The 1,153,433-nt window shown below is 46.0% G+C and overlaps 6 protein-coding genes, 3 long non-coding RNA genes, 1 other non-coding gene and 1 pseudogene across 48 annotated transcripts; 4 read left to right on the forward strand and 7 right to left on the reverse strand.

Annotated features, from left to right (window-relative positions):
* Positions 1-32,214: 32,214 nt before the first annotated feature.
* On the reverse strand, positions 32,215-334,735 carry LOC135904548 (uncharacterized). Its single transcript, XM_070534610.1, has 21 exons — positions 334,715-334,735; positions 282,398-282,607; positions 244,056-244,116; positions 229,058-229,194; positions 215,677-215,783; positions 214,298-214,455; positions 205,920-206,018; positions 202,988-203,105; positions 189,528-189,594; positions 185,531-185,593; positions 185,075-185,153; positions 181,485-181,624; positions 180,860-181,033; positions 178,358-178,424; positions 131,667-131,800; positions 115,880-116,028; positions 89,830-89,944; positions 72,753-72,825; positions 51,142-51,214; positions 41,715-41,769; positions 32,215-32,410 (listed from the first exon to the last, which is right to left on the reverse strand). Exons 2-21 carry the CDS (start codon positions 282,427-282,429, stop codon positions 32,356-32,358), a joined length of 1,956 nt encoding a protein of 651 aa, XP_070390711.1. The 5' UTR covers positions 282,430-282,607; positions 334,715-334,735; the 3' UTR covers positions 32,215-32,355.
* LOC135904505 (uncharacterized) lies at positions 265,129-266,198 on the forward strand (annotated as a pseudogene).
* Positions 334,609-939,469, forward strand: trol (terribly reduced optic lobes). Of its 29 annotated transcripts, XM_065435395.1 has the most exons (101): positions 334,609-334,658; positions 334,736-334,824; positions 390,089-390,205; positions 458,090-458,145; positions 563,725-564,154; positions 601,770-602,123; positions 603,797-603,952; positions 605,846-605,986; positions 606,991-607,137; positions 607,261-607,404; positions 607,520-607,663; positions 607,762-607,905; positions 608,006-608,149; positions 608,248-608,391; positions 621,116-621,262; positions 622,521-622,667; positions 623,082-623,228; positions 626,855-626,998; positions 627,927-628,061; positions 631,584-631,727; positions 632,452-632,583; positions 635,144-635,287; positions 639,654-639,761; positions 645,875-645,988; positions 646,077-646,193; positions 647,602-647,733; positions 649,290-649,397; positions 649,843-649,959; positions 655,862-655,969; positions 660,510-660,617; positions 661,144-661,251; positions 663,998-664,108; positions 668,324-668,437; positions 669,170-669,283; positions 669,375-669,482; positions 672,294-672,410; positions 673,319-673,429; positions 673,519-673,575; positions 691,647-691,874; positions 695,456-695,602; positions 696,797-696,916; positions 697,187-697,318; positions 698,887-699,174; positions 708,842-708,963; positions 713,437-713,646; positions 716,146-716,316; positions 717,439-717,578; positions 717,934-718,045; positions 718,406-718,531; positions 723,296-723,423; positions 729,200-729,348; positions 730,219-730,326; positions 734,141-734,214; positions 742,052-742,192; positions 742,656-742,838; positions 750,369-750,455; positions 750,547-750,630; positions 751,245-751,363; positions 752,432-752,657; positions 752,769-752,871; positions 753,978-754,051; positions 757,514-757,654; positions 757,899-758,099; positions 758,177-758,269; positions 758,365-758,448; positions 761,650-761,892; positions 762,826-762,939; positions 763,063-763,190; positions 764,392-764,478; positions 771,053-771,114; positions 771,442-771,741; positions 776,386-776,492; positions 776,666-776,840; positions 777,466-777,747; positions 779,915-780,108; positions 790,174-790,291; positions 791,523-791,671; positions 799,929-800,046; positions 808,923-809,103; positions 812,695-812,792; positions 817,836-818,108; positions 834,664-834,768; positions 838,126-838,314; positions 842,173-842,433; positions 842,883-843,042; positions 847,827-847,927; positions 850,647-850,919; positions 858,987-859,250; positions 864,409-864,522; positions 866,064-866,246; positions 868,746-868,895; positions 872,305-872,613; positions 876,736-876,957; positions 891,265-891,512; positions 895,160-895,337; positions 903,708-903,842; positions 931,747-931,972; positions 934,383-934,466; positions 936,625-936,725; positions 936,784-936,931; positions 937,996-939,469. In XM_065435395.1, the coding sequence occupies exons 3-101, from the start codon at positions 390,202-390,204 to the stop codon at positions 938,045-938,047; spliced, it is 14,823 nt and encodes a 4,940-aa protein (XP_065291467.1). In that variant the 5' UTR covers positions 334,609-334,658; positions 334,736-334,824; positions 390,089-390,201; the 3' UTR covers positions 938,048-939,469. The 29 variants fall into 29 exon arrangements, with proteins under 29 accessions (XP_065291467.1, XP_065291463.1, XP_065291445.1 ...); XM_065435373.1 differs by lacking the exons at positions 334,609-334,658; positions 334,736-334,824 and adding an exon at positions 337,958-338,104; XM_065435376.1 differs by lacking the exons at positions 334,609-334,658; positions 334,736-334,824 and adding an exon at positions 337,958-338,104 and having other exon boundaries at positions 779,945-780,108.
* LOC135904569 (uncharacterized) lies at positions 513,119-517,480 on the reverse strand. The gene is made up of 3 exons (XR_010565149.2): positions 517,281-517,480; positions 516,348-516,459; positions 513,119-516,136 (listed from the first exon to the last, which is right to left on the reverse strand). It is a non-coding gene; the product is annotated as an uncharacterized lncRNA (long non-coding RNA).
* LOC135904553 (uncharacterized) lies at positions 641,370-683,779 on the reverse strand. Of its 3 annotated transcripts, none has more exons than XR_011512347.1 (4): positions 683,740-683,779; positions 672,265-672,339; positions 667,139-667,235; positions 641,370-641,795 (listed from the first exon to the last, which is right to left on the reverse strand). It is a non-coding gene; the product is annotated as an uncharacterized lncRNA (long non-coding RNA). The 3 variants fall into 3 exon arrangements; XR_011512346.1 differs by lacking the exon at positions 683,740-683,779 and adding an exon at positions 683,188-683,648; XR_010565142.2 differs by lacking the exon at positions 683,740-683,779 and having other exon boundaries at positions 672,265-672,376.
* A 23,459-nt stretch (positions 939,470-962,928) lies between the features above and the next one.
* On the reverse strand, positions 962,929-973,707 carry LOC139056407 (uncharacterized). The gene is made up of 6 exons (XM_070534611.1): positions 973,510-973,707; positions 964,791-964,853; positions 964,375-964,437; positions 964,228-964,287; positions 963,917-964,119; positions 962,929-963,691 (listed from the first exon to the last, which is right to left on the reverse strand). The coding sequence occupies exons 5-6, from the start codon at positions 964,073-964,075 to the stop codon at positions 963,293-963,295; spliced, it is 558 nt and encodes a 185-aa protein (XP_070390712.1). The 5' UTR covers positions 964,076-964,119; positions 964,228-964,287; positions 964,375-964,437; positions 964,791-964,853; positions 973,510-973,707; the 3' UTR covers positions 962,929-963,292.
* LOC135904554 (uncharacterized) lies at positions 968,033-972,887 on the reverse strand. Its single transcript, XM_065435403.2, has 6 exons — positions 972,575-972,887; positions 970,852-971,084; positions 968,956-970,764; positions 968,702-968,890; positions 968,522-968,630; positions 968,033-968,183 (listed from the first exon to the last, which is right to left on the reverse strand). Exons 1-6 carry the CDS (start codon positions 972,820-972,822, stop codon positions 968,111-968,113), a joined length of 2,661 nt encoding a protein of 886 aa, XP_065291475.1. The 5' UTR covers positions 972,823-972,887; the 3' UTR covers positions 968,033-968,110.
* Positions 973,708-993,167: 19,460 nt separating the features above from the next.
* On the reverse strand, positions 993,168-994,583 carry LOC135904555 (alanyl-tRNA editing protein Aarsd1-B). Its single transcript, XM_065435404.1, has one exon. It carries the CDS (start codon positions 994,486-994,488, stop codon positions 993,277-993,279), a length of 1,212 nt encoding a protein of 403 aa, XP_065291476.1. The 5' UTR covers positions 994,489-994,583; the 3' UTR covers positions 993,168-993,276.
* A 1,230-nt stretch (positions 994,584-995,813) lies between these two features.
* LOC135904556 (selenocysteine lyase-like) lies at positions 995,814-1,134,588 on the forward strand. Of its 9 annotated transcripts, none has more exons than XM_065435411.2 (14): positions 995,814-995,919; positions 997,002-997,111; positions 1,002,414-1,002,545; positions 1,015,137-1,015,208; positions 1,015,290-1,015,318; positions 1,015,494-1,015,656; positions 1,029,163-1,029,290; positions 1,067,123-1,067,287; positions 1,078,460-1,078,557; positions 1,096,499-1,096,627; positions 1,113,192-1,113,228; positions 1,113,307-1,113,390; positions 1,113,900-1,114,060; positions 1,128,015-1,134,588. In XM_065435411.2, the coding sequence occupies exons 4-14, from the start codon at positions 1,015,187-1,015,189 to the stop codon at positions 1,128,175-1,128,177; spliced, it is 1,179 nt and encodes a 392-aa protein (XP_065291483.1). In that variant the 5' UTR covers positions 995,814-995,919; positions 997,002-997,111; positions 1,002,414-1,002,545; positions 1,015,137-1,015,186; the 3' UTR covers positions 1,128,178-1,134,588. The 9 variants fall into 9 exon arrangements, with proteins under 9 accessions (XP_065291483.1, XP_065291481.1, XP_065291484.1 ...); XM_065435412.2 differs by lacking the exon at positions 995,814-995,919 and adding an exon at positions 996,086-996,282; XM_065435413.2 differs by lacking the exon at positions 995,814-995,919 and adding an exon at positions 996,558-996,574.
* On the forward strand, positions 1,030,320-1,035,613 carry LOC135904557 (uncharacterized). Its single transcript, XR_010565143.2, has 3 exons — positions 1,030,320-1,032,061; positions 1,032,878-1,032,990; positions 1,033,319-1,035,613. It is a non-coding gene; the product is annotated as an uncharacterized lncRNA (long non-coding RNA).
* Positions 1,073,198-1,073,270, reverse strand: TRNAW-CCA (transfer RNA tryptophan (anticodon CCA)). Its single transcript has one exon. It is a non-coding gene; the product is annotated as a tRNA-Trp (tRNA).
* Positions 1,134,589-1,153,433: the final 18,845 nt, after the last annotated feature.

The raw sequence follows: 1,153,433 nt of genomic DNA on the forward strand, positions 1-1,153,433 counted from the left end.
ATCTAATCTGCGCATTGCATGACCTGCCCAGCGCCATTTTTTTCTCTTAATCTCTATTAGAATATCGTCTATACCCGTTTGCTATCTGGTCCAAACCGCTCTCTTTCTGTCTCCTAAAGTTATGCTTAGCATTCTTCGTTCCATCGCTCTCTGAGCGATCCTTAACTTGTTCTCAAGCATCTTTGTCAGTCCCCAAGTCTCTGCCCCGTATGTCAGCACTGGTAAAATGCGCTGATTGTACATCTTCTTTTTCAATGATAATGATAAGCTTCCAGTCAGGAGTCGACAATGTCAGCCATGTGCGATTCAACCCATTTTTATTCTTCGAATTTCCTTCTCATGATCAGGATTCCCTGTGAGTTATTGACCTAGGTAAACGTACTCTTTCACAGATTCTAGAGACTGACTGGCGATCCTGAACTCTTGTTCCTTTGCGCGGCGATTCATCATTATCTTTGTCTTCTGCAAATTAATCTTCAGCCCCACTCTTACACTCTCTCTGCCAAGGTTCTCAATCATTTGTTTTAACTCGTCTGCATTGTTGCTGAATAGAACAATGTCATCGGCAAACCGAAGATTGCTGAGATATTCGCCGTCGATCCTTACTCGTAAGCCTTCCCAGTTTAATAGCTTGAATACTTCTTCCAAGCACGCAGTGAATAACATCGGAGAGATGTGTGTCCCTCTTTGACCCCTTTCTTTAAAGGCATCTTCCTACTTTTCTTGTGTAGAATTAAGGTAGCTGTAGAACCTCTGTAGAAATTTTCCAAGGTATTTACGTAGCGGTCTGCACTCCTTGATTACGCAATGCCTCTATGACTGCTGGTATCTCTACTGAATCAAATGATTTTTCGTAATCTATGAAAGCCATATAGAGAGGCTTATTGTACTCTGCGGATATGTCGACAACCTGATTAGTGACATGCATGTGACCCATTGTAGAGTATCCTTTCCTGAAGCCAGCCTGCTCCCTTGATTGTTTAAAGTTCACTGTTGCCCTTATTCTATTGGAGATTATTTGGTAAATATTTTATATAATACCGGGAGTAAGTTAATGGGCCTATAATTTTTCAGTTCTTTAACGTCGCCCTTCTTCTGGATTAGTGTAATGTTTGCATTCTTCCAGTTTTTGTGGCACCCTTACAGTCGATAGACACTTCGTCTATAGAGAGCCGCCAGTTTCCCTACTATTATGTCTCCTCTATCTTTGATTAAATGACTGTTATTCCATCCCCTCCTGCCGCTTTCCCCGTTTCATGCCTTGCAAAGCCCTTCTGACCTCATCTCTATGTATAAGAGGAGTTTCTGTATACTGTTGATTATTGTTTCGAATAGAGTACTCCTGAGTCCTTTGGGTACTGTACAGGTCAGTATAGAATTCTTCCGCTGCTTTTATTATACCTTTGAGATTGATGATGATATTATACCCTGCTTATCTTTCAGTGCATACATCTTGGTTTGTCCTATGCCAGGTTTCCTTATCACTGATTTCAGGCTGCGTTTATCTTTTACGGCTTTTTCTCACGTTTTAAATTCTAATATCACTTATTTTCGCTTTGTTTATGAGTTTTCACAGTTCCGCGAATTCTATCTTATGTCTTGAGTTGGAAAATTTCATTTTTTGCCGTTTCTTTATTAGGTCCCTTGTTACTTGGGAGAGCTTGCCTACTTATTGCTTTGGTGCCTTACCTCCCACTTCAACTGCTGCCTCTGAAGCCAGCCTCGTTACGGTTTCATAAATTACCTCTATGTCATCATCATCATCTCTATGTTTTAAAGCTGCATATTTGTGTGCAGATATCAGCCTAAATTTGTCTACTTTTACCCTTACTGCCTCTAAGTTGACCTGCTTTTTCTTGACAAATTTTACTCTTTCTCTGTTCAAATTGAGGTGAATCCTAGCCCTTACTAACCTATGATCACTGCACTTTACCCTACCTATCACTTCTACATCCTGCACTATGCTGGGATCAGCAGAAAGTATGATATAAATTTCATTTCTTGTGCTAAGAGATTTATTAGCAACGGGCGCGAACGGATAGCCGTCACAAGCGTTCGGCGAAAGACAGCAACCACGAGCTCATGCCGGTAGCGATGGTGCTGTGGCGCAGGCAGGCTACTCTTCTTCGATGCACTTGTTTCACCATTAGGGCTTTTCCAGGTCCACTTTCTGTTGGTCCGCTTCCTGAAAAAGGTGTTCATTATTCTCAGCTTATTCCTTTCTGCGAATTCTACCAGCATCTCCCCTCTAGCGTTTCTAGAATCGACACCGTAGTTACCAATTGCCTGTTCACCCGCCTACTATTTCCCCACTTTAGCACTGAAGTTACCCATTACTACTGTACACCAAGTTTGCACTTTTCTCATCGCTAATTCAACATGTTCATAAAGCTGATCTACTTCCTCATCGTCGTAACTGGATGTTGGGGCCTAGACTTGTACTACTTTTAATCTGTACCTCTTATTAAGTTTGATTGCGACTACTGCTTCCCTCTCGTTAATGCTGTAGAATTCGTCAATCTTGCCATGTCCTTATGGATTAGGAATCCTACCCCGTATTGCTTCTTATCAGGGAGACCTCTATAGCCATGTCGTATAGACTTTTATAGGAGATGGCTGTTTTTTAGCAATGTGTAAGCCTCACCAGTTCTTCTAATCTCACTAAGGCCAATAATATCCCAAACAATGTCTGTTAATTCCTCAAAGACTCCTGCTAAGCTAGCCTCACTCGAGAGGCTTCGGGTGTTAAACGTTGCAAGGGTCAGTTTCTATTGGCGGCCTGTCCGGATCGAGAGATTCTTAGCACCCTCTGCTGCGTTACAGGTCTGACCGCCGGCTTGGTCAGGTGCTCCGCAGCTGCTGGGGACTGAGGGCCATTGGGTAATGAGTGAGCCATGTGGGAGGGGGTGGCCGGAAACTGCACCAGTGAGGCCGATTCCTGTTCTGGTGATGGAGTGTCTTGTTCAAACTTAGTGGGTCTTCCTAATTTGGTTGTACCTGGATTAGTATAGCCCCACTCGCTCTCGGCACCTTTCGCCGGTGTCAGGCGTCATTCCAAGCCTGCAGATGCAGTGCACTGGAGCATGTAAAAAAGAAAAAAAAACCGGAGGGGGGGATTTGAACTTCCGACTACCGCAACCGAGCATTCGGCATAGCTCATTAAGATAACCAGCGGGCAGCAAGGCTACTTTGTCGCCGATAAGTATGGCCCAGAGGACCCTACATGCCTAAGAGATCCGCTAATTTGTCCGCCCTTTGCGGATTACACGGCCTATGTCCGCCCTTTGCGATTACACGATATAGTGTCAATTCTCGGTGGCCCTAACCTCTTGTTTCCCGAATCTCACGGATGCACGCGGAATTCACGAGTTTATTATTGACGCCTTTGCCTTCCGATCCGAGACCTTGAGGTATTGTAATGCTGCCACTTCTAAAATCACGGGAAGCTCATGTGCGTTTACTTATGAAGTAGCGTATTTAAGCCACAGGTGCGGCCAATGTATGGATGAAAAGCTCCAGAGAAGGCTGGCTTATATGAAGCGAAAACTTTTTTCTTTCTTTTCGGTTTGGCTGTGGAATTTAAAGAATCGTTACATTCCTGTTCAGTTCCAGTACGATTCCCTGGTGAAATGAGCGTTAGTGAGTACGACTGCGCGTACTCATGCGTAAGTATGCCGACCTATGTCCAGCAGTTGTGTATAGACATCCTTTACCCTGTAACGCAGACGGCTGTAAGTCCCGGGAGCCCTAATCACTACTTCGTCATCGTGTCGCTGCTTGCAAGGGTGCTTTATACAGATCCCGTGAAGGAAGCACGGCTCAGCCTTTGAGGGATACTCTGCAATGGGCAGGCTCGATCAGCGAAAGCACGGATCAATACTGCGGGAAGCGTCGCTTGGCTCCTTGCGCGTCAGTGGCGTCAAAAAGGTTGCTCCGTTCAATGTGGTTTCACGCAAGTCGCTCTACGGCAAGCGCACTTCAGAGCAACCCTTCACCTGGGAGCGGATGCGCAAGCACATACGCGCACCACTTTTTCGTTGTGGTCAAAGTGACCCCCGTATTCCCGAACCACGTGGAGCGTTCGTTGCTGTTGTTTGACTACAGATTCTCGTGGGTTAGAGTGACCGCTAAGCTGAACCACGGCTCTACAGTGTCGCCTCGGAGTGTGCGCCTCGGAGCAATTGGAGGAGAACGCCGATGCCCCGAGAAAGTTGAGGAAGCTGGCTGATACAGCGCTTCAGGCGATTGGCTTTCGGGGCGCTGAGCCACTTCGAAACAAACTCCGACGCCCTCACTGCGTCTCGAATTAGAGTTACTGTATGTGGCTCACATGTAGTAACTCTATCTCGAGTCACCTAACACCGCCCCCTCCCGTGAAAGCCCGCCGCCATCGAGGTTACAGATTCGCGCCGGAGGACGTAGGCTGTTGCCGTGGCCAATTTCTCCTCGTCACCTGCGCTAGTCTAGCCTACACTGCAGACCCTAAATATTCGCTTTACTATTCACGGCCTCGGGGAATAGATTGCACTGAGATGCGTAGCTGTTTCGATTTCATGTTCGCGCGCCTGTACTGTGCCACGGTTACTTATTCGTTACTTTCAACTTTCAAATCCAAGCCGTAATTCCAGTTGTCCAAGTATAAACTTGTGCCGATCCAACGCGCATTTTGCAATCTATGTTAAACGACGCTTTCGTGAAGCGGTTAATGAAGCGCTGTAAATGCGCCCATTTCACCCCCGCGTCGAGTGGCGCGCGCGCGCGTGCATATGCTCTCGCGCTCCCGTACTACGCAGTGTGGCAGCTCTTGCGTTGCCTTGCGTTTCTTTGTTTTTGTTTTTTCTTAAATATTTTCAATTTAGCGCCCGCTTCTTGGCCACTCCCCCGTTGTGGATGTGTGTCATATAGTGTGGAAACCGTCATCATCATGAACACGTGACGGCCACCTCGAAGAGCTAGGTGGCGTTGGCACGATACACGAATACTTGCGACTGCGGCCCAATGGTCAGAGAAGCTGACTTAGAAAAGTTTGAAAGGTTTACTCTATTTAAGGAATCGCGCTCTTGGTGACGTATACCTACTGCAATTAGCATATTTAGGTATCGTTTGTTTTATCACTGAATAATTCCGTAGAAAACAAGTACAGCAGCCTGAATATGATAGTGTGTAGTGCTTTCCTGTGCGCGAGCTATTCATCAAGACGCAGAAGCGGCATGCCAGCCACGGGGAGGAAAACGAAGGAGGGTTCTTCATCTTAGAATCCCTGCACTTGCGACAAATATTGGCCGCGCCCAGTTGTGACTTACCGTTCCAGAGTGCCGTCCTTGTTCCTTCGGATCGGGCATTTGCCTAATTCACGACCAAGGAGAGAAAGCTAGGTGCCAGACCCTTGTTCCGTCACTCAAAAGAAGCTTCGGCATTGGGTGGTCACACACAGTCTCACTTCGTGCCCCGAGGGACGCTATTGAGACACTGCACCGTTTGGTTTGATTTATTTATTAAGGGGAAGCTTTAGCTCGGTTGCTCCTATCGAAATACATGTAAAAGGAGAATTCGGTTTTCTCAGCAACCACTGCACGAAATGTGGCGAAGTTTGCTCCATTTAAAAGAAAAACATAAAATCTAGTGACTGTTGCTTTCCAATTTTTTAAGTAGACCTCCAATATTTTATTGAAAATTGGCAAACATCGAAAACGTTCAGAAAACGAAACTATCAAGTTTACTACTCTGTAACACTGCAATGAAAAATGATATCACAATTCTGTGGATTGCATCTTCTAATAGTACGTCTAAAATGGACAAAATTGATATGTTACACATGAATCTAAATAAAATTATGTGCTTTTATGTGCCAGAACCAATTTCTGATTATGAGGCACGCCGTAGTGGGGGACTACGGAAATTTCGACCACCTGCGGTTCTTTAACGTGCACGTAAATCTAAGTGCACGGGTGTTTTCGCATTTCGACACATGAATGTCAAAAAAATTTAGCAATATGAATATACAGCTTTTGCAGAACTCTTGTACACAGCGTAACAAATTCACGTAAGATATAAAAAGACATATCGAATTTGTCCGCTTTGAATGATCTAATGGATGCCGTTTACGGAACCGCGAACGTACCTTCTGTGCTTGATGCAGAGCTATTAATTTGTAAAGTTCGTGCTTCTATTTATTGAAGCTTTCGAATTTTTGGAAAATCTTTTTAACAAAACTCAGGCCCTAAATCAAAATTCCGCTTCCAACAGGCACTAGAATGTAACTTTCTCTCTTAAATGCAACAGATTTCTGTAATATCGGTCCAGGGCTTATCTCAGAAATACGTTTTATTTACATGTATTTGACTAGGCCGCGTTGGAGTTGGGTTCGAGCTAAAGCTTCCTCTTAATGGGATGTAGGACGTTTGTGGTGTCGACGAGTACTCTTGTGTCCAAATGCGCTCCGCGAGTTGTCCTGCTTCTTGGGGGAAAATTGTGTGTGAGGCGGATTTCCACGATCACCACGGATCTGTGAAGTGGTGCCGCATGGATTGAAACTACCCACGGAACTTATTGTTTTACAAGCTCAAGCGTGCCGTCGCTTCGCGCGAGCTGGCTAAGACCAAAGCCGCCACGTAGGTGACCGCTGGAACAGCACAATGTGCGGCGAACGCGCCATCGATGGCTTTCGCAAATCAACCCCCCTCCCCCTCCCTTCCGACGCAACCGCGCGTCCCGGACCTTCGCGGATGACAGACACGCTATGCCAGGACCATGATAACGTGCATTTTCGAGACTGTGCTGCTCACAACCTCGCGGCAGTGATCAGACCCAGTGATCAGAACGCCGGGACAGAGAGCCAAAGCCAACGGATGGGGACTGGCAGACGTTCCTCACGCTTCCGCAGAAAAAATATCCTGTGAAAGAGAACACCTGTGAAAGAGCGGCACCAACACGCTTCCGCATAATCAAGCAACCGCAAAAAACCTAAACACAAACCAGCCTACAAGCAGTTACCCCCCTCCCTGCCGAAAGACGACTTCGAAGCAGTGGTGCTAGCGTATCAGAGGCTACCGGTCGAGAACCTGACTAGTCCACTCGTGGTGGACGCGGTGATTGCTGCTTTCAACAGGAAAATATCAGGTGGGCAATTTTTGATCAGAATCAAGTCAGGCTCCAACATCTTTATTGTGTCCACGCCTCAAAGAGAGTGGAGGGCTGCGTTAGACGTATTAAAATGCTAAACATCAACGGCCAGCCTCACTCAGTCAACGCCTACGTAGCGACACGTGACGGGACAACCAGCGTTAAAAGCGAATCTACGCATATCCACGCAAGGGCTCGAAATTCTCCAAGCACACATGTTCCGTAACGCTAAAACGGCCGTCATCGCCTTTTTTTTTCAAGGATTACGTCGTGGTAGGTCTACTACGACGACGGAGAACTTGCTTAATAGGCCTACAAGATCATCACTCAGGTGTGCAAAGTGTGCCACCAAATAGGTCACCGATCGGACATCTGTCCCCAGCCAGACACTTCAATATGTCATACATGTGGACGACAGGACCCTGTAGCTGCACGCGGTTGCGCTCCCAAGTGTGCACCTTGTGGCGAGGGTCACATGACAGGAGTAAGAAGTTGTGATAAACGCCTCAAACCCCAAAGCAAAAAAACTCCGTGGGCTGGCGTTCACCGGACTACCCGGAAGGGCACCTCAACGAAGCCACCTCAACGACTAAGTTGGTTCGGTTCCGACGATGGAGAATCCGCATCGGATCCCTCGACAGAGCTATCAAGGACTCGCCGTCGATCCAGATCCAGATCCTGGACACGGAAGAATATCCAATGCCGAAAACCCACCTCATTCCCAATCCCCCAAGCCGCCTAAATCTGGGGCTCCCGGCACTGCGACCGGGCACGAGTCATGTCTCCTACTGCTCCTGTAACAGAAAATCTTGAATATATATATATATATATATATATATATATATATATATATATATATATATATATATATATATATATATATATATACAAACAGTAACGAAAACAAGCTTCTCCGTGAGAGCTTGGCGGAAATCAAACGAGAGTTGGCCTCCCTCAAAGGTAGCCGCTGCACCGAAGCGAACAAAACAGCACCTACTAAAGCAGCAGGCATACCTGTCAAGGTTATAACGACGCCGAATTCCTTGAAGCACACGCTCCAACAAGTAGTGCATCAACTCCAAACTATGTGCAAATTTCAGCACCAGACGTACGCAGAACTGCGAAGTCTAAAAGCTTACGCTGACGAATCCGTGGCCAGTGTAAGGAGCGCAGTTCGTAAGGGAGCCAGCACCAGCCCGGGGAGCCAGCACCAGCCGCGGTCCGAAACCCATACGGATCTCGGACAGCGAAAGCACTATACAAGGCCAGCAGAAGGCAAGCACAGAACGAATATCTCGAAATGTGGCAATAGAACTGCGGGACCTTCCACAAACGGGCGGCTGCTCTACAGCAATACATTAACACGGCGTCAGTCAAACCTGATGTCATTTGTTTATAGGCGATCGGTAACAAGCCGGTCAAATTGACTGGCTACTGCACGGTGTCCTGCCAAGACTATGCTAAGGTCAAAACGATGGTGCTCAAGAACATAGCAAACAGCATAGACCTTTCCACGTCTTACATTCACAAATAATGTCGACGAGGTATTGGGGGCCAACCTAGAAGAGAAGTTAGCCATTGGCGATTTTATCCTCAGCGTGTCGGTAGGCTCCCACAAAATTCGGTGACCCTGTGGGCATGTGGTAATCATAAACTGCGTAAATTATCGCAAAGGCCCCATGCCGGAGATATTACCTGAGAACGTTGAAGACTGGGCAACGCACATACGAGATACTCATAATGCAACATCTAAGCGGCTAGTGCTCGCAGCGGAAACGCTGGTTGTTGACAGCCATCTGCTAAATGCAAAAGGGGGCTAACCAATCGCTGGGAAAAACAGTGACTTGATCGCAAACTGCGCCACAGAAGTGCCGAAACATCCGAGTGGGCAAAGGCTTACGCACAGCAGTTAGAGGCAGCGAGTTGGGCGAGTTTGGCGCGCTTTTGCGACTCACTTCGCGAAACGTTACACACCTCCCAGACATGAGCAATACTTCGGAGCATAATGTAACGAGGAAAAACCAAAACGGCCACGAACCATACCCTTCAAAAACTTGCTGGGGAAATTCCAGGAACAGATCAGGCCGTTAAGGGCGGTAACCACTCCCCCATGCATCCTAATATACCAAGAGTAATAAAACGTAGTATTCGACGCCCCGATAACTAAGGCAGAACTCCTTGCGGCAGCGCAAGCTGCGATTTGAGGGAAATACTGCTCCAGGACCGGATAAACTCACAAATGCTGTGATCCGGAACCTGAGCGACGCACACCTAGAACAGCTTGCTCGTTATTTTAATGAACAGGTATGGAAGGGGGGCGTGGTTCCGCAACAGTGGATAGAAGCCGAAATGGTGCTTATTCCGAAAGCAGGAAAACCTCATGATTTGCAAAATTTCAGACGAGTATCACTAACCTTCTGTATTGGCAAATTATTTGAGAAGGTGATTCACACACGTCTCACGTATTACATTGAAGACTGCAACCTGTTTTCCACAACCATATTCGGCTTTCACCAGCATATGTCAGCTCAGGATGTTTTCCTACCACTTCAGGAAAAACTGTTTTGCAACATCACGGTTGGTGCAGAGCACCTCGTCCTAGCTCTTGATTTGAAAAGCGCATTCGACACTATGTCACATGAACTCATTTTATCTGAGCGAAATGGCATCGGTGGTGGACAAAGAATCTATGACTCTTTCCTGATCTGTCGCATCGCGACAATAGACATCGGCACTACATCCTTTTCTCATGCCCAATACAGGCACACCACAACGGTCGATACTCTCCCCCCTTCTTTTCAACATCGGCATGAAATGCTTAGCCAAAAACTCGACGTCATACCCGGGCTAGGGTATGCGTGTATGCGGACAATATTACCCTATGGACCATTGCAGCGGCTCTTTAGGACAAAAAGAACAAATCCTGTAAGAAGCAGCGACCGCTGTTGAATCCTTTGCTCGCAGCAACGGAATGAGCTGCGCTCCCATTAAATCAGAATTTATCAGGATCCGAGGTCGAGGCAGTCAAACTCACGAGCCGGTCAACCTCTTTCTAGGAGACAGCCACATAAGAGAGGTCCAGAAAATGTGACTACTTGGAATGTGGTCACAAAACAACAAACGAGTAGACCCCACCATTATTACCCTTAGAATTATGGTGCGACACATCTCCCGTATGATTCGTTGAGTAACCTATCGGCGAAGATAGGTTACTCAATGAGGTTATCGAGATAGATCAACGAGATAGGTTATCGGCGAGGTTTCAAGGAAACAAACGATTCAGCTCGTAGAGAACTAAAGGCCCTAGATGCGTTGATCAGAACCTACTACAAAGCGGCGGCTCTAGGCCTACCACAGGAAAATTCCACTGAACGCCTGATGGTCCTCTTGATACACAACAACTACGAAAAGCTACGTGCAGTGGTGCTCATGTCTCAACGGGAGAGGCTTTTCTTAACTTCTTGCAGAAAGCTACTCTGCCGCGTAGGTTACCCCACTCGTCCACAGGAGAAGAGCTGGCATCTCCACCTGAAGTCATTCGGGAAAGGATCATACTAGGCTAATCCCCCAAAATATGAAACTATCGGGGTCGTAGAAGGGCACGAGCTCGCACGTGAATGCAGCAATGCGGTAGAAGGCCGGTCTACACTTATGTCGCTCGATGCGTTACTTACAGGTACGCCCTCGCAGCAATATAGAAGCGGCCGCAGATCAAGGGTTTGTGACATGTGCCGCAGCTCGAGTCATACCGCAGAAGCTTCAGTCATCGCGCTAGCTATTAGAACTAACGACGCTCTGGGAAAATCGTCAATAATTCTTACAGATTCCCAAGTCGCATGTAGGCTCTTCCTCAGCGGGAGGCTACCACAGAGCACCACTCACCTGTTGGGATCCAAACTAACGCAGAACTACATCATCATCTGGTGTCCGGGTCACGCAAGACGAGGGAAATGAGAGAGTGGACGGCGCAGCTTTTGTCAACCGAGCGGCCGACCGCTATGACGAAAGCTCCTTACCACGAGACATCCTTGAGCACAAATGGCGCGAGCAGCGAAAGTACAATCCCCCACACCCTGATCTATCCGGGCGGGTCTCTTACGACTGGCGCCGAACACAGACGCACACATATCCAAACCTTTATTTGAAACATGCCATTCATAGCATGTGAATGGCATGTTTTAATAAGCGCTTCGAAAAATCCGCCTGTTGATAAAATTGCATGAGCAGGCCTGGAGTGCGGCCTGATCCTGGTGACCAGAACCGGTAACACACTCCCTCACCAGAGCAGGATTGGCCACCCTGGTGCAGTTCTTGGCCACAACCTCCTATATCAACACAACAATCAAACCCCGGCCCTCAGTCCCCAGCAGCTGCGAAGCAACTGACCACGGCGGCGGTCAGACCTGCGACGCAGCAGAGGGTGCTAAGAATCCCTGGCTCCGGACAGGCCGTCATTGGAATATGAACCTGGCAACGTTTAACGCTAGAACGTTATCTAGTGAGGCGAGTGTAGCAGTGCTACTGGAGGAATTAGAGTGCAGTAAATGGGATATAATAGGGCTCAGTGAAGTTAGGTGGCCAAAAGAAGCATATACAGTGCTAAAAAGCGGGCACGTACTGTGCTACCGGGGCTTAGCGGAGAGACGAGAACTAGGAGTCGGATTCCCGATTAATAAGAATATGGCTGGTAACATACAGGAATTCTATAGCATTAACGAGAGGTTGGCAGGTCTTGTTGTGAAACTTAATAATAGGTACAAAATGAAGGTTGTACAGGTCTACGCGCCTACATCCAGTCATGATGACCAGGAAGTCGAAAGCTTCTATGAAGACGGGGAATCGGCGATGGGTAGAGTGAAAACAAAATACACTATACTATTGGGCGACTTTAATGCCAAGGTAGGCAAGAAGCAGGCTGGAGACAAGGCAGTGGGGGAATATGGCATAGGCACTAAGAATAGCAGATGAGAGTTATTAGTAGAGTTTGCAGAACAGAATAATATGCGGATAATGAATACCTTCTTCCGCAAGCGGGATAGCCGAAAATGGACGTGAAGGAGCCCGAACGGCGAGACTAGAAACGAAATAGACTTCATACTCTGCGCTAACCCTGGCATCATACAAGATGTGGACGTGCTCAGCAAGGTGCACTGTAGTGACCATAGGATGGTAAGAACTCGAATCAGTCTATACCTGAGGAGAGAACTGAAGAAACTGGTGCATAAGAAGCCGATAAATGAGTTAGCGGTAAGAGGGAAAATAGAGGAATTCTTGATCAAGCTACAGAACAGGTATTCGGCTTTAACTCAGGAAGAGGACCTTAGTGTTGAAGCAATGAACGACAATCTTGTGGGCATCATTAAGGAGTGTGTAATGGAAGCCGGTGGTAACTCCGTTAGGCAGGATACCAGTAAACTATCGCAGGAGACGAAAGATCTGATCAAGAAACGCCAATGTATGAAAGCCTCTAACCCTACAGCTAGAATAGAACTGGCAGAACTTTAGAAGTTAATCAACAAGCGTAAGACAGCCGACATAAGGAAGTATAATATGGATAGAACTGAACATGCTCTCAGGAACGGAGGAAGCCTAAAAGCAGTGAAGAAGAAACTAGGAATTGGCAAGAATAGGATGTATGCGTTAAGAGACAAAGCCGGCAATATCATAACTAATATGGATGAGATAGTTCAAGTGACTGAACGAAGATAGGTCCACCTATCGAAACGTTGGCCAGCCTGTCTGAGGTACTTCAACCCTGTTTTAAAAAAAAGTTTATACCGAAGAGTTCTATAGAGATTTATACAGTACCAGTGGCACCCACGACGATAATGGAAGATAAAATAGTCTAGAGGAGTTCGAAATCCCACAGGTAACGCCGGAAGAAGTAAAGAAAGCCTTGGGAGATGTGCAAAAGGGGAAGGCAGCTGGGGGGATCAGGTAACAGCAGATTTGTTGAAGGATGGTGGGCAGATTGATCTATAGGAACTGGCCACCCTGTATACGCAATGCCTCATGACCGAGCGTACCGGAATCTTGGAAGAATGCTAGCATAATCCTAATCCATATGAAAGGGGACGCGAAAGACTTGAAAAATTATAGACCGATCAGCTTACTCTCAGTTGCCTACAAACTATTTACTAAGGTAATCGCAAGTAGAATCAGGAACACCTTAGGCTTCTGTCAAGCAAAGGACCAGGCAGGATTCCGCAAAGGCTACTCAACAATAGCCCATATTCACATTATCAATCAGGTGATAGAGAAATGTGCGGAATATTACCAACCCTTATATATAGCTTTCATTCATTACGAGAAAGCGTTTGATTCTGTCGGAACCTCAGCGGTCATGGAGGCATTACGGAATCAGGGTTTAGACGAGCCGTATGTAAAAATACTGAAAGATATCTATAGCGGCTCCACAGCCACCGTAGTCCTCCATAAAGAAGCAACAAAATCCCAATAAAGAAAGGCGTCAGGCAGGGAGATACGATCTCTCCAATGCTATTCACAGCACGTTTACAGGAGGTATTCAGAGATCTGGATTGGGAAGAATAGGGGATAAAAGTTAATGGAGAAATACTCAGTAACTTGCGATTCGCTGGTGATATTGCCTTGCTTAGCAACTCAGAGGACAAAGTGCAATGCATGCTCACTGACCTGGAGAGGCAAAGCAGAAGAGTGGGTCTAAAAATTAATCTGCAGAAAACTAAAGTAATGTTTAACAGTCTCGAAAGAGAACAGCAATTTACAATAGGTAGTGAGGCACTGCAATGTGGTAAGGGAATACATCTACTTAGGGCAGGTAGTAACCGCGGATCCGGATCATGAGACTGAAATAATCAGAGGAATAAGAATGGGCTGGAATGCGTTTGGCCGGCATTCTCAGATCATGAACAGCAGGTTGCCATTATCCCTCAAGAGAAAAGTGTATAATAGCTGTGTCTTACCAGTACTCACCTACGGGCCAGAAACCTGGAGGCTTAGGAAAAGGGTTCTACTCAAATTGAGGACGACGCAACGAGCTATGGAAAGAAGAATGATGGGTGTAACGTTAAGGGATAAGAAAAGAGCAGATTGGGTGAAGGAGCAAATGCGAGTGATTGACATCTTAGTTGAAATCAAGAAAAAGAAATGGGCATGGGCAGGACATGTAATGAGGAGGGAAGATAACCGATGGTCATTAAGGGTAACGAACTAGATTCCAAGGGAACGGAAGCGTAGCAGGGGGCGGCAGAAAGTTAGGTGGGCGGATGAGATTAAGAAGTTTGCAGGGACGACATGGCCACAATTAGTACATGACCGGGGTTGTTGGAGAAGTATGGGAGAGGCCTTTTCCCTGCAGTGGGCGTAACCAGGCTGATGATGATGATGATGCTGGTGGTGCTGATGATGATGCTGATGATGATGATTCGCAGCACACCTTATAGCGTTCGTTTTCCGTTGTGCGGAGGCCGACCAACTCTCGCCCACATTAGGTGGGAGTGCCAGAAGAGGTCATCCAAAATTAATACATCGCAAATAGCCGGCAAACTTCCCGGAAGGGAGCAGCGGGAGGCTTGGCTCGCCAGCGAGGATCGGGAGATGCAACAAGCGCTCCTCGACCAGGCACGGCGGACCGTTCAAGCCAGTGGAGGACTGGATTGGGGGCCACACTCACCCGCTCCTTACACCTGTTTCTCTTTTTTAATAAGCGCTTCGATATATAGTTGTAATAATGGCGTGCACTTGTGCGGGATCGGCAAAGAGTCGAATGACATTAGAAAAGACGTTTAGTTACTATTACAGAGGACGTCCCGAAAGTAAGTTTCGTCATTTTTTTTTAAAGAGAAGGTGATGCACCACGTGAAACAAACAATCACCATAATAATCCACGCCCGTTGCTGGTTCAACGACGGGAGGAGCGTCAGCGGAGGAGGAATGGCGCATGCGCAGATCACAGAAGAAGAGAGAGTAGCAGCAGACAGGCGTGCCCGAGGTTATTCGAATACAAATCACGGTGACACACAGGCGTGTGCTGATAATGTGGTCGTCAATGGAAGTCCGTGCTGTTATCCGGTTTGAATGGGCACGTGGGACTAGTGTGTCCGTCATCCATGAACGCCTACCAGATCGTGCATAGTGAAGAGATCACGTCTGAGGCCTTGCATTGCAGGGCACCGAGTTTTACCAGCGTGGTTTCTTCAAACTGACAGCACGCTACGACAAATGTCTCAATGTCGGTGGTGACTATAGGTGAAAAAATAGTATAGTTCGTGATGCCGTGGTGTACTTTCTTTTTGACAATAATTGATGAAACATACTTTCGGAACGTCCCTGGGGAGACGGGGGGGGGGGGGGGGGGGAGGGCGCAACTAGAATGTGAAAATTGTCAAAATAATGAAAATAATGTACTATACCAAGCATTTGTCAAGATAATCACCGTGGAAGAACGGCTAAGCAACCTGTGAGAGATTCCACGGATAGGATACTATCAGAGAAAGTGTGTCCGAAGTGGAAAAGAAAAAAAAATTACTCCGAGTTGTCTATACAATATATATAAAATGTTTTCCCCCTTAAATGAAAAAAAAAGGCACAATTTAAGAAGTCGATAGTTTCCGCGGAATGGGCGGAGGGTGCGAAAACAGTCGTACCAGTGCTTGGTCGTCTTCCTACTTTTACCGCAGTGGTCTTGCGCATGAAAAATCGATTTTTTGACGATTACAATTTTTCACAAGATGCGATTGGACGTGAGAATCACGAAGTGCTAGCACCACTTCCTTTAGGCGGCATACAAGGATTTTCTATTTTTGGCACGCGCTCTTATGCATTGCCAACAGACGCTGGTCGAATGTGATGTCACAGATCTGAACAGTGTACACATCTTGTAGGGCGTGTCTCCTTGAAGTGTCTGCGCACTGCGTGCAGCCTATAGTGCTGCCTAATTGTAGGTATAAGAAGTAGGCAATAAATAGAAAAAAATTGGTGCGAGCTGTAGGACCAGCAACGCATTCCTGGCAGTGCGGCACGCACAAGAATACGCCGATCCCACGCGCATGCTCGAACACAAGCGAGGCGAAGCTTTCGTGCAGTGCTTAATTCCGGTGCGACCGTGTGTCCAACCATATTTTTCTGCTATGCCACGTGTATCCTCATGTAATGGTTATGTACAGCGCATCTCTTCGGTGCGATGCACTGCTACTGCTCACGCACTACACATTTGACGAGCGATGCCCAAATGCAAACACCAGTTTAGGCGCATGCGCACTGTCAGAGGCCGCGATATCGCGAGGTCAAAAGCAACGTTTGTCGAGAGAACAATGGTGAGACTTGTGCGCAGCGAAAAGTGTCACGCACTACGTAACTGCATTTAAGGCTTCTATGCCTCTGTTCTGTCACCCATTCTGGTGGATCGGCAAAGGATGGGCACGCGTCCAGCGGCCCAAGAATGGCGTGTACTTAATAGAAGAAATATAAGAAATTAAAAGAACACGTTCAATATCATCCTCTATTCAATTAAGAGGTCTGCCTACTTTATACGTGCACTCGCCGCGATAGCCCAGCGGCCGTTGCGTCGTACTCTATAAGATCGAGGTCGCGGGCTAGAAACCAGCCGCCGAATTTCAACGGGGGCAGAAAACGTCCGTGTATCTGTATTGAGTTGCATAATAAAGAACTCAACCTGGTAAAAACTATTCCGGAGTCCCCCACTACCGCGTACATCATGAGATCGTGGTTATGGCGCATAATACCCCAGAAGAAGAATATAAGCTTTAATGAAAAGAATAGAATGGTCCGGCAGTTTTGGTTGTGGTGGCCTCAGGTGAATGAATTTCTTTTTTGCTTTAGAAATGGTATGAAACACATATGTACTACTTTTATGGGGTCATTTATTGTTTTAATACACGGAACAAAGTTTCATTACGCAGTACAATCAATAATTCGCGCAAAGAAGACTCTTGGCTCGGAACGGAGGGTCAGTTGTGAAAATTGCCTGCAATTATTGCTAAATGAATTATGAAATGTTCAGCTCAGGTTAGATACACTAAACTGACAAGGAACACGAGCACCTGATCTGTTGAAGTTATAGGACTGTCACGCCTGCATATTCGAAAAGTTTTTTAGCCTTTGTAGTGCGGACTGAAGCGTGAAACGCGGATTTTACATTTTTGCTGGCATTTTCGAGAGTTTGCCATGCAGGATTCTGCACTTGGCGTTTCAGCCACGCGAGAGAGAGCCCGCACTTCGTGTTTACACTCTGTGTTCTCTGCATTCACTGCAATCTCCTTCGCTCAATGCGCTCACTTGGAGACGCAAGAACAGGGAGGGAGGGGGGGAGGGAGGGTTGGTCTTCTGTTCATGTGTGTGCGTCTTTATTGAGCGCTAATTTATATCAACAGTTAGGCAAGACTAACAGGTAGTCCTCCTTGAGGTTACTGCAATCTTTAAGAACGTGGACGTGTCACTGGTGGCTCGAAGTAGCTGTCCGTGTATTGTTTCTTAAATTCTGACAGCCTGCACATTTATGCGGATGGTTCCACCAGTTCCAACAACTCCATATACGGGAGCCGCGGTCGTCCCACCGAACGCCATCTCTATGCAGCTTAAGCTGTCCCACATTACAAAGCAGAACTTTCGGCTGTTCAAGGTGCTGTCATTTACGTGTTCCAGATATAGCCACCTAATCGTGGGACTATTTTCCGCTATTCGAAGACGGTCCTACAACCTGCGCCGTTTGGCCTACGTCATGTCTCCCACGAACAGCTAGTGCGCGTAATAATGCACGCTCACCACCAAGCGCTCGAAAAGGGAAGCGAAATTCTATTTCAATGACTGCCGAGCCACTGCTCAATTGTTAGTAACGACAGCGCAGATGAAACTACACGCTCGGCTCATCGATATCCTCGAGAGCGGATGCTCCGCGGCAACTTCAATCACTTGCTCACCACGTCACACTTCTACAAAGGAATTCGCAGGGTTTCCCTAACCCCGCTTGCATTAACTCAGCTTGCGACTTGGCCTGCCAACCGGACTCTCTGCGAAGTAACTTTATTATGTCGCATGTGGTTGGGCGTCACATTGACGAATGCTTATTCAGTGGGCAACGCAGCAGCGAAATAGGCAACATGCTCAGGAGCACTTTTTCCTACGTATTCCAGGTTGCGGCTCTCCTGGCAAAGTTCGAACTTTTGTTGGGCTGCCGCTCTGCAAATGCCTCGTGGAATCACGATATAGGACGGCACCAGATCCTGTTATCGGATCCTGGTGACATATGCTACGTCAACGAGATATCGAGCCCTGGCATCACAGTATACACACGGGATCAGCCATGGATGCCGTCGACTCACGTGACCCTGCAGGAGGACTTAAAAGTGAAGCCCGCACCGTGCTACTCCAGTGGGCAACACAGCAGCGAAATGGGCAACATGCTCAGGAGCACTTTTTTCTACGTATTCCAGGTCAGTAGATATTTGCCGACGGCCTGCTATCGTAGCGATAATAGGTTTTTACTGCTGCTGCCTTGCCCACTGTGTCTTGAATGCCTTCTTGCTCGACTTAAAAATATTCCGGTAAATCTTTTGCTTTGTGGCGACATTGAGGTCAACGCTGGCCCTACCGGTAGGGAAATATTGATGGAACTTCTTGCCGGTCAAAATTAATTGAAAACAGCTATACAAGATGTACAGGCGTCTCAGAAAGAGATCGGCAAGCAAGTCAGTTCATTAACCGATCGTGTTGATGGTCTAGAGCGCCAACTGAGGAACCTAAGTGTAGTTACTAAGTGGGTAGAGGATATGGAGACTGCGATGTCTACGGTTAGAACAGATCTAGCCTCCATTGTTGAAAAACTAGATGACCTAGAAAATCGTAATCGAAGAAACAACTTAGTCATTTACGGTCTTGACCAACCAAGCAAAGAATCTTCTCAAATCTTGAAGCGACAGTAAAAGATTTATTTCACAGCAAACTTGGTATCTCTGTGGCGAATATAGAAAAATGTCATAAGACTGGAAACAGAAATGCTGTCCATACACGACCGGTCATGCTTGGGTTTCTCGATTATCGGGAAAAAATGTCAATTTTGAAGGGTGCATACAAATTGAAGGGTACAGCTGTTTGAATATCGCAAGATTTCTTACGTAGAGTTCGAGAAATTAGAAAGAAACTTTGGAACAGTTCTACTCTAGAAAGAAATAATGGCTCGAAAGTCAAACTTGTACACAATAAACTGAGCATAGACGGCGTAATATTTGGCTGGGACGAAAAGAAAGGTACACGTGTTCAACAAAATAAAAATCAAAATTGACGTTTCGTACAAAAGCCTCAGGAGCTTAATATACTTAACGTGAACTGCCGGAGTGTGGTTAACAAAGTCGCAGAACTTGAAGGAATATTGGTGACCCATAACCCTGAAAAAATTATTCTCACGGAAACATGGTTAAATGATGCTATCAAAGATAACGAATTTGTTCCTCGTGGGTACAATGTGCACAGGGAAAGATCGAGGGAGCAAAGGTGGGGGTGGGGCTTTGCTGTTCAAGGAGCGTTTTAATATTTTGAGCATGCCAGATATACCGAACATTGAGGGCATATTCTGTAAAGCTTATCATGGCGCAATTAGATATGTATTGGGAGCACTTCAACGGCCACCTAATTCCTCTCCTGATTTCAGTGCTCATTTGCAAAGTTACCTGATTGCTCATGTGATGCCTGGTGATCGATTAATTCCAGGCGGAGTCTTCAATATGCCAAACGTGGATTGGTCAACCTTCACACTAAACGCTTCTAATGACAGGCTACAAGAAGGGTTGTTTGATATGATTTTTTTCTTTTGATCTATGGCAAGTAGTTGACTGTTTCACTAGAATACAAGGTAACTGCTGCTCCATCCTTGATCTGTTTTTCTTAAGTGGATCTCTTACGGGGCAAGCAAAATGCGAAGTACTGCCTGGAATTTCCGATCACCCTGCTATGTTGTTGACCCTTTCGGGCGTCTCTGTGAAAAAATCTGTTGATGTCACTTCCGTGCTCAAGTTCTCGCGCGCCGATGATGTCGCCATACTGGATATGCTTTCGTTTTGTTTTGACTCATTCCAAGGCAGTAGCGCAGACATTCATACACTGTGCAATCAATTTAAAGATCTTTTAAATGATTGCATCAAACGCTTTGTCCCTTGCATGCTAAAGAAAAGGGAAGGCAAATCTCCTTGGATTTCACGAGACACATTGCAATTAAAAAGACGATTAAAGCGCCTGAGGACAAAAAAAAAGGTACCGCAACAGACTTGGACGCTTTGCTTGCTAAAATTTCCGAACTGTCCTCTGAGCTAAAAATAAAAGTTTCTTCATATAAGCAACGCTACTTTAAGGAGAAACTTCCTAAATTTATTTCAACATCTCCTGAAAAGTTCTGGACGCTAATTTCTCCCAGTAAGCAAACTAATGATGATTTCGTCGTAAATGGTGTTTTGAGTAATGATAGTGTAGTAATAGCAGATCCATTTACTTTACATTTTAGATCTGTGTTTACGCAAGACAATGGTTCATTTCCATACTTTCATGCTTCATACCCCCCTATGTCTGACGTTACTATTAATGAGAATGGAATACTTAACATGCTCCTTAACCTTGATATTAAGAAATCACCCGGTCCTGATGGTTTGCCAAATGAATTCTTAAAGCGTTATGCGCCATGGGTCTCTAAATATCTGAGTGTGCTCTTTTCTAAATCACTAAATGAAGGCGAGATTCCAACCGACTGGAGAGCGGCAGCAGTGAAACCTATCTTCAAAAATGGTAATAAGCAGCACGTCTTGAACTACCGTCCTATTTCTTTGATTTCAACATCATGCAAACATCTGGAGCATATAATACATAAACATCTTACTGAGTTCCTTTCAAAGAAGGAAATATTATCATGCCATCAGCATGGCTTCAGAAAGGGTTTCTCTACATGCACACAATTAGTAACTACTGTACACGATTTCGCTAAGGCAATAAATTCAGGTAAGCAGGTTGATGCAATCTTCATGGACTTTGCGAAAGCCTTTGACAAGGTTTCCCACAAAAAGCTATTCCACAATCTTGATGTTACTCTGGGTAATGCCAAAATTGCTACTTGGCTTTCTGCATATCTTTCAAACCGATATCAATATGTTTCATTCAAGAACCATGCCTCTCGGAGGCTTCCCGTTGAGTCTGGTGTTCCACAGGGTTCGGTGCTCGCACCACTGTTGTTTTTAGTATTTATCAATGATATCGTTAATGACATTCCCGTGAAAATTAGATTATATGCGGATGATTGTGTAATGTATTCAGAAATAGATAGCGTCAGTGACCAACTACGACTAAATGAAGCATTTGAAAAAGTTGTAAAATGGTGTAGTGACTGGCAAATGGCTATCAATTTTGACAAAACTGTATTTATGAAAATTTCGCGCAAATCTTAGAAATCTGCACTTCCAGTACTCGGCATGTAATGTCTTGCTATCTGAGGTTCAGCACATAAAATATCTTGGTATTTGGATTTCTAAAGATTTTAGAAGGAACAAACTCATGAACACTGTATGCAATTCCGCCAATCAAAGGCTTTTCTTACTCAGGAGGGCCTTGAGACTGACAGCACCTGATGTTCGCCTTCTTGCATTTAACGCAATTGTGCTGCCGCTTTTAGATTACGGATCTATAATATGGTATCTTTTCACTAAAAAGATATTAATAAAGTAGAAGGTATTCAAAAGCGGGCGGTTCGTTATATATATAACAGCTTTGGGCGCACGTCGATGACAGCCTTGCTAAGTAGAGCCAATCTGCCAACTCTAACCCAAAGGAATCGTGTTCTCAGATTAAAATTTTTGTTTCAGCTCATTAAGCGATACTACAGCGCAGATATTTCTCAGATTGTTTCCTTTTGAACAGGTTATGCTGCAAGGCAACGGCATGCACTAACAATTACCCCTTCACTAGCCGCAAAAATTGCTTTAAATGCTCATTATTTCCTAGGGTCGTAACTGAATGGAATCAGATGTCCAACGATGTGGTGTTGCAGCCATCTCTGAATTTGTTTATGTCCCATATTGTGTAATTTTCTTATTTTTCGCTCTGTTAAATTTGCACTTGAAGTAGATGCATTGATTCAGTTGTATTCGAAGTGTATCTTTTATTTCAGGATATCTGTATTGTCTTTTTACTATTACATGTAATTTTTCTCTTGTTTGCCCTTTTAATCATCTCATAAACATGTATCCCCATCCTGCAAAAATCCCGTAACGGGATTGCAGTATTTGTAAAGAAAAAAAATCCTCATCAGAATGACCAATCGCGTCAAATGCAATTTTCGCGGATGTCATGAGACAGCACACAGCACCCACATTGTACCAATGCCCATCCTTCAACGCACAACAATGCGCTCTGCCAGCTAGCCCCCACTGCTTGGTTGATAAACTGCTGTCGAAATAAAAAATTTAAGATCCCGGGACCGTGGCCTACAAGCACTCGCGCATGCACAAGATCACAAAAGCCCTGTTGCCATTTTTAAAGGCGCCACTGGGCTGTGCTAAGGTCTGTGGTTTTCAGAGAACATTTCCCTGCGTGTGTGTTGACGCTGACTCCATCTTTATTATGTTTCCTTTCTTTAATTCTTACTTTAATATTTCCCTTTCCCAAGTGTAAGGTAGCAAACTATGCACGGCCTTGGTTAACCTCTCTGCCTTTCCATTTTCTTCATCTCTCTATTCCTAGGCGTCTGCAGAGTGTTGCAAACATCGCCACCATCATTGTCTGCCTAATGTTTTATGTCCGCCGCAATACTAAGTCCTCTCCGTGCGATCTCCAGTTAGCCTGTCCTGCGCCAACCGATCCTAACTAGTGCCTGCGAGTCCCCTAATTTCATCATGCCACCTAATTTTCTGCCATCCTCAAAATTCACTTCCCTTCTCTTGGTACCCATTCTGTAGTCCTAATGGTCCAACAGTTATCCACCCTACGCATTACATGGCCTGCCTAGTTCCGATTTTTTCTCTTAATGTCAACTAGAATATCGGTTATCCCCGTTTGCGCTCTGCTCCACACCGCTCTCTTCCTGTCACTCTTAATCGTTCCATCGCTCTTTGCGCGGTCGTTAACCTGTTCTCAAGCTTCTTTGCCAATCTTCAAGTTTCTGCTCCATATGTTAGCACCGGCAGAATGCAATGATTGTCCACTTTTCTTTTTAACGACAGTGTTAAGCTGCCAGTCAGAATTTTTCAGTGCCTTCTGCATGCGTTCCAACCCATTTTTATTCCTTTTCATGATCGCGGTCCCCTGTAAGTCACCTAGATAAACGTACTATTACACATACTTTAGAGGCTTACTGGTGATCATGAATTCTTGCTCCCTTGGCAAGCATTTGAATGAACATCAACTTTACATTCTCCATGTTAAAGCTGAAGACGCCGCCTTGGTCCAAGTACTCCTGGCTGCTGGCTAAAGGAGGAAAAAGACAGAAGAGGAACTCCCACCTTACTCCCTTCCCTTGGCCCCATGCTGGGAACATAATAAGGTTGTTCTCTCTATCTCCATATTAAGTCGAAAGCCTTATATGCCCCGTGAAGCGGAAAATCCGGCGTGCGTACGGCGTTTACATCCGATGAAGAAAACCCACGTGACCAAGTGATTACGTCACGTTCCCGGTGCTGCACCTGCTGCGGCTCGCACTGCGTCGGACGGGCGCCATGGCTGCACTCCCAAAATCGGATTGAGGTGGGTTAAGGTTAGTACAAATTAGAGCAAGGTGGATTAAGATCTAGCTTTAATGTAAAGTGCTAACTTAGACAAGTTCTAAAGATTGTTAATCTTCAATCCTACTCTTACAATTTTTCAGTTAAAGTCCTTAAACATTTGTTACAATTCATCCCCGGTGTTGCTGAACAGGACAATGTGACCTGCAAACCGATATATTCGCCGTTGATCCTCACTCCTAAGCCTTCCCAGTCTAATAGCTTGAGTACTTCTAGGCATGCTCTGCGTAGGCATTGAATAGATTGCTTCTCCTTGCCAGATCTTTTTCTGAATAGGCAACTTTCTGCTTTTCTTGATGAGAACAAATGTAGTGGTGGGATATTTGTGGATATTTGTGGATATTTGACAAAATATTCAGGTATGCCTCCTGTACTTCTTGATTATGTAATGTATCTATGACTGTTGGTATCTCTAATGAATCAAATGGGTTTTCATGATCTATAAAAGCCATTTAGAGAGGTTGATTGTACTCTGCAGATTTCTCAATTACCTGATTGATGACATGGGTGTGATCCATTGTAGAACATCTCTTCCTGAAGCCAGCCTCTTCTCTTGCTTGATTGAAGTCAAGTGTTGCACTAATTCTATTAGAAATTATCTTGGTGAATATACTATACAATACTGAAAGCAAGCTAATGGGCCTATAATTCTTGAATTATTTTACGTCTCCTTTCCTCTCGATTAGTATGATGTTGTGATTGTTTCTGCTCTGTGGTACACTTGAAGTTGTGAGGCATTGTGTATAAAGGGCCGCAATCCCTATAAGCATAATATCCCCTCCATCTATGAATACATTGACTGTTACTCGATTTTGTCCTGCCGCTTTTCTCCGGAACATGTCTGCAAAGCCCTCCCAAATTCCTCGCTAGTTACAGAAGGTGCCAGTTGTAAGTACAGTATGGCCCCTAATGTCAGCCGTGGGGCGAAAGAGCGAGGAGCGCTGTCTGGTGACATCTCGGTCGTGCCAGGAGGCGAAGACGACTCTTCACTGACGCGCGGGGCTCTTTACCGAGCGCGTACGCTTAGCACGTTTAACCGGCAAATGTTCCCGGAAAGTTTCCAGCATTTTTTTTTATTGCGATAAAGACTTGCCCTTAAGGCATAATTCTTGATGCGTATATGTGTATTATATGTGTGCTGTGAGGCCTGTGTTGTGTATGAATTGAAGCAATGTTTTGTGGAATCTGTTGTCATGTATCCAGCGGTCATAGCTGGTTGTCACACTGTAGCGGAGGCCGGCTTGCAGTAGGACACGCGAGCGTTCCGATTTTAAACCAGTACATGTCCAGATTAGGTGGTATGCATCTGCTTCCATCACAGGAACGGAGCAGTATGGACACGTAGCACCCAGTGGTAAATGCGACCAGTTTCACCTTGAGGTAACAACCGGTGTAAGGGCCACCCCGGCCCGAAGCCTCCTAAGCACAACTTCCTCCGCCCTAGTAAGGTGAAGGGGGAGGGAGCAGACACACGGTGGGATAAGAGCGCGTGTGTCCTGCCGGAGAAATTTTTACGGGCTCGGAGCGAGTTAAGGAGTTGAGGTGGGAGGGGAATGGGCGGAAGATCAGGATCAGGAGGGCAGTGTGCCTGCTGGTCAGCAGCGATGTTGTGAGGGTTTGCTGAATGGCCTTGAATCCAGTGTACCTTGACGCAAGTAGCTGTCTTGCTATTCATAGTGTGTATTGTCTCGCAGATTTCCATCGCCTTATCAACCTTCTTGAGTTCCTGAATAGCCGTTGAAGAATCAGTGAAGATATCTAGTTGCTGGATGGTAGGCAGCTTAGATGTCGCATCTTGCACAGCGTCGTGAATGGCTTGAAGTTCCTTTACTAGAGCGCTGGCTTCCGTAGATAAACAGCGCTGGTGGCCGCTGATGAAATTATGCGTAGTACTCAGGAATGATGTCCTTCCGCCGTCTGGTAGAATGGCAGCATCCGTATAGACTTTGCAGGTGTTAACGCATGATGCATCAACGATATTGTGTTCGTCAATAATACCTGTTGTATCGTTGCGTCGTAACTTCGTTGGCTTATTAGTTGTGATGCTGGTGAATTCCCAGGGAGGCATTGGATAGGGCTGGTTGTCAATCCGAGAGCCGCGGTGAAAATGAGCATGCAACGCAGCGACAGCCGGAATAAGTTGCTTTTTTATTTCACGTGCTTTTTCACGTTGCAAAATTAGCTCTGCAATTGTGTTGAGCTGGGCATGTTCCTGTAAGGTTGGTACCGGAGTGATGCGGGGCAGTGCTGTGATTGTGCGCATAGCATCGCGATTAATTGTCTCCAACTGTGCCAGCTGTGCCAAAGTCAGCCGTTGAAATTGAGCTTGATATAAAATTCCTGGCTGCAAGACTGCACGCACAAACCGCCGAGCTACGTCAGTACGAGCTCCAGCTGCTTTTGCTGCAATGCGACGAATAAGGTGAAGTGTTTTTGTCGAACTCTGTCTGGTTTTACGGAGCCAGTGTGCGCCACTGCCGAAGTGGTGACTATCGAGACCCAGTATGCGGACCTCAGAAGCCTCAGGGATTGTCACTGCGCCGAGTCTAAATGTAAAGGGGTGCTGCGTGATTCTTGTGCGTCCTTTCTTGTTGGCCACCACAACATAGCTTGATTTTAGGGCGGAAATGTCCAACCCTGCTTTCCGAGCGTAGTTGTTCAGCACATCAAGGGCTTCTTGAAGCTGTTGAGTTTGTCTAGATATATCTTTATGCACGGACCACAAAGTGACGTCATCCGCATAGATTAAGAACCTCACATCTGGAATCCGATGTAGTTGCCAGGCAGAGGTATTAGAGCAACGTTGAAGAGAAGAGGAGCCAAAACCGAACCTTGTGGGACTCCTCTGTTCGATGTGAAGTATCCTTCTTGCCTTCCATCTACTCTAATCGTAAATGTGCGATTCTGAAGGAATGAGTAGATGAATCTTATCGCCCGCGGTGGAAGTCCCAGGTTTATGAGGTTGGATATAATGATTTCATGGTCTATATTGTCATAAGCTTTCGTTATGTCTGTTGCTACTACCGTGCGCACAGCGTGACTGTGTGGAGAAACCTGTAAAACATCGTCTGATAACATAGAAAGTCCGTCTTCAGTTCCCAAGTAAGAACGGAATCCAATTTGAGCAGGATGATATTTATCGTGGCGTTCAAGCCACCAGGAAACTCGTGTGGCCAGCATCGTTTCAGCGAGTTTACAGACAATTGAGGTTAGTGAAATTGGGCGTAAAGACTGCAGGTTATTTGGAGACTTTCCTGATTTCGGAATCGCGACAACAATTGAATGCTTCCAATCAGGTGGAACGCTTGCAGTCTCCCATTCTTTATTAATAGCCTGAAGAAGTGCGTCGAGAGCTGCTCCTTCCATGTTCTTGAAAACCTCATAAGGAACACCATCGGGACCAGGTGTTGTTCGTTGCTTCGAAGTTTCAATCGCCGCTATTAGTTCGGCCATGCTGAAAGGGCTGGAGATATCGGATTTGGAGGTTGTGTCAGACTCATCAATTTTGGGGCAGTTTATAGGTGACGCTTGATCGTATTTCGGGAAAAACGCTCTAGCAGCGTGTTCTGCAAATTGATGTGGCGAACTCTGCATCGCTAACCTAACGCTCGCTGCAGGGTCAAGTTGCTTATGACCGCGTTCCATTGACCGGAACGTACGCCAAAGTGCTCTGTTTCCAATGCCCGATCCAAGATTCTCGCACCACTCACGTTTCCAGCATGTTCGCATAATATGCTAACCCTGCTTAAAGTGCTTTAAACGATAGATTTCCTCGCGGTGCCTTTTCATCTCTCTTCCCGTTTATCGCCCGCCACTCTTTACAGCGCGGAATGCACGTTGTCGCGTTTGGAATGTTTGCGGTGTGACGGCTGTGCGCGGCGCTGCACGTGACACTTCCCGGTCTTTATTGCGAAGGCCAAAACATGGTTACACTATCAGCCGCAAGATTCAGTGCTCCTCTCCTGAGCGCGCGCTGTGCCTGCCGCTGTTTCTAGTGAAGTAGGACCAAACCAATGCACCCTTCTCAGTTCTGGTTCGTTTGGTTGGCGACTGGGAGCTTGGTCGTAAAGACAGCATGGAATAATTGCGAATACAGCCAGTCCAAGCGAAATTTTTATGTAGCCCATTCGGGTGTACTGGTCAACCGTAGGTTTTTTTCTGGTTGAAACCAGTATTTCAAAGCTACGCATCCTTTACTGGCCCAGACACGTCGTATTAAATAATTGACCACTGCATGTTTTTTTTAAATCCAGATTTAGAAATATGGGGCATTCATTGATGTGTGTCTGAGGGTATTCTCTGTCTCAGTGGGAATTTTCGTTCAATTCTTGTGCAACTTTACACTGTGCGTTTTTTTTTTAACGCTGAGAGAATTAAAAAAAAATCACCTGTCGAATATAGCAGACGCGATCTTAGCTGAGTTACTCGAAGAGGTGAGCATTACTTGCACAAGAAATCAAGCTTCATATTCGACTAAAAGATTGCGCTAATCAACTTTCTAAGTAATTACTTTAGTCCTAGTACAATATACGACTTTGAAGTCACTGATTTCACATAGCACATCCACTTGGAACGAACTTTGAAACTAGCATTAGTATTGAAATAAGTGCTGTGAAACCTGCTGTGATAATTCCCTCTTGTTTCACTTACTTCTTTAACAAAATGCCTTTGTACATATTGAGGCTCAAAAATAGTTGTATCATCAATGCATTTCGTCGCACACTTTAGGAATGGCTGCAGCGAAGCCGGTGTCGTCTTCAGAATTTGTTCCAAGTGAATATGACTGGCAAACACACCGGCTACATTCCGTAAATTTCAGTATGTGCCGCTAAGTAATTAGTTGAATATAATTTGTGAAATTTTAGCAATTAGTCTATATGCGTTTCAATTTCTCGCGCACATAATGTCCACTCTTCAGAATAAGCTCAAGAAGTAGAATTACCCGCGGTGGGGGCGGCAAAACATTGCGCTACTCTGAGCCAACACGTTGCAGCATATCTCGTGAGCGGTGTAGTGCATAAACACCAAAACTGCACGAATATAAACATTTCATGAGCTTGCGCACAGCATAGGATGAAAGCAAACGCAATTGCACGCGTCGTCGTTAGGTGTACAGGATTTAGTGTATGTACACCAGCTGACTGAAGCATCGCTATCCACGGATTCCGCGCTATCCACGTGCGTTAAACCTACAGGATTTTTTTTTTCCTTTTACGAAAAGTGATTCCCGCTGCGGCGCAGCTTATCGCTGAATGACGCGCGCATTAGCACCGTGTACACGTGTCGTGTGCAGGTGCTTGACGCCGACATTAGACGTGCTTCTGACCTCTCCCGAAACCTCTCCTTCGCATCCGGTATTTTTGCCTCCGGCGAGGCATGCATGAGAACAGCGGCAAGGCCGCCGGCGCGCGCCCAATGTCGCATGCGGCCTGCACACGTGACCGGCAGTCGCCGCCACTCGTCGCGCGAAGGTCGAGAGCAGGTGACGATCTTCGTGAGACGAGATACGGTGCGTCGCGCCGTGCGCTAAACGACATTACGTCAGTGCGATCGGTTTGAATGTCGCTGGGCACTGTGTATGTTGCTCCTCTAATCCGGAGTTACCGAAAGGGTTGCGATATCTCTCCAAAACTGCCAATATTTCCGATGTTTGTCCTGGGGCTGTATGACGGAGGGGATATTTAACATCGAAACGAACAAGAGGCCCCAGCATTCGTGTCCTTGCTCGTCTGTATGAGCTGTCGTCTGTCGTCTCGTATGAACGATCTCCTTCCACCATATTCGACAGAGAATTTTTTTGAGCACCTTATTCGCCTAACGCGTCGCTTCCAGAAGATTTTGCTGCCCGAGTTGCGCATTGCCGTCAAATCGCCCGGCAAAGCACAGAAGCTACCCAAGCTGAGCGCAAGCGTCACTGCGACAACAAACGCCGTGACCTACATTTTCACCCTGGAGACCAAGTCCTGCTTTGGACTCCAGTCCACACCCCACGCCTCTGTGAGAAGTTCTTTCCACGCTACATTGGCCCATACACCGTTGTGCAGCAAACATCTGCAGTGAACTATCTCGTCCGCCCAGTACACTCCGTCACTGACCGGCGCCGCCGGAATGCCGAAATCGTTCACGTCTCGCGGATGGAGCCCTTCACTCCCCTTTTAGATAATCTCTAATCTGCGGCCAGGCTGGCCGCTTCCATAACGGGGGGAGTTAGTGTAAGTACTATTAACGTACTTCGTCGGTTTCATTTGTACATAGCCATCATCATCTTCCCTGTTCTTCTACTTATTCGCACATGAGCTGGGGCGTTGCTTTTCTTGGAATAAACAGCGCTGGACAACTTGATATATATATACATACATATAGAACTTGAGTGGTGCTACAAGGTAAACAGAACAAGTATTTAATTTCGACAGTTTCGATCGGTGGACCGATCTTCATCAGGTTTTTTTTGTTTTGTTTTGTAAACCCTGATGAAGATCGGTCCACCGATCGAAACTGTCGAAATTAAATACTTGTTCAGTTTACCTTGTAGCACCACTCAAGTTCTTTACGTTTGAAAGGTAGCCTGAAGAATCCCTCTTTGCCTCATACATACATACACACACACACACACACACACACACACACACACACACACACACACACACACACACACACACACACACACACATATATATATATATATATATATATATATATATATATATATATATATATATATAGAGAGAGAGAGAGAGAGAGAGAGAAAGTACAATATCACTAAAGCAACCTTGGCAAAGCCGCAGGCCTGGTAATTGCATAGTTTACTAACCGCCTTTAAAACAACACCTAAGCAGACGACCCTTGCAATTTCATGGTGGTTGTCGCTATGATACGAGTCCCAGGAAGTCGCCTCCGAGATTTTTCAACACGCCGAGGGTGCCGGCGCTTTATCTCGGAGGTCATGCAGGAGCCGTGCGATCTAGGTCATGCGTCATTTCCAGCAAGCGGCAATGACGTTTTTTTAGTTTTCAGTCTTGGTATAAAAAACAGCAATTTTTTGCGAGCTTCTCGTGACGCTTCCGCTCGTATTTCAAACGTCAAATTTGGCGCGGAGGCTTCTTTATGTTTGCACCATATGAAAGTACGCTTTTTACTTTGTCCGAAATGTCGTTACAGCTGGCATTTAGTACTCGCACTGAGACCAAATAAATGCTAAATGTGTATTCATGATGAAGCTCCTGAACACTGGAGCAGTATGTCCTTTTTTCCCCCGCATTGTTGTGAAGGTACGAACGCAAGAATATTAACCTTACTTTTCGGACGTTCGGATGGGAGAAATCGGATACGAAAGGTAAGGAGGCTAACCCGACTACATACCGAGGAGGTCGTGATATTTTCGTGACTTGTCAGTACATGACGCAATGTAAGTGTCGCACGTTTGGGGCGTTTCAATTGCTCCGAATCTGCCTTCGGTTTTATTACCTTCGGATCTTCGCTTTACTGTAGAGCAGCTAGCAAGCACGGTGCCCTTGTCAAGTGACGCCGGTGCTTGGTTTTTTTCCGACTTGATGCCGATTCATGTTTAAAAAAAGAAGGAAACAAACGACAATGGCTTAAAGACAAACAAATGGTTTAATGCGGGAATGCCATCGACAATTAAAAACTGGCGTAGTGAAATGCAGCATTTTTTGTTTCTACACTTATGTTTTCATTGAAGCCTAGCGGGTCTAAAGTGACATCCGAGATACGTCATCTCGGCGCAGAGCTATGTTGTAGGGTTCGTTTTGCAGTTGCCGGTCCTTGTTGGATGTTTTGGGACGGTGATATCATTGCTAAAGTGGTCGCTGCAAGCCAAGGCATTATAAGTAGACTGCTATGTGAATGTTGTTCATATGTACTTTGGCAAGTGTGTAACATGCTTTATTTAATATGCTTGCTTCTAGGTCTGACTTGGAACCAGGCACTGTAATATGTGAAATGGCATGAAGTGTGATGCACAGGCTTTCCAAAAAATCTGAGGTCGCAAGCTAGCATTTGCTATGAACATTTTTGTAAAAATCATCAGTTCAATACTCACAGTAACAGTGCACAAGCAGTGAACATAGTGGGCTGTTAAGTGAAACTACAGAAAGAGAAAAGAAAGCCTGTCGTATTATAGCGTTATATCTCTTAGTTATGACAGCAAAGCGTCACAAATGATTTGAATTTGAAGCTTAAGTCACATGCCAACTACGTGACATCGTGCGCAGTTGAAGCGGAAAATAAGTCTAGTAGTGACTATTAATTCACCGCGCGCTCTTTGTGTATTACTTTTTTTTTCAAGCGTATATTAAAAAAAAGAGGTTGCGTGGCAGGCAGCGCGATTCCCAAGGCGAACTCCGTGCCCCTGCGGGCGCAGCCTGCGCCTAAGCGCGCCGCCGAGCTGCAGGGGCGAGCGTACGCAGCAGGCGGGCCGCCGTCCGGTACAGTCCGGCCGCCAGCCCGGCCCCCGAGGAGAGCGTCAGGCCGAGCCACATGCCGATGTGGCCCTCCAGGTACGAGAAGAGGGTGTCGCCCTGCGGGAGGGTGCGCTGCGTTGAGGTATTTGCCGTGACTTTTGGTACCGCTGTCACTTTCTAACCATTCAATGACGATGGCGCTGTTGGCGATGTATACGAAACAATTCATTCATTTCTTTCATATTTAATTTCGCATTTTATGCAAAAGAAATGCAGGAAACGGGGACAAGAAGCTTCTAACGAGACAACTTATCAAGGCCAATGTACCAAGGCAGATGCTGGCAGGCTGTGCGTAAATAAGTTTGCTTTAAAGATAAAAATGGTCAAACATCATACCCGTTACAGAATAAGCAGGAAGGTGTTATTACAATTGAGGATTATCACATCGGTAAGTCTCCAAACTTTCACAGAAACGTGGGCGCTAGCACTGCAGCGCACAATAACTCAAGTTGAAACACAGTGCTGAAAAGGAGTTCGGGAAATATAGGGCACGTTCAAATTCTGGCCATCATCGGAGACAGTCTATGTAGACAGCTGAGGAGACAGCCGGGGAGACAGCTTTGGTGCTATGTAATGGAATGCGTTTCTATAGACAGAGTTTTTTCTAGCCATCTGGAAGTCGTACGGAAGAAGTACGGAAGACGCTTCTCCGACGCGACACCCCCTCGCGGAGACAAGAAAATGTAGAGAAAAGCACACATTATTTCTGTATTTTAAATTTTTGTCCCTGCGAACTTATGAAAAACACAATGTGACTTACATTAAGGGCATAAGAAAGCGTGTCTCCATTTTATTGTGGGCAGACGACCTTCCCGTTGAGCTATCAAGCGTCCTGCTGAGCCGTCATATTGTTTGAACAAGAAAGTAGCCTGCATTGTTTTTGACTTCGATGCTGTCTTTGCGAAGCTGTCTACTTTGACGTTGACGTCTTCGTGAGAATTGGAACGAGGCGGCCACTGTCCGCTTAGCCGTCTACGGCGAGTACTGGAACACAGCCATAGTTCGAGTTTTTTTGTAACACACACACACACACACACACACACACACACACACACACACACACACACACACACACACACACACACACACACACACACACACACACACACACACACACACACACACACACACACACACACACACACACACACACACACACACACACACACACACACACACACACACACACACACACACACACACACACACACACACACACACACACACACACACACACACACACACACACACACACACACACACACACACACACGCACACGCACGCACGCACATCAATTTATGAATTGTTCAATGCTTTTCCACTCATACTTTGCTCTACTACAGAAGGGAACTAAGCTCGTGGTCTTCTTGCGTCAGCTGTGAAAGCTTTCCAGGAAGGTATATCCCTGACTACTACTACTGCTACTACTACTACTACTACTACTACTACTACTACTACTACTACTACTACTACCACTACCACTACTACTAGCACTACTACTACTACTACTGCTGCTGCTGCTGCTGCTGCTGCTACTGCTGCTCTTTGGCGCTCACCCACATTAACTTGGGCTATGATATAGCTATTAGAGGTGGGCGAATATCAACCCTTCTGAATACGAATAGTAAGTAACGAATATCGAATCGAATATCGAGCATTCAAACGCATAGTTACAGCAGGCAGATTTGTTTCAGTATAATCATGTACAAAGCCTGTACTCACTAGTGCAAAAAACAATTATCAGGAACCAACTATCTGTTTTAAACATACTATAACTAACCCTCATTAAAAAAATTGCGAACCCTTGCCCTACGAGAAAATGGGGGAAAGCGAAGCTCGTCCGGCGTGCAGCTGACCTTCGTTACGGTTACGTAACCCACAGGTAACGGTGCCGGATAGCTTCGGCCTCCCGCTCCCTCAGCTCGGTATCTCCTTGCTGTCGGTTTGCCTGGGCTCAGGCGGCTCTAAAGGCGCGTTTATCGTCCGGCGTTATCGGTGCGCGAGCGAGCGTCGTTATACACCGGGTGCGTCGGAGCGCCTTGGTCGCGTACGGTTACGTTGACGGCACCGGTGCGTCAAAAGGCTGTTCTCGCTAACGTGGCGAATTGTGTGCGCGCGTTCACTCTACGTCGGACTATATTTATGGCGAGCCCTTTCACGGGCGAGTTCTCGCCGCCACTCGTCGAACGCTGCCAGTTCCTCGGGGGAACGCACAACGCTTGGCCGTCCGATCAGTTTTCCGAGAATGAACTGAACCGAAACAAAGCCGGCGCAGTGCGCGAAACCCCTTCCTGGACATTGCCTCCCCCGCCTGAAGCCAAACGGCTCTGAGTGGTTGTGGAATCCTTGCTAATGACTCACGTTCCGGTGCCGGCGCAGCTGTCAACTCATCAAACTGCCCTTTCCCGCAGTTGCTTTGCTCCGGGAACAGGTGGGTTTTTGCGTGATCACGACAACGCCACTTGTGAGCCAATACAAGCTTCGCTTGAAAATACGCCTGCGTTCCATCCTTGCGAAAGTGGATGTACAACAAAGCTGTTCCCAACGTACGTTAAGCAAGCACTGTCACCATAAGCGGCGTACGTCACACGCGCACGCACGTGCACGTAAGTGCAGCGTACATCCTCATCCTTCTAGGCCCTCTGCTTTCCCTCGCGTTTATTTCATTTCGGCGCCCTTGCCCCACAAAAGAAAATAAAGAAAGACATTGTTGCGGTGCAGCGAATTGTCGCATGGTGAAAGTTCGATTTTGTTCCTTCTTCTTTTGAAGAAAGTAATCGGCCACGGGACGCTTCATTTGCCGGATACTATTATTATATTATTGCGATAGCAATTATAAGGGCACTCCAGGCGCATTCCTGCCGTCGCCGTCACCATCATGTTCCGTATAAAGTCCTATGCGATAACATCGTGACGGCACGCCGTATGCTGGATGTGCGATGAAAGCGTAGGGGAGAGGGGAGGGGGCATGGTTGAACCGACGATGGTGGCTCAGTCTCGTGTGCGCAAGGGAGAAAGCAGGGAGGAAGCGCGCTATCTTCCGTCGCGCACGATACATAAGGGGGAGTGGAGGTAGGGGAGGGGGCGGGCCTTAGGATTCTGCGATCTGCGAATCTGATTGTGGAACATGTTTATTTGCCTTGTTTGATGCAATTATATACAGTGACTTTCTCTTAGATCATCCTCATCCTCGTCATCATCATCCTCATCAGCCTATTTTTGCCTCCACTGCAGGACGAAAGCCTCTCCCTGCGATCTCCAATTATCCCTGTCCGGCGCCAATCGATTCCAACTAGTGCCCGCAAGCCTCCTAATTTCATCGCCCTACCTAGTCTTCTACTGTCCTCGACTGCGCTTCCCTTCTCTTGGTAGCCATTCTGTAAACCTAATGGTCCACCGGTTTCTAACGTACGCATTACATGGCCTGCTCAGCTCCATTTATTTCTCTTAATGTCCATTAGAATATCAGCTATACCCGTTTGCTCTCTGATCCAATGGCTCTTTCTGTATCTTAACGTTATGCTTAGCATTCTTCGTTTCATCACCGTTTGCGCGGTTTTTAACGTGTTCTCAAGCTTTGTCTCAAAGTTGTTGCCACATATGTCAGCACCGTTAAAATGCACTGATTGTACACCTTCCTTTTCAATGATAATTGTAAGCGTCCAGTCTAGAGCCGACAATGTCTGTCGTATGCTCTCCAACCTATTTTTATTACAGAACGGTTGACATCCGAGCCAGTTGGCACAAAGTTGAAGGAAAAAACCCGTCACAAAAGACAAAGGACAAGGTGTGAACACCCCTTCTTGTCCTTTGTTTTTTGTGACTGTTTTAACGCGACAGCGTTAAGGAGCTCGTATCGCAGAAAAGCCGGCGTTGGCGGCGTTGGCCGTGAGCGAAAAATCCTGGAAGGCAATTCATAAATAAAAACAACTTGCAAGATGGGCTGGGTGGGAATCGAATCAGGGTCTCCGGAGTGTGAGACGGAGATGCTACCACTCAGCCATGAGTTCGATGGTTCAAAGCGTGACAAAAGCGCTCCTAGTGAATGCGGTGTTGTCTTAGAAACGTGCCGTAGAAAGTTATACTGTGGTGCATATAGGTAATTATGAGCATGTAAATTATAGAGGTCGCAGTTAAACGAGTAGCGAAGTACGTTTCCGCTACATTTCTTCTGCGCTTGGCGCACGCGCAAAGACATCTTGCGGCAAACACAGAAGACCCCCTCCTCGCAATGTAAGGCGCTGGCCCGACAGGTGGCACGCCCCTCGCCCGCTTCTCCCCTTCGTCTCGTTTGAGCGAATTGGGGCCAGTGTCATCTGCAAACCGAAAGTTGCTGAGATATCCGCCTGTGAACCTTACTCCTAAGCCTTCCCATTTTAATAGCTTGAATAGCTATAAAACTCCGTGCTTGGAATAGCTTCCAAGCACGCAGTGAATAGCACTGGAGAGAATGTCTCTCCTTGTCTGAGTCCTTTCTTTATAGGTACCTTCCTATTTTCTTGTGCAGAATTAAGGTAGCTATGGAATCTCTGTAGATATGTAAAGATATTTACGTAAGCGGCCTGTACTCTTTGATTACGCAGTGCCTCTATGACTGCTGGTATCTCTACTAATTCAAATGCCTGTTTGTAATTTATGAAAGCCATATGGAGAGGCTGATTGTACTCTGCGGATTTCTCGATTATCTGATTAACGACATGGATGTGATTCATTGTAGCGTATTCCTTCCTGAAGCCAGCCTGTTGCCTTGGTTGACTAAAGTCCAGCGTTGTCATTACTCTATTGGAAATTATCTTGGTGAACACTTTATATAATACTAGGAGTAAACTAATGGGCCTATAATTTTACGATTCTTTAACATCTCCTCTTTTTGTGGATTAGTATAATGGTTGCATTCTTCCAGTTCTCTGGGACCCTTGAAGTCGATAGACACTTCGTATAGAGAGCCGCCAGTTTTTAAGCATTATGTATATTCCATCTTTATTGTTAAATCGACTGTTATTCCATCTTCTCCTGCCAGTTTTCTTCGTTTCATGTGTTGCAAGGCCCTTCTGACGTCATCGCTAAATATAGAAGGCGTCTCTGCAGCCTGTTCATTACAGCTTCGAATGGAGGTATCGTGGCGGCTCTGGGTACTGTACAGGTCAGTGTAGAATTCTTCCGCGGCTTTTATTGTACCTTCAAGATTGCTGACGATATTGCCCTGCTAATCTTTCAGTGCATACTTCTTGATTTGTCCTCTGCCAAGTTTCCTTCTCACTGATTTCATGTAGCGTCCATTATTTACGGCTTCTTCTGTCTTTCTCACGTTATAATTTCGAATATCCCTTATTTTCTCCTTGTTGATCAGTTTTGACAGTTCCGCGAATTCTATATTATATCTTGAGTTCGGCACTTTTATTTTTGTCGTTTCTTTATTAGGTGCCTTGTTACTTGGAATAGCTTGCCTATTGGTTGTCTTGGTGCCTGGCCTCCCACTTCAATTGTTGCCTCTGAAGCCAGCCTAGTTACGACCTGATATAATTCTAAAGTTGGCGTGATAGTTACTTTACTTATCAAATAGACAACCATGGAGTCATTGATATAAATTGTTTCTGGCACAATTTTCGGGAGATGCGAGTATATTTTTTCAATAAAAAATACATATGTTACTTGTCTTTACAGCGCGTAGCGTTCAAGAATTCGTTTGCAGTATCTTTGGCAATGACAGTGCAGTTATTATTCCTGTATTTGATCCCTCGACAAATTCTAAAGGGAGGAGGCCGAGCTGCAACGTCAGCTCCCCCCCCCCCCCCCCCCCCCCGAACGAAATTTCTGGCTACGCCACTGGCTGCTAGATGGCGATACCGTTAGCACTGCATAAGTCCTCATTATTGTAGGTCATCCGACTAGTGCAAGGCGCGTTATTGAACTAATTTAACTTCTCAAAATAAAATGCATGAGAACATTCGTAAAGTACGACTTGCACACAACCTGCAGACAAGAAAGCATGGGATTGTAGTTCGAATATAGGAGAAAACATAGTTCTGTTTCAAGCACAAAGCCTTCCAGCTGCAGTTTGTTTTTGGACGAGCACGCCAGGAAAAATCCCGACCAACTAGAGGCTAACAGCTTCGCCGTAAAAGACTACATGAATAGGCTCTCATTATATTTAGAGCGTAACACAGCGGGAAGAAACACGGGCGTTGTGCCCGAGTTAGTGAATACGTTTTTAAGTGCGCTGCCATATTCCATCATGATCAACCAACTAGCCTACCAGTACGTCCTAAGCAATATTCGACTCGTGTTCGCCACTTGGAATATTCGCCCACCCCTAATAGCTATGCAACTTCTTCGGGTTGCATCTGTCATTCTTATCTCTCATCAGCACAAAGAGAATAAATGCATCAGATGCGTGCTCAAGCTATTCGGTCCAGTTCAAAGGCTCGTTCTATCTGTTGCCGTCCAATATTAGGGAATATAGTGTGACGCTGTTTACAACCATCTGTGCAACTAGGAAGCATTGGTTTGGAGGTGACCGACAGCGTCTCTGGTGCTCATCTGCGCGCATCAATGGCAAGTAAATGTAGGGGCGTAGTCAGGGGGGGGGGGGGCTTATGGGGTTCAGCCCCCCCCCCCCCGAAAGTTTTTCGTGCTGTCCATGCACCGCCTACCCAAGCAATGCCCGGTGCCGGAAATCATTCTGAATTTTCTCTAGAATGTCTTTTCCACGCTCGAAAAGACATTTCAGCGCGAACCTTGCGAACTTGGGCTGGATTTCGCGGCAGCGCCCATGCACCGGGATTCCCACAACGCAAGCAGCCCCATCCGAGCACAAAGTTTCAAGGACGTTTTCATGGTGAACGGGCTCGACACGGCATCTTGCGGAGGCCACGGAATCTACGCAGCGCGTGGACGTCAGTTCCGAAATTTACGGGTATAAAGTTCTCATAAACTTTTCATGTGGAAGGTGCATTGACATTTCCAAAGTTGTGCTTTAGATTTTCCATAGCGGAACTTTGTGGCTTTGATGTTACTATAAATATTGGACGCCAAAGGTGCATTGACTTTTCTAGTCTTACATCGGACCATACAACGAGACAAGCCAGGTCAACACACTATCAGACAAGTTGACAAAGCCAGCAGCGAGGTCCGATCAGATGAAGCGTTCTGGTGGTTCATTTGTGCAGTTAGCAGTTAGTTCGCTCAGCTGCGGTTGCGGCGTCGACAGAAATAACAGATTCCTGCCGTGAATTAAAAAAGAAGAGACAAATCAGCGTTCACTTATTCGCTACGTTGGCAAAAATGAGAGGCAACGAGTATAAGCTGTCACATGCTGGCACCGGGCGTGCTAACGTGCTACGGTTGCCGTAATTTGCCTCGCCTGCGCCGTGAGATCAGATCTGATAGGCGAGCGACACTTGCCTTTGGCTGGAACGACATTTTTCGCACCTCGATTTTGTCTTTCGTTTCTTCTGGTACGACGCGTTTTCCTCTTGCTTTCAGGTTATCCTTGTCGTACGTTGGGAAACTTGTTCGCTATTTCCTGTCTAGAGCCAATTTTCTGCCAAGGATAATTTTTTGTCCGACTCAAACGGCGATTTGGTGACACTGAAGTCGTCGGGTTAGCATATATATAGCCCCGCAAAACATTAGTGAACGCCGGTTAGGCGTTCACGCTGGGGCGCAATGTTACAAGTGCCCCCGGAAGCAGCGCTCTCTCGAATAAAGCCTTACGCACGCCTGCAATATCCGCACCGATGGCTGACGTTGCGTTGCTTGCGTAACTTCTGGTGGCTATGCACTCGTTGCGGTGCACACGTGCGCTCTCGCTTTGTGCTCGCTTGGCCTGCGGTGCCGGAACGCTGCTGAAATGCCAAGCATCACCTCTGCTGTCGCGAAACCATTGCCGGCCGTGTGCGAAGCCGACGAGGTGCTTGCAGCGTCACCCACCTTGGGGTTTGTAATTCTGGAATAGCTGATGCGGTTCTTCATTCCAAGTGGTACGCCTTGCAATCTCACCGACTACAATTAGTAAACTGCAGTATGTGTCGTAGAGTAATTAATGGATAAGTCAATTGGTGATTTTTTAATTAGTTGAATATGTGTTTCGATTTTTCGTGTGTGTAACATCTGCTTCTCTGAATAATCCAGCTCAAGGACTATAAAGGTTATAAACAGGGATGAGGTGCCTTAGAAAGGCTGGCTAACGTTTCAATAGGATGACCTATCTCCGTCAAAGGCAGCCTTGTCATCCTCGGCAGGTTAGTTGTTGCCGAGGGTGACGAGACCGCCTTTGACGAAGATCGGTCATCCTATTGAAACGTTGGCCAGCCTTTCTGAGTTCCTTATCCCTGTTTATAACCTTTATACCACGTGTGTTACTCATCTGCCAGCCCCCCTTTTGATTTTGGAGCTCAAGGACTCGAATTATGTTTAGAATAAAAACAGGAACAGCGCAACATAGGACGAGCGAGTAAAGAGCACATGACAGAGCCTGCTGTCCTGTGCTCTTCACTCGTTCGTCCTGTGTTGCGCTGTTCCTGTTTTTATTCTAAAGATGAACCACCCCGCCTCATTGAACAGACTGCTAGAATTATGTTATCTGCAACAGGCAATACTTCAAAATTATAGTAAGCCTAAAAGTATTACCACGTATATTTACATTCTTAGCCGGATTATCTTTGTTAGGTACTGTCTCTTTTCTTTTAATTTGTTTGTTTTAGCCAGCCAATTTCTTTGCAAGTACTGTTTGCCTAAGAGAAAAGGAGTAGCGGACATCACCCTTGATGCCAACCTTTCTTGCACCTATAATAAATGATGGATGGATGAACTTAATTGTGGCCCTTTAGGGCGTGCGTCAGCGCATAGTGGGCCGCCCCCACGTCGGCACAGAGGCCGAGCCTCTCCGCCGGTAATAATACAACTCTATAGACAGAGCACTGACGCATCTAGCAACCATTTCAACGATGCAGCAGGCTTTCGCGATTCGCTGCATGCGTCTTTATCTCCATTTCTGTGGAACGCACAGCATTGATTCAACCTTCGTTTACACCTACAGTAACGAACATTACACCAGCCGCCGTGGTTAATCAGTGGCTGTGGGGGTGGGCTGCTGAGCACGAGGTCGCGGGATCAAATCCCGACCACGGCGGCCGCATTTCGATGGAGGCGAAATGCGAAAACATACGCGTACTTAGATTTAGGTGCACGTTAAAGATCCCCAGGTGGTCGAAATTTCCGGAGTCCTCCACTACGGCCTGCCTCTTAATCACAAAGTGGTTTTGGCGCGTAAAACACCATATCTTTTTTTAACATTACACCGACAGCTGCGCACCCTTGTATCGATTCAGTTTTCAAGCGAAGCTTGTATTGGCTCACAGTTTCGGTGGCGACATGGTCACCCAATAGCCCAGTTGCTCCAAAACTAGAACACCTGCGGGAAAAGATGGTTTGATGAGTTGACAGCTGCGCCGCGCCGGAGCGTCAGTCATTAGCAAGGATTCCAGCTGCATAGGCGCACGCTCACGCCACGCGCGCAACCAATCAAAGCCACATCGCTTCTGCCGGGGAAGGAAAGGGCAGGAAAGGGTATCGTGCGCTCTGCGCCAGCTGCGTTTCCGTTAGTTATCGGAAAACAGATGGGAGGGCCACGCGTTGTGCGTTCCCCCAATGAACTGGAAGCCTTCGACGAGCCGCAGTGAGAACTCACCCGCCCGCGCGCCGATCTAGCCGCGTTAAGGCCTAAATATAGTCCGAGACAGCGTGAGCGCGCGCACACGTTACGTCACGTTGGCGAGAACAGTGTCTATAGTTCCACCGACGGTTCGATGCACTGGCGCCGCCAACGTAGCCGTACACGGCGAACGTGCTCCGACGCGCCCGCCGTCTAACGACGCTCGCCTGCGCGCCGATAACGCCGGACTGTAAACGCGCCTTTAGAGCCGTCCGAGTCCAGGCAATCAGACAGCGAGGAGAAGATCCCGAGCTGAGGGGGTGAAAGGCCGAAGCAATCCGGCACCGTTACCTGTGGGTTACTCAACCGTCAGGGGGCCGTCAAGCTAGGCCAAGTGCACGCAGGGCAAGCTTCACTTACCCTTACTTTCCGGTAGGGGAAGGGTTAGTTATTTTTCGGATATGCTTCCTTGGATTTAGGCATCTCACAGTTTGCCTGGCTGCAGGCTTTTAACCTACCCGTAGTGGTGGCTATGTGGCTTTGGTGTCGCGCCGCTAAGGCCGAGGGCGCGGAATGCAAAAACAACCGCGTACCTTGCGCTGGGTGCACGTTAAGGAACCCGACGTGGTAAAAACTAATACGGAGTACACCACTACGGCATGCCTCATAATAATATCGTGGTCATGACACGTAAAACCCAATAATTTAATTGATTTAGGCATTTAACCTAAACAATACGTTTATGCATCTCGTGGTTTGCAGAATAAATTTGGCAGGGCGTTGGCTCCTCCTCCGAGGGATGGTGCCAGATGAGCCATTGTACATATCTGCGTACATGCGTGCATAAAATACGAACAGATATGCTGGCGTGCGCATTTGTTAACGGGAACGACGCGCGGTTGTTGTCTTCCAGGTGCGATGCAGTCGGAAGTTACGAGACCGAGCTCTCCTAATGACAGCGTGGTCCCGCTGCCCAAGAACATCCCCGAGATGGCAAGCCCAAAATAATTTTCCCATGCCACACTGCCACGTTGCGTTACATAATTCGCCTCCCCTTATGCCAAGATCGTTGTATAACATTCACACTGCGTTACAGCTCGCGCGTGAGACCCCTCCCTCCCATCTCTTGTACTACATCGTCTACCTACCTCCGGGCGCGCCTCCTTGTGTGGAAGCAGCCACAATGCTACCGGCCGAGAATCTAACGAAGGACAGCGGCTCCGAAAACGAGCGAAAAGTGGCCCCAGGGGAGCCCAGCAGTGCTGAGCACGGAAAGTATAGGTGCGGGGCACTCGACCGGTTCAATCCGGACCGCACCGGCTGCAGCGGATGCCACGGTGCCTGCCTTTTCTGTCGCCAAGCTACGTGTGGCACGAGCGCGCAGCTCCCTTCGGCGTACTAAAAGAACAGCAAAACTGGCTACAGAACAAGAATAATCAGAGTGGGCTATATTAAGAGCTCGACTGTGAGCGGAGTCTTTCGAACGCTTACAACGAAACGATCGCATCTCGCTTGATTATTTGCCCAGCGATTGCTTCAAAGGTGTTAGTACCTGGTGTGTGATAGCGTCACAACGCTTTGCGAGGTTTGTCTGTATTTTACGGCGTTATCTTTTGTCGGTCGAAATCCTCGATCAAAGCTGGCGCGCGTGCCATTCCTATCTATAATCGGCGTTGTTGCCATATCCGGAGCAACAGCATCGAAGTGTGTGCTCCGGGAGCAGAGCGCACGGCAAGCATGCTGCAGAGAAAATGCCGTCGTATGCCGTGGTGGCACCGCGGTTGCCGCCTCTCTCGCGGGTGGTCGTCGTGGCCTGAGAGGGACGCGCTCGTCGTATACTCATGCGAATTTCTGGCGTGTTTTAGGCCGCATTTCTGATGGCACGTTCGGTTTCACGCAAGAAGCATAAAAACTACGTACGGCAGCGGCCAAACCTGATCTGCGGCTCGCAAAGGGGCTGGGGAGGCTTGTGCGCGCATCAGATGACGGGGTTAGAACAGTGCCTCTCATCTGGCGTTGTGGTCGAGGTATTCTGCAGGCGGTTTTGACTCGTAAAAGTGAAGCCGGTGCCTTTCTGTAATCCTCACCGAAGAGCCGCATTATCAAAGCAAGAAACGCTCACTGCCCTCGCGCAGCACTGCCGCTGATTGTGTATTGCGCATTCGATCGATGGCGGATAAGCAAGCCATAGGATTTAACACAACGGTATGCTGCTTTGTACTGTGGATGCTAGAGTTATTTCTGTTATTCGTTGTCACAGTTTCAGACGTTTCTCTCGATGCAACCACGTGATGAGCGGAAGTTAACCACATTTTTGGAGAAGTTTACAGGTGACGGCGTTTCTGCGTTCATTGCATATTGAACAAAGTACGCGGACTTTAGGCCAGGAAATGAATTGCCCTTAAGTTGATAGCTGTTGTACAGGATCGAGCGAAAAACGTTAAATACGATCGATGACGTTTGTATTATTCCTCTTTCGGACATGTATTTTTCTACACTCCGTCTTCCTGTAGCATACACGCCACGGTAAATTGGCACCATTTCTCTCGATTTTGTCTTCTGTTGGTGCAAGAGAAAAACGGTATAGCGTCGCTGCGTACCATACAGTGCGCGTCACGTCCTTGTGCAGAGCGCGCGGCCGCCGTCCCTCCGGAGCCATCCAGTGATGTCAGATGGCATAGGAGCTGCGATTAGGTGCGTCGGCTCGAGTCCAGACGTCAGACGTCGCTGCAGGCCGTCTCCTTCACTCTAAAAACGGGAGGGTATCGCAGTAGTGAAGCGGCCGATTTACTCTTCAAAGCGTTCTTTTACTCTCGCAAAATGTCGAGTGGACTGAAATGCATTGCTCACTCCGTCACCAAGGAGAGAGTGAAATGTGCTTTTCACTCTGCCCTTCAGAGACAGAGACTAGAATGCCCGTTCTACTCTTGCGGCAATAGAGAACAAAACGTAGCGTAACCTTCTGCTTCAACTGTAGGAGGCTGGCCCCGAACATGCCGATGTATCACTCACGCACGCTGAACAAAGAACACGCCGTTTTGCTTCTAAGAGAACAGGCAGCCACAGTTCAAAGGAACACGTAGCGAGCGCTCTACTTTTTTCCTCGTAGTTGCTCCATCGCGCGCGTGCTCAAAATCGCGGAACAGCACAGAACCGGAGAAAGGTTATCCGTCCAGCGAGCGGCAACGAAGGCCATCGAAGGGAGATCGTGTGTCAGCCATCTCGCGTCGCCGGGAAAACACGACAGTCATTCGTCATTCGTTGGATATAACAACAAATACTCCACGGTAAGTGAATTCTAACTTAGGTGCACATTCTGCATATATGACATGCTGTCGCCAGGAAGTCGTCGCGGCGCTTAGCCGAAGCGATTGACAACGGACTAGGCAAGCGCGCTGTCACTCGATGTCAATTGGAAAAGCCAGTCGTAGCGATAACTGCATGTGATTTTATCACTTGCCGCTATCCGAAAATCGTAAACGCTGCAAGAACCATGGTATGTTAAATAATACGTGAGGCGAGAGGACGCCTAAAACGGTTTGTTCACCATGGTTTCTTAAAATTGTTTGTTCAGCCCATGATTCCGAGCCTATGCGGAGCGTGCTTAGCGTGTGTTTTGTGTGTTCAGTTCAGTTTGTGTTATTCAGTTTGGCAGTCTACTGTGTACGGAATGCTGTTGAAATGAGGAGTCACATAACAGAAGGCGTCATTTTGCTGGTGGCATGCTTTCGTTATAAATAAGCCGCGCGCTTGACGGTGTCTCGGCCATGCGTAACCTGCGACCACTGAAGTTACGTGCAGCACCAGTGCTAGTTAGAAACTTTGCCGCAGGCATTCAGCTACATGCTGCAAGATGACATTTGGGCGCGTTGTCTTGAACTTACTGAAAACGTATGAAGAATCCATGTTTTATGCTGAATAAAGTATAAACCTCATATAAGCGGTCTTGCGCGCGACACCTACAAGCGATGCGATGGAGATGGCTGTCGCGTTCGCTCGTCGCCTACAAGTCGTACTCCGTGCGAGCGACGATAATGATCGACGCCTCCCCGGTGTTGCTGGTATGAGGGCTGCAAACAGGCGTCGAAACTAGCGTGACGCGTGCTTTAGTAATTTAAGTTGATGTATCTTACTGTTAAAAGTAGCATAAAATATTTCCGAAGGTCATGCAGTATGTTCTTATTCTTGCACGTATAAAAATTCAATCGTTTGCTCGTTCCGCACGACAGTCGGTAGTATTTGAGCGATGTTCAGTGCTCACGGAATGAAACGCGTCAATTTAGGCCTAAATAATGCGCATACTTTCATTTCCACCGGCTGCAGTTCATGACACATTGACGTAATTTTGGCGCATACACTTAGATCGGAGTCCACGTCACCTTTGGTGACCAGATTCCTAGAGACATGGCATGGTACTCTTGAGTACTTTGCACATATGCAGGGTTCTACTAAATGTTCCCTGTCGCGTTTCATTCCGTGAGCACTGTACATCTAGTTCCGGCTTCGCGCTATTGGCTAGTCGCTCATAGCACTTCCGGGAGACGAGCAACGATTTCTAGATTTCCAGAACAGAGTGATCTGTTCATGCGGCGGCCTGTTTTGTCGCTCGAAGCCGTCGCTCGTCGCCGTCGCGCACTAAATCGCTGTCATAGTGTTTAGCCCTCAGACCGAACTGTTTTTGCTCATGTATTGAAATGGTGTGACTATATGTCTGATTTTATGCCTGTCTCCTGCTGCGGTTTTCGAGCACGGTGCGAATCTGAAAGAGTGCTTATGTCTACGAACTCGGTGAATTGTCAAGCAGCGAGTTATGCATCGGCATCGAATATAACGGCTGCTGTGTGGAATTACAATTGCAGGGGCACTCTGCATACGCTTATTGTTTTGGACATGCCTGTGCATCAGCTAATATGAGTTGGCGTTTCAGAGTTATGTCATATGAACGGCTAAATCACCCTTCCTCTGGAGTTCACAAGGGTAATGCCTGCATCTTGATACTGCATGGCAGGTCAAAATGTGTTTACCGCTTTAATATTTTTAGTAGAGAAATAAAGTATCAACATAAAACGTTGCTTTAATTCCGTTTACCAGTCGTCTGTCGTACACAAAACAAGGAGTTGATCTAATAAACTAATAACTGCGGTCTAAGTGCAACTTTCACATGCCTTCAAGAATCTAAAATGCTAGATTTAAAACTCCAGCAGCAGTTCAATCTGTCAAGAATGAACTCCATTGCGCACCTCATAAATGAAAATAAGTTCATGCCTTTTAGTAAGCTTAGTGTAGGCCGCAGTGAACTTTCTTGTTATTATTGAAATGTGGGTAAGCTTGCCATAACAAGCCTTGTTGCCCTTTCTTATAGGCACATCCAGTCATATCCATTGAACTGGAGGACCACATTTTCATCCCTACTGCGCATCATGTTTGCAGATATGATCCTCAAATTATGGCTTAAGCAGTGGCACAACCAGAGATGGTGCGGGGGTCACACTAGGAACGTGCCTAGGATGTGTTACAAGTCGTGTTTGCGACACACCAGACTAATGACAGACCCATGACATCTTACAATGACCAATATTCTATTTATTAGCAGGAGTATTTTAACATTGGTGCCGAACGAGGATGAACTATCGGTTATTTCTTTTTTGTTTAAATCTAAAAATTGAAGTTAGTTTAGCAGTTGACTGGTGCAGAGATTTAAATGTTTCGCATGCATTACAGTAGGAAGACTAAGAGCTAAAGCTTTCTTTTAGTGCCATGACCTTGACTGTCTTGATGTTGTTTTACACCATGTCCTCGTGTTAACTTTTGCACATGATATTTTTCAGGCACCCGCTTTATATAACGCTTCTAACGCTGCTCCTTACGGCACCGTGATGTTCTCGTCGACAATCCTCGAGGCGTTGACATACGCGTCGTCAGTGCTGCTCCCTACTAAGGCCTGCGCCGTCGAAAACGTTACCCGCGACTTTTGGAAGGTAATCACAGCTCCACTAGCCTGCAGAAAGTCAATTCCCAGAATTAGGTCCCTGGAACAGCTTGGGAGGATAACGAAATCTCTGAGGTACGTAAACCCACAAATGCTCACTCGCGCTGTGCATCTTCCTACCGGGGTTAGCAGATGGCCTCCTGCAGTGCGAATCTGCGACCCAGTCCACTCGGTAGAAACTTTCTTCAGCTTGCTGGCAAAGTCCATGCTCATAACTGAGGTGTCCGCTCCAGTGTCGATTAACGCAGTTATTTTTTCGTCGTCTGTGGTGACGGGAATGTTCGACGTTACTACCGCTCGTAAGGTGTTTGACTCAGTCTGTACGTCTGCGTCGTTCTGTTTTCATCGTTGTCGTCGTAGTGGAGGATCTTGCGTACGGTCGTCGTCAGCGGCCTCACCTCCGAAGGCCGCTGAACTCAGTTTCCCTGACCCGCCGGGCTAGGCGAGCGGTGTCTGAGAGCGCCGCGAGTAATGGCTTGGCTTGGTGATGGTGACCTGTAACGAGCAGGAGACGACGAATGGGGCTCCAGCCATCGCTGATCAACATTGCGACGATTCGCGACGAAACTCTCTATTTCCGGCGGCCGCTCACCAGGTCGTGGACGAGGTAAATTCGGCGAGAATCCATGGAGCCCCACATGACGATAAGGACACATTCTGTAGATGTGTCCTGCTTCGCCACAATGAAAACAAAGGGGCTTGTAGTCTGTGGTGCGCCAGACGTCGCTCTTCCTAGTCCTTGCTTCGGTGATGTTTCAGTGGGCTGCGAGACGGCCTGAAGCTTACGTCCATTTGTTGAGTGGGGTGTACCATGCTGCACGCACTTGAGGGTGGCGGACGGCGTACTGCTTCAGCGTAACTCATTTCGGCGTGCGGTCCCTGCTGTAGTGCCTCGTACTGTCCAGGAATATGGACGGCCTGTCGGACCTCGGCGCGCACCATTTCCGCAATGGAAAGTTGTCCCACAGGGGCAGTGGTCGTCTGCATCTTCTGCGGTTCCTCCTTGACGACAGCCCTGATGAGTTCTTGCAAGGCGCCAACGTCGTTACCGAGTGTAACGGCAGAGAGCTCCCTTGAAATCATGGCGTCGCGGTTGTTTTGCCTGGCCTGCTGTTGAAGGGCCTTTTCCATAGTAGTGGCTTCGTTATGGAACTCTGCAAGTGTCGTCGGCGGATTTCGAATGAGGTCAGCAAAGATTTCCTCTTTGACGGCGCGCATGAGATGGCGCACCTTCTTTGTTTCAGTCATAGAAGGTTCCATGCCTTCTACGTACGCCGTCACTTGCTCATTCGGTCCTTGAATTCTTGCCTCCAACGCGAACTCCGCCCTCTACTTCCTGTCCGCCCTGGCGAAAGCATTGAGGAACTATCTACGAAATTCTTCCCATGACGTCAGTGTCGCCTCGTGGTTCTCAAACCATGTTTTCGCGGAATCCCCAAGAGCGAAGTACACGTAGCGTAGCTTACGCTCGTGGTTCCAGTCGTTGAGGGTGGCAACCCGGTCAAAATGGTCAAGCCAGTCGTCGGCGTCCTCTGAAGCGCTTCCGTGGAACAGATTCGGCGTCCGGATGTGATTGATGACAACGTGCGATGCTGCAGGAGTGGCAGGAGGTGGTTGGTTCGTCATTCTAGTTCGTTCGGGTAGCAGACCGTGCTGTGGCTGGAGTCCCTGGAGACGTCGGCTGGCACGTACGTGCACAGGGGTAATCTCGGCTGAACAGCTCGCCGGGCTTAGCTTTGGGGTATGCTCCGGAGATCTTAACATCGACCGTACCCCGCACGTCCACCAGAAATGTCACCCACCTATTACATGTAAAACAGTTTACCACCGACAGATTGGCAAAAAAACGCCTGCCTTTAGCGATGGCTGGTCGTTGTTGGTGTTGTTGTTGTAGCCTGTGGCACGTGTGGCTCCTACCACACGCTGGTCCTCGGAGAGCGTGCGCGCAACCACGAACTTCGTCGTTCTCGCCTTAAGGGTCCCGTGTCATCACATGAAAACTTATTTCGCGTCAATATAAGCAAAGCTAGCTAGACCTGCGGCCTCACATGAGAATATACAACACATTTCTAAATGCGCTTTACTCTCAGTCAGGAACATTCATACGCTGTACAGGACGTTATCAAATAAGCTGCTGTCTTAGAATATGGCACGCAAAAAAGTTTCTTGTACAATTTATCTACGTTACCAGCACCATGCTTAGCAGCACATCTGATAACCTCTGCCATATAGGTGCATGCGTTTTGTGCCAGAAATGCATTTGCTGGCCAGTAATGTGGCGCATATTTCTCTTTGATCATAGTGTCAATACTTTGTGAGTTTACACACGTTTGTTCTATGTTTAACTTTCAATTGTATACTTTATTTTTGAACAGAAGGAGCCAATTGAATTTAAAAGATATTTCTACACTGGAATACTGATGAAACTTTAGAAAATATACTGATTTTTTATTGCGAGATGTGTTCTAAATTTCATGAGCATCATTGTAATCTGATTTTATGCGTTTGTCAGTATGTTTCTCAACTTATTATTCAGTTTGTCTTGTGACTGATCAATAAAGATTTTGACCTTTTAAGAGAGAAAATGTTTATTTGAGCAACTCGGCGACTACAGATTACATCCCATTCACCAAGCATAAGTGCAGAAGCTGCTTATAAAGGAATCAGATATTGCCCACACGTAAGTATTGCGAATCCCTAAAAACGTGACCATGGATCTACATCGTGCTTTCCCACTAGTGGGAAGAGTACTAGCACTCTGCTCTGAAGGAGTACAAGCACTCTGTTCGGGGGAGTAGAAACACTTGGCTTGGAGTAGAACTGCTCAGTTTGGAGGAGTAGAAGCCCTCGATCTGGGGGAATACTATTACCCCCGTGGGGAAAGTATTAGCACTCTGTGGAAGAGTACTTGCACTCCCTGTGGGGAGAGTATCAGCACTGTGCGGAAGAGTACTAGCACTCCCCTATGGTGGAGTAACAAAATTTTGTCAGGAGGAGTTGACCTACTCTCTCTCAAAGAGGGTCGATCTACTCTCGAAAAGAGTGAAATATGGGACAAGCAAGTACTCCCTCAAAGAGAGTGCCCGGAACTCTCTTTGTTTTTAGCGTTTTGGGAGCACGAGGACGTGACGCACACATCTTACCGTCAGCATAGGCCTCGATTCGATTATTTTCCTTTGGTAGGATCCAAGCAGAAGGACAACGTAGATTTCGTGCCTGTGGTGAAAAAAACATAGATCAGAAAAAAATACGAGTGATTTCAGTAAAAAGTAGGTAGCACGACGATAACACATCATGCATATTTTACTGTTGCTTATTTGTCGGGTATACATTTTAGCGCGGATAAGAACAAAATCGACAACAATAACCTGAATTCGATTTCCTCTGTGAACATTGTCAGTGCAAAAACGACAGGAAAATTTAACAAAACGGAGTTAATGAACAAAAACTTAACCGGCGTGCTACGTCAACCGAACCACTAGAGATCACTGCAAAGATTAACCGGAGCAGGATGGTTTAGCTACCGTGTCAGGCGGTTGGTAAGTGTGACTAGCAATCTTAGTAGTATGCCCCCACCCGCAATTACTATTCTCGAATTACTAGTCGAATGCCGTTACACATTAAATAACATGCTCATTGAAACGGTGCCTAATGTAAAACATTTAGGAATTAATTCGACATTGGATATTTCGTGGAATCGCCATATTGATTAGGTGGTTAGCGAAGCGTCTCGCGCACTCAGGATCATTAGGCGCAGACTACACTGTGCTAACACCAATACAATACTACTAGCTTACGCTACATTAGCACGCTCGAAAATAGAGTATGCACCTATATAAGGAACCCTCATCAATTATACCTAATCAACAAGCTACAATCGCTTCAAAACAAAGTCGCTTGTTTCATTGCAAGGAAGTACTCTCGAACATTTAGCGTAAAGGAAATAAAAACATCGATCAAATTACCTTCACTTGTACAATACATCGCAGGCGTCAGGCACTGCTGTCTTTCTTCCAAAAATTTTATCACTGTCGTTCACCCTTCGCCACCCGTTACATCACGCCGGCTTATCGCGTTTTTCCTAGACTGGACCATTTCTTTAAAGTGCAGCCATTATATGCGCGAACTAACCACTTTTTTTTTTAACTCTCCACTTCTTTTCGGTACCCGACACTGGAATGAGCTCTCAGAATATGTTGAATGTCTTACCAATTAAGATAAATTTGTTAGCCACGTAAAGAGCACATTCTTATGAACATTAGTGGTTTTGTTTCCTACTTCTAACACTTTCAAATTCAGTTCGCTTGTGTCATCAGAATCAGAATCAGTTTTATTCAAGACAAAAATGGGGATAATTACATGATTAGTATACACAGAAGGAGGGCCCGCAGTTAGAAACTGAAATGGGACTTCCTGTGCATGATGACTAGAATTAATAAAACAAAAATGGCAACATGTGAAATTTCCGATAATAAAGGTTTTAGGAGACAAGGCATAAATGAACAGAAAAGCAGCAGATGAATGTATAAAGCAATAACAAGGCTTTGGATTAGACAAAAAAAGGAGAACTGCAAGAAATAGCTTAGAGGAGTACTGAAACAAAAAAAAAATCCACGTGGTTTTTTCTGCTTCAATAAGTAGTTAATGAACCAGTAATCACGGCACGAAACCTCATTTACTTCAGAGCGCGACAGGTAATTATTTGCAGCCTTTTTTGTAGCGACCAGTCGTAGTTTCGGTTCCAGAGAGCAACGAGACGGGAGAAATGGGAATGTAAACAAAGTGGTCACGTGTTCGCAAAAAGCCATGACGTACGACAGCACCGGTAGCGTGAACAGCATGGCCACGTGGTAGACCCGGCGGGGCGGGGCTGGCGAGCGGGTGCCTCGCCGCTCTGATCATGTCTGTTTCTTTTATGCGAAGCATATTACGAGAGCTCAACCCAGCTCCTCAGGCGCGGCGGTGTCGCCTTCAATACCACGTGACACCGTGACGTCACGACAGCGGAGAAACGGGGCTCCAACTCGCGCCGTCGCTCGCGGCGTCGCGGCGGTATATAAGCAGCTGCGCTCGCCTCTGCTAGACACTCACGAGGTGAGATGCCTCCTGGAGACAGCTGCTCGTTGGAATGAGAAGCGAAGGTTGCGGCGTGCTACAGAGACTGATTTTCTAGGTGGCTTTGGCTCAACTCTTGCAAGATGGGCTGGGTGGGAATCGAACCAGGGTCTCCGGAGTGTGAGACGGAGACGCTACCACTGAGCCACGAGTACGATGCTTCAAAGCGGTACAAAAGCGCCTCTAGTGAATGTGGTGTTGCCTTAGAAACGAGCTGTCTCCTCAGGAGTGCGTCGCTTGCTCAGGCGCACATTTCGTTGCCGCGCCGAACGCTGCGTTGCTCGACGCTCACCGCGTCCAATGCGAGGCGCGTAGTCGCTGCGCCGTAGCCCATTGTCTTCCACCCCTTGGCGGGTCGATGGGAACGCTGTCGCGTTCCACTCTTGAAGGCGAAGCAGAGTAACGCATGAGTTGTTTCTTCGTCTAGCCGAACCAAATATAACCAAGCAACAGCAGTTCACCAGGCTAAACAGTGGTTCAACAACTAAAATAAAGGCTAGTATGCTTCGCATCCTGGGCTTAACCTTAGCTAAGCCACAGCCATTTTTTTTCTCTCCCTGGTCGAAACGCGGGCCTCTTTCGTCGCTCACGGCAGCACATAAATCGGCTACAATCTGTTTCTGGCACGAAATAACTTCTAGAATAAAGTGTCCTCGAAAGAGTGCGAGTTATAAAACGTTGTGCTAAATAGTAAATCGTTGGCGTGATTTCTGCTCGGACGCGGTAAGCGCAGACGCGCCAGCAATCGTCTAGATGTATACGAAGCGGCTCGCCCGACTGGCGTGTTTACTCATCGCTACTAACGGCACCGGGAAAACTAACCGTATTTTCACTCAAGAGAAACATAAATGTTGAGGCATTGATTGTGCTGACGAATTTAGGCGCTTTATTGCGAGCCGCCGACGCATCGCAAGGACCCTCGGCCCCGGTAGCCCCGGATAGACAGCCAGAGAGCTGGGCCTACATTGTCTCCCAGCGATCGCAAGCTCGCCTGGCATGCTCGTTCGCTTCTGTCGGCGCCAATGAAATCAAATGTGCTGCAATTTAAGCGTGACATAACTGTGTACACGTTGTGCCGACTAACATAGGCGCTTCGTTATACGAGCTGCAAGCGATCGTGTCACAAGCGCCACCAGTGTCCGATTCGATGGCCCACACTCTTAGAAAAATTTACACCCTTTGGGGCATATCTTGTCCCACAACAATAATCGCCATCTGTCTTGCCCGCGTTTCCTTTCTTTAACGCTGCGAGCCCGCTACTTCCCAGTCACGAACGGCATGCGCGTTATCAGTGTGACGCAGCATTCTCGACAGGAAAGTAGCGAGCGCCGAGTTTTCAAGAAAGGAAACGCAAGCAAGGCAGATGACGATTATCGTTGTGGGACAAATATACACCCCAAAGGGTGCAACCGTTTTAAGAGTGCAGCGAGCTATGCCTGCCGGCTCCTGGCCATCGGCGGCTGTCAGCAGATCCGATACTTCTAACGCGGCCTTGCGCAAACACGTCTACAGTGCTCGCATAGACGTGTTTATATTGTCATCGTTTGTTTCAAACAAGATAGCAGTGCAAATACGGTTGCTTTCACTTTCTGTTCGAGGTTACGCATCATTCCGAACTCTCGCACACCGGGCGCATCATCCTTCTCCTGCGTCTTCCGATCCCGACCAGCCCTCTGTTCTGCATCGCGGTCACGCGCGGGACCGAATGGTCACGTTCCGAGAAATTCTACTGCACTACCGCAGAGAGCGGTTACGCTACCCCCCAGCACACAAAACACTAAGTCTCAATCCACCACTTGGCGACTCCTTCAGACACGAACTTTTCCGAACCCCGTGCTTTACAACCACATGTACCCCGATGCATACTCACCACTCTGCAAAGCGTGCAAAGCCCGCGCCGACCTCAATCATATTATTTGGCAATGCCCCAAAGCCTCACCCACCAACACCTCCCGCACTAACACACGCATCATTAGTACGGCCGAGCAGTGGGAGACATTGCTGCTCAGCTTGGACCCAGAGGAACAGCTCTGGACCGTCCGGATGGCCGAAGACGCCGCCAGAAAGCAAGAACTGGCCGCCGTCTGAGGAAGGGGGGGGGGGATTGGGGGTTAGTCTCCCGACCCCCGCCACCCCTTAACCCCGTCAAGGACACAATAAAGTTTTATCTCTCTCCACGCAGGGGCGCCGGTTCTGGGCGGAGCTAGCCGCCGCTCGGTCATTCGTACCATGCGTCCCGAATCGCCGCATGCGGCAAGTCGCACACGACGCGCCGTACGACAGATCGCACGGAAAATCGCGCCATGTGTCTCGCGCTTTAGACGTGGCCAATCACTTAGCGACTCAGATATTGCGGCCGGCGATGGCGAGGACGAACCTCAACAAAACCCTCGCACCGGCCACGACCAATGGTAAGACACAACAAATCGGCGTTGAACGTTGTAACAGCGCAGTCAAGCTGATAGTGTGGGAAATATCCCGATGGACACGACAAAAACCGCAGTTGCAGCGACACGGAGAGCGCCCCACTACTAGTACAACAGCTAGAACAAGCAACAGAGGAGAAGAGCACATGTAAGCCGCATGGCAGCCAACGAAAATTCGTGACGTAGCCACATGACGTAGAGTTTTCTTGGCTATTTACAATCCCGCTTGATGTCAATGTCGCGAGGTGCTCTGTTCTGCGGTTGGCTGCGCGCACGAACTTTAAAATTGATTTTAAATATGTTTTAAGCGATATTTGCCGCCGATATATTATAGACGATGTGTGTGTGTGACCAACTAAATCGATCTCACAAGTTATCTCGACTTCAAATTTTTGTGTCAGTACTCCTTTAAGAATAAGAAAAAAAAAGAAGTTACTGTTTTATCTTTCTTTCCTGTAGTTTTAAATCGCAGATCGCCTCTTCGGTTCAGTGAACTTAGTGCCGAGCACCTGGAAACTGCAGGCCCTCTTATAGCCTATTTGGTCATTGTAATTCTCGCCAAGTTGTTTTACATTCACTAATGTGTATACGAATCTATATCGCGATGTTTCCGCCGTTGTGTATTTGCTAACAGTTTTGTTAGGTGTAGTATGTACTAGTTTCGGTGTCTTGTATTGCGCTTTCTCTGCCTCTTCTTTCTTTTCTTTTGTTTTGTTTTTGCCGTGACGTAGTTATTTTCAATGAGTTACAATATATCTCCGTTTTGTTATCTATATAATGCCCCCACCGGGTTTTTAGGGTAACTGAATAAATTAGACCTTTTCAATGAAACAAACGTACGCATAAAAGCCTCGGCTGTGAAGTCTGAAAATGCACAGCACGCGAGATATCCAAGTAATTCTATCAGGATAACTTAAACCGCGTTTCCAAACACTTAAGAAACGGCAAAAATTGCCACCACAATAGTTATTAACAAAAATGCACTTTTCAGTCGGGAAACGTATGCGCAGCATCGCGGCAAAGCACGGGCGGCGCATGGCGGCGCTTTGAAGAAGGTACGTGTTTTGTTCCTATTTCTCGGAGCGCGGCAGTGACGCTGCTTTTGACGCGGCAGGCACGGCCCGACCTATTTGACTTGCCGAAGGAGAGCTTCAATATCACGACTGTGACGCGCGAAGCAACCACCCGTCGACCAGGCAACGTATACAACACGCTCGTTGCATCATCATCGCTGCCAACCAAAGCGTTTTTTTTTCTTTTCGATTCCTCACTCTGGAGTGCCTGCCTGATCATGCAAGTGTGGCGCTCGCTTCTGCTGTATTGGGGGCGAGCTTCACCACTGGAAAAGCTGGCGCCACCGTCGGCTTGACGGGGCATGAGGGATCACGTGGACACAGAGGCCGCGTCGGCTGCTCCGGAAGTATTCGGAAGCGCCGAAGCGAGCTGCAACCGAAAGTTTAAAGTCCCACCTGCGCTGCGGTTCTGATTCAGTCGTGAGGCTTTCTAGCCTTGGGTGTCAGCTCGACAACATTTGAAAGCACTATAATAGGTAGTGGCCGCCTTTGGAGGCGTGCAGCATGGTAGGCTACTGCTCGGTGTCGTAGTGCCGGACGCACGCAACGAAGCCCGGTGTCAGCCTTATTCACACGTAGCCGCAGGACAAAAAGCTGCGTGAAGCCTGCATCGCGAAACTTAGAGCCGCCAAACAGCCATCGGCTACAACTCGGGTATGCTCGGGCACAACTCGCGTAAAAGCGCAGTGAGACGCTCGCCCTCGCTCGCTGCCCGACTAATGTCATGACGCTTTGGTCTATGAACTTCCTGATGATAGATACTGGCAAGTTTACTGGAATGGAAAGGGAGCGGTAAAAAGCACATTAACGAAAGCATGGCGTATGGGCATGTTTGTGTTATAAGTTAACGCACTGGATTACGAAACAGAAGCAGCGGGAAATTGCACGCTGAGAATACCGGTAAGCATACGGTGCGATGCAACTTGAGAAATAATTGGAACGTTCAACAAATAAAAAAAAAAGATTAAATTATCGCGACGGCACATCACAGTCGCCATAGGCGTCGAAGTCTCTATAACGAAATTATTTCTGAATAGCTCTGATAGAATCACGCAACAACAGTTGCTTGTGTACTGTCACATGCTCATATTCTGGGGCCAGCTCACAGCACAGTGCGAAAACGCGCTCGCAGCGAAAGCGAAACATTGTGCGCGGACATGCATGCAGACGCGGACTCGGTCGCTGCGAACCCGCGCGATCGCTCCATTGAGGCTTCATTCTGTTATGATCCATTTGATTATACAGGCAGCCCACTATAAGAACATATTTCTCGTAGCTTTCTCTCAGCGTTTGCTTACTTTTCACGTCTGAAGCCGGTTCGGGAGACTCCATCGCGGCGACCGCCCGCAGTGGCGTTCACTGTACGTATTCGGTAAACAGATAGAGTTTGTAAACAATTCTGTGCTTCCAGTTTGCCCAGGATTATTATTTAGACAGTAAGAAACTTCCCTTTGTTTTGAGAGTACTTGCAGAAATGTTCAGGAGGGCTGCCGCGTGGTGTATTTACTGAGCGCCGTGAGCCAACTTATGAGGAGCGCAGCGCGTGATCCCTCATACTACGCAAGGGAGGCGCTTCCGACAGATGGCGACTCAGTAAGTCCTCGCCCTCTATACACGCCGGTGTTTCACACCGCGCATGCAGAGGTTTTCGCTTCGCACGATGCGGTTGCGCCTTGGTTTCGTTTTGGTGGGTTGCGTCAACCGTCGTTTCTAAACTAATTCGCAGCTTTAAAGCTTTGTAAATATGCAAACTGGCGCGAAGCGCACTTAGACAAGTTGCCCATTACGATGCAGCGCATACCAAAATCAAATAAGCAGATTGTTGTTACTTAGCCGGCTAAGTTTAAATTCTGTTGCACATATAACTACATCTCACTTGCCTCTTTTAGCATTTCCTGATACCTTAGCTGAAGCACATCGCATATGATTACGTACTGACGGACACGCTTCATTCATTTCAATATTTAGGCTGTCGACCGCAAATAGGGTTAAAATTTCGGTGCATGTTTGCGAAATTGCCTTAGAAATGTCGCCAAGTTGCCATGTTTTTCAGAGGTGAGGCGCTTGGTCAGTTAATAATTGTCATTGTATCAGAGTGTAAATTTGTTTCGTTGAAAAAGCAGCCCCATTTCGCCGGCAGCTTGCCTTAGTCTGACTTGCGGAAACTCACGGTTGTGCGTCCTTGTAGTCGCTGCCAAAGATGCTAGCAGCGTACACCGACGTCCTGCGAGAGAGGAAGGGAAAGACGAGAGTTGGCGATATCGACTACGCAACGGATGACCGAAGTCGTATACACGTACAACGTGGAAGCGGTCACGACAAGTCGTTATTGAAAGTTTCGTTCGCTGCGCAATCTGACGAGCTTGGACCGGCGTGGTCTCACTCTGCAGAAAGTGTCTGGACAGCGTCCAAGAACCATCGCGGAAGAGCAGCGATGATGTGGCGCGCAAGATAACGGACTGGGTGCTTTGTTGAACGAGCCGTGTCCAGCGTCTGCCTGTTGACGACATTACAGGACGTAGTCGAAATGGGAATCGAGAGCTTTGTCGCCCGTGCAGCAGCTACTGTGTAACGGCTGTGCACAGTTTGCACAGTTCGCTGGGCGTTTGTTCGCGCACGAAAATCATTGCACTCCTCTTTCAATACCCATGCGTAAAAAGAAGTACCCGTCATCACTGGAAGACGACTTTTTCTTTCATTTCCATTTCTATTAAAAAAAAAAACATTGTAGCAATTTCTCGTGTCCGGAGTTCAGTTGGGCAGTGGCCGTCTCACTGCACGTTTGCTTCATTACACGCTGCCTTCTTTTATTTTGTAATGTTTTTGTTGTGAAACACGTCCAATAATAAACCTACGAGGTGCAAAACATTCCGATCTCTCTATGTGGCTTTCATATATTACGAGAAGGGATTTGATTCAACTGAGATACAAGCGGTCATGGGCAATGCGTATATAGTCAAGGAGCACACGATATCTACGCAATTCTCTCAGCAATTTTTTCTAAAAACCCCAACGCTGCCATAATTCTCCACAAAAAAGTGGAAAAATACCTATCAAGAAAGGAGACAGAACTTCTTCAGTGCTATTCACTGGATGCTTAAAAAAAGTCTTGATGCTGGGAAAGATTAGGGGTGAGCTTCAACGGCGACAATGTCAGCAACTATCGGTTTGAAAATGGCACTGTCCTGCTCAGCAATGATGAAGACGACTTGCAACAAATTATTGAAGATCTTAGCCGAGAAAGTGTAAGCGTAGGGCTGAAGATTATTATGCAGAAGATAAAGGTCACGCTCAATATCCTGGCACGAGAACAAGAATTCATGATTGGCAGTCAGCTTCTAGAATCAGTGCAAGAGTACGTTTATCTACGTACGGTACTCACAGGGTACTCTGATTATGAGAAGAAAATTTACAAAATAAAGATAGGTTGAAGTTAATACTGCAGGCATGCGCGCCAAGTTACCATTATCGTTGAAAAGTGTACAGTCATCGCACTGTATTGACATGAACATAAGAAGCAGGAACTCGAAGGTTAACAAAGAAGCTTGAGAGGAAAAAAATAAGGGACCACGCAGAGAGCGTTGGAACAAAAGATGGTAGTCGTAACTTTAAGGCACGAAAAGACTGCGATCTCGATTACAGAGCAAGCGAGAGTCGTTGATATCGTAGTAGGCTCTAAGAGGGAAAAAAATAGAGCTGGTCAGGACATGTAATGCGTACGGCAGATAACCGATGGTCCTTTAGGTTTAGAATATGGGTGTCAAGAGAAGGGAAGTGCAGTCGAGGACAGAAGCGAATTGGGTGGTGTGAGGAAATAAAGAAATTTGCAGTCATAAGACTGGGTCAGCTGGTTCAAGACGGAGGTTATTGAAGGTCGCTGGGAGAGGCCTTCGTCCCGCAGTGGACCTGGGAAATCAGCCCTGAGCTTCTGATTGCGGCAGTTATTGTAGCCAGATGGTCATGTTGTGGTGAAAAAATAACTTAAATGGAATAAAGAAAGCGCTGTATTGTCCGATAAAGCGTCATTCAAGGCAGCGATCGCGCGAGATATAAAAGCAAGAACAACGAATACATAGAAACAACGACTGAGCTATGTCGAAGGAGCGGCACGGCTTTATGCACCTGGCCAGTTTTCAAACTGGTAGTGCTAAAAATTACACGTGCATATTCTGCATAAGTGACGCAGTGGGTTTGTGCTTCCTTATGCAGGCCTGATCATATTTAAGTTTTCCGGAATTTATTAAGATCGCCTGTCGCAGATAACATAATTCCAGTACCTGCGCTGAATTATTCAGAGAGGCAGACATTACTTGCACGAGAAATCGAAACACATATTCAACGAATTAGAAAATGCACAGATTAACTTCTTGATTATTTACACTACGCCACGTATTGCGATTTACGAATTGTAGCCGATAAGTTTGCAAGGCATATACACCCGGAATGCATTTCCAGAATCGCACCAGTTTGGTGATATGTGCTATTAAACTTGTAGCACTGCTGTTTCAATTACTTCTTTAACGAAATGTTCTTTTATGCATTGGAGCACAAAGTGACTGGGACGCCAATGTTTTTTGCCTCAACTTTGGACAAATAACATATCGAAACTGGTGTCATCTTGGAGATTCATTTCAAGTGGTTATGGCTTGCACACTCACCGGCTACAATTGGTAAATTGCTATATTGGCATAAATCACTTAATTAAGAATTAATTAGTAATTCCTGGTAATTAATTAAATGTGTGTTTTAATTACTCGTGCTAGTACTGTCCGCCTTTTCAAATGATCCAGCTGAAGGACAAAAATTATGCTTTCTGCCACAGGCTATCTTTAAAAAATTCCGGAAAACTTAAAAATGATCTCCCCGTATACAGAGTCCTTTTTTCGATCAATAACATATATTCTTTAAAAGTTCCCTGTGGCATGTAGCCCAAATATTTATTGTCATTGAGCTGGATTACTCGAAGCAGGACACTACTTATACTAGAAATGAGAATGCATAGCTGAATAATTAAGACAATTTCACTAATAAACGTTTTTACCTCATTATTCTTTGCAATATTTATTAGGATTGCAATACACGAATTGACGCTATGATTTCACAAGACCCATCCACTTGGAACAATTTTTGAAACTAGCCCCAGTTTTGAAATGAGCGCTGTCAAACTTGCCGTAGTATGGAAGACCCATACATCTCGCCGCAACATTTGGGAGCGCATATCTCTAAACCGGTGCCATTCTCAGAATTTTTCCAAGTGGATCTGATTTTGGAACTGAGCGGCTACAATTCGCAAATTGCAATATGTGCCGTAAGTTAATAGTTTAAGAGTTTATTAGCGATACTTGCTTAATTAGGCAAATAGTAATTTTACATCGTTATTATCGTTGTTATTTAGTGATGGCCTCTGAGAGTATCCTCGCTCAGGAAGTGCAATCGTGCTGGACGACACGCTTGACCTAAAAAAAAAGATCTGTTAATTAATAAAAGAAGCACCCCCCCTATATATATATATATATATATATATATATATATATATATATATATATATATATATATATATATATATATATATATATATATATATTCAATAAATCTCAGCTACCTGAATATCTCGAAAAAGAAAGGAAAATTCGAGACTGCACTTAAGAGGAAGCTGCGGTGCCTCAGTGGTTCTGGTGTTGCCTTCCTAACCACGAGGTCACGGGATCAAATCCCGCGGCCGCGGCGGCTGCATTTCAATGGGGGCGAAATACTAAAACGCCGTGTCCAGTGCAATGGGAGCACGGTAATAATCTCCAGGTGACAGTGACAAGAACTTTATTTAGAGTGTCCTGAGGAACTCGATTGGGGGGACCGAAGGCTCCCCGATCAAGTTGGTGGCTCCGCCCACGACGGGACAGGGAGGTGGTGACTCTCCGCGACGTCGCGGGCCCTCTGGACGGCCTGTAGTTGGTTTGTGAAATCCGAGCTCTTCAGCAAGGCGTCCCACTTGGACTTGTTATGGAAGTCGGAGCCCGCGTTGTACGGGCACAGCCAGAGCATGTGGTCGAAGGAGCAGCACGCGTGACCGCATTTGGAGCACGATTGCGGGAAGTTCGGGTCTATCCAACTCAGCGCTCTAGGGGTGAGGTAGGATCTCGTCTGTAAAAGTCTGAAAGTAACAGCCTGAGCCCTGTTGAGTTTCGGGCTGGGGGGAGGGAATTTTCTTCTGCTTAGTCTGTAATGTGATGTAATTTCATGAAAGGTCGTAAGATTATCTTTGAAGGAGCAATCCTGCGGGAGAGCCGGACCGTTATCTCGGGCGCGGTTCGTGAATTCACGCGCCAGGCAGTTGGCCCGCTCGTTAGGGTTGCAACCCGCTTGGTTAGTTACATCGTTCATGTGCGCCGGGAACCACGCTAATGTATGACCTCCAATGTGTTCTCGCGTACTAATACGAAAGGATCTGTTGACGATGTCGGCTGCGTATTTACAGACTAGAGCGGACGAGAAAGCCCTAACCGCCGTGCGCGAGTCGGAGAAAATCGTCGCTGGGCCTTTTGCGGCTTGAAGAGCCAAGGCTATCGCGGTTTCCTCCGCCTCATTCGCGTGTTTAGCGTAAATTGATGCGGCGCTGATAAGTGTACCGCGCGCGTCAACGACCGTGATTGCAAACCTGTCTCCGCTGCCATATTTGGCGGCGTCGACGAAGAATGCGTCTGCCCCGTAAGGATCGATTCGTCGAAGGATGGTTCTAGCCCGCGCTCTTCTGCGACCTTCGTTATATATTGGGTGGATGTTCCTCGGCACGGGCTCAACCTTTATACCTTCACGGGCTAATTTAGACAGGGGGTGTCTGTCGAGCGGTGCCTGTATAGGGAGCTGACCAGCTTCATCGAGAATTTTGATTCCCGGCTTAGTTGACGAAAGCCTGGAGATCTGTGCAATAAACTGCGCTTCAATTAATTCGTCTGTGGTATTGTGAATTCCGAGTTGAAGTAATTTTACTGTGCTAGCGGATTGTGGGATACCGAGTATTCTTTTGATGCCGGACCTGATGAGCGTGTCGAGTTTGTTCCTTTCAATTTTGCTCCATTTGAGGTACGGTACCGTGTAAGTAATGTGACTGATGAAGAAAGCTTGGAAGACCCTGAGTAGGTTGTCCTCCTTGAGTCCCCCCCTTTTGTTTGCGATTCTAGTTATGAGTCTTAATATGTTTTTCGCCTGCGCACCCAGCTTGTTTAGAGCTTCTGCATTACAGCCTTTGGCGTTGATTAGAAGTCCTAAAATTTTGATGGAGTTCACCTTCGGAATGGGGTGCCCTTCTCGTGTTGTAATTTTGACTGGCAGCGTTTCCAGAGGCTCGAGGTTCCTAACGCCCTGCCTCGACTGTCTGTAGAGGAGGAGTTCGGATTTGGTCGGTGACAGCTTGAGACCCGTGCTTGTAAGAAATTCTTCCGTTACATCTATGGCCGCCTGGAGAGATTGCTCTAGATCGGCCAGAGATCCCCCCGGGGACAAGATTGTAATATCGTCTGCATAGATTGCGTGGCCTATTTTTGGGAGTGCGGCCAGCCTCTCGGACAGTTTATGCATGGCGATATTAAATAGCAGCGGGGATAGGACCGAGCCCTGAGGGGTTCCGCAGTTGCCCAGTTCGTAAGGACCGCCCGAGATCGTGCCCAGTCGAAGGAACGCTGTCCTTTCCGATAGGAACGAGAGAGTGAAATTAAAGAATTTCCGCCCTAGGTTGAGATTGGAAATTTCGGTCAAGATGTGTTCATGAGCCACCCTATCAAAGGCCTTAGTGAGGTCGAGTGCAACGATAGCTCGTACGTCCCGCGTTTCGTTATCGAATATAGATCTTTTCAGGAGGAGCATTGCGTCCTGTGTGGAGAGTCCCTTTCTAAAACCTATTAGATTATGCCTAAATAGTTCTTGGTTTTCTACGTATTCGACGATTCGATTGTGCACTGCATGTTCTGCCACTTTGCAAATGCACGATGTTAGAGAGATGGGACGCAGGTTACTTATGTGCGGAGGTTTCCCCGGTTTGGGGATGAGCACCACCTTGGCGGTGCGCCATTCCGACGGTACCTGCCCCGAGCTCCACACCTCGTTTATCTCTGCCGTTAGGATTTCCATGGCCTTGTCGTCCAGGTTCCGGAGGAGCTTGTTGGTGACCCCGTCTGGCCCCGGGGCCGATCTTCCATTTAGGTTGAAGAGTACGTCTCTGATTTCTGAAATCGTGAAAGGTTCGTCTAATTCTGGCCTGTCTAGCCCCGTGTAAGCCGCTCTCACGCTTACGCCTTGCGAATCTCCTTCCTTGACGGGTAGGTAAGTACGCGCCAGGTCGTCGACAATTGCATCGTTTGTGAGGCCCGAGGTGACCTGTTTATGTATGACCCTATCGACGGCGAGATTTAGCGCATTTCGGGACTGTTTATCGTTTAGGAGGCTTTTAAGCAGATTCCACTTACTACCTCTTCTCATGCTACCGTCCGTTTCGTTGCACGTTTCGTCCCACTGTTGCAGGGCCAGTTGCTTGGAATAGCACTCTATTTCCTTGTTTAGTGATGTTAGTTTTGCTCGCAGTCGGCGATTTAATTTCTGTGTTTTCCACCTCTCTCTAAGAGCGTGTTTAGCCTCCAGGAGATGCGCTAGCCGCGAGTCCATTTTGGGGACCTCCAGTTCTGTGCTAATTTCTTTGGTCGCGTTTTTGACGGCCTGTTTAAGATTGGTAATTAGTTCTTTGTAGGATTCGCTTGAGGGGGCGGTTTCTGCTCGAATTTTCCGGAAAAGATCCCAATCGACGTATTCGTATTTGACCGGAGGTTTGGGTTTGACCCGCACCGCGATATCGAGAACGTAGTGGTCACTACCCAAGTCCTCTTGGAGATTATCCCACGTGCCCTCGATATTTCGGAAGAATGTGAGGTCGGGCGTTGTGTCTCGACTGACCGAATTACCCCTTCTAGTGGGAAACCTAGGATCTGTAACAAGCGTGAGGTTAAAATCGGCTGCACATCCGGCTAAGTTTGTGCCCTTCTTGCTGTTAAACCCGTATCCCCATTCCGTGTTCGGAGCGTTGAAGTCCCCCGCAATTAAGAGGGGCGCGTCTCTGGCTGCCCTGATTGCGGAATGGAATAGTGCATTAAAGTCCCTGTTCTTATCTGCAGGCGAACTGTAGACGTTAAGAATAAAGACATTCGCGTTGCTCGATCTACTGGGCACGAGCTCGATCAGTTGTGCTTCTAGCCCGCTACGATATTTTGGAACGGTGTGCTCCACAAAAGAAACGCTCTTTTTAACTAAGGCGGCGATGCCTCTCCCCGTTTCGCCTTTGTACGCTACTGCACGATACCCCGACAGAGTAATCTCCCTTTCCGCGAGCGTCTCCTGCAGTAAAATGACTTGTGGCTTGTCTGTCACCGATCTGACGAGCTGACCTAACGGAGCCTTGCGCCTCTGGAAGCTAGCGCAGTTCCACTGCCAAATTTTAACGGTATTGTTATTTGTGATAGCCATCCTGTTTACTATGAAATTTTAGAAGCCTATGGCGCCCCCGTCGGGATTTGATCCAGTCGGGAGCGGTTCAGTAGGTGTTGTTTGTCTACTTTTGGGTTGAGCCCTAGGTCTTTCTAATAGCGTTACTCTCGACTCTATGGCGGAGAGCATTTCCATAATCCTACTCAGGGTCTTTTCCAGTTTACCCTCGGTTTTGACGGGGGAAGCCGAGGTGGCGGACGGGGACTCGTTGACCTCGGTTATGTCACCTTCTTCTTCCTCCTCTGTGTCGCTAAAAGGTTCCGGGTTGGGCGCCTTGCGTTTCGACTGCCCGGCTAACGGGCCTGGGTTACTGTTGCTAACCTCATGCCGGTTTATAAGTTTTCCTTTCATGCTGTTAAGAGATTCCTTAAGCTCTGCGAGCTCGCGTCTAAGTTCCCTATTTTCTGCTTCGAGCGCTTGGATACGGGGATCGATCCTATGCTCTGGCTGTGCCTCACCTGTCGTTCCTTTGCTTGATGCGTTCTTCTTCCCAGACGGCTGTGTCGCTCCCTTGACCTTGTCAGCCCAAGTGGCCCGCTTGACGGACTGGGAGCGAGACCGGGATCTCGATCTGGAGGAGCCTTGCCTCGGTTTGGGTTCTCTCCTTCTCGAGCGTGAGCGCCCTCCGGATAGAGATCGGGTACATAGGATGGAACCGCTCCGCGCAGCTGGTGCAACCGACGAGATGTCGCCAATTACCTCGGTGACGTCAGATTCTTCGTCCAGTTGTGCCTTCCTTGCTCTTTGTCGGCGTCTTCGGCGTCGGCAGCGTACGATGTACGGGATTTGATAGCGCTTTTTGCACGTTCGGTCTCCGGTGACGTGGGGCCCACCGCACGCCTCGCACTTGGGGGTGCATTGATGTTCTTCTTCGTTGTCCGATTTTGCTTTTCCGCAACCGCGACATTTACCTCTCTCTTCCTCGCTGCTGATGCAAACGTCGGCACGGTGGCCTACGTGGCCGCAAGCATGGCAAACGTCGACTTGGCGTCGGTATAAAGAACATGGCAACAAGGCTGTGCCGCAGATCACGTGGTTGGGCACGCGCATGCCTCTGAATAAAATCACGACTACGTGCGAGTCCTTGATTCGTCTGGCTTCTAGTGCCGTGGGATTTCTTTCATTCACAATCATGTTTCTGAGCGTGGCTTCATCGTGACAGGGGTCGATGTGCCTTATTACGCCTTTGCACGTATCTTCGGGGGCGGCGACGTACGCCGAGACTTCGTAGGCGCCATACTTGGTATGGATTTTATTTAGTCTTGCATAGGCCCTCGCATTAGAGGCGTGCGGAGTGGCGATGATTAAAATATTCTGTACCTTGTTTGGGCACACGGTGTCTTCCTTCGTTTGATGTTCAGGCAGGGCCGCCGCCATGGCCAGGGCTTGAGCGAGCAGTACTACGTCGGCTTTTGATACGTCGAGGCCTCCCTTGGGGCGCACGATAACCTTGATCTGTTCCTTCGGGAGCTTCGGAAGTCGCGAAGCTGCCGTTACTTGCGACAACAGACTTTTAGCCGGTCCCTTGGCAGTGCGGTAGCCAGCCGTCTTGTTCACGGTACCACGTTGGCCATCTCGTAATGGCGGCCTCTTCGTCTCCTGCTTTTTACGATTGCTGAGGGCAGTGATCCACCCCGCACCGTTGAGATCTGCTTGGGTTACGTCCATGCCTTCCACAGTTACGACTTCGGGCATTGCGTCGCTTTCGATGAACGCACGTGTCGTCGCTTCAGTCGCGCACAGAGACGGGAAAACGCGAGCGTGGGACTGCCTCTACAGGCAGGCCTGCCTGCACCGCCGCGTTGAGAGCAGGCTGTGCCCGTTAGGGCTAGCTCCCTCGTCGGCGTGATCGTAGAGCGAAAGCCTCAGAATATGGCGAAAAGTCCACCCACCGATAAAACTCTGGCATCGGTGGATTCCTTGAAACTTGGCGGTTCCGGTGAGGTATATATATCCAAGCTTCTTCTTGGAAAGACGCCCAAAAATATTTAAGAACGCGGGAGCCGACGTGGATACGTCTGCACTGCTCGGCACCTCTTCTTCTTCCTCCAATCTCCAGGTGGCCAAATTAATCCGTAGTACCTTACTACGGTGTGTCTCCTAATCAAATGGCGATTTTGGCACCTGAAATCCCAGAATTCAATACAGTTCAAGTTCTATAGCGCGGAACCAGCTCTGATGCTACCCATTCAAATTCATGTGACGCGCCGACACGCCTTTCTAGATAACCAGTGGGCCGATGAAATGAAATTGGTTGCATTTGAGAGAGAAAGTTAAGTTCCAGTGACTGTTGGAAGCGGTATTACCATTTAAGTCCTGAACATTTATTAAATTTAAAAATCGGTGAGTGCAAAGACAGAAAAATAGCAGCACGAAGTTTACAAGGGTGTAGCTCTGCACCAAGAAGAGATATAGCCGTTCTGTAAACTGCATCCCTTACAGCTTCCAAAGCGGACAAACTTAACATATCAATGGATATATTACGCGGATTCGTTACTTTGTCTACAATGGCTTTGCAAAATTCCTACACACATATTAGTGGTCTACTTGAGAGGCACTTATGATACATCAATCTTGTCTGCTTTTATATGCTATATGATGCAGTTTACAGAATTACAATATCTTTGAGCATTTGTGGAGTTACAGAGTTGTATACTTGATAATTTCCTTTTCAAATAAATTAGCCCTTTTCAGCAATATTGTATTAAAAATTGACGGCCTAAATCGAAAAGTCGGTACGAGCAGTCACTACATATTAACCTTTTCATTTAAATGCAACAAACCTCACCACGTCTGGTGCAGTGGTTTCCGAGAGGAACGACTTCTCCTTTCCCGTATATGTAGATACGACCTCGCCCTCCCCCCCCCCCCCCCCCCCAAGCTAATTAAGAGGAAACTGAAGCACGGCCTCAACTTCGACGCCGCCTATTCAAATACACGTAAGACGGAGAAATGCTTCTCTTAGACAACCCATGTGCCGATATTAAATTTGCGGCATTCGAGCGACAAAGTCAAATTATAGTCACTGTTGCAAGCGTGATTTTGATTCATTGCCTGACTTGTTAGTTACAAACATTGTCGATATTGGTAAGTTCGGAAAAATGCGGCAGAGAAACTCAAGACTGCTTACGTGGGCGAATGCGAAAACATGACGCCGTTTGTAGACCTCAGAGCGTCCCGAACGCGCTCATTTTGTGCACTTGTGACGTGGCGCCACATCATTGGCTGCGCCGGTCACGTGCCCAATGGCGCATGCACTAGGTCACGCCTCCAGTCAGCCAGAAGCGTGGAGGCGCCGTGGGAACGCGTGCTCGTCTCGCTCTCCACAGCTCCGGTTTCGATTCTCACCCATGACCGAAGTGTACCAAAGTTTCCTTTCAAATCCAGTAACTTACATTGTTTACAGGAACCTCCCTGCGAAATCTGGCGTCAATCCGAGCATTTTTGACGCATTTTAACCCTTATGTGCTGTCGGCCATTCTTGGAACCATCTTTCGGTCACGCCGGCTACGACGAATTTTCACATAATGGGGCATATAATGCTTTCGCATTAAAAATAGAATCACCTAGTTTTCAAGTTCGCAACTATGCGTCAAGAACACATGTCGCAGTTCCGTAAATTGCATCCGCCAGAACACCCAAAGCGGACAAATTTGGTCTATTAATTTATATCTTACGTGAATTCGTTACACTGTTTAAGAAGGTTTTGCAACAGTGATACTCCCATATTAGTGGTATACTTGAGAGCCATGTATAACACATAAGATGGGTCCTCTATATGTGTACTATTAGATACAGTTTACAAAACCACGATATCGTTCTTCATTGCGCATTTGGAGTTGTAAACTTCATAGTTGCGTTTTCTGAATATGTGCGACGTTCAGAAATATTTATTAAAAATTGACGGCCTATATGACAGTTTAGCTACCAACAGTCACTAGATTTTAACTTTTTTTTTAAATGCAACAAAGCTCGTCAAACTTGGTGAAGTGGTTGCCGAGAAAAACGATTTCTTCTTTCCCATGTATTTAGACAGGAGCCCCGAGCTAAAGCTTCCTCTCAAGTCATTAGATACGCTGAGCCCGATACCTCGCAGAGCGTATCTGATCCCTGAAGTTCATTACGAAAATCACCCAGGCAGAACCATAGTTTCGGGGATAGGTACCATTATGGAAAACCTGTCTGGCTACGTTGACAGCCTTATCAACAATATTCCACGAAAATTTTCCTCTTATATCAAAGATTCAAACTATTTCCTGTCTGACATTCGCTGATTTAGATACACGCCGTGGTTGCTCAGTGGCTATGGTGTTGGGCTGCTGAGCAAAAGGTCGCGGGATCGAATCCCGGCCACGGCGGCCGCATCTCGATGGGGGCGAAATGCAAAAACACCCGTGTATTTAGATTTAGGTGCACGTTAAAGAACCCCAGGTGGTCGAAATTTCCGGAGTCCTCCACTACGGCGTGCCTCATAATCAGAAAGTGGTTTTGGCACGTAAAACCCCATAATAATAATAATAATAATAATCGCTGATTTAGCGATGCTGATCTGGTCTCACTAGACGTGATATCGCTTTACATCACTATTCCCCGCTTACTAGGTAATTCGCTCTGTACTTCGTGCATATAACGTTTCCGCAGATGAAAACCCCATTGACGATTCTACCATTAGCGTTCTTTTAGCACTAATTCTGTCACTGAATAGCTTTGAATTTGATGGCGAACATTACGTGCAAGGTAGCAGCACATCGATAGACACAAGAATAGGTCCAAATTATGGCAATAGACTTATAGGTCTGCTAGAAAACAATTTCTTCGCTACTCGTAACCTTAAACCGTTCTATTACAAGCGCTTTATCAATGATATATTCTTAATTTGGAACCATGGTGAAGGTGAAATGCTTTCCTTCATTAATTATTTTAATAACGCAGAACCGACAGTAACTTTTCCCATTCTTATTCATCCATTACCCGACGTGGTTGCTTAGTGGCTGTGATGTTGGGCTGCTAAGCACGAGGTCGCGGGATCGCAACCCGGCCACGTCGGCCGCATTTCGACTGGGGCGAATTGCGAAAACCCCCTTGTACCTAGATTTAGGTGCACGTTAAAGAATCCCACTTGGTCCAGAGTCCCTCACTATGCGGCGTGCCTCATAATCAGAAAGTGGTTCAGGCACGTAAAACCCCATAATTTAATTTTTTCTTATTCATCGGTTAGCATAAACTTTCTCGACGTCACAGTCCCGCTGTGCAATAGCAGCTTCATGACTGGGCTTTTCAAAAGTTTCACTGACAGACGCCGATACCTGAACATTAAACGCAGCCATGCCAAGCACTGTAAAAGAAAGATTCCTTACACTCAGGCTATCCGGTTTAAAATGACATGTTCGGAAGATAGCGAATTGACTCGCTTCGTAAGCTTCGTGAGGCACTGACTGAACAAAAGTATTTTTCACAAATTATTGACGACGCACTCAAGTGGGTCTACAGCCTCGATTGCATAGATCTCATCCGCACCGATAGTCAAACTAGCGTACTAATGTTATCCTAACTCATTCAACATCTATTCCGAACGTGTACTACATCCTCAAGACGCATTATAACTGAAGATCGATCACCACAAGAACATTTTCACCGAAACACCAAGCGTGGTCTATCGCCGCTCCCGGAACCTGCGCGATATTGCGACCTACCACAGCGTCCGTTCCTGCCGGTTCCATGCATCCCTGCAATAAACCACGCTGTAAAGTTTGTGTGTGCATGACAACTTTCCTAAGGCTGCCGGAATCTCTAACGCCTTTTTTTGTTAAAGTCAACTGCGGTTTTACTTGCGACAGCACTAACGTCAACTACTTACTTGAGTGTTCAGTGTGTCATAAGCAATACATCGGTGAGACCGAAACATTCTTTCGTATCCGCTTTATCAAGTCGCGCACTAACACCTTACCGTATGTTCTATTGTCTAAACGTGTTCGAATGCAGGGTCATTAGTTTTATGATATGAAAACAACAATATTACAATCAGGTTTCACCATGATCGGGAAGTAAGGGAATCTTTTCTAATTCATAGATTTAACACCGTATTGTGGTATTAACGAGAGCGTAGGAAAATTGTCGGGCCTTTCTGAGCTATAATGATGATTGCGTGTTGGTCATGGTATTCTTTGTTTTACTGCAACATACTGTTGTACTTAGCTCAACAAATTCTCGCTATGCAGTATTCATTATCTCAGTACCGTTACTCCACTTGCAGGCATCGTGAAACGTGTGGCCAATGCAATAGTTTGCCGCGTGACTGGTCACTGCTTTGTTCATGCGCATACCCGATGCTCCTATATCACTCTGGGATTTGCATCTTTAGCCCTATTATTATTATTTTCTCCAGTATTGGCATCTTCTTGTGCCCTTGATATTGCCCACGTGATGATGCCAATAAAAGTGGCTATGCGCTTGTATCTCGGTGAACTCTGACGGATGTAAATGCGTTCCTTCTTCCTGAACTATATATGCATATAGTAAGTGCGAAATATCGGCGCGTAGGGGCGGCCCGTGCACTGTTACGCACGCTGTTGTCCATCAGACGTGCACAGCCGTCGTGGTGGCGCAACTCACCCGCAGGGCCTCCGGCATCTGATGCGGCACTCCCTCAGCTTCTCCTTCCGCGACACGTCCGACCAGCACGTGACTGCGATGACAAATGCGGCACTGTTACGAGGGGCAGCTCGTAATGATCGCTAGTTTAGGGAGCGCTTGTGTTAGCGCGCCTTCAATAGATCTTTCAGGAAAAGAATTCGATTTTTTTTAAACGTGGCACAGAGGGAGGCCTGATGGAGATTACATTTTAATCTTGCAATACAAAACAAATTTTTTTTGGGCGATGCATGGTCGTTCTTTCATCTTTGATATCATCTTAACTTTCCATTGCACATGTCTCATTGCTGTCTCATTTGACTAGAAATCAGTACATATGCGCATGCGTACGGTGGTGTGTGTTACCTATATATATATGTGTACCGCTTCATGAAATAAAACATTTGTTGGAAGTTAGCGCTGTGTCCGCGTCTTGCCACTGTCTCTCGTCCCTTTTCGTGCGCTAAAAAGCCTCAGTTATGGAATTTAGATGCCGTTTCGCTGCTACAGACGCCTTTTTTTTTTCTCCCAGTGGATCATTTGACGCTTTCGCGTCAATAAATGGGCGGCTAAAGCGCACAAGTGTCTGTACCTGAAAAGCGTGCACGCGGAATGGAAGAAGAGGTCAGAAAAGTTGGCAACAAAGTACAGGGTAATTGAAAGTGTAATTGACAACCAGGAGTGATCAGAAAAGACGTGAGAGAAACAGAAGCAGTGAATCGGATGCGAGGAACGGAAACAAAACTAAGCATGGAGATTTACTTGCAAGAACGTGGGGAAAGAAAGAAGAAGGAAAAATCTGCACGATAACACAAATGGCAGTGCCTTGCTATTTCAGGCTCGAGCTGGTTGCCTAAGGACAAAAACATACCGGAGCAAATATTCGCAAGAATCTGAGGTATGTGTATGCTGTAGCGAAAACCCCGATACCACTCAGGACATTCTCATGGAATGTGAAGGGATCCACCTAGTGAGACCCGTAGATAACGCGCACCTTCCTGAATCGCTTGGATTTAATTTCATTTATTTATTTATTATTTATTTATTTAACGTGGACGGAAACATTAACCAATGAGCAGTCGAGATAAGCAGGAGACGTTTAGAGTATTGGTGGGAAAAAGAACGCAGAGGAGACATCTATACGACCGGATCCGTTACAGCATAGGTAGGAGTACAAGAGAGAGAGAGAGAAGGGAAGAAGGAAAGGCAGGGAGGTTAACCCGACTGAGTCTAGTTTGCTACCCTACACGTGGGGAGGGGAATAGGGAGTGAAAGAGAGAGAGAGAAAAAGAAACTTAGGTGTAGGATGTCTATAGTGGGGCACTCAAGTCTGTTGCCTTCAGTTAGTGAAAAAGCGCTCGAACTTTAGGAACTAAGCGTTCAACTATTGTGGCCACTTGTGGAAGGCGGGCGCTTATCTCAAGTCATTGACCTCCTACGAACTCTGCTACGCACGAAGGTTGGTCTTGCATGTATTGAGCAATATTGGGGGTTCTAATTAAAAAAAAAGAAAGAAACCTGAAAAAGCGTTCTCTGTAAACGTAGCGTGGAACGCACTGGTAGACTCGGTGTTTTCACAGAAAGGAACTTGAAGAGAGCCACCGTCTATGTCATTAAGTGGTCGACGTGAGCAATCGAATAAAAGGCCTTATCAACAACAATGCTAAAAAAAACTACACTGAGTCCTTCTGTATGGAACGCTCCAATAGCTTGTACATTATTACAAGCGGCGTAGAGCGTCACGGTATTGCGAGTAAATTGGACTTACGAACTCATTTTCGTCGGCACACCTTTACCTCCTATTCGAAGATGGCAAGCGTAGCCACCTTCTGGAACTTTTCACGTTAGCGTGTCATGCGAGTAGTCTTCTTGCAGACCCACGTAAAAATGGAAGTTCGCTGGTTACAGCAATGGTCCCAAACGGCCCACTAGCATAAGGTTGAAAAGAGCACGGCCGCAAACACTGGACGTGGAATGCCTTTGCAGAAGTTATTTTCAAAACTTAGCTACGAATCTATTTTTAGATAGATTTAGAGTGACCCTTGAAACAAGTTCAAAGGGCCGGCAAGTTACCTCGCAAACATAGTAAGCGCAGCCTGAATCAGGCAAAGGAACGAGCGCAAAATAAAAGTGCTCCTCAGGCTCACGCACCTCGACCTTGGCGCACGATAACGCTTGACAAACGAAGGAGTCCGTATTAACGGGAAAGCACGACGAGTCCCGGCGACCTTCAACGTCTCGTAACGCGACGCCTGCAAAGAAGCCACGAAAGTGCGCGGTGGCTGCGAGCCCGGTTGTGCTCGCGATGCCTTCGGTGGACAGCGCGAAGGCAAAGGTCGCGAGGCGTGGCAGCGGCAGCGCGCGGAATCACCCTGCAAGGGCGGCTCTGGCGACGAGGGAGCGCACGTCCGCTCGCTGTCTGGCTCGTGCACTATGACGTTCGCGTACAGGCTCCTTAGCTCCAAATTGCATCACAAGACAACTGGAAATTTTAGCGCGCTTCTTTCTTTTTTTTTTTGCGGCATCCGCATACATCAACTTTCGTCCACTAATGCAGAATCGTAGTAAAAATTTATGAGATCTCCTGTGTCGCAGCCTTAGATCGAGACCTAGTGTCCAGTGGTACAGCGCAACAAATGTTTACATGTTGCGAAAATTCGGTGCCCCTCCCATTCCGTCTGTCAAGACCTCGTCGCCAAAAAAATCGTCTTTCCTTTTCTTTTTGAGTGCTTGGTTTTCGCGAACCCAGCTCCGTGTTTCCGTCGGGACACGCGCACCGTAGTGCCTGTATACGGCTGCTCTTTCAATTTTTCTCGGATTGAACGAGTCTCTTTTACGAGACTGCAGAATGTGACGCCGCCTGGGCCTCAAGTCCAAAACCTGAAGACCTCGTGAACTGTCCAAAGTGTGCTGCTTCAACCTCTACAGCGGACACTGCTGTGGATCTGTTCAGGGGTGAGAGCTACTCGAAAAAATATTCTAAACGTTTTCAAGCTACGAATGGCTCTAACAGTCAGTTATACGCCTTGGTTCGTGGGCGTTGAGCCACGACTCCTCAGGAGGAGGGCCTCGATTTCAGTAAGAAGCTATGCAGCGGCGAAATTTGGTTGCTCAAAAATAAGAAAACGGAAGCTTGCCTTGCCTTGTCTCCCAAACACTGGCGCATACCCAAGCAGTGGGATCGCCCGAGAAGCAGGTGGTTTCAGGTATGCTTAGAATTAAAACAAAACTAGATTTGAATAGTAGAGCGTGGGGCTAAAGAAATGCCATCTAGAAGTTTTAAAAAAAAGTTTAACATAAAGTAATTTAACATAAAGAAGTGAAATAATAAAAATACTTGATAATTTTATATATTCAGGAAGGTACTCGTTTTGTTTCTCTAATGCAATTTTAACCTGCGAGTTTCGCTTCGGACAGAATAGGAGATTAACCTTTCCTGTCCGCGGCTTTTTGCCTTACTCGCTGTTCTTTTTTTTCATTACATTATTCTAATTATAATTATTATTAATATTATCATTGCGTCGTATTATGTACTAAAGTGTATTTATATTGTATTTCATAATAACCTCTAGTGTAATGTTGTGTTAAGTACTGTGTTTTCAATATCAATATTTTGTTGTATTGTGTATTAGATCTATCCTTTTGTAACATCAATCATCTGTATTTCCATCATTTGTGTACTCCTTCCCCCTACTCTAATGCCCAACATTGGGCGCTGTAGGTATGTAAGTAAATAAATAAATAAATAAATAAATAAATAGCATCCCCATGGCTGGATCCCATTGAAGTCGCCTCAAAACAAAGTATGGCTGGTGAGGTTAGCGTTAGCTGCAGTTGTAAGCTACTCAAATAGACTTTCCGCTTCTTCTTCATCAAGGGATCGTACTCAGAAAATCATAAAGTGTTCCTCGCCCAGCTCGTCGCGAGGCAGCTTAGCCGCCGCGACGCGGTCACCCAGAGGGCAGCCGCTGCCGCTGTTGTGTGGGAGCCCAGCGGAGGAGCGACGGCGGCGGCCACCCCGTCTGGCGCGGCCGCTGTCGTTACTGTTAGATACGGGACCGTTTCCTGCGCCTACTTCGAGTTCACCAGACCACATCGAATCGCACCACAGCTAATTAAGGAGCGCAGAAGCACGGATACCACATTCCTGAGGCGCGGCACGTGCAAACAAGTTGGTGGCCCGCACTTCCTGTGCTGCAGGCGGAGCTATTCACTGCTTGACTCTTCCCGAAAGTGAAGCGAGAGCCTGGCACTGTTGCGGGTAAAGTGGGTCCCGAAGCAAGACGGCCGTAATGCGCCGTGAAAACATGGCGGCGTCGCCCCCATCCATCTATTGTGATGGCGCATTGCAAGTCAGCAAGGCAAGACCGCAGAGGGACCAAGCAGCGACTCTCTTCGCCGGGTGTGACTCCATCGCACGGGCGCCTACCATTGGCCGAAAATGACGACACCCGAGCGGGCTCGCCGATTGGCCGAAAATGGCGTCACCTGAGCGGGCTCTCCCATTGGCCGAACGTGACGTGTCTTCGAGACACCGAAGGGCTTAAAAGACGCAGACCGGGAGCAGCAGAGGAAATTCCAAGAGCATTCCTTCATTCTTCTCTTTCGAGCTTCTTGCCGCGGGCCGCAGCGTCCGAGTTGCTGCCGCCCGTCATGACTTTAAGACTGTTAATTGACTCTCACTGTAAATAATGTAAATACACCTCCCAAGTTTTCATCCCGACGTCCTCCTCAACTCTTGCATTACCTATACAACACAAATCGCGGCGGACGGAGCTGGGGATCACGCGGACGCCGACTGCGATGTCAAGGAGTTTCCGGCAACGTAGCGAGAGGTGCTTGGCCACTATAGGAAAGAACGAAGAAGATATCCACAACCCCATGGGCGCCTGGACAGGTCCCAGGCGGTCGACCCGAGACGGTTGCAGACGGGCACTTTCACCAACCCCTACCACCTGCACCGCCTGTGGCCCACCCTGCACCCGTCGCCCGGCTGCACATGGTGCGAGCACGAACGGGCCGATATGGCCCATGTGCTTTGGGAATGCCAACGCTATGAGGAAGAAAGACAAGGAGGAAGAGGGAAGACAACAGCAGGACCCTCTGAAGCGGGGCGCCTCGCTGAGAGATGGCAAGCCGCCCTTCTCAGCGAGGCACCCGAATACCACGAGTGGGCCGTCCAGCGGGCCAGGGCCGTTGCCGAGGATCTCGAAAGATTTTCCTCGGGCGATGGACCTCTGGCAGCCTAGCCCCGAGCACCAACATCAATAACCGTAGGACAAATAAAGTTTATTCCTATCCTATCCTTCTTCGTCTTTAGCAATGTCGTCAGCTTTGCAGCTTGATCGCTTATGGTGCTATTTTTCCAACTGTGAACACATTTCCTGTCTCTATAAGGCACAAATAGGGCCTTTGAAAAACACATAAGAAACTAGTAAAAAACGCTGCACGAAATACCAGGGCGAATCAGAAAGGCTGTTCCTATTCTTTACTAGCGAAAATAAGGTGCATACATGTGTTTACAGATATGCGTAATATTCTACGTACTGTTTTTCCACATAGTCCCCAAACCGGTTCAGACATTTGTACCATCGTAGCACTAAATTTGAGTAATTCCCCGAGCCCTCATTCTCATGCAAATCTTTACGGCCTTTAGCGAGCTCACAACACCATCACCCTCACATTGCTCAAAAGATGACACCTTTCCCCATACGTGGGCTGGATTTCCATGTGGATTTCGATGTGCGTTCATTCCTTGCTCCATAGAAAATGAACCACACTTCGTTATCTTCAACAACTGACAGCAGCGCCGTGCCGCGGAGCTACCGGCAAATAAGGGCGGGCCAGTCCACGAAAGGTCCACCGCTAGGAGTGGATACGCTGACTTCGTGTTTACAGCCGTAATTTGGCTAAAAAGGATAGGGACAAATACTTCGTGAGTCGACCTCGCTATGTCAGCAAATAATTTCGCCCAGCGTCCTTTCGACTTCCGACGAAAACGAAGTGACTACTGCACAGCCAAATAGTACATTTTTACAGCCACTGAACCATGGTTGCGTGAAATTCACACATCATAAAATGAACCATCACCTATGAAGTGAACAGCAATTTGCAGTTTCTTTCTCTTTCTGCTACCATTCAACCCGCTTTCGTTGTAAAATAAGATTATCAAGCCTCCGCTCTAGATGTTTGGCGCTAACAACGTCTGAATCGGAAGCATATGTGTCGCTGCTATACGTTCGATTTTCTTAGTTTCATCTTCAACGGAGCATTTCTTGCCGTAAAGCTATTCATATCTTGCAGTGAAAGCATTGTTTTCCACTTATTTCGTAGCTTGAATTTTTTTGGAAGCTTAAAAACCTGACTTGTTTCAGTCACAAGTGCCCTCCATACGTAAAATTTTTATGTATGTTTCGGGAGATGGCTGAATTTGTTGAAGAAATACGGAGGAAACAGTGCAAATCGTTTATCATCACTGATTGCAAAAGGGTTATGTGATAAGCAGTAATGGAGAGTTGTGGAATTAACCAAAAGCTACAGGTGTTTCAGCCATATATGCGTACGTTTAGTTTATCGCACGCGCGACTGTACTGTGCGTTTTTTGTATTACTTGAGGAGCTGTCAGGCGGTCTCTGATCTATAGTTCAACGTGACAACTACGGGTTTCACTCGATATGGCATGCGTGCGTGCATGCTCGCGCACGCTCGCAAGCATGTGTTTTTAAAAACCATTACTTTACGAATTCGCATTTCATCACTATGAATTTTGCATGATTATTGTATGCTTGAATTGCATATTGACTATTGCATAAAATCTAGTAATTGCTATATTTGTTCTGTGCATTCCTTTTACAAGCATAACGCTACTGCGCTGTATTTGCCCCCGCCCTGTGTAATGCTTTGGGGCCTTTAAGGCTACACAATAAATGAAATGACACAAAATAGGCGCGGAGAAAAGAATACGAACGGCCAGGATCAATGTTACGAGGCTACTTGAGACACGTTCAGCCCGGCCATTGGAACAACAGTTCTTTGGAAGTGCGTTCGAACTGTTTTTTTACTCTTGACGTTACAACGGGAGAAATGGTTCGGTAGTACTGTCGAGTCTTAACTGATAATCCTTGTAATATTGCCATATTACCTGCTCCGCACATGACCTCCAATGTCCCTCAATGGGAGCCTTGAGGTACAAATAGACAAGAAGACGGATTATTTTCAGCTGTGAGCGCGCGTGTAATAAAAGCCCCAGATGCCGCACGCGGCGCCAGTGCGCCGAGGCTGCGCTGTGAACTATGCGATATATCTGTAGCTTCATTGCAATTGTGTTAGTTAGATTGCCTTTAGTGCGGTCTTCCCGAGTTGTGGACATAGAAGTAATTTAGAACACGTGCTCTGGTTCGGCCTCTTGTTACAAAAGGTCCGCACAGCTTTACCGCAGAAACGTGGAGCTCTGAGCTGCGGAGCTCCGAGCTTTCGCATTAAGTTCGGCCGGTCCAGAAAGCCCACGATGCAGTGGTGAGTCTTGGCCTTCCCGTTCCAACGTTGGTGCGGCCCGCGGATTCATCACCTCTCTGAAAAGGGGGCATAGGAGCCTCTCAGGACCATCAATAAATTTCCTTGCGTTCACTTGCCACGTGCAAGTTGAAATCACTGTCACACCAAAGGGATGCCGTGTACGCAAATATACAAGGGACACAAGCTAGCTGGAAGAGATCTCAGCGGCTCACGGTTTGAAAGCGTTGTGAGGAAGATGACGGGCACGTTACTATACATCTTGGGCAATCCCCCGTTGTGGGTATGAACCAGTGACAGAGAACAAACAAACAAACAAACAAACAAACAAACAAACAAACAAACAAACAAACAAACAAACAAACAGACAGAAAGACAATGTTCTTTGCAGCTCAGCCCTACTATAAAGTACGGCAATTTTGCAGTAAGCAGCTGAGAAAAAATTCAAAAAATTACAGTGAGGTTTCACTTCATAAACGCGGGTTACGCGCAAGCATATGACCGCGAACATGCACAGCAAGCACCACGGCGTCGAAGCACAAACTGAAAAGGCACGAACGCGGTCGCGGACAGTACATTGATCTCGACGGTGCGACGTCTGCTGCGCCACAGGGAAAGCGCAAGTGCTAGATATGCAAGGAGACGTCACGAACGCAGCGAGAACCGCAGCGCCGAAGCACAAATGGAAAGGGCGCGAACGTGGTCGCAGCATTGATCTCAGCGGTAGAGTGCCTCGATGATCGCCTCGAGGCGCCCTGAAAGGCACCCAGCTCGGCTGTTCAACGCCTGGTGTGCCACAGGGAAAGCGCCATTGCAACACATGCAATGGCGCACATGCGACCGCGATGGGACACCGCGGCGTCTAAGCAAAACGCCACGTACGAAGGCGGGCTTTCTGGAAGAAGCGCACCTTCGTGTGTGCGCCGATCTCGAACGCGTTTGCGAGCCCGTGTCGTACAACGTCAGACGTCAGCCATCGAACCACCCATACCCAGGGCGTTCATCTGAAACAAGAGATTCACTCAATTAATTGAATTTCTCAAGCTAAAATACATGGAAGAATCATAAACTACGACTTATACACAACCTACAGACATGATAGCTCTGGGATTGTAATTTGAATATACGAGAAAACATAATTTTGTTACGCGGAAACTCAAAGAAACCCCTTTTCCAGCGCTTCTACAATTCCACGGAGCAGCACGCCCGCTTGCTTGAAAGCTTCCCAGATGACGCTCGCCTCCGCCGCATCATAAAGTCCCTTGATAATTTAGGGGCTTTACCGCATCACGGCCCCTGCAAGAGGCCGCGTTTTGACCAGAAAGCCCGCCTTCGTGCATAGCGTTCGCCGCAAGTGTTTGGCGGTAAACATTACGGTTACATACGCTGCAGTTTCCGGGAAGCGTGAGAAGCAGGCGGGGATCTTTGAATGCTATCGCGTTCCCCTCTTAAAGGCGAAGCTTAAGCATCCTCCAAATTTTTGTTTCGCACTTTTAACATCTCAGTCTGAGAAGATTTAACATAAAATGCATGCGCTGTCGGTGTTTTGCTTCATGACGTTTGTTTATGGGCTGTCATGGACGCGAGGACAGAGAAAATGAAAGCGAGAGCAAGAACGGTCATCTTCTGGCCCAACATCGTAAAGAATGTAAGACGAAGTATGGGCAACTTTAGTCGTAGAACAACATTAGACCCGTATAGAATGCATCGCGCCCTGAGCAGCTAGAGCTGCCAACTTGAGGGAAATTTCCCAGATTAAGGTCATTTTGAGGTCCGTGTTCGAATAAGGGAAATCTTGCCATTTCGAGGGAAATTTCGCATATCCCAACGCACTTCATTTACAGAATAAATTTTGACATTTTCAAAACAACCTTTTGTGTTTAAGTGGATGATACTATTACTTTCGCGTGTTTGAAAACTTTGGAATATGTTGCATTTTGTTTCTAGGTGACTGTTGTAATATGCGCTAACGAAAGTGATTAATAAATAATCGTTTTTATAATGATTTTGTACCTATCAAATTGCCCGTTTAAATTTCCCGGCAATATCTGTATTGGCGACCCGCTGATCGGCCATTCGACAAGTGCAGCACAGATCAGTGAGCCAGGATTATCTGATACACTGAAGGTCCTTCCTAGTTTGGAGGTTTGATTGTGCAGCCTCTCCGTGCGTGCAAACAGCGTGTTTATTACTGTAGTAGAGCCATTCTAAGCATGACGTCCCCCTGCTAAGCATGAACTACGTTCACGCGTAACCTGTTACGTCACATCTGTTCTGCCTATGTAATAGCCTTTACCCCAGCAATAAACGTTGTTCATCACCGAACTGTCGGCCCGCTCTCATGGTAGCAGCGGTGCCAAACCGTCGTGTCGGCCCCATCACCACTGCTTCCTCCTCCGAAACCTTTGGATGCATCCACCGACGCAGGGCTTGGATGGAAGACGTGGAGAAGTGAGTTCGAACTCTTTTGTACGGCTACTCAGTTGACAAAACCACCAAAGGAAGTGCAAGCCGCAACCTTACTCATAACGGTTGGAGAAGGCAGAAAGGCTTACAGTACCTTAAAGTTTGAAAATGAGGCAGGTAAGACACGATCGAAATTGCTGCAGAAATTTGAGAACTTCTACAAGCCTGCGACTAACTACCCATTAAGTGAATTCCGCTTTGGTTCAAGAAACCAAAAGGAGGGTCAATCTTTCAATGAATGGTTCACAGACCACAGGATTTTAGCGAAGAATTGCAAGTTTAAAAACGTTGAAGACCGCATGCTACGCAGCAGAATAATCCCGGGTGTCCGGGACAGAAGCTTGCATCAGAGGTAGATTGCACAAAACCCTTCGAATGAAAGAACGGTCGAAATCTGCTGCATTCACGAGCAAGGGCAGGAGCAATTTCGTGAAATCAGTGAAGGGGCGGTACCGTCGCAGAACACATCGATTTGCGCAGTTGCAACGTGAGCACATCCCTGCGGTCACTGCGGTTATGACGCTCACCGGGGCGAAAGCTGTCCTGCTGAAAGGAAGGTATGTAATCATTTCGCTCGAGCATTCAAGGCGATACCGCTGCGACAACGACTGAGAACCTCGAGAAGGAAAGAATTACGCGGGGTGCACGCGGAGGATAACGACGATTATTTTTTGGAAACTTTGGCAGTGAGCACAATCGCAGCAGACCACTGGAGTGCACTCGTTGTCATTGAAGGGCAAGCATTTACATGCAAACTTGATACAGGCGCAAACTGTTGCGTGATGTCGCAACACGACGTTCAGAAGCTACCACATAAGCCAGAGCAGGCATGCAATGCGACTTTGACGGCGCTCTTCGGCCACAGGGCTTCTGCAAAGGTGCGAGTCCGACTCTGTTTGTCGGCAAACTCCCGGATGCATGAAGAATAATTTTTTATTGTCGGTCGAAACGTACCAATCACACTGAGTGGCCCAGTGGCCGAGCGTCTCGGCTTTCGCATACAGAACGTGCAGGCCGAACAGCTGTTCCCGGTGGCACAGTCATATGCAGATGTCTTCGCTGAACTGGGGCAGCTGACTGGCGTGGAATACACCATGAAGCTCAAGCCCGGAGCCATGGGTGTAGTTGTGCCGGCAAGGCGAGTCCCAGTAGCGCTTCAAGTAAAGGTCACAGAGGGATTAAAACGTGTGGAAGACCAAGGAGCCATTACGCAGGTAACGGAGACTACTGCATGGTCTAGTTACATGGTTACGGTCGTAAAGAAAGACAGAGTGCGTATCTGCTTGGACCCAACGGCACTTAACAAAGTCGTACTAAGCGAAAATTGCCCCATGCCGGCTCTTGAGGACGTAGCGCCGGACTTGGGGAGCCAAATTTTTTTCCACTCCGGACGCAGCATCGGGTTTCTGCAAGATCAAACTGTCGCATTCGATTTCAAAGCTTTGTACGATGAGCATGCCGTATGGCCGCTACCGCTTTCTCAGCATGCCTTTTGGCATTGCTTCCGCCCTGCATGGAAGTCTTTCAGGCAGCGATGCACCACATGCTAGAGTGACTGCCGTGTGTCGGAGTTATCATGGGTGATATCCTGCTGTGGGGCACGACAAAAGAACACGAATACAACCTAGAGAAGCTATTGACTCGTTGCCTGGAGCAAAATTTACGGCTTAACTTTAAGAAATGCTCGTTTTTGCGGACTGAGGTCTGTTACCTGGGACTCATGTTTAGCACCGAAGGCCTGAAGGTGGACCCGCAACGCGTGGTAGGAATTCTGGAAATGACAACACCTAAGAACAGTGAGGAACTGAAAGTTCTAGGTACAATGAACTTCGTACAGTGCTTCATCCCCAACATGTCTGTCGTAACCGCACTCCGCACTTTGCTACGCAAAGACATCGCGTGGATATGGACCGAAAAGCAGGAAGAAATATTTTACAAGTTGCGGCAGTGTTTACAAACGGCACCGGTCCTCGGCTATTTTGACGCTAAGACGCCAGTGACACTATCAGTTTACGTAAGTCAGTTGGGTGCAGGCGCCGTCCTCTTGCAAGATGGCCCATGGCGGCCGCATTTCGATGAGGGCGAAATGCGAAGACACCCGTGTACTTAGATTTAGGTGCACGTTAAGGAACCCCAGGTGGTCAAATTTCCATAGTCCCCCACTACGGCGTGCCTTATAATCAGATTGTGGTTTTGGCACGTAACACCCCGTAATTTAATTTTTTTTTTGCAAGATGGCCATCCCATCAGATTTTCTTCTATGTTACTCACAGATATCCAACAGAGATACGCACAAATTGAAAAGGAAACTCTTGCGATTGTACATGGCTGTACAAAATTTCATGACTACTTGTTCGGTCAGAACACTGTAATGGTTGAAACTGATCACCGACCTTCAGTTTCCATATTTTCCAAACCACTGCATCAGTGACCAATACGTTTGCAGCGCATGCGTCTGACATTGCAGCGGTACTCTATTGACGTGATGTATAAGGCTGGGAAGGACCTGTTCCTTGCCGTTGCTCTATCAAGATTTCCTAGCAAAGCATGCATAGAAGAAGAAACAGCATTTTCAAGTAAACGCACTTGACTGTGTTTCGGCGTCGGAGCGCAGTCTCACCGACATGCTTGCCGCAACAAAGGACGACAGCACCTTGACGAAGTTCCGCGTATATGCCGAATCAACATGGTCCCCTGAGTAGCAAGAATTTCCCGAGCCCGTCCCTGCCTACTCGCCGTGCCAGGAGGAGACACATTCGCAGGATGGCTTCGTGTTCGGCAGCAATAAGGTAATTGTACATCAGTCATAAAGAATGGAAATGATGATTCTTCTTCACTCGGCGCATACGGGGACAGAGAAAATGAAAGCGAGAGCAAGAACGTTCATGCCGAGGGACGTAATGATGCCACTTTTAAGTCATAACGTTCCAACCTTGTCGTGGCAGGTTGTAGGAATGAATTTGTTTTACTGTGGTGGATGCCAGTTCGCCTTAATGGTTGGTTGATTTCTACTTTATTTTTTGACGCACGGGCAATGCGCACAACAGCACGCATGCTCACGGCGTGGTGCTCAGAAGTTTTCTCCGTCCATGGATTGCCATTGGAACTGTGCACTGATAACGGTCCGCCCTTTAGCAGCGGAGAGTTCAAGGACTATCTGGGAAAGTTAGGCATTGCGCAGGTCACTTCGAGCCCATACCATTCGCGTGTCAAATGGCATGAAAGAAAGAGCGTTCCAAAAAGCGAAAAATCTTTTAAAGAAGCGGTCCTTTAACATGTCCGACTTTCGTACAGCCTTGCTCGAGTAGCGAAACGCACCCAGTGATGATGTGCTGAGGTCACCTGTGCAGGAGGCTGATGGGACGCCAGGCCCGGACCCTGCTGCCAGTACAAGGAACACACTTGGAACCCCACACAGTACCCAGCAGCATACAAGGACGACTTCAGGACATACGTCACAAGCAGAAAATCTACTACAACTGTGGCAGCAGACACCTGCCGCCTATCTCACATGGCCAGGAGGTCCCTAAGTATAACACCATCACAGACCTGGTCACCAGCTGTCTTCCCAAGGCCAGCTGACGAACCTCGCTCTGCTGTGCTGCAAACAGGAGATGGTCAGGAAGTTCGTCGCACAAGATAGCACATCATGATTACAGACTCCCAGGATGCCAGCGCAGCCCTTCAGCCGGTTCCACAATACTCCTCACAACCTGCGCCAACGCTACGCCGAAGCACAAGGCAACGACGCGAGCCGTGCCGATACCCGCAGGCCGAGATATGTTAAATATTAAAATCTAGAAAACGGAAGACGTGGCAGAGCCATATGTAAGCATGACGTCACCCTGTGAAGCATTAAGTACGATGCACGCGTGGCCTGTTACTTCACATCTGTTCTGCCTATATAATCGCTTTTGCCCCAGCAATAAACGTTGTTCATCAGCCGACTGTCGGCCCGCTGGCAATTACCAAAGACGGAGATGCTGGGTACGCAGGCCGTCAGTGTAAATGTTTCAACTTCTGAACTAGGTGGCGCAATCTGGCGCCCAATATGAAGAGTAATTCAGTACTGCTATCTATTAATCATTACTCGGCTTTTGTTGAATTAATTCACTTTTAAGATTATGCTAAACAGATACTTGTCTGTACAAATAATACTAAAACAACAGAAGTGCCGTTGGCGCAAATAATAATGAATGGTTTTTATTATGTTACTATTTTAAGCAGGTGAGGGAAATTTCGGTAGAAATAGGGATATTTCAGGCGTCCGGGAGGGTAATTCCGAATTCGCGGGTTGGCAGCCCTTCCTCGAACTAACACCGCCCATTCGAAGAGCTGGGCTACGCTTGCGCGTAGAAAGTCAACAGGTAGACTTTGGCGCACGTAAGTCTGATGTCTGATGATGAGTCTGATGAACAAAGAGAACGATCGATCGCGTTTTGGAATACTTCAACTGGCCAGGAGTCCAAGAGGCAGTGATAGGTGTGTGCGCTTATGCGGCACATTCCAGCAAACGAATCCTAAGAGCAAAGTTGGCAAGGCACCCCTTGGGCGCACACCTTTAATCGACACTCCATTCGAACGAGTGGTGCTGTAGATTATCGGACCCCTAAAGACCGTGTCAACTAAAGTTAACTAATACATGCTGACCCTTATAGATGTGTATCGATTTCGAGTATCGATTTCGCCGCATGATATCCGTACACGGTGGCCCTGCCAGCGATCGATTCGGCTACAATGGCTGAAGGACAGGTTGAGATGTTTTCTCGCAAAGCGCTTCCACACGAGATCCTTTGCGATCAGACCTCTTCTTTGACATCGGATGGAATGAGAGAAGTGAATGACCTGCTCACGATCAAGCTTCTTAGGTCGACATCCCCTGCGTGTTGCATTGGATCCGAGGAGCCGGATTGGCAATCAAGCCTCAGAAGTGCGAAGTCGGCGTCACATCGATCGATTTTCTGCGTCATCGATTAGCAGGTGGAACAATTCAGTCGGTAGATAGCACGACCGCCAATATTTCGAAAGCTTCACGACGCGAGGCAACTTTGTTTTTTTTTTCTCAGCTTGGTGGGGTGATTTTATGCCCCTCTACGCAGAGAAGGCACAGCCTCTGACTGAAATGTTTAAGAAAACGAAGGAGATCTGTCGGAACACCGAAAGAGAAACCGCCTCGGAAACACTAAAGCAAGCGATAGCTTCTGGACCCGTCGTGAAGACCCCTGATCTCAAACGCGTGTTCGCACTCCGCACTTATGTTCCTAGCACCTGCATCGGCGCAGTCCCTAGGAAGAATCAAGATGGGGTTTAGCATTCAGTGCCGCACGCTAGCCATCGGCTACTGTCTTGAGAACAAAACTACTCAGCAAAAGAGCACAAATGAGACTCATTCAAGCGTCGGCATGATTGCTTGAACTGTATGTTTGTATGAATGTACTTGTGTTCCCACCCTGCTAAGATCTTGTAAAAGATCGTAGTATAAATAAATAAATAAATAAATAAATAAATAAATAAATAAATAAATAAATAAATAAATAAATGCTTGACATTACTTTGGGATATAGGAAAATTCCACATAATCTTGTACGTAATAAGTTTTATAGTTCAAAGTGATCATCAATCATTGCTATGCTTATCGCAGGCAAATTACTGCAACAGTAGGGTATTGCGATGGAATTTAACACTGCGGGAATATATCTTTAGTACAGAGCATATTAAAGGGTCCGAGAATGTTTGGGTGGACTGCAAGACTAGAAAGCAGTGAATGCAAACTGGTGCTCCTTGGTGTCACCCTTGCAAGGTGTTAATTACCATTACAGTCTTTAATGCTACTGGAATGAAATAGTTTGTTTATTGTTTTATTATGCACACCCAGTGAACTTCGTTGATAATTTGCATGTCGCTTTGAACATAGTGCCACGTGGTTGACTCAAGCAGCGGTGTTTTCTGCCTCTTCAAATGGAGGCTAAGCATGCGTCATGAGCGCACCAACCAACCGAGTGCCGTGCACGGCGAGACGAAAACATGACAAAACACGACGTCGCCGAGCGTCGAGCGCGTGGACATGCGGAGAAAGTAAGAAATAAATAAAAAATAAACCAATCTTGAAAATCCACGATTTCGCTAAGGAACAATAACAGGAAAAAATCCACGGAAATCCAAGGAACCAATCATTGTAAAACGTGGAGCTTGGAAGATAACCAACCCTGGAAAGACACCAGTGCCAGATGAGAAGAAAAAGCGAAGCAAGGTGTTGAAAGGAGTGGACTTTGTTCTTTTTTTTATCCATTCAGAATTTCTCATTAGTGATTCATTTTAAACTCGACTAATTATTTTCCTAACACACCCGATTCTCGATGACATAATGGTTATGAGCCTCTGCTGGAGGAAAACCATCCAACCAACTAGACGCAGGGAAACCATAAAGGTTTGTTTTAATGAAACTTATCACGTCGCCCCTTCATCACGTCACCCGCCGCCAGCCAGCGTTTAGCTCTGACAATGCGCCATGTTACCTATGCCAACACATTGACTGCTAGGTTTAAGGCAATGTGTGTGATAATTGTCTCTTGCGAAAATTTCATTAATTGTTTATTAACTGTTATTCGGTTCTTTGTACATTAGGTGTATTGTGTGTTTTTCTGAGACGAAGGGCTTTGTCCTTGATTGGGAACTCTGAGGTTCTGCCTCAGGGACCCGTCTGAAACCTTAAAAAGAACATTCATCACAGTATAGCACACCACTACTAAGTTGAACACATCATCACCATGTAATCAATATGTGATACGCAGTTAACACCCTTCACTTGAATAAAAATAAGGTCTTTGTGGTTGTAAGGGCGTTGGAAGCGTGTTTTGCAACCAGTAGCCTTCGCATTGCTTTCGGGCCCGTTGAAACACTGTACACTGCATGATAGCACGCGCGTGCAGCTCCTGCCGCTTCTCCGACGCCGGTCGGGAGGTTTGCATATTGCGTTGTTTCTTCAAGAGCGTGTCGGCACCCCCACCCAATTCCCGCTTGCTTTCCAGCAGTTTAGCTCAAAGCACAAATACAGGGATGGGTTGGAGAGAAGTGCACTTGCATCGTTCCACGGTGGAGCAGACGGGTGCGTCGATGGTGTGGCGCAGCATGTAGTTGGCGCTGACGCAGCCGCACAGCTTCTCCCACACGTGCTGGATGCAGGTGTCCTCGCACTCCTGCGAAGAAGGAAACGAGCTTCGCTTTGCGACCTGCAAATCTATTGTCCCATAATCTATGGCGTGGGGACCTGGGCTTTGCAGATTTGATTTGCATGCACAGGCGAGTTGTAAGGAGAAATAATTCTTTAATGAGCTAAGTCGAGAGGCTGAGGCGATCAAGAATGGCTACTGGGCGGCCTCTTTTGCTGCGAGGGGACACCCGTCAGTAAACTTAACATGTGGGAATCGTTAAGACCTCCGCTATATGCCTTGAAAGGTTGGCTAAATGTAAAAAGTAAAGAAAAGAAATAAGACCAGTTTCCTGCATTTTACCTCTGGAAGCGTCCCCATTCCGAAGGCGCTTCTTTCGAGTGTTATGCGACGAAGGAGCATATACTTAAACTTGATCTATCATCCTTGCATGCGACGGTAGATTTTGTCAAACCCTGACGCTTCGCGTATATAGGTGATGACGCATGCGTTCCCTATTAGCATTTGATGTTCTCATAATTGAAAAAAAAATCAAGGGGCACTTAGTTATCCCTACGTGAATGAATGCTTTCACATTCATTCACCTTGCGACCTTGCGCACAACGTAAGGTCGTGGGTACGACTCCCACCAAAGGTCGAGGGTTTGACTTCCACCAAAGATCATGGGTTCGAGGGCCTTTACTCAACCCTAATTAACTCAACATTAATTAACTCTGGCTCAATTAACTACACCTTAATTAACACCAAAGGTCGTGAGTTCGAGGGCCTTAACTCAACCTTAATTAACTCTACATTAATTAACTCTGGCTCAATTAACTTCACCTTAATTAACACCAAAGGTCGTGGGTTCGAGGGCCTTAACTCAACCTTAATTAACTCAACCTTAATTAACTCTGGCTCAATTAACTTCACCTTAATTAACACCAAAACCAAAGGTCGTGGGTTCGAGGGCCTTAACTCAACCTTAATTAACTCTACCTTGATTAACTCTGGCTCAATTAACCTCACCTTAATTAACACCGAAGGTCGTGGGTTCGACGGCCTTAACTCAACCTTAATTAGCTCTACCTTAATGAACTCTGGCTCAATTAACTTCACCTTAATTAACGCCAAAGGTCGTGTGTTCGACTCCTGCCAAACGTTAAGGGTTCGTAGCCCTTTCGGACCATGGCGTGGTCACGCCAGCGCCGCATTTCCCGCCTCGTGAGCCATATAACGCTTTTTCTTCATGTGGTTGTGTAAAGGCCGAATAAGTACGTTATAGCAGTTTGCGTAAAGTAACTCGCGGTATTAACTTTCACTCTCGGCATATATAGTAAGCAGCGCTATAAACGCGAACAGCAAAAAAAAAAAAAAAACGAAATTGGCCAAATGTTGCTTCTTCTGTCCAAGTTTTTCGCGCTGTTTTAATTTCACCCATAAATACGCATAGAAACTTGACCAACTCACTGCACTTGAAAGTGGCTTTACAGAACTCGAACTCATGTGCATCGTGACCATGCTACTACAATGCCGATGTCCAACCAAGCAAAATGGCACCACTTTTCATTTGCCGTGTCTAACATGTTAAGCTTATGAGGTATAATATATTGCCTGACGCAGGGATGCCATAACCAGGATGACGCAAAAAACACTTAGCTTACTATATTATACCTGTTCTGAAGTAAATGCCACTCTTTCCTGTTTACTTTTAGCACGCAAGGCCGCGAAAGCTACAGATACGGGAAACACGCGAGAAATAAGAGAGACACGACGGTGAGAGCCAAGCGAGCTCTTCCGAACGCATTGCCTGGGAGGCAGTTCCAGCGCATGCGCACGAAAGTTGCGCGGTCCACACACTGTGGGCGTATCTTCGCGCTCGCAGGGACGGTTAACGTAGACGCCCGTTTTCTCTTCGCCGCGTGCATGCACGGCCCACGGCCACGGACACGAGCTGCGTCCATTTGGCGAGCACTGCCGCGACACACCCATGGCGGCCGCCGCCGCAGCGCTGCCCCGCGGGCGCCGCGCGGGGCGGAGGTGCTCGCGCAATCGCTCGTAATTGCGGCAAACCTCGCGGAGGACAGCGAGGGAAGCGCTCAGCACGAGCTGAAATTAAATAGTGCCCGCCGACATTTCGAGGGAGGAAGTCGGCAAGTGCTTTTAGGTCCTAGTAGTGCGCTTTCGATGGTAGGTCTCTTTGCTTAATTCTTTCAATTTATGGCGCTTCGCTTTCGAGCCAAGATAACCAGCAGCTTCTTCGCCTCGAGCATCCTCGGCACGACTCAGGAACGTGTTGCTAAACGAAACACGCCCAGCTGATCATCAGAGGTGTGTTGCTGGGCGACGTCGTCTGCTCCTGGCGTCGCGCTTTTGCTTTCACGGGCAGCGCGCCTCTGTAAGAAGATAGTCTTAAACGACGCACCGTTGTTGCGCAGCTAGCGGAGCAACTGAATGGTCGTGGATGAACGCGTCATACAATACAAGAAGAAACAATATATCGGTGAAACGAGACAATCAATGCACGTCAGATTAAACGGACATCGCGCGGACACAGCTAGAACGCTTCCCAAAGCCCTCGCCGAGCATTTCAACCAACCAGGTCATAACATTGATGAACTTAAACTCTAGATCTTACAGTCAAATTTCTGTTCTGAAAGAGAAAGAAAATAGAGAGAACCATACCTTATCCAGACGTTCAAGACACTGCAACCAACAGGCATAAACGCTTCAGAGGGAGCTTAGAATCTATTCGCTATGCTAAATTTCAAGCTATAGGCAACAACACTTAGTTTGCTTTCTTACCCCCGTATGCAGAGATGCAACTTAAGTCGAAGCACATGCTTGACTTGATTTAGATGACGCCTCGCGTTAACGTGCCCAAAGACGCTCACTGCGTTTCCTTCGGCGCGTTCCCGATAGGCGTCACTCGGATCAAGTCAAGCATGTGCTTCGACTTAAGTTGCATCTCTGCATACGGGGGTTAGTGTTTCTTTCTTCTTCTTTCCGTTTTTTCCCTTCTGTTTATTTATTTATTTATTTATTTATTTATTTATTTATTCCATTTCAGTATTTTCTATTCTTTTTTTTTTTCACGAGCACCGGTTTCTGCCGCTCCTCCTATCAACCCTTTCAGAGACACGATAGACCACTACCACCAGCGAAACAGGTAATAGAGGGCTGCTGTGCACGACGTTGACACGCCGGCTGACACACACTTGATTGACAGACGGCCGTGTCCCTGGCCTTGTGCACAGCACTCCTTTACTCTCAATTCGACACCCTCGCCGCTAACACACCTTCGCTAGTTGCCGTAACCACCCGCCTTGTATACGCGTATGTCGCCTTGAAGAAGACAAATCCATTTGTCGAAACGTTGGCTCCTGCTTTCACCTTGTTATCGTTTGGCTCATCGCGGGAATGGCGGGACATCTGGTCGGGAAAACTTAGGAATCGATGATACATTTGCATGGCTGCTTAGATTGAAGCAAGGTCACTGTGGCAAAATTTAAGTGTTACGGCTATATAATAAACCTTTCAAACGTTCTTTGCCATTGTTGTGGTACTCGATCTCTTAGCGAACAGCCAAATTTCGAGATTTCTCATTGTGCAACCGCATCCTTTATGCTGTAAGATTTTGTTTGTTGTGACATCGTTTGTGCGACTAATTTGTTCGAATCATGCTCATTTCGCGTACTATTTCCTCGCGTCAGCACCCACCGGTTCTGCCGTTACATCTCGTTCGCGGAGGTGCGCGTGAATGAAAAGTCGCGTTTTTTTTTTCTTCGCAGTTTTTCACTCAAACTGTCCCAGAACTTAATTTCGCTCACAGGAAATGGTTCATAATCTACTTTCATATTTTCGTCTCGCAATCACGTGTTCCTAGAACGCCTCGGTGATTGCTCGCATTCTTCCGAGAGGCGAACGCGTGCGAGGACACGTGTGCGTGCGTCGGGCAGCGCGCGTATCTCGCTGGTGTCCGAAAGCACGTGAGCACGCGATAGATTTAAAAAAAAAAATTGGTTAAGTTGTATCGGACATGCATGTCGTTTACATATCTAATTTTGTCAGTTTGAATCAGTAATTTCTTTGCATCTTAAGCTAACGTAGTTCGGCATCGCTAGCAATGCTCTCTTACATTCTTTCAGTGCACTTTAATGAGGATGACCCCAACGCTAGCTGTTGCTTCCTTGTTGTGTGATTGTTTCTTGTTCAGCTGGCTGTGTATGCGAAAACAACCCGCTGTAAGAAATCTAATCAAATGTTCTTAAAAGCGGGCCTGATTGACGACGCCTTTACCTACAACGTCTTTCATATTACCGATAATGGCCACTTTTTGTGATCTTCACGGACGTCGCAGTAAATTATACCTATAAAAAAAGGTACCTGCGTTTTACAGAGAGTAAGTACCATAACATAAGAAACCTAGTGCTCGACGGCTTCTTTTTATCCATAGAGAGACGCATGCTGAAGGACTGAAATCGCCTTGCCCTTCCTTTCTTGACGGAATGACAATCCACATTACTGCATGTATTAAACCCTCCTGAGAGAGGCAAGACAAGGAGATTGCAGCTGGTTTGCTACACTGTCTTGTGGGAGGGTGAAGAAAAGGAAAGCGAAAGAAAAGGGATAAGAATTGATGACAGAACTATAACAAAGCGTTCGCCGAAGATGACCGGAACCATGGATTTGTCTGTGATCCGTGCAGAAAGCCCCCACAGCCATGCTGCACTAACCACTGCGTTCGGCGGTCGCCCTTAAATTAACAGTGAACACAGTTTCACGTGCGAGCCTATTAAAAAGTGTGGGCCTAGATTTGCCCGCCCGCTGTGTGTTTTGCCTCTTCCCTGTGTCATTATAGCAACCCTTTCTGCCACTCGTTCCCCTCCCCCAGCGCAGAGTAGCCGGATAGAGGCGACCTCCCTGCCTTTCTACGTATCAAACTTTTCTGTTTATGTCAGAGCTTGTGCGCTAATTCTGTAGTTCGAATAAGTACCGACCTTGTCCTGGGTCTTCGAGAATCCAGTTCTTGTCTTGGTGTCATTCAAGCGGTGGTAGTCGATGCACGCCGTTTCGTAGGGTGGAGGCAGCGTGAACACGTCAGTCTGAACGAAGAGTAAGATCAATACACCTGATACGGTTCTACAGTATAATACAGATCGCCTATGCACTTCAGTTTCATTCGTTCATTTCATTGATTCATTCACTCATTCATTAATACTGACAGCCTTTGCAGGATATTGCAGGAGTAGAAAATATGCATGGGCATAAGTTCAACAACCACGTCCAACACACTACACAAACGAATGCACTGGACAAGAAAAATAGCTAAATTAACGAAGAGTACAGAATAAAAAAAAGTTGAGGCAGATACTTGTGCTGTGGTGTATGAATAATTCGCGGCGTTCCATAAGGACATCAAGGGAGTCACTTCTCACGATAGAGTCAGGCAGCAGGTTCCACTCTTTAATAACTCGATTAGTTTCACTTGCTACCCGCCCCGGTGGCGTCCTGTCTTTGACGTTGCGCTGCTACGCCCGAGGGCACAATATCGCATTCCGGCCCCGGCGGCCGCGATATCGATGGGGGCGAAATGCAAAAACACCCGTGGGGTACGATGCATTGGGCGCACGCATTAAAGAACCCCAGGTGGCCAAGTTATTCTGGAGTACCTCACTACGGCGTGCCTCGTAATCACATAGTTGCTTTGGCACTAAAACTCCAGAATATTTTATTTCACTGGCTATAGCATTCGAGAAGCCTGTGGTTGGGCACTCACATCGGACGGGCATTTTCAGCATGAGCTTGCAGATGTAGCTGCGGCGAAGTTCGCTGGTAGATCAGGAGCAACTTTATCGATGCCAGAAAAAGAGAGCGCGTATATAAAGCATCAATTCCTTCTTCAGTGGACTGTATGTGGTTTCATACGGGGAACCCATCATCCAACGAAAGTTATTGCTAAGATTCCGACGTGATACCCTAAGATTGCTATGATACCCTAAGATTGCCATATTGCTAAGATACCCCGACGTGACCAGACTATGCTCTACCGTCTGTGGCTAGGCGTTGCCTTTACAAACGCCTATGCTTTCCTCATAGGAATGGCCAACAGCCCCACGTGCGACACATGTAACATCGACGAGACGCTCGCACACATTATCTGTGTCTGCCCGCGATACAGTGCTGAGAGACAAGTGATGTGCAGAATGCTGGACCAGTTGGACAATCGTCCAATTTCAGAACTAAAAGCTTTAGGCCAATGCTCCGAAAGAACATCCGCGTTGAAGGCCCTACTCGCGCTAGTAAGGTTCTTGCGGTCCACGGGGCTTCACGACAGACTCTAAGAATGCCATCGTACCTTGCTGGTGTAGCAGCGCACTGACACGGACACAGAGAAGACAAACAGAAAAAGACGACACTCGCTGCACTCGCAACTATTTTATTTCAGAACACATACTTCATATATATATACCCGCGCACCCTCAGGCGTCAAAGAAAATCAAAGGCAAGATTACAGGCATCTTTTAACAATCATTTTCCCGCGCATACTCGGGCGTCGAAGATGTGGCTCCTATCTATCATGGTGTGCAATCCCATCGTGAGTAGCAACCCTAACGACCATTTTTATTAAACAGTTTTTTTTTCTTCTTTTTAGTGTACTTCCAAAAAGGTAACCTCACCATTGCTAAGATGTACAGATGGCTGACTGATACAACCATCTCCCCTCTTGTGAATATGAAAGGCTTCGTTTATTTCCCTGGTTAGCTGATCCTTATGGTGTGATAGAACTGTGGTGTCATTGTAAAGCGGCCAGCACCCATGTTGTGAGCAGTGCCCCTTAATGTGGGAATGAATGTTTCCCCCCAATGACCTTTTGTGCTCCGAAAGTCTCGTGTTTACACACCGACCCGTTTGGCCGATGTATACTTTTCCACATGATATGGGCAAACAGTAAACTACACATGACCTGCACTCAACAAGTTTTTCTTTATGCTTGACTGTGCACTTACGACCATTTACTTTTACTTTAGTTGAAACTCTACGATCCAGTGCGGCACATATTTTTCCGAGTTTGTTAGGCGCTGAAAAAACTACACGTAGACCATATCTGCCACCTACGTTTTTTAAGTTATGCGCAATTTTGTGTGCATATGGTAGTGACACAATTTTTTTGCTTTCAATCTCTTCTCTGTTTCGCTCTTTCTGATAGCCATTGCGCACATAACGAATCAACTTATAAGCTGATGTACAGAGTACATGTTTTTCATATCCTGCATTCTTTAATCTGATAACTTGTTGGCTGAAAGTTTCTTTTATTTTTTCCGGACAAGACTTGGTTAAGGCCGCCCTCAGACATGAGAAAGCTATGCCACTTTTTACAATTTTAGAGTGTCCCGAATTATAGCTAAGCAAGGGTTTTTCTGATCGTGGATTGTATGACCAGCAAACGTGGTCCTGTGCGTAAGTTAATGCCAAATCTAAAAACTGTAGCTTGCCATTCTTCGGCAACTCGACAGTGAAAGCCAGTCCTTGGCTGTTGTCTTTGAACACATTCAAGACTTCATTCACTCTTACGTCCAATACACCATGTTCGACTATAACCAAAAAATCGTCCACAAAGCGGAACACTTTCACCGCTAGGTCATTAAGGTTTGCATCTATCGCTTTGTCTATGCTACCTAAAAAAAATTGTGCTTAGTACCGGAGCTACTTTTGAACCTATACATATACCGGACTTTTGTCTGTACATAACATTATTCCACATTACAAAGGTGGACTCAAGGTAAAATGTTAATAATTCAAGAAAAGTATTAACTGATACGCCACATTTGCTGACAAATTCCATCTCGTCGTTGTCTTCCGTTATACAATGCCTAACACTCGATAATAAGGGACCATGCGGAATATTGACCGCCGGCAGAAAATGACCGCCGGCAGAAAAGAGCAACACGTAAGGAATCTAGTGAACTTTGGCGTGAAGAACGATTTGCGGTTTTTGACTTCTGATAAGGAAGGTTGTTTTGTAGTCGTGCCTGAAGGTCTCTTCCAAGAGAAAGCGATGACAGCGGTCAGAAAGAATTTCGTACGTGTCGACGTAAAAGCTAAAAAGGTGAGAGATAAAGCAGTCACATTACTGGTGAGCAACAATTTTGAGCGACTTGCTTCAGCAGTTAAGCGCTCGTGCAACCTACACCTCGAATTGTTTTTCGTGGCAAAAACACATAAGGTTGACGTCCCGTTCAGAGCCATAGTATCAGAAAGGAACTCGTGGCAGCTGGTTGTCTCTTCATTTCTTCAAAACCACCTTAATGGCTTGATAGTTACCGATCCGTTCGTTTTACCAAACTCTGAAACGTTAGTAACGTACTTAAGCACGTCTAACCCTGGACGATGTGAATTCTTCAGCATAGATGTACAGGATCTGTATTACAATATTCCGCATGGTCCCTTATTATCGAGTGTTAGGCATTGTATAACGGAAGACAACGACGAGATGGAATTTGTCAGCAAATGTGGCGTATCAGTTAATACTTTTCTTGAATTATTAACATTTTACCTTGAGTCCACCTTTGTAATGTGGAATAATGTTATGTACAGACAAAAGTCCGGTATATGTATAGGTTCAAAAGTAGCTCCGGTACTAAGCACAATTTTTTTAGGTAGCATAGACAAAGCGATAGATGCAAACCTTAATGACCTAGCGGTGAAAGTGTTCCGCTTTGTGGACGATTTTTTGGTTATAGTCGAACATGGTGTATTGGACGTAAGAGTGAATGAAGTCTTGAATGTGTTCAAAGACAACAGCCAAGGACTGGCTTTCACTGTCGAGTTGCCGAAGAATGGCAAGCTACAGTTTTTAGATTTGGCATTAACTTACGCACAGGACCACGTTTGCTGGTCATACAATCCACGATCAGAAAAACCCTTGCTTAGCTATAATTCGGGACACTCTAAAATTGTAAAAAGTGGCATAGCTTTCTCATGTCTGAGGGCGGCCTTAACCAAGTCTTGTCCGGAAAAAATAAAAGAAACTTTCAGCCAACAAGTTATCAGATTAAAGAATGCAGGATATGAAAAACATGTACTCTGTACATCAGCTTATAAGTTGATTCGTTATGTGCGCAATGGCTATCAGAAAGAGCGAAACAGAGAAGAGATTGAAAGCAAAAAAATTGTGTCACTACCATATGCACACAAAATTGCGCATAACTTAAAAAACGTAGGAGAGGAGGAGGAGGAGACAAAGGAGGGGAGAGACAGGGAGGTTAGCCAGTGTATAGTACCGGCTGGCTACCCTGTGCTGGGGAAAGGGGTAAAGGGAATAAAAGGAGAAAGAAGAAGAGGAAAAAAGGAAAAAAAAGTTCACAGAGTAACGCGAAACTACGCTCTACAACGTTCAAAGGCGGTCACACAATTCGCATGTCCTTAAAAACTTCAACAAAGCCCTTAAGGCCTTCAGTGCCGAAGCCCGTCTGGACCAATGTCCTAGAGCTTTTTCCTCTGTAAAGGGGCGATTGTCCAGTTTTGCGAGAGCGGTCACAAGCACTGTTCTTCGCACTGCGTAACGGGGACAGTCACAAAGGAGGTGTTCAATCGTCTCCTCGCAGCCGCAGGTGTCACAAGTAGGGCTGTCGGCCATTCCGATACGGAATGAATATGAGTTCGTGAACGCCACGCCGAGCCACAGGCGGCACAGAAGTGTTGCTTCCGCTCGTGGCAACCCTGGTGGTAGGCGGAGTTGCAGACGTGGATCCAATTTGTGGAGACGTGCGTTCGTGAAGTCACTGGTGTTCCACAGATTTTGTGTAAGCTCGCGGGCGAGGGAGCGAAGACTTGTGGCTGCATCTGTTCTTGACAGTGGTATGGGTATAATCTGGGCGCCATCATGAGCCGACCGGGCAGCGTTGTCCGCACTGTCATTTCCTGAAATTCCACAGTGACCCGGTATCCACTGGTAGATGATGTTGTGTCCCTTGTTGATTGCGTGATGGTGGAGTAGTCGGATGTCTGCGACTAGTTGCTCATTAGGTCCATGGTTGAAAGGGGACATCAGACACTGAAGAGCTGCCTTTGAGTCACATAAGATGGACCATGAATGTGATGATTTCTGAACAATAAACTCCAGAGCAGCACGGATAGCTGCGAGTTCTGCAGCCGTCGATGATGTAATGTGAGATGTCTTGAACTTGAGGGTGACGCACTCTGTGGGAATCACCACTGCTCCAGCTGAACTATTAGAGGATACAGAACCGTCAGTGTAAACGTGGATGCGTCCTCTGTGTTGTTCATGTAGCACTGAAAGCACGGTTTGTTTGAGGGCAAAAGTTGACATCTCTGTTTTCCTTTTGATACCGGGAATAACAAGGACAGCCTGGAGTGGATGGAGGCACCACAGCGGTTGAGATGGTCGTGCTGCAGGCGTGAAGTTTGACGGTAAAGTTCCATTGTTGGCGGCAATAGTCTTGCTAAACGCTGAACGAGGTCGAGCGACAGGAAGGGAGGCGAGATGATGCGATGGAAGTCGGGCGAAGTGCCTGATATGCATCCTCAAAGTGTCGACTTGAAGATACGTGTTGATAGGGTGGTCATGCGCGATGGCTATTGTTGCTGCCGTGGACGCACATCTAGGAAGACCAAGGCAAATTCGCAGAGCTTGAGCTTGTACAGATTGGAGGGCACGGAGGTTGGTCTTGCCGGTCCCACCCAGTACAGGTAAGCTATAGCGCAGGAGACCGAGGAACAGTGCGTTATAGAGTTGGAGCATCGCACTCACAGACGCACCCCATGACTTTCCCGCAAGAAATCTGAGCACGTGGGTTATCATGACTAATTTCCTTTTTAGGTAGGAGATATGAGGACTCCAGGAAAGGTCTCGGTCTATTATCACTCCTAGAAAGCGGTGCGTCTTCTCGTAGGCAATTGGCTGTCCATTAATTCTGATAACGTATGGTTTCATTGCTTTACGCGTGAAAGCGACTATAGAGCACTTCTCGCAGGACAGCTCCAGACCTCGTGCTCGAAGATAACCTGATATTAGTGTGGCCGCTTTTTGAAGTCTGGCGCGCACCTGAGGACGCGTCGCTCCTGATGACCAAATGCATATATCGTCTGCATAGATCGACACATGGACGGATTCCGGAAGGGTATGAACCATGTCGATGAGCACCAGGTTAAATAGAGTGGGGCTCAAGACTCCGCCTTGTGGTACGCCTCGGTAGGTTTTGCGTTGTGATGACGCACCGTCCTCTGTTTGCACAAAGAATGACCTGTCCTTCAAAAAGCTGGATATCCACCGAAAAACAAGGCCGCCTAGGCCGACATCACCCAAGGCGTCCAGGATGGCTTGATGGGTTACGTTGTCATATGCGCCTTTAACATCCAGGAACATCGCCGCTGACAGCTTCCTGAGGCTTTTTTCGTGCTGAACAGACGAGACAAGATCTATGACGTTGTCTATAGAAGAGCGTCCGCGTCGAAAGCCTGCCATAGCGTCAGGATATAACTTGTAATGTTCTAGATACCACTCTAGACGCGTCAGCACCATCCTCTCCATCACCTTTCCTAGACAACTGGCCAGAGCAATGGGACGATAAGACGCCACGTCTAGGGGTGATTTACCTGGCTTGAGCAAAGGCACAAGGCGGCTGGACTTCCATGCAGCTGGAACTTCTCCTTCACGCCATGAATTATTGTACACGTCTAGAAGTGCATGCTGGGCTGTGTGACCGAGGTTTCCAAGAGCTGCGTATGTCACCCCGTCAGGCCCAGGCGATGAGGAACGTCTGCACGCTGCCAACGCCGCCTGCAACTCCTCGATGGAAAACAGATTGTCCATACGAGAATCCCGCGAGATTGGAACATCACGGGGATCACGTGTAGCGAACGATGACGGTAGACCAGCGACCTTGACACAGAAGTCGTCCGCTACGTCGAGCTCTCTGCGACCTTGGTAGAGAGCCAGGCATTTGAAGGGGTGGCGTTGTTGCGGTGATGTTCGAAGACCACGCACTGTTCTCCATATATGTGACAGGGGTTTATGCGGATCAAGGGTATCACAGAAGGTTTTCCATCTTAGAGACTGCAGGGCGTTGATCCGACGCTGGATCTTCTTCTGTATGCGTCTCGCCTCCCTTAGGTCGTAGATGGACTTGGTGCGCCTGTACCTTCTTTCCGCGCGACGGCGGATTGCTCGAAGCCGCTCCAATTCTGCTTCGAATTCAGAGAATTTAGGAATAGGCCTAAAAGATCTTGTGGCTTCTTGAGCAGCGGCGTTAATTAGCTTCTCGATGTTGCCAGGCAGACAGTCCCGGATCTCTTGGCAATTCTTCTCCATGAGCAACGTGTATTTAGGCCAGTCGATGTGATGAAGAACTGTAGTAGAGTGTGACTTGCGTATGCCGTCGATTTTAACATACGTTGGAACGTGGTCACTACCACGCGTTTCGTTGTCCGTGAACCATTTCACACTGGCACTGAGGCATCTTGAAACAAAAGTCAAGTCCAGGCAGCTGCTGTATGTCAATCCCCGCAGAAAGGTGGGACTGCCATCATTTAGGCAGCAGAGCTCATGGTCCGACGCGAAGGATAGTACACGTCTTCCTCGACAGTCCATCTTTAAGCTTCCCCATAGCGGATGATGCGCATTGAAGTCGCCGGTAATAACCCATGGTCCAGGTGTCGCTGTTAAAATTCCACCTAGTCTTGCGCTGTCAAATCGACTCGAAGGTGAGATGTAGGCACCTATGAGCGTGAGTGCGACGTTCTTGCATTTTATAGTCAAACACACATACTGATTGTTGTCATCAGGTGCCACTGGGTGTAAAACATATGTGAAATCGCATCTGATATAAACGATGACTTTGCTGCGGTCGGTACAGGTGGCAGACATGAAAGCTTCATATCCTGATAGGCGGATGGCGCTCTCAACGTTTGGTTCACAAATGACAATTATTGGAAATTTGTTCTTAAAAACAAACGGACGAAGGTCCGAAATGCGCGATTTAATGCCTCTGACATTCCATTGGAAGATAGACGCTTCCTTGAGCTCTTTAAGGAACGAGTGTAGAGGAGCAGCCATGGTACTTCTCAAGACCGGAAAGTACCGGATACAGGGCATCCAGTATTTGAAGTGCGCCTCGAGCCGCCGGAGTGTGTATGGCAGTCAGTAGTGCTCGTAGCGTGTTCATAAGGGCCCTTATCATGGTGACAACTTGTTTGTCGTTGTCTTGGTTGCTGCCAGAAGGTGAAGCATGATTCGGCGAGCGTGCTACATCTTGTCGCTCCGCTGGTGGATCTAGCCGTGGCAATGGCGGCCACTCCTCGCTTGAGGCAATGAGATTGGAGACTTTCTGCTGAGGAACGTCGTTGCTGCTATTGCTAGTTGTATGCGGAAGTGTCTGGACTGTCAGTGGACGCGGTGCATCCTTGGCAATAGCAGTGGGTTTCCTAGAACTTCGGCGACGTGAACGTCGACGTCGCACCTTAGCGGCAGCCTCCCTGTGCGAGGAACCATCCCTGACCATTTGCCTCAAGACTTTTGCCTCATTTTTCACATGTGGGCAATTCTTCGAAGTTGCATCGTGAGAGCCCTGACAATTGGCGCACTTTTGGTTTTCTGCACGACAGGCGTCGGAGCTGTGCGATCCAGAGCACCGGGAGCACACGGCAGCGTTTGTGCAAACCGCACTAACGTGCCCTATCCTTTGACATTTCCTGCACTGAAGCGGCTTTGGCACAAAAGGCCGTACAATGTGTCGGAAGTGACCGACCTTGACGTGGGATGGTAGGCTGTCTCCTTTGAAAGTTAACTTGACACACTGCGAGTTTCCCAGGCGACGGGCTTGCAATATGGCAATTCCCTCTGTCGCCGGCTTGATGAGTATATGCAGGTCAGCATCGCTTATGGAATTATCTACGTCATACACAACGCCGGCCGTAGAGTCATGATGGTCTTGTTTATAGCAGCGTACGTTGATGCTATCCAGCACCTTAACGTTGCTTAGAATGTCTAGCGCGCTGCGGTTTGTGACATCTATAGCGAGGATGTTCTTACGGGCGTTGATCCTTATATCTTTGATCTGACCCGGAACGAGTGCCTCGATCGATACAGATGTGGCTTGGCGGTTGATCCGGTTTAGATTGTCGCTAGCAGCCACAGGCACATATAAAATGGTGAGGTCTGATGGCTTTCGCGTCGGGATCACAGTTGCCTTACTTGTGGAAGGAGACGTCCTGACGAGTCTTCTCTTTGCTTTGTGCTTCGCTACGGGCACGAAGTCGCTGTCATCCGAGGTTTCATCACTGGTCCCTGAGTAGATCACAGTGTCCTCGCTGTAGGTGTCACTCGGGCGACTAGACCGCTTTCTCGGTGCGGTCGCTGTTGACGTAGAAGGACCAGGAACCTCTCCAGGCGACTCCTCGTCCATCGCCGTAGTTAAGGGAGTGGCGTCTCCCACTAAGTAGCTTCAAATTCTCAGAGACGAAAAGGCAGCGTTCCACACAGGACACTTCGTCGTCGTCGTCCTTTAAAAAACGTAGGTGGCAGATATGGTCTACGTGTAGTTTTTTCAGCGCCTAACAAACTCGGAAAAATATGTGCCGCACTGGATCGTAGAGTTTCAACTAAAGTAAAAGTAAATGGTCGTAAGTGCACAGTCAAGCATAAAGAAAAACTTGTTGAGTGCAGGTCATGTGTAGTTTACTGTTTGCCCATATCATGTGGAAAAGTATACATCGGCCAAACGGGTCGGTGTGTAAACACGAGACTTTCGGAGCACAAAAGGTCATTGGGGGGAAACATTCATTCCCACATTAAGGGGCACTGCTCACAACATGGGTGCTGGCCGCTTTACAATGACACCACAGTTCTATCACACCATAAGGATCAGCTAACCAGGGAAATAATCGAAGCCTTTCATATTCACAAGAGGGGAGAGGGTTGTATCAGTCAGCCATCTGTACATCTTAGCAATGGTGAGGTTACCTTTTTGGAAGTACACTAAAAAGAAGAAAAAAAACTGTTTAATAAAAATGGTCGTTAGGGTTGCTACTCACGATGGGATTGCACACCATGATAGATAGGAGCCACATCTTCGACGCCCGAGTATGCGCGGGAAAATGATTGTTAAAAGATGCCTGTAATCTTGCCTTTGATTTTCTTTGACGCCTGAGGGTGCGCGGGTATATATATATGAAGTATGTGTTCTGAAATAAAATAGTTGCGAGTGCAGCGAGTGTCGTCTTTTTCTGTTTGTCTTCTCTGTGTCCGTGTCAGTGCGCTGCTACACCAGCAAGGTACGATGATCACTCACCAACTAGCCCAACTTTCGACTTTACTGATCTAAGAATGCCGCCCCCTACCGCTCTGTAGTGTACGCGCTTTGTTCGTGCTTGTCTCCCTTTCTTTCTATCTCCCCCTTCTACTCTGTTTCTCTTTGCGACGTTCTTGCATTTTATAGTCAAACACACGTACTGATTGTTGTCATCAGGTGCCACTGGGTGTAAAACATATGTGAAATCGCATCTGATATAAACGATGACTTTGCTGCGGTCGGTACAGGTGGCAGACATGAAAGCTTCATATCCTGATAGGCGGATGGCGCTCTCAACGTTTGGTTCACAAATGACAATTATTGGAAATTTGTTCTTAAAAACAAACGGACGAAGGTCCGAAATGCGCGATTTAATGCCTCTGACATTCCATTGGAAGATAGACGCTTCCTTGAGCTCTTTAAGGAACGAGTGTAGAGGAGCAGCCATGGTACTTCTCAAGACCGGAAAGTACCGGATACAGGGCATCCAGTATTTGAAGTGCGCCTCGAGCCGCCGGAGTGTGTATGGCAGTCAGTAGTGCTCGTAGCGTGTTCATAAGGGCCCTTATCATGGTGACAACTTGTTTGTCGTTGTCTTGGTTGCTGCCAGAAGGTGAAGCATGATTCGGCGAGCGTGCTACATCTTGTCGCTCCGCTGGTGGATCTAGCCGTGGCAATGGCGGCCACTCCTCGCTTGAGGCAATGAGATTGGAGACTTTCTGCTGAGGAACGTCGTTGCTGCTATTGCTAGTTGTATGCGGAAGTGTCTGGACTGTCAGTGGACGCGGTGCATCCTTGGCAATAGCAGTGGGTTTCCTAGAACTTCGGCGACGTGAACGTCGACGTCGCACCTTAGCGGCAGCCTCCCTGTGCGAGGAACCATCCCTGACCATTTGCCTCAAGACTTTCGCCTCATTTTTCACATGTGGGCAATTCTTCGAAGTTGCATCGTGAGAGCCCTGACAATTGGCGCACTTTTGGTTTTCTGCACGACAGGCGTCGGAGCTGTGCGATCCAGAGCACCGGGAGCACACGGCAGCGTTTGTGCAAACCGCACTAACGTGCCCTATCCTTTGACATTTCCTGCACTGAAGCGGCTTTGGCACAAAAGGCCGTACAATGTGTCGGAAGTGACCGACCTTGACGTGGGATGGTAGGCTGTCTCCTTTGAAAGTTAACTTGACACACTGCGAGTTTCCCAGGCGACGGGCTTGCAATATGGCAATTCCCTCTGTCGCCGGCTTGATGAGTATATGCAGGTCAGCATCGCTTATGGAATTATCTACGTCATACACAACGCCGGCCGTAGAGTCATGATGGTCTTGTTTATAGCAGCGTACGTTGATGCTATCCAGCACCTTAACGTTGCTTAGAATGTCTAGCGCGCTGCGGTTTGTGACATCTATAGCGAGGATGTTCTTACGGGCGTTGATCCTTATATCTTTGATCTGACCCGGAACGAGTGCCTCGAGCGATACAGATGTGGCTTGGCGGTTGATCCGGTTTAGATTGTCGCTAGCAGCCACAGGCACATATAAAATGGTGAGGTCTGATGGCTTTCGCGTCGGGATCACAGTTGCCTTACTTGTGGAAGGAGACGTCCTGACGAGTCTTCTCTTTGCTTTGTGCTTCGCTACGGGCACGAAGTCGCTGTCATCCGAGGTTTCATCACTGGTCCCTGAGTAGATCACAGTGTCCTCGCTGTAGGTGTCACTCGGGCGACTAGACCGCTTTCTCGGTGCGGTCGCTGTTGACGTAGAAGGACCAGGAACCTCTCCAGGCGACTCCTCGTCCATCGCCGTAGTTAAGGGAGTGGCGTCTCCCACTAAGTAGCTTCAAATTCTCAGAGACGAAAAGGCAGCGTTCCACACAGGACACTTCGTCGTCGTCGTCCTTTAAAAAACGTAGGTGGCAGATATGGTCTACGTGTAGTTTTTTCAGCGCCTAACAAACTCGGAAAAATATGTGCCGCACTGGATCGTAGAGTTTCAACTAAAGTAAAAGTAAATGGTCGTAAGTGCACAGTCAAGCATAAAGAAAAACTTGTTGAGTGCAGGTCATGTGTAGTTTACTGTTTGCCCATATCATGTGGAAAAGTATACATCGGCCAAACGGGTCGGTGTGTAAACACGAGACTTTCGGAGCACAAAAGGTCATTGGGGGGAAACATTCATTCCCACATTAAGGGGCACTGCTCACAACATGGGTGCTGGCCGCTTTACAATGACACCACAGTTCTATCACACCATAAGGATCAGCTAACCAGGGAAATAATCGAAGCCTTTCATATTCACAAGAGGGGAGAGGGTTGTATCAGTCAGCCATCTGTACATCTTAGCAATGGTGAGGTTACCTTTTTGGAAGTACACTAAAAAGAAGAAAAAAAACTGTTTAATAAAAATGGTCGTTAGGGTTGCTACTCACGATGGGATTGCACACCATGATAGATAGGAGCCACATCTTCGACGCCCGAGTATGCGCGGGAAAATGATTGTTAAAAGATGCCTGTAATCTTGCCTTTGATTTTCTTTGACGCCTGAGGGTGCGCGGGTATATATATATGAAGTATGTGTTCTGAAATAAAATAGTTGCGAGTGCAGCGAGTGTCGTCTTTTTCTGTTTGTCTTCTCTGTGTCCGTGTCAGTGCGCTGCTACACCAGCAAGGTACGATGATCACTCACGAACTAGCCCAACTTTCGACTTTACTGATCTAAGAATGCCGCCCCCTACCGCTCTGTAGTGTACGCGCTTTGTTCGTGCTTGTCTCCCTTTCTTTCTATCTCCCCCTTCTACTCTGTTTCTCTTTGCGACGTTCTTGCATTTTATAGTCAAACACACGTACTGATTGTTGTCATCAGGTGCCACTGGGTGTAAAACATATGTGAAATCGCATCTGATATAAACGATGACTTTGCTGCGGTCGGTACAGGTGGCAGACATGAAAGCTTCATATCCTGATAGGCGGATGGCGCTCTCAACGTTTGGTTCACAAATGACAATTATTGGAAATTTGTTCTTAAAAACAAACGGACGAAGGTCCGAAATGCGCGATTTAATGCCTCTGACATTCCATTGGAAGATAGACGCTTTCTTGAGCTCTTTAAGGAACGAGTGTAGAGGAGCAGCCATGGTACTTCTCAAGACCGGAAAGTACCGGATACAGGGCATCCAGTATTTGAAGTGCGCCTCGAGCCGCCGGAGTGTGTATGGCAGTCAGTAGTGCTCGTAGCGTGTTCATAAGGGCCCTTATCATGGTGACAACTTGTTTGTCGTTGTCTTGGTTGCTGCCAGAAGGTGAAGCATGATTCGGCGAGCGTGCTACATCTTGTCGCTCCGCTGGTGGATCTAGCCGTGGCAATGGCGGCCACTCCTCGCTTGAGGCAATGAGATTGGAGACTTTCTGCTGAGGAACGTCGTTGCTGCTATTGCTAGTTGTATGCGGAAGTGTCTGGACTGTCAGTGGACGCGGTGCATCCTTGGCAATAGCAGTGGGTTTCCTAGAACTTCGGCGACGTGAACGTCGACGTCGCACCTTAGCGGCAGCCTCCCTGTGCGAGGAACCATCCCTGACCATTTGCCTCAAGACTTTCGCCTCATTTTTCACATGTGGGCAATTCTTCGAAGTTGCATCGTGAGAGCCCTGACAATTGGCGCACTTTTGGTTTTCTGCACGACAGGCGTCGGAGCTGTGCGATCCAGAGCACCGGGAGCACACGGCAGCGTTTGTGCAAACCGCACTAACGTGCCCTATCCTTTGACATTTCCTGCACTGAAGCGGCTTTGGCACAAAAGGCCGTACAATGTGTCGGAAGTGACCGACCTTGACGTGGGATGGTAGGCTGTCTCCTTTGAAAGTTAACTTGACACACTGCGAGTTTCCCAGGCGACGGGCTTGCAATATGGCAATTCCCTCTGTCGCCGGCTTGATGAGTATATGCAGGTCAGCATCGCTTATGGAATTATCTACGTCATACACAACGCCGGCCGTAGAGTCATGATGGTCTTGTTTATAGCAGCGTACGTTGATGCTATCCAGCACCTTAACGTTGCTTAGAATGTCTAGCGCGCTGCGGTTTGTGACATCTATAGCGAGGATGTTCTTACGGGCGTTGATCCTTATATCTTTGATCTGACCCGGAACGAGTGCCTCGAGCGATACAGATGTGGCTTGGCGGTTGATCCGGTTTAGATTGTCGCTAGCAGCCACAGGCACATATAAAATGGTGAGGTCTGATGGCTTTCGCGTCGGGATCACAGTTGCCTTACTTGTGGAAGGAGACGTCCTGACGAGTCTTCTCTTTGCTTTGTGCTTCGCTACGGGCACGAAGTCGCTGTCATCCGAGGTTTCATCACTGGTCCCTGAGTAGATCACAGTGTCCTCGCTGTAGGTGTCACTCGGGCGACTAGACCGCTTTCTCGGTGCGGTCGCTGTTGACGTAGAAGGACCAGGAACCTCTCCAGGCGACTCCTCGTCCATCGCCGTAGTTAAGGGAGTGGCGTCTCCCACTAAGTAGCTTCAAATTCTCAGAGACGAAAAGGCAGCGTTCCACACAGGACACTTCGTCGTCGTCGTCCTTTAAAAAACGTAGGTGGCAGATATGGTCTACGTGTAGTTTTTTCAGCGCCTAACAAACTCGGAAAAATATGTGCCGCACTGGATCGTAGAGTTTCAACTAAAGTAAAAGTAAATGGTCGTAAGTGCACAGTCAAGCATAAAGAAAAACTTGTTGAGTGCAGGTCATGTGTAGTTTACTGTTTGCCCACATCATGTGGAAAAGTATACATCGGCCAAACGGGTCGGTGTGTAAACACGAGACTTTCGGAGCACAAAAGGTCATTGGGGGGAAACATTCATTCCCACATTAAGGGGCACTGCTCACAACATGGGTGCTGGCCGCTTTACAATGACACCACAGTTCTATCACACCATAAGGATCAGCTAACCAGGGAAATAATCGAAGCCTTTCATATTCACAAGAGGGGAGAGGGTTGTATCAGTCAGCCATCTGTACATCTTAGCAATGGTGAGGTTACCTTTTTGGAAGTACACTAAAAAGAATAAAAAAAACTGTTTAATAAAAATGGTCGTTAGGGTTGCTACTCACGATGGGATTGCACACCATGATAGATAGGAGCCACATCTTCGACGCCCGAGTATGCGCGGGAAAATGATTGTTAAAAGATGCCTGTAATCTTGCCTTTGATTTTCTTTGACGCCTGAGGGTGCGCGGGTATATATATATGAAGTATGTGTTCTGAAATAAAATAGTTGCGAGTGCAGCGAGTGTCGTCTTTTTCTGTTTGTCTTCTCTGTGTCCGTGTCAGTGCGCTGCTACACCAGCAAGGTACGATGATCACTCACCAACTAGCCCAACTTTCGACTTTACTGATCTAAGAATGCCGCCCCCTACCGCTCTGTAGTGTACGCGCTTTGTTCGTGCTTGTCTCCCTTTCTTTCTATCTCCCCCTTCTACTCTGTTTCTCTTTTTATCCCTCTTAACCCTTCCCCCTGCGCAGGGTAGCCAACCGGAACTACCTCTGGTTAACCTCCCTGCCTTTCTCTACATTATTTTCTCTCTCTCTCTTCTTATTGCTAAGATGAAAGGCAGTCATTAGGATGGAACTGAACTCATGCGTTTGCCATATGGTCGAGAAAAAAAAATATTCGGCAGCCATGCATCAGCTGTGCACGCACTGATGTGGCTGATTGCATCTCGCAGGTCAGCACTATAACTTTATTGCAGTACTAGTGCTGCTACCTTTCATTGAACATTTTCTGCACTGCAGCAGAATTAGTTTTGTGCAAGGCTTGTATTTTTTCGTTAGTTGACTACCCTAGTCATCGAGAACTGTTGAAATGGCTGGCCGAAACACGCGCAAGACTGGTAAAGCTGAAATTGATGAAAAATGTACTTATTGTACAGTAGTGCAACAAAAGATTGTTGTTGTTGAAAGGAAGTGCTCTCAGAAATTCGTTAATTGAAGAAAAAACTCGCAGTTTCACCCGAAAGGCAAAGCACGGATAGCGACAGCAAACTAGTAGACAGCCATACGAAGTAAGAATGGTAGGTTTAATGGCCGTGCTAAGCTTGTAAACATGCGCTTACTAACTAAATTAAGAAGCATGGTGCCACGCGCGCACAAGCAAACCTGAACACATCTCATTCGATTTACGCGGAAACTCGCTGTCGAAACGCTCGAGTGACGAAGCGCGGCAGCAGCAGCGAGCGAATCGACCTTCGTGCTGCATCTCACTTCAACGCGAACTAAGAGGAGAGAACATAGCGCACACGAAGCTACATCGTCCGTCGGTACGTATAGACGCTTGGACTCTGTCCCCACAGCCGATCGCTTTCGAGATGGGTGCCGCGCCATACGCAGCAGCCGCCGGAGTAGAACGCACACCCCTTCCTCGTCTCTTCCCGGTGCCTTGCGTGTGACGGAAGACGGCTCGCCTCCTCCCCCGATTTCCTCGCTTGCGCGCGCGCGTGATTGAGCTGCCATCGTCAGCTCACCGTTGCACGCTTTCACTTGCACACGCAGTGTACGACACGCGGGGACGATGTTATCGCGTATGGATTTTATCCGGAACATCACGACGACGACGACGGCAGAAATGCGCCTGGAGTGTCTGGATAATTGTTATCGCAATAAAATAACCAGTATTGTAGTGCTTCCTGTGACAAGGTGACTGAGATGAACAAAGATGTAAACAAGCAACGTAAGGAGATCAAGGCGCTTAATGTAATCAACCACACTCTAAGGAAAGCAAACATCAAGCTTGCACAATAAGCCTATGAAGTGCAGCAATGTTCTCGCTTTAATAGTATGGAGATTATAGGAGTTCCTGTTGAACCAGATACAAATGATGTGATCTCGAAATCAGCTGAAATTATTGGCGAGATAGTTTTAAAAGAGGATATGGATATATGTAATCGTGTCTTCACGATGGAAAAAAATGAGCAATATCTAATAGTCCGTTTTGTTCGCCGAGAGAAGCGGAATCCCTTCCTAGCCTATAGGCACAAAAAAAAAAAACGCATGATGGCTTCATCTCTTGGCTACAATTCTACTAAAGCCTGCGCTTGCTAATAATCACCTGACGCGTCAGAATAAGCTTGGGGATACTGTGGCCGAGAAGTGGCAGACAGGCTGGCGATATGTTTGGGCAACGAACGGACGAATATCATAAATATCAGATGTGGTAAGTTTTTACTGCGATAGCAATTATACTTACACTCCAAGCGAATTTTCGCCGTCGTCGCCACCGTGAGGTTCCGTATATACTTAGGTACATGTATGCCACGCCACGCTATATTACATGAGGTTTTACACGGTACATTGCCACAACATTCTATCACTAAAGTTGCTCACACCAGGTTTTACATTCTAGACAAAGTTATTCCTCAGAATTTTGAGAAAGACAGCCCACAAACAAATGTCGTGAAAGAAAACACCGACAGCGCATGTCTTTCATTTTAATTATTCTAAGAGTTAAATATTAAAAGCGCGAAACAGTAGTAGAGCTCGTAGCTTAAAATGATGTAATTTTATTAGCGCGCCTGTGCCCTCCCCCCGGGGTCGGCCTAGGAAAGAGGTTTGAGATATACGCGATACGGAAAAATGGTGGTAAAGTCGCTGAGAAAGACGTCGGATTTATTTAATAAACATAGTACGTCCCACTCCTGACCAAGGCCTTCTGTGAAGGATGGTAGGAGAAATGAAATGAAAATTTTAGATGGCAGGATTCGAACAGGTGACTCCTAGCACAACAGCTCGTTTTACATAGTCAGCTTACGTTTACTTCAATTCATACTACAGCTAATGCCACTACAGCTACGGGTCTTACACTTTGTGTAATACTCTAACATATTGATATCGCATTCCTTGCTTCACCATTATGGCGAAACTCTGCTATTTTATTTAATTGCTGCTTTCGTGGCCCGTAAAACGTTCTTCCCTAAAGTACCTGGCTAGAAGCTGTAATCAGCCTTTTTTTCATGCAAATACGCGATCTGTGTGTAAGAATGAGAAGATTGAATTGTTTATTGCTAGCACGGGGCGTACTGTTTGACATTATTATGGCGTCTGAAGTTTAGTACACGAGATATGCTGTGCCGTTTGGTATTCCAGGTTACCACAGTTCTATAATAAACCGTCTTTCCAAGAGGGGACACTGCGTGGACACTGCACAGCTATATATGACAGCTTGCTACAGTACCTAATAAAAAGCGAAACGATTACCCTAATCTAGGCACCTCACCGAAAAAACCACTGGGGTTGCTTTTTATTATTTGTATATAATTTTTAATTAAGAAACGTCTTTACCTCTCTTTTTTTTCGGCACAGAGCAGGCGGTGTATTGTTAGCTAATACTGGTGTAAACGAGAGCACTGTTGAAGAATTCTCTGTTTCAAATGCTAACGTCGAGGTTCTGTGTGCGCGCAGTGGATACAATTTTTTTTCTGTTGTTTACCGTCCTCCAGATGTTGACATTTGTTTTCCTCTGCTTTCTTGAAAAGTAGCTTTGTTACATTCGGGTTAACAAATAATTCCGCTTCCTCGCAGTTGATTTGAACGCCGACATGCTAAGACTTCAAGAGCAAAGAGTGACTTGTCAGCGTTAGTCCAGTTAAATTAAAGCTGTTGATGGATGGAATAACGCAAAAAGAAAAAAAAAACAATGCATGCAAAAAGTATTATGTGATACTTGCGTCGCCTTCTTGACGCAGTGCAAGATGACATATAATAGTGGGGTAGCTGTTTTAATGCTGGTCAAGCAGCACACTTAGAAGAAAAATACGCTCAGACAAACATGAATGATGATGACATACATACATGCATTGGGTGCACATTGAAGAACACCAGCTGATCAGAATTAATTCTGAGTCCCCTATTACTGCGTACCTCATAATCAAATCGTGGTTTTGGCACGTAAAACCTCAGAATTTTAATCACCAACTAGCCCGTCCGTACCTATTAATTTACATTAAGTTTATTCAGTATACAGTTTCTGAAGCAGGCGAAATCGGCAACAGCAAAGCCCTAAAAAAGTTTGTACGACCTAAAGACAGTCTGTTGATAGCCAGTCTGCTTTTCAAGTTTGCGGATTGCAAATATATTATGAATGCGTGCCGTAACCCCCTCCCCCCCCCCCCTTATCCATACCCCTCTTCGCGATATTTTTACGAATTTTATATCTCCCAGGTTGACGGGTATGCTCGATGAAAATTATGATGATTTCATTGGCGTACCGTTCGAAACGGGGCGCCGAAAAGTAATCACCTATCCTACTTGATCAAATTAGGTTTTACTACACTTGTCGGAATACAGCCTTTTGGCTATCTTTCGTTGACATTTTCTTGTGATTCAAACCTATATCTATATATTGTACCTCCGTCTGTGACGACTAAGGCTCAATCGATCTCTTCCCTGCTTTTCTTCCACCAATACTTTAAATGTCTGCTGCTTACCTCGACCGCTCATCGGTTAATCCTCCCGTCTGCTTCAGTGAATCCTGGCGCTTCTGGAGGTGAACGTTTCCTACAATTCTTGCTGGGTGAATATCTTGGATTTCTATTACGTTGTGCTGAGTCATCTCCGGACTTTTACTGCAGGAGGCGCATGTCTCATCCCATTGCGAATACTTGATCAACTGTGTTTTTCTCCCAAGGCCGCTAGCTCAGACTTAAGTAGCAAGGCCACAAATAGCAAATCTCTGCCATAATCCATAAATTTTTCCTCCTGACTACTTTCTTGCCTTAATTGTCAACCACGTGTACTTCTTTCTTTCCATCTTTTGGTTTCAATTGATCCCCTCTGTTTCTCTCACTTTCTATTTGATAATGTGGGATTGCGTATTTGCACTTTGAGTCACCATGTACTTGGTTGGCAACTTTCCTGACCTCTTCCTCCATTTCTTGTCAACACGTTTGAGGTACATATATAATATGGACAATCTTTCTCAAAACTAATTTTCATCTGCGTTTCTCTGACTTCAAAAGGGACCAAACCCATGTCATCTTGCACTGCATCATTTCGAAAACTCGGTGCACCAAATGACATATTCGCCCTTGTTTCACCTCCAACCCCGACAAGATGTTTATTTTACAGAATGGCAACCTTCACACTTTGTGGGACACTCTTCGATGGCCGCTTCGAGAACCGCCTCCCGTGGTGCGCGATACTTGATACTTCTCGATACTCACGATACTTCTCGAGCACTACGCGACAAGGTGAGTGGCCGTTTGGCGTCCGCCGTTCTGCGAGTTTTCACGAGCCGCGCACGCGCTGCACGCGAGGAGTGTGGTCGGCGTCTCTGCTGAATTCGAGCGGCGCAGCGCTGCTGCATGCGTCGTGGAATTATACGTCGAACACGGCTTCTCAGTGGAGTTCTTGACCATTATTAAAATTGAATAAATGCTGCGGTTTTACGTGATGACATGATTTGAGTCACGCCGTAGTGGAGGACTGAGGATTAGTTCCAAGGACCTGCGGTTCTCTTACGTGGGCTCAATACACGGTGCACGGATGATTTCGCTGCCAACGAAATGCGGCCGGCGCGGCCGGGACTCGATCCCGCGACCTCGTGTTCAGCAGTGCAACATCGAAGCCGCTATAGGCGATCACGGAGGATCATCCTCGATCGTACAAACGGCGCACGATGGCTCACCTGCTTGGCGGAGATGACGTATCTGTGTGTGGCCGTCATCATGATGGTGCGTGGCAGGCCCCCAGAGAAGCTGCCGGAGTCGTGCACAGTGGCCATGATCACCTGGTTGCCCATAGGGTCGCGACCCGCATTCACTGTCATCTCCAGCCCTGCGATGGGGGTGGAAAGCGCGGCGAGGTTTCCACAGTCGCCGAACACCGCTCGCTTCGCAGCACTTCTCGGCTGCACAATTCCTGCATAGACCCCGAGAACCGTGGCCGGCTGGTCGCTCGCGAGCGACGCGTTCTCGCGCGATCCTCGACTCGGAAACGTGTTCCCACTCCAGCAAGTGGCGCCGACCCTCGACTGAAGAAGACGGTACGCGCGCTTCTCGAGATGGTTTTGCCGGAGAGCGTTAACGAAGCGCAGAGACCACTTCTGCCGAAGGGCAGTGGCAGCATCCGCATTCGGGATCGACGAATGGAGGAACGTTCTACAATACAAGGGAAGTGCTGCTATCAGTCATGAATTAGCATGGGCTGTCAATAAATGTGTCAAAGTTTCGTAACTGTATTGCATGGTGCTGCACTCTCCATTTGAATGTATATAGGTGGTAGGATGAAACTTTGTGCACTATGTAGTGAGTTATTACAGGACTACTAAATCTCCATGTATCATACGGACATTCGCATCGCCTTTTTGAAATAAAGGTAACTGATAAGCGGCCCAAACAGATACGCAAGTTAATTATTGGGCGATAACTTTGTGAGAAGGGAGAAACCGTTTTTTCGCTATTGCCAGCGGAACACGACACTCCGAACATCCCGTCAAACATGCTCGTGCCTTCAGCAAAGTCGCCACACGTGGCGAATACGCAGCGCATTGTAGTGAAAGGAAGGCACGTCGAGTGCTTACGCGCCGCTGTATGTTTGTGTTCTTTTTTTTTACTTGCCACCACTGGACAGAAATGGCAACAACAAATAGCGCGCATAGATATCTACACCATGAATTAAGGGGCTAAACAAGTGCCAAAGTATCACCGCCCATATACGCCAAAAGCTTTTACGCTATAGGATAGTTCTTGACACTTCCAGCCGATCCTGATTCTCGACATATCATTATTGAAGGGCGACCGGCTAATGGCAAAGAGCGCTTACAAACGAATGGCTTTGTGAACTCTGCAAAAGCTTTGTGAATTCGCCATCACAATTGGCGAGAATTTTGCCCTTAGCGTGAGTAAATCCTAGCGAAAGAGCGTTTGGTGGTTACGGGCCCAGATGTAAGAAAATGGCGCATATAAAAAACCCATTTATTTCTCACATTTGTCCTTTCGGCACTGGCTAAGGTAGGGAGCGCCATTAAAAAAAAAAACAAAAACAACCAGTGCCCTTCCACTCTGCGAAAGAGGATGACCAGCGAAGCTGTGTTTGTGCGCCCCTAAATTACGAACTGCACCTCCGCCGCGGGTCGGCCCGGCATTACACTATCTTCAGTATCGGCCCACGTATGGGGAGTTTTGCGTCTACACATGGCCGCGATCCTGGGGGAACTAGCCCTTAAAAAAGCTTTCTGTGTCTCCGTATTCATACGTCGAAGCCTTTCCCGTTGTTTGACTCTTTTCATGTGGCCTCGTGCAACAAGTTCCACCATTCTCCTCTTTATTCGTCGCATGCCGAGGTGTGCGTTTGAGAGTGCACCTTCACACTGAGCTGCTGCCGCATCGATGGTGATGATTACTGCTGTTAGAGGGGAACCCAAGTTGCGAATCCGTTGTTTAACTCGCGGTCGCTTTTCTGTCACTCTCATTCGCCAAGCTTGATGTATTTGAATTACTCAGTCTCAATTTCGAGCTCTCTGGCGGTGTTAACCGCAGTTGATAAGGATAGAAAAGGACTGTATTGTTCCATATTATTACGAAGGAAAAGCTAGGCCATCAGTAATTTCATAACTAATCGATGCGCTTTCGTACAACGCTGCCGAGTGGGCTATGAGGTACGGCCGTTATTCGCCCGGTTGTGTTTACTTTCGCTGAAATTCGGTTGCCGCAGCCAAAGGTCGAGTGCGCGACCTCGGCCTTCACAGCAGCAAGCCACTGGCACTGAGCCGCTAAGGAAGGGCGAGGCGTCAAACATATTGAAGTGCCATGCTGGAGCGCAGTGCATTAGTCTCGATGGTTAATGCTGTAAAGTCGCCAGAAGGTCGCATTCTCTAGGTGAAAGCATACTTGGCAATTGTGCTGTGGAAGCACCTGAGCATCCTGCTTCTATAGAGCTAGCTGTGCTTCGTGTTCAGCCTTCTCTTTCCGTTCAATGGGGGCCTGTAATGCTCAAATGTATCATTTCCGTCACACTTGCCAACTCGTTCACGATCGGCTCAGAGAGAGAGAGAGATAGGAGAAAATTGTTCAAGAAATGGCAGAGGTTGCTGCCCCTTGGCCTGCTACTATCTGCCGGGATAAAGGGAAGGCTAGAGAAAGAGCGGTGGCGATGTGGACAGAACTACGTGAATAGTTTCTCGCATACCATATTACATACCATATTTTGGTTACAGAATAAGATAAGCGATGACTTTATATTTCCTTCTCGTTATAAAGTTGTTCGCAAGGACCGGGCTACTTGGGATGGTGGCGTAGCAGTTCTCCTGAAAGACTCTATTGATTGTGTTGTCGTTCATGACGACCCAGATCTCGAATGTGTTTGCATGAAATTATCTTGCTAGGGTGATTATTTTATACTTTATGCATGCTATAGGCCACCATGCGCTTCGCTTGACTACTTAATTCCACTACAGAGCCATATGTGCCCATTTCAAAACAATAAGGTCTTTTTTTTTTGGTTGGAGACTTTAATCTGCCGGGTATGAACTGGGACCATTGCCAAAGATGTAATGAATCTAACAGCAGTGCGGATATCATGTTTGATATCATGCTCACGCATGATGCCATTCAAATTGGCAGTGAACCCACTCGTGTGCAAGGCTGTTCATCCTCTGTATTGGACTTGGTCTTCATAAACCGTGATTATCCTGTGCATAACGCATTCATTGAGGAAGGCCTCTCAGACCATCACCTAGTTAGTGTTGCACTACCTCTTGTTACGAATGCTTCTCGTAACGAAAAAGCCAGCCACTCGCGCTCTTTTAAAGATTATTCTCGGGCCGCGTATACTTTAATTACACATTACATGGAAACATGCTTATCCGATTTTGATGATAGCAATGAGGTCAGCGACCTGTGGCCGCGCTTCACTCAGATATGCCTATACTGCATAAATGCCTTTGTGCCAACAAAGCGCAACAAAGTGCATAAACGCACTCCTTGGATGACGCGCAAGATTATTCATCTTAAACGAAAAATAGAACGCGCAAAAAAGTTAACCGCCACTCTTGTGTTATCCAAACGCTAAAAAAAATAACTTTAATGTGTGGTACATGAATCAAAAGACTGGTACTTTAACACGACGTTGCCGAGTTTTTTTAAATGTGACCCCAGTAAGTTTTGGAATTACATCAGCGAGGGAAAGAAAGCTGTTACAGAAAGAATCGGTTGATGGGAACATAGTTACAGGTTCGTACGATATTGCGCAGAAATTCAACCACTATTTCCACAGTGTATTCTCTGAATCAAATTTAGCTGTGACGAGAAACACGACGCATTTTCAACCCTCGGACACTAACTTTATTAGCTACCATGGTGTATTCTTTCTAGAATTGAATACTTAAAAATCACATGCGCCTGAGAATTTACCGAATGTCTTTCTTCGGCGCTATGTTGAAATCATTGCGAAGTATCTTGTTGTGCTCTTTTGTAAATCCCTGTTGTCATCAAAATTTCCATCGGACTGGAAGACCGCTCGAGTTATTCCCGTCTTTAAGAAAGGTGACCGCTTACTTATACAAAACTACCGTCCTACATCTTTAACTTCTGCATGCTTAAAATGCAGGAGCACATCATTGCAAAATATAAACAGTTCTTTGAACAACACTCCGTAATAAGAAACTTGCAGAATGGTTTTAGAAAAGGGTACTTGACAGTGACACAGTTAGTTACATTAGTCCATGCTTTTGCAAAGACGTTAGATAATAATGGTCAAATTGATGCCGTATTTATGGATTTTAGCAAAGCGTTTCATACAGTTAGTCATTTAAAACTAGTACAAAAACTAAAAGAAATTAACCTTCCCGATATTTTCATTTCCTGGATTGCCGATTATCTAACCAACAGAGTGCAGTTTGTTTCAGTTGATGGGAGCGACTCGGATTGTCTTCCAGTCACCTCACGAGTACCCCAGAGAAGTGTCCTGGGGCAATTGCTATTTCAGCTCTATATTAAATATTGTTACCGTCATTACACCAGAAACACAAATTCGATTGTATGCAAATGACAGTGTGTTATTTCGTCCAATTACGTGCGCGGAAGATCAACACGAACTTATCGCGAGTCTAGATAATGTGCTTGATTGGTGCAGTGAATTTTCTATAACTGTTAACACAGGGAAAAAGAAACTTTTTATTCAAATAACCCATAAAAAGAACCCATTAAGCCATACTTACCAACTAGGCTCATCAACACTAATACAGGTTCATTGTTATAAGTATTTAGGTGTAACGATAACTAACGATCTTACCTGGAACTTGCATATAGAAAACATGCTCGTCTGCATTCCGTAAGCTATATGCTTTCAAAAGCATAAGCTTAGATATGCCCCCCTAAAAATTAAACTCCTAACATAATACACCTACATCAGACCGAAACTAGAATATGCATCTATAATTTGGGACCCTTTTACTAAAGAAAACATTAATAAACTTGAAAGAATTCAAAGAAACGCTGTCAGGTTTATTTATTCAAAATTTAGAATAACGGATTCTCCTGCCGATCTTATGGCGACTAACAATATTGAAACACTTGAAGATCGAAGAAGTAAACCTCGCCTTTACTTTCTTCGTTTGCTATTGAATCGTAAACTCGCAATAGACTCCTCCCTATACTTATCTCCCCTCTCCACCCGACATACCCGACAGCATCACACGCAGTCACTAACGCCATATTTTGCGAAAAATAACTGCTATAAATTTTCTTTTTTCCCACGTACCATAGCTGAATGGAACCGTCTTACAACTTCGTCGTGTTTTAATAACACTTTTTTTTCCTTCCGCCACCTGTACTGTCTTGTGTTCCCCATTCTTATTCCTGTTGTACAGTTACTATGTAGTGCCTGTCTTGCTTGGACCCTGTTGTCGTCTGCGGTATGTAATAAATAAAGAAAATATTAAATTGTTCATCGCAATTTACAAGCTCTCTTTGGCTTTTACCGCCTGCGACTGCGCACCTGCCTTCTATAAGAGCAAACTATTACCAAAAGTAAGTCACCCCTGTCAAGAGAAACCTTCAGGAACGTGACAGGAACTGGCAGGAACGCGGAATGATTTCTGCTCCATGGTTACGTTATGCGGAATCTGAAGCGAGGTGCAACTGAATGTTTCGGGGACAGTGAGGATGCCACAAAGAAGTTCCATTAGAAGCAGAATGTCCGTGCGAATGTGTCGGCATCACTGTTATAGCAGTTACGACAAAGTAATAGTGGCATAACAAAAAAAAAACAAAAAAACACAATCTTGCTGTTACTGAAATGGAGGTGGTATGTACTTATATACTTTCTAAACCTATTCTACGATGGCGCTGTTGGATATACAGGTGCCATTTAAGACCACCGGTTCATGTTTAAGTTCACAAAGACAGTCTGAGGAAATATGTTGGAGAATTCTGTTTTCTTGATATCAGATAAATAAAACTGAGACAGCGCACACCTCGCATTGTGACGCTTTTATTGTGAGCAGAAAAAGTTAAGGTGGCATCAAAGTGTTCATCAACATCAATTGCCTCAACAACATCAGAGATATAGGTCGCCAGAAACGTCAATTACCGGGCTGGTTGGCACGAGGGTTTCTGCAATCGGGAGCGCTACACTGGCGTAAAAAGAAGCAGAGGACATGCACAGCAACGACGCTCACTTGCAACTGAGGTTTACTAAAAAAAAAAAAGGAAATATTCCGCCACGAGCAATAACACGCATACGTTGGCAGTGCTTTCCTTTTTTTAACGAATAAAGAAAATTATAAAAAGGAGGGGGGGCGGCACTAAGGAGGTGAGGAGGCGAATGCGAAACCTTGGTTTTATCTTTCTTAACTTGCTGACACTGGTGGCAGCGTGGCCGTCACAAGCGAGCGCATCTCACGTTCGTATGTTCATATTCTGTTTCTTTCGGTACCACTTTAACGAGTCCCTGAAACGGTTCGGACAAATTTTGTAGACGTGTAGGGTATGGCTAAAGTTAATCATTCGCACCAGGCAAGTACCCAAGGTGGGCCCGGGTGCGCCGGACCCCCCTCCCCCCCCCCCCCCGCCCCCCTCCCGAAATTAAGTGGCATTCCCACTCCTCTGCCCATGCACGCCACCACTCCTCGCACACATTCCTAAAGCGCCGCCAAATCAAGCTTGAGACTTGACAGCCATTCGGCGGTCAACATTTTCCTGCCTTTTTCACTCCTTTTGGAAGGCGGTAGTTATCGGCATGTCCTGGGGTGTGAAGGCCAGTTTTCTCATCGATTTGGTGCCAGCGCGATTAACTCGAGATGCGCTCAGTTGTCACCACCTATTCAACGCTCACGCACATTGCTGTTGCTTCGTTAGTTCAACCTTCTTTGCTTAGCCTCATCGAGGGACCAGGAAATGGATTCGGTTCGTAGTCAGCTGGTCTGTATGCACGAGAAACGAGTTGTGGCCGGAGAAAACGCCACTTGCTTTTAACTCTTCCTTTTGCTTCACTATTTACTGGTGCGACGGCTCGCCACGACGTTGGCAGATCCTCGGAATCATATACCCGCGATATGGGTCAGACAAGGTAGAAAATAAAATAATGCTAAACAGCGTCCATCATCAGACACTGCAATAACCGTTAAACCCATGGGCGATATGAGTGTCACCCGTTACCTTCTCTGGCTTTTCCCTAATTGTACTGCACGTTTCGTGCAAAACTGGCAACTGCAAACAAGAGTCGGAAGGAGTTGAGAAATTAAGCGATCTGCTAAGGGAGAGAGCTAAAGCAACAGCCAAGCAGGAGGAAAAAGCGAAAATTAACAAATTTAACCGTTGTTTGTGAAAATATTTATGGATCAACGTCTTTCATTTAAAGAGGAAGTAGAGACACGCTGCCGGAAGTGGAGAATGATTCTGTGTGTTTCGAATAACGCCTATACAGTTATCAGTCGAGCCGCCTCACGTAGCCTTTTCTGTGCTGTGCTAATGTAGGTGATTTTCTAACCTTCTGCGGTGGGCGCAGTACCTCTAGAACCGCAGCATCCTGTGCTCTACGCAATTGTACGGAACTGGCGACCACGTATCGTTACGCAACTTCCCGAATAACAATACGAGTCGGTTTTGGCACTTGGTATAGCAAACGAGGGATCCTGAAGAATTGTGATTGTTCCGCAAATATATATTTCTTTATAATTATTCCAGACCTAATTCAAAAACTCTACTAGAAATCTTTATTTCAGATTTTCGCTTGTTTACTTGCTCTTGGCAGTGTTATTCCTGCGCTTCTTTCCTGCGCGAGTCCATTTGATGTGGTTCCTCATTTGTCAAGTAAAGGAGACGTGTATCTCACAGGTACGCCTGTGAGATACAACTTATTTAATTTCTGTTTTGCGGGTTTACGCGTCTTTATGGCGAACGGCAGGCTTTATTCACGTTTGTACTAGTAAAGGTACCCTCCCCCCCTCATTTTCATAGAAAAGTTACTTTGCTTTGCCCCCCCGCGAAAAAATATCCTGGGTCCGTTCCTGATTCTCACAACGATTTGTGTGAAGCGCCTCATAATAAGCGAGCTACAGACGATTACGAGTTACCTTCCTCCACAGTCATGCATTTTCCCCTCAACTTGTTCGCCGAGTGATCGGCGCTAAGCTCCGCCCTCACTGGCTCTGCGTCATGATGGCGCGTCGTGTCGTCGACTTCCGGTTCTCTAGGAGCGAGCGCGCGAAGCCTCTCAACTCTCCGCCAGCTGCTTGGCAGTCGACTCCAAGCGAGTGCGATCGCAGCAACGTGAGTTGCGAGCATTCTGTCGCAGCGCCTAACGTGTCTGGTATTCCGGTAACCACAGGCGAGCTGGGCGTTTCAACGGATGGCTGGAGGCATAAACTCACGCTGATGAAGGAACTTTAGCGTAGACGTACGTGAGCGGCCTGATAGGTCTGCACGGTCCAGTCACTTATTGGCGCAGCTCTTGACCAGCCCAACAAAGAGCTAATATTGCTCTAACCAAGTGTAAAAGATTTTAAACATATACAAAAAACAACGTGTTAACGATTGCATTTCTGCGAAAAATTTACGCCAGCAGCAAGGAAGACTACATTTCGTTACTGCTACTGTGTGTGGTTGAGCTCTGTGCCACAAGGTGACTGCACCGTGAAGATCATTCACATTTGCGCTTGCGATCAACCCCTGAAACGCCACGGTCAAACGGACAGGCCCTAGCTATCCCCTTGCGCTTGCGTTTACCCGAATACCGGACTCGCGAAGCGCTATTGCGGTAGTAATCCTCCGCTGTAAAGTGATGGCCGCAAACGCGCAAATCCTGGCGCTGATCGGATAGCGGCAGTCCGATGCGCTGCAGCCAATCCGCTCTTCTGCTGCCTTGCAGAGGGACACGATGTCGCAGCCAGTCGCTACGTTTGCAGCCCACAACGCAACAAAGTCGAATCATGGTGCTCGTGAAAAGACTCAGACCGACTCTGACAGCGGAGCTCTCGTCAAAATGGAGCATGTTGTAACACAAGCAGACGACGCTTGCTGTGTGCCAGAAGTGCTTACGTGTAGCGAGAAATTGTTCTTGTGCATTCTCTTTATGTTACTTTCTTTTTATAGAAACAAATTACCTACATTTCAACTATTACGAACAACATTCGTTCGCCATAAAATTGGAAAAATTATCGATGACGCGCCCTGGGCAGTCAATCGGATAGCTCACCCTACTAACGTCATTAGGGTGAATGACTTCAAATGGGTAGGGGCAGCTTAAAATTCAGCCGAGCGATGTGTTGCGATCGGCAGCGATGTACCTTCTTAAAACCTTATAATAAGTTACACGCTTTAGGCGGAGCACTTAGATGCGTCAATTAATGATCAAAAGGACCTACGTTAGCGACTCGATACGTTTGTGCAAAATCGTCAAAATAGGTTCAGGGTCCCTTTAACCATCGCCGTTGCGCAAGAAAATCCAGGTCACCGGGAGTCAGAGAGGTTGACCGAAATAACATTCGGACTGCTGCGTTGGTGTGGCCGAGACTATAAAAATCAGGAAGACTCCATAGCAAGGGTATAGGCAGAATATAGGCTCAACAGTTGCAGAACATCCACAAGTAGAACAGTAGCGTGTTCAGTGTCTTGTGAGCTGACTAATCCTGAGGTGGGTATTCAATAGGAATCTTTTCAGACGTTTAGACTAATCACCCAGTAAAGCGCGATCAACTTGCGTCTCAAGTCGTAGGCTGCAGCAGAAAATACCACAATGGTCTCCTTGAAACAGCGGATGTTCATAACGAGTCGACGGCGCTTGGCACATATTTCGAGATCACGTGCTTCTATGAAATACACCCGAACGGGCACACGCACGTACATCATACAAGTGGCGCCTCTGTTCTCTCATGCACACGTTTACAACCACCGCATTCCGTGCACATCGGAAGCAGACGTGCAGTTCTTGCCGTATCGAAAGCAGCATACGGACGCGCGAGTCTCCGCGCGCATTTCGCAACCATGCCGAAGAAAGGGCGCGTGCTTTGCGAAGCCTGAGTCGGTCTCCCACCGTCTTTCGCAGATGTTAACACAAGCGTGAAACATGACCCTTCAAACACAGCGACACTGCCTGTGTGCACATATTGAGGATTTTTCACCGGAAATTGAGATCGAGTTTCAGCAATACGTAAGCGTGCAGCGAGAATAGTAAGGAAGCGCGAGTGCGGAGGTATGCGTGTGCGCATGCGTCAAGTGCTCCCACTAGCTGATGGGTGCGGTGCAGCTGGCAGCATAAACCGCGCCTGTCTTGGTGTCGCTAAGCCACACATGTCCTCGCCCACTCACTATACTTCCAAGGCTCGGGGCACTCGTCGAATGCGGTTTCCGGTTCTCGAAGCTCCGCCGCCAAATCGAAGTCCATGGAATAGCAGACGGTGTGAAGTACGTACGTGTACGCGACCTTCCACCTGGTGGAAACCGGAGAGAGACAAAAGAGGGGCATGTGTGAAAATGGCTGGAGCTTTGGGCTGCATGATCACCGTACGCTGAACTGTGTGACAGAGGAATATAGTCTGCGTAACCCTGCGCCTCGGAGATGGGCGACTGCCAATCCCGGCATGGGTCAAGAGAATACCCGCCTCGCACGAGTTAGTCTGCAGTTTTCTTTCTTCCTACCTTGTACTAGAAGAGTGTAGGGAATGGCTCTGAGCAAGCGAAGCGTCGAAGCAAGGTGCTTCTTTCCTGACTTCACTTCTGTGCTACGGGATGGGATTATCGCTTTTACTACAGTGAATGAGCGCTGCCATACGTGTAAGCAGGAAATGCGGCGGGTGCTAACGTAGACATTATGTTAATTATGAAACGTAGGAAGAAACCGTGCATCCGTGTGATCCCAACCTAGGTAGGGCTAATTAGACATAGCTGAAGTGGACGTGGAGGAGCCCGAACGGCGAGACTAGAAATGAAATAGACTTCATACTCTGCGCTAACCCTGGCGTCATACAAGATGTGGACGTGCTCGGCAAGGTGCGCTGCAGTAACCACAGGATGGTAAGAACTCCAATTAGCCTAGACCTGAGGACGGAAAGGAAGAAATTGGTACATAAGAAGCCGATCAATGAGTTAGCGGTAAGAGGGAAAATAGAGGAATTCCAGATCAAGCTACAGAACAGGTATGCAGCTTTAACTCAGGAAGAGGACCTTAGTGTTGAAGCAATGAACGACAATATTGTGGGCGTCATTAAGGAGTGTGCAATGGAAGTCGGTGGTAACTCCGTTAGGCAGGATACCAGCAAACTATCGCAGGAGACGAAAGATCTGATCAAGAAACGCCAATGTATGAAAGCATCTAACCCTACAGCTAGAATAGAACTTGCAGAACTTTCGAAGTTAATCAACAAGCGTAAGAGAGCTGACATAAGGAAGTATAATATGGATAGAATTGAACATGCTCTCAGGAACGGAGGAAGCCTAAAAACAGTGAAGAAACTAGGAATTGGCAAGAATCAGATGTATGCGTTAAGAGACAAAGCCGGCAATATCATTACTAATATGGATGAGATAGTTCAAGTGGCTGAGGAGTTCTATAGAGATTTATACAGTACCAGTGGCATCCACGACGATAATGGAAGAGAAAATATTCTAGAGGAATTCGAAATCCCGAAGGTAACGCCGGAAGAAGTAAAGAAAGCCTTAGGAGATATGCAAAGGGGGAAGGCAGCTGGGGAGGATCAGGTAACAGCAGATTTGTTGAAGGATGATGGACAGATTGTTCTAGAGAAACTGGCCACCCTGTATACGCAATGCCTCATGACCTCGAGCGTACCGAAATCTTGGAAGAACGCTAACATAATCCTAATCCATAAGAAAGAGGACGCCAAAGACTTGAAAAATTATAGACCGATCAGCTTACTGTCCGTTGCCTACGAAGTATTTACTAAGGTAATTGCAAATAGAATCAGGAACACCTTAGTCTTCTGCCAACCAAAGGACCAGGCAGGATTCCGTAGAGGCTACTCAACAATAGACCATATTCACACTATCAATCAAGTGATAGAGAAATGTGCAGAATATAACCAACCCTTATATATAGCTTTCATTCATTACGAGAAAGCGTTTGATTCAGTCGGAACCTCAGCAGTCATGGAGGCATTACGGAATCAGGGTGTAGATGAGCCATATGTAAAAATACTGGAAGATATCTATAGCGGCTCCACAGCCACCGTAGTCCTCCACAAAGAAAGCAGCAAAATCCCAATAAAGAAAGGCGTCAGACAGGGAGATACGATCTCTCCAATGCTATTCAACGCATGTTTACAGGAGGTATTCAGAGACATGGAATGGGAAGAATTGGGGATGAAAGAAAAGGATAAAAGTATGATGATGATGATGATGATGATGATGATGATGATGATGTAACAATTAGCAACTGAGCACACTCAAAGCGAAACATAGAAAAGTCGCCCACTGTGAATCATGCAATCAAACGGAGAGTAGCAAAATATGAATACTAAAAACAAAAGCACGTGCAGGCAGAACGCACTGTATTCCGAACACATTCCCGCTACACTTCTTGTCGCTTTAATGAGTAAGACGGTAATTGCGGACGTTTGGCGTTGCCGTAAGCAAACTTCACGCAATTCGCGTACTTTAGGAAGCTGAGCTCAAGAGCATAGGTCAGTCAGATGTTTGAGGCCGTTATAGGTCCCCGCTGCGAATTGAACGCGCCTTCTCTTTGCACACGGCCTTCTCCCATTAGCGCTCGCGTGCCGTGTTAGAGTGTGCTGGTTGCACGCGCGCTCTTCTTCGTTGTTCACTTGAGAACGTGAGAGGAAAATGTTGCGAGCGAAACTATTTCTGGTGATAACTTGTTGCACCGTGCAGTAGTTCTCCTCGCCTCGCCGAGCCCTCGCTGTGCTGCACACGTCGGCGGAGACTCCTGGAGAAGGGACACAATGCGATCGCGTGCGGGGGCTTTGGCGAGAGCAGCTACTGATGTGCGCAATAACTCTGTGTGCCAATGCATTTCTCAAGAAGGGGATCGAAGCACAGCACGGTCGAAGTAAGCCTAGAATCATCTTACGCACTGTGTGATAACGCACGCGGGCGAAACGAAGGCGACAAAATCACTGGGGCGCCTTTCTTACGGCGTTTCAACTTGTTTTCCGTTCCTTCTATTTCGTTTTTCTGTGTGTTACATGCAATAGCAACTTATCTAATTGACAACATATCTCATTGTTCAGCAAGCGCAGACACGCAGATACGTGGCCTTCTGCTTGATGGGACGCTAGCAAATCTGTCACTAAGCTCGTCCCTGTAATACCTTCGGGTTACTGATAAAACAAGTTGAGTGGAAGAGTTAATGCCCTTAGAGTGTAGTACTCTCCAAATCGACTTCCTGCCCCTCCCTCCTTTCAACCTCCATTGCAATGAATAACAGACACTGAGCCTGTTAAGGGCGTGAAGACGCAGGACTAATCTTTCGGAACCTCGCAGATAAGAGGGCCGAAGCGACGCCCAAGGTATCCGTCGCTTTATCGCTGGAGCGCGTGCGTAATTGAGCGAGGCCTGACTGCGGCCTGACCCAGTTCGGCAGCTCTGCGTCCCCAGACGGCGACGCGACGCCAACACATCTGCTGGCTGACACTGCCGTCGACACATTCGAGGTAAACGACCTCAGCGGAGCCGCCGTCGCACTTCTTTACGGTCTCATCCGAGCGGAACAGGAACGCGGTTTCTCAACGAGCTTTCCCTGCACACCCGGCCGCATCGTGTCGGGTCACGTTTGCAAGCGTTCAAGCACGCAGCCCCGCAGACCACAGTGTGCTCGACATTTTCATCGGGCACCAGCGTATGCCATTTAGTCCCGACACGATGTTTGCGACCCGGAAACATGAAGCTCAAACACGTTGTCAAGAGCTGCGCGAATAGGTACCGGTCACACGAATGGACAGCACGATCCCAGCTTGCACTGTTCTTGCCAATAGAAAAGCGCTAACTGCACGGTCGAGACGTCTTAATCAAAGAAACCATTGCCTGTACCCGCTGAGCAACTAGTTCACTCCGCCATCACACCTTTGGTAATGCGCTCGTTCACCGCCGGCGCTCCGGAGCGTACGAGCGCACATTATTGGGCCAATGGCCGTGATTGCATTTGAACCGACGGTGACCCTCTCAGCAGCAGGATGTCTTTGATCCGAATAACAATGCGGGTAAACCGACACTTGTCCACAGCTGTAGCAGCAAGCTTTAATAGAGGCGGAGTTTGGCAACCTTCCATCGTACCGTAAACCTCTCGATGTTCGAAATAATCGAATTTGCACCATATTTGAGAAGAGCCTGTGATACGCGAAAAATTCTTCCGTCTAGCTGCATTTAGGGTCCGCGAAATATTTCCAACTACCGGGGTGGAATGAGCGTGCTAAAAGTCAGGCATGAGCAGGGTCCGTCGCTTCCGTTACTTACCCCGAGGTAGTCGAGGGTGCGGCGCATGCGCAGTTGGAGGCGCGGTGCTTCCGCGAGCCGCCCGTCGCCTCGAGTCATATCGACGCTTGATGGCAGAAGAAGGAAACGCGGAGAAACCACTCGTAGACGGAGCTTTTGATTTGGACATAAAGGAATAATTACGTCAGTGGCCATGTTAAAAGCGACAAAACGCCAACTTCCTGCACAGCTTTGGCGTACCTTCAACTTTTTGCCAAGGCTGCAGCTATTTTCTTTCGACCAAAGCGCGCTGTCTCTAAATGGTGCGTTTCAGAGGCCGCATTTTTTGATTGATCAATTTCTGTGATACTTTCTTGTGAGCCCTCCTCAGGGTGATGGCGGCTGTCATTTGTTGTTGACGTCGACGTTTTTCCACGCTCATCCCGTCAGCGCATTTAGCGAAGGGGCATAAATTACGACTGACGCGCGAAGTGAGCTCACCCGCAAGCTTATGTCGCTGCTCCCGCTATCTTTAGGCTGACGAGAGAGAGAGAGAGACAGGGAAGCTAACCGTATCCCCGTCTTAAACCCCATGCACAAAGGGCTTGACGAGAATATATCGCAATCCAGGGCGGTTTCATAACCCGTTAGTCCGTGTCGCATTGTCGGAAGAATGACAAAAGACGCGCGTTTTAGCGTTCGCTTGCGACCACTCAGAAATTTTACTCAGTGTTACGCAGTTTGCGTATTTCATATTTTCTGATTACCTCATATGTGACCCGTTAAGACCATTGAGTGAACTGGTAGAGGAAGTTTGTGTCACAAGAGTAGGTCTTGTTGATGGCCCACTTGGTAAAGGGTTCACAATGGAAGGAAGGACTCAACAGACGACCCTTCCCTAGGAGCCTTGCGCGCGACGGAAGAGTGCGAGCTTCTTCCCTGCGCGAGATGGAGCCGCGACCGCCACCTCACCATCGCACGCTTTCATTCGCACACACAGCACACGGCGCCAGTTCTATCGCCCTTGAACTTTACGCGGAACCTCACGGCGACGGCAGAAATGCTCCTCGAGTGTTCATATTATTGCTATCTCAATAAAAGTAAGAAGACAGCATTACGTCACGCAGCCGCCTTAGCAAGCTAACGCTGCGTGAGGCCAGTCCCCTTGCTTAGTGTCGGCCCAAAACGCGACATATTGCGTCGAGTTCACGGAGCAAAAATCGAGATTTGCTGACATGAAGGGAATTTTTCCTTTCTCCATGCGAAAGGGTGTCGAAAAAAATCAACTGGGGGTACTAAAACCGACAGCGCGCTCTATCCCCCATGCTCTGACGCTTTCACCACGTGTTGGGACGCCACTCTTGGCTTCAGTCACGTGGCGCGATGCTGCATCCTAACCTTTTCCTTCCTGCACGCCCCCACGCAGTCAACTGGCGCCTTCTCGCCGCACAAAGTGATGCTACACAGCCAGTCCACCGCACACAAAACGGAATTTCCGAGCGCGCTCATCAGGTGCAGATGCAGAAAAATGCTTTCGGCTTTACAAAGACAGCATTCGCTTTCAAAGCAGAGAGGAGCGAAAGTGCTTGCAGTTTTCTGCATTCGAAGTCCCGGCACAGGTCCGAGCGAGCCTTCATACGGCAGTGGAGGATCATGTCCTGCGGTGGGTACGCCTGCTCGATCAGGTTCTTCAGGTGGTCCGCGTTGAACTGCATCGTCGCGTCCTGCGTTCCAAGCAATGCGGCATTGAGTAAATTTATCGGTATTAGAAAAAGCTGGCAATGTTCTGTCGCCGCCCTTTTAACGGCAGCAAGATGACACCGCAGAATTTGCGCTCATAAACAACAAGAGCAGCGTTTACATGAATGCGAGAAGTGCCGCATCGCATCGCATTTTGAGAGAATCGCATCCATGGCGGCAATGTGCCAGGAAAGCGATTGGCAATAATGCACCAGGAGAGAGTCGATCGAGACGGGTGATTCGACTCACGCGGTGCATGTAAACGCTGGCGTATCGCACCGAGAGAGAGTAAAAAGAGACTTCTGCCGGCGTGCGACTCCCCCATTGACCAGCGGCACGCGCTCGCCGCAAACTGGCTGGTGTCGGACGGCGGGGGATACGGCGAATGTAAACGCTGTCGCTTAGTATTACCGTGATGCACGAATAAATGCGATGTGCTATACTGGCGCATTCATGTGAACGCGGCTAGGATCCGTCACGCTGTATACGCTTTCAAGGAACAGTGCACTTTCTGCTTCACATGCACTCTCTGCGTCACCGCCGTTGGAACGACTCAGAGGATCTGGACGTCTCCCTATCGACTGACCACCCTGTGTTTACACGTGCCGGACGGACAAATCGCAGCGCGATAACGTGAACTGTTGGTTTCATTTAGACGCCCCGAGGGACGTTGACATCACTGCAAACACACTGCATACGCTGCAAAGTGTGCCGTGTGTTTCGCGCTAGGACAGTAAATGCAAATACTAAGTCGACGTGGACTATTGAAATACCATTCCAGGTACCTCTCAGCGCTTGTTTTGTGGCCTAGAAAAGACTTAATTTACGAGAAAATTGCTTCTGAAGGGTGCGCATACCTTTAGCGTAATTCAGATCACCCGCCCCCGAGCGCGAAGTGGTGACGTTGCGTACGTCATCACCACCCATTTGCCGTCCGCAAGTAAAACGGCTCCCGACAGATGGCGCTACGATTTTATGCGCAGTAGGGTCCCTCGATGTCTTCCTCCCCCGCGGGAGGTGGAGGACATCCAGGCACCCTTGCCGTAGTTTGAAGCACTCCGGAAACATCTGTTGCTGACGAATTCTGTCAACTTATATCCAGACCAGGAATTCCGTTTACTTGCCTACAATTTACAAGTTCGGCAACACTAGCAGAACAGAAGTTTCGTGCGTGCTTGATGTCACAACATCCTCAACTTGACTGTGAGTTTAGTTTAAATGAATTGAAGTGTGCTCTTTCGTCATGCTGTACAAAGACAACCGCATGCCCAGATGGTGTTACATATGTGATGTTAAAGAACCTAGGCCCAGCAGGAAGAATGGCTCTTTTGGAGATATTTAATGATACCTGGATAAGAGAGACTCTTCCAGATTCATGGAAATTAGCTGCGGTAATTCCAGAACTGAAACCAGGTAAGACTCCCCTTTGTCTTGACTCCTACCGACCCATCAGTCTCACAAGCTGTTTTTCCAAACTAATGGAGAAGATGATAGGCAGTCGACTACAATGTCCGGGTCAACACACAAATGTGTTTTCCAACTACATGACCGGTTTTCGACAATATAGGTGTACAATGGATGCTGTATTAGACATTGCCACATGCGTCGAACATGAACGAATTTGTGGAAATGTGTCAGTAGCAGTATTCTTGGACATTCAAAGAGCATTCGACACTGTAAGTCACATAAACGTCCTTACTGGCATGTTAGAGCTTGGCCTACACAGTCGAACACTGCGATGGGCATCAAACTTCTTGAAAAATAGAAAAATATTGTTACGTGTAGCTGACGTACGAGTCTATTTACAATATATTTACACGTAGACAAACGGTGGCAATGATGGCGACGCTATATCAAGCGGTGGACACGTCGTCTTTCTTCTCCTCAGTGCAGCCACACTGTGGCGGCTGTTCCGTAGCATCACGCCCGGCAGTAGAAGCGCCGTCCCGGTGCTTAATCTACACATCCGCGGCGAAAGGTGTGTGATATGGCGTCAGTCTCGCCACGTGAACGATGTCACCTGCAGCCGACGATGACGCTGAGAGGCTGGCGGGGATGATTTCATACGTAACATCGGTCACTTGTCGCGCCACAATATTTATGGAAACAATCGAAGAAGAGAGTAATTATCACAGCATCACGCAAGGAATTCCGCAGGGCAGTGTTCTCCGTTCGTTTTTATTCAACTGTGTCATGGCAGCCTTGCCGCTAAAGCTCCCGTCTGGTCTACAGTATTCTCTGTGCGCAGATGGCATCTGCATATGGGCGTCTGGATCTCATATACAAGACATTCAAACAACGCTACAAGAGGGTCTTGATAGTATCGACACCTTTTTAAAAGAAAGAGGCATTAGTCTTTCATACGCAAAGACAGCCGTGGTTCCTTTCACGAGACGACAGCTGAATAATTTACAACTTACGCTTAATGGGCAAACTTTGATGTTTGTGAAAGAGCATAAATTTCTTGGAGTTATTCTTGACCAGAAGCTGGCATGGCCATCACACATCCGCGCAATTGAAAAGCAGACCAATGCTGTAATAAACGTTTCCGACGACTCACTGGCACAACGTGGGGGGGTGAGAGATCAGTCTCTTCACCACTAAATGTTCATAACGCACTTATAAAACAAAAAAAAATTGCTTACTCGGCACCTATTCTTCATGGTTTATTGCAAACCTCTGAGGAACGTCTTCAACGTTTACTGGCAAGGGGGCTGCGAGTGTGTCTTGGGGTTCCGCAGGCTACCTCGAGTTCTTCAGTAATTGCTGAAGCTCGTCACCCACCATTTCATGCCATACGAACGGTTGAAACATGCCGACATACTTATCGCATCTTAACCCAACACGAGAAGCATCCATTAAACCTCGCACTTACTGAAAGAAACAAAGCCAAAATTCACGATATTGATCGAAAACATAAAGCATTATTACCAAGATTTTAATTATGCTAAGTGGATGTTAGTTACCCTCCCTGGATGTTAACATGTCCTCAAATAAAATTATCGGTTGACGGGATTATATCTAAGAGAGACATGTTCATAGTAGTCGCACAACAACTGGCACTCTTCCAAATAAACTCATTGTATCCCCAGTACATCCACGTGTATACAGATGGTTCGTGTCATAAAAATTCCTCGACTTCAGCGTTCGTCACTCCACATTTAGTGCTAGAGCAAACATTTAAATTATCCCGAGAGACATCTTCCACCATGGCAGAACTGTTTGCAATCCTGTGTGATTTGCGTTTCATAACATCAGAAAAGCATTCGCAAAAATGGGTTATCTTTAGCGATTCGCAAGCCGCTCTCACATTACTACAGAGCAACAATAATATTCTTTGAAAACTTTGCTATTGTATGAGACGCTTAAAGAACTTACAAAAGCAAGCGCAATGAACGACGTAATTGCGTTTCAGTGGATACCAGGGCACTGCAATATACCTGGTAATACTGCAGCGGACGCAGCTGCGAATCGGGCGCACAATAATGCAGATAAAACCAATCTTTCCCTATTGCGTAATGAAGTCCATCTGATCGTGAGACAGATTTATTGTTGCCTAAACAGAACTACCTGGTTTGATCAGCAAACTAAAAACTCGGAGTTATACTTTATAGACCCATGTATAAAGTTATCAATGCCGGAAAATCTAAGAGACAACATAAAATTTGAAACATTGGTACACCGCCTGCGTCTTGGTACTGAATTTACGAAACACTTTTTGTACAGGATAAAACGTGTCTCTAGTCCGCAGTGTTCTTGTCGCCATCCAGACGAAGATGTGCATCCTCTTCTCCTCGAGCGCACTAAATACGATCCACAAAGAAGGGTACTGCAGGCAAAGTTGTTGATATTAGACAGAAGGCCATTCACCCTAAAAAAGATACTTGGCCCATGACCAACTGCGGGCCTTCAGAAAAGAGCACTTCTTGTTCTGAAAAAGTTTTTAGAGGGCACCAACATTTTGGGAAAATATTAAGTTTCAGATAATCGTAATAAGCTAACTGAGTAACATAAATGTTCTGGGTTCAAAATTGATTTATGTGGTGATCGCAACTTTTAAGTAATATGTATGATTCTATTCTGTACTTGCAGTGTATTACATGTGCTGGGTATTTTGGCTGTTCAAAATATCTGGCGTTATATATGCGTACGTGTACTGACCTCATACACAAAGCTTTGCGATTCATGTACTGTTGGACTGTTTATTTTTTATTCATTCAGTGTTCTACTGAGTGTCATATTTTGCGTCACTATTCTCCCTTTTTACGCAAATTTGTTTCCTTTGCCAAGTGACAAGGAGTATCAGTGAAACTTCATTTGGTCCTAGTTGGTACATAATTCTGAACTTAAACTTACAGCGCAAACACCTAAGACGCACCACAAAAGGAAGCTACGACACACACTGGCGCTGACTAACAACTTCTGTATTTCTTCGTCGTCGATGCATATATAAAGCACAGGCCACGCAACCGCGCAGGCACACAGATTACGTTACTGAGATCTGCCAAATTATCACATACGCAAACGTAGGAATTCAAATTCAGATGGGTGCAGGGACAAAGATGTGTCACTGATGCATTTATCGCCTTGTGTTTTTATGTGGCAGGCCTCCAAGACAAGCCGCGCATGCTCATTCTTGCTTTTGCCAAGAATCAACGTCCGATCAAGTCGCGCCTCACAATTGCTGCAAGAGTTTATATGCGCTACAAGGTGCGCTCCTCTATCTACATTTTTGTTTACTCTTTGTGTATGTTCCCTGAGTCACTCATTGACGCAACGCCATGTCTGGCCAACGTACGTCTTACCACGTGAGAGTAGATTGGAATAAACCACGCCGACAGCTCACGACACGTATGAAGCACCATGCCGAATTTGGCATCCTCCACTGCTCCCTCCGCAGGCGCGGGAGCATAGCTTTGAAAGCTTGTTAGGCGCAGAAAACGCCAAAGGAACACCATGCGTGCAAGCAACTTTCTTGAGTTGATGGGTGACCTTGTGCATATAAGGGACCACCGCAGGCCTTCGCGTTTTACGTTCGGCGGCCGGCTTTTTCGTGGTTTTCCTTTTCTGAATCAGAGCTTCAACCACGGCAGCCAAAGCGACGTAGGGAATTAACCTAGCTGCCAGAAGTCAGCTGATCTGATTATCAAAACTTTCTTGGATCTTGAGCACACACGAACTCTTAAGAGCCAATTTCGTACATGACGACGCAATGCCTCTTTTCAGCATCTTCGAGTGCGCAGACCTAAATGACAAAAGTTCCTTTTTTCGCACGGGTTTGATACGCCCAACACACGTGGCGTTCACCGAACTCAAGCTTCAGTTCCAAGAACTGCAATACATTGTTTTGTGGACTCTCACGGGTAAACACGAGACCTTGTCTATGTTCCTTAAAATAATCTAAAACCTTATTGATCGTATCCTGGCAGGACGAGTCAAGCGATAAAAATACCAAAACATCATCGGCATATCTAAAAACATTTAAAACTTTCCGCTCAATAAAAGCATGGTCTAAAGAATGGTCCATACTAGGCGAAAAAATTTCAACAAGAACGGGAGCGACACATGACCCAATAAAAATACAATTCCGTTGTAAGTACGGCTGGTCATTGAAAACAATAAAAGTAACTCGAAGGTAATGTTCTAAAAGACTTTAAAAATTATCCACTGAAAGTCCGGCATGAGTCTGGAATGAGATCATACCACTATACTCATTACATTGATGTACCGAAGACAGGAGTTCAGGCTGTGGAACTTAATAAAATAAATCTTCAACATTCATTTCACAGTTATTCAGTTATTGAACTTATTCAGTGGGTTTGCTTAAATTAAAGTGATTTCGCAGCAAACTTAAAGTGAGTTTGCTTAAATTCGCCGTATGCTTAAGTTCGCCTTAAAACTTCAGCATACGGCGAAGTAAACTGCATTAAATAAACTGCATAAACTAAACTGCATAAACAAAACTGCACAAACTAAACTGCGTACGAGTGGATTCCTTCATTCATCCCCAGCGCCATCTGGAGCAGGAGGCTCTGCCGATGGCCTGGCGCACACTTCCAGCACTTTCCTATTGAAGCGTCTGTGTGTCTCTCTCTGTGCGTTAGCTGCATCGCTAAGGCAAAAGAATGCAGGTGTTTCTTGTAGGCATGATTCATTGCACAACAACCGATTTAATTTTTTGACGTCGATATGCGGACGTTTGTTCAGTTTGAACGTAACTGGTCAAAGTGGCTATTCGAATTGGCTGCTGAATATGTCGCACAGGGCGTGTGATAAGGAAGTAATTACAGTCATTGCCGCGGGCGCAGGGCGTTAGATGAAGTAAGATATAAACGGAGGAAAACGTTTCAGCGTCGATAAGCGGCCCCAACCACTATCTAGAAACATTGCGTGGGAGAAAGGCAGCGCGCACACGCTCCATGGCGGGTTCTGAGAGTTGTATAACCAACGCAACACAGGCGGTGCCGCATAGTTGCCCAACAAAAGCTGCAACAACGGCGGGGACCGAGTCACGTATAAACGCTAGCACGTTTGCTTTGCGCTGCCGATTTTACTGCCGTAAAAATTTCGCACCATTGCTTTCCCTTAGTGCAAATTTAACCAGATACAATGTGAGTCTTTGTACATCACATCGTTGGAGCTGTACCGTTCGAACGTCCTGTCTTGTGCGTTGACAAACAATATACTCTAGCGATACTTTTTCGGCAATACAGAACAGAAGTGCAGGTCAGCCATGTAGAAGACCGTAGAGACTGTTCGCTGGGTGTGCGTGCCTTTTGCACCGCTCTGTAGCCCGAAGGCAGCGATGGCACAGAGATGGTGATCGTCTGCTGTCGTGCTGCACAAAGGCGCCATTTCATCTCGTGCTCGCAACTGTGCCAGTACGTTTTCAAACGAATGCAAAATGCCCCGGAGATGAAATTTCGGCACACATTTAGGAAAACGCACGCGTTCCCGCACTTCTCCGCTATATGACCTTCCTCCAAGGCCCGTAGTGGGGTTAAAGCTGGTCGAATTAACCGCTCAGCAGTCGAGATAACTGAGAGGCGTTTATAACAGGGAAGGAATTGATAGAACCGGAGTGATTGCAAGTGTAGGTAACGGTACAATATAGTGATAGAGGTTCCTGAAGATCGAGATCAGATTGGCATTGAATTTGCATTGAATATCCCGAACGAAAGAAAGAAAGACGGGAAGAAAGAAAGGAAGAAAGAAAGGAAGAGAAAAAGAGAATGCTAGATCGCGGTCAATGTAGAAAAACCTGACTAAATCAAGCAGGCTAGGCGACTGTTTGTCTCCACCCCGCTTCAAAGGGGATGCCAATAAATACCTTTTAAAATAATCAAATCTACACCATGAGCAAATATAATTTGCATAAGAATGCAGATTACTGGCCTTGCGCCTTGTACGTGCGGCAAATCATCCGCACCTATCATCTGTATCAAGTATTTCCACGCTGGGTTGGCCCTATCGTAAAGGCAGTCTGCGCTCTTTAATGTTTCGGGCGCGGCGTCTTGGCGGGAACCCGAAGCCGGCAACCTCTATCCTATCACGTGCCACCGTGACAAAAACGAAAAAAAGAAAAGAACACGGAAGGCCATTGCTGATTGGGTGGCGTAAAAAATAGGCGCTCCCGCGAAATACCGCTGGCCTCTAGTCCAGCCATAACAGGAACCGAGAATTTATTCCCGCGAGCGCAAAATTGCAGGAAAAGAACGAGGGTGGTCGGCGGCGGGTAAATTCCCTTCGGTCCGGAAGCTCCGCGCCATAGCGTGGACATTTTGTCACGTGACAAGACCTTGGAGAACCGCTTGGATCCACACCAGGGCAGACCACGGCCGACCGGGTTTCGCGGTGCGGCCGTGCGTCAGCAAGACCGCCACTTTGCTCAGCAGCGCCTTCCGCTCGCGAAAGAGCACCGTTTTATCGCGCAGTGTTATCGCATAGCCTCTGCGCCCTGACCTCGCTGGGCTTTGGCGTGCTGCTGCTACGTCCACGGGAGTCACGTCGTCACCGGTCGCGGGTTTGCCCAGAGGGAGCGCTATAGTGCGCGCGCTTCCTGCTGATACCGCGACCTCGGCGCCTGGCCGGCCGACCGCGGTCGGGCCGCGAAAGGCCGAAAAACATGTAAATTGAGCTTTTTTCTGCCGGGTTCTCTCTCTCTCTTTCTCTTGTTTCCTTTCGGGACTCTCTCCGGCGAGAGTGCCCAAGGTTGGCGCTACAGTGGTTTTGATGGCATTGTTTGTCCTGCTCTCGAAGTGAGCCATTCATGCGGCCACTCGATTGCTTATTGTGAAATCTTTTTCCCCCAGCAAACAGACGCACTTGACATAAAAATTGTTACAGCGCAAACACATGCAACCACAAAGTATGAAGGACACGACACAAGCACTGACTGTCAACTAAATTTTATTGACGGAAGACGGATACCTTATACAAGGGGAAAGGCAGAAGTGAAGGGGGAAGGGAGTGATACAATCGGGGAAAATGACAATGCGCATCGATGAACGAACGTGCCAGCAGTCAAGCCACTGCGCATGCGCTAGACGCAAGCTGCCTTTGGATTTTGCGTTGGGAACGCTATTTCACCGATTTAGCGGGAGCCCAAATAGCGGCCCCAAAAGTTTTGCGTCGGCAAACATGGCGGCACCCATCGAAGCCACGGCTCCAACCTAGCACCAAACTGGGTTCGATTCGCGGTAACGCGTGAAGTTGGCAAGCTAGGAGAAGTGACTGCGGTTATCGCTTTCTCTGAACTAGCGTGTCTTATGTAGATTGACTCATTAGACGCCGCTGATTTTTAATTCGATTGTGGATTTTATGGCTCGTAGGCCTAACAGGGCTAAGCTTGGCTGGTGAAGGCTAGTAAAGTTGGTTTGCTCAAAACTAAACGCAACTAATTGTTTGCTACTTACAGAATAGCCTCTAAATTGTAATTAAATGCGAATACACGCAAGTCAAAATTATTATTCCTATCATAAAATGATATATTTTATTTAATTATTTCTAATAGCTTTTCTTTGACGCCGTAGTGGCGCTGTCAACGCAAGACGCTATCCGCAAACGTAAAACCCTATTCTAAAACTCTTCACTCCTACGTGCCCCAACGCTAACACCCGCAAAGCTCTTTGGGGCCCCAAACTATAGGGGCCCCTATTCTAAAACTCCCTATTATCAAGGTGATGCGCAGTTTCTTCGGGTTTGCGACAGGCAGTGCAGTTGCTTTCAGTCAGCTTATTTGAGGGCACTGCTTTATGGACGCGGGTGGGAGCGCACTCACGTGGTATATATCGTACTTCGTGAGGTTTGTTTGCCAGTGATCGGGAAAAAATTGCACACAGTTATTACGTCTCTGCAAACACCGCAGTTGGATGTCATTTTGGGTGCTTACGAATGCATTATTGACACTTGGAAAATTTGGAGAATACTTCCCGAGTTAATTAATTGCAATTATCGAATTAAATCTCACTAACGAAATAATTACTGGCGGCTACTCCACTGTACTGGAAACAATATGCACTAGGCTTTCTTGGAATAACGCAAGTGCTCTTTTTTAATTCTTAGTGCATGACAATTGGGGAAACGTGTATAATTCACTCAGCAACCGAAATGAGGCCAAGCCGGATTAACTCTAAATCAGAATCAACTGCAGTCATGCGCAGCAGCGCTTATACTCGGACTCACAGAAAAAGAGGGAGAGGGAGAGAGAGAAAGCCGCCAGATTCTTGGGAAAGGCGAAGCGACATTAGTGATAGCCAAGTATGCCACAGTTACACTGAGCACGTGCTGGTGGGCGAGTTGGTTATACATGATTCACTCCGGTCACTCCGGCGTGCCCGCGACCGGGCCGGTGGGCTAGACCTGCCAGTCCCGACGTGGGACTAGCCGGGTGCGCGACGAGTTCGCGTTCTCGCCGGAGCTACAATAAAGTTTATTCACTCACTCACTCACTCCGGTCACATTAGTGCTCATTGTAAGGCTCACAAGTGCATTCCAGATTTTAATAGCACCTGTGTTTTGAACAGAGCTTATGATCAAAAGACAAGGGAGATATTGGAAGCGCTTGAGATCAAGGAGCATGGTGATGCTCGTATCAGTGAACGCTCAGATTCTCTATCGACAGAGGAACTGGCGTATCTTGAGAGCGGCGCTAAGAAGCTGTTGTGTATCGTGGTTTCGTTGTGCGATGCAGATGACGGCACTGTTTTGTCTTTTTTTTTCTTGTTGTTTTGATTCTTGGCCGCAGCTCCTGTGTCAAGAAATAAAACGCTCAGTTGTTCGTGCGCCTATACGTGGTTGTCCCGTGTCGCCTTCCTTCATCCGTTGTTCTATTGTAATCAGTGTAATCAGACAATTACACGAAGGCAGATTACACCAACGAGAAGATTCAGGTAAGGAAATTGAACTGTCTCGTACTATGAGGTATTGTATGAGGTCTTGAATGAGGTCATATAACGCCGCCACTACAGCGCTCACTTCTTCGAGGTCATACGAAGTTTCGTAAAGTGCAAGAAATATATATATATATATATATATATATATATATATATATATATATATGGGGTTCGGAAAGCTGGTCTGGCCATAGCATCCCCCGCAGACATCAAAACTCTCCGCCTATGGGTGGGCGGATATGCCAAGTTTCGAAAACGAATTGAATATTAGACATTAACTTTTCTTATTCGTTTTCGAAAATGATGTATTCGTTATTTCCAAATATCAAAACTAACAAAAACTTTCGCCACAACCTACTGTTAAAGTAGGCTTACTGCCCTCCTTCTGATGAATGAAGTATCGTAAACTATAAGAAGTAAAAGAACGACAATATTTTTCAAAGCAATGCAGAGACAAAATTAATATTTCAAGCTTTGTTTTCGGCTTCGCGGTGGAGTCCTGTATGACAACGTGTAATATTTTTTTTGCTTGTAAACTGTATTTTTGTTTTTCTTGCGGTCTTGTCATCTCACAGTTTTGTCTTTTACGCTACAACCAGTGATGTTTTACTTGACACGGGCTTTTAACATGTGTCCCGGTGCACAAATCCTTTAGTGGCTTTTTTGTTTCTATTTCCGCAACTTCTGATTGCTTTCCAACAAATGTTATTTCGCGTTTTTGGAAAGCTAGTCATACAGCAGGCATTAAATCTCGGAAATCTTGTTTTAAAAATGTTGACAGGCCATTCGCGCAGCTCTTTTCTTGACTGTTAGTGACTTTGTCTTTAAAACTGATACGAATTGTCCCTGGAGAGTTGGCTGTCGTATTTCTTTTTTGCTAGTCAATACAAGGGGGATACCTGATTGTACCGAAATAGATATTCCTGTTGCAAACATATGCTTCTGCGTTTGACTATTCAATCTTCGACTCGTTATTCGATACCTGCTATTCGTAGTCGATTCGTATTCGAAGAATTGATATTGGCGCACCTCTGCTATATAGTCATCAACTAGCGCATGCGCGATTTCCAGGCATTCAGACGCTTCTCCATCATTGGACAACAAGGTCTTGCCTGCGGGTGAGTACGCTTTCACCTTGATCTCTCCCCTTGCATCTCCATTCTGCGAAAAATGAACGAAGAAAGAACTTGAATAGGAAAACTACATTTTGTGGATGGAGACAGATTCACACGTAGAGGTGAATTTCCAGTGAAAGTAAAAGTTGCAGTTAAGAGCAATAGAGAGAGAAAAAGTCCTAGATGGAGAGCAAGCAAGGCTAGCCAGACGATAGCCTCAGTTTGCTACCCTGTACTGAGAAAATATAAGATGGGTATGAAAGATTGAAAGAAAAGACAGAAGAACGCAAACGCAGGCAAGAATGAACAACTTTCATTCTAGACACCTGTGTGACGCTGAATAAATTTGATTTGATAATGTTGCACTGTCCTTGTGGGCACTGTCAGACAGCCTATGAAGACACAGCATAGTCATAAGCAACGCCAATGCCTCACTGTCACAGAGTGCATGCCCGCGCCCCTCTCAAGATGGCCGCCATTGCCGCTGCAGCAGCAACGCCGCTTGAACGGCGATGGGGAAGAGAGCTTCCCATTGTCCCTGAGCTCGCCGGACCGGTTGGTGACGTGGCTCGCCTGAGCGCGCCGGAGGGACGAGGCGGCTCGGCGAGCGGCAGAGCGGCTTGGAGGACGGAGCAGATCGGTCGTGCACCGGGAGACAGCTGAAGATGTGGTCGGCAGGCTGAAACCTCCAGGCCGAAGTCTTCGCCGTGAGACCGACAGATGGTGCAAGTCCGTCAGGATCTTCGGCAGCGAGGTACCAGCAGCCCGACGCTCTTCAGACCGGGATCTCGGCAAGCACGCCGCAGTTAAGCCTCGTGTTCCAGCCCGCTCTCAAAACTTTCCGCCGGACTGTTCTTTTTTATCGCGTTTCATCTTTCATATTTATTTATCCATCGCGTGTTAATTATTATGCGAAGCATATTACTAGAGCTCAACCCAGCTCCTCAGGCGCGGCGGTGTCGCCTTCAATACCACGTGACACCGTGACGTCACTACAGAGGAGAAACGGGGCTCCAACTCGCGCCGTCGCTCGCGGCGTCGCCTTCAAGGCTGACCACGTGACACCGTGACGTCACGACAGAGGAGAAACGGGGCTCCAACTCGCGCCGTCGCTCGCGGCGTCGCGGCGGTATATAAGCAGCTGCGCTTGCCTCTGCTAGACACTCACGAGGTGAGATGCTTCCTGGAGACAGAGCTGCTCGTTGGAATGAGAAGCGAAGGTTGCGGCGTGCTACAGAGACTGATGAAGAGCGGGAAGCACGTCTGGCCAAGCAACGTGCTCAGTATGCGGCTCGGCGACAGGTTACTTACCAAGTTTAGCCACCAATATGCTTCGCATCTGACTAGGCTTAACCAAGCTAAGCCTCAGCCAATTTTTTTGTATGTTCTGTTAGTGTAGTGTTTGCCGCGTTTATTGTCACGTGTATTTTTTATTTTTGTCGCGTATTTTTTTGTTATTTCGCGAGTGTTAATAGTTCCCATGTGGTGGGCTTAGTGTCGCGCGAGCGGCGTCAGGGCGTGTGTTGTGTGACCCGCACGCCTTCCGTGAACTAGGCCCCGCTGCTGGTAATTTGTATGTCTTTCCAGTGTGTCTCGCGCATGATTTTATTTTATTAAATTGAACGTGTGTGTTGTACGTCACCTCCCGTCTGATGCCTCTGGTTCATGGTCGATCAGGCGTGGACCTTATCGCCGGTCAGCAGTCGAACCCTCAATAAACGCACGCGGGATGGGTTTGTTGTCGCCCCATCCCCTCCGGTTCGGAGAGTGCGACTAGCTCACCACCAATCTTTGACACTCACTCACTCAGTCACAATTTGTCGCACGATCCTGGTGCCCTTTGGGAAACGCAGCAGCGCCCTTATAGTGACCGGTGCTCATGTCTGGCCAGTGCCCAATAATTTTGATGTCCGTGAGTGGGCACTTGTCCAGCTTGTGGCTGATAGCGCTGCTCTTTGCTGCTTGAAGCGAGGGAACTCGAAAAGAAGGTGCGCGACTATTTACCTGCACCTACAAAATTCACAAATTGAGTTATTGGCCATTCCAATGATAAAGGAATACGCATTTGAAAGTGCCACTCTAAGCCGTCGTGAGAGGTCAGGCGGAATACGAAGGTATGAATTATGGCTCGAGGTATGAAGGTGTGCGCTTGTAAATTAGGATTCACTGATCCAACGTTAGCTGACGCAGTGTCGCTCGAAGTTCTTTTGCTGCGTCGTATCGCGAAAGGTTAATTCGAGTTCTTACCATCCTGTGGTCACTACAGCGCACCTTCCCGAGCACGTCCACATCTTGTATGATGCCAGGGTTAGCGCAGAGTATGGAGTCTATTTCATTCCTAGTCTCATCGTTCGAGCTCCTCCACGTCCACGCCAATGTATGAAAGCCTCTAACGCTACAGCTAGAATAGAACTGGCAGAACTTTCGAAGTTAATCAACAAGCGTAAGACAGCTGGCATAAGGAAGTATAATATGGATAGAATTGAACATGCTCTCAGGAACGGAGGAAGCCTAAAAACAGTGAAGAAGAAACTAGGAATTGGCAAGAATCAGATGTATGCGTTAAGAGACAAAGCCGGCAATATCATTACTAATATGGATGAGATAGTTCAAGTGGCTGAGGAGTTCTATAGAGATTTATACAGTACCAGTGGCACCCACGACTGTAATGGAAGAGAAAATAGTCTAGAGCAATTTAAAAACCCACAGGTAACGCCGGAAGAAGTAAAGAAAGCCTTGGGAGATATGCAAAGGGGCAAGGCAGCTGGGGAGGATCAGATAACAGCAGATTTAATGAAGGATGGTGGGCAGATTGTTCTAGGAGAACTGGCCACCCTGTATACGCAATGCCTCATGACCTCGAGCGTACCGGAATCTTGCAAGAACGCTAACACAATCCTAATCCATAAATCAAGGGGACGCCAAGGACTTGAAAAATTATAGACCGATCAGCTTACTGTCCGTTGCCGACAAACTATTTACTAAGGTAATCGCAAATAGAATCAGAAACACCTTAGGCTTCTGTCAAGCAAAGGACCGGGCAGGATTCCGTAAAGGCTACTCAACCATAGACCATATTCACACCATCAATCAGATGATAGAGAAATGTGCGAAATATAACCAACCCTTATATATAGCTTTCATTGATTACGAGAAAGCGTTTGATTGTGTCGAAACCTCAGCAGTCATGGAGGCATTCCGAAATCAGGGTGTTGACGCGCCGTACGTAAAAATACTGAAAGATATCTAAGGTGCCTCCACCGCCACCGTAGTCCTCCATAAAGAAAGCAACAAAATCCCAATAAAGAAAGGCGTCAGGAAGGGAGACACGATCTCTCCAATGCTATTCACAGCGTGTTTACAGGAGGTGTTCAGAGACCTGGATTGGGAAGAATTGGTGATAAGAGTTAATGGAGAATACCTTAGTAACTTGCGATACGCTGATGATATTGCCTTGCTTAGTAACTCAGGGACCAACTGCAATTCATGCTCACTGACCTGGAGAGGCAAAGCAGAAGGGTGGGTCTAAAAATTTATCTGCAGAAAACTAAAGTAATGTTTAACAGTCTGGGAAGAGCACAGCAGTTTACGATAGGTAGCGAGGCACTGGAAGGGGTAAGGGAATACATCTACTTAGGGCAGGTAGTGACGGCGGATCCGGATCATGAGATGGAAATAATCAGAAGGATAAGAATGGGCTGGGGTGCGTTTGGCAGGCATTCTCAGATCATGAACAGCAGGTTGCCATTATCCCTCAAGAGAAAAGTGTATAATAGCTGTGTGTTACCAGTACTCACCTACGGGGCAGAAACATGGAGGCTTACGAAAAGGGTTCTACTCAAATTGAGGACGACGCAACGAGCTATGTAAAGAAGAATGATAGGTGTAACGTTAAGGGATAAGAAAAGAGCAGATTGGGTGAGGGAACAAACGCGAGTTAATGACATCTTAGTTGAAATCAAGAAAAAGAAATGGGCATGGGCAGGACATGTAATGAGGAGGGAAGATAACCGATGGTCATTAAGGGTTACGGACTGGATTCCAAGGTCAGGGAAGCGTAGCAGGGGGCGGCAGAAAGTTAGGTGGGTGGATGAGATTAAGAAGTTTCTTCTCTTTCTTTATTAGTACTGTTAACCCTCGCTTGAGGGTTGTTACAGGGAGGGCAAATAGTACAACACAAGCAAATTTTACATTTCATAGCATCAGGATGGGTGTTCACGATACAAAATATCAATCAAACATTCAAATTTGTGCACATCCGTCTGATCGACAACATCAGGTAAGGCATTCCACATTTCAATCACGTCCGGGAAAAAAGAATAACGAAAAACATCAACACGTGTGTTATAAGGCTTGACGGCTCTGCTGTGGTTTATTCTCTCACTGCGGTTTGCAGGGAACTGGACATATGTTTCCTTTTTTATCTTCAGAGCCCTTTGAAGTATCTGAAAAAAAAATCTCAAGTCTGGCTTTCTTCCTTCGGGTTTCCAGCAACTCAAGCCCACACGAACGCAGAATTGTTGTTACCGAGTCAGTCCTTCGATACCTTGAAGCAATAAAACGAGCAGCCATTCTCTGAATTCTTTCTAGTTTGTGTATTAAGACTTTTTGGTGGGGGCTCCAGACAACGCAAGCGTATTCTAAAGATGGACGTATGAGAGTTTTATAAGCAATTAATTTAGCATCTTTCGTTGCATGTTCCAGCTTTTTCTTCAGTGAATACAGTTTTTGTGAAGCCGTCGAGCACAGGTTATCGATATGTTTACGCCAGTCTAAGTTATGTGTAATTGTGATCCCCAAATTTGCAGGGACAACACGGCCGCAACATGGCCGGGGTAGTCTTTGCCCTGCAGTGGGCGTGAACAGGCTGTTGATGATGATGATATATATATATATATATATATATGATGATATATATATATATATATATATATATATATATATATATATATCATAATCTCTTCTAAGTATTGTTTCTACAGGAAGCTTATCCCAAAGCCTGACATCATCGCTTGTAATATTTCTTTTGCCATATACAGACTGTGTTGAATCAAGCAGATGCATTTCATTAGAGCCAGAATGCTTAAGCAATGGTGACTGCAATGTTCCTTTCCTTAAAAAGACACTGAAGGCAAATACTAAGTCGACGTGGACTGTTCAAATACCATTCCAGAAACGTCGCAAAGCTTGTTTCGGGCCAAGAACAGGCTTAGATTACGAGAAAATTGCATCTGCAGGGTCCGAATACATTTTTCTAAATACAAATCACCTGCCACGCAACCGGGGGGCGGGGAGGGGTGACGTTGCATACGTCATACCACCTTTTGCTGCCGTCAGTGAGTAAAACGGCGCCCGACAGACGGCGGTACCGAGCCAAGACAGAGCAGTGGATTTGCCGCTGCAGCTGTCGAGTTATATAGCCTCTATAGTCAAGTGGCGTAGACCGTTCGGGCATCACGCGACATCAGATGGAAGTTGAATTCTCCGCTACTTGCAGTTTGTGTTAGTTTCGTGAGCCAGTAAAATCAGAGCAGCACTACGTGATAACGAAATTACTGACACAGATTAATTTCGTAGAGTCGAGCGAAAACAACACCTTTCGACCGTACTTGTCTTTGTCAATGGTAATTTCAACGAGTTATTTTTTTTCTAAAAATGAAATAGAACTGGATGGACAAGTAGCATTTGATTTCTTCGGATAATACAACGCAAGGAAGTTTTTTGCAACGAATGGTTGAGCACTAGTCACAGAATTTAATTGAGGAGTGCTTTCGTCATCGGGCAAGTATTTGAATGCCCTAGGGGAGTCTCTAATTATGTCCTGCATTTAACTCAAGTTCTCGATTATTAAGGCTTTGTTGGTGATAATATTGACGCCTTAGGGATTCTCGAGCAGTAATCTATCACTTTAGCTCGACTTGATATTTGCCTTTCCTGTCCCTTTAATATTTCCTCGAAGCTCGCTGTGAAAAAGCAGAGTGATATTACGCCGCCGTGTGCTTCGTGATTTCGGTGACGTGCACTCAAAGCAAGAACATTTACGAACAGGAGCCTGCTCCGTGATACAGGAGCCACTCCGGCGATTGCACGGCCTTGGATGCGAACAAGGACGCCGTCTTACGAGGCGCGTCTCCTTGAGGCCTCCTGATAACTCGAATCTGCTCCCCCGCCCCCTCTCCCGGTCTTGGTATCCCAAAGTGAACGTTCCCACAGTTTAGGCCCTACTCTTGTTTAGATGACGTCACTGTGACTAGGGCTGCCGCTGGATTTCTTCTACTGCATTGGCGAACCCTCCTCTCCGCTCGCTGCCAACGAGTCGCCCCCAGCCTCAGGCCGCTCGCCCCTCAAAGACCAGCATTGTCTTCAAGATAGCAAGCATCCGTCACTGGCAGGCACCGCGCCGCACCCTTGACCGTCGCGCCATTGGTGATGCCCTGGAGACTAGCTGTGCCTCGCTGGTGCCGTGTTCACTCGTTCCTTTCAATAAAAGCTGCAAGGAATTCTCTTGCCAGTCATGTGACTACTCTTCATAAACTTAGCATAGTGTCAGCTTTAATGGGCACATATATTATCCGCAGATCATAATCAGTGACGTTAGTGATGGCCTTTCGGTAGACAAATCCGACGTGAAAGATGAACCCAATATTTTTCTGCCGTCGAATGGCGACAAATAGCCACATCGTTGCCTGTCCAGAATTGCGGACAACTGCAGCCTTTGGATGTTGATAACCTTCCTTGAAATATCAGTAAAAATCCTAGTTTTTTAATTTACCATCAGGCAGTGTGCAGTTTAAACATTGCAGCTTCGGTGCAAGATTCAGAAATTGAAGTTTCTTTTGCAGCTGAAGCACAGGAAACTAGCTTTAACTGCAGATGATTATATATCACCCTTCTTCACCCGAGAAACAAGGCATCGCCATGCTCAGTCCCTTCAGCGCCAGAACTAATGCGTTAAGCTGTCTTTTTTCTTCCCGCACACGGTCAATGAGTGGCACGTTGTCCGATCGGCATGGTTGCAGAGCTGTGAGATATTCGAGCAAACAGTTATATAGGTCGTAGTGGTATCTTTATTTCTGTTTTGCTCGTACCTTGTGTTGGTACGTTTCTGCTTTGTTGGTACCTTGTTACTTTACGCATATACGTCCCCATTTGCTGAGTTGTCATTTGTATGTTATTGGATTGCTTTTTTTGCAGCATTTGGTGCATTTTTATTCTAGCCTAATTGTAAGCCTAAACTAGCAAAGGGGTGCTCGAAGAGTTGGGGTGTTCTGCTGTGTTGGTATGTATTGTGTAGCGTTCAGGTGGGTAAAAGCATCCTCCTTTAGTTATCAAACTTTCTACCTCATTTGTTGTTGTTGTGATGGTGGTGAATTGTAGCAACATGCGGGTTTAGATTGGCGAATTTGTTGTTGTTGTTCGTATTCTTATAGCACTTGGTGTTTTGTATGAATCCGTCTGTACTGTATGTAAACTGGTACTAGTTGAATGTATCTATATGCACTCCTGCTGGGCCTCCTGATGGCCTGCAGTATTCTCTAAATAAAGAAATAATAATATCGATGTGTGTCAACTGTGGGAATGCTCGACTATCACGTGTCTTCTGATGTTTTCGCCACAGGCTCTCGCGTCTTCTGTAATCCGGCTTCTCCCCGTAGCAAAGAGGCGGCGGCAATCGGTGTGGCTGCAGCATATTACGAGAGATGGCGCGAGTGTTGCGCTGCTATCGCCACCTGACGGTGGGGTTAGTTGAGCGCGACCGGGAGTAGGCTCTTCCTCTTTGGCTCGGGTTCAGCAAGCGACGCGGACGTTCCACGCGTGCGCCGATCCGTGCTTCTGCGAGACCGGCTCGCGAGGCCTAGGAGCAGCACACCGGACTAGACGAACACGATCGTTCAAACACGCCATCGTTCGCATTACCGTACACGCAAACGATGTTGGCGTCCAACACTGGGTGAACATACTCGCTCGATAACCAGTCGCAGTGAGACGCGCTTCCTAGATTTGTCGCACGCCCATCGGCATGTTCTGCGGATAGCAACTCGGCTAGCAGGCATTAATCTGTGAAAGGTTCAATAAATGCCCGTGTGATTGTTCACACCACAGTGTTGTCGTTCTTTTGTCCCAAGAGCACGGGTTAGACCATAAACAACGTAAGTTCTACCGTGCACAGTACAATATTTCAGCGTCAACGCTCGGTGAAAAATCACACCTACCAGCGTGCACGAGTTGTGCTAACGTTCAATAGCTGTGCAAAATAATATAATTGCCACTTCGACAAAAAAATTATGACGCTTCAGCATTTCTTATTTGAATGAAGTAATTACGGTGACACAATTATTACTGAGATTGTTTACAACAACCCATGGATACACACAAATATGTCGTAGAAGGACAGTCCTGAATAATATATCAGCCCCTAAGGGTTTGTACTTTGAGTAAAAGTCGCAGTATGCGCACAAGGTATTCCGCGCCCCTCATTCATAGGCACGAAGTCGCCAATGCAAAAGAATAATGCCACAAATTTGGGCTCAGTGGTACAGCGCGCTAGCTGCTGAACCACTGCTGCGGCCAGGACAAACGAACAGGAGGGAGACCAACAACGCAGATTCAATTGAAACGGCGTGCACAGGGATGCTTGGCGACAACCTACACCAAACCCAACCCCACCCCCAAAAAGAAAAAAAGAAACGCGTAATAGAGGATAAGAAAGAAGGGCATATTTTTTCCTGAACCTTTCACAGCAACATATTTGTTGGATCGCTCACTGTCTTTTTTCTCAAGATTAAATATTTTGTTTGCACTTGTCAAGTCAGCATTCTCGATCCGCAGGACATCAACGCTCGTCCAGGAGCTCGCAGAAACATAATTTACAGTGTCAGTCATGTTTGTCCTTCTCCATCGTCCATCCCACGTTCGGCGAGTGCAGGCGCGATTATGCGCAATCACGCGCAGAGAAGGAGCGGGCTGAAACTTTGCACAAAGTGTGTCGGATACTGGCAATTCCCAAGAAACGTATCTCGTGAAACTCAGAAACCTGCAATTTATTAACAAGATTATAACCAGCCTTGAAAACATGTAGAATGCTTAGGCTTTGCCTTTAAGGGTGGAACGCCATAGCAATCCAAGATCCCTGACCGCTTCTCACGCTTCTCGGAAAGTGCAACTTATGTAACCACTGTGATTACTGGGAAATGCTGGCCGCCAACGCTATACATAAAGGCGAGCTTCCGGTAGAAACCCGGCCTCTTGTATCGGCCGATCCCGGAGGTAGTGAACAGCCGCACAAAAAAAAAGAAACATCATTTTTAGGTTCCTGTTATCGTTTCGCACTTTTAATACTTAAGCCTGAGACGATCTGACATAACAGCATGCGCTGTGTGTGTTTTGTTTCATGACGTTTGTTTGTGGGCTGTCATTCTCAAAATTCCTAAGAATGACATTGTCAGGCATGTAACACAAGGTATGAGCAATTTTAGGGACAGAATAGTGTGGCAATATAATCCACATATAACGTGTGCCATATAGCAAGGCGTATCATGAAAAGCCAACAAAGGCACCGAGAACAACAGAGGGAAAATTCGTTGTACATACTAAATGAAATAAACAAATTGTAAATTTATGACAATGAAAGTGGATGAAAAAACAACTTGCCGCAGGTGGGGAACGATCCCACGTTTTAGCATTACGCGTGCGATGCTCTAACCATTTGAGCTACCGCTGCGCCGTTTCCCCATCACTCTTTTGGGTATTTATGTTTTTACTACTACAACTAACCTTGGCAGTGTTAGCCACCACTTACAAACACTGATGCCTTCAGGTAGCGTGTGTGGGTTTATTGACCAGTTGTCATCACCCAGACAGATCACGTACTCGTGACGCCTGCGGCAGAAAGGATGTTCCACATCCGCCGCCAAGGTTTGTGAGTAGTGGCGCTGGCTAACACTCCCAAGGTTATTTGTTGTAGTAAAAACGTAAATACCCAATAAACTCGATTGTGAAATGACGCCGCCTTAGCTCAATTGCTTAGTGCATCGCACGCGTAATGCAAAGAAGTGGGATCGTTCCCCACCTGCGGAAAGTTGATTTTTCATCCACTTTCATTGCCATTAATTTATCATTTTCTTAATTCAATTAGTAAGTACAAGTAATTTCACCCTGTGTTGTCCTTGATGTCTTTGTTGGCTTCTGATGATATGATTAACAAAAATTGGGCCCTTCGTTAACCCTCTTTCTTCGCATTCTTATATAGCAAGGCGTCGCATTTACATACACCTAAATATTACACATATTTTTGCTCACGGACAACGCTGCCGCCGCAGGATTTTCTGCGACACGGTTCCCTTAACTCTATTGCCTTAATACATTTTGTAGCTATTTGCTGACTTTTGGGTGTACCTACTCACCTGACGCCTTTCTCGATGTACGCGTACGAAAAATTGAGTATATCTGCCAAATACTTTTTTGTGAGTCACAATTTCAATCTTATTTCTATGATCTCTTGAGAGTCTTTCGACGAAAGAATGAAATCTTACATGCGCTGCCCGATAGTTCTGTTATGCATGTCAATTGGCAGGCGACTGGATGTACCAAAGACAATATCGATAACACGAAAAGTTGGCTTTGCCGCATTAAGGGCACAAGTACAGAGAAGCATCTGTGAAGCCCTAGGGTTTTATTAGAAGCTTTTCTCCGCGTCACCACCTTTTCGCAGAATTGTACAGGGAACAAAGCTTACAAAAATTGAAATCGAATAGAAATCACACACAAGGAACAATTAACGGGATGCGGCCAATGTTGCCAGAAATAGCACACGTGAACTCGGGCTCAGGAACCGAACGTCATATCTGTTCCGAAAATGCTGCGTCCGGCTATAGATACTAAGGAATAATTTCGAAGAATCCAAACTTGCCGAGTGGTGAAAATACTCATCTTTAGAGTTGAAACTCTATCGTGAAAAGGGGCTGTTATTGATCCCGTACCTTCTTGTTTTCTCGTTGCTGTTTTTGTATGACAGCTTGTTTGGTATTTAGCTGTCGCTTACAAAATACAAACAAAAAGACTGCTAGCCGGCATTCTCTTCACCAAAAACTAATTATTTAAATTCAGAACTTCAAGAATAGGTAATTAAGTGCAGTTGGTGTCAAAAGTTTACAGTTTGTGATAGCTCATGCTGAATCTGCAGCGGTTAGATTAAAAGCGACAGTGGGCTGGTCACACGTGTTATGTACGAGGAAAGCATTTAAGAGCGAACATTTGAGTTAAAAAAAAGAAACTGCTACCCCTTAAAAAAACAATGCATTTGATCCAAATATTGCACATACTTCATAAAACACAGGACTGTTAAGCTTATCTGATTACTATTGACCACAACGACGTCCTCGATATAGAAGCGTCTGTAGTCCCCGTTGCTGTGCAGTTTCTTGTCGGACTTCCTCTCAACAACGCACCTTGTTCATGTAGGGAGGATTAGGGCGCCTAATGTCAGCAGTTACGTAGTGGCGGAAATTCAGCTCATACGTCATTGAAGGCAAGTTAACTCTTGCGGAATTCTGTACGGTTGTCTCTGGGCTACATGCTCAATCCAAGGCTTTATGACTGCCTCCAGAAGTTCAAGATATGCAGCAGCATTGACTCTGATGCCTCCTGAGAAGAAATCCCGTTGCATGGCGTGATTCTCACTGCTGAAAATTCCCACTCTGCGTGACAGACAATAGAAACTTGGAAACTTGGTTTTCATAGCAGTGGGGATTTCCGGAGAGATAAAACAAATTCAAATGCCTCTTTCGTTTCAATACTTGACAGCGCGGAAACTTTATATCGGCTGTAAACGACTAAAGTTGTTGCTCGGGGTGCTCAACCTTGTTCTTAGAAGAAGTTGTTGGGAGAGTTGGTGCATATTAGCAAACAGTTGTGTAACTGCGCAAGGAAACGACCCCAGCGAGAGCACACAAGGTCAGGCCTGTCCTTGCGTGCTCTCTCTGTGGGCGTTTGTTCGCGCAGTTATAAAACTGTCGACCTTGTTCTATTGGTGCCTAACGACACAATTCTGCACCATAATCTTTTTCATGATGCCCTCTTTTCTTGGCGTAGAGCTCTTTTTTCGTAATTGTCTAAATTCATTCGCTGGGACCATAATCAACAATCTCCTGCACTCGATCAAAAAAGCCAAGCTGTCCTGACTGTATCCGCTCGCCCGTTAATGCTTTTACTTTTTGCCACTGAAGCCGGATTCTTTTCTTGGTCGAGGAGGTGTTTCGTCACCTTGGAAACAAATGATCGTGGCATGTGTAGGAATGCTGTAATGTCACGATCGATGTATGTCGGTAGCAAATGCGACAGGCACTGCATAATGATTTTTTCCCATCTTGTAGCACTGTTCTTTCAGGTTTTCTGTTTTATGTCCCTTGTTTAACGCAAGTGTCCCAATACTATGTCGTAGAGCTGTTCTTGGTAACTTTATTAAATAAATGAAATTAAATCAAAATGAATTAGCAGTTAGGAGTGTCAATTCATTATGATACTGAGGCGTGTACACAACAAACGAGGACACAAGGGAAAGGTAACACAGTCTCAAAGCAGAAAAATGCGCCCGCGCGCGTGTGTGTGAAGTGTGGGAGCCGGTCACATGGTAGAGATGTATGTATGTATGTATGTATGTATGTATGTATGTATGTATGTATGTATGTATGTATGTATGTATGTATGTATGTATGTATGTATGTATGTATGTATGTATGTATGTATGTATGTATGTATGTATGTATGTATGTATGTATGTATGTATGTATGTATGTATGTATGTATGTATGTATGTATGTATGTATGCATGCATGCATGCATGCATGTATGTATGTATGTATGTATGTATGTATGTATGTATGTATGTATGTATGTATGTATGTATGTATGTATGTATGTATGTATGTATGTATGTATGTATGTATGTCAGCTGACGGTGGTCTGCTGTGGACCACCATCACTGGCGATTCGCTCCTCGAAGAGGCAGGACGTGTGTCGAGTGAGCTCCTGCACAACACTTTGCTGTGTAGTGAACGTGCTTTAAATCGTGGATCCGGGACCTCAAAGAGGTACGACGTAATACTAACGCCTTTCTCTCGCATATACCCCTAAATCCCCACTGAAATTCTTTTTCACTACCTGTATGATTACGGTTGCTGTCCTCTTATTAAGTGAATGCTACACAGAAGACTCATGAACTATGTCAAAAATCATCCAAGTGATAGACAAATGCATGCATTGCACATGGAGTTCATCATCATTATCTACCTATATTTATGTCCACGGCAGGATGAAGGCCTCTACCAGTGATATCCAATTACCCCTGTCTTGCCCTAGCTGATTCCAATTTGCGCCTAAAGATGTCCTAATTTCTTCTCCCCACCTAATTTCTTGCCGTCCTCGACTGGGCGTCCCTTCCCTAGGCACCCATTCTTTAACTCTAATGGTCCGCCGGTTATCTACGCTACGCACTACATGGCCTACCCAGCTCCATTTATTTTTCTTAATCTCAACTAGAATATCGACTATCCCCGTTTGCTTTCTGATGCAACAACGCTTCCTTCCTGTCTCTTAACGTTACGACTAACATTTTTCATTCCATTGCTCCTAGCGCGGTCCTTAACTTGCTCTCGATCTTCTATGTTAACCTCCAGGTTGCAGCCCCATGTGTTAGCACCGGCAGAATGCAATGATTCTGCACTTTTCTTTTCGGCGACAGTGGTAAGCTCCCAGACAGAATTTGATCAGGCCTGCCGTATGCACTCCAACCTACATTTATTCCCCTGTAAATTTCCTTCTCAAGGTCAAGGTCCCTCGTGAGTAATTGACCTAGATAACCGTGCTCCTTCACAGACTCTATAGGCTGACTGGCGATCATGAATTCTTGTTCCCTTCTCAGGCTACTGAATATTACTTATGTCTTCATTCTGCATATTAATCTCCAACTGCACTGTTGCATTTTTTCTGTTAAGGTCCCTTATCATTTGTTGCAATGCATCTCCAGTGCTGGTTAACAGACAATGTCGTCTGCAAACCGTAGGTTGCTGAGATATTCGCCGTTGATCCTCACTCCGTGGACACATGGAGTTATGGCGCGACAAATGACTGTTGTCAAATACTTACCGCACCAATCTTGGGAAAATGTGGCCGGCATTCTCGGACATTGAGCCTTCACAGGCGATTAATGAATAGAATTTATTGATTGGAAAGACAGAGAGGTCGACCTGAGCTAGTGCGCGAGCTTGCTGAGCATTGCGAGCATGTAAGCGCACTGAACATATGTCGACTAAAGAGAGAGTACCTGTGCCGCACCCTTGGTTTTCGTCGGTGTCAGTTAGGCGATTTTGCGCGCTCGCAATTCACCCTTATAGCAGGTCCTGCGTGCCGTAAACTTGTGGCGACACTTGCACAGTAAAGGGATGCTACAGATAAAAGTCGCCCAATTGAAAGGTTGCGCTTCTGCAATGGCAAAAAAAAAAAAAAAAGCTGCTCATTCCGGAGGTTCGGCAACCATGAAGGACGAGTGGCGACGCCACCTCGCAATTCCCTCCCCTGCAGCGCGCCGCGACGTCACAGATTTTAACGGTAGATGCTTGGGTCTGGTTAGCTTGTGAGACGGACTGCATCGTATTTTAAGAGTGACCTCAGCAAGCTGCAGGAACTGTTGCTAAGCAAAAGGAACTTTGACTTTAACTTTCTCTTGTAATATTCAATCTTTTAAGCGAAAATGGGAGCTTGAAAGTGTACGTCATCGCTCTCCAAACTGGTTACGCGTTTCTGTTTAGTAGCAGAGTAGCCGCGGAAGGTCAGCGGAAAGTGGCCTGTGACCGCTGGGCGCAATGCCACCCTGGCTGAAGGCGACCGAATCGGTTGGTTTAACAGTTATAGTTAGCTTCAGATGTATTTATTGCACCAGTGGCCCATACGTGTGCCGCAACAATCAATTTCTCGTAGGTACAACTAACCATCTTAAAACGGCATTTCCCAGAATGGCATTTTGTGCACATTTAGCATGTGCACTTACACTCGCTTACAAATGTGAAGCGCCGACTATAGCATAGCGTCGAGCTGGTAATAAATTTGTGCCTTTAATGGCACACTGTTGCATGCGTAATAACTACCGTCAGCATGCGAGTAGTTAAGCCTTTCTTTCCTTTCCCTGTATTCGTGCAGTCATGTAACGCACGTAGTATTAATTATATTGTTTTGCTTATGTGAAATAAAAGCGCGTTTCTTTAGAGTATGACGATTTTCTATGTCTAATAATGGAATTTCCGGTGTGCTTACACCGTGGACGTATCTCAACATGCCATTTGTTCAATTGCGGAATTTGTTAACTATACCCGCCGTGGTGGCTTCGACGTTACGCAGCTAAGCCCGAGGGCGCGGGGTCGAACCCCGGTCACAGCGGCCGCATCTCGATGGGGGCGAAATGCGAAAACGCCCGCGTACCGTAGGTGGAGTGGATGCTAGAGAACCCTGGGTGGTCAAAATTGTTCCGTAGTCTGCGGCGTGCCTCATAATCATATCGTGGTTTTGGCACGTAAAACCACAGAATCTAATTTTCTTATTAGTTAACTTTCTTTTTGTTTTGGATTCACCATGATGTCAACAAGGGGTGCCCCTGGGTGCCTCTTGTGCTACACGCTCACATGTTAATGAGACCTGGCGCGGTGCTGTGGCCATCGTGCGTACTACTTGCTACCTTTCGTTGCACGCGCGCTCTTTACTTTTGTTGCATCAGCGATTTCATTCACACAGCCGAAGGACGCCTGCAGTGCCCGAGACTAAGCCGCTGCTATCGGGGGACGGCCAACCTCAAGTGTTTGCCCTGTCCACTTTCGCTTCACCGCGGTAAAAGCGAGTGTTCCGTCATTGGGCGCGCGTGTCGTTCGTTGTTACTAGGGCTGGCGTGAGCCTGCAGTTACTGTTCGTAGCAGCAGCGGCCCGCCGCCCGTACATGGCAGCAGTCCAAGGTCGCATCGCGAGCCTCGATTGATGGGCCTTTTACGCCTCCAGCGGCAATTATAATGTGGCCGATCACGTGGCACTTCATGTCAGATGCTGGTAAAGTTGTCACGTTTCAAAGGAATTCCCCTTGGCGGTAGGTAAGGTTGTATATTACACGTTTAATGGAGGAACAGTAGTATAAGCCTGATTGGACCAACTCGATATAAATCAGCTGGTATTGTTTAGGCGGTCCCTTTGAACACCACGTGACTTATGACAGATGATAACACTGTGAAGGACGTACGCTAGCATTATGTATGCAATCTCTGGTGCTCTTTACAACAAAGCACATGAATATGCCATTCGTGTAATTAAAACAGCTACCTGCCAATTAGTTTGCCCTGATACCTGTCGTCACGTCTAGACACGTGCCACAAGCCTTACAGGAAAGAGAAACTAAATAAACCTGCGACTGTTCGGTGACGAATTCTAGACAGACCCACCTGCGATTGTAAAGTACAGATACGAGACTTGCTACCCACATGTCGTACGCAGGCTTTTCGCTAAACCACGAAGCATCGAGGGTCACTGCGCGGCGCGAGGCACCCACACTGAAGAACGGAAGCTCCGCGAGCTTTCGTCGATCTCACTTGACAAGCACGGCGACTACCCTTGCCGGCCTCAATATCGCCCAACGAACGGAGGAACGGAAAGGGAGTTTAGTAGACTGTTAATGGAGCGTGTAATAATATAACAGACGTGCACAATTTGTAACAACGACGTGACAAGAGACGTGAAAACGGAGTCTTCAAAACCTACAAACGAAAATGGGCATACGATGAGGGGTCCATATTGCATAGAAACAAAAGTTTGAAGGACAGTGCAGAGAGAAAATCGCCACGAGCACAAACAAAAGTTTCAGAGGCACTCACCAAATAAAGCAGTCGCGGACACACACACACACACGCGCGCGCACACGCACACACGCGCACGCACGCACGCACACTGATCTCACTAATATCTCACTAATATAGCACCATGGGAAACGACATGCGATAGTTGCTAATTATAACAAAGTGTGTTGACCTATGCTGAAGAAACACTTCTTGACCAAGACCCACAACTTCACTGTTCAACACCACAATCGTCACGCCTCTCATCGCTATTCTTTCCTCGAGAAGTCATATTGGTCGCATCGCTGCGTTGTCGTCTCACGCTGCATCTGCTTGAAATGCATGGTGTTTGAGTTTCGGCATAGCCTGCGAGCGGTTTACTGCAGAAACACAAACATCGTATGATAATAAAGTTTTGCGGTGTGTGGCACAATCACATAATGTTGTATTGTTGGAGTACGACAAATGAGGCGTCGTGGCATTGCCGAGATACTATCGGCCTCACTGTCGCCTTGCAACTGTCCTCCCCCCTCCCTCTCTTTGCTTGCATTACACAATCATGTCCATGTGCCTGGCATTGCTTTGCAAAAGCCCAAATAATTCCCACATTGCGTGGTATCTCCAACATTCTTTTTTTAAGCTGCACGGCTTGTCTTGAACGTGTTAATAGCTGAGATACTGGCTCTATCTGGCGTGTAGGCAGAGCCAGCTTCTCAATGCGCAATGGATCGGAAGCAGAACGTCTTTGAGGCCTTGTTGTTGAACTTAAGCCAGTGAAGCAAAAAATAACAATAAGTGAACTCAATTTTCTACTCTTTCCTTGCCCGGTCGCTACGCACTTCTTTCATCCTATTGATTGTGATTTTGACGGCTTTTCACTACATGCTTTAAATTACTTCGTGATCATGTCGTAACCGTTATAGGTTTACAAGAATTTGTTCTTTTTCAAGGTTGTCCATGTAACAGTGCACATTGCGAAGTGTCTATTTTATACGCTTTTTCTTCTTGCGTTTTACCTCGCCTGTGATTGCGTGCTTGCATAGTTGAATGACTACACATTTCAGGGTTGAGTCAAAACACGTTGCGCTTGTATTCTGTAGCAGTGGTGCAGGAGTCGCCTTTTATTCTTCGTGTGCTGATGTTTATGTTGATGGAGTCAAAATTATGCGCTTCGTCCGGTTGTATACGAGTGAGTTCTTCGCCTTCGTTCTTTCGCGGAGGGATATCTGCATTAAATCCTTCATTAGCAGCGTGTGTCCAGTTTGTCCTCCATTTGAAGTTTGTAGTTTATTTTACATCGCACGCCAAAGTTTTACACGAGTGGCAAAGATAGCGTGGGAAAAAGCTCCATTTCGGCAGCTCATGCAGCTGACAGCGGCGCTAGAAATAAGCCGCGCCCGTAGCGATGTTCTTCACAGCATAAATGGTGCGTTCGCCAGTCCATCTTTTCTACCGATGATTGACTGATTTATTGGGTTTTATGTCCCAAAGCCACACTGAGGCGATGAGAGACCGAAGTGGAAGGCTCCGAATTAATTGTGAACACCCGTGGTTCCTTAGCGCGCACTCGAATCTGCCCACCCATAGGAACATGCTCGAATCTACCAAGTGCACCGAGCGCATTCGTCGCCACCAAATTCCGCGGCCACCGACGCCGGCAACATCGCGTGCTGACAGCGCAGCAGAGCGCCACTGCAGTCGACCGCTGCGCGTTTCTCAGCCGATGTTAGAAATACCGCGGCAGTCGTGATGTCGAATGCACTCGTCCGCTCTCGCCACGGGCAAAACCGCCATTCTTTGAGTCGCACCAGAGAGGCGAGGAAAGAGAAAAATGAAGGCAGCGATGATCGTTCACTTGGCGCGCGCGAATCCGGCGACACAGTGTCTGCCAATGGGGCGCGCCTTGCGCGTAACCGCGGCGGCGCACCTCCGTGCCATTCCGACTGCCTGCGGGCGGCGATCGCGCATGCCGCTGAAATGGAGGAACGCTCATTGCGAGCCCGTCGAGGTCGACTATCGAGGGTCGTTCGAAGCGAGCGACAATGCAAATGCGCGTGCACTTAGCGCTGGTTTCTTGACTTCTCTGACGGGGGGGAGGAGTAGACACGCACACACCTAAGGAAGAGGGAGTCAAAGAGACAGAAGCCGGCGCAGACGTGGTGAATCCGCTGCTAAGCGGGCACTCCAGTCGAGTCAGTTGTGAACGCATTGAGGGAAGCCCAATACATACGAGAATTACTCTCGCCACACGACGTGGCAGTTGAAGCCACGGCACGCAATTAAATTGGATTTTAAGAAGGCAGTGAAACTCGCTTTTCTCCCTGCCGAACTTTTTCCGATGCTATCCGCGAAGTTTGATCCGGGTGCGAGTTTCTAAGTTCTATAATGGCGGCCGCGCACACAGATGGCGAGTTCTCTGGACGAGACCAACGCTACGCGAATCGCGCATATTTCTCAAGTCACGTTTATCTGAAGGCTCGCGAACCTCCTCAAGATATGCGGGTAATAAAGCAGGAGTACTTCCTATGTGTACTGGGCGATAGTGGGCGGTTGAATTGCGAGGCTTACGACGATGTATCGTGCATGGCTGCCGTGATTCGGTCGTCCTGGATGCGCAAGGACGGAACACAACTAGTGTGCATGCAGCATTCCCGAGTAAACGAGACGGTCATCTAAAGCAGTGAGAATATCACGTAAACAAGCGTGCGGCCATTTTTCGACCTTGAATTGATCTTGGAAGATGGCCCTCCCAAATATGACTGCACAGTAGTCGCATGCAGTTGCCGCTTCCGGTTGTCGATGCTCAATTTAAACGTCTCTGCGCCGACCGAAGGTCTCTTGCGGACTGGATCACTTAGCACGAAGATTTAATCACCCTCTTGACTACCAGTACTCTGAAACAATGAAATAAAGCCAGGATGGAGCATATGTTTCTGCAAACAATGATGGCTGCTCCGCAGGAAGGCTGGTACATAAATATTTGAATTTGGTTGGCTATGTTAGGCAAAGGTTGGCTATGACTAAGTAAGTACCACCGAGAAGTGTGCGTATGTGCCTAAGAGTTGCGATAAATAGAACAATTCTGTCACTTATGGACAATCACGTCTATTGCGAGCGAGCGACTTTTTATCCAACCCTTGCCCGCTGCCATTCGAACTAGCCTCCAGCTACATTTCCAGACTGTTGGATGTTCCACCTCGCGGCGCGGCCACCTTGCGGCATCCCTTTCGTTAAAATCACGAATAGCTCTCTGTCCCCAGATAATCGGGTTTTGTATCCTGTCCTTAATCTCACTGGCCATGAGCCTGGTGATTGTACAAGACGGAGTAGCTTCCGTTTTGTGGAACATCCAACAGTCCGGAAATGTAGCGGAGATATGTTGCAGGCTGCGCGGCGGCAAAAGGAAAACTTGAAAGTAATGTTGCGTCCCACGCTGTATCGCAGTAGGATCGAAACGTTTTCAAGTGTCTCCCCACGTATTGTAATGTAAGTTGAAGATGGAAATATAGATGCTGTCTCTTTAATGGCGGGCCAGAAGAATAACGTGCAGCCAACGCGCCTGATCGTCTCTCGAGGCGTCGACCTTTGCGCGCGCCTTCCTGCGGTGCAGAAGCCCCACTTCATTGTTTCAATATTACGAATTCCACTGTTTTACAGGAAAATATAGTCGGATACAACTTTAGAAAAAAAGGTGAGGCCCCGCCCAGATGACCGAAGCGCGACAGCCGATTGCCTCCGCGACTAAAATAGTCCCGCTCGAAAAATCATGCTCCTGAAACGCGTATTCTTGGTATAAATAAAGACTTCTGTATTTTGATGACTGGTTTAGTAGAGCTCTCATGGGCTACAGCACATGCCGGATACACTCTTAGGCAAAGTTAACCCCTTTGGCTTGCCCCTTCTGCCACACAACAATAATCGTTATCTGCCTTGATGCGTTTCCTTTCTTTAACGCTGCGAGCCCGTTACTTTCCAGTAACGGGCTCCACTAACGGGCTAGTATCAGCATAGAACAGTTTACACCCTTTAGAGTGCCGCTTCTGATAACGCGCGGGCCGTTCGTTACTGGAAAGTTCCGGGCTCGCAGCGTTAAAGAAAGGAAACGCATCAATGCAGATAACGATTATCGTTGTGCGGCAGAAGGGGCAAGCCAAAGGGTGTCTCTTTGCCTAAGAGTGTAGCGAGAGAAAAATAACCCCGTGCCTTCTAGAACGCTGCCCGTCGTCTGCTCTTTAGCTTCATTGCAAGTGACAAAGTCGAATGAGCAGCTCTGTATGGCTTTTGCGCTTGTTTACATGTACGCGGCGTATCTACTAATCGTTTTCCAAGCTTAAAATGAATCAGTTGCTATTGAAAAAGTAGTTATATAAAACAATGCATTTATTGCAACAATTACAAACCTGGGGCGAGAATACGGTCGAGGCAGGAAGGCACAAAATGCTTCATTCATCGTTTTAAATAAATACTCTTGGTTTTAAATAGCATAAAATTTACATTTTTTTTGGTTTTGTGTTCTCACAATTTCACAGCACGCATTCTACAGCTTGCGCGTGCATTGAGCACTGGTGGACAGCAATCAATCGACGGTGCTACACAACGCTCGAACACCGTCGCTAGACGCTCGGCTATCTCACTGCTGACAATGATCGTTCACGCTAAGTTGACGGTGACAAATCTTTGCGTTGGAGGCTTCTTCTGCAAATATTTTCTGTTGAGACGCTCGTAAGTTTGTTTCATGCGCACGCACTTTTCTGATTTCTCCTGAGAATGGTTTTGCTCCCTCACTTCACCCCGTCCGACGAGAAGCGCAGCGACACACTACACGAACACACCCGCCGCTAACAGTAGGCACCATTCTTTGGAAAACTTTTCTCGTCGTAACTTCACTCGGGAGCGAAATAAAACAACATGGAACAAACACGCAGGATGTGTGTTCGTAGCGATCGCCGCGGGATCCTGTTTTCAGGCAAAGCGTAGCGCAGCTCCAGCGGTGCTAGCTGCAATGTTCCTTCGCCGGATCACAGCTCAGAATAAACGTGCGCGGCACAAATGCCGCATCGTAAGCTCGTAGTAATATTTCTGGCATGACAGATCATCACAAACAGTTCTGGAATTCACTCTGACGAGGGGCTGAAGCTCACAGCAGACGCGACCTCGCCCAGTTCGACGCGCGGGCGGCCATCTTCTCTGTCGACGGTCTCACCGGCCGTCCGGCTGATGACGTTAGTCCAGAGTGCGCGCCCATTGGTGGGTGCTCGTGTGCCTCCGCCTCGGAGGAGTAAACGCCCCCTTTTTTCTAAAGTTGTATCCAACTATAGGTATGTACGGCCATGTGCAACGGCATCAGTGATATCGTGCTTGCGGAATTCTGAGCGACGACTACGTCCTGCCAAATCCCAATTTTCTCTTGTCTTTTATCTGTTTGCACTAAACGTCTGCACCAAACTGCAGTGCGACTAATGCTTAAAGGCTCTCTTTGTTAGTCCTAGTGACTGCAGCATTGAGCAGGGGTTTAGAATTGAGTGGTCACAGTTCAGTCCGAGCATCGCCCACAGTATCAAAACCTGTACGACTGCAGAGAACGGAAGCTTAAATCTTATATTTCTGGTTTTCTTGCATATATATGTACGCGTATATGTATGTTTATATATATATATATATATATATATATATATATATATATATATATATATATATATATATATATATATATATATATATATATTTGTATTTATATATATGTGTGTATATAGATGTGTATATATAGATGTGTGTACATATGTGTCTGTGAATATGTATATATTAACCTTGCCACAAGTATGTACAACGAATATCTTGCCATGTTGCTGCCTGTTGTTCACGGAGAGGTGGGACTAATCAAGCTGCCCTTATGCAGCTTTTATCCTGCCATCCCTACCACTTTGTATACATCAGTGTACTTATGTGGTAAAATAAACTTCTTCTTCTTCTTCTAGGTGAAGAGATGAGGAGGATCTGGACAGAAACATTACGTGAGCGCCACGTGACAACGCGGCACGATCCTCTTCGCTCGCTGGATTGCGCCTCTCGCGTCACCGAATGCACCGCCCCCGCAGGGAAGCACGGTCCTGCCTGGAAAGGTGACGACCTCTGTTGCAGATGGTGGCGCCAGTCCGAAACAACGTCGGGATGCGGAAACTACCAAGCAGCATGGCGCTCGCTTGGAAGTCTCTCGGGCGTCAAAAGTACTTTGTTTGAAAAGGGCAATGGTGGTGAAGGGCCCGCGCACGTGAGAGGCAGAAGGGGAGAAGGAAAGGCAAGGAGGTCAACCAGTTTGCTGCCATACACTGGGGAAAAAAAGGAAAGGGAGAAGGAAACAATCGAAGAATAACATAACAGCGTTCGCTGCAAAGCTGTTTTGATAGTGGCGTCAATGCTAGACTGCGGAGCAACACAAAGCTAGACTTGAACAGCGAGGAAGCAGCGAAATCATAGAACAAGCAATCACTCTTCACAGTATACGTTTGCTCCCACTGAGTATCATTGGTTCTTATCAAGGTTAGTGTTGCTCTAAAATACTCCCCAGAATGAAAACAATGCGGATGAAATATTCGTCTAATTCTCGCAAAAAAATGTCTCACAGTAAGCGTCAAAGAAAATTTGACGTTCATTGATTAATTCACTGCGAATGTGTGATGGAAGATTACCGCTTAATAGAATCCACCAAATGCCATCGCATTTCATCTCTGAAGTAATATCATGAAGAATCTGTAGATTTATTTAAACTCCACTGGCATTTTAGCTATAGTTATCTGCACCACCAATCACGGGACATTTAAGAGGCGTTCGACAGCAACTAGTAGGGGTCGTCCTGCATAAGCGAGTAATTCCCTGGTTGTTTTCGAAATATACATTTCATATTTTCAAAGATTAACGCATGGGGGGGGGGGGGGCATCCAGCTCCCAGTTGCTCAAAGACGCAAAGCATACATTTGAGCTCCAGGGGCAGTGGTGGTTAGCAAAGGTGCCTCCCCATAGACGACCGCACGCCAAGTTTCATCCTAGACGCCAGCGCTCGTTTCTCCCCTGGCGGAGCAATTTCATCTCCAGCGGGGGTTTCCGTCGCCGCTTCCCTTCACGGTCGCGCCCGCGTTCAGTTCGCGCTGCGCGCGAAACGTCTCTTGTTTGCGACGGCACCTCTTCGGATGACCGGAAATTATGATTGTGTTGTTAACTGTCACGACAGCAATGTAAACATGAAAAGGTTGATGCCACCAGTGAAATTTTGCCGATTCACAAGAAAATGGTAAGAAAGAAGCAGACGACAGACATGGATTACTGCGGTGCGCCGAGCGAAGTAAACATCTGGCAAACGAAGCGAGCTCGTTCATTGATCACTCCTGAGTGTATGACGGTTTCTATATGTAACCCACGTGAAATTAATAATTACACGGTACATAATCCTTTTATTCATATAAAAACTAAGTTAAACGAGCGTTTGTCCTGTCTTCTTTCTCGTGTTTCGTTTGTGTGTGCGCTGTCTAAGAATGGAAACCACGTCTGTTGTATGCGCTAGCAGTGGCCGAAGTTCACGCGTGCCGAGAAATTGAATATGTGCATGATGCATTGAACATGACCGGAGTTCATTCCCGCTTCACCACCGCACCGATTGATCGGGTTACTGGACGATACACACCCGCGTCTTGGTCGCACCGGCATTGCTGAAGCAGGAATGATTAATAATACTTTCAACTTCCGTCTCTTGAGTACTGTTAAAAAATGACCAAGCTGTCTACATTGCTGCCTCTATTCCATATTGTAGGGGATGTACTAGTTAAAGTTGTGTGCGCATGTCGTACTTGTGCTATGCAGCGATATATCTTGTTTATTTCCGCACAGTGTCGATAGAAGTCCGTTGTCGCCATCAGAGACAACACGGATTTGTAGCAAACATAATGTGAGAAACTGCAAAAATGACTTTAGCTCGTAGGTGCCGTATGTATGTGCCGCATCGTATGTGCTGACGATTTTTCCGGCGGCACATACGATGTCGTTTCCAATTACCTCCTCAGCGTCCCTTACATGGTTAAGCAGACGCTGCCCTTTCGCCGCATTGCAGCCATAAAAATAATCGTCAAGCGTACCGATCTTCTTAAAGGCAAATATAGCGTGTGCAGTTTGTTTCACACTAAGGGGGAAAACTCGGAACGTATTGCGTCGCGATGCGGCAAGCAATGGAGTCGTGCGGCGGCAGCAGCTCGAGCAGGCGCACACGCTTGAGGGGCAGTGTCGTGATCTGCGTCGTCTGCTACGGCGGCGCGCGCTGGCCGCATTTTCGGGAAGCGTGGTACTGTCAGGGGCAGTGCATCGATTTCATCGGTACTGCGGGAACTGAGCTGATATTCTTTACTAAACGTTGTGCGTCGCCACACTCTGATCCTTCATTGGCGATAATGGAGTTCCACAAACTTTTTTTGACAACATGGTTCATTTGTTCTTTCGAAAGGCCGGAGTACTGAGCGTGTGCACGTATATTTCTTCACTGTGTGTGCTACCGTAATGAGCAGCGACAAAAAGCACCAAGATGTGCGCGCAACGTGCTCAGTCTTTGTTTGACTCGAAAGGAAAACAAAGCACTCAACAATGGGAGTCGAACACGATGAAAAAAACGGACACGATTAAATGAACGTTTTAGGTTCAGACAATGAGCTGGAAGTGATTTTTCTCGATAATCATTCGCTACACCAGACAGACCCTGCCCGCCGGTGGGGAATTGGACACGTCACGCTCGGAACTTCAGTTAGTATCTCGTCATGTCCCCAGCGGCAGCGATGACAGCGCTCATCCTGGAAGGCAGTGAAGTGTAGAATGACTTGATCAGGGATGTGTTCATTCGCTGCACGTCTCAGTCACTGACGATGGTGGATCGAAGCCTATCCTCGGGCGACTGATAGAGGGGATGTTTCGCCAGAGATACTTTCAACGAGCCCCAGACATTTTAAATGATGTTGGCGCCCGGGGATTGAGGCGGCCGCTCCAAGAGAGTGACTGCGCGCTCTTCTAGCAGTTCTTGCACAGCACGAGCAGTGTGGATCGGCGTCCTATCGCGTTAGAATATATAGTCGCCTTCCAGAAACGGGCCGTCAAGAATGTATGGAATCAGTACGTCGTCTATGCCTGCCATGCAGCGATGAACTTACATTCGAGGCGTATCAGTGGGCGTCGCGCAACGCTTAGCAAAGAATACCGGCTCATTTCACGCAGTAACGATGTGATCAGCGCCCTGCACCTGACAGTAGAACGTTTCTCGACAATGCGGCCAGCGTGCGCCGCCGTAGCAGACGACGCCGTTCAAGATCCCGCCCCTCGAGCATCTGCGCGAGCTGCTGCCGCCGCCTGACTCAAGCGCTCGCCGCATCGCGATGCAATGCGCTTCGAGTTTTCCCCTAAATGTCAGAGAGACTGTACATCGCCCATCGAAGGAAATGTCCACGCACACACACCGCGCGCGGCGCGAAACGTGCCCAAACACGCGCAGTGCAGGAGGCAATCAAGGCGGCGCGAACGAGAGATGGGAGAGGGGTACCACCGGCTAATAGAATTTTGCTCCGCATGCGGCGCTCTCAACGCCGGCGCAGCAGCGCCGCTCTCGGTGCCGTTCTTGTCTATAAGGAAAAGGTGAATCGCGTCGTCGGTGTCAAAGGAAGTACATACTCAGCAAACCAACTTTTGAGCTCCTAACTGCTACAGAAGCAAAAATCACAGTACATGCGTGGCTACCAGGCGGCGGCAGGCAGTGTGGTCCTGTTGGCATAACACTTGCATAATGAAGTGGTTTCCTCCTCCATTCCACTTGCAACGACTCCATGTTGTCAGTGATGGAGTCTCCTCAGAGTGCAATACAGCCGTCATTTGTATTTTTCCTCGTCGTCGTGTTCTCAGACTATGCAGTGCCTCAAACGGGAGACTCGTATCCAGCAACATACAACAATGTCTGTTTAGCGGGGCCTCTTATTGTGCAGCGTACCTCTACGAGGTCATTGCGAACGCCTTGTCCAGATTCTTGGCTGTCACTATCAACCGTTGTGGCATGGCATTTCTCGAGTTGGAAGTTGTTTTCCGGTGATGTTCACGTGCGTTTCGAGCGTCCCTATGAACCGGCACCTATAGATCTCTAGTTGACCGGTATTAAAAAAAAAAACATGGTTCCTACGCTAAAACTGTGCGTAAGAGCATATGCCAGCAAATTATGACGTAGGGTATATTGTTAGCGAAGGCAGCCATTCGATGGCAGAAACCACTTGCGAACGAGCAGCTTTGTAAATTCAGACCTATGCATGTTGTCCCGCATAACTTGAGCCAAAGATTTAAAAATGAAAGGCACTCTGGACGCGAGTTGAACCAAATGCATAATGCATAATAAATAAATAAAATAAATAAATAATGTTTGCACTGGCCTAGAGTTACTCAGGCTATTTTCTATTTTTCCCTTATCTAACGGATTAGTTATGTTTAATTAATCAACTTTTTAAGTATAGGCTGCAGACCCCAAGTGTGATATGCAAAGTTGTAGAGCACCTTGATAAACCTCTCAATAAATTGTTTTCAACGCGATATATCTCACTTGGTCCTTTTTACCGCGTTCCAAAAAAAAAGCCCGCAAACTCTGAAAAAATACCACGTGACGGGGCGATTGTGAACTGTTATTGTGCTGCTCTCAAGCATGCGATAGATGAACATGGGTGGGCTGCTTCATCTATCGTCTGTGTTCATCTATCTGCCGTGCTTCTCTCAGGTCAGGTTACACACCTGCGGCAAGGCCTTCCATTCCTCCATGGTGCATGCGCCGGACTCAAGTAAACCTTACACTCCCAGGACTTCAGAAAAAGTCGGACTTGCCATCATCAGCGCTCAAGCAACTAACTTTACTTCTCTTGTACGAGAAATACAGCGACTGCACACACGTCTGCACTGATGGATCAACTACATCAACCAGTTCCGGTGGCACTGTAGTTATACCAGAAATGAGAATAACCCAGCGGTTCAAGACTGCCCATGTCACTACGTCTACAGCTGCAGAGCTTGCGGCTCTCCGCGACGTGCTTCATGTGATAAAGGCTGAAAGTCCTAGAAAATGGGCCGTCTTCTGCGATTCAAGGCCGTCCTTGCAATGTGTGCAGTCATTTCTCCGACATGCAGCTCACGTGCGAAATCGTTGAACTTGTCCATCACTTAAGAGAAAAAGGCCATGATATCTCTTTCCAGTGGATACCAGGTCATTGCGGTATCATAGGAAATGATGACGCCGATAAGGCAGCTCGGACATCAAACCAAGAAGACCGCTACGTCCCCATTCCTCTCTCAAGGACCGACGCGCGAGACAACTTGGCATTTTAGCACGCACGATCTCCTTAGCAGAGTGGAACACCGCACATACAAGGCGCACAAGACTGCACAGACTAAACCCGTCACTTCAACTCAGACCTCCAGCTGTTGTACACCGTTGTGAAGCGTCTCTTCTGTGTCGGTTATGGCTTGGAGTTGCCTTCACGAATGCCTACTCAGCACTAATTGGAATAGCTGATAGTCCTGCGTGTGATGTTTGCGGATGCGAGGAGAACATTGAACACTTATTGTGCCATTGTCCTCAATTTCAAGCACAAAGACAATCTTTGTCCAACACATTGAGGAAATTATATGATCGTCCTCTGAGTGAACAGACGTTACTAGGGCACAGTCGCGACCGATCATCGGCTCAGAAGGCAGTGAAGGCACTTTTATGCTTTCTCAGAACTTCTGGTTTGCGCGAGCGTATTTAACTCAAGGGCTGTCCGTACACGTATCGACACCTTCTCTCTACCTTCTCTCGCTTCCCCCAGCGTAGGGTAGCCAACCAGACTATTGCCTGGTTAACATCCCTGCCTTCCTATATTATTCTCTCTCTCTCTGGTTCAACTCGCGTCCGGAGTGCCTTTCATTTTTAAAACATTGGCTCAAGTTATGTGGGACAACCAATATAGGTTTCCATTAGCAATGCTCACGTATTCATTCTTGCCGTGAATATTTCTGACGCGACAGAAAAAAAATAACATGCACGGTCTCCTCTACACATACATGCGCAAGTTTGGGGTTAACAGCTGTAAGTAAAGGCGTTCTCTCACATTCCGTGTTGCGTCAACTGTCAACCCACTATCGAAGGAGAAGAAGCGTCTTTCATGTAAATGATGACTGGAGTCCTCCCCTCCTGGCTTCATGGGTATGTGAAAAACATTTACCGAGAGGAACCATAGCGCTTGCCCTTAGTTTAACACACATCTGACATGAGAAGCAGATACAGTCTGCTTTGGGCATATAAAAGCTCAGGGATCATCCGCAAGCAACGGCTTATTGCGTGTGACGACTCGGACAAGCCCGCCGTCTTCTCACGCGGGTACTTACGGGCTGCCACTACGAAGCGCTTCTCTGATTTCAAAATGATCTGTGGCGGCGTCCAACCATTTACCATCTGTCTTTGTACGATGCTTCAAAGCTGCACAAAGTTGGTTAAAAAAACATTTGGGGCAGCTTCGCACTAGTGGCGCGAAGACTGGGCAAACAGCGAAGCTGGCGGCCCCACTGAGGTTATTCTTGGTGCGGCTAAGTTTATGCGTGGTTATGCTTGGAGACGCGGCAAAGTTGTCTGCGTGGTTATGCTTCGAGAGCCGGTCAAGTTTTCTGCGTGGTGTCTTCGTTACCCCCAAAAGAGCAATGAACACTCGGTCATTAAAGTATGTACAATGTGTTGTTTTATTTTGAGTACCAGTCATTTCTTTCGTCATCCGATGACACAGCTACACAGGTGCTTCGATAACTCGCTGACGTATCGCCGCCGCTTCACCGGCGCGATATTCGGGATTGGATCGAAGTCGTCGCATTCCTTCTCGAGTAAATCGCCGCGGCGGCTTTTACGCCACGCTTGTTCGGGAGTGTCGCTCTCCCTCCGTCGGAGACCCAGCTGTTCTGTCAGCGCGGCGGCGGAGCGGAGCTGCTTTTATACCCCCGTACTGACGTCACGCCTTAGATCCGCATCTGCGCATGCGCGGCCTCCGTACGGCGCGGCGAGGCAAATCTACGGTGAAGCGGTGCCAGCGCGTGCTATGACGTCATCGCTCGGCGAGGTTTGTTGCGCACTTTCGCCGGCCTGACTTAAACAGCATCGCTATTTTTAAAGAAATAATACTAAGCCCTGCCTGCATATCTTACGAAATGCGCGCATAACTGGCCGGAGGAGCAGACGTCGAGCGACAGGGAGATGCTGCCCACAATCGGTGACTCGCCGGCGGCGGTGCGGGCGTGCGCCTATATATATACACACCTTCGGCGGCGTGCACCTGTTTTTCCGGCGTTGTCGGCTGCGCACGCAAAGTGTGCCAAGGCCGGCCGACGGCGCTGCAGTATACGGCGACTTCCATTAGTCGCTCATTGCGTCAGCGCGCAGAAATGACCGCCACGGGAGGACGCGGTCGGCTGCCTTGTTACCCTCGAACCTCTCTCTCCGCAGGCAGCGGCTGTAGCTTGCGTTCGCCGTGTACAAGATCGATGGATAGGCGCGGACGAACAGCGGAGGTCCACACCCTACCTGTAATCGGGCACACTACTTTCTCCTGTACACTCTGCTTCCCCGATGCTGGGAAGGTTGACTCGTCAGCCTACACGCAGAGCTGCTCCGAGTGGTAATGAGTAGAAGGGCGAAAGAAGGAAATAATGAGGAGAAAACATCAGTCTGCAATAAGTTGACAGATATATAGCTCTTAACGTTCTAAACGTTTGTCCTCTCTCTCTGACTTGATCGTGTTTTCTTGTCACCTATATGGTGACGACGAAGATGGTACGTCAAATCTAAAGAATGACAAAGCGGAATACTTCTTGTCTTGCGAGTGAAATTCATATTATTTGTCTTAGCAGCATTAAAAGTGATTTTCTTTAAACGCTTCACAGAACGAAGAAAGGTCGGAACGCACGATAGGACAGTCATCAACACTGAAAGTGTCATTCAAAAACTTGATGCCATCGGCATATGAAATGAACGAGAAATTTCTTATGCCAGCAAGTTTATTCGAAGTTTAATGAAAAATCAAAATGTACAAAAAGACGAAATGGTAGAGCCAAGGGAGAAAGCTGAACTAGCCAGCTTGACTGGCCTTCGACTCACCAGTGTTCAAAGCAGGAGGCTCTGGTATGCGACAGCGTTATTTAAGATGAGCACTAAGGATAATCGCAATAAGCGATGCACTATGTATGGGTGAAATGGGTGGTTACCGATCTAAGTAGCAAAGCAACAAAGGAAAACGTCAATACAATCTCTTCATCGCATCAACACTGTCAATGGAGGTCCGACCTGTGGTGTCTTCTGGTTGTGCGTTTGCAAACTGAATTTTGTTAAGAATATTGGAGGAGTGTTGCATAATTTTTGTTTGCTGTAGTTTGTTTGCGGGTATTACACATGACATTTGCACATGACATTGTTCGGGGTGTCGTGTTGCGTGAGTTATTCTTCTATTTGCTAATGACACATGCTGTAATAGCGTTGTGTGGGTATCCTGGACTGTTTTTCGACATGAGAGAAATAGCCTCCATTTATACATGTTAAATATGCTTACTATTCGCGCACGTTGAAAGGACTCGGCGCTTATTTCTAAAGGCAGATCATCGATAGCCCTTATAGCTCTTTTCTTTTTTCAACATTTGTGCCACTTTCTTGTTGGCGTGTGTCATTGTTTCCCAGACCGGTTGACAGCAATTTAAATGACATAAGAATGAGGAGTTGAAGATTAATAGTTTTACACATAGTGGTATTTTGCACATAGTGGTTTTTTACACATAGTGGTAGTTTTGAGAAAGCCCCAACTATAGATGTGAGTTTTCCAACCATTTGCTGAATGTTGTGATCCCAGGGCAATGCACTCGAAAATGTAGTACTTGCAGTCATTGACAATCTGAATTGGTTTGGAGTCGTAGGGTATTGGCGTGCTACCGTCCAGAAGATCATTAGCATGTAAAACATCACCTTGATTTTAGAGACCTGAACTGTTAGGGTATTTTTCTTGGACCATTGCTTCAGTTCCAATAGATGTTCCTTAGCTAAAGTTACCAAATGAGCTTCATCTGGAGCAACCTTCTGTCGTCAGTATATATGATGAATTTAGCGCCCAGTGTTGTGTGTATGATGTCGTTTATGGATATGTTCAAATAAAGGTGCAAGAATACTCCCCTTAGGGACTCCGATACGAGAGATCCTGCTGACGAAGGAACACTGTTCATTTCGAAATATTGTCCACAACGTCTCCTCTTGTCCTTTGTGTTTTTGACTGGTTCTTTCGTTCAAGGCCTAGGTAAGACAGCAGTAACGGTGGTGTGTGCCTTCGGAAGCCTCTAGTCTTATGAATAACAATTTGTGTGAAAGAGAGTCGTAGGCTTCTGAAGTTGATAAACAAATTTAAAACACTGTCCTTGTTTCCATTGATTGTAAAATGAATTCTTTTTGCTCAAGATGTGCTAGTTCTGTGGAATGTGAGGCGATATATCCATACTGTGTGTTTGTGAAAATGCGGTGTTTAACTTCGAAGGCCGAAAGTCTAGACAGAATGATTTTTCGAATCATTTGCCAAAATATAGAGTATGGAAACAGGGCAATAAGTGCCAAATTCATTAATAAAATTAACAAAGAATCAGTAATAAAATTAAGAACAGGATTGGTTTTAATACTAAGCTTTGTGGGATGCCTGTAGTGGCCTTGTATATAAATAATATGTTTGGTTAGTCACGCAAACATAGCATCGTGCGTGAATGAGATAGCTGCACAGTAGAGCTACAACTGAATAGTCAACATCAAAGTTCGTGAGCTCAACCATAGCCTCGCTTAACCAGAAGAAGTAGGCGCCTCACTACGCCAAAAAGCTTCATTGAAGTAGCGTTATACGTGTCAACTTACCCTCAGAGGTACTGACATGCGCACATAGAAACATTCGAGCTTAAGACACCTGTTCGAGTTCTAGACAAGAAAAAAACCGGCAGATCCCACGCCCTGTGGGAATCGATGTTATGCGAAGCAGCGTGCGGAGAGCCTACCAAGCTAACGGAACGACTATGAGCGCACCAAGACGTAGGCGACTGTTTCATGACACGCATGTCATGATTTTCATGTCATGGCCAATCATTTATGTTCGTCATACACGCTTGTCATACTGTGCCAATTTTGGTACATACCAAGTGGACGAAACGACCATGAGAGCACCAAGACGTAGGTGGCTAGATAGATACTCTCAAAGTAGCAAATGTTCGCCAAGAAATGCTTCGCATTTAATAACAATGATGGGCAACTATCAGCACCAAACTTTGTTTAAATCCAATTAGGTTGCTTTGGATGGACTCCCAAGTTTCTTACTTTTTGTCGAGGTATAATTCATAAGACTAACCAGGTTTGTTGAGTGGTCTCCAAACAAGCCATGCTGATTTAGAAGTGTTGTCTTTGCATTGCTTGTTACTAGAGTAACACCGACTCAAGAACTTCAGATCCGGAACAGAGAAGCGATATGAATCTATCTTCTTTTAGACGGTCTTCAGCCGTGTCTCGTGGAGATAGACAACGCTACTTTTCAGGCCTTATAATGTATGGTGATCTTAATGCGAACGCATTATATGACCCAATAGGCGAAAACCAGGCGTTGTAGTCGGCGGTGTGGCCGAGTGATGGTATCAAAAATGGCCGACGGCAAAGCGTAAAACCATACAAAAGAAATACTCGAACGTCTGACGTCAAAATTCTCAGGGAGGTACCTGTAAACAAAGTAAATTAATGCCTTTGAAAAGATCAGTAGGTAAATGTCGTTCTGGACGCGAATCGAACCCGGACCTCCAGGGTGCGAGACAAGCACTCTATCCCGACTCCACGGCGGCTCCATGGTTCTGGTTGACTAAATGTGCCGCCTGTAGATCGTGCGTAGGTGGCCACGTGACGGCGCAGCCAATGGGCCAAAGGTGGCGCCACGTCAGGAGTGTGTGAAATGTGTAGAAAATAAAAAAGCATTAATATCCCATTGGATACCATTGAGTGGTCCTTCGAGTTTTGAACTCCTCGCGGGCAAGTGAGCGCCTTGAGACACTTGGCGCGTTTTCATTTGGCCTTGCATGGTCAAAAACGCAGGCTCGAGTGCTTGCGCGGACAAAGAACGGGCAGAAAAAAAAAACATTTCACAGAAGCGACCACAATACTTTCGAATACCCACGCGTAAGCAGTCTTAAGTGTCTCTGCCGAATGTTTTCTTTTTTTTTGTGTGTGTGTGTGGGGGGGGGGGGGGCAACTGTTAAATATTGACGTATCTATAATAGCACTATTGAAATTAACACAGGCACAGGGAAAGCCACGAAGAGCGGCCACCCCGAGTAGCTTGACGAAGCAGCCACCCCTACATCTGGAGCACGAGCTGCACAATAAATTTGAAAAGTGCATACAGCAGGTTCCAACGAAGGAGAAAGTTGTAGTGTGGCTGCATCAAGCAGTCGTGTTCAAAGCTGTGTATCGCAGCAGTCAATTTGCGCTAACAAGAACGATCGCGGCTATTAAACTTGTGTACGTTACAAATGACCTCATACGCGATTACAATAAGTAATGTATATGCTAATATAGAACTATATCTTCATTTACGTATAAAAATATCAAATTCTTCATTTATAATAACGACTTCCTTCGCCTGATCCTTGTTCAGAAAGATAAGCAAACTGTATTTAAATGTCCATGGCTCACGGATTTAATGCCGGCTATGCCTTTCCACGCGTCTGAAAAACGCGTTTTATGCGGGCAACATTTTTTTTTTTTTTGCAAGAGAAATACTTGGAAAGGAACTTTGTTGTCTTTAAGAGCGAAAGTGCTTGTGAGCCTCGCGCAGTATTTGTAGAAACCATATACTTGAATAACCTTATATTGGTTGAAAAGTTCGCTGATGTGAGATTCAAAAGCGAGATTCGTAATAATCCTCAAGAACGCCTTTTGCAACATCAGCAGCTTTGATAGGTTTTTCTATAGCGTTCTTCATAACGCGTTATGCGAAACTTCTCTGCGCAACAACGACATCTGTCAGCCTCCAGCTATGTGATTTTCGCTCAGCGTGCGTCCCACATCGGCAGCCAACGAGGCAAAGCTGTCGTGTTCTTACCCCGTTTCCGCCGATGTCGACAGGAGCTTCCATCTCCTGATGAACCTGCATCCCGGATTTGTTGTAGCTGGGATGAGGGAAGAAGAATAGTTGCGCGAGAGAAGTTTTTAGATTCCTCATAGACAAATTACCTTCTGCGTGAAAGTAAGCGTGAGCAGGTGAAAGGAAAAAATTATAGTTGCGGTTATAACTCAAGGCGGCACTCTCCATAAAACGGGGATGATACAGCGTGCACTGACGTTTTTCTGAAATAGTTTGCAAAAGTTTGAAAAAAGGAAGTTCGGAATCGCCATAATAAGTGAACTTTTGGTGACATCTCTATCACGTGTATGTCATGCGCCTAATGGTTTTGCTACTGCTTGGTTATCTTGATTGTTGTGTTCATATAGGAGGATGTGCCCAAGTACTGCACCAGGGAGGCCAATACTGCTCTGGTGAGAGAGTGCGTTACCGGTCCTGGTCACCGGGATCAGGCCACACTCCAGGCCTGTTTATGCAATTTTATCAATACGCGGATTTTTTTTAATCCGGTGGAAAATTGCGCGGCACAGGGATTCGAACCGCGGACCTCTTGCACGCGAGGCGGGTGTTCTACCTCTACGCCACCGCTGCACCTCCATAAGTCCTCCATAAAGAAAGCAACAAAATCCCAATAAAGAAAGGCGTCAGGCAGGGAGATACGATCTCTCCAATGCTATTCACAGCATGTTTACAGGAGGTATTCAGATACCTGGATTGGGAAGAATTAGGGGGTAACATTAATGGAGAATACCTTAGCAACTTGCGATTCGCTGATGATATTGCCTTGCTTAGAAACTCAGGGGACCAATTGCAATGCATGCTCACTGACCTGGAAAGGCAAAGCAGAAGGGTGGTTCTGAAAATTAAATCTGCAGGAAACTAAAGTAATGTTTGACAGTCTCGGAAGAGAACAGCAATTTACAATAGGTAGTGAGACAGTGGAAGTGGTAAAGGAATACATCTACTTAGGGCAGGTAGTGACGGCGGATCCGGATCATGAGACGGAAATAATCAGAAGAATAAGAATGGGCTAGGGTGCGTTTGGCAGGCATTCTCAGATCATGAACAGCTGGTTGCCATTATCCCTCAAGAGAAAAGTGTATGATAGCTGTATCTTACCAGTACCCACCTACGGGGCAGAAACCTGGAGGCTTACGAAAAGGGTTCTACTCAAATTGAGGACGATGCGACGAGCTATGGAAAGAAGAATGATGGGTGTAACGTTAAGGGGTAAGAAAAGAGCAGATTGGATGAGGGAACGAACACGAGTTAACGACATCTTAGTTGAAATCAAGAAAAAGTAATGGGCATGGGCAGGACATGTAATGGAAGGGAAGGGAAGCGTAGCAGGGGGCGGCAAAGTTAGGGGGGCGGATGAGATTAAGAAGTTTGCAGGGACGACATGGCCACAATTAATACGTGACTGGGGTTGTTGGAGAAGTATGGGAGAGGCCTTTGCTCTGCAGTGGGTGAAACCAGGCTGATGATGATGACGATGATGGTTATCTTGTTAACCTTTTATTTTGCACAGTAGTTACGATACGTGGTTCACTAGATATCAAAATTACGAATGATATATCTGCTAGAAGAAGTAAATTTTCTTCAACCTTTTCACGAAATCAAAAGTGAACCCACTTCCTGAGCTGTACACATGAGCAGACATGTAGCCTGAATTTCCAACGACTGAGTATTGCTAACGCCACTGTTGTTGTTATTGTATATTAAACGATCAGATTCTGGGAAAGTAGGCCTTTAAATTACCTTCTATTCCTGTAATCTAAAATAAACTCCAGCGACTAAGGAACGCAAGAAAGAAAACTAACTAAAAAGGAACAAACGCAAAAACTAAAGATAACGAAGGAATATAAGAGGACTCAACTCAGGCTTAGCCTCCTGTAAATAATTATTGTCAGGGCACGGTGTATCGGCAACTTGCGAATGCCCACTCATAGCGCGCGTTACAAGAACAGTCCGTATGTGTACAGTCACTACATAAAAACTAAATAACGAAGAATCTTGCACCCAGCGGAAAATAAAGTACATGACTACAAATACTGCACGCAAAACATTAACAGTACATTTCGCGAAGGAGAGCAGAAATCCGCACCAGAGGCGCTCTCTGCTGCAGTTCGGCCACGCCCCGCGCTCAGAAGCGACCGACCTGGGCAACAAGTGCGACCAGTGATGGAATGATTGATGATCACTCGAGCATGCGCGTTTTCATATAATCAGCGCATTCACGATTGATCAACCTCTCAAAGACGATCGATCATGAGGGCACGATACATGATACAGTCATGTGGCTGATAGTAAAGACCAGTAGAGAGATTCGCGCTCCTAACGGGTAAATAAGCTGCCTTCCTTTTTCCGCACCCGTCTGGTGCCCTGCCGCAGCGGGGAACGAGCCCCGTATTAAATCCTACATCAAAGAACCGAACAGCGTGCGCGCGAAAAAATGAACTGCGAGAGTCAGACACGTACCCGTCTGGGAAGCACAGCGTGAGCACAGGGAAGCGCACGTGCTGGTCCTCGTTGTAGACGACGGAGGCCGGGAAGCGCCAGTAGTGGTGCACGTCCGCCAGCGAGTTGCGCACGCACAGCACCAGGCACGTGGCCTCTATGACCAGCCGCACGAAACGGGCCACGCTCGAAACCCTGCGAGCCGCCGAAGGACCATGGGCTGCCGAAGGACGGTCAACAAGGTGCGATTGTAGGGATTTGCCTTATAGGCTATACGAGGCGATGCGATCGATTGCGCGAAGCTGTACAATCAACTGGCGTAGTGCATCAGTTAATGTACGGTGGTTCAAAACGTAACACTTAGAAGTGCGTACTGGAGAGCACTATGGAGGGTTATCGAAAGTTCACACCCGTGCAACAAGCTGTTCTTGTTATTAGCACGTTTTCATCGATTTTTCGTGCCCACAATACTCATGAGGCTCTAGCATGCTCTTGCTGCGATCCATAGCGGGCACTTTCTACGTGTGTCGTAAGCGTTGCGGTCTCTCTTTGATTGCGTGATACGTGTCGCGCCCGGGAAGTGAGCCACGATCCACGATTGTCCGAGAGGACCGCGCCGCGGTGGGAAACGGGAACGAGCACTCACTCGGCGGCCGCGTACTTGGATCGCTGCAGGCGCCTGAGTCTCTCGAAGCCCCAGTTGACGAGGATGACGGCGAACGTGCGTATGGAGAGGCCGAGCCATATACCCAGGTAGCCGCCCACCAACGCCAGGATCTGGGTCACCTGAGACGCGCCCTTCACAAGTTTGACAATTCCTCTCTGTTGTGCTACAATAGACCAGGCTTCCTTAATCCATCAAAGCCCTGTCGACATGTTTGCTGCACACGCTTTGTTTGCTTTGTGACATTAAAGTGGCATTAAAGTGACATTAATGTGACATTACAATTAAAAGCACCGCAAATAGTTATACACACGAAGTCAAATCTAGCTTCACTTGTATAAGTTCGGATGTGATCTATATGCTTGAATGTTCCTTCTGTAAGGAACAATATATCGGTGAAACAGGACAATCAATGAACGTCAGATTAAACGGACATCGCGCGGACACATCTAAAGAGCTTCCCAAAGCCGTCGCCGAGCATTTCAACCAACCAGGTCATAACTTTGATGAACTTAAACTCTACATCTTACAGTAATATTGCCGTTCTGAACATGAAAGAAAATACAGAGAATCATACCTCATACATAAGTTCAAGACATTGCAACCAATAGGCATAAACGTTTCAAAGGGAGCTTTAGAATCTATTCGCTATGCTAAACTTCAAGCTATAGGCAACAACACTTCGTTTGATTTCTTGGCGTATCCCCCCCCCCTTTTTTCCCCTTTCCACTCCTCCATTTTTTTTTCAGCCGGCGTGGCTGACGCCCTTGACGCGCCAGCTAACACGCGTGCGTTGACAGACCGGGGGGGGGGGGGGGAGGAGTGGCCCTGGCTTTGACCTTGTGCACAGCCTTCCTTTATTCTCAATTCGACACGCTAGCACACGTTCCCTCGTTTCCGCACACCCCGCCTCACACCCTCTCCCCTTTAGAAGAACCCCACCTATATATACTGTGGTGAGGAAAGCGTACGTCGCCTTCAAGAAGACAAGTTCACTTGTCGAAACGTTGCTCCTGCATTCACCTTGTTCACGCTTTGCTCATCGCATTAAACTGTTCAGTGAAGTTCAGTGTTTGACGGAAGCCCGTCTGGTTGGGATGAAACATGGTTAAAAAGGTAAACAAAAACCCGGGGCACTTCGCCGACCAAATAAAGATTTAAAAGAAAAGAAGACGTTTCGGCTCCCACACACACAATTTTTTTTTTACTTGTGAACAAGGCTCTCGTGTGGGAGCCGAAACGTCTTCTTTTCTTTTAAATCTTTATTTGGTCGGCGAAGTGCCCCGGGTTCTTGTTTACCCTTTTAACCAAACTGTTCAGTAATACAATAAAATGGAATCGAGATTGTTGATGAATATTGTCCAGTGTGCAGTGTTTTGCTAGAGAGTGAATGTTGAGTGTTTGTCAGGTTTTTGACGATATACATTCTGATTAACTTCCTCTTACAACCAGCTCAATAAACTAAATCATGCAATGAAGTGAGGTGCCTTTGAAAGTAATAATGCATAATGTTGGCGTTAAGGAATCATGAACACACAAAACCTTTCGTACGTGAGAGGCGACACTAAGGTTAAATAGTCAATTCAGCTAAGAAAAGCCTGCGTCAACTTGAACTTCATCCTAACTGAGCACCCTGCTTAACAAGCGCCTATTTCCATGTCCCGCCATTATTGGCATGGTTGCACGTCGTGTGCATCTTGCCACCGTGCAACTAACATTGGGTGTTTCGTCTGGACTTTTCTTGTGCAGGTTCAGCGCACTGAACTTCCCTGAGTCTATTCGAACTACTTCGTGTTACAGAAAGATATTAACGTTGTTTCACGTCTTTCTCTGTGTCTTTTGTGTGTGGAGTGAAAGAGAGAGGAAAGGCATGGATGTTAACCAGAAGCAAATCTCTGGCTTGGTACCCTCCACGTGAGTTGGCGAAAAATGGGGTTGGAATGACGGGAGAAGGAAGAGAGACAAACCGAAAAATACAAAACAAGAAGTACTAAGGATATTCCCTGTGCCCTGTAGATCGTAAAAAAACACAGCAATGCTTTAGAAGCCTTCTCTTAAGATGTAGAGTCATATCTACATTGTAGGATTCTCTTCCGACAGAGGTCGGCTATAGAACTTGTTCAGCACGCCACTAAGTGAGCGTCTCTGAGCACAATACCTCGATATATATCGGTCGCTACGAATCCACCACTGACACTCTCAAAGTGTCCTGCCGAGTTTCTGGTGCTGTGGATGAGTGCGTGGAACACATAATACTCCACTGCGGGGGACTCTCTCCCCGTCAACCAGATGGCGCTGTACAACCCATGGCGTTTTTTTTTCCTTTTTTATTGTTTAACCTAGGTAGGACATTAGGCAGCATAATAGCAAGAGCTTGGTGGCGCAATCCACCGTCCCGTTCCAAAGGGGACGCTCATGACATACATACATACATACATACATACATACATACATACATACATACATACATACATACATACATACATACATACATACATACATACATACATACATGCATGCATGCATGCATACATACATGCATGCATGCATGCATGCATACATACATACATACATACATACATACACACATACATACATACATACATACATACACACATACATACATACATACATACATACATACATACATACATACATACATACATACATACATACATACATACATACATACATACATACATACATACATACATACATACATACATACATACATACATACATACATACATACATACATACATACATACATACATACATACATACATACATACATACATACATACATACATCCGTCCGTCCGTCCGTCCGCATTCTGCGACGCAAGCCACAGCGAAGAGAAGCAGGCGGTGACCAAAACAGGGGTGTCGACACTTGCAGTGGTGAAAGTTGACGCATATTTGAACAGTGAAGTGTAGTGCGCTGGCGCGGAGCAGCACATATCCTGTAGACATGACGGACATAACGGCCTGACTCAACTCTCTTAAGACTGTAAGCCATACCCCGCTCCTTTGTTCGTTTCTTTAACACGTCTATTTATGTATTCATTTATTGTTCTGTCATCGGTTTTATACATGCGTTGATTTATTTCTTAGGCTGTCTTTCAGTGATTCTTCTTTTTAATCTTACGGCTAAGGCACTGGATCAGAGCCTGCCCGTTCTAAAGGTGAAATTCATACAAATCCCCATCGTCATCATCATAACTTTTCTTAGAGCATCCATTCATGAAAGTGAGATCGATAAATACTGGGTTGATCCGTGAGTCGATCGAGCCATTTCCTGTGCAATTTCATTACCGATAACGCCACGATGACACGGTAACCACTTAATTAGTGTAGCTTAATTTAGTTTTTGTGCACGTCCTTTTGACACGGCTACATAGTTAAGTTTTAGCGCAGTTCATATTGAGTCAATATGGCATACACAGAGAAAACTCAAATTGGTCTGTGCGACTGCATTGCTCATTAACGAGGCACAGTGCAGTATGCATTGCAATTGACGGCCCCAAGCAGCGGCAGCATAAATCTAAAAAAAAATCACCTATATGTGCGTACCTGAAGTTTTTCGATGAACATCAGGACGTTGACGCTAGTTGATGACATGCTGAACTTGACGGATACCATATGGTAGCCGCTAAGAAATGAAGGCGCAAAATAAGACAGCTCATTGAAACAAAGGAACAGTCGAAGGAGGCGCTTGATTTCAATAATTTCACAAGGATGTAGGCCGTCTCAAGCATTTTTAAAACATCACTCATCTTTTATTTATTTCACTTTTCTGCTGATATATGCACACATATATCTGTTGGCTTGTTTTGATTTCAAGTTTGCTTCAAATTTCTAGATAAGTTTGAAAAAAAAATGTTCAGTAACTGTCATCCTGCGCTCGGCCTAGAGAGTTTCTAAAGAAAACAGAAATATTATAATAAAGATAACAATTAGGCAGCCAGGCTTAAAGTAATATTCTGGTTGTACATTGAAGCTAAATATCATCGAATTTTGTTGGCTCACCCGTCTTCGAGAACGAGTCCTGGATCTTCGCTCTTGACTGGGTTCGCATCGTAGAACACTTCGCTGCAGCAGGCACATGTCAAAATTTATGAAAGACGTTAACAATCGACTTTCTTTCAAGAAAGTTGCAAGGTTAGGAGTCTCTGAATTAGCCATGGTTAACCGCGTGTGGACTAGCCAGCTCTAATGCCTTCCCACCACTGTGCAGTTATTAAACAACAACAAAAAAGAAAAAGACACAGGTGTGGTCTGAAAAGGGGCGAGCAGTCGCACACACAAAATGTTTTGCATTGTGACTGAGCTAACAGACCACAGTTTTCTTTCTTTTTTTTATTACGCAGAAGTGTTTTTTTCTTAGGCACCCACCAACTTTCTGTACAAACTTGTGACGGAACTTAAGACACCGCTGGCACAAGGCTGGGTCAGTCAGGAAGCTTGAAGGAAACAAGAACACGTAAGGCTCTTTATCCGGCACGTACCGATTGAGCTGCATTCACTTCGATGCTTCTAACAATGATTTTACTAATATTTGGCCATTTTTTGCAATCGCCTTATTGTGCCTGATGCCTTGCTTCTCGTCGGTGTTAATGATTGTCCGTTGTTGCACTATATTATATTTCAACCGAAAAGCGTTTCGGGTAGGACATTCACCAACTTCATGTCGAGATCTGTAACTTAATAAAGGAACTGGCTGTCCCATCGGCACAATCCAGTTATTACTGTGGTTGTGCATTCTGCAGAATCTCATTAGGTGTGTGGTTTCTGAATTTGCCTACGATTCTGAAATCAAGTGTAGGTTAGTAGTGTCCTTGTGTACTAAAGTCAAGTTACAAGTGGCAAGGTGCAGTCACAGATGATACTTTTCATCAATGCCGCGCAAGTACTAACTTAATCGTTACTTTCCCTTGTGAAAACCACTCATGCTTGCTACAACAAGCAAAAGGATAAATTTGTGCACTGAGGGATTGTCATTCTTATCGGAAATCGGCCTTCATCAATAGCGAGTCCTCAATGTAAAGTAACTTCAAGGAGTTCAACTTTTGTCGCAACGTAAATATCGATTGAAGTAACAAAAGAAAAAGTTGCTATATTATGTGATTATGAAACCACGTTAGCGTAACATAGAATCTTCGCATAAGTTGCGTCATTGCGCTAGCACCTCGAAATAGAGTGCGACAAACTAACAATCCAAATGTCTTCTACTTGTGGCCATGAGTTGCATTACTCAAAATTTTGGCATGGAGTTGACGGGTAACCTATTTTATTATAGCTGCGTTAAGAATTCTGCGCAATTTCAGGCTCGGCAACGAGGAACGGCAAAAATCGAGTCAATGGGCGCAGGCGGTATGTGCCGAAGAACAAAACAACAACCTGACAGCAGATGTGTGCGACCTTACAGAATCACAAGCGAACTTCCAGCGAAGCTGTTTCTTTTTGAGCAGTTGCAACAAGGGTTTCGATCGCTTGTAGTTAGGTCACATGCTTTGAAATGTTGCCCATATACGACTCGTCAGTTTGAAACATTGGCCACATATAACTTTTTGGAGCACTTGTTAAGGAAGCTTTTGAAAGGCAGTGTTTCATCTATGCACATTTTACTTCGCCAGAACAACCCAATGGCCACAAGATACCCGTCCTTTTTTTTCGCACCAAATGCATTGTCGGTTGCGTTCTCAGTCCTGCCAAGGCAGTGAAGACATTTAACAAGGTGGCGGCTGCGCGAGTGTGCTCGTCACGGATCTTCGTGGTCCTAATTAAAGAAAGGGTGTCGACGCATGATAATTACCGAGCTGTGTGGTCGCCTAGGTTTTGTCGAGTTACGTAAGCGGACGAACCTCCACTTGGCGATTGCGCAATACCGGCGCCTAGTAACACGAACTGATCACGTGAACACGGAGTGACGTTAGCGACAGAAACGACATATGCAGGGGAAGGAGTTACATGGAAGGATTGGCGAACAGTCACCTTAAGCTCCTTATACTATGGTGGTGCGCTTACCGAATAAGAGGGAGACGCAATGCTATTCTATAACAGTCGCTCAAGTGTGGCATGAAGACATGCGAGTTCACTGCTAGATTTTGCCCAGCCAACGTGCACAGTAGCATTCGATGGTATTGGCTGCGTGTCGACGCGTCGACAGTGGTACCTGGTGCTGTTAAAAACGTAACTCCGTTTTGCAATGTATGTAGTGCAGGCCGAAGAGACGGTACGAACGGCTTGTCTGATTAATTGACTGTGCCTTTACGCGAAAATAAGATCCCTATGGCCCTCAAGTTGCATTACAGGCAATTGCTATCATTCAAATCCATGAGTTCCACTGGCTTTGTCGGAAGCAATAAAGCTCGCGCATTTTATGTTAATTGTCCTGGAAAGTGCACGTGCGGCACATATTATTTGATTAGAATTCAGGCACGTACCCAGGATTTCTTCTTTTTTATGGGGGGGGGTGGTGGTGCGGGGGGGGGGGGAGCCCAACCCAAGGCAACTTTTCTATGCAAATAAAAGGGAGGGGGATACCTTTACTAGTACAAATGTGAATAGCGCTCACCATTCGTCATAAAGACGTGCAAGCCCGCAAAAGGGATATGAAATAAGGTGCATCTCACATATATACATGTGAGATACACGTCTCCTTTACTTAGCAAACAAGGAACCATGCCAAATGGGCTCGCGCAAAAACGAAGCTCAGGAAGAACACTGTCAAGCACAAGTGGAAGTTTCAAATAAAGATTATCGCAGTATAATACAACTTAAAGAAACAGCAGTTGGCAACCAAGTCACGCAAACCGCGCGGGGTCGTGTTATTCCGCCAGCCACTCACAGAAGCAAACAAAATCGTCGTCATGCGGCTTTTTTCGAAATGGCGTCGTACTTGATACCTCCAGAGCGCCTGCGGTTCTTGAAGAGTCTTGTGATCGGCGGAAGCAATGAGGTGTGCAATTGACATGGACGAAGTGTACGAAGTCTCGGCATTTCACTCTTGAAAAGTCTGTGGTACAGTTCATTTCCCTGCTGAACCCGTTTTACTCACGAAACTTCAGTGCCAACTGAAGTGAAACTTGGCAAAATATAGTTGCACAGAAGCAAGCATTTTATTTTATTTCAGTTGAGTAATGAATTAGGCTTTCGCCATTTCATTGTATGGGCGAGATAAAACGTATTAAATTACTCACTAATAATTTTATTTTCTGTGGTTACCACCTTATTTGAGTAACAGGAAAAGTTTGAAGTACGAATTATTTGCAGCTTGGCGGAGGAACGGTGGCTGGCGGTTATGAGGGCGTGGACGGGGCCTCACTGCAGATTTAAGTTGCATCCGACTAAAGTAGCGCTTTTTGAATTAGCTCTGGAAGAATTATAAATATATATTTGCGGAACAATCACAGTTCTTTCGAATCCCTCGTTTACTGCTCTGCCAAGTTAAGTGCCAAAACCGATTCTTATTATTTGGGAAGTTGCATAAAGATGCGTGGCCGCCAGTCCCGTACAACTGCGTAGAGCGCAGGACGCTGCGGTTCCAGACGTACTGCGCCCACCGCGGAAGGTCACAAAAACACCTACATAAGCACAGCAGAGAAGTGGATATGTCAGGCGGCTCGACTGATAACTGTAGAAGCATCATTCAAAACACATGGAATTGTTCTCCACTTCCGGCGTCGTTTTTTTCTACTTCCTTTTTAAATAAAAAGATGTTTAATCCATAAGTATTTTCATAAACAACGGTTAAATTTGTTAATATTCACTTTTCCTTCCTTACTATATGGCTTAATTTCTCAACTCCTTGCGACTCTTGTTTGCAGTTGCCAATCTTGCACGAAAAGTGCGGTACAAGTGAGGAAAAACCAGCCGAGGTAACGGCACGTACTCCTGGGTACATGCCTGTTATAATTCACAGAATTCTCGTAAAGCAAAGACCAGACACCGCGGTCGAACGGTACAAACTCTTGCTGATCTCGACCGAAGCAGCGCAGATATGCGCAGAGGGCGTGGCACTCACTGGCACGGAACCCTGCAGCGAGACGAGCAGGCTTTCTCGTAGGACGGCCGCCACCGGGCTGTGCAGGCTGGCGGAACGAAAAAAAAAAAGCGAGCGCTTTTTAAGCGACTCCCGCTCTGGACGCTTGGCAGCAGAAGTGTACACGGCACGTGGAGAGAGAGCACATAAATGACAAACGTAGAACGATATGGTAGCTCCCGCGGCACTCGAGAGCGCATAACTGTTGGTCGCGCGTAACACGCAGTGGTTTTTCATTGAATTCCGGGACATTGTTATAGCCCAGGTCACACGATACCGGTGCAAGTTCGGTAAGGTACCCTCTCCAGGCATCCCAGTATCTCGCTACCATCCTCCAGGTTTTGGGTTTGGGTACTGTACCTTTGAAGCCAAACAGTTACATATAACTTTCTTACATCTTAACTTTCTTACATCTTATTGTAACTTTCTTACATCTTATATATAAGTTACATATAACATGTTTAGGTGCTAAACATTCTTTTTAGTAAAATCGATTGTTAAGATTTCATGCCTTCCTATCTGCATTCTTGGTTTTGTTGAGGCAAGTTTCATCTTTGATATGAGCTTTGTTGCTCAGCGTGCTGCTTTTATTTTCGTTCTCAACTTCTATTGCGCCACCTTTTTTTCACACCAAGTTTCTCAGTGTTTCTTTCCTTCTCATCCACCCCCGCCTATAGTCTAATAGGACTGCATAACGTCCAAATAAATAACTAAATAGCAGCAATGCAGCATTGAGGCAGGACAAAGAGCCTATAGCAGATTAAATGTCTTTCGTACCACTATGGGGAATTTAGCTGCCCTAAATACCATATGGAATACTACGTATATATACAAGAACAAGGTTTTGCCATGGCTTCGGGAGTTGCGATTTATCCTATATTATCAATTAAATATCCACTCACTTTAAACAGACACATAGCAACTCTAATTGATAACTTACGGATTGGCACTGCCTACAGAAAAGATCTTTGCGCAGAATTATCAGCATCGAATGTGATTGCGGCTATGCGGATGGACGCGTACTCGCCCCTTCTAGAATGCCCTCATTACGATACACAAAGACACTGACTGGAGTCTGCGGCCATATCTATAGAGATCTCAGGCCTATGAGTTTATGAACTTACTGGGCCCACGGCCAACAAACGCCACGCAGGGGTGTACTGTAAGAGCTTTGAAAAAAGTCCGAGTTTCGTCAGAAAGGCCAAGCATGGTGAACGTTTAGTACGGCTAGTAGTTTAATGAGTTGTATAAACTGCTGTGAAGATTAGCACACTAACTTAATTAACAAGTGTGGCGCAACGCGCGCATAGGTTCTTTTGTTTGAATCACAATGCTCTACACTATTATTCATATTGTATAGCTTGCCATAGTTTTGCCATTGTTATTCAGTAATCTGTAACCCACTTGCCTCTACATTGCTTTATCGTTTGAGGCCTGGTATGTGAAATAAAATAAATAAATAAATAAATAAATAAATAAATAAATGTTCCTTAGCTAGCTAAATATATACTTCCCATATTTCTCAGCATTGTTTGTAGACCGTGTAACGTTGCGAAATAATAACGTCATAACTTAATGGGGTCATGAAAGCAAATTTTCTAGCCTAACTTATGCTTTGCACGTTAAACCGTACGCATCCCACAACAAGTTGGCAAAGTTTGAGTGCATTGGGGGCGGAAGAAAATTTTGTGTTTGAATTTTTTAAATGTTGCACTTGAACCGTAAAACAGCCTGGAGACACTGAATTGTGACGAAATGAGTGGGCACCCCCGAAGACGACTCCCTCGGGCAACAAAAACCGGTCTCGAGGGCCATGCTGTTGTTTACCGCAAATATGGGAAGTTATTGCAGGTGCTACAAATACGTCATTGCTCCATGTGTCGTTCAGGTTTTGCATGTGCATCTCGGCGCATTTCTGTGGTTTGGTGCTACATTTTATCGCGCAAGTGCAATTGCGGGTACTATTGAGCGGTGGCGCAGTCGCTACGCCCGTTCATTGCTAAGCGTGTGGAGGAAGACGTCCGATGTAGCCTCGGACTGCTTCAAAGCAGACGACACGGAGGGGGCCCCTCAGTTCCCGATAACTCACAGCCCTGACAAAATGGCAGTTGCTGTCGGTGAGAGGAGTTGAGAGGCAGTGATTTCAAATAGAAGTTTCGGATTAAAATGCGCGTTGAGTGCCCATCTTGTTGGTGTGCATAGCCATATTGGGTCCTCTATTCTCAGTTACAAATATAAATTGAAAACTGTTAGACCACCGCCTCATGGTCCCTTTAAGTATATTTGTGAACTACCGAATGATGGGTGTAACGTTAAGGGATAAGAAAAGAGCAGACTGGGTGAGGGAACAAACGCGAGTTAATGACATCTTAGTCGAAATCAAGAAAGAGAAATGGGCATGGGCAGTACATGTAATGAGGAGGGAAGATAATCGATGGTCATTAAGGGCTACAGACTGGATTCCAAGGGAAGGGAGGCATAGCAGGGGACGGCAGAAAGTTAGGTGGGCGGATGAGATTAAGAAGTTTGCAGGGACTTAATTAGCACATGACCGGGGTAGTTGCAGAAGTATGGGAGAGGCCTTTCTTTGCCCTTCAGTGGGCGTAACCAGGTTGATGATGATGATGACGATGATGATGTGAACTACCGCAATAGCTTAACGCTTTCACAAACCGCAGTGTGAACTAGACTGGCATGAAGAAAAGAGCGCTTGTTGTTTCTCCACACGAGTGGTACACTGTGGGTGATCGGCCAAGAATTGGGCGGTTTGCAGAAAATGGATCAAAGGCGCTTAGAAAAAAAAACACCTAGATGTATTCTGCTCGGTGTTTAAAGTGGAACAGTCATCATGCTAAAGTAAATCGAAAAAAAAGAGTGCTTCAGTTGTGTTCCACTTCGTCCTCGTATAGTAAGCGCTGCTGTTTGTCAAATATGAACTTCCACCAACTCGCCCAAGTTTTCCTCTATATCCTAACGCATTTAAACTTCTCAACAACTTCGTCAGGTTGAAGCCAATAAATGCTTAGGTATTTGTGTACGTAGTATTTAAAGGTTAGTTGAAGCGAAGTTTCCTATGGCTAGATTGGTTATAAACGAACAGCATATACTACTGAAGGAAGAAAGGAAGGAAGGAAGGAAGGAAGGAAGGAAGGAAGGAAGGAAGGAAGGAAGGAAGGAAGGAAAAACTTTAATGCTTTATTTACAGCTTTCAGCGGCTAACAGAGGTCTTCATGTTTTACTGAAGTCTCCGTCGCCTTGAGTGGTCGGCGCCCGTATTCCAGAGCACCGCTGAGCCTGGCCACTTTGAGAGCGTGCTGCACCAATCCTTTTTGGACTGTGAGCACGCCACTGGGGAGCAGGCCCTCCCACTGTTCCGCACTGGGTATTTTTTTTTTCTTTGTGGAAAGAGAAGTTATTTCTGCACTCCCATGTGATGTGATATAGTGTTGGGATGGCCTGACACCACGGGCATGTGTCCCTGTATTGATTGGGAAACATTTTATGTAGGATGTGTAGATTGGAGAATGTTCCTGTCTGCAGCCTTCGCCAGCCGACTGCTTCGTGTTGTGTTAAAGATGGGTGGGGTGGTGGATATATTATCCTCTTGCCTCGGTGATGGTTTAGTATTTCCGCGTACGTTGCTTGCACCGTCATAGTGGTAACCGGGTCTATTGACTGTCCCACTCGGTATGTGAGCTCACGAGCTAGACTGTCGGCTCTCTGGTTACCCTCTATTCCGGTGTGACCCGGCACCCAGAAAATCGTGTGCAGTATCTTTTCGTTCGGAAGCCCTGCCTCGAGGAGGATTCGCCGCGCCCCTTTGTTGATTCTACCTGCCGTGCAATTTCTGCATGCTTCCTTGGAGTCTGTGAATATTATCAAGGATCTGTTTCTATGGTAACCCTCCGCCGCTGCTAGAGCCGCAGCTGCCTCTTCCCCCTCTGTTACCGTGCAGCTCCTTAGGGTTGCGCTGCTTATCAGCTCTCCCACGTGATCCAGGGTCACTGCCGCAACTCTATGTTCTTTGGTGTTGTGGTCCCACGGGTATAGGGCTGTGTCCGTGTATACCACATAGTTTTTAGTGGCCAGGTGTTTTTCTACGTATTCTGCTCGCGCCTGTCTTCTGGCCGTACGCAGATTCGGGTCCATATTCCTCGGTAGGGGGCTAGCTTTCACTGTCTGGCGAAAAGAGTCTGGTATGTTAGCCATCCTATCCTTCGTTGCTTCTATGTTTTTATAGCCTAATCCTTTAAGGAGCGCCCTGCCGGTGGTTGTCTGCTGGAGCCTATGCAGCTGCGCACCCAATTGTGCCTCCTTGAGCTCTTCAAATGTGTTGTGGATACCCAGCTTGAGTAGCTTGTCGTTCGACGTGTTTCTGGGCAGATGCAACGCCGTCTTGAATGTTTTCCTGATGAGAGTCTCGGCTTGTTCTCTCTCTTATTGGCCATGTTGTGGTACGGGAGTGAGTACGTGACTCTTCTGACCACCAGACTCCTCACCAGCTTGATCGTGTCCCCCTCTTTCATGCCGCTCCGTCTTTGCGATACTCTCGTGATCATCCTGCTGACTTGCTCCGTCGATTGCTTGAGCAGGCCTAGCGTGTGTCCGCACCGTTTGCTGCTCTGGATCCACATGCCGAGGATGCGTATTATGTCCTTCTCTGGTATGACTTGACCTTCCAGATACACTTTTATCCTTTCCTTGGATGTGTTCTTTCCAATCCTAAGTGGCAAGGATGATTCAAAGAATCAGCTCCACAACCAAGGTATGAAGGAAAGCGACACTGTCCGTTTAGTACAGGCGCTCGTTATCAGCAAACTAACATGCAGCCTCCCTTTTCACACACTCAACAAGAGTGAGGGGGAGCTGGTTGACACTATTATCAGGGGCACCTACAAGGTGGCCTTGCTCTTACCGGTAGGCAGCCCGACAGACAAGCTCCTTGGCCTTGGTGTATACAATACATGCGCCGAGCTCAAGGCGGCGACTTTAATTTCACAAAGAAACCGACTTAGCAAGACGAGATTGGGCAGAGAGATCCTGGTGAGGGCGGGTATTCCTTCACACCCCCAAAACTTGGACGAGGTACTTGTTGATATTCCCGGTGCCATTAGAAGCAAGATCTCAGTCGCTTCTCTCCCGAGAAATATGCACAAAGACAGAAACAAAGAGCGAAGAGAAGAGAGGGTGAAATGACTAGGCAAACTAGTCAGAAACAATGAGAATACCGTTTATGCTGACGCCTCTCAGTACAACTGGAAGCGTGCGATAGTCACTGTCATAAGCAGCGACAGGACTAGTCTAATCTCAAGCGCCTCCCTGGTCACGTCCTCTATTTCCAAGGCAGAATGCATCGCCATCGCCTTGGCAATCAAAGACCGGGTACGGAAGGGGCCGTCGTACATTTACCATCATCTCAGACCCTCAGGAGGCGTGCCGCTTCTTTATGAACGGCCGTCTCCCTTTCAAGGTTAGCCACCTCCTGGGAAAGGAACTCAAGAATACATACGGACTGGTCTGATGTCCGGGACACGCAGGCCTGGAGGGGAATGAGAGGGCAGACGCTCTAGCTCGAGAGCTCATGAACCGAGCGGAGCAACCATCGTCCTCCCGTTCCCAACCCGCCACTTCAGAGGAAAGCCGTCGCGAGGAGTAGGATAACGATCTGGCACGTATGGCACCACGCGATATTCTTGCCCACCAGCGCGGCATGCGGCAAAGATATGGCGCCCCCCCCCCCCCCACACATCTTTGCAAGGGGAAGACGCAATAGATCTCCGCAGGATTCAAACGGGGGTCTACCCAAATTTATTATGATTGAGCAAAATTTTCCCAACAATGTACGGGCGTGCCTCTCCGTGGTGTAGCGACTCACCACCGTCTTTGTACCACATCTCATGGGGATGCCAAAATAGACCGCCGAATTTAAATGCCCACTTAGTTAGGCATAATTTAACAAACACACTGGAGCATGGGAGGCACAACTCGCAAGCTCAGATCCGAAGGTGCAGAAGGCTCTTCCTGGTCACGTTCGGCTAGCGGCAAAAGCCAGTGGAGCCCTGGACTTGGGGCGCCACCCATCAAGCTCCTAATCCCATATCCCCCTTTCCCCAATTCAATAAAGTTATTTTCTCTCTCAGAATTTCTGATTTCTCGGTTGCGCAAGCAAGGTCTCTCTCCTTGACGAATTGTTCGACGCATGTTGCCGCCTTCTGAAGCTTTTCTTCTTTTTGGCCCAGCGATCCCTGATTTACCCAGACCTTGATGTCATCCGCATACATGGCGTGCTGGATGCCCTAGATCTCATTCCGTTTCTGGGCTAGCCCGATCATCGCGATGTTAAAGAGAATTGGTGAAATGACCGAGCCCTGCGGGGTACCCTTGTTAGGCGTGTCAAAGGTATCGCTCCGCAGGTCTCCGAGTCCTACTGTTGCCGTGCGCTTTGACAAGAATGCCCGCACGTAATCGTGGACTCTCTTGCCGCAGTTGGTCTTTTTTAGCCCTTCCATGATGGCTCCGTAGGTGACATTGTCAAACGCCTCTTTGAGGTCTAGGGTCATGATGATGTTTTCGCCTGCTTTGGGGATCTTGTTAAGGATCTCTTCCTTTATTTGTAGCAAGACATCATGTGCTGACAGGTTCGCCCGGAAGCCAAACATGGTGTGGGGGTACAGTTCGTTGTTTTCTAGGTGTCGCTGTAATCTTCTGGTGACCACTCTTTCGTAAAGCTTGCCGAGACACGAGGTTAGCGAGCTGGGCCGCAAGTTTCCTATCTGTAGCTTCTTGCCGGGTTTGGGTATCATGACCACTTCCGCGTGCTTCCATTCTTTTGTTACCGTGCCCGCTTCCCACTGCGTATGAGATAGTCCGTGAGTTGCGCCACCGCTTCAACGCTGAGGTTGCGGATCAAGGAGTTCTTAATTTTATCGGCTCCTGCTGCTGTGTTTTTGGTGACTGCTCTGATGGCGGCATACACTTCTTCTCTTGTAAATGGCTTGTAGAGTTCCGGGTTCTCCGTTCCCTGGTAGTCCCCTTCGCATTCTTGCGGCTTGTCCCGGCCATAACATTTGATCCGGACTTCCTCTAATAATTCCTCGTCTTGTCCCTCATATTGGTGGATGAGCTTTTGAAGTGCCTTGTTGCTCGCAGACTTGGTTTTGGTTGGGTCCATGAGTGCCTTGAGTATTCGCCACGTTTTGGCTGGGCTGAGCGTGCCGTTTAGTGAGCTGCTAAACTGCTGCCAGCCTTGTCTTGCCAATTGCACTGCGTATTCCTCTGCCTTCTGGGTGACTTCAGCAATCTTCTTCTTTAGCTTCTCGTTTAGCCTCTGTTTTTTCCATCTCTTTGTGAGCCCGCGTCTCGCCTCCCATAGCTTGAGTAGCCGCGGGTCCACTTCCGGTGTTTCTTCAGTTCTGTCTATTTCTTGCGTGTATTGTTTTTGTAGTTGCTGTAGCTGTTGGCACCATCCTTCTATTGAAGTAATCTCCCCCTTCATGTGTTTACTGTTCTTACGAAAGGCGTCCCAGTCCGTTATGTGGGCTGTGCCAATCTTCCTCTTGATGTTCTCGGCTTCTATAGTTATCTTCAGTACGTAATGAACACTGCCTAGGTTCTCCAGCAAGTTTTGCCATTCGACCTGTTTTGCTCCTCTAACGTACGTTAGTTGGGGCAGGTATCGGGCTAACGCTGTTGCCTAGACGCGTTGGCTGATTTTCGTCCGTTATGAGGGTACAGTTTGTGTACTCCGCGGCCATGCTAACTAGTTGCCCCTTCCTGTCTCCTTTCTTATACCCCCAGCTGGGGTCCCTCGAGTTAAAGTCCCCTGCTATAAAAAGGGTGTTGGATTTTGCTAACCTGCCTACCCCCGCGAAAAGTTTGCTAAAGTTGCCATCTTTTTGTCTGGGCGGGCTGTATAAGTTTACTATGAACGTGCTTTTTGCATTATGCTTTTTCTTGGGTATCACCTCAGTTATCACGTGTTCTATCCCGGTATCTGATATTTCGCAATGTGCTATGGTTACTAGTTTGTTGCTAATTAGTGTCGCCGTGTGGCCCTTCTCCTGGCATGTACAGGGTCGTTCAAAATATGTGCGAACACGGCTAAGCGTGGCCGCGCTCCGCGGAGCGTCAGCGCATCCGGAGCGGTCGCGCATCGAAACAATGTGGCGCAGACGCACAGGAGTCTGGAGGCGTTGCATCGTGTCGTCTGCTACAGCGCGGAAGCGCACCATGCTTGCTTTGCTGGGAAGCGCACCTGTGTGCTGGCAGCACCCTGACGTGCCGAGATGGCATTGTCGCATTTTACTGACTGCAGCGCGTTGTTGTTGGTTCCGCATACGGCAACTCAGCAGCGTGTGTTTGCAATGCAGCGTTCTCGGTTAAATGCAGGCGTTGTTTCAAATTTCTCAGCTCTAGTGCAGATCCGAGAATCATTCGAGAATCATTCACTAGTACAGAGCAGTAGCTTAGCTTGGCACTTATTTGCAGCAGCTTATCAGCCGCGCCAGCGGATAAGGTATTGCCGTGCCCAAGCTAGCTCCCTCTGCCAGTTGATACCCTTCCATAGGACCGAACAACGCGCTGCAATCAGTAAAATGCGACAGTGCCATCTCGGCACCACCTCTGGACGCTGCCAGCACAGAGTTAGGCGCGCTTCCCAGCAAAGCAAGCACGGTGCGCTTCAGCACTGTAGCAGACGACATGAAGCACCCCCTCCAGACTGCTGTGCGCCTGCGCGACATTGTTTCGATGCGCGACCGCGCCGGATGCGCTGACGCTCCGCGGAGCACGGCCACGCTTCGCCGCGTTCGCACATATTTTGAACGACCCTGTATATCCCCTGAGTGTTGGCGTGACATTTATCTCTTGCAACATGATAATGTCTGGGGGTACGGTTTGTGTGTTTGTGTACTGCTGCAGGAGTCCCTGCATGCGCCGGTATCCCCTGCAGTTCCATTGCCATATGCTTAGTGTGTTTTGTCCGGCCATATTGTATTGTTATTGTTGTTGTTTTGGCTTTCGGATCCGAGTCTTCTTTCGTGATAAAGCCTGTCCCTGGCTTCGCTCGTGATTTTCTGTGTGTTTTGACTTTTTATGTAGCTGCGAAAAGTCTGTTCCTGCAGCGCCATTTTTTGTTGCATCTGTGCAATCTGCTGCTGCATGGTGTGTATAAAGCTTTCCATCTTTTCTTCTAGGCTCTTTTCCCCTGACTGCGTTTGTTGTATCTGTTGTTCGGGCACGGGGCTGGGTGGCGGTACGGGTGGGCTGCCCTTTCTTTGTGCCTGTAACTCTCTTATTAAATCATCGATTCTTTTCTTTAGTTGCCTGGTTTCCTCTCGGATTAGCTCTAGCTCCCTTTTGAGCGCCTTGTTTTCCACTATTAGTTTCGTGTCATTGCTCGATTGTCCCGAGTGCGGAAACAGTGATTTGGGAGAGCCCGTCCCCCAGCTCACCTTGAATCCGCCTTTCTTCTGCTGTTGTTGTTTCGGCGGCCCTTGGTTGTTTTGCTTTCCCAGGGGGGGAAAGGACTCGTCCCTGGGTCTGCCTCCGCTTTGGCTGCGGCTCCGTCCCCGGCTCCTGCTCCGGCTCCGTGACTGGTCCCAGGCCCCGGCCTGGCTGCCACCTCGTCTCCGGGACTTGCTCTCGTCACCCTCTGAGCTGAACCATCTCGGTCGGCGTCTCCGGCTCCGGCTCCGGCCACATCGCTGCTGCTGCTGCTGGTCATGGCTGCCCGGCAGCGGGCGCCCGCATAGCTCCTCAGCGATCTTGAGCCGCATCCTGCAATCTCTGGTGCCGGTCACATGTTCGCCTCCGCATACCATGCATTTCGGTTGGCACTGGTGTCCGCCGATGGTATTGCTGATTTCGCAGCTTCTGCAGGTTCTCGCCTCGGGCGTTGGGCATACGTCCGATCGGTGTCCCTGCAGGCCACATACATACCAGCATTGTCTCGTTGACCTGTATGGGTAGGTCTTGTACTCGCCGCCGCTGAAGATGACCCACTTCGGAATGCTTGGACCGTCGAAGGTGATGAGTGCTGTCTCGGTCTTGCCCAGCATTCGTGCTGCTAAGATCTCGACTCCTTGCATAAGTAGTCTTAGCTTCGATTCCAGTACGTCCAATGACATGCCCGCTGGCAATCCGTGAATGACCGCGCGCTTGACGTCGCCTGGCATGGCCACATGTGCCTGTACTGGGTAGCACGTTCCTCCAAAGGGAAAGTGCTTGATCTTGCGTATTTCGTTTGTTGCTTCTTCTTCGGGGGTGCTCGCGATCATTATGTTCGAGCCCGGTCGGAGCCTGACCAGATAATCCTCCTCCTTGATTCTTCCTCCACATGCTTCCACGACGCCACACGTGGATTGATACGGCTTCATTGCCTGAACTTTGAGTCCTCCACGGGGTCTGATAATGACCTTGGCGTCGTCCATAGGGAGCGGCGGTAGTTTTTGCCTCGGCTGCCGCTGTGCTCCTGCTTTAAGTCCTTGAGCCGGCGTGCGCCCTCCGCCGGATTGTGTCATCCCGCCTGCAGCTGCGTCTGCCGGCGCCATCTTGCCATTGTTCTTCATCGCTTGGGGCCCCTCTGACTTCCAAACGGCGCCGCCCTTGGCAGCGTGCTTGATTCTTTTCTTGTATCATCTGGTATGGTATATCTGCCAATTTCTTTCTTCGTCTCGGACCAGGCTCTCGTCGTCGCTGACGTCCTGTTGCATGCTTGCGTCTTCCATGGCTCCTCCGGGGCCGTTCCCCGCTCCCTGCGTGCCGGAACTCGTGGTTGCCGGCGCGGCCTCCATCTCTTGAGTTTCCGCCCGATCCTGGGCTCGGCCAGCTCCAAAATTATTTGCGGCAAGGTTGTTTGGTGCCCGAGATGCCATTCCTGTCTTCCCTAAAGGCCTTCGGCTTGACAGGGCGCCCGCTCGGGGCGGGGTGCGCTCAGCGTCGCGTTAGCCTTAGCTCCCCGGCCACGAGGCCGTGACTTCCAAACCCGCTAAATGTCCAAAAAGTGGGCCTACCGGGCTGAATTCGGTGTCCTCGTGGTCTTGATGCTTATCTTCGTCGATCTTGCCAAAAGATTTGGTGGCCTGGTGGATTTGCAACGTCGAAAGCTTCGAAAATGCGCGGAGCCCTTGCTACATGCGTCCGCTCTCTTCGATCGTCTTCGTCTTCGCTCATGCTACTGAAACAATTTTGGCAAGGCTGCAGATCTGGTAATTGTCTATATTTTATTAGTAGCCTTTAAATAACATTTAGGCAGACGACGTGGGCACCTGGTGGTTGGAGGGTATGACGCAAGTCCCAGAACTTGGCTTTCGGGATTCATCAGTGTGTCCTGGGAAGCCGCAGGCTACGGCTGATCTCGGAGGTGCTGCTGATGAGTGGCATGTTACAAGTCACGCATGCGTTACTTCCGGTGAGTGGTAATGTCGGAGTTTTCTTCAGTTTCAATGTCAAAAACGTCTACTTTCGCAAGCGTTTCGCGACGCATCCACTCGTATTTTGAGCGTAATATATTGAAATACATGTAAAACGCAGAAACGCTTTTCTGAGAAAATCACTTGGCCGATTTTAGTGACATTTGTTGCGTTAGAAAGTCCAATTCTAGTGACTGCTATATATATAAAGAACCACTAAGTTCAAAAATTCTTAGCTCTGCATCAAAAACAGATAACGTAGTTGTGTAAACTGCACCCGTTAAAGCATTCAAAACGGACAAATTTGATATATCACTTTATATTTTACGTGAATGTGTTACATTCTTTACAAGCACTTTATAAAAGTCCTACTCGCATGTTAGTGGCGTACTTAAGAGCCATGTATAACATATCGATTTTGTCCGCCTTAAATGTACTGTTAGATGGAGTTTACGACGACTTTATGACATAATCTTTTATTGCTGAGTTAGAGTTGTACATTTCATAGTTTCATATTTCCACAATTCGCGATTTTGAGTGATCTTTGTTAATAAATTGACGACCTTAAAAATATTTGATAGAAACAGTCACTAGATTTAGTTTCTTTTTCTTTTAAATGCAACAAACCTCATCCACTTTGGTGCTGTGGTTGCCGAGAAAAACAATTTATTCTTTGCCAAGTATTTAGATAGGAGCCCCGAGCTAAAGCTCCCCCTTAAGTATTGCATATACACAGAATCAGACAAAGCGCGAATTCGCAGTTTACGTGCCATTTCTGTTTTCCGGTAATATCGTAACAGTGCTTGCGTCCCTTGGCATAATTTATTTGGTGAGGTAAGTAATATTTAGGATGTATAAGAAGGGAGCAGCAGTTGGGCAGAGCGGGCGAGGCACAGAATTAAAAGATGCCGAAAGCAGGGACGCTTAGGCAGTCGCAAACTTTGCGGCGCATCACACATCCTTATCATGCCACCACGATTTTAGTGGAGTAGTTTCTTTATGTTTAACGCGAAAGCGTTAAAGGGAACGCGTCATAGAAAATGCGCCGTCGGCGTCCAGCGTCGGACGATGCCTCAGCAAAAATATTTTTAACCAATATCCGAATTACGCATACCCAACCACTTCTCCACCGCCAAAATTGCTCATACCTTGTCTTTTGTTTTTTATAATCTTATTCCTCGGAATTTTCAGAATGGCAGCCGAAAAACAAGTGTAATAAAAATTGTATCGTTTCTTTATTTCATTTATTAAGCACAAGTAATTTATCCTATGTTGTCCTTGGTGTCAGTGTTTGTTGTCTTCTTATAATATGACTCTTCTCAGACTGAAATATTAAAGGTGCCAAACAATAATAGGAGATCGACCCAGGCTAGAGGCCGCATTTCTACCAGGCAGCTCGCCTTCGTGCATAGCGTTTGCAGCCAGCGTCCCCGGTAAACGTTACGGTTACAGAAGCTGCAGTTGCCGAAAAGCATGAAAAGCAGTAATGCGTTTTTGAACGCTGTCGCGTTCCACTATTAAAGGCGAAGCTTAAGCAACCTGCAAATTTTTTAACAGAGGGATGGTAAACGGGAGAAGGATGTACAACGTCCAATAACTTGTCGAGTAATACTTGCGCTTTAATAGCACGCCCTAAAACCAACGCCCTGGCCTTTTATGCGATAACGCGTCTGCTTTTAAAATATTTTGTGCGTTGTGTATTTAGTTGGCCATTAGCTATTCAATACTAACAACATATGCGCACGTAGCATCAAAAACCCACACGCTCTAATTATTAGTTCACGCCTCCTAACATTTAACATATTCATTGTGAAATGCCGCCGTTGAACCTCTCGTACACTTTTACTTTGTACTGTGAGTAACTGAAGTCAGCGTGAAAAAAATCACACAAACAGTATCAACACTGCGTGATAAAGAATACGATGTTGTAATTTGTAACCACTCATTGATGATGATGATTAGATGTGTAGTAATCTAGGGTAGGAGGAAACGCATAAAATTGATAAATGTGCTTCTCCGTCGAGCACCTACCCTGCGACGTGTGTCCCGAGCAGAACGTCTCGTTGAGGAATGCCCGGAAGGGATAGTCGGTCAGCGTGCAGCCGCAGTGGCGCCTCGTCTCGTTGCGGACGCAATCGGCGAAGCACGTCTGCGAAGCCCGGCGAGGAAGGGGGCGGGGCACGCTTTCTCACAAATTGACGCAGCACACTAGCGGGAGCTCATGTTTAGCTCTGTCGCAAGAATTCAGGGGCGCTGTCTGGATTGCTGAAAGTGCCTACACCTACTCAACTGAAGCTCTCTTGGGCACTTACCCTATCAAAACACCCAGGCAATTGGAGGGACTTTGCACTTACGGACCCGCGGTAACAGTGGGTGGCCGTGTGAATTGACCGCACAACACACGCACACTGATGTACGAACGAACGAGCGCACGACCATTGCAACAGATAAATGTGTAGCTTATTATGAGCGCATTGGGCAAGTGTAATGCACTTTCAGTTCAGCGTAGCATAAGCTCAGCATAAGCGAACGTGTTTCATTGGTTCAGTAATCATGTGACTCGCCCAAAACTTTGGGCAAAACGAGAGCAAGGTGAAAGCAGGAGACAACGTTCCGACAATTGGAAAGGCAACATAGGCCGAAAACTTGCGTCTTTATCTGTTTTACCGAGTTGCAGAATGAAGCTTTGGCTGCCAAGAAATTGTCGACTGAAGTCTCGCTTATTGTCGCAGCTTTGTCTCGATAATATCACTGATGGTTAATGCAACTTTTACTCGTCACGGTAGCGTATTTGATGTGTGTGGCTGGCACTTGAAAATGAAATGAGCACAGGAAAAACCTAACATCAGTTCTGCTGAAAGTAATCTGTCGCTAAATTTTGAATAAAGATTTTCAATAGTCGCTCTTGAGCACCGTTCAACAAGAACTTCTCTTGCATCAATCACAGATATATACGGGCCCGAAGGCGCTTGAAAGTATCGATGGACCTAAGCGATGTCAGTCGTCACATCTGCAATTATAGGCTTCAACCAGCCGTTGATGTAGTGACGATTCTTATAGGATGGCCTTTATGCAGATGTTTCAGCCAACGTACCAGGGGTTTTAAGGGCCTTCATGTTAGGCTTTAAGGAGCCATGGCATTTTTCCTATGGCCACATGCGTGTCCCAGTAGCCGAGAACATACGGCGCCTGTGACGCATGCGGTCTAGTTGCAAGACATATGCCTTACCAACAAGGCGAAATCTCAACGTTCACGACACCCGAACACAGGCCATTGCCTTGAATTGGAAAAAAAGAAGTAGAGGGGCAAGACGTGATTCTATCCGCTAACAATTTTCGAAATCATTACAGGTGATGGAAACTTGGGCGTCATCATAACAATGCGGAAGTGAAAAGAAGAGTTGACATCCATGTGAAAGTGTTGAAAGATGCTACAAAACAAGCTACAGATGTCCATCAGGAAATATGCTTTGCTGTTGAAGCAAAATTTGTCCTAGCTAGGTGGGAGTCAATTCAGCATCACTGCCATTCTGCGAAGCCCTTACGGGCGTCTGCATTTTCGTGCTCTTTTCAGGTAGTTGTCAACTCTTCCTTTCGTGCTTCCTTCACTTTGCGGTCATCCGCAAGATTCATTTTCTAATAACATTGGTAATCTCCTGAAAGTATTTAAGAAGGCGACCAGTCATTGTTTAGATGGTACGTTAATCCTTGTGATAAGTTATGCTCTTATGAAACAAAAAGGAAGTGTTTTGCACGAGCGCTGGGATTCGTTAGGAACATCAAACTGTTCTGGAGGTTCTTGGGAGTAGGGATAAAATGTCGAAACGTGAAAGATGTCTACTTAAAACCTAGTGATGCACTCATGAACCTCAACTTTCCTTGCAGGAATTCATTGGCACATCAACGACAACCCTGTAATTGATGAATAGAGTTAGCCATCTGAATAACATGCGATCCCTAGGAACTATTCTTCCATTTCGTGACTGATGATACGTACTTTCTGAGTTGAATTCAGTTCACTTTGAATTGCAAATTGAGGAAGGCCTGAACTAAAAAGAAAAATTAATTTACTTGACATCGGTTCGGGTACCTTCACGAAACATACATTAGAAGGAACCAAAAATACATCTACTAACAATGTAAACATTACGTGAACACTAATACTTAAAAAATCATGTGAAGATACATTCCACTATCGAATTGCAGACATGAACTATCCTTCCACATATTCTTTTGTAGAGAAAAAAAAAGGAAACCGGCAACATAGACAATCACTGGAGCATAACGTTAGTGAAACGCACATAAGTATTCAGCCAAGCGCCTAACAATATGATATCATGAACACTTGACAAACAGAGCGTAATGTGTTTTACTGACAGTGGTTATATAATTTCTTCTTTAAAGAAATATAGAAGCACACGTATTTATTTCAGAAATACACGCACGATTAAGAAATGTCGAAGTACAGGATCAATATTCTTGCTGCTATATACAAAGGAACGCCAGAGGAAAAAACAGTTTTCGACTAATAAAGTATTCTTTAAAAATTCTATTTTCTTTAATTTCGCGGTAACTGGCTCGCTGCTAGAAAAGAAAATGGAGGCCAGATATTTTTTTTAAAATTTCATGCCTAAACCCCGGCGCTTTTACGTCACTGTGACGTAAGGGATTTGAAAGTATTTTCTCGTATTAGGGCAGTTCTTGCGCAGTGAGAAAGTTGTCCCAACTCGCTAAGTCCGGCCTTTGGCTCGCTTGTAATATAATTTTGCCCACATTTACCGACGAGTAATAAACTAGGATCGACGAACAGATACCGCCAAAATCGATGACGTCCCTACGAGATGGGACATTGACTCGACGCCATCTGATGTTGATGTAAAGAAGGACACCTCGCGTGTTCCCTGTCCCATAGCATACCGCTGTTAGGCCCATCAGCAAATGCCCTTGGGCACCGTGTGCTTACTTCCTGAGTGTGATAGGCTGGATAGTGAGCCAGCTTTTCCAGTTTGGCATAATCCACGCAGTTGGTGTCGTACGGGAACTCAAGCCTCTTGAGCATCCTCTGAAAGAGAAAACCAATGATTGGTAAGCACAGCTGGCTCCTTCCAACGCACTGCAGGTTGTTTATTCTCGCATCATTGCGTCTCACAACGAAATCGTACCATCGGTGTGCAGTTACTAAACAAAAAATTGTATATTCCTGTGAAAACTTATTACGAATATTGCTCGGACCGCTTGATTAGAACATCAAAGAAAGAAAATTTAATCATTACTGCAAAGCAAGCAAAAATCAGAAATACGGAATGTTTACTCATGTTTTCAGGGTAGCGCGAAACAAGATGTGAGCGGCGCGCACTCTCGTAACTTAGTCGTCACGCATTTTACGCCGACCTGTCAGGCAGTGAGCACCACCGCCGCAATCCCGTAGATCACGAGACGCCCCGCATGGTACTTTGCTCCCCGCGAGAGACCCTTGAGTAAACACGAGGAAAGACTCATCGCACCGATGCCCTGCCATAGTTCCTGGGACTGTAAGAAGAGACCCACGAGTAGACACGGGGGTTCGAGCGAGGCGAGAGAGAAGAGCCGGAGGTCAGCCGAGCCAGAGAGACGGCACGGGGAGACGCACGAGAGACGCGGCCGAGGAAGGCACCAACACGCTTCACGCCGACGCTCTGCAGATAATAAACAGTTTGCATTTGAGAAAGAATCCAGCCCTTTTCATTTTGCTGTCATGGCGCAGCCGACAGGATCTGCAGTCGCGTCTTTCCCGAACGAAGAACGAGCGGCCACCACGGAGCCCAGCAGAACGCCATCGGTGAGCTCGGAGTCGACATTCATCTATTCACCGATGAAATCAACTGTCCGCGAAGTTCTGAGCGCCCTGAAAAAGCAACAGCTGACTGACGAGCTGAGAATCCGTGGACTTCCGTGTAGCGGCCGCAAGGACGATCTCGTGACCCGTCTCCAAGACGACAACACTCGCCTCCAGAACGAAGCTGACGGCGACGACCACGAAAAGGCGGACTCAAAGGCGCCGGCTACGATCGAGAGTCTGCGTGCAGAGGTTGACCAACTGCGACGGCTTCTAACCCAGCAACGAGGGTCACACGCTACGAGTGACACAACGGCGGCACCGAAGCCAACGCAGGCGCAAGCTGGGGACGAAACGGGCTCCCAACGTTTCGACGGGATCCAAGCCCCCGCTATGGCAGCGAACCAACGGCCTGCAGAAGTCAACCGTGGCGCACCTCCACAGCCTTCGCCGGAGAACACCACCGCCACAGCTCCAGAAGGTACGCCAAGCATGACTGACATCGTGGCCATGTTCGCACGCGCGCAGCTGCAGATGACGGAAGCGTTGTCGAGAATGTCCGCGCCAGCTCCGCCCGTGCTGATTCAGTCTACGAACGATACCGCGTCCGCCATCCCCGAGTACGACGGTGATGTACAACGAAATGTCCAAACGTGGATTACGCAGGTGGAACGCATTGCTACACTGGCCCACTGGTCCCCATCACTGACGCTCGCGACGGCAGCAACCCGGCTGCAAGGTGCCGCAAAGGACTGGCACAGTTCTTACGGTATGGCTTGTGAAACGTGGGACCTTTGGAAGGAAGCACTTGCCTCTCGTTTCGACCGGAAGCTGACAATGCAGGAGTTTTTGGACCTGCAAGCTTCACGAATACTGCGCAATTCGGAGACCCTAGTAGAGTACATGTACTCTAAAAATGCTCTACTGGACAAATCTCCGTACCCGCTTGCGAATGAAGAGAGAATTTCGCTGATACTCAGCGGGATCGAAGACGACACCTGGGCGAATCCTCTCGCTGCACAGCCCTGCAGCAGCGTCATTGATTTGATAGACCGCGCAGCGCTGCTCGACACCAGGCGGCGTAAAGCAATAACGGCGCAAACAGCGCAGTTCCGACCATCTCAAGCTGTACAACAGAGCCGACGATACCAAACGAGGAGCAGCTATGAGAACAGAGCGGCAGCTGACGACGGACGCCCCGGGCCGAGCGCTCAGTCAATGCGGAGCGAACACCGAGAACCAGTTCGAGCTGCACGAGCACGAGCATGCTTTAACTGTGGCTACATGGGACATTTGTCGAGGGAGTGCACCAGACCCAAGACGGAGGCCACAATTCACGCAGAACGACGCCGAGAAGCCAGATATGACGCAGGCAACGCCGGCACAACCTCCAGGCAAGCCAACTGCTTCCTGCAATCGACGGGCGGCACCCTACCCATCGTGAAGGGCTTCGTTGAGGGCCGACCAGTCAGAGTCTGCATAGACAGCGGCTCCAACGTCTCCGTCCTCGGCGAGAGCTCCGTGGGTCCTGAGGTTCATCCCCGACCTTGGACGTCTCCCGTAACGATAGAAGTGCTCGACCGGAGCATCAGACCGGCGAGAGTGGCGACTCTGAACGTGACCATCGGAACATCGACCGTGCGACTCGAGGAGGTGGTGATCGCGCCGTTGCCAGGTGCCATGGATCTGATTCTTGGTTCGGACTGGCGCCGCGCTGCGAATGTTGACGTCACGTTCCAACCCACTAACGACGTCACCCTCGTCCCCGTTCAGCCATCGGTGAGCGAGCCGTCGGGTCACGCACCAAGCGCACACAGTGCGCATCGCGTCGGAGAGACCCTAATAACAGCCTTTAGCAATCGCAAGGTCCTAGACGAACTACCGGCGAGCGATATCGGCTTCGTACAGCTGAACACGAAGGACCCCGGTCCTGACGAAGATTACACCAATCAGGTTGAACAGGCAGTATCCAATATGTCCCGCGACGCAAACGCCGACGAACGAGATGAGCTGCGCTCAGTTCTTCATCGTGGTCACCATGAAACGTTCACCACGAGGAGGGACGCGCCGGGGCTCTGCGCCCACGATGAGCACAGCATCGAACTCAGGGACGATATTCCCGTCGCCTCAAAGACATACAGATCCTATCCCGCTGACCCTCAGTTTCAAGAGAGCGACCCCGAATGCCAAAAGTTACGGGCTGAAGCAGGAACTGTTAACCCCATCTACGAAGTGGAAGGCGACATCGTGGTGAGAAGATCGATCGAGGGCGGAGGAGCTTGCAAAACGGTGGTGGTTCCTGCGGCGCTCCGAAGCAGCGTAATGGCAGTCTTTCATGACAACAACGGACACCTTGGAAGCGAGAAGACGAAAGCCTTGGTCCAGCGAAAGTATTGGTGGCTATCTAAAGTAAAGGACATCCGCCGCTACATCGAGTCATGTCACACGTGCCAGATGATTACCTCACGAACGACTCGAGCTGAAGAGTGCCTCAGCCCCAGAAAAGTTCTAAACGAGCCCAATGTTGTCATCTCTCTCGATCACATGGATCCCCTGGATGGAGGCGAAGGTTATATCCTCGTATGGCATCGACCACGCTACAAGGTACATGGACGCAGCAGCAGTGCCAAGCACATCTTCCAAGTACTACCTGGAATTTCTTACGAACCGGTGGATCCCACGATTCGGCGTTCCAAACATCATCCCCGGAAGATCAAACGAAAAAACTGTAAACGTCGAACAGCTGAGGAAGTACTAAGAACGCGCCTTGGACACCGAGGAATTGACATCGACGGACACGTGCGCCTGAGGACAGTCGCAAATTTTGGGTAGGCCGTGTGAGCGGCGCGCACTCTCGTAACTTAGTCGTCACGCATTTTACGCCGACCTGTCAGGCAGTGAGCACCACCGCCGCAATCCCGTAGATCACGAGACGCCCCGCATGGTACTTTGCTCCCCGCGAGAGACCCTTGAGTAAACACGAGGAAAGACTCATCGCACCGATGCCCTGCCATAGTTCCTGGGACTGTAAGAAGAGACCCACGAGTAGACACGGGGGTTCGAGCGAGGCGAGAGAGAAGAGCCGGAGGTCAGCCGAGCCAGAGAGACGGCACGGGGAGACGCACGAGAGACGCGGCCGAGGAAGGCACCAACACGCTTCACGCCGACGCTCTGCAGATAATAAACAGTTTGCATTTGAGAAAGAATCCAGCCTTTTTCATTTTGCTGTCAAAGACGAGAGGAAGATACACATCGCAGACAAAGTGCTGACGCAAAATGAAGGTGCTTGTTCCGTAGTGCTTTCACATTGCACGAAAAAAGGTGATGTCAAAGTACGGAATGACTTATTTTTTTCGACAGAAAACGTACAAGCTGGACTATGCGTGTGCGAACGTCGACAGACGCCTAGAAAGGCAATGCATACTAAGGGCCTTGCGCAATGAGACACACCGCCAACAATGTGCAATGCGCATGTGCCGAAAGTGCACCAGGTGCATCTCAGTTGCGGACGTACCGGCTAGAGCGGAGATACGTGAACAAAGCGCCTTACTGAGCACTCTATAACTCAGAACTGCAGCCCACGAGGACGTGAAAACGTACTGTCGGAGCTGCACGTGCTGCCCACAGTTTGACCAAGTACAAGTGTTGTATCACGCCAGCCATCGGTTTCCCTTCTCAGAGGGTGAAGTTGCGCTTTTGGGTCATCCTTATGGAGCGAGCGTTTTCGCTACTCGTCTATTGCAGTGAACGTTGTTTTTGCCCATAATTGTTTGGTTACCCAGCTCTTTTCTCTTTTATGTTTCTGTTTTCCCATTCATATTTTGTGTGTGTGTGTGTGTGTGTTTGTGTGTGTTTGTGTGAGGGAGAGAGAGAGAGAGAGTAGTGCCGTTAGCGCGGTATTTATGTCAAGCTAGCTAGCTTCTACAAGTTTCCGTCAGTTGACAAAAATGGTAGGGGATCCTAATCTGACTTATGTATCTCTTAATGGCACTCGCCCATCGACGTTGGTGCTCGTTAGGTTAAGCGAGCTAACGTCTTTCCCCTTGGCGCGATATGTGGGCGAGGAGCGAGGGAGGGCGAGCAGGAAGCGCAGTGCGCGCCACCTGGCGGGGCGTAACCCCCTAGGAAGCGGCGCACGAAGCTAAAACCCCTTAAACTTTGCAAAGTAGCGACACTCTCCTACTCCTCCTTCACTCCTCGTTTCTCCTCTCTTTCACGCTCCCTCCTCGGCCGTGACGCCGCCGACACTGCTCGAGCGTAGCAACGGCGCCAACATGCGCTCCTCGCCACTCCGTAGATATGACGCTTCTCGAGCAAAAATGGCGCTGATGCACGGGGCGAGGGCCCACGTGTTACTATTAGGCCAATAGGGACGCGGCGTCGGCCTCGGCCAGAGCGCGCGAGGAGGAGTAGGCATTCTTCAAAGCGTGCCGCTACTTTACGAAGTTTAAGGGGCTTTACACGAAGCTAGGGTGCCTCGATGCGCGCACTCCCCTCCGAGAGGGCGCGTGCATCGAGGCACCCTTGGCACCCTACACGAAGCGCACCTTGCGCGCGCTCTCCGGCGCTGACGTCAGAGCATGTAAGGAGCACGCGCGCGCAGCTGTTGCGAGCAAGCGAGCGAGCAGGTGCGCGCCGGGAGAGGAGAAGTGAGAGAAGAGGTAGTGACATCACATCCGTTCTGCTAGGCAGAGGCTCAGTCTATGCCAGGCAATTATTTCCCATTAGTTAGCCGGTTAAATATCGTGCTACCGCGTGTTTTACGTCATTATTGACGTTATTACTTCCTCTTTCTACTTCTGTGTTTCCAGGAATCTGGTCAAAGTGGTGCTCACGTAGTGGGTCTCTAAAATCTACGATTGTGTGCGGTAGTCAGTGATTTCTAATTATTTGTAGTTATTCCAGACACTTCAGTAACGTGCAACTAAACTGATGCTCTGATATATCTATATTGAAACCCATTAATTTTGTACTGTATTATCTTTTTCCCTATACTTTCTGAACAAACCAACTAGGCCTACATCCGACGCTGTCACGATCTGTGGCGTCACGCTGAGCCGGTGCGGCAACGCCGAGGCAGCGTCGCCTCTCGCGTCCTTTTCGAGCACCCGGAAGGAGGGGCTTTACGTCTTGCTATTTTGGAGCGGGTATAGTTTACTAGTACTGATGAACTTATTTTTTCTGCTTAGTGTCCCTTCATTGTCTTTCTTTATCTTCATCTCCCACCGCTCTTTCGCAGCGTGAAATTTCGTTCTTAAAACCCCCACACTGGACCTTTACTTAAGGTTACTCGTCCCCGGGGGGGGGGGGGGGGGGGGGGGCATCACCTCTAAAAAACAGTCAAACTTAAATGAAAATGACAGAAAGATTTTATTAGGCTTGACTGCAGCCTGTTTGAATCAACGAGATAAATATAAATATATTCGTTCGCCGACATGCACAAATTGTTCTGATTATCCAATTTGACAGATATGTTAAAAACATACGCAATTATTTTCTTCTTTATAGCGCTACACACTGCAAAAGCACTGCCTGCTGATTCAGACAAGCTAGCCCATGTGCGCGTGCTCGTCGCCTTCCCGCATTGGTGCTGATGGAATCTCGTCGTGGCTGGGCGGGTTTCTTTAACCGCGGAGAACTCGACGACGGCCATGCACACGCTGGCGCTGAGCGGTTTCAGTAATTCCGACAAAGGCTGCAAGCTGACCCTGCATTTCCACTTCCTTTGACATGTTACCGTTTTCCCTCCCTAGTCAAGTTCGTATAAAACGCCTCAAATGCTTCGTTTCATTGTCCATTTTTTTTTTCGCACACCCGGGGCCACTCACTCGTGTACTGATTGCAGTAATGCTTTGACAATCGGTGGCCTTGCATCACTGCAGTAAATGCGCTCGCGCCACGCGGTCTCGTCGCGCCGCCGATAAAAAAGCAGCCGCGTTTTCTGTGCACCGACTGGAATGCGAGCCAGCGGCCATTCGCCCCATTCTTGCAAGGATCTCTGTGCTATCTTTATTTTCTTCGTTAATCGGTGTCAGGAGGAACCGGCGTATCGATAGCAAGAAATTGGGTCGGGCTCTTATATTGCTCTGAAGCCGCAAGCAGCTTTGAGGTGCGGTGGCGCCATCATTTGAGCTAGGGACGAAGCTATGATGAAAGTGCGATTCGTTGTGCTGGAGTCGCCGCTTCTCTTTAACGGATATGGTGGTGTATACGTCTTTTGATCCGGTGTTTGATTTAGACACAAGATAGCCTTTTTACAATAACCTCTTCGGTCAGGCGATTTTTAGCCGCTTACGTCATTTAAGTAGCTTCAGGTGTGGGCTTCAAGTAAAGGACTCACGCAGAAACTCCTCAGGGATCTAAGTGTGCGTAAGCACTGCGACAAGTGCTCATCTCCACGCAACCCGGTATCATTACCAATGTTATGAAACTTGATCCGGCAAGTACAAACGACAGCGCTGCGGCGATACGAACTGGTGCGGACGGCGGCGCCCAGTGAGCTGATGACGCTCCGTTCATTTTCAGTCGTTATCGCTCTTTAGCGACTTATTCATCCGCCCGGAACCATTACTAGCTACGGTGGAACGTACTCCGGCGGCGGCTGCATCTGGCCAGCATAGCACGGCCGCGCAGATCGATCGTATCTAGTATGCGATCTGCGATGCGGACAGAGAGTGCGGACTGCTGATAGCTCTGCGCGCTGTGTTTTCGCTGCTTCGCGTTGGAGAGAGACGCGCGGGCAGGTATCTTGAAACCGATCTGTGAGAGGAGCAGGGCGCAGCGTGTGCTGAGCGCTGTGTTCTGCCGCTGCGTTTAATGTGAAGCGACAAGCAGCACGGAGGTAAAGTCGCTCGCTGCTGCGGGCTCTATCTTGAAAGCGATCGTCTTACGTGACGGGCAGACGGAGGGATGGACGGTTTGCTCGTTTTGTAAGCATAGAAATGCTTACGCATATCGAAGCTGAAGGTGTTTTGTATCGCTTAAACAGACCGCGCATATATGCTGCATGTGACAACAGCGTAGGGTTCGACATTGGCCTCTCACAGCTCGATCCAGAGGAACATCTGTGGCATTACTCAATGTTGCTGCGATAAAGTAGCTTGATAGCGCGCGCGCGAGTGCGTGCGTGTGCGTGCGTGTGCCTGTGCGTGCGTGCGTGCGGGCGCGCGTGTGTGACGTTACCAAATTCTACAGTTTCAATTAAGAAGTATTTCTCAAGACAGCTATTTTCGCCTATCCAAATGCTCAGCACTTCGGCCGCTGTCCATCAATTTACATCTCGCACGTCTCCGTCACCCAATGAACGGCTTTCACCTACTTGGGGCATTTCTCTGTCAACTTCCTTACCAGATTCTAATACAACCGTGGCATGGTACTCAGAAAAAAAGTTCGCATAGGAGCAGTTTCGTTTGGCTGTTGTGGCTGTTCAGCTTAGGAGAGAACGAGAGAACGTCCGCTCCAGCGACCGCAGAGCTCCCCCACCATACCTGACAGCGCTTGTTTCAAGCACCGCCAGGGGGCATCACCTGTTGCAGGCTGTACTCGTAGCTGCCCGATGGCCTGAGCAGCAGTGTGTGCTGGGTGGCAGCGCTTATGCTGTCGATGTGGTGGAAGGTCATGTCCATTTCGTAGTGGGACAGCCGTGGAGATCGGTCGGGATACCAGAGCACGATCATGCTCATCTCTGCATAATAGCAGCAAAAAGCGGGGCGCACGTTTTATCAAATTGCACTTCACCCAGTGGCGTAGCTAGGTCGTCTGGCACCCGGGGCCCATAGGTCTTCTGTCACACCCCCCCCCCCCCCCGGGTGTAGCCGGCGGAAAGAGGGGTGTCTTCAGACGTATATGACACCCCCCCCCCCTCCACAGGCCCTTTGCACCCGGGGCCCACGGCCCCCCAGCCCCCCCTATTGCTACGCCACTGACTTCACCCATGGACTACTATAGAAGTAGGTCCAAATTATTTGCGTAACGCATACATTGTATATAACGGTGACTTACCTAGTCACATTTACCTCACCTCCATTAGGCAGAACATTTGATGCAAGAAAACAGACCGACCCAAAGGAGGGAATGTTACGATAGTGATGACAATTTAAGGCGCAGCACAAACAAATCCGAACTTGCAGTTAGAACACTTGCAAAGTACAAATTCATTGCAACACCCTCCCCCCCACCCCTTTCGTATATCGGAGAAACCAAGTCATCACTTCCAATATTTAGTAACTACGTTTGATCATAAAAATGCCAACGGCACTATCTAAGAAGTTTAGTTGGATAGTGAATCCCACTGGTGAAAAAGTGAGGGTGTGTCGCCCTTGCAAAAGCTGTCGTTAAATACTTCTGATGCACGGATAGTAAATAAACTTGATTTTTTTTTTGTATACAGGATGTTCAGTCTAAATAAGATGCACCAAGTTAAGAGAAGAAGGCAACAAAAGCGAAGCTCGCTACGCAGATACGACCAATAAACAAAACTTCCAGTCATCGCCTCGCGGCGGGAAGTGGCGAATAGAAGCAAGAACTCCGTATAAACTAGAAGAGTATCTATCAAAGAACATATGATTGTGCGCGGCGATGCATTCTTTCTGCGATGAGAAATAGTTTTCACAGTACACATTACTGATCCGCCTTTCACAGATACTGCATTGCTTGGGGTTCTTTTGTTCATTATTTTGTTTCTTCTCATCCTTCTTTTTTAAATAGCAAGCACATAGCTATGTACTGAATATTTCGGCTCGAACACCTAATGTCGTACTAGTTTGCCGAATAGAGTAACTTACCACTCGCATTACTCTTATTTACTCATCAGCGGTTCAACAAAAGCGGTGTAGATAAGAAAGAGACACTATGCAAAGGAAAGAGATCATTGGTGGAGAGAGAGCAGCATAGGTAAATGACCCACCGTACGTGAGCGGGTCTTCCTTAAAGTTGACCAGGCTGTTGCTGCCCCTCCAGTCGAAGGTGAAGCACATGTAGTACGGAAGCCTTGCGAACGACTGCACCAGATGCCTGCCGAGGAACCGCGTGCGGATGACGTCAAGTCATTCCTTTCTGGTTTCTCTCTTTTTTTTTTTTGTCTCTCGATATGATCAAATTAAGGTTTCCGATTCACTTTTATAATGCCAGAAGCCAATCGGTGTTTCCATATTGTGCGATTTGTCTCCAGAATTGTATACGTACAATGTGCAATCTCGAACTTTTACTCCTAACTACACGGCGTTCATACGCGGTCTGCAATAAAGTGTAGATGGTGCCACTTCAATTTGGATATCCATAGACTTTGGTTCTTTAATTTACTTCGTGTCATAGTTTTTCGCATAATCCAATATCTGAAAGTAAATATTTGTTTTTCGGTTGATTTGAATAGAGGCCACGGAGTTATTTTCTTTTTCACGAATGAGATCAGAAAAAAATACTAGATGCAGGTGTTAAGACATGTCTAAGTACTATAGGATAACACGTCGTCTTATGTTACATCCCGTATGACCAAAAACCAGATGATCGAAAAACATCCGCAGAAGATGACTTCGACGTTCCTCCCGTACCTTAAGGTGGTTCGGTGCTTAAGCCACAAACAAGACAAATTCGATTTCAACGGTGCATCGTGGCGTAATGGGCACCGGACAGAAACAACAAAAAACAACAAGGAAGCGCACGACAAACGGCTCTGGTAGCGACTAAAATGCTTGATTAAAACGAACCAAATAAAATGTAAATAGTCATCAGGTGTGCTAAAAAAAGAACAGGCAAGGAATAGCGGAGGGGAGCAATTTCGACAAGAATGCCAAAGTCATTCGACTGCTCGCCATTGTTTAACAAGACAAATGCCGCTAGAGAGGTGGCTGAGAGGTTATAGAAGTTGCCATATCTTCGAGAACTCGCATAACTGCATGTCTTAGTTAATTACTAGTCTGTCGGTTTGTCCGCCAAGGACATCAACCTTTGATATGGTATGCGCGTGATCACTGTTGCATTTTTCTACCCCTCCGTCATTTCCCTACCTATTTTTTGTAACATGCGTAAGAACTGTTTACAACTATTTATATGGGCCATCTTAATAAGCTATTTCAGTAGCGACTAGCACCGTTGCCCATCTGCTTCGATTGTGTGTGTGTTCTGTTTGCCGCGCGCCGTAACAATGAATCTGTACCAACAAGCCCAAATTTCAGCTCCTCTTCATATCAATAACAAAATTTTTTTGTTCATGAGTACTAACCCGGACCCTGATCATGTGAGCGACATTTACAGAAGAATAAAGAGGGGTGGAGCGCATACGACAGGCATTGCCAAATCATTACATGCAACTTGCCGCTATCCCCGAAAAGAAGACTGTACGATGATTGCATTGAACTAACATATGGACGCACATAGTGGCTGTTATTAAGCTACGGACAGATGGAAATGACGTGCCTGACCTTTGCCTCATTGGGGAGGGGTGCCACCACGAAGGCGGACGGCTTTTAAGTACAGGCAACAGACGGGTGTTCCAGACGGGGATTCCATCATGCCCTGGGGGCATGATGGAATCTGCATCGTGCGCAAGCTTTTGCTCTAGACAGCAAAACCCAAAATAATAATGGCGATGAACCAAGGGCAGCTTTTCCATAATAGTTGCCCTTCTTTTGCTAGTAGGATAACAATTAAAGAAGCTCGAGAAGAAGCCTAGAACCGCGCAACGAGTGATGGAATGAAAAATATTAGGCGTAAGCTTAAGAGACAGGAAGACAACGGTGTGGATTAGAGAGTAAATAAGAGTAGCCGATATTCTAGTTGACATTAAGAAGGGAGAATGAAGCTTGGCAGGCCATGTAATGCGTAAAGTGGATAACCGGTGGCCTATAACAGTCGCAGAATTGGTGCCAAGGGAAGGGAAACGAAGTCGAGGACCGCAAAGAATTAGGTGGTGGATGAGGTCAGGAAATGTGCGGGCATAACTTGGAATCGGATAGCGCAAAACAAGGGAAAATTATAGATCACTAGGGGAGGCCTTCGTTCTCAGTGGACCTAATAATAAGCAGCTGATCATGATGACAAAATCCCTAATCAAAAAAGAGCAACCGTTATGGAAACACCGCCCTTGGTTCATCGTCAGTATTATTTGGTGTTCGCCCGTCTAAAACAAAAAAGCTTGCGCAGGATGCGGATTGCATCATGCCTCCGGGCCAACAGCCGTCTGTTGCCTGTGGTGAAAAGCAGCAACCATTCGTGATGACGCCCCTCCACGATGAGGATTCAGGTCAGGCATGTCATTTCCAGCAGCCCGTAGCTTAATAACTAGGACTATAGGAGCCAATAACAGTGTGAACTACACCCTTTAGGACCTTAACAGTAGGAAGAAGCGCGCTCGTTCAAAAACACCCTTCCAATACCCCTAAAGGCCCTCCTTCGAGGGCCCTTAGAGGTATTGTAAATAAATAAATAAATAAATAAATAAATCACGCCTGAAACCCGACGCCATACCCACGATATTTCCTGAATATCCTAAGCAGCTTGTGCCCAAAGTGTCAGGAAAAAGAAAAACAAGAAAAAAAATGGCTGTGGCTTAGCTAAGGTTACGCCCAGGATGCGAAGCATACTAGCCTTTATTTTAACGCGACAGCTCGTGTCGCAGAAAAGCCGGTGTCGGTGTCTGCGGCGTTGCACTTCATGAATAAATCGTTGTCGCGCCGAATGCTGCGTTGCTCGACGCTCACGGCGTCCGATGCGGGGGGCGACGCCGCGAGCGACGGCGCGAGTTGGAGCCCCGTTTCTCCTCTGTCGTGACGTCACGGTGCCACGTGGTATTGAAGGCGACACCGCCGCGCCTGAGGAGCTGGGTTGAGCTCTCGTAATATGCTTCGCATAAAAAGAGTAATAGTGCTTTGCAGTGTTGTAGCCAAAAATTTCGTTCAGAGGAGGGCTCAGATTGTAGCTCGGCCTCCTCTTCATGAAATTTGTCAAATACATGAATAATGACTACTTCAAATGAATAATGAATACATGAATACATGAATACATGAATAATGACTAATAATAATAGATGAATACATGAATAATGACTTCATCAAATACATGAATAATGACTACATTGCCATAGCCAAAGATGCTGCAAATTCTTAAACGCTACGCACAGTCAAGACAAGCAAAATATGCCTTTTTTCATACAATAATATACGCGTGTGTCCCAAAAATTGTGCCCGAAATAACTGATATCAATGCTTCCATGTTTTTTGTCTATTTAATAAGTAAAGAAAATATCGCACGAACATTCGAACCATATCAGTTCGTAACCACCAAAGCACTGCATGCCGCTGATATGAAAAATGTAAAGGCCAGGAAATTAACAAGTTGATGACAAATATTTTATTGAAACTTTGTCATTCAAGAACCTTGTTTACATTTTTGTGCATATGCAATTGTCGAGGGAAAGATGTCAATGAAGCTCTCCTTTGTTCGAATGTATTGCGCAGAAGCAGCTGTCACCGGTCGTGTACTGCGAGGAATTGCACCGATGTTATAGCCGCAACAGAGAGCACACATAAAAGATGGAGTTCTCCAAAATATACGAGGGCGAGACAAATGAAAGTGAGCAAATGCGAATATATGGCAAACGGGGTACTTTATTTAAAAGTGGTCTCCATGGGCATTTAGACATTTGTCCCACTGACTAACGAGTCGCGTGATTCCCGTCTCATAAACCTCTTTGGGTTGCTGCTTCAAAATGTCTGTAACTGAATCTTTCAAGTCATCGTCCTACACGAATCTGATTCCATTTAGCTGTTTCTCCAGTTGCCCCAAAATGTGGATGTCACGAGGCGACAGGTCTGGGCTGTATGGCGGACGTTGCAGCGTTTCCCGCTTGAACTTTGCCAGTTTTGTGTTAACCACATCAGCGGCGTGGGGACGGGCATTGTGATGGAGCAAGATGACCTCATTCGTCAATTTCCCACGTCGTTTGTTCTTCATCCGACGTTTCAGAATATCGGAAACGATTGATAGTCTCTCCAGGTTTAGCAAATTCGATCGCTAATGGCCCCTCACGATCGAAAAAAAAAATAGGTCAACAACTTCCTTCCGGCGAAAATGATCGCCTTTGCTTTCTTTGTAGCTGGTGAATTTGAATGTTTCCACAGTAAGCCTTGCCGTCGTGTTTCAGGCTCGTAGTAGTGGCACCATGATTTGTCGCCGGTCCCAATTGCAGACAAGAAGTCGTCACCCTCATTGTGATACCGGATCAGATAAGTCAAGGCACCGCCGCCGAACTTCTCCGTCTTCTGGCAGTGGTTCAAAACCTTGGGCATCCATTGCGCACACAAGAGCCTATGACCGAGATATTCATGAATTAGGGAGTGAACAGAACCGTGACATATGTTCACACGCTGTGTCAGTTCATCGATACTTATCGCCCGTTCTTGTCTAATCAGCTCATCAACCTTTGCAATTCTGTTGGGGGTGATTGCACGGGGGCTTTGGCCCTGTCTTGGATTGTCTTTGCAGCTTTCACGTCCTTCTTCGCACAGGTTGTTCCAACGCTTCACAGTGGCCAATGGAATGCAATGTTCAACGTGCACGGCAGCCATACGGCGACTAACTTATTTTTTGGAAAACGCCTTCAGCTGTCAGAAAACTCGCGACACCACGTTGCTCAACTTTTGGAGCGTCAATTATGTCACGTAACCATGTTCAACGCAGTGTAGGATAGCATTAAAGAACATTTATCCTCAAAGCTGCGTGTCACTTTTATGAATGAGAGATGCATGTGTGCTGCGCGTATGCCTCGAAGATAATGAACCGAACAATTATTGCACGGGGTGGGTTGTCTCACTTCCATTTCACTCGCCCTCGTGCATTAGAAATGCGAAGATACAGATTGATAAAGGGCAAAAAAGTGTCACTGGAAACAAAGTTCACTGCACGTGTACACAAAACCTCGCAACAAAATATTTAAATATACGTATAAGTCTCCAATATATCTACGTATCTAAGAAAACGTCACTGTATATAATGCGTCAAACAAGGCAAATAAACATGTTGCTCAATCACAGATTCACAGATTACAGAATCCTAAGCCCCCCCCCCCCTCCCTCTCTCCTTCCACTCCCCCTAATGTATCGCGCGCGACGGAAGGCGGCGCGCTTCCTCCCCGCTTTCTTCCCTTGCGCACGCGACTGAGCCACCACCGTAGGCTCGCCTATGCCGCCACCACCTCCTTACGCTTTCACTCGCACATACAGCATGCGGCGCGCGGTCACGATGTTATCGCCCTTGGACTTTATACGGAACATGAGGACGACAACGACGGCAGAAATGAGCCTGGAGTGTCCATACAATTGCCATCGCAATAATATAATAAGAGTATCCGGCAAGTGAAGCGTCCCGTGGTCCATTACTTTACGCAAAATAAGAAGCAACAAAATTGAGCAACAATGTCTTTCTTTCTTTTGTGGGGCGGGGGCACCGAAAGGGGAAAAAACGGAAAGGAAAGCATGTTGGCCACAATCTAACGTCTACTTTGGGAACCTATAATGTGGCTACCGAAGGAATATCGAAGAAAACATGAAGGGCTTGGTCCACAGAGAAGCATGCGCCTTGTTAGGAGTGGCCGTACGGGGTGACAACGTGCCAGCTTTCAGCCCGCTGCACGTGTTCCAATCCAACCAGACGGGGCACACTTAAGAGAACTGCGAATAACCGGCAGCCACGTGGCGCGCGGTCTCCTCAGGAATGTGGTACTCGGCCGCGCCACCCGGGACAAAGCAGAGTTCTACGAAGCCATCTGACGTCGGCTCCGGACCTTTACATCTGTGTGTGTGTGCGGCACGTGTATGTGAGTCATCACCCTCCTCCAACAGCCCTCGCCCTCCTCCAAAAGGACGGGTCATCTACGGTGACGTCGAACGGTGACGTCGAACGATGACTGGACGAACGTTTCCGTCCACTGGGAATCAAGGGGGGATCAAGTGGTTATAAGCAGCGTTTGCCGGCTGCTAGTGTGTGCTCGTCGTCGGGAGCTGAGTGCTCGTTGTCATGCTAGAAATGTACTCGTGAGCTGTGTGCTCGTAAGCTGTTTGCTGTATGTTAGTCTTGCGGGCTCCATATGGGAGTCACGCTAGACTGTCAATGTACCTCATGTTTTAAATGTAAATCCTGCAAATAAACCCTGCTCGCCTCGCCCTGTCGTCCCAAGGTCCTCGCTACGACTACGACCGCTCCAACTCTTACAGCCTACTGCTTGGCATCCTACACCAGCGAAACAAGACTTTCCCAAGTGGTCGCGCTCAAGCGAACGCGTTGCAATCCGTCGAGTCCCCACAGTGATGCCAGCGAGCGAGCATTGATTCTTTTTCTCATCTGATAGCCGGAAAGCGTCCAAAACTCTGCCAGGCCAAAATCCACTCGGCCAGAGAAAAACTAACGCGCACCGAAGTGCGCCGCGCGGTGGTCGGGGCAAAACGTGAAGAACGCATGCGCTTTGGCTGGCTCTGGCAGCCCGCGGGTAGGGAGCACAAGAAAATTGAAGCGGCTCAATGCGTCCTCGTGAATAAAAGTCAAAGTAGAAAAATAAATAAGAACGTAGTTACCTTTCCTTGCTTTAGTGTCTTGACATGGATGCTTTGGCGCAGGTGAAAAACATGTTGGTATTGTTTTCTGTGACATGACAGCACAAATGAACCACCACAACGCTTCGATTCATCGGACCTCGCTGCGTGCTTTGTCAACTTCTCTGATAGTCTGTCGATTTGGCTTTTCTCGTAGTATGGTCCGATCTACGACTTAAGAGAAGTCAATGCACCTATGGCGTGAAATGGTTATCACAACATTAAACCGACAAAGTTCCAGAATTGCAAATCTAAAGCACGACTTTGGAAATGTCAGTGCACCTTTCGCATCAAAAGTTTAGTAGAACGTTAAACCCACAGAGTTTCGGAATTGAAATTCGTGCGCTGAGCAGATTCCGCGGCCTCCGCGAGATGCCGCGACAAGCCCGCTCGCCACCAGACCTCCCATGAAAATTTGTGCTCGGATGGGGCTCCTTGCGTCATGTGACTCCCGGTGCATGGGCGTTGCCGCGAAATACGGCCCGAGTTCGCAATGTTCGCGCTGAAATGTCTTTTCGAGCGTGAAATAGAAATTCTAGACAAAATCCAGAACGATTTCCGGCGCCGGGGGTTATTTTGGTCGGCAGTGCATGACAGCCCGAAAAAATTTCGGGAAGGGGTGTGGCTGGAGCCCCATAAACATCCCTCCCCCCTGGCTACGCCCCTGGTGCTTTGATTTACTGTACTGCAGGTTATGTTGCACGAAAGATCATTGCCAAAAATTCTTGAGCCCAGTGTGCAGGCTGCCTTTGCGTAAATGGAAGCTAGTGCCGACTCTGCTTCATATTTAGCTACTTTACTTGGCCTTGTCAACCGCTGTGAAGGCGGCTGGCAAGGTCTCACAGCGGTTGACAGTGCCTTTCACAGCGGTTGACTGTGTCAACCGCTGTGAAAACAAAAACAAGTTACATGTAGCGAGTCTAGCTGGTTTTTCAAGTCAGCTGCAGACACTGGCCTTTTCACAACTAAGGTGCCCAAAGCATGAAAAAGCAGTTTCGACAGCAGTTGTAAAATTCTTTGTTCTCTTGAGGTTTCGGTTTTTTGTAGAAGGCATCAACAAAGAGAGGAAAGCGCAAAGGGAACGTCAGAAGCTCCTTAAATTGCGTCACTGCCACTAGATGTATACTTTTTTTCATGTATGTGAGCATTATGTCATCCCATCCCTATAGTGCTGTCTTGTACCTTCGTTTGACTGTTGTTACGCTTGAATAAAATCTTTGTTACGCTTAAATGAAAGCTCTGTTTCGTATTTTTGTTCACGTATATCAGATATAAAAGAAAAGTGCACGTGTCTATCAGGTACAAAAATTTTTAGTACACGGAACACCTGCAGCCGATTTTACAGGCTAATTTATTTACTTATTATCATACCCGTGGTGCCCAATGGGCATTATGAGGGGATGGGTAAATAGTTTACAAACAATCAAAAACATTCAGACCTATGAAGGCAACAAAAGATAAACAGACAGAAACAACAACAAATAAAACGAAAAAGAAACAACAGCGAAATTCGAGTCATTTCGAAAGATGATCTGTCACAACGGTCTTGAATGGTTATGCATTAATATAAGATTAACAGAAAAGTAATATAACCTTATCATTCTTTTACTTTATTAGAATAAGAATGTAACCTCAAACTTACCTTTCAGAACATTACGCTTCCATCATCGCTAGAATAAATAACAGGTGTCCTTAGCTATAACATAAGAGACGAAGCGAACGCCTTGTAAAGCCTGCTGTAATCCACCTTAATCCTCCCTAATACAGCTTAATCCCCCTAATTGAACTTAATCCACCTTAGCCCGATCACTTATAAATCATTAATTAAATTTGCTAATCACTAATCATCTCTTATAGACGGCTGGACATGCTTTGGTTTGCTTCTGGCCTTACTTGGGTTGCGTGATATGTTATGTGCTGCACAACACGACCTTGAAACATTGAGATCTAAGGCTTTTGCCTTAATGGGCTCCTCACCAGGTACCATAGCGAATTCGGTTATACGCTGGAACTTGTTACGTGCCCTTTATAAGGAGTGTTCTGCCGCAAAAAGTTTTCAAATCGGCTTATTAATAGCCGAGATATAAATAGTTCTGTGCCGCGAACCCAGGATTTCACAAGGCGAGCTCCACTGCATAGTGAGACACTCTCTCCACTCGCCCCGTCTAGCCTCCGTAAACGAAATTCCTTCCCTGCGTTCTCCCATACCGAACCAGGAGTATCGCGTTACTCCTATGTCAACAGCCTCGCCTTCATTTTTTTTCTCCTCGACTTTTTTTTCGTTGTTTTTTTTTTTTGCGGCGCTGCGCACTTCCGCTGACGTTGCGCGCGAGCTGTTGTGATATCTCGTTTCGCGCCGCACATGATTTTGCGCGCTGTGCACGAGGACACATGACTAGCCGTATAATTTAGTGCTACACGAATACTGAGGCAGAGCAAGCGGATCGCAGAGCATGATCGCGTGCTGGAACACGGTAGAAAATGGCATAGTTTCGGTACCTGCGCACCTGACTTCACGAACATTGGAACAAGCAGACGAAGCGGAAGTACAGCTCTCTTGCTAGGGTGCGAAGTAAAAAAAAAAACACGCAGGCTTCCATTTATGCGTTTTATTGTTTCTGTAAAGTTCAATTCGTCAATTCAAGCAACAGATCATACAAATAACAAATGTTGCCTCGAATAATTCTCAAAGTCACATGTCACCACGAGCGACGTCACACTGCGGACCCGACCACGTAGGCGTATAGGACGCAACGACGTCACCATCCGGCTTGGAGCGCGGTCGCCGCGAGAGAAAGTGAAAACGGCGTTCGGATTGAAATTTCAGACCTTCCCGCGGCGCGTAGCGATATAATTCTTTGCAAACACGATCGTTAGTGCGCATTTGTATGCTCTGCGCTTGTCAGCTCAAAATGGCCAGGCCTGGTGAGGAGCCCTTTAAAAATTACGTTTTCCCTTCGCCAGCATAGAGAGACGGAGGTACCTCGCTCGAAGCCGAGCTGAGCTAGCACAAACTTTTCAGGCAAGCGACAAGCGCTAAAGAACTACGTTGTAATCAAAACAAACCCTAATCGGTAATCAGCTGCCCACATTTGAACTGTGCTGCTGCTACGGCTTAATAAGAACAAAAAGCGCAGCGGCCTGCTTGCCGATGCTGTGGAAACACGACGGGCTGCGAAGACTGGCTGCTGCAGCGGCATCCACCTAAAGCCCACCCTCTTGCACTGCAGCGCTCATAGCGACAGACGCCGGCATTCATGGCATCCGGTGCCACCCGGGAGGACGCGGACGAACACACTAGCCAGTATGCACTATTCCACACGTGGTACCTGAAGGTATCAATGTTGCCAGATTCAAGACCCTCGTTATGTAATAAACATGAAGAAAGGGGTCAACCGAGGAGCTCGATTTTTTATTCATCATAAGAAGCCAACAAATAATGACACCAAGGACAACATAGCGGAAATACTTGTACTTACTGATTAGATTAAATAAACGATAAATTAATGGAATTGAAAATGGATGAAAAAATCTTGATTGCAAGTCCAGGTTAGTCTGGTTGTCTATAGCTATGTTACGGCGTTTAACCAGTCGTTCGGCGCGCTGTTCGTCTGTTTCCTGTGCGATTCGTTTCCTCTTCATTTCGTTCCGATGTCGATTCCAGGCCTCCTCCTGCTTATCAGAATTGTCGCCGTCCATACTGCCGCCTCAACTGTGGTTGCGGCGCACGCGAGCTCGCCTTTTGAATTCTCCGACATGTTATCAGGCATGTGACGCAGCTGTCGAAGCGAGCGGAGGTGAGCGCAACGATGAGGAACGTGGTGTAGGAACGTGGTGTGACGTCATGTGCCTCATCAAGCACGGTCACGGCGAAATCGCAAGTTCGCGGCCGGTAAAGCTTTCGCTTTAAAACAACCTACCGCAGGTGGGGAGCGATCCCACGTCTTTGCATTACGCGTGCGATGCTCTGACCAACGGAGCCACCGCGGCGCCATTCTCCCATCCACTTTCTTGAGTATTTATGTTTTAGTACTAGTACTAACCTGTGCTTGCAAATATACGCCAAACCGGCAATCCGGTTTAACCGGAAGGAAGTGAATCCGGTCTTGAAAACCCGTTATCCGGTTATCCAGATTTTAAGAAACGGACATCGAGGCCATCCGATTTAGATAACCGGTTAGCCGGATATTCTAATATTCGAACCTTTCTTTCTTTCTTTCTTTCTTTATTCATTTATTCAAGACATTCCTTACAGAAATGCCTTGGGGGACGCGACAAAAGGCACTGAACGTGCCTGACTGGGCCTCGCCACCCTTGGCGAGGCCCAGTCACTACTACATTTTCCCTACTACATTTTCCCGCTCAAATTAATCTAAGCGCCAGCTACCTTACTCCACGCGCCAGTGAATATAACTCAACTGCCACACAATTAATCTCAGCGCCAAATAATTTATTACGCATCACATATTTTAATCCATCACCACTGTATTTAATCCAAAGTAAAGATGCATTTGAGATGGTGTTCTAGGATGTTCAAAATTAGGACGAAATATTATAATTTTGCGCCGACCAAACATAACAGAAGGGCTTTCTTGAAGAGCATTGTCAAGTGACTACAAAAATGCCTTTCCCGCGCGATATATCATCGAAATATTGCACTGTTATGGACATTATATTACTGCCAAAAACAGGTCATGCACAATGTAGCTATTTGATGGCTTTGCTGACATGTACTGATACAAAGGGGCACATAGTAACAAACCTTTGATTTCTAAAGCTGATAAAAACAGGCTGAAAAGAGCGTCACGTAACCTCTCATCATTTTGTTTTCTACAAGGCCTTTTGACATGGATAATAATTGAACGGGGAACAACATCTGCGATTATAACCACGTAACGCATCTGAGATCACGTGAACGAGGGTGTTACGGGATCTCACGTAACATTCGCCAGCATACTCCTGATTCTCAACCATATTAACATATATCTCAAACGATCGGGCTTCGAAGGAGCTCTGTGATAGCACTCACGAAGGGTACGCCATACCTTGCGTAACTTTCGGAAGCCCGCATGTGATTCACAAACACAGTGAGATGGGTGTCAAACCAACTGGAATAGCAACAGCTATGCGACGGTACACATGTAGCGAACGTCAAATCACGTGACAGACGTGGTCCCGTGGCCTCACGTATATTTCGTTGGCCCATGCGTGATTCCCAATCATATTGATGTGCGTATCAAACGAACGGCTTCGAACAAGGTCTGCGACGGCACGTACATACGTACTTTAGACACGTGAAGAACAGTCACGTGAGATCACGTAACTTTAGCCAGACCATGGGTCCCATGGACCATGGGTCCCAGGCACCAACCATGCCGACATCGATATCAAACGAACAAGAATCTCAAAAGCTACGTGATGGTACACACGTATATAGCGAACGTCAAATCACATGGGAAAGGGTGTCAGTAAGTTATAATAGTTGGGAAGTTGATTAAATAAATCAGACTAATTATCAAACTAGGTAGAATGAAATATAGTTTTCAGCATTCCCAAGCGACGGCAATATATATATATATATATATATATATATATATATATATATATATATATATATATATATATATATATATATATATATATATATATATATATATATATATATATATATAAAACGGAATAAAACGTTCACAAAAGAGTGAGGAGCAGGCTCCTGCGGAAAAGAGCGCTTGAGAGGAAGATGACTTCGCGCTCCGCTTGCGAGATGTGCGCGCGCCCGCAGAACTTGGCGGAAATGCTCAGAGCAGCGCATGCTATGCACGAAGCGTGTTTCTTCGCCAGGCCCGAACGGGTGGTTCAGGACCCCTCTAACTGTCGCGCTTTCCGACTGAAATCAACTTCCAATACGCTCTCGTTTTACCGCGGACACGTGTTGAATTAGGCTGATTGGTGCATTCCGGACCTTGAAGATAACAACGCTAAAAACAGGACATTGACGAGTGTATAGACGAACACGGTGCTCACTAACAACCAATTTCATTGCGTGTCGTGTTCAGTATGTACTGCCAGCAGTGTTAGGGGCAAAAAAATATTAAGGAACGAAGACAAACAAGGACATCAGACACCACTGCCAGCATTGTGGTGTCACGTGGGGGTTAAGTATACATGGCCTCACTGTGATGTGACGCGACGAACCTTCACAGCCTTCGCCATTCATCAAAGTGCAGAAGAATGTGCCAGAGTGCCTTCGCTACATTGCGATAAGTTCACGTACATATACAGCACGAGACTCCTCAAATATTTGTATTTTATTGCCTGATACTAATCGTACTCCCAGTAACGTTTGCGTCGGCACGGAATAAAATTTATTTTTATGTAGCACGCTCTTTGTCTACCTCGTTCTTGGTCCTGCTTATAGCGCTGTTATAAGTGGAAGCACCATATTGCTGCAGCCCTCCCTGAATACGTTTTCGTTGCGCCTCAGCCAATAAAATATTTCCATTTACACTTGCTCACTCTGTGATGTGTAGATGATGTGCGCTCTTTTTGTGATACAATGCTTCTGTGCATCCTGTACCCTCTCTTTTTTTGTTGTGTAATTCTACCCCGCGAAAATCCCATTTCGGGGGGAAGGAAGATTGCAGTACTGGCAAGCAAGTATACAAGCAAATGAGCCGCGGCATGGCCCTACGAAAGCTGGCTCACTGCTTGGCGAAGCCGCTGGGGAAGATGGACATTCCGGGGTTCTCCATGACTACTTGCAGAATGACTTCACTGTCCATGGCGAGCTCCCCCAAGTTGCCGGCCGTGTCCAGGAAGCGTAGTAGGCGCTGTTTGTATTCCTGCGGCGACACCGACGCAGATAAATCATTCCACGTTAGTCTTAGATTTATTTATTTATTTATTTATTTATTTATTTATTTATTTATTTATTTATTTACTTATTTATTTATTTTGATGTATAAGCAAGGTTCCTATGCACAGTGTTTTAGCACAGATTATCACACGTGTTCTGACGCCCATCGGCGAAAAGATGTCAGCGTTAAATACGTCTTGATCTTAGAAGGTGCTGGACTATGATCGTTAGAATGGCAAAAGCGGCGTTTGAAAATAGATATAAATTGAACTAGATTTTCACGTTCCGCCCCAAAATACAGTGGTATAGTCCAGTAGTGGAAGGCACACCGTAGAATACAATTTCAGAAAGGCAGCAGGCAAGTGGAAGTCATGCGATATACGAGAAACAATACGAAGAGCGCGAAGGGCACGTTGTTTCGCATAGTGTGTGAAAAGAAGCTTAGCGTTTTGTCGACGTAGAAACCAAGATAAACAGTTGCCCATTGTAAGGTTCTCTTGCGAGCTGGATCTGACCACTGGATCTGATTTCAAAGCATAGATATAGCTGCCGCACCCACAACACGACTTTCATTCATTCATTCATTCATTCATTCATTCATTCATTCATTCATTCATTCATTCATTCATTCATTCATTCATTCATTCATTCATTTCCGGAAGCATACTATGAACAGCTCGGGGCTTTTGTCACTTCACTAATGCAAAAACCTGATAAAATACCTTAGTAACCATGCCTAGCTTCAATACCAATTACTTCAACACAGGTGCCACGTATCAAATGAACATACTTAGGGACGATCAATAAGAGTTAGAGGCACTTAAGCCTGTGCATCGAATGCGAAAGCAGTATGACTCTTGCGCGTGATACTTTTCTCTTGTTCATGTGCTCGCACAGGGCAAGGTCAATTTTGGGAGTGGGCCAGGTCGCTTTTGAACGTGGGTCAACTCAATTTTCGAAGTGGGCGGAGTCAATCTTGTGAATGTGGGCCACGTCGTCCGTCCAACGCCGTGGCTGTTCACCGTAGGATTCCGCAGTGCGAGCAGCAGCAGGTCCAGCACCGGGAACGTGACGTCATCACTTAATTACGCAGGTGTTGTGACCCTCGGATGTTAAGCCGGACGCTCGCCTGATTTTCCGCTTCACGGGGCATATAATGCTTTCGAATTAAATTTTTGTCAAATACGAAGCGTCCTTTACCTTTCAAGGGGCACCGCGTTGACTCGTTCCGCCTTTGTCGGTGCTTGCACACATGCCTTGAAGTAACATGATGTCTTGATGCTTTAAGGTTCTAAAATGATTCGGCAGACTATTCGCGATCCTTTTACATCCGTAATGAAAACCACCAAACGCATCCTGAGTGGCAAGTAAAATTATATCATAAAATAGTACAGCGTAATCGTGGACACTTGATTCTAGTTTCCTTATGTAAGCTTACTTTTCTCATTTAATTGTTTCGCATGTCGAAAAAAGAAAGGAGGTGAGCAAAGCTCAGTCGATGTTTCTTTTTTACGCTGCTCCAAGGTTTCTAGGCAGGAGGTGTGGTACACGTCTGTCACAAAATTTTCTCATCATCATCATCATCAGCCTATTTTATGTCCACTGCAGGACAAAGGCCTCGCCCTGCGATCTCAAATTATTCCTGTCCTGCGCCAACCGATTCCAGCTAGCACCCGCAAAATTCTTAGTTTCATCACCTCGCCTAGTCTACTGCCGCCCTCGACTGCGCTTCCATTCTCTTGGCACCCATTCTGTAAGCCTAATGGTTCACCGGTTATCTAACCTGCGCATTACAATGCCTGCCCAGCTTCATTTGTTTCTCTTAATGTCAATTAGAATACCGGAGATCCCTATTTGCCCTCTGATCCACACCACATTATATTCCTGTCTCTTAACGTTATGCCTAACATTGTTCGTTCTCAGTGCTATTTAAAAACACATCGCCGATAGCTGGGTTTTTTACATTATGGTGATCAAAGTTTCCCATTGAAGGATGCGTACTGAGGACTATATGCTAAAAAGGTTAGTTTTATCACCACCCTTGACAAGATAAATCAATAACTAATGCACTACTGGACTTCGCTGAGAAGTCGGTAATATTGTGGCGCCAAAATTTCGGAGGGTGCGCAACTATCCACATCGCAGGCGAAATTGCGTTGGTTTACACTAGCTCCGGTGTGAATATGTACTCCACCCTTCACGATCACATAAAACTAAGAAAAGCTCAGCACACATTCATTCATTCATTCATTCATTCATTCATTCATTCATTCATTCATTCATTCATTCATTCATTCATTCATTCATTCATTCATTCGGGTCTCAGAAACACGCGAATGTTTTCAACGAGTGCAAACAGAAAGAGAACTACAATAAAAAGGACGAAGTTATAGTAACGATTATTCACATATTTCTTCTTTCTTCTTTTATTTTTTGAGCGAATGGAGAGAGAAAAATATTCTAAAATAATGCTTGTTACTAGTTCTCCTGGCACATGCTCTTGTCTATTTATGGCTATTATAGGAACGCGTAAATATTCATGTCCCGAATTAAGCAATAAGGAAAAAATATGGAAATTGAAGTCAATACGACATTTCCGCGGGTGCGTACAGAACACAGAACATCGGCGCGACGCATGTTTTGCGACTGTGGCAGTTGTTCACGTTGCCTCGCGACCACCGTTAGCTTTTGAAAGTGGAGGCGCGACAACGTCCTTACGTCAACGTGATTATCGTCCTTACGACAACACCCTTGCAAGGACGACGTCCTTGCAAGCGAAAGAGTTTACGATCGATGCTCGCACAATGAAATGTAATGACCGCAGAGATCATTAATGCCGGGATATTGTGGCGAGCGTGCGACCTCCATCTGTGCCTCCGTGCGAAGCACAGAGCGCGCAATGTTTTATCATGATAGCAATCTTTGGGGCACTCCAGGCGCATTTTCGCCGTAGCCGACGGCGACGCCGTGATGTTCTGTATAAATTCCAAGGGCGATAACACCGTCGCTCAATCTGGCACGCGCGAGGAAGAAAGCGGAGAGCAAGCGCGCCGTCTTCCGTCGCGCGAACGGCCGTAGGGGGTCGGCAGGGAGGCAAGGGGGGTGGCGTCGTGCTCCGGCAGCAACTGCACATTTCGCGACGGGGGGGGGGGGGGCAAGGGGATCTGACGATGGCGACTCCATCTCGACGTATGGAGGAAAGAGGGGAGGCAGCGCGGGAGAGAGGGTGGGGGGCTTCCACTCCGCCAACATGTGCGTACTTTGCGCGCCGGCGCGTTGTTGCGCTCGCCGTATCTCGAAAGGGGTCTGCAGCCGGCTCATAGCTTTGCGCGCGCTGTGTTCTCGCCGCTCTCGAGTTGAAGCGATAGACCGCACGAAGGTCGCTTCGCTCGCTGCTGCTGCCGCGCTTGCTCGATCACACCAGCATTTTCACAGCGGGTATTCGCGCTCATCGAGTGTGATGTGTGCATGTTAGCTTGCGCGCGCTGACATCATGCTTGTTAATTCATTTATTAAGCGAATGTTTCCATGTTAATACGGCCGATAAAACTACTATCCTTACTTCGTATAACTGTCTACTAAGTTGCTATCGCAATGGATGCTTCGCCTTTTGGGTTAAACTGCCACTTTCTTCTTATCCAAGTAGTCACAGTTTATACTTCAGCCAGGGATTTATATGTCCCAACGCTGTGCCTCAATTTGTGATGTCCACATAATCTAAAGGATATCGGGGATATTTTTATTGTTCCATACATACCGCTAGCCTCCATATGGACGTCGTTACGGGACATGGGAAAATACATTGCACCAAAATACGAACGACAAACCTCTACACTTGTTAATATTGCAGTTAACAAGAAGTCGTAGTTACCCAGTGCAGTAAAGGCATGTGAACTTTCTGAGCCTGCCCTTAAAGATGAATGAACAACAACACAGAAGCAGAAAATGAGCAACAAAATGCATATCGGCATGCGCAGTACTCAGTAACATAGTAACACTTGAAATGAGTCTCAGAAGCCCGTCACAGGGACATATCCCCCATGCTGGAACGCCACCGCAGCAGCTTTGTTGCGGCAGTTTCTCGGCACAGACGGCCACCTAAATGTCTCTCGTGTTCTGCGTGATACTGTGGCGAACTACCCCGGCTGTGGCGAACTACTCTGCCGAGGGGAAAGCGTTTCTTGAGCCCATTGGCGTCCGACGACGATTGAAAGCACAACGGCGTTTCTATAGGTCCTGTCTTCGTAATCCTTGCTCGTGGCGTGATTTTGCGAGCTCCGCGGGAACACCAGGCCCCGCATTCACAAAACTTGTATTAACATATAGGGAGTTCTTCACATCGGCAGCCGTTTCGGTGTGCACCACTCGTGATAGCGATTGTCCTGGTACCGAGGCAACAGCCAATCGCATATATGGTTCTTAGGTAAGAAATGATTTGTGAATTTTGTTCTTGAACATCCGATACGCAGAAGACGAGTCTGCTTGCGCTGCGCGTGTCGCACTGTAAACGAGGACCCGGGTTTGAAACAGATTCTCGTACTATGAATGAGCTACTGTGACGTATAGGAAGGAAAAGTAGCGCACATTCACAAAGACAAAGGGAGCAAAGTATTTGACGGCTACATTTCGACCGAACGGGAACCACATTCGATTATTTTGCTGCTTGCCCTCGGTCTCTCTCTTCGTATACGCCAGGTCGATTTCCGGGGGCGAGTCAATTCAGCAGAGATTCCGACGGGGCCCATATTTTTCAGTGCGATGGACGGTTTGATTGTAACAACGGCGAATGCCCCGAGGATAAATGACCAGTTCCCAATTTACTCCGTTCCATCCACGTTTTATGGCTGCCAACGTCATCAATTTCTCTCCCTCCTCGCCGACAATACGCTTAAGTATGACACCGGCTACTGCACGCGCGGGGCTGGCCTCTTCCTGCTTACTTTTACTTTCTCACGTCAAAGTCTACCCCATGTTGTTATAACAAACTATATATATATATATATATATATATATATATTCTCCCGGGTGCTTCATGCGTACGCAATCGAGAAATGAACAGAAATGCGATGGACGAAGAGGGTAGGAAGCCTATTAAAGCGCTTGCCTCTGCCTGTGTTTGAAAGCATCGAGGCCTGATCAGCTCCCACACATCGATCTTCAGGAACCTGCCTTCCTGATAGCTTGTAGCCCGCTCCTGTAGTGCTCCTTGTATAAGGTTACATCTTCGTTTTTATTTTTATTCACATCACCGACCCTCCTACTCACCGTCTGTTTTCTGTTTGGTGCCATTTTCTCGGGCATTTGAAGCAGTAGGAGCCTGCAAACTCACGTAGACGAACATTGCTTGTATATCTCGTTCATATCTCTCCTTGAGAACACACATAACTTTCGATTATTCACGAACATTAAAATGTTCACCATGGGATTCAAAAACATGAGAGGGAAATATACTTTTTTTTCTTTTTCTGATCGTGAGACGGGACAGCGACCGAATGCTTACTTTGCTACAGCGTCGCTTTTAACGTACAACTTGTCGCGTCTATATGCAGGTAGGCATAAATTTCTGTTCCACGGAGATTTTTTACACGGAAATATGCCAAATTTTGCATGGAGATACAGGGCGAATAATGAACAACAGCTCTATAAATAGAGTGTGCGAATTAGAGACGGCTGCAGGAAAACATTCTCCTTGCGTCTTTCTCCGTTCATTTTTCATTATCATCATCATCAGCCTAGTTACGCCCACTGCAGGGCAAAGGCCTCTCCCATACTTCTCCAACTACCCCGGTCATGTACTAATTGTGGCCATGTTGTCATTGCAAACGTCTTAATGTCATCCGCCCACCTATCTTTCTGCCGCCCCCAGCTACGCTTCCCTTCCCTTGGAATCCAGTCCATAACCCTTAATGACCATCGGTTATCTTTCCTCCTCATTACATGTCCGGCCCATGCCCATTTCTTTTTCTTGATTTCAACTAAGATGTCATTTACCCGCGTTTGTTGCCTCACCCAATCTGCTCTTTTCTTATCCCTTAACGTTACACCCATCATTCTTCTTTCCATAGCTCGTTGCGTCGTCCTCAATTTCAGCAGAACCGTTTTCGTAAGCCTCCAGGTTTCTGCCCCATATGTGAGTACTGGTAACACACAGCTGTTATACACTTTCCTTTTGAGGGATAGTGGCAACCTGCTGTTCATGATTTGAGAATGCCTGCCAAACGCACCCCAGCCCATTCTTATTCTTCTGGTTACTTCAGTCTCATGATCCGGATCCCTGGTCACTACCTGCCCTAAGTAGATGTATTCCCTTACCACTTCCAGTGCCTCGCTATCTATCGTAAACTGCTGTTCTCTTCCGAGACTGTTAAACATTACTTTAGTTTTCTGCATATTTATTTTCAGACCCACCCTACTGCTTTGCCTTTCCAGGTCAGTGAGCATGCATTGCAGTTGGTCCCCTGAGTTACTAAATAAGGCAATATCATCAGTGAATCGCAAGTTGCTGAGGTATTCTCCATCAACTTTTATCCCCAATTCTTCCCACTCCAGGTCTCTGAATACCTCCTGTAAACATGCTGTGAATAGCATTGGAGAGATCATATCTCCCTGTCTAGTTATTGTTCTTATTGTTATTGTCTGTTTATTGGTTCCTTATTAACCAATGCCAACTTGCCCACTTTACTATTGTCCAAGTTACATGGCAATTTGCTAATACAGGTGTGCGTACACTCGCCATAATTGCAAACTAAGAGAGAGAGAAAGGATGCGTGGAAAGGCAGAGAGGCTAACCAGAGGTACAGTTCCAGTTGGCTACGCTGCAAAGCTTTTGGAATCTGTATCATCTTAGTAGTGTATCAATAATTTAGAATCAATACGAGCAATATAGTTTTCAGTTCTCGTGCGCATGAGATTTGATACTATTTAATAACTAGTACCTGGCTGTTGGTGTATGATGTGCTTAGCTCAAACCCGCTAGGGTAGCTTTAAATTTGTTGTGTTGTAATGTCTCTTTTTGTTTGCTTTTACTTGGTACGACTGATAGCAGTTCTGCATTTACCAAAACGCTACGTTCTGATGTCCGTTCCTATTACTGATAGTCGCTTTGCATTTTAATATTCTTCGTGTGCGCCTGGCCTCTCTTTTGCCGACAATTTTTCCTCTTAGCACAATGATTAATATTCTCCACTAGAGAAAAAGTTATTGGCCCCATTTTCTGGTCGTTCTGCAGTTCAGCTCCTTCACGTGAAAAAATCAGAGCCCAGCGCCAACTACAGATGGTCAATGCGATGCTGCAGCCCCTTGTAAGCGTTCCGCTTCACCCCCGCCGCCGTCGTCCTCCATCCGATCCTAATTTCAACCTTGAACGATCGCGGTGGTCTCTGCTTTGCGAGTCACCGCATGCAGCGCAGTCGCTGCTTGCGGTGACTCGGAAAGGAGGTGTATATATATATATATATATATATATATATATATATATATAGATATATATATATATATATATATATATATATATATATATATATATATATATATATGTATATATATATATATATATATATATATATATATATATATATATATATATATATATATATATATATATATATATATATATATATATATCCGGAGCAGCGTCAGTGAGCTCCTGAACAACACTCTTCTGCAATGTGGTGAACGCTGTTTAAATGATTGGTCCGGCACCTCAAAGAGGGGTGACGTAAGGCTTATGCATTTCTCTCGCAACTACCACTAAATCGTCGCTGAATTTTAATGCGTAAGCCTCCTTTGGCGGGTACCCCGGAGAAACCGTGTCTGTCCCGTAAAAAAGATAACTGTGTAACTTGTAACCATAACTGGGAAATAAATGCAAGTTCAAACATTTAATCGTTATAATTGTGTAACTGTATATGAACGGTAGCTTTAGAACCGATAAATTAAAAGCTGTTCAAGTCAACACGTAATCATTCCTTGGCGATTACCCTGCATAAACCGTATTTGTTCTGTGAATTCTTGTAACTGAGAAATAAGTGCGTAATTGGTCAAGTTGAGACATTAATCGTTGTAGTAGTGTAACTGTAGACGGTTGGTAACTTTCGAATCCATTAAACAATAAAAACTGGTTATGTCACCATTGCCCCGACATAGTCATTTGATGCAATAAAAAGTATAAAATGATACTTGCAAAAATGACAGTCCGCAAAAGGAACAACGAGAGCAGCGACAGGAACGGGGATACAACCAACAGCGAGAAGAGGAACGGAGGTGTTCAGAAGCGCATCAGAAATGACGTTATAGGGCGACGCTCGATAAAAATAACTGGTCGCGTTGCCGTCGCCTAGACATAGTCAATTTATGCAGTAATGTGTTACAAAAATAATACCAAATGAAGCAGGTTCCCAGTCTCCAGAGGTTAGATGCAGGTTGTCTAATTCAGAATAAAAGATTCCACAGAACCAAGTAGAAGATTATGATGCCCGTGATTGTATGGAATATAATTATGCTTGGAACGTTATGATACGGTATAATCAGGATAGACATGATAAGGAACAAAAAATTCTACAGAAATTTCGAGAATTGTCGACTAATGCGTAAGCTTCTTTGGCTTCGGAAAAAGCGACCGGTAGACATGCATAAGCTAGCAGCACGAGTAAGTAAAAGCGAAGTAACAGCCGAGCCAAGGAATACTTGCACGTTAGTAGACAGCTATAAAAATTTCTTTAGCATTTTTAGAGGTGGCGCCGAGCAGTGCGGACGCGCTCTCAACGGCTCCGTCTACGATTGTATCCTGTTGCAGCTAAAATTGCACCAGGTATACTCCCGAAATTGCACCAGATATACCGGAAGGCGTAAGGATGTCGCCGATACCAAGTTTTTGGTGATGCGAATCCCAGTTCTTCCGAAATCAAAGACCATCGCCTGCACTTCGACTCGCCACGCTAACCCTAACAGCTGGTGCGGAGACCGCGGCTCCAGGAGCCCGTACGCGGTCTAACCGATACGTGGCGAGCAGAACTCCACCCGATATGGACCCGGACTAACAAAAGACCACAATGCACAAGGACCAGGACTCCGAAAATTAAATGGAGGCAGTCACGAGTGTTGATGACGACTTTCTCTCGCCTGACGAGGTGAATTACGAGGAGTCCGCCACCGACGCTGAGAATGCCGAGGACATCAGCAAGCAAGGTCAGTGGCAAATTGCATTATCCCTACGAACGTGCAAGAAAATCAGAGAAGAAGGGCGGACCGCCGAGTTGAATGGCGGGGTCAACCACCCCAACCACGAAGCAGGGGTGGAGCAACGCACCGGAGACGCTCGACGCGTCGCGCTTGCACAAGGACAACGGGGGCGCCCTAGCTCCGGAGGAGCAAGCGACGTGGCCCGTGACGCAATATTACCTACAGGAGAGAGAGCTATGAGACGACGCATGGCGGAAAGGGGCCACCCACGCCGAAAAGCACCCCCTCTACCCAAGAATGACATGAAAATCATTATTAGACCGAAACCAGGATTGGCGATTCGGGAATTGCGGACGCATGAGGTATCCAGAGCAATAGTCCAGGCGTGTGGCGGACCTGCAAACATCACAGGAGATGATTTCTTGCTGCGGCTACGGCCGGGCTCTAACATCATCATAGCAAGCACACCCGAAGAACGAACAGCGGAACGGATCCTGAGGATCAAGGAGCTGGAGCTGCGAGGCAACATACATTCTGTAAACACCTACATCTCCACGCCTGACAACCTCCTTAAGGGAGTCATACACGGACTGGAGCCTGGAACTACAGAAGACGAACTCATCAACAACTTAAGAGTGCGGACGCAAGAGATACGAATACTCTACGCCCGTATGCTTGGCAAATCGAGGATGGCAGTGCTGACGTTCGATGGCCCCATCGTGCCACGCTACGTATATTACTACGGTGGCCAGACGCCATGTATACCCTACCAACCCACTCGACAATACTGCAAGATATGCCAAAATCAAGGACATAGGACGGATGTCTGTCCAACCCCAACTATCAAGGCTTGTGCGAAATGTGGCCTCCGCGACCCACCAGCGGACCATGAGTGTGAGCCCAAGTGTGTCCTGTGCCGGGGAGCTCATCCTACAGCAGCACCAGAGTGCACCAAAAAACTGAAGCGCGTCCCGCAAAGGGGAAGACAGCGTATGAGACAACATAACCAGGTCACAGGGACCCCCAAGAAGAGGTGGCTCAGTTCAGACCGAGAGAACTCTGACTCGCCGAAGAGGTCCCGCTCACGTACCAGGTCGACCTCCCGAGGCAGATCCAACTCTCGGGGCAGAAAACAAGAGGAGAAGCAAAGCACCAGCCAACAGAAGAGCAAGAAACAACCTCCAGAGAATGAAGGCAACAAAAACAAGGTGAGCTGGTCAGCAATATAGCCTCCCAACACACACCTCAAACAACTGCTCAGATAACGCGCCTAGAACGAGAGCTAGAACTCATGAGAGTTCGCTTAGGCGACTTAGAGCGTGAGAATGCGATGCTAAAGCAAATGCAGTCACAGCAACAGAACACGCAGGCTAAACCAGCGCAGTCAGAGCAAGCTTCGGGGCAAGCTGTACAAGCACCCCAAAAGCGCTCTAGAATACAGTCGGTCGAAAAACTCCAGACACAAATCCAAGAGAATTTCGAACAACTATTACCCTCAATAGCGCAACAGATCATCCAACAGGTGTCAGCGCAAATAACCCAACAACTAACGCAAGAAATGACTGAGTTTGAGGTGAAGTCCGACAAAAAACTCCAGGCTCTGCAAATTGAAATCATGAAAATGGTGCGTTGAACCATTGAAATGAAAATGAACCATTGAAATCATGAAAATTACCGGAGTTAACATTAGAGAGAGAGCCGAGAAGCCATACGCCAGACCAGGGCTGGCAGCCATTGCACAAGAAAGCAACCATGCCTAAACATAAACCAACTATAACAGAAAATTGCGAAATCTGGCAGTGGAACTGTCGTGGATACCGGCGGAAAAGGGGACATTTAACACAGCTGTTGAGCTCACAGAGCGAGCCACCAGCTGTCATAGCCCTTCAGGAAGTCGGATCCCCTCCAAACCTTCAGGGATACGAGGTGTACACACACCCGGATTCGGAGAAAGCAATAGCGACTTTGGTAGCGAAAACGATTACTGCAATCAAACACGATCCTTTTACCGACACTGGTATTAACCATTTACTAATAGAAATCTTACATAAAGGCCTGAACAAAAAGATTGCCTTTATATAAACATTTACAGTCCACCAAACCAGAGAAAGACAAGGTTTGACAGACTCTTGCAGGAAACTGCCCGCCTGGTAAAGGGAAGACCACTGGTGATAGTAAGTGATTTCAATGCAAAAGATCCTAGTTGGGGATACCCGAAACAGGACGCTAAGGGCAGAAATATTCTGGAACAAACAGAACAACTCGACATGACAATTATAACGGATCCTGCAGTGCCCACTAGACAGGGCAACAGTGTGAGCATGGACACCAGCCCTGACCTCACGATAGTGCAGAACGCTGAAGATGCGCAATGGATAAACACCCTAAATGATTTAGGCAGCGACCATTACATCATCAGCACCAGAATTAGGACTGGGAGAATCAAACGGCACATAGGAATAGCCAAGATTACCGAATGGGTGAAATACCGCCGGATGCAGAGCCAACAAAGCACCCCAATCGATGATTTAAGTGAATGGTGTGAAAGTTTAGGAACACAAAAGGATAAAGTCACAAAAGAAATAGCCCGCACATGTGAGATACCTGAGATAGACCCTCACTTACTGCATCTCTTGGAGGCACGCAGAGGACTAACGAAAAGATTGAAGCGACAGACACAGAACCGGAAGCTAAAAGTACGCATTGCAGAAATCACCCGCAAAGCGGAAGAGTACGCAACGCAACTAACTACGTCCAATTGGGAACGCTTATGTGACTCCCTTAATGACACATTGAGTACCGCAAAAATTTGGCGCATACTAAGAGCAATTAGGGAACCAACAAAAAGGAAAAACGAGGGCTGTCAAAGGGTGGAACGGCTAATCCATACGTACCCAGGGACGGAACAAGAACTCAAAGAAGAATTATATAACAAGTGCTTCGGAACAGACCCATCTCCCCCACCCTCTGCGACCAAATAAGGGGGGGGGGGGGCGCCTCACCCTGAACTCGATGAACCTATCTCCATCGAAGACGTTAGAGCTGCCATAGCGAAAATGACCCGAAACACAGCGGCAGGCAAAGACCGGACAACTAATCCCATGATTAGAAACCTAAGCGATGAGGCTTTACAGGCCTATACTACCTTTATAAATGAACATTGGCAACAGGGTACTATTCCAAGGGAGTGGAAGCACGCTCAAATAGTTTTAATTCCCAAACGTGGCAAGAAATTAGCAATTAGTAACCTTCGACCAATCTCCCTAACTTCCTGTCTGGGGAAACTATTTGAAAGAATAGTCAACTCTAGATTGCAAAACTACTTGGAGGACAATGAAATAATTCCAGACACTATGTTTGGATTGAGACCCAAGCTCTCAACTCAAGACATCCTCCTACTGTTGAAGGAAGAAGTCCTGACAAATACACCAAGATCAAGAGAACACGTTGTCATGGCCATCGGCATAAAAGGAGCGTTTGATAACGTAAGCCACCAAGGAGAGAGACGGAGATTCTTGATGATGGGAAGGAAAGGTTGGGGTAAAGTGCAGCGCAGTAACTCGATGGCCTGGTTGAAACAAACTGCGGAGAGCGAATATGCAACTATGTTCGCAGTTTTTTAAACCAATGAACCGCTGAGATTAAATTTGGCGCACTAGAAATCAAGACTTTCAAGGCACCCAACAAGGGTACTCTCCAGGGCGCAGTGATCTCGCCAACGCTATTTAATGTGGCGATGATAGGCTTTGCAAGAAAACTACAAGCCATCCCGGGTATCCAGCACGCCCTATACGCGGACGACATTACAGTCTGGTGTGTCACCGGGTCGCTACGTGAAAAAGAAGAACGATTACAAGCAGCTGCCTGTGAAATCGAGACATACGTGCGAGCCAGAGGGCTGCAATGCGCGTCAGAGAAATCGGAGATTGTACGAGTCTGGAAAGGTAAAGGGAATCGTAACGTCCCGACGGACCATGCCCTTAAATTGGAAATCAGACTTGGCAATGATGCAGTACCTGAGACGACCACAATCCGGGTACTAGGCATGTGGCTACAATCAAATCAACACTGCCAACACGGGCTTAACCTCATCAAGACGGCAACACAACAAGTCGCGAGAATGATAAAGCGGGTAGCCACGAAAAGGACGGGGATGAAGGAATCAGACACCCTTCACCTAATCACAAATCTGGTGGTTAGCCGCTTTATTTACAGCTTGCCGTATTACCAGCTAACGAAAACAGAGAGGGGTGCAATCAATTCGTGCTTAAGGAAAGCCTACAAGATCGCCCTACAAATTCCGCAGTGCGCCCCAACCGAAAAACTCATGTCTCTAGGGATTCATAATACATTCGAGGAACTGGCAGAAGCTCAACTGATAACTCAAAGAAACAGACTCGCACAAACGACCACGGGTAGGAAACTCCTTGGTAGACTCGGGTATCATGAGCTCCTTGAAAAACACAACCAAGCTAAGCCCATCCCCACAATAATCAGAAACTGCATCAAAGTGGCGCCAATACCCAGAAACTCTACATGAAGGCAGAAGAGAAGCCAGAGCTGCATACATTGAAAAAACGCACGGCGACAAACCAAACTTCCGCTTCGTGGACGCGGCAAGATACCCAGGGAGGCAGAAAAGAATGGTAGCTGCTGTCACTGACTACATGGGCAGAGAAATCATTAGCGCCTCCACTCACAACACCACTATCGTGGAGGCAGAAGAAATCGCAATAGCCCTTGCTATCAAAGCGACGGAACCAAACCAACAACAAATAGCCATCCTATCAGACTCTCAAGCGGCATGCAGAAGCCAGCTCAGGAACGAGTATGCACCGCAGCCTATAGGATTATACAAGATATAAAACCCCGACCCAAATTTCACCTTTTATGGGTACCCGGTCATGAGGGAATCAGGGGAAACGAAGAGGCTGACACAGTAGCTCGTGCGCATGCTACACCCCACGGGTGCTCACAGGAAGCCTCTGACGACCCGATCCCGATTGATCAGAACTACTCTGCAATTTTAAACTATCACAGAGGAAATAGAATGAAGCCACCACCCCCAGATAAGAATCTCAGTAAGGAAGAACAGGTTATATGGAGAAAGCTGCAAACCTATACATATAACAACCTGCACATTCTCCATAAAATTAATCCCGAAAGATATACGGACACGTGCCCATGGTGCGGAGCCACGCCAACCTTAGACCACATCTCATGGGCATGCACGGCATATCCACAAAAGACAAACACAGAAATTACGGAGCATACACAATGGGAGGTGGCGCTGTCCAGCTCACAGGAAGAGGTCCAAAGGGCCATCATCCAACAAGCAAGACGGTGCGCGGAAGCCAGTGGGGCGCTTGTCTAGGGGCTCCACCCATTGAGCGTTTGATTCTTCAATAAAGTTGCTCTTAGCATTTTTAATAAAACGTACTCAAGGTAGAACACACACACACACACACACACACACACACACACACACACACACACACACACACACACACACACACACACACGCACGCACGCGCACGCGCACACACTCACGCACACTCACACACACTCACACACACACACACACACGCACACGCACGCACACACGCACACACACACGCACGCACGCACGCACACACGCACACACGCACACACACGTGCAGCGCTTACTTCTGTGTCGCTGTAGTTGCAGAACTCAGGCTGACGGGCGCACAGCTTCTCTTGACTGATCCTGCAGGAGAATAAACGGAGGATGGGCGAGTCAGTGTCCTGTGTGCCCACGAAGCAGGTGTGTCAGAAATGCATCTCTTTTTTTTTTTAATTGAGACAGCGATTATACTGAGGGTAGAGGCGTATTTGCGACATCGCGGTTGGCGTAGGCGTTGTCGTGCTGTCCTGCTCTCAGCGACACATGCACGGCCCGGACGTGGAGGATTAGGAAGCCTCGGGAGACGCGAAGTGCGTTTGGCTCCAAAAGCGACGTAGCCAATCGGACGCTCTGTCGTCTCTGCCTTCCGCTGCTGACACTGTGGCATTGAGCGCGCTTGCGTTCCTGCTGCAAGCTAAGTCATCCTAAGTCATCAACAACAGCAGGCTAAGTCAACCTCTCACTCATCCTCGCACGCGCCTTATCGCGCTAGTCCAGTGAATCGCCTACAGCGCAACGCTAAACCTTGTCATCGCTTTCCCTGCTTAGCCTTCGGGCGAATACAACATTTTTAAACGCGAAGCCGTTCTTTGCGAAACTCGCCGGGTTTCGTGAGCGGACACCGGGTGCCTGTCGTCGAATTCAGTTCTTGGATGCCTGTTGTTGAATTTTCCATTCACGTGGAAGAATATGAACGCGGAAAAATATGAAATTCGCAATAGTGATGATTGTACAGGGTGTTTTCTTTTGCCTGCACCAAATTTTTTTAAATGAGAAAAATGTAAATCATGGTAACTTTATGTTTACCATTTGAGTGTACGGATAAGCGACCTCTAAATACAGAGCAATTTCCACAATTACGTGCATAATTAGTGAAGTTACGGCAATTAACTTTTTAATTATCGACAATAGGTGGCTACAGCAAATGAGCACATTGGGGCCCTTCCTCCACACTACCTATCCGAACGATCAAATTTTAAATAGTGGATTTCACGTGGGAGCTACGCGAACAATTAGTTCCCCTTGGCAGGCTCCTTGAAACGGAAGGTGGCTGGCAAAAGAGAATCTGTGTCGACGACGTCGCCGCGCCCCTGCCAATTGGGCAATTTTAAAGCCATCATGCAGTTAGGGCGTGTACCGATCATTTATTTCATTGATAGCGTTCTGTAAAGCTAGGCGGTGAGTATCACAAGAAATGTTCCGATAAATGCTTGAGGTATGTAAGGATTTATCGAACGTTGTCCACTCATTATGTCTCTCCAACATGTTAGAGCTTACTAAATGTAATGTTCCTTTTAAATTTATTATTTGTTAATTGAGTCATTTACTGGCTCACAGCTTTATTATCAATGTTTCATTTCTGTGACAACTCACATAACTGATGTACGCCAACATTGTTCCTTTGTACTTTAAGTGAATAATAAATGATGATGATGATGGTAATGACGATGATGCTAAATTGGAAATAATAGCCGAGGCAATATTGAAATGGAGTGCACCGGCAGAAAAGGCAGCCCCACGATGAGAGGGAGATGGACCCGTCCGGTTTGCTGCTCCACACACTGGGGGGAATAGGGAGAGAGTGAACACTGCGTGCGTGAGGGATCATTCGCGTTGGCGACAAATCCTGTGGTTACAATGACGTGACTGACACCGTTTTCGAGATCGGCCCCTCGAATACTGCACGGAATTCACACGGTACATCACCTCGATCACTTCACTCTGGCCGCCTTCTACTGCTCAAAGACCGATAGCGATACACGAGGGGAAACGGCGCTTCTGGTCCAAGATCACGATTCTTTATTTTATATACTAATATTTGGAGTATTTTTCGCAAGATGGATGAATTAAGCACCCTAGTTAATGATCTGAAAGCCGATCCAATTGTTCTAGCTGAAACATGGCTCAGTAGCAAAATACTAAACTCCGAATTGTTTCGCTGTGATAAAAGGTATGTTGTCTGCCATAGTGACCGCACTGATATAATACTGTTTTACTCGCAATCGATGAGCGCTTAGGTTGCTACTGTATACCAGTCATTTCGAATATTGAATAGTTGGGGTGTTGCATGAATGTAGATTTCAAGAAAGTGATTGTTGGTGCCTGCTATCACTCCCCTTCCAGGGATACATCTTTCTGCGATAGTTTGCATGGCTGCTTAAATCAAATCGTGCTTCGCTATCCCAGTGCGAAAGTCATACTTATGGGGGATTTCAGTTACCCTAACATTGTTTGGTCGCACATATGCCCTTTTGCATATGCCCTTTCGCATATGCCTGACCTGAGCGACCACGACATCTTGCAGTTAACGTTCAATTTGTCACATGCACCATCATCAAAACGCTCCAAGAACATTGGAGGCTATAACAAAGCTAATTTTCCAGCCGTTAATAACGAACTGGGCTGCTTTTTAGATATTTTCTGACCAGGTTATCTCGAGTGCTCAGTGGAAACAAACTGGTGTATGTTCCGAGACAAAGTGCCTGAATTGATCAATCGTCCTATCCCTCTTCGCCGCGTGTACTCTAATAACGAAGCTCCATGGTACAGTCAAACTTCGATATAACGAACACGCATATAACGAATTATTGAATATATCGAACTCTTCCGAAATATTTTTGTCAAACACATGTATTTTTAACTTCCTATAGCGAACGCGGTTTGGCATAAAATGGATATAACGAACTTCGCGACGCCAAGCCCTACCTCACTTTAATAGCAGGCGGCAGGCTTCGTTGCACTACAAGTGTGTTGTGCGGCGCAGCAAACGTTCAGGACTACCTCGCAGGCGCTGACAGCGCCACAGATGCCACGTCGTCATCGAGAGCTGTAGCCTTTAGATCAAGGCGTCATCAGGGCCTTCAAGGCAGTTTATAAGAGGAGACTGATTGGCACTCTTCTCGAGAAGCTTCGTATGAAGCAAGACTTGAAGATCGACCTGCTGGGAGCAATCCAGATGCTTAAAGCGGCATGGGACAGTGTGAAAGGTGAAACGATTGCCAACTGCTTTCGGCACGCAGGTTTTGTTCCTCCAGAGGCCCATGCATCAAGTGACGATGGTGACGATCCCGACGAAGCAGAAGCAGAGCTCCGCGAGCTCGATGAGGCCTGGAACGATTTTTCGCGTTTTGTTGGTGACATGCCCGCAACAATGACTGTAGAAGACTTCGTAGGTGGCGACGATATCTCAGCGACCACGGCTGTACTGAACAGGGCGTGATACGGAATGCGATCAACACCAAGAAGCAGGCCGCGATAACGCAGTTCTTTGTGCGTAAATAAATGAACGTGACCCAACTAAGCATCGTTCGAGTTGCTGTGCCTTCTGTGATTGAATTTTGCTCCTCTTGCATGTATTTTTCGCGAAATTTTATATTACGAATTATGGATATAGCGAACTAATTTCCAACTTTTTAACTGTTCGTTATAACGAGGTTTCACTGTATACCAAATATTTAAGCCGACTTTCTAATAAAAAGAAAAGACTCCTCTTTCTTCTTCTCCTTCGGATATGCAAAACATTCATTAAAACCTGCCCTCTGGAGGGCATACAAGATAGCTTCTTCAGCATACTCATGAGCACTAACGTCTACTAAATCCTCTTTCTTTAATGTAACCCTCCCGAACATCCTCAAGACTAATCCAGAACGTTTCTGGAGCACAATTAAATCTGGCAACACCAATAAAGTTTCCTTAATTACACACACCGATGACCCTGTACCAGACCATCTTTGTGCTACTGTACTAAACGATACTTTTATCACGTCGTTTTCTTCTTCATCCAAAGACACCCAACGTCCCAAGCTTCAATTATGCAATCATGTTGCTATGGATCCCATCATGTTCGACTCACATGGCATCGTGACAATTATCGACAATTTGAAGCTAACAGCTAGTGTAATTGATGGAATTAATAGCAAATTTTTATGTAATACAAAAGAATATAGTGTATCAGGCGTGTTCATCTCAGCAACGCGTGCACGGCGTCTGGAAAAGGGCCACTGAAACAAGGCAGCCACAGCCCGAAAAACCGACAGAGCGAGACACACAAACGTCAATTTCTTTCTGTGCTGGCACAGAACTGGCACCGAAGTGCTCCAGTACAACACTCCCCGGGTAGAAAGGAGCCAACCTGGCAACCTAGGCAGAAGACAGCGCAGGCGGGTCGTAGCACGGTTTAAGCCGTGCGACCTGAACTGTTTTGTGCCCTCGGAAACGATTATCGGGAGCTGGCTCTACCGGTTCGATGACATAGTTCACGGGCGACGTTTGCTCTAGGTCTTTGTAAGGACCGTGGTATCAGGACAAGAACTTGGTAGAAAGGCCGAGAGTGGTGGATGGAATACATAGCCAAACTAGCGTTCCGGGGGAATAGTGGGCGGTAGATGCAGAGGCGTCGTGGCGAGATTTCTGATGACACTGGTCTTGCGTGGTAAACGAACGCGCCAGTTGACGGCATTCTTCTGCATAAGCAGCCGCTTCAGAAATAGGTTTCGCTTCAGAAACGTCAGGTCGGTATGGCAGAATTGTGTCTATGCAGTATGATGGTTCACGTCCATACAGAAAGGTGAGAAACCAGTGGTAGCTTGGGTGGCAGAGTTATAAGCGTAGATTATTAATGGAAGTACCCGGTCCCAATTCGTGTGATCGTCGGACACGTACATCGCCAGCATGTCGGCAAGGCTACGATTGAAACGTTCCGCCATGCCGTTAGTTTGATGATGTTAAGCTGAGGCGGTGCGATGTACAGTCTGACATTCCTTTAAGAGGGCTTCGATGACGTTTGAGAGAAACACGCGGCCACGTTCGCTTAGCAGTTCACGTGGTGGACTATGTCGCAGAATGACGTGAGGAAGAAGGAAGTAAGCAACGCCTTCCGCGGTAGCGGTTGACAGCGCCGATGTTTCAGCATACCGTGTGAGGTGGTCAACGGTGACAATGACCCACCGGTTGCCGTCAGGAGTGTTCGGAAGGGTACCGAAAAGATCGACTCCAACGCGGTAGAATGGTCTAGAAGAGCAAGGCAATGGCTGTAGAGGACCGGCGGGGCTGTGCGGAGGTGTCTTGAGGCGCTGACACGTAGGGCATGCCCGAACATAACTGGCGAACGTAGCGATACATGCCGCGCCAGTAGTACCGCTGGGGAAGACGGGAGTACGTCCTGAATGAGCGAGCGTGGCCACATTAGGGGTGATCGTGGAAAACACTGCAAATGTCCGAGCGCAGACGACGAGGAATAACAAGTAGCCACCTGCGGCCGTCGGTTAAATAATTACAACGGTACAACGAGCCTTCACAAACAGCAAAGTGTGAAACTTGACGACGAAAGGTGCGTGACAGTGAGTGAGGCGAAGATCGAGATATATGGTCAAGCAGCGAAGCGATCCAGGGATCTTTGCGCTGCTCCGCCAGCATGTTCGTTATGGCAAAGGATGACCAATCGTAGGTGGAAGTTGTTGAACAGACAGTTTCAGAATGCAGTGTTGAATGGGAGAGGACGTCAGCGTCCGAGTATTTTCGTTTCGAGCGATAAATGACACGAATATCATATTCTTGAAGGCGTAAAGCTCAGCGAGCGAGGCATCCAGTGGGATCTTTCAAAGACGATAACCAACGCAGGGCATGGTGGTCGATGACAACGCCAAACTGACGACCGTAATGGTAAATACGAAATTTATCGATTGCCCAAAGAATGGCCAAGCATTCCTTTTCCGTCACGGAGGAATTTGACTCTGCCTTTTTTAGTGTACGGCTGGCGTATGCCACAATATATTCGTCAAAGCCACTCTTGCCTTGGGCGAGTACGGCACCAAGTCCAATATATTAGCGTCCGTGTGGATTTCAGTAAGGATCAAAGTGACGGAGTATTGGAGGAGATGTGAGGAGTCGGCGAAGCGTTGTAAATGACTGATGACACTCGGGATTCCAAGTCGAGAGGTTAGTGCTGCCGGCAAGAAGTTGCGTCAAGGGGGCGATAATGGAGGCGAAATTGCGGATGAAAGGCCGGAAATACGAGCACAAGACGATGAAACTACGGAGCTCCTTTAGAGTGCAAGGCTTAGCTTACTTGGCAACTGCACGAAGCTTGGCAGGATCCGGTAAGATGCCTTCTTTCGAGACTACGTGGCTTAAGATCGTAAGTTAACGGACGCCAAAATGACTTTTTTTGAAGTTTAGCTGTAATCCTGCGGCAGTGAGTCACTCGAGAACTTGTTCAAGGCGAGTGATGTCAGGGGAAAAATCTCCAAAAAATACTACTATATCGTCTAAGTAGCACAGACAGGTCTGCCATTTGAATCTTCTGAGAATAGAGTCCATCACCCTCTCGAAAGTTGCAGGCGCGTTGCAAAGGCCGAAATGTATCACATTAAATTCATATAAACCGTCATGAGTGAAAAAATACGTTTTTGGGTGGTCGGATTTAACCATGGGCACTTTTCAGTAGCCAAAACGCACATCCAGCGACAAGAAATATTCTGCTCCTTGAAGGCAATCCAGGGCGTCGTCAATATGCGGTAGCGGATAAACGTCCTTGCGTGTAATCTTGTTTAGCCGGCGTTAATCAACGCAAAACCTGATCGAACCATCCTTTTCACGCACCAACACGACTGGAGAAGCCCAGGGACTGTGGGATTCCTGAATCACGCCACGTTTCAGCATATCGGCGACGTAGTCAGTGATAACGTGGCTTTTGGTCGGCGATACCCGGTAGGGACGCTGGCGCAGTGGAGCATGGTCACCAGTTTCAATACGATGAACAACCGCAGACGTGCGCCCCAAGAAAGGTTGATCGAGGTGAAAAGACGCACGAAAACGTTCAAGTAGTCGAACGACGTGGCTGCGCTGGGCTTGAGTGAGGGTATAATGTATGCTGCACGACAAGATATCTTGGTCACGTTTGGCGGGTGCGGTGGCAGAAGTCACTGCCTCAAGAGCCATGGGTGCCACATCAAAAGATGCCTGGGATGGGGAAAATGGCATGAAAAGCATCCAGATGGCCGAGGCATTGGCCGTGTTGAAGAGCAGGGAAAGGTACTGCACGCGTAAACTGCGCCGCAAGCATCAGCAAGTTCGACGACGGCAAACGGAAGTATACGAGGTTCCGGCGACGGGCACAATCTGCAGACGGCGTAAAAAAGCACTTGAATCAGTGATAGAGCCACAGCGGATGGACACTAAGGCCGCCGGGAACTGAGAAATGACGACGTCGGCAGCGACGGCATACAGGGCCAGTTGTGCACGAGCGCAGTCGACTACAGCATGATGCTCGGAAAGGAAGTCCCAGCCTAGGATAACATCGTGCGACGCACGCGACAGGACGACAAATTCGACGGCATACGGCAGGTTTTCAATCAAAAAACGAGCGGTGCACGCGGCCAAAGGCTTAACTTGCCGCGAACTCGGCCTCCGTAATGACAGGTCAGGAGCCGGTATCGTCACTTCTTTCAGTTTGCGCACAGTATTTCAGTTATCACAGAAACGGCAGATGCCGTGTCGACAAGAGCTTTGGTCGCGACATCATCTATAAACACTGCGATTTTATTAGGCAGCAAAGTATGAGGCCTTGAAAATTTCGACGACAGCGCAGTTCTTGCATCAGGAACTGCGGCTGTTAGTCTTCCCCCGGTCGAGCATTGGACCGCCGAAGCATGGCGGTGATGGAGCAGCGGCGAGGTGAAGGCCACCGACGTGAGCTGAAGGTGGCACGACGCGAATGAGTCCGAAGCGTCAGCGTCAACATGGCGTTCTGGTCGTTGAGGTGTGTATTCAATGCGGCGCGCGACGTGGCGAAAATACCCTGCACGGCGGCTACAGTGGCGGGAAACATGCCCAGCCATACCGCAGGCGTAGCAGACGGGGCGGTTATCCTCAGTACGCCATGCGTTGCGAGAAGGTCTGCGAGGTGGGTACGCTTGTACGTGAACTGGGCGTACGGGACGTGGCAGCGAGTAGAAGCTGGTAACTGGGCTGCTTAGTGCTGGCGGAGGTCGCGCATATGAGCGATTCACGGCTCCAGCCTAAGTGACAGGCGCTGTAATGTGCGCTGGTGCCTCAGGAGGTGGCAGTGCCTTAGCGACTTGCGTCTGAATGACATCACGGAGGGGGTTGTCCAATGTGGTAGGGGTCTCGGGAACAGATGCCACAAGAGAGAGCTTGCGGGCCACTTCCTCGCGGATGTCCTGCTGAATTTGCGGCAGCAGGACGGAATATTCAGCTCCAGTATATGTGGTTTCCAACGCTGAAATTTCCGCGGATTGCATATTTATACAACGCGTGGAAAGGCGCTGCTTACGCAGCTCATCAAAACTTTTCACAGTTCGATTACTTGGGTAGCTGTCCGAGGGTTCTTGGCTACAGGGCATCGTCGTCTATGCCTTTCAGGATGTGCCTTATTTTCTCGGTTTCCGCCATTGAAGCATTCACCCGGCTACATAGGTCGATAACATCTTCAATATAGCTCGTGAAAGCCTCACCATTGTGTTGAGCTCGGCCACGCAGGCGGTGTTCAGCGCGAAGCTTGCGCACGGCTGGCCGACCGAAGAATGATGTGAGGGTTTCCTTGAAAACCGACCAGGTCGTAAAATCGGCTTCATGATTGTTAAACCAGAGACTGACCACATCAGTCGCGTGAAAGAGGACGTGAGTCAGCTTGGCAGCGTCATCCCACTTGTTATGAGCGCTACAGCGTTCATACTAGGACAGCCAGTTATCGGCATCGCGATCGTCAGTACCACTGTACGTCGAAGGGTCACGCTGACCAACCACACCAGCACACATGGCAGGCACGGGGGTGGGTACGGTTTGAGAGGTAGTGGCGTCCTAAGTCATTGCAGCGGGCGATGCTAAACTACGGCTGCGGAGCTCCAGGACGAGGAAAGGGAGTGCCCAGCACCTCCGCCAAATTTAACAGGCGTGTTCGACTCAGTAACGTGGGCACGACATCTGGAAAAGGGCCACTGACACAAGGCAGCCGCAGCCTGAAAAACCGACAGAGTGAGACACACGAACGTCAACTTCTTTCTCTTTGCTGGCACAGCACGGTCGCTGAAGTGCTCCGGTACAATAGTTATATCAGACGTGGGCAACGGCGACAACATGGCTCATCTGCCTCGCCTTTGCCTTTCGCAAGTTTGCGTGATGCTTGCCCTGTTCGGCGTCCAATTTCCGCTGGACGTGTCAGCAAGTTCACAACACTTGCTTGAGCCTTGGATGCCACAAGCATTTCGACAGAAGAACAATTAATGACGGCATTTTCTTGCATTTACCGTTCTTGGCGCGTCAAGGCTTCAATCATCAAATCGGATTGTCAACGTCATCAATTCTTCAATGCTGTATAAACTAGCTTCGGCAAGCAGCCACTTTCAGTGGGCACGTGGGAAACGGCGACAACATTGCTGATCTGCCACGCTTTTGCCTTTCACAGGTGCGTTCGCCGTATTCTTTATATGCTCAAAAAAAAAACGACGATCCTTGTCTTCTTTTGCTCCTGTGCCCACCAGCGCTTAGTGATGTTGCCTGTGAGTGCTTTTCAATGATTTCCTTGCTGTTAGTCTGTGGCGATGTTGAAACGAACCCGGCACCTTGTAGTAGACAGTCTGCATTGTTGGAACTTGATAAGCTGCTTGATGATCCAGCTGAGCAGATGACCATGCTCTTTCACTTACTCACAGATGTACATACACGTGCAATGCAGTCGGCAAAGGGCCAAACTGAACTTATTGCGGACGTTAAAGACATCAAGGCTAGCCAAAAATATATTGAAACAAAGATAGTTTCCATTGAAAAAAATGTTTGACGCCCTCGAAAACAAAACTATGTCATTGGCTAATGTTCAAAGCAAGGCGACGGACTCGGTGAGCAGCTTATTCACTCAGAATAATTCGCTAAATCTTCGGCCTTACTTACTTACGCCCTTACTGGCGCGCTCAAAAGCCCATTAGATAATGTGGTCCAACGTGCTCATCGCTTAGGGCGCTTTGAACCTAACAAATCCCATCCTACAGACCTGGGCGCTACCGAGCCACTGCAGTGCTGTGACCGCCAACGAGCTCTGGCGGTCACTGTACGAATTCCTGGATAGTCCTGAGACTCCAGCCACTGGGACGAGGCTTCTTCATCTCGAGCGTACCAGCGAAAGCATCAGACGCCATCATGTAGATAACCCGCCGTGGTTGCTCAGTGGCTATGGTGTTGGGCTGCTGAGCACTAGGTCGCGGGATCGAATCCCGGCCGCGGCGGCCGCATTTCGATGGGGGCGAAATGCGAAAACACCCGTGTACTTAGATTTAGGTGCACGTTAAAGAACCCCAGGTGGTCAAAATTTCCGGAGTCCTCCACTACAGCGTGCCTCATAATCAGAAAGTGGTTTTGGCACGTAAAACCCCAAATATTATTATTATTATGTAGATAAGCCCCCCTTATCACTGTTTCCGTTACCTTCTCACTCTCGCCACTTCCCAAGCCAATATTGGGATATGACAAGTTCACGGAATGTGATCATAGTTCGGGTAAGGCATACGTCGTTCACTGGCACCCGTTCGCCCTGGCGAACTCGACCTCAGCTTTGATAAGCGCGATGGACGGAGTGCTTACGCACATTTCTTTTTCTTGAGCTATCGCAAGCGCCTCCCATATTTCTCGCTCCGTTTTTGTTTTTGATCTGCCAATGACTGTGGCGCTTTCTAGAAGCGGAGAGCATTTGCATTGTTTGCAATGTGCAGCCAGGTTGCTGGGTGCTGTCAGAAGCTGGCACGCGTATTTGTGCTCCCGTAACCTATCGTTTAGACAACGTCCAGTTTGCCCGATGTATACTTTCCCGCAATCTAGTGGGATTTGGTAAACAACTGAAGTTGCACATTCCACGTACTTTTTCACGTGCTTAGTCTGACAGATCGTAGCACTAGGGTTTGCCTCTTTGGATCCTGCGTTCACCCTCTTGCACATGCCTTACACAGGAAAAAGAAAAATTGAAAAAACGCGTGTTGTTGCCTTACATTCATGGCTTGTCACATAGGATAAAAAAGACAGCCCAATGCCATGACGTTCAAGTTCTGTTCTCCGCTCCACAAAAACTAAAAGGCATGTGCAAGAGGGTTAACGCAGGATCCAAAGAGGCAAACCCTAGTGCTACGATATGTCAGACTAAGCACGTGAAAAAGTACGTGGAATGTGCAACTTCAGTTGTTTACCAAATCCCACTTGATTGCGGGAAAGTATACATCGGGCAAACTGGACGTTGTCTAAATGATAGGTTACGGGAGCACAAATACACGTGCCAGCTTCTGACAGCACCCAGCAACCTGGCTGCACATTGCAAACAATGCAAATGCTCTCCGCTTCTAGAAAGCGCCACAGTCATTGGCACATCAAAAACAAAAACGGAGCGAGAAATATGGGAGGCGCTTGCGATAGCTCAAGAAAAAGAAATGTGCGTAAGCACTCCGTCCATCACGCTTATCAAAGCTGAGGTCGAGTTTGCTAGGGCGAACGGGTGCCAGTGAACGACGTATGTCTTACCCGAACTATGATCACATTCTGTGAACTTGTCATATCTTTTATACCCCCCCCCCCGCGCCATATCTCCTTGTATATAAGCGCGTTATTTAACAGTAATAAACAGTTGGTAGTTTGCGCTACGTCCGTCCACGTCCTGTCCTTCCTTAACATCGTCTGTGTAAAACTGAGCGCAATATAACCATGTACGTGATGTCACTAACATGGTTTTGTCACGATACCCCACACTGCCTTTGTTCCTGCTCAGTGATTTTAATATCCCTAATCTCGCATGGCACTGCGATCCGCCCAGCATGAATCCTTCGTCGGTGCTTGCAAAAGAGTTTCTTGACATGTGTAATGTTTTTTTTCTTTGCACAACATGTCAAAGAACCCACCAGAACGACAATTGCTTCCACCAATACTCTTGATTTAATACTCGCCACTCGTCCCGATCTTGCTTCCGATACAGCTTTACTGTCCGATTCGAGGGATCATTCCATCTTAACGTTTGAAATGAAGTCATCGCGGCCTAAGTACATAAGCAAAACTATTTGTGATTTCAAACATGCAAACTTTGACGCGATCAGCAGAGAATTGTGTACATTCATGAATACCTCTTTAACCGACTTTGAGAGCCGTAGCATTCAAAACAACTGGGATTTATTTATGAATTAAGTTAAAGCCTTACTTGAAAAATATGTACCCCTTCGCTTGATAACTTCAGACAAATAGGCGCCGTGGTACAACAGCCACATAAAACGCCTACCAAACAAAAAGAAGCGTGTCTTCAGATCAGCGAAACGTTGTCCTTGTGACTATCATTGGAATGCGCATAAACTCTCCGTTGCAAAACACTTTGCTCTCCGTTGCTGTTTTGCACTCCGTTGTGCAAAACAGCACTTTTTGGAAAGCACTCTCACATCTATGCTCGCTACCGACACCAGAAAGTTCTGGCGCGACATAATCCAAGAGACGATAGCGCTATACTATATACCTTCTGAACTATACCTTCTGAACTATACCTTCTGAACTATACCTTCTCAACAGTGCCCATCTATTCTTAACGATGTTTTTGCTTCAAACTTTTCATCAGTTACAAGTGTTTCGCCACCGCTTTTACACTGCCAATATTTCACTTCAATGTGTCCGATTACAGTAGGCCCGTGTGACGTAGAACGTCTAATTAATAAATTGAAACTTTCTTCTTCCCCTGGTTGCTACGCGATCAGTCCGAAGTTTTTAAAAAGCACGAGCGAGTATAGTTCCATTATACTAACCAAAAGTTTTCAACAGTCACTTGACACGGGGTCTATCGCTGCGGAACGGAAGACGGGAAAGGCGGTTCCAGTTCACAAGACAGGCAGTAGGCACTCTCCCCTTAGCTATCGTCCCATTTCGCTCACTAGTATCCCATGCAAGCTTCTTGAGTATATCTTATTTTGTAATTTTGCTAACTTTCTGGAATCTGATTCCTTCTTCACGCACTCTCAACATGGCTTTCGCAAAACTTATTCATGCGAAACACAGCTAATATCGCTTACACATAAGCTGCACGCCATTCTTGATCGTTCTTCTCTTGCGGATTGTATATTTCTAGACTTTTCAAAAGCGTTTGATAAAGTATGTCATAATCTACTAATGTATAAATTGCATACGCCCAATCTTTAACCCCAATTACTTATTTGGCTTGTGTGCTTCTTGTCGAGTCGTTCTCACTTCGTTTCTGCTAAAAGTGTTGAGTCTCCCTCTAGCCTGGTTTCCTCGGGCATGCCGCGAGGCTCTGTCCTTGGACCGCGGCCATTTATAATTTATATTAGTGGCATACCTTCTTTTATAACATCGCATATTCATCTCTTTGCTGACGACTGCGCAATATTTCTAAAGGTAACTACTAACCACGATACAGCCACTCTTCAATCTGATGTCGATGCTATCAGTGCATGGTGCAAAACATTGATTGATTGATTGATTGATTGATTGATTGATTGATTGATTGATTGAGTAACTTTTATTTTACAGTCCTGCAGAATGCATATTAGCACGTCGCGGGCCGCTCCCACGTCGGGACCGACAGGCCTAGCCTGCCAGCCGCATCGTGGGCCTGCTGGACAGCCCAACGTTGCTCAGCCAGGAGTGGGTTGCGGAGGGCCGCCTCCCACCTAGCTGAGCTGAAGTCAGGGCTTGCTATAGAGATACATCCCCAGATCATGTGTGAAAGTTTTGATCTATCCCCACAAGCAGGGCATGCGACATCAGTGTAAATCTCCGGATATATCGCATGTAACGTGAACAGGTTGGGATAGGTTTCTGTCTGCAACAGTCTGAATGTAAGTGCCTGAGGCCTCGAGAGCTTGGGGTGAGGAGGAGGGTATTGTCGCCGCGAGAGATAGAAGTGTTTAAGAAGTTCATTATAAGTGGCAGGCGCGTCCCTACCATGCGTAACTCTCTCTTCGGCCGTTACAGCGCCAGCGCGGTCAGTCAGTGCGCGCGCGGCAGCGTGGGCACTGACTGGGCAGCGTGGTGCAAAACATGGCGCATGGAATTAAACATAAGCAAATGTAAGTTAATGCGAGTATCCAGATGTAGTAACACTCCACCAGCCTATTACATCGACAAAATCTCACTCGATTGCGTTTCATCCTATAAATACCTCGGTGTCCACGTCTCATCTGACCTTACATGGAAGACATGCATTGCACACGTAATAAGCAACGCTAATCGATTACTAGGTTACCATCGACGCAATTTTTCACGTGCGCCACAGTCTCTCAAACTCATCATCATCATCATCAGCCTAGTTACGCCCACTGCAGGGCAAAGGCCTCTCCCATACTTCTCCAACAACCCCGGTCATGTACTAATTGTGGCCATGCCGTCCCTGCAAACTTCTTAATCTCATCCGCCCACCTAACTTTCTGCCGCCCCCTGCTACGCTTCCCTTCCCTTGGGATCCAGTCCGTAACCCTTAATGACCGTCGGTTATCTTCCCTCCTCATTACATGTCCTGCCCATGCCCATTTCTTTTTCTTGATTTCAACTAAGATGTCATTAACTCGCGTTTGTTCCCTCACTCAATCTGCTCTTATCTTATACCTTAACGTTACACCTATCATTCTTCTTTCCATAGCTCGTTGCATCGTCCTCAATTTGAATAGAACCCTTTTCGTAAGCCACCAGGTTTCTGCCCCGTAGGTGAGTACTGGTAAGACACAGTTATTATACATTTTTCTCTTGAGGGATAATGGCAACCTGCTATTCATGATCTGAGAATGCCTGCCAAACGCACCCCAGCCCATTCTTATTCTTCTGATTATTTCCGTCTCATGATCCGGATCCGCAGTCACTACCTACCCTAAGTAGATGTATTCCCTTACGACTTCCAGTGCCTCGCTGCCTATTGTAAATTGCTGCAGTTCTCTTCCGAGACTGTTAAACACTACTTTAGTATTCTGCAGATTAATTTTTAGACCCACTCTTCTGCTTTGCCTTTCCAGGTCAGTGAGCATGCATTGCAGTTGGTCCCCTGAGTTACTAAATAAGGCAATATCATCAGTGAATCGCAAGTTACTAAGGTGTTCTCCATTAACGCTTATCCCCAATTCTTCCCAATCCAGGTCTCTGAATACCTCCTGTAAACACGCTGTGAATAGCATTGAAGAGATTGCATCTCCCTGCCTGACGCCTTTCTTTATTGGGATTTTGTTGCTTGCTTTATGGAGGACTACGGTGGCTGTGGAGCCGCTATAGATATCTTTCAGTATGTTTACATACGGCTCGTCTACACCCTGATTCCGTAATGTCTCAATGACTGCTGAGGTTTCGACAGAATCAAACGCTTTCTCGTAATCAATGAAAGCTATTATAAGGGTTGGTTATATTCCGCACATTTCTCTATCACCTGATTGATAGTGTGAATATGATCTATTGTTGAGTAGCCTTTACAGAATCCTGCCTGGTCCTTTGCTTGACAGAAGTCTTAGGTGTTCCTGATTGTATTTGCGATTACCTTAGTAAATAGTTTGTAGGCAACGGACAGTAAGCTTATCGGTTTATAATTTTTCAAGTCTTTGGCGTCCCCTTTCTTAAGGATTAGGATTATGTTAGCGTTCTTCCAAGATTCCGGTACGCTCGACGTTGTGAGGCATTGCGTATACAGGGTGGCCAGTTTCTCTACAAAAATCTGCCCACCATCCTTCAACAGATCTGCTGTTACCTGATCCTCCCCAGCTGCCTTCCCCCTTTGCATATCTACCAAGGCTTTCTTTACTCCTTCCGGCGTTACCTTTGGGATTTCGAATTCCTCTAGACTATTTTCTCTTCAATTATCGTCGTGGGTGCCACTGGTACTGTATAAATCCCTATAGAACTCCTCAGCCACTTGAACTATCTCATCCATATTAGTAATGATGATTAGTAAACTGATGCTTTGTAAAACACTTATCCGGCCTAAACTCGAATACCCCGCCTCAGTTTGGGATCCTAGTCAAAGTATTGTAATTTATTCTGTTGAAAGTGCGCAGAATTCCACACGATACATATTATCCAACTATAACAGGACAGCCAGCATCACCACAATGAAGTCTAACCTACAGTTAGCACTCTTAGCATTGCGGCGTGAACACTTGAGGCTCTCTCTCTTTCACAAGATGTATCATTATCCCGTACTACGAAACGAGCTTCTTTCAGCACCACATTACACATCATCTCGGCTTGATCACCAACGTAAAGTTGTTTTTCCATCTTGTAGATCCTGGCACCCCAATCAATAATCAAAATTTTAGGCACTCAACTAGAGGAGCACCACACTGTCGTATGGTGTCCGGCACATGAGCGACTGGCAGGAAACGCGAGGGCAGACCGTATTGCTCGAGGATTAAACGCCCGAGCAATGGCATGGCCTAGAGACGACCTTCCACCGAATTTTCGTGACATCCTCCTACAGCAAAGGCAGGAGCGAAGACGTTTTGGACATCCTCACTCCGATTTAAACAGCCAACAGGAGAGGGACTGGCGCCGTGTTCAGACGAATACACACCCCAACCTGCACCACCTACACAGAATACACCCCACGAGGCTCACTGACGAGTGCCCGTGGTGCACAGACGCACCCACACTAAAACACATCACATGGGAGTGCCCCAGGAGGCCTCCGCACATAGACAGCCCCATATTACACCAACATCCACTAATGAGGAATAGGCAGTGGGAGGCATGGCTTACGGACGAGGGTCGGGAGAGCCAATTGGCTCTTCTGGACCAAGCCCAGCGAGCCGCTCGTGCCAGTGGGGCCCTGGAATAGGGGCTCCAACCATCGTGCCTTGTTTTATTTACATTGAATAAAGTTTTACTCTCTCTCTTGTAGATCCTCCTCCTTCTTACACTCATTTCTCCCGCTGACAGCTGATGAGTGGAATCACCTTCCTGTAACTGTTGCCTCCATAAGTGATGTTAGCCGTTTTAAAGGTACCTTCCCCAACATTTCGTTTTGAGTATTGTTGTTTTCACTGGGTTTATAACTATGCTTTGAATGCTCTTCTCACATTGAATTGTGGATGCTGCTTATTAACGCCCCTTATGCACTTTGGTTTATGTAATCTATGTACGTTGACATATGTAGTTTGAATAATTAGGAATAATATTTATCTACTTTGGTTATTCGCTCATATTGTAGAATTATACTAGTATATTTTCACTGTTTGCTGATGCTGTTGTGCATAATTTGTGTTGAACTTATTCCACACTCCCCTCTTTAATGCCATTGGCACTGATGTTACAATAAATAAATAAAATAAATAAATAAATGCATTTTCGCAGTCGTATCAGGATGGCGTACTGCCTAAAGACTGGAGAACTGCAGTGGTCATACGAGTGCATAAAGCCGGAGATAAACACAATCCATCTAACTATCGAGCCATATCTCTCACATCATTACCACGCAAAATGATGGAACATATTATATTTACTTTTCTTTTGAATTTTCTCGAGGATGACAGTTTCTTCTCTTTAAATCAGCATGGCTTCCGAAAGTTTTTTTCTCTTGTGACACTAAACTACTTTCCTTCACTAATAATTTGCACTTCTATTTGGACAGTACTTTTCCACTAACTGCATATTTCTTGACTTTGTTAAATCGCTCAATAAAGTCAACCACTCAGTGCTTTTATTTAAATTAAGTGTTCTAAAAATTGACCCTGCCCAGTTCTTAACTGGATTCCTGCATTTCTATCTTCTCCTGTTCAATTCGTCAGCACTAATCACGTTAATATTTCTACTGCACCAGTTGTTGGTCTGGGGCTCCTCAAGGATTTGTGCTTGGCCCCATACTATTCCTAATTTATATAAATGACTTACCTACTGCTATTACCTCCAAAATTTGTTTATTTGCTGATGATTGTGTCATTGAGCGTAAAATAACTAACGATTCAGATATTCCTTCGCTCCAGGTTGATGTAATAGTATGCTACATTCGTGTCATATTTGGAAAATGGTACTAACCATTAAAAAGTGTAAGTTTATGGGGGTGTCTCGTTCGAGTACAACTTGTCCAACTTATTTTCTTCACATTCATCTCCTTGGAAGCGTAACCTCCTACCGGTATCTCGGCGTCCATAAAACTAACATTCTATCCTGAAAATTACACACAGATCAAATAGCATCAAAAGGCAAACAAACCACTGGGTTACCTTCGAAGAAACGTTTTTGTGGCTCCATCATCAGTAAAAACAGCATTATACGCCACCTATGCGCGACCACAAATTGAATATGCTTCATCTGTATGGGACCCTGGACAGGTCACACTGGCACTCATGTTGGAAACTGAGCAGAATCGTGCAGCTCGTTCTATCTTGGCTGACTGTCATCGTTCGGCTATGGCGTCACCCGAATGAAAAACTTCTTTAATCCCACTAGCTACCCGCCGAAAGCGCGTCCCAATTTGTCTGTTCCATAAGATTAACTCTAATCTTGGCTTCCGATGGATTCAATCAGCACCCTTCATTTACCATCGCCGAAATCACCTACAAAAAGTCAACCCCCTTGCAACACCATTACATGTGCGCAATCATATTTTCCAAGGATTTGTATAGAATGGAATACCTTACCTGCATCACTGACAAGCATCACTGATCTCATTCAGTTTAAAAATGTCATTACAACGCTTGTTACCTAATTACCGCTTTTGTGTTTTGTTCATTAACTGATTTTAGTATCCTGTTTTGGTTCTCCGCCTAAGATTATTGTTCGTCAATTGTTTTATAAAGTCGTAAGACAATTCTTAGGATTTCTAATCTTTTTTTCTCTATAGCTTTATATTCTTGTATATATGAAACATGTGTTGTGTTCTTTATTATTGTTGTGAATTGCCATTCCCCTGTGAAATGTACTCTGTACCCTGAGGGTAACGTAAATAAATAAGCAAGTATAAAGGGTCACTCGAGTCGGGGCAGTTGAAGAGCTGCACCAGTGCACGGACAGCCCTTTGCTCCAGTGACGGATCTGGCCACGGTGCGAGTATCTCTGGATCGGAAAATGGTATCTAAGTTGTCCGAAGAGAGAGAAGCTTTGGACGTCGTAGTAACGACAGGTATACGCAAGAGGTGCCTTCTCGCAGCGCCATGACGGAGTTTGAAACTGGACGTCGCGGCAGATAGTGGTCCGATACGTTTTGCGTTGCAAACGTCTGCCGCAGCGTGCTGTATGACCATTTGCCAGGAAATGCTATATTTCAAGCTTCGTTATGCCACGAGGAGTCTCCAGCTCATGCGATAACGGGGCTGCCTCTACGGCCCTCCCGGTGCGCGCGGTTTCGATATTGAACGTCGAATATACGTGAATATATTCACTAGGTGCTGGTTTGAATATTTCCAAGAAATCGGGTGCAGTAAAATGGGACTGCATGCCTAAAAATCTGTCATATAAACTACCCGCAGGGTTCTAATAAATCTCCCTCTCTCTCTCTCTCTCTCTCTCTCTATATATATATATATATATATATATATATATATATATATATATATATGTGTGTGTGTGTGTGTGTGTGTGTGTGTGTGTGTGTGTGTGTGTGTGTGTGTGTCTGTGTGTGTGTCTGTGTGTGCGAGACAATGCGCCCAATGGTGATTATGGGAGCAATTGAAGCGCGACTATATTTGGACGGAACAAACATTGGGAAAGAAAAAGCGTTTCTTTTTTAATTCAAGCGAGACACAGTTTGATTCATTCAACGAAAATAAAACTTATAATCAATTTTCTATATGCGTGGCCAGTAAAGAAAAGACAACTCTACTTTATCAATAAGTATCGTTTTTCAGCGCCAATCGAAAGAGGGGTCGTTGTCGCCGCTATCACTTGCAATGCAATCCAGCTCTTGAAGCGTGTAGACAGGCGCGCTCGTAAAGTTCGCCTGTTACCGTACACCCCCTCACACGTTATCCTGTTTTCCTTGTCGATGTTTGTTTGAATTTTGTGACGTGAGCAGCTTTATTATTTCTTAATGTGTACACTAAGTAGTTGTGAGTTACAGCCGCCAGATAACTGTTTAGTTGTTTTCGTGCGACTGCGCTTGCCGACGGGTTTGGCGTCCGACGATAGGACCAGCACTCTACACTTAAAACTTTCATCGGCCTCCAAAGAAAATATATTCTGTTCCGGGGTGCGATTTCGACACCCGTACGGTTGACCTTTTCTTGCATCGCTTTGCGCGCTGAAAGCTCGAAACGCCCAGGAAGTCGAATGGCGCGGTATTTGACTATACAGCTCTAATGGCAAGCCACCAAACAAGTTTCGCGCCTTTGAGAACAAAATGACGTCACTTCTGTTTTTAACGGATATGACGTCACATTTTTTTCGCCGGAAGTGTTTCCTTCCCACACTCTCACACAGATGGCGCTAAGCCCCAGAGAATATTAAGAAAGCATTATGGGAGGTGGTGAGCAAAATGCTAATGGATGGTAAAGTACCTGGCGAATGGAGGCTAAGTAGGATGAGAATGACATATAAGGGTAAGGGGGACAAAGCTGACATAAATAACTACCGGCCTATAACAGTGACGTCAGTGGTTTACAGGGTGGTTATGCAAATTATAAAGGACAGACTGCAGGCATGGGTAGAGAACGAGGGGGCGTTTGGAGAGCTACAAAATGGGTTCCGGAAGCATAGGAGGCTAGAAGACAATCTGTTCTCGCTAACACAGTGCATTCAAATAGCTGAAAAATGAACACAGACCCCTATGGCTGGCTTTTTTGGACATCAAGGGAGCCTATGACAGTGTACTTCAAGAGGGCTTGTGGGGCATTCTGGAAACATTAGGAGTGCAAGATGGAGTAACCAATTTCTTAAAAGATATCTATAAAGGTAACCGGGTGATTATACAATGGGAAAAGCAGGTTTCGGAGCCTGCAATGATTCGTTGGGGGCTTAGGCAGGGGTGCCCATTGTCACCTCTGATGTTTATGCTGTACCTACAAGGTTTAGAGGCCAAAATACAGCAAAGCGGATTCGGCTTCAACCTATCATTTTTCAGACAAGGAAAATTGATTGAACAGTCATTACCAGGACTGATGTATGCGAATGATATTGTATTATTGACTGACAATACAGAAGATCTGCAGGGATTGATGGACATATGTGGTACAGAAGGAGACAGATTAGGCTTGAAGTTTAGCAAAGAAAAATCAGCAGTCATGATTTTTAATGATAACATTTGCGGCGAGCATAAGATACAGGAGGCCACGCTGGAGATAGTCGATAAATACAAGTACCTTGGGGTGTGGATAAATAATGGCATTGAGTATCTGACAGAGTACGAAAAATATGTAACGACTAAAGGTAACAGAAGCGCAGCGATTATGAAGAGTAGGACACTGTGGAACTACAATAGGTACGAGGTAGTACGAGGGATATGGAAGGGGGTAATGGTTCCAGGCCTGACTTATGCCAGTGCACTTCTATGTATGAGAGCAGAGACCCGGCAACACTTGGAAACTAGGCAACGTGGTGTGGGTAGGCTCGCTCTGGGAGCACATGGCAAGGCATCAAATCTTGGGGTGCAGGGGGATCTGGGATGGTCTTCTTTCGAGGGCAGAGAGGCTAATAGCAAGGTAGCACTTGAGGAGCGATTGACAAAAATGGGGGAAATGCGATGGGCTAGGACTGTTTTCAGTTACGTATACACAAGGAATGTTGACACAAGGTGGAGGAAGCGAACTAGAAAATTGTCAAGCAAATACTTGGGCAACAGTGGGGGAACACGTAAGGAATCATCCGCCAAGAAAAAGGTTAAGGAGACAGAGCGGGGTATGTGGAAAACAGGGATGCAAACCAAATCAGCATTAGAGACATACAGGACGTTTAAGCAAGAAATAGCCAAATAATATATTTACGATAACGCTAGGGGAAGCTCATTGTTGTTTGAGACCAGGACAGGTGCACTGCGGGCTAAAACGTACCGAGCCAGATACCAGGAGATAGATTTGTTGTGTGGGGCGTGTGGAGAGGAGGAGGAAACGGCTGGACATCTGATACTTGCTTGTAAACAACTTCACCCTGCAGTTGAATGTAACGGGGAACTATTCAAAGCTTTGGGCTTTAAAGACAGTGAAAGTAAAATAGACTTTGAACAGGTAGAAATAATTAAACTGAGGCTATCTGATTGGTCGATAATAACGCAAAAGTAAAGGAGTAAATACATAGGTATGCATGCTTATAGTACCATTCAAGGCTAGGTGGCACGCGCCGCCGCCACCCGATTCAACAGGTTGAGCCTCAATCATCCATCCATCCATAATGGCGTTTTGGGAGACGAGACATTCATTTGAGGGATCGACAGTCGTTTGTGCGCTGGCGCGCGTAAGAGTGGGTGCGAGAGAGAAAATCTGGGGGCTTTTGCTCCTTGAATATATGACTCTCCGGGGCACCCAATAGATCTCCGGGGCACCCAATGGGTAGCGGGGGGATCAAAGCTGGAAGCAGGGCGGCCCGTGGGTTCGGACCGCGGAGGCCGAAGCGTGCTAGGGGATGTGCGCATAAAAAATTGGGTGTCCACGATAGATCTTATAGACCTTAGCTGGTACGTGCAGGCCTCGGCGAGCCCCAACTCACGGTGGACCAGTCCGGGTCCAAGCTTTGGTGTCCCCGTTATCGCTTTAGTGCCCTGGAGGCGCCGCCAATAATGCGAAATAATGACACATTGTTACAATGAGTAAAAAACACGACTGAATAAATACAGTTACGTCCACCCGCCAACTTGTGACGCTGAGTTGAGCACCACCGCGCCCCGCAACTTCTCCAACATCAGTCAGAACTTTACGTCTGAAGGTACGTCGGACAGGCTTTCTCGCGCCTGCAGCGCTTGTGTTGGGTCAGTCATCGTCACCGGCGGCCTTTCAGCCACTTGCGTTCAACCGCAGTTGCTAAGGCGCTCTGCCTTCCAGATTTTCAATACATGCAGCCCGGGCTCTACTACGGTCGCTACTGTTCCCACAGAAACCCCTGCCATGTTATTTACAAGTTACATCGCCGTAAGACGCGAGAAAGCTACGATCCGGCACGACTGACTTGGCCAGCAGCTCACCTACTTTACCGCGCCAGTAGCCAGCGTCCGAGCGTAAACGAACTCTACCCCACGCCCCAGTGCCGGCACGCCTAGGGACAAACGCCACAACACGCGCTAAGAAACCTCCTCCGTAGTACCTAGGCACAATAATCCAAAGCCTCCAGATTTTCTCTCTCGCGCCCGCTCTCTCCTTGAAGCCCTTGGGTTCAGCAAGAGCAGCGGGAAAGTAAGCATGTCCACAATAGAGATTAGTTAGAGGCGATTGGAAGATTGGTGGAAGAAAAGCAAAAACAAAGTTCATCATCATCATCATAATCATCATCATCGTCGCCGTCGTCATCGTCATCATCATCATCTGTCAATTTTATGTCCACTGCAGGACGAAGGCCTCTCCCTGCGATGTCCAATTACCTCTGTCCTGCGCTAACTGATTCCAACTACCACCAGCAAATTTCCTCATTTCGGTCGCACCACCTAGTCTTCTGCCGTCCTTTATCGCGCTTTCCTTCTCTTGGTACCCATTCTGTCAGCCTAATGATCCAACGGTTTTCCAATATGCGCATTACATGACCTGCCCAGTGCCATTTCTTTTTTTTTTGCTCTTAATCTGTATTAGAATATTGCTACGGAACAGCCGCCACAGTGTGGCTGCACTGAGGAGAAAGAAGACGACGTGTGTGCCGGCTTCATATAGCGTCGCCATTTTGGCCTCCGTTAGCTTCCTTGTAAATAAATTGTTAATAGCATTCAGCTTCAGCTACACGTAACAATATCGTCTATACCCGCTGGCTCTCTGATCGAAACCACTCTCCTTTTTTCTTTCAGGGTCCCTTCATTTCATTTTCATTGCCATACCGTTAGGTTTCTGTTCTTGTATCACATATACATTCGAGTTAACAAATTCTACTGTGTTCGTCACGTCATCTACGCAGTTACTTCATCAGTTGTCAACGAGATTGTGTTACAGATCTTTTATTCATGACATTTATGCATATGTAATTCTTCATTCATGGTATTCATACTAAATCCTGTAATTTTTTATCAATATGCTGAAAACTGCTGTACTTTTGTTTTATTACGTTTACTTTGTAAAGGAGGTCCCATTGCAGTCTTTGACTCCGGGACCTCCTCCTGAATATTAACAACTTGTAATCATTCTAATGATCTCAATAAAAACCGATTCTGATTCTGATTCTGATTCTGTTTCTTAAAGTTATACCTAGTATTCTTCATTCTATCGCTCTTTGCGCGGTCCTTAACTTGTTCTCAAGCTTCTTTGTTAGTCTCCAAGTCTTTGCCCCATATGCCAGCACCAGTAAAATGCACTGATCGTATATGTTCCTTTTCAATGATAACGGTGAGCTTCCAGTCAGGAGCTCACGATGTCTGCCGTAGGCAATCCAACCCATTTTATTCTTCTGTAAATTTTCTTCTCTTGATCAGGGCTCCCTGTGATTAGTTGATCTAGGTAAACGTGCTTCTTCACAGACTCTAGAGGCTGACTGGCGACCCTGAACTCTTATTCCCTTGCCCAGTTACTTATCATTACCTTTGGCTTCTGAGGAGACCGATAGGCGGCGTCGAGGAGTGCAGCAGCACCCGCTTCGAGCTCCGCAATATCCATGTTTTTTGTTGGTTATAGTTCCAGTAACCGACCGAAATTGTATATCACCAGAACCGTGAACGTCTACGGAACCCAGGGACACAATCCTCTTGGACCTGGGCCCGTTTCCGGCGGCCCCACAATTTCAAGAAGCTACCAGGTTCGCTGCGTCGGAGCTAGCATGCATCAGAGCTAAGGCGAGGCGGCGACCGCCGCGTCGCGTCGGTGTAGTGTCTGGCACACGACACCGACGCATATGGCGTCTAAAGAAATCGCTTCTATTGCGGCGGGCGCCTCAAATGTCGCGCCGTCCCAACCGAAACCCGCTACGGAGGAAGACGGCATGGATTTTCCCGAAGCCTTAACTCCTCGTAAAGATGAAACTACTACAACACCTCTCATGGACGCTGAGGACCTGCGGCGGTTTTCGAGAGAACCCGCCGAAGAGGGCTGGCAGACGGTGCTAACGCTCCGCCAAAAACGGCAGCAATTGAAGGAACGCCTGCAGGCGGAACCGAACGAGCCTTCGCACAAGGAACACAACTCGCCCCCCAACCGCCGACGCAGGGTGCGACGGAACAAGTTACCACCATTGCCGCGGGATGACTTCAAGACCATTCTCCGCCCGCATCAAGGACTCCCGTTGAAAACTCTAACCAGCCCGATGCTCGCAGAAGCAGTGATCGCGGCGTGCCACAACAAAGTAAAGGGTGAGCATTTTATACTGTGCATAAAACAGGGCTCAAACATCGCCATGGTCTCAACGTCTGAGGAAAAGACAGCTAATCTCCTACGCAAGATCACAGCTCTCACAGTCAATGGCAAGACGCACGCGTTCAATGCGTACGCTGCCACATGAGAAGGCGCAGCCAGAGGTGTCATTCATGGACTCCCGGCGCACACGCCCGGAGAGACAATCAAGGCAAACCTGCGAATCCGTGCCCAGGGCATCGAGATAATCCAGGCAAGAATGCTAGGGGACTCGAAGAGTGCAGTCATCACTTTCCTAGGCACCGTCCTACCGCGGTTCGTCTACTATTGTGGTGGGGAAATGGCGTGCCAACCATACCGCAACTCTCTCCAGGTTTGCAATATTTGTCACAGAGTCTGCCACCGCACGGACGTTTGCCCGGTACCGGACACAAAAGTGTATGGAATCTGTGGGGCGCTTGAGCCCGAAGATGGACACGAGTGCTCGCCGCGAGCACCTCACGGGCGACCGAAGCTGCAAAAAACGCCTGAAGAAAACACGACCACAAGGCCGACCGAGAAGCGGAGCGCACAAAGCTGCTCACAACACCGACCCCGGTGGTTTGCAACAGAAGACGAAGAATTGGAGCTCAGTGACTTTCCGGAGCTTCCTTAACGGCAAGTGGGGACCCCCTCCAAACCCAGGCAACCAAGAACATCGAGATCGAAATCGCGTACCAGACGGCGGAGTCGTCAGAGATCTAGGTCACCATCCTGGGCACGCAATGTCAAGCCTCTAGCCCCCAAACAGGAGAGGGCTCCGCAGGCTAAACATCAGACGGCGGCCATCACCACACAGCAGGTAAGCTAGGCGCGAATAGTGTCTCCCACTGCCGATCCAGTAACTCAGAGTCCAGCCTATCAAAAGATCTTAGAGGAGAACAGAATTTTAAAGGACAGTCTTGCAGAAATTCGAAGGGAGCTGGCTGATTTCAAACAAAAGAATGAGCCCCACACGAACAAAGCCAAGCCAGGAGAAACCAAGAACGCGAACACACAGGTGACAGGAAAAGACGATAAATTGAATACCATAGCCCGACAAATCCAACTTCTTTTCGCAGAGCTGTACACTCTCAAACGACAGATAGAAGACTCCTCTTCTCATGCCACGAAAGAGGGGCCGAACAAACGAAAATGTGCCAGCCCAGGAACTCCTGCACCGAGGCCTAAAAAGAGAGAGCTGACCGACAGCGAAAGTACTATAGATGGCTAATCGCCACACGAGAGTAGCCGAAAATCTCAAGGTCTGGCAGTGGAACTGCAGGACTCTTAGAAATAAACACGCAGCACTTTTGAGCTTTATAGATGCGGCGCCTGTTCTCCTGGACATAATATGCATACAAGAACCAGGCAAGAAGGTACCGAACCTCAGAGGATACAAGATGCACACGCACCCTGACCATCTTCAGATAGCAGCACTTACACGGGCGGACATAGCGGTGAGCGTGGACTACGTCCCTACCTGCGGTGTCCAACATCAGGTTCTCACGCTCTGGCCATGCAGACGCTGCAAACCGAAAACACTAATTTCCAAGGTCTACAGCCCACCTAGAGACAGGAAGGCAAAGTTCGATGTGCTAGTTGAGCCGCATTGCGCAAAGTGAAAAGCAACGACCGGGCAATTATCCTAGGGGACTTTAACGCTCCGCACTCTGATTTGGGCTATGATCGAGGCACTCCTAAGGGCCAAAGGCTAGCCGACCTCGCGGAGGAGCATGAGCTGGTCCTGCTGACGCGACCGGGTGAATCAACCAGCACGGTAAACAGTGTAGTCAAAGATACCACGCCGGACCTAACTTTCAGCAAGAATGACAGAGGTGTTACCTGGACCAACCTAGGCGAAGACCTTGGCAGTGATCATTGCATTATTAGTGTCTCAGTTAACACGACGCAGGTTTGCCATAGATTAGGAAAAACCACCATAACCGATTGGACAGCCTATGGACAGATGCAAAGGCAGACCACACCGTGCGATAGTGCTACAGAATGGACGGAATCCATCAGGAGAATGCACAGAAGCACTACACGGGAAATATCGACAACAGTCGAAACACCGGCAGTAGACAGGCACCTACTACACCTGTGGGAAGCGCGGAGAAGTCTGACCAAAGGTTGGAAGAGACAGAGACACAACAGAAAACTCAGGATCGGGATAGTCAGGCTTGCGCAGGAAGCCCGTGAGTAAGCGCAGCAGCTGCAAGACACCAATTTCCTTCAGTTTTGTGATGTACTCAAAGGAACGCTTATCACAAAGGGAACATGGGCTATTCTGCGCAGTATGATATATCCGACAGGAACACGGACCACCACAAACAGAACACTGAAATTAATTGAATATGAATACGATGGCACGACCGATGCCCTCACTGAGGACCTTAAGAACGTCTACGTAGGAGTACCGGACACAACATCAGTGCAATACAACTATGAGGGACCAGACAACGTTGAGCTGGACGCACCCATAACAACGGCAGAGCTCTATGCAGCCGCACAATCTTTCCGGAAGAACACCGCACCGTGTCCGGACCACATTACAAAGCTTACGACCTATTTCAACGATAATGTATGGTCCGACAACGGGGCACTACCAGAAGAATGGAAAGAGACTACCATCATACTCATACCGAAACCGGCTAAAGCCAGAGATCTACAAAACTTGAGACCAATATCGCTCACGTCGTGTGCAGGGAAGCTTTTTGAGAAGGTGATCCAAACTCGACTGAGCAACTACATCGAGCGGAATGAACTTTTTCTCGACTCTATGCTTGGTTTTAAGCCACACGTCTCGGCACAGGACGCCTTTCTTATGCTTCGCGACGAAGTTTTGGACCTGCCACGAAGCAAAGAAGCCAGGATAGTTGTGGCGCTCGATGTCAAAAAAGCGTTTGACACGATCTCTCACGGAGCAATCCTCGGAGGTCTGGAAGACATAGGTTGCGGAAGAAGGGTGTTTCGGTACGCGACAGGAAGGCAACGATTTGGTTGGGCAGTACGCACTCTGACGTCATTGCGATGCCCAACCGAGGAACTCCACAGGGTTCAATCTTTTCACCGCTTCTTTTCAACGTCGGGATGAGGTGACTGGCCCTAGAACTCGAGCAAGCACGGGACCTCGGATGTACGATCTATGCCGATGGCATAACGTTGTGGGCATACCGGGATTCCTACGGAGAAAAACAAGACCTATTACAGGAGGCCATCGACAAAGTAGTAAACTTCACCAAGCACGCGGATATGACGTGCGCACCCGAAAAATCAGAGTTCTTGCGCGTACGCAGCAAGCGTCATAAGAAAGCTGCCAAACCAAGGATAGACTTACATATCGACGGCCCGGCCATTCGTGAAGTCGCCCAAACGAGAATGCTTGGCCTACTTATCCAAGAGAATGGCAACGTCGATGCCGTTAAAAGTGTGGCACGTATGATATGGCGAGTAGGACGCAGCCGCAACGGACTCGCGGAAGAAGAAACTATTAGGCTGGTGCAAGCATTTGCGATTAGCCGCATCACTTACGGCCTGCCGTTACAAAAACTTAACCAAACTGAAATGAAGAAGGAGGGCACCTTTATCAGAACGGCATACAAATCTGCCCTGGGACTTCCGAAAATAGTCAGCATGGAGCGCCTGGAGCGCTTGGGTATTTAAAACAAATATGAAGAACATGCCGCTGCAGTTCTGATATCGCAAAGAGTAAAGCTGAGCTCAACGCCCCAGGGCCGCTCTATTCTCCAAAGACTGGGGTGCAATGCTCGACCAGTGTTCTGCGGAGACGAAACAGACTTGTTGTCACGAGATTTGAAGGAGCACGTCCATGTCTCACTTATACCAAGAAATATGAGTGCCAGGTACCACGCAGGCCGCAGACAGGCCAGGTAGAGGACTCTGCAGAAGCGATTCGACAAGGATCCGGCCGCCTACTACACAGACGCGAGTGCAACCACTCGCAGGGACTTCTACGCGATCGCCACAACCAAATAACCGCTACGGTTAAGACTACCTCGGTATGCACAGCGGAGGCAGTGGCAATAGCACTGGCGATACGAGACGCCGACTTCAAGGGTCAGTCGGCTCATGTGCTTACAGACTCGCAGGCAGTGTGTCGACTCTTCATGCGGGGAATACTACCGCGCAGCGCCCGAAGAATACTCGGCTCACGACTGGACCTGGACCACGGCATTACATGGTGCCCCGCGCACAATGGACTGGACGGGAACGAAAGGGCAGACCGCATAGCCCGAGGAAGCAACGACCGAGCAGCGGCCAGAACCCTATGCTCATCCTATCCTCATAGTTGTCATAGGTCTCATCGCTAACTGAACACCTGCATAAAACTGATTTACTTCCTCACCGTCGTTACTGGACGTTGGAGCGTAGGCTTGTACTACTTTAATCTACACCTCTCATTAGGTTGATTGCGCCTACTGCTACCCTCTCGTTAATGCTGTAGAATTCGTCAATGTTGCCCGCTATCTCCTCATGGATTAGGAATCCCACCCCCGTATTGCTTCTTATCAGGGAGACCTCTATAGCGAAGGACATGGCCGTTATTTAGCAATGTGTAAGCTTCACCAGTTCTAATTTCAGTACGGCCGATAGTATCCCAAATAACGTCTGATAGTTCCTCAAGGAGTCCTACTAAGCTAGCCTCACTCGACAGAGTTCGGCTGTTAAAGGTTGACAGGGTCAGTTCCCATCGGCGGCCTGTCCGGACCCCGAGATTCTTAGCACGCTCTGCTGCGTTACAGGTCTGACCGCCGCCTTGGTCAGGCGCTTCGCAGCTGCTGGGGACAGCGCGCCGTTGGTAAATTGTAGATATCATCAGGGAGGTTGTGGCCGAATACTGCTCCGGGGAGGCCAATTTCTGTTCTGGTGAGGGAGCGTCTTTGTTCAAGCTTAGTGGGCCTTCCTAAATTGGTTGTACCTGGATTAGTGTAGCCCCATTCGCTCTCGGCATCTTTCGCCGGTGTCAGGCATCACTCCCAGCTTCAGATGTAGTGCACTGGAGAATGGCAAATTAGAAGAAAAAAAAGTGCATAATAGAAGGTCAACAAATCTGGTTATGGGTATTCATCGTGCCCTTTTTTTGTCCTATTTTCCTTCTTTTCTTCTTTTTTTTGCCTAGGTAGGACATAAGGCAGTATAATAGCAAGAGCTTGGTGGCGCTACCCAAAGGGGACGCTCAAAGCGTCCATCCATCCGCCGATGAACCGCCATGTTCTGAACGTGTGGGCTTCCATGGAAGCGTCGCTACCTGGTATATTTGCCTCGCTGCAGCTGCACCCAGTCGCGCATTTCGACCTTTGCACGCGGCCAGCAGCACGTGTCGTGTCGCCGCAGGCGCGCGTATACATCCGGTGACTCAGACGTCGGCCAGCGAGGCTCCGCTCGCTGTACAGGACATGCACGCACGTCTCTTCGAGAGCTGCTCCCGCAGGCCCCGTGCACGAGCGTAGGCCCAGCGTCGCGCTTGCTTCAGGGCACACTCTCCTCGCACGAGGCGAGTTGGGTCAATTAAACAAAAGAGCGCGCATGAGTGAGCGACCCGCCGCCCTCCCTCCCGGCGAAGAGCTTCCGCTGGGAATGAGCGACGATGCAGGTCGAGACTGCGAAATTTTCAACGCGCCGTTGAGTGGGAGAACAAGATAAGGTGCACGCCGACATCGCAGGCGTGCACTGACTCAGGCCTCTTAATCTTACCGCATACGGCACTGGAGCGTCCAGAAACATAATGCGCGAGAGGTAACAGGAGATGGGCGAATTACGACTCGTGGTTTTAATAGTCTCAATCCCGGCGTTATTCCTATAATTTATTAAAGCACTCGAGCATTGGAATGGATTGAGGTACCAATGGGTCAAACCTATGTATTCAATCTGGCATGTTTGTCTGAGTTATGTGCTTGTTGCGTTCGATCGGTCTGACTCGGGCATTTGCGTCAAATTTTGCAACCACGGAATGTTCAGTGACTGGTTGTTCTGCTCCGTCACTCTGCACTCTGGTGAGATCACGCGCACAATGTTTTCACATTGATTTTAAGAGTGAGACTTGCTAATACGGCATTACGTAATAAATATGTGGTAACGTCAATACGATAAAAAAAAAGTTTAAACATGGCCAGGCTTAGCTTGGTTAAGCCAAGAATGCGTTGCATATTGCGTGAGTTGGGGCCCAGCTTTTCCTCCAGATGTCGTGACGTCACGTCACGTGGTTGCGCTAAAGGGCAATGGTGGCTGCCCGGCCGCGCCCAAGGCCTGAACTGAGTGATTGCAATATGCAACGCATAAAAATAGAAGCAACTTAATAACAAACATAGCAAACTTAAAAGAGAATAGACCCACATATGAGACGCGCAGCAATGAACAATGGCTCATACCCTCAATGGTGGCTGCGCGGCCGCGCCCAAGGGCTGAACTGAGTGATTGCAGTATGCAACGCATAAAAGAAACTCATCTTTCGGCTCTTCTCAGGGCTACGATATGCGTTACTATGACAATATGGCACGACATGTCACTGTAAATAGATATATTAAATCATGAATGATCACTGAAAGGTAGATCCTTCACACAGAAAATATAAATCACAATTCGATGCATATGTATTGCAATGTATATACAGGGTGTCCCAGTTAACTTTAGCCAGAGTTTAAAAATACGCAAATGCCACGTAGCTCGACAGAACAAAGATAATATTGTCTGCTGTCACTTGGATGTACTCAAACAATTTTTTTCATTCCAGCTAATTAGATATTTACTCTTAATTAAGTAATCACTTTTTAAAAGTATTTATTTATTTATTTATTTATTTATTTATTTATTTATTTATTTATTTATTTATTTATTCATTCATACTGTTAGCCCTCACTTGAGGGTCGTTACAGGGAGGGTCAGTAATTGAATTGTACATAGAACAAGCATTGAAGATCATTTGTAGGAGAACATTTGTAATACATAGAACATTTGTAGAAAAAAAAACACACAGCTACATGCAAGGAGCAAATATAAGCTATACAGTGTGAGCGAAATACTTATCAAGGCCAACCTCAAAATCACTCATAGCATTTTTTTTGTACCACATCATTCGGTAATTCATTCCACATTTTATTAGCGTCAGGAAAGAAAGAAAAGCGGAATAAGTCTGTTCGAGCTATTATTGGTTGCACGAATGTACTGCGTGTTCTTCGTGGTAACCTTTTGTGAAAGAGCGTCAGATAATCATCCTTGTTTATTTTCACATCTGCGTGTAGTATTTGAAAAAGCAATTTCAATCGCTGCTTCTGCCTTCTTGATTCCAGTGGTTCCAAGTTACATATTTTTAACATTTCAGTTACCGAGTCACGTCGTCGATATTTAGAGCAGATAAAGCGAACTGACATTCTTTGAATTCGTTCTAGTTTATGTTTTAAAACCTTGTGATGGGGACTCCACACAGCACCAGCGTATTCTAGGCTCGGACGGATATATGCCTTGTATGCAATCAACTTGACTTCTTTCGTTGCCTGGCGTAATTTCCTTTCCAAGTAGCACAACTTCCTGTATGTTGATTGACAAATATTTTCAACATGAGGACGCCAGTTCAATTTATCTGTTATGGTTATACCCAAATATTTGAAGCTACATACTTTTACCAGTATATTATCAGCAATATTATATGTGAACGAGATCACTTCCTTTCTTTTTGTTATGTGTGTGTAAGTGGTTTTTTAAAATTAATTTGCATACCCCATTTTTGACACCATGAGCTTAAGTTTTGAAGGCACTGGTTGAGTTTAAATTGATCTTCCCTGCATGTTACCGGACAATAAATTAGGCAATCATCTGCGAAAAGCTTAATTTTTACAGGTGATTGGACAACCGCTGAGATATCATTAATGTATAGAAGAAAAAGTAGTGGCCCTAGTACAGAACCCTGCGGCACGCCCGAATACACCTCACGATTTCCTGAAATAGTATCTGCCGCTCTGACTTCTTGTTGGCAATCAGTTAAATACGCTCCTATCCAATCGAGAACATCCGCACTAAGACCGACATTGCGAAGCTTGAAGAGCAGTTTACGGTGTGAAACTTTGTCAAAAGCCTTCGCAAAATCTATGCATATAACATCGACTTGTACACAGGCATCTATAGCAACACAGAAATCCTGAATCTTTTCGATAACTGTGTTACAGTTGAAAGGCCACTGCGGAATCCATGCTGAAACGGACATAATAAGTCATTTTGTTCCAGAAATTGTCTGATGTATTTTGCCACTATATGCTCAAATATTTTACAACACATCGATGTGAGAGACACAGGCCTATAATTGCTCAACATTGTTCTATTGCCGTCTTTGAAAATTGGGACCACACTTGCTGTACGCCAATCTTGAGGTAGCGAGTGGCATTTTAAAGACTTCTTAAATATAATAACTAGGTAATACGACAACCACTCCGCGAATGGTCGCAGAAATTCATTCGGTATACCGTCAGGCCCACATGACTTTTTCGTGTCCAGAAGGAGCAGCTGATCAAATATGCCTTCTCGGTTAATATTAATATTACCTGCTTGAAGTGGCAATGTAGGAGCCGATTCATATTCTTTGTTGTCATCCTGGTCCGTACGGAACACTGACTGGAAATATCGATTGAATCTGTCAGCGATATCAGGCTTTTCCGTAATTACTTCCGTTCCTTCTACAATCTGTTCAATTCCTTCATACGTTTCCTTAAAGAACAGCCAGAACTTTCGTGGAGAGCTTTTCAGAAAGTTAGTGAGGGTGTTATTAAAATTGTTTTTTAGACTGCGCCATCTCTGCCTTCAAGTTTTCTTTTGCACGCGTTATTTCCATCGGGAACCTTTTATTTTTGCACAATCTTCTTATTCTGCGCTTCATCTGAACTATTTTTCGGCTTATCCATGGGTTTCTTCGTTTTGTTTTTTTTTAGTGCGAGTAGGGACGCAGTTATCTAAACAGTACTGCACAATTTTCTTAAAACATTTCCAAAGCTGTTCAACCGACTCAAGCCTTGATATCATCTCAAATTCGCTAAGCAATGTTTCTAAATAGTCAATGGTAGTCGTATCATCAGCACGACCGTAGTCTTTAACATGTGCATGAGCGTGACGCTTTGCTCGAATGCTGATGTCACAGAACACGTCAACCACAACCATTCTATGGTCCGATATACCGTCCTCAACTGATACGGCGTAATCGGCCACTTTGCTTGATATGAAAACCAAGTCTAACAATGACTGTGACGTAGGGGTGATTCTTGTGCAGTCTTTTACAATTTGTGTGAGATTATGAGAAAACATTAGCTCTATATATAGCCTATCAGCGCTGCGGGTTTCTACATGACCAGTTGAAAAGCTTTCCCAGTTAATATGCGGTAAGCTGAGGTCTCCAGCGATTATTAGTCTTGTGTTTCCATTTTACATGATCACACAAAAACATAATTAAAACATATTTTATGAAAATTGCCAGTGAGAAAATTGTAGAGTGACATGAGAAACTTCCGATACAGTTTTTTGTTCTTGAATACGCACTACGTAAAGTGTTTTTCTGAGTGCGAAAGAAGCCCGGGAATACAAGCAAAGTGCCTCGCGCGGCCAGTAGCACGGCAATTGTGCGTGCGTTTGCGGGCTTCTTTCACGCTTGGAAAAACACTTTCATGTAGCACGTATTTTAGAAAGAGAAAGCTGTATCGGGAGTTTTTCATGCACCTCCACAATTCTCTGATTGACACTTTTCATATAATTAAAATATTGGAAAAGTTGCTGAATTAATTCACACTAATTACACAGGCGGAATGAAAAAAAAAAGAATCTGAGTATCTCCAAGCTGTGGCAAAGAACATTACCCTGGTTCTGTCCAGCTACGTGGCATTTGCATGTCTTTAAACTCTGGCTAAAGGTAGCTATAGACACCCTGCATATGCGATGCGAAGCTTCCATGAAGTCGTTAATGAAATGCTGTACAACTAAATACGATGCGTAGAAGTCTCTATTTTTCCCTCTATGACACGTGTAATGTCATGCGATGTTTATGTACCGCACAGTTCACAGCTTTATTCTCACATGTTTACGTTTATTCGCGACCTCGTTCGAAAGCTGTGTCGAAACGCCGGAGGATGCGTAGTGCGAGACGTACGCGCAGTGACGTGGAGAGCACGTGACCGATGTCCGGTACTCGTCCAGGCTCGGAAGAATGGCGATGAGAAGGACGACCCACAAGCCTGAATTATCGAAGAATTCCCCTCGCGCCACAGCGACGTGGGCCAAATTGTCCAAGAATGAAGTAGCCCGAATGTTATAAGAAATTAAAGAATGCGTTGAAGAAGCCGCTGAGAATTCGGAGAGGGCACAGAAAGCGTCGCTTTGAAGGGTATTGGCAACGCCAGACGCCCGTGCTAATTGCTTTGAAAATATTTCTAGCGGCAAGGGGCGTTGTTCAAAATTCTAAAGCGCACTCTATCGGCGCTGTCTGAAGAGCGATCCGTGTGGTGGCCAATGTCGTCTGCACGAATGACGTGCGCGAAAATGTAACGCTGCGTCGTGACTCGCGCGCATGCATGTCGCCAAACTCGCTCGGACTCCCTCAGAAAATACGTAATTTTTTTTTTTACTCATAGGGCTCACTTGGACACATATTCGTTGAAATTTACTCAGCCGGGCTTTCAAAACTGATTTATTTGAAAACGTTTCTGGAGGCAAGTGTTCACGTTGGTCAACATCACGAAGCGCGCTGTGCCCCTGTCGTCTGTGCAGGGTGTCTCAGCTACCCTGCATCGCGTTTTTAAGCAAGACGGGCCCTTCTACGCTAAGATAACGAAGTGCAAATTGTGTGCTGTAGAGTATAGTATCCGACAATAATATTTTGTTGATGCCATCCAATTTACCAGTTACTTGCAATTAGCAATTTTCTGTTTACTGCTCTGAATGATGTACTGTCAATGAAGAATTTCTAGGAAATTGAAATAAAGTTAAAGCTGGCGTGGCTTTCAGCCAGGTACTTTCTGCCCGTTTATTTTTTCCGGCTGATAAAGCCCGCGCAAAATGAGAAATATTACATGACTAACCGTCCACCCCCGTCAAAAAATGGTGCCCTCAAACAAGCTGCGTATAGCAGCCAGTGCCACGACCGATCGCCCTCCTGCGGTGCTATTTGTCCTAGGGCGCTGCTTTTCGATGCATGCGATAGGGCACCCCGCACTGAAGTGGGATGGTATCCATCCCGATGTCTGTGCGGGTACAGTCATGCTTCCTGAGGCCCCAGGGTTCAAAGATAACAATAGTCATGTGAATAAATATGCGGTGGAAATTAGCAAGAGGCGATTTGAGGGTTGGTGGCTCAAAAACAGGGAGGTGGCATAAGGTTAAAAGGGTAGGAAGACGTATTTCGAGAAAATGGCGAATTTTAATAACTTCCAACACAGTTGAACAAAAATAAAAAGCTGAGCATGGTGGCAACTGCAATCACCCCGTTTCAAAGGGGACGCTCCTACTTTTCATCCATCCATCCATGGGGCCGGTTGGTCACGTGAGGCGGAAAAAATAAATGGGCAAGAAAGTACCTGGACGAAAACGAGCCACTTGTTAGTTTCTTTCATTTTCTACACATTGTTCATTGTCGGAGCGCCATTCGGAGCAGTAATTAAAAAGTTCGCCATTTGCCATTAACAATTAAATTGAATGGCATGAGCAAAAAGTTTACTGGCGGCTGCTCTATAGACGACGCATAGAATGTGCCGTCTTTTTTTTTTTTTCTTTAAGCGATGCACGATAGCTGGGACACGTGCAGTGCAGCTGACTTGTGTGCACGAATGATGCGGGAGAAATGCAATACTGTCGCGTATAATCCATCGGGAACGCGAGTGCTTTTTTCCTCGTATATTACACCCACGCACTTTTTCCGAAGCTGTAGCTCCAAACGCCTGGGTGATATGCGCCAATGAGATTAAGCAGGACGCTTGTGGGACCTGTGTACATTCATCGTATTAGATGTATACGGTGAGATATGTATTTGTTCAAAATTAGATTGAGTTCGTTATGAACCTCTTCTGTGCTAAGGGCGAGTCATACAGTCACCTTCTTCGAAGGCATGGTGCGCTTGGACGTTTGGTCACCTAAATTAAACAATTATAGACGTGGAAATTTCTAGCTAGCCACGTTTGGAACTTGCGGTTTGTTGTGACCATTGCAGGGACGGGATTCGAGCCTCGGGCAAGTCTCGCTTGCGTGGACGCGGCCCGGCGATTTCGTCTCAGAGCCAGCAGGAATCACGTGTCGCACGGAGAACAGCGAAGGCACGCTTCGCTTCTGGCACCATAAATATCGAGGTTCATATAATACATTTATAACTAATTAATTTAAAATTTTCAATTATTAAATAAATATAGGCTGTTTCTGTAGCAATGCGTAAATCGGCAACCCAAAACTTGCAACCCCCCCCCCCCCCAAAAAAAAAAGAAAACTGCAACCCAAACAAAAGTATTAGGAACAGCCATCAGAAAATAACAAATCAACTATTTTTACCGCGACAACCAAAGCTGTCGCAATGAATCAGTCATATACAACTTTGATGGTTCTCCCCCCTCCCCCCCCCCCCAAAAAAGAAGAAGAAATGGGGCGGAGAGAATTAAATGTGCCAGACGCCCATTTTCATTGACCAACTAGCCCATCAACTCGTGCTCAAGTTTATGCGGAAACTTGTGAAAATGAGGCGAAATAAACGGAGAACTAGTTAGCATTTAGAATTTTGAAGTTCATTGCGACGTTTATCGCGATTACTTCTAGCCTATTGAAAGCCAACGTGTGGCCAAAGTGCACCCAACACGGGTGTCGCAGTGGCGTCGCGCTGCTAGGCGTTTACTGACTGAGCGAATAGCGACGGCGGTGTTTAGCACGGCTCGAAATTTCCGTCCGCCAACTTGCTCGCTCCGTCCTCGCAGTTCGACCGAGGAATCGTCGAAAGCAGATACGTGCCGCCGTCTTACCAGTTGCTGATGCACGCCGAGGCGGCCGGCATGACGAGCTGCTCGGGACCCTCGACGCGCACATCGTTGGCGGTGGGGAAGGTGAGGTAGTTGACGACCACGTCCGAGGCCTGGTACAGGAAGCCTAGCACCAGGCCCACGTACACGAGCGCACGCAAGAACCGGAAGCGTTGGCGCCAGGCGGATTTTCGTTGGCCACGTCTGTCGCCCCTGAATTACGTCACACGACGGGAAAGTCCCATCAATGTCGATCTACTGATCAGCATTCGGAGCGCAGTAGTGGAGCGGGGCAATTGGAGGGAGCGAACTCGTTACGTCATGCGTGTGTGCCGCCCCTGCCGTGTGTCTACGCCCATGGAACGATGGCATGCAATCTCGAAGACCCCCGCTATAAAGGAAAATGTTTCTCACAAAATTGATAGCGACAGATCCAAAAGCGGCGTTGTTGCGTCGTCAGCGTTGAAACAAAACAGTGCATTGCAAATGTTGAAGGGCCGCAGTGCGGACATCTCGGCGAATTTGTTCTAAATTGTATGAATTGAAAACGTAGACGACAACTTGCTCCGCGTTTGCCTCCATTGCTGCCGTCCGCATCCTAACGGCACTGGAAATCTTCAGAAGGAGCCACACCGTGGGAATTCCCGTGTCCCGCGGAGTGACCAGTGGGAACTGTTTAGTAGTCCTATAGTAGCACGCATGCACGTAAGGAGAAACGAGGGTATTCATCGAATATTGCTGCAGCGCAGTCACCAACTAGTATGTGGCGTATTTGGAAAGACCACCACCATTTTGAATCGCAACGTGATACTTGCACGTATCGAGAAAGCTGAACATAAAAACGGTTGGCCATTGGTATGAGCAATTTTTGACATTGAGCCCAGACTGCAATGAATAAAATGTATTGAAATGACAAGGAGCGAAACCACAGAGTAACAAGGTAGAAATCAATGGGCATTTTTACTTCAGTCCATCACTCGCCAAGTTGTAACATCCACAAAGGTTTCAAATAGCTTGGTCAGCAGGACCATTGCCAGGTTCGCTCGTGGAAGGGACATGGTGCAGGAACACCTCCTTCCCTTACTTATGTTCCCGTCTTTTCCACCGCAAAAATAATATGAACCAACTAGCTCGCTATATGGCATCGGAAAAGACACACCGGGATATCGAGCCAGGCCTCCTGTGGTGTGGTCTGGTTGTCTACACTTGTTTTCCTTTCTCCACTTTCTCTATATGGCTCCACGAAACCAACAGATAAGCGCTGTCTCAATCGCTTATGGCGCATTAAGAGTTACAATCGCAACTTGATATTGTCGGCGGCCCCAAGACATATTTGCGAGAATCTCTTACCTTCGTGATTTGTCTTCGAGCTATTCGTAACTAAATGTTTGATTCTTATCCTGGCACTTTTAATTTTTCTCATATAACCAGGATAATTGTAGAAAACATATTTCTATAGATATATATTGATAAACGATCATCAGTAACACGATTTTTAACATGTAACGATTCTCTAAACATTTTAAACATCTTGCTGAGCCATTTCCAGCCTCGGTTTTTTATCAACAAACCACTCTTGTCACTTGTTTTCAGTAGCGGTGACACTGCTAACGATCACTTGATGATCACTACGGTGCGAGGCTGCTACGCGGCGCAGTGTAATTATCATCAGCTCGGGCTGATTGGTCCTCCATTCTGACACGGCTCGCGGAAAACGTTTCCCCCCACGCGAAGAAAATATTTCAAGCATACAGCCAAGTTACCAACCCACGAACTCACATTCTTGACAAAATTACACAATGTGTCATAAGTAGAAGGAGCTAGATCAATGCACCCTGGATGTCCCCTGGTCTCGACATATATAGTTTCTGCGCAACTTTCACTATACTTGTCTGTATTTGCGTATGCTTTGCCTCGAACACGTAGAAACTCTAGACGCCTTATCTAAAATTTCTGGCGCAGCCACTTCTGTGGACAGCGCGACCTGCGCCTGCCTCGGCGCGCGCTGTCCTCGGAGTCAAGCAGCGTCACTCACTCAGATATCGTCGCCATAACCTCTGCGCGTCTCGGCTGCACTTGATCCACCACCGATGGACTTGGCGCATTGACGGCGGCCGCGCCAGGCCACCCGAATCCTCGCGCCATGCGACGGAAGGGGAGAGGGGGGCTGCACTGCACCACAGTTCGAACGACCGCGCAGACAGGCGCACATGCAACGTGTCGCCACTGCATCAGCGAAATTAAATTGCGTCCCCGTATTGAGCTATCGTGCGTACGCGCAAAACGCGTCTCCCTGATTGAGCTGGCGGCGAGGCCCACATATCGCCGGCTTGCGTGCCTCGACGAATGTCCGAGTTCGCAAAGATTGCCTGCCGCGACAGAAGACAGCCGTGCGTGGTCGGACGCAATTGCCCTCTGTTTTGGTGTTGTTCGACGGAGTAGATTCGCCTGCTAACGCAGCTCGCGCGCCGCTCATTAAAGCGTGTTTTATGTTCGACGACTTTTATTGCTTTGGCTCGTGGGGGGGGCGCTGCTCCTTTTAAAGGACTGACAAAAAACAGACAATTAAAAGGCGCGCTGCCACGCAGAGTGTTGCATTTTTTTTCCCCCAAGCGGCTCTTGGTGGTCTATGCCGGCAAAGCGAAAGACGAATCTCCTCCGTTGCACGATTCTTTGAGTGCGCCGTGCGAAAGTGCGCTTGGCCCCAGGATCGATATGCTCGCCAGATCGAAAGGATTTGCCTTATTTTCCACATCAGCCTCAAGGCATAATCGTATAGGTTTGCACTATACGTATCTTCGTCGCCGAGGTCAGAATCTGCCTTGATACCCACACCGATATCCCTATTTTAATACGTGCGTAATGCAGCTTTCTTAGGACAACTGCTGAGCCCATATGAATGACAATGTTCTCGTTTAAGAGAGAAAGCGTAATTCTACCGGTGGCAGGCAGAATAATATTTATGTACCACCTTAACTTTTGTTACAAGAATTGCGGAATTTCAGTAGGTTAAGAAAATTGAAGTACGAAGTTCACAAATCCGTAACTCTGCATAAACACAACATACGCCAGTTCTGTAAATAGAGTATGTGAAGCGGACAGATATGATATACGATTTTACATCTTATGTCAAACCGTTACAACGTTTACGAGGGTTCTGCATAATTGCTGTTCACAACGCTTTAGATATCTTAATGAACGCACTTAACAGAGTTGTGATATCATTTCTTTATTAAACATGATGCTCATGAAAAAAAAATCTTGCAGTGGTCAATAACTTTTGCAAAACGTTTCATGACTTAAATAAAAAAGTTTGATCCGTATTCACAAAAATTTCTTATGCGCTAGAAGTTTTCATAAGAGCAGATGCAAACCATTCCCGATGCTGGTCATAGAGTAATAGCGAAGACAGCTAGGCAGTTGCAACGGGCACTTGCGCACGACAGAATTTCTGCTGCCATACAAAGTTGCCTTGCTTTGTACAATCATACAGATTACGTAGCCCAATAGGGGCAAGAACAGAATGAAAAAAAAATACGGAGCATGCTTCAAAGATCTCTGACTGCTTGACACGCTTCCCGGCAACCGCAGCTTTCTTGCTGATGCGCGGAGACTAGCGTCATCTGGATGGGGCTGTTGCAAGGAACCAAGCGGGCCGCGCCGCTCCATGGAGGGCAGGAACGCCGGAAAAGCGGGGTTTGTGTTTGAGTTTCCGCGCAACAGAATTATTTTCTCTAGTATATTCAAATTACAATCCAGCGCTATCGTGGCTGTAGGCTGTGTTTAGGTCGTATATTACATTATTTTTTAACGCATTTTACTTTGAGGAATTCATATAGTTCAGTAACGCCTGTGCGCCACGCGGAGGGCCTGCGTGGTTGCTGTTCGGACTGATTCCTCGCAATATGACGTCCGGCGTAAACACCAGAATATTTTCAAAGCGAAAAAAATGATGCACACAGGGTTCTAACTCATAGCACTTTTAGTGCGAAAATACCTCATCATATTTCATGCATAGCAAGGGAAGTACTGCATATCTTTCAAAATGGAGTACTCTTGGAGCACTCTACGCTTGCGTTGCCTCTCAGAAACGCAAATTCTTAAGTTGACAGTACGAGTGATGTAGCACTATAGTACATGTGCCCTGTAAGTACGAAAGGCTGCATATTGCGACCTTCCATAATCAATCGCGTCAATTCATTCCAGATTTTCTTTTTGTGTGTGTGATACTGTGTACTTTGAAACAAGGCTTCGTATCCGTATCTTTGCAATGTATGGCTGATGCGTAATACGGGACTCTAGTGATGCCATAACCGTCTAATTATTGTGCGGGAATACAAAGCTCACAACACAGTTGTTTTCAACTTCGCGTGGGATTATTTTTAGCAGTGTACGAACGAGAATTCTCTGCTTGGATACACCATTCTACGGAATGTGCGTGAATGTGTGCGTGTGCGCGTATGTATGCGTGTACATGTGCGTGCGCATGTGCGTGTGAGTGCGTGTGTGCTTGATTTCGCGACTGAAACTGTTTCCTGCAACGGCCAACTGCCTCGAAATTCGCGCCTCGGTTTTATTTTCTTGTCCCTTAGCATGAACCGTCATAAACTTTATAAGTGAGCAATTGCAGACGCCCCTCCGAACGCATGGACACCAATGCATGCATATTTGTTTCTTTTCGAAAACGTATTTGGTTCTTGGACACATCTAGTATTTCTATCCCCTGCGTTTCCTCACAGATGCCCTTCAAGGAAAAACGCGGGAAAAGAGAGGAGTCTAAGTTTATCTCCCCAGACAGCGTAGCAAACTCCGTCTGTAGCGCATCACGCGACGCCCGCGACAACGATAAAATGATCGCGCAATGGGCGCCGCCTCGGCCGTCCGTAAAAAAACATTGCGTCTCCACGTTGGAGCAATGCTTAGTCATTGCGAGAGGCCTGTGCCATGAATGGTGCACAGAGCCGCGTGGCTGTTCTTGCGTCCTCCTTTGGTTCTTTTAATAGTTTGCGAGATGGTAGGGCGCGTCCTCGAATGTTTTAATTAGCTGCCTCAAAGCGGCGCCGCCAGCGAAGAAGGCTTCGGCGCCGAGGCGCCGGCTGTTATACAACGGAACTCTTCTACGGCCGACTCTCACTAGTTGCGTGCACTGTGGGCCAGTGATGGCGTGAGCTCAATTAGGAGGAAGAGCTCGACCGAGCTCTGCAGAGTTGGTGGGTCGCCCTCAGTCGGATACTCTGCACCCTTCGCGCGAAGTGCATTCCCGCCTAAGACGCGGTGAACAAATGTGCCGTGGGCGCGCCTGTGTACTATGGCCGGCACGGGCTGCGAATCAAACACTGCGGCGGCGGTCTACAGCCACGTTGTTGCTCGAAGAGCGTCTACATAAAGCACGTTGTAAAGAAGGCACTCTTGCTACACGGCAGAAGATTTTTCAAGATAAAAATTGTTCTTCGAGCAGCTTAGTTATCTTTTGCATTGACACTGAGTTCTAGAGTCATTAGGCAACTGTTTACACGGATGGAGAAAGTTGCGACCACACAGAGAAAGTGCGCCTCGAGGCATAGAGGCACCGTACAAAGGTTAGACGGAAAAATCAGCGTCGGTGTCGCAATGACCGGAATTCCGAGAACATCATCATTAATGGCCCATTTTATGTCCACTGCAAGACGAAGGGCTTCTCTAAACGGACTCGTCACCCCTGCCTTGTGTCAACCAATTCCATCTTCTTAAAATGCGACGGCGCAAATGTGCCCTGACGAGGGAGCTGACAAGACAGCCTAGTGATAAAAAGGAGGCGAAGCTGCCGCGGGAATTTGCGCGTTGTTGCTCCTCTATAGGACCACGTCCGGTTATGATATAGAGGCACAGATGGTAGCACTTTTTCCCGTCCCGATCTTTTCTCCACCCTTATCTATTTGTGTAGAAGTGTACAATACGAAATTGTAATTCGGGCTCTACAAATGCAAATTATATTTTAACGAAAGTCGAAAAATTCTGCTTTTCCCTTTTAACAGCTGCGAACATTTATATATCGCATTTCCTCGCAGACAAGACACATTTATGGAAGTATAACATTCTACTGAGCAAACTAGAAAAATATTTTATCCGGAATTCGGAATTCGCCATATAGCAGGTATGCATCACTTCCAAACTATTAAGGATGCAATTTGCTTTCTCACTAAACAGACAGACAAACAAACAAAAACGTTTTCCCACGAACAATCGCCAGTGTACTACGACGTAGGCGTTAATTGCTTGCAGTACTATATTCTATATATGTTATACCCCTTAAATGGGGCATTTGACACACACACACACACACACACACACACGCATATATATATATATATATATATATATATATATATATATATATATATATATATATATATATATATATATATATATATATATATATATATATATATATATATATATTACTGCATTACATTGCAATAAGCCCGAAGTGATACGAATGAAAGTACTTTCCACGATACCTACTCTAGCACTCTAGCGTGACCCATAGATTGGTATATGGAGCCTGATCAAATAGCTTAGAACCTGCAATAACAGCTGTCTTGCAACATCAGTACAATTCAGCGCGCTCATTTTTGATTTTTTTTTTTTGGATTGCCTTAGTTGCTGCCGACAAACACCATTCGCTATACTGCAACGTAATTTTCTTTTTCCGAATCGAATTCAAACGTATTAAGATGAAGGGTATATCGAGCTCCTCTCCGCTTTTCTTCTTTATATTGCCAATACACGGAGAAACAAACAGAGCCAAGCCAGTGCTGTGTTGCACGCAACAAGGTCTTCGGAGAGGACCGCCGGGCCCGGCCGTGAGCGATCCTCTCCGCGCAGCCGCACTGCGTAAGTGGACGCCAGTGTGTGCGCGCACCAGCCTCCTCGCTGCTGCTGCAGCTGCACTTCCTCAGGCGCGCCAATGGAGGCGTTGGACCACACAGACTGCGGGTGCCCGGCGAGTGCTGTCACTGCTCTGTTTGGAAAAGCAGCGGGTTCGCCAAAGCTCCCTCTGCAGCGGGCTGTGTTTGCTTGCCTTTCTTGTCGCCCTGTCCAGCGCCCCGCTCGCCGGCCGAAGGGAACGAGGCACGGAGCTGGCGCACGCATGCACACGTGGGACGCCGGTTTGCTCTGTCGCGGATTAAGGACGGTAGCTTCTGCTGGCGCTGTTTTGTCTTCTCTTCCACGCCGCGACAGCAGCATAAGAGAAGTCGCGCTGTGATAACCCATTGGGTCTCGCAGCGAACGGCCACAATGCAGACTGTAATATTTGAAGGTTGAAATGGAAGAGGAAAAACGTTACCGTAACGTTCACTTCGTGAACGCGGGTCAGGCGCAAGCGTGTGGTTGCTATTGCCTATTCGTGCATTGCGCGTAGGATGTTTTAAAAATGCTTCGATTGTGTGTAAGAGCGGCGGTTTCTTCAAAGCTTATTTATATTTTGTATATTTTATGTCCGGTTTTCAATTTTTATGAAGTGTGAAGTGCCATCAGGAAAGACGACAAGCCACTGTAGGGAAATGCGCAGACTTTATCATTTCAAACAGTTTGTCATTTCCCCCTTCTCCTTCTTCCTTTTCTGAAGTCTCCTGGCACGCCAAGCCCGCGCGTTCTGCCGGAATTGTTCAGCTCGAACCCGGCACTTGGCGACGACTTCTGGGTCGGTCTACTCGCGCATGGCCTGCCGCTGCTTGCGTCGCTGCTCCGTCCTTCTCGCTCGACGCTAGGCCTCTCGATCACGAGACTTTCGTTCCTCCCCCCCCCCCCCTTGTGCCGCGCGGTTGAGGTGTCCTCTACTGACAGACAGTTACTGCGCTGCACTTCACCCCAGTTTTTCCACCTTCCCATCATAAGAGTATCCGTCAACGCGGTACGTCCATAGCGTACACAGAACCTGTAGCAACTGCCAGAGGAGGAGGTCAACATGGAAGTTAACCAAGCGCGCCTCCGCCTACCCTCATCCTCCGCGACGCTTCGCCTCCTTTCTCGTTCGCCGCTGCGCTCAGCGCCACCTAGACTTTCCTCTAGGTGGCGTTGCTATACCGCGCGCTTTAAAATTCCTGAATGATCTAAAAGCAACATCTCCTTTCTCCTCCTCCTATGCCGGCGCTTCTTTCGGCTCCTGGGCGCCGACAGTGGCGGCACCTAGGCCGGGTACACCTAGCAGATGCTCCCAACGTTCACTCCTTTGGCGCACAGTATTGGCGGCGAGGAGTTACGGAGTTGCCATCTATCGGAAGCGCCTCGCTGGCGTAGTATGAGGGATCATGCGGCGCCCTCCTCATAGGTTTTGCTGTCAGCGCTCACTGAAAACACCACGCGCGAGCTCTCCCGGACATTTCTGTAAGTACTTTCGAAACGAGAGAAGTTGTTTACTGTCTAAATATTAATCTTGGGCAAACTGAAAGCACACAATCGTTTACAGACGCTAGCTCTTTACCGAATACGTACAGTGAACGCCAGTGCGCGCGGTCGCCGCGCTGGAGTCTCCCGAACCGGCTTCTTGCGTGAAAGGTAGGTAAACGCTGAGAGCAGCCTATGTGAAATATGTTCTTATAGTGTTTGTATAACTAAATGGAGCGTGATATAACGAAGCCTCAATGCAGCGATCGCGAAGATTCGCAGCGACCGGCGCGTCTGCAAGCTTGTCCACGCACTGTTTCGCTTTCTCCGCGCGCGCGCGTTTTCGCACCATGCCATGAGCTTTAAGCCGCAGAATATGAGCATTGGACAGTATACAAGCAACCATTGTTGCGTGGGTCCTGTCAGAGCTGTTCAAAAATAACTTCATTGTAGAGACTTCGACGCCTATAGACCAGAACACGCTTGTCTCGCACCCAGACTAACCCCAACGCATACTCTCGCACCCGGGTTGCCCGGTCGACCGGCGCCGTTTTGTACTGGGCTGCCAAAGTGTGTTCGCCGGCGACCAGTAGACATGGCAAGCGCCAGCTCTAGGGCTCCAAAGTGCGGAAATGTGCCCGTTCACACGGATCCAAAGTAGAAGAAGTCATCTGGGCATCATTGCGTCGTGTCTGGATGCCAAAACAACCAGCGGAAAAGGAGCAGGTCGCTTAGCGCTGTTTGCGAAGAGCACAACACACGTAGGGAATGGTGCCGGTGCGGTGTTTTCAGCCTGCGCCGATTTCCATCCGCAACGAAGAATGCCAAGCTGCGCCACCGGTGGATAGCTGCAGTGAATAGGAAGAACTACCAACCCAGTGAAAATGCACGAGTGAGTATTCGATCTGTGTATATTTTGGTTCCACGTTCAACTTTGCGCCCTACGAACGTAATACGTGTAACACGCAGGTTTGCTCCGAGCACTTTCTGGGCAACAAGCCTACAGAGCAGAATCCCGCGCCGGTGCTTCGCCTTGGCTATAACAAAAAGGCAAGCCTTTTCGTGTTTTCATTCAGGCAGAGCTCCCAACGGTTAAGCGGAACAGTTGAGTTTGCGGTTAGCGATACTTGCAGCTGGTGCACGGAATGACCATTAAGTGTGAACGACAAGTTGTAGGCCTTGCTGGTGAGCGTTATTGCTAGTGAAAGTTAACCGAAGTCTGCTCGTCACGTAGCATGCGTCCACAAAAACGTAAACGACGACTACTCGTCACCGAAGGTGTTCTTGCAGCGCACCTACCTTTACGAGCTGGTGTTGCAGGTGTCATTCGTAACGAATTCATTTGAGCCTCCTGAGCTCTAAACTGCGTGCGGTCTGTTATACGGGGCAAAGCGCAAAATATTTCCGTTCATATGGCGAGGAAAATAAAGTGCTCAATTATTCTTGTATTTTGTAACAAAATTTTGATCGCTCTCACTAGTTTTTTTACTGTTTTCTTTTCTAAGGGAGCGCCAACAATCCGATGGCCTCGCACAAGCGAAACAGGTCTGGTACCAGGTAGCTGCAGTTGGTGGGGCTAATTTCTTGGAATGCAGGTGCGGTTGTTGTCTTGTACCAAAGGGTCCTGATGATGCAGCTTTAAGTAGGGGTGGTAATTTTACGTTCCCTGTCATGGTTTGTGCAACTGTACAACACCTGCATCTGTCATGCTCGCCCTGTTATATGGGCTTTGAATGCACATGTAGTTGAACATTATAACTACTGTAGTACCTCATTTTCCAATGAGTGCAGGTTTAGCATCATATGCTGCTTGTTCGAGTGCTGTAGGCTTTTGTTCTGAATGTTGTACTCTTAAGTGGTTGCAGGATACAATTGGCCTGGTGTATTTTCTATTTCATTTTGAGAGGACTTTATACCTTCGCAACAGTGATGGCATGGGAAAGAACTACAGCCCTTCTTACTATAACATCTATTTTATTTTCAATGTGCAGGTGGTGAAGGGCAGGCGTCTGCTAACCAGGCAGTCAAACGACCTCGCCAGTTGGTTGCCAAACGCGGCCAACCCAGTAGAGACCATGACAAACAAGACCAAACTGAAAGTGCAGATGACAGTGTTCTGCGTTCTTTAATAATATATGGCACCAACACAGTGCTGTAAATTCCTTCACAGGTTACGTGCCAAAAAGCTCACGCGTGTTCTAGCATATAGCGCGCGGTTTGTACAAACGTAATAGCGTACCTACCCGATGTATTCGCTTCTGCAGTCTGCACAGCACTCAGTGTGGCCATTGCGGACTTGCATGAGGTCTTGAAGTTTGATAGAATCCAGACAGCGAAAATGACAGGTTAGAAAAAACGCGAAACACGCCTTCTGCCCAGCTAAAAAGCCCAAGTTTCGCTTTCGCGCCGGGTCGCATCTCCCGCCGTGGCAGCCCAGGCCTGCTACTTCGCGGCGCTTGGGATAGATGGCGCGACCGGCGCTCATCAATATGGCGGCGCCCTTTGAATTCACCAAGTATCCTCCTTGGAATTCACGGTGTTCTGGTGTATAGGGGACTGTGATGTGCCGTCGCGACGATTTAATCTTTTTTTCTTCTAAATTCTTTGACCTTTCAATATTATTTCTCGTGTTCCGTCGCACTGTATGTTTATCGGTGTTCTCAGCGTGCAATTTCCCGCTGCTCCTTTTTTGCAATCCAGTGCATTAATTAATTCATAACAAAAACATGACCATATGCCATGCTTTTTTTTAAATGTGCTTCTTACCGCTGCCGTTCAACTCCACTCGACTTGCCAGTATCTATAGCATCGACAAGTTCATAGACCAAACAGTCATGACCTTAGTCGGGCAGCGGACTCGGGCGAGCGTCTCAGTGCGCGTTTTCAGAACATCGCAGACCGGGCGCCGTAGCAGAAATCTTCCTCGCGTCTGTGCTTGCTGCATACCCGAGTTGTAGCCGATGACTGTTTGCCGGCTTTATGTTTCGCGAGCCAAGCTTCACGCAGCTTCTTGTCCTGCGGCTACGTGCGAATAAGGCTGACACCGGCCTCCGTTATGTGCGTTCGGCCCTGCGGCACCGAGCAGTAGCCTGCCATGTTGCGCGCCTTCAAAGGCAGCCACTACCTATTGTAGTGCTTTCAAGCGTTGTAAAGGAGACACTCCATGCGGGAAAATTTCGCTACATAATGAGGACCGCAGCGTACGAGGGAATTTAAACTCGTTTTCAGCTCGCTTCGGCGCTCCTGAAGCAGCCGACGCGGCTGCTATGTCCACGTGATCCCTATATTTATATAAACATGAAGTAAGCTAGCCCTATATTTTTTCATTCTTCCCCTTTTTGTGGATTAGTATAATCTTTGCATTATACCAGTTTTCTAGAACCCCTGCAGTCAATAGACACTTCGTATAGAGAGCCGCCAGTTTTCCGAGCATTATGTCGACTGTTAAATCGACTGTAATTCCATCTTCTCCTGCTGCTCTTACCCGTTTAATGTCTTGTAAAGCATTTCTGGCTTCATCGTTAGATATAGGAGGAGTTTCTGTATGCTGTTCATTGCTGTTTCGAATGGAGTTATCCTTAGTCCTCTGGGTACTGTCCAGGTCAGTATATATTTCTTCCGCTGCTTTTACTATACCTTCGAGATTGTTGATGATATTACCCTGCTTATCATTCAGTGCATGCATCTTGGTTTGTCCTATGTCAAGTTTCCTTCTCACTGATTTCAGGCTGCGTCCATTTTTGCGGCTTCTTCAGTCTTTCTCACCCTGTAATTTCGAATATCACTCATTTTCGCCTTGTTGATTAGTTTTGACAGTTCCGTGAATTCTATCTTAGCTGTGGAGTTGGACACTTTCACTGTTCGTTGTTTCTTTATTAGGTCCTTTGTTACTTGGGAGAGCTTGCCTACTGGGGCTAGGGGTGGCTTTCACCAAGTCTTTCGCTTACCGAATTGGATGGGCCGACGACGCCTCGTGTGAGGACTGTGGTAACGAAGAGACTTTTCAACACCTTCTTTGTGACTGTCCTCGATATAATTTACAGAGACAATCACTTGCAACCGCGATAGCGCGTTTTGACCACAGACCTCTCACAGAGGAACTCATTTTCAGATACCGCCATCATAAGCCATCGCAGCAGAGGGCGACGAGGGCACTGTTGCGGTTCTTGAGGGCGACAGAACTGGACAGGCGACTGTAGCCTGAACAGATGTTAATGTTGCTACAAGTGTCAGTGTGCTGTGCGATGACAGTGTTCGGTGACAGTGACCGATTGTGATTGTGTGTCTATGCTCCTTCCTTTCCTTATCTCTACTTTGTTTCCACTTTACCTCCCCCTCCCCTCTCTCCCCAGCGTAGGGTAGCCAACCGGATTTTTTTTTCTCTGGTTATCCTCCCTGCCTTTCCCCTTTCCTCTCTCTCTCTCTCTCTCTTGCCTACTGGGTGCCTTGCCTCTCAATTCAATTGCTGCCTCTGAAGCCAGCCTAGCTACGGTTTCATTCATTACCTCTTTTATATCTTCATATCTCTGTTCTAAGGCTGCATATTTGTTTGCAAGTACCAGCCTGAATTTGTCCGCTTTTAACTTGAGTGCCTCTAGGTTGACCTGTTTCTTCTTGACCAATTTTACTCTTTCTCTCTTCAAATTGAGGTGAATCCTAGCCCTCACTAACCTATGATCACTGCATCCTTTACCCTACATATCACTTCTACATCTTACACTTGTGGCGTTCTCCTCCCGTACTCTTGGGACAAAGCAACGACAACACAGTAGTGCAAATAATCACAAGGGGATTTATTGCACCTTTCATAGATCAATGCCTGCTAGCCGAGTTGCTATCCACAAAACATGCCGATGGGCGCGCGACAAATCTAGAAGTCCGACTCACCGCGACCGCAATATGTTCGCCCCATGATGGATCCCAACGCCTGGTCGTTCGCGTGACAGTACGCGCGAACGGCGGCGCATTCCAAGACGGCCACGCGAGACGGTCTTGCAGAAGCATGGGTCGGCGCACGCGCGGCAGGGCACGTCCGTCCCGCTTGCCGATCTCGAACCCAAAGGGGAGCAAGCGCCTTCCTTTCGGCGCACAAGTAACCTCGCCTGTCGGCGGCGCTAGCAGCGCAACACTCACGCCATCTCTCGCACTGCGCTCCAACCACATCGACCGCCGCGGGCATCACGCAGGCCACGCGGCGAAGCCGCATTACAGGAGACGCGCTATGCGGGAAAAACATCAGGGAACGCGCGAGAGTCGCGCATCCCCACACACTATGCGGGAATCGGCAGAAAGTACGAAATCAATTTCATTTCTTATTTCACCATTCGGGTTTTTCTAGGTCTACTTTCTGTTGCTGTGCTTCCTGAAAAAGGTGTTCATTATTCGCAGCTTATTCCTTTCTGCGAATTCTACCCTCATCTATCCTCTAGCGTTCCTAGAATCGACGCCATAGTTGCCAGTTACTTATTCACCATCCTGCTTTTTCCCCACTTTTGCATCGAAATCACCCATTACTAGAGTATACTGAGTTTGCACTTTTCTCATCACTAGTTCAACATCTTCATAAAACTGATCTACTTCCCCATCATCGTGACTGGATGTTGGAGCGTAGGCTTGTACTGCTTTGTTCTATACTTCTCATTAAGTTTGATTATGCCTACTGCTACCCTCTCATTAATACTGTAGAATTCGTCAATATTGCCCGCTATGTCCTTATGGATTAGGAATCCTACCCCGTATTGCATCTTATCTGAGAGACCTCTATAGAAGAGAACATGGCGGTTAATCAGCAGTGTATAAGCCCCACCAGTTCTTCTAGTCTCGCTAAGGCCAATGATATCCCAAACAATAATTGATTGTTCCTCAAAGGGTGCTGCTAAGCTAGTCTCACTCGACAGAGTTCGACTGCTAAAGGATGCCAGGGTCAGTTTCCTTTAGCCACATGTCCGGGTCCAGAGATTCTTAGCACTCTCTGCTGCGTTACAGGTCTGACCGCCGCCTTAGTCAGGTGCTCCGCAGCTGCTGGGGACTGAGGGTCATGGGTTAATTGTAGGAATCATAAGGGAGGGAGTGGCTGAATACTGCACCAGGGAAGCTAATTACTGTTCTGGTGAGCGAGTGTCCTTGTCAAAGCTTAGTGGGCCTTCCTAAATTGGTTGTATCTGGATAGTATAGCCCCACTCGCTCTCGGCATCTTTTGCCGGTGTCAGGCGACACTCCAAGCCTGCAGATCTAGTGCAGTGGAGGAGATCACATTTATGCACACCTTCGTCAGATTAAAAAAAAATTGAAGGATTCGAACTTCCGACTATGGCAATCGAACATTCGACATAGCTCAGTCAGATAATCCCGCAGGCGGCCAGGCTACCTTATCACCCAAAAGTACAGCCCAGAGGGCCCTACATGCCTAAGAGATCCGTTTATTTGTCCGTCCCCTGCGGGTTTTAGGTTGCACATGTAGTGTCAATTCTCAATGGTCCTAACATCGTGGTTCCCGAATCTCTCGCACGCATGTTGCCTTGAAAGCACCTAGGGGCAGGATATATTTTGGCGAATATGAACAGCACTTAAGACTTGTGTGAAAAAAAAAGTAAGAAAAAGGTTTCAGCGCATGACGAGATACGCGGTATACTTTCGGCGAATTTAGACAGCACTTAAAAGTAGTGCGAAAAAAAAAGAAAATGAGAAAACGATGAAAAAAACTTTCAGTGCTTACCGAGAATTCACTAGTCGCGTATAGATTGAGGTCAGCAAAAAGCTCACAAGATACCAAAACACCGCCCGAGTCTGAGGCATCACATGAGAGAAGAGTGCATCGACAGACTTTCCCTTAAAGGGCAAATCCTCAGAGTGCCGAGACGGGCCGCAAAACAATATGATCCAAACAGCAAGGAGCTCCCCGCTGCGCAGTGTACGTGTGGCGAGAGCTACCCTAGGTGGAGATACAAGTGGCTGACCTGACTGGCGGGCCCTTTGAATGCTGTACAGTGCGCGTACGCATCGGGGATGTGGACACTACCATCGCCTGTGTTTATGTCCGACCGTGCCAGCCCTGGGACCCCTCCTGCCTGCGACGTTTGGCTAGGTACCTGGGCAAAGACTTCGTCCTCTGTGGCGATTTCAATGCCCACCGCGCAGCCTCGGGGTCCGGCACTGCTGTCCTCGTGGCAAGGCACTACGGGATGCTGCTAACCAACTCGGCCTGCAGATTCTTAACACTGGCGTCCCCACTTTCATCCGGCGTGGAGCTCGCTCAACACAGACGGCAATCGACCTGAGCCTTTCCAAGGAGGACTGGCGGTACAGGTGGGAGGCGCTTTCTGACACCTGAGGTTCCGACTACTTGCCTCTGCTCCTGTATCCTTTTCGAGGCAAGTCCCCCAGGAGCAGAGAATGCCTCAGTTAACCGCAAGGCCTTCCGTGAGCTTTGCCGGTAGGCGGTCATCGACGGGGATATGTTGCAGATGGTCTTGGAGTGCGCCAATGCCGCTACCATCCGATCTACCGTACCGGAGGGCAAACAAGTTCCGGATATTCATTTGGAACAGCGAACTGCTCAGCATCGTGTGGAGCGCAAGGCTCTGCGCACCATGCTTCCGGAACTATCAACGGCCTGCCGCCGGGTGGATGCTGTCTGCCGCTGCCACGCCCGAGGATGCAAACGCCAAAGCTGGGAGAGCCTTTGCTCCACCATCAGTCGCAATCCAGACGATGCTCGAGCTTGGCGCCTGCTGAGGTCACTCATCGCCGCTCCTAGTGCCCAACGCCAGTCTTTGACCGTGGCTTTCCTCATCGGCATGAGCGAGCGGGTCCTGGTCGAGCGCCTAGCTGACCGGTTTGCTAAGAGGTCCCCGGTCTCGCAGGTACTGCCCTCGATGGCCACCACAAGACGATGCCTTCCTTCCTACCGCCGCCGAGAGTGGGTGGCAGCACAGATCTCCGCCTGTGCAGCGAGCCTCTCCGCATGCATGAGCTCGAGTCGGCGCTGGCTCTCACACAACGACGGAGTGCTCCAGGAGCCGACGCCATAACCTGCCAGATATTGCGAAACCATGTAGACCCACAACGGGAACGACTCCTGGAGCGCTGGGGTCCTGACCGAGAGCTGGCTGATGGCTGTGGTGGTGCCTTTGCTGAAGCGACGGAAGCCTGCGACATCGCTCTCCTCCTTCAGGCCAGTCTCCCTTACCTCTGCAGCAAGCAAGGTGATGGAGAAGATGGCCCTGTCTCGGCTCGAATGAATAGCTGCCCAGCTGAAGTACTCCGCAGAACAGCAATCTGGCTTCAGGCACATGCGCTCAATGGTTGACTCCATCGCAGACGTGGTGGCCACCCTGGAGGACGCCAGGGGCAGTGGGGACGTCGCCATGCTGCTGCTGCTAGACGTCCAGAGTGCCTTTGACCGGCTGCCGCATGAGATGATCGTGGCTGCACTGCACTGCTTAGGCGACACGGGATGTCTCCAGGGCCTTCATCTCTGCCTTCCTGGTGGGCCAGAGCTTTCGGGGACGGTTGGGCAAGGCGCTCAGTGATCCAAGAGACATCACTTCCGGTGTCCCGCAGGGATCGGTGCTGTGCCTTTTTCTTTTCTACCTGGCTCTGGCAGGACTCGCAGCAGCCACTACAGTTGAGTTGAGTTGAGTTGTTGTAGGCTACTGGTGGGACTAGCCTTGCAGTTGCTGCCGGCAATTGCTCCACCGTAGCGACACTTAAAATAATTAAATCACGTAATCCGACACAGACCTCCCAATTACAAATGTTCACTCCTCAGTTCACCATGTTGAAGCCAAATCCGTGTCCTGTAGGTAATTTAACAGAAGGCGAGAGACCTCCTTCCTACACAACCGGTTCCCGCGCGGGAAAACTATGTCCTGAAGCGAACTGTGAGGAAGTCCTGTGTTCTTGAGAGACCCGAATAACACCCTCCTTTCCGCGTTATACACAGTACAGCACATTAGGTAATGTTAAATGTCACCACACACACCACACGTTGAACATAATGTTGATAACGCCAGGCCAGTCTTAAACATCCACGCAGGGGTACGAGCAGAGCCCGTGCGAATGCGTAGCAGTAAGGTTGCTTGGTTTCTTTGGAGACCCTTGATCACACATGGCTTGTGAGGTGAGCTCCACAAAGAACTGAAGTAGCACGACACCGCTTCTCTGAAGAGTCTCCCGTCTTCTTGAGGCACTTTTCTCGAAGGATTCCCAGACAGCACTCTATGGGCGAGGCTGTCCGCCATCTCGTTGCCTATGATACCTATGTGTGATGGCACCCATTGGAATCGGATGGAGAAGCCTTTGACACTGAGATTTTGCACCGAACGTAGGGAGCTTAGAGATAAGGCATCAGTTGGGAATCCATGCTCTAACCTTTGAAGGGCGGATTTCGAATCTGTAAGAATGACCACAGGTTGAGGCGTACAAAACCGTAGCTTTTTGAGAGCTGCCTCAATGGCAACGCTTTCGGCCGTTGTGGAGGACACGACTGCAGTGAAGCGAACGGACCAATCAAAGTTCAAAGAGGGAATGTGAAAAGCAGCTGCACTAGATCCTCCGACCTTGTCCACAGAGCCATCAGTAAAAATTTGAAGGTGACGTGCATATTCCGTTTCAAGATGTTCCAGTACGAGCGAACGCGTTGCTGCCAAAGGAGAACTCCGCTTAGCACGAACGTGAGGAACTGCCAACGAACTATCGAGGCTCGCGAAAGACCAAGGTGGTTTCGCCCTCTTAATTCGACCTCTAGCGTCAAGACCCAGGTAACCAAGAGTATTAAGGGCCAAGTACGCTCGGGACTCGGATCTCTTTCGAAGGCGCTGTAGAAGGGCTCGGCCAGCTGCCGTCTGTTTGAGGCGGCCAATTTGCATCAATAACCTCTGTGAAGCGACTAAGCTAAGAGGTCTCGATAGAGATTCATAAAGTACTGCATTGTTAGGAGCAGTCTGTGGAACGCCAAGAGCCCTTCTTAGGCCCTTTCTGTGCAGAACCTCAAGTCGTTCCAGCTGTGATATCGATGGGGAAATTAAAGGGAGCTGATACATTATTCGACTCGTCACTAGTGCATCGTGCAACCTGATCATTGAAGAAGGGTGATTTCCCCATTGCTCACTTGCAACTCTACGGATTACATTGAGACGCGAAGATATCGATGTCACAACCTAGTCCACAGCTCGTCGCCACTGTAGGCGGTAGTCGATAATGACGCCCAAAAAGCGCTTGTGTTTAAATTGTCGAAGACAAGATTGATTAAGGTCTATCTTCAGCCGCGTATGCCTTCTTCCTCTACCTGGAAACATTATGAAGCCAGATTTTTCCACCGAGAGAGTCAACCCCACACTTTGAAGGTAATTTTGAACTGAAAGTAATGCCTGTCGAGCTATCAGAGCTAAACGCTTGTGTTGATATCCGGTTAACCAAAGACAGATGTCGTCCGCGTATATCGACATATGGACATGCCTGCAATGTTTTTGCACTTCAGCGGGAAGACCAGCCATTGCAACGTTAAAGAGCGTTGGGGAAAGAACACTTCCTTGAGGTACACCTCGCGATACCACCCTTTCGGTGCTTGTGGTACTTCCTAACCGCACTTGAATTTTCCGATCACTGATAAATGAGTGAATGAAGCGCAGAAGATAACCCTGTACGCCCATGGCCTGCAAACTATTTAGTATTGAGCTCTGAAGGATGGTATCATAAGCCTTTGATACGTCTAGGAAAATAACTAGTGTTGAAAGGCCGAAAGCTCTATGATGTTCAATATGGCTTATCAAGTCCAAGACGCTGTCTTGCGCGCTTAAACCTGTTCGGAATCCAGTCATGCATGTTGGCAGAGCCCTTCTATCTTCGAGCCACCAAGATAAACGCTTACTTGCCAGCTTCTCCATAAGCTTAGCCACGCACGACGTCAGTGATACAGGACGATACGAGGCCAAGTCTGTCATTTCTTTGCCGGGCTTCAGCACTGGGACAACGCGAGCCACTTTCCATGAAGGAGGAACGTCGCCAGTCTCCCACACTCGATTGAGATAGCTTAGAAGCATCTTTCGGTGTTCCAGAGGTAGGTTCTGCATCATCTGGTTGGTGATGCCGTCAGGACCTGGTGCACATCGACGCCGCAGGCCGCTGAGTGCTGTCTGTAGCTCTCGAAGTGTAAACGGGGCGTCCATCACAGACGTAGATGTTGCAGGTGGAGTGCAGGGAGGAATTCCTGAACTTGCACTTACAAATGCATCTGCAAATTCCTCTGCCAAGCACACGAGAGGTTTCTGCTTGCGCAGTGCAAGCGCTTCAAAAGGTTTACTAGGACGAGAATCACCAGCAAGACTGCCAATGACTCGCCAAATCCTCGTCATCGGTGAGAAAACCGTCAAGCTAGCGCAGAAGGACGCCCACTGCGACCTACAGAGCTTGTTCGTGTGGCGTCGAATGGCAGAGTTAAGCCTATTGAAGGTCGTCTTCAAGGATCTGTCGTCCTTCTTCCGCATCAGTTGTCGCTCCGCCCTTCTGCGCGCTGCGCAAAGGTTCCTGAGTTTTAAATCCGGAGTCGGAAAATGAGTAGGCAACTTGACCGCTGTGGTAGCAGCCATCTTACCAGAAATCATTTTGTCAATCACATCACCAGAAACACATGCAAGTTGCTCCCTGTATTTGTCCCAATTAACAACATGGCTAATTTTAGAGTCGTGCAAATGGAAGTCGGCAGTAAACACAAAAATTGGATAGTGATCACTTCCCATGCGGTCAGGTGCAGTTGACCACTTCACGCGGACGTCAGGTGAATGCAAGGTTAGGTCTATTGATGTGGCTGAGGCTGGAGGCCGGAAGAAAGTGGGACTTCCGTCATTGGCCACGCACAAGTCCAAACTATCGATAACTTCTACAAGTTTGCGTCCGCGGGAATCTGTGTTCCTGTCACCCCAGAGAGAGTGATGGGCGTTGAAGTCCCCGCAGATAATTCGGGGCGCCGGGCAACGGTCACAAAGCTGCTGCAGAAACAAGTCCATTGCTACCTTCTTCCGCGGAGACACGTATACGGATGCAATAGAAAGAGTTCGGAAGCCAAGACGTATCCGCACAGCCGCTACCTCAATACTATCGGTGCAAAGATCGGTGACGTTCAAAGCCACATGAGGAATCTCTCTTCGTATGTAAAGGGCAGCGCTTCCCGCGGGAAATGACTTTATGCTGCAATTCTTATGGGCGACATATCCAGTTAAAGATCTCCCGCTTGGTAGGCCAGCCTCCGAGAGGGCTAAAACTGGAACGCACGTATCTTTCAGAAATAATTTAAGTTCTGCTAATCGACTTATAATCCCAGCGCAGTTCCATTGCATAATAAATGGCACTTTTCGGTGATTTTTTGTTGCACGAGGTTGAAGAAGACTAGCCATATTATAAGGTGAAGGTCGCTGCGAAGGTGGTAATCATGGGCTCAAAGGAAAGAACGAGCTGTAGAAAGTTCTTCAGGGTGCCAGTCTGCATCACTTGAACATATGAACGCAGGACTTCAAACAAAACTCGCAGAAGGTCGGACAGTTCCTGATTTTTGAGCTCCTTATTTTGCTGCACGCACTTCCTCACAACTTCAACAAAGGTTGCGGACTTGGACCCACTCTTGTCCACTTCAGCTGGTGTCTTCATCTCTTTTGAGGCGAGGGAATGTCCTCCATGTTGTCGAGTCTGGCTGTGAAACTTGTCCGGCTGTCTGGCTGTCAAGTCTGGTCTCTGAGAAACTTGGACACTTTTTGCTGCAGCAGATCGAACAACCGACTCACCCACAGAGGAATTTGCCGTCTTGCTAGGCTCAGGTCGCTCTCTGACGTTGCTGGTTACCACGCTACGAACGTCCAACTCTAACGCAGGGAACTCAACTTCCGAATCTAACGCCGGGAACTCGTCACTTCCAGGTATCCGCTTCTCAGTAGGTTGTTGTTTGGGACCACTAATGAAGGACACTCGGCGGTGTAAGGCGCTTACACGGAAGGGGCAGCCACCAAAACTCGCTGGATGGTCGCCACCACAATTAGCGCAAGCAAAATCTGCCTTGCAGGCTTTGTAATCGTGGGCGCCACTGCATCGTTTGCAACGTTGATCTTTGATGCAAACTTTAGCTACATGCCCAAAGCGTTGGCACCTAAAGCATCGGGGAGGAGGTTCAACGAATTCTTTGACTGCATGCTTGGTAAAACCGAGGTCAATTTTTTCGGGGCGCTCGGTGTTAGGAGCAAACGTTATCACAACAGAGTTAATAGGTTTCGCTGCCCATTCTTTTTCTTGAGTCTCCACCCGGCGCATGAGACGTTTCACGTGCAGAACCCCTTGCGGTTTCAAGTAGTCAAGAAGGTCGCTTTCCGAATACCACACTGGTACTCCCCTAATAACACATGTGTTAGTCATGTAGGAGTGGGGCAGCCGGGCATTAACTTTTATGTCCCCAATCTGAGAGCACCGGAGCAGAATGTCAACTTGCTCTTCCGTTGCGATATCTAAATAAAGCGCGCCTTGCGATGTGAAGTGGCTGCGAATCGGGGCAGATCCCAGCAGTACCTTAATGGCTTCAAAGAGCCTGATAGGGTTCCGCTCTCTCAAATCAACACCTTTCTCTGTTGGCAAAACTACCACTGGGATTCCGACCGTTCTTTGCTTCCGATGACTCACCACCTTGAAGCCGTCGCTGTCCACTTCCGCCATATCAGCCACTTGCTCGTCAGGGTCGACGATAGTTGTGTCGTCCCCACTGACCGATGATGACGCACTGGACTGCTTATCGTCCCTGATGTCTGGCAGCTCCACACCTTGCGAGGCCATGGCCGCCTCCGCCACGCTGGCTTCCTTCTGATGGCGCTGTCCCTTTAAAGATGCCGGCGCCGGAGCAGCCGTACCCTTCCCATAGGGACAGTACCTCCTTAAAGATGCGGCCGTCTTCCAAGGATATAAATAACTCACTTAATGAATAGCAAAACCTATGCAAAAATTACAGAGCTGAGGTGACAACAGAGCGAACAGCGTCGTCTTCCTCTTCCCTCCAGCCACTACACGCTGACAGCCGCAACCCAGTTTGCTGCGCTATCTATGCAGATGACGTGGCACTGTCGCTATGAGGACCCATGAAAAGCATCGCTGCCATCCGGGGCTTACTGCAGAAGGCGTGGAAGCGGTCATCTCCTTCCTCGGTGACATTGGCCTCTCCGTGTCCCCGGCAAATACAGAGGCTCTACTTGTACATCCGCTGGCCTCAGCACGCCACTACGTGAAGCAGCTGCGCATTGCAAACATCACCTTCCCATGGAAGGGGGAGGTCACCTACATGAGCCTAATCATTGACCATCGGCTCTCCAAGATTCCTGCTGCCAAGACTGTCAGAACCAAAGTCCGAAGAGTCCAGGGGCACAGTGAGCAAGATGCAGCAGCGTGGCCGGGGCTGCACCATCAAGTGGGTGCTGTGGATGAACCAAGCTGCTGCCGCATTCATCCTTCTATATGCCCTGCCACTAGTTCTACTATCTCCAGCCAGGAAACAACAGCTCGAGAGGCTGCACAGGAGTGCAGTAAGGAGCATCCTCGGTCTCCGCAAGCACTCCCCAATGCTGCCACACTGGCGGCTGAGGCTGCGAATGGCCATTGTCGCTGCACGTGCTCCAGCGTGCCCTTGGGCACATTGACCGTCTGCACCATGCTCCAGATGGTGGGGCTCTGCTCTGCCGAATGCGGAGCCAACTGCTATCTCGCATGGGGGGCCTCTGTCAGCGTTACGAGGAGCTGATTGTGGAGCGACCAGTGCCGATGGTCACATCTCCGTCACACGAGCAGCCTCCAGAGGTGCACCTATTCCTGAATGTAGCATCAAAGCGCCGGACGCCAGCACCAGCCTGTTGTCTTGGAAGAGCTGGACGGCAGGCTGCTCGTGTTCATGAATGGCTGCGTGCTCTCCAACGGCTCCGCAGCGGTGTCCTGTACCATCGCATCTGAGGGCAGGAGCAGGCAATGCCGACTACCTTCTCGTGCGAGCTCCACAGCAGCTGAGCTGGCGGGACTCCACCTGGCTGCAGATCTCCTGGCTGAGGAGCTCCCGAGAAAACCAGTGGCAGTGCTGAGCAGGGGCGTAGCCAGAGGGGGGGGGGTCTTACAGGGCTTCAGCCCCCCCCCCCCCCGAAGTTGTTTCGTGTTGACATGCAGCACCGACCAAAACAACCCCGGCGCCGGAAATTATTCTGGTTTTTGTCTAGAATGTCTTTTTATGCTCGAAAAGAGATTTCGGCGTGAGCACTGCGAGCTCTAGCGGGATTTCGTGGCAGCGCCCATGCACCTGGAGTCACATAAAGCAAGGAGCTCCATCCGAACACAAAGTTTGAAGGCCGTTTTGATGGCGAGGGGGCTCGTCGCGGCATCTCGCGGAGGCCGCGGAATCTACGCAGCGCATGCATTTCAATTCCGAACTTAATGGGCATAAGGTTTTCATAAACTTCTGATGCGAAAGGTGCATTGACATTTCCAAAGTCGTGCTTTCAATTCCGGAATCTTGTGGGTTTAATGTCCTTATAAACATTTGATACCAAAGGTGCATAGACTTTTCTAAAGTCGTACATCGGACCACACAACGATACAAGCTAAATCAACACACTATCATACAAGTTGGCAAAGCCCGCAGTGAGGTCCTATGAGACGAAGCGTTGGGGTGGTTCATTTGCACCGTCATGTCACAGAAAAGAATATCAACATTTTTTTCACTTGCGCCAAAGCATCGATATCAAGACAGTAAAGCCAGTAAAGGTAACTACGTTCTTATTTATTATTTCTACTTCGACTTTTATTCGCGAGGACACATTCAGCCTCTTCAATTTTCTTGTTGACGCTACTCCCGGGCTGCCAGAGTCAACCAGAGCGCACGCGTTTTTCTCGTATGGCCCCGACCACCGCGCGGCGTACTTTGGTGTGCGTTCGTTTTTCTCTGGCTGAGTGAATCTGGACCTGCCAGAGTGTTGGACGCTTTCTGGCTAGCAAGCTAGAAAAAAAAATCGTCGCTCTCCACCATCACTCTGGGGACTCGATGGATTGCAACGCGTTCGCTTGAGGGCATCGCCTTCACTTCGATGTTATTGCAACCTCTCAGGAAAGTCTTTTGTCTCGCCGGTGTAGGATACCGAGAAGTATGCGTACGGTTCTCTATGGACCAAGCGTCTCACGTTTCCTTCGATGTTCCTTCGGTAGCAACATTAATTGCCTAAATTAGGCATTCGATTGGGGCCAACATGCTTTCATTTGCGTTTTCTTTCACTTCGGTGCCCCCGCCCCACGAAAGAAAAAAAGATATTGTTGCGGCGCAGCGAATTGCCGCATGGTGAAAGTTCAATTTTGTTACTTCTTTTTTTGCCGAAAGTTATGGGCCATGGGACTCTGATACTCTTACTATATTATTGCAATAGCAATTATATGGACACTTCAGGCGAATTCCTGCCGTCGCCGTCATGTTCCGTATTAACTCCAAGAGCTTAAATCAAAAGTTTGACGACAGCCCGTCTGGTCGCAAAAATACATGTTGAATAAGCGCGAAAAGACTGCGTGATTTCAAGGGCTGAACGACTACTACTACAAGCAAGAACATCGGAGTGCAAGGCTAAGGTCCGTGTGGTGCAAAATGATACCTTCAATGCCCGTCGCCGACTAGAGTTCCTGTTCCCTGCCGAATTTGGTTCAATAAAGGACGCTAACTGTGAAGCAAGCGTAAGAACATGAAATAACGACGTCGTGCCCCATGCCAAGCTGGAAAGTCTGCGGCCATCCTGAAACGGTAAGTCCCGAACTTTATCAAGAGAGGCTATACACGATCTTTCTTCCTATAAGCCTGACAAAGCGGAACTCTTGCTCCTGAGCCTTGATCTAAACATCAGCACAGGGCCCACACGAGATTCGAAGTAGCTGATTATTGCTGTTAAAAAGCCTGTAAACCAAGTCAATGCCACTAGACGTGAAGAAGCTCGCACGCGTGTTAATAACGTGCTTTTTAGGCTTCAAAGCCCTTGTTCAAACTCCGCGCTGTCGCTAGAGGAACATGAGGCTATCGACCGGCTTGGAATCAATGCAGTCATCGTCAATCTTCCGGTTGACAAAGGAACCAGAACTGTTTTGCTTGATAATGGTGACTACACTAAAGAGATGCTGTCACTGGTTAGTGACGCCAATAGCTGTTTTCACCGGACGTGTGGTCCTACAGAAAAACTGCAAATGGACTTCCAAAAGCTTCTAGCTGATGTCTTCCGTTTGATCTTGACCCAGCATAAGTCACTCTATATAAAACCGACTACTTTGTCACAATGGATCAGCTCCTGCGTTTTATGGCCTACCGAAGATACAGAAGCAAGGTGCTCCTATGCGGCACATTGTCGATTACATTTGGTCACCCTTGCACAAGCTTTCCGGTTTCTTACAGTGGATCATTTCGCCACTCGCTGGAAAAGCGGCACTCACGTATGCAATTCTGGCAACATTATTGAAAAGATACGGCATGTTGTTCCTGCTCATGATGACGTCATGGTCTCATTTGATGTTAAATCACTATTCACAAGCGTTCCAGTAGAACTGGTTGTAAAGGTTTGGACTGCTGCCCTCGAGGCTGACGGGTCGCCTCCCGATAGGTTCCGATTGACGTTCTAGACCTGTACCCTCTCCTTAAGTTCTGTTTGTCAAATAGATACTTCGTCTTCCAACATAACTTTTATCTGCAAACGCATGGCACGGCTATAGGGGAGCAGCTATATTAGTTTCTGCTCCGAATCTGGTCATGGAGGACGTCGAACGTAGGGTATTTGCATCGTTTACCCCTTCTCCAAAGGTTTTCCTGGGATATGTAGATGATTGCTTCTGCATAATTCACAAGGATGCTCTCGCTGCCTTCACTGTTCGTCGTAACAGCGTGGAAGAGGCGGTTCAGTTTACTGTCGAGCAAAAAGCATATGGTTGTCTGTCGTTTCTTGATGTTATTGTCAAGCGCGGTGACTCTGGCCTTTCTTTTAACGTCTACAGGAATCCCCCACATGCAGGTTGGTACCTGCATTTTAACTCAGTACATACACTTTCACACAAAAGGTTTGTTCCTGCTAAGCTGTTCCAGTGAGCAAAAGCCGTTTGCACAAGACAGGACTACACGCGCGACATAGGAAGCATCTGTGAAGATTTAAGAACATGTGGCTACCCTCTGTCCTTTTTGTCCTCTGTAAGGAAAGAAGTGTCACTCCCAGAAAGAGAGCGTTGCGTTCTACGTCGTCTCCGAAGAAGTGAGCTACGATTCCGTATGTCCCTGTCACAAGTGAGATAATCACTCGTATCATGCGCAGGTATGACGTCAAAACTGCGCATGTGCTACCTGCAAACTAAGAAACGTTTTAGTAAGCGTAAAAGAGGAATTGACACAGGAAAATTTCCCTGCTATAGTGTACGCCATAACGTGTGCGAACTGTGGTGACAAGTGAATCGGCGATAGAGGTGACTACAAGAAACATGTGGAACAGCATGAGTATGACGTCAAGAAACGACACGTGACCTTGAATGGCCTTGCTGAACATGTGGAAGCTACAGGCCACAACATTGACTGGGCAAGTGTACGTGTCCTGGCCAAGGAAGAGAAGCTTGAGTCATGCCTGCATCTAGGATCCTTGCACATACAGACCACGCTGCACACGTTAAGTAGGCATGACGGGACACTTCCGATGGCCATGGTACACTCGCTGCTTGCGTCACGCGCTCAAACGTACTTAAATACGTTGTATCTCTGTTATGAGTTTTATTGTGAACAAGGCTCCCGTATGGGGAGCCGATACGCATTAAATTTTGAGTTATCTTGGTCAATGCATCTTTTCGCGCTTATTCATCAAACTTCAAGGGCGAAACATCGTCGCCGCGCGCCGCGTGCTGTACGTGCGAGTGAAAGTGTAGGAGGGAAGGGGATCGACGACGGTGGCTCAGTCTTGTGTGCGCAAGGGAGAAAAGTGGGGAGGAAGCGCGCCGCTTTCCGTCGCGCGTGATGCATCGAGGAGAATGGAGGGAGGGGGGGGGGTAGGCGGGCCTTAGGATTCTGTTATTTGTGAATCTGTGATTGCACAACATGTTTATTTGCCTTGTTTGATGCATTATATACACTGACTTTTGTTTCCATACGTAGATTTACTGGAGAATTATGCGTATAATTAAATATCTTGCTGCGAGCTTTTGTGTACACGTGCAGTAAACTTCGTTTACAGTGACACTTGTTTGCCCTTTATCAAGCTGCATCTTCGCATTTCTAATGTACTTTTTGCAGAACTACTGCTTTTTATATGTGCTATCTGTTGCGACTATAATTTTGGTGCAATTACTCTTAATACACTACCGGTGAGAGCTGCTTCTTCACAATAGATAGGAACGAAGGACAGCGTCATTGAGATTTTTCCCTGGACGTTGCATATGTACAAAGTAAAGAAGGTTCTTGAATTACAAAGTTTCATTAAAGTATTTGTCCTCAACTTGTTTATCTCATGGCCTTCACGTTTTTCATATCAGCGGCATGCACTCCTTTTCTAGTTTTGAACTGATATAGTTCTAAAGTTCGTGTGCTACTTTCTTTTAAATAGACAAAAAAGGTGAAAGAATTGATATAAGTTATTTCTGGCACAATTTTTTGGGACATACGAATATATTCTTTTATGAAAAAATACATATTTTACATGTCTTGAGAGTGCGTAGCTCTCAAGGATTCGTTTGCAGCATCTTTGGCAATGGAAATACAGTTATCATTTATGTGTTTGATCCCTCGAAAAATTCTCTAAGGAACAGGCCGAGCTGGAACGTGAGCCACCCCCCCCCCCCCCACCCTCTCCGAACGAAATTTCTGGCTATGTCACTGGTTCTGCGTGACTCGCCACCGGCTCTCCAGGCACTCACCAATCACCATCAGCACGGAGTCGCTGAGACCCTCCTGAGAGCAAAATTCTCGGCCATCCCTGCAGTGGAGGTAGCCATCTCCTTACACTGGCTGCCTTTCTACGTACGGATCGCCGGAAACAAGGAGGCGAATGTCCTTGCCAACGCTGCTCCCTACCCAACCGTTCCACTCACCAGAGCAGTCACAGCATCGGACTTCTCCAGACAGCGACTCAAACAGCTGCTCACTTCCAGTCATCCGAACAGCAGGGTAGCTACCAACCGAGCTCCAAAACTCCTCCGTGGGAACGGTCTCTCGCGACGGGACCATTTCACACTGCGGCCTTTGCGCACGGGCTCTGTGTGGACGGCGGTCAGGCTACATGCCAAGGGACGTAACGCCTCGCTGGCCTGCAGAAGGTGTGGCGACGCCGAGACCCTGTAGCACCTACTCTGCACCTGTCCTGCATTGGCCCAGGAGTGCGCTCAAGTCTCTTCCACGTAATGACGGTACGGACTCCCGGCTACCACAGACACACACCTGCTCTTCCCGGCACACTACCACCTTCCAGCATAGGCAAGTCTTCTTGAATGTGTGTATACAAATGGCCTCCTAGATCGCCACTAGTCATCGGCCTCCCATGGGCCTCTGCCTCGCACGCCCGTCATCGCCCGTGGATGCTGTCGTATGCGGCCTAACACCTACTCTCCCTTTCCCCCTCTATCCCCTCACCTTTCATCCCCCATCCCCATCCCCAGTACGCTGCCCCGCGCTCCCATATGGGCTGCAGAATAAGCGTCCTTACACTCACCAAAACCACCAAGAAGAAAATAGGCGGCCTTGCCCTATGGTTGGAAAGCGCTTATACGCCGGTTCCTTTAAGCTATAGTGTATGCGTCTGCGATCAGTTAGACATTGTACACTTCGTGCGGGGAAGCTATTGAAGTTCCTTTTGCCGCTGCACTTGTAGTTGCAATTTAGCAGTTGTGAATACGTGCTCGTGATCTGCAGGAGTACAAACGGAAACCCGCGAAAACGAATACAAGTGCAAAAGTGGGAGAAAAAATTTAATTATGGTGTTTTACGTGCCAAAACTACTTTCTGATTATGCGGTACGACGTAATGGGGGACTCCGGAAATTTAGAGCACCTGGGGTTTTTTAACATGCACCAAAATCTAAGTACACGGGTGTTTTCGCGTTTCGCCCCCATCAAAATGCAGCCGCCGTGGCTGGGACTCGTGCTTAGCAGCCCAACACTATAGCCACTAAGCAACCATGGTGGGCGTCCGAAGTGGCCGAACAGGTGGCAATAGCCATGGCAATGAGAGACCCCGAACGTCCTTACGTCTACACAGATTCGCGATCGGCGGCAAGAGCATTCGCCTCGGGCTCGATATCCCGGGAAGCGGCGGCCGTCCTCGGCAGCGAGGGAGCCGCGGGTCAGCACCTCGTCAAATGGTTTCCAGCCCACATGGGGGCCGACGTGCACCCCGAATTTCCCAACGCCAACGAGCTGGCGCACGGACGCGCGCGAGGACTCACGCACCGCGGCGATCGTGGCGAGCGAGGTGGCGGGGAGGGAGGGGAGCACCGAGACCCGCTGCTCACCTTCAACGAAATCACAACACACTATCAGCTGTCGAGGAGGACCTTCCCACTCCCCCACGCTAAACTCACTAGACCACAGTCATCGATATTCAGAATGCTTCAGACAGGGTCGTTCCCCTCGAGAGGCAGACTGAGCCGTTATTCACCAGAAGTAGAGCCGCAATGTCCGGATTGTGGCGAATCTTACTGCTCGCTAGCGCACATGCTTTGTCAATGCTCCGCGTTAAGCGGCACCGTGTTCACTAAAGAAGAAGACTGGGTGGGCGCCCTGCAAAGCGACGACCACCAGACCCAGCTCCGGGCCGTCCAGAGGGCTCACGAAAGGGCGGAGGCTCACGGGCTTCCCGTCCCAACGTGGGTGCGGCCCGCGACCCCTGCCGCCCACTAAACCAAGAGTGGGTGGGGAGGGGTTCCTCAGGACACATTAAAGTTATTTCCTCCTCCTCCTCCTCCTCCTCCTCCTCCTCCTCAGAATGATATTTCAGAATATCGGCCGAGAGTCAAAATGTTTCAACTGACTACAACAAGAGGGTAGTCCCTTCTAAACGCATGCATTTTGGCACTCAGTCAGAACATTGGTGATGCGTTAAAGCAGTTAAAGCACAGGGGTGGTGAAGCCCCATGACAGGAGGAAATCGTTTTGCACCCTCCTGGTAGAGGGCACATCGAATTGAAGAAGCGCCAAATTTAAACCATAAAGCGATTTATTACAGTTGGCGTTGAGATGGTAATGGTAGACGGAGTGTTGTGGAGTCTGTTAGCACGCGCAGGTTTTTGACAGGCAGCCGAGATTGTTGAGAGTGGTTATGCGTGTGGATGTCTTGAGCGTTGGGCATGGTTGCATGGGCGTGTGCGCTCGGTGTATGTGTGTGCGGGCGTGTGCCTCTGTATTGGCGTTTGAATGCGTGCGATTGCGTGCATGCGTGTGTGAGCGTTCGCGGCGTGTGCGCTTGCTTGCGACGCATGCGTGAGCGCGTGTGAACGTGTACGCGTGCGAACATGTGTTTTCAAGTTTCAGCTCACACGATTGCGAACAAATGTGTGCATGCTTGTGGGCGCATGGATGTCTGTCCGTGACTCCGTGCATGTGTGTATGTGCGCGCGCGTGGGTGTCTGTGCGTGCGTTTGTGTGCGTGTGTGTGCGCACACGTACGACGGATAGAGAGAAAGTACGTGTGTGTGAGGGAGAGTGCGTTTGTGTGCGCGAGGGAGAGAGAGAGTGTGTGTGTGTGTGTGTGTGTGCGTGTGTGTGTGCGCATGCAAGAGAGAGAGTGCGTGCGCGCTAGTGACTGTTTTTGCATATGCATGTATGTGTGCGTGAGCGTGAGCTGCGTGTGTGCATGCCTGCATCTCCGCGTGCGTGAGCGTGTGCGTGCGTGTTGGTGCATGTGTGTGTGCGTTTGCAGACCTGCGGTGCATACATGGCGGCGTGCGAATGTGCACGTGTGCGACCACGCGTGTTCGTGTTTCAGCAGGCATGCCTGCAGACAAAAGTGTGTGTGTGTGTTTGTGTGCGCATGGATATCTGTGCGTGCGGTGGAGAGAGTGTGTGCGTGCGTGTGAGGAAGAGTGTGTGTGTGCGTGCGCGGATGTTTGTATGTTTGCGGGTGTGAACGAACATTTTCCTGCTTACACCTGCTCTTGGAAACAAACGTGATGTGGACACCATTAAAACCAATACTTAAATCTACGAGAGAATAACGAATGACACTGCATTTCCAGCGTTATCTCTTTCTGAAAGCGAAACCGATAAAAAAAAAGAAAGCGCCTGTGACATCAGTATTGCCACCCTTGGGTGGCACGGCTCCGTAATAAGCTGCCAAGCGGTTCAGCTTCGTTATCTTACTGCCGTCGGCGGCAGCGCGATGTCTTGAGAGCAATGACGCGCTATATCTGCACTATCATACAATCATGCATCGTTTCTGTGACCACGCAAGCTTCCGGCAGCGCACGTTCGTTGTTACATTGACATTTTAACTTTAAACGGCTTGCCTTAAGAAAAACAGTGTGAATAAAAATTGACAGTCGTCATAAGGCTGGAAGCGGTTAGGTCGACGTTACCCATGATCTTCTTCCGCGTCAATTACGCCTTATTGTGAAATATTTGTTCTTAGCTCTTACAGGAGCATGTTTAATAATCATATTTCGCTCAACTACACAGTCTCGAAGACAGGTTCCAAACTACTCATTTGCTTTAGCCACCCAAGATATTTATTTGAAAAGATAACTAGCGTTCCTTCGTGAATTACGCACACAACTGCTCAACTTGCTCCGTATCCGTAGGCTACCATCTGAACACTGGAATAAAAATAATAATGTCAGGAAGATTTATATTGGCCACGGCAGCCGCATTTCGATGGAGGCGAAATGCGAAAACACCCGTGTACTTAGATTTAGGTGCACGTTAAAGAACCCCAGGTGGTCAAAATTTCCGGAGTCCTCCACTACGGCGTGCCTCATAATCAGAAAGTGGTTTCGGCACGTAAAACCCCATATTTTTTTTAAATTTATATTGGTCTATTTCTTAAAATTTGGTGCCGTTAAAAAATACCGCCTGTATATTGATAGTGCAGTAGGCTTCTGATAAAGCAGGTGCGAAGCAGGGGGCTGGGCGACTGGAAAACAGTGAATTAGGGTCTCATTTATCTTGCATGAGTAATTGACAAATCGCGCAAGAGAAGGTCCCCGGACTGATGTATGATGACGGCATTCTGCCACTAGCGGACAATGCATGTGATTTAGACACTTGAGAATATTTGTGGCAACGTAGCGACAAACCTAGTCTTTAAGTTTAGCACAGAGAAATCGGGAATTATGATCTTTAATGAAAATAGAAATATTTACGATGCCAAACAACACTACCTTTGTTTTGTCCAGCTGCGTTGCATTCATAGTTTTAATGTTTGGCTCAAGGTACGTGGGACACCCTGTATATACGCATAGGTATTTACATTGTTTGACTATGGGAATGACTTGATGTTCAATTGACACAATGTAATGATTCGTCTTTTCATTAAACATCATAATTCCCAATTTCTCTGTGCTAAACTTAAGGTCTAGGTTTGTCGCTGCATTGCCAGAAATGTACACAGAGTCCATGTGAGAGAGAGAGGGGGATTACGGAGATGAAGAGGCGCTATTTTCTGCAGCAATAAAGGAATGAATGAATGACTGAATTCATTTATAAAGAAAATGGAGTACCGAGTACCGGGAGAAGCGCAATGCGAAAGGGGCGAAGGACATCAAGAGAGAAAAAAGAGAAGAGTCTTGGTGGCAGGCGGTCCCAAATCAGGGTCTAGAGAATACAAGAAGGCATTGGTGAAACCAGTGAATTCCAGTGTAGATGTGTCATGTGGCGAGCAAACGATTGGCAGTCACCGCCCAGCATCGGTCCTTTGGAGTGGTATAGGCGCCCGCAGTTCATGGTAATAAACGCTTCCTGAATACCATTCTTGGAAATTATTTCGTCATCGGCCATACCACGCTGCCTATTTCCTAGCGCCAGGCGCTGTGAATTACTACTCCGTTGTCATGACAACTTACAACTTAGAGAACAAGTCATACTTTTGTCTCTTGCGATTGTGGGAATACTAAGAACATGGGTTCAGCGGCTATTCGGAACCGGCAGTTTTGAATAGCGTATCTTGGCTTACATGCGTAGGAGAGATACGTTACATATGTTAAACGTAAGCAACACTACCGCATTTTACGGCGCGTGTCCCTTCAGAACTGAATTTACTGTACGGAAACGCCCGCATAATAAGACGTTAGAAGACAGCGTGCTGTCTCGGGTCTCCTGACAAACATATCCAAGCCATCAAAGTGCATTAGTAACCATCTTGTCGTTTTAGACCGACGGGTCTTGTTAGATCTACGGAGGCTGGACACAACGCCTGACGCTCCGTGCTCGGCTCCAGGAGCTCAGTATTAGCAGCTTGGATGGCAGACCGCTCCGAGGAAAATGTCTCGGGAACTTGTCCTAAGTACTAATAGATGCTCAAGGCCCCAAAAACCAGCTGTGCTTCTCGAAAACAACTGCAGACTGTATATGAACGCTTGCGAGGGTTAGCGGTCATTGCTCTTGGAGTTCGTTCACTCTGGCTATGCCTTCACTATTCTTATCTTTTACTTTTGCTTATCTTTCCCTCGTTTTTCCTCCGGTCGGTATCAGCGTGCAAAGCAGGAACTCAAATGAATATAAGGATATGCTAAGGATATTTTTTGTTCAATTTCCCTTTTTTGCCGTCCAATGAAACCTGAATAATAAGCAATAAAATCTTCTTTTCTCTTGAGACATCCTGCTAATATCCATGTTCCTCTCTGCAATCTGTTAGAGGAAAAATTAGGTTGTGATTTACAAAATATTGTGTCAGAAGAGTAAATGCAAGCGGAGTAAAAGTCTATGGTCTATTTACCAGTATTCGCTCAACGAAAAAGTAACATGTCCTTATTGTCACGTAGAAGTGATAGTGAAGAACAAAGACAGTTTCAAAATTGTGAGTCGCGAATCTAACTCCATGTATTGTGCATTTGTCCTCTCAAAAAGAAGTAACGCTCGAAGCACCACGATAGCGGCGCGCACTGATATGCTTTAATAGCAAAGCTGTAAATGGCTAGAGTTCCGTGCCTTTTGTTCTCCGCGAACAAAAACTATCATCATCAATGGATTATACCTCCGTAAGCGTGGCAGTTTGGCCGAGTTCGTATGCCATGACTGTTTTAGGCTTGTAGCGCAGCTCAGAAAGAGCAAAAAAGGAAGGAGGTAGGGGTAATCAAAGGGAACGGAAATAGCGCTCACTCTGTTTTCCGTTACCTTTGATTACCCCTACCTCCTTCCTTTTTTGCTCTTTCTGAGCTGCGCTACAAGCCTAAAACAGTCACGACATACCAACTCGCCCAAACTAGCGCTCACTCTGCTTTCCGTTCCCTTTGATTACCCCTACCTCCTTCCTTTTTTGCTCTTTCTGAGCTGCGCTACAAGCCTCAAACCTTCGTAAGCATTCATGCTCCCGTAAGCAAGCAAAAAATGCAATGCCTCGTGCCCCCGTAAGGCAGAGGCTACAAGCACTCACCAAAGTGAAGCGGGCAGTGCTTAAATTCTTTCTACTCACGCATAGAACACACAAAACGGCATGTCAAAGAACGTCATCATCAATGGCTCATACGCCCGTGGGCAATGGCACATACCCCCGTAAGCAAGCAAAATATGCAATGACTCATAGTCCTGTAAGGTTCGTGGCTACTCTGCGTGAATTAGCAGCGATGACACTACATCTCTTGTTGTCGGCGACTGCCATGTGTATGTGTCGGTATTGAAAAGGGAGCGGTTTACGCGTTCCGTGTGGCACACATATCCCTTCCGATGCTGCACCAATCGGGCCCAACCGATCACCCAACGGCGTACGTGCATTGATTTGACATTATCAAAGAATGTGATCGCACTTGCAGGTGAAATAATAACAACCCATCAAGACAATAAATGAGTTCGCACCTTTGTTAACAATTATGTGTCGCCACCGTGTCATGTGCTAAACAGCCTCGCTTGCCAACCACCTTCACAGAGTGGAATGGCTCATGATTTTTTTGCTTTCGCTCTTTGTTTCTTTATTTGTTCTCTCTTTCATTCATTGGGTCCTTCTTTCTTTCCTTCGTTCTTTTTTTTCTCTTATTTCTTCATCCATATTCAGCCATTGTATCTTTGCTTGCTTACGGGGGTATGAGCCATTCCTGATTATGTCAATTTTTTCTGGAATGAGCCATTGCTGCTCGTATTTTTTGTACCATTCATCTACAGTTTTTATATCACTCTTCTACTTTGTATCACTAGACTGGACGCCGCTTTTTTTTCGGTTATGAGCCATTGCTACGAGTATAGTTCAGGCCTTCGCCTTAACGAACCAATATTTCATGTGTCAATGTAGCCGTGTGGTTTGGGGCTGCTTTCAACACGGGCCCTTGGTCGGAACTCATGTTTCACTTGACTGTATACGTATATCAGAATTAATTCTAAAAAAACGCGGTATATTTCTTTGTGTCAACAATAGACAGTTAAAATATATTCCGCAAAGAGCAAGACAATCGAATAGTTGCGCTCTGCAGTTGTCAGTAGCCGGCTAGCGTAGGCTATAACACGGTCGCGTCCGTGTTGGTGTTGCGATAAGACGGTGTGTGTGTGTGAAAACTTTTATTGTACTGAGGTCCGGAGGCTCGACTTCTCAAGCCAAGGCGGGCCGCTCCCACGTTGGCACTGTCAGGCCAAGCCTTTCAGCGACATCATGGGCCCTCTGGACTGCCCTTAGTTGGTCCTGAAACAATGGGCTTTGAATCCTTTTCTCCCACTGTGTCCATTCTTCAACGAGGTTGGGGAGAGTCGCGGGACACCCCGCCAGCATATGTCTGATTCCAATGATGCCATTACAATCATTGCATTCCATCTTAATCTCCCTCTCTGGATATATTTTATTAATGGTGTACGGTGTGGGATATGTACCCGTTTGCAATAAGCGCAGTGAGACTGCCTGAGCCCTGTTCAGTTTTGAATGTGGCAATGGGAATTGTCTGCGTCCTAAATAGTAATGTTTGGTAACATCATTGTATGTTAATAAATGATCTCTGGATTCCTTCGCTTGATGGTGAACGGCTCGGTTGTGACTGTCACGGTTAGCAAGTCCTCGTGCCAAGTCATGAGCAACCTCATTGAGGTTTACCCGAGTCTCGTCCACTTTCCCCATATGCGCAGGAAACCATCGGATTTCAGTTGTCATAATCACAATGTTTTCAAAAAGTTTAGCTGCAACTCCAGCTACGTAGCCTTTATCAAAACACTTTACAGCGGTTTTCGAATCACTGTAAATGAAGGCCCACTTATTACTCCTAATGGCTAGAGCAATTGCCGCTTGTTCCGCCACCGTGGGGTCCTTGGTAAAAATTGTGAGAGCGTCTTGCACCTTCCCTTGATAATTTGAGACAATGGCCGTATAGGCTTCTTTACCGTTCACCCAGGCGGCATCAACTATAGCTGCCAGTTGGTTCTGCTGCTCTATTTCCTTCAAGAGTGCTTTAGCTCTTGCCTTTCTCCTTTCGACATTATATTCTGGATGCATGTTTCTGGGGAGAGGGTTGGTTCTGATCTTGCTCCTAACTTCAGTCATTAATTCTACTTCAGCCTCTATTGGACTCCTCGATGTATTCAGTTCTGCACCTATTGCCTGTAATATGTTCCTGCCAGCTCGTGACTTTGTCAATCTTTCGTGTTGCGCTAGCTGTTGGGCCTCCGCAATTTCTTGCATTGTATTGTGCACCCCTAGACTCATGAGTTTGTCGGTTGCAGCGTTACTGGGTATACCTAGGGCTACTTTAACGAGCTTCCTGAGCATCACATTAAGTTTGTTAAGTTCTGCCTGCTTCCATTTGAATAATCCAGCTACATAAGTGAAGTGACAGAGAGCAAAGGCATGTATTATCCTTAAAGCGCTGTCTTCTCCCAGGCCTCTGTGTCTATTGGTAATTCTCCTTAGTAACCTAATGACCTCATCTGTTTTATTCGAGATATGTTGTATTGTTCTGTAGTTAGTATTGTTTCCGTCTATGTGATACCCAAGAACCTTGATTTTTTCAACTAGCCTGATTGCGGATCCTTCATGAGTATATAAGCACACTCTTGGCTCATCTTCCGGAATGTAACCTCTTGGTTTACGACCTTTTCTGCAATGTTTAATGACTAAGAGTTCTGATTTGGCTGCCGAGCATTTCAACCCCATGGCTTTCAGTGTGTTCTCTACAACGTATAAACTTTTTTGTAATCTGTTCTCTGTCTGTCCTATATTGCCCTTGGCACTCCATATGGTTATGTCGTCGGCATATATCACATAACGTATACCCTCAATTTTCTCCAGATTTCTTGCAACCTTGGACATTGCTAAATTGAATAGCATGGGTGAGAGTACAGCCCCTTGTGGAGTGCCCCTATTTCCCAAATTCTTAGCTTCTGATTTAAGCTCACCCAGCATGAGTTGTGCAGTTCTATTTCTAAGAAAGTCCTTAATCATGTTAAAAAGTCTCTTACCCAAACCCATCTCCGAGAGAACGTCAAGTATTGCCTTATGCTTTATACGATCAAAAGCTTTTTCCACATCCAATCCCAAAAGAGCTTTCGTATGCGCTGGGCTAGCCTGTATAAGTTGATGTTTGATCAGCAGCATAGCATCCTGAGTTGACAGCCCTGGACGAAAGCCGATCAAGTTGTATGGGAGGATCTCGTTCTGCTCAACGTATTTCGTGAGTCGATTTAGGATGACATGTTCCATAGCTTTGCCTAGACATGACGTTAAGGAAATAGGACGGAGGTTGTCTAGAGTGAGTTTTTTGCCTGGCTTTGGTATGAGGATAGTATTGGCCACCCTCCATTCCTCTGAGTATACCCCTTTTCTCCAACATTCATTGAAGTGTTCAGTTAGATAATAGATTGATGCATCATCTAGATTTCTTAACATCTTGTTAGTTATTCCGTCAGGTCCAGCCGCCGATCTACCATTAAGACTATGAAGAGCGGCCCTCACTTCACTCTCAGTGAAGTCCCGGTCAAGTTCTTCACATATGCCTCCCGTATACTCGGGGCTCTCCTCTCCTTCGTTTGGTTGTTTAAGTGGGAGATATTTGGCTGCGAGACTATCCATGATATCCCTCTCTGTTTTATCTTGGCTTTCCTGATGAACCAACTTAGCTATAGCTGTTCTCTTGCTTGTCCTTGTTTCATTCTCGTTGAGCAAGTGCTTGAGGAGGTTCCAGCTACCTCCATGTTTGAGTCTACCATCAGCCGAATTACAGATCTCATCCCACTGTTGCTTCACGAGGGTCTTCGAATGATCATCAATTTCTCTGTTTAATTGCGCTATTTTTTTTCTTAGCCTTCTGTTAAGTCTCTGCGTTTTCCATCTCTGTAATATAGCCTGTTTGGCCTCAATCAGATGCGCCAGCCTGCTGTCCATAGCTTCAATATTTTCCTCTGTCCTGATTTCTTTAGTGGCCTCCTTGACGTCCTCTCTGAGCTGGATGACCCATGTCTGAAGGGGCTCCTGCTCGGCATGTGGAGGCCCCACTGTCCCTCTGTTCGCCCTAATTTTTCTGAAGTGATCCCAATCAGTGAATTTGAAGATTCTTGTTTCCTGTCTCGGTATGCGTATGGTTATGTGTATGATGTAATGATCGCTTCCGAGATCCAAGTTTGAATTTTCCCAATTGGCTCCTCTTGAATTGTTCACAAAAGTAAGATCTGGCGTGGAGTCCCTGCTTGTGGAAGTGCCACAACGGGTGGGATACGCAGGATCAGTAATCAAGCATAATCCCAGATCCATGGCAAGACTCCATAGCTCCTCTCCCTTCTTTGTGTTCCAAGCGTATCCCCATGTATGATAGGGAGCATTAAAGTCCCCTCCAATAATGAGAGGGGAGTGCCTATGAGAGACGGTGCCTATCCCATAACTACTGGCATCGGTTCGGACCCCTGTAGGTGCGGACGGGTCAAAGTGGACCAAAACCGGTGGATTGGTGAGAATCGTGATAAGGTGTGAAAATGCGGCAGCCTGAGGTGAACCCCTCGTAAATGCACGTATTTCTTCAGAAGTTCAGTGAGTGGTCGAGCGATGGCTGCGAAATCTTTCACGAACCGTCAGAAATAAGAACAGAGCCCCACAAAACTCCGGACGTCGTTTAAAGACTGAGGTACAGGAAAAGCTGTTACTGCTCGAACATTCTCCGGGTCGGGTTGTATACTCCGGAAGCATTGACGAGATGGCCTAGCACTGTAATCTGTCGGCGTCCGAAGTGGCACTTCGATGAGTTGAATTGGAGCCCAGCCTTGCGGAAGACGTCAAGGATAGCTGCGACGCGCTCAAGGTGCGTCTCAAATGTCGGAGAAAACACAAGGACGTCGCCGAGGTAACAAAGGCAAGTGGACCATTTGAAACATTGAAGCAGCGAGTCCATCATCCATTCGAACGTGGCGGGGGCATTGCATAAACCGAACGGCATAACCTTGAATTGGTAGAGGCCATCTGGAGTTTCTCTTAAGAGATAATGGCAACCTGCTGTTCATGATCTGAGAATGCCTGCCAAACGTACTCCAGCCCATTCTAATTCTTCTGATTATTTCAGTCTCATGATCCGGATCCGCCGTCACTACCTGCCCTAAGTAGATGTATTCTCTTACCACTTCCAGTGCCCCGCTACCTATTGTAAATTGCTGTTCTCTTCCGAGACTGTTCAACATTACTTTAGTTTTCTGCAGAATAATTTTTAGACCCACTCTTCTGCTTTGCCTCTCCATGTCAGTGAGCATGCATTGCAATTGGTCCCCTGAGTTACTAAATAAGGCAATATCATCAGCGAATCGTAAGTTACTAAGGTATTCTCCATTAACTTTTACCCCCAATTCTTCCCAATCCAGGTCTCTGAATACCTCCTGTAAACATGCTGTGAATAGCATTGGAGAGATCATATCTCCCTGCCTAACGCCTTTCTTTATTGGGATTTTGTTGCTTTCTTTATGGAGGACTACAGTGGCTGTGGAGCCGCTATAGATATCTTTCAGTATTTTTACATACGGCTCGTCTACACCCTGATTCCGTAATGCATCCATGACTGCTGAGGTTTCGACAGAATCAAACGCTTTCTCGTAATCAATGAAAGCTATATATAAGAGTTGGTTATATTCCGCACATTTCTCTATCACCTGATTGATAGTGTGAATATGGTCTATTGCTGAGTAGCCTTTACGGAATCCTGCCTGGTCCTTTGGTTGACAGAGGTCTAAGGTGTTCCTGATTCTATTTGCGATTACCTTAGTAAATAGTTTGTAGGCAACTGACAGTAAGCTGATCGGTCTATAATTCTTCAAGTCTTTGGCGTCCCTTTTCTTATGGATTAGGATTATGTTAGCTTTCTTCCAAGATTCCGGTACGCTCGAGGTCATGAGGCATTGCGTATACAGGGTGGCCAGTTTCTCTAGAACAATCTGCCCACCGTCCTTCAACAAATCTGCTGTTACCTGATCCTCCCCAGCTGCTTTCCCCCTTTGCATATCTCCCAAGGCTTTCTTTACTTCTTCCGGCGTTACCTGTGGGATTTCGAATTCCTCTAGACTAGTCTCTCTGACATTATCTTCGTGGGTGCCACTGGTGCTGTATAAATCTCTATAGAACTCCTCAGCCACCTGAACTATCTCATCCATATTAGTAATGATATTGCCGGCTTTCTATCTTAACGCATACATCTGATTCTTGCCAATTCCTAGTTTCTTCATCACTGCTTTTAGGCATCCTCCGTTCCTGAGAGCATGTTCAATTCTGTCGATATTATACTTCCTCATGACACCTGTCTTGCGCTTGTTGATTAAATTCGAAAGTTCTGCCAGTTCTATTCTAGCTGTAGGGTTAGAGGCTTTCATACATTGGCGTTTCTTGATCAGATCTTTCGTCTCCTGCGATAGCTTACTGGTATCGTGTTTGACGGAGTTACCATCGACTTCTATTGCACACTCCTTAATGATGCCCATAAGATTGTCGTTCATTGGTTCAACACTAAGGTCCTCTTCCTGAGTTAAAGCCGAATACCTGTTCTGTAGCTTCATCTGGAATTTCTCTATTTTCCCTCTTACCGCTAACTCATTGATCGACTTCTTATGTACCAGTTTCTTCCATTCCCTCCCCAGGTCTAGGTTAATTCGAGTTCTTACCATCCTATGGTCACTGCAGCGCACCTCGCTGAGCACGTCCACATCTTGTATGATGCCAGGGTTAGCGCAGAGTATGAACCCTGGCATCATGCAAGATGTGGACGTGCTCCGCGTCCTAATAGATAGCATTAGATTAGCGGACGCAAGGGGCTTGCGCATGCGCAATACCGTCGCCCCTAATTCTTGCGTGCGCAAGCCGCTTGCGTCCGCTAATCTAAAACTCTCTAATGTGTTCAAAGTCAGAGGGAAAAAAAAAAGAAAACCTTGCAAAGCGTGCCGAATGGCACTGAGCAGTGTAGCAGACACGCATTACGAGCAGCTTCTGAGCCTGGTGCCGCTTCCCTGCGCAGCGGCCGCCTGAGCACAGCCGGACAGCATCCGCAACGTCGCACGCTGGAGCTGAGACGCTGCGCATCGCACACGCGTGTGACCCCGACTACCGAATCCCGCATACGCCTGTTTGTCTCTCTACAGGGTGTCCGAGCTAACGTCACCCTAGCTGTTCAACGAAAAAAAAATGATTTAGAAAACGCGGTGCAAAATACAATTTTAACAACTACGGCACTCGGTCGTCAGTTCTGTAATGATCGAGCACCGTAGGTCTTATAATTGTACCCTGCACCCTATGTTTTAAAATCTTTGTATAAAAACAGCTTGGCTAACGTTAGCTGGGACTCACGGTACATTGTCCACCTTTGCACGCTATTTGTGCACCGCCTATCTTTTCTTTTATTGTTTTCTTTCGCTGACCAGATTGCTTTAAAAATCGCCTAAAATTGCCTCAATTGCCTAAGTTGCTTAAAATTTTTCCAGACACTTCAGTAACTCAACTTATAACTAAAATTATTCGCTGATATTTTATCTATGATGAAACCCATGAATTTTGTACAATACATTTTTTTTATTTATATTGAATTTCATCCCGGGTCGCCTCAGTGAGTTCTAATTAATTCCATTGATTGCAAACACTTTAGTAACTCAACTTGCAACTAAGCTTATGCTCTGATATCATGTGTATGATGAAATCCATGAATTTTGTGCTGTATTATCTTTATATTTTTTCTGATTTATCTTAAATTTCGTCCCCGGTCGTCTCAGTGATTTCTAATGTATTCTAATTATTCCAGACACTTCAATAACTCAACTTGTAACTAAACTAATGCTCCGATATCATATCTATGATGAAACCGATGAATTTTGTACTGTAGTATCTTTTTATATTTTTTCTTAATTATTCTGAATTTCGTACCCAGTCGTCTCAGTGATTCCTAGTTAATTCTAATTATTCCAGACATTTTAGTAACTTAACTTGCAACTAAACTTACGCTCTGATATCATACCTATAATGATACCCGTGAATCTTGTACTGTAGTATTCTTTTCTTTTTTTTCTGAGTTATCTTGAATTTCCTCCCCGGTCGTCTGTGGAGGTGAACTGGTAGTGCTGCGCAAGAAGCGAGAGCGTCACTCGATGCTCGTGCCACTAAAAAGCACGCAAAGCGATTCGAAGCGAGGTGAACATACCTGTACAGCAATTATATTCATTCTCTAGGCATAGGCTGTCCATACCGTTAGAAATTGTTGTTATTTGGCTATCTCTTCCCTTGAACAAATACAATAAACTTGGTCCTGTGTATATACTTAAATATATTGTGTTTGTAGATGGTGTTAATACTGGAAACAAAAAAAAATGTTGCAGATAAGAAAACACGTATGAGGTACCCACCGCTTGTGCTTCTAATGCGCTCGTCCGCTTATTGTAAGGATGTTGAGAAATAAAGTGAAAGTATTAACTAAATGTTGTGCACGTCCGCACCGACAAAGCCTTTAGCCAGAATAAAATTTTAAGTGAAAAGGTAGAGGCAACTCCAAAGAAACCTCAAATGATGTGGGTAACAGAACTCTGATAATGACACTTTATGGAGGGGGAGGGGGGGAGGCTTCGGCATCGCCGGGGAGGGGAGGGGAAGTCGTGGCTTATGGGTACGACTATACGATGAGTTGTTAAAGCATAAAGGGACACGAAAGGTTAATATTAAGTCAACATGGAGTGTTGACATACCATCCCAGAAACCTTGAAACGCTTGTTTCTCGCGCAGAAGATACTTATTTTAAGAGAAAATGCGTTCTGAAGCGTCCGCATACATGTAGCGCAGTTCAATTTCCCCGCCCTCTGATCGAGGGGGTGGTGACGTCATGGCCTCATAGTGACGTTGCTCCGTCGGTGAGTAAAACGGCGTCCGCAGAAGGCGCTACGGCTTCTCAGCGCAAAACTCAAACGCGCGGCCAGAAACAGAGCCAAGAAAGAGCCCGACAGCAGCGCGAAAGCGGGACTTAATTTGGTGGCTAGCGAAGGGAAAGCACGCGACGATAAGCTGGCTCTTTATTTTATGACGCCAACATTGACGCTCGTTGCAATGTACGACCCTGGGGCCGAATCTTATAACGGTTCGGTTGGGGAACCGTTCCTTTGGCCTCACCTGATTGGCCAAAATTTCGATTACGTCACAGGTCGTCGGAGGCAGCGGGGCGGTATCGCAATTTTCGAGTACGTCACGCATCTGTCAATCATCTTCAAAGCGAACCGGTCGTAGGAACCGTCGAAGGGGTAGTCCGCTTTGGGTTCCGTTGCTGTGGCTTGGATGTTGGCTTGTGACCCTGGCCGCGCGCGCCCGTCGCGCGTTCCCGGAGACACGCGGGCGTCGCGCGCGCGTGCGTTGGTTGCTTCGGAGGCTATTACTTGCCTTCGTCGTCTGCTTGGCGTTGCTCTTTCGGTGTCGACCACGGCTGGTAATGCGATACGCTTTCGAAGAAGTGACGGATAATGAGTTGCACCACGCTTGCTGGCTTTCTAAGTAGACCTTTTGCATACTACGCTATCAAATGGAGGAGACTCGTGTGCAAGCGTACGAGTGGGCATTCCACGCAGAGGGAGGAATATTGCGCGCTGCGGTTCATCGCCACCGGCCTGCAGCTCCCAGAGCTCAGTCGGACGCGAAGCATTCATCGGAATTGCCTAGATCTCTGCTGCCGGCATTGTCCACAAAGTTGCTCTCGCAATTACTGTGTTGGCTGGTTGAAGGGCTGGGTCAGCTTTGCCGTGACCTCAGCTTCAAAGTAAATGCCAAGGAGATATTTGCATGGTGAGATCAAATTCCCAGTGCTATCGCCAGTGTGAATAGCTCGCAGATCGCCGTTCAGCAGTCAGAAGGGTTCAACCTAGGCTGGTTCAGCGCTTCCTTCGTTCGGCTGATAAAACTATACACTCAGGACGGGAAGGTATTGTGGAGCTCTCTTATTTGGCTGCCCTCTTTTCTCTAGTTCGGAAGTGCCATACTTTGTTTCTCAATTTCGCGGCACAGCGCGCACCGTCAGCACCACACTCTTCAATTTGACTTCGCGCAGGCAATGCAGGGGTTTCCGGTTCTCTCGGTGGTTGTGTAAAGCCGCTGCGTTGTGTTGCCGGGGGCTCCGTGTCCCTCTCCTCCTTGCCTGGACGGGGTGGCAGCGGGTCATAAAACACTGTCGCTCGTCTGTCACCCCGCCCACGCGAAGGTCAACAGGCTTTTCCCATTGGCCGACATTTTGGCGGGATTCGGGCCCGGCTTGCGTGCACTCCGGGTAAGGGCGCGCAAGACGGGTCCCGGGGAGACCACATCGGGGCGTCGGAAGGTGCGTACGTGTTCCTTCTCTGCCGGCGGCGGCCCCCTTTGTCCGCCGCCAGCCGATGGTTACTCCGGCTCGTCGGGGTCCCGGCCTCGGCGGGCGTGCGCGCACTCTTCCGTCGTCTCGATGTCCTGAGGCAGCGTCTGCCGATCGTGCCCCCGTCTGTGCGTCTGTCGTTTCTCTCTATTTCCCTTTTCTCTGCTGTGGGGCGCACGATGGCAGGCGCTGACCGAAGGATAGGCAAATTCTTACTGCTGGGGGGGATTTCTTTGTTCTTTGTTTCTCTCCCTGTCGCGGTGCGCCGTTAGCGGCCACCGGCGACCATTCGGCTATGTCTTGTGTTATGTTAAAACGTGTGTCTGTATTGAATCCAACCCTAATAAGTGTACTTTCTGGCTTCTCGAGAGCTTTGCCTAGGGTCTCCCTTGCTGCGCGCGCGCGGTCTCGCCTTCCCCTAAGCTGTGGGGCCGGCGGGGCGCGTACGCGCGCAGCTGCGCGTCGGCACACGGAGCGGGCTGGAGTAGGCGCGGACGCGCGGTGCCCGGCGCGCGCGGCGGCTCGGAGTGCTCGAACCCGCGGTGGTGGTCGTCCGGCGCGCCGTGAGCGTCGCGGGTGAACACCACAAAATGGTCAGCAAGAAATCCATTGGGGTTTCCCCGCACAGGTCCCTCCCTCCTTAAATGCTCCCTACCAATGCAAGGCTGGTGGCTCCGATGTCAGCCAAAGAAGAAAAGAAAACAAAGAACAAAGAAATAGTAATTACATTGCCAATACCGGAGCCACCCATTGGCATTCCGAACCCAAAATCACCAGCCCCCAAAACATAAACAAAAAGACATCAAAGGAAGAAAAGCAAGCTACTAGAACAAATCAAATAGGTAGGTCTGAGCTACACAACACCAACATAAAAGAAAGTCCACACGAACCCACGCCCCAACGCGAACATGCACAACAAAAGCATCCACTGAAGAAAAGGCAAGAGCAACAAGAAAAGACAAACTCTCAGAGACACAACGATACCCAGACACAAACGCGGACAAGGGAAACGACAAAACGTTGGCCCACACAATCAATCAAAACACAAGAGAATAACAGATGGTTAAGAAAATGTGCAGAGAATGTCCGCGTTAAATATTTCCGGCGAGCACGAACAAAGCCCGCATGCCACGCGTGCGACTCCAGGCCACTTCAACGGCGTCCGGCAACGGCCTCCGGTGCCGGTGCTTCTGGCGGTGTCCGCTCCATGGTACAGCCATGATCCGCACCAGTCGTCGTGACCGTACAGCCCGATCCGCCGCCCCACCGTCGTCAGGCTTTGATCCAGTTCGACATCACCCATTGACGCCACACGGCAGCGAAGACACACGCGAAACATTCCCGAAACGCAAAACACATAGATACAAATAGATGACTAACACAAAAGCAACACGAACCATACCTAAGGAAACACATACACAAAAGCAACACTAAGACGGCTAGGTAAGACACAGAGAACCAAGTAACCCAGCGAAGACACACTGAACGAAGGGAAAACAAGGACAGAGAAAGACGGATAGCAGCCTGCCTGATCGCAGCGAAGAGGATAGCTGAGAGCTTTTTGAAGAGAAGTGGTTGGCTGATCCAAAGTTGTGGAACCGCATAGGCATGCCTCACCTCAGTACAAATGGTTACTCCGTCTGAGTTCAGCCGGACACAGTGAACGTGGTCTTCACTAGCGCGATGACATACGACTTCGACGCTAGCGGAAATTCCTTCCACGGACGCACACTGTTCATCCGCGACACCAATCAAGATTGACTTCGAATACGCGATGTCTATGTGATGAACAGACGTGGAAGGTTCGGCGATAGACGAAGAGTCGCTCCACGCCGGGCCAAGTCACAGCGCGAATCGATTTTAAAGAAAACCTTGGCGCTGTGATGACCGTGCGATACTTGCCGGAGTGGCGCTAAATCGCGTTTCTCCGGCGCCTGGGGTTACCACCTTGAACAAAGCTCTCAGATTGCAGTGTTGGCGGGTGGCACGCGATCTTCATCGGCCGAGCTAGTTGTGACCCCGCAGAGTGAACCCACCCGGGGCAACAGCGACACACGCTGTATCCGGCCCCGCGCGCCCGTTGCAATACCAGCAACGCTACGGCGCCCGCGCCCGTGCAATACCAGCCACGTTCCGGCGCTCCGCCTCCCTGAGGCCGTCGAAGAACTATTTACAATTATTTACAAACGGGCCACTCTGCGGTCCCTTCGGCGCTCTTCGGGCCGTTTAAAAAAAAAAATAGGAAAAGACGATTCCGACACCCTTTGGTGGGGGTGGCGGGTTTCGTTCCCCCGGCTGGCTTTCCACCCGGGCTGTCCTCCCCGTCATCGCCGCGGGGTAGCGGGAGAGCGTCCCCTTCTGCGCGCGCGACGGAGGGATGTCCGGGGCGCTTGCCTCTTCGCGGAGCGGGCCTGTTTCGTGGCCTTTGTCTCCGCTCGGCTATGCGCTGCCAGCTTTGCCCTCAATTGGTGGTGCAGAAGGCACCACCACTAACCGGTCTTCCTAAAGGTGACAGAGGGCATATTAATAGTGCGTCAGCTATCATGGCTTGAATTTTGCGAGGAAAGGCGCGCATCAACTGAGAACTGCCGGGCAAGCCACTGAGCCGCGCCAACAATAGCAAAACCGCGAACTTCTGCAGAGTTAGCCGGCCTTAGAGGCACTGTACCCGAGCAGTACGCGCAATTAGCAGCCGCCAGAATGGTAATGATGCTAGAGACCCACGAAAAATCCGTCGGACTCACCGAATCGTTGAGCAGATGGAAGGACGGAAAAGTCAGCCCTCCCGGTACGAATCGGCGAGACCTCCGGCCCCGCATGGTCTCCACAATCGATGACGACTGCAGCATCTTGGCGGCCACTTGACTCCTTTCCTCGTCCGCGCTTCGCAGCGAGGAACTTCGAAGCGGTGGTCCGATACGCTTACCACGCTACTTTTACTGAGGCAAGGTATGACAGAAGGAGTGAGAGGAAAATAGACGAATTCGGCACACGGATGAGAGACATGGCTCGGTTGACAAAGCGCGTTCGCAACGCAGCCTCTGCAACGCAGCAGCTCGGACACTCGGCGGCCAGAGGCTGATTAGGCCCCTGGCCCCACGTTGGGCGCCATTTTGTGGTGTTCACCCGCGACGCTCACGGCGCGCCGGACGACCACCACCGCGGGTTCGAGCACTCCGAGCCGCCGCGCGCGCAGGGCACCGCGCGTCCGCGCCTACTCCAGCCCGCTCCGTGTGCCGACGCGCAGCTGCGCGCGTACGCGCCCCGCCGGCCCCACAGCTTAGGGGAAGGCGAGACCGCGCGCGCGCAGCAAGGGAGACCCTAGGCAAAGCTCTCGAGAAGCCAGAAAGTACACTTATTAGGGTTGGATTCAATACAGACACACGTTTTAACATAACACGAGACATAGCCGAATGGTCGCCGGTGGCCGCTAACGGCGCACCGCGACAGGGAGAGAAACAAAGAACAAAGAAATCCCCCCCCAGCAGTAAGAATTTGCCTATCCTTCGGTCAGCGCCTGCCATCGTGCGCCCCACAGCAGAGAAAAGGGAAATAGAGAGAAACGACAGACGCACAGACGGGGGCACGATCGGCAGACGCTGCCTCAGGACATCGAGACGACGGAAGAGTGCGCGCACGCCCGCCGAGGCCGGGACCCCGACGAGCCGGAGTAACCATCGGCCGGCGGCGGACAAAGGGGGCCGCCGCCGGCAGAGAAGGAACACGTACGCACCTTCCGACGCCCCGATGTGGTCTCCCCGGGACCCGTCTTGCGCGCCCTTACCCGGAGTGCACGCAAGCCGGGCCCGAATCCCGCCAAAATGTCGGCCAATGGGAAAAGCCTGTTGACCTTCGCGTGGGCGGGGTGACAGACGAGCGACAGTGTTTTATGACCCGCTGCCACCCCGTCCAGGCAAGGAGGAGAGGGACACGGAGCCCCCGGCAACACAACGCAGCGGCTTTACACAACCACCGAGAGAACCGGAAACCCCACAACCGTAACGTTCGATTTAAGTTCCACTACTTCTATCACGCGACGCGCCGTGGGGCAGATCGCAGGGATAGCGGCAGCGCGGCGGCGAGCGAGTCATGTCCGAGCCGGGCTAATAAAGGGCTAAAAAAGAAGGAAAACTGATATAGTCGGCTAGTAAAGGTGTCCCTAAGAACTAGTTCACGGTTTTGTCGCGCTATCTATTTGAGAAGTGCTGGTAGTGCGTTCCTGTTGCATGCATCGTGCGAGCTCCTGGTAGCAGACGACATAGCGCTGCGCTCTGCCAACTCCGTGGCCAACTCATCTACGCTTACGATACCGCCTGTGGGCTGAGAATGAAAAAGAATGACATTAATAAATTACTTCTGCATTGCGTAAACGCCCGGCACCACAAGTTTATACTTCTATAATTGGCGTATAATATTTAATTTATATTTTACATTTGTTTAGTAAGCAGAAACATTCTGCAATTCCTCGATTAGCTCGTCATATAGTTACGCACACTTCAGAGGTGGCACCCTCTCATCTATTGGTCGCGTCCTCCCCTTCTTGCACCGCCGGCTTGGGAGTGGCACATCAAGTGACGTAAGTGGCGAAGCGAACGGTTCGTATGCCGAACCGTTATAAGATTCGGCCCCTGGGCGCTGTTCTGGACATTCCGCCATATTCTTCGATGCGTGACGTAGGGGCGACGCAAACAAAATGGCGCTGGTGGCCGCGTTTTGCTTACGTTACGTGACGCCAACTTGACGTTTCGCCTAACTGAAATGAAGGCACTGAATGTAGCGTTATCGGTAAAGCAAAACAGTTTTCCTCCGCAGTAAAAATAAAGCAGCTATCTCAAAGCGTATGATTATTCCGTCGAAAACGCTTCTCGCTTCCGTCGTCTGCTACGTACAAGCCATCGTCTGCTTCAATAGCTAGGATGCGTGTCCCCGGAAAATGGAATGAGTCATCGCATGTTGGCGCCAACGCGCTTGTTTTCTTGCTTGAGACAACATACGCGACCTACCAGTGGTGATGCGCGCACGTTCTAGGCAACGTTATCGCTATATCGTGAAACGCAAGTGACTCAGCCCGACTCGGCTGGCTGAGAAACGGCCGAATATCACCGATAGCGTTGCGCGCGTCAGAGATATCCACTAGCGCGACGCAATAACAACGCAAGCGCCGGCGCTGCCATATCTTGTTCATTTCGCTGGTTACTTGCACCGCGGGAGGAAACTTCAAGGCGCCGCCTTGCGTACATTTCTTTTTATGAATTAGAAAGATACCGTTGTGTGCGAAAAGGCAATTATCTTGATTACAATACAAATGCAGCAGTGAAAAGTGGACAACATTGCCGAAAGTTTCCTATGTTCAACCAATATTATTTCGTATAAACGCGTTCTTTTAAAAAACGATGGCCCCAAACACAAATACCAACATCACCCGAGAGCGATGCAAATACTATGAGCACGCGTTATGAACAAAAGATTTTCGTGGCGCCAAACTACGGGGAAAATGTGGCGATACGCATTCCTCTCAGCTGCCATTGCATATGGCTGCTCATTAGCATAATTCGCGCGGCTCGTCCAAAAATTATGGCGGAAAATCTCAGCAATGGCGGCCCAGCGCAACGTCACGCATCGTCAAAATGACGTTTACGAAACAGCCCTTCCTGTGACGCTTCTCACGAGATATCCCTTCAGCCAATCAGCAAGCTGGCATGGCGCATATCGTCGATCGCCACCACATATTCGCGCAATTGCAGATGCATTGCACTGGCTTCTGCGCGCGACCGCTCACATTCTTTTTGAAGCGCTAACATCACAATATATCTGCCAAGGACCAAAAAAATGTATTAGTCCATAAAATTTGCAGCTCCACGTCACGTTTCGTCATCTTGATGAAAACGCAAAACGACATATCGCAAAGCTTCCGTTTCCCGGCACAAATTTCAAGGCACGTGAGCTCGCCACAGCCAATCAGAGAGCCAACGTGGTGGATAATGGCGGTCGTGCAGCCGCCATGCGTGTCGAGAATAGCACCCCCTGACAACGACACATTAGCCGCGTTTACATGAATGCGACAGTGTCGCATCGCATCGCATTTCTAGCGCATCACATTCATGTAAACAGCAGTAATGCGCTAGAAAGGCGCATCGCATTAATGCGCCAGGCGAGGGTAGATTTACGGGCGCGAGTCGACTCTCGCGGAGCATGTAAACGCAGGATCGTCGCATTAGGAATGATGGGAAGGAATTGCCAAACAACATGGCGGCGGTCCCGGCTGCCCGCTTCGAAATGAATTTGGCGTTGCTTTTGTAAAATGCACTTCGTTCGCAGCAAATGAATGTGTAAACGGCTTTCGCTTAGTCTCAGGCCGCTTCGACGACAGGGTATTATGGATAACCTTGTGGTGTTTTCGAGATCGCTTCTCGTTTCGAACGAGGCGAAGCCTAATGAAAGAAACATTCTAGATGTCAGCGCTACCTATCGCTATAGTCGGAAAGTAGCCGCAACGACGACTAATGGCCTCCGAGATCCGAAGATCTCGCTGGCCGGCTAAAGCTGCAAAAAACGTGCGCTGCTTCGCGTCCGCTACACTATAGCGTATAGCGTACGCTATAAGTTGCGTACGCTAAACTAAAACTGTCTATTTCTCGGCACTCAACCACCAACGTGCACTCGGCCCACAACCGGAAACCAGTTGCACCGGAAGTCGGTTGCACTTCACTTATACGACACCATGTGCGCTACGTTTTTGCGAGAGTTAAGGCGCTACATGTAAACGGCGTCGCATCACCTTTCCCAAATGCGCTTGGAAATGCGATGCGCCACTGTCGCATTCATGTAAACGGGGCTATTGGCTCGTGATGCTGGGCTCGACTTCAGCGATTTAAGCACTGATGAACGTGACCTGCTGCTGAGGGCTCGCGCTGCCGGCGTCGTTGCGTACTATACTACGACGGTAACTGTGTGTCACGGCTGTACGTATTCGCACATTCGTAGCTTTTCCTTCGTGAAAACCAAATGCCGCACTCACCACCCCGTCTTCGACCTGCAGTTGTTCTTGCACCTCGAAGAATGCTGGCAAGACCGACGGAACAGCGCTACGGGAAAGCATTGCTTTGAAAGGCACTCCACGCGACTTCAGTAAGTTGGCGTTGAACTCGTAATCCTCTGTACGAAAGTGCAGCGAGCACACTATGCGATTTTTCGGCTCTTTACCAACACGCTGTGGCAGAGGTACTGCACAATTGGGCGAGTTGGTACAAATTCATAGTGAAATATTTATTGTGAGTAAGCGCTCGTGTGTCCCCCTTCACTGCTTCCTTATCAATTTTGCGCGCTAAATATTTCACTGTGAGTACGGCGCTTAACCACTTCGAACGGAGATGTTCACTCGTTGGCACATAATGATAAGGAACGTTGGATTCGCCGCTGCAACTGCCCTTGGCCAAGTTCCGCGGACCATTCGCGCATCCCACGACATCACATGGACGTGGCATTTTTGCTGCTTGTTTCAAATGGACGTTTCACGAGCCAGCAGAACCAGCGCAGCACGACGCGATAACGAAACAACTGAAGCTCCAAAACGCGCGCGGCGCAGAGTCGATCGCGCAGAGTCGAACGAAAACGAAACCTTCCTATCACCCATACTACTGAAGGGTAAGGTCAAAATGTTATTTATTCTTAGAGTCGAACAGAAGTAGACAAGTAGCATTTTCTCCCGTCTTATAGCCTAATGAAATGATCTTTTTAATACGAGTAGTTGAGTACTAGTGACATAAATTATGATGAGGAGTGCCTTCGTCATCGGGCTAGTACCGGAATGTCGCTGAGGGTCTCAAATCGTGCCATGCATTTACCTCAATTTCTCGGTTACTAAAGCTCTGTTCGCGATTATATTGACGCCTTAGACGTTCTACAGCATTGCTTTATCACTTCAACTTTACTTCATAGTAACCTCTAGTGTTCCTTTAAAGCAAGTTATTAACGTCCTTCTTGCATTTTGTTTAAGATCACCAGGGCGGCATTGGTGATCTCATTTGGACTTGGAGAGGATGATCAATTAGAGGCGGCGAACGCCAGTTGTTCCATCGCAAAAAGCGCGTCCATTTTTAGAACGCGATGCCTAGACAATCGCCGCTTGTCGTGACCACCTCGCTAGGTATTCTCGTGCAAATTTCCTCTTTCGCAGCATGTGAGGCTAACCTGGCCCTTGCGCCACAAAACAACATACATCATCATCAGCATGTGAGGCTCACTACAACGGAAGGGAGCCAAAGGGCGTCGTTCTTGTGGGGACAGAGTGTTTTTCAGCGTTTGACCTCGAGCTGCATTTTCATGTTAATGCGTCGTGCGTTCCGGAGATCCTATATGAACTTGGTGTCCCTGTACGGCCGTTCTGCACGCCGCCAAATCTCACAATATGTCGAGTTAAGTGTCGAAGTCAGATTCAAGGAGAGCGATCGAGCACTTGGCCTCTTTTACTGCTTCTGCGATGTGGCTTGCGGATGAGGCCTTCGCGGCAAGCCTGCTCCATATGTTATCTAAACGTACTCCAGTGCTTCAGGACACCAAAAGCGAAAGACCCAATGATTGCATGCATCTTCAAATAGATGTGGATGTATCACTACGGTGCGTCCCGATGTTGAAAACCCATTTCGCTTTCGAAATAAAGCACCGTGACAACCGGAACTCGTTGGTTGTACAGAGCACAATTGGTTTCCGGCAGAACGTACTGACACGGACAGAAAGGGACGACGACGCACACTGGACTAAGCAACTGAATGTTTATTATTGATTTCACCCGCTTTTAGAGCACAAAACAGCCAGTGCTTTTTTCCCCCGTTGTCATGCCGATATACCTCTCTTACGCTGAGCAATCGTCTCTGCCCAAGTAGCCCTTTTCTTTTTCTGTTAGTTGTATTGATGGTGTACTGGTGGAAGATTGCCCACTTCTGTCCATGGCCTTGGCCTCTAAATTTCGGGCGTCAGCTTGTCTTTACTTTTTCCAGAACCCTTGATTTCGTATAACTGAATGGTGCGATGGTGCTGGCGATGATGAAAAGCGGGATGCCCAGCGGAGATTCCTTCCAAAGGTGCTCCGAGATTGTTCTTGTGGCTCTTACTCACTGCCCTGACCGTAATTCTCCTGCGTGCGTGCGTGCGTGCGTGTGTGTGTGCGTGCGTGTGTGTGTGTGTGTGTGTGTGTGCGTGCGTGTGTGTGTGTGTGTGTGTGTGTGTGTGTGTGTGTGTGTGTGTGTTGCAGAGCTGAATCGGTAGAACGCCAGCGATACAATCCGCAACTCGTTAATTAGCTTGCACGCTGACCGAGCTGTGCAGACAGGAAACCGTGCAGAAGAAGCTTATATCATTATCCATTGTTTTACGACATCTGGGCGAGGTCCTGCAAGAACGGTGAAATTACGTCAGAATTTGATACCTGTTAGCATCATAACGATAAATTTACTGGGCCGCTGCTCTGATTAGCCTATCTGCTTTTCGGCTTTAATTTCTCTCTCTCTTTCGTTATGCGGAGAACATTACATGAACGCTTAGGCGGTCTCACGGATTAACGAGTGCGCAGAGACCTTCACTTGTCAGCAGTGAAGCGAGGAACATTCAACGTAAACCTACCATAGGTGCCGCGTCACTGCAAAGCTCTTCCCGTGCACGGAAACTGCGAGGCACATAGTGTGCATCTTGTTCTCGCGGCCTGTGATCGCACCCGCACTCCTCACAGCGCAGCCCGATCGAGCTGCCCACTGTAGGATACAGCGACCACTCCCATCTTGAGGCGGCCGCTTCTTGAGCACGAGTAGGATGTTCCGGTCAGACTGTTCCTGCCGGCATCCGTCGCCCCTGCTCTCTCCGAGGGAGAGCAACCGGTTTCGCTGACAGCGAACTCTCTCCCTCTCCTTGAGCCCCTGTTTTCTTTCGCATCTTCCACCCCACCAAGACCAAGTGTTCTGGCGAAGAAAAGCGCTCCTAGAGGAGGGGGAGCAGACGCGGTGAAACTTATCAAAACAGACCACGTAACACGCAGATACGGCACTGCCATTAAGTATCCAAGGTGAGGGCTCCAAGAAAAAAAAAAGCGGAAGAAAGAAAAGGAAGACGCACAGACGCTCGTTTCACGAAATGAGCACGTACGGCGATCGCAAGAAGCGCCGGAGGGGGCAAAGGAGGGGCAGCGCCGTCGGTGGCTGTCGGGCGGGGGCGCTGTTCGCGTCGGCGTGTTCAGAGAGGGCGCGAGCGCGCCAAAGAAAGCGCCTGTTCAAATCTGTTCGGCGGCAGTCGGCGTGTTGCGTGTGTCGACGCTGGTTGAAGCCGCATTCGATGTCCCACGATGGCATCGCATCGCAGCCTTCAACTACTGCTATGTCTCTTGCTCGTCGCCGCCGCCTGCCAGGCACTCGGGAAGCAGGTGAGTGTCCGCCGCCTCGACGCCGCTTTCCTTTCCGCTTGTCTGGCGCGACCCCTTCATGTGCAGCAAAGGGAGCGTTGCCTGCTACTCAATGGTGGGCGTGTGCCCTAGTCGGCGCACGTGGGGCGCGTTGCTCACGTCGGCTCGGCATTTAGCCTCGCAGCCTCTTGAACTCGCCTATGTCAGCATAGGGTCGTGCGCGGTTCAGCTTTTATGGTACGTGGGTACTCGCAGAGGCGTGCTCTTCGTGCAGTGCACGTCGGCAAAGCACTTGGGCTGTTTCGCCGTCGATGCTTTTCGCAGCTTCCCGTGCTGTAGTTACCGGCATCGCTAAACGCTGTGCCGCTCTCCCGGCGCGCGTGCTTGCGCGCCGCTTTCCCGTCTCTTCTCTCGATGCTGCTCCGCAGTGTTTGGAAACCCTACGGGTCACCGTCGGTACAGGAGTGTGAGTTGCAGCGCTCGTGGTTCGGAAGCGGTCCGAGAGGTGAGGTAGCGTGGCTACCGTGCGTAGTTAGCCAGCAAGGGCCACAAAAAACGCGTGCTAGTAGGCCGAGAAAAAATAAATGCATTCACGAAGTCTCAAAATTGAACACGTAACCATTTTCATGAAGACGGGAAGAACAAGTTTCTCGTGCCAGAGGTTTATTTCTGTAGAGCAACTTTAAAATGTAGCACATGTTGGACACTATAGGGGAGCCCCGAGCAGTTTCATTATGAAAATTCAATTCGTGGCCATTTCCCATCATTGTAGACCAACATGCACGGTGCCTGCGTGTCTATAAAGAGAGCTATTGCACGGGTCGGAGGCCTTTAGCGAAATTCCCGCATTATCAGCGTTTCCCTGGGGTCGCCAGCAGAGTTCGGAAGCTCCATGCGTACTCGCCGGCTTTCCTGCGTTTGTTGCGCATTTTCGGACGCGACCCGGTGTTTGAGCACATGTCGCTTTGTAAGCGTGAACACGCCTGCGGCAACCCTCAAGGTGTTCACAGACGTGCTTACAGTCGGCCCCGACTTCGCCGGACTGCGGCCACGGCTCGTGCGGCGCTGGTGCCGTTCCCCGTGCGGGCGGCGGCCGCCGGGACGGAACCACGCCCCACGTGCTCGCGCGTTTTTTTTTAGGAAAGGATCTTGTTTCCGCGTCTCCTCGCCCCTCGGCGCGCCGTCCCCTTCGCTTCGTTTTAACTCTCCGCAACGAGTTCCCGTCGCGCCGACGTCTGGGCGGCTTCTTTGCGGCCACCGTAATTCTGCAGTCACCTTCGAGGGCACTCTGGAGCGTCGGCCGAGCTGCCTCGCGTGACGCAGCGCGTTGCTTCTCTTGCTTCCGCTGAATTATTTGGCGCTTTTTGAACGTCGCTACGTGTACCTGTACACAGGCGATTTTGCGCGAACATGCACGCGTCATCGAAATTTATACGCTCATCCGTCCGGGGAGATAAAATATTACGCGGTAGCCGAGGTTAAACGATGTTTCAAGACCATGGGCCGAACTGCCAATCGTTTGGCATACCAAGAAAGCGATCCCGGCGGCCAAGTTGGCGCGTCGTTTGAGAAGTTGTACGGCTTTTAGTGCGATACTAGCCAGATCGAATTCAGGGCCATGATGTCGCAGCCACGCCTTCCGATAAATTTAAACCCGCTGTTACCACCATGCATAGCCCGCTGATTAGGTGACCTACCCACATAGCTATCCTCATCAGCTGATCCCACTGATAAAGCGTAGGAGCGTCGCTATGACCATACTAAGCACGAAAAGTAAAAGTATCAGAAAAAGCATCGCTACAAAATCGCTGCTCTGGCTCACCTCCAGTACGTCATGTGAACGCTTTCTACGCGGTCCCCGATCTAATCACCATTTTAATTTCCGTAGGGCGTGCATGGTTAACACTTTTTTATTGACGATACTCTGCGTTATGGTCTTGAATCAAGTTTGAGCCGAGTTGCTCGTCATAGGAGGCGTGGAATGGATATACTATCTAGACAACACATATATAGTATCTAGGCAACGCTGGCCTTTTACCTTTAATGATATGGTACGTCGCCACAAATACCCGTTGGCGCGTATAATTGCATTGAACATGCGGAATAACTTCAACGTGATGCCAGGCCAATTCAGCTATGCATTCGGGCAGGTGTTGCCTTTTATCACTGCCGTTACATTGCTGTAGGGCGGAGCAGCCGATGTCTGTCTCCGTGCAGCAACCCCTTTGGGACGGTGGCAGCAGTTAGAAGACGCCGGCACAGTAGAGCGCGCTGGATACCAACGTGTCGCGCTAGCCGCCGGCACTGAATACCTGTGGGGCTCAAGTCCGCGCACGGTGCGAACTGCTCGGCTACACACTTGCCGACTCCTTTCCGGCCACTCGATTCGCGAGTCAGTTTCCCTGCACTTCCCTTTGGGAAGCCCGTGGGCGTTAACGGAAACTGCTTCTGGTACCCCTGCTTTCGTCCTGTAAGCGCCGTTATCTTATTTCAATGAAAATGAAGTTAGTACCTCCGTGGTGACGCATTTCTTTCATATTAAAAGAAGCGTCACAAGTTTGAACAATTTTAAACACGAACTAGAGAGCGAATTGAGTTCCGATCGAATCCGAGACGCACTGCAGCGTACAGATTTTCTTGCCGTCAGGGCCAAACGGCATTAGTGAGTGGTTAGTCAGTACTAAAAACCACAAAGTTGTCAACTGTGGGTGCCGGCAACGTGCGGAGAAAGGTGATAAAAAGCGCAATAGGCCTTTGTTAGCCACTTACACCCGGCCGCAAAATATTACGGACCATAAAATCTGAGACAAAGCTAAATATCTCCGCAACCTCACAAGGCAGCCTGGTAAATGCATTTCTGGCTTCGACTAAAATATGCCAACGTTGTCATATAGGGTTTAAATGGCTACAGGCTGCTCGGGAAATGAACATTTTCTGAGACACCATATGGTTCATAACATTTTATCTCTGGGTGTACAACTTTTGTATGAAACCGTTCTGTCCGCCCGCCTTGCATCGTCGTCGTTCCACACCGTTGAATCTGCCGCCACGTCCTTTTTCCTTCCGAGTCGGTATTGACCTTTCAGCGCTCGCTTTGCTGCCATTCCAGTCTTCGAGGTGACACAGCAGCCGCCGTCGCCTGGTACGAGTTTCTTTTCGCCGCGTAAGCAGTGGCTACCGTGTCCCATGGCCGCTTTCATCTATACATCTGTGCAGCCTATATACAGAAAAATAAGGTCTACGAAAGCGGTGTATATTAACACCCTATACTAAAGAGAAACGCGCACAAAACGAAACCGCAATCACATAGAACGGGACGCATGGACGCCGAATGCTAAGCAAGTGACCCCAGTCGCGGCCCTCTCATAAGAAGGTTGCATCGATGTTCTTCGCGTAGAAAGAAACGGCCTCGGTTCGCTGCATTGCTATCCGTCGCTTTGAAATGTATACCCTGACACTGAGATTACGTAATTCGAACTGGCGTTACCTTCCTCGTTCTCGCCTTTACATTTGTGAGCCTGTTCTCTACGTACGCCAAACCCAAGTTTTATCTCTGTGTCCGTGTAAACCATTGCTATTTTTGATTCTGACACTATTAATCTTTCCGAAAAGTGCCCAGTCGTCAAGTTTGTCTTGATGCCAGCGGCGCTTTTCATGAATCAGAGGCGGCACTAGCCAGAGTGCAGTGCATCCGAAGCCTGGCCGAGGCGTTGCGTATCGGGTTCACGCTAGCCAAGCCAAACCGACGTAGCGTGCACCGCTCTCAACGTCGCCTCTAAACGGTTGCTCCGGCTCTCGAAACATTGCCCAGCCAGCCTTAGTGTACTGCCTTAACTGATTCCTTATGTTTTGGTCTATCGGACATTTTGCTATAGGGATTGATTACACAGACAGCAATACTACCCAATTGTTCTATTTCGATATCGATGCGGACCAACTGTACACCGCTGTCGCTTATTTCAATGCTGCGCAGGAAGGCGCTAGTATTGTCTGTGCCTGCAACTATACAGTTATCCTAAGATGCCTACTCGTATCTACGATTAGCATCGGGCTATAAATTTAACGCGCACAGCAGGCGGCTCGATTAGGTGCCGCGCCATGACGTAGTGCATTTTCACTGGCAGACAAAGATGCGATTGCCAGTATGCGAGATATTGCATTGCTCACTTTCTGAACGTCACCATCGGCCACTCAACACGGTCGCGCGTCTATAGCGCTCCTCATCGAGCGGCCGTGAAACCGTTCGTGCACCACTCTTCGGTGTTGCTGCATTGGACAACGCTACTTGTGTACTAAAGCTCAATCCTCGTACCAGCATATATTGTGGCTCGCAGACGGCCTCATGCGAAGCATGTTGTGGAGCCTCGTTCACGGAGCTCCCATTCATGCTCATCCGTGGGGCGACGACGACCTTGGACCTGCAGTCGGCACGTCGGGCGATGCGCCTCTCGTGTAGAACGCCACTTGCGCGCACACCGCGTGTCCGCTCCGCGTCGGCGCTTTGGTATCGACGCCACCGGTTGGGGCGCTAGGGCGCACCTCCGTCATTATTACGCAATGCGGTCACTGCAGGTGACCCTTAATACACGGCGCACAGCTGCACTCGCGTACGAGCCATCTTGGTGTCACGTGGCGGCCCGGTCACATCTACGCTATGCGTGCGACGGCCGACGAGTCATTTCGCGTGGTCGTCACGCGGCGTGTTTGCAGAGAAACCGGAATATTCTCGGCCCGTCGGCCGTACACGACCGGCCGCGCCGTTCGCCTCAGCGCATCCGAGCCGGTTCCTCGCTCATCGTAATGCGTATGCGCCGCGGGATACCAGCTGTGTTGCTTTTTCTTTTAATGCTTGAACGTTTTCCTTGGAGGCGCGAGCCCTGTCTGGTCCTTTCATACTCCCGCGCCGGCACCCCCCACCTTTTTAGCTTTCTCTTGTTTTTCTCCGTGCGCGAACCTATACGAACGGTATCTTGCCACTCGCCATCGATGCCGCCCGCGGCTTCCGAATCTTTCGTACTTGGGATATTGAAGGCGCTCGCTCTTCCCAGTGCGGGATTTGCGGCCGGAATCTCATCGCCGCCAGATGCCCGGGCCTCCTTTTTTTCTTCTCGCTATTCCTACGAGCCCGTGGCGTTCCTTGTTCGCACCCGATAACTCTCCGAGGCCTTATCTTTGGCGCGAGGCTCTTCAGTTTTTCATTCACTCGGAGGGCGATTCGGAGAACCTTTTACATCGCCAATGCCGCTTCCTTCTTTTACTTTGTGTTACTTGAGTATATAACCGTTCACTTTAAGGACTGGTCTGGCGTCTTCATTGCGAGGCTTTCGGTCACGTTCGTTACTCCACTTAAATGTGTTTTCTTATACATGTGCAGGCGTTCTTTCGAAGTATTTAAGGTCTTCCATTGCGTGCCACCGTATCTCTTATGGAGTCTGCGAGTGCCATAGCGAAGTGCAACAGAGTTAGGCGTGAGATAAAGCCACACCTACGTTTTCAGAGTTCTGCGCGAGAATCGTTGCTATTGGCATCATATTGTAAAAGACGGTATATTGGGGGAAATTCTCTGTCGTGTTGCGTTTCCCTTCGCAATTTAGGTCAACACGATGTCGTGCACATAACTGATTTTCCTGGCAACATTCCGCTGTGGAATCGCGCGAAACAGAAATCACTTATCTAGAATCGGTTGTCACTACTCGAGTTATTCGAACGTTTGTATCAGCTATAGGTCCCATGTATCCTTCCCTAACCTAATTTGCCGCCTGTGAATTACTGGTGTTTCATCATTGATCTTTCGGATTTTCTCGGCTGATCTTCCTCTGACGATTGCAGTGTACACCCTTCTACCGTGAGGTTCTCGCCGAGAAATATATTCCACTATGCGTGTACAAGCAAACGCTGGTCTACATTGTCAAATCCAATTTCCATGAGTAGTTTAATTCCACAGTGCAACACGAACAGAGACGACACTGAAGCACTAGCGCCTCGCTGTTTCGTTTTTCTTTTACATTGCTGAGTATTCCTGAGCATATTTCGCTCGTCCGTGAGTGCCATGTTTAAAATACCCAGTTCAAGTAACATATCATGCGAGCATTCCGTTCCCAGTATCTGCCGACATCCGCAGAAGCGTGTTGCCAGAGAAAGCACGGCTCGGCCGTTACTGGATCGACTCGGGCGTCGTACCAGTCGTGCAGACACTGGCCTGTTATATGGCGGAGGCTTCTACTATATCAACTCGGTGTTGGCCAATGCAGTGCACGACACGGACGTGCTGTTTATTTTGTGGCCGCGTGTAATACCGTGCACGCATTCGCAGTCCACCGCGCGAAGGACTTTTTCGCGGGTGTTTGGTTGCGCTGGAGCTTACAGCGGCATCTTTCGCCCGCGTGCTGACCTCGATGCACACCTTGCCGCGCGTCTGCATCGAGCGGACGCTGTGTCCGGAGAGACGGCGATGTTCGAGCAGCGCGGGCCGCACTCGTAGCGGATGTCGGTTGTTATCTTATCGCGGTCGCAATTGAGCGAGTCCGCACTCGATGCCGCCTGGCTGAATCAGCGCGCCGCGCCGGCGACATTCCCTGTCCCACTGTTGCGAGCTCCGCATCGTTTCTCATCGCCCCTATCGCGGGGACCGTGCCGCTATTCACGCTCGTGCAACGTCACGCCTGTCTGCTCGCCGACACTCGTGTCCATCGTATCTCGTGCTTGACTCGGCTTGAGGGGCTCCCCACTGTTTCGCTTTCCTCGATACTCTGGCAGAAATGCCGGTAGAATTTGGTTTACGTAACTCTCGATATGCTCGGATTATCGCCTGTCCGCTGTAAGGCGCCGCTATCCAAGGGGGGGGGGGGGGGGGTAGGAAAGGGGAGGCGTCTCTTAGCTGCCCTCATGATGCATGGGCGGGGTCGTGCAGACCTTGGCGATAACAGGTACGTCGTGTCCGCGCCGCCGGATGTTGCTGGTTTTTTGGTGACGGCAGGTCACGTAATCGCGTCGTCGCCTTCGGGGCCGTTATCGCTACAGCCAAGCGGTACCGCTCGGAGGCTTATCGTCCACGCATTCTTGAAGGTGAAGGTTCATCTCCAGCACTTTCTGCCCGCGTTCCTTTCTTTTGCCATCGATGATCTGCGGCCGATATGCCGAGGCTGCCAACGGGTGTGGCTATTCTGGGCCGGTATTTTGTAGCGATGCCTTTTCCGATTCTATGCTTTTTCAGCCTTTTCGCGCTTGGCCAGTGGTCAGAGCGACGGTCTGCCCTCGTTATCAACGGGATCAGGCGGCCGTGTGTGGTGGATGATAAGAATAGCATAGAATAAGGCATAAGGCATCGCTACAAAATAGCGGCCCACTGCTTACAGAAGCTCGCTCTCCAAGTTGCGCTGTATCAGCTCTACGCTAGAGCCCTTGCTCAACAAATGTATCGCTGGTTGGCTTCTATCTTCTGCCACCGTTACGTTCTTGTAACGGCTGGAAATGTGGGGCCAGCTAGCGGATGCATCTCGGCTGTGCTGCAACTGCGCGCCCGCCATGCCAGAGCGACGGGGCTGAAAACGCGCAGCACTCGTTGCGTCGTCAAGCTGCACCGGCCGCTGGAAACGCTGTCGCAAACGACGGGTGACCGCGTAGGAAGCAGCTAGTGTGCGCGCAGTCGCGCGCACTCAACGCTGGGTGCAAATACCAGTGGACACATTGACGTACTGCAAATTACTCGATGCCATCGTCAGTGCAACGTGTCCTGCAATCCGGCCAGGACGTGTGCATCTCTAAGCATAAATCGCGAGGCAAATCTAATTCTGTGGTGCACAGCGGCTGCCGGATTAGAGTACATAAAGCGGCAATCGAAAACCCATCTCCGGTGTTGGCGAAACCATTTGAGCTCCTGTGATGGCCTTTCATTATTGCTGGCTTAGATGTTCGGCGTGGTTATCCACAGAACTACGAAGCTCGTGGCGTTCGTTGCGGAGCCGCATAATAGTGCGTGTACTGTTGCGCGTGGCTTCGGTGGCCGATGTCGACAAAGAGCGAGTTCATTGCGCTTTCTTTTAGGTGTGCAGAAGAAATGCATCAAAAGGGCTCGCTGCTGGGCTAGTCCGTCCTCGTCTGTTCACTGTGCCTGCACCCAAATTTCTTTGCGCGAAGTTTCCAGACAGTAACTCGTGTACACACAAACATGGTTGCATTATCAATTATCTTAGACGATTGAAAAAAAACGAAGCATCCCTATTTCGTCCGCTGGCTCCACCTGCAAATCTCATCACTGCGTGGACTCCTCTGTCCGTCCTCGACAGCGCTTCTCAATACTCTTGGCGTCTATATTACGCAGTGTGCAATAAATAGCGGGCCCGAATACACTTCAGCTCAACTTGAATATCAGGTATCACTTGAAAAAAAGGAACTGTGAAGAAAACTGAACAAGTTATACAAAAGTATATAGCAAGCATTACCCCTGAGACAAGCAATAGGTGATTACCACCGAGACAAACATGAACAAAATGCGTTGGGGAGAAAAATGCAGTTCTATAAAATCATTTTCATGCGCACAAAGAAAAAAAAGCAATCAAGTTAATTCATGAGCTGTCAAAATAGACAAGAGTATAGGGTTGTGAACAATGAAGTTTACCGATAATTATACATGACTTTCGTAGTCGGGAAGGCCACTTTCTGAAAAAAACATGTGGAGGCAGTGCGTTCCATTCGCTGGTGGTTCGCGCGAACAAGGAGTGTTTGAAAAGGTTCGCACGTGCAGGGTGTTTCGTGTGAGGTTGTGACTGTCTGGTCTGCCAGGAAAAACTGCGAGAAAGGTTATTAAACTGCCGAGCAAGAGCCTGGCAATAGTTCTGCGCTGTGCCAAAAGTCATTACTAGCCATCGGTGATGAAGGCGAATCAAGTTTGTGGTACGCGTTATAGATTAATCTTACTGCTCTCCTCTCAACCATTTCTAGATTATAAACATCATTCTTTAATATACGGGTCCCCCAGACCACGCACGCGTGCTTTAGACGGGGTCGAATAAAAGTATTATATGCAAGAAGTTTGATCTGGGATGACGCGTTCTTTAGTTTGTGCCTAAGAAATCCCAGTTCTCTGGGAGCAAACAAACGTCGTCACTGTTCGCAATTCAAAGCATAGCAACGCAGTCGCAGTCACTCCCAGTGCACTAAAGACGTGGCACGGCATTCGCGCTGGTTTAGCGCACATAATTGATGCAGCGATTGAGTTCGTGTCGATTGCAGCAAATCTACAGCTTCCGAGCGTCTATTCTCGCATGCTGGATGTGTGGCCATTCAAAGAAGGTATTGGTTTCGCCCATACATCCCAGCCAACAGACATTCCTTCGCTTTGTAGAAACGAGTATGTGGCTTAAAATCCCAGTGAGAGCAGCACAAGTTGGTAATCCATTACTCAAATGATATTGCGCAACAAAAAACGACATGGACGTGAGGACGACACACCAAGCGGGCTCCTGGTTATAGGATTTTAATCAAATGATATTGCGCAACAAGAAACTGCATGGACGTGAGAGGACGACACAGACAATCCTAACCCAGGAGCTCTATAACGTAAAACTATTCCAATCTCCTGACGTCAAACTGACGTAACCGTCGACGCAAGCATCGGGCAGCGCTACCTCAACAACCCAATCAAACGCTATTAGTTTATGGGAGGTCACTTTTCTTTGCTTTCAAAACGGACAACATTGCCTACATTGAGCGGTTTTTCGTTTGTAGTTGGCTGACAATAGGCAAGGAGCGCGCTCAAGTGGAGTTTCGATGTGGCAGAGCCAGCGCACTGAAAATCTATAACCGCGTGAAGAGGGTGGTGCCGGCGTCTGCGATTGGTCCGCTTTCCCTTACTTAGCTTGCGGTGGCTGGTCGAAAATCGCGGCGGCGTGCTACGGAGGGTTAAGAATGCCGCTAAAACGAATCCTCAGCAAGGAAGAGTTCGTAGAGCGAGGTCGTTGACGTGCCGAAAGGGCTCGAAAATGTTAAACGGCCGCACAGAAAGTTCTATGATACGTAAATACACCCATGCTCTCTGGCAGGTCCGAGTAGCCAGTGCCTGAGCCATCAGCGGCAGCCATCTTACCTTTCAGAACGGGGTCGCCTGCGGCTATTTAGAAAGAAAAAAAAGTTCAGTTTTGTTCGGCATATCAATGCATCTTTAACGCGTACACGTCCGTTTACTGGGTGACTTTTCGCGGTTATGCGAGGTCGCGTGGCAAGCAGGTGACGTGGGTGCAATCCGAAAACTTGACCAATAGCCGTGGGCTTAGGCGAAAATGCGTCAAATAAAAAATAACAATTCTTTTGTTCGGTCCAATCATGTATAATCAGTCATATCAGATAGGGAGCTATTGCGGTTTTCGTGACGTCGCGTGTTAGACAGGCGAAGTCGGGGTGCTCCAAAAGTTTTTGACCAATCGCGGGGGGCTGATTGCAGAATTGAAATGGAAAATTTGGAATAGCTTTGTTATAGCGCTCCAGTAATCTTCTTTTCCTGGGTGCATAGTGAAATTTCTTTAATTTTAGTTCGACTTCATCATGCATTTTTGCCATTCCTTTTGTTTCTTGCGTAACTATACTGTACAGGGATTCCCTAGTGCCATGTATCTTGTTTAATTCTTCTCTAAGACCCATTTTATAAGAAACGTGTTTTCAAGGGCACTACTGCGAACTATATTTAGTCTTTAACAAATTAGGTTCTTTATCACATTTTATACACTTGTATTTCCAACTTGGTATCACTTCTCAAACATTAAAATACGGTCCTACAAAAGTAGACAACTGTGTTTCAACATGTGTAATGTGTCCGGTAAAAAATCGAAAACGATTAATCTGTTCAAGGCTAAAATGATGCATGATTAATCGTTAGTCGAATAAAAGAATGGTAGGTGACCCTAATCTTTGACTTGAGTCTCTTAGTGGCACTCACACCTCGGCGTTCTTGAGCGTAACTTAGGCGAACGCACGAACCGAACTCGGAGGCAACTGTTTTCCATTAGCCAGTTAAACATCATGCCACTCTCTTGTGTGTGACGTCATCGCTTCCGCGTTCAGCTTCCGGGTTTCCAGGAATTCCGCGAAGGTCGTGCTCACGTCGCGGGTCTCAAAAGTCTACCATTCCGCGATTTCGTATGCGGTAATCAGTGGTTTCTAATCCTAATTATTCCTAGCACTTCAGTAACTCAACTTGTAACTAAACTTATGGTCTGTCATGTCTACAATGGGACTTATGAATTTTCTACTGTACTGTTTCTATTTCTGATTTATTTTGAATGTCCTCCCTGGTCGTCTCGGGAGGTGAACCGGAAGTGCTGCACAAGAAACAAGTGTCACTCGATGCTCGTGCCACTAGTCAATAGACCATCCTTAGTACTGGTATACAATAGTGTGCGTGCCTTTTCAAGTACAACGGCAAGCTGCTGGTCATGACTTTAGAATGCCTTCTTTCCACGTGCCCGCTTAAGGTCTCTGGAAGCCTTCAATCCTTTGTCATTTCCATTCTGACATAATTTGTGATTTCCGCAGCCTGCTTACATTTCTCGCTGATCCTCATATCTAAGACTTTCCACTCTAACAGTTTTACTACCGAGTATGCAGTGAGTACCATCGCAGATGCCATCTTTCGTGGCACCCTTAATCGCTATTCCCCCGTTGTGAATAATTTAGGTGCACGTTAAAGAACCCCAGGTGTTCTGAGTTTGCGGACTCCCCCACTACGGCGTGCCTCATAATCAGAACATGGTTTTGGCACGTAAAACCCCATATTAATTTAAAATTTTTGTGAATAATTATTAGCCATGGTATCTACACATGTGCCCTAAAGTATTCACGTATGCATGCTTTCTCCTGATCACAGGTATGCCTCCATGATCGCAGTTGTCTACTGAATCGAAAGCAGTTTCTAATATGATGCCATTAGAGAAAAGTTCGTTCTATTCTGCGGATATAATTACTTATATCACAATCGTTATTCTTTGTTCTAGTTTGCTGCTTGATTTCGGCTAACCTTGTGGACTCGTACGGCAGTTCGATAAGTGCTTTGCAAAAAAAAAAAATTACGTAATTACCCAATAATCCTTCACCTCATGCTGGCTTGATGGAAGGAGCACGTGCTGTCGACACTGGCAGTTCCCATCCCCAAGCGTCGGGCGACGTTCGCCACCACGAAGCGCAGCGGATGTGAGCGGTGTCCTGCCGCGCAGCGTTGTACGACGGCCACTACGGGCGCTTGACTCGCCTGGATTCTTGTCGGGATCGTCGTTGGCATATGTTGTGACACGTTCACTTTGGTGTGCGGGTTCCCACCAATACATCTAGGGCCTTTTTAGAGAACAACTGGGGAGTGGTATACTTGTCCTCCCCCTCTTTTTCGGAGGGGGGAAGAGCGGGGGCTCGGGGGAGTAGGAAGGAAAGTACACATGCCTTCAACTTGAAATAGCTACTTGCGCTTATACTTGTTACAAATGATCACGTAGATCTGAAACTGGACTCGTGCCTGTGTGTTCAGGACCGTGCATCGGCAGAAGGGCAAGGTCCTCGTGTGCAATAATGGCCAAGCGCATGCATTCTGCGCGCATAACAAACGTGAATGAATAGAGCCGAGCAATGCTTTGCAGGGCTCTCCGTATGGTGTCGCAACTAGCTTTCGCCAACGTAAAATAATGCGCATCGTACAATAGTGCGGCGCGTATCGCTATACGCATGTGTCGTGTCGCCTTGCATTGCTTTCGCGAGTTCTTCACCGCCGGGGGCATGCATTTCTGCAGTGCGTTCGCGCGTGCCGCACGTGACAGTTCTGGTCCGCGAATCACTACTGCGCGCTAAGTTCACTAGCTGTGCACTTTGTTCCGGTCTACACCCTTCATACGCAAGCAGTCAACTTTCTTTTTAAATGCGAAGCATTTCCTGGCTAAGACTTGCCGTTTTGACAATATCTATCTCTCCATCTAGCCGCCTACGTCCTGGTTCTGTCATGGTCTTTTCGTTAACTTGGTATGTACCAAAATTCGCATAGTATGACAAGAGTACGTATGATGAGCAAAACGTGAACAAGGTGAATGCTGGAGCCAACGTATCGACAAGTGGACTTGTGTTCTTGAAGACAAGTCCACTTGTCGATACATTGGCTCCAGCATTCACGTTTTCCTCGTCGTCTTGAATTTCCATCTCCCGCATTACCCGTCTTTTCTCAAGAGTGTATGACAAACATAAACGATAGGTCATGACAAGAATGTCATGACGTGCGTGTCATGTAGGCCACGAAACAGCCGCATACGTCTTGGGGCTCGCATAGTCGTTTCGTTAGCTTCGTAGACACCGCTTCGCATTACACCGTCTTCAAGGCGTGGGATGTGCCAGCTTTTCTTTTGCCTGACGCTGAAATGGCGGGCAAATTACAGTAAAGAGGCCGTATGTATGTCGGTTTTGCGCGGTGCCTCGAACGGCGCGGTTGGCTCTGGTTGAAACGTGTAGGCGGTCGTAGTTGAAAGGACGATGAACGAGGAGAGCTCGCGCAACATAAAATGGCGACATGGCTCATGCATATACAATGCCCTCGAGGTGAAAACATGCCGAGGCTGAACGTGCTGTAATTGCGCACTCGGCGAGACCTACAATTATGCCTTTAACTGCCGGTGACTTACGCACGCTGTTATCGCGGGGGCAACTGGCCGCCACCGCGCTCCTCTCCTCCTCCTGCGTTCATTAACCGCGTGCCAAGTTTGCAGCTCGCGGTACCTCGTAATGCGCGCCTGCCGCCTGCGATCGGTGTGGGCACTCCCGCGTTTGCCGTGTTCCACCAGCGCTGAATGGCTTCACTCGGTGAGCGCCCCGCAGAAAACAGAGGGGCAGCAGTTCGTCCACTTGACGCGCTGCACGGCGCCATCCGTTTATGGCTGCGTTTGCGAACCAGCAAAACATATGTCCGCAGTCTTACGTGAACTTGCGCGCATGCGCCACCGCATAGAGGTCGTCGTGAAACGGAGCTGCGTACCTGGCCACCGCGCTCAACAGGTTACCCTTTGACAGGCAAAACGTATTGTGGGTGAGAGCTCCACCATTGGAAAACCTGGCGCCACCGTCGGCGTGACGTAGCATGAGGGATCACGGGGACAAAGCGGTCGCGTCGGCTGCTTCGGAAGCGCCTAAGCGAGCTGAAAACGGAAGTTTAAAGTCCAGCTGCGCTGCGGGTCTGATTAAGTGGTGAGGCTTTCCTGCCTTGTGTGTCATCTTGACAACATTTCAAAGCACTATAATAGGTAGTGGCTGCTTTTGGAGGCGTGCAGCATGGTAGGCTACTGCTCGGTGTCGGATGTACGAATCGGAGCCCGGTGTCAGCCTTATTTACACCTAACCGCAGGAGGAGCTGTGTGAAGCTTGGCTCGCGATACTTGGAACCGGCAGACAGCCATCAGCTACAACTCGTGTGTGCAGCTAGCAAAGACGCGAGGAAGATTTCTGCTACGGCGTCGGGACTGAGACGTTCGCTGATTGGCGGAAAACGCGCACTGATACGCTCGCCCGCCCGGCTAATGTCATGACGCTTTAGTCTGACTTGTTGATGCTAGATTATGGCGAGTTCACTGGAATGGAAAGGGAGCGGTAAGAAGTACACTGAAAAGAGACATGACATATGGTCATGTTTGTGTTATGAATTACTGTACTGGATTACGTCAAAGAAGCAGTGGGAAATCGCACGCCGAGAAGGCCGATAAACATGCATTGCGACGCAACTTGAGAAATAATATTGAAACGTTCAAGAATTTAGAAGAAAAAAGATTGAATTGTCGCGACGCCACACCAGTCGCCGCAGGCTTCGAAGTCACTAACGAAATTGAACAGCTGATAGCGTCCACGCAACGATGGTTGCTTGTGTATTCAAATGCTCTCTAAAACTGGTGCAGTGCATCATGGGAAAGTAGAAACAAGCCAAGCCGGCCAGAAGCAACGCTCTGTTCCTTATAACCGGCTAGGCTTGTTTCTTCCATTCCATGTAGCGCTGTACCAGTTTAGTATGCCATACTTACTCGCCCAGTCCTCAACCCTACACCCTTAGGCAAAATTACACCCTATGGATTGTATCTTGTCGCAAAATAATCTCCATCTGTCTTGTCCGCATTTACTTTCTTAAACACTGCGAGCCCGGTAATTTCAAGTCACCAACGACATGTGCGTTATCAGCACGAGAGCATTCTCCGCAGGCAAGTAGCGAGTGCAGCGTTTTCAAGAAAGAAAACTCAAGCGAGGCAGATGACGATTGTTGTGTGGCCGATATACACCCCAAAGGGTGTAAATTTCTTTTAGTGTATTATACGGTGATCACATGCAGCGGCCTTCACCTCACGGCACGGTGCGAAAACGCACTCGCAGCTAAAGCCACATTGTGCTCGCACATGCATCCAGACGCGCAGTCGGTCGCTGCGAGCGCGTGCGATCGCTGCATTGAGGCTTCGTTTAGTTGTGCTCCATTGGTTTATACAGTTAGCCCACTATAAGGGCATATTTCACGTAGTTTGCTCTCAACGAATGCTTACATTTCACGCAGGACGGCGCGCCGTGGCGTTCACTGTACGTATTCGGTAAATCTGTATACGACTCTGAGGTTTCAGTTTGCCCAAGATTATTATTTTGACAATAAATAAAACTCGGTGTCCTTCCACTCTGTGAAGGGTGACCAGCGAAGCTGTGTATGTCCGCCCCTTAAGAGGAAGCTTTAGCTCGGGCCCAACTCCGACGCGGCCTATTCAAATACATGTAAAACGCAAAAACGTTTTTATGAGAACCCCTGGACCGATTTTAATGGAATTTGTTGCATTTGAAAGAGAAAGTTAAATTCTAGTTACTGTTGGAAGCGGAATTTCGATTTAAGGCTTGAATTTTTTTAAAACGATTTTCAAATATTTGACCGTTTGAAAAAAATAGAAGCACGTAGTTTACACATTCATAGCTCTGCATCAAGAACTGATATCGCGGTTCTGTAAACGGCATCCATTAGATCATTCAAAGCGGACAAATTCAATGTCATTTTGCATCTTACGTGAATTTGTTACGTTGGTTACAACGGTTTTGCAAAAGTTGTATTTCCCTATGATTAATTTTTTTTTATATTCATGTGTAACATATAAATTTCGTCCGCTTTAGATGTACTATTAGGTGCGATTCACAGAATTGTATTATTTTTAGTGGTTGAGTTAGAGTTCTAAACTCGATAGTTTCGTTTTTTGAAAATTTTCGATTTCTGCCGCTCTTTAATAAAAAAAAATTGGCGACCTGACTCAAAAATTTGAAACCAACAGTCATTGGATTTTAAGTTTTTCTTTTAAATGCAACAAACCTCGTCAAATTTGGTGGAGTGGTTGCCGAGAAAGGCGAATTCTCCTTTTACATGCATTTAGATGGGAGCCCTCGAGCTAAAGCTTCCTCTTAATGGCGAAGTGCAGCTCCGCCGCGTGTTGGGCCGCTATTGCACTGTCTTCGGAATCGGCCCACGTATGGGTCGTTTCTTGCTTACGTAACGAAAATTTCCTTGGACGATACAGGTGTACAGCGCTGCGCTTATCTCTTCACTTCTTAAATCACCCACACACTGGAAGACTCGCCTCGTTTTGAGAGTACTTGGGTATTTCCAGAAATGACCAGGAGAGTTGCCGCGTGGTGTTTTCATTCAGCGCCGTAAGCCGAACCGACGAAGAGCGCACCACGTGATCCCTCACACTACGCAAGGGAGGCGCTTCCGACAGATGGCGACTCCGCAAGTCCTCGCACTCAATACGTGGAGCGACGCACAGGCGCGCAACAGATGCACTCCGTGTTAAAATACGGCGTAATTTAAGCCACTATCCCGCAGCGAGTTTGAATGCAAAAGGAGTTAAAAGCTTCAAACTAGGTTTTCGGAGTCCGTCGCAAACTGTGGCCATGTCTTCGTCGTCGTTCTGTCGTCAGGCCGAGTTTCTATTTCGAAGCCATCGGCAGGCATTACATGCAGCGTCTCAAGGTGACGTCGCGTTCATCGCACAGTGGCCCGTCATGGTTGTTTTCTGCTGTCCTCCATCAGACGAATATTCCTCGAGTTCGCAACCAGCTAAACTTCGTCCACCTGCTGTTTGTTCCGCTGCGTGTCGCGAGCCGGGGGTCTTTCTACGAGCTCTCCACGTGTTCGTTGATGCGTCGGGGCGCCTTGTATATAGAGGCTCCGATCGCCCTATCATTCTAGCTGTGTGCCCTTATGGTTCGCTTCCTTCTTCTCTGGCTGTATTACCTCTTCCTTGGTGGCAAATTGCCGTCGTGGCTATGAGCCATACCTTTAGGGCACAACAATGTCGTCTATTGCGGAGAGCCTTCCTGGCGCAGTTCAGCGCCGCACAGTGTGCTGATGTAAGTTTTACACGCGTATGCGCAAGCCAGAAACTATTCTCTTCGCTCCACGCACACGTACATACAGCAACGTCAGCCAAGAAGCGCCAGCTACTTTCGTACTTCATGTCACTTTTCGTATAACCTGGAAGTTGCGAGGGAGCAATTTTCTCGCGCGGTATCCGACTCTTACACTGCATGCGACTCGGGGACGCAATGTGGCGATCGCGCACGGTAAACTTAATTGTACCTTTGTCTCTGACTAATACATATATATAGACCTGTATATAATCTGCCATCCTGTGCATGCACCAAAGACTGTCACAATCTGCGCCATGATGCGGTCGTAACCGGAATACGTGCAGTGTATTAATGAGCTTTCATAAAAGCCGCCTCGTCTGGTCAAGCAACGAGCTGAACAACGTGGCTCGTTGAATGTTCACCTATGTACCGACACATCCGTATCGAAACTAATCGCTCCTAACAGGAATGTGGCAGAAGCTAGCCCTCATGTCGAACAAACACATAGCAAGTCAGCGTTGTAGTGCCACGAGAAACAAATTTCGCTAGTTTAGTTACTCCAGCGACGCGCCAGAACACCTGTTTTGTTAGCAGATCGGCATCGCGATTAACTCCAGTGCGTGCAAACGATGGAGCAGCAGGCGATTGCACGAAGATACGAAAGCCGTACGTCGCTCCTCGTAATGGTCGTTCCAAATGGCCTCGCGGAGACTTCGGCCGGCGCTGCAAATGACCCTGCGCGCGACGTCGTACCCCGCGCCGAGTTCGCGCTTTCCTTTTTCCTGCGGCTGATCAGCCTCCAGAGGTGTCCGGGGCGCGCACAAACTCCACCATGGGGAATTCAATGGCGACGTCAGCTGCGCGGCTAATCCGCGTCCGTCAGCGGAGCGGGCACGGAGTCCGCGTGAGGTTGCTGCTGCTCAGCCTCATTGAATGTGACGGATGTTTAGTGAGACTGAATATTTAACGGTGCATTCACGCGTGCAATCATTCGTACTGCTGGCAGTTCACCAAGTTGTCTGTCAGAGTTGGGTTGTATGGTACGTTCCCCGATTTGCCTCCAATTCTGATAAGGGCTTAGTTTATGATGTGTGTAGGCCGACCAGAGGGCTCTTATGGGCCTGATGCAATAATTTTAGCTCTATTTTCGTCGTTCACTTCTCCTGCTTCTAGCAATATACAGTGATGCCTTCTTTTTAAAAGTATACGCCTGTTTCACCAGTTTGATAAGGCGGCGAAGTGCTCTGAAATGTTCAAGCTGTGTTTTACGCTCATGGGAAATGCATTCTGGGGCCTGTTCCAGCTTGGTTTTCTCCAGCTCCGCCAGCGCACAGCCAGGCGAGTCCTCGAATCTCTGAGCGTTCAAGTACACCGATCGGTGCTTGCTTGGCCAGGCCGGCACCGCATGCAAACACCGCGCATCGCGGCAATTTCCGTAGCAGCCCGCTCTGTTCAAATGTGCGCCTCCACCGCCATTCGCCGGCCAAGCGAAAAACTGGTGTTTCAGTAGACTGGCTGTAGACGCCACTCGGGACTTGTGCTTTTTTAAATAGTTGCGTTAAAACGCTCCATGCTCAGAAGGGCTGTATTATAATATCGCCGTCTACCGTTATGTTATCAAGTAATTTCAGGGCCTGTATTCTGTAGCGATGCCTTTTCCAATTCTATGCCTTTTCAGGCTTTTCGCGCTTGGCCAGTGGTCAGAGCGACGGTCTGCCCACATTATCAACGGGATCAGGCGGCCGTGTGTGGTGGATAAGAAAAACATGCAATAAGGCATAAGGCATCGCTACAAAACAGCGGCCCAGCACTCTTTCCCAATCGTCTCAGCTCTGTAGCCGACCGTTGTAAACGGTGAGAAAATGCCGATTAATGTGCAGTTTCCCTGCACAATCATTCGTCAATGCGATGCGCTCTTTCCCTTCTCGCTGCGCTTCAACGGGCCTGTATTTGCGATAAGTATGTTTTCTGCTCGAATCGTAACCCCTGTGCAGTCCACGCCTGCAGCTCTAAAACTAAAGTCTCCTACATCCCACAGATGGAAGGAAACTGTGTCGTGAAGCAGGCTTCGCCACTCGGCTTCCTTGCAGCTCTTTGTAGGTACTGGGAGCTGGTCAGGCTGCTTAGGTGCAGCTTTTACTACCGCGATCTTTCATGTAGAACAGATGACAAAAAACCATTGGATTCATTCTCCGGTCTGTGCGGCGCGCTGCAGTCTAACACTGTGGATGCCTTTTACACATCGCTAACGTGGTCTGCCTCTTGAAACTATTAGTGCGCCGAAGGCAAAACCTTTCCCTGTGGTCTGCGCTGATATGCAGGGCAAATACCAGTTCTCGGTCAAGTCACCGCCAGACTTCCAGAGGTCGATTCAACAGATTGGGGATCAATGCAATAGCAGTTGTCGGACTGCTCCTTCCGCTCGATCAGCCGTATAGAAATTGAATCTGACGACCCCATTGCGTTATGGTATCGTCTACACATTCATCAAATTGCCCATTTCGCCCATGCTTGTCGACGTCCGTTGTATGCGAGATTACGTTGTCAGCAAACGCGTCCAAGGTGGACAGCAACAGAGCCGTGCCCGCTTGCCTTTCTCGGCCTGACAGCGGCGTGCCCATCGCGCGGCGGCTCGTTCGAAGGAAAATCCATTGGTGGGGCTGTGGCCCCTCCGGGGTGCGAGGTAGTCACGTTTTTCACTTGATTGCGAAATTTCTCGCGGGAGTAACAACCTCGGGATCGCGTGCGCACACGGCAAGACTGCTGTTCTCGGCTTTTTTCAGGCTCGCTTCCATTCCCTTCGGACAAGTCGCCTCGCAGCTCCTGCGAGCCGTCATCAGCTCGCGCGTTCCACGGGCAGCGGCGCTCATTGGCCGTGAGTCGAGCTCAGTCGTCCGCGTTGGGCAGAGGCGCACATTCCAGCTGCAACGTTGCTTAAACGGTGTCGATTGTGCCAACGGTTTCCTGACAAGTCAGGTCTGCAGGGATGCATTGTGTATAGTAAGTCGGCAACGTGGAGCTCCTGAATTCTTGTGCTTGTTTCGGTATACTCGGATGTGAAGCAACAAGTGACAACCAGACAGGAAAGAGCGTCTTTCCGCTCCTTCCTGTTATTGCTTCGCCTCCTGTTCCACCGTTACAAGTATGGGCCAACTGGTCCATAAACAAGTAGTAATGAGGGGACGTATTGTGCACTAGGTGGACTCGTACACATGTCCATGTCGTCTGCTGTTGAAGTTCTGCTTGGCGATGCTGAGCGCCCGCAGCAGCGAGGCGCCACAGCAAATCGGCACTTGAGCCGCGTACGAAATGGACATGTGTACGAGTGCATCTAGCGTCCAATACCTCCCCAGCTCTGGGGCACTGCGCTGGAATGACGTTCGAGTGACACGTGACGCTCTGCATGCGTGTGTTCCCCTTCCCAAGTGTGGAAGTAGCCACTCGGCTGCATACTCCCTCTCGATCGGCATTGTATGCGAGACCCCCACCCCGTTTTCGCATACTTGCTGCTCAAACAGACTTGATTTCGGCCTCATTTCGTGCGCGTGCAACGCAGCAGCCTCAAGCGTGCTCTTCAGGTTCGCCCACGTGGATGTTGTTACGAACTTCAACCGGTGCCAGCAGTGTTACGACATCCAACCGGTGCCACCAGTTTTACGAACTTGCACCGCTGCACCACGAATACGGCTTTGTGGTCCCGTAGCGCTCGTCACCCGTTTCGTGACAGAGCGTTGGTAGCGAAGACTCCGAGCCTGGCGTCGATGAGAATAACAAAAGGGACTTTATACATTATATACAGGTTATCATACAGGACATGAACGGGTCGGCACTGGGGCCGAGTGCTCACAACAAACGCGACTGTTCTCGCACGACGACGTCCGGCGAAAACGCGTTACACATCTCACCCCAGTCGGGAGCGACACTCTCTCCCGGTGGGGTCGGCAGATCCTGTTTTCGAGCGGCGTGTCGCTGCTTTTATAATCCCCGAGGCCCATTGTCACTCAAACGGCCCAATACAAAGTCAGCACACGACGGTCGTCCGAGGGGTCCAACCAGCGACCGCGCTGGCCACCCGGTTCAAAGTTCGCGCGCGCGGTGACCTCCAGGCAAGGGAGGTGCGGCGCCGGGCTGTCGGGCACACGCGAACACGTCTAAACACGCTGCTCGCCGAGGCTTCTCCCGCACGACGGCGCAGCATCTTGTCTGGTGAAGGGCGAATTATGGCGCTCGCAGGATAGATTCCGCATCTTGCAGATTCGGAATCCGGGCTTGTGGTAATGGCACAACAGCATCCCCGCCCTCAGATAAGGCGCCGGGAAGACGAGCTGCCTCCACGTGGCTCGGATGCCAGGCGCGCACGTTCGTCAGGCTCGTCCAAGTTCACGTCCAGTGTCGGGACGCCAGGTAACATCACGTGCCCAGGTCCGACTCGCCAGGACAGGAGCTCTGCTCACCACGTCGTCGCCAAGGCACCTTGACCAGCTCCGCTCGGGTCGTTCCTAAGACCTTGCTTCTCGCCACTGGTCCCGCTTGGTCGTTCTGCAGCTTGCAAAACCGACCGGCAAAAGGCAACACCCAACACGAACAAGTGCCCTCTGTCTCCCGTCAAACACCAGACAAGGCCATAATTCAAATCAACCTAACTAAATTGTTTCCCCTTTTTTTTTTCTCCCGCTGCAACAAGAGGCAGGTGTACGATCTAGCACACAAGGCTCAAACAACCAGTTTTCAAATTAACAACACAACAAAATAGAAACAATTATTAATCAGCAATAATAATTACAAATAGAATGGTCCCCTTGAAATCGCTTGGACCGAAAACATACTTCTGAGGAAGCAAATGAGGTCATTCATTTTTCCCGGCGATATTTTCGCGGAATCCGAAGCTGCTTATATTTGCGACCCTGCTTATCCGTGTAGCGGCGGTACAATAAGCCAGATTCCTTGCCAAATGAAACCCCCTTTTCTTTCACTCCCCGTTTGACGCTCTTCCTCAGATCGGCTAGTGAACAATCTTCCTGTTGTTCGCGAATCCGAGTTTCCCTTTCAACTGCAGCCTGCTCCTGCCGGCTGGCGGAAACCGGAGCGAGTGCGGAGCCCGCGTCGCCTAATTGCGGCGTCGAGTCTATATCGCGGCTAGCACTTCCCGCGTCACTCCCACTCACTTCCAGGACCCGCTCGTCTAGGCCAGCCTCCGAGCTCTGCCTCTCCCGTGACTGCTCGCCACTCAAGTTACCGTGATCGGTCCGTGTGCCGCACCGCCTTTCGCTCACCGACACTAAGTCAAGTTCCCTCGACAGCGGGCGCGCTTTGGATCGCGTGGGGGCCATGTACGCCACGTCGGCAAAGAATGATTTGCCCTGATCCCTCAGCAGCTGCTCCGAGCTATTTGAGAAGAGGTAGGAAAATTGCTCCGGGAGGGCGGCTGACACAGCGGCTTCGGTGTTAAGTTTCCCAAATTCTCCTTCAATGATAACCGTTGCGATCGGTAAACAGACACTCTCCTTCTCGGCCACTTGCCGTATCCTAACGCACTCTCCCGTAAAATCACTCGAGGAGACGAAAGACGGATGAACAACGTCCATAGTTGCTGCAGAGTCCCGAAGTGCACGGCACTTCTTGCCGTTTACCTTAATTTCCTGCACATAGGGCTCCAATAGACGTATGTTTTTGTGAGTTTCCTGTATCGTTGCAAAAGCAATTCTCTCTGGGCAGCTTGCAGCGATGTGCCCTTGCTTTTTGCAATTATAGCAGGTTAACGGTTTCCGTTTTTCAAAAAAACGCGTCGTATCATTTCGCTGTTTTGTTGCAAAAGCAATTTTCTCTGGGCAGTTCCCAGCGATGTGCCCTTGCTTTTTGCAATTGTAACATTTCCGTTTTTCGGGCTTTCCGGAAAACCCATCTCTCCTATCTGCCTTTTCTACGCGCACTGCCTTGCTGTGCAAGCTGCGGCGGGTGTAATACTCTTCCGCTAACTCTGCTGCCTTGTTCAGCTTAACCTCCTTTAGCCTATCTTGCAGCCAGAGCCGGACATCCTCATCAATGCAACGGTAGAACTGCTCCAACGCGATGCATTCGACAATTTTGTCGCGGTCGTCGTAAACCTCTTCGCCCTTCAGCCATTCCACCAAGTCGGCTTTTAGACGAAACGCGAAGTCAACATTCGACTCCTTACCCTTTTTTGCATACCGGAACCTCTGCCGGAAAGCTTCGGGCGACAATTTGTACTTCCGCAGTAGCGCTTCCTTCACATCACTGTAGCTCTCAAACGCCTCTTTCGATAAGCAAGTTATTACGTCTGATGCCTCCCCAGGAAGCAACGCTAACAGATTCTGTGCCCAAAGGGATCGCTCAATGCTATTCCGTTCACACACGTGCTCAAATTTCACGAGGTATTTGGCCATATCCTCTCCGACGACAAAGGGTGGAAGTTGATCGCGTATTCTTGGAACATTAGAAGTGAGACTAGGCGCTGGCGAGCTATTTCGGGTCTCCAACTCTTTCATTTTAAGCTCGTGCTCACGAATCTCTCTCCTTTCCTCCATGCAACGTTCCTTCTCCCTCTTTTCCTCCTCGCGACGTTGCTGTTCTCTCCTTTCCTCCTTTTCCTCCTCGCGACGTTGCTGTTCTCTCCTTTCCTGCTCGCAACGTTCCTTCTCCTCCCTTTCCCGACGTTCATTGATACCCGCCAAGGCCTCTGCGGCTTCCTCAGCCGTTACGTCCCCAGTCCTCATGACCTCAAGGATTGCATTCTTTCTTTTGGTTGAGCCCAACTCAATGCCCAACTCCTCACAAATTTCGAGAAGTTCCTTCACCTTGTACTTCTCCATCGTTCACACTGTCCTCCTGCTGTTTACCCTTTTTGAATATACCTGCCGTACGCTACTATAACACTACTAGTAAGACATATGCAAGTATATCACACACTGCCCTATTTACCCCCTCAGCATCCCCTGGTTTTCAAAACACTCTTACTAGGCTTGAAACACACAAGGTTATCACAATGCAACACCAAATCCTTCCCTAAGCTACTATAACCTGTGTCAGAGAAAGTCTGGTGTTTGAGGTAAACTTCAGGCACTCACCGCGCCGAGGTAGCTGATGCCGGTCAATCCCGTAGCTGCCATCCAGTGTTACGGACATCCCACCGCTGCCACCAGTGTTACGAACTTCAACCGGTGCCAGCAGTGTTACGACATCCAACCGGTGCCACCAGTTTTACGAACTTGCACCGCTGCACCACGAATACGGCTTTGTGGTCCCGTAGCGCTCGTCACCCGTTTCGTGACAGAGCGTTGGTAGCGAAGACTCCGAGCCTGGCGTCGATGAGAATAACAAAAGGGACTTTATACATTATATACAGGTTATCATACAGGACATGAACGGGTCGGCACTGGGGCCGAGTGCTCACAACAAACGCGACTGTTCTCGCACGACGACGTCCGGCGAAAACGCGTTACACATCTCACCCCAGTCGGGAGCGACACTCTCTCCCGGTGGGGTCGGCAGATCCTGTTTTCGAGCGGCGTGTCGCTGCTTTTATAATCCCCGAGGCCCATTGTCACTCAAACGGCCCAATACAAAGTCAGCACACGACGGTCGTCCGAGGGGTCCAACCAGCGACCGCGCTGGCCACCCGGTTCAAAGTTCGCGCGCGCGGTGACCTCCAGGCAAGGGAGGTGCGGCGCCGGGCTGTCGGGCACACGCGAACACGTCTAAACACGCTGCTCGCCGAGGCTTCTCCCGCACGACGGCGCAGCATCTTGTCTGGTGAAGGGCGAATTATGGCGCTCGCAGGATAGATTCCGCATCTTGCAGATTCGGAATCCGGGCTTGTGGTAATGGCACAACAATGTCTAGCGATATGCTGGTTCTCCGTTAACCGAGTGAATATCCCGTGCGCGTTCAGCAAGTGCCACGCGTCACCCGCGCGTGTCGGCGTGGAGTGCCCCGGCCAAAAATACGGCCGCCGCTTCTTCCTTGGGTGTCCCCTTATTTTCGGCTTGGCTGCTCCCTCCGTGTTTTTACCTCGCGGGGTCCGCGATCGCTTTTACTTGCGCGTGTGGCGTGCTATGTACAACTCGTCAGCACGAGCGTCTCTCGCGAAGAGAAATAACTGGCTTTACTGAAGTTTTGGCGGTGCTAAATGAAAAGAATCCAGTGAATATATTTGAGCCTTTACGCGTGCTGGTTTGCCCGCCGCAGTAGCTCTACGGCTTTGCGCTGCTGAGATCGAGGGTTTGATCCCGGCGGGGCCGCAATCCAGACGCCCCTGCATTGGGTGCACATTAACGAACCCTATAGGTGGTCGAAGCTAATCCGGAACGACCGACTATGGGGACTATTAATCCGGAACGACCGACGTGCCTCGCAATCATGAGATGATGCTTTCGCCACGTAGGACCCCAGAACATTTGAGTGCTGGTTTTGTTTCTAACACTTAACGAGTAAGATCGAACGGTTAATGGTGACAGTTTTGCATAGGGCACATTTTGTTCCAAGTATGTATGCTCCCGCGGACGCTGTCTACATACCCTTCGCTTTCCTCCACACTTTCTTTGATGTTTTGTTCTCTCCTTATCAGTCCACGGCGGGCAATTCGTGGCAGTAAATGCCCGCAATTTTTCTCCACATGCCTCGTTTGCTTCCGCCAGAAAATGCGGTCTTCACTGTTCCATGCCTTCCGCGCGTGCATGTTTTTATCTGTTCTGTGTTGCGTCGCCGAAAAAACGCGCATCTCGTTCAGCCGCGCGTGCTCTGTCGCGCGGAGATGCGCTCGGGCCGCTATTCTCGTCCCGTGCATCTGCGGGTGCTCCGCACATGGCGGGCACTGAAGTTTGCGGTGCTTCGTGCAGCGGATCTGCTGCAGCATTGTGCAGCTGCTGGTTCGTGATAGCAAGGCGAGCTTATGTAAATACATCTGTGGGGATCCAACGTGGTGGCTCGTGTATGTACGAGCACAACTCGATGCTCGCTCGTTTGTTTCGGCATGGCCTCGCCGAAGTCGGTGTGCGCAGTAATCGCATGGGGGAAATACCGGTTCTGGCGATAATTCCTTTCTCTCGGAGATAGGCATGAAATTGGCACTGCGCGTTGAGGTCGGCAACAGTAAGCCATTAAGACGAAGGGACCACGACGCGAATGAGTGCTTTTTATTTATTGCAAGAACGATTGGAGAAACCGAGTATGAAAAGTGCGTGGACGTGACGCATTATGGCGTGTCATACTCCAATGTGACTACGTGTGGCCAACGAGTGGCCAGTATTAATAGTAATCGAGGGTCATAACAGCGGCAAACACAATGCAAGAGGATTGCGCTACAGGTGCGTTGAGTCGACGTGGTAGACAAGACGGAATATTGTCACTTAAAGAGTACGTATAAGGGATGTCTGTTCATAGGCGGATGAATAAAGGCGCAGCTATAATTAAATGCTATAGTATCCTGTCATATATGCGCATTAACCTGGGTGGTGTCGAATGTAACCTTCGCTACGTTACCATGGGAATAGTACTATTAAGGTAAAGGTGACCTTCTGGTGTAGAATCACTCGACCAATACACAAGCGTTGCGGCGCGTTGGATTCCTGGTCGTCGTCTGGTGCAAGTAAGGAAACGTCGCCTGCTTCTCCCGATTCCACACCACAGCTTCGAAGAGACGTTACAACTGTAAATCTACAATCTTATGTGGGAGATACGCTTTAGCAGCTCAAATGACGGAATGCGATATGTGAACTGAACTGCCTTATGGTAACACAAGCTCGAAGAAAAATGCTGCAGATCAGCACGATTACTCACTTCATATCAATTTCATCGGATCTGCTTGCTGCAACTTTTTGATAGTGTGGTTGAAAGGACATGGACTTCATAGAGCTATTCCAGTGCTGCTGTGAACCTGTACGTCAACCAGCCGGCTTGGGAATACGACATAGGCGGACTTTACCGACGAAAGCTGGTCGCCGATAATTCCTCGAGCTTCACACTTGGCTAAGGGATAACCTGCGTGCGACTCAATTTTTATGAAGAATGTAGGGCGCCAGTTCGCGCAATAGCATCGTGGGCAGAGACAAACGTAGGCAAGGAAAATGACCGGCGGATATCTCTCGTTGGCTACATGTACCGCAAAAGAGCGATATGAAAGATGAGAACGGCAAGAGGAAAATCCTGCTTCAGCTTGCCTTAATTTCAGAAAGGCGTGATTCTAGATGTGCTACCGTGATACATTGTAGTTGGTTAATTGTCCCCTTTCAATCGCTCGGGGAACCAAGAAGCAATCGATGTGTCGGTCGACTGGAGTCACCGGCGCATGTATTCGTGCTTTGCCTATCAACGAATAACCCACCGTGGTTGCTCAGTGGCTACGGTGTTGGGCTGCTGAGCACGACGCCGCGGGATCGAATCCCGGCCACGGCGGCCGCATTTAGATGGGGGCGAAATGCGAAAACACCCGTGTACCTAGATTTAGGTGCACGTTAAAGATCCCCCGGTGGTCGAAATTTCCGGAGTCCTCCACTACGGCGTGCCTCATAATCAGAAAGTGGTTTTGGCACGTAAAACCCCATAATTTAATGTTATTTTTATCAACGAATTTCAAAGTAAAAACGTAAATTGCATGCGTGCTAAAAGCAGCACAGGTGGCAGCTATTTCAGTAAGGTGAACCTATAGTATCCTTATCTTGACAAAGGTGGACCGCATAGACAGCGGACCGACATTAATAAGGCAAATGAAATATTTGCGCGCCGTAGTTTCCATCGCGCGGCCCTTTAAATTTACATTTCGTACTTTTCTTTCTCGATCCGATTTCAGATAACGTTCGACATCTAGCCAGGATACACGGAGCTTTTACGCGACTGCGAGTCGCGTCAACTATTTCTTCGCAACGCAGTGGGTTTTGATTATACTACTTGTTTTCCGAGTACCCATACGTAACAACGAGAACTCTCCTTATTTACTTGTACGCTGTGGATGGCGATGGATCGAAGGGCGCAGAGTTTTTACAGGGGCGTCAAATACAGACCGCACCACAGCTTGTGCCACACGATCATCTCGTCTCTTCTGCAGTGAACGATGCTCGAAAGAAAGGCATGAAGGTGAAATACAACAGAAATAGATATGCTATTCTAAGGCTGGGGATGCAGAAAGCAAAATAAACATCGAACATTTCCATACTATAGTTGAATAAGCTAGTATTAGTATTGTTCGTGTGTCTCCTGCTCAAAGGAACTGTAACGATACCTTCGTCAATTTGCTGCAACGGTGGTGATATCGACATGCCAGGGGCCATATTCTATAAACGTCCACTTGGTCTACATGTCCTTTTCGCCTGCTGTTGAAGGGCTGATTAACTGGGGGCACCTGTGTCCTCACACGTGCCCCAGCCCAGCCAGTCGGAACTCAAGCAGCAGACAGAATGGACGTGTTCCCTATAGGTGGACAACGCACCGCCAGGTGCATTCGCTCCGAAAGTGGTCAATCATCAACGCGAGCTAGCCAGATCACGAGTGACAGTCCGTGTACACTATACGGGAGTCGCAAAGAATATTCGAGGCTGTTCTTGCGACAGCAGTCATCGCTGGCATCGTTGTCTGCTTTTCCAGTACAGAAGTCCGACTTCATAAAGGCTCCTCCTACAGCCGTAGCCGACATAACGCTTTCTAAACGCTTCGGCAAGAGTTCAGACGCAATATGGTGGTGAAGGGATGTAGACCGGTCAGAGTGATGAACGTCTAAGGCAGTGGTAAACATGCCAGTTTGTCTGCGTCTCCAGCATGCCTGAACTGTTATACTTCCTTGTCTACCCTCCTCCAGCCGGGGACGTTATTGTGTGACATAGTGGCCACACTGAGGCTCTGCTCAAACAAACTCGCCATGTACTCGTGTTGAAACAAGTGTGGCGCTACCGAGGCTTTCAGTCGAGTTGCGCAATCCCCTGTTGCTTCTGACGCTAGGCCCAGTTTAGTTTATCTTTGCGCCCTCCTTGTTTCGCTAGACGCTCTGCAAGGGCCTGTCAACGTGCGAAAAGACAGCGTATCGTTTATTTTAGTGTGCCGTGGGCTATGCCATGCCGTTATTTATGGCTACCCGGTGGCGTAAAGCCGTTGCGCCTTTTCACTGCCGTCAAGGGTGTCTTTTAGGTTCAGCCTCATTAGGCAATGCCCGTGAGGTCACTTAACATCGATGTCTGATGTCATACTGCCAATTTTGAAATCGCACGGTATGCCAAGTTTGCTACGCGTTTGGATATTTCATCCTATTGCATGAGTTTCATGCGTTCGTCTCGCTTTCTTGAGCATCCTTGACTGGCATGTTTTCCGACGCCGACGAAGTCCGCGTCGGAAAAAGTACTATAGCCGGATACAACTTTAGAAAAAAGGGGACGCCCCGCACAGATTACCGAAGCGCGACAGCCGATTGCTTCGGCGACTAAAATAGTCCCGCTCGAAAAATCGTGCTCCTGAAACGCGTAATTCTCGGCATAAAGACATTTGTATTTTGATGACTGGTGTAGTAGAGCTCTCGTGTGCTACAGCACATGCGGGATAGCGGCAGAAAAATAGCCCCGTGCCTTCTAGAACGCTGCCCGTCGTCTGCTCTTTAGCTTCATTGCAAGTGACAAAAGTAGAAAGAGCAACTCTGCATGGCTTTTGCGCCTGTTTACATGTACACGGCGTATCTTCTACTCGTTTTCCAAGCTTAAAATGAATCAATTGCTATTGAAAAAGTAGTTACATAAAACAATGCATTTATCGCAACGATTACAAACCTGGGGCGAGAATACGGTCGAGGCAGGAAGGCACAAAATGCTTCATTCATCTTTTTAAATAAATACTCTTGGTTTTAAATGGCATAACATTTATATTTTTTTGTTTTGTGTTTTCACAATTTCACAGCACGCATTCTACAGCTTGCGCGTGCATTGAGCACTGGTGGACAGCAATCAATCGACGGTGCTACACAACGCTCGAACACCGTCGCTAGACGCTCGGCTATCTCACTGCCGACAATGATCGTTCACGCTAAGTTGACGGCGACAAATCTTTGCGTTGGAGGCTTCTCTTTGTTGAAGGAGTGCATGTCGCTCGCATCAGTGCCGTGCTGGCATCGGCAGCCTCCGAATATACGATATTTTTAAGGTGATCTTTCTTCAGTGCGGAGCTTCAATGAGCCTGGCGGATAATGGCAATTGGAGAAAGCAGATATTGCCGCACACGATCGGTTTGAACGGTACGCTTCAAAAAGTAGGAGGTCCGTGTCATGTACGAAAACTGGAACGGAGTGACGGCGTCTTCACTTACTTTTTCCGCGCTGAACACACGCGGTTGCCGGGACAGAGGCCAGGCAGAAGCCGAGAAACGAGTATTTCTAACCACATACCCTCACACGCAGAGCGCTGCAGCTTTGTCTGTTGTGCACCAGGTGGCGCTCGCTATTTCGCGATCCGTCCATATTGGGCGACATTAGACTCCGAGGGCCCCCGAAGTGTCACACTGAGGTCAGTGATGGTGGCCTGCACCTAAACGCTACGTTTTTTGGCGACAATATCCGCTCCTAGCCCAATTTTGAGTCATTTTTTCCCTCGAGCCGCACGTGGTCGAGCTGGGCCTATACTTTAGGCCTAGCGATACTGGGGCCCCTCCTCGCCGGCGCCGAGCCCGAATGGAGTGCACCGTGGAAGGGGAGGATATCTCCTCGGAAGAGTACAGCCAACAGCTCTGGACCCTCGCTTCCCTAACTTCAAAACTAGTCCAGCCCATATCACCCTGCACAGCTTCATTTGTATTCTCCCGGTGAGCGCCCAATGCGAGGCGTCCCACTGACATTTGGTTCCCATCGAGTCCTGATTGTACCTCTGATTCAAAGCAAACTGCATTTCCAAACGTAAATCCTGGATTTACGATGCGGCGGAAGCGAGCGCCATCTGGAGGTGTTGCAAGGAGCCAGGCGCGCCGCTTTATGTCCAAAATTTGCGCGCGCAAGTTTGGGAGGCCACAGCCACTCTATGAATGGTAGGAACGCAGGGAAATGGGTTCCTGGTTTTTTTTTTTTTTCGCGTGACAATTGTTTTCTCGTATGTTCAAATTAGAATCCGACGCTATCATGCCTGTAGCTTGCAAGTCGCACTTTATGGTTGTTCTACGTATTCTATCTTAAGAAATTCAATTAACACCCTTGCGCCACATTGAAGGCCTGCGTGGTTAGGGTATGCGGGGTTCGAAATTCTCCTTACCGAAACGACGCCAGGCGCCGTATTTTCTACTACGTGGCACCCTTAACGCATTCGCGTTAAGATGCAATGGTTCATCGCCCTCGAAATGCAGAGGCTACAAGCACTCGGCGAAGTGCAGCGAACAGTGCATACATTAATTGAAATCACCCGTACAACTACGAGAATAAGCATCGTACGTTTCAATAAAGAACAAGCTCAACACAAGCACCTGGACCATCAATAAAGCACTGCATGCCCCCCTCAGCAGTTGTAGTGTTGGTTTCGAGACAGCTTCGCTGGACATCCACTTTCACAGGTCCGGGATGGCGAGTAAACGTTTTTTTTTTAGCGTATTTTCGTTTTCAATTTGTGGTTATGAGGGGGAACACGGTGTACTGGAAGCTTGCGTTTAAGCGTTCGGCACTGCCCTCCAAATTGTATTAAGACTGTCTTCATTATCATTTGACAGCTATTTCTGCTCATTCAAAAAGAAGGGTCGACGTCTGAGTTCGCAGCATGCGCACGTGACCGATAGAACGCAAAGGCCTTTGACCTAAGATGTGTCGAGTGCTAGGAATAAAACTACAAAGTGTAACGAGGTGATAAGGATTAATCTCTAAAGCACGTGAACAAATTTGCCTCCGTGTTTTCTTTTTCTGCTTGCTTGAAATACCTGAATACTTACCGACTCACTCAGCTTTGTTTCCAACTTATTAGTTAGGACGATGACTGCTTAGGAAGTGATGCGCGGCACTTAAGCCGATGGAGAAGTGGCCCCAGATGCGGAGTTTAGAAGAGGGCAGCACGGGTAAGGCCAAGGATGGTTAAACTTAATGGCACTGGGCTGTTCAGCTATTGCCGGGCTCGTAACATACTGAACCACAAAAGCGTATACTTATTCCGCGTCCCAGCGTGGAGGTCCTCTTGCGCTCTGAAATGCCCCCCTTCCGCGAGACTGCCATGCGGCCGCTTTCTCACGCTCTATCGCGAGGTCTTCATTTTACACCCCCTGGAAATGGCTCTTCGTCCTTGGTCGCAAGTCGAGGCCTGCCTTTGTCACCCGCGGCCCCAGAACACGTGTTCTCCCGCGAGAGGGCAGAATCGGCGCACATGGTGCCATTGAGAGGTCGGTCGGTTCCTGCCGCGTATCTGCTCAGGCTTTCTCTACGTCACAGCGCATCTTCCAGCTTGCCTACTTGCGAGCTGGGCCTGCGCTCGCACGCTTCGGATGTCAATGTCAGGGTGGCGCTGCAATTGCGCAACTGCCCGCCCTCCCGTCGGTTCCGTGAGCGGCGGCTCTCCCGGCTTATAGTGCATACACACACTCCGGGACCTCGTGATGGACTGGCATGCAGTCGGCGTTTCGCAATGTCCCTCGGGACGCGCCCATAGAGCTCACGCCGGCGGCTATCTGCGGAAGCAGGACGTTCGCCGCGCTCGTGCATGAGTTCTGAGCCGGGAGGTGACGGTGGCGATCGCATTCCAGTCTCAAGCTTCCAAGGTGGACTGGGCGGGGATCCGTCCACTTACGACCGGGATTGGAGGCCCTGAATGGTGGATAAGTGAGCAATATCTAAAGCAGAATTACATGTTATATACCAGCGCTGTCTTGCGAACGCTTCTGCAGTAGTGCGATATTCAGTTCGAGAGGTGGTACAATTCGTGCGCAGAATTTGGAGCATTTTTTTCAACCCTCTCGTTGCAGCTGGCTGACAGCGGCCAATTTATGCGACAAGCATTCATGGAGCGCTTTCCTCTGCTTGGGCTCTGGGTGGATCACCTGCGGATCTATCTTTCAGTGAGCATCCATTGGATAAGTGAACGGACGGGATACCCTTCACTCCAACGAGGCCTCGCCGTGGGCCATGCGCAAGCAAGACCGAAATTGAATGAGTGTGGCCTTTCCGGTTGTCTTCGTTGTCTTGTGCTTTAGTGGCTGCAGCACCTCATCTGCTTTTCGTGCCTTACGCGGTGTGCGCGCCGCGTGACCCTCCCTTCTTAAGCGAATCCTTCCTCGATGCTACAAGAAGCCGAAAAAGAAAACGTATGTGGTGCTGGTGCAATGAAACGGCGAGTACCTGTGCTCCGAAGAATAGTCGGTGCTAATGTCGGTGTGCAACCTCTGCCGTATACACGCCGAAATTATAGGCACCACGTTGAGTCTCGTTTAGCTTTTCTTTAGGCGTCCTCTGTCAGTGGCTAGCAACTGGACGGGTAGCAGTGCTATTATCGGTGCCGCGTCCGTTAGCACGGCTTACTACTACCGTGCTTGGAGCGATCAGATCTGCCATGATGTGACTGCAAGGATTACTGCGACGCGTACACCCGACCAGGAGCGTGCGAAAAAGCATTGCGAAAGATGTTCTGCTATCCTGCCCTGGACAACCGGCCGTGGTGGCCTGTAGTGGCCTTGTCCTTGCGCTGCTAAGACTCAAAGTGCGGGATCGAATTCCGGCCGTGGTGGCCGCATTTCGATGGGGCCGAAATGCAAGAACGCTCCTGTACCGTGCCTTGGTGCACGTTAAAGCACCCCTCGTGGTCAAAATCAAACCCACTGCGGCTTGCCTCTTAATCATATCGTGGTTTTGGCACGAAACTTTTGATTTATTTTTCTAATAATATCCTGGACGCAATTAAAAAAACTCCGCAAATGTCATGTTTTATTCTCTCGGCATCTTAGCTGTGGTCGCTTGTTGCAAAGTAAAATTATAAAGGTTGTCCAACACTGTGCACAGCGTTCTTGGTGAATGCGTTGCCTGATATGTAATGCGAAATTGTGCATACGTTATTTTAGTCAGTTAGGGTGACGTAATGGACTGTTCACGGTAGTTGGTCATCTTAAGTCTGCATTTCATTCATGAATGGGTACAGAAGCCGCTATTTACGAATTCACTCCCCTGGTGGCTTGGATAGGTCTTTCACCAAACAGTTGCACGACTCAAATAGGTGCTTGTCATTCCATTAAGTAATCAGTAAGCTTTCGTAAAAGCCACCCCTAAGCAGAGGCGGAAACAGCCTATAGTCTCATCATGGCGGGAAAAGTGTGATGGCATCTGCAGCTTCAGTGAAGTGTGAAGTCTGTGGAGACGACAATTGAACGTTCGGGGTGATTCACGAAGCTTGCGTGTTGATGCGAGACGATCGAACACGTCTTTGCATGATCGTTACGACTTCGGACGCGACGTTCTTCTGTTAATGCACCATTTTCAGAAACGAAGATAATTGAACCATGGCGCCACTCGTCGCAGACTTACAAAGGGATGTGGGCATTTCTACGGTTAATGAGATCGGCTAGCGTTAGTGACAGATTGTATAGGCGTGGTGGACAACCCCGTGTGTTCGCATTATACTGGTACCTTCCTACCGCACTTTTTTTAAGATTCCTTAAACCCCTGGCGCTAGTGACGATGTTTCATTTATTATAAACGTCCGCAGTGTAAGCTGTTCGCGTCTCTTAAGTGGTGCAACAAATATGCGCTCGTTTGAAGAAGCCTTACGCCATGAAAGCGCTTCTAGAAGATACTAAATTTAGTCATGTTATGCCCGACAATAACCGTCCTGCGCTGGGTCAAATGTTACGACCTGGGAGACTGAACTGTATACTACGTGAACGTCTCTGCTTTTCGTGCTATGTGTTTTCTGTACCTTAGTTTAACTTCGTGATCTTAAGAATGATACTAGAAAACGTATAGAGTCCTATATCGTGTTTTTTAAAGTAGTTTGTACTTGGTTAACCTAGAGCATTGTCTCCACAATGCACCAGTGTGAGCCGTAATTAAAGCTTGTCCACTTACTGTATTGCATTGCATTTCGGCATTAATTTGCTGTCACGTGGCACTTCGTGGCATTCATCCTCTCGTGTGCCTTGTACTGATCGAAGTTTCGATTGATGCATAAACCACGTTTGAGCTTTCCGTACGCTACGGTACTCGTCTCGCGCCTGACCAGCTGCGTTCTGAATGTGTCGGGGATACACTCGCGCTACCAAATTCGATGTGTCTTCTCTCCTTGATTACATGGCCGAAAGCCAAATCGCTAAGTCTTTTCGCGGTGTAAGCGATGCTTGTCTTCCGTTTTACGTCTGCCGCCTTGCCCCCCACGCATTGTCGTCGAACGATGGCCGTGCTCCTTTCCCCTCCGTCCCCTCTGCTTCGTGGATTGACGGATCGGTGTCCCAGCGCCTGTGATCGAACGATCGTCTGGAGCGTTTCGGGGCCGCCCGTTTCGTTCGGGGCCAGGCTGGCGCACCGCAGGAGAGCAGAGGTCGCCGCGACCTCCAGAGCGCCGGTTTCCGCCATCGCGGCTCGTTCACGCGCGAGTTCTTCTGTGTCGCGGAAAACTCGCAGCTGGACGTGCGGTGCCGGCGCCGCACGTTATCGATGGATTGGGGCCAAATGAACGGTGGTCAATTTAAATACTTGCGCCCTGCCTTTGTCAGCAATCAAGCGCGATCTTCGGTGTGACTTCTCTGCTATCGCCTCTTTGTAAATATGGGAATCATGGGAAGCGCTTCCTCAGCGGCCCCCATTTTACAACCAGTGCCACTTTTTCGTGTCCCCCATAAACCTACGTCGTTTGTTAAACCGATTGACAAGTCCGGTTCGCATCGTTTGCTTCATATACACTCGCCGCAAGCAGAACTGCTACCCGTTATTCTTACCTAAAGCCAAATAGCCCGCGATTTTAGTTACGTGCCTCGGAAATGAACCACATCTGTGTGCTATGTGTATTTCATGCAGTAAAATTCATTTGACTGTGCAGACTGCATTACGAGCGAAACACCCCGCAGTTCGTGTTCGCATTTCTTCGCACGCGTCATCAGGCCATTCTCCGCTCGAAAGAGTCCAATTCGGTGATCTGCGCACATGATCATGTAAATGCCTCATAATCCATTCTTTTTCTAGTCGTTAAAATCCGCCAGCGACCGGGCCCTACATGAAGCCCTGCAGTGACCTTGACGGTATTGTTGCAGACTGTTGGTTCATACTGAACAAATGACGCATTCGCCAAATACAAGGGCGGGAAGAGAACACAGATCGAAGAGATAGGCACTGACGCAGCTTCGTCATAACTGCGCTGTCCTCTTTCCGTACTTGTATTACGCACAGCAAGTTTATTGTCCTCGAAAGCTTGTCAATAACTACGTAGTCCGTTCATATAGATTGCGAATAATGCAGTACATTGGAAGTTTTACACAAAAGTGTGCGTTGACTGTTCTTCGTACTAAAATCCCCTACCGAGTCTCCACTGCGTGCGTCAGCAGTAAACGCTCCGCGACCATCAACGCGAACGAGGACGAGCAGCAACTGGCAGCTGCGCTGTGGGAATACGCTGCATGCGCACAAAGCGCGGAGAAGTGTGGCAGCTGCGAGTGTCCGAATTGCCCGCCTGCGCCCTCTGTGCAAATCTACCCGCGTGCTTGCGAGACCTGCTGCTGTGCCCTGGGGCTTCATGTGCTCGGCAACTCCTTCCGACCGCGCGTCCTCAGCCTTCCTTTACCGCACGCGTTCGGCATGGCCACTTCATGCTCAACCTACCGGTTGTCGAGTCAGCCGAGCTACAAGCAGCATCGATGGACCTATGTGACAATGACGGAAACACCTCCAAGTGCCCATGGAGTCCTTTTGCCGCTGAGCAGTTTGGGCCAGCTTTGATCAAGACGTTCGCGGTGTCCGCGGCAACGAATTCCTGCCCCTATAGCCACTGCTTGCAGCGAACATGTGACAGTCGGAATGGGCACTTCGACTGCCCTGCCCGACGAGTTTATCTGTCTCATTGGCGCATTCCTCACGAGCGTATGCATGCAGGTCCAACTTAGCCGCATATGCAGATTCAAGAGCACTTGCTGCAGGAGCAATTATATGGACACTTCAGGTGCATTCTTGCCGTAGGCGACGCCGTGATGTCCCGTATAAAGTCCAGTGGCGATAACACCGTCGCCGCGCGTCGTATGCTGTATGTGCGAGTGAAAGCACGCGAGGGAAGTCGGCGATCGCGGCTCCATCTGGTGCCCACGATGGAGAAAGCGGAGAGCAAACGCGCCGTTTTCCGTAGCGCGAAAGGCCGTAGGCAGGTGGGAGGGAGAGGGGCGGCGTTGTGCTTCGGCAGCAACTGCTCATTTCGCGACCCGGGCGCAAGGGGAACTGACGATCGCGGTTAAGTCTCGCGTGACATGTGGAGGAAACGGGGGAAGGGGGGAGGGAAAGGGGCGGCTTGGACTCCGCCAACAAGTGCGTACTTTGCACGGCCACACGCACCGGAACTTGAAAGGGATCTATAGACGACTCATACCTTTGTGCGCTGTGTTCTCGCCGCTCTTCCGTTGAAGCGATAGACCGCACGAAGGTCGCTTCGCTCGCTGCTGCTGCCGCGCTTGCTCACACTAGCGTCCAGCTTTTTGACAGCGTGTCCGCGCTCATCGAGTGTGATGTGTTCATGTTTGCTTGTGCGCGCTGACACCGTGCTTCTTAATTTATTTAATAAGCGAATGTTTCCGAGTTTGTACAGCCGATAAAACTACTATCCTTACTTCGTATAGCTGTCTACTAATTTGCTATCTCAATCGGTGCTTCACCTTCGGGCGAAACTGGGACCGTTTTTTTTAACCGTGATATGCTCAGCTTCGCATTCTACTTCAAACGTTTAATGACTATTGACTCTAATAAAATTCGCAATTGGTCGTGGAAAGGTACGAAGTACCCAGCGACTCGCCGCTGTTGTTGCAGATCCATTCATTTTCGACTGCGGTTAGTGCGCACCATTTTTCATCATGCGCCGTGAAATAAGGTGCATATCTACATAGCAAGAAATACTTTAGCCTGTATACAGAAAACATGTCGCTCGTTGTAGTACGGGGCTACAGTTGGACGTTCGGTTAGTTTTGCCGGAGAGCAACTGCATATTTGGTGGCCTTGACAGCTGTGCATAAAGTTGCAGTTTCACCGAGTACTGGAATTGATAGGAATGGCATCTGTCACGGTGGTCACGTTTCCAGTAATGGTGGGTTGGTTTTTGGATTTTACTAACGCTTATTGGAGAAAAAATTTCTACAATCGCGACACATTCCTGAAGTTCTGTCAAGTGGACTGCTTGTGACGTCATTGCTGACGCCAGCTCCCCAGCGAACCGATTGCGCTATTGCCGAACTGCTACTTCCTTGCGCTCTGATCGCTCGATCCACTGTGTATTCTCTTCGGTGAGCAGGCCTTTTCACAATCCCCTTTTGACGGCATCGACAGAGTTCAATATCGCGAGTACATACTGTGCACAGACAAAACGATGAAAACGTGAACGGCGTCATTATGGCGCTAGTCGCGGAGGCGCCCTCTGGGTATTGTTGAGAGATGCATGCATAAGTAATGTCCCCCCCACATGGTTTGATGCGCGCGAACAGGGCGACGCCCGAGTGGGTCGTTCTCCGATAGCCTTCAACACCGCGATGGCGCGCAGTACGAGTGCTTCGGGCCCTTCCAACATTGATTGCTGTCTGCATTCTTAAGCACCAATGTTCATGGGGGAGTGCGGGGACCTTGCCTTTTGCTTTCTGCCGTACACGCACTGCTTTCCTGTTTCGGTGAATGCTGTGCACGTGGTGCTTCGGTCGACTTGAAATGAATTCGCGCACAGGCAGCGATTCAGCTGAGGTCCGGGGCAGCGTTCGTACCATCAGTTGCGTGTGGTCAATGAGCACAATCGAAACCCAGGTCGAGCTTTCTTTCATTTCTGTCAGATTTACTTCGTATAAGTGGCGCCTTTGTCAATACTATCATTGTTTTTGAGAGAGCTGGCAGCACTACAATCGGCATTGCAAGGCTAGAATCCCAAAAGCCGCATTTTTAATGTAACCGACTATCGTACATCAACCCATCTTCTTCGTCAGATGAAGCTCCTGTCGCATGTCAAGAGGTCACCTTTTCTCGCAGTTAGTATAAAGTCGGCATGTTTAGGCAAAGTGATTGGGTTTCTCAAAGAGGCCCCCTTTGCTGCAGTATAGACCGGGCCCAATCAGTAGCATCTTCCGTATCGTGTCCTCGGTTTTCCTGTTTTCAATGAACGCAACCACTTAATACTCGCAAATGAGGCTAAATCAGTGTGGTCGTGAGCATTTTCAGACATAAATGCAGGGACAGCAGTAAACAGGATATGGTTTTATACGAAGCGAAAATTGAGCAAATCGGCTCTAACAGTCTTCTTGTGCACGCGGGCTAAAGCCTGCATTGGCAGCGGAATCTGACCAATTAAGCCTACGAGAATGCTGTCCGTATTCCGCTCGTCTCCAACACACGAGCAGCGCGTCGCAAAAGCTGGAACGCTGTTTAAATCTGATTATCATTGTGGCTTAGCATCGCAGCGGGGCCTCCGCAAGTTCGCGACCTTCTGAGGGAAGTTCGTTTGCGGCACTGTGACTCGTATTGTTCACCCGAAGGCATGCTGTAGCCTGGCGGTATTAATTCTCGCAGCACGAAAACCTTTGTCATTGCTTTAGCACTTACGTTCGGTCACTTCACTGCACCTCACTAAAGCCGCGCTGGCAAGAGCCCAGTGTGCGCGACTAGGCATGCTGGCGCTGTTTTCAGGCAGCACTGCGGCGACGTAGAGCGCGCAAACTGCGATTCAGACGTCACCCATGACACTCCCGTTATTCGAGACCGTGCAGAAGTGGCCTCCAATCTTATCCTTCTCCATGGATTGGTACCAAATGAGCTTTTCTGCAGAGCGTTTGCATAGCCGCGGTGTTGCAGCAAGTGCATGTCGCCTGAACTTTACCTTTGGTGGCTACTCGCAAGCCCTTTTCCTTGCATCTGTATTCTCTGGACTACGTTTTTTCTTTTTTTTGCAACGCCGGTATGGCATTATAGCAGAAGGAGAAAAGACGTGTACGAATGTCCCGTAAATCAATATACAAACACAATTTAGAGGAACTATTAAAAGAGCCAACTACAAGTGGCCAATATATGTCCTGGTACAGCGTCAATAATAAAATGCACGAAATTTTCCCAAAAAAGACGAGGCGGTATCTAACCGTTTCGTGCAACGTGGCCTTGGAAGAAGCACGGGTTTGACTTAATCTACTGGGGTAATTGATTGTAAATGTTTTTGCAGAAGCGCTACAGCTGCGTGGAACCAAAGTGCTACAATTTTGGGACCATGAAAGTTAAAAGTGCTCTGCTTAATTGCACTGCTTCGCATACTGTCGCCTATAGTAAACGGCACGGCGAGCTTGCTGGTGTGCGTGCATCAATGGCTGCTTATTACGACTCGAGCTCCTCAGGCCTGAGGCCACCGAACCACAGCGTGAATCAACGCTGCCTGAGAAGCCTCATAGAATTGTCGGTGGTCAACAACCAATGCGTCCGCGTGATTCCCGTTGAGAGCGTGTAAGACACGGACCAGCGTTAAGGGCGCAACGCGCACAGCTGGGCGGTGCAGTGTGCCGGGCGCATGGTTACGGGCAACGTGCAGCCGCGTCAGTGGCGGTACCGCAACTTGCATGCGGAGACCATGTGAGTCCGTGTGAGTGGATGCCATGGCAGCTTGGCTCGCGGCCGCAGTGGCCCCCGGCGAGGCATCGAGGCTCCGGCCGCGCTCTACCCCGTTGCAAGCGGGACGAGCTGAGAGGGAACGCGAGGCGCATTGCTTCCTACGATTATTCGAGGGGACTCTTGCGCTTCAGCCACCGTGGCAATGATAGATGCAGTACGTGGATTTGTCTGAGCTTCGTGCTTGGGGCTTCAGACGTTCTTGTGGCCTCGTTTCTTACGCGTTATCTGGCCCTAAACTTCAAAGCAATGCTTTTCTTTTATTGTGCAGAAAGTAATAGCCCTGCAAGCACGCGTAATCGCTGCTAATTGCAGTGGTTCCGCTTTCCGATGCATCCGTGACGTAATGGTTTCAATATTGCGCTTCCGTGCTTGTGGTCTTGTGTTCGAATTCTGCCGACGGAGAGATTCAATAATGTTAATTTAATTACTTACAACGCAGTACATACGGCACAGCGCGTGCACCACTCTTCGCTAAGATGGGGCCTGGCGCATGGGCGACTGTCTTCCCTCGGCGAGAGCTCTCGGCGAGCTCACGAAACGGACTTGTCGACCACGCACTGAACTTATTCTGCGGTTTTGGGGATTGTTGCAGCGTACTCGGCTTGCACTTCTAGGAGCATACAATGAGTTGCCCAAACAGAAGCTTGCTTTGGTGCTAGAGTGCTTTAATTACATCCTTATCTGAAAGATGCCGGATGTGAACGTAAACAACTCGAAGAGTACTCGAACATTTGAAATTTTTTCAATTACTCTTTTCCAATCAAATGTTTTCACACGGCAGACAGGAGGAGCAACGTTGGAGAGAAATGAAACGAGCAGTTCCACGGGAAAGTAAAGAAATTGGACTTCTCGTTCACTTTAATTTCTTTTTGGAATAAAATTGAGGGAACTAGACTTCCAGACAAGGCTTTCACTTTGTTTGACAATAGACAACAAATGCTTCAGTCACATTGCTTTAAGCATCTGTTTACATCGATAAAACGCATCCGCATAACCATGCAAGAAACGTCCGGAAGACATTACAGAGGGAATTAACACTCGCGTCTCATACAAGGCGTGTAAGTTTTTCGAAGAACTGTATCGAGCTTCTATAAGCTGAGAACAAAACACATCTCAAGGTGCAACAGTTCTGGGCATGTACACAAGCAAACTGCCTGAGAAGGGCAATAATTTGGAGACTAAGATTGGTTTTCGGGAAAGAGCTTACGCAATATATTGTTTGAAAGGTAGACAGGCACCGTTCTTTTGGCCAAACTTATTTAACAATGCAGAAGTTACAGGGAAGCATGTTTTCTATAGTAGGTTAAGCCGCAAAGGACTTTCGACTGTTCAGCATTTATATTCATACATGCCTGCAGCGTCAGAATAGCGAGTAAATTGAGTCCTTATCATATAATAATGCGCTTCTACAGCAGATTTTCCTTAGTGTGGTTGCCCGACTGAAACCCTTTACACTACTTCCAGGAATATATGGCTGTTGCCCCGTGAAACTTATTGCGCGCGATAGCTCACCGACTAAATAATTGAGCACGAGCAAAGTGTTCCAACGGTCGAGAAGCGACTCAAATTTCCCCACATTTTCACGTAGGCGTCAAAGCTGCTGCGGGCTGTCAGAGTTGTCGGACGATCTCGCCGCTGCCGCCAGGCGAAGGTCGTACAGAACTTGGGAGGAACTAAGCGTACAGGGTTTATTTGCAGTATTTACATTTTAAACACGAGATACATTCGACAGTCGAGCGTGGCTCCCAAATAGAGCACGAAAGACGAAGCATACAGCATGCGAGCACGAAGCTCCAGACACGCAGCACAGAGCACACTGACGAGCACACTTGGCAGCCGACAATCAGCCGCTCATAAACACTCCATTGGCCCCTAGTTCCCTAGGTGAGGGAAACGGCTATCCAATCGGACTGTCCATAGTCGTTGGGGCGTAGTCGATCCGACTTGGAGTAGGAGGGCTCACGCACTTTGGATTCCCAGAACCCGAGTTGAGCGCATTAATTGCCTTTTCCCCGTTTTCCGCTTGAGGCTTTGCCATGTTACCCGGTCCAATCCTTCTGAGGAACCGGAAGCGTGTTGCTGCCAAGACCGCATCCCCCGCGTCCACCTTGACATACTCTTTCAAAACCCGCGTTAAGCACTACGCTCACATCGGGCTCAAAGTATCGCGGCCTTTAGGTCCGTCTTAAGTTTTAACATGCAAACTTTTTCTGCCGAACCTCGCCACGTGCGACCCTAACTCAGAACCCCGCCGTTTATACTAACATTTCGACTCCGCGCGGTCTGACTATTATTGGCTCTCCGCACATTGGGAACTTGTAGCAATGGGATGTTTCTGTTGGCACTACCGGCGCGATCCTTAGTTTACTTGCAGTGTCTGCTACTGCAGACACACCGCCCGCTTTTTTCTTCACAGCTCTTAGTTAACGTCTGCGTAGCTTTTCCCCGTATGTTTTCTTAGTCGGTTAGCAGGAAGCCCCGCGTCGTGCTTAACGAGGGACACTGATTCATGCACTAAAATCGGTGCAACATCATGGTGGTGAAATTTCCCAGCCTAGTCGCCTGCCTGCACTGGCAGGGCAGTGGGGTAACCTGCAGCAGTTTTTACGACTGCCCTTGTTTTAGCCTGGGAATAATGTACGCAGCAAAGCTCACAATTGCGGCAGGCTTAGGTCAGAATTCCTGTAAAGTGCCGACAGGTGGCCCGCCTCCGTAAGGTAACCTAACCGAACTATGTGGATGACTTCCTGTTTTGCGAAAACTGTCGCACCATAACGTCACCGTTCAGGTCTCCCAATATTACATCAATCCATATAAAGTAAGATTATTGTCCGTTATCACTTCAGTGTTCGCTCTGACGTATCGTTGAAAGAGGGGGGGGTCCTATGAGAAATCGGACGGAAAAGGCAGCGAGGTGAACCGGGACAGGAGTTTTTGGTTTGCTACCCTACAATGGCCGCGCAGCCTCATCGAAGAATCCGTTGTCCGTTACTCCACAGTGGCTTAAACGCCACTAAAACGTGATGTGTCATTGCTCGTCGTCTTCCGTGTAGCGTTCTCCCTTGTGAAAAGTTGTCGCTGTCCACCGACTTCCGTTAGTCTACGGTCTGAGGTTATCCATCGGGAGGCTGGGTGGACGCAGAAGTAAACCAAGCAAGGCCTCGCGTTGCAAGCATGGTGGTGCAACCCGACAAATTTAGGTTCACGTATGAGGCCATTGTTGTATATTTGGTTCAGGCCTTTAGAAATCTCCTGAACATCTTAGTTCCTTCCGCGTTTTAGCTCTTCACTAGATATGCTCAGAGATCAAATGTAGAGCAAATCTTCGGCAAAAATATCGCCAGTGTGCCGTCCCTTACGTTCGTTCCGCTGCAAACGCTAGGTCAATGTGCGAGTCATGCGTAGAAGCCATACGTGGGACAGGTAGTGCTGCCCACATGTAGGCGCTCATCGCCGCCAGGATGGGGCCTTTGACAGGCGGCGTTCCTTTAGTCATAATGCGCAAATGATCAGCCTTTTTCTTTCTGGAAGTTTCGCAACGCTGTCACTTCTGGTCGCCATAGTGTACTGGAGTCAACAGAATTTCTCGGCAAAAACGAGTCTGGTATCCTGCGTATCTTGTTTTGTTTAATTTTCATCGAGAGAGAGAGAGAAAATGATAAAAGAAACGCAGGGAGGTTAACCAGCACTGAGCCCGGTTGGCTACCCTACACTGGGGAAAGGGAAAGGGGGACGGAAAGATGAAAAGAAGAGAAAGTACACTGGAGATATCAGTCGGTCACTCAGTCCGAATCACAGGCGCTCACTCAATCCGGTCGCTTTCAAATATCGCAGCAGCGCTTTTGTGGCCTTTTGTAGCTGCGATATGCGAGGCCATGGTCCCAAGATCTTCTTCAAGGTGAACGGCTTCCCATCTAGCTGATTGAGAGCTGTGCAGAGGTCTTGCCTTTCGTTTTCATAAGATGGGCAGTAGCACAGTAGGTGTTCTATGGTTTCCTCGACACCGCAGGCATTGCACTCGGCGCTATCAGCCATTCCAATCAGAAATGCATAAGCATTTGTGAATGCGACTCCCAAACGTAAGCGGCACAGCACTGTTTCCTCATTTCGCGGAAGACCTGGTAACAGCCGCAGTTGCATAGAGGGATCGAGGGAATGCAAGCGGTGGTGAGTGAATTCAGATGTGTGCCACTTCTCCAATGTCAAAGAGCGCGCTAGCTTGCCTAAGTGTTGGGCTGCATCGGTCCGCGATAAAGGTATTGAAACAAGGGTTGCTCCTTCGTGTGCTTTTCTAGCAGCTTCGTCAGCGAGGTCGTTGCCGGAGATACCGCAATGACCAGGCAGCCACTGAAACACGACGTCGTGTCCTTTCGCGATCATGATATGGTGCATTTCTCGTATCTCCGACACGAGTTGTTCACATGACCCGCGACGAAGAGATGCCAGAAGACATTGTAAGGCCGCCTTGGAATCGCAGAATATAGCCCACCGATTAGCCGGTTGGTTATTTATATAATCAACGGCACCTCGGAGGGCAACAAGCTCCGAACCAGTCGATGTTGTCAAATGAGAAATCTTGTATTGGATGCTTAGTGATCGTGATGGTATAACCACTGCGCTGGTGGAGCTGGTCTGAGTGGAAGAGCCATCCGTATATATGTGTATTCGATCAAAGTAGAAAGTGTGCAAACAATCCAGAGCTGCTTGCTTCAAGGCCAAGGTAGGCAGGTCGGTCTTCTTTCTTATTCCTGGAACCGTAAGACGCACTTGAGGTTGTTTTAAACACCACAAAGCTGAGGTTGAACGTGCAGAGGGTGTGAAACCCGATGGTAAGGAGGCACGATGGATGCTGACCTTGTTGGAGAAAGACGCCTGTGGTCGTCGTTCCGGCAGGCACGCAAGAGAGCTTGACTGCATCCGTGAAACATGACGAACATGGGCTCTAAGCGTTTCGGTACTAATATAAGTCGTGATCGGATGGTCTTGAGCCATTACAATGGTTCCAGCTGTTGAGGCGCTGCGCGGAAGGCCTAGGCAAACACGTAGTGCCTGCGCCTGCACGCTCTGAAGTTCTCGAAGATTTGACTTGCATGTTTTAGCAAGCACGGGAGAACTGTAGCGTAGGAATCCGATGAACAGTGCTCGATATAACTGTAGCATGGAGCCCACTGACGATCCCCATCTTTTGCCGGCGATGAACTTGAAGACGTGAACAATAGATGTGAGCTTCTTCTTTAAGTGGGCAACATGAGGGCTCCAAGTAAGGTCTCGGTCTACAATGACGCCCAAAAACCGGTGACTTCTCTTGTAGGAGATAGGCTGACCATTGATGCATACCGGATAAGGAGTCATCGCTTTTCGCGTAAAAGCGACTAACGCACATTTGTCTGTTGAGATGGTAAGGCCTTGTGCGTGAAGGTAGTCAGATGCCTGTGTTGCTGCTTTCTGTAGCCGTGCGCGAACCTGCAGGCGAGTAACCGCTGATGTCCAGATGCAGATGTCGTCGGCGTAGATTGAAACACTCACTGTTTCCGGTAGGGATTCGGCCAGCCCAAGAAGCGCGAGGTTGAAAAGAATAGGGCTTAGAACACCACCTTGGGGAACGCCTCGGCATGTGTAGTGGTCGGTAGTCGGACCATGTTCCGTTCGTACGAACAAGGACCTTTGTGTCAAGTAGTTACTGACCCATCGATATACTCGTCCTCCTAGCTCTATTGAATTTTCATCGAGTTTCCGTACGAATATAAAGCACACTAAAAGCCACATGCTTGTAACAAGTAACGTTTAATCGGCGCCTTTATCGGAACTTTCAAAGCAACCTCTCCTTATTCCCTCCGAATTGTGGAACCATATTGACACGTTACTGACATACACTCCCTTCCTACAGTAGGCACCCGCGTGCACAACTTGGGCAGTTGTCAGCTCTTGTTTATTTTGGCTATTGCCATAGGTAGTCGCTCATTTAAAAGGCGATATGCTTTCAAGCAGTGACGCGTCTATGCGCGTTTCACACTTGTGGTGATAATTTTCTGCGAAATGAATGTTCAGGAAAGCCACTCATCTTTAATCTCGCGACACCAGATAACTGCATGAAGCTTTTGTAAAGCAGCCCGTTCTATTAACATTGTTTGCTCTCTGTGCTCAAGCTTCGCGTCTCATCGCTGTTATCGTGGGTAGGCACCCCTGCAACACAATAGGCCTGTATCTGCTACTTGGATGCAATACGAGTTGCGAGTCTGCTACTTGGATGAAAGTTTGGTGACGACAGCGGTCGCCGCATTCCCCTCACGCCCGGCGGCGTTCAGAGCACGTTGATATTGCGGAATCTGCAGCTTTCTTCGAAGCAAGGAAGGCTGGCTTAGTCCGAGGTCCTCGTTAACCTGACTACGTTCAGCAGATGCGTCATGAATGCGTAATGTACGGCGGGATAGCGGACGTGCAAGGAGATTTTTAACCAGGTATACGACTTGATGAGACGGATAAGGATAGGATGTAGCATCGGCTAGTGTGCGCTGCTTGTTAACGAGCGTGGCTCCACTCTGCAATGGTTCAGGTACCTGTCCACTTAACCTCGTCTGGTTTACTTTTCCTCTTTGCTTTCTGCGCTTTCGGGGCAGCGCACAGAAATTTCGCCACGGCGCTCAAATAGTCGCCTGGTGGTCCTCGACATGTGTACTTACTTGTCCTTAGTCCTGGGCGGGCGCATGCCTATGCTGAATAAAGTATAAACGGCTGGTGAATTTCAAATAAAGCTCCAGTTGGCAGTCAGCGCTTGTCTGTGGTATGCGTTTCCTTGTATCCTTGCTTTATTCGCGCTGTTTAACCTCAGTTCTACTTGGCCTTAATTTGCTTGGAAAAAAATCGTTAATACAATAGAAATACAATAGAAATACAATACGAAGTACCTTTTGTGTTCAACAGTGAAAATATTATAATGCAATATTATAAACTTCAATCTATTTTTCGTGCATTAAGCTGTGCCGCGAGAGTCCGATTCTCACTACAGCATGCTTTAACGCTATATAAGGCGTTCTTTTTTACGTAGTTGTATACGCCAAGATTGTGCATCAACAGCAAAAGCATTGATGAAAGTAACGAGGCTTAAAATCCGTCGCATATATATTTATACACATGTGATTGGAATTGTGCGGCAAGCTTGAATAAATATTCAAAATCTTTTAGTAGAACGAGGGAAAGTACGCGATTGTTGTTGTTGTTTTTGTTTGTTTTTTGTCGGTGTATGGAGTTTTATGCAGCGGGTCCAATTTTTAATTTTTCACAATGCCTTTAACGAGGAATCAAGTGGATGGATAGGTGCTTTTTAGGCCTGCTACACGAACTAGTCGATGATTTCATATCTCATGTCCCTGCAGAGAATGTGCACTTAATGTGAATACTGACTAAACTCTTGGAGAACTCGCTCAACAATTAAATTCTTATTCTGTTCTGTAGCGTTAGGATTTTTTATTCTGACGATATAAGAACTGTGGTGAAATTAAGTTTTAGATCAACGAAATTGTCGTCTGAAAGGGTAAATTAATGCTATGAACTCATGATTGCAAATGATGCCATTTGGCGCCGATAGATGTCACCAAATAAGTTTTGCGACTGTGCCTTAAAGTTTTTCATGCAACACATGTTGTGAGCTGTTTAGTTCAGGCTTCTTATTGTACGTCCATAATTCTGTCGGAAAATATATCAATATACCTTTAGGAGAGCTCGTGGTGTCAGAATGCGCGTTCAGAATTCTCAGTGGTCTGGCTTTGATCGCTAAATGCGCAAAATTGGGAAATGGGCCGCCGCACAGACGCACAGAAAAATCGAGCGCATACCTACTGGTTTATTGCAACGTAAGGCTTTGAAGTTTTTTGGGCATGCGAATTGTGCGACCGCCTTTGAATGTTGTAGCGCGTAGTATCGCGTTATTGTGTGAATTTTCTGGTTTCCATTTTTTCCCTCTTCTTTCTTTTTATTCTCTTTAGCCCTTTCCCCAGCACAGGGCAGCCAGCCGGTACTTACGCTGGCTAACCTCCCCGTCTTTCCTCCCGTTTGTCTCCTTCCCTCCTTTGGCGTTGGAAAATATAGCATTACAACACAGCGCACATGCGCATATGTATATATATTAGACGTCACTTACTCTTTCGATAAACTTTCACGATCTCTCGGCGCACGCGTTCTCGCTTCTTGCTGTGGCGTCTCGCCGTTGCAGGCAGCGCGGGCACATCTGACAGCCCTTCATCACTTTCGACGGTCAGCCAATGCTCCCGTGCGCGCTCGTCAGGCTGGCGCGCCCTTTGGAGCAGACGGCCCGTGCTGTGCACTACACATGCTGCGCGCACTGGAAGAGCACTGCTCCAGCTCAATTGCACGCTGCATGCGTAATTGATTTCGTGCGGCAACGCAGACTCGATGCACGCCGGTCTCTGCTTCTGCCAGCGACGAGCTTGCGTGCACGCGAAGCATGCATTCTCCGCCCGGGTCACCGGGGCAGCCGGTTCCGTTGCTGCGTGACAAGACGCCGTCCCGCTTGTGCCTCTCGCTGGCGCCGGGTCGATGTGGCCTTGCCTGCCGCCTACAGAACGTCGACACGCGTTTGTTCCTTCGCGCTAATTGACTACCTATATAGCCGCGTTATCTGCGTTGTACTTGCACTTCGTCATTGGCTTACACTTACTGCCCGGATCGGCCGCGCTGGGAATGCAAGGAACAATCGGTACGCATTGCGGTCTCGTATCTGAGCGCCCGCATCGCAGTCGGGTAGGTTAAACGCGGCCCCGCCCCACGTTACACACCGCGCCGCCGCCGTAGCTTGGCGTGTCTATTTTTACGCCCCGCAAGTATCGTCCTCATTCGTGTGCTCACTCTGCCTCAATTTGTTAGCCTAACGGACCCTCGACTACGTAGCAGTAAAGCCTGTGAGGCATGTCCAATTATTACATAAGGCTAGCTTCATTCAGAGCATTTATCAAACTGTATTGGCGACTTAATGGCGTATACGCACGTGCTCATTTCAACCACGATTGGTGTCGTGAAATCGACGCGCTGCAGAGATCTCGCGCCGATAGTGTTGGGAAAATCATTCGGCCTTAATTCGTATGCGCAGTGATCCGATTTCATTTTCCGCGTCGAGAGTAAAGGCAAGCTTTATTTTTTATTTAGCTGGGAATGTTTAGAGCTTATCGTGCGTGCGCATATTTATACATCGAAACGAAAGGAAATCTCTCGCTGCCCACGGATAAGGTCGACCGCACAACAATCAACGCCAGAAAATTTTCCTTTTTACAGATAGTTGCCAAGCATAGCTGGCTTTTTTTTTTTACTGGCATCGGATGCAGCGCGAAAGTTCTGCTAGCCGTGGCGAATTTATTTGCGCCATTTTTTTGCGCTAATTTATTTGCACCCTTACTGAGCCAAGGGTGGGTCCTAGCGGTCACTTCTGTCCCTCCGTCGCTCCTATGCCCGCGCGCCACTTTTCCAGTCTGTGCCGCCGGAAAGCTAATTAAGCGAGCGCCGTGCCTTTAATGACTCCATGTTGTGTGTGCGCTCGAAAACCTAGATGTACGGCCGCGAGTTGTGCTCTTCATAATGCATAATTCAACACTTGTCTTATGGCAGTGGAAGGAGAACTATATCTAATTAAGCCGGGGGGGGGGGGGGGGGGGTGCGTGTTTCTTCTTGCTCGCAGATTTTTTTTATCAATGTTGTGTACGACTTAATGGCAATGTTCGTGAGCGTGCCACAATTTGACTGCATAACCATGCATTTTTCTCGTGAAGCGTATTCGGTCTGAGCTATGAAAAAACCATGATCACAACGGAGATCTGGAATATGAAATTTGGCTTTGAAATGCGCGTTTTGGCAGAACTGTTGGTATCTTTTATTGAATGCATCCGGGTCCTTACTTTAAGGCTTACTTGGGAGAGAGAGAGAGAGAGAGAAAAGGGAGGAAGGCAGGGAGGGTAATAAAACTGAGTCCAGTTTGCTACCCTACGCGATTGGAGGGAGATGGGCCAGTGAAACAAAGCGTATTCTTGAGATGGGTACGTCTGGCGAAACAAGATACCGCTCGACAGCGGAAGTCCAACGAAATCGCCGTATGGTTGCTTCATCGCCCTCTTTGTTTTCGTTTCGATAGAACGTTTGCAGCGACCTTCAGAAGCGCAAAAAGCTGATGGCGTGATCGCTCACAAGCACTTTGCTCGTACGAGGTATAAGCCATAAGCTGTCTGCCCAAAACCATATGCTGATTCGCGTAGATAAGCGCCAAGCAGTGCCTTGAAGAGTACCAGTAACTTAACCATTCTCAACTTCGGCACAGTGTTGGCGAGCAAACCATTTCAGAGTATGCGCTAATCATAGAAACCGGAGTTCACTGGTTTCAGGCAGGTCTGTGAGAAGTGCAATAATCTTACGAGCGTGGCTTGCGAGGCTCGTCTCGGCAGACAACCACATGGTTTCAAATCGTCCGCAACGGGCGGCGGGTGATGAAACTTGCACACGTTCTAGCTCGTGTGCCGACATTCCATTCTTTTATCATAATTTTCCCCTGTAAATTCAGGACAGGAATTCGTAACGCAATGAAAGGCACAACGGTCCTTTTTCCTCGTTAACTTCTGTGCCTCTCCAGTCTTCCCTCTTGGCTGTCTTCCAGAGTGTTAGACCCGTATGTAGTACTGCAGTCTTGTTACCCGCAGCATTGCCTCGCGCCGGCCACTGGATGTCCGTAAGGGAACTCTTCGTCGCAGCCATCTTGTGCCCTTCAGGTGCTATAGCTCACTATCATCTTCTGCCCCGCGCCGTTACAGTGTGCAGTGCAATGTGTGATGGTCCGATCGAAGCGTACTGTCTGTGCTCACGATTGCCCCATCTGCTTCTTTGTGTTGCAGGTAAGCACCAACAGCCACTCTGCTGCCTCCTTCCTCGCCGTCGCCGTCACGCGCTCCTTGTCCCCGCCTGCAAGAGGACGGGCTCTCAAGGATCCGAGGCTCGTTCGTCTCCGATGAGTAATTGCTTCTTCCCGCTGAGCCAGCCGATGGCATTAATCGCCTCCCCGCGGCCAGAGACGCGCTTTCTCTTCCCGCGCGTTGCCGCAACATCGAGCGACTCGAGGAAATGAGCCGTTTTTAACGAGCACCGCTCTGTTGACGTTTTTTTTTTTCTCGCTGGCATCGGCTTTTCTCAAGTTTACCATTCTCGCAAATAACGTTCGCTGTGTAGGGACAACCGAGCGTAAGTGCGATGTTCTTTCAGCGTTTGAAAACTTCGCTTCACTGCGTCGGTTAGCTTCGAAGATAGCACACGGCCGTAAATACCGTCGTCGTGTGCGGCGTATAGTCTGTATTGCAGTGGTTGAACGAAATCGGTCGTCGACCGTTCAGGCACATAGATCTGAGGTAGTGCGTGGATATACCTTCACTCGGCTAGGTGTTTTACTTTTAAGCTATTCTTTAATTGGTCCTAGCGGACGCTAGAGACCGCCTTGAGCTTGTAGGAGGCCTAACAAAGAGCAGGTAAGAAGCCGGTAGACACAGCACTTCAGTGCCCGCTCCATGACTTCGTTTACTTAATTGTACTTAAGGAGAGGTTGGTGCTTCTGTTGCGGCGGCCACTCTTCGGTCATAACTGGGCCCATGACGGCCATAACGGAATTCCAAGTGTAGATACAAGTTCAAGTGTGGATGTTCGTTATTCATGACTATATATATAGCTACATCTGTACAGTCCACCGCCTGCTTCGCACTGTACCTATAGCCATAAGAGAAATAGGTCAGAAAGGCAGCGAAATCATTATAAATTTCGCGTATACAAAATATAAATGTTCACAATGTTATTGCGCGGTTACAAGTCGGGTCCTTCTTGAGGGCCACATTCCGAGTGAGACACTTGTGAACATACGAAAGAACCGCTGAAACAGGGAAACAAGAGCACGTGCCATGAGACTCTCTCGCATTTCACGAAGAACCATTTCGGCCGCGTGCTGTTTTCGGCAGCGGCTGCACGTTCGGTATACCTTGCTAGCCGCGTTATGCCTTTTGCAGGAGGAGACTGTGTGAGTACTTGCGCACAACTTTCTGTGCCAATGAACTCCAAGCTACGGGCGCCAGGCGCGCGCAAGAGCGCTATTATACCCCCGCATTCTCATTATCGTGTTAGTTTAATAAAGCGAGCAGACAAAGATAAGCGTCTTGCTAACAAAGTAAGGCGTGATGTACACCACCCAGTGTGAAATTTGACTTACCTTTTAGTTTTGCTCTTACAAGTTTGAGCAAATCTGGAAACGTCGCACGTGGACGCTACGCTGCTTCAGCACCTGCCCTCCCAAGCAGCCGGAAAAACCGCCAAATGTTGTCGGAATGCTTATCGCAGTGGCACGTGCAGGCGCTGCGGCCCGCTGTGTGGCTCGTATACCCTTCCTTGCCCTCGCAGCGAAGCTGTTCGGGGCAGTTTCGTGCAGTGATTGCTAGAGGGAACGCTGGCGCTGGAATCGTTCAGCCACCATGATGGTTAGTACATGCATTTGTCAGATCTTCGTATTTGTCGATTCCGACGTCCTAGCGGCTTTGTTTATTGTGCTTTATCTGCCTTCATTGTCTTAAAGTTCGGAGCAGTCTATACTTGGCTAAATACAGGAGACTCTGCTAAGACGCGCACTCGCTGCCAATCGCAGCCGTTCAGCCTGGCGAGGTGGCTAAATCGGAACACGCCAAGCGTCACATCGCGCTGGCTCGACCGCGACAAATTCGTGACGGCGTTCTGTGCCGTTTATCCGGTACCTGCGTCCGCTGCGTAATGGTTTCAATATCGGGCATCCGTGCTTGAGGTCCCGTGTTCGAATCAATATCAATACTGTTTGGGGATTACACAGCACTTTGTTGAAAATAACGAGCTTAGAAAGAAGCGTATCTGCTCGAAGCCACAAGGACGATGTTTAGGCGCATGCACGCGCTACCCATGCAGACTGAATCACCCCGCCTGCAGTCACCGTAGACACTAGCGCACTCTGGTGATAACTGTGACTGCCGCTACCGTTTTCGTGCGGCGATGACTCACAGGGGCGTACTCATCAGAGCCAGCAAGGCAGCCTGCATCAGAGCCACGAGCTTGATTTCAAACGTAATTAAGAGTAGTTATATGATGACTTACGTCGCGCATATCCTTACTCGATTAGCAAACCTCATCGTGTTTCTTAGCCTGGATGGCGTTGAGACTTATCATGGAGCGCTGCTCGAGGGGGAGTGTGACAACTCCAGCTTCATTCTCGATGTACCAGCGTTTCCCACCGTTCGCCGTCGCTGAGACCTTGGTAGGAGGCACATGCGCTTCTTTCGTGTATTACGTGCAATATGCGCATGCTTCACATTTTTGCATTGGGGCGCTGGTACTGGCACACACTTCAAGTGACCCGTCGTGTACAAGAGTGGGCGGACGACCTGCCGGAGATACTCGGACAGCACTCAAAGCTCCTCTCACTCGGATGTCCAGGAATACCCCCGCTAATGGAGAAACTCGCGCAAACTTTTTTCGCTTCCTCGCCCTCCAGCCTTCCCGCAGTTTTCCCCTCGCTTGGCGCTCGTTTCTTGCCGACGGTGCAATTTATCCCGATTGGTCGCGCCCCAATCGATTCCCCATGGTCGTCGCGTGAGGCAAGTCCCTCGCGATACCGTTTGTTCTCGGCCGTTTTCTTCCCGAGTCATTCTCTTCGGCCGCATTGACACCCCGTGGCAAACCAGGCCGCGCGTACTCGAAGCGAAAAAGCTATGGCGACAAATAAATGACGGCAGTTTTTATCCCGGTAGTTTTAAATGGCTAAGTGGAAAGCGTTTGAAGTTGGCTTTTATTTTTGGGGCGTTTATTCTGTGCGGGTGTATGATCCGAGTTGTGCGTGCGAAAGCAGGTCGCAAGGGGAACGTGCGCGCAGCTAGGCGCTTGTACCGATCGAGTGTTGGGTCTAGTTATTTGAAACGCTCAGCTTTCGCGATCTTTGCACGCTATGAAAAATTTAGCTGGCAGGTGTAAGTTTGCAGATTCTCATGAGAAAAGACACTGAACGTGGCAATGTTAATCATCGCGGTACATGCGCCGGCGCTTCACCGTTCGAACCTCGTCTGTAGGTGTCGCAGTCTTAACTTGGTATACATCTAGCGCACGCTGCGAAATAAACTACCGACAGTTCTTGCATGAACCAGTAAGGCGGTTTCTGGCTCGTTCACCTATTCCGCCCCAGCAGGGGCAGCCACGCGGCTGCACCGGAAGGAGGAGTGATCGATTCCCGGTCGAGTCTGAACGCGGTCCCTGTGCGTGTGGATTTTTCAACGTCTCGCGCAGAGGCGGCGCGTCGTCGCTGACGCGCCACGGGCGGCCCGACAGCTCTCGCTGAAATTTGAATACCTGCCCGCCGCTGCGGGGCGCCAGGCGGATGTGCGAAACCGGATAGCGAGCGCGTCTCGTCCTCGCCGCCATTTCTCTTTTCGCTGTAGTTTTTCCTGCGTCCGGACGCGACCAGAGTGCGTCCTGCGCACGCTGTCCGCGCACCGACTCTTGGCTCCCGTTTCGGTGATCACCTTCCTCTCTCGAACCGTGCGAGACGAGTGGCCCCTCCATTCAGTGCGCGTTACACTTTTGTTGTCTTTGTCGTCGCGTTTTGTCTGCGTGCCATTCATTGACTCCACTTGCCAGCTTGAAGGGAGGTCGGCCGTCTGATGCCTCGGTTTCGATCGCTGCTCTGAGAACATACGAAAAGGCCGCGCCATCGTACACGTCGAATCCGCGCACACGTCGACACTAATCTGGACGTCCGCCATCGCTGCGCGTTCTGTCATGCTTATAAGCTAGCGTACATGAATGTCGGAGCGCTGAATTTTCCAGAATACGAAGGTCTATTAACCACGAAAATGTAGAGCGGCTCCGCACTCGAGCTCCCATAGCGGAACAACTGCGCCACCCTGCGCCGAAACGGCATTTTAGCGGGAAATTGCGCCGAGCCTGCGCCAAAGCGTGCGCAGGATCGAGTGAAACCGTCCTACTGTCGATGCTTGGCAGCTAGAAAATCAAAACCAACAGCGCGCTATCGTCAACATCATAGAAATGAAGCAAAGACTCGGCCAAATAGTTTCTCACTCTGAGGAACTCTATTGGTCGTCCGGTTCGTTATTCGCGCATTTTTGTGACGGACTTACGATGTAGTGCCGCTACATGCACCGTCTTGCTGGCGCTTAGTTTCGGTGTCCATCGAACCCGCGGGGTACGGCGACGGAGTTTGCCGAAGGAATATAGATATAGATACATATATACTCGTAGAATCCTACATCTTCGGCAAACTCCGTCGCCGTACCAATGTCTTCTTGCGACCCGTATTCGGCAACTCCCTAGTGTGCACGACATGAGTATAATGCATGACGTGATGTTGAGTGCAGGCGCGCGTACTCGATCGGTCTTGCGGTGAGCCTTTGCCCACAAGCCGCGACTGTTGCAGTGTGTTGCATCCTGGGTTAATAAACACACGTTCTTGGCAATCTGCGGCGCCTTCCCTGCGCCGTATCGGCCAATTCCGGCCGTAGCGCCCTTCGTGCGTCGCAGTGTGGAGGAGCGTCACGTCCTTTGCTAACCGCGCTTGCAGGGTGAGCCTCGCGCAAACCCGTCCCCATGGCATATCGACTATATCGGTTAATATTTTCATGGTATATGGCAAGCACATTTGCGTTGGACCCTGCGCCAAATCGGCTTTTTGCCTGCGCCAGTACCTGAGCCGAAAGGTGAAATGGCTGTTCTCTAAAGGACAGTGAATACTCGGCAAGGAGCTGTTTTGTAAATAGGGAGCCGTGCTGGCGGGTGTGGCTGGCGATAATGGTACTTGCTGTTAAACAGTTTCCTTGCTGCATTTATGTTGGTGTGTTTGTGTGGCGTTCGCTTTCGACACATACGGTTCACGCTGACCTAGCTTTTATTCACCGGAAGTGTTGGGCTGCTAAGCACAGGGTTGCGAGGTCGCGGGTTTGAATCCCGGCCAAGGCGGCAGCATTTCGATGGGGAAGAAATGTGAAGTACCTAGATTTAGGTGCAGGTTGAAGAACCCCAGGCGGTCCAAATTTCCTCAGTCTCCCACTACGGCGTGCCTCATAATCGGATCGTGGTTTGGCACGTAAAATCCCCTAATTTAATTATAATTTACATGTTCTCTGGCAGCTCAGGATGTCGCTGCAGTCCGAGTGGAGATTTGACTTGCAGCCATGTCGTTGCTATGCTTGATAAGCACGCACAATCTCGTATGTCGACAGCTAAAAATCGTATTTCCATGAAGCCGTACTTCTGCTAATGCGTCGGAAATGGCCTTGTGGGCGACAATCTACACCTGCAGCTCCTCTTCCCGTACAGCGGGACTAATTTGTTCACACTTAAATGTTCCACTAACCGTGCCAGTTCGCAGTCGTTCGCTCATTAAACCACTCAGGCACGCGTGTTTGGCGTCTGTGCCACCTCTCGCTCGTTCCCGGTGTTAAAATTCGCATCCTTGCGTTGGCACTGATCATTAAGATGAAAACGCGTGCACCCTAGCTGCAGTTTAATCAACTTCGACAGAATCTAAAGCATGCAGCCCAGCCGGTGCTTTTACATTAGTGGAGCAGGTCACAATCACGGGCAGCTTGAAGCGTGCCTGACGGAGGCCTCATGCCTGCTGTCAACATTCATTTGACACGTTTATCAGGCATCATTTGGCGGCACCATGCACTGTTATTTAAAGGCAGCTGGAGGTTCTTGCGCGTATAACAATACATACGCACATTTTTCGCTTCTCAACTAAGTCCCAATATTTTCCATGTTTTTCTTTATTTCTATGTGTAACTTACGATGCGGCCTAGTGGACACAATGTCAAAAGTGGCTCCTTGCATCGTGTGTGCTTGTAGACTGCTGTTGGAAAAACTAAATACGGAAGGTAGCGAGTTTACCAAGAATGCAAAATCCGGTATGCTACCCCACACTGGGGGCACGGAGGAGGTAGAAATGTAGGACAAAGCATATCTTGCACTGGGGAGCCCAGAACTGGTACGGAAATGTGGGGCAGGTCGTACCACTGGTGCGCCTGCCCTTTTAAAGATGTCGAACCAACTAGCCAAATAACTTTCCGTAGACGAAGACGCGCGATCCCAGCCGGTCGTCATCGCATCCTACCCACGTGATCCGAATTCTGCGAAATGAGTAATTCCTAAGATACCGAATGAACGAGGAAATAGAGGAAAGCCCGTCGCTAGTCGTCAAACATCAAGAACTGACCGGCAAGATTTGCGTCATGCACCCCTATAATCGGCGAGCGAGTTTTAAAAACGTGTTTCTTTCATTCGTTGGGCGTAAAATACAGCTTACGTGCTATGTCGGCTTCGTCTTCTGCCTCTATACCGTAAACGACCTTTCATGTGGGTTTTTTCTACTCGTACGAAGGCGCCTGACATTCTTATTGCAGTCTACACCAAATTCACACAAATCGCACTACAATCTTCATTTACACCACGTGGTGTACAGAAACCGCTCGTTGTGCCCGTTAGGGTGAAATGCAATGTGCCACTGAAATACACGACGCTAACGCAGTGTATGAAACAGTCCATGCTCGAATATCCCTGCCTTGTATCCCTGGCAGCCAGCGCGATCCGCAAACGCGCTTCCTGGCAGCAGCGCGCGCAGGTAAAATGTCCCGATTTTCGAGCGACGCCAGGCTCTCGCTGCTCTCCATTTGAGTCGTACATACCTTGCGATATCGGAGCCCAAGTGCCTCTTTAAACTCGCGCGTACAGCGACTTATCTTGCTTCGGTCTTCAAGCGGCGCAGTGCCTCCTTTATGCGCCCATCTGATAGCGCCGTTTCTGCAAACCAATGTAGCGCGTTGTAACTTTGCCTAAAGGTCAAGAGCCGGTGCCGTTACACGAAACGATGTGCCGTCCTTTCGCGAATCGCCCAATGGATGCCGCCGGATGTGGCCGCCACCTTGAAGAGACGTCGCTGCGCGGGAGAGCAGACATCCGCGGCGCCGCGCGATATCGTTCCGAATGAAACTCGTCCGCTCAAACCCAAATGTTGCGCTTTATCTCGGCTTCTCGTCGTTCGTGGGCCCCTTTCTTCATTGCTAGCGCTCCGCCCTTAACTAGGAATGGCTGTTAAGTGAGGCCGCCGTGTTCAAGTCCCGTGCGCCGCTGGCGTCCAGCGGAGCGCGACATCGGGCACTGATGTTTTCTCGGAACGGCGCGTGTTCTTCTTGCGACACCGCCGTTGTATACATTGCACGGCGCGTCGGCGCAGCCTGCTTTGTTTCGGTTGCGCCCTCCACGCGTGCCAGTCCACTTCGCCGGCATCGCATCCGGCGTAGTCTCGCGAGAACAGCCGCCCCCGGAGACGCCGCACGCAGGAGGGCGCGCGCGTACGCCGGGACCGTTTGTTCCCTGCAGACTCCTAAGCGATGGCGTTGTCACAGTGCGGCCACTTTGTCAGACCTCCATGCGTGGCCTGTTTTTCATCGCGCATTAAGGCAGTGGCTCATGCGAATGTCACGAATGCTTTGAACCGTATCCCGGTGACGGATAGGGATAAACCGTCGCTGTCATTTCGTATCAGCTGTACAAAGGAAAGGCTTCCTTGCACGCATGCTTAGTACCGTCACGCAGTCTGTCGAGGTTTCCCCGTCACCCATGATTTTAGAAACTGGAAATGACCTTTTCTGGCAGCCTGCAGTGATGTGCTTATATTGCAACCTGCTTATATGCTTTATATTCTTTTACATCCCTTTATGTTACTCACGCCTGTGCTTGTATCACACTTGTATAACAATTGCAACTGAATTGTACTACTAAGTGCGTTTTTTTCCCTGTCCGTCATGTAAACGGGAGCCTGAACTTTAGCCAAGTGAAGTAGTTTTTACTTTTTGTTCAGGCCTCCCGGCATTTTGTTATGGAAAAATCAACTTGATTTGATGTCGGAGATCATAATCGGCAGATCCCACTAGCCTTTCAGCCTTGGTTATGGCATATGGACTGAAAGCACTGGCATCACTGAACGTGAGCAGCTCTGCGACTAAATGCAGCGAGCTTTGCTGCAATGGCGTTACTTGCTCCGTACCGGTTTCTTGTTTCGACAATGCGCGCAACATCTTCTTTAGGACCGTCGTGTCACCGATTGTCGGCACCTTTCGAGCCGCTGGCCGTCGTTCCGCCAGTGACGACACGCCACCCGCTGTGCGACCCGGCAGCGATCGTTTCCAGCCTTCATAACGCACTCGCAAAAGTATTCACGTGTCTTTTCACGTGAGCCTCCATGTATACGACCAAAAAAAAAACCTCATGGGAAGTTGCACTTCGATCGAGGTTTCAGCTGTACTGTAGGAAGGCTTTGCAAAGCGTGATTCAGCACCGCTCTTAATACAATTCAGATAACAATTTTGCTCTATTGGTGGAGCCGCTAACCCAGCTGACTCCAATGATATGGCACTATACCAACTCACGATGTTGTCAGTGCCAGCGTGTTCTATTTGTGGAGCTGTTCTTGCTTTTGCATGTTGGAACACATTCGAGTATATTCCTATGACGAGAAGCCAATCAAGTCGGAAAATGGCGGCAAGTTCAGAATTGAACAGTGCGGTGACGTAGGCGAAAGCGAACCTTTTAGCCATAGGAACTAGGCAACGACGGTTGTCTCCTTGGGCAAGGTGACCTTAATGGTCACATTCGTGTTCACTTCACACGAATGAGTACGTCGGAGACGTACGCACATTCTTCATTGTATTGTCACACGAGGGAATAATAGTAAATTTCCGCCTTCTAAATATACTCCCAAGTCTCTCCGTCTCTTGTGCTCACGTGAAGACTGGGCCGTAACCGCCAGTATTCAGCACTGGGACGTCAGCACCAATCTCAACGTAACGTATGGTTTGGAATTCATTAGTTTCACGACAGAGCGACGCGCACACGGCTTCCGTACAAGCAGTTCTTATCTCATTACGAGTGTATGGCGGTAGAGTCGCTTCACATTTGGTCCTTAAAGGGACACTAAAGGGAAGCAATAAATCAGTTTAGACTAATGAAGCATTGTTTAAGAACTCTGCAGGCAGTCATTTCAAAAAGATAGTTTGAATATTAGATGAGAAAATGAAGGTCCAAGTATCAGTATTTGAATTTCGCGCCGAAACCCCAGCGCCGGTTTGTCAGCGTGACGTCAGGGATTCCAAAGTATGTTTTCGCATTTGGGCCACGTTGGCGGAGTAAAGGTTCTGGAAACTTGCCATGTTTAATATCTGGTTCCTTTAGAACGCAATGTAGTCAATCTGTACCGCTATATATAATTAGTAGGCCCTAGAAGATGCCATCTGAATCGAAGACGTCACAGCCCCCAGGTGCGGGAACTTAAGTAGGCGTCGCCACCCGTATTTCGTTTTTGCGCTTTTTCTGGCTTACCAAACGTCTTATCGTTGTAAGAGTGGTGTTTTTGGTGTTGCAGAAAGGTAATTTACTGATACAGAAGAAATAATTTTTCACTTTAGTGTCCCTTTAATATCAAAACAGTACCGATTTTGTAAGCAAGCTTTCGTCACAGTACCCAGGCCGTCGCTCGCCTTCAACTTTCTCGCCTTTGGTCGTGAAATTGATCCGGGCTATCGACTCAGCCCGAACTGCGTCGGCGCGGCGAGTCGTACGACGCGACTCGGCGCCCGTCTGGGTTCGTCGTCGGGCCGTGTCGTTTGACCGGACGGTTTTCTTATTTCGCCTTGTGACTTTTCGCCGCCAGCCGCATCAAATCTTCGGCCGCCCGGTCATTGTAGCTTGGAGTCTTTGTTGCCGGAAGTTGGGCGAGGCGTCAAACGTTTCGACGAACGTCGGCGAAAAATTTGGATCGATGCCATCGTGCGGGCGCTGCATTCGAGTGTGCACGGCGCTCTCCCTCCCGGCTTCCATCGGCAGCAGCCGCCGCTGGCCTACTTTCGCTGCAGGCGCCTCGTGTCTGATCAGTCCCTCCCGGGGGCTGCGATCTGTCGGCCACGACGGGATCTGTCGACACTTGCACAGCAGCAGCGACGATTTGTCCGGGGCAGAGCGGGTTCCGCGTTGCACGAATTCGTTGCGCCGTGGGAGCTGCTTTGGTGCTCCGTGGACCGTGCTGTGATGCACTCATTTCTATAGGCGGCTGTTTCCAGCCATGCACTGGTAACTGCCTTAGTTGTTCGTAGGCGAAGCAGTGACGCCCTTTGACTTAGGGCAACTTTCGTGGTGCTATTTTATGACGAGAACGTACCCACTAGTAAAACCACTGGGTTGATATTAACGCTGTAGTTGCTATAAATACGCACGCTGCCATACTAATGCCAAATCTTCAGCTGATGCGTTCCCGAAAGCTTGTTAGCTTCTGCGTTTATTCGAACCTTACACTCGCTAGCAAAGCCGGTTTACTCGGTAGTCAAACGCCGCGACTGCCCCCTTGAGATGTGGTGGGAACCAACGCGGTTTAAATTATTTGCGAACATTTCACGTTTTGTTAGTGTTCGTCTCCCGAGAGCTATAGTTCCAGTTGATTGAGGACTATGTGCATGACTGCAGAGAAGAGCAACACTCGCACGTTTGAGCGCGTGTCACGTGTGCGACGCCCGAGTTCTCGCGTATATCGTGTACCAACGAGTCCAACGTGCGAGGCTACTGCGCGCAGAGCAATGAGTAGATTTTCCAGACTCATTCATAGTAGAGACATGCGGAGAGATCAACGTCGGAGGCAGCTCTATCGGCAAACGCTGTCGGACTTCCAAGCGGCTGCACTGCTTTTGTAGGCGAGTGGCGCGAGAGGATCTTTGCGAGAGGGCATCGCGTTGTACAGACGGCTGCTTTTCCTGCTTGTGCGGCCTCGTCTTAATCGATCCCGCGGCGCCTAACGCGCTCCGCTGCGACGCCTCGTGACGTTGGATTAGTCTTCGTGGTCGCCCCATGAAAGGTGCTTCTAGCGTCGGCGTGCCGGAACGTGCGACCTTGCTTCGGCTTGCGCAAGGCTAGTCGAGTCTCGGTTTTCCACTATCTTGCTGACTAAGATGGCAGAGCTATATTACGCTTCTACCGCAGCCGATTCAAGAAGTAACTGCAAACGTAAAATTAACGTACGAAGACGGCAGGAAAAAATTTGTAAGGGAGCGACTCTAGCGAGTCTTTCCCGCCTTGGTCTATTTTTTTGGTTCGGCTAAACATGTTGATGGGCAGACTACTGATCACGTGACTAGTTTATATAATTTGAAGAGGAATGTGAAGTGATGCAGTTAAATAACGGGAAAAGCGTCAGGTTGACTACCATACAAAGGAAAATGGAAACGGTCACGAGGACCTACGAATTGGTACAGGCAATTAAACACCAAACAAATCGTAAAACAATGCAGAGGCAGACGTCTCCAGCTCTTTGTATGATTTCTGGTCCTTCTTTGGCTACGTCCGAGACGAGTCTCTCGAACACCAGAGTTACTTCTTCTCTCAAGCACCAAAGGTCTGTCGCAGTGAATGTTGCCCCTTCTACTCGACAGGGCGTGAAATTCGCTCACTGAGACTTCCCCGCAACCGACATTCACGCAGGAAACTTTCCATACATCCATTTTACGCTTAAAGCTGAAATAAGGGCGAAAACGTGCATTTTTGACGCACAGTGCCAGAAGTGAACTACAGTACCTGGAAGCTCAGTAAGCACAATTGCACCCTGCACAATGAAGCGTTCGTGCAGTACGTAGCGCTCCAGCTTTGAAGCAAACACGACCTAAACGCCATTAGCGAACCACATCGCGCTGGCGATCACGTGTGCCATTATCGGCGTCCGGCATTCTCACGTGGTATTTGTGCTGTAGTATCACGATATATTTAGCGCGCGATGAAGCTCGACTTGTCGCATCAGCCATGCAAGGAGCCAGTAATACTATTCAGCAACACGTTAGAGTACAACACATTCACAGCCCGTTCCAGGTTGCAAAGCATTCTGTTCACACAGCGACAGCGCCGGAAAGGCTTGCTGCCCCGAGTCCAGGCCATCCGTGTAACGCTGCTGGGCATTTGTCATCAGCAACGTGCGGGACGCGTCACGAGAAGACTTAACACTTCCAGGCTCGAAATTAATTTGGTAGTCCTTTCCTCAGACGTGCATTGAAAAAAAAATTGGGGACCTCGGAGCGGCCTGGACGCGCCCAAGCACGCACGCGCAGTCCGCCACAACCGTGCGGTGGCGTCGGGGAAGCAAGCTTGTCTCCCACCCCGAAGGCCCCGGGTTCGAATGCCACCTAGACCGATGTGTACCGAATTTTCTTTTCAAAGCCATTAATTTACCTCGTTTGCAGGAACCTCCCTGAGAAATTTTACGTCAGTCCGAGCATTTCTTGATGTGTTTTTGCTCTTTACGTCGTCGGCCATTTTTGGTGCGCTCTTTAGGTCACGCCGAAGCCGACGGATTTTGCGTAACAGAGCTTCTGCTCTTGCATTAAATTCTCCTGGGCCAACATTACCATTCTCTTTACAGATCGGTTCTCTTCATTCAAGCAGTTGCTCATAGCATGCGTGCGCCATAACGTGCGCCGCGTGGCTTCTTCGCTCCACTCGGGAAAACGGCCGCTCATCGAGGCGTGCCAACACCGCCACGAACGACTAGTCTCTGAGAGCTGTAGCGAGGAGTACGAGGGCGGATATGTTCGATTGCTTCCTCGCTGTCGCAGGTAGCGCTGTCAGTCATTCTGAGCAGACAATCTTCGAGTGCCGGCTGATGCGACCTTCACACCAGAAGTCGGTGAAGGCGTTACTGAGGTTTACCCGGCCAAGCGACCTGCTTGAACGACTGTAACACTCCTGCGTTCCTTTGTGTGTTTCTGTTTTTCTTTACCCTCTCCTACTCTTTTCATGTGTGTGCATTTTTTCGAAGATGTCTCCCCTTCCCCAGTGCGGTGCAGGTATAGCAAACTGGATATCTATATTCCGTTTAACCTCCCTGCCTTTCTCACCTTTTCTTCCTTCTCTCTCTCTCTATCGGTGTGCCACCGCTTTGTGTCGGCGTGCCATTTTCTTCAAAGCCGTCGCCTGGAAGAAGGCAGCTCCTGCCCGCTTCCACTCCTCTGAACGGAGAGCGCGGATCGCTTTAATTAGCCTAATTGGGAATTCAGCGCCCCCGAGTATTTGCGCTGCTCCTCCACGGCGCACCTCTCTTCCAGCGCCGATAATGAAGGCCGAATTGACTCCGCGTGCGCTGGTCTGCATTTATCCCTTCTCGCGCTTTTAATGCCGCCCATTAGTTTATTTTTTAATCCAGCAGGATATGTTCGTGTCCCGTTCACCGCTCCATCTTTATTTACAGCGATAGCTGTGTTGGCCTCACTCGCATAGTCGTTTTGATGTTCGACATTGTCGTCCGCAGGAATCCCAGAGTGCTTTGCGAGAAGTTTATGAAATGTATCTCATCGTTTCGCCATAAGACGATAGCAACGTGTTCGAATAATACACGATGTGCAATACTTGCAGACATCGTGGCACTGAGCTGATTATGTAAAACGAGCCGTTGTGCCAGGAATCGTCTGTTAAATCCTGCCATCGGACAATTTGTTTACTAACGCCGACGTCTTCCTTAGCGACTTTACCACTTTTCCGTAGCAAGTGTTTGAAACCTTTCCTCGGCCGATCCCATAGGCAGTGCACAGCCGTGCTACTATTCATCATTTTCAGGTTTAAGCGGTTATTGTTTCGCACTTTTAGTATTTAACCCTGCGAAGATTTAAGATCAAAGGCATGCGGTGTCGGCGTTTCTTTTTAACGTCATTTTTTTGTCTGGGCTGCCATTCTCAAAATTCTGAAATCTTGTGAAGAATGTAAGATCTGGCGGGAGCAACTTTAGTGATGCAACGGTGTGGCATTACAACCCGCATGTCATATACCAAGGCGTGGTATGCAGCGTACATATACCTAAATATATACGGAACCTCACGGCCACGACGGCAAAAATTCGCTTGGGATGTCTATATAATTGCTATCGCAATAATAAAAGCGCACCGACACGCCGCTAACGATTGCGTGATGCTACATTGTGCAGCTTCCGTATGAGCCAGCGCCTGAGCGAGATAAGTTAAAGTGAACGGTAAATTTTGGAGGGCAGCGTAGAAAAGAAGCCGAAGAAATAGCTCCAATTCTCCCTCCAAGTCACCAATTCACCTTCAAAAGCCAGCTTCGCAATGTATTCTTTCTCAACAGGGAACTTCTTACTTCAAATTTGCGAAGTAAGATGAAATAGGCAAGACTGCGTAGATGCGTAGCTCAAGCTCGCATTACTGCTTCGCTTTCTTTCGCTCTACGTTTAGTGGGACGGCAGAAAGACGAGTTGGTTAACGTCCGTTTGAGCTTTTTCAGGCATCTGTGTTAACATTTGGTGCCTGCAAGTGCCGCCGGCTGCTCCCTTTTTTGCGTGTGAGGAAGAGCGCACGACGATCCCATAGTCCATGCTGTGCTCAAGAAAACGAGGGCCACCAAGGCATGCATGCGCAGATGTCATGTTTGTTTTAGTACGCACCACTGTTCTGTTGGTATGCCTTGAAATACTTTGGCGTCATTTTGTCCTCTCTTGGTCAGGTGTTCCCCGCATTCTTCAGATGCAGATGAGTCATCCTACCCCAGGTCAGCCCAGTCGTCTTACATCATGCGAGCAGCGCAACAGCGAACCCATGCCGCGCTTGCGTCGTGAAAGGCTTCGCGGCGGCGGCGCCTTCCTCGGAATGCCGTGCAGCGTGGCTGCACTTACACGCCGGAGTCTTCCCGCTGGGCGCACGTCACGCAGTGTTTGGACATTCTCGAGGATTTGTGAGGCTGCAGTGTTCGTGGCCGCGGGCTCGTGTGCGCGAAGCTGCGCGTCTCGGGGTGGTGCGCTTATTTATTGGCGGCACTTTCGCGATGCTTTATAAGCCGACCCGCGTAACGACTGCTGCTCCGGACACTGGCTCAGCTGCGTATCCTTACATGCGCATAAGCCATGGCTATTTGTCACTTGTTTCTGCGAGCGATATATCTGTGGGCACTGGTGCGGTCTTTTCAAGCACTATCCGAAATTTCTAAAGCAGTGGTCTAAAGCGCATTCGCAATGCGTTATACAGGCTCGCTTTCATCGTGTACCATGATGCATCACCTCCGTGGCCCCCAGCGCGCTACCGCTGGCGCGAAAAATCCGGCCGCCGTGCGGGCAGAATACAGCGTTAATCGTAAGCACTGTGCACCCATCTTTATGCGAGGTTGTTCCTTTTTGCGAAAGTGGCCAATCCTGGTTTTTTACTTCAATAACGCAGCTGTTTGCCCCAGGATGTAAATAAATCCGTTGACAGCTTACAAACACACTAACTCAGTGTAGCCCTCCTCAGTGATTAGCCGCCAAGCTTGCATGCCATCTGATGCGTCCTTCATCGCACGTCTGATGTCCGTGGAGTTTCTCCACGTTGCGCACGTCGACGTCTAGACAGCCGCATTCGCGACCTAAGGCCGTCTCGATGGCAACCGAAGTCTCGCGTCCCGGTACCGCTCTGCGTGCGAGCAAACATTTTGAGATATGGCGTATTAAAGTTTCTTGCTGGCACTTGATCTCTGGAATTGACTTTCGCCCAGTCTGTAGCCGCTCGTGTAGGGAACCGCACGTTTTCGTGACTACACCCGCAGCCTAGGGGTTCTGGGGCACGCAGACCACCTCTTCGAAGAAGTGCCCGGATACTTCAACACTTTCCTCCGTGGTTCAGTTCATAGACTTATTTTACGGCTTTGGTGCGGACGTAAACTGTATGCAGGAGGAAAACAAACTGCGGACTCCGAGCGGTTCCTTTCTCTATACCTGCAACCACTTGGACGCCGTTCAAGGTTACCATCTGTTTATGCCTGTGCCGTTGAAGTTTACTTTTCTCCTCTCAGGGAAGAAGCTCTAAAGGAAACTTCTCTTTGCGTTAACGCTTTCCTTTATTTGTCTATTTTGCGCCTCGGCGCACTTCAGAAGAATGGCCCTAGAGGGGAGGAAGGTTTCTTCGTACCACAACATGACGAATGAATGCGCTTCTTTTCTTTCGCATTCTTTTTTGCGCTTTGCGCAGTTTTGTGCTTTACCATTCTGCAGCTATTTCGAACTCTTTCTTAATTTTTTTGCTGTATTGGATTTGATCTCGCTGGTACTTTGAAGAAGTCTTGTACTCTGGCGACATCGCCACTTTTTTGTTCAATATTCTGCCATCCGTGCCCAGAATTTTCGTGCTGGCTGCTCAGTTGTGTTAAACTCGCGAGATATCTTTTTCTGGTCTACTTTCGAAACCAAATAGTTGCCGCGGCGTGTCAATGTATGGCGCCTGTCAATTCGGCGAAAACGGTGTACCGGCTGTCAAAGTCGTCGAGCGACATCTCGAGCATGCAGCGTGCCATGTTACAGATTTGATGGGCTTTGCATTACCAGGGAGAGAGAGAGAGAGGGAAAGCAAGGACAGGAAAGGTAGGGAGGTCAACCAGAAGAGTATCCGGTTTGCTACCCTACACTGGGGGTGGGGGAAAGGGGAATAGAAAGAAGAAGAAAGGGAGAGAGTAAGCACAGAGTACGTGTGGGAGGGACACTAAGCACAGGGACACTATAAACGGTCTCTTAAACCGGTGTACCTCAAGTATTGCAGTAATGCACGATTCGCTTTTCGTGCCAGTGACGGGTGTGGCCACGGTCCGAGTATCTTTGACTCGGTGAAAGGTCGTAAGTCTAGTCGGTGTAAAGTTTCCTGCAGAGAGAGGCGTTGTACATCATAGTGGGGGCAAGTACACAATAGGTGCTCGATGGTCTCCTCGCACCCACAGTAATCGCACATCGGGCTCTCGGCCATTCCCAAACGAAAGGAATATGAGTTTGTGAATGCTACTCCCAGCCACAAGCGGCACAGCAGGGTTGCTTCACCGCGGGAAAGGCTAGATGGCACTTGTAGCTGTAGCATGGGGTCCAGTTTATATAATCGGCAGTTGAAGGCACCTGAACTCCAGAGTTCTTGCGACTTTTTGCGTGCATGTAGGCGAAGTTCCCTGGCAGCGTCAGACCTCGCCAAAGGTATGGAACGCGTCTGGGTATCTTCGTAGGCAGACCGGGCAGCCTTGTCTGCTAGGTTGTTGCCGACAATGCCACAGTGAGCAGGAATCCATTGAAATGTAATGGTGTGCCCTCTTTCCAGAGCATGGTGGTGTACTTCCCTGATGTCAGATATCATCTGCTCGTATACTCTGTGACGTAATGCAGACTTGATGCTGTGAAGGGCTGCCTTAGAGTCACAAAATACGACCCATTTCTCTGTGGGCTCCTCGATGACGTACATCATAGCGGCATGGAGAGCTGCAAGCTCTGCTGATGTCGATGTAGTCGTGTGCGACAATTTGAATTGAACTGTAACCTTCTTGGCTGGAACGACGAATGCGGCAGTTGAGCTGGCACGTGAGGTCGAACCATCGGTATATATATGTATGCGGTCATGATACGTCTGGTGTAGTAATAGGAGCGTAAGTTGCTTCAGAGCCGGCGATGGATGATTGGACTTTTTTGTAATTCCAGGAATATCAAAATTCACTTGAGGCTGTCGTAGGCACCACAGGGGAGATGAAGGCTTTGTCGCCGGTGTAAAAGATGACGGTATGCACTCTTGATGAGCGCTAATCACTCGTGAAAAGGTCGCTTGAGGTCTTTCGGCTGGTAGGGAGGTCAAATGATGGTCGGGGATTCTCGACAGATGGCGAATGTGCGCTCTGAGAGAGTCGACAACTACGTGTGTCTGGATCATATGGTCCCCAGCGATGGCAATTGTTGCTGCCGTTGACGTGCACCGAGGCACTTTTCCTGGCATTACCAGGAAAATGCATTGTAGCTCACAGGTACAGTCTCAGACACAGAAAAAGGGAAGATGCCGACTTTAATAAGAATTGGAGATGTTAGAAAATGAGGTCGTTTGCACGAAGGTGCGGTTTGATACCTTTGATGGTGTTCACAGCTCACAGGGACTTCATGAAATAGGAAGCAATAGCGATAGAGAGAAGCAAAGGAAAGACAGGTAGGTTAACCAGATTATCTCCGGTTGGCTACCCTGTACTGGGGGAGGGGCAACGGGATGCGATACGTGAGAGGATTTTTCAAAAAGGAAAAGAAACCTACACACGAACTGTTTCTGTGGGGAAGCGCATGGATGTGTGGGGGGTTTCGTATGAAAAAAAACTGGAGATTGCAGTGGAGCCTTTCCCATCTACCGCTGGCCGGAAGGACGAGAGGCGCGGATTCTTGTCCTCGAGTGAGCGTCGAGACGTACGACCTGAGCATGCCTTCGAATACCCCTGAAGGCAGGGGAGAGTGTCTAATGTGTTCCAGTGCCCTCCTCAAGCACACAACCATGCATTATTCACCATCCCCATGTGTTTTACTTTCCTTCTATCTTCGGCTGCCTTATTTGATTTTCTTCGTGCACCACTCTGCGTTAACTCGTCCCCGCAGCTATAGCTTCATTTATTTTCTGCTCTAATGAGGCGTGCCGTCCTTCTCGTCGCCCCCCCAAGTCTTGGCTGCGTCCCACGTCCTCTCGCCCTGCATTCGACCTTTCCTCCAGCTTTAAAGATCCCTCCGGCTTAATGAAGAAAGACCCTCGCCCCAGTTAGCCGCACTCTGTTGCCCCGTCTCCTGGAGCCCCATTTCTGACACCCTGCGTGCGCAGCGCCGTCTTCGCGAGCCGTGTTTTTCTTGGCTGACCACTCTGTTTGTGTCTGCGGCCGAGCCTCGCCCCGCTGGTGGCGGAGCGTGCCGTCTGACGAGGGGCGCGCCACTCCGCTCTGTCTGCGGGCGCGCCTCGAGGTGACGCGCCGCAACTACGGCGCTTTTTAAAGCGCCGCTGGAGCAGAGCTTCGGGTGAGGCTCGATTGGTGTGTTACACTTGACACGGCGAATGAGTCACTCACTTCAAGCGGAACCCTTGGTCGGCCGAAGAATGGGCGGTAACTTTTCAACTATCGAAATAGATGCCTGTGATCTTACGCCGTTGCAACGTAAGCTGGGTCAGCGATTTTTAACGTGTGACGCCAATATAAATTTCCATAATTAACGTGGTAGTCCTGCGTTATTTCTATGCGGGAAATGTAGCCATGTGTGCAAGGTCTTTGCGAAATGTCTTCGCGAACTGTTGTGGCTTTCGAATCAAGCCACAAAAGCGAACTTCCTGCTCTAGTTTCGGCTTTCCGCCGACAGGAGACCTCTGTATGCTGTACCGAGAATTCCAACCTGGTCGTCGATTGATTACGTTAATGTCGGTTTTCAGCGCTGGCAGGGGCGTTTGATCGCTTCAGCTCATCATCCACAGCGAAAAAGGGGACAGGAGGCCCCTTGCTGTGGCTGCTGCAATGCACACCGCGGCACTTGCTAGCACTACAGTCTACGCCACTGTGTAGTCATGTGGCCTAATTATATAACTTGCGGCAGTGTTTATTTATTTATTGTACCTTCAAGGCCCGAAGGCCTTACAGAAGAGTGGAACGAAATACAGAGCATGTGCAAATAACAGGGTATAATATTAAACGAAATTATGTTAAAATAAATTAAAAATTAAATTTACCATATATTCTGTAGATAGAAGTAAAAACATGAAGCGGGCGTAGTTATCGTGGCTTCATCTTCCAGTGTGACATTGTAGTCGGTCAGTTTCGGAATGAAATGCTCGAATTATTGAGGCTATAAGATTTCTGAGCGTTATGCAAGCGGAGCATTAAAGGGTCTTGCACCACGCGCAGATCGCTTCTGTTTTCTGACCGGCTACCGCGCAGACCGGAGTTGCATATGGGAAAAATAGCATCTGCCAGTGTCTGTGAAACTTATCTTGAACCTGTAAAAACTTATCTTGAACCTGTACGGAAACTTCAAAAGCGCGCCCTGAGAATAATTACCCATTCAAGTTACGATAAACCAAGTCTGATTTTATTTATTAGAATGAATGTGTTGCCGTATGACAAGATACACGAATTAAAAATTGCCACGTGTGTCTTCAACATTGTTAAACACAACCTCCCTTTTCATGTTTCTGTATTTTACTCATCTTATCGTGCGACCAGAAATCATACGTGCGGTAATTTTAATCTTCCTCCAACTAAAAATATCTACGGACAACGTTTGCTACAGTTTTCAGGGTCAAAAATTTGGAATAAACTACCAGCAGAAATAAAACTAGCAAATAATTTTTCATCGGTACTTAAGAAATACTTCTTTAGCCACAATAATGCTTTTCAATGGTAACAATCATGATGTCCTTTCTTTTCTTTAGTAACTCGCTGACACCTGAAGTGTTTCGATTTTGTCTAGATTAATATTGTGTGTTCATAATAATGCCGAAACTTGCCTGCAATCCTCCTAACTAGTGTATTGTATTTACTTAGAAATGTTTAATAGTATAAGATGCTTTTCACTGTTTCGCATTTCACTGTGTACGCTCATGCAACTTAATGGTATACGACAAATATGTGTATGCACGTGATGTATTTTAATTGCTTTGTACTTGCAATTGTTATTCATGTTTCATTGGACCCGACACTAGCCTGTGGCTGTGGGTCCAACCAGTTCTAGCTGGTATTTCTGTGTGTTCTATGTCTGCTAATAAAGAATTGAATTGAATTGAAAGACGCTGCCGTCGAGCGAACAAACCCCCATTCCCGTCTGCTAGGCTATTTTTCTATTCCGGGACATCGAATGAAAAGAGCAGCGCAGCATGCCCTGCTGGGATTTGCCTGCTTACGGTCCCTTACACAATTCATGCTTGGATTCAGTTGCTTACAGAGGCTTCTGTTCACCATTACGTTTACTTACTCAGTGCCGACGTTAAGTCCATCGATTGAAGTAATAAAGACGGCCTGTGAAATTGCATCCCGAGCATGAACAGTGCATGCCATCACACATTGCTAGCCTACGAAATATAGCAGCTTATCCTCTGTCCACTACACCACGCAATATTCGCTGCTAAAATGCCTTGCACATGTTTGAGGACGCCGAACTGCTTGTGCGCCGCCGCCACCTCCGACGCTGAGAGCCAGATGAATGCGTCGCCAACGGCTCGCACCCTGCACCAATCAGTGGACTTGCATTAAGCCACCGCGCAAAGGTGCGTTAATGAGACAAATTGCCTGTGCAGGCCATGGCGCTCGGTTTGTAGATTCTGCAGCGAGAGCCTTGCACCATTGTTGACCTCGCACGGCCATCGGTCTCTTTGATGCGTCAGTATTGCATGTTAGCGCCGTTAAGTGACACCGGCTACTACATTTCACGTCGAAATTTATACGAAATGTGAAAGAACATGGCGGTACTGAATAAAAGGATGGCCGCAAGAATAAGTTCCGTAACACTCACTCACTCAGGTCAGATGGATGCACGAAAGATGGCTTACATCAACACACTAGTCTGGACAACGAAATCGGGTCACACGCGAACAGCTTGGTCAGATCAAACAAAAATGAAATATGCAGTCGTCTATTGTAAGCCAATTCGAGCTTGACTTAGTTACATGGCCCAGTGCTGATCTTCAGTCTGTCATGCTTTCCTTTTTTTTTTCCTTCTTTGTATGCAGAAACATAACGAACACGGCACACGATGAGACAGGGGCAGACAGAACGCGACGTTAAGATAACCGCTGCTGTCCGCTCGTTTTATGCAAAATAAAGTGCATTAGTTTAGGAAGGTGTTTGATGGAGCGATCTGGTCCTTTCTTTCTCGTTGTGCGTGCACTTCATTTTGCATACGAGGCGCGGAGAAGCAATAATTGCTGGTTCGGAACTTCTTGCGTGTGCTTCTTGCACTCCGTGTGCCGTATTGGCGTCTTTCCTTCTACCACAAGCCAAAACCAATGGGCACAAGTGCACACAACGATCCATCTCTTCGAGCGGTTGGTCATGCTATCACGTTAGAGACGATGACCTTCATCTTTAGGTTTGTGTGGTGTTTCCTTCCACGAACTGAGCAGTTTAGTGCTCACATCCGCTTTAGCCTTTAGGACTGGGCGCTAGCGAAATTGATTCGTAACGGGGGTTTCCGCACATACAGACTGCGGATGGGTTCACACGCAGGTTGAATAGTGAGCCAAATGTCTGCGGGCGTCAGGTCGCATATTGCTTCGATCAGTGCGCCTGTTTCCCCGTCGCTGCTCTTGCGAGTTCGCTCACGTGGTGCCGTCGCAGTGATGTCGTGCACTTGACATGGCCGGTTCATTTGCCTTGCGTTCCGCTCTCGCCGGAACATTAAAACAGCGCGCGCGTCCTTGAACCATAAATTCCCGCCTGCTGTAACGGGGATACAGCGGAACCGTTATTGGGGCCGCTAGCGCTGTTTTATAACCTCGCCGCTGTTCCTCCTTTTTCGGACTTGGGCGTCCCATAAATCAGCCGAGCATTCCGCGACGCAAGCCTTCGCGAGGCGGGCGCGTGCACTGCCGTTCTGCCGCATCGCTTCGTTTCACTCGGTTCATTACCTGGCTTCGATTCGCGCTTTCCCTCCGTGCTCGCCGAGTCCGTGCAGTGCGCCACAAAGCTGCCGATGCCGCCACCAGGTCGGACCGTCTCTGGCGCCGTATAACCGTTCGGCGCTCGCTCGCCCGCCTCGTGGCTGCGTTCCTCGGACGGAGCCAACTGTGGCGTTGCTGCTAGTCTTCAGCGTACTAAGCCGCGATGGCAGTGGGTTACCTAGTAACTCGACGATCTACCAAAATGCACAGCCGCGCTGTGATGGGCCTTCCGCGACGCACTGAGAAATAGTGCGCGCGCGCCACGACGCGCCTGAGTGCGCCCCGTAGCGTCGGCTGCACTGCACGGGCTCGCCGTTGTGCACAGCTGCTCGCTTGGCGCCCGTCTTCCACGCGGAGTGGAACCTCCTCCGGGTCTCGTAAAGCCTGCGACGGCGGAGCAGGCGAGCCCGCGGCGGGCCCTTTATTCGCGGCGTTCCATCGCCGGCCAGGCGATTTCGCCACTGACAAGCCAGATGTGTACAAATGCCTGTTCTCCGCTCAAGACGTGAACTTGTAATACTCGCTGTTCGCACTAGCACTACCTCCACGTCCTGCAAGCTGAGCGGGTCCTACCGGAGCCGACGGAATCGCTCTAATGTGTGCGATCGGCGCGCATACCATCTTGCGTTTAAGCTTTACTTAGCTTCGGCGAAAATGTCCCTAATGTTGAACCTACTCCCTCTGATTAGTGGAGATACGCAATAACTGAACTTGCCCAGCTATTTGCTGTACCGCAAAAATTTCAGGTTAAAAAAAAAATTGGTTATTGCCGGAATGAGTTCTAATGTCTGACGCCTAGATGAGCACCGCGCACACGCACTGTGACCTGACGCCATTATATCGCAAGGATCGAGTAGAGACCAACCGAATGCGGTCTTCCAAAACGGGAACGCATCGTTCAGACGCCGCACATAAAACGGCACGCGCAAAAAAACAATAAAGCGAGCCCAACACACGAGCCAGAGCTCAGACCGCGCGCCCGTAATCGACGTTTTCTCTTTCGTTCGTCCATTCGCGGCATAGCAGCCAGTCCGCGCCATAATCGACGCTCGCCTTTTTGTTCTCCACGAACAGTCGGCTGGCGTCGCATTTAGCTCTAAGCAGAAAAATAATCGCTGTCGCCTTTATTTTTTACTCGTTCGCCTGATCCCCCCCACGACTTCGTTGGCGCATCGGGGACTACCGAGAGCTTGCACCGCCAAGTGTGCTTTCCGCTCTGTTTGTGCGCACGCGTGTGGTACGCTCGGTGCTCGCAGCGAATCGCCGGCCTCGCCCTGCAGATAAGCCCGACGATGCGCTTTTAGTGGCCTCGTCTGCTGCTGCAGGATCGCCCAAGTTTTCCTTTTGCTTTTTTTTCTTGCGCCTTCGTTTGGCTCTGCGATCGAACGCACCGCGCACTTCTCGCGCCGCCGGCATTCTCCAGTCTCTCGATGTCGACCGGGCGTTCGCGGTACGCAAGTGTCTGTACTTTAATACTGATCTTGCTTTTCGTGCGTGACACAAATCCAATTTTATTGCCTGAAACTGCCAACCATGTGCCGCTATTCAACGTATTCTTAATTCATTTGGACAGTTAGGCTAGTCGCCAAACTTTGTTTAAAAGGTGATGTACAAGACACCAGCCATAATACACACACTAGTGTTTTCTTCGTTCCTCTTCTGTCCGCGTCTTTCATTCGAGATGGGCTGCCTTAAGCTGTAGCACTAAAAAAGCATCGATGAATGCAACCCCGCAGCGTCCAGTAATGCTCTGTAATGAGTTTAGACGCCGATGGTTACGCTATACAGTAAACTGTGAACCTGGAATTCTGTAACAATTTTTTATCGACATCTTGGCCCTCCCAGGGAAGGCAGTATCGTTGCTCAATAATTGATACGTCCTCGAAAAAACGGGCCACTGCCTGCAGCTAAAATCACTCCCCTCCTCATCAAAAATACTAGAAAAACGTTGAGGAAAGAAAAAGTGATCGAATAAAACTGCGCAAGCCTGACATAGCGCCTGCCACATTCGACAGTAAAAGAGAGCACGATACGATTGAAATATACTGTCGACACAGCCACACTGTAGGGCGTAGCGAAATGTTCCGGCAAGTTTTATGTGCTCCCTCTACTGCTGCGTTCTGTTGAAAGGCAACTGGACGGAGTATTTGCCTAGCTGCAATCCTGGATTTCATCACCAGAGTTTCCCATTGGTTAACTTGAACCTATTTGCCTCATTACAGGCGCCTTAGTTTTGTTTCGCGTAGCCGCACCCTTCGGCTTTTCGTCCAACAGCGGCGCCCTTTGTGCGCGCCGCCGCCTCTGCGGCCGTGCTTGTTTTGTCTGCGCGCTGTTTACCGCGGTGAAGCACGGCCGCTGCCAAGTCGGTCGCCGTCCTCGGCTCGTCGCACGCTCTGCTCGAACCCCCGGCGCTCCACGATTTTGCGACTGTTCGAGATCCGCCGAGCCATTGTTTGCTGCTCTTTCGCTTAGGTCGCAGGAAAAAATGGTCCCGCACTCTTTCGGGAACTACACCTCAAGAATATTTTCTCCTTTCCATTTTTCTTTTCACCTCCAACGTGTCACTTCGTTCGTGTCGTATCTAATGGAATATTGTTCGTGTGTCGGTCCTCTCTGCATTTCTTATCGTCGCTTATTAAAATCGAAAAACGTAGGGAAAGATGTTAACCAGAATGTCAGTTTGATTACAGTGCTTACAGGATACGAAAGATGGCAGAATATTGCCCGCATGCTCAGCAGAGCAGCCAGTGGATGGACAGGCCGAATCGCTTTCGCTAAGGCGCTAATCTCGCGTGTATTTCAGACTGCTCGTCGCAGTGTTTCTATTTCAGGTTAAAACATCTTGCCCGTTTTTTCGAATATCTCGTGGCTTTTTATCATTCGGTGATCTCCATTAAGTGTTCCATTTATTCTGTATATGGTGGCCTGCAGCAACTGCTTCACTGAACTCACAGCTCCTCTCGCAGTTCATTTTTTTTTTCATTCTATTCATCGTCCGAGTCGATCAGCCGCTTATATGTCGAGAATGATGGAAAGATGTTGGCCTGCGCACATGGCGCCGTCCACTCTTTTAACGCTCCAGGTAAATGCCTCACGAATGCCTACTCAGCACTAATTGGAATGGCTGATAGTCCTGCATGTGATGTTTGCGCATGCGAGGAGAACATTGACCACATATTGTGCCATTGTCCTCAATTCCAAGCCCAAAGACAGCATTTGTCCGACACATTGAGGAAACTAGACGATCGTCCTCTGAGTGTACAGACAATATTAGAGCACTGTCCCGACCGATCATCGGCTCAGAAGGCAGTGAAGGCACTTTTGTGTTTTCTCAGAACTTCTGGTTTGCTCGAGCGACTTTAACTGAAGTGCTGTCCGTACACGTACCTACACCTTCTCTCTCCCTTCTTTCTCTTCCCCTTCTCCCTTCCCCCAGTGTAGGGTAGCCAACCAGACTATTGACTGGTTAACATCCCTGCCTTCCTGTATTCTTCTCTCTCTCTCTCTCCCAGGTAAATGCGAGGTATACACCAAACGCCGCGCTAGAAAAATAAAATGCTGTGACGTTTTTCGTTTCAGGTATGTGGCCGCTGTGCTTCTCCTAACTGCTACACCTAGCTTGTCTCTAAGCTCGATCGCTGAGGTACTCATACCTTTGTACCAAATGTTAAAATCGTTAAAGTGCATTGATCAGTGTTGCTTGAGCAATTCATACTTTAGTCTATATAGTGTATAAAAATCAAGTACTCTGGTCATTTTTTCTTTCCACAGCAACCTATCTACAACAAAACGGAGCGTCAGATTAACATCGAGCTTCCGCAGTACGTCGCTGTACCTGCGCAATCCGTACGCCTTTGTAGCTGTACGCACATAATCATTTAATTTTGCGCAGCCGACATTTCCTGACTCCTTCGTTCGCAATTGATTCTCAACGTCCGTTCGTTGGCTTTGCATAACACCATTTTAGCGACTTCGTGTGTTCCAAGCTTCATTTGCGCCTACATACTGTATTCAGTCGACACGTGTGTCCACATGGGCGGCTTCAGCTCCTGTCACTAGTTCTCGCACAACATATCGCCCGAAAGAAATCGGTTCCCGACAGCGAAGGCAGGCTGGGAAATATTCTAAACGACGACATATAGAACCGTTGAGTTCCCCATTTTGGGTGAACGCTCAATGGGCTGAGCCGCGGCTTTTTTCTTTATTAGATGGAGAACCAGGAGCTGCTAACGTCTGACATCAAGCTGGAATAAATGGTGCAGCAAGAATGTGCGCTATTCAGTGCTTTTCGGCCAGTTTGCCAGCTTTTGAATGTGTAGCTTCTCACTCGCATTTACTTTTCCCCTTAAGACACTGCATGTCCAATTGTATACGTAAAACCATCTTTAATTCAGTATTACTTACGATAGTAATCAAGCTCAAACATATATGAAACACCTCCGTTTCGACAGCTGCTGCCGAAAAGAGGTGGACGATGTACATCGGGCAATGTTTTTCAGTGGCCCGGCGTGTTTTGCAAGCCTGTTGCACGCAAGATAGCCTATTTACGTGCAGTACAGAACTAAAGTACAGTAAGCGTAAAAACAAAAGTAAACAGTGCAGTAATTGCATGAACTCCAAATTGTGGACACAGTGAAAGTCCTTGAACTATTGAATCCTAGTCTGTTCTGATGCCACGATCTTCATTAAATTCTAAAGATGTATTCGAACTAAGCTGTTCAAGGCATAATTAACTGGCACTTGAAGGGTACCTGCGAACAAGTGTTTGGATGTCATGATCACGCGCCTTCCAGTCTTAACGTGTGTTCATGACGCTAGTGCTGGGCCTCTTTGAATTTCGGAGTTCTAGCAGCCAGCTAGTACCGGTCCCGATAGGAAGTCACGTGGGTTGGGATCCCAAGACAAACCGAAGTTTGCAAAATCGAACGCCGGCACAGATGGCCGCGGGACACACGTAAGCGTGCTACCAACATAACGCAGCGCCCGGCGAGGCCGGCGCGCCGTCGGCGTATGTAGCGAGTCCATTTGTGCGTTGCCAGCTTGCAAACGTATAGCTGCATTCGAGGATGCGGTCACTTTCTTACCGCGACTCGGCGCAGGGCGCGCGCTCTGGGCCAACGTCGCCGTGGACAGCGCAGCACGCTGCCCCTGACGCGTCCGATGCCTCGACGCGAAATCGCGCGCGAGCGGTTGAGTCCCCGAAAGCGGTCGCTGCGAGGATCCGTCCTCGCAGCGATCACGTCGCCCACCGGCGACATTGAGTTGACGTTGTCACCAGTTGACAAGACATGAAGCAGTACATCGGCTACGCCATACGCATAAAATTTCGGGCCGACCTGCTTGTTCTTCGATTTCAGAAACTTTGTTTCGGCTGATGGTTCTTATCATTTCTTACCCCATGAAGCTGGGGGATGCGGCTGGCGTATGAAAGTGCACGCCGCCTGTGACCAGCGAAAGGTTTCACACGAAAAACTCTATTGGTCGGGATCGTGAGAGCAATAAGCTAATGTACGTGTGCCTATTACCCAGCCAGTGCATTCTTATCAACGGCCTGTAGTTCGAACGCATATCGGTTTCGAGCTGCCATCCAAGCACCTAGCGGAGAGACGGAGCGAACACGGGCTAGCTGCAACACCTTCGCTAACTGCAGAAAAAAGGAGATATCGCCGCGAACGTACGCAAGATATGTGAAAAGGAACACCATCAGAGAAATACGAACCGAAAATGTACCGCAATCTGTGTGAATTAGCGGCTACAACTTGCGCGGAACACGATGCAGATAACATGCACGCACGAGAGTGCGGCGCGTTGATCACCGCCGATTTACCGCCGCTCTTATCGCGCCGCCTCGCAATGCGGAACGGTGGGTTAGAACCTAAGAAGCTAACGCTAGAAGTAAGGAAATCCGTAGCTGACGGTGGGCAGCTGGCCGAGCGAGGTAAATTTAGGTCCTCAAGCGCCCGCGTTGCAATCCGTCAAGTTCCCACAAAGATGGCGGCGAGCGCCTGTCGCCTCTTTTGGTCGTCTGCTAGCCAGAAAACTTCCAGAGAGCAGCCAGGCCAAAATCGTCCTGGCTTGCTCTGGCAGCCCGCGGGTAGCCAGAAGTGGAAAATCGAAGAGGCCCGCTGTTGACAATGCGATTGGTACTCGCTCAAGAGGAAAATATTTGTATGGAGTGTCTGCGCCGGGTAGCTAAATCAAACCTGATCACAAATGCAACATTCGCGTACGTGAGTCATAGTCGCTGGAGCGCAGTTGAATATCAAAAGCACGGAGTTCGGACATCATTTACGGGCTGATTGGCGCGTTGTTCAAAATTGAGCTTGTGCAGCGGGAATGACATATACCGACGCTGACTTCCAATTCCTTATTTTCGAACTGGCAGACCAACTTTTACATAGACGCGATGTTGTCACGTGTCAACTATATCCATGACAATTTTTTTCCTTTCCTCCTCATCTTTCTTTTCACGGGAACTCATGGATGTGGCATTCCACATCGGGCCCTCTCCAGTCTCGCCAAGCCACGGCAGCATTCATCCATCTCATCGCGGCCGCAACTCATGATGGCCGTAATGTGCTTTGACAGTTCCGAAACATTTGGGCGTCAGCGTCCGTGTACGTAGTATCTCTACACGGTCCTATACTTGTCCCCTACTAGGCCTCTTTATTTGCGCGACTAAACTGTGTGCGCGTGTGTGGACACATAGTTTAGCCACACTTGATAGCAGATAGCAAGTCAAACCGAGGCGTTCGTATTGCATGCAATTGAGCGGCATGATAGTTAATGAAGCAACGTGTATAACCATCATGTCACAGAAGCCTGTTAACTGCTGTGTCGTTCGCGCTTAAATCTTACCCTGGACATCCAAGTACGTTCCTCGAATGGTCTGCGAATCGAATACTAGCTCCAGTATGACACCGGCGCTTATAAGCGCATTGGTTTAGAAATGCGCACCTACAGTTAGGTGGCATTGTCGTGTTTCTGAGTTCCATTGTTAAAATCCGCCTGTCTGTGTCCCTGTACAGTGCGTGACCTTCTGTTTTCCTTCAATGCCGTCGCTTCGCCTTTTCCTTTGACCGGGACGTACACGAACAGTCATGGAGCAGTCTGGAGACGGCGCGATGAACAGAGTGAGGAGAGAAGGGGGGGGGGGGGGGGAATGCGCATCCCGAATGAGGAGGAACAGATCGCTGCGCAGCCGTATGTGCGCGAAGGCGGGATGGGACGGCGGCCGCACTCCGAGCGGTAGCCCAACTTTATTTCAAGGCCCCGCTGCGTCGCATCCTCATCCGGGACCCTTTTCTCTCGCCGCCATCGGGAAGTGGGCCACTTTGGCGCCGTCGAGTCGCAGGACTTGCCCTTTCCGCTCGTTGCTATGGTGACCAGACAGGGCTGCAAGGGGGAACGAGGTGAGGGCTGGCCCACGACCGCATTTGCTTGCCTCTTTTCGTCTGCGACGCTGCGGAACCACAGTGCTACTATTGCGCTTTTATGTTGCTGGAAAAGGGAGGGATCTATATTTCTGTCGCGTAGTTGTGAACCCTGCGTCTGTGTAGAGCACTTCGTATGTTGTGTTGTTTTTCTTACTCTTACGAACGCGATGGCGCAGCAAAGAATTGAAGAAAACATGTTTACGAGGTCCCTGGTATTGCAGGACAGGGTACAGGTCAATTGGACACTGCGCGTAGCCTAATTTTAGTCAATCGATGGAACGGCGTAATACTGGTGTGTAGGCGATAAAAGTAGATGTTCATAGCCTTGCACAGTCATGCCTTTCGGTAATCGATAACATTCGCTGCTCAGCGTTAAGTGTCATATGAACGCGTCAGAAGCTGTCCGCGAACAATTGCAGCGCTGGATTTACTCGAACACTTGCCCTGAGCTTCTTTTTTGTTATGCCAATACCTCCTCCCGCTTAGAGCAGCGCGCTCAATGTAACCATTTTTCTCCACCAGACTTACAGTAGTTACAAACAAGGAATATAGTGCATCGTTTTTTAGTGTTCTCCGGTGAATGTCTGAGGTGTTTTAAATAACCTTGACAAAAATAAAATGTTTCTGTATCAATTATGCGATTTATCTCAATCATATTAGTTACAATAAAAATATGTACCCTAATAAGGGATCGGATTTAAAAATCTTGAAAAGTAGGAGATTGGATTGGAAAAACTTTAATGAAAGTCCTGCAGGACGCACGTCAGCGCGCAGTGGGCGTCAGGTACTCCATGTACCTGGCGGCCGCTGCGCGAGCCTGCTGGACGGCCCATTGCTGGTCTTGTAGGAGCGGGGGCTCCTAAGAAGTCTCAAATAGTTTGGAATCGGAAAGCTATACTCCGCACTTTCCCGCCCGCTCAGTTTAAAAACCATCCTGGACTTCTTGCTGAACTCGTAGCCCTGCGTGCGGCTCTTCATTTTATTAAGGAGAAACCATCCCAGGCATGGTCAATCTTCTGTGATTCCAAGGCAGCCCTACAGAGTGTACTCTCAGCACTGCGCAATGGATCACATGAGCAGCTCGCCGCAGAGATCAGAGAAGTCCACCATCGACTAGTTGACGAAGGGCACGATATAATATATCAGTGGTTGCCTAGTCACTGTGGCATACATGGCAATGATCGAGCAGACGCAGCTGCCCGATCTGCCCATGACGGCGTCAACTGCGTTGCCATTCCTCTTTCGAGAGCCGACGCAGCGAAAAAACTTGCCACACTTGCGCGTGACCTAACATTAGCCCAGTGGAATTCACCCGATTTCACAAGTGCACGCCTCCATACTCTAGACCCTAATTTACAGTTCCATATTCCGTCCGAGCTTCCACGACGTGACTGCACCCTTCTTATCCGTCTATGGCTTGGAGTAGCATTTTCAAATGCCTACTCTTTCCTTATCGGAATGGCCAACAGCCCACTGTGTGACTTCTGCGGGTGCAACGAAACGATCGAGCATCTTCTTTGTCAGTGCTCTCGTTTTAACCCACAAAGAACTGTCCTCTCAGCCACCTTAGACAAACTGGACAAGCGCCCTATGACAGAAGACAAGATCCTTGGAACCTGGCCTACGCGAACATCAGCGCGATCCGCTATGAAGGCGCTGCTGCGATACTTGAAAGACATGGGACTTTCTGACAAATTGTGACAGTACACTGTGTGGCGCAGGACTGTACGGTGACACTGCGTAAGACTAGGAATGCCTTTGCGGGTTGCGTGACAGTGCCCACAGAAATAGTTCGTGCGTACGTGCGTGTGTGTGCTTAGGTTTTTTTTTTTCCTTTTTTTATCCTTCTTTCTTTCTCACCTATTGCATCCCCTTTCCCTTCCCCCAGAACAGGGTAGCCAACCGGAGATAATCTCTGGTTAACCTCCCTGTCTTTCCTTTGCCTTTCTCTCTCTCTCTCTCTGGACTTCTTTCACGCCAAAGCGTGACGAATAAGATCGTCTGCTTTTTCTAGCTCATAACTGTTCGTAATCATGAGGTCCTAGGGAAATCATTCTTTGTTCTTGAATCACATATGGAGTATATTTACCCTACTTGTTTGGCTAGCGTTCATAATGCAAGTCCAATCAAATATCCGAGCCGCTGAAACCTATCAAGGTGCCGGGTCGCCAAATATGGAATGGACTCGCATTTATCCAGTACCAGCACATGCATCGCAGAACGCAATGAGCTGCTCAACGCGTGAGCTGTCCGATATCCAGGAGCCAACAGGTGACACTACACTTGTGAAATGGCTGTACGGACAGAGTTCTAGTGGCACCGCATGAAGTATTAAAATCAAGCTTTGAGAGGTGACTGGTGAAGTTGGTTTTGAATCGCATCTCCTGTCTATGCATATTGGTGTTGCTGCAGGAGATGTTAGTATGCTAGTCAATGACTGAGCGCCGCTGTCCACAGCGCAAAGTGCTTGGTCATTCGTCCATTCTCTACGGTTCTGTGTATGAACGCGACGCCGCGTGATCTCCTTACGCGCTAAGCTCGCGGCCCTTCTCGCCCCCGTACGAAGTCTTCCTTTCTGCATCGAAGCATTGGGCAGTGACGCATGTTGAGAAGCGACTCGACGTCCACCTCTGCTGCAGCGCTCAATTCGAGCTCTTCTGCAACACTGCCCGCAACCTCGCGTGCCCAAATCGGCGCATGCGCAGTGCAGCGTCCCGCGTATGCCTAACGGCGGTTCTGTTGCGCAGCCGAGCGCTCGATGTCCCCCAACAGGGAGCGCCCACAAAAGGGAACGAAGCGCGTGGCCTTCGCCCCGACGGCGTTCCGAAAACAATTTGGCCCGCGCATCTGCGCCGCTTATTGCTTTAATCCCGCGTTCTGCTCTTAACGAAGCTCGTCGCCGGCGCGAGAGGACAATCCGGTCGTGTCGCGCCGCTATCGCTTTCCGCCGTGCCTTTTGTCATTTTTATCGCGGCTGCGCATCGCACGAGCGGGAGCCTCATTGTTCCTCAGCCGCGTAGTTTGCTGCGGATGCCGCCTCTGTTCTCTGCCAGGTCGCGGACAATGAGACACGAGCCGCGTGTAAGTAAGTGGCGGCGTCCGCGGTGTCGAACGCGCAGCTGTAGCGGTAGCGCGTGTTCTTGTTCACGCTCAACACCCTGCCAGCGCAAGGGACACGCGTGGTGCACTTTGCAATTCCATTCTTACGTGTCACGTAATGTACTGCTTCTATATTTCCTCCTTTTCAGCGTACGTTGCATAGCGTTCGTTCTTCCTTCGATTATTTAGCGGAAAGCTTTTATGTAATGTCACGGTTTGTAGTTGCGGTGAAGGGGCAGGAAGCCGACCTCGCGGGCAAACATCACCGTTTCCTTGGGCGTGCTTGTGAAGTCGTGACTTAGGTACGCTTCGACGATAGCGGCAAGCGCAGTCATCGGTCGTCGAATTGGATGACGCGACTGACACGATGTCCCCTCTGTATTTATTAATTTCATTGATGCGTAGTGTCGGTGTGTGCAGATGGTGAGTTGTAGCGGCGAGCGGATTTAGCCTGGCAATTCAGGCCTTCTGGAAATCGCTCCGGCTGAGCGACTCTTGCATTGTTCCTGCACTACGTCAACACTTATCCGGCAAAGCAAGTTGCTCTAAGGAATGCAAGGCGTGAAGCTTCCTCGCGGACTGTAACTGACCCTTTGGCTTGCACACGGAGCATTTTTTTGTAGGTTCTCAGAAAGAGCGTTCACAAATACCGCCGCGGTGCTGCCATTGTTTTCCGCCGCCTTATACTGCGACTTGGCGGACACAGTGGCAAATGTTCAAGCTGCACGGTAAATTTAGAGCAGTTCCTGGATATTTCTCGGCAGTGGGCGTCGCAGTAGAAAAGAAGGGTGGGAAATGCAGCTAGATTAATCAGTCGGCAAAGAAGTGTTCGAGCTATGCGAGAGAAATGCAGGCGGCTGTGTTGAGAAGTCGGCGTTGTCCACGTCTGTGTGGCACCACGCGCCAGCCCATTCTTTCGATTATTTGCATAATTATGACGAGATGCCGGCACCGAAAAACCGCTTCTCATTTTCACGGCGTCTCCAAACATTGAGATATATCACAAACGTAAGACAGGCATTATAATTTAATATAACTAAACACCTCGAAGCACTACAGGTCACAACAGAAAAATACAGCTTATAAGATGTCACACTGCAGATGTACTACATTTACACAAAATGTCACGAGAAACACATTTCAGAACACCGCGCGCATGCATTGTCCTACATACAATGTCCGCTCTCGTGAACTAGGAGTTGGCATGCATAGGATGTATCCACATTCAATGTACGCGAGGTTAATTTTGTTTGCAATAGTTCTTGTCAGCGGTATGGATTTCGGCTTTCCATGAGCATACCCGTCTGCTTTGGCGATATGTTACTTGCTGCAAACACGTTTCGGAGACGGTACGGGCCAATTCGCAATAAAGCTGCCCTTGCGTGTGATCTCCTTGGCGAATGAACAGATGCTTGGTGCATGGGCGCCGCTGTACCGAGGCTCGGGTACGTGATCGCTCAATGTCCCTAGCATTGCTCCGTAAAGCGTCTTCGCAGCATTGAGACGCGCTATGCAGTGAAGAACTTCGCGAAGCAAGGTTGGGTATAATTGTCACTGCCTATTCGTGAGCTAATGAAATGGGTTCGGCGTGTCCGTAGGTCGCCTCTGCGCCACCCGGGCGACAATCGAAGCAGCGATCGTACACGGGCTCGGCAACACTCGCCTTGCCCACGTGTGACGAAACAGTGCGAAATGCATTGTTACGTTGCAACTGCACAGTGCGATAGGTTCCTAGCGCACGGCATCAAATCCGCGTACTTTGTGTAACGGCCCAAACAGCCAGAAATAGCTTTCCCGGTACGATATTTGTCTCGGCTTTTACGAATGGCCATTTGACGCCAACTCGGGCACGTGACTCTATCCGCCCCGGTGGCCAATGGACGAGCGCCACTGGGCACGTGCCGCTCCTCGGTGAGCCTGGTTGACGCCGGCTTGGTCGCTGTGCAATGTCCGCCACCGGGTATGCACGGACGTCACGCCAGAGGGCACAGTGGGTCCAGAGCGAAGCATGAGAAGCCTGGCACGCCTCATGCGTGACGCGTTTGAGCTATGCTCGGATAATCATAGCAGATGACTCCTGGCAATTTCTTGCTGGTATGTGTTCATTGATTACGCCTAGCATCGGAACATTAATTAAACTTGAGAATAGAAAGGAGGGTTCTGTCACGGACTCAAATTTTCTGCCGTTCTCCACTGCGCTTCCCTTCGCACCCATTTTGCAAATCTATTAGCCCACCGGTTACCTGCCCGATGCATTGCATGGCCTGCCTAGCTCTATTTCTTTCTCCTAATGACAACTAGAATATCGGCTATCCCCGTTTTCTCTGATCCACACCGCTCTCTTCCTAGATCTTGACGTTACGCCTAACATTTTACCTTTCATCGATCTTTGCGTGGTCCTTAACGTGTTCCCGAGCTTCTTTGTTAACCTCAAAATGTCTGCCCCTTATGTTAGCACCGGCAGAATGCAATTATTGTACACGTATCTTTTCAACGACAGTGGTAAGCTCCGGGTCAGGATTTGGAGATGCCTGCAGTATGCACTTCAACTCATTCTTATTCTTCCGCAAGTACTCATAATCAGGGTGCCCTGTGAGTGACTGACCAAGATAGGTCAGTCACTCACTTCAGACTGTAAAAGCTGACTTGCGCTCGTGAATTCTTGTTTTCTTGCCAGGCTATCCATCATTACCTTTGCATTCTGCATATTAATCTTCGACGCCATTCTTACTTGTTTAGTTAAGGTCCCCAATCATTTGTTGTAATTCGTCCCCAGTGTTTCTGAACAGACCAATGTCATGTGCAAACCGAAGGTTGCCGAGATATTCGCCGCTCATCCTCACTCCTAAGCCTTTCCGGTCTAATAGTGTGAGTACTTCTATGCATGCAGTGAATAACATTGAAGAGATTGTCTCCTTGCCTCACCCCTTTCTTGATAAGTAATTTACGTGTGGATACACAAAATAGTTGTGAAATCTTCGTAGACATTTCCCAAGATATTCACGTTATACCTCCTGTACTACTTCATTACGCAATGCCTCTGACTGCTGGTATCTCTAATGAACCAAATGCTTTTTCCTAATGTGTGAAAGCTATATACAGAAGTTGATGGTACTCCGCAGATTTCTGAATCACCTGAGTGATGACACGGATGTGATCCGTTGTATAATATACCTTCCTTAACCCAGCCTGTTCTCTTGTTAAGTCAGGTGTTGCCCTGATTGGATTGGAAGTTACCTTGGTGAATGTTTTACACAATACTGAAAGCCAGCTAACGTGCATATCATTCTTTAGCATCATTCTTCTTATGCATTAGTATAATGTTGGCAGTCTACCACCACTATAGCACCACTATGGCAGTCGTGAGACGTTGCGTATAAAGGGCCGCAACATTTTCAATCATATCTGCTTCGTCTTTGACGAAACTCAGTTATTCCATCTTCTGCCGCTCTTCCCCGCGTCGTCTCTTGCAAGGCCCTTCTATCTTCATCGCTAGTTATAGAATGGGCCTCTGTGTCCTGTTCATCACTGCGTCGAATGAGGGTATCGCGTGGCTGCTCTGGGTGCTGTACAGGTCAATATAGACTTCTTCCGCTGCTTTTACTATGTCATCGGAATTGCTGATAACATTTCCCTGCTTATCTTTCAGTGCATACATCTTTCCTATGCCAAGTTTTGTTCTCAGATTTCATGATGCGGCCATTTTTGACTGCTTCCTTAATCGTTCCCACGTTACCATTTCGAATATCCTTTACTTTCTGCTTGTTTTGAGTTTAACGAGTTATACCTGGCGTGACATGGCGCTGCTTTATTGCGAAGGCCATATGAAAAGATCGGCACCTCCTTGTTGGTCAAACAGCAAATATAAAAGTTCGCCAACTATATTGACAGCTGGATGAGACATTGAACGGCTGATACATTCAGCGGGCACGCGTCTTTTGTTGCCACGGCAGTCATGCATGCGCAGTACTCGACCGAGGGGCGGCTTCAACGCCGGTGACTTAGGAGCCCCACGCATGCGTTCCTTCACGTGGCGTCTGCCCCGTGCGGCCAGTCGTGCTCTCCCGCACTGTGCTCATTCGTGCACTTATCTGTGCGCCCCTGTCCTATCGTTGGCTGCCCGGCCTGCTGACCGAGTGTTAAGTTATGGGGTTTTACCTGCCGAAACCACGATCTGATTAAGGCACGCCATAGTGAGGGACTGCGGAAATGTTGGCCCCCTGGGGTTCTTTAACATGCGCCTAAATCTAAGTACACGACCGTTTTCGCATTTTGCCCCCGTCAAAATGCGGCCGCCGCGGCCGGGATTCCATCCCGCGACCTCGTGCTTGGCAGCCCAACTGAGCAACCACGGCGGGTTAACTGAGTATCATTTAGCGAATAGCGACACTTTCTCACCGCCAGCGCTGCTGCTGCCGCTGCGGCGGCGCTGGCGGCGTTAACAACGGCGCGTGGGGAAAGCGTTGCCTCTTGTTAACAGCATGGTCCTCGACTCTGGCCGCCCGAACTCGGTTTCTCTTCCCTTCATCGTGTCGTTTTTCTCAAGCCTTTAACGCGACAGCGTTAAGGGCCCCGTGTCGCCGAAAGTTCGGCGTTGTCCGTGATAAATAAAAATCACCCCGAACCACGCAGGCCCTTCCGCATGGCGCATATGCGTTACTCAAATTGACTTTCTCCAAGTGCGTAAGAAAATTCGTAAACTGCGACTTACAATCCGACGCTGTTATGCCTGTAGGCTGTGTGTAATATGAATATACGATGCAACGCTCATGTTACGCGGGAACTCAATGAAAAAATCTTTTTAAGCTGTCGTTTGAGGCTTGGCGCGGCTGTGAACAACCCCGGGATCGGCCCACGCAAGGAGCCGCGTTTCTGCCAGAAAGCTCGCCTTCGTGCACATCGTTCACGGCCAGCGTTTGCCGGTGAACATTACCGTTACATAAGCTGCAGTTGCCAGGAAGCGTGAGGTGCAGTCGGGGACCTCTGAATGCTATCGTATTCCGCTCTTAAAGGCGAAGCTTAAGCGCCCACGTTTTTTGGCGCTCAACATCTGGCACGCCGCGCCCTTGGCCCCCGGCGCTGCGATACGTGACGGCACGTAGGCAGCTCGCACTTCCATAGCGCGCGAGTTGGCACCAAAGAGGCCGCGTTCAAACGTCCGCGTGTTTTCTCTATAGCGCGTACACTGCGGGCATTTTTTTTTTCTATGTGTCCGTTGCACCCGACCCAGCACTCTGCTAATGCATGCTTCGCAACGGATTTAGCAGAACTGCTAATTGCATCTGGCCCGTGCTTCGTGCCGCTCACATACCTTCGCAGGAAGGTGGGGACCATCCACAGCGGTCGAAGAGCTGTGGATGGTCTGTGGTGGTGTGGAGCTCTGGGGCGAATGTTTCGACAAGGAGTCTCGTCTTCGTCAGGGCGGTACATTCGACTTGTTCTTTCGTCTTCCATTGGTACAAGTCCCTTTTTCGAATCGTTGGTTCCAGAGAGCTCTTCGATCCCTGTTTATCATCACATGAAAGACGCACTCGCATGCTCAAATCACACTTCAATACGTCGACACGATAGTTTGCGTTTCAAGTTGCCTTCAGTTTTCTTCTGTAGAGCCCAGATTCTTGCGCGAAATACGTAGCTCGAGTAGCAGTCCTCGCCGAACGCAACCTTGAAGTTACAGAAGAATGCAGGCAGCTTTTGCGTTACGGGGATAGCTGGTGTTCAGCAGATTAGGTTAACACATATGTAGAGGTTCATTACTTCCTGCCTTACCAATGAAATGCTGGGAAGGACCTAAATTTCAAGTTCTTGTGTTCTCTTAACAATACATCATTGCCTCACACGCTGCTGCACCGTCGTTATCGTAGGGGCTGGTCATTAAGCATACAGCGCCTTTCTAGGACTGTTCGTCAGCCACGTTATAAAGACGCGAAAGCAGGCGACAGGACGAACGCTGTGTTCTGCCGGGCGGGCTCGAGCGATGGAATTGGCCGCCTCGTTACCAGGATGGGCCGCGTGAGTGGGCTGCCAGATTTGGATGGGGCGAGAGGGAACGGGATCGAAATGCAAGATTCCAATGGCCGGGTGTGCCACCCGTCCAACCGCATAGTCGTAGACCGCAGGTTTGGAGTCGCTGAAAATGTACTTCGCGGATGTCTGCGTGATTGCAAGGGCAATAGCTGCCTCCTCGCCCTTGACAGAGGTCGAAGTGTAGATTGGGGCAGTAAGAGCGGGTCGGAGAGAATTGTCAGTGACGGCAAGGGCATGTGCTGGGTAGCGATGGTATGGGGCGGCATCCACGTAAGCCACGGCAGCCTGCCGTTCGTACTATAGCGTTAGAGCGCGGAGGCCCGCGCTGCTCTACGGGAAGGGGTGGTCTTCTGGATGTTTTTTTTTAGGGAGGGGAATTAACGGTTGCGAAGGAGGAGACATAGGAAGGGATGGGCAGTGGTGTAGGAGGAGGAATAAGAGGGGAGAGTTTAAGGGTGGAGAGAAGTGCGCGACCCGGGCGGGTGCGGTGTGGCGCCTGCCTAAAATGCTATCTGGTGGTTTCATATGGATTAATTGCAAAACCATCGTTTGTCCTGTCTCCTTCACATTTTTTGCGCTAGTTTCGTATGCTTGAACGCGGCCATTAACCGCAAGCATCCCAGTGAAAATAACAGCTACAAAATGTGGCACTTAAATTCAGCACTTAAAATTACGTATACCAGTTTTACTGGTCTTTCTGGCATACAGCAATCTCCGACGAAAGTAATCTCCAGATCCACTTTAAAACAAAATTCGTATGCGCTTACGGAAGCGAGTTTGTGTAGCGAGAGCATTTATTTCATTCACGGTGCTTACGTGCTGTCCTTGCGCCAGCAGTTTCGTCATCGCGCTGACAACCGATCTCCGAAGTTTACACGCAGATTCCTCGGTCGGTCATTATGCGCACTCTCCCTTCATCTGGCACCGACTGTCCGTGTAGCGCCGCCTCCATACGTTTCTCATCGCTGACTCGGTGATCTCGCCACGTCGCGTGCACTTGGGCAGCGCGGAAGTGAGCAACGCTGTCAGCGTCTCCTACTTTCGGACAATTCTCGTGCTGCTGCTCGCCGCCGAGTGATCTCGCGACAGCGCCCTTGCCGTAGTTGACCTCTCCACTTGCTGATTCTTCCGCGTTTGAGAAACGTAAGCACACGCATGCAGCCGCGAAGCAGCTTCCTTTCTTTGTCCTCTCCGGCGCCTCCCCGTGGCGCGTCACGATTTCGCAACAACGCTTTCCCCGCACGCTCCGTCCTGCGGCAGGAACGGCACACGGCGTCGTTCGCTCGTCTCAGTGCAGTGAGCGTAGGCGCCTTCTGCAATAAGTGCTAATTGGATCAGCGCGGAAGCGGATGCGCCGGCCGCGTACGCGCGCGCCCGCGGTCTGGCTCCGCGCCCGTGCGAACGCGATGTGCGGGCTGACGTGTCCCCCGGGGACCTTGGGCCTGCTGCCTGCGTGATGAATGGCCTCAGCCGAGAACGAGACGCGTCCTCTAAACTGGGCTCTGCCACACTTTTATTTCGGTCCCTATCTGATGAGTTAGCCTAGCAGCGATACAGCCCGCTGATTCGCGATGGTGAAAGCGACTCGTCCGGCAAGTGTCTCGCAGGACCGCCGCGATCCCCGGAGCATCGGTGGCGCCCACGGAGCGCGCCATCGATCAACAGTGCCGGGCGAGCTGCCTGCCGCCGCAGGTGAAAACAGCGCACGAGCGCTGGAAACGGAAGCGTTCATAATGAGCCTCGTTGTCTTTCGCTGGCCCGCTTCGTTGGTCGCGGCGTCGCAGAGTCTCACTTTGTCGCTAATGCATTTTGTTTCTCAAGTCGATGATGCGCGGATGACTCGTGGTGGGCTCGGTTTGCCGCTTGCTGCTTATTTCGTCGTCTGCTGCTGCGCGCAACCGCGCGCGTTGTCGCGTTTCTTCCCGAAAACAGTTGGTGCGAGTTCTTCCTCGCTTTCTTGTTGTCCCGTCCGCAGCCGGCGCGTGGCTTCAGCGCTGGCCTCTGCGGCGCGGACCGACCACTGCGTGATGGATCCCCCCGACCCGCGCAGCACCTCTCCGATGGTTCCGGGCACGCGACGCGAAATGTGCGAAGCACGCTGTCGTATACGCGTGTATGTATTCATGGAGCTGTGTGCTGCTCATAAGCAGCGACGGACAAATTTTAAGCGCGTCGCGCCAGCTCGCCCTTGACGGCTGCCATCTTTACGTTCTCTGGCTGTATGGCACTGCCGTTTATTTGGCGTGTCTTCGAGCCATGAATTTCAACTGAAGACGCTGGTCGGGTTTTTGCTCGAGACAGCGCAGGCCTATAGAAAATCTGGGAGGTCCCCGGAAATGTCTGGTTTGCTCATGTTGATTGGCCTGTGACTGCAAACCTCCGACCTCCGATTTTTCGACATCTGGGACCAGTGCCTTCAGTGAGGTCACCAGTTTTACATTATCCTCAGAGCGGAGTATTAACGCGGGAATGACTAACAGATGCATTTCTGCTGCACAGTAGGGAAACATAAATTGGGCGATTGTAGTGACACAAACTGCCAGTATCCAAGCAGTGAGCACAACAAACGGCTGACCGTGCAGTCATTCGAAATAGATTGTGCATTCCAGAATAATTTAGCTTCTCGAACACTTCAAATGGAGGAGGGAAGATAATTGCAATCATTACATGTGCGTGAAATGGCAAAATTTATTGGATAACGCGCATAAGGTTGGGGGTATGAAAATGCAATGACCGCGAAGCCCGATGACAAATAGAAAAACTGGGAGACTAGTTTGCCGCGGAAGCTTTGAAAGATTTGGTGTGACAAACGCGCTTGCGTCTTTACATTTGGTGTTTGTCATCGTAAATCGCATCAGTTTGGTGTCCTTGATATAGCGTGGTTTTGTTTAAAGCTAGCGTTAATTCAGTGACCGTAAGTCTCGTGGGTGTACTTGTGGGGATAGCGGCGTCTGGTAGCGTGCGTGGACTTGACGGTCAACTTAGTCCTTTCAGAACACACCTCGTCTGTTACGTGGCAGGGCTCGGAGGGAATGCGCCTTTCGCATCTCCTTTCTCTCCCTCCACGCGACTCGGCCACGGTTGGTTAAACGTTGAAACTTCTTCAGAGCTGATCCACGCATGAAGCTCAACATGTGGCGTAGCGTTGCGGAGCTCGAGGTCGCTGGTTCGATCCTGGTCGCGGCGACCGCATTTCGGTGTTGTCGTGTTGCCGCTCATCTTGAAGCTCTTTCCTTTTCTGTAACCAGCATGGCTTCCGACCAGGTCACTCATGTGGAACTCAATTCCTTGAATTCGCTACTGACCTCCATTTCAATCGTGATTCTCTCTTCCAAACAGACGCAATTTATCTAGACTTTGCGAAAGCCTTTGACCGTGTGCCTCACGAACGACTAATGATCAAAGCGAACAGCTTGCGTCTCCATCCTCTAATCACGTCCTGGATCCGACGCTTCCTAATTGGCCGATCAGTGTACAGTGATTGGACACCGTCATTCTACAGTCACCGAAGTATTATCTGGAGTACCGCAAGGTTCAGTCCTTGGACCCCTTTTATTAATTTTCATTAATGACCTCCCTTCTGATATTTCGTCATCCATCCGGCTGTTGGCCGATGACTGCGTGCTGTACCGCCGTATAAACTCATACAATGATCAGTTGCTTTTACAGCGTGACCTCACTACAATTGAAAAATGGTGCACAGTGGCTCATGCAGCTAAACGTCAAAAAAATGCAAGTTCATGCGCGTATCGCGGAAACACTCCCATGTCATACTCTTACTCTTTGCGTTCCCTTCCTATTGAGCTGGCTCAATCATACAGGTACCTTGGTATCATCTTTACTAGCAAGCTTACATGGTCCGAACATATCCAAAATCTGGTTACTGCCACTAATCGATCCCTGGGATTCATAAGACGGTCACTATCACCACCCCTACCTGTGATCCGTCAACTAGCATATGAAACATTCATCCGTACTAAACGAATTCGCGTCGGCAATATGGAATCCCCATCAAGCGTATCTTGTTGAGCTACTGGAAGCCGTCTAAAACCGCGCAGCCCGGTTTATTATATCCCAGTACGATTATCTGTTAAAAGTTAGAAACATCAAATCATCCCTCCACATCCAATCATTAGCACATCGCCGAAAAATCTCACGCTTATGCCTCTTTCAAAAACTTTTACAATTTCCAACATTTACGCGACACTTGTTTCACCACCCAATCGTACTTCACGCCGTCTCTCAAACAACCTCAGTCTTAAACGTCTTCACGGCTCTACTAAATCCTTCAACAGCTCTTTCTTGCCAGTAGCTATTGCAGGATGGAATAGCTTACCTGACCGCGTAGTAATCGAACGTAACCCTACCAAGTTTTGAAACAGACTAACGAACTTTCTGAGTAGTGATGCTTAACGTATTTGACTTATTTTTACGGAAGGGTTGAAATCTGGGCCAGTTGGTACATACTTGAACGAGAAAACCCGTCAAAAACACAAAGGACAAGAGAAGTTGACACCACAACGACTGGACTATCAACTGAGGTTTATTAGAATCGGTGTAGTTCCAGCAAGGCCAGCAGAGCATGCGCAACCGCATCGAACCTCAGTTGATGGTCCAGTCGTTGTGGCGTGAACTTCTCCTCTTGTCCTTTCTGTTTTTGACGGGTTTTTTTGTTCAATTATTTTTACGCCATCGCACTTTTCTTTAAGTGCATCGGTTATTACTTTGTGTTTGACAGTCATTTCATTACACCTACTTTACCCTTCTGAATGGTATTGTTATCGTTTCTTACTTCAGTCATGACTGTTTCAGCGTTTATTTTTCTTACGTATGCACCCCTCTTGTGTAATACCCCAACAGGGGCCTCTAAGGGTCGATAGGTGATGATGATAATAATGATTCAAAATGCGAAAGCGCTCGTTCGTACACCCTTCAGCAAAAGTATGCGGGCCACAGTCACCGAAAAAACAATTTCGTAATTAACACGCATAAGCGGAAACTGACGAGTGCACCAGAAAATTTCTAAGTCCAAGTTTGGACTGCAGTCTTTAATCCCTAGTTGCGTTCAGAGGAGAAACCGCGTTTTATCGCGCAATTCCTGGTCCGTATACTTTTGCTCACGGGTTTATACATTTTTGCACCCGTTAAAATTTACAGGTGGTCAAAATTAACCCAGTCTTACTGCACTGTGTGCCTCATAAACGCACTGTGGTTTTGGCACATTATAACCCCAAACGTTCTTTTTTTTTTTCCGCTTCACATTGAAAACGTGCCCGTTAAGACTCGTCGGTCGAAAAGTGCCATGACTTCGGGGAAGTCGAGCCCACTCATTCACATCTTCATTCTACGCGCCTCGAATGTTGCTTCCGAGGTTTCAACACAACCGTCTGGTTCGCTTACGGCGATGTGGCGTCTCTGTACGCCTTCTATCTCCTGTCACTTCGTCTGACAGTCTTGGCTCGCCGTTGAACAACGCGCGGGGCCTCGTATCCGATTACGGGAGTAACACATGCGTGTACGACGAGAGAGCTGGCTGAGAGCGCGAAAAGCTGCTTCGGCTGTTAGACGCCGAGCAGAGGAAGCTCGATCTATTGGGGTGCCCGTTATCCTGGAGAGTTGACGTCAGACTTCCAAAGTGGCGTCTCCGAACGAGGCGCGCGCCGTCTCAAGGTCGCCCTCTCTCTCCACGTCGGCGAAGCATACGAATCCGCCTCTTCATCTCCTCCGCGCATTTTATGCGCATTCATGTACGCGTTCAGGCTAGCGGTTGTGCTGCCGCCGCACTAATGTGTCACAAGGTGTTGCTTTCCGCCCACCGACTCCCGTTCTTTGCGAAAGTCCCGCTGGCGCATTGGCTGTGTGCGTGCTTTCTTCCTGCTTGTTCAACGTCTTCCACGAGCGCTGGAGGTGGCATGGCAATATTGCTTCAGGTAGTCTTTAACGTGACTACTTCGGTTAATCCACTGCCGTGTTGCTGTTTCGTGGCATTAACTGAAACCGCACCAGTCTAAAGTGGCCATTCCTATCTTACTATATCAGTGGCTTGTCGACCTTGGTGCAGGGGACTCGTGAGAAACATTGACGCAAGTGACTGATGGTGCCTCAGCCGAAGGGTTCTTTTAATAGGTGCCTCCGAGATTTAACGCCCACCTGTCTTATACGAAGTAAAAACGTAGTTCGTTGTTTGCGCCATATATGCACATGGGCTTATGGTCTGGAAAACTGCGCCCTGGGTCGACCGTGCAGATACCCTTCCACCCATTTGACGTTCGCAAAATTGACGTTCAAACTGCTGCTTCGGTGCGACCAAACGGTTCCACGTCATGTGGATCACTCGTGACGCCTTACTGGTCTTGTCCGTGCTACACATTTGGCAGCTAGTGGCCATCTCTTTTCGTATGATGTAGGATTTGGGCATCACTTTATTCCAGTGGCTATTGCATGAAACATCAGTTGTACCAGTTTGTGTCGCTGGTGACGACCTGCTCAGCTCGCAACTTACACTCGATGTCAATTAGAGGGTTATCAGGGGATTCGATTACCTCATTGCTTCGAATATTACTTCACGGTTATATTCTATCAGTCAACACTCTAATAAGGTACTAAGGAACTACGCCGTATACTTGCGGGACGCTCCTACTTTGGGGCTGGAAGACCATGGTCCTCCGCCCGTTCGCGGGTCCTTTGGACAGCCATTAGTTAGTCCTGGGGATCGTCGCTTTTAAAGGCCTCTTCCTAATCCTGTTGCCCATTAAAAGATGCGTTTTGTAACGCAGAACCCTGCCAGAGCATGTGTGCTAACGTGCAATACTCTTCATTGCACTCGTGGCAGTGTGGGCCGATGCATTTTGGGTGTTGGATGTACTTTCAAATATTTCTCAAGAGTATGATGCGGTTACCGTCTTTCGCATGTTCCATTCGCAACCTTTGACGCTTTCGTATCCAGACATAAGCTATTTACTTCCTTTCTGGCTTACGATTACTCTTTGTGGAATGCCAGCACTTCCTGTATACTGTGACCTCAAGAGTTCTGCGAACCTTGTGCAGAAAAATGAGCTCCAATTTCTAGCAGGGAGGGGACAAAGGACGGCAAAAAATCTGCGGTTGTCTGCATGTTACCTGCAGACGAAGTCACTCATTATGATTAGTTTTTGTGGAGGCCAAGAAGAATTTTGTAAGCGAAGCTTAGCGATAGCGCTTCTATAAGATGCAGGAGCCCTCGCGTACCGTTATTTGAGCATTGGATTCTCTTGTCCATTTAGACGGGGCACTGAGTAGTGGGGAGCAAGCGCTTTCACATTCCCTGAATTAAACCTATATTTTTTACAATTACGCTTTCACGTACGACCTCAACTGTACTCGATTCCAGATAATCTCGTTACGCACCCATAACTAGACAAGCTGGTGCGTAAACTGCTGGCAATACTTTCTTTTTATTGCGGCTAATCCATATGGCGTAACGTAGAGAGTGAGATGAAGAGAAAGAGCAGGGGGTTAAGCAGATATTAGTCTCCGGTTTGCTACCCTACATCGGCATTAGAAGATAGGGGTTAGAAAGAAGACAGAAGAAAGGGTTAAAAAATGCGCGTCCACACAAAGGGCGCTCCAGTTAGAGGCGTTCTGTGACGTTAAGTCCTGTCAATGGGGTAGAATTCCTTTTTCCGATAGTCGTCGGTTGTCCAGCTGGTTAAGATCGTGGCGATGGATTCCCTCTGGGGATAGTACTGCGGGCAGTCGCACAGAATATGGCCAATCGATTCTTCACGGTCGCAGTGGTCACAGGGTGCGATGTTGGACATTCCTAGGCAGAACGCATAGGCTTTGCTAAAAGCAACGCCCAATCACAGTCGATACAAAAACGTGGCGTCTCCACCGCGAAGCTTTGATGGGACTCGAAAGCTTAATGTGGAAGCAAGGGAGTGTAGCCGGGAATTCCCGAAATGTCTCATTCCATTACGACGTGTGGCACTGACGAGCAATCAGACCGAGCTTCCGTGCGGCGTCAGTTGTAGAAAGCGGTATTGGTACGTGGTGGTCCTCAGTATGGGCTGAACGGGCAACTTGATCGGCCCGTTCATTGCCCATAATCCCGCAGTGACTTCGAAGCCATTGGAAAGTTGCTTCATGGCCTGCATCACTTATATGGTGCATCGTCTCTGTAATCTGAAGTACTAGCTGTTCGTGCGGTCTGCGTCGTACAGGTGACTGCAGTGCCGCCTTCGAATCCTAGAAGATCGTCCACTTGTCTGGTGGTTCATCATCGACGTAATGAAGGGCGGTAATGAAGGCATAACGGGCGGTGTGTATATGTATGCCGTTAGAACAATGTTGTGTATGAGGTCACGCAGTGTTGTATTTGTTGCCGCGTACCCGGCAATCATAACTGACCGTGGCGCTGTAGCGTAAGCCATCTTGCAATAGGAGACGATAATGTTCCGCTTGCAAGCCGGGACAAGTCCATACTAAGTGGTAGGCATCTGCTTTCGTCACTGGAAGAAGGCAGTATGCTAATGTTGCATGCAGTGTGAAATGCAGCGAGTACGGTGCAGATGTGACAGCCGGTGTAAGGTGGCATTATGCCTTAACTCCCAACGGCTTGCAGCCAAGAACACTGTCATAGCAACAAGCAAATACTGCGAAGGTAGCTGTTGCCGCGCTTCAATCGCTCTCACGTCCATCCCGCACCAGCAGCATTCGAACACGCTGTCGAGAAGTTGGGCGTGCAAGCCTTGTTCGTCGAAACCAATCAAGTGCAACGCACCCGTCTAGCCACCTCAAAGGGTGCGACGTCTTTCGTCGTCGGATAACCCCCGGCGTAGTAACTTAATTGGTCTGCGGCGTGCCTCGAAGCCTCTCATTGCAGTAATGGCGCCCCCTGTCCGCGACGGACGCAGCGATGACTAACGCCACGGGGAATGCCCCCGGCACTTCATCCCTCTTTATTTTGGTAATGGCCAGACCGGCGCCCTTAAGCCACAGGCAGATAACAAACGCTTCGTCGTATGGAGAGCTAACTCGTTTGCTCTCCGAGTCTTCAGCCTTTCTTTCACCTCTCAAAGAGTACCTTATACCACTGCCTGTTGACGATTACCACTCATCTGGATAAAGGCTGTTTGACACCTGAATACGAAAGCTGCCCCTTGGTCACCTGCTAAATGTTGCGTAAACCAGTGACCAGTAGGCGTCCGACTATGCCCGCTTGACGTAACTGGCGGAATTATGGCATCAGTCAAACGATAATACTTATGCGAACGAGAAACCCACCCCGTCGCGGTATTTCCCGAAGTGCGGCGTCGTGTATTATGAAGCATAAGCACGGAGTTACCGAGTCAATCAGGATGACGTTGCACGGTTTTCAAACAGCGCAAGGTCGTTGCTCTGCAGTGCCACGTATCGCTTATGGTGAGAAGCCGACGCAGCCGCTGGCGAGTGTAGCGAAACCGTGTTAATGGCGGCCGGACGATGCTCCTCTCGTCAAGCGACCCTCCATGAGAAGCGGAGCTGTCGGCTTGCGTGGTGCGCCGGCTGTGCGAGTGACGTTTCGAGGCCGCTTGTCTGCACGCCAGGTTTTTTTATGCGTACATGCCCCGGCAGTTTAGCGAGTGTAGTAATCGCCTCAACATCTAACATTATAAATGTTCGAAAATCTTCGTATACGAAGGCTTTCATACCCTCCGCGGGGAGAGCAGTACTGACAGAATGAAGGCTGGTTCCGCAGAGTCTGCTTCACCAACTCTCGGGCCACTACTGAACGACACTCGAGCCAGAGATATCGGAGGGTGAACACGTTCGAAATGTTTCCTTTGTAACACTTGAAATTGCGCACTGATACACACACAAACATACACCGTGTGTGCGTGTGTGTGTGTGTGTGTGTGCGTGTGCGTGTGTGCGTGTGCGTGTGTGTTACGTTAAACCAGCAAGCTTGGTTTAACGTTGCGGTCGACCTCCTCGTACGATGTCCCAACTATATACCGGCAGGAGGCAACTCCTTTTGGCAAGAAGGAACAACGCTCTCGCACCACCAGAGTCATCACGACCGCCGCCACTGGCGTTGGGGACGTCGCACCTCGATGGCGCATGCTTCACTTCTCAAAGATCAATGTAAAGCAGACTGCGTACTTGACCATACAGCGAGCGAATTCAATTTCTTCTTCGCTTTGCCTTGGTCCGCTATTTGCCTTGGTCCGCCGTTACTCCGGTTTTATTGTTGCACAATAGCGTTGCAAATTGGGATTATACATACGTACAGAAAGAGGTCCCAGAGTCAACAATACAGCGGGGACGTCCCTCTGTATTCCTTCTGTGACCTCCTGTAGAGTTCTAGCCAACAAAAACCTTAAACGATTTGATGTTCAAATCGTTTAAGTTTGTACACGAATTTGTTTCTTTGCCACATCTTCGATGAGCGGTCATTCAAACGACAATTACCTATACCCACTGTACCTATTCAGCACGGTTAATGTGTGTCAATCTGCAGAACGTGTAACAGCAGCATGAAAAGTGTAAAGTTCGAATTTTTGAAGCGGATCAACAAACAGCGTTGTCAACCGGCGCGCCGCTTGTTTCTGAGGACCTGTCAATGTGCTATATATATAATTTGCGTGCAGATCGTAAAAAGCAAAGGCGTAAGGAATGCACAGCCCCCGTTGTTGGATCAGGTTCGTGAAGCGTGCTCTCGCAGCTTACAGGAGCAATCCAGATCCATTACTTGGTTTACGACCACCTTCCAGGCGTTGGTCTTCGTTGAACCGTGCGTTTCATTTGCGCACTCGGCCTACATGCTCTTTATGCCAGCAATACAAACGCGAGTATGTGACCGGTGTGCTGAATGAGCTTTTCTGCTGCAGTGTGCGATCAGTAGGGTACACTCGACGGCTTATCTTCCATTTCGGAGGCCGTCTACATTTATATAGTAATTTGTCTGGAAAACCCTCACCTTTCGAAAAAAAATTTCTTGTTGTGCCGTTAAGATACGCCGGTTCCTTTCATCACCGTGGTCCAATTTCATGAATGTCTTTTCCAGCTTTCTGCAGTTTTGCTGATTTCTATAGCCCCTTAACGTTTGCTTTTCCGCAAGCTCATCACCTGTGAGCTCATTATGCTCAAGAGTTGTGCCCTCATGACCAGTCGTCACGGCGCGCTGTATTTCACGATTGGCGAAAGTTCAACCGCTGCGCCGGTCAGCTGTCTGGGGAGGTTAGGCTAGTGACAGGTTTCGCACGATGCTACTCCTGGAGCGAGAAAGCACGCAATTCACACGCACAATACACTAACGGGGGAGAATGTGGAGATCCAATGCGCATATTGGAATCTGTGAAAGAAAAGCTTTCGAGAGGCGGTTAAATAAATGCTGCGTAACTAGCGAGCCTACAACGCACAGTTGTATGCGATGGTTGCTACATTAAGCTGTTAATGTGCTCAACTAAAGTTTGTTGCGAGTCAACGTTCCGAAATACGCACACTTGCTCATTCGTCTCCACATTTCCGTGAGATACTAAGCTGATCGGCTCATGGCTGCGTATTTGACGCGGAAAGAAACGCTTAATCATAGCAATTCCCTGCTGCTGCCAAGTACTGTAGCAGCACTCTTTGGGTGCCACGGAGTGCGGTCCATCTGTCCTCCATTAAAAATGAAGTCGGCAGGCGCCGCATACATGTCTGGCGCTGCACCGAACACCTTCCCGCTCATTCTCCCGACGCAAATAAGGCATAGCTGCCCATTCCCGTCCAGTGTCCTTCACATGATGAAATTGGACCCGCTTGAATCATTTGTTTGCACTGCTTGCTCGAGTCACAGCGCGCAGCCAAGGCGCAGCGGGAAACTGCTTTTGTTCCTGAAGTTCTTCGCTTCGCTGTCTCGTATACGGGGCCTTCCTCCTTTCTCTGGTTCGCTCGTGACAATTTTGTTCTCGGCGCATTCGAGCGGCAATATGCGATCGTTTTCTGTGCGTGTGCATTCACTTTGAGCGCAGACTCTTTTTGTGAAGCAGACCTGTTCTTCACTGCGGCCTGTGTAGTCTACTTCAAGTATTACATGAATACGGGGTGCTGCATCTGAGTGGTGTGAGGCGCGCCTGTTAAAATTTCATCGCCACATTTGCCAGACGACGCACACTTGATACTGCCCGTTTTTTCTTTCTTTCTTTTTTGTGTGCGTGCGTGTGTGCGTGCGTGTGTGCGTGCGTGTGTGCGCGCGCGCACGCCAGGGAGGCAGACTTTAGCATCTTGATGGCTGCAAGAATGCTTACTTCGTAACATAACCCTCCCCCAAGCCCAGGATGCGCGCATATCAGTATTGCTGGACGTTGGCAGTCGCAAAATTCACAAATTGGTGCTTTAGTGAATGAGGAGCCCGACGAAAACTCTTCGGTGATGTGCATTTGTGAAACACCGTCCCCAGCCTGCATGGCTCGGCAGCAGTGAGTGCCGCAACGGAGGCCGATCGATGAAGCCCATTCTTACGGGTCATTTTGTCGCTCGCTCTCAGCTGCCCGATTTCTAGACGCGTTAAGCTTGGGTCATATTGGTGACGCGTTTCGTGTCGTCGTTAGGGTTTTTTGTCGGGTGGCAACTGCGTTCCTGATCCTCATAGCATCGGGTCGGGGGCGTCAAATAAGCCAATTTATCGTATCAAAGGCAGCTAACGTTTATAAATTCAAAAACAAGTGCATAATACCATAAGATAGCAATATAGGTTCACACTAAAGATATGGTGCCCATCTTTCCGCAAGCTGAAAGGTATGAGCGTGTATTTGTCAACTTCCGAACAAATTCTGCGGTAGTGTGCAGGATCGAAGTGTGCCGTATAGAACTAGCTGACCTCTGCTGCCAGACGCTTTCGGGCACGTCAGCTGCGACTGTCTAGTTCCACCACTACACTTGTGTAGTCACCTCGGTGCTTCCACCATTGGTCTTCGCCCGCGGTTGTATCGCTGAGGGCGTCCATGAGACAAGGCGTGCTGGGCGGCAACTTACAAAGCGCTGCGCGATCGGAGCCGCGCTCGATGGTGCGAACGCGCTGTAGGTCGTCCCGTCTCTGCCTGCCTTTTCCGCACTTTGCCTTGGCTCGTCGCGAGCGTAGCTGAGCCGAGCCTTGAGGGACGCGGAGCTTTGCTTGAAGGAAGCAGTGGATGCCGAGCCCGGCAAGGCGTGTGCCGTGGCCTTGCCATCGTTTCGACAACACGTTGACATGGGAGCCGTAGGTTCTTGCGGGTGCGCACTGTCGTGATTACGTTCGTTTGCGGTGGAGACGGGTCGGCAGTACACGCTCGGCGCATCTGCTTCATTTGAAGCTACTGCGTTACAGGCCATCGATACGACCAAGGTTCGTTCGGTGTGGCGGGAACTTGTTCTTTACTAGCTTGTGTTGCTTAGCTCATGCGAGAAGCACTAATGGCTTCGGGGAGCGCGTATTGCTAAGGCTACGCTATACAAATGCGTTCAAGTGGCACTTTCTCACTTCTACCGTTAATTTCGAATAGTGTACGGCCTATTACGATTACATTATAAAACGTACTTTACCAAAAGCACAAATGGGGCGTCAATACCTAAGCAGTTCTCAAACTCGAGGCTTTTCAGAGCATGCAGTCGTGCATTATCCTGTAAGTTACCAAAGTAACCATATGGGCCAGTTAGCATTGTTCCTTTCGCGATCAAACCAGAAATGCGGCGATGACAGAGCGAGAAAAAGCCTTTTCTCTAGTTCGATTCGCCATGTCAGAGGGAGACTTTATTATACAGGAATAATATTTTAAGGAGCGGTAGTCCGAGTATGTGGCGCCATAGGAAGTACGCAGCGCGTGAGGAGCAACAGCGAAGTGAGAGGCACGTGACACGTGGGAACAGTGGCGGCGAACGCGCGCTGGACTGCTGCGTGGAGGTGGTTGTACTCAAACAATAGTTAGCACGTGTGTACTTGTGCGTGTGTGTGTGAGGTTATATGGCGAATGGTATGGTCACTGTGGGGATAGTTAAACATATGCATTGTATTAAACGATGGCTGGGTGCATATTTTAAGAACAGCAAGCGTTGCACTGTCGTGGTAGCACTATGCACCTGCAGGTAGGAGTGATTGGACATCTCATAACTCAATGCAAGCATGACGTGGCGTGCCGCAGATGTCGGAAAATAATGGTCAAATCTGACCATCTCGCAATGCTCTGGCATTAGTCGTTCGGGTGATGCATCGGGATCTGTTATTTTTCGGCCTGCCAGTGCCCTCTGGAAGTCGAGCTGAACATTGTTAGCGTGGGTTGGCTCGTATTTGGCTCGTGCTTTTCGGCCCGCCAAGGCGGGGAGTGCCGCTCCTCGGGCGTGCGTTACGGATGCAGCCACCCCGCCTAGCGCGCAGTTTTCAATTGGAGACGTTTGTCTCCATGGGGGCTCCCCGCGACCCTAATTCGGATCCGCCGCCAGAAAGAGCCAGACTCCGCAGTCTTGGCGGTCGCTCTGGTGACCGCGCCTCGCCAACCAAAAAGCCGGTGGTACGAACGACTGCGGTGACTCGGTTGTCGCTCCTTCCGTGAAAGCGGCCGCCTTCCTGGAACTGCCGCTGTGGTCTTGTCAGTTATCGTTAGCAGCGCAGCACAGTTCGCTTCGGTCGCGGAGCTTTACAAGCGGCAGAACTGTGCATCTCGCTCGCAAGTGTGTAGCGTAGCCCGCGGCGCCTAGATAAATTTTCTCACGGAGCGCAACGAATCTACTTGCTCAACTTTCGCGGCACCCTCTGTGGCGTGCCGCGTTAAGTTTGTTCTGACTGCCGCCATTCAGGGGAAGCCGGCAGCTCCAGTTGTCTGGTTATGCACGGGCGACAGAAAAATGGCGGTCAGGAATGCTAGACCAACCTGCGCGACTTACGTCATATTGCAGCTCCGGATAACAGTAGCGAACTGGGCGAGTTAGTGCTGGTTACGTTGCGTTAACGGATACAACTCCCTAGCGTGTCGCAATAAATGTCACGTGCAGGTTTTCCCACACAACTGGCTAGCCTGGCGCTCAAGCAACAGGTGCAGACATGTTCATCAGAACAGCGTGTGGTTGGCTGCCCCCTAGGGACTGGGGAAGGTGTGTGTAATTATGAACGGAAAGGCTAAGAAAAAATGGCGCTGAAGGCCGTTCTTTTGTCGGTCTGCTCACGAGATCCTCAGCTTCGACAGCTAGCAATCCAAGAACGCGTTCTATTATATTATCAGCAATGCCTGCTCACGGAACATCGCATCAGCTCCACTGCACTGCTCTCGTAACGTACCACGCTTACGACTTGCCGCAGTCGCGTTCGCCGCAGACTTCGTTGCGGACAATATTTTTCGCACAGAAACCAATATAAGGCAATCGCCTCGTACAGCGTTGCTTCCGTGGCCAGATAAAAAAAAAACGTGAGTTCGTGTACTCGGGGAGTCCCGATTTTCCTTTCTCAAGACGCTCTCCCTTGTCTCGGTCGCGTCAAACCACGGCACACCCGATGGCGCGCCCGAGTGGGCCCTGTCGGCCGCGATGGAATCGGCGGTTCTTTTTATAGAAGCGCCTACAGCGGGCCTCGTCGGCTGCCTTCGAGCAGCGCGTGTTTGCTTGCTTCCGATCGGCTCCGTGGCGGCGGCGAACATCGGCGCGATGTTGTTTTTTCCCGGCGCCGGGTGAAATATGGGCGGCGGCGAAAGTGCCGCGACGAAGCGACCTCCACGGAAAGAAGGCTCGGCGCGTGAAACCACGAAGCGGATCGCGACCGACTCTGCACACACGCACCCTTCTTCGCTGTCCTTCCCTCGAACTGTGAAGGATTTGTGTGCCGCCGACGCTGCGTTGAGAGTCGTCGTTTCTTTCTCTGCTCCCGTCGCTGTGCTGTATGCCGCTGTTTTCGGGTTCGATTACGTATACTCTTCTGATCCGCCTCGCGCCCTCGACATGCATTCGTTCTTTTGGTTTGCAGCCTATCTCGGGAAACTGTCGCCCCTAGGAAAGCAAGGAAGCAGGAATAGACGGAAAGACGGGGAGGCTAGCCAGTTCTCGGGCCGTTTGGCTACCCTGTGCTGGGGAAAGGGTGTAAGGGGAATAAATAATGGAAAAGAGATGTTACAAAAAGAAATGAAGGAGCAAGAAGAATACGGCGCTGCTTAGCGTCTTTCGCTCCTAACTCCGTAAGCGTATTGTAGCCTACCCTTTGCATTTTGTGTCCTACGAGTGGTCCCCATGTGCAGATTGTTAGGATCGGCCTGCAGGGGTACTGCTCTGCAAAACTATCTAAGCCCGCTGCAGGTGCTTCGATCGATCCGCGGTGGTGGCGCCCTTCAGAGAACCAGCGAGGACGACAGCGCTAACCAACCATGAAATTCCTCTGGAGAACTTGAGGACTGCAGCGTTAATCCACCATGCGCCTCGTTCGAGGAATCGGCGTCGGCAGCAGGGCTGGCCACGTTTGCCGGGTCTTCATGGTCTCTCTGCAGCAAGAATAGCTTCCCCCAAAAAGGTGCTTTGAGGTGCGTGGGCCCCAGTTATAGTGTACTAGACGGTGCGTGGGCTAGGGGTGCGTGGTTACGGTGCGTGGGCCCCAGTTAGTGTACACCAGTATTCGTCAGTCTGCTGACACTGGTGGCGACCACAGGACAATGGACAACCGGCGGGCACCCTTTGGGGGTCAGCTCAGGGGAGTTCTCGAGGAGAGGTAATTTTCGGAACCTCCCCATGCGCCTTTCAAGACTCAATAAAATGGACAATAGGCGGGTCAACTTCGATGACTGGTCGAACGGTTCTCTCACCTAGGGATCTAGGGAGAATGGAGTGTTTATAATAGGCTCATTGTCGGCTGCTAAGTGTCAGTGTGCTCTGTGATCGTACTCGTGAGCTGTGTGCTCGTCTTGTGTGCTCCATTTGGGAGCCACGCTAGGCTGTCGATGTATCTCTTGTTTACAATGTAAATACTGTAAATAAACCTTGTTCACCTAGTTCCTCCCGAGTTCCTCCCTGCGACCTACAACCCCTTCAACTGGTGGCAGCGGCGAGATCGTCCGACAACTCTAATAAGATAGGGTGGCTGAGTTCGCTTTGTTGCTGTAATGTTCGTCCACGTGTTGCGCCGATACGCTGCCGTGTGGATGACAACTCAGCCTGTACCTGTATACAAGTGAGCACACGTCTCGAAGCAGACGGCAAGGCTAGACGCCCACTTCAGTCGCAGCGCTGGAAGATGAGCGTGCATATTGGCCGATGCGGGTGTGTTTGCGCTCGTCACGAAGCCTTCGTGCTATCACTACGTTGAAACAGCAGTGTGAAGGGACCGGCGATGAATTATTTCGGCTTCGTCTATATTTCTCCGTGCTCGAGTTTGACTATCAACGGCATCTGCTTGATCAGACACCGTGACCGGAACTGAAGGCATCTGCATTTCGCCATCTCATCGGGGCAGACTGCTCCCTCCGTGTTTCACGACGGAAGCTGGTTTTGATGGCGCAATAGGCTTTTTTTTTTCGCGCTTCTTTGCTTATGTTTATGTGGGGATTGAATGCGGAACAAGCTTTCGTTCCGCTCGATTTATTTTGCGAACGCAGCGGAACTTGCAAAGCAGGGCTTCTGAGTGCCTGACTCGTGAATAAAACACTACCGCTCTGGGTGCGGCTTTTCAAATTGGGTGGGCGGCCTCTTTTACAGCGGCATGGCTCCCTCAGCCAACCTCTGTGGTGGCCTTTTCGGTTGTTTTGTTTCACTTTTTTTTCCGACACACGCCGTGAGAACGTTCTGACCTCTGTTGCATAACCTTTCGTGGAAAGGCGACAAGAGCGGTCGATGCCACCGCCTGTACCGTTCGTATTTTTGAGCCCTCCGTGACTGGTGTGCGTCAGCTGATGTGAGCGCTCCTGCGGGGCTGTGTTCACGTGGGCGAATCGTTAGGTCAACTGCCACGGGCGAGCCACATTGTTCGGGCTGGAAAAAACCATGGCTCGCCGTTCGGCCTTGGCCAGGGGCCGCCGCTCACGCGACAGCGTCAACACTAACACCACGACTCGTTTTTAATGCAGATTTCGCGCGAAACCACTGAAGCCGCGCCTCTGTATTAAAAGCCAAAAGCGCTCCACAGCACTCGACAAATTGCTGCTGCACAAGTGTTTGTACAAATTCACACTGCAACTGTCTAACACTTGGAATCCAGAAGCTCTGACGCCAAGTTCCCACAGGAAGCCCGATGTCGCTCACGCGCCACTCATTCTCTGCGTGAGTGTCGGTAAGCATTTGTGTTCGCTCCTATCTCGGGCTTTCGAACGCTCACCAAACTGGCCACGAAGCCCGAACACTTGGCCACACGCGCCGACGGGCTTCTAGTGCGACCTGTCTCGGCACGTGCAGTGCCTTCGTCCAACGGCACGTCGGCGCCCCTGCCCTTGCGTGGACAGTTCACAAACCGGCTGAAATCCGCACGCAGCAAATCCGCACCAGGATACGATATCCTCCCCCGGATAAATCACTCACGAGGGCGGAGGACACATCTGCAGACAGGATGCTTCCCGAACTGATAACCTACTACGTAAAATGTACTCCACTAGATTCGCAGCTAAGTGCCCGGGATGCGGTCAAAAGCCCACCTTGTTTCGCACCACATGCGAGTGCTACCTTATGACAGCAGTGCCCAAACTCGTAAGTCCGAGCGTGGAGCAATGGGAGGCACTGCTGGCCCAGCGACCGCAGTGAGGACCAGAGAGAGAAGAAAGGGGAAAGGCAGGGAGGTTAACCAGAGAAAAAAAAATCCGGTTAGCTACCCTACGCTGGGGAGAGGGGAGGGGGATGTAAAGTGGTAACAAAGGAGAGATAAGGGAAGGAAGGAGCATAGACACACAATCACAATCGGAGGACCAAATTGCTATTGCGCAGGGCAGCTGAGGGATGTTAGAGCCCTGGACGAAGGGCCCCACCCCTCCTAAGCCCAGTAACGAGTGTCCAAGAAGACCCCGACAGACTACCAGAAAATACCCTGTAAATAGGCCAATAAATGATTTTGATGACGATCATGTGGACGTTTACTACTCGTCTTTCCTCGTTTTCTATTCGCCCAAGTTCATCAACAGGCTGCACTACGACAGAGCTGCCGAGGCAAATTTTTCAACGCTCTTTACTACAAGAGGGTCGCAACCTAACACATGCGTACATGAAGTACAGAAAGGGCGAGCACCAACCATAGTCCAACGGGTACTCCTACGATTCCTTTCTACGCTCGGTCATGCGCATGCAAGCTAAGCGCATGACAGGCTTTCCCCTTGTGCAGAGCAAATACAACGCGTGCGTGGTGAACTTCCCTACGTTGTTTTCCTGTCTCTATTAGCCCCGAGAACGAACACGAGCGGCGCTGCGAGCGCCGCTCGCGTGACGTCAGGGCAGGGACTCGCGCCTGTCGTCTGCTACAGTTCGGGCGTTGTCCGGGCGCTTTCTGCGGTGTTTTCGTTTGTTCGCCCTCGTTCTCTCTGCTTGTATACTTATGGTGGTCGTCTCAAATATATTTTTACGACGTCTTCCTTTGCGAACATTTATTCAAAGAGCTAATTTCTTAGACAACAATGCAGCTCTCGAAGGCAACGCTACAGTGCCAGCCGAAGCGACGCAGACCAGCCCATTGCGGGTTTTTCATGCGCGGATAGACAATCGCAAAAGCATAGCCTATAGGAATCCAATTATGATACCATACCTGCCGCGGTGCAACAAGTATGTCCCAAAGCTGGCTATATATGACTTCTACAGCAGTTACGTTGATTTTATTCCGCTAAAATAGGTTTGCTCACGACGAGTAGCTCATGGTATAATATCGATTTTTTGCATTTCCTCACAGAAACGCTCGGCAGTAGCACGGGGACTTAACTAATACTGGAGCTTAGATTCTACACGCCTCACTTGCTTCTTTAACTGCCTGTCAACATTAGGCGGTTCTTCACGTGTTCATTTTTTTTAAGCGGCGGAAATTTGAAGTAAAGTTAATGAAGGCTTACAGCTATTTACAGAGTACAAATAGGAATGTACCAATATATATTTCCTTTTCCGTGTTACACGTTCAACTCGCCTCTTTAGGGCGCGTTTGTTAATGATTAATAATGTATGTTATGTTCCTCTTTTTTTGTCTATGTTACCAAGTGTATATCATTTATTTATTTCAATGCCGCAGTGTGTTTTGCATTGTTATTGTGGAAATATTTCACTGTTCTTTTCATATATTGTATAACTGCAATGTTTTATGGCCACTATATAAATGTAATTTATATGGCGCTTGATGTGTTACCCCATGCAGCCATATTGTACCTAAGGGGGTGAGGTTACCTCAAGCCGCGTCTGTGCGACTTTTTTCCCTCATCCACCTCCACTTACCACTCCTCTGTACATGTGTGTGTGTAAATGGAAATTAATAAATCAAATCAAACTCACTTGAGAAATTTATTGGTGCTTGCTGCTTGAGGAATATACATGACGAATCTGTTTGGCGAACTGACACAGGCTGCTCGGCCCAATTTTTTTAGTGAAGTATGCCTGCTGGACCGCATAGCTGCAGCCAGAAAGAAGTCGAAGCGTCAATGATTAGTAGTATGGGACATATTGAAGATATCGAAATTCCCCCGGTGGAGGGTCGGAAATCAAGTGAAAGTATATGCAAGGCTTGTGGTGCTTTCTTTATGAATGTTTGCGATTGGATTGGAGCAAACTTAATTTGCCTGCAAGGTTCTCTTTTATGTACCGACGAAGCGAATAGTTATCCGTTTGTATAATTGAATAACGCTGGATCGAGACATGGTGAGACAGAAGGTGCTTGAATTTTCCTTTTGTATACAGGAAATCTAAGCTGCGGTGTAGTAGCTCGAGAATACTTTAGCCATTCCAGTTGGCGCTGTAAAAAACATGCTTTGTGGTTTTAATTCGAAGTTGCAGTGAACTGATGTTTTTCGCGAACATAGCGTGCCTCGCCATACGGACAGTCGATTGCTACCGTTACGTGATCAGGGGTGTGCCATATTGTCGATAAAGGCTACTGAGGGCCACTATGAAACATTTCATCACTTTCAATTGAGTGGCTCTCGATCGCGAAACTTTTCTCTCAGGTGATTGCTACTATGGCGTTTGTGAATTAACTATGTAAATACTCTACATTACGCGCCGTCGTGTTAGCAGCCATGAGCAATTCGTTTTTAGGAGGCCTGTTTCAGAGGGGGATGAACGTAGCAGCAAACTTTTTCATAAGAAATGCGCACCTAACTATTTTTTTACGCATTAATGAATGGCCATATTTGAATAGAGCAACACACCAGAGTAATAGGAATCATGATGAGAGCTTCGCTGGGCAGTGTCTTTCTAAAATCAGATAACATGTTGACGCCAATTACCAAATTTTTCTTCCACGTAAAATGCAATGCCTATCATAGCTAAATACTAAAGGAATGTTAAATGTTTAGCGAAGCATCATACACAACTTCGCGCGTTGAATTTGCAGATATTCTTTCTTTAGTCAAAATTTACCGATAGACACGGCGCATATATGCATTGCAAAACCTAGTAGACCTCTTTAACGCTACTTAGTTTGCGATATCCAAGCCGCAAAGATTCTCGACTCAAACGCTCTTGAAGAAGAAACTGTGGTTAAGGTATGGCAGCTGAAAGAAGCCGACGTATCCTTCAATACGTACGGCTCGAGCCACCCATACCCCAAGCATACACGAAGGGAACGAGCGCGCGCGGCAGCCGAGCGAGCCGGAGCGAGCGGCGTCCTGGCCGTGACGTCACTCGCGAGAGGGCGCCACTCCTAATTCTCGGGGCTAATTGGGGGCGAGGACTTACGGAGTCGCCATCTGTCGGAAGCGCCTCCCTTGCGTATATATAGTATCGGGGATCACGCGGCGCGCTCCTCGTATGTTTCGCTTACGGCGCTCAATAAAAACACCACGCAGCAGCCCTCCTGGGCATTTATGTAGGTATTCTCAAAACGAGAGTTTTTGACTGTCGACATAATAATCTTGGGCAAACTGAAAGCACAGAATCGTTTACAGACGCCATCTCTCTACCGTATACGTACAGTGAACGCCACTGCGCGTGGTCGCCGCGATGGAGTCTCCCGAACCGGCTTCTTGCGTAAAAGGTAGGCAAACGCTGAGAACAAACTATGATATGTGAAATATGTTCTTGTAGTGGGTCGTTTGTATAACCAAATGGAGCATAACAGAATGAAACCTCAATGCAGCGATCGCAGGGGTTTGCAGCGACCGACTGCGCGTCTGCATGCATGTCCGCGCACAATGTTTTGCTTTCGCTATGAGCGCGTTTTCTCACGGTGCCGTGAGCTTTAGGTCGCAGCATATGAGCATTTGACGGTACACTAGCAACCACTGTTGCGTGGAAGCTATCAGAACTGTTCAAAAATAATTTCGTTATCGAGACTTCGACGTCTACGACAACTGGGATGAGCCGTCGCGATGATTCAACCTTTTGCTTTTTTTTTTGTCTCCTAAATTCTTAGACCTTTCAATATTATTTCTCAAGTTCCGTCACACTGTATGCTTATCGGCCTTCTCAGCGTGCGATTTCCCTCTGCTTTTTCGTAATCCAGTGCATTAATTCATAACATGACCATATGCCATGCCTTTTTTAATGTGCGTCTTACCGCTCCCTTTCCGTTCCAGTGAACTTGCCAGTATCTAGCATCCACAAGTCCATAGACCAAACCGTCCCGACATTAGCCGGGCAACGGGCGCGGGAGAGCGTCTCAGTGCGCGTTTTCTGCTACTCGCCGAGCATCGCTGTCCCGGCGCCGTAGCAGAAATCTTCCTTGCCTCTGTGCTTGCTGCATACCAAAGTTGTAGCCGATTGCTGTCTGCCGGTTCCAAGCTTCGCGAGGCAAGCTTCATGCAGCTCCTTGTCCTGCGGCTACGTGTGAATAAGGCTGACACCGGGTTCTGTCGCGTACGTCCGGCACTGCGGCATCGAGCAGTAGCCTACGATGCTGCACGCCTCCAAAGGCAGCCACTGCTTGTTATAGTACTTTCAAATGTTGTCAAGCGGTCAAACCTCGCCACTTAATCAGAGCCGCAGCGCAGGTGGGACTTTAAGCTTTCGTTTTCAGCTCGCTTCGGCGCTTCCGAAACAGCCGACGCGGCCGCTGTGTCCACGTGATCCCTCCTAGCACGTCACGCCGACGGTGGCGCGAGCTTTTCCAGTGGTGGAGCTCGCCCCCCAATAGTATACTGGCCCAGTGTTTAGTATATTTTCCTATCGCACGCGCCTATGCTCGTTGCATTTTCCATCGCTACCGAGCGCGACTTAAATCCGGTGAGGTTGTGCTGTGTATTAAACGCCTGGAAAATATCCCTACAGAGAAACAGGAGATTACAATCGGCACTGCATGCATGGCGATCGCCCTTCGAAAGAAGCTCGGACCTTTTCTCCCTTCAAAAAACGAGCGACACGTAGATTGCCAGCCACGCATGTCTTAAGGGTACGGAAAGAGATAAGTAGAAGGCAGGGAGGTTAACCAACACGCATGTCTTAAACGTTATAGTTGTCAATAAGCCATGGTCTTCGTACACCACTTGCAGAAAAGGATGCACCTGTCGCCGGGAGAAATGGGAGAACACCCGTGTACTTAGATTTATAGGTGCGCGTTAAATATCCCCTGGTGGTCAGAATTAATCCGCAGTCCCCCACTACGGTGTGCCTCATAATGAAATCGTGCTTTTGGCACGTAAAAACCCCACCATTTAATTTTATTGACACCTGTCGCCGGACTTCACAAATCCATATTATCCAGAGCAAAGCATCTAAGATTGCGCCTGTTTCCTCGCTTTTACTTACCTTTTCTCTCACCTGTGTGTCAGTGACATCGAGTCCTGCCCGGCGGACTCGCATTATCGACACATCCCACCGACTCCACCTCGTCCACTCGGCGCAGCTTTGTCGCGAAGCCTATCGTGTTCCCCATTTCGAGCCCCGTTAATTAAATCTCCCTCTTGGCGCCAAGATCGCGACTGCCACCGCAACCTCTGCTGCGAAACCGCCAGCGGCAGACTAATAACCCTGCAAAACTAGCCGTTCCCGCGGGCTCTGCGTCACCCCCACTTGCGCGGGCTGTAGTCGCGCTCGTTGCCTTTGAAGCGCTAATCTCCCTGCTCCAAGGAGAGATGTCAATCTCTTGCGGGAGCACAGTGCGATTGACGCGGCTGGCAGGTCACGGAGGAACCGCGGACCTATACTCTGCCGACCACTGCGGCCGAGGTGTCTGCAGTTCCTCGTGACGTGACAATCGGACCGATGTCTCGGTACACATAGGGCCGGGCATTCGATAGCGTCGAGACGCTTTGCTGGGTCATTCTTGAGAACGTTCAATAACCAGTCGTTAAAGCTATACGCTGGCTGGCAGTGCACTTGCCAACACATGACAGCACGGCCTCCTCCTTATAGAATTTGTCGAGGAATCGTACATTAATAACTGCATTGCCAGTGTGTATTAGATGCTGCAAACGAATTCTTGAACGCTACGCAATGTCTAAATGCGTAAAGTGTGTATTTTTTCCTGAAAGGATATATTCGTATGTCCCAAAAATTGTGTCAGAAATAACTGATATCAATGCTTCCATGTTTCTGTCTACTTAATACGTAAAGAAAATATCACACGAAGTTTAGAATTATATCAGTTCGAAACCAGCAACGCAGTGCATGCCGCTGATATGGAAAACGTAAAGGCCATGAAATGAATAAGTCGCACAAATATTTTAATGACTCTTCGTCATTCAAGAACCTTGTTTGCATCTTTGTACATTTGCAACGGCCAGGGAAATATCTCAATGACGCTGTACTGTAATTGCACCGGAATTGTAGTCGCGACAGAGATAGAAATGCGAAGATACAGCTTTATAAAGGGCAAAAAAGTGCCACTGGAAACAAAGTTCAGTGCATGTATACACAACCTCGCAACAAGATATTTCAATATGCGTATAAGTATCCAATAAATCTACGTATCTAAGCAAAAGTCACGGTATATAATGCGTAAAACAAGGCAAATAAATATATTGCGCAATCACAGAAAGTAATCTTCACGCAAAGACGGACGAGCCAGGCAGGAACAAAACTGTCATCGCAGAAATCGTGATATGTACTTGGCCCATGCTGCGGTCGCGACAGCGCCAAATAGGCGGAATATTAGAATACGGAAATCAATACTAAATGTGTATTATAACTGCCTGCTCAGCGACAATTATTCTGCACCCAAAATTTAAGAGTATTGCTTAAGTTCAAGAAAGTAAAATTAGGCAGCTAAAAAGGAAAGAAAATGACGCACGAAAGGCGCAGATGATGCAGCAAGTTGAAGTACCCAACATCAGAGTGTTTGTTGGGAAGCACTGCGTGGGTCGGACTTAGAATGACCGAGGTCGATCATAATCGGTTATTTCTGTCTCGCAATTGTCGTATTTGTGTAATTTTGATGATGATGCTAACTAATTATAATAAGCGGCAAAATTTTCTGCAGCTTTAAAAGCGAATGAGCAGTCGTACGTATTCGTAATTACGCGTTTATGGACCTGAAGGAACACAGCTTTCCCTTGCATAGATTTTTTGCTGCTTCGCTATCTAAAGGACAAACTTCACTCGGCGGCGAAATTTAGCGAAGCGGTCAATGACTTCGGACACGTTGATGTCGACGTCTTTTGGCAGATACAAGCGCCAGCCTGACTATGCGTTCCTCAGATATTGCAGGGCGCAAGTAGCTTTTGTTTTGTGTGTAATCTCATGCTTGAAAATCTTCTCTCTGCGCTAGAAGTAGTTGCTGGAAGGTTGACTATAGAATCCGCAGCAGTTTGTAGACATTTGTATAGAACATGCAGTCGCAATGAGAGACGGCATCTCTTCCTCTGCTGCGGCGCTGGCTTGCAGCTTTGTGCGCCCACTCTGTCCACCATAGTCGCAGTTCCCCCAAAGCAGCCCTTGTATTCACGTTCTGTGCAAAAGACGGCAGATTTCTGCTCCTTTCTCATCTTGCACTGGTGGTATTGCGGATGGTACTCGTTAGAAAAGTCCTTTAACATTGTCCTCTGCTTTTCGAACCGTTGGTGGAACTGTGCTAAATACGTGGCCCATGAATGGAATGAACAGTTCTCCGTAAATATTCCTCAGCATTCTCTTATGCAACCCTCCTACGATCCTGCTGTCGGACACCGGCTCGTCGGGTGGTGATTTCCACATCCAGTTTTTTGCCAGTTCCTGTACCTGTGCAATGATTCAGAGGAAGCTTTAGCTCGAGTGCTCCTATCTAAATACATGTAAAAGGAGAATTCGTTTTTCTCGGCAAACACTGCACCAAATTTGACGAGGTTTGTTGCATTTAAAAGACAAATTTAAAATCTAGTGACTGTTGGTTTCGAATTTTTGAGTTAGGTCGCCAATTTTTTATTAAAAACTGGCAAAAATCAAATTCTCAAAAAACGAAACTATCAAGTTTACAACTTCGTAACTCAACCACTAAAAATGATAATACAATTCTGGGAATTGCATCTAATAGTACATCTAAAGCGGACAAAATTGATATGTTACACATGAATATAAAAAAAGTTTAATCATAGGGAAATACAACTTTTGCAAAACCGTTGTAACCAACGTAACAAATTCACGTAAGATGTAAAATGACATATTGAATTTGTCCGCTTTGAATGATCTAATGGATGCCGTCTACAGAACCGGAATATCGGTTCTTGATGCAGAGCTATAAATTTGTAAACTTCGTGCTTCCATTTTTTTCAAACGGTCAAATATTTGAAAATCGTTTTAAGAAACTTCAAGCCCTAAATCGAAATTCCGCTTCCAACAGTCACTAGAAATTAACTTTCTCTTTCAAATGCAACAAATTTCATCAATATCGGTGCAGGGGTTATCTCATAAAAACGTTTTTGCGTTTTACATGTATTTGAATAGGCCGCGTCGGAGTTGGGCCCGAGCTAAAGCTTCCTCTTAAGAATGGAGCAATCGCATTCTTGCGGTCATTTTAGATCGTCTGTGGTACCACATCTGTCGTCCATGGCGGCGCTCATGTCGGTGCTCCTGGTCTGCAGCTTCCTTAACAAAGGCTAACACATGCTCCGCCATATGCAAGCGCACAATGAATGCCCGTGATGGCAGTGCTAGCGCTAGACTATTTACCTCAACTGGACTTTCGCCATTGCCGTTTAATTTAATCTCCTATTGCCGCGGGCACCGATTCAAACAGATACACATATCAAAGAACTACATAACTCCACCCAGCGCGTTTCACATAATCCCAAAAGTCGCTGCATGCCTTCTGGACTAGACACGTCAAGCTTATCATTTCACGTAAAACTTCTCAGTGGTTAGATTTGCGGAAAAACTTTGACGTTGCCTTTAGCGCTCCAAAACAGTTTGGGATATGTGTGGTTGTTGTATTCATATAGGAGCTGAGGGAGTGGCTGGTGCAATGTGTGCACAGTGCGGCTGGGTATTCCTCGCGAACAGCAGCTTGCACTCCATTCGTTTTACCAGCCATCGAGCTGGATCCATCATAACGTTGGCGACGAAGATTATGCATATTAATTCCAAAGTCTAGCAGCAATCTTATAATGCTGTCGGCGAGGGTCCTGCCACTTTGGTCCTGACTTGGCATAAAACCTAAACACTTCTTCGATGTCATGGGTAACCTTGTTTAGATACCTTGCACAGACGGTAAGCTGTTCGGTTCCGGTAGTATCCGTCATTTCGTCAGCAAGTACGGAGAAACAGCCTCCAGCGTTTACTTTTGCAACTACTATGCTTTCTCTAACAATTTCACCACCAATTTCGATAATTTGCTTTTGTACCTCTGCAGGGCTTAAATAGGAGTCATTACTGGGGCACCTTTCCAAATGGTTCTTCAGATCTGTATCTCCACAATCATCTCGCGTGCCAAGAAGCGCTCTGAGAATACCAGTATTTTCAGCGGGGACTTCGCTTAAATTCGTAGGGCCACTGTCCCTATCGCCACGGGGAGCCAGACCTTGTCACCCTCAAAAAAATGTCTCAGTAATAGGCCGCAACTTTCTTCTGTCTTCTCGTATTTCACTTCGCCTGTATGCCCTGGTCCAGTTGATCGAACACAATGGGCGCGCTTCCCGAGACTCTTTGGAGAAAATTATCCGCTGTTAGGCTGACAGTCGCGGTAATATTTAGTATTTCGAGCGCGTGCTTGTTGGCCCTTGCCAACCTCGTGTCCGCAGGAAAGGACGCACACTTGGCGAAATGCACCTTCCTGCAACGTTGAGTAGCTCAGCCATCGTTACCTGGCCAAGCAAACGGAAACTTTCGTTTTCGCAAATTGTATAGTAATTCAACGAGTACTAAAAATTAGGCGGGAAATATCGCCATAGGAGCATGTTGGCACAGGTGGTGCAGGCGCCTGCGGCAGTGTTCAAATGAGTACTTGAAGTCAGTCCCGCGTCTTCAGCGGTAGTAGAAATATTTTGGCTAGTAGCAGCATCTGTGTAAACCAGAAGGCAAAAGAATTAAGCAGCTAAAAAGAAATAAGAACATTAAGAAATAAGCACAACGTGCATATTTCTGTTACATTGTGTTTTTGTTTCGTTTTATTTGTATTTGTATACAGCTCGGCTGGTCATCCACCTGCAGAGTGGAATGGCTCCGAATTTTTTTCAGTTCCGCTGGTTTAGCTATGATTATAGTTCCGTGCCACCAGATGTTCTAGGCGGAGAATGAAGCACCTGATCGTTACATTCATGTTCGAGATGTGCTGTTTATGTGCTCCTTCGTTTATTGTGTGAACCTTTCTTAACCACGCCGCTTGTTTCTTTGTTTGCAGGTAAGCACAGACGCCTACAAATTCTTGGCGCGTTGGCTTTTTCATCGAGAACCAAGGTGAACGGCGCTGGTTCAGTGAGCAGACGAGACTAAACTGTCATCATACGTGAGCTGTTCTTCCTTTAAAACTGTGTGAAGCAACTCGCCGTGGTTGCTTAGTGGTTTTGGCCTTGCGCTGCTAAACACGAGGTCGCAGGATCACATCCCGGCCGTGGCGACCGCATTTAGATGGCGCCGAAATGCGAAAACGCCCGCGTGTACCGTCCATTGGATGCTCGTTTAAGAATGCTGGGTAAATCAAAAGTAAACCCTAGCGCCTCCCCACTAGTGCGTGCCTCATCATATCGTGGTTTTAGCAAGTAAAACCACACAATTTAACTGATGACTCATTCGTGGCCGGACAGTATTTAAGCTTGGCGATATAATAGCGCATCAATTATCTATAGACGTACTTCTCGCGCACATAAGATTTTGGTTGGCTTTGGAGGCTTAAAGGTCGCCCGGAGACGAGCGAAATTGTGGTCACACTTCGACTACAACTAACGGCGGTGGCGCGTGTATAAAGGAGCTTTAGGCTCGGTGAAGGAAAAAAACGGCCGTGCCGATGGAAAATCGATCAAGGCTTAACCCCAACAGCTACAGTCAACACAATTTTACGGAACCCTAAACCTGAGAGAAAGCTCAGTATCTGCGCAGCCTCGCAACGCAGCCTATAGTATTCGCATTTGCAGCCTCTACCAGTATGCGAACATTGTGATGTTCAGCTTTACTGACTACTGTTACAGGCTGCTCGGAAATTGAACGTTTTCTGAGATGCCGTTCTCCGTAAACTTTTGCGGTTGACTGTACAAAGTAGAGGATTACCTTGAGGCTGATGCGGAGGCGTTAGCTGATTTGATGTCGGAAATTCTGGCAACTTCGGACGTGGACCTCTCCACGACATCGTCACAAGAATGCAGAAATGCTTCCACGCCATAATGGCACGCGACGACCTCGGTGTCGACGCTCAGTGTCGACGCGCTTGAATCTATGAGCAGTGTTGTGGGCACGGCGATTGGCACGATGTGCGCTAGAGTGTTCGTGATCTTCACTTGCTTGCTTTATGTACCATGCAAAATAATTATGAATCACGGATATAAACAAGTGTGAAGCATGACACAGCTGAAGCTCGTTAGTGTGGAGGTTCAGAAATAGTGAATTTGGCAGGCGCCCTGGCCCCCGTAAACCGAAATTACGCTCTGCGCATGCGTATAGTGCCTCGAAGTTTCAGTATTGGGGGCGTTTAGGGTTCGTTCGAAATCTGTTCCCGGTACTCCCGCGGGTTCTTGTCAGCTGCAAACGATGTTGAAGAGAAGCTCGCGCATGAGTTAATAAAAGAAACAATGTCCATCTCTATTCATCACCAGCCTGGTTACGCCCACTGCAGGGCAAAGGCCTCTACCATACTTCTCCAACTACCCCGTCGTGTACTACTTGTGGTCATGTTGTCTCTGCAAACTTCTTAATCTCTGCCGCCCCCTGCTACGCTTCCCTTCCCTTGGAATCCACTCCGTAACCCTTAATGACCGTCGGTTATCTTCCCTCCTCATTACATGTCCTGCCCATGCCCATTTCTTTTTCTTGATTTCAACTAAGATGTCATTAACTCGCGTTTGTTCCCTCACCCAATCTGCTCTTTTCTTATCCCTTAACGTTACACCTACCATTCTCTCCATAGCTCGTTGCGTCGTCCGCCATTTAAGTAGAACACTCTTAGTAAGCCTCCAGGTTTCTGCCCTGTACGTGAGTACTGGTAAGACGCAGCTGTTATACACTTTTCTCTTGAAGGATAATGGCAACCTGCTGTTCATGATCTGAGAATGCCTACCAAACGCACCCCAGCCCATTCTTAGTCTCCTGATTATTTCAGTCTCATGATCCGGATCCGCCGTCACTACCTACCCTAAGTAGATGTATTCCTTTATCTCTATCTCTATTACTACAATGCCAATCAGCTTTCTGAGCTTACAGCTTCAGCGCGTGCTCTTCCGTAGCGGCATCATCCGATGCGGTTGTGATTCCCCTCGGGGTAAGTAGTTCTTCACTAGTAAGTTCTTCACTGACGAGTGCGCCGTTTGAATATTTATCAGAACGTCTGTATACAGATGCGTCTTTTTTTCGGCAATCCTGAAGCCTACTCACGGCAATGCAGACAACTAGTTTTGGGTTATGGGTGTAGTTCACTAAAACACTCGTGTTCTTTCTGTACACTAACATAGTCTTCGCGAGGCCGGCTACATTTCTTTTTCCCCGAGCGTTTTGTAGGCGCTGGATTCAAAGCTCTGTCGAATATTTTGTCTACACAGAGAAACTTGAAGCTGAGCAGTAAGTGTTGCTTGATCCGTGGTTTGTTTTTACTGGACAGTGGGGTTTGTATGCGGGCGTTATCTTTACCTGTACAACCATTTCGAGCAAATGTGCGTTGGAAAAGCTTTTCACTGTGTTTTTCGGGCACGTCTCCTCGTGTGTGGCTGGCAGCGGTGGCGGCGCAGTGCTCGACCTTGACTGCCGACGACGAGCCGTGCAACGAGTCGTGCCAATGTGTGCTGGCCGCGTAGTTTGTTGTGTAACCGCATTTCTTAATGTTTACTCCGAGAGCAGTTTTTACATTTCTTGGGTAATTGATGGTGGTGGTGGCGAATTGTAGCAACAGGCGGGTTTAGCCTGGCTATCAAGGCCAGTAATTGCTCCGCCCGAGCGCCTCGCACAATACCGCTGAAGGGTTTCACCATATGTCCATCAAACCAGTCTCTTTTAAGAATTCGATGAGGAGACGTGAAGTTTCTTTGCGGGCTATAACTGATCCCTCAGGAAATATAAGGTGTTGCAGGCGCGCATGCGGAAGGTCCTTGTTTTGCAGATTTTTCAGGAGAGTCTCTTTCATCTTGGAATTGCTGGCAGGACCACAAAAAGTACTCAATGTATCTTGTCTCGTTGCATGCCGTACAGTTCGGAGCATTGATTCGCCCCGTTTTGAATAACCAGGCCGGTGTATTAGCAGATCCTGTCCTTATTCGATATAGAAGTGAGGCTTCCTTTCGGTGCAATCTCTTGGTTACGCAGGGCATATGCGGTGGAACCCAAAGTGACGCAAAGTGATTTCGAATGTCAGATTTTTGCACTTGATTACTCTTTGGAGCCTTGATTTTGGGAGGAGGATAGAGCGCTGCGTATGCAAGCGCATCAGCTTTTTCGTTTCCTGTGATACCAATGTGGGAGGGAATCCACTGAAACTTTACTGTGAAGCCTTTGTTGTTGAGTTCTTTCACAATGGCTAGTGATTTGTGTGGGAACTTGAGGGATGGCAAACCACGGTATACTTGTTGTAATGCGGCCTTTGGTCCGTAAGGACAACCACATTCTGCGGAGGCAAAGTCTTTAGTTTGCGCAGAGCAGAAGCTATTTCTACGCCTTCCACAACTGTCGACGAGGCTATACAGTCCAGACTGCCAGACCACGTATATCTTAGAGAGGGAATATATAATGCAGCTGCGCAGCGGTCTTCGTCTGCCTTGACAGAGCCATCTGTGTATACTTGTAGGTGATTCGGGTAAGTCTCGTTCAGGTGTTCCAGGACTAATGACTTGGCTTCTGCAGATGGAATGCATCTCTTTGATTACAATCGTGGTACACTTAAGTTGCATGTGATGTCCTCGAATGTCCAGGGTGGTGTTATTTTTTCCCTCCGTCTCGAGCAGCGCAATCCTAATACGCGAAGTGTGTTCATTGCTGCATAAAAATGTGAGCGCGGCTTCCTATACGTTATGTTACCTATGTTACCTATACGTCGTAAGAGGGCTCTACCGGGCGTAGACTCACTCAATCGCAGTAGCTGGATCATGAGAGCCTGGGAAGCCTGAAGTCTTAGAGGGCGTGACTCAGCTTCGTAGAGCACTTTCTTGTTTGACGCTGGCTGAGGGACTCCAAGGCAGTCGGATACCGTTTCTGTGGATCCATGGCTTCTAAGCGCTCGTATTGGCTGTCTGAGGGTGGCATCAGAGGTAGCTGATACAGGATTCGACTGGTAACCAACGCTGTTTGTAGCCGTCGCATCGACATCGGGTGGATGCCCCAGCGTATGCCAGCGACTCGCTTGAGCACATGTAGCCTCGGTGACGATGACGCCACAACGTAGTCAACACCGTGGCGTCAGAGTAGCCTGTGGTCTAAGGTAACGCCCACAAATCGGACGTTGGTGACTTGTCGAATCTGGTATCCGTCCAAATTCAGCGTCAAGCGTGTGGATTTTCTTTTAACTCCAGGAAGTAGCACGAAGGATGAATCTGCTGATAGTGATAATCCAATCGTTGCCAAGTGGCCCTTAATGGATTTTACTGCTCCCTGTGCTATTCGTGCGAGGCGGTGATGCTGGTAGCCGGAGACCCATATGCAGGTATCATCGGCATATATAGATATCTTCACTGGTGTTCGATGGTTTAGTACTCTTGGGAGGCTACTCATGGCAATGTTAAATAAGGGAGATAAAACACTCCCCTGTGGCATGCCGCGAAATATACGTATTTCATCGCTCAAAGTGTCGCCAAGACGAACTCTGATGCGACGATCATTGAGGAACGTATGTATGAAGTGCAAGAGATGGCCCGTGACGCTTATAACTTGTAACTGGCTGAGGGTGGCTCTTTGAGACACGTAGTCGTAAGCCTTAGAAACATCCATGAAAACAGCAAGTGTCGACAGGCCATCCGCACTGTAATGTTCTATGTGGATTAGCAGGTCCAGCACATTGTCTTGAGCGCTTAGACGCTGCCGAAACCCAGTCATGCACGATGGTAGTTTTCGACCCTGCTCGAGATGCCAATTGAGTCTTGTGCACGCCATCTTCATTAGCTTCGCTGCACACGCGGTCAGTGATACCGGTCTGTACGAGTCCAGAGCTGCAGGATTCATTCCAGGCTTCAGAACCGGTACCACCCATGCTACCTTCCATAAATGTGGGATAGCCCCAACTGGCCCAGACTTGGTTAAATAATGCCAGCAAATCACGCCGTCTCTCAACCGGTAGGTTAGTCAGCATCTGATTACTGATAAGGTCAGGTCCCATCGCACAGCGACGTCGGAGGCTGCTCATAGCTAGTTACAGCTCTCTGAGTGTGAAAGGCGCATCCATTAGAGACGACGATAGCGGCAGAGGCGGGTTGGTTGTGCCGGCTGACCTGCCGGAAGTTTCAGCGAAGGCATTCGCAAGACAAGTGAGTGTCTTGCCTAACTTCAATGCTAGGGCTTCAAATGGCTTGTTTGGTCGAAAGTTTCCAGCAAGGTTATTAACGACCCACCATATCCTTGGAACTGGCGTGAAGACCGATAGACTTGCACAAAATGATGCCCATTGATCTCTTCCTAGGTTCCTTGTATAACGTCGAAATACTGCGTTAATCCTGTTATAGTCTTCATTGGTGGGTCGCCCGTCGTCCTCATCAGCCTCCGTTCTGCTCGTCTACGGGCAGCACATAGATTTTTGAGCTTTAGATCCGGAGCGGGGAAGTGGTCGGGTAGCTTCAGCTCAGCGGTAGCCAATCGCTTGCTACGTAGCATGTCCGCGAACAGGTCTCCAGATGATTCGCTTAGACAGTCCCTGTACGTATCCCAATGCGTCGCAGGACAGGATCTTCAGCCGTTGGTTCTATACCCACCAATGTTAACGAAGACAGGAAAATGATCACAGCCAATTCTATCCTTACTAGTCGTTGACGATGCGAGGATATCCGTTGAGTGTAACGTCAAGTCAATGGCACTGTAAGAGGCCGGTGGTCGATAAAGCGTTGGCTGTTTGTCATTTGCCACGCATAGACCCTCTGTGTTTAAAGCACTAACAATTTCCTTTCCACGTGCATCAGTCGCCTTGTCGCCCCAGAGAGTATGGTGCGCGTTAAAGTCTCCACATATAATCCTCGGAGCTGGGCTGTGGCTGCAGAGGTCTCTTATTTCTCCCATCGAGACCTTCAGGCGAGAGCTCGCATATACGGGGGCCACGCTGAGGCTTCGGTTTCCCAGCCGCACTTGTACAGCAGTGACTTCCAAAGCACTGCTGCAAAGGTCTTGCGCTGGTAGAACGTAATGGGGTATTTCACGTCTCACATATAGCATGGCGCTTCCGTTCGGAAATGTCGGAATACTTTGGTTTCCATGTGCGACATAACCAGCAATTGATCTGGAACTTGGAAGACCAGCCTCGGATAGGGCCAATATCGGCACAGGCATGTTACGCAAGAAAATCGACAGTTCAGGTAAATGGCACGCAAGACCCGCACAGTTCCATTGCATAATATGTGTCACCTGTGGACGAAATGGTGAGCATTGTGTCCTGACCGCATCCATATTACTAGGTGCTGTAAAAAGAGGCAGAACTTAGAATCACTGACTCGACAGCCAGGACTACTTCGAGCATTTCCTTCATCAAGCTCGCCGGCATCTTCTCTATGTGTGATCGTAAGGCCTTGAAGAGAGCACGTAGCACCTGCTGACAGTCCTCCTGTGGTGTTTTTTCATCGCAACGCAATTGGGGTCGCGGCAATGCAGACACAACTTCGCTGTTCCGCTTGTTCAGCAGTCTTCTCGTCTACGGGGTCTCTGGTCATTGATTTGACTGCTTTAGCCGGTCCGCTGCGCGATGGCACCACTGTCCTGGATTCTTGGAGAAGGCTTCAGGCTTGTAAAATCAGTTTCACTCTTTGAGCTCCATTTGATTTCGTCTGACTCTGGCTTTGTCTTTTTCTTCGTCGTATTTTTCTCATCCTTGCCTGTTGGCCCCAAGATAAACGTTTTCTTACGCTTTATTGCCGTTGCCCGCGTAGGACACTTGCTATAACTAGCTGGATGACCACCACTACAGCTTGCACATAGAATGTTCTCGCTGCACGCGTATGTCTTGAAATCGTGCGGTCCTCCACATCTCTTACACCGCTGCTCACCACGGCAGTACTTGGCCACATGTCCATAGCGCTGACACTTGAAGCACCGAGGTGGTGTCTCAATGTAGTCAATGGTCTCGTGTCTTTTGAAGCCCAAGTTGATCTTCTCAGGATGGTCTGTATTTGGAGCGAACGTAAGAACCACGGAGCTGGTTCGCCTGGACTCCCAATCGGATTCGGAATTTTGAACGCGTCGCCTGACTCTCCTTGCATGGTAAACACCTTGTGGCTTTAGGTATACCAACAGTTCCTCGTCAGTGTACCACTTCGGTACTCCTCTAATAATGCACGTGTTTTGCAGGTACGAATTCGGCACTCGTGCTGAGATTGCAGTCCCTGAGATTGACTTGCAGCTGAGAAGGGAATTCACATGCTCTTCTGTCTGCACATCTACAAGCAAGGCTCCCTGAGCAGTAAATCGGCCCCTAACTGGTGATGCGCCAAGAATTTTTTCAATTTCTATAGACAGCACAATGGGATTTACTTATTTCAGGTCGGCTCCTTCTGTGGCAGGGGTAATCACTGGGATTCCAACGGTCCTCTTGCGGTGACGCACAAGCCTGAAGCCTTCATCTTCCAGATCTGTGATATCAGCTATGTCACAATCGTCAATAAGTGTAGACTCGTCGTCTGTTTCTGTAGCCCTGTATCGCTTACAGTCACGGTTGCTCTTAGGGTCAGTCGGTGGCCTCTGGCCCGGTGTCAGGTCAGGCGTAGTCATGACGGAGCTCTCACCGCTACCCGGTTCTTCTGCAGGCTCCTATCGGAGCGACGGGAGGCGAAGGCCCCCCCTGCCTCCGGTAGGGAAGTTATTTTGGCGAGTCGTCCGACATCTTCGACAAATCTATTTGACAAAACGTCAAAAAATGCAAAAACACTAGGGAGCGAGACAGCAGTGCGACTGTGTCGAACCAAACTTCTTGGGTAATTGAAACGCGAGCGCAGAGAGCGAAGTAATAGATTAATTAGGCTGTTTTTCACTGAAACCATGAAGTGACAACCTTATAGCTGTCTATCTTAAAAGAGCATGCATTTACTTCCTAATACCGCGTTCCATCTCCCCACTTGTATCTAACGATGAGTCAAAATTCTGGAAAGCACGAAACAAAAACCTTAAGCCAGAACAGAAGCGTCAATGGTAATGGGTGGTCTTTCAAATGTACCAACGTCTACATTAATCGGGGAGTTAACGGACATCCACGTCAACAGAGTAGCGTATGAAATGCGCCCCGACTTGGCACAACGCACATTCGTGCATTATTTTGGTGGCTCCAAGTTTCTTTTAAAGAGTGTAGACTGCTGCATACGGAGAACGTCACTGTGCTATTCGAAATAGTTCGGCGCATTTGAATGCGCATCGAAGCTTAGCAAGTACTCTGCACACTACCACGAAGAGGTCGTATACCGAATGTTTCCAGGAACAGTGAGTGGCAGACAGCGGACCAGAAATTGACTCGCCGGTAACACGAATCCTAACTAAGTGGTGGTAAACAGGGGATCAGGTGGAGAAAGTGCAAGCACTTGCTTCCTGCTACGACGTCTCACTCGCATCTATGCGCTGAGGGTCTATACATGCTGAGTCATCATAAATAATAGTGATAACGGGACTCGCTTCGGTTTTGGATTCGGTTTGTAAATTGTAGCTTTCTTTTATTTATTTGTGAGCGTCAAGTAATCATGTCCGCCACTGCGAATCCTTGTCATAATTAATTTCTACTGCGTTGTTTAATAGTCCCTTCGTTTTTACGGAAACAGTTGTTACAGGTTCTCTCAGCAAACCAGTCTTTCGGGTCCCTGCGTTTCGTTTGACTCTCTCTTCGAGGCGAAACGAACGCAGCTGTGCCCAAAAAGGGGTTCACAGTTTTAACGTGCTTCTGTGTTAGAATCTCACTTTCTTTTGTTCTAACCCGAGCTCGGGGAGAAAAAAAGCAGCTTCTCCTGTGTCTTAAAACATCACTGTGCTCCAAAATTAAGCTGCCAGCAAGTCCATATTTACTTTGAATATATACTATAATCAGCTTCTTCTCTGTTACTCCACGTTAATATATTTGATGTGAATTTTTCTTTGTAGTAGCGCGTCCCCGTTTCATGCGAACTTCTCGCTTCGTCGGGCAAGCGCTCACCCTCGAGTGGGCCGAGAAAAGAGGCCCGTCGTTACAGCGGGAGCAGCCTGCCGCTGTTTACTTTTGCTCGCGCGTTTTATCTTCCCGTCTTTGGCTGTCCTCCTTACGAACCAAGCGGGGCCCTCGCGAATGCGTGTACTTTTTTTTGTTCGCGTTTGGTACCTGGTTACTTGCGTCTTGTCTCTTAATGCAAATTAAGAACATCCAGGCTTTGTGTCTGCGCTGTATGCAAATCAGCGGCGTGTCTGTTCGTGAGCAGTTCCATTTCGACATCATTCCAGGTCGAGTCTCGGCTGGCTGACTTGTATCAAGCCACGGTTGAGGCGCGCCGCTGCTTAACGAGGCTCCCCGACGCTCGCATCCGCGTCACGTGAGCCGCGAACGAGCGAATCTCGCTGACAAGGCGAGCGTCGCCCGCGTGTCCGTCACCGTGCCGAGCGCGTGGAGGAGTCTGCGCTCGCTAAATGCTGCGCGAACTGCGCTATCTGCCGACGGTACGAGGCAGCATCAATCATGCCCGTTCGAGAAGGCGGACCTTTGGCCGAGAAAAAGGCGGCCACCGGTGGGCTTCTCGGTGGGTCGGTTTGTTGCTGGTACGGTGACACTTCTTGAGAGCAATTCTGGAACGTGTTAGCAGGAACCATGCATTCGTGCTGTCGCACTCGGTTAGTTTCGGGTAACGGACCTCGCTCCGAAACTGCGACAGCGCCGACACACGAAGCATTGGTGAACTAAATGCCGCTCCAATTGCTGGAAGTGCCCCATCGCAAGAAAAAACGGCGCCGGGGACTTGACCGAAGAAGTGGCGGATGTATACTGCTTTCGAACTCGCATTTAGCTTGGTAGCACGTCAAATGGAGGCACGGTGAGTACGCATTTACGGAGGTAACCCGCGGCATCAATGGCACAAACAGGACTGGTGTTAAAGAACCGATGAAAGCATTATTTTAATGATCACATTTTGGTTTAAAACTAAGGCACATGTACGAGTGCCTTGACAAGGATATAATGCGGCAGTGCTCGTCACTGACAGTGCCATCTCTGCCGCAGAACGCTAAGACTGCCGAATCAAAACGCGGCGACCGTGTTGTTGTGGGTGCGCAACACAAGAACGCGCCCTTGCCCTTTTGGAGCGCATTAGGCTAACTTTTATGTTCATAATTCCACAGCCTTCCACTATGGCATCACACAAAAACTGCATTGTAAGCTTGCGAAATACCAGTTAGGAAACCATAAACGGGTCGCACTAAAATACGTCGCTTTTAGTTTATAGGCGATTGGTAAAACGGCGTTTCTGGCACTTCTGGCAACGTTTCATTCTCTTTCTAAAAGTTCTAGCAGCCAGGCGTATTCTATACGCTGCGTTTTCTAACAATTCATTCTTCTTCCATTCATTTCGAGTCTTTCTTTTTTGTCTTTTTTTTCATTGTCTAGCGCGCCGTCATTAAAGTCGGGATGGGCCACTCTTGCGATGGGCGATAAGGAAAGAAAATGAATCCTCGCTACAAAATACGGCCCCAAGGTGTGCTGTGTTCTTGATACCTTCGCGATTAACTTTTGGCTGTGGTTTTGTAATGCATCGCTATAGTTCTGCATGTCCAGTTCAGGTTCTGGCGGATCGTGCAACGCAGCAGTTAAGCATGGATCGGATGCCAGCGTCATAGGTCGTCTTCGGTGACCAAGCGTGTTCTGATAACCTGCTGCGGTAGTCTCCTGGACAAAGCGAATGCTCCAAGCCACGTGCAGGCGCAAAGTGGCCTTTATAAGCATTTAAAGCGCAGTCTCTCGCTTTGAATGTGTCTCGCGCTTGAACAGGTGGTTAATTCCCCGATGTACCTTTTCATCGAGGGACCTTGCGCAGCGCTTGTACTGTTACTTGCTCTAAAGGACGAAGGCGCAGGCTGTAGCAAAGGCTGCCAGTTCGTTGCTTAATTGTTTCGCTCCGGAGCTCCGCTTCGCGTGCAGGCGAGCACGTGCACGAGTTCACGCGTTACTCCCGCGACCTTCCACAGCCGTCCTAACCCCGCTGCCTCGTTCGCCGGGGCTTTCCCGCGCAGCGTGGCGTGCACCACGCGCCCCTGCTACGCGCGCATAGGTGCCGGCCGGTGGGTCGTTGCCGTGCCCCGAGGTGCTCGTCTGGCCGGTGTCTGCTTGTCCGGCGAACTGATCGGACACCCGGTGGGGGGCCACCTCGCGTGAACCTTTTGCCTTTCGTGCGCGAAACAGCTTCTGCTGTAACCCTCTGTCCCACTGAAGGCCTTCGCCTGTTCCCGAGAAGAGCTGTTTCGTACGAACACCGCTGAATCATTGCAGGAGTTTGCATGCCGTTGCAGTGTGCTCACTAGCTTAGCCTTCGTCGATTAAGTATAGCACATACACTGCATTTCTCGTACAGTGTATCTACTTCTTGCTCGTGTTGCTCTTCTTGAATAGCACACATAATTGCGTCTTTTTTCGTGTCTTACTGCTTCTGCTCTTTGATCCGTGTTCGCGAATGTGGTACTTGGAATGTAGCACTCAACGGGGACTTCGATTGAAGCAGCCAAAGAACATTTATATTCTGTTGCGTGAACTTCATAAATGTCACAATTTTTTTTTCTAAGCGTTGGTGCCGTTATGAATTCCTTTTAGCTCATTATACCTAAGGCGTGCGTAGCCGACGCCCCCTGACGCACCAGCCTCTCCTAAAATAGTTAATCAGTTCTCTTCTTTCTTTAAGATGCGAGAGTACACGTTGAGCCTAAATGTTACTGGCCACTTGGCCCACAAAAAGTGCGTGTCGTCAAGTTCGGAACAAGTAAAACTACTATTTCTCACCTTCTCACCTATGTCATTGGCATTTCACTGATTAAATGGACTGCTGAAATCAGCGCTAATGTGATTACTATAACGGTCCGCCTAATGCAAGTTAGTGATCTTTTGAAGCAGCGAACTTAACTCCAAGCTTGACTTACGCTTCTTATGCATTTTCTCTTCCGATATATATTTATATATCAGCCGTAATTCGCCGTACTGCCAGTAGTCGGGTACTCAAAACATGCTCTTGCTGCTTTCATTCCCTCGCGAACCACCTTGTACGCAAACAGCGACAAAAGCTCTCGCCAACCAAGGCGCGTGCGGCGTTGTCCACTCCTGCGCGTCCTTGAGCGTATCCTTGAACTGAGCTGGCGGTTCTTACAGGCCCGTTGGCGCCTGCTGCTTTGTCTTCTGTATGATGAGAGCAGGTTAGAGAAAGTTTCTGGACTTCGAAACTTACCGCCCGGTTCGCAAAAAATTAGGCACCCACTCGGGCGCTTAGAGCGCTTCCTCTATTTTCCTCGGTTTGCCATGTCTGACGCCTGCAAGCATATGTAATAATCCAAGTACATGAATGCAGCTTTTTACGCACAAGACGAGGACGAAGAAGAGTGAGACGCACAAGCGAAGATGCGCGCAGATACTGCGCTTGTGTGTCTTAGCCTTTTCTTTTGTCCTCGTCTTGTGCGCGAAAAGCTGCATTCATTTCCTGCCAACATCCCCAAACAGTATCGAAGTACATTTCGTTGAGTTCTGGTCACACTACCTTTAATGCGATAGCATTGCAGGTGAACTTCTCCGACTTCGGAGGTATACCGCGTTCCGCTGTCGATACTCTCAGCAAAATTTGAGCGCAGTTCTATACGTGTTCTCATTTCGTGATATATTGGCTGGCGCGGGCAGTCTGTCTCGCGCGGCACGTTGCAAACAGAGCGATGTGTGGCGCGACTGCCTCGCTAATCGGGAGATCGCGAGAGGCAGCGCCTGGATGACGCGTAGGCGCGATTCACAGCAGCCGCAGCAGACAGACCTCCCCTCACGCAGCGCTTTGTTTCCATATATGGTAAATGTGGACGCGCTCGCCGCATGCCATCGGTGAACAGACGACGGCGCGCTACTCTGGCGCCTCCGGTAGCGGTTGTCGCCGCAGAGTGCGTCCTGCACGGCACTACGATTTCATTCTCACGCTTCCGCCATACCCTCCTCCTCCGCTTTCTTCCTTGCGCTCTCTTCGCTATCGCCGTCTTTCATCCCCCGCTGCACTTGGCGTTCGCACTTTCATCTTTCGGTCTGCTCGTTCGCTCGCTCACGCCGAGGGACGCCGTCGCTCAACGAAGGAACGGGCGCCTAAGAGCTACGCTATAGACAAGAACGGCACCGAGAGCGGCGCTGCTGCGCCGGCGTTGAGAGCGCCGCATGCGGAGCAAAATTCTATTAGCCGGTGGTACCCCTCTCCCATCTCTCGTTCGCGCCGCCTTGATTGCCTCCTGCACTGCGCGTGTTTGGGCACGTTTCGCGCCGCGCGCGGTGTGTGCGCGTGGACATTTCTTTCGAAGGGCGGTGTACAGTCTCTCACATTTAGGGGAAAACTCGAAGCGCATTGCATCGCGATGCGGCGAGCGCTTGAGTCAAGCGGCGGCAGCAGCTCGCGCAGATGCTCGACGGGCGGGATCTTGAACGGCGTCGTCTGCTACGGCGACGCACGCTGGCCGCATTGTCGAGAAACGTTCTACTGTCAGGTGCAGGGCGCTGATCACATCGTTACTGCGTGAAAGGAGCCGGTATTCTTTGCTAAGCGTTGCGCGACGCCCACTGATACGCCTCGAATGTAAGTTCATCGCTGCATGGCAGTCATAGACGACGTACTGATTCCATACATTCTTGACGGCCCGTTTCTGGAAGGCGACTATATATTCTAACGCGATAGGACGGCGATCCACACTGCTCGTGCTGTGCAAGAACTGCTAGAAGAGCGCGCAGTCACTCTCTTGGAGCGGCCGCCTCAATCCCCGGGCGCCAACATCATTTAAAATGTCTGGGGCTCGTTGAAAGTATCGCTGGCGCAACATCCCCTCTATCAGTCGCCCGAGGATAGGCTTCGATCCACCATCGTCAGTGACTGAGACGTGCAGCGAATGAACACATCCCTGATCAAGTCATTCTACACTTCACTGCCTTCCAGGATGAGCGCTGTCATCGCTGCCGCTGGGGACATGACGAGATACTAACTGAAGTTCCGAGCGTGACGTGTCCAATTCCCCACCGGCGGGCAGGGTCTGTCTGGTGTAGCGAAAGATTATCGAGAAAAATCACTTCCAGCTCATTGTCTGAACCTAAAACGTTCATTTAATCGTGTCCGTTTGTTTCACCGTGTTCGACTCCCATTGTTGAGTGCTTTGTTTTCCTTTCGAGTCAAACAAAGACTGAGCACGTTGCGCGCACAGCTTGGTGCGTTTTGTCGCTGCTCATTACGGTAGCACACACAGTGAAGAAATATACGTGCACACGCTCAGTACTCCGGCCTTTCGAAAGAACAAATGAACCATGTTGTCAAAAGAAGTTTGTGGAACTCCATTATCGCCAATGAAGGATCAGAGTGTGGCGACGCACAACGTTTAGTAAAGAATATCAGCTCAGTTCCCGCAGTACCGATGAAATCGGTGCATTGCCCCTGACAGTACCACGCTTCCCGAAAATGCGGCCAGCGCGCGCCGCCGTAGCAGACGACGCAGATCACGACACTGCCCCTCAAGCGTGTGCGCCTGCTCGAGCTGCTGCCGCCGCACGACTCCATTGCTTGCCGCATCGCGACGCAATACGTTCCGAGTTTTCCCCCTTAGTGTGAAACAAACTGCACACGCTATATTTGCCTTTAAGAAGATCGGTACGCTTGACGATTATTTTTATGGCTGCAATGCGGCGAAACGGCAGCGTCTGCTTAACCATGTAAGGGACGCTGAGCAGGTAATTGGAAACGACATCGTATGTGCCGCCGGAAAAATCGTCAGCACATACGATGCGGCACATACATACGGCACCTACGAGCTAAAGTCATTTTTGCAGTTTCTCACATTATGTTTGCTACAAATCCGTGTTGTCTCTGATGGCGACAACGGACTTCTATCGACACTGTGCGGAAATAAACAAGATATATCGCTGCATAGCACAAGTACGACATGCGCACACAACTTTAACTAGTACGTCCCCTACAATATTTTATTTATTTTATTTATTAATACCTCAAGGGTCCAAAATAGGACATTACATGAGGGGTGGGCATGTAAAAGGCGGGATTGATGATGCGGAAATTAGAAGGATGAGTAGGAACACTCAACGGCAGATCGAAAGCGTGCTGTATCGCGGATGAGTGCAGTTTGTCTGGGAAGGCCATTCCAGTCTCGGGCAGTTCGGACGAAGAATGACTGCAGGAACGTAGTGGTGCGGGCTTGTGGTGGGATTACGGAGTTCGGATGGCCTGTTCGACGAACACGATGAGCCAGCTGAACCAGCTGGCTGTCAGGAGGTATGGAATAAAAAAAACTTGTGATAGAGGCATAGGCGAGAGATGAGACGACGAGAGGCAAGAGGCGATAGGTCTAGTTTAGATTTTAGGGATGAAACGCTAGTGTGATATGAGTAATCTGAAAGAATAAATCTAGCAGCACGGTTTTGAACGCTTTCAAGGGCTTTAGTGAGATTAGTTTGGTAAGGGTCAAAGATAGCACATGCATATTCAAGTTTTGGTCGCACAAGCGTTTTATAGGCAACTGATTTCACGGGTGGTTGTGCCATGAAGAGATTACGGCGAAGATAACCAAGAATTTTGTTAGCTGAATTATGTGGCTTACGTGATTTGTCCAAGACAAATCTTTGGATAGGTGAATTCCTAAGTACTTGACGGAGTCGGTAGTAGATATAGTGCAGTTGTTAATCTTGTAGGCAGGGGGAATGTAGTTAGGTCGACGATGGAATGAAACATGTACAGTCTTACTAATGTTTAGGGACATGAGCCATGTAGCACACCAGTCTTGAATACGAAAGAGGTCCTCCTGAAGAGTAGAGACGTCTGCGATGGTTTTGATAGGGCGGTACAGGACACAATCATCAGCGAAAACACGTATTGCAGAGGTTACAGCGAATGGCAGGTCATTAATGTAGATTAAAAATAGGAGTGGCCCAAGAACAGTGCCCTGAGGTACACCAGATAGAACGGAGGAAACGGAAGATGTAAGGTTGTTAGCACATACAAACTGTGTTCGGTTAGTTAAAAAACACTGGATCCAGTTAAGAACAAGTGGGTGGATGTTTAGGCGTGATAATTTTAGTAGAAGGCGAGAATGTGGAACCTTATCGAAAGCCTTTTCAAAATCTAAAAACAGGGCGTCAGTCGGAATGTTAGAGTCGAGGTTTAAATGAATATCATGAATAAATAAAGCTAACTGCGTTTCACATGAGTGATCTTTCCTGAAGCCATGTTGATTAGGGTGAAAGAACTTCACTGAAGTTAGGAAGTTAGCAACATGAGAGTAAATGACATGTTCCATGATTTTGGAGCATACGCTGGTGAGTGAAATATGGAATAGAGGCAGCAATGTAGACAGCTTGGTCATTTTTTAACAGTACTCAAGAGACGGAAGTTGAAAGTATTATTAATAATTCCTGCTTCAGCAATGCCGGCGCGACCAAGACGCGGGTGTGTATCGTCCAGTAACCCGATCGATCGGTGCGGTGGTGAAGCGGGAATGAACTCCAGTCATGTTCAATGCATCATGCACATATTCAATTTCTCGGCACGCGTGAACTTCGGCCACTGCTAGCGCATACAACAGACGTGGTTTCCATTCTTAGACAGCGCACACACAAACGAAACACGAGAAAGAAGACAGGACAAGCGCTCGTTTAACTTAAAGTTTTTATATGAATAAAAGGATTATGTACCGAGTAATTATTAATTTCACGTGGTTTACATATAGAAACCGTCATACACTCAGGAGTGATCAATAAACGAGCTCGCTTCGTTTGCCAGATGTTTACTTCGCTCGGCGCATAATCATGTCTGTCGTCTGCTTCTTTCGTACCATTTTCTTGTGAATCGGCAGAATTTCACTGGTGGCATCAACCTTGTCATGTTTACATTGCTGTCGTGACAGTTAACAACACAATCATAATTTCCGGTCATCCGAAGAGGCGCCGTCGCAAACATGAGACGTTTCGCGCGCAGCGCGAACTGAACGCGGGCGCGACCGCGAAGGGAAGCGGCGACGGAAACCACCGTTGGAGATGAAATCGTGCCGCCAGGGGAGAAACGAGCGCTGGCGTCTAGGATGAAACTTGGCGTGCGGTCGTCTATAGACTGTGGGCTGCTCCCAGTCTAACAGAGCGCATCAATATGGTCCGATTTTGAAGACAGTGCAGTCTAACAGATTCTCAATGGCTATCTTCCACGAGCGAAGAATCCGAGAAACAGGCACGCATTAATTCTGAGTACCTGGGGTTCTTTAATGTGCATCCAATGCATTGTACACCAGCGTTTCTGCACTCTGCCCGCGTCGAAATGCGGCTGCTGGGGCCGGGATCGGGCTACCTTGAGTTCAGCAGCGCAATACGAATAGCCACTACGCTGCCATGGTGGGTCGAGGTGTTTCACAGAAAACGCGACCTGTAGAACGTACGGGAGCGCTTCACAGTGCTAACTCACTCGCAAGTTTGTAAGGGGTACGAGGTATAGAAACGTCACTAGATAAATTAGTGTCCAAGAGCGCCCGTGAGGCACGCGCACGCATCTGTCGACTTCACAATCACCATGTTCTAACTATGCTAACTTCGCTCATAGGGTGTTGGCTAACTAACCAAATGGGTATTGCGGTGACACGGGATTTCGTGCACAGTTGAGCGCGATATCGTTTCTCTACTGTGAGCATACGCGTGCTCCAGTGACTACATATTCGATAATTGTAATGTGATCCTGTTCCCCCCCCTTTTTTTTTTGCTTGATACAGCTTTAAATCTGTCATTCGCGGCCTCGGGAGCCATAGACCAACGAGCAACCAGATGCGCCATTAGAGTGCAAGATATTCGCTAGGTTGAGTAAGTTGCACGTTGTCTGCAGACTCTTGTGCTTCTGAGCCACGCTGTAAGTAGTAGTCGTACAGCGTTTTCTGAGCTGCATTACGCGTTTCCGGAATGTATTTGAAGATGTTGGACTCTTTCACGAGGTTGTATAGCAGGACGGAGAGGTCAAAGCCTCGTGATTGAAAACACTGTTAAAAGGAAGTCCATGAGATGCGAAAATAGCAGGCATCATTAATATCTGTCTGGGGTTGGCAGCATTGTTTAGCGTGCGCTATACTTTCGCTGTAGATCTGATGGCACAGCTATGTTGATGCTGTGTAGTATCAATGGCCTTCATATTCTGCGAATCACGGCCGTTCCCTGATAGTGTTTCGTTTTATTAGCTACGCCTTTGTTTAATTAAGAGCAAGTTCAGCTCTGCTGTGCTGAACCTTTGCCCCGGACCCATCCCGCTTTCCACCACATTATCTTGCAATAAACTTAATACCGCTCATCTTCCGACGCATAGGCACGAAGCCTTCCTCAAAGGGCCCTCGACCTGCTAAAGAATACCCATGCGATGCTAGCAAGCCCGGCTTCTGGAGCAAGTTTCAACAAGATGCTGAGCGTTGAATGAGACTTCACAGAACCTTTTCCTTGCGCAGCCCCGCTCCTTTTTTTCTGTTCTTTTTCTCAGGACCCTGTAAACTAATTAGGCCCCTCCGTGCCGTGATGTATAGCAGAACCGGCACCTCTCTCGCAAAAATGTAAAATGTATTGAGACGCCGCTTTTCACCTAAAGCTTTTGTTTAACTGGCGACCCCGTCGAAACATTAAGGCCTGCCGGTGTTTACAGCTGCTCCTTGGCTCAATAAGTCCGTATTTCTTTGCCAGGACGTACCTCAAGGGCATTTATGTGGTACTTATAACCTGCAGCTTCATGAGTGAAATGCCCCCCGGGCCCCTCCCCCCCCCCCCCCCCCCCCCCCCGCTCACGCCACCACTCTTCACACACATTCCTAAAGCACCGCCAAATCAATTTCGAGACTTGAAAGCTATTTGGTGGCCAAATTTTGCTGCCTCTTTCACTCCTTTTTGATGGCGGTAGTTATCGGCGTCTCCTGGGGTGTGAAGGCCAGTTTTCTTATTGATTCGCCGGCGCGATTAACTCGAGACGCGTTCAATTGCCACCATCTATTGCAACGGTCACGAGCATCGCTGTTGCTTCGTTAGTTCAACCTTTTTTGTTTAGACTGATCCAGGGACCAGGAAAGTGATTCCGTTCGCAGTCAGCTGGTCTGTATACTCGTGGAACGAGTTGCTGCCGGAGAAAACGCCAGTTGCATTTAATTTTCCTTTTGCTTAAATGTTTCCTCCAGTGATGGCTCGCCGCGACGCTGGCAGATCCTCGGATCCATATACCCACCATATCGATTACATACGGTGGAAAATCATGAGAAACAGCATCCATCATCTAGCCCTGCAATAACCTTTCAACCCATAAGGAATACTAATCTCAACCGTTACCTCCTCTGGTTTTTCACTAATTGGACGGCACTATTCGTGCGATATTGACAACTGGAAACAACAGTCGCAAGGAGTTGCGAAATTAAGTGATCAACTAAGAGAGCCGAGGCAACGGGCCAAAGGGAAGGAAAAGCGAAAATTAACAAATTTAACCTTTGTTGGTCCATAAATATTTCAAATATTTTTTTTTCTTAAAGAAAGAGAAAACGCCGCCGTAACTGCAGAATGGTTCCGGGTTTTGAATGACGCTTCTACAGTTATCAGTCAAGCCACCTGACGTAACCACTTCTCTGCTGTGCTCATGTGGCTGTTTTTCTAACCTTCCGTGGTGCGCGCAGTACGTCTAGAACCGCAGCGTCCTGCGCTCTACGCGGTTGTGCAGGGCTGGCGGCCACGAACCGTTACGCAACTTCCCAAATAACAATGAGTCAGCTTTGGCAGTTAGCTTGGTACAGCAGTAAACGAGATCGAAAAGGACTGATTGTTCCGAAAACGTGTTTCTCCCTAATTCTTCCAGAGCTAAATAAAAAAACGCTACTACCAATTTTTGACACTTTCGCTTGTTTACTTATCATCGACAGTGTTCTTCCTGCGCGAGTCCATATGATGTGGTTTCTTGTTTGTCAAGAAAAGGAGAGGTGTATCTTACAGGCGTACCTGTGAGATACGCCTTTTTTCATTTCTATTTTGCGGGTTTGCGCGTCTTTATGTCGAACGGTGGGCATTTACAATTGTAAAGATACCCCCCCGCCCCATATATTGCATAGAAGTTACCTTGGGTTGCCCCCCCCCCCCCCTCTCTCGGAAAGAAAATCCTGGTTACGTGCCTGCACTGCCCAAGTGGATTCTTGGTCCATGTGGTTAACATGATTTAACAGCGGAAAAACGGTAAACTATTTTGCCTCTTCTTGCGCTGTTTGTACAGGTAAGTTGTGTCTGTTCTTTGCTATCCGAGGTCGAGTGGACACTTTTGCTTCTGAAGAGCCCACCTATCCCAGGAGCTTTTTTGGGATTGCTGCTATTCGCTCACATTACGCCTTCCTCCAGACATGGAGCAGCACACCTGCAGTTCGGCTCCCTGATTACCATCTTCGTCGAGAGTATTCGCACAAATCCTACGATGCGCCCAAGTGACGCGCTCGCACCGGAGTTGGCGAGATGTTACTGAAATTATTGCGCTACATGCCGCCAATAAAGGTCTCGTGCCAGCCTCGCGGGCCGCGCTGGCATCTGTCACCGGTCGTGTCGTTCAGCGCTCATCGCGGGGTCTGCCGTCTCGGTGGCGGTGCTTTCGAGGTCGCACGTTGAGGCTTCGGCACGCGAGATGCGTGCTCGCCCAGCGCGAGGTACGCGGCCGCCATACTGTGCGAATTTCTTCGTACGCATCAAGTGGCCCGGCCTGCTGTTCATTCAATAATTTGGTTTTGGTGTTCCTTCCTCCTGCTCCATTACGGCGTTCGATCGATTCCTGCACGGTGTTAGGACTGGCGGTCGTTCGGATTTGTTTCCGATGATTCTGCATGCCGGAACTTGGCGCTCCGCTATCTTGGTTTTTGCCAGCAAGCAGGCGCCTAGCATTGTTCGGCAGTCCGTCCATTGGGAACCATCTCATCGGATGCATTTTCCGCGACTCGAAGGAACGCGGGGCTTGTGCAGCATGCGTGATGCGAACAGTTTCTGAGGACGCCGCCACGTTGGAAACGTACGTCGTGTCTACGGCCATCTCGCTGCTGCGTGTCCTGGTGCTGACACAAGCCCCAGTGTAGTTTCGATTTGTCACTTCGTATATCCGGAGCCTTTGCACCAAGTTAAATAGATGGCCACTGCCAGAATAAAAAATGTCGACATAGGCCATGATGGGGACACAAGATGCCATCAAGATTCCGACCGTCGGTTTCGTTAAGTTCCGTTTTGGTTCTCACTGGCCGCCTTTCCTAAGTACCGAAGCCTGTCGGTTTGATCCTTCTTTAGGTGGTAGCGTAGGGAATGTGTGGTGGACAAGACTCGCACCGCAATAGAAATTCTGCGTTTCGCGTTGCATCACTGTCGCTCAGAATGAACCATCAGCTGCTGAAACTTCTGTGGCCGAGTCCAAGTGTCTCTTTCTGCAACCTCGCATCCCTCCTCCTGTACAGCAGCCATGCGGCCGCCGGCTCAGAATAACTCGACTCGCGGGATCCCCTATCCCCGCTGCAGGCCCGCGCAGTTAAAAGCGCCCGCCGAACGTGAGCAGCGCCGAGGCCCCGACGAAGACAAAGCAACGCCGACCGCGCCAAAACGCCGTGGACGTGCGGCAGAGCGCCCTCTCGTGCGCGCGCATCCAGCGAGGACGGCATGCAGGGCCGGATGGCGCGCGCAACGCTGCACGTAGTTCAACTTGCCCACTGTTCGAGATGCGGCGAGTGGTCGAAAGCCTTCGTGCATTTTTTATTCGCCTCCGCTTCGTGCGTTTCCTTCGCGCGGCAGCATTTGACCCCACGGGAGGTGCGCGATATATGGCGCCGTGTCTCGCACGGGTCTACGGTTCCGCGCTCGCAGTTCTTTCGCGGATGCTCGCAAGACGGTGCTGCTCGTGTTTCGCTATTTCCGCAAAAGAAAGCGAGCATTCCACGCTGCTCTTCAGCCTCTGTGCCTTTTTCGACCTAACTCAGCGGTGTCGTGTTTCGCGGCCGCGCCTACGCGCGCGCACTTTCTCGGAAGCGCGCGGGGGCGCATCCTTCGAGAGCGACTGTTTTTGCCGCCGATGCCTTGTCCGCGAACATCCAGCGGGGCAGCGGCATTCCGAGAGCGAGAGATCTCGCGCAAGAACCTTGGTGGCCTTTTCAGCGCTTTTCCAAGACGAACCTTATGCTCTCGTTGTCTACGATGGATGATCAAAGGAAAAAGGGCTTCTCTGTGAAACGCGGCTTGTGGTATACAACTGCTATTGTGCTCTTGCACGTGGCATACTACTCTGTCATTTCGTATGCGGATGCGGTCATAGCCTCCCATATAGTATATGCGGAAATCTACAGCGAGTTTCCGGGGAACACGTATACGCTAGCAGTGGTCGAACGAGGAATGTCGTTGTATGGAGCCAACGTTCCGACGTGTGAACTTGTAGGCAATATTTTTTTCGTTATGTGAGCAGCAGAAAATGTCTTTGTATAAAGCTAAATTTGTCGCAATTTAATATCGTGATTTGGTATACACAAGAAATTGGTGAGACGATTTATCCCTGGAAAGCAGTCAACCATAGTAAATTCGTCAACGAATTTGCACAAGTGTGCTCGAATTCTTCGAGTTGCATAGGCAGGGTGCCAACTGGAATACTGTTGTCAGCTACTTGTCAACTCCTTCCTTACACGAAGTGGAGGCAACCGAAAGACTAAGGCCTGACGCGGCTTCACCTCGAGCAGGGAAAAATATCCAACAGCATGAAAGCTAAACTTCAATCCGCGGTGTTCCATTCACTGTTCAGAAAGACTAATAAACACTAATATACTAATATACTAATAGACTAATATACTTGACTCGTAAAATACGAATGTTGTGCGGGACTATCGACTATTCCTTATAAAAAAACCATGTCAAATAAGCGATACATCAAAGATATGTTCTATTGTTAACGAGCACTCTTCTGATAGGGTATTATTTGTGTTCAGCAAGTTCAAATTTTATTGCCTGACTGCTGCGATTCAGTAACACAGCGCACGAGAAGATTTTTCATATCAAGTTCTTCTGACAGGTACTTGCACTTCGAACCTCATTAATGCGTATTTATGTTAGCATTGATTTTCTGTCATTCAGTACTCAGTTTTTGTGTATGAATAACAGTAGCTTGTGTTCATAGATCTGTCTAACCTAAATGATGTAATGTTCTATAAATGATTCGTAGGTGGTCCCTTTGCATGGCCGCAAGTTTTCAAAAAGGCGTATTTCTCTCTAAAGAATTTCTGATTAAGTTTTTGTCGCCCACACCAGCACCTGGCAGAACACGCGGAATTGGAAAAGTGCACGGTGCATTTTTTTTTTTTCATGGAATGAAAGGCGTAACGTAACAAGGCAGCTATATACCTTCCGTTGCGAGCACGTCTACATTACATAGTTTATTGACTAGCCTAAACACGTACTCTAAGGAACATTAGGTGTCGGTTTATCCTCTTTTCACCCAATGTCAAGTTCGCATAATTGTTTACCTCGATCTTGATTTGGACTAGCGTTTTACCTGTGAGTTGGACAAACTATTTACCTTGTTACGAATGTGCTATAGATTGCCCCAGATCCAAGGTTTGATGTTTTTCTCCTGAAATAAAAACGAGATTGTCAACTACTGCGGGGGATGGCGGCCCCTTCCAATCCGCCAGAATGCCTCGTATACACGGCCTCGTCTTGCATTGGACTCGATCCTTTTACTCATCCCCTACTTCGATGTGTATTCTGCATAGCTTCGCTCTGACGCACTTAGAAAAGCGTACAGCTCGGGTGCAGAAATTACAGGATACGTTCGCCTGCAGCGGCAGAAATACTCTGGGAAAGCTTTCAGAATTGATTTTGCGAGTGCAAACTTGTAGGCATTTTCTTTTCACTGACGTAGTTTTAATGAGCTACCTAAACAAGCTATTCGACGCCAGTACAGTTTTGTGCGTTCTTTAGGACAGCGTCGTTTGAGCTGGGCGAGATTCATGACGGCCCGTGCTGTACATCCAATTCCGCAGCCTATACGCGCTCCTCACGCACGGCGCCCCGATAGGGCCCCGTGCGGTTCGCCCCTCGGTACCGCTTGACGACTGTACCGGAAGCCTGGGCTTCGAGGATATTGCGAGCACTGCTAATTGGAAGCAGCGATTCGGGAAGCAGGCTGCTCGCTATGTGCTCCGTCTATCCACGCGTGTGGTCGGTGCAGGCGTTGGATTCATCTGCGTGGCAAAGTGCATTTGTAGAAACAAATGCGTGCCCAGTTCGCACTATGCAGTATGGTAAGAGGGGATAAATAACCTTGAGGGGATTAAAACTTGTGCTCATGTTCATGCATGAGAACTGTCTCTGTGGACAACAGGATACCGTAACCAGAATGTAGAGATCCTAATGCGTCTTCCTCGCTACCCGTGGGATTTAGCCAGCGTGTGTCGTCTGCATGCATCGTATGTGTATGTACACTTTGTCATTGCGCACGATTTCATGATTTAACTGTAAACTTGATAGATCTAAACTTTCCATTTCTGCTGAAGCTCCATTTCTAGGCACTAGTCCAACGCTTCCCGAATTCCAGTATTACGAGACTGCCCGAATTGATAGTTCCGTGTCGACCCTCCCCTTGAACCTTTCTCAAGGAAACATGCTCCGACGCTCTCGCGAGTACTTGCATGGTAATACTACCGGGCGATTTAGTCACGCTGTACAGGACTGTGGTACTTCGCACAGATATCCGGTTAGCGCAACCATGCGTCAGCTGAGTCAATCCTGCAGCTTGCATTTCCCTTCAGAAGAGCGGGCAGGCGTTGTGCCCCTTCCGGTGGCAGTTGCCAGCCTGCTCCTTGCTTTCCCTTTCATGTTAACTATGTATATGTGTTCAAAACAACTTTTTCGAATGTCATCACTCCGTGTGATAATATGCCGCTTTCGGCTATTCTCCTTTCGATAGAACCCATTCTGTTGATTTACCACCGCGTATCTATTCAACGCATTACATCGTTTGTCCGACAACATGCACTTATCCTACCACGTGAGTCGCTGGGTTTAGTTAGGAACTATGCTAAAGAAATACGTCATAAGGAAAAATATATTTGGCGGATGGCTGAAGCGAGCTTCTCCACAACGGCGCAGCACTACGAAAATAAGACTTTGTTTTGGCGGCGTCCTTAGCTGGCGTTGTCTAATGCTGCAACTTCCGAAAATGTGGCGTCCCTTAAGCGTCAACATCCGATGGTGCCGGAACTCGCGTGACCTAGTGATGACCGGCTGTGGCTCTCACTACCAGATACCATGGAAAAGTAAAATGAATTAAGGTTGATTAAAGTGCATTAGCGTGGATTACGGTTCGTACAAATTAGAGCAAGATGGATTCAGGTACAAATTTAATTTAAGGTGATAACTTAGTCTTCATGCTTTCGCCTTCAAATCACTTTAGGGTACTTAAGTGACCGTCAACTTTTTCACTGACAGCCCCACGAAGGCCATGCTGGCAGTGTGTAGTGCGTGTGTAGTGACTTTTGAAGGAAGAAAGAAGTGCAGTGTCGTAACTCTCTCAGAGGAGAACACCTCAACAGCACTGCACAGGGAAAGGGGAGTGGGGAGAAAGATCAGGGAGAAAACGAAAAGAAGGCGGACAAAAAATAAGGTTGAAGAAGCAATGCGAGGCTTACAGCCTCGCTCTCAGCTGCGTGTCGCAGCAAAAATAAAAGTAGGGAAGGAAGGACTTTTTTGACAATGGAAGGGTGGGCTGCCGGAAAGAAGTGCTCCCTTCGAGTCACAGGGCAGTCCCACACGACAGTAATTGGTTTGGTATACTCAAGCAACGTTTCCAGACATCCCCAGTTCTGTAGAACTGCTCGGTTCATTAGCGAGTGCTCGATCGTTATCTGGCAGTATTTGCATGTTCAGCGGCTGATGAGGCAATTGGTTCTCTAGAGAAAGTTTCATGGTATGTAGTTTCAGTGTGACTGAATTGCCGAGACTTAAAGATCTTACGGCTCACTTCGATTCGGCAGTTAACAATTGCAACATGCAGTGTAGTCATCCATTAAAATGTTCATTTATGAAACCTTACTTTAGTTCACCGATTGACATATTTGCTGGCGTTAGGCGTCGCCAGTAATGTAGTGGCCGAGAGCGTGTGATCTCCGACGATGTCTTCAGCACTTGAAGCAAGCTATCTCCGGTACGCCCTTGTATACCCATCGGAGAGCACGATGCACTTGAATCCCCGAAATGCATATAATTCAATTTTTAAGGATGAGTCACCTGGGGGCACGAACTTCAGCCCCTCCACGACATCCACATTCGTGGGAGTTCGGCCTTGTCAGAACAGAAACGGCGCCCTTCGGACTCAACGCCGTCGCGCACTTGGTAGCGCTTCTTCGCTCTTTCTTTCGTCGTTCGGGCATGCGCGCGACTGAACGAATACCATCCATCACTTGGCTTTAAGCCTTTGCTCAGAACCTGTGACAATCAAAAGAAATACCCCCTCCCCCCTCTTCCTGCAGCCGGTCCCCTCTATCGCCAATAATAAATCTGAGCTCCTTCTGCGCGGCACTGTCTCGCCCGCGTGGTGCTCCACTTGGCGAGCAAAGTTCACTGGCCTCCCATGTTGATGACTGGCGTCGCGCACTCTTTCGGTTTTTTGTTGGCTCCACGACTGCGAAGAAGGAACGGCAAAAGACAACTAGAAGCGCCATTTTTAATAGTCGTGACAGATTTAAATTAGGCTTGGCCAAACGTCGGCCTCTGCAATGTCTTGATTGATTACCGCGGCCTACAATTCCTGGAAGAGTCGCAAGCCCGCCAGCCCGGCGCCAGATGGATTTGATTAGTGTGTGTGCATTGTGCTGCACAAGAGGCACTTAGGTCAGCGTTCGTTATATTCGCACACTTTGTGAAACACAAAACAGTTATTTCTTAATCTTATGGCTTCCCGTGGCGCCTATGCACCTATGGTGTGGTGGTTTGGCCCAGCTCTTAGGCGCCCGTTCGTGGGTTGGGCGTCGGCGTCCCTCGGCGTAACCGCGCGTACGCGCTCGTGCCGCTGCTCGCGCGTTCGTCCTCTTCTACCACAGCTGCCTCCGATGCCGCTCATCGTGCCAGCGTTCCCACACTGCCTGTCCCTCTGCGCAGGCTCTGCGCAGGCGCTGACGGCAAGGGGCCAGCTGCCGTTCGATGCGGTGATTTCGGTCTCAGTTTTTGCCTCAATAAATCGTGAAACGAGAACACGTACTGAGCGGACACTTTTACGGCGAAGCTTTCCTCGCCCCCCTTTTCCCGACTTTCCGTGCGCTGCGGCTCCGCGCATCCCGACCGGCGCCGTCGCGGCTTCGTTTCAGAGCGACAAAAATGCAGGTGCTGGGCTGTGACGGTTTAAACATTGCAATAGCCTGTAGCCCGCAGAGAGCGCTTGGAACTGGGGTATCAACAACGCGCTGGCCGTGTGCGCAGAGGCACGTAAACGCAAGCCAGCAAAATGGCTCCAAAGCGCGCACTCAGCGTCGTGGACACCCCGGCCCAAAAGAGGCGTCGCGCGGAACGGACCGCCTTCGTTACGCAGCGAAACGCGGTGCAGATCGCGAATGTACGTACACAATGGACACATAAAATTATAAAATTATTTAGATTACGTACAGCCCCGTAATTAATGTTTCTCTTCTGCCACGTCAGTCAAAACAAACGGCATACAAAGCTTCACTTGCATGGTTTCCACGGTACATGAGATCCACCAGTCTTTTATGCGGACTCGGTTGCTCCTGCCTTTCCTGCATATGCTGCATGATCTTTTGAAGTGCATTCTTGTTAAATGCTAACTTTGTCCTCGCGTGCTAGCCGAGCTGTCCAGTGGACTGGGCCCCGTTAAGCTACGATGCAGCAGCTTTTGTCGAAGTCCATCTCGGTTGGAAATTTCATTTACGAATTTTTGCAAGATGGGTGCGTCTTCTTTCTACCGTCCTCTCCCATTTCTCGCTATGTCACCGTATATAAGCTGTAAAGGATTGCAGGGAATTAGTGCTAAAAGGAACAAACCAGTGGAGAACATGCAGGATCACGCCGTATGGTGAGGCGTCATTGTTTCAGCCAGTTTTCTAGTTGAAATGCAGTGTCTATACCGAGGGTCCACTTTTGTTCCTCCTGGTCACGCGCACAGAAGTCTCCGTCGGCTTTGGCCGTGACCCTGTCAAATCGTAGTCAGTCCGAAAGTGCCTCGTAGCAGCGGCACAGGCTTCGCTCGCTGTTCACATCCGTGGAAAGCGCGCGAAGGTGTCGCCACCTGCTATTCGCCCCCCCCCTCCCCCCCCCCCCCCCCCTGCACTCCGGGCGTCGCGGGGTGCCGTTCGCGCTGATTGACGAGCTCCGCTGCCGGGTTTATTCTGCGATGCAGCGCCAATCGAGCGACGGACGGGATTCCCTTCCCCCGTCTCGGGCTGCTCGTTAGCGGAGCAGGCGTGTGGGCCGGATGTTTGGGCCGAGGGGTCGACGACTTTCTCGCCGGCGCAACTTGCCGCAGCGTCTCCTACGCCCGCGAATCGCCGGTGCGCGGAACACGTCGCGATCGCAGCGGTGACCCCCCCTCCGGCGCATCCGCTTTGCTTCCGTTTTCCGATGTTGCCTAATTGATCGTCATTTCTGAAGCCAAGCGGTGTGTGTCGTAGAGCCCGCGTACTCGCGGAATTTGTCACCTATCAACGCTCGTTTACTGCCACCTCGACGCGCTCGACTAGTCTCCGGACTAAATTCGACCACCTCCTTGGTTAATAACGTGCACACGAGGCACGAGCGTTGTCGCTTTCCCTTCACGTCCGAAGGCGGCCGCCGCGGCTCTAAATCCAACTCGTGCTCAGAAGGGCATCGCGTCATCACGGTGGGTAGATAGAGCGTGCACAGTAGCCAACAGCCGAGACATACTCGTTTAATCAGATGTGATTGTTTCCGGGCCGGAAATATATGCATTTTTACTTTGTCTGAAGCACTTCCGAGTACAGGGCGAACGCCTCCCTACTGCGGGGTCTCGATGAGTACTTGTAGCTATGCGAAGACACCACAGGCGCACTCTCGCGTCTGCGGCGTGCCTGAAAAATATGCGACACATCCTGCAGCGCACGAGGTCAAAATAGTATTCAACTACGCTTGCACACATTTTGGAGAATATCGCTTTTTTTCTTCTTTTTTTGCGTGCTGATGCACTCGGCGTTGCCTTTCGTGTTCGGTGAACATTACAGGAGAGAAGGGGGGGGGGGGATGATAGGAAGGCAGCGATGTTAACCAGTTGAGTCCGGTTGGATACCCTACGTTGGGAGAAGGGGGAGAGAAGGGAGAGGGTATAGAGACGTCCACAGTCAGCGTCAAAGCCGCTCATGCAAACCAGACGTTCTCAGAAAACACAAGTGCCTCAGAAAGCACAAGCACCAACCCCGCCTAGATGGCGGCCAGAAGCCCTTAGCTCTAGCGGCATCCTCGGCCTGCTGGACGGCCAAAAGTTGGTCTTCGAGGGCCGAGCTGAGCAACACGGTCTCCCACTGCTTCCGATCCTTAATGTTGTGGCCCTGTCGGGGCGCCCGAGGGCAGGCCCAGACAATGTGACCCACGTCCGCCCTTTCTTGCCAAAATTTGCATTTGGCCGAATATTGTTCTGGGTAATAAGTCACCGGATTTGGATACGTATTTGTTTGAAGGAGGCGGCATGCCACCGCCTGCTGCTTATTAAGTGATGGGTGTGCTGGAGGAAAACGCAGCCTCCCCAATCTGTAATGGTTAATTATAACCCGGTAGCAAACCGTCCGGTCCCCTGTCAGCCCCAGCTGCGGCGCCCCGGTGGCTCGGCGTGCGAGTCCTCGAGCCACGGTGTCGGCCGCCTCGTTGCCGGGGAGGGAGGGGTGCGCAGGCGCCCAGATGTGGACAACCCGCTGACGCGGAAGTTTTCCAGGATTCGTTGCGATTCCGGCGAAATACGCCCCTTTGCGTAATTTAAAATTGCGGTTTTACAGTCACCGACTATTATCGTGGCCAGTGTGGAAGCCATTGCGAGAGCAATCGCCGATTCCTCAGCCACCTCGGCTCTGTTGGTTTTAAGATCCCCTGACCGTAAGATCACGCTCAGAGTTCACTGCAACGATAGACATATTCTGAGTAGTCGTATACTCTGCCGCGTCGACGTACACCACGTCCTGAGAGCGTTAGAATCTCCTCTGTATAGCCCTTGCCCTTTCCTCCCGCCTTTCCCTGTGGCGTTCGGGATGAATGTTTTTGGGCAGCAGTGGGGTAAGCCGATTCCTTATGTCATGGGGAATGTCTACTTCAGTGCCATACTGTGATGCGTATGTTACTCTAAGCTTGTTAAGTGTCTGCCAGAAGGTGTTTGTGTGAGTCGTACTGCGCTGTCGTATTGGCTTCTACGAGTTCTTCGAGCGTGTTGTGGACACCTAAGGCTAGGAGCCTGTCATTGTATGTGTTCATCGGCAAACCTATGGCTTGTTTGAACCACCGTCTAATGATTCCTTCGCTTTTTGCCTTTCTGCTACTTGGAGCTGAGAATTAGATTATAGTCGCGGTGAACGTCAGCCATGACACCAGTACACAAATACAAATCTAAAGGTATCTCGTGGAGACGAGTCTCTCTTGGAAAGTTTATGCGTGCCTTCGTAGCGCAGGTCGCACAGTTACGCGTTGTGCACAGCGTTTGAGCGACTGGGCAGCCGGCCTCACGAAAAACGTGGCAGCGGTCACAACGAACGTTTATGCTATGTGCTTGCTGCTAGCGCGCTAGTTCAGCTTTGGCGATTACGTACCTGCGATATAGGTTGTGACTCAGTCATGTTGGATACAGAATGGCGCAACTGGTGTAAGCCCCAATGCACGTGGCCCTTAAATTTCGTCTTCTAGCAGCAAAAAGCTCTGCCCTCGAAGATGTGCCACCTTGCGCTGCTTATCCCGTTGCATCGTCTCTTCTGTCCCCGTGCGGCACAGCGTAAACGGGACGTTTGTTGCCTTCGGTGATTCTTTCGTCCTCTCTGACCACCGCCCATCATTCGGTGTTTGTGCCGTGCCCGCGCCCTCGGATGCCGTCCTCTAATTGAAGGGCGGCTCTGCGCGAGGGGTCGTGCCGGGACGAGCGGGGCGGCTCGCGTGCGTCGGCCAGGCGTGCGCACGGAGAGCGGCGCTTAATGGTCCGTGTCTCGCAGCCGCGCCGTTGCCGAGGCCAGTCGGCACAGCCCCGACGGAGGCCAGATCGGGTGCTCTGGGGCACAGGGCCAACTTGTTACACCGCTGCGGTGCTGCTCGCTGCAGGCCGTCCCGCGGCGGCCGGATCATTGACACTTCGCGGGCAGAAAGCGCGCCTCGAGGGAACGTTCTCGCTGCGCAAATTACCGCCGCGTTCGGGGCATTGTGCGATGTTTATTCTTTACACTCACGATGACGTCATGAGATGTTCTGGCGTTTTCCAATGAGTCACTGTCCCTTCGACGGTCACTTATACATCATAATGACGGCTCGTCGTCTGTGTCTCTGGTTCAATGTACAAAGTCGTTCCGTCAGTGGCACGCGAGTTCAAGTTCACTGGTTGTTCACTTTAGGCCACATATCCGCTCATTAACGAGCACGCAACCTTGTAGTCGTCCTCCTGGCGATAACTCGCGCGGGTTAAACATTTCTGCGTAGCGCGGCTTTGAAGCCTTCGTGGCTGGCATCCAGCGGTGAAGGCAGCGTCGTTCCAGATCTCTGCTCGTGGTTCTGCAGATTACATGACCCTCCTGCCTAAATTGGTATTGCGCCACACGTGAAAAACCTGTCCGTCAGCTCCGCGTAACTACACCCGTGTATATCGTCGGAGACGGACATATTAGGTTATCGCGCCTCGCACGTTTTGTGAGTGTATCAAGACATCCGGACGAAATACGATTGTAATGCATTGGTCCCCTTACCGACTTGTTCAACGACCTTGTTGAATGCGCTTCACCAGAAATTTTCATTTCTGCGCAACAGCAACCTTCACTTCTACGCGGTTGATTGGTGCGCTTTGGTTCTGGTGGCGTTGTCGGGCTGCTGCCTGCGTCGACGACCTCCTTCGCTTGAGGGCTCTCCAGCGTCTGCGCCTGATGAGCGAGCCCCGCTCCTTAACTGTCGGAGGAGGCCTTCTGCTCTCGCCGTAATGAGTGTGCTTTCATCGCACGGGAACTCAAAGAGCAGCACTCGGGGATGACGTTCCTCGAATTAAACGCAACTCAACCCTGCGATTGCGCACGTGATCCCCGGCATCTCCTTTTACACATGACCATGCGCCCGCGAGCATTTCCACTGGGGAGGCGGCGCATACGTATGAACGCACTTATCGAGTGCTCTTACGTCTGCGCACGCGGCCACTCGAGCCAAACCGCGCAATGCTTCGAACTCAAGGGCTGTGTTCGAAGCACGCTTGCCTTCTACCAGCCCCTTTCATTCGCTCGCCTGGGCTATCCACGTTTTCGGCCACGTGACCGGCCGATTGGCTCTGCGTTCCGCGGCGCACGCATTCCCGTCCTCGACTGCGCATCGCTCCTTCCGCGCGCACACGGGCATCGATCACGACGGCCAGCTGGCACTTGGGAGCGAGCGCCAATTAGCCCAATCCGAGTTAATTAGGAGCAGTTACGGTTTCTGTTGCCCTTCGGTGCACGTATACATTCAGCGTTGTGCTCGTTTCGGCCTGTGCTGGCAGGGGCTGGCGTCTTGACCGGAGCTTCACCAGAGCACGCTCGCTGCCCGCACGACGACGGGACCAGCGCCGCCGTGTGAGCCTGGCGCAGCGGTTGTGTCGCCGCTGACGGCTTCGAACACGACGCGAGCGTCCTCTGCACTCGTGCTGCATTGGCTACCACCTGTTTCACTTTGCTACTTGTACGTGTGCTTATGACATCGCTAGCCTTTTCCTGTCGGCGGAAGAGCGGAAACAGATTTTCCTTCTCGTGAAAGCATATTTGCACATAGTTGTGGAAAGAATGTTCGTAACGTCGCGCGAATAGCTTTTTCCTCTTCGCCATACTCACAGGCCTTGCAAATGAGATTTTGGGACCATGACTTTACGCGTCCATGATGCACATAGCCACGAGAACACTGCTGCTTTGTAATTGAACGACGTCCAGCATATGAGTGTACGTTGGGCTTTTTTTCTTTCCGATCTTTCATTTTCCAGTGTACGGTAGCCAGGTGGGTTGACACTGGTAACATTCCCTGCGTTTTTCTTAGCACTTCCGCAGTTTTGTATAATCACCAGCCGCGGCTTCATCGCGAAAATCGCCGTGCGTAGCAATGCTTAATCGCACTGCATTGCCGGTTGCCTTGATTACATGAGGAAACCTCCCGTTGTCTTCATTTCGCTCACTCTGATTTCATGGGAGTATTTTCTCTTGGCACCAGTAGCAGTTGCCCTCATCGAAGCTTCAAACTTTATTAGAGTGAATGGATTAAGATGGGGCAGCATTTACATAAGTGTCGCTGTGTATTCACTGTTTCGCTGGCCTTCATTTATTTTCGTTCAGTTGAGTGGTTGGGCTAGTCAGTGTTTGTCATTACGCTAAAATGCGCCTCTGCAACAAGCAATATACGGAAAAGATTCAGAATCATTCCACTCTGTGAAGGTAGATGACCAGCGAGCTGTATACAACTATAGAGAAAATGAAACAACAAAAGAATACGACGCAAATATGCAGGTGTTCATTTGTATTCACGTTTATCTCGTGACCACAGTAATTATGGCTTCATGGTCGCCATCCTAGACGACCATGGGCTCTGTGACATCGGAAGTGTTCTTGGCAAACGTTAGGTCTACGCACGCACGATGGCACGTCGTGGAGACGTTGGTCTCGGTGTGTCAATGGAAGGAAACATTTCCACGGGGAACGCCAAGAACCTCTTTCCGTCGGGACGAGACACGTGGATGTTGGTCACCCACAATGACGATGGGGTTGGGGTCCACCGGGAGGGTTCACCCGGATGTGTCGATCATTCCGGGGTGAACGGTGCCGACAGCGATTCCGTCCCCGGTCTGTGTGCGGTGCACGCGTCGGCACATTCCGCGGCGAGGCCCGTCGTTGGTGAGGCCGAGCGCAACGGCCGCGCTGGCGTCGCTTGCGTGCATCGCAACGCATCAAACCGTCACCAGGCTCATCTGGCCTTAAACGCAGCTGGGACACATACGCTGATACGATTTTGCCTTATGCTTAAAGGGACACTAAAGTGAGAAATGATTTCTTCTGCATCTGTAAATTACCGTTCTACAACACCAAGAACAGCACTCTTGCAATGATAAGACGTTTCGTAAGCCAGAAAAAGCGCAAGAACGAAATACGAGTGGCGACGCCTACTTAAGTTAACACACCTGGCGGCTGTGACGTCTTGAATTTTGATGGCATCTTCCAGGGCCTACTAAATATATATAGCGGTGCAGATTGACTACATTGTGTTCTAAATATTAAACCAAATATTAAACATGGCAAGTTTCGGGAACCTTTACGCCGCCAACGCCGATACTTCGGAATCCCTGACGTCACGCTGACGTACCGGCGCTGGGGTATCGGCGCGAAATTCAAATACTGATACTTGGAACTTCATTTTCTCATTTAATAATGAAATAATCTTTTTGAAATGACTGCCTGCAGGGTTCTCAAAGAATGCTTCATTAGTCTGAACTGATTTATTGTCTCTTTAGTGTCCCTTCAAGCTATGCCATTTTAGCTCTTTAGACACCGCCATTGTTTTTGCCTACGCTCATCACGAAAGTCTGGACACTAGCCTAAGACAGCTCCGCTGTAAAAAAAAAAGGTGGAATGAACGCTGAACACTCCGAAGTTCTCTCGTCTGAGCTTTCTATACGTCCTCATTGCGATGCCCTCCTGATGTTTAGGTACTAAACTCGTGAAATTAGTGGCTTCAGAATTTAAGTTCTTGCTTTGTGCTGTTAAGAACGGCCCGCTGAGGTGCAAGTTTCGCCAGCCAGTTGCGACACTGGCGTCAACTTTTCTTGGAAAGCCACCGTCATACTTTAGCCAAACGGCGTCACTAAGTCTACTGTGTACCAAGGACAATGCGCCGCGTCGGCCACTCTGCGTCCTGGGATTGCCGAAATGAGTTCCACGAACCAGGCTTTATGACTGAGCACGCCACCGCCGACCTGGTCTGCCGCGAGCGGGGGAGTTCCGAGGGAACGTATTTGGCGGCAACGTCCCACGCGCCTTTCAAGACGAAAGACAATGGAGAACCGGCGGCCGCGCTGCGGGGGTCAGCTCGGGGAATAAGATGCGCCTTTCTGCTTTCGCCGACTTCTGCGAAGACCGTGTGTGTGTGTGTGTGTGTGTGTGTGTGTGTGTGTGTGTGTGTGTGTGTGTGTGTGTGTGTGTGTGTGTGTGTGTGTGTGTGTGTGTGTGTGTGTGTGTGTGTGTGTGTGTGTGTGTGTGTGTGTGTGTGTGTGTGTGTGTGTGTGTGTGTGTGTGTGTGTGTGTGTGTGTGTGTGTGTGTGTGTGTGTGTGTGTGTGTGTGTGTGTGTGTGTGTGTGTGTGTGTGTGTGTGTGTGTGTGTGTGTGTGTGTGTGTGTGTGTGTGTGTGTGTGTGTGTGTGTGTGTGTGTGTGTGTGTGTGTGTGTGTGTGTGTGTGTGTGTGTGTGTGTGTGTGTGTGTGTGTGTGTGTGTGTGTGTGTGTGTGTGTGTGTGTGTGTGTGTGTGTGTGTGTGTGTGTGTGTGTGTGTGTGTGTGTGTGTGTGTGTGTGTGTGTGTGTGTGTGTGTGTGTGTGTGTGTGTGTGTGTGTGTGTGTGTGTGTGTGTGTGTGTGTGTGTGTGTGTGTGTGTGTGTGTGTGTGTGTGTGTGTGTGTGTGTGTGTGTGTGTGTGTGTGTGTGTGTGTGTGTGTGTGTGTGTGTGTGTGTGTGTGTGTGTGTGTGTGTGTGTGTGTGTGTGTGTGTGTGTGTGTGTGTGTGTGTGTGTGTGTGTGTGTGTGTGTGTGTGTGTGTGTGTGTGTGTGTGTGTGTGTGTGTAAACCCTCCCGCAGAGAGGTGGCTCGTCTACTGGTCGAACGTTTCCCTCACCTAGGGATCGAAGGAGGACCGAGTGTTTATAAACCGCTGTTGTTCGGCTACTCAGTGTACTTTCTCTCGCAGTCAGGCTAGACTGATGAACTGCAACGTCCTTGTGTAGATACTGTAAATAAACCCATATTCCTCGTTCTCGATGAGAAGCAGTCCTTCCCTTCAACGTCCTCAGCGTGGATAAGCTGGACGACGGCATGGGCCAGCTACCATCTAATTAATGCCCGACTCCAATCTTGACAACTGGTCACGGTGTGATTGACCTCCCAATCCTCACAGTGCTTACGTTTCCTGAAAAAAAAAAGAGCAAAGGCATGTTTAGAAGTGCTCCTTGAGAAGCTCGTTAAGTTGGGTCCAACAACGCTGAAACGCCTGTGCTCAGCGTCATCCTGCCTTTGCTCCGTGCCGGAGAATATGGAGCTCTTCCAATGAGACAAGAATTCTATCGAAGAGAATCCCTGTTCAATCGAGGGCGCCTTTGTGGCGTTTACGATCCGACTGAATTCATGTGATTGAAGGATATAGATACAAACCCTGCGCTTCAAAAGCAGCCTTTACGCTCACGGGACTGATCAGATCCCTTTGGAAGACAGCGGCACTATGCGCTGTGCAGGCTTAGTGCCTCGTTTTCTTGCCTTTACCTTCATTGACTTGAATGTCGTCTCATGAGAATGAATCGCTGGGATTTGTCTCCTTCGGGTAAATCTGTTCCCGTGTTTTTTCGGTGCTAGGTCGAGTGCGTGGTCGGTCGTTCCCGTCACCCTCGACATTTAAATGAGCTGACCATGCCCCTTGCCGGCAAAAGTTCGCACTCGTCATTGCTAAGACTCCGCGGCAGACACGATGACGTTCCCGTGTATTTTTTCCATCTTCTGCCTCTCGCTTAATAAAACAAAGCGCAGCGCCAACGACGCGCCCTCATTGTGAGAAATTTTCACCCGCCATGCATGATACTTTTGAATTCGCGACTTCGAATTATTAACGATCGCGATGAGCTATAGGTAAAGCAGGGTGGTTGTCGCAGCCGTAGTCGCTGTGGGAGCGAGTGGCAAAAGCAGTTATTAAATGAAGAGTACCAGGCAAACACGCAACCGACTAGTAACGAGCAGCACTGTCTGTCGCTCGCGCCCGGTGTGAGGCAGCGTGTTCGTAGGTTTTATCGTACGTTGCGGACACCGTCCCAGCGTTCGTTGTGTTGCACTTTAATCACTCGCGATTTTCCGTGATCATCTTGTCTATATAGCACTACCGGTGAAGGCGATGTGCTACTTATGTACTACATTAACGCGCTCGGTGCGTAACTTAAGCAATAGAGACCTAGTGGGGTGGCTTAAAGCACGGATAAAGATTTATGTACGGTACATCTCTTGGCTTCACGTGTACAATCATACGGGTGCAAGCGCTGTAGGTGGTGGCCTGTAAGCAGTCGAGCGTCGTCGAAATTGCGTAATATACCAGTGTAGTCAAGGTTGTGCACTGAAGCCGCCAAAGCATGTCTCGTTTTCCGATCTTTCACGAAGACTTGCATTGCATTGGTCGGATTGACGCGTACGACGTCTGCGGCAGCGAAGAGAATGTCGAACATTTATTGTGCCGCTGTCGTCGATTTCAGTCTGAAACGCGCTTATCTATTGCACTGCGATGACTGGACGATCGGCCTTGTCCGTGCAGGCGCCTCGAAGACTGTCCTTATGGTTCGTCAGCCCACAATTAAGGCTGTGGAGGCACTCTCCCCGTATTTCCTACCCCCCTCCTCCCTCTAATTTTTCTGTATGCCCCCTTTCCTGTCCCCCGGTAGCTACCCAGACGCATTTCTGATGAACATGCCTACCCTCTCTCTTGATTTCCTCCCGAGAGGAAAGGCGAGGAGGCTAATTGGATGCACTTCCAGTTTGCTACCCTGCACTGGGGAAAGGAACTATGCAGGGCGAGCAAAGAGCGCGCGCACACTTACAGGTGCGCACCGCGTCCATGAGCAGCCGCCAGGGGCCCGTCAACTTGAGCCGCTGCAGTGATGCCCGCGTTCCTTTCTGCGCCAGCGGGGCGCACGGCCATAGTCCAAGGATCTTGGTTTCCGATTGTGATAGATTGTCAAGCAGAATGTGGTCTAGTGCTTGCGGACACGACAGTGAACGCTTGAGCACTTTTTGCTAGAATGTCCAGCAGTTGTCACCGCATGCTGCACGAGTTCCAGTTAATATCTTTATTCGCGAAAACAAGGGGTACCAATTGCCAAGGCATTAGGAAAAAAAGTTGCTAAAAAAGCGACTGGTCCTAATAACCACTTGGTACAAAAGGCAGCAGACAGCAGGGAGCGAGAAAAAAAAAACTAAATAAGGAGCTGCGCTCATTGATTCCTTCAGCGTCGTGCTTCAAGACGCTACGTGGCGCACAATCCAGTGCTGTGCTTTCTCTCAACCACGCGGGACTGAACTCTCACCTGTGGTACTCGTACATTCAGCGTGTGATGTATTATTCCACTTTATCTCAGTATTCTCTCACTTGTTCTACTTCTGGCGGGTGGGAATACTGTGCTAGAAGAGCCCATGAAGGAGCGGTGCTAGAAGAGCCCATGAAGGAGCGATCCTTGTTTCTATACCTTCATCCAGGACTGACGCAACGCAGCACATGAGCAATAAGCTAGCGCATCACATGCCACTGCAACCGACGGCGAGTGAAGCCATGCCAATTCTGCATTCTCTCGGCCCTTCTTTGCAACTGCGCCTGTTACCTGGGTCTTGCCCGGAGTGAGCAAACGGTACTGCGTCACTTACGCCTGGGCGTTCGAATCGCCAATTAGCGCTCATTCTTATTGGAATGGCCGATAGCGCCGAGTGCACTGCCTGCGCTGTCGAGGAGAGTACAGCAGCTGCTGTCCGTTCCTTGAAAATGAAACGTGGCCTCTGTGCAGCTATAAACTGGCTAGACCTTTCTCGTTGGACAAAATCTTGGCCCCATGGCCTCTCATATCGCAGCTACAGAAGGGCCACAAGAGCGCTGCCATTATTTCTGAAGGCTAGCGGACTGCGCGACCGCCTGTGACACAGAGCAGACAACTTTCAGTAGGTTGGCGATATCGGCAGATTTCCTCTTCCCTTCTCGTTTCCACAGTGCAAGATAGCCAACCGGCCCCCGTCCTGGTTAACCTCCCTGCCTTGCTTCTCTCCATTTTGAACTCCCGCGAGCTTGGTAGCTGTCATGCACCGAGCCTTGCGTGCTTCGAATGCTGAATGCTTGAACGCGCCATGTATCAGCGCGTACGAAACGAGGCGTTAACTACGATGTTGATCGAGGGCGCACGCCACACAAACTACCGCCGCCTGTTGTACGTCACTGTAAGCGGGCGCACGCCATCTCCCGCACATCTCGGAACGCATGCCATTCTCGGATGAAATGTCCACTCTGCAGACGCGTATGGTAAGTTAACGTGACGGAGCTTGATCGCACAAACAAAAACAATTGCAAATGCGACGTGGAGGAAAACCAGGCACGTTCGCAGGAGCCGCCGTCCGTGGCCCGGCAAAACAATCCGATTGCAGCCAGGTTTGACGGATGTGCTGCATAAGGAAACCTTGGACAATGTCGTATACCGTAATAGCGCTGTCTCTACGCCGTGCTAATGTAAATGGGCGAAACCAGCCGGACCAGGCCTGTATCGATAATTGTCCGATGATCCGAGCCAGATGCAGAGAAAAAAAAAACGCCACGAACTAGCGTATAAGATTTTCGATGGGGGCGAAATGCGAAAACACCCGTGTGCTTAGATTTAGGTGCACGCTAAAGAACCCCAGGTGGTCGAAATTTCCGGAGTCCCCCACTACGGCGTGCCTCATAATCAGAAAGTGGTTTTGGCACGTAAAACCCCATAATTTATTATTTTTTAGCGTATAAGATGCGTGTAACACGCACCTCGTGCCCCGAAGGAAACGGGTGCCTGCGACGATTTCATCGAGCGTGGCTCCGCGACACATGTTCCTCGGTGGCCTCCTTTAGTTTCGCGTCACGTATACTGGCCCCTGCACGTCGACATAACTCGATTCTCTCGCGCGTCGCCGACGTTCGGCCGAAAAGCGCTCCGCCACAACGGGAGCCGCACGCGCTGGCCGCGTGGCACGCCGCGCACCGGCGATTAGCATGCCGATGAGCGCTCGTCGGCGCACCGCTTTTCGGAGCCCCCACCTGTTGGTCCTGCGGGCGGAAGTAATGGGCGTGTTGCTCCCGCGCCGCGAGGCCGAACCACGCGTCCGCGGTGTGCTCGTAGTTCGGGGAGGATGCGGGTTTCTTTTTTCTTTTTTTTTGCGCCCGACCACTTCTGCACTCGCGCAATGTGCGGACATTTTCGTCGAGTCTCGCTCAATGCTCGAGGAAAACCTTTCGCCTTTGCTCGGTTGTGTGGGTAGTCGGCGGCCCCGGAAGGAAATGAATGTTCGGCCTCTTTGGAGGACTGATTAAGTTATGAAAGCATACGCGGTTTATTCTATAGGTGCACCTTCGAGGAACGCTAAAATAACGAAAGCCTGATATTTCTTTTCCTTTTCAGGCAGGCCCGAATGCCGCGAAAATAACTGACTGCCTGTAGGTCCCACGCCGACCTAAATTTCGTTACGTCGAAACCGTGAAAATGGAAAACCGTGAAAATGGTACAAACTAAACCTATAGAACCAAATTATCTCGCGACACTTATTGTTTCACTAAAATGGTTTTCCCGCTTTCTCTGGTTAGCAGTGTTCTGACTGGAGCTCTTCCAACGAGCCTGGCTATACCAACTCGCTTGCCCGCTGCCGTTTCCTTCAGCCGAACTTCGGCGCCAGTGGGACGCCCTTCGTCCCAGCCGCCGACTCGTGGTAAACGCGGAACAGCGCGCGCAGGTGACGAGTCGGCCCCAGTGGGCGCACCATTTCTGCGGCGTATGGGCGTGCGCCGCCGCCGCCTGTGGCCGCACTTGACGGCACCCGGCGGTTCGGCGACGCGCTATCGTCGCCTCCGGGGTCGTTAAGCGGCCGAGGTCGAATTCGAGCTCGGCGTTGCTGCAAACTACGTGTTGACGAGGCCTCTCCACGCATGCGTGCATGCGGGCTGCTAACATCAAGTGCGTGCAATTTCGGCTGGCAAGCAGCTCCGAATGAAGATGCTAATGAGTCGCGTCGCTCGTGGGGCGTGCGCTCGGACTCGTGCGTTCGCTTTCTTCGCCCAGCGCGCTTCGCGCGGGTGTTTATTAAGTTTTCCTCCAGTGATTTATGGCCGGGTCGCTTCGCCGTATACGGCTATACGCGACTCTCCTTGGCGCACTGCGGCAAGCGCTAGGCGTGCCTCTAGGATATGGACGGTGGGAGTATCGGCGCAGGACGCCACGACTGGCCGTCACTGTTGCCCATCTTTGTTGCCGAGCACTGCTGCGCGGGGAAAAACCACTGAGCGGACGCGTGGCTGCCTTCTACGTAACTTTCAGTGCAGCCTCGATTATACCGAGTCGGCTGCAATGCGAAAAATTTTGCCTCGTGTATAGTTATATAAGCGCAGAACTGTTACCTATCATGTTTCATTATTCACGTCGCGTTCGTTGTCCCGGCAATTCTTTCAATCTCTACCAGCGGTACAAGTTTAGCACCTTACGCGCGTTTCAGCACTCTCGCTGGTCGATTCAGAGGCTGCCGAGCAAGGTCACACGTGACGCGTCGTCTAAGCGAACGGCAGTGCGTTCCTCGGTGGAACTGCGCCCCTTCACGCGCTTGGACCCTCGCGGACTCTCGAGGTGTGATCTATCGTGCCGCTGGCAGCATGGGTCACAAATTAACAGCTCTCTGCGACGTCTGCAAGCGGGTTCGTTCTTTGCGCGCGAAGGAATTGTCCCCTTCGTACCGCTTCAGGCTCGTTTCTGCAATAGCCGTCGGGGTCGCCGTGATGTTCCATATAAAGTCCAAGGGCGATAACACCGTCGCCGCGCATCGTATGCTGTACGTGCGACTGAAAGCATGCGAGGGAAGCCGACGATCGCCGCCTAATCTGGTGCGCGCGAAGGAGAAAGGGAGCAAACACGCCATCTTCCGTCGCGCGAAAAGCCGTGGGTGGGTGGGTGGGTCGGCGGCGGCGTTGTGCTCCGGCACATATCTCGACTGGGCGCAAGGGCAACTGACGATCGCGGCTCAATCTCGCGCGCCATAGATTGAGTAAAGACGTCAGGGAAGGGGCGACTCCGCCGAGTGCGTACTGCACGGCCGCGTGCGGTCGCACGCGCCACATCTTGAAATGGATCTGCCGACGGCTCGTACCTGTGTGCGCGCTGTGTTACCGCCGCTCTCCAGTTGAGGCGACAGACCGCACGAAGGTCGCTTCGCTCGCTGCTGCTGCCGCGTTTGCTCCCACCAGCGCTTTGACAGCGAGTGTACGCGCTCACACCATGCTTGCTAATTCAGGTAGTAAGCGAATCTTTCCAAATTCACACGGCCGATAAAAACTAATATCCTTAATTCATATAGCTATCTACTGATTTTCTATCCCAATCGATGGTTAGTCTTTCGGGTGAAACTGCGGCTTCGATCTGGAATTCTGCGAGCAACCTTGAAATGAAAAACGAGTGTCTTGATCAGGAGATGGTCGAGATGCATGCGTGCCCGGCGTTAGTTCAATAAAGGCTGGCAGATTCCATCAAGACGAGAATACGAAACTTATGTCGGAGGCACCGTTACTAAACAGATGAAGGAAACCGTAAAAATAGCGGAACCCAAAGGCGGCCGCTACGCAATGAGGAGCACGGCGGCGGCTGATATATCCTCGCGTCGTCTTCGGGGATTTGATTATTGCGGGGAGCAGGGTTCCGCCCACTCGGGCGCGGTTGTTCGCCGCCGCGTCTTGATTATTTTCCCCTCGGCACGCGTCCTCTGGCGCATGCAAGCAGCGCGGTGGTGCGGCACACGGCGCGCACTCCCCCGCCTGCAATACGGCGATTCCGAGGAGGCGACGACGATTTTGCATGCATAACGAAGTGTCCGAGAAGCTGCTGCACAGCCGGCTCCTCGCCCAGAGTCTGCGGTTCTGTGTACTCTGTGCAAGGTAGACATTAGGGAGAGTTAAGTTTCTATGGTGAAGTACTAGAGCACAATCAACACATACGAAGCAGAAGAAAAGGCAAACACGAGCCCGCATTTTTCTTTCTTTCTCTTCCTTTTTCTTTTCAACTGGGTTTGTTCTTTCCTAAGTCGAGCGTGTCATTGCGAATACTCGTCTTGCAATGAGGAATACCCGAACGCCTTCATCTTTCGTGGTATCAGATAGCGCAACTGAACGAACGTGTATGAGCTGCTGCCAACCTCCGAAGGCAGTTTACCCCTAATTTGAATATTTAAGAATCCCTAAGTATTTACGTAATTTTGTCAATATGGTTTGTACAAAGGTACACGTCTCTTTACGTAATGAAAGTAAACAAACTGAATATTCTGAATTCTAGGTTCGTTTTAAAATATCGAAATGGTGAAGACGCAGTTGAAATGATGTCGCTGTGCAAGTTATGCTAAATGAAATTCAAATTTTTGAGCATAAAATGCGTTTGGCTCCTGTTGTCGGCGACCTTCAGGTGACCTTGAGCGAAAATCCAGGGCCGTTATCCGGCCACTGAAACGCGAACATGCGGTCAAGCTGCGAGAACAAAATGAGATCAGCCGAGCAACCAGTCAAAACTTAACAAAATGCGGTTCATGGCCCCACCCCTTTGTACAGGGCCGCCTTACACACTCTAGTTACTGCCCAAAAATTTACAAAATATTGCTTCCGAGTACTTATGTTTGTGCACAATATCACTCAGGCTGTAAGTTGTAGTACGCTGTTTTTGTCATTTTCAATAGCAACGTTCAAAAGGCAGATACAGGGCACCACATACTTGTCACCTTTTGGAACTGAGACAGGCTTGCGTGTCCTCTTCAGAACGCCAGTGGTCCGTGAGTTCCGCGGCGTGGTTTTTGCGTCGCCTTGACAGATGGCGCAACGCTGCATGGCGCCTCCTTCAGGCGCTTTTCTTCTAGCCTGGGACTACGCTCTGTCTTCCTGGCGTCTTTCGCTGCCTGTATTGCCACCTTCAGCCGGCTTTGTTCCAGCTGGGCAGCGTGCATAGGTCGTGATGTGTTGCGGTGTGGTAGGGTGTGCCGTTGCGAACATGCACTGCAGCCATTTTAAGATTGTGGCTAGTATCATCTCCAACCAATCTACTTTGCCGGTTGCTATTTCATGCTTGCATCTACTCTCTATTACGGGAGAGCCAGCAATTTCCTTACGCTCCGCGCAAGGCTGCTCTCGTTCACTCTTTCCCGCGCAGCGCGCTCTTCGACGGCAGTGGCGACGCGCTTAGGTGTTACTGATACCAGCCGCGTGCCGATGACGTTTCGTGCCGCTGGGCTTTGCCTGAAACAACCTAGCTGCCTCGACGGCAGGTGTCGCACCGCTAGGTGGCATGCAGTTTGGCATCGGCTCGCGTTGTCCGTGAACTTTTGCTTTCGACTGTACGTGTGTCCACTTATACGCTCACGTTCGCCCGTGCATATTTGTTTCCTACTGCATGCGCTTGGTCGGCCGATTGCAGGTAAATATTTCATTTAAAGTGCCGACATCGGCAGCATACCTCGAGGTATGAGCTGCAGTACCGCGGTAGTTTCTTCTTCTTCTTCTTGACAGAACACTTGTTTCTGTACCGCGGTAGTTTCTTCTTCATGACAGAACACTTGTTTCTGTGCTCTGTGAATTTTTGGTGAAATCTTCGCCTTTCGGGGTGCCTCACCTCCCCGTTTTGCGGCCATGGACGGGGAGCATGCCAGAGGCCCGCCTGGCCAGAAGTCATCACGGCCGTCAACCGCAAGGAAGCGAGTCGGCTCCCCCAGCGACACCGAGGACACCAAGCTGTACTCTATGTCGGAAGACGACTCATCCGACGACGGCTTCATACCCGTCCGGAGTAAGAGGGTGAAGAGAAAGATCAACACAGCGCCAACTCCTCCGAGTACTACGACTATGAAGTCAAGGCCTGCGCGCTGGCCACAGGTCATCTTTATGCCGGAAGAACCGTCAAGCAACCTATGGTTGCTGAACAGGCAAGTCCTATCCATTTTTCTGGAATGTGCGATGCCGGATCAAATTAAAGACGTCAGAATAAATTCACGCAAGAATATACTCGCCATAGACGTGTACGACGCGAGTGCGCTTGGAAAACTTCAAGAAATCATGGAGCTAGGTGGAATCAAAATGCGCCCCTTCATCCCGATCGACAACACATCCATAGCCGGTGTAATTTACGACATTGACATTGCCATTCCCAATGATGATTTACCTAGCCTCATCAAGCCGGCAAACGACGGCACGATCATTACGCAAGTGCGCCGTCTTGGGAATACGCGCCGCGTAAAAGTAATTTTCAAGGGGGATTGTATACCATACCACGTTAGTCGGACATTTTCGACATCCAGTTCGACCATTCATCCAGAAGCCGCTTCAATGCCATCAGTGCTTCAGGCTAGGACCCGTCAAGGGCGTGTGTCCCAACTCGCTACTGTGTCCCCGTTGCGCTGAACCTCATGCAGAAGAGACCTGTGGTGCCACAGTTCTAAAGTGCGCCAACTGTAGCGGCCCTCACGCAGCCTCGTCGAAAGACTCCACGCATCAAGAGGGAACGCGCGGTTCTGAAGCAAATGGCCAGACGATTCGGCCCACAGGGAGGCAGCCAAGGTAGTCCGGCGTCGACGTCGGCACCATCGTACGTCTTAAAAGAAGGCGCATGCGCAAAGCGATAATAGCCGCTCCACTACGGTACCACTTAGTCGCGCCGCGAAGGGGCCTACCACTTGCACGAGGGAATCAGATAAGACTTTCTTTAGAGGAATGGCCTACGCTGCCGAGCCGCTCCCTTGCTAAGGAACCTCAGAAGGTCGCGGCCCCACCGGAGCCTTCTCCGGCCATTGATGATTCACCTAAAACAGATCAAGTCATCTCGGTGCTACGTTCCCTCATGGAGACCATCCGAAGGATATTGGTGGACATGGGGACACCGTATGCTCGAAGCGCACATAAAGTGCTGGACGCCTTAAGCCCAGTGCTTGAATCCCTCAACTAGAAAGATGGCTACCCATACCCCATCCTTCCGAAAAGAAGGCAAAGCAGCGTCCGTCATCCAGTGGAACGCCAGAGGGCTAAAATCACGAATTTCAGATTTTCGTCAGTATGTGTACACCAATGTGTATCCACTCATCATTTGTGAGCCCAACTTGTCGAAACTTATCAGATTGTCAGGGTACGAATGTATCATGTCATCAACAAATGGTGCATGCAGCAAAATCGTTTTTTTTTTTGGTCGTGAAGTCACCTATGTTATGCAACCGGTTGCGCCCCACGACGACAATCAATATATATGCATCACAGTTAAAAATAACTCTTGTTTACTCTCATAGGCGTGTATATATCGCCTTCCAGCAATTTCGATGCTGAAAGATTAGCGGATATCTTGAATGTTTGTCCCGCCCCATGGGTCATCATGGGAGATTTCAATGCACACCATCCAGCATGGGGAAGTACAAAGACAAATGCAAGAGGACGAAGATTAGCAAGCATCGCCTACAACTATGGCCTTAATCTCTTGAACGATGGTAGCCCCACCTTTCTTCGAGGCGTGACATACGGCAGCTGCCTCGACCTTGCTTTCGTCTCACTCTCTCGCCAGATGTGTGAAGTGGTTTCCAGATATTGAACACATGGGAGTGATCACATTCCCACCTATCTGACTATCAAAGGCTTGTCTGGATCTGGCCCACGGAATACCATTCGGACGATTCAATGGGCCAACTTCAAATCTGATATGGAAGATGCCTGCCGCGAGGGCCTACCCTCTGGGTTAGAGCAAACAATTAAAGATACGATGCAAAACGCCACTCGCATGCTGACGATCTCTTACACGCGAAACGACTTCGACATAGAATTATTGCGAGTTCGAGCACTTCGTCGCTGGGCAGAACGTCGATATCCGCGTACAAAATCAATCCATGACCTTGGGGCAGCCAGGAGGATGCAAAAGATTCAGCGTCGAATGGATAGATTAGCGTCGGAACGTTCGGCAGCGTTTTGCCAGACACTCGACCCCCGCAAGCCACTGTCTCGCATTTGGAAAACGGTGCAAGGTCTGCTGTTGCCTTCCGGAACAGCGTTTTCCATTCGAGGCGCTCGCGCTCTTCCAAGGGTGGCAAGACATCGATGTCGCAGAAGACTTTTGTGCGCGGATGGCAGACCAAGCGACACGTCCAGATCCTCCAGCCCGAGATGACGTCCCCCATTACCGTGATTGCCGCTTGGACCTTCCTTTTACGATGGAGGAGCTCGAGGCGGCACTAGCTCTATCATCTCCGGGTCCAGATGGTATATCATACCGAGCCTTGTGCTATCTCGGAGAATCCACACGGATAGCATTGTTGTCTCTACACCTCATGGCAGGAGGGAAATGTTCCTGAATGGAAAGTGAGTCGCCTGGTGTCAATCTTGAAGCTGGGCAAATCCCCGCTAGAGCTCGCCTCTTACCGCCCAATAGCGTTGGCCAGCTGTGTAGGAAAGATAATGGAACGGATGATCCTTGGCCGCCTGGAATGGTACCTTGAACACAAGATTTATCCGAATTCCATGGCTGGTTTCCGACGTGACCGCTCTTCCATCGACAATGTAGCTGATCTCGTTTCATTTGTCCAGCACGAAAGGTCCTGTAAACGTCTATCTGCAGCTTTATTCTTAGATGTGAAAGGGGCATACGATAACGTATTACATGAGGCCATTCTCGACGCTCTTGTGACGGTTGGCCTAGGTGGTCGAGTATTTTTGTGGATTGCAAGTTACCTATTTGCAAGATCATTCTATGTGTTAACTGACGATAGCCGAACTACGCGACGCTATACCAGCAGGGGCGTTCAAGGCGGTGCACTCAGCCCGACGCTATTCAACCTCGCTCTTATTGGGCTTACTGAATACTAGCCAACTACCACCAAAATTTTAATATACGCAGACATGTGTGTCTGGACTTTGGCAGTCACACGTCCTCAGATACGTGCACGGCTTCAAAGAGCGGCTACTTTGACAGCGAGTTACTTGTGTTAACGAGGCCTCAGTACATCACCAGAAAAATGCGCACTAGTGGCATTTACTCGCAAACCAATGACTCCTTATGTCATCTCAATGGGCGGACCATTTCCTATGTCAGAACCCACAGATTTCTAGGCGTAATTATCGACAGAGACCTCTGTTGTAGCCCGTATACGTGGCCTACATGAAACGGCGCCTGAGAGCAACCTCCCAGTTGTTTAAATACTTGACAGGAAAGACGTGGGGGGATGTCGGTAGACGCAATGCTGAAACTCTACAGAGCTAGCTCTCTTTCTCTTCGTTTTTTAAGATGTAGTCTACCTGTACTGAACAACACCTGCAGGACAAATATTCGTGTTCTGCAAGCAGCACAAGCTCAAGCACTCAGTTTGCCTTGGTTTGCCCAGATGCACGTCAACAGAGGCAACTATTGCGATTGCTCAGGACCATCAAATGCAAACTCGCATCACGGTGGAAGCCCTGAGAACGCACATCAGACATTTCGCACGTGCCCCCTATCACCACCTTGCAACACTACCTTCAGACAGGCATCAAGCATCATTATCTAAACCTATCAAGTACGACAAACTTCCCTCGGGCTTCACCGCTGCATCTAAACCATCGATACCCCCTTGGTGCCTTGTCAGCCCCACAGTCCATCTCGGCGTACCAGGAATCTGGAAAAAGTCTGAGCTGTCGTCGCCTGTGCTCAAACAACTGTCTCTGCTTCTGCACGAGAACTACGTGGTCAGCGCACATATTTATACTGATGGTTCCACAAACATCTAGTTTTCATCCGGTGCTGTGGTCGTCCCAGCAAGATCTATTAGCATCAGCTTCAGGACTGACCACCTAACGACAGCAACACCTGCGGAACCAGCTGCTCTTCGCGCTGCACTTTGTTTCGTCAATCGGGAACCACCTCGACAATGGTCAATTTTTAGTGACTCAACGGCAGCCCTACAATCTGTGCTATCAGATCTGCGTCGTGGGCCATTCGAACAGCTCGTGCTCAATATTAGATGCCTACTCCATACATCACATGAGAAAGGACATCACGGGACGTTTCAGTGGCTGCCAAGTCACTGCGGCGTCATAGGAAATGAATACGCCGATAAAGCCACTCGGGTAGCTCTTCAAGGAAGAGGCCATACTACTTTCACGGTCCGATGCAGCCAGCAGACTTCGAGCACGGGAAATCACGCACTCTATGGCGCGCACCAAGCAGCCAGACCAACCGGAGCAATCGTCGATACGACGTGCCCTCTTCGATGCATCTCTGTATGCCAACTGGACTTCGCCAAAGTGAGGCCACCCTGCTTTATCGCTTATGGCTAGGGGTGGCCTTCACGAAATCTTACTCGTTTCGCATTGGAATGGCCGACAATGCTCTCTGCAATGCCTGTCATTGCGAGGAGACGCTGGAACACATTCTGTGTGACTGTCTTGAATATAATGTTCAGAGACAGTCCCTGGCGTCCGTTATAGCGCACCTTGACAATAGACCATTGTCAGTTGCAACTATTTTCACATATCGCCAACAGAAGACATCGCCGCTGAAGGCGACGAAGGGACTACTTCGGTTTATGGAGACGGGCTTGAACAAGCGGCTGTGACAGTGATGTCACGTACCGCGCAAGAGTGACACTGTAACTAACGATGTGTGTGCCGTGTTATGTGCTCTTTCTCCCCATCTTTCACCCTCCCCCCCCCATCCCGCTCCCATGTGTAGTGTAGCAAACCGGTTAAGCTAAACTGGTTAACCTCCCTGCCTTCCTTCTCCACTTTTTCCTTCCTTCCTTCCAGGCCATCCGTGCCATGTCGTTTACTCGGCTAGATACCTTCTTTGCGCTGCAGTACGATGAAAAATGCTTGTTTATTGCGAAGCGAGTTCGCGGCGATTGAAGTCAAAATACGCCGTCATGTTAGCCGTTCCACTGTTTCGGTGCGAATTTGCCGTACATGTGAATAAATTTTTCTAAAGGCTCAAAATGCATAAATACAGGGAAAATTTCCTAGAGTTGGCAGCACTGCTTGTACAGTTGTGCCAATGGGGTTTCGTTTGCGCGAGAAGTTTAAAGCGCCTGCCCCAGTCTTTATTTTCTGTTGGACTCAACTGAATATTTCATACTGTCGCAACTTCCCCACGTATTCCTTTTTTTCCCTTTCTCCGATGTCGGGAGTAACGCATTCGACGCGAGCGTTTGTAATTTTTATTTATTTATTTATTTATTTATTTATTTATTTATTTATTTATTTATTTATTTATTTATTTATTTAAGGTACTGCTATCTAAAATTTGACGCGTAGCAGCAGTGGGTAACTACATTAATAGAACATACAATGTAGCATGTAATGGAGCTTCCTTGACAAAATGCTCATGTGGCAATGCTCGGAGATATGTAGGTTATTCCACAATTCAATGGTAACTGGCAAGAAAGAACATTTGAAGCCACCTAAGTAAGATCGGAAGGGAACGAAATGCTCACCAGGCTTTCTCGCAGTTGGCTTTCGGAGCGTCACTTCCTCAAATCGCGATACCGGCGGTGTATACTTTCCAATTACGTGCCTCCTGTAATTGCAGGAAATGCGCCCGCGACTGCGCCTTGTCGTTCTGAACGAGCCCGTCTGCGTGGCCCGAGAGAAACGGCAGCTCGGCGTGTGGCTACGCCAGCGCAGTCTGACTGCCGAGCTCAACCGTGTGGCAGCGCTACAATGGGAGGGGGTCGCCTCCTAGCATACGTGTTTGTAGCTTGTAAACGTGCTCAAACGTCCATGCCCAGCATCATGGTAGGCAGCTTCCCCGCTGTTGAGTACAAACGTAATTTTCATAACGAAAAGTCGTGTAGCGATTAATGAACGGGCACTTTCATGTTCACCTCATTTGCAGGTCAGACTCCAGCGTGTTTAATCTTATGGGATGGCAAGTGCAGATAACTTCTGGGTTATATTTCACCTAAAACATTGTAACAAGTTTCGCCTTGCAGCAAGCGCTTAGCGAAAGTAATTGCAAAAGGTACCAAACTAGTTTGCCCCGCAGCTCCCCGTTCGCAATGTTGTGCAGGAGCGGGAAGTGTTGTTACACGTGACCTGGTTTCTGGTCCCCCCCCCCCCCCCACTTCCTGCTGCCTCGCACTGCTGGCAATGAAACAGTCCAGTTATCCCTTAGCTGGAACCAACGCGAGGCCTGTGTTTCCTCCGACACGCGCTAGCTCTCGCCTTTGCGCTGCCTCATCCATCCGGTGTCGGGACATCCGTCGTTGCAGCCAACATCCGAGTCTGCCGCCTCAGCGTCGACGCGCGCCAACCATCCCCAGCAGCTCAGGAATGTTGGCTGGAGGCGATGTGCGTATTCCCTTTCGCAGGAGTTCTTCTGCTGTACGTCGAGCCAGCTCTACATCATTCCTATTCACTGGCCCCATTTAGGGAGTGGGCTGTTTACTAGCGTAGTCCCGCTTTTCGAGAGTGCCCGTGTGACCATTCTACACTTTCTATATAGTGTTTCTGCAATCGGCCCTTCCTCTTGCCATCTGTGACGGCCGCCGTCTCGCCAGAGCGCGCGGTTATTTCGATACCCAGCGCAGGCGACGTTTTTCATTGTGCAACTCCGAGCGCGAGCTCTCCATCGTTCCTCCTCGGCAGGCGCGCGCGTCTTCTGACCGGCGCCGCTTGTCTGGCCGGCGGGCAGGATGCGCCTGACGCCGACGTTTTTAGCGCCGTCTGTCCGCTGACTAGACTCCCCCTGCTGGACTTCCTTTTCCGTGCCGCCTGCTCATCGTTCTTCTGGGATTGTGCTGAGTGGGTGAACCTCCCGGTTTATTCGCAGCGAGGATCGTCTGCGAGGACGGTGCTAGCAGGCCTTCTTGCGCGTATATATGCCCCCCTTGTGCAACGCCTCTGCGGAGCGCGAGAAAGTTTGAACCCTCTCGATGTCACCTTGAATCTTCCTCTGTCGCCTGCGAGTACGTGCAACTTCTACGAAGGTCTATCTATTTTTAGATTTAACTCCGCGCAGTCATGTGAACAGTTGTAGCACGCGTTCCTCTAGAAGTAACATTTAAAGCACCTCTTCCCTGTAAAAGCCCAATAGCGGAGGTTTCCACTTCAGACAACCTTCGAGAAATTAACGACAGGAGAGGTGCGTGGTCTCGTGCATCCACGGATCTTCAGACGGCAACGGGTAAGAACTCTGACGATGGCCATGGCGTGGCACGTGTTCCAAAACGCCTTCCTAGCTCTGTCTTGTCTCCCAGACACTTACGTATACCCACTATGGGGGTTTGGCCAAGAAGCAGGTGGTTTCCCGTACGTTTAGAAATAAAGCAAAACTAGATTTGAATAGTGAAGCGTGTAACTAAAAAAAAATTTAATTCGGAAGTTTAATAAAACTATTTCGAGGAATTTTGATAAAGTAAGTTAAATAAATGAAATAGAAATAATTGGATGATTTTAGGTATTCAAGGTACTCTCTCTATAAAATTCTAAACTGCAAGAAAAGCATTCCTGTGGTTGGATCCCAGTGAATTCGCCCTGTGAGCGGCGCGCACTCTCATAACTTAGCCGTCACGCATTTTACGCCGACCTTTCAGGCAGCGTGCTCTATCGCCGCAATCCCGTGGATCACGAGACGCCCCGCATGGCACTTTGCTCCCCGCAAGAGACGCTTAGGTAAACACGAGGAAAGACTCTTCACACCGATGCCCTGCCATGGTTCCTGGGACTGTAAGAGACCCGCGAGTAGACACGGGGGTTCGAGCGAGGCGAGAGAGAAGAGCCGGAGGCCAGCCGAACCGGTGAGAAACGGCACGGGAGACGCACGAGAGACGCGGCCGAGGAAGGCAGCAACACGCTTCACGCCGACGCTCTGCAGATAATAAACAGTTTTCATTTGAGCAAGAATCCAGCCTTTTTCATTTGACAGCCCCAAAAATAATGGTTGGCGAGGTTAATGATAGCACAAGCTAGCTAAATAAGTTTTCTAAGAGTTTTCTTTGTCTAGAAAATTGGCGCCACGAGAGAAAGATTCAAGTGTATTGCAAAAGAACATAGAGGGGACACAGCGAGACCGGACCTGTCGAAGTAAAAATTTAGAGGCGGTACACGACATCTCTATTGGCTTCGTTTAACTAATCTTTCTCTACATTCTGCCCCGCTCAAGAAACTGTTGCCATCTCCATATAATGCAGAGCTTGAACGGGCCGTTTAAGCACTTTACTCTGCGTCGCTTTGATGACGGAAATTTTAAATGTACTCGTGGCATAATTCACTGAGTGTCCAGAAACACCGATACTTTTCGTCATCTTGCAATAAAACGACTGCAGTCGTGCACTTTCGTAATTTGGTCCGATCTTCCAGGGCACTGCTGCAGGGACCTTAATTTCAGGTAATGTTCCCTTTCCCATCGTTCCCATCTTTTTCACAGATTGACCAACCTCTGACGGTACCCAAGCTTCAAGAGGCGATGCCTTCGAGTATATCCTGCGGCCAGTTCGGGGTGTTGCAGGCAGTGCAGTCAGGATTTCGGAAAATCGAACTTCCAACGGGAAAGCGGGCTAATCGTATTCGGAAGTGGTTCTCCTGTTCGTGAATGTGCGTTGGTTGCAATACAGGGAACTCGTTACAGCCCCCAGTTGTAGTAGTTCCCAACTCTTGTATCTTCTCATCTCCGTTTGTTGGTTGGGGTTGGGAGTTGCCTTTACGAAAGCTTACTTAATACTAATCGGAATGGATGACAGTCCTGCGTGTGATGTCTGCGGCTGCAAAGAGAACATTGACCACCTATTGTGCTACTGTCCTCAATTTCAAATAAAAATGTAACCTACGTCCAACCGTTGAGAAGTCCAGATGATCGTCCACTGAGCGAACACACTGCCGGAACACCGTCATCAACGATCATCGGCCGCACTGTTGTGCTTTCCCAAAACGGCCGGCTTGTGCGAGTGCCCTTGACTGCGTCGTGCTGTCCGCGTACGTTCACCGCATTCCTCTCTTGCTTCTTTGTATTCCCCTTTCCTCCAGTGTGTGGTTGCAACCAGAAATTTCTCTGGATAACATTCTTGTCTTCGCTCTTCCTTTTCTCTCTTGCTCTCTCAGCTAAGCCCTAACGCATCGCGAATCGTTGATCACCCGCAGATGAGCGACTTTCAGCAAAGTATTCCTTCCACGTAGCTTCCACTTCCCTGGGTAGTTGATTTCCATACGATTCCCAAACACCATAGCTTTAAGCTTGAAATTTGCAGCAACAAGCGAGAGGATGCCTAGGGGATTGAGTACCTTAACCGTCTTTAAACGCGTTCGCTTGGTGGCTGCTGTCGAATGTTGCAGGCATAAAGTGGCCGAGATAACAATTGCCTGATCAAAAGGAACCTGCGTGATGCTGCTCAGGCGAAACGACCACCCCGTCCGCAAATATTACCGCCGTACAATCTGAATCGATATACGGTTCGGACCATAGAATAAAGAACTTTAGAGAAGGGAAACTGTAGCTTCCACAGTGGTTCGAAAATAAGAAGCGGCAGCGCATGGAACTTAGTGGGGAACCCGACAGATGGCGCTACTCAAACAGAAAGCGGAAATGCTTTTTTTTAGTACACTATTCAATATGGCCGCTTTACAGCGGTGGCGTACGCTAGGTACGCGTCGTGTTCGCCTCGCTGGCTTTGCGGCATGCCTCAGCTGCCGCGTTTTAATGGCCAGGAGACTAAAGAGCCTCTGCTGACGCCCATACAAACAAGCCACAAGTGAGTGAACAGGACGTGCGACTTTATTGGCAGAATAAAACCAGTGCACCTTCTCATACAAGATCAGAAATAAAATTTGCATGTCGAGATGCGCTGAAACCATTAACGCGAGCTCGTAAACTGCTCACTTTCGTCGCCGCACATGGCGATCTGGTAACGAGCGACAATCAGTAGCGCAAGTAAATTGGGCAGTGCACCACCTGTTTGCATCGACAGTCGCCGTAACTTGAATTGCGAAGCAATCGGGTGACGCAAGGCATCTGCTGCCGCAACCAACACAGCGACATGGACTAAACGGCATTTTAGCGTTCCCGCCTTTCCAACCTGCACGTTTCTTTTTGTTCTTTCGGGGGCCGCTAATGTGCAACTCGCAGTTGGTGCCCCACATTCTCCATGTGGGCATCACCATTTTGCAGCCACTTTTGCAGGCCTTTCCACCCATGTGGCTATCAACTTCGGACCATGTAATAACTTGTGCTGTCTCCGCTCACGCCACATCACGGCCGATGAAGGCCCACAAGCATAATCGGCCGGCGGCTGCAGCAAGAAATGTCGAATGGGGAGAGCACCAATTACGGTGCATGTAAATTGGGAGTCTTTGTCGCTGTGTGGACTGCAGGAGCAGATGGTTACCTCGGGAGACTGTTGCCCATGCAGCTAACCAGGTCGCCACATCGAAGAAACATAACACGGCGACCATTATCAAATTAGACTCTGCATTCAATCACCGCATAAGGTTCAGACAATACACTGTACATTGGCTAAGATCCACATGACAACAGTGGGCATTCACGCACTACAAGTTGCATACAGCCCATTCAGCTATCCGACTTCAGGCACAGTGCTTGCCTACGTCGCACATGGTGGTCTAGTAACGAGTGACAACCAGTAGCACAAGCAGATTGGACAGTGCCCCACCTGTTTGCAATGACAGTCACCGTAACTTGCACTGCAAATCAATCGCGTGACGCAGGCACCTGCTGCCATAGCCAACACAGCGACGTGAACTACCTGGCATCCTAGTGTTACCTCCTTTCCTACATGCACGTTTCTTTTTGTTCTTTCAGTGGCCACTAATGTGTCGCTCACACTTGGTGCCCCACCTGCTCTCAATATGGATGTGGTCTGTTTTGTGGGAATCGCCAATTCGCAGCCACTTTTACAGGCCTTTCCACCCATGTGGATATCAACTTCATACACTTCAAACCATGTAATCATGTATGATAGTCTCTGTTCACGCCAAATCATGTACAAAGAAGGCCACAAGCACACTTTACCCATGGCTGCAGCAGGAAAGGACAAACAGGGAGCACCAATCACAGTACATGTAAACAAGGAGTTCGTGTCACTGTGTGGACTGCAGGAGCAGGTGCTTACCTCGAGAGGCTGTTGGCCAATACAACTAAACAGGCTGCCACATCCCAGAAATGTAACATGGCAACCATGACCAAGTGGGACAACATTGAAACAAGATTATGTAATCAAATCACTTCAGCATACTCTAACATAACGCTTAATCTATACATTGGCACTATGCATTGGCTGCGATTTACATGACAACAGTGAGCATACACGCACATGGGCTGCTTGCGGCACATTCAACCGTCCGACTGTAGGCATAGCGCTTGCCTTCGTCGCACACTGCAGTCTGGTAACAAGCAACAACCAGCAGCACAAGCAGATTGGACAGTGTGTCCCACGTGTTAGTATCGACAGTCGGCGTTGAATATGAGCAACTTGCATTGCGAAACAATCGGGTGACGCAAGCATCTGCTGCCACAGCCAACAGCGACATGGAGTGCCCGGCATATTAGCGTTACCGCCTTTCCAACCTGAATGTTTCTTTTTGTTCTATTGCATGCCACTAATGTGTAACTCACACTTGGTCCGCCACATTCTCCATATATGGACATGGTCGGTTTTGTGGACATAACTATTTTGCAGGCCTTTCCACAAATGTGGATATCAACTTCATACACTTAGAACCATGTAATTATGTATGAGAGTCTCCGTTGACGCCAAATCATGGCTGAGGAAGGCCACAAGCAAAATTTGCACATGGCAGCAGCAGGAAAGGACGGAACGGGGAGCACCAACCGCGGTGCGTGTAAATTCGCAGTCTGTCACTGTGCAGACTGTAGGAGCAGGTGCTTGCCTCGAGAGACTGTTTTCCAATGCAACTGACCAGGCTCCCACATATGAGAAACGTAACACGGTGACAAGTACCAAGTCGCACAGCGCCGAAACCATATTCTGCAATCAATCTCTTCAATGTAGCTTGCACAAAAACACAGGCTGTCGAGCAAGAATAGCAATCCTGAATGAGACTAGGAATTCAATACGGGAATGAGAAAGCTTGCATTCAAGAAAGAAGCCACTCTACCTTGCAAGCATTGAAAGCCAAAAACATTAACAAAAGTTAAATGCTACATAGCACACAGTGTAAAGGTTAATGCAAGACACACACCAATGCCGCATCAGCTATTTCAGGAGAGGAATTGCACATGGCAACATACACTAGAAAGAACTGCTACACATATGTTATGCTACTAGGCAGTGACTGGCATTAAGTATGAGCAAAGAATCGGTTGACCTTTAATGTTTGTATGAGGAATAGGAATGATCTCTAACAAAAGTGTGGAATGAAGAAGCGTGCATTCATTGAAACAAAATTATACTTGGCAAGAATTGGCAAGGCCAGGGAGCTCCCTAAGGAAGGGCAAGCTGACAGAACACTCTTAGCCAGCGTCGTCTGTGCTTGTTCAGACGTTGCAGGTACATCTGAAGACAAATAATTTTTGTTGTTGAGGTACCTGGATGACTCGGCCAATATCCGTGCTGGTGGAATGATGGCGTAGGCTCTTTTCACTCTTGAAACAGTCATCCGTAGACTTGATATCTCATCCAAATAATTCTGGAATGGCTTCTTTGTTCGTGGTCTTGTGAATTCAGCTCCAGCCCCTTCCTGTTGGTGTAGATGGGGGCTCCCGTGATGACCAAGATGTACTTGGCACAGACTCTGCTGGGGCAAAACAATGGCACATGAGATACAGCAAAGATTATCCAAACTCATGTAGTGTTTTCTTTTATGTTCGAACTAATTATGCTGAACTGTAAACATGAACAAATGTTCATATCGTCTGCTACAAACAAATGACATGTATCTCAAGACTAGCAAGCCAATACAGCATATATCAGGCATATTTATTTCTGAACCAGGTGTTGTTTACCTTGTAATAGCAGCCAAAGTCCACACAATGGCGTTGTTGTAGCAGGCAGCAGCTTCTGTTTAGTGCATGGAGTGTGTTGCTTTATACTGGTGCCATCCTCATTACTGCATGTCTGGAACAGAAATTTTGACTGCATCAGAAATTGGATAAGCACAATTTTGCAATATAAAATGCGAAACGGTGCGACATATACATTGCAACGGTTTGTGACTACAGAACACATGCAAATGTACACTGTTTGTTCTAGGGCGCTTAAGCAGCATGGTAAATAAATATGGTTACTCTCCGTAAAATCGATGTCTGCGTAACTACAATGCATGTCAACAGCTTAAGTATTATTAAGATCACAAATAAGAACATTTGTGCGCTCGTTTATACACTAGAAGAGATCACACTGCTGATTTCACAAGCAAATAGATGAAAGACGTGAAGCTATTAGAATTGATGCATTCTTTTTGTGCATGAACGTGATGCACCGCTTCACTACTGCAAAAATAGATGTCCTGAGGTAAGCCAAACTGAACAGCAAGAACATTTGGAACCAACAGGTACGAAATATGGGTGAATTATCATGTGTGCAACTGTTTAATACATTAAATTCAAGCTTCAGTTTATCAAAAGGTTATTCGGTTCTGTGAACGAAAGAAGTTGCCGGCGGATTCGAAAAAAATATATTGATAAGGCAACTCAGTCACTTATGGCTACGGCTAAAACGAGATGAAAAATGTGACGCGCGTTCCGATATCGTTTCTCTTTCGTGAATGTGTGCATAATGATGGTCTCGCAACTGAAAGTTTATTTCGGAAACAGCAACGGAGGGTCCTGACTGCCCTTATGTAATGCAGCATCTAGTTCGTTAACTTACCTCCGCCTGTAAGTTAACGAGACGAATAAATTACATAGCGATTGAAGCAGTGATGTTAAACGACTCACCGGTATTGCTGTCCCCAGTCGCAGCAGGACCCGGCTCCCATTTCGATGCAGACGTGTTCCACATGGCTCACGACTGAAACCTAGCTTTCAGGCTTACACCCCAAGTTAAATAACGCGAGATATCGAAGCGCAATAAACTGGTGTTAGCACAAATTAACCAACCAATGTACGAACCAAGGAATCCGTACCTGCCGTGCACGCGAACATACCGGTAAACATTTTAAATCCAGGCAAGAGGTCACGTGGGAGGTCGATGATGCTGAACGCTATTTTGCGTTTAAAATGACAAATAACAACAAAGTTGGTAATGAAAAGTACAATGTAAAATTAGGAATTATACTTTTGTAGTCTTTATCATGCGATAAAAACGCTTCGTTTACTGTTGAAGAAAGTTTGAAGGTTAAAATTGCGCTTACTACGGCGCCTCTAGCGGGAGATAATGCGCTCAACGGGGAACCTTTTTAATTGGCGTACTATGCCTGTTCCTTTAGCAGCGCCGCGCGGTCGATTTTTTCGCCCTCTGTGGCCATTTGTTGAACTTGAGAGTGTGCCACCCCTGGTTCCATAGAGTTTCTAAAAATACCCTAGAGGGAAATGTGGCGCTAGTGTCTACGGGGGTTATCATGAGCGTCGCCTCAACCTACATGGGAATGATGGGAAGTACAGGCTTCGGATTGACTTCGGTCTTTAGACTAGTGGCGTTTGCTTTTGGCGCAGTAAACAGCGCTATACTCAAATATTATCGCGTAAAATCTAATTATATTTCTGCAGTATGTTACATAATGCACAACACGCTACATAAACTTTGCATGACTTTGAGATGGAAGCATGGTTTACTATAGTTTCTCAGCAGGACACACCAGGGTATGCATACTTGTGCAATTCTGTTCCCAATTTAACGCCAAAGAATAATTATTTATTCACTTTTGCAACAGCAAAACAACCGTGCATGTACTTATATAAAAATACTCATCAAGTAGTTCTGGAAATAAAAATGTTGTATTGTGACAAAGCGTTGCGCCCTTGAGAGGAATGCCAAGGTCGGGAATGCTACAAGTGTCGTCTGCTACGACGCCTGCTCGCTGCAAACGCGAGACTTTTCTCGCAGACGACAGGCACTTGCGAACTCTCTCGCTCTTTCGAAAGGTTGCGTCGGCTGTCACAATTGCTGAACGTCTTCAAGTACTTTTAAGCACATCTGCTGCAGTGCTAGCTAGGACGCTAGTGGCGTCCTACGAGTATGCTCCATCATATTTTATATTGGCGTACCGCTTCCGAAGCGTTACAGCGCGGCTTTGCGGGTACCCATTGTGCGACACTAGACTACAGCTAGGAAGCAGCTATCTTTTCTACCACAAGTAAGTTTGTGTTCTCAAAGTCCTAAAACACGCATTTCAATGAGCACATAATGAAGCCCTCAATAAAATTTGATTGTCAAGCCACTAGAAGTACAATTGCATATGTCTTGTATCAGTAGTGCCTTCTTTGTTCTATTCTGAAGTTTCATAAAGCACGTAACGCTACAGTGCCAACCTAACACACTTAACAAACAAAGGTCTAAACGCTCAAAACATGTTCTTTCAACGTTTACGATGCCGCCGCTTTCTCGTCACGGCTTCGACGCCACACCGCGACCCAAGCATCGTCCCAGTCACTGACCCAGCGCGCTATCGCCACTCCGAGCAACATAACAAACGCAGAGAGCTTTGCGTTGCACTGTCGAACTGCAGGTTATAGCAATTGCAGTTGGAGCGAAACCGAAACTTTTAAAAAAATACTTGTGCACTAGTTCGCCACTCAACAGAATGCCAATCCGAAGCCTGTACTTCCCATCATTCCCATGATGGTTGAACGATCGCAGCGCCAGATTTGCCTCTAGGTATACTAATATGAAACTCTATGCCTGGTTCGGACTGCAACCGATGTCAATGAGCTGAGGCTTATCGAACGTCAGTGAGGTCTTACAATTATTATTCACGTAATAAAGCGCAGAATTTAACAGACGTCTAATAAAAGCAACCTAAGTCGAAAAAATTTACATGGTAGCTGTTTGTGGCTTATACGTACATTTATAAATAAGATATGTAGCCGAGTTCAGCGTCCCTAGCAGAAACAGTACGAATTAAAATATACGACCAAATTACAGTAGCTCCACTTCCTCGCTTCATGCTGGAACGCGCCGCAGTTGTATTTTCGCCCTCTGTGGCGATCGCTGGAACTTGAGTGTGCGGGGCCTTCTAGCTACCGGCAGATGAGGCCAGGCCGGTCCAAGAAAGGTCCACCGCTGGGAATAGCTATGTTGCTTCGCATTTACATCTCTAATTTAAATAAAAATAGGGGCCAAGAGTTTGATTCGCTCTCGTAAACACAATGTAGGCTTTCACGGTAAAGTCGCCTTTCACAAACACAGGTCCAGCAAAGTAGACGCCGCTGACATGGAACGGCTGTGATCGGGACTCTGTCCTTTGGAAGTGGCGAACACACGCCACACTTACTAAGCACGTTCTTAACAGTCCCTGTGCTTCGACTCGTCGATTATTACGTCCTCGCACAGCGATACGCTGTAGCCGCCCGGTTAGCTCCGGTGTGGTCTCGGGTTGGATCGCCGGATGAAAACGAAGGAGTGTTTCGTTTTCGTGCCACAATTCGGGTGGATGACGCTTTTCCCATTCACGGACTTTCTTCCGCCTTGCAGGCTTCCGCAGAACTCATCTGCTAATTTATCATTGCGAGTGAATGCACACAGTGAACTTCTCTTCCTTCTCAAATGCGGGAAGTGTAAGCATAAAGCACAAAAAGACAATTCCGGTTCAGTAGTTGCTAACGGCATGTCGAAGAAATGTGAAGCAGTGTGAAAGGCTTGCGTGACTGCGGTTCAAATGTTCTTAATGTACGCAAAATAAGCAATCGCAATGTCTGTTATGTTGCCATAAGCAACAATACTGAAATGTGCCTCCTGCATATCCCTCTCTTGCATCACATTGCTTTTTGAACGTTGTCCTGTGATCTTTCAAACTCTTTACGTAGGCAGTTTCCTCAGTAACCCAAAAAACCGCCTGTGTTTACCCGATACGGTCCGTCCAGGTGAGATCAGCATCACAAGTCGTTCTTGGTGAGGTTAAAACTCCAGGGTATTCTCCTTCCGCCCCCACCGGCGTCGTTGTCGTACGGAGCAGCCAAGGTCACCGAAACTGTCTCGAAGATCCCGGTCAACACACGCCAGCCGTTTCGCATTCTTTTACTCCCTCGTCGGATCTCTGGTGCGAAAAGGTTGACGTGATTTCGTTGGAGCCACTTTTCTCTCTCGATCACCCGCCGCCTGGCGTTTACAACGATAAAATGCAATTTCGCCGAGATAATTTAGCGTTCTTTCAAGCTCGAGTTACGTTACTTATATTATGCAGACTACAACAGAGGCAGACGACCACTCTCCCCTAGCGAACTTCTGTCCCGTCTATAGACACTGCTTTGCCCGCGCTGCACATCCTTCGCTTTCAGAGCCGCCCCCTCTGTGGATGCTCGCCGCGATCGCCGTCGTTTCCCCGGCCGGAGTTCCATTGATCCAGGTGGGGGCTCGAGTTCCACCCCTCCTCGCGCCGCCTTTCCGATCACGGCAGCGCAGTCTCCCTCTTGATGTCCTCCATTTTTCCCTCCACTCTGGCGGCTGTCTCCATTTCGATGATGAGTGCGGTTGCACATTCGCGTCGCCCCAACTTCTGCCGCGATGAAACTCGCGGCGCTGCGCCCGTCTGCTTCTCCGTAGCCGTCCCTGCAGACGTTCCTCTGTCGGTGGCTGCACTCTGCCGAAAGCCGGCCGTAACGCAGGCTTCGCGCTATAGGTTGGCTGCCCGCTTCGATCGTGCGGTTCCGTTCGGTTGCGGGTTTCCTTCGCCTCCCCGATGCTTCGGTGGGCGGCTCAGCGGGGCCCGCGCGCACAGCTGTCGGGCTTTCGCAGCGACCCGTGTATCGCCGCCGTTATCGATGGCCCGGCTGCCACTCAGGGTACGCGGCGCTCGTAGAGTCTTCTGCTTGCGCTCCCCGCTCTGTTCTTCTCAACGAAAAACTGGCCAAGCTTGCACTCCTCCCCTTGCCTCTTTGCGAAATACGAAATACATTCTTCGCGTAGTGCCCGTAAAGCAGCTAAATATTGAGCGCAGCGCGAATAAAACTCGACGCCGAAAGCTTCGAGCGCCTATTACGACACGCGTGCTGCGAATGTCCCGCCGAAAATAGTCCATCCCCGTGCGAAGGAAATGTCGATACGGCGGATGCCGCAGATGTCCGTGGAGGGTCGTAATGGAGGGAAGCCTCTTAAACAAATGCCCCGCGGCCTGGCGGAGGAAGAAGGGAGCGTCGCGAAGATGGGGTTGAGCTCGCACTGCGCAGTCCCCTCGTTTACCTGACGCAGTCCTTCCTGTTTCTTTGCTGTCCCGTACCTTAATTCCACGTGTTATAGTAAAGTCAACGGAAGTACGGTCTAGTTCCCGCGCCGTTAAATTTCTTTATTCGCAAGCTTACTTGAGGAAGCCGTGTCGTGAACGTTGCATAGCAATAAGGTGAATGTAGGGCCGTTAACCAGACGGATCCGGCTTGCTACACCCGGCGCTGGAGAAAGGATGTTGTAATAAACACAAATCAATCTCGAGCTGTGGTGGGCTGTATTGCGTGTTCGATAGCAGTGTGCGCTTATTGGTCAAGCCCGTTTTTTCCTTATCCCGTAAGGCGCCCACTACGTACGCGTATTTGCACATCGCTCTATCTTGAAAAATCTAGAGCAGCTCCAGAATTAGCTCCAGCTGTAGGGCAGCTCCTGAGTAAGAAATTGACAAATTAACAAACTCTCCCTTTGTGACAGTTTGCACAACGGTTCTTGATCAAGGGTTTCTCAATTCAGGGCTTGGCGAGCGTTGGGAGCAGCGTAAGCGCGTTTCTTGAATAAGCCTTTCATCGGCTGAAATTTCACTGCATACGATGTTCGATACGAGACCTTTTCCTGAGCCTCCTTCGAGTTCACCAGACCACATCGAATCGCGCCACAGCTAATTAAGAAGCGCAGAAACACGGATACCACATTCCAGAGGCGCGGCACGTGCAAACAAGTTGGCGGCCCCCACCTCGTGTGCCGCAGGTGGAGCTATTCATTGCTTGACTCTTCCCGAAAGTGAAGCGAGAGCCTGGCACTGTTCCAGGTAACTTGGGTCCAAGAGGCAAGACGGGTGTAATGCACCGTGAAACCCTGGCAGCGTCGCCCCTATCCGCCTATTGTGACGGCGCATTGCAAGTCAGCAAGGCAAGACCGCAGGGAGAAGTAAGCCCTCGCACAATTGGGGACCAAGCAGCGACCCTCTCCGCCGGGTGTGACACCATCGCACGGGTGCCTACCATTGGCCGAAAATGGCGTCACCTGAGCGGGCTCGCCGATTGGCCGAAAATGGCGTCACCTGAGCGGGCTTTCCCATTGGCCGAACGTGACGTGTCTTCGAGACACCGAAGGGCTTAAAGACACAGACCGAGAGCATTCCTAGAGCATTCCTTGATTCATCTCTTTCGAGCTTCTTGCCACGGGCCGCAGCGTCCGAGTTGCTGCCGGCCCGTAATGACTTTAAGACTGTTAATTGACTCTCACTGTAAATGTAAATAAACCTTCCAAGTGTTTCATCCCAAAGTCCTCCTCAACTCTTACAACGACCAGTGTTGTGACCGCTGCGGAAATGCGAAGAAGTCGAAGAGGGAGATGTTTCAAAACGAAACCTGCTTTTCAAGGTCTTTCGCGACCATCGCACAACTGGGTGATGAACGTGTTTTCCCAAAGTTTCAATCCGCAGTCACTTTCGTGGGCTGCAGAAACCTACGGAGACATACTACTTGGACGACACCGTTTTTCATTTAGCTGCACACGATGTTGGCGCCTGAGGAGGCATCGCTCTGCACAGACGTGTTCAGAAATGTTACGAAGACGGCGAATGCGACAAACCGTTCGCACATTTCAGACGTGCATGCGCTTGCGGCAAGCGATGCGCCTGCTGAAGATAGAGCTTCCGCACTGTCCCCACTGGAAACGCAGCACGGAAACCTGTAGGGAACCGCAGTCGCACCGGCTGCTGCCTTCGGCAGCTAGCGCGTTTTGTCGCTCCCATCTCGTTATCCGGCCGTGATAAGATGTGCACTCGTATTTTGTTGATGACACCAACCGAAAACAGTGCCGCGTACGCCGGCGAAGGTTTCCGCGTACGTCGTTATTTAGGGTGAATATTACCGTAGGCGCACGCACCACTCAAGCCGAACGCCGCTCTGCTGCAATCCTGCTCACTTCAACTGGCTACATGCATGAATGTGCTGCATAAAGCCCCCCCCCCCCCCCCCGCCCGAAATTTTTTCGTGCTGTCCATGCACCGCCCACCCAAGCAATCCCCGGTGCCGGAAATAATTCTGGATTTTGTCTAGAATGTCTTTTTCACGCCCGAAAAGAAATTTCAGCGCGAACCTTGCGAACTCGGGCTGGATTTCGCGGTAGCGCCCATGCACCGGGAGTAACGTAACGCCAAGCAGCCCCATCCGAGCACAAAGTTTCAAGGGCGTTTTGATGGCGAACGGGCTCGCCACGGCATCTTCCGGAGGCCGCAGAATCTACGCAGCGCATGGATGTCAATTCGGAAATTTATGGGTATAAAGTTCTCGCAAACTTTTGATGTGAAAGGTGAATTGACATTTCAAAAGTCTTACATCACACCATACGACGAGACAAGCCAAATACAAACACTCGCGACACTCCCGATTCGGTGCCCCGGCCCCACAAAAGAAAAAAACAAAGACGTTGTGGAGCGGCGAATTGTCATATGGTGAAAGTTCGATTTTGTTACTTCTTTTGCGGACAGTAATGGGCCACGGGACGCTTCAGTTGCCGGATAGTCTTATTATATAGTATTACGATAGCAATTATATTGACATTCCAGGCGCATTCCTGCCGTCGCCGTCGCCCTCATGTTTCGTATAAAGTCCAAGGGCGATAACGTCGTGACCATGCGCCGCATGTTGTATCTGCGAGTGAAAGCGCAGGGAAGGGGATGGGGGGCTGGAATTGGTGAGACGACGATGGTGGCTCAGTCTTGTGTGCGCAAAAGAGAAGCGGGGAGCAAGCGCGCCGCCTGCCGTCGCGCGCGATACATCGGAGGGAGTGGATGGAATCGGGAGGGGATCTAGTATTCTGTGAATCTCTGAATGCGCAACATGTTTATTTGCCTTGTTTGACGCGTTGTATAGTGTCTTTTTCTTAAATACGTAGATTTATTGGAGACTTATACGTTTATTTAAATATCTTGTTGCGGGGTTTTGTGTATACGTGCAGTGAACTTTGTTTTCAGTGACAATTTCTTGCTTTTTATCAAGCTGTATCTTCGCATTTGTATATTCCGTTCTATCTTGGCATTTCTAATGTAAGAAGGCGAGTAAAATGAAAATGAGCCAACCTACTCCGCGCAATAATTGTTCGGTCCATTATCTGCGAGGCATGCACGTGGCAGAGGTCTCTCTAATACAAAAGTGACTCGCAGGTGTGAGTATCAAGGCTGTTTAATGCTCTCATGCACTGGGTTTAACATGGTTGCGCGATATAAAGGACGCTCTAGAAGTTGAGCAGCGTGGTGCCCTGAGGTTTTTGACAGCTGAAGATGTTTCCCAAAAATAAATTAGTCGCCGTATGGCTGCCGTGTACGTTGAATATTGCATTAATTGGCCACTGTGAAGCATTCGAGCAAACAATTCAAAGAAGGACGTGAAAGTTGCAAAGACGATCCAAGACCGGGCCAAAGCCATCGTGCAATCACCCCTAACAAAATTGCAAATGTTGATGAGCTGAACATCAGTCACGGGTCGGTTCACGCCATAATTCATGAACATCTCGGTTATCCGCTCTTGTGTGCGCCATGGTTGCCAACGATTTTGAACTACGGCCAGAAGACGAAGTTCAGCGCTGCCTTGACTTATCTGATCCGCTATCACAATAAGGGTGACGATTTCTTGTCTCCAATTGTTATCGGGGACGAACCATGGTGCCACTTCTACGAACCTGAAACACGACTGCAAAGCTTACAGTGCAAACATTCGAATTCACCACCCCCCAAGAAAGAAAAGGCCGTCACTTCCACCGGAAAGGTATTGACTTTATTTTTCGATCGTCAGGCGCCATTACTGATAGTCTCTCAAGATATAGCAAATTCTATCAATTTGTTTCGTTATTGTAAAACGCCAGATCGGCTGCGTGTCACAATCAAGAACAAACTACGTGGAAAATTGACGAACGTGGTCATCTTGTTCCATGACAATGCCGTCCCCACGTCGCTGATGTGGTTAATATAAAACTGGCAATGTTCAAGTGGGAAACGCTGAAACATCCGTCATAGCTAAGACCTGTCGCCTTGCGACTTCCACTTTTTGGAGCATTTGAAAAAACAGCTTAAGGGAACCATATTCGTGTCGGATGGTGACGTGAAAAAGTCAGTTGGAGACTTTTCGAAGCAGCAACCCAAGAAGTATAATGAGACGGGAATCACGCGACACGTTAGACAACGGGGCAAGTGTCTAAATGATCATGGAGACTACTCTTTAAGTGAGGTACCCCGTTTGTCATATTCACACTGGCTGACATTCGTTTGACTTGCCCTCGTTTATTTTGCAGAACTCCTGCTTTTTATACGTGCTCTCTGTTGCGGCTATAATTTCGGTGCAATTACTCACGATACACGACCTGTGACAGCTGCTCCTGCGTAATACATTGAGATTTTGCACTGGCCGTTACATATGTACAAAAATCTAAACAAGGTTCTTAAATGACAGTTTCATTACTATATTTGTCCTCAGCTTCTTAATTTCATGGCCTTCACATTTTTCATATCAGCGGCATGGACTGCCTTGCTGGTTTCGAACTGATAGTTCTAAAGTTCGTGTGATATTTTCTTTACTTATTAGACAGAGAAACATGGAACCATTGATATAGGTTATTTTGGGCACAATGTTTGGCACATACATGTATATTCTTATGAAAAAATACATTTTACTTGTTTTGGCAGTGCGTAGCATTCAAGAATTCATTTGCAGCATCTTCAGCAATGGAAATGCAGTTATTATTCATGTATTTGATCCCCAGACAAATTGTTTAAGAGGAAGCTTTAGCTCGCGCCCAACTCCGACGCGGCTTATTTAAATACATGTAAAACGCAGAAACTCTTTTCTGTGATAACACCCGGCTCGCTTTTAATGAAATTTGTTGCACTTGAGAGAGAAAGTTAAATTCTAGTGTCTGTTGGAAACGGAATTTCGATTTAGGGCCTGAACATTGTTTAAATATATTGAAAAACTCGAAAGTTCATCCCCAAAAAATAGATCTGCACTAATAGCTCTGCATCAAGCACACATGTCGCTGTTCAGTAAACGGCATCTATTATAACAGTTAAAGCGGACAAATTTGGTGTGTCAATTCGTATCTTACGTGAATTGGTTACGTTGTGTGCAAGGATTCACCGAAAGCCCTATTTCCATAATGCTAATTTCTTGAGATTCACGTCTAACATAGAAATTTTGTCCGCTGTAGATGTATTAGGTGTATTAGGTGCAATTCACAGAATTCTGATATCATTTTTCATTGCTGAGTTACATAGTCTTAAACTTGATAGCTTAGATGTCTGCAAGTATGCGATTTTAGTGAATTTTCATTAAATTGACGTCCTAAATGAAAAATTCGATACCAACAGTCACTAGAATTTAAGTTTTTCTTGTAAATCCAACAAAACTCGTCAAATTTGGTGCATTGGTTGCCGAGAAAAACGAATTCTCCTTCTACATGTATTTAGATACGAGCACCCTAGCTAAAGCTTCCTCTTAAGGAGGAGACCGAGCTACAGTGTGAGCCCCCCCCCGAACGAAATTTCTGGCTACGCCACTGGTGCCAACGACACGATCCGCGTCGCGGACCAGTGCCGCGTCCGAGAATCGAGTCGAGCCGCAGCATTAGAGCTCGAGGCCGGACCCGGTTTCTCCGCCGTCGTCGCTGTTCGCGATCGATGACCCTCTGGAGGCGAAAGTATCGGCCGGCTGCTTGATCACGTGCCCACGAGTTCAGAGAGGAACGCTGCCTCGTCGTCTGACCCTCCTTTCCGCCTCCCTATTTCGGCGTAACACTCGCGCACTTCGCGACCGTCTTCGTTCTACTTGCCCCCTGCAGTGCACGTTGTCATTCGCTGTTCCTTGTTTCTAACGCTCAATGTTGCGACGTTTATGCACAGCACTGTATGCGCGCCCGAAGTACCCGACTGCATACGCTCGTCGCGAAAGCTGCAGCGGAGGCCGGAAATGTTACACCTGCAGTGAGACATAACATGCGCCATAACACTCTACATAAAGGCGTCAAGTGGGGTTCCATTCGATGACCGCCGAGTTGCTTCCCTTCGCGGACACAAGCACTTCCAGGGAAGTATTTTGCTTTATCACGTGACACCTTCCTTATGCATATTTACATTTTTTTTCAGTATTAATATGCTGTACCCTTAATCTACTGCTTTGCGTGGCTGGCGCAGAATGCAGTGCTCCTACGGGGTTTCTGAGCAATCCTACACTGGAACATCGGTAGCACTCGTTTTGTTATCTCCAAACTGATTTTCTTTTTCATTCAGCAATAGTCCACACTGCATGGATTAACGCGATGCACAATTACCTTCCCCATGTGCAGTCTGCAATCAGACCGCAACGTTGTCCTCGAGAGAACGCCGTTTCGGCAGCACTCCATGCACGCACATATACGTTGCCACAGTAGGGAAACGAATGGGAAGTATGTTCGCCATACACCTGGGCTACAGAAACGCCTGCATCTCTCGATTCTTCTGATGGCTGCCGGTAACAACAAATGGGAGCCCTTCGCAGACACAAGAGCTCGAGAAAAGCCTGCGCTTCTTCGTGTGGAAGCACGCAAGATTTCGCCGTATCAACAAATGCCTGCTTACTTCAGTCGGTCCGTGACCGTTATAATTCTGAGCATACGCCAGAGGAGCAACTAGTGGTCATTATTTGTTGTCAATTTTAATGACACGCACTCTCGAGGCCTGAAATATTGTAGCCAGTCGGGAAAATTCTAGCATCGTCGCTTCACTATTGAGGTGCGGTGGGAGAAACAGACGTTACTGTCAACTGTTTAACACAAAGGGTCCGTAATTTAGTTTTGCTGCGAATGCAAACAAAAATCTCGGAATGATAAGGCTCTCCCCTCGCGTGAAAATATTTGCCGCACGTGAGCTCTTCAATAAAGTTATACCCGCGACTTAGGAGTTGCATGTCCTGTTATGCGCAGCCGTAGTCTTGACAACGAAGAACTTTGATTGCTGGTGGAGGGGTGGCCCCAATTTTATTTGGCTTTCTTTGCCACCACTGCCCTAAAAGCTTTCGGTAGCTTTTCCTGTAGTTTCCTTGGCTGGACGCATGCTTTCGCATGCTCTTGTCGAGAGATGCCTATCTGAGTGTTCAGGCCAAACGCAGGAAACCTCTACAATAACAAAGAGGCACCTTGTTCGGCGCGCAAACTGACTGTCAGGCTGCGGGTAGTGTTAGTTTTGGCTCGCTGACAAAACGGTAATCTGTTCGACACCGCTATGTAGACTGCAAGAGCTGTGGTTACCTTTTCACGTCGTTTTTCGATAGTCCGTTCTCAAACGCAGCCACTGTTTTCAAATGAAGGGGGCAATACTGAAACTGCAGTGCACTCAAAATGCAATTACACCTACTACTAGCAGCGTGTTTGAAGCGTGCACAGTGTGGGCACACTATACCTCGATGTGCCTTTCCTTGCGACTTCCGAGCTTCAGGAGTCCAACAGTAGAGCCAGAACTTGGTTCCTGGCACACGCTCCCTGGCTTGGAAAATTTCTCACAACTTGCTGTACACTGTGACCGAGTGTGCATGATCGAAGAAACGGAGTAAAACAGCTTTAAGGGGGTGGAGGCAGCTGATATCAATGACTGATCAGACTTGGGCATAAGCGTGCTAAATTGCATGCGTTCGAACATTGAGATTATCGTTACTTTCTTCTTTCGGTACCTCTGCCTGTCAAAGGCTAGGCCTAATGTGCGAAGCAAATCCAGATGGCAGATACTTTGCAAGCTCCTCCGAGCCTTTTGGAGGGAAGCAAGAGCTAAAGTGTCAGGATGTTCGCCTCGCCCATTCGAACGCTGGGTGCCTGCTTTTCTTTCACTCGGCTAACGCCTTCGCACGCTTGTCCGGGCCTCCGCCTTCTTGTGCCTTTCTTGGCGCTCGCAGAATTTTCCCGTCCTGAAAGATAACTGGCATGGTGGTACTTATTTTTAAATTACTCAGCGAATGCTTATCCAGACCGAGAGCTCCGACGATTCAGAACCTTTCGCGATCGTATCGGTTTCCCGTTTCCTTTTGGTCGGCACGTTTATGCACTTCCATGTTATTTGGAGGAGTGAGTTTCCAAATTTTCCTGCTTAGAGTACAATCCCAAATACAAAAGCGCAGCATAAAGTTGGAACTAGCGACGCGGGAAGGAGTTTGATGGGAGAGCTGCGGAAAACGATTTTTCACGCCTGCGCCGAAAAGCGGCTGTCTGCTGTGGTCGAAAAGTCCAAGTAAGACAAATGGTGCCTTCATACTTTCACGTGTTTTCTTTTACTTCCGCTGATTTCGACTCCCAACTGGACCTCCACTGAGTCTGCTTCTTCAAGCTGTCCTGCCGCTGACCATTTAGTCTTTTGCAGAAAAAATTTCCTCATTTTAGAATCTGGTAGCGCATTGTCAGTTTCCACTGTAACTTGCATAATGACGTCATGTGTGACCTCGTGTGACTGTCGTGTATTGGTTTAATAGTTGCGTAATATCTCGCTACCGTCTGTGCCGCTGTGAATGGTCATGACCAACCAAAAGGGGAAATGGGTTGTTTTACGACTCGGAAGCAGCTATTCAGAGCGTCAAATCCCGTTTACGTCGGTGCGTACGAACAGATATCTGAAATAAGAGAAATCAACTTGCGCTCGTATCCAAGAGCTCGAACCCAGCGGCTACCGCGAGGCGACGCTCACGCTGTCCCCGGGCGGCCACTCGACCATTCTATACACAAAAATTCCGAGTATACTGTCGGCGTCACCCTTGCGCGGGGACGGCGGCCTCCGGGGCGCTCAGGGAACACCCGGCGACGTCCAACGCTAGCTGCTGGGCCCGACGTGTACCGGTACCTGCTGGGCACGTTTGGTCCCAGCAACTACCGGTAGACGTCGCTGGCTGGCTCCTGGGTGCCCTAGAGGCGGCCGTTCCCGCGTAACACAGGGATGACGCCGACTGCACTTGCGGCGCACATATAACCTTTGTATCCAGACATATCCGCTAACCGACCCAGTAGCATATAAAGCTTCGCTTTAAAATAGTGAAAAGCAATCCAGCAGAGGCGTCGTACAATAGGTGGTCGTTTGGCCACCGCTCTCACACTCCGTGAGGTATACGTGCTTTAGTGACAATGACATCAATGACTTCAATGACATCCCAGCATGGCTGTGTCATTAACTGGATTTCTGGCGTTTCACGCGCCTCGTTTGTTCAGGGAAAGACGGCGAGAACACTGCGTCGACTGCAAGGGGTACACTTCAATATGGGCCACAGAACTCGCTAGCTTTCTCTCGTCCGTGGCGATAAAACGGCGCGTCGACGGCAGGGCTCGGCGCTTCCGAGATAAATTGAGCAAATCATGACGTAGTGCATTTGTGCGATACTGTTTCATTTCTTCCTAGTGATGGTACATTAGGCGTATGTCATGCAGGCGTAATAATATCGTAGTAGCGTAGTATATCAACGTTGCCGAGTTCGGCGGGTTAAACACGCTGTATGGGTTTGACTGTTTCTTGAAGGCACGAGTTGTTTTCTTTTTTATTAGTTGTCATCTCCGCTCGCCGATTTTTAGTGTCCTGTGCCTGGCTTTTTTGCTGTTGCACCACTGGAACGTCTCGTATATTACGATTCAGTTTGTCTTTTTGTTTGCTTGTCAGTTCAGATGTGCACCTTAAGTTGAACCCTGGTTTTCGTGCTTCTACTTACTGGGCGTATATCCTACACTTCTCGAGACCCACCCCAGTCGATCGCGTCGTGGGCGTCGATCCTCTGCTATCGTCGCGCCAAATGTGGTGCGCTGCGAGCACGACTTGATTGACATCGGCACGCGCGGCTTCTGGTTCCCGAGTTGTCTCGTGCAAGTTACAGGGATGAAATGGCGCATGCGTCAAGTGGCTCGTCCCGTGGGTTATTGAATGAAATTGTAGCGCTGTTCGAAGTTACTCTTGCCTATCGAAAGACGACGCGCAGTCGGTGTTAGACTTGCGAGGCCGTCGGCACCTTTGGCAACTGTGCGCACGTTTCTCTTTGCGCCCGAAAACGTTTGCGTGCCGTGCATAATTCGCAGCGTCAGCTGACGCTGCGGCTCTCGCTTGTGCTCACGTGACCCTTCGTCGCGATTGTTATTCGGACTCTTCCGTCTCGGGAAAGCCTCGCTCCTTTGCTTGCGTCTGAATGTAGTCTTCGCGAACAGTTTTGATCGTTATAGGAATTTCTGTGGCTCGCATGAAACGAATTCGGAGACGAAACTAGCGTACGTCCTATGCGATTGTTGGCTGCAACCTTCGACTACCGGAGTACTCCTAGCGCTAGCCTAAGGCCTTGTACGGGCCGTTTACGAAAAACCTCCTAGGACTGTGACGGTGGAAAATTGAGCTTGTCGGTGATCCATACAGATATACATACAGCGGTGGGCGGAAAGGCAAAGCTGCGCCACGCACGCACAGCTAGGTGTGCAGTGCTCTCAATCTTGTGTTCCGGCACTGTCCTTATTTCAGGAGGCCGCGACAATACTGTAGGTAGTGCACTTTCTTAGCAGGTAACTTCACACCGCTATTACCTGTGTCATCGGTGCCCGTGACTATCCGTAAATGTTTTTCGACGTTTTCACGATCCCGTTTCAGTGGAATTTCTCCTGATATTCTCCTGATATGTGGAAACATTTAGCAAAATGTTCGTCAGCTAGGATTTCACGTGTGCCTCCGCGTGCGCGAACTTATACTTTTGCTTACTTCCCACTATTTCCGATTTTTCGACTTGACAGTGTTTGCGTTGTGCAGAGTAAACCTGCGTGAAATGGCGTTTGTGAGATGTGGCAGGCGCAGGGCTCGCTCTGCGCAATACTTGGGGGTTCCTGCAGGACTCCAGAAGGCCGGTTGATCGTATTCATAATCAAGTCGGCGTCTGCCGGCGTCAAGCTGTAGCAGCCCATTTTTATGCCGCTCTTACGGTTAATTTGCCCGTCGAGTTTACTGTTGCGTCGTTCCTTCATCGCACTGCCTGCTCGATCCGCAGAAGCACACTTCCTGCTTCACTGGTGCGCACAGCGCAGCCATCGCGCCTGCGCTAGTCGCAACTCGAAGCGGGTTTCCATTCGATCGGCGTTCAGGCAAGCGCATGAGAATGCGCTTGCCTGAACGCCCTGCAGGACATATCCCTCACTTGGCAGAAGCTTGTTTGTTGTAATCCTTCCTGCACAGTAGCCGATCTGGCACGGCTTGCTCCAATCACTAACGCTTCGGAGCCGGTGCAGGGTCTCTGGCTGGGCACCGCGCCTGTTCGGCCCGAACGCCGAGTGCTCTGCCAAGGACTGCAGTCGCTAGCGTCGTGCGTTCACCACGAGGATGAAGTGAAGCGCCAACGGGCCGGAAAATGACTGCGGGCTTATTCTGTGCTCGACACGGTGCGTGACCTTGGCGTTGTTCATCGCGGTTGCTGATGTGGATGCTTGAGCAGCACAGATTAACAAGGCGGGTTGGGAGGCCGAAGACGAGACGGTCTCGGCAGAGTGCTCTGAACACAATACGTTAAGAGGCGTTTTCATTAATTCTATAAAAAAATGGCTGTGGCTTAGGTAAGGTTAAGCCCAGGATGCGAAGCATACTAGCCTTTATTTTAGTTGTTGAACCACTGTTTAGCTTGGTGAACTGCTGTTGCTTGGCTATATTTGGTTCGGCTAGACGAAGAAACAACTCATGCGTTACTCTGCTTCGCCTTGGACGCCCCGCATTGGACGCGGTGAGCGTCGAGCAATGCAGCGTTCGGCGCGGCAACGAAATGTGCGCCTGAGCAAGCGACGCACGCCTGAGCCTTAGAAACAGCTCGTTTCTAAGGCAACACCGCATTCACTAGAGGCGCTTTTGTACCGCTTTGAAGCATCGTACTCGTGGCTCAGTGGTAGCGTCTCCGTCTCACACTCCGGAGACCCTGGTTCGATTCCCACCCAGCCCATCTTGCAAGAGTTGAGCCAAAGCCACTTCTCCTCTGTGGTGACGTCACGGTGTCACGTGGTATTCAAGGCGACACCGCCGCGCCTGAGGAGCTGGGTTGAGCTCTCGTAATATGCTTCGCATAAAACATTCTTCTCTACTTGTATATTTCAGTAGGCAGGAGTGTGATGCAACCCTGTGCTCCGTGGTTGTGTGCACAAGGATGGCACGTGCAGTTTTACCAAAACAAGTGCACCGGTATTCCTCACTTGTTTATTCGTGGTTTAATTCACCTTGACCAGGCAGGAAGATTCAGAATGCCAGGACTGTCAACTCCCGTGCAGCGTTGCCACCGTATTGAGAAAAATGGGCGATGAGCGTATTCAACGAACACCTCCAGATATTCCGCTCATTTGCTCGTGCCACCAATTCTACTTCACTGATGCAATCTCAAGGGCACACTCTCGGCTCGTTGATTTGTAATTTTATTTATTGGAAGTATTATTGCAATTACTACAACTGCTTTGCTACCGCCATTACTTGTTCACTAACCTCCGCCTGGTCCCCTCGGCTAACCCTGCCCACTTCCCACAAAGTCGCCGTATACTCTCTCGTGCACCAGTCCTAAGAGGGCTTCCTTGTGGCAAGCGCCCCTTCCGACTACGCAGTGAGCGAAAATTCAAGAGCTTAGCCGAGGCGAAGGCTTGGCGTGCCGTACTCCACATGCGCTCGGGGATGCCTCTGCTCTGCGCACTTCCCACGCAGCGTTCCCGCGAGACACGGGCCTTGCAGTGAACACATGGCAACTCGCTCCTTATCGGGATCTGTGAACGATCTCGCTGAGGAAGCACTGCCCGCAGCCGTTAATGGGATCGTCGAGCGACGTCGTCGTGGATGCTGATAATCGCACCCGATCGATCCACTGTGCACGGCCGAGCGCCTCGGTTTCGTCTTCACGAGTGCGGCATGCCGGTGCGTGGCTCCCAGCCGGCTTGGCTGCGGCGCGCGTGAAGGAGCAGCGAGCGCTGGCGGCACGTGCCTTCCGTCAGTGCGTCCTCGAGTCCCTCCTGCGTTCGCATGTCGAATATAGATGCCTACGTTCCCGTTTTCCTACATATCAAAATAGGCAGCCCCACCAGTTTGTGCTCACCTGTCAGCATTAGCAGGGTCCCGATTTGTTTTTCATCAAGCGTATTCTCTACCAAAGCGAAGTACGGCGATTAATCGGGCCACGTACAGCCACGACAAGGAGGCAATGTGAAGGTCAGGCAATGGCATCCGTCACACGGATCAAGGTGCCACGAACACCGGAAGCCACTGTTTTCTGCTTGCTTTCCAGGTGCTATAATCTCTCTTGCCCACGTCCATGCGGTGCCCATTGGTGACAGCGGTTGAGCCAGTGACGCATATTCGCCTTCACGCTTTGCCGTGCATGCAGTATCTCGTTCAGCATTCTCCTAGAATTTAATCCTCGCATTACCCGTTCTTGCGTAACCTGGTCATGTTAGCCATATCGCGCCCCAGGTGATCGCGCTCGTTCTTAATGCGACAGCGTTATGGGTCTCCTGAGGCAGAAAAGCCGGCGTTGTTGTCCGCAACGAGTGGTACCAGAAGTCAGCGACGACGCAAAGAGTAAAAACGCGTCAAGAACTGTTCTCGTTGACGCCAAATTTGTCATGGAGGTCCCTGTAACTAAAGTAAATTAATGGCTTTGATAAGAAAATTTTGCGAATTTAGGTCTGGGTGCACAGATACGGAACCCCGGCGTCCGAGGCGCGAGACGAGCACGCTTCCTCGACGCCTCCACGATTCTGGTTGACCAAACGCGTGGCCCAGCGCGTGCCTCGTTGGGCACGTGATGGCGCAGCCGGTGGGGAAGAGGTACAGCGCCACGTGGTATGTGTGTAAAACGGGTGCATGAAACGGCATTAATGTGTACTTGACCGCCGCTGAGCTGCCCTTCGCATTATGAACTCCTCGCAGGCAGGCAAACGGTTTGAGACGCTTGACGTGTTTGATTTGCCCTTGCTGAAGCGCAGGCGAGCTTGCGCGGACCAGGAACGCTCTGAAACGTTTCACCGATGGAATTATAATGCGTTCGCATTCCCGCACGTAAGCAGCCTTAAGTGTTTAATTTTTGACTGCTTTATAGTCGTCGCGGCGTATAGTGCATATTGGTTTATCGTTCATAAAAGGCCTTCAACCGACCTCCTGCTACGTCAGTGACGCAGGCGGTGTTTACTGCCCTCATATCTGCCATTATAGCCTGATTTTTGTTTCTTTGTCTGGCGCATGCGCTCCCTAAGCAAGCGCAACGCATCCCACGAACGCTCTCGATGATTCAATCAAAACTACGATCATTGCTATCACCGTTCTAAGCCGTCGGCCATGAAAAAAAAAGGGGGGGAGGGGGGCAAGCAGTGTTTTCTTGTAGTACGCGGAAGAAAATGTTTGCCACAGGACGGCAGTGTACTGCGCGTCTTCTCAATGTCGCATTTTTACGCGCCCCGGCTGTTCGTCATATTCCGTTTTACCCTAATTTCTGACCCCACTTGTCACAGTAGTGGCCGATTCTTTTTACTCTTCAGCGTAAATGGCCCCGTATGCGAAGTCGGCGAGATCGTTCGACGCCTTGAGGGTAGCGAGCGCCGGCGGAGGAAGGCGCCTGGAGGTGCAGAGAATCGCGCCCTTCGTGCTTTGACGCCGCGGTGCCCCGCGGTGCATGCGTCCGTACGCTTGCGCGCAACCCGTGTTCACGAAGTCAAACGCAACTTTTTTTTTCCTTTGGCCCCGACCAACTAAATTAGGCCAGCCCGAAGCGTGTCGAAATTCGGCAGGCATGCGCGCGCACTTTCTACGACCTCTTGACCAAGTGGTATGAAGCGCGTGCGCGTGTTCTCCCTCAGTTTATTGCCGCATCAAAAATTAGCATTCGACATTAGCATACCACGAAGCAAAACTGTGCAGAAAACATTCAAGGTTATCGTGAAAATAAACGAAGCTTGTCGTCTAGAGTACGCTTAGAGGTGTACGAATATTCGAAACTTTCGAATAACATTCCGATCAAAAACCGGGGCTGCAAGGAAACTATTTCTTGATGCGAATTATTCAGCATACTTATTGGTCGTCTCCCAGGTCCGCGTAGTGTCGCCTACATCAACTTAATCCCTCGTTAAACTGCGACTGCCGTCACGAATTTCCCGCTCCAGTGCAACGTGCTACCTGTGGATCGAGGATGCGTTCACGAAGGCGTACTCGTTCCACATCGGAATTTCTGACTCGCCTACGTACGACTCCTGCGGGGGATCGATGACGCTGAACACGTCCTGTGCTTTTGTTCTCGCTGTGACGTCCAGCGCCCCACTCTCCGGACATCATTAGCCCGGCCGGAATCGCGACCCTTTTCAGCAGCCAAGATTCTTGGACCGTGGCCGTGCTCCTCGCTGGCGCATAAAGCAACGAAGGCGACAGCGGTCTCTGCGCCCCTTCGCCGAGTTGGTGGGCTTCGTGTGTGCACGTGACTTGCACTCTCTTCCCTGCTTCCTCAGTGAAGGATAGCAAACCGGACGTGCGTGTAATTAAGCTCCCATCTTTTCTCTCCCTCTCCGAATACCAAACCGAATAGTCGCGATTGGGAAACCCGGATATTTCTCGAATATCCGACGTCCACTGCCCGCTATCATAAATTTAAGCAAAAATGCGGCGTCGTTTCTCATCAACAGTGGACATAATGTACAAACGCATGCTGCATCGCTCAGGGAGCCGGGCTTTTCCGGCAAAGCCATCACTCGCAATGAAATTTCTTTCAGACGTGGCATTCCGCCTTTATTGCTTAGTGCTATTTACGGATGAATCACCTATGTCCACGATGTGAATAGTATGTGTGACCAAGGCCTGCCCCCTCTTTTAGCGTGCCTTTTTCGCGTATTTAAATGTCTGTCGCATCCCAGACAAGCCTAACGTGTCTTCACCTCTGTCCGTGTCGTGGCCCTCCTGGAAGTCGCTCCGCGCCGCGAATGCCAGGGAGCGACGCCACAATCCTAGTCGTAACGCCTGTCATTCGTTGACCAACCTAGCAAATCTGCTCTGTGAAGTACGCAGATATATACCTACAAGCTGTACGAATAAGGTAGTCCGTTAAACCTTTGTCGGGACAACACCCAGCGTGCTGCCTGTGGACCGAGGGTATTTTTTACAGCGGAGCTGTTTATGGCTAGGCTTCCGTGTATTGCTGTTTAGCGTCAACAAAAACTATCAACATCAGCAATGGCTCACGCACAGCCTAAGCAAGCAAAAAATGCAATGGCTCATCCCTCTCGTAACGCTGTGTGTGTGTGTGTCCAATGTATATTTATGCGTGCGTACCTTTAGCCACGATGACCACCGATCAAGACAATGTGTTCGTATACCTTTGTTCAATATTCTGTGTGTCGTGTGCCAAACAGCTTCGCTGGTCATCCACCTTCACAGAGTGGAATGGCTCATTTTTCCAATTTCGCTACAGCGCCTCTAAAGTCCCCTTGGGATGCTGTGGGAAGCTCCATCGACAGAAGTGGAATTGTAGAAAACTGCGTTATCCGTATATTACCAATGAGATCAAGTTAGCATTTCTTTATGCGTGCACGCTATCAATAGCACCCGTTCTGAGCGTACAGTCTCGGCTATGTGAACATCACGGAGGGTAGGCCATCCTCGCAATATTTTCGCGCTCAACTTTCATTAATATTGGCGTGCCGCATTTGCATTCTGTTCCAACTAAAGCGAAGGTCGAGAAACAAGTATAGATTTGGATGCGCACACCTGTTATATATGCGACGCCGAATTTATTGTACCGTTGTCGGGTGGCAAATTATTTCATGGTTTGCATAAACGTAAGGCAGAAGATCATACAGACAACTCTTCAGACATATCACCAAGATTCGAGAAACTAGAACATATGATTACTGAACTTGCCAACCAGATGCTTCAGCAACATCAGGAGAATGGTGCCCACTTGCAACAAATAAGCGCACGTCTAGACGCTCTGGAAACCAGAAGCACCAACCTAGAGTCTCGGGTAGCCGCGACCGAAGCCAAAGTACTTCGCTGGGAGTCGAGATTTACATCCACGGCCTCCGGCTCCCTTAAGGGCGTGGCATCCAAACCCTATGACCGTCCACCCCTATCCGAAATCTCTAAACCGATCGCTGAACCCCCTCCACCTCAAAATGGCTCACACTCCTAACTACAAGATCTGGCAGTGGAACTGCCGTGGGTTTCGCCGCAAACGGGGAAACCTTCAGCAGTTCCTTCGGGGTAAGGCGGCCCCTGATATCATTGCCCTTCAGGAGACGGGAGGCCACGCAAAATTGGCAGGGTACAAATCCTATAATGCTTCTGGGTCGGATTCCACCACCGCTATTCTAGTTCACAGAAATCTAACAGTCATTAAACATGATATTGAAGAAGTCGACATAGACCACGTCTTTATTGAACTCATTCCTAAACGTAAGGAGGATGAAAGCATATTCATTCTTAATGTCTATAGTAGCCCAAAGTGCCGACGTCACAAGTTCGGAACTCTATTCAGGAAGGTTCTCAGAATCTCCCAACAAAAGGCCATATTATTATTAGGTGACTTTAACGCTCCCCACACTGCATGGGGATACCGCACAGAGGTAGTCAAAGGTCGTAATCTTTGGCTAGAAGCCCAACAACAGGGACTGACTCTGATCACAGACCCCCAGACACCCACCCGTATCGGGAATAGTGTCAGTGTTGACACCACTCCCGACCTAACTTTCATCAAAAACATAGGCAACTATGATTGGACTAATACCGGGGAAAGCCTCGGTAGCGATCATTATATCATAGAAATCCACATTCAGGCGGGTCCACCCCGCAAGAAAGGCAAACGAGTTTCGCTCACGGAATGGGACCGCTTCCGCCAGATTCGGGAGACAACCGCCACCGAGCATATAAACGATCTCGAGGCCTGGATCGGGGATCTCAGAGATTGCGTGAAACGCGCCACGAGGGAAATCCCTGAAGACGATGGTCTGGTCGAGGTGGATAGCCGCCTCCTACACTTGTGGGAAGCCAAAAATAGCATGCAAACCCGCTGGAAAAAGAATAAACTAAATCGTACACTCCGCTTGCGCATCGCGCAAATTAACATAGAAATCGAGGAATACGCTAACCAATTAACCAAAAACCAATGGGAAAAGGTATGCGACAGCATGCAGGGACAACTCGGTCTAGCCAAAACGTGGAATCTCCTCCGATACCTTATGGACCCGGATAAGAGTAAATCCGAGCAGAGGAAATGCCTCAATAAGATCACTCACCAATACCAGGGCACGAACGACGAGCTCCTCACAGAGCTCAAAACCCGGTACATAGGCACAAATGCACAAATCCCCCAGAAGCCATACACTGGTCCGGAGAATCTTAACCTAGACGCACCCATCCTAGAGGCTGAAGTACGAGCCGTCTTGCTGAAACTCCGAACTAAATCTGCACCAGGCCCCGATGGAATAACAAATAAGACCCTCCGAAATCTAGACGACGTATCTATCACTGCCCTAACAGAGTACTTCAACCGCTGTTGGGAAACAGGTTATATCCCCTCGCAGTGGAAGCATGCACAAATAATATTCATACCTAAACATGGTAAGCGACTACAGCTCGAGAACTTGCGCCCCATCTCTCTGACCTCATGCGTAGGAAAACTCATGGAGCACGTTATACTTAACCGCCTCCACAATTTTGCGGAGGACAACAACTTATTCCCGAACTCCATAATTGGCTTTCGTCCAAAACTTTCCACGCAAGACATCATGCTTCAGCTTAAACATCAAGTTCTGGACCACATACCCAAGAATGGTACCCGGGCTGTCCTGGGCCTTGATCTTATAAAGGCCTTTGACAACGTAGCGCATCAGGCTATACTAGAGAATCTGCAGCACCTAGGTGTGGGCCAGAAGACATACAACTACATCAAAGACTTCCTCAACCACCGCACAGCGGAACTAAGAATAGGAGAACTACAATCGGACAAGATCCCTCTTGGAAGTCGTGGCACCCCGCAGGGATCAGTTTTATCCCCGTTCCTCTTTAATTTAGCGATGATCAGATTACCGGAACAACTTAATCAGATTCCAGGTCTACACCACAGTCTGTATGCAGACGACATTACCCTGTGGGTGGTTAAAGGTAGCGATGGAGATGTAGAAACCACGCTGCAACAAGCTGTAGACACGGTCGAAAAGTACGTTACCGACAAAGGCCTCGCCTGCTCCCCACAAAAATCAGAACTCTTCCTACTCAGAGCCCCTACAAACCGCAAATCCGACACTGCGCCATCCCCGGAAATCACTGTGCGAGCCGGAGGAGGCGCGATCCCGGTGGTGACCACCATCCGTGTACTAGGCCTCTTCATGCAAGCTCACGGGCGCAACGGCAACACAATTCACAAACTGGAAGCATGCGTTCAGCAAACGATGCGACTCATTTCAAGAATTGCCAACCGACACTCTGGCATGAAAGAAGCCAACCTCATAAGGTTGGTACAAGCCTTCGTTCTCAGCCGCATCACCTACATCACCCCGTACCTCTGCCTCAAAGCGGCTGAGAGAGAGAAAATAGAGGGGATTATCCGGAGAGCCTATAAACAGGCTCTTGGGCTACCTATAAGAACGGCCAACGCTAAATTTCTAGCCCTAGGTGTGCACAACACCCTCGATGAACTAGTAGAAGCGCACCTTATATCTCAATACGAAAGGCTAGCTCAGAGTGCCGCCGGGCGAAACATCCTCCAGAATCTCGGCATCAACTACGAGTCGATGCAAAGCATTAAAGTAGACATTTCTCACGATCAGAGGCGCCATCTCAAAATTAATCCACTCCCTAAAAACATGCACCCCGAATTCCACAAGGAAAGGAGGGCCGAGCGGTCCAAAGCCCTACATCAGAAATTCCACGCCTTCAAAGACGTAGTCTATGTCGACGCAGCAGAATACATAGAACGCAACTGTATGTCCCTTGCAGTGGTGGACTCCTCAGGTCAAATACGCGCTGGTGGTTCAATTCGCACCAGAAGCTCCGAAACAGCGGAAGAGGCGGCTATCGCTCTGGCAATAGCCTCCACACATTGTCATTACATTATTAGCGATTCCAGAGCAGCAGTACGCAATTTTGCGAAAGGTCGGGTCTCGGCTCCCGTAAAACACATAATAGACACAAACCAACACCCACGACCAATCCACATCATTTGGGCACCAGCACACTCCTCCCTACCCGGCAACGATGCCGCCCACACCACCGCTCGAGGACTCGCCAACCGAGCACCCGGACGGCTCACGCTAGGATCAGGGAGGGATCGCATGGTCAGTTACCAGGAAATAACTCAGCACTACAGGTTAGCCAGGACAGTGTACCCGTCAGCACACAAATCGCTTAACAAGCGACAAGAAGTAGCTTGGAGACGACTTCAGACGAACACCTACCCCAACCCCGTAGCCTATCACTACTACTACCCGGACCAATACCCTAATACATGTAAGCATTGTCAGCAAAAAGCGGATCTATTCCATATTATGTGGTCGTGCCCAGCCGAAAATCATACAAATCACGAAATAAGTAATACTGAGCAGTGGGAGGCCGTGTTGCTCAGCTCCGACCCTGACCTGCAGGCCAAGGTCATCGAGAGAGCTGAAGAAGCCGCCCGGGCCCAGGGGCTCGTGGCTGCCTAACAACAAGGTCATCCGTCAATACCTTGTTTTCAAATAAAGTCTTTACTCACTCACTCACTCACTTCATGGTTTGCATTATCTCTTACGCAATCTCATGTCCCAACAATCCATGAAAACATGTTCTGTGATTTCAGACTTGTTCCAAACAATACATTTGGCTGTTATCAGGACGGAGGGACAATCTGTCGTTCAAAGGTTGCATCTTCGGATTCACACAAATGCACCACGCATGGAACCACGTGCCCTACCCTCAACTGACCGTGAAGGCGCTAGTGTCACTATGCGGTCATTGGCATTTTTTTTTTACCTCACTGTCGGGTGTATAAATTTGCGCAAATTTACCCGAGGATAAATTAGAGCGTTTAATTTCCCCCTTTGCATTTTGCTCTTCACCGCATTAAGCAACAATGCAGCTCGACGTGCGTCGCTTCCCTGCCGATCGCTCTTGCGCCGTCGGCGGCGGCCGCCTCTGAATAATTCACGCGCCCATGGCAACCGACAGCGACGCGCGCGTCACTCGTCGCCCTCCTCTGGCGCCGTTCTCGGCACCGTGTTTTCTCGATCTTCCGCTCCTGCGCGCACCGTCTGGCTTTGTTCATTTAACCGGCTCGTTTCGGGCAGGCCGACTTGTGTTCTTCGTGTTCACTGAAACAAATAGTACCAGGATTCTCGGCGTTGAGACTGTCATGCACCCGTTCAGTACGGTAATAGTAATGATGCGATTTACTGTGCAGTCAGGTGGCTCTACTTGCGGTAATCTGCCTCTAACATTCCTTACCATTTGCCATGAGAATTAGAAGCTCGCTTTGTTGCTTTTCGCTCGACATGGCAAACACTGTGTGCAACGTGCCAAGCAATACTTGTTGTCTTAAAACTTTTGACAGCGAAGCTGTTAGCCGCTCGTTGGCCGGCATTTATCGCGGCGTCGTCCGTGGGCGAAAATGTGGGCCGATCCCGGAGGTTGTGGAATACCGAGCCTACCCGTGACGGAGATGAAGCAGGCTTCAAGCACTCGGCAGAGAGAAGCAAGAAGTGCATACTTCGGAATCCCGCATACAACATACAGAACAGCAGTCGTTTCAATAATGAACGCGGTCAAAACAAGCATCCGAACCACATGATTGATCATACGGTACTCCTGATAACAATGCGAAACACGTCGCGCTCCCTGCATACGTTGTCCAGCAAATGACTGTTGCGCCAGCTGCCGCGGCGGCTTGCGAAGTGGGGAGCCACGTCACTAGCCTTTCGTATATGAAAAAACCAGCCTAGCAATTAATTTCATTGTTAATGCAGCACCGCTATGGGTAGTTAACGCATACTTAGGGTTCCCGAGGAGCAGCGTGAATACGAGGAGAGGCAAACGAGAGGCAAAGCACTTCCATCTCATCAAAGAAAGTGTTCGCACTTAGTTTCGAAAATCACGTACAGGTCATATGTGGCAAAGTGCCTTGCCTTTCAAGTTGAACTTATTCACTGTATTCTCCCGCTCTGCCGACCAATACATTACGGTACTTATTATAGTACTGCGGACGGCCGGTTGGAATATATGCGCTTTTGCATATTCACTCAGCTTCCTGCGCTCCCTAGCGAACGCCGACTTTTCGGTGGGCGTACGAGTCCAGTTTTTTTCTTTTGGTCCGTGTTTGTTCTTTCATTGTCGAAACATTACAACTTCGCCCAATTTATCTCTGCAAATTTTTAATCCTGGCGTCTTCAGCCAGTTTCTCTGTTCCGACTCTCTGGGAACGAGAGTCGCGCAACCTATCTGTTCCCGTGAGTTCATTTTTCTAATATAGATAGCGTAGCCATACATAGGTCTTCTAGGTTGCATGCTACTGGGGAAAAAAACTCTGAATGACTTGTCTCTGCTGTATGACGGTAGGGGACATAACGGAACATTTTAAAATGCACTTATATTAAGCCATAAGTACATAGATCCAAGAAACGTGGCGAACGTAGCTTCTTCCTCTAAAATTATAAAGGCCATGAACGCAAAATGTTAGTGAAGCTAAACAAAGCGAGAAAGAGAAAAGGTGTGCCACTAAAGTTGTATAACTTTCTTCTCTCTCTCTCTCTTATATATATATACATATATATATATATATGTATGTATGTGTATATGTGTATATGTATATATAATGTTTCATTAACTTTCGAGCTTGAATGCATAAAAAGACAAGAGGAATAGTGCATTTTACGGCAACTTTGCTTACTTCAAAACCGGGACTAATTTCAAAATTCCTTCCATGTGGATGTGTTTGTGAAGTCACTCGCTTCAATTCGTGCATTGCAGTATGTGCCCTATAGTAACTAACGGTAGTAAAATTTTGTTAGTCAATGATGCGCAATCATTTGCAGTGTAAGTAACGTATACATCTTCGAGTATTGCAGTCCAATAAGTAGATTTGCGCTAAATACCACAGGAAATGTGTAAAAATTATGTTAACGTTAAACGAGAACACCGGCGTGTGTGCGTATGCAGGTATTAATACCGACGTACTCTGTCCGTGAGTGTTAACTTCCACTTTCTCGCCGCTGTCTTTGGGATTGTGTGTTACGTGTCCGGGGCACAACTTCGCTCAATAAAAAGCTGTATTCGTCGCTCAGTTTTGGCAGTGTTTCGTTCCTCACCGTCACTTTGTGGCCGGATGGTAAATGGAGGAGGGTGATAAAACGCACGTCAGGACGTGAAAGAATTCACTAAATCTTTTTACGGTAGCGCAACTCCTGTAGCGACCCCCCCCCCCATCCCTATGGACGGCAGCACTCGTAGACGTTCATCGTCGCATTGTTCGCTACATCGCGCAGGGCGCAATTTGGGGAACGCGGTGCTGAGCACGAGACGACGGGCGCGGTTCATTGGCGCGGCGACCGCGTTCAGATGGGGGCGGAATTTAGGCGCACATTGAAAAGCCGTGTGTGTGTGTGTGCGTGTGTGTCCTACTGCCGGCTATAAGCCTAGGGAAGACCCATGGAGAACAGCCGCATTGCAGGCGCGAAGGCTCGTCGCGTACACATTCGAAGCTGTGCCATCACTTCGCGTGGGTTCGCGCGCAGCTTTACAAGCGCCACGACTGTAGAGCCCTGCACGACGGCAACAAGTGTCTCCGCGCACTCGCTGCTGTCTGTAGCGGGCGGTCTTTCCCCTCGGTTCGGCTCCGCTCTTTCGAGCGGAAGGTGCCGCCGACGAAACGAGACTCCCGCTCTGCCGAAATGGGCTCCGCGCCTGCAGCCGCTGGGCCCGGCACACCGTGGCCTCTCTGTTCTTTGCAGCCTGCTCGCTCCGTCGCGACGAGCCCGACGGGCCGCCATGCCGGGCGCCTCTCTTCCCTTCGTGGCTCCGATCGTTTTCCGCGTCCCCACTTTCCCGTGTTGTGCTCGAGCGCGTTTCTCGCTTCGCCTGTGGCCAGCACGGGCGACCTGGAAACACTCCAGGAGCTCGCGAAAGGAGTAGCGCTGCGCTCCTGCAAGCGGCAGAGACCGGCTCGATCTTCGTTACGCTCTGTTCTGAAAGGCAACGGAACAATTCCGTTCTGGTTAGCGATTTTTGTAGCTGCCGTCGGGACGATTATGTAATTCTGTTCTTCAGCTGGCCGCAAATCAAATGAGCAGCGACGGCATTAGTCAAGTTTATCGCTCATTTGTCGGTGTGATTAAACTTTCAGAGCGCCTGTCGTCAGCTGGCGTGCGAGCTACTGTCCGTCCGAGCGCTGGTGCTCGGAACGCCGTCAAAGCTGGCCTGGCTTCACTGAGGGGAGATCAACCTCGGCCGTTTGTTGCTCTCGGTGCCCTTCTTGCGGGTCACGACCGAACCCAGGGACCGACGTTTCCAGGGACATTAGCCACGTACATAAACTACGAGGACACCTAAGCACTTACGAGTTGTGAACGCGAAAACTGTTCAATTGAACGCGGTCCTTGGATTTTCGCGCTGCGAATAATGTGCCATAGCGGCGCGTGCTTCCCGAGCAACTAAGCAGCAGCCTGCGCTGACACCGCCGCGGACCACCTGCGCGGCGAGAGACTCACCTGGCCCCACGGCAGCAGGTGCTCCCTTTCGCCCGCTTTGCTCTGTAGAGGCGCGCTCGTGTTTTGCCGTCGCTGCTAATGGGAACTCCGCCGAGACGCGGTCGTGACGTGGCGTCGCAGCCGATGGCAATGCGAGTTTACGCGCAGTTTCGCTGCTACAGATGACGGGCGCCGGTTTTCTCGCTGCTCAATGAACCACGTCACGTTTTCGCATCTATAATGGCTCAACACGCAACCTTAGCAGGCGCACCTACGCGGCGCTGGCTTGGGTGCACTCGCTACGCGCGGACATTTTGTGGCCGGAGCATTGCCGCCATTCTGTTTGCTGAGCACTTGACTGATCAGAAACACACGGGGAGCTTGCGGACTGCGCCTTCGTGGTCTTTAGCTGACAGCAACAATGATCACCACTCTAGGCCAGCAACTACGAGTATACCAGGTAGTGATATCCAGGCGCTTTCCGTGCAGCAGTAGTCTGAGGCATGAATAGAGTGCGGTTCCAATTCGTAATTTCTGTTTCCATGCTTACCAATCAACGCCAAAAGCCCTTCCAAGCTACCTGGAGCATCTCAAATACATATTAGTTTACTAAAACGAGCATGTAACGCTGTTTGCCCATAACTTGCATTCGTTAATGACTGCACTGTTTTTTTTTGGGGGGGGGGAGGTAGTTTCCCGCTAGGGGTGTTGTGGAATTGCGAATTGTTTCGAGCATTGAAACCTTTGCTCACAAGCCACAACCCTTGTAGGTTCTAGATCGCCGCACCAAGCTGCAGTCGGGGGCACAACGTGTGCGCAATGAGGCTTTTTTTCGTGTCCCGGCTAAACCTTCGAGATGATCAAACACGGCTCGCCTTTTGAACTCGTGCGTCAACCTCGGCAAACGTGGTCCACGCAAGCTGGCGCCCTCGCGCAGCGCTTTCGGCGCGTAGCGTGACTGCATCGCGGCACGCACGATTAGCCTTGAAAGCTATCTGATCCAAAATGGGGGCGAGCGATCTTTGAACGCGGCTGAAAGCCTTTTGTCAACAACCGAGCGCCGAACTCGACTTTGAGCAACCAAAAAAAGCCGGGCGCTCACACAACGACGCGAACCTAATTTATCGCGAACTCGTGGTGCCATTCTGCTTTATTTTCCTAAATGGCGGGCTGCCACGACCTTAATGCTCCGAAAGATCAGCGTTTATGAATGAATGCTATCGAAGCTCTTCCGATGGCCTTCTTTCGCCATGCGTCCGTAATAGATGGCTGCCAAGCGCTCGGTATACCACGAGGCCTCACCTTCGACCCCGCGATGCGATGGCAGAAAGCGCTTTAATGTTGCAAGCATCCGTTTGCGCAATCCGATGCGCGAGACTCGCGTAATACGGCTCTTTTCGTTTCGTATCTTTCGCGCTTTCCAACCTCCCTTGTGTGGAAGGCAGCATTCTACGCGCCTTAAATTTACACAACTGCCCATACGGTTACGTTCAGCGATGTTAAGCAGTCGACGACGGCGCCAGCTTAGTGGAGTTTGTGTTGGACTTGCGTGTTGCCCCAGCCGGCAAGCAGCCCGCAGTGCTGCTTGCCGGCTGCGTCACCGACGTCGTGCGAGAAGATACTCATCCCGTATTTGAATGTAGTCTCGAATTACTCGTACCCTAAAATTTAGATTTATGTAGTTCATCTGACCTTCGACGCAACAGCCATTTGCCTAAATGAAACAAGTCGCTCTTGTGCACTCGTTTTTCAGCCTGTTTGCTGCCTTTCGGCATTATTGCGCTGGTCGCTAATTGTTTGCTGGTTTTAATTTCTTGTATCTCCATTTAATGCTGATAGTAATTATATACAGGTCAGGGTGTCGACCAACCGGGAAAACCGGGAATTCTCAGGGAATTTGAACAGTCTGCAAAAACTCCGGGAATTCGTGCTTCTATCAGGGAAAATTAGCTGTAACTTTAGTGAAAGGGAACGAAAGTCGTGTTAATGCTGGCTCCAGTAACAGAGGAATCGCAACGAATCGTCATTGACGCCGTGTCATCGGCACGATATATTGCCAGAGTAGTTAACGACCGATTTTGCAGATGCCCGATTTTTTGGATATGCCCGATAACTTGCACGGCTTTGCGGCACCACCGCGTACTCCATATAGTCAGTGTATATTTCCCTGACTGCAGGTCTGAAATTATATTAATGAAAGCTGCCACCGCCGCTATTTTGATTATCTCGCCGCCTCGAACCGGCACTCTCGCACGCAGATCCGCTGGCAGTCGTAACCACCACCGCGGCAACGTTAGGCCTATCTGCTTTTATGTTCGCTATTAAGCTTCTTGCCGTGCGGTGCCGTGTTTTTCATTGAAAGAATTCGCCGCGGTCACCAATGGCGCTGACTCCGCCTTTGTAATCCTCGCGATTGGCTTTGAAGCTCGCAGAGCACAGCGCGTTGTGTAATGCCAGCCTTTGAAAGTTAGCTTCGCCTCAGTATTGTAGTGTTAAGCGGTGGATCATAACAAGCGTGTGAAGGGGCAATTGTCAAGGGACACAGTATGTATTCCTTAATTATACACACGTGAACCCGCATCTCCTGTCCCAGTAGGAGCGCCGATATGCCTAGTAAGTGTACTGGCAGGCCTTAAGAGCTTTTTCGGGCGTGCCGGTGGCAATTTTAGCCCTTAAGGGCAGTTAGACATACATTCATTATTTTTGGACTGCCCGATTTTCGTATGTTCTTGCGGTGCCTAGAGAATCCGAAAAAAATCGTACGTTGACTGTACAACTGACGAAGATGCTTCAAATGATCCATGTGGTGAAAGCGTGGGTGGAGGAGGATGAGAACAGGAAGGACCGATGCACTGAGGAATTAACGGGAAAGGAAGCGCGCCGCCGCCTTTTTTAAGGAGCTTGAGCTAAAAAAAAAAGTGTTGGCTGACGCCGAGATACAGGTGTCCCTCATGCAAGCCAAAATAAACTGTTTTAAGCAGTGGAACCCAATACTGAGATGTTATGTAAGGGCTGAGAGTATGTCAGGACTGTTGAGGTTGACTTCCCAGCTGCTGAGAGAGAACCTTAGTTGTTACAAATTTCAGGCCTCCTACAGATGAGCTTGCTATCAGTTGATAGAAATAGGTCATATTAAAAACTACTTACTATGTATGCATCTCCTTTTCATTCGTATTTGAAAATTTTTGACTCAATTTTCGACTCAATTTTGAATGGGTTTTACCATTTCTTTCGCTGTCCATTTTACTAACACCTTCCTTCTGTTTTCTTTTTAAATAAACTAGATATTACTCCTTACTATTCAAACTGGATTAAGTCATTTTTTTTATTCTACATGCTTACTGGAGTTGCAGCATCGGGTAACATGGTGTCAGCCTGTCTTGATATAATACAAAGTTTTGGCTCATTCAGGGAATTTTGCAAAGGTGTTCAGGGAAAACCTGGGAAACTCGGGGGAATTCGTAAATGTCAACTTCGTAGACACCCTGCAGGTACCTTCTGACCGTCGGCCATCACAAAATGCCGCCAAGCAAAGCGGTTTGAACTTTTTCAGCTTTAAGCCAACGTCCGCATTCGCAAATCATTCTTTGCGTTTTTGCTCGTTCACCGGCATTCGCACACTTGCCCGTCGAGAAGGTGATCGGCCCGGCGGTGCCAAATTGTGGGCATCGCTTCAGAGAAACCTCACCGTTTTAGCCACTGCACGACGGCAGTTTCGTTGAAGTGACGTAATATGACCATGTTTTAACATGCGATTTACATGCGTACCAGTACCAAGCACTGGAGGGATATTTGCTACACGCCGATTTAACGAAACGCGCTATTTTGTATATGGTTCGTGGAGCACTTGGTCGGCGTCGCAGTCACTTATACGCTACGCGCGACAAAGCAGGTGCAGCTTCATTTAAGTGTGCTGCCAGGTTATTCGTGAATCCAGAAACACCTGTCAGTATATGTCAGTGAATGAGCACTCTATAAGAGACGCAACAGTGTCAGCTTTATTCTAAATGGTATAACCGCGTCGTCAAGGGCCTTTGTACACGCATTCATCTCGCAGGAGGAAATATATAGGTCCAGTATATAGGTCCCCCCCCCCCCGGCAAACGCCATTACACCTGGTTATCTTTCAAAGACCAGTCCCACAGAGTTCGTGTTTGTGTTCGCGTCCTCTATACAGTCGAAGAAATCGCTTGAATTGCGCAGCTCCCAAGTGTGTGCTTCACCTCACACAGAGTGTTCGTGAGGCGAAGCATCTTATTTGTAACAAGAGCAGGGAGGATGACAACCGCAGAGATTGAAATGCTTGTTTCGACTACATTCAACACGCACCGCATATTACGGCAAGCCTTACTACATACGCGCGGCTGCGTTGTAATTGGGCATCTGCTTAACGCATTTCATATACGAAGAAAGTCTAAAAGGAAAAAGAATAATTCAGATTTGTCTCCTAATGCGTAGCATTCATTCTTTGGCTCAGCTCGTACTTCTCTTACCCTATGTTAGGCCTAGTCAGTGCTTTTCCTTTCCCTTTTAGCCCACACCCAAACTTACGTTGGCCCGCCCACGAGTTTAGGTTAACCCACTCCCAGATTAAAGTTAGCCCATCCCAGGTCCGTGTAATCTCTATGGAGCCCTGTTTCTGTGAGAAACATATCGCCCGTCTTGCGTCAGACACGATTTTGCTACCGAAATTGCTGGGCTACTCGCCAAATAATGCTACACATTAAAAAAGAAAGTATGCAGAAATTCTATTGGAGTTGTGTTAAGAATGCGTAAGCGTACCCCCAAATAGCAAGTCGGCCCACCCCTGCTATAGGCTCCCCATACATCTGCTATGGAGCCCTATCACAGAACACCTATACAAACTTAGAGAAGGGAAACTGTACCTTCCACAGTGCTACGGAAATAAGCGTAGCGGTGGCGTCGTGAACTAAAGTATGCGACCACCGGTGGCGCTGTACAAAAGGAAACGGAAACGGGGTTTTGCACACGCTTTACCAGGTGTTCTGTGGCTTTACTGGCTTTCTGGCTGCTGCGCCTCGATCATGCTCCCGCCAGTTTGGTTGCTGTGTGGCAAACGTAGCGCCTATGTGTATATGTAGGCGCTACGTTTGCCACACAGCAACCAAACTGGCGGGAGCGCGATCGAGGCGCAGCAGAATACATGTAGCGCTGAGTCATATCGAGTTAAGGCACACTCTGAACTGACTTTTAAGGGCATCCCGAGCGGTTTTTCGTTTATATTACGCCGCCGTTACCCCGAGTTGTGCCGCCGCGCTCCAGCTGTTGCATTTCGTGTAGGGCTACTGACAGAATGCGGTTTCCAGGTGGCACGATGGCCTCGACTGGAATAAACGCACATGACACCAAAGATTGAGTAAGCCTGAAAATATTTTATTTGCATTTTACAAGTACAAACAGAAAGCACACGTCTACGCATCCACACAAACGCGGTTACATAGTCAAGAACATAATCAAGAAATGGCTCATTAATAAGGGTAGCACAAACGCACAAGAAGACCGAAGCTACAAAACGTACGGTCGGCTGCTAAGTATAATAATTTCCCTGTCACCGCGTGTCACTTTTATACAGCATCTTTACAGCACTACCAGGCCGGGTAGTTTGGCCGAAAGAACGCAACAGCTTACGGCCATCAGCTGCCTCTTCCTTACGGGTGTCATAATTATCGTAATCTCCGCATCAACGTCGTGCAAGTCCGCATACAGGCATCTGTATCTGAACCATATGTGCCAGCTTAATACATGTGTAGTGAAATCATGATAACCACTGCGTCTTATCAAACGTATTGGTTTTGCAAATGCGCATTACAGCTGACGGAACGACATACTGTAAGTGAAGCACAAGAGAACAAGAACAAAAGGAGGGTACAACACTTGAAGAAATGAAGAATTAGTAGGCGTACAGCAAACAAGCGATGACGGAGAACACACAATAATGATTCATCGGGTGTTCTGTGACATCGGTTTGCGTACTTACGGTGTTATGGAGATCAACGGCATAAAAACGTACCTTCAAGCGTACTCCCTCAACCTCCGCCGCATTCATTATGATAATCAACACCTAAACAAAATGAGGCACTATTTTTTGCCAAGAGTAGACCTCTTTACAGCAAATCAATGTAATGACTCGCAGACGAAACCAGCATGCTTTCGAAAATGTTTTACCGGTTTTACCGCCGCAGTATTCGAACGCCAACGGCCAGGAAACACATCGATACCAATAGGCTGTCGGTGGTTAATCAAGTACAAAAATCTTGACGCTATGACTAAAAAGCAGCTTCAACAATCAAATTTTTAAAAAATCTACTGCCTATTTGCCTGAGGTAACAAAACATCCTAAGATGTCTCGATTTTTTATGTCAATGGTTTGTGTAAAGTAAAAAATTCAGCATGTTCAGCGCCCCTAGCAGAGAAAGCACAAATTAAAGTATTCGACCAAATTACAGTAGCTACACTTGCGCGCTTACGCTGAAACGCGCCTCAATTGATTTTTCGCCCTCTGTGGCCATTTGTTGAACTTGAGAGTGTACGGGGCCTGGCCCTATACAACCCTATGGGTGTGCGTAAATCTGATCATATGTGTATTCTCTATCATCTTTTTTCCAATTATTCATTATCCCTTATAAAGCTACCAATCATCTACATTTACACTTATTGACGAATAAATGTCTTAGCAAATTACGAATTTTTTGTGCAGATACATTGCATTACATTTCTCGCCTGACAGATGTTTCTGGGGTACTCGCCAAAGAATATGATTACCTAGAAAAGTACTTACATCAGAATATTATAATTGCAGGTGACTTTAATCTTCCCCACATTGATTGGGGCACCATGAAGTTTAGTCCCCCCGATGCGCATAGTTCAGAAGTATTACTTGATATATTGTTGGGAAGGACGACGACGAAGTGTCCTGTGTGGAACGCTGCCTTTTCGTCTCTGAGAAATTGAAGCTACTTTGTGGGAGACGCCACTCCCTTAACTACGGCGATGGACGTGGAGTCGCCTGGAGAGGTTCCTGGTCCGTCTACGTCAACAGCGACCGCACCGCGAAAGCGGTCTAGTCGCCCAAGTGACACCGACAGCGAGGACACTGTGATCTACTCAGGGACCAGTGATGAAACCTCGGATGACAGCGATTTCGTGCCCGTAGCGAAGCACAAAGCAAAGAGAAGACTCGTCAGGACGTCCCCTTCCACAAGTAAGGCAACTGTGATCCCGACGCGAAAGCCATCAGACCTCACCATTTTATATGTGCCTGTGGCTGCTAGCGACAATCTAAACCGGATCAACCGCCAAGCCACATCTGTATCGCTCGAGGCACTCGTTCCGGGTCAGATCAAAGATATAAGGATCAACGCCCGTAAGAACATCCTCGCTATAGATGTCACAAACCGCAGCGCGCTAGACATTCTAAGCAACGTTAAGGTGCTGGATAGCATCAACGTACGCTGCTATAAACAAGACCATCATGACTCTACGGCCGGCGTTGTGTATGACGTAGATAATTCCATAAGCGATGCTGACCTGCATATACTCATCAAGCCGGCGACAGAGGGAATTGCCATATTGCAAGCTCGTCGCCTGGGACGCTCGCAGTGTGTCAAGTTAACTTTCAAAGGAGACAGCCTACCGTCCCACGTCAAGGTCGGTCACTTCCGACACATTGTGCGGCCTTTTGTGCCAAAGCCGCTTCAGTGCAGGAAATGTCAAAGGATAGGGCACGTTAGTGCGGTTTGCACAAACGCTGCCGTGTGCTCACGGTGCTCTGGGTCGCACAGCTCCGACGCCTGTCGTGCAGAAAACAAAAAGTGCGCCAATTGTCAGGGCTCTCACGATGCAACTTCGAAGAATTGCCCACATGTGAAAAATGAGGCGAAAGTCTTGAGGCAAATGGTCAGGGATGGTTCCTCGCACAGGGAGGCTGCCGCTAAGGTGCGACGTCGACGTTCACGTCGCCGGAGATCTAAGAAACCCACTGCTATTGCTAAGGATGCACCGCGTCCACTGACAGTCCAGAAACTTCCGCATACAACTAGCAATAGCAGCAATGACATTCCTCAGCAGAAAGTCTCCAATATCATTGCCTCAAGCGACGAGTGGCCGCCATTGCCACGGCTAGATCCACCAGCGGAGCGACAAGATGTAGTACGCTCGCCGAATCACGCTTCACCTTCTGGCAACCAAGACAACGACAAACAAGTTGTCACCATGATAAGGGCCCTTATGAACACGCTACGAGCACTACTGACTGCCATACACACTCCGGCAGCTCGAGGCGCACTTCAAATACTGGATGCCCTGTATCCGGTACTTTCCAGTCTCGAGAAGTACCATGGCTGCTCCTCTACATTCGTTCCTTAAAGAGGTCAAAGAAGCGTCTATCTTCCAATGGAATGTCAGAGGCATTAAATCGCGCATTTCGGACTTTCGTCCGTTTGTTTTTAAGAACAAATTTCCAATAATTGTCATTTGTGAGCCAAACGTTGAGAGCGCCATCCGCCTGTCAGGATATGAAGCTTTCATGTCTGCCACCTGTACCGACCGCAGCAAAGTCATCGTTTATATCAGATGCGATTTCACATATGTTTTACACCCAGTGGCACATGATGACAACAATCAATATGTGTGTTTGACTATAAAATGCAAGAACGTCGCACTCACGCTCATAGGTGCCTACATTTCACCTTCGAGTCGATTTGACAGCTCAAGACTAGATGGAATTTTAACAGCGACACCTGGACCATGGGTTATTACCGGCGACTTCAATGCGCATCATCCGCTATGGGGAAGCTTAAAGATGGACTGTCGAGGAAGACGTGTACTATCCTTCGCGTCGGACCATGAGCTCTGCTGCCTAAATGATGGCAGTCCCACCTTTCTGCGGGGATTGACATACAGCAGCTGCCTGGACTTGACTTTTGTTTCAAGATGCCTCAGTGCCAGTGTGAAATGGTTCACGGACAACGAAACGCATGGTAGTGACCACGTTCCAACGTATGTTAAAATCGACGGCATACGCAAGTCACACTCTACTACAGTTCTTCATCACATCGACTGGCCTAAATACACGTCGCTCATGGAGAAGAATTGCCAAGAGATCCGGGACTGTCTGCCTGGCAACATCGAGAAGCTAATTAACGCCGCTGCTCAAGAAGCCACAAGATCTTTTAGGCCTATTCCTAAATTTTCTGAATTCGAAGCAGAATTGGAGCGGCTTCGAGCAATCCGCCGTCGCGCGGAAAGAAGGTACAGGCGCACCAAGTCCATCTACGACCTAAGGGAGGCGAGACGCATACAGAAGAAGATCCAGCGTCGGATCAACTCCCTGCAGTCTCTAAGATGGAAAACCTTCTGTGATACCCTTGATCCGCATAAACCGCTGTCACATATATGGAGAACAGTGCGTGGTCTTCGAACATCACCGCAACAACGCCACCCTTTCAAATGCCTGGCTCTCTACCAAGGTCGTAGGGAGATCGACGTAGCGGACGACTTCTGTTTCAAGGTCGCTGGTCTACCGCCATCGTTCGCTACACGTGATCTCCGTGATGTTCCAGTCTCGCGGGATTCCCGTATGGACAATCTGTTTTCCATCGAGGAGTTGCAGGCGGCGTTGGCAGCGTGCAGACGTTCCTCATCGCCTGGGCCTGACGGGGTGACATACGCAGCTCTTGGAAACCTTGGTCACACAGCCCGGCATGCACTTCCAGACGTGTACAATAATTCATGGCGTGAAGGTGAAGTTCCAGCTGCATGGAAGTCCAGCCGCCTTGTGCCTTTGCTCAAGCCAGGTAAATCACCCCTAGACGTGGCGTCTTATCGTCCCATTGCTCTGGCCAGTTGTCTAGGAAAGGTGATGGAGAGGATGGTGCTGACGCGTCTAGAGTGGTATCTAGAACATTACAAGTTATATCCTGACGCTATGGCAGGCTTTCGACGCGGACGCTCTTCTATAGACAACGTCATAGATCTTGTCTCGTCTGTTCAGCACGAAAAAAGCCTCAGGAGACTGTCAGCGGCGATGTTCCTAGATGTTAAAGGCGCATATGACAACGTAACCCATCAAGCCATCCTGGACGCCTTGGGTGATGTCGGCCTGGGCGGCCTTGTTTTTCGGTGGATATCCAGCTTCTTGAAGGACAGGTCATTCTTTGTGCAAACAGAGGACGGTGCGTCATCACAACGCAACACCTACCGAGGCGTACCACAAGGCGGAGTCTTGAGCCCCACTCTATTTAACCTGGTGCTCATCGACCTGGTTCATACCCTTCCGGAATCCATGTATCGATCTATGCAGACGATATATGCATTTGGTCATCAGGAGCGACGCGTCCTCAGGTGCGCGCCAGACTTCAAAAAGCGGCCACACTAACATCAGGTTATCTTCGAGCACGAGGTCTGGAGCTGTCCTGCGAAAAGTGCTCTATAGTCGCTTTCACGCGTAAAGCAATGAAACCATACGTTATGAGAATTAATGGACAGCCAATTGCCTACGAGAAGACGCACCGCTTTCTAGGAGTGATAATGGACCGAGACCTTTCCTGGAGTCCTCATATATCCTACCTAAAAAGGAAATTAGTCATGATAACCCACGTGCTCAGATTTCTTGCGGGAAAGTCATGGGGTGCGTCTGTGAGTGCGATGCTCCAACTCTATAACGCACTGTTCCTAGGTCTCCTGCGCTATAGCTTACCTGTACTGGGTGGGACCGGCAAGACCAACCTCCGTGCCCTCCAATCTGTACAAGCTCAAGCTCTGCGAATTTGCCTTGGTCTTCCCAGATGTGCGTCCACGGCAGCAACAATAGCCATCGCGCATGACCACCCCATCAACACGTATCTTCAAGTCGACACTTTAAGGATGCATATCAGGCACTTCGCCCGACTTCCATCGCATCATCTCGCCTCCCTTCCTGCCGCTCGACCTCGTTCAGCGCTTAGCAAGATTATTGCTGCCAACCATGGAATTTTACCATCAAACTTCACGCCTGCAGCACGACCATCTCAACCGCTGTGGTGCCTCCATCCACTCCAGGCTCTTCTTGTTATTCCCGGTATCAAAAGGAAAACAGAGATGTCAACTTTTGCCCTCAGACAAACCGTGCTTTCAATGCTACATGAACAGCACAGAGGACGCATCCATGTTTACACAGACGGTTCTGTATCCTCTAATAGTTCAGCTGGAGCAGTGGTGATTCCCACAGAGTGCGTCACCCTCAAGTTCAAGACACCTCACATTACATCATCGACGGCTGCAGAACTCGCAGCTATCCGTGCTGCTCTGGAGTTCATTGCTCAGAAATCATCACATTCATGGTCCATCTTATGTGACTCAAAGGCAGCTCTTCAGTGTCTGATGTCCCCTTTCAACCATGGACCAAATGAGCAACTAGTCGCAGACATCCGACTACTCCACCATCACGCATTCAACAAGGGACACAACATCATCTACCAGTGGATACCGGGTCACTGTGGAATTTCAGGAAATGACAGTGCGGATGACGCTGCCCGGTCGGCTCATGATGGCGCCCAGATTATACCCATACCGCTGTCAAGAACAGATGCAGCAACAAGTCTTCGCTCCCTCGCCCGTGAGCTTACACAGAATCTGTGGAACACCAGTGAATTCACGAACGCACGTCTCCACAAATTGGATCCACGTCTGCAACTCCGCCTACCACCAGGGTTGCCACGAGCGGAAGCAACACTTCTGTGCCGCCTGTGGCTCGGCGTGGCATTCACGAACTCATATTCATTCCGCATTGGCATGGCCGACAGCCCTACTTGTGACACCTGCGGCTGCGAGGAGACGATTGAACACCTCCTTTGTGACTGTCCCCGTTACGCAGTGCGAAGAACAGTGCTCGTGACCGCTCTCGCAAAACTGGACAATCGCCCCTTTACAGAGGAAAAAGCTCTAGGACATTGGTCCAGACGGGCTTCGGCATTCAAGGCCTTAAGGGCTTTGTTGAAGTTTTTAAGGACATGTGAATTGTGCGACCGCCTTTGAACGTTGTAGAGCGTAGTTTCGCGTTACTGTGTGATTTTTTTTCTTTTTATTTTTTTCCTTTTCTTCTTCTTTCTCCTTTTATTCCCTTTACCCCTTTCCCCAGCACAGGGTAGCCAGCCGGTACTTACACTGGCTAACCTCCCTGTCTTTCCTCTCCTCTGCCTCCTCCTCCTCCTTGATATATTGTTAGCGTATAATCTAGTCCAGACTGTACACTCTCCTACACGCGTAACTAGTTCAGCTTCCTCAATTCTAGACCTCATTTTATGTTCCGCAGGCATAAAAAATTGCATTACTGAAGTTTACGAGGGCATTTCTGATCACAAACTGGTCTACTTCAACTGCATGCTCCCTCGCCAACTGGGAACGTCCTCGCCAAAATTACAAACTGTAAAGCATTTTGACGCAGCAGACAACCCACGCATTATGCATTTTCTGCAAGATGCCCTCTTATCGTTTTGTGAGGACGACGTAAATGCGTTGTGGGGAGGTTTAAATACCTCTGCGATTACTGCATAAGAAACTTTGTACCGGAAAAAGTAAAGAAACTAGGGAGAACAAACCCTTGGTTAACCCGAGAACTAATACAATTAAAACGGAAGATCAAGCGTTGCAGGAAGAAAAAGAATAAAAATGCGTCACTAATTACAGAATTAAACGCCTCCCTCAAGCTCGGACTGCAAAAAGCAAGAGACAGGTATTTTTCGGAGACACTTGGTCGTTTTGCAACGGAAAATCCTCGAAAATTCTGGCAGTACCTCTCGAATAAGGACAATAAAAAGTTAGACCAAGTAACGGTCGATGGGGAAGTTGTCACGGACAAAAAGGAAATGGCAGACAGGTTCAACCTCCTTTTCCAAAGCGTATTTTCCAGACCTGATGCAAGGATTGATAACACGTCAGTTAGTGATGGCGCAAGCACCATTACCATCTCTTTGGAAGGTGTTACCGAACTTCTATTGCGATTGGATCCAAAAAAATCAGCCGGTCCTGATAACATTCCCGCAGCATTCTTAAAAAGGTATGCAGAAATTCTGGCCAGATTTCTTGTCGTAATCTTTCAAAAATCTGTAGAGTCAGGCGCCGTACCCCATGACTGGCGTGTTGCTCGTGTTGTACCCGTATTAAAGAAAGGAAATCCATCGGAAATCAATAATTACCGCCCTATATCTCTCACCTCTATTCCTTGCAAACTAATAGAGCATATTATACTCAAATACCTTAACAGCTTTTTAGACGCGAATAAAATAATTAGCAACAGGCAACATGGCTTCCGGCAACGTTTTTCCACTACTACACAACTAATTGATACCGTACATAATCTAACAAAAACTCTCGACAGTGGTGGTCAGGTAGATATAATTTTTATGGATTTCTCCAAGGCGTTTGATAGGGTTCCTCACTCCAAATTAATAACCAAAATGAAAGAAATGGGTATCCCTTCCTGTATCATCGCTTGGGTTATGTCATATTTACAAAATAGAAAACAATGTGGAAATTGATGGCAACTGCTCCCGCTTTTTAGATGTTCACTCTGGTGTTCCTCAGGGCTCAGTCTTGGGGCCTGTTTTATTTAATATATATATTAACGACCTGTTAGGTATTCTGGAACTAAGCACGTCGGCCAGGTTATTCGCCGATGACTGCATTATCTTCAAAAGCATTCATTCTGTATCCGATCAACTCGTCCTAAATTCGAACTTACAGCTCCTTGCAGACTGGTGTAACAAGTGGGATATGACAATTAATTATGATAAAACCGTTTATTTATGTGCTACGAATAAGATCAACAAAATGAAATTTACGTATGACATTGGGGACAACATAATTAGTCAAGTGGAAGAATACAGATACCTGGGCGTGACTTTAACATCTGATCTTAAATGGTCATCCCATATCTCCAACATCTGCTCCGCTGCAAGGAAAAAGCTAGGTTTCTTAAAATATAAATTAGGCAATTCTTCAAGCGTACTTAGACTTCAAGCTTACAAATCAATTGTTAGACCTACTCTTGAATACGCCAGCATAGTATGGGACCCACACACCACAATCAACATAGATAAACTAGAAAAAATCCAGAGATTAGCAGTAAGGTTTATATATAACCGCTGTAAGCGAAGGGACTCTCCGTCCGCCATGTTACATCAGGCAGCCCTTGAGCCATTGGCTGAAAGAAGAAAGGCTGCCCGGCTGCGCTTTTTTCACTCTTTGTATTTTCAAAAACTAGGCATTAAGCCACAGGATTACTTCGAAAGGGACACAACCAGACCCTCACGACACAAACATAGCCATAACATCAAGCCAATATTTGCCCGCACGAATTTCTTCAAACATTCATTTTTCCCTAAAACAATATCCGACTGGAATTCCCTGCCTCTTGACTCACCTCTCCTTTCTTCAACTTCTTGAGCCTGTATATAAGTATCTATGTGTATGGCTAGAAATGATGATTACTTATTAGCTGTGCGTAGTGTGCTTTTTTGTCTATGTACCTGTGTTTGGGGCACGCACTCTCACAAATTGTATTTGCTTTGTAACCCTGTTTAGTTTTGTTATTATATTTTTTGTGTAAATCCCCATTGTTGCTGATCCTAAGGCATAGTGCTTACTAACAAATGTATGTACCCTCTCCTGCTTGGACCGATCCGGTCTGCAGTATTTTGTAAATAAAATAAAAATAAAATAAATATGCTTACGCATTAAAAATTTTCACGTTACAAGCGTCGCTGCATTATAAGATGTTTGGGTCTTGAAATATTAGGATTACGATTATAGGCAATTTTCACGGCCATACTTTTATATTTGGGGGCACGTTAAAGAACCCCCAGGTCGTCCAAACTTCCGGAGTCCCCCACTACTGCTGACCTCATAATCAGAAAGTGGTTTTGGCACGTAAAACTTCATTATTTTATTTTATGGCCATACTTTATAGCAGCAAAAAAATTGTACGATAGTGAATAATCAATGTCGCGACATGCCGGGATTGCGAAAGTAAAACAGTTCAGTCTCGAGGCATGTGTACTAAGACTTGGCATCCAATTAGAGATACAGCTAGAAAAAATGGCGCCAAGATTGAAACAACTACAGCTAGGAAAATAGCGCCTAAAGGCTTTGGCGTTCGATTGATCGCTTCCCCGAACAGCTTCCTTAATCGCTGCGGTGCACAGTGGACCACAGGACTTCAGTGACGGGTGTTCGCGAAGTCTCGGGATTCTTGCCCAATGTATGCATACCTTGAACACTGGCCGGCTGCAGTTCCGAAATTGGCAGCCGAACTAATTCGACCGATCATGCTGCAATCTCGAAACACTCTAGTTGGGGCGCACGTTTAGTCTTGTCTGTACGTACAAGTATGTCTGTGTGTGCTAGCGTGTCCTTTTCACAGTTTTTAATGTTCGCTGCACATTCCTATTTTCTCCCCATCCGGAGAAGCAGCCGGAAGCACGCTGCTTGCAATCTTTCTCATTGCACTGCAGTTGGCTCTAACTGACGCAACGGCAAATACGTACCAAATGTTTCTTTTCGTTGAGCATTATAATCGTACCTGTTATATTCCGTATTCTCGAATGAAGTTCAGATTTTGTTTGCCTATCGAGATGCGTGGAAGCATTATTTCGTTGGCGTCTGCTACTTGTCACCTGTACGCATTACTTCCTGAATAATATAGGGCGGCCAGAATTATGTGCCTGTGGTGAATAGACTGGTTCTGTGCGTGTTGATGGACGAGAGGTAACATTTGTGTTATCCCAGGAAGCAACACTGTAGGTGATATGGCTGTGAATGAACGCGACGTATTAAGATAGTTTCACGTAATAGTTCTGCGGAAACCCGGAAGGCGGAGAGAAGTAAATAATAAAGGGAAAATGAGACATATCCAACCAAACGTAGCTAAGTGCTACGTTGTTCATAAATTGGACTTCGTCCTGCCATCTGCTAGCCGCCTGGTTAGCTCAGATAGTAGAGCGGCTGCCCCGGAAAGGCGGTGGTCCCGGCTTCGAGTCCAGGACCAGGACGAATTTATCTTCAACGGCGAGGCTTTTCTTTCGAGGAACCTGTATGGGTTTTCCTTGTAGCACTCAGCTACGTCTGGGTGATGTCACATTTTCCTTCTATAAAGATACGAATGCGTTTGCTGCAAAAAAAAAAATAATCGCGTGCTTCAACTATGTCCGTTGACGCCAGGATGTCCGTTGAGTGCAATGTCAAGTCAATGCCGCTGTAAGATGCCGATGGTCGGAAAAACGTTGGCTCTCTGCCATTCGCCCCACAGTCCCTGATTGTCTAAAGCACCAACAGTTCGATTCCCACGAGCGTCGGCCACCCCAGGGATGTGTCCCCGCATGTAATCCTCGGAGCAGGGAAGCAACTGCAGAGCTTCGTTTCTCCCATCGAGAGCTCGCATGCTGGCGCGTCGCTGAGGCTTCGGTTTCCCAACTAAACATGTACAGTAGCAACTCTTGCACGCTGGTGCATGTTCTTTAATTTCATCGCTTGTTCTTTTTTTTTTTTTTTGCCCATAAGCATGTATGAATATTTCCTTTTTGACAGATAGCTATACACTTCTTACGGAATGATTTCCCCGCTGCTCCTGTTCGTTTCGTGTGAGCTGTATATTGCGTGTGTGACATTTTGTACATGTCATAAGAAGCCAACAAACATTGACACCAAGGACAACATAGAGGAAATTACTTGTACTTACTAAATGAATTGACGAAACTATAAGGGAAAGAGCATCGTACATTGAATGCGAAGATGTGGGATCATGCCCCGCCTGCGGCAAGTTGTTTATTCATTCGCTTTCATTTCCATTTATTTATAATTTCTTTAATTGGTTAAGTACAAGTAATTTCTCTGTTGTCCTTGGTGTCATGTTTGTAGGTTTCTTATATGATTAATAAATATCGGCCCCTCGGTTAACCCCTTTTCTTCCAGTATTGTACATGTGGGCTTTAAGGTGCAGGAAGACGCTTTATATACTTCTTTTCTGCTTCCTATATTTGCTGCTCCATTTCGGAGTGTAATAAAAACTTAGTAGTTGTCGTCGCAGCAGCGATTTTTTTAACCTAATTTACTGCCAGCAGTTCATACTAGCAGGCCAGGAAGGCGTAATCGTGTCACTTGTCTCACTGCTGGCACTGCATGCAACTGAATCCATCCGCCGTGATAGCTCTGGATCCGGGTTCGGTACCGGCTGCGACGGTCGCACTTCGACGGCGGTGCAATGCAAGAAAAAAAATGCTCCTTTACTCGTCTGGAGTCCCCCACTAACTGTGACGTGCCTCGTTATCAGATCGCGGTTCTGGCACCTGAAACCCCCAGAACGTGCAAGAGCGCAACTGAATGCTTGAACTGTGTTTGCAGGTGGACCACGACATCACCTTTGACGACGCGGGTGAGGGAAGCGAGGCGACATCGCGGCGGCGCTCCGCGGTGCAGGACTCCAGCCTGTCGGGGTTCGCGAGTTCCATTCTGCGGCGAGTGCGGAGGGCCTGGTTCTTCGGAGGCGGCGATCCGAGCAGCACCACCGTGCCCCCCACCGAGGCGCCGGAAGTGACGTCGACGCAGTCCTCGCCGGCTCAGTACACGCGCTCCTCTCGGAACTCGGACGATGACGGTTTCGAGGCCTCTGGTGACGGCGTCGGGGACGACGAAGATGCTGAAGACGTTTCGTCGACTACACACAGTGGCGCCGGATACCCGTCGTTCGATGTCGACAGGAAGTTCATCGGTAGCCCGCACGTTCCCGACGGCTCGGGCAGGCCCACCAAGACAACGCACGATGAGCAGCCCCGTGAGTATACTCGTTTCATTTTCCAAGCGGCGCACACCAGGCCAGGGACATCGAGTGAGACATAACGTGGCGCAGCTGTAGGCTTTCAACTGATGGTGCGCTCGAACGAGACTCGTCGGTGCAGGTCGACAAAGCTTTTTTGGTGGTGACACTCGAGGGACGTCTTCCATGAGTGGGGGACCAGCCCTGACGCTTGGCGATCTGCTCTGCACCTTCCTGCGCTCTTCTTGAGCTCGCTATCCAAGGCGTTTTTCAGGCGGTATTCGATGCACAGTTGTGTCAAGGGACGTCAAAGCGATTCCGTCGATGCACCGCAATTAAACAGCCTCACCAGAGACCGTGTCGGTTTTCGATCGTGCGCCGGAAGTCCTAAAACATAACGGCGCCGACTAGCTCAGAGCTAAGAGCTCTGCTACCTCTCTAACTTCACGTTAATGCCTCGGTAACGCAAAGGAAAAAAATACATTAGTTTGACTATGCCCCAAAACACCTAGGTTCGTGATACGAACACTGTACTCCATCTCTACAGATTACATTACCCGCAAGTAAAATTGCGTTGGAACCTAACTAAACGCTCACCTGACCCTCTGAGTTGTCAAAATTATTTTTAGCACGTCATATTAATATGGGATGTCCGCACTTAAACAAAGAGCCTGCAGTTTATTCCTTTACGGTACTCGAGCTTAATTTCAATCACGGAGGTAAAGGGAGCGACTTGTCGCGCCTGAGCCATCAGGTCGCGCCGGCACTCGCGCAATCTCCCGTCGTAGCAGAATAGCGGCGACGGCGTCGATGCTGTGTCAAGCAAGGAAACCAAGAGTTACGAGACGCGCGAGTCCTGCGGGGAAGATTGGGGGACCCGAGCCAATCGGGCGCCCATAGGTCATGGGTGCTGTGGATGTACGGACGGACAGACGAGTGTCCCCTTTGGAGCGGGGCGATGCGTTGCACTACTAAGCTCTCGTTATTATATTGCCTAATGTCCTACCTATGTTAAAGAAGAAAAAATAAAAGGGAAAAAACCTAAGATGAATTTCTATTACCGAAGTTTCTGAACCCCTATTGTGAACTTTGTTTTTGCACGCCTCCGTTGTTTGTAGTTTCCCTACTTCCATCAATCTTCCAATGGCCTCTTACTAATCTCTACTGCTGACATATTTACTTTTGCCCCGCTCTCCCTGAACCCAAGTCCTTCAAGGAGGCCAGATATGTTTAAATCGACCGCTGGACAGATATATTCGCATTCAAATAAAACATGCTCCATTGTTTCCCTAGCTTTACCGCAGCAAGCACATGCTTCTTCTTCCTTCTTATATCTCGCTTTATAGGTGCGTGTTAGAAGGCATCCCGATCTCGCTTCGAAAAGTAATGAGCTTCCCTTTGAGTTATCATCAATTGTTTCTTTCGCGATTTCGTTTTTTCCTCTTAAGTAGTTACTCATGGCAGGTTTCTTTTCCATTGCCGCCACCCATGAGATTATTTCAGCCTCTCTGACTTTCCGCTTGACGTTCTTTGTTGCTGTGTTGCTCACCATACAAGCCACATACTTCCTAGTAAGCTTCCTAGTTCTTTTCCTCCACTGTGAATCAATGTTTTTCCTGTACAGATACCTGAACACTCTCCCAGCCCATTTACTTTCTTCCATATTCCTCAGCCGTTCTTCATACTCAATTTTACTGCGAGCTTCCCTCACTTCAAAACTAGTCCAGCCCATATCCCCCTGCTCAGCTTCATTTATAGTTTTCCCGTGAGCGCCCAATGCAAGGCGTCCCACTGACTTTTGGTTGCCACTCCTGATTTAAAGCAAACAGCCGCATTTCCAAAAGTAAGTCCTGGAACCATTGCACCTTTCCACATACCCCGGAGCACCTCGTACATATATTTCCATAGCGCTCTGTGCTTCTATATGGCCGCATTTCTCTTGTCATTTGTTGTTATTGTTTTTTCCTGTGTTTTCAGATATCTGTCGCCTTCGTTAATCCATGTACCAAGGTATTCATGTGCTTTTACCGGAGGTATTTCCTGGTCCTGTATTGCCACTGTCTGTTCACTGTTTTCATGGAATACCATAACACCTGATCCTTAACGCTTAATTTCAGACCTATATTATCTCCTTCCTGTCCAGATATTAACCAGACGTTGCATATCGCTTTGCTTGTTCGCTAGCGATGCAATGTCGTCCGCATAAAGCAAACCTGGACGCTGCTGGTATGCGAGGACAGGTTTTGCCTCGGCAGTGGATGCCCACGCGTTTCCTGTTCGGCGGTGCCCTCCGGTGAGATCGCGGGCACGTGCCAAATACGTACGGAGTTCCTAAGTTGCGTATTATGACGGAACAGTGCAGCAAAGCTGCCTCTAAATCTGTGTGGAAGCTGCTGCTCTACTACTGTACCCGCCTGTTTGTATGAACGATTAAACCCGATATTACTTCCTTCTTAGCGCCCTCTCCATCCTCACTATGTCCATCATGAACGGCAGTGGGGATAAAGGGCACCCCTGCCTCACTTCCTTGGTGATATCGACTTTCTCCTCGCTCCTCATCTCTTTCCATGCAACACACTGTATTTTTTCTGTAAATCTAGTTGCCTATGCATACCCCTTCTAGAATACCCCCACAATGTTGCCGTTTACGTTGTCGTACGCTACGGTAAAGTCTAAAAAAAAGCACATACAGTGTTCCTTCTTCTCTGGATATTTCAACACACCCAGTAACGACAAATAAGTTATCCTCCAGACGCCTGCCGATTCTGAAGCCAATCAAAAACAATGCTTGTGATTTACGAGTGCCACCAGGGGGAGTGCGCCGATTAGCCACTTCTTTGGCTAATACGAAAATGAACGTCGCCCCCATAGAATTTAGAAGCGTTCACGAATGTGACGCTAGCTGAACAAAAAGAAAAAAAAAACGCGGCACAGCTTGAAAATGGCTGGGCGGTATGACTTTGATAATTTTTTTGCGCCTACCAGCGTAACCCCGCTTGCTGGTGGCTCGAGATTAGGCTGCTTCCGCTTTTCTTCGGCAAGCATTCCGGCGGTCTTACGGTTGGGTTTGGCAGCTCGCATTGGAGCTGCTTAGAGCAATCATTGGATCGGGGCAACGAAATATTCAATTCCGTTTAAAGGAAGGTTTTAGTAATAGCCGAGTTATAAACAAACGACATGTTGAAAAGGCCATAATGTGAGCAGTATCCGCAGCAGAGGCTCTTCCGCCCAACGGCGAGCGACATGTCGGAGCCGCGGGGGACCGACCTCCCCCTTTTCCCTCTTGTTTCGCGGGAATTTCCCGAGCCGGCGCTGCTGCTGTCGCCGCATGTTTGTGCGCCGTGTAGGTGCCGCGTCCGTCATGCGGAAGCGCCACACGCGTGACATCTCGCTGTCGTGCCGAGTGGATTCTTCCAGGAGGACACACAAGTTCTTGTTCAAATTTTAAGCCGTTTTCTCCACGTAGACCAGTGTTATACAAAGCAGACGCGTTCATCACTGCGTAATGTACTCGTTGCAAAAGAGTACGCATTTGGGCTGGTTGGACTGGTTGTCTGTGTCCTTTCACTCGTCCCGTCGTTTAGCGCTGTTTTTCTTGCTCGTACTCGTTGCGTTTGTTTCCACTGCATATGCCCGGTGAGGAACCCTTTGAACACCTGCGTGTTTTAATTACATGCATTATCTGAACGCTACCGGATTTTCAGCTTAGTTGCGGAGCACCCAAACTCTGTTCTTTAGCAGAACTTGAACGTAGTTTTGCTGCTAGTTTGAACATCCAAACGCAGCTTCTTAGCACGAGTTCCTTACACCTCGAAGATATCTAATTAACCAATATTTCTGAAGTAGCTGTTGACTCCATCTCATAATCGAGCAGACATGCCGGTTTTTCTCTTCGAACACATGTCACAGAAAAGACGAGTGATTAGCCACCATCACACCCGCTACGCAAGAGCTCTGGATTACCAACGTAAAGAGTTTCGCATGCCCGCCGCGATCTTCCCTATTTTTTTTTTCGTTATTCAGACGTGGTGAAAAACCGTGTCTAAAAGCCCCATTTGTTTCCCCGCGGACTTTTGCGAGCCAATGCAGTATTGCAGGCTTCTGTGACATTACAGCTTATGTTTATGCTGTGATAATAATAATGTAGTTTTTAACTTCAGTATACACTCCTCTAAAGAAAAAAAAACGCAGTATGAACTTCTTGCAATCCGCCAACGCATGTAAGAGCGCACTTGAGTTCTATTGCAGCTTAAGACGCTTGTAGTAAAGCGATCTGATTTGAAACGAAATATTGTGAAACCAAAGGCCGCTATCCTTTCGGTGGATGTCTCAACTGTCTCGTGTAAATCAGCCAGTCATTTGCTGATAGTAATAATATTGCAAAGTAAACGTAATTCAACAGGAGGCCCCAATGTAAGAACTGTCAGGGGGACCTCCTGTTAGTACATCTATAAAGAAAGTAGAACCTACGATTAGCAACTAAGGTAAAAACAACGGGAAAATACAAGTCAACATAACAGAAGTAATTAATCAAACTGGTAGTTGAAAATTGCACTAAAATGAACAAGAATAATTCTATATTTAAATGCACATGTAAGTGCAAAAACAGCAATTGAATAGGAATATAACAATTGTATAGCATCAACAGTGCACAATCCAGCACAGCAACAAAACGAATAATAATCTAGGAACGTAAACCGAGAACAATGATATATGTATATAATGTATATGTATGCTTAACCAGGTAACGTATGTTAGTAAACCGTTTTACAAGCCCGCGGAAACAGTGTATAGTGAATGGCATGCTTTAGTATTTGAGGTTAGAATTCTAAAATGAAATTGCGGAAAATAAGGCTGTCATTTTACCACAGTTACTGTTTGCTCTTGGAAGCCACTCGCGAGGAGAAAAGGCGGGAATGCGTCGTGGCCCCGAGCCGCTCGTTGCTCCGGTGGCCTCCCCGCGGATTCGTGATTCGCTTCGTGACACGTCAGGCGGCAAATATTTTCCGCGCACGCCGCATCAACTCGCCTTGGTCGCCTCTCATCCCTTTCACGCTATTTGCACCCCCTGCAGAAGAATCGATAGAATAAATTTGCTGCTCTCGTCCATGCCCGAGCGCCATTTTTCAGTAACGTTTTCTTTCGATTGACCAAAGACAAGGCGCAGGAGGTTGTTCGTTCTCGTGAGACGCGCCTTTTTCCTGGACGAAAAAAGGATTGGGAGTTACCGCGGCAGTGCGTGCTGCTTTCATCACGCGCCATGGCGTCACTATGGCTGGCGCTCTCTGCGAATGGGCGTGCGGAACGGTATGCTTCCACTCGCTCGTTTCCTTCATCCGCCATGGACTCGCTTAACGACGACACCACTACGCAGAAAACTCGGCCGAGTCTCCAAGCACAACCGCGGATAAACTTAGCCGAACCAACAATAGCATATAATATATAGGTGGGGCCGCCAGTCATCGCGCCACTAGTGCGAAGCTGCCCCGAATTTTTTTTTATCGGTTGCTTGGCAATGCGAATTGCTAATTGCTCTCACTTTCCGACGATACTAGGAGGTGGTAACTTTTCAATGTAAATAAGGAGAGGGGGGGGGGGGGTACCTCTAATAGTACAAATATGAATAACGCCAGCCATTCGCCATAAAAACGCATAAACCCTAAAAAAAAAATTGAGATAAGTCGAATCTCACAGGTATGCCTGTGAGATGCACCTCTCCTTGGCAAACAAGAAACCACAACAAATGTACTCGCGCGGGAAAGGAGCGCAGGAAAAACACTGCCAAGAACAAGTAAACAAGCAAAAGTGTAAAATTAAGATTTCTATAGTAGCATACAACTTACAAAGAAAACAGTTCACAACCAAGGCACACGGACCGCACTGGGTTGTTACTCCTCCAGCCAATCACAAAATCGTCGTCTTGTGGCCTCTTCAAAATGGCGTCATACTTGATACCTCCGGAGCATCTGCTGTTCTTGAGTGTTTTCATCGACGGAAGCAATGAAGTGTGCTACAGAGTGTATGAAGTCTGAGCATTTCACTCTTCGAAAGTCTACCTGCCGTGGTTGCTTAGTGGCTATGGTGTTTGGCTGCTAAGCATAAGGTAGCAGGATCGAATCACGACCACGGCAGCCGCATTTTCGATGGGGGCGCAATGCGAAAACACCCGTGCACTTCCGGAGTCCCCCACCACGACGTGCCACATAACCTGATCGTGGTTTTGGCATGTAAAACTCCATAATTAAGGCTTCAAAAGTCTGCGGTACAATTCGTTTCACTGCTGAACCCGTTTTAGTCATAAATTTCACTGCCAACTCAAGTGAAACTTGACAATAGTTGCAGCGATGCAAGCATTTTATTTCAGTTAAATAAAGAATTATGCTTTCGCCATAGCATTATAATAGGCGAGGGAATTAAGAATTATAAAATTACGCGCTAATTAATTTTTGTGATTACCGCCTGATTTGGGTAACGGGAAAAGTTTGAATTACGAATTATTTCAGCCTCACGGAGGAAGAGTGGCTGGCGGTTATGAGTGAGTGGGCGGGGCTTCACTGCAGATTTAAGTTGTAATCAGACTACAGTAGCGTTTTTTGAACTAGCTCTAGGATAATTATAGAGATTTACATATTTACGGAACAATCGCAGTTCCTTTAGATCCCTCGTTTACAGCTCTATCAAGTGCCAAAACCGGCTCGTATTGTTATACGAGCCTAGGCACGTACCCAGGGGGTGGCCCGCCGGGCCACCCCCTGGGTACGTGTTTGCTTCCAGCGTATTTTAATGCTTAAGCATTCTTTGGCGAGTACTGCAGCAATATTTGTCCGCCATGCGAAAAGTGTAATGCCTTGTCTGTCCAAAAATGCGGGATGTGCGACGTTACGACATTTAATCGTTATAGTAGTGTAAGTGTAGTTTGGTAGCTTTATAAGCGATAAGGAACAATGGAAAAAAATGATTAGAGAGAATAATAGATACGTAGTGTACACAGATAATGCATGGGGAAACCTATAGTTGGGATGTAGGCCAACATAAATTTGGTAGTGGGCCAATTTATATTGGTCTTTATTAACCTTGCTTACACTTATACCTCTCAGTACTCGCTCATACATCTCATAAGGCATTCTCATATGCACCTCCGTAGAACCTCATGTGCATGCAGTGCATGCACATGCAGTGCAGTGCATCGTGTCGCCCTTTACAGAGAGAAAAACGGACGGACAAAGTTCCGATGGAAGGAGCCCTTCAATGCTTACGCATTACTATAGGTACGCCAGGAGTACCTAATAACGACCGGGCGTATGCTTGCGCTTCCACGTTTCCAGTGCGCTTGCGTATCCAACGCGGTTTTCTAGCAGCAGGTGTTGCGCGGCAGGCAGTAAGGTTTCGAGGACGATATCACCGCTGGCATCCATGTTGTAAGGGTTGTAGTCGGGCATGAAGTATGTGCTAGCTGGCCATGCCGTCGTCCAACTCACCCACGCTTGGGACGTGGTTGTAGAGAGGAACTTGCTCTCATCGAGAACTAGGAGTACAGGATTTATTTACAGTATTGACATTACGACAGGAGGTACATTTCAACAGTCTAGCACGACTCCCAAATGGAGCACGTAAGACGAAGCACATTGGCACAAAGCTCCATGCACACCGCTTGTCGAGCACACAGCTAGCAGCCGACAAACTGCCGCTTAAAAAGCCCCTGTCATCCCTAGATCCCTAGGGGAGGGAAAACTGTTGTCCAACCTTCGTCCAATCGGACCGTCCAGTCGTTGGGACGTAGTCGACATGCCTTTGAGAGGGAAGGCTCACACACTCACATACGGCACTTTAGATTCCCAGAACCCACAGAGTTGAGCGGGTCCTCGTAGCCAGGTTGTCACGCTTGACCCCAGCCGGCGCCTCTTAATTCCAGAGCTGACTTCTCCGGTAGCCGCAACGAGTGTCAGCAGACTGTGACGAATCCCGGGGCCCGATGAAAAACGCACCGCAAAACACCCTTTTATGAGAAGCTCTCTTGATGCATATAGACCATGAAGGCGACGGCGAATCAACCAACAATACACGGTCCGCCAAACGTGGCTTGACTCGCAGGCGCCGTCGACTCGACGAAGGAGGCTCATGGTTGATTAACTTTGCTGTGGTTCCCAGTTCTCCGAAGGAAGTGCATGGTCGGTTAGCGTTGTCGGCATCGCCGGTTCTCTGAAGGACGCCACCCCCACTGGTTGATCGAAACAACTGCAGCGGGCTGAGATAAGTTCGCAGGTCAATATCCCTGCAGGCCGATCGTAACAAGGCCCCGCTCCTTGCGCAACAGTCATGCGAGGAGGAGGAGGAGGGGGGGAGGGGTATTCCAGCTAATTCTAGCAGGCGCTTGCCTATCGCCCATGCCTGGTTATTCTGGCCGCGAACAGATGACGCCACAATCTGCTTACTGCCACTTGCTGGTGCTCTAAGCATAGTTACTGCATATGCTACCAAAGGCTACCTTTCGTAGCATATACAGTAAGTCTACCTCCGCAGAGCACGGGCCACACGCGTCCTGTGCGTCGTCGGCGACCCATGTATTTGAGAGTGCATGCGCGACCCGAATTGTGTAACAGTTCTTGAAAACCGCGCGGGCACCAGCGATTAGACTAGAACCTGCGAAGCCGGCGCGCTTGACGCGCTGCTCAGATTCCGACGATCGCAGACTGTATTCATAGCTAGCGTTGTGCTTTGGCTGTAACTTGCTTTTGTGGGCACAGGTTCGCCCAATAATAAGTTATTCAGTTTTGCTGCTGTGTTCCTCCCAGTCACCACTACGTGACAATGTTCCCTCCGCCTTTGACCAAATGGATTGTTTTTCGATCTTCTCCCGCCGTTTTCCCTCTGTGCATGTTTCTCAAAGCCTAGTTCCGTCAAAAGTTAGAGACGGAATGTTTTCTTAAATAAAACATGAGTTGAACTAGTTGAGAGAAAAGAAAAAGCATGGACAAAGGGACACCTAAGACAGGGCTTTGCTCGTCACTGCGTTGTAGGGGTTGAGGGACGGACTCCGGGATGAAAACCAACACTTGGGAGTATTTATTCTACATTATGTACAGGGAGGTGAGCGACAAGTAACATTCGTACAGTCATTACGGGCCGGCAGCAACTCGGACGCTGCGGCCCGCGGCAAGAAGTTCGAGAGAGGTGAATCATGGAATCAGGGAATGCCCTGGTCTCTCTGGAAGGCTTCTTATAAACCCTTCGAACACTGTAAGTCAAGTCATGTTTGACCAATAGGAGAGTCCGCTCAGATGACGCCATTTTCAGCCAATGGTAGGCGCCCGTGTCGCGGTGTCACACCTGGCGGCTCTCTGCGGTCTTGCCTCGCTGACTGGCAATGCACTTCTAACGAGGAGAAGGGGAGGGCTACTCATGCTCCATTGTCCAAGGCCTCCTTCTAATCCCGGCGGCGTACGAACTTGTTGGCACGTGAACTTGTTGCCTTCAACTTGTTTGCTCGGCCGCTCCTCTGGAATGTGCTTTCCTGCTTCTGCATTCCTCAATTAGCTGTGCTGCGTTTCGAAGTGGTTTGGGGAACTCGAAGTAATCGCAGGAAACAGCTCCATATCTAACAGCGTCCACTCATGGTTACGTCGTTGCTGGGGGCACCGTACAGTTCTGTATAGAATTCCTCTATTGCTTTACTATGTGGTAGAAGTTGCTGATGACATTAACCTGCTTATTTTTCATTGTGTACATGTTCTTTTCAATGCCAAGTTTCCTTCTTATTGATTCATGCTGTCCCTACTTTTACTATTTCCTCAACATTTCCCAAGTTAGAATTTTGAATATCGCTTACTTCCTTCATTCGGTTTGACAGTTCAGGCAATTCTATCTGATCTTTTCGGAATGCGACATTTTCATGCTTTGCCGCTTCTGTTATTTGTTACTTGGGTGAGCTTGCAGCCTTCTCTAACTTCGAATGTGACCTCCGACATTAAATTAGTTGAGGCGCCATTAATTATTCCTGTCATCTTCTTCTCTTTCTAAGGCCTCTTATTGGGTCTCGAGCGCTAGCATGAATCCATCAGGTTTTACCCTGCCTGCTTCTCGGTCGGCTTGTTTCTTCTTTGCTAATTTTGCTTTCTCTCTTCAAATTGAGAAAAATTCTTGACCTCACTAACCTGGTGATCGTTGCCCTTGCCCTACCTAACACTTCTACATCCGGCGCAATGATTGGTTCGGCACAGAATATCTAATCAGTTTCTTGTTTCCCTGTTAATCTTTTCCAGACCCTTTGGTTTGGCGCTTCCGAAAGAATGCATCTTATTAGCCGTCAGTTCCTTTCCGCGAACTCAACCAACATACATCCTCTAAGATTTCTGAGGCCGATGCGATAATTGCCAATGACCTGCTTTCCAGCCTGTTTTTTGGCTCATTGGAGCCGCCCAGGATTACAACTGATGGTTCCTCAGGGCCCTGCTGAGCTATAGCTTCACTCGAGAGGGTTCGCTTCCAGAGGAGGCCTGTTGCGATCCAGAGATTTCTAGCACGTCTGCTACGTCGCAAGTCTGACCGCTGCCTTCTTCAGGTGCTCCGCAGGTCCTGGGAACTGAGGGACCAGGAGTTAATTGCAATACTCACAAGGGGCGTAATGGTCAAAATACTGCGCCAGGAAGTATTTTGGTTTCAGGCGCCACTCTAAACCTGAAAAATGTAGTGGCTGGACGAGGATTCGAACTCTGTATCTTTAGTATGGAAGCCCGATTCTCTACCTCTACTCCACGCCACCAATGCTGCTAATATGGGCGTGTAATGAATGATTACACACTGCAAAGCGCTAGCCCGATTCGTTCTCGTCTGGCATTTCAGCAAGGTGAACATGTTTCTATTCGACCATCAATGACGCAACTGGCCAGCTGCGTCACTGTTGCGACCGTGACCAATGCCGAGTAACTAGACACTGTCGTGACTTTAGTTGTCCTTCGGACACAACGCCCTGGAATTTGTAATTGAGGGCTGTTGAGTCTCCTCGAAAATTGGCTGCCAAGAGTCTAGCAGCCAAGCACGCGCTTCGGCCCTGCACCAATTCCTCGCTGCGAGATAGCGTCTTCCTTCAGAAACTTGGAGCATCGCCGTCAAGACGGCGCTGGTCTTCCCAGGAGGGGCGGCGCCGCCTCACGCCAGCTTTGTGAGCCCAGCTGCGTGCAACTGACAGAAGACGAGAGTCTGCAGGGCGCCTGGTCGCCTTCGAGGCACTGCTTGCGCGTCTGGTGAATTAGTCATTATGTATTACGCCTTGGTTCTTTCTTTGTTGTTCAACCCCATTTTCTTCCGTATTCCAGTTTTTCTTTTCCGTTCTCATATGTGGCCCGTGAGGTTTTATGGGACAAGGACTAAAGTTATGACCTGCCAGGCGCATTGTGTCATGTTCTCCTGCCTTTTTCTCTCTCCTTCCTTGTTCTCTCTCCTCCTCTCAGCCCCAATCATTTCGGCAGCGAGGCAGTTCACGTGTGTTCGCCGTATACGTTAGGATAATCACGACGTCCACGGCACTTAACATTTCTGTCTACCGCGCTCTGCCTCTGCGACCTTTTGTCTTCTCATGCTGCTGCAACAATTCTTCTTCCAACCACACAAACGAGAAGCTCTGGTCGGACGCGTACTTTATTTAAAATGACCACGTTCGTCTGCGGAGTGATCAAACTGAAAGCAGTACGCTCGAAATACTCAAAGGTATTTACTTATGAAACGATACGCAAGAGAATAATTCGTCCCACGCTGGCCTTGTGTGGCTACCACGCTGCGACTGCACAGCCACGAGCGTACTGAATTTTCAAGTTGTGCTGCCGGGTCACCACGGTAACGGGCACCACCTGCGTTTGGCAAGCCTTCGGCGAAGCTGCATTTTTCCGAGTTCGCACACCGAAAGCGTCGAGAAATTCTGCGTCGCGTGCGTGCCGCAGTGTGGTCTGGCGTGCATGCTCCCAACCCTTCGCCCCATCGCTCGACGCGTGCCAGTCCAATTGAGCCTCGACCTCTGCGAGTGGCGCTGAGGGCCCGACTCCGCTCTGTTGAGGCCCGACTGCGGGTGAATCCCAGCGGATGTCTCCGTCGCCTTCTTCCGGGCAGTCCGCCTCAGTCGCCCGGCCGTTTACGAGCTGTGAATTCCCGCAGCGCCCTCCGCTTTCGGTCTCTGTCCACGCTTGTGCTGCAGGGTCGGTGTGCTCCCTCCGACGTTCAATCCTTTTCTCGAGTGCCTCGTGTTACTCACTGTTTGCGTTTGGGCGGTCTTCTTCACCGCCCTTTCTTGAATGTCAAGTTCAATGACCCCCCTCTGGCTTGGAGACATGCTCACGGCTTACCCGTCCGTGTGCTTCGCCGCGTACGTCACCTCTCCTTAATGCAGATACGCCATTGATGCGCGGGGAAGGTCAGTTGACACGCGTCTTAGCAAGGCACGTTGCACGGTTAGTTGGCGTGCAGATTATAAAGCGACGCAACGGACATAACAGGACCAGCGGATGACCTTCTGTTGTTTGCATCAAAATTTTGGTACAGTTGCAAGTATAAAAAGATGTTAACCCCTCCGAGTCCGTCATTTCATGCAAACTCACGACGACGTAAACTGCATAAAAATATCATCCATGCTCAATGCTCAGGTGTTCTAGCTGCTTGGAAATGCGACACGGGAACACAAGTGCGCGTTCTCCAAGGAAGCTGTGCGCGGGAAGGCAGGTTACATGTTAAATGGCTTACTGAAAAACCCACTATAGCGTGTGCACTTAATGCGCTCATTCGATAAAGCATCTGTAATGAGCAATATCACCGATAAATGGAAACGACGTTCTTGCGCCGCCACGCTGCAGTTCGCGCTGACCCACTGCGGACGCGATGCGTGCGAGGGTGGCTTCGTTTCTGTGAATTTCCTTAGTCGCACAAAGTTAAATCGGTAGAGGCTACAACGAATGCAAGTGGCTTAGTTCAAACTGTTTCGGAAGTGTACTTTTCGCTCCGTGGAGATTTCTTTGTCGCTTGGATGTGCGCCCAAGACTGTCAATAAACAGCTTCGTTGCCCGCTAAGTTGATATGGGAGGAAAGGCACTGGATAACGATCGTAAATCCAATATTAATTTATTCCTTGACTTCACGTAATGGACTGAGCACACTTATCAGTGGGCAACCTACGTCGTATTAGTTAGTACCACCTTGCGTTCTGAACTGGCTGCGTCCGGCTAATTTCCTCAAAGCTTCAATGGTAATGCTTTCACACGCTGCAAAGGACATGACGCGGTCAAGGACGGGAATTACACAAGCCGCTGTGCTAGCTCAGTACTTGTCAACAGAACCGTATAGGCGAAAAAGAGGGTGACCGGGGTTGTGCATTCTGTCAAGGTACTTGAGCATTGAGAGCTTGCCTCCACGACAGGCGTGAAGCGTTTGGTGCCAATGTTAGGGATACTTGCATGTCATTCCGCATAGTCGTACGACCACGTATGTTTGTCGTTCTAGTTGTCCCAGAAACTGCAGGCCGAGGATGAGAAAAGTGTTGTCATTAAAGCTCGTGATTCCGTCAGTCTCCAAAGCTTCCGGTAAATAGTTTAAACTGGATAAGTCTGAGGCGGGTCAGCTGCGCCAGTAGTCGTTGAGGGCGAAGGAGGCTGAAGGATGACAAGTGAGATTCGTGAGAAACCTTGTCACTGGCAGCTGTATGTGGCACACCAAGGGTGATTGATGCGTATGCCTTCACGTAACAGCAACGAGATTAAAGGCAATTCAAATAGCGCGGCGCTTTTCAAACATACATTTTAAAGAAACAATAGGCGTAACATAAGTCAGGAAGATGGCTCTTAAGAGGAAGCCTTAGCTCGGGCCCAACTCCGACGCGGCATATTCAAATACATGTAAAACTCAAAAACGTTTTTATGAGAACCCCTGGGCCGATTTTGATGAAATTTGTTGCATTTGAAAGAGTTAAATTCTAGTGACTGTTGGAAGCGGAATTTCGATTTAAGGCTTGAATTTTCTTAACGATTTTCAAATATTTGACCGTTTGAAAAAAATAGCACGAAGTTCACAAATTCATAGCTCTGCATCAAGAACTGATATCGCAGTTCTGAAAACGGCATCCATTAGATCATTCAAAGCGGACAAATTCAATATGTGATTTTACATCTTACGTGAATTTGTTACGTTCGTTACAACGGCTTTGCAAAAGTTTTATTTCCTTATGATAAAATTTTTCTTATATTCATATGTAACATATCAATTTTGTCCGCTTTAGATGTACTATTAGATGCAATTCGTAGAATTGTATTATCATTTTTAGTGGTTTAGTGGTTGATAGTTTCGTTTCTGAAAATTCTCGATTTTCGCCAATTTTAATAAACAATTGCCGACCTAACTCAAGAATTCGAAACCAACAGTTACTATATGTTAGGTTTGTCTTTTAGATGCAACAAACCTCGTCAAATTTGGTGCAGTGGTTGCCGAGAAAAACGAATTCTCCTTTTACATGTATTTAGGTAGGAGCACACTCCAATGGAATAAAGATGCACTGGGCAGAGACGTGATGCGCGGAACAAATAACCGGCGGTATCTGTACATAGCAGAATTCCTGCCGATGAACGCAAGAACCTGCGCAGGGGCGGCAAGGAACGAAGCGATAATGTTCAAAAATTCGTCGGCGTAGGACAGAGGTGGCTAAGCAGAACAAGGGCAACTCGAGTTTGCTGGAGGAGGCCTGTCGCTTTGCGCAACAGAGTTAATGTCGAACCTACCAGCGGATTTTACCTTAGATTCTTGAGGCTCGTATGAAAGGAAATCTTGACAAATCTTCAAGGGGTGTACGGTAGCGCGACACACCACTATGGGTTAATGCGGCCTGAACTTTGGCCGGTAGATTAGACGGAAGGTCATGACAAATTGCCTATGCCATTAATGTTGACAGTCGGGGTCATTCGAAGTCACAGTCGCTGAGACGTGGCGAAACAAAACGATGCTGCTGCTGTAGGTCAGTGCTTGTAGAAAAGCTCGTGGTGCATGTGAGATATGCAATCGGGAAATCGTGCCACTATACCACTTCCTTGCGCAGGGTGATGGGACTTGCACGTGAGACGTAATCTATGCCTGTGGTGTTCCAGGACTAGTTCGCGGGGTACTTGGTTCCTGCTTTGATACATTTCCTGCTGCCCATAACTCAGATATCCGCTCACTGCCACCAAGCTGACGCGCCTGCTTGTCGGGTTACTTCGCCGTACGCTTCTGAAACGCGGAGGTGGTTGTCGAGACTTGGCGAGTGCCGGGGCTGGCGACCTCGGCGCACCTCCTCGCCGAGCACCGCGTTGGGGGCAGCGCGGTCCGTGGGTCGTGTCGTGCGCCAAGGTTGGCGTTCCCGCTGGGTTGCACGCGCCGTCATTCAAGACGGGGCGCCAGCCTCCCCACACACGCACACTTTCTTCCGTCTCGGAATGCGCGTAAGCCTTTCTGCGGCTCCTGCACAATGACTGCTGTCGCAGGGCATATTGGGCTCGGAAAAACGCGTGAAAATTTCAACGCCTAACACTGCGGGAAAGGTTTTCTTTTTAGTAAGTGGGTGTAGCCGTGAACTAAACGGCGGCGCTTTAAACAGCTTAATATCAGCTCAGTGCACACGAACAATGCGGTAAAATAATTTCTGCTGGCCAAAATTTTTCAGATCAACGTTAATTGCTTTCTCTCGCTAATTAACTTTCTTTAACTTTACAAGGCACGTCGTGAGCTTTCGCTAGAAGCTCCCTGTACCCGCGGTGGCCGTAGATTGGCGCGTGGATATGGCGCTAGGTCGCGTGTTCGATCCCGGCTGCGGCGGCCACGTTTCGATGGGGGACCATGGCATGGCTCAACAACGCCGTAGTCTTGGCACGTAAAACCCCAGAACTCAATACACTCTTTACGGTGCACCAGTTTTCTGAAGCGAAGAACCTGCAGAGGAACGAATCCGTTCCACTTAATATCTCCACCGCGTGGAAAAATATTGTGCGTAAGTGTTAACTGGAAAAGCAGCTCAGTTTGAGTCGCATTTGAGTCTGCACTTTTCTCATTTTGCTCTGGGCACATCTTCAAGTGTTATGCTTCAAGTGTACTGTCTGTCTTCAGAATGGGGATTAGCCGGGCTTGTTGGTAGAACGACGTACTATTGCAAGCAGCGTTTAAAACGGCACTACAAGATTAAGGGATTGGCGCCCGTTACGTGTGCTCCCTTGATCTTGAGGCATTTTTACGCTCTTTGGAATAGTATGTGGTTGATTTCATTAAATACATGCCCCTAAAGTCGTTAAAAAAGCAACTAATGAAATTTAGTTATCGTATTGGCGTTCATCGCGCAAATTCGGATGTCTGCCGCTGTTATGAATTTTGGAGAGTGAAAGTTGTCGTTTCGTCCAGATTCTAGACACCCCTTGGTCATTCAACTTGTTCCTATACGTGTTACGCAATTTTGCATTTCCTTTATTGTGCTATGCCTAAAGGCAACCTTCCAAATTACAAAAAGTACATATACTGGCATACCTGGATAACTAGAGCGCGCAGCAATTTCCTTCCAGCTTGAGTCAATCAGCGGATAATCAAGGCTTTATCCAATTAATGCACTTCCAAATTTCACGTTTGAATGTTCAGGAGGCAACAAAGCTTTATTCCGTGTTCCGTAAACATGCACTGTACCAGACCCACGCATGTCGTACATAGCACGTGGCTTCCCGTCGGCCACTCTCGTTTGAAGAACCGCCGTCGTGTAGTGGCTACGTCGTCACGCTACTAAGCCCGAGAGTGCGAAGTAGAATCCCGACCATGGCGGCTGCATTTCGAAGGGGGCACAATGCAAACACGCCCGTGTACTGTGAATTGGGGGCACGTTACAGGTAGTCAGAGTTAATCCCGAGTCCCTCACTACGGCTTGACTCACAATCAAATCTTAGTTTTGACCCACAAGACACCAGAATTTTTTTCTCTTTTCAAAGGGGGATATTAGTTATCGCAAGAGGATCAGTGATACAGCTTCTAAATAAAAAGCTACCTGGCCATCTGACGCGCTGAATCTAAATTGCCTATGAAGAACCGATCGCTATCAGTTGAAAGTATTGTCCTTAACGTAAGTTTGGCAAAGAAATAAGTGCATTGCGATCATGTAGGAAGGTTGCGCACCGGGATACTTCGCTTATGTTGTCAAGTTAGCTGGATTTCGTTCAAGGTGACATTCATAAAGCTGAGCGTCTTGCCGTAGGTTCCATGTTCCACTGGCATAGCAACCCGAGCATCCGCAAGGTGTGCCTCTTCATTGCCTTCTGTTTTCTTTGCTAATATTGGCTGCTTCCCACTTGAGCCACTCCTGTTTGCAGTCGATTGAAATTTCACTCTCCAGTGGGGAAGTCTCCGTTTACGAACCCATTATTGAGAAAGTACATCAGCAACAGTTGCAGCAGGCTGCATCTCAAGCTCAAGCAGCTTGACAGTTTGAGCAAATGCTCATTGAGTTACTGTCGGTATGTCTTTTACTGCCATCGTGTATATGGACTGTATAGTGTGCGCAACCTATATGGGAACGGCCGAAAATATTCGATTGCTGTGCATTTTCGCTGCAGCAGTTTATCCTGAAAATGTTGCATGAATCTAACGCCGCTTTTATGTTTATGCACTACACCGCTCAAGAGCTACGCCGAAACACACACTAAATCGGGTGAATGCACGTGTAGTGCAAGACATCCGCGCAGCCATGCCACGTGGACAGGCGATGGATCATCGCCTGACCTCGTCAGGTCTTCGGGACAAAAAGTAGCCGAAAAATTCCGAAAAGTAAACAAAGTCGCAAACTACGGGAAAAGCTTTAATTGGTAGCCAGAAAAAGTAGCCACGGTGCGACAAACCAAGAACTGCCAATTGACGCAAGAAAAAGAAAAATGCAATAAAGACGTGCACTTTTCTGCTGCACTCATTGCAAACAATAAGACGACAAAGCGAACCTTATCACATATCATTGTGCCATAATTTACCATAATTACCAGCTGACGTTCTTTGAGAAGTTCCGCCGCACACTTTCGTGCTTCCTCATAGCCGAAGCGGTGCCGCCAGTTTCATTGCAATAAACATGCTGCACGCCGTCCTTGCACTACGGTGACTTCACTTCAAACGTTCCCGTGCGAACTGTATGGCGTCACATACTTCTCTCCCTGGTACGCAGTCGCATAATCACATAGACATTGATAACTGTAATGTTATGGCTGTCATAACGCGTTTTCGATTGTTGCAGTTGTTTCTGCCGCCAAGTGCCATGGTCTTCTCGGTTCCCTATCGAGGTAACCATCGCTGGGGTGATATCGGGACACCACCTGTTGCTTCGTCGTGCGAAGGGCGCAACAGCATTTACTTCAAGATTCGTTATTCCGTGTTACTCAGCAGGAGCTGCTTGGGCCTGTCGAATTATCAATCCGTGACAATCCCGGACTGCCCACCCGCCGTGGTTGCTCAGTGGCTATGGTGTAGGGCTGCTGAGCACGAGGTCGCGGGATCGAATCCCGGCCACGGCGGCCGCATTTCGATGGGGGCGAAATGCGAAAACACCCGTGTACTTAGATTTAGGTGCACGTTAAAGAACCCCAGGTGGTTAAAATTTCCGGAGTCCTCCACTACGGCGTGCCTCTCATAATCAGAAAGTGGTTTTGGCTCGTGAAACCCCATAATTTAATGTTTAATCCCGGACTGTCCGAAACGTCGATTTCAGCCAATAGCGGTTGCGTACGAGGCATCTCGGGGAGTCCTGGACAGCCCGATACAAGTCGCAGAGGCCCACTGGCCACATGTCGGCTATGATGCGTTTTCTGCTCCTGGATTTACTTCGGGAGCTTGTAACACATAACCAAGACCTGGCGTTTGGGGCTGTTGCTTAGAAAGAGCCGTCGGAGAGTGTGACTTGGGTGCTATATACCTATACCATAGAACGACAGAAAGCTGAGCTAGTTAAGGATTCATTATGCAAAAAAGTGTCGTGTCGAAGGGACGTGGCAGGTCTGTGTCGCTAGTTACCTACATAACTGCTTAGTTTCACTAGTTTTTTTAGACCCTCTTTGCTTACGTAATTCTCAGGCACTAGTTCAGTATTTCAGAGAGGAAAATCCTGGTGATTGTACAGCTTTTAGTATGGATATCGAAGACCTATATTATTCTTTGCCTCATGACGGGTTGCTAAATTCCGTAGATGAGTGCATTAAAGAACAAGGGCACGAGTCGGCTTTTATTGACAGATGCGGTGTTTCCACGGGAGCTTTTCTAGAAATTATTTCAATGTACTTGAAGTCGACGCTGATTGGGTGGAGAGATGGCGTTTGCTGCAGAAATCAGGCATTTGTATTGGCTCAAAGGTTGGCCCTATTCTTGTCAACCTTACTTAGGTAAATATTGCTAACTGCTTAGAGAAAGCCTTAGGGTGACAGTTATCAAGATATTTCGTTATGCTGATGATTACCTGATTTTCTGCAGTAGGGGAGAATTCGATTCCGCTGCTACCTCAGTAAGTGAGCAATTTAAATTTATGGAGGAGGATTAAAGTTTAGGAAGGAATTTCCTCAGCGACGCGTAATTCAGTTTCTTGACATTTCCTTGGTCTTCGAACAAAATCATGTGTGTTGGCAGTACTCCCCAAGATCTTCGAACCCGTTGCTAAACTTTCAATCCAAGCATTCAAATGTAGTAAAAAACGGAATTGCCATGTCGTGCCTTAAGTCTTCCCTCACCAGATCCTGCATGCACGAAATGAGCGCCAGTTTTAATGCGCAGGTCCGGCAAGCAGGTTATCATAGTGTAGCAGTGGCCACTGTGGCTGAGCGCCTAAAGAAGTCGGTTTCAAGAGGGACGGACGTGATTACAGAAAGCAGTAATAGCAAAAAAAGAGTAGTGGCTATTCCGTGTATTCATTCAGTGTCGCACAGGCTTAAAAAAGTTGCAAGTAGATATGATAATGTTGCTTTCACTGCTCCCATTAAGCCAGGTAAGATATGCGCTGCCGTACAGAGAAAAAAAGGGGCGGGTAAAAGGCAAGAACCGAACAGATTTGTCCAGTGAAGCACAATAAGAACAAGGTTCACTGACTGTCGTATGGGTGTGGTTTATAAAATTCCCCTTTGCTGTGGCCAGTTCTACGTAGGGCAAACGGGACGGCGTATCAATCACAGGTTCATCATCATCAACAGCAGCAGCCTGGTTACGCCCACTGCAGGGCAAAGGCCTCTCCCATACTTCTCCAACGACCCCGGTCATGTACTAATAGTGGCCATGTCGTTCCTGCAAACTTCTTGATCTCATCCGCCCACCTTTCTGCCGCCCCCTGCTACGCTTCCCTTCCCTTGGAAACCAGTCCGTAACCCTTAATGACCATCGGTTGTCTTCCCTCCTCATTACATGTCCTGCCCATGCCCATTTCTTTTTCTTGATTTCAACTAAGATGTCATTACCTCGCGTTTGTTCCCTCACCCAATCTGCTCTTTTCTTATCCCTTAACGTTACACCCACCATTCTTCTTTCCATAGCTCGTTGCGTCGTCCTCAATTTAAGTAGAACCCTTTTCATATAAGCCTCCAGACTTCTGCCCCGTAGGTACTGGTAAGACACACTATTATACACCATTCTCTTGAGGGATAATGGCAGCCTGCTGTTCATGATCTGAGAATGCCTGCCAAACGCACCCCAGCCCATTCTTATTCTTCTGATGATTTCCGTCTCATGATCCGGATCCTCCGTCACTACCTGCCCTAAGTAGGTGTATTATTCCCTTACCACTTCCACTGTCTCGCTACCTATTGTAAATTGCTGTTCTCTTCCGAGACTGTTAAACATTACTTTAGTTTCCTGCAGATTAATTTTCAGAACCACCCTTCTGCTTTGCCTTTCCAGGTCAGTGAGCATGCATTGCAATTGGTCCCCTGAGTTTCTAAGCAAGGCAATATCATCAGCGAATCGCAAGTTACTAAGGTATTCTCCATTAACTTTTATCCCCAATTCTTCCCAATCCAGGTCTCTGAATACCCCCTGTAAACACGCTGTGAATAGCATTGGAGAGATCGTATCTCCCTGCTTGACGCCTTTCTTTATTGGGATTTTGTTGCTTTCTTTATGGAGGACTACGGTTGCTGTTGAGCCGCTATAGATATCTTTCAGTATTTTTACATACGGCTCGTCTACACCCTGATTCCGTAATGCATCCATGACTGCTAAGGTTTCGACAGAATCAAATGCTTTCTCGTAATCAATGAAAGCTACATATAAGGGCTGGTTATATTCCGCACATTTCTCTATCACCTGATTGATAGTATATGGTTTATTGTTGAGTAGCCTTTACGGAATCATGCCTGGTCCTTTGCTTGAGGGAAGTCTAAGGTGTTCCTGATTCAATTTGCGATTACCTTAGTAAATACTTTGTAGGCAACGGACAGTAAGCTGATCGGTCTATAATTTTTCAAGTCTTTGGCGTCCCCTTTCTTATGAATTAGGATTATGTTAGCGTTCTTCCGAGATTCCGGTACGCTCGAGGTCGAGGCATTGCGTATACAGGGTAGCCAGTTTCTCTAGAACAATGTGCCCACCATCCTTCAACAAATCTGCTGTTACCTGATCCTCCCCAGCTGCCTTCCCCCTTTGCATAGCTCCTAAGGCTTTCTTTACTTCTTCCGGCGTTACCTGTGGGATTTCGAATTCGTCTAGACTATTCTCTCTTCCATTATCGTCGTGGGTGCCACTGGTACTGTATAAATCTCTATAGAACTCCTCAGCCACTTGAATTATCTCATCCATATTAGTAATATTGCCGGCTTTCTCTCTTAATGCATACATCTGATTCTTGCCAATTCACTGCTTTTAGGCTTCCTCCGTTACTGAGAGCATGTTCAATTCTACCCATATTATACTTCCTTATGTCGGCTGTCTTACGCTTGTTGATTAACTTGGAAAGTTCTGCCAGTTCTATTTTAGCTGTAGGGTTGGAGGCTTTCATACATTGGCGTTTCTTTATCATATCTTTCGTCTCCTGTGAAAGCTTACTGGTATCCTGTCTAACGGTGTTACCACCTACTTCTATTGCACACTCCTTAATGATGCCTACACGATTGTCGTTCATTGCTTCAACACTAAGGTCCTCTTCCTGAGTTAAAGCCGAAAACCTGTTCTGTAGCTCGATATGGAATTCCTCTATTTTCCCTCTTACCGCTAACTCATTGATCGGCTTCTTATGTACCAGTTTATTCCGTTCCCTCCTCAGGTCTAGGCTAATTCGAGTTCTTGCCATCCTGTGGTCACTGCAGCGCACCTTGCTGAGCACGTCCACATCTTGTATGATGCCAGGGTTAGCGCAGAGTATGAAGTCTTTCAGAGGTTTCAGAGGTCTAATCGGATGTTAATGGAACATAAAAGGTCGTTAACCGGTGGATCGCCTTCTAATCTTTCGCTACATTGCCGAGATTGTGACTGCACGCCAAAGTTAGATGAATGCACGGTATTGTACAGACATAAGAATGAAGATACGCGTCTTATGGTAGAGGCATGGCATATCTCTAATGGTGAGAGTGCGTGCGTGAGTCAGCCTTCGATTACTTTACATAAGGAAGAGATTAAGTGCCTTAACAGTTGTCTCTCACATAGACTGGCACGTGTACCCGACTGACACGTGGCGTTACCATTCCTGAGCATGCGCAGATGAGTTTTGTCGTCTTTCTTTTTTCGCCTCAGTGCTCCCTTCAGTTGATAGTCGGCGTTTGTGTTGTCCACTTCTGAACTCTTGTCCTGTCTGCACGCCTCACTTTTTTTGCATAATGTACCTATACCAGTTACCACTGCCAAAAGTAGCCGGGAAGTAGCAAAGTTAAGTTTTCGGTCGCCAGGAGTCTGTAGATGTAGCCAATTTTGCGAGAAGTCGGCAACTGTTGCGATAAATGGTGCTCGTCAAAGAATGGCGATGACAGCTGTGTGGCATACAGCACGACACATACATTTGAGGATTCTGTACTTGTGTCACAGTGGGGTATACCTGTACAGCTGGTGCATTGGTTAAGAACCGGCACCACACACCTGGTGGCATGTACCGAATAGCTAAATCACATGAGGTGAATATGGGCCATTCCACCAGCAGGTCGGTGTGATATCGGTAAGCCGTCATATGTGTAGGTTTTGTGTAGGACGTTTTTTATTATTCCACAGAACAGACGGGCGCTTACTGGTACTTGGTCCATAGATCTACATGGGTTATATTAGATACATGCTTGTTTGCTGGTTTACTTGCATTCGGCGCACATGTCCTTCGTATAAATATATGGGCCGATCCAGTAGCGGCCGCGTCAGTAGCTACGCTAAACCTGAGAAGGTTAGGCAAAAGAATTTCCGCTTTAAAACGACCGTTTTAAATGCGTAGGCATTTCAATGCTTACCCGACGACAAAAAAAAAAACGCTTTCAAGATGGCGCCCGAAGCAGCGAGCGAATTCACCTTCGTGCTGCCTCTCGCTCCAACGCGAGCTACACGGCGAGAACACGGAACACTCGCCGCATTGAGCTTTCAAGATGCGGTCCTTGCGGCCGCCCCAGACGCAGCCGTCGCCGGAGTACGGTTAATCACGGTTCGTAATGGTCCGACGCGGATGGATAAGGCGCTAAATAGCGATAACGGGTTGTAATGATCGGAACGTCATCAGCGCACCTGGCGCTGCCACCTGCAGTAGTTTCTTTGCGTCATCGATTCACCATGCGCCGCCGTCGGCAGCAGTTTGTCGTCGCAGCGCTGCCGGATCAAGTTTCGTGACATTAATTTTGAGACAGGGCTGCGTGGAGATTGGCAAGTGGCACCATGCTTACGCACACTTGCTTAGACAACTGCTAGAGGATCTTCTGTTATTTTTTTTCCCTCGTTTTTTGCGAACAGTCGAGCGCCGCGCGTGTCCTGTTCGAACTGTTTGGAAAGCGAGGACCGGCCACGTTATCAAATATGGCAGCCCATTTGTCCTTACGTCCATGCCAGTTCTGTTCAAGAGGAACTGCTCGCAACCTAATTCTTAGGCGTATAGTCTGTTCACTACCAAAAGCTAAAGTACGGCGTTCCACGTGGGTGGAACGTAGACGGTGCAATTAACATACACAAGGAGCACATGAGGACTGCGCCTGTCCTTGTGGGCTCTGTCTCTGTGGTCGTTTGTTTGCGCAGTTGTAAAACTGGCCACCATAACTGGCCCAACACGTACTTCTAAGTAACATGCACCTATCGAGTAAACTCCGTAAATACCGCTGCCTGAGCTTTCTCGGGCACTCGTACGGACAAACATGGGTGTTGCTAAAGCTGCCACAGGATGTCTGGAAAATGCTGTGAAGTACCGCGTCCATTGAACCAACCACTCTGCTGTAGCGCCGCGTGCGCGAAGGAGCCCGTCCGCCTCGGCGCCCGGATCCATCCGGCACCTTGCCAGGCACCCGGCCTTGACACCGGGGATCGTGTCTTGCACATGCAAGTGTTTGGGCTTGCCTCATTCACAAGTCCTGGACTGATCTTTTTTTTTCCCCCATCTTATTGGCGCATAGCTTTGACATGCGCCCGTGAGCTTACGCGTTATGCGTGAAGTGTTCAAAGCGGTCCACGAATACTGTCCAAGTTTTCGCTCCTCTCCTCTCGTAATTTTTGGTAATGAGATCTTAGCGTGTGCATTGATATCGACCTCTACGGACAAGGGTATACCAACGCTGCACCCAGTAATTCACCTAAAGAAAAGATGCTCTACATAGGCACATCATACAAGTTTCCTGCTCTGTTAAAGAGAAATACAGCATGCACGCCCGGTTTAGCACTGGTGGGCAGAAGGTTCTCTTAACTACATTTTACGTTTTATTTCGAATAAATTTGAATTAGACTGGGAAAAAAGAGTGGGAACTGATTCCCTCTACCACACTGCGTCTGTTTCCACGTCTAAATACTATACGATTTACGAAAGGAAATACAAGAAATCGGCATTGGAAGGGCAGTCCTGTATGCCTTTACCAAAGCGTACTACATGCCCTCTAACTAAAATATGAGCGCCAACCACTGCTTGGCGATGTTTTACTTGGCAATGGAAAATGTGTTATCAGAAATGCGAAGTACTCTTACGCCGTCTTCGGGTAAAGTACATCCAACCTGTGTGGGCCGTTCAATAGGAAATGCAGCTGGTATGCGACAGTTGTCGGGAAAAGCTTGAACAATCTGGCGGAACCCACCTCACGATGAACGTCGACAATGAGACCAGCATTCAGGCAATGTAGTGACACACCGTATTGCCAACGCGGAAGAAACGTGTGCGCAGCCGGGGTGCTGTTTCCCATTGCACACGCTGCGCCATCTAGTTGCGCCGCCACGAAGTCCGCGCGGGTTCTATTCCGTCGAGCACCGGAGAAAATATTTAAAATATCGTCGTCGTCGTCCCCCAATCGAAGGGCGCCACATATGCAGTGGCGCACAGGCTGTTACCCAAGTTGGCTTTAGAGTCGATGAAAAGCGACAGACCAAGTGGCCCATAAGCAACGCCTCAAGTTGCCATCGAATAGTCAATCGAACAGTCGCACATACCTAATGGCCTAATTTGGTCTCATGGTTCGTTTCGAACCCTGTTCCATCGGCACGGCAACCACGATGCGCTACCCGTCAGACCATGGAATACCCACTTCGAGTGACCAAGTTGGCGATCAAATGGTGAGACATGGATAAATAGCACCCGGAAGGTGCGTGAAGTACTCCAAGGACGCTAATCGCATTAAAAATCCACATTTTAGTAGCATTTCTGGAGCCAACGCCATGTATATTTCCACCAATTTTATGGACGACATATTGCATTATGCCCTGTTATAATTTTATGAAAACTCATTTCTTTTCTGTATAGTAAGTTTCTAGGTAACATTGGAGTTTGGCGTATACTTTAACGTGATTGAACATCTTTTATTGACCTGATTTCGTCTCGACTACAGCAGGATTGCCTGAACCACATTGCGCCGTAACAACTCAAACGCCGCGAAGCTCATTTCACGAGCTTCAGCGTATCGTTCTACACCAGGCCATATCCGCCGATTCTACAGCACAAATGTATCCCTCTTAAACATGTCTGGAGCATCGTATAGGTTCTCTGCCGCCATAAACACCCAACAAAATACTCTCTTCTACAAAGCCAGTAACGACTGAGTGTCGGGTAAGACGTACGTGCCTTGCACACTGATATAAGAATTCAATGACTTTTTTAGGCTTCCTAGCAGCATGTCTTGGGCATTGCATTCAGGCACCCAACACAGTTGCTAAAACGCGCACTTTTTGCTCGGACTTTGATTGGCGTGCAGAGAGAGAGAGAGAAGAGAAGACGGAAAGGCAGGGAGTTTAACCAGACTGAGTCCGGTTTGCTACCCTACACGTGGGGAGGGGAATGAGGAGTGAAAGAGGGAGAGAGAGAACTTAGGTGTAGGATGTCTATAGTCGGGCACTCAAGTCTGTTGCCCTCAGGTAGCGAAAAAGCGCTCGAACTGCTTTCTGTACCGTGTTTACCCTGCGATATCTTTCAACTCCGCCTTCAGTGTAGCAACTCCTCATTACCGGCCTATTATCGTATTACCGTTGGTTGCCGAAGGTCGTACGAAGCGCTCCAGCTTCAGGCACGTGCGAGGCTGGCCGTCCCGAGCTTTACATGGCCTTTGTTCAAAATCTGTCGACCAAGCACGACGGCGAATTCGTCAGCCACAAGATGTCCCGTATCGCAACCGCAATTATGAAATCAAATTATGGCATAGAATGTTCACTCTCCCCGCTGTTCGCCCAGGAATGCTCTGTCTAGCGACGCTGGTCGCTCACCTACTTTGCGCACGCTGTAACATATGCAAGCCTTGGGAATGTCAATCGATTCCGAGAGCGCTAGACGACCTTGCGCGGGTTTCCGTGAGCCGAACAAACGCCGGTCAGCTCCGCGTCCGGGCCAGTCTCGCCTATTCTTGACGACGTCACGTTGGAGTGTTTCTCTGGGACCTCTCTTCAGGGCTTCCCTCTCACGAGCGGCTTTTTTCTCGCGCGCAATTCGTAGGCGTTCGCCCGAAGCAGAGGAGGGCACGCGCTGTGAGAGAGGGGGGGGGGGGGGGCAGATATGGCGAGCGGTGCGTCGCCAACGTTGCCTTCAATGCTCGCCGAGCCGGGCACTTCCCGAATCGCCAGGCAGTTCGCGCCCCGCGCACACACGCACCGTGTGCTTGTCACGCAGGCCTGTGCAGTTTTCGGGAGTACAGTATAGCAACGGCGTGTCGGACACTGGGGAATCCGCTCCACGGGCTCGCGCGCCTCGCTCGTCGTGATTCTGGCGACGATGGTCGTCCCGTCCCAAACCCTCGTTCACTCTGTGCGTCGTGGGACCGGAGCTGCTCTTGTGGTACTATTAACTTTCGTTGGTGAGTCCTGAACATATTTAGCGCATTAGCAGGAAAGTACGACTAGATGTATATTTTCCTTATCTGGAAGAACGTTTTTTTCTTTCGAGTAGGCGCAGTTTGGTACATTAAGGAAGCTTGCCTGGCAAACGTTCGGGTTCTTTGCGCAGCATGATTCTTGGTCTCTTGGCATGAGCGACGTTAGCGAATTCCACCTATTCGTCGGCCTGGCTCTTTCTGCGCGCACACTCGCTTTATGTCAGGATGGCGTCTTTCTCGTTTGGCTGTGTCTGCGAGTTTACAGGGCATGTACAGCTAAAGTAGGTTACTTTTTTGATCGATGACTTTACGAATATCTCAATCCGTGTGTGACCTTATGCATGGCTTTTTCTAAGTGTGGACATAAAGGACTGCCGATGTCTGTATAAAGTCGCGCTGAAAACTAGGTCACGTACACATTCGTTTCTCCCAATTAGGTTTACTTACTGCCGCGTCGACTACTCCATCCTTGTGATGTCATTGGCTCGGGCAGCGCCTTTCCTACCTTACTGTTTGAACAAAACTGTGCTTTTCTGCGGGCCAGAATTTATCCTTCGGGAGCAGATACTGCATTAAGATGTTGTTTTTTACTTTGCGCATTATAAGCGCCGATTAAACGAGTCCCTTGAAATTGGGGTGGGCCACGTGTGGCTGTTTGAAGTACCGCGGGAAACCAAATTTAGTTATTTCTTCATATCTCGCCTTCAGTTGTCTTATTTCTTTTTATCATCCTGAAGAGACTAAAGAAGTATAAATATTTCGCTGATAGCTTCTGCGTGGTTAACTTCTCATTGACGAGTTGAACGCTATCATCCCATGTTCGTCTGTGAGCAAATTATACAGTCCGAATTCGGTCTTTCCAAGGTCGACGGCGCTAACTCAATGAAGATCGTCGCTTTTGTTCTCTAGTTCTGGAACATCGTAAGCCGTTTCTTGGCAGTGCGAGCCTTGATGCGCGCATGGCCCTCAATTTCTTGAAGTACAATAATAGGTTGTTTTTCTTGAATATTAGAAAGAGCTCGGACTGAAACGAACGGATATTTTTTTTTTTTTACATGCTGCAGCCCAGTTTGGGTTATATCAGGAGTGGGTGACAAAATAACGAAACAATAAATTGTACACTATTACAAGCGTTCAGTGGTTGCTAGAAATTCATTCACAGGCTAGTACTTTGTACGAGAAGTATTTGGAATGATGTGGAGATCATGGTACTGTCTAGTTCAATTTATTCACTGACGCTGCTGGGTGTGCTTTTGCGTTGACTATCGCAAGCTTAACGTTACGAAGGGCGTTTATCCCCTTCCCCGCATCGACGACTCTTTGGACCGCCTTCGACATGCTCAATACTTCTCATCGATGGGCCTTCGCTACGGCTACTGGCAAATAGAGGTTGATGACCATGACCGTGAGAAAACCGCATTTATGACGCCTGACGGACTCTACGAATTCAAGGTCCTTCCTTTCGGAGTGCACGCTGCGCCTGCTACTTTTCAGCGCATGATGGACACGGTTCTATCAGGTCTCAAGTGGCAGTCATGCATTGTCTATTTAGATGATATCGTTGTTTTCAGAAACGTTTGAGCAGCACCTCCAGCGCTTACAAGCATTTCTTGACACAATTCGTACTGCTGGCCTGTCTGTAATGCCTGAAAAATACTATTTCGGGTATGACGAACTCAAATTTTTAGGCCATGTCGTCAGCTACAAAGGGCATTCGACCAGACCCCCATGAAACCATTGTTGTTGCTTCGTTTCCATCACCTTCGAACAAACACGAACACCGCCGTTTTCTAGGGATTTGCGCATATCATCGACACTTCGGGGCTAACTTTTCAAGGATAGCCGAACCTTTGCAACGGTTAACAAAGGATAATGTTCCATTTGTCTGGGAGCAGAACCAACAAGAGGCCTTCTGTGAACTGCAGAAACGTCTGCACACACATCCAGTTCTACATTTTGATGAAGACTGACACCGAGTTGCACACGGATGCCAGCAACGTTAGCCTTGGTACCGTCCTCGTACAGTGGCAAGATGGAGCCGAGCGTGTCACTGCGTATGCAAGCCGCACTTTTCTGCAGCTGAAAGGAACTATCCCACTACGGAGAATGAATGCTTGGCCGTTGTGTGGGCAATTGCTATATGTTCCGACCATATTTGCACGGCCGATCGTTTCGAGTTGTGACAGATCAGCATTCATTATGCTGGCTCTCCAATCTGAAGGACCCCTCTGGCAGTCTTGCACGCTGCGCTGGAGTCTTCGCTTGCAACAATACGATATGACAATAGTGTTGAAGTCGGGGCGTAAACATACCGACGCCGACTGCCCGTCGCGCGCTCCACTTCAACCGTCGCCATTCGACGTTGATGAAGAGGACGCGTTTCTTTCAATCATCACAGTATCAGACATCAGCAAGCAACAGCGCGATCTTTCAGAACTCCGGCCTCTCATCGACTACCTTGAGAACCGTCTACCAGAGCCACCTCGTATGTTCGTCCGCAATTTATCGTTTTTTCTCCGCGATGGCGTCCTCTACAAATTGGGTTTTAACTCGACCGCAACCGCCTGCCAAAGAAATGAAACGCATTGATTCGAAGAAAGCTACGCATTAAATTTGCTAAAATGAAAAAAAGAAGCGACGAAGCTACCACCGCGTAATTAAGCTTGCCCACAATACTACACAAATACAAGACACGTTAGCTTTCGAAATCGATCTACTCAGCGCACTAACGTTAACACGTAAACGAGTGACAATATAACTTTGTTCAATAGACCACCAGTTCTATTTCCTCATGCACCATGTTAATCGGTCTGAAAATTCTTACCCTGGTCATCGGGGACAACGTAGAACGATTAGTTACCGCCGGCGGACCTAAAGCAGTTGGCAAAGTCCAGTGTTGTCCATCTTTAGTGTTCAAAGAAGTTATAAATTGACAACAAAATATAAAAACACAATTGAGTCTTTTTCTTGTTTTGTCAAAGGGGGCACGAACAGGGTGGGGGCATTTTCAGACTGCACTTTGTTCACTCGACCCCAGATGGCGTCAGCGTCAGGGTTCGAGATAAGTCGACGAATAGTCTGTTGTTGTGGGGCTGATCCCGGTCAGAACGATCAAGGCAGAAAGCTGGGCTAGTTGGTGTGTCATCATTATTCAGAAGACTAGCGAAAAAAATAGACCAGGCGCGTCGGCATCCGCTCGGTGCGCGCGCCAGTCGCTGCGTGGGCCCCTCCTCGCGTGTCACCTTCGAGCGCGTTCTTGCCTCGCATGCAAATGTCTCGGTCGGCAGACTGGTAGTTTCTTTTCTCAATGCACTGTCGAGGAGAGAAGCTTCTTGCGCTCCTGCCTCGTAGGCGAAGAACTGAGCACACGCAGCGCGCGACGGCAAATCCCCCCCCCCCCATCTCATCGCGAGGCGATGAGATGGGGGGGGGGGGGGGGATTTGTCGCCATCCTCAATACGTGCATGTGGGCTGCCACATGAAAAATTGCCGCCATAGGAGTGGCCCAAACCTTCTTTCTTTCTTTTTTCTGGGCTCGCGAGCGTTTCGATCGTAATTCAGGGCGCAAGCGCCTTTTCCCCAAGTCTGACCCCTGAAGAAAGCCACATGTCAAGCCGAGGTGCACCAGTGCCCGTTTGAGAACCGGTGGGTGCCCGGCGGTGGTGGGAATCGAACCCACAGCCGAGGCGGGCGCTCTACAACCAGGCCACGGCTGTGGTTTAACGCGCCATTGCAGATACATTATACCGTGCACCCTAGTTACCTTTTAGCGGATGAGGTCCTCCCGTTTTTTCCAAACATTTTCGGTTCAACCAGTGAAGAGCCGCACTGACAATTTTTCGCGCAAGCGACGCGTCTTGGTGTGACAACCCTTCCATTTAACCTAGCAGTGAAAGGCGTGTCCGCTATTTTTATGCTGTTTTGATGCACCCATTTAATCTCGATGAATGCACAGTCCGCGGGCGCCTCTTCTCGCTGCTCCTCGAACACGTAATTTTTTTCTTTCCTTCCGAAAAGAACTTGCATGCAGCCCCGCAATGTTCTTAGGAAATAATTTTAAAGAAAAACTGCCAAACTATGCTTTCTTTCTATTTTCAGTATAATACGCGTTGCAGTTTATTTAGCATCTGCGTGGCGCTCAGCGAGAAAACTCGTGTTTTCAGTTTCGAGCCTTCCATTCCGATTATCCTCCGGTTCTGCCTGTTGACACGACGCGTACCTTTCTCCACGTCCTGATGCATGCTAAGTAAAGTCGGCTGCTTATAAGGGCGCTTCGGTATAGCTGAAACATTGCAAATGACATTTCTTTGAACGTAAATGGTGCCATTGAGTAATCTATACAAGCTAGCGGCTCGCTTTGCTTTATGGCTAACGCGAGGTATTCTTTGCCTAGGGCATACGGACTACGTCGTGTGCAACCGCTAGGCGGTCTACAGGCTGTTTACAGAGAGTTCCTGTGGTATGCCACAAGTTGCAGCGCATTGGGCGATGCACAGAATTCTGATTCGCCATCGACGAAGTCTTTAGTGTCACTATCAGAACCGCAGCGAAAGGCGCGGCATAGCATTTGACAAAGGCATGGCGCATGTCGCTGGTGGTTGTCGCAGCCGTTTAGTGACGTCTGCAAACCTAGCTTTAAGGAAGTCTGCACACGTTTTGTGGATTAGCTGTATGAAGCGTGCGTTTTTACATCAGCACTTGTGCCTGTTTAGACACTTGTGCGGCCGGAAGGTTGGGGACACCTAAAGCAGGCTTTCTTGCAAGATTAGGGAGTTTTAGAATAGGGGCCCCAATACTTTGGGGCCCCAAAGAGCTTTGCGGGTGTTAGCGTTGGGGCACGTAGGACTGAAGAGTTTTAGAATAGGGTTTTACGTTTGCGGATACCGTCTTGCGCTGACAGCGCCACTACGGCGTCAAAGAAAAGCTATTAGAAATAATTAAATAAAATGTACCATTTTGTGATAGGAATAATAACTTTGACTTGCATGTATTCGCGTTTAATTACAATTTAGAGGTTATTCTGTAAGCAGCAAGCAATTAGTTGCGCTTAGTTTTGAGCAAACCAACTTTACTAGCCTTCACCAGCCAAGCTGAGCCGTGTTAGGCCTACGAGCCATAAAATCCACAATCGAATTCAAAATCAGCGGCGTCTAATGAGTCAATCTTCACAACACACGCTCGTTGAGAGAAAGCGATAACCGCAGTCACTTCTCCTAGCTTGCGAACTTCACGCGTTACCGCGAATCGAACCCAGTTTTGTGCTAGGTTAGAGCCGTCGCTTCGATGGGTGCCGCCATGTTTGCCGACGCAAAGTTTTTGGGGCCGCTATTTGGGCTCACGCTAAATCGGTGAAATAGCGTTCCCAACGCAAAACCCAAACGGAGTTTGCGTCTTGCGCATGCGCAGTGGCTTCGACGCTATTTCTTTGGGGCCCCAAAACGTTTGGGGCCCCTATTCTAAAACTCTCTATTATGTGCAGTGTGACGAAACCTCCTGTGCGACGTTCCATGTTTTTTTTTTTAACTTGCATTTTTAGATTTAATCTAATGTGAAATAAGTAATAATGATCTTACAAGACAAAAAGCATACCTGCAGTCATGCGAATCTGCTGTGAAGTAAGTTGTCAATCTTCCATACCATCCAAATGCCCACGTTATTAATGAAAAAAAGCGTGTAATGCGAATACTTCGAATCGTTTCCCACCTGCGGCCAGTTTTTTCATCCATTTTCATTTCAGCTAATTTTTTTAATGCAAGGGTTAGTCTCGTAGCATACAGTGGTATGGGATGCGGGCGAATAAGGATGATTAAATGAAATATTTTAGTTAATTGATCATTTGTGTAATTCAATAAGTGCAAGTAATTTCTATGTTGTCCTTGTTGATAGTTTGTTGGCTTCCTAGGAAAACATTGAAGTATTTATACGAAGAACAGACCCTTGCGCCACAAAACACGCAATCACCATCACGAACAACTGAAAAATGACCAAGCACGCGCATATGTGTTTTAAATATACGCGCAGTGCTGACCTTCAGGATAGGCACACGTAAAATATTTCCTTCTCCAGGCGCGTTACATGTGTCTAACGGTTACCCTGATAATTGTTGAGGCAACGCCTGGCTGTCTGACAGCGTCCTGGATTCTGACAGCGGCGCACGCATTAAATCGGAATTTTTGTCGATACGCCCGCATAAAGTATAATTCTTGTGCACTGTTGATGTGAGTCGACGAAGGTGTAGTCGTGTCTGTCGCTCCTGCATCAAGCGCAGTTCCTTCAAGCGATCGCTCGGCGTAGCTGAGTTGTCGGCGTGGCGATCGTGGTAAGCGGCGCGTTCTCGGTGAAGTTCGTTCTGGCTCGTCGCATCGAAACTGTGCACGACCGTGATCAGGCCGACACGCTGCGGAGAATTTCTACGCCTGTCGAAGCTGCGAGGGTTCGATAAAACTGCCCGAATTGTTTTCCGTGACCTGAAAGCCCATTGTCCTCGCTTAATGAAACACGCTGTCAGCTGAAGACAAGCTGCTGCAGACAGTCGCACACGGATTTTTAAGATCAGTAGTAGCGCAAAGATAATAGCAAAGAAAATGAAACAGCAGACAGCGTTCTGCATGCCCAAATTTTTGACCCGTCATTTTACAGCGAAGCTGTATACCTCTACCATCCAAGGAAATTTTCGTGTCGTAAGCAGAAAACTCTCCATACGTGGGCCGATTCCGAAGATAGTGCCGTGCCGGGCCGACCCGTGGCGGAGGTGCAGTTCGCCATTAAGGGGCTCACATGCACATCCGTCAGTGGAAGGGCACTGAGATTTTTTGTTCTTAAATAATTCACCAACCGATCCAATTCAGCACTTCTGATAAGTTCTTTAATGACAAATCTGTGCGACAGTTCCGAAAACCTTGTCTGCCTTATGTATAGTTTATCCTGTTGATTCCACACAAATGTTATACTCGTTCCGCAGCATGAAGTCAACCTAAACGAGTTTTCAAACCCATGTCGAGATAGCGAAGTTTATTAATGCGCCGGTTCTTTTCGAAACTCGCCACATAGTTATCCAATGTATAGCACAGCGTTCCTTAACGTTTCTGCTCGCTTTAACTTTGTAATTAACCTATAAATAAAACTTCGTCTTGCTTATGCAAAAATTTTTCCACATTTTAAGAACCACGTAGGGCTCAGCCTCGTGCGCAACTTTCCGCAAACATTTACGCAGTTCCGTTGAAACCTGAGAAGCGTCCAGCAATAGTCATTGGTGAATCCTAAATTGTTCCTCCACTTTGTCCCAGGTCTGGTGTTGCATCGTTTGATAAGCTTGTTCTTTTGTGAAGCACCCCAATAAATGGTTCCATTAAGTTAGATCGCGGCCGCGGAAAATACTTTTCACGCTCCGTAAGTTATTGCCACCCCACTTCAGGAGTGGTGTCTGCTTAATATGGTTTTACCATCTGCTATAACCCGGTGTCCTCTTCATGATAAAATGTTACCGATATTGACACAGTAATCTGTTTTAGTGAAAAAGTTAGTTTTTTGAAGTTACCACAAAAAATTTAGATATGTTTATCAGCTTTCCTGACACAATATAAAATTTAAGAACAGCTACTAGGAAAATGCAGCACGAGCTATAGACTGCTTTGCTGCCGCATTGAAAAAATGATGACAAAACCTTGGCAGCGGCGGCACACCCGTCCGTTCAAGATTGGACCTGCATTTTCTCGCGTGCTCACATGACCGCTTGAGACGATGACGCCTGAATACGCGCATGTTTGCCGCCTTGTCTCTGCGCTAACCTCCGCGTTTAGGCTCCGTATGTGTTCGCGAAACGCATCTCTTCATTTAGATACAGACTCATACACGTTACGTGTTCGGGAAAGAAGCCTCGATTGTGCAAGGTCGCGCCGAGAGCCCCGAGGACCCTTCTCCTGAGTTGCGTCCCGTGGAACGCCGCTCACGGATGCGTGCGTGGGCACCTCCCGGGTTTACATATGCTTAGGCGGCGTCTTAGGGTGGGACCCGTCCGATAAGTGCCGACCTCGTGCCTTCGTGTAGCGATTCTCGAGCGCACCAAATGCGGGCGTGCCGTCAGCTTCCGCACGGACTGCTGCCTATCGACGTGCACTTTGTCCAGTGACCGCTTTTCACCGGCTAACAAATGTTAAATGCTTTCGCTTGGCGCACGACGCGCCTGCATGAATCGGAAGTTTCTCGAACGTTATCGATGCTTCTGTCATTTGTCGCCAAACCTTGCGTAACATGATTGTATGCGCGACACGAATTCTGTAGTACTTCGTGGTAGATACGCGGGCGGCTGCGGTTACGCTGGGGCGTTTGACGATCCATGTATAAAAGCCGATGCGCTTGACCCGCGGATCAATTTCGACGATCGCCGACTGTGGTCGGTATACAGTCGTTGTGCTTTGAGTTGTGCATTCAGCACCTATGCATGCATGATGCCGCATTAATTGCGTTACGTGTATTCGCATCTTGGATGCGCGCGATGGCCTCGGCGTCTTCCTAAGGACGCCTTAGTTTCGATTTACGATCTGTTATCTTGCAAACGCTTTTGCCCGCAATGGCGCCCAGTGAACGCACTACTGCAACAGCGACCATGCTGCTGCTTTATTATTCAATGACTTCAGCGGTACGAAGGCCTTACCTAGCGAATTTCAATGCCTCACAATGTAATCAGTTAACTTGTTTGGTGACATTTTGTTAATTAGTCGATTATGCATTTAAAGTTATTGTGCAAGTAATTTCGGCCTCTTCGAGTAGACTATCGCGTAGTATCGCGTTACTGTGTGAATTTCCCGGTTTCCTTTTTTCTTTTCTCCGTTTATGCCCTTTACCCCTTTCCCCAGCAACGGGTAGCCAGCCGGTACTTGCACTGGCTAGCCTCCCTGTCTTTCCTCCCATTTTGTCCCTCTCTCTACCACAGGCAACCTTTAAATTTTTCGGAAATGTTTGCTGAAACATTGCGTGCGTGTCTGCGTGTGCGTGTGTGCGTGCGTGTGTGTGCGTGTGCTACATGAGGCCGAATAATGAATGAAACATTACTGCGTGACATTTTAGGGATCGCGCTCCTCAATGGTCCTGTGCCGCATTGTTACAAATTGTAAGACGGTGCCTCTTTTATGATTTTTCACACCTAAAGCCCAAATATTGTACAGGAATATTGAAGCAAGGGTTTAAGGGTGAATTTTCTTTCTCTTTCTCATCTTCTTTTAATTCGGTCAATGTAAAACCCGGGGATTTTGTTTGCCACTCGAGCGTCCAGCTTCGTAACCTAGGTAGGGCTAATCGGTGCACTTGTGTGTGTGCTTAAGACTGTGCTGTTTAACTTGTATTGCCAAACTGATATTGCCAATGCATTCCTTATATTGCTAGCACATTCGATCATTTTGGAGCACTAACTGCCGGAATACGACCACTTGCAGCAACACAACCGTCGTGGCTACTGCGGCGCGCTTCCTGAGGCGTGTTGGCACGGCGCGCTATACACGACCGTCCCGTCGTCCGCAGCGATGTTTTTGGCATTGCCTGGCTTGCCGTTTACAAAAGAGGGGAGGAGCTGAAATCGGGCCTTCTGCTGGGATCTGTGACGGGACGTAAGGCGGGGTGTGGTGCGATCGGCGTCTTGAATGCTCTTTTTCCGATCCGCATTAAAAGAGCCGGGGAAGGTGCTCCCACAACGTTTTCGTTCGATTTTAGTGTCCGGCTACAATGTAGAGGATAAGCTTCGAAATGCTCGAGTGCCTTAGTTAATTAACGCAACTTCATTAATTGCGTAGATTGTACTTATAACTCGGCATTTGGAGGCTGCCAATCTGGACGCCCGAACGGTAAACATTTCATCGTGAATCGTGAGAGCGTACATGAATTGTACATTATATGCGTACTCGTGAACATTCTGTGCGACGCAAATTCAGGAATGAGCGAGCCTATTCTCCCTCCTCGCGAGGTAAACGCGGAGTTGCTCGCAGACGATGCGTTACACCCTTCGGCTGAACGCCGCTATTATACATGGGTTTATGGGCCTTGCTGTAGCTTGTATATTATCGTATAGTGGTATCATAAACGCCGCTCTGGTTTTTCTGTGTAATGTATAGTTTACTACCACCATATGACAGTATGATTTCCCATGGTCGTTTATTCTTGGTGTTCCGTTGTCGTGCGTGCGGCCAAGTAATTTCGCCTCTCGGACGCAGCCGCCGGATCCTCGGCCATGTTCCGGAGCTCCTTGCGCATCCTGAACCAGCCGTTCAACACGAACTTGGTGCGCACGGACAGCGAGGCCTTCAAGCAGCTCAGCGCGGAATTGAAGCTTTCGCTCGGCCGCGCCCTGGCGCGCTACCTGCGGCCCCCGCACAACGTGGCCTCCGTCGATGTCCTCCGGTTCGCGCCGGCCCCCGAGACCGGTGCGCTGACCGTCACGTGCGACGTCAAGCTTCCTCGTGCCGATCCCCGGGCCTTGCAGCGCGCCATCCGCTCCGTTCTCGACGGCGGTCGCATCGGCAGGTTTCTCGTCTCCGGCTCGGAGTCCACGTTCACTCAGCTTGGCGGTGAGTCTCGTTTCCTTCAAGACCCCATTGAAGGGCTATTACAGAAGGGCTCGGTGCATACATAAAAAAATTGAAAGCCATATTTTTATTGCATTGCAAGGTAATTTGTTACGGTGTTCAAAAGCCTGGGACAGGTTGACTGTGATTTCGTTAGCAAGGCCGTTGCAGTCTGCTGCGGCGCGAAAGAAGAATCAAGACGAAAAAGTGACGGTGCGCGTACGCGGGCCGCGACTTGCTGCGGGTGAATGTGTACGGTGGCTTGCCGGGTGAGCTGCAAAAGAGCGTGTGCAAAACAAAAGGCAGACTAGCAGTGATGGGCCGGATTCTGTTTTCAGTGCCGATATGCTGACGTCGTACGAGTACTTCGAGTGAATATTGTAGCTCGATTTTTGAAACGATTAGAGTTGATTGATGAGATATACCAGATGCGGGTTCCAAAGGGGAAAGCGTATTCTAATTTCGTCCTGACTAGCGGCTGATAGGCTATTAATTTTACATTTCTTCGAGCGTGGCGCAAATGGTCTTTTAAAAACCCGAGTGTTTTGTTATCAGATAAAATGATGTTCGTAATCTGCATTGCCCAGGTTTAATCACTACAAAGGGTTACTCCGATATATTTGTAGGAAGGAACTAGTTCGAGGTTGACATCAGGGATCTGATTTGAGAAAACAACTGGATTTCTACGGCGGCGGAAGGACGTCTTACATTTGTTAGGGTGTAGTTCCATTAGTATCTTTGGCCGAACAAATGCGTTCAATTCTTCCGCGTTACCACGTACCATTCAGCATTGGAATAACCTACCAAACGACATAGTTGACATTCTTGACCCAGTATCCTTCAAAGCACGCTTATGCATATTATTTCCATAATTCATCACAACTAAGCCATACAGCGCACCTAAGTAAATACTTGCAGCGAAGCTGTATCGTTTTTTTGTTTTTGTTTGAATGTTTGTTTTGTATTGCATTAACGTTGTTAGACTTGTTCTTTCATGTTCACCTGCTAACATTTGTATAATTTCTCATTACTCCTTTTTTGTTACTTCACACATTCGTTTTGTTTCATTTATCGTGTTATTTATATTGTTAGATATTTGTTCTTTCATGTTTACTCGCTAACAACGTATTTTTTTTTTACTCCTTTCTTTATTGCTAATTCCCTGTATCCTCCCCTCACGCAATACTCCTTCAGGAGCCTGTGAGGTAAATCAATAAATAAAACCGCGAACGACAACGATAAACAAACCGGCCTCCAAACTCCGCCCGCCATTTTTAAACGCCAGGGCGCGCGGCACACTTCAACGCAACATTTGAACCGCTTGGAGCGGGCGCTCGAGGTCGCACTTCCGCAGGTTTGTTCCTCATGATGCAGTCGATTCTTCTGCGCCAAAATTGCAAATTCAATTTTTTCGGAAGTTTACCTTACCCTACCCCCTTTATGCAATCTGAAGTAGTAGTTTCTACAGCTTCTTTGGCAGTGTCAAGAATATAACGGTTCACCTTAATAGTAAAAATTCCATGTATCCGAAAGTTGAGCTGTATTCAATATGTATCTTCAACCCTGATGTTCTGCAGCTTTACACAATGTGTACAATTTGTTCTATGTTGTGCCGTTTTGCGCAGCCGAAGGCGAACATGCATTTTATTTGCTAATGAGTGTCGCTTTGCTTTCAGTGCCCACACCTCATCCCGGTGGCATTCATTGTGGAGCTCTCCAGTTTGCCTGCGACAACAACCGGCGGTGTGTCGAAACGTCGCGTAGGTGTGATGGCCATCGCGACTGCAACGACGGCTATGATGAAGAAAACTGTGTGGAACAAGGTCCTGAGGGTAATTGCCTTTATTGTCTCTTGTATCACAACGGACGACGAAGGCAGGACACTGCATGTCTGAGGTGTGATGGGGGGCATGCTACTCGGAGTGCTCTTGCCGTCATGTTTTACGTACTGATTGAATTAAGTTCACGTGCACCTAGTGGCAGCTCATTGTTAAATTAGGAAAATCAAGTATAACAAGCAAGATGGGCAGATTATTATTACGAAAAACTAAAAATCTTATAAGTTTATCAACAATATGCACTAGGTGGTCCCTAGAAAATTACTGCATTGGCACCTCCAGTAAAATATAACTAAAATAGATTTAGGTTTCAATAAATTCTCATTTAATTTGATTCCATTTTTGTAGCAGAGTGTGGGTATAGGCCACTTGATTATTCATGATTTTGGGAAGTTACCGCAACAAAATGCGGGACTTCAAGAAAGGGACAACACGAAGTGGTTCTTGTTGTCCCTTTCTCCAAGTCCTGTGTTTTCGTATGGTAGCGTCCGAAAATCTTCCTTATATAATGCAGCATAGCCTTCTGTAGTGTGCCCTCCCCCTCCCCCTCAGCTGCGCCGCTGGCCCATCCACATCTGATTTGGTGGTGTTAGGAAACAGTGATTAATGCATTGAATGCACGTTATCTCCCACCTAAAACGGTGCTCTTTGCTCTACCTTCGACAGATATCGAAGCTGAAATGGCAACTCGCAATGAGCGATTAGTTATCATATTCTGAGCCACGCCGTATTCCTAAGTGGTCCACAAATGGCGTGTGTGTATTAGTCGCATACAAAATTGCTTTCACGGTGTTAGCGAAGACCCACAGTTGGAGCCTGTATGATCGCCATTGTAATCACAAGCACAACATAGAGAAAGGTACAAAAGTTCATAGTAGGTTCTCTAGGAGCAGAGGTTCTGCTGGCTCTGCCACAAGATGGCCAGATGGCTACGAGACGACATAGCAAAACTTCTCACGCAGAATAGTAACGATGAACCGCTTTCAGGCTCTAATTACGAAGGCTCATTCAGAAGTTCTTATTTTACATGTAAGGTAGCGGAAAGAGTGTTGCATCACTTATTTTCAGTGCTGCAGATTTATTGCTAGCATCGCAGGACAAATTGGTGGAGTGGCTAGTCTAGGCCACCATCCTATTCGCAGTGATTGTGATTCGTTCAATAAATCTGGGATATCAAACTGTGCACCGGAGGACGACGTGTTTCAGTCAGTATACAGCACTAAAAAGTTGTTTGAGATTGATGACTAAATAAACTTCTGTGGAGGTAAGATATCATTTGTAATAGCCAGAATTGGAGGCACGCTGTTTTTAATAAAGTATGGTGCGCATTAGATTTGGGTGCATAGGGTTGCCCATGTGGCCGATTCCCCATCAGCCAAATTGACATCGGAAAAATACTGCCAAGTAAAGCAGTGATCTGTTCAGATGCTTTTTATGCCGGTTCTTTTAACTTTGACTGCCGGATAATTCGAGTAATTATGTTGGTCCCATGAAGGCAGAAGTCAAATATGCCTTAATTAGTTTTTTGGCCTAGTTACCACACAAGCGAAGCTGCTTCATCTCAGTATTATAGTAAGTGTTTAAGCAGAGAAGCACAGAGCTCTTTTAAGGACACGGGGTATTTATTTTTACTGTCATCCAGTTTTGCTCTAAACTTAAGTGCTTATCATTTGAAGGCTGTTACATTTTCATTTCAGCTATTTCGCCTTATGATTAAACTGCCAACTTGCCACTTCCCCATCTTTTATTTATTTTCTTCTTTCTGTGGCAGTTTCTCAAATGTTTTGTTGCACATGTTTTGAATTAAGGGCATTTAGACATTTTCTTACAGCACTGAACTACAGACGTTCACATTCTAGTCATTCTCCTCCATGACACTGCACACAGGTCCTCCACATCACGGATTTGAGTGCAAGCCTGATCAATTCGTTTGTGATGGCCGTAGGTGTCTAGAAAAATTCCAGAAATGTGATGGTCGTCGTGACTGTGTTGATGAAACTGATGAACAGGACTGCCCCCCTAGAGCAGGTGAAATACTTTTCACTCATTCTATATCAAATAATGTATTTGCAATCGCTTGACATGGCACTGCTTTTGGCACGAAACTGCCTTCCTCAAAAGTACCAATTCATGCATGATTGGAATCCTCCTGTACAATCTCAGGTTCCTATTCATCCTTATGCAGCTGCCTTTCCATTGTTAGGTTTGGCACAGTTGTGTGTTCTGATGCTTCCACTAATACTCCTAGTGTTGTTGTGGCTTGTGGAATATAAGGTACAAAATTCTGAAGGCCTACTTCCTGCACTGTTCAGTGGCTTTTTTTATGCTCAGGATTGCAACACGTTTTTTTTTGTGACTCGCATTTGTCTTTCCTCAGGCTGGTTTCCTAACAGCAAGCTCGCATATTTTATATATTGGCTCTTTGATGCTGCTTCTGAGCTTGAAAAATCATTTTGTGTGACTCTTCGGATTTTGTCTCCTCACTCACCTCCTTGTTCATATACACTATTTTCTAACGGCTGCCAGCTTTTCAAGACTGAAACTTGCTTGGCCTGCTTGTACTGGCACAGATGTGCATGACTCACCTGTCTGTGGTTATAGAGAGCATCAAATAGCTCTTGAACGAATCCCTTTTGTGCGCTGAGGTTACCCAACTTGCTTATTCACGTCCTGTTATTACTCCTGCTATGCAAGACTGAAACAGCTTGGCCTGCTTGCAATGGCACAGAAGTGCGTGGCTCTCCTGCTCGTGGTGGTGGAAATCATTGAAAAGCTCTACGGCCAATTCCTTTGGGAGACTAAAGTTGCTTGATTTGCTCAGTCAGATCTATCTATTCATCCTGCTATGCTCTCTTCTGTGTTGTGGCTGAAGGTTGAAAGTGCTTGTTGAGCATTTCAGCTTTGAAGCACTCTATCGCTCTGGTGTGGGTGGAAACGGTATTAACTGTGACCACTGGTGATAACCATGAGTCAGTGTATGGAATTGCACGCTTTGTCAGGGGTCCGTCTCTAACGTCAAGCAATTTATACAGTACCTCCCCACCACACTGATGGATTCCAGTGCAGTCCTGACCAGTTCGTTTGTGACGGCCGTCGATGTGTGCACTCTGCGGGCAAGTGTGATGGTCGTCCCGATTGTGCTGATGGCACTGATGAACAGGATTGCCCATCAAGAGAAGGTAACTACACTTGAGCCACTTCCTTTCAGCCCCCAGTCATGAAGAATGAAGTCATTGCATTTTTCTCAGTTGGTTGAACCTGATTGGCATGCTTGTTTTAACTGGTGGCAATCCTTCATGCAGTTACAATTCATCATGAAGGAGTTCAATGTGGACCCAATCAATTTGTTTGTGATGGCCGTCGTTGTGTTGATGCATCTAGCAAATGCAATGGTCACCCTGATTGTGCTGATGGCACCGATGAACATGATTGCCCTTCAAAAGAAGGTAACCATGCATGTGCCACTCCTGTTGTCATTTATCATAACATGAGTTGGCTTAATTATAAACAGCTCTGCCTCCTTGATAGTAAGGTTCTATCTTTAAAATAAATCTTGTGCAGTTACTACTCATCATGAAGGATCTCATTGTGGACCCAACCAGTTTGCTTGTGATGGTCTTCGCTGTGTTGACTTGTCTGGAAGATGCGATGGCCACCCTGATTGTGCTGATGGCACTGATGAACGTGATTGCCCATCAAGAGAAGGTAACCATGCACCTGCCACTCCTGTTGTTGTTTACGCAAACATTGGTTGGCTTAAACAGTTCTTTCCTCGATAGTAAGCCTGTATAAACATTGTGCAGTTCCAACTCATCGTGAAGGAGCTCATTGTGGACCAAATCAGTTTGTTTGCGACAGTCGTCGGTGCGTTGATGCATCTGGAAAATGCGATGGCCACCCTGATTGTGCTGATGGCACTGATGAACGTGATTGCCCATCAAGAGAAGGTAACCATGCACCTGCCACTCCTGTTGTTGTTTACGAAAACATTGGTTGGCTTAAACAGTTCTGTTTCCTTGATAGTAAGCCTGTATAAACATTGTGCAGTTCCAACTCATCATGAAGGAGCTCATTGTGGACCAAATCAGTTTGTTTGTGACAGTCGGCGGTGCGTTGATGCATCTGGAAAATGCGATGGTCGCCCTGATTGTGCTGATGGCACCGATGAACATGATTGTCCATCAAAAGAAGGTAACAATGCACCTGCTGCTTTTGTTTACCAAACTATGAATTGGGTTAAGGAACAATTCTGTTTCTCTGATAGTAAGCCTCTGCAAAATCTTGTGCAGTTCCAACTCAACATGAAGGATCTCATTGTGGAGCCAATCAGTTCGTTTGTGACGGTCGTCGTTGTGTTGATGCATCTGGAAAATGTGATGGTCATCCTGATTGTGCTGATGGCACTGATGAGCACGACTGTCCATCAAGCGAAGGTAAACCCTTCCGCTGTGGTCGGCCCAAAATGGGTGTATCTTAAAAGCAAAGTTCTGTCTCTTCGTTAGTAAGCCTCTATCTCAAATGTTGTGCAGTTACAACTCGTCACAGAGGAGCCCATTGTGGTCCAAATCAGTTTATTTGTGATGGTCATCGATGTATTCACTCATCTGGAAAATTATAGTCATCCTGATTGTGCTGATGGATTTGGTGAGCATGATTGCTCACAAGGTGATCATACTTTTTAATGGGATTTTTGTTCATATCCTCACTCGGTAAGCCAATGCACTTGCGGTGCCATGTTGATCGAATCTGCATGCCCATGGAGCGGTGAAGTCTCTTATTGTTATTACTTGCCCACCTTGTTGGCTATGGCGTGCTACTGTTGAGCACAAGGTTGTGGGTTTTATTCCCATCATTGGCAGCTGTATTCTCGTGAGGGAGGAATGCAAAAACACATGCACTTAGATTTAGGTGCATGTTAAAGAACCTCAGCCGGTGAAAATTTCCACCTCCCTACTGCATCTATCATGACCCTCTGTTAGTCACAACCATATGAAGCCAACAATAATGAATCCAAAGAAATCAAAAAGGAAATTAAGGCCGTGTTCCAATACTCGCCGTAGAAGCAGACAGCAGCCATCTTAAGTCTCAAAGTAGACAGCTTTTGACCTCTGCTATGAAAACACAGCGAACTGATGCCCTATTCTGTCTCAATATAGGACACACATATGGCACCCATAATTTTTTTTACTGGATATGAACCTGCAGCCTGTGGTAGATGGGGGGAGAGGCTTACCGCAGTCCACGTTCTCCTGGAGTGGTGGGAAGCTGAAGCTCAGAGAAACATCTTCCTCTAGCATATCAGCAGCACCTCCCTCTTCACCCAGTAATGTTTCTTGGTCAAGAACCGCTTTTTTTTTTTTTTACGCCAAAGCAGTTTTGTGTTTCTTGAACGATGTTGTGTTACATGTTTAGCCCAATAAATTTGTAGCGCATCCTCTCTGCAGAGGATGTCGCTGGGATAGTTTTGTATAGCACATGCTTCCTGGCCCTTGTATTTCAAGGGCTCTGAAGCAGTAGTGCTTCTTGCAGTTAGAGTTGGCCCGCACGATGCACCACTGGTGATGAAATCACCTCCAACGCCTGCCGAGGAGGGGCAAATGCCTGCCTCTGACGTATGTTCGTGTACGTATCGTTCTTTCAGTGTGTATTTCGTGCCTGCAGCGCACTGCATTAGCCATTGCCATAATTTTATTACATATAGATTTTACTCCCTTTACAGCGACCGTTATAAGGCCCCTTTACAACCACGTCGCATCTACCACTCGTAGTTCATCGCTCCCCTGCAAACTCATTAACACTGGCTGGCGCTTTTTGGCCATATATACTGGCCATATATATATAAACACCACATTCATCAAAGTAGACAGCTTCGCAAAGACAGCATCGAAGTAGAAAATGATGCAGGTTGCTTTCCTTAGTGTACTAGAGTAAGGTTGAATGGGACGACCGGTTCGGGCAGCGCATTCTTTGCAGTGAGGTGTGCGACGACGGAAAATATTGTTGCAGCATTGCGATCGAAGTGGATTTAGACATTACAGGAGCCTATGACAACGTAGACCGCAACATTTTGTGGGATATTCTGGAACGGGAAGGCTTTAGGCGACGATTGTCTACAGCTTTTGAGAGAGATTTACCTAGAAAATACCAATGGGAAGGGAGGAGGAGCGAGAAGAAAGGTGATATCAACAAGAACTTGAGGCAGGGGTGCCCTTTATCCCCATTTGCTGTTTATAATGTACATGGTGAAGACGGAGAGGGTGCTAGAAGGAAGCAATATCGGGTTCAATCCCTCATACAAACAGGCGGGTACAGTAGTAGAGCTGCAGCTTCCAGGGTTATTTTATGCGGACGACATTGTGTTGCTAGGTAACAAGCGAAGTGATTTGCAATGTCTGGCTAATATCTGTGGACAGGAAGGCAACAATATAGGTTTGAAATTTAGTGTTAGAAAATCGGGTGTTATGGTATTCAATGAAAAGTTGTACAGACAGTGGCGATACAGGGCCAGGAAATACATCTGGTAACAGAATACAAATACCTTGGCATGTGGATAAACGAAGGCAATAGATATATGGAAACACAAGAAAAAAACAATAACAGTGAAGGTGACGAGAAATGCAGCCATAATGAAGCACAGAGCACTATAAGGATGCAATAGGTACGAGGTGCTCCGGGGTATGTGGAGAGGTGCAATGGTTCCAGGACTTACTTTTGGAAATGCGGTTGTTTGCTTCAAATCGGGAGTGGCAACCAAAAGTCAGTGGGACGCCTTGCATCGGGCGCTCACGGGAAAACTATAAATGAAGCTGAACAGGGAGATATGGGATGGACAAGTTTTGAAGTGAGGGAAGGTCGCAGTAAAATTGATTATGAAGAACGACTGAGGAATATGAAAGAAAGTAAATGGGCCGAGAGAGTGTTCAGGTATCTGTACAGCAAAAACATTGATTCACAGTGGAGGAAAGGAACTAGGAAGCTTACCAGCAAGGTAAATGGGGTGTTCGGAAAGCTTGTCCCCCTCCCCTTGGAAAAAAGAACTCTCCGCCTACGTCGGCCACATTAGCTTAGCGTAAAAGACGTTAGGGTGGCGCGGTATAGTCTCGCAACGGTTACGCCATGAGGATTGCCTTCTCGTCTCAGCCACGTTTTCTTAGGTTAACGTTAGATTAGGTTAGCGTAAGAGGCGTTAAGGTAGCACGTCGTATTCTCATAGCGGTTGCAGGGGCTTCGAGCGTGACCGGCGGCCTTTCATCCACTTGCTTTCAAACGCAGTTGCTAAGGCGCTCTGACTTCTAGATTTTCAATATACGTGGCCCGGCCTCTACTACGGTCCCTACTGCTCCCACGAAAACATCTGTGGTGTTATTTCCCAGGTACATCGCCGTCGAGAAAGCTATGGTCTGGCACGACCGAGCACGAATGCCGCAGGTGCGAGACAGTCTGTCTGACACAGCGATCGCTAAAGGGGCGACAGTGCCCGCTGCTTTACCTATTCACCGTGCCAGCAGCCAGCGTCCGATTGTAAACAAACGCATACAACATGCGCTAAGAAACCTCCGTAGTGCCTAGGCAGAGTCGCATTCAAGGACCAAAAGCCCCCAGGTTTTCTCTCGCGCCCGCGGCTTTCTTCGGTATTCCCATGGCAGCAATACCTTAGCACAGACTAGGAGGCGAGAGGTGTCACTGTGCCGGCTGTGACATCACGACTTCGCCCTACACGGGTAGGGTGCGAGAAGGTTACATGGCTCGATGCTCTCGCAGGTGGTTGCTAGGCAACGTGAGGCGGCGCACACCTGGGCTGTTTTTAGGTAACGCTCCACGGCGGAATTAAGATTAAACAGCTCCACTGTTAGACGAAGCGGGTAATTCTTCACTGAGAAGACCAATAACATACAGTGCAATACAACTAGATAAATAATGGTACTTCAACTTCCAAGACCTCAGAAGAAAAAAAAAAGATCGAATCGTCGCGACGGGAGATCACATGTCGAAGTCAATAGTTACAACAAAATTATTTTTGAACAGCTCTGATAATGTCCTCGCAACAATGGTTCTTAGTGTACTGTCAAATGCTCATATGCCACAGCCTAAAGCTCGTGTCACGGTGCGAAAACACGCTCTCAGTAAAAGTGAACCATAGTGCGCGGGCATGGATGCAGACGCGCAGTCAGTCACCGCAAACCCGTGCAATCGCCGCATTGAGGCATCATTCTGTTATGCTCTATTTAGCTATATAGACCGCCCACTATAATTACACATTTCGCATAGTTCGCTCACAGCGATAGCAGACCTTTTACGCAAGAAGCCGGTTCGGGGACTTCATCGCGGTGACTGCGCACAGTGGGCATTCACTGTATATGTATTCGTTAAAGGGATAGTGCCTGTAAACCAATCTGTGTTTTGTTTGTCGAGATTGTTATTTTGACAGTAAAAAAATCTCTTGATTTCGAGAGTACTTACAGAAATGCCTTAGAGGGCTCCCGTGTGGTCTTCTTATTGAGCGCCGACAGCCAAACCTATAAACACGGTGTAAGGATACGCTTTCTTACACCGTGCCTATAAGGACTGCGTCACCTTATATTCCTCATAGTGTCCAAGCGCGGCGGTTCTCGCCGCCAATAGTAACTAGTGCTAGCTGTGTTAGCGGAAGTGTGGTGCCCTCTGTGTGTCGCGGGCACAAACGGGCACACCGGAGGACTAAATGGTCCAGATTTTTCTTCTCCAGTCCACATATCCGACATATGGGGCCAGTGGACAGGTCGAAGAGGTGTCAGTACACATACAACATGCACGAAGAAACTTCTCCATTGTAGTGCCTAGGCTGAGTCAGATATTCAAGGAGCAGAGGCCCCCAGATTTTCTCTCGCACCCGTTCTTACTCACACCTGTGCAGAAACGTCGAGCACCTCGAGAAATGCCCCACCCCGCTGTACTCACTAGCAATAGTAAAAATGCGATCGGGAACGCTGCACGGAAGCTGCGGCTGAGGTGTGACGCCAAGTCGAGAAACCAGTTTCAGTCCATGGAATGAGTGTTGGCGCCTGAATGCTTGACGTCGCCAAGAAAGCGATCTGGGTCTGCGACTGCTCGAAAACTTCCAGTGTCACACCCACCAAGACAACTTAGCAAAATCTAGCATAACCTTGCAAAACCTACAATTTCAGCAAGCCACATAAAAGCTAGGTGATCACAAGCTCTGCTGTTGACTCCAGCCTTGCACCACTAGAGCAAGCTGCACACATTTTTTCTTAATCCAGTACATTTCATTGTTTGGGGCTACACAAGCATATGCCATGTCTTTTTTAATGTCCTTTTTATGGTTCCCTTTCTATTCCAATGAACTTTCCAGTAATTAGTATCAAGTTCATCGACCAAAGCTTCATGACCTTAACCGGGCAGTGTGCGCGGGTGAGCATATCTGCGCACTTTCTGCTACACACTGAACATCGCAGCCCTGACGCCGTATCATAAATCTGTCTCGCGGAAGTGCTCGCTCCACACGAGAGTTGTAGCCGACCACTGCTTGCAGGTTCTAAGTTTCGCGATCCAAGCTACACGCAGATTCTTGTCCCGCGCGTACGTGTGATGGCTGACACCGGGCTCCGTTGCGTACCTCCGGCGTGCGTTCGGCCCTGCGGTACCAAGCAGTAGCCTGCCATGTTCGGCGCCTTCAAAGGCAGCCACTTCCTATTATAGTGCTTTCAAGTGTTCTCAAGTAGACACTCGGTGCGGGAAAAAATCCCCACTTAATCAGTACCACAGCGCAGGTGAGACATCAACTTTCATTTTCAGCTTGCTTTGGCACTTCCAAAGCAGCTGATGTGGCTGCTGTGTCCACGTGATCCCTCATACCACATCATGCCGACGGTAGCGCTAGTTTTTCCACTGGTGGAGCTCGCCTCCAATACATGGAGCATAATCTGTTCAGAAAAAGGTGGTTCGCTTCATATACCGCCATTATGACAATGTTTTCACCGTCATCTCATCTGAATATGCTCGGTTTAACCCCTCTTTCCCACCGTCGTCACATTAATTCTCTGAAACTTCTACATTCTGTACTTTACTCTCCACATTATGCTTCTCCTAACACATATCTCACCCGTGCAAAGCCCCTAATCACGAGAAACAGCAATGACTTAAACTTACCAGTCTTTTTTGCTCGCTCCAACACATTTAAATACAGTTTTTCTTCCTCGGACAATTGAACTCTGAAATGACCTGCCTGGTTCCATCCATTGTTTACCACATAGAGAATTTGGGGATGCCATTGAGTGCTCCTTACTCACATATGCGCCTTTTCTATGGCGATTTTCTTTCTCACATTTCGTATTCACCCACTCCTGCAATAGCCCTTTCGGGCTGTAGTATTTGTAAACAAATAAATAAATAAATAAATACACAGCAACTCTAGCTAGCACCGAGATTTGGGAGGGAGAATGGAGTGCAGGAACGGGGTGCGGTGGTGTCTAATGCAGTGCGCGTAATGGGGACAGACTGGCACAGTGGTGGCATAGGACTTGGAAACAGCATGGAGTGACCAACTCTGAGGGGAATAGATGCAATCCAGTGTCTCAACGTCAATGCGTGTGCAAGGTGGTCTGTGCACCAGGTCGGGCTGTGTTCGACAGCTGGGGTCGGCCCTCTCTCTACCCCCCTCTTTTTTTTTTTCACCAGGTATATATTTGCATGAATTAAAGGGAAGCTGAAGAGTCTGTCAAATTCAATAAGACGCTCATATACGGATGCGGGACCCTTATAAACCATGCAGGTAAAATTTCGGGGGGATTTTTCACTTGGGAGCGACGTAATCGTCGGTTAAAATTGCGCTGTAGCTCTGCCCCTCCCCCCCCCCCCCTTCGTCGTGCGCCACGCGCTGCTGCTGACACTGACGATGCGAGCGGAGACCGGAAACCGCGGCATAGTGACGTCAGCATTGGTGTTCCGTTCCTTCGCAGTCTCCGCGACCGTGCCTGACCGTGCTTATTTCTGCGTGCGTGCCGTCCTAATCTGCTTCGCTCGACCCTGCATTCCTTTGTTTGTGTGTATATAGAGTGGTAGTTGACGTGCGCAGCATCAATTGAACTTGTAGGCCGATCATGCCGGCGTTCTGTGCAGCCTACAGTTGCATGAACACCGGCGGCCGCGACGATGTTCTGATGTTCCATTAGTTACCGCAAGACAAGAAGCTTTCAGCTAAGTGGGAGGCTGCTGTGAAGTGAAACAACTTCAAGCGCTCAAAAACAACAGTGCTGTGCTCTAACCACTTCCGTGACGACGATTACTTTCAGTTTATCAATAATGTGTGCTTTGGGTTCTCCTCCGTGTTAGCACGCTGAACGGAAGGTGCATGTTTATCTCCCACCCTTGACGCAGGTTTCATCGCCCAGCGCCGCGAATTTTCTATTCGCACGTTTGTTGTGAAACAGCCTGCATGCAGCTACCATAACGCAGTGCAAGTGTAAAGTTTGCTTGTGTTGGAAAGCCGGCTCGCACCAGAACGCTGCGCTCCCCCTTCTCTCGCGCACATAGAGAAACCGACCATCTCGCGTAGCATACAGAATTAGCCGGTTACGAGTAGCATGCGGATGGCGCGCTGATGATCGAAGGTTCTATACTACACGTGCTACAAGAGCCGGTAAACTTTTCCCGCGTTTAAACCGTCTGTATAGATTGCCGACAGCTTTGGGGCAGCGCCCAAATGCCAAAGATCACATCACTGCTTACGTTCTATGAGGAGGCATGCAGGAACATAACACTACAGTTGTTTGCCTGGAAACGCACTCATTGGATCGCTGGATGCAGCTTAGCAAAAAACATACTCGCCAAAGAAAATTTCTTACACAAGGAGATGCTAACACTTCGCCTTCATTCGTGTGGGAAGCACTGCTTGCACCAGCATTTCTTGCTTGTTGCAGATGCTGGCTCTTCGCAATCGGCTCGTACATATAGGGAGTAAAGTATAAACCCCATACAAATGATCTTGCATGCGACCGCGACAACCGAGGCGATGGCTGTCGCATTCACTCGTCGCCTACAAGCCGAACTCCACGCAAATGACGGCTTTGAGCGACGATTTCCCGGTATGAGGGCAGCAATATATGCGCCGAAACTAGCATGATGCATGCTTTATGCTGCATGCTTTATGATGCATGCATTTTACTGTAAGGAGCATAAAATATTTCTTAAGGCCTTGCACTAGGTTCTTATTCTTGCACTTGTAAAATTCAATAGTTTGCTCATTCCGTGCGACAACAGTAGTACTCGAGTTATGTACATCCAGTTCCGGCTTTGCACTATTGGCTAGTCGCTCGTAGCACTTCTGGGTGAAGAGTTCTAGATTTCTAGAAACGAGCGATTGAGTGACAACGCCGAGGGATCTGCTCAAGCGACGGCCCGTTTTGTCGCTCGAAGCCGTCGCCGTCACGCGCAAAATCGCTCTCGTGGGGTTTGGACTTAACGCCGAACTCCTCGGAGAAATGCAAGCTCTGGAAATATTCCATGCCCGTCTCGGCAAAACAGCACCAAACTACCTTGCACCGTGTTTCATGTGTAGCGGCAGCGGTCGGTCCGGACGAACACTATTGTTGACATCACGAGGCACCCAACCAATCACAGGCAGAAACGAGGCGCGAGAGCTGCCCCGAGTCTGCTGCACTTTTTGTCGAAATAAAATGTTTGTGCTTTCTTTTGCTCAAGTTCACACTGTTGACTAAAACATTTGTGATGTTGCACCTCGTGAACGCGGGTTATGCGCAAGCGTATATATGCTGCGAACATGCACAGCGAGCACCACATCGTCGAAGTACAAATGGAAAGGTGCGAATGCGGTAGCTAAATTGGTCTCGAAGGTGCAGCACCTGTTGTGCCACAGGGAATGCGCAAGTGCTAGACATGCAAAGAGGTGCCATAAACATGCGCTGCGTCGAAGCACAAATGGAAAGCGCACGAACGCAGTCGCTACATTGGTCTCGACAGTGCAATGCCTGGTGTGCCACAGGGAATGTGCAAGTGCTACACATGCAAAGATGGGACGCTGCGAACATGCACAGCGAGCACCACGGCATCTAAGCAAAACGCTGTTCACGAAGGCAAGCTTTCTGCTAGAAATGCAGCCTCTTGGTTGGCCAATTTTTTATTATTTCGCACTTTGAATATTTCAGTAGGGGATCAGATTTAACATAAAAGGGCATATGCTGTCAGTGTTTTGTTTCATCGCATTTGTATGTGAGCCGTCATTCTCAAAATTCCAAGGACTAACTTTGTAAGACAAAGTGTGAGCAACTTTATTGCCACGTAGTATGCTTCTCGGCCTTGGACAACACCATCGATTTGGAGAGCTGGCGAGTTTCACATAGGGCCACATGTGGTTACTTTAATCTTGTTTCCAATAATAATATGCCGCGTTCATGTTGTGCGGTAACAGTACATGAACTGGTAATTTTATTTCATTGAAAAGCATGCATTTAAAATTTTTAATAGTGCTATTTAACATAAACAACCACTGGTATGCGGCGCTTAGTGTATATAATTAAATGTTTCTCGGCATTGGTCAGTGTTGACACGTTTCACCTACTTCAGTTGAATTGATTCATTTACGCGAGTGCATAGTAAACATGTGTTTAGAGTGTTTTTTGTTTTATTTTTCGCTCTCATTGTTTCTCTCTCCCATAAAGTTAAGTGTGAAGTGTTCAAGGCATTTAGTTGAAATGTACCTCTTGTATCCCTTTTCCTTGGAGAACTTCTTATATTTTAGTGTAGAAATGGCAATGCTGTAGCCAGGATCTCTGGTGCACTCAACAGCTTCATTTTTTTAGCTCTTTGTCTCCTTTATACTGTATCCTTCACTTTATATACACACTCAATACATGTGAGGGAAGTTGAAAACACATTTATTCATCACACATTTCTCTTCACGTGTTTTTTTGCCACTATTGGGAGAGGTCAAATTACCTCCCCCTCCTCACCTTCAAATGCTTTTCTCTCCCTTTGAGCAGTCCCATCTTTGTTTAAAGACTGTCAACAAGTGCATGGGTGTGAGTAGATAAAACTGCAGTTCTTTGCTGTGAATATCACGGTCAACTCAATCCAGTGTCATATCTGCTAACTGCGTGAAAGCATGTATGCTGGAGCACTTTCTTTTAGCAGAAAAAGACGGTAAGCCCATCCACTAGGATCTTTACCAGTTTGGCCAGATTTTGACAAGAGTACAACAATCCTCTCCAATCAAAATGGTTGTCTAGTTCACTGTTCGGTTTTGCTTCGGCGTCTTAATCGCAAGGGTATATCACGTGATATACATCTTCCTTGTTTCTCTTGTTTCATGCCACAGCCTCCACACACAAGTGCATGTGTGCTGTCAAGCACCGACAGCACTTCCTCCACTGAAGGAACCGTGCACTGTTAGTGCAGCTGGCCTCGTGGGAATACAAAGAAAAACGATTGTTTGGCTGCTTTCCGACTTGAATTTCACTAACTTGGGCAAGAAAGAAAGGGATTAACCGAGGGGCCCAAGTTTTATTAATTGTATCATAAGAAGCCAACAAACATACACCAAGGACAACACAGAGGAAATTACTTGGGCAGTTACTTCAACGGCTACAACAGAGCAGAGTCCGGCGAGCAGGAAGCTTTCCATTGTTTCAAAGAATTCCTGCTGAAAGTCGAGACAAATAAGTCAATCTAGTGTGCGAAACCCCAAAACAAATAAAAAATAGCCTATAATGTGCTATAATCTGTGAAAAATGGCCAGAAACAGCCGTTTTTTCAGTGACACCAGTCGCTCCCTCTTTGGCCTTGACTGTCGCAGCCAGTGGATCGCAGAGTGTAGAAACAAATGGGTTAGCAAACTAAAAACAAAGTAACAAACTGATTCAGAATGTTTGTTTAGAACTGTGAATAAGCCGAATCATCTACAAGATATTGTTTTAATCTTTCGTAATATGGCAGTACTTAAATGCAACATATCATGTTCAAGGGAAGAACAGTAGTACAAGCAAGTATGCTTAACAATTACAGATTTCTTGATTCATTGCATTTAACCATTGTAGGACTAAACCATTAGCTACATTTGTTGTTCTGACTCCATTTTTTTACCAGTGTTTGGACTAAGTGAATATAATGGGTATCTCATGAGGAAAAATGGTTTGATAGTGCACAACTTTTCTAATTGTTATTGTCTTTATGCATCCAGTGTAAGTATATAGTAGCGTATGTACTCTTGACTGTGCATGCAGTTATTGCATCTTAGTTGTTTCTACATAATGAACTTGGTGTCATGCATCTGATGGTAGCATTGCAACAACCATGCTTTTTGTGTTCTCTACAAACGCATTACCTTTAAGAAAAATAAGGAATCGTCCATCATTACAATATCATCATCATCATCACCACCAACCTGTTTTATGTACACTGCAGGACGAAGCCTTCTCCCTGCAATCTTTGATTACCCCTTTCCTGCGCCAACCGATTCCGGCTAGCACCCGCGAATTTCCTAATTTCATCACTCCACGTTGTCTTCTGCCGTCCTCGACTGCGTTTCCAGTCTCCTAGTACCCTTTCTGTAACCCAAATGCTCCAGCGGTTGTCTAACCTCCGCATTACATGACCTTCCCAGCTCCATTTTTTACTCTTAATGTCAATTAGAATATCGGCTATACCCGTTTGCTCTCTGATCCAAACCGCTCTTTCTGTCTCTTAACGTTATGTCTAGCAATCTTCGTTCCATCGCTCCTTGCGCGGTCCTTAACTTGTTATCAAGCTTCTTTGTCAGTCTCCAAGTCTCTGCCCCATATGTCAGCACTGGTAAAATGCACTGATTGTACACCTTCCTTTTCAATGATAATGGTAAGCCTCCTGTCAAGAGCTGACAATGTCTGCCATATGTGATCCATCCCATTTTTATTCTATGAATTTTTCTCATGATCAGGGTTCCATGCGATTCATCGACCTAGGCACTAAACATAACCTGATTAATGACATGGATGTGATATATTGTAGAGTATTCCTTCCTGCCAATATTACTCCCAATTTATTACAGTGCAAGCAGGTAAGAAATTGTGGAAGCATTTGTCACAGCAAAACGCTGGGAACCCACCACATGATCAAAATAATGATTGAAAAACTGTTTTCGCATGTAGAAATACAGAATTGCAAACACACACACAGAAAGTAAGACTAGGATAAAAATTAGCTAAGGTGAGCTGAATTTCCTACATATGATACATCCTAAACATCTTTTCCAGAGCTCATTTCACTTCCTGACAAGTAAAAAGGGGTTTTTAGTGGTATTATTTGTTTTGAACACATATACACAGTTAAAAGGAAAGGGAAAGCGAGGAGCAGGGTGAATAAGTGAAAAATCCTTAACTTTACCGCACAAAAGCTTGGCACATGCAGTTAGCCGTCATCTTTTTTAGGGAAGTGGTTTGAATTATTTGACATGAGTGAGTTGGGCAGGGTTAGCAAAATGGTATTTATTTCTTGTCTTTCATATTCCTGTTGTGTACCCTCTGATTTTCTGTGGTACTACATTCAAACTCGTTGTTTCTTACATGTCAGTGTTCTGATGTTACTTTCAAGTGATGGCTTTCCTGTGTTACAATGGCCATTTTACTATGCCATCGTGCAAATGCTCACTTCCAAGGTTTAGTGATGCTAGTACAGTACTGCCATATTAATAAATTCTCACTTACGATATTTTCAGCGTTATAACGCAGCAACTCAAGTTGAAACTGCATGCCCTACACCCAGCATGCAAAAAAAAGGAAAACAATTTTTGGGCAAGCTTTTATAGAATTTGTTTCACCTCCTAACTATTGGCAGGAGCATTGGGGTGAATTGCACTGACGAGTGATTAAAACCACTCTTCGGTAGCAATTCAGCTGGTCGCTGTCGCTGTGCAGGTACAGAGGCCAAGAGACTTGTGCTGCTTGATTTCCTAGCTATCATGTTGGTGTGTGATGTCAGGCCTCTAGAAAATTGCTACATAAAAGCAGATGCTTCATACATTTGTTTTGATTTGCACATCACTGTCCACACCTACCAGTGGATTGCTTGTGTTGGTGTAAACTTAAGTGGTTACTTTATGTGCTCCAGCTTTTGAAAAATTTTGGGTCTTGGGATACTTATCTACAATTGATTCTTGGACACTCTCCACAGTTTCTCCTCCTCATGGTGAAGGTGTTCAGTGTGAACACAATCAGTTCATTTGTGATGGTCGACGGTGTGTTGATGTATCAAAGAGATGCGACGGCCACCCTGATTGTGCTGATGGAGCTGATGAAAATGACTGCCCATCGACTGAAGGTGAAAAGTTGTTTTTGTAGCTTCATTGCTGCTGAATTAGCTTCTTGAGAACTGCATTAGTGGTGGTGCCCATTTGCTTAGCCTTTACACTAATTCATCACAATTTTATCACAATTTACTTAGAATAAATTGTAGGGTTGTCATCAAATGACTGCGGCATCTCCTTAGAAGCCATTTGCTGTATCTTGTTGTGGATGGAATCCAGGAATGGTAACTTGCCTGATAGTTTGTGGACCACAGAGCTGTCAAACTATTTTATCGCAGCGAACATGTAATCTTTATATGATTCAAAGATGCATTTCTGTACTTACTGTGTAAACCCGACAGTATACCATTGAATGGCAAGACCAAAACTGAGTGTAGCCTTGTAGTGATTTCTCTACATTGAACTTTTGCAGTCGGGTGTACTCGATATTTATATGCATGGCATATGCAGCTTTTTAAGTACTTCGTATGTTGACTTGCTACCGGCCTATCACTTTGGTTGCTTTTATTTAATTGGACACTGCAATGTGCTTCATCCTGGAAGTTCCCATCTCAAATTCTTTGTGGCTCAAACATGGCCTTCAAGCTTCGCTGAATTTTGTCTGCTTTTCTACAGTTTGGTGCTGAGCAAACACTAGTAGTGTAGAACATACCTGCAGGTAGTAGTCATAATAGCAGCTTTACAAAAGTGCTAAAGGATTATTTGATCTGAAACTACTGAGCACATAGATCAAATCAGTGCTTCATTGACTTCCGTTTCCTATGCTATCCTTCTGTTTCCTATGCGTATCTCTCCGGTTTCCTTCCTCGCAATTTGAGTGGAAGCAGTCCAAATAGTTTCAGTAGTCTCTGTCCAGTGTTTTCTAAAGCTTCTGCTTGGCACGTGCTCTGCATCGATTCTGGCTATGGTGGCTATGTGTGAAAGCTTACTTTTTTTTTAATGCGCATCTTTGGCATGCACGTTGCTTCAGTTTGGAGATTACGTGTTGGCAGAGTGGAGTGCACTTGGATAGGCTGTTCCACTCCAGCATCCGGAATGTTGCTGTTTGGGTGGGCAAGTCTTTTGTGTTCCAACTGAACTTTATATGCTGGCATGAAGGGTGGAACTGGAAAGCTGCTTTGCTAGACTTTCTCAAGGGGCCTTGCGAGCAAGTTATTCTTCTCTCAACAGTTTCAGTGGCATTACTTCAACTGGCATGTCTATCGGGAGACATTATGAAAGATTAACTTCTGCCCACATCTATTATTTGATATCCGTGCACCTTTTATGCAGTGCATCCACTTCATGGAGATGGATTTCAATGTGGACCGCATCAGTTTGTTTGTGATCACCGCCGCTGTGTTGATCTGTCTCGAAAGTGTGACAGTCGCCCAGACTGCCTTGATGGAACCGATGAACATGATTGCCCATCGATTGAAGGTTGTGGTACTTCAGTGTTACACTTTTTCAGTGTTTCACTGCTTTGTGAAGTCTGCTTGTATTTCTCTAGGCAGAGTGATGGTTCTACACAAACCTGCTCTATGCTTCTGAATGCTGACCTTTTTGTTAGTTACTCTTGCATTGCTTGGTGCAAATTTTACTCTAATTTGTTTAGAGACTTTGAACTGAAAGCAGTTATAAGACATGAGTTGAGTGTCTCCAAGCAGTCGACTGATATGCAATTCTTAATTTTGACCCTAACACTTTTTCTGGCTTATTATGCTAGTGCAACTAGAAAAAAATTCATTTGAGTCATGTCAGTGATAGGTGCTGCAGAAGTTGAATAGAAAATGAGTTCATTTCTCTGGACTTTTGTTCACACTTCCTTTTTTTCCTGGGCAACATTTGCCACAGCTTTCCCTCGCCATTCTGAAGAGATTCTCTGTGGACTCGATCAGTTCATTTGCGATGGTCGCCGATGTATTGACACATCAAGAAGATGTGATGGTCACCTTGACTGTGCTGATGGAACTGATGAACTTGGCTGCCCACGTGAAGGTGGTTAGTCTTCAATAGCATTGTTTCATGCTGAGTATAGCGGTTCCTTTGTGCACTGCTGATTTTGTGATTTGTCACTCTGCACTTGGCTTGCACTAAAGTATCGATGCCTTGTTCAACAAACCCTTTGCATTCAGAGGCATTTTAATTAAAACCTAGTCTTGCAACATATGCTGAAATCTTGTCACTTCAGGTGTTACTTTTAAGCTTTGTTTATGAATAAATACTAAAACAAAAATGACCTGATTTCTAGTTTGTCAGAAGACCTCTTTATTTTTCACTGGCATTTCGTCTTAGACATGACAGCGGGCATAATTTACTTGAAAGGGGCCCTGAACCACTTTTTATCAAAGTAGAGAAATGCATTTGAAGTGAAAATAGGCAATTTCAAAAATAATTTGCTGCAGAAAGTACTTCAGTGCGTTCAGCGGAACTGGAGTTATTGGCAATCAAACACGGCATCCTCCGTGCTCCCGTTCCTTCTTCAATGGCTTGCACTGCAAAGGCTACGGTGCAGTGGGATGTGCCGACAACACTCCGCCTTCTAAATGTCGCTGTGGCATGCAGTTCAAATGTCATTTTCGATGTTAACGTAGATGTGGCGGCACCCCGCAGTGGCCGCAGTATCTATGCCATGTAGCCAACCGCAACTTTGTCAGCTATCGGCCAATAGCAGCAGTCTAAAGGAATAATGAAATAAAGGGTCTGATGAAGAAATAAAGGTTCTAGAAGAGAGTGAGGACCTGCACCATGGTCTTGATAGCGTAAACACAGCACTACACCTTTCACTACCATATACACAGTTGAGTGCTTTTACAACAGTGTGATCTGTTTAACGATAGATTATGCATATTCTAGCTGAATTCCTCTCTTCAGTATATTGTGAGCACATCTAAGCAAAAACTGATGCAATGAATTTGCCTGTACTACAAAAGGAATTGGGCAGCCTTGACGACTGATTTGTTTTACAACAAACACGCTTAGAAGATTGTGCTGCTACTGCACTCCACAGCTATGCAGTAGTTGTGATAGCACCAAAAAGAAAACTGACCAGACAGCCACACACTTATATGAGAAGTTTGTTTGCGTGTGGATTTAGGGGGCTGGGTCAGTGCAATAAGTGTTAGCCAGCGAAAAAGAGATCAACATTATTGTCGCAAAGATTGTCGCAATTGTGCTCAGTAGCAGTGCTAAGTACAGTGAGCTGTAGAAACTGGGCACAAACACTCACAAACTCTGTCAACAAGCCGAAGCACACTGATGAAGCCCACTGGTGCAGCAGACAGTTTTGACCAATTCGATCAGGAGCTGACATAACTCGTGCAAGTGCCTCCCAAAACTTTCTCAGATGGCTGCAGTCACGCACTTTTTGGGGCCAAACTGGGCCGCATAACATTAGCAACTTTTTCCATCAAGTATCTCCTGAATTCAGCAAAAGAATACTACCTTTATTTAACATGAACATGCTTGGCCTGCACTATTGGGAGCAGTAAAACATGTGTTATTTACACTGATTGTGACCTGAACTAGAAATTTTTAAGGTCCCAAGGGCTTCATTACAAAGGTGTTGAACTACATGTTCCTTTTGAACTTTCTCTACCTGTCGTCTGCATTTTCATAATACATTGCTCAACACATTAAGTAGTAACCTCTTTTTTCTCCACTTAAGATGGAATCTGTTGAAACTTGCAAAGATGGCACAGTTCACTGATGCCAAATTTATTGAAGTTCACTATTTGGGGTTTAGGTACTTAAAGCTGTTCCTTAGTGCTTTTGTATTTTCTGTTGTGCCCGAGCTATTCATGCACCTCTATTCAAGTTGGTGGCCTAAGGAATTGCCAAATGTTCAGAATTTGCAGTGAGGTTATGGCACAGATGAAAGGAGAATGGAAATTTTAATATGGTCACTCGTTAGTCCGTGGTCTAATGGGTAGAGCATCGGGCTGCTTTGCCAAAGGAATCTGGTTCATACTCAACAGTCAGATCAACTTGGGTCAGTGGATACCTGCCACTGGGTACGTGCCACGTACTCTCCAATGACATAAAAATAAACTTTCATATTTCCCCAGTGCTGGGCAGAATGACTCTCGTATAGATTCAGATATTCAAAACACACCACGTGTGATCTTCACAACGGTGCTGCTATATGGTGCAGCATGTCAGAAGTGCGCGAGAGGAACACAGTTGTATACATACATGCATGATGCGTTTCTGCATTGGCTGCCTGGTGTGTTGCTTGCTACATTTTTTTTCTATTCGTACTACCATCGGCATTCATAGTGAGATTGGTTCTGCCAGTCTTTAATTCTGTAAATTTTTAGATATGCACAGGGATAACATTTAGCTTATGTGACAACACTGTGAAACATTGTGAACACAGCACATGATCTTAGTTGGTCTCAAGTGCTGCACTCCATTCTTTTTTTTTCTGCCATTAAGGCTTTTGCACCATAAAAGATTTTGCAACGGATAGCTTTGTTAATTTAAAAAGAAAGGGGTACCTTTACTGCATAGCCTACTATACAAGATATAGTTCTTGTTACTCTCCTCCTGGTGCTACAGCACACACGTTCACATGTGTGTTTATGTACTTTCTTTCCTTTTACCTCCTTCAAGGATCATCTGTACTTGCTTCATCTGTTTTCTTATGTACTTTCTTTCCTTTTGCCTCCTTCAAGGATCGTTTGTACTCGCTTTGTGCGTTTTCTCTATGAATTTTCAGCACTAGCCCGTGACGAGTGCCCCCTTCGAGAGCATAGCCTAGAAGTACAAGAATTTCCTTAATAAAGACCTGTATATTGGCATAAAGTTCTTACAATGACCTACATTGTATTGACAGGTGGTATTACCAAAATTGCAATGCCTAACTAAAATTGAAGTTTACTCTTCACATTGCACACATTCACTTCCATTTATTTCTTTGCTTTTCCAGCATGCAGTCACCATGAGTTTCTTGTGCTGCCACTAGCCTCAATACTTCATTTTGTTTGAAAACTTGCATATATTCATGTTTAACCAAGTAATTGCTGATAGTATATATTATACACACTTTCAGTGATGAGCTCGATGTTCTTTGTCCTACAAAACTAAAGGGCATTAAAGTGTTTTTTCCCTATTTAACATGTTTAACAGCCTACTCCCTGTCGCGCCCAACCAACCCCGCCGTTAGGTGGTGCTAGCAGCGCCGGACTCACGCCATCTCTCGTAATGCGCTGCAACCCGACCGCCCGCCGCCGGCACTAAGCTACGCGGAGAAGCGGTATTACAAGAGATGCGAGACATGCGAGGAAAACAACATATCAGGGGACACGCGAGATTCGCGCATCCCCACTATGTTTAGGAAGTACCTGCACAGAAACCAAAGGCACTTGTCTGCTGATCATGAGGCCACAGATTCAGCTTCTAACCATGACAGCCTCAATTTTCATGCTGCATGAGCGATTCATTGCATAGATATCTGTGCTCTTTATAACGAACCTTAGGGGGCATCCACCACAGCACCTCTCTTCTAAACTGTTGTATCAGAAAGTTCACTCGCCTGTCAAAATTTAGGCTTTTTTTGCTCTCTGCACTTTGTTTTGTTTGTTTCTCTAATACCTATGTTATTTCTGTTCGAAAACGTTATGCAGTTCCTACCCACGCCCCTGGATTTCAGTGTCGACCCGATCAGTTTGTTTGTGATGGTCGTAGATGTGTGGACTCTTCTGGAAGATGTGATGGCAAGCCTGATTGTGCTGATGGAACTGATGAACATGACTGCCCACCAAGAGAAGGTGGAAAATGTTTGAAGTGCTTGCTATGCTTCCATTGTTAATCTGTTAGTTTTTAATCTAATGTTTACTCAGTTTAGATTGGTGTGTTACAAAATTAACCATAACAAAAAGCACCCTTAGAAAGACTTCACCTTTAAGTCTAGTCTTTCCTCTGATGTTTTTTGTGCAATCGCAAAACTCCTGTATGTGGATTGCGCTCATCAGTCATTGACAGGAATCAAAAGGTCAGCTTTGAAAAGGAACCTTCACGTAGTTTAGAAACATCCGATATACTTCATTCATTTTTGACAACTAATACAGTAGTTCTAGAGAATAAATGTAATAGACTGGTTTGCTTTATTAGTAAAATGGTCGGACATTGAGACATATTGTCATTGGTAGAGAGCCAAAATTTCTTGAACTGCACACATGTTACTCTTGCTGCGATAAGATGCTTCGCTAGCTAATAAGTTACGAGAAATCAAAACACATGGTAATTAATAGAACGTCTAATTAAGTTCCATTTTCTTGTGTGTATCTGCTTATAAATAGGCCACACTGTGTTAGAAAGTAAGCAATTTGTCCAGGTGCTAGTATATACTGTGAAATTTGTGGTGTCATAATGACAGCACTGTGGTGGGATTCAGAATTCAGAGTTGGAAAATATGGTCTTGGTTTGCTGTGATAACTCTTTTCTGGCAAAGAAATAACTTTAATTTGGATTGGTTAGCATACCAGTATAAGCCAGTTTACTATTCCTTAGCGTAAATTCAATCAGAGCCACAATGTAAATAATAAACGTTTTCAGCATTTCCTTCTCTTTTGTTAACATTCTTGTTCTTTGCTTTTGCCTGTATTATGTATTTATGTATTACTCATTACCCCAAAGATGCATTTTGTTTAGCTAGCTGATTACAAACTGTTCTGTTTTTTCTTCATATTTGTGCAGTTCATTCCCTTTGTGGTCCCGGTCACTTCATTTGTGATGACAGGCGCTGTGTTCCCTTGTCTGGAAAGTGTAATGGCCATCGCGATTGTGCTGATGGCAGTGATGAACAAGGCTGTGCAAAAGAGGAAAGCGATGGTATGGCATGTGCAACATTGCATTAGTTTGCCTTGATGGCCTTAACATTGTTAGGCATGTTGAATGACTGAGGATAAAAAGGAGCTTTCACTTCTTTTAAACTCCAGCACAAAAAATGAGGTCCTTGAAGTGCATAGGGCAAGCGTTGTTCCTAAGACTACTTCCATGTTGGAAACTTGCATAATGTAAAAAAAAAGAAAGCAACTGCAAGAAACAAAGCCATGTAAATTAGTTGTGTGTAGGCTTTCAGTGATTGAGAAGGTGCAGTTTGCTGGTGCAGGTGTCATTTTGCCTAAATATGAAATGATTCAATTACCTCTTGAAATGCGCTACCTCAGTTGAGATGCACGGGACCTCACTTCTGTGTGCCACTATTTTCCGTCTATGTGCTCAAATAGTCCACCTGATAAAATCAACACTGAAATGGAAATTCAGGCTACTGGGTAGCCTTGCCTGTCAGGTGAACGTCTGAATCGCCCCGACAAACAAAAGATAAAGTATACGCAGCATCCATTTCTCACTTCAGTCTTGTGCCTCGTGCTGTGGTTCACCTGTTGTAAATTGCTTCATGTTTTCATTCCAGTTTTACTTCATCCAGGCTGCCGTTTAGTGATTGGCAGCTCAGAAGTGTGTGGAACTGTCGGCCAATTCTTTTGTGGCTAAGACTAGTTCTGGGCCATTTGTCTTGAAAACACAAAACATGTAGTATACTTATGCAGGTATTCTCAATAATGTAGAGTCCTTTGGGAGAAGAGGGGAATGGAGAATGTGAAATACTCTAGATAGATGCACACTTGTTACATGGCTACAATAAGTGCATTTCAGCCAGAATGCAAATGCACCCATGCGCTGATATGTTTGGTACCATTTAGTTGTGTTCACCTCCAAGTGACTGCTTGGTAAATACTTTCAAGTGATACTTCGAAAGCAAGAGCCGCTCACCGAGACATTTGTCTATAGCCCAAGAATTAACTATTTGGGTTGTAAACTAATGGTAAATTTTCTTTTGCCTTCAACTTAAGCAAGCATCATTCATTCATACCCCAAGCAGGAGTGGATTACAAAGCTCACAAGAAATAACAGCAAAATATTCTATACAATGGAAGATGCTTGTAGACATAAAATTTTTTGTTGAATTGGTAGCATACATCATGTGTTCAAGGTAATAAATTGTATTTTCATAATGGTTGGTCAAGAAAAGTTAATGTTGAAAAATGGGATAAAATTAATATATTAACCTATGGGACTGTCAATTCCCTACACCATCAAAATATAATGTCTATTTCGTCCTCTCTCATATCTGCAGGAGAGATAGCGTAAAGTTGTAGTTGTCAGACAAAAATTTATCTTTTGAAATCTCTGTAGTCGTTGCTTTTTCCTAGTAATATTGTTCTCCGATTTATTTACTACAGCTGTCATCTTTAACTTGGGTCTAAGAAAAAGTTATCCATTGTTATGCATAATCTTTTCAAAAGACATTGTTACTATACGAGGTCTGTTAAAAAGAATCCGACCTTTTTTTGTTTTTGCGAACACCTAATGGATATGAAACAAGCGCGCCTGCATCGGCCAACCTTGAACCTTCGTGCGCATGCGCGAATTTTTTCCCACCTGCCGATAGCGTTAGTCGCTGGTACACAGCATTTGAGTGAGGTAGTGCGCAGTGCTCTCGTCGGTTTTTATTGCAAGGAAAATGGCGGAGCGACTGGAGCAGTACTACTGCATCAAATTTTGCCAGAAACTGGGCAACAGCCAAGTGGAAACCATGTGGGACCGTTGTGCGACTATCCTAGAAATTGCGGAAGAGGTGGGCATCATCACTTCTTCTGCACATTCCATTTTGACCGAAGATTTGGTCATGAAGAGAGTTGCGGCAAAATTCGTGTTGAAGCTGCTCACAGTGGAGCAAAAGCAACTTCATGTTGAAGTGTTGCAGGACATGCTGGATTCCACAAACAGACTTCATGAACCACCATAATCACTGGTGACGAGTCTTGGGTGTACGGGTACGATCCGCAAACCAAGTCATCACAGTGGAATCATTCCACGTCACCAAGACCAAAGAAGGCCCGCCAAGTGTGCATCATCATCAAAGTGATGCTGACTGCTGTCTTTGACTCCCACGGTGTGGTACACCATGAGTACGCACCACAGGGTCGAACAATCGCCAAAGAGTACTACAGGGATGTCCTCTGTTGCCTACGTGATGCTGTGTGGCGCAAGAGGCCGGAGTTCTGGTCAACAGGAAATTGGCACATCCATCACAATGCTCCTGCACATTCCTCGCACTTGATTCGGACATTTCTGGAAAAAAAACACTCCTGTAGTTCAACAGGCTTCTTAATCTCCTGATATGGCCCCCTGCGACTTCTGGCTTTTTCCCAAAATCAAGAGGCCATTGAAAGGAGCACGATTTCCAACAAGATGAGACATTATGGCTGCAACGACAGCTGAGCTAAACTCCATTCTGAAAGAAGCCTTCTCAAAATGCTTCCAACAATGTCAGCACCACTGGGAGAAGTGTGTGGAGTCCCAAGAAGACTACTTTAGGGTGATTAGGTTTCCAACGCCCCAGTTATGCCAGTTTGTTTTCTTCGGCCAAAGGTTGGATACTTTTCTAACAGACCTCGTACTGGTTACGTTTTTGTTTCTCGTCAAGGAGTGATGCTTCAAGATTATTCCTAGAACTTAAACAATAAGAAGCTTTTAGTTATAGTCATTGATTTCTTTAGCTCCTGAAGTATAGTATCATTAACAAGTCGTTAACTCTGCTGTTTTGGTTCTGACCCCTGTATCACTCTATTAATGCAACTCGGTATGTCCTGAACAAACTGCAAATGGTTAAAATGTGGACATCTCTGCAATGGAACCTCTTAAACTTCAGGGTTGGATTTTGTGTATGCTGAATTTCTCATGCAAAGAGGATACAAAAGCAAGCTACCTGCTGTGTAATGCAATAGGCGAAAGATGTGAACCCCTGCAGATGAGCCCAAGCTGGAGCTACCATAAAATGGTTGTCAAATGTGATAACAAAAAACTGCAAGCCTAAGCTAGTGCTACTATAGAGTGGTTGTAAAATGTAATAACGAATTATGAAAAACTACCAGCAAACAGTGGTGATAGCTTTCAGATACTTTTTTTCTTGTGCATTTATGTTAAACCCTCAGTGAATCTTGTTAGGTTATGTACTTCACATTTGCACACATTTTCATGCAGTTGCCTGGATTTATAGCTCATATTGTTAGCTTCTTGTACACCACATGCTGGCACGAACAGTTTTAATTGCATTGCTCAGTGATCACTTTCTTCTTAGAACTACGCAATCAGTCATCATAACTGGATAGCCGCGTAGGCAAGGTGCTCCTGGTATACAGTGTGCACTTCATTTATGATGTATCTGCACCTAACAGTATCTCGAAAATTTGCCAAGGCTATAATTTGTTGCTTCACCTCATTGTTCATCTTATCAATAATCCCATCTGCATTGGTTTTGGTACTTACCTATTTGCGGACTCTTTTCAGGAGGCAAGGAAGGATTCCAGTGTGGCCACCACCAGTTTGTCTGTGATGGTCGCAGATGTGTTGATCATTCTGGAAAGTGTGATGGCCGTCATGACTGTGCTGATGGATCTGATGAGAGGAACTGCCCAGGTGTGCCAGGGGGAGGTAATGGGGAACTTCCTGCCTTGATGTTTATAATGGGTAGTGTGTGTCTACCACTTAGCTTTATGACCTTGTTATCAGTGATGTGTCTGCAATAGTGTGCCCCCTCTGATTTAATGTTTGGTTATATTGCTCTTTGTGCACTGCATAATGTCTGGTTTTCACATTGCTTTATGGTTACTTGAAATGTCTGGGAAACTTCATCTTGATGAAATGTGTTCTATATAAGAAATCCTGATGTAGTTTACTGCCATAGTATGACTAACTTGTGCACTTCAACATTGACAATAGCCTCCTAAACATCATGAACATGAAGTCAGTTTATTGTCATGTCATAAGGATACATAAGACTCTGTTAGTATACAATTGTTGCAGGAGGAGCTCCTAAAGCAATGACTTGATTTTGGATTTGCTTGTTTCTAATGTGCACAACATGTGTTATCGTTAGAGCAATCAATTGCATTACAGGTAGAATGACTCTACGAAATGACTTATGTCCAGTAGTTTGGTGATGTTACCCATCTTTGATGGTCTGAAATTTTCGCATGTTTGTGCTGTGGTTGTTTTTGCTGCTTATTTCGTGCCATTGATTGACTGCCATTTACTACTTTTCCAATGCGTGAAGTCAGCTGATTATCGGTTTTTAGCTTGGCTACTGTGCAATGTGCTAATGTGAGCGGGCACACTGATGGCCTGTTCTTGTGAAACTGGCATGCTTTCTTTGTAGACAAAGTCATGAATGCCTCTAGGAGCCTGTGCAATTCAACAGAGTTTCGTTGTCGTGATGGCACTTGCATTCCTCTGTCATACGTTTGTGATGAAGAGGTAGATTGTAAAGACGGCTCCGATGAGCTTTGTGGTATGTTGCCATCGATGCTTCACTGTGTGCTGTATGCTTTGCTTTTGCTGTGAAAGAAACCATGATCATTAAACATTGCAACAAAAGTCACTCTACAGCAATAATTTCCAGCACAAATATATTTTATGACTGGTCTGAGCTGGGCTTGCCATAGTGTACAAAGGCACTCTTCAACACACACGTGCACACACACGCGCACGCACATACTATGCTTGGATGAAGTCCAATCATGTCTGTGCTTAATGAGATTATTATGGCTTTATGAGATTACCATTGCTCAGTGCATATGTAGGTTTAACATATATCTTCTGATGTAAAATTGTAAATAAACATGCTTGTGCTAAGTTAGGGCTTTTGCACTGTGAACCAAAATGAAACTGAACTGGTTGAACAGAATTGAAAGCATTATGTAGTAAGAATTCAGACTTTGCTCTTCAGGTAGCACAGATTTTCGAAACATTTCTGCAGGTAGTGCTGGTTTCCTCTACCGAAAATTCACTTGTGCACTGCATGGGCAGCTGCCTTTTTCTGGTGCCAAGGATGTTTCAAGATATGCTGGCACTTGCCTTGTAAAATGTTTTGCTGTAGTCCTGTTTAGCTTAGGATGTTCAGTTATGCTCTTCAAGCAGCAGCATGTGTTTTTGGTAACCGTTTCATTCACTTGGCATTTACATGGCCTGCACTTAACATTGCTAGGTGGCTGAAAGCAGATGCTCTGAGCTCTATGGTTTTCTGTCTGTTGCTCCTGTTATTGCTAAAGACACATGCTAAAGACACCAGCATGAATATGGAGCATGTAGACATGTGTGTGCATTACGTGCACATTTAATGAAGGAGCATATCGGGAAAGCCCTATAGACCTTAAGATGAAAATACACTGCATGTGTGTGTGTGCAGCACTGGGCTCCATGCCATACCTTTTGCAAGGATTTCTGCGGTAGTTATGTCTCTAAAGTTCGCCCTTTGCTTCCTCCAACCCCAACCTTAGTGGCATTTGCTGTGGCATTCTGTTGCTGAGCATCTCGCACAGGCGCTGCAAACGAGAAAGGAGCATGAAAATTTGTGTATTGAGAGCCTTGGGAGCACGTTGGATGCCAGCTGGTCGAAATCAATCTGAAGTATCTAGCATCTCGGAGTCGTGGTGTAGCTCTGGTACCTGCTTTATTGCCTTTAAGGCCATCTCCCTCCTCTAACAATTGCCATTACACCACAAATGCTTCATTGTTCTGGCTTGTACAAAGCATCATGCCACAACACATAATTATCCTCTCTTTATTGCCATAACTATAGCTCTTGCTTGTTTGGGTATCCAAAATGGCTGCAGATGATACTGTTGGGTTGAGTGTTCAACCTGCTTTGTTTGCCTATTCCACTTCTTTATTGCTCCATATTCTATGGCACCTGCTACTTCTCATGAGAAGATCCAGACAGCAGTAGCCTTCAATATGTGGTTCAAAAATTACATACATTGTGCCTTCAACTGTTGAAGAAATTTCGCACACAGTAAATGGCGAGCAACCTCTTGACTGAGTCTGTGGGTCCTCTGTTGTTTTCAGAACAGTAAAAGTAGGGTTATGTGCAGTCTGTTGCACAACACCAGTGGCCAGTCAGCCATTGTTGGCAATGGGCAGCTGGCTATTACATGTTGCAATAGGGTGTATGTCACCACATAGTGCAGTAGTTGCATCAGTTCATTTACAATCTCCAGATGATTCTGCAGAGCTCTTTCAAAGGTCTTTTTTTTCAGTCGCTACAAACACAGCTATGAAAAATGGTGTCAACACATCTTGCTTTATTTTACAACATGAACTTCAACTTGATTTATTTTTTCATGCATTCAGAGGATGTGAATGATGCAGCATACCCATGTAAGTTTCTTGAGGCATACAAAGCATTTGAGCAGCTTATTATAACAGTACAGTTAACATGAGAAACAGCTTTACATGTGTGAATGAAATGGATTAATATGATGACAGGAGAATAAATTATCCTTCATTGCTAAAGACAAATATGCTTGCACAGTAGTGAGAATAAAGAGCTTCTGATATGATCACTCACAATGGCACTTGCAAGCAACCTTGTTGTTTCATGCACAATAGACAAAGAAAAAGGTTTTGCGAGTATGAACATGCTTAGCTTTTAGGAATTTCTGTTAGCTCCTTGTTTCTCATGGTGGGACTTGCATTCTTGCGTGTTTACTTAAAGTTCTCACAGAACACCATACTTCAGACCTCACCTGTACAATCATTACATTTCATGCATGTTTAAGGTATTCTTGCTGCTGGTTGGGCTATAAGGTGTCTTGTTGACAATGGTACCTAAGAACTTTGCATGTTTATTAGGGAATATTTCAGCCTCCAAATTTTGAGATCAGGCACTTGGTGGCCGAAGTCTGGCTTTTGCTACTAATGCAAGTGTCTAGCCAAATACTGAGCGATGCATGCTATTGCCTGTGTAGACTAACACCATAGCTGGAGTTCCCTCCTGTAGAGAAGCATAGATTGCACAAATGTGCCAGCAGTCGCAACCTGACGCTCTTGTTTTTCACACCATGTTCCAGATATTACTCGTGACTGTGAACCCAATCAATTCAAGTGTGACGGAGGAAGAAAATGTGTTGACTCCTCAAGAAAATGTGATGGTCACTATGATTGTGCTGATCGCACTGATGAAGAAGGTTGCACACCTCATCCTGGAGGGCAATGTAAGGCATAAAAATGCAGTCTACATGATTTTCACTTTTTATTTGATATAGCTCAGATCTGAGTATTCCAGTTTACTGAAAGCCTAAAATTTTCTTATGACTCTCTGTTCAGAAGGCCCTCAAAAGTTTTGCATAACTGGTAAAATGGCACTGCTATGATTGTAAACATAATAGTCCTTACCTCAACAGCTGGTATGTGCCCAGTTCCTGTTGCTTCCAGTCTCGCTTCACTTGCATGTGGTAGCAAAGATATGCTTAGCTGGCTGTTCTTGCATTAAAGATCTCTCAACTAGCCACACAGCCATGCAATGCAGACATATCAGGTGTAGCACACAGTTCAAATATCCTCGTAGGTAATTCTGGACATAGGTTATTACCTATGAAGGTGGCTATGCAGGCCTGGTCCTCTACCTTGCCATTTATCACTACTGATATGGCTGCTGCTGTGGGCTTTGGATGATGGCAGCTTGCAGAATTTGTTGAATCGGGCTATGTTTACCCACCTGCCACAATGGCCTACCACTCGCATTGTTCTACTTGTGAGTAGGCTGTCTCTAGTTTGATTTCTCGACATAATTTATTTTGATGGGCCCAGAATGCAAAATTAATGTGCACAAAAATATTGGTGCATGATAGGGACAGAACACATACATTGTGGGTGCCTGAACATGACTTTAGCCACCCTAGCCTTCTTTTCATTTTTCTTTTTGCTTAACTGGCAGCATCTGGAGGAGACCCATGACTTCACTGTATTTCTCATGTGATGCTAACATAGTGGCTGCTGTTGTGCATCGATATGCATCAGCGCTACTGTTCATGTATGCAGCTTTGAAATCGCAATTATTTACCATTTCGATGAACAGTGTTATTGTTTGTGGGCACGCTTTTATTTTGTAGCCATCGACTAAGTTGCATGCTGTTGCTCATTGTTCCTGGTCCTTTTATTCTCCAATTGCTTTCAACATAACTATTTTTAACCATATGCTTTCAAGATGCATAATGGTAGCCTGTCTAACCTTGCTTCCCTTTATATAATGTCTAGTTACTTTTGCTATCCTTGCTACTGATAATCAAGTTAACTTACAAAAGTTACGGCTAGGCAAGTCATGCAAGTCAATCACCAAGTCATATATAGGTGCTTCACAAAGCGGTGACTTAATTGTTTGTGCGCCTAATTTTCGGTTGGACACACACATCATTTAAGACCTGGCAGCTGTCGAGTTTAATAGAGTTCAGTGTGCAGTGTACTTAATTCTAGCCAATAGTGGGTATGTGATGACTCCTTTATGTAAACACAAAGCCCTACATTGCAGTCACTTTGTTACTTCCTAAGTAGTAGCCAAGTATTTCACAGAGGAACCAGTACCATGCCACCAGCTTTTTATAATTCCATTACAACACTGTGAACCTTCTATGGTTTGCTGTTTTACATGTTTGTTTATAGGTTCACATGAGCAAGTACAATTAAGCTTGCTTCATTCCTTTTACATGCTTTGTGCCCTCCACTCTCCTCTTCTGCTGTGGTCCCTCTTCCTTTTTCTTTCTGTGCCACATGCTGAGCAGCGTGCACAACTTAAGAGGCAGTGCTATTTGGCACTTCCATTGCAAAATCGTTGCGGTGCAATGGCTTGTTATATTGACCATACAGTGATTCTGATGATGAGTAGGAGTTTTCCAGTGTAAGTAGCAATAAAGGAGACCTTGAAACATACCCATGTGTATGCACACAGTCGCACAAAAATAAATCTGTTGCTTCATGTCTCTAAATTGCTGAATGTGCATGTGAGATGCATCTGTGTTCTGCATGAGTCTCGGCATATCTTGCTTGTTTGACACTGCATGAAGACCGGTAACAAGGCAGAGCTATTACTGCCATGGGTTTGCCTTACAGGGGCACTGACACAAACACAGTAATTTTGTTATTGGAAATATAGGCCAATCCTGTGAAATAAGCCAACTGATCCAGGTCACCATTCTTCAATATTTAAATAAATGTAGGTAGCACTTGTAGTTCTAATGCTGGACTACAATACGTTCAGTTCTTTTGCAACTGCAGTGAAAATTTGACATTATATTTGGTGGCTTTTTGCTACTGATTGCACTGACTAATCTTCGAGCTCGGTGCAGCAAGTGTTTGTGCCAAGTGTATACAAAGCTTAATCCAGAGCTGTGTGTCAGCATCCCTGTAAGCTCTTTGCTCTTGTGCATCTTGCTTGTGCATGTCTTTCTGAGACCAAACCAGGTAGACTGCTTTGTGCATATTTTTGGCTTCTTAAGCTTCCGTGGCTATGGGTGAGTGCATGCATGGTTCTATTGCACATGCGAAGTACATGCTGCGTGGCATTTCGGTGGAGTTGCCGCAGCTGGAATTTTGTGGATGCCGCTTTTCCAGCGTTGCCAGCTGTGGATGACTGTGCTGTGGACAAGTTACGCTGCAGTAATGGCAAGTGCATTGCTTGGGCATTGCTTTGCAATGCAAGGCGAGATTGCACAGACAGCTCTGAGAGGAAGTGCCGTAAGAGCACTGTCCCCCTCTCTGTTCTTTTGAACAGAGCACAGCACTGCTAGACTGGTTTTGTCACATAAGAGCATAGTCTGGTTTGGGTAAAGCACCCCTTTTTCTAGTCTGCACACCCTTTCCTCTGACTCCTGATTTTCTGGATACTATCCATCTTAGATCTTCACCTGTCTGTCTTCGCACATGAAAGTTCCTGCTCATCATTTTCCAGTCAGGTCCTTGCCGGATAAACAGTGTGCTGCTATACAACATGCCCTATCTTTGTCATTAGAGATTGGCTCCCCGTCTTCAGGAATACATTCAAGCAGAAATTATCGACATGCGCCATGTTTGCTTAGTGGCTATGGTGTTGGGCTGCTGAGCACTAGGTCGCGGGAACGAATCCTGGCCAGGGGGGCTGCATTTCAATGGGGGCGAAATGTGAAAACACCTGTGTACTTAGATTTAATTGCACGTTAAAAAAACCCAGGTGATAAAAATTTCTAGAGCCCCCCACTACTGCGTGCTTCATAATCACATTGTGGTTTTGGCATGTGAAACCCCGTAATTTATTTTAATTTGAAATTATCAGACTTTTGAACTGAACTGGTGCAATTTTATTGCATGATGTCTACTCAGTTTATGCTGTTTACCATTTATTTCATTCTGTCATTGTTAAGAACTTGTGAAAGTATGAATCAGAGTTGTGAGTCACGTACTGCACTACTGTTGCATGCACATCTTACTCATTCTCTTCAGAGCCAAATGCATTCAGAGCCACGAGAAACATTAGCACACAGTGACAGCTTGCATTATAGCCTCACATACATAACTATTACTGCAAACTTTAACGAGTGCTCAGACATAAGCTATGCTGTAGAGCTCAGAAAAAATTAGTTTTCCATGCAGGGAATGCTAGCAACATAAGAAGCAGGATCCATGAAAATCACTGCCTGAAGCACTGCACTTATGCCCAAAAGCTTAATTCAATGCACATGCACACGGATACCCATAATTGAAAACTTGCTTCGCTTTATCTTTGAAATAGTAATACTATAGCTCTAAAAAATATACAAATATTATTCATTCTTTGTGCCATGCTGAAAGATTGATGTCTGCTCTACTTCATCTAGCAAATTTGTGAGCAGGGTGCAATGTGACAAGTCCAAATACATTTTTAACGTGTAGCCATAGTTGACCTCCAGTACAGAGAGGCTGGGATGCACTGTAACCATTTGTCTACCTCAGTCAGCTTTGAGAGCCGCATGCAAGTTGGTTGTTCCTACATGTGAGGCCAGGATCATCATGGCTTTTCATCTGAGCAGATCATACAAAAACAATTCTGGCTTCTTATTGCAGTCCTGCATTGAATGTTCAGTTGTTATTCAGAGAATTCATACTTTATTCAAACCTGGTAAAGATTTTTAGTATTAGTAGTCAGTCTTTTCTCTGTGCAGGTGCCATTAATTGCCAATAGGGAATGTCGAGAGTGACAGCCAAAGAAATAGTCCTGAACATATTATGTAACTGATGTTGTCCCAAAATGGCATGTTTAAAATATTACGATTTTTGCATTTCATTTGAGAACCACTGCATTATAATTGACATAACATCCAGTTAAGTTCACAAATGCTTTCTTCTATATGCGAGTGCTCATAGATACAGGGTTGCATCATGAAGTCTAGCAGTGCTGCTTTGTGTGACATAGGTGCTGTGCTTTTGTAGTGTTCCACTGCATTGAGTTGCTTTTCTGCTTCCTGCATCAGTTCTTTTGGTTTGCCTGACATTGAAACTGCCAACTGCAGCTGTTTTTTTTGTTCCTTTCACTGGCCGTGCTACCAGTTTAAGTTCTTACCATTCATACTGCAGCATGCCGGCAGGGGCAATTTAGGTGTCAAAATGGCATTTGCATCAAGATGGAAAGGCGCTGCGATGGCTACCATGACTGCCAGGATAGGAGCGATGAACTTGATTGTCGTAAGTGCCTGGGGGCTCACTGGCTCTGCTTGCTGTGGTGGCTCCAGAATGTATTTGTGTATTGTGTGACCTTGGACCAGTGCAGATTGTGATAAGGGAAATGCAGGCCTTTAGCACTGTGGCATACTTGCATGTGGAGCAAGTTCTGTATGGTGAACTGGGAAGCTTCAGTCTTGATAAAGCTTTTGGGAATGGTGAACTGCTTGGGCAAGCTTGCTTTGAAGTCATTTGGAAAGCAGCTCAGCAGATTGTTAAAAAAAGTTTGCAGGCTGGCGGAATAACTGTGTTGAAGGTGATGATGGGTGCTTGGACTTATAAAGTGTAGTTATATTTTGATGGACACATCAAATGTCTTCTAATTGAATATGTACTTTCTAAAAATTTCTTCAGGTATGTTGAATTGTGCCAATTTCTTTTTTTTTTCTTGGAAGGGTTGAGGAAAGTGGGTGGTAAACAAAGTTTATAATACCATATTACACATGAACATGGTTCACACATTTTTCTGCAATCTTGATAGGTGCATTGCTCTCATGGGGCCAAACCACTTCAGTTTTTTTCCAGCTGTGCATAAGCATAACCCCCATGGTTCGTTTTGTACCAAAAGAGTGAATACTGTTTTCATAATGCATTTACTTGTTCACACATGCACAATGTGCACACGGTGCCTGAAGAGTCCTGAGCACTGATGCTGTCACTGCTGCTCAGGCTGAGGTTTGATAGCACACTCATAATGCAGTCATCCTCCATTCCATCTAAAGCATAAGATAAACCTGTGGAGTTCAAAAAAGACACTGCACAAACTAGCTGAAATCAGGATGTGCGAATACACTATCTCTTAGATATTTGTCCAAACTTTTTTTTTACTATTGGGCTTCAATGATGGGGTAGCAGCTGTCAGATGAGTGTAGTCATTACTCAAGTGTATATGGTACTCAAAACATATAATGCTGTTTACAAGTGTAGAAAGGCTTGTCTCAGTTACGCAGCATTTTTATTGAGTAGAACATTAAAGGGCACCACCAAATGTACAGTGATGACAATTACAAGGGTAATGAAGGCTGACTACTTTCATGCAGTAAGTACTGTTTATGTGGCAAAGTGTAGGAGTCTAAAAGACTGCTAATGTTGTTAGGGTAATTAAATTAAATATAACTCGCACAGCTCCCGCGCTTGGTTACCGCCGTCGCAATTTCTCTATGGCACCCGCTAACTTAAAGCTACTTCTGTACAAAACTCTAATACATCCTAAGCTTGAATATGCCTCTTCTGTCTGGAATCCTGGCTTAGATTACTTAACGAATGCAATAGAATATATACAAAATTGTAGCACACGTTTCATTCTATTCTCGGACATCAAGCGCAACATCTATGAAGGTTACTTTAAACTTCCCTCTCCTCTCATCCCATAGGAAGTTAGCATGCTTATCACTGCTGCACAAAATTTATTACCATATTCCAAAATTAAAAAACTTTTGTCCAAACCTGCATACACGTAACACGTAACAATATCATCTACACATAACATTTCTACGTAACTTTCTAGACGTAACACTATCATCTCGTACTGACCATCACCATAAATTGAGCATTCCACATTGTCGCACGAACCAATTTTTTCATCCATTTATTCCTAAAACTACCGATGAATGGAATCGTCAGCCGGCTTTAATTGTTAACATAACCGATACACCTGCTTTTAGAACTACTGTTGAAGAATACTTTTGTTAATCCGCACTTTTTAATTCTAATTTTAAAAAAAAAATTATTATACCCTGTCATCTGTACATGCTCTGTATTTCGTTCCATTCTTTTCTGTAACACCTTTGGGCCTTGAAGGTACAATAAATAGACAAAGCTCTTTACTCTGCATTGATTACACACTTCTGGGAACAGTGCCCAACTTCATATCAGTATATATGAGAGCAGAAAAATTGTTGCATGACACCACCAGTGGTATGGCATGGCTTCTGTTGATCTCTGGTAGCAGGATCACTTTCTGGCACTTCATTTGCACCATCTGCATGCACTTGGACACTGCGACAATAGAACGCAGTCACTCTTATTGGAAGATAAATTATGCAGTGTGGTGAAAGAACTCGCATGTAGCATATAAAGGCACCTCGCTGCAGCTTTTTCAGCAGCATGGCAAATGCGCACAGGATATTATGCATAACTGTGAGTCGGCCTAGTTGGAACATATTCATATTGATACTTGTTGTGCGCAAACAAACAGGGACGAAGAATAGGGGCAACACAAGGACGAGCGCTTTCTAACAACTGGTTTATTTTTGAAGAACTACTTACTTAAATACCCACAGAACTGCGCGATCTAGTAGTAGTAAGTAAGTAGTTCTTCAAAAATAAACCAGTTGTTAGAAAGCGCTCGTCCTTGTGTTGCCCCTATTCTTTGTCCCTGTTTGTTTGCGCACAAGTATCAACAGGATATTATCACGTATTTGTAAAATCTGTAACCAAGAAGATATTACGTACATGTTTCACTCTTGATAGCCACAGGTCACTGCACACCAGCAACAAGAGCATAAGTGGGGTGGCATCAAATGACATTAATATCTTAACAGCACCTTGTTGTCACTCATTGTGAGAACTGCTCCTCTATGCCCAGCTATTGCTTGACAAAAGCAGCCAGCAAACATTTATTCAACATGACCCTCCCACAAGCTCAACCTGCCTTCTGTATGGGTGTAGGACATCATTGTGATGTTCTTGGCATTTAAAAGCACCCTTAATGCTAAAAACTTTGAAACAGCTCGTAGTATTTGCACAGTAATTTGAACTTCCACATTATCAATTCAACATGCTGAAGGTACTAAACACTATTGCTACTGATCACTTCCCATCGTAGCTTTGCAAAAAACATGTTCATCACTGATGAGTGCCACCAAGGTGATGTTCATATCTGCTCCTTAATTATAACGAGTGTTACAGGAGGACAGTTGAAACACCATCTATGAGGGGGAAATGCCACCCCTAGACATATGGCATGCTGATGGTTTAGCTTTGAGAGGCTCCACTAACAACCTTGACCTCCACAACCATGGGTGCTTCGTTGGTTCTAACATTGTGCATACAGGAAGACAGGAGTAGTATCGTATGTAGTTTAACTTATGATCAACGCCTCGGGGAGGACATCAGACATGAAATGAAGCTGGTATCTGTCAAGCTTTTGGTGGCGCCTTGGTTCAAGAGCAGATAGCTATCGCTGTATTACAACCAAGCCATCAGCAAGCACTTTAGCAAAGTTAAGCTAGCAGTCATCTGATGAGCAGCCATAACCATAAACATTTGTGAAGCATTCAGCTTTTCTAACAGAAGGTGCGAGTTGTTTTAGAGGGCAGTTGGAGGTTTGAATTCCACAAAGAAAAACATCCAGAATTCAGTGATTCTTTTGCCACTGCACTCAGTGTAAAAGCAGCACTCCCTTGCAGTGGACACTAACATCTTAAAAACAGTTGCCTTGCAGTGTGCATGCCTTTGTGCACTACAATGTCTGCTGTGGACTTGAAAATACATCTATACACAAATGCTACCAGTCTATCTCCACAGTGCTCAAAACACAAAAATTGCAAAATACAAATGTTGCACAATAACTCAGTGGTTGACATGTCCTGCTACCAACTGCACATTAGCTCAGTCATGAGTTTATTCCTAATTGGTGGTGGTGGGAAGTTGGTGCATAATGTGTTGGGACATGATTTCTTGTTTTGTTCCATTTCTAGTGCTGTTCACTTCCAAACTGTTTCACTGTGTAGTGAGGGTGAGAAGTTAGCCTGACGCCACCATCACAATAGTGGTGGCATGATAATGGAGTAACTATAGTGCCCCTTAGGTATTTTAAGCACTATAGCTTAACATGTGGCAGACAGGCACATCGAACCCACTTAGATCTAACTGCTGTCATAGCAAATGTGGACAAGTATGACTGAGCTCATGAATGTGCCCTAATTGTATGGATGAAGCTTCTTTGTTGCTAATGCAACTTTCAAAATCTCGGATAATTGCACACCCTTAATCATGCTTTCTATAAATTTATTTTTCATCGGTTTTCTTGCACTAAAATCTTGATTTACTGCGGCTATATGTAGGAAATGAGCTTTGGCAGTTGTGTGCAACCATTTACATATAATCTGTCAGCCTCATGCTGCAACTCCATCATTTCTTTGCTGTGCACTTCGATTTTCAATTTGTGCTTCAATTTGTGCAGAAATAAGAAGCTAACACAAATTGGCTGAAATAGCTTGTGTTACCATAGTACAATCTCGCGGGACCAGTAGTTCACTTGCTTAACTTTGAACAAATTTCTAAGGCACAGTGAAAATTTGTCTTGGCACCCACTGTGACAGCTCATTGGCTGTTTCATCCTAACCAGGGTAGAATGCAGAAAAATATGTGTACTTGGGCTGGGGTGCTTGTTAAACTTCAAGTGGCCAGAACAGATGCAGAGCCCTCACAGCCCACTGTGCATCTTTGGGATGTTAAATCAGTTTATTTTTGTTTGGGGAGTCACTTGATAGCAACTTATGCCCCTGCCACACGGGCACAGTAAGTGGATTACTTCCTAATGCCTTAAGATTTAGTCTCATTTGCATGATGCCACATGCGTAAATCAAATGACATTTGCCTTAATGCTATTTGTCACCGAAGGTGTTTGCCAGAACTCATTCCACTGAGAAATGCCTACTCGGTGCCATAGCTTGCTCAGTGCAGTTTACTTATTATTTGAAATGACATCATATTCAGCTGAAAAGAAATGTTTCAGTTGTTCAAGCCATACAGCACACATAAACAAGCACATCAAATTTTATATCGTGCAAAAAAAAAAAAAACTTTGGAAGAGATGCTGCTGCAAGCGGAGTCGTGTGAAATGTTGGCACCTATCATACAAGAAGCATGGTGGAAGGAAAACGATAGAAGGGAGCACATTGCAATGCAATTGAAGCCAAACCTGTCAGCCCAACACGTGATTGCATGTCAAAGTGTGCAGTTGGTTTGAATGCTCAAGCTCTGCAGACCGCCACAGCAGGGCAGCTGAACAAACATGCACTGAATAAACTACTGGCATAGCTACTGGCAACCAAGGAGGTTATATACCAACTGGGAACGAAGCACGTCAGAAAATCGCTATTCTTGCTCCGTGATCTTGGCGCAAGAGGGTCACGTGTTGGACCACCACTGTGGCTTCACGGATCATTCACTTGCTAAGGCTGGCTGCGTGACTTAATGCTCACTCCTATATTTTTCCTTCCTCCATGATGACAATTTCATTGCCACCGTGCTTCGTCAATTGTAGCATTGTAAAAGTCGGCAACGAACTAAAGCTAGCGGCATCATAGTATGCTCATTTCTGCATTCTACTAGCCTTGAAGGCAGATTAAACTTGTAAATGCATGTTTATCTTTTTATTATTAACCTAAAATTGCTCGCTTCAGAAGACCCTGTTAAAAATGTCATTAAATTTGAATGTGTAGCAGCTTCGCCGAAAAAAATGTCATTCAGGAACTTAAAGCCTTAACTACTGAATGCCATTTTCTGTCCCCATGTAGCATGCATATTAAGTGATGTTCCTCCAGTCAATTGTAGCTTATATACAAGGCTGGTACTAGTACTGTATAGCAATGGAAACATTCATGCCACATGAATCATGATGGCTTGTAATGCACTCTACAGTATTATAAGGCATTGCATAAATGCTTTTCAGCTTTACAAAGTTCCTCCTTGGCATGTAAAAACCTGCATCGATGAAGGTCTACATCTAAATTGAAAGGTCTGGTGACCATAGTCTTGTAAACCTAAGAATACAGTGGCAAATACACCGCTGTCCAACTCTGAGAATTTGTATAGGCACCAGCCAATTATCTTCAATCATTTTCATGATGTCACAACAGAGGCATGTGAACTTATTTCATTGTACCTCTGGAACTGTTTTGGAGCTTGTAGGCACAAAGGGTCAGTCCAGTGCAGTTTTGGGGATGAGGCTTGCTCTGAATTAGGTTGTCACTGAGCATTAGTGGGCTGCACCTCTCTGTATTCAACAAACACCTCCTTCTTGCTTCTTTCTTAATGTCTAATGCTTGCATACTCTTCTGAACTTCTAGCTGGTGTCTGCAGGCCTAGTGAATTCCGGTGCCATAATGGCATGTGCATCCCAGAACGTGCTCGTTGTGATGGGCGCAGAGACTGCCCAGATGGATCAGATGAAAGCCAGTGTGGTGAGCTTTTGATGCAGACTGTCTTGTCTCTAGTTATGGAAGTTCCAAGTCAACAAGAGCTCTTCATTGCGGTTTTCTTCAATTTCAGCTCCAAGTTGCAGGGCAGATCAAATACGATGCCATGGTGGCGGCTGTCTAAGCATCTCTCGAAGATGTGATGGAGTTTCAGATTGCCCCAAAGGAGAAGATGAGCTGTCATGTGGCAGTAAGTGCACTGATTTGAATTGTACTTCTGGTTTTCTTTAGAATGAATGAAAGATGAGCAAGCTCGGGGTTTTGTGGCATGAGGAAGCAGGCATACAACATGTAGACACAAAAGGAACAGCATTTCTTCAACCTCTTGTGTCAGTCTTTTGTGTCAGCCTTTTTGTGCCACGTATGGTCCTAGGTTAAGCCATCGTAGATGCTGCACATATGCCAATGATTGGGAGCCGCTTGTTCATTGTGTGAGAATTAGCTGCTGTGCCCTTGGATTGCCTTAAGACAGGAACTTTGATAACTAACATGTTCTTAGCCCCTTTGATGATTATATGCATTAGTATTGAATTAGTATCAATGCTTGACACCACCAGCCATGACAATTCAGTGGCTATGGCATTCTGCTGCTAAGCAAGAGATTGAATGTTCGATACCTAATCATATGGCAGCCTCATTTCTGTAGGACTGCAATGCAAAACACTGGTTTATCATGCTTTGGGTTCACATAAAGGAACCTCAGGTAGTCTGAACTAATCCAAAGCTGCCACGATGGCATATGCTATCACCCATTAGTTTCTTGGGGATTCTAAATGCTGTAATTGTAGTTCTCGTGACATCGTCAGATTGGTTCATCCATAGTGCCACTTTGGGATGACACAAGAATAAGGCAGCAATAGCATTGCTGCCCTTGTGCACCAGGGATGGTTCTGCATGGAAATAAATAGCACCCGATTTTGATGTTTTGAACAGCTAACACTGTTAGCATATCTCCTTCTGAACCTTGACTGAAGTACTCTGGCATTCACAATGGGTTGCCACTCTTCACCTATGATTTGGCCTATAATTGTAATGGACCCTTCACTGTCCCTTGAAACAAGGGCTTGTGAAATGTTATAAAACACAAGTAGTTGAGCTTTTGAAGTACATGTATGTCACACAAAAGAAGCATTGACGTCTTTGCCCACTTAGTTGACTTCTTGGGGCTTGCATTGGTGCTCATGAAGGGTACAAGCAGTTGGTATGTATTTCATGCACTTCATCACATTCATACTACAGTACTACAATGGTCGAAAGCTTTACCTCATAAGCTTGCTTTGTTGTACATAAATAGTAGCAGCACATTATGTTCTAGCAGCACTCTCTACATTTCCAACCATGTTAACTGTGCACTAAATTAAGACATTTTTATTGGTTCAACTGCATATCGAGGTTTAGGTGCAAGTTCGTTAGTCCCACTTTTGGGGAAAATGTTTTAATTTATGAAATTACCTTGTTGACTTTTTTGCTGCAGCCCTTGGTGCTCCCTTTTTTCACACACCTACTGATTTTGTGCTGTGCACTAACACCAAATGGCTTTCAGTCAGTGGGAATTCAAGGTGTTGGAGTTCACAGTGTCTTGAATGTTCTCTTTCAAGATGGGCATGCGTGTCGGCCTCATGAGCACAAGTGCTTGTCTGGACACTGCATTGATTCTCGCCATAAGTGCAATAGAGTGAAGGACTGCCCTGATGGTGATGATGAACATAATTGCATCATTGACTCTAAACGTAGGTCTTTCTTATTGAACTGACACTTCAGTGTGGTCGTGTGTATGTGTAAGGACTTTATTACTACAGCAGTATTGTTTTCACTTTTTCCCACATGAATACGAACCTGTCAAGTTTGCTAGCATTGGGTGACTGTATGACATATATATAGGCAGAGTTGCGCTTACTTGCACAGAGAGAAAAATCTTACTAATCGGTCACTGAAATTTCAATGTATTGTGGTTGTACTTTCAGGGAGGCAGTAAAAATAAAACGGTATATTTGATGCTTTCACAGAATGTTAAATACATAGCTTAAATGCAGTTTGAGGACTTCGAACAGTTGCTGTACAGATAATGCCTTGCATGCTGATTCTCTTCAGTACACAATGTGTGTGCCCACATTGCATTTGTTTCTGACTCGTGAGATAATTTATCAGTTCTTGTCATATGCATTAATATCGCTCATGTAGCAACATGACATACTTAACCAACTTGCAAGCCATATGTATCTTTTGCACTGAGCATGAAATCTGTGCGCACAAATGTACAGCAGAAGGTATTAACTCTTTGACTTTTGCTGCTGGCTGGCACTACATTTTATGTTAGATTTATATAATCTCATTGAATGATTGACAATGGTTCAGATTGAAAATGAATGTTGCACCAAGGGCAGGACTTTCACCTAACTTGCTGTGGTTATTAGTGAATTGTTTCAAGCTTGCTAATGGGAAGCAAAATAATGTACAATATGACAAAGATGTACCACAACTTTACACAATAAAAGGTCTGATGCTAAAAGATTCTATTAGGCAAGTGTGGCCACACATTGCACTATTTAATATAAAAGACCTGCTGTTGCTTGTCCGGCCACGGCGGCCGCATTTCGATGGGGGCGAAATGCGAAAACACCGGTGTGCTTAGATTTAGGTGCACGTTAAAGAACCCCAGGTGGTCAAAATTTCCGGAGTCCTCCACTACGGCGTGCCTCATAATCAGAAAGTGGTTTTGGCACGTAAAACCCCAAATATTATTATTATTATGCTGTTGCTTGTGAATATGCCACAGGCCAGTGCCACTGGGGGTGAAGAGGCCAGTCGTGTTGAATCAAGCTAGCACTGGCTCTTGCCTCTTAGCCAGTGTGGCATATCTGCTTGTGAATATATTTGTATTCAGCTTTCCATCTGAGCTATTTGCATAATATATTTGTGTAGTGCTGCAGTGGGTAAAAAGTGCTGAATCTTTTTACGCGTTAGCCAACTTGTACTAATGACTGCAACTGGTCATCAGCTGTATAGTACCGTGTTTTTGCTTTGCCTTGCCTTGTGATCACAGCCTAGAAAAAATTATTCCACAGTAAGCATATTAAAACCCTGTGCAGGTGCTCTCATAACTTTTCACTCAGCAACATCATTCTCAATTTTTTACTTAAACCGAGGTGACCACAGGGCAGTAGCTATTCTCTTTTCTACTCACCTTGACTTGCATGGAGTTTGCCCTAGTGCCTATCTGATATACTGGAACTGCACTTTAATATGAAATATTCTTGTTCTTTTACGAATATTTTTCTTTTCTCAGCATGTAGGGAAAATGAATTTCGATGCCAAGATGGGACATGTATGCCAGATTATTTACGTTGCAATGGCCATTCGGACTGTAGGGATTCGTCAGATGAAGCAGATTGTCGTATGTTTTCCTATTTTTGGTTTTGTTGCTTGCTGATATCTTAACAAATTCTGCCTCTACCAAGCTTTATGCAAACTACACTGCAGAGTTTTTTCCTCTTTTCTCTTGGTTTTTACTCGGTTTAGCATCATTTACACATGCTTTCATTTCAGTCTGAGTATGTAGAATTTGGCGTTTGATATGCAATTCATAACTGTAGTAAGCCCCTCATGTTTCTTGTACATGCTTCAAGAGCAATTTATGCTATATTTATGAAAATATTGACTGAGTGTGCATGCTGCACAGTGGTTAGCATCTGTTCCCTGGAATGTACATTGGAAAGTATGAATGGCATGTGAAGTCCAGGAGTGCAGATTTTTGGGCTAGTTGGTTCATTGTGTCAATCTAGCGCTATAGCTTCAATTGAGACATCTGAAGCTTGCAAACATGGCACAATTTTTTGTAGATAAGCACAATTTCCCACAGAAGCTGCGCTTCCAGTGTGGCAATGGTGTGAGCATTCCTTCATCAAATGTCTGTGATGGAGAGTATGATTGCCTTGACGCATCTGATGAGTTCTGTGGTATGTTGCTGCTCACGCTTTGCTTTTTTTTCTTGCATGCTACTGTTTTTTGTATGCATGCACAAAGTCAAGCCCACCGCTTATAATTTTACTATGAACTCTGCATTATTGAGAAAAGAAATTAGTGCAGCCAATAATGCACATAGGGGTGGCAGCACTAGTTAAAGATGATGCTGGATTCGGGTCAGTACTGGACCATTCCACCAGAGGGTACCACTGTTGATCTAGGCTCTTGCCTTTTGACACTTCAGTCATTGCCAGACAACACATTGCAAAGGGCCTCGCAACTCCTCAATATAAGCAGGCTTATTTGCCAATACACATGTCAAAATGCACTGCTGGGTGACAGAACTCCATAGGCCGTGACTGCTACCATTCTCACAAAGGCAAACACCTCCTTTTAGCCAGTTTTATTCACAATAATTGCACTTCTTTGCAAATCAGCACCGTGGGGCTAAGGGACTCTACTAATCGCAAGCAGCTTTACAAGCGTGCTGCTTTACCATTAATGAATGAACGCAAAAGTTTTCTTTGTTATACCTATTGGTTCCCTCTATTGTTATTCCTGTTGGTTTCCCTTTTTATTGGCTACTTCTGGCATTGTTATAACTATTTTAAGGTGCCAAAGAACACACAGCACACAAGAGAGGACAACTCTCTAACACTGTCGACTCAATAAAAAAATTCACAAAAGGAATAGCAACAACAAAATTCAGGTGCAACTGAGTAAAAGTAGCATTTCTTTTCTATTTTTGGCATCCACACAATACCGAAGCCCATGCACTCTCAAGCAAACAGCATAGTTGGAGACACCCCGTATAATTGCTTGCAAATGGGTGACTCTCTACCCTATGCATCCTCTGACAAAGCTATACAACCCCCTCATTGGTCTGTTAGCTTTGGAAGGGCAGCTAACGGTGCACATCTCTGTGCGCCGAAACTGTGTTCCCGCAATGCTGTGGGGCAACAACACTCAAATCCAGTACAACTTTGGTAGTGTTTTGTGGGGCACTTCATTTATGTCGGGATAATTACGACACAATGGAAGGGGAACAGTTTTGTCCGGCTGTTTTTCTGTGAAGGAGGTAAGAATGACAGCAAAAATTGTGCTGTTCGAAATATCTTACACATGGGGTAAACAATCATTAGCGTTCCAACTTTCAATAATGCCTAAGGGTGGCCTATCGTCTTAAATGGACAGCATACATATTTACGGACCTGCTAGTGCACATATGTTTCTGTGGAGCGTAAATGAAGGTCATCAAACTGAACACCACTCCTCACAAAGAATTCGTTCAAGCATGATTTATGTTGGATCAAATATTCAGGTACTATAAAGCCTGGTTTGCAAGCTGTTATTTTGTTTTTTAGGGGTGAGTCATGCCGATTAGTACTTTATTTTATGAATTGGCATATAGCAGAACGTCGTAATGAACTGAAGAGAAGAAAAGGCATAGGGCACCCAAGCACAACGTACATGTCCAAAGCAGATTTGGCAAAACATCAGAAAATAGTTTAGCTGCATTATTCACTAATTAGAAACTGACATGCTATAACGTGGTGTCGGCTGTTGATTCCTGCAGGCACTTGTTTAAGCAGGCATGTCAAGTCTTTTTGTTGTTGTTGTTGTTGTTGTTGTTGTTGCAGTCAGTGCTATGAACATTAAATAAGCATACATGTATAACTGCGCCATCTGGAAGTTCTAAGCTTCAGCAAAGCCATAGCAGTGGATGGTGTTTACAAGGGTTCAGAGCTAGCGCCTTCATATGCATCTGCTGCTGTAAACTTAGTGCACATCTATACAGATTGCACAGTGTGGACAACTTGGCAAAGAGCACACTTACACATTACATAAACTTCAAACAATGAACATGCAGTCAGGGCTTCATGGGCAGCTTCATTCTGTTCCCCAGGTAAATGCAACTTAGTCTTCATTGATATTCCGTGGTATTCATTGGTATTTGTCTTTTAGTTTAAACTTTGGCATAGAATAAATATGTCACCCATGACACTTAAACTTGTTACGAGTGGGCTTGACTGGGCTTGAAAGTGCATGCTTTTTGCACTAGGGTTGAAAGTATGTAAGGCAGCATGAAATAGCTTGCTTCTTTTTTAGTTTGCATGTTTACCTACCTGTAACCTTTTTTGCTAGAACCTAAACAAGTTTGGGGGTTTCAATTTGTAAGTGCTGAATTGAATTTTGTAGTGGCAAGTATTGTATTGTCAGGTTTTTTTGCTCAGGGTGAAAGCATATTACAAATGCTAGCTTTTCATCAAGATTGGGCCAGCATCAGGACTAAGCCCTTTATAGTTGCTGGCAGTACTGCGGATATTATGCACAGCAGAGCTGCTTATGTATCTTAGTAATGCCCTGTTTCCTACAAATGTGATCAAGTAAAGTTTTTTTGAGCTGGGCATAATCTGGCCTTTGCAACAGTAAGTCTTTCAATTTTTTTCATGATGCTAACTAGCAGCAGTTAGTGAACTTGCTTCAAATTCTAATGTTGCTTTTGCTTTTAAGCTTGCATGCTGTGCTGTTGTTGGATTCTGTTCACTGGTATGTATATTGCAAAGCATGTAGTGCATGTGGTGCTTGCAAACTTGGCATAATCTTTCGTAGATCAAAATATGTATGCCTCTTGGAAACTATGCAATGTGTTCAGCTTTTTGCCATGGTGGTGGATGCATTTCTTCATCTTACATCTGTGATGGGAAGTGTGATCGTCCTGATGGATCTGATGAGTTTTGTTGTATGTTGCTTCTTGCAATTTGCTTTATTTCGTGCATGATAATGCTTTTCCTGAATATACACAGGGATGGGAACTGATAGGAGCTCCAACTTTTCTTAATGCTCATGTCCAATATCGGTACTGCAAAAATTTAGTCGGCCACAAAACTTTACAAGACACGGGATTTACGAGAAACCTTAATTCCCACAAAGCCTTTAACTCATTTTCAATGCATAGTATCCTTTATGACCTACACAGTGGTCCATTATATTAAATGTGCCATGCCATAACAGACGAAATATACATTTGTGTGGCAGTAATGTTGAAGGCTTGAGGCTGTGTTGGTGAGCTGAAGTCGGTCACATACATTTTGCTGTTTGCACTGCATCCATTTGGACACTTCTAAATAAGACATTGTAAATGTTGCTGTGTTTGTCTCAAAGCCTATTCTGTAAAATTGGAGGGGCATCATTGGTGCCATAATTGAAGTTAAATACAATGCAACCTTCTCACAGCCATGCTCTTGAATTTTCAGTTTGTGAAAACCATGAAAGAAAATCGTAGGAATACATATGTATAATGAAACTAACATTCAGTTAGTGTTACCTTTGCTTTAATTAGTGACAAATGTGATTTGGTACATTCTGTTATATCATGTGGTGCGTGTCCAAATGAGCTTGCACAGCACAAATCCGTTTGCATTAGCACTGAGTCACCAAGGTTTTTTTTCTATTCTCAATAGCTGGAGTATGACTATCGCCTTTAGGCGCTGTAGGTACAATTAAACGTGCAGAGAAAACTTTATGGATCAGAAATACTATTCAAAATGTGTTAAATGCACTGTATACATATATCCTTCTCATTGGAACTGTGCTTCAAAATTTATTTTTCCAACCTTGTCATTCAATAAAATTAAGATTCACCATCAACGTGGTTGCTGCAACCTTAGTAAAGCAAGTTCTCTAGTCATTGTTTTTCACAATAATTATCTAGTTCTCCAAGCTCAAGTCATGCTAAATAGTCAGTTTCATTTCTGCACCTCAAGTATTTCAGAGTACAACTTTGGTGTCCATATATGCTGATGCAACAAATCTTGCTGAAAAATCTTGCAACTGCATGTCTTTAATAATGACGCTAAGGATGTAGGAAATGGGACAAAACTAAATTTTTAGCAAATGGAATTGTACCTAGAGGGGATATAACCAAAGTATGTATGTCAGCAGCCACCTGACTATGAACATTTCACTATTTTTTTTTCCTGGCTGGCTATACCTACACTGTTGCTGGTGTCATATTAGGCTAGTAGCTACATCCTTGTATGTTCTTAGGAAGTTTAGTCTTGTCTGTTAGTACAATTAAAAATTGTGAATTCTAGCTTTCAAAAAAGTGTTTAAAAAAAGCGACTTCAGTTCGGGTTTTTCTTCTGGAACCTTGCGAAGTCGGAATGCTAAAATTTGCTGTCAGTGTGTTCTGTTTGTCTTTCAATATATTTTGTTGAAAACATCTTATTAATCATACTTAAATGCAAACTAGCCACTGGCTTCAAAACTAAAAAGAAAGATAATATTTTTTTTAAAGTGAAGGTTGTGCTAGAAGCAATAATTTTGCTCAGTGTCAATTTCCAATTCTATTATTAGTTTGCGAAAGAACTTAAACGAGAATGTTCTTCCTATAAGGTCACAAATTGGCACTATAGCTAATGTAATGCAAAAGGATACAGTTGGGCGAGTTGGTATGGTAACATGTCCTGTCTGCTCCTTTCTGTGTTCGTGTTTCACTTCGCGCTAGAAGCCAAAATCATGTTACTATAGCTAATTCCTGTTACCAAGGTATGACTTTAGCTATTGTAAATGGAACTAATTAGTATACTTCTCAGAACCTTTTCAAGCATGCCAACATTGTCTACAGAATGGATCTCTGACAGGTGCATAGTGCAAGTTGGTAAGAATAGACTACATGCAGGATGATAATCTGAGGAAATGGGAACCTTTAGTTAACCTTGAAAATCGGTATATATTAATAAGCTTAATGTGTTTATTTCTCGTAATATCCAAATCATCTGAAGCCTACATGCCTTGTGCTTAATTAGTAACTTTTCTTTTTCTTTTAACTGCAACAATTAAAATTTGTGAATAGGGCAATTCTGTCTTTGCTCTTACATTATAAGATGTCTGCAACAAATTCCATTGATCAGATAGTGTGTGTGTGTGTGTGTGTGTGTGTGTGTGTGTGTGTGTGTGTGTGTGTGTGTACTTTTGCAGCACAATTGCAGCCTGATATTTTCTTTTTACCGCAACTTCATGTGTTATTGAGCTGCCAATGAAAATTAGTCAATTTGCTTCATTTAAAACAAATCTCATGCTGTGCCAGAGGCAGGTGCATGAAGCAGTAATGCTGGTGTACTTGTCTATTTCGAGGTGCCAGAGCTGGCAACAGCTTCTCGGTTAGTTAGCCAGGCATCAGTTAAATTTAAAGGGGAGCAGTGAGGCATGTTTCACATTGCATGAATTATAGCTGGAATATCATTTTAAGTTATATCTTGATTCTTAACTGCATTCAAAATTTAACACTGAAATTGCGTTGGAGAGTGACATACTTCAGTTCTGCTACTTAAGTGTGTTCCCTAAGCTTGCTAATTCAGTTAGTGGCTTCTCATAAGCTTTTCAATTAATCATTGTGATTTGGGACTTGTTTCCTTCCTTTTTTCATATGCTGCACCACTGTGAAGACAGAATTGCACTATCATAGGAGGTCCTTCTTTAAAGGAAACGTCATTCATTTCTTAGAGCAGGCTGCACAAATTCATGTTTTGAGCAGCCACTAGAGAGGATTATGTCATGTCAGCACGAACCTTAGCGGTAGAAAATATGGAAGTTCTCTGTAGGAAACACTGCATTAGTTTGCTGTGCTTTCCTCCCATGCAGCTGCAAAACTGTCCCTGTAACTCTTAGATTCTTATACGTTGTGTAGTTATATGCATTGATTGCATACATTTATAATTTTAACATAAAATGCTGATCTTTATAATTGACACATTATGCAACAGCATTACTGTGCAGTCAAATCAAATCCTTTGAAATGCAGTTTGTGCATGTGGTAACTGCCTAAGTGAAAATTTGTTCAACTGCAGTTCTAATTGTGCTTTCAAATATCTTGCCCTTCTACTCATTCAGAGTGCAAAGATGGTGAATTTCAATGTGGCAGCGGGAAGTGCATTGATATACGGAAGAAGTGCGACAGGCGTGTCGACTGTGAGGATTTTTCAGATGAAGCCAACTGCGGTAAGGATAGTTTCAATGCAGGCAACCTTGCTTTGCTTTAAAGGAGCCCTGAATCACCCCTCGGGCTAAGTGAAGAAACGGTCCACAGATAGCATACACTGCTGTGAACATCTCAGAAATTTTGCAGTCATGCGCGATGCTGAGATCTCACAAGCAGAGCACAGTCACCTTTCTCTCAAAAGCTCTTTTCAACAGAAGCCTGCTCCCATGGGGGAAGGAAAGATAGGAGGCAGCAAACTGCAACATAACTTAAGCCAAACCTGGTGGCCCAACACGTGATCATACGTCAAAGTGCACGGTCGGTTTTAGTGTTGCTGCTTTGCAGGCAGAGCCACAGCAGGGCAGCTGAACAAGCGTGCACTGACTAAAACTGTTAGCAGCTACTGGGAACCAAATGTCTCGGTAAATCTCGATTCTTCCTCCGTGATCTCGATACAAGAGGTCATGTGTTGGGCCACCACTGTGGTTTCACGGAGTGTTCGCTTGCCAAGGCTCACTGCATGACGTAATGCTCCCTCCTATATTTTTCCTTCCTCCATGCCTACTCCTCGCTACAGTGTACTAGAAGGGGGCAGTGGGCCTACTTGCCGGTGGAGACGATGCAGTGCGGTAACTCTGCAAATGTTGGCAATATGCACTTCTACGATAGTCCGAGCAGCGGCACTGGGGTCAGCTTCAATGGAACATGGGAGCAGTGGCGCAGCGGCCCGCGTACACACGAGCACATTAGCTCAAGTTGCTGAGCTGCGTTGGTTTGCTGTGGACATTGTCGCGTGGGTTTTAAATACGTAAGCATTTCTATGCCTACCCAATGAGAAACTTGCCTGTCATGGTAAGATACAATGAATGGCTCATAGCCCCATAAGCAAGTAAAAAAAATGGAATGGCTCATACCCACTTAAGGCAGAGGCTAACGTGCTCATCAGAGGGAAGCGAAACAGTCCATACATTCATTGAAGTCACCCTTACAAAGCACATAGCAGCATATGTTTCAATAAAGAACAAGCTCAAAACATCCAAACCGTCAATAAAGAGTTACATACCCCTCTAAGCAAACATAATGGTGGTTTTGCTGCGGCCTTGCTAAATTAAACCTAATTCAGCTTAACAGCAAAGGTCATGTGGTCGACTCCCACCAAAGTTTGAGCGTTGGAGTGCCTTAATTAACTATGACCTAATTAAATGTGGTTTGTTAACCTCAGCTTAATTAGCATAAATGGTCATGGGTCCCAGTGCCATAATGAACTCTCTCTTAATTAAACTTGCGTTATCATGTTCGCAGTCAAACATAGCGAATGACTGATGAGGGTCGATAAGGGTTTATACCGGTCAGATCAAGTTCCATAACATTCATACTAACGGCAAGCTGCATGTAAATGAGCAAGTGGCATAATGCTTACACATACTTGCATAACTTCTAGAGAAGTTTCTACGTGAAACTTTTTTTTCCTGCAGTGTTTGTTGCACACAGTATGCATTGCAGTGACTGAGCCGTGCCGCGACATCGAAAAAACCCTTATGATGATTAACAATAAATGAAGATGGCTACTCTCATATGTGCCATAACTCAAGTGAAACGCGGAAATATTTAAGCCATACAATTTTATTTTAGCTAAGCAGAGTAGATCACCATAGCCACTAATCCACTACGGTGAGACTGTTTTTGCATGTCGCTCCTAACATTTAGCTTAATACCCCTGCCACATGGGAACTTTAAAGCTTTTCAGATTAAGTGCTGCTACATGTGATTTTCGAGCATGCTTAATCTAAACCTGGTACGCTATCATGCCTTGTGCATGGACTGCACTTAAAGGGGCACTAAAGGCAAATACGAAGTCAAGCTAAAGTAATAAATTAGTGCTCAAAAATCTCTAAGCCGTCAATATTATTGGGAACACAGCGTTAATAATCGAGAAATTGAGGTAAATACAGGACGTGATTAGAGGCTCCCCAGGGAGATTCAAGCACTTGTCCAATGACGAAAGCCCTGCCGAGTTAAATTCTCTCACTAGTACTCAACTACTCGTTGCAAAAAACATCCTCATATTGCATTATAAGATGAAATAAAATGCTACTTGTCCAGTTCCATTTCATGTTTAGAAAATGGAACTCGTTAAAATTTCCATTGACAACGATGCGGGCGGTCCGAAGGTTTCGGCCTTGCTCGATTCTGTGCCGCTCACGCTTTTGCGTTTCAAAACTTCCCTGATCGCATAGTGATGCGCTGGTCTTGCTGGCCTGCGAAACTCGCATAAACTGCAAGTAGCAGAGAATTCAACTTCCATGTCATACCACGGATGCTCGAACGGTCTGCGCCACTTGACCAAAACGCAACTGCAGCGGCGACTTCGCCTCTGTCTTGGCTCGGTGCCGCCGTCTGTCGGTCACTGTTTTACTTGCAGATGGCAGCAAAGGGCGGTAATGGCGTATGCAATGCCGCCACTCCCCGGTTGGGTGGCGGGAGATTGAATTTCAAAAAAGTTATTCAGACCCTTCAGATACAATTTTCTCGTAAACTATTTTCTTGGCATGAAATAAGCGTTGCGAAGTTTCTGGAATGGTATTTAAACAGTCCACGTCGACTTAGTATTTGCCTTCAGTGTCCCTTTAATTGCTTTACACTGGTATTCTTTCAAAATACTATTGTCGTAAATTTAGTGGAAATCAGTTCACTATTACTGGTGAAAGTGAAGGCTAAGCCTCCTCCCCCCGTCTGGCTAGCGTACCTGCATTTTTTAGCTTAGCTAGGAAGTATGCGTGCACCGTGGCGTGCACTGTTTTCTGATTCACTGGTGGACTACCTGACATAATCTTGATAAAAAATCATTTCGGTTAGGTCGACACGACATGAAACCGTATATTTGGTTGCCAACCCTCTAATGCAACAAGATTCGACTTCGATTTCAAATTAATTTTTTTACTCCTGATAATTTGGAAAATTTTTAGGCCCCTTCTAAATAAGAAAAATTCGTTCGCAACGACTTACTTGCTTAAAAAATCTAGCGGTTAGGACAGGCAGTAAATCGCTGAAGGATTGGCATCGTCCTTTCCTACAAGGTACTGTTCTGGCAAGTATCTTGTGGCCTAAACATATATAGTGCTTGCTAAAGATGTGTGAATATTCTCAAGTGTGACGAAATTAAAAACATAAGAGTGTGAACTGCTTTGAACTGAAAACAGCAGTGCAAGGAAAATGAAAGCTTTTGCTAGGGTCACTCTGCAAGCAAAGCTTCCATTGAAGTTGTCTGGTGCCTCCTCTTGGATGCGACACTAACAGTGTCGGAGAAACAGCTGAGTAAGCCCACTGCCCCCTTCTAGTACACTGTATCCTCACTCTTTTCTGGAGGATTTTTTTTCCATATGCGGCTACTATTGGCCAATAGCCGACGCCAATCAAGAGTGTCTTGATCATTGCGCTTCTTTTTACTGTTACTGTGTAGACGCAGTTTAATAAACAGGCTCAAGTAAGCGAAAATCTGCTTTCGAATTTCGATAATTGCATACTTCCGGAAGAAGCAGACTGCCATCTGCTCACGCTCGGCCGTGGCTGCCCGCATAGGAATTTAACTTTGGCTACCCTGCTTATTGGTGTCGTAGCCATCGGGTCTCGCTAATTTCGACTAGTAATCAAACACTCAACTAGCCTCTTGCCACACGTAACTTAAGACACATGCACTTGCCAGCACGCGCTTGCCCCTGGCCACTCCTGGTTTGATGCCTTGGCAGACTTTGCAATGACAATGCCTAGGCATTGGTAATGAGCGCTTCAAAGTGCACAAATTCGATGTGGCTACTATCCGCCGACTTAACTGGTGCAGGACAAAGCTGGTACGTTCTACGTAGCTCAGCAAGACGGGAGCATGAGAGTGCGTGCACTCTAGCCCTGCGGTGCACAAAGCAAACGCTTCAGTTGCATGCAACAGCGGTCTGCAGCATTGACACCACAGCCACCGTTGGGTTCCGCAACAAGTCCGCTGCGCACTGAGGCTCACCGAGGACAGATGCATTTGGCACGTCATAGGCACCAAAATTCGAAATAGTGGCATCTACGTCCAGAATAAAACATCGTCATCTACGTCTACGTAGATACATCTACGTAGAAACGTCTACGTCTAAAATAAAGTGACGTCCAAAATAAAATTTCAGCTGTGCGCCACTGTAACCTTCAGTAAAGAGAGGGCTGCGGACACGCCCCACTCCGCCGTAGCCTTCGCAGTGCAAATCATTGAAGGAGTGGAAGCACCATGAATGATATGTTTGATTACCTATTACTCTGCTTCTGCTGAATGCAGTAAATTTTTGCAGCAAAGTACTTCTGAAATAGTCCAATTTAATTGCAAGTGTATTTATCGATCTCAATAAAAAGTGGTTCAGGGCCGCCCCCCCCCCCCCCCCCGTTTTTTTAATAATTCAGAGTGTACACAACTGAATGTTTCTTGCATACTCCTGCATGTTTGCATCAGATATTTCACATTAAACAAGCCTCTGTTAAGCAGCTATGCCCAAGCAGTGAAATTTATGAAGTCAATTCTTGTTTCAGAGTGCCAAGACAGCGAATTTCGCTGTGGTGATGGTAAATGCATTGAAGGCCGAAGACGATGTGATGGCACTGCTGACTGCAGAGACTACTCAGATGAAACCAGTTGTGGTAAGGCTTTCATATCTAAAGGACAGCTGCTTCCCAAGTGTGCATAAAACAAATGTGAGTGGACTGCTCAGGTCCTGATAAGGAACGAAGTCGTAATGCATATTTATTTGTAACAATATAATTTACCTGTCGCAGGGCATTGCAAACAGCATTTTGTCAAGCGTAACCCCATTACATTTAAACAAGTGCTTATCGATATTCTCAAAATCTAACCTGTATGTATTACATTACTGTGCATTTTTGCTATTCATCATTAATAAATAATGATGTGCTGTATTGGGACTTCGCATTGTATTCAATGCGCATTTTATTTCTTCCTTCAAAGGAATCCACAGCCAGTGTTTTGCGATTTGTAACCACGTCTTTTTCTTTGTTGCCTACTGTAATAGCCTGACAAGGGCCCTTGCAGCAAAACAAGTAACATCTGCATGATTTTTACTGCAGACAACTGGCGTTGGGCCTTAATAGCATTTTATAAGATCCGAGCAATAACTCGATTACTTCACATGCGTTGCGAAAATTTCAGCCTGCAAGGACAACGAGTTTCGCTGTGGAGACGGAAGCTGCATTGATGTCCGCAGGAAATGTGATGGAACTGCTGACTGCCGAGACTACTCCGATGAAAGGAACTGCAGTAAGCAGTGTTTACTTCACTTTTCTTTCTTCAAACTGGTTACATTTTTCGGTGTTTTCTGAAGGCACCTGCTCTACTTATAAAATGCTCATTGTAATAATGCTTCATCGAATTACTTCATTCACAACGTGTTGTCATAGTATAACAGTGGCGAAGATGCAGGCCCGCTATGAGAAGGGCTGAATAAAGAGGGGAACTTTTTATTCGGCAGACACGTGCATGCAAAGGAATGCAACAACGAATACTGCAACAATTAGTGTGGCCATTGAACCTGAACTAGAGTGACCGTTGGCTGGCCATTCTTCATGTTTTCCAATAACCAGCATATAGAATAATGAATGTTTTTGAAGGAGCTGAAAATATTGAGCTGAAGACTTGAATTAATAACAGCACAGGTGCATCAGTGCATGCAGGTAATGCGGCAACTCTTACTTCAAAGCATAAAATCGCAGAACTGTACAACTGCAGGGACAAAAAAAGCAAATCAACCACATCTAATGGTAATATTATGGTTTCATTGTAATTCTTGCTGTATTGTTAGAACTGCTGCTTTTGTCATTAAAAACATCAGAAATGTCAGCATTTTTTTTAATTGACAGTAAATATAGTAGTTGGAAGTTTTTACAAGTACAAAAGGTCCCGTAGGCAATGGCTATATTGGGACCTCCTTTCATTGTTGCGAGCATAGGCGGAAACTTCATCTTTCTGGGCAGATAGGGGGTTGGGGGGGGCGCACTGGGGCTCGACCAGCTTTCCGAACCTCACCCATGTATATATGTATACAAGGGACGTTCTGAAATCGAGCTTCATTTTTTTTTAAAAGATAAGGTGGTACACCAGGTGAAACAACCTTCATAAGAATCCATGCCTGTTGCTGGTTCAACGGTGGAAGGAGTGTTAGCTGAGGAAGAATGACTCATGCGCAGAACCCCAAAGAAGCAATAGTAGCAGCAGACCAGCGTGCTTGAGCTTATTAGAGTACAAATCGCAGTGGCAGACAGATGTGCACTGACTTGGTCGACAATGGAAGTGTGTGCCGGAATCGGGAGTGAAGTCGTCCGGAGTGAAGTCGTCCGGAGTGAAGTCGTCCGGAGTGAAGTCGTCCGGAGTGAAGTCGTCCGGAGTGAATGGGCACTTGTTCCTTCCATTGAAAGCCGCACTCTCGGGACGTCACTTCTAAAACAATGCTGAGGTGGAGCAGGCTGTGCAACAATTCTTTGCATCATAAGCACAAGGTGTATAGTTCGTGATGTCGTGGTGTACTTGTTTTGGCAATAAAGCTTCAGTGTGAAAATAACTGATTGAACTTGCTTTCAGAACTTCCCTCATATACATATAATTACCTTCGAAAAATGTTTTACTGGCAGAAACTGTGTGGCCTTGAAGAACTGTTCACTTGGAAGACTTGTCCTATATTTAGCTATCACTAATACTGCTTCCCCATTGGGGTGAAACTGCAGCCTTTCTTTTTTCTTGTTTTTCTTTTTTTTTTGTTCTTTACTGTGAGTTCGAGTATAAGTGCTGCTGCACATGACTGCTATTGATTCTGATTTCAAGTGAAGTCTGGGTTGGTCTCATTTCGGTTACGGAGTGAATTATATTTATGACCTCTGCATGCAAGTGGTGATGTTTCCATCCGTAGTAAATGTTGTAAATTACTGAAAGAGTTCTTTTTTTTTCTCTTTTCGTGAGTCATCACCATTGCCTACTGGAAAGAGGGCATACTGAGACCCATATCATTCACATGCATTTCAGGCGCCGTTAATAAGACTCTGCCAAAGGGGTCACTGAAGTCTGAGTGCTTTCTTAACCCTGAAAAAAGCCTGCAAGGTAATTTGAAGCGAGGTGAACATAGAGCAACATATTCATTCTCTAGGCACAGGTATAATCCATACCATTAGAAATAATTGTTGGTTGGCTGCCTCCATCTGTTTACAAATAATATAAATTTTGTCCTGTGCATATATTTAAATATATGTCTGCATGGTGTTCAGAGTGGAAATAAAAAAAATAAAAGTGTGAAGTGAAAAAATACGGATGAGATAGCCACCACTGGGGCTTCTATTGCACTTGTCCTATTGTCAGGACTTACAGAAATAAAGTGCAAGTATGAATTAAAGCCGCGCACGTCTGCGCCAACAATGCTGCAGTAAGCGTTTGACCTTATCGAAACTTCCACTGAAAAGGTAGAGGCTACTTAAAAAGAAACCTCAAATGCTGCGAGTGACAGAACTCTGGTAATTACACTTTAGGCCAGCCATGGTGCAGCGGGATCTCAGGAGCGGCCAACACTGTGTCCCTTCGGTCGAGCACACTAGTGTGTTCTATTCTCGCGCTCATGCAAGCCCTCATCTTCACTGGCTTTGGAGGTGATAGCCGCACCGCTACACCACGATTGCCACCTTCTTTCTGCTTGTACAGTAATTATCTGAAGGCTAAGGTTAGATAGGCTTTTACATAGTCTCCACAGTTGTAGTCATCTTTATCATCTTAACGATGTAAATAAATGTTTACCTAGGTCACTGTTAGTTCCATGTGTTGCCACGCAATGCTATTTTAGGCATATTTTGCTTTGTTTTAAATACCCAAGACTGAGCGAAATGCATAACAAATGTGAAATTTTCTTGTTGCATTCTTTTATATACAATGCTGGTGCAAGTGACAATTCTCAGCAAATGCTTCTCACAGCATTGTGAAATGCATTGTGAATGATTACTTCAAGTGAATTTTTATTTGCTGCATTCAGGCTGCAAGGCCAATGAATTCAGGTGTGGTGATGGAGCCTGCATTGACAAGTCCAGACAGTGTGACCGCACCCCTGATTGTAGGGACCACTCGGATGAGTACAACTGTCCCAGTGAGCTTACTTCAGGTCTTTCAAATTGCATGAGGCAGTGTTTTTCACACAGTATCTTGCAAATAGTATTTACATTTACTACAGTAATTTAATGTAGTGTATTGCAAGCACAGGCAACCTGTGTTTCTAACATGGTGCTCGTGCTATTGTGTAGAAAGTTAGCCAGGTACATCGAGCAGCATCCTGTGCAGGAGTGGTTGCCAGATGCTCTCATTGCGGGTATTGAGTATGCGTTGCCTCAATGTATTTGAAGGATTGTTGAAAGGGGAAGACGTGCGAGATATTTGCTGTGAGGTTAGCAAGAAGAGGTGGGAGGCAGACAGCTATGGTGGTTGGGGTGGAGTTGGCCTGTTACACCTGGAGATAATTTCACAAATGGAAGTTGAGGACAGTGGCAAGAAAAGTGAAGGAAACCGACAAAACACACAATGGACCAAGAGGCAGCAAATGCAAAATATTTAAGTAGGCATCTGTTAGAAGCCACAGAAAGTTTACTGGTGCAGCCCTCTTAACCAACCAGCTTAAAACACTTTATACATAGGAACCTTTTGTTCTCACTATAAAAACTTCTCAAATGCAGCACTTCTGAAGGAAACAATCATAAATGCCCCATTAGGTAGGTTAACAAATTACTAACCTGGGCAAGTCGAAATTGCATATAACAGGCTTTCAGTGCAGGATTGCACAAAGGGATGAAAAAAATGTAGGCAAGTCTCCTCAGGTCTGTCTTCAGTTTTCTCGTTCTGAATTTTTTATGCAATTCTGCTCTGAAAACCTGCACTAGTGCAACAGTAGCAACCGCTGCATTAGCTTTATCTGTAAATACCTTCAGACTTTGCGTGTTGTGGGATTATTCACTGTTTTTATCTCTACAATATATTTTTGTGCATTAATGGAATCTGTTGCACAAAGGTAGGACTGTGCCCACGTGCAAAACTAGGCAAACATGTGAATGGGCCTGTGTCGAGGGAGCTTTTTACCCAGAGACATAGAAGTGACGAGTGGCAGTGCTAAATGCAACTCAATGGCGGAGCGGCCTGGCAAAATGCAGGGTGCCTATATCTAAACTTGTGCATATATGCTGTATTGCTAACTTATCAGCATGCAGCGAGTGATTAAGCTAACACATCCTGTGGGAATCTTCAAGATGGAGGGAGGTATTCATAAAACAGCGAGTGTACTACGTCCATTTGAATGTAGCACATAGCCACGAATTGAACCTATACAAATTCCTGATTAGCTTCATTTTCTCTTAATTTGAGTCAATTAGTCATTGTGCTGGCTACTGGTTAGCCAAGTTTGTAGAGCAACTGCTTTAAAAAGGCAGTGTTGTGACGTTCAACCTTCTAAATGGAGTTTTTTTTTACTACAATTCCTTTTCATTCCCAAAAAATCGATATTAAGTTTCTTTACAGCCTCGTGGTACAATTTGGTTGATATCAACTTTCCCTTTGTTATCGGCACCTCGTAAAACAGGAATTCGGCTAATGGTGATAGAGAAGCAGAAGTGAATACACTATGTCATCGTATAGGATGGACCTTATTGAGATACTTCATGTGTGGGCAAATTACGCCATTTACATTATCTAAGCTGGTGGCTCAACAGGCTAGGAGAGAGCATAGCTCACTTTCAAGGGCGCTGAAATTGCTGTCCTGCCTTGAGAGAGAGAGAGAGGCAGAGAGAGAAACAGATTAAGACCTTGCTTAAGGCTTCTCACTGAATGGACATGCTACTTCTTGTGTAGTCTTAAGGGTGCTTCCTGACTGGCTTGCATGGGGTATGTTTCAATAACGCTTTTGCTTCATCTAGCCTTTCATGTTTGATAGACTGTCTTCATGTTACTTCAGCGCTTGGGCAAATATATGCCTTTCTGTGCTACTAGGCAATTTTATTGCATCTTTGTTCTACATAAAATTATACATAAAATTATTATACATAAAATCTTGTTATTGAGTGTACAAAAACATATGTCATAACTGTGCGTGATTTGTCAAGAGCTCCCAAATATTGCACTGTTCTGGTGCCATTTCACTATATTGCATGCTCTGTGATAATGCTATGAAAGGAACTGTTGTGATTAATTGTTAAATGGGCAGTAACATAGTGCTTATAGGATTGCACTATACCAGTGCCTGGTTGCACCAGCTGAACAGATGAGCACAGTGACAGTGGCACAATGGAAAAGTCCGATAGGAGGTTCATGAAGAGGGCGGTGGACAATAACTCAAACTTGCAGCTCACTATTATAAAATGATTGTCCATCTACTGAATGATAGGAGGAGGTGCCAAAGCTAATGCATTATGCTCCATCATGCAAGCATGTCATCAACAGACAGTAGGAAGCATATCTCGTGATGCCACCTCCAGCGACAACATACTATCACAGTGACATCACCACAGTAGCATATAAAAATGATGCATGCAAAATAAAAACATTTTTATTTTGTGTGCATCGGAGATATGCTTCCTGCTATCGGTTGATGACGCGCTTGCATGGCGCAGCAGATTACCTTTGCTGATTGTAGTATGAGGACCTACAAGTTTGTGTCTGATTTTGTTGTTTTAATGCTTGTTTTACAGTTTCTAGCAAATTTCATGCGACACTAACTTGATAGTGAATACTAGTGATGGAGGTGTAGTTGGAGTCATTGCCTGTTTGCAGGGTCTGTACAGAATTTTGAATTCCTCAACTTAAAATTCAAATTCCAAGGCCTTGAATGTCCTGGAAACTTCAGTACCTAAATCTTTTAACTTCTTTGGAGGCTTACTACTTCATAAAATGTGCACTCCTGATGTCACATTGATAATGAAAAAGAAAAAAAACTTTCTGAGGATGAAGGTTTTGGGTTCACACCAGTAAGTGTATTTAGTTTACTGAGCAGGCAAGCACTCGCCACTGGTCTGCAGTCTGCAGTCTTCCCATGTTTCTGTGCTTGCAAATCTGTATTGTGACTGCTTGATGGGCACATCTCACAAAGAAATCAGCCTCTGAATTTTTGACAGTAGGTTAGTCTAGTTCATTTTCTTACCTTTCAAAGCTGCTGAGCTGTGAAAGGTATTAAGCATACTGCTTTCTCCAGCTGCAACCAAGTAAGTTCACAGAGAGGCTTCAGCGAGCTGCCAAATCTGTAAAAAGAAAAAAGTGACCGTAAATATTCAAGGTAGTCGGATGGTACATTAGACCTGGATACCACGAAAAAACTTTTTTTAACAATACTGTAAACCCGTTGCGGGCAGCTACAGGGTGGGAAAGTGAAGATACAGAAGAAAAGCACATTGCTATAGGAAGCACAATTACAGCTTTCTCTGAAAAGTCTCAACTTAACTGGTGTCATGAAATACATGCAGATCAAGTTTATTAAATTCAGCAATGGTTTTTGAGAGGAAGAAATACTTCAAGCGGTCAACTCTAGGTGTGTATGACATACTGGCAAATGGGTGGTTAGTGCGGGGAGATATTCTGCCTGGACTTAATTGCTGGTTTGAATCAATCGGGTAATCCCTGTGCAGATAGCGAACACCATAAGTGATATCGCATATGTGAAGTGCAGTGGTTCAAGAACTCCTGAAAAGAGTCTAAAGAGAAGAAAATTTGGCCTAATGTGAAATAAAGCCTGCTAGAACACTGGTGTAAGTAAGGTAAGACCATTTAGGAGATAAATTCCTCTGCAGTGTGTGTGAAAGTTCTACTTAAGAGGGGGCCAAAGGCACATGCTAAAACATGCCTCATCGGTAGTTTATTTCTTCAGCACTCTGTGTTGTTCTTGTAGTAAAGTGAATTATATGATCAAATTTCAGTTGAAATTTAGACATTCTACTGCTAACTAGTTAAGTTTGAATTTTTAGCCCTGGTGACTGCATTCTAGCAGGTGCAGAATCTGAACTCTCTCAATACTGATATCTTGGTGTGCATCTCAAAACTCCAGGTCACGAAAATTTATTGGTAGTCCTCCTCTTGGGCATTTTTTCTCACAGCCCAGGGGAAGTCTTGAGGTATGAAGTTTTGTTATTAGTAAATGTGTCAGTCCTAACCTGCCAATCTGTTTACACTAGCATCAGACATTTCATTGTATTAAAGCTGCTGCATGCAGCTTTTAAACTTCATGAATTCTTTGATATATAGATGTATTAGTCATCGGAACTTCTCAAGAATCTGTACAGACACTGTTTGCTACTGCATGCAAAAAGATTAAGCATGCTGCACGTCTACCTAGTTCCAGGTTGCTCTGCCTTGCAGTTCAGGTGTGGTGATGGGCGATGCATTGACATTAGCAGAAAGTGCGATGGGAGAGTAGACTGCCCTGACTTCTCTGATGAAGCTAACTGTGGTATGTACTAATGTACTTTGCATGTGTAACGTATTCTTCCAAAAAATAAGCACTATATGAGAATACTAGTTCACTGTTTTGAATTGAATGTGACTGAAATCAGGCAACGCCTTTAAAAAAAACATCTGCATGAGTATTCTTATGTTAAAATGTGGCATAGTTCCAGCTAACTTCAACTGGTATTTTCTGGCTGCATTTAATGCAATGTGGAGAGAAAGGGTGGTGGGTATTCCCATTCGGTTATGTTCTGCTATTTCTATATAAACTAGCTAAATGCAACTCTTGTTTCCACTGCTGCACATACATATACAGATTTCTTACAATAGTGTTTCTATTGACTGCCCAGTGGAATTTAAGTTTTTCTTTTAGCTGTGTTCAGCAGCTGTAGTGCATATCAAGGTGACCATGATGGTGCAGCGTAGCAAATTTATAATTCATTGACTCGCTTCTTAATATTTTTAGCCCTTGCTACAACCAGCAATGAAAAGTCATGCTAGGCTAGTTTAGAGTGCCTCCCCACTGGCTCCTAATTACAAGGACCCTGGTGCTGTCTATGCCTGAAGTGCATGATGCTTCACTGCTCGTATTATTTCATTCTGATAAAAAGTTCAGCTTTTTAATATGACAGTGAACTTCCACATTTCCTATGAAAACAAGTGGCATACATATGTGTATTAGCTGTTTGCATAAATAATTTTTCCTTACTTATATAAATAACCTTCCCTTACTTAGTGTCTGATGCTTGTCAGTCTGATGAGTTCAAGTGCAAATCTGGCGAATGCATAAGGCTCTCTGGAAAGTGCAACCGTCGAAGGGATTGTGCTGACGGAAGTGATGAAGAAAATTGTAAGTAAAAAGGTCCTTTTCTATAGGAGGCCTCAGGAATTGCACATTCAGCAAGAATTGATAATTTTTGCTATTTCTTGTGTGCTTGCAGGCTGCACAGCTGATGAATTCCAGTGCAGAACTGGAGAGTGCATTGCGAAAAGCCACAGGTGTGATGGCCAGTACACGTGCAGGGATGGGTCAGATGAACTAGAGTGTAGTAAGTGCCTCTGTCCATTTTTTTATCACATTGTTTGTTCTCTGCTTTTGAGCAAGCTAGTGTCTCCCATGTTCCTGCATCATAACAATAACATTTACACCTGTGAGCAAAATGTACAAAGCGCAGACTCGCCCACAAAATGTGAATTTATTCATAATTCAAGCATGCACACTGAAATTGACAAGTGCACTGGAAAATTTGCAATGACAAGTTTGGACTGCAGTCCACAATTTCAAGTTACATTCATAGGTGAACAAATTAATTTTAATGTGGAGTCTCTGGTCCACATACGTTTGCACTGGGGAGTACAATATTTTTGCACCATCCTAGTACTACTCTGTACTACCAAGTCCTTAGGAACATAATGCAAGCTTAGCCTTACTGTTCACCCCATCCTCCTGTTTAAAGCATTTGCTTTTCTTAGCTCATTGTTCAGTATTGCGCTAGTGGTGCCGTCTGCAATGGGAGGGGGGGGGGGGGCGATCTCGTAGATAGTGTAGTCTACAGTTCCCATGGGCATGTGCTGCTGGTTATGTTATCATGCTACCCGCCATGGTTGCTTCATGGCTATGGTATTGGGCTCCTAAGCACAAGGTCGCGGGATCAAATTTCGGTGACGGCAGTGGCATTTCGATGAGGGCAAAATGCGAAAACACTCGTGTACTTACATTTAGGTGCACATTAAAGAACCCCAGGTGGTCCAAATTTCTGGATACCCACTATGGCATGCCTCATAATCAGATTGTGGTTTTGGCACATAAAACCCTACAATTTAAAATGTTAATGTTGTCATGCTGCTGGGTGTGTGCTATCATTATGACGCTGCCATCACACAATTATCGTCCCCCCATCGTCATATTGTAACATAGCAGAGTGTCGGTGTAGACCGGTTGGTGATTAATAATTTGGGAAGTTACCACAATGAACACACGAGATTTGAAAAAAAGGGACAACATGAAGTGTCGCATTCGTTCCGTCGTTCCATCATAATCGTGCTTTCAGCATTCAGTCGCGATTGTGACTCCATTGTTATGCTATCGTTCTCATAGTATTCCTCGTGCATTCATTGTCATGCCATTGTCATGTGATCGTGGTCATTCCTGCTTTGTAATCTGATTCTTGTCATACTGTCGTTGTCAAGCTGTCATCATCAAATAGTCGTTTTCATATGGTCAGCATCACACCGTCGCTGTCACATCATTGTCATGCTGTTGTTGTTATACTACTCTCATAATTTCAGAATCTTCATCCCATTGTCATCATGCTGTCATCATCATGCGATCTTCAGCTGTACCAGTGTATGATTAGGAAGCTGGCGAGTGATCTAGCATCGCCGAGGAGCATAACAGTTTAAATTAGAAGGCTTTAAGACATATTTAACACTGAAATGGCATGGAAGAAGCAGGACCTTCAGACCCCCAAGCACCCCCCATGGTTGTGTATTGGCTATGGCATTGCACTATTAAACCAGAGGGCGTGGGATCGAATCTCGGCCGTGACAGCCACATTTCAATGGGGGTAAAATGCAAACATGCCCATGTACCGTGCATTGGGTGCACGTTAAAGAACCCCAAGTGGTCAAAATTAATCCGGCATCCCTCACTACAGCGTGCCTCATTGTCATAATGTGGTTTTGGCACATTTTGAGGTCCCCGAAGCGGTTTGGCACACTCAAGATTGGGAGTGAAGACACCAGCCCACACTTCAGCTAATACTTCAACATTCGCTTTACGCACTCATGACCATCCTGCCAGTTTTCTTTTTTTAAATGCTAAAATTATGTACTCACCAGGATTTATCTTAGTATTGGAGCCATGTGTCTTACTTTAAGTGTTGAAAGGACTTGTTGCAATTTGACCTCATTTTATTGTGCACTCCTTAAAAGTTGCTTAAGATCGCATATCATTGGATCAATTGCTCCTTTACTCATTCGATGTTTCTGCTTCTGTAAAAAAGTCTGATGGCCGTGCTAAACCGGTGTCTGCATTTTTACTCGAGCTTAAAATTGTGGAAAAACACTGCTCACATGACCCCCAGCACTACTCTTTTTACTTTGAGATATTTCTAGCGTACACAATATTCGCATTCATAAAACCAGTGTGGAATTTGGTTATTCACTATTCCTGTTGCTCTTGGCATAATTTTCTGCTAACCATTATTGGCTTTGTGTAGATGCACCTTCTTGCTGCTCTATTCTCTCAACTTTGGGGTTCTAAATGCATCTGTTCTTTCTTGCATGCTGCAGGGGGATGTGGTCACAGTGAGTTTGGATGTGGTGATGGGAAGTGTGTGGAGGATTTGCTCAGATGTGACGGTTACTATGACTGTGAGGACTTTTCTGATGAGCAGAACTGTGGTACTGATCAAATTTGTCTCATCACTACTCTTCTAAAGCATGAAGGTTTTAAGTGCACTGAAAAGAAGTGCAAAATTTGCTCAGTTTCTTCAATTACACATTGCAATGCATGATTTGAAACAACATACTGGTTAGGCATCATAAACATAGTTCAGCTTGAAATTGAAACATTAGGAGCATGCCACAAAACATTTTGCAGCCTTAAAACTTCATGCATTGTCCAGAGCAAGCAATGACACAAAGCAAAACAATTACTTGATAGTCAATACATCAATATTCCAACTACTGTAGCACAGTAAAAATGACAGGCACCTAATTGTGATGCCAAACCCATGACTACAAGCTCACAAATTTAATATGCACAATACGAGTAACTTCTGCATGCCATCTTCATTTCATTTGTTGTTTAATGTTGTCTTTTCTTACCTCTTCCCTGCTGTCTGTCTGCCTTATAGAATCTCACCTCTGCAGGCCTTCACAATTCCGATGTCAATCAGGACTCTGCATAAACAGAGATGAATTTTGTGATGGAGTGCCTCACTGTCCTGATCGATCTGATGAACTTAACTGCTGTAGGTTTATCCTGCTTACTGCTTGCCTCTGTATGTGCTGAAATTGCTTAGGTTAACTGTCATGGTTTATTGCTATTACTTTTTGTCTGTGCGTCCAATTACCTACACCTCCTATGCTTGAGGTGTCTGAGCAGAATACTGTTTGTAGAATTTGAGCTGTAGTTCTGTAGATTTGAGCAGCATGTTGCTATTTGTCCCCGTTTATTCTCTTGCCTTGTATTTTTCCCATGGCCGCAGGACAGTTCAGATGTTCAGTAGAAAGTGACATTCAAGATTCCCACAGCCTTCCTTTTCTTTTTCCTTTTCTTTCTTAAATATGATAGACTGCTACTACTAGTACTACTTCAATTACGAATGTTGATTCAGGTCTCTTACGTAGAAATGCTGGCTGTTATTGCTTGAAAAAACACAGGCCTGTATTTTTTCATTTATGGTGTACATTATAACCCTGTGTCATAGGGAAACTGAACACAAATACCGAGCTTCCAAGATTCAAGGAAATTAGTTTTTCTGGGGGGGGAGGGGGGAACGGAGGGGGGATCATAACTAATGCTGCTGCTGCTCTGTGCTAGGTGACTATAGCCTCGGCCTTGATCATTCCGCACCAACTATCATTTCATTGAATGTTTCCTTTTAATGGCTGTTCTCTCTGGTGGGCCAACTTCTAAGACATACGAGCAAGATATAGTAATGACCCCTGTTCCATGATTCAGTCAATCTTATTGCAGTCGTCAATGCACGGTGACATTTCAAGGAGTAATGGGCAAGTGCTGCTCAGATAGGAAAGCAGGAAGGAACCATTCTTTGATGTTGCTTTGGTGTAATCTACTGTTTGTTCCTTACAGCACATAATTTTTTTTCCTGTGACACAGTAATTTTTATTATCTGCATTATATATATTTTTTCAGGGACATGCCAGCCTGGACAGTATGTATGCGCTAATGCTCAGTGCATTGAACGATCTCAGCGCTGTGATGGTCGTTTTGACTGTACTGACTTTTCTGATGAAGCAGACTGTGGTAAGCATTTATCATTATTAAAGTGGCTTGTCCTGACAGCTGAGGCACTTTAGATTAGCTTGCATTCATTTTATTTTAAACGTTTACAGCTCCTGATGCTGGCGTGAACATCAAGGTCTACCCAGAACGGCAGACAATTAGACAAGGTATGATACATGAATCCTGCTAAATTTATAACTAAAAGCACTTATACTGGGTGTACTGGATAAGGCTATCTCTGTAGACATTGAACACTTGCATGTTGGAATCGGGCATCCTGTTTAACCTATCAGCACCCAATTTTTTGGACTTCCTAGAGGCTGCGAAAAGGTCTGAAAAATCGGGCAGTCGGAAAAAATGGATGCATGCCTTTTACTGCTCTCACGGGCTCAAATCGCTGCAGGCACGTCTGAAATAGCTATGAAGGCCTGGCAGTACACATATTGTTACGTGGTAGTGACTGTGACACAGTAGCAAAACTGTAAATGGCAAAACTAGATCTTTATTGGGCGAACTTGTGCCCTCAAAAGCAAGTTACACTTGAAACACAACAATAGCGGCGAACACAGTTGGAGATCGTCTGAAATCTGATCAGCGGGTCAAGTGCGTCGGCTTTTATACGTGAGTCGTCGAAGATTCTAGAGTGATCGCTGGGACCCGCGTGTCTTCCACAAAGTTCTACTCTATTCGTGTCACGCATAGATGCAATCAGATTACACAAGGCTCGGTGACACAGTGGATGGAACCATCGATAACATTCCAGAAACTTGCGATACATGCAGGCGCGTCCTGCACTGTACGACAACATTTGTTTGGCGGTGAAACGTGGTCGCCCGATAAAGATCAACAAGTACAAGTGTCAGTATAACTAAATAAGGCGTATTGTTGGTCGTACTATGATAGGTGACGGCGGGTGCACGTGTGTATAACTACGAGGAAGCTTTAGCTCGGGTGCGCCTATCTAAATACATGTAAAAGGGGAATTCATTTTTCTTGGCAACCACTGCACCAAATTTGACGAGGTTTGTTGCATTTAAAAGGAAAACTTAAGATCTATTGACTGTTAATTTCAAATTTTCGATTTAGATTGTCAATGTTTTATTAAAAAATTGGCAAAAAACGAAAATTTTCAGGAAACGAAATTATGAAGTTTACAACTCTGTAACTCGGCAATGAAAAATAACCCAATTCTGTGAATTGCATGTAATAGGACATCTAAAGCGTACAAAATTGATATGTTACACATAAATGCCAAATATTTAGTAATATGGAAATACAGCTTTTGCGGACACCTTGTACACAACATAACAAATTCACGTAAGATATAAATTGGCATCAAATTTTTCCACTTTAAATGATGTAATGGATGCTATTTACATAACCGCGATATGTTTTTGATGCAGAGCTATTAATTTATAAACTTCGTGCGTCTGTTTCTCAAACTTTCAAATTTTTGAAAATCCTTTTCATAAAATTCACGCACTAAATAGGAATTCTGCAACCAGTGGTCACTAGAGTTTAACTTTCTCTCAAATACAACAAATTTCATTAATATCGGTTCAGGGGTTATTTCAGAAAAGTGGTTTTGCGCTTTACATGTATTTGAACAGTCTGCGTCTGAGTTGGGCCCGAAGTAAAGCTTCCTCTTAAAGGGACACTAAAGCGAAGCAATAAATCAGTTTAGTCTAATAAAGCATTGTTTCAGAACCTTGCAGGCAGTCATTTCAAAATAACAGCTTGGTTATTAGGTGAGAAAATGAAGGTCGAAATATCAGTATTTGAATTTCGCGCCGGAACCCTGACGCCGGTACGTCAGTGTGACGTCGGGGATTCCAAAGCATAGTTTCTCACTACATTACCTAGAGGGAAATCTGGCGCTGCTGCTCTGTGGTATGCATGGGAATGCTGGTATATTGTAACTTCGGATTGGCATCGTTCACGGAGAGACACGACACCTTGAAGACGCGCTTGGCAAGTACCGTTCCGTCTGTCACAATGATTCATTTTCTACTAAAACAGCACATGAAAAGCTGTTTTAGCTTTATTATTACGCAAAAACATGTTTTGTTTAACTATGAGAACTTGTTATTACATGTACGATTATATAATACGTAAAAAGTATCGGCGATCCGCTAAAGTTGGAGGACAGACAAGGTTCGCGCTCGCTTTGAAACAGTTTGTCGTCTGTTCTTGCTTTTCTTCGCTTGGTGATGCATTGTAGGTGAGTAAAGATGTAATATGCGTGAATGGAAACATTTTTATGAAGATTTTACTTTGAGAAACTGTTATTTGTGCAGCCAAATCATGTTTTAGACGAAGCCTCTTACAACATCAGCCAACACGAGCCTCACAGACACATATACAGTCATTCCCATGACGGCACGGTGCCCCCTTAAGAAACTCCCATAGACAGTGGCGCCAGATTACCCGCTAGGTGTTAATGAGAAACTCTGTTCCAAAGTATGTTTTACGCATTCGGGCCACGTTGGCTGTGTAAAGGTTCCTGAAACTTGCCATATTTGGTTCCCTTAAAAACACAATGTAATCAATCTGTAGCACTACAAAATTAAGTGGGCCCTAGAAGATGCCATCAAAATACATGACGTCACAGCGACCAGGTGCGGGAATTTCAAGGAGGCATGGACACCTGTGGTTCGTTCTTGCACTTTTTCTGGCTTACCAAGCGTCTCATCGTAATAAGAGTGGCGTTTTTGGTGTTGAAGAAAGGTGATTTACTGATGCACAGGAAATCATTTTTCTCTTTAGTGTCCCTTTAAAGGGGTGGAGACACCAAATTTTGAGGCTATAAAAAGTCTGTTGTAGGCTGCTTCTGTATGCGAGGACACCTACAATGAGGTATTGGACGCTGCAAACATTTCAAAATAATTTTAATTCAGCTCCAAAAAGTCACTAAAAGCTCCCTCTCGTGGTCGAGACCCATCGCTAGCGCGGTTATGACGTCACAGCGGAGGAACGAAAATATTGACGTCATAGCACACTAGCACAAAAACGTGACGTATGATGAGTAGCGATGCAATGCCGATTACGGAGTCTGCTGAACCGGGCGACTGAGCATAGCCTCCATTATGACCGAGCTACAAGGATATAGAAATTTTTAAAGGGCGCCAGAAACGGTTCGGGTAAATTTTGTAGAATCGTAGGGTACAGCTTAAGTAGAACATTCGCACCACAAATTAAGTGAAGCGTTACGTAATAATGGAGCTACAAGCGATTAGAAGTTACCCTCCGCCCTATCCATGCTTTTCCTCAACTCGTTCGCCGAGAGGTCGGGGCTAAGCTCCACCTTCACTGGTTTTGCGTCACGATGCGACATCACATCGTCCACTTCCTGTCGTTTCGGAGCCTGACCCCGCCCGCGCCAAACCTCTCCGCTAGCCGCTTGGCTGTCAACCTCAAGGGACAGCTATCGAAGCAGCGTGTGTTGCGAGCATTCTGTCGTACCGCCGAACGTGTCTGGTATTCCAGTAACCACAGGCAAGCTAGTCATTTCGGCAAATGGCTGGAGGCATAAGCTCAAGCTGATGAAGGAACTTTAGCGTAAACGTATGTGAGTGGGCCTGATCGGTCTGCACGGCCCAGCCACTTGTTGGCGCAGCGTTTAACCAGCCACACAAAGTGCTAATATTGCCCTAACCAAGTGTAAAACATTTTAAACATTTGTAAAAACAATGTGTTGATGATTACACTCTTGCAAAAAATACACACCAGCAGTAAAGGATACACTACATTACTGTTTCTGTGTATGGTTGAGCTCTGTGCCACCAGGTGGCTGCACCGTGCAAACCATTCACATTTGCGCTTCTGCTCATCCCGTTACGGCTCAGTCAAGCGGCGAGACCCTGCCCCCTTGCGCTTGCGTTTGCCCTAATACCGGACTCGCGAAACGCTATTGCGTTAGTAATCTTCCGGTGTAAACTGACGGACACAAACTCGCAAATCCTGGCGCCGATTGGATAATGGGAGTCCGATGCACAGCAGCCAGTTCGCTCGTATGCTGCCTTGCAGAGGGACATGTCGCAGCTTGAGATATTACCAGTCGCTACGTTTGCAGTCCACAAGGTAACAGTTGAATCATAGTGCTCGCGAAAAGACTGAGACCGACTCTGACCGCGGAGGTCTCGTCAAAATGGAGTACGCTGTAACACAAGCAGACGACACTTGTGTGCCGGAAGTGCTTAAGTGTACTGAAAAATGGTTCTTGTGCATTATCTTTATGTTACTTTCTTTTTATAAAAACAAATGAACTAACATACCAACTATTACGAACATCATTTGTTTACCATAAAGTTGCAAAAATTATCACGCGCCCTGGTCAGCCAATCGGATAGCTCGCCCCCCTGACGTCGTATGGGTGATTTCCGTCATATGGGTAGGGGCGGCTTAAAATTCTGCCGAGCAGTGTGCTGCGATCGGCAGCGATGTGCATTTTTAAAACCTTATAATAAATTACATGCTTTACGCGGAGCACTTAGATGTGTCAATTAATTATCAGAACGACCTACTCTAACGACTCAGTACGTTTGTAGAAAATCGTCAAAATCGTTTCAGGGTCACTTTAATGCAAAGAAGGGGTAAGGCGTGCAGACACGGACACAAGAGGAGAGAAGTGTACAACACTAAAGCCCCTCCATACACGTTTTTGCTGACCAGGTTAAGTACCGCCAACCTGCCCTCCTGCTCCACGCTCATTTCCCACTCACCCCCTTAGCTTCCGGCGTCAAGCGGAACCTACGTAGCTGCAGCTTCCTGTTCAGAGTGGAAGTGATGCTATGTTTTTTAGCGTTGTTTGCTTTCGCGTCGATGGAGAGGCTTTAATTGCACCAGCTGCGGTTGAAACTGTGAGTGCGATTCCATCCAAGAACCACCGCCTATTGTAACCAGCTATCTGCTCGTGTTCACTGCTTCGCGTCAACCTGCGACGGGTTGTGGCACGAGCGACAACGTACAGTAGAATGTAGTGCCTGGGCGCTTGGAGACCACTGCCGTTTTTCGTACATTCGGAAAACGGCGACCGCGAACTACTACTTCAGCGGAATACAACAGCTTGTCCCCTTTGCATCCTTCTTATGGTGACTGCCACAGCTCTGCTAAGCACAGCTCTGCATACATTTATGGCACTGCAACCATTTATGATAGACTTAACTTCAATTGCTACTGTGCATTTTGTTTCTCATCATAACACTTATTCAGACCCTTGATGTAGAAATGCATTCGTGTGACAACTTGAAAACCGATCAACTTCGTGGTTAATACCTTGCAATGTTCATTCCAACTAACACCACCAATGCTGCTCCTGTTGATGACTGCCAACATATCCCTAATGCTGTCTCGATGTAGCCAACTCTTGCTAAAGCAGCCAGTGAAAATGTCTTCAAGATCACTTATAAACACAAAGCTTCAGTGAAGGGTAGAGAAGACCAGTGAAGGCGGTAGGATTCATGGAAACAGCAGCATTTAAGCACTTTCCATCTGAAGCAGGCAGCAAAAGCTGGTTCATGCATTCAGTGCACTTTTTTTTTCAGTACACACTTCCTCGTGACAAAGCCTGCCACATAATAAGGAAGTCTTGAGTCACTACTGTATATAATGTATGGGTGGTCCAATACAGTCAGAGGTGCTATCAAGCGAACCTTTGGTGCCTTCAAGATCTCCCTCGTGAAGCAAGAAGTCACTCAACTGCTCCTGCTTGTTCGAACTAGCAGTTTGGTTTTCAACAGTCAAAAGTGAGCTTACAAATTCCTTTTGAACGTTTGGTCCAAGCACGATCTTGGCAAGATTGTAACAGCTAAGGCAATTAATGGCAATTAACGCCGCTTTGCGGTGCCAGAGTCTTTTGTGTCAAATATGTAGCCAGGTTGGGCAAAATTGCCAGAACCGCATTAGGGGCAAGCATTGGCGTTCCCCTTGGCATTCGAACTTCAACACCATTGATGGTACGCACGTAGTCTCTCGCAATAAAATGCAGATCAAGGTGCTTGCACACAGCGCAATTGGGGTCAAGCGGCTTGTCAAGCCAATGGAGGTTGCGCTCCCATAGAAGTCGTCGTTCGTCTTTTAGGGCTTTAAAAAGAGAACTTACAACTTTGTTGCACACGCGCATAACCAGTTGTGCAACCTGATGCGTAACAATGGTTTAGACGCTGCTCTTTTAGTCGTTTCACGAGGTTAAACAAATGCACAACACGAAAAAAGTCGCACCGGCCGTGCTGCAGAGCAAACTAAATGGGAAGAGTGGGCGATGACAGCGCTGACTCTACTTTTGCCACGAGCAGAGACAGGGGCAAGCAAGGGGAGCGCGCTTCGGTCGTGCCACTTCAACGTGTTGGAGGCGCAAATGAACGCTAGACTTCAGGCTTTCGAAGAGCAATTCACAGCCGCTCTCGATGCAGCCCTCTGCAAAATCCTGTGACTTATAGCGGCACATACCTCAACATCTACTCCTGCCACCCGACGGAGAGGCACAGTCAAGCGCCTCGTCGGTCAAAATATTAAGGATAGCAGAATCAATCTTCCGCGCGAGGAGGAAGATCTTCCGGCAGGACCAATTCCGTCGGTTTCCCTGTCTACCAGGGCCCCCGGCTCAAAACAGGCCCCGCACCTGACCCTTTAAATCCCAGTACTCAACATGGCAAGATACCCTAAATCCCTCTAAGTGTCACAACGCAACTCGAATACTGTTCAAACCCTGCAGTGGAATTGTCAAGGCTTCAAGGCGCGCACCAATCAAGCTGACCTTATTCATTACAACCCTCCCTCAACTTCCTGCTGTAGTAGCCCTCCAAGAGCTGGGGGAGGGCGTCACTTTCACGAACTACATAAGCTATCAGCAGGATGCACAGAGTTGTATCTGTGTCCATAAAAATTATGCGGCCTCCCTGGTGGACCTGGACTGTAATATAGCTGTTTGGTATGCGATCATCACCCTTCTTCCGCTTCGAAAACACGATCCCCCGCTTCACATTCTAAATGTGTATAGCTCACCAAAACTACCAAATGTCACTTTTGCTGATCTCTTGAGCAGGGCACTAAAGGTGGCAAACGGGGAACCCCTCATAATTGTTGGAGATTTCAATGCCCCCAGTCGATTATGGGGCTACCACCATGAAGAGAAATGCGGACGCAAGCTGGCGGAGCTTGCGTCTACTCTGGGCTTCACTCTTCTCACGGACCCTGCCAAACCCACTCGGATTGGGAACTTCGTGACTTGGGATATCTGCCCGGACCTAACATTTGCTGAAAACATAAGATACGCAGATTGGCACAATACCGAGGAAACCCTCGGTAGTGACCACTGCATTCTCACGACCACAATCCGCACTTCACCCCTCAATCGTCCTCACCACAAGGCAATGCTTCCAGACTGGACAAAATTTCGTTCCAACTACAACCCACAACCTATAGTGGAGCAGGAGTACACCACCCGGTCCCAACAGCTAATCACGCAACTCAGACACTGAACAGCAGGTTCAGCTCTCTGAGGCGAATCCGGCAGTGGACAACCACTTTCTTCACCTCTGGGAGGCCCGGCACAGCCTTGTCCGCCGATGGCGCCTGAAAAAACACAACCGTAAACTCAAAATAAACTCGCCCAGCAGGTGGCAGAGTACACAGACCAGCTCGCCAACTCCAACTGGGTAGGCCGATGCAATATGGCTGCTTGACAAATGTTGAACTGGAGTACATGGCATCTTTTCCAAGCCCTAATTGATCCTACGCAAACCCGGACAGAATCTCATAAACACCTCCAGTGAGTGATCCACAACTTTAACGGAGACACAGCTGCACTGGCTATCTCTCCGAGACAAATATCTCTCCACACATCAGGATGCCCGAGTTCACGCGTACTCGTAGGCAGGCTCTGAGAATGCTGAGCTGGATTGACCGTTCCAGCTTGATGACCTCAAAGCAGCACTTGCCAAAATGAAATGAACAGCTCCGGGCAGGGATAAGGTAACGGTAAAGCTTCTAGCCAACCTCCCCAAACCAGCCTATGAGCAGCTCCTCACTTACTTTAATGCAATCTGGCAAGGTGACACCCCTCTTACCATTGACTGGAAAACGGCATTAGTAACCTTCATCCCTAAACCAGGAAAAGCCATAAACACAGACAATCTCCAGCCCATCTCCCTCACCTCTTGTGTGGGAAAGCTGATGGAGTCTATGGTACGGGATAGATTGTCCACCCATCTAGAAACCCAACACATCTTTGCAGACACGTACGGCTTCCGCCCACACCGATCCGCGCAGGATGTCTTGCAACTTCATACGGAGATTCTCGTGCCAGTTGAACACCCTAGTGACGATAAGGTAGTCCTTGTGCTAGACCTAAAGGGTGCCTTCGATAATGGCACGCACGAAATCATCCATACCCACTTATCCCAGGTAGACTGTGGATTACCCGCCGCGGTTGCTCAGTGGCTATGGTGTTAGGCTACTGAGCACGAGGTCGCGGGATCGAATCCCGGCCACGGCGGCCGCATTTCGATGGGGGCGGAATGCGAAAACACCCGTGTACTTAGCTTTAGGTGCACGTTAAAGAACCCCAGGTGGTCGAAATTTCCGGAGTCCTCCACTACGGTGTGCCTCATAATCAGAAAGTGGTTCTGGCGCGTAAAACCCCATAATTTAATTTTTTTAGACTGTGGATTCAACACCAACTACATTAAACTATTCCTCACAGACCGCCAAACCTTTATCTGGATACAAGACACGGAACATGGCCCGTACCAGCTCGGTACGCGAGGTACCCCGCAGGGAGCGGTACTCTCACTCCTTTTAAATCTGGCCATGATGAAGCTCCCTGCCCTACTGGGTGAGGTCCCAGTCGTGCAGCATGCTCTGTACGCCAATGACATCACATTGTGGGCTACTCGCGGATCGATTGAAGCAATCGAGGCCAACCTGCAGCATGCGGCGGTATATTGTGGACGAATATGTCCGTCAATGCGGCCTGGAATGCTCCCCGACCAAATCGGAATTTGTGCACTTACGACCCAACCCCAAGTGCACCAGTAAACTCAACCTATCCATATGTACAGGCCCCATCCGGGAATGTGACGAGATCAGAGTTTTGGGCCTTTGCATACATAGGAACAGCAAAATTGATACCACTCTTCAAAAACTCCATAAGGTGGGGGACCAAGTGGTTCGTTTGATCCGCAGGGTATCCAATAAAAAAAGGGGGCTTGCGATGCAAAGACGCTTTGCGGCTAGCGAATGCATTCGTAACCATTCGAATACTCTACTTGGCGCCCTACCTCCACCTACGAAAATGCGATGAAAATGCCCTTGAGGTGATATTACGCAAAACCTATAAAAGCCCTCGATCTCCCCATTAATTTACTACGTCCAACAAACGTCTCCTCGAACTGGGGATGACTAATAGTTTTGGGGAACTACAGGAGGCTCATCTAACAATCGATTCTTGCAGTTGAGAAAAACACCAGCGGGAAGCCGCCTCTTGTCCAGCCTGCACATCCAATATATAACCCACACGGAACCCAGAGTCTCCCTGCCAGATGCTTGGCATCTCGCCTTACAGGTAAACCCTCTCCATATATAACGTGACACGAGATACTCACGAGGGCTGCCGCCAAGCGCACTCTACAAGGATCACCAGAACATTAGATGGAGATCGCCCAGGAGTATTCTATATGAATGCTGCCAGCCTTCACCATGGGGGTTGGTTTACAGCGGCATTCGTCCATCAAAACACACCCGTTAATAGTCTCACCTTCCGGGCCCTCAATATTACTCACACGAAGGAGGTGGCTATTGAGCTTGCTGCCGCAGATCCAGCATCTCAAGTCATCATTACTGATTCGAGGGGTGCTTGCCGCTATATAGAACAACGCCAAATACCATATCGTGCCTTACAAATCCTTAAGAAATGTGAGAACCAGGGATTCCAACCCCAGCGCTCCATCATTTGGGCCCCAGCTCATTGGCGAATAGAGGGGAACGAAGTAGCCGACGCCATACCCCGTGCGCTTTATTTCCGGGCGTCGCCTCTATCGCCTGTCGACGAGGTCCCTGAATTCAAACCGGCAATCACCTTTAAAGAAATCTCACAGCTGTATATCGGCTTAATCACGGCCGTTATTCCCCCCTTGCAAAGGCCTCAAAAAGACGGAGGAGCACTGGCTTCTCCATCTCTACACGAATACAGTGCTGTGCCCGGCGGTGCTGAAACACTTCAAACCGGCATTTTCGGGCAAGTGCCCACACTGTAGGGAGGTGTTTGTGGACACATACCACATGGTGTGGGCATGCCCCTCCAACCCTGCTTTCTCCCCAAACCCCCACCCTACCCAAGAGGACTGGGAGGCCACCCTGCTCAGCTGCTCGACGCTCCAGGTACAGTGTACTAGTACTCCAGGACCATAGCCTCCTATATTTTTTCATGCCCGCTCACTGAGTGGGGGAACAAAGTGCGCCGTCCGTACCGCCTAGTTCATGCGCCCGCCACCAGACCGCGCTGCCTTCCCATACCCTGTCCCAGAGCAGACGACGCGACGACGCCGCTTGCGCACGCGCTCGTGGAGACAAATTTGGGGTTCGTATTTGAGATGGAATTATAAAATATAATCGCACGTTAAATTGATGTTCGTACACAATGTACAGTGGAAGTAAGCAACACAAAACATGTTGTGGAGAGCCAGCCCTTCACCAAAAAGCGCCGAACTGTGAGATCAAAGCTCATAGTTTGAGGGTCTTTCGCGACAGCGGTTTTATTTCAAACACTTTAGCCATGTCGTGTTTGTCTGTCGCCTTCATTGCAAAATTTGTGAATATTGGGCGAAAAAACTTTGTCAGCAACAGTTGCAGCAGGTTCTCTTGGTGTCCTGGCGTCGAGCACATCAAAGTTTTGTGCTCGCGGAGTATTGCAGCGGCATTACTCACAGCCTCCTTCAAAGGCTGATTCATGTGCCTTCTTCTTGCGAGAAGAACGTCGATAAATTTCTCTAATGCGTAGAGAACCGCTAAAAGTTGTCCAGATGGGTAGATGAGTCCACCGCGGTCTTGGTGCTTTATCAGCGAGTCCGAGGGCGCCGAGGCGTTTGGCTTTTTTAACAGGCTGACGCACTCCTCGCAAGATATTTTCTTGTACAACTCTTGCCAAGTAGCCGCCGACCATAGCCAATGCTGCGACATCTGGAGTAGGAAGCAGAGGCTGTCCTCGCTTGAGTCGCTCTGTGAGCTCTACATGCATCTGCAGGGAATTCCTCGCTGGTTCCTTCCCTTGTGTTTTTCTGTTGCGGCATCGTTGACAAGTAATCGCTGCCTTCTGCTGCCATTACGTTGCTCGTACCAGCCGCCGACGCGATGCCAGTCTTCAGAGTCTTCTCAATACCTGACAGAACAGCTCGGGCATCCGTTTGATCATTTGACCCTGCTGACTTCCTCAGCCAGCCAAAAAACGACTCGATTGGGTCAGACGACATTTTTCTCGTTAAAACAAAGTGAAAGCGCATCTCTTCAAGAAGATATCGAACGCACTCAACATTTGAACGAGTCGTCATCACCAGGCCTTCGTAAGTCTCCTTGGTTAGGAAGTTCTTCGCCAGGCACTGGCTTTTGAGATCGGCCAGGTAGTCGAGGAAGCTTGTTTCAAGCCAGATTAACCGTTCATCGCTTGTAAATTCGAACTGCTTGCAATCGGCATTGTTCTGGTGTATGTGCTGGGTACAATTGCTCACGTCCATGAGCATGAACCAGCGGTGCACGGTGTCCATGAATTCAACGGTCGGTCCGACACCCGCGAAACTTGCGTCGCACGTGTGGCCCGCTTGCTCTTGCAGGAGCTTCAGTGCCGCTGTCACCGCAGGAGACAAAACTTGGATTGTTCTTTTTACGTTCATTTTTTCGATGTTTGTGGGGAACACGTGTTTTCTCGTTAGAAATCGAACTGGCTTTACAAGGCTGCCTTGCTGCATTTTGTAGAGGCTCTTCAAGTGGTTCGCCGTTATTTCGCCGCCTTTTCCAATGTCACGCGATAAAAACTGCGAGCGCACGTTTTTGACCAAGTGGCACTGATCGAATGCTAAGAAAAGCTTTCGATTCGGTGTTCCTGGGTGCTCAATGCAATGCGTGAGGCTTCCGTTGCATAGAAGTTGGAACGCTAAGACATTGATTTTGTGGTTGTCGGTGACAATGCGCACGATGAAAAATCCTATGTTTTCAACTTCATTCAGGACGTGTCGCATGAGCGTGTGCAGCTCGCGGCCAGTGCAATTTCTCGTGAAAAAGTATGCCACGGGTATTTTAAACGAAACTGAAAGGCCGTTGAGGACGAAGCACAGAAGTGAGTTGGCTAGCACAGGCTCATTTGTTGTTTCCTTAGGAAAGCTCCCACCATAGTCTACTTCACCGATGAAGGCGTCCCTTTGTTTATGGTAAAGTAGCCTCTGTTTTACGCGCATTTCGTCGACAATTAAAGAGCACGCTCTGGCTTGCGATGAGGGATGAGAAGCGAGCTCGGTTGACAGCCTTTGCTTCGCGAGTTCCGTCACGCCGACTTCGCCACGTGATGTGCCCATAAAACGCTCCAGGGTGCTTCGACTGGGCAGCCGGAGAATGCCTGTAGTCCTTATGTGCTCGTATGCGCGAGTCGAGAGGTTACGTAAAACTACAGCATGGCGCACTGTCAGATCGGACCACGTTGGTTTCGTTTTCCCGAAATTCTTAACTTGTTCTACTAATACTGACGCAGCCAAGTCTTTCTCCTTCGCTTTCTCGACAACTTGGAGGAATGCATGAACAAAGCACTCTTCCTTGAGCTTTTGTATTTCTTGTTTATAATTGTCGACGGTATTCTTGAGCCGCTCAATATGCGCGTTTAAGTCTCGTTCTTTGCGTCTCCACTTTCGTTTGTCCACTGTCGAAACCGAGAATTGTGAGGACACCTGCACTCCTCTGTCCATCTGCAAAGTCGCGGTGATGCAGCGCTCGCTAGCGCCGTTTTTCACGGGTGGCAACGGTTCGGTAGCGGTGCAGTCCACAGGTGACAAATCTTCAAAGACGACGTCGACAACCGGCAATTCGTAGAGCGGATGCGGACACGACTCCATTTGGTTGTCATCAATGACTGCTCGTCGCTTCCGCGGTGGTGGGTTGGCTAGCGCAGCAGCCTCGCGCTTTTTCACTGACGCGCAGCTTCTCTCTCTTATTTTAGGAGGCTGCAAGTACGCAGGATATTCTCCGAAAATGCTGGGAATAGCATCTTTCTTAAGTTTCCGAATTTTGCAACCTTCCTTAAAGTCAGAGGAACTGAAGTGTCGGCTGCATACAGTAGAATAGCACGACGTCGTATTCGGCACCCAGTTTTCACGAGAAATGACTTTCAGCCATTTTGCGCACAGTTCCGGATCGCTTGGTATTTCGTGGAAGGATATGCCCGGCGTCCGTTGTTTACTGGATGACTTGCAGCGTGGCACACAGCAGTACGGCATCTTGTAGGGCGCAGGACACCACAACCGATTCCACACTGCAGATAGAGAACTGATTGGGTATAAAAAAGAAAGTAACGCAAGGGAACGATAAGAACTGTGCATCGTAAATCACTGATCTTACACTAGTAAAGCAATACACGTTGCAACAACGCCAACAACTAATACGTGGTCGCGGAAAATCTAGTAAACAAACGGTCGCTTCATTTGTGTACACTGCTTACAAGTTCGGTCATGCATCCCTGATATTTCAAGAAAATATGTATATAAACATGCTGCTGTTGCAAAACGCATACGCTTACCTGCAACCAACACGACGGAAATCGCACAACTCTTGCTTGACGGATCGGTTAGGGTGCTTCGATGGGCCTCGACGCGTAGCTCGGTCTGGCATGTGAGGGCAGCATTTTAGGTAGTATGGGGTGTGAGCGCCTCTCGCGGAGAGCCGAGGCGTAAATCGAGGAGGAAAGGAGAGGGCAATGGACGGTCTCCGCGGCACCATTGCGCGGGCATGAAAAATATAGGAGGCTATGCCAGGACCAACGTGCCTGGTGGCCCGAGCCAAAGCCGCTGCAGAAGCCACGAAGGTCCCAGACAGGGACCCCCCCCCCCCCCCATACTTTGTAACACGACCTACTGGAACTCCAGACCTGCACAGATATCCGGCTTCTATGGGAGCAGCTTGCGCCCACTTTCGTTCAACCGACTGCCGTAGGTGGCGCTTTTATAACCTGTTCGTCTGCTACGAGGTGGGCTCTTGTGCGGCGTTGTAAGTAGTACGGCAGCTGTTGTGTTGCCACGAACTGCTTCTCTAGTTGACGATTTTTGCTAACACAGTGACAGAGATGTCACAAGGCTTTGATCGGTCACTTGGCTCCAAAAGTTGACTCACCGAACCTAAAAAATGTCGGAGCGTGTAGTCCGCTGCTCTCTAAAATAGCGTTAAATAGCCGCTCCCACTGCCTTTTTAAAGGAGATTATTATAAATCCCATTGTGTATAGAGTTCGCAACGTACCCAACAGTTTCATTGTACACGTTGTAAAATTCGCGTCTGCGCTCTTTAGAAACTTGAAGCCACCGTAATGTTCGACGACAGAACGATTACCACTCATTTTAACTCTTAAATGTTGTCCGTGAATGCGTCACGAGCTCAAAAAGTGAATTACGCACACAGCTTCACTGCGTACGTATCTTCAGCACCACCGTTATGCTGCCGCCGTACTACGCGGAAAAGCTAGCTTTACAGTTTGAAGAGAGTTCCGTGACACGATTTTTAAGGCCTGCACTGCAGCACGTTTTAAAGCATTGGGATCGCTTAATTTTTTGCGTGCTTTCTACTGCGCTAGACATCCAACGATATTAAAAAACAAGATATGCTCACCTTCCCTTGAAGCAGAATCGATCAGACTGTTGCACATATCGGGTGGAGGACTTACTAGTGATTACTTTTACTATACTTTTACCAGATCATCTTCCTTTCACTACGGCACACAGTAGTAAATCCTAATGTCATCTACGACATTAGGCTGTCTGTAATCAACTAAAGAAAGCTAGATTATCCTATGACTCTTTTTAAACAATTTTTCCAGTCTCTTAAGGAGGCTAGGAAAGGGAAATTTATGCCGTTGATCTAGCATTGCAGCGGCCACCTATGCTCGTTTACATTTCTTGCACCGCTCATCCTCTTCTAGTTTCATTATTCAAACGCAAAGCATTCGCAAATATGTCTTCTTTTGTATATTTGTGAATTTATTCATTTACCGCCAAAACAAGCGCTTTGTGCCTGCCGAAATGGCAAGACAAGCGCTGAACAGATCGCAGAAGCAGACGACAGCGAACAGGTTATGACTAGCGCCACTCTGCTCGTACGTTCTTTCCCTAGCGGCAAAAGGGGCGAACTAGACCAGGCGTGCTGGAGGAGGGAGATCTGTGAAGGTCTGTAGTTCAGTAGGTCGTGCTTTGTAAGGGCTGGGACCTTAGGGCTCAGCTCACACCCTTTCTGTAAATAGCAGAAATAAAGTTTATCCCGTAACCACCACTAGAAAGCCTTCTAGTTCGCTATATTATAGCCTAGTGTTGCTGCGGTAGTGGCTACGGCTGCCAACAGATCTGCACATGGAAGCGCCGGTTCGAGGAGGTGATATAATAGAGATGGAGGCGGTGGTGGCTACAATTAGTGCCGTTTCAGACCAGTGGTAATGGCGCAAAGTCCGGAGAGTCTGACGGCGAAAGTTTTTTTTTTTTCGCGTCCAAAATTTCGGATATTCTTACACATTTACTCTATGGGGTATGTAGCGGTGCCGCGAAGGCGTCCGAATTATCGGGCATGTCCAAAAAATCGGGCGTCCTGAAAATCGGTCGTTGACTGTACATGCTTGCAAGCAGCGTAGGTCCTTGCAATCATAAGTTCACATGGGAGTAGGAAAAAATTTAAACATACAACTCCTGCAGAGTATATATTCCCTTCCTTTTGCAAGTACATCCAATGTTTACAGGGGTGAATATTTGCATATGACATTATGCTGTCACATTGTGGACTTCCCTCAGACCAATTAAAAACATTGCTTGCTTCTTGCTTAATCCACTCAAGTTTTTGAGTGTTCTCCAGACTGCACAATCATTTGAAGACTTCCGCTGCGTACGTCATGTTACAACAGTGTTAGAACAGCATGCTAGAACGCATGTATAAGGCATGTTTTCACAGCAGATAGCAAGTGCTGGTGTGGTGCAGTGGTAGAGCAGCACTCCCATGCAGAGGGCCTGCATTTGATCCTGGCGGGAACTTTTCTTCTTTTTAGATTGAGCCCATAAGAGCTTACGCTGTAACAAATCGGGTGCCTGCTACAATCAATAAAAACAAGTGCTCCCTGTACAATAGGAACTTCCCCATTTTCACATTTGTGAAGCTAACTTGCCTGTATAACACGGGCATCACTTTGTCTAGTATTGGTGCCAGCAAATCTTCACAATTTTTTGCTATGATCTAACTTATAAAAGTTGGGAACTAGGTATATGGTCCATAGTTTGTATATCTGTTCTTTTTTACTTTCAGTACTCGTACTAAAATAACGCATTGTTACTTGCATTCGTGTTCCTTTAAGTGCTTCCTTGAAGTTTCACATAAAAATTGCCTGCTGCAGTGGCCTAGTGGCTATGGTGTTGCACTGCTGCGGCCGGTTGGGGGATCAAATCCCGGCCGCCGCCACAGCATTTCAGTAGGGGCGAAATGCAAAAAAAAGAAATGTCCCGTGCATTGGGGGCATGTTAAAGATCCCCTGGTGGTCAAAATTAATCCGGAATCTCCCACTATAGCATGCCTCGTAATCAAATCATGGCTTTGGCACCTAAAACCCGAAGAATTCAATTCAAAACATAAGAATTGTCAAATTGTCTGAGAAAAATATTACTGATATACATCCATTCAAAACACCAGTGATCAGGCTATAACTTTATGTATCACAGTATACATTGAGACTACTAAGTCTTGAAATGGTAAAACATAAATGCACTGAAATTGAGTGCATTTCCAGTGGTAATGAGAGTTAAATAGCATTGCATCTCTACATTGCTGACAGAGCAGTGGAAGGGTTACAGCAGAAAGCATGAATGGCTCAAGGGAGCAGAAAAAGTATCTTCAATTATTGAATTGCTTATGGCTACCGAACAGAATTTTAGAATTTTTGTGATTATCTCCCATAAGCAAATGTATTGCATAACTTTTGTTTTTAGCTGAATATCTGAATATTTCATTTTGCCTTGTTACTGCCATTTCAAATTACCAGTAGGTTGGCAAACTGGGCAAGTTGTAATGTATGTGTTCTGAAAGGTTAGAATGTCTCTACTCTGAAGGGTGTCCTTCGGATTTGCTGTAATCTTGGTTCAGTGTGTGAAGAGGTAAAATGAATTGATAAGTTGACGCTCTAGCCAGCATACAGGGTGCTTACTTTGGTATTAGACCCTGCTGACCTAGCTCTCACCCTGCATATTTCTTGTTCATAAACTGTAGCTGTTCAAGTCTCAGTGTGATCTAGTACTGTAAGCTTTACAGGGACCAGATGTGTGCTACTGCATACACATACACGGCTGCACAGAATTTGCACCAGGCACACCCATTGCTTATACACAATGTAAAAAGCGATGTGCATGAATGTGGACTTGGGCGCAGCATCGCAATTTTATTTAGCCGATTCATTCTGGAATTTTTCTGTAAAATAAGTTTGAAATCAGTTCAATGAAGGGTGGAAGGCAAGGATAATTTAAGAAAAGTGGAAGAAAGCTTGTTAGGGGGCTCAAGAGTTTTTTTTATAGAAACAATAACGCTTGCCAATGCACAAATGTCTGCTCACGCACAAGCCCTTGGTGCAGTGGCTTGGTGGCCTGGGGTGTTTCATTTATAAGTAAAGTTTCATGGTGTCTGCTCACTGTCAGCTATATTCAAATGGCAGAATGCAAAAGTGGCCATGTGCTCATTTTGTCTACATTGGTAAAATGTGTGGTTGAAACAAATTCAAAGCCCTGCACTGTAGGGCATTTTTCGTACATCAAAACTTCTCATTTAAACAATTGAGGCTACCAGGCTCAGGTTACTGGATGCCACAGTACGGTGTACCAGTCTGGGGACCATTCATCTTGCAGGCTTTCATCTACCAGGTTTGTTACAAAGTGCTGGAAGCCTTGACACATGGGCACAAGTGGCAGCATTACCTGAAGCAGCAGTTAACATCTTTTCTACCACATTATGCATCATTTTTTGTTGTGCTTCCTGCAGGCCAAGAGGTTGTATTCCGCTGCCGAGATGAGGGCACCAGGCGGTCCCAGGTGAAATGGACCCGGTCGGATGACAGCCCCTTGCCTCCACAATCAACTGATGCCCGTGGCAGGCTGACCATGCCCAACGTGCAGCCTGACCATGGGGGCGTCTACCTCTGCAAGGCTGTGGGTGTTCCAGCTTCCACGTCGGGGGCTCAGAGGGCTGCTTTCCTCACCGTGCAGCCATGTAAATATCCAGATCGCTGTGCCCCCATTCCCTGAGACTGGCCTCCTTCTGCATCTGGCAGGCTCTGTTTGGTGACTCTGGGTGCTTGGCGTGCTTCAGCTGTCTTGCTTTTTCGGCTGTTCTGTTCTTACGCAACTAGAGAGCCCTTTCGTTTCACCCATAACATCATAGGTAGTTGCTTTTTGGTACAGTAATTTTTACAAAGGTGTTATGAGCATGTTTGGCACTGGTCCTGAATTGCCTGTGTGTGGCTTGTAGCTGATGCATTTAGAAGTGCATATTGTTGAACTTAATATAAAAGTGCCTGTAGCCACTCAAGTCATGTATGGATGCCAGACCGTTCTTGAGGTGTGTTGAGCTGCTCTTATCAGTATGGCTGTCTGTTATTTTTCTGAGTTTTGTCACCTGGACTGTGCATATTGTCTGTTGCTATTACCTAAATTTGCCTTGATCTGTCCAAGACATCTTGCTTTGTCACATGAATTGAAACAGCATGTTGACCATGAGGCTTTCCTATCATTTAGTTACTGTTTCAAACCAAGTGATCCTGCATGTCATATACTCTTCCATGAAAAAAAAAGTGTGAATACCACAGGTACCATCTACATTTTTTGAGACTGCCTGTTTAGTTGGTCTGAAGCTTTCACACTTTTTGTTGAGTGCCATACATTCAGTTTGCATGGCTGCTACATGCATTGTGTATGCCATGAAGTGCCACTTCCAATGATCACTGAGACATCAGAGCGCATTAAATGTACATATACATAAAAATTGGGGCCTTTTGGAATCCTTGTGACTCATGAAAAAAACATATGCAAATCTGTGCATTGCTCAGTGCTGCTTGACTTCATATATAATTGTGGCTTGGAGTTATTTTTGTATTAAAGGCCTTCTACAAAAGCATATGTACATTGGTTGTGGTTTTATCTTGTCATTTTGGGACCTAACCATACAACAGGCCCTTTGATAAGTATTTAGGAAGGTTCGTACCATACGCATTCCAGTGAGTGGTTTGAATGGCTTGTGTGAGCATTTGCTTTAGTGGGGGAGGGCTTGAGGTGAAATACTGTCATTGAGCACTAAATGCTTAAGCTTCAATAACAACCTAATAGATGTGACCTGTACAAAATATGTGCCTGCGGCAGAGGGATGTGTAATAAAATATAACCTTTCATATCCCTGTTGATGCTTTTCTTAAAGAACAGCATACAAAACCAGTGCGTAAAACTCGTGAAACTAGTATTAAATTTTAGCATTCATCTGTGCACAATCCTGTATGTACGATTTCTTGTAGAATATTAAATTAGGCTGTATGCATTATCAATAAAGCCTATAAGATTAATGTAGTGCTTATAGCATTTAATTCCAGTGTTCTGAGTTACTCTTTGCTAATATAAAAAAAAAATTGACTGCCTCCTTCACCTCCTTCCAATTTTTGGCCTCGCATCTAGTGAGCTTACTTTCTTGCTTGAGAAATGGGCATTGCAGTTATGGCTAGTCATTTGTGACTTCCTGTAATATCAAGGATATATCAAAATAACATGTTTGTGTACAGGTGGTCTTGTACTACTGCCATACACAGGCCATGCTTTTTTGGGCTTTACTAATGGTTCTGTCTGTGTTCGTGCATGAAGCTTTCTTGCATTATAAATCATACTCGTTAACATGGTGGCATCTTCTTTATTGAATTAATGCCTCAGCTGAGCCCTACTATGGAGACTTCCTACCAAAAATTGATCCGAATACATATGAAGGTACTTGCATTGAGCTGTACTGCATGTATGTTTCTGCATGTTGCAATAAATGGTGCCAATTGTGTATCATGTTATCAAAGCTTCATTCATTATTGCTATTTTCACATTGAGCTTATGTGTGCTACTTATCCGCACACAAATACAGGATCAAGTGTTCAAAGTTAAAGCACACGGGGGAAAATTCGGGGAGCAGTATAGATTGCATACTGCCAGCAAACTAAAAAATGTCACTTTCAAGATTGGCCTCCTCTTGCTGTTCTTCACTTGCATCAAAACTTTGGAGCAGCCTCTAAGTTGCTCATATTTGATGTTTATTGGCCACTGTAAATTTATGGTAGCTCTTAAAAGGGTGAGGCAAGAGCCTGGTAGTTTTATAGGTAAGCATAACTATGCTGCCAGTCTTGCCTACAGTTGTGTAGCTGTAAGGCTAAAAAAAAACTACAGGAAGTAATCCTGCATATTGCTGGACAGCTATGCAGAGGCACTGCACACAGTTTAAACCTAGTATTTTTGCAGATATAGACTAAACAAAATGTACTTCCATGTACCATATGGGATAGTACCCCTTTGAACTGGCACCATGGTTTACTGTAATTTCGTTTGTGTTTACATAAGGGTACTTAATAAATCATTGAAACTTGAGAGCTTTTTAATTGTGACTATTTCATTACGTGATGGCTGGCTCCATATTGTGCATATTGCTTTATCCGTCTACTGAAACTATGTGTACATTCATGAAGTTGTAAAAACTCAACTAAAGTTAAAGAAGAGTTGACAGGAGCCACTTGGTACTGTATGTTGGGTAATTTTACTAAATGTTCCAGAATATTTCAGTTGCTGGGCAGTTAATATATTCAACTATTAATCACCTAATAGGTGATAAGTGCTTAAAAACCTACAGTACAGTCAACAGTGTTGCTGGAGTTGCATGTGTTTCTGGCATGGCATGGCAGCTAGCCAGCAGATGGTATTACCAGCTGCATTGCATTAGTGGTCTACTTAATTCTGTTTAGGAGAAATTATGCATTGCATGTGTAATGATACTGGTGTATACAGTTTATCTGCAGATAGATGCAAAATTGCATGGGCAGCATTTGTGGCTTACTAACAGTTATGAGCTACGTATTAATCACTGTTTTTCTTTTTTTTAACTTGCACCTGGACTGGCTCGTCTTGGTGAGAACATTTTTCTCCTGCTTATGCAATGCATAAGGCTACTAACGAGAAGCATGTTGAGTGGTAGCGTGAAGTATGTGACAAATTAGTTCATAAGTTTCAATGCGGAAATCGGGCAATGGAAATTTATATTTGCAATCTGTATTTATGTAAAGCTCACAAAGTTTATTTCTAGCTGTGCTGACTTGAAGTGGCACTTGACCTAAATTTAGAAATGTACACCAAGGGACAAATTTAGCTTTTGATGTGGGAAAAGGCTGATTAACAAAAATAAAGCCACATACATATACATACAACTTAAACCTGCTTTGTCTTCACAGCTCGGTTTGATAAAGACATCTTGCAGAGCTGGTGACCAGAATGCACACACACTTTTAGAGAGTGTAGCAGCATCACTCATATGTGAACGTCAAGTGTAAGATGTTGCACTGCCATGTATATATATATATATATATATATATATATATATACACACATACACTTTCTTTAAGGATGTGCTTGATACCCAAGAAGACCAACATGGTCTTGCTGCATGCCTAGCTAACCTAGATGGAAACTTAGCTCTATTGCTGGCAGATCTGCTTCAGCTTGCCGCTCTAAACCTGCTAATGCACACGTGTGAGAGAGAAACAATCTCGTTTATTTCTGCAGACACTCCACCAACACCGAAACCGGATCGACCGCTAGGAGCTTGCAAACATGATGAAGCTACCTGTCAAAACGGAAAGTGCGTCCCGCGGAAGTACGTCTGTGATGGGGACTATGACTGTGATGATGGCTCTGATGAAAACAACTGTGGTATGTAAACGCATACATCTTAACACCTGGTGACGGATATATTGATATGAAGTGCATGTCTAGTTCCCAGTGTCTGAAGGTCTTTTAGCTCACTTTGTGGAAACTTTTCAGATTACTATGCCAAGCCTGTCACTTCTCACTGTGAAGAAAGGTTCCTTCGAGGTTTCCTTTCTTTTTTAACAGTATTTTCATTCCTTGCTTTATGGTGCATTCTTGTTTCCAATGACTTCCCTACAATATTTAATCTTACAGCTATAATTGTAGTCAACTTTAGGCTCACATATTTGCGTAGAATACACTTTTGCCCTATCTGGGCATCAGTTCCTTTTTTTTAAGTGAAAATGGTTTTATCCAGGAAAATGTATCATTGAAATCTGTATAAAAAAACAGCAACATTGTGCAAAGCTGTATTACCGGCACTTTCGCATCTCAGAAATGTCACTCAGCTACTGCTGGTGCATGCTTTGTGGCACAATTCCTTTTCTATAGACAGTGAGTCCACATTTATATTGCCTTTCACACAAAAGTAGCTTTGAAGCACATCCTCAAAAGTAGCCAGTGGGTATACTTCTTTTGCATCTAGCAGTCTTTGCTTTTGCTGACAGCTTTGTCTTAATGAACTGTGATCATGATGCCGTTCGTGCTAAATGGGTTGCATGACAGGATTTTGTGATCCAGGTATTAATTTTTTTAATGTGACATTGACACAAGTGGAATGCAGCTTCTCGTTCATTTTGTGTTCATTACTGCTCATGCACTATCCAAATTCAGGAGGCTCTCGGCTGGCACCGAAAACGGCACTTTCTGAAACTCTTTCAATGTTTTGCATATTGTACTCTATTCAGATGGGTACCGACAGTTGCTTACAACTGCAGAACATACTATCAGATTGGAATGTAACAAAATACTGAATGTGCTTGTCAGATAGACATGTCATCAATGAATGTGTCAACCAAAAGAAACGGCAACAAAAGTGTATGAGGCGTTTTTAATATTTTGGTTTGTCTATTGGGTGAAAAGTCAACAGTGTAAAAAGGTTCTGCTATATTTGTTCAGCTGCTGCAGTCAGCAGCAGAAGCAGCAGCAGCATCTCAAGCATAATTTTTCAGCCAGTTTTTTCTGTCTATGTAGTGGCATTTGCCGTTAAGTGCTATGGCTGGAGGTGTGACTAATAATTGTTTACTTTTGCTCTAGCTCAACCCTCCCTCTGTGAGCCCAACGAAATGCAATGTGACAACAAGAAATGCATCCTGAAGGTTTATCTGTGTGATGGGGATGATGATTGTGGTGATGGCACAGATGAGAGAAGCTGTCGTAAGTGAGCCATAGTGCATTGCTTCTTTTTCTCTATTGATTTTGTACCTTTTCTAGTTGAAACATACTGTCTTGGAAGGTACTCTACCAGGACTCATTTTGGATAGTATTGCTGAAGAATCTCTTAAGGTTCCTCAAAATTGTGTACTACTTCTGCTCTCTGCATGCAACCATATTTTTTTAATGGCCAAACTCCATAAATATATAAGCATGCTGATTGTCTTCATGAAGCAGTTTCGACGTATTGCACTATGTGCTACTTTTTCCCAGGTGACAACATTCCAGGATCTCCATGCCGAATGGGAGAGTATCAATGTCTGTCTGGAGACCAGTGCATCCCAAAGAGTTTCCACTGTGATGGAGAGTTTGACTGCCAGGACAAATCTGATGAAATTGGATGCTGTGAGCTGCCTAGGTTCTTTTAGATTTTGTAAACTGCTCGATCAAAAGACCTAGATTACCAAGGCCAGAAATGATGGCTTTAAGAGATTTAAAAAAAAATCTGCAATAATGTATATTTCGAAACTATGGATGTTTGCTGAATTTCTGTTTATTTTTTATTAATTTTTTCTTCTGGTGATTGTGTATTCAAGGAGCATTAATATGTATGCCTATGAGCAAAAGTGTTGAGATCAGAGGCTTGCCAAAAAAACTTTATTTTTTCACAACTCAAACAACAGAGAAGTAAATCGACTTTATTGCATAGGATGTTGGTAAACAAGAATGAATGAGGCTAGCACTATGCACACCTCTTCCTCTTTAGCACACGTTCTCCAACAAAGTTAGAAATTCACTTGTGCACATATGGTTGCACTCTCGTCAGGTGGGAATCTATTGTTTGCTTGCTGTTGGTAACAACTAAAAAGAGAATTTAGCCGGTTGAAAATACTGACAACTTATTTGCATGAATGTGTTTGGATTAGTATAGGTTTTATGTATGAGGACCAAACAAAATGTCACAAACAAGTAGCGCCAGAAATTCACCTAATGCGAATTGAATATTTAATGAGCAGGCTGTTCTGTAGTGATGATCATGGTACAGGAGTAGCACTGGCAGCTCAGCTACTGCATAAATGTTGTGCCTAAATGATGATGCTTTGCTGTTCTTGAATTGTAAGGCTCTTCATTCACCACAGTAACATCTTTAATACTATAAATGTGCTTGAGAGTATTTATCAGTGACATAGCGGTGTAAGCTGCAGTGTTGAGTTGTATGTGCATTTCAACAATCCACCGCCAATGTGGCTATATAAGGTGTTCATACCATTACATTTCTTCCTTGGAGCCGTTCTTGCCTCCTTAATTCTCATGGCAGTTTATGTAGTAGTATCTGAAAGTTCAAAACAATTGTAGAAAGTGTGCCTTATCTTCCTGCTTATTGCATGGTGCAGAAAAATTTTGTTGTTTACATAACGAGCCACGTGAAACCACACCACAAACACAAAAAAAATGACTGAATGCTGAACTATTCAACAGAGAAGCAGTGTTTCATTGATTGTGTATGGTTAAGTAATTAGTTGGTTTATTTCAAAGGCAAAAAATTTTGAAATACTTAATAGTAAAAGTTCAGCCCTCCCCCACCTACAACTCTAATGTGTTCATGCTTGTGCTCGGGTAATATGTCCTCCAGTTTCATGCATGCATGTCATGTCTGTGCAGAATTCACTTTGTGGTTGCAGTTAATTTACCTAAGTTTAACACTTTGCTATAATTTTATTTTTAAGGTCTAGGGTTGCCACTGTGAGCTCTAAAAAAATCTTGAGGTGTTGATAATTTTTAGCACCAGCTAAATGATTCATGGTCTACAGCAGCTAAACAGATATTTGATGACTGTCAAAAAAGAATTTTTTATATTTGCACACCTTAGAAATTATCATTTGTTGTATTTCCTATGGCTCTGTAACATTATGCGAGAAGTTGAGTTAGTTTGCAGCCATTAACACATCCCTCTTTTCCCCCCCTTTCTCTAGCACCGCCAACCATCACACAATCACCCCCGGACGTTGTTAATGCCATGGAAGGGGAGACAGTCAACATCACTTGCCGGGCAATAGGCAACCCAGTGCCACTTATTAACTGGCGCCTAAACTGGGGTCACATTCCCCCAAGGCCACGAGTAACAACCACAAGTGACGGTGGCTTTGGCACAGTCACCATCCGTGATGTACGCCAGTCAGACCAGGGAGCATGGTCATGTGAAGCCATCAATAGCAAGCAGAGTGTCCTGGCCACTCCGGATGCAATTCTTGTGGTTAAAAGTAAGCACTGGAAATGCTACACAAGTAATTTACTAGCCTAAGAGATGGCCCAGCGGGAATGTACCTTAATTTCCTGTGGATTTCACTGTCCTGGATTCATCAGTATATACAGAAATTTGTGCTTATGTTCTCATGCTTATTGCAGCATGTGGAGTCTTAAGTGTGCTCTTGGAACAAAGGACACAGTACGCTGTAGTAAAAACTAACAAAAGGGCATTTATTGCACCTTTTATACAATAGGCCAGCTAGCTGAGATTGCAACTAATGAAACATGCCAATGGGCACTGTCGAATTGAGGAAGTTGGACTCACCACGACAGGATATTGAGCGAATATGTTCACCCACATTGGACACCAGTGCCTAAGTCTTTCATGGGTGAAGTCTCTCAAATGGAGGCGCATACGAACAAGAAGGCGTCTGCAAGAGATGGTCCCGTAGAGCACCTCATTCAGTTTGCATTTGGTCAGTCCACACACACAAAGTTCTCGCAGCCAAAGAGGAGGAGGCTACTTCCTTGTGTGCCCACGTATTCCCACCATCGGGTGGCATTAGCAGTGGATCACAAGCGATCTCTTGTACAGGGGACACGAGAGCCATTTAGGAAAGATAACATCAGGGAACGCGAGAGAGCTGAGTGCCCCCACAACATTGTTTTTATTTTCACCTGGTGTGCTGGCCACTGCTGTAAATGTCAGGTGCAACTAGTGAATCTGAAGTGTTAGCACAATTGCCTTGCATCAAAGTGAGGACAGCACTGCTCAGTGGGAGAATGATATAAATCTGTATGCAGAATGAATACAAATCATTAAACAGGCTAGAGCAATATATTAGGGAGGGTTCAGATGCCTGTTCATATTGTCATATTGTAGTGACGATGAAGAAAATAGTCACAAAACTGTAAATGACGAAATTAACTTTTTATAGGGTGAAGCTGTGCGCACAAAAGCAAGTTACACTCAAAGCACAACAGTGGCGAACACAGTCGGTGATCGACGAAAACCTTATCAGCGCGTCAAGCGCATTGGCTTTTATACATGAGTCGTCGAATGTTCCAGAGTAATCAATGGTGCCCGTGTGTCTTCCAGAATGTTCTACACAATTCGCGTTGTGCATACAATCATATTAGACAAGGTTCGGTGACGACAGACAACAGATAGAACCATTGATAACATCCGAGAAACTTCCGATACTTGCAGGCGCGTCCTGCGCTGAGCAAGAACATTTAACCTTTGTTGCCGGTAAAAAGCCATCACCTGAGAAAGATAAACAAGTACATCTGTCAATATCTATGGCAAAAGGTACAGAATATATATTTTCCTCTCTCGGCAATAGAGCTGTATTGTATGTTGCCATCTAATGGTAATTGACATATGGACACAGCTTTGGTATCAGTGTGCCAATTTTAAGCATTCTCTACAAAATCTTATTTCTTGAAATTGCCACTTCTGTTGCCACATTATCTTGGTCCAATATGGTAAAATAGGCTTCGCTGTCAGTGTTCACATTAACAGAATGGTTACACACTGACGAACTTTTTTGAGCAAGCATTTCATAAATTGCACTCAAGTTTTTTGTCTTCCTCTATCAAATGATGAGGAGTAGCAGCACTAGTAGTAATAGATTTTTTTAAGAAGGATAAAAGGAGGTAAGAAATGAAGGGCCGTGGGCATCATAACTGTCTCACTTCTCATAGACACCTGAACTGTCCCACAACTGGTTATGTTTTGAAGAAAAAAAGAGTGATAGAAAGAAAGGTGTCCAAGTATCATAATTGTCTCACCTTCTCAAGTGGACACTGTCTTGTGGCCATAGGAAAGATTCAAGATAAGAGAATCAATAGTGAAGAGGAAAGTTACAATAATATGTGTTATAATGAGAGTGCATCTAGCAGACTTCTATAAAGTGCAACTGATTGAATAGATCGTGTTAAGGGCCCCATGTCACAGAAAATCAGGTGTCGGTGTCAACAGAGTTGTCTGTAAATTAAAAATGCCGTATATATTTGGGTATATATGTATGTGCCACACCTTGCTATATGACATGCGGTATATGCAAGTTATATTGCCACACCATTCTGTCACTAAAGTTGCTCATACCTCGTCTTACATTCTTGACGAAGTTATTCCTCGTGATATTGAGCATGACACCCTACAAAAGAATGTCGTGAAACGAAAGACCAACAGCGTATGCCCTTTATGTTAGATCTTCTCAGACTTGCATATTAAAAGTGTGAAACAAAACAGAAACCTGAAAATGATGAAATTTTTTTGGCACAGCTGTGCCCTACTTTCGGGATTGACCCACTCAAGAAGCTGCGTTTCTACCAGAAAGCTCGCCTTCATGTATAGTGTTCGTCGCCAACGTTCCCTGGTAAACATTACAGCTACATAAGCTATCAACTGCCAAGAAGTGTGAGAAGCAGTCGGGGGTCTTTGAATGCTAACGTGTTCCACTCTTAAGGGCAGAGCTTAAGCATCGTTCAAGTTTTAAAATCGTTGCACTCTATTTGACACTTTCATGTTGATTTACAGCTGTCCTTTGGTAATGTTCTTCATTTGAGCAATAGCTTCAGCAAAAGTAACTGGCTTGTCCTTCAGAGGGATCATGTGAGGCTTGATCCTGTGCCCTCTTTGAACTCGGGAAACCCATTTCTGGGTAATTCTTATCATAGATGCTTGATCGATTAGGATGCGATTGTGTGTTAGTTTTCTGCTGCTGATAAACATAAGTGAATGTGGCATAGTATGGGCATACATTTGCTTGCATTAGTAAAATACACTCACCATGCTCTGTTCTCGCTTCATTTCTTTTGCCAATGAAGATAAACTTACTTGTAAGCTGAACTACACCTTGCTCAGAACGACAGAAAGCTGAGCTAGTTGGTAAAGATTCATTATGCAAACTAGAAGTGAGGCGTGCAGACAGGACACAAGAGTAGAGAAGTGGACAACACGAACGCCGACTATCAACTGAAGGGAGCACTGAGGCGAAAAATGAAAGAAGACACAAAACTCATCTGCACATGCTCAGGAATGGTAACACCACGTGTCAATCGGGTACACGTGCTGGTCTACGTGAGAGATAACTGTTAAGACACTTAATCTCTTCCTTATGTAAAGTAATCGAAGGCTGACTCACGCACGCACTTCCACCATTATAGATATGCCATGCCTCTACCATAAGACGCGTATCTTCATTCTTATGCCTGTACAGTATCGCGCAGTCATCTAACTTTGGCTTGCAGTTACAATCTCGGCAATGTATCGAAAGATTAGAAGGCGATCCACCGGTTAACGACCTTTTATGCTCCATTAGCCTCTGATTGATACACCGTCCCGTTTGCCCTACGTAGAACTGGCCACAGCTAAGGGGAATTTGATATACCACACCCATACGACATTCTGTAAAACTGTCGTTCTTATTGTGCTTCACTGGACAAATATCTGTTCGTTTTTTGCCTTTAACCCGCTCCTTTTTATTCTGTACGGCAGAGCATATCTTACCTAGCTTATTGGGAGCAGTGAAAGCAACATTAACATCATATCTACTAGCAACTTTTTTAAGCCTGTGTGACACTGAATGAATATACGGAATAGCCACTACTCTTTTTTTGCGATTACTGCTTTCTGTGATTACGTCCGTCCCCCTGGAAACCGACTTCTTTAGGCGCTCAGCTACAGTGGCCACCGCTACATTAGGATAACCTGCTTCTAATAGGCGCCGGACCTGCGCATTAAAACTGGCGCTCATTGGTGCATGCAGGATCTTGTGAGGGAAGACTTAAGGCACGACATGGCGATTCCGTTTTTTACTAATTTAGAATGCTTGGATTGAAAGTTTAGCAACGGCTTCGAAGATCTTGGGGAGTACTGCCAACAAACATGATTTTGTTCGAAGATCAAGGAAATGTCAAGAAACTGAATTACGCGTCGCTGAGGTAATTCCTTGGTAAACCTTGCTCAGTAATTGAGCAATGTGAAAGCTTTTGCCATTTAGTCAGTCTAGTGCCAGGAGACAGTTGAAGGACCAGCAACAGTAATTGTTGCGTTTTCATTTTAGTGGCTGTCCGTTGCATGGCACCACTTGTGCCACTCTGCTGTAAAAGCGGAGAAAATAAACAACACGAGAGCAGTTACAAGCATGATTCCGAGTGTAAGGTCGTGCTGAAGTACATGTCGTTGGTTTCTGTTCACTGGGCATAACCGTTGATGGTGACTGCAGAGTGAGTTGGTCCGCCTCCCAGAATTGTTCAGCTACACTCGTAACAAGTGGTGACAAGGGAAAAAGCATTCAAGTTTCTTCAAGTGTGTCGTCCTTCCACACCTCCTTTATGCACATGAGTGTCATTCGTCTAGCGAATTCGACGCAACAGCACTTCGTCATGCCAGTGTTCGGCAACCTCGAAGCATCAGATAAAGGAGATGGCGATGTATGGCCCTGCTATGCCTTGAAGCTTTCTTCATCGCCAATGACATCGCAGCAGAAAAAAAAAGTCAGTCTTCTTTAGTTGTTATGGGCAGAAGACATATGCTCTCTTGTGAGATGTTGCTAAACCCACGCAGCCGGAAGACAAAACCTAGCAAGAAATTATTTCCATTCTGGGTGACCATTACTGCGCCAAGCCATCTGCTGTTCAGCGTTTTAGGCTCGACACATGCATTTGCATGGAGGGCAAGTCCGTTCCAGCAGACGTTTGCTTCCTATGCATAAGGCTGTGGCATCAAAGGGGCATCTTGCGCTACCTCTGCGGGGACGCACCTTGCGACCGAGTAAGCAGATCAGCACTATGTGCAACTACTGCCGAAAGCAGGGACACATTGCTCAAGCATGCAACTCGAAGAGAAAACATGCTTCATCACAGAAGGGCAAGTCTACTAAACTACACAGTTTTGCACATCCAGCTTGTAAGCCTTCAAGTGGAACACACCAAGTCAACACTATTGACTACAGTGCACATGCCTATGTGTTTGACATGTGGCCAGTTGACACCGTCGCGCCTTTGCCGCCCTTAACCATGACCATCGGCATTTGTGGCAAGCCACTCCGTATGGCGCTAGACACCAGTGCGAGCGTTTCTGTCATTGCAAAAAAAAAAAATCTTCAGGAGCTACTACCATCGGTGACTGTCATGCCATCAGATGTGCTCCTAGAGAGCTTCCAGGGTGAGCGCACACAAGTTCAAGGCAAAGCAGATGTCGCAGTACAGTTCCGCGACAGGAAAGCTGTCCTACCTCTGTTCCTGTCTGGGGAAGGTTCACCAGCACTGCAAGGTCACAATTGGACTCAAGAACTGAGCATTGGCATTGCTGTCCAGGAAGCAGATGTTCATGCTGTTTTTTGATGTTAAGCATGTTATTCAAGCATTTCCTGAGGTATTTGAACAGTGCCTTGGAACTTTCAAGGTCCCAAAAGCCGCAGTTCATGTTCCACTAGATGCGGTACCCAAGTTTTTCAAGCCACGACCCCTGCCCTTTGCCCTGAAGGATGGGGTGTCACAAAAGCTTCAGTGCCTACAGAGGGAGGGCATTCTCGAGCCAGTTGCTTCTTCAGCTTGGGGTTTGTCTATTGTACCAGTGGCTAAGAAGGACAGCCGCATCAGAATTTGCAGAGATGACTGTTAATCCAGGGGCCACGTTGGAAAAGTACCCAATTCCGAGAATTGAGGACCTTTGGGCCACGCTGTCAGGGGGTGAAAAGTTGACCAAACTGGACTTGAGGGATGCCTGCCAGCAAATAGTTCTTGATGAAGACTCTAGAAAGTATGTTACTATTTCCACACATATGAGGCTATTTCAGTATACACGTCTTCCTTTTGGTGTTTTATCACCACCAGCCTTGTTCCAAAGAGAAATGGAGAACCTTCTTCGAGGACTGCTACATGTTCCAGTATATTTTGATGACATCCTTGTCACTCGCCTGAATGATTCTGAGCACATTCGCAACCTCAGTATTGTTCTCTCTCAATGTCGTGAAGTTGAAGTTCGACAAGTGTCACGTTTTTGTGCCACAGGTGGAGTACCTACGGCACATCATAAGCAAAGAAGGGCTATCTTTAAGCTTGAGCAAGGCATCTGCAATCCTTCATGCACCTGCGCCCCGTGACGTTAAGGAACTCCAAAGCTTTTTGGGGCTTGTGAATTTCTACAGGCGTTTTATTCCAAACATTTCTGTACACCTCTGCCCTCTGCATTCACTTCTCATGAACGAGAAAAAATGGGTCTGGCGAAAAGAGCAAGAAGATGCATTCACTACAGTGAGTCAGCTCCTGTCCTAGTAAATTTCGATAGGGAGAAACCACTGTATCTAAGTTCTGATGCATGTGCATATGTAATTGGTGCAGTTCAGGCATATCGAGAAGCTGATGATTGAGAAGTTGCGATTGCCTTTGCCTCCAGAAGTTTGTCTCATGCAGAGTAAAACTACAGTCAAATTGACAAAAATTGACAAAAATTGACAAATTGACAACACTGGCCTTCATATTCGGTGTTGAAAAGTTCCACCACTGCCTGTAGGGCATTCCTTTCACTGCTTACACAGATCATGAACCACTACTGGGATTGTTGAGTGCTGACAAGCCTGTTCCTGTGCGAGCTTCACGATGACTAGTCAGATGGGTACTGAAACTTTCTGCTTACAAGTACAAGCTCGTGTACAAGCATGGTCTGGACTTAGGCCACGCTGATTCCCTCAGTAGGTTACTGCTGCCAACAAACAGCGTTGATGTGCCTATACCTGCTGAAATCTTCATGCTTGAACAAGCATACCCAGGACTCTTGTTACCAGCTGTAGTAGCACAGGCTACAAGAAATGATCCACTCCTGATTCTCATAGTTCTTGACCTCCTGCAAGGAGAAGGGCTTCCAGTCAGACCAGAGGGCAGTCCATTTACAGCAAGGAGCAGTGAACTCAACCTCCATGAAGGTTGCATGCTATGGGGTTCCAGAGTTGTTATCCCAAAATCTCTGCAAGACAAAGTCCTTACTCTCCGTCATTCTGGGTATCCTGGCATTGAGAATAGCAAGTCGATTGCCAGAAGCCATGTCTGGTGGCTAGGAATTGGTGGTGACATCACTAAGAGCAAAAAGGGTTGTGCTGCATGGCAAGCTTACCAGAACACACCTTAGTGCATTCAGCACATACCCTGTCCACAGACGCCATGGTCAAGGCTTCATATTGACTTCGGGGGCCTGTTCTTGGGACATACATTTCTTGTCATTGTTGATGCCTATTCAAAATGGATCAAAGTCTGTCCAGTGGCATCAACGTCAGCAGATACTGTTACCATAGCATTGCGGACAGAATTTGCACAGCATGGACTGCCGGATGTCATTGTGTCTGATAATGGACCCACGTTTACAAGTGAGCAATACTTGGAATTCCTGACATGCAATGGTATATTTCACTTGCTTGTACCACCCTACCATCCAGCTTCAAATGGTGTGGCAGAGTGTGTTGTACAGAGTGTCAAAAACAAGATCAAAAAGAGCGGTTGTGGATCCTCCCAAACCCAAATTTCATGGTTCTTATTTCATTGTAGAACCATACTGCATGAGGTCACTGGCAGAGCACCATGTGAAATGCTCATGGGAAGGATGTTCAAGAAACTTTTGGGTGTTCTTTGCCCAAGTTTGCACACTTCAGTCCTGTTTAGGCAGCTTAAGCAGAAGCTGCATGCCGACAGAGGGTGCTCTGTCAAGGCCCACTGTGGGTACCTGCATATGTTGTGAGCACCACAGGTCAGTCAGCAGTTGCCGTCTGTCTAAGATCCATGATGGCCCTACCTGGCATCGGCACAGCGACCAATTACGTCCTCAACGCGAAGAAGTCTCCATGCCAACTGTGGGACCATTGGAGCCTGAACTTTCTACAGCACCCGGCGTTGATAACCGTCCATCAACTGTGTGCAATACTCATTCAGCTGTTTATGCAAGCTCTGAGCCAGCCGTAAATTGTGACCGGTGGCACAGAACAGAGTGCTTTGGACTGTCGCAACTCAGTAAGCAGCACACCTCAGTTGCGAAGAAGCACCAGAACTTCAGAATAGTGGCTAGCCAGGCTTGTTGATCATGTGCCTCTTTTCTGTGTCCTGTTATTCACACTGTTTGCTAAAGAAAGCACCAGAAGACGCAAGCCAATATGACGCTACTCTCCGTAATGTTTTTCTTGTATGATCTAAGGGAGGAGGACTGTTACAGTTTCATTTTAGATGGCTGTCTGTTGCGTGGCGCCACTTGCACCACCCTGTAAAAGCGAAGAAAATAAACACGGGATCAGTTGCAAGTGCGATCCTGAGTGTACAGCTGTGGTTGTATATGTCGTCGGTCTCCATTCACTGGGCTTAACCATTGATGGTGGTATGCCATCGGAACTGCTCAGCTACACTAGTAACAGTAATAGAATTGCAACTGCCAATTAAACAGTTGGAAGCCAGCACTATTTTGTCCCACTCCTTCGTCTGTCTGCTGACACTTAAAGCTGCTGTTGTTCAATAATGAATTATGCCTGACAGTCATCAAGATCAAACAAACACAAGTACAAAAGTGATTGGACTTCCTAGTTTTCCATTGGATAACTAATGAACTGAGTAATGTTGACAATTTGGTGAATTGTTATGGATTCGCTACTAGCTAAGGATAGTGCGACAGATGAGAACGAATGCAGAAAGTGCTTGTGGTGTTTTCTTTATTGATCCTTTTCTTCTGTGCTAGCCTCATTTCAAAATGGAACCAAGGTACCTGCACTACTGCAGTAAATGTATGCATAAGTTTGCAGCAATTATTGCCCACAAGCACATACAGTGCCTCACTGGCCTTGTCTATAGTTAGAAGCGTTAATTTTTTCCCCCAAAATTGTCTTCTCATGCACTACTCACAGTAGCATAAATCATTTACAGATATTACAAGAAAACTATACATAAGGGAAATTAAAAAGAGCAATTAAATATTAAATATATTAGGCCAATATTCTTAATAGACATGTTAATTACCCTTCACTTAGTTACTCATTTTTCTTAGTGCACTTCAAATACTGGTGCACAGGATTCAATGTATTGTGAAAAAAAAAATTCTTAGAAGACTGTGCTACTGCATTAGTGTTCTTTTTTTTAAATATCAGATTTTGTTTCTTCAAAGCATTTTTCATGGTTTTAAGGTCAAGATAATCGCACAAAAATTGTGCAGATACTATCAAAGATTATTGTCAAGTAAGCGAATATCTGAAACGAACGAGCAAATGAGCGAATGAACGAGAGACAGAGAGGAAGAGAGAGAACAAATGTTTCTCTCAGCAGGTCTAAGAGTAATTATAAAATAAAGTTCTCTCTCTCTCTCTCTTTCTTTCTCTCGTTGACCACCAACCATCCACCAATCATTGACCACCAAACAACCTTGAAAATGGCCAGAAGAGCCAAAGAAAGCTATTAGCTTTAAAAAGATCAGCACTTTAGATGCAATGCTTCAGTGTTGACCTGTCAACCTTGGGTAGATGGGTCAACATAATTTTTATAAGCAACATCTTTTACCTGTGAAGGCTATGAAAGCTTCTGGAAAAATAGCGTCTGTGTGTCTAGTACCGAAAGCCAGCTGGCTTAAGCTTCTCTTTTACTTTGTAATGTTTCCATAATTTTTTGTTGAACATGACAATTTATATTAACCTTGTTTGTTTTCAGGCAAAGGTGTCTGCCATCCACCACTGTTTAATGACAAGGCCCAGTCAAGCTCAGAGTGTCTGCGTTGCTTCTGCTTTGGTGTTTCTCAGACTTGCCATAGCAGCAGCTTGAACAAGATAACTGTAAGTAATCCTGTGTATCATATTGAAGGCAATGTTACTCGGAGAGAATACAGACAAAATATCAGACAATGTGCAACCTTGCATTCTCATCTAGTTTGTTATAAGTATGAGCAAGGTTGCATAGCAACTAGTCCATGCAGCAATATCCTAATGACTGATATAGCTGGTGTAGACTTGGTTTATTGAAACTGAGAACTAAATCTCTCATTTCAAGGATCAGATCTTTGTTGGGCAGTTATTTTGCACATTTGCACTGGCTGGCACAGTGGCATGTGACCACGAAATACTGTACTCTTTACAGTTGCCACATGCATTGTGAGAGAGGTGCTCAGATGCAGTGTACTCGTAAACTATGTGAAGTCAAAACATTACGTAGAGCTGCATCCCAGTGCATGTGACATGCACACTGAAGGGTGGTAGCAGTGTCTTCCTTTTTTATCAACCACAGAATGAACCTTAAAAAAGTTCACTGGCCCCTTTCCCATGTAATGACATTTGCAGACAAACCAGCAATACCACAGCCAGTCGCAGAATGAAGTTTTCACAGTGACCCAGTGCGGATTTTGAATCTGACATATAGGAAGTCATGAGGTGCCAGTGGCAGCAGTCTGCACAAGTTTGAATCTGAACACTGATACTGTTGTTGTTCTGTGTGTTCTTAACTCCAAGGTGTCCACTGGTATTTTCACTGTACACATGACTAGATACTGTTTGAAAATAAAGAACAGAAAGAGAAGCGTAGGTTTAATTGCAATCACTAAGCTGCTTTTAAAGGTAAAGTGACCTTTACAGAATCTAGAGTTTCTACTAGAACAGGCCACTGCTGGAGAACAGTGCTGATCGACCTAAGGCTTCACTTGCATTTCGGTTTTGGTCAAGGTGGGCTACATGTTTTTATATCGCTCATGGATCAATATGACATGTATTCTTTCACCACAGGCTGAATTTTTATGTTGTTTTGTCCAGGGTATTGAGAGCCAAATTTTAATTTATCCCTGTACCTCAATAGTACTTCGGTTTTTGAAGACACAGGAGCACAGCCGCTCCTGCATTTTTCAGGGAAGAACAAGTTGGACAGGATTTGTGCTGCTACATATACATAATAGGGCAGAGGGGCAGATCAGGAACAATGAGTGTGTGGCGTTCAATGGCAGGAAAGGCATGTTCAATGCAAGAAAAAAGTGGTGTATGAAATTCCCGTCTCGTGCGGTGTGCCAGAAGGAAAGGTGCATCAATGTACACCTTAGGAAACATATGGCTGCCTTCTTCCATCTGCCATCTTCGAATCTTGCCTTGCACTGCAAGTAATGCAGGAGCAGCTGTGCTCCAGTGCCTTCAAAAAACCAAAGTACTATCGAGGTATGGAAATCAGTCCGAGAGAAAGTGGAAGCTTACTTCGTTTATAAGGCAGAAGAAACGTGTGTTGTGCGTTCGTCTGTTTCACTCCATGAGTCAGAGACACATTACCTCGACAAGTTTCTTTAGGGATTTTGCTGATATTGCAATGCTAAGTGCACCTTTAATGTGTAATTTTCGGTTGTTACCTGCATCATTGCTAATTTATATCTGTGCTTTCAATAAATTTGTCTGTTGATAGTCAGTGCTTGTCCGTCCGCGTATTTCATGTCGTTTCCCGCTGTCAATAGTTACAGTATGGAGTACCATTGTGCCCTACATACCGTCCTTTTTAGGGCAATACTATGCTCCAAAAGATAAGTTACTTAGAGTAAGGGCTGTTTTGGCAGCAGGAAAACTACGAGCCTGGCAAATTTTCATCATGTGAAACATGTATTTATGTATAATAACAAATAGGCTAATACAGTTAAACATTAATATGTCGAAGTCATAAAAATCGACACACTGCTTGATTTCATCAAAACTTTATTACATTGAAATGCCCTAAATTTAGACCTGATCATTTCAGAAAAGCTTACTCAGGAAAGTATCTATGTATAGGCCACATCCTCCTTTTCCAAGTTTGTTGTCGGCCATGACCTCTCAGTATGCACTATTCCTCTATGTGTCAATGCAGTGTATAAAGTCGCATCCTCTGAGGTTATTTCTGCAGTTGATATTCTGTTGGTGAGAAGCTTGCTAACTTAGGCCACTTAAGTGTTATCAAGAAATTCACAATGCCTCATGGCTTCTCCCATTGCACTGTACACCCACACTGATTTCCGTAGACAACACGGCTGCCTCTATGTGCCACCCTGAACACTTGTGCATTGTGCATGCACTTTGTGTGCACTGTACGCATTTTTGTGCAGGCTAAGCTTTCATTTCACCACACTCACCTGGGTTGCCAAGCATGCCAATTCTGCAAGCAACCACACGTAATCCAACTACAACCTTTGTCCGTAAAGATGATGTAAAGATGATGCCACGCCGAGTCGGCGTGGCATCATGTAAACTAGCTATATCTTGCCACGTGTTTAGTATTGGAGGTTGCGTAATCTCTAGTTTCAGCAATCTGTTGGAGCACAAGGCAGACGAAGCATTCGCTCCCCACTGCAGGCGCTTTTCCTGATAGCGTCATCTCGGTGCAGGCAACACTATCAGCCACAGGGGCGGAGTGCACGCGGAAGATGTGAAGATATCGTCTACATGGCTTGAGACCGTATCATTCGTCATTGATTCCCAAATTCATCAAAAAGAATTGTTTACTCGTTCATGTTTGATTTTTTGATTACCTGATAATTGGAAAATTTCGCGGCAACTGTACTAATTTGAATATAAGGTTGAATTTTAATACAATAGAACTTCGATATAACAAAGCAAATTGCCGATTTTACTTACTTTGTTATAGCAAGGTTTAATGCAATTCTTAAAGGGACACTAAAGGCAAATACTAAGGCGACGTGGACTGGTTAAATACCATTCCAAAAAGCTCGCAACGCTTGTTTCATGCCAAGAAAAGACTTAACATAGTTTACGAGAAAACTGCATCTGAAGGGTCCGAATACCATTTTCGAAATTATCTCCCACCACCTAACCCGGGGAATGGTGACATTGTATACGCCGTCACCACCCTTTGCTACTGTCGGTGAGTAAAACGGCATCCTACAGGTGGCAGTACCGAGCCAAGACAGAGCGGTGGATTCGCCGCTGCAGCTGCTTTTTGGTCAAGTGGCGTAGACCATTCGGGCATCTCGTGACATCACATGGAAGTTTAATTCTCTGCTACTTGAAGTTTGTGTGACTTTCGCGAGCCAGCAAAACCAGCACAGCACTACACAATAACGAAACTACTCCAACACAAAAGCTTGGGCGGTGCAGAGTCAAGCGAAAACGAAACCTTTTGACTGCCTGTGTTGTTGTTGTCAAGGGTAATTTCAATGAGTTCCTTTTTCTAAAAATGAAATAGAACTGGACAAGCAGCATTCTAATTCATCTTGCAATAGAAGGATGTTTTTTGCAATGAGTGGTTGAGTACTAGTAACAAAATTTAACTGAGGAGAGCTTTCGTCATCGGGCAAGTACTTGAATGTACCAGGGGAGTCTCTAATCACGTCTTGCATTTACCTCAATTTCTAGATTATTAAGTCTCTGTTTGCGATAATATTGATGCCGTAGAGATTCTCGAGCACTAATCTGTCACTTTAGCTTGACTCGATATTTGCCTTCAGTGTCCCTTAAAGGTAGGACTGAAGGTGAAGAATATGAAGCTGCTGGGCCATGCTTGGATGTTGATATTCTCAAGAACATGCGGAGTGAAAACAGTTCCACTTTTCAGTGAAACTGGCTGTAGTTAATAAAAAGAGAACGTATCTGAATGTGCAAAAGCCCAAATGGTGTTATAAAACATACAGTTTTTATAAGCGTATGATTGCTTGGTGATCATTATGACAGTAACATTAGTGTTAGGTCACATGGCAAGTAAACAGCTTTAAGGATGACAATTTAATGCAGTGCGTTGTCTCTCATCATTTTACTCAGCCTTCCTGGTTAAACTACATATATGATTTGTTGTTTAAGCATTAGCATCCATATTGTTTTCACCTGTGCACAGAAGGATGTTTTCATCTACATTAAATTTCATTAACTACTTTGAATGGTTGTTGATAGACCCTTGCAAATGTTCACAGAAATTAAGATACTTCATAGTGAAGCTTAGAATGACTGAAAGCTGAGCTAGTTCGTGGCGTTGTTGTCCACTTCTCTTAATTCTCTTGTGTCTGTGTCTGCGCACCTTAACCCCTTTTCTGCATTATGAATCCTTACGAACTAGCTCGGCTTTCTGTCGTTCTAAGCGTCATTTCTAGTACCTTAAGCCCCTTTTCATCATTCGTGTTGTCTATTTCTCTTCTCTTGTGTCCATGTATGCACACCTTAACCCCGTTTTTGCATTATGAATTCATAGTGAAAGCAGGAATGCTTATAGATGTCATTACGTGTGAGCAAGTCTTTAAAAAAGCCTTGCATATGAGGCTGTATGATGCTTACTTTCTTCTATTTTTTCTGCAACATTGCCAGATTCCTCTAGCCAATGAAGTGTCCGTTGCCACTATGAGCATTCTTCCCGATGGAAGCTACATGGATGTCACAGAAAAGTTTAGGCCTAACCAGAATGCAGTGCATTCTAACCCTGCAAATCGAGAGTTCAAGATAGACAGCCAAGTAAAAACATCAGAGGCACCTGTTCACTATTACTGGAGCCTGCCTGCAGAATTTCTTGGAAATCAGGTAAGTAAATTAAGCAGAATTTATCAGGACAAAAATGAAAATAACCTTAAAACATTTTCTTGGGTCGGTACATAACCGAGAAGGAAAAACAGTGGCGTGAAAAGAAACAAGTGTAAGACAACCACACAGGACTGGTGCTTACTTCAAACTGAGGTTTATTGAAGAAATGTGATATTTATAAGTACAGCACAATAAACCTGTAGTGTATTTCCTGTAAATTTGGCACATATTTCATTCATGCTCTTAAGGTTACATTTCAATACGAAAGAAGTGTTGTTGGTGATCCATGCATCTTGGAGAATTTCATTGAGTATTTATCCAGTCAAAAGTCTTTATAACTAAGCACTTGGGACCTTTAAAATCTTTTGTTAAACAGGTCACTTTGTTGCAAAAATTTTACACCTTACCACTTAAGACACTATAACCACATTTTAAAAAGTTAAACGTTATTTAACATGAATTTCAGTGATAGTGAAATAAGTTACTAAGTTTAAAGAAAAAACGAGTCACAAAACACAAAGGACAAGAGGAGGTTCACACCACAACTGGACAAGTGGAGAGGTTCATACCACAATGACCAGTCGTTGTGGTGTGAACCTCTCCTCTTGTGCTGTGTGTTTTGCAACTGGTTTTTTCTTTCAACTTTGTACCGACTAGCCCGGATTTCAACCATTCACTAAGTTTATTCTATGCAATTCGTCTGATGGAATGTGCAACTGCAGCCAAATTTATGGCATCAAGGTTCATGGAATGCTCCAAAGGGAAAGCTAGGAGTGACAGAAGGTTAATTACTGCAGTGTGTTTAATGCTGCTATTGCCTTCCTTGTCAAAATTCTTGGTTCGTTTGTAAACTCAGCATCACTGCTTCCTTTGTCAACCTTTGCCTACTTCCCATCCCCATTGTTTAAAGAGTTCACCAGAGTTTAGAGTTTGCTACTTAGCGCCACTGCTGTGCAGGAGCATAAGGTTGCGCATAATTTGGTATCATTTTGCCAGCAGGCCATGCTGTGCCACTCGTCAGTGTTTTTGGCTTCTTGGCCTGCTAAGCGTTTGCTACTTCAAAATCCAGATTTCCCCACATGGTCTTTATTGTGGTGTTGACCGGCATACCCTAGGCACGCCACAGCTCCCTATGGAGAAGGAAAAACAGCAGTGTGAAAAAACAAGATCAAGACGAGTAGAGAGGACTGGTGCTTGTCTTGACCTAACCTAACCTTGTGTCACTCATCTCGTCCTTGTTTCTTTTGCGCTTCTGTTTTGTTCTTCTCAGTTATGAATTAACTCGTCCAAGAAAATGTTTTATTAATCCCTGTGCAGGCTGCAGAAAGCAGTGATGGCACCTCCATAGGGAGCTCATACGGTCTGGCTTACTCCACCATTTATGTAAAGTGAAAATGACTAGCTGTGCATAAATGCATAACTTTAACCATAATATGGTTAAAGTTATTATTAAACAATACTTGTACCTTTTCTTTCACAGAAATGTTATTGACTAAGATAATCTTGGCAATCTTGGTGTAACACAACAGTCAATCATACTTGGAATAAGTTTTCTTGTATGCACCTATTATTATTATTAGGGGTGTGCAAATACAGAATAGTAGATTTCGAATCGAATCAAGAAAAAAAGCCGAATATCGAATCAAATATAAAAAAACTTTTTCACAAGAGTTTTATGCTTACAAAATTTTGGCAAGAAAACACTGTACTGCACATGCTCAGGAGTATCCTAGCATTGCATAACAAGAATGTACTAAGCTGTCAGTAAAGTTAATACATAGAAGTCAAGATACGCAGTACGGTCTGCTCTTATTAAAGAAAATGCCAAATTAGTAAGCCAGAACTGATTACAGCTCAGTTATATGAAGATCTGGAAAACGTTTTTTCTCCATAGATTTTCTGTTGAGCAGAACCAAGTGCTTCTTTTCCTCTGAAACTAATGAATTAGTGACGTTCTATTGTACTGAATGCCATTGAGGTCCTCAGTTTAATAGTGGCCCTGTGTATTGCGGCAATGTTTTATTTTTTGCATAAAAAGTTTTGCTTTCCAGTTTTCCTACGAAGTACAGAAGGGCTGTTCTAACTTGACGGCAGGTGGGTTAGTATAAGGTCAATCTGCGTGACAGACAAAATATCACAGGACTCAATCACTGCTCTGCGCATAGCTGGCACTGACAGTAAAGAGCAGATGCCGTCCATGCAGTTTCATTGTTAGATTCAGCGCGTCATTTGGCACCTGTCAAAGATTCTGAAATCTGGAGCATCACCTCAAGCTTATGTGATGCTCACTATCACTAACGTTCACTATTTGATTCAATTCGGTGATATCTGAGTATTCACACACCCCTAAATTTTATGCCCGCCAATTCCCCTTGGCCTACAAAGATACCCCAATGAAGTCACAGTATTAATAAATGATTAAGTATATAATTATACATTAAACATTCATTGTCTTCTCAGCATTTTCAATTGTCAAAAGTGTTTTATTTGTGCCTTCAGATCAACAGCTATGGAGGTCAGCTCAAGTACACCTTTAGGTACCAAGCATCGTCAAGACCTGTACAAGCTGCAGACATTATCATCAGAGGAAATGGGATCACATTGTATCACACCCTGAGGCAGTCATATGGTCCCCTGAGAGACAATACTATTGAAGTACAATTTGTGGAGGTAGGAGTTTGAATTGGATGCAGAGCTTATTAATTATTGAAAGGGAAAATTGTCATCCACCAGACTGTAGCACGAAGCTACGAAGGACTCTGTTTTTTTTTTCCATCAACCACGAAGCTTTCTTTCTGAGAAACCTGATATGTAGCTTCGTGCTACAGTCGAGTGGATGACAATTTCTCCTTCTGAACTTTCATCCACCTTGTGGGCTTCTGCAGAACTGATTTCTACAGAACTGAGCTTACTATTTAATATACTGTCATGCCTTGTGATATCATTTAACAGCTATAAAAGTCTCATTTTCAGACATAAACTTCATCAAATTGCAAATTTTGTTAAGCCAATGTTTTAATGCTTTAGCAGTGCAAAGAAATTATTATGTCCTTATAGAAGCCTTATTATTAGATATGTTGTTATTGCATAATATCTTGAAGAATTGCATAAATGAAATGTCCAGATGCAAATTGTGCAGCTGCATCAGCTAAAGTGGCATAACCAAAGCAGTGTTCTCATGATTTAGGTATTTTGTTGTTTTTGTTTTGTTTTTGTTCAATGTTCAATGTTTTTTGTTCAATATTGAAGCCCATTACTTTATATAATGTAAGCTGCAATTTACTGGATCACACAGAGGACTCTGCACATGAAAACATACTATTTACACCAGTGTAAATGCGCTGACATGAGTCATATGATTAGCTTGGCAAAGGGTGGGCAACTCTGTGAGCTTGCAAGATTTCCAAAATGCCATGTGCAGTATGCAAATCAAAGTACCCATGCATTGTGAAAGATTAGAAATGCAGTGCAAAAGTTCATTGCAAAACAGGTGTAGTACATTGCCTTCTACAGAAATTATTCAGGAGACTAAAACAATTTATTGGTGTTTAAAATTTCAAAGTATTTAAGTTGGTTAAATTGATGTGGCACTGTACTGTGAAGTTACTGACCTCAGAATATGATAGGATTTTTTTATACTAGCAGCAGACCTGAGGCAGCAGTATCCATCTTGTGTAGTTTCAGTGGCTGTCGATTAAATTTCTTTTTTCATTTTATCCACTATGTAGCTAGCTGTATGGTTGGTTTGTAATTCCCTGTTAATGAGCTGATTGCTTTTGTTTCTGTTTCTAGGGCGAATGGCACAAGGATGCCCGACACAGTGCCATCGGTAGCCCCGACACAGCCACCAGGGAAGACATCATGCTTGTGCTGCAAAATGTAGAAGGCATTTTTATTCGAGCCAGCTTTGACAGTGAACTGGCAGAGTCAAGGTACGTGCATGCGCTTTCCTCACGGGAATCTAAAACGGTTATAACAGCACTGTCAGCTCTTTTCGTTGTTTTAGAATTGGCCAAAATAACTTTGGCCGATGGAAGATCTTGCAGTTGTAGTTATTTCAAATGCATATAGTTTTACACACACACTCATCCGACTCTGTTACTAGTACGCTCATTGGTTTGACCTTTATACACTTATGAATGTATATAGTCACAATAAATGTATGTATAAAAGTTCAGATGTTGCTTTGTGTATCAGGAATTTTTCTCAGAACAAACATCACACACCCCTGCATTAGTGCTTTGCAGTTCAAATCCTGCGTTCATTTTACCTCATTCTCTATTTCAGTGTTCATGGCCTCGAGATGGACTCGGCTTCTTATTCAAGTCCCAAGAACCCTCCTGCTTCTTTTGTGGAGCAGTGCTCATGTCCAACAGGTTACACTGGAAATTCTTGTGAGGTAGGATTTTGTTCTAATGTGGGTACATTACATGTAATGTAATGTGTGGTGTACAGAAATGAATAATGCTTCAATTATTTTTGGGGAATACTCGGAGCTGTCATGTTCATACAAACCACACTTGTTGCGAGTGTTTTGAATGAGCAAAAGTCACCTGGACAAGTCATAATATCACGTAGTGGCATGCAATTCAGATTGCTGTTTTTATGTGTGGCAAAATGCTCTTTACTTGGGCTAAAAATTTAGTATGTTTAAAAAGCAAAGGTAAAATTATTTTTAAAAAGAGCTAGGAACTAGGTAAAAGAACTTTCTTTTTTATATGTTTGGGTGGCTGTATGAATATTCCATTTCATTCTCTAGAACTGTGGTCCTGGCTACATACGACGGCGATCTGGACCCTACCTTGGCGAGTGCGTTCAAGGCGTGCTCCCTTGCAATTGCAACGGCCACTCGAATTCCTGTGACCAACAGACTGGCCGCTGTCTGGTAAGGCTTACTTTAGCTGCTGCTATCCTGATCAAATGTATTAAACTTTCCACAGTACCTCTTGATTTGCGAGTAGAGCTGTAGAAAGTCATTATGTGTGTATGCTACTTTATTCAATATTTAATCTATAATCATAATCATAAGCAAATAACTATTATGCTAGACCATCTCTCAGACACCTATGCACTCTATTCTTAACCATCAATGTCATACTCTTCCCTCTCACTGTGCCCTCTTCCAGGCCTGCTCATGCGTAGATTGCAATGATTTATGCCAGTTACTAATTCAACTAGGTTTGTCGAGAGTTTCAGTCCCATGTTTTTATTCCTCTGTGTGGAGACATTGCTTACAATGTAAAAGCACACTTCCATGCCATGCAGAGCTACTTGCTCGGCAGTTATGACAAATTTAGTAAATAATCGTGCTCATTCTGATTACCCCAGCCTATTTTTTAAAGCATTGCCAGTCTGTTTACACTGTACATTATATCCATGCAACTGTTTAGCTCACTACTCCGATTACTTTGTCTGGATCAGCTCTTCAAAATCCCACATTTCGATGAGGGCGAAATGCAACAATGACCTTGTGCCGTGCATTGGGTTCACGTTAAAGAACCTTGGGTGGTCAAAATTAATCCAGAGTCCTCCACTACGGCGTGCCTCATAACCTTGTCGGGATTTTGGCACATTAACCCCAGAATTTAATTCAGTTCTTTGAAATCATTCAAAAAGTTGTTCATCCTCTGTACCACTGAACAGGCACAGATGCAATAGACACAGTGAAAAAGTTGCACTCAATGTTGATACAGTAAAAACCAAATACATATTAGGAAGCTTAGCCAGCAACTGGCATCGTGGTGTGCATAAAGTAGTCCTGTCATTGACTGGACAAGTGGCATTCATGTTAATTCTAGACAACAAATGGAAGCTGAATTTAGCCCATTGTCTCTCAAAGCATCAAACACAAAAGCTTTTTTTTTAATCAAGAATGTTCAAGATATGTTAATCACTGTTTCTGTTACTGGGTTGCTCTCTTAATAGGTTTCTGCTTTATTTATTATTATTATTATTATTATTATTATTATTATTTATTATTTGTATTACCCTCAAGGCCAAGGGGCATTGCAGAGGGGAGTGGTATGAACAGTTTAAAAGGTTACAAGAATGCAGTATGTTATAATAAAAAGAAAAAATACTCATTGCTGTTATTATGCAATGTTAGCTAAGGTACAAGTGAAAAAAACAGTCAGGTTATGAAAACCAGACAGTAATAATGTTTGGCAAGTACAAAATAGCTGCTACTTATACAATATTAGCTAGTGCTTGTTTAAAGGCATTGTTATCTGTAATAGTTACAATGTCTGGAGGAAGGTGGTTCCATTCCCGAGATGTTCGCGGAAGAAATAACTGAAAAAAGACTTTTGGTGTGGCACGATACGAACCCTACTTTGAGGGAATGGTCAATGCGATGAGAAACATACACTGGTGGCGTAATTAAATCAGTTCATAGCACATGGTGGTAGTATAATTTATGAAACAGAGCTAGTCGGGATATTTTTTGGCGAGAAGCCAATGGTGGTAAGTTGAGGCTAGTTTTCATAGTACTTATGCTTGCAGTTCTATTACAGATGGAAAGAATGAAATGAACCGAATTATTTTGAACAAGTTCAAGAGAATTAATTAGATTAACTTGGCATGAATCCCAAACAGCCGATGCGTATTCTAATTTTGGGCGTATTAGTGTTGTATACAGCAGTAGTTTTAAAGTTGGCGGAGCGGAATGAAAATTTCAGTGCAAGTAACCTTACGTCCGGTTGGCATTGTTAATTATGTAATTGGTATGAACAGCCCATGACGGCTTAGTCGTAATATGAACTCCAAGGTACTTATATCTGTCAGCGGATTCAAGGGCAATGTTATCCAGGTAATACTTAGGTAAGGCATGAGCCGCTCAAGATATTCTTATTACTTTGCATTTGTTAATATTAAGTTCCGTTAGCCATTTCTTACACAAGCTAGAAATAATGTTTAGATTGACCTGCAGTGCACTTATGTCATCAGAGTACTTATTTTGCAAAAAACAGTGCAATTATCGGCAAAAAGGTGAATATTTGAGAATATTTCGAAAGGAAGGTTGTTAATATAGATAATAAATAAAAGAGGACCTAGTACAGAACCTTGTGGTACACCTGAACATACTTTAGTGAAGGCTTTAGTGTTTAGTGAATACCTTAGTGTTAGCACTGACAAACTGAAAATGATTGGTTAAAAAACATTCTAGCCATTTTAAGAGGTTACAGTCAGGATTAAGAAGGCTTAGTTTGTATAGTAACAGCTTGTGACATACCTTATGAAATGCTTTAGAGAAATCTAGGAAAATTCAGTCAGCAAATGAGGATTGATCTAGAATGCATTGTAACTTGTGCGTAAACAAGATGAGCTGTGTTTTGCACGAATATGTTCTCCGAAAACCATGATGCGGCTGACGTGAACTTTCGAGAAAATTAACCAGATGACTATATATGATGTGCTCCAGCACTTTGCAACAGATGCTGGTGAGAGATATTGGTCTATAACTAGCGGGAGAAGATTTAGCCCCTGATTTGTGGATGGGAACCACCTTCCCAGTTTTCCATTGTATAGGCAAAGTAGATGCGTCCACTGATTGTGCAAAAAGTTTTGCTAATATGACGGAACTGCAAGTAGATGTGTTCTTCAAAAATTTAGTACTTATAGTATTGTAACCTGGGGAAGTCTGATATTTTAAATTGGCAATGAGTTGCGCAACACCAGATGTATCAATGACACTGAGATCCATGACTGAGTAATTATACTGACTCATGAAAGGTAAATCGGAGCTAGATAATGGCGAGAAGTTTTTCAGAAGGGTTTGAAATCTGGGCCAGTTGGTACATACTTGAACGAAAAAACCAGTCAAAAACACAAAGGACAAGAGGAGAAGTTCACACCACAACGATTGGACTATCAACTGCGGTTTATTAGAATCGGTGTAGTCCCAGCAAGGCCAGCAGAGCATGCGCAACTGCATCATCACTAATCACATACCATGAAAAGACAAGAAACGTTTCTATCGGGACCGACTTAGAAATTCAAATTCTTTTTCATGTAAGCGCACCGAGGTTGTACTAACGCAGTCATCACCTAATAAACTGATGTAGTACGCTTCCAGGATTTCTCGCTCTTCTTTGCCCTTGCCCCTACCAAGAATCGTCACATTGCTAAACAAAGGATAACAACCACACTCATTGCAATGGCAAGGCAAGTTTGCACCGTTATCTGACCCCAGGGAGGAGTGGTGCTCACGCAGGCGGTCATTAATACATCGACCGGTTTGGCCTATGTAAAATCTTTCGCACGTGAGAGGGAACTTATAAACAACCCCTGTTTTCTGCCCCTTGTAAGCTTTCGGGTCTGTGTTCACGCATTTCTCGAGGCAGGGCAAGGAACCATGTTTGCACAACGCAGCATGAAAACCGTTTCACGGCATGTGCTGCAGGGGTTGTTTATAAGTTCCCTCTCACGTGCGAAAGATTTTACATAGGCCAAACCGGTCGATGTATTAATGACCGCCTGCGTGAGCACCACTCCTCCCTGGGGTCAGATAACGGTGCAAACTTGCCTCGCCATTGCAATGAGTGTGGTTGTTATCCTTTGTTTAGCAATGTGACGATTCTTGGTAGGGGCAAGGGCAAAGAAGTGCGAGAAATCTTGGAAGCGTACTACATCAGTTTATTAGGTGATGACTGCGTTAGTACAACCTCGGTGCGCTTACATGAAAAAGAATTTGAATTTCTAAGTCGGTCCCGATAGAAACGTTTCTTGTCTTTTCATGGTGTGTGATTAGTGATGATGCAGTTGCGCATGCTCTGCTGGCCTTGCTGGGACTACACCGATTCTAATAAACCTCAGTTGATAGTCCAGTCATTGTGGTGTGAACTTCTCCTCTTGTCCTTTGTGTTTTTGACTGGTTTTTTCGTTCGAGAAGTTTTTGTTGAACCCTGTGTTTAAAACCAAAGCACAGGAGTGAGCAGGAACAGGTTCACTGGAAGGATCATTCAATGTGATGCTTTTGTCGGCAGAAGGGTTAACTAAGCCCCAGAATTTTGATACATTGGTGCTTAGCAATGATGGAAGGACATTAGTTTGGAAATTAAACTTGGTGACCTTCAATGCATTTACATACTCATCAGAAGCAGTTTTATATTTTGCTCTGTGTGATTCACTCGGTGTCTGATTAGCTAGTCGATAAAGACATTCTTTCCTGTTTGATATAAACATTGTATATGGCTATTATACCATGGTGCCTGAGGATTAGAAGTTATTGTGTGGACAGGAATGTATTGTACTGTTAGGCATCCGACTTGAGCTGCAAACATGTTCCAGTTAGACTGGACAGAACGGTCATTAATACCATGAATAAAGACTGCAATAAATTCAGCTAGCTTGTCGTTTATGGCATCAAAGTTAGCTCTCTTGTAGTTGTGTATGGCTTTCTTCATTTAGCTAGTTTGAACAGATGGTGCAGAAAGAGTAAAGGTCAGCAGCGCATGATCAGATACGTGGTAGATGTATTACCGGAGAGGCAAGGTCAAGGTTTGAAGTCAAGATTAAATCTAATAAGTTTGCTGAGTTAGGTGATGTTCTAGTTGGTTCGGTCATGAGCTGCGAGAGTGAAAAAACAACACAAATCTAGGAAACTGCTTGCCTCGGTCAAAAATGCTCCTGTGGCGTGATTTCTTTGCAGAATTGTCAGCACAATACGGATGGTCCAAGCTGTGAAACCTGCAAACGAGGTTTTTATGGTGACGCAAGGCGAGGTACGCCAACTGATTGCCAGCCTTGTCCATGCCCGATGGTTGATGTACCTGGACAGTAAGCACAAAGCTTTGCTTTTGTCTCATGCATGGTCTTTGCTTGCCATTCAGTATGTGCTTATGATTCCTTTACTATTTAACATGGAGATCTGGCATAACTGTTTAAGAAAAGCACTGTAATACCAGTGTGTACACATCTCCGATTTCTTTGTATCATGATATGCAAGCTTTCAACCAGTTGGAAGCCGGTGATCACCAATTGATCTTCGAGTGTTGGTCTACCCACCACATTAGCTCCACGCAGCAGTGACAGCATTGTGCTGATGAAGCTCATGTTCCAATGAAGGCAGAAAGTGAAAATTCTCATGTGTGCAGGTTCACTTCAATCAATATTAAGCAGCACCAGATGATAAAAATCAATCCAGAGCAATCACTATGGAGTTCCCCACAGCTGTGATGTGGGTTTGGCTCATTAAACCCCATAATTTATTATTATTCAACACGTAAGCATAAAGCAAAAATTGACCAGCAGGCAAGTACCACATTCTGATGCAAAATGGTAAAGTAATAGCTTGTGCACACTATACCCAACCCAGCATGAGTCTGTTCTATATAACAGACTAAATACAATTTATTAGCATTGCGTTATTTATTAAAACTTTACCCTTTGGGCACGGACGGGCATGGAAATGATGCACTGCTAGAAACAGCAGACAGGCTTCCCACACAAGAGCAACCTTTGCAAAATATGCTTCAGGTTAAAGATAATTTCCCATAACCATGTGCTGAGTGAGTGGCACATGAGGCTGGATATAAAGAACTAATAAAGCGTAATACATGAATGGTCCCTCTTGAATGATTTGGCCTCTTGTCACTTATCAGCAGGCTGAAATTTGAGATCTCTCTATACGTCTCCGTTGACACCTAGCACAACATGGTAACTATGCTTCAGTTTTCAAAAAGACAGTAGTGAGGTGATGTAAGCAACAGAATATAGCACATTTATTGCAGAACAGCCTAGCAGGCGGTGCTTGCACTGATGTGGGTTTTTTTAATATGCTCTAGCAATCCCAAATTTGGCTTCCCCACAGCATTGTGTTGCAGAAGTGAATTATTAAATACATGAGAAGATATAGGTCCACTAGCTGTACATTTTGCTTGTACAATTATTATTAATCTCATAACAATGTATAGTCATTCTGATGTAATGTAAAATTTATTTGAAACATATATTATTGCATTTCTTCTGATATTTCTTTTATATAACATTTTTTACTTTGTCATTTAAAGTAATTGATTTTTTTTTCTTCTGCACTCTATGATATGAAAGCATCTTGAGGTACATCATTATATATTCCTCATCCGGCAAAAGTTGTGCAACATTGTGAAATTAAACTCTTTACTTCTTGTTGTGAAATGCCTTATGCTGTATCAGTATACTTTGTAAAATGGCTAAGCCTCTGAGCTGCACTTCTATGCTGAAATTATTCTGCAGAAGCTCATTTATAAAAAACTGACATTTGGCTTGAAACTGGCATTTTTATTGAAGATAACGCTGAAGTGTACAATTAATATTGGCCTAATTAGGACTCTGCAAGTTCTCACAAGTAATTGTACATAGTAGATAGAATGCCTTCAATTACAGTGCAAGTATTGTGAACCATTTAGTTGGTTTGCGCTTTAACCCATGCACTCTAGTTGTATGCAGTCAACCCTGTATTTTTATGATGTGGTTTTACTCCTAAACTAAACTGCATGATGCACGCAGATGCAATTTGGCCATGCTAACTAAATTTCCAGCACCAGGTGATGATGTATGATGACAATACTGTATTTTTATCATATAATATGGTATAATTATGATAACATTTGCATTTGTACTAAAAGAATTAAGGTACACTACATTTGTTAGAAAATTTTGTTACTGTGTGGCAACACTAGAACAAAAGCATGGCAGTTTGGGCGAATTGGTATGTCATGACTGTTTTAGGCTTCTAGCGTAGCTCAGAAAGAGCAAAAAAGGAAGGAGGTAGGGGTAATCAAAGGGAACGGAAGCACTCACTCTGTTTTCCGTTCCCTTTGATTACCGCTACCTCCTTCCTTTTTTTGCTCTTTCTGAGCTGCGCTACAAGCCTAAAACAGTCAACACTAGAACAAATCTGGGTAGCCCAGTGGTTTATCCTGCTCTTATAGGACAAGGTCATATGTAAGCACAAAAATGTGCAATTATTTTTTTAATTAGCTTTCGCAACCACATTTCATAATTTTTAAAAATCCATGCTGGTGCTATCTCATTCGTTAGCATCTAAGTAATTTTTGTGCTGCATTGCTTACCATGATACCTATTACACAGTTGCCTAAACATACGTCTGATTGACATGACAATAATTTTGGGGAAAGTGAATATAGTAGATCAGATACATTTATCTGCTCTGAATCTGGATTAGCATGGTCAATATTGCCATAGAGCTTGTAACCTACTTGTAGCGAACCTGTGTGTTGTACTGTACATATATTGTAGCATTCAAACAGTGTGTTGCCATGCTATAGCATAGCCTGGTAGTGCTCCTTTCCAGCATGCTTGCATAAAGGCTGCATTCCCAACACCTTGCTCTCTCTCTCTTCCGCCCTGCCCATTCCTTGTTCAGCCTTATGACCTCCTGGATTGCGGGTTTCCCCTCAGAATGGTAACCTCCTCCTTTCCTACTAACATAACTTTCCCCTGTGTGCTTCTTAGTGGGCTAGTACTTCATCTCTACCCACTAACACCCTGCACAAAGGGTCTCTGACATGGTTTTCCAGGTTACTGTCAACCTTGCAGATTTGGCCTGCCACCATATATTTTTTATGTAGAGCGGAAATAACTTATTGTAGAAAGTGCCATTCTGCAACTTCAGGGAGACAGCGTGGAAGTAGGCAGATGTTACTTGCATGCACAGATCAGTGTCCAATTTACTGACAAACAATATTTCACTAACTGCCTTCTTGGCTATTCTCTTTAGTGCTGAAACCAGGCAGCAATGAAGTAATAATCAATTAGCAGAAATTCTGAGATGTTCAGTAAGTTCAACATATCCACCCCCGAAATGAGCTGCAGAATGCATTGTTCTAGTTAGTTTTGTCCAATAGTGGCTGAGGAAGGCTTTTGGGGCAATGTTAAGTTGGCCACCAATGTATAATGTAATATAATTTAGGAACAAATACTTGAACACTGCTGTAAATCACAGGATTTGTGCTAAATGAACATGATTTCATTAATGTTTGACTTCAGTTCCAGTTGCAATAGAAAAATGCTCTAAAGTACTTTGTTAAATAGTTATTTAGTGGAGCATACTTAATTAGCCAACTGATCATTGTGATCTTGGAAGTAATGTCTGCATATTCAAGTAAATCACCTGAAGTGGAAGAATTGCACAATCTGCCTCAGGCAAGCTTTCAAAAAATTCTTCGATAAAAAAAATACCATTAACAGCTGGTATCCACAAGCATGATTTTCAAAACCAAGCTTCTTCAATGTATCAAAACTTGTTAGATCCTCATGTTTCTTGGAATTCTAGTTATTTCTGAATTTTTTCCACACATTTGTATTGCATGTATATGCAGTGCAGAAAGTAATATTTTCTTTCACTATTGACTGCACCATATCATTTCTTGGTGCTATTTGGCCTTCATTGGCCCTTGTGCCACAAAACGCCATGTATCATCATCAATATTTCCTTTCTAGCACAGTCAATTATTGCATGGAGCAACAGTTGAAAGGAGATGCTTAACTACATTTTATTTCATTCTGGTAGATGCAAGGATTCATGACATCTCAGTGTTTTATTGTGAACCTTTAAAAATGTAATTCTAATCATAGGCATTAATCTCTGCATGTGTGTGGTATAGTTGTATGTCCTGCAAAATAACCTTCAAAAACCACCTCAGGGTCCTATAAAGTTCTGTGCACCTGTTTGGCACAAACTTTATTTGTGCTGGGCTTCTAGCTTGCTAATATATCTTAATAAAACAATTTGTTGACTGTTACACATGCTGACTTTTTTGTTGTTGCAAGTTTTCACCAATGTCCTGCATGTGCTAAACATTCTTTAAGGAGGATGCCATTAAAAAAAATGAATCTGCAAAGCCACCAGCAATAAAACAAAAAGAGATGTTCATTCAAAATTTTTCTACAGAGCTACTTCTAATGTGCAACTAGCCTAAAGCCACAAACAAATAATAAAGCATCTTCTGGTCTTCAAAATGAAAAATATGTTTGATATGCTGCACCAATCTTCGGAATTGTTTTTTCTAAAGTGGATGTTTCATCACTTATGTGGGAAAGATAAAGGAAAGAGTTTTCACTGAAAGGAAACAACTCTTTTCTTTAACACAACCTCTATTGCCAGTTTACCATTATCATTGAAAATAAAGGTGTACAACCAACGCATTCTACCGGAGCTGACATACGGGCAGATACTTGGAGACTTATAAAGAAGCTCTAAAACAAGTTAAGGACCGTGCAAAGGGTGATGGAATGAAAAATGTTAGGCATAACGTTAAGAGACAGGAAGAGAGCAAAGAGGGCTAGCCAATATTCTAATTCACATTAAGAGAAAGAAAAGTGGACCTGGGCAGGTCATGTAACGCGCAGGTTAGATAACCGGTGGGCCATTAGAGTTACAGAATGGGTGCCAAGAGAATGGAAGTGCAGTCAAGAATAGCAGAAGAGGAGGTGGGTGATGAAATTATGAAATTTACAGGCGCTAGCTGGAATCTGTTGGAAGAAGTGAATGTACATTATAAGTTGCTGAATTTTGCACTTTACACGAAATGCAACCTACACAGGACTTGATCATCTCATGGTGTTGATGGCTGTAGTTTGTGTTGTTTATTAACCAGCCCACTTGTGTAGAGGTCACAGAAAATCTTGAGAAATCTGCATGAAGTGACTTCAGTATGAAATCTTAGTTAGTCCTCTTGCAATGCTGACATGTATTCTTGCATTTCAAAAAGGTGTTTCAGCAATGACTTGACTGTCTCAAATAATTAAAAATGAGGAACTTAAGGAAAAATTATAAATTTTTATTGGCCCAGATTTATAGCAGTAGCAGACATCTGAATTTGTGTGATGTTGGCAGTAAGGCCAATAAGTATGTAATCACTTGAGAGCCCACACTGCGATTATGGAATAGAATCTGGTCAATGTTCAAGGCATGTCGACTTAGTAGAAATCCTGAGACCAGCACCAGTTTTGGAATTTCACGAAGAAACTTTTGTCGAAGTGCATTGGTGCTTCACCTGTAATTTTCCCAGAAAGCCATCCTTATAGACTGCAGGACAAAATTATGCCCAACACGAATTTATTTCATGGCAGATCTTGGCAATGTGTCATGAATGGTGGCAGACTCTGCACTCTTTCAAAATTAACATGTCTTAAGAAATGACCAGCTTTCTTGGACCAATCTCACCCTTTCAGCGCACATGTGTAATGACCCTGCCAATGCCACCTGTAACTGCCACAATGGCAGTAGTCGGGCAACTTCCTCCACTGTATATTGGTTACTGTAAGCACAGCTGTTTATTTGGAAAAAGCCATTACATGCATACACTCGACATATTAGTGCTGTTGCTTAGTGGTTCCAATGCAGCTTTATCTTGCTGAGGTTATGGAATCAGTTTACCGGGTGTGCATGGAAGTAATTTGCATGGATGAACTCAATATATAAGCTAAATGAATACATTTGGAAAAAAGTACTAATATTAATGTGACTAGATATGAGCTTTTTGCATTAGCACTGCCACTTCTGACTGATAGATTTCCACTTGATTCACAATGCATGCTCCTCTTCTAGGTTTTCACCAACCTGTGTGTTGGAGGCTGATGGCCAAGTGACCTGCAACTCGTGTCCAATTGGTTTTGAAGGCAGGCGTTGTGAACGCTGTGCTCCAGGATATGAGCGGTACCCACCTGGCTCTGTTGATGGATCTTGTCACTTAAAAGGTGTGTCCAATTTATGTGTTTTCAGTATGTGAACAATGTTAATTTTTTTAACTGCTTAACGCTTGTGTCGATATGTTTACTGAACAGAAATTAGACTGGCTTTCTGTATCAGTGCATAACATTACTGGCATTTAAGTTACTGTGTTCTTAATTTCATTACAGTAGTGCAGTGCACTGCGTGAGAAATCGTTACATGTTTTGGCCACATTGCACATGTCACTTTCTGCACTGGGCAAGAAAAGGGGAAACTATAGGCTAGTTTGGCAAGCAAGCGTGAAGCACTTGTCCTTCTTGACAGTTCATATCTTAATAAGGGAAGTATTCATATTTTATGTACAGAGTCTCAAGGCTTTACATGGCAAAAGAGTGCCCTGACATGAGCATTGCTCCGTAAAAAAAAACATTGCAAGACAACTGGTGTCAGAATATTGACACCTTTGTTGACAGAAGTCAGGGCCCGTATTCACAAAACGCTCTTACACTAAGAGCGCTTGTGCCAGCCAATAATGATGTAGGACATATTATTAGCGAAGGCAATCAGCCAATGGAAAACAGCACTTACAAACAAAAACTTTGTGAATTCGGCCCCAGAATTCTAAATTGTCGCTTCTCTCCTGTCTTATTACACTTTAATATCTTTGATACCCTGAGTAGCAGACTGATATGTTCTTAATTTTATGCAGTTTTTTTCTATGTGCAGTGACTTTGTCAAATTTTTTCTTTCCTTTTTGTTGGCTTGGACTTAAGTTCATAAGCTGAGTGCCATTGCCTGCTACTATCAGTTTCATTTGGCATGTCTGTGTAGTGTTCTAAGTGGAAAAATTACAGGAAAATGTGGTTGGCTGTTCATGAATTTTTTTTTTTTTTCAGAATGTGAACCTGGCCAGTTCCAGTGTGGTGATGGGTCATGCATAGATTTCAGGAGAAGGTGTGATGGTCATTATGACTGTAATGATTACACTGATGAACAGAACTGTGGTAAGTAATTTTTCATCTATATGGGCAAATTATTACTCTAGGCTTAATTAATTCAAGCTATTTGGAGTTGCAGATTCATTCATTCATTCATCTAATACAATGTCTGACAGAATTAATATTTAACAAACAAAAAAGCTGGACATATTAAAACTAACGGAGCCATTTCTTCTTGTGACCTTAGTCTGTATGTGTATGTGTGCGCCTTCCACTTAAGTTCGCAGGTTGCAAAGGTCCTAAAAACACTAAATTTTTTAACAGACCTGGTGCACACTTTGGAATGGAGAATAACACTGTGTGGTGGAGTGTGAAGGGGCACAAGGGACACAGAAAAATTAGGACAAGCACTGTCCCGCTTTGCCTTTGCACCACACAGCCTCATGGAAAACCAACTAGCCCAAACCATCACCCTAGTAATATGGCATCGAATTCTGGCTGTATGCTTTGTCACAGAAATTTGACGTTTTAGTGGTGACCACATTCGAAATTTTTTTTCCAGTACTTGCACACGTATAATTAGTCACTGAGTTGCTTGTGGCACAAGCTGAATCAGTGCTCTACGGTGGGCCATGTCTAAAAAAAAGTACTTCATGCTCTCCTAAATTTAATTTAGCCATACTTTTCGATATGTGTAAAGCAAAGCAGTGTTTTTCTTATTTGTGCCTGTTGGGTTGTGGTTGCAAAAGCTTTTCTTATTCGAGGAAAGTTGTTGGAGTCAAAACAGTGCAAAAACACAGGACGAAGGCTGAAGACAAAACCGATGCTGACCTGCAGTAAATGTTTATTGCATGCTATGCTCTCAAAATTATTACTTTGGAAATGGGGCAGTACATAGAGAAGAAAAATCTTGACGAAGTGATTACATGTGACTTCCTATTAATTGTCACTGACCCAGCCATATGCATGCAAATTTGCTTAAAAAATGGACCTCTTTATCAAACAGATTAACTAAAAGTGCACTAATGCGTGCTGTGTCTTTGTTATTTTGTACGCATCACAGATTTTAAATATTATCTGGCTTTCATACTTTCTTGGATTAGTTGTGTTGCTGAAATCAGGAGAGTACCCACAATCTTTTCAGTGCAGTGTTATGCTACTGCCTGCTCCAGATTCTAAAAAGTTTGTGTGCAGGCTGCTGTTGATGCAGTGGTTCGTTTGTTCCATTTAGGTTCTGCCACTGGACTGCAGTGTGTTGTATGCTGCTTCAGTGGCCCTGGTGACATATTTTTGTTTATCATGCGTGAGGAAGGTTTTGGATCATAAAAACTTCTGCACATTTTGCTCTACTTGTTCAGAGTGGAAATAAGCATGCGCACATTGTCATGCCCCACCATCCTCCTGAACCTGCCTACTCCATTATGCACATACAGAGTAAACCTGCCACTGCACTGCAAAGTTTGTGGGTGCTCTCCTGATCACGACAACACAACAATTTTGTGAAAGTATAGAATCCAGAGAAATTGTGAAGCATAAAGGATAACAAAAGGTGGCTCAGAATGCATTAGCACATTTTTAGTTAATCTATTTGATAAAGAGATAGATCTTTTTTTTTAATCTTGTCTACATTTACAGTAGGTTAGTGAAACTAAATATGATATGGCTTGTAATCGCCCTGCCCACTTTCTTCCCCTTGTGTTACTTCCCTTTCCAGCATATTTATATTCTGTGTGTGGTGTGCAATAAACGTTAGTTACAGATCAGTGCTGTGTTGTTCCTCTTGCTTCATTCCAAGATTTTGTGCTATTTTGACTCTGAAATGTATGAGCTATCGCATTTCATTGCCCCCATTGTTGTCGGAGGTAACAAGTTTCAACTCAAATTAGGTGCTTTGAATATGAGTAACCCTGAATAACATAGGAAACATAGTGTACAATAAAATTCATTTGTTCAAATTTACTGAATGCAAGAAATGGTGAAGTGTATATTAGTGGAAGCACTTCGTAGTTGTGCAATGGGCAGTCTTTGTGCTGCAATACTGGCACTGCTTTTCTAATAATGAGACAACTTTATGTGTTGGTATGACCTTTCTTGCTGTCCACTCCGTAAATATAAATGATATAAACATAGCTGACAGAGCTTGTACTAAACAGCTATCTCCTACACAGCTTGCTGATCACTTAACATGCGTCATCATGCATTACTTTTTTTTAATGCAGTGCTTTATCATACCTCATCAAGCTAACATTATTTTTTGACTCTTTATAAAGCTGCAGTTCCTCACTTGCTTTAAAATATCAATATTTTCTGTACATTTTAACAGCTACCTGCCTTGTGTACTATTTTTCTCATTAATCAAATTTTTTTATGGCCAAGGCTCATTACTGTAATAAATATCTTTTGTTGCTCTAGCAGCATCTGAGTGGCGCTTGCTCATCTCAAGTGAGGAATCTGTTTTCGTGCTTTTCCTCCTGTGGGTTTTCTTCCTGCCGTGCCCTCTGTGAAGCGTCTCACTGACTCTTGCTGTTCTCACTCCTAGCATGTGGTTATAACCAATTCAGATGTCCTGATGGAACTTGCCTCAGTGTTCGCAAAAGGTGTGACGGCAAGGCAGACTGCATAGACATGTCTGATGAGAGCAATTGTGGTGTGTGGAATCCCGCTTACTAACCTTGAGCATGTGAGGATGCTGTGTACCTAATGGCATGCTTATTTATCACAAAATTCTAGTTGGTCTTGTCTGCTCCCATTTTTTTTCTCTAACTTAATTTGAGATATAAACATTATATTAATGATGATAGATTAATTTTACTTGAAATTATTATAGTAATGTCTCACACTTTAATTTGTTTTGTGTAAATAAACCATACCATGTTCAGTTTACTCTACAGAAAAAAAAATATTCTATAGCAATTTCAATCTGGATAATAAAACTCTAGGTGTTCTCACTTCGCTGGATCTTGTAATCGCACCACACTATAATATGTTGCTTTTATTTGTGATCATAGCAAGGAGACTGAAAATACAGCATTTTTATATATCAGGTACTGATTTGTAAAACATATACTAAATATCAGTTTTTCTTTCTCTATTGCATATTGCTTCAGTTGCACGCATGATTGCATGCACATTTCTTACTCATGCTTTGACCCTTGTACTTCCAATAACTGCTCATACACAGGTCCTGAGTAGGCATTTTCACTACCTTAACTTATGTGCAGGCATAATGCATGAATTTCACATGTGTTATCCAAATTCCACTACTGCTTTTTACTTTGACAGTGATGTGATATACTTTGGTTCACATGACAGCCTTATTTCTTCAATATTTGTGAGTCTTTTGTTGAATGGTAGATCATGACAGTTACTAATTAAAAATGCTACTTTTCTAATTAAAGTTCACATTATATGTTATATAAAAAGACTACAATGCAAAGTCTTGCATATCTGAAATCGGGCTCGCAACACGGTAAATCAAATTGCTATGTAAGCATGATGGAAACAGTGCAAGGAAACCTCACACAAGAATGAAGAAGGGACACACAAAAAGCACTATAGTACTCTGGCTATGTAAAATAACTTTGTAGCAGGAGACCTGCTCATGGTTTGTCTTATATTAAAGCTCGATGTTGATTGTTTTTACATACTATAAGCTGTTAGTACACTGCACATGCTATTGCTGATTTGTTTTAACTGAACTGTCGTAGTTGGTGTTAACCACAATTGTAGATTATTATTTTGCATCCAACAAGTTAACTATATACATCCTATATGTGCACAGTGATGTCTATGTAGCCATGATTAACATTATTATGTTTATGGGGGACAATATAGTGGCATCCAGCTGCTAACGTTGGTGGAAAATGTGCATTCTCACCAGGTGCACCACAGTGCGATACAGCTGGCAGCTTGAGTCCACAGCGAAGCCCATCAACTGGCCTGTGTCAGTGCAAGGTATGTTTGTGTGCACAGCGTCAGGCACTGCTTACACAACTTTTACATCAGCTTCTTCACCTTTTTGGCCCATCCTCGGCCTTAAGAATTGTGCAAGAACTATACAGAGCAACCAGTATTTATCTCCTCTTCTGGCAAAACTAGTCCAGCTCTGCCCACTTGGCACTCTAGGGTGTGCACTGCAGAGTGAAAGAGCGATGTCCAAGCCCAAGATTCAACTCTTGCAAACCAAACTGCTTACGTTCCTTATGGCAGCATTGCAAACAAAAGGAATGCACATATATAAAGCTCCATGAAGAGCTTTTAGCTCAAGTGTGAACTTAGCCATTTGTGTCTGACCAGGATTTGCTTTGTAGCACTGCTCACGCTGCGTCGTAGGATGGGAAATAGCTGATCCCCAATACTTGCCATTGATTGCGTGCTCACATGCTTTCTGTACAGCCAGATCACAAAGTGATTGTGAGGGTAGATACTTTTGTTTGCTGGTATGGCACTTCTTTGATTTGTACTGATACAAACTAGTTATAGGCCCCTGTTGAATTTCCCATGCTCTTCCTACATGAAAGAAGAGGATGATCTTGGGGCCAGGGAGCGCCTGAGCACGTTCAAAGAGAGACCGGGAGCCATATTTTACGTTCTGGGCTCAGGTGGATGCTAATAAACTCCTATCTGAGTCTTAAGTCTGTGTCAACTGTTCGGTGTGCGCCCTATACCCGTTTTTGACCAACTTTTCCAGAATCTAAAGCTTTTTACACATTGCACCGAAGTGGAAGCTGTATTTTTGCTTCTAACAAGCTGAACCAGCTTTGTAAGCTTACAGGCTTGAAAAAAGACCTGTTGGGTATAGAATGCCACAATCACAAGGATAACGGCGAGTTTATTTGGGCTGGTTGATACACGTTGTTAAACAACTTTAAACAGTACAACACAGGATGCAGCAAAAGAAAACTGCAAGTCCTGTGATTCTCTTTCTGAGTCCTGTGTTGCATTGTTAAAAGCTGTTAAGCACAATGATAAGTTCGTTAAGCACACAATAAACTAGATGTACTTGAGTCTCCTTGTGGCATGGTAAGCACTACATTGGGCCAGTGCCTTATAATAGCCTAAGGAGAGAGAGAGAATAAACATGTTTATTGCATAAATGAAGCTTTGGAGAGGCGTCCTCATTCCAGAATGCCTTGAGCTCGGGCCGGGTCCTGGGCCCCTGCAATCAGCCATTACTGATCCTCGAGGTCGGAGCTGGCCAAGGCTCTCTCCCAAAGCTCATTGGTTTGGTAAAGGTTCGGAGGATGTAATGGTGCCTGTTTGCAACCCTCTAGGGACCCGGTTTCTGTGCAGAAGCGGCTATGTGTAGGGGCTATTAGGCGATTTCTGGTTGGGTGGGGTTTTGTAATAACTTGTAGAGCTCGGAGGAATCGCTCATGCTCTCTAGGTAGTGACTTGTGTGGGGGTGCATATGTTCTGCGGGCTAGCTTGTAATGTGTGATATCTTGGTATAAGACTAGAAGGTGCATACGCTCGGGTTCAAATTCCTCGACATCAGCTCGGTGGGTCAAATCTCGAGCCATGTGTTTGGCGACCTCGTTGCCAGGAATGGCATGATGAGCTGGCACCCAGATCATCTCATAGGCGGCTTTTGACTGATGATTTTGAGCTTATTGGCATGAATTCTGCCGCTAGCGAAGCTGCAACATGCCTGTTGAGAGTCGGTCACTATGACTTCAACCACTGTTTGGGAGAGCACGAGGGGCTATGGCCGCTTCCTCGGCTTAGAGAGGGGATTGTTTCGGGGGAGTGAAATGCTGATGTTCTTTGTTGACGATTACAGTGCCTGTTGTGGCTGCACGTCTGGGGTAATAACCCGCATCCATGTAGGCTGTAAGGGTTGACTCCTGTATTGCTTGTGTATGGCCGAGGCCTGGGCCTGCCTTCGCTGTGCGTGGTGCACTGTGTGTGTGTTGTGAGGTTGGGGATGTATGATGTTGCTCTAGATAGCATGGGGTAAGCTTACAGTCTGAGGCAGCAGATGGCTGAGCGGGGCAGAGAGCACCAGGCATAAGAGAATGGACCTCCTCGCTTCCGTAACCACCAACCTTGTTCACTGGCTGGATAAATGTGCTTGGATCAGCTCCTTGGCCCTTGTTGTGCACTCCCAGTCGTAGGCATTCTGTGGACTTCAGGCCCATCACCTGCTTATATGCATTCTGATCATTGTGTTTATTTTCTGGAATTCTGGCACTTAAGTAGTGCGTATGAAATGGCGTAAGTTACTCGAGACACAACAAAGGCTTGGACAAGACGAAGCATGTCCACTTCCCCCATACCACCTGTCTTGGTTGTTATTCGCCAGATCATGTGCGTAACTTGGGATGTTGTATTCTAAACAAACACATGTTGAAACCCAGCCTTCGAAGATGCATGCACAAGAAGAGAGAAAAAGACAACCACACACACTGGGACTAGCAACAGAGTTTAATGAAACTCTTGGTTCGAAAAGAAAAAATCAACAAGTGCATGCACCATACAAACCAAGGCAGTCAAAAAACATAGAAACCTTAAAGATCAATGGTGAATGACACATTCTAAAGGCGGCATTTTTCCAAAAAGCCAGTTCTTTCCAAGACAGCAATACGGAGGGTGCGCTCACGCACTGATTGTGACCGTGTTTTTGGATTTGGTAAGCTTGAATGACTTCCTTCTCGCATTTCGTGGCTCCCCTATCAGTAACTAGGTGTCTTCATAAACAGGATGGCAAGAGCAACTTCGGCAGGGAGCGAGTGAGTTTGCCCCTCCACCTGACGTCGCAGACATTTCATGTTCTTTTAAGCAAACATTGACACAGTGTCCTGTCTGTCTGATGTACACTCTACCACACGACAATGGTATGCGATAAACATATGTTCTGATGTATAAACAAACATCTGATGTATAATGGTGAGACACCTTTATACATCAGATTAGCAACATATCAGATTAGGATACAAAACAAAGGAGTTTCAACAACTAACACAGTTCTTGGTATTAAGAAATGGATGTTTAAGTATCACAAAACAAGATTTTGTTTTTAGCGGAACCTAAAGATTGTTCCATAAAAAACAACTTACACTAGAAAGCAGTCTCTTTCTTTACACATTTTTTACTAGTGGCTTCAAGAACTTACTACAATCCTAGCCTCTTGTTTTGATATGGGAAGGCATAAAAACTTAACGGTTAAGTGGGATGTTGCTAATTATATAGTTATACACTATCATTGTAATTTTGTAATTTGTTAGCAGGTGTAGAGGCATGATTTGGTATTGAGAAACGAGGGCTTTATTAGAGGTCACATAATTTGAGTATGAGATAACGCAGATTGTACATTTTTGCTTTTTATTTTATTTTATTTGTACATACTGCAGCGTTTAACAAGCACTATAGCAGGAGTGAGAGAACAGAGAAACATTATACACAGAAAAGTATGATACAACGATTAGCGTGATGTGCTAGGACCATTCATCTTGGATGGGAGATACAAAACTTTGGGGTGAGCATGGAACGAGTAAAAAAGCTGCATTTAAACATATTAGTGCATGCTAAGAAGGGCATAAAGTTCAAGTTGTGATGCCATCTCAATGATAACTCTGGCGTGAGGTTAGTATAGTTGTTTTTTGAAAGTCTAACAGAAGAATTGACGATGCTGTGCAAGAAATCTAATGATGCTATGTGGCGACGTGAATAGAGCAAAGTTAAATTCAAGGAACAGAGTGCAGAAGAGGGTGAAAAGTCACGATCATAATGGTGACATATAAATCTTACGGCTTTTTTCTGAGTTTCTTCTAGCCTGTTAATCTCACACTGCTAATAAGGGTTCCAAACAATAGATGTGTAGTCAACAACAGGACAGATTAGCGATTTATATGACAGTAACTTCGTATCTTTTGATGAGTTGGATAGTGTACGACATAGGTAACCTAATTTTTTCAGTGCTTTGTTGCAAATGTAATCAATGTGATCAGACCATGACATGTTATGCATAAAAGTGACACCGATATATTTATACTCGGATACCTTACACACAGTGCACTTATTCAAGGCGTAATGAAAAAAGAATGAGAAGATTTTTTACAGAAGGACATAAGAACGGTTTTATCAAAGTTGATGTTCATTTGCCAGGTGCTGCACCAAGTGCAAAACCTAGCAAATGACTCTTGGAGGCGGTAATGATCATCAGAAGAGTTAGTAACTTCATATAAAACACAATAATTGGCATAAAGATGGATGTTAGAAGAGAAGTTTACGGGCAAAACAGTTATGTAAATTTAAAGAAGCAGTGGCTCAAGAACGGAGCCCTGGGGCACTGCAGATGTCACATCAATAGCAGTAGAGTCGGTCGAGTTATAAGAAACGAACTGGTAACTGGAACGAACTGGTAAGTGAAAGGAACTTTGAAATCCAGTTAACCAGTTAAGTATTATTTAGTACAGCATTAAGCTTGGCAAGGAGTTTAGAATGTAATACTGTGTCAAATGCTTTAGAGAAGTCTATAAAGGTAGCATCAACCTGGTTGCCAAAATCAAGGTTAAGGAAAATGTCATGTGTCAAATGCTTTAGAGAAGTCTATAAAGATAGCGTCAACCTGGTTGCCAAAATCAAGGTTAAGGAAAATGTCATGCGTAAACTCAACTAACTGCGTTGTTGTACTAAAACTGCACCTAAGCCCATGCTGTATGTTAGATAGCACATTATGCGATTCCAGAAAAAGCACTATGCATTTATGAATGATATGTTCTAAGATTTTGCATGACTGTGATGTTGAAATCAGTCTGCAGTTCGATAAAGACTGTTTATCACTGGATTTATAAAGAGGAAGCACTTAATTAGCTAACTTCCATGAGAAAGGAACAGTGGCAGACAATGAAGATTTGTTGTATATGACCGTCAGATATCTTGATAACCACAAGAAATAGCAAACCAAGAATGCATTGTGTATCCCATCCAGACTGGTGCATTTCTTGGTATCCAAGTTTAATATAAGGTTAAGAATGCCTTCATTGTTTATGTCGGTGTCAGTGATTGCTTCAGAACAAATTATATTGGCGAGAGAAGGAACGGAGTTGTTATCGGGTACAAATATGGGCTGAAAATATTTGTTGAAAGCATCCAATATTACTGACATATCACTGGTGATGTCATTATCAATTTTGAATGAAGTGGGTGAAGCATTGTGAGGCAAAATAGAAGACCAGAATTTATGAAGGTTAGTTCTTAACAGACGGGGCAATTGAATGCGAAAAAAGAAATCTTTAGCTATTTGCATTTTCAAATTAAGTTTATTTTTTGCTTTGTGAAACCTGTTCTGGGTTATGAAATCATTGGTTTGTTTAGAATGCCTAAGCCTGCAGACTCGATGAGATAAATGCAAGATGTCGCGAGTCATCCAGGGAAAATTAGCATTACTTTTCTTAGTTTTAATGGGCACAAATTGTTGGATACATGACTTGACAAGATCCTCAAAGTAATGAACAAGACAATATACATCCTGTCTGTCTGACAGAGAGCAAAACGTATTGAAATGATCAGCTAAGAGATCAATAATAGAATTGTCATCCGCATGAGTTAAGTCAGGGAAACTAGTAAACGTATAGGGTGATTTGGAGGTTGGAGAATAGAGTGAAAACAAGACACCTTTACGATCTGAGAGTCCATCAATTACTTTGCAAGAGAAGTCATTTTTCACTAGATCAGCGCTTAAGATAGTGAAGTCGAGGATAAATTTAACCTAGTGTCACTAGAAAGAAATTGAGTGAGCTCAAAGGACAAGGAAATATCGATTAATTCCATACAAATTGCTTTATCATGACCTGTTGTATTTAGTGATGGCCAGTGAATGCCAGGAGCATTGAAATCACCCATGCAAATAAATCGTGATGAAGCAATGTTAGTCAGGCTCATGAAATTTGCAATAGCATGAAGGACATCAACTTTCAAGGGTAGAACCAGGCAGACAGTATATAACTCTGGGAGGGTATTGGGCCGATGCCAGGTGGTGTAGAATCGCAGGCATGAGACGGTAGGCAACTGTGTAGAGTAGCAGGCATGGGACGATAGGCAACGGTGCGTGGCGGGGAGTGAGAACATAGAAGGGGTGTGTGCGCGCAGTCAGCATGTGAGGAGCGCGCGAGAATGAATTGATTGAGTGAAGCAATCGGCGGAGCAAGCCACGTGTGGTGCAGCGGGGTGGAATGCAGACTGCGTGTATGTGCTTGCGCCGAGGCTTTTTCAAAATAAAGAACGTACATGAAAACTCTAATTACAATACACTGATTATTCAAGAAAATTTTACACCGCACGGTTTATGTATCCGGAGGCAAGGGCAAAACTGAGAAACGAAGATCCGAACGGATAAGCAGTATGATGCCGCCGCCAGTGCCGTGGATCCTGTCTAAGCACATGGCAATAAAACCGGGTGGAGGAAACTCGCAGTCATAAATACTACTATGTAGTCATGACTCAGCGATGCCTATAACATGAGGGGAATAAATAGAAATAAGAGACAATAAGTCTGGAAGTTTTAATAATACTGCGAGCGTTAATGTTCGAAATGATGAGGTTATCGAGGTGGCCAGAACGATGTCAGGTAGTGGATAAGCCAGAAGTCGAAGACACAGGCATGCAAAGTAATGGTTGAATAGGTACTTTTACTAATGTGTTTGAACTGTCATCCCAGTTCTAACGAATCTTGTCAATGAACACATGATGGTATCTTAACTTTATGACAGAGCCATTGTTACAAAAAGGAATTAATGCTTCTCAGATATTTTTCCGAATGCTTCAAAACAGCACATAAAATTTTGCATATGTTGTTCAGGGCAGGATAGATGACAACAATGGCTACGGTGGTCGATTTTACTGCAAGAAAGTGAAAGTCATGTAGATAAGAGTAGCACACTTGAGGGACGAAGAGACATTTGATATTGCATTTTATGAAAAACCAACACTTCAAGCACAAGACTGCCAAGGCATAGAAAAGAATAAATAGCCTGAGATATTCTGAATTTTATCTGGTTTCAACCAAGTCTCAGAAACAGCCGTGAAATCGAATTGAAAAGAAAAAGTGGCTAGGAAGAAGCAAAGAGTGTCAATATTTTTGTGCCACCTCTGCACATTGCACTGTATCAGCGAACAGCAAGAGTTACTGTTGTTGCTATCTAGCTGAATGTGTCAAATGTACCGCTTAGTTCTGCCAGCATTTTAGCAACTTCCTTGACTGTCACCACCATATAAATTTACTGCTTAGTTCTTCCAGCATTTTATCAACTTCCTTCACTGTCACCATTTACACACAATGCAGAGCAGCCCAGATATTAAGATAATCAGTCTCAAGATATATGATACATACCTGCAACAGCGAAAACCAAAATCTCAGCCACTGCTCGGGTAGCACATGTGCCTGGCCTGCCCGCAGTTAAGTCCAGGTCCCGGGAACAGAGTACTGTTATAGCCAGACACTTACCAGGAGGTGTCGCTCTTGTTGCTGTGGCGTAGCTGTCTTGTCCTAGTTGTGCAATCAATACCTGCATAGACACCAGCTTGATCAGTTTCTGGAAGGTATCAAGCAGCAGACAATAATTCTTGTAACACTGAAGACCAAAATCTGAGCCAGTGCTCATGAAGCGTACACACCTTGGCAAAATTTATTGTAGGTCAGTACTTTGGGTCATCAACTCCACCAGTTTATCCTGTCTTCCTTTGGTGCACAAATAATTAAAATCGCAGAGTGATGTTGCGTTTCCAATCTGAGTCATACTGTTCAGTTTGATTGCTGTGTGTCCTACATGTACCGTCCATCTTTTCTTAGCCCCTCGTTACAGGAGCCTCATGTGACCAATGCAAGGCAAACTCCTTCCACCTTCACCCAAGTTCTCCTCTTGGCTGTGTGGAATGCTTCTGCATGGGCATCACGAAGTCCTGTTCCAGTAGCTTCTACCACAGAGAGCAGGTACACTCATTTTTGCATCATATTATTTCGAAACTGATGAAGTTTCACGAATCATGCTATTATCTACTCATTGTTTGAGAACACTTGGTATTAGTGTATGTGTTACTGTGCTTTGAGCTGAATCTCTTGAAAGTCTTTAATATTTTAGCATCCTTGTATAAGTTTTCTGTGATGTATTCCTGGAATGGACGAGCAAAAAGAACTACGCTGGTTCTTGAACACAGTTCATGAGATCATTTTATGTTTATAGTGAAGCATTTTGAAACGGAGCGAATAAAAATCCTTCAGTTCATTAATTCTCAGTGAAAGGCGTCCTAGTGCCTATCATGGTGTTCTCTCTAACTCAGCTATGGGAAGCTGTTTGCAGTGGAAGTTGAAATTCTTCCAAAGTTAAAAATTTGTAACTTTGAGTGAAAGTTAAAATTGCAAAATGAAGCAACAACATGCAACCTCTGCTTTTCAGGAGGTGTTGAGGTTCTCGACTAGCACTGAGGGTGTCCATCTGACAACTTTAGACAGAGCTGCCACAATTGACCGGGGACTGAAACTGGATCCCAGGAGCAAGGAGCTGGTTTATCAGGACTTCACATCACACCCTCGTCAGTCCTACTACTGGCAACTTCCCCAGAGATTCTTGGGTGACAAGGTGAGTCTTTGATGGTACATAAGTGAATATTAAGTACATCCAAGCGGTCATACTTTATCAAGTATGGACCCACCATGGTCACTTTATCAAGTATGGACCCACTGTATGGCTGGCCGGTTGGCAATGCGGACGGATGGATTCAAAATGCCTGAAATAGGCAAACAATCCTTTAAAAAAAATTACATATATATATATATATATATATATATATATATATATATATATATATATATATATATATATATATATATATATATATATATATATATATATATCATTAGAAGTCAACAAACAAATACAGCAAGGACAACGCAGGGGAAATTACTTGTATTTACTAATTGAATTAAAGAAGTGATAAATTAATGAAAAAGCAACTTGTCACAGGTAAGTAGAGCTCAACTGGTGGAGCATCACATGCGTAATGCGAAGATGTGGGATATATATATATATTGTGGGCATTTATTAAGCTATTCTTTGTCATCTGTACATGATCATCATCATGTGGGGTTTATATGGGGATCTTCTTCATCATCGCTTGTGGGGCTTTCTTTTGAGTGTGATCGGTGCTTTTGGCGTGGTCGGTTCACTGAATCTACGGCACGTAACAAACGTCGTGACAACTGCTGCGTCACAAGTGTTGGAGTATGCTCTTCGGTCCTCCGTCCTCTGACTCCTCGCTCAACCTCCTGGAGCTTCGATTAGGTCGCTGATTGTGCCACCTGTCCACCAGCTTGTCGCAGGATGAATCGACAGGCACTTCTACATCAACCACCTCGGCCTCGACTACCCCAGCCTCTCCGTATTGGCTTGTCTGTGGGCACCAGCGTGACCCCCATCTGTTTGCAGGACTTCTTGGTGAAGATGTCGAGGATTGGCTGGACAACTACGACCAAGTGAGCTCGGCTAACCGTTGGGACGATGCATCCAAGCTATGTCACGTTGCCTTTTATCTCACAGGAGTAGCGAAGACTTGGTTTTTCAACCATGAGGTTGATTTCACGAACTCAGGCACTTTCAAATAGCATCTCTGACAAATCTTCGGCACACCAGCGGTTCGTTCTGCCCTCGCAAAAAAAGACGCTTGAAACTCCCAAGAAAAACTCGGGGGATCTTATACGTCGTACATCGAGGATGTGCTTGCTCTTTGTTGACATGTGAACCTGGCCATGACCGAATCGGACAGGGTTCGCCACATCCTCAAAGGCATTGGAGCTATTGCTTTCATTGCGTTAGCCATCAAGAACCCCGCTACCGTCGCCGGTATCGTCACTACTTGCCAGCGCCTTGACACACTCGAACCGGTATGGTTACAGCCAGACACCACTGCAAACACTACCACCGACAACCCCACATTACGAGCAATGATCCATGCAATAATTTGAGAACTACTATGGTATCTTGGCTTCGCTGCAGGGCCCATGCCTCCTCATGCCTCGGATAGCAATCTGTGAGACGTTGTCAAGCAGGAATTGGCGTCTGTGGCTGTTGCAGCATACATGCACCCTCTGACCCCTAGGGCCCCACCAACATACGCACAAGTAGCCGCAGTTTCTCCAGTCATCACTCCGCTGATGCCTACAAAACCAACGCTAGCCCGCATAGCTTCCATGACTACCAGTGCACCTACCCAACCCAGCTATCCTCAGTGGTGTCCTCCTCATCTCATCTGCTATTACTGCGGCTATTGTGGCCACATAGCACGTTCTTGGTGCAAGCCCCAGCAAGAGGAGCGTCATGGATATGATGTATACGAACGGGATGACTTTTTGCCCGGAGCTATTTTCCAACGTTAGGGAGCCTACATGACCAATGCCGTCCTTATGCTCCAGCATGCGGCCGCTCTCCATCACCTACTGTAGCATTCGAGACGGCTCCGATGTACTGTCCTGAAAGGTGCCGCTTGTTGTCACCCCTTCATTGCTTTACATCCCCACTTAGACCTGCTTCTCAATTCGCCAAACGTCGTTTAGAAAACTAAATTATGCAGCTTTTGGATGAAAAGCTGCATTGAACTATAGGACAGAAATTCCTCTATCGTGTCCATGCAATAAATATTGGTTCTAGTAGAAGGTGTACAAGTGGAAGCTTTGATAGATGCTGGTGCTAGTGTTTCAGTTATTCACCGTGAATTGTGTTTGCGACTCCGGAAAATTACGACCCCCTGTGATGGACCTACACTACTCGCTGCTCAAAGGGCCGCCATTCGACCTACCGCCATGTGCACTGCTCGTATTTCCATCGATGGATTTCTGCATTACGTACAATTTGAAGTGCTAAGTTTTTGTGCCCAGCAACTCATATTAGGATGGAATTTTTTTCCTACAGCCTCTGCCTCCATCTGCTGCTGGCAACGCGTTCTCCACATGACCTACATGATCTATTCACTTCATGCAAATGACGCACCACTTTACTTGATTGCTGCAGAAGATACCGCACTACCTCCTCGCCATCAGAGAATTGTTACTATCACGTCTGACATCATTGCCCGCGGCGACGTGCTCGTACTACCATCTGCACACTGTCTCGCAAGAGGGATAGCCTTTGCATCAGGGCTGGTACGGTTTGATAATGGCTCTGCACTTCTCTACGCTACAAACCCGACATCCGAAAAGATTCTCATACCTAAAGGCACCACATTGGCTTGCGCCACTGAATCGGAGTCTATCTCTGTTGTTTCCTTTAAAGCAGCTTCCTCTGAAGTTCCTTCTATTGGACGGACTGCATCTCCTTCTGCTCTTGCAGCTGCCATCAGTTCCTACCTGACACCTTCACAGTCATGACAGTTGCTTGCTTTGCTCCAAAAACATGATGTGCATGCAGTTTGATGTGCATTCCACTTCGTTGGGAAAGACTTCGATTACGATGCATCAGATAGAGACAGATGGTAGATCCATCATGCACCGTTGACCGTATCGCGTATCGCTAGCTTTGAGGAAAGTCATTGACGAGAACGTCACCAACATGCTCCAACGGAACATAATATGCCCCTCTGTTAGCCATTGGTCATCTGCTATTGTTTTTGTTTTCGTTCGCAATTAAAAGATGACTCTGTTTGATTTTGTGTCGACTACCGAGCACTTGACAAGATCACCCGTAAGGATGTATACCCTATGCCACGAATAGACGATGCCTTGAATTCCCTGCAGGGTGTCGAGTACTTCTCAGGTCTCGATCTCCGTTCCGGCTACTGGCAGATACCAGTGCATGAAGACGATACAGCGAAAACGGCGTTTTCAACACCAGATGGGCGAATTTAATGTCGTGCCATTCGGCCTCTGCAAAGCCTGCAACATTCAAGCGCATGATTGGCACTGTTCTTCTTGGCCTGAAGTAGAAGACTTGCTTGTGCTATCCGGATGATATTGTTGTTTTCTCGTCAACCAGTTTTCTCGGCACCTGAAATGTCTGGACAAAGTTCTCACATGCCCTGCCAATGCTGGACTTCAGCTAAACACCAAGAAATGCCATTTTGCAAGCAAAACAATCAAGGTGTTAGGTCACATTGTGAGCAAAAGCAGCATTTGTCCTGATCCTGACAAGGTTTCAGCAGTTCGGCACTTTTCTCGTCCTGAAAAGACCAGATTTGCATAGTTTCCAAGGCCATGCTTCCTATTTTCACCGATTCATACGAGACTTCACCTCAATAGCGTCACCTCTGCACAAGTTACTGGGTTCTAGTGTTACCTTTGCGTAGTCTCTCGAATGTGAATCAGCATTCACCCATCTGAAGCGCGCTCTCACATCTGAACTAGTACTTCACCATTTTGATGAAGCTGCTCCTACCCTCCTGTATACGAATGCTAATGGTCACGGCATTGGTGGCATTCTCCTACAGTGAGACGACTCTTTAGGTAAAAGGGTTGTCGCGTACACAAGTTGCGTTCTGACAAATGCCGAAAAGAATTACACCATCATGGAGCAGGAATGCCTAGCTATTGTTTGGTCTGTGCAGAAGTTTTGACCTTATCTTCGCGGCCGCCATTTTACTATCGTTACAGACCGTCATGCATTATGCTGGCTTTCGACGCTGAAGAACTTGTTTGGACGACTTGGTTGGTGGATTTTTCGTCTGCAAGAATACGACTTTACTATTACCTACAAGTGCGGTAAAAAGCATCAGGATGCAGATTCGCTTTCTTGCTGTCCGCTTCCTATGACACCATGCAATGGGCCTCCAACTACCTTCCGTGACAAGCTTTCGCACGATTCCTCTTCACATGCTTTCTTGTTGGCCACTTTAGACAAGACGCCTCCACTCAACAGATTATTCCAATCTCACCAACTTGCTGACTCTTACTGTCAGTGCATCATAGACCACCTTCAAGGAGCTTCGCGCCCGCTTAACGCCCGCCTTCGTCGACAGCTGACACAATTTAAGATTGGCAACTATGTTCCGTGCTGCCATGTCTATCATCCTGACGGTCAACGCAGGGTTCCTGTCCTGCCACACTCTCTACATGCTCATGTCCAGCAGGCTTCTCACGACGACATGACAGCTGGTCACCTTGGTTTCCAGAAACCCTATGACCACATCAAAGGTCGCTTCTACTGGCCTGGCTTGTCCGCCAGTGTAGCGAGGGATGTCGCTTCCTGTGCCCTATGTCAGCATCGAAAGCTCTGTAATTAGCTCCAAGCAGACAACTGTAACCGGTTCCGTGTTCGTCGCAACCATTTGAACTCATTGGCATTGACCTGTACATGGTCCTCTTCCTGTGACTCTCACCGTTAAATGATGGAATGTGACAGCCGTTGACCACTTGACACGCTACGCCGAAACAGCATGTGTGAGTTATGCCTCAGCCTCTGAAGTTGCTGCATTCATACTTCAAGCCTTAATACTGCGTCGCGGTGCTCCTCACATCATCCTGAGCAACTGTGGAAAAGCATTCCTCTCGCAACTCGTAGACAAAGTACTCGGGGCCCTCCGGAACCACCCACAAGACTAACCTCCAGTTACCATCCGCAAACCAACGGCCTAATAGAGTGATTTCATCGCACACTGCCCGATATGATAGCCATGTACATCGAACCAGGTCACATAAACTGGTACGCAATTTTGCCATTCGTGACTTTTGCATATAATACTGCCGTTCAATGCACAACCAGGTACTCGCTATTCTACCTTGTCTATGGTGGTTCACCCTCTTCCTGTCTTGATGTCTCTTTCTTCGTGCCAACTGTCAATCGATGTCCATCCTCCTGTGAAGAGTGCGTGTCCCGCATTCTGTGTTGTCGTCAGCTCGCCCACATTTTCACCGAAGCATGGCAACAGGACCACAAGCAGCATTATGATGCCTCTCATCGTATCGTGTGCTTCCGCCCTGGTGAGGAAGTGCTACTCTGGACACCAGTTCATACTCCTGGCTTGTGTGACAAGTTTCAGGTTCGATTCATCAGCCCCTACGAAGTCTTAGAGCAGGCCTCTCAAGTTAACTATTGCGTGGCACCTGTTATTGTTCCAAATGACTGCCGCTGCCGCACTGCTGAGGCCGTCCATGTTTCCCGTATGAAGCCTTTCATGACGCGTTCTCCGCCCCTTTGAATTACGTCCAGCATGGTACCTCTCACACGGGAGGACATTAGTGTGAGCATTTATTGAGCTATTTTTTGTCACCTGTACATGATAATTATCACGTGGGGTTCACATGGGGTTGTTCTTCATATCGCTTGTGTTGCTTGCTCCTGAGTGTGATTTGTACTGTGGGCGTGGCCGGTTCACTGCATCTAATAAACGCATTATAAGCACGTAATAAACGTCGTGATAACCGCTGCATCACAATATAGTACAGCCATACACAAGGAAGTGCTTTGTACAAAAACGTCCAACAATCGCAGAAGTTACGCTGTGCAGACTTGGAATAGGGCACACGCATGGAACTCATTTATACCTACTAAACAACAAATCACTGCCAACATGTGCGAAGTATGGTGACAGACTAAGTGTATGGCATGTTCTAATTGAATATTCTCATTTTTACCAAAAGAAATGACATTGTTTTAAGGAATTGCGTATATACTACAACCTACCTGCACATCGCTCCTTATTTTTAGCCTGTGTTGCAATGTTTATTTTTAAGAATGCTCAAATATTTAACAGAAATTGACTTCGTAAAGCACATACATTATCAAAGACGTTCCAGCCCACCCTCAGCTTTCAGGATGGTCTTAAGGTTTTAAGTGCATGAACAAAACCTCGTGGTTCTTGCTGCAACAAGAACCATTTTATGAGGGTCTTGTAACTATCTGTCTCATTGATGTTCTTAGGGAAACCATACATTTCAATGCTCTTATTAAGGCTTATGTTTATGCAATTTTAAGCCTTTTTTACTGTTTTATCGACCATAAGCAACAGTGAAATTTTATGCCTTACACAGTCGTGCATATCACCTTTCTAAACAATGCAGTTCAATGAATCTCATAATATAGGTCTCGGCTCTCAGCCTGTGCATATCACAAAAGCATTAGTCATGGGGCTGTGTGGCCTCCGATGCCTTTGTGCCATAAAACATCAACCACCATTTAATAAAATGTACAGTTGCATTCAATATGCACTGTAGCATGGTGCCCGTGGTTGAAGGGGCCCCACGACTTTATGTCGGCGCTGACAAATGAAAAATTAGAGAACTACACACCATTCCAATTACAGGTATTTATGAAAACAATTTTCCATATGTCAATGCCGCCGTGTAGTCTCTGGGCACCTCTAACCTAGGGCACCGTGTTGCAGATCATATTGCGTGCGACTGTACTTTAACTAAAACTATGTGTGTGCGATGTTCATTTGCTTAGAATATAAATGTCCTTGGTGTATGGCATTAGCATTTATGCATTTCTGCACTCTGTTACGTCCAAGCATCAAAATAACTGTGTAAATACAACTAGTCAAGGTGCAGGTGCTATAGAATAATAGCATTACATTTCTTATTATTTTTGGGATGCTACAAGTTTGTAAAATTTACCAGCCAAAGTTCTTTGTATGCAGTGTTAAAATATTGGGTGATCTGAATCCTCTTTGAAACCATATGAAGATAAGAATCAATGCGCCATGACTACAGGCACCTATGTGGTTGACTGGACACAACATTTTTTGTTTTTGCCATTGCAGTGAGAAGGCATGCTCAGACAAGTAATCAGCAGATCTTTTAGCTGTTTTCATTGTAAAAGGACTGAAATCTGAGGAAATTGGTGTGCATTCATGGTAGAGGAAAAAAAGCACCAACGGAGACAGAAGGAAGGCACATGCATGCACTACTTGCAACTAATAACTACATCATGAAAATATACATACATGAAAAGAGATTATTTTTCTTGAAAACACTAGTGGTATGGTTGATTGCACCATTTGTCTCTGGGGCGTATTTGGTTTTGGAGGTGGGGGTTGGTTCTGTTGGTGCATGTGTAGCTCTACATACATTTTATAACTTTGAGAAATCAATATTAACAACCTTGGAAGTTGGTATGGTCCTAAAATCCTCTCTACTTATGGTATAGATTTGACCTTTTGCATTTTTATGCTATTTTTCTTTACAGGTTACATCTTATGGAGGATTTTTAAACTACACAATAAGGAGTGGTGGCACTGACAGGCAAAGCAGAAGTCCCGATGTCCAGATCACGGTAAGGCTTCTCCTGTCTTGACACTTATTACACTCTGAATGGCTATTATCATCAACTTTATTTGCTGATTCTATACTGTGTTCTTTATCAGGGAAACAAGATCATACTCATCTACAGGCACCCTGAAAGGCTAAAACTCAGGTTTCCACAAACAGTGTCCATTCCAATGTATGAGGTAAGCTACATTTTCAAATCACACATGTTAACTGCATTGCTACTTATAAGCAGGCCCTGCAAGAAGCAGAACGTGGGAAAATGCGAATTTATTAGGCATGTTCTTACTATACGAGGAGCATTCATAAATTTTGTACTATCAGTATCGTAAATTTGAAGCCTGTGTACATGATAGCCATCAAAATGAGTGCTTTTCTCTCATTTTCATGGAATATAGAAGTTATATTTGCCGTGAACATGCTTAGGGCATCAAAACAAAATAGGCAGCACCCATTGGGAGAAGTGGTGGAAGCACAGCTAGTGGTCTGCTTTCTGCATTCCAAGGGATACAATTCCAGAGAGATTCATGCCGGGCTGGTGGTGATATATGGTGGCGGTGCGTGGTGGTGGCACACCGCATGACTGCATAAACCATGGATTTTAACTTGGGAATAATCTTGAACATAAACACACTTGTGAAGCAACAGGCTTGCTTTACGCGCTGCGAGCTCATTTAGCATGTTTATTAGAGTTGAACAATTGCACATTAACGTAGCTGCTTTTTGTAAGACTTGCAGTCATTCACTTAGAGCCGCATGGTTGTCAGTGCTCAACTATTATTTTATCTGCTTTCAGACCTCGTGGATCAGAGCTGATGGCTTACCTGCAACCAGAGAGCATTTCCTAATGGTGCTTGCTGACTTGAGCTCCATACTTGTAAAAGCAACACTCAGTGAAGAGACAGACACTGCCAGGTAACTGTCGACAGTATTACACACATTCCTGCTGTAGGTGGTGATAACAGGGTCTGAGGTAGTGCCTCTGCTTAAATACTGCATTAAACTGTTCTTTCTTTGTGCATGTGTGTGTGGAAGCAGCTGCAAGTTTAGCTATTTTAGCCACGTTAGAGGGATAAAGTGCAAACTAGCTCTGGCACTACACTTAACATTCTGCACACGCTAGGCTAACGTCTTTAGTTATTATTAAACTTTATCTCTCTCTTATTTTGCAACATACTGGTCGATGTATTTATTTTCCTTGTGATAATGCTCTTCAAAAATGCAAGTTTTGTGGACAATGGATAGGCTTTGTGGTGTGAATAATGTGGTGACAAGTGTTCAAGAAGCTATTGTTTGAGGCCAGTGGTCTGGGATGACACAACACCAGCCATGTGAAGCTCAGAAGACTGAAAATGCCAAATAGGATATTTTTTTCACCACTATGTCAAGGGTTTGCAGATTTCTTTGCCTCAGAGAATGCCACTAATATTCAATAGATGCCAAGGGATACCTGTATTCCCCACAGCTTAAGCATGAACGAATGAAGAAGCACAGCCTCTCAGCTGCTAGTAACCTTTTACATTTAGTAGTTGAAGCAAAATCTTGATAAAAGCACAAAAGTGAAAGCTGTACACATACACAGTGGAACATAGTGCACCCACTATCTTTCATTTGGAGAGTCAAAGTACAGATCAACAAGGCTTATAAGGCCAGTCAGAAGACAACTGCTGCTTTCATCTGGTCCCTGTGCTTGTTTTTATATGGGTTGTGGTTGAGAATGCTTGCCCATATATAGCAGCAGCTTCATTAAAGAAAGGTGCAGAATTGTGGGTGATACCACAAAGTGATTAGTGTATGCCCTTGGCTAGGTTTTCTTGCTGAGAAAAGAAATTTATACTATGTGAAATTTCTAGACCTTCTGCAACCCTGCTTGCAAACTGCTACTTTGTGTATCCTCCTATTGCTTTCGCTAATGTAACCATTGTTTCCTCGTAGAATAACGAAGGCATTTAAGGGAAGTGCACTTCTTTGATTGCTTTGCAGCCTTGTGGAGGCATCGCTTGACATAGCCGTCGAGTATCCCACTGGCCAGGCTCTGGCTCATGCTGTGGAGCACTGTCGCTGCCCCATTGGCTACAAGGGGCTTTCGTGTGAGGATTGCGATGCTGGCTACACACGCTCGGGTGCCGGCCTCTACTTGGGATTATGTGTGCCCTGCTTCTGCAATGGTCATTCCAGTGACTGTGACCCAGAGACTGGAGCCTGTAGTGTGAGTGCACACTGCAGATTGGACTGCTTTTGTGTGTGACTCTGTATGGCCATTCAGCAGTTGAGTAGTTGACGTTTTTCTGCCCTGCACTTTTTTCTTCCATTGTTTCAGAACTGCCAACACAACACGCAGGGTGAATATTGTGAAGAATGCCTACCTGGTTTTATTGGTGACGCTACTGGAGGCACCCCGAGTGATTGTGAGGCTGTCCTGGGTAAGCTTTCTCACCGTACTGATGGTAACTGAACTAGTATACATGGATGGGTGAATTTGGTTCACAGTAATATTCAAATGTACAGTAATTCAGTGCTCATGGGTAAAGCAAAGAGCAATGAATACACATATGATGAAAGCAAAGAGCAATGAATAGAATTGCTGACTTGTTCTCTGTGATTCCAATAGGTTTATGAAATGCACAAATAGTACATGTCACAAGATAAGCTGTCTTTAAAAGGTTTTAATGGGTAGGTGGAACCCATTTTTGACACTGTAGTAGTGCCTACAGTCTTAAAGCATTCAGCAAAGCTTGCATATGGCTCACTACCAATTAATCACTGAGCACTTGTTGATGGGCGAGTTGGTTATACATGATTACAATGAAAGCGCCAAATAACACAACGGACGAAGCCAGTTAATGTGTGGACGGGAATGCAACAGCTGCATGTAAGTCATAGCAAGCAGGTCACAATTTTCTCTGGAGCTTCTGTACTACCTATTAAATAAGTTATGACGTTTAAGGAATATGCACAATGGTGCACTGATTCTAGAGCATGTTAGACTATCTCGATAACAGCCCCTTTTCACTTCAAGCAAAGCAGAGTGTTGATGTTTTTTGTAGTTAAAACAGCTGTGTGTGCAGATGAAATTTGGGCTGCCTTATCATTTTCATGTTGTCCTTTTTTCTGTTTACATTGTCCATGAGAGTCAACACGTGAATGTACTATATGCAAAGACAGTTTGTCAGTTGCTTGTAGTCTGTGTTTTTCGTCTCATTACTTGCTTATTTTCTTCTGTTTACAGTAAATCCACTTTTCATTTGTTCTTTAGTTGACCTTGTTTTGGAGATGTTCATCTGCTATGTTCAACCTGTCAATGGTACACTGAATCAATGCACCACAATAGAATAACTACTTTGTTCTGTTTACAGCGCTATACTGTTACACAAAGGGCAAAAAGAGACTTGCACACATGTGTGCAATTGTTTGTCAGTCTCTTTTTTTCCTTTGTGTAACAATATAGCACATTAAACAGAATGATGTCATACCAACTAGCCCTAGTCGAAGCCTTATTTAACAACTTCTTTTTTTTTTTGTCTTTCAGTGCCATCTTGTAGATGTGACAACAGAGGTAGTACAAGGCAAGAGTGTGATGCCAGGGACAACTGCCCTTGCAAGGTAGTTAGCAGTAGTATCTGCTCCCCAGCTAAATTTACTGCTTATTGTTTTAAGTGACCATTGCAACTTTGTGCCTTTCTCATGGTGCACAGCATGAAAATGATATATGGGCGGATAATTCAAAGGAGTGACTCGTAGCACGAATGGCTTGCAGTGAGAGAGAGCATCTCCTTTTGAGGCTTGCTCTGTTATACCTTTTTACCTTCAACGAGAGGGTTGTACATGCTTGCTGGGAGACAGAGACTGTACCTACCGCCCAATTTTTCGTGAATCTAGTCAGTGGCATAGCCAAAAATTTTTTTCGGGGGTGTTCTTTGCTGGCCACTACCCCTATATATATACATAACGCGAATGCATATTTTTATGTTGCCGAAGCAACACTTTGCGTAAATTTTGACAAAAGTTTTTCATTGCCAAGTATGCAGCCATTTTGCATCAATTTATGCTATCATCCTTGTGCTATTTTAAAAGTGGTGATGTTAATTTTGTTTAGAACTTGATGTATTGATATAATATATGTTGATGATTTAACTGGTACATGACATGGAAAAACAAACAGTGCTAAAAACAGGACCAACCAAAAACAAGACAGTGCACTGTTTTGTCTCTTCTTGTTTAGCCATGTCTTTAGCGCTAGTTGTTTTTCCAAGCAATTATATAAGTAGCACCATCTGCAAACACATAGTGAACAATGTAATCTATCGTGGCCTGCCCTTTGCAGATATATTCTGCACGTGCGCAAGATATGTATATTTTCCAACCACTATATTCTCGTGCACAGACTAGCAGAACAATATATTCTTAGCATTGAACAGCTTCGCCTTTACCATTCCAAACCTACTACTCAATCTTCTAGGTTTCGGTGATGGTAAAAGCACTTGCATCGCAACAATACAAAATTTCCTCTCGGTGGTTAGGAGGGTGGGTGCTATATTGCAAGTCACCTATTACTCAATCACACTTCCAGTGTTGTGGGCAGGTTATATTCTCCTGTATATAAAATACAATAATGAACCTTTGCACTAGACTTTCAATAGTATCATATCATGCGATTTTCACTCACTTTTGGTGGCCTGCTGTCCGACTTGTTTGAAAAGATGTTTGGAGGGGATTTGCCATCATGTTATTGTAGTCCCCATCAAGTGAGGCATATCATTATTTGATCACACTTGGTAACCAATGAGGCAGACAGCCCAAGCCAAGGCTGTTTTCTGTGCTGGAAGAATTTGTCAAATTTTACAGCATTCTTAGTTTGCAGTAAAATATGGGTTAGCAGCACTGAGAGATTTGAAAGTGTCACGCCTCCCGACACTTGGCTGTTCTGAAAACTGAAGAGATGTTTCATTAGGATGGGCTCTCAGCAGCAAGTGTTAGACGTGGTAGGTGACGTGGTAGGTGGTAGGTGAACATCGGCTAGGCAACTGGCCATGGCCATCAGGTGTCGAAGGATCGGGCAGCAACGAGACGCTCTCCCTATCATAATCTTTTGCCACCTTGGTTCTTGACTCCTTTTGTGCACATTCTTCCCCCCTCCTCATATGCATCACCCCACTCCCCTCCTTAAAACTCTTTTTCATCAGTCACTGTCACGCTCTTCAATATTCCGTGATTTGTTGAACAGCGCAGTGACCCCTAACATTCCTATATTTCTGTTTACCTTTTCAAGATTGTGCTGCTGCATGGATGTCGTGTTTTCAGCTGCCTCCCGTACCACTTGTTTGTTGTGGCTGTTTCGTAGCTTCCCAAGTCCTGTAACCCCATCCTTGACATATGTTGCTGTGCACACATCAGCCTTCTGTAGATCTTTCTTTCTTGTTCTGTTTTTTACGTTGTTTTCTATCTGAACATTGTGTATCAACTAGCCCAACAGGAAGCTCTCCTCAAGTTCATTTATGTAATGAAAGTCAGAGAAAAGCAAAATAAAAAATAAAAAGGGAGTGTGGAGCGAGCGCTTATTATGCGTTTCCTTGACAAGCAAGTCGCCATACTTTCAGAATGCTTTTCTTCCGCTCAGTGTGGTCAAAGAGTCGTTCATGTACCAGAAATGAGAAGCTCTTCAACGTCACAAAGGCCTGGTAGGGAGCAAGAATGCCTCCATGTTTTAAGCGCACACTCATCCCATCTTTCTCCCTGTGTGTAATTATAGCACTAATCCCCCCTCAACAGTTAAGGTTAATGTAATCTGGAATGAGGTAGAGGTGCATCTTGGGTGGGGCCACAATGTTCTGCCTGTTAAAGGTGCCAGGCAACATCTTCTCACTACTTTGCACTCCGAAAGCGGCGCTAAAGTGTGGTCTAAACAAAGTGGTCCTAAACATTTGATTGAGGGGAAAGGGGGTTCTACAGTCGAATTTTTTTTTTTCATTGCCTCTCCATTTATGCATCAAATATGCTTGCAAGCAGCAAAGTCAGGCTGTGCATCTCATCCACAGAGGATCTCATCAGTGGTGCACTTTGTGTGCGCAACCAGTGACATGCACAAAGCAAGGGCTGGTTGTTCTCCAGGGAACGGCAAGGTCGTCATTCTTTCAACAAAAAAGTCTTCGCTCCCGTAATCGCTATATGCCTATCATAGGCATACATGCCTGGGGAAACCAGCGATGTGGATGAACTTGTGTGTACACTTCACAAACATCTCGACACTGACCATTAACGAAGCTAAGGCCCGTGAAAATTTCTGGAATGTTACTAGATACATTAGCCCATCGGCTTGCACCTCTTGCAATGGGCTCTCTTAATTGTCTGCTCAACCTATTCATGCCCACTGCTTGGGAGGACATTTTACCTCTCCTGCATGGGAGACGAAATGTCTGACTAAATTACACCAATATTCACTATTGTAAATCCTGTAATTATTATAAATTGGCCTTCTGTACCTTTTTGCTCCCCACTCTGTGCTGTCTCCAATTCTGTTTTCTCTTATTTGCACCATCCCCCTTTCTGGCCAATGTTCAGGTGTTAGCCATCGCCAGTGTGGTCAACTAAACTCTTTTTCTTTCTTTCAACAAATGTAGTTGCTTTTTCCACAATTGGATGTGAGCTCAAACAAACAGCCCTCGACTTGCTTCCACATTCAACTTCTTTCTTTCCTCCATATTCTGAGCCCACCTCCTAAAACTCTCTGTTCCATAGAAAATTTGTACCCCCCCCCCCCCACCTCCTCGGCTATGCTAACAAACCTAGTGGAGGTGCACACCATGGTGCCATAAAGGCACTTCTAAGGAGCAGAGGAAAAGAAGCATGATGTGCCCTCCCCTCGCCACTTGCCAGCTCCTGGTGTGGGTTACATCGTGCAATCATGCACCATTTCAGCGCACTGCAATAAATGGGCACACATGCTCCCCACAAATGAAGCATTGAAACAAAATAGTATCTAGGTTAGGTAAATTAAGGGAGATTTAAAGCAAGATCATCATTATGAGAATAAGGCCACCTCACTCTGACATATTTCTCTTGTTTCAGAGCAATGTACAAGGAAAGAATTGCAATCGGTGCAAAGAAGGATATTTTAACTTGGAAGCATCTAACCAGGAAGGCTGCTCTCGTTGCTTCTGTTTCGGGGTCACTGAACAGTGCAGCAGCAGCTCTTACTACAGGAGCGAGGTGAGTTGTAACTGTTAGTCTATGTCTAGTGCATGTTAGCACCGTATGAATTTACACTCGCCCAAGAGCAGCACTTTTCAGAGTGTACAAAAAACATGCATCAGCGATCAGGATACCTTGTAATGAATAAGTTATGTTCTTATATCAAAACCACTTCCCTTCTGGCATGTTGCTGTGCTATCTATTAATGAAGGAAACGAAGTTATTCACTCTCTCCTGCTTATTCACTCTCTCCTGCTTACAGGTCAAGATGCTCTTGCAAGATTTGAGGGACCCATATGCCCACAATTTTCAGCTGTCTAACCGGTACCATTCTAACATTGTCACAGAGACTATCATTGTTAACCCATCAAACAATGAAGTCAGTTACACAGCATTCCCACGTGATCCAGCTGAAAAGGAAACCCTGTTTTGGTCACTTCCAGCACAGTTCTTGGGCAACAAGGTAACCAACTGATGCCTTCTCATGTTGTGCCATATAATTTATTGTTGTTGTTGTTATTATTATTATTTGCCTTTCAGCTTACATCTTATGGAGGATTGCTTCGCTATACCCAACGATTCACAGCAGACAGTGATGGAGAAACCTACAGTGATGCTGACATTCAAATCACTGTAAGCTATTTCCTTGTATATGTCAAGCTGAATTCTATTATAGATATCACTGCTTGTATTCACATGTTTATTGATAACATTCTTTTACATTTCAGGGAAATGGTGTCACCATATTCTACGTAAACATTCCTCCACTCCCACCCTCTGAGACAAGAACGTTTGAAGTAACCTTAAGAGAGGTAAGCATGGTTTTGTGTTGTGGAGCAAGGTTTTGCATGTTACAGTATTAGCAATACAAGGGTATTCTGTGTCTTTGCATGGCTTCCTTTGAAAGGAGTTTGCATTGTGGTTTCAGTCTACCTTTTCACTGTCACTTGCTGAAACTTCTTCATGATGGTTACCTGAGAATAAGTCAGTGTAAGTCATGTGCTATATACTTACAGACAACTTTCTGGTGCAATGAAGGCAAAACTGCTAGGTAGGTGTTTCTACACGTGTTACTGTGCCAAGTATTCTGGCATAGCTAGACAGCACTCTTGGTTTCTTGTAATAGGTATTGAATCAGCATAGCTTTCACAAGTGACGGTTTCACATTTGTAACACTCAAGAGTGTATGTTGTCATTATTTTGCTTTTGTAATTAAGATGTTTGTTTTCTCTTCCTCAGCTTAAACTGACGCTTCATGACAATGTGGCACTATGATTGGGAGTACTTTCAGTTGTGCACACTTTGACAGCTGTGGAATAGTTCAGGTGTCCACTGAAGAGCAAGACAGTAATGATGCCTGCGACCCTTCATTTCCTACCTCCTTTTTCTCTTCTACTAATGGAACAGACTACTACTACTCCATAGCTTTACCTTCATTGCCACAGAAAGTTTTCTATGAGTATAGGGAATGTGTTTGGTGGCAAAATATCAATAATCAAATTTAATCAGCATCAGCAGCAGCAGCATATTTTATGTCCACTGCAGGACAAAGGCCTCTTCCTGCAATCTCCAATTAGCCCTGTCCTGTGCCAACCGATTCCAACTAGCACCCGCAAGTTTCCCGATTTCGTCGCACCACCTAGTCTTCTGCCATCCTCTTCTGCACTTTCCTTCTCTTGGTACCCATTCTGTCACCCTAATGGCCCAATGGTTATTTAATCTGCGCATTACATAAGCTGCCCAGTGCATTTTTTTCTCCTAATGTCAATTAGAGTACCATGTATACCAGTTTGCTCTCTGATTCAAACTGCTCTCTTTCTGTCTCTTAAAGTTATGCCTAGTATTCTTCATTCCATCACTCTTTGCGCGGTCCCTAACTTGTTCTCATGCTTCTTTGTCAGTCTCCAAGTCTCTGCCTTATATGTCAGCACCGGTAAAATGCACTGATTGTATACCTTCCTTTTCAATGATAACGGTAAGCTTCCAGTCAGGAGCTCACGATGTCTACCATATGTGATCAAACCCATATTTATTCTTCTGTTAATTTCCTTCTAATGATCATGGTTCCCTGTGATTGACTTAGGGAAACCTACTCCTTCACAGACTCTAAAGGATGACTGGCGATCCTCAACTCTTGTTCACTTGCCCAGTTATTCATAGTTATCTTTGTCTTCTGTATATTAATCTTCAACCCCACTCTTACACTCTCTCTGTTAAGGCCCTCAATCATTTGCGGTAACTCGTCTGCAGTGTTGCTGAATAGAAAAATGTCATTGGCAGACCAAAGGTTGCTGAGGTATTCGCCGTCGATCCTTACTCCTAAGCCTTCCCAGTTTAATAGCTTGAATACTTCTTCCAAGCACGAAGTGAATAGCATTGGAGAGATTGTCTCCTTGTCTGACCCCTTTCTTTATAGGTGTCTTCCTACTTTTCTTGTGTAGAATTAAGTTGGCTGTGGAATCTATGTAGATATTTTCCAAGATATTTACGTAAGCGATCTGTACTCCTTGATTACGCAATGTCTCTATGACTGCTAATATCTCTACTGAAACAAATGCTTTTTGGTAATCTATGAAAGCGACATAGGGAGGCTGATTATACTCTGCAGATTTCTCGATTACCAGATTGATTACATGAATGTGATCCATTATAGAGTATCCCTTCCTAAAACCTGCCTGTTCCCTTGGCTGACTAAAGTCCAGTGTTGCCGTTATTCTACTGGAGATTATCATGGTGAATATTTAATATAGTACTGCGAGTAAGCTAATGGGCCTATATTGTTTGAATTCTTTAACGTCTCCCTCTTTGTGAATTAGTATAATGTTTGCATTCCTCCAGTTTTCTGGGACCCTTGCAGTCGATAGACACTTCGTATAGAGAACCGCCAGTTTTCCTAGCATTATGACTCCTCCATCTTTGATTGAATCGACTGTTATTCAATCCTCCTATGTTGGAGCATAGGCTTGTACTACCTTTAATCTATACTTCTCAATAAGTTTGATTACGACTACTGCTACCCTTTCATTAATGCTGTAGAATTCGTCAATGTTGCCTGCTATGTCCTTATGGATTAGGAATCCTAGCCCGTATTGTTTCTTATCAGGGAGATCTCTATAGCAGACGACATTGCCATTATTCAGCAATGTATAGGCCTCACCAGTTCTAATCTCACTAAGACTGATAATATCCCAAACAACATCTGATAGTTTCTCAAAGTGTCCTGCTAAGCTAGCCTCACTCGACAGAGTTCGGCTGTTAAAGGTTGACAGGGTCAGTTTCCATTGGCGGCCTTTCCTGACCCAGAGATTCTTAGCACCCTTTTTAAATTTACGTGATTGTTATTATACCATAAAGAATATGTACATAGATGCCTGTAGAATTTTAATCAGCACTGGCATTGCTCTTCAGTATAGCCATATTTTTGTTATTGTGTGAATTTGCTGTAATGTGACCAGCGACGATAGCCTAGTGTCTATGGCATTGCAATGCTGAGCTCGAAGTCGCATGTTTGATCCCGGCTGTGGCAGTCGCATGTTAAAGTGTGCAAAATGCAAAAATGCTCAAGTAGAAACCCATGTGGTCAAAATTAATCGAGAGTCGCCCACAATTGCACGCTTCATGATCAGATCGTGGTTCTGGCACGTAAAGCCTCGGAACCTAAATTTTGTTTAATCAGGTTCCACTGAACATACAATGCATAATTGATACAGAAAAAGACAGTAGGTGTCAGTGCCAAAAAGCAGTGTATCATAAACTGTATAGATAGTTAACCTTCCTGTAGTGCAGTCACAAGGATCACATCATGACACACAAATAGTCACTTAAAAGAATTTGACCTGAAATCTTATGAGCACAGGGCCCATGATACAGTTCTGTACGTTTTGTTCATATTTTTCTGTTGATCAGTTTCATGTTTTTTATAGCCAGATTCTACATTTGCATGTTCTTGTCTTGAAAATTCTAAAAAAAAACATGCTGTTGTCAGTAAACCAATACTACTTCCACGTATGCAGGATAAGTGGCAGCGAGTGGACTCTCGTGGCCCCACACTAGCCACCCGAGAGGACATAATGAAGGTGCTGGCCAATGTGGAAGTCCTGCTGATCCGGGCATCCTTCAACTCGCGCATGCACAGCTCCAGCCTGAGTGATGTCTCCCTCTCAACAGCCGTTCCTCTGCGATCCACTGGCCATGCTGTGGCCATTGAGGTGGAACAGTGCATCTGTCCTCCTGGATACAATGGTCTCTCCTGTGAGGTGAGACCAGTGTCCTGCTATGGAGTGATTGAGTAGCGAGGCTGTGTCAGTGACAATTTGAGAACACATTCCTCCACGAAAAGTGCTCTGCATCTCCATTTATCACTGTGCACTTCAAGGAATAATTGCCTTACGGATTGCACTAGCCTGAAGAGGACGTGCCTCAGAGTTTTATCAACAATAATCACATTGTGATTATGCACCACACCTTTGATCAGCCAAGATTGGCACGTGTAGGGAGTAAGAAGGTAGCTCGCAAAGCAAATGAGCAGTTTGGAAATGGATTAAGAGAGTAATTTTTTTTTGACTACCTTCCAAAAGAACTTCTTTTGCCAACATCCCCCTACCCCTTGTGCAGCAGCTTGCAGCAGACAGGGAGAAAGGGGGGAATTAACCAGTAAAGAATTAATAATTTTTTGGTTGTCAGTTAGTTAAAACCTACTCACAATATTGTTACGAAAAGGAAGCCCGATGCCCGAATGTATGTACAACTATTTATATGGGGAAAGTTAGTAGTAATCGTGCTGGCTGGTACAGATGGCTGGAAGAACTGTACCACAGAAAGTACAAGCTGAAAGAACAAGCCTAGCATTATAACTAACAAATTAGAATATTGTGCACGTGAAATGATGTTACCTTTTGCAGGTCCTGTTTCCTCCTTTCATTTTTCACTTTCTCTTTGGAGCTGTATAAATATAAGAATTGACCTTAGAAGCTCAGCATTAGATCTGCAGTCTCCTGTTGTTTAAACAGTAATTGTTTAAAGTCATTTAAGCAGTCATTGCTTAAACAGAGATCAGCTAATTTTACTCCATGTTAATAGCAAAAGGTGTAAAATTTTCTAGCCATGAGTTCTGTCGATGTATTTGTGAAAAGTTATGAAGTACGCTACTTACACATTTCTTTTCATTTATATTTTGGTCTTGAACTAAGGAATGTGCACCAGGCTACATCAGGGACGTCAGTGGCCCTGGCCTTGGAAGGTGCACACGGTGCCGCTGCAATGGCCATTCAGAGTCTTGTGATGCTGCAACTGGAAACTGCGTTGTAAGTTTTTTATTCTTAGAGTGTCATTACTGCCATTGTGTTGCTTCAGCTTGTACCGATGTGATTGCTTTTGTCTGTACGTTAATTAAACCAGACAGCTTTCCTTTTCCTTTGTGCTTCCAGAGGTGTAGGCACAACACTGTTGGAGATTACTGCCAGAGGTGTGCTGATGGATTTTATGGTGATGCAACAAGGGGCACACCTGAGGACTGTAAGCCATGCCCATGCCCACACACAATGCCATCTAACCAGTAAGGAATTAGTAATTTCTTGATTGTCAATTAGTTCACCAAATGTCAGCATGTAATTGCATTACTGCCTGTAGATTGAAGAAATTTAGATCTAGTTTAGTGCAAGAAAGCAAACTGAACTGTTTATTTGAAACGTATGCGAGAACAAGTTTCACTTCACCAAGCCAAATCAGCTTGATTGCCTATCTACTTTTTTGAAATTGCCAATGGGAAGCCTTTATCATTAGGGCTTCATTATGAGATATTTTAGTAGTTCTGCATGTACGAGAGGGTGGGGGTGGTGCATAAACAATATTGGTGAGAAGTGCATTTGGTGAAAGTTATGAGAGGTAGTGTACCTCATCGACTCGCTTAAATCTGTTTGGAGCCACGCTAATAGGTTCGTTTATTCTCTGTATTCATAGGTTGTTGATGTTCCTGCACAGAAAGCAGAATCTGGGTTAACCTCTATCTAATCGCCAATGTATTGTTAGTCATGGGCTCTATGACAAGCTCTTTTACAGCACTTTTCATAATGCAGCCTATATTGTACCAGCAGCGTGTATCTCTCACCGCTCCAGTCATTCACAGTAAATCACATGCCCGCATGCCCAAACTTCTCATTTTCCTGCCTTGTTCCTTCTTTGAACTGCCGAAGACTGGAACGGCTTTCCTGTTGATGTTGCCACCACTTGCTCATCCTCATTCTAGCAGTATGTGACTGATCACTTCGGATATAGTTAATGATGTATATAATGTAGAATACTGTGTGTAAAACCTGCCCTGTATGTAATACCCCTTCAGGGTTCCTAAAGGGAATAAACTGAGCCGAAAATAACTGTTCACAGGACAGGCAGATATTAGATTACTGATGCATTCTGCCTGGGAAGATCTCTGCCAAATTTTTCACACATTAAGCTGCTTAAAAGCACTGAAAATATTCTGAAAAAGACACAATTGAGAACAGAATGGCAACTGCAATTCTGCAGTGCAGTACGCTGGAGCTCTGTGCCTTTCGTTCCCCAGGCATGATTGCACAGAATTGGGAATAAAGTGGTTGTTTCATCCATATGATGCTGTATAAGCATCAACACATGCTCAGATCTAGATTTTTTTTCTCTTTGTTCTGCCTATTACAGTACAAAATTTGAAACGGCATGTAACATCTACCTTGCTGAAATCTTGATTGCTTTTGAGTCTTAAACAATTTTTTTTTACTCAGGTTTTCTCCAACTTGCTTTTTGGACACTGACAACAAGCCAACTTGCAATGCCTGCCCACCTGGCTACACGGGACGGAACTGTGAACAGTAAGTTCCCACAGTGCAGGTTTGCTGTGTTTTAGAACCGAGGCCTCACACATGTGCCCCATGTGCTGCAATGCAGCCTGCAGATCTCTTGTTCTTAGATAAAAAGTGTCCCTGTTGGAAAATTGGAACCTTGTGGCTAAACTGCACATATGCGTGCTGGCTCGCGAAAGCTCGCGCCTTACACACGCGCAGATGGTGCAGTACAGACCGTACGCATGAAAGTGCTGCACAAGCACAAATATGTAATGTTTACATGCACTTAGAGATAGCGTCCAACATGGCTGCACCCATGGCTTCCACTTCAGCATGTATTCTGGTGATGACTATGTCTTCACTTGCATTGATCGCCAGGAACTATTTAAATGAGCTTTTGCTTTCTCTAAACTCACTTGAAATGTTAGTTATGAGTGTATAGCGCATCCAGTTTGCAAGATCATTCTGCAATTCCGGCCCCTGTAGGCTTAACGAGATACGTCTGAATAGCAATAACAGGATTGTGGCGGCTAGAGGAATAGGTGTGCCTACTGATCAGGGCTGGGCAAAGATACTTTGCAATTGCACACACGCAACAAGCATTTGAGATACAGATGCAAATACCAACACAATAATTGTATCCGATATGATTCTTCCCATTGGCATCTTAAGATACTTCGATACATTTGCAAATTTCTGATTACAGATCTATGTAATGTAGCAGCAAATGCGTATGCACAAAAATGTTGGCTTGGAAATTTCCTAACTCCAACCAACCTTGTTTCATTTGAATGAAATGTCTGTATCAAAATTGATGAGAGTCACTGCTCTGCTTGCTGACCAGCTAGCAGGCCACCATGTAAATATAAGAACATCAATAACAAACCTCTGCACGATGGCACAAATACCGCTGTGGAGTTTTACCTTGTCCGTAAACGTATTACCGTTTACTCAATACCGGATCACTGACCAGGTGTACAACAGCAACAACACTGGTAGTTGTTGTATACAGATCATGAGAAGCCAACAAACAACGACACTAAGGAACACATAGGGGAAATTACTTGTACTTACTAATTGAATTAAAAAAATTATAAATTAATGACAATGAAAGTGGATGACGAAACATCTTGCCACAGGTGGGAACGATCCCACATCTTTGCATTACACATACGATGCTCTTCAATTTTTTAATTGCTAATTCAATTCTTTAATTCAATTAGTAAGTACAAGTAATTTCTCCTATGTTTTCCTTGATGTCTTTGTTTGTGTTCTTCTCATGATGTGATTAATAAAAATCGGGCCCGTTGGTTAAACCTCTTTCTTATCGTTTATACAGAGTACATAAAGCTGCAGTGACCTTGCATATTTTACTTATCTGCTGGCCTAAAGCATTCGTTAGCAACATACTCATTAACGTGGCAATCCTTTTAAAATTTTTCTTCTACTGGAAAACTTGTACAGCCCAAGAACATTTCATATGTATTCTAGTGGCACAAAGCATCGCAGCATACTGCCACCATTCACACTACTTCCACTTACAGCTCCGGTTACCTGGTGATTTGTAACAGTAAGAAATTTAAAGGTGACCTAAAAAAAAACAAAAATATATCTCTGTAAAATAGAAAGACTGTTCCATATCACACAATCACAGTGAATACATAGAAACACGATACAGGCAGCACCACTGATAGCTATGACATTTAAGCATGAAGAATTGTCAGCTTGCCTGCTCAAAGATCAGTCAATAGAAAATTTAGTGCCTGTGAAAAATAGCATAAACTTGCTCATCTGGAGGCTCATGAGAAAAACTGAGTATTCGGTAATATAATGTTTCTCTAATCTCCTTCCTAACATCTAGCATTCTTCAGCCTTCGCATATAATACAACACCACGCAAGAGAAACTTTGATAACGACACTATAGTGGCATCAGAATTTACGCGAAAGACTGCGCTTGTGTTGGTGTTAGCAACACAGTACTGTGGCTATTAGCAAGTGTCATGGCACGGCCAACGCAACTAAAAACAAAAACATAAAGAAAATGAAATGTCGACTGCACGCAGACATTCGCACGCTTGTTTTTGTTGAGATTGCACGAGTGCCACCACGTGACTCTTCTCCACCAATAGGAACATGCAGACCTCATCGCCTGCCCTCGCCAGAGGGCTCTGGGAAAAAAATAAAATGTGTAGTTTTATTCAGGTGGCTTAGTGGCAGCAGTATCAGCTAGAGAAGTGGAGTTCAGCCTATGTTTATAGTTTTGCACGGTGATGCTGCGATAGCCAGAATCTTGTATCTTAAGATACACTATACATTCTTTCATGTATCGGAAATACAGATACTGATAAACGTCTTGCCAGATGTATCATGATACAGATACAAGATACCCAAAGAGTATTTAAGATAGTATCTAAGATACATGTACCTTCGGTACTGCCCAGCACTGTAACCAACCCACAGAGAGACGTACATGACTGACCCGTCTGGAGTGTATTTCACTACTTCTCCGCATCATGATGCAAAAGTGGCTCTGCGCTCAGTACAATGGTTCTCAGCAGCGCATGTAGTCTGGTACTTGTGGCAGATGGCATGCAACAAATAAGGCACGCAGAGTGAAAATACCTGTCATCTGTAGCCATCAATTTGTGCAAAGAGGGGGTGGGTATACAAGCCTCTGTTACTACGTGTTTGCAAGTTGCTAAGATATGTTGAAGCTTCTACAATGAAAAGGTGAGCGGCATACATAGGTAACCGAAGATCATCTCTGATGGCGAATAAGTGGAGTCAGTACCAAATAGGGGCACTATTTCTGCTTCAGAGAAAATCAGCAAGCACACTTTTTTCTTCACTCTGAACTATAAATCATGCGGGCCTAAATCAGCATTGTTCTTAGCGCCAACAAGAACAGTAGCAGACACCCCTTGTTGACAAAGGATGCTTTTCAGAGCAGTTCTTCAAGCACGATTTCACCCATGTTGTAGACTAAGAAAAGTTTACCAAAGATGCAGTACTATGGTGCTTCCGCTCATGTCTACAATATGCTGCCCGAGAAAATAAGAGAGAAAATTTTGGGGGACTATGATCACACAACATGATTATGACCGCAAACCCTCGGAGAGGTCAGAGCAACAAGCTGCAAATGAACCTTGCGCAAATTACAATGTCAAGATTTCTGTGCCAGCACTTGCGCAGCTTGTCATTGTGTACGTGTTGCATCATGCTCAGTCATTAAATCTGGAAGAAGGTTCCACGGCTGCTGCATTTTCTCTTTGAGCGAAATTAGTTTATAACATCACGCTAAATAATGCTTCCTTGCGCTTATGTTCCCATAAGTTAAACTAAAAGTCTTGAAGGGATGCACAAAAAAATTCTCTCTAAAGGTGCTTGCGTTGAATGTACATAAGGCGACAAGCGCTATTCTAAAGCTGTCTATCTTGTCCAGACAAATATCAGTGCTCTGGCTGCCTCACAAAAATAAAAAACTGTCTATCAAGGCGAAAATGTGAGTCAAGTGGACATGCTGGCGCACGTCTTGTAGGCTCAAACTGCAATTACTCACGAGGTGCGGCAAATGCAAAGTGTGCGGGTGCAAGCTTTTATGCGCTGGCAAGCGTACGTGTAGTTTGGCTTTTATAGTAAACTTGAATGGTCTGATCCTCTGAATCAATGATCTTGAGAGCAGATTTTAATCACTTCAGAATGCCTGAGAATGCCTACAGGCATTCCATCAGCTGATGTGGCTAATTCGGGCAGTCCAAAATTTCCACAGTGTTTACACAGAAACTGGGCCCACACACGCAGCATTTTTCTCAAACTCCATTTATTGCAGAATGATGTATGAAGTTTAGAATGAAAGGGAAATCTTGTCATTCACCAAAAAGGAGCACGAAACAACAAAGGAAGCAACCAATTTGCTGCTTTCTGCTGCTCTTATAGGGTGGATTTCCCTTTGATGAAACTTCTCCTACCTTGTGGACTTCCACAGAATTGATTATTTCACCAAAAATGTTTTGTGATGAGAACATTACATGAGGGGTTAGCATGGAAGTGGCATTATTTATTTATTCAGTTTACCCTACAGGCTCGGAGGAGCATTGAGTAGGGGGGGTTACAAAGAAGGACAAATATTTAACGCAAAAAAAGGGAACTACATAGTAAGAGAAACAAATAAGTTTGTACATTGGAAAAAGGAACACTGTTAAACATTGGAAAAAATACAAATTCAAGGGAATACAATGGAAAACAAACTCCAAAAACAATACAAAGGCGAATACAATACAAAGTGGTACAACGAAGTCAAGTGAACATTTGAAGCTCCAAATGTTCACGAAATTTGGCAGGATCTTTTATTGACACAATATTATTTGGAACGCTATTCCATAGTGTGATGGTGCGTGGTAATGCAGAGTTATTGAATGACTGTGTATGGCCAAAAATGCGCCTGAAACTGAGATGATTATGAAGTCGAGTAGACGTGCGAGAAGAAGTTTCAAGCGACAAGCGGCTGAACCACGAGTTATAGTAGTATTTATGAAAGAGGCATAGGAGAGCAACAGAGCGGCAGGAATGGCTGATTGCTGAGGGCGTTTATATGAGCATAACTCTTACATGAATAATACATATTGAGACGCATGTCTTATTTTGAACTTGAAAGCTTTTGTTCATTGTATGTACTGGGCTGTACCACAAAGTGCGTGGGCAATGGAAGCAAACCGATGGAAATTAGAATGCAGGAAGCATCTGCAGGTATGGGACAAAAAAATTAAAATAGTAATGATAAATTATAAACACTGTTAAACATCATTTTTGTCCCATTCATATGGGCACCATATGCATTCCACTGTTTTAAACCAATGTTATGTGATATCCTATTAGTAAAACTTGCCTGTACCTATGATGTTAAGTGATACATTCTTGTGCTATGATTGTAATAGAGTGAGGCTGGCAAGGTGACTCAGCTTTTTCATTAGGGCACAGTGCTCGTGCGCAGTTAAGAGGACCTGAAGAGAAATTGTTTATAAAGTGGATGACCAACCGCAGGCTCTCATGTAACAAGTCGGCATATGTCATTTCCATTTCCTTAGGCTTTCACCAGTAATTGCTGCACACAGGGTCAGATTACATTGATTGTGATACGTAACAATTTTTAAAATTTTTTACATCACATGAAGGTCATTAATTCATGACATTTGTGGCCCTGTTATATGTATTAAATATTTTTTATATATGTTCAAATATGATATTTTTAACTAAATTTCTATGGCATACTTTTTTCATTGCTCGAGAACGACACTCGTGCAACTTCTACATTCTGAGGTTTGCACAGACACCATGAACAAAAATATTGTAAAGGGGCACAGAAGGCCAACGTTAGGTCAAACTACAGTTTCTAAAATTGATGAAATACCTTCACCAGATTGTTTAGGTGCCCTGCTGAACCCAAGGGAAGTGTCGCTTCTAGTATATTTTTTTAGTAGAGATTGTTAAGCAAATATGTCGCATCGTGGTATAGAACAAGTTAGTAGATTTTAACACGATAACGTTAAGAGCTGAAAATACGGTGTCGGCATCAGTGAAGTTGTCTGCGAGCAAAAAATGCTGTATATATTTAGCTTCATGTATATGCCAAGCCTTGCTATATGACATGCGGTATATGCGAGTTATATTGCCACATCATTCCATCACTAAAGTTACTCACGCCTTGTCCTCCATTCTTGACAAATTTATTCCTCGAAATTTTGAGAATGTCGGCCCACAAATAAATTTCATGTAACAAAACACTGACAGCATGTACTTTTATGTTAAATCTTCTCAGACTTAAATATTAAAAGTACGAAACGATAACAGAAACCTGAAAATGATGAAATTTTTTTCGGCATGGCTGTGCACTGCCTCCGGGATCGGCCCATGCAAGAGGCTGCATTTAAACCAGAAAGTTCAGCTTCGTGCATAGCGTTCGCCGCCAGCATTTCCTGGTAAACATTACGGTTAATAAGCTGCAGTTGCTGGGAAGCGTGAGAAGCAGTCGGGGATCTTTGAATGCTATCACATTCCACTCTTAAAGGCAAATCTTGAGCATCCTCCAAGTTTTTGGGAATATAATCTACAATTCATGTAGCTGTAATATATGTCCTTAACGTTCCTTTAAAAAGGGTTTGCTGTGTTGATGGCAAGCTTCATTACAATGAAAATATTTGGTTTTACTTGAGTGTACATGAAATTTGGAGGACTTTATTTGTGAATGTCATTAAATGCAAGCTGTTCTGTATGTTCTTCCTCTTTGTATTGTCAGTGTGTTGCCAGCCACAAAATTTTGCTGAACATGAAAACTGTACTACACTAAAGCTGAAATTCGGGCTAGTTGGTTATTCATGATCAATTCATGAATACATGAATAATTCATGGAAATTATTCATGTATGAAAACTATCTAAATGCTCTTATAAGTAGGCAGCTTGCAATTGAGAGATGTTCTCTGTAACTGTCTAGATCTCAATGCAAGGTCATGCACACAGGCTGCATGCAAATTCAGGTTTACTGGTGAATTGCTGACTTTGATTCTGCTATGTATGGCATCATAACCGATGCAATGCTTTTACAGATGCTCACCTGGCTACAGTGGCAACCCTCTTCAGCTGGGAGGTCGCTGTGAACCTTCGGGAGGTAACTAGCTATAGTTTTTTATGTTAGAACCATTAGTAAAGCTAATAAATAAGCTTCTGCTGCAAAGCCGAATCAATTGAAACAGTATACACTATTTCAGGCAGGCTATGAGAAGTAGGGTATTGCTAACGTCATGTGTTGATGGCAAACACTATGCAAAAACAGTGGTGAAAAATGCATTTCAGTGATTAACCACTCAATGTGGCAAGCTTGTGGAACCATGAAACTGTATGAATCTGCTTAAATGTTGCACATGCGCAGCTACCACTATTATTTCCTGTGCACAGTTGCATTTTGTCACCTTCATCATCATCACCCGCGAACCAGGCACTACTGCACCATCACTGCCGACAGTCTCGATAACTCCCAAGAACCTGGAAGCATCGCTGGGCGCAAGCACCAGCCTGACATGCTCTGTATCTGGGCCTCCTCTGCCGGTGCGGTTCGATTGGATCCACGGCACTGCTCCCATCAATGCTTCATCTGGCTTGGTCATCGAATCAGTGTCCAGCAAGATAAGCAGGCTGTTGGTGCCAGCACTGCAGACAGAGCACAGTGGGACATACACATGCAGAGCTGTGTGGCCCACACGCTCGTTTCAAGAGGTGGCATTCGTCCATGTATGGGGTAATGGCCGCCGGTTGTGCTTCATCGAAATGTCCTCCTCTTCCTTCCCCACCTCTTCTTCATTGTGGTCTCTCCTGTTATGCTCGATGTGGTGTCGTCATGCTGATATCTTCAGCTGTGCTGTGGCAACGATGATTCCTTTCTTATCTTTCTGGCTGTAAAAACATGGGCAGGCCTGCCTTTGTGGCATTCAGCAGTTCTCATTGCAATTAATGGCAACATGCGAGTCATCTCTGTGAGGCAAAAGTGATCTTTGCACTTCCTCGAGCTTGGGATTTGCTCTCGTTTGGTATGAACAGCCAATATTCCTGCAGGAAAGGAACAGAACTCGCTTGTATCACAGTGCTGTAACAGCAACGAAAAGTTCCCATAAGGCTTTTTGCAACCTTATTCACTCATTTGTGCTACCCATTTATGGAAGGCATGAGTGAGGTTGGAACTTCTGGCATTTTAAGTGGCAAGGTGTAAGGTCATTACTGCAATGGGTCATTTGCATTCCTCTGGTGCATGCATGCCTAGCTAGCATCATTTTATTTCTATTAATCAGCATGTGATATGTACATAACATGCTCCCAAATGGAGTGTTGACATTCTGGCATGACAGCGCCTTCTTGGTTAAAACAATAGTTGCACTGCTAGGACTCACACACCTTAAATAAGATCTGATGCACACATATATAAAGATACCAAATGAAGTATTTTTTCCAGTAGGCATGGAAATTAGAGGAAGTAAAAACAAAAGATGAAAAGAATGCTCATCGCGCATAAAAAAAAAAATTATCGGTTTAAACTAGCCCAAACTGCAGAGAATTGGCATTACTGCTGATACATCACGTGCATGCTTGGAACCATTGTGTTCAAACTCTCTCTATAAAGAAAATCCCCTTTATGTTAGCTAACATGATGAACAGCATGCTGTCACATCGTGAATGCCTCTGACAACATGCTGAAGGTGTTAGTAAATTTTCTGCTGATATTATTACGTGACAGTTTACTTCTTTGTAAATGTGTTCCTTTAGCGGTGCTTACGAGCTTAAGATAGTAGTACAACAAATATTTTAATGGTGCATCAAGAATAAAGCTATCTCAAGCTCTATTTTATCTCTATTTTTGATAGTAACAAGATTGTGCTCCATCAGGTTAAAAACAAGCTCCCTCCAAAAGGACCAGCTGTGGTTGCTTAGTAGCTATGGTGTTGGGCTGCTAAGCTCGAGGTCGTGGGATCGAATCCCGGCCACAGCCGCCACATTTCGATGGGGGCAAAATGCAAAAACGCCCGTGTACTTAGATTTAGGTGCACGTTAAAGAACCCCAGGTGGTCCAAATTTCTGGAATCTCCCACTACAGTGTGCCTCATAATCAGATCGTGGTTTTGGCACGTAAAACCCCAGAATCCATTTCTGCTTAGGCTTGTCATAGTGCTAGCAAGAGATTTGTTTTCATTTGCTGTATAAATACAGTCGACTTCCATTAGCTCAACCCTGACAATAGCGATGAAATTGATCGAATTATCTGGTGTGTCGACTTAAAGGAGATGCAGAAAAAAGTTGCAGTTTTGCCCAAAAGGCGAAGCATCATATTGCGATATCAAATTAGCATACAGCTATATGAAGTAAGGATAGTAGTTTTATTGGCCGTATAAAATTGGAAACATTCGCTTACTGACTGAATTAACAGGCATGTTGTCAGTGTGCACGAGCCAACATGAACACATCACACTCGATGAGCGCAGACACTTGCTGTCAAAACACTGGTGTGAGCAAGTGCGTAAGCAGCAGCGAGCGAAGTAACCTTCGTGCAGTCTGTCGCTTCAACGCAAGAGCGGCGAAAACACAGCGTGCACAAATCTATGAGCAGTCTGCAGATATGGTGCACGCGACCGCACGGCTATGCAAAGTACACACTTGTTGGAGGAGTCGAAGCAGCCCCCCTCCCTCCCTCCCCGTTCTCCTCCATATATGGCATGCAAAATTGAGTCGCGATTGTCAGTTCCCCTCGCGCCTGGCCGCAAAATGCGCAGTTGCTGCCAGAGCACAAAGCCCCCCCCCTTCCTCCCATCCCCCCCACGGCTTATCGCACGACGAAAGACAGCGCATTTGCTCTCCGCTTTCTTCCTTTGCGTGCTTTCACTTTCTTCCTGCGTGCTTTCACTCGCACATGCAACATATGACGCGCGGCAACGGTGTTATCGCCCGTGGACTTTGTTCGGATCATCACAGCAATGGCGACACTGACGGCAAAATGTGCCTGGAGTCTCCATGTAATTGGTGTCGCAGCAAAACGCCAAAACACGCCACCTGATTCGTTGGCAATATTTTCCAATTCTCACACCCCCAAATCAAACTCGTGCCCACTTTATGTTTGCCTAGAGTAGATAACTAACGTTGAAATGACATTAAAGCTCCTAACTAGAAGTAGAGATGACATGTGATCAATGCACTCGCTGTCCCCTAAACTCTGCCAAGATGGACGCTGCCATTAAATGGTTTGCTATCGGGGTTGCCATGACTGGGGTCAGGGGCATCCCTGCTGTCTGGTCAAGTTCAAATTATCCGACAAAGGCCAATTTTAAGATAGAAATAACGAAAGTTTGGCCCTATCAAAATGCATGGGCACCAGTGGGGACCTTCGGCTGGGATTGAATTAACCAAAAATCCACTTAACTACGGTTCAATTAACGGAAGTCTGCAGTAGCATACTTGCATATTATGCTCATTTGTTTATTTTTTGACAGCAAACATATTGGGCTGTGAGCTTTCACTTCTAAATGCTGTAAAGAGAGATTGCAATCACTCCTTGACGAATAAGGTGCTGGCATAAAGACTGCCAGTGTGTACAGTTAGCGCATTCCAGCATGCATATCCATTTAGGAAAATACTGGATCTCCTTAAAGTAGAAAATATACATGCTGGTTATTTTTCATTCATGCAGTCTTTTATACTTATGTCATGTTTGTTATACTTGTGCCAATTAGTTTTCAGTTAATACACGTCAGTTTTCACTGTGGGAGATGTGGGGCTCTCCTCCCGTGCTCTTGGGACAAAGGAACGACAACACAGTAGTGCAAACAATCACAAGGGCATTTTTGCACCTTTCATAGATCAATGCCTGCTAGCCGAGTTGCTATCCACAAAACATGCCGATGGGCGCGCGACAAATCTAGAAGTCCGACTCGCCGCGAGCGAATATGTTCGCCCCATGCTGGAACTCAACGCCTGGTCGTTAGCGCGTACAGTCACGCGAGACGGTCTCGCAGAAGCATGGGTCGGCGCATGCGCGGCACGGCACGTCCGTCCCGCTTGCTTCCCGAACCCCAAGGAGAGTAAGCGCCTTCCTTTCGGCGCCCAAGTAACTTCGCCTCTCGGCGGCGTTAGCAGCGCAACACTCGCGCCATCTCTCGCACTGCGCCCCAACCACGTCGACCGCCGCGGCATCACGCAGGCCACGCGGCGAAGCCGCACTACAGAAGACGTGCTATGCGGGAAAAACATCAGGGGACGCGCGAGAGTCGCGCATCCCCACATCACATAGTGTAATGACATCCTAATAGCTGTATCTGTATGTCAGCTAAAAGACAAATAAGGGCCTTCTGAAGTATGCCAACTTGCAAGCTTGACAGATTTGTTCTTAGAATATAAAAAGATACATTTGAAAATAATGCACTGAAAGAAATATTTTCAGTTTGAGCCATTGCTTTTTGTTTTGTACTTGACATCATCAGTGTTCAAGGATACTTAAGCAGAAAGCTTGACTAACATGCCTGTGAGTCTTGTGTCCTGTTGGCACTAATGGTCCTTCTTTGCCTACTAATATTGTTGTGCCATTGTGAACGCTTCTAATGACACAGACTCCCCACCCCTACCCCTTTTTTCTTCTTAAGAAATTATGTGCTTTCTGGAAATCTAAGTTCGGGTACCTGAGGTTCTGATGTAAGTTTGGGTATGTGTACAGCAGCATAAACCAAACAATTTTAGTAATGGTGTCTAAGTTGAATTTTTTTACTATCTTGGCAAAAGGTGTTTTACTGAGGCATTCCTAAACTGGACTGCTTATAATTATATCGAAGAGGCAATCTCACACCGACTTGAATCTTGTGATAGACACATCACACCAGACAGGTTCCCAATACGTTTGCCTTCCGTAAATGTAATAACATGAAGAGCTTATGTTTCTTTTGAAAGATAGCAGTTATATGAAGAAAATATTTTTGTTTTGCTTTGCGATCATGTGATTGGAGCTTGGCACACTTTCAAAGGTGAAAAACATTTAACATTTCAACTTGATCACTGGCACAGTGCTGGGGTTACCATCCATGCACAATTTCATACAATTTTTGCAGCATATTTATTGGCTCTAGGAACACTTTTAGCTGTAAATTGGTGCTTTACACTTATGCTCTACCTGTATTTCACGCTTGTTTCACACAGTGTCTATTGTTATGCATAGGTGGTAGACTGATATTTGCTTTGTATCTAACTGTTGATAGTGTGTTGAAAAAGATGGAAGGCTGTATGCAGCGAAGCAAAAAAGAAAGGTGGTGTGATGATAATCTTCAATTAAGCTTTAGGTTCTGAAATAGGTATTTAACTCATACATGTCTGAAGATGCTCAAATTCATAATGACAATGTGCCACTTTATTTTAGGTGGTGGTGGACAGTCTATGAGAGTTCAGGTAGAACAACCTCGAATTCAAAGAGTTCCAGTAGGGTCGACTGTGACAATACGCTGCACGGGATATTCACAGTCAAAGGTAAGGTTCCTCCAGTTTTCTGCATTTTTGGTAATGCTCTTGCTACTTCCGATCGTAAAAAAATGCCAGCAAAACGAAGGGCTTTGGAAAGTGAACTAACAACAGCTTTTTGTTATATTTTTTTCCATTGCTGGTGTCCTCCTATGACTGTCTACGATTAAATTTTGTTTCAGGCACCTTTCTCTTTGGTGTGGACCAAAGAATCTGGTAGCTTGCCTCTAAGAGCCACAGAAGCAAGTGGAATATTGACAGTGCCTGATGTTCGTGTTGAAGACAATGGAACATATGTGTGCACCGGTTCAGATGTCTCAAGTGTTGCCCAAGACAAGGCCGTTCTTCTTGTTGATGGTAATCATGAACACTGCCCACTGGGCAAGCTTTTCTTTGTTATAGCAGTTCTCGAGACATGCTTCATGACTTGGGTATTATTCAGTAATCATGTATAACAAGGAAAGCTTAGATAAATTGTCGGGAAACCAGTGAAAGGTTACAGCATAAGAAGTAGTAGCACACAGGACACATGCTGGCTTGGGCCCCTTGCACCACTTGTGTTTTTCTCTTTTCACGCTGTGGTTACACTATGTACCAACTCACCTAGCATGCTACCCTTGATCAAATCACAAGCTTGCAAGGATGGGCAGCACCATGCATTCTGTGGTACTCAGGCTATGAAGAGGCATAGAGAACTTCCTGAGAGACTAAGGTGCTAATGGTTGAAATATTTTAAGGAGTAATAATAAAATAAGGGACAGTGTTGGGTGTGGCCCATATTTTTCATCAAGAGTGGTATAAAGATGAAATAGTGGATTGACTGTGCTTGTGTAAAATTGTTTCACGTAACATGTCACTTGTTATGTCACATAACATGTCACATAACATGTCACACTGAAGTAGTGTGATTGCATTCTTTGAGCTGGGTAGGTCACCACCTCTTTTATACTCACATGATTCATGCTCACATTTTATTTTCCAGGGCTTGACCAGAAATCAGCTCCACGAGCACGAATTGAGCCACATTTCCAAGAGGTTAACGTTGGTCAGCCAGTTGAGTTCCGTTGCCTAGCTGATGGCTTCCCTGAGCCAACTGTTAAATGGTCAGGAGGCCGCAATGGTATGGTCAACCCAGAGTCTACATTCATTGATGGAGTCTTCCGGATACCTGCTGCTCGGAAGTCTGATGAAGCAGAGTACTTTTGTACTGCAAGCAATGCCATGGGAACAGATAACATTAGGACAGTGCTGTTTGTGAAAGGAGGTAAGCAAGTATTCGAGTGACTGGTGTCAAGAAAGTTTTTGGACAGTTTTCGTCATTGCTGTTATGGAGGCTGACCCTTTTCTTTCTTTCATGAAGCTTTTGAGGCTTTTGATAGCGTTATGAGTGATGAAATAACAGTTAATATTTTCTCTTCACATTCACTTCAGGGGCTGCCAAGAGAACACAGAAGAGCATAAGGGTGAATTCGTAGGCATTTTTTATAATTCAGTAAGAGGAGAATCAGCCTTTGTTGAATAAAAGGCTTTTAGCCATTGTTAGAAGGGTTTACACTGCTAGGGTGGCTCAGTCCTTTTGGCTAGTAAATGTGGTTTACCAGTTGTACTTGTACGTGGCTGCAAAAAAATTTAAAATTTCTTGATTTCATTTGTCCTTGTGCAGTAAACCCAGATGGTTATTTGCTCAGGTTTTTGCTGGACAACAGTTTGTAGCTAAATTTACTTTCATGTTATTGTTTGCAGCAGACTGGTTTTGAACAGAGCACACTGTAAGACCCTAAAATTTCAAGGCCCTGACTGTTTGTCAAATGAGGACTTGGGGCAACATTAGTGACTACTAAACTTTGCAATTTTAGGCTTGGGCCTTATGGCTCACTTGGACCCCAAAATACTCTTTCCATTTTTCCCACCATTTCTGCCTTGAAACAATGTGAACTGTTTACCCTTTTACTTGGTCTTTTAGACACGTGTCATGCATCCTTTCTCTTGCATCACTCCTTGTCTGAGGGATGCATTAGCTTAGTGTCCACATTTCTTTCCTGAAAACTTCACATGCCCTTAAATTTCGCAACATTTTACAATAGCAAAATTCATGTAAATCGAAGGCATGTGAATGTAATGGGTTTTGCACAAATGAAGAAAAAACAAGCTGGAATGTTTTCTCATATTATGTTCTTGAACAATGCAGTGCCTCACACTGTACAGAAATTTTTGTGCATTGTGTTGCATTTGCATAGTGTATCTAGCTAGGCTAAATTTCAAGAATTTATTTTATTCCTAAGTGATCAAATATAAATTACATATATGTTTTGCTGTGCAATACTGATAACTTAAAGTTCAGCTAAAACCACAAAATATTTTCTTCTTAAAATGGAACTGCAGTTATAACACTTGCCCATTTTTAGCAGTGCCATGCACTTTCTTTTTATTGTGTCAGCTACATGTTACACAATCTTGATCTTGTACCCAGTTTATAGATCACAGGAGCAGTCATTCACTACAAGACCAGTAAATTATGTCAGCATTCACAAACAAATAATTTTCATGTTATTTTGACTGTGATGATATTCACTTGCTTAATCCACTAAGTATTGTCTCTTGCTCTAGCAGTGTACGTGAATCAGCATACTGGTTGGAAGTTGTGTATTCACTGAGACTAATACATGCGCATCACACAACCATGTGCTGGTGAGGGGTCGGAGTACCGTACCTCCAAAGCACCAACTTCAATGCAAGAATGCCTGCACAGCAGTGACAGGCACTGTTGTTTTATGTCATCAGCCAGAGACAAGTCGTTTTACTTTCACTCCAAAGTCATGCTAAAAAGTTGCTTGACACTTTTATACTTAATTTTTGGGTTTCTGATACCGGTAGATGCCATGATATTCTACTTCAGAACAACATTCATTTGGGTCAGACGGTGCATACTTGAATTAGGAAGGAACAGTGCCAACTAAGACGATCACGAGAGGATCGTTCTCCTGTGTCGTTCTCCCTCTCGCAATCAACTTAGTTGGCGCTGTTCCTTCCTAATTCATGATATTCTACTCTTTGAGATCTTCATTACTTATACTGCGCACCTCTTTCATCTATCTTTCAAGTGGCAGAACTCTGTACTTTGCAATTTATCATAATTTTAGGCAACAAGTTCATCTGTTTGCTGCAATCATGCTATAATATGTGCCTGTACTGGCTAGGTGTCTGGCTGTATAATATAATTTTTGCATGTTGGTAATTTTACAGTTTTTGTAATTTCTACTACCTTTGTGGTTTGAAAGCTACAAAGGCCAACACTGAGAAGCAAGATTCTAAAGGACGGTTAGGTTATAGATGATAAGAGCTAGGAAACCAAACAAGCAAAATAGAGCTTACCTTTCTTGGTGACTGTGAAACCACCTCCTATAACTCTTTCTTTACTAACCTCTCTGAAGAAGAAACAATGGCTGCCATTGTTTCTGAAGATGACTCAGGTGCTGGAGAGGGCCCCCACCTTACCATCCACCCTACAAGTCTTGAGGCCAGAAAAGGAGAGACTGTACGCTTTGACTGCCGAGCTTCTGGACGGCCTACACCAAACATCACATGGTCATTTTCTGGTGGCCCGATGCCAGACAATGCGAACCAGGTTAGTTTGTACAGAAGTAGCTATAATGCTTTTGATTAGCATTGCGTTAGCAAAACATCTGTTATACATATTTAAGGTTGAGCAAATAAGTTCATGCTGATTGCAGCACATGCTGAAAAGACAGGTTTGTTTGGAATTTGTTAGGTAAGAATTAAAAATGACAGTTGCAGCAAGTTCTGTAGGGATGTGCGAATACAGTAGAACTTGGTTGGTACGTTCCCGTTACGTACGTTTTCCCGGCGCCAACGTTCGCAATCGAGACCGCAAAAATAATCCAGTAGAGTTGCGCTCATTTTTTTACCGGTTCATACATTCCCGGAAAACATGATTTTTCGGCACCAACGTTCAGCACGTCGCCGAATTTAGATCGTATGATACTTCCTCCAGCTGCTAGATCCCATGTAAACAGGAAAATACGCGAGGCGCACGTGATCGAGAACAGTACATATAGCTGCCCGCCGCGGTAGCTTCACCGCAATGCTTGCCCGCCCGTTAAATGCGAAAAATGTCGCCGTGCACTCAGTTTTTCATTTCGGTACCAGTAAATCTTCTCCGGGGTCGTCGCACGCGGCATTCCCAGCTATCATCGCCAATCCTATTGCAATAAGCATTTTCGCCTATCTGTTTCACAACACGTGGTGCCGTCGGAAGCATACTGCAAGCTTTTAATAGGCGATAACCGAAGTACGCCGCCGTTCCCTGCTACGGACTGTGATCGGATACGTTTTCTGGCCGCTAGATCACATGCGAACAAGAAGAGTCGCGAGGTGCGCGCGATCGAGAATAGTAGAAAAGTTTACACCTTTTGGAGTGCCCCTTCTGCCACACAACGATAATCGTCATCTGCCTTGATGCGTTTGCTTTCTTTAACGCTGCGAGCCCGGTACTTTCCAGTAACGAACAGCATGCGCATTATCAGCATGATAGCATTCCCGACAGGAAAGTAGCGGGCGCGGCGTTATCAAGAAAAGAAACGCATCAAGGCAGATGACGATTATTGTTGTGTGGCAGAAGGGGCAGTCCAAAGGGCGTGAACTTTTTTTTAGAAACGACGGTTCTTACTCTGATACCAGCAAATCTCCGCCTGGGTCGTCGCATGGCGTGTTCACAACTATCGCCGTCAAAGCTATTGCGATAAGCATCTTCACCTATCTGTTTTACAGCGCGTGGTGCACAGTGCCATTGGTAGTGTACTGCATGCTTTTAGCAGGCGATAATCCATATCGTTCCCTGCTGCAGGCAGCGTGATGTGGGCATCACGTTTCGCTTGGGTGGCATCCGGAGTCGCCCACCAGCTCGATTTCGTTTCGGTTTCCCGTCGCCCTCTTAAAACACTACGCAATAGGCTGGAGCACCACCAGCACGATACGCGGCGGCGTCAACGGCGCCTCATGCTGCAGCGATTCGCGTGACACGACGCTTCGCATTACGTAGATGTCAACAATAGTTGAGTCTGTCAAATTTTTTAGTTACTTCGTATCGTACATTTTCCCAGTTAGTGCGGTTTTTCCGTGTTCTTTTTTCCCCCAAAACATATCAACAAGGTTCTACTGTATTCAAAACTCTCAAATAACGAATTGATTCGGTCTTCGAATTGAATAGTCACTATTCATAAATGTGAATATTTTTCAAATACTTTTCAAATATTTCACTACGTCAACTGTTCCCAAATAAAATAAAATTGGAGCAAAAGTACAGTAAATTTTCACCCCTGCAGGCATAGTATAAACATAAAACAGAACTGGCGTAGTGGAGCAGGCTACATCACTTAGGTAGCCATACTTTACGGGCTGTGGAGCAATCATTTCCACTCTCTGAAGGGCTCTGTTCATGTGAAGAAACTACTTGTTTGCTCCTAATGCTCCATTTATGTCTTTAATAAACAATGCTTCACTATGTAATGACAGAAACTTGCTAACTTTAAGAATACTGGGCTGTGAACATTGTTTTATACTTTGTGATAACAGCCATTTATTATTTAGACTATTAGAAAGATATCCGATATTCGTTTCAACTCCCTTGTGGTGCTATTTGATTCGTACTTGATTCGGTCCCAAAATCACTATTCGCACACCCCTTAAGTTCTGAACATCTTTTGTTGAAAGACCACTGCTGTGCACAGAATTAACCCAGTAATGGCTCGCCTGTGCAACTTCATTTTTACATGAGCTTTCTCAGCATTGCGAAGTGCATCTTTTTTCATTATAACTAAGATTTGAGCACTATCCTTGTGCTGTGGAGCTTGCAAACTCTGTCTGAAAGGTTTTGCCTTAACAAAGTCTTCCTAAAAAGTTTCTCAAGTTAGGTTGCCTTAATTGTGGATATTTTCGTGGCATTAATGTTTTTCATGTTGCGCTGAGAGAGAGAGACAGAGAGAGAGAGAGAGATACAAACTTTAATGATATGGTGGAGATGTTGGCCTGGCTGATCACCTGACATGCTACTCTGAGCCCATGTAATGAACTGAATGTGGTTTTGTTCATGACCACGAAAATTCTTGTGTAGCTCCTATGATAATTCATAATTGGGCAAAACAGTTTTAAATAGGAAATAGGAAAGAAAGGTTATATGGTACAAACAAACATTGTATGGACTTTCTATTTTTGGAGGAAGCTGCAGCATTTTGAGCATATGTGCTGCTGCCTTCAAATTTGGTCTGTTTGTGGCTCATAGCCTCTGTTACCAACCACAGAGGAGCTGCACTGGCTACCTTTGTCAAGAGCTTGGACACTTGAATGTATTGCATGAAATATATTAGCATTGTTGATGGGCCAATCGTGAAATCAGTGAATTGATTTAAAATGAAAAATAACTTGCCTTGAATGTTGAACTGAACAGTTGATACCCATGCTAAAGAAGTAGGGAAAGAGGGAAGATACAAAAGGGCCAGCCAAACCTGAATTCTGTTTTTTTTTAAACGTTTAAGTGCTGTTAACAGGACAGAAATGAAAGTGGTGCATCTATCTGTACAACATTTACGTAAGCAATAAATAGTCATCACAATTTAAGTGATCATGATGATCATAATGACCAAATAAAGAAGCTAAACAGTGCCTTGTTCGTCTCTCTACACTGTACAATCTTGCTACTGGTTCAAACGTAGTGACCCACATCAAAAAGATGAGCCTTGACTTGCAAAGATCAATGCAGTAAATCTTCTTGCAAAAGTTGTGGTAGGTCTGTGTACACAACCATAAGCAAACATTTCTAAACACCAAATAATTTTAATATAGAGTATGAATTAAATAACAAGAATGTTCTGTTCATATTAATATGTTGAACACTCTTACACTTCTAGCAAATAATATTGCTTATATCTCTTCATTATGCGCCTATGTAATTAGGATTGTTTGCCTAATTTCTACTACTTAAATATCAGTTGTCAACTTGCAAAGTGATTGAAGTCAAAAGCTTCACGCAACAAATGCTTCTGCTACGCAGCAATTTGGTTGACCCATAAAGAACATTGTGGAGCAGCCAAAAACAATGCAGTTTGCAGGGATGGGACTCCTGTGCCAATTGTGCCATTTTTACACAAATGTAAATGCCTGTGCCAAACTGCACCAAACACAGAAAGTTGTCAGAAAGTGCGCCACGCTGCACCAGAACGTCTTTGGCCTGTGTGCTCCGGCAGTTGCCACCAACAGCAAGCGAATTCTTTCTCCGAAAGAAAGTGAAGCCGTTCGCATTCCGCAGACTGCGCCCCGGCACCTCCCACAAAGTTTCTCGTAATTTTTGCACTCAACTTTTCGGCGTTTCCTGCAAGTAGCCGGCACGTGCCGACACTCCCGGTTGCTGCTTTCGAAACAGCCAGGGCACCTGTATTTAGAGTGTACTAGAACACGGTTGAGTGGGCCCAACAGCACGGCACTCCCTAGCTGAGGTGCAAAACAACGAAAAGTAGGCTTCAGGCTCTGCAAGTGAACTAGACAGTAGAGCGGCGCGCATTGCAGCAGGTTCACCGGGCGGGCATCTCTGTCCCTAGAGCTCAAATAATGTAAAACTATTCCAATCTATTTAATGCCACATGGGTGATGCCTGAGCCATTCTGACTAAGCACAAAGGGCTAGTGAAGGACATGTAATAAAAACATATTGGACTAGTTTTACATTTTACCATAAAGGTAAGCATTAGGTACTTTAAAATCATCCTGGTCTGTTATGTAGAAATGGCTTTCAATAAACCACAGTAGTTCATAACTCTGGCTTCTCCGTATGGTGGGTTAATGAAGCACACCTCTGGGCACCTCACTCGCACTGTTGAAACAGTAAAGAAAAATGTATTTATAAGAAATATCTTTAGCTATTTTTCGAAATTTCGGACTCACTATTGCACAATGCGTGGTTTTCTTTTGTGTGTGTGATTGCTACCACTAATTAAAAATCTACAGGCACTATTATCAAAATTTGCATGCATTGGACAGTTTTTGTATCAGGGTGATCTGCTTTAAAATTCAGCTTAAGACATTGCTTAAGGCTATTGCAGTAGAGCGCTTGTGCTGGTTTATTCTGTGTTTTGTCGTGGTATTGAAGTGCACTGTGTGATGGCGGCCACCGGTTGGTCTGGGGACGAGGTTTCAGCAACCTTCAACAGCACCTGCTTGGAGCACAAACCAGATTGACCATTGGAGAAATGTCCAATGGGGAAGACGAGATGATGTAAAAACAAATAACAGAAGTTTAATGCATTGTTACAGGTGAGCGATGTGCTCCAAGACAAAAAGCACAAAAACATTCAGCGTGCGTGCTCCTGCATGCATGGGCAAAGAAGATCGGTCTGTGGCATCTTGCTGACCTTCTTATACCCTCCACCATCCGGGCAACGTCATTCTCTCTTGTTTTTTGGTAGAGGACCTTGTCAGCACACTGGTCAGCCCACACAGAAGAATACGGAGAAAAAATACCCCCTGGCATGAAGGGGTTGAACGTAGGTCACATGTCAGCGCTCTGGTCAGCCCACACAGAAGATTCAGAGAGAAACCACTCCCTGGCGTTGAGGGGTTGAACATAGGGCAAAGGAGAGTAGGATTTGCACTGGTGCACAATCCCGTCACACACGCCTGACGGAAAAGTCTTTTCATGTTGACTAGCATGACGATTAGGCACGTCGAGTCTCAGGTGCTTGGCATCCGTTCCATTCATCGCTGTACACAGTGAACCGTAACAGCTGCCATATTCCATTTTCCACCAAAACTCAGATTGGCCTGCGCCAAACTGCTTCAATATAAAATTTTATCTGCTCCAAATTGCTCCAAAATCAAATTTATTCTGCTCCAAGCTGATGCAAAATGCAATTTTGTCAGCTCCAAACTGCTCCATAATGCAATTTATTCTTGCTCCAAAAATTGCTCTAAAATGACTTTGGGCAGTCCTGCTCTTGAGTTTGCGTTAGAGTGTGGTCTGGGTCTTGTATTTATTTATGCAAGGCTAATAATATCTGTGCATGTTCCTATGAAATACAGCAGCACAAGAAGAATTACGGCAGATAGTCATCTCACAATGACTGTCGATGGTAATGTGATGAGCATTCAAGCAACGCAGTGACACGCCATATTTCTTAAGTCACGTTTAGCTAACATCTGTCGTAATCATCATCAGCAGCATCAGCCTGGTTACGCCCACTGCAGGGCAAAGGCCTCTCCCATACTTCTCCAACTACCCCGGTCATGTACTAATTGTGGCTATGTCGTCCCTGCAAACTTCTTAATAATCTCATCCGCCCACCTAACTTTCTGCCGCCCCCTGCTACACTTTCCTTCCCTTAGAATCCAGTCCGTAACCCTTAATGACCATCGGTTATCTTCCCTCCTCATTACATGTCCGGCCCATGCCCATTTCTTTTTCTTGATTTCAACTAAGATGTCATTAACTCATGTTTGTTCCCTCACCCAATCTGCTCTTTTCTTATCCCTTTACGTTACACCTATCATTCTTCTTTCCATAGCTCGTTGTGTCATCCTCAATTTAAGTAGAACCCTTTTCGTAAGCCTCCAGGTTTCTGCCCCGTACGTGAGTAGTGGCAAGACACAGCTGTTATATACTTTTCTCTTGAGGGATAATGGCAACCTGCTGTTCATGTTCTGAGAATGCCTGCCAAACGCACCCCAGCCCATTTTTATTCTTCTGATTATTTCAGTCTCATGATCTGGATCCGCAGTCACTACCTGTCCTAAGTACGAGGGCCGTTTTTTTTTCAACCTCCGATAGGCTATAAATAAAAGACAAGTTCATCTAAAACAATAATATTATTACCAAAAGATTAGTACAGTTGCGGTCACTTTTCGACATAATCACTGAAGAGATTGAGGCATTTGTCATATCTGTGGATAAGCTTTGCAATACCCTCTTCAAAAAAAGTTGCCGCCAATGAATTCAAGTAGTCCTTGATGTTGGTTTGAAGGTCGCCATTGGTTTGAAAGCGCTTCCCACCAAGCCACGTCTTCAGTCCAGGAAAAAGATGAAAGTCACAGGGTGCTAAGTCTGGACTGTATGGCGGATGATCGAAAATGTCCCATCCAAATTGTTGGAGAAGCCGTTGAGTTGCTCCAGCAGTGTGTGGACGGGCATTTTCATGGATCAGAACAACTCCAGCGGTCAGCTTTCCTCTTCGTTTGTTCTGAATGGCTCTACGCAAACGTCGTAAAGTTGCACAATAAACAGCTGCAGTGATTGTGGTTCAGGGCTCCATAAACTCCACAAGCAACACACCTTGTTGATCCCAAAACACAGCAGCCATGGTCTTTCTGTTGTTGAAGGTTTTTTTGAATTTCTTTGGTTTGTTTGGTGAATTTGAATGCATCCATTGTTGTGATTGTCGTTTTGTTTCCGGTGTGTCGTATTGAATCCAGGTTTCATCCCCAGTCAGGATTGATTTCAAAAGGTTGTCTCCTTCATCCTGATAACGCTCAAGGAACTCCAAAGCTGACGCCATTCGTCGAGTTTTGTGGCCGTCCGTCAACATTTTTTGGGACCCAACGTGCACAAAGTTTTTGTAGCGTAACCGTTCAGTAACAATAGAGTACAAAACAGACCTTGAAACTTCTGGAAATTCCGTAGATAAAGCAGTAATGGTGAATCTGCGGTTTTCTTTAACCATTCTGTCAACTCGTTGAACCAGGTCATCTGAAACGACAGATTTGCGTCCTTGGCCCCCTTCATCATGCACATCATTACGTCCATCTTTAAAATTTCGACACCATTCACGCACAACACCATCACTCATGAAGTTTTCCCCATACATTCGACTCATTCTCCGATGGATTTCTGCAGCACCATGGCCTTCAGCCTGTAGAAAACGAATAACACTTCGCAATTCACACTTGGCGGGAGCAACAATAATGGCAGCCATGTTGACGTGGCTGTAGCACAATGCCGACTGACGCCTGAATGTCAACAATGGCGGAGTGTGTAGCTCGAGAGCTGCGCAGTTACCTACAGCGCATGTCCGCTTTCTGCTGCCCGCGTAGCGCCTGCACGGAGCGATCGGAGGTTGAAAAAAAAACGGCCCTCGTATATATATTCCCTTACCACTTCCAGTGCCTCGCTACCTATCGTAAGCTGCTCTTCTCTTCCGAGACTGTTAAACATTACTTTAGTTTTCTGCAGATTAATTTTTAGACCCACTCTTCTGCTTTGCCTCTCCAGGTCAGTGAGCATGCATTGCAATTGGTCCCCTGAGTTACTAAGCAAGGCAGTATCATCAGCGAATCGCAAGTTACTAAGGTATTCTCCATCAACTTTTATTCCCCATTTTTCCCACTCCAGGTCTCTGAATACCTCCTGTAAACATGCGGTGAATAGCATTGGAGAGATCGTATCTCCCTGTCTGACGCCTTTCTTTATTGGGATTTTGTTGCTTTCTTTATGGAGGACTACGATGGCTGTGGAGCTGCTATAGATATCTTTCAGTATTTTTACATACGGCTCGTCTACACCCTGATTCCGCAATGCCTCCATGACTGCTGAGGTTTCAACATCTGTAGTGGTTATTCTTAAACTTCCATTGCTTTGGTGATGTGCGATATACTCCTGTGTAGTCCCACTTTGCTATGGCACTCGCTTGCCATGGCCCCTGTGAGCATGGCAGCATGGCAACACCTCGACGCAGTCACATTGATGGAACGATGAAGAAGGAATGACATTGATGGAACAACAAAGACAGTATAACTACGACGAGAAGACGATTCTTAAATAATGACAGTGGTCATCATGTTGCCACCATTTTACAAGTCTGCGATGATGATGGCAGGACGACGATGGTGTGAGAATGAACAGATGACTGAGCTGGAATAACGACAATGGTACGACCACGACTGCATGATGAAAATGCTATTAAACAGATAGGTGATAGCAACTTTATGACGACAACGCATACAATGATGATGATGGCATGGCAGCAGCAGCATAATCACGATTGAATGGCGGCAGCATAATTACGATAGAATGGCAAAGAAGGAATGATGTCGATGGAACAATGAAGGAGGTAGACGACGATGAAATATATATGTACGTTATATGTGTATTCATTTGTAATGATTTCATCCGCTGTTGTAACCGTGGGGTCTGGGACCTCTGTCAGGCCTGCGTGCCTTTAGTCCCAGTCTCCCCTCGCTCGGACGAGAAATAAAGTACTTATGATGATGATGATGATGATGGCATAATGACAGTGGGATGTTACTGAAGTGATGACGATGGCAAAAAGACTGCGTGATGATGACAGCATGAAGATAGCTGCATGCCGAAATTAGAATGACGATGATGCAACAACCGTGATGGCAGCATGATCACGGCATGATAAGCAATGCATATGTGAAATATTTACAACACAGGACTCTGCTTAAAGAGAAAAATTTAAGTAAGCTTATATTCTGGTTAGGAATACAGGAGAACGAAGGAAAACATTGCAGCATAAGACGCTACGTCTGCTCTGTCAGATAGTGTCTGTCCTCTCTCTGTATGACGACACAATGACAGTGATAGCATGCCAACGGTATGAGGACAATGAGATGATGATGAGGGTATGACAACAATGGCATGACGAGTTGAATGATGAAGCTTGAGGGATGGCGAAGGAACAATTACGGCAGCATCACGACAGCAATAATGACTGTAACAATGATGTCATGAGGATGACACGATGAGAGTCGCATAACAAAGCCGGGATGACGACGATGCAATGACCACGATAGTATCACCATCATGAGCACATGCCTAGTGGCCCAAGCTATTAGACAACTAGGGCCACTGGTTTGCCGCAGAAGGCATGACAATGACAACAGTGAGACAAGTCGGATCACAAAGCTGGAATTATGATGACGCAATGACCACAATGGCATCACGACGACATCACAACCACGAGCACATAGCTAGTGGCCCAAACTGGTAGACATCTTGGGCCACTGGGCTGGTGTAAGAGGCTGGCTGGCTAACTCGCTGGATAGCTGGATGGCTGGCTAGCTAGCTCGCTAGCTAGCCAGCCATTGTGCATGTAGTTACAAGAATATAGGAGCTTTTATAGCAGCATGGCAGTTGAAACAGCAAAGTAAAATACATGGCAGGTTACATTTTCTTGGAAAGACTGAAAGGAGGAGGCTAAATTCTGGCATATTGTTTACGCCAACATTATCCAACATATTCCAAAATATTCAAACCCATTGTTAGCATTAAAGTCTATTAATAAAATTGGTATTTGGTTGGCTGAAATAATCTAGCCACTAAGCAAAGTGATATGACTGGTATTTCCACAAAAATACAATGATGATTGATTCTTGTGGTGAAATAAAAGGAGCTGAGAAAAGAGTAGGTGAATGGTTGGTGCAAGTGGAAGAACACATCAAGAGCAGCAGCCCTGTATGTGAAAGGTGCATAGCCAGCAGAAGGGACACCAGGATTCCATTCAAGGGCACTTGCAGGATTTCAGTTCAGTCAAGCAGACATATTGAAGTGCTGCTAACCCAACACTTACTCCACATGAGATAGTTGTTGCTACGCAAAGATAAACAAGCCCACAGAAGTGGCATAATACGTACTTCTGTTTTGAAATCTCATTAATGCCTTTTTCCTCTAGGTGGGAGGTGTGCTGACTTTGCTAAATGTTGACGAACAGAACCAAGGAAGCTACATGTGCATCGCAAGCAATCGTTATGGAACAGCACAAGGCCAGGCACCTTTGCAACTAACAACAAGTATGCCTTCAGTTCCATCATTGTTTTTCTGTTCAAAAACTCTTGTTCTTGGGATTAAAGTTTATGAGTGTGCAGCATTTAGTTTGTAGCATCATTTGAAGTTTTTAACTGAAGTGCATCTTTCTATTGTGTCTTGTCATGTTCTTGTGTCTGTCCAGTGTTTAAAGTCAGTTTTTGTTTTTAAAACGGGTTAAAACAGGAAATGACAAAGCACTTACATTGACTCTAAGATATACAGTGGGCTCTCTTTAAACGGAATATCAAGAGACCAGGGAGTTAAGTTCCATTTATCAAAGATTCCGTTTATCGAGATATTGAGCTCAAGGATACTCTAGATGCTCTTTTGAAAGGGGGAAAATACCTTATTGCTAACAGGAAATAAAGGTGTAGCATAGCTGATTATAGTGCTTCCCTTTACAAAGTTTCTTCATGCATGAAGCCATTGATTAGAGCTAGAAGCACTAAGCATAGTTATAGAAAGGAAAAAGGCCATTTAGTAAAAAAAAAAAAAGCCAGTTTAGTGAAGAAACCACGCTTAAAATCTTCGGTAACTTCTATATTCATCTCTAGCAAGAGCACATTTTGCAGGCATTTCTGTCTGTGCTGTCATTGAAAATGCTAAGCCAACTCGCAGCTCACTGACATTGCCAACACAAAAAAGCTGCAGCCAACCACAGTCCCACTAAGCCACTTTTCCATGGCACCAACAAAAGCCAGCAAACGCCACCTTGGTGAAAATGTGAAGAACTGGCTAGAACTCATGATGTCGCTAAGATTGGCACCTCAGCTTTGTTTTTGGTGAAATTTTTTTGTTTTGTTTACTTGGAGTTGGAAAAAAATGTCATTATATTAAACAAACGTTTTTGCATCGCCTTAATGCAAAACCAATCAACCATGAGGCTGTTTCATTTAAGCAGCAATTCTGTTAAGCATCTTCTGTTTACTGAGATTTTACTATATTTAGTTACACAGAAAATGAAATATAAAGCAACTATGTGGGATTGATTGAAGCTTTAATCAGTGGTAGATGCTAAGCCATTGCACTACTATCAGTCAAGGATGACTGAAAGGTGGGCATGTTGGTTCTGATTCACAATTGTGGCTGGGCAGCATAAATGGATAGCAGAGACGTCAAAAAAGGACCAGACATGTGCTGTCAGTCAAGTTTGACACTTCCGTGTGACCCAGTCTCTGTGCATGTTCTAATGTCTACTTTGCCACACTTACGCAGGAAGGAACATCCCTTCAGTACACATTGAACCAGAGAGACAGACGGTGCGTCAAGGAGAGGATGCAAAGTTGCGTTGCATTGCAACAGGAACACCCACACCAGTAATCAAGTTTGCAAAAGTTGGAAGCAACTTCACTCATAGGCACATTGTGAGTGCATTTCTTCCTTCTTTATAAAAGCATTACATTGATTACATAGTTTGTCACAGCTGAAGGTTTCGAAGGCTCCTTGAAATTTTGAACAAGTCCTTTACAGGACATATTCTGGACGTGGCCATGCACCAAGTGGCCCAGCAAACCACACTACTAAAATGTCATTTACAGTGAATTTGTTTCATTCCATCTTTGCTGTAGCCAGCCCATGATAGTTTTCAGAACATGGAACACATGGAAAATAGGAATTTCATTGCAGCCTTAATGCAGAAGCTGACATTAAATCAGGGATTGCGTAATCACCTGCCACTGTAGCTTAATGGCTACGACATTTCGCTGCTAAGCTCAAGGTCACAGGTTCGATCCCAACTGCGATGGTCACATTTTAATCAGTGCAAGGTGAACAAGCTCTCACATACATAGATTTAGGAGCAGATAAAAAAAACACAGGTGGTCAGAATTAATCCTAAGTCCCCACTATGGGCATGCCTCATAATAAGATTGTAGTTTTGACACGTAAAACCCCTGAATTACAATTACGGTGTAATTAACACAGGCAAGTGCATCACCACAGACCTGTCAATTTTAAGTAATGTGCTTAAGCAGCAAATAAATCCACTGTATTGGTTATTTTCATGTTCTGAAAACCTCTGTGGGCAGTTGTGCTTTTCATAAATAGTGCTGCATGAGACAGTAGAACACTAATATTAGTCAGAGCAGTGTATAATTTGAAACTCTAGCCACTGCATGTTTCCTTATTGTACCTAGTTGTAGCAGATGAGAGTTAACATTTCATTGGAATTAAATATTTATTTATTTATTTATTTGTTTATTTATTTATTTATTTATTTATTTATTTGTTTATTTATTTATTTATTTATTTATTTATTTATTTATTTATTTATTTATTTATTTATTTATTTATTTATTTATTTATTTATTTATTTAAAGAAACCTTACTGGCCCCTAGAGGCATTGTGTAAGGGGGGAGAGTACACTCAAACATTATACAATAATTAGAATACATATGTGAATACATATACAAAACAATAGTATAAGAAATACACTAACATACAGTAATGTGGTGTTAAAATTGTACAAAAGACAAACCGAATGCTTTTGGAAACGAGAGGTCAGAGAACAAGACACTTTCACAAAGTAAAATATAACCAATAGAATTACAGAGTGAGCAGTACAATATTTGGCTATAACAAAACAGTATTTAAGGGGTAGTAGCACAATAATAATGGGAAATTCAAGAAAAAATAACACGTTAGGTTATGTTGAGTTTGAAGAATTCATTATTAGAAGATGCCGGAAATTTTCCTGGTCGCTCTCAGAAGCGACGGCATTAGGAAGATTGTTCCAAAGGCGAATAGCTCTTGGAAAAGTGGAGTAGTTAAATGAATTAGTCTTTCCGTAGATGCGCAAGAAATTGAACCAATTGTATAGCCGGTGTGACCTGTAATGAGGAGTTTCAAGAGGCTGGTGCTGTAATATGGACATATTTATGAAATAATGATAGCAGGGCTGTGTCTTACCAGTACTCACCTATGGGGCAGAAACCTGGAGGCTTACGAAAAGGGTTCTTCTCAAATTAAGGACGACGCAACGAGCTATGGAAAGAAGAATGATAGGTGTAACGTTAAGGGATAAGAAAAGAGCAGATTGGGTGAGGGAACAAACGCGAGTTAATGACATCTTAGTGGAAATCAAGAAAAAGAAATGGGCATGGGCAGGACATGTAATGAGGAGGGAAGATAACCGATGGTCATTAAGGGTTACGGACTGGATTCCAAGGGAAGGGAAGCGTAGCAGGGGGCGGCAGAAAGTTAGGTGGACGGATGACATTAAGACGTTTGCAGGGACGGCATGGCCACAATTAGTACATGACCGGGGTAGTTGGAGAAGTATGGGAGAGGCCTTTGCCCTGCAGTGGGCGTAACCAGGCTGATGATGATGATGATGATGATAGCAGGGCTATATCACAACAATCATGCAAGGGCTGGAGTGAGAGGTCGAGTTTAATTTCTGTTATGCTTTTGTTGTAGTCATAACAATGTGAAATAAAATGCGCAGCCCTATTCTGAATAGATTCAAGTTTTTCGATCAAGTATTTCTGATGGGTAGACCAGACGGATGCGGCGTATTCAAGCTGAGGTCAAACAAGCGTTAGATAAGCTAGTTTATGAATGTCTTTAGTAGAATTATGCAACTTGCATCTTATGTGCCCTAATGATCTCGAAACATTGGCGCATATGTATGCAATGTGCATTGATCACGAAAGAATCGAAGTTAGGTTAACACCAAGATATTTATAATGAGTATCATGCAAAATAGTGATGTTATTTACATGATAAAGAAACATTGATTTAGTATGCTTGCAGCTAAAAGAGATAATTTTACATTTAGAAATGTTAAGGTTCATTAGCCAAGTGTTACACCAAAGAGAAATAAGTTCTAGACCTTTTGGAGGATTGTATGATCATCGGCACATTTGATGGAACGATAAAGAATGCAGTCGTCTGCAAAAATGCGCACGTGTGAGGAAATGTTATCGGGTAAGTCATTAACGTATATTAATGTAATGTATATAAAGGTTGCAAGCAAAAAATTCACCGACAATTACGATTCTCCCTAACGCGAAATTTGAGTGCAGCTCTATATGCGTTTTCAATTCGTGATATATTGGCTGGCATGGACAATCCATTTCGTGCGGCACATTGCAAATGGAGCAAGGCAGGGCACATCCACCTCTCTACTCGGGAGATCACGAGAGGCAGCGCTTGGGGGATGCACCTGTGACGTGTGAGCACCAGTCACAGCCGCAGCCACAGACATACCTTTACTTTGTTTCTGTACATGCACTCGCCCCATGCCATCGGTGAAGAACAGGCGATGGCAGACTACTCTGTTGCCATCTCATAGCGGTTGTCGCTGCAGAGCCCATCTAGCACAGCACTATGCTTTTCTTCTCACACTTTTGCCGTATCCTCCTTGTCCGCCTTCTGCCTCATGATTCTGCTGCATTCTCTTCCGCTTTCGTCCTCGCACTTTCTTTGATATCACAGTCTTTCATCCCCCACTGCGCTCCATGTTCACTCTTTGCTGTGTTCGTTCGCTTGGTCACGCCGACACTAATCACAGGAATGGCTGCCTAAGAGCTGTGCTCTAAAACAATAAATGTTCCATTTGCTGTAAAAGGCAAATCTTAAAGATGCAAGAAGGAAGTCACTTCTGAATAATAGTCACTCATCTATTTTTAGTGAGGGTATTTTGACTGTTGACTTAACAAATTATGAGAAACATGACATTTGTACATAACATGTACGTGATTTTGTACATGACATTTTGGTTGCATATCTTTTCTGTGCAAATCTAAATTTATATGATGCCTCAGGCTCTAATTTTATGTGAGCTTCACGCTTGATGATGCATAGAGGAGACATAACATGCCTTTCTTTAAAGGGACACTAAAGAGAAACACTTAATCAGTTTAGACTAAAAAAGTATTTTTTGAAAACTATTTTCATTAATTTCACGATATGTTTGAACTACAAGAAACTTTTGTGCCATCATGAGTTACATCAAGTAGGAGAGCTCGAGACAAACCCTGGTTTTGCACAGAGTTACGTGCTCTGACTTGAAGACAGCGACGAATTTATCAAGTATACAAGGTGTTCAATTTGCCAGAGTATTTGGCCTTGCTTAAAGCAACAAAAATTGAGTTTAAACAAAAGTCCAGCATCGCTAAGGACTTGTACTTTTTGAATCTTGGAGAAAGACTTGTCAGGGATACCAAAGAGTTTTGGAGGTATGTGAAGCGTAGTGGCAAAGACAACTGTTTGATACCTGCTTTGAAAAATGATGAAACAATCATTCATGATAATGAGTCTAAAGCTAAAGTTTTTAGCCGTTATTTTTCATCTGTGTTTTTGTCGTCTAGCTCATGTACTGTCTGTTTTGCATTACCTGTTGAAATAGACCGCATGTTGGAAGTAATCTTTTGTGTCAATGGTATTCGTAAATTATTAAAAAATGTGGACCAGGCTAAGGCATGTGGCCCTGATGACATTCCTGCTGCTATCATAAATATCCTGTGGATGTGTTATGCTTTTATTTCGCCCGGTCGTTCCAGAAGACCCTCCATGAAATCGACATGCCTGATAATTTGAAGTTAGCGTGAGTCGTGCCCTTACATAAGAGTAGTGTGTGAAACTTCGTTCAGAACTACAGACCCGTCTCCTTAACTAGTATAAGCTGTAAAATTATGAAGCATGTAATGTATAGTTGTGCTATGGCTCATTTAGCAAAACATAATTTTCTAAGCCCCAACCAACATGGTTTCAGGCATGGTTTATCTTACAATACACAGATGGTCTATTCACAATTTAGCTTCGGCAATTGATAAGCAACAAGTTGTGAACTGTGTTTTCTTAGATTTCCGTAAAGCATTTGGTGTAGTAGCACACAGTCTCCTACTCTACAAATTAAAAGTTTATAACTTGGATGGTAAAGATCGCATTGCTGAATATTTGTCATTGCAGAAACAGGCTGTTGTTCTTCACGGAATATCTTCATAATAATCACCAGTTACGTCAGGAGTTCCCCAAGGCTCAGTGTTGGGACCACTATAGTTTTTGTTGTACATTAATGATATGTCAATAGGTGTACAGTCTTCATTCAGAATGTTTGCCAACGATTGTGTTGTTTAGAGAGTGGTAGACGCCATTTATGATAAACAAATTTTGCAAGCTGATTTAGATACTCTAGCAGACTGATGCGTGCATTGCGATGTCATTAAATATAGATAAAACTGTTCATGTCACCTTGTGGGGTCTGATGTGGGATTCTCACACCGTACTCTTGGGACAAAGGAACGACAACACAGTAGTGCAAACAATCACAAGGGCATTTATTGCACCTTTCTTAGATCAAGGCCTGCTAGCCGAGTTGCTATCCACAAAACATGCCGATGGGCGCGCGACAAATCTAGAAGTCCGACTCACCGCGTCCTCGTGAGCGAATATGTTCGCTCCATGCTGGATCCCAACGCCTGGTCGTTCGCGTGTATAGTCACGCGAATCGTGGCGCGTTCGAAGGTGGCCACGCGAGGCGGTCTCGCAGAAGCATGGGTGGCACGCACGTGGGAGACGTCGTGCGCCGACCCGCCGGGAAAGAGCCGCGCTGCACGGCCGTCCCGCTTGCTGTCTCGAACCCAAGTGAGAGCGCTTTGTCTCTCCCGCACCCAAGTAACCGCGCAGCGGTGCGACGCTCGCGCCATCTCTCGCACCACGCTTGTACCACTCCAACGCCGCGGCCCACGCGGCGACGCCGCACGGAGACGGGGCTATGCGGGAAAACAAGCTATCAGGGGAGGCGCGAGGGTCGCGCATCCCCACAACCTTCACAAGAAAACATACTAATCCTCTCTCTAAGTACACAATTCATGATTTTACTCAGAACATAAGCAAGGAATTTAAATATCTAGGCATCTTTTTTACTTCTGACTTACTTACGATAAAACAAGCATTAACTATATTGTAAATAAGGCAGCATCAGTTTTGGGATTCCTGCGACAGAATTTTAGTCATCTACGAAGTAACTTAAGAATGCAGCTGTACGTGAATCATATACACTCAATACTTGAATATGGATGTGTTGGGAACCACATACATCTGAGCTGATAAATAAGTTAGAAAAAGTCCAGAATAGGGCAGTTAAATTTGTTCTTGGTAGCTACAGCCAGCAGCTTAGCATGACAGAAAGCAAACATAAACTTAAATGGCAAGAGCTCAAGGACTGTAGAAGGCATGTCAGATTAAAAATTTCCACTATATTTATTATTCTAAAACAGGCATAACAGTGAGCAATATATCCAGGCACCACACTATATATCAAAGTGACTGGACCACTGTTTGAAGGTCAGGGAATTTTCTTGTAGGGATGAAGTCTTGCATTATTCTTTTTTTGTTAAAACTGTTCGAGATTGGAACAGTTTACCATTGAGCATTGTACATATATATCACATCAAATGATGCCTTTTTCCACACACTGAAATAATTGTTTATGTACCTATTTAATTCTGTAACCTCCCTGCTGTAATGCCCTACGTGGCGATGCAGTTAACTAATAAATAAATAATAAATAAATAGGTTTATTAGTAAAGGAGCAAATGAAGGTAAAAGTGCAATATCTCGAATTTTGTGCCGAAACCCCAGTGCTGGCATGTGATGTGATGTCACAAACTTCAAAGCATTTTTTTGCACTTGGGCCCCATTGACTTAGTAAAAGTTTGCAAAACTTGCCAAGTTCATTCTTTATCTTACTTAAGATACAATATCGTCTGTTTTTACCAATAAAGAATTAACTAGGGCTTAGGAAATGCTGTCTTAATCCATGACATCATGGCGAACTGGATCTTGAAGGCAGCATCGCCACCTGTCTTTTGTTTTTGCGGCTTTTCTGGCTTACGAAGTCTCTTCTCATAGGAAGAGAGGCTTTCTTTTTTGGTATTGTAGATGGGCAATATACTAATACAGGTGAAATTATTTTTCACTTTCATGTCCATTAAGCAATGCAGCATAAGGGGGACAAGAACATAATTGCAATACTTTGTTCAAGAATGCTACACCGGTTTGCTGTGCAGTCAAATTTTTTTAATGGTCTCAACACAACTTGAATTAGTTCAAAGTAGCCGAAGGTTGTAAGGTGCACCTTCAAAATTTGTATAGGATTCCACTTTTATTTATATGTCACAATGCTTCATGATTTTCACAACTTTCGTCAGCAACAGCTCCTGTATGTATGATCAGACTTGCAAGATGTTCTCTTTTATGTTGTTTAAGGGGGGATACAGGGATTGGATCAAAAAAATAGCTAAAAATATTGACTTTTGGAAACCACTCATTTTGGCACCTGCAATGCCTAATTTATGCTTTATCAGAACAATTTAGCTGAAACGCATTCTAAGTGCCAGAAAAAAATTTGTGAGCACAGACAGCGAGAATGGAGCTCAAAATCGCGAAAAATACAAAAGTTCACGAAACAATCTCGTCTTTCCAGTCACCGAGTACCACCATCCTGGCATAATTTGAAAGCTTACAATTACACCTTCCTATTTTTACCCTTTTCACCTACGATGGCTGCATAGGAAAATCGCAGGCGTTTAAATATCTGGGGCAGGTCTGACAAAGTTTGCGTGCAATGCCCATGGCTCAGCATGCTGAAAGGCACCTTGCGATTGGCTGTTGCTATGAGAACAGGTGCACTGACGCTGCCGGCACAGTGCTCCTTGTGCGGACCGCTGTCTGTAATTAAGGCATCCCGTACCACACGAAAAGGAAAGGGCTGTGTCAGCCAGCTGTCCATTACCCTGAGTGACATAAGGCTTAACTATCTTGCTAGTGCGTGCAGGAAGTGATAGCCATGATATGCAAGTCATTCAAACATGTAAAAAGTCATTGCAGTCATATCTTCATCGTGAAAATTTGCACTAAACAAATGGGGACACATAAAAAGGGCACCAGGACAAGCGCTTCCTTGCACTAGTCCTTGGGTCTTCTTTGTGTCCCCGTTTGCTTAGCACAAAGTTTCACGATTAATCAATTCCAACTAGGCCAAGTTGCAGTGATGCTTCAGTTTAATCATATCTTCTCTATCTTTTGGTAATGATGTTGTGCACACATATATACGAATGCTTCCTAATAAAAATGATATTTGTAATTCCATGTCCTGTGCATTTCTTCTTTTTTCTCTCGTTTTTGAGCCACATTTCACTTGTTTGGGTAGTAAATTCATGTCAAAGAAAAAACAAGCTCGAAGTGTCTTAAACCTATTAGCCGAATGCCTTTGGTCTGCATCCTGCTTTCTTTTCCTTTTTTCACATGAATGGTGCCAATTGCCTGTTGTGAACAAATTTTTCCAGCACACGAACATAATGCTTTCTGTCACGAAAAAAACTAGTCCACTGCTGTAACTCTGCATAAACAAGTATTCAAACTTGCAATGGCTTGGTCACAGTCAAGCAGAATTAATTTAAATAACAGGAATTGGAAAATAGGATTTAACTAATGCGTGACAATTTTTATTTCTTTCATAACTGGAATGTTGGCCTACATGGGAGCCATATTGAGGTGGAACTCTTTTTAGATAGTACTGTACTCAAAGTTCATGGCACATTTGCCAAGAATTCTGAGTCTACAAAGCCAATATGTAAAAAAATACTATAAAACACATCTATTACTGCTTGCAGGTGCAGGATGACACACTGACAATTGAGCAAACAGTTGTCCAGGATCGGGGCCACTACATCTGCTTGGCAGAAAACAGAGAAGGCATAGCTCGGGCCACTGCTGTGCTGGAAGTGGACCGTAAGAGCATTTGTCCTGCTCTTTTTGCTTATTGGCTCTTCTTGACATTTAAAGGCTATAGAAAGAGAGCTTGTCTTTCTGCTTGTAAGACCATCGGTTTTAGGCAGTTTTTACAGCATGCCTAAAGGGAACCTTGCAACAATACTGAATTACCTTGCAGAAGCCAGCGAAATATACTGTATCATGAGTGTCTAATGTAGTTTAGAAGCTCAAATAACTTTTGGAGCATATGTACGGATCTCATTATAGAGAAGTTAGCTTTTTGCAATTATTTGTTATGACAAACAGGCAGCATATATACAACAGTATCATTTTTGCTTGAATGTTTGAGGGCTGCACATTTTCGTTTGGTATCATTGCACTAGTTTCGACAGTCAGTGCGATGGGCAGAATTAATGTTTGTAAATAAGTACTAGCTCCATGCTCACAGCCTACTCTTGGCACATAGCCTCCACTTAAGTCTGATTCCAGTGCACTGCACTTGTGTGTACAAAATTATCAGTCCTGTGTATGATTAAATATGGGGCAACTTTTGATGACTCTGGCAAAGTTCAGGTACTGTGAGTATAATGTTAAAATATAATATGTAGAGCAACTGGCATCACAAGTGTACAGCAGTATATTCCAGTACATCGCCATGCAAAGCGTACTTGCATGGGACAGCACCTCTTCATGTTCCAGTATCTTTGTGGGTGGGCATGATGGGCAGTGCGGGTAGTGGAAACATAGACAAAATTATTCAGCTTTCCTTGTATGCTTGAAGGTATCAAAGCCATGAGAGGCCAAGAGGTGCTTATTTAAGGGACATGAACATTTATTTTTATTTTTTAATAATTTGATGGCTACACAGATGTTAAGATAAGAGATAAGATAGAATTTGCGGAACTGCCAGAACTGATCAACAAGGCGAAAATAAGTGATGTTTCAAACTATAACATGAAAAAGACTGAAGAAACCATAAAAAATGGATGCAGCCTGAAATCAGTGAGAAAGAAACTTGGCATAGGACAAACCAAGATGTATGCACTAAAAGATAAGCAGGGTAATATCATCAGCAATCTCAAAGATAGAGTAAAAGCAGCGGAAGAATTCTATACTGACCTTTACAATACCCAGACAACTCAGGAGCACTCTATTCAAAACAATAATGAACAGTGTACGGAAACTCCTCCTATAACTAGAGATGAGGTCAGAAAGGCCTTGCAAGGTGTGAAACGGAGAAAAGCGGCAGGAGAGGATGGAATAAATGTTGATTTAATCAAAAATGAAGGAGACATAATGCTAGGAAAATTGGTGGCTCTCTATACAAAGTGTCTATTGACTGCAGGGGTCCCAGAAAACTGGAACAATGCAAACATTATACTAATCCACTAGAAGGGCGACAATAAATAACTTAAAAATTATAGGCCTGTTTGCTTACTCCCAGTATTATATAAAATATTTACCAAAATAATCTCCAATAGAATAACGACAACACTGGACTTTAGTCAACCAAGGGAGCAGGCTGGCTTCAGGAAAGGTTACTCTACAATGGATCACAACCATTTCACTAACCAGGTTATCGAGAAATCCGCAGAGTACAATAAACCTCTCTATATTGCTTTCATTGCAAAAAAGAATTTGATTCAGTAGAGATACCAGCAGTCATAGAGGCATTGCATTATCAAGGAGTACAGACCACTTACGTAAATACCGTTGAAAATATCTACATAGATTCCACAGCCACCTTAATTCTACACAAAAAAAAGTAGGAAGATACCTATAAAGAAAGGGGTCAGATGAGGAAACACAATCTCTCCAATGCTATTCACTGCGTGCTTATAAGGAGTATTCAAGCTATTAAACTGGGAAGGCTTAGGAGTAAAGATAGACGGAAAATACCTCAACAACCTTCGGTTTGCCGATGACATTGTTCTATATAGCAACAATGCAGATGAGTTACGACAAATGATTCAGGACCTTAACAGGGAGAGTGTAAGAGCGGGGCTGGAGATTAATATGCAGAAGACAAAGATAATGATAAATAACCTGGCAAGGGAACAAGAGTTCAAGATTGCAAGTCAGCCTCTAGACTCTGTGGAGGAATACGTTTACCTAGGTCAACTAATCACGGGGAACCCGGACCATGAGAAGGAAATTCACAGAGGAATAAAAATGGTTGGATCTCATACGGCAGACATCGTGTGTTCCTGAATGGGAGCTTACCGTTATCATTGAAAAGCAAAGTATACAATCAGTTAATTTTACTGGTGCTAACATATGGCGCAGAGACTTGGAGGCTGACAAAGAAGCTTGAGAATAAGTAAAGGACCACGCAAAGAGCAATGGAGTGAAGAATGCTAGGCATAACCTTAAGAGACAGAAAGAGAGCAGTATGGATCAGAGAGTAAACGGGTATAGACAACATTCTAATAGACATTAAGAGAAAAAAATGGCGCTGGTCAGGTAATGTAATGCACAGACTAGATAACGGTTGGGCCATTAGAGTAACAGAATGGGTACCAAGAGAAGGGAAGTGCAGTAGAGGACGGCAGAAGACTAGGTGGTGCGACGAAATTAGGAAATTTGCAAGTACTGGTTGGAATCGGTTGGCGCAGGACAGGGGTAATTGGAGATCGCAGGGAGAGGCCTTTATCTTGCAGTGGACATGAATAGGCTGATGATGATGATGACAGATGTTATGGTAAAGATGATGTCGAATATATATGAAAACAGCATAACCTTATTTTTGTAAACGACGACATAAAATGTGCAAAAATAATCATGTAGAATTTCGTCACTTGCTACTTTAACATTGGCTTCATATGAAAAACTATACTTCATAGAAGGTGATAAAGTATTTTTATTATGGGAGTGACCATAGAAGAGTACAGGAATTATGAATCAAGTTAAGTTTTTGAGTCTTACATGGCAAAGCCACTATCTGATTATGAGGCATGCTGTAGTGAGAGACTCTTGATCATTTTTGACCACCTGGGATTAAATATAAGCACATGAACATTTTTGCATTTCAACCCCGTCGAAACGCAGCCACTGCTGTCATGATGAAACCTGCAACTTTGGGCTCAGCAGTGCAACGCCATAGCCACTGAGCTACCGAAGTAATATAGGAAGGAGAAAAATGGACCTACCATTTTGACCACAAGGAATAATAATCCAACACATGAGCAACAGGCCCTTGAATTCCATAGCAAGCTCAGTGGAAAGCATGCAAAGAAGTCCCCCCCCCCAAATAAAGAAAGAAAATTAAGAAGGAAAAGAAAAAAGTGAGATGATGATGTGATATGAATGACAATTCAGGAAGAAATTTTACATTATTTGAAAGTCATTGGATAGATAAACAGAAACCATAATGCTGGTGTGCTGTGGATTTAAATATTGCACTGTCAAGTCACTAAAAAGCACCAAGGAAACACAGAAGAAGGAAAAAATATAATAAATCGCTTCAAGAAATTTTATGAAAATTGGAAGGATACAAGAAACAGAGCAATAATATTGTCATAGTGACCACTGTGTCTGTGTATGAACCTTCAACTGACTTGGTAGGGTAGGTCGAGAGGAATTATGGTCCCCCTTAAAAGTCCTGATATTTGTCTGAGGTGTGGTATCTTCATCAGTGATGGTACAAGCTGTGTGGTTGCAGTGTGTAGCAGCGATTGTTAAATGTTAGGCTGTGTTGGTGCCTGCCCAGATCTGTGCAGGCATGATCATACGAGACAAGCAAGATAAGTTGTGCAGGCATTAGGGAGCTTGACGGAAACTACTGCAGTATGGATGCTCTCAAGGCCCACAAAAAACTGTATAGTAGTAGTGAAACTGTGTGGCAGTAGTAGTAGTAGTAGTAGTAGTAGTAGTAGTAGTAGTAGTAGTAGTAGTAGTAGTAGTAGTAGTAGTAGTAGTAGTTTTGTTGGAATAAGAGGGGGAAAAGAGGTAGGAAATGAGGGGTGGAAGGTATTGTAACTGTCTTGCTCCTCAGTGGACAGCTGAACTGTCCCACAGTTGTGAGAAAGATGCAGGTGAGAAGAAAAGATAGACTAGAAGAAAGTTATAATATTATAGATGTAAATAAAATAGGGAAGAAAGGGCAGAGGGAGGAACAAGGAAGTACACTAGAAAAGAAATGCATGATAATGAATGACGTATATGATACCTATACAATGAAAGCTCTTTAACAGCTCAACTGCTTTGTCATTCTGCTGCAGCAGGGGCCTGCCTCCCTGTCCAATGTACAGTTACAATCACTATCCAATATTTTATGGATAATGATTGCAAGTGAAGACAAGACAGGGAGGCCCCTGCTCAACCTGACTGTCAAGGAAGTTGAGCTCTTAAAGAGCTTGCACTCCATAGGTGCACCATATACTAGGAATGCATAAATGTTTGAGTTTAAAATTTGAATGGAATACTGATTGTTGATTTAATTCTAAATGAATTTTGAGTACTTAAAATTTGAATTACAAATGCTATTTCAAACTGTTAAGTAGCTGAACCCACCAGTGCAGCCTTTAATGTTGCTGTATTGTAAATCCTGGAAGCTACAGCCAGTAGCAGTGGCAAAGTAATGTTTGCAATAATTGTGTTGGCATCTTGTTCAGTCATCATTGTAAAGCTGTTGGTTCACATGTTTTGGAGAAAAAAGAAATATCTTTTATACTGGTTTCATTTCTGCAGCCTTCCACTAAGAAACTTCTAGAATCATCTAGCAGCTAAAGCGAAGTAAAGTTTGCGTTTTCAAAACAGTAGTGTTTCTTAAAGTATGCTCTCACATCACAGCTGTGATAGAACGTTTTACCGTATATACTCGTATAAGGGCCACTCACATGTAAAAGCTGCATTCCCACTTTGGAGGGCAAAATTTTGGAGGAAAATTCAAGACGTCCTGCCGGAGAGCGAGGTTAGTTCCATTTCCACTAGATGACGCTGGCTGCTTATCTGTCAACACCACTCAAGCCGGCACCGCCACGCCATTAATTCTTTGTGTGGCATCGTCTCAGCTGTGTTGTGACATTGGTGACAATTCACCTCTAGAGAAGGGAGTGCTGTTTGGGTCAACGCTAGTTGGGGATGATGGGCTGGCATTTGAGGTCGTTTACTGCAGCGTTATGTCATTTGCGCCTCTCTTAGCCTCTGCTACAGTTGCAGAAACAGTACAAACCTTTAGTGGGCCAACATTGGCCTGATTAGCATAATGGCTGCAGCTTACCAAGATTCTAGAAGAAAGAGTGCGGCCCTTATATGAGTATATGTGGCATGAAGTTTTAGTAGAGTAATTAAGTTCATTTTGATATTCAATTAATTCTATTCAATTCAATTTGCATCATCCGTGCGGTATAACCGAGCTCAGATTGGCCCACCTTGACTGATCAAATAAGGCCCCACTGTAGGTTAAATGAGACGTACAACTCCTCCACGGGTGGTAGAGCATCCGCTTCGCGTGCAAGAGGACCGTGGTTCGAACCCCGGTGCCGCGCAATTCTCCACCGAAAAAAGAAAACAAACACGTGTGTTAAGGAAATTGCACACACAGGCCTGCAGTGCGGCCTAATCCCGGTGACGAGAATCGGTAACGCACTCTCTCACCAGAGCAGGATTGGCCACCCTGGTGCAGTACTTAGCCACAACCTCCTATGTGAATACAACAATCAAACCCCGGCCCTCAGTCCCCAGCAGCCACGAAGCAAGTGACCACGGCGATGGTCATATCTGTGATGCAGCAGAGGATGCTAAGAATACCTGGCTCCAGACAGGCCGCCATAGGAATCTGAACCTGGCAATGTTTAATGTTAGAACGTTATCTAGTGAGGCGAGTCTAGCAGTGTTATTGGAGGAATTAGAGGGTACTAAATGGGATATAATAGGGCTCAGTGAGGTTACGAGGACAAAACAAGCATATACAGTGCTAAAAAGCGGGCACGTACTGTGCTACCGGGGCTTAGCGGAGAGACGAGAACTAGGAGTTGGATTCCTGATTAATAAGGATATAGCTGGTAACATAGAGGAATTCTATAGCATTAACGAGAGGGTGGCAGGTCTTGTTGTGAAACTTGATAAGAGGTACAAATTGAAGGTAGTACAGGTCTATGCCCCTACATCCAGTCATGATGACCAGGAAGTCGAAAGCTTTTATGAAGACGTGGAATCGGCGATGGGTAAAGTCAAAACAAAATACACTATACTTATGGGCGACTTCAATGCCAGGGTAGGCAAGAAGCAGGCTGGAGACAAGTCAGTGGGGGAATATGGCATAGGCTGTAGGAATAGCAGGGGAGAGTTATTAGTAGAGTTTGCAGAACAAAATAACATGCGGATAATGAATACCTTTTTCCGCAAGCGGGTTAGCCGAAGGTGGACGTGGAGGAGCCCAAATGGTGAGACTAGAAATGAAATCAACTTCATACTCTGCGCGAACCCTGGCATCATACAAGATGTAGAAGTGCTCGGCAAGGTGCACTGCAGTGACCATAGGATGGTAAGAACTCGAATTAGCCTAGACTTGAGGAGGGAACGAAAGAAACTGGTACATAAGAAGCCAATAAATGAGTTAGCAGTAAGAGGGAAACTAGAGGAATTCCGCATCAAGTTACAGAGCAGGCATTCGGCTTTAACTCAGGAAGAGGACCTCAATGTTGAAGAAATGAACGACAATCTTATGGGCATCATTAAGGAGTGTGCAATAGAAGTCGGTGGTAACTCCGTTAGACAGGAGACCAGTAAGCTATCGCAGGAGACTAAAGATCTGATCAAGAAATGCCAATGTATGAAAGCCTCTAACCCTACAGCTAGAATAGAATTGGCAGAACTTTCGAAGTTAATCCACAAGCGTAAGACAGCTGACGTAAGGAAGTATAACATGGATAGAATTGAACATGCTCTCAGGAACGGAGGAAGCCTAACAGCAGTGAAGAAGAAACTAGGAATTGGCAAGAATCACATGTATGCATTAAGAGACAAAGCCGGCGATGTCATAACTAATATGAATGAGATATTTCAAGTGGCTGAGGAGTTCTATAGAGATTTATGCAGTACCAGTGGCACCCACGATGATAATGGAGGAGAGAATAGTCTAGAGGAACTTGAAATCCCACAAGTAACGCCGGAAGAAGTAAAGAACGCCTTGGGAGCTATGCAAAAGAGGAAGGCAGCTGGGAAGGATCAGGTAACAGCAGATTTGTTGAAGGACGGTGGGAACATTGTCCTAGAAAGACTTGCCACCCTATATACACTATGCCTCATGACCTCGAACGTACCGGAATCTTGGAAGAACGCTAACATAATTCTAATCCATAAGAAAGGAGACGCCAAAGACTTGAAAAATTATAGACTGATCAGCTTACTGTCCGTTGCCTACAAAGTATTTACTAAGGTAATCGCAAATAGAATCAGGAACACCTTAGACTTCTGTCAAGCAAAGGACCAGGCAGGATTCCGTAAAGGCTACTCAACAACAGACCATATTCACACTATCAATCAGGTGATAGAGAAATGTGCAGAATATAACCAACCCTTATATATAGCCTTCATTGATTACAAAAAAGCGTTTGATTCAGTCAAAACCTCAGCAGTCATGGAGGCATTACGGAACCAGGGTGTAGATGAGCCATATGTAAAAATACTGGAAGATATCTATAGCGGCTCCACAGCCACCGTAGTCCTCCATAAAGAAAGCAACAAAATCCCAATAAAGAAAGGCATCAGACAGGGAGATACGATCTCTCCACTGCTATTCACAGCATGTTTACAGGAGGTATTCAGAGACCTGGAGTGGGAAGAATTAGGGATAAAAGTCGATGGAGAATACCTTAGCAACTTGAGATTTGCTGATGATATTGCCTTGCTTAGTAACTCGGGAGACCAATTGCAATGCATGCTCACTCACCTGGAGAGGCAAAGCAGAAGGGTGGGTCTGAAAATTAATCTGCAGAAAACTAAAGTAATGTTTAACAGTCTCGGAAGAGAACAGCAGTTTACGATAGGTAGCGAGACACTGGAAGTGGTAAGGGAATACATCTACTTAGGGCAGGTAGTGACCACGGATCCGGATCATGAGACTGAAATAACCACAAGAATAAGAATGGGCTGGGGGGCGTTTGGCAGGCATTCTCAAATCATGAACAGCAGGTTGCCACTATCCCTCAAAAGAAAAGTGTATAACAGCTGTGTCTTACCAGTACTCACGTATGGGGCAGAAACCTGGAGGCTTACGAAAAGGGTTCTGCTGAAATTGAGGACGACGCAACGAGCTATCGAAAGACGAATGATGGGTGTAACTTTAACGGATAAGAAAAGAGCAGATTGGGTGAGGGAACATACGTGGGTAAATGACATCTTAGTTGAGATCAAGAAAAAGAAATGGGCATGGGCCAGACATGTAATGAGGAGGGAAGATAACCGATGGTCATTAAGGGTTACGGCCTGGATTCCAAGGGAAGGGAAGCGTAGCAGGGGGTGGCAGAAAGCTGGGTGGGTGGATGAGATTAAGAAGTTTGCAAGGACAACATGGCCACAATTAGTACATGACCGGGGTAGTTGGAGAAGTATGGAAGAGGCCTTTGCCCTGCAGTGGGTAAACCAGGCTGATGATGATGATGATGATATTCGATATGTCTTTTCTAAAGTTTATGCTAAAAGCTGTATTGTATTGAGGCAAGTGTATCAAAGCTGAATGACTTTGCCCTCTGTCTCTTTTTAACGGTGACGATAAATATCTTGCATACAAAACTGGCCTAATGGAAAAGCAAAACGTGAGATTTTGCACTAAGAGTTTTAGATTTGCTTGGGAATTCTGGAAGTATGAAATAATTGCAAGTGTATGATTTTGAAGGCCACTGTGACCAAGCATACAGTTTAGCATCTGCAATTAATGCTCAATTTCTCAGGGAGGGAGGTTCCACTTGTGGAGATCTACCCCAAGAACATACCACCACTTCACCATGGAGACACTGCATTTCTGCAGTGCAGACCTATAGCTGGTATACCAACACCAACAGTGGAATGGACACGTGCTGATGGCAGTCCTTTCACCCCCAGCACTGAACTGACTGGCCCTGGGATCATTCGGTAAATATTTCAAAGGTTTTTCCAGATTCCTAATTGAAGGGCTTTATTAACTGCAGCAAATAGAAAAACAGGGAAATAAATAAAAGAAGGTTGGTTAACTATGCTTTATGTATCCAAGGGCGTTCTCCAACAGGTGTCTGGAATTGGGTCAATTGGTACATTGCTGGATTGCGAAGTATATTCCACTTCTATAAAAAGGCTGAAAATGCCAGACCCGATGCAATATTGGTTGTAGCAAAAAAGCTTTTACACAAGATAACTTGTATGTGCTTAGCTATTTGGTGGCTGCTGTAGCTTTCCATGTGTGTGCATTTGAGAAAAATAATGCAGTCAGTGAAAAGATGTAGCAAGGTGGTATAGCCACTGGCATTCGAAGCTTGTCACACTCGCACAACACCAGTATACAGGGCCAGGACCAGCACAATAAGCAGGGTTGTCAACCCTCGAGTGGACAGGATAGGCAGGGGGCTGGTGGCGGTGACCAAGCCTGTCAGTACCACGAGCTGCCAGTCTGTGCATGCAACAAAATTTATTTTTTACACCCTACTATGTTGTGATTTACAACAAGAAAGTAGTAGTTGCCCGGCTAACACAGTTACCAATACAGATAAAGGTACTGTGGAGGGTCAGGGCCAACAACACAAGTAGAACCACGGCAGAGAACTTGGAGGATGCTTAAGCCTCATCTTTAAGAGTGGAATGCGAAAGCATTCAGATATCCCTGACTGCTTGTCACGCCTCCTGACAGCTGCAGCTTATGTAACTGTAATGTTTACCTGGAAACACTGGCAGTGGACGCTATGCATGAAAGCAAGCCTTAACGTCCTTCCTTTTTTCTCCTCCTTTGCCTCTGCACACTGCTGTCGCAGGTGTGCAGACGTGAGCGCCATCTGGATGGTGTTGCAAGGAACCGAGCGGAGTGCGCCGCTCTGTAAAGCGTAGGAACACTGGAAAAGAGATTTGTGTTTATATTTCCGTGTTACACAGTTATGTTTTCTCGTATGTTCGAATTACAATCCAACGCTATCATGTCTGTAGGTTGTGTGTAAGTTGTACCGTATGATTTTTCTGATGCATTGTACTTTGAAAAATTCAATTAGTTCAGTAAAGCCTATATACACCACGCGGAGGGCCTGCGTGGTTCGGTATGCGTGGTTCGGTATGCGTGGTTCGGTATGTGCGGTTTGGTATGCATGGTTTGGTATGTATGGTTCGGTATGCATGGCTCAAAATTATTTTTCGCTCGCGGGACGCCCGGCGCTGATGCCGGATGCTGACACTGGTTTTTCTGCGATGCGGGGCCCTTAACACTTATCGTGTTGAAATGAAACCACCTTCATGTTAATACAGTGCAACAGAAGACAAAAGAGAAGAACGTGCAACTGAGCTGTCATGCATTAATAAAAGACAATTTTGTTTATTGATTGTTATTCAGCAGAAACAAAACTAAAGTTGGGACATTTGGCCATCCTAACTAGGTCAAGTCAGGACTCTGCACATTTTCTCAGAAGTTGGGACTGTCCCACTTCATTCGGGATGATTGACGGCAAACCTAACATAAGGAGGAGCTGTTAACATGCAGTGCAGATACAAAGACGCCATGCAGAACAACTTCACACACAAGATCTGGGGAGTGCAGCTACTCAATCAGTCAATATTAATCGGATATTTATTTATTCGCATGATAATTACATGTAAATGGACCGGAACTAAAAGCCACGAATGTGTCTTGAAAGTGTCCAAGGCCCGACAACATGCAAGGCAAACAGCTGCACAGTTTGAGTATACCCGCACTCTCGTCTCTCTTGAAAAAGAAGAAAAAGAACAGCTCTGTACCCATAACATAAATGAGATGATGACCAGCATGTTATACACGGAGAAGATAAACTATACGAAGATATTTTATACAGGCAAACAGGTGCTCAAATATATCAATGCTAAATGTTAGTTAATTGTTGCAAGAAGAAATAACTACACTACGGAATCACCCTGCTGGCACTAATGAAATAATTATGATATACAAAGTATCACTACATAGCACCAGTTATGCTTCTCTCTGAAGAAAGTGAAGTTTAAAGTGCTTTTGGGGCATTGTAAGAATGTTTGTATTGTTTTTCTTGTGTATATTTAATGTGCTAGGGAGAATAAACTGTAAACATTGCTTTGTGTAATTGGCCTTCGTATGGGGTATTGTCCACTCCTCTGTACTGTGTGTTGTGACATGCTTCTCCTTAGATTTTAGCTTGGCAATTGTTTTCATGAAATCACAAATATATTGTGGAGAAAATCTTAGGTTATAAAGTAGATGGTATTCAAAAGTGAGGTGTATGTTTAAAACGTATTGTATGAATAAATTTGGTGTGCGTGCTGTGTAAGCAATGCCAGCAATAATTCTTATTGCTTTCTTCTGCAGTGTTAATAGGTGTATGGTGTCTTACATGTCTTACATGTGGTACCCCAGACAAGGTGGCAACAGTTAATGTAGGCATGAAATATGGCATGATAAATTGTAAGCTTTAATTTTGGTGAGAATTCAAAGTGGCATTTGGATAAGAAATCAATCGAACAAGATAATTTCAGTGTTATGAAAAGTGTTCACTCTATCTCATGTGTTAATTCAAGACTACTCCTAAAGATTTAAAGCTATCAACGATTGCTGTTTGGTGGTTGTAAAGAAGTTTTTTTATTTACCGATACTATTTTGTTCAGTGCACAAAAGATAACACCTTTAGTCTTCCTGGTGTTAATAGTAAGTCCATTTGCTGTGGATGAATCGTGTAAAGCAGTGAGCACAGTGTCACTATATTGTCACTAGAGAAACCACTGAGGAAGACGCTAGTGTCATCTGCATACAAAATTTAAGGCACATCATCCACAACAAATCAGTTGCAAGCTAGATAGAAAGTTATGGATGACGACCACTTGCTTGCAGTTACTCAAATAGGAGTGTATGAGTTCAAGCAATAGGCCCCGAATGCCGTAATGTTAAAGTTTTCAGAGCAAGATGGTGTGGTGAAGCCTGTCAAATGCCTTGCTTAAGTCAACAAAAATGCCGAGCATTAGCTTTTTAGCTTCAATGTTACCTAAAATGAGTTCCTTCTGGACATGTAAAGCAGATTCTGTTGATTTGCCTTTCTGGAAGCCTAACTTGCAGTCTGTTAATAAGGAGTGCTTGTTGCAAAATCTCAATTCTTTTCAACAATATTTTTTCAAGTGCCTTCAAAGATATGGAGAGAACATAAATAGGACAATAATTGCTTGCATTATTCAGGTCTCCTTCTTTGGAGATCACAAATACTTTTGTATTTTCATGATGGCCGGGAATACTCCAAGTGATATTGACAAGCTAAACATTTCTACCAAGTGTGACACAGTGATGTCTGCTATAAATTTTATTGACTGTCAATCAGCGTAATTTGACAGATGCTGTTTTGTACTTAGATTCATCGATATAAGATATGCTGCCATTTTCATTGCATGCACTTCTATGAATATAATTTGCCTTAACTGGAATTTGGCAATCTAGACATCATAAACCAATGCACTTTTTGTCTATATTTAATTTAACATTGTTAAATATCTTTTCTTTAGATTTACTAAATTCTCAAAAGGTGAAGAAGGAACATATGTTTGTTCTGCTGAGAATGCAATGGGCAAGGTGACTGCACAAACAACACTGAAGATGCAAGGTAAGTGTGAAAATTTTATGTTGCAGGCGCTAATTTGCACTTCTGCAGATGATTGTACAGTCTGTGCAGACTAGAATAATCAAGCATCATCTTAAAAGATAGTTAAAAGTGAAAATTTATTGAATTGTTGTTAGGCAATTCAAGAAAACAAGAAAAACATTATTATTGAGGACTGCCAAGTATGGTAGCTTCATGTGCAGATATTCTTGTTGTCAGTGGTAGACATAACAAAAAATTAATGTTGGTAAGCAATTGAGAGCAGTGAGTGCTGGCACCTCCAGCACAGAATACTTGAATGAAATATTCAAATTTGAAACTATAGCATGAAATCACACAATGCGAAAAGACGGACACTGATGCACTAATAGTCTTATATATATATATGAAGGTCTGCAGCCCCTTAGGCTACATAAGCGTGAATTGTGGAGTGGAACTGCTTGAAGAACATTACACTACAGGGTACTATCTGAATGTACCAGATAGGGAAAAATAAGGAATGGTTAGGTTTTCAGAAATTTTCAGAAGCATTTATTAGCACATTTTTACACATTTCCTTTCAAGATCCTGGTCAGATTGGTAATCTTCATTGCCAGAGCCTTTGATCCATTTCAACCAGAGGACGTCCTTTTGAGAAAGTGGTTAAAAATGAGAACCCGGCACAAGAATACACACGTAGAAACAGGTAAAAGCAGTGGTGGTAGTTATAGCACTAAAGGTATGCTGAGAAAATAGTAAGCTGACACAATATTTGCTCCAAATTGGAATAAGGTGGCTCTGCAATTACCAAACTAGCTTTAGGGCAAAGTGTGATGTGCTAGCTCAAAACAAATGCCATAACAAAAAATGATGGCACCTAACACGACAGAATAGAAAGTGCACAATACAGTAAAAGCTTGTTAATTCGCATTCAGCGGGCATGCTACGAAAATTCAACTTATAGAAAATGCGAACTAATGAAAGTCAGAGAAAAAATCTCTCGGTTAAGGCACGTATATAGTCCGACATGGCGTGAGCATGTGTGCACACACGCTGCGTCACGTTGGTGTGAACAGCGTCTATACTTCGAAGCACTCATGCAGCCAACATAACCGGAAATGGCCAATGTGGTCTGACGTGCCCGACATCGACATGGCTTTTGCTCCATCCGTGCGTTCGTCGCGCCGACTGGTGCAGAGAAAAAAGATCTTGCAGTTTTGCCCAAAAAGCGAAGCATTGATTGCGATAGCAAACTAGTAGATAGCTATGCGAAGTAAGGATAGTAGTTCTATCGGCCGTGTAAACTTGTAAACATTCACATACTAACTAATTAACAAGTATAGTGTCACCCACGCACAGGTAAACATGAGCACATCTAGGTCAATGACCGCGGAAACTTGCTAAAAACTCTTGCGTGAGGAATCACGGCACTAGCAGCGAGCGAATCGACCTTCGTACAGCTCTCACTTCAACGCGAAAGAAACATAGAAAGCGCATCGCATACGAAGCTACCGGCACTACGCGCACTCTGCAAACGTTGCTGATCGCTTTCAAGATACGAGGCCTGCATAGCCGCGCCGTAAGCAGCAGCCGCCTCAGCCGCTGGAGAAGAATGTCCCCACCTCTCTCCTTCCTTCCCTCCACCACACCCCTGTGCCTCGTGCATGACAGGAGAGGGTGTGCATCTGCTCCACCTTCCTTGCTCGTGCACGCGAGATTGATCCGTGTACACCGGCTCACCCTCGCATGCTTTTGATCGCACATACAGCATACGGTGCATGGCGACGATTTCAAAGAGGTTTAGCTTGTTAGGTATTCGAGTAAATGCAGGCAGACAGGGGGGGGGGAGGGGGGGAGGCGTAAATGGGAGTGGTCTGCATGGTGCAGTCGTCTGGTGGTGCAGAGCTCAGACAGACAAAAACAGCTAATATTGTGTTACCCAAGTGTATTCTACTTCGCTGCTGGTGTAAATTTTTGACAGTGGCATAATCAAGTTGCTGCCAAAAATTTACACCCGCAGTGAAGTAAAATATACTTGGTTACTGCAGTATTATCCGTTTTTGGCTGTTTGAGCTTTGCACTACCAGGTGGCTGCACCATGCAGGCCGCCCCCATTTATGCCTCCGTCCCGACGCCTTGTGCGCCTACGTTTACCCGAATACCAGACAAGCTAAACCTCTCTTTAGCTTTATATGGAACCTCACGGGAGTGAAGCGACCTGCAACAGAGGCATTGGCCATGCATCACCAGGCCAAACACGTCGCTCTCCAGTCAGGCCTAAACAAAGGACTGCAGATGGAAAAAGCAAAGCTGCGCTGCCCGCGCGGCGACGCTAGCATCGCCAACATGCTCTTGCGCACTAGCACTCTCCCCATTCACGATGGCGTGGCGTTCCAATTAACGGTGGCAGTGCAGATTTCAGTGTGAATTAGCTGGATGTGTTACATATTGCTTTCAATACATTGCTGTATGGATCGCGGCAGCTGCTTCGAATTATCTGAAATTTCGGATTAACGAGTTGTGAATTAACGAGCTTTTACTGTATCACCATAAGGTGTTCTGTTTGTGACACCAAAACTGTGTGCAGATGAGAAACAACAACTGTGTGCAGATGAGAAACATTGTTGGAAACGGGCATGCCATTGCTGTAACACACACAACCATCGGGCTGATGACACTGTACTGAAGTACAGTGAACTCTCTTTAAAGAGAACCTCGAGGGACCAGGGAAATTGATTCCATTTATCATGAGTTCCATTTACTGAGAGACAAAGCTGAATACAATTACATGAATACAAAACCAACCAACGATGAGGATGGCATTCTGTTTAAAGAGCAGTTCCGTTTAAGCAATTTCCATTTATCAGTGTTCCACTGTATGTCCACTATTGGGTATTAAAAAACACAGCAGCTTTATACTGTAGTAGAAGCATAAGTAAGTAGAATAATTTCTTCTAAACAGTAGAATCAGTGCCTGCCAGGGAAAAACACCGCACATTTATGCATGCTGATGAATCCACAAAGCCGCAAAGTACAGGGGTAAAACCATTTGCCTTACAATGTTTTGAGGATGCAACAGAATCCACTGAGGAAACCGTCCAAATATACTGCTGCATGAATGAGGTTGTGCAAGAACATACCCCACGCTTTCCTTGGAAACAGATTGTTCATTCACCAACAAATGCGCACCACTTGCTTTGACATGGGAGCCACCAATGCACACATGCTGTGTGCAACTACAGCTGACTACATTTGCAGTTTTATGTTCTTCCTGCCAGCCATGTTCCCTTCCCTGTAATGCTGGTCTTTGATGTCAAAAATATTATGGCCATTTATATGCAGTAATGTAAGTAATTTAGGTTATATGTTTAACAATACTATATGCGTCCTTTAATAGAAGATATGGGTCAAATGAAACTTCAGTGGCAAACCATGGGGGCAAGCAAATATGGTTGCCACAATTCCATCATCATTCATGAGCTCACCTGGCACTATGACTCTGCCTTCCAGAAAACAATTGGTATTGTGTGTTTTTTTTTTGGGGGGGGGGGGAGTACCTGTGCTATAAACGAGCTGTTCCCTCAACAACTCATTGCAACAATGCTGAACGGAGGCCTTGTTAGGCAATGTCGTCAGTGAATGAAGATCGGCAAGACCATGTAGGTGCATATGAAGACCAGTTTCACTACCTTAGTTCACTTAAATTTATGCATACGTGTGAACGCAGTATGCTGCACATTTGTACAGCAGAATCTTTAATGATTCAGCAGTAAATTAGAAACACTTTTCAGGCACGCAAGCGATCCTCTAGTCTTAATCAGAAACAGTCAGAAACAATCTGTATGAGACCAATAGGACCTATTAGCCTTGTAGAGAAACTAGTAGACGTGCAACACTATTTGGGTAAGGCTGATAAATCTGATGCACAAGGCTACAGGTGTTATAGGTAAATCATTACAACTAATAGAAATTTCTGTCGGTCTAATATAAAGCTTATACAACTGGTACAAACTGTGCCTTCACCCAAAAAGATCACATTCTCATGACGCCTGCGGCAAAGAGGACGTTCCACTTCCGCCGCCAAGCTCTGTGAGAGGTGGCACTGGCTAACACTCCCAGGGTTCTACTAAGACACATAAATACCCAAGAAAGTGGATGGGAAAACGACACCGCGGTAGCTCAATTGGTAGAGCATCGCACGCGAAACGCGAAGGTTGTGGGTTGGGTTCACATCTGCGGCAAGTTGTTTTTTCATCCACTTTAATTTCCATTAATTTATCGTTTATTTATTTCATTTAATAAAGCACAAGTAATTTTCCCTATGTTGTCCTTGGTGTCAGTGTTTGTTGGTTTCTTATGATATGACTAATAAAAAAATTGGGTCCCTCGGTTAACCCCCTTTCTTCAACTGTGTTAGACTAATACAAATTTCGATTAGAATTTATGCTAGGGCATAGATTTACCTACACACCCAGGCTATGGTTCTTTTGGATCTTTGAAGTGCCCAGCTGCTTTAAGTTCTATTTATGGTTGTACTCATTCAATCCTTGAATGTGGTTGCCTGTGATGCATATTTTATGCCCCTGCATTTGTGAAACCCAAGTTTATAAGAACACCTTCAACACATTTATATTCCCCATTATTTCTACTGTTCCTTTTTGATAATAATGGGCCACACATCAGTGCTTCTGTTGTTCTCAATGGAAACCTCGTATTAAGAATCAATTGCACAGCGCTACTGCTTACATGAAATGCATCTGCTACTTGAAGTCACACTTTCAGGTAAATTGTGAAGAGTTATTTGTCTTGCTTACCCGCAGTCAGTGTGAGGGTTTAGTTCAAATGTTAAACCCTGGAGCAGCTTTCTAACAGCTTACATTGATTTAGACCAGCCTGTTGGTCATACAGGCGTTTTCACTTATCCTGCCGAACTAGCACGCTAGTTCATGCCCATCTTGCAGCGTTCTTGTGAATGAATTGCTTTTCTGTAACACTGAATATCTTTTGTTGCAGCCACCTAGAGAAGATCAGAATGCACTCTAACATTTGATGATCAATATTTTTCAGGGACACCCTTTGTGCGCATCCTTCAACAGAACCCTTATGCTGTGAGGGTTGGCGACCAGATCCGGTTGGACTGCATTGCTGAGGGTGATCCAAAGCCTGCAGTAACTTGGGAGCGCATTGGCCAGCCCATCACCACTTACTCCAATGTCGACGAGCTGCAGGGCGGCACCACCACTCTGTTCATTCGCCGCGTGGCACCTTCGGACAGCGGCATCTATGTCTGCAAGGCTACAAACTATGGAGGGGCATCTGAAGAGAGGATTGAAGTTTCTGGTGGGTATGCCTCGCAAGTATAGTGACTTTGTACTACGGCTAAACACTGTTCATCAAGTGAAGTAAGTTGGAGTGCGCACATACTGGAATATCCGATTGCGAATCGAATCGTGAATGTTCGAATAATTTGATTTGCGAGTCAAATACAGTGCACTCCACTTACAATGATATCGAGAAGAACAAAAAGTCTGATTGTTATAACCGATCATTGCTATATTTGGACTGCCGAAAAAAAAAGAAAGAAAGAAAAAAGAACCCGAGCTGGTGAACATATCCTCGTAGCTTCGAAACTAAATTTGCCGCTCATGGTAAAAATTTACATTCTAGAAAATTGGATGTGAAAAATGAAATGTTAATGAATAGCTCTAAACCATGTGTTAAGTGTTAGGCACGCTGAAATAGCCAGATATCTGCACTTGCTTTCATGGCAGCTTTAGGTTCACAATCGCAGTGTGCATCACATCCAACGGTTGCTATAATTTAGCGTGCATAAAATCAATGAGCGACTCTATCGATGACAGTGCAATTTACATGAACATTGGGGTGGGCGCCAAAAACAGACCACTGTCAATCTCGTCGTCTCCAACATATAATGCCACCGTCTGTCGCAACAATGATCGCCCCGTCGGAGATACTTCACAGAATGAGGCAGCTCTATCTTCACTCAGAAACTCCTCCATCGAAGCACCACGTATTTTATCACCAGTAGCGATGCACTCCCAGAGTTCGGTATTGTCAGCAGCCGCTACCGTGTTGGTTTCATAGGTGGGGGGTTTCGCCTTGGCGCACAAAGCCTGCGGTTTCCATTGGTTGGCATGGTCGCTGCTTCTAGCCTTCATGATCATGGCACTCACGGTTTTCAGAATCATTGATGTTATCGACTGCACAAGATCTCTCAAGCGACACAGCTTTGCACCTTGTCAGCGCACCCACCGCTGCTTCCATGGCGCATTTCTGTGCTCGTCGAGGAAAAGAGGGAGATTGTAAAAAGGGAACGATGGCTTGGTGTACTTCTCGCTTTCTTATTTTTTTATGTTTCTTTCTATCTTCAGATACTCGCCGATGACGCGGACGCGAAGCAGCTGGCGCCATATTGTGGCACGCTGCACGAACTTGCGATGCTCTCCACGGCTTTTGCAATCGGCCCGTTGGCGGGATGCACTGTGTGGTAATGGCGGCAGATACGAACTTGCGTATGCAACTGTTTCGCCCCGTCTCGGTTAAGGGGAACAGTTAATTTCCTTTCCCTTTGTCCTCTGGTAGCTTCAACACTATTTAAGGAGGGAAGGCGTTTACGGTCCGAAGTCGGCACTCCTCGATGATTTGAGCGCACGGTGGCAGCGCGAAGGAAGCGCCGCTGTCCGATAAAGTGACGCTTCATTCAAACGTTGAGGCATCTGTCCGGGTCCAAGCCCGAAGCTCTCCTCTCTCCACACAACCAAACATGACTTTTTAAGCCCTCAGTTGCACAAAGGAATTGCAAACCAGCCAATCACACATGCGATTTCACATCATTGTAACCAATAGCACAACCACCTTCGTGCCGCACACAGCATTGGTGAAAACAGTGGCACCCTTTACAACATGCCAGGGGATAAGATTTCTCAAAGACACGTGTCGTCTCCCTCTTCCCTACATTGGGCTACGAGTATCGGCCCCTGATGCCCTCCCCTTTTCACCTGCAAGCGGCTGCCATGCGAGATGCTAGAATGTTTCCATGAAACCACGGCTTATTGACTGCAAATCTGCCGGACAGCGGGCTGCCATGCCAGTACTGAGAAAACTCTGTCTCCCATGCAGCTGTGGGCCGGTTCGCTTGAAATCCAAACACCATAATTGGGACCCAATGGCGATCACACACAAAAGCATCCTTTGGTCGTAGCCGGCCAAGTGGTGGTAAAGCTACCGCCATTTTCACTGGCATTCTCAGAAGGCGCATGCGGATGGCAAATATGAAACCGGTTGGGCAGGGTCGCATCGCCCAATTTCCGTGACAAAACGGTCGACGGGACATTTCGGAAGCGCATGGGCATTAGTGGTGGCGGTGACCTCAAGCACCCCCTACCATTGATCTTCATGCCCGTCTCCCCGAATGCTCCCCTTCAGCTCGGGCCATCTACCTTTCTGTTCCGAGCGAGGGTGCCGATCTAGTGCCTATTTAATGGCACGGCCACTAATACGTTTTCTCTCCGCGCTAGATGTTTCCTGCATCTCCTCTTCGCGGAACCCACCTGCGGGCTTCGTTTCCAGTTATTGGCCGATGCAGCAGTGTGCGAATTTGTTCTGCGCTTTGCTGTAGTCACCTAAACTGGGCCACAAAACAACAGTGAGGTCAACTCACTAACCTCAAACTGACTGCAACTTAGCAAAGCAAATTTCACAAATGTTCTGCATGAAAAACGCCACCTAAAAGGCAGAATTTCGATCGTTATATCTAATATGCGGTGAATAACATATCGTTATACTATGTTTTTTTTTTTCTCATGGCCCTAATGCATAAATTGATGCTCTGAAGTCGACTCATCGTTGTAAGCGATATATCGTTATATGTTGGTATCGTTATAAGTGGACTGCACTATATCTACTATTCAATTTCTCGAATATTCAATTTTTCGAATGTCGGTACCTTCCATGAATGACCCAATGGCTGTAGCTGGTGCCTTGACGCTACAGCGTTCCCAGGACACGCTATTTTTATCGGTATAAGGTTCGACCAGGTCGACTGGACCGATCTGAATTATTAATGCTACGTGAACAGGGGGAACAAAAGCAGCGCTCATAGCAAGCAAGGAAGCATGTGTGAAGGTCAGGCCAATTAGCCACTGAAAGGCACACTGATCACATCAAACATACAAGTTCAGTGTTCATGCATGCAGATTCTGGCAGTTTGGAGCCTTTTACCCACATGCGAGCACACAGACCAACTTGGCATGTGTGCTCGCGGTAGTTGCCAGCTGGTCGACCGTGGACATGAACACCACTTCAACAGACGTCAATCTAACTCGTACTCATGACCTCGTGACGATCACTGATGAGCCATCCATAGGAACATTAGTGACAATCTTTCTGCTACAGCTTACGGCCCATTATAAACTTGGTCGACGGTGAATTTTCATTACGGCCACACCACTGTGCACACTGTCTAGCCTGTTAGGCCTAGATGAAGCCGCATCGTCGGGTGTCAGCAACTAAAGTTGCGGCTGCCGAATGAATGCAGATCTATTCACAGCAGTTGCACAACCTTTATGAAGCCGACAAACCGCCTCGCCAATGAAAGCGAATGCACAAGATGACTGTTGCATGTTCACGGCCGCGATCTTTGCAAAATATGATACAATGCCCTTTATTCCGAACACTGGTCATAGGTGCCCAATGGTTTCTTTTCGTAGCTTCAAGCGACCCATCTCAAGGCTAGCTTTGGATTTACATGGTGAAATTGCTCGAAGTCATGGGGGGCCCGAGACAGCTCAGGCGCCCCTTCCATTATTTAAGGAGGGGCTTGGCACCCCCTCGGCAGAGCACTGCGGCACCCATTTGACAAGTGCTGGAAGTGATTTTATTACCAGTAGAGCCTTGTGCAGGGCAATTCTAACTTTCCAATTGTTTTATTTAATGATTAATGACGTCACGCAAACCTGCCATGGGCCTCCCAATTTGAGTACCCCTTACTCTCGGCGTTGGCAATGCAGAGCAATGCCGAGTGACATGATGCGCATTTTCCGCTTTTGTCTGTCACGCAGATTGGCCTTGATGAGCTAACAATAACCCACAAAAACCATGTGCCATAATAAAGATGGGAATAACCTGCTATTTTCAGAAAGAAAACTGGAAAGCAATACCTTCGAAGCAATAGAAACTTGCCATTAAGCACAGTATGGCCCACTATTCATCCGAAAACCCCATTGGTATTTAGGACAACTTCACTATTTCTTCAGCTTTAGGGGGAAAAAAGCACTTAATTCCATTTGACAGACGTTCTATCGATATAAGATCTTTTCCAGACCTTCGTATACAAACTGTTATCAGTGCTGGCATATTAATTTGATGATCCCAGCTCTAATGGAGCATTACTATTCACCTCAATTTGCAGGTACCTTAGTTACTGATGGCTAGCAAGATTCTTGTTAAGCAGTGTGATTAGCCTTTTCAACATCTGCAGCATTGTGTTTTTTAGCACAAATTTTGGAAGCGCAAAAGTTTGTTAAATGTTCCCATATTATATAGATTCAATATCTGGCTTTTTTTTCTTGATTCAATATTCGATTAGAAATCTACTAGTTAGTATTCGCACACTCCTAGAAATATGGATAACACTCGTGGAGTATTTATATTGCACGGAACACCTATAGAATAGTGCAAGTTGATGAATCACACTTTGTTTATGGGTTTCCAATCATGGTAATTCACTTGGGCATTCTACATTTTGTTTAACCCCTTAGCCCTTTTATTATGTCAAGAAATTTCTTACCCAGAATGCTGATTTTTGTTATTGCTGATAGGGAATATTCTTGTTTAAAATGCAGCTTTTTGAGGAACAAAGAAAAGGAAATACAACTGATTCATAGTTTAATTAAATGTAACACACAAATTTATTGTACACCATACTATAAAAGCACCAGCTAGAAAAATAAAAAAAAATTGTAGAACAAGTACGTACAGTGATTTTTCATCTTTCTCACATTAGCTGTACATGCTCACAGTGCATTATTTTACGAAGGGAGCTTTGACTGTTTGTGGTACAGCTCAAAACAAGACATTTCACAGAATGACACTCTGATTGGTTTCATCGACAATCATCAAAGCCAACTCATCATATAAAAATGTTCAATATATTCAAACTATTCAGCAGGTGCAAGCTTACAGTAATGTTCTTACAGGGGTACAGCCAAAAAGAAAATCGTGGAGGCTCCAGCGAAATGCTGTTCGTGTCAGTTTTAGTCCACTGACGTGCACTTCCAGTGCTGCGCTCTGAGTTTTACTGTTCGTCTTCTTCACCTGAGGAGCTGCTGGTCTCTTATATTCACCTCATGAAATTATATACACCTAGGTGTCTTAAGCATCATCGTCGGAAGAAGACAAATACAAGGAAATGCCTCTTTTTCTTTTTTCTGGAAGCTGGGCCAGGAATATACACGCATTGCCTTCGCTAGAAGCCATTTTGAATACGCCTGCAAGTTTTCTTTTGTATCTTGTTGTCTGAAAGTTCACAAATTGCTCACTGTCTGCGCTGTGGGATACACTGCGTGCAAGTAAAACATATGTAAACAGCGAATGTGGAATGCAACAATAAATGCAGAAGATAACCTTTTTTTTTATGTTGATGGAGTGTGTGTGCACAAATTAGCAACTCTTATTGCTAGTCACTTTGAAATTTTTCATTGTCTTCAGGTTTTTATGCTCAAATTCTAAATAGTTTACTGCACTGAGCAGGTAATATGGAGCAAAGTAGGCTCTTCACAGTATGGCCTGCAATAGATTAGCATACCATAATACTTGCATAGAAAATTAATATTTCTTTGTGTAGACTACATGACAGATACAGAGAAGCCACATAAATTTGAATCACAGTTTAAGAAAAAGAAAATGAAAAAGAAGGAAATGAATCCTATTACCTTACATTCATTATCATGATACAGATGCAGGGAAAATGTTAAGGAACATCATCGTGACCATCATCATCATTGCCAGCCTATTTGTATATCCACTGCAGGACGAAGGCTTCTCCCAGTGATCTACAATTATCCCTGCCTTGTACTAGCTGCTTCCAACTTGTGCTTGCAAATTTCCTAATTTCATCCCCCCACCTAATTTTCTGTTGTCCTCGGCTGCTCTTCCTTTCCCTTGGCACCCATTCTGTAACCATGACGGTCCACCAATTATCTGCTCAACGCATTACATCGCCTGCCCAGCTCCGTTTCTTTCTCTTAATGTCAACTAGAATATTGGCTATGCCCGTCTGCTCTCTGATCCACACTGCTCTCTTTCTGTCTCTTATTGTTACACCTATCATTCTTCGTTCCATCGCTCCTTGTGCGGTACTTAACTTGTTTTTGAGCTTCTTTGTCAGTATCCAAGTTCCTGCCCCATATGTTAGCACCAGTAGAGTGCAATGATTGTACACTTTTCTTTTCAACGGCAGTGGTAAGCTCCCCAGTCAGAATTTGTAATTGGCTGCCCTATGCACTCCAACCCATATTTATTCTTCTGTAAATTTCCTTCTCATGATCAGGATCCCCTGTGTGTAATTGACCTAGATAAACATACTCGTGCACAGACTCTAGAGGCTGACTGGCATAGGACAATATTTTATACAATACCGACAGCAGGCTAATGGACCTCTAATTCTTCAATTCTTTCACGCCAATCATGAATTCTTGTTCCCTTGTCAGACTATTCAATATGATCTTTGTTTCCTGCATAACAATCCTCAACCCAGCTCTTACACTTTCTCGGTTAAAGCCCTTAATCATTCATTGCAGTTCGTTCCCACTGTTGCTGAACAGGGCAATGTCATCTGCCAACCAAAGGTTGAGATATTTGCCATTGATCCTCACTCCTAAGCCTTCCCAGTTTAATAGCTTGAGCACTTGTTTCTAAGCATGCAGCGAATAACATTGGAGAGATTGTCTCCTTACCTGACCCCTTTCTTGATAGGTAATTTTCGACTTTTCTTGTGCAGAAGCAAGGTATTTGGGGAACATTCGTAGATATTTCCAAAGATATTCACGTATGCCTCCTGTACCCCTTGGATGCCGCTATGACTTAGGAATCATAATCTATGAAAGCCATATAGAGACGTTGATTGTACTTTTCTGATTTCTCAATTAACTGATTGATGACATGGACATGATGCATTGTAGGATATGCCTTCCTGAAACCAGCCCGTTCTCTTGCTTAAAGTCAAGTGTTGCCGTGATTCTGTTGGAAATTATCTTGGTGAATATTTTATACAATACTGAAAGCAGGCTAACGGACCTATAATTCAATTATTTTACGTCTCCTTTCCCATTGATTAGTACAGTATACTCTCATTACAATGGACCCTGGTAATCTGACAAAAAACATCCATTTTATCCGAAGTCTGTAATATCCGAAACGCCTCACTTCTGAAATGTTCATAGTGATGTCTAGACAACAACTTTATTGTGAAGAGTGAGTGACAAACATCCAAAGTCGCAGTATCACTCGAAAGGCGAAGCATCAATTGCGATAGCAAATTAAGCAAGATAACAGCAGCAGCGAGCCAATTGACCCTCGTGCTGTCTCTCGCTTCAATGCCAATTAAATGTCGAAAGCACAGTGCATACGAAGCTACCGGCACTAGGGTCATTTTGTCCACATCACAGATAGCTTTGAAGATGAGGTCCGCGCTGGGACGCACTTTGTCCGCATCGCAGATCACTCTCACGATATGGCTATCATGCGGAAGAGCACTTTGTCCACATTGCAGATGGATTTCAAGATATGGCGGCCACGCCGTAACCAGCAGCCACCAGAGTAGAATCTTCTTCTCTCTCACCTCCCCTCCACTCCCACCCCCCGTACCTTGCGTGTGAAAGAAGATGGTGTGTTTCTGCCCCGCCTTCCTCAATCGCGCACGCGATATTGAGCTGCGACCATTGGCTGACCCTCGCAAGTCAGTTGTCAGCCCGTGTCGATGCAGGAAAAGTGCGTTCTATGCGCCCGATTTTGAAAAAAATTGCTAATTTCGTTCGCTGTAGCCGATAGTTTGTTGTAGCATGGTACGTTAAAAGTGAACTTTGTTGCAATAATAAAATATGTAGAGCAAACTAAGGCTGAAATATGGCCTGTTATATCCACAAATCTGTTGTACGCGGGTCCGTTGTAACAAATGCAGACCAGCCTGGTATAATAGCTCTGGCATAATGTTGGCATTCTTTAAGCTTTCTGGTGCAGTTGTGAATATAAGTTTTGACTTTTGGGACCAAAGGTTCAGCGATTTTTCTTTTTCTTTTGTTGCTGCCTGGGCATTGTGGCTGAAATCAAGAGCATGTGCCTATGTGCACTTGTTTGATCAATATGAGGTGCTAAATGAATTCCCTGCCACGGAGTCGAGCTTAAATATATTTTAATTTTTTGCTGATGCCGTGGTCTCCAAACTTTTGCTCGCGACTGTACACTTGAAGTTTTGAGGCATTGTGCATCAAGGGCCGCAATCTTTTCAAGCTTATCTCCTCCATCTATGATTAAATCAACTGTTATTCCACCTTCTCCTGCTGCTTTTCTCCCAGGCATGTCTTGCAAGGCCCTCCTAACTTCGTATCTAGTTTAAAGTCCTCTTTAAATTATTGTTTCTGCTATGGCACCGTAACTACAGCAGTGTTTTCTTCCTACATTGAGCCAGTTGCTTTTCAGTTGCAGTTGCAATTGTACTTGCAGTTGCAAATTTAGGTCCTCAACTCAAAAACCTTTTAATGAAGTATGAAGTCCTTTGGTGCGACCGAACAGGTAGGCTCTCTGGAGGTGTTGTGATTATAGTGGACAGTGGTGTTGCAACTCACAAAGTGAAGCTTAAAGCCAAATATGAAGCTGTCATAGTCACTGTGCTTTGTTTCAAAACAATCACAATATGTTCTAGATATCTTGAAGCACACCTAGCAGTTACACTGACTTACAATCACTTTTAAAGCAACTACCAGAGCCATACCTCCTTGTTGGGGACTTTAAGGCCAATTCCAATCTTCGGGGAAGTGAGCAAACGGACACTAGAGGTCGTATTTTAGAAGATTTTATCCTGTGCAATAATGTATGCCTACTCGACCAAGGAAAAAACACACTGCTCCCCGAGCTCAGGAAAAATGATCTATTTAGATTTATTTTTTTGTTTGCCATCAGTTCTTACAGATATTAATTGGAATGTTCCTAATAACCCCTATGGAATGAATCACTTTCATGTCATGATAAGCTTGTAAAACCCATCACAAATCATTCCGAGTAAACGCTGTCGATGGAAGCTCCACCTAGCTGGCTGGTTACTTTTCCAAGAAAATGCAGGTCTCCACAAAATATCTTCCCATATTCTTAGCATCGATGAACTGAATGAAATAATTCCAGCCTGTGTCTTAGATGCCACATGCACAGCAATCCCTCAGTCCAATGGTATAGTACGACAAAACCACAAAGTTTGGTACACACGAGAATGCAAGGAAGCCAAAAAAAAAAACAAAATAAAGCATGGGGAATTTTTCGTAGGTACTTAACGCACGAAAACCTTATCAATTTCAAAAAGGCAAGAGCTAAAGCACAGCACATCCTTCGCAGTGCTGAGAAAAATTCCTGGAAAAATTATGTATTGTCTATAAACAGTTCTATCACATTGCAAGAAATGTAAGAGCAAGTTCGTAAACTAAACAGTAGCTTCTCCCCCTACACAATACCTTATTTCACACCCCCTGGTGCAAATATTGGCGAACAGTCGGACAAACTAGCCGAATCTTTCTCTACAGTGTCAAGTGCATGTCACTAGTCAGAGTCCTTCTTAAAGTTCAAGAATACAGTTGAAAAACAAGGGCTTCCTACGAGTAGCAGTACATAAGAGCCTTATAATACTTTAATTACAATGCATGTACTCCAAAATGTACTGGCCACCGGTAAACAGACTGCACCAGGAGCTGACGAAATACATTATCAACTACTAGCTCATTTCTTAAAATCTGCTGTAGACGCACTTTTAAGGTTTTTTAACAAAATGTGGACAACAGGAAAGCTGCCAGAAGCATGGAAGAAGGCCATAACTGTACCATTTCTGAAACCCAGAAAGCCGCCAACCTACCCAGGTAGTTATGAAGCCATTGCTCTCACAAGTTGTTTCACCAAATCCTTCGAAAGCATTCTGAATATTAGGTTAATGTTTATGCTCATATCCCGTGAACTTCTCGACGTCCAGCAATGCGGTTTTAAAAAAGCATGTTCCACTGTTCACCATTTCGTTCGCCATGAAAACACAGTCCGAGAAACTTTCATACGCAAACAACACTGTCTGGCAGTTTTTCTTGATATGGAGAAAGCTTATGACACTGCATGGAGGTTTGGGATTCTCTGCGACCTTGCAGACTTAGGCATCCATCGCAGGATGCTGAAATGCCTTAAAGACATCCTCTCCGATCATTCATTTAAGTTATGCCTTGGTTCAGCCTTTTTGGGGGACTTCGCTCAGAAGAATGGAGTGCCGCAGGGTTGTATTTTAAGTACTACTACACTCTTCATAGTAAAAATCAACTCAATAGCAAGAATAATCTCAAATTCTATTACGTATTCTATGTCGACGACTTCCAAAATGCATGCACGTCCTCGAGCTGGCCAACATGTGAGAACTCACACTGAACAGACTTGCAATCTGGGCACACAGAAATAGATTTAAGTTTTCCCCACAAAAAACAGTTACTGTTCTCTTCTCACTAAAGAGAGGCCTACAGGTTGATCCTTCCTTGCACCTAAATGAAACAATACTCCCAGTAAACCAAGAACACAAATTTTTAGGCATTACATTTGATAAAAAAAACTCGCATTCCTGCCACACATAAACAGTTTGAAAGTCAAAGCTTCCCGAGCTCTGAACATCCTTAAAGTACTCTCAAAGAAGTGCTCTGATAGAACATGCCTTCTACACATTTATTGTTCTCTGGTACATTCTTGTCTAGATTACGGGAGCATAGTCTATGGTTCAGCAAGACCTTCATATTTAAAATGATTAGATCCAGTTCTTAATCTATGTCTGTGCCTTTCGTGCGGATCAAACAGAACGTTACCTGTTGTAAGTCTGTATGTAGAAGCAAATTAGTCCTCACTAGACAATAACAGAATAGCACTCACATGCACACATGTTCTTAGAACTGGAGTGCGAATGCAACATCTGTGTTATCTGATCGTTACAACTTGTCCTTCTCGAATTCTGTTCAACAACAAACCACAAGCAACAAAGCCATTGCTACTGCGCTTAGAAGAGATATGCAGCAACTGCATTTATTGGGCATATAACTGGACATTGCACAAAACCACATCGCACTGCCCTCATGGTACAGTTTCCTGTCAGTGCTGGGTCTGACTCTTACACAATTCAACAAAAGACAAACCCCAAGAGAACGCATTATACAGGAATATCTTGCATGTAAAGAAAGATACAAAAACTACACGGAATTTTTCGCAGATTGTTCCAAAGCCGCAGCTTGCATCAGAAGTGCAGTAGTGGAGGGAAGCTGGAGAACGAATGGCGAGGCTTCCTCAGTGTGTGTCAATATTTACTTATGAGTGTTGCGCTATGTTGTTAGCTGTAAAGAAAATAATACGTGAGAACATAGAGAACAGCCTCATCTACACTGATTCCCTCAGTGTAATCAGAGCACTACACTCCAGAAATGCAGCCATGCCGTTACTTGGGGAAGTAGTAATGCATAATATAACGAGGATCACAACACAAGGATGTAACATAAAGCTCTGTTGGGTTCCGAGTCGCATAGGAATTGCTGGCAAATGAGAGAGCAGACGAATGCGCTTCATAAACTCGCAACAATATGCACTCCCTTGTCTTTCTATCTATTAAAGTTTTTCAATCAATCAGTGATATAGTGAAAGTAAGCATGCTCGATAAAGATTGCATGATGTTAGTACCCAGCAAACTCAGAGACAAATGGCAATCTACATGGAGTAATCAACTAAATAACAAGCTACAAATGCTAAAACCCATCTTAAAAGAATGGAAGTCATGTACACATCAGGAACAGTTTTTTGAAGTTATATTATGTCGTTTGTGCATTGGACACATCCACCTCACACACAACTTCATTCTGAAAAAAGAAAACAAACCTGGTTGTGAAAAATGCAGACATGAACTGATGATATATCACATCTTATTTTCATGCATAGAACTCAAAACACTGAGGAAAAAGCATTTTACCCCATTTTACAATGAGCAGCCATTGTAAGCCAGCACTGGATTTTAGAAGAAAACGCACTTGTTAATATCACAAATGTTTATAGCTTTATGGGGTCAAGCCGGGGTTCTTGAAAAATTCTAAATGCTGACTATATGCTTCATTGCATACTATAGAAAACCTCATCCACCTTCTCATGTTTGAGGCCTTTATCTAATTTCTTGGGTTTCTCAGTGCCCTTACCTAGAGAAAGACTTGCCGAGGGGACCCAACCCCTTTAAAAAAGCTACACCTTGTGTTTGGCCCATGATAGCCTTAGTTGCTTATGTGCCACTAAACACAACACAAAATGTTCTCATTTCCAGGCCACAATGGATGGTCAAGCAAGGTGATGCCACACATTCAGATAATAGTGCAATCTAAGTATGCTATCCTACATATAGTTACATGCGAAGAATTTCACTGCAACAGCAATAATGAACTAATACACAGGTCTGAAAGTGTATGAATACAGCTGGACAAAACACTAGCCTCTAATGAAGCCAGATAGACAGTGCATATCTAAGCTATAACCTAAGCAGCTGGAACATTACAGCACAATAAGTTCTTTCACTACAAATGTTCATATTGCATCTTGAAGTGTTAATTCAGCATGTGCATAAGCTCTCTGTCTCATGTGCAATGTTGTATATTTTATTCTCCAATTCGAATTTTGTTGTGCATACTTCTATGCTCCCAGTGACAGAATACACAGTAATATTTGTGGCGCAGCCTTACCCAAGTGTAATGAAGTTTTGTTGCAATTCTTCACATAAGTATACGCATAGTGGATTGTTTATAGAGGCACCATCGATGGCCACCTAGTGGACACTTTCGACGCTTGTAATGCTGTAGCAGATGGCACTTTGCAGCAAGAATGCTGAAGTTTGCGGCTGCCATTTTCCCCTTTGTTCGGGTACCGGATTGCTGCTTCATTGGTGACAGCTGCAGAAAAGGCACAGGCTTCTATGAGAGCAGACATGTACATTATGTTACTGGAGTTTGGGACAAGCCAGTCCGCATACATGCTGGGTACGTCCCGCAGACAAGCGCAGTGAAGCCCAGTTATACAAATGGGAGCTTGTGCTAAGTAGCCACTTTGTTTTGCCAACTAATTTAATGTTTCAATTGTTTTTGTTTTGTTTTTTTATTTCTATCCGTGCCGTAATACTATTTTGTACCGCAATAATAGGTACACCTCATCGGTGTAGACGTATCTCGGAAGACTCAGTGCAGTGCTATGCCGGCACACCCGTGATCTTGCTGCTGATGAATACACATGAAATCACCAAATAAGTGCCATCAAATTTGCCTCAAGAAGACTAACTGCAAAATTGTTAATCGAAGTGCATGCACTATTCAATGAAGCCACCAAATGCATGGGTGAATAAAAGCGCTAGTTAGTGCTGCACCGCCAATGCAATACTGCTGCGTATATCGATGAACTTCCCTAGAGACCTGCTGGAAATATGCAAAGCTAAAGCCTTACCAACTTTTTAGTATTAATTTTTTTTACGAGTGTAATGATTGATAGAAGGTACATTAAATATATAAAGGAGAAGCACCGCCAGCCGAGATAGATGGACGCTGGCGGCAAGGCCAGGTTTAGTGCTTTACGGCGTAGTTGTTGCATTCCTATGCTGCATAAGGTAAGGAACAATTCAATTGAGTACCACAATGCAAACGCAGAAAGGCACTCTGCATGGTAAGTCTGCTCAGACAGCATCAAGGTGTAACAACTTCACAAACATGACGTGAATTTTTCAGCAAAAATCGGACAGCTATACCATATGCAGCAGCTCACACAAATCCTCTCCCTGAGCCACCTTCTTTCTAAAACATTTTTCCTGTAACCACAATATTGACGATGTCCTCAAGCAGAACAAATGGCGCTGTTAAAGAAGCACTTGCCTGTATTCATTTCAATAAAACACAGCATGATTTAAGCCCCTTACAAATGAGGTGAGGCGAAAAGCTTGTACTTAAAGAGATCAACAACAGTTCTGCTAAAGCAACTAGCAACAGCTCAACATGCGCGCATCCACACATAAAATAGATCCAAAAATATGAAATGCGTTACAGCTGGTGCGACAATTTAATGGGCCACATAAAACCAACAAGATCAGTCCTTGCAAGCTGCAGCAGCTTTAACACACAACACTATACACTCGTAGAATTGTGAACCCTAGCAAGAGCAACATAGTAAAGAATTGGCAAATGGTAGAGGTGGCAAGCAGCATTCAGAACATAAGGGAAATGCATTTAGCCTGTATGCTGTACTGCAGACAAACTGAACCAAAACATGGGTAGGCCGTGATCAACTTCGCCGCTTACCCATATAGACGTGATCGAGTGTAACAAACACTGAGATGATAAAAGAAAGCATGATAACAAGAAATTTCCCCCCAAACGATGGCTCATTCATTGCTGTCATTCCTCCCATTCATGAGGCCTCGCAGGGAATGATTAAAACCATGTTGCCAGCAAGTTTTTTGCAGCTATTGTTCTTCAACCTGCCTTGAAATCAAATATATTAATCAAACAGAGAAGCATAAGCAATGATGCATAAAACTGTGGTGGACGGCTGCCTCCTTTCCCAAGTGCCTTTAGTAAGATTGCCACCAGTGGCACATCCTTTGGCACACACTACATGCATACTGGTTCATAAAATGCTCACCAAAGTATAATTTGCGTGTAAGAATGTTGCTATCCTTTCATATCATATTCTTATACTATACTATATACTACATATATATATATATATGTACTATACTTATTAGTCCTTCATTTTCTGGTATTATATATTTTGAAATGCAAGGGGTAAAAATCAGGTGTTACATTTAAAGAGGAAAACCAGGGAGAAATCATGGTTTTAAATTAATAACTTTGCACCAACTTAACAGCAAGTGGTGACTTTCAGAGCATTAATTCCTAGTTACTTGGAGATCAACTATGACTTGAAAAAACATAAGTTTGGGCATGTTGGTATTGCATGTTAGCCTTCTGGTGCTCGAAGCACACGGGGACAGTATGGAAGTTGGAGACAGAGCGCTCACTTCTAATAATCACTCGTTTTCTCAACCATCACACACACACGCACACATAGGAGACTGACAACCAGCTTGCACTAGCACTTCTGTACAAGTTGATAAATCATGACATAAAGAAACATGAAATATGTGAGAATAACAATTACTGATAAAACCAAGTTAAGAAAGTACTAAGCTGCAAGATTAGGAAATTAGCCTGTACTACCATCTCCCGCTGAGCCATGTGTGAGGCTAAGATAATCCAATTCTTTTTGAGAAAGGTCATTCGGTAGTGCACTAACCAGAATTGTACAAGTTACAGAAAAAAAGTTATCAATTACAATTGCTTAATTAAAAAATGTAATGAATTGCAGTTATGGGTTACTGCCTCAAGAAAATAATAGAAAAATTACTGAAATGTAATCTATTACTGCTATGTTACTTTCCTCCAAACATTTAATAACATTGCACAGATACACCAAATAAAACGAACTTACCTGGCACTTTCAGTGCATCCTCTGCAGCTCTTCATACATTGCTTATCTTCACTAGCTATTGGTTTCCAAACGTTTCATCGGTCATCTTTCCTCATTTTCGTTCTGAAGACATCGGTGGTGTCACTGAAAACTTATTCAATGTCCATGCTGAGGGGTAAGGCGGTGTTGTAACATATACAGATCTCGTGCACAAGATTGTGGTTACACAGCGTCTGGGTCCTCATTGATTCGCAGCACTTCATTGCTCAGAAGACATTTCAAAAGGTGGTCCAAACTGAGTCGATGAAAAACTGAAAGAAAAAGTTGTCCATATGTGATTCCCTGGCATCGACATGCTAAATAGTTAATGCCACCAAGGCATACCAAAGCATTAGTTCAATTTGTCGGCTAGCATGTGGTGGAGCAATTCAAGTGAGGAAATAAACACTGAGTTCCCGGATTCGCCTGTCTCAACATGCACATCCACGAGGCAGCTACATGGCATGATGTTAGGAGTTTCTCTGTAGTTTCCACTAAATGCAGGTTTTCAAAGCTGCATTGCCTTTTACAGACTATCTTGCCAGGAAGGTAACTGGTTACGTGTAATTGCTTACCGAAAAAAGTAATTGAATTACACTGAGTGTTACTGAGTGAACAAAGTGATAGTTAAATTACAAAACTACCAAAACAAGTAATTAATTACATGTAATTCCTTACGTACAAGTATGGCATAATGCATGCATCCCCCAAACTAGCGATCTTCACTACTTCTGTGATCTCACATGTAGTTTGTGTGGCGCTTCTTCCTATTATTATGCAGCACTGTGTATACTGGGGCTTGCACTTGCAGTTTTTGCAGTAGATATTAAGACATTGTGATGACTATACCATTGTAACAGTGACATTGTAAATAAATTGGGCCTATTTGGTTGAATGTATTATCCATTATTTACAGGACCAGCACACAAAACAAAGGCTGGGCACAGAACATGCACAGTATTTTCTTCTCGTGTGTGCACCTTTCTATGGCCTATCTGTTTTTAGCCTCATTAAATCATGGAACATAATTCTACTAATAGCTTGTTTAAGGGTGAACAAAACTCTCTGTTTATGTTTCCAGTTGAAGGAAACCGTCATCCACATTCCATTCCAAGGCTGGTTGCAGATGATAGAGTTGTCACAGCTTCACTTGGAAAAAGAGCAGAACTTCGCTGCCACATTGAAGGTTTGTTACATTTAACATCTATTGCTTTTTTTGTGTGCGTTTTCTATGATGCCTACTCAGTGCTCATTGCGGGAATATATAAATACCCTTTACATACTGTGAGTAAGGTCTGTAGCCAGTAATTATAGTCATTTAGCTTAGGTTCTTTAGAAATTTTTAGTCTGTGATGACTAAGAGCTATAAACTAAGAATGAGGTAAACATTCACTCAAAGTGTCTTGTGTAACTGCTTTCTGGCACTGAAATTAGCACTTTGCAGAATTTGCCAACATTGGCTGCCCTGGTATTACTGACAAGGGCTGTGGAATTGTGTTACAGATTAACTAGCTATTTGGGCTTCATTTTGATGTTCTCACTGCATGAAATTTAATCTACAAATCAGTAAAACCTCGTTAATTCAACCCTCGTTAATTCGAAATACCCGATAATTCGGACTCGTCCTTTGGCCCCAGCAGGAGTATGCATAATCTAATGCAATGAAACTCGTTAATTCAGACGAAGTTGGCCGCACATCGGTTAATGCGAACAACTCTCGGAGCTCGGCGAGCGCTGGAGCGTCGCAAAAGAGCAGAAATGGCGTTAGCACATCGCTAGTCCGCATCGCCATAGTCATCAGTGGAAATCGCACGGGAATGACAGAAACGCCGGAATGCTTCGTGCCTCTTTGTGCCTTTAAGGCCCGTATTCTTGCGTTTACCGCCGCGCACAGGACCGCATCGGCCGCGCGCCTCTATGACTGCGTAGTAGCCATCCATGATGGCGTCGATAGCGGCCGCGGTGTCGTCCGCGCCGGTCGCAGCCAACAGTAGTTTCGCTTTGACTCGGTGCGCGCGTCGGCCGCGTGCCTTCATCACTGCGTAGTAGCCATCCATGATCACGTCGATAGCGGCCGCAATGTCGTCCGCGCCGGTCGCAGCCAACAATAGTTTCGCTTTGACTCGGTGCGCGCGTCGGCCGCGTGCCTTCATCACTGCGTAGTAGCCATCCATGATGGCGTCGATAGCGGCCGCGGTGTTGTCCGCGCCGGTCGCAGCAAACAGTAGTTGTTTCGCTTTGACTCGGTGCGCGCGTCGGCCGCGTGCCTTCATCACTGCGTAGTAGCCATCCATGATCACGTCTATAGCGGCCGCAATGTCGTCCGCGCCGGTCGCAGCCAACAGTAGTTTCGCTTTGACTCGGTGCGCGCGTCGGCCGCGTGCCTTCATCACTGCGTAGTAGCCATCCATGGTGGCGTCGATAGCGGCCGCAATGTCGTCCGCGCCGGTCGCAGCCAACAGTAGTTTCGCTTTGACTCGGTGCGCGCGTCGGCCACGTGCCTTCATCACTGCGTAGTAGCCATCCATGATCACGTCGATAGCGGCCGCAATGTCGTCCGCGCCGGTCGCAGCAAACAGTAGTTTCGCTTTGACTCGGTGCGCGCGTCGGCCGCGTGCCTTCATCACTGCGTAGTAGCCATCCATGATCACGTCGATAGCGGCCGCAATGTCGTCCGCGCCGGTCGCAGCAAACAGTAGTTTCGCTTTGACTCGGTGCGCGCGTCGGCCGCGTGCCTTCATCACTGCGTAGTAGCCATCCATGATCACGTCGATAGCGGCCGCAATGTCGTCCGCGCCGGTCGCAGCAAACAGTAGTTTCGCTTTGACTCGGTGCGCACGTCGGCCGCGTGCCTTCATCACTGCGTAGTAGCCATCCATGATGGCGTCGATAGCAGCCGCAATGTCGTCCGCGCCGGTCGCAGCCAACAGTAGTTTCGCTTTGACTCGGTGCGCGCGTCGACCGCGTGCCTTCATCATTGCGTAGTAGCCATCCATGATGGCGTCGATAGCGGCCGCGGTGTTGTCCGCGCCGGTCGCAGCAAACAGTAGTTTCGCTTTGACTCGGTGCGCGCGTCGGCCGCGTGCCTTCATCACTGCGTAGTAGCCATCCATGATCACGTCGATAGCGGCCGCAATGTCGTCCGCGCCGGTCGCAGCAAACAGTAGTTTCGCTTTGACTCGGTGCGCGCGTCGGCCGCGTGCCTTCATCACTGCGTAGTAGCCATCCATGATGGCGTCGATAGCGGTCGCGGTGTCGTCCGCGCCGGTCGCAGCAAACAGTAGTTTCGCTTTGACTCGGTGCGCGCGTCGGTCGCGGGCGTTCAGCACCGCAAGGTCGCGTGGACAGCGGCCGCGGCTTCATCCGCAACGGTTGCGGTAAGTAGTAGTTTCGTTTTGACAAGCTTTCGAGGATGAAGAGCACCGGTTCCATCGTGATGGACGGCGACTAGCTCACTGGCTCATAATCGGCATGTGCGCGCAGTAGTCTTGTCTCGGATGTAGACGCGCGCTGCGGCCGTGCTGTGAAGGAAGCTGCGAGGCCTTCGCCGCTGCGAGCGCTAATCAACCACGAGATGGCGAGAACTGTAGCTTCCGGACTGCTGTTGTGCAAAGTAGAAACATGATTGGCCCATTCATTCAGTAAATAAAAGCTATGTTGACTCATAGGAAGCATTTGTTTGTTTTTCTTGATACCATTGATAATTCGACATTCAGTTAATTCGGACATTTCTTTCGATCCCGTGACATCCGAATTAACGAGGTTTTACTGTATGAAGGACGAAAAAGGATAGCACTGTATTTTATTGTTCATGTCTGTCTTGTCTCTAGAACTGTTTATTTTTCTGTGTTATGGTATTGGTCTGAATTTTAACTTTAGCACATGCTACCTACTCTTCCATGACCAAGCTTGCTTGGTACATTGACAGAAAGGGGTTGTATGGTTACGGCGCAATAAGTACCATCATCTACATGTGGTGACAACTCACCCCATCTGAGCCACTCTCAGTGTACATGCTTCAGAATAATTTTAAAGGTGCACTGTTGCTGTTCTCACACACAAAAAAAAATTTGTCCGATAAAAAAGTAACATGAGCTGAAGTGCATCGGGACTGTTGTGCATGTGAGGAGACCTGAGACCTGTTGAAGGCACATGCATAAGCCATAGCAGGTACCTAAATTGCAACATTCTACTGCTCCTGCAAAAGAAATGCAATGCACATTTATAAGCCAAGGCTAGAGAAGCTGCGATCTTATCAATCAAGGCTAGAGAATACTTATTATAAGTTTTGTGGAAACAAAAACTTGATTAACTTAATTAGCAGCTCACTAGGTGGTCTTTCTCAAGAATATTATGTTTGTGGAGCTTTGGAAAAATTAAGCAGACTTAAGGTCACAGGATGTACAAACTGATGAAAATTTTAGTCACTACCTTGTATTTAACATAGCTTTTAGATTTCATGTCAAGTGTGTTTGGTGCGAGATGGCTGTAGTTGCTATTGTGCCACTGTTTCACATCATTCCCCCTTTTTTTTTCTTTGCAGGAACATCTCGTCCTATTCAAATTGTTTGGTCCAAAGTCCTGCCGGATGGCAATTTGGCAGAACTCCCTTCAGACAATGGTATTGTGCACTTTGAAAGAGTGCAGGCAAGCGATGCAGGTGTCTATGCCTGCCAAGGCAAAGAAGATGGTTCTGCCATACTGGACACTCGTGTTACGCTCGCTCTCGTTGGTGAGTGATTTTTCTCGTACTGCTGTGATGTGTGTTTGTGCATACTGTGTGATATGTGTTTGCCATACTAAGGCTCACTGGTTTTGGCTGCTTATAATGCTTTTCCCATGGTAATAATCTATCTGTTTGCTTTAAATGCTGCTCTCAGGAGTATGGTCAAAAGGCAAGTGAGTTATTAATAATCTTTGCTCAAGTATACCTTTTAGAAAGTGGTGCATTTTGCATATAGTACTGTCTCTATGGCCTGACATGAGGCAGCCTTGGAAATCTGCTCGTCTTACCAGAGGTCTACTTTAATAAAGGCACAGTGTTATAAGGGTAAAACCAGTTTATTCAAAGGCCTTCATACCATTGAGCTTTTTTGTGAATTCACCTTAACAGAGGTTGCCTTATGGAGGCAACCATTTCTCTGCTTTTGTAAACAGTAGGTAAACTTTGTACATTACGTCACTTAAATGAACGTTGCAAGGCCCATATTTTATATTTGTTTAGCAAGTTCGTTTAATTCTGCTGATATCAGTTATGCTCAGCACTGTACATTAATTTGAACCATGTTAGAATGTCTAATAGCCTCAAAATGTCTCAAGCTTTGTATTCTCTGCATGCATGAGCTTGCTACGGTTGTCATGTGATTCATAACTTATTTAAGCAGCAGGATATGGACAAAGAATTAAAGTATAGCAAAGGGCCTTGACCTTGCTGAGTGGTTTCGACAATAGAACAGTTTGCATCAGAAATTAAGGATGGGAAGAGTTTGAAGTTGAACATGTTTATTTATTTATTTTATTCAGTCATACCCCAAGAGTCTCGAAGGGACATTATATATTTAAGGGGCGGGAAAAAAACTGCAGTTCTGGGTTGCCATGTTATAGAATGACTCTCTATGGCGGTGGTACTATCTCTATGTTGACTATGACTTGGTACTGTCTTAACATGGTGACATGGGTATAAGGTCATTCCAGTCTTATGATGCATGTAGGAAAAAAAAGCTCTTGAAGGTCTTTGAATGGGTTTGTTTCGGCTATGCAGCTTTTCAACGGCTATGGCGAGATTTCTGATAGGCTGGTCTGATGAATAAATTGCATGGTGGCAAGGAATGAAAACATTTGTGATGTAATCACAAATTCACAATGTTATGATGGGAGGCAAGAGGAGGAACGTCAAGCTGATATTTTACTGCAGATATACACTGTGTGGCTATGAGTGTTGACATTGAAGATTTGTTTGATTCTTTATTGCATGGTGGAGATAACGGAAATTGTGACACTTTTGTAGTTCTGGGTTTAGACAAAAGCTGGCATTTATAGAGCGCAGTGGTGTCCCTTTGGAGTCATTCTCAAAAATTTAGTTCCTTTATCGTAGGTCAACGGTCGTCGGTTTGGAAGACGAACTGCTCACCTGGCAACCTGGAGACTGCATGTGCTCTAAAGTTGCTTCATTGATCAGCAACAACTTTTTTCAGTAGCATCGCCAGAAAATTGCAACACAATTTAAATAATTTGTTTTCGTTTGTTTGCAGATATGTCAACGATTACCTGGTAAAGAATTCTACTACAGCCAAATGAGTCAGCATTATTAAAATGTTTAATGTAGTCACCATTCTTTTTTTTCACGACAGCGGTCATGTAAAACATTTACTTGCAGTGTGTTGACCTAATACGATAGACTTCTGTTATAATGATTAATTCGATCCCGACCGAAAGCCGTGGCTTTCGCCCATGCATTTATATGGGCTCAGACTTTCGTTATTTCTACCTTAAAATTGGCCTTCGCCTGATAATTCGAACTTGGTCAGTCAGCACGCACGCCCCTGACCCATTATGGTGACCCCGATAGCGGCCCCGTTAGTGGCAGTTTCGGCAGAGGTCAGAGGACAATGCATGCGTTGAGCACATGCCATCACTGGTTGAAAATACCTATTTTCAGCCAGTCCTAGGAAGCTCTTCAAGCAATATCCGTAGCTCACAATGTCCGGTTACGGTATTTACTCAATTATAACGCGCGTCCTTTTTTTCTTTCCAAAAAATTGGGCCGAAAATTACCTGCGCGGCGCAGTCAGATGCCAAACCAAAATCGCCTTCGCGGCTTTGGATGCTTTACCGCATAACATAAGTGTGCTGCGGCGAAGCTTACTTTGGGAAACTGGCCGTCATTGTGCAACACACATTTTTTTTTGTTAAAAAATCGTGTGTGTGCATAGATGCGCGTGAAATTTCTACTTTTCTTGTGAGCTTTAATGGTAATATCTAGGTTAGTTTTCTACTTTGGATACATAGAAAGTGGGCGCGCATTTGATTTTGGGGGCGTGTTAGACTCACAAATACTGCCAATTAAATGGATTGGCAATGTGTTTTGGCATTTTTTATGCATCTTGATTAATTCGACCCGCAGGATAATTTGATTAATTTTGTTGGTCCCGTCAAGGTTGAATTAATGGAAATCGGCTGTATTGCCGTTCACTCCATATTGTGTGTGTTGGCCTTTGTCTTGTGCCCTGTCCCCTAGTGCTGGTTTGACATCATGTCAAACCAACAAGCCCAATGCAGTATGTTGACACTACCACATAAGATCACAGATATCCCTAACGCACTGCACTTTGGCCTATTCCAACCGTATTAAAATTACATGGTCCTGCCTGCATGCAGTCTTGCTTTCACGAAATACACGCAAGTCTTGTGGAATAACTAAAATTATTTGAGTGCTTCTGGAAACAAACACTGTATGGTAAGTGCTGCTGGTGAAAAACTTGTGAAACTGGTCAAGTGAGACAACAAGAATGCTAGTATAGTGTACACCTTGGTTACTCCATATGTGCACAACATGTTACGAATACACTGCCTCTAAGAATGACACTAAAAGGTTCAATAATCACATTGTTTTTACTACCCCTCTAAAGTAAAAAAAAAAAGCATTTGTCCTTTCGTGAGCAAAACGACAGCAACTGAGGGTAAAACACGAAAAATTTGGGTGTGAAATAAAACAAATACGTGTCCTGCAGACATGACATAGTTTAGGTGGCCCTACTATATATATCCTGTTGCAAATCATACATATGGGCCAAAGTGGTTCCTGCATCAACACTAGCCTGCAAGAGCACTAGCAGTCTTTCTCATCCTCAGTCCCATCTGGCCACACATTGTTGCATGTCGCACATCCCCACACAGCTATTCTGCGACAGCGCAGTAACCAAGTATCAACAGAAGTATTATAAGTCTTCCACATTTATAGATTAGAAGATACATGTATCAGCCAGGCATCAGTAGCTCTTTCAACAACAAAAATTGAATACCTTAGCAGTTCCTGTATGCTTTAATTTGTATGATATGGCAACTTTCGTGTCATATGCCTTAATTTTATGCTGTCATTGCCTTTTGTCATATGTTCCTGCATTGGTCATTATCATTTGGTTTTGATAATACTGCACTTATCATTTTCTGTTGTACTTAGTAGAAAATTCAATTGTAAGTACTGAGCATGTTCTGTTCATTCCCTTTTTCTTTGTCCTCATCCTGTTGCGCTGCTTAAATAAACTATGAGTACACATTGACTCGCGGAGCTGTCTGTCCATTTGTCATGTAATTTTTTAATGACACTTTTCAGGTCCATCTAGACAGGCTACCAATGGCTTTAGTTGCTAGCACACTATCTTTATCGCATAACTTTGCTGTCTGCATTTTTGTACCACTTGCTTGTGCAAAATTTGTTGGCTGGATATTGTTTACCTGTTATCCATCTCGTTCATGTAGAATAAGGTGCTACTGCTACTTATGTCCTTTGCCATTTGTGGTTAAAGTTTTCTCAATTATCTTTGTCCTTCTTTTGTTTCTTACTCCATCCACTGTTTGTTGCTTTGAATAGCTCCGCCTCGGATCCAGCTGAACCCAACCCAGCAGACTGTACGTCCAGGCCACCATGTGCGCATCCAGTGCTCAGCCATTGGGGAGCCACCCATCACATACCATTGGTCACGACAGGGTGGGCAGCTGCCTCCAAGCACTGTGCAGAGAGATGGCATCCTCGAGTTCCGTGGAATCTCGGTCACAGACGCTGGTCGCTATATTTGTACAGCAGCCAATGCAGCAGGAGAAGCTGAAGGGGTTGCTGATGTTAGGGTCACAGGTTTGTATTGTTCCACCTACTCAATGCCTGTAGCCATTCATGTAACAGAAAAAGACTTCTTTCTGTATCTACAGTGATGAAGTAGTGCAGTGGATACAACGCTACTGTCAGCTACAAAGGGCCTTACAACAGCCATATTTTTATTCGCTTTCAAAGTGAAAACATTTCACTTCAGTAATAAAGTTGTTTCTAATAGCTCCAATGAAAGATTTTATACACTATATATATATATATAATATGTACATACATACATATATCAATGTTACTGGTTCTTGTTTCAAACTGAATGGGAACAAGTGATTTGCCCAAAACTCTATACAAATGCAAAAATTTTTCACTTTCAGATAACTTATTGAGCAGACACTGTGAGGGCTGACATGCATTCAGCAAATAATTATTCATTGCATTTACTCACTCTTTGATATTGATAGCAAAAAATATTTTTGCAGAGGGTGTTGAAATCGGATCACTGCGAAAAGAAGAGACTGCGTTTGTGGGCTCGAACATTGAACTGCGCTGTCCACTGACAGGCTCCCCTGAAAGGATTGAGTGGACAAAGGACGCCCATGCCTTGCCACCAAATGCTAGAGAAGTGAACGGAGAGCTCTGGTAATGTGTTCTTCGACTTTACATGTTTTCTTTATCTTGTTGACGTGATTGTCTACGTACAGCAGTTTACCATGGCCCTACCCAGATGGCACAGCATGCAACGTAAATCAAAACGATATGTTGTTTATGCTGAAATAATAAGCTGGCATATGGACCCTTTCGAAATTTTTATTTCTTTCATGGTCCTTTGGTTGTTTGTGGCAGGCAGTTTCATCAGCTTGCCCAGCGGTAACCACCCCTTCCTTGGTGTGTATTTTTGGCTGTGAGAGTCTTGAATGGTTATAATGAAGTAATGGTTTGTAATTAAGTCATTTTGTCCTTTGCCCCCTTTAACAGTGCTGTAGTGAGGTTTTGCTGCATTTTAATGTAGCAAGCAGCAAGCAAGCTAGTGGTGTTCCGTTTATTTCTATTTCCTTAAAGGCCCTAATCTCAGGGGGTGTTATTACATAAGGGGTGGGATTATACATTGAATAAGAAGAACAAACAGCGAAGATTATTTAACATTGAAGATGATCAGTTATGCATTCTTGGAAAGCAGATGATGTAGCGATGGAGATAATGTCATGGGGTAAGCCATTCCAGTGTGTAGCTGCTCTAAAATATAATGAAGCAGAAAACGTAGTAGTGTGCGATGGTGGTCGGGCAACTTGAAATGGATGACTGGTATGGTAAGATATGCGTGCTGCGGCTGTAATATACAGTGCTTGATTGAGAGAAGAATAAAAAAACTTGTGAAAAAGGGCAAGGCTAGCAATGTGGCGACGATAGGAGAGGGGCGGTAGTCTGGATCATGCTTTCAAACATGAAATACTGACGTATGAATATGAGGAATAAATGAATCGGGCGGCATGATCTTGAATGGCTTCCAATGCTGTGATTAGATATGCTTGATGCGTACTCCAGATGGCAGATGCATATTCTAATTTGAGTCTTACAAGGGTTTTATATGCGAGCAATTTAACATGTGGTGGGGCAAGGCGAACATGGCACTTAAGAAAGCAGAGTGTTTTGTTCGATGCTGAAATGATGTTACTAATATGGGTGCACCATGATGAATTGGATGAGAGGGTGACTTCTAGGTATTTATATGATTGTACTAGCTTAATCGATGCTTTAAGCTCAATCGATGTGTTAAGCTCAATTGATATGTTAGAAATTGAATAACCAAAACGATAGAGATAGTGACGACGAGAGAAAGACATGAGTTTATATTTGTTAGGATTGAGTAACTTAGCCAATCATTTCACCAATTTAGTATGCAATTAAGATCTGTCTTAAGAGCATGTTGGTAATGACAATTAGTAATAGTGCGGTAAATGACACAGTCATCAGCAAACATTCGAATAATACAGGAGACATGCAGGGGTAAGTCGTCAATATATAATAAGAATAGGAGGTGACTGAGGACAGACCCTTGGGGAATGCATGAGGTAACTGGGAGGGGTTTGGACAGATGGCCGTTAAGATAGACTGGCTGAGAACGATTAGTTAGGAATTCTTCAATCGATTTAAGAATATTAGGATATAGGTTCAGCTTCGAAAAATTTAGTAACAGACAGCAGGGAGGAACATTGTTAAAAGCTTTTGCAAGATCAAGAAAGATGGAGTCAGTTTGCATGTTAGTCAAGATTAGTGTGAAAGTCATGAAGAAATAGTGCTAGTTTGGTTTCGCAAGAGAAGTCCTTACGAAACCTGGGCTGTGAAGGATGCAAAAATTCGTTCAAGTCCAAGAAGTTGATAATTTGCGAGTAGATGACGTGTTCCATGATTTTACAAGGCACACTAGTTAATGAAATGGGATGGTAATTCAAGGGCGAGTCTCTGTTACCTGATTTGTAGACTGGAATGACCTTGTCTGTTTTCCGATCAGGTGGCATAATTCCTGAGGAGAGTGACTGTGAAAAAATGAGACATAAATATACTGTGCAAATTGATTCCACGTTTTTCAGGAGCTTCGAATTAATAAGGTCCATAGAAGCTGACGATGAAAGCTTCATATTGGGAATTATAGATGAAATGCCTTCTTCAAAGAATGCGACAGGCGGCATGAAAGTTTCTAAGTTAAAGGATGGTGACTGCAAAGGCGTGTCAAATTCAGTAGACAAGACAGATGCGAATGTGTTGTTAAATATTGCTGCACAATCATGGTCACTAACTGCCTCATGTGAATCATTCATCAGCGTAATATCGAGAGGATGCGTAGGATTTAAAACTTGCCAGAATTGCTTGGAATTCTTGATTACTAAGTTTGGTAAGTTGTGATAAAACATGTGTTTGACTTACGAACTGAAAGTAAGTAGAATTTTTCGACTTCAAAGTATTTTTCCTGTGTAGCAGGTGTGTCATGCGTTCAGCAGTATGAAATAATTGTTTATTTTTGTTTTCTAGTTATTTTAAACAGTGGGAAAACCCCTGTTTGTTGTGATTAGCGTGAAAGGTAACCTTCAGGATAAACATATTAGTGAGGTGATTTAATTTGTTCTTAGAAAACAAACCAGTTTTCATGAATTGAGTGAGTGTGAAATGCAGATTTGTTCTTGGCGAAAGAGGTGTTGAGATCTTAAGCTATTGCATTATAGTTGCCCTTATTGTAGAGGCGTATTGTTTTATCGGCTGTTTGTTTTTGAGTTGAGATAAATGAAAATAGAGAATGTATGACTTTATGATAACTGATTTCAGTGATCATGAGACATGGGTTGGTTGAGAAACTGAAGATGAACATAGATGAAGTTTTTCGCTTCGGCATGACACGTTAATGTGGAACTAGTTATGTTTTGCCAATCAATGTTCGTGTAGTTAACATCACCAAAAAGAAGGATGCAGGCATTTGGATAAGTGGAAACAAGTTTGTGAATGGTATTAAAGTGACATGGGAAGTCTGTATTACTTTGTTGGGGTCTATAGCAAATGCCAAGCAGCAGCGTTATGGGGGGAGCATGACAGATGAGCCATAACAATTCGATATCGGATGCGATGTTAACAAAGGAACATGATATTGTCACGTGGTAGTGACGTTAAATAACACAGTAGCAATACTGTGAACGAGAAAACTAACTTTTATTGGGCGAACCTGTGCCCACAAAACAGGCTACACTTATAGCACAACGAAAGCGGCCAACACGCTCGGCGATCGTCGAAAATGTGATCAGCGAGTCAAGCGCGTCGGCTTTTATAGAGCAGTCGTCGAACGTTCCAGACTAATCGTTTGGACCCGCGTGCTTTCCACAAAGTTCTACACCATTCGCGTTACGCGATGAAATCGGATAACACAAGGTTCGGCGACAACAGACAGCCGGGTAGAAGCATCGATAACTTTCCAGAAACGTCGGATGCGTCCCTCGCTGTGCGATTACAGTTGTTAAGCGGCGAAACGTGGTCGCCCGATAAAGATAAGTACACGTGTCAATATACCCTGATGAATTGCAAGAACTCCCCCCCCCCCCCCCCCGGCCCCAATGAGCCTTTTCTATCGTTTCGATACACGTGAAAATTAGGTAAATCGGTTAAAATTTCAGCGTCCGTTATGTCATTGTTTAGCAACATTTCTGTTAGTATGAGGGCATTGCTCTTGGATAATGAAATAATGTTCGATATGAATTCATGCTTTGGAAGGAGCCTACGGATGTTAGTGAATATTACGAAAATTGAGAGATTACAGGGTGGTTCAAGTTTACATTTTGTAGATGCTTGATGACGGGGCAACTGCTATACTATTTCTTTAATGGTATCAGATGGTGTATCAAATATCTAGCGTTCTGACTGGATGTGCAGTGTTTTGAATCTCAAGAAATACTTGTTAGAATGTGCTTTTGCAAATGTAAGTAGCTACTTACGCACATGTCAAACAGAGCACAAGGAGTCCTCTCCAATACTGTAATCTGTGTTTTTCAATTTACAGCCATTTGATAAGAGTGCGTCTTTGGTTTTGTGTGATAAGAATTTCATGATTATGGGACATGTTCGATCAATCGAATGATTTCCGAGACAATGTGCTCTTTCTATGCCATTAGGTTTAACTTTAATTTCAAGATTATTGCGGCAAATATTAATGATTTGTTTCTTAGACTCAGCCAACATTTCATTGCTAGTAGGGTCAGGGATGCCATAAAAAATAAGTTTATTTCAGCGCAACCTGTTTTCGGCATCATCTAGGCATGCTTCTAGTTCCTTAGTCATTTTAGCCCTATTGAGTGTGTTAATCTACATTATTTCTATATCTTTTCTGAGGGGAACAAGTGTTTGGTAATGATTTTGAAGATTGGCCATTCATTTGTTCAAATCTGTAATGGTTTTATTCACTGTACTTAGCTGGGTTTTCAAGGCCTGTATCTTGGTAATCAACTGGATCTGGCCAGCACTTAGCTTCTGTAGTACATCCAGTATAGCAGCATTCCTGTTAGGACCAGGGTTAGTCTCGACGTCACCCAATAACATCAGTAAGGAATGAGTCACATGAGCACACTCAACCGCAATAGCAACACAACATTTTGGGCTTGGAAACTGCACCAGGTAATAATTACTTGATTTTTTAGGAGCTTCAGCCAGGCAATGTGCTCAGACTGACAGTCAGTTGGTTCTAATGCTATCAGTTGTCGACATGCCTTTATTTTTAAGCATAGAGATGGTGTTTTATAAGCATTATCTCAATTAACCTTATTTATAATATTCTGTGGTGTTTTTATAGAAATGACTGCTAGTATTACAAAAGCTTCTGGAACATCTGCCAATGTCTTGCATAAAATTCTTATATCATTTTCGCTGTTTAACCCTTACTCCAACTACAGGATTAAAGATGTGCAACAAAGCAATGAAGGAAGATACATCTGCAATGCTATGACAGGGGACAGGTTGATATCCAGAGACTTTGTCATCCTTCATGTCAGAGGTGAGGAGTCTTGGTCACTTCACTGGTGGATTTGCTGAGCTTTTGAAGTGGTGTGTATCACATATAGGATGTTTTTTGCAGGGGCAAAGTTAAGGACGCTAATGACACTTAAGAGAAAATACACCTTGATACCTTGATAGCACATTGTTCAAGATCAGTTTTTTTGTTTCATTTTTTTTTTACTGCAAATGGCTACATGGTACAAATGTTACAAATCCTGCAAAGGAATGAGATTTGTAGGACTTATTTCTGCTTCATTTACTACATCTTGCACTCAATTAGGGTTGTGACAGTCCCATGGCTTTGTATTGAATGAATTAGGAAGCTCTGGGAATAGGGAATTGAAACACATTGTACAGGCCTTTACCTACTTCTGACCAACACCATTTCATTAATATGGTTCATGTTTAAGTGTTATGGATATTCGCATTAGGGATGCATCGTTTGTTCCCTTACTTATGGATAGAAAGGACACTGGATGCAGCTGTCACATGGAAGATTATGTGAGAGCTTTTGTACACTTTTGAAGTTAAAAATCTTTTTGCTGTGGCTACAACTTCCTGCAGCTAAGTGTTGTTGCACTACTCACTACACATGGTTGAGAGTGTTTGCTGCAGCTAAAGATCAGTAGTATCGAATTCAAATGTCCAATATTTAAAGGCATTTATACAACATGCATTATAGCCTTTCTTGAGCTTACCATTTTCTACAGGGAAGTATAACCTGATGCACTTATGTTTATTGTTATAGGTTCAGGATATGCAAAATTGAATTAGCCATTCTTATAACTATACAATCATGTGCCGATAGTCCCTAAATATGTATAAAGTTCACCTGTGCTTGTGTGGTAATTGTATTCCAACATTGTGCAGTAACTTACTGTACTGTCTTACAGGGATATAAACAGAAGCATCAATCTCCAGCACAGTCAGGTCACTATTAGAATACAGAAATTTGCTATTTGGGGTAGTGATATTAGTTAATAATTTGGGTAGCGTGAATTTTGTTGACATGTGCTGCTGAGGTGAGTGCTGTTTACACATCTAAATACAAAAGATCTTAAAGCATGGGGTCCTTTAAAAAAAAGAGAAAATTGCTGACGTGCATCAATGCATCTGCCTCAGCACTGGAAGCACCTGCATATATTTCCCCATGCAGCTGTCACACTGCACCTTTGTATTCCAGGCAAGGTTACAAACATTAAAGAAAATTTAATGGCCTCATTATTTGAGTTCTCTGAAAGCTTTTGTGGTTTGTTGTATGCTTAGACAATTAATGTCATCTCACAGGAGCAAGGATTTATTGATGTGACGGCAGTTATTTGCATCCTCGGATGTGTGCCTCTGATGGTTTATGAACCCATGAGGAAATGTCAGCTGCATTTACTAACAACGACAACTTTGAAGAAAAATTAGTGCCTACAAAGTGTTTGTATGCAGCATATCTAATTTCTGATTCAACTGCCTGATCAGAAGGGAGGCACACCTGCTCAATCGCTTTTTCATTTATGCATTGCCAGTCACTGGTAGCACAGTGAAGCTGTTTTCGTTTGAATTTCTTTGAGAAATATAACTAAATTGGCAAGAAATTGTGCATATGTCAGCTGAATATAGAATGTGTGTTTATAGCATTGGAATGTGTGTTTACAGCACTCCAATACCTCGTCCGTTGTCGTTTGCGCGGTTACATGATGCATTCCAATACCGACCACCAACTAGCTCGCCTCTCCCTGTTAAAAGTGTTTACAGCATTTACTCGTGTGAAAGTCACACTTTCTTTTCTTTTTTTTTCATTGTATATTGCAGAGGACATCAGGCTATGACTTGCACAAATAAAATTTCAATAAACTTTTATGTGAAGATTTATTCCTGAAAGTTAACCTGTTTGTCTTTGAAAAATGAAGCCACCATATTCAAGCTGAGGTGGATATTAAAAGACAGAAAAGCATGAAACACTGTGATATATAGCCTATTCATGTTCGTTATGGCTTGGCACGACTAGGCACAACTAAGAACACCGCTGTACTTTGTTGGTTTTGGTCACAGGAAGATGGCCTCATACATCTTTTTTTACCTATCAAAGTTGGCAATGCAGTATCAATCAAGCCCATATTGTATGTTTACATGGGAAAGATTATTAAAGCATTCTGGCAACAGTATAAAGGAAAGAAGACAGTATGGTCATTTCAGCCTTCATTCTCTTGTTTTCATTGCTTCAACACAGTGACACTTAACCAGCCAGGTTAACTGTGTACTTTAGAAAAACTTCTTGCTGGGCACGTTGGTGCATGGCTGTGTTTTAGGAAGAGTTGTGCCTAAGAAAGAATGAACACAGGAAAAAATGAGATAGACGAAAAGAGTGCAAACTATCAACTGGGTTTACATTGGAGTCATGGTGTTTGCCCACACTGCCTTGGCCAAGCATTTGCTGTGGCGCACACTTGGCATCACTCTCATTGATGACAGTGAAAAAAAAAAGTGAGGGTGTGTAGTGAAAAACTATCAATTCACATATCAGATTGGCCTAAGCATTTGTGATAATATTGCATGGTTCAGGTCGAAAATTGCAAAGTTCCATGAGCATAAGATGTCACATTTCAGCCGCAAAGGGGTCAAAGATGCTGCTGAGCTTTTTAAACAGTGAGGCAGGTATGCCGTTGCCATGTAACCTTCCTAATAACTGCTTTCATTGCATTCTTTTTTTTTTTGCTTCTCAACAGATGTTCCCAGCGTCTCAGTGAGGATTCGGGCCAACAAGGAGGTTGTTCACATGGGTGATAGCCTGGACCTTCACTGTGTTGTGACAGGAGATGGTGCCGCTTCTGTTAAGTGGACGAAGCTCGCAGCTGATGATCGCTTTGCTGAAAACGTGCGAGTGCATGGTGCTTTCCTCTCGGTGAATGGCGTTCGCCCTGAAAATGGTGGTGTCTACCGCTGCTCTATTGACAGCCCTGCGGGTACACTCAATGATGACTACGTCCTTGCCATAGAAGGTACGCGGTGGTCACATTATTGAGGGTAGTTTATGTTTCTCATACATTTCATCTTGCAAAAGGGTTACCTCATGTATTACTGTTTGAGCAGGCTTAGGCAGAATACCGCTGAACATTTTTCTAATCAAATAAAGAGATGGCATAGAAATAGTGCGGTGCACAGAATATTTCTACAAGACTGCATGCATTTAAGTTACTGTCAGCTTTGCCACCTTCAGATTTATGTCTACTCCTTTGTGCCAGTATAAAGTTAGTTCAACTGTCAATCCCTGTATATAGTATCTTGTCCTAAACAATGTGCCAACTTTCACAGCTTGTACAGTCACATTATTTGCAGAAAAGAATATCCCAGGAATCATGGTTTGCATTTCATCTATCAAAACCTAAAACTGTCATAACCACTGTAACATGCAAATAAGGGTTTTGATTTGACAGCCACCCAAGGTGCTCCTCTTGCAAGGGAGCAGAGTAGTTGTATGTGCAATAACTGAGACTATATTTAGAACAGTTTATTTCATGTTAGGCATGCATGTTCTGTCCTGGCTTTAGTAGTAAAGTCTTGCTACAATGGAATCAGTGTTTTTAGATAAGCGAACATTTGATGATGAACAAATGCTACACAGCAATCATTTACAAGTTTTATGCTTGTGTGTCCACATGTTGCTAACTCTTTTGCAAGATGATAATGGCACCTGTTGGTCATTTTCATCTTGATCTGCATTTGTCTCATCTTACGGTATCGTGCTGTGCCATATTCAGTGGGAACAACTCCAACTTATGGTTCAACTTATGGCCGAGCTTTCATGTGCTCAAGTGCTCTACAAATGCATATACTTTTTTCCCAAGGCACCTAATAGTATGACAGTGATGGAATTGGTTATGACACCATCACCAATGACAAGAAAGCTTCTTGAGCTGCTTATGATCCAGTATTGCCAAGAGCAGAGGATATACTTTTGTGTGTAATAAAATTGTTTATAGAATGCCTATGCACAAGAAAGGTTAGAAGCACAAACTTCATACATGCAGAACATACATTGCTTTGTGTGAATGTATTTAGAAGACAGATGTGAGCAGCTATCAAGAAAAATTGAGAGTACAAAATAACTTTTAAACTCTACCACGCTCCTATGAAAGCTTCATGCAGTTCACCCAAATGGATACAGCAAGCAAACATTGTTGCCCAGTTTTGCTGGAATAACACTGCTCATTTAACATTGTTTTCATCTTGTTTTCCACTGCCAAAACATTTGTGCTGACTCTAGTTGATAACCATTGACAGTCTTACTGCTTCTGTTGACTAAAGCAGTAGATAATAATTAGCTGATGTTGATTAAAGTTACTGTTACTGTTATTGGGCAGAGTACGTAATTATCAGTTATAAGTATATTGAATCTGGTAATGAGTAGTCATTAGAAAGAGTCCAATCAGGAGCAGTAGTAATGCGCTTTGTTTTAAAGCAATAGTGTGACAACATTGATTTGTTAAAAAGTGTATTATCAGTACCTTTTCAAGACATGTTTATGGTATTGTATTTGGTTTTATTATTTACATTATAACAGGTGTACATTGCAAATGCAGCTACTTTTTTAGTCTTTTGTTAAATATTGCTTGTTGACTTGCCGTGCACAATGTTCCTGTCCTTCTTATTATTATTAAAAAATTACTTTCTTGTCATTAAAAATGGTTGTCCTTGTTTCTAACACCCTAACATCTGTTAACACCAGTCTTATTTCTGTACGCTTTTGTTTGTTTCTGTGGCTGTTGTAAAAACATGTTATGGCTGTGGGTTTTGTCTTTCCTTTGTGTTTGACAACACTAACACATAAGCTTTAGAATTGGTTTCACAGAAATCTGCATGCCTAACTATAATTGATACTGCATCCTTTACTAATAAAACTGGGCTTCAAGAAATTGTTGCACATAATCACTTGTGTCAAAGAAATTTGCTAGAACATACTTAAACTATTTTCAACTATATATGTAAATATTATACTGTCATATGGTATTGGTGAACAGTTTATGCAGTCGTTTTAAAACACTCTTTGCGGAAAAGCTTTTTGTTTCCTTGACTAACCCCTGTTGCACATGGAGACATACCTCTGTCATTAAGTTGTTTAAGAAAATAATTTTCAGAGCTGCTGCTACACTTGCAGATTCAGTGATAGCACAGAATGTCAGACCTATTACAAAATAAATACGCATATGCTCAAGCTAAAGTGCCTCCAATAATATTGCAGCAACAAGCAAACTATAGAGACCCACTCACTGTGGTGGCAATGGTGTTGCGCTGCTAAGCACGACGTTGCAGGATCAACGGGGGCAAGATGCAAAAAAGCTTGCGTGCCGTGCATTGGGTGCACATTAAAGAACCCCAGGTAATCCTAGTTAACTCGGAGTCCTTCACTATGGTGGGCCTCATAATCAGATTGTGATTTAGGCACGTAAAAGCTCCAGAATTTACTTAAATTTTAAGCTATAAAGACACTAAAATAGAACTGCATTAATTCATCTCAGTATCTTCAGTTTCCTTCTCTGATCTTTATTTACGATAGTTTGAGCAGTCTCTGCTTTGAGAGGTGCTTCATATAGTTGAAGACGTTGAAGAAAATATTTTCTACCTAATAGGGGATTGTTAGAAATGAAATTAACACAACAACATGCATTACCCTTGAGCACTATGGCACTATGTAAACAGCATAGCAGTTGAGGGCATTCACAACTTAATATTGTTGTCATATGTTATGCCTATGTGGCATGGTTGTAGAGGATATCAGATATGTTTGATTGGCTTTGCATTGGCCCATAAATAGCTTTTGCTTAGCAGGGTCATTAGAAACGCCTTACTAAGAACCAATACATCTTGCGAGTAAACATCAATGTCTAGGATTTCTAATCATAGGAGTCATAGCTTATGACCTCATGTTTTAAGAAATTTCATACTTTGAAGTTTTATGTTCATTTGCAGACTCCTTCAGAAAAATAAATAGATTGAACATTGGTTCACAGCTCTTACCATGCTTTCCTAATTATTTGCTATGATTAACTAATAATTCTGTTCATTTAGCCATTTAAAAAAAATTAAGGTATTGCAATAGATCATCTATATAAAAATAAGATCAGGTTCACACAAAACAGCTCCAAGCACAGTAGTACTGGAAGAACTGCTGTGCCTGAAAAACTGTTTTCGCATATGCTTAACAGCCTAGCATGAGATGTTACAAACTCTTGTTTGCAAAGTATTACTTTTTTACCTCCTTCGTTCTAGTCTCACCACTATATGAAACAAAGCAGCAAATTCTAACAGACAGCAAATGCTAAGACTGAGGGGTTTAAAAGGTGCTAAGCAACAGTAAAACATTTGCGCTGGTGAAGTATTTCTTAAAAGCATTATCATTATTGAGCTGTCACAGTAACATCATGGTGGTGCTGCGTTTTCTCCTGGGCTACTAATCCTTCCCTCACTGTAAGGCAGGCTGCTTTTCCATTGCACAAGTGCAATTTACTCACACAGCTTGTTCCTCTTCAGTGTCACTTTAAGGTTGCCTTTGTTCTGAAATTACAGATTTGTTAGGACAGCTTTCATCAGTAGTAATGCACAGCATGTGTAAGCCTTAACACTAAAATAAACAAGCTTTATGAAAGTGCCGAAGGAGACTGCAAGCCAACTACAATCAATTTCTTTTATAGTAAGTAGTCTTAACGATTCAGTCGAGTAAAACACACACACACTTTGATCGTTGCAAAGTGGTACTAACATTCCCTTGCACACTCGTACAATGTGGGTGCTGCACGTTCACTAACAAAAATTTGTTCTTCATTCAACTCGCCCATCACTTGGCACACGGCAACTCGTAAGTAACATGACCAGTTCTGCATTCTGTGTGTCCGTGCACCCTGGGAGTGTCCCCGTGGCCTCTCTGTTGTTCTGCACACTTCCTGCATCAACCATCATGCACTGGCCCAATGATGGAAAACCCTTTTGTCTGCACCTTCACAGTATTCCCGATCGACCTAAACCCTTCCTCCTAGAATGACAGTCTGTTCTCCCACCTGCATGCTGATATGGTGCAGCCTATTTGGCATTCCTTCAGAAATGTAGAGTATTTGAACTGTTTTCATTGAAGTATATGTAACTGCACATGTGATTTATACATACTGACATCTACACTGAACCAGGGTCATTGATGATGCAATCAATAATTATGTATTAACATGATAAATTCTTGTTATTAGCTTGACTATTAGTATTTGAGATAGCATATATATATATATATATATATATATATATATATATATATATATAATATGGTTACAAAAAATTATATGTAACTGTTATATTAGATATTGAACAGGCCCTGCTATTTTGGACAGAAAAACACAGCACGTGTGTGAAGTCTACTCAATAGATTTTTTTGTAAATTACAAAATTAAAACTTTTGGATAACTCTTAATCTGTTGTAACAGGTAGCTATGGCGCAACTGTTTAAGGAAAGGTACATTTCAGATTGTTGTTAACTGACCTTGCCACCACATCATAAATCTAATCAATTAAAAAGTGGGAAGTAAATTTTCAAATATTACATAGTTAACTGATCTTGCCATCCCACCATAAACCTAATCTCTCTGTAGCTTTCCAGCTTTATTTTTTGGACACACGAATTTTTAGGCACTCTTGTGTTTCTGCAACAGCTTGCTAACCTGAATAGGAACTTGGTAGAAAAACAAAGGATGTTGTCTTTTTGTGCTAGTGAACTTGCAAGCATTTGAAGCATGAATACTATAATTAATCCTTGATGTATACCACAATGCATACTCTTATTCTAATGTAAACTAAAATGCTGTACTGTATTGCTGAATAAGCTTGTAATCAAATATATGCATCATTATGCATAATTCTCACGAAACCCTAAGTTTGATTCATACTTGCCACAGGGTTCAGTGCGAGCAGTCACATACATGTACACTTGAAAAAAAAATGTTGCCTCATCTTTGGTATGAAAGTAGTGATCTTTACTATGGGTGGGTAGGTGGGAAAACATGGTTTAAATATTATCAGTAGTACTGGTACTGCATGCTGCATCATTATCAGGCTCATGGTGCATAAACTTTTTAGTCATGCATTTGGGAGCTGGAGTGACAAAAGGACACATGATGCTCCAGTGAAATAAGCTCCAAGGAAATCATGATAACAAATGTATCAGGAAACTTTTGTAGCTAAATTGTAATGCATGGTGTATGGAAGAAATGCTGTTCATTCTGTGAACAGTGGAGTTTGTATTTAAAGGAATAGTGCTAAATTTAATCAATGCAATGTGGAGTTCAGGATGGCATTCAGTAATGTATAAAATTTCCTCTTGCCTACAGTCAAGCAAGTAAGGTGTAGTTTTCCAGTTTATGAATGGTCACTATGCTTATTGTAACTATCTGAAACATATCTGATATAATCATCTTCCATGCAGTGATCCTTAGGTGTTGCCTGAGCTTAGTTGGCGTGGGTGATATTTGGAAGCAATGCAACAGCACAGTACAATGCAGAAATATTTTCTCACCATATGTGCATGTAGGCAGTCCTCGCCTAAGTCACAAACAGCAAATAACTGGCCATGATCACCAGATGCTGTTAGGTTATTGCCAGGATCTCATGTTCTAAGAGTAGTCCTCTGGTGCATAATACATCAATAAACTTCCTTTCTTGCATGGTCATCTGTGTTCATTCTAATCTTCATTCTTATATACTGGTTGGCAATGTGTGTACTTGGGAACAGAAAAGCACTTTTTATTTCAGTTTATTCCTTCCTGTAGGTGCAGCCCTCTTAATTGTGCAAAATGTGCATTTTTTCACAATGTGTATAATATTGCAGCCTCATGACAATTTATTCAGTGACTCTTTGTGCAAAAACCATTACAGAAAAGTTTAAGCTCACCGTAGTGAAGTGAAAAATTTGACTGAAGCAAAATAGAGTCAATTTCAAAGCAACACTTCATTTTTTTTCCCAACAAGACAAGTGTGTCACAAGATGGTAACTTAACAGGAAGCTTTAGCTCAGGGCCAACTCTGATTTCCCTATTCAGATACATGTAAAATGCAGAAATGCTTTCATGAGACAATCGCTGGACTGACTTGAATCAACTGTGTTTCATTTGAAAAATAAAGCTAAATTCTTGCAACTCTAGAAAGCTTAACTTTAATTTAGGGTCGGGAATATAAGATTTCTCAAAAATTGACAAGCTTAAAATACATAGAAACATGACGTTTACAGATCCGGAACACTGCACGAAAAACAGATATTGCAGTTCTATAAACTCATCTTTAGAGTGTCTAAAGGGGACAAACTTATATGGTAATTTACGATTTCAACAATTTTTCTTAAGAATTTGATTACCTAAATAATGGTGCACTTTTTGAAGTCGCTAGATTTAAACTTTTTCTTTTACATGCATCAAACCACATCAAAATTGGTGCCGTGGTTGCCGAGAAAAGTTATTTCGTCATTCCCATGTATTTAGATAGGTGCTCCCACCTAAATACAGACATAAGTGCAGAAATTTTGTTTGGTATTCACTGAACCAATTTGTGGGTACTTTGCTGCACCTAAATAAAAAAATTAAAATCTTTCTGTTGTGTGCATATCTTTATTTAATGCATCAGTTGTTTTATAAGGATTGTAGAATATTGTACAGTTTGAAAGAAAAGTAAAACATCTAACATATACAACTGAATAACTTAGCAATAAAAAGCAATATTTACATGTGTACTTGTTTATCTTTTTTGGGTGACCACTTTTCACCGTCTAACAAATGTTGTTCCTCAGTGTGGGATTTGCCCGCATGTATCGAAAGTTTCTGGAATGTTATCGATATTTCTACCCGTTGTCTGTTGTCATCGAAGCTTGTGTAATCTGATTGCATGTGCGGTGCGAATTGTGGAGAATTTTCTGGAAGACATGCAGGCATCAGCGATTACTCTGGAACTTTCAATAACTCATGTATAAAAGCCGACACACTTGACCAGCAGACCAGATTTTCGATGATCACCGACCATGTTCGGTGCTATCGCTGTTCTTTAAGTGTAGCTTGTTTTTGAGGGCACAGGTTCACCCAATAAAATTCTAGTTTCATCCTTCCCAGTTTTGCTGCTTTCTTCACAGTTGTGACAATATCATTAAACTGTTCGGTGAACTTGTCGGGACATCTAAAGAGACAAAATTGATATACTGATGTGTGCATCCATATAGAAAAGCTGGAACATAGTCAACTCAGTGAAGACAACTAATGGATGTGTGCACAAGCTATCAGCTAGATTGGTCAGTGTTGCAATTCTTTTTTTAGATATACCTTGTAAAAGGCCTTCTACATAATTAGTTCTTTATTCGGGCAACATTTTGATGGACGTGTGGGGCAGAGGTATTAGACTCTTTGAAAACTTGCATAAACAATGTAACAATGTCAAGTAAGCTGTCAATAAATTTGTCATAGTCTCTGCCTACTTTAGATGATGTAGCAGATACAGTTCACAGAATTGTGATATCTCTTTCTGGTGTTGAGCTATTGCGGGAACTCTGAGCTTTAGTTGAAGAAAAAAAATTTCTGAACTTAAGCAATTAAAAAAAATTTAGCCATTAAGTAAAGATTGTTGCTACAACAATGGATGGAGCATGTCTTTCTCTCTTGAATGCAACAAACTTCATTTGGATTGGTTCGATTGTCTAATTGCCATCTCTGCATTTCAGGTGTATGTGATTGGGAGATCATAGTTGGCTCTGATATAAAGTTGCCTCTTCTTAACAGTGAGCAAATAAGGAGAATGTCTGCCATGAGCCAATGTTCTGACAAAGAAACTTTGCTCTTTATTGTTTGGCTTTCAGCTGCTTAGACAGCACGGATAACAATTGCGTATTAGTTGGGCAGATGATCTATCAGTGTTTTACTTTGCTGTCATTTTCCTGTCTTGACTTACCAAAATACATCCCTGTTACCCATTGGTGTGTCCCTGTTGTGCATTTTTAACAATTGTCACATGCATGTTGAGCCATTTTTTGAGTAGCCACTTTGCCCAATTTGCAGAAACTCCAACTGTGCCACCCAATGAAGTGGAGACCCGTACTATTCCTTATGGATCCACGGTTGTTTTGGACTGCCGGCACAACTTGGAGCCCCCTGTTGCCTACAGCTGGACACGTGACAACGGCGATGTTCCCCACAAAGCTTTGCCTCGTGACAGCACCTTGGTGGTGCCAGATGTTCGTGCCAGCGATGCAGGCACCTACATCTGCACGGCTAAGAATGAACGCACCACACTGGAAGTTCCAACCATTCTTGTTGTCACTGGTGAGGGCACAAGTTCTTTTCACCTGGAGTTTAAAAATAAGAACTTTTCCTACCAAAGAACAAAACTAGTTTCTATGTTATGTGTTATGACAATAATTGCCTGTCAATTTTAGATGGCTTGGATTGGTTTGAAGTGTTTAGAAGAACAAGCTCCAGAAACTTTTTTATACAGTGTAAATCTGATCTGGATGCTATGGACAAAAATAAAGCCTATGAAAGTACAGAGCAGGCTGAGAGAATAATTTTGTAGCTTTGCACAAAGATGGAAATAAGTGTCTCCACAATTTATTTGCTTGTCTTGCATTTGTTCAGAAGGTGTCTAGATATGTTGAAGTTACAATTGATTACTTGCTGCTTGCATTAAATGTTATTGGCACAAATTAGGCTACGAAAGAGCATTTCAAGTTATTTCTGGTTGATATCACTGCTTATCATTCACTAACATCAGTGCTGCTTTTTGTACTCACCTAGGCACTCTGAAATTTAGATGTAGGAATAAATACTTTCGTACAGTTTATGATGGCATTCTGCCAATGCCTGGTATATTCAGCAATGTAAGAAAAAGGAACTATCGATTGCACCTCATTTTTGTGATGTACATTTGGTATGTAGGCAGATAGTAACCCCTCAAGCTGTTTTCAAGCTGTTTAAATAAATAAATAAATAAATAAATAAATAAATAAATAAATGTGTATGTGCATGCGTGCATGTGTGTGTGTGTGTTTGTGCACGCACGCACGTGCACACATGTGCATTCTTCACAGGGGGCTTCTGCAGACATCTCTCTTCTTGAGATGGCAGGCTTTCCATATGCTGTAGACTTTACTTAAACAGAACTCGAAGGGACCAAAGAATGTGTTCTGTTTATCCAAAGTATCATTTAATCGAAGTACTCAAAAGTCACCAAGAAAAATCTTATTTGAAAAGTGTCAGAGTGTTTTGATATTTCTGTGGTGAAAAGGGAGACTTTACTGTATTCTGCTTCTAATATTCTAGCATTTTTGCAAAAGGTTGGTGTCTATGCATGAAAGAATTCCAAATACTTCTTAGTTCTTATGTTCGAAATAACATTACAGAATTTCAATTTTACCCATCTCCTCAAAGCAGGTAACAATGCATCGTCTGCAGTCTCATTCCTGGCGGTGTGAATGAGGCAGTAGTGGCAGCCGGACTGCAAGATCTTATTTACCCACTCTGTAACAGTATCTTACTCTTCAGGGATTATCATTTGTCTAGTGAAGCCCTCATTATGGAAACACCACTGCAACTTTGACATCCTTAATTTGCATTACCGTATTTGTACGATTCTACAATGCCACTGATCATAACGCCCAGCTATATTATCGCCCAGATATCCGAAAAAATAACCTGGTGCCGATTCTACCACGCACATCAAGTGACGAAACCTGAGTCGACGCGTACCGTGTTGAAACAATATTATGGAACATACAAAGGCATACAGACACACACACAGCTGAATCTTAGCGGCTAGTTGCTAATGGAGTCTGACGGCATCTCCTTTTCACTATATACTGGCCACAAAAAGTAGTCTTCAGTTCCATTCATTGCATTATAAATGCCACACTTATGAAGACTTGCGCAACCGTTGTCTGCCGGAGCTCATTCCATGCACCACGGAGCCACTTTGCAATGTCTCCGAGCACCGCTTTCTTCAGACGACCCATTAGATGGCCGTGTGGCTAGCTACCTTGCATTGAGCTTTTCTTTTTTTTGCTCTTTTATCTTGAGTAGAACCAGTTACAATCGTAATGCGCATGCAAATTTGAATGCACCTCTTATTTTTAAAATTTCACGTTAGAATCGTGCAAGTACGGTAAGCTTACCAATACTGCCCAACGGATTAGATCTTTATTACTTATAAAATCACCATTTGACATGTTTGTTAGACATGTTCTGTTCCATAAGCTAGTGAGGAAGGAGGTAAGTACCTTTAAAAGAGGTTAACAAAAAGATAGGTTCTGTTTAACCCAAGTTTGCTAGCATTGCACTTATGAGTGGCCAACCAAAGTTCATACCATTATTCCATTTATTCGGCATCTCCACTTAGCAAGTTCTGTTTATCCAGAGTCCACTGAATTATTAGTGCATGAGTTCCTGTATGACTTTTGCCTGTTTGAAGATAGGAGTGCATGCCGGTTTTTTACAATGAACAGACAAGCCTTCCGCATGCTCATGTGCTCAGGTATCAGTGCTCATGTAGTCGCTCATTTAGGTAACGTACCGACTGTCCAATCGGAAACCTGTTTACTCATTACAAAAGATGTGTGTGCATTCATGGGCTGTAACTTTGTAGAGAATTTCTTCCATTGCTGGATTCAATGCTACTTTTATCGTCCATTGTTTATGGTTGACTGATCCCATTAGTAACGTGGGCGGAGTGTCGCTTTGACCACTGGCGAAGCACGAAAACGTGTAGCATTGAAAAAGGCATTAAAAGGTGTGGCCCAGGGTACCTTAAAGTGTGCACTAGTGGTATGAAAGTAAAGAAAATTCACTAGAACCTTGTTGCGTTATGTTTGTAAGTGACAGCTTTGTAATTGTCACTCAGCATAACATGTTATGTAGTAACGCACGCATGCACAAACACACACATACATACTTGCACACACACACATTACGTACACTTGAACCTCGTTATAACAGAGTAAATGAAATTCCCTTTGAAATCTTCATAGAGATCCATGTAATTGTAACCTCGTTTTAACTAACTGGAATTGTCCAGCCAGTGGATATAAGGAACTAGATCAGTCTCCAAAACTGAAATATACCTGATCGTTGTGTGCGAAGTACATCGCTTTCCGCGGGATTCGGCACTTGTTCACCACGGCAGTCCGTAACTCCCACGTCTCCATATCGAATATGTTGTTGAGCAACACTGGTCTTTCTCGCCGCCGCGCATAGCTGCACACAAGCAGAAGCTCACTATAGCACTTCTCCACTGACCTTTCTTTTTTGCATGTGCCTGGCTGCACATCTACGTGCAGCGGTGCGAAAGATTAGAGCATTCACTTCTGCGCAACATGCTGCGCAGGCAGGTGCAGCTGGGCATGGTCTCTGAGATCTCCCCAGTGCATTTTCGAGTGTCACGTGCCACGCTGCACGGCTACACATGGCAGTGCAAAACATCGGTGCATTCACTTCTCTATTTCTCTACGGTGCACTGTGTGGGCTGCTGCAGCTGGTCTAGCCTCAGAGACCACTCCGGCGCAATCTCGGGTGTCACGTCCAGGCCATGCATTCACGTCTCCACCTCTCCCTGCGGCATGTCACTGGCTGGCAGCCGAGCGTGGCCTCTGAGATCGCATTGGCATCAGTGCGATCCCCGAGGCCACAAGCTGGCAAAGCAAAGCTGGTGCAGCGAAATTCACTTACCTCCTCGATCACACAACGAGCGCTGTGTTGTGTGCCAGGTGCTGCTCGACCATGACGAGCCAAGTGGAAAGCGGATGCGAAAGACCATCGGAATAGAACAGAAGGCAACTAGCTAAAGTCTGTTGCGTCAAGTGCTAAGAAGTCACGTGACATGCGGAATATTCTTTTGTTGTTTTGTTCATATTCATCGCATGCGTAGCCATGTAGATAGTGGCTCCGTGGGCTGCAAGGCCGTCTTCCTATATACATGTTTATAATTTTGCACCCCATTGGGCCATATATTGCAGCAAATTGCAACGATGGATATAACGAAATAATTTCAGCTCCCCCTTCAACTTTGTTATAATGAGGTTTGAGTGTATATACATATGTACATGTTTATTGTTTTCACAATAGTTTTCAGTAAATGTCCACACTTCCACCTTATTTTTTTCTGATACCTCTTCAATCCAGCCCTGATGATATTTCATGCAGATCCAATGACCATATTTGAATCAATGTGAAGTTTTGTGTATTAGCGATGTCTATGTGATGCTATACAAACGCTAGTTTAGATTAATTTGATGAATTTAATCTGGGGATCATAGTGGGACATGCCCATTCTGGAGGATTGGCCAACAATGGGCACACAACAAATGTTGCATTCTGAGTGGCTAAATCAAAAGAAATAAAGTAAATGAAAAAAAAATCCTTATGTATATAATTCAGCATTCCATTAATAGGTCAGTGTTCTTTAGAGATGCCTCTGAGCTGACAATATATGTTCAGGTTTTACGTGGGAAGTTAATTTTTTTGTTATGCAGAGTAGGGGCGTGCATACCTGCCATGGTTGTTTAGTGGCTAGGGCATTGCGCTGCTTAGCACTAGGATGCGGGATAAAATCCTTGCCACGGCGGCCACATTTCGATGGGGGCAAAATGCAAAGATGCCTGTGTGCCGTGCATTGGGTGCATGTTAGAGAAGCCCAGGTGGTCAATATCGTTCCGAAGTCCCCCACTACAGCGTACCTCATAATCAGTTTGGGGTTTTGGCATGTAAAACCCCAGAATTTAGTTTCATTTGACTCAGAGGTGGGTGTACTTGGTCACCATACAAGGGTTATGTCGGCCTGTTCGCTGGTACTATCATTTGGCACCAGTAGCACATAGTGTCGGTCAATATCCCAAGTTGACAGCAAACAGCCAGAAACTGACTAACTGCGAAGTGGGGGGAAGAGCCAAAGAAGGCTATCGCTTTAACAAGGGCCAGTTCTTTAGAAAAGTACAGCAAGCCTTCCATATCGCAAGAAGAAAATATGAGGGCGTGAGCACAGTGTCAGTTGCCTCAACAAACAAAAAAGTTGAGATAATATACTCATACTATTGAAATGGTTATGGTTTCACATGGATCAGGCTCAGCGCAGGTATCATGTGCACTGTGTAATATTAAATGTCATGTTGTTATTGTTCTTATTTATCATAAAGTAAGTTACTAGTTTGTGCCTGTCCTGCACTGCATTTCCTTTGTGTGCTCTTAGTCTTTCCCTCAGTGAAAATAACTAAAATGAAACGTATGTTTGCACCCACATTTGATGCCTTCTTTGATCTATAGTGCCATCATTTTATTTCCTAACGTTGTGCCTATCATTCTTCATTTCATTGCTTACTGTGCCCTATCCTTAGCTTTCTTGTATCTTATAATTTTTCACTTTCAGCCCCATAGCCCCGTGAGTGTTGAATCGTTTAACCTCGTGCAGCACTCCATTTTCAGCCCTCTTATTTTTCAGGTCTGCTTCCACGGTTCACCCAGGCTCCCCTTTCTTATATGAAGTTGCCAACCATTGTGAATGCCTACATGGGCTTTGAAGTCCAGATAACATTCAAACCTGAAAAGGATCACGGTACAAACTTTTTTGTCTTCGGCATGTGGTGCTGCTTGCACATTATTGCTATGAGCTGAGCATCATTAGCCTGTATATAGTTACAGTGTTAATATTTGTGAAAGTGTAACATTGGAGTATTCTTATCTGTTTTTGCATCACCCATTACGTCAAGAATTCTATTTTCATGCATAAAAAATAGCTTCAGAACTGATGCATGTCTAGAAATCTTGGTTCAAAGGAAGGCTACTTAGAAAGCTTGCTTTTGTTGCTAGAGAGCTGACCAGCCATCTTGCATTTTAAGTGGCTGTACAAGCCATTGTGAAAAACCACTACTTGGCTCACAATGCGATGACCCACATGCCATGTTCACGTAGTGTCCCAATGGTAGTTCAACCCAATATAACACTCACTCACTTTCACTGTTGCTGATTACGCATATATGGAGCTCCTTGCTCAGCAGAGTACAAAGAGTCATTGTGTTTCCCATGACAAAAGTATTATGTAAATGCTAATCGCTAAGTCTAAAATATTCTACTGAAGACATCTGCTTGAGTATTTTTCTTTTCTATCAGGCATTCCAGATGAAAACTATATTTTTGTAATGCAATATTTCATCTCAGCACACTGGTTCAGTCAGTTTAGCCTTAATTAATCAATTTAGCAGTCCTGAGTCTTTAGGTTTGCAACTTTGAAAATTTTCACAGAATCTCTCCATGTCAACTTGAACCTGTGAAGCAATGCTTTTTTTGCTTTATCATAGTTCATTGATTCAAGTGCAGGCATTCTCCCAAACACACTTGGGGCTTTGCCTATGTGTTATTACGTTTGCGGACATAAAGTGAGCATAAAGATAAGAATGAAATGAGCTGGCTAGTAACTGGAATCAGAATGGGCTAAATGCCTGCCTACTCCAAGAAAAAGGTTAGAAAAGGATAGTGAGTAGCGAATGTAAGAGATATCTAAAAATGTAAAAAGGAGGGAAAATTTGTGAAGACGAGGAGAGAAAATAAAAGAAAAAGGCTTGGGGAATATAAAGAAAGAAAGAGCTGTTAATGCATACAACAGAGGCCAATGCAAAAGACACAGGCTAGAGCAGTTGCCCACTCCCTTTGCCTCTAACTTTCAAGGTGATGCTGATAGGCATCCAGATCATCTCATGAAGCCATAAACTTGTGTGGATGAAGGAAGCAAAATGTTTTGCTATCCAAAACGTTTCTAAAAGCCTTGGGGTTCATTTGACATTACTGACTTTGATGTCACATAGGTTGTCCTGCATGATGCCTCTGACCTTTTGGCAGCTCAAAACTCTCAAATAATAGGGCCACCTGCTCCAAGCGCCACCTATACTTGTTCACCTCCTCCTTGTCAAGTAAAATTTATGTATATACACTCAGGCAGTGGGTACCGTTACTCTAAGAACTTCTGACAAGTGGGTCCTGCAATATTTCTATAAAGCCTAAAATAAAGTTTTAAATTTGTTCAGGCTGCACATAGTGGACTTGATTGGCTCTTATGATGTGCTGTAGTGCTAGTTGATCTTGTTCCCCCCATCCATGCAGGACTACTTCTGTATAATGGCCAACAAGAGGATGGCAGTGGAGACTTCATATCTGTAGGTCTGACCAATGGCTATGTGGAGTTCCGCTTTGAGCTAGGCTCAGGAGTTGGATATCTGAGAAGCCACCGGCCAGTGCAGATGGACACCTGGCACACTGTTCAGATTAGCAGAGAGAAGAAAGACGGTGAGCTTCCAGTGTCCATGGTGCAAGTGCTGTGGGCACTTGTGATGTGCCTCAACCATACAGCGCCAGTGAAGCTAAACTGCGTGCCCGACTTTTTATCTCATATTATGCTCACAGGCTATGCATGCCAAAGTGGGAAGAGGGCCAAGCAGGAACAAGCGTTCATTTATGTAATATGTTCAAAGGCCGTGTGACAAATGAACTAGTCACAAATTCTCTGACAATATGTTATTGTTTAAATTGAATATGTTCTTGGCAATGCCACAATTAATTTGGAATTTTAAAGAAACCTGTTTGGATGGTGATGTCCTGTGCGTTTGGAACGCAAGATGTTTTCATTCATTTTGTCCGTGAAAATAGCTTATACTGTGCTGCCCTTTCGTAGTGACAGGCATGCATGAGGTTATGGAGTGTCACATGTAGCTCATTTTTTATGCTTACATCACTATGACTTGAGATGTGGGACTTGGGATCCACTGCTCACTGGGATGCTTATGTGTCTTTATCCTAGGGAAGTTATTTTTAAAGCCACCTCCTGAATTGAGGCTGACAGCCACCTCCACAAAAGGCTGCAATGCGAGAAGTTGTAATTAAGAACCAGGCAGATTTGTTGTTGAAAAAAACAAAAGCATGTCAAAATAGTTTTAAATTATGTATATAAAGAAAGTTATTCTTTTTAAGAAGAACATTAACGTTGGCTACCCCTGCTGTAAGAAGATTAGCATACACATCCATTGTCCTCCCAGTCTTAGACTATGCTGCTATAATATGGGACCCCTATACAAAAGGTAATATTCTGAAACTAAAGAATGTCCAAAAAAAAGCCGCACAGTTCATTTATAACAACTTTCGACGTAGCTCAATCACTGAACTACAAGCTCGCGCTAACCTAATCCCGTTATCCGATAGAAACCGCTCATCGCGACTAAAATTTTTATATCAATTAGTTAAGGGGCACTATAAAGTCGACGTTAGCGAATGGATTACATTTTCTTCCGGTTATTCGACACGCCAAAGACATGAACTAACAATAACACCTTTTCGTTCTCATAATGACTCTTTCAAGTATTCATTTTTTCCACGAACAGTCAGAGACTGGAATAATCTCAGCAGCTGTATCGTTCAAGCAGACTCTTTGTCAGCTTTCGCATCCCTTCTTGATGGCTGAAACAAAATTGGTTATATTATAGTGACTGTCTATATGATTTATACGTTGAGTGTTCGTCTATTTCATTTGCACATTTGATAAATGCTTTGCTTAATTTTTCTTTTATTCTTTCTTGACTGTGACCTAGGCATATACATATGTTTCGTTTGCCATTATGTTGTATTTTCTCTCATGTATTGTAACCAACCCTGCTAAAATCCCGGTGGGGATTGCAGTATCAATAAATAAATAAATAAAAATAAATAAATAAAATGGAAAATTTACATAAGAATTTTGCTGTTAAGGTTGCTCACTTAACTGCTTACGAATGTTCATCACGTGGCTTTTGTAGCTTGTGTAGCTTGTAGCTTGTGTAGATTGTGTTTTATGTGAACATTAAAAGGCTCTTTTTCCCAGAGAACCAGTACCATAATGGTTCATCTGTCTTTGTGACATGCAGTGCTGCAATAACCTGGTTAAAATGCAGAAATACTGACTAAAATTTAGAAAGCTTTTATTTGCAAGAATGAATCACTCTCTTCTTTTCTTGAAACATTGAAACAAAAAAAAGGAGCGAATTGTTTTGAATGATGGTAGCATAAATTGCAGCATTCCTTAACAGCTGCTATGCAAACAGCATGAGACCAACAGTGGTGCTCAAACCGAAGAACTTCTGGTTCATTGTCATCCAGCACCAGAAGGGTGAAACATAAAAGTCAGTAACTTCATTGCTTTGTATACAATTATGCAGTGAATATAATTGTGCCCAAATTTTGTGCAGAATTTAATATGCCAAGTTTGTTTTAACTACATAAATATCTTGCTGAAGTAGCATTATAATGGCATGCAAGGAATGGCAAGTGCTGTCTAGTGTGGAAAATATTACTAATTAAATCAGAAAACAAAGGTGAGCTTGTTGGTGAGTGATTATCATGCAAAAAAACAGTGCACAAGAACAGGACAAAAAAAAGGACACAGATGCAGTACTGCATTAATGTCCTTTCCTGTCCAGTTTATCACATTGTTTTTTTGCTTGATGATTATTGATTAAAGCAATGATGAGAGAACGCATACTGCCACATATGCCGCATATGTTGTGAAAAGAATTTGATGTCCTCTGTGCGTCACGAGTCAATCGGAGAGTAGCAAAATGTTCATGACAAGGTGAACTTAAGCCAAGAAGTGCCAATACCAATCACTCATGATGAGCTAAGGTACTCAAGATCACTTAAAGGGGTTAATTGAAGTCAAACTGTTGGATAGTGTTGTCAGTTTAAAGTTGAGCAATGCTCTTTGCATATATTTATTAGCTTAGAAATGTGCATCATTTTTTTCTTCATTGCCAATTGCAGCCAAACTTAATGTTGACGATCAGTCAGAAGTTACCGGAACATCTCAGGGACGAATGATGGGGCTGGACTTGACTCAGCCTCTGTTCGTGGGAAGCGTGCCGAGCTTTGACAAAATCTCACGTGATAATGGCTACAATATTGGCTTTGTAGGTAAGTGCGGCTGATGTTTCTTGTTTGGTGAATTTATATTTGCTGTGATGTTCCACACTAATTTTGAGAATATAACATGTTTGGGGCTTTTTAATACTCATTTTATTCATTTGGTGCCGCATAACAGAATTGGTTATTGGTGTGGCTTCTTGGGTGAACTGTATCCTTTAGTGCACTTGTGTTCTGTCATTCCTGACACTTCTGTTTTCAGGTTTGTCATGGCCGTGAGCCATTGGGCACCATCAGCATTGTTTTCTGAAATGTGTTCCTTTCTCTCTGTGTATTTTGTTCCCTTGTGATGCTGCGTTACTTTTCTTAACACAAGAACATCTTGTGTAATCATGCTAGGCTATGTTCTTAAAGAGATAAACCATTTTGTGACCAATAATGCTGCTTGTCTTCTTATCAGTTCTCATTGCTTTAAAAGCTGTCAGTTAATATGTTAACTGTTAATATGTTAATCGATTTCATATCTGATCAACTAGCATAATGATGTATTCCATGTTTACAATCTGTGCAATTTCCTTCAGGCATGCAAATTGCTAGGGTAACCCTTCTGCACAAAAAAAGGTGATATAGATGACTTCTCAAATGATCGGCCTATTAGTATCCCTCCTGCTGTTTCTAAGGGCCTTCAGAAAGTAATTCTTCAATGTGTAGAGAAATTTTATCAAGCCCACAACATAATCACAGACTTACAATATGGGTATAGAAAAAATTGCTCCACTGAACTTGGCCTGCTTCATCAAAAAAGAATATGTAGTAAGGTGTTTTGAACAGAGGAAAGTTGTCTTAAGATTTCTGTAGATTACACGAAAGCATTTGATTGAATAAATCGCTATATCCTCTTTCAAAAGTTAAAACTGTACAGAATAACAGGTCATGCCTTGCTCCTCATTAACTCTTATTTGTCATCACAGACACGGCACATGCAAATAAATCAGAAGTTTCTTTACATCGTGCTGTCTGCGATGTGCCTCAAGGAAATATCCTCAGATAACTGTCTTTAAATATCTATGGTAGTGACATCGTAACCATTGATACAATCATCCAGTTTATAATATATGCATACGACATAAGTATATTTATTTCCAGTGAGAAATATAATGACATATTAACTTGAGAAAATAATTTACTGGAAAAACTGGAAAAGTGGTGTGATGCAAGCTTGCTTTCCATCAATGTGTTGAAGTCTAAAGCTATAATTTTTCATCTAAAAAAAAACCTGTTATGGTCTTTGCAAATCTTTTATATCAGTGAAGTGCTATTGACATGGTACCAGCTTTTAAATTGCTTGGGGTATACTTTTCAGAAAACATGCAGTGGTACAACCACGTCAACCATATCCTCTTAAAAACATCCCAAGTGGTAGGTCTTCTGCTGCGCCAAAGAAGCATTTTGTCCCTAAAAGTAAAATTGAACCTTGCATAACTATTTTTTTTTCTAATTAAGCTACTGTACACTTGTGTGGGCCACAACCACAAAATCAAACCTACAGAAAATATTTCTCATACAAAAGCGGTTACTTAGGATAATCTATAGATTACCTTATGGATGCACAAGGGATCTTTTCGGTCCGTTTGATATTGTTGGTATATGTAGCTTATATCACTACAGGTTGCTGCGTAGGTACAAAGAGGAATTAAAAAAGTGCCAGGACAGCATGTCTAGCCCTGCATCGTTAAGCTTATTCCAATCCCTGTATCCACACCGTCAGAAAACCCACTGGGCTTCACCGACTACACGAGCTAACTACGGTTGGCAAATGCTACACTATCAGTTACCCTTCATATTAAATGAATTATTCAATGCACAAGTTAGTTTTCCAGAGGTCAATAATTCGAACATGCAAATTTCTTGTGAAAGGAGATGGGTAACAATGACCACTCCCACTCACCCACTTTCTCTTGTTGCAGCCAATATCTTTTTTTTTCTTTTTTAATGAAGGTATGTTCTTCACTGCTATAGCTGTATGTGTATATATAGTAACTAAAACCTCGTTCATAGGTTTTAAAAAAAACGGCGAGAAATAATGTACTAACCGGGAAAACGTATGATCTGAAGTAACAGAAATTTGACATACTCGGCTATTGTTGACATCTTAGTAATGCGAAGCCTCGCGCGGATCATTGCAGCATAAGAAGCCGAGGCACGTCGAGCTAGTGGTGCTCCGGCGGCCTGAGGCGCATTCAGTTATTTTCCTATTGCGTGGTACTTTAAGAGGGTGGCAGGAAATCGAAATGAAATCGAGCTGTTGAGTGCCACCGAATGACGCCGAAGCACAATGTGATGCCCACATCGCGCCTACTGCAGCAGAGAACGGCGATGCGTCCTACTACAAGCGTGCTGTACACTGCCGATGGCAGTATGCGCCATGTGCTGTGAAACAGATAGGCGAAGGTGGTTATCACAATAGGATTGGCGGTGATAACTGTGAATGCCGCGTGCAACGATCCCAGAGAATATTTCGGAGAAGACCCCGGATGGTACCAAAATAAGAAACTCAGTCCGTGCCGGCATTTTCATGTGAGACGGGTGGGCGAGCATTGTGGTAACACTGCCGTGGTGGGCAGCTACATACTGGTCTCGATCGTGCGTGCCTTGCGCATTTTTTTGTTTACATGGGTTCCAACGGCTGGAAAATGTATCATACGATCGCAGTTTGGCGACGGGTGGAACGTTGGTGCCAAAAAATCGTGTTTTCTGGGGATGTTTGAGCTTGTAAAAAGTGGGAGTAACTCTATTGGGCCATTTCTATGTTCTCGATCGTGAGCGTTGACACCGGGAAAACATGCATAACGGGAACGTATCAATGAGGTTCTAGTTTATATGTATATGTGTACATTTGTGAATATATAAGAGTGTTCATATATGCATATGTATATGTACATATGCATGTATTTTTTTCTTTCTTTTTACTCTTTTTAGCCATCATCAACAAATGCGTCTGTTCTGTGTTTTCTTTAGTCTTTTTCTTTTTGTTGTTTCAACTACAGAACTAACATTATTACATATGTGCATCCAACTGTTTCTGTACTGTACGCCCCACTGCTACTGCCTTTTGTTACGGAGTGGGAACTCTGTCAAGCGGATTGTCGCTTTTATTCCCATCCCTTCCATCATCACCTTTTGTATTGATGGGAAATAAACATTATTATTATAAGTGCTATTGATGGGGGTCTGTTGTCCTTTAGAATACTTGTTGAACACTCAAACACTGTTGAAGTATCTGATTACTTTTGTTGATGGTGGTTTGACTAACTTCAAGTGGAAGCTAATAAACCTCCTTTTAGATATGATTAGACTCCTTCAACCTCATCAAAATTTCTTGTATATTTATATTGCACCTTTGCTTAGCAGTGTGCTTCGCCTTGCAGTTTTATTTTGACCTGTGTTGTCATATACACAGGCTGCGTGAGTGAAATCAAGTTTGGCAGCCGCACCTTGGACTTGGTGAAGGACTCTGAGCAAGTGGGCACTACACCATGTGAGACATGCTCCCTGAACCCATGCCTACATGACGGTGTCTGCCAAGAGGCGCCTACAGAGGCTGGCTATCGTTGCATCTGCCCACCAGGATTTTCGGGGCGGGACTGTGAGAAGGTTGGCGAGGCCTGTTACCCTGGAATCTGCGGCGAAGGTCGATGTGTCAATCGACCAACGGGAGGGTTGGACTGCTACTGCCCCTTTGGACGAACAGGCCTTCGTTGTGAAAAAGGTAAATCAAATTTTTCAGATTAACCTTTTACTGCATGGTTTATCATTATGGTACACATACGAACAACTTATTCTGACTTTATAGAATGAACACAAAGGGAATCAACAGATATTACCAAGAATCTGTTTCATCTCTGGCAATGAAATCCACAGCATCTGTAACACTGAAAGTAATTTGTGTTATCTTTTTCTTGAGATATGCGTATAGGCACCTCATCACACATTGTGCAGAAAGTTAATAAACAAACAGGTTATTTTCCTAACGATAACATTTAAAAGCAGCCGAAAAATAGAAATCCCGTTCATACGTCTTGTGTTGGAAACCAGCGCCACCACTGAAAACCAAATGGGCTCCCAGGGGGTGCTATTTGGGGTACCATGACGTTCTTGAAGTTGGACCTTTGGGATGCATACCTGCAAGTGGAGTTGCATGAGGCATCTAAGAAGTTGGTGCCTATCAACACGCAGCAGGAGGAGGGGGAGGGGGGGGGGGCTATTTCAGTATAACCAACTGCCATTCAGAGTGGCATCAGCACCTGAAATTTTCCAGTGCTAAACAGAGAGTCTGCTTCACGGTTGCTGCCAGGCTAAGGGCAGCAGTGTTAGACCTTTTGCATGAGAGCCATTCTGGAGTTGAAAAAAATGAAGTTGGTGGCCCATTTTCACGTGTGGTGGTCGAGCACTGATGAGGACATTGCTATGAAGGTGGGAAGGTGCATGGTCTGCCAGTTGCATCAGAAATCTTACAGGGCAATACAGCATGCACCATAGCTGTTCCCAGAGAGAGCATAGTCTCGTCTACATGTTGATTTCGGTGGGCCGTCTCAAGATGCATACTTTTTGGTATTCGTGGATGCATGCTTTAAATGGGTGGAAGTGGTTGGAGTGTCGTTACCATCAGCAGAGGCGACAATCGCAAGCCTCTGCACCATCTGTGCTAACCATGGATTACCAGACGTCATAGTGAGCAACACTGGACTTTCCTTCACAAGTGCTTCCTACAAGTCATTCTTGGCTCGCGTCCTATCCTGATTCCACCATACTATCCTGCATCCAATGGGGCCACTGAAAGAGTCGTACGAACTGTAAAGGACAAGCTCAAGACGACGCAGCCAGGGGATTTTTAATGTTGAGTTGCTAGAATCTTATTAGCATACAGAAGCACACCTCATGCCCTCACCAGTCGTTCCCCGGCTGAACTATTGATTGGTCGATGCCTGAAGCCTGCGTTAGATTTGCTGAAGCCAGATTTGTGCAGCAAGGTGCAATTCCAACAACTACAGCAGAAGGTGCGCAGCGATTCTGCAGCCAGAAGAGAACCAGGCTGGCGACACTTTCTGGGCAAGGAACTTCAGGTCAGGACCCAGATGGGCACCTGCAGTCATCTGAGCAGCTACCAGTTCATCATCAACTGAGGTGCGGTGGGCAGGTGGCACAGTGTGGAACCGACATGCGGCGCCACCTTGGAGGCACAGAGGAGTGGCCCACTTCAGGAGAGGATGGCAATGACGAGCAGCAGACACAAGTGCCCACACAGCTCTTGTTGGGCGAAAAAGAAGCGGCGACACCAGTGCATTCCGCCACTCTGGGACATGATGCGCAAACAAGTGTGCCACCCTGGCCAGTGGAACTGAGCGGCCGGGCAAGTGCCAGTCCTGCTGGTGCTTCAGCTGTTCTCCAGACACCGGTGCTTTGGCAGTTGATCAGGGCGCACCAACCCCTGCAACAGTATTCTCCATAGCTTGAATTTGGAACAGAAAGGGTGCTGTGTAAGAAAGTAGCACCACTACTGAAGACCAGATGGACTTCCAGGGAGCGCACCATGTACAGCGGCTGGTTGTTTGATGCGGAAGATTCAGCAAGGACGCAACCATTTTAGCTGCCTGTATCGCAGTTAATAAATGCTTTACTGTCACTATAACAATACCTTCCTCACTGTTGTGTTTTCCCAGCTGCTAAATTGTGTTTTTGTGGTCCCAACCTGAATCGCATTGACTCCCATGTATTATATTCCTGTTTGATACAACACCATTCTGTAATGTTCCCCATCTTACGTTGCATTTGAAAGTGTCTGCCATGTAAATATAACGGTGCAGGAAGAAATGGACTCTTGCATGTTGCAACAAGTGACCAGTTCGTTGCAACAAGCGACTGAAGTTTGCAATAAAGCAACAAAGTTGCTGCATAAGCCCCAGGTGCTATGCAAAAATTGGGAGAAAGCATGCACAGAGCAGTTAGCGAAGCATCTTAAAAAGTGCACGTTGATTAAAACCTACCAGGAACCACACACACTGGGCCAATTCTGTCTAGTACAGGGCTGCATTTACTTTGGGGCCTGCAAGGGTCTCATTTGCATTTCACAAGTGCTGGTTCTCTTTAGTCAGCTTCGGCGCAGTAGAACCGTGTGATGCGGTGAAGCATACACAAAATATTGTGGTAGGGGCCACTGTCACGGAACAATGCACGTGTCCCTTAATTATACACGTGCACATCTGCCATTCCTGGTCACAGTACGAGCACCGAGACATCCAATAACTGCACTGGCAGCCATTTGGACTGTTTCTGACGTTGTGCTGTGGCAATTTGTGCCCTTCCTCATGGTTGCGTTTTCCCGGCTGGGACATCTTTTTTCACAGCTCCTTTAAAAACATATTAATGAGGTTCTACTGTAGAGCGTTTGTTGCTCTTTATCAGTCTGCATCAATCTTTTGAATGAGGAAGATGTTCTGGTTGTTGTGTGAGGCAAGCATTAATTGCTGTATCATATATGATACAGCATGCTGTTATGGAGTCTTTTGTGGATGAGAGCAGACAATTGTTTTGTTGTGATAAAATAAATTTAGTTGCAAAACATGCCATTTTTACAGGCTATGGCTGTTGATTAGCATCATTATTTTGATGAATATGTCAGAAAATAAAATTCCAGCTGCTTTTATGTTAGACGTGTGGGGACAGCCATGTGCCAATGGCTAAAGACAAGAGCATCAAAAAAGAACTTGGGGTAGAAGAGGAAGAAGGTATTTATTGGGCTTTCCTCAAGCTCAAGAAGCCTATGCAAAACAAAAATTCACATGAAAAGAAGTGCAGTAAGAGATATGGCTATATATTGAGGCTATAATTTAGTGAATTATATCGAATTATCAAATTTTCCATGAACTTGTAATAAATCTAGCTGCGAGAAATATATTGCACTTACATCAGCAAACTTTCTAGCTTTTTCAATCGTCATGCTATTTGTTGCAGGCTTTTTTTCCAATTCAAACATTTTTCTGTAAGGTTATAAAATTGATGCCTGTAACTGGCATAGTGTATCATAAAACAAAAATTTGTGCAATACGGTGTTATTATTAGACTCAACATCTGCTCACATGTGAACAATATTTGATGTACGTAGTGTGAGCACTTAGTCAAACCTTGATATAGCAAACACAGGTATAATGAATTATTGCTTATAACGAAGAAAATCAATTCTTGTTTCACCAATATCAATGTGTAACAGATATATGCTATACACCGACAACACAGTACTGTAAACAATCGAAGGGGCATTTATTGCTCCTTTTATACACCAATACCAGCTAGCCGAATTACGACTAATAGAACATGTTGACGGCCGCTGACGAATTAAGAAAGTTCAGATCACCACGACAGAATATTGAGCGAATATGTTTGCCCCACGCCGGACAGCAACAGGTGAATGGTAGCACGTTGACAGTAGTCGTCCATCCTGGTGCCCTGCTTTGAAGCCTTTCGCAGGCTGGTCCCACAAACCATGCTGATGGGCACACGACGTGTCTCCGTGTGGCACCAGACCCAAGCCAAAGAGGAGCTAGCCAATTGCACATTATTCACATAACAGTCACGCAAACTTGATCTTGCTTCCAAAAATTTCTCTCAACATCAACATAAACTCTGCTTGCACTTGTGCTGCTTAAAATGGAAAAATGGAATTTAAAGCAAAATTAGATCTGCAGCATAGGTTGTGTATGTATAAACTTTACGTAGTGGCTCACATTTGTGTAGGTACCCTCTGTGCTGCAGTATTCATTCAGTGTTCATGCAGGTTTGGTGTCACTTGGCCATATAGTATGGGTTACATTTCTTACTATCACAAATTTTTCAGAGGTCTCCATAGTGGAGCCTGCATTTGCTGATGATGCCTTCGTGGCATATCCAACACCCAAGAGCTCCCAAAGCAGTCTGAAGGTGAACATGAAGATCAAGCCAAATAACCTGGATGACTGCCTGCTGGTCTACTGTGCTCAGTACCCTGACCAGAAAGGAGACTTTACTTCCATTGGAATCCACAATGGAAGTGTGGAATTTCGTTTTGACACGGGTTCAGGTGGGCATTCTTTTCATCAATACGCACTTGTTTGTTTGAAAATGTCTTCATTATGAAGTCGAGAGTATGATGGAAGCGCGCCTGGTCGGGATGATGCGTACTTTGTGGGGTTCTCCTCTGTGCTTTTGGGACAAAGGAACAACACAGTAGTGCAAACAATCACAAGGGCATTTATTGCACCTTTCATAGATCAATGCCTGCTAGCCGAGTTGCTATACACAAAACATGCCGATGGGCGCGCGACAAATCTAGAAGTTCGACTCACCGCGACCGGATAGCGAGCGAATATGTTCGCCCCATGCTGGATCCCAATGCCTGGTCGTTCGCGTGTATGGTCACGCGAACGGTGGCGCGTTTGAAGGCGGCCACGCGAGACGGTCTCACAGAAGCATGGATCGGCGCACGCGCGGCACGGCACGTCCGCACTGCTTGCTGTCCCGAACCAAAGAGGGAGTGCCTTGTCTCTTCCGCACCCAAGTAACCCCACAGCAGTTCAGCACTCGCGCCATCTCTCGCACTGCGCTTGTACCACTCTGACCGCCGCAGGCGCCAGGCCACGCGTCGAAGCCGCACTGCAGGAGCTATGCGGGAAAACAAGATATCAGGGGACGCGTGAGAGTCGCGCATCCCCACAACTTAAAAGGAAGAGGTCTGGACACCGACCAAAATGGTTTAAAATAGTTATTTACATTTGTGCTCCCCCATGGGAGCCTATTTTAAACCATTTTGGTCGGTGTCCAGACCTCTTCCTTTTAAGCATGTCTTCATTGTGGTATGCTTGGATGGAAAGTGGGGTATCAGGGTTGGGTACCTAGGGGGCGGTACAGGATTGACGTTTCTCTTTTGTCCTGATGGTGACTGAATTATATTCTCTGCTCGAAATCATACAACGAAATCCACCTGGGATTCTGTATTTTGGATCAAAGTGAGGGGCAGCTATGTCACCCTTGGCTTTGAGGGAGTTTTGCCCTATTCCAGCAGGTCTGAGGTCACTTCTCCACAAGCGCCAACAGCCTCCATCATTGATGTTAAAAATTTGCCTGTTGTGTAGACTGGCGTTGCATAATGCTTGTGCACAGGATCTTCAACATTTCCAAAAAAAGCCTTTAGAAACATTGTAAGGGCCTTGTCACATTAGAGCTGACATGTGATGGTTCTTCATCCTCAGCCTATTTTATGTCCACTGCAGGACGAAGGCCCCTCCCTGTGATCTCCTATTACTTCTGTCCTGTGCCAATCGATTCCAACTTACGCCCGTGAATTTCCTAATTTCATTGCCCCACCTATAGTTGGATACAACTTTAGAAAAAAGAGGAGGCCCCGCCCAGATGTCTGAAGCGGCGAAGTCACCGGCCGTCCGGCGCATGACGTCGGTCCAGAGTGCGCGCCCATTGGTGGAGGCTCGTGTGCATCCTCCTCGCAGGAGTAAACGCCCCCTTTTTTCTAAAGTTGTATCCGACTGTAGTCTTCTACCATCCTCGAGTGCACTTCCCTTCTCTTGGCACCAATTCTATAACCCTAATGGTCAACCGGTTATTAACCTACGCATTACTTGGCCTACCCAGCTCCATTTTTTTCTCTTGATGTTAATTAGAATATCATCCATACCTGTTTCCTCTCTGATCCACACCACTCTCTTCTTGTCTCTTAATGTAACGTCTAACATTCTTCGTTCCATCACTCTTTACGTGGTCCTTAACTTGTTTTAAAGCTTCTTTGTCAGTCTCCATGTTTCTGTCCCATATGTCAGCACCGGTAAAATGCAGTGATTGTACGCATTCCTTTTTAATGATTATGGTAAGCCTCCAGTCAGTAGCCAATATTGTCTGTCATATGTGCTCCAACCCATTTTCTTCTGTAAATTTCCTTCTCTTGATCAGGATCCCCTATAAGTAATTGACCTAGGTAAATGTACTCCTTCACAGACTCTAGAGGCTGACAGGCAAGCCTGAACTCTTGTTCCCTTTCTTGGCTATTCATGATTATCTTTGTCTCCTGCATATTTTATTGTCAACCCCACTCTTACACTCTCTCTGTTAAGGTCCTCAATCATTTGTTGTAACTCGTCTCCAGTGTTGCTGAATAGGACAATGTCATCGGCAAGCCGAAGGTCGCTGAAACATTCGCCATTGATCCTTACTCCTAAGCCTTCCCAAATTAATTGCTTGAATACTTCTTCCAAACATGTAGTGAATAGCATCGGAGGGATTGTCTCCTTTTCTGGCCCCTTTCTTTATAGGTCTTCCTACTTGTGTAGAATTAAAGTTGCTGTGGAATCTCTGTAGATATTTTAGAAGATATTTACGTAAGCGGCCTGTACTCCTTGATTACGTAATATCTCTATGACTGCTGGTATCTATACTGAATCAAATGCCTTTTCATAACCTATGAAAGCCATATAGAGAGGCTGATTCTACTCTCTCTGTGGATTTCTGGATTACCTGAATAATGACATGGATGTGATATATATAATACTGGGAGTAAGGTAATGGGTATCTAATTTTTCAATTCTTTAACATTTCCCTTTTTGTGAATTAGTATGTTTGCACATTATGCTTGCATCCTATTAAATGAGGGAGGCAGAGTCTACAAGTGTTTATGGATTTCTCAACATTCTTTGAAAATTTGTTTTCCTTCTAGCTAATGCTGAAGGAAGTCTTTGTCTATGTTATATTATATTTACAGTTCCTGCACTGTAGCATCTGTGCTTGGTTGTAAGGCATCTCAAGCAGCTTGGTGCACACTTCCATTGCTGGGTTGCTCCCATGTCCAGCTCGCATGTCCAGGAACCCAACTGATCATGAATCTGAGAGTTTTTGTTAGTTGAGTTGGCACACGTCATGATGACGTCTTGAGAATCTGCGAATCTGCGTAGACAGTTGTAGTATGATTTGCTACTTGTAGAAAAGCTTCTAATTTGACTTTTTGAGTGATCATGTCATGTTTACATAGAGTTGGGTGTAATCAGTTGGTTCACAGTATAATATAGCAATCCCTCTTTCAACACTGAAAATGCTAGACCTGCAACATACCTTCTGGTTCATTCTGGCAGGTAAAAGAGTTGGGTGAGACATCATTCAAGGTGTACTGGTCCCGTATTCTAAAGAAGAATAGGAATTCTGATGGGTAGGAAATCCCAAGGTGTTATTTCCTTGAATAAAGTCTGGGTGCATTGTGTTCAAGTTTGATCATGAGCAGTGGCCATTCAGCAGTGTTCATCTAAAGATGCTTGTATTGTCCCATCTTGTGGATGTGGGCTTAGAGTTGTGGGTAGTACTTTGTTTACTGTTCCTGTGCCACAGAAGTCATGAGAGCTGGTGTACCTTGATAGGGTCGTCATGGCTACACAGTGGCTATTCAGCTGAAGGTCCCTAGCTTGTTCATCAGCATGCTTGTGAGATAATTTATACAGTAAGAAAGTCAGCACCACAGTAAGTGATAATTGCATATAAAAGCCTAATTATTTGATGTGCTTCCTGTCCTCAATTTTGTTTAGGGACTCGTCCAACTATTTGAAGTATTTACTTACATGGTTCAGTTGCAGTGCTACAGTCATGAATATCCACACTCTAAATGGTACTATACTATATAGAAAACAAAATTTTGCAAGGACTGCACATGAGCAAAACTTGTGGAACAAGCAGTTGCATGTATTTGGAAATCGAAGCATCTAACTGGGTTGTTTGCATTCATTTGAATTTCCAGCAATGTTTTTGTGTAGTCTTTGAAAATGCCCATCCGAGCCTGCACTATAAGCATTATAAGTGGTCTAGACTTATTTGTATAAGTATTTTTTGCTGTCCATTTTAAGATAGTTTCGCACTCTTTCTGTTGTTTTGTTCCGCTGCTTCACAATAACATCATATTCAGATTTTTTTTAACGAAATATCCATGATTTGTCCTCGTTAGGTAGATCAGTGCTATTTTTGTTTTGTATGGCCATGTCTAGATTACAAAAACGATGAAGGCAATGGCTTGTGCCATTTAGCAAAAAGTTTTTACAAAACAACAACAACAATTAAAACAAAATAAACACTTCTCATGAAAATACTCAGCACATGTAGAGCTTGCCCATCTAAGATATATAAGTACAAGCAACATAGAAACCATGTTGCTGTTGTGTAATGGCAGCCCTATTGTTAACTCCAAAAAAGGCAGTTTCTTATAAGATGTAGCTTCTGACATAAGCTCATTTGGCTTAGGCGTTAATTCCCAAAATGTGCAAGCATGTAAGCTTTTTTTTATTCTTATAGCAATTTGTACAGGCACTCGAGGTGCACTCGTTGCACAGACAGCACCGCCGTGGTCTCCCATCTGCAACTGTGCATATACGGCCTATACAGTGTGTGTTAGAAGTCATGTGATCGACTGTGAGTTGCAGTATGAACGGCGAGCATGTGAGGGTGAGCCAAGAAGGCTGGTGGCTTGATGCACACTGGCTTCCTGCACCCACTGTTAGAGATCATGTTGTTTTTAGAGGCATGGCACTGTTGAAATTGTAAAGGAGGTGGTAGTAGAGAATGGTTGCTTTGCAAAAAAGCACATATGCTCTTCACTGCAGGTGCTGCTCATCACACCAGCATTGTGATGTGCAAGTGCTAGCAGGTCAAGTGAACTCTCCTTGTGTGTGTTTAGATGACACCACACTTGCTTAGTTAGTAAGCGAATGTTTACTGCAATTTATACTGCCCATAAAGCTACCAGCCTTACTTAAAGGGTCCCTGAAGCTACTTACTGTTGTTTGCCTAGACACAGAGGTTATCTTTCAAGGAATGCTTTACACAAGAATTTCATGTCAGCATGCTTTAATAACACAGGTAATAGTTGTTAGACATTATGCTCCCCTCATGCCACAGTGTTCCCCCTCAACTTATGCATCATGCGGCCATCACTATGTCCTGCCTCCTCCAAGTAGTGACGTAAGCGTTGTCTACTTTCAGTTGATTTGGACTGAGTGTGTTCCCATGCCTGTTTTCTGCACAGTTTTTCTCATTAAGCTTGGTCCACACGGAGTGAGATTCAAAGATGAACATTGTGTGGCAGATGGACACGCGGTGACACTATGCACAATGTTATCTGATTTGCACTACATGAATCAGAGATGGATGCCATGGCAGGCTTTTGCCATATTGCTATAAGCACATATGCAATGTACAAACTACAAAGTAGCTGTTTCCAGTATCATATCAGTTTGATGATCACCTGATAACATGTAAATATCAAATATAGTACACAAGTTTTCAATTGCCTCTATACTACGCTCTTAATATGTCTTCGTGGCCACTAGCAGAAAAAGAAAGAGCTGCTGCTAACTTGTGATTGCGGTGAAATGGGCTATTTATAACATTTCCGTTACTGTAGGATCTTTAAATTAAAGTGGAGGGGGGGGGGGGGTAAGTACATTGACATCGGGAATCGAACTCGCATTTTCTGCATGGGAGGCAGGGATGGTACCACTGCACCAAAGCCTAGCACAAGTTAGCAGCTTTCTAATGGACGTTTTGACACGTAAAGTACATTCAATTGCTTTTGCAATGCTTTTTTTTCCAGATCTCGGCTTGTTAGGATCTTTCTTTGCTATCGTTCTGGACAAATTATATAGAAAACTAGGCTCTCAGCCGTATACGGAACCTACAGCTACCGCTAAATGCACCTTTCTTTTCAAAATTGCAGGTGATCGTTGTGTTGAGCAAGTAGATTGGTATTGACATTGGTGTGCAGTGTTTGCATCTTCTAGAGTGTGTAGTCGCTGCAGTTTATTCTCTGAACACACCTGCAGTGCAAGATCAGTGTAATACAGCGCTTACAGAACTCGCCGATAATCGCTGTCACCGCATCATTTGTGAAAATGCTGCTATAATAGTTAAGGAAAAGAATCTCATGACACAACTTTTGTTGGACTCCTTATTTATTCAGACGATGGGACAGGAGTATCGACAGGACTGATGAAAATGTGCCTGCTAACTACACTCATTCTCCATGTCACATTTCGGCATAGAAGTGACTTATGAATCTTGCCAGCTTTTAGTGTAATCAAGGAACCTGTATGAGTCCCGAAATGTCTCTGTGTGTGTTTTTTCACATTGACTTGGTTAGTGACCACAATTTATTCATCATCATGTTACCTGACCAGACAAACTTTCGTTGAACTCTTGACTACTTACCCACGCCATGCAGCACGAGAAGAGGTGGCTGTAGATGCAGGAGAGCAGCGCTACTGCGATTGATAGTGATGCACATTTTAAAAGCTTTATAATAAATTATACTTCATGTGGGGCACTTAATGTCTCTTAATGATTAGGAGAACCTACCCTACTGACTCGGTATGTTTGTACACAATCATTAAAATTGTTTCAGGGTCCCTTTAATGTAATAATATAATACTTGTTACATTTTATTTCATTTCAATTTTATTTCCCTAAAGATCCCAAGTAGCATTAAGCAGCATGTATTACATAAGGGGTGGGTTCAGTGGCATTACTCGACTTCCCGGTACCCTGTGCTGCCGCTGGGTATGTTACAGTCCCCCCCCCCCTTTTTTTTCTCTTTTCACTTCCCCCTGTTTCTTAACACACATTTTGTATAGTGAATGTGAAATTATTTAAAAGGGCAACACTCCTACTTTTGCATGTAGTTGAGCGTTTATTTCAGTAAAAATAAAGAAAAGACAATATGGTGGCAGTTTGACATGTCACATTTTCTAAGCGTTCTAGAAATTTTGCCGCTAGATGTAACAATTTCTGAGCCCACAGTTAGCAGCTGAAATTTCATACATTAAAGTGACATAAAGTAAGGAATGCCTTGCATGATATAAACAATGCTTATAGCAAAATGTAATTACTATTTCTTACAACAGGAAGCAGTTACTTTTCATGGATGATCAAGGAGGAAAGGACATATTTTGAGAACACTTTGCAGGGACCATAGTACACTTCTGGTGCATATTCAGTCATGTATCAGGCAAACATTGCTAATTATACTGAAAATCTTCCATTATACATTAGCATACATTAAATTGCCTGCCATTTATACCTTTGTGGAATGGAGTAGCCGTTTTCCAAAGTTTGGTAACAAACACAGCCTTGGAGCTTTCTGGCCTTCAAGCCATCTCTGCACACGGAAGCACAACATCGAGCATGTGTGTGCAATCTTTAGTGACAGAGTGAGCAAATTGAAAGAGACTATACATTACATGGTCAACCCTACTTCTTTATGAAAGTGGCAGACAAGTGAGTGTTGGATTTGTGATCTGTTTCCCCTCTCCTCCTGATGTTTTTGTTTATCATGTGTAGCCCAGCAGAGTGGTTTTAATGCCATCACATAAAAAACAGCTACTCTAAGCTATGCATGCATGGCGCTTCTGATATGACGCTGCTGGCATCATTACGTCTTGTCTCGCACCAGGGTACACAAGTGCCTGAAAGCTTACACCACACGCACTGTTCAGTCAGCACGCTGTTCTGTTAGCACTTCTCTGCTTCAGCCCATTCTCTTCATCGGCCCAATGAGGTGGCCAGGACACACACGTTTACCATATTCAGCTGTGAGCCGCAGAAAAAAACAGGCTTGAGTGGCAACCGCAGCATAGCCACCATCAGTGGGCTGCACCTTCTCACCCCTAGTGACAACACTGGGTGGGTTTGTACAGAAAAGGTGTAATTGTCAGTTTGATTTAGTGCAAAAGTTAACTTATTATGCTTTGCATGAAACTGAACGAGCAGATGATGACAGCAATGTTCTGCGAAAAGCAGTTCTCATGTTTGGTTGCCCTGGGGAACAAAAGAACAGGGAATGTTTTTGTATGAACACGTGGGCAAGTAACTTGTGCATGGCTAATGTGACGAGATATGTGAGCTGTGGGGATTATTTAAAGACACAATTAAGTGGAGAGTGAAAGAACATATGCAAGAAAAACGGAGTTGTGGCATGCCAATAAAAAAACTGAGATGGTCAGTTAATTTGTTTTCAGGAATGAAACATTGATGTCGTCATAATGTGAATGATGAATGAATTAGTGGTGCAGTTTTGAACAAAATAATATATAATAATAGAATTTATTGATAGGAAAGACAGAGAGGTCGACCTGAGCTAGTGCGCTCTAGTCTGCTACTCTGCACTGGGGAAGAGGGAAGGGGAGTGAAAGTATTGGGATGGATGATGATGATGATAAGAGAAGTGGTGAGTGCTTATGTACATGAGACAGTTGCCTCGCTACAGCCGCTCGTCGAGCTTGGTCTCCTGCAGGAACTTCAACAATAGTTTTGTTGCACGCATCGAAATTGCAGTGTCAGGCCATGGGCCGAGGATAGAGTAGTTGTCTGCCAACGCTGGCTAGGAAACTGTCCAACGTCCTTCGCTCCAGCATATATGCTGGGCAGTCGCACAGTACGTGTTGCAGTGTTTCGGGCATCTGGCAGTGTACACAATCAGGGCTGTTCGATTGGCCGATGAGGTGTGCGTAGCGACGGGTGAAAGCAACGCCGAGCCGAATCCTGTGTAGCAATGATGTTTTGCTCCGTGTAAGCTTCGGGGGCAAACAGAATTTACCGTCTGGGTCGATCATACGTAGACGTCTGTGGATGTTATCAGGGTGGGCTCTGTAAGCCTTCGTAAGGTCCTGCATGAGTGCCTTGATCATGGAGTTGGTGTCAGGTCGCGAGTAGGCAATCCGTACTTCATCAGAGGAAGAGGAGGCCGATCTTGCTTCACTGTCAGCGAGTTCATTACCAAAAACACCACAATGGCTAGGCACCCATTGAAAGGTGATCACGTGGCCACTTAACTCGGCACTGTGATAAAGTTCGACAATTTCCAGCACGAGCAGATAGTATGGTCCTTTGTTTAAAAAGTATTTTAGCGCCTGTAGCGCTGATTTGTCATCGCACAATATTGTCCATTTATGGGGTGTCTGCGTTCTCATAAAACGGACAGCCTCCCGTATTCCCGCAAGTTCCGCAGCCGTAGATGTCGATTTGTGGTCTAATCGAAATCGTTGAGTAATTCCAAGTTGTGGGATGACAAATGCGGCCGCTGTGGCAGATGGCGTGATCGAACCATCGGTATATACTTGTACAGTCCCACTATATAAAGTAAATATATGGGACAGGGTGAGCTGCTTCAAGCCAGTGGAGGCAACGTGAGATTTCTTCCTAATTCCGGGTATCTGAAGCCTCACTAGTGGTATTGGCAATGTCCATGGAGGTGTCGCGGGGATGTCGGGTGCCTGGAATCTGGCAGGTACAATGCTTGCGTGACATGCAATAGCTTTAGAAAAAGCACAGTCAAGGTTGATGCTTGGAAGCGTTGACAGTGGATGGTGTGAGTGTCTGGTTAGCAGGCGAAGATAGGTTCGCACAGGTTCACAAGACCTGTATATGTCGATAGGACAAGCCCGTGCTTCCGCTATTGTGCCCTTAGTTGACGTGCAGCGTGGCAAGCCAAGACATATCCGTAGTGCTTGAGCCTGAAGGCTCTCCAGCGTGCGTATACAAGATGACCCCATGTTAGATAACACAGGCATGCTGTAGCGTATGTAGCCCACAAAAAGTGCCTGGTACACTTGGAGCAAACTTCGCTCAGAGGGGCCCCATCTCAGTCCTGATATTACACGAAGAACGTGTATGAAGTTGGTCAGTTTAGCCCTAAGCGCAGTAACATGTTTGGTCCAAGAAAGATTGCGGTCTATTATCACGCCAAGAAATCTGTGGTGGGTGACTAAAGGGAGCGCCGTTCCGTCGACAACGATTGGATAATTTGACATCGATTTGCGCGTAAATGCCATGACTGCACACTTAGTTGCTGAGAGTTGCAGGCCTCTACGGCGCAAGTACTTCGCCGTTATGGTAACCGTACGTTGAAGCCTTGCACGCACTTGTGGACGTGTGACCCCAGATGTCCAAATACAGATATCATCCGCGTACGTACTGATACGTGCTGTTTCAGGTAGCTCGTCTGCAAGGCCCACAAGTATCATATTGAACAATATTGGGCTAAGGACACCACCCTGCGGAACACCCCTGCGAACTTCATGTCTATCAGTCTCGCCATCCGAAGTGGACATGAAAATGGTGCGGCCACTGAGGTAACTCTGCAGCCATGCATACATCCGGCCACCAACACCAATATCCTCAAGCGCCTGAAGAATCGAATGGTGGAAGACGTTGTCGTAGGCACTTTTGATGTCCAGAAATATTGCGCATACCAGACGACGGCGTCTCTTTTCCTGTTGAACAGAAGATACTAGGTCGATCACACCGTCAATGGATGATCGGCCTCTTCTGAATCCATTGATGAAATCAGGAAGTCCACCACTTTTCTCGAGTAGCCATTCCAGTCTGCTCAGTACCATCCGTTCCATCACTTTACCGACACAGCTTGCCAAGGCTATTGGCCGATAATGTGAGAGATCATGCGGGCATTTCCCAGGTTTTAGCAAAGCCACAAGACGACTGCACTTCCAGTGATTAGGCACAGTTGCTGTGTCCCTCGTAGAGTTGTAGAGCGCCAGGAGAATTTCTCGAGCTTCTACTCCAAGATGACAAATCGCGGAGTATGTAATTCCGTCTGGTCCTGGACAAGTTGATCGGCGGGAAGAAGATATCGCAGCGTCGAGCTCGTGCATAGTAAAAGGCGCGTCCAGACGGTGATCACTAGATGACGGGAAAGTCAGTCGTGAATGGGTTGGTATATCGTTCGAGGAGCTCACGAGTAATTTGCAAAAGTCATCGGCGACCTCAACTTCACGCCGGCCTTGCCGTAAGGCCACAGCGCTGAACGGGTGAAGCTGTTGTGGAGGCGAGCGAAGGCTTCGTACAATTTTCCAAATTCTAGAGAGAGGTTTTCTCGGATCCAGAGAGCCACAGAATGATCTCCAGCGTTGTTTGTCAAGCTTGTCAAGGTGGCGCAGGACGTGACGCTGAGCCCGGCGTGATGCAGTGACGTCTAATGGTGATTTGGTCCTTCTGTATTTCCGTTCTGCTCGACGCCGTATCGCGCGAAGTCGCTCGTACTGGTCATCAATAGATGATCTAGATGAAGGTGCACTGAGGTGTTTTGTTGTGTCACGTAAAGTTGCCACGATGACATCTTCAATATTGGATGGTGCTTGGATGGCTTGACATGCGGTGGTCACAGATTCTCGAAATGTTGGCCAATCGATAGAACGCACAGTGTGCGGAGCTGGTGGATGTAACCATTTCAACTGAACATATGTTGGTAGATGGTCACTTCCATGGGTGTTGAGATCAGTACACCATCGTGTAGCAGACAGCAGGCTTCTTGAAACAAACGCAGTGTCAAGACAACTGCTGTAGTAAGAGCCTCGAAGGTATGTTGGCGAGCCATCATTGATCACCATCAAGCCTTGACTAAGCATGAAGTCAGCCAAGTCTCTACCGCGGGCGTTCGTCGAAGCAGAGCCCCACATGGGATGGTGGGCATTAAAGTCACCGATGACTATGTGGGGACCCGGACAAGCTTTCAGTATGGACAACAAATATGAACAGTCTATGCTCGATGTTGGGGGTATATACCCGCCAATTACTGAGAGTGTGCGCCGCTTGTACTTCAGCGTTATGCAAACGTACTCGTTGGAGGCGTGTGCAGGAATGTCTTTACGAAGGCACGTTAAATTCCGACGAACGAAAATGAGCACTTTGCTTGAATTGTGATCATTCCTTGACCACAGTGGCACATATCCAGATACGCGTAGTAAAGATGTCATGTTTGGTTCACATATAACAGCCACGGGAAACTGGTATTTGAACATCCATTGCCGAAAGTCTGCGAGGCGGCCTCGTAGGCCTCTGGCATTCCACTGCATTATTGCAGATCTTCGTAATTGGTTTTCAAAAGAGAGCGCCATGATGCCTTATTGTAGAGCCGCGAGGAGCGGTTCCAAAGCATCTAGAACATGTAGCGCGGTCTTAGCAACCGGCGTCTGTAGTCCGCAGAGAAGTGAACGCATCGTAGTTATCAGGTGTTTCAGCATACTTTGTACATTTTCATTTTCTGCCTTATCATTCTCAACCACCTTTTCAGACACATCACCCGACGCATTTAAGCCTGTTTGTTTGGGTGGGAGCGACGGCCAGTCAATGTCAGAGTCGGGCGGCGGAAGCGTCGTTTTATGCAGCGCATGTGTTCCACGTGCTGTTGTCGAAGAAGGTACGTCGGGCCCGCATCTTGAGCGCAGAAGCAAACTTGGCAAGCGAGGAGTTTGCCATGCGGTCGATAGTCCATCTGTATGGGAAGTACTCTTGTCTTGCTGTCGTCTGTGTCGCGATCGACGTCTGCGGCGGCGTATCGATGTAGCAGCCTGTCTGTGAGTGGAGTTGTCCCGCACCATCTTTCGAAGCACTGACATTTCGTCCTTGATTTTCTGGCAGTCTTTCGATGTCGCTTCATGTGGACCGGCGCAGTTAGGACATTTTAGGGCAGTAGCATCGCAGCTATCATTTTGATGGGCCCCTCCACACCGTTGGCATGTTACGCCGCCCTTGCAAGCTGCGCTTACGTGTCCTATTTTGAAACACTTCCGACACTGCACCAGTTTTGGCACGTAAGGGCGCACACGGTGTCTTACGTATCCTACTTTTACGTAGTCAGGTAATGTTGCAGAGTCAAACACTATTTTAATACACCGGGATTGACCGAAGCGGTGAATCTGCACTATTGGTGCGGTGGAATTCAAAAGCCTCTGGAGGTCAGTATCTGCGATTTCTTTGTCCACGTCAGAAATAACGCCAGTCGAGGTTCCTTTTCCATAAGCAAAGAAGGAGCGCACTGGGATGTTTCCTAGTAGTGTGGCAGCCTTTAGCGTATCCAGAATTGACTTGTTGTTCACGTCCACCGAAAGGATGTTCCTCCGTGCGTTAATTCTGATCTCGCTGACTTGGCCTGGCGCAATTCGCTCAAAGTACTCTGTTAAGCTCTGCCTGTTCAAGGTATTCAGATCGTCGGTAGTTGTGGTAGGGACGTAAGCAACAGTGAATGATTGCTTACCACTGTCCTGCCTGGGCAACGATTCACTGTCTGTTGATGTCCTCCTGAGTTCATCCTCCAGGATGGGGGATAGGAATCCCAACCAAGCGTTTGACCCTGGTCGTCCACCACTGGCTGCATCGAAGACAAGGGATCGCACTGGCCCTTCCACTGTCGCCCTTGAATCTTCCGACAGCTCAACGGTTGAAGAAATGGAATCAGACAGCGATTTCACACTTGCCGTGGGTCGCCGTTTGAAGTGAACAAATTAAAATGTTTGTGAAATCCACTATGTACTTTGGGTGAGTTCCGTAGGGGGATGCATACTCTAATTCAGGCAAGAGTAATGATTTGCAAGCAAGTAGTTTTTCATGCTCCAGCTTGAGACATAAGTGATGTTTTCTGAAACATCTTTTTTTTCTTTTTTTCTTTTTTTCTTTTTTTTCTGATGTGATGTTAGCAACATCCGTGTTCCAAGGCAGATTGTAGGCTAAGGTAACTTCAAGGTGTTTATAAGTAGTTAGAGATTTAACAGGGGGCATTAGCAATATTATAAGGGAAATTAAGTGGGCTATAATAATAAGTAAAATAAATGTTTGCATTATTAGGGCTCAGAAACATTAGCCAGTCATTGCACCATTGTAGGCATGGTTGAAATCAAGCTTGCTGTAAGTTTATTTGGCCAGGTGCACTAGCAACTAGTTTTGTATATAACATGGTCATTAGCAAACATGCAGATATCTTAATATATATGATGGAGTGATGCTGTGAATGCTGTCGTTATGGCTTTACTATTGCTGTTTAAGCTTCACCTAGTGGATGAAAGTGCAAGCTTTCAGGAAAAGCTAGGCAAACTGGATAGCACATTTGTGATCACTAAGTTGTTGCTTTGGGATGTTAAATCCAATCAATCAATCAATCAATCAATCAATCAATCAATCAATTATATACAGCCAACTGCAAACTGTTTTGGAGCATGAAATTTTAGAAAGTTTCATTTCCTCACGACTTTCCCATTAAGCCTGAAATTTATATGAGAATGTGGTGGTCATAAAAGCAAATATCCACTGCACATTTTGATTTGAAGTGCATTGCCTGCTATCAAATTTCACTTCTTCTTGGACTATGTCCTATGAAAACTTGTGGTTAGGGTACACCTGGCAACATATCATATAGTATTGCTGCTGTCTCCTGTCAGTTGACAATGCTTCTTGGGTTGTTTTCTCTTTGAAAGTATGACTGTATTATCTTCCCCAGCAGATCTTGCTAGACAAGTGTCGTTTGCTGCTGTTTTGTGGGGTAATTTGTATGTGCAAATCCTTTCAGGGCCAGCGATAATCAGGCATCCTGAAAGGCTTCGTGCGAATGAGTGGATCACCCTGTCTGCATCGAGGCATGCACAGAATGGGGAACTGGTGGTAAATGATGGCCACAGGGAAGTGGGGCGCTCACCCGGCCACACTCAGGGAGTGAATCTCAACACCCCCATGTATGTTGGTGGTGTGGACAAGACCAAAGTCAAGGTTCACCCGGATGCTGGCGTGTCACATGGCTTTGAGGGCTGTGTTGCACATGTAAGCCTGCATTCTGTCTACTAATACATTTCAATATTGCAGGTTTTCAAGATTGGCCATTAATGAATATAAGTCATCTTGCATCCATCTGTTAGATTTGTGATCGTAGCACTCAATTTTTAGAAGCACCGTGATAAACAAGCTGTTTCGGCCATGTCCTGCTGTGAAATGAAATAATACTAGCACCACGCCTCGGTGCATATGCAGTCACTGTAGTTGTTAAAAAATGTAGGTGCAATACGCATTGCAGTGTCTGAAAGTTAGATCAGTGTTTCTTAAACTGTAGTCCTTGGACGTCAGGGGAACACGAGAACACCCATGGGATTCTGCAATACTCTGCGCCCCAGAAATGTGCTGTTGACATTGTCTTATATCCAAGTGAGGCAAGACAGTTCCTGCTGTCAGTGTGAAGCTGTCTTCCACATTAAGGTGAAACTGCAGGCAAGGTACAGCATTCATGTCATATGTGATGTGCATTTCACTGCCTTCAATTAAACCTGATGTTGGTGCACAGCCATTGATTACTGGTTGCCAGTGATGTTCAGAGAGTTTAAAGAAGCATTGACACAAAAATCTTGGATCTTGTCTTTTCTGTCGTAATAAGTAACCAATCACCCAGTTATCACAGCATGAAACCTCATTTGCTTCACCACGCAATGATTAATTATTCAGTCTTGTTTATAGCGACTAGCCCAAGTTTTGATTTCAGAGAGCTATGAGAGGGGACAATAGGTTTGTAAACACAGCTGGTCACATGATTGCACAAAACTGTGATGTGAATGCCAGCGTGCAAGATTTGTTGTTAGTTGTTTTTCTCCATCTAAGTACACACGTGCCGCGTGATGTCCTGGCTGTCATCCTTATTTTGTTGTCCAGCAGTGACAATTTTCCACAAACAGGAGTTGCCACCAAACTAGATGTGGCCGATCACTTTTAGGCGTAAGCATCCTCAAACCAACCGCCTTTTCCAAGTGGCAACCCTGCTGGAACAGCTGCTTTGCCTTTGGCAGCTGCTCATAGGCGGTGACACAGGCTCATGCAAATGCCATCTTGGCAACAGCTGGGTTCCCCATAGATGAAGACAAATTCGCATGTTTTTCTTAAAAATCAGGCAAATAAGAGCACCATGTGTGTGTGCACTGAAGAGCTAGGTCGTGGAACCAACAAGAGAAGCATGGTACAAGGGGCACAATAGCCAACACCACCCCACGATTTTATGCTCTGGGATGTTTACAAACCAATGCTGCCGATGTCAATGTCGCAAGGTGCTGCGCTTTGTGGTTTTCTGCATGCACATACTTTAAAACTGATTTTAAATAAATAGGTTTCAAGCTACATTCGCCATTGATATTTTGTGTGTGCCCACAGAAATCGATCTTAAAAGTTATCTCAGCTTTAAAGTTTTGTCAGTATTCCTTTAAATACGAAGCATAAAAAAAAAGTGATTGTGACTTTTTAACGTGACATCAGCAATAAAATTGCATCAGTGCCCTTATAATTTAATGAAACATCTGCTGGTAACATATTAACACTTTTTGACTGTATCTTCCAATTAAAAACTTGATCTGAACCACTTTCACATTTTTAAAAATGTGATGCTGCTAGGTGCTGCTGCCTTATCAATTTTGAATAATCAAATGCATGAAAATCGAAACTATGTGCATGTTATACAAGCAACTTCAATACACAAGGTGGATGCCTCTAATAGATGTATCAGTTAGTGATGCCCAACAATTGTTTATCTGGCAGCAATCAAAGTGGTCCAGCAGCCACATTTGCAGAGGCAAGCAGCTAAGTTCCCCTATGGCTACCAAGTGCTAGGTTCCACTCATGTATTGCAATACTAAAGCCTTGACAATTTTTCAATAGCACAAATTGGGGAACACTTGTGGCAGCAGTTAACAAGTGCCACATACCACCACTGGATAACCGCTTCATCTGGTCTCTCTTGTTCCTGCACATCAAATGGTCCAAAATTCATGAAGCCATAGTAGATACTGGCTTCACTCTTTCAAAAATCTGAAAGCAGTTCTAGGGCCCACTCAGAATATTTTATAGGCTTCCAATTCGGATTAACTAAATAAATGCCATAAATTAAATGTTAGTTGGTGCATTATATTTAACCAGCTAAATAAATATGACAGTATATGCTTGTGACTTTGAACTCGTAAACCCTAAGAAAGAAATTCGAGATTATGAGAGATTTGGCATAAGCAAAACTTCATTTCAGTGTACCAGCCATGCTTTATAAACTCGGAACTTTAGTAAATTAAGCACATTCGTGCAGCTGCTTTATACACTACAAAAATACTATTTTAATTATGCAGTACTGCATGATGCTGTGTATAAGCAGCTTTTTGGCACTGGCATCACGCAAAAACATTTTCTTTTTGGCATCAGAGTTCATACGACACTCTATCACATTTGTTATGCGCTTGTATGCCAGCTTACTGCTGATGCCACTCAAGGTGCACACTTACGCAGAAGAGCACCAATTTCGCTTTGTTGACAACGCTTATAAAATATTCTAAAGTGCTGCTAAGGTTGAAAGTGTGCATATTAGGTGGTAGTTACTCTTTTCAGTGGCATCCATATTGGTGCTATCTATACGATATATAGATGGTATCTGATATATACACCTTTCTACACTTCCGCCTTCATCTTCCTTGCTTCCTATGAATTCATTCTGCATATTGATTTGGATTTGCTTCCCACTCTCAAAAAATAAACAGAATGATAGAAATTGTTGCTGATGGAAAATCACCATGAAAAATTTTCATGAATCAGGGGACTTCCCTTCACCAGCCATGACAAAGATTTGTCATAATGTTGACCCCGGGTTGAGGCTTCTCTTGTTTGCCCACTAATGATATCAGTTCAAATTTCAATCTTTCCTGACCTGTTTGTCTTGTTTAGATTGCGACATTAAGCATACCTCTTAGGGAAACAAGTAATTGATATAATGGCTGACGCAGATATCCATAAGTTCATTATGTATGCAAGCCCTCATTACAAACTTAAGCAGTTATGAATGCTTGAATACTGATAAATACTGATAAGGCGACCCGCCATGGTTGCTTAGTGGCTATCATGTTGGGCTGTTAAACACGAGGTTGTGGTATCAAATCTCGGCCACAGTGGCTGCATCTTGATGGGGGCGAAATGCAAAAACACCTGTGGCACTTAGTTTTAGGTGCACATTAAAGAACCCCAGATGGTCCAGATTATTATGGTGTGCCCCGCCATGGCGTGCCTCATAATCAGATCATACTTTTCGCACTAAAACCCCATTTTTAAAAAAATACTGATGAGGCCTTAGGAGATTATGAGATCATGTATGAATAGCTCATGTGCTTTAATTATGAGCAGTACTATTGAACGGCTCAGCTGAAACACATTGTATAGGGCACCCTATATGTTACAGAAAAAAAACTGCGAATAATGTACTTTTAGCTACTATGACCCTAGCTTGACATGTTTTGTTACATGAACAGGGGTCACCAAGTGATGACTGAAAGATTAAATGCCACTGGGTTAAATTTTGGTTCAAGTGTGTTTCCAGCATTCCATCCTTTTTAATCATAGAAGTATATCTGATTGTGACCTTGGTGGTGATTGTGACTGCAGTCCTCAATTTTTCTTCGCAGATTGAAGTGAATGACGCCAGTGTAGACCTGATTGGTGCTGTGGTTGACGCAGCTAATGTGGATGACTGTGGTGGCAGGGCCCCTTGTGAGAAGAATCCTTGCCAGAACCATGGCATATGCAGGGAACGAGGCCCCAAAGCAGATGACTTTGAGTGCTTCTGCAAAGCAGGCTACAGTGGTGAGCAGAGTGCATACATGCCCTTTCTTTTTGCACAAATGTGACACGGGCAACTGGTGTTTCCTTTACCTTCACCTACACTGCTTAATTGTGAGCCTCAAATTAAATATGCATGGTTGTATTGATGCACTTCACTGTGTCTGCCGCTGGCAGGCACAGATCTTCTGACTAGTCTGGTTTATAAAAGCTTTGCATAACATTTCTCAAAACAAGAGGGTAAGGTGCTGGTATGCTTCTGCCCCAAGATATTGTCAGGTGAACAGTTTGAGGCTGTTCGACATTTTGTTATTTTGGAAACTCATCAGAACAGGTACTTGAAAGTGCACAGACATATGGTTACAGCTACAAAAACTACTGCTACATACTATTTTATTTTTAACCATCACCACGTGTGAATATCTATCACATTTCGCCATCTTTACCAATGAGTCCGTAAAATTTTATATGCATCACAGCAAATACAAAACAAAAACTAACTTGTAGAGTTTTGTTTTAAAACTGAAATTTGGACTCCGAAAGGCACTGTACTGGAGCAACTACAAAGCACTTTGGAAGCAACTGCTTTGAGTATGTTTAACGTGTTGGTTTGCATAGGAATGACCATAAATGTTGTTGCATTGTGGCCATTCATATTGTTATAAAGAGGAAAATGAACTGAGCAAGTTGGCATTGATTCCTGTCAAGAATGTAGTGCTACATGTCAAGAATGTAGTGCTACATAAAAACGAAGATGAATCAATTATTCACAAATTTTATTTTCGCTATAGACAGTAAATTGTTACTATAAAAATAGGGGGCCAGAGAAAAAAAGCTGCATATGCGCAGCGTGACTAAGGCCTGTCCACCTGTACAGCAGCAGCCACACAATGATTTGTTATATGGTTCAGTTATACAAACATCTGTTCCTTGGGGTACCAAACTAGAAATCGCCATTCTCTTTCTATAACACCACTAAATCTGCGAGTTAATTGTTTTAAATATTTCTTTTTTCCAAGGACCATCACTGATTGGAATAACCTCACGGATGATGTTGTCAGACAGACATCATTACATGCATTTCAAGAGCATTTGAATTTATTGTTGTTAATTGACCTTGTCGCTGTGTTCTCTTGTTGAATTTCTATATGTGCAATTTTGTTCTCTTTGTGTCTAATTCTGTATCTTAACACAATGTTTCCCACCTGCTATGATCTTGTGTACAAGATCGCAGTATTCATAAATAAAATAAACATATAAGCAAATTTAGAAACAATCATACAATACCATTACATATGGGCATTTTCAAAAACAATTACACAGCGTGCATGTTTCAGTGTCAAATTACACATGTGAGCAATTCCAATACAGTTACACAAACAGGTCAAATAAGCTTTTGTTCCTAATGACCAGAACATCAACATTTTTCCGGTCTAGCTGATTTAGTGTGGTAGCCAATGTGTAGTCAAGTCTTTCTTTCCCATAATGGGTGCGCAAGGAGTCAATGTTTCAGCTTGATACCTGAAAGGATAAGAAATTGCACTTTTCCTGAGATTTGCTAGTTCTTCGAGCAATTCCATTCTACCTAATGTGGCGTATTTGTAGGTTCTCAATCATTTGTACTTGTACGTATTGTAAATTTTCATAATGCTATGTTTGTGAAAGAGCGGTTCTGCGTGTTGTAAAAATAAGGGAATTTATATTGAACAAAGTGCATTTCTGAAGGAGGAAGAGTTTCTGTAAGTTTGATGCTATTGTCTTTCCCCATATTCGCATGCAGTAATATAAGTGAGAGTTAGAGTGCAGAAAGTAACGTTTTTTTAATGCTGACAGGCGACAGTTCTGGCTTAATACACTCGCAGCTTTACTTAGTTTTGGTAATAAGGTTTTCACGCGTTCATTCCAAGACATGTTTTCCAAAAAACTTACACCTAGAATTTTAAGACTTTTCTATTTTAATTTTAAATGGTCCGCGAGCAACATGGTCATCTATTTTTTCTAAAATGCCTGAGGTGTGAAACAACACACACTTCGTTTTTGACTCACTTAGAATGAGCCTATTGTACTTGCACCAGATCTGCATGTTGTGGCAGCACACACTTTCATGTCACAGCCTCAATGTCTCTTCCCTCAATGAGTACTGAGCAATCATCGGCATATGTAAGATATCTACAATCCTCGTATATTTTTTACGATATCATTAATATAGAAAAGAAACAGAATTGGTCCCAGCATGCTACCTTTGGGAATTCCAAATTCAGTAGGCTGTAGGTGAGATTTATACTTCTTTATTTCGACATATTGATGGCGCTTGCTAAGACTTAATAAGTTGTAGTGTTGTTCCGTGAAAACAATAATGCACTAATTTTTCCAATAATATTAGATGGTTGACACGAACGAAAGCTTTGCTAAAATCTAAGCATATGCCCATGTCGTTACCTTATTCTCAAGTTCTTAAAATATTTTTTTCTCAGCTAGAAGTGCTGGCTCAGTGCAGCGTTGCTCTCTGAAACCAAATTGGTAATCTGTTAAAAGGTTATGTTTTCTGGTAAATTGCTCAATATGAGAATTAATCACATTCTCGAGACCGTTTGGGAAAACAGGCAAGATTGACACAGGGTGATAATCAGCTAAACAATTTTTATCTCCATTCTTATAAATTACTCACTCTTGCTACCTGCATGTTGATTGGACAAAGCCCAGTCAAAAGAGATGTTATATATGTGCGTAAGCATTGGTGCAATTAAATCTATAACATATTTGATTAGTTTTATTTCTAAATCATCTACATCATGGCTACGGCTATATTTGTGCCTGCTACAATGTTGTCACTTCAGGGTTAGGTGTGGGCAATAAGCGCATAGTTTGGGATAATCTTGTAATATGATTAGTAGCTTTATGAGTCTTCACTAGTGCTGATTTCAACAAAGAAATTGTTAGAAAGGTTAGCTAGTTCGGTCTCACTAACCTTTTTGTCATTTATAATGAGGTTGTCAATCGTGGTATTCTTAGCGCTCTTGTTTAATAACTAGCTAATTTTCCTCCACACTTTGCCACTATTACATAAGCAACAGTTGTCAAATGCACGCTTGTAATATTAGCTTTTTGATCTTTTTACATGAATTGTAGTGGGTAATATGCATGTGGCGCTATGCGAACTGCCACCACTGCAGCGCGAGACCTGAGCTCGGGTCGTCGCGAGCAGCAGCCGAAGCAAGTGCAGCAGTTTCGGCATATCTTGTGAGGTGGTCTACTGCGACAATTATCCAATGATTTCCATTAGCAGTGCATGGAAGAGGCCCATACAGGGCATCTTTATATCTGCCATATGCCAACCCGATCAAAAGGACGTGCAGGACACTGTAAAGGTTGCAGAGGGCCTGTCATATGAGGAGCTGTCTTGCGTCGCTGACTAGCTGCACATGACCGCATGTATTCGTGGATATAAGAATACATGCCGCGGCAGTAGTACTGCTGGCAGAGCTGCTCGTAGGTTTTCAGGACGCCAGCATGAGCGTGTGGGGTGGCGTGGAAATATATGCATATGTCTGAACGCAAATGGCGAGGGATGACTAGCAGCCATTTGCGACTGTCTGGCTGATAGTTTCGACTGTACAAGATGGCGTCCCGTAGCACGAAATGGGTGGCTTGGCGACGAAGGGCTCGAGGGCGTGTAGCCGTTGAAGGACTGTTAAGAATGTCAATGAGAGACACAATCCACGTATCTTTTCCCTGTTCAGACGGCATGTCAGTAACAGCAAGCGTAGCAACCGGGCACTCCATGGATGAGGGTGGCGTTTCATCGGATCGCATGGGCAATCGGGAGAGCGCATCTGCATCAGAGTGTTGACGCCCAGATCGATAGATGATGCGAATGGCAAATTCTTGGAGCCGAAGAACCCAACGTCCAAGATGCCCCGACGGGTCTTTCAGTGATGCAAGCCAGCAGAGCACATGGTGGTCAGTCACAACGTCAAACGGACGGCCATACAAGTAAGGGTGAAATTTGTGTAATGCCCAAACTATAGCCTAACATTAATTTTTTGTGACAGAATAATTGGATTCTGCCTTCGTAAGGGCATGACTCGCATATGCAACCACATATTCCGGAAAGCCAGGCTTGCGTTGCGCAAGGACTGCTGCAAGACCAACTCCGCTGGCGTCCGTATGAACTTCGGTCGGTGCGCTCGGGTCGTAATGGTGTAGAACAGGCAGTGAGGTAAGCAGACGATGCAAAGTGGTGAAGGCTTGGTCACATGCCGGAGTTCAATCGCGAATGTCACCAGGGCAAGCCAGGAGCTTTGTCAGGGAAGCAATGATGCAGGCAAAATTTCGCACAAAGCGTCGAAAATAAGAGCACAGACCGACAAAACTTTGGAACTCTTTCACTGTAGTCGGCCGTGAAAATTCTGCGACAGCACGAAGTTTGTCAGGGTCGGGGAGGACGCCGTCTTTGGAAACGACATGGGCAAGTATGGTCAGCTGGCGGGCCCCGAAGCGGCACTTCTTGAAGTTAAGTTGAAGGCCGGCAGTGGCAAGGCAAGTGAGTACTTCGCGTAGACGAGAGAGGTGAGTGGTGAAATCAGGGAAGAAAACTATCGCGTCACCTAACTAACACAAGTAAGTCTTCCATTTGAGGCCTCGCAGAATATTGTCCATCATCCTTTTGAATGTTGCGGGTGCATTGCAGAGGCCGAATGGCGTTACTGTAAACTCATACAGTCCATCAGGCGTAATGAAAGCTGTCTTCAAGCAGTCGGATTCATCCACTGCTATTTGCCAATAGCCCGATCGCAAGTCCAAAGAAGAAAAGAATTCGGCACCATGTAGGCAATCTAGGGCATCATCTACGCACAGTAGAGGATAGACATCTTTTCATGTAATCTTGTTGAAGCGACGATAGTCCACACAGAAATCTATCGAGCCATCTTTTTTCTTAATGAGTACTACGGGAGACGACCAAGGGCTGCAGCATGGCTGGATAACACCACGTTCAAGCATGTCATCAACTTGCTCGGTGATGACACGACGCTCAGTGGATGACACGCGGTACGCACGCTGGCGTAATGGTGCGTGGTGTCCCGTATCAATGTGGTGAGAGATGGTACTTGTGCAGCGTAATGATGCTTGGTTCCAGTCAAAAGAGGCGTGAAAATCATTTAACAGAGTAATTAGCCGCTCACGTTGTGTCGGCTCGAAGTCATCGGCAATAGAGCGACAAAAAATATCTGGTGATACTTGGTTAGTTGGCACATGGGGTGCCAGTGCTGTTACGTTGGCAGTATCCACGCTGTCGGCAACAGGGAAATGCGCAATAACGTCAGCGTTCACAGTCTGGATGGTACCAATAGTCTCGCTACAGTGCAAAGCCAAAGTGTACGAATTTGGGTTAGAAATCAGTATTTCTGCAGCACCATGGTGAACCGTGAGGAAGGCAAAAGGCAACAATATAGGCTGGCGGCAAATGAAGACGGCAGCGGGTGTAAACATGACTGTCACTTCAGCAAGCGATGCGCCTGAAAGAGGGACAAATACAGCGCTGAGGAGGAAGGACAGTATCTGAAGCTACACAGATCCTGCTAACATCATGAGCTTGAAAGTTGGGAGATGGCAAATCGCACAGAATGGAGAACTGAATCTCAGCGCGTGCACAGTCAATGACGGCATGATGGCGTGACAGAAAATCCCAACCGAGAATCACATCGTGGGAGCAACAAGTTAACACAAAGAAATCAATCGAATACAGAATGTATTGAATCAGCACCCTGGCAGTGCACATGGCGTCTGGCTGAACTTGTTGTGTACTGACTGTTCTAAGCAATGGTACCGAAGGCATCATGGTCACTTTCCGTAATGCACGACAAAGCTTCTCATTAATCATGGATACAGCAGCACCTGTATCGACGAGCGCAAGAGATTTGATGCCATTAATGTACACTTCAATAACGTTAGCGGGAAAAAAATGAGGACTTTGATGTTCCGACAATGACACAGTTCATGCCTCAGGAACTGCGGATATCAGTTTTCCGCCCGAGTAGTACTGGCACTGGGCCTACGACGCATGTGTGAGAGTGAGTGCCGACAAGGGAAAGGCAAGCGACGAGTACCGTAGAGCTGTGAGTGCAGTGCCGGTATGTCATCAGCAGTGTAGACTTCTGGTGGTGGTCGTTGAGGCTTACGGAATGGTCGGAAGCCGGAGCTGGGTGGTCGCGGGGTGCCCACGAAGGCCGGAAAGCGCCGGTGGCAGAAGCGCGCTACATGCCCCGGGGTACGGCAGGCATAGCATATTGGGCAGTTGTCAGCAGTGCGCCAAGGATTTGTCGGCTGCTGCTGTGCACTGAAAAAGGGAACCGCCGGCGGGCAAGGCACTGAAGGCGGTTCCAGTTCCCGAGGTTACCCAGCAGCTCCACCAAATGAAATGGGGTTTATTGCAGCTTGTTTGAGGGATCGCAAGTAGCTCTTGGTCACAAGTCTTAGCCCTTCGCATCAGCAGCCCGAGCTCGAGTCTCGCGCTGCAGCGGTGGCAGTCCGCAAAGCGCCACATGCATATTACCCACTACAGTTTATTCAGCCGATTTCAAAACATTATAAATTCTTTTAATCTTTGCAACCTGACTTAAGTTGGCCAAATAGCTTGTTCTTATGCTTAATAAGCTTGATATGTTTATGTGTGACCCATTACTTTAAAAAAAATTTTTGTTTACGGTATGTGCATGATGGGAAGGACTCAAAATAATGTTCCTTGAAGATTTCTAGAAGTGAGTCATAGCACTTGTTGCTATCGTCAGGAGTAAATATTTCCTTCCACTCTGTTTGAGCGATATCATCCCTAAAATGTTTTAATGTGAGAGACGATATTTCCTGGTTTGCGAGTTCAGGCAACTCCTTTTGTTTCAATGCGCTGTTACACTGAAGCATACAAAAAGTAGGTAAGTGACCACTTATGTCACTGTTTGTAACACCAAATATAATGTTGTTCGCATTTAAGTTAGTAATGAACAAGTTGAGCACAGCTGCAGTTTAAAGAGTAACGCCTGTTGGCATTGCTATAAAATTCTGACAACCATTACTTTGTAGCACAAACAAAAAGTCATTCACCAGGCTCGAGCCCTTTTGAACATCAATATTCATATTACTGCCTCTTGTTAGCAGCCATCTATTTTCATTCGCACAAAAAAGTAAAGAATCCAGGAACTTTAAAAATGCCTCGATATTGCCACTTAGTGGACTGTACAGCACAGCGAACACATTCTTGTTCTTCTTAATACAAAAGACTTCAATATCACTGGTAACAGTGCTAAATTCGTGTAGCATTTCAAAACCTGGTACAGCAACCTGTGTGGTTGCTGAAGATGAAGGGAGTGTACGCACCATGAGTGCCGTTTCCTCTCTTCATCTTCTTTTGATGCAATATTTTCTTAAGAGGTCAGAACTATGCAACTATTGGTTAGTCTGGCCAACAAAGATGTTGCTGTATGTATTCACTGCTTCTGAAAGCGAGTGTATTTGTGAAAAATTGGATTAGCAGTTTTCAATTGGCATTGCTTTTAGTGTGTTCTATAGAAAAGGCTAAGTAATGGTGACTAGCAGCATACATTGTTGCCTATGCTGCAGGTTCTCTTCAATGACCAAGTAGAGTAAGAGAACCGAGGAGGTCTTTTTTCTTTTCTTTCTTATTTTTTTTTTACAGTCACATGAAGCCAACCAACAAATAAGCCAGGGAAAGCATAGGGTGAATTAATTGTCATTCTTAAATGAAATGTTGAAATAGCATTAAGAGAAAGGAAATGAGAGTGGACGCAAACGCAACTTGCCACAGGTTGGAGCGTAACCCACATCTTCTGCATCGCACATGCGGTGTTTGACAGGAGGACAGCCTCGACTGCTCACATAATAGCTCTCCTGTCAAATTTTGTTTGGTATTTGTGCATGTGAGCAAGGTTAGTCCTGAGTCCTGGGACTGGGCAGCACTATCACAGCCATGGCAGCACATATGGAACTTCCTGTGAACCATATTAATCATGTAGCATGTGAACTTAGTAGTAGGCAACTGACAAGTAGACCCTTATTTGCTGCTGCTGCATGGCATCAAGGCTGCAAAAGTCAAGGGCCTCGCTATGCAGTGAGTGAGAAGTATAAGGGAGTAAGAAAAAGATGCTGGCAACTGGAGTTTTTATTTTTGAGCTGAGTCAGTGACTAAGGCATGGCTCTGAAAAAGTTCACAAGCATTAACACTGCCCCTGTATGCCTAGATATCCGTAAGTATAGGCCAGAAGTTTATTTGCCAGAGCAGTAGGTGGAATATGCCACTATATTAGGTGGCTTTCAATGTGCCACTGAAAGTCATGGAACTAAAGGATGCACCATGTGATGCCTTTTTTCATCACTTTACAGGTAGGACTTGTGAGAACCAGGATGACTTTTGTCTCAAAATTAACCCGTGCCACAACAATGCAGAGTGTGTTGGACTGGCCAACTCATACAGGTGCAATTGTCCAAAGGGCTATAAGGGCCCCAACTGTGAAACAGGTGAGCATGTTTTGCAGCTATAGTCAGTGGTCGGAATGCTGCACCAATCTCCTCTAATTTGTTCGCCATGCCTCCATGCTCATCGGCGACCTTGGCAATTGAGTGCCATAGCAAAGTGGGACAATATTGAAGTACGTACATGAGATATAGTCGGACCAACGAAAGTCCCAGAATTACCACTGCATACAGAAGTGAATGTGACTTCAGGAATATGGTTTGTCACTACATTGTTTGATTGCTAATTGCATTATCGTTGGCAGTCATCATGAGATGAGTTCTGCTGTAATTTTCTTTTACCTAAATTTTGACAATGCTGCACCATGACAGTTTTGGCGGTGAAAAAGTTGGGAAGCTACTGCACAGTAAGTAATGTCCAGAACACAATGTTTCTGGCCCTGCAATTGCACCCAGGGCAGGAAAAAAACAAAAACAAAATATGTGGCCTTCAAGATCTGCTTTGCTTTCCTAGAAAGAGCCATTGCTAGGGCATGTATTTAGATGTATGCATTCATGGCATTCGTGCCTGGTGGTGGTCTCGTGCTGACGATGCCCTCTCGGTGAGCGCATATTTCCCCCCTCATCTTTTAAGAGGTTCAATACTTACAAGCATTTGTCTCGCAAACCATATTTATTTCAAGGGAATTTTCCATGTCTCAATAATTTCTCTCGTCGTATTCGAGTGCTGATTGCCGTGTTATAGTTTGTTAACGAAGCTTTCCCCTCAAGTCTAAATATTTTAAGGCAGTTTGTCGTGTGCGTATCATGGCCACGCACGCTTATATCGCCTTCCGTTTCTCTACCACGGGTGCGCTTTAAAACCACGGCGCTGCAATTTTGCTTTCCTTTCCTTCATTCTTCTCCGCCCTTAAACTGGCTCTCTTCACTACTACACGCAGAGACAAAGCAACAACGCACGCATTAGATCCCATAGATGAGATGAATATTTACAATTATTATTAAAGTTTTAATTATATTCGAGTGCTGATTGCTGTGCTATCGTGTGCGTATCATAGCCACGCACGCTTATATCGCCTTCCGTTTCTCTACCACGGGTGCGCTTTAAAACCACGGCGCAGCAATTTTGCTTTCCTTTCCTTCATTCTTCTCTGCCCTTAAACTGGCTCTCTTCACTAATACACGCAGAGACAAAGCAACAACGCGCACATGCGATCCCATAGATGAGATGAATACATATATATATAGAAAATTATCAGTCATAGCTCTCGTAGTATAGCCTTCTGGGCCGTTTCCCTTCTTTTTTTTTGTTCTTTCGAAAGTAGTCCTATTAGGGTTAGTATAATTACACGAAGGTATTTCGCCCTCGTCAGCAGCAGTCCTTGAGATAGCTATTCTGGCGGCTAGCTTCCCATGCTATGCGTGCCGCCCTCGCACCTGTTTAAGCTTTTCCTAGACGCTAGAGCTATACTACTATGTCCGCGCAACCTTGAGCGATCGGAAAGCGCGTTTTCCCCTCTTGGCTGGCGGAGAAGGGAGGCTTCGTTCCGGCCGCGAAGCTCCCCAGATCTCAGTAAGGTGCCTGGTGGTGGTCTCGTGCTGACGATGCCCTATCGGTGAGCGCATATTTCCCCGCTCATCTCCCCCCCCCCCCATTTTCCCAAGAAATTCCCAACGTCAGTCCCTTTCCACGGAAGTATGAGGCTTGGAGCAGGAGCTATGGCGCTTGAAAGTAACCTGGGGCCTGACGAACCAACCGACTGAGCTATCTTTCCGGGCAACATCCAAGGGTCATGAGTTCAAATCACCTGTCATGTTCCTTTTTTTCCCCTTTTTTCTTTTTTTTTCTTTCTTTTTAATGTCTTTTCCTTTATTTTATGACTGTACGGGAACCATCCTAAAAAAAAATTATATACATCCTCAATTAGGTATGGCGACGCATGTGCAAGTCATAAATACCAGGTTCTCTAGCCGAGTGCCATCCGTGCGGTATAACCGAGCTCAGATTGGTCAACCTTGACTGATCAAATAGGGCACCACTGTAGCTTAAATGAGGCGTACAACTCGCCGTGGTTGCTCAGTGGCTATGGTGTTAGACTGCTGAGCATGAGGGCGCGGGATCGGATCCCGGCCACGGCGGCCGCATTTCGATGGGGGTGAAATGCGAAAACACCCGTGTACTTAGAATTAGGTGCACGTTAAAGAACCCCAGGTGGTCGAAATTTCCGGAATCCCCCACTACGGCGTACCTCATAATCAGACAGTGGTTTTGTCACGTAAAACCCCATAATTTACTTTTTTAATTTAACTACTGCGGGGACGGTAGAGTATCCGTCTCCCGTGCAAGAGGACCGTGGTTCAAATCCCGGTGCCGCGCAATTCTCCACCGGAAAATAAAAAAAAAACGTGTGTTGAGAAAATTGCACAAACAGGCCTGGAGTGCGGCCTGATCCCAGCGACCAGAACCGGTAACGCACTCTCTCACCAGAGCAGGATTGGCCACCCTGGTGCAGTACTTGGCCACAACCTCCCATATGAATACAGTCGAACCCGGCTACATCGAACTCGGAAAAAAATGCCTATCAGTTCGATATAGAGCATAATTCGTTATAGGCCTGCTAAATAACTGGATGTAATAAAAGCACATACCATATATAAAATCACTTTATTGATGAAACTAACTTAGTTTCGCATGAAATAGTCCTGCATTTTCTTCTGCTTGGGCAATTTCGCTGCCTAGCTTGTCATTGGAGTCTGAGCAGTCTGACATTGTGAAAAGGAGTCTAAGCAGCTGAGGCCACAACCTTCTGCATTTGCGCAGGAGCACCGGACTAGTGTGAGCATACCAATCACTTCGGAGGATGTGAGCAACGGACCATCGTTGTTTTCCTAATTGTGCCCACTTTCATTTGTGCTCGGTACGATGTCGGCAATGTTTTTTGGCTCTCCCGTGGTCGCGACACCATCATTTGCACTCAAAAATTCGTCCACCACTGATTCGTCAACAGCTTCCGGAAATTCTCACAGCTCGCTCCAAACTTCGTCAACCCCAGCAACAACTTCGTCGCATTTATCAGAATTTACAATCATCACCGAGCATGCGGAAGCCGGCACGGCTGAAGCAATTTCGGATGAAGCACTCTACACGGCCGTGCGTACGCGTTGGGTGCCACGAGCGCCGGATCGCGAGTTTGGCCGCTTTAGCCCTAATCTCCCCCCTATTCTTCAAGATCGCGCTGGGAGTGCTCCTCGGAATCTTGCACGCTGCGGGAACATCTGACCTTTCACCGCATCCGACCCAATTTATGATTTAGAGCTTCACAACGAAAGGCGAATTCTGCCGCTTCATCACGGCAACACTGCGGGAGAAGGCCCACAAGGTGCACACAAAATGAACCAGAAAAGCAGCAAGACGACTCGGACTTTCACCATCTTGCACAGGGCACAAGAGCCTCTGATTGGCTGTCTGAGCAAGTGCTGCGGGCAGGCCAGGATCATTTTTTTGCAGAGGGGGTGTCGAAGGCTCGTCCGATGTAGCGAGGTCACAGTAGGGAGAGTGGTTGGATGGAGCCGCGCCGCCGGGTTTCCCCACCACCGCGAGGGAAAGACAACTTCTGGGGGCACTTTTCTGCCGCTTGACGTTCGATATATCGGGAGTCGCTGCTATTTTTTGTTCAATGTAAGCGTAATTTTTTCTATACATACTTATTGTAACTATATCGTGTCCACAAATTGTTCGATATATAGAATAATTCGATGTAAACGGGTTCGATATAGTCGGGTTCAAGTGTACAACAATCAAACCCCGGCCCTCAGTCCCCAGCAGCCGCAAAGCAACTGACCACGGCGGCGGTCAGATCTGTGACGCTGCAGAGGGTGCTAAGAATACCTGGCTCCGGACAGGCCGCCATTGGAATCTGAACCTGGCAACGTTTAACGTTAGAACGTTATCTAGTGAGGCGAGTCTAGCAGTGGTTTTGGAGGAATTAGAGGGTAGTAAATGGGATATAATAGGGCTCAGTGAGGTTAGGAGGACAAAAGAAGCATATACAGTGCTAAAAAGCGGGCACGTACTGTGCTACCGAGGCTTAGCGGAGAGACGAGAACTAGGAGTCAGATTCCTGATTAATAAGGAAATAGCTGGTAACATACAGGAATTCTATAGCATTAACGAGAGGCTGGCAGGTCTTGTTGTGAAACTTAATAAGAGGTACAAATTGAAGGTGGTACAAGTCTATGCCCCTACATGCAGTCATGATGACCAGGAAGTCGAAAGCTTTTATGAAGACGTGGAATCGGCGATGGGTAAAGTCAAAACAAAATACACTATACTGATGGGCGACTTCAATGCCAGGGTAGGCAAGAAGCAGGCTGGAGACAAGTCAGTGGGGGAATATGGCATAGGCTCTAGGAATAGCAGAGGAGAGTTATTAGTAGAGTTTGCAGAACAGAATAATATGCGGATAACGAATACCTTTTTCCGCAAGCGGGTTAGTCGAAAGTGGACGTGGAGGAGCCCGAATGGTGAGACTAGAAATGAAATCGACTTCATACTCTGCGCGAACCCTGGCATCATACAAGTTGTAGACGTGCTCGGCAAGGTACGCTGCAGTGACCATAGGATGGTAAGAACTCGAATTAGCCTAGACTTGAGGAGGGAACGGAAGAAACTGGTACACAAGAAGCCAATCAATGAGTTAGCGGTAAGAGGGAAACTAGAGGAATTCCGGATCAAGCTACATAACAGGTATTCGGCTTTAACTCAGGAAGAGGACCTTAGTGTTGAAGCAATGAACGACAATCTCATGGGCATCATTAAGGAGTGCGCAATAGAAGTCGGTGGTAACGCCGTTAGACAGGAAACCAGTAAGCTATCGCAGGAGACAAAAGATCTGATCAAGAAACGCCAATGTATGAAAGCCTCTAACCCTACAGCTAGAATAGAACTGGCAGAACTTTCTAAGTTAATCAACAAGCGTAAGACAGCGGACATCAGAAACTATAATATGGATAGAATTGAACAGGCTCTCAGGAACGGAGGAAGCCTAAAAACAGTGAAGAAGAAACTAGGAATAGGCAAGAATCACATGTGTGCGTTGAGAGACAAAGCCGGCAATATCGTTACTAATATGGATGAGATAGTTCAAGTGGCTGAGGAGTTCTACAGAGATTTATATAGTACCAGTGGCACCCACGACGATCGTGGAAGAGAGAATAGCCTAGAGGAATTCGAAATCCCGCAGGTAACGCCAGAAGAAGTAAAGAAAGCCTTAGGAGCTATGCAAAGGGGGAAGGCAGCTGGGGAGGATCAGGTAACAGCAGATTTGTTGAAGGATGGTGGTCAGATTGTTCTAGAGAAACTGGCCACCCTGTATACGCAATGCCTCATAACCTCGAGCATACCGGAATCTTGGAAGAATGCTAACATAATCCTAATCCATAAAAAAGGGGACGCCAATGACTTGAAAAATTATAGACCGATCAGCTTACTGTCCGCTGCCGACAAACTATTTACTAAGGTAATCGCGAATAGAATCAGGAACACCTTAGACTTCTGTCAACCAAAGGACCAGGCAGGATTCTGTAAAGGCTACTCAACAATAGACCATATTCACACTATCAATCAGGTGATAGAAAAAGGTGCAGAATATAACCAACCCTTATATATAGCTTTCATTGATTACGAGAAAGCGTTTGATTCAGTCGAAACCTCAGTAGTTATGGAGGCATTACGGAATCGGGGTGTAGATGAGCCATATGTAAAAATACTGGAAGATATCTATAGCGGCTCGACAGCCACCGTAGTCCTCCACAAAGAAAGCAACAAAATCCCAATAAAGAAAGGCATCAGACAGGGAGATATTATCTCTCCAGTGCTATTCACCGCATGTTTACAGGAGGTATTCAGAGACCTGGAGTGGGAAGAATGGGGGATAAAAGTTGATGGAGAATACCTTAGCAACTTGCGATTCGCTGATGATATTGCCTTGCTTAGTAACTCAGGAGACCAATTGCAATGCGTGCTCACTGACCTGGAGAGGCAAAGCAGAAGGGTGGGTCTGAAAATTAATCTGCAGAAAACTAAAGTAATGTTTAACAGTCTCGGAAGAGAACAGCAGTTTACGATAGGTAGCGAGGCACTGGAAGTGGTAAGGGAATACATCTACTTAGGGCAGGTAGTGACCACGGATCCGGATCATGAGACTGAAATAACCAGAAGAATAAGAATGGGCTGGGGTGCGTTTGGCAGGCATTCTCAAATAATGAACAGCAGGTTGCCACTATTCCTCAAAAGGAAAGTGTATAACAGCTGTGTGTTACCAGTACTCACATATGGGGCAGAAACCTGGAGGCTTACGAAAAGGGTTCTGCTGAAATTGAGGACGACGCAACGAGCTATGGAAAGAAGAATGATGGGTGTAACTTTAAGGGATAAGAAAAGAGCAGATTGGGTGAGGGAACATACGTGGGTAAATGACATCTTAGTTGAGATCAAGAAAAAGAAATGGGCATGGGCCAGACATGTAATGAGGAGGGAAGATAACCGATGGTCATTAAGGGTTACGGCCTGGATTCCAAGGGAAGGGAAGCGTAGCAGGGGGCGGCAGAAAGCTGGGTGGGTGGATGAGATTAAGAAGTTTGCAAGGACAACATGGCCACAATTAGTACATGACCGGGGTAGTTGGAGAAGTATGGAAGAGGCCTTTGCCCTGCAGTGGGTAAACCAGGCTGATGATGATGATGATGATGATAATTCATGGCATTACAGCCAGCGAGACAGCCATTGCGACATCCCACAGAATACAGTTCAATGCTATTTTTATGCACCGACCGTGAGGCTACAAAGTGTTATATGGCCACACTGTCTATATGATATTGCATTATCAATGCAGTCGTTTTACACATCGAGGGCCGATTCGTGACGGCGCACTACTTGCTCTTGTTGCTTTCTTGCAACTTTATTTGTTGCACTGTGCGACTTTGTTTTCAAGAGAATTGGAGGCCTAAGAACCCCAAGTTGTAAAAAGTGATCTGGAGTCCCCCACTGCGGTTTGCCTTTTAATTTGGTCGTGATTTTGGCATGTAAACCCTCAAATTTACATTTAATTTTTTTAGAGTTTAAGGTTAAGTTTGACATTAGGGTTTATGAACGTGCACACAGTGATTGGAGTACTGGACTGCAATTTATGCGTTCCTGGTAAAGCTTGTGGTAAAATGTTTAATGCAAATGAGCAAGGATCCTAGCCCTTATGCCTTGTCCTGGGAGCTCGTATCAATGGTGGAATAAAGAATGTTATGTGCTCATACCTCTGATTATGATTCATGATGTGCCGAATATCAAGCTTGTGAAGTGATCCCATCTTAAAAAGACACTAAAGAGAAAAATAATTTGAACTGCATTAGTGAATTACCCATCTAAATATAAAAAATTCCCTCATGTTATTAGGTGAGGCTTGGTAAGCAAGAAAAGATGCAAAAGCGAAAGACATGTGGCAAGTCCACCTTGGAGTTCCTGCACCAACTCGATGTGATGTCATGGATTTTGATCTTGACTGCTTGGGCCTAGTTAACAGTTGTCGGTAAAGGTGGACTACATTGTATTCTAGAAGAGCCAGAGACTGAGTATAGCATCAAGAACATTTATTTACCACAACGACCCAAATACAAGAAAGTACTTTGAAATCGGTGATGCCGCCTTGACGTACTGGCATTGGGCTTCCTGTGAAACTTTTAATAAATGTAACTGGGACCTTCATTCTCTTTTAATAATCCACTTATTACCATGAAATTGAAGAAAACAGAATTTTGAAAGTATAGTTCATCAGGCAAAACTGTTTTATAGTTTCTCTTGAACTTTCGTGAACTTGCACACTTTTGTGCCAAACATCTCTTCATCGACACACCTCTCCTGGACTCTCTTCGTTCTGTCTCACAAAGGGCATTTCATATAAGAAAAACACATGTGGTGGTGACAGAGCGTGTCTTCTTGTAGTACCCTCCAACCTCCAGAATGACAGCCTTTTCACACATCGTGATGAGCCTGGGTTTCTTGTGGTCACCTGGGTTTCTTGTGGACTCTTGCATGTGTGTGCAAGCTGTACTACTAGCCACGACTGTTGACTAGTGTGTAGCACTATGTCAAAGGTTGCCACGACTGTCAACGTCGAAAATCACCACCTCTGATACCTGCAAGGTGGCTTCAAACCATTGCACTACCTAGGATACCGTTTGACCGTAAGGGCATAGACTTCCCAGGACCATTTTTCTTGTCATTTGGAGGAAGCAAATGGATTGTAATTACATCTGACTACCTGACTTTTTAAGCCAAGACGAAGGCTCTACCCGGTGGTACAGCTTCTGAAGTATCCCAGTTCTTCATGCACAGCACCATCCTGAGGCATGACGCTATAGCTGAGAAGGCTTGGAAAAATAACAAAATTTTGTGGAAAAAAAAATTTTTTTTCTTCGTTTTTCTTCCTGAGCATTAAAAGTGGCAAAAGAACGAAGGTTCCAAATTTACCCAGTAAAGTGGAGCAATATGATGTAAATCATGCAAAAGTTAGACAGTGTCGCTTGGTGAGTGTAAAAATTTAGGCAACATATCATATTATGCAGTTTGTTATTATCCAGTACTGTGATATTATCCATATTATGTGTGATATTATCCAGTGCTGCATCTTCACCATTTCTTGCCCAGATAGGCAACCTTTACATGCCTCGCTTATCTTGGGACACACAATCCCACATTTGGGATAACCCCTTCCGTCACGAATTAGGATCGACTGTAGATAAATGTGTAAAATTTACATAATTTTATGCCAAGATGCTGGAGACTCCATAGAAATCAAGTCAAAGTGGGATGAGAATAATTCTGTGCATTTTATAGAGACCCATCATAACTATACATAGTAATTAAATATTCATTTATTGTACAGTGAGTCATGCCACGTTTCCTTCTTAAAAATATTGAATCACCAGCTCGAATTACATGTTAATGTTAATTATTAGGTGCAAGCATTACAAGCAAAAAAGTATTTTGCAATTAATACCGAAGCGCCCCACTTCAAATGTCCCGTCAAACACTTTAGTGCCTTCACTAAAGCGGTTGTCAGTATAGTACTGATACCTTTCCCTCATTAGTGAAATAGGTGTGCTTTAGGAAAACAGAATGTTCAATTTACTCAAAGCTTCATGTTCATTGTCTATTACTTGAAACCGTTGGACAGTAATGAAAAAAATAAGTCGTGTCCACAAAAGTGTACGCCGTGACTGAAGGGGATAAAGAATGGTATGGAGGAAAGTCCTGGTTACACACTCATTCACAATGATCTAGAAGAAAAAAATGACTTTGAAAGCTTCTAAGGATGCCTTGCCTGATCTGTCTATGGACATCTGGATTGGTATGCAGAACCTAATTTGCGAATTTTAAAGGAGTACTGACATTTTGTTTTATTTCTTTTTTATTGGATGGCTGGCAACCCAGTTGCTATAGAGCTTTAATTTCTCGGGAATGTAGCAAATAATTAATTACATTAACTTCAATCCAACCAGTTCAAAACGCACACCCAGTGAACGTGGACAACATGTTTGAGAATATTCATGACGCCGCAACCTGATGCGGTGGCTTCATGGTACTAGACACCGTCAAAGATTACGCACATGCTGAGCCCACTAGCACTCGACAGGGCAAGAGGGGAAAGTAGGTTCCCCTGCGTTTGCAACAGAAGTGGAAAATTGAAATGGGAAATCTGGCAGCTTTTGGAGACGTGGTCATTGTACAGCCTTCAACCACCACACTGAGCTGACTAGCAGACCACTTAGGTGTTACTGGTTTGTGATACCACGTGACCGCCACCTCCGCTTTCTTTGACAAGAATAGTTTGCTTTTACATGTGTGCATTTTTAACCAGGTCCCATAAAAGGTTCTATAATTACTTATTTGTTGTGCATTAGACTAATTGGAGCTTCATACCATAATGTGACAACCACCTAAAAAGCCAGAAGATAGACTGGGACGAGAATTTTGTGTCAGTGCCTTCAGCACTCCTAGTGTAAAGTGCATGTGAGCCAAGAGGTTGGCAGTTCTGTGCAACATTTTCGAGCAGCCCCTCCACCAGTAGTATGTTTAGAAATTATAGAAATTATTTCACCAGTTCTCTGCAAAGGAAAGACTTGGTTTGTCTTTCTGTCTTGTTCAAACAAGGAAAGCCTCCATGGAAGTCCTTTCATTCCATTATTTCTTGATCTCGACGCAGGCCTTTATACTCTCATCTTCCAGGTGGTGGGCTATCTGGCTGCGCAACTTGAACTGACACACTTCTGTCACAAAATTTTGAAGGTGCTGTGTGTTACAAATAATTTAATTCACTATATCTCATGTCAGGAGAGCTACACTAAAAAAAGAAAGTAAGTTAAGTAGTGTTAGACATTGCACTTCACAAATGGCAAAAGGCTTATTGTGAGTAGCAAGCTTGTCAAGCAAGATGTCAAGTATGCACCAACTCGCCCAGAAAGAAGTTTCAATGAAGCTTGGTAAGGCGGAAGATATGCAAAAATGAAATCCACGTGGCAATGCTGCCTGCACTGGCTTATTGCGATGTCATGGATTTCAGCAGCATTTGCACAGGACCTATATTTAACTGTTTTAATTAGACATGTGCGAATATTGAGTAGTAAATTTCAAATCGAATCAAGACAGAAAGGCCAAATATCAAATAAAATATCGACTATCAGAAACGTTTTCACAAAATTTAATGCTTACAAATTTCGACCAAGAAAATACAGTGCTGTACATGCTCAGGAGTCTTTTAGCATTGCATAACAAGTATGCTGCAAGCTATCGGTAACTTAGCTACATTTAAATCAAGATATACAATACAGTCTACTATATTTAAAAGGAGTTGATAGTAAAATAGTATGCCAGCATTTATTACAGCCTGATTCTAGTATATGAAGGTCTGGAAAATAATTTTGATCTATAGAACTTCTGTTGAATAGAGTCAAGCATCTTGTTTTGCATTTTTCCTCTGAAACTGATGAATTAGTGATGGTTTGTTGTACTGAGTACTAATGAGCCTTACAGTTTAATACTGGACCTGTGTTTGCTGGCAATCCTTTATTTATTGAATGAAAATGTTTTTCTCGCCAGTTTTTAAAATGCAGAAAGGCTAAACCAACTTTACGGCAGTTATGCTATCCTACGACTTATCTGCGCAACAGACGAAAAGACCGTGCACCATGTGACTTGATCACCACTCTACGCGTAGCCCGCGCTGATGGTAATGACATGGGCAAGATGTCTCACTTTAGTGAGCAGCTCAGAATGGCTCAGCTCACTAAAATGAACTGGTTCACTTGAACAACTCCCTGGTTCACTTAACCCTGTAACCTGTGGTTGGCATAATCTACTAATTTGGCTTTGAAGAAAAGATATATGCATTAGTAGAATAATCATGTTATAGACATTTTGAGTATGCTTGGTGAATATTTAATAATTTATTATTCTAAATGCATGAAGCTTTAATATTAATGAACCTTTCTTTTCCGATATTGGTGATAAATGCTTCTTATACTGTAGCTGATACGTCACTGAGTAGGTGGCGTTTACTCCCACCTCGCCGTAAAGCCCCTCCATATTCCAAAAGTAGCGTCATTCTTAAATCCATGCTTAGGTATTTCCACCACCCTGCTGCCCCAGCGTTTCCTCCTCGCCACCTCCTGTCGCCCCAGCCCCCTCCACTCCCCCATTGGCCAATCTGTATTAAGTGGAAGCACGTGTTGCGCTTTTGCATCATTTTTTTTTCTATCGTGCTCCAATCACCATTCTTGGACCAGTGCGATGAAAGTGCTGTACGCGAAAACGGATTGAGTATGTTAGGGGACCAGATCAAATGTGTTAGGGACAAGAACTTCTTTGTAATATGATGCTGCTGTGCCTTCGGTTGCTGTAACCGACAAGGCGAGGGCAAAAGGCTTTTTTTGTTTACCATCCGGTGAGTGCAACGCACAAAGAAGTAAAGTGTGTATGCATAGGATTGGACTGGTTGACTTTAAGGAGCTTGCAAAAAATGCATGGCTTTGTCAAGTCCACATTTCTTCATTACGACGTATTTTGAACCTACTTTATGCCTGCCTCTTTAAAAAAGTGCTTGCGTATGTGTCCATGCTGCGCGCAGTTCTTATTGCGTTCAAGTTGGCTGTTTTCAAATGTACTCACTTTGTTTCGTAGGAGTTTTGTTTTGCTATAAAAGTGCTTGCATCTGCAGCTGGTGCGTGACATAAAAGCGATTTTGTTCAAGCCATTTTCTTCAGCTCCACCAGAAGTTAGTGCATTCTCGATGCTTTTGCAAGGTTCACTAAGGCTTACAAATGCAGTCACTTAGCTTCAATGTATGCTGCATGTATTGATTTGGTTTGTGGTGTAGCACTTTTAACGTCCTGAAGGTCATAGTGGATGGCTCCGGATAACTTAATTTAGGTCACATGGGGATGTTTAACGTATGCTTTGATCACACAGTACATGAGACTCTTGCATTTCGTCTCTATCCCGGCTGCTACCAGACGCATCCTCAGAATAGGAGGGATGAGCAGTAGCTACCCACAAGTTTTGTGAGCGGGATTATCAATGCAGAGAAAGATCACAAAGGACCACAGTTTTAATAAGGATTAACATTTTTACTGCTTGACATTAAAATTTTTATGCGTCCAGTTAGGTAAATGGGTACCGCATGCGTCATATGCACTGTACATTGCTTTGCATCTCTTGCGACAAATAATGTCACGGTTTTTGATTACGAAGTGCAGACAGAGTTGACATCCTTGAGCACCTTTATTAAACCCATGTGTGGATTCTTGGCTGTACAACCATCTTGTTCTTTCTGCCTCTAATATACGATTCTAAAATGGTGTTCAAGTTATGGGGACGCTGGTTCCCTGCGACCACTTACAACACAAAATACAGACGTGCACAGTATGAAGATATATAATTAGCATTTCAACAAAAGAATTACTGGTTCTAATGGAGGGGGGGTATTTATTTTCGGAACCTCGGTCCAGTGTTGCCTTCATTGCAAGTTCGTTCGTTCTTGCTATCAAATTCCAGCCTCTTGCATTGTAATAAATAAAATTAATTAAAAAGGATTTCGTGTGCTGCGAAAAATACTGGTACATTGTTCACATTATCAATGCCATCTACATGTGAAAATATTGCTCATGGCTGCCATAACCCGTGCATCAGCTACACACATCTGTAATATGCACAGAGCAGAAGCAACCCAGTTGCTAGTCATTGCTGACACAAGACAGTTGGAATCTTTTATGAGATAGCCAAACCAAGGTATTCTGCAGGTACATAAATGAACCTACGAAACCACGTTCACATACTTTCATGCAGTCGAAACTTGTTGAAACTCTTGGTAATTATGCACATATCTTAGCACACCACAGCAAGCATCATGCTTGAGCAACACGAACTCTCAACATGCGGACTCTTTGTGCCTTAAGTAATAATCCTTCTCTCTGTTCTTTCTTTTTTTTTGGAATTCCAGCGGCATTACTAAGGACAGTTACTAACTGACGAAGCAAAATCTCGCCTCAAAAACTGCTTTGCAGGGCTCGAACGAAGTTCTCCGCAGGTTTCCTCAGGTAGCCCGTTAGCTTTCATCTGCTACGGCAGGTCCGACATAGGCGGTGCCACCGTCGAGGCTGTGCCGAGCGGGAGAGTGGAATGGAGAAGGGAAGTGGTGGCGCTACTTCTAAGCATTAAGCGCCTTTACCTTGCCGTGCTGACGAACTATGGGCCATGCGAGCTGCCTAGGTGGTGCTGTGGAAATGCCAGTCAGCAGAGCCCTCTATGCCGCGCCTATAGGTTTCGGGTAGTACAAAACGTGATGCCTTGCTTTTGAATACATGGTGTCGCGGTATGTCTGCTCGTCTCAGCTTAGCTGCAGTGGGAATTTTCGAGAATTTCATGCATGGGAGGTGTTGTAGCACGCCTTCGATTGCCAAGGATGCAAAATGCTGTGCCGAATGCGTGCACTGCGTATGAGAAGTCGAAGACCCCGTTACGGTGCGTGGCCGCTTTCGATGGTTGTGCTGCTCAAGTATCATGATCTATTCTATATCTGTCTATTCGCTTAAGCACGTGCACCAACTCAGAGCCGTGGCCCAATAACAATGAACTAATGAAACTAATATAATAATCTGCTGGCGTTAGCACCATGACTCAGCTTGAGCAGCTCTGGTATGTGTTGATGCTGAGACTGCCAGACACATGCATGCTTATGCTGCAAAATCGCATTTCAAGACATGGCAATCAGTAAATACTGTGATTGAGTGTTTGTATCCTTAGCGCTGGCTGATGCCCAGTGGCTCTATTTTTTTTTTTTCGGAGGAAGAATGATGCAGCTGCAGCAACAGTTTCATTTGTTGCCATTCATATGTTTACAGTAACATATAATGTGACAAAGGCTGTTTAAGCATCGCTTTTATGTACAGTTCCCATTCTTATTGCCGCAACTGACTGTGCGACATCACTCGATCCATTATCTTTCACTTGTTTTCTCAGCAACGCGTTCTGAAACAGTTTCAATGGCTCTATATTCACTTTTGTTTAATTAGGTGGGCCGTTTCACCATAAGAAATTGCTTTAGGTCCTGTAAATTCCTGTGCGTGACAGCTTTCTAATAAAAAGATTCATCATCCACATGCACCTATAGAGACAACTGCATTTTTCATGGCTAAGGTAAAATTAAATTTAAAATTTTCATGGCTAAGCACTCTTGACGAGATGATCCACAAGCTACTCATAGCGATTGCACGTGCTTTTTTGGATAGCTGAACACCAAAATAAAACAGGAAATGAACCCTGAGCATACACACATATCAAGTGAAACCGGCTGTATACAGCCCACTGACAGCGTAACCTAATGCGGAGAGCTGCGGCTTGTATACTACCCTGCCAATTTAGTCTCTCGCGACCAAGTCATCACACAGTGTGTTGAAAATTCCAGCGTGTCAGGCCAGCCACCCTCATGACAATTCACCATGCATCAATAATGGCGGTGACGATACTTGGGGACAGCGCGCTGCTTAGCACAGTCTGGCCTATACTCGCCGGGTCCGCCTGCCTTCAGCATGGTTTGTCGGACAAAAAGCGCCTGCATTCCATGACCTCTGCTGCATTCGGTAGAGCACAACGCCCTACGTACAAGTCGAACACTTTTTGAGTGCAACCTATACGCACAAAACCCAAAACAAAGCACAATACGAGTGAGACTCGCTTTACTCTACGGGGTGGCGTGTTTTCCATACTACCCAGACAGTTTGTTGACTGCTGCCAGATCGCACCACGGTGCGTTCAAAACTCCAGCGTGTCAGCTCCATGCTGACGACCATTGACGAAAGTGCAGTGCTGGCGAAACATTTGCGCGCAAGCGAACGTTTGAAAAGCGACATGCATGCACAATCTCGCCCCTGAGCGGAGCTGCACTCTAGCAGAGCGGAGCTGGGTGAGAGCGACGGCAGAGGACAGGAACAGAATGGCAGCCGAGCCCGAGCTGAGCTGACTGGACTTGAACAAACGTGGTCGAACGGTTGGAATGCAGAGAAAGACCGAGAACTGCCGAAGTTGCACCCAGAAGAGCTGGCTCAGACGGAATGCCTTGACATGGCTTTCTCTCGAAAGGAACCGGCAGTTACTTTTACTGAACCATGGCTCACTAGTTCTTTAAAAATAGCAGCTCTAAAGATCCATTCATGGCATTTCATTGTCAGGTTAGGCATGATTTGGAACCTGTGAAAAAATCTGAAATCTGGAGGGTCACGGCGAGTTTGCGCACTTACAGCCGGGGCGGCCCGTCTGCTCGGCACTCCTTTTGCACCACTCCTTTTGCGCCAAAAAGTGAAATGTTCGCTTTGGCCGCATCGCGCACGTGGAGCTCCAAGGGGCATGCAACATGTAGCACTGCGCGGGTCTCTGCAGCGAATATATCGATTATTCGAAAAACCAAATAGTGGATATCTGATTAGCAAATCGAACTATTCAAACGGTCACTATTCAATTCGATTTGGTGGTATCAGAGTATTTGCACACCCCTACATTTAATGCACTTGCATTCTTTGGGTACATTTCGCACTTTCTGAGGGCTATGTATATATGTATGTTTGTATCTAACCATTTTCTCACCTACATGGCTCACCAGGTGGTCCGTGGTTGAATGTTTAGCCCATTGAGCTGCTGTTCTGAGTGAACACAGGGCCATGATTTTCTAGCAATGCCCTTTCTGATGCTAATGCCTTTCGGCGCTTTTCATGTTTGTGAGTGGGCGGAGCGTCGAACGCAGTGACTCACGAACGCGAAAAATGCTGAAAGCTATTAGCATCGCGCAAAGGCATCGCTACAAAATCGCGGCCCAGAATTTTAAACCAACCATCGAACCAACTTGTGTCACTGGGTATATATGCCAATGTGTACATATGTGGCACTCGTTGATTAACTTCTTTCATGCTGGCATGGGTCACTGAAGATGCAATACTGAGTAAGCACCACTGTTCAGAGAAACTCTTTGATATCGACTTGGAGCACTGGGTATGTGCCCCTCATTCTGTGCGGGTCTTCAAGGAACTTCTTTGATGCCAACTTGGGTAACTGGATCTGTGCCAGTAGGTGTGTGCACCAGTCTTCAATGAACGTCTTTGATGCCAACTTGGGTACCTAGGTATGTCCCATTGGGAATGTGCAGCTCTACAATGACGAAAAATATCCTTTAAGGTTCTCTGATGCTGAGCATAATTAAGTCCATGTCACAAGGGCTTAGGGCTGTGTGAATATTTAAAACTTTCAAATGACGAATTGAATAGTGCCCTATTTCATTCGGTCTTCGAATCGAATAGTCACCATCATCAGCCTATCTTATGTCCACTGCCGGACAAAGGCCTCTCCCTGCGATCTCCAATTACCGCTGTCCTGCACCAACCGATTTCATCTAGTGCCTGTGAATTTCTTAATTTAAGACTTGGAGTGATGCCTGACATCGGCAAAAGATGCCTAGAGCGAGTGGGGCTATGCTAATCCAGGTACAACCAAATTAGGAATGCAAAGACAACAACAAAGACAAAGAACAACAAAGACACTCCCTCACCAGAACAGGAATTGGCCTCCCTGGTGCAGTATTCGGCCGCCCCCTCCCTCATGATTCCTACAATTAGCCCGTGGCCCTCAGTCCCCAGCAGCTGCGGAGCATCTGACCAAGGCGGTGGTCAGACCTGTAACGCCGTGGAGGGTGCTAAGAATCTCACGACCCGGACCGGATGCCGATGGAAACTGACCCTGGCAACCTTATAGCAGCCTAACTCTGTCGAGTGAGGCTAGCTTAGTTATTTGAGGAACTATCAGATGTTGTTTGGGATATCATTGGCCTTAGCGAGATTAGAACTGGTGAGGCTTGTAGAGTGCTCACTAACGGCCATGTCCTCTGCTATAGAGGTCTCCCAGATAAGAAGCAATACGGGGTAGGATTCCTAATCCATAAGGACATAGCAGGCAACATTGAAGAATTCTACAGCGTCAACGAGAGGGTAGCAGTAGTCGTAATCAAACTTAATAAGAGGTATATATTAAAGGTAGTAAAAGCCTATGCCCCATAATCCAGTCACAATGACGAGGAAGTAGACCAGTTTTATGAAGATGTTGAATTAGTGATAAGAAAAGTGCAAACTCTGTATACTGTAGTAATGGGCGACTTCAGTACAAAAGTGAGGAAAAAAACAGCCTGGTGAACAAGCAAAAGGCAACTACGGCATTGATTCTAGGAACGCTAGAGGAGAGATGCTGGTAGAATTCAAAGAAAGGAATAAGCTGAGAATAATGAAAACCTTTTTGAGGAAGTGTAGAAACAGAAAGTGGACCTGGAGAAGCCCTAACGGTGAAACAAGAAGTGAAATTGATTTTATACGTTTTGCCAATCCCAGCATAGTGCAGGATGTAGAAGTGATAGGTAGGGTAAAGTGAAGTGTTCATAGGTTAGTGAGGGCTAGGATTCACCTCAATTTGAACAGAGAAAGAGTAAAATTGGTAAAAGAAAACAGGTAATCATAGAAGCAGTAAGGGTAAAAGCAGACAAATTTAGGTTGGTACTTGCAAACAAATATGCAGCCTTAGAACAGAGAGATGATGATGATGACATAGAGGTAATGGATGAAACTGTAACGAGGCTGGCTTCAGAGGCAGCAATTGAATTGGGAGGCAAGGCACCAAGGCAACCAGTAGGCAAGCTCTTCCAAGTAACGAAGGACCTAAGAGAGAAATGACGAATGAAAGTTTCCAACTCAAGAGATAAGATAGAATTCACAGAATTGTCAAAACTGATCAACAAAGCGAAAATAAGTTATATTTGAAATTATAACGTGAAAAAGACTGAAGAAGCCGTAAAAAATTGACGCAGCCTGAAATCAGTGAGAAGGAAATTTGGCATAGGACAAACCAAGATGTATGCACTGAAAGATAAGCAGGGTAATATCATCAGCAATCTCAAAGGTATAATAAAAGCAGCAGAATTCTATACTGACCTGTACAGTACCCAGAGGACTCAAGAGAGCTTCATTCGAAACAGTAATGAACAGGATACAGAAATTCCTCTTATAACTATCGATGACGTCAGAAGGGCCTTGCAAGACCTGAAACAGGGAAGAGTTTCAAGAGAAGATGGAATAACAGTCGATTTAATCAAAGATGGAGGAGACATAACACTTGGAAAACTGGCGGCTCTCTATGGAAAGTGTTCATCGACTGCTAGAGTCCCAGAAAACTGGAAGAATGCAAACATTATACTAATCCCCAAAAATGGAGACGTTAAGGAATTGAAAAGTTATAGGCCCATTAGCTTACTCCCAATATTATATAAAATATTCACCAAGATAACCTCCAATAAAATAAGGGCAACCCTAGACTTTACTCAACCAAGGGAAGAGGCAGGTTTCAGGAACGGATACTCTACAATGGATCACATCCATGTCATCAGTCAGGTAATTGAGAAAGCCACAGAGTACAATCAGCCTCTCTATATGGCTTTCATAGATTACTAAAAGGCATTTGATTCAGTAGAGATACCAGAAGTGATAGAGGCATTACGTAATCAAGGAGTACAGACCACTTACGTAAATATGTACCTTCCCCGCAGGGGCGTCTGCGCAAGCAGGCGTTTGGTGTGTTGCGACACCACGGACCCGAGCACATGGGGGTTGGACCCTCCCGCGTGTAGCCGTGCGCGGCTTAGCCGTGTCTGGGGAAAAGGGGATCCTGGGGGTTGAGCCGATGCTGGGTGTTTGGACCTTTAAGGCCCCCCGGCGGAGGCAACACACCCCTTTGGCCTCTGCTTCACATAGACGGCACCCCCGGACTGACCCACCCGGGGGAAATCGGCAGTCGCCTTTTCCTGTCTCTCTCTTCGCACACCTTCGTCTTTCTCTCTCACTTTTAGTCTTTCCTGTCCTCTTTTTCTTCTGATAACTTCCAACTTTCCTGGCGGCTAGGGTTAACCTGGTGTGCTATGACCTACCTTGGTTATAACATATGTGGTTATAGCGACGATGTACAGTTGGCATGGTAGGGTTTGCTTCACCGCATACCCTGCCGTGTCCCCTTGTTGGGCTCGGTGGTGGGTGACTGGCATCGTCGCTGAATACACAACACATTTCATGGGAACTTCCAACCCCTTCTGTACCGATCGTCCCTCTAAAAGGGGGCGCACCGATGCTACGTTTCAGTTTTTTCTAAAAGGCACTCAGACTTTCCCTAAATTTCATGTTGTCCACAGTGACAAACCCGACAAGAAAGCAAGAACTATTTCACCATTCGTTGTCGCGAAGCATCTCGCAGAGACCATTGGAGGCGGCTATAAGATTACCAAGCTGGCCAGTGGGGACCTGTTACTAGAACTAAAAGACAAAGCACAACACGACAAGCTAACAAACCTTGTACAACTTGGAGACATCCCTGTCAGTGTGACAGCACACCGAACCATGAATACAGCCAAAGGCGTAATCTCTGACATAGACTTGATGGACTTGACCGATGAAGAACTCCTGGAAGGATGGAAAGATGAAAACGTAATAAGTGTACAAAGAATAAAAATTAGACGTGACAACAAGGAACTGCCAACTAAGCACCTGATTATTACCTTTGGCTCTAGCACACTACCAGAGACATTAGAAACTGGATATACCAAACTCGGAGTACGACCATACATCCCCAACCCGCGACGCTGTTTTAAATGCCAGAGGTTTGGCCACGCTTCCCAGAGCTGCCGAGGGCGGCTAACATGTGCAAAATGCGGCATCAATGACCACTCCGCAGATGACTGTAAGGCTGAGCCCCGTTGTAGCAATTGCAACGGTGGCCACCCCGCATATTCTCGATCATGCTCTGTCTGGAAAAAAGAAAAAGAAATAATTACGATAAAGGTAAAAGAAAACATAACTTTCAGAGAAGCACGACAACGCATCTCACCAACATTTGCACAGAGCACATCTTTCGCCGAAGTGGTACGTCGGGGGGCAGTACCACAACGGCACTTGGCGGACGCCAGCGCCACGCATAGCGAGCGTGCGGCAACGCCACCCGCCCCCACGGTGGGAGCAGCGAAGGCTGCCCTACCTCTCCCGAATTTGTCCACAGTGGAGGCCTCTGCTGGTGCTGGCACCAGTCAGCCCAGCTCCGAGGTCAAGACAATCCCACCAACCACCAGGACGGTGGGCTCCAAGGCCTTGTCTTTAGAGACAAGGCCTTCGCGTAAAACACACCGCTCGCAAGAGCGCGTGTCCAGTGCCTCTCAAGAGGCCATGGACACAACACCCAGTCAGAAGGCGCAGTTGACGCCTAAGGAGCGGCGCGACATTGTCGACCGCTCCAGGAAAGACAAAACTCCAATTACAGGGCCTCAAAAGGGCGCTGTAAGCTAAATCAAGCCCTCTTTGACACATAGCACTACATTTATTTTAATATGGATACACTGATTATTCAGTGGAATATCAGAGGCCTGCTTTGCAACCTCGATGATATCCAAGAAATCCTTAAAGAACTAACTCCAAAAGTGCTGTGTGTCCAAGAGACTCACTTGAAATCCAATCATAAAAACTTCCTACGTCAGTATGTTGTTTTTCGGAAGGATCGCGATGATGCCCTCGCATCATCCGGCGGCGTAGCCATCATAGCTGACAAATCTATAGCCTGTCAACACCTACGGCTACGAACACCCCTTGAGGCAGTGGCCGTTCGTGCTGTACTTTTAAATAAACTGATAACCATTTGCTCTTTATACATACCGCCGCATTTTCAGCTTCACAAACAAGAATTCCAAACATTAATAGATCAGTTACCCGAACCATATCTTGTGCTTGGAGATTTAAATGCACACAGCAACCTATGGGGCGACTCGCGCTGCGACGCGAGAGGTCGCCTGATTGAACAATTCCTTTTTTCTTCAGGGGCATGTCTTTTGAATGGGAAGGAGCCCACGTATTACAATCTGGCAAACAAAACATACTCCTCAATAGATCTTAGCATTGCATCTCCAACTCTTCTACCCCACTTTAAATGGAAAGTTATTAAAAACCCTTACGGGAGTGACCATTTCCCTGTGGTTCTAAGCACACCAATGTCTAATGAATGCCTTCCACAACTACCTCGATGGAGAACTGACTCAGCTGACTGGGAAAAGTTCAAAAATCTTGCTACTTTATCCTGGGACGACATGTGTGCTTTAGGCATAGACGCTGCGGTTGAATATTTTACGGCTTTTCTCCTTGACACCTCCTCCAAATGTATCCCTGTAACAAGTGGATTGTCCACTAAACGCCGTCTTCCGTGGTGGAACGATGAGTGTCGAAAAGCGCGAAAGAAGCAAAACAAGGCATGGGCTTTACTTCGGGATTCTCCAACAGCAGAAAATCTAGTTAATTTCAAGCAGGTCAAATCCCAGGGTCGGAGAACGCGGCGACAAGCTAGAAGAGAGAGTTGGAGAAAGTATATATCGGGAATTAACTCATACACTGATGAAACAAAGGTTTGGAACAGAGTGAATAGAATAAACGGTCGACAGCCTTACTCGTTGCCTTTGGTGAATACTCAAGGCGACAGCATGGAAGACCAGGCGAACTTTCTTGGCGCACATTTCGAACAGATATCCAGCTCGTCGCACTATTCTGAAACATTCCAAAGGTACAAAAAGCAAATAGAAGGAAAACCACTAGACCGGAAAAGCACAAAATGCGAGGCATACAATAGACCTTTTTGCATGGCAGAGCTTCAGGCAGCCCTAAACAGCTGCAACAAATCTGCCCCCGGTTCTGACCGCATCTTATATGAAATGCTAAAACATCTGCCGCCTGAAACACAAAAAACGCTTCTTTGTCTTTACAATTCTATATGGTCGTCCGGCCAAATTCCCTATGCTTGGAAAGAGGCCATCATAATTCCTATATTGAAATCGGGTAAGGACCCTTCTTTGGCAAATAGTTATAGGCCCATAGCTTTGACGAGCTGCTTATGCAAAGTTTTTGAGAAGATAGTAAACAGACGCCTGGTACATTATCTAGAAATTAACAAGAAATTAGATCCATATCAATGTGGCTTTAGAGAAAGCAGATCGACGACAGATCAGCTTGTACGCATGGAAATGTACATCAGGGAAGCGTTTGTCCACAAACAGCTTGTGTTATCAGTGTTTCTTGACATGGAGAAGGCGTATGATACTACGTGGCGCTTCGGGATCCTTCGGGATCTTTCTGCAATGGGCATTCGCGGCAACCTGTTGAGAATAATTGAAAGCTATCTCTCTAACAGGACATTTCGTGTTAGAGTTGGCAACGTACAGTCTCGACCATTTTTACAGGAGACAGGTGTACCGCAGGGTGGAGTACTGAGTTGTACGTTATTTATTGTTAAAATGAACTCCCTCCACACCGTATTGCCTCGCACACTCTTCTACTCCGTCTATGTGGACGATGTACAGATAGGGTTCAGGTCATGCAATGCTAGCATTTGCGAGAGGCAGCTACAACTTGGCTTGAATAGACTCTCAAAGTGGGCGGACGAGAATGGTTTTAAATTGAACCCCCAAAAAAGCACATGTGTCCTATTTTCAAATCGGAGAGGTGTATTACCACAACCAGACATTAACCTTAATGGAGAAAGACTAACTGTTAGCCCTGAACACAAATTCTTAGGTGTCATCCTCGACACAAAGCTTAACTTCGTTCCCCACCTAAAATATCTTAAAGAAAAATGCCTCAAGACCATGAACCTCCTCAAGCTGCTCTCTCGAACAACATGGGGCAGTGACAGGAAGTGTCTGCTGAGCCTGTATAAGAGTCTCGTACAGTCACGCCTCGATTACGGAGCCGTGGTGTACAACTCCGCAACTGAGAGTGCGCTAAAGATTCTCGACCCAGTTCACAACCTCGGTATACGACTGGCAACAGGCGCCTTTAGAACTAGCCCTGTTGAAAGTTTGTACGTCGAGGCCAACGAATGGTCCTTACATCTACGCAGAACATTCTTAAGTTTTTCATACTACACTAAGGTAAAATCAGACACCGAGCACCCATGTCATTCCATTGTTAGCGACCTGTCTGCTGCCAGACTTTACAGTAACCGCCCACGTATTAGAACTCCTTTGAGCCTACGTTTGGAAGCAATGGCAGAAGAAACAAACATCCATCTCCCAGAAAATATCTTAATGCCTCCCACTCGCCTTCCACCGCCTTGGGATTGGCAGACCATTAACTGCGATACCTCGTTTATCGAAATAACGAAACATGCACCTGAGGCACACATACAGTCACACTTCCTCGAACTCCAAGCGAAGTACTGCTGTGCCGAATATTATACAGATGCTTCCAGATCATCTGCTGGTGTCGCGTATGCAGCTCTTGGGCCATCTTTTTCCACCTCGGATTCTCTAAATCCCAACACAAGTATTTTCACGGCTGAGGCGTACGCGATACTCTCTGCTGTGAAACATATCAGACAAACAAATCTCAATAAGGCCATCATTTTCAGCGACTCATTAAGCGTAATAAGGGCCTTAATGAGTTTTCGAAAACATAGGAATCCTGTTTTTAATAAACTGTACATAGAACTATGCTTAGCTTTAATATACAACCAAAACATCGTCCTATGTTGGGTACCTGGCCATAGGGGCATAAAAGGCAATGTAGCTGCTGACGAAAGTGCAGCGTCAGTTGTCTTTAATGAAACGGATGTTAATAGACCCATAGCAGCAACAGAACTTAAGCCCTTCTTACGCCATAAACTTAGGAAGTACTGGCAACATCAATGGGATAATGCAGTACAGAATAAGCTACACGTTATCAAACCAAAATTAGGAAACTGGATAACTGAAAGAACAGCAAGGCATAAGGAAGTACTTCTGTGTAGATTAAGAATAGGACATACGTACGCCACTCACTCTTACCTTTTGACGGGAAGCGAACCCCCTACATGTCCCAAATGTGGCAACAGGCTTACAGTTATTCATGTTCTCATCCAATGCACTGAAATAGAGGCAGAAAGGAAAAAGTACTTCCCCTCCGCTTATCTCCAACACATACCATTACACCCAGCATTTTTTCTGAGCAACGAACCCCTTTTTACTTTTGGAACAGTATTAAACTTTTTAACTGAAACTGACACCCTAAATGTAATTTGGCCAGGCTACTTGTAGCACGGCCTCCACCTGGAGGTCGTAGCTGCAATGAAACCATTTTCTAGAGCACTTGCCTCCCAGCCCTTGCTTTCAAGGCCTTGCTGAGGCACTAGTGCTACAGCCATTTGTTGTTTTACTGATCATCCATATCTCATGAAACATCTATTTTCATCGCAGACACCATCAATCACTGTCATGTTTTTAGACTTGTATTTTACGCACTCCTGAGCGAATGAATTTTAGGCCCTTTTACAGCCACATTGCATCACATGTATATTTTCCACCTTTTAGCGAATATTTTTAGGCCACTATGCAGCCATGTATCATATACTCCCCACAATCAACACCCACATATCATTGACAAGCACAGATCATCGACTTGGCGCTCTTTGGCCACATCTGGCCCTTGTGCCAATAAACTCTACAAATCAATCAATCAAATATGTACCTTGGAAAATATCTACAGAGATTCCACAGCTACCTTAATGTTACACAAGAAAAGTAGGAAGATACCTATAAAGAAAGGGGTCAGACAAGGAGAGACAACCTCTCCAATGCTATTCACTGTATGCTTGGAAGAAGTATTCAAGCTATTAAACTGGGAAGGCTTAGGAGTAAGGATTGACGGCGAATACCTCAGCAACCTTCGGTTTGCCGATGACATTGTTCTATTCAACACTGCAGACGAGTTGCAACAAATGATAGGTGACCTTAACAGCGAGAGCGTAAGAGTGGGGTTGAAAATTAATATGCCGAAGACAAAGATAATGATGAATAGCCGGGCAGAGGAACAAAAGTTTAGGATCGCCAGTCAGCCTCTAGAGGCTGTGAAGGGGTATCCTTACCTAGGTCAATTATTCACAGGGAACTCTGATCATAAGAAAGAAAGAGAAAGACATGGCCCCCTCTGGAGTACAGGCGTCAAATACGTTACGGCATGTTCACACTGCACAAAATTTGTGTAGAGCGCCGAGTACATTTGGTCGGGGAACTCTCCCAATTACACCTCCTCCTTCGGTCTGGTTAGGACTTTAACCAGAAAATAAATTTATTTTTCTCGGATGTTTCGGAACCAAGTCGGTTCCTTCTTTGTGGGGAAGCGATTACAGAGATGGCAGCATGCGACTTTTAAACGTAATTAAGGATTGGAAAGTGGTTAGTGGAGCGAGTTGACACATGTTAATGGTTGGAAATCTTGCTGCAAAACATGGAGCACAAGACCAAGATGACGGAATGATTCTGGATCATAGTGGTGGGGGTGCTGAGCTTCATTGGAGAGGCTGTGACTTTCGTTGCATCTGTGACGAATGAAGTGAAGCAAAAGTGGTAGGCTTGGGGAAGGCTCTGAGACGGTTGACAGTTCTTTCCTGGCCAGCATTCCCTCACTTTTTTCTCGCTGTGCGTAAACCATGAACATACACAGAGTGGAGGTTTCCTTTAGAACCGTTTAAGTAGTTCTAGGTGTTTTTATGGTATCATGACCTCAATAACAATCATTTTTGTTGATTAGTCCCTGTCATTAGAATTTCTGTTTTTTAGAAAGCAATTTTGTGATCCATATCTTCTGAATGTTCAGCAGGTTGCGCAGTTGAGAGACAGCTCTGACGTCATTTTTAAGTTGTGTGATTCTTTCGTTTAGGTTTCTTGCTTTGCCAATGTACACTGCCTGACGGTCGGAAAAGTTTATGTTGTAGACAACCCTTCAAGCCCAAGGACCGTGCACCAAGAGAAAGCTCAAGGAGTCATCTACAATATCAACTGTTCCCACTGTCAGGGAGCGTACATTGGTGAAGCAAAAAACCTCAACAACAGATTTCACGCCAAAAGGTCATGCTGGCTGTTTTGTTCACGCAGCCGGGTGAGACACCCTTCTAATGACCTCCGTGGAGCTGCTACGTTCCACTGCAGCTTCATGAAGTCAGACCACATCGCCTAGCAATCCTGTAGGATTGCCGTCATGGGAAAGTTATGCATGGCGTAAAATTTCTGCAGCATGAAGCAGCTGCAGGAATTTTATACCATGGACCTAAACCAACTCACCCACATCGCTCTTCTTATAAAGTTATGTATGATGGCCAAACGGCAATTGATAATTTATAGTTGATCGTACACTTCGACAACACAATCAAAAAACGCAATTTATGCGGCTGTACCGAACAGCTGTTGAAAATTTTTGTTTTTTTTTCTTGAATGTTTACTTTGTTTTCCGTTTAAATTTTGTGTACTTGTCTGTTTTCCCTTTATTATGTTGATAAGAATAACTTGTGTTTAAATCATTGGGCCATGCTTGCACCATGTTAATTGTCAAGTGATTATCGGCACAAAGGCGACCTGCAGTGAAGTTTTGTTTGCCCTTGCATTTTCAATTTCTCACTTCCATTGCCAAAGCAGTGTACAAAAAAATGTAGGAGAGGATTGAGAAAGGGTGGGCAGTGAGGAGAGACAGGTGTGTGTGGTGCATGTATTATATGAGAAGGAGAGGAAAAATAGAGGGAGAGGGATATGGAAGTGGGCTGGTCACCTGAAACAGCACTGAGCAGACATGTTGCACACCAATCTTGTTGCTACAAGAGTTCACCCATACCTGGCCCGTGACCAAAAAAATTGGAGCTAAAAGAGCGGACCCTGCAATCGAATGGGACTAAGGCCAAGGAAGGAGAAAAATATTTATTTATTTATAGCAATGTTTACTATTCTCAACATCGTAATGATCATAACTTCATGGTGTATCAGTGCTGCTGCCAGTGCAGCTGTGAGGCCCTTATAACATCCATTGCTGAAGTTTTAGTAGCTTCACAACTATAAGTGCCAAACTTACTGCACCAGATTTTCTAAACATCGTCAATTCCTTGCCAATCTACCACGCTGATAGGTATTGCTCTCAGTGTTTCATTAAAAGTTTCAACCATGAGCCAAATGCCTTTTTTCACATGTGATTTCAACATTTGTTGGCAAGTCAAACATAAATAAACATGTGTAGATTTGAAGTGCTTTCAGATATATATTAAAACTTTGTTCGCAACATTTTGTGATGATAACTACTGCTTAAAACAGACATGGGCAATGTGGAAAGTTAGGAGACATGACATGGGAAAAGACACCATAATGCAATGCTTCTTGTACTTTCAACACGTCAGCATTCTACCAGCTCTCTATTTCTAACAAATAAAGTGAACATGCTATGGAAAATCTTCTACTTCCTGCATGAAACTTTTTTTTACATCGTCATTATTCGCTACGTGCAGAAACCACCTTCGATGAGTGTGCAAGCTTCCATGGAGATGGCTGGGTTGCACTGAGCAGGGACAGACTGGCGCACACTGCAAGCAATGTGTCCGAAGTAATCAGGCTCAGCTTCTTGGCAAAGGACCGTGATGGAATCCTGCTGTTTCAAGGCCAGCCACGTGGTATTGATGCAAAGGGCCAAGACTACCTTTCGTTGGCACTTGTCAATGGCTACCTTGAATTCAGGTATGCATGTATAGACTATTGTAGAGTGTGTGTTGTGGGCTCTGTCATCATTGCACCGTTCATACATGTAATGTACAAATGGTGCCCATAAGTTTGATCTATGTTTGCAGCTAGGCAGAGTTACCAAAAACTGCAGAAGTCTGGAAGTGCCCATATATGTAGTAGAGCCCACTTGTAATAGGTTACTTATGACCACTTGTTTATCAATACTAGGATGCCGAAGTTCCACAAGAGGTAATAGCATTGACACTGTGTTTCAATTGCGAGAAAGTGGCAAATTAGTGACCATCATCTCCCATATAGGAGAAAGCACTCTTTTCTGCTTATTTGTCCTGATGTTTCACACCCCCACTGCTTTGTGAACTGTGCATGGCAGACAGGAACAGACTCCTCCCATGTAAGATTTCTACGGATGCAACAAAAAAGGTTTCATGATTTGTGTAGCCACATTGGTAGCAGTTTAAGGCATTGCACCATATTTATGGACATGGTATGCAGCATCACACTTTGTGTCATTTTGTTCTCTTCAAATGTATTGCTCTTTGTTGAGATTTGTGTTCTGATAGACTGTCTAATGCCTTCAATTCTGCAATGTGGTGTACACAGAATGAGAAATTCCATGCTTGAAATGATGAGAAGCAGTTGAATAAGGAATGTTGCTTTAGGCCAAATTTCATGTTTGGTATTTTGTCATTGACTGCAAAACAAATGTTGCGATCTTATAGAAATGCATAAATATAAATGGTTTCACTCAAGGTAAAATAAATTTCGATTTCTTGTTGAAGCCATGATTAGTAAAAATTGGCAGTTTGAGCCGCTAGGATAAATTGTAAAGTTGTCAACTATGATCGCCTCCCTTGCATCCCTGAAGTCATCATCATCATCATCAGCCTGCTTTATGTCCACTGCAGCACGAAGGCCTCTCCCTGCGATCTTCAATTACCTCCATCCTGCGTCAACAGACTCCAACTAGCGCCCGCGAATTTCCTAATTTCATCACACCACCGAGTCTTCTGCCATCCTCTACTGCACTTCTCTTCTCGTGGTACCTACCCTGTAACCCTAATGGTCCAGCGGTTATCTAACCTGCACATTACATGACCTGCCCAGCTCCATTTGTTTCTCTTAATGTCAATTAGAATATCGGCTATACCCGTTTGCTCTCTGATCCAAAAATGCTCTCTTTCTGTCTCTTAATGTTATGCCTAGCATTCTTATACTGTATATCATTTTTTACTTCCTTTACGAAGCCTCTCCCCTCTATAATGTATATTTACTCTGAGGGTACTGTAAATAAATAAATAAATAAATACATTGCTCTTTGCGCAGTCCTTAACTTGTTCTCAAGCTTCTTTGTCAGCCTCCAAGTTTCTGCCCCATATGTCAGCACCGGTTGTGCACTGGTTCCTTTTCAATGATAATTGTAAACTTAGTCAGGAGCTGACAATGTCTGCCGTATGCGCTCCAACGCATTTGTATTCTTCTATGAATTTCCCTCTCATGATTGGGGTTCCCTTTGATTAACCTGAGTAAATGTACTCCTTCACAGACTCTAGAGGCTGGCTGGTGATCCTGAACTCTTGTTCCCTAGCCTCGCTGTTGGTCATTATCTTTGTCTTCTGCATATTAATCTTCAACCCCACTCTTGCACTCTCTCTGTTAAGGTTCTCAATCATTTGTTGTAACTCGTCTGCAGTGTTGCTGAATAGAACGATGCCATTGGCAAACCGGAGGTTGCTGAGGTATTCGCCGTCGATCCTTACTCCTAAGCCTTCCCAGTTTAATAGCTTGAATATCCCTGAAGGGTCCTCACTAAAGCCCACAGTTATCTAGAAACTGCAGTTATCATAATAAATGCTGAACACCGACCTAGTTATTACATGCTGAAGAGATTAAAGCACTGTAATCAGCCACGACTGTGTGGCATCTGCTTCTTGTGTTTGTGTGAGCTACCCATTCATGCTGGTTGAATTTTTTCAACCATGAGTGTTAGTTCCAAGTTGAAAAATTTTGGTTGCATTAGAAACTTCACTTATAATAAAATTTGTAACACATTTGTTTTTTTCCAGGAGGTCCAGTTATTGCAAATGCTCATGTGCAACAAATGAATCCCATGGAACAATCGGGCTTAGCTTTTATGTGAACACCATATAAAACCATGGGTATTTCATAGTGAGGGATGGTAGTGAGTGAGGGATCAGCAAGAAATGTATCTGTAATAGAGCGTCTGAACCGATTGCTTTCAAGTCAACTTCATGCTGTATGCTAAATGTGAGTTGATGTGCTCATTCACAGTTCTTGGGAGGCTCTGTATCTCTGGTTCTGTAAAGTTTTCATTAACTCCTTTGTGGAGCACAGCACAATTTGGATCCATGGCATCATTTCATGTGCCTTTGTTTTTTCTCTCTAGCTATGAAATGGGAAGTGGTCCTGCTGAGATTGTGTCAGGAGAAAGAGTTGATGATGGACAGTTGCATGCAGTGGAGCTCAGAAGGTAAGAGTCAGTGGACTTGATTTGACTAGGCTGCTCATTATGTGTGTCCCTGACAGTTCCAGACTGCTTGAGGCAGTGCTTTTAGCCAATGAGCGTTGGATATGCACCGTCTCTGGAAGTCCTTCCAGGACTTCCAGAGACGGTGCATATCCAAAGATAACAAAGCTGTATAAGTGAGTTCTCACCCACTTTGGAAGTATACCTAAATGGGCAAATTATGAACATGTGTGATGGGTGCAATTTTTTAGGAACATTTTTATAGAAGCTATAAAGAATTATAGAAGCTAGATGCTAGAAGTTGCCTACTTCCACTTCCATGTAACCTTTATTGGACGATGAACCTTCATTTCCTTAAGCGTACACCTTTAAGTTTCTAGAAGCAATAGGCATTTCGTATCAACGTTAGACATATGCGACATGACTGTCATATTTCCAACCTATTGCCCCAGACCTAACAACATTTCTGTAGTGTAGAGTATAAGTAAACCTGTTCTTTGGACATTGTAGTCATAACAGCTGCTATACATAACTCTTTCTGTGCAAAATGTTTTTTCCAAGCACTACCAAAATTTCCCAATTTCTTTTTCTTTTTTGTGGCTGATTCATTGTGAACAACAGCCTTCATTATTGCAATATCAGCAGCTCATTGTTATTTTTGTCTTGTTGCTGTCAGTTATTTTTAATGACTATATTTTTTAACAATCTATATGAAGCATGATATTTTTTGTAACAGAAGTAAAGCGCGCTTTTGTTTTCCTCCATTCAACGTGTTATTGCTGGCGCGACATGGAAAAGAAATTGCAGAGGTACCTGTGACAAAGTGTTTTTGTTGAGCCGTACATGCAAGAGAGGTCGTCAGAGGGTTTAAATCTTCTTCGAAATTGTTACTACGAAGTTGGAGGTCTGCCCATGATTCGCTATAGCTTTCTGGATGTAATCGTTTACTTGAGGTGAAGAAACATCCAAAAACATTGTGAATCCAGCATTGAAATGGAAGTAATTGTCGCTGCAACCACCTTACTTCATGCTGCCATGTTTAGAACCGAGTGGAGCCAGACTTCCACTTCGTTTCAGCCAACAGCTTTCACATTTAAATGATGAAACAACTGCCACCTGTCCGTGACACTCAGCAGATGCAAGGAAATCCCTGGACGAGTGAGACTCATCCTTGGCAGGGAAAGGGTTAAAGCGTAACAGCTAAATTTATGCACTGTGCTGGAATGGGTCCCTGAACTTTCTTTGGAGCTCTGCCAAACAGTTGTACATATTGTGACACAAAGAAAGAATTGAGCTTCTGTGCATTTGTCATGCTCTTGATGATCATTTATTATTGTGGAGCTTTCACACATCCCTGTCATTCAAGTGCATGAGAGGATCCGTGTTTGCTGTCAAGATATAAAAAAAGAAGATATGACTATTACAAGTGTCAGGGCAGAAGTAGAGTTACTTATGTCTTGAATTAGGAGCAGTAAAGCTGAAAAATAAAGCCGGGAGGGACCTGACCTGCAATAGTCATGGTTACAGCGATGTGTGACAGTGTGAGCCAGGTTGTGTGTTCCAAGTGGTCATGCATAGCTGACCTTGCTGAAAAATTTTCTAGCCAATTCTTTTGCTTAGTTTCATGCACATCCATGATGGACATTCTGAATGCTCACTTTCTGGAAGCGAACCATTTGTGGCCGCTTGTACCATGTACCTGCGTGTGAAGCTTCATTGTGTAAAATATTTCCGTACCTGCACACCACCTTTGAAATTCCAGAATATTTGGTGTAAGCTATACATGCTATTCCCAAATCACTAGCTCCCAATGTAGCTCAACATAACATTCCTTTAGCGTTTTTTTAAGCTTGCACACATGCTACAGAGGCCACAGCTCATGTTTGAACTCAAGCACACTCTGCCTGTGCAGGTCATGGTCCATGTATGAACTCATACAGTTTATCTGGGAGTTCTCTATATGTATCATAGGCAGTGTATGTAATATGAGAAAATGCTTGTTGCCAATGAGTGGGAAGGACATGGTGCCCTGATAATGAGAGGCAATGAGTTATGATGGCAGATACACATTTGTGCTTGCACAGCAGACACAACAACAAAGTTGTTGCCTTGTGTATTGAGGCTAGTATGGCTGCTAAGCTGTTTCATTGTGTCATTGCAGAACTGGAAAATGGGGCTCATTGAAGATTGATAATAAAGAAGTGCACGGTGAATCTCTAGGTCTCCTTGTGATGCTGAACACAAAGAGCGACATATTTATCGGTGAGTTCTTTCTCGTGACTGTGAGGGACCTGTCCAATCAACATGCTCCTTTTTACAGGAGGTGCCCCTGAACCAAGAGAAATGACTGCAGAACGTTATCACAAGGGCTTTGTTGGCTCCATACTAAATGTGCAGATCCAGGACTCTGGTGTCCTTAACTTGTATGATGACTCAATCAGCTCAGCGAATGCTGACCAATGTGAAGAGTAAGTTACATTCTTAAATTTGCCACAAGTTTGCTAACTCAAGCTGACTGCTGTCTTAGCTCGGAACTACCAAGCGAATATTGTTATGTGTAGTCGGCTAATGGAGAAAAATTGAAACAAACTGCTGCAGCTGAACATCTAGGCACCAAATGCAGCAATGATTGTTACATAGAGCATTATAAGCAGTTTTACCATGAATTTCTCTTATTTCAGGTTGTAACTTTTGCAAAGTAATGTTGTCAGTATGATCTTCACTATGAGCAGTATGCATACTGTTTTTACTGTGCCATAGAGTTGAAACTGGCTGTCCAACAAGCCCGAATTGTATTATTATGGCACTTAAAGGAACCCTTGAAATACCTTTTCTTTAATCTTATTGTAGTACATGCTGAAAGTAATGTATTCCCAAATAAACTTTTGGAAATGACCTAGCATGAATTGAGGTATAGAAAGTGCATTGTTTACCATCCACGTTCCACTTCAACTCATGGGATCCTCTCAGGTAGGGCAGTGTCAATGGCAATGCTCTGCCCATCACTCCTTTATTTCTTATCCTCTTTATTTTTTTTGGTGCACTTATGGCACGTTTGCAAGGTTGGCACTTGACGAAAATGCCTGAAAGTGACAAAGGATTGGTGACAGGATGAGCGAGACATGTTAACAACCACCACTTCCCCATTTACTAGCAGATCTCGAAGGGTGTGCATGTGTATGTTGTGAGCTTTTACTTGCGAGTATCTTGTAATCATAAACGATTGCTCAGTGACTGGCATCTATGTTCCATCATGTGTGCTATAATATCATTGTTGATACAGCATAGGGCCAAGAAAAGAGGGGATTTCGAAAGCCACAGCTAGGAGAGAACAAGCAACCAATTATGTTCATGTTGACAGGGAAACATTGTCTACAGATCCGGAATGTTTTCTTACCGGGTTCAAAAATGGTTTAAGTGCCCCTTTCAATGGGAATTTGCCTCTTGGTAACTGGTACTTTTTTTCACTATGCTGCCAAACTCAGAATTTGTCATATTTTTTTTTAAGTTGTGAAATGTCTTTTTATTTCAGGCATGTGGGAAGTGGAGACTATTTCATGCACTTTGGGACAAGCAACAAGTGACCTTCTGCAAAGCAGCTGTTTTCCCAGGCTTTCCATTAGCTGCATTTTTTTTCTCAGTCATGGCACTAGAGCAAAACTGCTTTATTCAGTCAAGGGGAAAAAAGCCTGTCTTTCCTGACTTAGAAGCTAGGCATCATTTAGTGGTGTTTTGTTTTTCTTTTTGTTTGCTTAATAGTTGCACATGTGTTTTTCTTCTTGCAAAGAAGCCATTTTTGCAAAGGCAGTCTATTTTCTTATGTCATTCACTCTAGTCTCCTGTATTTAGTTGTGCCACTTTATTTTGAAGCAAGCAGCAGTGTACATGGGATCATCCTTTTGTCTTTGAGTGGATGATAGTGTGCTGCAAGATCCTGCCACAAAGAAGGTTGTTTCTTACTCTCCATTCTGAGAAAAGCCGTGGAATTTGTGCGTCGTCTATGCATTTCAGTGTTATCTCACAAAACACACATAGAGTGCATTTAGTTCACTCATCACAGAATCACTGCACCTTCATTTTGCGTCACAAAACCTTCATTTTCTTTGCCTATTGAACTGTGAGATAGGAACACACAGCCAGTGTATCAACGTTCTCGTTTAGTGGCCATGCAACTCCCTGTCTTTGCATAAACTGGCATGTGTGCATAAGGGCATTTGCAGCCATGTCTCAAACTGCTTTAAGCGGCATGGTGTGACCACAATTTGCTTCTGTGCATAGCAGTTGTGCCAAATTTTTTGTTTGTGTGAAGACACTCTGAAACCAGCAAAAATATTCTGCAGCCTCATCGTTAACATTTATTTGCTTCATTTGTCTACTTACAAAAAAGAAAGAAAAACAATCGTAGCTTTGTGTACTACTTTGACCCCAGATGTGTCAGTGCACGTTTGTCCCAGTTCAGGACAAGTGCCAAGATGGGTACTTAGAAGAGGAGAATGTATAAAATGGCTTATTTATAATGGCATACTTTTCTACTTTTTTTATGCGAGTCTGCAATGTGTAGTATGCATGGCTATAATGCGATCAATCAAAGGCAGCAGTTCTCCTGTTTTGGTTCATGATACATGACTTAAGTCTAAGCTAATTTCACCACGAAATTGTATCATTCAGCTGCAGTCAAGTTTTTCGTTGTCTATAAAGGTCAGTCTTTTGAATGGTTGTCATTTGTCTGTTTTAATTTTTTCAGCATGGGATTAAGTATTCTTATATAACAAGTGATTTAGGTAAAATCTTACTATGAGTGTGTACATATTTAGAGCATTGACTGCAGCTTTGGTGGTGTCACTGCCATTTACAACTTTGAAATTTTGTTAGTTTTCTTTTTCTTTTTCAATGTGCTATGCTGCTTATTAGTAGATGTTAACAGCAGGTGCACTTACTTGGTTGCGCATAGTTTCACTGCTGCTACAGCCTCCAAAATTGCAATAAAGCTGATGTTTGTTAATGTTTGAGTTTGTCAAGTGTCACTCACAAACCTTGTGCCATGCTTGACTGTACATGTTCACCATATTGGGCAATGACATGCATATGCAAGCACATGAAAAGCATAATACATTGGTATCACTTGCGCCCAACAAACACAAGAGCTCCTCCAGCAAGTGCCTGAGCAAGGCAAAGGGGGGAGACTGGATACAAAGGATAAGTAGGGAGAGGGAGACTAGGACAGTGACCTTTATATTTGAAACAGCATAAAATATTGTCAGAAAGAAGGAGTCGACAATAGACACAGTGCTAACGGAGTGCTTAATCTTATTAAGGAAAAAAAAAGCACATAGGTAGCACTTCCACCCACATAGAAGAGTGAGCAGAGCATGTGCAGAATATAAACCTGTCATTTGCAATTGAACAAGATTTCTTTTTCCAGCAGGGTGAGCAATGGCACACTAATACACTTGCCATCAGCTTTACTGATGAAAAATGCTTCTGCGATTCCATGTTCCTGCTTCGTTTTTTAATGTTTAGGAACTTGGTTGCATCGAACAGAGGTGTGCGAGTGCACTCTTGTCAGTGTGCTGCAAGATGACAGCTGTATCCCTTTCGCATTCAATGACCAAGCTAGGAAACATCAAAACGACATAAAAAACGAGTATGGCGGTCATCTGGCAGTTCCCTGAAAAGTGTACACTTGCACACCTTTATTCGATGAGACCAAGTTTTAAAAAAGAGGAACGTGAAAAACTGGCATTTTTCATCAGTGAAGTTGATCGCAGGTGTGTTAGTATGAGATTGCTCACCCAGCTGGAATAAGAAATACAGTCGACTCAAATTAATTTGACCTTGACGGGACCAACGAAATGGTTAGAATTATCTGCATTGAATTAAGCAAAGGCAAAAAAAAAAAACGGAGAGACACAGCTATGATTCATCAGAAATATTTTCCCCGATTCTAAACTGCCCCCAAATCAAATGTGCATGCCCTTTTTATGGGTTTAAACTAGAAAACTTACAAAGAAATGACATTAGAGCTGCTCCTAAACAAAGTAGAAATTGAATGCGTACCTGATATTTTAGCAAGAGAAATGTCTCATGCCTCTGATTCTGGCAATAAGAAAAAGATGAAACCAGTGAGCTTTACCATCACAGAACAGAAATTTATTTACTTAATGTCCATGTCATCACTTTATCGCTGTCTATTGAGAACCAAAACATGTCTTCCTTTGTACTGTCCATAGCGCATTTGATAGTCTGCATTTGTTGAACAACTCAGCAATAATCACAAACAGGATTGTGGCCACACGCCTAGACTGACTACTTCACCAATTTCTCCTTCAATGCACACAATTCTCCAGAAAGCCAAGAACGTGAAGTGATTTTTTGCCGCTAGAGTAACATGCATAATTTGTTACTTGAATGTGCTTTCGTAATCAGACAAAGTGGCGCATCAACATAATCACGCCATGTGAGAAATATGATTTTTTCGCCATCCATGGATTTTGTTTTTTTCACACATGCACAGTACTATAGGGATCGGAGCATGCACAACGGTCAGGTCCATGGTCACCACGACCTACTGGAAGTCCAGACCTGCACAGATAATCGACTTCTATGGGAGTCACCTGCGCCCACTTTCATTAAGCCGTTGGCATTGGTGTCACCTTTATGGCCTGTTTGCCTGCTACTCTACAGTTGACTGGGGCAGCATTGTCATTAGAATGGCAACTGTTGTGTTGTGATGAACTGCTTGCATAGTTGATTATTTTTGCGAACACAATGAAAGGGATGTCGCAAGGCTTTTATCGGTCACTTGGTTCCAAAAGTTGACTGCCCGAACTTGAAAAATGGCGGTGCGTGTAGTCTGCTGCTCTCTCTAAAATAGCATTAAATAGCTGCTTCTATTCCCTTTTTCACGCAGTAAGAAACCGCACAGCTCTTTCACATGAAGTCGCATTGTTTATAGAGTTTGTAAAGTTCACTACAGTTTCATTGTTTACATTGTAAAGTTTGCTTCTGCAGTTTCTAGAAACTGGATACTACCATAACATTTGATGACAGAATGATTACCACTCATTATTAAAGGGAAAATGAGACATTCACCCAATCATAGCAATTGCTACAAAGGAAACCCATACATCAATTAACACTCATTTTAACTCTTAAAAGTAGCCCGTGAGTGTGTTGAGTTCGAAAATAGACTTATGCATGCAGCTTTGAATTCACTATGTATATGTGTCTTTCACACAACCATTATGCTGTTGCCGTACCATGCAGAAATGCTAGCTTTGCCGTTTGGAAAGAGTTCCGTGACTCATAGGGGGACCACCCTTCCCTAGACATGCAGGACTGCAGACATGCAGGACATGCAGGACTGACATTGAGAGCTATTGTCCCACGTCCCGCAGGAAATATGAAAATCTTCAAAAATGTCCCGCATTTCACACTTTATTATCTTGTTCCGCAGCGCCTTGAGTTCAGCTGCATCTGGCCACCCTGTTTGAGGATGTGTTAGCTGCAAGCACTCCAAGCTTCCGAAAAAGCTAGCTGTGAGGTTCATGGTGGCGGCGAATGCTTCTGCCACTAGCTGTGTGCACAGTACCACCGTTCCACCCAATGTAGAACCTTGGTTGAACATACACGCGCCGTCACATCTTTAACGCAGCAACTTCAGTGCTTGGACTTGCAGCGTGAACTAACGTTCAATGACCTTGCAAATCTTGTTGCAGCATTCCAGTTGGCATCAGCCATCTACATAGATGAGCTGTATGATTAATTGTGCTGTCTGCAGCCAGCTATCAGGCAGCTTGTCGCAGCGAAACTAAAGGATGCTTAGGGAACAAGTGGAGCAGCTTTCTCAAAAGTGCCGCTTTTCCAAATCTGACTGTAGTGCTTTCAGTTGTGCTGAGCATTCCAGTGACCAATGCTTTCATAGAGCGACTTTTTTCTCTCATGACGGGGGCTTGGAGCTGTGAACGATGCCGATGCAGCATGGACCTGATCAAGGCCAAAATATTGGTAAAGGCAAACTATGAGCAAGCCTACCAGTTTGTGCAATCAGGCCAAGACATTATAGAGGCAGTTTGATCTGACAAGAAATATGACTTCAAGAAAGTAAAATAATTGCAGCGTCGAGTACTTCCCAGGGTCTTAATCAGTAATGTGTGAGAGCCACAGCTGTTTTTTGTGAGTGACTATATTGTGAGCTGCCGAATTTTTATGTTGATATATTAATAACTGTCGTGTCAGAGAATATTACAGTGATGTAAAAAATAGATTTGTTTACACAGATATGTATTTGAACTTCAACTTGTCAGTTACTCTATTCCCTGTTTCAGTGGTGACAAAATACTGCAAGAAAATTTTTTGCCAAAAGCTAAAAAATAAATTATTGTAGTTAATTTCTCATCGTGCTGTGTCAATCCCCTCCCCGGTCAGGATGTCCCACATTTCACAAGTAGGAAAGAGGGCATGCACCCTGTCCGTGAGACAAGGCCTGCAGGGGCCGTATTCTCTGACGGTTCGCTTTGGAATCGGTTCGCTACACGGAGAAACAAAATTAGGAGGCGCAACTCGGCTCCTTCCCACGTCATCGTAATGTCACGCAGGAGCACGGCTTTGATTTCACGGTGTGTTGCTTCTGTCGATGGCTTTACCTCAATGCTTGTGCAGTGCGGTGAAGTTCAAATTTGTAGCGATGTCGCATGATATGACCGAATTTCACGCTTTGAGACCGAGTCTTGAGCGGAGCGGCAGCAAATTGTTACATTCACATTTAGCACAAGCGCACTGTGCATTCGTTTGATTTCATGATGCGTTACTTCTGTCACTTGCTTTAACGCAATGCTTGCGTAGGGCTGTGAAGCTTCATGAAGTTCTAATAAGGTCGCTTGGTGTGATAGAATTTTATGCACTTAAGCGTTAAATTTTGTGTGGATAGGCAATGAGACTTAACACTGAGTGCGCAGCTTCACAGGCATAGGCAATTTTTTGAGGTCGATGATAATGCTGTGCAGGTTTATTTTGATGGCAGCCTTTACAGCCTGAATGGTAGTCATGCTGTGAAGCGTGCAGCGGCAGTCATCAGCCGTAGCTGGCGCTTTTTCGAATGTTTTATTATACTTCTGTAAATTGAGCCTGTACGTTCGCATTTACACTTCACACAAGACTTGAGTGTGATCCTCTTGCAGGAAAAGCGCTTAGCAGGAATGTGCATTGAAGAGCCGTGAACAATGAGTGATACAGAGTAAACCTAATGTACGATAGGCGTTCGCGCAGCGCCGCGTACATAGCCGACTGAGCATTACATATGCAATGCAAAGCGGGCAGCGCGTTCGCAGAACTTTCGCTTTGACACCGCTTCTTGCAGAACTAAAATGCTAACACCAGCGGTAACACCCGTTCAGGTTCACATTGTTGGGTATAGTACGAGAGAAATGCGGGCAAGCATGGCAAGTTAATCCAATCCACTTATCGTAGTGTTCGCGGTTTTCCCGTATTTTGTGCTCGTCGTTTGAATTCCAGGCGTGAGCATCACTTCTTAATTCTCTTCAACGATGATGAGCCCGAGGGTGAGTTTTACGGTGAGATTACGACGAGTTTTGCAATGTTTGCATCTAAACTAGCGACTGCTTTCGGCTTGCTATAACTGCATGTTCAGCACCTGGATGGACAAGTAGCACGCATGCAGGGTGTCTACCAACCGGGAAAGCTGGGAATTCCTAGGGTTTTTGAATAGTCTGGGAAAAACTAAGGGAAAACTCAGGGAACATTAGCTGTCGTTTTATTGAAAGGGAACGAAAGTTGCTCTAATGCTGGATCAAGTAAAAGAGAGGAATTGTAACTTTGACACCGTGTCGTCTGCTGGAGGAGTTGCCAGTGTACAGTGAACGACCGACTTTTGTGAAATGCCCGATAATGCGGACGGCTTCGCGGCACCACCACTCGCGTATAGCGAGCGAATACGTTCGCCCCATGCTGGACACCAACGCCTCGTCATTCGCGTGTACGGTCACGCGAACGATGGCGCGTTCGAACGATCGTAATCGTCCATTCCGGGGTAGGCCTCACAAGACGGTATCGCAGAAGCATGGACCGGCGCACGCGCAGAATGTCCACGCCGCTTGCCGACACGGAGCGAAAGAGGAAGCGCCTTCTCCTTTTTGCACCTTAGTAACCCCGCCGTTAGCAGAGCAACACTCGCGCCATCTCTCGTACTACCCTACAAGCATACCGACCGCCGCAGTAAAGCCATGCGGCGAAGCCGGATTACAGGAGATGGGATTTATGCGAGAAAACAACATATCAGGGGACGCGTGAGAGTCGTCCCCACACTTGACACAGAAGAGAACGGTTGGATTACTCGGTTACATGGTGATGGAGAAAAATGGCCAGTCTTAGCTTGGTTAAGCCAAAAATGCGTTGCATATTGCGCGGTCCCTTTTTTTTTTTGAGGGCGAGGTATGGATGGATGGATGGATGTTAAGGCGTCCCCTTTGGAACGGGGCGGTGGGTTGCGCCACCAAGCTCTTGCTACTATACTGCCTAATATTCTACCTAGGTTAAACAATGAAAAAAGAAAAAAACACTATGAACTACCACGCCCAAATTTTCTGATCCCCTATTGCGAACTGTGCTTTTGTACGTCTCCGTCTTTTGTCGTTTCCCTACTTTTCTTCCACCAATCCTCCAGTCGCCTCTTACTAATGTCTATTGCGGACATGTTTGCTTTACCACTGCTCCCTCTGAACCCAAGGGCTTCAAGGAGGCCAGTGGTGCCTAAATCGACCGCTGGGTAGACGTCTTCACATTCTAATAAAACATGCTCCCTAGTTTCCCTAGCTTTACCACAGCAAGCACATGCTTCTTCTTCCTTCTTATATCTCGCTTTATAGGTGCGTGTTCTAAGGCATCCTGATCTCGCTTCGAAAAGTAATGAGCTTCCCTTTGAGTTATCATAAATGGTTTCTTTCCTGATTTCGTTTTTTCCTCTTAAGCAGTTACTCATGGCAGGTTTCTTTTCCGTTGCCACCACCCATGAGATTAATTCAGCTTCTCTGACTTTCCGCTTGACCTTTGTTGTTGTGTTGTCCACGCTACAGGCCGCGTACTTGCTGGTAAGCTTCCTAGTTCTTTTCCTCCACTGTGAATCAATGTTTTTCCTGTACAGATACCTGAACACTCTCCCAGCCCATTTACTTTCTTCCATATTCCTCAGCCGTTCTTCACACTCAATTTTTCTGCGAGCTTCCCTCACTTCAAAACTAGTCCAGCCCATATCACCCTGCACAGCTTCATTTGTAGTCTTCCCGTGAGCGCCCAATGCGAGGCGACCCATTAACCTTTGGTTCCCGTCGAGTCCTGATTGTACCCCTTTTATTTATAGCAAACAACCGCATTTCCAAAAGTAAGTCCTGGAACCATTACATGTAATGGTTCCAGGACTTACTTTTGGAAATTCCACATACCTCGGAGGACCCTCGTACCTATTGTATCTATTGTATAATGATCATTATGGCTGCATTTCTCTTCCCCTTTACTGTTATGGTTTTTTCCTGTGTTTCCATATATCCATTGCTTTCGTTTATCCATATACCAAGGTATTTATATTCTGTTACCCGAGGTATTTCTTGGCCCTGTATCTCCACTGTCCACTGTTTTCATTGAATACCATTACACCTGATTTTCTAACACTAAACTTCAAACCTAAATCTTTGCCTTCCTGTCCAGATATTAGCCAGACGTTGCAAATCACTTCACTTGTTAGCCAGCAACACAATGTCGTCCGCATAAAATAAACCTGGGAGTTGCTGCTCTATTGTACCCGCCTGTTTGTATGAGAGATTGAACCCGATATTACTTCCTTCTAGCGCCTTCTCCATCCTCACCATGTACATCATAAACAACAGCGGGGATAAAGGGCACCCCTGCCTCAGTCCTTTGTTGATATATGAACTTTCTCCTCGCTCCTCATCCCTTCCCATTCAACGCAAACGGTATTTTCTAGGTAAATCTCTCTCAAAAGCTGTATACAATCGTTACCTAAGCCTTCCCCTTCCAGGATATCCCACAAAATGTTGCGGTCCACGTTGTCATAGGCTCCTGTAATGTCTAAAAAGGCCACATACAACGGTCTACTTCCTGCTTTTGATATTTCAATACACTGAGTAAGAACAAACAAGTTGTCATCCAAACGCCTACCTATTCTGAAGCTCTCCCAAAATGCCATTATTCTCTGTCCATGCTTGAAGCTTTAATTTGATTGCCTGCATTGCTAGCCTGTATATTACCGATGTAATGGTCAACGGTCTATATGAGTGAATTCTATCTTTCTCCCCCTTTCCTTTATAAATCAAATTCATTCTACTTTGTCGCCAACTGTCTGGTATTCGTCTATCTTTTAAGGTTCTTTCCACTGCTTTCACCAGAGCTTCCTTACTTTTTGGTCCTAGTTCATTTATCAGCCTAATGGGAACCTCGTCTAGCCCTGTGGCTGTACGCTGAGGAATTTTCTCTTCCGCTTTCTTCCAGTTTAAATTTGTTAGCACCAGCTGCTTTTCCCCGTGGGTCTCTTTCATGCTCTTTTTTTCCAACAAGTATAACCTCGTCATTGCCTTCGAAAGATTCGGCTGTTGCTTTTCGGATGTAATTTATTGCCGCTTCTCCTTCGAGTCTGTTTTCATCTTCGTCTAGGATATGTTGTTGTATTGTTGTTGACTTCCTGCCTAATAATTTTATGTGGTTCCAAAATATTCTAGGTGCGGCCTTCTGTTTCTCACGTATTTCTGACAACCAACGTTCACTTTCACCTTTTAATTTTGCTTGCACCAGTATTTGAACCATAGACTTTTTCTCCCGGTATATTTCCCATTTACTAGTTACTTCATCCTGTGGCAACTGCGCCTTCTTTGCCTGTCTGTGCTCTCGAGATGCTTTCTGTCGTTCGGCGATCGCTTCTCGTATCTCCTTGTTCCACCAGCTTTTCGGTTTCTTTTTTCCTTTCCAACGAACATGTTGGTTCTCTTTCCGTATTTCTGTCTTTATTACACTTATAAACTCACCATATTCCCACTCTTTACTTGGCCATTTGCCAAGTTCTTCCTCAACTCTAGTGACTGTAATTGCTATTTGTTCAGCGTTCAAATTTGGACTGGCCATTTTGCTCTCCTTGCTCTCTTTCCCAACTACATATCCCATTTTCAATATGATGCGTTTATGGTCACTCCCTATGCTGTTAAACCCTTCCTCATCGATGACCATTTCTCTCAACTTATCATGAATTCCTTCTGTCATCAGACAGTAATCAATAGTCGATTGCCGGTTTCCCACTTCCCACGTGATCTGTCCTTCACATTTAGGCCCTGTATTCACAATCACGAGGTTATTTTGCTCACAAAGGTCCAGCATTGACTTTCCGTTATTGTCGGTATAGCCATCTAAATCCTGTATGTGGACATTCATGTTACCTAATAGGACAATTTCAGCACCACTCCCGAAACCCTTAATATCAGCGCTTATGCATTACACTAACTCTTTATTCTTCTCTGTGCAATTTTTTCCGGTCCACAAATACGTAACGCCCAGCCAAGTTTCTTTCCAACTCATTGTACCTGATAACCAAAGATGCTCTTGACATTGTGAATTTACTCTTTTCCATTTGGCTCCCTGATGGATGAGCGTTCCGACTCCCCCTCCCTTTCTTTCCGACTTAGTTCTGTTGCACCCTTCCCAAACATAATTGTCAATAACTGGTGGCTCTTCTGAGTCTCTAAGGTGCGTTTCTGTAACCGCATACACCCCTATTTGTTCTCTGTGTAACTGCTCCTCAATCTCTGCCCACTTTTCCTTTCTTGTGCCGCCCTGCATGTTTATGTAACCTATTGCATGGCGAGCTCTTTTTCTTGTTTTCCTCCTTTTTCTATTATCGACGGCGATGCTCTTCTGATGTTCCCCTAGGGGACCTTCTTCATTACTATCTACTCTGACCTCCTGAGCGCCCGCGGGCCCCCTAAAAAAGCAACAGCGCGACCACCAAGTCGCCAGCCCACTTCTCGTGCTAACCTGTAATTGAAGTGGATCCCGTCTCGTTTAAAACCACCGCAGCTTCTCACTTCCCTGTTTACTTCGACAACCTCGAAGCCTTTCTCTCGGCTCATTTTCCATATTGCCTCATTAGCAGCCACTACGGTTCTTTGTACGTGACTGTCACGCACAGGCACCTCCGGCACCGTGCACACCACGATCTGCACCTGAGGGGATAGCTCACGCAAGTCGTCCACCCCCTTCACCAAGCGCTGGGCTAGTGCTGGCCCTTTCCTGTTTAGGACGTCATTTAGCCCACCTGCTACTATGACGAGGTTGCGCACGTGGGCATTTTCCGCGAGCTTTTCTTTTGCTCGCTCCATGACAGAACCCAGTGTGCACCCTGGAAATGTCCCTACCGCTACTCTTTTGTCGCCTTTCACCCTCTCCACAATTGCTTTTGAGCACCCAGCCAGGTTTGAATCGCCTGCAATAATCACCCTTTCACTCTCGCCTACCTCTCCCTGCTTCCCTTTGTCATTTTCCGCGTGATTCGGACTCGACAAGGGGCATTGTCCCCTCGGCTCCTGCTTTTTCCGCGTAGCGGCCTCAAGGTAGGTGCTGCTCTTTCCAGCTAACCCATTATCACCCTGCCTGCGTTCCGCGTATTTCTCTGACCCTCCCGCGCCTGTCGCGTCGGGGGTCTGCGTTCCATTGTCACGCACATTCTCGGTCAAAATGGCGACCCTGTTCAGCTTTTCCTCGGCTGCTTCCAGTCTCTTTTCAACTACCTTCCGTGCCTCGATCACGCTCCGTGTTTAGCTCATTTTTGAGCTCTTGCACCTGTTTGAGAAGCTCTTCCTGGAAACTCTCCATTTTCTGCAGCCTAGTATCGACATCACATTGTGTGCCGGTTGATTCGACGCCCTCTCCATTCTCACAGGGTCGCCCCCCCCCCCCCGTACTACCTGCTTTACCGGCTTTCTCGCCATGTATTGCACGGCTTTTTGCAAATACTATAATACTATATCAATGCAGAGCACGGGCCTTCTAGAAAAAACTGACACGCACAGGATCCAAATCCTCAAAATGCCGCAAAGCAATTCTGACCACTGTTTCAAAAACAATCAATGCCGCGGAGACTAAAGGTATGACGCGCTCAACCACGCGGTCACGCTCTCACTTTTCTACCAAACACGCACAGTAAAACCACTAATAGCTATTTCTCTTGCCACTTCCAAGCTACTACTTAAAGACTACAAACACTCAACGTCCCACTAGCCTGCCCATGTTGGAACACGTGGCACGAAAGGACGCTCTAATCATCCTGCAAAACAAACGTACACGAAGCACTCCCGCGCACCCGAAATACGAGAGACAAATAAAAAAAGGAAAGAATTAAACGCAAAAAACCCCAATTACTATTTAAATGCAAAAAACCAGCAAATAAAAACAGAAGCAAGCTCAAAGCATGCACAAAAACTTATGATTTCGTCGTCGCCACGGAGCTCCGACAAGCACATCCATTCGCCACAAAATCCAAAAGCGTACCAGGTATCAAAAGGTACCAAAAGCGTACCAAAAGGTATGGATGGATGGATGTTATGAGCGTCCCCTTTGGACACCAAGCTCATGCTACTATACTGCCTAATATTCTACCTAGGTTAAACAATGAAAAAAGAAAAAAACGCTATGAACTACCACGCCCAAATTTTCTGATCCCCTATTGCGAACTGTGCTTTTGTACGTCTCCGTCTTTTGTCGTTTCCCTACTTTTCTTCCACCAATCCTCCAGTCGCCTCTTACTAATGTCTATTGCGGACATGTTTGCTTTACCACTGCTCCCTCTGAACCCAAGGGCTTCAAGGAGGCCAGTGGTGCCTAAATCGACCGCTGGGTAGACGTCTTCACATTCTAATGGCGTTTTTCACTGGTCGATTCGGAGCAGGTTTTTTTGCTCCGCGGCAACGAATCCGAATTTCACTGGTCGATCTGGAGCGGGTTCGCGCGTTCCACTGGTCGTTTCGGATCAACTCGCTCCGCGCCGGATCGCTCTCACTTGCTCCGCCGCCGAGACGCGGATTCGGGCGGAAATAGAACGTGTCACATGGCGTCACTTCCGTCTTCAAGCGAAATCGGTACCCGGTCGGTACGCACAACATTGTGTTGGGCATAGTTTGCGGAACCGGTTTGTGTCACGTGCACGCAGACTTCCTGTGTGATCTCCCGCGGAGCGTTCATGCGCTCCACTGGCAGACTCGGATTGGTGGAAGCCGAGCGCTCGCTCGAGGATTCAGGCGGCCGCTCCAGATCGACCAGTGAAAAACGCCATAATAAAACATGCTCCGTAGTTTCCCTAGCTTACTTTCCCTATCACGCGCCGGCGCAGCGCCCCTAGCGGGAGGAGCGGGAGTCAGGTGGTGGCTGCGGCCGCGCGCGACCGCGCGAGTTGGGGCCCAGCTTTTCCTCCGGCTGTCATGACGTCACGTCACGTGGTTGCGCTCAAGGTCAATGGTGGCTGCTTGGCTGCGCCCAAGGGCTGAACTGAGCGATTGCAATATGCAACGCATAAAAACAGCGGCCAAGTGCGCCCGCATCTTGGGCGAGCTGCCTCGGTGTTGTCCGGTTACGGTGTTGTACCATTTGGTGCGGTATGCCCCATACCATAAAAGAGCTCAGCCATCAGCAAGGGCATAGACTTTCCTACTAAATTGAGTACAGGAACTTTACTTACACCACACATCAGCATAAATTTCACTGCGAACACCCAACGTGCGTAAATTCGATGCTACCTTGCGGTGGCGGCACTGTGCACTCGTTGTTTTTGAAGCAGCAATAACTATTCATTATTACATAATAAGTACATGGAGATTTTCTCAGACGCAGTGCCAAATACCACTCTTGAAATGCTGTTTGCAAAATGCACTCAGGATGTCTACCAAGTTGACATTGTCAAATTCCCTGAGTTTTCCGGGTTTTCCCTGAGCGACACAGAACTTTATTTTGTGTCAAGACAGGCTGACACCATGTACCCCATGCTGTCACTCTCAAGTAAGCATTTAAAAAAAAATAAAAAGTAAGCAACTTAATCCAGTTTTAATAGTAAGAAGTAGTGTTTGTTTTATTCAAAATAGAAAACTGAAGTTAGGGGATTGTAAAATGCACAGCAAATAAAATATCTTCGAAAAAGAAGAATTATCAAGCCCACTATAAATTGAGTCGAAGATGTTCAAATACGAATAAAAGGAGATGCATACAGAAGCAAATATTTTTTGAAAATCAGCTATTTCTATCAAGTGATAGCAAGATCATTGGTATTAGGCCCGAACTTTGTCACAAGTTAGAGTTTCTCAGTAGTTGGAAAGTCTGCCTCAACTGTCCTCACATACGCTTAGCTCACACAAAATGCCTCCATTTTGTGTTTCACTGCTTTCAAGAGTTTATTTTGGTTTGGATAAGGGTCATCTGCATCTTTGCGTCAGCCAACACTTTGCTTTTTGAGCTCAAGCTCCTTCAAAGAAGTAGCGCAGTTCCTTTCCCGATCATTCCTCAATGCGACGGCCACTTCTGTTCTTGTCCTCATTCCACTGCTCGTTCGCCCCACGCGCCGTTTCAAGCATCCTCTTGGTCAGTTGTACAGTCAACGTCCGATTTGTCGTACTTCCTCGGACCCACGAAAACGTCCGAAAAATCAAATCGGGCAGTCAGAAAAATGAATGCAAGTCTTTTACTGCCCTTAAGGGCTCAAATCCTCACAGGCACGTCCAGAAAAGCTCTAGCGGCCAACCAGTACACTTATTAGGCATATCGGTGCTCGTAGGAGACGGCGGGTGCACGCGTGTATATTGATGGAACACTGTGTCCCGTGACAATTGTCCTTTCCCGCGCTTAAGCTTTACCGCAATACAATGCGTTGGCGGGCTAGTTGGTGCGAATCTATGAACACTTTGTTTAGCGCAAAAAGACAGACACAAGAAAGACAACAGGACAAGGCGCTACTCCCAACTGACATCATCTTATTGCGTCACTCCTTTATAGACCGCTCAAACCAGAGGAACATGCGCAGTGAGCACCATGCGGTGGAGCCACCAACATCCTATCCCAAGAGCGCACTTATGCGACAGAAAACCAAATTCAGCGCTGTACAAGGTTAAGGAAGGCACACTAATGCACTGTGACCCCAATGACTGAATGAAAAAATGCTTCCGATAACTCTCGGGCGGTGGTGTCACGGCTCTTCTTCAAAATTGTGGTATCACGAAACATGGGTTCGCATTTGCATGTTTTACAATGCTGAGCCAAATGCGAACCTGTGCCTGTTGGTATGGATCGCTCATCTTCTCTAAGGCGCTCGTTAACACAGCGGCCTGACTGCCCTACATACACTTTGCCACATGACAAGGGAACCTTATAAACCACACCGACACTACGATCTACAAACTTCACGTGGTTCTTTTCACAATCAGGTTTTTTTTACTTGTTTTAGAAATGCGGCTGCACAACATTGACAGTTTCTGAGGAGCGCAAAACACTACCGGAATTTGGTATCTAGTGCCGACATTCTTCAGATTGTGAGCCACTCTGTGGCAATACGGCACAACTTCAGGCCTTTTCTTTTGTGTGCTGCAGTTACTTTTGTGCCGCTTCCCTTTCAGTTTTTGAAGCAAAACCTCCGAGACAGACGTCACCACCACACTTGTGTAACCAGCAGCCTATTTAACTGTGCAATGAAACTCATGTTCGCAGAGTGATGACAAGATTTCTTTAAGGAAGATTCTAAACACATCAAAGCAATGGCGCGTTTCACAGTCTTTGAGTGCGCAGACGCGTAAGGTAAAAGTTCCTTACGTGCACGTGGCGAATACATCCAACAGGCGTGGCCTGTTTGTAAGGATAAAAAAGTTAAATTATGGAGTTTAACGTGCCAAAACCACTTTCTCATTATGAGGCACGCCGTAGTGGAGGACTCCGGAAATTTCGACCACCTGGGGATCTTTAACGTGCACCTAAATAAGTACACGGGTGTTTTTGCATTTCGCCTCCATCGAAATGCGGCCGCCATGGCCGGGATTCGATCCCGCGACCTCGTGCTCAGCAGCCTAACACCACTGAGGAACCACGGCGGGTCATTTGTAAGGATAGCTGCAAATCTAAAAACTGGAGTTAGACGAGGTAGATTTTCGCAATGCGACCGGGTTGGCTTCGGAAAGTTTTATGTCCCTTCTTGAATTTTATTTAAGTGCAACTTTTATCCAGTTCGAAAATAACCTTTTTATCCAGAAAAATGGTGTGTGTATTGGTTCATGTGTGGCGCCTGCTCTTTGTAATATTTTTTTATCTTTTGTCGACCGCGCTCTTAAGAGTGCCTTAAACAATGACTCCGTTCAAATTTTTAGATATGTTGATGATTTTCTTGTTGTGATGAAACAGACTAACAACGAATGCTCCGTGACGGTAGCTGATATTTTAAATCTGTTCAATGACAATGGCAAAGGTTTAACTTTCACACATGAGCTATATAGGGACGGTAAACTCCAATTTTTAGATTTGCAGCTATCCTTACAAACAGGCCACGCCTGTTGGATGTACTCGCCACGTGCACGTAAGGAACTTTTACCTTACGCGTCTGCGCACTCAAAGACTGTGAAACGCGCCATTGCTTTGATGTGTTTAGAATCGTCCTTAAAGAAATCTTGTCATCATTCTGCGAACATGAGTTTCATTGCAGTTAAATAGGCTGCAGGCTGCTGGTTACCCAAGTGTGGTGGTGACGTCAGTCTCGGAGGTTTTGCTTCAAAAACTGAAAGGGAAGTGGCACAAAAGTAACTGCAGCACACAAAAGAAAAGGCCTGAAGTTGTGCCGTATTGCCACATAGTGGCTCACAATCTGAAGAATGTCGCCACTAGATACCAAATTCCGGTAGTGTTTTGCGCTCCTCAGAAATTGTCAATGTTGTGCAGCCGCATTTCTAAAACAAGTAAAAAACCTGATTGTGAAAAGAACCACGTGAAGTTTGTAGATTGCAGCGTCGGTGTGGTTTATAAGATTCCCTTGCCATGTGGCAAAGTGTACGTAGGGCAGTCAGGCCGCTGTGTTAACGAGCGCCTTAGAGAACATGAGCGATCCATACCAACAGGCACCGGTTCGCATTTGGCTCAGCATTGTAAAACATGCAAGTGCAAACCCATGTTTCGTGATACCACAATTTTGAAGAAGAGCCGTGTTACGTTTCGCCTACGACGCGCGGTATAGCCGGCGCGGATGCAACGGACGCCGCGGCTTCGTTCAAAGCGGCGGACATTTTGGCCCGTTCGGAGCTGCCGCAACGCATCCCCGCCAAGCGCGTCCAGGCATGTTTCAGTGCCACGTGTCTTCGTGTGTGCGTGCGTGTGTGTGTGTGTGTGTGCCCACGCTTGTCAAAGCGCGGCAGCCGGGGAGAGGAGCTCCCCAAGTGTGAAGCGAGGAGGTCTGACCGGCGCCGGCCCGGCTGATGCGTCACTACACTCGTCTCAACATGTCTCTCAGCTTGTCCGTGCCCCGCTGTCACGTGGCCTCGTCCCGTGACGTTCCCTCTTGCCCTCAACTCCGAGAGTATAAAAGCAGCTGCCCCCGGACGCCAGGAGAGAGGCTCCGATTTCTTCTGTTGAGTAACGTGCTCTCCCGTCTCTCCACTTCGGTCGACCTGACCGGCCGCTCTTTCGCGATGCTAGAATAAACAAGTTGTTCTGTTGGCAGTCGACTCATGCTTTGCCAGGACCTTCGGATGCTTCCAGTTGTGCCTCAGGCCGCCAGGCCAACGCTACCCTTATGGCTTGCGACCCAGTTGCAACAACTCGTGCCAGCGGTGCGATTGCAACAACGGGCGTCAGCACTGAGATTCCAATAACTGGTTGTCAGCGGTGAGATCGCGACAACGGAGGCCAGCAGCGAAGATATGCGGTTGACTGTATGCTGAGCAGCACAACGACCATCCGGGAGCAGTGCAACGAGCCCTGTGTGATGACTGGTTGCCTGCAGCGGAACGACTGCGCTGAATTCTTGGCTGCGAGGTTTGGTGAGTGCGGGACTTTCTTCTTCTGAGTTTTGCCAGGCTTTTGTTAGTGTCAGAAACAGAGCGGGTAATTGTGGTTGTCGTTGCTGCCGGGTTAGTTTGCGGCAAGACAATAGTAGGCAGTAGAGAAAGCAGCATTCAGAGCAGCCATGGATTTGAAGTCGTTGCGCAAACCGAAATTGCTGGAGCTTGCAAGTGAGTTGGGTCTGGATGTCTCAGACAAGCTCAGAAAACCAGAACTGCTAAGGGCTATTCTTGAGTTTGAAGCTGAGGATGACGAGCCGTCGGAATGCCTTGAGACCATTGAGGAGAGGGCAAAAAGACAGGAGCGCGAACTAAAAGAACAGAAAGAGAAAGATGAGCGCGAACGAAAAGAACAAAAAGAGAAAGAAAAAGAAGAGCGCGACCGTCAACACGCTTTGGAAAAGAAGCGTCTCGAGGTAGAGATGGAGCGCGCTCCTAATGGAAGTCAGGCACACGGTGCAGGAGAACGAGTATCGTTCAAAATGACTGACCTGATGCGGCCGTTTAAGCTTGGAGAGGACATTGGTTTGTTCCTGGTTAACTTTGAGCGAACGTGTGAGAAGCAGGGGTTCTCTCGGGAAACGTGGCCACAGCGCTTGCTCACTTTGTTACCCGGCGAGGCGGCCGACGTAGTCGCTCGCTTGGAGAGTGAGGAGGCAGAGGATTTCGACAAAGTGAAATCGAGTCTGCTAAAGAAGTACAGGCTGTCAGCGGAGGCGTTCCGTCGGAAGTTTCGGGAAAATGAGAAAGGCAGAAGTGAGTCATATACAGAGTTTGCCTACAGGCTAATGTCAAACATGTAGGAGTGGCTCAAAGAAGAGAAAGCGTTTGGTGACCACGAGAAAGTTCTGCAGTGTTTCGGGCTGGAACAGTTTTATAGTCGCGTTACCTGAGAACGTGCGGTACTGGGTCTTGGATAGGCCAGACGTTAGTACGGTGGCTAGAGCCGCTGAGCTAGCCGAAGAGTTTGTGACGCGTCGGGCTCGCGGAGCTAAGGACGGTCAAAAGAGTGAATTTGGCTCCAAGTTTGAAAGGCCGAAGTTCACGCCCATGAGAGCAAAGGGGGACACACGTAGTGCGGATGCGAGTGAAAGCAGTCCGGCCGAACGTAAGGAGACGGCGGCAGCCGAACGCAGAAAGCGGTTCGAGACGAGGCAAGTGCGCGTGTGTTATACGTGTCAGAAGCCAGGTCACTTTTCGGCGCAGTGTCCAGAAACAAAAACAAAAGTCGTGTTTTTGTCATTATGCAGCACTGACGAGAACATGAAGCTTCTCGAGCCTTACATGCGAGACCTCCTCGTGAACGGGAAAGAGTGCCGAGTGCTTCGCGATTCCGCAGCTACAATGGATGTAGTTCACCCCTCTTACGTAGAACCCGATATGTTCACGGGCGAGTGCGCATGGATCAAGCAAGCCGTGGAAGCTAATAGCGTGTGTCTGCCCGTAGCAAAAGTGCTTATTGAAGGACCTTTCGGAGCGCTTGAGACGGAGGCCGCAGTGTCATCTATGCTGCCCCCCCAGTACCCGTACCTATTTTCGAACAGGTCCGATCACCTCCTGCGCGAGAAGGGGCTTTTGTTTGGTGAGGCTAGCGTTGATCGAAGGTTCGGGAGCTCGCTGCAAAGGCGGTAGTTGCGGGGCCGACGTTGTCGAACAATGAGAAAGGGGTCAGAGGCGCAGCAAGCTGATATTCAGAGCACGTCCAAACTGAATAAAATTGAGCCTGTAGCGTTGAAGGCACCAGATACTGGAGAGGAAATTCCCGATGCGGGAAAGTTATAAGAGCTATCTGCAGATTTGCTCATCGCGCCTACGTCAGACGGACTTAATAGGTTGCTAAAAGTCAGCCGGGCGGCTTTGATAGCCGAGCAAAAGAAGGATGGCAGCCTAGAAAACATACGCTGCATTGTCAAGGAAGGTATCGCCAAGAAAAATGCTCGTTTTGTGGAAAGAGGTGGAGTCCTGTACCGGAAGTATCTAGACCGCAGGGGAGTGGAGTTCGATCAGCTGATCGTGCCTCAGTGCTACCGTCAGGATCTGTTGCGCTTGTCGCATGGGGGTTCGTGGTCCGGACACCTAGGAATTAAGAAAACTAAGGACCGTCTCTTGCAAGAGTACTATTGGCCAGGGTGTTTTCGGGACGCAGACCACTTTGTAAGGACATGTGACACCTGTCGGCGGGTGGGCAAACCCTGCAGGGGACAAATCGAGGGCGCCGTTGAAGTTGGTACCTATCATTATATATACGGAGCCTTTTAGACGGCTCGTTATTGATACAGTGGGACCTCTGCCGGTAACAGCCACGGGGTACAGACACATTTTGACTGTGATCTGCCCAGCGACAAAGTTCCCTGAAGCAGTGCCGCTTAAAGAACTCAGCTCAGTTGAGATAGTCAATGCACTACTGTCCATATTTGCGCGAGTTGGTTTTCCTGCGGAAATCCAATCAGATCAGGGCACAGTGTTTACTAGCGCTTTGACGACAGCCTTTCTCGAAAGGTGCGGGGTAAAGCTGTTACACAGCTCAGTGTACCACCCCCAGTCGAATTCCGTTGAGAAGCTCCACTCCGTCATGAAGCGCGTGTTGAGAGCATTGTGTTTTGAACATCAAACTGACTGGGAGCTGTGTCTGCCTGGGGTGAGGTTTGCATTAAGGACCGCGCCGCATGCGGCTACAGGGTTTTCGCCAGCTGAGCTAGTGTACGGTCGCTCGCTGCGATCTCCGCTTCGCATACTTCGAGACGGATCACTGCCCTCTCCAATGGCTGCAGACTATCTCTTCCACAAATGGCCGCCCAATGGGCCATGAATGTCCACTGGATATCCAGCGGACAACAATTAGTGGACATTTGGATGTCCTGCGGACATCCGCACATATCCTCCGGATGTACTATGGACATCCGTTGGAGCTTAAGGCGCAACCAAGGTGGCCATCCAGCGAATGTCCCATGGACGTCAAAGCCGGATATGTGGATGTCCCAGGGACATTTACAGCAGGCTATTTGCTCTTTCAGGATGTCCACGGGACATCTGTTGGATACATATTTTGCTAATATGGGATGTCCGAGGGATATCGATTTTTAAAATTTGATTGGACGTACCATGCTGGCACCAGATGTGGTCTTCAACCTCTTGGGTCAGTGCCATATTCAATGTTGTTGCAGCATTTATATGCGTTTTTACTGCAATATTTATTAAATGCTACAACACACAAAGAATTAAGGCATTGATCCTGAAGGAGACCCGTCATACTGGCGCACAGCTAGGAAAAGACTGTTACAGCTTTCATTTTTATTCACAGTAAAGCAAAAACAAGCAAAAAAACAGTGGGCTCTGGTCTTGTGTCATCACAGTAGAAGAGCTTCTGCATCCAGCAAACAAGCACTGCAAAGCCTACCTCCAATGCTTAAGACAAATAGCCTGCAAGTGGATATAGTGTCATCAGCTCTAGTGCATCAGAAGAAATCTAGGAATGTAGGGGTGATCAGCAGATCAACTCAAATTTTTACACATTTTCTATGAAACTATACTTTAGTAAACCTAACACAAAGACAACACCAAGCACTAAAAGTATAGAACTGCAAAGCACGACTTGTCTCTTGCCACTAGAAACAATAAATATGGGCCCTTTTATCCACAGAAACATAATGCCATAAATCTGTCGCAGCTGTTATTCTCGTCAAGCACAATATCTGTACAAATGGACATGGTTATCGTTCAATAGCTTCTACATATGCAAATGAACCTCTAAAGCAACTTTATTAAAAGATGAGTGCATAAGACACATCTAAAAACATTTAAGGGCATTAAATTCCAACATAAACACAACGAGCTCTGTTGCATCAACCCAGTTACAAAGTGAGTGCATAAAACAAATAAAAGTTCAGTTTTATGATGTCAAATTAAAAACCACCAAAAAAACAAGCATAGCTGGGACATGTGGACCAAGCCCATCATTAGCTTGCAGATTCTGACTAGATTTCACTAAATATATATACTCCAAAGCACGATATGATGAGAGACTTGTCTCTTGCCACCAGAAACAATACATAAGGGCACTTTCCTTCAAAGAAACATAATGCCATCAATCTGTCACAGCCCTTATTCTCACCAAGCACAATATCCGTACAAATGGACATGGCTTCTACATATCAAAATAAACCACTAAGGTAACTAAAATATGAGCGCATGAGACATACATCTAAAAACATTTAAAGACATTAAATTCCAAAACAAAGACCAGAGGCTCTACTCTGTCAACCCTACTAAAAAGTGAGGGCATAAAACATCTAAAAGTTCAGTTTTATGACAATAATTAAGAAAAACCAAGCATAGCTGGGACATGTGGGCCAAGCACACCATTAGCTTACATATTCTGACTAGATTGGATTAAACATACACATAATTGCACACAGGCCACCTTGTTTCAGCATAACCAATAAAATAACTACACACTACCTCAAAAAAAAAAAAGCAGCCACTGCCACTCACGATGGGAAATACTGCATTATATAGCAAGAGAAGTTGTATAAAGAAATTTAACATTACTATTGCTAAGAATAAAAATGTATAGCATCATTTGCAACAGAGAACAAGTCATGTAAGAGCTGTTGAGCTTACTATGAGTAAAGTGCTTTAGTCATCACAATACAGCCACTAATTACACTTAGGGAGTGACTGTAGTATCCTAAGCTCTGCAAAGCAGTTGAGGGCTATATTAGCATATTACAATACAGCTGCAGCAGAAGAATTTAACTTTTAGAACTATTTTCACAATATCTGAACATTGAATCCAGTTAACAGTGCAAACATATAACCACGTACTTCACTATGTGCACAACTGCAGAACAAAGTTCTGTCAGTAGCTTCAAAAAAAAAAAGTGACCTTTTCGAGTATGAAATTACTTGCTTAGAAATGCAGAACTCTGCATTCAAGAGTTTGGTAGCAAAACTTATAACACAGATACTGCCTCAAAGTGCTAGAAACTGTTACAAATGGTAAACATACATGCAAGAGCGATATTTAGCTTAAATTCCTATTTAAAAATTTGCACTTATTGGTTCCCCATCCTTGCTCAAATTAGGCAAAAAGAGCATATTATGGTCTGGATCATTCAATTTAATACATGGCAGTTAGTTAACTGGCTTTTAAGTAAACAATGTAAAGTTGCCTTCGTTTCCAGGAATGCAAGCTGCTTCCAAAGTGGCACTAGCATAAGCTTGTGTTGCTGCCTGAAGGCAGGTATAGAAAGTAGCAATGAAAGGAGAGTTACCGTGTGTTCCAGAGGAGTGGGCAATACGTAGAAACTAGACCTGTACAGCTTTTACAGCTGACTAGACATTTTCACCTATCTCGTATGACGGCAACAGTCTCCAAAGCACTTGGTAACAATGCAACAGAAACTGCACATGATTTTGAGGATCACAATAACAGTGGATAACATACATACATTATACAGTGGACACAAGTCAAAAGTCAAACTTGCAATGTCCTTTAGTTCAGCTGTATCTTTAAAAAAAAATTATTCATCAAATAAAAAAACACTATGTTGCCCATAACCTCAAATGCCTCAAGTGGATGCTACCTGCAAAACACGAATTGTGACAGCACCCTTCACATTTTTTAAAGGAAAGGTATTATACTGAAGCGTGGAGGTGGCACATCGGTTGAGAAATACCACCATGAAGTTGTGGTTGAGCTGGTTGCCAACAGTGCATGGTCCTTGTCTTTGCCATTGGCTATCTGCTGCCATCAATATCCACAGAATGACCAGAGAATCAGAAGCTGGAAGCCTTGGACCCTCTGCCGTGGTGACAGTTTCAGTCAGTATCTGAAACAGCAAACATGCCATGACAAAGACGATTGTCAGAAGCTACTTGTGAAATGGGATTGTTATAGGCGTCTACTGTGCAACATCTCATTATCATGGTTTCAGTCGGCTGCAAAGTGGGAACATACATTTCTACACGACTAAGAACAAGGGCAGCAACAGAGGGTAAAACAAGTAAGGAACTTTGGGGCCTTTCTTCCGAGCCAGTTTGTGCAGTGCACAGGAGTCTGGCAGATTATACTAAGAGTATAAAAGTCGGTCACAAGCTCAACACAGATTTCACCATATCGACTGCTTAGAACACTTGCACATTAGGAATACTGGCACAACATACATTTTTGTGCACAGTTCAGGATTTTACATGATGCCACAATGTAAATTCCATTACCTGCTGCCTGCTCAAGTAGTCTTGGCTTTGACTTCTGAAACTTGGTGGCAAGGCGCTCGGGAGCATGCCGGAGCCACGATTTGATAGAGGCCTCAACGTCAGCAGCAGTTGCATTTGGCGCTTTGCGAGCAGCATCTGAAATTTACAAGATTCTTTAAATCATCTCAACAATAACAGTTGTCTTGGTGAAAATAGAAATTTCAAGTCGTACAGTCTGCTGAACCTGCGAAAAAATTGAGAAATTACTGCCTACTCAAAGTCCTTCCACACATTATAAATTTGTTATATTGAATAGAGTTGGGCATTTCAGTTGCACTTGCTTTTTCAAATGATAATGAGGCAGAACACCAGCCAAAATGGTCTAATGATTGCTTTGCATTTTTTATTTAGACTGCTATTTCATCATCTCACACTGCCTTGCACTGAAGGGCTGCAGGGTGGTCTTATACCCCTGACACACGGGCACTCTAAAGTCCTTTAGGTAAGGGGACATCTACCGAAAAGGCGTTCAAGTGCAGTGACACACGACAAAGGAGTATCTCCTTTACGGCAAAGTTCCTTTTCGGGAAAGGAGATCGCGCAACTACTTTTCGAGCGGAAAAGGAGTTACTCTCGCACACAGCGTGCACAACTCGTCAATAGAAGGAAACCTGCCACACAACTACGGTGCCCATAGGTATTTTTTTTACCTTGCGAAAATGTTTTAATTGTTAGTGGTAATACAGTTTGTCGAATAGTGAAGATTTCCTCTAGCTATACTCTCAAACGCTCGCATAACGTCGCTAGTGCCGCCATGTTGAATTCCGGCAGTGTCGGCGTCGTTAGCTGCGCGCATGTGGTGTGTTCACGTCGCAAGATGGAGACTGCACAATCAGCGCCCGCAGGAAATACCCAGAAGAAACCACAGTTGTTGGAATAACATATTGAATAAAACTCGTTACGCCTGTGCGCACAAAGGAAGGGACGACAAAGATGTGAAAAAGGAGGACAGAAACGTGGACATCACCAGAATAAACAGCACGCACAGCAAAACACCGGCTGCACATAGTTGCTGGACCAAGTTAAATGGCTGCTAACAACGCAAAAACGCAAATAAAATAAACGACTACAAGCATTATTAGCCATAAACAATGAAAAAAATATATATTTTTAGGTTCTACAGTAGCTAAGTGTAATTAAATACGCAGCTTTTTAAGAATGTTTTCTCTCTTGTGGCTTTAACAGCCAGCGCCATTTCTCATGCGGCGTAAATTTGAGGAACTACCTAAAGAAGTTCAGTGCGGTGCCGTGTGTCATCGGTGCAACTCCTTTCTGCAAAGGGTCCTTCAGAGTAGCAAAAGGGGTTTACTGGAAAGGACTTTAGTTTTGCCCGTGTGTCAGGGGTATTACACTCTATTTATTCCCTTTGCTTTTTACCCAACAAACTATAATATTATAAGTTTTTAGCTTCTGAAGCTAAGCCTGGACCTTTAGAGTGTTACCAAATTGTTCATTTTTTTACCATGTAGGCTTTTTTAGTCAACATTAAAATTTAAGTACACAGTGAAATTGCAGCATCCTTGCAGTGTTGAAATATGCAACCCATAGCAATGGTGATAGCTGACACTGCAAGCTTACTAAATAGATAAACAGGCAGCATTTAAAAAGAACAGACATTCGTATTTGTATGTGGCAAAAATTAGAACAATGAGCATGTTTTCGTTTTTTCTGAGGAAGGCTAATTCTGCGTAAAACATAAAAGTAAGGTGTATTATAGAGCACACCTGCTATGGCTTTAGCAATCTTTAAGGCGGAGAAGCTCAGTTTTCCTTTCCGACCCATCCAGGAAAATTGTGCCGCAACCTCGTCTGTGATGCAATATGACAAGATTCTTTTTGTTGCCCAGTAGGCATCTTTCCCGCCAAGCTGTGTCAACTCATGAACCTGTGTACAAAAGAGAAGAAATTCTTTTCAACAAAGAAGCTTGTTGGATGATGTGAATGTTTTAGAATATGAAAAAGAGTATTAAGTCATAAAGCAAGCAAGCAATGAACGAAAACCCATGGCATTCTTGATATTGCAAAAGTCCAGTGTTTCAACATCTTGAATATTCTATGAGTGCGATGAACTGAAACAAGAAAACAATGAAAAAAAAGAAACATAGCTTACCAGGATCTTAAATTTTCCAGCATCGAGCTTGTCGTCAAACTCTTGTAGTTCTTCAAGACTGCTTAGTGGATGGCTTAAGAGATCTGCGCATTCGGTGACTGAAGAAGTAGGTAGCATATCACACAACTTGTTCAGGGTGTCTGCTTGTTGTTCTAGCATGAAGCGAAGCGTGTTCAGCAGTCGTAGTACATGCCGCTGGAAGTCTGAAAAATATAGTAAACAAACGCTATTAAAACTTAGTATGATTCAAGAAGATTTTAAGCAAACCATTTTACTGAAAACTGCATTCATATCTTTCAAAAGGTGCGTACTCTTCTCTACACAACAATGATGAGGTGTGTTTTGTGGCCGTTCTTGCTCTATCTGTTCACCTGAAAAGCACAATTTCAATTCATTAGTAGTTTGGGGTAAATGGTTAATGATTTATTTAACTTTGACCTTCCTTATCTGGCACATACCTGCATCAACAGAGTGGTTATCAGATATGCCTTGTGGCGAGTTTGTCTCTGACAACTGGGTCCCTGCAGTGTGAAAGAAGAAAGCAGTGAGCCACAAGAGCCGCTCCACTAGTTGGAAAATCTTATATGCAACAGATAGTGAGAAAGAGCCTAGCAGAGCAAAGAAAGTTACCAATAGCAAAGGTTTACCAGTTCAATTATAAAATTGAATTATGGAGGTTAGAATATTTTGCTTCATCTTACTTCTACAATGCTTGAGAATTCATCTACGCATGGCTCTTAAGAAGCTTTACAGCTATCTGTGGTTCTAACCTATAGGTTAGAATCAGAGAAAGTTAAATTTGTTACACACACAAAAAAAATAAGCACATAAATCTTAATTTTGTAATGAGGGAGCTGTATATGTGTGAGAATACCTGGTGTGCCTTTGTCTCCCTGGCCAAATATGGGCAGACTTGTTGCTTCATTCAAGGTTATTCCTAGAAAGCAACACGTGTAGTCCATCATGTAATGATTCCTATTAGCATTAATCACAGCCATACACTGGCCGTGGAGCGCAGTATACTCCTATATAAAACACACTTACAAGAGCTCCAGTATTTACATATATACCGAACTTCAAAGTTACAATTCCGCAGTTCAGTGTTGCAGGATGAATTTCCTTTGTAGCAATCTGCTACAATTGCATGAATGTCACAATTCTATTCATGCTATACCCCATGATAAACATTTCTGGCAAGTGAATAAATGCCAGAGGGGCAACTAGCAAAGTTTCGGTGTATATGCAAGGTAAATACCTTGTTCACACTTCTTGAAAACATATGCTGACTAGACATTCAATGTGAAATTACGAGGAGGCATTCCAAGCTTTGCTTCTGTTTTACTATGAAGTTGCCAGTGCACTGCTGAAACACAGGGGAAGAGCGAAATGGACGAAGCGCTTCGTCCCATCTCATCCTTGTGTGTTTCAACCGTGCGCTGCCACCTTCGTTATCGATTATTACCAACATGCCCACTCGCCCGTCATCTTAATTTTACTTTTTGGAAATGCGCTTTGTAAATTTAAAAATCCTATTGATAATGGCACATGAGCATTGTTAAGAACAGGCTAGCTATGAATGCAGCTACCAGCCTGCATTTTTCTTGCTCGTAGAGCAAGTTCCTCACTGCTACAGGGAAAAAGTACAGAACACGACACTAAAATGAGCTAATCTTGGAACACATACTAAACGGTATGCTCTCTGGCATTACTACAAACTGCTTCTTCCATGGGAGCTTGACCATTTTTCGCACATTGCTCACAGGCCACACTTTGAGGTCTGAAAGACCTGAAACAATATAAATATCAAGTCTTGAAGATTCAAAGGGGTGTGTGTAGAAATCTTCTTTATGCAAAAATTCTTGGCCAACGATGCAAATCTCTTCTGTACCCCTCATGGAAGCAATGTTTCTTGCAATAATAATATGTCCACCCTACATGTAGCAGTTGTCCGGCTCTTCTGTGCTCAGCACAAAATTTTGATACTTCAGAGTTTTGAAGCATGGAAGACAGCATGTGGGAAGGAGTGGACCATTTTCACAAGGTTGTCTGGGAGTAGGATCATATCGCCTGCAAGGCACTTCAGAAGCAGCTGAATTTGCCTCTGCCATTCTATTTGCAAGTTGTTGTAATGGTTTCCCATGTTTGCGAAGGTGCCTCTTTAATTGCTTCATATTGTTTTCAAAGGGAAATGCACTGAAGCAGTCTAATGCGCCATGGCGTTTGACGTGATCAGACAAGTGTGACAGGCAATGGACATTGAACGACATGTGCTCTTTTCCATACAAATGGGCAAAACTGGCAACAAAATGTTTCAGAAGTGCCCCGGCATAGTCAGCATGATGACTGCACAACTGCTTGTTAACCAAAATTGACAGCGAGGCATGGAGAAGCAAGAAATGTTTATAAATGTCATCTGTGAGAATGCCGTTGAGAAGAAGAGGCCCTGTATAGAGCAGAAGAAGCCTAAATTCAACAGCCTTCCACCTATCTAACTCATCGACACCCCTAGGTTTACGTGGAAATTCGTGCGGGATGTAGAGACGCAAGGCTGTGCTTTGCTCATTGAAAGTATGACGTTGAAGTGGTCCCAGTCGAACATTTAAAGGACCTGAAAGCCACAGGGAAAAAAGCTTTTTCACAACACCTAACAGAACAACATGCATGTAGTCGAGAGGAACATCACACACAGTGTCAAGAGGCAACTCAACAAGAATTGACGTTCCTCTGTGATGCTCGGAGTCGTGCTGCTGCCTGAAGCTAGCATCTGTGCGGAGGGGACAGTCTGAATCGGGGAACACAACCTTGCCTCCAATGTATGCACCCTCAATGCAGCACTTGGGGCAGCCACTGTAGCCACTGTGGCCTTTGGTCATCATTACGAAAGACCGTGCTGGCGCATCACAAACAAGAGCCTTCAGACAAACCTCGATTGGCTTGCCATTGACAACAAGCCCATTTGCCAGCAAATACTGCAACTCATCAACGAAAGCTCTCAAAAAATCATTGGATGAATGCGGCTTTGAAGGTCCGGCATAAGCCCCAATAACAAATGGCCCAAAGCCCTCACCACAGTTACTAACTCTACATTGTATAGGCCAAAGTTGCATTCTTGAGCTTTTTGCAAGGGGCAGGCCATCTACATTGACAATGAGTGAAACAATACTAGGAGGGTCTTTCACGAATTGCAACGAATGTTTAAGCCCGGCAGCGAGACCAAAATGACAATATTCGCCCGGAGACAGGGCCACCACGGGGTACTCGGTGTTTTCTAGTCGCGGCGTTTTGAGGAGTGCACGCGCGTCATCAGGGAGGTCAAGTTCGGAAAAGATGCTGTAACGTTTGTGCAGCTTCAATAGCTGGTTTAATGCTTTTCGCTTGATGTTATTCTCAACTGCCCATTGACGCAGTGCCTCTCGAAAGCTTTCTTTTTGCGGTGCTACTTCATCTGATGAAACAATGGGCACATTTAGAGTAATGCTATGTGCACTACGGAGTGCGCCTCCAACGGACATGGCTATGTGCACTACGGACCTTGTGGCGCCATCTAGGAAGAGCCTAGGGAAACACAATTGTCACGTGGCCACATTTTGGTTTCGGACCGCCGTTGCCGCGCTGGTGGTCGAAAGCACGCATCTGCTGTCACCTACCGTGTGCGAAAATATTGCTTTAGCGCGCTGGTGGTCGAAATTATTTCGCTTCCACCTTCCCTTACGGCGTGATCGGGTGTCCAATGAAATATGGCCCCAGGTATCGTACCAGAGTGGATGGTAGCAGAAAAGGCTTTTTTTTTTCTTTTTACATGCGATATCGACAGCAGTCGCTGCGCTATTGATAGCGAGGGAAGAACGGACAAATATGTGGGCCAGGCTTGAAAGCAGCATTTACATGAGCCTTCCGCGCTATACGCGAATGATTTAGACGTACTTACAGCTACTTAATGGCAGTCTCATGTTGGCTGTCGACGCACGGCTGTAAATCACTACAAAGTGTGATTGCTGCGATTCAGTTTGAGCACAAATTTCTGGATTTCTAATATTTTCTGCATTCCATTCATGAAGTTATTTCATGCTCATCACATTCTGCAAGAATTTCACATTTTTCCGAGGTCATTGTGGGCAGCATGACCCAATTTGCATGAATTGCAACAAAAGATTCAGGGATACAACATATTTATTGGTTTGCATCAGAGTGCGCTTAATAGCAGCCTTTGCACTGCGTACAGAACCACTGTTTCTGCAAATCGGCGCTGGTTACTGCAGCACAGCACCTGGAAAATACATATACGCAAGTGAAAAAAAGGAGAGAAACCAATGCACTATTGTAATGGTGACCAGACTCTCATAATTGCTCAGATAGTTATGTGAACATGCGAGCTGAAATGCATGTTTTTTTCATTTCACTGCAAGTGCCAGGCAATATTACATGACAAAATTTTGGCTGTACATTGTACTTGACTCTCATTGTGAAATTTTTAGGAAAAAAATAAACTACCATCCCTCACTGAGAAAAAGACTTCACAAAAAAAAAGCGTAGCTTTCCTGTGTAAGTACTTCTCAGGCAGCAAAAAAACAATGACATTCATAACTGTAGTCTAACATGTCTTACCAGTGAAACCACTCCAAACAACGGTCACAGCACACCATTTTCAGCGCACCATCATCCTTTTCCTTGCACAGGCCACAGATCCAGAGTGCATTTTTCTTTTTTACAGCAACTGTCATAAAAAATTCAAAGCTCATGTTAAACACAGAAATATGACGAGTAAATACTTGTTGCAGTGCATACCTGAGGCCGTGAGCAGGGACCAAGCATCAGGAGTGCAGTACTTCTTTAGCTTTGGCAGGGAAACCCTGCAGTCCAGCAGTGCACTGGGTAAGGCCTCTGGCCTAACTTCAATGTCAGCCTCGTCGAGCTGGCACGTTCCGTTCAGCACACGATCACAAAGGGCTTTGTCAGAGAATCCAGCCAGTAGCACTGGAAAGACAAAATGTAAAAACAAGTTAGGAAATGTCAAATCGCAATGAGTACTTTGTATTTACATTTTGCTTTGGCCTTTTCAGACAGAGACTTGAAAGCCACAGGCCCTTCTTCATCAGCTTCTCTTGCCCGCTTGTATCTGTTTTGGAGGACTCGCTTGCATGGGCGCCCTCGACTTTTTACCTCAGGGAGCTTCAGGTCACAAGCGCTTCTAGATGAACACGGTTGGCTCCTAACATCACTGGTGCAACTATCAGTTTGTCTGCCACACGGTTGTTCGGTTTCCTTTTGGGATACAGGCGATGCGCTAGGCAGTTGTCCGACTTCATGGGGTACACTTGATGTGGTAGGCAAGATGTCCAGCACAGAGGCACTATCTGCCTGCACAATTTCATCCTCATTATGAGGATGTGTGAAACTGGCATCTCTCTTCAGCCAAGAGGCATTTACAGATTCTAAGAACGCAAGGCGCTCTGCAAAAACATCCGGCTGACAGTCGGCCATGTTGTCGACAAGAGCTTTAAGCGCTCTCAATGCGTAGTTGTAGCGCTGATTTCTGTTCATCTTCTCGAAGGAGGGCCCAGGCATAGAGAGTATTTCTGGTGCTTCGTGATTGGCAGCTTCAGAGTTGGTTTCAACAGCCCCACCCATGAACTTGAGTTGGTAAGATTTAAACCAACGCTTATGAACAGCCTTTGTCAGGTCTGGTTTAATGCCAAATTTCACACAAACATATAAAAAATGTCGGCAAAGCAGCTTCATTTTCGAGTATGTAGTGCAACTGCACGCATGATTATCAAGAGAGACCTCGTGCCATGCATCAGTGCAACTCGATGCCACTGCATAAGTTTGCTCAGACACGATTCTGACCTCTGGAGGGTCATCCTGCATCTTGGCCAGTTCCTGCTTTATTATTTTGCAGGCATAAGGTGTTAACACCTTGGCACATTCCTTCTCTACACCCTCAGATTCTTGATGAGAATAGAACTCGCATGTTTTCAGCAGTATAGTTTTGTGGCATGCCTCTTGCTGCATGCTGCTTGACATTTTTAAAATGTTGCGCACTGTTTCATGCAGTTTTGATGATGATGCTAGGACATTCTTTAGTTTTGCATGATGTGACTCAACACGGTTGGTTGTATTATTTCCACCTGTAAACTTGCGGTCACATAAGTGTCGGACCCACATTTCAGGAATGTTGCCCCAGTTCTTTGCGAAATAGCTCACAGCTTCTTCACTTGCATACCTTTCAAATTCAGCTTTCGCATCATTGTATCTGGCAGGTGTGGGGGAAAGCAGCATTTCATTGAAACTACTCAATAAACGTTCTCGCTCATCTGATGATTTGGCAAGCTGCCCAGCTGCACTCTTGAAGGCCTTGGTGACATGGAATTGGCACAACTGAACAGCTGGTGAACTTGGAAACGTCGTTCTAATGGCATTGATTTCCGTGAAATCTTTGTCCACAACAACCACTTGTGTATCAGCAGCAGCAGGATTCTCTTGAACAAAAGTCTCCAAAAGCTGATTGACAACATGCTGTTGCTCGGATGCAACGAAGGCATATGCGATTACTTGGGTACTTCCGGACCCATCCTGGACAGCCATCACATACAGGGGCATGCGTAGTTTGTTGGTGCGGTAGGTTGCGTCAAGGAGCACCACCTCTGGAAAAGACCTAAATGCTTGCTGCATGTGTGGCGTTTGAATAAAGAGAATTTGCAGCTCCTTATTCTCGTCAGTGATCGACAGCACTCTAGCACCATAAGTGGCTTGGCAGTGCTTTAGTTCTGCCACTAGTAGGCTTGCTTCATCCTCTGTGCGAGTTGCACGCTTCAGATTGTGCAGATCTTTGGCAATCACTGTTTTTCCTGCACATACAAAAAATTAAAACCAAGGCATGTGTAATAATGCAATCAAAGCTTCACAAACTAAGAAAAAAACTCTCGACTACTTACCACTTTGTTCTTTCAGTTTCTGGACGATCATGCTTGGGGGCACATTTAGCTCCATTAAAGGCTGCACGAAGCTGAGCTCTTCAGTGGCGAGCCGCCGGCACTCAGGATATGCCTTGTAGATTTCAATGCTGACTTCATGATTGTGCTGCAAATTAAGTGCAGTGATTTCCAGTTGTTGCGTCGCACGCCTCGCCGCTAATACCAGTTTTACCGGGCAGTCCTTCTTCATAGTCCTGGAGAAAGAACAAAAGTGCCTTTTAAACTTTTTTGCTGTGCCGAGCCATCTCCGCTGACATGCTACTCTGTGTAGGGGAGGGAATAAGAGTCCCGCGCAACACGTAGCTAGGTAAAATGGCGCAGCCGAAGGGTTACGCTAGCGTGGATACTAGGGAGAACGCAGAACCGCCCGAAGGGTTACGCTAGCGTGGATGCTAAGGAGAACGCAGAACCGCCCGAAGGGTTACGCTAGCGTGGATGCTAATAAGAGCCCCGCGCAACACGTGGCCGGCGTGGATGCTAGGGAGAACGCAGAAATACGGAACATAGGTCGTCGCTATACGTACCGTTGGTTAGGACTAGGGATACTAGGGACAACGCAGAACCGCCCGAAGGGTTACGCTAGCGTGGATGCTAATAGAGAGTTTTAGTATTGGGGACGCAAGGCGTTGGGGCCCCAAGCGCCTGGGTGCGTTTGCGTTTGCGTACGCAAGCAGAAACGTGTTATAGGTTAGCGGCCCCAAACGCAAACCGCAATGAGGTCGCATGCGCTCGAAGCACCACCAACGTCTGGTCGTTGCTGCGTTATCATGTTATAAAATATGATATGAAGCATATGAAGTAAAGTACATTAAACTCTTTTTATTAGAAGCAGTTAATAGAGAGGTTTACAGCGTCCGGGAATCGGGTAAACGTAGGCTGGGGCGTTGGGGCGGAGCCATGAACTAGAGCGGCCTGCATAGTGCTGCCACCTGGTGGCGCAAAGCTCAAACAGACAAAAAGAGCTCATATTGCAGTAACCAAGTGTATTTTACTTTGCTGCGGGTATAAATTTTTGGCAGCAACACAGTTAAGCCAGTGCCGATAACTTACACCAGCAGCGAAGTAGAATAGACTTGGTTACAGCAATATTAGCTGATTTTGTCAGTTTTAGCTCTACGCCGCCAGGTGGATGCACCCTGCAAGACGCTCCCCTTTATAGCTCCGCCCTAACGCCCCAACTGCGTTTATCCGCATACCGGACATGCTAAACCTCTCCAATGTATATAAAAACGACGTCTGTCGACACTTGGCGAAAGATTTATTACATTATCTACCCGCTAGCTGCTCGCAAGTTCTCCTACACCGCAAGAGTCACGTGGGTAACGTGACCTCTTAGGGGCAGCGATGTTTTCGGCCGCTCCAACCACCCAAGGACGCAAGTAGACGTAGCGGTCTGCGCATGCGCAGTAACGTCGCCCCTAGTTCTTGCGTACGCAAGCCGCTTGCGTCCCCAACACTAAAACTGCCTAATAAGAGCCCCGCGCAACACGTGGCCAGCGTGGATGCTAGGGAGAACGCAGAACCGCCCGAAGGGTTAAGCTAGCGTGGATGCTAGGGAGAACGCAGAACCGCCCGAAGGGTTACGCTAGCGTGGATGCTAAATAAGAGCCCCGCGCAACACGTGGCCAGCGTGGATGCTAGGGAGAATGCAGAAACGCGGAACATAGCTCGTCGCTATACGTACCGTTGGTTAGGACGAACTCCGGTGGCATTAGTCCTGTGTCGTCCCCCGTGCTTGCAGGTGAAAGTGGCGTTTGAAAATCGAAGCTTGCTGTCCAGTTTTACTGCCTCGCGTGACAAATGAGCGTTCACAACATCTATCGACTTCGATGTTTTCTTGACAAATAAAGTATTTGTCTGCACTTGGAAATGCCGCAGAGCAGTGTCAAATGCATCATACGAATCGAACCTCGCACCTGTAGCAATTTCCATGACTAACGCGCTCAAGAACGTCTGGGCAGCGCTGGTCCGCTCGCCAGCGCACAAGAACGTCTGCTGGGCAGCGCTGGCCCGCTCGTCAGCGCTTTACGCGCAAAATTGGCAAGGTGCGGTCACGTGACAAACGTGTTTCCCTAGGCTCTTCCTAGATGGCGCCACAGGGTCCGTAGTGCACATAGCCATGTCCGTTGGAGGCGCACTCCGTAGTGTACATAGCATTACTCGAAGAAAAATGCAAGTTTTGAGATGAGGCTCCAGGCAAATCATCTGAATCACCTGACGAACTATTTGACGATTGTGTGGAATCGGCATCACGACTCGCAAAATGTGCGATTTCATGCGAGGCACTAGTAGAATCACTATGCACAGCTAAGTCATCATGTTTTGCAACTGCCAAGCGTTGTGGCTCTTCTCAACATGGCTGGGTGGCGGAGGCCGCACACGCATTGTCTCCCAAACACTCCGGCAGAGCGCACAAGGGATCAGTTAGCAGATGTGTCCTCCGTGCTTCCCGCGAAGCCTTCTCCGTAACGAGCTTTTTGCGAGGCCTCTGCATGTTTGTAGAAATTCTAACAAAATTTGATAGTCACAACTGTCACCTGGCTTCTAGCGACTACAAGCAAGAAAGCACTGGTTGCATACATGCGATCACAGCCTTGACAAGCGCGCGGTCCCGCTCACCTTGGTCGCGTAATCCGCAGACAAGGAGCTCGTCCACGGCCGCAAGTCGGACACGGGATCTCCAGTCGTGACGAACCTCTACCGAGCGCGAAGCCAGGTTCGCAGTTCTAGAATAGGAAGCTGTTGAAAAGCCCGCGAAAGCACACAAAAGAAATGGCGGCCGTCCCCTACAGCGTGCGCAGAGTGACTGGTGGCAGTGATGATGATAGACGCAATTTTAGTTTTAAAACGACATAAACGTGAGCTCAATAAAAATGTGTAATAACTCCACTTTATATAATTTAAAAGTTAGAAAATGCGGTAACAACAAATTTACTAGCAGCTGAAATGAAAAACAGTGGCGATTAAACAGTAGCGGCCCACGTTTATGGATGGCGGTGGCAGTTATAACAGTTGGCAACTATGATTAAGTAATGGCGGCGCGCAGCAACAAATTGTAAACACGCAAGTGTAGTGGTAAGAAATGCGTTGATAGTCAGATTTTTTTTAAATTATTCATTGCACGTTACGTACTAATAATAAAAAGTTGCTGGCTAAACCGTCTCGTAATGCTTATTGCGCTGACGACATGCGGCCTCTTGCCAGTTAGATTGAAATATTTGGAAGTATTATTTCATGCGCGGTTCCCCCAAAAATAATGTACGTATGCAGTTCTCAGGGTTTGAAACGTGACATTCGCACGGCATGGCATCCGGCGCCTTTTTCTTAGCCACTAGTGAGCATTGGGCGATCAATGGGATGCTGAATGCAGTTACATTGCAACACAAAGGCACGTAATACTTTTCATGTAGTGCACAAAATACATGTACGCGCTCCGTGTATCCATTGCTCAGCACCATACGTTTTCTCTAGGGCTGGGTAACGTCGAAACCAAATCCCTCTCAAAGTGTGGAATAGCAGGCTAGAGGAACTTCACCGAGTCTGACTTCTCGAGACACCTTTCTGGCATTGAAAATTCTCTTTTACCTAACTGTGCTTAGGCTTCATCAACAGAGCGCTACCTGCGTGTGAATTTAGGGGCTAATCTGAGGCAAATAAGGGTAATAAAGCAGCGAAAATAGCGCTAATGGCACACGGTTGGTCGACTCATTATTTCTGTTTCAGCCTCCGGTCATGCGTAGTCAAAAGATCTGATGGCACGCTGCGCTAAGTTACACGACAAAATACAGTCCTGTTCAAAAACGTAGACCTATCTATAATTGCAGATAGGTCTACGTTTTTGAACCGGACCTTAAGGCCATACAGATATATCTTTTCGAACTTGCATGTGATAAAACGATGCACTCGGGTGGGACGGGAGGCGACGTCCTTTGGCGGTCCCTGGGTTATCCGGTTTGAAAACATCCGCTATGAATCCAGTGAGGACATCCCTGGGACGGCCGAGAAAAGAACCAAACGGACGTTCGGAAACAGCCGAACACAAACATCCGCTGGCTGTCCTACGGACGTTGGGTTTCGGACGTGGACGTTCGGCTTTAGACGGGACGTCCAACGGACATTCATGGCCCACCTCCTGCGCTGGAGCCTCGCTTTGTAACAACATTCTTTTGAGGTGCGTTACAAAAAGGGGAGTCTCAACGGTAACGCCGATCTTAAGTCGAAGGCCCTAACGTGGGAATCAGTCTCAAAATTGTTTGTTACTGATGTTTTTCTTCCTGAGGCAGGATTTTTAACATATTGCTTTTGCTTAGTGTTTCAATGTCATGATGTGCTTTCTAGTGCAATTTTCCAATTTGTGGACGCGTTCTGGGTGCTGTTAGACTACTGTAAGGAACTAGGCAGTAGTATAAAAGGGGAAAGAGCCTGGCATGGCTTAGTGAGGGTTGTGCCGTGCTTGCTGACTGACGGCTGAGTTTCAGCGCAGTTCTAACACTTGCTGGGAACGAGAACAAAAATGGCAACTCTCCCGAAGTCACTTTGCAGTGTCCTGTGTGAACCTGAACGTGAGAACGAGGCCTTCACGGTGCGCTGCGCTCAAGAAACGCCGAGGGACGACCGACTTCGGTTATGAGCATCATCGAGCGACATCCCACCGGACAGCGGATGCAGTCCCCTGACCATCAGGATCTCCTTCCCCCGGCAGGGCGGTCTGTTACGTTTCGCCTACGACGCGAGGTATAGCCGGCGCGGATGCAACGGACGCCGGGGCTTCGTTCAAAGCGGCGGACATTTTGGCCCGTTCGGAGCTGCCGCAACGCATCCCCGCCAAGCGCGTCCAGGCATGTTTCAGTGCCACGTGTCTTCGTGTGTGCGTGCGTGTGTGTGTGTGTGTGTGCCCACGCTTGTCAAAGCGCGGCAGCCGGGGAGAGGAGCTCCCCAAGTGTGAAGCGAGGAGGTCTGACCGGCGCCGGCCCGGCTGATGCGTCACTACACTCGTCTCAACATGTCTCTCAGCTTGTCCGTGCCCCGCTGTCACGTGGCCTCGTCCCGTGACGTTCCCTCTTGCCCTCAACTCCGAGAGTATAAAAGCAGCTGCCCCCGGACGCCAGGAGAGAGGCTCCGATTTCTTCTGTTGAGTAACGTGCTCTCCCGTCTCTCCACTTCGGTCGACCTGACCGGCCGCTCTTTCGCGATGCTAGAATAAACAAGTTGTTCTGTTAGCAGTCGACTCATGCTTTGCCTGGACCTTCGGATGCTTCCAGTTGTGCTCCAGGCCGCCAGGCCAACGCTACCCTTGGGGCTTAATTGCGACCCAGTTGCAACAACTCGTGCCACCGTTGCGATCGCAACAACGGGCGCCAGCACAGTTTGAGATTCCAATAGCCGTGACACCACCGCCCGACAGTTATCGGAAGCATTTTTCATTCAGTCATTGGGTCACAGTGCATTAGTGTGCCTTCCATAACCTTGTACAGCGCTGAATTTGTTTTTTTTTTGGATTCTGTCGCATGAGTGCGCTCTTGGGATCGGATGTTGGTGGCTCCACCGCATGGTGCTCACTGCGCATGTTCCTCTGGTTTGAGCGGTCTATAAAGGAGTGACGCAATAAAATGATGTCAGTCGAGAGTAGCGCCTTGTCCTGTTGTCTTTCTTGTGTCTGTCTTCTTGCGCTAAACAAAGTATTCATGAATTTACCGCAATACTTCACGCACGCTTCACCGCGTCACAACGCTGTGCTGAGGCGAAGCTGCCTTTCGGAAACCAGCATTATGCAACGCGTTATGCTCTCTAAGCTTCGAAGCCAATCGCGAGGATTACAGAGGCGGCGTCGGTGCAATTACTGACAGCGCGAATTCTTTTAATGAAAAACACGGCACCGAACGGCAAGAACCTTAATAGCAAACGTCGAAGCAGCAAGCCTAGCGTTGCTGCGTGCGAGAGCGCTGGTTCGAGGCAACGAGATAATCAAAACGGCGGTGTTGGCTTTGATTAATGCCGTTTTGGACCTGCGGTTGCAGCAAAAGGTAGGGAAAATCGAACAGCGAAGGGTTCTTGCGCCTGAAAGTACAGACGTTTTTATACATTGACTCGCGGTCGCAGTGAGTCGGACTTAGTGGATTTGTCCCGCGCACTTCGGCACGTTTTGTGGATGGCAACTTGGCTAGCAGGCATTATATACTCTATGAAAGGTGCAATAATTGTTTGCACTACTGTGTTGTTCCTTTGTCCCAAGAGCACGGGTGAGAACCCACACAAGCCAATGCCTCCTGCCCACAGTGGCACCATTTCATATGATACAACATGATGCAGCAACTCATTTCTCTGTTCTGCTTGCACTCGGTGCCCTGTCATGTCTTTCCCAATGAAAGCTGCAATAATTGATACACTAGCATGCTTAAACCCGGTTTTAGCTCTAATGAAACTTTACTTGAGCAAAGTGGTATCGTGACTGTTCTACTACCATTCTTCCACTTAGCACCCTGCCATCCATTGTGAAAGTGTACACCTGATTTAGTGCAAACCCATTTTGATGAAGGAGTTTTCAATATAGAGATGAATTAGCAATACCTTGCTCCGCCAAGCTTGAGCAGGCTAAGATATCTGTGCAAGTAAAGTTAGCTTGATTTCCTTTCAACTCATAATGCAAACATACATTATTGGCAGACAGGCGAAAGGTTTGAACTAAAGAACATGGTGATGTCACTTCTAGGTGCTTGACACATTAAGAGATAGTATGACATACTTATAGGTAGAACATTAGCATGACATATTATGAGCATGACAATTAAATTGATGCATAATATAAACAGCTGCAAGGATCCACTAATGAGTTCTTATAGGGACAATGTTAGTTTATTACTTTGAAGGCGATAGCATTATTGGTGAACTTCAACTACTTTAAACGATCTAGCAGAAAATGTGGCCCGGTCCCAAAGGCTGTGTAGTGTAACATGGCATCTCAAAGTACTAGCTGTCAAGAGGGAAGAATGCAAGAAACTGGCACTTTTTGCATGTGCCAGATGTTCCAAAAAGTGACTCTGACTCGAGAGAAGTATCTGTGCTATTATGATTATTGGTTAATAGCTAGAAATCATTGGGCCGCTGTGCTGGGAAGACAGATTCAATCCCGCCAACAGTCACACATTGCTTTGTAGCATTATGGGCGGACTTCACCCACTTTGGAACTGGGTTGAGTGTGCACGAGTGTGTCACAGTGTGCACGAAGCCACAAGTTTGTGAGCAGTACGAGTTATAGGAACGTCACTTTGATAAATGAGAGCGTGCAAGGTCACATGTGCACAGAGGTGTCACAATTAACACAACCTATTGCATACTTACACAGTTAGCAGTGCTATGTTCTAGCCTAGTTTTCTTACACTCAATTGCTGGAGAAACATTTGAAGTCTCCCCCTTTACAACCAGCCGCCGCCGACAACCGCATGTGACACGTCACTGTACTAACCCTTTAAAACTAACATGCTGAAGATGACGAGGCTGCCTTTGACGAAGATACGTCCTTTTATCGAAACGTTGGCCAGCCTTTCTGAGGCGCTTTATCCCTGTTTATAACCTTTATACCACAGTGTGCTATTCCATCTGTCAGCCCCTCCCCATTCTTGATTTTGGATCTCCATGCCAGCTGACGATGACAGAACAGGGTAAGAGCCTCTTGTTATCCTTTGCCCATGTAGCAGTCCTTGGAGACGTACAGATACATGAAGGAACACTTTCCACCAGGCCCACACGCACTGTACATAAGATAAATGAGTGGGGGGGGGGGGGGGGGCAAACATAGGATATTATCCCGCTAGTTTTTAATATGCCAGTTGACACCACACACTTCGTTATCAATGTAGGCACAAACAACCTCAGTACACAAAGTGCTGCAGAAACGATGGAGTCCATGAACGTCGTAATAAGAACTATTCAAGCCGCTCGCCCGAGTGCACACATAACCGTAACAACTGTCGCTCCCTGCCTACAAAACAAACACCGCCCACTAATCCACCAAACTAACGCACTAATGAAGCACGATGAGGAGACTAACAAGCTCAACTCATTCATTTTCAACTTAGAACACTTCCACAAGAACATTGACACGATGCACTACGCAGAAATACACGAAGCACCGCACGAACAACTAGCTTGGGACGGTTTTCACTTAAACCGCAGAGGTATACAGCTAGTTTCTCAACACATCAAATCCTTTATTAAGGACAAGTACAGACAAACACTCTTCAAATCCACCTCAGATACCACCCCCACCGACTCTGCCAACCATGCCACCCCAAACAACACAACTGCCACAGTCACCTCAAGAACACTCGGAACACAGACAGCAGAATGTGAAATAATTAAGCCACTGCACAAGTGTAACAGTCACCTCAAAAACACTTGGAACACAGGCAGCGGAATGTGAAATGAGCCACAAGACGCACACTACTCCAAAAACGACATCAACTATAGTGCAAACAGACACAACAGACAACAGAACAGAAACTGAGCTCAATTTAAGCCAGGCATGCGGTACTAAACCTGCCAAACAGAAACACACCCAACGCAAATCTACCCGCAAAAAGACAAGTAAGTGAGTGTCATCGAAGATCAATAACTCTTCTCTGCCACGAAGCACCAAATTTCTGCAGGCTAGAAAACTTACCAAAAAACATGCGAACTACACTTCCCACCTGAAAACCTACACAATCTACACAGAGAAAAACATAATCCCTAAAAGTCTAACACTGAAGGCTATACTGGCTCTAGGAACACTCCCACCACACCATCGTGCAAACTGGCAAACAACATTGAACAATGCCTCATTTTCACTTTTGAATATCCTCAAGGAACACTGCGAAGAACAAATCGAAAGTTTTAGCCACACACTTCTGAACATGGCCCTGACTCCGGATGAAAAGAAAGACTTGGAGCATTTCGCTGAAAAACAGTCTAGAAAATTAGTTCAATAACAAAGGAAAAAAGCAAACTTTAATCAAAAAACAACCTTCCAGGCCAACAGCCACCTCACACCAACAAGAGGGACCTCAAGTCTAGAAATATCACACGTGACGGAAACTTTCACAATATTAAACCAGTCCAATGTTGTAGACATTTCAAAAACATTAAGTAAAAAAGAAATAGGCATGCTCAGCAAGGGCTTAAGCTTTTGTCCCACGAACAACACAATAAATGAATTCGAGCTTCACAAGGACTTCTAAGAAGTTTCACGACGAATGCGTATCAGACACTTTTTCGCAGACAATAACACACTAGACACCGGGACGGTACCACTTAGAGCCCAATCCACTTGGACTCCCCAGCCAAAACAAGCCATATAACGACATATACCTTAAAACTGTCAGTAAAGAAATTATAAGCCAATCCAAGACATCTAAGTGACCTAAAAACATAACTGCGTTAGAGAGTCAAATCATTTCAAATCTTAGTTGCCAGAATGACATTGTTATTAAGGAAGCAGATAAGGGTGGAAGTATAGTGATTTGGCCAGTAGAAAAATACAAGCACGAGGCTTACAGACAACTAAACAACCCAGAACACTATCATAAGCTAGATGACGATCTCACATTATCCTACACAGTGACAATTACCAACAGGCTGAAATCACTATTGGCTGATGAATTGATAACACCGTCAGAATACAAATTTCTTAAACCAAGCAACAAAACTGCCGGGCGCTTTCACCTCCTTCCAAAAATTCATAAAATTCCATCCACTGAACTATACACCGCTATTATCCCAGGTCGCCCGATAGTATCAAACAACAAAGAGCATCTCCACATTCCTTAACCACTTCCTTGGTGAATTGCCAAAAGGACTTCCGTCATTTGTACAAGATACGCCCCACTTGCTGAGAATTATGGAGGACATTATTACTAAAGGCACATTACCCCACATCATAATTCTGGCAACACTAGACGTCACGGCCCTGTGCCCCAACATTCCAATCCCCGATGGTTTATCTTCGATAAAACAAAGGCTGTCTAAACACAATGCACAACACTCTACTGAAGTCTGCTTGTTTCTCCTTGAATTAGTTCTAACACATAACTACATTGAATTTGAGGAGAGTTACTAGCTACAGATACATGGGATAAGCATGGGTACTCGTTATGCACCAACCTACGCGAACATATTTATGGGTATTCTAGAAACAGATTTCCTATTGTGCTGCACTGACAAGCCCCACACATACCCATGATACATAGACGACATATTCATAATATGGGGACATGGTCAAGACAGTCTAGGTAAATATGTAGCATTTCTAACCTCTTTTCATCCAACAATAACATTCACATCAGAATCTTCAACTGAGCGCATAAACTTCCTAGACACAGCAATATACATTGAAAATGGGGCACTAAAGACAACGCTGTTTAGGAAACCTTTCGACAAACAACAGTACCTAGAATATATGAGCCACCACCCCAGACATTGCAAACAAGGCATCTTTAAAGGCCAAGCCACACGACTACGTCGCATTTGCATTGAAAACCAAGACTACATAGATAGACTCGATCACCATAAAGAAATTCTATCATACAGGAACCACCCAAACAGTGGCCTTCAAGAAGCATACACCGCTGCAGCCACACTTGATCGAGCCAAGGTCCTCAAGCCCTGCCCGAGAATCACAAGAACAACAACGCCTCTTCTTACTACTAAATTCTCAAACGCGCTCCCAAACGTGAACAACATCCTCAGTAAATACTACCCAATCCTCACCAGCAACCAGAAACTTTACAGAAATTTTCCAGACCCGCCGAGAGTAGCTTACAGGCGCAACACTAATTTTAAAGATATTCTTGTGCATGCCAAACTAAGGACAAAAACGAAGTTGGGAACCGGTCCCTGTGGCCACCAAGGTGCTCTACATGCAAACATATTCAATCTACTACTACAGTAAAAAGTACAGCGTCGAATTACTCACACAAGATAACTTCGGGTTTCACCTGCACATCAAGCAATATAGTATACTTTCTAGAATGTGCCGCTCGTAGCAAACAATACATAGGTGAGACTGGACAACAAATTCATATAAGACTCAACAGTCACCATGCGGATACAAAACACAACTTACCTAAAGCAGTAGCCAGCCACTTCAATGAACATGGTCATATACTCGACAAAGCAAGGCTCTATATACTACAAACAAATTTCCGTTCACCTCGCAAAAGGAAATATGCGGAATCATACCTGATACACAAGTTTAATTGCTTACACCCGACGGGAATTAATTTGGCAGGTGGCAACTTAGAATCTTTAAAAGCGGCAACTTAAATCTGAAATTCTCATATCATCAACCAAGGCACAAAACACATTATGCCACCAGCTAACTTCAATTCCTTAACCTCATCTATTCCACCATTCCGAAAACTTTTTTCCTGCCTAGTACTCAATTTAATATACTCTTTCATGTTTTTATGTTTATATCAAATGTACGACCCTCATTTCCCATCTACACTTGCCCCCCCCCTCCCCGCTTTTGCACACGTCACCCTCCTATTTGTTATTCTGGTTTCAGACCCCCCCTTTGTTTGGTCTGTTTTAATTATATATTTCTTTGAAACGCCCTCACCAACACATTACAAAGTCCCAGATGCCGGCATACCTTTTTCGGCGCCTCAGCCAAGCAAGGTATCACCATTTCTGTATACCACCGTAACGACACCTACGTTGAATTACTGGGGCTAACGTCCCTTGAAGGACCATGCCGCTGCCTTCCAGTTACCCCATGCATTGCACCCCAGACTCCTTGTCGCCATCCCAACTCCTTCAAAATTACTCAATGCATTTGCTGCTAAGCTACTAAAGTCACTCTTTCAACTGATGTCTTTTTGGGTCTTTCTTGTTACTCACGCACTGACTGCCTGACCGGCTCTTCTAAACCCACAAAAGCATAACACCAATGACACCCCTGAATGCTCCCTAACCTCTCGCTTTCCCAACACCCTCCCATGCCCCTATTTTTCTTTTCTTGTTTTTCCCCCTCTTGGTGTCCCCCCCCCCTTTTCTTTTTTCCTCTCCTTTGCTTTGTTTTCTTTTCTCCCCACCTTCCCACTCTTGTCCCTGCGTCTTGGAAACCACGCTCACAGACGTCAGGCGACAGCACTCATTCTTTTTGAAGTCTCTCCCTTCACAACCAGCCGCCACCGACAACCACACCCGATGTCACTGTACTAACCCTTTAAAACTAACATGCCGAGGATGACGAGACCGCCTTTGACGAAGACAGGTCCTCCTATCGAAACGTTGTCCAGCCTTTCTGAGGCACTCTATCCCTGTTTATAACCTTTATACCACATTTGCACATGCAAAGAATTCTCGAAACAGAATTCTGTGACACTCTGTGTGTGACCTATTAATTGATGTGAGCTTCTTGCAGTTAGGCACAGGGGAAAAGGGATGGGTCAAGTGCTTAGCTTCACCACAGCTTGGTAGGATGTTTAGTGGTGCACTCAATGAATAACTTTTTGCTCTACGTGTATGTTTAGTGTGCTCTACCAATTCTGAAACTCCAAAGAAAGAAGTGTTTAGTAGCTTTTGCATGATTATTTACATTTTCTTCTTAGTGCAGAGAAAAGGCACTTCAAGCCATACGGATCCACATTTTGGTGGAAAAATTAAAGTAGCTAGAGCAGGTACTCGTGACCTGAAGCATCAAAACAACAGGGTGATATGAATTTCAATGAGGCAAAGCATGCTGTCTAAGTCTTAGTTCTTATTGGTTACCTTAGCCTGCAGTGAAATAATAAAAAGCCATAAATTCCTAGTACCTTAATCATGAAATGCTTAGGTTGTGCATGTTGACATATTTTCTCGACAGCACATCTAGCTCTTCCTCTAGATGTCTAATAAAACGAATGAGCTTTCACATTACTACTTGTTTAATTGAAATTTGTTGCATATTCAACAGTGTTGTAGTGTAGTGGAAGTTAGTATGTGAACAAAGCACAGAAAGGTTTATTTAGGTGCTTTGGAGGAGTACTCCACACCAAGTTTTACCAATTATTGGGAAATTAGCTTGGTATTATTTTTATGCCTCATATATGTCACACCTTTTCATACCTATTTCATGTACTGAAGCAGGCTACCTTTATATAGCTGTTTTAATGAACATACAGATTTCTGTGCTACATTAAAGTAACATTTAGATGAGCTACACTGTCATACACCATAAGAATGTGCTGTATTCTTTCAGTCAAACAAAATATGAACAACTTTGAATTAATATTGAGGTCGTTTTCAAGTAACATTCAAATCTCCTTTTCTAGACATTTACTGAACATCCATGTAATATGCACAAGTCTTGCAACACAGTATCTATGGGATACCCAGAAAATGTTCTAGAAAAAAAAAAGAAATGTTTGTATAGAGCTAGCAAAAATTTGATCTGGATGATTCAATCATGTTACAATTCTGTAAAGAATGCTCAGTGTAGGCACAGGAGCCCAATAATTGATCACCCATGCAACAGTGAAAGACAATCGAACAAAAAATGTGTGTTGTGCTTGTCAAGCAAGTTCATTGCAAAAGAGCGTAATTTGGACTCAATGTTGGGTTGTTATAGTGCTAACCTTTAGCAGGTTTTTTTTTATGTCGTCATCTCTGTCCGCTTGTGTTCATGGCCAAGAAAAATTGTTGGCAAAGCAATACCTTGCCTCAAATTTGACAGTGACAAGCACTCAATCAAAGAGGAGTATTTAAAAAAACTCACCAAGGACCTAGTTGGCACATACGTGTTAGTGCAAAAACAAATGGTTGTGTGTAGGCTAGTTTGTTCTTGAACATGGAAGCCAAGTTGTGCTGCATAGCTGATACGAAATACTCGAAGTAAAAATGCTAAGGTGCACAAGATGGTGTCCAATCATCTTGCAAAAGACACACAGTACAAAAGAACGAAATAAATGCAAGTCCAGTGTATATCATTTTTGGGGGGGCTGTGTGCCTTTCTTGTTTTTTTGTGCTCACTATGTCAAAGCAAAGTAATTCTCCCAATTTCAGAGCAGGTGAGTATTGTGCACTTGAAAAAAAAAGTATAGAAAAAGCTATTTATAGCTTATATGTTGCACTGGCCTGTTACATATACAACGCTAGCTTTGCAAGAAAATAAAAAGGTATAATAAATCTTTTATTGGCAGAACCATTACAGCAAACTATACAAGTTTGATTTTCCACCTTAGACAATAGTGTAAAATTTAGATAGAGGTACGCACACTCCTGATGACTTAGTGGTTGTGTGGATGCGTGCAGCTGCTACATCTAGTGGGACCTGTACAAGATAGGGAAAACAACACAGGTGAAGTACAAAGGATTAAAAAGAATCTGCAACTTGCATTCAGACATAAACATGTCACTGTGACAACCAGAGTGCTGCTGTTTAGCATTTTCTTAGCCTGTTGGTCCGCAGGCACAAGTGCCTGTCTTGCATGAAGCTGCTTAGCACAGCTTCATCACAAGACTTTTCTCTATCTGCCACCCAAGAACGCGCTCTGTAGTGGTCAGGCTCTGCCAAGAGACTTGCAGCAACAGGAAGGTAATGTGGGCAACGTCAGTGCAGATTTTGGTAGCTGAAGCTGTACCAGACCGATGGCCACCAAATTTTGTAACGTAGTTAGATATCTAAAATACTTATGACTACTTAGAAGCAGAATAATTGGGTTTTCAAATTGAATAATACAAAGTGAACCTGCCCACCTTAAAGCTTCAACCACAAGAAACATGTTCCCGATGGACTGTCGACTCCAGCTCGTGTCGTCAAGAACGATGAGAAACTGGGGAGTGATGCTCTCTAGATGCTAAATTCTGCCCATGCCAAATCAAATATATGGCCAAAAATATATTGGAAACTTGTTTCTTGTGGTTGGGCCTTAGCAATCCCGATGCCGCAGGCAACCATAAAGCAGTTGCACAATTACCGATGGAACTATGTTAATGCATTGCTAATGAACAAATAAACCTCTTAACAGGATTGAAGTGTACAGACAAATCACCATCGTTGCTCAGGAAGAATAAGTTTCGCATCACTGGGTTGTACCAGTGTGTACTGTAGCTGGTGGATACACTGAAACCAGATTATAACAAACTCGCCAATGCACTAAAGACAGTTCACTATACCAGGTAATTCTATAAATTCAAATTCGCCTGTAATGAAAAGAAAAAAAATAAATTATGGGGTTTTACGTGCCAAAACCACTTTCTGATTATGAGGCGCACCGTAGTGGAGGACTCCGGAAATTTCGACCACCTGGAGTTCTTTAATGTGCACCTAAATCTAAGTACACGGGTGTTTTCGCATTTCACCCCCATCGAAATGCGGCCGCCGTGGCCGGGATTCAATCCCGTGACCTCGTGCTCAGCAGCCCAACACCATAGCCACTGTGCAACCACGGCGGGTAATGAAAAGAAACAAACTTTTACATTGTGTTTGGTCTACATGAATTTGTTGTCTTCAGTGGTAAAATTAAGCAAAAGGTATCTGCTTTTCTGTAAACAAAACCACGTATAGTAGACAGCAATTTTTACTTGTGCTTTCAAACAGCATGACAGTCACTAAACATGGCGACTCGATAGGATCTTGCTTGAAGTACACTGCTGGCAGGCTTCTGAGTATTCTCACATTTAGGAAAAAAAAAGTGTGACAAAAGAAATGCCTCTGCCACGAGTGAGTGTTTTACATGAGTGTCAGTCAGCATGTTCTGTGTGTGCAATATAGAGGATAATTCACTTTATGTTGGTTTGTTATATTCAGGTTTGACTGTAGAACTGTACAAAGAGAAGAATATGCTATGTACTACGAGTGTGTATCTTTTCCTTGGCAGTAGTCAAACAATTACTTTTTTATCCAATTTATCTGCTAAAGGGCCAAGGCATGCTCTGTTTAAGCTTCTTGAACAATATGCACAAGAAAGGTCCAGTACTATTCCACCATATAGCGGTTGCCTGCACACACAATGCAACTCATAAATACAGTCTCTTGGCCGCACAAAAACAGTGAGGGAGCTTGTGAGTGGAAAATCTTCGATGTTTCCTTCTTGTATGCATTTCAGCAAATGTCTGTGCAGCATACTCTGATTAAGGTTTAAATTTTCTGGTCTCCTATCTGATGCGAAATAATACATATTTGCAATTGCAAACAAGCCACAGTCAAGCGTGTTGTACTGGTTTTGTGCCCCATTAGTGCAAATGGTCAGTGTTGGTGGCTGCAATTTTAGCAATTGCCTGACGGCAACAGAAGGAGTACCTTGAGTCATATATAGAGACTGTTTTCATCAGTGTCAACATAGGTTACTGTTAGCCAGTGATCTGGGTTCGGGACATTTAAGATTTGAATAAAAGGGCTTTTTACTTAAGTGTACAGTAAACGATGGCCAAGTAGCACATCTTGAAAGCCATCCCAATGAGAAAATTTTTCATGGATTAAGTATTCTGCTAAATTAATCACGCTGTCTGATATCAAGGTGCCCTGTACTAAAGCATTCAAATTGGCATCTGGAAGAGAGTAGCATTTGCAGACATATAACATGTCTGCTGTCACCATTGCAAGGCTTACTATTTTCTTTTGAGATGGCAAGAACTTGTGCTTAACAGTTTTGACTTTCTTTGGCCGTCCTCTTCTTGCTTTCGCCAAAGGTACAACAACCTTTGTGCGACTCAAATGTCTACAACTACTTGTAACAGTCACTTGGAGTAATGGAGCTGGTGTACCTTGTAAGCTAACTGTAATTTGATTACTAGGAAAGGTGGTTAAGTTCCTGAAGAATGCCTCACATGATGCAAGTTTTTCCATTAGCTCCTTCTCACCACAATTAGATAATACATTAGTCACAGTCTCGGACATCTCACAAATCACAACTGTACACATCTTAACTCACAACATCTCACAACTGTACTGATTATAAAATGCACACATGCAAAGTGTCAGGCATAATGAAACACTGTGCTCAGAACTTGCTGAAGCCACTACATAAGAATTAGCAGTGGAAGTAACCAGATAACCTAGTTTAAACCGTTCATACTGCTCAAGTGCTTTACTTGTGGCCTCAGATGTACAATTACGGGTCAAGTCTAGTTGAAATGGCTCACAGGCATCATTTACATTTAGGTTTAGCTTCATTTCCTTAAACTTGGAAAATTTTAGAGAGAAGAAATCCTTGTCAGTATAACTTCCTAATACTTCTATGGCTTGAACCAAATACATGCTTGAAGTGAGATAACTTTAATATTTTGATTGTGACACTCAATGCGATTATTCGTGTTGTTACAAAATGTAGGAAGTTTTTGCCGATATGCATGCACCCACATTTTTTTACAGGAGTGCAAGTTCTGCATGTAATCAAAAATAAAATCTTTAGAATCCATAGCTTCGAGCTCAGCAAGCCTGTCTAAGTAGCCCTGCACAGTGAAGAAATAAACTATTTTTTAAAAGAGGGAGTAACTGATCACACTGCAGTCTAGCTAGCTTTCTCATTTACGTTGTGGGGTCTGATGTTGGGATTCTCACACCGTACTCTTGGGACAAAGGAACGACAACACAGTAGTGCAAACAATCACAAGGGCATTTATTGCACCTTTCATACATCAATGCCTGCTAGCCGAGTTGCTATCCACAAAACATGCCGATGGGCGCGCGACAAATCTAGAAGTCCGACTCACCGCGTCCTCGCGAGCGAATATGTTCGCTCCATGCTGGATCCCAACGCCTGGTCGTTCGCGTGTATAGTCACGCGAATCGTGGCGCGTTCGAAGGCGGCCAGGCGAGAGGGTCTCGCCGAAGCATCGGTCGGCGCGCACGCGGGAGTCGTCCCCCGCCGCGCGCCGACCCGCCGGGAAAGAGGGCCGCTGCACGTGCGGCACGGCACGCCTGTCCCGCTCGCTGTCTCGAACCCAAGAGAGCGCGCCTTGTCTCTCCCGCCGAGGGTAACCCCGCAGCCGCGCAACACTAGCGCCATCTCTCGGACTGCGCTTCAACCACATCGGCCGCGCTGACGTCACGCAGGCCACGTGGCGAAGCGGGATCACGGGAGACGCGCTATGCGGGAAAAACATCAGGGGAGGCGCGAGGGTCGCGCATCCCCACAACGTTTTGCTAAAAGCAGTGCAGTGCATACCATGCACTCAACAAAACTACAGAATTAGGAAGAATCTTCGTCAAAATGTGTAGCTCGTTTGTCTTTAACTATCACGACTATTCTGCAAGCAGACACAACAAACGGGTTAAAATCTGCAAACTTGGTGAAGATAGCTTGTACAGTCTCAGTTGTTTCATTTTGAAAGAAGGCATAACATACAGGTCTCCCACGACCTCCACCATCTTCAACCAAAATAGAGTACAAGATATAGCCTTCAATGTTTACTTTATATGTTCTGTCAATAAATAAAATCTCTCGATACTTTTTCAAACTCTCACGCATGTGCGTTGTCTGAAGTAGCACGAATTGCAGGTTATTACTTTGATTCTTTTCATAGTAAATGACCCAGTTTGGATTATTTGCTAACAAGGTGTTTATTTTTTCTATAGCCATTTCTCCATGAGCCTGCTCATTGCGAATAGGAATAGAAAATCTTTGCATGTAGTTAACATCTTTCATAGTTAATTTCTCGGCTGTTTTCTGTTCGGCCAAAATTTATTAATACTTTGGGCCAAAATTACATTTGGCAAAATAAAAGAATTCTATCTTCTCTGCATTGTTCAGAAGCGTGCTTCAAGGATACAAGTCATAATACTTCATTGTGTGATTATGCTTAGTTTGCAGCTTGGCATTTTATAGTGAAGAGTAGGTGATCAGCACAGGCTTACCGATACTGCCATTTCACAGCCAGTACCATTGTATGCTTGCTTGGGTCTCTTTCCTGTGCCTCTTGGTTTTATGGCAGGACCATGAACACTGCTATATGAAATCCTAATATACTCAAACTCGTTAGATTCTGTTGCAAATGAACTTCTGTGAGACCTATTTATTGTGACTATGTGCTTGTCCTCCCTGCACCACTCATCAAAGCTTTGCCTAAAAGAAATAAAATTATCAAATGTTGCATTTAAATAAACTTTGCTGCTTCCACCACGCAATTCATTCACAGTGTTAGGAACTCTGGTTGTGTTAGCACCAGCTCCTTCACAAACAGCCTGGGCATCAGAGCCGGCAGGCCTGCAGCTGGATGTCAAAGCAGCCTCACAACAATTACGTCGTATGGAAGCAATGCACCAAGCTTTGTTAAGGTGACCAGCCTCTGTGTCAGGATTGCTCGTAATCTGCCCTTTATCTGGCATTGTTCCTGACCTACAGCATTTGCAGACAGTGACCTCATTTGGAACACTATTTATGACAAGTCTGCACTCAGCCATAGAAACTACGAAGTAGTCTTTATTGTGCCTGCTAACCACATGCTCCACCTGGCCAAAATTCACAAATGGCATCATCAGAGGCACTGGCTTGTCCTTCAAACTTGCTACCAGAGACAATAGAAGAATCAGACTTAGACTTTCCCCTGTCAATAGGTGTCTTTTTCTGGCTTACAACTGCTGTCAAAGGTGAAACGAACTTTAAGAACTTGGCAGCTGTCACAGCAAGAACTTTGCCTTCCCTGTCTGCAGCCAGGTCACAGCTCCATTCTTGCTTGTGCAGTACCACAACCTTCTGCCGCCTTTTTCGATAACTACCTGTTTCCACTCACTGTCACCACGCTGGGAGACAGCCTCTGGCACAGCCGATCTTGAGCACTGGACTCTCCTTCCCCCACAGGTGAGCACACAACAGGAGCGTTTTCATGCTTTTGTGTGGCTCTCCTAGTTCTCCCGATACAAGTGGTTCCCACACCTCGACCAGACATCACTGGCTCAACAGACCTCCCCTCTGCTTTTCCCCTGCTTGGTACACTTGTGCCATGGGGAATGGGGGGATGCAGGCTGTCCCAGGTCCACCAAGCCTTGCTTCCCTTGCAACGGACACGGACACTGCCAACAAATGAAAAGCCAGCACCTTGAAGGAGTTCTGGTAGGCTGGTTGCTGTCGTGCCTGATGGGAGCAGTACTGGCTTTCCAGACAGGAGCTGGTGCTGTGGAAGGTCCCTTGAAAAGAAAATATGTAAACCAAGTGTGGGAAAGTCAGCCTCAGAGATAGCAGGGATGCTGTCCTGCCGAGTCCCAGTCCATGAAGAAGCTGTCTCGGTCTCCTTGTGGCACTGCTGTATGTGGCTTCTTTCAAATGGACAGGGTGCAGGCCTTCTGCTAGAATAGCAGCTTGGGCTTGTTGGTTTTCTATCCTGGTGTTAACAGCGCAAAACGTAGACGAGACACGAGACGACGACACCACAAGCGCTGCCTTTTGGTATAGGAAGTCTTCCAGCACCTTGTTACCAAAGCAGCTCAAGTGGACACGATCTCTGCTCAAGTAAAGCTCTTGCTTGGGCTAGTTGGTTCATGCTTGAATCTGTAAAGAGCAAGGCGCAATAGACCAGACCGTTTGCATCCAACATTTCAGCAAAGCGACAGGGCAACAGCTGCTTGCTCTGGTGGAGTGTACTACATAGCTCTCTCTCCCTCCAGGTACGAAGAGCATAAGCAGGCACGAAAGGTTAGGGTGAGGAAACTAGCAATGCTCCAATTACACCACGTTTTCTGTTTCTTTTTCGTCTTTAAGTTTTAGAACCTGTAGCTCAAAAGCTTCAACCCCGACAACTTAAATGGTGAGGGAAAAACTTTTTCCCTCACCATTTTAAGTTGTCACTCTTCTAGAACATTTCTAGTTCCTTCACCTTGCTCATTTATATTCGATTATGCTTCTCGCTCTTGAGAGGAGTGAGCTCTAAAACACTTATCCAAACAACAATTGTACCGACAAAGACTTGCCAGAACGTTGGCTCCAGGCTAAGGCTTGTCTTGCTCATTCAATGTTAAATAAACATGGTCATACCATGGCTTTTCACACTTGCTTTACCTGCTTCAGCAACCATCATCAGCAAAAGCATCCTGCAAGCTGCTGGTTTTGTATTAAGCTGCCACACTTTGTGGGGTTCTCATCCATGCTCTTGGGGCAAAGGAACGACAACACAGTAGTGCAAACAAGTACAAGGGTATTTATTGCACCTTTAATTGATCAATATCTGCTGGCCGAGTTGCTACCCACAAAACATGCTGACGGGCGCGCGACAAATCACGGAAGTCCGACTCACCGCGACCAGATAACAAGCAAATATGTTCGCCACATGCTAGACATCAATGTCTGGTCGTTGGCGTGTACGGTCACGCGAATGGTGGCGCGTTCGAACGAGGCCTCGTGAGACGGTCTTGCAGAAGCATGGATCGGCGCACGTGCGGGACATCCGTGCTGCTTGCCGAACCCGAGCCAAAGAGGAAGAGCCTTCTCCTTTCCGCGCCCAAGTAACCCCACAATTAGGTGGCGTTAGCAGCACAACACTCGCCCCATCTCTCGTACTGCGCTTCAACCACACCGACTGCCGCGGGCTTCAAGCCACGTGGCGAAGCCAGATTACAGGAGACGGGAGCTATGTGGGAAAACAACATATCAGGGGACGCATGGGAGTCGCACATCCCCACAACTTTCATACACATAACACTTAGGCCTTCAGCATGCAGACCTTTAAAATAGTTTTCTGAACTGAAGTTGGCATTCCCTTCAGTGTGGAAACATTTTACGGGTAGGTCTTTCATGAACTTCCTGTTTAACAGAACTTGCAAAACTGCTGGCACATGAATTAATCATTGTGGTACACATAAAATAACAGTTTACCAAAGCCACTTGTTTATCTGTGCAGCAATTTGTTGCAGCCACAGTGCAGTAATGTGAAATTCTGCCAGGAATTCATTGTTTGCTCTGGCCTCAAGAACCTTGTAGGCATTGGGAGCGATGCACGCTGTTAAGATATCTCAATAAACATGTATTAAAAATACGTACATTGGTTCTCAAGAACTCCAGTCATTCGTACATCATGGACTGTCACTGCCAAAAATGGCAATCGAACGAACATCACACACTGAAAACCCTGCTCTCCAACCTACTATCTTCGTCGTCTTTGCTGCTGGCAGCGTGCCTAATGATAGGAGCCCACTACAACCTGTTTTCTTCTGCCACTCTTTTAAACTCAAAAGAGTGGCAATGGCAAAAATAACATGCAAGTTATAAAATATCCTTAAGTTTTTGTGTTGTGCAAGCCAAAAACCGAATCACACATGCACAGGCTACAGTGAAGCAAACAAAATAAATGCTACTGCAAAGTCCTACGAACTGAAGGGCATCCACTTTAACAAAAAATAATTTATTTGTACAAGATTAAAAGCTACTGGCTTTCTTTAAATACTTTCTTACCCCAGACACGTTTACAAACCAAAGCTTCTTGGTGCCACCCACACTATTTACTGGCAGACCTCAGTAGATCTGTCAAAAGTTTCTCCACCTTCCCTCTTCCTGAAAGAGCAGATGCCTTTCCTTGAAACTTCTGGTGCTTGAAGAAGCCCTTGCCATCTAGCAGCTCACATACCTTGGGCCCAATGGCAGACACTATGTTTTCCGGGCCAGATACCAAGAACTGGCCACTGCCCTTCTCATCACCACAAGTCAGGAACAGCAAAACATCTTTGTCTGCCAGTTCATTTGCGAATATTGCCATGAACTCGGCGTCTGCTTCTCGTCTATGAAATGTGTGGAATGCCGGCAGTGGTTCTTGCTGCTTCAGCAGTCTTGCTTCGGCAACTGCCAGGTCTCGCAGCACAGTGAGTGAATTTTTGTTGGCGAGCTTAAGAGATTTGTTGAGCTTCTCAATCATCGATGTATGGTCATTGGGGCCACATTTTAACAGGGAAGTTATTGCTTTCTCTCGCAAAAATGTTTTGTCCAGGTACTTCAGAACCCTGTTTCCAACTAGAAAGTAAAGGTTTGTTTTTCCCTGCTTGCCCTTTTCCGTGTACATCAACTTAATCATTTGTAGATGGCTCAAGTTGGAGACGTGGGTCCCACAACAAGTGTTCGAGTCCACACCTTCAATGGTCACCACACGAATTATGTCTCCTCCGTCAGGCAATTTCAATCTGGTTCGAACAGACTGCAGCTTGTCGGATCCAGGTTCGTAAAGATTAACACACACGGGAAGGCATTGTCTTATCTTCTCGTTCACTAGCGATTCCAATGTCTGGATGTCTTCATTCTTAATTTCCTTTGAGGCATCTAGTTCAATGAAGCTTATTTCTTCACCCAAGTTCCACGATGTCGTCAGAAAGCCGAATCCTTGCTCAGCCACCGCAGTGATCAGGTGTTGGCCAGAATGCTGCTGCATGTGGTCATAGCGACGATTCCAGTCGACGCTCATCTCCACTTCTGCACCGACTGCAATGGGAGAGCGAACGACGTGGATAGCTTCTCCGCCTCGCCTGAACACGCGCAACACAGGGACATCACCAACCAAACCACGGTCGTCGGGCTGCCCCCCTCCTTCAGGAAACAGCACGGTATCCTCAAACAAGAGTTCATATACATTCTGCGCGGATCTGTCAATTACAGGATTGCAGGCAATTACCCTAGTTTTAATACTCCTAAGGTAGCTGTCCTTCTGACACGCAAATATCATTATGAATGAAAAGCGCTTGACGTTTTTGCAAGAGCACAACAAAATCGGATTTAACCGCTCTTTCTGCACATGCGTGAAGAGCAATCGTTGCGAGCACGACCTACTGGAACTCCAGACCTGCACAGATATCCGGCTTCTATGGGAGCAGCTGGCGCCCACTTTCGTTCAACCGACGGCCGTAAGTGGCGCTTTCATAACCTGTTCGTCTGCTACGCGGTGGGCGGCTGTGCGGCGTTGTAATTAGTACGGCAGCTGTTGCGTTGTGACGAACTGCTTGTCTAGTTGATTATTTTTGCTAACACCGTGACAGTGATGTCACAAGGCTTTCATCGGTCACTTCGCTCCAAAAGTTGACTGCCCGAACCTAAAAAAATGTCGGAGCGTGTTGTCCGCTGCTCTCTAAAATAGCGTTAAATAGCCGCTCCTATATTGCCGTTTTCAGGCAAATAATTATAAGTCACATTGTTTATAAAGTTCGTAATGTACACAACAGCTTCAAAATTCGCTTCTGCGCTCTTTCGAAACTTGAAACCACCGCAATGTTCGACGACAAAACGATTACCGCTCATTTTAACTCTTAAAAGTTGTCCGTGAATGCGTCGTGAGTTCAAAAAGTGATATTACGCACACAGCTTCACTGCGTACGTATCTTAAGCACCACCGTTATGCTGCCGCCGTACCATGCAGAAAAGCTAGCTTTACAGTTTGAAAAGAGTTCCGTGACACTGTTTAAGGCCTGCAGTGCAGCACGTTTTAATGGGATCGCTTAATTTTTTGCAAGCTTTCTACTGAGCTAGACATCCAACGACATTAAAAACAATTATGCTCACCTTCCTCGAAACAGAATCGATCAGCCTATTGCATATATCGGGCGGAGGACTTACTCGTGAATACTTTTACTATACTTTTACCAGATCATCTGCCTTTCACTACGGCACACAGCAGTAAATCCTAATGTTATCTACGACATTAGCCTATCTATGATCAACTAAAAAAAGCTAGATTATCCTATGAATCTTTTTGAACAATTTTTCCAGTCTCTTACGGAGGCTAGGAAAGGGAAATTTTTGCCGTCGATCTGGCATTGCAGCTGCCACCTATGCTCGTTGTTTACATTTCTTGCACCGCTCCTCCTCTTCTAGTTTCACTATTTAAACGCAAAGCATTCACAAATATGTTTTCTTTTGTATATTTGTGAATTTATTCATTTACCGCCTATACAAGCGCTTTGTGCCTGCCGAAGTGGCAAGACAAGCGCTGAACAGATCGCAAAAGCAGACGACAGTAAACAGGTTATAACTAGCGTCACTTTGCTCGTACGTTCTTTCCCTAGCGGCAAAAGGGGCGAACAAGACCAGGCGTGCTGGAGGAGGGAGATCTGTGTAGCTCCAGAGTTCAGCAGTAGTTCGTGGTTGCGAGAAAGAAATGCGGGTAAATCCAATTTTGATGTGCTCGTATCCTAGCGCACTCTAATAAGAGGCGAGAAATCGGAAGATCGGTAGAAGAAAATCAGGGCAACGGCAAACAACGGGAACTTAGGAAAACAATGTTCCCAATAGGCGTTCAGAAAGTTTGGTTATGGGTGGTGGTGGTGGTGGTGGTAAACTTTATTGAAAAGGGGAAAGGGGAATTCTTCGTGGGTTTTTCTTTTTTGTTTAAGGTAGAACGAGTTTAGGCAATAACATGAGCTTGGTGAAGCAACCCACCGCCCCGGCGCCCATAGCATCCATCCGTTTGCTACCTGGCGCGTTGATCGACAGCCATAGAGAATGGACAGCTGCGCCAACTGCGATTGTACGATTTTTATGTTTCTTTGACATCGACTCGCGAATCTCGGGACTCTGTGCAGACAACACGTGATGAAGCAGCATTCTTTTGCGCTCTAGCCAATCGTGGTTTCCACTGCTATCTCAACACGCCTTAGCAAGACGCCTGAAGGGGCTCGGGGGCTCGTCGAGTGGTGCAGTGGCGTGTTTCATTTGAGCACTTTAGCGCGGCTGTAGCTACTTGCAGTCGAGACCGTTGTTTGCCTGGTCTGTAGTCTGTACTGCTGCTCTGCGATGGAACCTAACAATGGATCTCGTTGGTAATGTTTTTCTTTCGAATAATTACATGAGCGCACGTAATTCCTGACGATCACACCGGATGTTTTAAAAGCATGTCCTGGTGCGTGTCCATTTATGTACTTCAAAGAGAAATGAAAGAGCAGCATTTGGGGAAGGAGGGCATTGCGTGGAATTATGGAAAGTTTAACAGGACGACGTTCCCAAGCCTGCGCTTCCCACTATACCCAGGGCCATTCTTTCATTACTATTTAGGCAGGACAGGGAACATGTGCTTACATATTGTATAAAATTATAGTCGTTGGTTGGCTCGTCGTCCCGCTGTCTTTATTCCGTCTGTGGGAGGGCTGTTTGCTCATTCTCTATTCCCTCGTTTTCTGTTATCGGGAAAATCGAACGTCGGCAATCGTGTGTTAGGTTGCTTCATAACTTGTCCTTTCTTCCTCCTAGTGTCTACCTCGACTATAATGCAACTGCCCCCGTGGAGGAAGAGGTGCAGAAATCCATCATATATGCCCTGCAGGTGGCTTGGGGAAATCCAACAAGCAACCACGATGGAGGTGAAGTAGTCTATAATTGGTGTGCTAGTTCCTGTGAAAGTTCATTTTATTTCTCGAGAAAAATCCTCCTCGAGTGCTACACACAGGGTAGCCCGTTGAGAAGAGGAAAAGAATTAGTGCATGGAGAAGTTATTTTGACCTCTGTGGAATCAACAACACCACTGCATTATCAGCTATAGATATGTGCATCACCCAACTTGCAAGTCTGCTTAGTCACACCAAAGGTTCAACTCTAACTGTTCTCAAGAAGGGAGTTGTGAAAAAACTAGCTCCATGATTTGACCCTTCTAACAGCAGGCAAGATTAATCCCCCCTATATACAAAACCTTGACAGACGCTGGCAGCGCCAGGCAATTTGTTCACGAATCCGCAATGCAATGATTGAACTCTGTGAATCCGTGTCTGGTGCATTTTCAGGCCCACAAAGGTATGCTAGCAACTTGGTGATCATTTCAAAGTGTGAGATATTCAGAGAAAATAGATTAGGTGGAACATTAAACTAGAAAAGAAAGTTGCCAAAGATCGAGCAAAACAGAAAGAAAGCTGTAGCAACTACCACATGCAGTAGACTTAATACAAAAGGTGCACTGCATATGTTAGTGAGCAAAACGAGTGTCGCATTGTGTCAGTGTCTGAAGTGCCATGGGAGTACCCTTCCTAGAATCCCTCAGTGCCAGAACTCCAGTAGTCTCTATATTACTTTTTTTCCTTATGTCCCTCGAAGGCAGAGGGACATAAGGAAGATATAAAAAAAAATTAGCTATGTTAACCTTTCACATGTTTTGTTTGCTGCTGGTCAACATTTTGTTGGATCTTGTTGGATCAAATTTTTTTTTCGATTGCCCGATAATTCTGAAAATTTTCCAGCCCCTTTCCATGTAAGGAAAATTGATCAGTGATTGTGCTTATTTGCATAAAAAGTAAAATTTCGATATACCAAAGCAAATTTTACCTACTTCGTTATATCGAGGTTTAACTGTACTTTTCACGCTTTTTGCGATTCGTCAGTGGTCAGAGCACGGGGTGAGATAAACCGGAGTGCCGACTCGCCTGATAAGTAGTTCCATTTGTGATTTATTTATTTATTTATTGGAAACATTTATTAGAGAGGATGGCCTGTGGCCTAAGATTGTGTCCCGTCAAGCCTGATGCTTTATATTGCAAAGCATAGATGGCATGGAAACTTGTTGCTTGCGACTATAATGGCCGTATCCAAGGCAATGATGGATATGAGGACAGCAACAAGAGCCTCGTACTGAAGACTGCACAGGCCCTCTCTCTGTAAGTAACCTGCGCTCGGTCTGTGAAGGAGAGTCCACCTGGTGTGCGAGAACGAGCCATTATGTCTTGATTACACGCTGGCATGACCATGGTTAGCACAGCATATCCAGCACATACACATGGATGAAAAGGAAAAGTTCAGCATTGGTAACGACCATAATCGCATCAAACTGACCATATCCTCTTCTGTCTGGTGTTTGGGACTGAAAGGGCACTAAGTGCTGGCAGTGTGGTACTTGCCTGAGGCTGCATTTGAGGTTGTGGCTGAACAGATAGAGCTTTGCCTCCTTTCATCAGAACCATCCAGCTGTGACATATTCGTATGTGAACTGTAACAAGTAATGGGAATGCATGAGCTACGCACGAACTCACGCAGAGGGCAGAAGCCCAAAGCTTGTCGAGACAATGAGGAAAGCAGTACGGGACAACCTGGCCGCTTGATGTATGTCAGATCGCTTGCACATTCAGGCAGTCGGAATGCTCTTCTCCAACAAATTCCAGCAGTCTTGGCAGCACTACTTGGGCTGCAAAAGATCTATGCAAGCATTAGTGCAGCGTAAAATAGATGCACCAATGCAAGCATCAGTGCAGCTACCTTACGTTGCACTACTGCTTGCACACATTTTTTGCGTGGCAACACTCAACTTAAAGCACTTGCCGCAGGTGGACAAAATGGGTAAAAGATGTTCTGAACATACATCTCCTCATTAGACCTTAGACATTAGACATTAGTAGAGGAGGCCATCTACCTCCTCTACCAGTGCTTCGACATAAGCTTAGTGGCTAACTAATGACCGGCCTCCAGAAACACACCAGACAGTGCCTACCGGTGCTGTACATTTCTGTGCAGGATAGCCAAGACACGGTGAACACTGACCTGAATTTTCCGTTCCTGAATGAGGAGGGCAACACTTGGCAGGTGTCCCCAGCAGCAATGACGCTGCAATAACGTCAAGCCCAAGAGGTTGACGCATTCCAGCAGGCCTTCTGAAGCATATTTGAAGTAGTAGCTTAGCGCAAATAAAACCACAAACACAAGGAAGACAGACAAGGACAAGCGCTACTCACAACTGTTTAATGGAAAGGAAGGATGGTGCATATATATATATCCTCTTGTCACGCATGCGCCTACCAAACAGAAGAATAGAGATAGATGTGTGAGTGAGCCTTCTATCACATTACTGGATGCCGAATTTAACTTCTTGCGCGACCGCCTTTGATGTGCATGTACCGGCTTCACTTCTGTTTGGTAGGCGCATGCGTGACAAGAGGATATATATATATGCACCATCCTTCCTTTCCATTAAACAGTTGTGAGTAGCGCTTGTCCTTGTCTGTCTTCCTTGTGTTTGTGGTTTTATTTGCGCTAAGCTACTACTTCAAATATGGACGACCAACTAGCCCAACTGTCAACTCTTCTAGACTTCTGAAGCATTTTGGTGATACAGCTTGAGAATACCTCGCTGGCATCTTTACTGGATTTCTGGCAAGTGATGCAGTTCTTGCTGAATGGCTGTGTGGCAGAGTGACCCTCTTGTGCAAGAGAGGTGGCAATGGGGGCCTCCTGCGTGATTACCGCCAGCTAGTAGAGTTACTAGAGTGTTTTAGTTGAGCGTGTTTACGCTCCGCTAAGCAGCTAAGCGGAGCGGAAGCGCGAATGCGCATGCGCCGTCCACTTAGCCGTAAGCGGGTTAGCGGAGCGAGGAACACTTTCCGCTGAGAAGCTGCCTGAGCGGAGCGTGCTGCGGAGCGCTTTGGCTAGCGTTTGCGTCAGAAAGGATTGGATTGGATGCAGAAAGCAAGCGCACTGGCTATCACGTGGCGTTCCCCAAGGTGGCACTTTATATTCCATTGGGTAAAATGGACCGGTAAAGCATTACAAGCGCATGTCTAGATACTTCATGGAGAAATAAGTTATATATACACATATATACATTTTACTGTATAAAACTGATCAATAGGTGTTTTTATTTTCTTTAATTACCCTGAATTTGGCCAGAGGGTGCTGCAACTACGAAAGGTCCGCTCCGCTACGCTAAACGTATAACTAAAACATGAAAATCGCCCGCCGTTCCGCTTTGGCTTAGCGGGGCCACTCGGAGCGGAGCGTAAAGACGCTCAACTAAAACACTCTACTAAAAAAATTCCCGCTAACAGTGACAAGTGTCCTCTACCAACCATTTGCCCAGATTGTAAAGAGCTGAATAAGTGCGTGGGCGGAGCGTAAGGGAGTCGTTAGGAATTACAAAACGGATTCAGAGCAAACAGTCATTTGGTGACAACCTTTTCATGCTTGCGCAGTTGATAAACATAGCTTGGAAGGAGTCACATGGTCTTGTCAGATGCTTCTTGGATGTTTCCAAAGCTTACGACAACGTGCCACACAGCCTGCAGCTCCAACGTATGGCAGATCTGGGAATACCACAAGTATGGATGGATATATTACGCCGGCTGTGCAGTAGAAATACTTTGCCATATTCTGTGGTGTAGCAACAAAACCAGTGGTGGTGAGCCGTGGTTTAAGTGTGGATGTCCTCTTTCCCCATTGTTGTACATGCTCTGTGCTTCGGGGTTGGAGCTGCTGTCTGCTTGACTGTGGCACAGGCTTTTTGCTCATTAAGCATGGACACTGCCCACACTATGGTTGCAGATAATACCGTCCTCGTTGCAGATCGACTTGGGGACCTGCGATACCTAGTCACAAGATCCTGTTTCCACCTGTCGAACCTAGACTTCACTTTCACATTGATGGTCCTCTAGTTTTCAGGATCTCAGCCCAACACGCCAATACTGCTGCCCAGTGTCGAACATGTCTTATAGATGGAATACTGCTACCTTGGCATTACATTTACCACGACATCTAAATGCTTTGAGACATATAAGAATCGCATCTGCCAAATCTCGCAAAGTGCAGCTAATTTACTGTGAAAGATAAGCTTATGGGGCTGCAATTGTAAATTGACTGGTAAATGCTGGTTCATGAGATGTAAAAGTGTGTACCTGTGTCAGCCCTGACGTATGCGAATGCCATGATTTGTCAGCCGAAACCGGGGCATGGCTGAAGCGTGGACAACGGGAGGTGGGCCAGTGGGCCCTCGGATGCCACGAACGGGTGGCTGTGGAAGCAATCTGAGCAGACACCGGATGGTTGACTTTTGAAGCACGGGAGGCAAAAAGTAAACTTGCCTATAAAGGAAGACTCTGCCTCCTAGACTACCCCTGCAGGGGCATCTGCATCAGCAGGCATTTGGTGTGTTCTGACACCACATACCCAAGCATATGAGGGTTGGACTCTCCCGCAGGTAGCCATGGTGCAGCTTAGCCAGGTCTGGGGAAGGGGGGATCCTGGGGATTGAGCTGATGCAGGGTGTTTGGACCTTTAAGGCCCCCTGGCGGAGACAACACACCTCTTTGGCCTCTGCTTCACATAGACGGCACTTCCAGACTGGCCCACCTGAAGGAAACTGGCGGTCGCATTTTCCTGTCCTGCTCTTCAATCTTAGTTTTTCTCTCTCTCCTTTCCATCTCTCCTGTCTTCTATTCCCTTCTCTATTCAAAATTTCCGGGTGGCAAGGATTAACCTTGTGTGTGGGTAGCCAACGTTGGTTATACCATATTCGGTTATAGTAGTGGCGTACAGCTGGTGTTTAGAGCACCTGTTCTTTCAAGGTCCTGCAGTGTCCCCTCGTTGGCTGACGCTACTGAACAATTTACCTTTATATATGGCAAGTTCATTCCCCCCACTCCCTGATCGCCCTCAGAAATGAGGGTGCACCGAAGTTTTCAAGTTTTTGGCCGAAATATTGCCAATTTTACACTATTTCATGTAATACATTCAGAGAAAAAACAAATGGCAGCTCAAGAATGATTTCCCCTTTTCTGGTTGCAAAAACACTGACTGATGCTTTTGGCCCAGGTTATAAAATCTTGAAGTTGGCAAGTGGTGATCTCCTTCTAGAACTCTGCCAAAAGAAACAACAGGAAAAACTGTCTGATCTGGTGTCATTCAAAAATCTCCCAGTGAGTTGCACTGCACTGCACTATGGACACCACCTGCAGAGTTGTTCCTGATACTGACCTCATGGAGTTGACTGAAGCTGAACTACTGGAGGGTTGGAGTGATCAAAATGTGATCAATATCAAGAGAATTAAGGTAAGGCGTGATGGAAAAGAGATAGAAACAAAGCACCTAATTCTAACTTTTGCATTGCGTATGCTGCCTGAAACCATTGAGGCTGGGCCCATAAAGGTACGGGTCAGACCGCACATTTCGAATCCTCTCCGATGCTTTAATTGCCAAAGATATGGCCACAGTTTACAGAACTGCTGAGGCCACCAGACTTGCACTAAATGTAGTGCCAAAGAACACCCATCTGACTATTGCGAGAATATTCCACACTGCATGAACTGTGATGGGGAGCACACTGCATACTCGTGGTCCTGCTCATCCTGGAAAAAGGACAAAGAAATCGTGACAGTCAGTGAAGGAAAACATATTGTTCAAGGTGGCTTGCAGGCGGGTTGATTACCTGCCAAAAACAGCTTTGCCAAAGTGGTGTGTCAAGGGGCAGCACCACAATGGCCTCCAGTGGCTGTCCGGCCCACACACAGTGCAGTGACACCGTCCCCCCCCCCCCCCCCCCCCCGCCCGGCAGCTGCAGCTAGCGCAGCTCTGCCGCCCCAGCAGGAGGGGCCATCTGCCTCCAGGATCATGGCCTCAAAGGTCTCATCCAACGTGTCGAGGCCTTCAAGTCAAACGCAGCACTCACAAGAGTGCGTGTCCAGCGCTTCTTGTGAGGTGCTGCACAGGCTCTTTCTTAAATACAGAGCACAAAAACCACATTCATCATGGATACGCAAATATTACAGTGGAATGTCAGAGGTTCCATCCACAGTTTCAATGACTTTGAACTCCTACATAAGTATAATCCAAAGGTTGTGGTACCAGCCCTCAGCCACGCCAAGAAGCTAGCATCTGCAAGATCAATATCCAAGCAAGTGCCCAATGAAAAAAATGCAAGGTGCATGTCGGAGTGCATGGACGTTATTGGCATTCATCCCTTATGTTCACAAGTTTGCACATAATTTTAAAAATATTGGAAGTAGGTACAATATTGACACGAAAGTCACGGCAAGAAATAAGCTGGCGTGTATCGGCCCACACGTTAACAAGGTAGTAGAAGCAAGGCATTGCTCTGTTAAACATCAAAATAAGTTTGTTGAATGCAGAATGGGGGTGGTTTACCTGATCCCCTTCCCTTGCGGTAAAGCATATGCGGGTAGCGAGGTAGATGCGTAAATGATCGACTTAGGGAATACAAGGCATCGTTACATTCCACAGGCTATGCTCATCTAGCCGTGCATTACAGAAACTGCAGAAACAATGGGTGTAAGCCACAGTTTAGCGACACGCAGATTATTTTTCGACGCAAAGATCAAGTAACCCACGAAGTAGTCGACGCATACCATATTAATAATAGGTGTACCGATTGTATCAGTCAGACAACCATTAGCGATGCGCAGCCCATGCTGGCGTAGCAAACCTTCTACAAACCATCATGCGATAACAGATTTGCCGATTTTGAGTTCGCTTGTAGCATAGCTTCACCCACGGCGATGCGACGCGCCGACAGCGAACGTCATTATAAACAGTTCTTCGAAATGCGCCGGCTGGAACAACCTCGCAATGCATTCTGCAAGAGAACTCTAGGTAGCGCTTTGTAAGCTCTTGAGGCGATCGAAAGATGAAACACGGTATAAAGGAAGCATGAGCTAAATAAATATTTAGCTTGCAACAGTAATAAAAATGTATTATCTTGTCTCAAATGCAGCAAACGTTTTAAAATCGACCGAGTTGTTATATTAAAACATTACTGTGTTTAACATGTACTTGAATAATATCAAAATGCATTTCCTAGAACTCCAGTCCAAGTACTCTTAACAGAGTTTACACAAACGCTTCCAAGTCACATGGCGGAGTGCCTTATGCATCCGACCGTCTAGCCTTGTTGGAATCTCGTGCACTGCATCTGGAAACAAGTGTCTTTACGGCTGAGGTCCATGTACTTTTGTTGGCTGTGAAGTACCATAAGGAAATCAAAACTTCAAAAAACAATTATATACAATTAAATTTACTGACTCCTTAAGCATTGTAAAAGTTTTGAAGTCACTCTGTAAACACAACCCTGTCCTTATTTAGCTCTATTCCGTTCTGTGTAGAGCGTGTATATCTAACCAGCATGTTATATGCTGAGTACCTAGTCGTAGAGACATCGAGGGTAATGTACTAGCAGACGAAATGGACATATCACTTACATCGCAAACTATTATTCCTATTACTGCAGTCCCTACCACAGATCTGAAGCCTTTATGAAAGAAACTGCGAAGCCACTGGCAACGCTTGGGGGATGCGGAAACAAACAATAAGCTTCACTTGATTAAGCCACACTAAGGTTTCTCGTCCTCCACAACAAAAACACTGCAAATTGATTTTCTATTCTGTCATCTCAGAATAGAACACACCTATGGCACTCATCATTTTCTACTTACTGGAAATGAACCTCCAACCTTCGGTAGATGTGGGAAGAGGCTGACTGTCCTCCACGTCCTCCTGGAGTGTCAGGAAGCCAAAGCTGACAGAAAGAAGCATTTTCCTCTAGCATACCGGTAACACATCCCACTTCATCCGGTAATGTTTTTTGATTCAGAAGTTTTTGACACCAAAGCAGTACTAGGCTTCTTGAACGATGTCGTGTTACATATTATCAGCCAATAAAGTCATAGCACATCTTCTTGCCAGAGGATGCCGCTGTGATAGTAGTTCATCCTTCAGGCCTTCAGGCCCTTGCAGTTTAAGAGCTCTGTTTAGGCACTAGTGCTTCTTGCCAGCCCTGGCATATGATATATTTTGTATATTGTATGATTGTTTCTCAATGCACATCTCAGGTTCATAGTACACCTCATTAGTAATTGCCATAATCTTATTACATGTATATCTTACAACTTTAGATGACTATATTTAAGCCTCTTTACAGCCACATCTCATCTACTTAGAATTCTTGACTCCACTGCAAACACACTAACACTGGCATGGCACTCTTTGGCCATACCTGGCCCTTGTGCCACTGAACAGTAAGCATTCATTCATTCATTCATTCATTCATTCATTCATTCATTCATTCATTCATTCATTCATTCATTCATTCATTCATTCCTAGATGATGCAAGGTGGGCCTGACGCCTATTTCAGTACATTAGCTTGAAAGGCATCAAGACAAAGTGGTGTGCGTGCACCCGAACACTGCGCCATAAGTTGGGCTTCATTGCGAACCATGTCGAAGACGATGGTGAGCACAAATGGAAAGAAGCTGTGCAAACTGGAGCGCAAGAGGGGGAGTCACTGCAGTGGAATAGTGCAGCGACTCAAAAATTGACACTACTCATGTCGTAAAGTGTATGTATGACAGCGATATTGCCAGCGCCTTGCTCTTTGAGGCACGAGCTGGGATATAATGTTCTCGCAGCATTGTGTAGAGTGAGTGTGTAGAGGAGAGCACTGAACACTTAGTTTGTGCTGTTGAAGTCTCTCCTCAGCATGTAGAGGGTGCTACCCTCCTGCAGGCATTAAGGTCCCGAGATAAACTTGTTTTATCTAGGGACCCTAGCAGGCACTAGGGTACGGTGTCACCGTCAATGTTGTGTCAGTAACCAAAAAAAAAGGCCGTGCAAATGATTGATGAAAACTGCAACAATAGCAATTATGTGTCCACGTGGAATGTCATGTGTATGTGGGGACGTCGTGGTGAGTGCACATTTCTGTGCATGCCAGTGTTACTTCTTTTTTTCTCTCTGTTTTTATTATTATTTTCTTTAAACCAGGTTCTGTGGGGCATTAGCTATATCTGTGCACATAGTCTGTAGTGACTTCGTAGGGGCTTTGCCCAACTTTACCTGTTTATGGCATTGGCTAGGATGCTGTACAGCTGACGACCTATTTTAAAGGGTAGAGCAACACATTATCATCGCATCCCTGGGGGCTGATGATGATTAACTTCTTAATTACATATTATAGTTTTCAAATTGTAGCTGATGAGCTTGCAAGACATATCCACTTGAAAGTAATCTCCGGAATGACACCAGTTTAAAGATATGCACCATCAAAGTTGCACAAAAGTTGCAAAATGTGTTTTTCACTTACTTTTTTATCAAAATGCAAAACAAAGCACAAAGGTAACTGAAACACCCATATAATTTGACCCACACTTTGGTAAATATCTCGAAACTGGTGCCTGCCTGGAAGTTCATTTCAATTGAATACATCTTGCAAACTCACTGCTAAAACTTGTAAATTGCAGTATGTGATGTAAAGTAATTAAGAAGTTAACAACTGAATTTATGGTAATTAGATAAGTGTTTAGTTTACTTGAGCTAGTAATGTCCACCTCTTTGAATGATCAAGCTCAAGGACAAGAATTATGCTATCTGCCACAGGCAATCTTTAAAAATTCTGTAAAACTTGGAAATGGTCACCCTGTATTGTCACTTTGCAGTCTGTGCGTTTCATTACCGAACAATCGGTCCAAATCGCTCGTGGTGAAGCGCAGCTGTGCAGATTTCAATGCATGCTGCCGATCGCCCATCCACACTAAGGTAATGACAGTGCTGCCATCTATAGCCCGATCTCGTGACCAAAAGCTTTGCTTTCTTGAGTGTATTTTACTATAGTGTCTGTGTTGGTCAACTTCAATTTATGGCATGTTTTGGCCTGTGCCGTGACATTCAGTGATTGTGGCAGCAGTGCCCTAAAATAAGTAAGCGCACTAGTTTTAGTGCCCTCAGGAACATCAGCACACTTTTGTTTAATGTTGGAAGTCTGCTTAAATCAAATGCAGTATTATTCAAGTGACATTCGTGAATGTAGCAGCAGACTGACTCACACACATTCAAGGCATTTCATATTGTTTTCTACTCGGATATTTGGTGCCAACTAGAGTTACTGTATAGGTTTCTTTTAGGTATCCATACTCTAGAGGCTTCTCAAAGGTAGGTAGTACAGTAGCGCTAGTGCCAACAGCTAGGAAAGGCAGAAGGGGAATACCAGCTTTTGCTAGCCTAGCATGGTTCATTATTAACGACTGGTACTTATTGTGTGAGGTGGGAAACAGGCAACACACACAAAAAAAAGAAAACATGAAGAAAGCTTGAACGCAATCTGCCAACTGTTTCATTGAAAAGTATGCCTTGTAGATGGGGGTTCTCTCCAGCCACCTTCATGCGTTGTGGTTAGGCTTGACGACTGTGGTGAAACGCGATGACTACCTGTGCAGCGTGTTGTGGACAAAAGAGAGCATGAGGTGGCAGCGGCAGGGAAGGAAAAGAAAAGGAGGAGGTGGCAGTCTTAAGCGCAATGGACGCAGGGAAAAAGAAGACTGGTTCGACACGGCGTTCGAGAAGTGGGAGTTTAAGAAGGCTACCCGGGTGTACTGGTGGGCAGGCTCCCGACCGTTCATGCTCCTGCGGATGTTGGTGTCCAGTGCCACTGCCACGCGTTCACGACTGTTCCCGGCCAGTACTGGTCCTGGTCGACCTGATCTATTGCCGTTCCTGAACATTTGGGCCGCCGCCACCACTCACCCACCCCTTCGGCAAGTCGACGCGCTATGTCCTGCTCAGCAATCAAATCGTCCCATCATGAGCGCGACCTGCTGAAGTTGATGAGGACGTGAGTGTGAGCAAGGACTTGTAGCCTAGGGACAGCCATAATGTGTAACATGTATTTTAGTTTGTGACGTGTGCCTCATTCTGTTTGTTTCGTGTAAGGTATAGTACTTGGTTATAGTATATGTTATTTGCCAACCAAGACATCCACGGCTCCATCCTTTGCTGCACCGCATGTCAACGAATGTGATGGTCCACTATCTTTACACTACATTTCTGGTGCCTGTGACAGGATGGAACTCTCCCTAACACCTTTTGAGAGTCTTACTTTGTTTATGTGTGGTGGTTGAAAACGGATGTCGAAAAGCTGATAGGCCTTGGTAAAGAGTTGGGACTGACAGGAAAGGCACTGCAGCAGTGACTAGAGAAGGAGCAGGAGAGAGAAAGCGAGAGATTTGCGCTGGAGCGTGAAGCTGCTAAGGAGGATCAGGACAGATGTTAGAGCGGCAAGAATCGCAACAACCTAGTCGAGCAGTCACCGTTGAACCAAGTGATCGCTACACGAGCAGTCAAGGTTTTTGGAGTCCGCACACGCTAATACCAGCTTTCAATGAATCCCGGGATGAGCTTGATGCTTATATTCAAAGGTTTGAGCGAGTAGCCACTGACCAAGGATGGCCTCATGGCAGATGAGGTCTATCCCAGAGTATGTGCCTCACAGGGGAGGCTCTCACTGTTGTCAGATGGATGTCCGCTGAAGATGCCACTGACTTTGCAGAGCTGAAGTCAACATTGCTTCAGAGGTTCAGGTATACCGAAGAGGGTTACCGAATCAAGTTCCGAGAGGCCAAACCTGAATATGATGAAACCGTGTGTCAATTAGCAGGCAGACTGCTCGGTTATTTTGACCATTGGCAAGAGCTGGCCAAAACCGAAAGGACACGTGACGCCTTGAAAGACGGGGTTGTCTCTGAACAATTTTTGCATCAATGCTACCAGAAGCTTGCAGTATTTTTGAAGGAGCGAGGCTGTAAAGATTTGGGCAGTGTGGCCGCAACAGCGGATCATTATCTTGAACTCCAAGGCCTGACACATCTGGCTAGAAGCAGAGAAGAGAATGCGTATGTGAAGAGTGGGGCGGCGTCAAAAGAGCCAACAAGCACTCAATGAAAGCCCCATTGCTTCATATGCAATAAACGAGGCCACAAGCCATCTGATTGTTGGTTGGGAGCCACAGGAAGTCGATCCATGAGCAATAAGAAAAGGAAGAAGCTGCAGAGCTTTCCCAAAAACATGAAAGACTGCAATGAGGCTTTGTGTTCTAGTTATGAACGTGGCCAAACAGCACAAGAAAGCACTCTGTGCGAGCAATTCTGAATTGCAGCAGACACTGAAGACGCCAAATGTGACAAGGTCGGTTCGACTGCGGAAAGTCCTGTCGGCTCGAAGCGTCGGAACAGAACGAATGCCGACAGCACCAGGCTATCTGGAAGGTCAACCTGTGACCGTTCTCAGAGATTCAAGTTGCGACACTGTCATCATAAAACACGCACTTGTTCCATCCAAGAAGCTTACTGGGAAATCGTGGACTGTTTTTTTATTAGACAGTTCCACTCTATACCTTCCAGAAGCAGAAGTTGATATTGACTGCCCGTTCTTTGAGGGGACGGTACTTGTCATATGCATGGAGCGGCCACTGTATGATGTTGTGTTAGGCAATATCAACGGCGTCTGCTCCTCTCTCGAGTTGTCTGGAAGCGGAGCCATGCTAAAGCCTGAAGAAGGTACAGATGGCTGTCTGCAATGCAAGGACAACACTGTTCCCGTTTGTGTTGATGTGGTGGCTGTATCATGATCCGGTGGCAAAGAATCGCCAAAGGTGCCAGTAGTCATGCCAAGCCCATTGGACGTTGGTCCCGAAAGATTGGCGACAATGCAAAAGGAGAATCGAAGCCTCAGTGGTTGCTTCGCCGCCGTGGGCAAGACTAAAACGACACGATCAGCCACTGCCACATTCGTCATCATCAATGAACTTCTCTACCAGCGTTACAAGTCTGCAACACAGAGAGAAGTAGAACAGCTGGTCGTTCCGAAGGACCTTGAGCATCCGTCCTTAAGATGGCGCACAAAGGCATACTTTCCGGTTACCAAGGGACAAAGAGGAGGGTGAATAGGATTTCGGAAGATTTCTACTGGCCTGTTGTTCAAGCAGAAGTCACGCGGTTTGTGAAGTCTTGCGACATTTGTCAGAGGACCGTCCCAAAACATCTTGTAGGATGTGTACCTCGTAGAAACATGCTGATCATCAATACGCCTTTCCAACGTGTCGCTATCGATATCATTGGACCCCTGTCACCTACATCGGCCAGTGGTAACCGATATGTCCTAACTATGGAGGACTTTGCAGCCCATTATCCAGACGTAGTTGCATTGCCAAGCATCGCCACTGAAAGAATTGCCGAGGCATTGCTTGAGATGTTTTCCAGGGTTGGAAATTCACGAGAAATAGTAACCGACCGAGGTACACAATTCACCTTGCAACTCATGAACAAGTTAAGCCGTCTTCTGTCTTTTAAACAGCTACTGACCACACCATACCATCCAATGGCAAATGGTGTAGTGGAACGCTTCAACAGAACATTGAAGCAAATGATCCGGAGGATGTGTCAAGAAAGCCTGAAAAATTGGGACCGATACTTAGCCCCACAGACAAGGTTAAGTTTCTCGCCCTTTGATCTGCTATAAGGTCGCTACGTGCGAGGACTGATGGCAATCCTCAAGGAGCTATGGTCCGGAAGCCAACTGCATTAAGAGGCAAAATAATGTACGGTTACGTTGTGGAGCTGCAAGAACGGTTACACCGAACATGCGAACCTGCCCATGAGGTGCTTCGAAGGTCAAAGGCTACCCAGAAACTATATTATGGTCGAAAGGCGAAAGTTCGACACCTTGCTGTGGGAGACAAAGTGTTACTTCTGTTCCCATCCGACAACAACAAATTAATACTGACCTGGAAGGGGCCTTTTACTATTATAGACAAGAGAAGCGACATCGACTTTGTCGTAGACTTAGGGACTTGAGCAGGTACCTTCCACATCAATCTCCTTAAAGAAGTATGAGGAGTCGGGGTCATTAGTGCCGGCAGAACACCAAGCTGCTGTCGCGGTCAACACTTGCAAAGGTGTTGAAAATAGCGACCCTCCATTTATTGTACTCAAGCAGGAAGAAACGTACGAGAACGTAAAGATTGCCACAGACTTGCCATTAGAGCAAGGTGATCAAGCAAAGGATACGATTTGTGCATTTCAAGACATATTCTCGGACATTCCTGGCAAGACGCATCTCATTGAATGCCAACCAAGACTGACCACGGAAGCACCAGTGCACGTGCACCAATATCCGGTACCTTTTGCAGTTGAAAAAGCCATCGAAGACGAAATACTAGAAATGCTGAAACAAGGCATCATCGAAGCTTCGCACTCACCATACCAGTCGCCGGTGGTAGTAGTTACGAAAAAGATGGCAGCATGCGCCTGTGCATTGATTTCAGGCAACTAAATTGAGTGCTCATCATGGACAATGAACCGATTCCATCGGTTTACATGATGTTCGCCAGGCTAGGAAAGAGTCGCTAATTTTCAAAGTTTGATGTTACAAAAGGGCAGGTCCCAATGCAACCAGGGAGCACGCAGATGACCGTCTTCCAGTCAGCATCGGGCCTGTAGCAGTTCCATTTCATGCTGTTCGATATCAAGACCGTGCTAGCTGTCTTCACAGGGCTGATGAGGAAGGTAGTGCACGACATCCCCAATATTTACCACTATTTTGACAATGTGCTATTGCTACAGAAACATGGGAGCAACATGTTCATACTTGGATGTTTATTCCAACAAGTGAAGAAAGCTGGCCTGACCATCAAACCTTCAAAAAGTGAAGTTGGATTCACTTCTGTGAAGTTTCTAGGACATATTATAGGCCATGGTGTCTTACGTCCACAGATGGAGACACTTTGGAAAATAGAAGCCACCATGAAGCCAACCACTAAAAAGGAGGTCCGCTCATTTCTTGGCCTTGCCGGTTATTACTGCGACCTTGTGCCACATTATTCCGAAGTGTCAGCACCCCTCACAGAACTGACTCGCAACAGGGCACCCAACAAACTCACATGGGAGACGTGCCATCAGGAAGCCTTCGATAAACTTCGACACGCTTTCTGTGCAGCCAATTCTCCGGTCCCCAGATTTACAGCAGCCGTTTGTACTATGTACACATGCCTCATCACCAAGCCTGGGCGCTGTCCTACTGCAACATCGCAATGGGGTCTTACACCTGGTTGTATATGCAAGCCGGAAGCTACTACCCAGAGAGACACACTACTCCACCATAGAACGCGAAGGCCTCGCCCTTGTATGGGCCATTCAAAAGTTCCATGTGTTCCACTACGGGAAGTGTTTCGTTTTGCAAACTGACCATGAACCACTTTCATACATTAATTCCGCTAAGCATGTCAACAACAGAGTGCTCCGCTGGAGTTTGCTAGTAATGGAGTATGACTTCACTGTAGGGTATATCAAGGACAGTGATAACATTGGTGCTGACTACCTCAGCAGAGTCTCGTAGCTCTCAAATACGATACCGACTATTGTTTCTGTGAGTGCTGATGTTACTGCTTCTGTGTGAAACATAGTTCCAGCGCACAATTGAACAAGGACGAGGCGAGAAAGACAACACGAACGCCGGTGTTTTTGAACGAACACGCGTGTTGCGCAAATATAGCGATCAGAAACACCGGGAAATATTTGAAGCGTGTTGTATCTCCAGTGAAAACGAGAACTATGTCAGTGCTCCTTCTGTTGCACTCGGGACAAAAGAAATTGATTATCTCAGGGCAAACGGGTGTGTCGAATCAGCTAGGCAGGGCGGGATATAAACAAAATTGTACTGAGTGACGTAAATGGAAAAAAAAAAGAGGGAAAAGTTTCTCTTTATATTTTTGTTTTGACACCTCTGATGACCTTTGCCTAGACCAAGGAAATATTTTTGAGTGGTCCTGCGCAGTAGCAGTCCCCCACCCCCTCCCCCTGTGTACATAAAGCCCTGTTTCCAATGAATAAAACTCAGTTGAAGAAAAAATCTGTTTCACAGTGCTAATCATAACCAACTAGCCCAGCTGTCCATACTTGCTTCTGTGTATTGTGTGTGTGTGCTTTAGAAATGCGTGAACAGTGCAAAAGACTGTGAACTTTCACATGTGTGCAACAAGTGCCAGTGAAACCAGTGCTCTTTCTGCAAGGCCACTCCTCAGAGCAAAGTTGCTTAAAGGGAAACAACTTTGTTGGGTGAGGCGTAGTGTGGTGAAACACAATAACGATGACGACAGTGACTTCCTGTGCGGTGCGTCGCGGACAAAAGAGAGCACGAGGTGGCGGCGGCAGGGAATGAAAAGAAAAAGAGGAAATGGCAGTCTCGAGCGCAGCGGATGCAGGAAAAAGAAGATTGGTTCGACACGGCGTTTGAGGATCCGGGGTTCAAGCTGGCTACCCGGATGAACCGCTGGGCAGCCTCCTGACTGTTCACGCTCCTACGGATGTCGGTGTCCAGCGTGGCTACCACTTGCCCGTGACTGTTCTCGGCCAGTACTGTTCCTGGTCGGCCTGATCTATTGCCGTTTCTGAATGTTCGGGCCGCTGTCACCGCTCACCCAGCACTTCGGCATGTCGACGCGCTACATCCTGCTCAGTGATCAAACCGTCCTGCCACGGGCGCAACCTGCTGAAGACGACGAGGACGTGAGCGCGAGCAAGGACCTGTAACGTAGGAACAGCAACGTAGTAACAGCAACAGAACGTAGTAACTAAAGTACATGTGTAACATGTACTTTAGTTAATTTGTGACATGTGCCTCGTTCCTTTTGTATAGTGTAAGATATAGTACTTGGTCATAGTATGTTATCTACCAACGAAAACGTCCACTGCTCCATCCTTGACCGCACCGCACGTCAACAAACGTGACAATCCGCTATCTTTACACTACAATGACCAACTCCCTATAGCTTGCTTTATACGGCCAGGCTTCTGCAGTACCAGGGCAAGCAGAAACACGAAAACGCACTGTTGAATAACAAGCACAACAACATTTATTGCTCCAGAGAACTCTCTTGGAAGCAGGTTAGTTACGGCTGAGAGGTTTGCCGCGGTCGTGCTGCAAACAAAGGTTCTTTGCTCGATTTAATGGGTGCAAGGCTCCACGGCCATGGGATGGCCTACGTTTGCAACTGGTTTGCTAGAGGGTTGCACCACCGCAAGGTAACCTGTTTGGCTCGCTGCACGGGTAGAGGGGAAGAAGGCGTTTGCTCTCTTTGCTTCCGTGGTATGCGTAGGAATGCAGAAATATACGAACCTCCATAATTCCCACAGCTTTACAATATATGCCATGAGAAATGTACCTTGAAAAGCCACAAAGAAGAAAGAAGGTGAGCGGAGGCAGAGAGCAGGGCGAAATACTGCACACCTGTTATTGCTGGGACATTACTTGGCTGTGCCAAATGCATTGCAAGATAGGAGAGTCAGTGCTTCTGTGGGTCAGAGCAACATTCCGCCCACATTATCAATGGGATGAGCCGGTCATGAACGCTGGGTTGGTAAGAGCCAAGCAGTATTGGCAAATTACAAATGCGGCCTTTACCAACGCTACTAGTATGTCTAGTAACATTGGCCTTTACGACCTACTGGCTTGGCTTGTCCTAGGGTTTGGCTGTAATTGGCTAGCACTAGATCAACTAGGCTTGGCTCGTTTCGGTTTCGAGGAGACTCCGGGGATAAGGCCGATGACTGATCAAAACGAAAATCTCATTATTTCTGCTCGACTCGGTTGCCGAATTAGCACACGGCCGCATAGTTGGAGCTCGAATTATTGCATGACATGCTGTACGGTGTAAAAAATTTCAATCGTCCTTCTACATTAAGTCTATGGGGCCTGTGGCGGTGCCGTGAAGCTGTCAAAATGATCAAGCATGCCTGAATTGGCAGTGTCCAAATAATTGGTCGTTGACCATATAGTCGCATAATTTAAAATTTTTCACTTGCAGGAACTGAAGCACGCAGGATTATAGATGAAGCTCGTATTTCAGTTGCGAACATGATTGGAGCATCATCACCAGGTGTGTATAACTTATGTATTTTCGAAAGCTTAATATCATTGCTGAATTGGCACTTAGTCAAATATTCTGTCACACTTTCAGAAATTGTCTTCACATCAGGAGGGACGGAGGTTTGTTCCTTAAATTCATACTGTGTATTGCATGCTGTGTACTAGTATTTTCTGGAATTATTGCACCATGTCTATATTCCATGATGCATTATTCTAGCATGCATTAACATGTGAGCTTACTGTTTCAGCTGATGTTTCTATGTAAGCACATGGGTTTTGTGCTTTGTATTTTCAGAGCAACAACATGATTATTCATTCACTTGTGCGTCACTTCAAGAAGACAAGGAGCAGCTTTGCATCTCTCTCAAACTGCAGGATTCCTCATTTTATCACGAGCAACATTGAGCACAATTCAATCATGCTCACATTGAAAGACTTGTATGAAGATGAGCGCATAGGTAAGCTTGTTTCAGATGAATGTGCTCGGAAGACACTTCAGAATGGGAGGGGACACACACACCTCAGGGAGCATGTATGCAAAACAGCACGCTTATCCGAAACTATGTTTAACCAACTGGCCCTAATTGCTGCTTTATTAAAGGCAAAAATTGTCATCCACTCAGCAGTATTGACAGTAGCTAAAGCAACAAAGAAAACCATAAGAGCTTCGAAATAATGCTTTGCAGCTAAAAAGAACTTTGTCTTGGTCTGATAAGAATTTTTCCTTAACAGCGAACCTTTCTGTGAAACCCACATGGGTTTTCTTTATAGCCTAGACAACTGTTGAGTGGATGACAATTTTCGCCTTCCATTAAACTTCCTCCACCTTTTGCATTTCTGCAGAATTAATTTGCCAAATTGCAGCTTTACTAGGTAAACTTCTTCGTCAGCCAGGACTGTGTCTCAAGAGGACATTCCTGGTGTTTGATAAGTACTGAAACAGCAGATACTACACAGAAAGAAGGAACTTGTGTATTATGTATTTTAACCCGCCGTGGTTGCTCAGTAGCTATGGTGATGGACTGCTGAGCACGAGGTCGCGGGATCGAATCCTGGCCACGGCGGCCACATTTCGATGGGGCCAAAATGCGAAAACACCCGTGTGCTTAGATTTAGGTGCATGTTAAAGAACCCCAGGTGGTTGAAATTTCTGGAGTCCTCCACTACGGTGTGCTTCATTATCAGAAAGTGGTTTTGGCACATAAAAACCCCATAATTTTCTGTTGTGTATTTTCAGGTTTTAGTTTAAGGTGTTCACTATTCCCAGATAACAATTTATGTTCCATAGATGTCCATAGAACATGTTTTAGACATTGCACACACCCTATAAATATCTAGATTTGTCCAAACAACATTATAAATACATACCATGGATAATCTAAGTTCTATCCAAATCTATAACATGCTGCTATAACATTGTAAGAATATCGCAGCTGGACATATGTTACCGCTAATAGATGCTCCGTTTAGGCATGCAGTAGGCATGCAGATGTCTATAGAAAATCTAGTGGATCTTACCAGTTCAGGCTAGCGAGCTATACTTGCAGGTGCCTCAGCAGATCTACTGCCAAGGCCAAATTCAATAATAAATGGACATTGTGTGGCAGCACACTCACATAGCAAGGTCAGATACATCTTGTGTGCACAATAATGCACATGCCTGCAATGCGAAAGCGCAGCATATAGTACTTGTTCTCCTGGACCTCCCACCTGGTACACTGAGCATATATTAAATTAATGAAAGTTTTAAAAATAAATTGTATCAGAAAATAGGCAGCATAGACATATACATACGAGATGCAGACATGATAGTTCCAAAGTATAATGTGAACAAATGAGAAAATTCTGTCATAGGGAAGCTAGGAAAAACGGCCCGTGGGGGAGGGGTGTAACTACTCGTGTGGTCTGCAAAGTCTTTTCATGTTAATATAAAAGTCGTTCATTAAATTTAATGTAATCAGCAGGGTAACTCTATAGCTGTGGGCTACTCATTTCAGAACAACAATTCTCAGAAAATTTTACTTGAGCCTTCATTGCCTAACCTGAGCCTATGGTTCCATTTTTGCTTCTGCGAAATTTAAGTACCACATTCAATGTCAATGGCATCTCATGTGGAATAAAGCTCAGGGAATTCAGCATTTCCCAAAGATCTAGTCGCATAAAAATGTAAATACTAAACTTTAATAACATGGGTTGCAATGTGGGCTTGTTGGTAATGCATCTTGAAGGGGTGAACAGTAGCGCGATAAAAAGACGGAACAAAAGAAAACACACAGGGACACACAGCGCTAACTTAGCGCTGTGTGTGTCCCTGTGTGTCTTCTCTTGTCCAGTCTTTTAATCGCGCTACTGTACACCTCTTTTATTACATCCTCCAACCGATATGGCATCTTAAATAAGCCTTCAAGAAAACTTTAAAATGTAGCCAACCGATATGACATAGCGCATATATCTCTACGATGTCAGTATATAATGTCCGTGAAAGCCTAATGCCAATGTAGAATGTACTTCAGTAACACATCAGCTACTTGATATTTGCAAAATATATGTTAGTAGGACGTCCTTTACATGTTATGGCAAGGTGTGGTCGAATGAATCATACCTGGATGTTGATAGTATATTGGTGGTTCACTGGGTTAATATCTCTGCCTCTCTATGTCACACAAAAACTGCAATTGAGTGAGCCTAGCTTAGTGTGCCTGTGAGCCTTAAACCTGTGACCTTGAAACATGCAGACTAATGAGCAAGCTTGAAAGGAAGCTAGGAGTGTATGACAAGCAATGCAAAAAAAAGTAATTAAAGGTGCAAGTAATCAAAAGTGCAATCTTTAGAGATAGAAAGACAGCAGCAGGTATCAAAATCAGGTATATACTACAATTGAGGTAACTTACACAGAAACCATCAACAATGATGGGTATTATGAATGTATAGCTGAATGCTTCTGAAAAGCTATTCAGGAGTGACATGCTTGAAGTGATGTGTTGTTGCAGTGACAGTATTTAGGCAGTGTTTGTTGTTTTATTGTGTAATACCAAGAAGAACAGAATCATTAACGAGCATGTTTGTAGTGGTGGAATAGGTGACTATATATATATATATATATATATATATATATATATATATATATATATATATTGTTGCAACGTCAAAACAGGGGTCGTAGAGCAGGAAGCACAGCAGCAGGTCGCCGTTTTTATTACAAGCGCAACCACCACTACTACTTCTCCATTGCGCCTTGACAAATACGATACGCTCATGTACTCGCGTTGTACTCTTCTGCAATGGAGTACAGGCACGGCATTTCCGTGCCTCCTACGGAAGCATCTGATGCGCAATTTAAGCAAATAAGGCACAGAGTTAAACATGCCAAAAAAAACAAACAACGAAAGTTAGTTTAACAGGTACGACTTCATCCGTACCACATGCACCACTTCAGGTAAGTGCTTGCGGCCACTGGAACTGTGGTCACTGTCAGGAACGACCTTGTAATTCACGTCGCTCAAGCGATGGATTGTAGGAGCTTTTCGGAAAATCCAGGATGGCGCATGGGTATCCAGACCCATACTTTGTCGCCGGGAGTGCAGAAAACGGACCTGTGTCGAAGATCGTATCGTTTCGCATCTTGGTCTTGCTGAATGCAGATACGTACGCGGGTAAGCTGTCTGGCTTCTTCGGCACACTCGTTAAGTTTGCCAATGTCGGTAAGTATGTCGTCAAACTCATGTGGCAGCATGACATCCAACGTTGTAGTGGCTTCACGACCATGGACCAAGCTGAACGGTGTCATTCTAGTAGTTTCTTGTCGAGCGGTATTGTAGGCGAACGTAACGTAAGGCAATATCTGATCCTAATTCTTATGTTCTATGTCGACATACATGCAAAGGATCTGTGAGGGTCTTATTAAGGTGCTTGGTTAGTCCGTTTGCCTGGGGATGATATTCGGTTGTTTTCCAGTGGCTTGTACCACTGAGTCTGAGAACCGAGTCAAGGAGTTCGGCAGTGAAGGCAGTTCCCCTGTCTGTGACGACGACTTTTGGGGCGCCGTGTCTAAAGACGATGTGTTTGATGAAAAAATGAGCTGCTACGGCTGCTGTGGCCCGCTGGGTAGCTTTCTTCTCTGCATAACGAATCAGGTAATCGGTGACAACAATGATCCATCTGTTGCCAGCTGTATAAGTTGCAAATGGGCCCAGGAAAATCCATTCCAACTTGGGTGAATGGCTGGCCTGGTGCAGGCTTACCAGGAGGCACTTTGTGTCTTTGTCAGTCGGCAATGTTTGCACTTGATGCTTTACAGCAGCGGGTAACTTTGGCTAGTAGTAGCTGCATTGGAGTTGGGACAGTGTTCTCGTGTAGCCTAGATGACCTGCGGTGGTTTCATCGTGGTATGCTTTTAGTATTTCTTTTCGAAGTGATGCCAGTATGACAAGCAGGTACGTGCTGCCACTGGCAGAAGAGTTCTTATAGAGAGCATCATTCTGGTTTCCCAAGAAATTAATTAGTGGGAGCAACTCTGGGTCGCGGCACTGCTCATGTGAAATGGTGACGGCAAGGAGGACGCCCAAAAATGCAGCTTCCACATCCACGTCATCGGTACCAGCGGACTCGACGGGTGACCATGAGAGGCAGTTGGCATCAGTGTGCCTCTTCCCTGATTTGTAAATTATGGTCATGTCAAACTCCTGAAGCCTAAGACTCCAGCACGCCAGACGGCCAGATGAATCTTTCAGGTTAGTCAGTCAACAAAGAGAATGATGATCGCTGACAACCTTGAATGAATGGCTGTACAAATATGGGCGAAATTTGATAACCGCCCACACCACGGCGAGGCATTCCTTCTCAGTAGTCGAGTAGTTTTCCTCCATACGTGAGAGAGATCGGCTAGCATAGCCGATTACTTTTTCGGAGCCGTCTTGTCACTGAACCGGTATGGCACTCAGACCAACATTGCTCGCATCAGTGTGAAGTGCTGTAGGAGCATGCTGGTTGAAGTGTGAAAGAACAGGAGGTGTTTGCAGGTGTTGGTGTAGTTTGCTAAATGCTACTTGCTCACTTTCACCCCACAGAAAGGGAACATCGTTGCGTGTCAGGCGTGTTAACGGCACAGCAATACATGAAAAGTTTGCAATAAAACGTTGGTAATAGGCGCACCGCCCCAAGAAGCGCCTCACTGTCTTCTTGTCAGACGGTGTGGGGAACTTGGCCAAAGCGTCTACTTTGGCTGGATCAGGTCCGACACCCTCGTGACTGACGACATGGCCGAGGAAGCATAGCTAACTGAAACCAAAATGACATTTCTCAGGCTTTAATGTCGGGCCAGCCGACCGTATGGCTTGGAGAACAGGGAGTAACCGGCTCAGGTGCTCCTCAAATGTAGCTGAGAACACTATCACGTTGTCTAGATAGACCAAGCATGTTTGCCACATCAGACCTGATAGTATCGTGTCCATCAGTCACTGAAAAGTGGCAGGCGCTAAGCACAGACCAAAAGGAAGGACCTCAAATTCGTAAAGATCGTCAAGGGTCACGAAGACACTTTTCTCTCGATCTCTCTCATCTAACTCAATCTGCCAATACCCGCTTCATAGGGCCATTGATTAAAAATAATGTGCCTGCTGCAGCCTGTCCAGTGAATCGTCGATGCGTGGCAGTGGGTAGACATCTTTCTTCGTGACCTGGTTTAATTTGCGGTAATCGATACAGAATCGCAAACTGCCATCTTTCTTTTGGACTAATACCACAGGTGACGCCCAGGGAGTTTTCGAAGGCTGTATCACACCATCCTCGAGCACCTTCTTCACTTGTTTTAGAATCTCTTCATGTTCCTTTCAAGCTACACAATAGGTATTTTGTCGAATTGGCCGCGCAGTATCATCCTTTATGATACAGTGCTTGGTCAGTGGTGTTTGTTTGACTTTTGACGTAGTCGAAAAGCAGTCTTCAAACTGTTGTGTCAGCTCCAATAGGTGCTGCTGCTTTCAAAGCAACAGGGTGGAGCTAATGTCGACAGACAAAGGTGGTGAGAGCGGCACGATTGTTTCTTGTAGAGTGAAACAATCTCACTTGGGTGATGTCGTCACAGTACGCAATTACAGTACCCTTCTGGATGTGACAGCATTCGTTGTTGAAGTTTGTGAGAAGGACTCCCTCATGCCCATGAATCATGTCGAGTACGCCTCTAGCAATGGAAATGCCTTGTGTGAGCAATAGTGCAACAATTTGCTCCGTGATCACATCCCTGTTGTACGGCTTCTTGCATGATAGAGACAAGGCAGCAGGATTGCGGTTGAAGGGGTCACATCGTCGGCGATTCGCAAACGCTCATGTTTCCAATCATTCATTGTGTCGCCATATGGGCTGGCAGAAAACGTCGCCATATGTTCCAGAATGTTTATGACTGTGCCGTGATCTCGCAGAGAATCCATCCCCTGGATGAGGTCTTTGCAGTAGTCAGGGAGAATGACGAAAGTGGCAACGAAGCTCCCGTTGGTGTCATTAGCTGACACCAATGTTCTCGTTGGTGTCATTAGCTGACCCCCAGCACTTCTTATGTGGGGCCCTGTCCATGTTGTCTTCACTTTCCTAATGTGGTCGGCCAGCTCTTGCTGCATTATGGAGAATTATGCACCAGTGTCAACAAGTGCAGTGATGTGATTTCGATCCACCAGAATGCGGCACTGGCAATGTGTTCTTGTTGGTGTCATTAGCTGACCCCCAGCACTTCTTATGTGGGGCCGTGTCCATGTTGTCTTCACTTTCCTAATGTGGTCGGCCAGCTCTTGCTGCATTATGGAGAATTATGCGCCAGTGTCAACAAGTGCAGTGATGTGATGTCCATCCACCAGAATGCACCAGAACGTCGTTGGCATGAGTACAGTCAAACCGCAATAACGAAATCGATGGGGAATGCGCAAAAATTCGCTTTCACAAGAATTTTGTTGTTGCGAAGCACAGAGACGTAATGCATCACAGAACAAAACTTATCTGTCGGAATTCCGTTTGCCTACTTTGGCAAGCTTTGCTCGAGGACATAGAACCACATTACCGACAGTGCAAAGTGCATTGCATGCATCGATCAGCAGTGGCAGCACTACTGTGAAGCAGTATTCTCTGTCATTTGCTTTCAGAGATACCATCACTTTTGCGAGATTTTGCTTAACTCGACACCGGATGCAGAGCAACAGTGCATGCAGCAGCATTTCTTTAGTGCACGTGGTTGCCCGTAGGCGCTGACGCTTCTGGTGCCGAGCACGAAAGTGATTGTATCTCGTATACCCAAAGGCAAATGATAGAGATTATGGCTCCTTCACGCAAATCTACGTCCGGCACTGAATTCGCATGCGATGCTTGTCAGGTGGCACCAAAAGCAGCGTTCTTGAAGCAAGGGATCCGTATTCCCAGACAAATTTCTCAATCACGACCCGATGCGTGGCACTCCATGCTGTGACCACCATCTCAAGTGCCATAAACAATTCCATGTCGGTGGGACGTGGATTTGCTTCTTTTCTTTTTATTCCCTGCATTTTTCTCATTGAGGCGCACATTACGCAATGCACTGCTGGAATCGGCGATCGTGTTCGAAACGAGCGTCCAGTTTGGGTTCAGTTTCGCCTCACGCGATTGGCCTAGGCTGTGTTGAGTCATCAGCTGTGAGGAATGCAAACTGAACGCGCGTATTGAACAATGATCTCTGATCTCGCCTAATAGGCATGCAAAAACCGTCGTCACATGCCAGTAGCAACATGCGTGTCGCTTCAAATGGGTGATCAATGAACAAGATGGCGGCCATGACGTGTTTCCAATGCATGCGATTGCTTCCGGCACTTGGTTGTTTTTGTAAACAAAAATGGCGGTGCCCACGCAAGTGTAATGTGGTGGTATTTTAGGCAATTTTAGTGCAAAGCAATCGCATTCGAGCACATCTTGGAGCCTGCTAGCCCTATGTGAGTAGTTAACATACAGTGTTACGTTCCGGCAAATTTCGTTGATGCAGGATTGTAGTGCAGGGACATTTTGTTGCTGAGAGGTACGAAATGCGTTAAATCCTATGGCCGTTTGCCGGGGATACGAAAATATTTTGTTGTCGCGAGAATTCCGTTGTTGCGAGATTTCGTTAGTGTGAGTTTTGACTGTACTTGTCATCGTCATGTTGTCTTCATCAGCGTGAGTATTCATTGTTGTCATGTTGTCTTCATAGGGAGCGCAGGGGGTATTTTTGGAGTCTATTTACAAGGCAACCTTCTCCCCGGAGGTCGCTGCCGTTAGCTACCCAGGCACAGACTAGGGGAGCGACCAGCCCTGCCGACGTCAGTGGTGAAAGTCTGGCGGTTTGGGGAAGTGTAATGCACAGGTGATGGGGATTGCCAGTGACGACGTGGTGAAGCTGTTTGATGGGGTGACAGCTGATCACTGTTCGGGTCACAACGGTCATTGAAGTGCAGAGAAGCGGCAGGTGAAAAGGGGCCGACTCCAGAATCTGGATGGGGGCAGTAAAGGGCAATGTGACCTAGTTCACTACAATGGAAGCAGAGTGTTCGACGGTCGGCCGCGGGCCACAAGTCGGTACAGCGAACTGGAGGTCGTCTCACAGACTCCCATTGCCACCATGGCATGGGAACGGGCCGTGGCTGAAATGGTGTTACCGGCGGCGAAGGGGGAGGACGTCGGACCATGTCGGCATAGGTCGGTGAACGTGTTGCTGGACGTATTGCTGGACATGGGGCTGGTGAGGAGAACGCTTGCATCAACTCCTGGCGCACAACTTCGGCAACAGAAATGACCGGCGACTCTAGGAGGAATGCCGAGGGCTCACAGCTCTTCACGCAGGATTTCTCGAATCATGTCCCGTAAAGAAGTGTGGTCAATAATCTGAGCTGCGGAGCTGAGTGGCGTGTTGTTGGGCTGGCGGTCGAAGTGGCGACAACGTTGCTGAAGCGCCTGCTCCATAAGCCACTTCCTTGATGAAGTTGTCGATCGTTGTTGGCGTGTTTCGTACAAGACCGGCAAAGAGTGGTTCCTTAACTTCTCGCATCAGATGACGCACTTTCTTTGCCTCGGTCATATCGGGGTCAGCTTGGCGAAATAGACGGGCCATATCTTCCGCATGCATGGCGACGGTCTTTCTAGGTTTCTGTACCCGAGCCTCAATAAGTTGTTGCATAAGCCCGAGAATGTATCGAGGAGCTGACGACAAAAATTGCTCCATGTTTGGAAGCTCGCTTCTCTGTTCGCGTACCATGTACTAGCGCTGTTTTCTAGCGTGAAATAAGCATGGGCAAGCTTTTGTTGGTTGCCAGAGCGATGGTTGCACTGCTCAAGCCAGTCCTTGACATCTTCAAAGCATCGCCGTGGAATATTTTGGGGACATGAGGGTGTTCAAGAGTCACCTGGGAAAGGCTAGCCGCTGTTTGTGAAGGAGGAAGAAGCGGTGCTGATGTAGCCATGCTGATGGGAGTCGCAACAGGAAGGAAGTCCGGCCTCGGGCCGAGCAGGCGCCGATGGAAACGGTACACTGGATTTGTTACGAGAGGTGGAGCTTCGGAACTGGGTGTAAGGTTCCGAATAGGGGTTGCCCGCATGGGGTTGCAGGCTCCAGCACCTCCACCAGTGTTGCAACATCACAACAGGGGTTGCAGAGCAGGAGGCACAGCAGCAGGTCGCCATTTTTATTATGAGCGCAACTGCGACTTCTTCTCCACTGCACCTTGACTAATACGCTCATGCACACTCGCGTTGTCCTCTTCTTCAGTGGAGTACAGGTGTGGCAATATATGAAGTAAGAGTAAAAGCAGATGAATTCAGGCTGGTGCTTGCAGAAAAATATGCAGTTTTAGAACAGGAAGGTAGAGATAACATAGGTAATAAATGAGACTATAGCTAGGCTGATTTCAGAAGCAGCACTTGAAGTGGGAGGTAAGGCACCAAGGCAACCAGTAGTTAAGCTCTTTCAAGTAACACAGCATGTAATAAAGAAATGACGCAGCATGAAAGTGTATAACTGAAGAGATCAGGTAGAATTAGCTAAACTGTCAAAGCTGAGAAACTAGTAAGTGATATCTGAAATTGTAACATCATAAAGGTTGAGGAAGCAGTAAAAAATAGCCACAGCATGAAATTGGTGAGAAGAAAACTTGGTATAGGATAGGGCAAGATGTATGCAGTGCAAAATAAGCAGGGTAATGTCATCAGCAATTTTGATGATTTAGTAAAAGCAGCAGAACAATTCTATACTAACCCTGTACTAACCCTGAGCAGCCAGGCAACCTTCACTAAAAGCATTGATGAACAGGATACAGAGGTTCCTTCTATAACTAGCGATGAAGTTAGGACTTTGCAAGACATGTTCTCGGGAAAAGCCACAGGAGATGGAATAACAATCGATTTAATGAAAGATGGAAGAGATATTATGCTTGAAAAGCTTGTAGCCCATTATATGCAATGCCTCACAACTTCAAGTGTTCCAGAGAACTGGAAGAATGCCAGCATTATACTAATGCATGAGAAGGGAGACAAAAAATGGAAGACCAATTTCCTATAGAATCGGGGCAACACTTGACTTCAATCAACCAAGATAACAGGCTGGCTTCAGGAAGGGGTGTTCTACAGTGGATCACGTACATGCCATCAATCAGGTAATTTAGAAATCAGAGGGGTACAGTCAGCCTCTTCATATGACTTTAATAGGTTATGAAAAGGCATTTGATTCATTAGAGATACCAGCAGTTATAGAGGCATTGCATAATCAAGGATTACAGGAGGCATACGTGAATATCTTGGGCAATATCTACAAAAATTCCACAGGTACCTTGCTCCTCCACAAAAAAAGTAGAAAATTGCCTATCAAGGGTCAGGTAAGGAGACGCAATCTCTCCAATGCTATTCACTGCATGTTTAGAAGTACAGCTAAACCTCGATATAACGAAGTGGTAAAATTGGCAATTTGCTTCCTTATATCGAAATTTCGTTGTGTTGAAATTAGCCCTTTTATGCAATAAGTACAGGTGCTGGTCGATTTTGCTTACACGGAAAGAGGCCGCAGAATCTTCCAAATTATCAAGCAATAATAATAATAAAAAAAGCAAATTTGAATGAGAAAACAATTCATTTTGATGAATTTGGGAGCCGGGGCCGAATTATACGGTTTCATGCCGGGTCGACGATATCTTCACATAGGCGGTATGAATTCTATGAAGCCAGCCGCACTTTCGCGTGCACTCCACCTCAGCGGCTGATAGCGTCGCCCGCACTGGGACGACGCTATCACGAAAAGCGCTGGCAGCAGGGAGCGAATGCTTCGTCTGCCTCTCACTCCAGCAGGTCACCGAAACTCAAGATTATGCAACCTTCAATACTAAATGCGCAGGAAGACAGCTTACATGATGCCACGCCGTCTTGGCATGCTGTTACGTCTCAACACCACAAAGGCGTTAATTAGACGTTTGCCCCGATGCAAACCACCCATCCCACAGTGCCTATCCAGACGTCAACGCAGCATGGACACCGACTGTTGATGGCTCCATAAATGGCTGCACCTCCAGCACTACCTGACAGCCTGAACAAATGATGAGGGGGGCCAATACCAAGTGCTTCCGAACAACGACAGCGACCTTGGATTTGCAGGTTGCTATCCTGCCGCACATTCCATACCATCGGGCTTCGGAGGCGGGGTTACTGCGGAGCTTGCGATAGCATGGGAGTGGCATTCCAATAAATTCGACAATTGTCATTTGCAGCTAGACAGTATTCAGATTGCCTAGTCGGTTCGTCTAGGGAAAAGACGGTATTAAAAGCGGATACTTTTCGTGCCGTATGGCAGAGGGTCCTGTTGTGAACTCGGAAGTTTAACTTGCTCCTGCATGGAGTGGGCTTCCATAACTGAAGCCATGTAACTTAAGCCAATAAACGCTTTTGCCTTCATTCCTTCCACTGTATCCAACATACTCGTCGATGGGCTTGGTGGATTCCTTGCCTTAATGCCACCCTAAGCCGCAACAACGCCCATTATTTGCGCACGCAGCAGACTACTTCTAAAGCAGGGTGTGCGGCTGTGTATGCGTTCAGCCACGCTTACAGCCGTGCGCAGCCACGGCTGAGACACGTGCCAGAAATCGCGACGTGCCCCTACTTACTCTTCCCCTCCTTGCCCCGCCCCTCATGCGCACTTGATGGCATTACCGCGAGCTTGCTCCCTCGCCCTCTTTCCCTTTGCTCTCATGGGAAAGCAGCGTTCATGCGTAAAGCCACCATCTTTCTTTCTCATTCTCACTCCCTTTCACTCGCACCAAAAGCACAAAGTGCCAGAGTGTTCTTATCGCACTTGGACTTTAACAGAACATGATGCGGCTTCACTTCTGCGGTTGCTCTTGTCGCATCATGCATGATTTGTGAGATGGGCGATTTGAGAGGTGCGTTTGCAAGCAGCCGCTTCTAATTCAGTTATTTGGCCATCTGCGTCCGTGGAAATTTCCATTTATTGGCTCAGCATTCCTTTGCTGCTGAAACAAAATTTCATTATATGGAAATCGCATACAAACGCACTTTGTTATATTGAGATTCTAATTACATGGTGTTCTATGGACAGTAGGCTATGAAAAGTTAAATACTTTGTTATGTCGAGATTTTTGTTATATTGAAGTTCATTATATCAAGGTTTAACTGTGTTCAAGCTATTAGTCTTGAAAGGCTTAGGAGTGAGGATCAACGGCGAATATCTTGACAACCTTCCGTTTGCAGAGTACATTGTCCTGTTCAGCAATACAGGGGATGAGTTGCAACAAATGATTGAGGACCTTAACTGAGAAAGTGTAAGCATAGGGATGAAGATTAATATGCGGAAGACGAAAGTAACGTTCAATAGCCTAGCAAGGAAACAAGAATTCATGATTGCCAGTCAGCCTGTAGAGTCTGTGCAGGAGTACATTTAGGTCAATTACTCACAAGAGAACTTCCTCGTAAGAAGGACATTTACAGAACAATAAAAAATCGGTTGGAGTGCATACGACAGGCATTGCCAAATTCTGGCTGGCAGCTTGAAAAAAATTAATGGAGCTTGGTAGGCTATGTAATGCGTTGGGCAGATTACTGGTGGAAGTTCATGGTTATATTGAGCTTAGTTTTACAGTGACGATATTTAGTGAAGGACAGGATGTGGACGTACGTACGTCCACGTTCTGTCCTTCACTTAATATTGTCACTGTAAAACTAAGCGCAATGTAACCATGAAAGTTCACCAACTAGCCCCCTTCATTGCTTTACTAACTGGTGGAATATTAGAGTTACAGAATGGGTGCCAAGAGAAGGTAAGTGCAGCCGAGGATGGCAGAAAACTAGGTGGGGTGATGAAATTATAAAATTTGCAGTTTCGAGTTGGAATCAGCTAGCACAAGACATGGGTGATCGCTGGGAGAGGCCTTTGTCCCACAGTGGACGTAAAAATAGGCTGATGATGACATATAAGCTGATATGTCGTATGAATGTCGACTCTAGCGACGCAAGTGCTGGCGCGGACGGTGACTGCCATCCTCTTCTGTCGCTGGAGCCCTCCCCCAGGGCAGCGGCTGAAGATAAGAGCTGTCCTGCCCAAGTGTTCTACCACAGCATCTAAACCTTTGGACGCTCGAAAGCACTCGCGTGGCAGCATGTATATATTGAAGAGCTATGATAGTGATGAACGCACCCCACAGCTAGGTTGCACGAGAGCATGTGCCCTTTGTATTTGCGTCTCTGTTTGGTGGTGAAACTCTGACTACTAGCCCCTGCAAAAACTGGGGGGAAAATGCCAAAGAAAACCATTTGCTTTAATAGAAGTGGAGCTGGGCAGGTCATGTGATCTGTAAAACAAATAACCTGTCATCTGTTAATAGAAAGGGTGCCAATTGAAAACAAATCTAGTGAAAGGCAGCAGAGAAATTATAGGACTCCTTTTTGCTTTACTAAGAATTATTTTTTTTTTACGACCTATGCAGATCTCACAATTGTTCCTGTCTCAAAGGCCACTGGTAGTGTGTCTTCTGAAGAAATTGTGTCTGCTATTCGTCCTGAGACTTGCTTGATCACCGTCATGCTGGCAAACAATGAAACTGGAATAATTCAGGTAAGATTTTGCAGCACTTCAAGACCTAAGTCAATATGTAAACTGTGATAGCTTAATCAGTTTCACTGTGCCAAATTTCTTGCTCAAATTGTGAATTTTTGCGTTAGCTCGAACCATAGATCTTGCAGTCAAAGTATGCAACTTTTTAATATTTACATTGTAGTTGTCATTTCCAAAGGTCATGCATAATAAATTGTGCATTATGAATGGGTGTGCGAGTGAGCAGGGCCACGTGGAGTATTGCTCCATCTCAGCTTGCTCTTTTATTGGTGGAGAATAATAACATCTTTAAGTAACTATGTACCATATTTACTCGAAAATAGGTAGAGCACGAATATAGGTCGACCTCTGTATATTGTGCTCTCCGAGAAATTAAAAAAAAAAAATATTTGAATATAGGTCGACCTCTTACAATCGAGTACAACTCTAAATGTGCGTTACCATATCGCCATCCGCATTTCAAAATGGCTGCCTCATACGTGCTAAGAGCCTAGCTGCTCTAGCTTCCTCCATGTGCTCAGGCCCCGCACACTCTCAAGTTCAAAAAATGGCCACAGAGGGCGAAAAAATCGACTGCGCGGCGCTGCTAAAAAAACAAGCATAGCACACCAGTTAAAAAGGTTCCCCCATGAGCGCAATATCTCCTGCTAGAGGCGCCGTTGTAAGCGCAGTTTTAACCTACAAACTTTCTTCAGCAATAAACGAAGCATTTTTATGCGAAGCATATTACGAGGGCTCAACCCAGCTCCTCGGGCGCGGCGGTGACCATGAAATCACGTGACACCGTGACGTCACGACAGAGGAGAAGTGGCTTTGGCTCAACTCTTGCAAGACGGGCTGGGTGGGAATCGAACCAGGGTCTCCGGAGTGTGGGACGGAGACGCTACCACTGAGCCACGAGTACAACGCTTCAAAGCGGTACAAAAGCGCCTCTAGTGAATGCGGTGTTGCCTTAGAAACGCGCTGTTTCTAAGGCGTGCGTCTCTTGCTCAGGCGCACATTTCGTTGCCGCGCCGAACGCTGCTTTGCTCGACGCTCACCGCGTCCAATGCGGGGCGCGTAGTCGCTGCCCTGTAGCCCATTGTCTTACACCCCTTGGCGGGTCGACGGGAACGCTATCGCGTTCCACTCTTGAAGGCGAAGAAGTAATGCATGAGTTGTTTCTTCGTCTAGCCGAACCAAATATAGCCAAGCAACAGCAGTTCACCAGGCTAAACAGTGGTTCAACAACTAAAATAAAGGCTAGTATGCTTCGCATCCTGGGCTTAACCTTACCTAAGCCACAGCCATTTTTATTACATGACAAAAAGTACAAAATTATCATTTCTAATTACTATACTTTGTACTCTTTATTACTAACTTTGTTGTTTTTTGCCCTTATATACAGTCGCCGACCGTTTATTTGGACCTCACGGGGACTGCGAAAATGTCCGAATAAACAGGTGTCCGAAAAAGCAGATTAAGAAAAAAAATGAAATCCTTTATTTCCACGCACTTATTCGGGCTCGGCAGTAGGCTTGGAAGAAATTGTGAATGCGCCGTTGCACGCTGTTCCGTTTACGCGCTATCAGATAAGCCTGAATCTCGGAGAGGGTCGTACGGTCACTATTAGCGGCTGAAAGCACAGTCACTGTTTGTACATGCTCCGCATGCCACGGCAGCGCAGCACATGGTGCGTCATCTTCCGACTTGTCATCGTCGGGCGGTGCAGCAGAAACCTGACGAATGATCATGCCGTCGTCAAGTTCTGCGCATGTCAGTACAGCAGTGTCAGCACCTATGAAACTGTCAAATGATACGGTGTCCAGAATCGCAATGCAACCACTGCGCAGGTCTCGGCAGAACATTTCCCGCGTCAGTAGGGAGCACATCGGAAGGCGACAAGTCTTAGGCCTCCCGGCACCCGCTTGCCGGCATTCCCCAGCGCAGTCTGCGCCGGCACTGTCAGCGCCATTAGACCCTTGACGCGATGTTTACGTATGCCGCGTTAGATCACCGAAACCTCGACACAGCACACAAAGCAAACACCACCGTGCCGACACCAGTCGCTCAAACTTTCGAAAAACGTGGCCTGCTCGCAGCGTCTTGCGCGAAGAAACAAATCAGCTGCTGGATTGTCTTGACATGGCTTACTAAGCTGAAACCGGAACTGCTGCAGAGCCACTCTATCTAACCAGGCAGAAACAATGATGATGAGCGGGGATTTCCAGTAGCGCCACTTCGTGGGGCAGCAAGGAAGCTCCGTTCAAGATAAAAATGGCGTTCAGCAAGTCGAACCATGCACCGGTCAGAGTAGGTGCATGGTGCTCTCGACCGAGTTGGCTCAAGGTGTGTCCGAAAAATCAGACGAGAGGTTGCAAGGTGTCCGAACTTTCGGCAGTTGTTATACATTATGGTCTATGGGGAGAATGGCGGTGCCGCGAAGCTGATCGAATAATCGGGCATGTCCGAATTTTCGGAGTCCGGAAAATCGGTCGGCGACTGTATATAAAAATAGCATTCAGCATCATCAACCTTTAAATTTAAAATTTTTACCGGTATGTTCGCATGCACGGCAGGTACGGATTCATTGGTTCATACATTGGTTCCTTATATTGTGCTAAAAGCAATTTATTGCGCTTTGATACCTCGCATTATTTAACTTTGGGTGAAGAGACGTGTTGTGAACGGAGATGTAAGCCTGAAAGTTAGGTTTCAGTCATGAGCCAAGTGGAACACGTCTGCATCGAAATGGGAGCCGGATCCTGCTGCAAGTGGGGACGGCAATACTGGTGAGTCATTTAACATCACTGCTTCAATCGCTATGTAATATATTCGTCTCATTAACCTACAGGTGGAGAGAAGTTAATGAACTAGATGCTGCATTACATATGGGCAGTCGGGACCCTCCGTTGCTGTTTCCAACCATCGTTATACACACATTCATGTAAGAGAGAGCAATATCAGAACGTGCGTCACATTTTTCTTCTCGTAGCCGTAGACATGGGTGACTGAGTAGCCTTATCAATATATTTTTTTTCGAGTCCACCGGCAACTTCTTTCTTCCACAAAACCGAATAACCCTTTAATAAACGGAAGCAAAAGTACTGAATTTAACGTATCAAGCAGTTTCACGCATGATAATTCATCCATATTTCGTACCTGTTGGTTCCAAATGTTCTTGCTGTTCAGTTTGGTTTACCCGAGGACTTTATTTTTGCAGCAGTGAAGCAGTGCCTCACGTTCATGCAGAAAAAGAATGCATCATTTCTAATAGCTTCATGTCTTTTCATGCATTTGCTTGTAAAACCAGCAGTGTGATCTCTTGTAGTGCATAAATGAGCGCAAGAATGTTCTCATTTGTGATCCTAATAATACTTAAGCTGTTGACACACGTTGTAGACTGGGAGACATCAATTTTATGGACAGTAGCAATATTGCTGCTTAAACACCCTAGACATGCTGCTTAAACACCCTAGAACAGTGTACATTTGCATGTGTTCTGCTGTTGCAAATCATTACAGTATATGTGTCACCTTTTTGCATTTCATATTGCAAAATTGTCTCCTTTTTTTTCAATTTTGATGCTGTCAAAACTTCTGTTCCAGACATGCAATAAAAAGGACGGCACCAGTGTAAAGCAACACACTCCACGCACTAAAGGAAAGCTAGTGGCAGCCTGCTACAAGGCCGTTGTGTGGACTTTTGCTGCTCCTACAAGGTAGACAAAACTGAGTTATGAAATAAATATGCTTGATATATGCTGTATTGGCTTGCTAGTCTTGAGATACAAGTAATTTGCTTGTAGCAGATGATATGAATGTTTGTTCATATTTATGGTTCAGCATAGTTGGTTAAAACATAAAAGAAAACACTACATGAGTTTGGCTAATCTGTAATTGAGATACAAGTCATTTGTTTGTAGCAGATGATATGTATGTTTGTTCGTATTTACAGTTCAGCATAATTGGTTAAAACATAAAAGAAAACACTACATGAGTTAGGCTAAACTGTGCTGTATCTCATGTGTTACTGTTCTGCTCCAACAGAGTCTGCAACAAGCACATCTTGGTCCTCATCACAGGAGCCCCCGTCTGCATCAACAGGAAGGGGCTGGAGTCGAATTCGCAAGGCTTTACACCACAAACAAAGAAGCCATTCCAGAAGTATTTGGATGAAATATCAAGTCTATGGACGACTGTGTCAAGAGTGAAAATAGCCTCAGCCATCATTCCACTAGCACGGATATTGGCCGAGTTATCCAGGTACCTGAAGAGCAAAAATTCTGTATCTTCAAATGTACCTGCAACCTCTGAACAAGCACGGATGATGCTGGCCAAGAGTTCCGTCAGCTTGCCCTTCCTTAATCAGCTTCCCGGCCTTGTCAAATTCCATTTGTGCCAAGTATAAGTTTTTTTCAATGAATGCAAGCTTTTTCATACCACATTGTTGTTAGAGATCATTCCTCTTCCTTATCCAAACATAAAACTCAACCGACTCTTTTCTCATACCTAATACCAGTCACTGTCTACTAGCATAACATATCTGTAGCAGTATTTTCTACTGTATGTTGCCATGTGCTATTCCTCTCCTGAAATAGCTGATGCTGCATCGACGTGTCTTGCATTAACCTGTGCACCGTGCGCTGTGTAGCATTTAACTTTTCTTAATGTTTTTGGCTTTCATTGCTTGCAAGGTAGAGCAGCTTCTTTCTTGAATGCAAGCTTTCTCATTCCGATATTTAATTCCTAGTCTCGTTCAGGATTGCTATTCTTGCTTGATAGCATGTGTTTTTGCTCAAGCTACGTTAAAGTGACTGATTGCAGAATCTGGTTTCACTGCTGTCTAACTTGGTGCTAGTCACCGTGTTACGTTTCTCGTATGTGGCAGCCTGGTCAGTTGCATTGGCAAACAGTCTCTCGAGGTAAGCACCTGCTCCTGCAGTCCGTACAGCGACATAGACTCCAAATTTACACGCACCATGATTGGTGCTCCCCGTTCCGTCCTTTCCTGCTGTAGCCATGTGCAAATTTTGCTTGTGGTGTTCCTCGGCCATGATTTGGCATCAACGGAGACTATCATACGTGGTTACCTGGTCCGAAGTGTATGAAGTTGATATCCACACGGATGGAAAGGTCTGCAGAAGTGGCTGCAAAATGGTGATGCCCATAATATCGACCATGTCTGTATTGAGAGAATGTGGGGCACCAAGTGTGAATTGCATATTAGCGGCAAGCAAAAGAACAAAAAGTAATGTGCAGGTTGGAAAGGAGGTAACGCTAAAATGCTGGGTACTCCATGCCGCTATATTGGCTGTGGCAGCATATGCTTGCATCACCAGATTACTTCGCAATGCAAGTTGCTCATCTTCAACGGCGACTGTTGATGCGAACAGGTGGGACACTGTCCAATCTACTTGCAGTGCTGGTTATCACTCTTTACCAGACTGCCATGTGCGACGAAGGCAAGCACTGTGCCTGAAGTCGAATAGCTGCATGTGCCGTAAGCAATTCGTGGTGCGTGAATGCTCACTGTTGTCATGTGGATCTTAGCCAATGTAGCGAATGTAGCGAATCTTAGCCAATGTTGTCATGTGGATCTTAGTCAATGAAGTGTATTGTCTGAACCTTATGCGGTGATTGAATGCTAACTCTCATTTGATCATGGTTGCAGTGTTATGTTTCTTGAATGTGGTAGCCTGGTCAGCTGTATTAGGCAACAGTCTCTAGAGGTAACCATCTGCTCCTGCAGTCCACACCGTGACAATGACTCCCAATTTACACGCACCGTAATTGGTACCCCCTGTTCATCCTTTCCTGCTGCAGCCGTGGGCAAATTATGCTTGTGGGCCTTCGTCAGCCGTGATGTGGTGGGAACGGAGAGCAGCATACGTGATTACATGGTCTGAAGTGTGTGAAGTTCATAACCACATGGGTGGAAAGGCCTGCAAAAGTGGCTGCAAAATGGTGGTGCCCACAAAACTGACCATGCCCATACTGAAAATGTAGGGCACCAAGTGTGAGTTGCACATTAGCGGCACGTAAAAGAACAAAAGAAACGTGCAGGTTAAAAAGAAGGTAGTGATAAAATACCGGGTAGTCCATGTCGCTGTGTTGGCTCTGGCAACAGATGCCTGCATCACCCAATTGCTTCGCAATGCATGCTATGGCGACTGTCGCTGCAAACAGGTGGGACACTCTGTCCAATCTGCTTGCGCTGCTAGTTGTTGCTCGTTACCAGACTGCCATGTGCTACGACGACTGTATGAGCCGTGTACGAGCTCGTGTCAATGATTCCAGCATCTGTCCAATCTGCTTGCGCTGCTAGTTGTTGCTCGTTACCAGACTGCCATGTGCTACGACGACTGTATGAGCCGTGTACGAGCTCGTGTCAATGATTCCAGCATGCTGGAATCATTGACACGAGCTCGTACACGGCTCATACAGTCGTCGTAGCACATGGCAGTCTGGTAACGAGCAACAACTAGCAGCGCAAGCAGATTGGACAGAGTGTCCCACCAATCTTAGCCATGCAGATTTGCATGGCTTTGCCATGCAGATTTGCATGCAGACATGCAAATTTTATTTCTGCTCTTGCACAAGAATGTACACTGCTTGTCTTCTGCCAATAAAGTTGCATGTTCTGTTCACTCACTTGTGGCTTGTTTGTATGGGGGTCAGTAGAAGCTCTTTGGTATCCTGACAATTAGAACGCACCAGCTACACAGCAGCCAAGGCAATGAGGCATGCTGCATAGCCAGCAGGGCGAGCACGGCGCGTACCGGCGTACGCTACCAGCGAAAAACGGCCATATTGGATTTTGCTCTAAAAAAAAAAAGAAAAACTTAATTTCTGTGATGATGATGATGCTGTGACCAACCCTTTGTATCTGGTGAACGTGGCAACCACGCCCAAGCAAGGATGACGCTCTACTGCCTACCTGTTAGAGCAAAGCAAGCACAGGTAGGAAAATTGAAAGAGAGCGCCAGAAGAAAAGGAAAGAGAAGAAAGAGAAAGGGGAAAACACTTCGTCTATATTTTAAAGTTTTTTCCACTGCTTTCACCAGACCTTCCTTACTTGTTGGTCCTAGTTCATTAATCAGCATAACGGGAACTCGTCTAGCCCTGTGGCTGTGCTCTTAGGAATTTTCTCTTTGGCTTTCTTCCAGTTGAAATTTGTCAGCACCAGCTCCTTTTTCATCTGGTTTTCTTCCATGCTCTTTTTTTCTTCAAATACTACCTCGTCATTGCCTTGGAAAGATTCCGCTGTTATTTTTTGGATGTAATTTAGTCGCTTCCCCTTCCAGTTTGTTTATATCTTTGTCTAGGATATGTTGTTGTATTGTTGTTGACTTCCTGCCTAATAATTTTATGTGGTTCCAAAATATTCTAGGTGCGGCCTTCTTTTTCTCATGTATCTCTGACAACCAATGTTCACTTACTTCTTTTATCTTTGCTTGTACCAGTATTTGAACCATAAGCTTTTTCTCCTGTATATTTCCCATTTACTGGCCACTTCATTCTGCAGCAGCTGCACCTTCTTTGCCTACCTGTGCTCTTGGGATGCTTTCTGTCGTTCGGCAAAAGCTTCTCGTATCTCCCTGTTCCACCAGCTTCTCAGTTTCTTTTTTGCTTTCCAAGAAACATGTTGTTTCTCTTTCCGTATTTCTGTTATTATTAAATTGAAAAGCTCACTATATTCCCACTCCTTACTTGGCCATTTGCAAAGTCCTTCCTCGACTCTTGTGACGGTATTTGTTATTTATTCAGCTTTCAAATTTTCCACTTCTTGCTCTCTTTGCGAACTACATATCGCATTTTCAAAATGATGTGTTTATGGTCACTCCCTATGCTGCTATACTCTTCCTCGTCAATGACTATTTCTCTCCACTTATCGTAAATTCCAGCCACGGCGGCCGCATTTCGATGGGGGCCAAATGCGAAAGCACCCGTGTACTTAGATTTAGGTGCACGTTAAAGAACCCCAGGTGGTTGAAATTTCCGGAGTCCTCCACTACGGCGTGCCTCATAATCAGAAAGTGGTTTTGGCACATAAAACCCCATAATTTAATTTAATTTTATCGTAAATTCCTTCCATAATCAGACAGTAATCAACGGTCGATTTCCAGTTTCCCACTTCCCACATAATCTGCCCTTCACACTTGGGCCCTGTATTCATGATAACGAGGTTATGTTGCTCACAAGGATCTAGCATTGAGTTCCCGTTGTTGTCAGTATAGCCATCTAGAACCTGTATGTGGGCATTCATGTCACCTAATGGGATAATTTCAGCATCATTCCCGAAACCCTCAATATCAGCACTTATGCATTCCACTAACTCTTAATTCTTCTCTCTGCCATTATTTCCGGTCCACAAATACGGTACGCCCAGCCAAGTTTCTTTCCCCTCATTGTACCAGATAACCAAAGATGCTCTTGACATTTGAATTTACTCTTTTCTATTTGGCTTCCTGATGGATGAGCATTCCAACTCCCCCTCCCTTTCTTTCCGACTTAGTTCTGTTGCACCCTTCCCAAACATAATTCTCAATCATTGGCGGCTCTTCCGAGTCTTTAAGGTGCGTTTCTGTAACCAGTACAGCACTTGCAAGCTGCAGCATTGCAAGTGCAGGTCGAAGCATGCTTTACACTTGTGCCTGAAGAATACATCGTTTCAGCTAAGATTTTTTTTTTCTGTTTGAGCAGCGCCATCTGGCGTCCACCTACATAAATTCCATGCGCTTCCGCTGCTTATTTTCGTACCACTGTGCAAGGTACAGTTTCCCTTCTCTAAAACTTGTTCTTTATTCTATACTTTCCCTTCTATAAAGTTGTTTCTTTATTTTATAATGTGCTGTAGTATGTGTGCTTAGGCATTAGTCCAGCGTCTGTCTGCCTGTTTTCTGCGGTTGCTCTGTGCTATCAGCACGAAGGGCTGAGTTCATCATGATGCTGCATTTAAAAGGAAAGTGATTATGTGTGTGGAGACAGATGGAAATTGGGCTGCATCATGGACGTTAAGAGTACCCGAAACTAGCATGTGGGACAGATGCACACAGAAGATGGTTTTCTCCTGCAAAGCAACACAGTGGGCCGATGCAGGATGTATTTGTGATGATCCACTTGGGCAAAATGATCGCCTCGGCCCTATCTTGAAAGCAATCTGCGATGGGGACAGAGTCCACCGCGTGCTGTGTTTTCGTCCGAGAGGCAGCTGCTGCCCCTGCTTCCTCACTACAGCGTTTAGAAAGCGAGTTTCCGTGGTCATCGAGATGTGTTCATGTTTTCTTGTGTGCGTGTGACACCATGCTTTTTAATTTAGTTCGAACTGTACTGTACAGGAGCACATTAAAATCGGTGCGCATTAGAATCGAGTAGGTAAGGCGATTTGTGATTTGCGCGACTGCAGCTTTGATGTGCGGTATCCAAATGCATGGCAGGGCGTTTTGGCTTGCGACCTTGGTCCTCGCAGCTCTGGCGGCGTCTCTATTCTACATTGGAACTCCAGTAGCTCGGTACTTTTGCTAGCTTTGATCACGAATATAGGTCGAGATTCTTTGGTCACGAATGTAAGTTGAGAGCTCATTATGGGTAACATTTCTGGAGAAAAAGGTTGACCTATATTCGATTAAATACAGTAGTTCTGCTTTCTAATAATGTTTTTTAAAATGGTGTAGTCATGCTATTTTGCTATCATCTGCTCTTTGATTTGCTCAATTTTAATTCAATGATTCAAGATGACTTTTGCCAAGCCTGTCAGAATTGTTTAGCCTTTGGAGAGTGCCTCTCAAGGAAAGCTTTCTCACTAAAATTGTATCTTAGTGTGCCTAATTAAAAGCTACAAGTGCTTAAAGGTTCCCTTCCTTTCAAGCTGCTGCTTTTCTTGGTTTCTTATATTTTGCGTGACTGTGACTATGTCCTGCTTACTTGTACATTGTTTGTCTTGTGTCGCTGATGCTTGTTTTCACTCAGCTTGAATATGTTTCCACGTCTCTTGCTGCGATCAGTACGTCCTGGCAGGTTTTTTTTCTCATTGCATTTGTTAGCTGCACACACCGCACATGCCTTTTGTGTAGACTGGTTCACCTGAGACAGAAAGAGTAGAGCACTGGCAAGCCACAGCATTGCAAGTGCAGGTCCAGGCATGCTTTTCACTTGTGCCTGAAGAATACATCGTTTCAGATAATTTTTTTTGTGAAGAGTTGTATAATTCTTGACTGGCAGTCATTGCTACTTCAGTATTAACTTTCGTTACAATCTTTCTCACTCTCCCCTTATATTGATGCAGAACGCTGGGTCTTCCACTTAAAGGGACACTAAAGTCAAATATGTCAATGTGGACTGTTAAAATATCATTCCAGAAACTGCACACCGCACATTTTGGGACAAGAAAACACATGTTTTAGGAGAAAATCAGATCTAAAGGTCTGCATTTCTCTAGCACAATTCAATTCACCCACCCTTGAGCTAGGGGTTGCATTAATGCCTATGCCATTACCACGCTTTACTGCCATCGATGAGTAAAACAGCGCCTGACAGCTGACGATGCAGTTATGTTTTTTTTTTTCGTAATGCGCAAAAGCACGGCTAGAAACAGCTAGAAGTGAAGACTCAAACATCATCATATGGACGGGGAATTTTCTGCTGCTTGCAGAAATTTTGGTTGTTGCCCACGTGGTGCCTACCCATTGCTACATGATTGCGTGACAACATGACAGCAACCAGTGCGCCAGCCTCGATTCGAATTTTCTCTTGCTACTTGCTCTCCTCCTGGCAACAAGAAATAAGTGGTAAAATCGGCCTTCGCTTCGTCTCATCACACACGGTGTACAGCCGCCTTTTGTTAATTTGACCCTGATGGGACCGACGAATCGATTTATCCGGTGGGTAAAATTCAACAAAATGCATGAAAACACCAATACACATAGCTGATTCGCTTGGCAGTCTGTATTTGCCTGATTCTAACACATCCCCAAATCAAACGTGCCCGCTTTTCGTGGAAAACTAACGTAGAAATGATATTCAAGCTTCTAAACAAAGAAATCTTACGTGTACTCGATTTTTTGCAAGAAAATGGGCAGGAGTCTAACATCTGTTGCACAATGCCGGCCGGTGCAATGAGGTCAACTTTGCTGCATGGTTTCGTAAAGTCAGTTTTGCCGCAATACATCCATGTCGTGTGGTAAAGCATACGAACGCTGCAAACATAGTTTGGTTTTGGTTTCATATCCTATTAAATGATGCAGGTAATTTTTGAACAAATTTTTTTTAGAAAGAAAAAGACACGCGTTAAATTGGATAAATATAATTATCAGATATTGTGACCTACGGCTCTTGAAAATATTTTTAGACTAGGCTGAAAACAGATGTTTTCGACGGGAGATTACCTGTGTTCAACACATTCAGTGTAGTAGCGTACAGTGAGGGGCTAGTTGGTATGACATTATGAGAACAAAGAAAAACTGCGCAAAATAGAACAAGACAGAGAAAGAACCACTGCGCTTGTGTCGTGTGGTTCTTTCTCTGTCTTGTTCTATTTTGCGCAGTTTTTCTTTGTTCTCATAACATTCAGTGTCCCCCATGCCTCGTCGAGACGAATGCTGCCGCTAAAGGAATCGCTGTTGGAGTCACTATAGAGGTCAGGCGCATGCATGCTGACCAATCAAGTTTGAATTATCTGGAGAAAGTCAATTTTAGGATTGAAATAATGAAAGTTTGGGCCCATAGCCGGGACCTTAGATCAGGATTTATTTATTTATATATTCGGTATACCTACATCGCCTGTACGGCGTTATCGTAGGGGGGTTAAAATACAGGTGGTTACAATGGAAACATATTCAGCAACATCAAAAGAATACATCAGTAAATACAACATAGTTTAAGCACTGAAATTCGCAAAAGCGGAATAGAAACTAACAAAGTACAAAACAAAGTGAGCAACAAAGTAACTAACTAAAAAAAGTAGCGTATGTGTAGATATGAATAACAGAACAATCAAAGAATATGGCTCTCAATAGCATTTTCAAAACTAGAAGCTGCCATCACTTCATTAGGAAGCTCATTCCAATCGTTAATCGTGTTAGGAAAAAATGAATACTTGAACACATTATTCCGGCACTGATAAGCTCTAATTTTGTTAGCGTGGTCTCTCCTATATGAAACGTAATGCGGCTCCTTGATGAACAGTGTTTTGTCGATACCAGTTTTACTTTTATATATATTATAAAGGAATTTCAATCTTAGGATTTTCCTGCGTGAAGAAAGAGTTTTCCAACGGAATTAACTGAAAAATCGAAGCAAATGGAGTCGAATTATTGGAAGTATAGTATAGAAAGCATCCGAAATTGTGCATGCGCCAATCTCGGAGGCTACAAAGTCGTGAAAGTGTTTTTATTTTTAGCTGTCTGATGGCACTACATCATTTACCACTGACAGCATGGAATGCATATTTACTGGGGATAGTGGAACATTTAAACTTGATCTAGTACCCTCTGTTTAAAACATTGGCCTTGCAGCATGTTTGAGATATTTTTGTGAACATACAATTGTATTGGTTCAGACAACAAAAGTTTGTTACCTTTTTTTCTCAATGTCATACCGATATACAGGGTGGTCCTTTATAGAACGGTCCACATGAGCGTGTGAGCTGTGCTCTGCGGAGGCTGCTTAAGGTGCCAGCAAGGGGCAGCACGTCCGCTAGTGGCGTCATCTAGTGGCGTCATCTAGTGGCGGCCAGGATAACCAGACATGGCTGATAGGCAAGCACATGCTGGACTCCCTCCCACGCCAGATAGATGCGCAAGGGTCAGGACCTGCAGCGCAACATCTGCTGCTAGCAAACCACGCTTGGTACGATGGCGCACTGGAAATGTGGAAGGGCCAAAATATGCCGGCTAGTTGATAAGTACTCCCAGCGTATTTTAATGTGTAAGCATTCTTTGGCGAGTAATGCAGCAAGATCTTCGTTACACGAGAAGTGTAATGCCTTGTATCTGCACAAAATGCGTAATTTGCGAAGTTATGACATTTAATTGTTACAGCAGTGCAAATCTAGATGATTGGTAGCTTTATAAGCCATAAGGAACAATTAAACCAACAAGAAATGTCGGAGAGAATACCCATAGGGACACCTACGGCTACATAGAAAATGCATCAGCAAGAGTTGGGCCAACTTTAAATTTGGGGGTGGGCCAACTTAAATTTAATGTGGGCGAATTTGAAATTTGGGGGTGGGCCAACATAAATTGAAGGGTGGGCCAACTTGAAATTTGGGGGTAGGCCAACTGAAATTTAGAGCATGCTTACTCGTATGTATTCCTAGACAACCCTAATCGAGTGTTCTTGCACACTTTTTTGCAGTATGCAGCTCTGGCTCCCCACTTACCTGCATAGCACGAATGAACTTCACCTGATTCGGAGCAGTTTAGGAGAGAGCTATGCACTCAGGTCAAACTTTGGCTTAGATAATTAAACCTAATAAATTTGCTAATCAGATTTACGTTTATTTATAATGAAGTCTGATCAATTACATAATTTGGCTTAATTAAGGATATGATGTAGATTTTTGTATAATTAATCAACTAATAATTAAGGATACTTAACTAGTTCAAGCTAACCTCATGTGGCTTTAATTGTTCTTGGTTAGGCTCCAGTAATTTAACCTTAATTACTGTTTTTAAGTTAATAAACTAACACATGCTAATCTTAATTAGCCTCACTGTTCTTATTTACTCTCAATTATTGATTTGCTTAAATAATTTTATCATCATTAATCTTCTTAGTCTTTATACGGATATGAAGAACTTCATTTAAAGGATGCCGAGAAGCGCCACCCCTTAAGGCAACACTGCGGGTTGCTCCCACATGGTGACAGTTAGGCCTAACCTAACCGCCGCATTGCAGGCTCTCTGAACAGCCCAAAGCTTACAATGGTACTCCGAGCTCTTGATGGCCGAGTTACACTTCTGTTCAGTGATGTCCTTATCCTCTCATGATAAGGGACACCGCCAGAGCATGTGTTCTAAATTGCATGTCCCCCCGCAGCTAGGGCACTGTGAACTAAAAATGTCCGGGAATAAACAGTGCGTGAAGGCCAGACTAGGATAAGAGCTAGTCTGAAGCATCCTAAGGGTTATAGCTTGAGGTCTTGTGATCTTTTTATGTGGAGGAAATGTGAAACTTTTTATGGTAAATGAAATATTCTTCTCTCCAGGTAGAAATATTTTGTGAATTCATTAAAGGTGAATAGAGTGTCCCGGAACTCTAGGACATTGGACTGTGACAAGGCTCCTCCTCCCACGCGGATAGTTAGTACTCGTGCCTGGGAGTGGGCAATGTCATTGAGATTGGTGAGTGAGTTCAGATTTAGGCCCAAGTGTGTGGAAAACCAAGTAATCGTATGTGGAGTGTTTGCCCTGTTCCTAAGACTACTATGGGTTTCTTTCGCAATGGTGCACGAGGCGAACGCCCTGACTGCCAACCTAGAGTCTGTGTATACTTGTATTCTATTGTCGTCCAAAAGAGCCAAAGCAACAGCAACCTGCTCCGCTTTAGAAGTGGTCCCAGCCACCGAGGCTGCTGAAACAGCATGGCCTCTGTGATCTATTTATTTATTTTTTATTTGAACATACTGCTAGCCTCACATATGAGGCTGTTGCAGGAAAGGGGTAAGATACATCTTCAAGAGAACACAGTTCAAGTAGGCGCGGACATAGATAAGTTTGGGTGAACAAGGCAGTACATATGCACTCTATAATCATTACACAATTTCTATAACAGGAGCGGGGAAAAATGGTAGTAAACGCCATGCTGGAAGGTTTAGCACACAGAAGAACAAGGAAAGAAAATCAATTTTTTGGATGTGCAATGCGCAAAAGACAAGATTCAGCAGGTGTTTATGTCACGGCAAAATACAAGACACTGCTAAGTGAATTAGAATGCCATTGTACGACGCAGCGCACCTATGTGCAGGTCGTAGCTACAGAGCGTAGTTTGATAACTTGGCGATAAAAGTTTCAAGTGATGTACATGTGACAACGTCATCAGGCAACATGTTCCATTCACGGATTGAATGTGGGAAAAATGAGTACCTAAATATGTCATTGTAAAATCTGTATTCTGTTAAGCGCTTGGTGTGTTTTGTTCGAGAACTACGTGTATCTGTCTGTAGCAAGTAGTCACTCGTATTGATTTTCGTACTACCATTAAGGAGAAGGAAAAGAAACTTAAGACGAAGTAGTCGAGCTCGATTTTGTATAGTGGGAAGTTCAGCTCGCCTTAATAGTTCTGTGGGGGAGTCAAGATGGCGATACTTATTAAAAATAAATCTAATCGCTTTCCTTTGTACGCTCTCCAGTTTTGCTATGTACTACTTACGGAAGGGAAACCAACAGACGATTCCATATTCCAGTATAGAGTGAACTAGTGACAGGTATGCTAAGCGTTTAGTATCTATTGATGCGGATCTGAGCGAGCGTTTTAACGAGTATAGAACTGCCAGTGATTTATTAACAATATATGTTACCTGCTTGTCCCATTTAAGATCTGATGAAATTACAATGCCTAAATATTTAAACTCTTCTACTTTCTTTAATATCTGTCCTTGTAAATAATACGGGTAGTTCATGGGCGCTCTTTTATGCGTTACAGTCATACAAGCTGTTTTCTCTGTGTTAATCACCATCTGCCACGTTTGGCACCATTGTGTTATATTTTCAAGTGCACTGTTTAAGGTTATCTGATCATCACGACAGGTTATTTCCTTGTAGATAACACAGTCATCTGCAAACATTCTTACTGTGGCGTTAGTATTAATGTGTAAATCATTGATAAAAAGAAGAAAGAGGATAGGAGCTAAAACGGCTCCTTGTGGGACGCCAGATAGCACATCGCCGAAAACCGAAGGGTAGTTTTTGAAACATACATACTGACGTCGACCTGTAAGATAACTTTTTATCCACTTGGTGATGTTGTTGTCATCGAGGTAGGGGATAAGTTTTTGAAGCAACTTTGGATGGGAAACTCGATCGAATGCTTTAGATAGATCTAGGAATATCATGTCGGTTTGACTGCATTTGTCCAATGTAATCGCTAAGTCGTGGATTGTTTCGATCAATTGAGTAGTCGTAGACAATCCTTTTCTAAAACCATGCTGATTAGGGACAATTAAATTATTTTTTTCTACGAATGACACTATGTGCTTTAGGATTATGTGTTCAAGGATTTTGCCGGCCGTACAAGTAAGCGAGATTGGTCGGTAGTTTGCTGTGCTGGTTGGGTCACCGGATTTATATATAGGGATAACCTTAGCAGTTTCCCATTTCACCGGAACCTCGCCCATGTGCAATGATTAAAAAAAAATAATCAGTAAGAACTTGGACATCCATTCCGCATAGTGCTTCAAAAATGCATTTGGTATGTTGTCAGGGCCACAGGATTTTTTTTGGTCTATTTCAAGTAAGAGGGAAAAAATTCTCGACTCGGTTAAGATTGAGTCGTCTAGTTCTGCTGAGTAGCTAGGAAGGGATTGAAGGTTGGGTTGTCTGCTGTTGTCTTGCGTAATACTGAAATAAAGTATTCATTGAACTCTGTAGCCTTTGCCATAGCTTCAGTTGGTGATGGATTACTGGTCTGACGTGACTTTGGATTAAGGTATCGCCAAAACTTAGACGGAGATGTTTTGATAAAATTACTTAAGGTGACATTCATGTATTCATCTTTTGCCTTTTTTACGGCTGACTTTAGTGCCAGGGAGTTTTCGCGTATTTTATTAGTGTAGCCTGGTAGCGGTAGTTTATTTCTGTTTCCCTAATCTGGCAATTTTTCGCTTTAGTTGTATTATGTTTCTTGTTATCCAAGGGTTTGTCCTACATACTGGTTTGATCTTTGTGGGAATATATTTTGATAAACAGTGCTGAATGATTCTTTCTAATGTTGACCATAATCCATTCACTGAAACTGTATTATCATTCGAGAACGTTGTAAAAGTGGAGTAAGAGTGATCTAGATAATCAAGAACGCTGACGTCATCGGCATTCGCCCAGTCGAAAATTTGTGTACTCCCTTTTTGGGTAGGCGGAGGTGTGCCTAACAGTAAGCGACATTTAGTAGCTTTGTGGTCCGATATGCCGTCGACAACTTCCCACGAAATACGGTCTTCTGCTATAGCATCATTCACAAACGTGAAATCGAGTACATTCCTGCTTTTTGCAGTAACATGTGTTGGCTCTCGTATGATTTGTCTAAGGCCAAGATTAAAACAAAGATCAAGCAGTACCTCTGCGTGAGTTGTATCAGCTATGTTATCAAGGGAGTCCAATACTGGCAAGGTTGAAATCCCCCGTAAGGATTAGCTTTGTGGTATCTGTAAAATGATTTTCCATATAATTTGCTAGCACGTGTAGCATATCATAGGAAGTATTAGGGGGCCGGTACATGGTGCCTATAAAAAGAGAGGATCGATCTGTCATGATTTTGCACCAAAGTGCTTCAGCATCAACCATTTCAGGCATAGGTGTGATGTAAATATTTTCCTTTATCAAAATTGCTACGCCACCACCCCGAGAGGACCTATCTTTGCGCATGACAGTATAACCCGGAGGGAAGATATCGCTGCTTGAAACATCAGGAGAAAGCCATGTTTCGGTTATTGTTAAAATATCTGGTCTATGTTCTATAATAAATGCCTCAAGTTCTGTGCTTTTGTTCACAACATTTCGGGCATTTATGTTCACTGTCACTAGGCTGGAGGCCGTTTCATGTTTAGTCAGTTTTTTTTCTTTGGGACGGCAGGTTTCTTTCCCACGGGCACTCGGGTTTCTTTATGTTCGTCCCAGACGTAAACCTGGCCATTGATTTTAATCTTGTCGTACACAAGTGTAACTTTTTCGCCCCTATCTCGGTTGCTCTTGCTGCTGTTCCAAAGTTCTTTTCGGATGTTACGCACACAGATAGAAAAATCTTCACCCACAGATATGTTGGAATTCTTTAGCTTCGAACAGTTCTTTAATATGTTCTCCTTGTCCTCGAAACATTGCAACTTGAGGATAACAGGTCGCGTTTTATTTTCTGCTTTAGTACCTAGGCGGTGCATTCTCTCGATTCCCGAGACCGTGACACCGATGGTACCCTTGATGATCTTATCAGAGATTGTTCTTTTGAGGTCGTCAGGTTTCTCATTTTCTACTTCCGGAATGCCATAAAAGATTAAGTTTGATCTTCTGCTTCTATTTTCGAGATCATCAACCTGGAGTGCAAGACTACTAATGGTATTTTCAAGTGTCGCTATTTTATCCTCAACGCCTGCTATTCTGCCCTCGAGGTTTGACAAAGTATCTAACTTCACATGGATGGCTTCCAGAGATTCAGTTAAAGCTTTGTTGTCGTTCTTCAGATCAGTCATGTCAGCAGCCACCCTGCGAATTTCGGTCAAGACTTCTTGATTGGTAGGGCCGGGGTTACTTTCTACATCTCCAGCAAGCATCAGTAAGTACCTCAAGGACGTTATACAATTGCACAGAGTTTCACACACTTTGCCTGGGCACGGCAGCACCACAAGAAAGATGTCGTTACTTTTGTGACATTTGCCAAAATGTTTTCTCACCTGTATCAGGAAGACGAAAGGGTTACTCGACATGTTCACTGCGGTGCCGCCATGCCCAATGCCGTTGTCAGGCGCGTCGCAGTGTTTATAGGTGAATGGTGTCGATAGCATTGGGGTTGCCGATACGCTTCTGTAGGTTGCGTAGGCCAGTCGGTCCAGCTGTCCAAGAAAGGCGTCGCAACTCAGCTCGGCAAGTGGCGCTTTGCAGCACTCGGCATTTGGCGGAGCAGTCAGTGCTGATGCGGTGCGGTTGTGTGTCCGGATGCCGCTCCCAAAGCAGTCGCAGGAAACCAAAGGCCGAGCGCCTGTATCAGGAAGACGAAAGGGTTACTTGACATGTTCACTGCAGTGCCGCCATGCCCAATGCCGTTGTCAGGCGCGTCGCAGTGTTTATAGGTGAATGGTGTCGATAGCGTTGGGGTGGCCGACACGCTTCTGTAGGGGGCGTAGGCCAGTCGGTCCAGCTGTCCAAGAAAGGCGTCGCAACCCAGCTCGGCAAGTGGCGCTTTGCAGCACTCGGCATTTGGCGGAGCAGTCAGTGCTGATGCGGTGCGGTTGTGTGTCCGGATGCCACTCCCAAAGCAGTCGCAGGAAAGCAAAAGGCCGAGCGCCTGTATCAGGAAGATGAAAGGGTTACTCGACATGTTCACTGCGGTGGCCATATTGAGCCGTAGCCACAAAGCAGACTGATTGGGGTTTGTCCTTGATCTTCTTCAGAATTGCAATTTCCCTGGCTCTACGCCTTCCCCCATTGTGCTGCGGGTGTATATTGCGAGGGATTGGCGCAACATAAATGCTTTCTCTTTGCTCGTCAGAGATTCGATGCCTTCTCCCATCAGCAAGTACTGGGTTAAGGCCCAGGATGGCCCTAATTCTCCCTGCCAATGAGCAGGACAGCTGAGCCAGTTGGGCCGATTCCTGCGCCTCGATAATCTCCTCCAATTAATTGTGTGCTCCCAGTTGATAGAGGCGTTCTGTACTGGCGGTCATGGTGATGCTGAGTACCCTTTTGATGCTTTTCCGAATAAGGATGTTCAACTTATTTTCTTCAGAAGTGTGCCAATTGTGCATAGCTGCTGCATAAATGATATGGCTCATAAGGAAGGCATGGAAAAGCCTGTGCAGATTGTATTCTTTCAAGCCTCCCCTTCTGTTAGAGATTCTGTTGATGAGCCTAATTACAGTTTCCATTTTCGTGGTGATTCTAGCCAACATGAGGTTGTGGGGCCCATTTGATTCAATAACTATACCTAGTAGATGGAGAGCGTTGACTCTCGGAATGAGGCTTCCATCATGTGTAACTAGATTGATATCAACGTCTGAGAGTGACTTCCAACCCTTAGGCTTGGGGCCCTTTCTGATTGGCCCGTAAAGGAGTAACTGGGATTTGCTAGGCGAGCATCTCAGTCCCGTATTTTCCAGATATGATTCGACCTCATCTAGTGCCATCTGGAGGCCTGTTTCAACCTCCCTTTCGCTTCCTTTGGTGCACCAAATGGTTATATCATCTGCATAAAGCGGTTGACTGACCCCACCAATGGGCAGAGAGCTATTCTGAGAGACCTCTCATTGCTATGTTGAAGAGAAATGGAGATACCACCGCCCCTTGCGGCGTGCCCCTAGGTCTGAGCTCGAATGCCTCTGTCTTGAGATCACCAATCTTTAGTGTCGCCTGCCTCCCCTTGAGAAAGGAGCTCATATAGCTATGAAAGGCAGCACCCAGATTGAGCTCCAATATGGCATTCAGAATGTGAACGTGAGACACATCGTCAAAAGCCTTCTCCAGATCTAAACCCAGGATAGCCCTGACATCTCTGGTTGCGTTGTCAATGATTTTTCATTTTATGAGCTTCATCGCATCCTGTGTGGACAAAGCTGGACGAAATACAATCATGTTGTATGGGAATAAATTGTTCTCTACGTGTACCGAAATACAGTTGTGAATGACGAGCTTCGCCACCGTACCTACACAGGACGTGAGAGAGATGGGCCGAAGATTTGCAAGGCCCAGGTGCTTCCCTCGTTTCGGAATGAGGACAACTGGTGCTGACCTTCCAGGTTTCAGGCAGCAATCCCCACTCCCAGACCTGATTAATCTCTTCAGTGAGCTGCTCAACGGAGTCATCGTCCAGGTTCTTTAGAGCTCTATTAGGGATTCCGTCTGGACCAGGGGCAGACTTGCCATTTAGACTGTGCAGTACCGCCTTAACTTCACTAGTGCTGAATGGCTCGTTGAGCTTTGGATTTTGCTCGCCCTTGTATGCAGGGCAGTCGATTGGACTGGCATTCTCGACCTGAAGATATCTCCTTGCCAGCCGATCTGCAATAGCATCTTCGGTTTCTGATTTCCTAGCCTCGTGGGAAACCTTCTCAATTGCTCGCCTTTGATTATACTTGGAGTTCATATCATCTAAAAGGTGTTTGAGCAGGTTCCATTTACCCCCTACTCTCATTTGACCATCCATTGTTGGTCTTTATTAACCTTAATTACCCTTATACCTCTTCAGTACTTTCTATATATAGTCCTAATCATAAACCTCAGTAGTTGTACATAGTCAAAGGCAATATTATATATACCTCCATAAGACCTCATATATACCTATGCATAAGCGCATCGTGTCATGCGTTACAGTGGGATGGACAGAGTTCTGAGTGAAGTAGCCTTGGAATGCATACGCATATATATGCACTGGGAGCACCTAATAACCGCCGGGCATATGTTGGCACTTCCATATTACCGGCGCGCTTGCGTACCCAGCACAGTTTGCTAGCAGCAGACCGCTGTGCTGCAGGCCCCGCTCCTTCTAGCAGGAGCTTGCCTTTTGACCATGACAGGTTATTCTGGCCGCCAGAAGATGATGCCACAAATTAATGTTCTTCCCCTTGCTGCCACTTCCTGGTGCTCTAAGCAGCCTCTGTGGAACACAGGCCACATGCTCACGTGTTCCCTTTCGTGAAGGACCACCATGTATATAGTTGTCCCACAGAGAGACGTAACAGTATGGCAAAATCCGTCTATTGCATCAGTTGTCGCTTGAATATCGTGTGCATGTGATTGGCTCTTTATTATGAGCTTCGTGAGCCAGAAAAACAAGCACTGCACTACGTAATACAGGAACGATGAAAACTTGACCATGCGAGCGGTAGAGAGTTGAGCGAAAACAGCCTTTTGACCACCTACCATGTCATTGTCAAGGGAGTGAGTGTCGATGAGTGTTTTTCTAAAATTCGAATAAAAATAAGCAAGCAGCATTTTCTGTAGCATTATAATGCCATGCAATAGTCTTTTAATTATCAGTAGGTGAGTATGAAGGACAGAATTATAACAAGTTGCTATGTCATTGGGATAGTACTAGGATGTGCCGGTGGAGTCTCAAATCATGTCCTACATTTGCCTCAGTTTTTCGAAAACTAAAGCTCTGTTCACGATGATAGTGACGCCTTAGACGTTCGAGCATTAATCTATCACCTTAGCTTAACTTTACATTTGCCTTCAGTGTCCCATTAATGAGGCTACCATTTTGAACAAGCTCTTTATTCCACTTGCTTCCTTACACATGTGCATATACACAAATGTATGCATGCACACTGTAGCTGTAGAAGGTGGTCCACATTATCAGCCAGATGCATGCCACTGTTATGAAAAATCATGAATATTTATAGCCTTTGTTTTTCTTGTTGCAGGCAAGCAAATCATTATGTATGGACTTAGTAAAGGTACTTGTGCAGTGCACTCTTAAGCGAAATTACACCCTTTGGGTTGTATCTTGCCACACAACAATAATCGTCATCTGTCTTGTCCACATTTAGTTTCTTTAACGCTGTGAGCCTGATACTTCCAAGTCATGAACGGCATGTGCGTTATCAGCATGACAGAGCATTCTCGACAGGAAAGTAGTGAGCGCAGTGTTTTCAAGAAAGGAACTGCAAGCAAGACAGATGACGATTATTGTTTTGTGGCAAGATACGACCCAAAGGGTGCACATTTGTTTAAGAGTGTGTAGTGTTGAAAATATTGCAGATGATGCCTCACAGGAAGCCAGTGAGATTGCTTGCCTGAGTGAAATCACTCGTCCATTGCAAGTAGGATGGGCACTGCTGCAATAAAGTGCATAGAGACATTGCTTCGATCAGCAGGGATGCGAAACCTGTGAACTGCACTTACAATTTACAAATTTTACATGGCACACTTAAAGGGATTGACAACTAGCCACAATGTGTTTGCGAGACGTTGATGGAAATGAAATTCCCATGATTTATAGTGTTAGAATCCAGTACGCTGTTCGCAATTTAAGTAGAAATTATAATTTTAAATTGGCAAAGAAAGTCTCATAAACCAATAAGTGGCATGACCTTGTGGTGATATCTTAATACTCCAGATGTAGTATATGAGATTGCTGTATGTAAGTTGGCTGTTATTAAGTACAGCATATTTATTGCTTAAAATTGCAGTTTGTTTATTATCAGATGCTTCCACATTATTCTGTGCATATTACAAAGTAAAGAAAGTCCGCTCTAAAGAGCAGCACACGCTTTACACAATGCATGGCGGTGCACATGCTGTTCTACGTGTGCGAGTTTGCTAGTAAGTATCCACAGTTGTGTGGTTTCCCTGTGAGATACGAGATGCTGTCAACTAGTTGAGCCATAAATGGGTGCCAGCACTACAATCCAGTAGAACCTCGTGCATATGTATTGGAAAAAACCGCGATACAAAACGTACTAACTGGAAAAACATACGCTCCGAAGCAACAAAAAAATTGTAGACAACTATTGTGGACCTCTACTTAAAGCCCAGACCGCACCTACGCTTGCGGACACGCGCAATCCCGCATCTACACGCCTTTCACCTGCTGCGCCTTGTGAGGAATGGTGGTTTGCATCCACAAAGACGTGCGAATGCGGGTGCTCACTGGGCTCACTATAGATGCCTTAGAAGATGCCACTTCGTACTTTGTTATTGACAGTGTTTCAAAATGCTTTGATATTTATAAACATAATTGTTGTATCTTTAGAGCTATTAGATCAGCACAAAAAAATGGCTGTGGCTTAGGTAAGGTTAAGCCCAGGATGCGAAGCATACTAGCCTTTATTTTAGTTGTTGAACCACTGTTTAGCCTGGTGAACTGCTGTTGCTTGGCTATATTTGGTTCGGCTAGACGAAGAAACAACTCATGCATTACTTCTTCGCCTTCAAGAGTGGAACGCGACAGCGTTCCCGTCGACCCGCCAAGGGGTGTAAGACAATGGGCTACAGGGCAGCGACTACGCGCCCCGCATTGGACGCGGTGAGCGTCGAGCAAAGCAGCGTTCGGCGCGGCAACGAAATGTGCGCCTGAGCAAGAGACGCACGCCTTAGAAACAGCGCGTTTCTAAGGCAACACCGCATTCACTAGAGGCGCTTTTGTACCGCTTTGAAGCGTTGTACTCGTGGCTCAGTGGTAGCGTCTCCGTCCCACACTCCGGAGACCCTGGTTCGATTCCCACCCAGCCCGTCTTGCAAGAGTTGAGCCAAAGCCACTTCTCCTCTGTCGAGACGTCACGGTGTCACGTGATTTCATGGTCACCGCCGCGCCTGAGGAGCTGGGTTGAGCCCTCGTAATATGCTTCGCATAAAAGGAAAGATTAAGCGCTTTCTTGCATGATATAAATCTGCTCCAATGAGAATTGAATGTACCCTGCCGTAGCTGGGTAGCCAGGCGTGCCGATGCGAGGCAGCCCAAGCGCACGTTAACAGAGAGGAGCTGTTCACGGAAATTAGACCGAGATCGCGGCGAAACGAGTCGTGTCGCAGTGCGTGCACATGTGTGGGCACATGTGTGGGCGCGCTCTCGCAAGTGTGCGTGTGGTCTGGGCTTAATGTGAAGCGTGACATGGATCGTTACGGCACGATACACTGGCACACGTCGAGCTGGTGGTGCTCTGGCAGCCCAAGACCCATTTTGTTGCTTTCCTATTGCGTGGTGTTTTAAGAGGGCAACGGGAAACCGAAATGAAATCGAGTTGGTGGGTGACACTGGATGCTGCCGAAGCAAAACATGATGCCCACGTCACGCTGCCTGCAGCAGGGAACGGCAGCGCATTTAGATTATTGCCTATTAAAAGCATGCAGTATGCTACCAATGGCACAACGCACTATGCACCACGTGCTGTAAAACAGATAGATGAAGACACTTATCGCAGTAGGGTTGGCGGTGATGACTGTGAATGTGGCGTACGACGACCTCGGAGAAGATTTGCTGGTACCAAAATGAGAAACTGAGTGCGCGCCATTGTTTTCACATGAGACGGGTAGCTATATACTGTTCTCGATCGCGCACACCTTGCCCCTTTTTACATTCATATCGAATCTAGTGGCTGGAAAATATATGCGATCATAGCCTGCTGTGGGGAACGGCTTCACATTTCGGTTATCACCAAATAAAAGCGTGTGCTATGGTTATGCACCATATGCTATGCTATGCATGCTATGCATGTTATGCTATGCACCAGGCGCTGTGAAACACAGGTGAACATGCTTATCACAGCAGGATTGGCGGTAATAGCTGGGAATGCCACATGCGATGACCCCGAAGAGAGAGAGAGAGAAAAAACTTTATTTTCATGTCGGGTGGTGTGGTGGAAAGGCCCTCAGTGCAGAGCCTCACTTGCGGCATTCTTCAGTGCAGCACTGATAAACACCGCAAGGTACTGTAGGTCGTCGGCGCTGGCTGCTTCTGTCAGCCACCCGGCATGAGGTTTAGTTGAAAGATTTGTAGGGACAAGCAGGGGAGATGGGGGTGGTCCACAGCACCAGAGGATATGGGATGTGTTTGGGTGTTCGCCACAGTATCAGCAGGGTGGGGGATCTTCAGGTAAGAGGCCGCAGAGGAGGTGCATTCGCGCTGGTGTAGGGAGTGTTTCAGTCTGGGCCTGACAAATCAGTACACCCTGTTCACGGTAGCACTTTGCTGAGCTTGGGGAACTTGCGCCTTGCCTCTTGATATGGCCGCAGACGCAGGAGAGCCCACCTTTTCGTCTGGGCTGGTCAAGCAATGCAGGGTGCCTGGTTCAATTAAAGTCTTTCAGGCGAGCTGATTAGCTCATTCATTTCCCGGCGGCCCATCATGACCAGGTATCTAGATGATTTCCAAAGGACCCTGAAAGTGCTCTTGAATAAATGTCGAAATGCGGGCCGGTAGATTGTTGTGCAACAATTTCCTGCAAGCCGCCATGGAGTCGGTAAATATTATTCATGGGGAGGCTAAGTTACTAGGGGGCATGTGTTTGATTGCGGTTGCGATGGCTGTCAGTTCCGCTAAGGTCGGATTTGTCTCTGGGAGTAACTCCGCATGTACAGTTTGAAGGTCGTTATTCACCACTGCTATAGTGGAGCCCCATGCACGAACGCTAGCACCAGCGTAGAAGTATATGCCCTCAGGGTGTCTTGCCGTGTACCTGTTGAAGTAGGCAACTCGCTGTCGTCACCTCTGCTTGCCTCATTCTGGTTTCATGTGGCGTGGCAGTGGAGCTATGGTTAGGAGTTCGCGTTGTTTCAGGGGTAGTGGGCGCGTATTCACAAGGGGCGCAGCTTCTGGATGATGACTGATGCTATGGAGGATGTGCGTGCCTTGACACGTGCGCTGCAAACACAGTTCTTGGTGACGACGAATACTGACTAGTTCCACCACCGGGTTATGGCAACCCATGTCAAGGACGTGGGGATGCATGACCCTCACGCGTCCCCTGATATCTTGTTTTCCTGCGTAGCTCCTGTCTCCTGCAGTGCGGCTTCGCCGCGTGGCCTGTCGCCCGTGGCGATCGGAGTGGTTGAAGCGCAGTGCAAGAGATGGCGCGAGTGTTGCGCTGCTAACTGCGCCTCACGGCAGGGTTACTTGGGTGCGGGGAAGACGAGGCGCTCTCTCTTTGGTTCGAGATCGTCAAGCGGTGCGGACGTTCCGTGCGTGTGCCGATCCATGGTCTGCGAGACCGTCTCGTGAGGCCTCGTTTGAACGCACCACCGTTCGTGTGACCGTACGCGTGAACGACCTGGCATTGGGATCCAGCATGGGGTGAACATATTCGCTCGCTATCCGGTCGTGGTGAGTCGGACTTCCGACATTTGTCGCGCGCCCATCGGCATGTTTTGTGGATAGCAACTCGGCTAGCAAGCATTGATCAATGAAAGGTGCAATAAACGCCCTTGTGATTGTTTGCACTACTGTGTTGTCGTTCCTTTGTCCCAAGAGCACGGTGTGAGAACCCCACAAGGAGGAGCTTAGTGCTGGCACTAAACAGGATGCCGATGGCCAGCTTTGTTGTCTTGCAGATGAGCACATCAAGGCGATTGATATCTTGCTGACTGAGATTGGTATAGGGCAGGTGATAGCGCAGGTGCAACATAAAGTGCATTTCTTAGTTGAAGCATATCCGCCTCTTTCAATCCATTTGCTCGCTTAGAGACCCTACACATCATGTGCAGCACCTGTTCTTGCCTGAGCAGGTGATGCACTGTCGCAGCGGGACCTCCATCTTTCTGGATATGGAGATCGAGTATGTTAATACATTTTGGTTGGGAAATTGGCATGCCTTCGTTTACAATTTGTATGGTAGGCGGTCTCCATCTTTTGTGATAGACCAGTAGCAACTTGGGTTTTTCCGGCGCACATCTAAGGCCAATAGTTTGAGCAGCCTCATGCACCTTGTTCATAGCCTGTTGGAGAGTTTGTTGGATATGCCCTGGTGAGCCCGTGTTGATCCAGATGGTGATATCATCTGCATAGATCGCATATTTAATGTCGGGGTTGTCTCGTAGCATTCTATGGACTATGCACATGGCACGGCAAGATTAAAGAGTGTGCCGAGATCACGGAACCCTGCGGTATACCTCTCTGTGGATGGGGATAGTGTTAGGTGATGTTGCCTACTCGTAGCTTGTACGTGCGATTCCGTAAGAAGTCCCTGATATAGTTATAAAGCTTGGTTTCGCAGCCAGTAGCTTCGAGCTCTTGCAGCATAGCATCGTGCTTAACATAGTCAAAAGCTTTCTTGAGGTCGATGGCAAGAATAGCTTTAAGCTGAGCACTGCTTGTTTCCTTCGTGATTTCTTCATGTAGCTGCAGCAGAAAGTCTTGAGTAGATAAGTGATGTTTGTATCCAATCAAATTATGGGCTACGTGTTGGGAATAACTCTGGAGAAGATTCGCTGATACCGAAATGAGAAACTGAGTGCGCACCGGGGCTTTCAGATGAGATGGGCGGGTGAGTATTGCGGTGAAGCTGCCATGGCAGGCAGCTATTTACTGTTCTCGATTGCGTACGCCTCGCGCATTTTCTTGTTTACTTGGGTTCTAGCAGCCAGAAAACATATCATACAGTTGGAGTTTGGCAACATACTAAACGTTTGCAGAAAATCGTGTTTTCCAGGTATGTATGAACTGGTAAAAAATGAGCGTAACTGTTTTGTTATAATTTTTTGTGTTATCAATTGCGAACGTTGGCACCCGGAAAACATACGAAACGGCAATGTATCAACGAGGTTCTACTGCCTTAGAGCACACGTGGCTACGGCAACATACTGAACTACATATGACGTGTAAAAGCATTATTTTGCTTTCAAGAACTTTCACTTGGCTTGGTCAAAAAACACTCTTGGCTGGTTAATTACGAAAGGAGCTAAACAGGGAACCATAAAAATTAATAGCTATTATTTAGAAATAATTGAACACTTCAGAAAACATGAGTCGCAGGAACATGAGCTTGATAAGCGAAATACTTTCTCACAGTTATGGCTGCACTTGTCGTCTGTCTCCCGCCAATGCCAGCGTATAATCACTATCGCGCTCACCTGTTTTCAGCATGCTTCCAGTGAACAACTTCATCCTCACTGCAGATCGAAAGAACGAAAAAACCAGTCAAAAACACAAAGGACAAGAGGAGAGGTTCACACCACAACGACTGGACTATCAACTGAGGTTTATTAGACTACACCGAGTCTCTCCTCTTGTCCTTTGTGTTTTTGACTGGTTTTTTCGTTCAAGTATGTACCAACTGGCCCAGATTTCAACCCTTCTGCAAAGATCGAAAGATTTTGACAAAAAATGTTCCATGGTGTTTTTTGCGTTACCACTTCATGATTAGACACTCTGACTGGTAAACTTTCCATTGCACTAAAGAAATGGGTACGATGAAAATTGGTTGGTCCCTTTAAACTTGTTCCTTCTTTCAATTAATGATGACTTTGCCTAATGAAAGAGTATACCTGTGTCCAGTTGTCAAAATCATTTCAAAGCCCTTCTAGTAGATAGACTTAAGTGGCATTTTGCGGTAAAGCTTCTTTTTAAAATTAGTAGCTTAGAACACATTTTTGTGGTTAACTGTGAATCTTGCAGCACGCGTTAAAGGGACCTTGAAACACTTCTTGAACTTAGTAAGAAAAGGTTGCTGATCTGTTAACGAGGCTCCTGTGAACATGTGAGCCAAATATTATTGCACTGCATGCAGCTGGAAATTTACAATCTCAGCGTAAAAGCAGTGAAAAAGCTCTTGCTCTCACCCCAACAATGTCATTATGCAGCGTCATTGCAAGCAGCTAAACCCACAACAGCTATTGGCTGACTTTGTGATTGCGAGAACATTCCGAGTAATACAATTATTGTTTCTTTGAGTTAAATAAATGAAAAATATCAATCAATCAATCAATCATTTTATTTCCTTAAAGAAGGAGGAGTACAGGACTAAAAGCTTGGACAGCTTGACGAGGTCCCGACCCCTTGTAAGTTGGCATAACAGCAAGATGACAGCCAGTCATACACAAGAAATGAACAAAAAAAGCATCACAATGTAACGGGTAATACAGAGTGAAACAAGACGGCAAGAAATAATCAACACTCATAAATAACAGTGGAAAACAAAATTAGGAGAAGGCAATGTCTAGTCTTGCAAATAAATAAGTTGACAAAAACGTTTAATGCGAGAGTTTCGGTTTCTGGAGGGATCAAAATTTTGTCAGTCTAATAGGTTTAAAAGCGAAGGTAATGTATAGGATAAAGATTGCTCATCATAAGAGGTTCTTGGGGTAGGTACGAACCACATTTCTTTATGTCGGGTCTGTAGAATATTTGTATTTTCCCGAAGTTTTGCCAGATGAATTGTATCATCAATGCCAAATTTTACGAAATCTTTGTAGCACAACATCAACCTATAATTGTAAAAACAAAATACAGGAAGAATTTCATATTTAGAAAAAAGTGATTTTGTGGAATGCGTATAATGGACATCAGCTATGTAACGCACAACTCTTTTTTGTAGCAAATGTAGTTTGTGCAAGTTTGTCACACCAGTTGTACCCCACACCATGACGCAGTACTGCATGACAGATACCACCAGAGCATTGTACAGCATAATTTTTACCTTGGTCGGGAGTAAGCGACGCAGACGAGCAATAACACCAATGGCAGATGACAATTTAGATTGCAGATGATCAACATGCTCATTCCAGGTTAGGTGCTTTGTAAAACGCACCCCAAGGATATTAACGCAATCCACTATCTCTAACTGCTCACTGCCCAGACACAAATTCATATTAGTTGTCAACAACTTTCCTCTAGGCGCGTACAAGATAACTTTTGTTTTCTTAGGGTTGATTTTTAAGCAGTTTATCACGAACCACCGCTCTAAGTCAGACAGTGTCTTATTAGCCTTTATTTCTATATCTGTTTCCACGTTGCCTGTAATAAAAACGGTTGTGTCGTCGGCATACGAAACGAATGTAGCGTTATCTGTACAGCGTACAATGTCGTTTATATAAATCAAAAATAAAAGTGGGCCCAAAATGCTGCCTTGCGGCACACCAGTGATAACTGGCTTCCTTGAAGATATTGTGTTACTAGCATCTACGAACTGTGATCTGTGGGACAGATAAGATGTCATAAGCGAGTGGGCGGTTCCACGTACACCATACATTTCTAATTTGTTAAGAAGGATGGAATGATTAATTAAATCAAAAGCCTTAGAGAAATCTATGTATATGCCTAGTGCCATATGCTTCCGGCTGAATGCATCTAAAATTATTTCTTTTTGGCTCAGGAGGGCTGTTTCCGTAGAGCGGTGCTTTCTAAAACCATGTTGAAAGTCTGCAATCAAATGGTGACGGTTAAAGAATGAGAGTAATCGCGCATGCATTATTTTCTCAATACCCTTAGAAAATACTGGAATTATTGATATAGGCCGATAATTATTTAATGCTGTTTTATCACCGCGCTTGAAAACGGGAACAACGCGGGTAATTTGCATTCTCTTAGGAAAGGCACCTGTTGATAATATTAAGTTATAAACATGGGCTAGAATAGGGCTTATAATATCAAGCACATACTTTATAGGGCGAATCTGGATACCGTCGGCGTCTAGTGACTTGCTGTTGCTTGTAGCTCTAATAGACGAAAAAACTTCAGGAGAAGTAGTTGGAGCAAGGAAAAGCGATGCTCCATTCCTGTTTACTGGTAGAAACTGAGCGTGGTTAGTTAGGCTTTGTTCAAGGTCCTGTTGCGGTGCTAGAGTAAAGACTTCATTAAATGCATTTGGTACTGCGTCTCCAGAAATTTGTTGCCCATCATGTTCCAATATATCAGGAATAGCTGAGTAAGAGTTAGGCTGTAACAAGGCATTCAATTTGCGCCAAAGTACATCACTTCGTTGATTAGCAGGGTCACTAAATATTCCTAAAAAATAAGCATCTTTGGCAGTTCTAAGTTTATTTGTTAAACTGTTTCTGTATTTCTTAAACGCCTTAAGCAAGGCTTCATCCCTAGATTTCACAAATTTGGCATATAAAACATGTTTTTGTTTAATCATGTCAAGAAGCTCAGGGGTCAGCCAAGGTTTCCGCGCTTTAGGTGGCCTCGTAATTTTTTTGCATGGAAAATGCGTATCATACAACGGTTTAAAAATATTAATAAAAACGGAATATGCAGAGTCGCTGTCTTGTGCACAATAAACACTGTCCCAAGTTTGCTGAGCAATGGCATGGCGAAAAGCCTCCAGATTAGATGGCGTAATTGACTGAATGTAGACTGGTTCCTTAGTTTTTTGAGTCACACGATTGATTTTACTCACTAGCAGAATAATGCCTAGATGGTCACTGATATCAGTGTACAGAACGTCGGCCTCTAATGAATGAATATTTATATTTGATATGAACACATCTAATAAGGAGGCGCTGTCAACAGTGATGCGTGTTGCTGTAGAAATTGTATTTGAAAAACCGCAAGTTGTAATTAGAGTCTGGAAATCATTTTGCAGCGGAGAAGATGACAGCATGTTTATATTGACGTCACCACCTAAAACAAGATTCATTTTTTTCTTCTGTTGCATAACTAAAAAGCTTTTCAACGAAAGCAAGAAAGCGGGTCGCATCACCTGATGGTGGTCTGTACACAACAGAGAACAAGTTTGTATGGCTTTGTAGTGTCAGTACCTCATAATCGGTAGTTATACCAGTGAACTCGTCGACTGGTTCAGCAAAAATATTATCTTTGAGCAAAAGCGCTACACCGCCCCCTCGCTTATCCTGTCGACTACAGAAGAACGACTGATAACCAGATAGCTGGAACAATTGTGATGTGGGCGTTAACCACGTTTCGGTTAACATTATGACAGTAATCGGTATTCCGAAGCTGTGTATTAACATGGTAAGTTCATCAGTCTTATTTGCGAGCGATCGAACATTTTGATGAAAAAATGTCATTGCTGGTTGCTTATCTGATATAAGATCCTTTACCTCGGATGGTACATAACCCATATTTTAGATAAGAAGCTACCAGAAAAAAAATGGACCCAACTGTTGTTCCTACGTCATCTTCTGCAAGTCATCAAGATGGCAAATGGGGACAATGGGGCTGCCGTCTGATTTCCGGGCAAAAATCTTGCCATTACGATACCAGGCATATTTCCAGCCGAGTTCTTTCTTTTTGCTGTTCACCGCTCCAAACAAGCGTTTCATGGGAGGAGATAAGTGTTCATTGATATAAATCGGAGTGCTGGGCTCCAGCTGAATATCTTCTGTTGTCAGCTGCTTTTTCCTTGCCTTCTCTAGGAAAGAATCGCGCTTGGCCCTGTGTCTGAACTGCACCACAATATTAGGGCTATTAGCGTTACCGCTTGTCCTAACTCGGTGGCAAACTTCAACATCAGAATCCTCGAAAGGTACATCGTGTGTACCTGCAAGTTTTCTGGTTATATCCAGGGTGTTTTCTTTTGGCTTCGTTGGTACACCTTTGATTTCTATGTTGAAGCACCTGGTATGCTGGTCATTTTGCATGAGCCTTACTTCATGATCCTTGAGTTTTGCGAGCAGGGCATCTCGGTCCTTTTCCAGACCCTCCACTGTGTTCCTTAGATCAGAGTTTTCATTTTTCAGCTCACTCACAGATCTTTTCATTTCCTCATAGTTCTTGTTCGCAAATTCCAAGAATCCCTTCATTTCTCTAATTTCTTTCCTTAAGTCTCTTTCCAGGCATTCGCGCAGTTCTCTAAATTCATTCTTCAACTCGCGTTTAAGTTCTTCGAAAAGTTTAGATAACTCTTGCTTGCCTGTCATTGCTACCAGAGCGCGGGACAAAACGGAGATAAGCGAACAAGAACGCGAGATAAACAACGGAAACAACAGTAACAGGAATGTGACAGCAATGTGGCATAAACAGGAATGTGGCAGCAGCAGCTACGGCCGAATGTGCATCCCACTATTTAGGAGGGGCATAAAAATCACCAACCTGTACAGGCGGAAAGAAGTGGTTCAGTATGCGTGCACGTAGCCGTAACCGCTGCTGCCAACTGATGCGAACGTGCTTCTTGCAGGGCTTTTAAACCAAGGGGCTTGGGGTCCCGCGCAGGCGCGCTGCGGTAGACGGCAGGCGGCAGACTCGGCCACTGTCAAGATGCTTTTTCTTGGGGCGATAAGCGGCGCAGCCTGGGTAGATGAAGTCTTCTTGCCGGCAGTTCCTTGCAGCTGTGATCTGTACAGGCGGAAAGAAGTGGTTCAGTATGCGTGCACGTAGCCGTAACCGCTGCTGCCAACTGATGCGAACGTGCTTCTTGCAGGGCTTTTAAACCAAGGGGCTTGGGGTCCCGCGCAGGCGCGCTGCGGTAGACGGCAGGCGGCAGACTCGGCCACTGTCAAGATGCTTTTTCTTGGGGCGATAAGCGGCGCAGCCTGGGTAGATGAAGTCTTCTTGCCGGCAGTTCCTTGCAGCTGTGATCTGTACAGGTGGAAAGAAGTGGTTCAGTATGCGTGCACGTAGCCGTAACCGCTGCTGCCAACTGATCCAACTGCCAACTGCCAACTGATATATGTCTGCGCTCTCAAAAATACAGAAAGACCATTTCATTTTTTGCACTGCTGGCATACACATGACACTTGCGTGTTGCCGTGTCTGCTGCACGTGGCCTCCAAGATGAAAGACCTAGTGCAGATATCGTAGCCGCCACGGCGTGCTGCAACAAGCTGTGTTGCCACCGATATGCCCAACCTTCGGGCAGGGCCGACAAGGCATTGCTCCCTTGCGCCCCATAGCTATGTCCCCTGTGGAGCTTCTAGCACGCTAGTGGAAATGAAAGGAGAAGAAAGGTTGCTTCTTGGTCCGACAGCCACGTGTAACTTTGTTTTTGCTTGATTAATTAGAAAAACTTGTGCTGCAGGAGATTCTTGAGGTGGTGCAATAGTGATGTCATTCTAAGATTAGTTAGAAAAGTGTTTCATGGCCCCTTTAAGGGGACAGTAAAACATCAATACTGAGTTACATTGGATTAACTAAATTATGCTTATGGAATACCGGAAACCAACGGGAGGGCAGTTTGACGTGAGGGTTGATTGGTGGGAGGTGGAGGGAGGAGGGTGGATTGACTGCACTGCTGGAGGTCAGTGAACTTTCGTCTCTCTGCAACAGAGAATAAAAGAAGTGGCAGAATATGGTGGTCATGGCAAAAAAAAAAAATATAATGGAATAAATATATAAATAAACAAAAAATAAAGGGAGGAAGGAAAAGAAAAAAACGGAACACTCAGCGACCCAATGAAAATATCCAAGTGCTGCTGCCTATAGCTTGAAATTTCGCATAGCGAATAGATTCTAAAGCTCCCTTTGAAACGTTTATGCCTATTGGTTGCAATGTTTTGAACTTATGGATGAGGTACGATTCTCTGTATTTTCTGTCTCATGCAGAATGGAAATTTCACTGTAGGATGTAGAGTTCATCGTTGAAAAAATATTTACAGCAGAAATCTCAGGTTGGTCTTTAATGTCTAATAACAACACACCTACCTAGTCACTATGCAAGTTCTTAAATCGCCACCTGTCAAACATCCCCACCACCCTCCCATCTTTTGTTCAACACAAAACCCACTCCCCTCAAATTATCGACGGCATTGATGCCAACCAAATCCTTTCCGGCCGTGCTGTTCTAGTCACTTTTGGTGTTTCTGCCCATTACACTAACAAACCCACGAGTGAAGGAATTGAAACCATATTGAAATCCCTTGCAGTCAATCCCTAAGCGCACGCTCCTGAAGTTTACCTGTCCCTCCTTAGGTTAGTTCTCACGCTCAACTATTTCAAATTCTATTCTATTAACTGCCTGCAAACTTTTGGCACTAGCATGGGGGAACACCATTCATTCCCACGTATGCCAACATTTTCATGGTAAAGCTTGAAGCAAACCTGATAAAATCATATCCATTAAAACCCTACACCTACCTGCATTACATATTCATAATATGGGAATACAGCACAACTGCATTAACCAACCTAATTAGCCATTTGAACCACTTTCACCCGAGTATTAAATTTACTGCTCGCCACTCTCCCAGTCAAATCAATTTCCTCAACACGATGGTCTACATAGAAAATGGAAAACTCAGAACAACACTTTACTGGAAGCCAACAACATTTAAAATACAGCAGTCATCACCCGTGACACTGCTAGTGAGGAATTTTCATTGGACGAACGAAATGAATAAGAAGAATCTGCAGTGAAGACAACGATTACATCCACCACCTAAATGACCTTAAAGCAACAGTAGCAGAAAGAAACTATCCACAAGTTCCTCTTGACAGAGCTTATGACGTCACATCAAGATAGGAGAGGCAGTTGGAATTAGCTAAGAAGCAGCCTACACCAGAATCTGAGAGAACATCAGCCTTTATAACAAAATATTCTAATGCCCTCCCATACACAAACAACATCCTACGAAAATACCATCCAATATTACCAAGTAACGAGCGTCTAAGAAAAGCGTTCCCGGTGGTACCAAGGGTGACCTATCACCGCAACTAAAACTTGGAAGACATGTTAGTGCATGCAAAAGTCAGCCCGCATCAGTCCCTCGCAGTGAAAGCATGTTGTTACCCCAGCCGCAAAACCTGCAGGCACCTTCTAAGTGACACTAAAATTAAAAGCACCGCGATTTGTAGACACGAAGTGAAAACTGGCCCTACTTGCACTAGTTCCGATGTGATTTATGTGCTTGAATGTTCCTTCTGTAAGAAACAATATATCGATGAAACAGCATGACAATCAATCAACGTCAGGTTCAACGGACATCGCACGGACTCGGCTAAAAAGCTTCTCAAACCCGTCGCCGAGCATTTTACCAACCAGGTCAAAACTTTGATGAACTTAAACTCTACATCCTACAGTCAAATTTCCCTTTTGCGTGAGACAAAAAATACAGAGAATCATACTTAGCTCATCTATAAGTTCAAGATATTGCAACCAATAGGCATAAACATGTCAAAGGGAGCTTTAGAATCTATTTGTCATGCTAAATTTCAAGCTCTAGGCAGCAGAACTTGGTTATTTTTCATTGGGTTGCTGAGTGTTTCATTTTACCTTTATTTCTTCCCTTTCTTTTTTTTGTTTATTTCAATATTTATTGCATTTTATTATTTGTTCTCACGAGCAAAATTTGTTGCCGCTTCTTTCATTCTTTATTGCAGAGAGACGATACTTCACTGACCTCCAGCAAGGCAGTCAACCCCCTTTCCCCCTATTGTCTAGGCCCCTTACACGAAAAAAGGAACGCGCAGTGACACGTCAACCAGCTGACACACGGCACTACCGCACATTTATCCGCAGACGTTGAATATTATACCTATCTTTTCAATTTTACACCCTCGCCGCTAACACTCCCTCATTCGCTGCCTCACCCACCCATACCCCCTCTCCTCTTTAGAAGAACCTTACGTATATATACTGTGTTGAGGAAAGCATTTGTCGCCTTGAAAAAGACAAGCCCACTTGACGAAACATTGGCTTCTGCTTTTACCTCGTTCTCGTTTAACTAATGGTTTGCACAGGTTGTTTTTAGCCAGGAGAGAGAATTTACAAACTTTGAATTTTATTTTATTGCAATGGCAATTATATGGGCACTCCAGGCGCATTTCTGCCATCGACATCTGCATCGCCATGAGGTTCCGTGTAAAGTCCCAGAGCAATAAAATCATTGCTGTGCGCCATATGCTGTATGTGTGAGTGAAAGCGTGTGAGGGTGAGCCAGTGAACATGGCTCGATCTCGCGTACGCGAGTGAGGAAAGAGGGCTGGAAGCACGCCCCCTCCTATTGTGTGTGATGCACGGGGTTGAGGTGAGGGAAGGAGAGCATTTTTCTGTGCCGGCTGCTGCTTACGGTGTGGCCGTGTGGGCGCCGTATCTTGGAAGTAATCTGCAATGTGGCCAAAGTGTGAGCCCATGCGGGCCTCATCTTCCAAGTTATCTGCAATGTTTGCAGGGTGCGCGTAGTGCCAGTAGCTGCATATGCACTGTGCTCTTGATGTTTCATTCGCTTTGAAGCAAGAAATGCATGAAGGTCAATTTGCTTGCCACTGCTTCCCTGACTCCTCACTCCACCAAGTTTCGACAGCAAGTTTCCACGGTCATCGAGTGAGATGTGGTCATGCTTACCTGTGCGCGTGTGACATCGTGCTTGTTAATTTAGTAAGTGAATGTTTAAAAGTTTATACGGCTGATAACTATCCATACTACTAACTATCTACTAATTTGCTATCGCAATCGGTGCTTCGCCTTTCGGGCGAAACTTAAACTTTTTGGTAACATGATAGAACGGAGACTGAATGAAAACATGCACTTTGAATCTGCTTGCTGTTCTTCACTGTTAACCTCTGGAGATAGTGATCGACTATGGACAGCCTAAATAATCCTCCTGCTTTGTTACTTGGCTATCTGTGACGATGCTTCTTTTACTGCCATCATTGTATTTCTAGCCAGTTGAGACTATTGGGACCCTCCTGAAAGATGTCAACCAGCAAAGAAAGAAAGACAGCCTCCCGGAGGTTCTTTTTCACACGGATGCTGCACAAGCACTTGGCAAAGTGGCTGTGAATGTGGATGTTCTGAAGGTGGACTATTTGACCATTGCAGGGCATAAGGTAGGTGTAACCCACCTTTTGCCTGTACTTCTATGTCTAGGAATTTGGAGCGGAAATTGCATACCACTTCGAAGGGCTTTGTAAATATGAAAGCAGCAAACATAAAATTCAATGTTTCATGCCTGAGGCTGTGAAAGCTGTCATGCCAATGTTTGTTGCCTACTTTTTTATTTTATTGAAATATCTAAGCTTAACCTTTGAGGCACTATGTACACAATGGTGTACACTGAGATAGTGCATAAACTGCTAAAGCATTGATGAAAGCAATGATATTTAAAATGTGTCGTAAATCTTGAAACGCTTCTGATTGGAATGGTGCTGCAAGTTGGATAACATGTGCAATATTCTTGAGTAACACAAGTGAGAAGGAAAACTGATGGGTGTTCTTGCTCAGTGTCAGTATGTTGTTGTATGTAGCAGGTTAACTTCTTGAATTTTTTTTCACAATGTTTTGCACCTGGCATAATATTCAAGTGGCTGGATAGGTGGTTTTGAAGCCTGCTAGACATTAAATAGTTGATGTTCTCATATTTGATGTTTCAGTAGTGAGTTTTCACATGCAGGCCACATTCTTTAAACTCACTAAAGAATGCAAAATTTTAAATATATTTTACAGCTTTATGCTTTTTATAACTCTTAAGATGTAAGAAATGCAGTGAAAGGAAGATTTCAATCAACAGAATTAATTGGTGCGTGAGAGGGTTAAGTATATTTGTACAGTGCCTCTTGTTTAATTGGATTTGGTAGGGCCATACATTCTGACATATGTTGACTTGCAGTGTATCAGGAGCACAGTGCTCTGGGTGCTGTGTTTCTATGTATTTGGCAAAGAATCGTACAAAGAAATGTTATGCTCTAGAAAGACTGAAGGTTGGTTCAATTCCTAATGCAAATTTGTGTCATATATGATAGCACAAAGCATGAGGATAAATTCAACAGCAAGAGAATCGCACCTAATGACAATGGCAGGCAGGACGGTCTGCTCTGGGTGCAGCCGCTGAGCAGCGGCTGTGCCACTTGAGCCTTTGTTTTCTCTGCAGCTTGTAGCTGAATGTTGTGAACATCTGCGCCTAGGGCATGGATTACTTGATGCCATTTTAATATATAATGTCGTAGCTGCTAACTGTGGGCTCAGAGTTCGCAGTGTCTAGTAGCACAATTTCTAGAACGCTTACGGAATGTGACATGTCGAATGGCCTTGTATTGTACTTTTTATTTTTACAGAAATAAATCCTGAAATACTGTCAAAAGTAGGAGCATTGCCCTTTTAGATTATTTCACATTCATTATACAAAATCTACGTTAAGACATAAAAGGGAGTGGCAGAAAAAAAGAGAGAGAGAGAGAGAGAGAGAGAGAGAGAGAGAGAGCCCTTATCCTTTCTCTCCCTCTCTCGGCTTTGAAGCCGAGTGACACCACTAGTCAGGGCTATTGGTTAGAGTCCAACTGTCCCTGTAGAATACGTTTTCAATTAGCTTTTACCATTTTTGTGATGTTCTTCATGGACAGAGACCTCCTTTGGTGCATGGGTAGGTGCAAAATATCTTGTGTAACTGGGAGAATCAATGTGCATCATTCTATGCAGTTCATATTAAAGCAATACTGCAGAAGCATTTGTATTGCTTGCCTCACATGCTGGAATTATTTTTGGAGACCGCTTGCATGCATCTCGCTTGTTCGTTTTTTTACATTGTGTACGCTGCTGTGATCTCTGTAAAAATATGATGAGAATAATTACAATTGTGATGACAAGACTAAATTCTTTGGAATCTCTAGGTTTCAGGGGATCCACGGCTTCTAGTTCCACTAATAATACTCATCATAATATTTTTATATCCACTGCAGGACAAAGGCCTCTTCCAGCGATCTCCAATTACCCGTGTCTTGCGCTAACTGATTTCAAGTTGTGCCTACAAATTTTCTAATTTTATTACACCGCCAGATTCTGTACTGTCCTTGACTGCGCTTCCTTTTCCTTGCACCTATTCTGTTACTAATTGACCACTGGTTATCTGCCCTATGCATTACGTGGCCTGCCCAGCTCCATTTTTTTCACTTAACGTCAATTAGAATGTCAGCTACTCCCGTTTGCTCTCTGATCCACACTGCTCTCTTCTTGTCTTTTAACATTTTTTGCTCCATCGCTTTTTGCACGGTCTGTAACATGTTCTTGAGCTTCTTTGTTTTAAGCTCCAAGTTTCTGCCTCATATGTCAGTACCAATAGAATGCAATAATTGTGTGCTCTTTTTTTTCAAGGGTAGCGGTAAGCCGCCACTCATATTTGGTAATGCCTGCCGAATGTACTCCAACCCATTTGTATTCTTCTGTAAATGTCCTTCTTAGGATGAGGGTCCCCTGCGAGTAATTGACCTTAATGAATGTACTCCTGCACAGACTCTAGAGGCTGACTGGGGATCATGAATTCTTGTTTCCTTGCCAGGCTATTGAACATTACATTTGTCTTCTGGATATTAATCTTCATCTTTATGCTTGCACTTTCTCAGTTAAGGTCCTCAATTATTTGTTGCAATTCATCCCCTGTGTTGCTGAACAAGACAATGTCATCTGCGAACCCAAGGTTGTTGAGTATTAGCCATTGATCCTCACTCCTAAGCCTTCCAAGTATAATAGCTTGAATACTTCTAAGCATGCATTGAATAGCATTGCAGAGATTGTGTTTTCATGTCTGATCCCTTTCTTGATAGATATTTTTCCACTTGTGGAGAATCTTGTGGTTTCACTAATACGGTCTCTTATATTTCCACTTATGCAGTGTGTTGTTTTTATGATTACCTTTAATGCAAGACGGCATTCTGTACCAATTGAAGGCTCACTATTGCATCTGATTTAGCCACCACCTGTGGGCGGCCAAACATGTCCTGAAGGCTGCATGGATGAGAAGCAGCTGTGAAGTGCCAACTTTTGTAAATAGGCTATATGAAACTTCCAGCCAGCACTGCTGGGCACGTCTTAATTTGTCATTGCTGGGAACTGTACATTGATAGTGGGCAGTTCAGTAGAATTCATCCTTAAATGGAATGCCCATTTAAACTTAGTCATTGGCTGCAACTGAGATATGACATGAAGGCATACTCGTATGTGCAGATGTCTGCCTGTCAAAGATTGACGGTGGGGTAGTTCGCACTCTCCGAACCGGAGGGGATGGGGCGACAACAAACCCACCCCGCGTGCGTTTATTGACGGTTCGACTTCTGACCGGCGATAAGGTCCACGCCTGATCGACCGTGAACCAGAGGCATGAGACGGGAGGCGACGTCGTACAACACACACATTCAATTTAATAAAACAAAATCATGCGCGAGACATCCTCGAAAAAAACATGCAAACTTGCAGTAGTGGGTCCTAGCTCGCGGAAGGCGTGCGGGTCACACAACACACGCCCTGACGCCACTCGCGCGACACTAGGCCCACCACGTGGGAGCTATTAACACTCGCGAAATAACAAACAAAATACGCGACAAAAATGGGAAATACACGTGACAATAAACACGGCAAACATTACACTAACAGAACATGCAAAAATCAACACTCGATGGCTAAATAAACGAAAGATTAAACGCGATTGAAAAAATACAGTCCGCCGGAAAGTTTGAGAGCGGCCTGGAACACGAGGCTTATCTGGGGCGTGCTTGCCGTGGTCCCGATCTGAAGAGCGTCGGGCTGCTGCAACCTCGCTGCCGAAGATCCTGACGGACTTGCACCGTCTGTCGCTCGACCGGCGAAGGCTTCGGCCTGGAGATCTCAGCCTGCCGACCACATCTTCAGCTCTCCCCCGGTGCACGACCTCGCTCCTTCGACCTCCAAGCTGCTCTCCCGGCTTGCCGAGCCGCCTCGTTCCTCCGCCGCGCTCCGGCGACCCACGTGATCAACACGTCGGGCGGGTTCGGGGACAATGGGGAGCGCTCTCCCTCATCGCCGTGCAAGCAGCGTTGCAGCTGCGGTGGCAACGTCGGCCCACTCGAGAGGGGCGCGGGCATGCAACTCTGTGACACTGCCTGGCACTTCATGTTAGACCGTCTTTTCCGGTAAAGTTTCCCAGTAAACATTCTAGACCCCCTCTTCTGCACCCACCAACTCATTTCCTCTCAGCAGGACAAGAACTGCCCGATATTAGTGTTTCTCTTTGTTTAAGGACAGAGAAGCTATTTTAGCAGCTTGCAACAAGTTGAGGGAGGCCAGTGTTTCTGTCTGCGAGGATTTCTCTTGTTCAGTTTGTTAAACTCACTGAAGGCTCATTGACTTCGCCAAAAAACAGAACTCACAATTTAAACTAAGATTGGACAAGCTCTTTACTGAAGGAAGTTGCTACATTTACGATACCATTTCTGATTCTGTGGGTAAAAAAAAAAAAAAAAGAAAAGAAACTAAGCATCAGACGAGACAGGGTTTTTCCCCAGCCTAATGTCAGCCTTGGCCATGGCATACAACACGTTCTGATTATGTTAAACACTTATTAACTACCGTAGTGTGAAAAATAAAAACGACGCACTTGAAGCTCTTTTGTCCTCTCTGGATTCCGATATTGTAATCTGGACGGAATCTTGGTTGGACAGCACTATCCTCGGAGATCAGAGGTGTTCCCCGCAGGGTACACCTGCTATCGAAAAGGCAGAAATACGAGGATGAGATGTGTTTTTACTTGTAAAACAAACTATTACTAGCTTTTTGTTTGCTTTTGGTGATACAAGACGTAAATACAACAGATGTCAAATAGCTCTTGGAAATGAGCATTACACGATTGAGTCATTTTATTATCTGCTCAATAATAATTGTTCAACTTTTCGTGTGCTTTCTGCCATTTTATTCAATATATCAAGTGATTATTTCATAATAGGTGGCGATTTCAATTTATCTGTGGTGCAATGGTCAAATAAGTTACCTGTGCTTTCTTCACAGTCATCACTGTGCAATGCACTTTTTAGTCTCATTACTACTTATGGCTGCTTGCAGTTTGTTGATTTACCTACTCGTCACGAAAACACTGCTTCCAAACTTGATCTTTTGTTCACAAATTTTCTTAGTCTGCTTCACTCTGTTCATATACCGTACCCTGTATAAGTGACCACAAATGTGTCATTGTCAAGTCCTAGACCGTATGTAATAGTTACAAGGCCTAGAAAGGTATATTTTTTTTAAAAAGGGAATTACTTCAAAATAATTCATGCACTTGAACGGCATTTTGACAGTTTCTCTATGCTTAGCCTTACGGCTACTGTATCTGAGCTATGGCCGATATTGAAGCAGAAGATCTCGACATTTATTACACAATCCATCCAAGGTTCTTTCCTATAAGCAGAGGCTAAATAAACTGTGGTTTACCACTGAAATTAAAACACTTATAAGTGGAAAAAAGCACTTATACCAGCGTCTCAAACACAGCCCAGAACCACTGATCCTGGTCAGTCTAAAACAGTTGAGCAGTCTAATCAGCTCAAAAAGTTCAGTGGTAAAGAACAGTTTTTTTAAATCTTAGAGTCATGTATCAAAGAGAGTCCCAAACAATTATGGAAACTCGTAAAAACAAACAGCAAAGATGAAGTTGTGATTCCACCTTAATGCTTGAGAATGTAACTTTAACTGACGATGGTGAGAAAGCAAGCTGCTTGAATGATTATTTTATTTCAGTTTTTTTTTGTCGCTCTACGCTCAATCCTGCCCCTACCTGCCTGTATAGATTAAACGAGTTCAATCCCGTGTCAAGCGTTACTATCGATGACTACAAAAGACAAGAAAGGGGGTTAACCGAGGGGCCCGATTTTTATTAGTCATATCATAAGAAGCCAACAAACACTGACACCAAGGACAACATAGGGGAAATTACTTGTGCTTAATAAATGAAATAATGAAACGTTAAATTAATTGAAATTAATGCGGATGAAAAAACAACTTGCCGCAGGTGGGAACTGAACCCACAACCTTCGAATTTGGCGTGCGATGCCCTACCAATTGAGCTACCACGGCGCTGTTTCCCCATCCACTTCCTTGGGTATTTATGTGTCCTAGTAGAACCTTGGGAGTGCTAGCCAGCACCACCACTCACAGACCTTGGTGGCGGACGTGGAATGTCCTTTTTGCCACAGGCGTCACGAGAACGTGATCTTTTTGGGTGAAGGCATAACGAATTACTTAATTAATGGACTTAATGTTACATAACGAGGGTCTCGAATCCGGCTACATTGATGCCTTCAGGTTACATAACGAGGGTCTCGAATCCGGCTACATTGACGCCTTCAGGTTACATAACAGGGTCTCAAATCCGGCTACATTGATGCCTTCAGGTTACATAACGAGGGTCTCGAATCCGGCTATATTGATACCTTCAGGTTTACATAACGAGGGTCTCGAATCCGGCTACATTGATGCCTTCAGGTAGCATATGCGGGTTTACTGACCAGTTGCCTTCACCTAAAAAGATCATGTTCTCGTGACACCTGCGGCAAAAAGGCCGGCCGTTCCACGTCTGCCGTCAAGGTCTGTGAGTGGTGGCGCTGGCTAACACTCCCAGGTTTCTACTAGGACACATAAATACCCAAGAAATTGGATGGGGAAACAGCGCCGCAGTAGCTCAATTGGTAGAGCATCGCACGCGAAATGCGAAGGCTATGGGTTCGGTTTCCACCTGCGGCAAGTTCTTTTTTCATCCACTTTATTTTCCATCAATTTATCATTTCATTATTTCATTTATTAGGCACAAGTAATTTCCCCTATGTTGTCCTTGGTGTCAGTGTTTGTTGGCTTCTTATGATATATCAATGACTACAGTATTATGAACCTTTTCACAAAATTAAAAACAAGCTCTGCACCTGACCCTGACAGTATTCCAAACTATATCCTCAAACCTTACACTGGCATCCTTTCTAAATACTTAACATTACTATTCACAAAGTCCTTGAATGACTGTGAGCTACCTCAGGACTGGAAAGCTGGTAACATTTTTCCCATTCACAAATTAGGCCTACGGGACAAGGTCTTTAACTACAGGCCGATATCCCTAACTAGCGTTGCAAGACGCTCGAACATGTTCTATACACTATTATTTTCTCTCATAGTTTCATGTTAATTTTTAGCATGGTTTTCGCTCTGGTCATTCCTGTGTAACTCAGCTAACAGAATTTACCCACGACATATTCAGTTTATTCGACAAGAGCTTACAGATCAACTGTTTTGACTTGACTTCCAAAAAGCCTTTGACAAAGTACTGCACGATCTTCTTCTCTATAAACTGTTTTTGCTCCATTTGTCGGATAACATTTCTTATTGGCTTCACAACTGCTTTAACTGGTCGTACACAAAGCGTAATAATAAATGGTGTAGAATTATCCATGGCATTCGTTAAATCTGGGGTACCACAGGGATCCATCCTTGGTGTGCCTTTGTTTTTAATTAAATAACATAGGTACCGGTATCAGACATAAAATTAAACTTTACGCCAATGATTGTGTTTTATACAGGGAGTGCACTGATCACTCGGTCCAGTCAGCATTACAAAACGTTTTGGACTTAATTTTATCCTGGTCACAAAGATGGAAGATGCCCTTAAATATAGCAAATGTAAACGTGTCAGGTTCACTTGCAAATGCGTACCACTTCGTACTTTTTTTTCCTTAAACAGCCAATTCATCGGAGAAGTGAACAAAGCCAAGTACTTAGGTGGAACCTTTTCATGAAATCTAACCTGAAATGAACACATTCATAACTTAACACTTAAAGCCGGGCACACTCTTAATTTTAGTAAAAGAAATTTTGAGCATGCACCGCTTACGATAAGGGAATTGCTTTGTTTTACCAATGTCCGCCCTATTCTAGAATATGTGTGTACTATATGGGACCCTTGTAACCAAATACTAATTAACAGAATCGAAGCCATTCAAAATCGTGTGGCATGCTTCGTGACTAGGAAATATTCTATGCCAAGCAGCATTACTGACATTAAATCTAGCCTGAATTGGGACGAGCTCGCCATACGTTGAAAACCTTTTCATGTCACATTCATAAAAAATATTTTACTGAATCGACCAGTTCTCGATAAAGGTAAATACTGCAGCCATCAACTTAACTGTCAAAATGCAATGACCACTCTTTCAAGATAAAAGGATTTTTGGCACGCACATCTACATAACAGCAATCCTTTTTTCCACACACTATCACACTGTGGAATTTGCTGCTCACCATTTGATGATTGCAGTTTAGCCTGTAGATATCTTTCTTTGTTGTGTGTTCTTTTTGATTTTTTTTTCATTTTTCTATTTCTTTTATTTGCTTCCCATGCAAATGTTATCTACTGTTTTTGCTTGCCATAATCAGTGTCTGTTGTGTTCTGGCTTAGCTGCTTACCAGTACCGTTATTGTGTTCCCACTTTTATTGGTTGTGTACCTCTAGGGTAGGTTTCACATTCCCTTTACATGTCTTCACCCGTCATTGAATTGTATAGTTTCTGTGTTTTCTTTCACATGCTAATTTTGCCGACTGAGCTAATTTGTATGCCCTTTTCTTTTTCTCAGTGCTCTCTCATGTGTGGTGCATACTTCGTGTGTTTTCGTTATCCAATTCTGCCTCTACTGTAATGCCCAAATGGGCGAAATATATATATATATATATATATATATATATAAAAACAAATAAATGTTGAACAGTTGTAGCTGTTATGTCTGTTTTATTACCATTTAGGTGTTTCCTATAAAGAGCCCCTCACCATGCTTGGCCATTCTAAACAAACAAGAGTAGAGTATACTTCACGCACTTACAACCCTGTCTGCTAAGTATTGCAGCACCAAGTGGGGCGAAAATAGCTCGGATTTTAGAACAAACACTGCACATTCTCCCTCTCAAGGAAACTGCACTTCCAGCCAGAGAGTCAGCCATAAGCACAAGTGCCTGTTCGCAGTGCAATCTATGTCACTCACCATGACTAATCATCCAGTGCGGAAGGTGCACCGGTGCCACTATAGATGTGCCACAGAGAAAAAAATGGAAGAAGAGGAAAAGGAGGACTGGGATCGGTGCCTCGGTACGTCTCTCGGCTCTTCTGTGGGAGAAGGCAGGGAAGGAATATAGCTTGGAAAAGGTACTAGAGGCAGAGGGTGCAAGTGTCTCTGTTGGCAGCGGCGCTCGCCTCCCAGTGGCATGGTAACAGGACAGTTAATTACTTTTATCGCCTCTAATAATGAACTGATTTGAAAAATTATTTTGGCAGAACACCCCTTAATGGTGTTTTAGAACTGCCAGTGCGAAACCAAGATTTGCAATCAGGCCTGGTGAGTGGCCCTTTAAGGATATGAGGTCTTTCCAAAAAGCTCATGCGGTGAGTCAGCAGTAAAATGGGAGTGGGATTAGTCGGCAATGCTCTCTTGCTCTCTGCACTTGAAGGGCACACTTGACCTCTAGTACAAGTCAGACTGCTGTATGACAAGGAAGAATTTTATGTGTGCACTTTGTGTAGCTCATTTTATGCGAAGCATATTACGAGGGCTCAACCCAGCTCCTCAGGCGCGGCGGTGACCATGAAATCACGTGACACCGTGACGTCTCGACAGAGGAGAAGTGGCTTTGGCTCAACTCTTGCAAGACGGGCTGGGTGGGAATCGAACCAGGGTCTCCGGAGTGTGGGACGGAGACGCTACCACTGAGCCACGAGTACAACGCTTCAAAGCGGTACAAAAGCGCCTCTAGTGAATGCGGTGTTGCCTTAGAAACGCGCTGTTTCTAAGGCGTGCGTCTCTTGCTCAGGCGCACATTTCGTTGCCGCGCCGAACGCTGCTTTGCTCGACGCTCACCGCGTCCAATGCGGGGCGCGTAGTCGCTGCCCTGTAGCCCATTGTCTTACACCCCTTGGCGGGTCGACGGGAACGCTGTCGCGTTCCACTCTTGAAGGCGAAGAAGTAATGCATGAGTTGTTTCTTCGTCTAGCCGAACCAAATATAGCCAAGCAACAGCAGTTCACCAGGCTAAACAGTGGTTCAACAACTAAAATAAAGGCTAGTATGCTTCGCATCCTGGGCTTAACCTTACCTAAGCCACAGCCATTTTTTTAGTCTTTGTTGGAACTGAGATTTATAAACTGATGGAACAATGGTACAATATCAAATTTCTTCCAAAATTGGCCAAGAATGGTTCAGAAGCTTATCAAATGTTGCAAAAGGCCTATGGAAAGGATGCCCTAGCGAAAAGGACTGTGTTCAAGTGGGTCCAGCGTTTTTGGCAAGGCTGCGAAGGTCCCAAGAATGATGCAAGATCAGGATGCCTCTGCATCTCATTGTGTTATCTTGGGCTCAGTGACTGCCGAACAACTGTCGAAATGATAGCAGAAGCACTTGGTTTGGAAAAGTGATCCATTCACCGGATTTGACTGAAATTTTGTAACTGAATTAGGTTTGCGTCAAGGTGGTCAAAAGTTGCTATAAAAATTATGTTGCATTAATTGGAAAATTTCAAATGACAGCAATGAATTCTTGCAAAAGGACATCACTGGCGATGAAATTTCGATTTACGGATGTGTCATTGAGCTGAAGTTGCAGAACAAAGAATGAAAGATGAGCCAAGGCTGAAAAGGCGCAGAACAACAAAGCAACAATCAGTCATGTTGATCGTGTTTCACTGCCATGGTACTGTGCACTTCAAATTCGTACTTGAAAGTTGAACAGTTGGCTCAACTTTCCATGTGAAGGTCCTGAAGCGACTGAAAGATAGTGTGCGCCATGTGCGACCAGATTTGTTGAAAAAAGGGAATTATGCCCTCTACGACATTTTTGTTTGCCAAATGGAGACTAGTTCTAGTTCTCTGAGGGTGGCAATTTGTGGGTGATGTGACGTTAATTCAAAAGAAAACGTAATTGCGGCTGAAGCTCCTGACTGAACACTTCCAAGGGTGCTTCCTGCAATGGAAGAGGTGGAACCAGTGTATTGTGTCTAATGGGGAGTATTTTGAAGCTGACCATGCACATTGATGTATTTGAAATTTTTTTAAATTAAAATTTTTTAGCCATATCGCACATAGTTTGGAGACAGACCTTGTATACCATATGTACATAGAGCTAGCTCATCATGAATTGCAATTCTCGGCAACCTGTGTGACCTTTATGATGCCTCTGCTACACTTTGCCAGATTTAAGGGGTTCTGTTTGGCACCTCGTTGCATTTTTCTTTTGCCCAGTTCTATGGACCTAGAACAGGAGCCCTGTACTTTCGAGACTCTAAGCCGCTGTATCCACTCCTATTTGGTGCAGGACAGGAAGGTGGTCTCAGGCCAGGGTGAGTGCGCCTTCGCATATTGCTTGATCACATCTTGTATATGCATTCAGCATCCGATTTTTCGGACTCCTTAGGGGCCGCGAAAACGTCCCAGAAATCGGTCAGCCCGAAAATAAATTGGCTGCGGCTTAGCTCAGCTAACCCAGGATATGCAAAGCGAAAGCTTGATTTAGCCTGGTTAAGTCTTGGTTTTACTTGGTTAACCTTTGATTTAGCTGTAATTATTATACTTAGGTATACAATCATTGTTAAGCCAATTATGACGGCTGTGCTTAGGGCGGTGGCTAGACATGACTGTGATTAGGCTTCGGTAGACATGCATTGTTCGACAGTGCGACGCCTGTTGTGCCACAGGGAAAGCGCAAGTGCTACACATGCAAAGAGATGCCGCGAACTTGCGCAGCGTCGAAGCACAAATGGACATGGCGCGAGCACAGTCCCTACATTGATCTCAACGGTGCGACGCCTGTTGCATTCTAGACCCTCCCCACTGAAGCAGCTTGCCGAGCGATATTCGCGGGCTGGTCAGACGCTGCTTGATAACGACTGCTCAAAGCCTTAGCTCTTAGCCAGGTGCATGGCGAGCCATTTGGTCAGGCAGTGACCCAGCTGCAGAGAGCCCATGTGCCAAGTTGGCGGCAGTGGTGGTGAAGCTAGGTGCGTCGAGTCACATGATGCATTGCCAAGGCTACGGCGTAGCTGTGGTCAAATGAAGGTCAAATTTGCGGTGACGGTGAACCTGGCTTGACGAAGTTAGTAAAGCTTTCCACATTAAAAATGAATGCATGCCTTTCACTGCACCCGAGGGCTTAAATTTATTTATTTATTTAATTGAAATACCCTCGGGGGCCCAAAAGGTATTACAAAGGGGGTGGGTAAACTGTGTTCATACAGTTGTAATAATGGAAACAACATTGTTATATGTGAAATAGAATGGACGTCAGACTCTGGAGTTTTGCAAGATGCATAGCGCCACCTGCTGGTGCGAAGAGGCAGTAATTGAGTAGTGTGAAGTCCCACTCCCATGCTAGGTTGCTTATGGAGCTAGCGACTGCCCGACTCCCATGCTAGGTTGCCTATGGAGCTAGCGACTGCCCGACTCCCATGCTAGGTTGCCTATGGGGCTAGCGACTGCGAAACAACGATTTAACTAGATTTTGGTCCATATTGCGAGTGTTTTGTGCATTTATTACCCAGAGAGAGAGAGCTATGAATTTCTACGCTAGTCAGACGCGCCGCCAAACTGCCATAAGCGCTTGCTGTCTCACTCCTTCAGACTGATGGCAAAAACGACGGCAACCGCGATAGCTCCGCGCGCTACGAAGAAACGCCACAATCGATGCTACTGTTGTGTTGTAAATTGCCATGAACGTGAAGGACGGAATAACAGCGTTCAGTTTTACCAATTTCCATCGCGATCGTATGAAGGGGAAAGGCGAGAGCGCTGGATACAGGCCGTTCAACCTGTTGGGTAATCGGATTACTTGCATTCCCCACAACACAGCGGCTCGCATGAGAAAGTGCGACAATTTTGTTTTTTCTGTAATTGTGCTGCGTAGCCCTGACGGAGGACCGTGGTAACTAAGTGAAAACTCAAGAATCTGGAGCCGCCACTTCGTTGGTAACAGAAAAAACAACGTTGCGAACCATCCTGCTTATGTGTCATCGATATCTCCACCTTTTAACAGACGGCCACCTCCGCTTGACTCAACAAGTGGAACGGAGAGATTTTGCAGGTCAGCTTAACGAAACATTTTGGTTCGTTTATGAATTCGAAATCCTGTTCTAGAGCATTGTTGTATCGCGAGCTCATTTCTACTTTCGATATTTTGTATGTCCTGCACCGTTACAACAAGCACGCTTCGCAATGTGCTGAACCTGCTCGACTGCGTTTTTCAAATGTGAGCAATAAAGTTGCTGTAGGAGCGCTGGATGAGTAATTGCGAAGTAACGCATGTGTGTAGAGAAAAAAAAAATGTTGCCTTTATTTACATATATTTGTACGCGCTTGTTGCTCAAAGCGTCTGCGCAAAGTTCAAATTACGGTACTGAGCGATGCTGTAGCTCCTGCGAAAAGAAAGATGCAGTGCTTAGGCAGTGTAGGAAGCGTACTTTCGTTATGATCGCACGCTGTTTGCTGCGTTGGAAAACGTTTTCAGTTTGCTGCCCTGGAAAAGGCCATGAAAGGATTTACTCTCTGTAAATAATTGCTAGACAAAACATTACAATAAAATACATAAAGATATACGAGATACTTACCGTATTTACTCGATTCTAAGCACCCCCTCTTTTTCATTATCGCGATGACCAAAGTGAGGGGGGGTGCTTAGATTCGAAAATCTAGAATGACCCCCCTCCCTCTTTTCGCTGCGACATCACGACGAGATGGGTGCGAGAAATAACATTTTATTTTGCAAACATCCAAAAGAAAAATCGTTGAAGACAGTGAATCCGCCGTTTGTGTCGGATGCTCAGTCACTATCACTGCCGCTCACGAGTCCGCGCGGCTCTGCAGTCCGGCTGTGCGGCAAGATCGCGTCGCAGATGCCGTTCCACCTCAGGACTCCGATGGCTCCTGCTAGATGACAGAGCGAGCAAGCGCGCTTGGCGGCCTTGGCTGCGCGCTCTTCCTAACAAATAGGGGGTGCTTAAATTAGCATGCAAACTTTTTTTCCCAATTGTTTCGCGAAAATAACGGGGGGTGCTTAGAATCAAGGGGTGCTTAGAATCGCGAAAATACGGTAAGTCTTGTGTTCAGGACATATTCAATATGAACCAACTTGAAATGCTTAGATTTTTATGCTGATATGCCTGTAGACAAACCTGATGCTCTCTGTACTTGCGAGTTGCAGCACGCCGAAATAACACCTGAGACTTTATGTTGTACATGTACTTCGCCCCGCTGAGCTTCCTTTCCAAAGCATGGATGGGCTGAAGACGCTTTCCAGGTCCTTGATTTTTACGAAACCATGCCTCAACACAAACGAAAGAGAAGGGTTCATTGTGGCCTATGCACCTTCGCTTGCGGACAGCTGTCCTTGCACTACTCAGTTAGCGCCAAGGCTGCGATGGGGGCACTGGTGACGGGTTTTTCCGCAGTGCCGCCTGGGCAGTGTCTGAGGTCTATAGAAAACTAATAATTAACTGAGCAGGTTATTCTAACAGGTCAATAACAGAGGCCTTCAATGACGATACCATAAGCGACACTATTGTACAGTCGCCCAAATCTTTAACTGGTGTGCGGGAGCGGCGACTTTTCCGTGCGTCAGCGCCGTTTGACGGGGCGAGGCTGGAAACAGTCTGAGGCTAAGCGCATGCGGACAAAGCGCACTCAGCTGGGCCCATCGTCTACTAGGCTGTTTCCAGCCTCACCGCATCATACGGCGCTGACGCCCGGAAAAGTCGCCGCTCCCGCACACCAGTTAAAGATTTGGGCGACTGTACATGCATAACAGGAAATGGAATTAACAAATAGCAGCATAGGTTATTCCAAGAAGTGCTCAATGACGGCGGCTTTGAATAACTGTGCATCTTCAATGCTGGCGTTGGTGCTGGGAAGGTGGTTCCATTCTGAAACAGGTTAGTATGGCAAAAAGGAATGGCGACTTTACACTGGTGATCAGTGTGGGATGACAAATATGATGGTTGTGATAAAAGTTTGTGTTTCAATGACTGGTTTAAGAAAAAAATTTTATGAAAGAGACAAAAATGTTATATTTTTCTTCTTAAGAGCAAGTTAGGAAGGCCAAGATTATATTTCATCAGTGAAACACTGGCAATACTGGAATAGTTTGATGAAATAAAGTGAGCTGAACGATTCTGAACAGATTTTATTGTATCTACAAGGCTACACAAGCCCAGATCCCAAACAACAGATGCATACTTGAGTTTAGATCTAATCTGCGTTTGATATAGTAATGATTTTAACTGGCTTGGTGCTTCAGAGAAATTGCGGTGTAGGTATCTTAGTGCACAATTAGCATTGTTAATGATATCATGAATGTGAGTATGCGATGAGAGGTCATTTGTTACGTGCACAGTAAGATACTTATACGAGGTTACATGCTCTAGTAATGTGCCGTCAATTTTATGAGCAAGGAATTCAGCGAGTATAGAATGGTGAGAGAACGTCATACTCTTACATATATTAGTATTTAGAGTCGTGAACTATTTCCTACACCAGTTCGAAATATTGTCTAAGTGAGACTAGAAGACAGAGTAGTCAGATTCGTTAGTTATTTCACGGTAAACAACACAGTCGTCAGCAAAGAACTTTATATTGGAAGTAACTGTGTGAACGGTCATTTATTCAGGGTGTCTACCAACCAGGAAAACTGGGAAAACTTGGGGAATTTGTGCTTTTATCAGGAAAAATTACCTGGACTTTTATTGAAAGAGAACGAAAGTCGCGGTAATGCTGGCTCGAGTAACGAAAAGGAATCGCTACGAATCATCTTTGACGCCAAGTCGTCGGCTGGAGGTGTTGCCAGTGTACAGTCAACGACTGACTTTCTGGACGGCCGATAGTTCGGACGGCGTCGTGGCTCCACCACGCACCCCATAGAGCCTATGTATAAGAATGTCTGAAATTTCGGGTGCAAGAACCCTTCGCCATCTAATTTTCCAAACTTCTTGCTGTGACTGCAGGTCCGAAACGGCATTAATCAAAGCCACCACCGCTATTTTGATTACCTGGCCGCCTTGAACGGCGCTCTCGCACGCAGATCCGCTGACAGCCGTAGCAACCACCTCGACAATGCTAAGCCTAGCTGCTGTGACTTTCGCTGTTAAGCTTCTTGTCATTCCGTGCCATGTTTTTCATTGAAAGAATTCGCCGCTGTGAGCAATGGCACCGACTCCGCCTTTGGGCTTCGAAGCTCGGAAAGCACAGTGCGTTGCATAATGCCGGTTCACAAAAGTCAGCTTTGCCTAAGTACAGCAGTATTACGTGGTGAAGCGTAAGCGAAAGTATTGTGGTGAAGCATAACAAGCATGGGAGGAGGCAATTGTCATGGGAAACAGTTTGTATTCCTTAATTATACATGCTTGCACATGGCATCTCCTGTCACAGTGTGAGCACCAGTATGCCTAATAAGTGTACTGGCAGGCCTTCAGAGCTTTTTCGAATGTTCCTTTGGCAATTTGAGCCCTTTGGGGCATTACAAAAGGCATTATTTTTTCCGACTGCCTGATTTTTCGGACGTTTTCGGGGCCCCTAGGGAGTCTGAAATATTGGATGATGACTGTACAACTGACCAAGAGGATGTTTCAAGTGGTTCGTTGGGCGAACGCGCGTCGGAAGGAGGACGAGAGCAGAAAGGACCTATGCACTGAGGAATAAGCGGGAAAGGAAGCCTGCCGCCGCGTTTTTGAAGGAACTTGAGCTCAAAAACAAAGCGTTGGCTGATGCCGAGATGCAGGTGTCCCTAATACAAACCAAAATAAACTTTTTAAAGCAGTAAAACGCAGCACTGAGGTGTTGTGCACTGGCTGTGAGAGTATGTCAGGACAGTTGAGGTTACCAGCTGTTGAGAGAGAACCTCACTTGTGACAAAGTTTGGGTCTCACACCAATGAGCTTGCTCAAATCAGTTGATAGGAATAGCTCATCTTTGAAAATATTTGCTTCTTTATGCATGTCCTTTTTTCATAGTTGGGAAATGTTCAACATTGGGTTTTACCATGTTTTTTTCGAAGGTATATTTTTTTGCTGTGCATTTTACTAACCCCTCCCGTCTGAATGTCCTTTCTGTTCTGTTCTGTGTTTCTGTTTCTTTCCGTTCTGTGATGTTCTGAATAACCCCTTCGTTTTGAATGAAATGAGCACTACTCCTTACTATTCAAATTCCAAAATCAAGAAAGGGGCTGACAGATGGAATAGCATACTGTGATATAAAGTTTGTAAACAGGGATAAGGTGCCTCAGAAAGGCTGGCCAACGTTTCGATAGGAGGACCTATCTTTGTCAAAGGCGGCCTCATCAACCTCGGCATGTTAGTTTTAAAGGGTCAGTGCAATGACGTCACGTGCGTTCGTCATCGGTGGTGGCTGGTTATAAAGGGAGAGACTTCAGAGGTAATGAGCGCTGTCGCCCGACATCTGTGAGCGCCGTACCCAAGACGAGGGGTCAAGAGCAGGGGAGTGGGAAGGCGGGGAGAAAAGAAAAAAAAAGAAAAGGAGAGAGAAAAAAAGGGGGAGGGCTCCAAGAGGGGAAAAAGAGGGGGGAGAAAGAAGAAAAAAAAGAGGAAGGGGGGCATGGGAGGGCATTGGGGAAGCAAGAGGTTAGGGAGCATTCAGAGGTGTCGTTGGCATGCCGCATGTTTTTGTGGCATTAGAAGAGCCAGTTAGGTGGTCAGTGCGCAAGTAACACAACAGGCAAAAAAAGAAAAAAACCTGAGTTGAAAGTGTGACTTTAATAGCATAGCAGCTATATGACGAGTAATTTTGAAGTAGTTAAGGTGGCGGCAAGGAGTCTAGGATGCAATGTATGGCGCATCTGGAAGGCAGCAGCATGGTCTTTCAAGGGCTGTTAGCCTCAGTAGCTCAACGTAGGTGTCGTTACGACAGTATACAGAAATGGCGATACCCTGGTGTGTCTCAGGCGCCAAAAAAGGTTTAATGACGTCTGGGACTTCTGAATGTGTTGGTGAGGGTGTTTCAGAAAACATAATAGAAAACAGACAAAAAACAAGAGAAATAGGAGGGGGGAAACCGAAATGAATAAAAATAGGAGGGTGAGGTGCGCAGAAGTGGGCAGGGGGCGATGTACATGGGAAAAGGGGGTCGTACAGTTGATATAAACATAAAAACATAAAAGTATATTAAATTGAGTAGTAGGCAGGAAATATTTTCGAAATGGAGGAATAGGTGAGGTTAAGGAATTAAAGTTAGCTGGTGGCATAATGTGTTTGTGTCTTGGTTGATGATATGAGAATTTCAGATATAAGTTACTGCTTTTAAAGGTTCTAAGTGGCCATGTGCCAAATTAATTCCCGTCGGGTGTAGGCAGTTAAACTTGTGTATGAGGTAGGAGTACGTATATTTCCTTTCGCGAGGTAAACGGGAATTTGTTTGTCTTATATAGAGCCTTGCTTTGTTAAATATATGGCCATGTTCATTAAAGTGGCTGGCTACTGCTTTAGGTAAATTGTGTTTTGTGTTCGCGCGGTGACCATTGAGTGGTGCATGAATTTGTTGTCCAGTCTCACCTATGTATTGTTTACTACAAGTGGCCTACGTAGCAAGGCCACTTGTAGTAAACTATGTAGGCCTTGCTACGTGGGCCTACGTAGTCTACAAGTAGACTACGTTGCTTGATGTGCAGGTGAAAGCTGAAGTTACCTTGTGTGCGTAATTTGACACTGTACTTTTCACTGTAGTAGTAGATTGAATATATTTGCATGTAGAGCACCTGGGGCGGTTACAGGGACCGGTTCCCAGCTTCATCTTTGTTCTTAGTTTGGCATGCACAAGAATAATCTTTAAAATTTGTGTTGTGTCTGTAGGCTACTCTGGGTGGTTCAGGAAAGATCTTAAGTTTCTGGTTGCTGGTGAGTATTGGGTAGTATTTACTGAGGATGTTATTCACATTTGGGAGTGCGTTTGAGAATTTAGTAGTAAGAAGAGGCGTTGTTGTTCTTGTTATCCTCGGGCGGGGCTTGAGGACCTTGGCTCGATCAAGTTTGGTTGCAGTGGTGTAGGCTTTATGAAGGTTACTGTTTGGGTGGTTCCTGTTTGATAGGGTTTCTTTAAGGTGATCGAGTCTATCTATGTAGTCTTGGTTTTCCATGCAAATGCGATGTAGTTGTGTGGCTTGGCCTTTAAATGCAGTTTAGCAGGATACGTTGTTGGGCAAGTTGGTTCATTGTATTTGGAAAGATTGGATACGCTTTGTAGAACCGAGATGCCTCGTTTGCAATGTCTGGGGTGGTGGCTCATATATTATAGGTACTGTTGTTTGTCGAAAGGTTTCCTAAACAGCGTTGTCTTTAGTGCCCCATTTTCAATGTATATTGTTGTGTCCAGAAAGTCTATGCGCTCAGTTGAGGATTCTGACGTGAATTTTATTTTTGGATGAAAAAAGTTTAGAAATGCTACATATTTATCTAGGCTGTCGTGACCATGTCCCCATATTATGAATATGTCGTCTATGTATCGTAGGTATGTGTGGGGCTTGTCAGTGCAGTGTGATAGGAAATCTGTTTCTAGAATCCCCATATATATGTTCATGTAGGTAGGGGCAAAAGGCGTACCCATGCTTGTACCACGTATCTGTAGGTAGTAACTCTCCTCAAATTCGAAGTAGTTATGTGTTAAAACTAATTCAAGGCGAGACAAGTAGGCTTCAGTAGAGTGTTGTGCATTATGTTTAGACAGCGTTTGTTTTATCGAAAATAAACCATCAGGGATTGGTATGTTGTGTACAGGGCCGTGACGTCTAGTGTTGCGAGAATTATGTTCTGGGGTAGTGAGCTTTTAGTACTAATGTCCCCTATAATTCTCAGCAGGTGGGGCGTATCTTGTACAAATGACGGAAGTCCTTTTGGCAAGTCACCAAGGAAGTGGTTAAGGAATGTGGAGATGCTCTCTGTCGGGGTGTTGTTGTTTGATACTATCGGGCGACCTGGGATAATAGCGGTGTATAGTTCAGTGGATGGAATTTTATGAATTTTTGGAAGGAGGTGAAAGCGCCCGGCAGTCTTGTTGCTTGGTTTACGAAATTTGTATTCTGACGGTGTTATCAATTCATCAGCCAAAAGGGATTTCAGCCTGTTGGTAATTGTCACTGTGTAGGATAATGTCGGATCGTTATCTAGCTTACGCTAATGTTATGGGTTGTTTAGTTGTTTGTAAGCCTCGTGCTTGTATTCTTCTACTGGCCAAATAACTATACTTCCACCCTTATCTGCTTCCTTAATAACAATGTCATTCCGGCGACTAAGATTTGAAATGATATGACTCTCCGACACACGTCGATCGACAAAATCAAGATTTCAACGGAACATATTTCGAACATGATCAGAAGAGTCACAAACAGACAAAGAGGATTGAAGGAGGACGATGCACTGACACTCATCCAAGCCTTCATGACGTCGCGCATCGTTTACGCAATGCCGTACCTCAAGTTACTGAAGAAAGACACTGACCAGTTGAACTTCATTATACGCAAGGCAACCAAGATGGCGCTGGGCATCCCAAAGCATTCTTTGACCGACAAGCTTCTCGGCATGGCCAAGCACAATGTCGTCGAAGAGTTAATAGAAGCTCATCTGTCTAATCGAAGAGTTTGACTCAGTCAAACGTCGGCGGGACGTCGCGTTTTTGCCAAGTTGGGCTGGCAAGAGGCAGAGCGGAAGGAAACGGGGCTGTTACCCAGGTTGTGGGCGCAGAAAATCGACAGTAAGCCACTGTCTCGAAACATGAGGTCGGGTCGTAACAACGGCCGCAGAGCGGCTCGTATTGCGGCCTTGATCGAGACTTTGGGTCAAATAGTAGAATAGGAAGAGGGGGTCACTTCACAGATGCTTCGTTACCCAAGTTATCATTGAAAGCCACGCTGGCAGTTACGACGTGGGATGTGCTCATAACCTGCGGCTCCATCAAGACGTCTTTTCCGGAAGTGGCAGAAGAGGCCGCGATAGCGCTAGCACTCGCGCAGCCCAAGGTGGGCAGAATTGTCACTGACTTGGAAAAGGTGTATAACAGCTACAGAAAGGGGTGGGTGTCTCTTGTGGCACTAGATATTCTCAATAGTAAATGCGACGTACCTGAAAGGAAAGTTGAGTTGATATGGACACTGGCTTACCCTGGGCTGGAGGACAACGAACTTGCCCACCAGTTCACCCGAGAGATGGAACACTGGGTAGAGGGAGGTTAGGCACAGTTTATAATAAGTTATAGGAATATTATGAACCATTACAAGACGGAGAGGCACCGTTACCCCAATCCTCACAAATCGCTTAGCAAAGAACAGCAAGCGATCTACAGGCAGATACAGGCAGGATCCTTCTCTCACCCTTACCTTCAAAACAAGATGTACCCGGAAGGGTACGAGAAGGATTGTAATTTCTGCAAAACTCAGTTAGGCACGCTCCAACACGTCATTGGAATATGCGGTTTCATCAAGGCAATTCCCCCACGTTTTACCTGCCCCACTACCCTACCCCATCTCTCATCCACCCTTACCGAGCGATGGGAGACCTTGCTAACCAGCACCGCCCTGGAAGACCAGCTCATCCTGATCTTCAGGGACCAGGCGGCTAGGGAAGCATATGGGTCTCGTGAAGAGGGAACCACTTCCATCGACGGCGTCTAAGAAGATGTCGAGCTCGGCTCAATAAAGCTGTTTCTCTCTCTCTCTCTTTCTCTCTCCGACACAGTTATGTTTTTAGATCACTTAGATGTCTTGGATTGGCTTATAATTTCTTTACTGACAGTTTTTAGGCATATGTCAAGTTCTATGGCTTCTTCTGGTTCGGGAGGCCAAATGGATTGGGCTCTAAGTGGTGTCGTCCCTGTTTGCGAAAAAGTGTCTGATCCGCATTCGTCAGGAAAATTCTGAGAGGTCCTTGTGAAGCTCGAATTCATTTATTGTGATGTTCGTAGGACAAAAGTTTAGGCCCTTGCCGAGTATGCCTATTTCTTTTTTACCTAATGTTTTTGATATGTCTACAACATTGGAGTGGTTTAATTTTGGGGAAGTTTCTGTCACGTCTGGTACTTCTAAACTCGAGGTCCCTCTTGTCGGCGTGTGGTGACTATTTGCCTGGAAGGTTGTTTTTTGAATAAAGTTTGCTTTTTTCCTTTGTTTTTGAACCAATTTTCTAGACTGTTTTTCGTCATGATGCGCTAAATCTTTCTTCTCATTTGGTGTCAGAGCTATGTTCAGAAGTCTGTGGCTAAAACTGTCGATTTGTTCTTCGCAGTGTTCCTTGAGGATATTCAAAAGTGAAAGTGAGGCATTGTGCAATGTTGTTTGCCAGTTTGCACGATGGTGTGGTGGGAGTGTTCCTAGAGCTGGTGCAGCCTTCAGTGTTAGACGTTTATGGATTATATTTTTGTCTGTGCACATTGTGTAAGTTTTCAGATGGGAGGTGTAGCTCGCATGTTTTTTGGTAAGTTTTCTAGCGTGTAGGAATTCGGTCTTCGTGGCAGAGAAAAGTTATTGATTTGGTTTGTCTGTCATTTATTTGTCTTTTTGCAGGTAGATTTGCGTGGGATGTTTTTCTGTTCGGCAGGTTTATTACCGCATGCCTGGCTTAATTCGAGCTCGGTTTCTGTTTGACTTTGTGCGTGTGCTGGCAGGCGTGTGATGGTCTGTGTGAAAACTTCTGTGGTGGATTTTCTGTTGTCTGTTACAATTGTGTCTGTTTGAACTGTGGCTATGTTGTGTCTGTTTGAACTGTGGCTGATGTCGTTTTTGGTGTAGTGTGTGTTTTGTGGCTTTTTTCACATTCCGCTGTCTGTGTTCCGAGTGTTCTTGAGCTTCAAGATTGTTTTTCTGTACTTGTCCTTAATAAATGATTTGATGTGTTATTCAGGATAAGTACAGAAAAACACTCTTGAAATCCACCTCAAATACCACCTCCACCGACTCTGCCGAGCTTGCCACCGCGAACAACACAATTGCGACAGTCACCTCAAAAATAATGGGTACGCAGGCAGCAGAATGTGAAACAAGCCACTGCACAAGTGCAACAGTTACCTCAAGAACACTCGGAACACAGGCAGCTGAATGTGAAACGAGGCACAAGACGCACACTACTCCAAAAACGACATCAACGACAGTGCAAACATACAACATAAACTCCACTACTGAAGTTTTCACACAGATGCCCACACGCCTGCCTGCACACGCACAAAGTCGAACAGAAACCGAGCTCGAATTAAGCCGGGCATGCGGTACTAAACCTGCCAAACAGAAACACACCCCACGCAAATCTGTGTGTTTTATTTAGCAAAGTAATTTTGGTCAGCATAAGTTGAAAGGACATCAAGAATGAACGCATGTTAAGCATGATTACAGTAAAACCTCGTTAATATGTAGTTGGTGGGGAATGTGCATCAGGTGTGCACTAAGCGATGTACTAATAAACTGACAATGGTAGATGAGTGCTTGTAGACTTACCGTCAAAAAATACATGTTAATTCTCACTAAAACATGCACACAGACAATTTTTTCTTCCGAGCAGGCAGCGAAAAATCTGATTTTTTCTTGCCGCCATGGCGGCCTTGCAGCGACGATGTCATCCTGTAACTCAGCAAGGCCGTAAGCCAGTTTCTCCTTCACGCCCCACTTCTTTGTGAGCACCGTCATGACGGTCAATGCACTAACCGCGTTGCATACGGAAGGGCCATCATCCACATCGTCATCCACGGTGACGAAGTGGAGGCACTAGAAGCTTTGGGAGGAAGAAACATGTCATGGCTACCATGTTTTCATGTCACTATCGGTGGCGATTACAGTCCAGGAAGGGTCCGTGCACTACAATTTCGCTATCTATGTGCTGCACGCACTACATTTAGGTGATTCCATGCTTCTACGTGCTGAATAATTAAATACTATGCACTAGCCGTTTGGGTATGCATTAAATGACTGGCTTAAGCGGTCATCCAATACATTAGGTTTAATGGCAACAGAGTGGGGGATTCATCGCGACTATATCTAAAGCTAATTACTTATTAAGTGGGTGCATATTAATGAGGTTTTACTGTACATAGAAGGGCAATGTGTAATCACTTTGTAGCCAGTTTTGAAGCATAGAGTGGTCTTCAGTGTATGCATTTGAGTCTAAATTAAAGCATTTGTTACACGTACAGGTGAACTGAATATCCCAAAAGTGGCGCTTGTGTTGGGATTCTTGCTAAGATTAGGTGAACCTGCAAATGAAATAATGCATTGAGGTAGTTTTTGGAATTGTTTGCATTTGAATATATGGTGATTGTACCTGTGTACCTGAAGCTTTTGTGACAAACAAAAGAAAAAAAAGACAGTCTCATCGGAAAAAGAGGCACGGTTTTTCAAGTTATCGATATAGCCATATACTTTGCAAGTTGCAATTACACTGTTTGACATGTGTCAGTTCCTTGGTGTGTGCCTCTCAACGTTGACATTCTTGTAGTTGTCTTCAATTGCTTGGCTAGGTACTATATACGAGGGCCGTTTTTTTTTCAACCTCCGATCACTCTGGGCAGGCGCTACGCGGGCAGCAGAAAGCGGACATGCACTGTAGGCAACTGCACAGCTCTCGCACTACACACTCCGCCATTGCTGACATTCAGGCGTCAGTCGGCATTGTGCTACAGCCACGTAAACATGGCTGCCATTATTGTTGCTCCTGCCAAGTGTGAATTGCGAAGTGTTATTCGTTTTCTACAGGCTGAATGCCATGGTGCTGCAGAAATCCATCGGAGAATGAGTCGAGTGTATGGGGAAAACTTCATGATTGATGGTGTTGTGCGTGAATGGTGTCGAAATTTTAAAGATGGACGCAATGATGTGCATGATGAAGGGGGCCAAGGACGCAAATCTGTCGTTTCAGATGACCTGGTTCAACGAGTTGACAGAATGGTTAAAGAAAACCGCAGATTCACCATTACTGCTTTATCTACGGAATTTCCAGAAGTTTCAAGGTCTGTTTTGTACTCTATTGTTACTGAACGGTTACGCTACAAAAAACTTTGTGCACGTTGGGTCCCAAAAATGTTGACGGACGGCCACAAAACTTGACGAATGGCGTCAGCTTTGGAGTTCTTTGAGCGTTATCAGGATGAAGAAGACAACGTTTTGAAATCAGTCATGACTGGGGATGAAACCTGGATTCAATACAGCACACCGGAAACAAAACGACAATCACAACAATGGATGCATTCAAATTCACCAAACAAACCAAAGAAATTCAAAAAAACCTTCAACAACAGAAAGACCATGGCTACTGTGTTTTGGGATCAACAAGGTGTGTTGCTTGTGGAGTTTATGGAGCCCGGAATCACAATCACTGCAGCTGTTTATTGTGAAACTTTACGACGTTTGCGTAGAGCCATTCAGAACAAACGAAGAGGAAAGCTGACCGCTGGAGTTGTTCTGATCCATGACAATGCCCGCCCACACACTGCTGGAGCAACTCAACGGCTTCTTGAACAATTTGGATGGGACATTTTCGATCATCCGCCATACAGTCCCGACTTAGCACCCTGTGACTTTCATCTTTTTCTTGGACTGAAGACGTGGCTTGGTGGGAAGCGCTTTCAAACCAATGGCGACCTTCAAACCAACGTCAAGGACTACATGAATTCATTGGCGGCAACTTTTTTTGAAGAGGGTATTGCAAAGCTTGTCCACAGATATGACAAATGCCTCAATCTCTTCGGTGATTATGTCGAAAAGTAACCGTAACTGTACTAATCTTTTGGTAATAAAATTATTGTTTTAGATGAACTTGTCTTTTATTTATAGCCTATCGGAGGTTGAAAAAAAAACAGCCCTCGTATATTGTGTGCATGCCAAAGTAAAAATTTGTAGTGGAAAGTTAGCGCTGTGTGTGTGTCAAATTGTCTGACCTCATCCAGTCATGTTGCACTGTGTTATCATGAATCCTAACCAACTAGCCTGCCGACATGCTTTAGATAGTGTCAAGCATAAAACGTATCATTTTCATGCATCCTTTATGTGCATAAACCGCTTGCAATTTGCAGATGGAAGTGCTGCACCAACTGTGCCAAACTGTGCCGTGAAGGAAAAGTAGTTACTTGCTGCAGCAAATTGTAGTTTATCGCAGGTATTGCACCAGGCTTGCGCTGACATACACCTGCTCCAAATGTCCAAATAATAGGGCAGACATAAAATACTTTTCAAGTAAAAATCGATTTCGTTGCTTTTTGCAATGTCCGCAGTTTGAAGAGAAGCGTAATTTTGCTTCATCTTGCGCTTTGTTGAAATAGTCTCTACTTGAAATAATCTGATGGTCGTGGCCACAGGGGCACTTTGCATTCACATGTCACTAGTCCGTTGCACACAATCTCATTAGTTTGGAGCTTTCTATCTTCACCATTCTGTTCAGTAAGCACACAAGTGTATAATAAGTGAGTTAACGTTAGTTCCCAATAGATTGCCCATGGACTCGGAACTCCACTACTGTAGCCATTGGTTTAACCAGTGCACATGATTTTGTGTCAGGTTGCTGAAGATGTGCCTGAAACAAACATAAAGACTGCAAGCATTCTCTGACAGCTTGTCTCTCAGCTCTGTGCTGGCTGACCGGTGCTTGCGCACTTTTGCCAGAAACGTGAAACATTAGTAGCGATAGCAAGATATTAGACTACACAAAGCAATGTTTGTAGTTTTATTGGCCGTATAGATTGCTGTAAACAATTGCTTACTAATTAAATTCACAAGCGAGTCACACGCATGTGGACAAACATCAGCAGATCTCATTTGATAACTGGACACTTGCTGTCGCAACACTGGTGGGATGAAGAGCGGCAGCTGCGACAGGTGAATTCCTCTTCATGCTGCCTCTCGTTTCAACGCAGGCTAAGCGTTTGGGAACACAATGCACACAAAGTTATCAGCCATGTTGGTTCTCCTAAACTTTGCACTCACCGCAGAGTATCTCCAAGATAGGACACATGTGGCCACTCCATGTGCCTCTGTGACCAGACTAGAAGAGGACGCGTGTGCTAACCTGTCCTAGCACGGGCTTACCTGCCCACTCACACCCACCCCCTTGCGCAGGTGAGACAATGCCGTACATCAAGCCACTGTCCTTCCCAACTCACTCTTGCAACTACAGCATGTAACTCAGGGCCGCAATTTATCGCACTTGCAACTTCATATGGAACCTCACTGTAAAGTTCAACGTCGATGGCAAAAATTCGCCTGGAGGGTCCATATTGTCACGTGCTCTCACAACAGAGTGCAGAAAAACATGAATGACCAAGGAGACAGGGAGTAGAGAAGGAAGATGTTTGGCTGGTTGCCCCTGTACCAATCTCAGAAAACGCCAACTGTCCCAGTTGACCTACCTGGTATCTACCTAGTATATTTAAGTAAACACTTCATGTGTAACAATATAATTGCTGTCAGGATAATTATTATTTTATATAATTATGGTGGTGCAAAGTGCACAGCTAGGTGATTCCGTGAGAGATCAAACATGCATGTCCACTTGATATTTGTTTTGTCTGGTTTTTTTATGTCATGTAGGAATATTCAAACTGCGTGGAACCGAAAATTTTATTCCCGAAAAGCGTTCCCAACAAGCTAAAAAAATATTTGAAGGTGGCGGTGCGAGCGTCCTTCTATTGCTTACCATAATATTGCCACAGTCTGTTATGTGGAAAGAAGAGGATGCTGACGGTGGCCTTGAAGACAACGAAGAAGAGTTTAGTTTTTTTCACTGCTCTACGCTCATTGGCTTCGCCATTAAAAGCCATCTGTGAATAGCCGTACGCTTCTTCCTTCGTGGGCCGTTTTTTTGTTGTGCAATATTACTTGAGTAATGGATTACCAACTTGCCCGGAATGCTGCTCTCATGAACTTCCAGCCCCTAGGTTTTCCTTGTTGTCCTCGTCAAAAGGAAGGATAACAGCTGGCGATTCTGCGTTGACTATTGTCATCTAAACACGATTACGAAGAAATATGTATACTCGCTTCCCCGCGTTGACGATGTCGTGGATTGTCTCCACGGTTCCACTTATTTTTCATTGATAGACCTTCGCTCTGGCTATTGGCAAATAACCGTGGATGAAATGGACCAGGAAAAGTCTGCATTCGTCACACCAGACGGCCTATATCAGTTCAGGGTGATGCCTTTTGGCTTGTGCAATGCCCCGGTGACCTTTGAACGGATGATGAACACGCTCTTGCGTGGCTTGAAATGGTCCATCTGTTTGTGCTACTTGGATGACGTCATCATATTCTCTTCAACTTTTGTGACCCATCTTGAAAAACTTTCATCTGCTCTTTCTGTTTTTTGCACCGCTGGCTTGCAGATCAACTCGTCCAAGTGCCACTTCAGTCACCGCCAAATCGTGCTCGCACATCTCGTCGATTTGTCAGGCATTCGCCCCTACCCCGCTAAAGTTCATGATGTGCAGAATGTCCCCGTACCAACTTGTGCCAAAGATGTTTGAAGCTTTCTTGGCCTTTGCTCTTATTTGTGGAAAATTTCGCCCATGTTGCCCGTCCCCTGACTGACCTCCTCAAGAAAGACGGTCCTTTTTACTGGGGCTCTGAACTAGCGTCTGCTTTCTCGCAGCTCACTACGCTGCTCACCACACCTCCTGTTATCGCCAATTTTGACGTCTCCGCTCTAACAGAAATCCACACTGACGCCAATGGCTACGGCATCGGTGCAATATTAGCTCAATGCCAGTGTGGGCATAGCCGCGTTATTGCCTATGCCAGCCGCCTCCTCTCTCCAGCCATGTGCGACTTTTTTTTGTTGTTAATTCGAAAGCATGCCCTTAGGCATAATAAGCCGAGTGCAATTACTTGATTACCCAGCGCGAGTGTCTCGCCCTCATTTGGACGATGGGCAAGTTCCGACCCTATATATATGGTCGATCATTTACAATTACAACCGATCACCAAGCACTTTGTTGGCTTTCTTCCCTCAAGGATCCCACCGGACGACTCGGTCGCTGGGCCCTACTGCTGCAGGAATACATATACACTGTGGTAGGGTTGCATACATCAGGGCGCCGACTGCCTAGCTGTCTCATCATCCCGTCGATGCACTGGGCGGTTTAGTGGATGTCGCACTGATCCGCGTCCTTTCGCTCTCTTTCTTAAAGACATCGGTGCTGAACAACAACGCAATGAATCATTATGGCACATTATCGAACGCCTGCTCTCCGATTACAAAACGGCATCCTGTATCGCTGCGACATACACCCCGACGGTCCGAGCTCCTAACTGTAATTCCGTCTCCTCTTCGACAGATTGTACTCCAGCAACTGCACAATGTTCCCACCGCTGGACACCTTGGCATCACTCGGGTGTATGACTGAATCCCGCGACGGTTTCTCTGGCCTGTCTCAACTGCCCCGTCCGGGGCTATGTTGCTGTGTGTGAGTTATGTCAACGCCGGAAAAGACCAGCTATGCATCTTGCTGGCCTGCTGCATCCTTCGGATATACCGACCGTCCCTTTATTTCGCATTGGCGTTGATCTTGTCGGACCATTCCCTATATCAAATGACCGAAATAGAGGTGGATTGTCGCCGCTATGGACTATACAACCCGCTATGCCATTACTAGAGCCTTTCCAACCAGTTGCGCTACAGACGTCGCTGACTTCTTGCTTCACGACATTATCTTACACCATGGCGCACCTTGTCAACTGCTCACCGATCGCGGAAGATACTTTCTTGCCAAAGTCATAGACGACTTACACCGATCATGTGCTACTAAACACAAGCTCACTACCGCTTACCATTCTCAAACTAATGGTCCTACTGAACGTCTGAACTGCACATTAACTGACATGCTAGCAATGTATGTTTCCTCCGATCATCGTGACTGGGACACTGCTCTACCATTTGTCACATTCGCTTACAATTCCTCGCGCCACGACACAGCTGGCTACTCACCCTTCTATCTCCTTTTCTGCTGTGAGCCGACTTTGCCTTGTGGGGATGCGCGACTCTCACGCGTCCCCTGATATGTTGTTTTCCCGCACGGCTCGCGTCTCCTGTAATCCGGCTTCGCCGCGTGGCCTGGCGCCCGCGGTGGTCGGAGTGGTTGAGGCGCAGTACGAGAGATGGCGCGAGTGTTGCGCTGCTAACGTCGCCGACAGGCGTGGTTACTTGAGCGCCGAAAGACAAGGCGCTTGCTCTTGGGCGGCGGGCCGGCGAGCGCGGCGGACGTCCCGCGCGTGCGCCGATCCATGCTTCTGCGAGACCGTCTCGCGTGGCCGCCTTCGAACGCGCCACCATTCGCGTGACCGTACGCGCGAACGACCAGGCGTTGGGATCCAGCATGAGGCGAACATATTCGCTCGCTATCCGGTCGCGGTGAGTCGGGCTTCTAGATTTGTCGCGCCCATCGGCATGTTTTGTAGATAGCGACTCGGCTAGCAGGGATTGATCTATGAAAGGTGCAATAAATGCCCTTGTGATTGTTTGCACTACTATGTCATTGTTCCTTTGTCCCAAGAGCTCGGGTGTGAGAACCCCACATCTGGCTGCCCAACATAGGGCTCTTGGGGCATCGGACGATAGTTTTAACAGTTTTGCTTCGTTCGAGACCTTTGTTTGAACCGAAGCATAGGCCTAGTGTGAATTTTGATCGCTAGCGTCGGCGGCGGGCTTTCTTGGGACAGGCGACGGTGGCTGTAGTGTGTTTGAACTTGTCAACATTCTAAGTGTTTTTTTAATGACATTCGTTGGCACGAGAGCCACGTGGTCTGCATCCTGGGAGAGCGAGGCTTAGCGCCTGTGGAGCATTGGCAAGCCTGAAGCGAGTGAGTACGGAAGCCTTGTGGGTGGTCCGAATTTCTCATGTAAATAGCTTCTCCTATCTCTTTGACTCTGAAGCCGCGGCTCTGGGTGGCCGCGGGCCACGGATGCCACTATGGGCTGACTGGTATTGCGCCCTGGCACCATGCGCTCTGACACCGTCTGGGACAGTGGGCACCGTCAACTCGGATGCTGTTTGCACCGAGCAGAGTAGGACCACCTCACAGAGCTGACATCTACTCGCGGCTGCCTGTTTTGTGCTCCTTTTGGGTGTTGTTTTTGGATGCCGGTTGTTGTCAGGGTAGCGACGCTTTAGGCCTAAGGCTTTACGAAGCTGCCTGTTGCACGTGGAGGGACACAACCTGGTGGAATGTGGCGTTGAGGTGTTGCACTTTGCTTCCCTCATTATAGTTAGCCTCGCACGAATTAAAATTACTCGTTCGACTCAAGGAAGCGAGCTTCGTTCACGTGAACTTAGCATCTGAGTAGCTGCCCGATCTTTTGCTAGCCATGTTGAACATCGTACCACGTGGGCGATGCGCATGCAAAATTCCTGTCCCTTGCACTACTTTAGTGTTTGCCGAGTGTGTTGAGTGTACGCAGCATAATTGGAGTCACCCCTGGTTCGTCGTCACCTGCACATCGTCTGCGCTGCTGCCCCGGACTACGATCGAGCCACCAGGCGATGGTGATGCTGTAGCCAGTTTCGGCGCAGTGACTTCTGCGGCCGCCTGTGTCCAGCTCGCAACCCTCACGGGTGGAGAAAAGAGCCGGCGGTCACTGACAGCTACTGCGACTTTCGCCAGCAGGGCGCATCGGCGCGAGCGACGCTTGCTCGTGCCGACTACTGCATCGCCGCTTCCGGAGTCCTGGCCTGGAATCGTGCCGTCGAGTCTGCAGAGCTGCTGTTGTGACCGGCGGACGCCAGCGGTGTACCCGGGGACAGTGTCGGCTCGTATGTTATGGACAGCGTGTGGACATTTCCTCGGTGCGGCCAGTGTTGCATGTACTACCTTGTTCGCGAAGCACGCGTTTATGTTAGAGCGTGTGACATGTTTCGCCGGAATATGTAGTGATTGAAGGTTGGGGGGATGTGGGGATGCGCGACTCTCACGCGACCCCTGATATGTTGTTTTCCCGCACAGCTCGCGTCTCCTGTAATCCGGCTTCGTCGCGTAGCCTCGTGCCCACGGTGGTTGGAGTGGTTGAGGTGCAGTACGAGAGATGGCGCGAGTGTTGCGCTGCTAACGCCGCCGACAGGCGGGGTTACTTGGGCGCCGAAAGACAAGGCGTTTGCTCTTGGGCGGCGGGCCGGCGAGCGCGACGGACGCCCCGCATGTGCGCCGATCCATGCTTCTGCGAGACCGTCTCGCGTGGCCGCCTTCGAACGCGCCACCATTCGCGTGACTGTACGCGCGAACGACCAGGCATTGGGATACAGCATGGGGCGAACATATTCGCTCGCTATCCGGTCGCGGTGAGTCGGACTTCTAAATTTGTCACGCCCCCATCGGCATGTTTTGGGGATAGCAACTCGGCTAGCAGGCATTGATCTATGAAAGGTGCAATAAATGCCCTTGTGATTGTTTGCGCTACTGTGGTTGTTCCTTTGTCCCAAGAGTACGGCTGTGAGCACCCCACAGCCTTTCAAGACTCCTTTCTACCACACTTGACTCGCCGACAGAGTACATTCGGGATGTCATAGCCACAGCGACCTAAGCACGCCAGATTGCTTGCATTTGTCTTTCTGTTTCGCAGACACACCAGAAGTGTCTTTATGACTTGTGGCATCACAGCGTGGAGTACGGATGTAGTGCTCTGGTGCTAGTTTGGTCTCCAACTCGGCATCGGTCTTTCGGAGAAACTCCTCTTGTGATACTACGGCCCTTACCGCATCCTTCGCCAGGTGACCCCTGTCACATATGAAGTGTCTCCACTGCATGCCACCGTGCCTCCACCTCTCTATGACATCATCCATGTCAGTCGTCTCAAACTGTACCTTTCTCGGCCTGATGAGCCGCACCAATAAGGCGCTTTTTCCGACGGGCGTGATGTCACAGCCTGTAATGTGGGAAGGACGCTGATGGTGGCCTTGCTTTTTTGCTGCTCTACGCTTGTTTGCTCCACCATTAAAAGCCATCTATAAATAGCCGTACACTTCTTCCTTCACTTAACAATATTTTCTTATCTCACGGCTGAAATAAATGCAAACTAAAAACGTTGTGTCGAAAAACTTTTCTGCTCATTTTAATGCGCTTCACAGTAAATTAGTTACACACATTCCTTTATGCTTTCCACAAACAAAAAATGTAAAAAAAATCCAAACATGGCCGATATCAGAAAAATTTTGCAACTTTGATGCATCTTGGTGCAATTTCTATTTCATGCAGAAACTTGAAAAAAGTGTCAAACATGTAATGTTTTTTTTGCAGCATTTATGGAAAATATTACCTTCCTATATAAAACACCATAGAAGAAAAGAATAGTTGAAATTTTTTTTCAAGAAAACTCGTTAAAAAAAGAAATTAAAAAAACTCGTTTCAATTTTTGAAAACATTTTGCATGGAAGTCCGCTTATGTCAGGAAAAACATGGGTGTATAACGTTCTGGTGTATGTGAAAAATGTAGAGAACCAGCACCCGTGCTGTCTGCTTCCTTGCTTGTATTCTACACCGGAACGGAATACAAGCAAGGAAGCAGACAGCACAAGTGCTGGTTCTCCACATTCTTCACTGTACCTCACTTCCGCTGGGCGATAATGGCGGCGTTCTTTTTTCAGTTTTGGTATGAAAAACATTGATTTTTGTGAGCTCTTTGTGATGGATTGACCTGTATTTAAACCGTAAGATTTTGAACAGAGGCTGCTGCGTGTTTAAATTACATGTCCGCACATCTGCCAGCCACAGAGTTAGTATACTTTGTTAGCTGCTTCATGCGCTGTGACAATGCTGTTGTGCACCCGCAATGTTCTTTTAATGTGAAGTAGCCGGTTTTCTCCATCTAGTTGTCTACGTTCAACAGCGGGGCCTTGATGCGTTCTGTCTCCGCTTGAAAAATAGCGCATTGGGGTGGCCAAGCTAACGGTGTGGTATAGTCCGGCTTAATGCGGATGAATTCCACGTGTGGCACAGTTACTCTACATTGGCAAAAATTGGACGCTCTACAGTCTATAAAAAATTAAAGCCACTTCCATGCTTGTGAAATTTGTGGAAACAGTGGAGCTGTGGTTCCCTTGTGATTTTCTTTTGTGTGTCTGTTCCTTTCTTGTAATTATCTGTTTTCTTTTCTATTCTTATCTTGTGACTGTCTGTTCTTTTCGTGTGATCATCTATTCTAACCAGGGACGAATGTTGGATTTCCTGTCTTCCGAAGTTTGAGATTTGTTGCTCTGCGCTGGCGTTGAGCCTCTGCTTCCTTCTTCTGATTCTTGGGGTTTGCTTGTCTCCACTGGCGTTTCACTGTTGTTCCCTTAGCGCAAAGCGAGGGATTATTTGCTATTCGATGGTGCTCGTGTTCCCGGGCACGCTGACGTTCTAGTCGTTCGGCGACCCCAGTTTCCGGTGCGGGTGCGGGCTGCAGTTCACCGGTGAGCGCACTGGTACCCCTAACCGTTTGGTGTCCATGGCATGAAAGGCTGTGGCATGGGCGTGCTCTCTCTTATATGCCCCTTTCCTCTTTCCCCCTCCTCTCCCACCACGTGGCACGCTGTGGCGGGGGTGCCATCTGTTGGCCCAGCGGGGAACTTTTGCTTGGCGTGACAGAAGTGCACACTGACAACAACAACCATAGTCAGCGGACATTGCGAGCCCCTAAACAGCTCCACTGTTAAAAATGTGTGGCTGGCGTGGGAATAGAACATAACCTATTGCACGCCGGAGCAGCTGGAACAGGGTACATTGTACGTTAGCTTGGCTGACCAGCAGCATGCTGTTCGGCTTCACTGAAGTGAGCGTGTTGCGTTTGCGCCTTCGACAAACATAGAAGCATTCGCTCACCATGCTGCTGCGGGTCACGTTTAAAGCGCAGGGTAAAATTTTAGCGACCTTAGCATCTCTGGCGTGACATATCCGACTTCACCAACCGCTGCCTGGCACACTGGAAGCACCAAGCTCGTCAACCGATCAGACAACTACCGCCATCTGTATTAAGTGATGATAAGTAGTTGATGCTTGATATGGCTGGTCTAGAAGGACTCGGTGCTAAGTGTGCATAAACTCACAGCCAGACAGGCCAGACTGCGGCCGGGATAAAGCCCATGAAGCTTCGCCAATTTGGCTTTGGCGCCATTGCATTCCTGCATGGCTTGCTGCGACTTTTACACCATGGCTGCCACGTTGCACTCTCCTGCGTGACAAATGCAGCATGCGGTTCCTGCTTGTTTCTGGCGCTGTGTCAGAAAGGATTTCATTTGTCTACTTTGACGCATCCGATGTAAAGACACACAAAATATCTTGAAGATGATGCACTAGTGGAAATGATTGCTTGAGAATATCGCCCTTGAATGCAATTTACCTTTAAACGTTACCTGTGGTTTTCGTGCGCCATCGTGGCATATAACACTGTAACACCGAGAAAGCGTTTGCCAAGCAAGCCTTGATGGGTAAGTGGGCTGTTGAAGTGTAGCTTGTGAAGTTTCGTCAACTGCAGTTTACATACCTTGTGCTTGTTGGCTGGTCTGCGTCGCACTTGCCTGCTGCGCTGCAGTGCGCACTTTCGCTCTGAAAGCTGGAACAGGAAATATGTGTTCAACCTTCTACTCAGCGTTGTGTACGTGTATTAGCCATTGCTAGTGCTCGAGTATGTATTCGAGCACCCGACGGCTGTGCAGCAGGGAGAGTGCAGGCCGAGAGAGACACCCGTCAACTCGAAAATGATGAGCGAACAATACGCCTGGCTGCCTATACGCAACATGGCGCAGCTGAGAGATCAGCAGTTGTGTACAGTTCTTCAATATTCCCTATATCTGCATCGCTACCACTTTGCTGCCAGGCACGTGTCGTCTGCATAGGTGCTGTTTAATAGCTGCTAATAACAAAATTAAGCAATTACCAGCCCAGCGGCTTTGCCGAGATTACTTTGAGAGTATACGCGAGGGATTTATATAGTCAATTTAGCATAAGTAAAATTTCATTGCAGTTGGCTTCTAACTATTTTTTCTTATCTTGTGTTTCATCTAGGAAGATACGAGGGTTTTCCATAAAGTACGGTTCTTAAGGAGCTGAAGTTGCGAGGAACGCTGTTAAACGGGTCAGGCAACACTGGCGTGTAGCTTGGTTCCCCCTCTCCTAGTCCCTGCTCCGGCGAGCTGTCTGCGACGCTCAGTCTTGGCTTGGCAGCCGTTAGAGATAGACCTCCCTCTCACTTCTCTTGCCAGGTGCAAATTACGCTCTCTGATTCGTTTTAAGAGCGGAGCTGTTTAAGCTTTTAGTCCTTCAATGGAGCATTACCAGAAAACTCAGCCTAGCTGTGCGCCGCCTCACATTGCCTAAAAACCACCTGTGAGAGCACTGAGTCACGTAACCTCATCGCACCCCACGTGCGTAGGTCGGAGTCGTGACGTCACAGGCGAGTAAAAGCTCGGAACAACCAGTGTGCTGACACACATCTTGCCTCCTCTATTCCGTGCGTACGTGCTGCTGCCATGGAAAAACCGAAGAAAGTCCGGATGCCTGAAGAAGCAGCTTACCAGGAAAAAGACTGTACTGCCAAGTGAGAAGTTATGCGTCGCCACCAAGCTGATCCAGAACACTGCGCCAAAGCTGCGGCTGAGAAGAGGCAATGCCAAGTCGAGGATCCCGAGTTTCAGTCCAGGGAACACAAGAGTCGGCGCCTGAACGCTCGATGTCGCCGAGAAAGCGATGCCGGCCTCACCTGCTCGAAAACTTCCAGCATCAAACTCGCCAAGACAACTTAGCAAAACCTAGCATAACCTCGCAAAACCTAGAAACAACTTAGCCAAGCCTACCATAACCTCGCAAAACCTAGAAATGACTTAGGCAAGCCATGTAAAAGCTAGGTGATCACAAGCTCTGCTGTTGACTCCAGCCTTGCACGACTAGTGCAAGCTGCGCACATTTTTTGTGTTTAAAAAACACTGCGCCGGCGAACATTCATTCCCGACTGTGTGAAGTCTACAGAGAAAAGTGTATGAGCGTACAGCACGTGTGCAAATGGTGCTGAGAATTCAAAGACGGACGTACAGACGTCCATGACAAACAGCATTTTGGACGGCCATCGGTTTCGAATGAAACGATTGTGAAAGCAGAAGAAACAATGCTGAAATATCGAAGGGTGATGATTCTGGAGCTCTGCGAGATAATCCCTGATATCAGCAAGACCTGCAGTGACAAAATTTTGACAGACCATTTAGGGTATGCCAAGGTTTGTGCAAGGTGGGTCACGAGAATGCTTAGGGAAGACCACAAAAGGCCCACGAATTTCTTCAGGCCTACAAAACCGATGGCGAGAAATTCTTGGACTCTATTTTCACTGGGGACGAGACCTGGGTCCACTACACGACACCGGAAACAAAACAACAATCTCCTCCATAGAAACATCCAAAGACACCGAAGCCGCGGAAGTTCAAATAAGCATTGTCTGCAGACAAAGTGATGGCGAGCATCTTTTGGGACAGGAAGGGGTTATTGTGCGAATTCGTGCCTGCCGGTACAACAGTCGATGCGCACCGCTACTGTGAGGCGTTGCAGAACCTTCGCCGCGCGATTCAAAACAAGAGGAGAGGCATGCTCACGACGGGAGTGCGTTTCTATCAGGACAACACTTGTCCGCACACGCCCGTGTAACAAACAATCTCATCTACGAATTCGGATGGAATACTGTGGCACACCCGCCCTACCACCCAGACATAACCCCAACTGACTGCCATCTCTTCCCTGAACTGAAAAAACACCTGGGTGAGACGCATTTCAGAACCCGAGAGGAGCTGAAAGAAGAGCTTTTAAGCTACATCCACAACATGACAGGAGAGTTCTACGATTCAGGCATAAAGTAGATGGTACACCGCATGCGAAAATGCATTGATCTCATCGGCGATTATGTCGAAAAATAGTGGAAAGTCTAAGCTTTCCAAAAATGTATTATTCAATGTCAATAGACATGTTCTTCATTGTGGAAAATAATTTGGAACCTTATTTTACGGACAACCCTTGTATTATTATGCATGAATGTTGCAAAGAGAAGGTTCTATGTATGGCACTTTTTTTCAAGTTTCTGTGTGAAATAGAAAACGTCCCAAGATGCATCAAAATTGCAAAATTTTTCTGATTTCAGCCATGTTTGGAATTCTTTCACATTTTTTAGTTTGTGGGCGGCATAAAAAAACTAATGGAACTAATTTACTGTGAAGCGTATTAAAATAAGCAGAAAAGTTTTTCGATACAACGTTATTGGTTTGCATTTAATTAGGCCGTGAAACTGGAAAATATTGTGGTAAGCAATAGGAGGACACACGTGCCGTCACCTTCAAATACTTTTTTGGCTTGCTGGGAATGCCTTTTGGGAAGAAAATTTTCGGTTCCGTGGAGTTTGAATAATCTTGCATGACATAAAAACACAGCCAAAGAAAAATATCAAGCGGACATACATGTTTGATCTCCCGTGAAATCACTCAGCTGCTCAATGCGCCTTTTTTGCATTCGCTCATTGGTGTATTGACAAGTATGTAAAGTGCATTTTATTGCTGCGGGACAGCTTGGACACGGAAAAAAATGGTCAAAATTGGATAATGAAGTAGGCGTGGATTGTAAAAGCCACACAACACAGACGCTATTCCACTTATACCTGTGAGGACAATAGTAAAGATTGCGTCCTTGTTTCTGTTCTATTAGGATTTCGGCTTCTGATCAGCTACCTACTCGCTCAACTAGTCATTTTAATTGTAGTGATATATATACCAATATAGTATAGCCGCCAAATTCTTTAATAATATTGCACTAGTGCTAACCAGATAGTGCGTCTGCATCTTACCAAGGGACAGATATGTTGCTGTAAATGGAACAACCTAAAAGACCAAATGCTGTTACTAGCATGAGCTTTAAGCACATGAGCTTGACCTTGGGTGTTATATGGTACTCGTGCAATGTTATTAAAGGTTTGGGTGGCCATACAGTCGCACTCACCACCAACTCTAACTTCAAGACTGCCGTACAGAATGCCTGGAACATTAAACGGGACCGATTGCATCAATGTTGTAGAGTGGCTGACGCAATATGAAAGAGTGAGCGATCGCAATCCCTGGGACCTGACAGTGATGCTGGCCAATGTGCTCTTTTATCTTAATGGAATGGCAAAGTTGTGGTATGACAATCATGGGGTTGAACTTGGGCGATGGGACACATTTAAGCAAAAGCTCTGTGACCTGTTTGGTAAGGCTTCCAGGTGAAAAATCGCTGCAAGCAAACAGCTGTCAACTTGAGCCCAAATGTCGACGGAGTTGTACCGTCGTACACAAAAGATGTGCCGGGGCTGTGCTGTAAAGCTGATAGCAACATACCAGAGTCTGACAAGATTGGCCACATCCTGAAGGGGACAGCAAATGACTCATTTAACCTGCTCATATGCAGCAATTCAATTGTGCTACTGTCGATACTATAATTGAGGAGTGCCCGTGCTTTGAGCAGGCCAAGAGTCGCTGTATTGAATGACCATTTGCCCGGCTTCCCAACACCGCCGTGATATCTTCATATGAAGAGTAGCTGTAGTCTCGCCTTTCACCTTCTTCGGCTGAATTAATGAGGATTATCTGCTGCAAAATTGAAGCGATAGCTCCAGCTAGCCTCTTCACCAACACTAACGCTGGCGACTCTAACACACTAGTTGTTGCACTTGTCCAAGCCATCGTGTGAAACAAACTCGCGAATCTCGGGGTATTCACACTTCTTGCGCCATGGTCAGTCCTATGTCGACTTCTGCGACTCTGACATCGTTCCCTTGTTATCAAACGTTCGCTCTGTGATCTTGGAAACATGCTGATTGGTGAACTGAAGACGATCGGCTTTAACTGCCACCGTGTCGGGCATGCTGCTTGCTACTGTAACAGCCATGGGCTGTTCCTACAACATACTCCATCCTTTGCTCATGCTCGCTGCCTTGATCGCAGCCCTTTTAAGACACTGCCTGCGGCACACCCGAACAATTCTGATGCTGCCACAACATGGTCCAGCCGCTCGCCGTCACCTAGAGGCCACCAGTCGCATTTGCAACATTTCCGCCATCCATCCTCCTGCCCCCTGTTAATTCGCTGTGCGACGTCGCCGAGCAACCATGGCTCTTTCACACTGGAAAACTAGACGATGCAGTGCCCGAAGGTACTGCTGCATACACGACTCCGTCCAAAAACCCTCTAGTCACTTTGCCAACTCGATGATGTATGCTGGACGTTGACATTAATGGCGTGACCATCTCGGCAGTTGACACCGGGGCTCATATTTCTGTCACGGATTCTGGTCTTTGCCGTTGCCTAAAGAAGGTGGTCACACCTGCCGTATCCCATGTTGTAAGAGTGGCCGATGGAGGAAATCCCGCCGTCCTTGGAATGTGCACCGCCCACATAACCATCACTGGTTAACCAATGTATGTTTTATTTGCCATTCTTGAGCAATTTCCTTATGACGTTAAACTTGGTATACATGGATTTTCGAACAACTTATTCTGCCCTTATCGACTGTCAGCCTGGCCTCCTGCTGCTTGAACTGCCTCACCTAGCCGATGCTCGAACCACACCTTCAGCCGGTCTCTGCTTTCTTGACTATGTGTGCATGCCCCCACAAGCTGCCATGTATATCTCCATGATTTCGAACCCTCCTGTGGCTGATGGCAGTTACGTGCTCTCCCCAGGAACAGAAATTCTGTTCACCAAAAACGTCACCATGCCTAACATCCTCGTGGCTGTAACCAGCAATCCCATCTTCGTTCTCGCTTTAAACTTCAGTGCCTCTCCTCAACTGATTCCGGCAGGCATGTCGCTCGCTGTCATCATTCCTACGGAAAACTGTGAAATTTGTGTGTTGGATTCCACCAGTCCCGCCCGTTCAACCTTCGTTTGCAGTGCGATGCCTTTGTCGGCATGATCCCTGCTGACCCTTCTCCTGCTCAAGCTACCGACCTTCACCACCTCCTAGAGTCATATCATGACATTTTCGACTTCGACAATGTTTCTCTTAGCCAAACGTCTGTTGTCCAGCATTGAATTGACACGGGACGTGAGCCCTATGCGCAGTCATGCCTATCGTGTCTCCCTTGCCAAACGTCGCGTGATACAAGGCGAAGTTGACAAAATGCTCACAAAAGGCATCATTGAACCTTCTTCCAGTCCATGGGCGTCCCCTGTGGTGCTAGTAAAAAAGAAAGACGGCAGCTGGCGCCTTTTCGTCGACTACCGACAGTTGAACATCGCCACGCACAAGAAAAATATCTGAATCGATGACTCCTTAGACTGCCTCCACAGAGCCACATACTTTTCCTCCATCAACCTGTGCTCCGGATACTGGCAGATTGCCGTTGATGCCATAGACCACGAGGAGACTGCGTTCATCACACTAGATGTACTTTACCGTTCAAGGTTATGCCTTTTGGATTGTGTAATGCCCCACAACCTTTGAGCGAATGATGGATTCTCTCCTTAGGGGCTATAAGTGGTCTGCTTGTCTTTGCTATCTAGATGATGTGATTGTCTTTCTGCCTACTTTTGAGAACCACCTCACTCTCCTGTTGGCCATTCTCGATTTGTTTTGCTGTGCTGGCCTGCAACTTAATTCCTCTAAGTGTCATTTCACTTGATGTCACATCACCGTTCTTGGTCACCTTATTTGTGGTAGAGTTGTCCAACCTGACCCCGAAAAAGTGTGTGCCATCCAAGACTTTCCTGTTCCTCGCTCAGTCAGAGATGTCCGGAGCTTTGTTGGCTTGTGCCCTTCTGGTGCAGATGCATACCGACTTACTCAAGAAGGACGTATGCTTTGCTTGAGTTCATGAGCAAGCTACTGCATTCACCACCCTTGTCAGTTTACTTCCATCACCACCCATTTTGGCACATTTTGACCTGTCGGCCCCTACAGCAGTTCGCACGGACGCAAGCGGCCATGGCGTAAGTGCAGTTCTTGCCCAACGCCAGAACCACCGGGAATGTGTTATTGCCTATACGCCAGGCACCTTCTTTCATTGTTGGAGTGGAATTTTTGTATAACTGAGCGTGAATGCCTCACTTTAGTCTGTGCTGTGGTAAAATTCCCCCTTTACCTATATGGCCGCATGCTTTCTGTTGTCCTGAACCACCATGCCCTATGCTGGCTGTTGTCACTGAAGGATCCCACAGGAAGGCTTGGTCGCTTGGCTTTACAGCAACAGGAGCACACCTTTGACGTTTTGTACAAGTCTGGCTGTATGCACCAAGATTCTGGTTGTTTATCGCGCTACCCTGTCAACCCTCCCGACACCGCCGAGCGTGATACTGGTGACTTCGTCATGGCTGTTTCAGATCTGACCAACATCCACACTGAACAGAAAAGCGATGACAGGTTACAATTTATAATCGGCCGCCTCCATTCTCGTCAGCCCAACCCATTGCTCTGTCTGTTTGAGCGTCACGACAATTCTCTTTACCATCATAGTACCACTCTCGATGGCCTGGAGCTTCTGCTTGTTCTCCCCAAGCAATTTTGTGCTACTCCTCTCAAAGAACTCCATGATGCCCCAACCGCTGGCCATCTTGGAGTATCCTGCAGGTACGACTGCGTGTGGCGGCGGTTTTTCTGGCCTGAATCTGTTTGTCGCTACGTTGCTGCGTGTGACCCACTGAAAGCCACGTAAATGGCTTTCAGCGTTGCCCACACAACTTTTGCAGCCTGTTGACATGTTGAAGGAGCCATTCTACCACATTGGTCTTGACTTCCTCAGCCGATTCCCTATGTCAATTTCAACGAACAAGTGGCTTGCAGTTGCAACTGACTATGCTGCGTGGTATGCCATCACACTAGCTTTGCCGACTAATTGCATCACTGACGTCACCGATTTCCTACTTCATGACGTTATCCTTCTTCATGGTGCCCCTTGGCAACTGCTTACAGTCTGAGGCCGCTATTTGTCCAAAGTTGTCGATGACCTCCTTCGTTCCTGTTCATGCCCAGTGGGAAATAGGTTTCGGCCAGCTTTAACACGACTGTTCCTGGCTAAAGTCCGACGCTACTAACCATCATGCGAGAAGGCGATCGGCAAAATTATAGTGAGTAAGTCAACTTAGAAAAGCGACCTGAAGAGCTTGAAGTGCATGTACAACACAGCAGCTGCTTAGCTGCGAAAAATTGCAGCTCAGAAGATGGAGATTTCACTATTGTTCAGTGTATGTTTACGAATAAACTGCTTCCGCCTTCCTTGAATTTAGGCCTTTGGCATCCTTGAAATCATTGAATTGTCCTTGAATTTGTTGTCAATGTTCTGTGTGAATGCTGAAGTATGACTCCATTGTACTCATGTTACACTGAACATAAGTTTGTAAAATAGTGCTACAGTCGAACTCACTTATAACAATATTCAAGCGCCACGAAAATTCCATTGTTATAACCGGGTTGCATGAAAAATCCAAATGGGGGATGGCAGAGGTGATGTGTGAAAACTGTAATGGCGGGGAGGCCAGTGCCCCTCCCCACCACCGTCCTCCATTTGGTTGCTGATTGTGTTCACTCATTTAAGTGCTTCCTGGGTGCTCTGATCGCGTGTAACAAGCCGTCGCTGTCGGCGTTAAAGAATGGCACCGCTGTAACAACTGCAAAGAGGAGTCATAGGTGGCAAGTGGTATGCGAGCACCGCCGAGGCATCACGTTGGTGGCCCCAAAAGGGGCCTTTTAAATAATGCGAGAAGGTTGCCGCAGCAGCCTGTCAGCTTAAGAAACCCAGAAGAAACGCTGAAGCAAGATCGCCACAAGCATCTCAACACATACTTCGCACTGGCTTCCACAAGATAACCCTATGTCTGTCAGCCTTGTGTGCTTTAGGCGAAGCTTGCTGACGTCCTTCTCCACGGCATCCATGTGCTCCACATAGCAGGTTCCTTGCGAAAAGAAGGTTCCTTGTGAAAACGAAGCCCCAAAAAGGACTGAATCATCTGCCGGGCCTCCTGTGAGGACAACGTTGAGGCAGCCTGCCCTACCGCGTCATCGCTGCCATCGTCACCATCGCTCTCCGATGCAAGCACATTCGCAATGATCGCCTCATCGGTTAGAAGCACTTAGTTTCCAAATCTACAGCCGTGTGCTTTCTTTTCACCGGCAACGTCGTGCATTGCCGATGATCAGCGGGTGGATCAGCCATCTTCTGTTTCGGCGGCGAGTCAAATGAGCATGAGAAACCACGTGGCTAGGAACGATTTCGATGGAGCCAACAAAGACGAATACGAGCGATTAATGTAGAACTGCGGTGAATGAGGAGCCAGCAAGTTACAAACGAGCTATTGGGAGTAGCATAGTTCGCGCTGTCTGTTCATGTTTCGGACAGTGGCACGGCGTAGAGCCGCAGAGCTATGGGCGCAGCCCATTCGTGTTCGGAGGGTTGGAAGGGCAACGGGAGAGAGGCGTGCGGAGAAGGCTGGAAAATGAGCGCACGGTAGCTGTTGGGGCAGTTGGAGCAGCGGGCCTTCGTGCAGCGGCTCAAATTTCTCATTTTCTTTTTTTTCTTTTCAAAGTGTAGTGCAAAGACTTAATTTGACTTAATTTATATGGACAAGAACTTTAAAGGGTTTTAAATTTTTTTCCGAAAAGAATGAAGAAAGAAGCAGGAGAAGGTGAGCTAGGGACAGCTTACGCGCTTGGCAGCATCAAGAAAATTGATGAAGAGAGGTGGGTGCCGAAGGAGCAGGTGAGGGGCTCGTGACATGGAAGACGCAGGACCAGTGCGCTGTTCCGTGAGCAACTGCTGCGGTACCTGAGGTGGCCCTGAGGACGCGCCTACCATACGCAGGGTGGTGCCTGGTGTGACACCGTTTGGAGCAGGCCTGCGTGTTGCCTGCTCGTAGCTGCCTGTCAGAGCAACTTAATGCTGTGTCCAGGACAAGGCCTAATTTAGGCCTAACTGAGGCCTTTGCTTTGAGACTGCCTCTTGCTCGAGGTGGCACTTGGAGTTGTGGCATTGGAAGCTACCTGCCTCGCACCCGTTCGAGTGCGCTGGCCACGGTAATGCAGCCGGGGGCTGTCGCCTGCCTCATCTGATGACCAGTGCCGTCATCGTGTCTTGGCTCGCCTCCCACAAGAGCTTGTGCCTTAACTAGCCTCCCACGAGGGTGATCGTGCCTTGGCTTGCCTCTAATGAGAATTGGCGTGACAGTTCTACCGCCGATTGTCACCATCGGAACTGAACCTTTGAGACGTTTTCACTTCTTTCTTGAATGCTGCGCTTAGGACTTAATGTAGATATGTGTTTGTTTTAGTAACTTTCGTTCTGTACTCTGTGTTTATACTGCGTGTTTTGTTTTAATTCTAACATCTTTGATAAATGTTGCTTTACGTCTGTGCGTGCGTCTCTGACGTTCATTACCGCTTGACTGCACAGGCATACGTAACGAACTACTGTTACACAAGGATTTCGAATTTCACTACCTTTCAGCTCGGACACCTAGCAGCCAGATTTCATCATTATGACTGATAATGCGCCATCGGGGCATTATAGTAAGTGGGTTATTTCACCATGGAAAACAGAAAAGTTGATGGTGTAGCAGCTTCTCATTGTTATAACCAATATATTGTTAAAACTGGTATCATGATGAGTGGGTTCGACTGTATGTGGTAAGTGAAGGGCATTGATGAGTTGATAAGATTTTTATGTATGAGAGCTAGGTAGCTTATCAGGATGAGAAAAAGAGAAAATGTTGCATGTCTTGGCCAATACTTTGCATTTCTTTGCTTATTAACATTAGACGTGAAAAAAATCTAGAGGGCAGGGAACTTCAATTTGTGCTGACATTTTTAATTCACTACTTGTAGATTTGTGTTGGCATGAAGCGGTGTTTTTATGCAGTGGAGAATGTGTGTACTATGTAAACTTAGGACATCTTATGCTTTTTCAAAACTACAGAAATGTTAATCAAGGGTGGAGAATGCAGGCACACTGTGCTTAAGTTTTGGGCTGTCGTATCATGCAATATATTGATTTTGCATTGCTTTGTTTCACAGGACGCCCAACACTTGCATGATTGCTGGAGTTGGAACAGTAAGCAGTTCTGGACTATAAAAATTGCATGACATTTGCTTGTAGCATATCCCTCAATGACCTGCCTGTTATTTTCAGGCAGCAAAGCTAGTAGTCAAGAACCTGGACATGTATCATCGGCTTATGAAAGATTCAAGAGACTATTTGGAGGAAAAGCTGAAGGTAAGTATTTGCCATGGTGGTTTTTGATCTCTTCCATTCAGCGTGAACCAGCATCTACTAAGAGACTACTTTAGTTAGGTGGCGTACCATTAAAGTACAAAATCCAGGTGACACCTTGTTGCTACCCTATGTTGCTACATTGTTGCTGTTAGATCTCCAGCACTTTTCAGTTTTTGTTCAATCGCAGCATTTGTAGCGGCCCATGAAATCCTTGAAAGCATTCAAGTGATAAAACATTCATCGGTTTGTTAACAATAATTCTGTTCACACACTTACTCATTGCACATCCATGCTCATCACTGTCACTGAGCCTTCTCAGAGCATTTTACGACTAGCTTCGAGGAGGGTGCTTGTCTTGCCAATCCTGTGACTGCTGCACAATTTGCTCAGACCTGTGTGTTTTTTTGCTTAAGAACTGCTGCAAATTTTGGAATAACTTGTGCTCTGTGTTTCTAGGCTATGCACAGCAAACGTAATTGCCATTAACACTGAATTTTTTTTGTTCTCAGGAGGTGTTCGGGCCCTTGGTGTCTTTCAACCATAGAAAAGGAACCCAGGCCCTACCAAACACCTGCAGTGTATCATTTGCTGGAATGAAGGGTCCTGAAATTTTGGCCAAGGCAAAGTATGTTCTAGCGAGCACAGGGGCTGCATGTCACCACACTGCAACGTGAGTGATCATAGATGCACTGAACATTTTGTAGTACTTGTTTTCAAATTGCATTAAAATGCTAAAGTTTCTTTTCATTCAACCTTGTTCTAAAGTCGTGAAAGGCTCCTATGCTTTTTAAGCAGCTGTCAGTTCACACTTTACATGTTCTACCAAGGTTGCTATGTATGCAGAGAATGTACTTGACCATTTGAGATGAACACACCCGCTGTGTTTCACTTGTGTATATTTTATGCTGCCTTCCTTGCGTGCGCTTGCTTTCTTTTCCTTTTTTTTTGTTGTCTTGACGCCCCAATGAACAAGTCTACTCTAATTCCTGGGTCAGAAATTTGGCAGGTATCAGAGCCAGGATCAATGCAGTTTGCAATTTGCTATGCTGTTGAGTACGAAATTCGCTTTCGTGTCTTAAATCAACTCTAAGGTTTTATAATAAAGTGTGATGGAAGCAGTGAGCATTATGCTCTTGCTTAAACTGAACAGTTTATCTTTAATAGAAATAAGGCCACCAGCTCATAGTGTAACATTAATCTCTTGAAAAATATTTTTGTGCTCGTCTGCCATGTATTAGCGATTGTATGCCAGAGGAGGCAGGGCAGACTGTGAGGCGTCTAATTAAGGAATTGTATCCACGTGACAACATGCCTGGTCAACTGCATAGGAAAATTACTTGTTCTCCAGCCATGCTATCACTATCTCATGAAGCACAATTTACTCAACTTGTCAAGAAGTGGCCAAGCAACTAGCACTTACTTCATTAATAAGCACTGACTTCATTAATAACAGCACGATTGAGTCTTCCACTTCCTACAAATATTTTGGCCTTCATTTCCAGTCTGACCTAACATGGCATCACCATTTTAATTTAACCCTGGCAGCTGCTATCCGCACTCTTGGAATACTTAGATGAACCCTCAAGCAAGCGCCACCACTCGTATGAAAGCAGGCATATATCACAATCATTCGCCCAAAAATTGAATATGCTGCGGCAATTTGCGATCCCCATCAGGTATACCTAGCTTCTAACCTTGAAGCCCTGCAGAACCGTGCTGCTCGATTTTTTTCAGCTTATTCAACATTCACCAGCATTACATCATTAAAGAAACGTGCCGATTTGCAATCCTTGAGCCTTCGTTGCAAACTTTCTCGCTTATCACTATTTCATAAAGTTTTCTACCACTCCTCACTTCGTGATAATTTTTTGTCACGGCCGATTATCTTCCCTTGCCGCGATCATCCTAACAAAGTGGAACGCATTTTGTGTCGGTCATCAACTTTCGCTCAATCCTTCATACCACACACTATCATCGATTGGAACGATTTACCCTCATACATAGCCATGGAAACTGACATAACCAAATTTAAGGAAATAATTTGCACTACTGTGACGTGCTGTTAAAAATGTTGTGTTTTCTTCTGAAGTGTGTTTCCTTGATATTTCCGATGCTTTGTGAGTTGTTGCTTGCTCCTCACATTTTTATGTACATTGTTTTTCTTTGGTTCAATTTCATATGTGATAACTGCACTGCCTTGTTGAGCGGTAAAAATTTCTTGTATATGCTTTTCTTTTTATGTATGCTGTACCTGAATGTACACTTGTGCTGTTTCTTGTAGCCCCCCCCTCCCCCCCTATTTAATAACCTCCTTCGAGGGCCTTTAGGGGTATTGTAAATGAAATAAAATAAACATATATCATAGGTGCTGTATATCCCTTCTATCTTGAACTGCTGCAATTTTTCGGTGGTGTGATGTTACAAATCGGTTTATAATGCAGTTCAGTATAGTAATTATGCCTGATATCACATTTGCTTAAGCTGTGGAGCTGGTAGCGTATAACTATAATATACTATAAGTATTTCAGAAAATATATTTCCCTCCTGCAAAATGTGTAATATCTAGCTATCATTGTGCATCGCAATGTCCTCAATGCATCATTTGTATACCGTGACACTGTATAAATTCAACTTCCCATTCTGGCCGGTCTGTTAAGACATCGGGAAATGGTCTTACTGCATTCTAGGGCAGATGTCCTTGACCCAATTCTTTACCAAGGTAGTTGGCAACGAAACGTGGCCCAAATATTACCACCATATGGCTGGTTGAGGAAATTGGTGTCCACATGCTTCCCATTGTTTTGCCAATTGTTGCCCATCAGCCAATTTCACTTTGGATTTTTTTAATGAGTGAATTCGGTCTCTCTACTTTTATTTCAACATGTAGGGTGTTAAGCAGAGTGCATGCACGGTGTAGACAACACAGTTTCTTTTTTCTTCATTGTGTTGAGATGTGGTACATTGTTCAGTCTATTTCTAGCAAACCCATGTAGCGCCAAAAAGAACAAATAGCATAGTTATAAAGAGGCCAGAGCCTGACCTGGGCCTAAAGTTATTGAATCACTCAAGTGCTCTCCTAGGTGATAGAAAAGACATTTAACAAATCTTCTTCCAGCAGTTTCTACTGGGAAGTCCTTATGGATTTGTGGTATTATATTTGATTGGCTAGAAGTTTGAAAAGCTGCAGACCAAGCTTCGTTTATTGTCAGTAGTATCAGTGGCCTAGTTTTGATATTGCTAAATAGCAACTGATCTTTTGGAACAATTTATGCATGATGGCTCCTAGACATTAAATGTAGAAAGAAAGGTTTGAAGGGTTCACACTGTTCTGATGAAGGGGGTCGGGCAAGGGCAGAAGGCCATGTCTAAATATGCTGGCATCTGTCAAACGGGCGGGAGTAGTGGGGGGAGGCTTTCATGCACCTGCGCTTCCAGATATTCGGCATTTCCTTTTTTTAATTGGTGGACTTTTTAGTATTTATTCCTTTGTCAACATCACTCTAGCTCTGTTTTAATGAGGTTTATTAACTTTGTATGTAAATAAACCAATAACCTTAAAGGAGTTCTGACATGATCGTTTCAGCTCTTCACTTTCTGCATTACATAAAAGTCTCGGACCTCTGAACACAAGAAAAAATATCGGCAAGCTTCAGAACCTCCTAGACAGTTTACTGTAATAGCTCTTCTACAGGCAGTTTAGCTTTTTTCTTTTTTCCTGGGAGGTTACTGTGTTGAGGAGGGCATTGAAATGTTTGGCAATAGCTCCACCTCATTCGGCCACCTTCTGTGCTGCTACATCGGGCCTCACAATTAGTAGCAGCATTGTAGGTGACCGAGTGATTCGGGGTTATTGTCAAAATGCCGCGATGTCCTTGACATAGTAACCTCCCAGAAATGCTGCGTGCCATGACGAGTCATCCATGGTGTCCACCATTACTATGAAGGCCATAATTACCACGGTGCCACCAAGCGCAGTGAGCAGTAAAAGAACAAAACAGCATGCACGAAGGAAATACATCATGCAGAGTTCCATTCCCCTTCGCCAGTTTTCACGGTGCTAGTGTACCTGCCCCAACGAGTGGTCGCGGCTTGAAATCTGCTGTCAACCTCTCATTACAACATGCAACTCACGCTGCACGCTGCGACTGGAGTTCACCATTACTTGTACTCTCTGCGGAGTTTGTCATACACAGAGGGTGCTCAAGATTGCTGTTTATGAGCATCAGGTAAATGCAAGTTCTAGCCAATCTCTGTTTTGTGCTGGTGAGAGATGAGGCCATTGCCATCCAGTATGAACAATGGGCAGACACCAATGTGCACTGTGGAATTCATCGTGTGCAAAAGGCACAGAATATGAATGTAGAGAGCTAGTGTGCACAGAATACTTGGACGAGGTCTTCAAATTCTGTGCTTGTAGACTTCTCATCCACAAGATCTATACAAGCACATGTGAAACTAAGACTGCTGCTGCATTACAGATGCAGGCTTAGCAGATGATGACAGTTTGTGTCTGTATTCATATTTTTGCGGCCCTGTGTAGCGTGACAGCAGCTTTTCGGACAAGCTGACGCCGCGACATGGTGTCCATAGGAGGACTTCGGAGCCAGGAGGAAACTGAACGTCCTGGTGTCGGCTGTCGTATCGCATCTTCTGCACAGCCTGAGACTCAATGAGCGGCAGCCGGCAATCTGGCGTGCCATGCGAGCCCGGGCGAGGACGTCTTGAGGATATTGAGTGGAGGTGCTTGTCGAGGAAAGAAGCAGTGTGTCAAAGGGCAAAGAAGGGTAGCGGCTGAACAGAAGGTAAAAGGGTTTTCTGAAAAGCCTGTGCTCTCGTGACGGGACGAATTATTGGCGAAGGTCACGAAAGGTATGTGCTGTCGCAATCACTGTGGTCGTCAGAAACGTACATAGACAGATTTCTGTCAACGTGGGATTGAGCCACTCCATCAGTTCGTTTATCTGTGGGTGGTAGGTGGTGGAAAGCTTGTGCTCGGCAGAACAGGAGCGAAGTAGGTTTTCAACTACTCGCGACAAGAAGGTGCGGTCGCGATCAGTGAGGAGCTGCCGGGTTATGCCGTGTTGGAGGATGACGTCATGTAAAACGAAGTCTGCCACCTCAGTTGCACAGATTGTGTGCAAAGCTCGCGTGATCGCATACCGGGTCGCGTAATCAGCCGCGACGATGACCCACTTATTGCCAAATTTCGACGCCGGAAAAAGGCAGAGAAGACCGAGACCAACGTAGAAGAATGGCTCTGAGGGCACATCGATGAGGTGAAGGCGTCCAGCGGGCAGTACAGCAGGTTTTTTGCGGCACTGACAGAGCGCACAGGCTGCAGTGTAGCAGTGCACAGAGTGGTACAGGCCCGGCCAGTAGAAGTGGCGCTGTAGTATGGTGGCTAGAGCTGTAGGCCATCATAAGTACGCGAAATGCCAAGGTGGCCTGCAGTAGGGGCGGCATGCAACGGCTCGATGACTGATGTCCGGAAATGGCGCGGTACGAGTAAAAATTATTCTCCTTCAGGGCGTTAGCTGCGACGGTAGAAAATATTGTCGAGGAGCACGAACATGCGCAGTGTGGGCTCCGAGTGTCCAGAATTGAGATGATTGATGAGAACACGTAAGCAGTCATCACACTGTTGTTCAGTGAGGATGTTGTGCCGATCAGAAATGGCCAGGACGCAAGAGTCAGTGTCATATGGGCATCATACTCGGGGCGGTCGGCAGGATGACGGGAGAGGCAGTCAGCGTCTATGTGCAAACGGCCTGGCTTGTGTAAAACAGCACTTGGAGCTGTAGCGCCCATTTACCCAATCGTCCAGTGAGGTCTTTAAGTGAGGAGAGACAGCACAAGGCGTAGTGATCGGTAACCACGAAAAACCTGCGGCCATACAAGTAGAGGTGGAATTTGGCAACTGCCCAAACTAACGCCAGCCAGTAATTGAAAAATTCCTCTCGGCGAGTGACAGAAGGTGGCTGGTGTATGCAATAACGTGCTCTGCGTTACGCTGCCATTGAACAACTGCAGCCCCAGTTCCATGGCCACTGGCATTCGTGTGAAGTTCAGTGGCGACAGGTGGATTATAATGAGCCAGCAATGGGGGAACCATGAGCAAGCGTAAAAAGGCGGAGAAGGCTTTGGTTTGAGCAAGGCCCCATGTGAAAGCAACGTCCTTAAGTAGGTCAGTGAGTGGGTAAGCGGTGTCAATAAAATTATTAACGAAACAATGGAAATATGAGCATAACCCAACAAAGCTTCTTACGTCTGCAGCGTAAGATGGAACAGGAAAGTTCTTGACAGTGCGAATCTTGTCAGGGTCGGGTTGAACACCAGCGCCACTTACGAGATGGCAAGAAAGGTAATTTGACGTCGAAAGTGGCACTTGGATGAATTGAATTGCAGGCCGGCACGTCAGAAAACAGCTAGAATAGCCGATAGACGCTTTAGATGACTTGTGAAAGCAGGTGAAAACACTGACATCATCTCGATAACAAAGACATGTGGGCCATTTATAGCCACGAAGTAAGGAGTCCGTCAATTTTTCAAAGGTTGCCGAGGCATTACCGAAGCAGAACGGCACAACCTTGTATTGGTAGAGGCTGTCAAGTTTTACGAAGGCAGTTTTCTCACAGCCCATGTCATCTACTGAGATTTACCAATAGCCTGATCGGAGGTCTAACGAAGATAAGTACATGGCTCCATGCAAGCAGTCCAAGGCATCATCGATACGCGGCAATTGGGATAGAAATCCTTGCGTGTGATTTTGTTGAGGTTTGTGTAATCCACAAAAAAGTGCCAACTGCCATCCTTGAGAACGACAACAGGGCACGCCCTCGAACTGCAAGATGGCTCGATAATGCCTGTAGTCAACATCGCCTCGACTTCTCGTTATATAACTTGTCGTTCAGCATGTAGAACTCGGTACGGCCTGTAGCATGTCAGATTGGCGTCTCTGGTGTAAATACACCAATGGGTGACCACCGATGTCTGGGGTGGCTGTCGAAGTAAAAAATATTTCAGGGAAGTTTCCAAGAGACGGCGGAAGATTGTGACTGAAGAAGATCAGGTGCAATCTTCTTGCTAAGTTTGTCTGTGAAAGTCGGTGAATCGGAGATTCCTGTAGAGGGCAATGGAATGTTGGCATCAAGAGCCGGTATCTCGCAGTCGTTCACGGGTCAGATGTCGCCCAAAGATATGCCTCTGGGAAGAATTTGACTTAAGCAGTTAAAATTAAGGAGAGGGAGTGAAGTCTGATTGCCTGTAACAGTGAGCACGGTATGTGGAACGGCCAAATTTCTTTCAAGCAGTATGTCAGCGGTGGGACATACATAGTACGTAGACGTTGTCAGGAACGGATGGGAACGGCTGTAGAGTGACGTACATAGTGGCTTGAGGCGACAGGCAGATGTCTTTGGGAGAGCATAACCGTGGTTGTGTGACTGGTGGACTATAGCAGCCATTGGACAGTTCAAGGTGAATGACACTAGACGTGCAGTCAGAGAGAGCTGAATGGAACGATAAAAAAATGGCTGTGGCTTAGGTAAGGTTAAGCCCAGGATGCGAAGCATACTAGCCTTTATTTTAGTTGTTGAACCACTGTTTAGCCTGGTGAACTGCTGTTGCTTGGCTATATTTGGTTCGGCTAGACGAAGAAACAACTCATGCATTACTTCTTCGCCTTCAAGAGTGGAACGCGACAGCGTTCCCGTCGACCCGCCAAGGGGTGTAAGACAATGGGCTACAGGGCAGCGACTACGCGCCCCGCATTGGACGCGGTGAGCGTCGAGCAAAGCAGCGTTCGGCGCGGCAACGAAATGTGCGCCTGAGCAAGAGACGCACGCCTTAGAAACAGCGCGTTTCTAAGGCAACACCGCATTCACTAGAGGCGCTTTTGTACCGCTTTGAAGCGTTGTACTCGTGGCTCAGTGGTAGCGTCTCCGTCCCACACTCCGGAGACCCTGGTTCGATTCCCACCCAGCCCGTCTTGCAAGAGTTGAGCCAAAGCCACTTCTCCTCTGTCGTGACGTCACGGTGTCACGTGATTTCATGGTCACCGCCGCGCCTGAGGAGCTGGGTTGAGCCCTCGTAATATGCTTCGCATAAAATGTAAGCCAAATATAATGTAAGGGCATTGTTCCAAAATGGCAAAAAGTTGTTAGGTGCCCCACGAAGCCAATGCAAGTGGTGCACATACCAAACACAATAGGTATACCTCAGACAACGACAAAGACAACAGACAAGCTGCACTCGTCCCGTCGTTTAACGCTGTTTTTATTGCTCGTAACCATGAACCAACCAGCCCAAATGCGTACTCTTTTGCAGGTATACCTCCGTCGGCGACGCGGAGGGTGCGTGATGCAACAGGTGTGAGAACATTCCTCACACGTTGCAATTAGGCACTCATCACGGATACGTGCGCGGCAGTGTCAATGAGTGCTGGGACACTGGCATCATCACCTAAAACGTCCATCAAGTTCTGTTTGGTCGGAAAAGTGATCAAAGGGTCTTGCGTTCGAATTGTCAATGTAGTGTCTCCTCCGGGAGCTTGGTTAACGGCTCTTGGCGGCGAAAAAATCGCGAAAAAATCGTTTTTTTGAAAACGAAATTTTCGATATCTACAGCTAATATTCCTTTAATTCACCAAGTTTCGAATCCCGGGGAAGAGTATTTCGTCGGCAATATCAATTTATAACATCACTGTGAGCTGAATTCCGCGCAAAAACAGCCCTTTTTATCGCGGCGCGTAGCTCTTTTTCTACGCGCGCGATCGCAGCCATCTTGGTCTCGTTGGAAAGAGGAGCCTTCTTTCTTTAATTTCCCGCCAAAAGTGACTCCGTTGGTACGCCAGTGACGTTGAAATCTGGGGAGAAAAAAAGCCCGAACGCGTGATCCGATTCCTTGACTAGCGCACGTGACCAAAAACGCGTGCTGTGGTTGGCTGCGCGAGGTTCCCATCGTTTGCTCCACTCCGCAGGCGACGCGACTGCGCACATGCCCAACGATGTCCGATCCACAGGGAAAGTTCGCCACGAGGCACAAGTTCGGCAAAAAGAAGAAGCGATCAGCTTATAACTTTCAAAAGCGCTCCATTCCTCCTGAAAGCATCGAGAGTAGCTCGCCGCCAACCGCAAATGATACCGAAACCACGGACGATGCCGAAGTAGGCCTAGCCAGCTCACAAATGAGTGAAATCGTTACGGACAGCAGCTGCGTTCGGCGTGACACTGCAATGTTGCAGCGTGCGGATTTGTTGCAGAGGGAAATGAATGCTCGAAAAAATTGGAGGACGCTTAAGCTTCGCCTTCAAGAGTGGAACGCGATAGCGTTCCCGTCGACCCGCCAAGGGGTGTAAGACAATGGGCTACAGGGCAGCCATCACTTACGAGGCGCCCCGCATCGGACGCGGTGAGCGTCGAGCCATATGGTCGAGCAACGCAGCGTTCGGCGCAGCAACGAAACGTGCGCCTGAGCAAGCGGAACGAACCAAAGAACTCGGTATCTCGGAGGGGGAAATGATGCACGCCAGCCAAACGTCGTGATCGGCACGGGCAGAGAGATACAGATAGTGATCTAAAGAAAGGAAGGACGCTTGATTCTGCAGAGGGAGCAAGGCGAAGCGCTCTCAGGGGAGAGAGAGTCCGGGCCGCACAGCTCCAATGCGCGCGTGGCGCGCCATCTGTCGGGGCAGCTCCGTACATGGAGAGGAGGGGGTCTTCTGTGTTTTCCGCAAGATGGCTCTGCGTGTGCGGAAAGCGCAGAAGAAATGCAGCGGAAACGCACTTCGCTACTCGTGTAATTGCGACTTCTGTAAGTTACATGTTCATAATTACCGATATACACCGCAGTATAACTTTCCACGGCTCGTTTCGAAGGCAACACCGCATTCACTAGAGGCGCGTTTGCACCGCTTGGAAGCATCGAATTCGTGGCTGAGTGGTAGCGTCTCCGTCTCACACTCCGGAGACCCTGGTTCGATTCCCACCCAGCCCACCTTGGAAGTTGCTTTTTATTTATGAAGTGTCTGCCGTGATTTATCGCTCACGGCCAACGCCGCGGACGCCGACGCCGATGACACCGGCTTTTCTGCGACACGAGCTCCTTAACGCTATCGCGTTAAAAACTTCGAATTCTTGCGTCAACGCCAGCAACAAAGCGGGTGTTGGATTTGCTCACTCGCGCCGACGGCGTTGCAGCCGCGCCAGTCGACGCCGAGGCAGGCTTCGCTTTCCTCAGTAGGACTTCGTGAACGGACTGATGTCGTCAAGTGCAAGGTGTGCGGCGGCAGTGCCGCAGCAGGCTTAATCTGGCCTCGCCATAAAGATCGTTATCACGTGCGCGTGTTGCGGCGATATCGCGTCGGCATGGAGCTCGACCCGCGTGAACGGTGAACGGCGCTAAACGATGTTTTTGCCGCATTTTGGGTGGCCGTGGTCAGAGCGACTACATTCCTGGTGGCTTTTAGCCACTTTCACTGCAAAATAAGGCAAAATTATTTCTGTACTTTTGATTAAAAGTGAATGTATTCCTTTTCCCTAGTTTTCTCAAAACACAGACTTTTCACTTGTACACAATGTAGGGTCGGATTTTGGAATTTATGCTTTAAAAATTTTCAATTCTGCTTTAGATCAGACAGTATGGTAGCCACAATTCGAACAGTAAAGATTGAATTGCTATAAAATTACGAATATTTGATATATCAAAATAGTATTCCTACCATTACGTTCCTTATGTTTTGTAGTACCCAGACATGTGTCAATACGAATTTCGTAGCGCATTTCTTCCCCTATTGTGTCGGCAAATTATGAACAATGAATTTCATTTATCGTCAGAACTAATGGCCTATTGGAAAAATAATTACATATTTGAAATCAGCACAAAAGTCTTAGCAAGAATGGAAGGTTTCATGAATATTGATGGAAAACATCATGAACATTATTTGAATTACAGTGTCCCCCCTTAAAGAAACAAAAGTTTCATTTTTGCCGGGTTGGACCCCTGTATCATCCTTGATCAATTTAGTATTCAAGCATTTGCCGTAATCACCATGAACATGTCCTGAAATGTTTTTTCTCGTTTTCTCAAAACGACATTTTTGATGGTAGTGTAGCTTTGGAGTGACGATATCTCTGGTTCTACTCATCTTATTGCAATAATTATTTTTTCGTCAGAAAGGTGAACAAATTGGGAGTGCAGTAGGCTAAAATGTAAACAAATATCATTACAGAAATTTTGAAAAAGTAATTTCTCCAGGGTTTCACTAATGCCTTCTGCTTACAAAAGTTTGACATGCTGTAACTTCGGCATAAATCAGTTTAGAACATTCATTCTTGTAGCACTGCAACCTCTGATCATTCAACATCATTTTGAAGTGCCAGTCTCCTTCATTAACAGCCAGCATTGTAGAGAGAACTTGCCTCTAAATTAGTCCTTACAAAAAAACATGAATTGCTTATATTTTGAAAAGTACTTGTTGCATGGGAAAACCAATTGAATATTTGAAATCAGCATGTCAAAATACATAAGTGATGGAAGTTTTATCAAATTGTGGCCACAAATAAAAAATGAAAATTTAAGTGGGGTGTCCCCCCTTAAAACACGTTGGTGGGCTTACCCTAGTGACGTTATATCGATGCTCTTTTAATCCCTCATTGATGCATCTGCTGGTTTGACCAACATACGTTCTTCCGCATGAAAGTGGAATGGCATAGACAACGTTATGAGTGCAGGTTACAAATTGTTTGCGATGTTGAGTAGAACATGCGTGCCTTTTGTTATTCTCTGTATTAGCTTGTTTGCATAGCTTCTGTAGATGCTCAGGCGCAGAGAATCCCACGTCCACCCCCGATTTCGACACTTTTCGTCTGAGATTATGTGAAATGCAATGAATTTATGGTACCACGGCAACTTTCTTTGCTCTAGCATTGGCACTGCTTCCATTTGATGTGTTTTTGCACTTCCTGCTTAAGCCCTCCGCGACAGAGGTGGGCGTACTCATCGGGTAACCAGAATCTGTCAGGCGCTTGGCCTGATCTCTGAAACTGGCTTCCACTTTGTGGTCACATGACTTCGTGAGAGAATTGTTGAAACACGATGTTACTACTGCGTGTTTACAAGTTGTGAATGAGCGGAATGCAATGGTAGGACTGGCTTATTGCCCCTCAGCTGATAGCTCCAGCAGGTCACTTGTGGAGAAAAGTACAATCCCAAGTCTGAAAACCTTATGAAATTGCCTATGGGCACTTCATGTGTCAATGACAAAGGGGACAACACTTCAGTGAACGAGGTTACGGTTTTTGAAACCAGCGAGTCAAAATTGTCTGATTCGGTATTCAAAATGATTAGAAAATCGTCAACGAATCTGAAAACTTTCACGACGTCAGTGTCATCTTTAAGGCGTTCATGAAGAACCTGGCCATGGTTAGCTATAGATATAAGTCACTTAAGCAAGGAGCAGTGCATGACCCAATGCATATGCCATCTTTTCGTTTAACAACATTTCCTTCCAAAGTCGCGTAAGTCGAGTTAACATAAAAATGAAGAAGTTCTAAAAATCTGTCACAAGTCAAACCACAAGCGTTTTGAAATAGAACCTCCCAAACTTGTCAGTGCAGTCAGTTACACATTTCATCATGTCATTCTGTGGGAGAGAATAGTACAGGTCCTTTAAGTCAATAGAAAAAGCGATAAGGTTCTTGTCTTGACAGTCTTTAAAGAATTCCACCACTTGTTCAGACTTAGTTACCAAAAATGGGTTGTCGATTGGCAAAAGCTTGAAGTCCTTTGTAAGAACTTCGTTACATGTTTCTGCAAGGTATCATTCTCTGACACTCACTCGGAGGGGACATTCCGGCTTCTGCGTTTTTGCTGAGAAAAACAATTCGAGGTCCCCCTTTGTGCTTTTTTCGATAGACCAGGACAAGCCATCTAGTTTGAAGCTTTTGCATAGCTTCTTTGCTTCGTCACTTAGTCTTCAGGAGGCGGGCGTTGGGGCTGCGTCATGGACGGTGGGCAACAAACCTTGATAGGGACGATAGTCGACGAGCTTGTGGTGAACGGTACTGATGATGTCGAATTGATGTCGAGGGACTGTTCCAAGGAGCACAAGCGCCATTGTTTGGCCGTTGCGGTGCCAAGGGAGGCTGGTAAGGACGTTCGCTCTGTTCGGGGCAATAATAACTTGTGAATGGCGGCCGCAGAGGGGAGGAGACAGTACGGTTGTTACAGTGGTAAGCAATGTGACCGATACACCGGTACGCAAAACAGATTGGCCGATCATCTGCGGTTTGCCACTTTGCTGGATTTCGGTAGCGTGCAGGATTTCACGGACCAGTGGATAGACCTGGAGCATGAGAGTGCTGGGAAGCGGCAATGGCACATACAGAACAAACTCCAAGATTAGCGTGTTCTTCGCGGACTATGCCTGCACAAATGCTGCTGTAGGCAAGTTGTTCGGATCACTGGGCGGGAAAAAAAGGGCTGCAGGAACCATGGCTTCAAGTTGTCGCCACACTATCTGCGCCAGGTCACCCGATGGTGATGGTGGCTGCACTCCTAGCCTTTCGTCACGAGAGGATGTCGCAGCTTTGTTCGGCAGACATGCGAATGGCGTTGCAATGTGGCGGCTCTTGGCCTGCTCAAAGCGTTGACGCTCTTTTTATGATGTCCTGTACTGTTTCACAATTTTTAAACATGCGCAGGTTGAAAGCATCGTCAGGGATTCCCTTCACTACATGCTCAACCTTGTCCGACTCTGCCATATCGTTGTCTGCCTTACGGCACAGAGCCAGCACGTCCGGAATGTAAGAGACGCATGATTCTCTGGACGTCTGGGCGCGGGTGCTTTCTTTCTTAGTTCTTTCTCAGCGGTGCTCTTCTGGCCGGCAGGATGGCCGGACAAGTTCCTCAGCTTCTGTTTGCACGTGTCCCAGTCGTTAAGCTCTTCCTCCTGGTTGTCATACCACACCTTCGCTGTGCCTTGTCAGTAGAAGACCAAGTTAGCTAACATAATCATTGGATCCCATTTGTTGTGGGCACTTACACGCTCACATGTGGCGATCCAGTCTTGAACATCAAGGTGATCGGTGCCGCAGAATGTTCCTGGATCCCTTGGCTGAGCCAGCACAACAGTCGAGGTTGTAGGCGTTGATGTGGGCCGCGCCATGTCGTGTCCTGCTTCGTTTGTCATGTTGTCCAGTCCGAGGTGATGACCACTTTGGAGCTCCATTGTTGTTTCTCGTGGGTACCCCACACCTCTCTCCAATTTGTTACCTTGCAGAATTCACATATAAATATGTATTTATACAGTATGCACAAAAGAGACAGCGTTGCATAAACAAGATACCTGTCGAGATCAATTCCACTTCTACACGTCAATTCGTCTTCTGACTGGCACCACTCTTGGTTGCTCCGTAACAATATACGCGCATACATAACACTTGCAAGAGGGTCTGGAAACATTCTTATTGGTGCTTTTAACTGATTTACTCTGTTATTGTTAATGTTTTTTGGTTAAATAGAAAAGCCAGAGAGTTACTGTAGTCCAGATGCAGCTGTGGCATGTCGGAGCCAGAATGTTGCTATTATTGATTGTACTGTTGATGTTATTCATGCTTCTTCACCAGCCCCTCAAGAGTGCTGTTGAATTCTGGAGTCACGGAGGACAATGCTCGTGGAACACTTCGACTGAGCACAGGGAGGAAAACAGCACGTGCTGATGTGGATGCTGCTGTCAGACTGCTTCAAGATGCAGTGTCAGCTATACTGAAGGAACATTCTTCCGGGTAGTTGTACTGTCAGCATATGTTAAAACACGAACAAGTGAACATATGATAAACTGCAACTTCAAATTTGTACGTTTGGCTGCTTTTTGTTGCACAGGTGTAATGTGATGCTAAGTTCAGAAGCAGTAGCATGTCTTTAACATTTGACGCAATTTTACTGAATCATACTTTTAATTCTACATGAGAGGGGTTCTTACTTGTTCCTGTTTTGTTTTATGCTCTAATGCTACCTAACACTTCCTTTCTTTTGATGGTTTGTTGGATGCCTGAAACTTGTTCAGTAGCCTGCTGCAGTGGCTTAGTTACCGTAATTACTCGAACCTAAGCCGACCCCCAATGTCCGAAGCCAGAAAAAAAAAAACTTACCTCAAATGTAGGCCAAACAAAAAAGTGAGGACAGCATTTACAAAATGAAAACGGCATTTATTTAATATGAACATGCCGAGCTCACTCTACGTTATCATCGCTGCTATCTTCGTCGCTATAGCCCAGACCACACGCACGCTTGCGGACGCGCGCTCATGTATGAGCAGACAGTGTGACACGACTCGCACGCATCGAAACGCGGCGCGATCTCGGTAAACAGCTCCTCTCTGTTATCGCGCACTTATCTTCTTTATCGCTGTCATCTTGTTGCGGCACACGCAAAAAGCGTCCCCCGTTGCCCTTCCCAACGACAGACGTTTTTCTCATCGATACTGAAGCCCCGCCCGGCTTGAACGATTGACGATGCCTCTGCGGCTAGCACAACTTTTCCTTTGAAAGCGGCACTATAATGACATCACCTGTTTGGTGTCATTATGATAACACGATAACACCACGCTACGGGCTACGCCTTTACGCCGATAGGTCAAAGTAGCGACGTCGCTCATGTACTTCAGTTGGCTACTGGTGCGGCTAATAACGGCTGTGATACTGACTTTTCTAGATGGTGCTAGCTGTGCACCATATTTATCATTTTATAATACAGCCTGGCGTGTTTTTAAAATCCTTGAATCTAAGCCGACCCTAGAGTTTGGCATATGATCATTAAAAAAACTGTCGGCCTAGATTCGAATAAGTACGTACTATAGTCTTCTGCTGCTGAGTGTAAGCTTGCAGGTTTGATACCCAGTGGTAGCGGCAGTACTATGATGGGGAGTGAATCCAAAAAAATGCTCATGTATTGAGCTTTGGGTGCATATAAAAATAATCTGGAGCCCTTCGCCATCGCATATTTTACGACTCTGCTGCTTTAAAATCTTCAACCAAATAAATAAATAAATAAATAACATTTATTCATGGCAAGAAAAGATGAACTTTTCAATGAACTTTGTTCATAAAGGGAAAACGTCGTGTTCAGGGGTGTTGTGATAGAAGCAGCGGCATGTTTAGACATTTGCAGTAATGCAGCCGTCACATTGACACTATGCGACTACATTTAACAGGTACTGAAAGGAGCTGATTAATGTGAATGCTTTATTAGCACTGAAAAAAGTACAAGTAGCGCTTCATGAGCCACCAGCTCAGGTACCCTTTCTAGCGTTTTTATCAAACCTCAAGAGGCTGCGCTTATCATCAATACACACTAGACAGGCATTTCTGTAAGTGTACAAGAAAAAAAAATTGTTTGGTGTTTTTTAACACATTGTCTCCAAAGTTTGCAATTTGGAATTATTTCTTAATGACTAACCAATGTCGAAGTGCGAGAGTTAGCTATAAATCCTTTGCCAAGTTTGTGCTTCACTGCTGCATTTGTGTTGTCTCGCTTGTATACTACTGTTTCCAATTTGTGCTCCACTCCAGTGCTCACTTTCTGATGCCTTCTTTTTGTACTATTTGAGAACATTGACTTCAAACCGACTAGACCTACTTTATGCTTGCACTCAGGTTCGTGCTATCACAGTGTTAAATTAATATACAGTGATACACAACTGGAGCCCTCTTCTTGACGTGCGTGGCGACTGAACGGCCGCCATTTTCTACCTAGTTGACACTGATTGGTTGTCGAGAGGTAACGTGTTCTTAAATTTGGGCCGGGAAGCAGAAGTTTTACAAAATACAGTTTTGGGTTTTCATCAAGATGACGAAACGTGACGTGGAGCTGCAAATTTTATCGACTAATACTTTTTTTCTGGTCCTTGGCAGCTATATTGCGACGTTAGCACTTCAAAAAAAGAAAGTGAGGGGTAGTGTGCAGAAGCCCGTGCAATGCATCTACAATTTCGCAATTATGTGGTGGCAGTTCAAGATAGCGGCCATGTCAGTTGGCTGATTGGCTGAAGGAATATGCCATGGGGAGCGTCACATGAAGGGCTGTTTCGTAAACGTCAATTTGACATTGCGTGACGTTGCGCTGGGCCGTCATTGCAGACTTTTGCCTCCATAATTTGTGGTGTGACGAGCCGCGCAAATTTTGGTGATGAGCTGCCATATGCAATAGCGTTCGAGAGGCATACGTATCGCTGCATTTTCCCCGTCATTTGGGGCCGTGAAAATCTTTTGTTCATAACGCATGCTCATAGTATTTGGATCGCTGTCAGAATGTGTTGGCATTTGTGTATTTTTGGGTCATCATTTTTTAAAAAACGTGCTTATTTGAAATAATATTGGTTCAATATGACAAGCCTTCTACAACTTTTTGCACTTTTCACTGCTGCGTTTGTATTGTAATCAAGATTAATTGCTTTTCACATCATCAGAGGTTATGACAACAGTAGATTTTTAATTTATAAAGAGAAATGTACGCAAGGTGGCGTCTTGAAGTTTCGTCACGCGGTGCAAGTAAGCAGCAACAAAAGCACCGGCAGTGCCGGTGCTTGTGTCGCGCGAGCGGATACCTGTGGCACGTGCAAATGCGGCGATATTCGGCTGCTTTTCAGCCAGCTGAGTTGGGCTGAGTCACTCGCGTTTCACAAGATGGCGATAACGCAGACTAGGACATGCGCTCATCAACACTGGTAGGTCACGTATATTGTCTCAAGGTAGAAAACAAGCACGTTGGGGGCAATTTACGATGACTCATTTAGTTTTCCAAGGAAACGCATCCTAGCTACTGAAGTAGCCGACGGCTTGTACGCTAGAGACGACGGAAGCGAGAAGCGTTTTGGACAGAATAATCGTGCACTTTTAACTAGTTGCTTTATTTTTACTGAGGAAAACTGTTTTGCTTCATCAAGAACGCTGGGTTCAATGCCTTGATTTCAGTTTCTGAGGCAGAACGTCAAGTTTGCGTCACGTTACGAAAGCAAAACGGGGCCATCAGCGCCATTTTGTACACGTTGCACCTACGTCACACCTTGAAGAAAATGGCAGAATCTCCAGAATAGAGCCACTGAGCACCCTTATCTTCCCATTTGTTTGTAGTTGCTAGACCACACGAGCAGAAAGTGCACGCTTGTGCATTACTCCTGCATTAATCTGATATTGAATGTTTTCATTTTAAGTTTGTTGCTTTAATTGAATGCTGTATACAAAGACTAAAGAGTCCATTTTCCCAAGTTTGTCTGGGCAGCTAGACCATTTCTTCCAGACCTGTCATGGTTAAAAAAAAAGAATGGAAGTCTGTTTTGTTACAGTATGTACCAGAAGCCTTTCACAGGCCGCGAGATGATAACACGTATTCGCGCACTTTTAAGCATAGCTGCCTTAAAGCAGTAGGTGTGAAGTGCTATAAGTCTAGATGCTTGGAAAACCTTGTTTGCAAGAACAAGAATTACTAAGGTGTCCGTGGAGAACCACAAATTCACATGACACTTCTTGTGGCTCTTGGTTGACTTTCCACATACCAAGATTATTGTGCAGTGTCATTTCAATGTATACATGTAATGAATCATATCCTGTTAGTTGCTTTCTTTGATTTTACGTTTTTGCTTCTCGCATTGTTTAGAAGCCTGATGAACATTGTAGTCTTGATTTGTATGCATAATGCATTTATAAGCTATGTTTATGTCATGTGCATTTGCAGTTCGTGTTTATCGAATAAGCTGCTTGTCTTGGAGATATTTTAGAGTGCAGCTCGTAGGCTCCCGTTCCTGCATTAGCATCGGCGTGCCTCGGCATCGTATCTCGTAACCGAGCGAACGAGCTCGGAAAAAGTTAAAAGCGAATGCGAAGTGCAGTGGGAGATGAAAGAAGAAAGCGCAAGAAAGAAACTGTAGGAGGAGGCTACAGTGAAAGTGTGAGGCGCAAAGTGGAGGAGGAGCAGAGGGGAAACAGCTTGCAGTAAGTTGCCGGTATCCGCAGCCGTGTGGGCGATCTCATCTATGCGTCCGAGTGGGAGGCGAGGTGGCGTGAGGTGGGGAGGGCTACGCTTGTCCGTGGTGTCAGCAGCTGAGGTCAGTCCACGGTGCCAGTGTGTGTGACGGAGATCACTGCTCCCACAAGGAGTGATGGTGAACGGCTACAACAAGTAAGGCTCGATGTGACGCTCTGGTTGTCGCCGCTACTGACACTGTTGGCATAATTTCCTGGGGATGAAGGGCCACTCTCGTCGTTAGTGGAACGGGCCGCTCTTGTCGTTGGTAATCGTCGGTGATTTTTTTTTCTGTGAAAATCCAGCTTATTGCATTTATTTTGTGCCTGTGCTTACCAACCACTTTTTTTTCTGGCTTCTCACATGAGCAGCATACATATTTTAGTTTCATTGTTTAGTTGGTTGTGTTTCAACTTTTGTACTTACATTTGCTTAGAACTTTACATTTTCTTGTGGGCAGGGAAATTACGGGGAGTTGCATGTGCAGTACTGTTTATCATTCAGCTCTTTGTTGACTGAAGCTGAGTTCCGGCTTCAGCTTGTCCTTTTCTGATTTGATGCCTGTGACATTTTGTTTGTGTGCACCTAACTGTTAGGTGCTGCAGGTTGCCAGGAGTGTTGGTGTTACTGTATAGTTGTGATTCTTTAGGATATTCCTATCATTGTTTTACATCTTGAGTTTCTGACACAGTTATGCAGTGCCCTTCGTGCCTTTCGAATTACATATTGTTACGGGGATGTTGGGAGGGTAGAAAGAGTGTATTTACAATATATATATATATATATATATATATATATATATATATATATACACACACACACACACACACACACACACACAAAATGAGTCAGAGTAGTTAAGATGGCTGACCACCACCAACAACACGCAGCAGTCAGCGTCCCATGATCATCTTCCTCTCTCTTTCATCCTTCTGTAACATTATTAATCAGGTTGGTCAATAGAAACCTTGGAAAACATTGATAGCACTCTCAAAATTAACTAAATTGAGACGCATAATGTATGCAAGTAGCCCAGAACAAGCAGCCGCTTAGTCGAGAGTACAAGTCCTGTCGCTATGTAGTCACATTTAGATACTCATTTTAAGGTAAAGAGCAGAATGTTTAAAGATATATTGATAATAATTGATGAATATTGATTAGAATATCTTGTTCAAAGGAATGATAAATGCAAAAGTAAGAAGGCTGCCACATTGCTGGTTGAGTGCCTGCTCCTGGACATGAGTTGCAATCACTGGCAGCAAGACAGAAGTTCAGTGACACTGAAAGTGAGGGCTGGCGACCACAGTACCAACTGAAAGTTGCAGAAAGTAGGATGATGACAGTAGCTGCTTCTATGTCTCTTGTGACAGGGGATACCAGTCCAAGCCACCTGTGAATTTGACCATGCATGAAGACTCTTATAGGCAAGGATACACTTCAAATTACCATGTTATCATAATAGAAGTATAACCACCGTCAGACTGCATAACTGCATGGAAAGTTTTGAAAGTGCTTAGTGAGCATGAACAGAAACTTATAAGCGGAACTGGTCTCCTTCAGACAATCAAATTTGAAGCTGCAATGTGGTCTTGTCATTCTTATTTCTACCATAATTTTTTTTAACTGGAAAGCATGGTGCATTAGTATGAAGTTGAACTCAGCATAATGTAAACTTGCATATTTCAATGTTATGTTTAACTCAAAACAGTCTTGAATTTTGTTTGCTCACAGCACTTTCACTCCATTATTATTTTTATTGCTTACCTAATTAATATGTGACCGTATTGTGTTGCTGAAGCACCTGACTGTGGCTCTTTGAGAATATTTGATGACATTGCCATGAAAAGCTTGTTTTGCAGTTATCACTTTGGTGTGCATGTACCTGATATTACCTAGGATTCTCTAGAACTAGACATACACTTTGTATAATGGCATAAGGAATTTTGTTAGAATGTGTCTTATTCATTCAGATGAGACACATGTTATGTTCAGATAATTCATACTTGGGCTAATCAGTCAAGAATTAGCACTCCCAAAGAATTCTAATTAATGAAACAACACTGTTTATGGTTTGCTTGGTCTAGTTGAAATCGAGCCCTGGGAATCTGTTCTAGGAATCATCTTTGCTTATACTGTTATTGTTTTTCACGAAGCAGAAAATAAAGAGTACGGCTTGACTAATTTCGTTGGTAGTGTTTCTCTTCAAAATGTGGGATACCATAGATAGGCATGCACACTTGTATACTGAAGCGCAAACATTGGGTGTTTTTCGTAGCATAACAAAAACATATTATTGCTATAGAAATCGCGAACAGCAGCTGTACAGCACCACTGAGAAAGAGAGCGCATGCATACTGTTACAAAGCTGTTATTCAACCTTGCAAGTTACGGTTCCATTATTGAGGTGGGTCACTGTTCTCAATGTTCTGCAACAGCAGCCAGCTATGCTCTCCAAAGACGGTCTCCTGTGCTGGAACCTTGCGTTACCGAAAAATAATTTCAAGGTGAGTAAAAGAAGGGGAGTCTCAAAAGGCAAAGCCGATCGCTCAAGTCAAAACCCCTAACGCGCGAATAAACCTTGATGAGCATCAACTTTGTGTTGCTTTTCGTTCTGAATCCGGTTTTATTTTATTTATAGAATTTAGTTTGCTCATTTCTGTGAGAAAGTGTTTTGCAGCACGTGACTAATCATGAGTGTGATTTTAGTGCTGCTGCGTTATTTTGGTCGATTAGGGCGGCATTGAAATGACTAAATAAGCTCGCTGAAATATGTCTCGTGCTTGCTGGCTGAGTGGTTACGTTTTCAGTGTGTGGTTCCGACTGCATGCCTCCGTGAGCCAGATACTGCAGCTCGACCTAACAAGACATTTAGCGGTGTTCTCGACGCGGAACAGAACACACATCGGAATTCGCCAACTGTCCACCGGACGCAAGCTGCGGGACAACCGTCAGCGGCTACGGCCACGAGGGCAATCCCTCCGGACAGCGGATGCAGTCCCCTGCCCATCTGGACACCCCTGCCCGGAGGAGCAATCTGTCACGACTGGCCTGTGTGGTGAACTATTGGTGTCGTGCCGCCAAAAGCACGATGAAAGCCCGGACGTTTCAAATACGCAGTGCCGCCCGCGACAGTTGCAAAACGCCTCGGCGACCGCAACGGCGATGGCCTTTGTGTGCGCATTCTCGCCTCGTTCCCCACGGCGCGCGCGACGCCCTGATGTCTGCGTAGGCTGTCTCCCTTCAACAAGCGGGACGCTTCGTGTGTGCATTCGCTCCTCCTCCTAGACGGTGGCGGTGTGGGCCCGTCGGTTCCTTTCCCTCTTCTAGGGCAGTGGCGGTTAGAAAATCGGTTGAACTGGCTTCCATGTTCCGAGCGGCGTCCACAAGCTCGTTTGTTGTTTCCTTCGCGTATGCAAGGGCATTCAAAGGACTATAAAAAGACGTCTCCGCCAACGGACTTCAGCCACTGCAGCTCAGTAGCCTTCAGTACAAGCTATACAGTGGCGTACCAACTATTTCTGGAGTGGGAGGGGGGGAGGCAATTGCAAACGTTCTCTCTCTCTCTCTCTCTCTCTCTCTCTATATATATATATATATATATATATATATATATATATATATATATATATATATATATATATGCATGTATATATATATATATATATATATATATTATGTCTGTGTGTGTGACGAATACGAAAGGCAGGTGCAAAGAAAGAAGAGTAGGCGAGGAGAACGAAGAGCTTTAGAGGCCGGACTGCGCTACTATCACGCTACGATCGTCCTCCATCTCCTGTAAATAAAATCATTTCTTCACAACTCTTCGTAACAGTTGGGATGGAAGGTGCGGGGTAATCGACAGCCGAAGACGGAGGCTGAAGCACAAGTTCTTCGATGGAGCCGTCGCCTTGCTGGGCTTCCACCGGAGTTGAATATGTCCCACGACGCAGACGAGCAACGGCCCATTCCAACTGCTGCGCCGACCAGTTCTGTTCAACAACTGAGAGACGCGCGTCCCTTCGCCGGAAGATCGCAAGAAGACGTCGATGAATGGCGCATCCATTATCACCGAGTGAGTGCCGCCAACAAGTGAAACAGCGCTTCTGAGCTTTCCAACGTCGTGTTTTTTCTAACGGATACTGCGTTGGTGTGGTTCGACAATCACGAGGAAACGTTCACAACATGGGGCAGACTACTACTTGTTTCGGAAATCAAAGAGCGATTCGGAGACTCCGCGACGTAAAAGATGTTTTTTATATTGTTTGTTTTATTTTTTGCCACTAAAATGTATTCTTCAATTGATTGACATATATATGCACTCACTCCTGCAATATCTCACTATGCAAGATGGCAGTATATGTAAATAAATAAATAAATAAATAAATAAATAAAAAAGGGCAGAACAGACGCTACTGCAACGCGCGCAAGTGCCAGGCGAAACCTGCACGACCTACATTGAGGCAGTAATAAAACTGTGTAGATGGTGGACTCTGGAATGTCTGAGGAAAACAAAGTCGGGCACATCCTAAAAGGCGTTGCCGAAGATGGTTACAGTTTCCTCATCACAAAAGACACCCTGGCTTCCGTCGCCGACATAATTCGATCGGCACTAGCTGTCGCACTTTCGAGCAGCTGAAGACGAGGCGCATCATGCCGAAGTTTGGCAGGCTAGCCAATGTGACGACAGTTGCAAGCGTAGATAGCAACCAGCCCCACGATCTTGCATCAACGATCCGACAAATAGTTGGGAAGAGTTCAGCCTGCACGCGCAAGTGACACATCCAGGCACTCCTAGCTTCCGCCTACCCACCAGATTTCGAGCCAAACGTGGCATCCTTCTTCCCCGTATCCTGCGGCGAGGGGCATTGATTATTAACTCGCGCCCCGACAGCAGCCACGTCTCTACGACAGAAGCCCTACTTATGTCGCTTGGACACGAGAACAACCGCGTTTTTACCCCTGAGGCCCTGCCCTGCGACTTCTGTCAGGCCGCGACAAGAACAGCACCGACCCTACTACCACGACGTGACTTATGACCGATATAACGCATTTCAGCGACCAGCAGAGGCGTTATCCACATGACAACGAACTTTCTCGCCGCCCGCAGCAGCGTTTCGAGGAAGATGCTGTGAACCGCGACCGTCCCGTGTGCTACAACTGCGGTTCCACAGGCCATATAGCTGGGTACTGTCGCCAAGGCCGTCAATCACGAAGGATGCCACCGATGTTCAGGCCGCCCCGGAACCCGTACTTCATATGTCTTGCGGACGACCGATTTGCTTCCAATGGACCGCTTCTCGCATGAGACCAGTCGCAGCGATTCGCCAGCATCTGAGCGGAGTTTGACGCCACCAAATATTGTCCCCGTCGCTCTCCGTCCTCTCGGCGCCGTTCTTCCTCACCGCCGCCTGGAAACTAGTATCCGCGGCCAATGGAGGTGAGGTCGCCGGACAGTCTCTGCAAGAAATAGTTCTGCCTGTTGTGATGCTCAAAAATAAAGTGAATGTGTCGATTGACGGAATACCGATCATGGCGTTAGTTGATACTGGGGCGACTGTGTCTGTGATGAGCCTCGCTTTCAAAAACCGACGAGGCCACAAATTTATGTTTTCTTGGAACCACGGTATTACCTTTCGTGGAGCGGCGAATGGCTTCATCCCCATGGTGTTTGTGCTTTGAGTGTTTTCTTGGCTGGGAAAGTGTTTGTGTCGGAAGTCTTTGTTCTTTCTCGTTCGCACGATGTTATTCTTGGTATCGATTTTCTTGAACAATGCGGCGCTTCCGTGGACTGTGGTTGTGGCGAAATATCGTTGAACAAGTTATTTATATCAACACATTCCGAACAAAGCTTGCGTGGCGAAGACAGGGACACAGACACACTCAGTGTTCTTGAAGTAATTGCACCATCGTGGTGCCTGATGCCCGTTCGTGTTTCTGCAACTACTGTTGACGCTGATTGCGTTGGCCTTGTTCTGCAGAACAAGGCCAACGCAATCAGCGAAAACTGCTATAATCTGCTGAAAACTAAAGTAATGTTAACAGTCTCGGAAGAGAACAGCAATTTACAATAGGTAGCTAGCACTGGAAGTGGTAAGGGAATACATCTACTTAGGGCAGGTAGTGACGGCGGATCCGGATCATGAGACGGAAATAATCAGAAGAATAAGAATGGGCTGGGGTGCGTTTGGCAGGCATTCTCAGATCATGAACAGCAGGTTGCCATTATCCCTGTGTATAAAACGTGTATAATAGCTGTGTCTTACCAGTACTCACCTACAGGGCAAAAACCTGGAGGCTTACGAAAAGGGTTCTACTTAAATGGAGGACGACGCAATGAGCTATGAAAAGAAGAATGACGGGTGCAACGTTAAGGGATAAGAGTAGATTAAGTGAGGGAACAAACGCGAGTAAATGACATCTTAGTTGAAATCAAGAAAAAGAAATGGGCATGGGCGTTACATGTAATGAGGAGGTAAGATAACCGATGGTCATTAAGGGTTACGGACTGGATTCCAAGGGAAGGGAAGCGTAGCAGGGGGTGGCAGAAAGTTAGGTGGGCGGATGTGATTAAGAAGTTTGCAGGGACGACATGGCCACAATTAGTACATGACCGGGGTTGTTAGAGAAGTATGGGAGAGGCCTTTGCCCTGCAGTGGGCGTAACCAGGCTGATGATGATGATGATGATGTAGTTAAGCCTCTCCGCATAAACTGTGCTAAAAATATACTTGTGCTCTGCTCTGTCGTGCGCATGACGAAAGGAGTCGCCACATTGTAGACGCCGAACTGTTCCACCCCGCCGGTTGTCCTTCCTCGCGGTATAAAAATCGCTCTCTTCGATGAAGCCGCCATGCGGCTCAATAGCGGCACTAACTGCGGACGTCTCTACAGCTTGCTCTCCTTGCGATAATCGCCAATCTGAAGACCTAATGCTTGGCATGATCAGTAAGGCTCTGTGTACATCGGAACGGCAAGCACTGGTGCATGTTCTTGCCAGACATGAGGCTGCATTCGACTGCACGTATGGCGATCCTCCCCTTCATTTACCGTCCTCCCGCGCTCGTCACAGAATAGGTACCGGCTCAGCACACCCCATCCGCCAGAAGCCCTACCGTGTGTCATCATCCGAGCGCAAAGTTATTGCAGAGCAAGTCAAGGAGGAGATGAACAAAAATCGTTCAAGAATCTTCTAGTCCATGGGCAGCTCCAGTAATCCTGGTCCGAAAGAAATATAGCTCCTGGAGATTCTGCGTGCATTACAGACTTCTAAACGCAGGGACAAAGAAGGATGTCTATCTGCTACCCCGAATCGATGACGTCAATGATTGCTTACATTCTGCTTCTTACTTCTCAACACTTTATTTGCGATCGGGGTATTGGCAAATACCTATGGACCCTATCGACAAGGAAAAGACCGCTTTCATGACTCCTGATGGCCTATTCAAATTTAATGTCATGCCTTTCGGCCTTTGCAATGCTCCTGCCACCGTCGAAAGATTCATGGACACAGTACCACGAGGTCTAAAGTGGGAGATATGCATGCGTTACCTCGATGCTGTAATCTTTGGCCACACATTTGAAAAACATAACGAACGCCTCCGCCTTGTTCTCGACTGCAACGAGAAAACTGGGCTGGTTCTAAACTAAAAAAAAGAATGTCGGTTTGGCGAACGTCAAACACTGGTCCTGGGACACTTAGTCGACAAGAATGGCGTCAGACCCGATCCTCGTACGATTGAAGCAGTGAGCTCCTTCAAGCCACCGCAGTCAGCACGAGAACTGCGCTCATTCATTGGCCTAGCTATGTTCGTATTTTCGTCGGTTTGTTCCCCAGTCTGCCGACATCGTTTACCCGTTGACAAGCATTTTGCGACAAGATGCGGCCTTCAATGGGGCACCAGAGTGTTACGTATCGTTCTCTCTACTGAAGTTTATACTAACGTCAGCACCAGGGGCGTAGCCAGGGGGGGGGGGGGGCTTATGGGGCTTCAGCCCCCCCCGAAATTTTTTCGTGCTGTCCATGCACCGCCGACAAACGCGACCCCCGGCGCCGGAAATCACTCTGGATTTTGTCTATAATGTCTTTTTGACGCTCGAAAAGACATTTAACCGCGAAGATTGCAAACTCGGGCTGGATTTCGTGGCAACGCCCATACACCGGGAGTCACATAACGCCAAGCAGTCCCATCCAAGCACAAAGTTTCAAGGGCGCTTTGATGGTGAGCGGGCTCGCCGTGGCATCGCAATGAGGCCACCGAATCTATGGAGCGCATGGATATCAATTGCGAAACTTTATGGGTATATATCTCATAAGCTCTTGATGTGAAAGGTGCATTGACATTTCCAAAGTTGTGCTTTAGATTTTCAATTGCGGAACTTTGTGGGTTTAATGTTATAAACATTTGACGCCAAAGGTCTATTGACTTTTCTAAAGTCTTACATCGGAACATACAACGAGACAAGCCAAATCAACACACTAGCAGACGAGTTGACAAAGCAGGCAGCGAGGTCCAATGAGACGAAGCGTTGGGGTGGTTCATTTGTGCCGTCATGTCACATTAAAAATGTCAACATTTTTTTAAACCTACGCCAGAACATCCATGTCAAGACACTAAAGCCAGCCAAAGTAACTACGTTCTTATTTATTTTTTTTACTTTGACTTTTATTCGCGAGGACACATTGAGCCTCTTCAATTTTTTTTTTCGCTACCCTACCCGCGGGCTGCCAGAGCCAGCCAGAGCGCATACGTTTTTCTCGTATGGCCCCGACCACCGTGCGGTGAACTTCGGTGCGCGTTCGGTTTGCTCTGGCCTAGTGGATTTTCACCGGACAGAGTTTTGGACGCTTTCTGGCTAGCAGACGAGAAAAAAAAAATGGTCGCTCGCCGCCATCACTGTGGGGACTCGAAGGATTGCACCGCACTCCTTGAGCGGAACCTTTCCGGAAAGTCTTGTTTCGCCGCTGTAGGATATTGAGCAGTATGCGTATGGTTCTCAGTGGACCAAGCGTCTCATGTTTTCTTCGGTATTCCTTCCGTAGCCCCACTAGGTTCCCGAAGTAGGCATTAGATTCTGTCCAACATACTTTCCTATGCTTTTTTTTTTCATTTCGGTGCCTCCGCCTCACAGAAAAAAAAATACATTGTTGCGGCGCAGCGAATTGTCGCATGGTGAAAGTTCGATTTTGATACTTCTTTTGCGGAAAGTAATGGGCGACGGGACGCTTCAATTGCCGGATACGTTTATTATATCCAGGCGCATTATCCAGGCGCATTCCTGCCATCGCCCTCACGTTTCGTATAAAGTCCAAGGGTGATAACATCGTGACCACGCGCTGCATGCTGTATGTGCGAGTGAAAGCGTAGGAGGGGAGGTGGAATGGGTTAGCCGACGATGGTGGCTCAGTCTTGTGTGCGCAAAGGAGAAAAGCGGGGAGCAAGCGCGCTGCCTTCCGTCGCGCGCAATACATCGGGGGGAATGGATGGAATGGGGGCGGAATCTAGGATTCTGTGAATCTATGATTGTGCAACATGTTTATTTGCCTTGTTTGACGCATTATATACAGTTACTTCTTCTTACATACATAGACTCATTGGAGACTTATAACGTATACTTAAATATCTTGTTGCGAGGTTTTGTGTATACATGCAGTGAACTTTGTTTCCAGGGACACTTTGTTGTCCTTTATCAAGCCGTATTTTCGCATTTGTATATCCCATGGTATCTTTGCATTTATAATGTACGAGGGCGAGTCAAATGAAAGTGAGCCTACCCTAACCGCGCAATAATGGTTCGGTTCATTATCTGCGAGGCATGTGCGTAGGAGAACGGCATGTCTCATTTACAAAAGTGACACGCAGGTGTGAAGATAAATGTTCTTTAATGCTCTCATACACTGGGTTGAATATGGTTGCGTCACATAATGGGCACTTCAAAAGTTTAACAGCTCGGCGTCGCGAAGTTTTTGACAGCTGAAGGTGTTTCGAAAACAGAAATTAGTCACCATATGACTGCCGTGTACGTTGAACACTGCATTTCATTGACCACTGTGAAGCGTTGGAGCAAACGGTTCAAAAGACGTTGCAAAAACATTCCAAGACCGGGCCAAAACCATCGTGCAATCACCCCCACACAATTTCAAAGGTTCATGAGCTGCTGAAACAAGAACACAGGATAAGCATCGATGAACTGGCAGACCGTCTGAACATCAGTCACGGTTCGGTTCACGCCATAATTCATGAGCTTCTCGGTTATCGGCTCTTTGGTGCGCGATGGATCCCCAAGATTTTTATCCATCGCGAGAAGACGGAGAAGTTTCGCGCTGCCTTGACTCATCTGATCGGGTATCACAATGAGCATGACGACTTATTGTTTGCAACTGTGATCGGGGACGAACCTTGGTGCCACTACTACGAGCCTGAAACACGACGGCAAAGCTTACAGTGGAAACATTCGAATTTACCACGCCCAAAGAACGTAAAGGCCGTCATTTCCGCTGGAAAGGTGTTGTTGACTTTTTTTTTCGATCGACAGGGTCCATTACTGATAGAATTTGCTAAATCTTGAGAGGCTATCAATTGTTTCCGATATTGTGAAACGCCAGAACGGCAGCGTGTCGCAACCAAGAACGAACAACGTGGAAAATTGACGAATAGGGTCATCTTGTTCCACGACAATGCCTGTCCCCACGTCGCTTATGTGGTTAATATAAAACTGGGAAAGTTTAAGTGGGAAACGCTGCAACATCCGCAATAGAGCTCACACCTGTCACCTTGCGACTTCTACATTTTGGGGCAACCGAAAAAACAGCTCAAGGAAACCAGATACAGACTTTTTGAAGCAGCAACCCAAGGAGTTTTATAAGACGGGAATCGCGCAACTCGTTAGTCAATAAGACAAATGTCTAACTTCTCATGAAGACTACTTTTATATAAAGTAGCCCGTCGTTGGCTCATTCATTTGACTTGCCTTCATATATCTTGCAGAACTCCTGCTTTTTATACGTGCTCTCTGTCGCGACTATAACTTCGGTGCAATTACTCACGATACACGACAAGGGACAGCTACTCCTGCGTAATACATTGGAACAAACGACAGCGTCATTGAGATTTTTCACTGGCCATTGCATATATACAAGAATGTAAGCACGGTTCTTGAATGACAAAGTTTCATTAACATATTTGTCCTCAACTTGTTCAGTTCATTGCCTTTTAATTTTTCATATCAGCGGTATGCACTGCTTTCCTGGTTTCGAACTGATATAGTTCTAAAGTTCGTGTGATATTTTCTTTACTTAATAAATACACAAACAACATGGAAGCATTGACGTCAGTTATGTTGGGCACAATTTTTGGCCCATACGAGTATAATATTTTATGAAAAAATACATATTTTACTTGTATTTACAGAGCGTAGCTTTCAAGAATTCGTTTGCAGCATCTTTGGCAATGACAATGCAGTTATTATGCAGTTATTATTCATATAGTTGATCCCTCGATAAATTGTTTAAGAGGAAGCTTTAGCACGGGCCCGATCCGACGCGGCCTATTCAAATACTTGTAAAACGCAGACACGCTTTTCTGAGATAATCCTGCTAATCGCTTTTATTGAAATTGGTTGCAGGTAAATCCTAGTGTCTGTTGGAAACAGAACTTTGATTTAGGGCCTGAATTTTGTTTAAAATATTTTGGAAAATTCGAAAGTTTGAAAAAAATAGAAGCACGACGTTTACAAGCTAATAGCTATGCATGAAGAACAGATATTGTGGTTCTGTAAACGGCATTTATTATAACAGTCAAAGCGGACAAGTTTGCTGTGTCAATTTGTATCTTACGTGAATTGGTTGCGTTGGGTACAAGGGTTCTGCAAAAGCCGTATTTCCGTAATACTAAATTTTTTTGAGATTTATGTGTACCATATCTATTTTTTCCGCTGTAGATGTACTATTAGATGCAATTCACAGAATTGTGATATCATTTTTCATTGTTGAGTCGCGGTGTTTTAAACTTGATAGTTTCGTTTTCTGAAAATTTTGGCCAATTTTTAATAAATAATTGACCACCTAAATGAAAAATTCGAAGCCAGTAGTCACTAGAAATAAATTATTCCTTTTAAATGCAAAAAACCTCCTCAAATTTGGTGAAGTAGTTGCAGGGAAAAACGAATTCCGCTTCTACATGTACTTAAATAGGAGCACCCGAGCTAAAGCTGCCTCTTAAGGAGGAGGCTGTATATATATATATATATATATATATATATATATATATATATATATATATATATATATATATATATATATATATATATATATATATATATATATATATATATATATATATATTGGCCCAGTGGCGTAGCCCCCCCCCGAACAAAATTTCTGGCTACGCCACTGGTCAGCACCACTCTTGCGTCACTTCGATCCATCTTGCCCGACTGAAGCTTACACTGATGCTAGTGGAATCGGGATAGTAGCGGTGCTTGTACAACGTCACAGCGGCGCAGAACATGTTGCATATGCCAGCCGTTGCCTGAGCAAATGTGAACGCAATTATAGGTTACGGAACAGAAATGCCTGGCAGCTGTTTTCGCCATACAGAAGTTTCGGTGTTATCATTACGGTAGACCATTCAAGACCATCACCTACCATCATTCTTTATGCTGACTGGTCGGTTTGCGTGATCCTTCTGGTCGCCTCGCGCGTTAGGCGCTGCGCCTCCAGGAATACGACTTTGTGGTATCGTACAAGAGTGGCTGTCATCACGCTGACGCAGACTGCCTCTCTCGGATTCCTCTTGCGACTACCGACTGCGATGCTGAGAATTTTGACGACTGTCTCGCTGCTGTTGCTCCTACGTTCCCTGACGCGGCAGACTTTCAGCGAGAACAACGGAATGATCTCTCCCTCGATCTGCTTTTTGTCGCAGCCCTTACTTCTCAAGACAATGGTTGCTTTACTGTCCATGATAAGTTGCTCTACAAAACTAATTACTGCGGGCATGGTGTGCGTTTTCTGCTTGTTGTCCCCGTGAGTCTCCGCTCCGACGTTCTACGCGCCATGCATGACGATGCGATACCCGACCATTTCGGCTTCGTACGAATGCTACACAGCACGCTTTTACGTGCCCAAGATGTATGAAACAACCAAGCGCTATGTCGCTAGTTGTGAAACGTGCCAACGTTACAAGCGACCGATCACCGCAGCCCCGGGTCCCTTTCGGCCATTGGCACCGCCCAGTACGCCGTTCGAGCAAGTAGGCATTGACATTTTGGGTTTATTCCCGTTATCTAACAACAAAAAACCATTGGATAATTGTCTGCGCATACCATCTTACACAGTATGCAGAAACAGCAGCCATACCCTCTTCCACGGCTGCTTGCGTGACGGTCTTCCTGCTGCGTTCCGTGGACCTTCTTCATGGACCCCATGTGTCATGATCAGCGACCGTGGTCGCCAGTTCACTGCTGATGCCATTGAAAAGTTACTTCGTTTGTGCACTTCATAGTTCCGTCATTCCTCGCCGTATCATCCACAGACCAATGGCCTTGTTGAAAGGACATACAAACCGCTGACCAACATGCTTGCCATGTAGATCTCCTCCAATCATAAGAACTGGGGCGACGTGCTGCCCTTCATCACTTACGCATACAACACGGCGAAACACGAAACCACGAACTATAGCCCATTTTATCTTCTGTATGCAAGGTTACCGCGAAGCCCTCTGGACACTTTCTTACGCTTCGTTCTGCACAATGGCGATTCTGTATCGAATACTTTGCGTCTCGCCGAAGAACTCCGTCGAATAGCTCGTCTTGTATACTCTGGCCTCGCAAAGTCGTTCGAAAGTGCGATACGATGACCGTCACGTACAAGTATCGTTCGAAAAAGTGACTTGGTCCTTTGGACACCGCAACGTAAGCGTGGATTGTGCCAAAAGCTCTTGTCACAGTATTCAGGCCAATTTGTAGTTGTGGACCGCCTGAGCGAACTCACGTAATAGCTCGCCTTCTGTGCAATGGCGGCGATCAGGCACAACTCGGCTGACTCATATTTCTCGCCTGAAGCCTTTCTGCCTTGTCCATCCTGACTCGCCCCACGGGCTTCGTCTGCTTGGGGGGAAATGTAGCGGATACGAAAGGCAGGTACGAAAGAAAGAAGAGTAGACGAGGAGAACGAAAAGCTTTAAAGGCCAGACTGCGCTACGGTCACGCTCGGATTATCGTCCATCTGTAAATAAAACCATTTCTTCACAATTCTTCGTAACAATCTCTCTCTCTCTCTCTCTCTCTCTCTATATATATATATATATATATATATATATATATATATATATATATATATATATAGAGAGAGAGAGAGAGAGATTGTTACGAAGAATTGTGAAGAATGGTATATATATATATATATATATATATATATATATATATATATATATCAATGAGAAGAAAGGGGGTTAACCGAGGGGCCCGATTTTTATTAGTAATATCATATGAAGCCAACAAACACTGACACCAAGGACAACATAGGGGAAATTACTTGTGCTTGATAAACGAAATAAAGAAACGATAAATTAATGAAAATTAAAGTGGATGAAAAAACAACTTGCCGCAGGTGGGAACCGAACCCACAACCTTCGCATTTCGCGTGCGATGCTCTACCAGTTGAGCTACCGCGGCGCTGTTTTCCCATCCACTTTATTGGGTATTCATGTGTCCTAGTAGAACTATATATATATATATATAATGAGCCTGGAAATGCGTCTGTCAGTTATATTTATTACGACGTGATGAACCATGGGGGCCCGAAAAATTATTTGAATTTGTATTTATTAATTTATTCCTTGCAACTATGTAAAATCTATACAGGGGTAAAAGGCAGTGAGTGCCCCACAGTGGTCGCCGATCCCGCCCAGTAGCAGCAGTTATAGTGCACATGAATGCGCATTTGCTACAAACAACATTAATAATTAAAAAATTGTACTTCATGTTTAAGCTTGCAGCATAAGTGTATCGCTAGTTTACTTATAGCATTGTCGAGGTTATAGGCAACGAAGTACAATCAACATAAATTACTTGTAATATTCACAAGGAAAAAAAGGCAGTAGATGTGCGCGACCTCGGGAGAATTACAACTAGATTTCCAGCGAAGCTGTTTCTTTCGAACAGTTGCAATAACAGTTTGAGTTTATTTTGGTAATATCGCATACTTTAAGAAGTTGCCCGTATATAGGTGACTTTTCCGTTTGAAACCTTGCCCACAAGCAACGTTTTGGAGCACTTCTTGCTGGGAATTTTTAAAAAGCCAGTAATTCATCAGCACACATGTTACTTCGCCATAACGAATTCACCCTGTTGAAGCCCTGTTGAATTTTTGTATGCGCTTGACCAGCATTTAAATAACATAACGAATGACAGAAGTATAATTATTTTAACAGGGGATTTTAATTTACCAGGTGTCAATTGGGATGCGAGAATTACGGGGCCAGTGGAAAAGCCTAGCGCTGATATAATGTTCGAGATTAGGCTTCAGCATAACTTTATTCAGGTAGTTCTTGAGCCGACCAGGACACAGAGGCAAAAACAATCAACGCTGGATTTGTTATTTTTGACTAACGGACCATTTCGTTATAGTGTCGACATTGAGGAAGGCATATGAGATTATAAAACAGTAGTAGCAATTTTAAGTATAGGAAACATGCAATTAGAAGAAAAGAATCCCTCTGTATATATGCAGTGGCGTAGCCAGAAATTTCGTTCGGGGGTGGGGGGACGGGAGGGCTCACGTTGCAGCTTGGCCTCCTTCTTAAGAGGAAACTTTATCTCGGATGCTCCTAGTGAATTAGTTTTTCTCGGCAACCACTGCACAAAATTTGATGAGGTTTGTTGCGTTTAAAAGAAAAACTTAAATTCTACTGTCTTCTGGTTTCGAATTTTTCATGTAGGTAGTCAATTTTTTATTAAAAATTGGCACAAATCTCAAATTTTCAGAAAACGAAACTATCACGTTAAAAACTCTCTAACTCAACAATGAAAAATAATATCACAATTCTGTGAATTGCATCTGACAGTACATCTACAGCGGACAAAATTGATGTGTTACAAATGAATCGCAAACAATTTAGCATTATCGAAATACGGCTTTTGCAGAACCCTTGTGCACCACGTAACTAATGCACGTGAGATACAACTTGACATACCGAATTTGTACTCTTTGACTCTTATAATAAATGCCGTTTGAAGAACCGCGATATCTGTTTTTGATGAATAGCTTTTAGTTTGTAAACGTAGTGCTTCTATTCTTTCGCACTTTCAAATTTTTCAAAATATTTTCAACAACATTTAGGCCCTATATCGAACTTCCGCTTCCAAAAGATACTAGAAGCTAACTTTCTCAAATTCAACAAATTACAATAAAAGTGACCCAAGGGTTATCTCAGAAAAGCGTTTCTGCGTTTTACATTTTTTTGAAATGGCCGTGTCGGAGTTGGGCCCGAGCTAAAGCTAGTAAAAAATAGTAAACAACCCCTTTCCGGCGGAAATGACGGCCTTTGCTTTCTTTTGGGGCGGTGAATTCGAATGTTTCATCTGTAAGCTTTGCCATCGTGTTTCAGGCTCGTAGTAGTGGCACCATGGTTCGTCCCCGATCACAATTGCAGACAAGAAGTCGTCATTCTCATTGTGACACCGGATCAGATGAGTCAAGGTAGCGCAGAACCTTCTTCTGGCGGTGGTTCAAAATCTTGGGCAGCCATTGCGCACGCAAGAGCCGATGACCGAGATGGTCATGAATTATGGTGTGAACCGAACCGCGACTGGTGTTCATACGCTCTGCCAGTTCATCGATATTTATCCTCCGTTCTTGTCTCATCAGCTCATGAACTTTTGCACTTGTGTTGGGGGTGATTGCACGATGGCTTTGGCCCGGTCTTGAATCGTCTTCGCAACTTTCATGTCCTTTTTCAACCGTTTGCTCCAATGCTTCACCGTGGCCAATGAAATGCAATGTTCAACGTACACGGCAGCCATAAGGCGAATAATTTCCTTTTGGGAAACGCCTTCAGCTGTCAAAATATTCACGGCACCCCGCTACTCAACTTCTGAAGTGTCCATTACGTCACGCAATCATGTTCAATCCAGTGTATGAGAGCATTAAAGAACTTTTACCCTCACATCTGCGTGTCACTTTTGTAAATGAAAGATGCCTGTGTGCTACGCGCATGCCTCGCAGATAATGAACCGAACCATTATTGCGTGGCATGGGTAGGCTCACTTTCATTTAAATCGCCCTCCTTCATTAGAAATGTGGAGATACAATGTAACAAACAAATGCTTGATAAAGGGCAAAAACGTGTCACTGGAAAGAAAGTTCACTGCACGCATGCACAAAACCTCGCAACAAGATACTTAAATATACTTATAAGTCTCCAATAAATCTACGTATTTAAGAAAAAGTCACTGTATAGAATGCGTCAAACAAGGCGAATAAACATGTAGCGCAATCACAGATTCACAGAATCCTAGATCCCGCCCCCATTCCATCCACTCCATCCGATGTATCGCGTGCGACGGAAGGCGGCGCGCTTGCTCCCCGCTTTTCTCCATTGCGCACGCAAGACTGAGACACCATCATCGGCTCACCCATTCCACCCCCCCCCCTACTCTTTCACTCGCACATACAGCATGCGGCGCGCGGTCACGACGTTATTCCCCTGAGACTTCATACGAAGCATGAGGGCGACGGCGACAGCAGGAATGCGCCTGGAGTCTTCATATAATTTCTATCACAATAATATAATAATAGTATCCGGCAACCGAAGCGTGCCGTGGCCGATTACTTTCCGCAAAAGAAGTAACAAACTGTCACCATGCGACAATTCACTGTGCCGCAACAATGTATATTTTTTTTGTGGGACGGGGGCACCGAAATGAAAAAAAATAAACGCAAAGGAGAGTATGTTGGTCACAATCCAATGCCTATTTTGGGCACCTAATGTGGCTACCGAATGAATATCGGAAGAAAACGTGAGACGCTTGGTCCACCGAGAAGCATACGCATAGTGCTCGGTATTTTACACCGGCGAGACAAGACTTACCGGAGAAGTTGCGCTCAAGCGAACATGGTGTAATCCATCAAGCCTTCACAGTGATGGCGGTGAGCGACCATTGCTTCTTTTTCTCCTCTGCTAGCCAGAAGGCGCCCAAAACTCTGCCAGGTGAAAATTCTCTCGGCCAGAGAAAACCACACGCGCACCGAAGTACGCCGCGCAGTGGTTTCGGGGCAACACAAGAAAAACGCATGCGCTCTGGCTGGCTCTGGCAGCCCGCGGGTGGGTAGCGAGAATAAAAAAAAATTAAGAGGCTCAATGTATCGTCATGAATAAAAGTTTAAGTAGAAAAAATAAATAAGAACGTAGTTACCCTGGCTGGCTTTAGTGTCTTGACATGAATGCTTAGGCGTAGGTGAAAAAAAAAATGTTGATATTTGTTTATGTGACATGACGGCACAAATGAACCACCACAACGCTTCGTCTTATCGTATCTCGCTGCGTGTTTTCTCAACTTATCTGATAGTGTGTAGATTTGGCTTGTCTCGTTGTATGTTCCGATCTAAGACTTTAGAAATGTCAACGCACCTTTGGCGTCAAATGTTTATAACAACATTAAGCTCACAGAGTTCCGGAATTGAAAATCTAAAGCACGACTTTGGAAATATCAATGCACCTTTCGCATCAAAAGTTTATTAGAACTTTATACCTATAAAGTGTCAGAATTGAAATCAAAGCGCTCTCGATTTCCGCGGCCTCAGCGAGATGCCGCGACAAGCCCGCCACCACGCCTTTGGAACTTTGTGCTCGGATGGAGCTCCTTGCGTTACTATATGTGACTCCCGGTGCATGGGCGTTGCCGTGAAATCCAGCCCGATTTCGTCATGTTCGCGCTAAAATGTTTTTTTTTTCGAATGTGAAAAGGACATTCTAGACAAAATTGAGCATGGCTTCCGGCGCCGGGGGGTTGTTTTCGCGAGCGGCGCATGGGCAGCACGAAAAATTTCGGGGGGGGGGGAGGGGGGGCTGAAGTCCCATAAGCCCCCCCCCCCCCCCGGCTACGCCCCTGTATATGTGTATAATTTTAATCGGGCTGACGACACGTCGGTTGTCGAATACTTAGAACGTGTTCTTGATAATATGGCGGTTGATAATGACATAAATAGGGTCTGGAGATACTTTGTATCAGTTGTTCGTGCCTGTTTAGAAAAATATGTGCCCAAGAAAATCAAGCGCATAGGAAAACCCAGTCCATGGGTAACTAGAAACATTATTCATTTGAAGTGGCGACTGAATCGTGAACGTAGAAGGATACGAAGGCTATGTGCAGAAATAGCCAGTCTCAGTACGCAAGTTAGAAAAGAATTAAAAGACGCGAAGGCGGCATTTTTTTCAACAACACTGGTGGATTATTTGCAAAGCTCGCCTCAGAAATTCTGGGATTACTTATCTGGTTCTACGTGCAACATTAATGAAATTAAGGTAGACGCACTAAATCAGCTTTGATCGCACAGGCTTTTAACAGTATGTTTAACTCTGTATTTACACCTGGCAGTAATAGGCACCCCATAAATGCGAATGAAGGTTTGTTGCTGTGTGAAGACAGAAATGATATTGTACTTTCTCGATAAGGCATTCTAGCATTGTTGTTAAAACTGGATACCAAAAAATCTTGTGGCCCCGATGAGATACCCAATGAGTTTTTAAGGCGTTACTGTGAATGGATATCACATATTTTTGTCTAGAATTTTTGCAATGTCATTTCGCGTCGGAGGTGTGCCAGAAGATTGGCTTCGTGCACGCATCGTACCTATTTTTAAAGCGGGCAATAAGTTATTGGCGGAACGCTACCGGCCAATTTCTATTACATACTCCGCATGTAAAATGTTAGAACACATAATATCGAAACAACTGGTTGAATATATAGAAAATAACAACTTATTCTAGTCAGCAGCATGGCTTTCGCCAACGTCTGTCAACAGTGACGCAGCTTTTTGAGGTGTCTCATGCTTTCGGCGTCGCAATTCACAACAACGAACAAATTTATGTTATAGCAATTGATTTTTCGAAAGCTTTTGACTGGGTGTGTCACACAAAACTTATTGAGAAATTGTATAAACATGGTGTTAATACGCAAATTGTGAAATGGATCCATGCGTACCTTACAAATAGAAAGCAATATGTTCAAATAGCAGGCGAAAGATCATCCTCCTTACCTATTTTATCTGGTCTGCCACAGGGTTCGGTTTTAGGACCAATTTTGTTTGCTATATGTAAATGACATTGCTAATGACTTGCATCTTAACATTGAACTGCGTCTATTTGCGGATGATTGCCTTATTTATTGTCGCGTTAAGAATGTCCAGGATCAAGTGTTGTTGAACGAATGCTTGCAAAGAATTTATGACTGGTGTGTTACGTGGGACATGAAAATTAATTTCGATAAATCAGCTTACATGACTGTATCTAACAAGAAAACCCCGTTGCTTTTTTCTTACGCAATAAATAATAGCCCACTTCAACATGTTAGTAAGCTTAAGTATCTTGGGGTCACAATCACGCACAATTTGAATTGGAACGCACACATTGAAAGCATTTGTGGTTCTGCTCAACGCAAGCTCGGTCTGTTAAGGCGAAAGTTGAAAGATGCTACACCCGAGATAAAGCTCAAGGCGTACAAAACAGTTGTACGGCCCACACTGGATTACGCATGTATAGTCTGGGATCCGCACCAAGTGGGCTTGATAAATAAACTGGAACGAATTCAAAGACTAGCCGCACGGTTTATCTTTAATGCTTATCGAAGGACGCAGTCTGTAACTGCGTTATCATCTCGTGCCGGTTTGCCCGAACTCGCAACGTGCAGAAATATAGCCAGGTTGAAACTCTTGTATAACAATAAATTCAATTCGGACTCCAGACTATACTTGCGTCCCCCTGGACGAGTGTCCCCACGTACAGGTCACCCTCATGCTGTAATGCCCTA

The sequence above is a fragment of the Dermacentor albipictus genome, chromosome 2 (assembly GCF_038994185.2).
Source record: "Dermacentor albipictus isolate Rhodes 1998 colony chromosome 2, USDA_Dalb.pri_finalv2, whole genome shotgun sequence".
Classification (NCBI taxonomy): domain Eukaryota; kingdom Metazoa; phylum Arthropoda; class Arachnida; order Ixodida; family Ixodidae; genus Dermacentor; species Dermacentor albipictus.

Coding starts and splice junctions, on each gene's coding strand:
- LOC135904548 (XM_070534610.1), bottom strand. CDS start 282,429: ATGCCGGCCGCCTCGGCGTGCATCAGCAACTG. Junction 214,456..215,676: donor GGAAGACCCGCTCACGTACG/GTGGGTCATTTA, acceptor GCTATTATGCAG/AGATGAGCATGATCGTGCTC. Junction 89,945..115,879: donor ACGTCATCTCCGCCAAGCAG/GTGAGCCATCGT, acceptor CCTTCTTCGCAG/GAGTGCGAGGACACCTGCAT.
- trol (XM_065435373.1), top strand. CDS start 338,017: ATGTCCCACGATGGCATCGCATCGCAGCCTTCAACTACTGCTATGTCT. Junction 708,964..713,436: donor GCAGCTTGAACAAGATAACT/GTAAGTAATCCT, acceptor CAACATTGCCAG/ATTCCTCTAGCCAATGAAGT. Junction 771,115..771,441: donor TCGCTGTGAACCTTCGGGAG/GTAACTAGCTAT, acceptor CCCGCGAACCAG/GCACTACTGCACCATCACTG.
- LOC139056407 (XM_070534611.1), bottom strand. CDS start 964,075: ATGCTAGAACAACAAGCAGACACCCTGAACAAGTTGTGTGATATGCTA. Junction 963,692..963,916: donor CTGGAAAATTTAAGATCCTG/GTAAGCTATGTT, acceptor TTTTGTACACAG/GTTCATGAGTTGACACAGCT.
- LOC135904554 (XM_065435403.2), bottom strand. CDS start 972,822: ATGGAAATTGCTACAGGTGCGAGGTTCGATTCGTATGATGCATTTGAC. Junction 970,765..970,851: donor GAAACTGAAAGAACAAAGTG/GTAAGTAGTCGA, acceptor TTGTATGTGCAG/GAAAAACAGTGATTGCCAAA. Junction 968,891..968,955: donor TGAAAAGGCCAAAGCAAAAT/GTAAATACAAAG, acceptor TTGTCTTTCCAG/TGCTACTGGCTGGATTCTCT.
- LOC135904555 (XM_065435404.1), bottom strand. CDS start 994,488: ATGATATTTGCGTGTCAGAAGGACAGCTACCTTAGGAGTATTAAAACT.
- LOC135904556 (XM_065435405.2), top strand. CDS start 996,549: ATGGAACCTAACAATGGATCTCGTTG. Junction 1,015,319..1,015,493: donor TCACATCAGGAGGGACGGAG/GTTTGTTCCTTA, acceptor TTGTATTTTCAG/AGCAACAACATGATTATTCA. Junction 1,067,288..1,078,459: donor TGACCATTGCAGGGCATAAG/GTAGGTGTAACC, acceptor TCTTTTGCCCAG/TTCTATGGACCTAGAACAGG.